Genomic DNA, 1,153,433 nt, shown 5'->3' on the forward strand with positions numbered 1-1,153,433 from the left:
AGTAACTAATTCCTCTGTAGTAGCATGTCTATAAATGTACATGCTGCAAATTGAATATATGGTTAAATGTGATTTTCAGGGCCAAAAGCAATAAATCTGTCATAACACTTCTTTTTGAGACTCATGATGCCACACTGATGAATGTGTGATAAACAAGACTTGGAAGTATAAAACCATATTGGGTTTCTGTGGGCAGTTATATACGTTGAACATAAGGTAGCTTTGAGCTGTACTCCAAGTAGAAAGGCAGGCACCTTATTTGCTCTGAGAGCTCTACACAAATGTAGAGCTGCTTCTTCATGTTCATTACTTTCTTGATCTTCTTTCATTTGGGGGAGTTACTGAATGCTTTGGTTTTTAGCTCTGGCAAGAAAAGCAACAATGCCTGAGATGGTGACTGCCCCATCATTTTGAGCCCCTTAATACTGACTAGCAGAGCACCCTACCAGCACACAGTCAACATGTAGCATGAACAAGATATTAACCTATGTTATTTTAAACCACTGAGATTTGAGAATTATTGGATTCTGTATCACACCTAGCCTCTTCTAAACTGATGGTTTTATCATTAACATGAGAGTGAATAGATAAACAAGTAGATAAAAAGCAAAAAAAAAAAAAAAAAAAAAAAAAAAAGAAAACAAGTAAACAGTAGCCTCCAACAGTGGTTCTCATACCTGAATGTGCGTCAAAATCACCTGGAGGGTTGGTCAAAACATAGCTTGCTGGCTTTTACTCCCAGAATTTCTGATTCAGCAGGTTCGGGGTGATGCCCAAGAATTTGCATTTCTAACACACTTCCAGGCAATGTTACTGCTGGTGAGATGGAAACCACACTTTGAAGATCATTGGTCTAAAATACCTTTCAAAAGAATATTAATGATAGTAAGAATGTGTATATTTTATCATGCAAAAAAACCAAAAACCACAATGATTCAAGTAGGCTGTTTCTCTGGTACCATTGATGATATAATTTAATGGAATTAGTCAATTTCATTAAATTGTCAATTAGTCAATTGACTAAATTCATTAAATTATATCATTGATGGTACCAGAGAACCAGCCTACTTGAATAATTCAGTTTCCCCTCTCCCCTACAACTCTCTCATCCCCAACTTCAGGCCAAACTTGTGGAGGGGAAGCTAGGGTAGGAGTATGTCATCTCCCCATCAGCAACCTGCTTTCTTTGCCAGCTTCTCACAAGTTTGACAGGGTGGAAGTGGAATGCTTCTTCTTGTGACTGCTGGAGTGTCAAAGGGCCCTTCTCATTTGCTAATGACTGTTATGTAAGTATTTGCATATCTGTGTTGACAAGCTTCCTGAGCAAGATGGTTATTTATAAAGAATTATGTTTTGAGTGTTGGTGGAAGGCCCCTCAGTGGTGATTATTGATGGGGAATTTAATTCTAAGCCATATAGCTGGCATTTGTGGCCCCTTGCAGGACTCAGGGCACCGTCAGGACCAATTCGCTGCTCTTCATTTATGCTTCTTTTTGTGCCACTCTGTATCTGGCCCCACTACACCTGCAGGAACAGTTTTCACAGGCTCTGTGTTTTCTCATATGATACCAGGTTATTTATTTTCTTTGATGCTTTCTTAGGTTCCAAGTGAAGATATGATCCTTATCTTCCCATTAAGTAACAGTAGTACTTACATTTTGGAAAGAATCTTACAAAATAATTTTGGAAAATGTAGCAATTTTGTCCTTATGAGGGTGTGGCTCCTGGGAGCCAGTCCATAGAGCTTCAAGCCTTCTGAAATATTCAGAAAAGAACGGTACACTAACTGCCAAGTTTAAATTTAGCAAACGTTCAATGGACATCTATCAGCATAGAGGTTCATCACTCTGGCCTGGGACAGTGAGGGTTCGAGGATAAAAAAGTAACGCTCAATACAAAACTTCTATGCCCGCAAGATGTTCTTCCTGGTCCTGTCCCCTTCTCTCAATGTATTTCTTTTGACTTTTCTCAAGGTCCCTTCTTTTGTGTCTGCCGTGTATTGAGAGTCACTTGGCAGGAACCAGACATACTTTGAACATGGCCCTGGATAATTTGATAATTCTATTTTGAATGGGCTGATTTTCTCCAGGGTGATTCCTATCATATTTTGTAAACTCCCAGTAAAAGAACGGATCTTAGTACTTCACACTATGATGTTACATAATTGTTCATTGCATAGTAAATATGGTATTTTTAATCAGTGAGAAAAAATTATTTCATAGCTGGTCCTGAGATGATTAATTAACACTTTGAAGAAAAAATATATACTGAGCTAACATTTATTGAGTGTTTACTAGGCTTGTGTTAAACCCAATACTTTCAATATCTCATTTATGTCTCACAGTAATCTGAAGAGGCGAGTCATATAATCATCTCCACTTTGCAGATGAGAAATCCAAGATTTGTAGAGGCTAAGAACATCATCAGATTCCTGAGTTCTGTCTGACTGCTGATCCAGAGTTCTTAACTAGGTGGTTATCAACCCAAATGAATTCTGGATACATTTTTAGGCATCAGCAAATGAAACACTAATAAACAGATGCATTTATGTGAATGTGATTAAAGTACTTAGATACACATAAAAATAAATCAAATTGATGCATAAGAATTAAATATTAACAAAAATGAAAATACCCCCGTATTTCTTTTTTGGGCTAAATCCAATTCCTTCTGAATACCGATTGAAAAACAAACAAACAAACAAAAACTACACAAATATACACACACAAAATAACTTAGCAGCTTTGTTGTGAGTATCTGTGGGGCTTACGAAAACCTCAACATGGAGTCTCTGAAATAGTGCTTAGGGCAGTGAAGTAAGGAATCTCCCTGTGATGGCTTGGAGAACCAATAGAGTCAGAAGACTATTTTTGACGTGGAAAAATAAAATATTGTAATAATATATGAGAAGCAAGCCAAAGTCAGTATGTAAGCAATTATAAAACTTCTATAAACTTTTTGTATATTTTATATACTATATATCCGAGTCTTGAAAGTATTTACTAGCTGTTTTTTTGTTTTGTTTTTTTTTCCTGGACTATTGTGATTATAAAATTTTTTTTATATTACCCTATTTTTTACACATGTTCTACATTTCATTAATAATAATCTCATGATAAGGGAGAAAAGTACTTCTAAAAAAATTTCTACTATATTTGCTCCCCAATATCTTACTTAACTGTTTCTGAGGGATCTTGAAAGTTAATGTGGATGAGACTGGTAATTATGGCGCACTGTAGGAGAAAAAATATGAGAAATATGGGCCATCCACTGCTTACTTGCTATGCCACTGTTTTTCCAACACCAGATCTCTGAGTGTCCTATAGGTCAGTCAAATTCTGGCACTAACTACCTGGAGTTAGTGCAGACCATACCATACAGGTTAAAGGTTTAGTTCCACAGGACTGCCCCCACTTCAGATGCCAGATTTAAGTAGGGAACTCAGGCAGCCCACACTTCTGTCTGACTTGGCTTCAAATTTTGGAGTTTCCACACCTCTATTCAGGTTCAGTAATTCACTAGAACCATTCATATAACTCAGGAAAGCACTATGCTTATGCTTATATTTTTATTATCAAGGATACAATGCAGGGAAAGCCAGATGAAAGAGGTGCATAGGTCAAGGTATTGGGGAAAGAGGGTTGGCACACAGAGCTTCCATGCCCTCTCTGGGTGCAGCACCCTTTCAACTTGCTGGTAAGTTGATGTGTTCCCCAACTGGGAAGCTTCTCAAATCTTATTCAAGAGTATTGTTGAGCAACAATAACCATTGTTTATTGGTGATTAACGCCAACTTCCAGACTTTCTCCCCACCTCAGAGATCAACAGGGGAGTGGGGCTGCAAGTGGTGTTATTTTCTGGCAACTAGCCTCTATTCTGAAGCAGTCTAGGGGCCTTGCCAAGAGTTGCCTCATTCACATAACAAAATCACCCAGAAAAATCCAAACTTTTCTGAAGTTCTGTGCTAGAAATCAAGGCAAAGACCAAATATATAGTTCATTTTTTTTTATTATACCACATCCACAGTTAAAATCTGTTCAGTATTTGGTGAAAGATAAATTTCCAGTCATTTCTAGAGAGAAAACAAGAAAGATTTTAGTAAGTGAAAAAAGGAATTTCAAAACATTTTCTGTTACTTGGAAGTCAATCAATAAAATGTATTTCAATCTCAAATGTAAACATTTGTAAAGCTGTCCTTCCTGAATGCTAATCTACCAGTCAATCACCATGAAATGTTCAGCACAGCAAGCACAATTTGTCATGGATACCATGGAAAATCATTTTTCTCTTATTAAGACATGTACCATTTCACCAACCAACAGTTGCTAGATCATTATGGGTTACTACAATCATTGAATTCCCTCTTTTTTGTCTCTGTGAACCAAAAATGTCCAGTGAAACAGTCTGGTCCTCACTGTGGCCGGGAGTTTCTACAATAATTTCTGTGTCTTCGTCATTTTGGCCTGTCTTCGCCTAGAAAAACTCTTTAAACTCATTCAATGAGTTGATGCTTAAATACTTAGATATTGTTTGCATAATTATAAGAGGGAGTAGTTGAGTAGTTGAAATGCTGCCATCACTGGCTGTGTTAGTCTAGTACACTCTAAGATTTTATATAATATTTTTGGGATCACAACCTAATTGTGATCAACATGGATATGGGCATGTGGGTATATACATTTTTGGAGTTCCCTATAGGTTTGCAGAACTATATAAAATTGTGGGGAGTTACTTGCCATATATTTTAGAAGGCAATTTTTAGGGACATTTTACTATGCAACAAGCTTTATGCATAAAGCTCTTCAATGCTTTACAGTTTAGGTGGAGAACCAAGACTTACAAAGAAATAATGCTAAATAATAATATAGAATCAATAAAAATGTAAGACAATAATAAAAGATATTGATGAGTTGGTATCTGATTAACTTCCAAATCAAAACAAATAAATCACAGCAGTTTGGAAGAAAATTACATTCAGTGTGACTCTGTTTTCATACCCAGAATCTCAATTTAAATAAAGGAACAGAAAAGACTATTGCTGATTTGTGATTCAATCTAAAAAGTTGTGGGAGAAGTCATGTCCCTAGGAAATGTTTCCAGATTTGTAATATCCAAATGTATCTGTCTCATCACCACCACCACAATTTCTTGCAAAAGATATTTACAAACCATTCATAATTCTAGCTTCAAAGGGTAACTATTTGATACTAAATTAAAGCCAATTTCAGCATTTGCCATGTAAAACTCAGAGCATTATATTTCATTATTTGCTTTTTGACACCTTGAAGAAATCAAATTAATATTTGGGTTGATGTTTCAAAATTTTTGATGTATTTTTACTGTTCTCTGTTAAAACAAAAAAGATGGAAATTTAAGCATTATAAAAGCCTGACAATATATTTTCACAAAGAAAATACACTTGAAAAGGAAAATTACTTTATCCACACAGTAGCTAGACAACATTTTCCATATTTCTACACAGAGTAGGATAAAACTACATTTAGCCAGCAAGAGCTGGATCCTTGGGGATCCAACAGCACTAATTGTAAAGAAGTAATGATTTCAGATAGCTAGTTCATTAGCATACATGCAGGCAATTTACCTTGCTCTTTGAAATAAGAAATAGGACCTTGAGAACAGACATATACAAATTAAAGACATACTCCAGACAAAGTAATTTATCTTACTTTTGATGATACATTATTAAACGACTTCTGTGATTGCTCTGGGGATAATTTCTAGTGCTAAGCAAGGGTACCTCTGTCCTGCCCTTTTTGATATACTCATTTTAAGAAGATAGATTCCAAAAGACTAAGATAGTCTTTGAAAAGGTAACATTGAAAATAGAGAAATACGACAAAGGGCTTGAAAAGAACCGGGCAATAAAATTCTGAAAAATAAACGTGACTGTGGGATGAGTAAGAACAATCAAGAGATTTTGAGGGTAGAAAATTAAAAAAAGAATTGTTGTAAAAAAAAAAAAAAAAAGAGTGATTAAAAATACCATATCAGTGGATGTTGCAAAAGATTTTCTGCTTGACCACACTTTAGTTAGGCTCTAAACTTTATCCTAGGCCCATATGTATACTTCCTTGTAAAATGCAGTATTAGCAAGGAACCCTGCTAAGTCAGTTTAGCAAGAACCTCCTATTCTCAATATCTGATCCCCCAGTATCTGAGATAGCTGATCAGGTTTCTCATCCTCCACCGTCCCCCAGGTGTTGTCTAATCACCCTGGCCTGTCTTCAACAAGAATCTTGGTAGGTTGGTTTAGCCAGAATCTCCTTTACCTCTGATGTTTCCTCTTGGTAATTTTCCATCCACTGGCCCCAGACCTGCTGTTTGGCTACAAATTTCCACTTGCTTATGCTACACTCAGAGTTCAACCCAATCTGTTTCCCCCACTGCAAAATCCCATTGCCTTGGTCCCTATGCCTATCTTGATGGTCATGAATAAAAGTCCTCTTTGTTATGCTTACTTGAATAATTTTTTCACTATGCAAATATGTAAGATGTTTCTCACTGGATATTAAAGTAACTGCTTAATGACATTTCAAGGTCATAGAGACATCCTTGTATTTACTTCATAAATTAATTGGTTTGGGTGGATATTTTGGTATTGGTATTAGTCATAGTAAGCTATGCTTTGTAGCAGTAACAAAATCCCTGAAATCTGTTTTTGCACAATATTCTAATTTCCAGGATTGTTGAATGTATTTAGGTGACTCTATCTGGAACCTTTTATTTAATAATAACTCAGGGAGCCAGGGTCTTTTCACCAGCTACGTGGACAAGAAAAAAAGAGAATGGAGAATTCCCACCTACCTATTCTTAACTGCCACAGGCTACAAATAACAAATCACTTCCACTGATTTTTATACTCCCCAGAACCCAATCACGTGGCTCAAATCTAACCATCAGGGATACTGAGAATGGTAGTTTTCCTGTGTTATACAGGGAAAGAAAATGATCTGGTGAAGGCATGGCATAGTTTCTACCACTTACTCTCGGGCACATATGAACAGTAAAATGAATTATCAAAGGCTTTTAAAATATCTGTATTTGAAAAGGAAAACTATGTCATCCAAGCAGCAGCTAGTCAACACTTTCCAAATTTCTATATAGAGAATAAGATTAAGTTGTGTGTGTGTGTGTGTGTGTGTGTGTATTTTTATAAATTTAGTTGATAAAGCTTTACAAATTTGTAAAAGAAGGCTTCCATGGGCCATGCATATGTTCATTCATTTGTTCTACTTATTAGGAGAAAGAAGACCTCAATTATAAATTGTGACATGTGAGAATAAAGGGGGAAGCAGATGAAAATCATTCTTCTGGAAGGAGAAAAATATTGATTGTGTAATAGACCATTAAAAAATGGCCATTATGAAGTGTTCTTGGCATAGACTTGATATTAAATATTTGTCAGATAATTGTTGGGCCCAAAGAGGGGACCAGAATTCTTAGAACCTGCAAGCAATGTTTATTCTGTGTGGGTATTTTTGTTTGTTTTTTGGTTTGGATGCTGAGTTTAATGATGCCTCATATGCACCAAGAGGATATAAAAAGGTTTCTTATTAACATGAAGAATCTTTCTGTGGAGAATAGGGCAGGCTCCCAAGCTGGTCTAAAAATGGTCTTGAGAGAGCGAGGAAAAAGGCCTGGGATTTATGGTGGGGCTGGAGTGTAGGTTCCTATGTACAGCCTGAGGCTTGCATGGTTTGAACTTCCCATTGACACCAAAAAAGAGAGCACTTAGGCTTTCCTATCAACTTACCCAGACATTGGGCAGAAGGGGAGTGGCGAGGAGTGCAGCATGAAAGATGTCAGATGCCAGACATCAAAATGGAGTCAGAGTTTATGACAGTTTTTCTCGATCTGATCCAGTTTGTTTCAGTCTCATTATGTAAACAACACAGTTAATCCTATTTTTCAAAGAAAGTTATGTGTGAATGGGGGGATTGTGAATATTAATAAGAAATTGGACAATTTAACTTTCAAGATCTAAGAAGATTCTTTACACAAGCTTTGAGATTTGTTACACACATAGATATTTAATATCAAAAAAGTAAAAATCATGCACTACTCAAATCATCATTCTCTTACTGTCAGGCAAAGTCCTTGACCATCCTTGGTGTAAGAAATCTCCATGGAGTAAAAGTTGGAATATATGCTGAAGTTAAAAAACTAAAAAATGCTATTCAAAAATGGTATCCTCACAGTAATTTTATTTATTTTTATTTTTATTTTTATTTATTTATTTTTTGAGACCGAGTTTTGCTCTGTTGCCCAGGCTGGAGTGCAGTAGCACGATCTGGACTCACTGCAACCTCTGCCTTCTGGGTTCAAGCAATTCTCCTGCCTCAACCTCCCAAGTAGCTGGGATTACAAGCATGCACCACTATGCCCAGCTAATTTGTGTATTTTTAGCAGACACGGGGTTTCACCATGTTGGCTGGAACTTCTGACCTCAAGTGATCCACCCACTTTGGCCTTCCAAAGTGTTGGGGTTACAGGCCTGAGCCACTGCCTCCGGCCCTGACAGTAATTTTAAACATGAAAATCATAACATGGAATTTTTTTATTCATTTCTTTTTTTTTTCTTTTTTTTGAGACAGAGTTTTGCTCTTGTTGCCCAGGCTGGAGTGTAATGATGTGATCTCGGCTCACTGCAACCTACACTTCCTGTGTTCACGCGATTCTCCTGCCTCAACCTCCAGAGTAGCTGAGATTACAGGCATGCGCCACTACACCCAGGTAATTTTGTATTTTTAGTAGGGATGGGGTTTCACCATGTTGATCAGGCTGGTCTTGAACTCCTGAACTCCCGACCTCAGGTGATCCACCTGCCTCGGCCTCCCAAAGTGCTGAGATTATAGGCATGAGCCACTGTGCCCAGCCTCATTTTCTATTTAAAAAATTGCATTATAAGAACACAATATGAGGCTATAAGTAGACGCTCTTAGATTTCTAAGTGCACAATACAGTATTGTTATATATAGGCACAATATAGCACACTTTTAAAAATTATTCATCTTGCATAGGTGAAATTTTATAACTGCTGATTAACAATTCTCCACTCTCCCTTCCCTCAGCCGCTGGAAACCACAATTTTATTCTTCTTATTGGACACCTAATGTATGTCAGGCTCCAGAGTCTTGGCAAGTTGGAAAGCTCTTAAGTAGTTGATAGGCAATTTAAAACAAGAACAGCGTAACCTCTCCAGTCATTCAATGTTTAATTTAGGGACTGGAAAATTTGAGAAATAATATGTATTTCATTTTACCTCTCCTGTCTGCCATACCTGCATAACAAATTAGAAATTGGCAGACAATTGATAAGGAGAAAATGAACTCCAGGATGTGCTTTTCATCTCAAGTACTAAAAGTCATCACAGTTTGGGGCTCAGGGGATATGTGTTATCTCCCACAGAATGGAAAAAACGTTCAGATTCATAAGCTCTTATAGTTGCAATGAATCAGCTAGGCACAGTGGTATGCACCTGTAATCCCAGCTACTGGGGAGGCTGAGGCAGGAAGATCGATTGAGCTCAGGAGTTCAAGGCTGTAGTAGCTATAGTCAGGCCTGCAATATCACTTTACTCCAACCTGGGCCACATAGTGAGACTCCATCTCAGAAAAGGAAAAAAAGAAAAAGGAATCAAAGTGTCATTTCATTCAAATTCTAACTAACGCAAAACACTTTGTACACTATCCCTGCAGTTGGTCATCAGATATCCAACATTAATATTTCCAGTAACAAGTTTTCACTACTTGCAAGCATTTTGTTACTTGTCAAAGTAGAAAAATTTTCTCTTTCCTTAGCTTCAATGGAATCTATCATTCTTATTATGAAGCTATTTCTCTGGATATCTTTCTGATTCTTCTTTGATGGTACTGTAAACCCAGAAAATTAGAAACAGGTCTCACTTAATTTAGAAAGTTTATTTTGCCAAGGTTAACACAGCCTCAGAAAGTACTGGTGACATGTGCCCAAGATGTTCGGGGCACAGCTTGGTTTTATACATTTTAGAGAGACATGAGACATTAATCAATATATGTAACAAGTACATTGGTTCTTTCCAGAAAGGCGGGGACAACTTAAAGCAGGGAGGGAGCTTCCAGGTCATAGGTAGGTAAGAGACAAATGGTTGCATTCTTTTGAGATTCTTTTGATATTCTGAATCAGAATATGCATCTATCTCAGTGAGCAGAAGGATGGCTTTGAATAGAATAGAAGGCAGGTTTGCTCCGAGCAGTTTCCAGCTTGAATTTTCCTTTTAGTTTAGCGATTCTGAGGGCCCAAGATATTTTCCTTTCACAGTACTTTTACAGTTATCGAAGGTTATGATATGGTCCTCCTTCCCTTCTTAATCTACACATCCTCCATAATTCATTTCTTTGATTCTTAGGATTCAGCTTCAAATTCTAACATGCACAGAACCATCATTTTTTTTTTATGAGTTTCAGATCTACATATCTCCCTGGCCACTGAATGGTACCATTTGAAAGTTTTTAAGCCTTTAAAACTCAATATTTCAAAAAAGGCATTTGTTGTGTTATACCACATACAAGGTTGTCCTGTCTGTAGCTGCTTTCTCAGAGAATAATATCAACAGGTCAAGGCAGATATATGGGCGCTTTCCTTAGTAACTCCTGCCCATTTTCTCAATCATTGCCTGCTTCCAACAGCCAAGACCTACCATTTCTACTTTATAAATAACTCTCACATGAGGTGTTAAGAAGCCATAGTGTATAGGTGCTAAGAGTTCTTATCTCTTGAGGAGACTTCCTGGCTTTGAATCATGGTTCTATCACTTACTACCTTAACCTCTCCTTGGCTGCAACCTCATTGTAAAATGGGGCCCATGAAACATACTTAATTTAAAATGGTTTTTGTGGGTTATTAAAATCAAATTCTTGGAACAGTGCATGGTAGATGATAAGCACTTTATGAATCTTAATTATCCTTTTAATTTTGTTCTTCTGTCAATTCCCATTGGAATTTTTCTAGATAATATCTTCATCCTTTCTCAAGTGCTATCTTACAATAACTTCTCTAAAAGTTACTGGTATTCAAAGTTCTGGTCTGGCTCCTTCCATCCAGTCCTCATACAAAAGTCAAAATAGGTTTATGGAATCAGTAAGAACCACTATGACCCCGCCCCAACCCCCCGTGGTTGCTAGTAGTATAAATTCTAGACTCCTAAAGTTCAAGTCCAACCTCCTTAATATAGTTGCCCCTGTGTTGTATTATCTAACCTCTAATTACCTTTTCCACTTCATTTTGGACCACCTCTTCCCTTTCTTACTGTATTCCAGTTCTTAGAATCATTCATGTTCTTTCTTATCTCTGGGTTGACTATTGCCCTTCCTGGAATACTCTTTCTACCATATCAACCCTTCATGCAGTACTTCCACTCTTTCCAGTTATGCTACTCTAGTATGTTTCAATTTTACCCAGCTCTTCCTTATTGTAGCATCTTTGGCATGCAGTATAATTGATAATTTTTTAGTCTGTAAAATATCCCAGGAGATACTGTAATCTCTAATAGGACAAAGTTGAGTGGCTGGTACATGGTAATGCTTAGTAAACACTAGCTTAATGAATGAATACATTTTAACTAAAAGCTGCCAGCCAATTTTTTTTTGCATTTGGAAAAGGGAAAAAGCATACTCTCACTATCTATGTTTTAGTCACCTCAGTCTTTGAAGACAGAAATGTTTTGCCCTAACTGAATCTTTTATTTTGTCTAAAATTTTCCAGTTTATCCACCAATTCTGTTATGACTTCCAACATCTTAATATCCTACTACTCAACAAACTCGGTAAATTTCACAGCTAGCAAACACTGTGTCCCAATCTTAGTCAAACCATGATAAAATACTGAGCATTCTGATCCTCTGTTTATATAGGAATTGGTGTTCTATGCCTTATTTACATAACATACTCTGGTCACAAGCTCTGAACGCTTCCAGAAACTTGCATTGGTAAATGTTAGAACTTTACACGGACACTAAAAGTTCCCATTTATCTTTCTTAGGTGACCCTTCATCAGATACACAACGTGTTCCTAAATGTATTTTGGGGAAAACTAACTCTGCAGGTTCCCAATAGCATTCATTTAAATGAAGAATATTCCACAATCCAATAAAATTGGGAAATGCTGAATTAAAATAGCGTCTTTACTACAGAAATTCACAAAGCTTTCAATATATTAATGAGTACTGAGAATATCTGAGCTGGTGGATAAAATGTGAAGCTTTCGCCTTAGCTTGACTTGACCTTAGATCCCTTTTTGTGCAAAGTACATTTTGGGACTAGTGCAAAACCAGCTTGGGAAATGCTTTTTCTAAGCAATAGATCTACTTGAAAACATTGAAATTTTTTATGAAATTTAGTTAATTAAAATATTCTATGACCTTAGTAGGAAATATTTTAATACTCAATGTGTCTAAAACAGAAAAGCAAACCATATAGTCTTTCCTTATAAACACATTTGGAGTTCAGACCTACTCATAATTCCAGCTAATCTTTCCTTCAAGCATTCATTTGCTAGAATAACTTGGCTATTTTTATTATGTACTTTTTCTTCTTAAAATCAGTTGGCTCACTCTCATAGATGTGTTGCAGCTGTTTGTTTGTGTGTGTGTTTATGCATTCCTGCCTGCTATAGACAGAATTGTCTCCCTAAAATTCATGTGTTAAAGATCCTCACTTCCAGAGTGACTGTATTTGGATATAGGGTCTAGAAGGGGGCAATCGCAGTTAAATGAAGTCATAAGAGTGAAGAATTGATTTGATGGGATTAATTTCCTTGTAAGTGGAGATATCAAAGGGCTTGCGCTCTCTCTCTACCTTGTAAGGACACAGAGAAAGGGGAGCTGTCTGCAAACAAGGAAGAAGAGGCCCTTTCAGATACATGAAGCCTCCTGGGAGCTTGATCTTGAACTTTACAGCCTCCAAACTGTAAAGAAAATATATTTCTAAATATATTTCTATTGTTTAAGATTATGGCATTTTGTTATGAAAGTCAGAGTAGACTGATATAACTACCTAATTAATCCTGACATCAGTTATCCTCAGTTGTACTTCCTCCATTAACTAAAATCAAGTGAATATCCCCCAAAAGAGTTATATCCAAACTCAAGAATTTGGATGTTTTGATTCCAGAGATTTGTTGTTACATAGTTCTTCCATTATTTTCAGTAGAATAGCTTTCTTAACTAGTAGAAAATCTGAGCTCATGTCTGACCTCATTTTTATTCTTATATCATTTTGAAAAGGAAACAATAATGAGTACAGTAAGTCTAAAATTTATTCTAACACCATAATCAATTTCCTGGCTTCTATAAGGAAATAACTTTGATAGGATGAGCCAAGGTTTGTGTTGGTCTTTCTTTGTTCCCTTCCAGCAAGCATTACTATCACCTGTCTGAGGGGCACCTCTGGCCCAGAAAACAGATGAATGATTGACATCACCCAAGCCCAGTGACTTACCAGGAACTTGTTAACTCAGATAATAAAGGCTCTCCACATTTTCATGCACTTTTTGGTGATTTATTTTGATTTTAAAATGCCTTACACTTTAGAAACAATGAGTCTAATCCCCAATGGAATAGGAATGTTGTCTATGGAGAGATCTACTTCTCATTCATGATATCAAATTTTCATCATTTTAATTATTCATTTTCATTTAATCCAGGTGTATTTGACGTTGCTTTATTGTTAGAGAGATTAAAATATATTGTCTTTGATTTTAAAAAATCCACATGCATCTCAGAAATAGGTGTACACTGTGTCATTTGTAAGTGTAGAAATAGTTATCTGCAAAGGTACATGCTTTTCTTGATGGTCAAAGAAAGAACATTCCTTAAATTAACATTTCCCAAATGAGTTCTATAGAAAATTAGTTCTGCAGGATTTTTTTTAGATATGAAATTAAGGAAGGATATTGTAGTTTAATATGTTTAGAAAACTCCAGGTTAAACAAAGTTAAATGGGTTTCTTGACTGCAGTATGTCTGATATTGTTTAAATGTTAAATTGCCTTGTGAGTTTCCAAAGGGAGCATATCATATGCAATATTTTCTGAATTTAATTTGATCATATAAACCTCTTTTGTTGTTGTTACTGCTAATGATTATTTTTCGCTTCTTTGCTTTCACAGAGAGCATCGTCTGTTAGTGTCACACAGCATATTTTAGAAAATGCTCTCTATGTAAAGATACGAGCCTTTCATATTGCATGAACTTATAAAACTACTACTTGTTTTAAATTCTTATTTTAAAGATTAATATTAAATTCTAAGTAAATATTAAATGCAAATTTTGAGTCTTCATACAGAATCATCAACCTAAAGAGATATAAGTATCTACACTCTACGGCAGTGGTTCTTAAAATGTAGTCCACACACAGCAGCCTCAGCATCACCTGGGGACTTAGAAAGATACTCTCAGACCCCATATCAGACCTGGATCAGACATGCTGGGGTTAGGCCGGCCAATCTGTGAGTGGATGTACAATAAGATGTGAAGTTAAACCGCAGTTACACCTAAACGTATACCAATCAGTCCTCTGTTCTAAGCTATTTCTTTATTGCATTTTGCAATAAGTAAAGCAAACTCAGCGTTACAAAGAATATTTATGAAAAAAGTTAATCAGAATGTTTGGAGAGTTGATTGTTCCAATCTGTATTCTGTCACATTCACAATTGCTTTTAGGCATGGTTTTAATGCCCTTGCTCTATAAATACTCCACGAGACTCCTCAACTTTGAAATTACAACCTGCATAGCCTTCAGAAGTTCAATAAACATTACAGTGTAAAATCAAATTACTAATTAGGATAGTCTTGAAATAAAGCATAACTTTCTTTGAGAGGGCTCTTTAACATTTCGACATAAAAAAATAAGTACAATCAACATAATTCCTGACTTCTAGAAGAAAGTGAAAAAATCTATACATTACCTAGGGTCACAATTCACAATTACACTCTTCCATGTTAAGGAAGAAGGACTCTGGGGCAATCAGTTTGCATAGCAAAGCATGATAATTAACAAAAAAAGGGATGAAAGTGCCCTCCATAGACAAGTTTGTTCCCTATCATTTTTAGGCCCAGAAGATAATTTATCCTGAGTGTTGACTAACAGAAGCCTTTCATCCTCCTTTGTTACACCAGGGTCGCAGCATAAAAATAATTGACTTTTGGGCTTAAGTGATGAATAATCCTATTTTCTTCTTAACCCCTTTGTTGAAATATCACTATATACATGTATTTGTATATATAATAAATATATATACTATTTATTTGTGTATGTGTATGTGTATATAAATATATACACGCATATTTATATACACACATACTGTTTTATCTGAAAACTTGCTTGACCCTTCATATAGTATAAAGCCTGAATTTTTCAACTGCGGACTTTTCCAAGCCTACTGAAGTAAATTTGGTTTGAGTTTTTGTTTGTTTGTTTGTTTTAATCATAGATTTCTGGAGCTCAGTGTAAACTGTTCTGGCATACATAAATTACATTTTAAATAAGTTCTTTGAAAGTTTTCATATAAATAGGACACAACATTTTTATACTATCTGTTTTGCTAGTAGTTCACTTATTTCATATTAACCTTGACGCAACTGTTGGCCAAATATGGCAGTTTTAAATAACATGAAGAGTCTTATGTATTTATGACTTTTTTGATTATAAGAAACAGAATTAAAACTAGAGCTGACATCAGCCAAATTTGATTGAGATTTTTCATGTGTGACCTCTCATAAATCAATTCTGGAAGGGGTGGTGTGGTGGATATGGTATATGGGAGGACATTGGATAGATAGAGATGAGAAGGATTAAGAGAATCCTTGTAGTTCAGAAAGACCCCCACCAAAAAATCCTTGTAATTTGGGAAGACATATTCCAAATGAATTGAACAGTTTCTGAAAACAAAATCACAGTGCCAAAGAATTATCTTGAATTTTTAAACTTACAGTAAATTGATTCTACTTAAATGGTTAAGAAAACACATGTAGCCAGGTGCGGTGACTCAAGCCTGTAATCTCAGCACTTTGGGAGGCCGAGGCAGGCGGATCACAAGGTCAGCAGATCGAGACCATCCTGGCTAACACGGTGAAACCCCGTCTCTACTAAAAATACAAAAAATTAGCTGGGCATGGTGGCGGGCGCCTGTAGTCCCGGCTACTCGGGAGGCTGAGGCAGGAGAATGGCGTGAACCCAGGGAGGTGGAGCTTGCAATGAGCCGAGATTGCGCCACTGCACTCCAGCCTGGGCAACAGAGCGAGACTCCATCTCAAAAAAAAAAAAAAAGAAAACACATGTAACCCAGAATATAAATTAAGAGGAAAGATAACAGAATTCAACAGCAATAGCCCTGTGTTCCAACATGAAAAAAACTTCCCTCAATTGAATTTTCTTTTAATGTGACATACTATTTGAATCATTTGGGATAGAATTTAACTTCAAGCCTTGTTTAAAGTGGTAGTAAAACAGAACTTCTTTGAGGGAGAAGAAACAAAACATGTTCAGTTAGTTTGCTGTGATGTGATGGTATTTACAAGGCTCTTTTGTTATTAGTTCAGCAGAATTTGGAATTAAATGGATGGCAGCTATTAACTTGGTTCTGGAACACTCAGCAGGGCCACTATAAGTGAGCATGCCTTAAAATATGAAACTTGTCCAAATAAAGGGTGACATCAATTTTGTAGTATAATTTAGTTTTAAAAATAAAACTAGGAAAATTACACCAGTGGACACATCAGGAGAATGTCCACTGTTAGAGAATTGCTAAGATGTAGCATTACAACACAAAAGAAGTTGAGAGAAAATGTCTCAACTGATGTGCACGCTGTGATCTCCTTTGTTAAAAAAAAAAATGGGTGATGCTATCCATCTTCCTAGTTAGTAACCAATTTCCACACAGTTCTTTCACTTCTATAAGGTCTGACAACCTCTAACCCTTCCATGGATACTTACTTTTTCTCATATTGTTATAGAATTTTATTAGAGTAAGGTCACATAGCTCTGAAAATAATTGTGAAATGTTTTGGGGCATGTATTAGTCCATTCTCATGCTGCTAATAAAGGCATACCCAAGACTGTGTAATTTATAAAGAAAAGAATTTTAATTGACTCACAGTTCAGCATGGCTGGGGAGGCCTCAGGAAACTTGCAATCATGGCAGAAAGGGAAGCAAACACGGCCTTCTTCACATGGCTGGAGCAAAAGTATGAGAACCGAGCTAAGGGGGAAGCCCCTTATAAAACCATCAGACCTTGTGAGAACTTACTATCACCAGAACAGCACAGGGGTAACCACCCCCATGATTCAGTTACCTCCCACTGGGTCCCTCCCACAACATGTGGGGATTATGGGAACTACAACTAAAGATTAGATTTGGGTGAGGACACAGACAAACCATATCAGGCATAAACCACATCTCATATTCCTTTTCTACACTTCACAGGGCCTTCATATCTGACCATGGAACACACAGAAAACACTTGATAGATACCAACTGATTCTTATTGAAGTACCCTGATATAGACTAGAAGCATTCCACAATATACAGATAAAGCACTCAGCATTAGGTGGGCTGTGGTATACCAACCACAAAATAATATATTTATTTTTCAATATTTTTTCTTTTATTGATAAAAACTACACAAAAGCTAATTGATAATTAATTTAAAAAGCAATGTTACACATTATCTTGTTTCTAGAAATTTGTCAGCTTGGCAGTTTCATTCACTGAGCCCATGGTCAGGTCTCTCTTATAGACTTAGTCCACATGAGAATGATTATGCTGGTCTTCTCATTCGGAGATCTTCATGGCTCTCTCAGACATCCTACACAGTGAGGGCTGCCAATGGGACAAAACAAAATTCCTTCTATCATGTACCATATATGGCATTTGTCATGAAGGGTCATTCACCCGGACTTACTGGGTTTTCCAGTAGTTTTGTCAAACTTTGTGGTCAACTTTCTCTGTGGTCCATGGTAAAGCACATTTTCTTTTGGTACAACATAAGCTTTAATGCTCATGTTTTGTATTAGAAACTTGACCAGGAAAGAAAAAAATTAAAATAAGAACAAACAACATTTTTAAAGAAAAAATAAATGAAAGCAATTTAAATAAAATCTGTGAGAGTTACACACACCTAAAGAGGAAAACTGTTGTTTCCGTAGCTTCCCACCCACCCCTGTTTATTTGCTCCCCTGTGGTTCTCCAGCCCAGGAACCATGCAGTGTAGAAAAATCAAATATACAAACAAACCTATATGTAGCTAGGGTGAAATCTATTTTTATAAGAACTTGACACTCTTACTATTTACATCCGGGAGTATTTTTGTTTGTTTGTTTTACGTTTTAAAGCAAAGAAAGTTCTGCAGTCCTCCCGGTAATGCTGCAGGTGCATTCGCTGCCCTCTTCAAGCAGTTTTTTTTTTTTTTCTTTCTCTTTTCTCTATGCCATAAATGTTTTAACAGGAACGATGAGCTTGCTCGATTGCGCGATTGTGGACACCCATTCTCCTTTAAGATGAAGGCCCTCCCTCCCCCCATGGAGCTCCCCAGTGAGGAGTTGGCTTCAGCGTTAGTTTGCAATTCTCTCAAGGTAGATGGCCGGTGCTGCCGACCTGGCGATGGTGGCGATGAAACTGTGGTCTCGCCCCAGCTCCAGGCCGGGGCTTTCGTCCTGCTCTGGAGACACTGTCTCGTAGCCCTTGGTGACATGGAGTGGCTGGTGGGCCTGGCAGTACCCGATCACAGGCTGGTCATAGCTGTAATATGGCAAGGGCTTCATGTGGTGTGGCATCTGGATATGAGAAATAGAAAGATTGGTTGATTATAAAATTGCTTTGGAAAGATAGGACAGCACTCATCAGATTGTGTTTTTGTTCTCTTTCATGCTGTTTCAAGTCATCAACTACAAATTCAACTACAAATAAACATTAACAAAATCATGATTACTATTTAACTCAATATTGTTTTGTCAGCATATTATGTGTATAGACTTTGTACATAAAACAGTATCTTTCAACTTTTTATTGCTCTAGCTAGCTAGCTAGCTAGCCATTGCAATAACAGAAAGTTAGAAACAACCTAAATGCCCAAGGAATTTTAAAATTGATTATGTAGATCCTACATTTGAATGTAGATCTTAACAATATAGGGGAGGATCTATCTGTTGTAATATGGCAAGATATGGTACTAAGTAGAAAAGGTGCAAAAGAATGTATGGTATGATCTGTTTTGTGTAAATAAATATATTTACACTTTTATTTATATATAAACATATGTAACTTTTTATTTGATATCTATACACAATTGAAATCTTTACTATCATCATGTGTAACTTTTATTTAGTTTTAAAAAATAATCACAATTTCCCATAGATTAATTATAACACTCTATCACATATCAATACTGGACCAAAGAACTCTGGAATCATGGGAGAAGGCACATCTTTATGTTCATAATATGTAATGTTATTATTAGTTTTCAAGGTAACAAGCCAAATATGTGTCTTATGTTAGCATAATAGACCTGAATAGGTCTGCAGAAATTCATTTAATATAAAAAGCAGAAAATATCAGTTATAATAATTTTGAATTTTCGTGGAGCTTTTAATTAAGCCATACATTTCTGATAAAGATAAATATATTCCAAATTTAGAAAAAAGCAAATGATACTTGCTTACTTGTTGTTCTCATGCTAGAATATTTCTCATACTTGTGAGTTACAATTTGACACTCTTGATGAACAATCTGCAGATGAGAAAAGTGCAAAGGCTCCATTGCCCTGTAAGGTTAGACGTTGTGGCAGGTTTTAAACTATTGACTCTCAGCTCTAAGTTCCCTTCTGTGGTTGCTTTTAGGATGCTGAGGTTTGGACTTTGCAAACCACATATCTGTTTTATTTGTGGCTTCCTGTTAGGCTTTGCCAGTGGAGGGAGATGGCAAGACTTGGCAGGGAGAGGGAATTGCTCCCATTGTTGGTGTCCTGTTTTGTTTCTTCCTGCTCCAGGAATTTATCCTAATGGCACGTCTTCATTCTGGCTATATCAATTTATTCCCATAGCAGCAGGTGCTGCCTCTTTGTAGTATTTCCAACATTTGCGGTATATCCAACATTTGATCTCATCAAGCCCTCCTCAGAGACACCAGCGCTAGCACCAGAGAGATTTGAGGTTCATCACCACAAAGCTTCTCCTCCAAGCTTTTAAACCTTAATGATCTTCCTTTCATTCCCTCAGCCCTGTAAGTGGTAAGGGTGGTAGCTACTTCCTAACATTGCTGTTACTGTGATAAAACGGCAATATCTTAGCCTTTGCATAAACTTGGTTAATAACTCTATATCCAGTTAGCATTCTTTCTAAAATTTCTTTCTTGAAATAACTGATATTTTGTCAGTCTCCCAACTGGACTGTGTTTGAATCCTTCTGTATCTAAAAGTGCAGAAATTAAGTTGTTTTGATTTTATAATTTACTAGAGTTAACTACCAGAGGTCTTATGGCTCCCTATACTGCAGGTAGTTAACCAGTCTTAAATATAATTCAGCAAACTTATTTTTAGAAATCATTCGTCTGTTTACTATTCAGGTTCCTCAAATGCTCTTAAAACTAGCTCTAGTATTTTCTTGCTGGTATTTTTATTAACGTGATTAATACAACAGATTTGACAGAAATTCACTCTATTTGTATGAGAATTATATTTTTAACACCTCTCTGCTTATTAAGGGGAAAGTCACCTCCTCACAGTTTTTAAGACTTAGATTAAAGCAATGTTTTCTATGGGCGAATGCAACTCATTAGTAGGTTACGAAATCAATTTTGTGAATCCAAATAAGCATTTAAAAAATTAAATTAGCTAGAATAGAAAGTATCAGAGTATAGAGTAAGGATAAGTTGTTCATAAGAGTTTTGTTTTAAATTTATGTATGTGCATATCAATGTGTGTACTGGGTCATATTTTGAATTTTGAAAATTGGGAATCATGGTAAAACATGTTTTTGAAAAAATACTTGATCAAAGCACATATTCAGATTACAGTTATTTTACAGTGACTGGCAATAGCCTAGATAAATTCCCATTCTGTTTTTACTATTCACTTCTATTAACTTGTATAGTTCACTGTTTTTCACAATGAGTTGGAAGATTAAATCAATATGTAATGCTTTGTTTCTGATTTGTTGTTGTTTTACTTCTAAAGGAAGGTAAAAACTATTTTCAGGAAGTCTTTTATGAAATAGTAACGAGTATTTCTCATCAAACAAGTTATTGATAAAATCTTGAATAGCCATTCTATTCTGTAAAAAGGAGAATTGCAAAAAATACATACTAGGTCAGAGTTGTGATTGATAAAGTGATGTTTTAAAAATTGGACCTTAATTTCTGTGCTGACAGAGCTAGGAACAGACTGTAAAGTGACATGGCCGAATTACTAGATACTAAATACAAGTTACCTCTAATCTACCTCACCCCAAATCTATTGTTTTGTTTTGTTTTTATTATTTCTTATTCAATGAGACCTCTTTCAGTCAGTACAGATTCAGACGTAAAATGTTTGCCAGCGGGATCTATTTTAGGAAACCTCACAGGATTTTTTTCAGGGTGTCAAATTCCTGGAGATATGTGTGATTGGTGTCATGGGTCACTTAAACTCCAAGAAAGCATTGAAATGTAGGAAGACACTTTGTGCTGACATTTCAGCAGGGAGAATGTTTTGAAAAGGGACTTCCTAAGAGTAATACAGCCCGTTAGTAGTCTCTTGTTAACTGGTGAAGTAACATAACTTGAAAATCACATAAGAATTCAGCAAATTATTTCCAAATGGAAACAATATTCACTGATTATAGAATATTTATTCTACACTTTGACTTAAATAAACGACTAATTTTCTACAAATTAGCCAAATTACTAAAAGACATCAACATGAACATTAAACATGGATTGTAGTTTTGTTCACCGTCTTGTGGCACTGTCAATGGTCTTCACAAAGAAGAGATACTTGAATTCACAAACATGTATAGAACAGTGAATGTGAGATGAAATCAGGGCCTCAGGGATCTTTTTGCACAACCAGATGAATCTACAGATGAAAATAAGTAGATCATAAGTGAACATTGTTGAATTTGCAATGTTTACTTAAAGCCTTTTAATTTAAACTATAGTGGGAGAGAACAATTTCATAACTAAGAAATCATGGTATTTGTCTTCAAATTGAGTTGACTCAAAAGTCAAGGGACCTGCATTAACTGCAAAGCTTTAGGTTTACATATTACACCATTTCTGAAGTGAGAAAATTCGTTTTGCTATTACAATTGTAGTTTATTTTTTTATAGCACTAAAAAAAGGGCTCATTTCATTTTCTCTATTGTAATTGAGACAGGCTTAAAACCTCTTGGAGAGTAAAAACCATTGTAAAGTTCCCTCCTGCACAGCAGACCAATAGCAAGAATTCAAAAGCCAAGTGCATTGGCAAGCTTTGAAAGAGTATCTAAAATGTTTGCTCTTTTACTCTTCAAGTCTATTCTATAGGGCACTATGTATCAACTGAATTCGTGGTTTCTGAGGAGCTTAGAGGCTGAGGTCTTGTACTTTACGGTAATATTGTACAGTACATTAACCACCTGGGTCCCTGTGTGTGTCATTGTTTCCTTTCCAGTAGTCAAAACAAAGTATTCTTAAGTTTTGCTTAATTCAGATTTGGTATTTTTGTAAATGGGTTCTCAGAGCCTCTCCAAATGGTTCTGTGTTCCATCAGCTCTCTGATGAGCTCCACTCTATAGCACAGCAGAACAACACTATTTAAAGATGTCCTCGTTAGCACACTTGACTGCTCATTGACTGCATTGGAAGCTGCACTTTATTTACAGATAATGGATGTGGAGCATAGAATTTAAAAATCACATAGAGAAATATATTCTACTATTCTGAAATTCTGCTGTTTGCTACTCTGAATTATATGAGCACTTTAACATAAATCACATTAAATTTTTCTTTCATTCGGGGATAGTTTAAATTTGAAGTAGGTTGTGAAAGGGAGGAACCATTATGACTAATTATAAGTCACTTTAATCCTCTTGAGTTTCAAGTAACTCCTCTCAAAATAGGGATAATAATGACAACTCATCGACCTCTATAAATTTCAGAAGACGCTGAAAGTATTCCCTGATACTGAACAAAGAAGGAATACACTGAAGGGACATAGTCACACTCTGGTTTTACTCAACACTGACAGTGTCTTTCTTGAAAGGTGACATGTCTTTTGTCTGACAGTTTCCATTTAGAGAGATGCTAGCACATGATGGCTCATAGACTGGCTCATTAACAAGCCCTTCAGTCCTATTTTCTGTGCTAAGAAGCTAAGAAACTTTTGTGTATGTTCTGGTTTTCTAAAAACATCATTTATTGTTCAGCTAGAGTATTTTTTTCTTCAAATACAATGAAGAAAGTTAAAAGTGACACTTTTTTTTTCAATTATAGGGGTTCATAGTGTTAGTGATTCAAAAAGAGAAGTTAGGGAGAGAGCATATTTTTCAATGTTGGGAGGAAGGGTAATTATAGAGGATTATGTGGAGTTTCACAATCTGAAAATTGATTCAGATCCCATAATTCTACATCTATCATAATTATATTTAAAGTGAGAAATGAACGTGTCTGTATAGTAAATGTGAGAGCAATGTGAAATGGACTCTTGATATATATGATCGTGAAAGGCTTTTGAAGTTCGGTTTTGTTATGAGCATGAAATTCCAATATTGTGACCCTCTTTTCTCAAAGGTATTAGCATTAGTTGTAAGTCGTTTAAGAGTCGGATCATTTTAAAATTACCATGGACTATCATTAGTCTTATTTATTAACTTTTCATGAACATTGTTCACATTTCAGCATGAGTTCTTTCAACTAAAGTCATAAAAAGTTGATTTTCAATTTTCTAAATGACATTTCGTCTCTAATTTTCAGAATTAAAGGATAGTGTCTAACTACTCAGGGCATTTAAAAAGTACCACTATATAAATCCAGATGAAGAATTCAATGCAGTTGAATTGCTTAATGAAGATAGACACTTCACTTATTGAAAGTAAAATTAATTTTAAAATGAATGTCCATAGCTAAATGAATATACAACTTAGCCGTTATTCTACTGGCTATATTAGTATGTGACAAGAATGGACAAGGAATAAGTACGTGTAAACAAGTTTGGGTACTGGTTTTTTTTCAAGAACTTTTATTAAACTGATAGAACCTCAACTCATTTAACTTAAACAAAAGAGGAATTTCATTGGCTCATAGAATACAGGAAAGGATATAATGGCTAAACTAAAGGATGAGCAAAGATAGCACTGAGTATTAGGAACAACTGAACCTAGGAACACAATGTCATCAGGGTCCTGTCAGGGTCCTGTCAATCAAATGTGCCTGATAGTTTCAGCATGTTATCTTCATATCCTGGCTGCTGAATGGCTTCCTGCACCTGACAGACATGTAAGTGTGAAAGCTCCCAAGTTTTATGTATTCCAGTCATGGTAGATTACATTATGGCTACAGTTATTTCTACCACCCCTCACCAATAGGTGAGGTGTCTACTTTCCTTTGCCTAGAATACAGGCTGGCCTTGTAACTTCTCTTGACCACTATAACACAGTGACAGTGACACTATATGAGTTCCAGGAGCCTAACCTATCTAGCCATTACCCTGTGAACACGCTTGGATTATTTTGCCAGAGGATGGAGGCTGTGTGGAATGACTGGCATCTTAGACCAGCCAGTCCCCGCAGCACTCACGGGAGCTCATCAAGCACAAGTGCACAACAGCAAAGTCTGCAAAAGACCCTAGATATGCAGAATTGCTCAGCTAAGCCTAGCTCATATTGCCAACCTCCACAGACTCAAATATATGTTTTCTGTTGTAAGCCAATCAGTTTTGGTGTGATTTGTTATACAGTAAAATCAATAGAGCAGCTTCCATTACCAAAAGGGACTATATTATGTGGTCCCTGGTACCACGTTCATAAATATATATGAAAAGATCTTGATTATTTTATCTTAGTAGTCTACCCCTGAGCCATTTTACTATACTTACAATGTTCAATATTTATATAGATAAAGTTTAATCAACTTCTCAGTTCTGGTCATGGGGAGGAAGTTTTGCAAAGATAAGACAGCTCCCAGACAACTAAAAATTGATTATTCTGATGACTAGATAACTTATTTTACAACACTATTTTGAGAAAGTACCTTAAGCTCAAAAGTTAACTGTTCTGTATTAAGATGGAAATTTGAGTCCTGATCTGTGATTACTAACTCCAATTTCCCATTCCAATTAGTTTTGTAAAATGAAGTGCTTTTAGTTTTTTCGTGTTTCTTTTTTCATCACCAGTCCAAAACTCTTAGAAACTTCTGCAAGACAAAGAGGACAATATACTAACAAAAAATGTTCTAGCATATCGTTCGATGCAGCTATAGAAAAAACTGGAGAAAAATTATTTGCAAAACTATGAATCTCTCACTAGCATGGTGTATCCACGGCTGGTAAAGAAGGAGAAAAATGCAGAGTTTTGAGCAGTTCCCTGAACCTGTGTAAAATGAGAGAGAGCACTGGAGTTACAGGAAGAAAAGGAGCCTCAGCCTTACTCACAGGGTTCACGTTACAGAATACTAAGGAAAGCAAGGGCATATCTGAACCCGGAAACTCACATTCTATTTGTAAACTAAAATTAAACTAAGCCCTCCAAACTGACTGAACAGACCCTCTTTTGGCCCAGGGGACATAGAAAAAAACTGAGTTCCTGGCCATGGCAAAACAGGAGGTCAGACATGCCTCATTATACCCACTCCCTGGGGAAGTTTAAACACAATTGACCAACATTAATGTTGAAAAAGCTATCATAAGACTGAAAGAACAGATGCTTTGTGGCAATAAGATACCAAATTATAGGGAAGACCTAAGGGCATGCCAGGCAAGGATTAAGTCATGCACCCTTACAGATCATTTTGACCCAGTATGCTGTGGTTTGCTCTCACAGCCTGACTCTGGCACAGTATCACATGATAAATTGGTAGACTTCTTTATCTTAATTTAAACACTCCTTTTTATGAACTTCAAGTTGTTAGACATAGCTTTGTTCCTTTAATCAATTGCAAATTAGAGAATCTCTGAACCCACTTAGGACCTGTAAGCCCTGGCGTCCGTATATTCTGCCTTTTTGGGCCAAACCAATGAATGACCTCCATGTATTGATTCATGAGTTTGCCTGTAACCTTTCCTTCCTTAAATTGTATAAAACAGAGTTACATTCTGACTGCCTAGCGACCACTTACTCAAGGCTTCTTGGGTTTATCTTTTCTCCAGGCTGTGCTCTCTCATATTGAATTAGAATAAACCTCTTTGAACAATTTAAAAGAGTTCGATTTGCTCTATCATCATATTTAAAGAAGGTAATTCTTCAAGTGACTTCCTAAAACAAAATCTCTCTCCCTACTGTTTTATTTCTTGTTGTTCATCTACCTTCACCAGTAGCAGTTTTTTCTTTCATTAATCAAACCAAACCTCTCTTTGAATAGAGGCCCATGCAATCTCTGAGCTCCTAATATTTGATATACACAAAAACCTCCCTCCCTAAAGAGAAGCTATAATAGAAAAAAATCTCCAGAAATAAGAAAAATTCAAGAATTCGAAAGAAGATGAGGAAGGCAAGATTTACTAAAAATGAATGAAAATAGAAACAATTTAAAATGTATTCTCATTGAACTCCCTTATCTAAAACATTGCTCAGATACTTAGTATCTAGTCACATATTTGTTGAATGAAAGAACAATAATCATACCCTTTATTTTGTTTTGAAGATGGAATAAATAATAAATCTAAAAAATAATCTAATTTATGGAATAATTCATTAAATTTATTAACATTTATTTTAGAAAAAAAGGAAAACAAGAAGACAATGGTGCAAATTGATGCCTCATTTCCGTTTCTTTTCTTATGGGCTAAAATGTGTATAGTAGATTGAGCATGTAAAATGTACGACACTCAACACACTAGATGTTGTCTTTTTACACTGATTGGACTATTGGGACAATTTTAAACTTTCATTTTGACAAAAATTTCTCTATAGCATTTGTTTGTCTTGTCCTGTTGTTATTTAGAGGTGGGAACATGTACTATTTGTGTACTCAACAGTTATCCAAATTTTAAGTCAGTCAGGGGATAAGAGAACAAAACATCCATTTCCATCTTTATTGCTGTCCTACCAGGATTTGTTGTCTGTGAGGTGCCCAGAGAGTTGATTAAGTTAATGAATGAGGTACAAGCCATCTTTGAAGTTAGCTTTGACTCCATTAACTGGGAAGCTTATTACATTAGCAGCACTCGCAGCATTCAGTGAGGTTTTAGGCTAATGAGCTGGATTAATTAGCTGGTATTAATTTCTAAAGGCTTTCCTTCTGTAGCTCCGGCCCCTAAATTAGAACGAGTAAAGTCTCCCCAATAGTGCATTGTAAGCAAACAACCTATTTAAGTGAATCTACATAAATTTCCCTCCAAAGTACTTACTACAAAATAGAGATGATAGAATTTCCAATCACATAACTTTCTCCTTTGTGAAAAAAATAATTGTAGAAGTTTTAATAATATACAGAAGACAAGTTTCTCCTAAAACGGAAAACAGTGATTATTACTTGGGCCCAAGTTCCCTCCAGGAAAATTAAACCCATACAAAAGTAAACAAACAGAAACAAATCCTATCAGTGTATACAACAGGATCAATTTAAGATATGTTTGTTTTAATCCCTTCTCAGCAATTTGAAAATGGAAATGAAAGCAGGAATGCCAGTACTAAGAAGGTGTAATCGGCATTACAGAGTTTCCCATCCAAGTTCATTTGCAGTTTCTCCAAATATTTAGAATAGCCTATTTCAGTTTCCATATGAATTTGTGTAGTCTTCAATTTGGATCTATATTAAACCGTTTCTAGTGCCCTTAACTTGTTTTACGTAAGAACATGCATCTTGCCTGAGCAGAATGCAACTGATTTGCTTGCCTTTTGCAGATTTTGAACATATATTCACTTCATGACCCTCCCAATGCCTCCAATCTGACAGTGCAGTGGGCATTCAGTAAAACCCAAGAAATTAGTTAACAAATGTAAAAGTGAAATGAAATTCACATGTAAGGGAGGTGATTGAATTTCTTTCTATCATGTACCTGTGTAAAGCAGAATTGCATATCCCATGGTAAAAGTTTAGAACCTACAGACTGACACAGAAGTAATAAAACTGCAGAGGACGTACACATGCTTGATACAGTGAAATGATTACCGTGAGTCTAATAGATTACAAATATAACTTCTTGGAAGACTGGCTGGTCCTCATGAAAAGAGGCATTGAGATGTATTTTTAATTATAAAAGGGGGAGAAGCCCATTTAGAAAATGCAATTAAAATTTTTATTCTGATTGAATATATTTTGGAACAACATGGCAGAATGATTCACAAATAATACTGGTCTCATATTTTGAATAAAATGTGTAAAGGTCTAGGTTAATACCTGGATCCCTGCCATAGAGTGTATACTATTAAGGAGTAATTATATGAAAGTGAATTTGCCATAATAGCTCATTTATTTATGTGTTCATTTCATTATTCACATGGTAAATATTTATCACAGAAGTTGGCAAACTTTTTTTATAAAGGGTCAATAGTAAACATTTTAGACATGTGACCTATACAGTCTCTATCATAACTACTGCAGTCTGTAACAAGCACTCAAGTCTGCCTTTATCGTGAGAGAATAGGCTTGGACAAAACATAAATGAATGAACATGACTGTTTCCATAAAACTTTACAAACACTGACTTGGGATTTCATTTAATGTTCATGTGTTAAAAAATATTGATTTTCATTTGATTTTTTTGTTTCTAACCATTAAAAAATCTAAAATCATTTAGGTTGTGGGCCAATTTTCTGAGAGTTAGGCCTTGTGCTAGGAGCTGGGTATATAAAGAAGAATAAAGTAAGGGTGCTGTACTCAAGGAGTTTATTAAGAACTGACGGAATGAGACAAACCTAATTCCACTTCCCTGTGGTTTAGACTGCATAATACAAACCAGTAAAGCCGAGGTAGAAAAGCACTCCCAGCTGGCAGGCACTGCAGATTTCACTGTGAAGATCCAGGTCTTCTCTAGAATAAAGCTCTCAGTGCATCCCAGACAATGAGCTGGACTCACATAACCTTGGTACTTGGAAGTCAGACTTGAACCTTCAGGTGGGAGTGCTGAAGTCACTATTCAGGTCATTTAGATCAAACATGATCTGGCAGGATAAAAGCCCACTGACCTTTTAGAGACGATCTTACAGGGACACTCTTAAGCCAGCAGACCTGCCCCTGGGTGTATGATGGTTTATAACTCAAGGCCTGGGAGAACTTTGGTGATTTTGTAAAAGGGGTCAGGTTCACAAGTTATCTAATCATAAACAATGTTTTTTTTCCCACCTATTGTGTGTGTGTGTGTGTGTGTGTGTAGAAGTTAAAAATAAGACTTTTATTTCTCAATTTCACCAAGCCTTTTCCTCCTGTACTTGGACTTTTGTATTCACTATTCTCTTTGCCTGGGATCTCCTTCTTCCCCACCTCAACCCGATTTTTCTGCAATGGGCTTGAGTTTCAGCGTAAATGTCATGCTTCTAGAGGGGCCTTCTCTAACCACCTGTTTAAAATGTCACCCCACCCTGATTCACATATGTAAACCATTTCCTTTTTCAATTCCTTGTTTATTTTCTTCATAGCATTTTTTAAAAATGTTAAATATTCTTAATGATGCTCATGTTTCTCCTTTGCTAATAGTTTACCCCAAAGTAAGCTTCACGATGTCAGAAAACTTTTATGACAAGTTTGCTGCTGTGTGTAGAATGCTTCAATAAATATGTGCTATAAGAATGTATGAATTTGAGAGATATTTATTAGAGAATTGAGTTGTATTTGGAAGAAGTTTGCCTCTAAAGCTGTGAGCGTCTCCCTTTCCTTTTCCTTTCTGTACTATCTCCCACCCATTCTTACTTTCAAATTAAAACAGGAGATCTAGAATCACAGGCCACCATTTTCAGTCTACAAATATTTGCATGCCTGGCATTGTGATGAAAGCTAAAGATATTAGAATGACTAAAGCTGGCCATAACCTTAAGGAACCTGTAGTCTAATATGGAATACAAATGTAAGCAGATTTTTGTAATGAAATTTCACTTGTGGTGAAATGCCATATTGGAGATGTGTGAAAAGTGGCAAGGAAGGGTAGAAGAGGGAGGGAGATGACTTATCAGGTGGTTTCTGAGCCAAAGAATGGGTGCTTATGAAGTCAGCAAGAGATAGACTGCTGATATGTGTAGCTTCCATATACAGACAGCATGTCTGCTATTGCTACCCTGGTAGCTGGCCACATATGTACGATAAACAGCCTGCTACCCAGGTTGTACATATCAAAAAGCTACTCATTGTCAAATCTCGGTGTATCCAACTCACCCACAACTTGCCCTTGTATAGAATGGAACACCCTTGATCACTTTAGCCATTATCCTCACCTCCCAGCCCAACACTGACTTAGCATTTTGCAAAAAAATCATCTTTACCTTCTTATGAGCAGTGAAAACTAACCATAGGCCTGGGATGTGTAAGGACAGGTCATGAATTTGGCTGCTTTCTCAGCTGCTGCTGAAAAACAAAACAACCCCTGCCACCCCTGATTCAGAAGCCAAGAGGAGCCATTTGAGATTTCTTCAGCCATGCAAAGTGCCTTTAGAGCAGTGTTTCTCAGTCCTGGCTGCAACTTTGATAAATCTGCAGTGATTTTAAAAATACTTATGTCTGGTCCCTATCCCAGATCAATTAAATCAAAATTTCTAGGGTATGGCCCAGGCCACACTATGTTTAGAAAGCATCCCTGGTGATTCAAATGTGCAACCTAGGTTGACAACACCGCTTAATGTTAAATTTAGGTTGCTTTTGCCTAAAGATGTAGGCCCAGCAGGGAGTACACAGTATGATTTAACTAATTCCCTATGCCTGCCTGGAGATTGCTTGACTCAAAACAAAGCAGGCTGCTTCCCAATCAAAACCACCAAATGCGGTGTATACCTGTGTTTTTTGAGCCTCCAACTAAACTTTCTTTTTTCTTAAGTTCATTACCACTAATTATTCTGTATCACCAATTTGAGCCTCTTCATTTGGCCTTATTTATATCCTTGTTGGTGATTAAACTGCCATCCTCTTAGTTACCATCAATTTGGTTATGTATAAATTCTATTCTTTTGTCTAAAGTTAGGTGTAATTCAGTTGGGTAAGTTTAACAGCCATCATTATACACATGTTTTCTAAATAGCTACTTGTAGGTGAATTTACCTTGCATTGATGGCGAAGTGCCCATAAATGTTCAGCCAGCTGGAGAACTCCTTTGGCTAAACACTTTCACAATCTATTTCTTTTCTTTTTTTAAGTAATTTAATTTACTGAGATGGTAGTAATAGCCCATTCCACTTTGCACTATAGGGAAGAAAGGATATTTTTATCTACTTAAAAGCTAATAAGGACTCTCACTGTTGAAAAATATTCAAACCTCCCAATTATTTCCATCAAGCGATAAATTTAAAGGAAAAGGAAAAGAATTAAAACCCCAAAGTGTTAGCAAATAAGCAATAATGACAAGGAGAAACTTAGGGGAGGATCATTAAATTTATCTCTGCTTTAAAGCAACCTGATGCTCAAATATTAATATGTAGGGGGACTGCAAAAGGATGTCCTCTGACACTGGAAATAATAAGCATTGCCACATAATTCATGAAATTCACCATTTGTGTCAGTAAATCATAGGAGGAGATGATCTGTATGTGTGAGACTACAGAGAATAGCTTGCAAAAGCTGTTCTCAAATTGTCCACTCACTCACCCCCAGCTACATCCGCTACCCATGCCAAAGATCACAGGGCTTATTTACTTGGCTCTAACTGTTACACCATGCTCTGGCATGTACCCTCATGGTCACATGCTTGCACTTCCTCATCGCTACAGAGCATTACCTTTACAGACTACCTCCATTAGCTCGTATTTCAGAATGAAGCTAAATTGAATATCCAGATTGTTTGACATACTCCAGGGGAGTTAGATAAATTCACCACGCTGTACTTCGTTATTTTTCCTGGCCATCACCCAGAATATAAGCTCTTCTGGGCATCTAGACCTCCACACCATTTCTATAATATTATTTTTGTTTTTCTCTGCCCTAATCTTTTTCTGCTTTTCGTATCAAAAATTCTACCCTCACCTCTCAAACTCTGATTTCATTACTAACTACCCTTCACCCCAAACTACTTCAATGAATGTGTGTAGCTTTCTCTGCTGTGTATTATGATTTAATTTTATGTGGCTTCTATATGGAAACTCAAAGTGCCATTTGTAAGGACAGCAGATAATTTGTATTTATTGTTCTGAAAACATGAACAGGTCCATGATTATTTTAACTCATCATGCAGCAAAACTCATTGATTTAGACTAATTAAGTAGGCCAGGTGTGGTGGCTCATGCCTGAAGTGCTAGCACTTTGGGAGGCCCAGGTGGGAGGATTGTTTGAGGCCAGGAATTTGAGACCAGCCTGGGTAACATGGTGGGAACATGGCTCTACACACCACGGTATAACTCTTTAATGAAAGCCATAAATTACATAGCATTTTAAAAAATAGAGTTTATGTTATGTGAAACAGGAAGTTTGTGTTTAAATAACATAACATCAACAAGCTACTAGTGTCTTTTCACTTCTGTTCCCTTGATGGGTAGAGTTTATGTAATATGACTGATGAAAAAGAGAGAACTCACTCATTGTGCAAGTAGAGTCTCAGAAGATTGAGGAGAAGAAAACAAATGATAGAATGGCATTCTCTTCCTGTCTATCGCCTAGGATTGAGGAGGTAGGAAGTGATGAAAAGGTTTACAAAAGATTTTGTGACACACTGAACATAAAAGGTGGCATATATTTCCTAGGGAGTTTATTCTTCCCTATTCGGGGAAAAAACACAGTGCTCTCATACTCTTTGTCTAGCTAGTGGCATTAACACTCTTTGCACTGTGGACTGAATACTTGTGTTTCTCCAAAATTTGTTTTTTAGAGCCTTCATCTCAAATGTGGTTGTATTTGGCAATGGGGCCTCTAAGGAAGTAATTAAAGTTAAATGAGGTCACAAGGTGGGTTCCTGATCTGCTAGAATTAGTGTCTTTATGAAAAGAAATAACAGCTCTCTCTCTGTACTTGCACAAAAACAGTCATGTGAGCACACAGTCTGTGGCCACCCACAACCTAAGAGAAGAGTCCTCAGAGTGAAACCTACCTTAATAGCACCTTAATCTTGGACTTCCAGCTTCCAGAACTGTAAGAAGCAAATGTATGCTGTTTAAGCCAGCTCGCCTATGCAGACGAGTTAGGACGATCCAAACATATGAACAGAGATTTGGTACTGTGGAGTGGAGTGCTGCTCCAAGAAATAGCTAAAAATGTAGGCATGGTTTTGGATCTGGGTCATGGGTAGAGGCCAGAAGAGTTTAAAGGTACATGCTAGAAAAATACTAGGTTGTCATGAAGAGTTTGTTGGTAGAAATATGGAAGAAGTTAAAGTTAATTCTGGTGAGGAATCACAAATAAAGAAGAGGGTTAGAGGGTATTCTGCACACTGTAGCATGTTTAGAAACACCCCTTGCCTCTACCCACTAGATGTATATTCTTTTTAGAGAATATATAAACAATCATAAACAGAATGTTGGTAGAGGTATGGATGATAAAGGTCATTCTGGTCAGGTCTCAGATGGAAGTTAGGAACAGATGATTGGTCACTGGAGTCTTTGTAAAAAGAACTCACCTGAATGTGTTGCAGTGTTTAGAGGAAGAAAAAATTGTTACTAATGATACTGGATATTTAGCTAAGGAGATTTCTAAGCAAAATATTGCAAGTGAATCCTGGATTCTCCTGACTGCCTATAGTAAAACAATGAGATACAAGAGATGAATTGAAGAAGAAATTTTTTATTTTTATTTTTTTTTATTTATTTTTTTTTGAGACGGAGTCTTGCTCTGTCCCCCAGGGTGAAGTGCAGTGGCGCGATCTCGGCTCACTGCAAGCTCCGCCTCCCGGGTTCAAGCCATTCTCCTGCCTCAGCCTCCCGAGTAGCTGGGACTACAGGCGCCCGCCAACACGCCCGGCTAATTTTTTGTATTTTTAGTAGAGACAGGGTTTCACCGTGTTAGCCTGGATGGTCTCGATCTCCTGACCTCGTGATCCACCCGCCTCAGCCTCCCAAAGTGCTGGGATTACAGGCTTGAGCCACCGCGCCCAGCCAGAAGAAATTATTAATCAGAAAGAAACCAGAACTTAAAGATTTGGAGAATTCTCAGCCCATGCATATTGAAAAAAAAAAAATGAGAAAGCATGTTCTAAAGAGAACAATAAGGCTGTGACTGGACCATTACTTGATAAAGTGATTATAGAATTATATAAACTGAGGTTGGGCACGGTGGCTCACGCCTGTAATCCCAGTACTTTGGGAGGCTGAGGCGGGCAGAGCACGTGGTCAGGAGATCGAGACCATCCTGGCTTACACGGTGAAACCTCGTCTCTACCAAAAATGCAAAAAATTAGCTGGGCATGGTGGCGGGCGCCTATGGTCCCAGCTACTCCAGAGGCTGAGGCAGGAGAATGGCATGAACCCGGGAGGCAGAGCTTGCAGTGAGTCGAGATAGAACTACTACACTCCAGCCTGGGCGACAGAGCTAGACTCAGTCTCAAAACAAAAAAACAAACAAACAAACAATTATATAAACTGAAACACTGCCAGTTTGAACTAAGGGATACAGAGAAAGTGGGAAAGAATGAAGAAAGACTGCTGAACTTCTGGGATCCCACCAGGCGAGGACTATAGAGCTATCCAGCTGCCAATGTAAGTTTTCCTTCTAGAGAAGGGAAGAAAAAGGAAGGATGACCCAAAGGCTCTTCAGAGATCATCTGGGCTGCCCCTCCCACCATAGGGCCAGGGGAAAAGGCTGATTCCTCCTTGGTTTCAACAAGCCAGGCTGTTTCAGCCTGGGGGGCAGGACCCCAGCCTGGAAAATTGTGGAAGTGGAGCTGCTGCCTAAAGTCATGGATGTGGAGTCACTACCCAAGTTGGTCCAGAAAATGGACCACCACCCATGTAGGCCTGGAGAGTCGGGAATTGAGCCAAAAAAGATTATTTTTGAGCCTTAATATCTAAAGGAGTTTGCCTTGTAGTGGAATTTTTTGGGACCCATCACAACTTCCTTTCTTTCATTTCTCTCTTTTAGAATAGATCGTCTATTCTATGCATGTCACAGCATGATACTTTGGAAGCACATAATTTGTCTAGTTTCTCAGTTCACAGCTAGAGAGAAATTTTGCCTCAGGATGAACTATATACTTCCATTCTCACCTATATCTGATTTAAGTGATATTATTTGAGAGTTAAGAGTTTATACAGGAAAAAGTTAAGGAGTTGGGAGATGCTTGGATGAAATAAATTTGTTTTGCATGCAAACAGAACATAAAGTTTTGGGGAAGAGGAGCAGAATATTATGTGTCCTAACCCTCAGTATGGCTATATTTGGAGATAGGGCCTCTAAGGTAGTAACTAAGGCTAAATGAGGTCATAAAGTTGGAAAACTGATCCAATAGAATGAGTGCCCTTAAGAAGATGAAATGCTAGAGAGTTCTTTTTCTCCCTTTTTCTCTTTCCCCATGTGTACAAAGGAGAGGTCATGTGAGCACACTTGAGATCACTACTGTCTACTAGCCAAAAGAAGGGGCCTCAGAATGAAGCCTTGGTTGCTATCACCTTAAGCTTGGACTTCTGGCCTCCAGGACTGTGAAATAAGCCTCTGTTGTTTAAGCCAACCCATCTGTGGTATTTCATTCTGAGAGCCCGAGCCTGCTAACATAGGCACTGTCACCATAGCCTGGTAAGGCTTTGTATGAAGAAACGTGGATGATGTCACAATGATGGAGGGAATGTAGCTGCAGCTGATGAAGCATTTTGTGAGAAAGTATTGTTAGTTCTTCTGCAGGTGTCCAAAAACATTTCTTGAAAGAGAGATAAGTCAAATTCTGCAATTTAATAATTGAGTGGTGGCTTTGGTGGCACTTACCTAATTTGTAGATTCTGGACTGAGAAGAAGACTGCAAGGATCATTATATTGGCTGCCTCCAGATACTGTGATCTTTCTCCAGAGAAAGTACCTCTGAATTTAGGGAAAAGCCTACAGGAGCATGATCATTTATCCTTTCTTGAACATCTTCCTTCTTTCTCCATTACATAGTACAGATCTTTATAGCATTTAAATGAGGCTGGAACTGGGAGGGGGTTATACATGTGGGGAATTGTTCCTTTCTTGTGCCTTACATTTAACATCCAATTGAAATGCAAGCTGGAGACATTTATATATATTTAGGCTCGATTTCTCATGGCATCCAACTGGGGACCATGGCATTAATACATTTTCCTAAGATCTTCTAAGGTGCAGTTCTCCTTGTCTTTCTATGTTATCCCAAAGGACCATGACTACTGAAATGGAGTCCAGGCAACTCTAAATTAATCCATGTCTTTGGATTGCATATTGGCTAACCTCCTTTGGCCCCTTCAGTTCTTTAACCGCCCTTCTCTGCCCTGCATTGTGCCCAAGGAGGCTTGTTCTATGACTAGATTCCTTCATCAAGTTCCCTTGCTGTCTGACTGATTCATTTCTGTAAGTAAGAGGCACCCAGTGCCAATAGGAGAGATAGTATTTATTTCTTGCTAATCATTTCTGCCTTGCTACAGTTCTGAAGTAACTAGTTTCTGCTACAGCAGTAGTTGTCAACCTGTGGCAGTTTTCCTCCTAGGGAGCTTTTAGCAGTGTCTGGAGACATTTTTGGTTGTGGAGATTGAGGTCTACTGGCATCTAGTGGGTAGAAGCAAGGGGCGTTTCTAAACATGGTATAATGTGCGGAATACCCTGTATCCCCAAGGAAAAAAGAACTATCTGATCTAAAATGTCAGAAGTGCAGCTGCTGAGAAACCCTAGGCTATAAATATAGTTCTTGTTAGATGAGCCCTGTAGACAAGCCCTCCTTCACAGCTACAGCTCCTACCTAGATCTGATAACCCTGCATCTTCACTTTATCTCTTCACGCCAAGTGGAGTGGTTAAGAGATTCCTGTTGTTTCTGTTCGAATTGTTCACCACCCTTTGCAGATCCTCCCCTTAACACTGCTCCTATTTCTACAAAATTCCCTCTATTAAATTCCCTTTTTATTCAAACTTTTGAGTGTTCAGTATTTCTTTCTGGGATTCTGACTGACATATAGTTTAGGTGCACATGCAGCAATTTATGTGGACGTTTAACATCATCTTAATTTGTGTATTACATTAGAGGTGGAATGACAAACTTCTTTCATCTGTACTAATTGCTAACATTTTTTGAGTGATGTCTCTGTGCCACTAATCTTTATGAGTGCTTTGTGTGAACTGAAAACTCATTTAGTGTTCACAGCAATGCTATAATTTGGGTGGTAATATGATTCCCATTTAAAAAATGGTAAAATTGAGGCACAGGTGTGAAATGACTTGCCCAAGATCACATACTGAAAGTGGTTCTTAAGACTTGTGCTCAACTACTATCTCATGTAGATACTCTGCCTTTAGAAATAAACCACTCTATAATATCTAAAGCTACAGTTGGCTCTAATTTATCATCCAAGTATGCATCACGAACAGATTTTCAGGGTGGCATTCAAGGCAAGTTTTGATGGCAATCCATGCTCCCACTCTGCATAGCATTTCATTTTCTCTTTCTTTTACTTCTTTTCCTTAACTTCTTTCCTCCTGTCCTGCTTCCCTTTTTCTCTTCCTTTGTTCTTCTTTTATTTTTACATGCCCCTTCACATCTACTCTTGCCTATTTTTGCAAAATGTAGGTTTGTCTCTGGCACCTAAATGTTAAAATGGACTGAGTTCCATCTTTTGAGTCAGAATGACACGCAAACCATCATCAGCAGAAAGAATCTATAAAATATTAATTAAGCCTATTCTTGGGATTTAAAGAAATGTTAGGCATAAAATCATTTAAACATTAATTTTCTAAGTGCCAGTCTCTTGAAATGACAATATCAGCCACTTTCGTAAGAAATTTGTGACATAATTGATTGATTCTTAAAGACTAAGGAAACAGAAAAAGCAGGTTTTAATTTATGTGCATATTATATAGAGATAGAATCTTTTTAAAAAGACAAAGTGATATAATTTATGTAAGGCCTTTGGTTTGAAAATATAAAATGTTGCTATTTGAAAGTAATAGCTTCTTTTGTCTAAGAAATTATGACAATAGAGGAAAAGTATATTGGTTTCTTTACATGCAACAATTCTAAGAATGGTAACTTCTTCTACCTATTTTTCACAACAAATACAACACTTAATATCGAAAGCTTAGTCCGGTCAACACTATGATAAATTGATGCATTGGTGGATGACTGAAATTAGATTTTTTCCTTAGAATAAATATTGGCTTTTCATTAGGTCAATTCAGAGTTTAAAGCATGCAAAAGAACTACCTAGGAAGTGATGGTTTCTTCAAAGAGGTTTAAATACTCTTTCTAGAGATATACAAATTATCCATGCTTGGGGAAAACAATTTTTTCCCCAATTTCTATGGCTAATTGAGAGAAAGCACAACATAAATGTCCTAAATTTATATATGGAAAGAGTTAGGACTGGAAGTTTATGATTGTAAAATCAAAGAGCTCTTCTATTTTTCCCTCTTATAGGTACAAATATATCCTCAAAAATTAGGAAAATAAAAAATCCCTTATTATTTATGGCAACTTTCTCCAAATATCTTTCATGCAGTGCGAGAACAAGGATATTCTCACTAGGCATTGCAGAGACTTCACTGAAATTAGGATCTGATTCCTCCTGCATGAAACCCATAAAGATTTCTGAAGGATTCGGAGAGATTAATTGCCTTTTTCATTATTTGTAGGGTATAGAATGTGCTGGGGACATGCTATATTGAAATTCACATAAAACTGACACAAAGAAATGTCTTATCTTGATGTACACATCACTCTAGTTAGTGTTATGAAGAGGTTTGAACAAAGATATCAAATGAAACATCTTGCGGCACAGTTTAAGAAATGACTCATCTTTCTTTCAGGGCTTCCTCATAATCACTAAATAGTTTTAGGAACAGTGGGGCTATAAAGAATGTATTTCATTTCATGACCATAAAAAGAGGCAGGTGAAGATCATTAACATCTTCATAGGACTAGACGGAATGTTCTGCTCCCTTGGTTTCATAAACTGCCACCACTATTTAAGGAACTCCTATTTACTTAGACCAAGTCTACCCTGAAAAACACATAGAAAAGTGATCTCTAGTGATTTCACTATGTTCTTATTCCCAATCGCATGTAGGACTAGAAAAATGTCCTGATAAAGTGAAGAAATTAATTTGGAAGATATTTAAGGCCTGCTTTTGCCTTAGTCTGTGTTTTCTGTGAACACTAACTTCTCTATTGGGAGTAGTTGACAATGATAATATAAGCTAAGCTGTGAAAATAATTAGATGATTTCGGATTTGAGACGTCTCTAAATAAAAGCTCATTTGCGACTGAAAAAAACAAAAATAATAACAAAAACAATAATATGGTTGCTAAAATCCTATGCTCAGTGTGTCCAATGTTGTTTATCACATTGGTCCACCTACTGTAATTCACCTGACCTAGGATTTTATTAGAAATGCAAACTCATGTCTGACCCCAACATACTGAATTCGTATAGTCATTTTAACAGGACCCCCCAGATGACTTGTATTTATATTAAAGTTTGTGAAGCACTGCTTTACAGATCAGTTGTTTCACAGTAATTATCTACCAGAATGGAAATTGTATTTTTCATAGGAAAAATAGAAGCCCTATGTTTCTGCCATGCCTAGATAAAAAGGTGCATTAGAACAAAAAATAATACCTTTTTTTCAGAATGCTGAGAAGTGGTTCTTCCACATCAGCAGCAATAGCATCGACTATAAACTTCTTAGAAATATAAATCATTTATCCCCATTCCAGACCTACTCGATCAAACCTCTGGGCTTGGGCCCAGGAATCTGTTTGAGCAGGCCTGACATTATTCTAATGCATACTGTTGCTTTTAGAGTGGGAGATGAAGACTCACCAGTTACAGTCAATCACTCTGAAAGTCAATTGACTAGTTACCAAATAAAAGGGAAATGTAAGTTTCAAAAAGGGGCTTAGATGGAAAATGGACTTTTTTCATGAACAGTGATAAGTTTTAAAGGATTAATAATATAATACATGTGAAATAGACTATGGTTGCTATATTTTCTCCAATGTCATAAATCCTTGTCTTTCAAAACTCATACAAAATATTAGCTCCTTCAGTAAACTCATTTCTTAATAACAGTAACTTTTTGCTGTTCTGAACTCCCATCTCCATCATCCGTATTGACCATGTGGTGATTTTTACTTTCCAATAATTGTTACCAGGGACCACAGAGGAACTGCTTTCTGGAGTAGTGTAATGTTCTGGAGGGTAAGGTTTGCGTCCTGTACTTATGTAACCCCCAGCCACCTATATCTGCAACACAGTTGATATCAAATGTGTGTTCTCTATTTAAATGTTTGTTAATGTTTTAATTTCGGGATGAAAAGGCCAGTATTTTTGCTTGTTTCTTTCTGGTTTGGAGGTCATTTTAATTCTTTTTAAAATATGAGTAACTACCTGTAAAATATATTGAGATCTCTTGATTAAAAGTAAAAGCTACGTAAAATACATCTCCTTTTACATATTCAGCATTTTTTAAAAACCACCAACAAAGTCACAGAAGGTCTTTTACCCCCCAGTAGTACAATTGAAACATCTGACATAACATAAAATATGTCTCCATTTTCATGCATTTAAATTTCTAATTGTTTCTCGATCCCTTGGAGAGCTTTTCTAGGTCAACTAAGTACTCACACTGTGCTACATGTTCCAAGAGTTCAAGTTAGCCTTTTCTCTGTAATCCTCAAAAAAACAGAATGCTAGCACATGCTCCTCATTTATACAATCGTTAGAAAAGATCCTAAGAATAATTTGATTATTTGACTGTCAAATGCAGGCCCTTACAGCTGTAGATGTCTGTTTAATGATGTTATTCCTAGCTCCTTAACATTTAATATTCGCCTCTTCTTGTACTTTAGTTTCTAATCCAGATTTAATCCTGAAAAAAAACTTTTTAAAAGGTAACAAATTGTTGAAAATACAGTGACACTATCACTGATTCCTCACTTTCAATTCAAAGAAATGATTAAAGGAAGAAAAAGATGAGGGGAGAGCCACAGGAGTTGGAATCGCTGTATCAGCTCTTCGGAAACAGTATCAAGTTCCATTCATGTCCCATGACCTTAGAGGATTTCGGTGTGATTTAATGCAGTAGGAACGAGAGAGAAGAAAGAAAACAATGGCTGACTCAGAATTACTCAGTCCGATTTAGATAAGATTGAAGCAAAATCCAATGAAAATGACCTTGTTTGTAAGAATGAGGAATGGAGGTGAGGTGGGACAGTAGCAATGGCTCCAGGAGGAATCCCTTTAACCACTGAGCTCCCATAGCTTTTTTAAGTAGCTGCCTGGAGGAGCTGAGGCTCAGCACTGCCTTTGCTTTGGACAGCTTTGGCTAGAACACTTGCCTGAAGCAGCAAGAAGGCTGCATGCTGTACCTCAAATTCTTGCCAGGTGAACAGAAAAAAAAAAAAAAAAAAAAAGAAGAAGAAGAAGAAGAAGAACATCAGTTTAAGTCTGGCCTGGAAGGCACATCAAAGGCAGAGGTGAACCTAAACTGCAGGCAGAAGATCTTTCTCCTCACATACCCAAGGGACTGGTCCCTTCTTTGCCTCTGATGCTGTAGAATTCTTGATTCAACAGCCTCTTCAACAACCTGACATCCTGGAGGACTCTATGTGACCATGAGGAGTTTGAGGGACAGGGACACCTACCCAGGTGATTTTTGAGGAAAGTTGCAGTCCAGCCTTTCTTTTATCAAAAAGAGAGGGATAATAAACCAAAATAAACATCAAAGCATAGGGAGTAGGTATGACACAAATGCCAAGATTTAAGGGAATTATGTAAGAATGGTGTTATGGACCAAATGTTGTATCCCCCCAAATTTCTATGTTGAGATCATAACACCCAATTCCATGGTATTAAGAAGTAAGACCTTTGGGAGGTAATTAGGTCATAAGGGTGGAGCTCTCATTATGGGACCAGTGCCCTTCTCAAAGAAACCCAGAGAGCTCTCTCACTCTACTCTTTCCCACCAAGTGCAGACACATTGAGAAGACAGCCATTTATGAACCAAGAGGAGGACATCAGATCAGCCACCATTTCGATCTTGAACTTCCCAGTCTCCAGAAAAGTGAGAAATATTTTTTTTTTTATTAAAGCCACCCAGTCTAGGGTATTTTTTGTTATAGCAGACTGAACTGACTAAGAAAAATTAAATGGGAAAGAAGTAGTGATAGGCAAAGAGAATAGGAAACTGAGCAATGTCTAAATAAAAGTTGGTAGTCTAGTACTAAAATAATAGAAAATAAATGTTGAAAGAGATGAGTATGTTTTAAAAATCATAACCTAGTTATAAAACTGAACATGACAGTCTCAATTTGACCAACCTTTGGACAGATATTTTTTTCGGCCTATAAGCCCGTGACTTCATTTAAAGGGGCATTAACTTAGAAAACTTACAATTTGAATTTCTTTCTCCACTCCTTTGAGATACAAGAGTGCCCACTTATTCACATTTTTGCTTTCTAGGGATTCAGTTACTCTCAGTAGAGTACAATAAGACATTTTGAGAAAGAGACTGCAGTTGTATAACTTTTATTACGGTCTGTTGTTATAGTTGCTTTATTTTATTAGTAATTGTTGTTAATCTCTTACTGTGACTAATTTATAAATTAAACTTTATCATAGGTATGAAATATATAGGAAAAACATACTGTATATAGTTTGGGTCTACGACCATATCACCCTGTATGCACCTGATCTCATCTGATCTCAAAAGCTAAGCAGGGTAGGGCCTGTTTAGTACTTGGATGGGAGTCTGATACTATCTATCCATGGTTTCAGTCACCCATTGAAGGTCTTGGAATGTATCCCCCAAGGATAAGGAGGACTACTGTGTGCCTTTTCCCTAACTCTTGCCAATTTTACAAACCAGGAATATCTTTCTCAAGGACCTGGGAGACATCTCTTTGAAATGTAATCATCAGGAATAATAGTGCCTCTATCTTCCAGTCTCTGGGGAATGATAGGAGCCTAATTTCCATAAGCCCCAAGTGGCAAACCCAGATGGCCTAATCACATTTATCATTCTCCACCATAATGGCCTCCAGTAGTTTTTCACTAGCTCAGTCCAGGGCTTACACACTTTTCTGCCTTTGCTTCCAGCAAAGTTCTATTTAATTTTTCTCTCTTATTGCAGTAGTCTTAAATAAACTCTTTCTTGCCATTTAACTTTATTCAGTGCAATTCTTCTTTGACAAAACTCATAACATTTCAGTGAAAGCTAGTATATTATGCAGTATATATGTGAAAAAGTAAAATCACACATTTTTCATTATGATTTCATACAGTACAGTGATATCATTTATCATTCTAGAAGTTGAATTTAAAGAAAAATGTTAATTTTAGATAAAGTGATTCAAAGCAAAGGAACAACTAAAAATAAAAAATAATAAATTATTAAAATTCCCCTTAAATTAATTTAAAAATAAATTTAAAATTTCCTAAGATGTAATCTTTACACAGAAAAACACATTAATAAAATATATAAAACCAAAAAGATTTTAGGAAGAAGTAAACAAATAGAAATCTAAAGAGAAATTGAACAATTCCTCAATTATTGGCATTTTTTTTTGACCATGTGGACAAAATTATGAATAATGGTAGCAGAGGTTTGATCCTGGAATCGATAAATTTTATTTACCTGGTATAACATATTTCCAGAATTCTTAAATTCCATTAATGATAAATACATCTTCAATTTGAGATAATTATAGTTGTTTGAGAAAAAATATATAGCCGATCTTTGAACAATGGGGGATGAAAGACACCACAGTCAAAATCCATATATATCTTTTGACTACCCGAAAACTTAGCTACTAATAGCATACTTTTGACTGGAGGTTTTACCAAGAACATAGTCAATATATATTTTGTATATTATATGCTGTATTCTTACAATTAAGTAAGCTAAAGAAAAGAGAACTTTTTTTTTTAGTTTTAGTTTTTAGACGGAGTCTTGCTCTGTGGCCAGGCTGGAGTGCAGTGTTGCAATCTTGGCTCACTGCAACTTCTGACTCCCTGGTTCAAGCGATTCTCCTGCCTCAGCCTCCCTAGTAGCTGGGATTACAGGCACGTGTCACCACACCCAGATAATTTCTGTATTTTTAGTAGCGAAGGGGTTGCACTATGTTGGCCAGTGTGGTCTCGATCTCCTGACCTGGTGATCCGCCTGCCTTCGCCTCCCAAAGTGCTGGAATTACAGGCGTGAGCCACCATGCCCAGCCAATAAAAGAGAACATTATTAAGAAAATTTAAAAAAGACAAAATATATTTAGTATTCATTAAGTGAAAATGGATTATGATAAAGGGCTTCATCCTTATTATCTTCACATTGAGTAGGCTGAGGAGGAGGAACATGAGGAAGGGTTGGTCTTGCTGTCTTGGGTGGCAGAGGCAGAAAAGGTAGAGGAGGTGGAAGGAGAGGCAGGAGAGTCAGGCATATTCCATGTAACTTTATGGAAACACATCATAATTTCTATCTGACATTTTTGCTTTCTAATTTCTCTAAAAACATTTCTATGGAGTACTAATATTTTTGCCACTGTTTGCATAAGTTTCAGTACTTGTATCATAGGAGTGTTCATGTAGTAAACAAAGTCAAAGTTAGTCTTAAATAATTGAAATCCTTTTGCCACATTGTCTAATGTAAATTTGTTTTCTGGCATTGCTTCTTCTATGTCTTCTTCCGTAGCAGGTACTAGTTCAAAAGCACTCATCTCCATAAAGTTGTCTTCTTTTAATTCCTCTAGTGTGGTGTCTATTAGCTCTCGAATTTCTCCAAGATCCATATCTTGAAACCCTCCCCTGACTTTCTGCATATCCACAATCTCTTCATGATTTCTTTGATTGGCTCTATCATAAATCTTATGAATTCATTCACAACATTTAGACATTGTTTCTTCCAGCAGGTATTTATTGTTTTGGGCTTGATGGCTTTTGCAGATTTCTCTGTAAGTAGCATGACATTTTCAATGGTGTAATCCTTCCAGACTTTCATAATGTTCTATCATGGTTATCTTCCACAACATTGGCAATCCTTTCTATATAGTACCATGTGTAATGAGTCTGAAAGGTCCTTAAGATCCCCTGATCTAGAGATAGAATCAGAAACGCATTTGAGGGCAAGTAGACCATGTAGAGGCCTTTGGTGCTGAACTCATGAGGTTCTGGGCAGCCAGGGGCATTGTTCAATATCAAAAGAACTCTAAAGGGCAATTCTTTACTGGCAAGGTATTTTTTGACAATAGGGACAAATCACCAATAGAATCAATTTAGAAAAAAGAGTTCTTGTTTGTTGTAAAACAGACCTTCCTGTTTTACAAACCAAAGACTGGCAGCTGGTGTTTATCTTTTACCTTCAAGGCTCAGGAGTTAGCAGCTTTATAGATAAGTGCAGTCCTGGTCATAAATCTGACTACATTTGCATGAAACAGTAGAGTTAGCCTATCCCTTCCTATGTTAAATCTTGGTGCTCATTTCTCTTCCTTATTGATAAATTTCCTTTGTGACATTTCTATTTTTTTCCTGAAGAGGGAACTTTTTTATCTGCATTAAAAATCTATTCAGGTAAATATTTTTTCTCCTCAATGGTTTTCAGAAATTGTATCTGAAAACTCATCTGCTGCCTCTTGATCATCAGAAGCTGCTTCTGCTGTTAGAATATCTTGACATTTTTTTAAAGCCAAACCTCTTACTAAAATTATCAAACCATCCTTTGCTGACATTAAATACTCAAGCTTTAGATCTTTCACCTTCCTTTTGCTTTAAGTTGTCATAGAATGACTTCATTTTGTCCTCAAATTATATTAGAGTCCATATGTATGCCTTTCTTATAGTAATCTTGTACCCGCATAAAAGCTCCACTTTAAATAAAAGATAAAATGGTATTTTGCAACACGTGTAAGATTTATGGGCCTGCTGATGTTGCTGCAGTGATGGCTTCACAAATTTCCTTTCCTTTTTTTTACAGTGGTCCTTACACTGGATTCATTTATCTTGAAATGTCAGGCAACTACAGCTACAGATCTAAATCTACAGCACATATCAAGCAATTCAGCTTTTTCCTGTAATTTTATGACTTTTCTTTATTTGGGAGAAGTTCCAGTATTAATAGTGGTGCTTTCTTTGGGTCCCATGATGTTATTTAAGGTTTACGATATTGCACTAAACATGCTTTAAGCAAATATTCACAACACTTGAGCTCACTGCAATAGCAACAGGAGGTGACTATGAAATTATTACAGCAGTACAGTAATAAATTACTATTGGTAATTTTATGCAGTTATGATTTAATACTGCATCTTTACATTTGTTTACATTTTTTAAACTGCAAATGATGCCCTGCACAGTCTGTGCTTTTTTGCTTACATTTTGATACCTTTTAACTTTTTCTGATATTTCTATATTTTACAGTTTGCATTTTCAAATCGTCACAAATCTCCAATTTTTCAACATATTTATTGAAGAAATCCACATATAAGTGGATCCACACAGTTAAACCTGTGGTGTTTAAGGGTCAACTGTTTAACACATACAAGTACATTACATTGATTTTAAATTAGTTACTTATTTCAGAAAATTTAAATCGCTGTTGGGGAAGTAATTTAAATTATAGTGTTTCTTAGAATTAATCAAAGACCATATAGCAAATTGTTGAAGCTTTTTTATTCAAAGATTGTAGATTTCTTAAAAATTCCTTTTAATCTTTATACTTGTTCAGCCACATATATATATATATATATATAAAGCTGAACACACACACCTTAGAGATATACATGCTTAGGTGCAGAAAGTGTTACAGTACAAGAATATTCAGACAAGCATTAGTTACAAAATGATCAGAGTTAATTAATATTGGGAAGAATTCATATTCCACCAACATTGAATGAATAAATATATCACATTATTTTCCTCACTACCATGACTTCTATCCCATAGTAAGCAGTAAGCTAAATGTTGCATTTTCATCAGGTTATGTTGGTGATATCTGGGAATCCACCTTTCTATACATGAAAACAATGCCAATTTTAAACATAATTAAATTAAGCGCAAATAATGGTTGGAAAAGTCATTTGTGTTTTATTTAGTATATTTTTAAAAACTTTTTTTAATGGTAAAATATACATAACATAAAATGTACCATTTTAATCGTGTTTAAGTGTACAGTTTTGTGGCATGAAATATATTTACATTGTTGTGCCACATCATGACCATCTACCTCCACAACTCTTCATCTCAAACTGAAACTCTGTACCTATTAAGGCATAACTCCCCATATTCTCCCTCCCTGGCCCATGGCAAACGCCTATTTAGTGTAAATTTTGAATTAACATGCTAATGTGAAAAGTTTCTCTAAACTAAACAAGGAAATTAATTGATTTAATCCTGAACTAAAACTAATTCAGGGTAAAACTCAGGTTACCGAATTTACGAATTTCACAATACCATTTGGCAACCCTATTTCCTGTACAAACCTTTTGCTCCACTTGGATATTTCTTGCAAGTACTTTGCTTATCTGAGATCAGACAAGTAGAAAAGAAATTCAACAGTGCTGTATATTTTAATTGCAATGTTTAATTCTGCACATTTCAGAATAAGATGGGAGAAGAATGTGTATGACTTGACAGTATAAAATACTCATAATAAAACTGCTTGGTAATATCCAGATTATTCATTAGTAAAAATGTAGAATTGGAGGGTTAAGAAAATGTTTGAATGTTAAACAGAGTTGCTACTTGAATTTTCTATGTTTTATTATGAAAGTGAGAAAACATAAATAATTATTTTGGAAAATTATTTTTTAAAAAAATGTTGTATTTTGAGCTAAAACAATCCCAAAATTCATGATATATTAATATTTATCTGTTTTAACATTCAGTCATGGCTGTAATTGTATTACACACACAAAAAGGAAGCATAGGTACCACTAGATTAATGTTTTTGAGAAATAATCCAATTTCTTTATTATTAAATACATTATTCAGATAAATAAATTATAGTACATTAATCGATGCTTTATAATCCTATGCATACTTTGAAAATTATTATGGAAAAGCATACTTAATGTCATGAGAAAATGTTCATATATATAGTCAAATGGGTGCAAGATTGCTATAAGAAAGGCATACATATGGACTCTAATTACTATGCTACCATTAAAATAATTCAAACACACACAAGTACCTGTCTGCATATACATAGATATATGAATGCTGTGTTTTTCTCACTGGGTGATAAGATTAAGCTGATATTTAGATTTCTCTTTCGTTACCACATAAAGTAAATAAATGCAATATTTTCAAACTAAAGTATCCTATGTAATTTCACTTATTTAAGTTGTATTTACTATGGGCACCACTGATTTTGAAATGATCAATGTAATGTTCTCTTTATTTCATGCATGAATAGCTTCCTAAGATTTTATTAATATCATTTTTACACATCTGAACACCTTTATAAAATACCGTAACTATGCTGGCCAGTAATGTTGTCAAGATTGAATTCTTTTTGATGGTTTTTTATTTATTTGTTTTCACAAAAATGAAATACTAAGTTAAGTAAATATGCCTTAATGGAAACTAACTGTTCAGCCCAGCATGTAGTGAATGCTTTGATCGTAGAATCAATTATTTTACACAAAATTAATTCAGTTCGAATAGAGATTCACAATAAACTGAGTGGCAGATTGCACTTTAGAATGTATCATACCAATTTAGGACCTTCATTTTATTCTATTTTATCCAAATTTCATATGGACAACTTTCTGTTGTTGTCACTCTTATAATATGACTGTAGGAACATTCAATCTAGTCTGCAGTAGAAATAAACTATTTAGATGTCAGTCCTCCAAAGATATCTTGCTACACTGATCTTGAAGAAGGAAGTACAATTAATTTAAAATGCTGCTACTGTGTTTATATTGGCATTTGCAATTGAATAGTCTGCATAAAATTTAGGAATGAAGACTTTAATAATTGATTTGCAGTATTTGTATTGAGAAAGTAATTTTCTCAAACGTGGGACTACAATTCTGCTCCTCAAGTAAAAGCCCACGAAACAAGTTCTGATAAAATTAATAATAAGAAGGATTAAGCAAAATAGAGCATCAACTTATAATATTGTACTTTATAATCTTATACGTGTATTTATTAAACTCGCTCAGGAGCACTTCCAGTAAAGGCACATTTAATGAGAGTGAATTTTAGTTGAGATAGAAAAGCAGATCATATGTTAGATCATTTGCGTACGTCAGTCTCTAATCAACATTTTAGTGGTAATCCAGGAAGGATCTTAAATTTAACTTAGAAGGTGTTTCTACTGTTTAGATTTTCTCCCAGTAATTTAACCTGAACATACGTTTGTAATACCTTTCTTCATAAAAGGCCATAAGTAGGGTAAGTAGCTAGATAGTATATGTTAAGATATTAAAATAATACTTTTTTCACCCTTCTCATATTTGTATAATTAATATGTTGTCAATATTTAGTGGAAAATAAAATTGATTTTGATGTATGAGAAGCTTAACAACCCATATTTAAACTGATAGCATGGCTTTAAGCCATCATGTTCTTGGCTTTATTTATAAAGATGGGTGTTTTAAAAGACAAAGATCAGCCAGACCTGCAGAGTTGCCCAAGGAAGAAAATGCCTTGCCTGTAGTCTGACCACAAACAAAATGAGCCATGAGTAGAAACATCTGCAGCAAAAGGTAATCAATTGCACTTGACTGACTTCTGAACAATATGCAATTTAACTCAATGATACCTAGCTGCTCCTATCTTTTTAATAGCTTGTGAATTCAGAAGACATAAGTTACATGAGTATCTTGGCAAACTACATTTTCAACCCTCACCTCAAATTCAGCATCATCTGGGAACATTGCCATAATTGATAGGAAAAGAAGTACAAATTCTTTTCTATTCACAGAGCAATTTATAAAGAAAGTCTCTAGCCTATCTTCCCAAATGAACCATGAACCATTAAAAATAAGTCACACTTACAGCAATATTTTCCAAGTGATCAATTTTCTTTAAATTATACGTATGAAAATGGCAGAGATTGTATTGCTTAAGAATATTTATAACAGATAGAACAAAGAAAAAAAAAACCCACAAATGATGAATAGGTAAATTGGTCCACCAAGACTCTTAACCTTTGTTTAACAGTATTTGTATCTTTTCAATTCTTCCATTGTCACAGAACTCTAAAAAAACAGTAGTTATAATTGAATTAATAAGAATTATGAATATAATATATGCCATGAAGCTCTTTGTATCCTTGAAGGAGTTGTCTGATTCAATTTTCTGCTACCTTTTACCTACATTAACGAACAGAGGAAGAAAACAAAAACAAAGCTAAGTGCAGAGAGGTAATTTGGTTTTAAATATATCTGTGGGAGGTACAGATGCATTCAGACAACTTCCTCCATTTCTTTGATTCCTGCTTTCTAAGTGGTTCCCTTTCAATTTCTTTATATTGTGTCAACAAGTTATAAGATTGCAGCAAAAAAAAAATGCATCATTTTCTTGGTTGACAAACCAAAAATAGTTCATTTAAAGAATACAGAAGGAACTGGAATTTCATATTGCTTTCCTTGCTGTGTCTTTTCTTCGTGCTAATAGCATCAAAAATAAAGCCCCCCTAGTCAGCAAGTTTTTGACACTCATTGTGGCTGAACACAATGAAAAGCTGTTAGGCACAAAATTTACCTACTTTTTTTTTTTTTTCAATTTCCAGCAATGGTCAGGTGACTTGTGAAACATGAGGGATATCTAAGGGAAGTACATAAGGATGCCCTAAGGAAAATTCCCACTTTGTTATTAATATCTGGAGAAAGACAATACATGTGGCAAGGGAAATGAAAGGACTGTGTTCATGTCATAAAGGAAAGAGTAATCTGTTTGTTAGACAGAAAATACATCTCTAATGGAAAAAAGAGAAAGGACGTGGAAAATAAAAATGATCTGGGAAACATGTTGATTGTGTGGGAAAAGATTACTCCAGAAATAATTTAGAATGCACAATTGGCATAAGGAGATTGGGATTTGCATTATAAATATATACCCTGCTATTACTGGCAACTTCCTGCTCATAATTATTTTCATCTCTTTTCTTTTTATTGATATATAGAGCCTGCTCTGCATAATCTCATACATTGTGTTATAATACTTTATACATTTCCAGATGTCAACATTATCAGATGGCCAGCCCATTGTCTACTAAGGTCAATACAAAATATTTAATAACTGGGTGTTCAGCTCAAAATGGAGAGTGGAGGTTAAAAACAGGCAAAGGAAAAAAGAAAGGAAGTTTGTATAAAGTTAGGAAAATTTAGTGTTTTGGTTAAATTGAAAAAGTATTTTCTATTTTGTGAGGATTATAGGGAAAACTTTGTGGTTCAGTGGAGAGTTTTGCATTGACTACAGCACACTTATTCGGGTTATTTGATTCTTATCCCATGGGACTTATTTTGCAACTATGAAAAGAAATTCTTACCTAAAAACAATATAGATATTCTGACAGATAGAGGTTCAGTTGATTTTCTTTTCTGTCCAAGGAAAAAGCCAGTTTCTGTCAGTTCATCTCACCAGTCCTTTAGAGAAATTTGCGCTTCTTTGACTTCTCTGAGCCAATTAGAATATCTGCCTGGCACCCTCATTATGAATTAAGTAAAATCTTTAACATGAATTGCTTTATGTCTGTATGATATTAATGATTTTTTACTTTGAAATATTTTATTTAACAAAGTTAATATATGTAAAAACAATTAGAACCTTCTCTGGTAGGAAAAGATGAATGAATGTTACTGTTGTTAGGAGACAGTATTCTTGATTCTTAGTGCTCTGATACAATCATGATTAAACTGAAGAAGGTCAGTCTGTAGTAGGAGAATCAAGTAAATAAATAATTCCAGCAGAATGTGTTAACATATGTAATTGAGGTAAGTACAAGGTCTAATAGAAACATAAATAGAACAGCAATTGACTATGCCTTAGCGTCAAGAGAAAAACGGTTGAGAGGGGACAACATCTGAGAGTTAGACAAGAAAAGGAGTCACACAGTCACATTGTTTGCCTTAGATATCCGTCTTGAATAACTATTATCAGAAACTGTAATATTATGAGCAGAATCAAGACAAAGGCAGTGAGTGAATAAGCTTTCTTTTACTCAATCAGAACAAAATAAGCTTGAACACAAGGTCACATTTACTCGTACTAGGAAGTCAGCAAAGATACAGAGTGTAATACTCTCTATTTAACCTGTGTAGACTTAGCAGAGGCTGAGATTAATGATAGCCAAGGAAAAATAAGAGAGATAATTTCAAAATAAGTGCAAGGAAGTTTATAATGCAAGGTTAAGCTTAGATCAAAATTTAATGGTGACTTTTTAAAGATAATCTTAAGAGAAAAGTAATAGCACAATCTTGTAGCACTGTGTGTCTTTGTTCAGTGTCCTTTTATATCTATTCTATCAATCAATGTAATTTCAGAAAGAAGACCCTGTGAATTTTTAGGGGGGAGAAAGCAGTAACACTATTTTATAGTTAAGGACTCAAACATAGAGAAGTTTTTATATTAAAATCTGTGATAATAATGATAAATGTTTTTGTGTCTATGGGGTTTATAGTTTCCAAAATGATTTCTGGATACAGTGTTTCCTTTAATTCCCTAACCACTGGTGGAAAAAGGTTTTATTTTCCACATTGTACAGATGACAAAGCTGAGTCTTAGAGACATAAAGCTTCTTACACTGAGTTAAACAGCTAATTCTTGGCACCCTGCTTCTTTGGTTGTGCATGCTGTGCTTTTTCTATTACAAAATGATTCTTAGTAAAAAAAAAAAAAAAGGAACCTTATACTTTAGAGACGCTAGGTTCCAGCCCACGCTGCACTCACACTCCCTACCTCAAAGGGAGCACTCTTGAGTGGAGTTGCCACCACCTGGAAAGGATGCTCGCTTTGTTTTCTTCACACCAAGGCACTGTATGTGCTAGCAGTGGCAGTGATGAAAGGGAATACGAACAGCAGGGAGAACACAGGAAAAAATGGCCAAGTAGGTGATATTTACCTTCAGAATTCTCCACTTCCATGTTTCAGACCACTGCTGTCACTCACACCCTCTTGACCTCACCACCCACCTCTGCTCTAGTGACCTCTCTCTTTTCCCAAAACAATCAATTTCAAAGAGTAACTCAAACACCACGAGTTGTATGACAGGACTTCTTTGGAGGGCTTCTAGCTTGATAAATACATGAATTAAGAGGAAAATTCAAAAACATAATGAGGGTTTGTTTCTAAGGTCCTGTGACACCAGCCACATACCTTTTTATAATAGGTTGTATTTGTTTGTTTGTTTACTTAGTGTGAACATATTTCTTCAGGTCAAACCTACTCCATGGTTCCCGCTCCCCATTTATTCTTGAGTCTGATTCACAATCATGGAAAGACTATCATGAGGGAGGAGTATTAATCTGGAATAATCAAATTCTAGGTTTTCAAGCTTCTAGATAAAGGTTTCAAAGAGATGGAAGTCACGGAGAACAAAGGCATGGTGTCTTCTCATTTTATTCTTTTTTCCATGTTTCCTGGTTGGGAGATAACTGAGTCTTTTTTACTTTAGGGAAATTATCAGCACTCTTCTTTTTTATCTCTAGCTCTTCTTCTATTTCACTTTTAGATGGGTTGGTCCTGTCTTGCAGTCCCCAGGACCAAGAGCTGCTTGTTTGGAAGAGTTGCCTGAGGTGTGTGTCCTTACAGGACAGTTCTACTGTGGGAATTAGATAAATGTTCCCTCTTGTTCATTCCTTCTCTTAGATTCCCTTCATCTTTTCACCATTGTCTGAGATCTTTGCTAGCATCAGAGATTTTGGTTTACTTTTAGAAGTACCAAAGCAGTTTTTCCCAGACTTAATGAAGAGGATACCACAAGATTAAGCCTAGTCCACTACACTTCTGTTCTAGGACTATGAGTTAAAGTTCAAACTAATAATAAGAGTCATTGGATCTGCTTTGTCAGTACGGTGGTATGGGGATATGGTGCAGGATCATCATGGATTGCCTCCATTTCTGAGGGATGTGTTTTTGGCTCTGAATAAAGAAAGAAACATATTAGGAGTTCTAAATTTTCAATTGGAAAGATCTTGATTAGGAACTAATTCTCTCTGGACTCCTACTGCCTAGGTTGGAATCTCAGCTTCTTACCTTTCTAGCAGCATGATCTTGGGCCAGCCTCAGTTTCTTCCTCTTTAAAAAGAGGAAAATGGAAACTATTTCAGAAAGTACTTTGGGGTTTAAATAAGAAAAACATGTAAAATCCTAATAGTGTTGGACACATAGTAGCACTCAATAAGCATTAGCTATTAATAAAATAATTCCCATTGCTATTTCTCATGGATAGCATTAGAGCATCTGAATTTGGGGAACAGAATCTTGTAGTGTTACTTAATTGGATAGACCCCCCCCCACCTCAGTGAAATTTAACAGGCAAAGTGTCAATATCTTCCAGTTGATATAAATCTACTCTTTGATCAAATTTGATATAATTTGACTGTTTCTGCCATAGAAACAGTCTAATATCAGACTTGGCATGTTTCTCTACTAGAAAACATGATGTAGGCAATGATGCTGTCTGACTGGATCCCACAGCAGGTTGTATTCGTCACTGAATACTAAGCTGTTATAGTGGAAGAATGTGTTTCCATATTTCACTTTAAGCATGGAAAACGTGGTCCACAGAAGGTATGTTTCCAGTTACATGATAAGCTAGGATGATGTTTACAATGATAAAGAGATAATTTACTGGGGATATAACACTGGCTGTTACTTTGATGACTTCACAGGATCCAGAATGGACACTCTCTTGAATCTTGCTGTGACATAAGCCTTCTTCTTCTTAAGTGAAAACTAAAAACAGAAAATGATAGAACCGCAGGCTATTAGAGTTGGAAGTGATCTGGGGATGTGGCTTGCCAAAACCCTAACAAACATGACTCAGAGACAGGTGGAAAGGGCTTCACAGAGCACCTTACCATCCTCTACTGAGATTATATCAATAATACTGGGAAGCATCATTTATCTGAAGACACTTGCTCAAACATTCCCATATAGATTTGTAGATTTGAAACTCAGTGAAAGGCATTTTGACTATAAAATTAGAATGTAAGTTTCACACATAATTATCAGATGATTTATCAGAGAATTTAGAGGAAAAAATCCAAGAACATCACTTGGATACTGAGAAACAACAAGGAAGACAAGGGACTCAAGTATTTGGGAAAGAAATGGCACACCTCTACTTTAGCATAAATATTCGGAGAGCAATAAATCTCATCCTACTCCATATATAGGACAAGGGAAAACACAGTAAATGCTTCAGAATTATACACAAAACTTTCTTAAGCTGTGAGAACCAGTTAAAGACAATTTCAGTACTTATTATAACCTCATATGGAGAAATGCCATAGTGCAAACTGGTGACAGAATCAGACATGTAGAACTACATTCTACAGATACACAGCAGACAGGCTGCAGGTTTCAGAGGTATACTTACTTATTTTGCCAACAGTATTTGTCACAGGAAATCAAGTCAAAACATTGTAATAAGCTAGTTTCTAATATGAAATAGACTTTCAAACCCCAGAGAATTTTTGAGGAAAAGCAAAATGAAAAACCACACAAAAAATTCTTAACTAGCTTAGCCTATCATCCACTCATGTTTTTGTATCAGATCTGGGTCATAAATTTCATTACTTTCCAGTTTTCTCCATTATATTGTTCCATTTCAGAAAGAAAGTCAGCTCTTATTTATCTAAGCATACAAACCTGGAGGCAGGCAGAATACTTAAAATATAAATGCCCATAGTTAGAGAAATAGAGTTTTTCTAGTCCTAAAAAAGAGAGCTTGCAGAGTAAGAAAAGGTGATCATATACATGGATTTTGGCACAATACTTTACTTGTAGTATCATTATGTTTCAGAATTTTAAAAATGTTAATTAAGTTGGCTTAAAAACAACAAAATAACCATAAAAAAATCCTTCACTGTTTAAGATGAAAGTCATAGGCTGCCACTTTACACATTAAGTTAAATACCAACCCCCAGAGACCAGGAATATAATAAAATGGAGTAAAGTGGTTATAGAAAGCTAATGTTCCACTCTAGGAATCATTTACCTGACACATCTTTCATGCAAAACCCTCTGCTGGGAACTATGGTGATCCAAAGATAGAAGGACATACATCAATCCCTCAAGAGTTTGTAGTATATTAGGAAAGGCGTGTGTGTGTATGTGTGTGTATCACATTCAATCATATACCGATGGCACAAGGTAAGGTATATTAATTCTTCTAGTAACAATCAGAGAATAAAGTGTGTGATGCAAGAGAAGCTGCTTTATGGGTAGTAATGTTGCTCCTGCTAATGGTCAATTCTCTGTTGATTACTAGATGAAGACCCTCTGGTAGACTTCTAGAATTCTTCGTTCCACTCTCCCTCCTTTAGTACATTTTTCCTGTAAATGCCAGGCGCTAAGGACTTTCAACTCCTTCTCTCCTCAACTTAGAGAATTAGCTTGTATCTGGTTACTTCCTGCACTGTGGCTTGGAAGCACATTCAAAGCAGTAAACTGGAGCAAGATCACTCTTGCATTGCTTAATGTCCACTGTCCTGAAAACCATCGTTTCATATATTTTGCCTGGGTTTTTGGTTGTTATGGGTGGAGGGTGAATCCTGTCTCTGTTACTTTGTCTTGATGGAAAGTGGAAGTCTTCACTGATTCTTTTCTACTACTACTCTGAAAATATTACTCATTTGCCAGTGAGAAAATCAAGGCTTTAGCAATATTAAATAACTTCCTGAAAGTCACACAGAACTTGGAATTATGGGTTAATATTTTCACTCAAGTCTTTAGGCAAGTACACCCATGGGTACCTTGAATGAGGTGAATCGTGTAACCTATTTATACTCTAGGTTTTAGAGAAAACACTCACCTCTTGGTGTTGTCAATATTGTTCATTGTTCCTTGACGTTTCCCAGTATCAGAGTATTTAGATACCAAGGGTGTGGGTCATGGGTTAGCAAACAAATGCCTCTGGCTATTCAATGACAGAGTTGAGTAGATGGGACATAGATTTTCTTGGCCACAAATCCTAAAATATTCACTCTTTGGCCAATTACTGAAATAGTTTATCAACCTCCAAACCAAAAGAATCAAGTATTTTTTTTCAGACTGCCTTTGTTCTATCTACTTTAAGATAAGTTGGATTTTGATGAATTATTTGTGGACAATATCTAGGCATCAAAGAGCTACATTGTATTTTTATATGAGAAGCCCCCTAGTAATAATGTAGAACTTTCTCCTCTTCACTGTGCTCTCAGTAAGTTTTGAGGGCTACCAGGGTAAAGCGCAAAAGAGGGAACACAGGATATGGTAGTGATTCACAGGTTGCCAGCCTTTGGAAAGTGTCTTCCATTTCATCATAATTGGGCACATTTTGCTCACCAGTATGAACTTATAAACAGTGAATTGAGATCCAGGAGGCAAAGTGCTGATTTCAGATAAAACTCAGACCTCTGAGAAAGACCTGTGTTGCTGTAAGCCTGTAAGAAGGTCACAATACAATTCGTATGATCTAGGGAATACAGTATTAGTGGGATAGTAATTGCTTCTATGGGACACAGAAAAGATTTCTAAGACTTCAAAATACAAGTGCAACAATGTCCCACTTACATTTTGGAGAATATTTTTCTGTATGTCTCTAATAGTAATCTGCATAAGCCAAAACTGGTCTAGGGAAGTCCAACCAGGAACTAAGAGTGGTAAAATCTGTTGTCAGTCTCCTGAGCCACATCCCACATGGAGTGAAGATTTGATTTTATGGAATGATTGATGAGCAGTTCATATGTAGGCCAGAGGTGAGTTTACTTCAGAGTAACCAGAAATTACTACGTAAGCTTATAGCTTATTGAATCAGACCTTGTTAGATTACTTGATTGTTTCTTATACTCGGAAGAGAGAAGGAGCTGTATCCTTAGATCAGAGATAACAAATACCTACATTAGTATGAAAGAAAGTTATGTGTCAGAGACGAAAGAAAGTGAACCTTAGGAAAAACAAAGGATTGGGTATACCACTACAATCACTAAATACTGCCATATGACTAATCGGTTTTACCAGATATTCCAGCTATTTTGTTATAGTTGTGAACAATAGTTTTTTCTTTCTTTCAAAATTTCAGTTATTACTGGTATAGGCAAACATTTGCACCTCCTCTATATTCTATGTAGACTTAATTGAATTGCTTTATGAATTCTATATGATTTTTATTGATTTTACTAACCAGGCACCTATACCATTTTCAAAAAGCAGTAATTTTATCTGTTTTCCTAATATTTACATTTTTTTGTTTGTTTATTTTCTTCTTATTCCAGAGCAGGGTTTTTCAAACTTGACATTAGTGACATTTTTGACTGGCTAATTCTTTGCTATGGTGTGCTGTCTTATACCTTTGTGGGATGTGTAGCAGCTTCACAAACTGTACCCACCAGAGCCAGTAGCATCAATCCCCCAAGTCAGACAACGAAACTGACACTAGATATTGCCAAAGTTCTCTCTAGAGGGCCAAAATTTTTCTGATTAAGAACCACAGTTTTAGAAAAATTAAGATTTAAATGCTAAATTTAAACAGTAGTGTGTAGACACTGATTGATAGAAGAATATCTTAATCTAAGGGTGGGTGTGACTTCACTAAAAGCTATAAAGAAAAATATTACCAGATTTTATGCAAATAAAGATACTTCTATATGGCAGATAGTAAGCTAAAGAAGTAAAAATAGCTTTAACACATACGGCAATATAGTGATGACATGCTCAATACCCAGAGATTTACTAACAATAATACTAAAGTGGACAAAATATATGAATAGGCAATGATCAGCAAACATAGAAAAAGCTGCCCAAATCCACAAATAATCAAAGAAATTAAATTAATGAAAAGTGTGTTTTGTACTTTAAAAATCATTTTTAATTGCCAAATACAAATTTCATATATTTATTGTGTACAATGTCTTGTTTTGAAATATATATGCAGTTCATCTTTCATGTCTGTGAGTTCTATATCCATGAATTTATATCCATGAATTTAACCAACTGTATATATGAAAATTAACAAGTCCATACTGAACATGTACAGATTTTTTACTGTCATTATTTCCTAAGTAAAACATTGTAATGACTATATACACAGAATTTACATTGCGTAAGTGTTAAGAATAATCTGGTGTTTGAGAGGACCACATATATACCATATGCATATACGTGTATATGCATATACACATATACATATATATGCATATATATACACACATATACATATATGTATATATGCATACACACACACTACATTTTCTGTATCCATCCATTGATGGACACAGGTTGACTCCACCTCTCGGCTATTATGAATAACGTTTCAATGAACATGATGGGAATGTAAACATATCTTCTACATACTGATGTCATTTTCTTTGGATACCCATTTTATGAGGCCAACATTACCCTGACACCAAAGCCAGATCAGGGCACTATAAGAAAAGTACAGGTTAACATCCCTGGTGAACACGTATGAAAAATCCTCAGCAAAATATCAGCAAACTAAATTCAATAGTACATTAAAAGAATCATTCACCACGATCAAGTGAGATTTATGCCTGGGAAGCAATGATGTGTCAACATAGCAAAATCTATAAATGTGATACGCCACATTAACACAATGAAGGACAAACACCATAAGATCATCTCAATAGATGCAGAAATGCATTGGACAAAATTCAACATCTTTTCATTATAAAGACTCAAGAAATTAGATATAGAAGGAATGTAACTAAACAGAATAAAGGTGGTATATGGCAACCCCATCGCTAACATCATATTCAAGGGTGAAAAGCTGAAAGCTTTTACTCTAAAACCAGGAACAAGACAAGGATGCCCACTATTGCCACTTTTATTCAATATAGTATTGGAAGTCCTAGCCAGAGCAATTAGGCAAGGGAAAAGAATAAAAGGCATCTAGACTGGAGAGGAATAAATTAAACTGTCCCTATTGTCAGATGCCATGATCTTATATATAAAAAATCCTAAAGACTCCACCAAAAAACAGTTAGAATAAATAAAGTTGTAGGATATAAAAGCAACATACACAAATCTCTAGTATTTATATATACTAACAAACAACAAACTATACAATTAAAATATTCTTAGGAATAAATTTAACCAATGAGGTAAAAGATCTATATACTGAAAACAAAAAAATTGATAAATGGAAAGGGGCACAGATTAATGGAAACATATCCTGTGTTCATGGATTGGAAGAATTGAAACTGGGAAAATGTCTATACTACTAAAAATAATTCAATGTAATCCCTATCAAAATTCCAATGTCATTTTTCACATAATAGGAAACAGAATTATACAATTTATATGGAACCCTAAAAGATCCCAAAGAGCCAAAAAATCTTGATCCAAAAGAACAAAGCTGGAGGTATACTACTTGACTTCCTTCAAAGTATACTACAAAACTACACTAATCAAAACAGCACAATACTGGTATTAAAAACAGACACATAGGCAAGCGGAACAGAACAGAGAACCCGGAAATACATCCACACATTTACAGTCAATTGGTTTTTGACAAAGATGCCAAGAATTCATGATGGAGAAAGGACACCCTCATCAATAAATGGTATTGGGACTACTGGATATTCATTTGCAGAAAAATGAAATTAGATTCTTATCTTATACCATACCCAAAAATGAACTCAAAATTGATTGAAAACTTAACTTAAATGTAGGACCTGATACTATAAAACTACTAGTAGAAAACAGGGGATAAGCTCCATGAGATTGGTCTGGGCAAAGATTTATTTTTATTTTTTGCACATGAACCAAAAAGTATGGGTAACTAAAGCAGAAATAGACAGACAAATGGTATTATATCAATCTAAAAAACTTCTGCATAGCCAGGGACAGAGTGAAGGGACAATCTCCAGGATAAAAGAAAGTATTTGCAAACTATATCATCAAGGGTTAATATCCAAAATATATAAGGAACTCAAACCACTCAATAGCAAAAAACAAATGACCTGATTTTAAAAATGGGCAAAGAATCTGAATAGACATTTCTCAAAATAAGACAAACAAATAGCCAATTAATATATGCAAAAATGCTCAACATTACTGATCATCAGGGAAATGCAAATTTAAACCAAAATGAGATACTACTTTACACCTGTTCAAATGGCTATCATAAGACAGACAAAAAAGTACATGTTGGCGAGGTTGTGGAAAAAAACGAACCCTTGTACACTGTTGATGGGAATGTAAATCAGTATAGCCAATGTGTAAAAGGATATAGAGGTTTCTCAAAAAATTAAATATAAAACTAACAGATGATTCAGCAGTATCACTCCTGGGTACATATCCAAAGGAAATAAAATCAGTGAAAAGCTTTCTAAAGAGTAATTTTTTAAAGAGTATTTGAAGAAAAGAGTTAACGTGGCAGGTCTAAAGATGCTATCCTCATAAGATCCTGCTTACAAATTATAAGGGTTAACACTTGGCTGGCATCTGGGAACTTGGATATTGTGACGGTTTCCTTCATCATAACTAATAACAGTGCTTCACAGTCCCTGAAATATCTGTACAAACAGTATGTTTTATGCTATGCCAAAAACCTGATTTTCCTCTGGAAGTCTGAAATTTGAGTATGTGCTGGATAGAGGGTACCTACATGACTAGCCCGCAACAAAAACTTGAAGACTGAGTCTCTAGTGAGCTTTTCTTGTAGACATTTCCCATGTGTTGTCACAACTCATTGCTTGAGGAATTAAGTGCTTTCTGTGTTACTCTGGGAGAGGGCTCTTGATAGTTTGCACCTGGTTTCCTACAATGTTACTCCAAGTGCTGTTTTTCTTTGCTTTGTGCCATTTTGCTGCAATAAATTGGACCTGTGAGTGTGACTACATGCTGAGTCCTCCAAGTCTTCCTACTAAACCCTGGAGATGATCTTGGGCACCCCTGACACAGAGTGATAATACCTTTGTTGATGATGTTATGTAGAAACAGGCATTCTATTGTATTTTGAGATTTTTTAATTTGTTATTTCTTGAGAATCCTTTGGGACTATGTATCAAAACTTGTTATATGTCTACCTTTTGATTTGAAAATTGCGTTGCTTGAAATTCTATTTGAAAAATACACACACAGCTTCTCAATGTTATTCATAAATACAAAACACTGGAGATTATTCACCAAAGAGGACTGGATAAATAAGTTATGACACATCTAAGTATCAGCCATATTCTGTGCTAATTTGTGGTGTGTATATTTTAACTGGCCGATGCTCTTTTCCATGCCCTGTTAAAATATTTGATCATTTCCACTGGGTACATCTGTACAAGAGACTATGCATACTATATATAATATGCATCATCTGTACAAGATACTATGCATACTATATATATATACTATATATGCATACTATATATAATATTCATAGTATCTTGTACATATATATACTATATATATAGTGTATATATTTATATATCTACTATATATACACTATATATATACTATATATACACTATATATATACTATATACACTATATGGTATATATACTATATATATACTGTATATAGTATATATATAGTACATATATACCATATAGTGTATATAGTATATATATAGTACATATATACTATATAGTGTATATAGTATATATAGTATATATACTATATATATTATAGTATATACTATATATATTATTAATATATAGTATATATAGTAAATAGTATAAAATATATAGTATAGTATATATATACTATATATACTATATATAGTATATATAGTAAATAGTATATATTATATATTCTAGTTATATGTACTATATACACACTATATATAGTATATATAGTGTATATATAGTACATATAAATATATATACTATATATTAATATAAATATATAGTATATATACTATATTAATATTTATTAATATTTATATAAATATATATTAAAATATATTAGTATGTATATAAATATAAATATATAAGTTTAATATATATTAAAAATATTAATATTTATATAAATATAAAATATAAATATTAATAGATACTATATATACTATATATTTATATATAAATATATAGTATGTATAAATATACTATATATATAAATATATATATATATAAATATATAGTATATATATACTATATACTATATAATAATTATATATAGTATAGTATATATACTATATATAGTATATATACTATACTATATATAATTATATTATAATATATATAGTATATATTATAGTATATATACTATATAATATAGTATATATAGTATATATTATATATAATATATAGTTATATGTACTATATATACTATATATAGTATATATAGTATATAGTGTATATATAGTATATAGTGTATATATAGTATATATATAAATATATATACTATATATAGTATATATATGTACAAGATACTGTGAATACTATATATAGTATGCATATATATAGTATGCATATATATAGTATGCATATATAGTGTATATATATATATATATATATAGTATGCATAGTATCTTGTACAGATGTACCCAGTGGAAATGATCAAATATTTTAACAGGGCATGGAAAAGGGCATTGGCCAGTTAAAATATACACACCACAAATTAACACAGAATATGGCTGATACTTAGATGTATGATAACTTATTTATCCAGTCCTCTTTGGTGAATAATCTCCACTGTTTTGTATTTATGAATAACATTGAGAAGCTGTGTTTGTATGTGTGTTCTCATGTTTTCAAATAAAATTTCAAGCAACACAATTATCAAAAGGTAAACATATATATACTATATATATAGTATATATAACTATACACTATATATAGTTACGTATACTATATACATAGTGTATAGTTATATATACTATATATACTATATATATACTTATTTATACTATATATAGTATATATACTATATATACTATATATACTATATATAGTATATATAGTATATATACTATAAATATATATACTATATAGTATATATAGTATATATACTATATATAGTATATATGTATATATAGTAAATATACTATATATACTATATTTATAGTATATTATACTATATATACATATATACTATATATAGTATACTATATATTATATAGTATACTATATATATACTATATATAGTATATTATACTATATACATATATATGCATATATAGTATATATGTATATATAGTATATATATGTATATATATACTATATGTATATATAGTATAATATACTATAAATATTATATCACATTAATATAACAATGATATATATAGTATACATGTATATATACATATATACATAGTATATATGTATATATACATATATACATAGTATACATGTATATATACATATATACATAGTATATACTATATATCATTGTTATATTAATGTGATATAATATATATATATCATTGTTTTATAAAAAATTAGACAAGCACTTCTCAAACTGCTCAAAGTTTGATTTGTCAATAGTTTTTGTTAAAGCCTGCCACAAGATAATTTAGGTGAATGTAGAAAATCGTATCACTAAATAGCAGAAGTTTGACCATTTTCTAAATATTTGAGTTGCCTGTCAGTCATTTATGATAAAAATGAATAGGCACCCATTGTAATAAAGCGGGAGATTGACTATGACCTGTGTTTTATTTTTTATTTTATTTTTTGGCCTGACAAAGCCTGTTCTTCTCAAAACCTCTTGAAAAGCTACTTAAACTTTTAATGAAGATTGAAGCCTCATGGAGACAGGAATCAAGGTCCTTAACCTCTTTGTTTAGAGGTTGGATATTCTATAATTTTAGTGAGTGGAGAATATCCTAATGAAATTCCACTTGTGGGAAAAAGCCCTAAAAAATGTGTACAAACATCCATATGGAGATGGACAGGGGAAAGTTACATTTACTTATGATGGAACCAAAATTGTGTTGGCATCAATTTGTCTGCCACAGCCAGTGAAAAGCAAGGGATGATGGGATAAATCATTGACTTCTGAAAGAAAAAACTACTTAAATAAACTGTTGTTTTATATGAAGGTGACAAAAGAGGTTCTAAAATATTCAGGGGCTCAAGTAACATATATTTAAACATATTGAAGATTTGCTCCAAGTGACAGAAAGAGTTAGTAAAATCAGAAATTTAGGACATAAATCATGCAGATCAAACTTACTGAAAATATATTAAGTTCTCCTTCTACCAGTGAGAACAAGGAAGCATATACTTAATTGGGTGTTCATTTAAATTAATGCTTTTAGGGCAATTCATAGTGATCTTTTCTTTAGTTTATACTAAACCAGAGTTGAGATTTAAGATGCTAATGACACATACCATGTATGAAGCAGTATGTTAAACCATCACGCATCCGCCAGAAAAAAAAAAAAAAAAAAACCCACTTCTAAGTGCCTTGAAGGTACTTCCCCTTACTGCAGACCTCCATAAAAAAAAAAAAAAAAAAAAAAAACACCTCACACCCTGACTTTGGGGAGTAGCCTTCGACTTTCCCTTAGAGGTGCTGTTTTCCCTTAGGCACAAGTTTTAATAAATCTTTTTCTATCTCTGTTATTGTGGTCTCACCTGATTTCTATCTCGAAGGACCACAAGAACCCTAGGCTTACAGCTCCAGGGGTTGGGACCTGATATTGTTGGGGGCCAGTATTCAGCCTATTACAGCTACAATCAACGAAACTAAGATGCACGTACAGAAGAAGGCAAAATATTGAAAGCAAAATACAAAACTTAGAAACATATTTAAGCACAATAAAAATTCAGTTTTCAATGAGGTTGATATTTCAAATGAGTGGGAAAGGGCTTTATTGAACAAATAACTAGGCACTCGGAAAAAGGAAAAGTAGAACCTACCTTAAACTGTAAAATTAGAAGAACTCATTTTGAACATCTTAAACCAGATGCATGTATGAAAATTAAAACCAGCCTGTGCCGTGGCTCACACCTGTAATCTCCGCACTTTGGGAGGCCGAGGAGGGTGGATCACTTAAGGTCAGGAGTTTGAGACCAGCCTAACCAATGTGGTGAAACCCTGTCTCTACTAAAAATACAAAATTAGCAGGGCGTGGTAGCATACGCCCGTAATCCCAGCTACTTGGAAGGCTGATGAAGGAGAATTTCTTGAACCCAGGAGGCGGAGGTTGCAATGAGCCGAGATCACGTCATTGCACTCCAGCCTGGACAACAAGAGGAAAACTCCGTCTCAAAACATTTTTTTAAAAAGAAAAGAAAATAAACATATTTATAAATGAATAACATAGTTGAACATTTTTATAAACTTGAAATAAATACATTACAAAGTAATACTAAAAAGAGAAGTTAAAAAATGTGTGTAAAATTTAAAATCTACATTTTAGAATGGTGATAAGATATTGTAAAAATTCAAAAGAAAATGACAATTTATCAATCTACCAGCATATATATATTATAATGACATATAGCAGATTAGGATTTTTAATATATATTGGTACTTAGAAAAGATAAACATCTTCATAGAAAAATGCACAAGGAACCTGAAAATGAATTTCATAAATAAAAAAAACCAATGACTTATAAACTTATGGCCATACAAAAATTCACTGGCAAACAGATAAATATCCATTAAAAATTAATGAGACATCAACAAATTATCAGTGAAGAAAATTTAAAAACATTTTTATAAAATGCACCGTAGGTGAAGTGTGATCAAATAAAATAGGCTGCTTCTACATTCACGGGTGTGTGTTAACTGCTACGAACCTACCTCAATATGGAGCTAAATACCCTACTTAGTCATTTAACAAATCCAATTCACGGAATTGATTCAAAGAAAATAATGAACACTGTTTGACTATGGGAATGGTCACTGAAATAAAGTACGACAAATTTTCAACTGCAAGGACAAGTTAAATGAATTGTGGTATGCCCTCATTGTTTAACATGGCGCAAATATTGAATATTTTAAAGTGAAGAAACAGACAGTTATAAGTAAATATGTTCCCAGAATATGTATTATAAACATATATATATGCAAAGTTATACAATTAAATCAACTTTGGGGATTTCTGTTTGCCATAATCATGATTTTCTATTTTTATTTTCATTATTTCTTTATTTTATTATTATTTTTTGAGGCTAAGTCTCACTCTGTTGCCCAGGCTGGAGTGCAATGGCGTGATCTCGGCTCACCGCCACCTCCGCCTCCCAGGTTCAAGAGATTCTTCTGCCTCAGCCTCCCAAGTAGTTGGGATTACAGGCATGTGCCACCATACCTGACTAACTTTTATATTTTTAGTAGAGGCAGGATTTCACCATGTTGGTCTCGAACTCCTGACCTCGTGATCTGCCTGCTTCAGCCTCCCAAAGTGCTGGGATTACAGGTATGAGGCCTCAGCCTCCCAAAGTGCTGGGATTACAGGTGTAAGCCACCACATCCGGCCTATTTTCTTTTCTTCTTTACTTTTCTTTCTTTTCTTTTCTTTCCTCTTTCTTTCTCTTTCTTTCTTCTTTCTTTCTTTCTTTTCTTTCCTTCTTTCTTTCTCTCTTTTCTCTCTCCTTCCTTCCTTTTTCTTTTCTCTCTTCTCTCTTCTCTTCTCTTCTTTCACTCTTGTTGCCCAGGCTGGAGTGCAAGTGGCACGATCTCGACTCACTGCAACCTCCACCTCCTGGGTTCAAGCGATTCTCCTGCCTCAGCCTTACTGAGTAGCAGGGATTACAGGCACCCACCACGACACCAGGCTAATTTTGTATTTTTAGAAGAGACAGGATTTCATCATGTTGGTCAGGCTGGTTTCGAACTCCTGACTTCATGATCTGCCTGCCTTGACCTCCCAAAGTGCTGGAGTGAGCCACCGCAACTAGCCTATTTTCATTGTTTCTTACTTATTCATGTATTTTCTTTTACCTTCATTTAAAAGTTACCTGTAATGTTCATTCATTGCTTTTTCACAATAAAAATGTTTTCCTACTACATTGAAAATATATATACATTGATTTTGGGGAAAAAAAAAGCATACACTTATAAAGGAGAGACAGGAACTACCTGAAATCCAATCATGCTGAAAGAAACACAATCACAATTTTGGGGGTTGCGTTTTATTTACTGATGCAAATATATAATTTATCCTATTTTCAAATATGCAAAACTACTGTTAACATTTTTTATCTTTTAGCACACTTTTATTTTCTTAAAGGTAAAAACCAGTATTCCGAAGTCCGCTTCCAAATTCCTAGAACTGGTGTAGGATGATTCTGGAATATGCCATTACTTGCCCAAGTAAGGTGGAATGTTGTCTGGCCAGGCCACTTTCCTGCAACACATTCCATCAGGAAACTCAGAAACAATAGGAATTGCTGAGCATTTTCTGCTGAACTTTTTTTTTCAGTTCAACTCAGAAAACAGATGGCAATCTTCCCATTTTAAAAAGATGTTTTCCTCCATTTCTTTTCCATTTTAGCAGACAGTAAAGAATTCAAATTATATAATATCTCTGTCCTCCACACCAGCTGTGTTTTGTGTTTGTCAGATGCTTAGAGTGATTTTCAAAACAGCTGGGTTTTCTCAACCATATTTTACCCCAATTATCTTTCTCCATGATCTTCAAAGCTATTTCAAATGATTTTTCCCCTGATTCAATACACATGTTTATAGTATAAAAAAAATTTAGAAAATAGAGAAGAAAATGATGAAGAAAATCAGAGTCAGCTATAATGACACCAACCAGTGATAAATAACATTAGCATCCTTTTATCAGTGGTCAGTCTCCTATACATACACATACATGCGATCCTATTGTACATTTTGTTTTGTAAGCTTTACACCTTATAAAATAGCTTTAATGGTTTCCATTTTTATTCAGTATTTTTCTAAGTGTGGACTTTGATGTTTGCAGTCCCTCACTCCCACTCGCCCCCTCCCCAGTGTTCCCTTATCAGTTATGTCAGCTCCTTCTTTTAAGTGCTCAGGACTAAAACCATGGACTCTTCCATGACTCTTAATTTTCACAAACTACATCCAATTCTCAGAAAATCCTAGTAACTTTACCAGGGGGAGAAAATTGTAACCTACATACTTCCTACCCTTCCCCTGCTAATCCCTCAGCCAGGCAATCACTAATTCTTGTCTTGTCTATGAGAGCAATTTCTCTTCTTCCATTCTTGCCTCCCCTACCTTTGGTTAAATGTAAGTCAGACCACGCACTCCTCTGCTTAGTGTCTGCCATGCCATACTATCACCCTGAAAATAAAAACCAAATACAAGCCTTGGCCTACAAGAACCTGGACGAGTGGCCTTTGCTGCCTTCCTGATGTATTTTTCTTCTCTGCTTTCTCATGTGGATCCAGCCACAGTTACTTGCTTAATAATCCTTGGACATGCTGAGCTTGCTTCTGAGTGTCTTTGGACTTTCTGTTTTTTCTGGATGTTAGACCTTTCCCAAGATAGCTTCATGGTACCTTTTCGCACTTTATACAGTTCCTATTCAAACCTCATAGACTCCTGCCCTGACCAACCTATAAAAAATTCATCAGCTGTGACTTGTTCTCCATTCTGCTTTACATTTCTTCATAGCTTGTATCACCAGCTGATATTATGTTCCATATTGATTTACTCATTTTATTTTCTACATCCCCTACTAGAATGTAAATGAAATGAAGACAGAGATATTGTCAGTTTTTGTTAACTATATTCCCAATATCTTGAAAATGAGTGGCATACTACACTCACTCACTAACTGATGAACAATTCTCCTTTAATTGAACAGTTTTTGTTTTTTCTTGTAAGTGACAATTCCAATTCTTGATTACGTCTTAAGGGCAAATTCTAAAAAGCAAATTATTTTTAAAATTTGAACATTTTGTAAGATTATCCTCAATAACAGATTTTTCTAATTTATGCTTCCACCAAAAGAATATAACCTAATTTCACCAAAAGGATATAAAATAGAATAACTGTTTTCTTATAATCTTATCACACTGAGTTTTATTATTTTTGCTCTTATATTTTTGATTTGCTTGTAAGAATAGGTGCTTGTTTTAGCATATTAGCTATTATTGATAAAATAGTTTTGAGATCATTTTTGTAAACAGCCTGCTACATAGTGAGGTATTAATACAGGTTAATGAATAAACAAAAAATGTCTAAATATGTTTCTTTTGCCAAGAAGTCTTAAAATCTGTAGAAATTATATTCCAAATATAAAAGTCTATGGTTTTTAACCTGCTTTAACTTAACTTCCTTACTTAGTTTCTATTTGTTTTACTAAAATATTAAAGTTCCTGCTTCAGTAGGATTATTGGCCTCTTAATGTAAAAGGTGCTTTGAAATCATTGGCTAAACAATAAAAGCATGGAGATTACCTTTGAATGTGCTTTCTCAAGGAATGAAAATTTAAGAGGTTTAGTTCTAGTTATTACACAACATTACACACTCTCTCTTACCATTGACACATACTGTGGGTTATTCTGAGAAATACCATACTGTTCAATAGCACACCTGGTAATATTGTAACCACTGGTTAAAAAAAAAGTTAATAACTAGATTCACTGAAAACAAATCAGATGTTTGGATGTGACTAATTGAAATACAGAAAGGAAAATGAAAAGTCCTTATTCTAACCAAGCACCCCCACCCCACCCTGTCCAGCACTGCACTTTAGTCTCCTCCTTACCTTTTACCAGCCATGAACCCTGGAATTTCCATAGTTAACTTCTTTCTGTTAAGGCTTTGCTGCAAAAGGTTATTACTAACATGCTTAAATATAGAGTTCCTGACATAGGCACCCAATGAATATATTTTCAAGAGTGCATGAATTAATTAATCTTGGCAGAGAAAAAATAAACATTAGCACCCTGTAGTTCTTTCGTCTTTGTGTTTTATCCAATTTTGTAGTTGCTACAAAGCAGCTTGAAGGCCCAAGATGGATGAATAGGCATTTTGAAGAGGAAAACGTGAGCAAGGACAAAACAACACTGGCTGGGGACTCTTGGGAGGAAAGCAAGCTGTCTGAGAATTCAGAGGTGGCAGCCAGACCATCGCCTCTACTCTACATTGCAAGCTTAGCTAAGGCCATTCATCTGATGGAAAAACCTATTCCCTTTGGCTCTCATTTCAGTCAGGAGGTCTACCTTGTTTCTGCCATGTACGTGTCTAGCAGGTGAGTGTGTTCATGTAAAATGCAAGGGTTAGCATAAGAGAGTTGTAAACACCAAAAGGACTGACTTCATGTATGTATGACCTGTGCACCCATCTTTAGAAGGGTCCCATGTTTGCTCTATGAAATAATTTTTGAACAAAGTCATCTCATTTTTATTTTACCTGTCTTGAACAACAGGAGGCAGCCAATTAGAATCCAAATTCTCAAGAGCTGAAAGCAAGCCTTCATTTGAGTAGGAAGATTAGAAATTTGCAGGGATGAAGGATAGGAAAACATGTAAAACTGAATTTCTTTCCTAGGTCTTACTCATTGCTTTTGTTATATAATAGCTTTACTCCTTTACTTTTCTTATATTAAGCCCCTTTTCCATACTCCCATTATACTAAATATGTTTCCTAAGAATTGTATTTCAAACACTGAGTTTTTTTCCTGGAGCAATAAAACATTAAAATAACTTATACTCCTTTTGATAGATAGTTATTTGAACGTCATAAAGCACTAAGAAAAATTTATAGGGTAACTGAATAATAAACACAGCTAGTGGAAGCCTTTGAGATCTGGAAGGAGGAGTGAAACAATGTATGCTTCCTCCTACCCCATATATCTAATCCAATTTTCAGATCTAGGATCCATTCTAGTCTCTTAAACACCACATAAACTTCTTTGACATTTAATTATATTATGTATATGCCTGGTACTATAGAAGAACTGACAGAATGAAAACTTCATTGAGTGTTTTCCTGGCTGCTAACCAATGAAATGCTCTCTGAGAAGGAATAGTGGTTAACAAATGCTGGTAGGTGTAATGGCCCTGGCAGTAAATTCTCCATTCTTAAGAGACTGTTGGGAAGGCCTGAGAGTGGCAGCTTGCTAAACTGTGGTTTAAATTGACTGGGAATACTTGCTAAGATTGAAATGAGATTTAATAGGCTCAGCATGGGTTTGATAAGAGCCTGTATTACCAAGAGACACTTAATTCAGTATAATTATTGGCTTTAGGTTATAGACGGGTTGCTTCCAGCCCCAACACTTTCCTATGAAGGAGACTGTTACAAATAAGCTCGCTCTTTCTTTCTTTCTTTCTTTTCTTTCTTTCTCTTTCTTTCTTCCTTCCTTTCTTTTCTTTCTTTTCTTTCTCTTTATTTTTCTCCTCCTCCTCCTCTCCCTCCTCCTCCTCTCCCTCCTCCTCCTCCTCCTCCTCCCCCTCCTCCTCCCACTCCTCCTCCCCTTCCTCCTCCCCCTCCTCCTCCCCCTCCTCCTCCTCTCCTTCCTCCTCCTCCTCTCCTTCCTCCTCCTCCTCTCCTTCCTCCTCCTCCTCCTTCTTCTCCTGCTTGCATTAAGGCAGCTTTTATGTGCCTTAGTAAAGATGATATTAATATTTAATTATCATTAGTGGCCACACTGAATTTATACATTGAAATAGGATTTTTCCAAGTCAAGTCAGATTGTGAGAAAGTTTGCCCATTTTCTCTAAAAAAAATTCCTCAACCAACATGGTGAAACCCTGTCTCTACTAAAAATACAAACAATTAGCTGGCATGGTGGTGGGCACCTGTAATCCCAGCTACTTGGGAGACTGAGGCAGGAGAATCGCTTGAACCCGGGAGGTGGAGGTTCCAGTGAGCCAAGATCACCCCATTGCACTCTACCCTAGGCAAAAAGAGCGAAACTCTGTCTCAAAAAAATAAAAATTCCTCAGCTCCACTAAAGGAGGAATACGTGTATATGTGTATATATTTCATTTGGAAAGGTATACCCAGGAAATCACCCCACTGGGGAATTGTTTATAGGAATGATTTTTCTTCACGTAAATCATCAGGAGTGGTTTAATCTTCTTTCTGTCAGACAAGGATAATCTTTCATCAAATGTCTCATGTCTTTTATCAGCCCTGCACTTGCTTGACTTTGTCTAATGTCAGAGAAATACAAAAGCCCAAGTCTGAAGACAATTTCATGACAAGAGATCCCAAGACACAGAATACAAAAATATTTATTGCTACTTCTTATGTCATATTCTTTCTGTTTCTATTTCATTTTTTAAAAATATATAATTTATGTATTTTAGGTGCAAACTAAATTTATGTGAACAGTAAAAAAAATAATCTCAGACAGTACAAAATGATGAAGTAGGCCAAGTTAACTTTTGGCACATTTTTTTTCTTTTGAGTTTTGTGTTAGGACTGATTTATAGGCTTTAGGTTTTATTATCTCTACAGAGGTAGGATGAGGGAGAGTCAAAGGATGTTATTGTTTCAATAAACCTTTTTAAGAATAGTTTCAGATTCACACAAAGATTGTGAAGATAGCACATAGAGTTCCCATATTACACACCCAACTTCAAGTATTCTTACCATCTTACATTACTAATGCACTGGTACTACGTTGCCACAACTATGAACCAAATTGGCAATTATTATTAAGTAAAGTTTTTTTATATTTTCTTAGTCTTTATCTAATATTATTTCCTGTTCCTGGATCCCACATTACGTTTAGTCTTTTATATCTCCTTATCCCCCTCTGGGCTCCGTGTCTCAGACTTTCCTTAATTTTGATGACTTTGAGCATTTTGAGGAGTACTGGTCAAGTATTTTGCAGCATGCCCTCAATTGGGATTTTTCTGATCTTTTTCTCATGACTATACTGAGGTTTCAGTTTTTGGTAAAATACCATTTTCATCCAATCTATTTACTATTTCCATTTTTTTATTTTAAATTTTAAAAATAGAAAAAAGCTTACAGAATAAGATATAAAGAAAGAATAACTTTTTACAGCTGTGAAATGTGTTTGTGTTTTAAGCCAAGTGTTACAACAAGAGTTAAAACACTTAAAGAAGTTTATAAATTAAAAGAATTGTAATAAGCTAAGGTTAATTTATTATTGAAGAAAAAACATCCTGGCTGTTTGTATTCTTTAACATGAGTATCTATTTTGTAATAATGTACACTTGACTCTCCTTATCCATGGTTCTGCATCTGCTGATTCAAACAACCATGGATCAAAAATATTTTAAAAAATAAATTAATGAAAAAAACAAGACAAGAATAAAAAATATCAAGAGCAAAAAATACAATATGACAAATATTTACATAGAATTCACGTTGTATTAGGTATTTATTATAGTAATTGGAGATTATTTGATGTTTATGAGAGGACGGGTGTAGGTTATATGTAAATACTACCCCATTTTATACAAGGGACTTGAGTATCCCTGAATTTTGGTATCCTCAGGGGTCTTGGAGCCAATCCCCCACAGATACAAAGCGATGACTGTAATAACAATAGCAATACTAAAAAGGCTTCAAGATACACACACACACACACACAAAAGCATACCCCATAAATATGTAAAGTTATTAACTGTAATAATTATTAACTGCAATAAACTGAACTAAAAATAAAATAAATAAAAAATATATGCATTTACATTTGTATGTAGTTGGAAGGACACATAAGAAACTAGTAACAAAGGTCCCTGCTGGTGGGGAAGTGTAGTGTACAGATGAGGGGAAGAGGAGGCATGTGTGAGAGAGCTTTACTGTGCTTGTTCTAAAAATGTTCTGCCTTTCAAAACACAGGACAATTTTATCTATTAAAAATAAGAAAAGAAATAAAATTTGTGAAAAATATTATTTGAATGAGTCAGTGACTCTTCACACAAATATTATAGCTGATGTGCCCACTGAAACTTAAACTCAGACTAAATCCGTGAATTAGGTAGATGTTTCTTGCTTGCCAGTGTCAGAAAACTAACTCAAAGAAAGAGTTTAGTTTGGTTAACGGTGACTGTGTTGCTCATGTGATAGGGAGCGGCCTGGCTCCAAGCCTGCCAGAAGCGAGATATTCAAGTTTAATGAGAATGTCCTGCATTTGTCTCTCCACTGTGCTGCTCTATGAAAGTCTGCCCGGCTGGAAGTATGGCTGATAACAGCTGAAAGAGATGATGAAATTAATTAATATCTATCAATTTGAATGATTGAGTACCTGGAATGGCTTAAGGCAGGATCTGACAAATAGTACTATGCAAAGTTAGCAATCAATCAAAGGCAAAGTCATAGTTGTAGTAATAATAATACAAACTTTTATTATTAGCTGATTTGTGTGATTGGATTGTTTTGAAGACTGCAAAAAGTTTGAATCCCACAAAAAGATTGAGATTGGGCAGTATCAGACTGCTTTCTGAAGGCAAGCATTAAACGTAGCAGAAAAAAACTGATTTTGCAGGTAACATAAAGTAAATATGTATCAGAGATGAATCGAATAACATGGAATAATGTAAAATGAAACATAAAGGAATACAAATATAGAGAAATGAATTTGTATATTTTGAATATGTTAGCTTCCACCAATAACTGGGGGGTGGGCTCTTCTAAAACTTTCTGAAATTGATTTTATTATCTTCCCCTTTTTTTCTAAAAAAATACACTTTTAAATTTTATTTTGTTTCTCAGTTATTACTATTATTAATTTTGAGATGGGGAGGTATTGGAATTCCTTAGACTCATGTCTCTATTTAATCCTTGCAGATTAGCAGATACAACCTGGGGGAGATCAAATTCACAAGTCTGTACTGTATCCTCCCTGCTTTCCTGTGTTTACCTGGAGAAGGTGACCTTGCTGGTATCAGAAAGAATCTGATACAGAAAGATTGTTTGTATGCAAAGGGGTTAAAGGACTTAGAGACAAGAAGTGTTTTAGCATAGACCATTAGAAGACCCTGTCTCACAGGGTGCAGGAAACTTTCAGAACTAGGGTCCCCTAGTGCCCACTGGCTGCTTTGACTATGCATCTCACCAACATCTGAAGTGTAATTATTGACCCCTGTCCTAACACAATGATCTTGAGCTGGCTGCTCATCACAAGTATCCAAATATCTACTCAATAGAACTGAAAGTAGAAAAAAATAATAGTCATGAAAGCTATGCTTTACATGCAGTCCAGTAAAGCAGATATTCGCACCAATCATTTATGATGGAATCATAATCTATAGAAGTGGAACATGGAATCTGTATTTTTAAAAAAGACTCCATTGTAACTCTAATAATCAGCCACTATTAATTACATGTTTTCTTAATAATTAGTTTCCAGATGTTTCATAAGCTGGATCAACGTTATTGAATCTTATAAATTTCAGCTGATGACACCGATCAGAAAGCTCCTCAAGCCCACCTTGTTTCCTCTTCCTTCTCCTTTCTCATGACGTGCAAGTGGATTACCTGAACACTGCTTTTACTTAGAGGTAAAGAGTTTTTATTGCTGCTTAAGAACATGCTTTCTCACATAAAAGCCAAATAAGAAAAATAAATGGCTTTTCATGTTTGGGGGAAGTGTACATGCAGAGGATTGCCGTCTATAGAGTCAAAGATACAGTCCTGTCATTGTGGCCTGTGTGTTCAGGTTAAGCCAAATTGTTCTATTGAATCTTAAAATTTTGATATTAACAACAGATGCATTTGCAAGGTCAAAAGAAATCTAAAGAATGAAGTTGTCCTTACTCTCTGAAGAATGCATGGATTCAATCTGAGAGGAGGGAGAAAGAAAGATAATTCCACATGGAGAGAACAGCCTGAAAACCATGAGGAGTGCCAGGAGTGCATGCAATTGTTTCTAGTATCAATGAATCAAGAAATTGCATGCTTGATAATTACTTTTAGTATATGGCAGGAAGTGATATGTCATGGTTAATATGAAAGATTATAAATTTGATTTAGGTTGTTGCTAAGTTGGAGGTTTCACTGGTATATTCAAGTTGGTATGATTATTAAGGAAGTAAAAGACAAAACAATGAAACCTGTGCGAAGTGAAGTTGGGGTGAGCATGTAGGAGATACAGCAATTAACATTTTTGAGTTATGAGGCTGGAAAATGAATGAGTAGTACCTCACTTAGTCCTCACAAAAATACTAGTTATTTTTAAATGAAATAATGGCTTCAGAAAAGTTAGGAAACTTATTCAAGGTCACACAGCTAGTAAATTGGTGAGATTGCATTCTGTAATTCCATTTGGCAGCCAGAGAATGAGGCTATGCCCATATATCACTACTAAGGTTCCCTGAAACTGCCTTGGAAAACTTCCTTTAGTATCATTTTAAAATGAAAAGTGCTTTAAAATATGCTTAAATGGTCTTCGAACAAGAGGTATTTTTAACGATCCTATCAAATTTGCGTTAATGAATCTGGGCTGCAGAGTAACGTCTTCTTGCTTAAGATATGCCATGTTAGTACCTTTCGTGTGAAAAGATTGGTTTTCTTCTCCAGGGAAGAGGAATTGTGTTATTTAGCATAAAGCATATCATAATTCATATAACATAATCATGTTGGACATAACACTAAGGGCTTTCGTGCTCTCTTAAACTCTGAATGAATAAAAATCCAGTTCAAGTTCTTTTTTTTGAGACAGAGTCTCGCTGTCGCCAGGCTGGAGTGCAGTGGCACGATCTCGGCTCACTGCAGGCTCTGCCCCCCGGGGTTCACGCCATTCTCCTGCCTCAGCCTCCCGAGTAGCTGGCACTACAGGCGCCCGCCACCTCACCCGGCTAATTTTTTGTATTTTTAGTAGAGACGGGGTTTCACTGTGTTAGCCAGGATGGTCTCCGTCTCCTGACCTCGTGATCCGCCCCCCTCGGCCTCCCAAAGTGCTGGGATTACAGGCGTGAGCCACCGCGCCCGGCCCAGTTCAAGTTCTTTAAAAAGCTAATGAGGATACAGATGGCAGTAGAAGCATGGCAGTTGTAGTTTGTAGCTTTTAGTAAAGAAAAAGAAAAACAAAAGCTACAGTGAATTAGTCATTGTAATATACATTTAAGCTGGTGACATATTTGTTCTCCCTTAAAGATAATTATTATCTAAAAAATAATAAGACAGAGTAAATTGACTATTGTTTAACTTAAATGTTTTCTTTATACTTATTCTGAAAACATGGTGTTTTATCGATTTGCTGTGTTCCCTTAGTGGATGAATAATATGGTGGAATTTACCTAATAGGACATAATCTCTCATAATAACAAATTTCTATTCAATAGAGCTGCAAGCAGAAAAAAAAAATAAAATGCATGAAAGCTATGCTCTTCCCACAACCAGGGCTGAACACGTTACTAAACTCAATGTCTCAACTAAAATGGTCTCTCAGACTCCTAAGATCCCTCCTGGAGTGAGCAAATGCTTGTATAAAAAGTATTACACATTGAAAGAACTGTGGTTACCAGCCTTCTCTTTTTCAATTCCTCACAAATAGAGTACTGATGCTTTGCAAATTCTCACTCTATGTCTAATTAATATTTAAGGTCAATATTAATTGACCAATTGTTTATCCAATCCAATTAATATTTAAGGTCATGTCTTGATCATGACATGATCAAGCTCACTCATATATCACCCCACCCACACATGCAGATACATACACACAAACATAAAAGCAGCAATACATGTTTCCTGCTAACATTATTCAAAAAAACCGGTTAATCTTAAAAATAAAATTATTAAAGTCATAAACTGAAATAATCACATAAACTACCTAAACTTTAAAGGTTAAAAGTTGAGGTATATTAAATACTAGTAAAACCAGTTTGATTAGTTTTACTAGTAAAGTCAGTTTTATTAGTTTTACTAGTAAAGTTATACTAGTTTTACTAGTTTATATGTTATCCTAAATAATTGTCGACATGGTATGGAACAAAGAAAAGAGCAGAACAATTATTGAAATAAGAATATTGCAGCAAGTAATATTCTGTGTCTAAAACGCCATATTATTTTCCCAACAAATGAGGTTTGATTAAAATAAAATAACTAAAATAAAGCTAAATCTATCCTTCTATAATTAGGAATAAGGTAAAGGTAAACAATCATAATAGTAGCCAGTATTTATTGCCATGTTGTTATGTGCCTTATATATATCATAGAATCATTTTAAAAATATATGAGGCAGATGTTTGTTAATATTTTTCTCATTATACAGATGAGGAAACTGAATCATGGAGAAGTGACATTATTTATTTGTCTACAGTAATAAAAATAGTACGCATACTTCCCAAATCAGAAGACATAAGTAGGAAGTAAAATGTGGTCAAAATAGCAAAACATAGTAAAAGAAACCAAGAAACTAAGAAAGAGCAAGGGAACAGTCTATAATTAAAGACTGATCACTTGGGTCTGGAATATAGACTAACAAACCATATCTTAACATGCTGTTGATAGGTGAAGTACTTAATATATTGACAGATTTCTCACTTCATAATATTTTTGAAAATATCTATTTCAAGAAAATTTTGCATAAAATTGGAAATCAAAGACTTTGCCACACACAACAGTAATACTTGCTTACTTTCTCCACTCTTCTTAAAACTATGATTCATCTTCTAGATTGTTACTCTCAGCCTACCAGTGCAATTAGATCTTTCAGTGAGAAAATAGATAATGCCACAGGGGATTTGCTCACATTTCAGCAGTAGATCGAAAATTCTATTTTCATGTACACTCATCCTTCCTTTCTCAAGTTTTAATAGCCCTATTGTGAAAGGTGAAACCACCTACTTTTTGCTTTTTCAGGAATCCCAGCCCATCTGTACAGCCACTGTGTGATCTGAGTCTTCAGCCACTGTACCTCCTTGGCATGCTGCCATGTTCTAATAATGCCCGTCATAGCAACAATGGCAGCTACAAGAAACCTTGCTGGATCCCACATGTTCTTACAGATATCCACCCCCAGTTCTCTTTTCCTTTAATAAAATTTCTTAAATAAAATTTAAAAAGGAAACTACATGTAGTCTAATTCTTCAACTCCCATTCTGTTTAATCCAAGCTTTTGGTCATGCAACTATGATGAAATTGTTATCATTAAATGCAGTTGGTATTTTCTAAGTTCTCATGTTGCATGGCCACTCTCTCAATCTTTGTTGGATAATCTACTTTGTCCATTTGGCTGCTTTATAGTGCCATTCCTCAGGTCTCCACCTTGGGACTTACTTTCTTCTCATTTTACATTCTGTTCCTAGGCTTTCTAACTTTCACTACATCATCAAATTAGAAGAATAAGACTCAAGGCTGGATTAGGTCCTGGACTAAAGCAATGTTAGTAGGATTAGAGAAGAATGGAGTGTTTAAAAATTGTTCCAGGACACTATGGAAGTAGGAATGAAGGCAAAACAAGCATCTAGGATAAATCACTGTTTTCCTTTTGGTCATAATTTCCGAGAGGCTGTATCACTAGAAGAAATTTGTGATAAAAAAGCAATGGATTCAGTTTTAGATATGTTGTTAATCTTAAAGGAATTAGACAGATAGCACTAACCAACTACGTATAATTGTTTTAGTGGGTTTTGCCTATAGAGAATTACTTACAACACATCATCAATCATCATAAAAATTAATTAAGAGGCCGAAACTCTCTTCCCATTAAAAATAATAGAAAAGTATGCTTAAGCATCAAGCTGGTAATACTGATAATATGCATTTATATTTTCATAGTATATAAAACTGTGAATGGTGTTATTGCACTAATAAAATCCAAAATCATTGAGGCACAAAAGTAGCTAGAAGCAGTTACAGCATCTGAATTCTCCATTATTTCATTTCACCAGTTCTCTGGAGGCTGTGAAAATTAGGGCAAACTGGTAGGACATCACCTAATGTATCTGAAATTCTTTTTTTGCATTGAAATTAAACTGATTGATTATATGTTTTGATGTAAAATTATGGAGTTATTTCAGCATGCTGTGCAAGGGTCTATATTCCACTGACCCTATAAGTACAAAACATAAATAGGAGATACTAATGAACACAACACAATAAGGGGGAGAGCGCTTTTGAGCAGTCTGTGACTAGGTTAAGAAAAAGAGAGTTACTCCTGCAGCAAAATGTGGCATATAATGTGTGATATAGCAAAACAAAGCCAAAACTTTTATGGATGTACATACCTAAGAAGAGATGATAATGCTTTATTTAAATGTATCCCAAAACCTAGCTTCAACAACTTGAGAAAAAAATCATAAAAAGTGATTTAAAAATGCCTATGTCTGGCTCCCTCCACTCCAGTTGGAATTAAATTAAAATAGAAGAAAGACTGAGTGCATCCCTGGGTATTATGTACACTTGAGGATAGATGGCTAGTTTATTTTCCTCCTGAGTTCTAATATAATTACTATATTTTTAAAAGAGAAAAGCCATCATTTCTAAAACATCACAAGAAATTTAAAGGCACACTCCTAGGTGTAAAATGTACAGAACCAGCTTGAATGAAGACCCCAGAGACCAAATTCATTTCAAGGAAAATCAGGAAACAGGATAAAATAAAAATAACCAATATCAACACTGCTGGCAATGCCTGGCATGGAGCATTTCCTTTGACTTCTCTGGCTTCTTGTTATTAAATGCTTTGGTATTAACTGTACAGTAGAAAATAATGCATTAATACACTCAGCAAATGCTTATCCCAGCAGGGGGAATGAAAAAATTGTGTTTTTTTCCCAAAATGTCAACATTCACACCTTATTAAGGTGAGCCATAAGGAAAATACAACAGTCTTGCCAAACTGGAAGGCAAAGAGAAACTCACCAGTGAGACACCTCTCTCTCCCTGTTCCTCTTGGGGCATCCTCATTGCATCATATAGTACCTGACATATGTTGGAACAGAGTCCAATGACTTCTTTAGGGGGATACCAAGAAAGTTAATCTATGTTCGTTTTGGAAAATAGTAGAACTGAATAAATGTTTATTGAATCAATAAAAATAAAACAAACCAAACTGGGCCCATGAAAATATTTAGTAAAATTTTATAGAAAAAATATGATATTCCAGAGTCGAACAGAGATCATATCTCTGGAAAAAATTTACTCAAGAAAATCCATTTCTTTTTTAAACAGCATATGCCTTGTGCTCTCAAAATCAGTCACATAAATTATGAACTTAATAAAATTAGAGCTAAAAACAAGAGATACTAAGGCCTGAAATGATGGGGAAAGTGTGTTGACTAAGAAAAAAGCAGAAATGCAAAGACAGCTAGATATTATAATAAAGGAAGACAAGTAAATGAAAATATTCTAGTGAAAATAGAAATAAACATAACAGAAAATCCAACTAAGAATTTATTAGCCGTCAAAAAGAGGACAAGAGAGTAAAAAGAGAAAAATTGTGTTTCCTAAAGAAAAAACTAGTAATGTTAATGAATCACAATAAAAGAAATAATAGAAAACAAACAAGATGAACTTTATTTAGATGAAGAAAACCCTGAACTTTCAGAGGCAAAAAGCTCATTATATTCCAAGTGAGCTAAACCAACATATAAAAAAACACTGCCACTCTGAGGAACAAAAAATAAAATACGCTAACCAGAACTGGCTTAGCAAATGTAGAAATCAAGGATAAAGGAGAAATTAGTTAATACTTTGCAGAAAATATAAATAAGATCAAGCCACTCAGAAGTGAGAGACAAACTATGTGGTGAAAGGAGGTTGTACCTCTAAGTCTGACTAACTTCAGAGGTTGAGTTTATTTATTTATTATTACATACCTGCCCATTGGCCTAAGGGGATTTGAAAAAAGATGGTCAATATTGTTGAACTGTTTCTCCAGTCAAGACTTTATCCATATAAAAATAATAAAATTATTTCAGTTATTTATGAAGCAATAAAAAACAATGTGCACAAAACCTTTCTAAAATGTTGAAAAAATAATATACTTTAAGGTAGTATTTAAAAATAATGCATTATGTCAAAAATCACTACAGGTAAAACTAATAACACAGAAAGTGAGAGAAGCAGATATTAGACAAAATAAAAAGGGTTAATTTCATCATTTTACATTGAACAGAATGAAAAGATCACATATTAATCTTGATGCCATGATTACATATAGAAATATGTTGACATCAACTGAGTATCCTGTCAAATTCAACTAATATTTTGAATAAAAATAGGTTACTTTCTATTACAAAGAATAAAATTAGCAATAAAGATTACCTTATATCCCATCTACTTTCAATAATTAGTAAAAATGAATTTGCATAAAAAGCAATCAGCCATGAATACATAATCATGTAGAAATCATGAAACATACAATGAGACAAACCTTTGTTTCTCATTATTTATACCTAACACACACACACAAACACATTAAAACAGTGAGTTATTCCTCTGAGTATATAAGCAAAATTACATTTTTATTAGTGCAGTAAGGATGAGATAAGTCATTTGTTGGAGAGCATTTAGTTAATTATCAAGAAAATATGCAGTTCAATTCTGATAATTTCTTTATCAAAATAATTTCCATGTGAATCACAGCATTATATGTAATAGAATAAAAAATTTAACAAATCACAATAAATATTTGTAAGTGTTCTTCCGTTCATTGAGAACGAGAGTCAAGTTCTTCAACAACAATAAGCAAAATAAAAGCATAAGAAAGGGGATTTACTGATTGTTTTAATGATATACACATTAAGTCTTCTAAATATCAAAAAATAAAAGTCAAAGAGCAGAGAAAATGTTGGAGAATGTTTGCCATGTATATGTTACAAATATTGTTAAATTTATATAAAATAGCACTTAAAAAGAAAACGTTCACGCCATTCTCCTGCCGGAGCTTGCAGTGAGCCGAGATCGCGCCACTGCACTCCAGCCTGGGCGGCAGAGCGAGACTCCGCCTCAAAAAAAAAAAAAAAAAAAAAAAAAAAAAAAAAGAAAACGTAAGAACATGCATGTTTTACTTCCTATAATACACGATACATGTCTTACTGTTTTAATAAATACATTATAAAGCATCCAACTTCATTTAACCTATACAGAAAGGCTGACTTCAATGACAGAGAGAAATTTGTGCTCAAATGTGTACTGTCCACAGGACATCCACCTGGGTTATCTGATTCTTATCTTTCATTGTCTGTGAGATATTTTAAAACTGCTTGAGTTATAGTTATCTCAGAGTAACACAAAAATAATTCCTATCTATAAACATGCAAATCGTGTCTTGTCTGGTAGAGGTTCAATAGACTTTTTTTCAACGATCTATTCATATCTCCAATGGAAAGCGTGTTTGCCTCCGTTTGTATAATCTTTCGATATTCCTGATCTATAAATGTGTGTGTGTTTTGCATTCTCTTTCTACTGGTTGTATAATTTGCTTGGTTCACTCATAAATGCATGAATGGAATACAATTTTTAACTTGTGTTTATATCTGCATAATTGTCACAGAATGCATATAAATATGTTCTCCTTCAGGTGTTTTCATGTTCAACCAATGAATTATAGCCATTTAATAAATTCTTATTTTGAGTAGCACATACACACTCAATTTATTAAATGAATTAGCAGGCTACTTTATTTTGAATATTGCTTGTGTGTATAACACTAAAGAAAGAGTAGACAGACAAGAGCAAGGCATGCTATCTGTCCTAGAGGAAGAGAGAATCTCAATAGGGCCTTAACTATATGTTTTGTATGTATTATTTGTACATATTTGGCAGTTTGTGGATATTTGCATAATAAGCAACCAGTTAAGGCTGCCTGAAAACACCGCAAAGGAGTGTTAGCACTCTTTCATAGGATTTTAGAGGCAGATAAAGATGATTGGTCATAGGAAATATCTAATGGTAGGACTGTAATTGGGAGTGAATTTGACAGTCCATCAAGAATGAATAGAGTTTGAGTGAAAGCACAGGATGGAGTGCTTTTCAATTAGGGAAGCAATGGAAACAAAAGTAATCAGGACAGATTTCACAGCATACATCTAGTGACCATCAAATGACACTTCAAATGTACCAAATTCTTCCAATTGGGGTACTGCTTATTTATTATTTATTTACTTTATTTTTAAATTTTACTAAGCATTTATAATGTTCTGGGCAACTTTTTCAGGTGCTGGGATATGGCGACAGAACGTAAAGAGCTAGAGCTCAGCTCTCATAGTTCATGCTCTAGTAAGATAGATAAGGGGTAAAATATTTGCATTTAATGCTAAATGTGATTAAAGTTAGAATGGAAGGAAATAAAGAGGATTAAAAAGGAAAGAAAAATAATCTGCTTTACATTTCTAAAATAGTCTTCTATATGCTGGGTGGAGAATTGGGCTGCCAAGGGTACAAGTTAAAGCAGAGAGGACAGTTAAGAGGCTATTCCAATAGCCTAAGCTAGAGATAGTGGCTGGTTGAAATATTCTGACAGTAGTCAGAGTGCAGGGAAGTGGTGTGATTCAGGATATATTCTGAATAGACAGGGAATTGATATACTGATGACTTGGATGTAATGGAGAAAGAAAAGTATTACAAATGACTTCTAACCACTTGACTCAAGCAATTGTGGGGATGGAGTTGCCATTTACTGAAATGGAAATGATTAAGCAGATGCGGAAGTGAGGATATCTGGGGGTGATAGCTATGGAAGCAAGTAAAAAAGTCCATTTTGTATCCATTAAGGGTAAGATGATGGATAGAAAACTAAATAGAGATGTCAAGTAGACTACTGAATATACTAGAGTGCTGAGAAAAAGGCAGAGCTAAAAATGTAAATGGGGACATATACATTGTGTTTAAATTCATGAGACCGAATGAGGTCACTTAGGGAGAGAGTGCAAAGGTCGAGCTGCAGAAGGTCTGGAACTGAGCCTGGAGCACTAAATCACTAAGAGGTTAGTCAAAGGGAAAGTGCTGGAAAAGAAAAATGAGAAGGAACAAGCATTAAGACAGGAGGAAAACCAAGAGATTATGGAGTTGCAGTCTCTAAGAGCAGAAATTATTTTACAAAAGACGTATTTAATTTTTCTGAATATGTTTTTACAAACCACAAAAGCCTGAACATTGGGTTTGCTAACACGAAGTAACTGATGACCTTGATAAAAGTTTCTTGGAATTGAATGAATAGAATTACACATAGAATAATACTTCAGGAGACAATGAAAAATAAGGAAGGCGAGATTGCATATGAGCAAGTATTTTCCGTAAGATTTGCTACAAAAAGTACCACAGAAATGTCACGGTAACTGTGCAGAAACATTTTTTCTTAATAATGAATATATCAGAACATTATCAAATACAATTGTTAATGAGACAAAGAATTTAACAAAGCTAAAGGTAAGGATTACAGGAAAGCCAAGAAGTAGCTTAATACGGTAGGAAAGAATTTAGGGCTAGGAATGAGAAACAGCTGGTTTTGAAGCTAGGCATCATGGCATACCAGTTGTGTAATCTTAAATAAGTTATGTAAACTCTTATATATGATCTAGTTTTGCATAAAAGGAAAAAAATAATAAAGCTTGACACTATTAAGGGCAACACTCAGGTACTCCCTAAGGATTTAAGGATTTGGAAAGTAGGAGAATCAATTGTCTTTGAAATATAAATTGCTACATAGAAAAAATACATATACATGCAAAGAGTAGATTTTGAAATTTATCTGTAAGTGACAGGATAGCTAAAAAGCCAGAAGGATTTAGGAGTACTTTAAATGAACGACATTAAACTACTTAAGAAAAAAATAATAAAAAACACTTTGTGCCATTCAGAAGAAAGGTTTCGTCAGCCATAAAAGCAAAAATAAAAGGAAAGTCACCAGGGAATATAGGCATCACACTGATTCAAGTACTATACAGCAGAGTGTACATTAACCATCCTCTCAAAATATCTCCATCTCCTAAGGAAAGCCCATCTCTGGAATAAAAATAACTGTAAAGTTCTGTAGCCAAAGGGATGGAGATTTCCATTCGTGGAGGGAAACTCATCACAATCATGAGAGTGGCTTCCAGCCATCTCAGACAGGCACATTAAGCTTTGATTCAGACAGTTCTCTTGTTTCGTTTCCAAGCTCACCAAGCCACCCTTGTGCACGTCCTTCTCATGAAGAGAATGTGCTGATGTAATGGACTTTTGAGTATTTCTCTCTCCTGAGACCATTAGTTCTCATGGTAAATCAATAAAGTGGTTTCTGATTTTGACTTGGCTTCTTCTCACAGTGTGAGACTGCAGAGGAGATAATGTGCTGGCCACACTGAAGTTAAGTATTTCCAGTCTCTATGACATTATTTGCCATTGTAAAATAATGAACAGAAAGTTGGTGTATGGTACAGCTCTGTGGACATTTTAGATAGCAAGGTTAGTCTCTCAGGACCTAAGTATTTCTGAGCACATAAAGAGAAAGATTTGGGGTCTTTAAAGAGAAGGGTCAAATGCCAGGGGCCTTTGCTGACAAATTTCCTAATAGTTGTTTAATATGTTATTCAGTAGATATGCATTGATGGTTATGAAGCGTGAGTCCCCATTAAAACCAAAGCACAACATGCTACACTGTTTCCTAGGAATGCAGCTCAGATTTAATCTAAGGACCATATTGATGCTGGAAACTACACATCATGATGACTCTATCTTAATGAATTCACATGTATTTCATAGCATTGAGACATTTCTTATTTGATTCGGAGAATGTGCAATTTAAATTGACCAAACTCCAGGTTCATGTAGTAAAGATGTACATGAGGATAATAAAAACAGTCAACTTATTTTATTTCTTAAATTGTGTTTAAGGTCAATATATTGAGTACTGATAAGATTACAAATACATTGCTTTAGTTTGAGGCAATGCCAGTACCTATCAAGATACTACATGCTTATGGTTGTTTTCCTCTTTCCCATCATGTCTGACTTTAAAGCTGTTTCTTCTAGGAACTAGATGGTTATAATAATATTATTGCTAGGAATCAGAATTTTAATTTTCCACAGTTATTGTTTCTAAAAATAATTGTCTGGTTTGGGAAGACAATAGGAGAAATGCAATAATAATTTTCAAAGTACACAAGAAAAGTCATTTGCTTTTACTCTTGGGAAGTAGTGATGGAATAAAAGATGTATTGCCTATGTTGAAAAAGTCTTGCTTAGCTTAAGTGTTTACACACTGATTATGCATTTAATGAAAGAAAGAATCATTTATTTGGTCACTTCTTTATTACTATCAATTTTTGAAATAGAATTATCTCCTGTGAATTTCACTTTAACATTGAATGATGTGAGGGTAAGTGATTGCCTGATTGCCTGAGCATGCCATTTAGGGCACTACTGAGTTCTCTAAAGAGTTCCTGCTTCCTCCAAAATTGCAGTAAAGTAGGAAAGCTCTTAAAACTTCAAGAGGAAAAGGCTTCCTCCATAATTGCATCTTATTTGGGCCGGAATCCTATATGTGTAGTGTCTAAAAATGAAGCAATAATATGAAGTGGAAGCAATATCATTGTAATGCACATTTCAAAGAGACTCTGTGCTAATTCTCTTGACTTCATGTGCTTTGAAGCGTTCAGAGAATGAAATGATGACACTTGTAAAGAAAGCAAAAAATCCCTTTTCAAGTGTTAGTGTAATGCTGCCCTTTGAGAAAGGATAAGAGAAATGTGTATAGGTCCATTAGAAAGTTAACAATTTCTTACCACAGCTATTAAGTTGTGGGTGACATGAATGCTAGGTACAACTAAATTTTTCTTTGTGTTTTTAGAAACAGACCTTTGTTTCTTTACTTGAAAAGGCACTTTAATTAATGTGAGCTCATATGAGCACAGTGTGCCTCCTCACAGTAGCTAAAAACAGATTCATCTTCTGTCTCCCAGCTTATTTTCACTCAGTGGCTGTGGAAAAGTGGAACACATGCTTAGCGCCAAACTCATTAATTACCCCAATCCGCCTTTACAGTCTTCCTTAGCCATTCCCATCTTTAATCCTGGCTGTAAATTTTTCTTTAATCTCTAATCCCTAATAACTAATCAGAAATTAGCCTTGACATCCTTCTGTAATTTCATACCATGAAATATCTTATATTCTTCCCTAAATCGTCTGCTTTGAGTAGCCTAGCTCTGCATTATTCTAGCTGTGACCCATCCCATGTGACCAGGGGTATGGAACCAAGGGAATGTCCCTACTCAAAACCTGTGGTGTCCTTCAAGTCCACAGTCTTAGACATCAGGATTTGCATTTTCTGCTCAAATGATCCCAAAGTCTGCTTCCACTGGAGGCTGGCCACGCTGGAGGTTGGCCACACAGACTTAAGACATAACCCAAGAGCAACTATTGGCTAGGTAATGAAAGAAAGATTTGGGGTCTTTAAAGAGAAGGGTCAAATGCCAGGGGCCTTTGCTGACAAATTTCCCAATAGTTGTTTAATATGTTATTCAGTAAATATGAATTCATGGTTATGAAGCGTGAGTCCCCATTTAAACCAAAGCACAACATGCTACACTGTTTCTTGTGAATGCAGCTCAGATTTAATCTAAGGACCATATTATAGGCAGAATTTAATCTTAGTTGAGGGTGTCCATACACATGTGTATAAGGCTCGTTGAGTGCAGGAAGAACTAGAAGTAGGAAAAAAAGGGGAGGAGATGCAAGGTAAGTGTATCAATTTGTACTCTTGTTCTAACCCACAAATACAAAGGGCTCCCTTGCCTAAGGATTCAGTTTAATCCTACTGTTAGCTATCTTTATTGATCATTTTATTTCATAGAGAACCTGCTCACTTACGACCCCAGAGCTCTTATAGTCTGCACCACATCTAATCTCTAATTATATACGTCATGTAATTGCTCTTGGATTGGTTAGGGCTTCCTCTCACCCTCTGTAATAACATGTAAAATGGATTTATTTTTACTGCTTAATACATTGCTGTGCATAAATTACTCAGTGCATTTTTGTTAAATAAATGTATGTGGAGGACAAGGCTTATATTTAAATTAATATGCTTCCCTCTTCAAATTTCTTTGGGTTATTGATATTATTTATGTGCCTTCAGAATGTACAAGCAATGTATTCTGGTGTTTTAGCAGCTTCTTGCTCTTCTCTCCCCTAAAGTATGAGACCTCTGCCTTGCATTTTAATTCATCAGGGTTGTGGAATTCATAACTGTCACTTAGACCTTTTGACGAAATTTATTCTCAAAATAATAGAATTATGGAGAGTGAAGAAACATGCATGGACATTTAGTTTAATCCACCTTTTTCTTTGGCAGGATTCCACCACATCTTTGACACATGATCAAAGACTAATTGTCCATCCAATTAACCTTAGACTACCAACAGAGTGTATTACAGAACTCTGAGCATCTTTAACATGACTGATTTATAATACGAACCTTCCCCGACAGAAAAAAAAACAACTCATCATTTTAGGTGTCAGAAGTAACAGTAATCTGATTACCAGGGCTACTATTTTTTCACAGGAGAATCTTAGCAACTCCAGATTCTTCCATATCTATAGTGTAAGATGTCACATTTTCCTTACCATCATCAAAGTATTCACAGTTCTATAAAACTATAAAATCTTATCTTTAAGCCAGCTATTTGTACCCTACTTTTATCCTTAATAGCTATATACCTTTTCTTTAAATATCTACACTTTTTTATTCTGGTTATTAGCACCAATGAAACACTTTTAAACCTTTTTTACCTTCTGATATTTTATTTTTTAATCCCTGTAAAGTAGTAGAAGAATGAAACTAGAAAGACATTTTATCCTTGCCTACATTTTTGCTGTGTAAAATAAGGTGTCTACGTGTGGCAGTGTGTGCTTGTGTGTGTGTGGGTGTGTGTGTGTGTGTTTCTGTACTAGTGACCCAGGGAGCATAACAATGGAATGGAAGTAGAATATTTGCATCTTTTAGATTCTGAAATTTTGTTTTAGGATTTTATGTTTATATTAAAATTAAAATCTTTGTCTCAAAATTTTAAATTATCATTAATTATCATCAAAATGTCTTTAAAACAATAATTATAAATTAACATTGGAAAAACAAGAAATGGGGAGATTGTGCTTATTTCAAAAAGGTAAAAATTTCTATATTAAACAATTTATATTTAAAGTAGGGCAGGTGAGACATTGGTAAAATGCCCACAATGTTAATTCCAGCTTGTCTTTCAGATCCAAAAATAGCTGTTATTATTCATCTCTGACATGATAAAGAAAATATGAAAATATACACAATGCCATACTTCAAATTATGGTCATCTTTCAAAATTATAAAGGTTTTCTGTGGTTACAACTTAGCATAATTGGATTTGAATTACTAATCAATTACTTACTGTTAAGAATATTTGTATTTGCTCTTACAAAGTTAATGATGATTTACCTCCTGTCTTGTTTTAAGGTGATGCTGCTAGTAGAGATTGCCTTTTTTAAATTTTATTTGTAATTTTGAAATACTAAGTCATGGCTAACAATATAATGAATTCTGTGTGTATCTGTATATGTGAATGTATGTGTGCATGTGTGTGTATGAAATGAACAAAGACACAAACATGTATAGTGAATATAATAAATACATATAGACTTTGCAAGTACAGGATACTATTTGTAAATTTGATATTTCTGCCTCTGTAGCTTCACTGGTGTGTGTGCGTGTGCACATGCTCCCATTTATTTTTTGAAAATAACCTGTCTCAATGGACATCATATTGTTGACTCTCTGTTCTACACCACCTGGTATTGCTTTGGTTCTTTATCTAATTTTGATACTCACTTAAATCGTTTCTCCCTAATGTTTCCTGATTACTCTAGCTTTGGGTTGATTCTCCGTTTAATTCTATAGTGCATATAATTCCAAACACCCAACCATCAGCCTATAAAAAGACGTATCCCTAGATATATGATTATTCAATTCAATATTTCAACATTTGCTGTAATGACTTGAAATGGTTTACTCCAAATCCATAAACTAAATTGAAACCATGGTGTAATGAATATGTTCACACACCAATGAAAATGTTGGTATCAGGGAGAAAGAATATTAGAATGCTAATATCTCAGATCAACCCCTCTTATGGGATACCACTGTTGTGACTAACCTCTTTCCCAACCTTAATGAGAATTTAGCTTTTTTTTAAAAAAAAATTATATGTTAGTTTATATTTTTTGTGCAGAAAGGAAATATAATCTATATTTGACACAATGTAGTATTTTTGTGTTCTGCATTCCCACATACCCTTTTGGAGTTACTAAATGTTAAATAATGTGATAATTGGAGTCCTAAAAGCAATATCTTCTCCAGAAATCATCAATACATTGTTATAGTGATTGTTAAAAATATTTTACCAATTTGTATGAAGATGCTGGATACACTGGAAACCCATGAGTTTTTTCCATGTAAAATAATTTAATGTAGGCTCCTACTTTCTGAACATTCACTCTATAATACACTGGCAGGGACAAATTAGTTTTGATACTTAGAGATGTCTGTATTTTATTTTATCTTATTTGCCTTGTTTAGCATGTCTGAGTTTCCTATCATCAATTTGATTCTAAGCAATTTGGAAGTTTGTCATAGACTTCTTTGTATCCTTAGTGAGCCTAGAATATGATGAATATAAAGCAGGTGCCTTTCACATGTATTCAGATTGATTAAAAGATCACATATGGCCGGGCGCGGTGGCTCAAGCCTGTAATCCCAGCACTTTGGGAGGCCGAGGCGGGAGGATCACGAGGTCAGGAGATCGAGACCACGGTGAAACCCCGTCTCTACTAAAAATACAAAAAAATTAGCCGGGCGCAGTGGCGGGCGCCTGTAGTCCCAGCTACTCAGGAGGCTGAGGCAGGAGAATGGCGTGAACCTGGGAGGCGGAGCTTGCAGTGAGCCGAGATCGCGCCACTGCACTCCAGCCTGGGCGACAGAGCGAGACTCTGTCTCAAAAACAAAAACAAAAAAAAAAGATCACATACACACAGACACATAAACATAATTACTTCTCTGACCACCAAGTGGATTGCACATGCTGTGATTTCCTGAAGTCTATTTTCTAACACACAGTTTCAGTGCATCCTCAAAGGGCTTTTTTTTTTTTTTTTTTGTCTACACTGCTTAATAGGATAGAGATGACTAATATTCTTTAGGTCCTGGGTAAATATTTATTGAGGATGAATGGGTATTTTTATCTTTCCTATTAGAGTTTGCATTTTCTCAACACATATCCAATTTATTAAAGCAAAGATTGTTAAAATGAGCTTATCTCCATACCTAGAGATTGAATCTAAATAACATTCTAATTTCCATATCTTGTCATGTTAACTATGGCTTGTGGGTCAAGGCAGTAACACTAATTAAAAGCCAGCGATGACATTTCTAATGTACCTAAAAACTTCTAAAACAAAGACAACTACAAGTTTATAGATATGAATGATGACAACTAGATTAGGGTGCAAGATTTGCAGAGGAAAGCTTCGGGGGACTAGGAAAAGAGTCAATGAATGGAACATGCTGACTCACGTAACCCAGGAACTACAGGACCCAGAGGAATTATGCTACCAAATTGTCCATGTTGAGAAGGAGAGTATGGCACACTAGACACACTTTTGCACTATTAGCAAAGTTGGAAAGTTAGAAAGTAGAACATGCTACTTTGGCGGGAAAAGTGATGGTGAGTTGTTTAAAGCTTGCAGTGACTATCAGCTATTTACATGGAACTGTGTGTGAAATACAAATCTGGAACTTGGGTGAGCGATTATGGTTGGAAATACAGATTTGGGAGTTGTTTGACATAAAATAATGGTTGAAACCATGAAAGTAAATGAACTCTGCAAGGGAGTGATCATAAAGGGTGAAGAGTTTTATTTTAAAGCTCCTATTTTCCTTTAAAAGAATCCTCCGTGACTTATCCATCCATATCCATGCTGTGAACTCTGTGATTGTAAATATGCCGTTTGTCCTCCAACTTTGTATGGATGTTCTGAGAGGGTCAGAGTAGCTGAATCCATAAATTTATCTACACTAAACATATTTTATCTCAGCTCTAGAGAAACTAGATATAAAGAAATTAAAAATACATAAGCCGTCCTGACATACAACAGTTTTCAAATGCATAATGGCTGGGTTTTAAAAACCAGTAGAAAATTGATGGTTCATTTTCCCGGTTTAACTATGTATCGGAATATCCACTTATAAATTTATATTCATAATACGATATATTACCAGTAAATAATTTAATAAATATTGTAAGATATGACATTAATAAATACATATTTGTAAAATTCTAAATTGTTATTCTTTGAAGTTATTTTACTTCATTATGACTTCCTAAAGAAATCTCATAATTGTAAAATATTTTACATGCTCAATGTAAAACGTGAAAATAGAGAAAATTTTAAATTAATAAAACTTAAAATATTTTTTCTTAGAGAAAACAGCAAAATAATATTTTAATATGCATGTACCTTATATACTGTGCTATTTAATTACAAATAATGAAGACAATTTATGTATTTTCTATCTTCTCCCTTTTCCCCAATGCCATTAAATATCCTTCGTATAAGCAATTTTTTAAAAGGATGCATATTGTCCTATTGAATAGATAACCAGGACTTAGTGGGGCAAGCCCTTATTTTTCACTTATTTATTTATTTATTTTGAGATAGAATCTTGCACTGTGGCCTTGGCTGGAGTGCAGTGGCGCCATCTTGGCTCACTGCAACCTCTCCCTCTCGGGTTCAAGTAATTCTCCTGCCTCAGTCTCCCTAGTAGCTGGGATTACGGGTGCCCACCACCACGCCAAGCTAATTTTTTTTTTTTTTTTTTGTATTTTTAGTAGAGACAGGGTTTCACTATATTGGCCAGGCTGGTCTGGAACTCCTGACCTTAGGTGATCTGCCTTCCTCGTCCTCCCAAAGTACTGGGATTATAGGTGTGAGCCACTGCGCCCGGCCAGAGCAAGCCCTTATTTTTGTACTTAGAGGAGATTTCAAAATATCTGTTACTCTAAAGAGGAGATTTAATTATCTGTTACTCTAAATATCTGTTACTCTAAATTATTCTTCAATGAGAACAGCTCCTTTATATTTGTAATTAAGTATGTTTAAGATCTAAGTACAACTAAAAGTGTCTCCATCCCATTTCTGCTTGCTTCGTTTGACAACGTATTTATATTTTCTAATTATAATCGTGTTTTCAATGTCATTTGGATAATATGCCATTTGGGATACAAATGCTTTCTCAGATCCTTGGCTCAAACTCTTATTTGAAGATGATTACTCTTTATCTCTGAACTAAGATTTGTAAGAATATAAAAGTATCTAATTTGTTAGCTTATACTTTTTTTTTTGAAGAAATGATACATATACAAAATGTATAGATCTCTTTGGAAAGATTATTCCTACATAAAATTCACTCGAAGAAAATAGAAGAAATACCAGTGCATATTATGTTATGCAACAGTACTTGAATAAATGCAAAGTGAAATTTTGTAGACCATGACCAAGAAGAGTTTTTCAGAAGACCAGAAAAGTCTGATCTTCCCTTTAGCTCTACAAAAGTTAATAATAAGAAGACGTATCAAAATCCTTGCAGCCTGACTCTTGTTTCCAAGATATGTTCCATCAAGACAGATCATCCCCATGGTAATATCATAAGGAAGATATAAAACCAATAGCATCCGAACATTTGAAAGAATCATTCTTTTGTTTCTAATTTATCCTTTGTGCATGATAATACATCCTCAAATTCAGAACTTGATGTGTATTGGGCAAGTCACCTAAATTCCTTAAAGTATAATGAATAAACCTTATTAAATTGTACAGGTTAAGTATGTATCCCTTAATTATACCCAATAAAGTTGAAAAAATATATAGCCCTGAGAGAAAAAAAAAACGCTAAACGAAAACTAATGTGTCTGTCTCCTAACATATGCATAGATTTATAAGTGAGAAACATCATGTTTCTGTTTAAAAAAGAAAAACAAATGCAACTTTATCTTAAATTCTAAAATCAGTGGTAAATAGTAAGAGTAATACGTGTGACTTATTTGTGAAGATTTCTAATTTATTCTTGCATATAGAGAAAGGAAGATAACTTTCTGACAAAGAAATGTCATTTATGTTATTTTTGAGTTGTAATAATATATTCAGCTTTGATCATTTGAAGCAAAATAAATGCTCCGATCATAAGTAAAACCTCTGTCAGAATTGGTCGCAAATTATGGGAGTGTTTTCTCGAAAGAGAGCTCAATGAGAAAAGCAATAGCAAATGTGTCCGGTAACTTGACAATTTGCACATTTATTTAGGTATATATTTCTTTATACATCCACTTGTCGCAGTAAGGTCACTTGAGGAAGGTTACCTCAGTGGACCAGCATCCTATTTAAAACTATGTATAACCTTACATACAAGAAAAATAAGTTTCACTAAGACCTATCAGAAAATAGATTATGAATATGAGTGAGAAAATTGTTCAAAATATTTTGGAGTGAATAATCATGTGAAATCCACAGGACTATTTTGATTTAATATTGTAGTTTAGCAATGTTCTTGAATTTCTAAATGATAGTAGAACCTCTGAAATCCCAGGGGATATTTCTTTTTTCCCTTGGTACTAAGTAGGAGACTATATGTCACAATGTTGGGAAGAAGTTGAGAGAAGTCAAAATAATCAGAATACCAATGACTCTCTCCCTTGCCCACGTTTTCTAAGGTGTATTTGAAGATAATTTTCCAGTCTCGAGATATTATAGTATGTGGTAAAAAACAATTAAGTGAAGGAAAATACCTGAATATTAATTCCTTGTTGTCAGTAGAATATTTTTTTCTGAGCCTCGATTTCATCATAAACAGAAAGGCAAGACCTAATCAAGTTTTTTAAGCTTGAGACAAGTTATTTATTGTCATATTGTATTTGCTGAATACATATTATCTTCCTTCTTTCTTGTTTTATTTTGATCGTGGCTATGCCAACATTTGCAAATTCCCACCCCGGTCATTTTTTCACACTTTCCTGTGTTATTTCTCACCTTCGTTTTCTTTCATATATCTCTCTTCTCTTGTCCTTCCCCACCCCGCCCCCTCCATTTTTAGTTGTAAAGGCAATAATAATAATAATACTGATGATAATTAACAGTGAATGAACAGTTATACAACAAAGACTGTGCTACATGCTTTATGTAAACATCACTTAATTCTAATAACATTTTCCAATAATAAGATCTATGAGGGAATAAAGGTTCAGAGGTGTTAATTAGTTTTTCCAAATGCACACAGCTAGTAAGTAGCACAGCTGGGATTTCTGTTCACATTTTCAGAACCGAAAATATAGCCAATACAGAACAGAATATATTTCTTAAAGCCTAAAAAGGCAAAGAGAAGAATGTAACTTGGGGCTAGGGCATATGTTTGGCTGTGAGTTTTTTAGGCTGGTCTAAGAGAAATTGGTTTGTCTTTTCCCTTATGTTACAAGAATATTTTCACAAAAATTTAGTTACTACAGTTAATCAAAATAATTTATGATATCCTGAAATCCTCATGTTGTAAGTTACTCAAATATTAAGTTGGAATCATTCTGTTACCTTTGGATTCTTCAGAAGTTAGGTAATTATAAGAATGGAAGAAGAAGAAAAAATTGGGGTATGTTCAAGCTATTAGTACTATTTATATAAACAGGTCTCAAAAGTCTCATTAAAGTCAAGAAATTAAAAGAGGTGGCTAATCACATTTATCATTCAATTTACATCACCATAAGAAATAATTTTGGCTGACTTATACTGAAGCACGTTTTCAACTAATTTACTCTGTGAAATATTTTTGATAGTTTTTTTCCTACTTTTAAAACTATAATTAGTTAATATAAGAAGGCTTCTTGCAAGAAGTTTAATGTGTAGCCCTAAATCAAGAACTAGAAATTGTTGAGTAGGGATAAATAATGTAAATAATGCAGGCTCTAGCATACTATTGTTAATGATAGTGTAAAAGAATTTCAACTTGCGGAAACATATTCTGATTTTGTTATCTCAAATGTCTTTGTAATTTACATTTGGAATTTATTTTCTATTCCCCCATCCCACCTCTATTTAATACCTAAAGAAGCCAAAATGCCATTCTCTACTTGAAGTTGCTATTAACACTTACTGTGTTCTGAAATGGTACAGCCAGTTTCTTTTCTGAATCTCTCCTGGAGTAACATCCAGAAACATGTAAAAATGCATTTTTAAGAAATTGGTGTTATTTGGATGAAATGATGCTCTTGATTTTGACAATGAACATGGGACATGTTGATAACAGCTCATGGATGGACTCAAAGAGCTAGATAAAATTCTGAATTTGATCTTGGAAAATTTCAGACATTTATTATACATTACATAATTCGCTATTTAAGGACACTGTTTTTATTCACAAAATAAACCTATCCTTCCAATTTGTTTCAGTTTACATAATAATTTTGTATTTACTAACAATACTGGCAATGAAATACATGTGTTTATTTCTCAATGAAAAGAAAGGGAATGTGGGTACCATTATAGGAGCCAGATTACCTCAAGACCTCTGTAATGTAACTATTCTGCACTGAAATATTTTCGTAGCATTTCTCCCAAGGATATTTACCACAATGTAGTGTTAATTATGAAACTGTTAAAAAGAGACAAAGAAATTAAGGGACAACGTGAGAAAAATAAGAAGTGCTCTCCAGTGATTGTTGACAACAGATGGGGAGTCAATGAGGTAGAGAGATACAGGCATTTTATCCTCAAATGACAATTTCTGAAAGGGAAGCTCTGAAAGCACCAACACAAGATTGCATTCACAATTCTACTCAGGTGTCAGAGGGGCAAGACTCACAGTAGAAAGGAGAAAATGATCAATTGTTTTATAACTGAAAACATTTTACTGCCCTTAAGTTCTCTAATGGTGATCTTAAAGTAACAAGAAATCAATGCATTACTTTTGCTATGTAGTAATTTGAAAATTTACAAGCAATATATTTTCTTTATAGTTAAATATTTAATAATATTTTCAAATCTATTAAGCCTCAGTTGCATATCAAGCCAACCTGCTAGCTCATTTTGATCCTGTCATTTCTAATCTATCATTCTTGTATGCTGGAGATGGTTATTCAGAAAAAGTGTCATGAAAATATAATTATTCAAATATAACTTTTCCCACATAGTGAAATAAATCATCTTATTTGAAAGCATGTAGTTTTATATATCATAATAAATAGATTTCCTTATCAAATAATAGTTTGTTTATGATTATATTTTTAAAGAATTTAGGTAACATCTAAATACAATTTTATTTTTTTAATGGTAAATCTTGTAAAAATGCATAAAAAGAAAGTATTTGTTCCTTGGGTGTGAGGAAGAATATAAAAGCCAGTGTCTTATTGGGAAATTCTTGTTATATCAAATGATTCTGGAATTCTTCTTTTGTTCACTTAGTGAGAATTATTGGGTGTCTTCTACGTGTCACACACTCAATCTGGCCCTGAGGACACAATGATTAATAAGGCAGACCCACCTGCTGCCTAAATACTGTTCTACTCCAAGAAAAGCCTCCTTTAGCTTCGTTTTGTGGACCCCAATCACAGCATGCTTTTGAATATCATTGTTTTCCCTTTGAAAAATGAATTTTCTTGTGAAGAAGCATAATGTGGAGACAGGGGGAGGGGCTTAATTTTAAATTCATTTTAGTGAAATGCATAATGATCAACTTGGATTTATTTATTTATTTATTTTTGCAAAACTATAGTTTAAATAAAATACAATGAAAATGCAAACAGGTTCTGAAGGAAGTTTCAAATATATCTCCACAATTGTTTGGGTAAAAGCATCCTCCCATGAGCTGTCTTCTACTAACCCAGCCTTTCAAGTGCAATAACAGAGCTGTTCTTTCCCTTCTCCTATATTTCTGAGAACATGCTCCTTGGCACCCAACAGGTGTTTAAGTATCCTTGATGGAAAGTCAGCAATCATCTGACAATGTCATGGAGCAAAATGCCAGTAAATAGAAAAGGTTAATCTTTACGTGCAGTAAATGTAAAAGTTTAATCTTCACATGCAAAAGATGGAATCATTAAAGGAACAAACAAAGTCAAAATGACTTAAAAAAAAAAAAAAGGAAAAACCAACTGCTTGAGTTTCACAGCTGCCCCGACTACATATGCAATCATTTCTCCACTTTGTATGAACATAGGTAAGAAAACAAAAGAGAGAGAGAGAGAGAGAGAATAGAATTAGCATTAATATCTGAATTCTTGTTTATAAATTTACAGGAAACAACAGGTGCTGGAGAGGATGTGGAGAAATAGGAACACTTTTACACTGTTGGTGGGACTCTAAACTAGTTCAACCATTGTGGAAGTCAGTGTGGCGATTCCTCAGGGATCTAGAACTAGAAATACCATTTGACCCAGCAATCTCATTACTGGGTATATACCCAAAGGATTACAAATCATGCTGCTATAAAGACACATGCACACGTATGTTTATTGCGGCACTATTCACAACAGCAAAGACTTGGAACCAACCCAAATGTCCAACAATGATAGACTGGATTAAGAAAATGTGGCACATATACACCATGGAATACTACGCAGCCATAAAAAATGATGAGTTCATGTCCTTTGTAGGGACGTGGATGAAGCTGGAAACCATCATTCTCAGCAAACAATCGCAAGGACAAAAAGCCAAACACCGCATGTTCTCACTCATAGGTGGGAATTGAACGATGAGAACACATGGACACAGGAAGGGGAACATCACACTCTGGGTCCTGTTGTGGGGTGGGGGGAGGGGGAGGGATAGCATTAGGAGATATACGTAATGTTAAATGATGAGTTAATGGGTGCAGCACACCAACATGGCACATGTAAACATATGTAACAAGCCTGCAGGTTGTGCACATGTACACTAAAACTTAACGTATAATAATAATAAAATTAAAAAAGAGTATCATTTCTCTGACCATACATCCAGGAAAATGTCACTTTCAATTTACTGTCTTTAAAAGTCCTTTGTTAAACTGGGATGGGAAGGAAATTGATTACTATAAAATACTTCTAAATCCTTAAATTTAAATGCAATATAATTTCACTGGTTATTAGTATTCAAGACCCACAATTCCAGTTAAAGATATAGGAGGTTCAGAATCAATTTGGTAACCTGGAGGAAAAAAAAAAGAAGCTTTACCGTGTATATATATAAAAGAATTCAAGATAAAATAGACAAAAACTCCATTAGAAAAATGTAAAAAAGTATATAAAATGAAAGAAGGCAAAATAAATAACCAATAAATGATCAAATATTCAACTGTACTAGAAACTGAAGAACTAAAGACTTTTTAAAAGGAGGTATTACTTTCACATATCAAATCTGAAAAAATTAAAGAGGAAGATGTTAGTGAGGCTATGGGACAATGGGCTCACACATGCGCTGCTCATAGAAGGCAAAATTTGGACATTTCTTGTGATGATTGATTTCATGTATCACTAGACTGGGCTACTGGATGTCCAGAGAGCTGGTTAAACATGATTTCTGGGTGTGTCTATGTGGGTGTTTCCAGGAGTGACTGACATTTGAATATGGTGAACTGAGTGAAGCAGATGGCCCTTCCCATTATGGGTGGGCAACATCCAGTCAGCTGAGGGCCTGAAGAGAACAAAAGGTTGAATTAACTCTGCCCGATTGCTTGGGCTGGTGGTTTATCAATCTTCTCCAGGCCTCGATGCTTCTGGTTCTCTGCTTTTCAGACTTGGATTAGAATCCACTGGCTCTCTGGCTCTCAGGCCTTCATACTACACCGCTGGCTTTCCTGACTTCAGCTGGCAGATGACAGATGGTGGAAATTAGCCTCTATAATCATGTAAGTCAATAGCTTATAATACATTTTTTAATATATATGTATGTCACACACACATATATAAACATACATATGATGCTCTTTGATTTCCATTGTATATTGAAAATACCATAAGTCGAAAATGCATTTAGCACACCTAACCTATGGAGCAGCATAGCTTGGGCTAGCCTACTTTAAACATACTCAGAACATTAGCCTACTGTTAGGCAGAGTCATCTAATAGAAAGCCTATATATTAAGATAAAGTGTTGACTCACTCACATAATTTGTTGAATACTGCACTCAAAGTGAAAAACAGAATTGTTGCATGGGTATGTAGAGGAGAGAATTAACCTCCAATTTTGTTAACTTTATAAAAGGTTTTTTTTTGTTTGTCTGTTTTTAACTTTAAGTTCTGGGATACGTGCGCAGAATGTGCAGGTTTGTTACATGTGCCATAGTGGTTTGCTGCACCTGTCAAACCATTGTCTATAACCTCCAATTTTCTTATGAGTGGCAAGTTACTAGGTTATATATTTCTGAGATCCACCTATATTAGGAGAGAATATCTACTTTTTGTAAATATATAGTTGGAGTCAACTGTCCCTTCTATGGGTTCAGAGGCAAAGAAAAATTTATGTTTCTTGAAAGAAATGGTCAAAGTGATGCTTTGAAATAAATGGTAAGGTTTACACATTTCGGCTCTTTTTGTAAATCAATACCTTCAACATTAGAATGTAGTTTTGCTTGCTTACATTTCCAAGTGACAAACAGTTGATAGCCATCCTCTTTTGTGCATGGTTAGGTAAATTTGAGTGAGGAGAAGTAGAGAAACAATCTACGCAGGCCAGAGAAGAGAGATGAAACAAGGGAGGAATCGGAAGATGGTCAGAGTATGGTTTAAAGTTTGTCCAGGGTCTATTCTTTTGTACTTAAGCCTAAAAACTTTGAAGGCTTATATTAAATGTATATCCCAAAAATATTTAAAATTGACTTCTAAAGATATCCTTTTTTAAAAAAAAAACTTCAATTATAATCCTAGACTCTCTGTTAGATGATATATATCTAATTTAATTCTCACAAGTATTTCAGGTGGCTTTTCAAGCTCATTTAACAGAGGAGCAAAAGGTCAGTTGCTTCCATGGAAAAGTAGGGCCTAAATCCCAGTTCTCATTCATGAACAATTGGACATTTCAATGCTGAGTATTTCATAATAACAATAAATTATTTTTGTACATCTGGTAATAGTGTGACCATGTTAATAAAATTAATTCCCATTTTTAGAATTACATGATGGACAATAAACAGACAAAATAATACTATTTCTGGGATATGTTCAAAATAATTTGGAGGAAGGGAGTTGGGGAAGGTTGAGGATGGGCCAGGTCTGGCCAGGGTTGATGGTAGCTGAGTCCAGGCAATAAGGAAGTTTATTCTACAATACTACTTATACGTATCTTCAAAATTTCTCATTATGAAAAGTTAAAACAACATCAATACTAGGCCTTTTTGTCTCCAAAGCCCATGCTTTAAAACATTAATGATTAATGATAATTTCTTTCTTTTTTCTTTTTCTTTTTTTTTTTTTTTTTGAGATGGAGTCTCGCTCTGTCGCCCAGACTGGAGTGCAGTGGCGTGATCTCGGCTTACTGCAAGCTCTGTCTCCCAGGTTCACACCATTCTCCTGCCTCAGCCTCCCGAGCAGCTGGGACTACAGGCGCCCGCCAGCAAGCCCGGCTAATTTTTTGTATTGTTAATAGAAATGGGGTTTCACCATGTTAGCCAGGATGGTCTCGATCTCCTGACCTTGTGATCCACCCGCCTCGAGACAGACTCTCACTCTGTTGTCCAGGCTGGAGTGCCGTGGCATGATCTCAGCTCACTGCAGCCTCCACCTCTTGGGTTCAAGCTATTCTCCTGCCTCAGCCTCCTGAGTAGCTGGGACTACAGACACATGCCACCACGCCCGGCTAATTTTTTTGTATTTTTGGTAGAGATGAGGTTTCACCATGTTGGCCAGGATGGTCTCAATCTCCTGACCTTGTGAACCACCCACCTCAGCCTCCTAAAGTGCTGGGATTACAGGTGTGAGCCACCGTGCCCGGCCCCAATAATTGCTTTATTAATATACTTGGAAAAGAGCCACCATTTCTGTTCTTAAGAGACTGAGTCATCTTTTCTGTTTTTCAATTTCCCTATCTGTATCAGCAAAAGTTAAATGAAACTATTATTTTTACTACTCTATAATGTAGTTTTTTACTGAAGTTTATCAAACAAGCCAAGAAGCAAATAATGTACCATTTCCAATAATGTAATTTAAAATTACTGAGTCTCATTCTAAAAGCATGTGACCATACTTTCTATTGACAATTATGTCTGTTAATCCCCTCTTCTGAAATCATTAAACATCTTACTTAATGATGGATGGATGTTGCTTAGAGGTTTTTAATGAGGAGTGTTGGTATAATATTACCAAACTCATACATATTGTGTAGCTGGATTTCAGCTTAGAGATTGATTAGTCTTTTTTAAAAACAATATATTCTCTTCATTTTGCGAAATGAAAAAAGGATTATTTACCAATCAAAAGGCGGTAACGCGACAGTCTGAAAAGCATACTCATAGGGCCTGTACAAGCATGGCAGGATTGCAAATATGAATTCATTTTAGTGATGAAAGCAAATCCCTGCCACAAAAACCTAAAGCTTCCTTTATCTTATTTCAGTTTACTTTAATGCTGGAGAATGGGCGTTTTGTGATTTAAAAAAAGTCTAAAGGTAGAACCTGACTGTAAACAAACTGAAAGACAATCAGAATAATAATACCAATGCATATGACACAACTGCAAAATGTAACAATAAATAAGAAAGTAAAAATGTGGCCGGGTGCGGTGGCTCACATCTGTCTGTAATTCCAACACTTTGGGAGGCTAAGGGAGGAGGATCACTTGAGCCCAGGAGTTGGAGACCAGCCTGGCCAACATGGTGAAACCCTGTCTCTACTAAAAAATACAAAAATTAGCCAGGCATGGTGGGGCTCACCTGTAGTCCCAGCTACTTGGGAGGCTGAGGCACAAGAATCAGTTGAATCTAGGAGGCCGAGGTTGAAGTGAGAGGAGAGCTCATTATTGGCTGGAAACAAGGTGCAGTAACGTGAGTGGTGGCTCTGTGGGCAGAATTCCCCAGGGAGAGAGGCAGGCCTGACCTGGAGGCTGGAGAGGGATGGGACCTGGTCCTGTGAGCTCCCAGGTAGAGGGGAGCACGGAGAACACTAAAAATATATTCTTCTGTAGTAAGGCATTTTTCTATTAAATGCAAGTGCCACCAGGGGAGCTAACATGAAATATTTTTTAGTCTTTTTTAACTCAAAAATAAAATGGCTATTTATAAACGTGTCTCCAGTGTGACAGTGTTCTTCATATGAATGCTGCAGAAATGAGTAGGGCTTTGATAAGGAATAGGGAGAGGGTGGCTCCTAAACACAACTCTAGTTCAGCGCCCTAAGGAGAGGGGAAGTTTCAGAAGCTAGGGGTGGTGGGAAAGCTCTGAAAATCTGGAACAAAGCTGATAAAACAGGGAATACGATGGATCTTTGAACAAAACAGATTTGAACTGCATAGGTCTACTTATACACGGATTTTTTTTCAACCCAATGCAGATGGAAAATACAGTATTTGCAGGATATAAAACCCATGTAATTGGAGGGCCTGCTTTTCATATATGCGCATTCAGTTGGGCCAAGTGCGGGACTTAAGTATGTGCAGATTGGAGTGTTATGTGGGGGATACTGGAACTAATGGCTTACAATTCCTATGGGATCCCTAATACCAAGGGATGACTGTAATTCCAAAACGGGGAGTTGCAGAGACCAGAGTGATGTAAGTGAGACACCTACGGTGCAACATTTAAGGCTGGACTCACTCCCAAGGGCTGCCCTGCACTTGCACCTGAGAATAACCTCCTTAGAAGGTGCCCCAGGTGTCCTCACTTTCTTCAAGTTGCCCTGGTCCAGGTGCCATAAAGAAACTTCACTTAGGATAATTTGCTCAGAACTAATGCTAGTATTCTGAATAATCACAAACATATTATTAAAATAGATCAAAATTCAGATTTTATTCCATTGATATCATTTAACATGTATGTGTACATTCTAACAACTGTTAGAATCTTTCAATATCTACCTAAGTATCATCTGTCATCTAGCCATCTATCTTTTTTCTACCAGAAATGCTATCTAATAATGTTATCAGTTCATCACAGAAATAAAGAGAAACACTCATTTAATCAAAAATATATATGGATAGTTAGAATATCTGGTTGGTTTGCCTGTTTTACTCATTTAATTAAAAACATATCTGAATAGTTAGAACATCTGGTTGGTTTGCCTGCTTTACATACAAATGTTAATAAACTCACATTTCTTTTCCCAGCTACATACTAAGAACATCTTTGTATTTAGGAATGGCAAGTGTGGGTTTCCTAGAAATTTTCATGGATATAGCCCATTATCTGGTAAGAGAAAGATCAAGTGTGCATAATTAATTATAAATGATGTTAGAAAGTAAAAAGGTCATATGATAAATACAGATGAATAGTTTGTAATAGAGCTGAGAGTAACTAAAAACAAATTCTTCCAGCTGAGAGGTTCAGAGAAGATCTTATGAGGAGAATAATATTTGAGATAGATTTTGGAAGACAACAGGTATGTATTTATTAGACCAGTGCTCTCCAGATAGATTAGATATCAAGAACCAACAAGAGCAGTCTATTTTAAGTGGAGTCCTTCAAAAAATACAGAAAAGTAATTATTTTTACAACTGTTTCAGGGAAAGCTCGTAAGTTTTGTGAAATTATATCTTTTGGTCATTCATCACTCTTTTGTTCCCACTCTCAACATATTTGCAACCCACTCCTAACACACACAGGTTAGCCTGAAAATTCTGCTAGACTTAATGTTGTATTTGTAACATAATTTCCGATAGAAAAGATGGTTTCTGTAACAATAATTATGATTATAGTATTTAAAAGATTTTGAATAGAATTTTGAAAATTCCAAAATAATTCTCTTTTCAGTTTACAATTTTTTGCATGAGCCAATGACTTTCCTATTTGTCATCATCTCTTCTTCCTCCAACCCCTTTTCTATATAGGTTTTCTCCTATTAGTTTACGAAAATTAATTTCGGTCTCAATCAAAGACATATGGCCAGCAGGACGGTCTAGGTTTCTTTAAACACTTAGTTTGGTTTTTCTTATCTTTTGAATTATTTTTATAATTAAAAGAAGTTCTATTTGTACATGAAGAAAGGAAATGTCATTTGTTTGATTTTGAGTGAACATTTTCATTTTTAATGATACTCCATTACTTATTTGTAAACATTCCACAGATGCTCATTTTATTTACCTTTATTAACTACTTTATAAGAAATTTTTGATTATGTGTATTAACCATTTGTAAAGTTTCAAATTAGATCACATTTGAATGTTTAATAAAATTTTATAAACATTTAAATTAATTTACATAAGAAAGTGACATGCTAAATCTTCTTCCTTGCATATACAAGTGAGATTTGCCTATCATTCAATAAACATTTTTGAATGTTCCCTATGGGGCACTCTAGTAAGAAATGGAAGATCTATTAGCCAATAATAAAGAGGTAGCAAGAATCAATGCAGGGTGGAATCTTAATGGAGTTTAGAAGAAATTCCATGTTGGCATTTTTCCATCCAGAGAGCTCATTCTTTGTTCTTTCCTTTTTTCTCAAAGTTTTTTTTCCCTTAGATTCTTTGTGTGTGTTAGCGTTGCGGAGTGAGGGGGTAGAAAACAACTTCTTTCCCCAATGTATTTGCCTCCTTATTACTGTGTATTGATGTTATATGTGAGCAATAGTTATTCATGCATTTAATCTTGGAATTTGCCAACATACTAAACACTGTAATTCATTCTAATAATTTTCCCAATTGATTCCTTTGAGTTATAAAGATAAGCATAATATTTGAAAACAATAGCTTTATCTACCATCTGCAAATAGTTCAACTTTCGCCTCTTATTTTTTTGCATTAATTAAAGACTCCAAAATTATATACTTCCCTCAAATTTTAAGTCATTCATCCACAAAACTTTCTAAAGCAACTGCCTTTTGGGGGATATTTTGACATTTTTCAAATTCATACTTGGTTCATTTTCTGTTCAGGTTTTTAATTTTATTTTGAATCAATTCAAAAATTAATTAAAAAAATGCAAACATTTGTTATAATTTTTAAGCAAAATCTCCAGTTCATTATTATTTTAGAATTTATTGCTATTATCATTTTATTCTACTTGAAACAAATGGATATTATCTGTATATAATTTATAACAAGGATTTCTAAACTGTTGTAATGTGTGAATGTTAAGAAGTTACAGAAAAAGAAAAAACGTTTCTCTGATTAACAAATATTTGGGAAACCTGTGCTTAATCCAAGTATAAAATTTATTTTCTGAAGAATATTTGGAACAAGAATTTACATGTTAATAGATGCTTTTTATTATTTTGGGTTTATGGAAGATTCTGGAAACTTATTTCATGAAAGAACTCTCATTGATGGGCATACACTACACCAAACACTTTGAGGAATCCTGATTACCAAATATCCACTGGTGACAGGTCACACAGGCCATCTCTATATTCTCTATTATACCAGATTTCTCTCTCCTCTCTCGTTTTCTTTCTCTCCCCCTATCCTTCCTTCAGGTACTCTTCTTATATTAAGTGTCCCCTGAAGTATCATGGAAATAAGATTTTTTTTTCTGGGTTAAATGAGAGCACACAGTATTAATAATAGCTGATAGTTGCTGTGCTTTGAGAGTAATGTGGGGGGTGATAGTGCAGAGAAGAGAAAAGAAAAGTAGGTTGAGCCAAGGAAAGGCAATCATCTAGAGGGTAATTTCTCTTCTCTAAGGCTTTCTGTTTTGGTGCTCAAGAAATTCAGCATTGTCAGTGTGATCCTCCTCCACCTTTTCTTGGGACAGCATAATCTCACTTCTTGAAAAATGAAATTTATCTGCTGCCATGTAACATCTTTGTGCAAATGAAGGAAGGCTGAAAATACAGAGCTGGAATATTTCCCAGATGTATTGTGGGGGGGGAAATTATATAAAATATACTCGCACAGAACAAATTGTCAAAAATAAATTTTAGATATTAAATAACTATAAGAAGAATGATGGGAAAAAGACTTCATCAAATAAATGTACTGCTAATTGTACTTCTGTAAAAGGCGACTTAAAACAATCTAGTTTGCTTAATAAAAAAAACTCTGCTTATCAACCATCTCTGTCAAATTCTTCCTAACAAATAAATTCCAAAATTCATAATTTTCATACCAAGTCAAAATTCCTTTAAAAAAAATGCTTGCAAAAAGTTTATAGTTTTTTTTGTATTTGAATCTGTATTTTATAATTAAAGGTTTCTCATAGTATTTAATATAATAGTAAGCAATCTCTTAGAAGTTGAAGACAATTTTTTTTAAAAAAGTAAGTGCTAATGATACATTCCTTTCATACAATGAACTGATGTATAATTCTATTACTCCTTGTTTTCCACATGAAAAGGAAGGTGATTGGTAGTTGATTGGTGGAGTGAAGTGAAAGGAGTTAATTTCTAGGGCATAGGTACTGATGGTGAAGAGAAATATGTCCTCATGTATATAAGGGGCTCATCATTTGGTACTGATAGATAATTATTTGTCTTTGAATTTTGAACCCTCTACCATTTTAGACCTTTCTCAAATGAACTTCAGTTTTTCCATTTTGTGTCTCAGAATTCTTCAAGTTAAACCCACTAGTTTCTCCAAACTAGATTTTTGGTTTGTTTTTTCTGCCGTCCATACGCTTTCTGCCCATCTGCACTTTCATGCTATGTCTTTTTCCCCTTCTCAATTATTAACATTTTTTTGGTCTTTCGAGACCTACCTGAAGTTCAATATTCTCCATAAAGAGATGATATTCTGGAAGCCCAGTAAAAAGGGAAGCAATTGTGTGGAAGACATATCAGAACCTGGCAGCGTGGGAACACTGCATTAGAACTGTAAAAATTGGATTCAAATCTTGGTTCCGTCAACAATTCAGTGATGTTGAACAAAGAAATGATTAGTTCTGATCCTCAATTTTGCCAGTTGATAATTGGGGATGCAAATAACTAGTACATTATCCCCTGTTACTGCAGAGATTAAATGATATGTTTAAGCAAGGGATGTAAGAGCGATTGAGAAATGGAAGTTATTATGCATATGTCTCCACAATCTGTTAGGTACTTTGCACACAGTAGGAACTTAGAAAGTGTCACTGTCCTTTCCCCACCTCTGTTCATCTGAAGGGACCATGTCACCATGCCATCTGATATGTATGTGTGTGTTCACACATGTGCTTCCTAGCACCTGATCCAATATAATATACAGAATTTTCTCTATAAATATCCTGCTAATGTTTGACTGATTCTCAAAATAAGATTTGTTAATTTTTAAAAATAAGAAGGAAAACAGAAAAACTAGAGAAAGTTAGAAATGGATCAAATATCCTATGATTTGTGGCATATTCATGTGTTTCTCCACATGTCTTATTGTAGACTCCTTTAGAACATCTAAAAGATTGACACTAAGTCTACATATATTTAATCCCCAAAGCTCCGATTGATTTTGGCTAAGTAGGAGCAGCCAGTTTGGGTAAGTCTGAAGCCCCACTTGGGCTAAGGGCCCAGTTTTGCTAACAGTGCACATTCAGGGAACACTGTGAGCGATTCTATTTATCTAAGAGTTCAGCCTCGTGCTTGGGCTTGCAGGTGCAGCTGTAAATTTCAGGTGATTTACAGAGTGGGAGCTCAAGGCTCACAGCATCTTTTGTTAGATGCTCTGGTTTTATGATTTTGGGTGGGTGCCACCACATTTTTCTTCCAAGTGCAATAAAAAAAGATGCCATTCAAGCTGAAAAGCTTAACAACCACTTTACCTTTATTGAATCTGTAGCTAATGTACTGAAATAGCAGGGGTTTTGCTGCAAATGTAATTTTGGGTTTTTGTCTGGGCATCTCTTCATTCCTTAAAATTGGGTTTGTATTGAGCACAAGTGAGTTACCTAAAAGATCTAAAGATAAAGACCCTGGCTTGACCTTACCGTTGCTGACAGATGCCCACCTAGACCCAATGAGAAGGAAGCACAGGCTTAGAAATCATGGAGACTGTTCCTCTAGAAGCCATCTGCTAGACTAACTGTTGCTTTAGATAATTGCTTGATCTCCCCAGGGCTCAATTTTCTTATCAATAATTTGACAGAGTGGGAGTAGATGATCTTCATATTTCTTAAAGACCAGAAATTTTTTCTTCTAAGGAAACTTGCATGCTTAGATTTTTAACTTATATTTGGTTTGTTTAACATTCTGTTTATGCACCTCTAAGAATCTGTTGCCAAAGTGGCACTCTCTTCCAGAGATGAGGTAAACTAAACACAGGTTTTTGATCCTGAATTATGCTAAAATTTTGACCCTATTTGCTAATCACGTAGGAAACAATTATGAGCAAATGGGAAGAAGGAAAAGCACTACTTTTATGATTCTTGAGTTTTAATATAGCTCACTTTTACATGACGTTGAATCACATTGCATGTGCATTAAAGACTCGAGGAAGCCTCACTTTTTTTCTAATCCTATTCAGATATAGCTAATGATTTTTGAGCTCTTACTATTGCTACTCAATGTGCTGGGGAATTTCACCTGCATTATTGAATGTGATTATCACAACAACCATATTGAAAATTGCACAATAAGAAAGCAGGAGTGGGATTCCAACTCCAAACTTCTAACTTTGACCTAGCAGTCTTCCACAACTTCTATTCTATGGAATCATGCCTCTCATTACCAGCAAGCATAAACTGAAGGTGTCATTCAGCTTACACTCCCACCAAAATCACAGCTTCGTACCATCCTTGAAGCCATCTCTGCTTCTTGATATTGTCTTACTTTCCTCCTAGACATTCTGTAATTCTTTTCTGACTATGCAAAATGTAGGCTTATGTGAAAATCCAAATAAAGTCCCAATCCCCATCAGTAACTGTGAGTAAAAATTATAACAGATTTCATCTACTTACTTTTCTGAATAGTTTGGTGAATTTTGTCTGTATCACCCTTGGATGCATTTTGCTATTATCTTATGTTATTATTTATTAAATTAGCCTTTGCCTATACATTCCTTTTTATAAAAAGATTTTTCTGGCTATGTAATACATTCATAATAATTATTTATTAATCTGTTCATACAAAAAGAATTTCAACTTTCCTGGTCCTGAAATATGCAAATATGATAAGGCATTCTTAACTCTTTCAGAACTCAAAGTGTGAAGTGAGATATATAAACACCCAAAACAAATACACTTAAATATTACAAAGTCTAATTCAGGACTAAACTTGAATTAAATATTATTATAAGAACAGGTGTGGAAAAGAGCTTGTGATTAGGATGGTAGGTTTAGAGGACACATCAATGCAGAGGCTAGAAATTAATTGAAAAGTGACCTTTCTTTCAGACAGGGAAGATTTGTTATATTAGAAAAAAACAGTATATTCAAACAGGCACAAGTATGGGTTATTCTGGGAAAAGGGCGTGATTCTGTGTACTAGAGCAGGTAGAATATAGAGAGATGAGACTGACTTTATAACTTGGTACCTGTCAAAAGTTTTATGCTATGCTGAAAAGTTTGGACTTGATATTGGGAGACATGATTTTTCAGTTTTGTTTTTTGGTTACCAGAGGTTTGATGCAATCTCATTTGGTGTTAGATAGATAACGCGGGGTACAGTGTGGAGAATAAATTGGGGAGGGGCTATTGTCGCTATCATAGCTGTGGTGAAGAAAGTGAGGTAAAAATTGATTCAAGAGATGTTCAAGAAATATAATCAACAGAACTGAATTGAACTGAAATGGGCTCTTGGTCCCTCTAGATTGTTTTTCCTTTTTCTTTTTAAATACAAGTCTGCCCTTATTTCAAGATCTAAATCGTTGAGAGCACCTGCCACCATCTAAATAGAAGTCAATTGCTTTCTTGCTGACTTCTTTTTTAAGAACAAATCAAACTCTTGTCCTTGCCCTTTAGATATTAGAGTTATCTTTGGATGAGAACACTGCTTAGTTGTGGAAGATTTGTCAAGAAAATGATGCCCATATATGTATTTAAAAGTTACCTCCCTATGGTACTACTTAAAATAGGCTAAATGGCAAATCTGTGGATAGAAAAAAAATGTACCAATCTCAAAGAAGAAAGATCTTGAAAGTTGTATTTGAAACTCTCTTTCACAGTGTATATTAGCATACAATATATCACAAAAGGTGTTAAGGTAAATTCCAGATTGTCATTTTCCAGAGGGCAAAGAAACAACACATATAGAATTGTATTTTTCTGTAAGAACAAATGCATTTCCCGTACTACAGTAGATCCTACATCCTAATCTACCGTATGTGACGTCTAAGGAAATTTGTTCTCTCAATGCCAAAATGTTTGTCGCCCTTTCCTCCCAGTTGTGGATATTGTTTAAAATTCATATGCCTCTGCCTCGTCTCAAAATTTCAGATGCTCATTTTTCTGTTCTTTAAAAGGTTTTTAATACTTAAGAAATCATTTATCATGGTCTCTTCCTTCAGTAGCAGTCACTCTGAATTGGCAATCTTACAGACTTTATACTCCCCTTCTTTCCTGGCAACTAATTCTTGATTTTTGTTCAGAAATGCAATTACGTTACCAGAAGATGAACTATGATTACTGTAATGCAGTAGTGGTAGAACATCATCCACTGTTAGAAATTTATTTTTGTAGTCTTCTGTGCAAATAACATATAGTCATATGATAAGTATGGGCAAATGAGAGGTTAGTATTATTATTTTAAAAGACTTCTGGAAAGATTTTGACTGTCTGATAACACAGATAGTATGCTGAGAATCTGCTTTTACTTTCCCCTCAATAAACGTATAAAACATTAAATAGAGTCATGATACCCACTGAGGTGGTAGTCATCTTTCAATCAGAAGTAACATGCACAATGACCAAAATACAAAACTATGAGGATAGCGGAACAAATGGAATTAAAAAAACCTGAGTTCTGAGGTGTGAACATAAATTACTCTCTGAGGGCAAAAAACAAACAAATAAACAAAAATCCTGATTTGTAGCATTTTCCAATTTTAATGTGTAAATAATCTAACTATAGTTGAATTTACCAATCACAGAACATCCAGCACACCACTGCTTGGGTCTCTCATGACATAAATGAGCTACAGGGCTTGCTCTAGACTATCTAACTTAGATGTCGCTATTTACTTATTTTTAAAAATAGTTACTAAACATCTACTATATGTCAGGAGCTCTCCAAGGCATTTGGGATACATCACTGAATGAAGTATAAAAAAGAAAATCCTTTTTTTTTTTTTTTTTCACAGAGCTAAAATTCTATAAGGGCGAGAAAGTCCATCAACAATCAACATAACACATAAGTACATTATGTAATATTTTAGAAGTTGATAGTGTCGTTAAACAAAGAAAGAAACGGTAGAGCAGAGTAAGGAAGAGAATAAGAATCTAGTGGCCAGAAGAGGCAAATTGTAGTAATAAATAAGAAGGTCCAGATAGGACGCATTGAGTCAGTGACATTTGACCAAAATTTTGAAAGAGAAGAAATGTTTCAATAATTGGATATCTGGGAGTGGAGCATTCCAGGCAGAGGGGACTGCAAGAGCAAAAGCTGTTGCTCAGGAGCCTGCTTGCAGAGCCATCAGGAGCAACGTTAGCAAGAAAAATGAGGAAAGGTAACTGGCACAAGATCATGGGGCCCGTGTAAGCCATCAGTTGTTAAAGCAGTGAATATTATTGCTGAAATAACTGAAGAAAAGTTACTGATTCCTATCTAGGACAAAGATGGATAATTATGAATGCCCTGCCTTACTGATAATCCTTCAACATGAAATCCAGAACCTGAGTTATTAAAAATTTTATAAATTTTCACTTTGTTATAAAAGAAAGCATACAGTCTACATTTTGCCTTATTTGATAAATAATAGATTCATCTCAAACACTTCATAAAATGTCTATTAAAAACAAAATACAAAACATTCTGGGAATAGATTAGTGCTGAACAAAATAGACTTCACTTATCCCAATCTCTTTCTTTGTCTTCCTCATTCTATTTAATGAAACTACCAAAAGGATGTACAAAGACTGATGATTTTTAATAAAAATTAATTAATTCAAGATGGATTAAAGACTTACATGTTAGACCTAAAACCATAAAAACCCTAGAAGAAAACCTAGGCAAAACCATTCAGGACATAGGCATGGGCAAGGACTTCATGTCTAAAACACCAAAAACAATGGCAACAAAAGCCAAAATTGACAAATGGGATCTAATTAAACTAAAAAGTTTCTGCACAGCAAAAGAAACTACCATCAGAGTGAACAGGCAACCTACAGAATGGGAGGAAATTTTTGCAACCTACTCATCTGACAAAAGGCTAATATCCAGAATCTACAATGAACTCAAACAAATTTACAAGAAAAAAACAAACAACCCCATCAAAAAGTGGGCAAAGGACATGAACAGACACTTCTCAAAAGAAGACATTTATGCAGCCAAAAAACACATGAAGAAATGCTCATCATCACTGGCCATCAGAGAAATGAAAATCAAAACCACAATGAGATACCATCTCACACCAGTTAGAATGGCAATCATTAAAAAGTCAGGAAATAACAGGTGCTGGAGAGGATGTGGAGAAATAGGAACACTTTTACACTGTTGGTGGGACTGTAAACTAGTTCAACCATTGTGGAAGTCGGTGTGGCGATTCCTCAGGGATCTAGAACTAGAAATACCATTTGACCCAGCCATCCCATTACTGGGTATATACCCAAAGGACTATAAATCATGCTGCTATAAAGACACATGCACACGTATGTTTATTGCGGCACTATTCACAATAGCAAAATCTTGGAACCAACCCAAATGTCCAACAACCTGCACATTGTAACAAACCTGCACATTGTGCACATGTACCCTAAAACTTAAAGTATAATAATAATAATAATAATAAAAGACAAAGATGCTAAAAAAAATAAATAAATCGACATTTTACTATGGAAACTGCTCTGTAATTGCAAACTGGTATTCTCTGGCAATTCTGAATTATAGGAAGATTGTACTAGCCAGAGAATATGGATCTCTATCACCTTAATATTTTATTGTTGCAATTTCATAAATATTTCTTGTATTATTTTGATCTGAGTTTCTTTCTAATTTAACTTAGATCTGAGTCAACATTCACAAATCCCTATGGCACACTGAATAGTTCAGAACTTTGGAACTTCAAGACTCTGGTACATTCATCAAGAAAATATCTCCATCCAGGTGTCTGGATGGGCAGTTTGCAGCTCTTCTGCAGTGGGCCATTTGCAGCTTTTCTCAGGGGAAAGACTACACTGTGGGGCTTCTTCAAACCCAACACGCAGAAGAGTAACTGATATTGAATTCACATTTAAAACATAGCTATATTTTCCAAATCAGTTTTCCATATTATCATTTTATTTGCACTTCATAAAAATACCATAAAGCAGAAAGGACTGAAAACTATTATATTTAACTTAGGAGGGGGTGAAGGATACTGGTTTGAGTGCAAGGGTGTTGGAGTAGGAAAGACTGAGTGTGAATCCCAGCTTTGTCATTTACTGTTTCTTTCTGTAAGTTATATATGTTTTTTTCCTCAGTTCTCCATTTATAAAATAGAAAAAATGGTACCACCTACTCCTAAGTTTGTTTTGAGAAATACAGTATATTATACCTGTTAAACACATTGGATAATTCCCAGATGTATTATATATTCAATAAATGAAAATTGTTATTTATATTAATAGTATTGCTTTTGAATGGAAAAATGATACACAGAGAAGTTAAAATGATGTGAAAAAAGCCAAGAGCTGGTTAATGGCATAGTTGAATTTAGAAGTCACTTTGTTTTAATTCCTGTATCCCTAACCTACAATATTTCCCTAACCTATGACAGTATGTGATTAAGTGCAAAATATATAGATAATAAAAAGTTACATAAAAGTTTGCATGATATGGACAATCGTATACTCCATGTATTCTACCTTGGAAAACCAATGATAATTCTAAATTTTAATTGAAGTTTCCTAGCTCCATAAGCTGTTTACTAGATAGAAATCTTTTGTTATGTATTTGAAAAATCAGATAATCTAAAATGTATCCTCTGGTTTTGACCTGAACTTCTTCGGTCTCAGTGGACATAAATATTCCAATCTTGTGTACAGTTTACCTTTGAATATAAATAAATATATGGTTTCTCATCTGTAAATTTACCAGATGAAGTTGTTTAGTTTTAACTAACTCTGTAACAGAATTATAGCCCCTAGAATGCATAATATGTTGCATCAAAAGTACCATTTCTTTTCATTATGGGATATCACTTCCCATCCATGGGGGTCTTTCCCACCCAATACAGAAAGGCCTGGGAATTAATTTTGACAAAACATCTTAAGAAAGCACACACAGAAAATAGCAGTATGTACAAGAGTTGAATAGTATATGCCAAACATACAATATATTCTAATGATATCACAACAATATACTGTTCTCAGTCTTCAAATAGCCTAAACTATTACATTACTATGGATCTCATGATTTGGAGAAGATTGCAAAGATATGTTACTTTGGCTAGCTCTTGGAAGATATTTAGAGTTTAGTTGGGCAACAAAAAGCAGTCAGAACAGTCCATGTTATTAATCTGATATTTGATGATGTCTGAGAGTCAAAAATGATGACAAATTAGTGTGTTTACATGTGGAGCAGATCCACATAGTTGGATACAAAAACCAGATATTACTATGAAACTGTGTGCAGATTATCTTAGAAAATATCCTTCTTGGCTAGCTGTGCACACTATGATATTCCACCCCTTGTGCCATAGGTTAGATGAAGGTTTGTCCTTCACTTAAAGAATTCTGGTGTGTGTGTGCATGTGTGTGTGCGTGTGTGTGTATTGCTATAGGCTCACTTAGGAAACCCCTATAAGAATGGAACTTAACTATAGTTTTTGGATTTTAAGACTGTTCTGTTTGCACTTCTTAATTCTGTAAAAGAGAAACCAGACTGTAAATTGATAAAAGGGAGATTTAAATAGTGACTTCAATACAACATCTCTTTCTACAAACTCCGGAAACATAAATACACTTCCCCAGATTTAGAATATTGTGATTAAAGAGAACTAGAGAACAGAAGGAAAGAGATATTGAGCTGGTAATGAATCCACATCAAGTAAAAGATTTGTAAAAATATATTGTAAAATTAAAAAAAAGAAAGCATAGTATCAGAGGAAAGGCCTGGTGTTAATAACTCATAGTATTGAAATACTAATAATATATAAAAGAAAAACAAATCAAGGCAGTTGACTAAGACAGTGGTTAATCCAGTTTTTCTAGAGGTGACAGTTTTTCTGTTTTATTTTTTCCCTTTTTAGAATCAAAATAGGAAGATCTTACTTATTATTTACTGGTAAGTGTTTTTTGATAAAACATTTTGCCTCTTTAGGTTTTGATTTAGTTATGTTTAAATTCAGATGAGTTGTATTACTTAGAGAGTGAAGTTATTTCAACCCTACCAATCTTAATAATTCAATGTTTTGATCTAATTTATATTCCTTATATTCATTCTTGTACCCTAAAATTCCAGGAATGCAGAAGACTATAAAACACATGAAATATCAGGCTAAAAGACTGCATTATTTTTAGTTTTTTAAAATTGAGTCACTAAGAATCTTTCTGCACATCACCAATTGATTTGATTTTTCTTCCCATATCTAACCACATGTCACTTAACCTCCAAGAGGAATCGAATTGTTCCACTTCTCCATCAAAGTCATCCGGTTAATTCACAGTTTAAATTTCTTGCAGAGGTCTATTGTGGGCAGTACTTTGCTTTCTGAGCTCAAGTATAAATGCAGTCTTTTCAACAGCCATAATCTCTGTCCTTTCCTGAAAATTTTGCCTTGGTCTTTGCTGCCCTTAATCTTGACATAGGCATTGAAATATGCCAAGCTGATAGAATACTCACTTGCTGATTTGATAAAAGTATGGTCTCACCTTTTTCTTTTTAGGAATCTTAATATAATGCAATAATCCAGACTCATCACTAAGAAGAAAGCCTTTTAGTGGTTATAACTCCAAACTGGAGCATGGCATGAGTATTTGAGTAAAGAAGCATTGAATTTCCCATGACATAAAGGAATGTCTGCTTTACTCTTAAACATAGAATGACACTTATCTGAAGTAACACAGGCATATATGGAAACAGGAAATACATCAATACACCCTGCGGTTTTGTGGTCTTGGTAGGGCCCAAAGCAGTTAAATCAATGTTGTACCAAATAAGGCATTCATTGCCTGGACTATTCTTTGCGGAGATTTTCAGGTTGTTGGGCCTTGCTAATTTAGGCTTTTTTTTTTTTTTAAATAAAGCAAGTGTTTTATTTTCACATTGCAATAACTAATGACACTTGTTCCATTATTTCAACTACATTTAAATTCAGGAGAACAGAACTATCATCTCTAATTTCCACAGTGTTTGATATCATTTGATTTCTGTGCTTTCATGGCCTGCTGGTAGTGGTTGTTGGTACTCTTGGTGCATAGTTCCTCTCAGGTGAGAGCCTGTTCTAGGGTGAGGAAGGCTTGAATTAAATGGCAATTCACAGCATCACTCGGAAAATGCTATCTTCAAGACCTAGCAATCACTTTTTATTTGCTAATTTTACCTACGATTGCTGTGAACTTTGTTCTTTACTCAGAGAAGGTGCATGGAAAGAGTGTTAAAGCCAGCTGTCACTTCTGAGGTGAGAATCAAATGCTGAGAAACAGTATTGTCTTGAAAAGATCACCCTGAAGGTCATTGCTCTGGACTAGATACAATAACAATAGATAGTAGCAGCAAGACCTTCCTGACCGAAAGAAAAGGAAGGTTGCGCTTTGAGGAGAGGGAGGGAAAATATCTCACACACACACACAGTGATATGCATAAAATAAGGCATTGATAAGAGCAGAGGATGCTCTGTAAATGCAATTTCTCTGTTAAACTGAATTTTGTTGAATCACATTTGAACAATCTAAGAGCTGAAAATGAGTATCTTATTCACATATATTTGTTGACTTTGAAGAATTGGAGCTAAAAGAGAGAAATGTAACTTTAATAAATGAAGATACCTCAGTGACGATGTATTCTTATTTTTGCAGAAAATCTCTTTGTTAAGGGTAGCATCATACGTATATTGTCTTGTAACCCAAAGCAGATCTTATTTCCAGATTATGTTTCTACCCTCCAATTATCTACTTTTGCCAGGATGGAATTTAAAAGCATATGTCACCACACCAGAATTCAAAATTGGAAGCATTTAGCTGGCAACTTAAACACATCTGACATTGAAGACATTTTCCTCCCACCTACCCACAGATTTCATTCAAACTCTTCTATTATTTGTGGACTTGTCCATTTCCCCCAGGCTATTGTAAAATTTTACGAAGAGAAAAAAATCTAGCTACCAAGAGCCAGGTACGTGCATACAACAATTCAGTCCTCATGAGGATGTCCTAATAAGTAAGGTACTTATAACTGTTTTGAAATTCGACAGGCTGAAAGAATACTCACTTGCTTATTTGAGAAAAGTATCTCCTCACTTTTTTAATTTTTTGGATTCTTAATATAATGTAATGACCCAGACACATCAATAGTAATACAGCCTTTTAGTGTTTATAATTCCAAACTAGAGCATGGGATGAGTATTTCAGTAAAGAAGCTTAGGCTGGTGTATATGTGTGTTTCCACATCAGAAAATCTAAATTCAGAGGTTAGTAATGTCCTCAATGTCACACAGCTAGTGCAGTAGGTATAAGATACAAATCCTGAACTCTCTGACATTAAATGTGACATGATTTTCACTATAATTTGCAAGTAGAAGAGTTTCATATTTATTTATCTTCTATTCTCCCCTTTCCTTGTCTAAAGCTAAGTGTGGAGTTTTTCAAATAATAATATTCAATAGATGCTACTTATACACAAAAAACACACACCTCCATATTAATAGAAAATGGAGAGGAAGAGAAAGTAATTGTTTTTTACATGTTTATTACCAGTTTGATTTTTAACAATTCTTCTCATGATATAGAGGGCAAAGTAATTATATTATCTCATATCATTAACACTCATGGACCTGAAATACAGTGGTGGCTGCATGAGATTCAAAAAGCTTTCATCTCATTTAATAAGAATAAATGTTAATCTTACACACACTGGTTTAAAAAGATCTATGAGACCTAAAAAGATTCAGACTATAAATAGTTCACCACATTTTAACAGAGGAAAATCAAACAAAATACATCCCACTTGGAGGACAATGATCAGTGTTACTAAATAAATTGGGAATATTCCATCAAAGAAACTAGAGATATTTGCTAAGAGAAGAAAAGTCTTGGGGAAAATATGAAAGCCTTTCTCCAGTATTTTAATGTGACCATATGGAACAAGAATTAAACTAACTCTGTTTGTTTTTAAAGTGGTGGGATTCAGATCAAAAGGCAGAACATGGAAAAGAGCACTTTCCTCCCAATATGAAACCAAGCTATCCAAAGATGGAATGAAATACCCAGGAGGTAGAAATTTCCACACCTCTGAGATTGGTTATGAAAACATTTAAAAACCATTTGTTGGGAATTTTAAAGAAGTGAAGTGGGCTGGGCGTGGTGGCTCATGCCTGTAATCCCAGCAACTTGAGAGGCCGAGGTGGGTGGATCACCTGAGGTCAGGAGTTCGAGAGAAGCCTGACTAATGGAGAAACCCCATCTCTACTAAAAATACAAAATTAGCTGGGCATGGTGGCACATGCCTGTAATCCCAGCTACTCGGGAGGCTGAGGCAGAAGAATTGCTTGAACCCAGGAGGTGGCAGAGGTTGCAGTGAGCCGAGATTGTGCCATTGCACTCCAGCCTGGGCAACAAGAGTGAAACTCCATCTCAAAAAAAAAAAAAAAAAATAAGTGAAGTGATTTTAGCATCAGATGGTTCTTAGAATCCCATTCAATTTTTTTTCTTTCTTTTTTGAGACAAGGTCTCTCTCTGTTTTTCTGTTGCCCAGGCTGGAGTGCAGTGGGGCAATCAAGGCTCACTGCAGCTTCAACCTCCTGGGCTCAAGTGATTCTCCCATCTCAGCCTCTCGAGTAGCTGGGACTACAGGTGAATGCCACCACTTCAGCTTTTTTTTTTTTTTTTTTTAATTTTTTTATAGAGACAGGGTACCACTATGTTGCCCAGGCTGGTCTCAAACTTCTGACTCAAGCGATTCTTCTGCCTCAGCCTCCCAAATCTTGATTCTTACTTAACTATATTCTTTCCATTATTGAAGGAGAAAACCATTACTGTGGTCCTGAAAACATTCCCCACCCTCATTTCTGTCTGGGTTGATTGTCTGATAGCACAATAAACACTTATGTAGCACTTCGCATACACCTTGTTTTAAGAAGTAATTTATCATTGTGTGTTTGCCTTTCTTTCTGTTTGCTCCCTGTGGGCTCCACAGGCAGAGATCATGTCCCTCCTGATACTCACTTCACATATAATATGATTTATTTAGTCAAAAAATATTTATTCGTGACTAATGACATACTAGGATTCCCTTTTCAGAAGTCATGTTTGGATGCTCTCGGGTAGTGAAAAAGAGTCAACATGGAATTGATACCAATGACACCATTGGATTTACATGGCCCACCTAGCTCAATGGCTATTTTGAATAGGTTTATAAAATTAGAGAAAGTCCTATCCAAAGAAACAATTTACATTCCTTATCTAGGTTTTGTCTAGCCTCATCATTTTATCAGAAAAATTATTAGACTTTCATCAAATGCTGATCCCTAATTTGGAGACATTTGTTTTTCTAGATTTTCACATAAGTTCTCAATGAACATATGAACTCACATAATTTGAGCTCCTTCCTATAATTCCTAAGATATAATGATATTTTAGAATCAAAGGAATCTCTAAGATTCTTGCCTACTTCAAAGGAATAAATCAGAGAGAAGTATACTTACTTATAATATAGATATTGACTAAATAAAAGGTGATGACTACACATTTAAATAAGAGAGGATTGTTATCATCTGATGGCCCTATTTAATATAGAAATGAAAGATGTATTATGACTGCCACTTTGCATGTTTCAAGTGAGAAACTAAAGCACACTTATCTCTAGACCTCTGAAGATCACTTTATGAAAAATGTTTTGACTATCAAAATTATTTTGTTGAAATAATCTAAATTATTTTTAAGAAAACACATGTTACATTAGGGTGATTAGTCAAAACCCCACATAAGATTTACTTAGTAGCCAGCATGAAAGGAGCTGGTGGGGATGGGTCTATGTACTATTCCTTTCCCCATCTCTGAATGTAAACAAAACAGAGTAACTTGCTACTATTCCTTCCAGGTTAGGATGATTCTCTTCCCACAGAAAAACACCAATTACCTACCTCCCTGCCAGATCCATCCTAAGTTAAATAACTGAATCCCTTTGAGAGTCACGAAACATTTCAGAAGTAAATTTAAACCTATCTATATGCACTTTCACTGGGGAACGATCTCAGTTTCCACCATCCTTCTCTTTGAAGCCTTGAAGAGCTCGCCTACATGAAACAATTATGATGCAGTGATCTCATCTTGAAAATTTTCCTCAGGGTTTTCATCAGCTCTGCTGGTTACCTTTCTTAGAGCAATTTCAATTTCCTTATGACTCAGCAAGGAGCATTTGGATCAATACTGTATTTTTTTCTTCTTTCAGTTTTGGATTGGCTCTTCATTTTTTTTTCCTAAGACTGATTTAAAATCTTTTCCTTACAAAAGGTAAAACTTTTAAAACTCTGAACTGTATCCTTTTTCAAACAATCTTTGATTGATGTGTGATGTTGTGTCACATCACTTTAGGTAACTCCGTCTCCTTGCATTATACAAATCAGCAAACAAGTGAGAATGATGGACTGAACTGAAAAAGAAGCATTAGGATTCCATGATGTATATGTGTCACATTTTCTTTACCCAGTCTATCATTCATGGGCATTTGGGTTGGTTCCAAGTCTTTGCTATTGTAAATAATGCTGCAATAAACAAACAAGTGCATGTGTCTTTATAGTAAAATGATTTATAATCCTTTGGGTATATACCCAGTAATGGGATTGCTGGGTCAAGCAGCCATAAAAAAGAATGAGGTCACGTCCATTGCAGGGACGTGGATGAAGCTGGAAACCATCATCCTCAGCAGAGTAACACAGGAACAGAACACCAAACACTGCGTGTTCTCACTCGTAAATGAGAGTTGAACAATGAGAACACACGGATACAGGGAGGGGAACATCACACAACGCCTGTTGAGGGGTGGTGGGGCAAGGGGAGGGAGAGCATTAGGACAAATACCTAATGCATGTGGGGGTTAAAACCTAGATGACGGGTTGATAGGTGCAGCAAACCACCATGGCACATATATACTTACATAACAAAGCTGCACGTTCAGCACATATATCTCAGAACTTAAAGTAAAATAAAACAAAATAATAAAATAAATTAAATTAAATTTTAAAAGAAGCATTAGGATGTGCTGTGGTGCTAGTTAGACAGGTTTCTTTGAGGCTTTACAACAAACTCTGCTACAAATACAAATATAAAGGTTCTAGATCATGTTTGTAAATGAAATTGGACACAAATGAGTTCAGGTATAAAAGATTTAAAGATAAGATACCATGATTGTATATCTAGAAATCCCCATCATCTCAGCCCAAAATCTCCTTAAGCTGATAAGCAACTTCAACAAAGTCTCAGGATACAAAATCAATGTGCAAAAATCACAAGCATTCTTATACACCAATAACAGACAGAGAGCCAAATCATGAGTGAAATCCCATTCACAATTGCTTCAAAGAGAATAAAATACCTAGGAATCCAACTTAAAGGGATGTGAAGGACCTCTTCAAGGAGAACTACAAACCACTGCTCAAGGAAATAAAAGAGGACACAAACAAATGGAAAAACATTCCATGCTCATGGATAGGAAAAACCAATATTGTGAAAATGGCCATACTGCCCAAGGTAATTTACAGATTCAATGCCATTCCCATCAAGCTACCAATGACTTTCTTCACAGAATTGGAAAAAACTACTTTAAAGTTCATATGGAACCAAAAAAGAGCTTGCATTGCCAAGTCAATCGTAAGCCAAAAGAACAAAGCTGGAGGCATCACGCTACCTGACTTCAAACTATACTACAAGGCTACAGTAACCAAAACAGCATGGTAGTGGTACCAAAACAGAGATATAGACCAATGGAACAGAACAGAGCCCTCAGAAATAATGCCGCATATCTACAACTATCTGATCTTTGACAAACCTGACAAAAACAAGCAATGGGGAAAGGATTCCCTATTTAATAAATGGTGCTTGGAAAACTGGCTAGCCATATGTAGAAAGCTGAAACTGGATCCCTTCCTTACACCTTATACAAAAATTAATTCAAGATGGATAAAAGACTTACATGTTAGACCTAAAACCATAAAAACCCTAGAAGAAAACCTAGGCAATACCATTCAGGACATAGGCATAGGCAAGGACTTCATGTCTAAAACACCAAAAGTAGTGGCAACAAAAGCCAAAATTGACAAATGGGATCTAATCAAACTAAAGAGCTTCTGCACAGCAAAAGAAACTACCATCAGAGTGAACAGGCAACCTACAGAATGGGAGAAAATTTTTGCAACCTCCTCACCTGACAAAGGGCTAATATCTAGAATCTACAATGAACTCAAACAAATTTACAAGAAAAAAACAAACAATCCCATCAAAAAGTGGGCGAAGGATATGAACAGACACTTCTCAAAAGAAGACATTTATGCAGCCAAAAAACACATGAAAAAATGCTCATCATCACTGGCCATCAGAGAAATGAAAATCAAAACCACAATGAGATACCATCTCACACCAGTTAGAATGGTGATCATTAAAAAGTCAGGAAACAACAGGTGCTGGAGAGGATGTGGAGAAATAGGAACACTTTTACACCGTTGGTGGGACTGTAAACTAGTTCAACCATTGTGGAAGTCAGTTTGGCGATTCCTCCGGGATCTAGAACTAGAAATACCATTTGACCCAGCAATCTCATTACTGGGTATATACCCAAAGGATTATAAATCATGCTGCTATAAAGACACATGCACACGTATGTTTATTGCGGCACTATTCACAATAACAAAGACTTGGAACCAAACCAAATGTCCAACAACGATAGACTGGATTAAGAAAATGTGGCACATTTACACCATGGAATACTATGCAGCCATAAAAAATGATGAGTTCATGTCCTTTGTAGGGACATGGATGAAGCTGAAAACCATCATTCTCAGCAAACTATCGCAAGGACAAAAAACCAAACACCGCATGTGTTCACTCATAGGTGGGAATTGAACAATGAGAACACATGGACACAGGAAGGGGAACATCACACACCAGGGACTGTTGTGGGGTGGGGGGAGGGGGGAGGGATAGCATTAGGAGGTATACCTAATGCTAAATGACGAGTTAATGGGTGCAGCAAAACAACATGGCACATGGATACATATGTAACAAACCTGCACATTGTGCACATGTACCCTAAAACTTAAAGTATATATAAAAAAAAAAAGATAAAATACCTCGGTTGTGGCAGGAAATGTCTCTACAGCTGAATTGATTCAATAGGGCTTTCTTGGTTAACTTGGCAGTAAGAATCAATAAGAAGTTCTCACAGAGTTGATCTCTCTAGAACATTCCAAAGGCTACTTAAACCAGCAAAACCTCAGTACTACGCTTCCTGGGACTTAGGTAGACTTTCTTTTCCTAACTAAAATGAGAAGGAAATATAAATATACGTGTAGGCATGGGTGTATTAAAGGGAAAGGGTGTATCTGATAGAAAATATATTCTATCAGAATATATTTTTCCTATTTTGTTCACACTAAAAAAAATTTTGTTGAAAACCCACCGTAACATATGTCTAAAGAGAGATGTTATTAAAATTTTAATAAATGTGATTCAGACCTCATATTCTATCAAAATATATCCTACACAGGATATTAGGATCCTGGCTAATGTGAGTGTCATAAACTGAATCAGGAATGTAAAGTCATCTGATGGTATTAAGAAAATGTTCTTTCAAAACCATGGAAATATCTTTGCTGTTTATTTCTTCTGGACATATTTAGTGTGGATGCTAAGTATGTGTGTTTTAATTTTTTGTTAGTTTCTTTTTATGAATGTTAGAAGTTAGCTGCTATAATAAATCTTTCAGGGGCTTTTCAGTTGAAGAGATACTTGCCATTAGCTTAATGTGGAACTGATGCTACAGTGATCCTAAATCCAATAGCAATATACTCCATCACTGTGAATACATTTCCCTTATTTGATGATGCCATCTTAATATAGAATCAGTAACTTAACCTGGTAAAATAGGGTTTTTTATTGTTTATTGATGGTGTTTAGCACACTGAGTTATAAGTTGTCTGGAATAGAATATATTTTCTATCAGATACACCCTTTCCCTTTAATACACCCATGCCTACACGTATATTTATATTTCCTTCTCATTTTAGTTAGGAAAAGAAAGTCTACCTAAGTCCCAGGAAGCGTAGTACTGAGGTTTTGCTGGTTTAAGTAGCCTTTGGAATGTTCTAGAGAGATCAACTTTGTGAGAACTTCTTATTGATTCTTACTGCCAAGTTAACCAAGAAAGCCCTATTGAATCAAGTCAGCTGTAGAGACATTTCCTGTTGACTCAGATGTTCCATCCTACACAGGATATTAGGATCCTGGCTAATGTGAGTGTCATAAACTGAATCAGGAATGTAAAGTCATCTGATGGTATTAAGAAAATGTTCTTTCAACTGAACTTTGCCAGACCATAGTAAGATTTTAGAATATGATTTCCATCCAAAAATCTCAAAACAAAGATAGAATTTTTAATATTAATTTTTCTTGTTTGGTAAAATTAATAGTTTATGAAAGTATCAGACACAGGACCCAGTCTCTATCCTATGAGGTCTGAATCACATTTATTAAAATTTTAATAACATCTCTCTTTAGACATATGTTACGGTGGGTTTTCAACAAAATTTTTTTTAGTGTGAACAAAATAGGAAAAAATATCTCTCATTTATTTAGCAGCTTTCAATCAGAATGTTCCCTGTACACTGTTCATGGTTAATTTTTCCCTTGAATACACATATTAAACTCCCACGGATCTATCAGCAATTTAACAGAGCTATTTTAGGATTATATTAGAGACAGGATTTAGCAGAATAAAAAAGGCTTGTGTAGCTTTCCCTCAACTTAAGGAAGTTCAAGCTATTTTTATAGTGTCTAGTTCTATGTGAAAATATCGCTAAGAATATAATAAAAAATATTCAGTGGATTTGCAATAGGTGACATGCAGGAGGAAGCCTGGTCATTTAAATAAAGAGAAGCATAAAAACACTTAAACTGAGTCAGACCCAGATGAAAGAGCATGAAGTAGATCTGTGATCATTCTGAGAACTTTTCTGAGCAGTCTTTTTTTTACCACAATAAAATCACCCTTTGTCTCTTCCTCTTTTCAAGTATCTGTATTATTATACCTTTCCTGGCCACCCTATTAAAATTGCTTTCAGGAAAGATAGGGAATTTACTTAACACGATAGCATGTCCAATTGTTAACAGCTTTATTTTACTTATCTGGGGTTTTGTGTTTTAAAAGCTAGTAAGAATGTAAGGTGGCCAGGCACGGTGGCTCACGCCTGTAATCCCAGCACTTTGGGAGGCTGAGGCGGGCAGATCACGACGTCAGGAGATCGAGACCATCCTGGCCAAAATGGTGAAACCCCGTCTCTACTAAAAATACAAAAATTAGCTGGACATGGTGGCACGCGCCTTTAGTCCCAGCTACTTGGGAGGCTGAGACAGGAGAGTCGCTTGAACCCAGGAGGCGGAGGTTGCAGTGAACCGAGATCACGCCACTGCACTCCAGCCTGGCGACAGAGCAAGACTTCATCTCAAAGAAAAAAAAAAATGTAAGATAAGGCAGACAATTTCCAGTGACAGGTTGAAGAGACTGAGCCTTTTCTTTGTCTTTCAGATTGTACAACAGGAATAGTCACCAGTTTTGTATATTTCTTCCATTAGGCTTGTCTTAAACTTATAAATTCAGACTGGCAAAGCTAAGAAATCTTATGGGACATTTTTTGGCTTATTTTGAGGCTGATTTGAAAAATGAATGGGAGGTGGGAAAGGGTAGATGATTGATTTTTTTAAAAAGGTCAAACCTTTAGGGGGAACTTTAAAAAATGTCTGCCAACTCCAGATATATACTTAAAAACATGGCTGTTATTATGTGTGATGTACGTTAACTTATGCTATTAAAATAAAAATACAATATAACTGGAGGCAAAATACATTTACTTCACCTCGAAAATAGGATTCAGAGTTTGTATTATAAGATTTTAAGGGAACTTTAAAGAAAGGCACAGAAGAAAATAATACCCAATGACAAGAAAATATTGTAGGAGATAACAACATATAAATTTAAAATAATAGTGACAATAATAGTGTTACGAACTTGAATATTATCTTAATTTTTAACAATAAAATTACATTTGCTTTCTTGAAATATGCCCTTCTATGTGAATGATAGTGTAAGTCATTTAGGACAGTAAGTGAGACACTACAACATAAATATAAAGGAAAGAGAGATTTAGGGAGGCACAAAATAATTACCCAAATTGGAATATTGCCAAAATATATAGATTAACAGTCTTGTCCTTTGAGGAGTATCCTGAGATCTTTAATGCTTACCAATAGCCAGGATTCTTCTTTTATTTCTCACCAGAAAGACAGATGATCTTTTATCCTACTAAAGCCCTCCACTGTTTCCTGCTTGCTCAGCATTTTTGCATACCAGTGCCTTTTACTGCCTTCTCCTGGAAGAATAAATAGTTTGCATTTGGATCTGTGAAGTTGCTGAGTAGTCTGACACGGTCTTTTTGTAAAGGGTTGTGTGCTGTATATAATAAACACTACAACCCTCCCTGGCATCTCTCACCAATTCTTGTACAGTTGAGTAACAATTATGTGGGCATAGTCGTAACACCCCAAATGCCAATTCCACCTTGAAAGTTTCCCAAAAGAATGAGCTGAAATATTTGGGGAAAAAAAGACAAAAAAAACATTTTTTCAAAGGAAATTTTTGGGAAATGAAGCAATATGGCAAGCTTAGGTATATGGCAGGCCAAGGAACTTTTTTTCCAGCCACCTCTGTGTAGTGTCTTGATTCTATTGCTACACAGAGCATCAGGCCTATACCTTTCCTAATCTCTCTACAGCTTTCATTTTTCTCTTCTCCTGCACATGTCAAGTTCATGAAAAGTTAAACATTTCTCCTTCCCAAGTGATTTTCTTCAGTAGAAAAAGTCACAAAAATTCACAGGAGGAAGGGTGAGTCAGTATTATTTGTAATGCCATAGAAAGTGCATACTTGTGGTACAACCCTACGTTTATCATATAAATGCAATCACTATACACAAGGCTCACATGAATGGGAACAGTTAAATGGTGAGATATTAGAAAAACACACATAGAAATTCTTCAACTCAGCCAATCCCCAATAATCCACACTTTAATCACCCTATCTTTGTACTAAGCTTTGCTCTCTGAATGAATTCAGAATAAGTCCACTACTCCTGACTATGCTTACAGAGCTACATCTTACAGACAATACAATTAGGTTGCAAAGCGGTATCATGCCTGCTATAAAATCTTTGGGAAAAAATCAATATCAATACAGCATCAGTATGGTCACTCATATTTTAAAATGGCATATTCTTTACCGTGGAGAACAAACATTGTCCAAATTTCCATACATATAGAGATGCTAAAATAGAAAAGAAATGAACTTCTATTTAAAAGAAATATAAAAGCCTTTTACCAAACTTAAAGCTTCAAACTACTGTGTCTGATGTATATTAATAAAATATTAGTATTAGAAGATTTCTAGCTCAATCTTCTGATCTTACAGATAATGGAAATGAGCATAAATGGGGTTGAAGATTTGACCATCATTGCCTAGTAGTTAGCAGGGAATCTAAAGTATAGACCACAGCCTGCATTCAACTAGTAACTAGTATAGCAATCTAAATAGCCTTACCACATTTTCTAGTCAAGACCATCACTGGGAATGGCCTGTATGAATTGAAAATCTTGTTTTTCTGCCATAACCTATGCATCCCAAGCATATAAAACCTGTAAATTTGTATGGTAGACAGGCTCTGAAATGATCTCCTATGATATCTTCCTTTTGGCATTCAGACTTCTGGGTAACCCTCTCCCCATGAATAGGCAGGAACTGTCACTTTCTTCTAACTAATAGAATACAGAATGATGGGATGTCCCTTTCCCTTCTGTGTTGCTGTATTACATACAATTGTGTATTCCATACTATTGTGACTTTTGTTTTTTCTGATAGACTATCTCCTTTACTGGCTTTTGTGAAGCCAACTGCCCTATGGAAGAGCCCACATGGCAAGGAACTGAAGACTACCTCTGACAGCCAGCAAAAAATTTAGCCCCCAAGTCACATGGCCTGCAAGGAAGTGAATCCTTTCAACAACTTAAGTGAGCTTGAAATAGGATTCTTTCACAGCCAGATCTTCAGATAACATATTAGCACAAGTCAGCAACTGGATTGAAGCCTTGTGGGGAAGCTGAGGCAGAAGACCTAGCTAAGCCATGTCTGGTCTTCTAACCCACAGCAACGGTGGGGTAATGAGTATGTGCTATTTTAAGCTGCTAAATTTGTGATAATTTGTTATGCACCGATAGATAACAAATACAATATGCTTCTGATTAAAACAGCAGTGCATAATGTTTAAAAGACATAAATCAAGCAAATATAATTTCCATATAGGAACATTAAAATTTTTCACATCTTAAGGATACATTAAAATCAGAATCATGAAATCCATATTAGGATTACAATAAAACAATATTGCAACATTGAACCAGTAAGAACAATAATCAAATGGAGTGAATAAGAAAAGAAAATTACAATTGCATTGCAAAATATCTTTGCACACAACGTAATGGTTCTTTGAGTGCTACTCCCTACTTGCCTATATTGCTCTCTTTTTGAAGTGCTTAGATAATACCTCCAGGAAGCCATCTCTGACCTCCAGAACCCATGTATGGCTTTGTCCTCATCACAAAACCATACGTGGGTTCTGCAGGTTAGATAGAGATGGCTTGCTGTTTTTGTCACTTACATAGCATTTAATATACCTTATTAATACTGCTGGTGAGGTCACAGACATATCTTGTTTCCTAAGTATGGTTGCTAACTTCCTGAGAGCATGTACAATACCCTTTATCTCTCTCTATGCTATAGTTTGGATATTTGACCCTCCAAACCTCATATTTAAATTTGGTTCCTAATGTTGGAGGTGAGACCGAACAGGAGGTGTTTGGGTCATGGTGCCAGAACCCTCCCGAATAGCTTGGTGCTGTCCTGGCAGTAATAATGAGTTCTTGCTCTCCTAGCTCCTGAGAGAGTTCCTCTGAGAACTGGTTATTAAAAGCAGTCTGGAACCTTCCCACTCGCCCTTGCTCCCTCTCTTGCCAAATGATCTGCATTCACTGGCTCCTCCTCACCTTCCACTGTGATTGGAAACTTTTGAGGCCCCCAGCAGAAGCAGATATTGATGCCATGCTTCTTGTACAGCCTGTAGAATGATGAGCCAGATAAACCTCTTACCTTTATAAATTACTCAGTCTAAGGCATTTCTTTATAACAACACAAATGAACTAAGACACTCTACTGCCAGCATACTATACAGTAATTTATGACATAAATGGTATACAAAAATCTGTCTTTGTAGACAGTGCTGATGTTGACAGTAGAAATAACGTGTGTCCCTTCTATTTAAGAAGGAAATTGAATTATCAAAAATTTTAAAGACAAGAGGAAACCCATTTGCAATATAGTGGCAGAAAATTAAGTAGTGTGGCTAGCATTTTCATGCCCAGAGCCCTCCTTGGTACAACTTCATTTCCAACCACATAGTCAGTCATCTGTATATACACACATTATATAAATATATAGTCTGTATATGTATATAATGTGTGTATATGTATACATATACACATTATATATAGTCTGTGTGTGTATATATATATAAGTGTGTGTGTGTGTATATGTGTGTGTGTATATATATGTGTGTGTGTGTATATATATATATATATATACATACACACATATACAGCCTAGTTGTAAAATCAACTTTGGAAAAAGATATGCTAGATCCTCTGAGCAATTATTGATTTTTTTTGCCATTTATGCAGGTAATCAGATTAATACTTTGCCCCATCTTTAAATTCTATAATAGCCTTGTAACCCTGACATGTGTGAGATGTGCTTCTGGGTAACATTTTCCCAATATGACCTTATTGTTAAGCATCAACTTCTACTGCTTGAAGTCAGAAATTTTAATAGGTTAAGCACGTGAAACAGGTTGATAGATTGACATCCCAATCCTGATGCTAATGTACTTAAACACAGGAAAACTATGAATGATATAGGAAATACATTTAACTATTGATTATTTCTTTTGAAGGTCAGTCTCCTCTGATTATTTGAATCTCTTGAAATTTTATAAAGTTAATTTTTCCTACCTTAATATCAAATCATATTTATTATAAACCAGATTTAATAAAATTTTTAGAGTCCAAAAAAAGTTCTTGATAGCAATCAAACATTTACCTCCCCCAGAGCTTCATTCTTAGTATGCTGGTATACTTTACAGAAAATTCAGATCATACGGTAAAGGCAATGTCTGCTTTTTTTTTTTTTTTTTCCTCAGAACATTTGCGTTAAATTTTTCTTCTGGCTGGAGCATTCCTCCAGTCACTCTGTGTCTGCCTAAATCCTGTTCATTCTTCATGTCTCATCTCAGAAAACAGTCAAGGAAGTCTGACTTTGACTCTACAAGCATAGTCTTGTGAAACTTTATATTTGTTCTCCCAGCACCTTGCTTTCACTAGACACACTCAACACATTTAATTTGTCTGAATCTTTTCTTTGTTTACTTCTATGGCTATACTGTAATCACCTTGAGGGCAAGGCAAATGTCTTACCACTGTATTCCTACAACAGACACAGAGCTAGCCATGTAATAAAACAGAAATAAATATTCAGTAATTAAATAACGGGTGAATGAGTGGTCTGATTTTATATGCTTTAATGAAATTATGAGTATATTTTATGCTGATTAAATATTGAAAATATAATTTTGAATAGCTGTGTCAAGTCCTATCACATGAAGGGACCATTGTTTATTTCGAAAGTTTTTTTTTAGGCATTGATCATTGATGTTATTTCTAATGTTTTGCTATTTTAGATAGTGATTCAGTAGTCAACTTGCAACACAGTCCTAATCACTGTTTTTGATGACTTCTTCAGAATAAATTCCTAGAAATAGAATAGCTTTCAGGCTCTTGATACTAGAACCTGGCTAGTTTTTTGGAGAGATTAGTGATCTATGTTGTTAACAGTGGGAGTTGTTTATTTCTTAAACTTTGCTTATTTGAAGTTGATGAGTAGCCTCAGCTCTCATGTTACAGTTATAAAATTTGAATATTCTGTTCATGTATTCATCAGATATTTACTATAGTAATTTAAATTTCTTCATTTGTTATAAGTATTTGCATTTCTTGCCTCCAGCTTATATGCCTGCTAATATCTCTCATCTGTTTTACTATGGGAGTGGCATTTAGTTTTTGAAGTCATTTTAATGTCTATAGATTCTACTTCACAATGACAGAAAATGAAAGCTTCTGTATGAGGCCAAGCAGCACATAGATCAAATAGCCACAGGTTCACTAAAGAACAAATATTTTATCTTACTTTTTAATAATGCACATAGGAAGAGTCTGTATTTGCCTTAGATAAGGTAAATAATCATTTCTGTGGTAAGATTTAACAGACAGTAAAAGATGTGTCTGTTGTACTTACCAGCTAATTTCTACCACATCCTGATTTCCCTCTTTAAACTTCTCCATAATTTCTCCTTCCTTAATACTTCTATATGGTTTACATAAACTCTGTATGCGACTCATCATATTGCTTTTATACTATAGACTGATTTTTTAGCCCTCTACATTCCCAGGAGGTCACCTTTACAGTTTTATATATAGCTCATATGTGACATAAAGTTGTTGGAAAAATGAATGAATTGAGTGAATGAGTGAATGAACTACATCAGTTAAGCAATTAAGATGCATGTCTATCCATTTTGCCATTGCAGGGAGTGGGGATATAAGGGAATAGCAAGTTGCATTTTGATGACTGGCAAACATTAGCAAAAAAAAAAAAAAAAAAAAAAAAAAAAAGTCTCTGGCCTTTGCCTGTTTCTATATATTTTCTAGAACTATCTTAATACCTAATTACCCACTGCCATTGAGGAGTCATTCTTAATATAGAAAAGCTTGAGGTGTGTATCTATGTTGAGATTGGTTTCCACCCATGGTTTGCCAGATCTTGCTAGTCAGTTCATATCCTCAATGAAAACTATTCTTGCAAAGGCATCAATGTGGGGACTGGGAGCAACTGCCACAGGCAGACTCAACTTCAGCTGAGTTTTCCTATAAAAATGTGTCTTTCATAGAGAAGCACCAATATGGGAACACCTACTGAGCCAGAGCATTTACTGACTTGGAATACCAGTTATGGGAGAAACCATCTTTTAACTTGTTGCCATCTTTATAATCATTGAATTTAATGAGGGTTTCTCTAATTGTCTCCAAGGAATCCACTCTCTAATCAAGTCTAATTGGTGTTTTCCCTTGAGGTAAGAATTACATACACACAGTAAAGAACATAGTATGCCTAACGATTTTAGGGAAAAAGAGAAGTTTTTTTAGAGCAACGAATAAGATTTGGATTAATTTCTATTAAATACTGATCTATCTATAATTTACTTTAAATAATGTTCTTTTACAATATCTCAATTTAAAAGACACTCATAATAGGATAAAAAAGTATGACGCATAATGCTGAATTTCAGAAGCATAAAATTGCCTACAACCTTGCATTATTGCATGAAGATTAGAAAATTGTTATATAATTTTTGCTAGTTTTAAAACCTGGCAAATGTGTTGGAATGAATGTTGTTTTTACTGAAGTATCTCTATTAAGGCATGACACTATAAAACAAATTTAATTTTCTTTCTCCTTGGATAAAAACATAAAAAAAGGATAGCATAATGAATAGCTTTGTATTTGATACACAAAGTTAGCATATGATGTCTATGAGTTTTCATGTATGCCTTGGGTCTTTTTTGTTAACAGATGTTTATAGAAAGTTGAGCATAATTCTTTATGCTCTACTGCTTTCTTGCTTCTTCCCATCCTACTTTCTTTGTAAATTACAGACACTATTATCATGACTTTTAGATATATCTGGTCCATTTTTTTAATATATCAACAGCTTATATGTACCACTAACAACAGTATATAATACTCGTATTATATATTTGTACTTTATCTCTGGCAATTTTTTATTTTGCTTAGAAAAAGAGAAATCACTCCGCAACTTGGTAAACATTAATAACTTGATAAGCCATGCAATCAAAAGGAGATGATGATGAAGTGAGAGTCACACTGTTAAATTGGTTAAAATAAAGGTTTCAAATCTCTGGTTTTCCAAATATTAAAATATTAGCGTCTCACAGTTTGCACACTAGAGAGTATACTTCGAGCTTAGATGATTTTATGAATGTGGGCATCTTTTCTCATCTAGAATTTATTAGGGTTTTTGACAAATATAGATGGGTCCTATAAATGCTAGCTCTTAAAACTTTTTGTAACAGCGAAAAGTAGATTTCATCTTATTTTGAGCAGTCTCTGCTGTTTCTTCAGCAAGTTCTTTCAATTGTTTCATTCATTTTCTTCAGTTTGAAGTGAATAGTCCAATGAAAAGTTGGTTGAAAATGTTACTTTATTAGTTAACATTTCCATAATTTTTGTGCAACTTCTTGGGAATTTAAAAACAAAAGTATATACATTTTAAAAACAGTTAGTCCACTTTCTTTCTGAGATATTTTTCTTTTCAGGCATTAATGACTATTTTGCTTTTATGAACAATGGTTAATCAGCTAATGGATCAGCACTTCACAACTGCATGGTATTTAGTGTACTTAGGGTGAAGTATAAAATAATGCCTATGATTATTGGAATTTTAAATCAAGGTACGATGGTTAAAAATAAAAATGTCTTACCTCAATGTTTTACATTCTAACATTAAACTAGAATTTAATTATTTCGGTTTATTTCAGGAATATATAACCAGAAAATTGACTATTCATTTATTAATTCTAGAAATTCTATTTTCTTATGATAAAAACTTTATCAGTGACACCTAGATATAAATTCAATATGAAGTCTAAGTAATAAAAAGGAAACAACTGAGGCTCGAGCATTGAAGTAGCTTAACTTTCCAGAATATGGAGTAAAAAGCTACAGGGATGGAAAAGTCAGAGGAAAAACATTTAAAAGACATAGTGTATCAGTGAAGCAAACCCCTAATCTGTATAACAGGTATTCCAGAAACAGAGAATGAAAAAATAAGAAAGAAGAAGGAAAAAAGGTCACAGATGCATACCTCATCTTATTGTGCTTCACTTTATTGTGGTTCCCAGATATTTTGTTTTTAATAAATTGAAGATCGGTGGTAACCCTGCATTGAGCAACCCATTTTTCCAACAGCGTGTGTTCACCTCCTGTCTCTGTGTCACATTTTGGTGATTCTTGCAATATTTCAATTTTTCATTGTTATTATATCTGTTACAGTGATCTGTGATCAGTGACCTTAGATGTTACTGTTGTAATTGTTTTGGGCACTGCAAACAGCACCCATATAAAACATGGCAAACTTAATTGATAAATGTTATATATATATATATGTTCTGACTGTTCCACTGACCAGCCACTCCTCTATTTCTCTCCCTCGCCTTGGGTCTCTCTATTCCCTGAGAGGCAACCATATTGAAATTAGACAGATTAATAACCCTATAATGTCCTCTAAGTTTGCAAGTGAAAGGAAGAGTTCAATATGTCTAACTTTAAAACAAAATGATTAAGGTTGGTGAGAAAGGCATATTAAAAGCCAGGACAGGCCAAAAGGTAGGCCTCTTGTGCCACATATCCAAGTTGCAAATGGAAAAAAAAAAAAAAAAAGTTCTTAAAGAAAGTTAGATGTCTAGTCCAGTGAAGACATGAATGATACGAAAGTGAAACTTGCCAGGCGCAGTGGCTCATGCCTGCAATCCCAGCCCAGCACTTTGGTAGTCCCAGGCATGTGGATCACCTGAGGTCAGGTGTTCAAGATCAGCCAGATCAACATGGTGAAACCCCCCCCCACCCCGTCTCTACTAAAAATACAAGAATTAACCAGGCATGGTGGTGGGTGCTTGGAATTCCAGCTACTTGGGAAGCTGAGGCAGGAGAATCTCTTGAACCAAGGAGGCAGAACTTGTGGTGAGCCAAGATGGCACCACTGCACTCCAGCCTGGATGAAAGAGCAAGACTCAATCTAAAAAAAAAAAAAAAAAAGTGAAACAGCCTTACTGCTGATATGAAGAAATTTTAGTGGTCTGGATAGAACACCAAACCAGTCAGAACAGTCCCAGCAAGTCCCTAAATCTCTTCAATTCTTTCAAGGTTTCAGGGAGGTAAGGAAGCTGCAGAAATAAAGTTTGAAGCTAGCAGAGGCTGGTTCAAAAGGCTAAAGGGAAAGCCATTTCCATAAAAGTGCAAGGTGAACCAACAAGCGCCGTTGTGTAACTCTGCAGAAAGTTACACATAAGATCTAGCTAAGATCATTAGTGAAACTGGCTAACATTAAACAATAGGTTTTCAGTGTAGACGACACAGTCTTCTATTGGAAAAAGATGCCATCTAGGACTTTCATAGCTAGAGAGGAGAAGTCAATGCCTGGCTTCAAAGCTTCACCGGACAAGATGACTCTCTTGTTAGGGGCTGATGCAGCTGATGACTTTAAGTTGGAGCCAATGCTCATTTACCATTCCTAAAATTTTAGGGCCATTAAGAATTATACTAAAACTACTCTGCCTATTCTCTGTAAATTGAACAACACAGCCTAGAAGACAGAACATCTGTTTCCAACATGGTTTCCTGAATATTTTAAGGCCACTGATGAGACTTACTGCTTGGTAATAAAGCATTGCTTTCAAAATATTACTGCTCATTGGCCATGAACTAGTCACCCATGAGCTCTGATGGAGATATGCAAGAAAATTAACATTGTTTTCATGCCTGTTAACTCAGTATCCTTTCTTCAGCCCATGGATCAAAGTAATTTTGATTTGAGATCATACTGCTTAAGAAATATATTTTGTAAGACTATAGCTGCCATAGTAATTTCTCTAATAGATCTGGGCAAAGTAAATTGAAAACCTTCTGGGAAGGAATCATCATTCTAAATGCTGTTAAGAACATTCTTGATTTATGAAAGGCAGTCAAAATATCAACATTAATAGGAGTCTGGAAGAAGTTGATTTCAATCCTAATGGGTGACTTTGAGGGGTTCATCATTTCAGTGGAGGAAGTAACTGCAAATGTGGTGGAAACAGCATAAGAACTAGAGTTAAAAGTGGAATCTGAAAATGTGAATGCATTACTGCAATCTCATAATAAAATTTCAATGAATGAGGAGTTGCTCCTAATGGAGCTAAGAAAGTAGAATCTTGAGATGGAAACTACTCTTGGTGAAGATGCTTTTATAATTATTGAAATGACACAAAGGACATGGAATATCACATGAATTTTGTTGATAAAGTAGGGATAGGGTTTGAGATGGTTGACCCCAGTTTTGAAAGAAATTCTACTGTGGGTAAAATGTGGGTACAGCATCACATGCCACAGAAAGATCTTTGGTGAAAGGAAGAATCAAACACCAGGGGAAACTTTATTGTCTATTTTTAAAAGTTGCCAGCCACCTCCAACTTCAGCAACCACCACTCTAATTAGTCAGCAGCCATGGACATTGAGTCAAGACCCTTCACCAGCTAAAAGATTATGAATCACTGAAGGCTCAGATTATCCTTAGAAATTTTTAGCCGTAAAATATTTTTATTTAACATATTTTCACCTTTTTAGACATACTACTATTATATACTTGGTACACTAGAGTTTAACATAACCTTTACATAAACTAGGAAACAAACAAAAAAAATCATGTGACTTGCTTTATTATGTTATTAACTTTATTGAGATGATTTGGAACCCAACCCACAGTACTCCAAGGTATGCAAAACAGTATCGGAAGAAAAAAAAACAAAACACAAAAAACCTCTGTGGGGCCAGAGGAAGTCAGGTGTTTCAAATTGATTCTATCCCTAGGCCCTGGAGTCTGGTACACAAAAACAAGCTTATGACTAGAGAGGTAATTAAACGAACTTTTCAGAGTGGGCAAACACAGTTACAACTACAACTATATCAGCAATGGCTTATTAATAAGCAAACAAGAATCCAATTGGTATTTGATTTTTCATTAGTGACCATGAAGACATGGAGAACATCTTTACAATCCTTAAAATACTCAGCTTTAAAAGTAGAGTCGAAGATACAAGAGTCTGGGATAGGGAGAGTTTGTTAGAAGGTAATCAAATTACAGTTAGATAGGAGGATTAAATTCTAGTGTTCTATAGTACTGTAGGATGGCTATAGTTGACAGTGGTTTATCATACAATTTCAAACAGCAAGAAAGAACGTTCCCAACACAAAGAAATAATAAATGTTTGAGATTATGGATATGCTAATTTATCTGATCAGATCACTATAAATTGTGTATATGGAAACATCACTTCATAAATATGTATAGTTATCATGTGTCAAATTTTTAAAAGTATCAGCTCAAATACAGAATTCTGTACAGCCTAACGAGCAATCAAGTTTGAGGGCAAAATGAAATGATTTTAGACATTCAACAATTCACAGAATTTACTATTCATACATGGCCTATCAAGGTTTTCTTTTATCTTTTCTTTTTAAAGCGGTATTTTTTTCATTTACATTCATAATGATAATATATGTGTGAAATTTCTGCTATTATCTAAGAATAAGACTTTTTTGAGGTGAGAGGCTTGCTAAAGACTTTTTTTTTGCTTTTAAATGTGTTTTTGCAATCTCTTGTGCTTTATGTTTCCAGTTTTTCCTCACAGATACTGAATTTATGTTAATGTGATTGTTTTGGTAATCTTAACAGTCTGCTTTAAATTCTCCTTGTGATACTTTTTAGGAAAAAAACTAAACTACTTCTTTTTTTCTAATAACCACCATGAAAAGTAAAATAGAGCTTCTTTAGTTTCTGTTAGCTAAGATGAAAAAAAGTACCAAACTCTTCCTGTTATATAACAGTTTTTTCCCCATTTTCTCTCTCATTTTTGTTCCAGCATACATTGTTAAACTTTTTTCCTATTCCTCTTTAAAGTATTATAATATTTGATTTATATACTCTATCCTATTCTAACACTGAACTTTTTATGGAATTCTAATTGTAAATGGTTGCAAGTTTTACCAACTGTATTTTTGTGTCAGAAATGTGCTGTGAATCTCCTTACTAGCCTCCTGATTGGTGAAAGTGGTCTTTCATTAAATCCATATATATCCATTGCATATCTTTTGATAAATGGCTTGGAAGAATAAATCTGACACAAATAGCATACCTCCAGAAAAACTAGACATAGAATGGTACACTATAACAAATATAACTCATTTCTAAAATTTAAAAAATTGTTCAACATTTTATCACAGCAAGTGTTAAGCTGAAAGGTATTTGCGAAAATCATCATCCTGAATAGAAAATCAAAGCAAGGTAAAGAAAAGCAAAAATTGACAAAATTGAGGGGCTAAAAGCATTACAAAATTTAAAAGGTGTGTAACATTTTTCTCTTCATATAATAAAGGGTACCTATCTCAAATAAATGCAGTGTTTTATTTAACAATGAGCAATAGTCATTGATCATTTGGGTCTAAAACATTTTTGAGAATTTCTCATTAATCATAATTAGACAACCTTAAACTTGCACATACATGCAACATGTCTATGTGATATCTGATGGTGCATAAATTTCCTTAAACACTCATCAATCTTTAGTTAAGTTTCTCTGCTTTAGGATGTTCCCTTGAGAGTCAAGAATAAGTGAACATTTCTGTGATTAGGACCTTTATAAAACTGTTCTATCCAATGTAATACAACCAATAAATAAGATAATATGAGTTAATATGGAAGAAAAAAGAGATATATATTTACTTAAAGATGACATATTTTATTACCTGGAAAATCCAAGGGAAGAAATTGAGAAATCAGTAGACTTAATAAGAACATTTGTTAAAATGGCTGGTTACAAAAATGCAAATAGTAACTCTCCTACATATTTTTAAGAATAACCACTTAGAAAGTGAAGTGGCTGAAAAAAATTAACGAAGAAAAATATTAAATGCTTCATAAAATTTTTAACAATTTATGTGTAGGACCTTTACAATGCAACCAAGACTTATTCCTGATAGATTTAAAAGAATGAAATAAATGAAAATCTCATATTTTATTTTGAGAGAGTATGTCTCTAAATGAAATATGGAGCACAAGAAGACTATTGATTCAACCAAAACTAATCCATAGTTTAATGAACGTTTTTGAACATAATACATTGATTTTCATATTTGTCTATGAGTTTAAATGTGTAGCCCACAATATTTTGGAGAATGAAAATTTAAAAATGTGCATTGCTATTATTATTGCTTCATAATCATTACTTTTTAAAACTGTGAGGCTAATACGAGAATGCACAGAAAGATCTACAAAATAAAGTGTAAATGAAAAAAACACAGATATAGGTGAGCAAATACCTTACCATAGAGAAGTACAAATTATTCAAAAATATTTTGAATGAACTGTTTAACTCATTAAACAGCAAAAAATTATGTAGTATCGTATGTCAAAGTAGATTCAAGAGGGTATAGCATTATCATGAGAAAGTTAACCTATAAAGTATTCAAAATTTGTAAAGCAACCTTTAATTTTATTTGACTTTCCTAAGTGTGTATAATTTTTTTCTAAACCCTGCACCAAAGCCAATACCAAAACTAAACCACGATAGATGTAAATATATGACAAACAGCACCACCAATCAATATCAGCAATAGATTGACAAAACTTGTAACATTTAATACCTTTATTTTATATTTATATATACACATATATATCATATATGTGAATTTTTATCTCCCATTGAATCCCATTTTGACATATGTGCACATATGTATATATGCAAACAGATATAATATATACACACATATATGATATATGATACACATATATGATATATACAGTGTGTATATATTATATGTTTGTATATATATACATATATGTGCACATATGTCAAAATGGGATTCAATGGGAGATAAAAATTTTTAAATGAGTATATATTAAAAGTTTAAAAATCCAAATTGCTGAGAAAAACTTAAGAAAATAAAATCCTTTAATTTTCTACTAGCCAATGGAATTTGACCTAAAATAATAATTTACTACTTACTGGATGTCAAATTGTCAAGACCAATAAAGATAAAAGAGAATGCCTAAATTATCAAGTGAAAGTCCTACTATTTTTGTGAATGGTAAAAGTATATGCACTTTGAACTGAATATTTTATATGTTTCTCTCTGTATATATTTATATATCCTCTTAGTTTCTGTAAATGATGTGTCCATCTCTGTATGCACACACTGTGTGTGTATATATATACATATATGTGTGTTTGTATATACATACATATATATACATATATGTGTGTTTGTATATACATATACATATATATACATATATGTGTGTTTGTATATATATACATATGTGTGTGTGTATGTATTACATATACATATTTGTGGGTAGATATGATTTTAAAGAAGAAACACTTTAGCTGTGAATGTATTCTTGGAATAACAGTGAAATGTAGAAAATAGCCCTGAAGTTCAATAACAGGGACTAGATAATGATAATTTCTATAACGGTATACTAATATGTTATTAAGATTTAGTTGTAGAAGTATATTTATATTTTAATGACATGGAATAATTGTACGTATATAGAGAATACATATTGTATTCTTTCTCGAACACATACATAGACATCTGAAAAGTCATATTCAAAAGCTTAACAGTTATTCTCTATTGATGGTAACTTATTTTTTATATGTACTCATAAGTTTTCCTTTTTAAAATACAATATGTATACACATCTCTCAGTATTAATAAAAATACACTTAAAGCTAAAAAGTAGCTAAACTTACTTCAAGTAAAAAAATTAATAGATAAAGATACTTTGCAAATAACCTTATCAATGAGAATTACCCAGTTTCAAATTATATTCAAAATTTAATTATTCATTAGTTTTTTTTCTAGGTTTTAGTTTGGACCCCTGCATTCCTTGCCTTTTTTGTTTTTCTTTTAGTAATATGTATTTTGTTCTGCACTTTTGCTCCTATGTAGACATAATGCTCAATTTTTTGCATCTAGCACCTGGTTGCCCTGTCCAGAAGAACAATTTTTTTTGAACTGTTAATTAAGCCAAGTTAGTAGTTATAAAATATTTGGTGCCTAGCTTTTGCCTTTTTAAGAGAAAGCTGTGAGACTAAATTATTCAATTAAGACATGTTATGAATCTAAAGTTTCTATATAAAACAGACATATTTCAACAAATAACTTTTAGCTTAAGGTAGCCTATGTACTTAAACATCTCATGGCAATATTTTCATTTAAACACTGAATTAGAATGACAACATCACAAAGACTAAAAATCTTATCAAAATTGAGTTTGAAATATACTACTTCATTTCATTTATTTTTGTATTTTTTCATGGAGGAAACATAAAAAGATTTGATTTTGCACTTGATTAGATTAACTGTAATTAATATAAGATTAATGGTGTTATCTTAATCGCCATTTTACTCATCTGATACACTAAGGTTTTTATTTTAGTTTTGAAAATGCTTTACTGCAAACCTCTAAACTAGAGGCAGCTTAGATTGAGAAGCCAGATATTGATTGTGAGTTACACATATTTTTATATAGACTTCAAAATATTCCTTTTTGTCCATATAGTCTTAAAGAAAACAAATGAGAAGAGTTCTTTCTTGAAATATGTCTTTCATTTTCAATGGGATTAAAGTGAAAAATAAAGTATCACTTCCTTCAATATTTTCACAACTCTTCAAGACTACTACTGTTCAGTATTTGATTTATATGAGTTTGAAAAATGAAGATGATGATGATAGAGTGGAAACCTGGCAACAGATACATAAAAATAATTTGGCTTTAAAGATCCAAGGATACTGATTAAAGCAAAGGGAAGATCAAGTTAACTGATGATCCAATTAGCAAGAAGTAGGAGGACAAAATGACTGTACTTTAACCTGAGCAGTGGCCCTGCCAATTTTTTAGTAGATGCTTAAATAATATAGCAGTAAAATTTTACTTGCTTTTCTCTTCTTTTGTAGTTTTCTCATATAGGAGAGGAAAAGAGGCAAATAACAGAGTAGAGAGAAATAAGAAAGAGAGAAAGAGAGAGAGAGAGAGAGAGAGGCGAGATTGAGGTAGAATGATTGCAAAAGCAAGCAATCAAGAACTGCAAGCTACGGCCACAGGTATTGAAACACTGTTCACTCAGGACTTTCTGTTCTGTGACCTACTTGTAGATGTATGAGTGCAGTGCAGGGATATACATAGAGTTCTGTCATTCTATAACTAGAAAAAAAGATTTGAGATCATTTGCAGATGAATGTCCCATCCAAGATCAATGAAAAGAAATAACTGTAGCACACACACTATCAAAAGCAAGATGGAATCTGAGATTTTTGGAGTTGGATTTCATCACCCCTGCATAGCAACACAATAATTTTATGCTGAGAATGCAAAGATTAATGATCATGAAATGCCACACAGCTAGTGGTCTAGCACTGAGTGTAAATTAGAATCCAGGTCTCGTGATTCCAGATTCAAGAATATTTTTAGTCCATAGGCTATTACTCCTACAAATAAAAAATGCAAAGAGGGATGTGCCAAAGCTGAGAACAAATGACATTATGTCCTTACCATCTTAATAATCTACTCTACAAGTTCTATAAGCATGGGTAAGAATGATTTATGTAATTATCACAAGTTGCTTCAAAGGCCAAAAGAGGATGTAGGATCTTGCCAATGTTGATTACATTTCCTAAGACTGTTTAATGTTCATATCGTCTTAGACTCAGTTAACATTTTAATATGTTTGTGCACATTGAAATTTATACCTTAACAAAATAAACATCTAATAAGAAAAAGATAGCAAGTGGCTTTTATATATGTCAACTGTATTACAGTAAACTGCATAAACAGTAAATACTCATGTTTTTCTAAAATAATAGCAGCCAACTAAACTTTCCAAAAAGTATACATATCAACAGAAAATAACGAACATAACTGACAACATCTACACCCAAAACATAATTGGTGGAAAGAGAATGCTACCAAAGTTTAATTCATATAGAACTAGGAGAATATAACTTCAAACCAGCAGAGCCAATGGTGACTTGTATGCCAGAATAGAGGGTTAGACAGAGATGGTTTAGGAATAAAACAAGGGTACAGAGGCCTAGCAGTTGCAGAAATTGGGGGAAAATCACACCCAGAAAGAGAGAAGCACAGTCTAATGGGGGAAATTAGAGAAGATCTGAGATTGGTGGGTCAGAGGAATGATTACATGGCAACAGAAGGTCTTCACATTTCGCTGGAATGAAAATAGCCAGTTTAAGGTCCCACTTCAGAAAAAGAGGAAGAACGAAGTGAAGGGAGGAGAAAAGAAGAAAATTGAAGAATCTACACAAACTAAAGAGAAACACAAAGTAAAAAGACATATCAAACTCTTCCCAACATTCTTCCTCCCAAGATGTTTGCCCAACAAAAAACAAAACAAAAAAATCTTTAGTTAAATATAATAAGAGGAGAGGTTCTCAAGGAAATGTAGCTGACCAACTCAATCACCCGCTCCTCCTAAAAAGAATTACCTGTTGTTATTGCTGGTCTGAAATAATATAGGGAATTGCAAAGCAAATAAAGGACTAGGCAACATCCTTAAAAGCATATTGGAAGGAAAAAATTAAGTATTTTAGCAATTGGATGTTGGAATTGAGAAAATTGTCACAGAACTACCCCTGGATAAGATCCAGTTAGAATATTGGAAAAGTAAGCCAAATGTGTAATAACATAGAAAAAGGAAAAATACTTGATAAAATAGTTTAAAATTTATACAAAAAAAAATCCAAATAGTAATGAAAATTTAGCATGATAAAAGTAACATTTCAAATCACTGGGGAAAATACAGACTTTTTACCTAAAAGGTGTTAGACGATCAGACATTCATGTGGAAAAACATGAAATTGGATTCATAGCTCACATTAGAATAAACTCTAAATGAAAAAGATATCTAAACATAACAAACAAATCCATATAAGTACTAGAAGAAAACATAGATGAATTGATTTATAAATGATAATAGATGAAGCCTTTCTAATTACAACTCAAGTCAGATGCAAAAAAGATAAGATTCATTAATTTGACAAAACATTTCAACCACAAAAAATGGATAAGGTCAAAATACAATCGAGAAGAAAAAATTGCTGTATATGTCACAGGTGAAAAAATAATTTATCTAATACATAACAAGCTAAAATATGAGATTAGCAAATTAAAAATAAAGAAATTACAGAAGAGCCTGTATCTGGTATACTGTGTAGAAAATGAGTAATTTTAATATTGTTGTTATATTACTAAAACTGAATTTAAAATACAAAAAATAAAATAAATTTTAGTCCAGTCTTAGTTATTTTATGAAGAATTAGATGAAGAATTCATATACTTATTATATGAAGAATTCATTCATCTCTCAAAATAGAAATGGTTTAAAACTTTCCTAGGACAGTTAAATTACAACTCACATGTCTCGTTGGTCAATTTCCAATAGTAAGAAGCTGCATCTATTAGAAAATATTTTACAAGATATTTGGCTATTTGGTTATTTGAAAGAGAACTTATATATGTTTAAACTCTCATAATACTGGTAATAATATGAACAACATAAATAATTACTATTATTTTAGAAATATGTACCCTGCACCGTTTTATATGCTTTCCATGTATTTATTGCTTCTGGAACAGATTTTGGGAAGAACTAATAGGCCCATAAGGCATAGTTTCTCCTAATTTATGCTTTCTGAAAACTTATTTAAGTGTAAATTGCAATTTTTTTTTTTTGGCAAACCCAAAGACAGTAATATGTATCAGGAATTCCCAAAACATGATCCAAGGAGCCATAGAATGAATGTTAATAGGTTTAATTTTCAGGAAAATAATAATCAGTGGGGGAAAGAGAGATTCAAAATAAAATGCACTTAGGAAAATTTGGGTGATTAATGTGTATTTTAAATTCAGAAAGTCACTGCAATTTTAATATTCATCATGACACTCCAAAAGGGAAATGAAGTATGTATCATTTCCCAAACACATTTATTCCCTGAGCCACTTTTCAAGGACTAGTGCTCCTCAAAAATTTATTTGGGAAATATTGACTTAGATGAAAATGTGGTAGGAAACATTGAAACAGCACTCCATCTAATGTTTTGGGGATTTTTAAGTCTTTCCTACTAATGGAGTCAAAATCCCAAAGTGTGAAAAGATGGAAATCACAATTTGAGGAGTATTACTTAATTTGAACCTTACAGAAACAAGCATAATCATTGTCAGCAGAAAACAAGCAAAAAAAAAAAAAATCAATATACAAAAGTTAAAGGAAAGCTGACTATGTAATTTGAATTCATAAATCAACCATCAAATGATATTAAAGAAGTAAAATTATTCTCTTATTTCATCACAAAACATCCATTAGTTACATTTTGTATTAAAGGAAAAAGATGCTCACACTTGATCTTTAAAAGAAATTTAGTATGTGTTGCTCACAAGACATACAAGGAATTATAATTTTCAAAAGTTATATCCAAATAAAAATGGTAACTTTCCAAGAAAGAGGTGTTTTGTAAAAAGCCATTATTAATTTTAGTAGAAGTGGGCACATTTCTAATCACCTAATAATCTCTGATAACTTCTGATAACATTGATTTTAAAAGTTAAAAATAACTAAATAAATAATAAATAATAAATAACAACCAAATGGCTCTAAATAGAGATTATTTCTGGTACAGATAATTCTAGCTAAAATACAGATAGTTCTAGCTAAAAGGTTTTTTCTACTTGTGGTTTCTAAATAATTGTGTAAGTCTAAATTGAATCCTCTCCTACAGTTAAGACATGCGTCCTCCAAGAATCTAATGAAAACACTTGGGAACTTCCTTCAAGAGAACTCATCCTAAGAAGATGAGAATATTGCCTGGCAAGCTTGACCCAATAATAAAATCTCAAGGTCAGAGGTAGAACAGATTTCAGCTTTCTCATTGCATCCTGCCCTTCTTACTATTTTACAAAAATCAGAGACTCATCTATGTGTCCCAAGGATAAAAAAAAGCTCTAAATCAGATCTGAAAAACAAAAAAATTCTATACATTTTTGGATGCATTTTATTTGTAACATGTCTCATATGTTTAACATTAGGAGAAAGTCACTTTTCATAGCATACAAGTTCTTCCTCACAAATATAAACAGATATATCACATGAGGATAAGTCTGACAGAGTTAAGGCAACAGTCGATAACATTCCCAATTAAAGTCAAATGTGCATATTAGTACTGAAAAATATCAGTTAATTAATTGTATGTAGTCATGATGTTTACCACTATACGATGTTAAAAATATACAGAGTACCATTGGAAGGAATTCACAGAAAGAAATACTTTGGTATTCAAAATTTTTATTCTCTAAAATTAAATCTCTTTTAAAATGAAGTAGGTTCCCTCAGAAAGCAGTTGACAGTCCATTACTTAAGGCAGTCATGCACATGCTAGAAAACCTTATGATACTTATGCGCTCATGAGAATTCAAGAGCTAACACATAATTTGACAGCATAGCATAGTAGGTCCCCTTGGACCAGAGATGCCAGCATGCTGTTTGCAAAAATACTGACTCATATAATCCACTATATCTAGCTAAAAAGTATTTTCTACTTATGGCTTCTAAATTGACCAGGTTTGAGGATATGTCTAAACTATTTCATAAATTTATTTGTAATCACTTGAAACTTTCACACTGTTAGGTTGCTACAATAGCCAAAAACAACAGGTCAGCTGATTATCCATATGATTCTTTTAATCACATGGCAATACTCTGAAAAGTCATGTTAATGTTTCTATTTTTAGGATGGGCAAAGGCTCTGAATTATATCTGATGATGGTATTATAAATAAAGCCACTATTAGAAATCTTTTGAGAGTAACTGAAGTGACTCTTTCTTTTGTGACCTGGCTATTCAACCCCGGAAAACTGACTTGATTGTAAATTTGCTCACCAAATATCTGTATTTGTATATTTATCACATATAATTTGTATATAAATATACAGTTTCAATAATTACAGTATATATATATAAAATTCATCTGTTGCAATACATATATACACATGCACACATTGTTATTTACAATGTACAGTCACATACCTGCGCATAGCTATACTAGATACAACTCATTAATAATTTATGCATTATATTATATCTTAACAATAAAGTATAATATAGCAGCTTTCACTTTCTTAGAAAATTTATTTACTAAATATTAGAAATTATATTGTATTTTAAAATGAAACAAAGGAAAATACTTCAGCAAACATTTCAATGGTTTAAAATTTAAAAGACAATCTTGATAGAATAATCCCAAGTAGGTATTCTTCTTAAAGAATTTTGACACTTCATTTGCATTTCTATTTGTAACTTATCTAGTATTTATAGCATCCTGTGTTAATTTCTAATTCTATTTATACAAAACTTCTGGAAGACGATTTACCATGAATAAAAGTGCTTCATATTCAAATAAGCTTCATAAATAGATTACCTCTAAGTTCTTTACTAGTGAGTGTACTCTCCAGTTGCTGTACCCTTTATCCATGAGAACGAAAATGTAGTAATAATAAAAATGATGCCTCATCCGTATCTGTGTAGCCTGTAAAATTTGTAAATCAAGCTCACAAATGTTGTCAGAACAAAGGTAGGCTTATGTGATACATCAAGCTAAAATCACTCATCCTCTACGCCAATAGGCATAGAACTGCAAATACAGCCTCAGAATTGCTCATCTCTCCCAGTTGTGGCTTCTCGCAAAAGGAAATAGCCAGACTGCCAGAGATTTAAATATTACTCTACTTTTACCTTGAACTCTAGATCTGTCCATTTTCTACCCATAAATCCAGCAAACTCTTCAGGTTGCGCAACTAAGACAACAATCTGTGCCTTCATCATGCCACCAGAATGGAATGTGATGAGCCACAGTGATAAACATACTGTGAAAAATACATTGGTGATGATGATCCCAATTCTGTTTTTTTACAAAAAATTAAGAAAATGGCTAACTTCCATGCAGTCTGTGGAGGGTGGTAACACAACCCCGATTACTTGACAACTGAATTAATCTTCTTTTCTTTTTCTATTTTCAATAACATATGGGCTTCCACTCAGCTGTGGAAGATGGTGGAACCTCACTGGGATCACATCTGTCAGGTTTATATGGTGAATAAAAGCACTCAGCAGGTTTGTGTGCTACTGTGTGTATGAACACAGGGCAAATTTGTGCCAAGTAAAGTCTATGTCCTTGGAAAAACACTTTGGTTTTATACCATAAATATTAAAGATCATTATTTATTACATAGATGAACCCTACAAAATATTCCTTATGGGAAAATTTCATAAAATTAACGAAAGTATTTAAAGTGTCTTACACTGGTTAGAGTTTTTCTCCATCTCCTGTGCACACACACACACACACAGAGACTCACAATTTAGTCTCTTGGTTATGTTTCCCACATATTGTCCAAATGATCACTTCAAAAATAATTTAGATAATAAACACTCAAACTGTGCAATCAGGGCCAAAAAGTAAAATAAGGTGAAAAAGTGCTTCAGCTTGAGTACAAAAATGACAGTTTTCATCAGATATAGACATATTTTAATTTCTACTTGACCTTGATGTAGAGTACTGCAAATTTTGTTCTATTCTATGAAAAAAAATCATCAAGCTTAAACAATACATGTGGCTTATGTCAGAAGCAACTTTTCATGATATTGCAAAGATTCCAAAAATTAAATATGCTAGAATTGACAAAAGTTTATACGGTTCAAAGTTACAGGCTACTTGTCAATTGTTTAGAGAGTTTTTTCAGAAGAAATTACTTTATTTAAAATTGTGGTCTTTTTACATTTTCACTTAGTTAATGAAAGTGTTATCTAATTAAATATTTAAGAGTCAGTCTTATTTTTAAATCTTTTTGTTTCAAATAAGAAAGAGTTTATTGGACACATTCTGATTGCACAGTCTTAAGGGCAGTGAGGTCTTCATGAGATGTATATGATGTTTCCTTGTACCAGGAACACATTGTTTAGCAATACTAGATACATCTAAAAGATAGAGTTAAATAATCATGTAACACAGCTTCTATCAAACTAATCAAAATTATGCAAGAAATGTGAGTTATGAATGTTTGAAACAGGGAAATTAGAAGAAATCTGGAATCTCTACCTTGAATTGTTCTAAATTTGGGAATGAGAATATTCCGATGAGGAAGCCCAACATACTTTGTAAGATGGACACTCATAGCTTATTTAAATTTCAGAAAGGAGATGATTGTTTAGACAATTCTGCTGTCACTGCTCCAATGAGTTTGAAAGCAGTACACGTTCTCTGAGAACTTGTGATGACAAGGCAAGTTTTCCGCTGAATTTTGCTTGTTTACCCCGTGCAGAGTAGGCAGTGTCAATAACTCAGTCACCTTCCATGCTGCATGTAGAGAAAACTTAGCTCTCTGGAAATTAAACTCTTGAGTGGATAGAGGAAAAAAATACGGTCATATACACCTGTGACATCTCAAATTTTGTCTTCATGTCTAAAATAAAAGTAAGAGCTTGTGTGTAAGGGATAGTTATTTTTATTACCAACTCTATTTGGCATAAATAAAACAAAAATGAATCAACTTCAATTTTCTAATTTTCTCATGCATAGTTTAAGTATGGTATGCGCTATAAAGTGTATAATGTTATGACAAATGTGCCTATTATTAATCTCTGGTAAACAGGCGTAATATTAGATGTCATGAATGAAAAGAGAAAAGGAGTAAGAAGGAGTCTCAAATCCTTAGGTCTTTGTTAAAGGTAGCCATTATAGCTGTTGTCATACCTATATCAATTTGCAATTCCAATTAATACAACTGAAAGGTAATACACTTAAGCAAATACTATTTTTTAATCACTGGCTGGGCTATGACGTTCCAAATGCAATTTCCTTCAGCGACCAGAACTTGGAGGCAGGTTAATTCCCATTCCACAGAGTTAGGATTGTTACTGGCTCTGTAGTCTCCTTTCCTTGATCCCCATCTCCATTCCTGCCTGGCCAATTAATAACAGCAGTACCACTCATTCCATAGGGGGCAGAAGCATAAGACATTTTCCATACTGGTAGAATTAAGCTATCAAAGGGAAGACAATCTAAATAGGAAAGGCTTTACATGAAAAATAATTTAATCTTTTTATTTTTCCAAATGTAAACTGCAGTCCCTAACAGAATGGCCCAGATTTGCTCCTTTGTTCAGTTTCCTATTAGAGTTTCTCTTTAGAATTGAAGAGGCTGAGAGCATAAGTGAATGGTAAACCATCTACCGAGTTATACATATCTTGTTATATCCTTGTTTTTTTCTGCTTTTAAACTCTGTATAAAAATAAAATACATGTTCATTGTCTAGAGACTGTATTTACTTTTAAATTCATGAGAATGCTTTGACAAATTACTTCTTTTCTCTTAATATCTTAACAGCAAATTTAAATGGCATTTTGCTATCCAATTTATCTTATCAAATTCTTGGAAATCAGCAGATTACATAGCTTATTTGAAAGGTAAAAAACAGCCATTGAAATAATTTCTTTTGCATGCTTCAATAAAAATTTCACACCTGGAGAAAAGAGTAATCTCAAAACATTCATAAAAATTAGTATAGTCGGAAGGCTGAGGCAGGAGAATCGCTTGAACCCAGGAGGTGCAGGATGTAGTGAGCAGAGATTGCACCATTGCACTCCAGCCAGGGCAACAAGAGCAAAACTCCATCTCAAAAAAAAAAAAAAAAAAAAAAAAAAGAAAAAAAAAGAGTTAGTACAGTAAAGGGTGGTAATACAAAATAATTAATGTCCTCTATTCAAATATGCAGTAATGTTTTTATTTTTCACAGCTACATAGAGTTTCCTGAGCATCTGGACATATTAAATTTTATGGAAAATATTTACTATATCTAAAAAGCTCTAGGATGTGTTAGAAAAAGTATAGAAGATATATAAAATATAGTCACTATATATTATATATAATATGTATTTTGTATTTTATATATACTGACTGTATAAAATATAAAACTATATATATAGTTGTACTCTTAATTTTTACATACATTGCAGACCATTTGTTAATTTCTGCTTTTTTATTTAGCAGTTCACGTATTTTGAAAGGTTAATTTTCCCAGAAACAGAACCTAGTTTATACAAGAATGTTCTCTTTGATTAATTTGCATTCACAAATCAGTAGGGACAGGAAGGTTTATGAGCAAAGCGTGTTGTAAAATTGGTAAACTACACAGTTGAAGAAATATGAGACTCTGATGTAACTCCTTACATCAAAATGAATAATTGATTAAAAGATCAAACTAAAAATTGAGATGAAATATATATGAGTATGTATATACCTCAAGATAAGAAAAAACTTTAACAATTTATTCAACAAATATATAGAGAGAGAGATGCTGGGACACAGAAGTGAACAAAACTGCACAAACACCAGCCCTCATGAAGCTTAAATTCTATTGGAGAGAGATAAAGACTAATAAACCACATATTATATATATATATATATATATATAAAATACATATACTATATTTTATATATAGTATATATATTATACGTATACTATATTTTATATATAGTATATATAATACGTGTACTATATTTTATATATAGTATATAATACGTGTACTATATTTTATATATAGTATATAATACGTGTACTATATTTTATATATAGTATATAATACGTATACTATATTTTATATATAGTATATTATACGTATACTATATTTTATATATAGTATATTATACGTATACTATATTTTATATATAGTATATTATACGTATACTATATTTTATATATAGTATATATTATACGTATACTATATTTTATATATAGTATATATTATACGTATACTATATTTTATATATAGTATATATTATACGTATACTATATTTTATATATAGTATATTTATTATACGTATACTATATTTCATATATAGTATATATATTTTATATTTAGTATATATATATATATACACTATATTTTATAATAGTACATAAATACTATTGAGAGGTAGGGCAAAAATTGTAGGAGGTGAATGATTTTAGGGCTGACTACCCATGTTAAGCTTTATGGAGAAGGTGATATTTGAACAAGGAATAGAAAGAGATGACAAATAAAACCTGTGGATGCCTGGGAGAAGACATTCTACATGAAGGCAATAGCTAATGCGAAGGACCTAACGTGAATTCATGTCTGACACGTGGAAGGAGTAAGGGAGTTAGTGTAGCTGAAAGGGAGGAAAGGAAGGGAAAAGTAATAGAAAAATTATTGAAACTATGGATGGAATTACTAGGAATATTGATAGATTTTGTTACATATGCATTTACAACTTCTGAACATTAAATACAAAGGTAAATTAAAAGGCAAAAACAGGTGAAATATTGGTAACAATTATAACAAAAAGTAATTCACTAGATAGTTAGATCCATGAGAGCTAGAACAAGTTCTTTGTTCATTATGGAATCCCCAAAGCATACAACATTGCCTTTTGCATGACATCAATACTTATATCAATCTTGAATATTGTTTAATAACTTAATATATGCTAGTAGACACCAGGTGTGGTAGCTCACACCTGTAATCTCAGCACTTTGGGAGGCCAAAGCGGGTGGATCACTTGAGGATAGGAGTTTGAGACCAGCCTGACCAATATGGTGAAACCCAGTCTCTACTAAAAATACAAAAATTAGTCAGGCATGATGGATGGCTCATGCCTCTAGTCCCAGCTGCTTGAGAGGCTGAGGTGGGAGGTTGGCTTGAATCTGGGAAGCACAGATTGCAGTGAGCCAAGATCACACCACTGCACTCCAGCCTAGGTGACAGAGCAAGACTCTGTCTCAAAAAATAATCGAAAAACAAAAAAACATGGTGTATATGTGCCACATTTTCTTAATCCAGTCTATCGTTGTTGGACATTTGGGTTGGTTCCAAGTCTTTGCTATTGTGAATAGTGCCGCAATAAACATACGTGTGCATGCCTTTATAGCAGCATGATTTATAGTCCTTTGGGTATACACCCAGTAATGGGATGGCTGGGTCCAATATGTGGCACATATACACCATGGAATACTATGCAGCTATAAAAAATGATGAGTTCATGTCCTTTGTAGGGACATGGATGAAGCTGGAAACCATCATTCTCAGCAAACTATCACAAGGACAAAAAACCAAACACTGCATGTTCTCACTCATAGGTGGGAATTGAACAATGAGAACACATGGACACAGGAAGGGGAACATCACACTCTGGGGACTGTTGTGGGGTGGGGGGAGGGGGGAGGGACAGCATTAGGAGATATACCTAATGCTAAATAATGAGTTAATGGGTGCAGCACACCAACATGGCACATGGATACATATGTAACAAACCTGCACATTGTGCACATGTACCCTAATACTTAAAGTATAATAATAAGAAAAAAAAAGAAAAACAAAAAAACAAAAACAAACAAACAAAAATATGCTAGTAGAAGTATAGAGTGTGGGATATATACTCTATATATACTCTATGATATATATAGTTTTTTGTAGATAAAAAATGAATTTCTTTAAATAGTTTGCAATATGTATCAAAGGTTTCAAAACTTCCTGTTATTTCATTCTTATCTCTATTACTTTATCTTGTTTATTTTCAAAGCAATAGTCATTGCTCACATTAACTTATATATTTATTTTCTTAGAATATATCTAATAGGGCAATGGGTTTGTTTTAGTCTTTCTTGTGTGCCAAAGCATAAAATAGTTCCTGGTATATTACGGCTTTCTATAAAGATTTCTTAATTAAATAAATGAATAATTGCCCTCTACCAAATAATTCAATTGAAATATGAAATGCAGTTAAAGATTTATGTAAAAGTATGCCCATTTAAACATCATTTAAAGTAACTGAAAAAAATGGGACACTTTACTTTCATAAAACTCGAGATAATAGTTAAAAAAGGTGGTGTATCTATTTAATGGAATATCACTGGAATTAATCTTCGCAAAGAACATTTAATATTATGGGAAAATGTTCACAGTATGCTAAGTAAAAACAGTGCAATTCTGAGTCCTCTGACATTTAATTAACACTCGTTGAATCGAATAATGTTGATTAGAAGTACCAAAATTTAGAATTTTGAAAGACCTAAAAATACATCACTGCATGCATTTTCTAACATTTCTTTCTCTTTTTTTTGAGTAAGTAAATTCTCCTATTCAAGGACATTTTAAGCAGAAGCCCAGTGAGAAAAATCGTTTTTCTAATTTTTATTTTTATTTAAAGTTCCAGAGTAACGCGTGCAGGATGCACGGGTTTGTTACATTGGTAAACATATGCCATAGTGGTTTGCTGCGCCTATCAACCCATCACCTAGGTACTAAGCCCGGCATGCATTAGGTATGTTTGCTAATGCTCTCCCTCCCCCATCCCAAACCCCTACAGGCCCCAGTGTGTGTTGTTCCCCTTCCTGTGTCCATGTGATCTCATTGTTCAGCTCCAACTTACAAGTGAGAACATGCAGTGCTTGGTTTTCTGTTCCTGCGTTAGTTTGCTTAGGATGACGGCTTCCAGTTCCATCCATGTCCCTGCAAAGGACATTATCTCATTTCTTACTATGTCTGCATAGTATTTCAAGGCCTATATGTACCACATTTTCTTTATCTAGTCTATCATTTAAAATGGAGCCATTGTGACTTAGACAGAAAAAAGGGAGAGCAGTGTTAAGTCCAGTTTCTTCATTCCTGCCCATTTTGCTGATCATGGAAGGCTCAGAGAAAACCTCTTAATACTTTTAAGGTATCTCTAAGCACTGTAAAAAAATTTTTTAAAGACTTTTCTGTTTAGTTGAGATCTAGAAAAAGATATCAAAGCCCAGAATGACAGGTCACTGTCTGTAGATATGTGTCTGAGACCAGAAAACAACTCCTTTGATCCTGTTTGAGTACTCTTTTACTATCTCTTCTCCTTGTTGAGTGGGTGTTCCAAGGTCACCAAAATTCACTCATTGTTACATGCACACTGGATCTGGCAGTAACTTAGCTGATAGAAATGGGCACCATTTACATAGAATAAGTAGGTATGCCGTGTGCATTTGAAGAGTATCGTTTTAACTTCTGATGATTAGCAACCTAAATTCCATATATAATGTTAATTCCTTTGCTCTGTGGCCTAAGTGTTCACGGGTTCCAGAAATTAACATATGTGCCTCTTTAGGGTATCATTACCCTTCCTATGAAAAAGAACAAGAAAGTTTTCTCAGAATGCAAGAGATGTTTAGATTTCTAACTTCCTCTGGCTAAGGAATAGAGAAAAGCTGAACAGGTCAGAAGTCATTTGTGTTCTTCCCTTTTTTATCAATCTTTTTTTAAAAGTAAATAACTATGATTTAAAAAAAATAATTAGCCAGCCCCTATCCAATTATACTTGAAACATTATAACATACTTTCAGCAATTACCTTCATTTATACTTTAGCAAAATTTTGTGTGTCAGGCCACCTTACAATGACCAGAGATTCCTGAAGAAAAGAACGTGAGTCATGTGGATTTTGATGACCTTAATGATGGATCTGAATCTGGAAAGATAGAAATTTAGGGTAGAACTAGAAGATGGTAGCCAGAAATGGGAGCCTTATAAGACCAGAGGCTGTAATGGGGGGGACCCTAAAGACAACATAAAGAGACTGTTCCTGGATGAGGCACTGTGTCCATTGGTAAATTTTGCCTATTTTAAATTTTACCTGGACTTGCTCTCTAAGTTCTGCGATGCATCACCATTTTATTTTTCACTGAGCACTTGTCTAGAATCAAACTGCCCTAGTTTTAAAATATTCTATTGAGTTGTACATTAGATAGCCCCAAATTGATAGATTTCCCCGGTGCATTTGACTGAAGTTTTTGAAAATGTTATCATGTTCATTTGAGTTCTTACCATTTCTTGCTGTGTCTTAATTAGTTCTATTTCCAGGCACTCTGAGTATCTTTTTATATAATAAACTAATAAATTGGGTGGGTCAAGGTTAATGTAATTTTAAACTGTCAATCAAATTCCACAATTTCTCAATTCATTAATATATGTTGAACTGTTCACTTATCTTTGAACCAGATTTCATTAAAACTACAAAAACCGGCTGGGCGCGGTGGCTTGTGCCTGTAATCCCAGCACTTTGGGAGGTCAAGGTGGGTGGATCAAGAGGTCAGGAGATCGAGATCATCCTGGCTAACATGGTGAAACCCCGTCTCTACTGAAAAAAAAAAAAAATACAAAACATTAGCCTGGTGTGGTGGCAGACGCCTGTAATCCCAGCACTTTGGGAGGCTGAGGCGGGTGGATCACGAGGTCAGGAGATCAAGACCAGCCTGGCCAATATGGTGAAACCCCATCTCTACTAAAAATACAAAAATTTAGCTGGGTGTGGTGGCGGGCACCTGTAGTCCCAGTTACTCGGGAGGCTGAGGCAGGAGACAGGTGTGAACTTGGGAGGCTGAGTGTGCAGTGATCCAAGATCATACTACTGCACTCCAGCCTGGGCCACAGAGCAAGACTCTGTCTCAAAACAAAACAACAACAACAACAAAAACAAAAAAAAAAACCTACAAAAGCATATTTTATCTAAGCTTGATAGTGTTTGTTGGTGACATTATTATCTAGAGAAATTAGGACTTTGAGCAGTAGTCAATGAGATGATATTCTTGTAACTGGGATAAATCAAAAGGAGAAACATCTATAAAGCACTTTTATTACAAATAAATCATGGAAATGGCACCTTTTTCTGGATTACAAATAATATTGATAGATCCAGTTGCTAATAAGCTGATCATAGAAAGGTTGCATCCAGAAAAGGTGGTATGCTTCTTTTCTCAATTATGTATATTTTTTACTATGATGGAAACCCTTGATGGATAGATTATTCACTAACAACTTTAGTGTTTTAGAAATTAAAGAAAACACTTCAAATGAATAAGCATCAAGATAGTGACTATTCTTCAACTATAGGAATCCAATTTAGTGAAAATGTTGAAAGCCCAGTGCTTTACATTCAAAGTCATTTAATATTTGCAGCAACACTGCTGATAGCTCTGATTCCCACCTACTTAGAACAACTGAAATGGAGGAGAGAAGTTACTTCTCAAGGTTCATGAAGCATAGTATAATTGAGACTCAGACACAACTCTTTAAATTCAGTGCTTGTTCTGCTCTATTACAATTGTCCTGGAACAAAGTAGCATGTGACAACCTCATAGGATGTCTCTTGTATGAGAAGAATAACAGTTGATTCTTTGAGTAACCACGTTTTTTAAAGAGTATAAAAAGAACAACCTTTACTGACCACACCAGATTTGATTCAGAGATTGTTATTTGAGGAAGAAACAATCACAGATAGAGTGGACAGGAAATCCTTCCGACTTGCTGGGGCTTACGCATGTCCTATATACTGACTTTATGCTTTACAATTCCATGTATTATTATAGGAATATCTTTGTAATGAAAACATTTTGTTCCCCTTCTTAGAGAGCTTGAGAAATGTGACTGACTGAAACATTTTATATCTCTGTCAGTGTTAATCTAAATCTTAGTGGGAGTATAGAAGATCTTTAGAACTCTAAAAGAAGCCATTTTTATATAACTGAGCAGTGAGGAATCTGCATCAATGTTTTAGAAGGGTGTTGGCACATTGGAAAGAACATTGGCTTTGAAGTCAGCAAACTCACACTCAAACTCCATACACCACTGTCAAGTTTTGTATGCCAGGGAAACATCAAACGTAACATATGTAAAAAATGAAAGGGGAGGTATAATATATAAGAATACCTACTACCATGAGGTATTATGGTGAAAATAACATGAGCTATTCACTTGTCAAAAGTGCTTTAAAAAGGCATCATTCTTATAGCACCATTATTATGAACAAATATTTGTTTCTCATTATGTCAGGGATTGATGGAATCTTTCCCATAAAGAATGTATGTATCCAAAAATAGAGCTAGTATTAAATTTATTTACCACTATAAATAATAACTTTGTGACTTTGAAGAGTTATTGCAATAAAATAGTCACAAAGATGCTAGATGGTCACTCATTCAGAAACACTCTGTCATGTAAAAACAACCATGGTGTGAAATGTTCATTGATCTCATATCACTTTCTCTTCCAGTTTATCTTATTTTTCTTTCAACATAGGAATATATCTTGATTATGTCATTAGAGCCTATCTGTCTTTTCTGACCATTCTTGTGCATTCTGAGTCTGTACTAAATAGCAGTAGAAAAGATGCTGATGTGCTTAATGGTACTGAGAAATACATTCATTTACATAAAATGTCTTTACTGAGAAGATGTGGATTGCTGAACACTAATGCAGTGAAACCATCTAAAGTGGCCAACTTTGCTGAATACAAGGAATTCCATTTTGATTCATAATATTTACACATTTTACTTAGGTAATAATATGAACCAGAAATATCTTTAAAACATGTTTTTTGGTTTAACAATTAATCATTTGGAAATAACTGCTTTTCTTGAAAGCATGGAATAAGGGTCAGGCAGGTAGTGAGTTTGAAAAGGAAACCTTTGATAAGAATTATTACAGATAGATGTGCTGTGAAGCCAGTAGAGTAAAAAGATGCTAACCTCATCACATCATTTGTTAACGCAATCATTGTTATTAGGACTTTCACAATTATTTGTTTAAGTTCACTAAAGATTTCTTAAAAATAAAAGTGAAAATGTTTCCTGGACAGCCAAGAACAGTTACTGTGACAGAACCTAATGCTTCCCCAAAATAATTACATCAATCTGGTATAAATCTCTTTGTTTTTGTATTCTTATCAAGAATTTCATAAATTTTAAATCCAGTATACCAGAATTACAGCTTTTTCTGTAAGGGTCAAGATAATGGCAGTGGGATGTGAATTGCTGTGTCCTTGAATGGATCATTGTGGGACTCTGATATGTTCATTCTAAGAGGAGAAATCAAATATGGCAGAGAGAGAGAAAAGAAAGAGCCAAAGAGAGAAGAGGTCATGAGACAGAAAGAAAGAGAGGGAAGGATGGAGAGGAAGAGAAAGGGAGAGATAGGTAGAAATGTCAGTAGAAATGGAATAGGCCAATCACTTTTTTCTGATGACATGTAATATACACACTCAAGGAAGAGCAGAAAGAACAATGAAAACATAGTGATTTGTGTGTGTGCCTGTGTGTGTGTATATTTGTGTGTGTGTGTGTGTGTGTATGTGTGTAGCTTGAAATTCTCCACAACCCTGCTAACATGAACTAGAAAGAGTGAGTTGTGGTATGTGCCTTTTTTTGGGGGGACAGAGTCTTGCCCTGTCTCCCAGGTGGGAGTGCAGTGGCCGATTTCAGCTTACTGCAAGCTCAGCCTTCTGGGTTCACACCATTCTCCTGCCTCAGCCTCCCCGAGTAGCTGGAACTACAGTTGCCCGCCACCAGGCCGGCTAATTTTTGTATTTGTAGTAGAGACAAGGTTTCACCATGTTAGCCAGGATGGTCTGGATCTCCTGACCTTGTGATCCTCCCACCTTGGCCTCCCAAAGTGCTAGGATTACAGGCATGAGCCACCGCACCCGGCCAGTATGTGCTTTTTAAATTAGATGTATGAATATAATAAAATAACATATTATATACAAATTTTATAACCTGTTTTCTTTACCAAGACTCATTTCATGTTAATAAATGTACTCCTGTAAAAATGATATAATATTCCATTTTAGGGTATGTCTCACTTCAGTACTATTTTCAGCTAGATTTCTTACAAATATTTAGCTGTTAGAAATAGTGCTTGGATAAGTCTCGTCATAAAATTTGATCCACTTTAATTACTTTCTTAGAATAAATTCTTAGAAGCAAAGTCACAAGCAATTGGTAATGTCGAATTCCAAGATTATGAAAACAATTAGAGACAATGTCATTTACAAAGCTCATGTTAATTTATATGCAACCAAAAAAATTGATATCGTAGGGCCTGATATGGTTTGGATCTGTGTCCTCACCCAAATGTCATGAAGAATTGTAATCCCCATTGTTGGAGGTGGGGACTGGTGGGAGGTTATTGGATCATGAGGGTGGTTTCCTATGGTTTAACACCATCTCCCCTTAGTGCTGTCCTCAGGATAGTGAGTTATTGTGAGATCTGGTGATTTAAAAGTGTGTGGCACCTCCCCCACTCTCATCCTCCTGCCCTGGCCATGTGAGGTGCCTAGCTCACTCTTTGCCTTCCACCGTGTTTGGAAGCTTCCTGAGGTCTCTTTAGAAGCAGAAGCCACTATTCTTCCTGTACAGCCTGCAGAACTATGAGCCAATTAACCGCTTTCATTCATAAATTACCCAGTCCCAAGGATTTCTTTATAGCAGAGTGAGAATGGACTGATATAGGGGCCCATTTTCCTACCTTAGACAACACTAGTTATCATTGTATGATTTAATCTTTGCAAATTAAAAATCTTATAATTCACTTTGTTAACATTATTGCTATTCATATTGAATATATCTTTACATGTATGTCTTTCCTGCTTTGCTTGTCCATAATCTTGACCCATTTGTTTGAAATATTGTTATATTTATTGATTTGTAAGAGATATAGATATTACATGTTAGAAACATGAAAATTTAGCAATATATTTTTCCTATGTCTTGTATGTTTCATGTTAAGCTTATTACTGGGTATTTTTTTTCTAAAGTGAGTGATATATTTTTCTTACGATTGTGTTTCTCTGATTATTGCTGATATAGGATGATTGATATCTGTTCATCCATTTAATTAAATATATGACTGAGTCTTCTTGTTCATTGGAAATCTTTACATTGAAAATGTTTTTCTTCACGTGGATATTTTTAACATCCGCAAATAGGGATACACTTTGTCACCTGCTTCCAAATATTTAGAGATTCTATTTCAATTTTTTTTTTTTTTTTTGAGACAGAGTCTTGCTCCATTGCCCAAGCTGCAGTGCAATTGCACGATCTTGGCTCACTGCAACCTCTGCCTGCAGGGATAAAGTGATTCTTGTACCTCAGTCCCCCGAGTAGCTGGGACTACGGCGCGCACCACCACACCAGCTAATTTTTGTATTTTCATTAGTGATAGGGTTTCGCCATGTTGGTCTGGCTGGTCTCAAATTCCTGGCCTCAAGTGATCCATCCATCTTGGCCTCCCAAAGTGCTGGGATTACCAGCGTGAACCACCATGCCCAGCTGCTATTTCAATTATTCTTTATATTTATTAGAAGTATTAGAAAATGTATAAAATAATCATAGTGATAGGAAACTTCCCTTTTTTAGAGCATATGCTAGACTTTTGCACTAAGTTTGAATATTGTTTAGAAACACATATCTCTTTAATATTTAAAAAGTATAATGTACGATTAAAAGTATAAAATTTAAAAGTATAATGATATAAAATAATATTTTACACAGCAAAGTTTGAAAGTATTATTTATATAACTATCTTTTACTGGGATTAGTCTTAGAGAACTTTAAACTTTTAAATTGATTTTTGTAGTCTATTCATGTTTTCCGGCTTTTTGTTGTTCTTGTTAAATTTAATTGATATTCCCCTAAAGCTCCATCCATCATATCAATAACTTTATATTATTAATGAAGAACCATACATGAATAGTTAATTACTTTAATATATTTTATAACTATGGCTATGTCATTTTTAAATTTACTTCATTTGCAAGAGGCTTGACTTATTTCTGTTTCTTTAAAATTCTACTTTTTTTCTGATTTGCATTGTCAATAAATTATATAAACTGCATTCCCTCCACTCTTTCTTTATATTTGGGGTTCATTTTCACTTCCTGATCTGGATTATATTTTTTGTAAAGTGTCAAAGATGATTTGAATGAATGCATATTTTGTTTATGTAATAAAATAAAATTATGTTTATTAAATCAGGATTATAAATATATTATTAAAGATATTGTCATATTGTGTCAACTTAAAAAGCTGAGCAGTGTGTTAGTAAAAGGTAGAGAATTGCACGTGTAAATGCATTTTTCCTCTTATCTGACTCAAAAAACTTCTATTTGTTTTTAAAATGATCTTAAATTGAATATTTAAATTGGTGTTTCCTTTTGTATAATTCTATTTCTCAAATTTATTTGACCTAAACTTTTGTTTGATCACAAGTCTTAGATTAATTTTCAGGTTTACCTAACTTTGTTTCTAACCATCATATTTACTTCTCTATTATGGTCTGGCTACAGTTAAATTATTAATAAAGAGCAAAGGCTATAGATCACAGAATAACTTGAGTTTACTAAGAGCAGAAAGAAAATGTCAGTTATCTTATGCATTTGAAATTAAAATTAAATGGTACTCTTTTTCTTTGTTGTTGAAATCCACTGAGGTACACAGAAAGCAATATGAACTGATGCCGGATCAGGAAGAATTTTCTGATGCCATTCAAACATCAGAAAATTTTAGAAATCTTTGAAAACATTTAAAATAAGACAAAAAGGAAGAAACAATCAATAGGTTACTTGCTATATGCAAGAAAATATTTGCTTTGGGAATAAGAGTGAACCCTGGGAGCAAGCTGGATAAAATCCTCTTGATTGGAGTGAGAGTAGTGAGAAGGATGAACAGGTGGGCTAACGGGTTGGAGTCTGTGGGAGAGTATGTATCACAAAAATCATTCTGGAAAGTTCATCAGGTAAGTGAAAATAATATCAAAACGGGATTGAGTCCTACCAATCTCAACAGATGCATGCCTTGAGGGTCATTCTGGGTAAAGTTGTGGCAGTGTGGTGACACTGCCTCTGTCACATATGCAAGATTTACTTTTAGTTAATAGGCAAAGATTGTTTTCTTCATCCATCTCAGGTTACAGTGACCTCGTTTGCCACCAAAGCTAAGGTTTCTGACATATTACTAGAATTAATGGTTAAATTGAATGTTCTTGGTTCTACCCGATGTTTTTGGTTCTACCTTTGTCACTTAAGTAAATCTGAATGTTTTATTTTTTTATTATTCTTTTACCAAGACACAAAAGAGTCACCCAGTTACCTCATGTCATAGCTGATGGAAACTATCTTCACCATCTCAACTTTTCTAGGACATACTAGATAAGGAAGGTATTCTCTTTGAGAAAATAAGTAAAAAAATTAAAATATGAAAGAAATTTCAAATAAAGAAACATTTTGAGAATTTATGCTTAAATAATTATAAGAAAGCGAAGAAAATTATAAAATACCTTTTTAATATCCTTATCAAGATTCCATAGCATTCTACTTCTATAAAAGTAGAACAATTATTAAATAATGAGTAATAAACTTTGTGAGGAAATATTTATTGGTGAACAAAAAGGTAATCTTTGCCTTTTAAAAGGCAATTTGTTAGTGAGCCATAGATTAGTTACTGGAAAAGCTCTATCAGCACATTTGAAGATAAACAGAGAAATTTTCTCAATAATCAGAGATTAAGAACAAAAATAGAAATGATGAGACGGAAGAACAAAAAATGACACATAGAACAGATGCAGGAGATAAAATATACATAGATTATAAATTCCAGAGGAAAGAAAAAAATTAAGAGAGAGATTATAATACTTTAACCAAAGTAGTGGTAGAATAACATGAACACAAGTTTAAAAAATATGTATGGTCCAAAAGATTAGCCGGGCATGGTGGCAGTCGCCTGTAATCCCAGCTACTCAGGAGGCTAATGCAGAATGGCATGAACCCGGGAGGTGGAGCTTGCAGTGAGTCGAGATTGCGCCACTGCACTCCAGCCTGGGCCACAGAGCGAGACTTCGTCTCAAAAAAAAAAAAAAAAAAAAAAAAAGTATGGTCAGGAGAAATTGTAAAACTACCAGCATCTGATCATGTCCATGCTTTTTAAGTTATATAATTTTTTAAAGTTGGAATCCCCAAAATATTTGAAAGTCACTGGTGTCAAGGGAAAATAAATCAAATAAGCAATTTGCAATTAAAAATATTCATTATTTCCTTTTTTTTTTTTTTTTTGTGACCCAAGTTAGAAAAGAAGAATGGAGGGAAAAAAATCACAAATTCAAGCCTCAAACAAACAAATGGAAGTTAGAAGTGACTGTGTCCTTACTAATTTCAAAGCCATGGTGTTTTGAGGTAAAAATATTGTGACCTAAAATTTTAGAGCCACAAAACTCAGATGTGCAAAAATATAATTATATTTTTAGAACTATCTTTAATATCTCACTTGGAACCCCAGCTTGCTTCTTAGCAGGCAAATTCATCTAGTTATTTCCAGCTAATTTAAGTCCAGCTAATTCCAGCTAAGATATTTATAAAACCATCACATTGCAAATAACAGCTTCATATTTGAGTTCTTTTTCTCTCTTCCTTAAGTTTAACTCTACAGTAAGAAATTTATAGCATCCGAGGATTTGTGTCCATATTATTTTCGGGGAGGATGTGCCATTTTGTAGGCGCTCTTTGTTAACATATCCTTTTTGGTGGTGACCAGGGGTTGGCTACCTTTTCCTGCAAAGGGCCAGGAAGTGTTTTAGACATTGTGAACTGTATAGTCTTTGTTGCAACAACCCAACTCTACCATTCTAGCACGAAAGTGGTCATAAATGATATGCAAATGAATAAACATGGCTACGTTGTTTTAAACCTTGGTTTACAAAACCAGGAGGCAGATTTGACTGGGCTTGTGGGCTGTAGTTTCATGATCTCTGATAGAGAAAGTTCACAGAACTCTCTCTAAAATCCTTTAATACTTTTTTAAATACTGGGTTTCTAGCACGGTCATTCTCAAAAACAGTCCCATGTGCTCACAAACAAAAGTACATGTATTGTGCATCTCCACTGGAGCAGTTAACTCCCTCTATTAAAATCTATGTTTCGCTCAGACTCACACCAAACTGTTGAAACTTCTTCCAGGCCATTTACCTATATAGAAAACTCAGGGAGGCGTTTGGGGTTTCTTATTGTGTGTATATCAACATTTTCTCATCCCTGCAAGGTCACCGAGTACTATAAATCAAGATGATAAAATTAAGCTCCAAATTCACTCTTCCCATACTACTGCACACATGAAGGAGCTAGGAAGCCCTAATTAAGATAACGGAAGTACAGTAAAAAGTAGAGGAAAAAGAAGAAATGAGAAGCAATATGTCCCACAAAGGACAGTCTTGCCCCTAACTCTTCTCCCCGCTCTTTTGTCCCTGATACAAGTAGGAAACTCGTGTCCCTTGTGGGACAGGGTAGAAGTTATACCTCACTTCTAATTTCTTGGTTTTCCTCTATTTTTTACTCTGTCTTCATTATGTTAACTAGTGTTTCCCATCCCTCTCCTTTTTATAGTGGTATGGGTATGCTAGGAAGAGAAACATGCTTCCAAATGTCTTCTCTCTGGAACTTTTCCTGCAATCTTGACTATAACAGGCAAAAATATGTCACCCTTCCCCTATTGGGGCAGGGAAAAGGGCTGAAGACACCATTTGATATTTCAAGGTAGTAGTTGCTTTTCCAGTATTAATAATTCACATATTATCTTTTCATAAAACAATGACAATTATATTAACAAAATAAAATACCAAAAACTGTAATAATACACCAATACATGAGAAATATACTTTCATGAAAAATGTCTGCTTTCTTAATCCATTTATGAAAATTCTTTAGTTGCTAAAAAAGGATTAAAATCACAGAATAGCAACAAACTTGTAGCAAATAAATATCAAGTTTAGGAATTTTATTTAATGTTTAAGTTTTTACTTGAGGTGTAATCAAACAATAATATTAATTTACTTTCTGTCAACTCAGGTTTAGATCAAATCTCATATGTACAGCTGTGTATCCACTTGGATTAAATTCTTTGATAAAATGCAGAATTTCACCATTGAGATACATTTGTCCAATAGTTTTAACTTTTGTCTAGGAATATATCTGGCTCATCACATAGGCCATATTAATGAGGAACATGAGACTTGTCCCCATGCAAAAATGTTTTAAAAAAGCAGCATTTCACATAAATGAGAGGGGGAAAATTTAAAAATACAGAGGAACCCGGATGCATCTGTGTCATCACTCTTGGTGGCCTAGTTAACAGCCATTTTCTTTCCCTTTTTTTCTTAATAACAGCCTACCTCACATGATAGAAGCTAAAACTGCCACATTCTCAATTTAGCCTCAGTTGCAGCTAAGCGTGGCCCAGGGTCTGGTCAATGGAACTTAAGAAGTCTTCAGAAGAAATCCTGAGAAAGATTTCCCTCTGTGAAGAGCATGAATAAGAATGTCATCCACGATGTATTCCACATTTCACACTAACTTCGCTCAAGACGACCCTTTGGCTCAACCATTTACTAGAAAAACTCACAGGAGTCAGAAAAACTGATATGCTCCTGGTTACGGTTTATTACAGCAAAAGGATATAGATTAAAATCAGCAGAGAAAGGGTGCAAAGGACAAAACTCAGGAGAAACTGGGTGCCAGATTCTAGGTAATCTTTCCTAGGAGAGTCACACAGACATACTTAATTCTTCCAGAGAATATGTATGGCATACAAGCAAAGTGTTGCCAACCAGGGAAATTCACCAGGGCCTTAATGTGCAAGGACATTTTTGGTGGGGGGAGGTTGGCAGTGGGAGTTCAATCATGTATGCACCTAACACCTTTGTGAGTAAACTCAGCTCTTAAGACTTCAATTCCCCATAGCAAAAACAGATATTTGTTTTTAGTATAAACTAAGTGATCAAACTGGTACCTCATGGCCCAAGGCCTCAGAAATGTGAAACAAAACAACAAAATTAAAAGAAAAATGAGGCAGAATATTCCAAGGGCTCAGAGTTCATCTTCCAGGAGGTAGCCAAGGACCAGTACTGAAGACAAAACTTTCTTGAGAATGTATGAGGTTTGAGCAATCCAGCCCTTCTGGTTAAACCTTTCCTGCAAACTTTGAACGTGACTATGTGAGGATATGATGTTTGAAGCTGCAGCCCTCATCCTGTGACTATCAGGAAAGTTGGGAAAATTGTGAAAGCTGATACAAGCCCTGACATTTTTGAATTTATAATTACCACTTCTGAACCAACTTTCCATGAATGCCTTTATGTGAAATATATTAATAAATTCTATTTTTACAGCCATTTTACTTGGCTATCCTTTTATTCAGTTAAAGAAATCTTGGCCAGGCACGGTGGCTCACGCTTGTAATCCCAGCACTTTGGGAGGCCGAGGCGGGCGGATCACGAAGTCAGGAGATCGAGACCATGGAGAAACCCCGTCTCTACTAAAAATACAAAAAAAAAAAAAAAAAATTAGCAGGGCATGGTGGCGGGCGCCTGTAGTCCCAGCTACTTGGAGAGGCTGAGGCAGGAGAATGGTGTGAACCCGGGAGGCAGAGCTTGCAGTGAGCCGAGATTGCACCACCGCACTCCAGCCTGGGCGACAGAGCAAGACTCCGTCTCAAAAAAAAAAAAAAAAAGAAAGAAATCTTAACTGACACAGCATCCAATGCATATCATGGCATATAAATAAACATTGAAGGTTAAAAATTATATATTCTGACAGAATTAAGTCTTACATGTGACAGGTCTGTCTTCTTCTTGTGTCATTTTCTGGTCCTTTCTCCAACTTTAAACAGATGCAACAGGTGCAATATTCCTGTTGCTACTTTTAACAATTCAAAGACATTCTCATAATCTTTTACTCATTTTTTTTTTAAATGTTATTTACTTCCATTAAGCTAGCCCAGTGTTTTACATAATAAACTTTCAATAAATGTATTGAATGTTCTATCTGAATTTCAGATATTTTCCAATGAGATTTTGCCATATAATTCTTTCAAAACATAATATGAGATCCTTGTTTGGCATCTACAGGTGATAAAAATCACTTTGAAGAAGGTATTTATGACATTGTAATCTTAATGGAAATAGTTAATCTGTAGCCTTTCCATATTTTTCTATTTTGCTTTTCTTTTTCTATAGAAATAAAAATATTTTCACCAAAAAGTATAAACATTGATGTAAACCTCGGTTAGCCTCAGATAAGCTACTTTAAATCCTAGCTTTCCAGTAGTTCCTTCCATAATACCTTGAATCCTTCAGCACAGTTTTAGATTATTAGATAACTTTTATAATCTCCAGGCTTGAATGTTTGGTTTTGAAAGAAAGGTGTAATTTCCTATAGAATTCTGAAGGATTTTCACTTTTGTGAAAGACTGACATTGAGGTCTTAGTGATTTATTTTGGAACCTGGAGAAGACTTCATTTTCATACCTGTCACACTAGGTGATATGTAGGGCTTAATGACATTCAAAGGTTGTCAACTTGATTTATTTGTAATTTGGGAGACTCGTCTAATAGATATGTGGAGCTGGTTTGTTGGTTTAGAGGTGTTTTCCTGTGTGTCTAAATATAGAATAATGCTACAGCAATAAATAAAATGTAGTGTATAAAACAAAGCACCCAGAACAACTTGTAGCGCATGGTAGATTATCAACAAATGTTCTTTGCCTTCCACTTCATTCGCTAAAGCACCATTATTATAGGTCCTATCTCTACTGTATTTTAATTAAATAATTTACTGAAACTATTTTTCCTAGCATCTCTCTGTCTCTGTTTTCTTCAATTTAAATACACTTAAAAAATTTAGAACAGTCTTAGATTAACAGAAATTTGCAAAGATTATACCGAGTTTCCATGTACCCCTCACCCTGTTTCTCCCATTTTTATTATCATTCATTGGAATGGTTCACTTGTCAAAACTAAAAAGCCAGCCTTGGTACATTATTATGAACTTAACTTCACACTTTATTCATTTCACTAGTTTTCACCTAATGTCCTGCTTCTTTTTGCGGATTCTATCCAGGATACAATCATACATTTAGTTATCCAGCATTCTTAGGTGCTTCTTGGCTATGACAGTTTCTCAGACTTTGCTTGTTTTTGATGACTCAACAATTTTAAGGAGCACTGGTCAAGTATTTCATAGACTGTTGCTTATTTTGGATTTTTCTAATGTTTTTCTGATGATTAGGCTGGGGTTGTGTTTTTAGTAGGAAGACCAGAAGTTCCCTTCTCAGCTATCATATGAAATGTACATGCTATTAAGATGACTAATTGCCAATGGTGTTAATAGTTTGATCACCTGGTAGAGGTAATGTTTGACAGATTTCTCTACTGTGAACTTACCTTTCCCCCTTTTTTCATGCTCTATTCTTTGAAAGCAAATAATTAAGCACAGTCCACACTCAAGATTTGAGGAACTAAGCCTAACCTAATATAGCAGGTAGTACCTATATAAATTATTTAAAATTCTTCTGTATGGAATATTTGTTTCTATCTCTCATTTATTTATCCAATGTTTTTATATCATTGAGGACATTATACCATAGGCATCATTTTTTATTTTGCTGCTCAAATTGTTTCAGTTTGGCAGTTAGGTATCTTTTATTTTGGCTCCTATATCCCTTTCATATATACCCATTGTTTTGATTTTTGTGGATGTTCTTACTTTCTGGAACTATAAGATGTTCTAGGGTCATTTTGTGTATTCCCTGAACAAGCATTAGAATCAGCCATTTTTTATGGAGCCCTGAGTCCTTTTATTTAGAATGGCCTAAGAAACTAAGATCTGGGGTTCTGTGTGTATATCCAAGGAAATAAAATCACTATCTGAAGAGATATTTGCATTTTCATGTTCATTGCAGCATTATTCACAATAAACAAGTTGTGGAAATAATCTTGCTATCTGTTGACAGATGAATTAAAAAAGAAATATGACATACACATAAATGCAATATCATTCAGCCTTAAAAAAGAAATCTTGCTATCTGCAACAATGTAGGTGAACCTAGAAGATATTTTTCTATGTGAAATAAGCTAGATGCAAAAAGTCAAATAATGTATGATCTCACCTATACATGTATATTAGTCTGTTTTCACACTGTTATAAAGAACTACCTGAGACTGGGTTATTTATGAAGAAAATAGGTATAACTGACTCACAGTTCTTCAGGCTTAACAGGAAGCATTACTGAGAGTCCTCAGGAAACTTACAATCATGGCAGAAGCAGAAAGGGAAGCAAGCACATCTTACCCTGGCAGAGCAGGAGAGAGAGAGCGTGCACAAAGTGGGAAGTGCCACACACTTTCAAACAACCAGATCTTATGAGAACTCACTTACTGTCAGAATAGCAAGCCTCCATGATTCAATCATCCCCCCCACCAGGCTCTTCCCCTGACACATGGAAATTATAATTCAAGATGAGATTTGGGTGGGGGCACAGAGCCAAACCATATCATTGTGGACCCTAAAAATTTGAATTCATAGAAGCAGAGAGTAGATTGGTAGGTGCCAAGAGCTGGGAGGTAAAGCAAGTAAAGAGATGTTGGTCAAAGTGTAAACTTTTAGTTATAAGATAAATAAGTTCTGGAGGCCTAATGTACAGCATTGGTGCTACAACTAATAATAAGGTATACTTAAAGTTTGCTCAAGAAAGTGAACCTTAAGTAGTCTCACCACACATGCAAATGGTAACCAACATATACTGCAGCCATGACGTAACTATACAGGAAGCCAGCAGGAAAAAAAAGCAGAGACAAGGCTAGATTGATCTTCATCTCCTAGACGGAGAAAATTGCTAAACAAAATGGAAGTATCATGGAAACTAAAATGATAAATCTTGGAAAATGTTAATATAAAAATTACTTGATACTACTAATTTACTATAAATTAGCTTATTTGGGGGCAAACACAATAGAGTTATGTATTAAGCATTATGTCTTATTGGGAAGAATCACAAAAGTACTAAGTATGATCTGATATATTCAGAAAAATGTACATATTGACTTTTAATGAACTAAACTGTCAATGTCTTTGTATGTCTTTGTATACTTTATTATTAATGAAATTAAAAAGAGATAGGTTCTAACTATATTTCCATTTCTAAGTCTTTAGTTTTGATTGTTTTATCTTTTATGTTAAACATTTGTCTCAAGTTCATGAAACCTCTTGCAACCAGTAGTATGCTGGAGCTGGTTTCTATCAGCTTGGATGATCCAGTTGTTAAATTTGTAGAAAGTTGGTGAGCTGGTTGTTAAACAGAGCCATTATTAAAAATAAAATTACATAAATTAACAAATAAGTTATATTAATAAATGAAGGTAATAAATACTCAAAACTGAGCAAAAAAAAAGAAAGGGTGTTAAATATGCTCATTACTACTGGGTCCTTTTTCGTTTTTGTCACAGAAAATTTCAAATGTATAAAAAAAGAATAATTATTGAATCATCCAAAATGATTCACTCAATTTTAACAATTATCAACACAAGAAAATCTTGTTTCATCTACTCCTCTACCCTTGTCTTCCACAGGCCCCCCTTGTGCCAGTTTCACTGTATCTACAGGCTCCAAAAATATATTTATTTTTACATAACTATGATGCCACTATCAAACTTGAAAAAATTAATTCTGTAAAAGCGTCCAAACACCAGTGGGCTTCAAAATAATTTTGATTGTCTCATATTTTTAGAGTTGTTTTTTTCCCTTCCTGTGATGGTTAATACCGTCAACTTAATTGGATTGAAGGATACAAAGTATTGATCCTGGGTTTGTCTGTGGGTGTTGCCAAAGGAGATTAACATTTGAGTCAGTGGGTTGGGGAAGGCAGATGCGCCCTTGATCATTCTGGGTAGACACAATCTAATCAGCTGCCAGTACAGCTAGAAGATTAGTAGGCAGAAAAATGTGAAAAGAGAGACTGGCCTAGCCTCCCAGCCTACATCTTTCTCCTGTCCTGGGTGTTTCCTGCCTTTGAATATCAGACTCCAAGTTCTTCAGTTTTGGAACTTGGACTGGCTCTCCTTGCTCTTCAGCCTATAGATGGCCTATTGTGGGACCCTGTGATCATGTGAGTTGATACTTAATAAACTCCCTTTTGTATATACATCTATTCCATTGGTTCTGTCCCTCTAGAGAACCCTAATATACTTCCTAAGTGTCTTTTAAAAATCCAGGTTTTTCACAGCAGCCTTAGGTATGAGTCGATAGAGTATTATACTGCCAGTCAGTTGCTTAAGCTCTATAGCCATGAGTTCACTTCCCTAGCGATGGTCAAAAAAAAAAAATAATAATAACTTGTAATTTTTAGATCCACATATTACATGTCTCCATAATTATGGTCACTTCTTCTAGAGAGCTTGTGGTATAACTTCGTGGCTAATATGGCAGAAATATACCTAGAATTTTTTAAGAAAATACAGAAATGATAAACTTCAACTAACAAAACCCTAGGTAAGACCTGGCTGAAGGACTGGTAAAACCAGAAAGTATTTTGTCTGCACCTGGTAGATTAGACACTTAACACTGTTCCAGTAGACATTATATATTTGTTGAATAAATCATAAATATTTTTATCAGAATTGTGCTTTTCCTAAACTATTTATTATTCTCACTGGCATTATTTTTTTCTGATTATATTTGCTGATGGCAACTTTATCCATTTCTTTGTTATCTTTTAATGGTATTTGCTCTTAGATATATTTTTTGCAAACAACATTTCATTTTTATTTCTTTTTCAACCAGTTTGGAATTTACTGACTTCCACTGTGATATTTTTTTAAAAATTTACCTTTATTATAATAACTGTTAATCAAGATCTTATTTTCATGTTTACTATTATATTCCTTTGCCATGGAGTTTATTTTCTTTTTCTACATTATTTTTCCATTTATCACGAAGTTTTGTTTCTTACCTCCACACATATCCCATATATTCTAGGAAAGCTCTCCCTGTGCATTTTCTAAAATTATATTTTGTTTGCCACTTCCTTTAGTCAAATCCCACTATACTAGTATTTTGCAAAAAAATCTCAGATTTTGTTTTCTTTGATGCTATTTCCTTACTGTGTTTCACAAAGGCAAATAGGAATATTTGTATTTTACATTTCTTTAGCTATTTTAGTGGTAATTTGGGTGGTAAAACTTGAATTAAGTATAGGGTCACAAATCATTATCTTCAAAGAGAATATCTTATTGTCTTTTTTTACATTCCTGAAATAGTAGCTCAAATGGCTCTGTATATGAAGCATTCTCAATATTACTGTGGCATAGGTGTGGAGTGTTTCTTATAGGGCTTTTTTCAACGGTGTTTTCATTTAGATTTCTTTCTTGAGGAAGCTCTATTGGGAATATGTGCTGACATTTCTTAAATATACTGGCTCCTTAATTACCTGGCCAGCATTTCACAACTAGTTAAGGTGTGAAATGAAGACAAACTTATTTATGTCTTTCTGAAAAGTTATATTATAAAAACTCATCTCCTTTCAGAAATTCACTTATCCTAAACACATATTTTAAAACTAAAGCAAAAAATATATATAATAGATCTCATAATCATAATCTTTAAACTGGAACTAAGGTACTGAAATTGCACCAACCTGCCTTTATAAACTATTTTCCTCAACTCTTCTCTTTTTCTTCTTTATGAGTTCTATGTGATTATGTAGATAAACCATATATTCATCCCATTTCTCTTTTTCTTTGGCTCATTAGAGCCAGGAGTACAATTTAGGAAGAACTTGATAGATGTAGCTAAAGCCCCATCCATGTTTTTAATCTCAATTCCACAGTCTGATTCAATTCTATTTTATTTAAAAGATATTACTAAACTTCCACGTATGGCAACATTCAAAATACTGAAAGTAGTAGAAGAATAAATGCATATAGTTCACTCTGGTATAATGCTTCTTTTAAAAATGCACATTAGTCTCAACACTACTGATATATTATGAAACAATTTGAGCATAATACAAATTTTGCATTAGCTTATGCATGATTTCATCTGTGAGAAACACTAGCTGAATGCAGAAAATTGCACCCAGCTGAACTGAGCCACCACGTATGAATAATAAGACACACACACACACACCCCTCAAATATCTACACTTGCCTTAGTTCACCACATGTGTTATAAACCCCATGGATTCATACATTGTGTTAAAACTTTCAATCCAATTTCATATTGAATTCCTTCTACCTCTTCATAGTAACTTTAAAGTTGGAACTCTTCTGACTTAAGCACTGTTCCAGGATGACCTCTATTGACACATGCCTTTGTCTTATCCCCTGTTCTTGGGTGAGAGAGACTTGTAACTTACATCTAAACATAAAACGTGGAGAGGCGATGGGCTGTCTCTCCCATGATTATAATACATTGTATGTCAAATGTAAGAAAAAATGGAAAGATGTAATTGAGTTCCTTTACCAGCTGGCTTTATGTTAATAGGTAGATTATTCTGAGTGGGCTTTACCCAACCAGGTGAACCCTTTAAAAGAGGGTAGAAAAAATGGAAGAATAAGTTAGAAATGCTTTCCTACTCTTAATGAAGAAGCAAGTGCTGTATTGTGAACTGCCCAGGCAGCGGGTTGGCTTCCAGCAGATGACAGTCTCAATCCTTCAACCTTCAAAGTCTGTTCTGCCAACAACCTGCATGAGCCTGAAAGAGGTCCAAGGCTTTCACAAAAATCACAGCCTCAGCTGTCCCCTTGATTTCAGCCTCTGAGGCTCTTAGCAGAGGATCCATTTGAAACTCCGTCTGGCTTTCTGACCTATAGAACTTCAAGATGAAAAATTAGTGTTGATTTAGCCCATTAAGCTTGTGGTTGTTTGTTAAGCAGGAACAGAAAACTAATAGATCTTCTGATGCCCATATCCACAAACAAGCTTCAGGCCATTTTCAAGATAAATTTCCATTTTTGTCATATTCATGCATTTCTTAACCATTCACTCTGTGTAAAAGTGTGCTACCCATTTTATTAGGTTCCTATCTTTTCTTAAATGTCTCACTAACACAATTTTTTAGTGTTATGACCCAATCTCAATTACTCCATAAGCCTTGTGGTTTTTACTGGGCAATTTTGCACAGCAAAGTGGTTTTTTAGGAATACCTATGTCATAATATGTTAGAACTAGCTGTACTCCCAATATTTGGGGAGAAAGCCTCACACAGTATTTATAATGCAAGCATCCTAAAAAGAGTAAAACATTTTAAAAATGGTATTCAATATAGTTGTTAAAGTTGCTCTCCCTTTCCTCTTTTAAAAGTAATATTCAGCATATAAGTTCTTTAAGGATAAAACCAGGTTGTTACAAGACTTTTCTTTCCAACCACTATGCTTATAAATGACACATGGTCAGCTTGACAATTCATTTAGGAGTTTGTTACTCTAAGTGAATTTGTTCAAAATTCTACTTTTCATAAACTGATAAATAAAATTGTTTCCTTCTTTTGGGTTGTAATGTTTTTCATTCAATATTTAAAGGGATTGATGAAATGTGGAATGTGTCAAGGAGTACTTTTATAAATGATTAACAAAGAACTTTAAAACATTTACTTTTTAAATATAGAGAAAATAAGACTACAACAAATTGTCTTACAAAGAAAAACAGTTTCAACAAGAATACACCACTGCCAAACAATGATGGTACCAAATCACTCTATATTAGATCCAGTAAATTTTATTCCATAATAGATGGATTCTCTAGGTCTCATCCTCTAATGAAAGTCTATCATTGTCTATTTTGTATATGACAAGGAGATACATTTTGGGCCTGAGGTCAAATGCTGTGGTTTGAATGTGTCTACCGAAAAGCACATACTGGAAACTTAATTCCTAATTCAACAGTGTTTGGAGCTGGGGGCTTTATAAGTGGTGATTAGGCCAGGAGGGCTCTGTCCTCATAAATTAAAGCTGATACTGCAGGAATGGTTTGTTATGGTGTTAGTGGTTTCCTTATCAAAGTATGAGTTTGACCCCTTCTTGCTCTCTCTTGCCCTCTGTCCTTCTGCCATGAGATGACACTACCGGACGCCAGCCACTCTTTCTTGGACTTTCCAGCCTCCAGAACTGTAAGCAAGTAAAATTTTATTCATTATAAATTACCCAGTCTGTGGTATTCTGTTATAGAGCACAAAACGAACTAAGACTGTCTGCATGTACGTACTATACCTTACCCTAAAGTTCTCTAAAACCTGTCAGAAAAGGTCATGAAAACACGAAACATCCTCCTGGTTTCACTAGGACCAAAGCAAAGATGTGTGAAAATGTGTCAAGATGGTGAATGAGGACATAATATTTTACATCTGCTTAATTTATTTTTGCATACAAATTGCAAATAGGCAATTATTTATTGTGATTTTGCTTATGACATTTGGATTTTTGGTTATTAGCCATTTGCAATACTTATGTTCATGCGTTTGGTGTGGATCTCTATAGAGATCTTTATAAGTGATTATCTAACATATTCCCTGGGAACCCTCCCTTTGCTAGACCTACATAGTAACATCTTAGGAGTTACCATATTTTTACATGACCACCCTAGGAATTACCATATGTATGCACATTGTTGATTTGGATTGAGATGAAAACTTTTCCCAAAATGATCCAATTTAGTTCCTTCCTTATGAGTTTTAGACCTTGAGGGAATTAAGAAGTCTGTAAAGGCCTTGCTGTATAACAGTTCTAGATGTAAACTTTTGTTCTTCCTGATAACCATGATTCTTACAGGTCAAGTGTGAGAGATAATAAAGCAGATGCCGAGGGGTGGAGCCAAGAAGGCTGAATAGGAACAGCTCCGGTCTACAGCTCCCAGCCTGAGCCACACAGAAGACGGGTGATTTCTGCATCTCCGTTTAAGGTACCGGGTTCATCTCACTAGGAGTGCCAAACAGTGGGTGCAGGACAGCCAGTGCAGCACACTGTGTGGGAGCCAAAGCAGGGCGAGGCATTTCCTCACTCGTGAAGTGCAAAGTGTCAGGGAGTTCCCTTTCCTAGTCAAAGAAAGGGGTAACAGACAGCACCTGGAAAATCGGGTCAGTCCCACCCTAATACTGCGCTTTTCCAATGGGCCTGGAAAACGGCACACCAGGAGATTGTGTCCCGCACCTGGCTGGGAGGGTCCTATGCCCACGGAGTCTCGCTGATTGCTAGCACAGCAGTCTGAGATCAAACTGCAAGGCGGCAGCGAGGCTGGGGGAGGGGCGCCCACCATTGCCCAGGTTTGCTTAGGTAAACAAAGCAGCCAGGAAGCTCGAACTGGGTGGAGCCAACCACAGCTCAAGGAGGCCTGCCTGCCTCTGTAGGCTCCACCTCTGGGGGCAGGGCACAGACAAACAAAAATTCAGCAGGAACCTCTGCAGACTTAAATGTCCCTGTCTGACTGACAGCTTTGAAGAGAGTAGTGGTTCTCCCAGCACACAGCTGGAGATCTGAGAACAGAGTGCCTCCTAAAGTGGGTCCCTGACCCGCGAGCAGCCTAACTGGGAGGCACCCCCTAGTAGGGACAGACTGACACCTCACTCGGCCGGGTACTCCTCTGAGACAAAACTTCCAGAGGAACTATCAGACAGCTGAATTTGTGGTCTCATGAAAATCCACTGTTCTGCAGCCACCGCTGCTGACACCCAGCCAAACAGCATCTGGAGTGGACCTCTAGCAAACTCCAACAGACCTGCAGCTGAGGGTCCTGTCTGGTAGAAGGAAAACTAACAAACAGAAAGGACACCCACACCAAAAACCCATCTGTACATCACCATCATCAAAGACGAAAAGTAGATAAAACCACAAAGATGGGGAAAAAACAGAGCAGAAAAACTGGAAACTCTAAAAAGCAGAGCACCTCTCCTCCTCCAAAGGAACGCAGTTCCTCACCAGCAACAGAACAAAGCTGGATGGAGAATGACTTTGACGAGTTGAGAGAAGAAGGCTTCAGACGATCAAACTACTCCAAGCTACGGGAGGAAATTCAAAACAACAGCAAAGAAGTTAAAAACTTTGAAAAAAAATTAGACGAATGGATAACTAGAATAACCAATGGAGAGAAGGGCTTAAAGGAGCTGATGGAGCTGAAAGCCAAGTATCAAGAACTACGCGAAGATTGCAGAAGCCTCGGTAGCTGATGCGATCAACTGGAAGCAAGGGTATCAGCGATGGAAGATGAAATGAATGAAATGAAGCGAGAAGGGAAGTTTAGAGAAAAAAGAATAAAAAGAAACGAACAAAGCCTCCAAGAAATTTGGGACTACGTGAAAAGACCAAACCTATGTCTGATCGGTGTACCTGAAAATGATGGGGAGAATGGAACCAAGTTGGAAAACACTCTGCAAGATATTATCCAGGAGAACTTCCCCAATCTAGCAAGGCAGGTCAACATTCAGATTCAGGGAATACAGAGAACGCCATAAAGATACTCCTCGAGAAGAGCAACTCCAAGACACATAATTGTCAGATTCGCCAAAGTTGAAATAAAGGAAAAAATGTTAAGGGCAGCCAGAGAGAAAGGTCGGGTTACCCACAAAGGGAAGCCCATCAGACTAACAGCTGATCTCTCGGCAGAAACTCTACAAGCCAGAAGAGAGCGGGGGCTGATATTCAACATTCTTAAAGAAAAGAATTTTCAACCCAGAATTTCATATCCAGCCAAACTAAGCTTCATAAGTGAAGGAGAAATAAAATACTTTACAGACAAGCAAATGCTGAGTGATTTTGTCACCACCAGGCCTGCCCTAAAAGAGCTCTTGAAGGAAGCACTAAACATGGAAAGGAAATACTGGTACCAGCCCCTGCAAAAACATGCCAAATTGTAAAGACCATGGAGGCTAGGAAGAAACTGCATCAACTAACGAGCAAAAGAACCAGCTAAAATCATAATGACAGGATCAAATTCACACATAACAATATTAACTTTAAATGTAAATGGGCTAACTGCTCCAATTAAAAGACACAGACTGGCAAACTGGATAAGGAGTCAAGACCCATCTGTCTGCTGTATTCAGGAAGCCCATCTCACATGCAGAGACACACATAGACTCAAAATAAAGGGATGGAGGAAGATCTATCAAGCAAATGGAAAACAAAAAAAGGCAGGGGTTGCAATCCTAGTCTCTGATAAAATGGACTTTAAAACAACAAAGATCAAAAGAGACAAAGAAGGCCATTACATAATGCTAAAGGGATCAATTCAACAAGAAGAGCTAACTATCCTAAATATATATGCACCCAACACAGGAGCACCCAGATTCATAAAGCAAGTCCTGGGTGACCTACAAAGGGACTTAAACTCCCACACAATAATAATGGGAGATTTTAACACCCCACTGTCAACATTAGATAGATCAACAAGACAGAAAGTTAACAAGGATATCCAGGAGTTGAACTCAGCTCTGCACAAAGTGGACCTAATAGACACTACAGAACTCTCCACCCCAAATCAACAGAATATGCATTTTTTTCAGCACCACACCACACCTATTCCAAAATTGACCACATAGTTGGAAGTAAAGCACTCCTCAGCAAATGTAAAAGAACAGAAATTATAACAAACTGTCTCTCAGACCACAATGCAATCCAACTAGAACTCAGGATTAAGAAACTCACTCAAAACCGCTCAACTACATGGAAACTGAACAACCTGCTCCTGAATGACTATTGGGTACATAACGAAATGAAGGCAGAAATAAAGATGTTCTTTGAAACCAACGAGAACAAAGACACAACATACCAGAATCTCTGGGACACATTCAAAGCAGTGTGTAGAGGGAAATTTATAGCACTAAATGCCCACAAGAGAAAGCAGGAAAGATCCAAAATTGACACCCTAACATCACAATTAAAAGAACTAGAAAAGCAAGAGCAAACACATTCAAAAGCTAGCAGGCTAGAAATAACTAAAATCAGAGCAGAACTGAAGCAAATAGAGACACAAAAAGCCCTTCAAAAATTAATGAATCCAGGAGCTGGTTTTTTGAAAAGATCAACAAAACTGATAGACTGCTAGCAAGAATAATAAAGAGGAAAAGAGAGAAGAATCAAATAGATGCAATAAAAAATGAAAAAGGGGATATCACCACTGATCCCACAGAAATACAATCTACCATCAGAGAATACTACAAACACCTCTATGCAAATAAACTAGAAAATCTAGAAGAAATGGACAAATTCCTCGACAAATACACCCTCCCAAGACTAAACCAGGAAGAAGTTGAATCTCTGAATAGACCAATAACAGGCTCTGAAATTGTGGCAATAATCAATAGCTTACCAACCAAAAAGAGTCCAGGACCTGATGGATTCACAGCCTAATTCTACCAGAGGTACAAGGAGGAACTGGTACCATTCCTTCTGAAACTATTCCAATCAATAGAAAAAGAGGGAATCCTCCCTAATTCATTCTATGAGGCCAGCATTCGTCCTGATACCAAAGCCTGGCAGAGACATAACCAAAAAAGAGAATTTCAGACCAATATCCTTGATGAACATTGATGCAAAAATCCTCAATAAAATACTGGCAAACCGAATCTGGCAGCACATCAAAAAGCTTATACACCATGATCAAGTGGGCTTCATCCCTGGGATGCAAGGCTGGTTCAACATACGCAAATCAATAAATGTAATCCAGCATATAAAGAGAAACAAAGACAAAAACCACATGATTATCTCAATAGATGCAGAAAAGGCCTTTGACAAAATTCAACAACCCTTCATGCTAAAAACTCTCAATAAATTAGGGTATTCAATTAGGAAAAGAGGAAGTCAAATTGTCCCTGTTTGCAGATGACATGATTGTATATCTAGAAAACCCCATTGTCTCAGCCCAAAATATCCTCAAGCTGATAAGCAACTTCAGCAAAGTCTCAGGATACAAAATCAATGTACAAAAATCACAAGCATTCTTGTACACCAATCACAGACAAACAGAGAGCCAAATCATGAGTGAACTCCCATTCACAATTGCTTCAAAGAGAATAAAATACCTAGGAATCCAACTTACAAGGGATGTGAAGGACCTCTTCAAGGAGAACTACAAACCACTGCTCAATGAAATAAAAGAGGATACAAACAAATGGAAGAACATTCCATGGCTCATGGGTTGGCCATACTGCCCAAGGTAATTTATAGATTCAATGCCATCCCCATCAAGCTACCACTGACTTTCTTCACAGAATTGGAAAAAACTACTTTAAAGTTCATATGGAACCAAAAAAGAGCCCACATTGACAAGTCAATCCTAAGCCAAAAGAACAAAGCTGGAGGCATCACGCTACCTGACTTCAAACTATACTACAAGGCTACAGTAACTAAAACAGCATGGTACTGGTACCACAACAGAGACATAGATCAATGGAACAGAACAGAGCCCTCAGAAATAATGCCGTATATCTACAACTATCTGATCTTTGACAAACCTGACAAAAACAAGCAATGGGGAAAGGATTCCCTATTTAATAAATGGTGCTGGGAAAACTGGCTAGCCATATGTAGAAAGCTGAAACTGGATCCCTTCCTTACACCTTATACAAAAATTAATTCAAGATGGATTAAAGACTTAAATGTTAGACCTAAAACCATTAAAATCCTACAAGAAAACCTAGGCGATACCATTCAGGATATAGGCGTGGGCAAGGACTTCATGTCTAAAACACCAAAGCAATGGCAACAAAAGCCAAAATTGACAAATGGGATCTAATTAAACTAAAGAGCTTCTGCACAGCAAAAGAAACTACCATCAGAGTGAACAGACAACCTTCAGAATGGGAGAAAATTTTCACAACCTACTCATCTGACAAAGGGCTAATATCCAGGATCTACAATGAACTCAAATAAATTTACAAGATAAAAACAAACAACCCCATCAAAAAGTGGGCAAAGGACATGAACAGACACTTCTCAAAAGAAGACATTTATGCAGCCAAAAAACATATGAAAAAATGCTTATCATCACTGGCCATCAGAGAAATGCAAATCAAAACCACAATGAGATACCATCTCACACCAGTTAGAATGGAGATCATTAAAAAGTCAGGAAACAACAGGTGCTGGAGAGGATGTGGAGAAATAGGAACACTTTTACACTCTTGGTGGGACTGTAAACTAGTTCAACCATTGTGGAAGTCAGTGTGGCGATTCCTCAGGGATCTAGAACTAGAAATACCATTTGACCCAGCCATCCCATTACTGGGTATATACCCAAAGGACTATAAATCATGCTGCTATAAAGACACATGCACACGTATGTTTATTGCGGCACTATTCACAATAGCAAAGAGTTGGAACCAACCCAAATGTCCAACAACGATAGACTGGATTAAGAAAATGTGGCACATATACACCATGGAATACTATGCAGCCATAAAAAATGATGAGTTCATGTCCTTTGTAGGGGCATGGATGAAACTGGAAAACATCATTCTCAGTAAACTATCACAAGGACAAAAAACCAAACACCGCATGTTCTCACTCATAGGTGGGAACTGAACAATGAGAACTCATGGACACAGGAAGGGGAACATCACACTCCGGGCAGTGTTGTGGGGTGGGGGTAGTGGGGAGGGACAGCATTAGGAGATATACCTAATGCTAAATGACGAGTTAATGGGTGCAGCAAAACAACATGGCACATGGATACATATGTAACAAACCTGCACATTGTGCACATGTACCCTAAAACCTAAAGTATAATAATAATTAAAAATAAATAAATAAATAAAGCAGATGCCATACATAAACAGAGACAAAAGACGGAATTGGAAAGGCTCGGAGCTACTGCCTTTCCTATTGTTTGGTTTTCCAAAGGTCATGTATTTAAAAAGCCACTACTTTACTTGGGTTTCTGTCTCTTGCAGCCAATGGAATCCTAATTAACAAACTAAGAGGTAGCAAATAAATGAATATATATCATTTAGTATCCTTGATTGTGTATTATGTCCTCAGTTTAAAAATTCAATCTGAGGTTTGATATTCTTCTTAAGAAACTTTCCATTTAAAAGTACTGTTATCTCTGTGTAGGTCTCTGTGTAAGGCTCTCAACATTGAGACAACAGACAATGAGGTTAAGCAGGTAAAAAGAGGTAAAAATGATGTCAAGTCAAGGGTTAAATCAAGCCCTTTTCTGACTAGGATGCAATACGATTTATTTTTTCATGTAACTTATTACTTCAGAAGCCTTGTTCTTAAAGCGCAATTACACTGAAATGATTCAAATAAGCTGAATAATTTTGTAAAATACATGTCCCAATTGCCTTTCTAAATTTCATGCTCCTGTAAGGCAGAGAATGTGCCCTTCTAATTTTTATATGGCTTTACATGAGACATATAATAGTCGCATAATAAATGTTTGTTGAATTTAACAGAAGGACAGGAGCCATGTGGATGTGGAAATTTAGGTTTGCAACAAAAGTCACACTTTAGAATCACATCTCATATCTGATGTTTAAAATCCTTTAAAATATTGATAAAATAAAAATTCAGTGTTAATTGGAGTTCTCTATTTTGACTGTCAGTTCTCTCATTTAAAACATTAAAAGTGGTATCATGTATAATTTACTGAATAACAGCGAAAGCCATTCCAAAGTGTTATGAATATGTTTAAACAAGTGCAGGACTAGAGGCTGAGATGTAAAGACTTTCAATTTTGTGGTTGCAAGATCAAATTCTGCAGTGTGCCTATGGGCCTGACCGCTATCCACGGAGGAGCTTTGAGGATTTTTGATGGTATAGAACAATCAGTGGAGAAAGATCAAAGGCTTGAACATTGAGGGCAAATATGGGTTCATGCATTTTAAAGGCGGTCGTGCCTTAAATAATTTCAGGACATAGAATAAAGTTGCTGGTGCTGGTGAGATGGGCATTCAGGGAAACCAACTCACCTTCTCTTTACATGAATAGGAAAATAAAACTGTAGCCCAGAATACTGAGTTCTCAATGTTTTCAAGCTGACAGAATGACTTTTAATCAGTTCGTGATATTAAAAAATGCTTGTCAAGTTTGCTACATAATTTGTGAGAATTTCCTTTATTGATTTGCACTGTGAAAAAAAATTAAGCAAAGAATACAAAAAGAATGTGATGTAGTCAACTTTAATATAAAATCATATTAAATATATTTCCTGTGATTGCTTCTATGTTACTCTATTTGATTTTAATGAACATTAAAAAGTTCTATGTAATATAGTATGTTCTGACTTTCAGAGTGACTTAAATAGGATTTTGTGAGCATTCCTGTTACAAAGGTGAGCAGATGACTAAAACATAAGTTTAACTTACTACTACTGTAGTTATCTTACTACAGCATTACTATGATAATGTTGACTACATATTTTAACCTCAAGCTCAAGCACGCAAGCTCAGCCTCTTAGGAGGAGCTCTGGAGTGCTTCAAGGAAATAAAATTAAATAAGGTCACAGAGTTTAGGGCCAGAGATACCACTGGAAGGAAAGAAGAGGTTTTGTTTGCTTTGTTTCGTTTCTTTTTGGGGTGACATTAAACACCTAGGTGTTTCACAAACTAACGCCCATGAGCCACATCCAGCCTACTGTACAACAAATACATTTGTGCCCATTTACCTCCCCAGTGTCCATGGCTGCTTTCATGCTACGATGGCAAAATTGAGAAGTTTCAACAGAGGTCTTATGGCCGACAATTCTATCTGGATATTTGAAGAGAATATTTGTTCACCCATCAGAGTTGGGTTCAAGAAGGAGTGTGAACTGATAATTTTAGACCTGCTCTGCTGTTGCTGTTAGCTTTTTTTAACTTCGGTTTCCCTCTGAAACTTCCTTTGCACTTACGGTGAGAAAGTCTAAATATCCTACCACAGACTTTAGAAAAAGTGAGAGAGTAGATATGTTTCTTTAAGTTAAAGAAGCGAAGTCCAGCATAATTCCCCAGGGCTGCAGACTTTACAGAATTATGACAAAGCCCTTCCTGTATAATAAAGTGAGCATTTACCTGGCATTGCCTCCACCAAACCACATATCCTAGCATCAGTGATCTGATTAACAAATACTGTTTCAAAGAGAAAAATCAAAGTGACCTCATCTATCCTATCTTTGTAGCATGTTTTTAGAATATAAATATTTTAAAAAGTAGGTGAATATGTTTTGTACTAAAATTCTCAAAATGTGATAACTGCAATTAGAGTTTGTGTGTGTGTGTGGGTTTTAAATTTAATTTATAGAATACTTTCTTAGAATGAAATCCAGTTTGAGTTGAAAAACTATCTCTGGTGGTTATTTTTATTTTTTATATTTCTCTGCAGAAAGATTGGAGATCAGTACTGTATCCATTTCAGGCTCTGTGTACTAATGGTGTAATTTCCAACAGCCAATCCACAACAAAGCCATAAAACTTGTCTTAATGGGATTTTGCCTTGAGCACCATCTGTAATTAGGTAGGGGGTTTCCACTGCAACTCTATTACTGTGATTTCTAGGTAAGTCTCTTGGGGGCCCTTTGGCCTCTGGGCCTCCAAGCTTTACAGCATTCACTGAGCATTAGCTAAGTCTCATGATGCTTAGGTGCGTGTGCACGCATGCGTGCACACACACACGCGATACGGTTAATATCCATCAGCAGTTCTGTATTTAGTAAACGTGTCTGTGCTGTGGGTTTTGTTCTTATTTTATTATTTTCTTCCTTTTTGCACATATTGGCTCTTTTGATGTAAGTATAATCCAACCTAGAGGCACAGAAGTAACCGCAGATGCCACAGCAGAAGTGTGCTGATGGCACCATCTGCTTTCTGCAATTCTCTCTTGGTCATTGATTTCTCTGGGAGATTTTCTTCAAAATAGTTGGACAGTCTTACAGCATGTTGTGTGACATATGGAGTGCTTTTTCACTATTGACTTCAGCATGCTGTAGTGGAAGGAGCAATGGATGTGGAATCAGAGGGCCAGAGTTAGAAGCCTGGATTAGTTTCCTCACTAGATAGTCATTTGTCCTTCCTGACGTTAACCTCCTAATCTGTAAAATAACGATAAATGATTATTAAAATTGCCTAGGAGGTACAATGATGAATAAATGAGAAAACATTAGAAATGCTCAAAAAATTATGAAGCACTGTTTACAAATAAATTATAATGATTTACATTTTTTATAATTTTCTAGATGGTAGCCAAATCATTTTCTATCATCCAAAAAGAATATTTCACTCCAATCCTAGTGATGTTTATAAAACTGCATCAGCATTGCTTGTGGCTCATAGACCTTGTACAATTTTTGAGGTATTTTACATTTGTTTGAAATTTGTTTTATAGCAGTTATCTTACCTATGCAAGCAAAAGGCTATGGGATTATGGAACAAAAGCAATGAGAAAGAAAGATAGAAAAAAATAATTGAAAGAGAATAGAAAACATATTTACTTTTTTATCAAGTCAAAATTGATGCTAATATGTTGATATATCCGATTTCCATCAAATAAACAAGAAAGTTATTAAACAGAAGTGGTTATTTATATTCTGGACAGTTTTTAGGAGAAATGTGAGCATATATTAATGCATATTAGCAAAAGTACTCATGGCTATCAACATTATGTGAAAATCACCTTCTATAATAAGATAAAGTAAAATAGGGAAGGAGAAGCCATTTCCTTATTCTTTTCTCATTCCTGCTTTGGCCTTTGGTTGTACTGTCTTCCTTGACCTTTCTCACAATGCCTTCCTTTAATCCTGAGTGTGGGACAAGGTTTCCCTGCTGTGTCCATAATGTGCCTGGATACACTCTCTTTCTCTCCACCACTTTCATCACTCAATGTCTCCTAGTTGTCCTCCTACTGATAAGGACAATTCTTCCTTGCCCTCAAAGTTGGAGGGATGAAATCCAATTGGCTGGCTGGGTACACGTGTTCTCTACGGATCTAACTGCCTTTATAGATGGATTACAAGGTCTTGATTTAAAGAAGAAAAGTATAAAAATCCATTTGGCCCACAGTTCCAACGCACTTTTTACTGTGCAGGTTTACCAGCATAAAGCTGATATTTTGCTACCAACCATACCCTAGTTTTACCTTTCAAGTGATCCAAAACCATTCAAGAAGGGAGTTGTGATTAATTAGAACCCTAAAAATTCCTGCTAATAATTTCAATATTATGATAGAGTGCATTAAGTCGAGGGAAAGGAGGATGGGCAGAACAGGGAGGTTACTAAGTAAAAAGAGTGTTTTAAGACTAAATAAAAAATGTATTTCCACAAGATATTTGGCTCCAGTTACTTTATCCGGAGAATTGATGACTTCAATCAGTAACTACTGTGTTTCTCCCATGTTCTTCCTTTTCAATGTGAATTTTATTGTGTTCATCCTGTTCCTTCTTTGTACTGTTTATTGGATGAGGCAGGAAAAAGTATCTTGAGCCATGGAGCATCATATCCAGATGTGATCACCTCCCTAGTAGCTAGACTTTAAGCTGAAAACCTGAAATGACTGAACCCTGAGTTTAGTTACTAGGGAGGGGTAAAATTTGCTTATGTGTACCAAAAAAAGGTTCTACCATTATTTGAGTGATCAAAGCACCAAGTATGGAGAGATAGATATTGTCTTCCACCAATAACTCCTTGTCTCCTTCTTTCCCCTAGTAGCATAATCTCCGACATGTATACAGTATGATATGTACACAGGTAGCTATAATAAAGGCATTCCCCTATCTTCATCATAGGAGTGTTTAGCCAGTGGAGTAAAGTGAATGTTAGGAGTGTGAGTGCAAAAAAATATCATTACGGGAAGAAGACGGCACACCCTTAGTCTGTATCCAGTTTGGAATTTGGTCTCTTCCGTACTCTGAACCTATGTTTTATTCTTGTAAATAGAAAAATATTTTCTATGTATTTTCTAAATATTTCTAGATATTTCTAAAATATTTTCTAAGTATTTTCTATATATTTGTATATATAAATGTTATATACATGAATGTGTTATATATTCATAGACACATGTGTTCTCTCTATATATACATATATACACGTGTGTATACATACAAAAGAGAGGAAATTACTTACTCTAAAGAAATTAATTTGAAGTGATAAATGTTCTTTTTTTGATATTTAACTTTTTAAATTTTATTATACTTTAAGTTCTGGGGTAATATGCAGAACATGCAGGTTTGTTACATAGGTATACACATGCCATGGTGGTTTGCTGCACCCATCAACCCGTCATCTACATTAGGTATGAAATGATAAACTTTCACACAGTTGGTTGAAGTTCACATAGAAAAATCATTTGAGAAATCTTAATATTCATTTCCTCACATCCTATTTTTTATGCATAAGCATTCACCATTAAGATGGATAATATTGAACACAACAGTAAGTCAAGTTAGGATAACAATAAATATATCTAAATAGTACATTTTTAAAAATATGTGAAATGCCGTCAATTGCCTTCATCTGAATTTCATATCATAAAATAAATGAGTAATCAATGAAAATTGTTTCTAAACAATCAATAAAATTGTTTCTATTTCTAAAACAATAAAGTTATATGCTACTCCTTTCTACTATGGTATAACTTGCCAATCACTACATCTTCAAACTGTGTTTCTATGTGCAAAAATAGGCATGTTTTTATTCTCACACTGTCATACAAATACCTGCTTGCCTGCAGAGGTACATTTTTTTTAGCATTGCTGTACGGATTAAATTTATATAGTTATCTTCCAAGAGTAATTTTAAAAAGGTAAACAGAATTGGGGTATGTAAAAAGAGAGAAGTACTTATTAATTTTTTAGAATTGTTTACTAAAGTTATCCTCAGGTATTAAAAATTGCATTTTATAATTAATTATTGCATTTAGAATATCATGTTTTGAAAAAATAACATAACAGGTTTTGATCCACTGGTATACTAGCAATTTCCATTATATTGACTGAAAGCTGCCAGATAACGCTATTCTCAGTTACAAGGTGTTGACTGGATCAGAGACTGATGATTTAAATAAACAAAAAGGGAGAAACTTCTGAGCACAGAATTAGTATCAGAATCAATTAATTATCCTTGCTGGGTATTATTCATTAGCCCTGGAAACACCAGCTTTAGAGTCAGCCATGACATTTCTGGAAAAGTTGATAATTTAACCCTTTACCCCAAATTTACATGCTTTCCTTCCCCATTTTACTTCAATATTAAAAGTAGAGATTTAAAATATTTTGGTAATAGTCTGTCCTATTCAGATACACCCATGCTGAGAAATAACATCTTCAAGTCAGTGGCTAAGATGTCGATAACATTCACATTGATTTATCAGTGTTCACTTTGCATCAGTACTCCAGCTCTCAAAGCAGGACTCTGTATTAAATGGAAATAAAGAACCTTACTCTGCAGAAAAATCTCATGAGAATTTAAATAAATGGGTCTCTCTGTCACTCACAAAATTTCTTCAGGAATATCACTATAATGTAATTATGTTGAATATGATAATTAATAGAGCATTATATAAATACCCACTTACACACATATGTATAACTTTATCAGATAGTTAAACTATATTGAAAGGCAATTGTTTAGTGACATGGAGTAACTGTGTTAAAGGATGTTAAAAATGATTAAGGTAGTCTGAATACCAGCATTTAGATCCGGTCGTATATATGACAGTAATGTGACTAGGCACATAACAACTAAAATTTTGCCATTTAGATTTCTCCATTGTAAGATTCAGGTCACTGTGCCCTTCTCACACAGTTGTTGCAAGATTTCAATTTAATGGTGTGCTAGTAAATGTGTAACAACCATTTCTCCAAGCAAAAAATTAAAAAAGCCCTATCTATAGCAGTTGTCAGTATGCAGTGAGTAAATATTCCCACTGTGGCCAATTTCAAGGTATCAATACGATGTCCCTGAACATGGTGTTGGGAAGATATGTGCAGAATCAGGTTTCATAAACTGGCATGAGCTGGATACAGCTCACCACTACTCCCATTGGAAAACATAGATGACAATACCCTGTAGTATGTCTCACAAAAAGCAGATGCTCACTAAATCTTTGCTGAATGAATGTGTGTATGAAGAAATCCTGTGGACATTTACTCAGAAAGGAAAAACAGAAGGTATTCAGCAGTGTAGCAGCTTAATCTAACAATTCTGTAAATCTAGTTTATGATTAAAGTAAAACTTTGGAAAGTACTCAGAGGATTTTCTTTCCCAATTCCATATTCTTTGGAGAAAAAAAAAGATGACTTAAATAGGAATTTTAATTAAATATGCTGATTATCAAACTTTCTGAGTTCAATATCAATTCACCAAAAAGAGAAAAGAATAGTAATAACACAATCAATGCAATGGTCTCAGTACATGCCTATTAGATTCAAGAGCAAGACAGACAAAATATTTAAAATGACATTGCGTAGCCTAAGCAATGGGACACAGTATCCCAAACCTAAGTAATGGGACACATATTCTTTCAGGCCAAATTGTATATTACATATGAAAAAGTTTTGCTACTCTAGCCTTGTAGTATAGTGTGAAGTCAGGTAGCATGATGTGTCCAGCTTTGTTATTTTTGCTTAGGATTGACTTGGTGATGCGGGCTCTTTTTTGGTTCCATATGAAATTTAAAGTAGTTTTTTCCAATTCTGTGAAGAAAGTCAATGGTAGTTTGATGGGAATGGCATTGAATCTATAAATTACCTTGGGCAGTATGGCCATTTTCACAATATTGAGTCTTCCTATCCATGAGCATGGAAAATTTTTCCATTTGTTTGTGTCCTCTCTTATTTCCTTGAGCTGTGGTTTGTAGTTCTCCTTGAAAAGGTCCTTCACATCCCTTGTAAGTTGTATTCCTATGTATTTTATTCTCTTAGTAGCAGTTGTCAATGAGAGTTCACTCATGATTTGGCTCTCTGTCTGTTATTGGTGTATAGGAATGTTTGTGATTTTTGCACATGGATTTTGTATCCTGAGACTTTGCTGAAGTTGCTTATCAGCTTAAGGAGATTTTGGGCTGAGACGATGGGGTTTTCTAAATATACAATCTTGTCTTCTACAAACAGAGATAATTTGACTTCCTCTTTCCCTCATCGAATACCCTTTATTTCTTTCTCTTGCCTGATTGTGCTGGCTAGAAATTCCAATATTATGTTGAATAGGAGTGGGGAGAGAGGGCATTCTTTTCTTGTGCCAGTTTTCAAAGGAATGCTTCCAGTTTTTGCTGATACAGTGTGATATTGGCTATGAGTTTACACTGTTGGTGGAAGTGTAAATTAGTTCAACCATTATGGAAGACAATGTGGTGATTCCTCAAGGATCTAGAACTAGAAATACCATTTGACCCAGCAATCCCATTACTGGGTATATACCCAAAGGATTATAAATCATTCTTCTATAAGGAAACATGCACATGTATGTTTATTGTGGCACTGTTCACAATAGCAAAGACGTGAAACCAACCCAAATGCCCATCAATGATAGACTGGATAAAGAAAATGTGGTGCATATACACCATGGACTACTATGCAGCCATAAAAAAGGACAAGTTCATGGCCTTTTCAGGGACATGGATGAAGCTGGAAACCATCATTCTCAGCAAACTATCACAAAACAGAAAACCAAACAACACATGTTCTCACTCATAAGTGAGAGTTGAACAACGAGAACACATGCACAGAGGGAGGGGAACATCACACACTGGGGCCTGGGTGGGGGGCTAGGGGAGGGATAGCATTAGGAGAAATATCTAATGTAGATGACGGGTTGATGGTTGCAGCAAACCACCATGGCACGTGTATGCCTATGTAACAAACCTGCATGTTCTGCACATGTATCCCAGAACTTAAAGTATAATTAAAAAAAAAAAAGAAAGAAAAAGAAAAAGCTTTGCAGTGATACTCACTCTTTACTAGCAAACTCATTGAAAGATCCACCTGGCCAGGCACGGTGACTCACGCCTCTAATCCCAGCACTTTGAGAGGCCAAGGCAGGTGGATCACCTGAGGTCAGGAGTTGGAGACCAGTCTGACCAAATGGTGAATCCCCGTTTCTACTAAAAATACAAAAATTAGCTGGGCGTGGTGGCGGGCAACTGTAATCCCAGCTACTCAGGAGGCTGAGGCAGGGAGAATTGCTTGAACCCAGGAGGCGGAGGTTGCAGCGAGCCGAGATGGCATCATTGCATCCAGCCTGGGCGACAGAGCAAGACTCCATCTCAAAAAAAAAAAGAGCACATAAGTATATGTGAAAACATATCATCTTATCAGTAGATTCATGGTGACAATAACAACGGGAAGCCACAGAAGGCCTTTAATAAGCATCGTCTGAGGGTGAAAGTTATACAGAGATAGAAAAAACTACAGTCTTGGTGATGGTAATTTTATTACCCAACTCTAAAGAGAAAAAGTTACACAGCATATAATGAGAATGGTACTCCTTGCTTATGGACCGAAATTTAACCCCAAAAGCTTTAGCCATAAGTAGGAGGCATATGGCAAAAATATTCATGAAGTTTATTAACTGATGCAAACCAAAATCTCAATGTTTAGCCATAATCAGATATAGAGGAAAAATGGGGGTTTCTAGGAAGTTCTACTGGAAGGCAGCACTTTGACAACCCTTTTCCTGACAGTGATGTGATGGGAAATTGGCACCAGAATCAGTCTGGTCATCCTTCACTTCTAATCTTTGAGTAGAACGTGCCCATCTTTTTAAAACTTGATTGAGCTAATGCATCAAATTATTTTGCTATTTTAATGTAGGCATTAGGCAAGTTGACAGGTAGATTTTAATTATCTTCACAAAATGTTTCTTTTGTGTGTGTGTGTGTGTGTGTGTGTGTGTGTGTGTGTGTGTGTGTGTGAAATGAGTCTTGCTCTGTCACCCAGGCTGGAGTGCAGTGGTGCGATCCCGGCTCCCTGCAACCTCCGCCTCCCATGTTCAAGCGATTCCCCTGCCTCAGTCTCCTGAGTAGCTGGGATTACAGGTGTGCCACCACACCGGACCAATTTTTTTGTATTTTAGTAGAGACAGGGTTTCACCATGTTGGCCAGGATGGTCTCAATCTCGTGATCTCGTGACCCACCCACCTCGGCCTCCCAAAGTGCTGGGATTACAGGAATGAGCCACTGTGCCCGGCCATCTTTATATATATATATATATTTAAAAACGTAACCTTAATAACAATTGCATAGCATCCTTAGATCAAAGTATAACTTATGAGAAATGGAGGACCTAAGGGGAATATAATTTTGTTTAAAGTTTTGGGAGTTTTCATTTACTGATTTTCCTTTTAAATATCCTGCTTTTTTCCTTCCCCAGTATTTTAAGAATTATCAAATAATTTGCTTTTCCTCTCTTCTGATATTATTTTATAAAATAATTTCTGATGAAAAAAATTCTACTGATTGGTAGTTGCACATTATCAGTTTATTTTAAAAGCTTTTATTTTTCTCTTTACATTTATCTGTTCTCAATCCATCTACTGGCAAGTACAGAGAGACTCCAGAGATTAGTCTCGATATTTTGAGTTAATCAAAAATGCATCATTTGGTCCTAACTGTCTGGCAACTGAAGCATCTGGCTAATAGTATCATTCTGCTGGTATTTTAGATACTAGTGATAAAAATATTATGATGTATTTTCATTTTGAATACAAAAGAATATAAATTGTTAAAATTTTAAATCAAATTGTAATGATTCTTTTAGAGTGATTTTACTGATGATGAATTGCATAATTTCATTAGAAAGGACTTCTTCATAATTGCTTTTTATTGTTTGCAGTTATGTTTTGGGAAATGTGATTTGACTCCTGTTATGTTTGCATATATGAATTAATGAGCTGAATTATAATAAGCTTCATGAACAAAATGAGATACTACATTTCAAGTAATTTTCTTTTCCTCATTTTTAGCAAATCGCTTGAAAAAGTTTAGATATAAAACTAACCAACTGTTTTTCTCAGGAGGAGGTCTTAGAATACACTTCTGTAATTGTTCGATCAAGCAAAAACACTATTATGGAAGCTTATTGTAAAAATTATCTTTTATATCACTGAAAAAGTATATTTAATAGGAAAAGCAAATAGCAAAATATCTCAAATTATTCATGTCTTATGTAAAAGTTTTTATTTCTAGCAGGTGTTTCTTTTACATTTAAGTTCTGTATATATAGTGGTAAACTAGTCTTATAACATGAGATTTCAAAGATTATAGGTTTGTGACATTCTCTGATAATTTTTTTCATCATAATTCTATGAAGAATTATTTCTGAGGTTTGTGAGTAGCAGATTGTGCATAAATTAGGGGAATCTAGAAAACTCCCCACATATTCCACTTTCCAGAAAAATATTCAGACTCCAACAACTTTCTTATTTACTAGAGGTGGGAATAATACTTTTTAGGAATTTTCTTTTACTGGTAACCTGTTACTGAAAAAAAAAATGGTGATTGTATTTTTAGGTTGATGTTTGTAGCTATAACAAATAAACCTTAGATTTTAAGTGGCTTAACACAATAGAATTTGTTTCTTGCTCAGATAACGTTTCAGTGCAAATTTTCTGGGAGTCTTTGCTTTGCATGAAGTGTCATAAGCCACCTTTCTTTCACTTTGTTACTCCACTACTCCTGAAGGCCTTGGAATCCACCAAACTCAACAGTAAATGGGCAAAAAAGTAGTAAAAGCATGTCTCCTCTTTAGCCGGGCGCGGTGGCTCACGCTTGTAATCCCAGCACTTTGGGAAGCCGAGGCGGGCGGATCACGAGGTCAGGAGATCGAGACCACGGTGAAACCCCGTCTCTACTAAAAAATACAAAATATTAGCCGGGCGCGGTGGTGGGCGCCTGTAGTCCCAGCTACTCAGAGGCTGAGGCAGGAGAATGGCGTGAACCCGGGAGGCGGAGCTTGCAGTGAGCCGAGATTGCGCCACTGCACTCCAGCCCGGGCGACAGAGCGAGACTCTGTCTCAAAAAAAAAAAAAAAAAAAAAGCATGTCTCCTCTTTAAGAATTGAAAAATTACACAAATTTTTTTGTCCACATTCCATTGGTGAAAAATCGTCTGGCCAGAATTAAAGGGAAGACTGAGAATGCAATTCTTGGTTGGAAAGCTCCCGCGCAGTGATACATTTATATTATGGAAGATAAAACAGATTTTTAGTTGCTGTCTAGTGGCCCATGTTAGTACTGAAGGAATAGAACCAATATTTTACTTGCTATGAAAAATGCCCATGCTTCTCTAATGACTATGCTAAATAAATAATTTTCATCTGACCCCAAATTAGCAGAACAAATATTTTCCAAAATTATTACAGGTATTTATGTTAGTCCTACATGCTCTAATTTTTAACTGATATCCTTTTGGCAATATTAACATTTATGGGCATCTAATTGGCCATACATAGATCATTCATAAATCTTTTCATTTCTCAGTAATTTTGAAAAATGAAAATCTCGGAGAATTTTCTCAGATTATTCTTGCTTGATACCACTTAGTCCTGTGATCAAATGAATACAGTACTGACAATTATTGATTATTTCAATCCAAGGGGTTGGTTCAAATATTCTTTCCTTTTATTCAAAAAATAACAGATGCCGAAGTTTGTAGAGAAAAAGAAATGCTTATACGCTCTTGGTGGGGGTGTAAATCAGTCCAACCTTTGTGGAAAACAGTGTGTCTACTCCTCAAAGAGCTGAAAACAGAACTAATGTTCAACCCAGCAACCCCACTACTGGGTATATACCTAAAGCTATATAAGTAATTCTATCAAAAAACACACACATATGTATGTTCACAGCAGCACTAATTGCAATAGCAAAGATATGGAATCAACCTAGAGGTCCATCAGTGGTAGGCGGGATGAAGAAAATGTGGTACATGTACACCAAGGAACATGCAGCCATAAAAAAGAATGAGATCATGTCATTTGCGGGAACATGGATGGAGCTAGAGGCCATTATACTTAGCAAACTGACGCAGGAACAGAAAACCAGATACCACATATTCTCACTTATAAGTGGGTGCTAAATGATAAGAACACATGGACACATAGAGGGGAACAATAGAACTCGGGTCTACCCGGGGATGTAGGGTGAGAAGAGGGAGGGGATCAGGAAAAATAACGAATGGGTACTAGGCTTAATACATGGGTGACAAAATAATCTGTACAACAAACCCCCATGACACGAGTTTACCTATAGAACAAACCTGCAAATGTACCCCTGAACTTAAAACTTAAAAACAAATATTTGCTGTTGTTGTTCTGTTTCTTGGATGTAACAATTCTAGACTGTATGTGCTATGTATCTCAGAAAGAGGTTCTGAAAGTGTGTGGATGAGGTCTCCACTTCCCCTCACTACACTGTGCTCACCTAAACTCCCTTCTTTTTTTAAATTTTATTATTATTATTATACTTTAAGTTTGAGGGTACATGTGCACAATGTGCAGGTTTGTTACATATGTATACATGTGCCATAAGCCCAGAATTTAAACCTGATACCCTAGTCCTTGCAAAAAAATCACTCTCTCAGGATTCTTTTTCTTCTCTCTCTTTTCTTTCTTTTGTTGACTACAAGGCTAGTAAGTCAACATTTGCTGACAATTTCAGCACCTATTGACTTCTTACCACTTTTGTTATCTTCAGAATTTAGATTAATTTTCACAGTAAAAGCAGCTCAAGTGTTTGGTGATTATTGTTGTTTTTAAATTTGTGGCTTGAACTTGATTTGTCTTTCAATGGAATATGAGAAGGCAATGAAAATGAAGGTGAGACACAATAAAGAAGAAGGTAAAGTAAAATACATTTAAAATATTATTTCAGAAGTAAGATCAAACAAAAATCAAAAACAAAAAGGAAAGGAGATAAAGCCATATCATCAGCAGTCTTCACTGGCAGGATGCACACATTATATTTTATATATTGAGTCATATTTGATTAATTCCCAGGCAAAAAGTTGCTGTTTGTGTAAAACACATTTTATTTTATATATTTTTAAATTATACTTTAAGTTCTGGGATACACGTGCAGAACATGCAGGCTTGTCCCCAGTATGTTATGTTCCCCTCCCTGTGCTCATATGTTCTCACTGTTCAACTCCCACTTATGAGTGAGAACATGCGATTTTTGGTTTTCTGTTCCTGTTTTAGTTTGTTAAAAATAATGGTTTCCAGCTTCATACGTCTCTGCAAAAGACATGAACTCATCCTTTTTATGGCTGCATAGTATTCCATGGTGTATATGTGCCACATTTTCTTTATCCAGTCTAACATTGATGGACATTTGGGTTGGTTCCAAGTCTTTGCTATTGTGAATAATGCTGCAATAAACACACGTGTGCATGTGTCTTTAGAGTAGAACGATTTATAATCCTTTGGGTATATACCCAGTAATGGGATTGCTGGGTCAAATGGTATTTCTAGTTCTAGATCCTTGAGGAATCATCACACTGTCTTCCATAATGGTTGAACTAATTTATACTCCCACCAACAGTGTAAAATCATTACTATTTTTCCACATCCTCTCCAGCATCTGTTGTTTCCTGACTTTTTAATGATCACCATTCTAACTGGCGAGAGATGATAACACATTGTGGTTTTGATTTGCATTTCTCTAACGACCAGTGATGATGAGCTTTGTTTCATCTGTTTGTTGGCCACATAAATATCTTCTTTTGAGAAGTGTCTGTTCATATCCTTTGCCCACTTTTTGATGGGGTTGTTTTTTTCTTGTAAATTTGTTTAAGTTCCTTGTAGATTCTGGATATTAGCCCCTTGTCACATGGATAGATGGCAAAAAATTTCTCCCATTCTGTAGGTTGTCTATTTACTTTGATGATAGTTTCTTTTGCTGTGCAGAAGCTCTTTAGTTTAATTAGATCCCATTTGTCAATTTTGGCTTTTGTTGCAATTGATTTTGGTTAAACACATTTTAAAAGCATAGTATGTGTCAACTGACGGGGTATTAAGATTTAAAGATCATTGGTGCTTTGCCCCTTGAAGGGAACAGCTAACAGAATAGGTATTTCTGATGCTTAAACTTCTGTGCTAACTTTTTTTTTGCGATAAAAAAAATTCTCAGAGTTTCAGCCAGATAAAATAGAAAATGTATAAATTTTTATTACAAAAATGATCTGTCAAAAAGCTTCAACCCCAACATTTATGAATACTGGGTCTATCTTTTACTATATTTACAATGGAACCTTGGTCAACTAACCAACCTCTAGGATTCAGTGTGTGTGTGTGTGTGTGTGTCTGTGTTTAAATCTGTACAAAGTAGATATATATTTTTAAGTTTTTAGTGTATGATATAATTTACATAACATTCTTAATAAGAGTGTGGGGAATACTAGGTATTAAATATGTATTAATTTCTATCTTATGGCTTCTAATTCCAAAATGAATGTATCCGTAAAATGATATGATCTTTTGTAAAGGTAGGTAATTGATACTGCCAATAATTAAGGCTGGCATGTTGTGATAAGTAATTCTAGATTATTTATCATTTAGTCTCAAACTACATTTCCTAGTCCTTTTCCCTTTCTATACAAAAGAACAAGAGCAACATGATTTTGAGAATCATAAATAAATCACGGACATTATGAAATACCATAAAATAGTCATCTGTACATCAACTCTACATCATAGTTTTTAGCCTTCACACTAGAATTCCAGAAAAGCTGTTAGAAAATACCAATCCCTGGAGCCTGAAATCTCCAAATCCTCAAATTCCGATTTACTCTTTCTGTGATGGGTTCAGAACACCAATATTTTTAAAAGCTGCCTGGATGACTGGCTAACCCGGTGAAACCTCGTCTCTACTAAAAACACAAAAAATTAGCCGGGCTTGGTGGCGGGCGCCTGTAGTCCCAGCTACTCGTGAGGCTGAGGCAGGAGAATGGCGTCAACCCGGGAGGCGGAGCTTGCAGTGGGCAGAGATCGCGCCACTGCACCCCCGCCTGGCGACAAAGCAAGACTCCGTCTCAAAACAAAAAAATAAATTAATTAATTAAATTAAATTAAACTGCCTGCATGATTAATATGCAGACATGTTTGAGCATCACTTAAAAGACTCACTGAAAACAGTTGTTGTGCCGTGAAGAGTTGTCTACATTTATGCTGTATACGGTCTCATTACAATTTTTTCCTCTCTCCATGACAATTTGACCTTACCCTACCACATTTGTGAGCTTCAGACTCCTATAGCCTATTGCCTTTTGAATGACATCAGTTATATACCCTGTAGGAATCTAAACCTCAAAACAACACACACTGAATTTAGTACCTTTGTCTCAAATCTACTACTCCTCTATTATGCATTTGAATTATTAGCATGTAATCCACTCATGTGTTTGAGCCATAAATATAAGCATCAGCCTTAATGTCGTGCTTATCTTCTTTGTTTGCACCCAATTCCACACCAAATGTTCCACATATTCTCTTACTCATCTTGTGTGTCTGGCCGTATCTTTTCACACTTGGGGCCATTATCCTAGTGCCATTATCCTCTTGTTTGGACTATTTTTAAAGTTTTTTCATTGGTCTCCTAGATTTCAGTCTTGCCCACCATCAATCCAATTTCTATATTGAGCCATCCAAAAACATATGATCGCCCTACTCTCTGACCTAACATATTAATATGACCTGTGATGTCCTTCATAATTGCCCCTTGCTTGCCTCTCACATCTCTTCTTGCTCTACTCTGGATATTCGAGTCACACTAACTTTCATTCTGTTTTCTGCATGTTCTTTCTTCTTTGAGCATGCTGTCCCTACTCCTGGAATCATACTTTCCTAATTCCTCTCTTGTATGCTCCTGACTCATCTTCTTATGTCATCTCCTTCAGTCAGCCTTCTCTGATACTCAAATCTGTATAAATTTTTTTCTTAGGGGCTCTCATGGTACTGTACTTCCCTTATCACAGCACCAAAAAACACACTGAATTCTCCATCTACTTACTTATTTACTCAAAAATATTGAAAGCTTTCCAGTAAAACATGTTGATCTTGTTCTCAGCTGTGCTTCCAGTGATTTCTCTAGTACCTGATAAGTATTAGTTACCCAACAAATTTTTGGTGAATGAATGAGTAGAACTGAATGTATTGTTTCTGAACATGAAAGGAGATGACACCTTATCGTGAAGGAGGTATAAGGAGGTTCATCCACAGAGAGAAATTACTGGGGAGGGGCAGAAGGCAAAAGAAAAATTTAAAACTCAAGTCTACTGTCTTCAATTTTTTCCCTAAAAGTATGGTCATATTTATCTACTGAAAATTAGGGTTGTAGGGAAATTCAGTTGGGAAATTGAGAAGTGTCCTTCTCAAGTTCCCAAAGTTCATTTTAGATTAATGGGAAGGAAATTTACAAATGGCAAGTAAAAAGAGTCTCAGAGTGATTTAGAAAACAATCAGAATAATCTATTTGCAAAGGTTAAATCTATATTACTCAGGAATATTTACCAGTGTTCTACACCACAGGTAGGAGAAGGAAGATGACAGAGCTTCCTTGGGAAGTTTTTAGGAGTCCAGGGCTGCTTTAAGAAACTACACAGTTTGAAGAATGTGGAAATCATCCCGTGGATTTGGGACCTGAATCTGAGGATTCAAAAACTTTAATTCAGCTTTAGGACAGGTGCGTGTTTTTTGGCCAAGGTCACAGATAAAGTAAAAATCAGCATATTACACACAAAATATAAGTATGTAAAGGGAATCTTACCAAGTGTAATTATTTAATAGTTTTCCTTTTATCTCTGTAAAAATAAGACAGAATAAACAAGTAACCTCAACTCTATAGAAATTGTTCACAAAATAAAGCAACTAGTATGCCTAAATGATACTCTTCGTATTTTCCTAAGGAGCATAGGATTTGCTTCAGTGTATATTTATTGGTCTCAGAGTAACAACTTTTACATTGTTGTGAAAATGCCACCACCATAAAATGTATCATGCTTTATTTTGGCAGATTGAAAATGGCCCTATAAGGCATGGGGCAATATTGGTGAAAATGAAGAGTGAACTATCATGGCAAATGTGCAGTGGAGTTGTTGGCAGAAAGAGGATTTATGATGCAATGCAGAATATTAAATAGCTTTCCACAGAAAAAGCAGCAGCATTTGATTACAGTCTTTTTAACCTAAATACATATTAGAGACTGAAAAAGTCCTGCATATATATACTGTAACCCCTTTTCAAAGTTTTGCAATAAAATTCAAGAACAAAGAGAAAAAAATAAAACAGTGAAACATTAGTCTAAGACAAAAACAATTTGGAGTAAAAATATGAAATATGTCAAGCAATCAGATTTTGAGTGTGTAGAATGTGTGTGTGTGTGTATGTGTATGTATTTATTTCAAAACATCATTACAGAAAAGTAGACTTTTGTAATCGTAACAACAAAACTGGTTTATGACTTAAAAGTCACTCAAGTATGCAAAAATAATTTTGTCCACAATTGAGAAATTGTAGAAAGAAATCTAATCTGTATATCCCTTCTCATTCTTGTTCTTCACTGAATTCTCTTTAAACAATAAGAGTTTCTCTTAAAATAATCATGATATTTTCACCTTTCAAGCTTCTTGAAATCTCAATGCAATATCATTAAAGTATAGCATTTTGCCAAGTTTCATACACATAGGCACATTATATCTTGTCTCTATGGATAATAATGCCTTAAAAGTCAATATTCTCCCTAGACTTAAATGTTTTCCTGAAAGAAGGTAGAAATCCTTCTGCAGAGTAAGTATTTCAAGGAAATCACAGTCCTAATCATTCTAAATGGACATAATATAAATATGCATTTATGACTCAACATATTTTTATAAAATTTTGCATGATCTCTAGAGGGAATTGAGGCATTGTCAGTGTTAGTTCAGTGTGTACATGTGCAGAGGAAAAGTCAGGAGCCTCGTATTCTGCCATTTTGCTGACATCCCCATTTGCACAATTTTTATAACTATAGTGGCACATTCAAACAAGAACTAATATATAATAAATATAAACATTTTTCTTGCTTTCTTAGAAAGATGTCCAGTACTCCAGCTTGTGCTTGGAAATGATGCTATAGACTAGATATAATATCAAAGGTCAGGCTTTTGGTGTTTAAAGACAATTTAGAGTGAAGTGGCAAATATAGACTTAAAGGTCATGCACAATAGGCAACTCAATTTTGTCATGGTTAAAATCGGGATAATAATTTCTGCATTGCCAGCTTCAATTGAAGGAATAAGTAAAACTGAAAACATAAAGCCTAGCCACTTTCCACAACATTGTAGACATGTAACAGATGTTACATACCATCATAACTCATACTTAGAGTAAGAATTTGGTCTGTAATCTTCTAAATTATACAACATAAAAAGTGGAAGTTTTTATTCCTGTACAATTTTATTGAATTATTAACATATCATTTGAAGCATCATTCAATATAGAAGAAATTATTTATGCACCATTATTTGAAATATATCTCGTCTACCAAATGAGGTACAATTGTCATACACAGCTGGACAGAAGGAAGAAAGGCCAAGTTCCTTTCTTTGAAAACGTTCCATGTAACCAGGAAGGCCTGAGTGAAGAGAACAATTATAGAACCAATAAATAAAGATGTAGAGGGAAGGATTTTAAACTCTCAGTTCCTGTTCTTGAAATTTCAAGGAAGTATTTAGATTTGAATGGGAAAAAAATGGAGCTCTTAAAATGTTAAGTACCCTTGTCAACTGAACATCAACAGAAGGAATAACGGAGTAATAAGCTGATAATAATAAGTAGTAGTAGAAGTAGAACTAATGTTTACTTAAATGCACTTGATGCTGAGACTACACTGAGATGTCCTGTGCCTTCTCTCATTTAAGTCTCATTGTAGCCCTGTTATTAACACTCTCTTCGTTTTAAGATGAGATAGTTAAAAGCTAGATTTGATAGGCTGCATAATTTCTCTAGAAAAACAAAGACAGTAAAGTGGACATGAAAGAATTTGAAGCCAGGTTCTTATGAGGAGTAGTCATTATACACTAAATACAATAATGTGGGAATAATGAATTGTTCTGTGAAGCTCTGTTTTATTAACATCATATAAAATATTTGTGTTACTTAGTGTTCACTCATAATGTATGTTAAACTCCATCTTATCTAACCCTTTTTTGTAGGAATCAACGTATAGACTAAAATAAAAAAAAACTTGTTAACATACATACAAATGGATAGACATTTGTATACACCCATGCATAGAAGTATGATCACACATATCCACACATATGAACAGCATTCTACTTTTCATAACCTACTTTAGATGGCAGCTGTTCATTAGAAAGGAATAGCAGTATGGTTAATACAATACACCCACTAACCATAAAATCATTTATACTTGACGTTGAAAATGTGTGTTTTATTTTTTGGTTTGAGGGAATAGGCACATTTACAGCAGATTCTTATCAGAGACCAAGCAAAAGAAAGAAATTGCAAGGTGACTACCCAAATCAAAAAGAAATTAGAAGCTGCCCAAATATCCTGATTTTCTTCCCTTCTACTCTGGACTGAAGCATCTTTCTTAATTGCATGCTCTGAGCTGAGCTTTTACATTTTTCTCTTTTTGCAGATCCTCAAACTATTTTTTTCGTAACAGGATGGAGAAGAAAGAAGCTTTGAGTCGAGAGAGATTCCCAAATAGTATCATATCTACAAGTTTCACGACAACAGCAAGTAATTCACATCACAAAGTGGAAAGTCTATTCAATGACAAAAAAAGTAGGACTGTCTTTTGTTTCTTTCTCCCACATTACTTGTTATTGTGAGCAGAAAACTTTGTAGATAGAAGTGATGACAAATTTACCTTGATGCCACAATCTTGTCCCCATAAATCCTCTTCAATGTTTAATTAGAATGGAGAGGTGTGTAACCAACATGACAGAACTCATGTGGGTTTTGTCAGGTGAAGACAAATGTCTTGCCTTTTAGCGTTTTTTTTTTTTTTTTTTCATTGAAATGTGTTGGGCCTATTTGCAAAGAAAATGTAATAGTCTTACACTATTTAGAAACAGTTTATTTTAGGATGTCTCATCTCTTTTCATTTTTTTTTTGATATCCATTTCCAGTAGAATTGGTAAGAGTAATTTCATTTGGAATCAATTCCTTGGGCTGATTATGATTCTGCAGGTGTTATATGGTAACTTACTAATAGCTCTTATACATCTAAACCACCAGAGATAATTTCGAGTAGAAATGCATATGGAATAATATATTGCTGCTCCACTGAATTTCAAAAGAATTCATTATGATTAATAATATTACAATAGCAATTGGAGGAAGTAATAATGATTTGCCACAAGTTATAAGGACTCATTGAATAGTTTTAATCTTACTACATTTAAACATTGAACTGCAAGTAAATTCAGCAATACTCAATAATGAGATTTGGAACTCATAATAATGCTATTAATCATAACTAGATTCTGTACATTTTATGAGAAGGAATACATATTTGGTGGATTTCATTTAAATATTTTACTGATTTTGATAAAGCTATATGTGTGAGATTTGGATCCTATAGTGAGTATGTCTTTACAAAAGCCATATTTGTTTTAAATGACTGATAGATGTAATTCCCTAGTGAATATTCCATATTTTCACCAAAATCCAATCTCTTCTTACAATTAAGAGAAATAGAGTGCTTTAGGGAAAATAAAGAGTGCTTTAGCTAATAAAAATACAGAAACATCCAATCCTCTCTTGCTTACATTACAGAATCTCGGTTTCAGAATTAGCTTACATCTATTTCTCTTCAGTTATTGGAGAAATCCTCGACACTGAACCTGGGTACAATCAGAAAATGAGTTCGAATAAATGAATAGTTATAAAGTTTCTGGCTCTTTCACATTGGGTATGTGAGGATGAAGTATATGAAGAAGTATGAAGAAGTCAGGCTGCTTTGTTGGGAATCCACTCTCATGGAATTCCCAATAAGGAGATGCAGAGCAATACAGAGCTCAATATAATGCAAGGTAAAACCTGTTCGACTAGGGAATGGAATAAAGTACCCCAAGGAGAGAACAATTTATTCTGCTTGAATAGTTCACAGAACACTTCATAGAAGAGATAACATTTTCAGCCAGACTTGATAGATGAGAGAAATTTCAGCTGTTGAAGGTGGCATGAAAAACGTGCCAAAAATACTAGCAGAGAAATGGTGATGCTCAGGGCCCACAGGATACAGTGGGAAGATCTCAGATTCTTCTGTGGTATCCAGTTCCTCTGTGTTTCAATTAATGTATCTGTAAAATGTGTTACTTCTCTGTAATTATAATTTACTCCCACCTAACAGATTTTGCATCACCAAACACATCAAGATAGTTTAAATCACCTTATTACTGATTTTGGTGTAAAAATATTTTGATGATGACATTAAGAAAACACAGAAAATGCAATGATTATTTCAACACAGAAGAGGTAAGCAGCATTATAACTGACTGGTCAAGGTCATAGGCTAAGTCCCATTATAGCCAAAATTAAGAGCCATGAGAAAAGCAAAATGTAGGAAAAGTAAAAGATAAGATAGAAGACAAAATATATAAAACTGGTGAAAAGTAATAAGACAACAGTAAGATGCATAAGCTTGTACATGAATGAGTGAGAGTAGAGGCCATGATTCAAACAAAGGGAAATGAATTCACAAATTATGAAAACAGTAGTGGTAATGGTGATACATAGGAAAAATAGTTAAGCAAGCCCTCCCAAACACTTCAGAGCATTTCACTGGGAACCCAGTAATCCTTAAATAGCTCTGCCAGAAAAGAAGAGCAACCACTAGTCCTGAAAAGTAGTCTAAATACATATAGTAAAAGTCACCTGAAAGGTCTCTATGGTAATGTTGCATTTTAGCTCACATATCCTGGAAGGTGTATTTACTAGGGCACTTCAGGTATTGGGATGGAGTCAGCCACAAATACACTATAACCTCCCTCACACTTATGCCTCTCAACTTAACAAAGCATATGTCAGAAAATCATCCCTGCCGGTACTTTCCAAACTTTGTCTAATGCAAAGTAAAGGGAGTTATTTAACAAAATGTTATTAACCTTCAAAACAGGAAACATGAATATTGTATCTGAATTGAAAAGGTTAGGAAAAAATGTGTCCTCTGATGAATCAAAATGAATACTCACTCATCTGCTTAATATGGATTTTTTTTACTATAAGAATTTGCTGCTCCAAACTTCAGATAATAGATTTTACGAACAGTTGTAAACAAACACTACATTCTGCATTTGGCTAAATTAGGGCCCTATGAAAGTATTTTTAATGTTAAAAAGAGGAAATAATAAAATCCGATCTAATACTTACAAAAATAAAACGGATACTCAAGAGCAGTTGTAGGTACTTTTTAGAAAGGGCTTAGCCATATTAAGACTAGATTCTAAATCATATACAATCAGGAAATTTATTTTGTTCATTTGCTCATTGCTAATAAATATGTTTGCTCAATTAGTAGAAGTATAGACAACATTTTATGATAATGATCAGGCATCTTAAATTAAGCTTCAGAAAAAGTATGCAACTATTTCACATAAATTTCTAATAATTACTCTTCCTTTTAAAAATACTGATAAAACTTTTTATTATATTCCTAAATTTGACCACAACTGGGGCCTGAGAGTCAGTTGTCTTTATACTGAGACAAATATTTTAAGTGTCCAGATGCTGTGGTCTCTCATAAAGTAGACCTTTGGTGGTAAAATAATAACAGTTCCACACCATTGGAAACTGTAATATGTTCATTTATTACTTCCAGAGTTTTATGTTTATATTTAAAAGGAAAATGAGAAATATTTCCTAACTGATTGAGACATACATTTACATATTTGCTGGTATACTCAGGATACAGGTTAGCTCTTTTATTTCTGGACAATTATATAAAGTTTACCATAAGGACAAGCAATAAATGTGTCCTCAAAGTATAAGATTTGGATTATCTAATAACAATGTCCTCTGCGTTGTTAATGGCTTCTTGATGAGGAATTAATGAGATGCTATCTGGGAGTACATTCGTGTATTTGAATGGAAACTGTTCAAACTCAGGCTATTACTAAGGTAATAGTGACATATTCTCTTGCCTTCCTGGAAAGAACTTTGTTATCACCATTTATACATAGTGTAATTGAGTTATTCAGGAGCTGGTTTGCCCAATATCTAACTGTACATCATTAATGAAGCTAAAATGAACTAGAGTTTCCGAGATGTCAGAAAAACCTCACTGTTTTCCTGACAATGTGTCTTCAAATAAACCAGACAGATGCATTCACGTGCTTTCAACGCTTTGGAGGAGGAATACGTCAATGCGATTTAAGAATAGAGCTGCGTATTAATATTTTCTATCATAAGGAGGAAATAAATACAATAAGTGTAGCACATGTAATTCAATGATGATGTTATTCACAGAAGGTTTATACAAAAGTCAAATGATAGATTGGCTGCTCTGAATAATAGTTGGAAAAAATTATAAGTGAAAATGCATATAATAAAATAATTTCTGCTTGTTCTAAATTTTAAAAGTAAACTTAGAAGCATCAAGTAACAATAAAGCTGAAGTGATTAGCAGCATAAAAATATCTGTCCTGTGATTTAACTGTCAACATGTATGAAATTTAATGGTAAATATGAAAGAAGCATAATGATTAGGAGAGCATGAACTGCTATTCTTAAGGATGGCTTCTCTTTCAGTCACTTTTTTCTAGGTATCGGAGTCTATAAAAAAAACAATTTATTTCTTTTAAAAGGTAAGTACTGTTAACCTAGAGTTTCAACTTTACTCTTCATAATGACAAAATGTCTTTCTCAATTAAAGAAAAACAGGTGACTGGACCACATCTTTTTTTTGTTTGTTTGTTCCAAATAATATTTACCTAGCCTTTATTATCACAGTAAGAGAGGTGAACCTTAAAAATTTCAAGGTTTGTTTGACTATAAGAAATTGCTGCTCAAACCTTCAGATAATAATTTTTTTCTTTAACTTCTGGGATACATGTGCAGAACATGCAGGTTTGTTACATAGGTATACATGCGCCATGGTGGTTTGCTGCACCTATCAGCCCATCACCTAGTTTTAAGCCCCGCATGCATTAGGTATTTGTCCTAATGCTCTCCTTCCCCTTGCTCCCCTCCCCCCGACAGGCCCCAGTGTGTGATGTTCCCCTCCCTGTGTCCATGTGTTGTCATTGTTCAACTCCCATTTATGAGTGAGAACATGCAGTGTTTAGTTTTCTTTTCCTGTGTTAGTTTGCTGATAATGATATCTTCCAGCTTCATCCATGTCTTTACAAAGGACATGAGATCATTTTTTATGGCTTCATAGTATTCCGTGGTGTATATGTGCCACATTTTCTTTATCCAGTCTATCACTGATGGGCATTTGGGTTGGTTCCAAGTCTTTGCTATTGTCAATAGTGCAGCAATAAACATAGGTGTGCATGTGTCTTTGTAGTAGATATTAGCTATAGTAGGCTTTTGGCAAAGTCTTAGGGTTTTCTAGGTATAGGATCATATTGACAGGGAAGTGAGATAGTTTGACTTATTTTCCTGTTTGAATGACATGTATTTCTTTCTCTTGTAGAATAATCAGATGGCCTACAGATTTGGAGAAAATATTTGCAAACTATTCCTCCAACAAAGCTATAATATCCAGAACCCATGAGGAACTTAAACAAATCAACAAGAAAACAACAAATAACTTCATTTAAAAATGGGCATGAACAGACATTTCTCAAAAGAAGGCATACGAGTAGCCAACAAATATGAAAAAATGCTCACTATCTCTAATCATCAGAGAAAGGCAAGTCATAACCACAATAAGATACCATCTCACATCAGTCAGAATGGCTATTAATAAAAAGTCAAAAAAGCAGAAATACTGGCAAATTTGCACAAAAAGGGGAACACTTATAGACTGTTTGTGGAAATGTAAATTAGTTCAGCACTGTGGAAAACAATTTGGAGATTTCTCAAAGAACTTAGAAAACAGAGCTACCATTTGACCCAACAATCCCATTACCGAATATATATCCAAAGGAAAATAGATCATTCAACAAAAAAGACACATGCACTTGTACGTTCATCACTGTATTATTCACAATAGCAAAAACATGGTACCAATCTCGACGTCCATCAGTGGGGGACTGGGTATGGTACACATATACTATGGAATACTACACAGTCATAAAAAGAATGATATCATGTACTTTGCAGCAACATAAATGGAGCTGGAGACCATAATCCTGAATATATTAATGCAGGAAAAGAAAACTACTGCCTGTTCTCCCTTATAAGTGGGAGCTGAACATTTAGCATCCAAGGACATAAATATGGGAGCAATAGACATTAGAGACTACTAGACAAGAAAGAAAAGAATGGGCGAATGGTTCAAGAAACTACTTATTGGCTACTATGCTCACTACCTGGATACAGTATACTAGTGTAACAAACCTTCATATGTACCCATTGTATCTAAAATCAAATTTAAAAAATAAAGTAAAAAAACATATACCAGGAAAAACAGAAAAATTTCAAATAAGAAGAGTTTATGGATGCCACCATGATAACACAATAGAATATTCCAGACCTTTTCCCCCATAGGAACACTGATCTAACAACAATATATGGACCAAAAAGCCTCTATGAGAACTTCAGAAATCAGTCAGGAAGTGGCAGTACTCCATGCAAGCTCAAAGCCAAGAATAGCTGCTTTGAAACAGGCAAAAATGCTATTTTATTTCAAACAGGAGAGCACCTTTCCTAACGCAGCATTGCTCACAATTGATAGGAAAAAAAACACACGCACATTATGTTCTCTTGTGAAAGAGAAGAGTAGAACATACATCATACATTTCGGCATTTTTGGAAAGCTGCCCAAGGGACTGACTAGGAGCACTGAGAGTTAACTGGTATAACCTTGAATGTCTGGGGTCCACAGAGATCAAAAGAGAGTTCAGCAGCTTATTGAAGCCCTGGACTACACATCATACCACACAAAAACCAGCACAATTCACCACAATTGGGATTAAGTGCCCGGTTTGTGGCTTCTCTCTTGGCAGGGAAAAAGGAGAGTAGAATGTGCATCTGATATTCAGCTTTTCTGGGACTGTTTGAGGTACTGATTACTGTCTTATCTGACTCAGAGTCCTGATGGGGAGCTGGCATAATTTGTATGCTTGGAGGTTACAGAGCGCAAGAGAGGTCAGTAGCTTACGACAGTACCGGAGAACCTGCAATACCACACACAGACACCAGAGAGAGCAAGAGACTACAAGCTCCTGAGAAAGAAACTGACAAGCCTCTGCAATAGAGAAACTACGTGCACAAGCCTAGAGAAAAGACCATATATATATATATAAAAGATTTGAGAAGCCCTCAGAGTCTCTAGCCAGGCAGATTGGGGGTGGTCTTTCTCTGAATGAAGCCAGTCCATAAAGACTCAGAGGGGTAGCTTTTTTCAAAGTGTATGGATCCCCACGGAATGTTACACGGCATACAAAGAAATGGAAATAAGGCCTAACCAAAGAAACAAAATAAATTTTTAGAAACAAACTCTAGGGAAATAGATGTATATAAATTACATAACAAATAATTCAAAATAACCGTCAAAAAGATGACCAATAAGCTCAGAAAACAATGCATGAACAAAACGAGAATATCAGCAAGATAGAAATTAATAACAAAGCAACCAACAACAACAAAAAAATTTTGGATATGAAGAACACAATGACCGAATTGAAAAATTCACTACAGTTTCTAGATCAATCCAAAGAAAAAAAATCAACAAACTTGAAGGTAGGTCATTTGAAATTATCCAGCCTGAGAAATAAAAAGAAAAAAAAGAATGGAAAAGAGTGATGAAAGCCAAAGGATCTAAAGTACATCATCAAATGAACAAATATGGGAGTTCCAGACGAAGAAGAAGAGAGAAAGGGCCAGAAAGCTTACTTGGACAAATATTGGCTAACATGGTCCGAAATCTGGGGAAAGAAATGGACGTCCAGATTTGAAAAACCCAGTGAATTAGAACTGAAATAAACATAAAGAAGCCCACGCTGATATACACAATAATAAAATTATCAAAATTAAATAACGAAAAGAATTTCTAAGCAATATGAGAAAGGCAACTCATCACATACAACTCACCACATCACATACACATTCATAAGACTATCAGTGATTTATCAGCAGAAACCTTGTGGGCCAGAAAGACTTGGTATGATATAGTAAAAGTGCTGGGGACAAAACAAAAACAAAAACAAAAAGCCGCCAGCCATAACATAAATACCATAACCAACAACAATATCCTTCAGAAACGAAGGAGAAACAAAGACTTTTCCAGGAAAACAGAAGCTGCAGGAGTACATCACCACTAGACCTGCCTTCCAGGAAATACTAAAGGGAACTCTTCATGTTAAAATAAAAGGACAAGATAGCAACATGAAAGCATATAAAAGTACGAAGCTCACTGATAGGGGTAAATTTATAGATAAATAAAAATATGGTAATTCTGTAATGGTGATATGTAAATAACTTTTAATTCTGAAATAGGAATTAACAAAAAAGTATAAAAATAACTACAACTATTAAAATAGGTTAATTGACACACAATATAAAAAGATGTGACTTGTGACATTAGTGTAAAAAAGTCAGTTGGGAGAAAAAAGATGTAGTGTTTTTGTATGTGATTCAAGTTAAGTTGTTACCTACTTAAAACAGATTGTTACCATGATAAGGTGTTTTATGTAATCCCCATGGTAACCATAAGAAAATATAGATGTGATATGAAAAATAAAATGAGAAAGGAATCAAAGTATGTCACTACTAAGAATTCAATAAAACAGAAAAGAAAGAAGCAAGAGGAGAGGGTAAAAAAGCTACAAGACAGCGGTATGAACTGTTTATGTTCTTCTTAAATTCATATGTTGAGGTCTAAATTCCCAATACGATGCTATATAGAGGAGGGGCCCTTGGAGGGTAATTAGGTCATGAGGGTGGAGCTCTCTTGAATGGAATTAATGACCACCTAAAAACAGAAGAAGATGCAGGATCTCACTTTCCACTCTCCACTTGGGAAGGGTACAAGGAGTGGATGGCCCTCTGCAACCAAGAGTGGGCCCTCACCAGACACTAAATTTACCAGTACCTTGATTTTAGACATCCCAGCCTCCTAACTATGAAAAATAAATATTTGTTAGTTAAGTCTCCCACTCTATGGTAAATTATGATAGCAGCCCAAACTGACAAAGATGGACAGCAAGAAAACATTGAATAAAATGGCAAAAGTAAATCATTACTATCAGTAATTACTCTAAATGTAAATGGATTAAACTCCCACTTTAAAAAAAAAAAAAGCCTAGACAGGTTGAATGGATTCAAAGAATAATATTCAACTGTAGGCTGTCTAGAAGAGACTCATTTTAGATTTAACAACACACATTGGCCAAAAGTGAAAGAATGAAAAAAGATATCCCATACAAATGATAACCAAAGAAGAACAGAGGTGCCTCCAGGACAGATACTTGTTAGGTCATAAAGCAAGGTTTAACAAATTTAAGAAGATTAGAATAATGTCAAGTGTCTTCTCTGACCACAGTGGAAAGAAACTAGAAATCAATAGCAGAATAAAAACTGAAAAAATAAAAAATAAAAGAAAAACACATTCGGACAACTAATATGTAAAGAAGGGAAAGGTAAGGGGAACAATTTGTCAAAAGGGAAATTAGAAAATATCCTAACAGAAACAAAAATAAAGCACCACAGACTGAAACCTATGGGATGCAGCAAAGACAGTAGTAAAAAGGAAGTTTATAGCAGCATATGCCTACATTATAAAAGAAGAAAAATCTCAAATAAACTATCTAACTTTATACCTCAAAGAACTAGAAAAATAAGAATAATCTAAACCTAAAGTTAGCAGAAAATGGAAATAATAAATACTTGGTAAGAAAAAATACAGAATAGAAAAAGTAAAATATTAACAAAATTAAGGAGATTTTTTGAAAAATCAATCAGTTGACAAACCTTTAGGAAACTAAGAAAAAAAGAGAAGATTCAAAATAAATAAAATCAGAATGAAAACAGGAGACATTACAAATAATGCCACAAAATAGAAAGGATGTCAAGAGATTACGATGAAAAATTTTGTTAAAAATTTGAATAACCTAAAAGAAATGGATAAATTTCTAGAAACCTACAAACTATCAAGACTGAATTATAAAGAAAATTCTTAACAGGTTTATAACTGGTAACAAAGTTGAATAAGTGATCAAAAACTTTCCAAAAAAGAAAAGTTCATGTTCATCACAGCATTACTAACAGCAAACAAGAGTTAGAAACAAATTGTGTCCATCAATGGATAAATGGATTAAAAAATGTGATATATACATATAATGAAATATTATTTGGCTCGAAAAGAGAAAATATTGTTATATGCTACAATATGGATACACTTTAAAGACATTCTGTTAAGCAAAATATACCAGTCATAGAAGGACAAAAAATGCATGATTTTCCTTATGGGAGGTATTAAAGTAGGCAAACTCTTAGAACCAGAAAGTAGAATGCTGGTTACCAGGGTCTGAAAGAGGGGAAAATGGAAAGTCATTGTTCAATGGGTAGAGTTTCACTTATGCAAAATGAAAAGCTTCTAAAGATGTGCTCTACAACAAAGTGCATATAGTTAACAATATTTTACTGTACACTTATGTTGAAAAGGTGACTGTCATATTATATGGTTTTGCCACAGTGATAAAAAGTTAGATATCTCACAAATAATTTCAAGGTAAAAGAACCCTGCTTTACTTGATTTTAAAATCTTTCTAAAGTAACAGGAAAAAATATTTTAGATTTACTGGAGATTCTATTTAAATTTTAAATCCAACTTTAACAATTTCAAGAAGAATCCCTGTTTTCTATTCCAGAATTATTTTTCAATCTTCATCAAACTTGGATTATCATATTTGACTATCCTTTTATGATAGTGTTAAATGGATTTAATAGTACCTCAGGAACCATTATTAGAAAGTGATCTAATAAATTGCTATAAATTTGATGCACTATTAACAGGGTGTAAAACCTTGAATATAAGAAGAATAATCGAAGTTTCTCATAATGGCACACACTCATATGGTTTTGACATGCTCACTTCTCAAAACATATATGCTTATGATATGATTTTAATAATTCTGCCAGATAGCCTAGCTTTCCCTCAAGATTATATATATACATATATATGTGTGTGTGTATATATATATGTGTGTGTATATATACTTATATATAATTTTAATCAACATCAAGTCTTTTATTGTTATTTGTTCCAATTTTAGTTATTATCAGCTGTAGGCCTTAAGTATCTTTGAGGCAATAAGATAAGCTTTAACACTTGACATGAATCACAAGGTGGGAAAAAGGAGGTTTCATTTACTACAAAATTCCATGGAGTACAACATTTCTTCCTGGCTTTCCCTTAGTTTGACATCAAATATTTATAGAATAGCTAACCACCTGCACACAGTGGATGGGCAGAGGGCCATGTCATCATCATAATGCCAAATTTACTGTCATAATCTGTTCCCAGGAATCCAGAATACGAACAATAAAAAACTATGACAGAAACTCTTGATTGCTGAAAGTTTTGAGTTTGACTCTATGGTTTTCTGGCATTGTGTGCTGATGGATTTTCCAACTCAAAGATAGATAACTGAGCTCCACAGTCACCTGAAAGAGCTGCCCTTGTTATTCACCCGCCCCTATGCAGAGGAGAAACACCTACACTGAGACTGCTGAATGTTCCAGATAGAACTCTTTTAAATTGGTGGTACAGCTGGTTTCATAGTTGTTAAAATACACTTTAACAAGTAAACAACATCCATTTCCATACAAGATCCTCTAGGTTCACAGTGAGGCCCTGAAGCCTCACACTATCTCTCATGGGCAGATTCGAGAGTCTTCATAACTCTTGAATTTCACTCATGTTCTTTGTTTCATTTGAATCAAGAAAATAGCTCTTGGGTAACTTTCATGTTTCACTGATTATAAGATCAAGGTGTCCCACTAAACTGATACATAGAGTATGTATCTTGATACATGGAGTACCATTTTAGTGGCATTAGAATTACCGTAAACTGTGTAGAACAAAATTACTGTAATATCTGCAGTATTTTTCCGATTTTTAATTTTGAAATATACCCCCTTGCCATTCACCTCCTCACAACCTCAAACACCACCACCCAAGTATCTTCCTGGACTAGTTTTCCAGGCTTGTTACTTGGAAAACGCTTGTTTAAAGCCCAAAAGGGACTGTCCTTGGTGCTGAAAAGGGAAGCAGCCACATGGTCATTGTTTTTCGGAAAAGGGCCTCCTACCTAGAAAGCTGAACTGCTTTTTTGGCCACTTTCTGCATCATGAGCATAATCAGGCCTCTAAGCCTGGGGCATCCCTTTGGCTAGTTATGATTTCTGTTACTTAGTGCTGAAATTTTAAATTTCAAATTTTTTCGTAATCTTCACTTTCAATATTAAAATATTCTTTAAGATAGTCTTGGTAAGATGTCAAATTTTAAAACTATATTATGTTTTAGTCATGATATCAATTTTAAAGCAAATGTCATCGTGGAGAGGACAGCATTTTGAATAGACGGACCTAGCATGCCCTTCCTAGAAAATGACTGAAATGAAGAAAGTCACATAAATATAGAAAAATACCACATCAGTATTAGAGGTGGGTGATAAGGCTGCTATCTAATAACTAAAATCAGAAACATCAAAACATTTCTGGGAAAAAAAATAAGACAGAAATAAAACAAAGGGGAAATTACTCATCTTTAAAAATGGGGTTTATTCCATTAGAAGTTCCTGTAAGAAAGCTAGGATAAACAGGCATATACTCCTTAATTTCAAAAGTAAAGGTATAAAGAAGAAGGCAGTATCTAAAACAGATAAGACTTACTGCTATTGGAAAATGTTCATGAAATATGTGCAAACAACATGCAAAACAAGCTAACTTAAGCATGTGGTATTGGCTACGGAATTTAAAGAAGTGTGTGATGCAGCTCTTCCTCTAACTTGATAGGCTGTGGGGTGTGATTACAACAGTGAGTTGCAAAGAGTGGGTGTGAGTGGTCCACATCTCAGCAGAGAAGAGTATTATGTCATTGACATTAAATTCTAGTGAACGGTGATTTAAAAACTCCAACCCTTATTTGGTTTTATTATTATTTTAAAATCTCTACAAGTATGCTGGTCATGATTAGTGATATTACTACCAATACCATTGCCTTCATAGCCACTGCTTTATTCTGTATTAAAAATGGAAACTTGGCCAAACAAAAAAAAACTACCTGTTTAAAAGGGCCTAAGGGCAAAATGACTTCACCAAACTGAAGGAAGAATGGACACCAAACTCAAGGTCTCCCAGTAGGACTGCCTACACCACATCTTTCTCTCCATCATCCTAATTACCAAACAGTACAGAACTGATCGCATTCTACCATATTCGAAAAAAAATATTATTCCACATTATAATTTTATAGAACAGCCATCTTGTGGAAAAAATGTTTCAAGTATATCAGTTAGTTATAAAAATGCTACGAGAGAGATAACAGTATACATATTTGCACAGAAAACATAAAACATGAACAGTGGAATTACATGCATTTTTAAATTTTTTATGTTATGATTTTCTATTTTTTAACTTTATAAAAATAAGCATTATAATTATTACTAAAAAGACACAAACATCAAAATCTTTAAAGTTTTTCTATATAAAGGAACATTATAGCAATGTGGACTTGTACCATCTCTTTATTATTTCTCTTCTCAGTAATTATTTGAAAAAACAGAAACTGTGAGACCTTATTATCCAGCGTATGTGGTATTTTCAACTCCAATACTCATTTTAGCAAACACATGCATGTGCATGCACACACACATATTATTTTCAATATCACAGTTATTCAACAATAATTTCCCGAAGATTAAGATGGTATAAAAGTTAAAGGGACTCTAGTATCATGATGTTAAGTTTTGAACCTGATTGTCATTTGTTATGTAACACTATATATTTTGTTTTCCCTAAATAAAAACTGTAAGCCTTTTTATATAGTTGCTTAAATATCTGGACTTAAATCATACCATTCTTATAAAATTTAAAATGAGAAATATATTTAAAGAGCTTTGTGGAATTTTTGGCACATTTTAAACAATAAATGCTCACTATTTTTGTTAAATAACGACTATGTATAATACATTGTGCTACCAATGTGTGGATCTTAAAGTAATACTACAAAATAATTTATTTTTCAATATAATTTTTGTAATTAATACTTGTGAAAGATTAGAGAATGTGAAGTTTTATTTTTAATTTTTCTATCTGCACTTATAGTGTAAATATATTAACTCATTATCTACTTTCATTTTTATTTATTACAACAGTTTAAATCATTTCCCCTTATTGGATGGTATAATATACAGGCTTTCCTAATTAACACTGTAAAAAGTGCTGTTTATCAGGTGTCATATGTAAATAAATATCTAATATAAATGGAAATCTTGGGCACTGAGAGGAGATGCTGTCAAAACATGAATGATTTGTCCATATCATCATTTTCTGAGTCTTATAATTCTCAACTGTTATAATAAGGCTTAGCGAAATATTAGAGATGGAATATCACAGATCTGTTAGCTTGCCAACATTTTTATACATCAAAGAAAAAAAAACCTATCATCATTCCTGACTTTTGTTTCTGCTAACGTGAGGAATGGCTACCTTAAACAACCTTTCAGAATCTCGTTATATATTTTCTACATTGAACCATGAGCCTTCAATGGTGAGAAAAGAAGCATCCTGGGCAACCTAAGCACTTAAACAGAGAGACCTATATAAAGTGGAATGGATGTTGAACCAAGAGTAAGAAAGGCGTTAGATTCCCAGGGCTACTATTATTGAATACTTTTACATTAGGGAGTCACTTCAGATTCCTGAGCCTCAGCTTTTGAATTTCTTTTTTTTTTTTTTTTTTTTTTCCGAGACAGAGTCTCGCTCTGTTGCCCAGGCTGGAGTGCAGTGGCGCCATCTCAGCTCACTGCAAGCTCCACCTCCCGGGTTCACACCATTCTCCTGCCTCAGCCTCCCGAGTGGAATTTCTAAAATGAAGGGTTATAACCAAATTAGGACAAAAATGTATTCTATTTCCCAGGCTCTAGGTGATAAATACTATACATATGAATCTTATTTTCAACAAATTTTAATTCAATAATGTACTATAAAATTTTGCTTTGTCAATCTTTAAAGCATTCATTAAACCTTAAAGTTGAGAAATAAGACATTGATAGCTCTCACTTGAACTTGGGTGATCTTTGCAATTATGAATTTATTCAATATAGCCCCTTTAATTTATGAATATAGTATTTCTGGTTTTCTGAGGGTTTCTTCCTCAATGTAGGTCATATACATTGGAGATAACCAGAGCATGCTTCATGCATGTATACATGTTGAATCTAAGCCCTTATGGAGTCTCTACTGTAACTGTTTAAAGATGATAGAACTAAGGCTTGGAGTGGTAAACTATACATTTAAGAAATGACATAATTTAAATGGTAGGTCAAATATGATTTAAACATCACTACAAATAACTACTTAGTAATTTGAAAGATAATCAAATAAAAATTTCTGAGAAGACAGTTTTGTACAAAACAGCATGTACGAGATTAGACACATACAAAAATTTCAATACAAAGTAATACATATTGGTGGATAAATGTGTAGCAGTGGTTACAAATGTGGTAAACTCACAATCTTATGTAATTATATTACCTTCCACCTCCCCTTTCTCATGCCTTAATTTTTGTTGTTTGCATAACAATATACTGTCTAGATAAATGAACCAGAGATGGAGAAGAGAGAGAGGTATATGATTATTTACTATTATGCTAATAAATAATGAAAGTGTATTTTTTTTGTCTAGGGAGAGAAACAATATAAACAGCTGAATTTTGTGAAGTGACTTTTACTATTTCACCATTTTAAACCCACATATGTATTTATTTTTAAAACAAAAATAAATGAAATAAATTTATAAACAAACTCAGTAATATAATTGCAAGTTTTGGTGAAATAAATTTTAATATTAAATAAAATACTGTTTCAAAAATAGACAGAATATCTTAGGAATTAAAACAACTATTACGAAAGAAATTTCAAAGGGTATTACAGGTTACCTCATTCAACTCATTAAGACACAGATAATTGTAATGCTATTTGCACATTTCCAGAGCATTAAAAAGATGCTAAACTTTAAATTTTTAAATGCCACCATGACTCAGAAGCCAAAAGTTGATTTAGAAAATTTAAAAATAGCATACTTATACCCACAAACGTGCACCGTCAGATCAATCACAATAAATCTCAATCATGGTTATCAATGAACAAGAGGTAGAACTCTGACAATATTAAACTTGTATATTAAGATAAATTATGCATAATAAATTTAGCTTTCATCTAAGAATTCAAAAATAATTCAATGTAAATATTATTTAATTGATCAATAAATGAAAATTTTCAACTTAATGACCTTACTCAATGTAAAAAATGTATTGTAAAAATTTAATTCTTATTCTTATTTATATCTTTCACTATTATAAACAATATGTCAAGGGACCAATATTCATGAGAATGTCCCTGTAATATGTCTGAAATATGGAAAAGCAATGATTACTAAAAAAGTAAAAGTAAAATTAATATAACAATTTTATATACTACAAACCAAGGGTCAACATTAAATTGTGATAAAATCCTAAATACTGTATTCTTAAGTAAATGGTGATTTTACTTAAGAAGTGATTACTATTAGTTATCATTGCTCTGGAACTATCTCCCTAGAAAAAAGTAAAGGAAAAACTGAAAAAATGTAATGATCGAGTGATTAATTAAAACAGATTTCTCATCAGAAAATGGGCAAACCACATAATCAGGCAATATGTAATATAAACACATATGGCCAAGAAACCTTTGAAAAAAATTTGATTCAGAAATAATTTAAGAAATTCAAATTAATAAACAATGAAATTTATTTCTTCCTAGAGAATGAAAACACATTTAAAGATTCTTATAAGTATCATCTAAGCTATAAAATAAAAACTCTTGTATTTCTAGTAAAAGTATCTTTTTTTTAATTGGGGATGGGGGAAATTTAGCTTTATGTTTTCAAAGCCATAGGATTTTCATACTGTTTCATACTGCTTTTCCATATTTCAGATATATTACAGGGACATTCTCATGAATATTGGTCCCTTGACATATTGTTTATAATAGTGAAAGATATAAACGATGTAAATATCTAATAATAGTAAGAAGTTTGTAACATAGGTTAATGGCAGATAAACATTTAAGGAAGTATTTTTAGTAAGAGAATATTACCGTAATTATATAACTTTAAAAATCTCATTTTTATATTAATATTTAAATTTCTGAAAGTATATTATACAAAACATGTCATTAATATTTTAATAATGAATATCTTTATTGCCTACTGTATTACAAATTATGATTTTCAGTAAATGTATATACAATCAGAAATATATTATCAAATTTTAATAAGATAAATAACTTTCAGTGATAGACATCAAATAAATCTTCATAGAAGTAGTCAGAATTCATTTGGAATTTTAAAATAAAAATGACCCTAAACCCCTATGAGCCAAACAAAATGAATGTTTGTAGCTGTGACCCTAATAGCAATTCACTTTAGTTGGAGGTAGACAGGGGATAATGTTATGTGTTGTTTGGAGAATATTGTTAACATTTTAAGCAATAAAAAAATCAACTCTTCAGATATTCAAGACTTTATTAGTTGTCTATAGTGTCTGTTTCGTTGAGTGTAACTAGTGTCTGTTTCATTGAATGTAACATGGAATATGTAAAGGAAATAATTTTACAGATAAATTCAGGTCTACCATACAGAGTATTCGTATACTATCAAAAGTCAGAGCAGCTGAAATGTCCTCTGATTCTTCTGCATCATCCTCCAACAAAAGGGTTGAAATTTACCAATTGTTTTTTTCCTGTTCCTAAGTAAAGCTCGATAATTCTACAGGGGTCTGTACTCCCTGTCATATATTCAAATTGTTTGACATATTGAAAACTGAAATAAAATTATGCTTTTAGAATTGAGTAATGCACATATTATAAAACATGAAAGATCTAAAATTAATAACCTAAGCTTCCTTACTTTAGGAAATTAAAAAAATAAGAGCAATTTAAGCTTAAATCAAGCAGAAGAACAGAAATAATTAAAACTGGAACAGCAATCAATAAATTTGAAAATGGGAAAATAGAGAAAATCAATGAAATAAAAAACAATTTATAATAATAGAGAGAGAAGACAAAATTATCAATACCAGATATAAAAAATAGGCCCTTTTTATTTTTCCCATGGACATTAAAATAATAAAAAAAGAGTACAACAAACAACTCTATACCCACAAATTTAATAATTTAGGTAAAATTAATACAATTCCTTGAAAGATATAGATGCCCAAAATTCAAACAAAGAAAAATAGATAATCTGATTAAGCCCATATCTATTAATGAAATTGAATAAATGAAGCATCAGGTCCAGATACTTTCATTGGTGAATTCTACCAAACATTTAAGTATGAAATGATACCAATTTTCCAGGATCTGTTTCAGAAAATAGACACAGAGGACAAACTTCCTAGCACATTCTATGAGGTCAGCATTACCCTACCAGCAAAAACAAATTAAGATATTATAGAAGAGTGAATGTAAACTACAGACCAATATCTCTCATGAACATAGATGCAAACAATCCTCAACAAAAGATTAGCAAATTGAGTTCAACAGTGTGTAGAAAGAATTGTACACCATCATCAAGTAGGATTTATTTCAGCTAGGCAAAGTTGATTCAAAATATGAAAATCAATTTATGTTATACGCCATATCAACAGGGTAAAAAAGAATCATATGATTATATTAGTTGATATATTTGATGAGCAGAAACATCTCTAATTTCTAAACGTTTAACTTGGGGTGATATAACAGAAACTATTTTATTGTTTTGGGACCTGAAGTAAATACACACTTGCATATTTAACTCTTACAATTATTATTGTTTACAGGTTTAAAAAAACAGTATTCAAAACTGACTTAGCTTGATTTTAGCTGAATTCACATTGAGTAATTCTTGGTTCTACTACTTACACTTTTCACTAGGCATTTCAAATAAACACTGTAACATGTTCTAACTGTAAAATACACAGTACTTGAAAACAAATTTATGTAAATGAAACCATTTCATAAAATGTCACAATTACATAAGTTATTTGTGGTCATTTAGGACAATTAAAAACTATGCAAATGAAAGTACTAATTATCATCCCTATAGGTATATCAATAAAGTGAAAACTGAGTATCTAAATTTGCCTTTGTACACCCTCATAATAACTGTAGGGGTTGATTGGAGCCAGGTACTCCCTGTCCAGCTTCAAAAACAAATTGCAAAGAGATTTCCCAACATCTACTCCCATGGCAAGAGTTGGCTACAAATTGTTCCTATCATATGACAACAATTTTAGGAAAGATGAAATCTATACTAGGATAGACAAAGGATTTTAAAGCATAGGCTATAATTCCCAAACTAACTTCCCTAACAGGTTTTATAGTAAATGGCAATAAATACTTTGAACACTGGAATATAACATTGAATTGCAAACAAAAAGAAAAGTGAAAGAGGAAGAAAAGAAGTGGAGGGGAGGAGAAAGGAAGAATTCTAGTATCAGGTGAAATAGGAGAAGGAGGAGAGGAGAAGAATGGGGAAAAGGAGGAGCAGGGAGCAAAGGAGGAAGTGGGAGAGAAAGAAAAAAGAGACAGCAAGAAGGGGGTTAGGAGTAATTACATGTATTTTTTTGTCTGTTGTATGTTTTTGCTCTAGACTCTGACCTCATATTTACAGTTTACTTAGTAATGAAAGAAAAAAATATTGAATCCTTTTCAGAAAATTTCAAACATGCATAAGGCTCTTTCACTTCTAAAAAATAACCAAGCAAGCAAACAAACACAAGCAACAAGAAAATCCCTCAATTCTCCATTTCCCATTGTGACTTAATTCTCTCCATCCTTTGTAAGTAATTTCTTGAAAAAATTATCATCTTCTTGTCTTCTGTTCCCTTCTTCATCTTATTAGAATCTTGTTTAATCAAATTTGCTCTCCCAAAAATACTAGTGTCATGCTTTTAATGACAATCTAATTATCAATTCCAACATGATTTTTTGCAATTCTTATACAACATTGTACAGTGGTTGACACTGCCAATTAATCCTCTTTGGGGATTCTTAATAACATTCTCTGTGGATTTTGCTTCTACCTCTCTGACGACTTTTCAGATTGCTTGTATTGCCTTCATTGTTCATCTGGATCCTTAAATATTTTCTTAAGGTACCCACTGAGCACTCTCAATTTTTATTCTCATATATTCTCTTGTATAATAATAGTATTACTATATTTTTAGCTTTTAAAACTGCCAAATCACCTATCAAATAAATAAATTTGTACTTAATCAACTGGCTCCTAAGTCACTATTTCCATCACATAACATCACATGTTTACTGTCTTGTAGCTGTTTCTACCTGTTATGCCTTACTGTGTTTCTCCTTTCAGAATGAGTGCATTCCCTTGCTTTTTTTTTTTTTTTTATTCTTAGGAGAGGCACTACCATTTACCTATTCAACTAAATGAGTAACTGTGGATTTATTCCAGACACCTCCCTGAGTTTTGTGCTCAAATTCAATCAGTCAGAAAGTGCTCGAAATTGTATCAAAATAGTTCTCTGATCTAATCTTCTCTAGCTGCACAGTCATTACCAGTTGAGATACTAATAACACTATATACAGTTCCACTCACCAATCTATCCTGCATAACATTGGAGTAGATTTTTCTATATTGCAATTTTGATCATGTCACTTTTAACATAAGGTCACTCAGTGATCTTCCTCCCAGGGCCTACAGAGCAAGTTTAATCTCCTTAGTATTGTTGAAATGTGGGCTTGGGGCTTTTTTGACCTGCTGCATACCTCCCTGTTTTAAGTCTTCTAAAATAAACTTCCCATCAATTATTCTATTTGCCATCACATAAAATAAATTTGTAATTCATCAGCCTTGCCATATATATAAAAACGTGTGCTCTCACGCATGAGGATTCCTCTTCTTGAAATGCCCTTTTTCTTCAGCTATGTATATAGTTTTGTCAAATTCTTACACTTTCTTTGCAGCTCAGATTTCATTTATTTTTCTTTGAGAAGCAGTTATTCCCATTAGGTATTTAATTATTGTTTTGCTTTGCTTCTTTTTTTTAATCACAACTTGTAAATACTCATGCTATAATACTCATTCCATTCTCCCTCTGGCTAATGGGCTTGAAGTGAACAGACACTATGTCTTACTTGTGCCTCTGTTTCCAGCTGCTAGCTCAGTTTCCAATGCATTACAGTTGGTTGACAAATATAAAGACAAATGAACATTATTGTTCATCTCCTCATTTGATTAAAAAGGCAAAAATGGATGATAAAAAGATTAAAGGTATAAGTAAGCAAAATGAAATAACTCATTATTCAATTATATCACACAGATCTATCTGTGATTAACATTTTGGTGCATATGCAAGCATTCACTTATGCAAAGTCTACCCAGGAAAAACAAAGTAGCTTACAAGACATTCATAAAATCTGTTTAATTCAGTAATGATAATCAAATTAGTGTAAATTAAAACAACATTGGAAATTCTTTTAAAAAAACAAATCTGGCAATGAGTCTAAAAATCTCACAATATATAGGGTTGGTAAAATGTAAATACAAAAGCGTATATATATATATATATATATATATATATACATATACACACACACACATACATACATAAATATATGTAGTAAAATCCCATTTTCTTTTTTTTGCATTCCCTTTTCTCTCTCTGCTGCCTCTATATCTATGTATCTATCCATCTAACTATTTGTATTCTCACACTGTATGTATACTGAAAAAAATATCTCTTCAACAGCTAGGCTAGTTGTTCTCAATAGCTTTTCTTTAATCCACTGCTCATTTTGCTTTTTAGCTAACTATTCTGTTTGGGATTAGGCAGAAGAGAAGAGGGAAATGTATGGTGGAAGGAAGAGAGGACAGGTGAAGAAAAGATAATTGATGAGCACATGATGTCTAGTAAATCCACACTCTCTGGTAAGGATCCTCACTCTCCGAAACTACCCTTCTCTTAGTCCGGGCTCTTGTCCAGTCTTTCAGAGTTCAAAGACTTCTCCTGTTCAGCAAAGCATTTAAAGTGGATTCGCCTTTCTCATTGATTTGTGGCTTCCTTTTAAAGATTTCACAATCCCAGAGCTTTGTTGTCAATGTATTAAATAAAACCTAGCTCCTCCATCAGTGCCTAGGGATTTGTCAATTACCTTGCAGTCATTTAGCCTTTGCTAATTGCAAAATAAAGAGACCGCTGCCCTTATTGGCCTCCCAAAAGGCTTTCCTCTCCTCTACATACTACATTCAAGGTTGTATTACTGTCTATTTCACTTTTTAAAGTTGAAGAAATGCAATTTTTTAGAACTCAGAAACATGTTTAAAGCTTTTTGTCCTCCTTAAAGACACCCTTGTCGTTAGCAATCTCTACCACACAGCTAATTAGTCTCTTGGGCAGATTGGTCAGGTTGCCCAAGGAGTAATAGCACAGACCTTGCTTCTGTCCTAGTCATTCTGGAAATTAAACTTTATTCTATGTTGTATAAGTTCTAGTAACTTTTTTATCTATCTCATTTTTTATTTTCTGTTCTTTCTGTTACTAGCTGGTGACGGACATGGAGATGGAAAAATGCAGGAAGTATGAACAGTGCTAGTAATTCCCTCCAGAGGCAAATATTTAAAAATTCCTCCAAGAAACACAACTCTGGAAAAGTTGTAAGAGCAGATCTAACTTTAGAGAAATTTTAGGCCATTCAGGTGGACATCCAGATGGCTAAAAATCTATTACTGGAATCTATTACTTTCAAATGGCAAAACTGCAGTAACTGTTGCATCAATCTAATGCATGCTGAGCCAAGCTTTGCATTTTCCATAATGATTTTCTAGCAACAAAAAAATGCCATAACAACAAAATAATACATTTACCAGTAATAACAACGATGGTGATGATGATGACGATGATTAAGATATTGGTAATAATATTTGAGTGCTTGCTTAATTCTCAAAATATATCACGTACTATTTGCCTCTTATTTTACCAATGTTATCTTCATTAAACCTCACAACCAACACAAGAGTTGGCAATGCTATCTCCATTTTCTTAGGGAGAAAATAAATATATAAGAAATGGCGGATTAGAGACAATTAGTAATTGACACAAAGTCTCAAATCTATCCCTCCTGGTCTATGTCTTCTTCAGAATATATCTGTTCTGCTGGGACTTCTGACAACTTTCATGTAACTTCAAATCAGAAACAATTTTTGAGATCACACGGCCCCACTCACTTATTTTAGGAAGATGAAATTGAAACCCACAGAGTTAAGTAACTTGTTCATCGTCACTCAACAGGTGAGTCTCAAAGCAGACCTAAAAATTTAATCCCCAGACACACAGTACAATTTTCCTTCCATGATATGTAAAATGGTTCCAAAAATGGGATTCATAATTTGATAATTTTGCATGAGTGTACAGGGTAAAAGGGATAGAATATTTAAAATCTCTAAGAGTCCAATATATACATATAACAAAGTACATCATGCTGCCTATTTTGTTCATAGACAAAAGTGATGTATTTCATATTGATCAATTTTGAAACAGTCTTTTCTTCCCCTGGCATCCATGACAACTAATAGTACTGTGAATAGTGAAAAAATCATTCTCAGGATACCTCCTTTTGGTTTCTTTCCTATTAAAGTGATAAGCATATTGATTTGTGTCCTTACTCTGTAAGCATGCTATTGAATAAGTTATATAAATAAAAAGTTTTATAAATTCAGCAACATTTGTGGCATATCATATGACTATTAAAAATATTATAGAATAACTATTGCTTTTACCATAATAACCCCTGAGAAATAATTGGCTTGCATTATGAGACTTGTGATTTCTCACAAAAGGAAAATATCCTGAAGCAATTTCACACCATCTTCACATATGTTCTGCCAAAAGTTATAAAAAGCTGAACCTCACAGCCTAGAGCTGTAGCAATGTAATTAGATTTCTTTTCTACAAATAAAAATGCTGATTGGATTGGAAGGTGTTTAGTGACCAGTATGTTTTGCTTAGCATGCCAAACTGTGATGGTTCCAGGCTGGAGAAGTTGAATTATAATTAATTGCAGTTTCAGGGAATGACTGAGACAAGAGCAGTGTGGAGTTACAATTGAAATGTAAATGAGGCCTACTTGAGTCATGGGATCATAGTATTATTTGCTGTTTAGAATGTACCCCTCTACTCAAAGCATCTCCAGAACCTATAGGACAGAAAATAACATTCAAAGCAGCATGTGAGGTGTGTAGGTAATGTGATGGTCCAAACATGCCAAGAGTCCTGAGACAGAGACTTGGGCAATACTGACTGTGCTGGGGCTGATGCTAGTGGAAGGGACAGTTGCCATAAGCAGAGTCTTCCCAAACAGATAAAACAGACTCTTAATAGGAGATGTTTTTAAAGTCTGTTCTGAGGATCATCTGTATCTGCATCGGCTCATCTGCAGTTTGTTAAAAATGTGCTTTCCTTAGCCCCATCTACCTAAATCAGAGTGTGTTGGATCCCTAGAATGCATACCTCTGACAAGCTCCCCAGGCAATTCTGATGTACACTGAAGTTTGACAACCACTGATTTCTAGAGTTTGGTGACAGGCAATTGGTGAGAGGCAAGTAGATGATTAACAGGGGCTAAATCCCATAAGGAATATCTGTTGAGTTTCACTGGGAAGGCCAACCACTGCATCAGGGAACCTGGGAGAGATCCAGACAGGTAACTGGCATCAGGGGTGTCTGTCTCACAGGATAATGGCAGGGCTCCAGACTCAAGTTTGGGTAGAGCTCCAATCCCAAGGAAGAAATATATATCTGCGTGGTGTCTTGTTGGAGCAATATTGGAGCAAGCATGGGTGGTAAAAAGAGAATAAGAAGTAAGCTTGGAATTGAGAACTTAAGAGTCAGCATTTACCTGTATTAATCGTATTTAAAAGTATTTACAAATATTTGCAAAAATTCAGTGATAATTTTTTTCAAAGTTCCACCAATGCATGATATGAGAAAATAACAGAAAACATCCTCCCACCCTACATCAGGCCCACAAAATATACGGACAAAACATAGAACAACAGCATCTATAAGATTTAAATTGTAATGAAAACTTTTTAATGGTTATTTACTTCTCTATAAAATGAGGACTGTTGATCATGGTGATAGTGCTATATTTCATTGCACAGATCATGCTATTTCATTTACTTACAGGGGAGCAGAAGCCTTTGTTGTGGGGCTACATCATTCTTTTATGGCTTCCATTTAAAATGTAGTACTAGAACCTGGTTGTTTTAGCGTTTTTCTAGAAGTCAGTCAGTTCTATACTAACTCAGTCATTCTTAACCGACATCTCCACATAATAGTTTGTCTTAGCGAAAAGGAGAAACCCAATAGTACTTCTCTGAGAAACTCTAGTCAAATCTATGCATCCAATTAAGTGAGAGAGGACTGAGGAGGATCAGATGAGAGGAAGTAGCTGGGCATGTCAATATAGCCATCATTCTTGTGAACCCCTCAGCAGAGAACAAAATCTCTTCATATATGCAAGCTCCTTAATAAAAGTACTTGGAAGTCATCTGTCACTCTCTGCCTTGTGTATATCATGGGTAGTCCATTCATTTATTCATTGAACACCTTTTTTTGTTTTTTTTTTGTTTTTTTTGAGATGGAGTTTCCCTCTATTGCCCAGGATGGAGTGCAGTGGTGCAATTTCAGCTCACTGCAAACTCTGCCTCCTGGGTTCAAGCGATTCTTCTGCCTAAGCCTCCTGAGTAGCTGGGACTACAGTTGCGCGCCACCACACCTGGCTAGTTTTCTTGTATTTTTAGTAGAGATGGTTTTCACCATATTGATCAGACTGGTCTCGAACTCCTGACCTCGTGATGTGCCCACCTCGGCCTCCCAAAGTGCTGAGATTACAGGTATGATCCACCACGCCCAGACTGAACACCTTTTATACCCTCTTTCTGTGTGCAGCGTGGTAGTGTAAGCACATCCATAAATAAAACTGTTGTCCCTAAACTCATGGCATTTGAAATCCTGGATGGCATGTTTTGTGTCTGATTTATTATGTCACCTTTCACTAAGAATTTCACCAAATAATATAATTGAATAAGCATAATACAAAAGGGGTTGTTAAGTCATAATTCTGTGTTTCCTTTTCCTGCATTTCCTTTAAAAAGCAGTCTATAGTATTGTTATCAATATTTAAAAAGACTTTACCATTTAACCAAATAAATATGGGAATGCTTTCCATGGCACTAAAACAATGAAATCAGGTTTTGACTTTTTGAGGAAAATGAGAAATATCATCAGGTAAGATATAAATTAATTTTTTTCATAATAAGTGGTATACTTAATGGTAGTTGCAAGGAGACTCTGACAAAGAGATGGAAGATCAGTGACACTGAATTACAATGATTAGAATATGACTTCTGTGATCTCTAAATGTCTTGAAAGCAGTAATTACACAGAATTCCAGGTCTTGCTACAGGCAATTTTCTATTTTATTATATTTATAAAGTAGGAGAGTACTAGTTGTCCCAGTTTCCAATTAGATTGAATAGCTTTTTGCCTATTTTTAAAAAATATTCTTAAATGGGGGAAATATTTTCTCAGAAATGTCAGCTATCCATTGCATAATTTAGAAAATATGTGTTATATTCAACATGTACACTTTCCTGAATGTAGACATGCTATTAACTTTTCCCATTGTCTAAAGTTTTCAGATGAAAAGAACTCTTCTTCAGTATTTGGAACACTCTGCCCAAGAAAATACTGATTTTCCTGGGAGACAAGAGGTATTGCAAACCATATTACTTCTGATGAGCTCTAATATATACTTTTGACGGTATGCTCATTTTTATTCTATCAGTGCTAATACAGGTGAATAACCCATTTATGTAATTTTCCATCTTTCTACAAGATGGATGAGTAAGTCTAATGTATAAAGGATGACAAAATGAAATCTAGAAGTCTGGATACAATAGAATAACCAAAGTAGCACACACAATTACTAGCATCTGTCAATCTTGCTCTATCATTTGTCATTTATTCTGTTACTAATTCTCACAGTTGAAATTATGGGTCATGGGATAAATGTAATGGAAAGTTACTGTCCAGCTTTTCTTAAATAAAGGATCTATGAAACATACATTCAGAAAAAAATGCCTGTCATTTTCACATTTTCAAGATGGAGCCTAATGTACTCTCCAGTGCTTTTTGTCCCACTAGGAACATGGCACTTAAGAGGGTAATTTCCAGTTGCTTAGAGAAAGGTTTTACTATCCGTTTAAAAAAATGCAGTTTCTAAAGCTGAATTATATAATTATTAACACATTTGCATATATATATATGTGGATTATTTTGACATACCAGAGTATTACCAGTGGTTTAACAGAATTTAAGTGTATTTTGGGTTTATCACTCCTGCAATTAAAAAATAAATGGTTTTTGAGCTAGTAATGTTTAACTTGAGAACACTAGAAGGTTTGAAACTATGCACTGATTGTATTATTATTATTATTACAACATAGGGAACATTTTATAATATTAGCCAAACTCCTACTATCTATACAAACTTGTAATAAAACAGTACCATTGTGATACACACATACGTATAGTGTATATGTGTCACATACACATTTATAATGGAAATCAAGCAAAAGCCAAATAACTATCCAAGTATATATCCACTTTCATTTCTAATAAAAGTGGAATTTCATATCACTACAAAGGATATATTTTTCAGTAAGTTGTGCTAGAACTTGGGAGAAAAATTGTGAAATTTGAGAGAATTAATTCAAATAAATATTCTGACATACTGCTATTATAAATTTAATTTTCCAAGAATATTTCTGGAGTATAGTCAATAATGTACTACAAAAGTTGTTAATTTTGCACACTTTTTGTCTTTTCAAACCATTTTGCTCTTTTTTTTAATTTGAGGAAATCACATGGAGAAATAATTATGCACAACAATAATCATCTTGGCATGTATTTTAATAATAATATTATTTTTTTCTCTTTTTTATATCTATGTTCTATTTCTTGGTACTAAAAACTCATCAATTAAGTGGCACTTTGGAGAGTGATTAGCTATTTATAAATATCCTATGAGCTATGTACAGTGATATGCTGGTCAGTGGTTAACAGAAACAAACAAACCAACAAAAAGCCCTAATTGCTTACACTGGTTCATTACCACTGGGTCTATTTATGAGTAAAGAGCATATCACAGGCTAGGAAAACTCATAATTTGTTTTTGCTGACTGAGTTTCTTTTTTTCTCAGAGTGGTTTACTAGATAGTGCCCTGTTTTTGCCATGCATGTGATGAGAAACAGGGCATCTTACTTCCTAATAGCTATCATAGCTAGTTTAGGCAAGAAGGATTCAGCTTCACTTGCTGACTATGGATTTGAAAACAAAATCTTACAGGAATAAATGAAATTCATCCTTCTGACCTAATCATAAGGGACTTTTTATTTATTTATTTATGTCTTTATTATTTTAAGGAAAATCTGAGAATTGAGAAAATCTGTTTACAGAAAAGATAAACAACTGTATAGATAATACCATGTTCTGGCAAAATATTATCACCTCTAATATTCCTTATGATTTGGGGTATTTTATCTAACATTACTGTGGCTCTGTATGTTCAAAATAAAAGAAAATCATCAAACCTCCAACAGCCAAAAGATGGTCATGAAGCCAAGGTTAGAATTTAACTGTGGAACTACTCTACTAGGTAGAAAACATTGAGGAGACATAAAGAATATTTACTATTGGACCATTTTGGCAGAGTACCTTATAACATTCCTTGAAGCAGCCTTCTGATGACACCACAACTGGCCACATTTACAGGAAACAAGTCAAATCAGTGTCTTATACTCTCTTATTTATTTATTTTGTAACTAATCAAATAATTAAGTAATTTAGAAACAAGCAAATAAGTCATAACAACATTTGAGAAGAGGTACTTCCTGTTTCTGTGTTTTCCTAATGAAATAAATAGATTGCATTCTTTCTTGGCCAATCACACTCTGGACTTAGATTTTCTTCATTTCTTGCTTCTAATTCTTCGGGGAAATGATGTTTCCTTCTATTGAATTATAACCTTCCTTACGATGAATATGGTCCTATTGAAAACTGGTTTGTGTGCATTTTATGGGTTTTAAACCTTTACACAAATTTTAATCTATTTTTAGACATGCTCTGTAATCCTTTCCTTTAAATGTATAAGCAATGTTGTTACCAAACTTTTCCCTTTGCTTGCTTATCGTGTCATTAACCATTCAAAGAGCCTTCAATAATAACACAATATATTTGTATAAAAGTGCATCTAAAATAATAATATCAAGAGGGCAAATAAAATCAAAATATATTCTATTTAGAGCCAGCATCTGTGGAAAGCAAAACATATTGGGCTTTGAATGAAGAAACTCATATATAATTAAATGATGAAAGCTTTATTTAATGAAAACATTTCACTAAACAACCAAAACCACATGAATAATAATATTAGCCAATATTAATTATGAGACAAAATGTTACCTTTTTATCAGTAGCCATTTAGTCTCTTGGTTCCTATATACCTCATTAGTCTCTCTGTTTAGATCTCCTTACAATGTTTTGCTTCTCTACTAATCCTCTAACTATTGGTGTGGACTAGGCTCAGCCTAATTCATTTCTCTACTCACCCACACCATTTATCTGATTTCATCCATTTCTATGGCATTCAAAGTAGAATTGTGGGTATTAGGGGCTGGGATATCCATGGAAAAAGGTTGGTTAACAGATGCAAAGTGACAGCTGGATGGGAGGATTAATTTCTAGTGTTCTGTAGCACTGTAGGGTAAATATGATTAACAGTAATTTGGCGTATATTTTCAAAAATCCAGGAGAGAGGATCTTGAATGCTCATAACACAAAGAAACAATAAATGTTTTATGTGATAGCTATGCTAATGACCCTAATTTGATCATTACACATTGCATACATGTGTCGAAGTATCACTCTACATCCCATAGATATGTACATTATGTGTCAACTAAAATTAAACAGAAAAAAAGCATTAATAGGCTAATTGTGTGTGTTTGTGTGTGTTTACATGTGTCAGTGTATGTGTATGTGTACATAGATTTTTCGCACTTTCAGAGAAACTCTTTCCTTTGAGCTAGCAACTTGGTCTCTTCCCTTGGGTTTTTCTTACTCCTACTTGAATATTAATAAACCCTAAATAAAACTCTAGATTCTACATCCCTTGCCAATCTTAATGACATCAGCAACTATCCTTTTTTAACAAAACACCTGGATATTATACTGATTTTCTGTACACTTCCCCCTAATTTTTTTTTCATATTTGAAATATTTTGCTAAGGTCTTCTTTTGGGAATAATATGTGATCCTTAGTTTTTGATCAATATAAATACAAACACCCAAAAACTTACCAACCTGTTGGAAATCACATTTCTTTCATAGAGTATACACAGCATGAAAACATTTTATCGTAAGCTAACTCTGAAAAATTGCAAATGTTGATTTGTTCTCAATATGAAACTAAAATTTCTGAAGGCAAGTAAGCATTAACTCACTGCAGTCATTCACACATGAACCAGAAGCCTGTTGATTTCCAAGATATCTAAAGCTACCTCTCAATGCCCAAGGCATAAATGCAATAACCATCACTAACTGTTATTGGATTCCTAGGTCCACACAGTCATAACTCACTGTAAAGTTTTAGTTCTTTTAAAATATTGATGACGTTTATACGAGGAAAATGTGACATTTCATTCTCTTTGTTATAATGGTTGTCAATAGATGATTATTATATTTCAGTCATAAAGGAAAAATCTAAAGCATAGGGAATGTAGATTTTTCATTGTTGTTGTTGTTCAAAAAGCTATTAGAAGAAAACAAATACGGATTAGGGCATAAACTTTTTTTTACTTCCAAATGTAGTCAAAACAGTGGGATGTCCTTTTATGCTAAATATGTCTAAGAAAGAATTGAAAGGCTTGCTGAGCCAGAACCATAAATGGCTTTGATAGCACTGGAGTTGAAATCCTTTATTTACATTCACTCAGTGTGAATGTGAGCTTCCATATGGTCAAACCCATGGCTAAGGAGTCTATGGGGAAGGTTAATATGTTATCTGGCTCTGCTCACACAAATTATATTCTGATGGAAAACATTAGCCCTCTCATAGTTTTCTTTCTTTTATGAGCCTTCCCAAACTATTCTCCGCCTCCGCCTACAAACAGATTGCCTCCTCCACCAGGACAGTTCAGCATTATTGACTTAGAGGGCAAGTTTCTTTCCTTGTACTACTGAAAAGTAATACCTTACTAAGGCATTTCCCCCAGATTCCATTAGCTGTTTGAAATTTAGATACAGATAAACAGAATCAAAGCACATGCTTGGCTTAAGTTGACGGATTTTATTGCTTAGTTATGTTAGTGATGATGAATGGTAATGGCTGTAGTCATTTTTTCTTATATAACATGAAAATATATTTTTTACAATGTTCTCCTTGCACATTTATTTTCTGCAATTCAAATGCTCACTATATAACCTCTAGCTTAAGGCTACTGCATTTTAAGAAATGGATGAGATAGAGAGACATGAAATAAAAATGAAACTGCTGAGATACCACAGTGCACTTAATCATTCCTTTGTTCATTCTGTCATTTATTCAATCAACACTTATTTACAGAGGTTCTACCTACAAGATGTAGCACTTTCAACAGTACTACATTAAGATTCAGACGTGCCTGAGTATGCATAGTGAGCTGCTGAACATATTCTCAAGGAGATGGCTTGCAAGAAAACTTGTTTTAGCAAAAGGTTAAATGGGAAATCTGGGGATGCTGCCACCTACAGATTGAGACTAGGATAGGGGTGATGCAGAACAATGCAGTGTCTTACCTTTCCCTGAAGCATGAATTGGGTCTGAGGTCTGAGGTTACAGAAATGAAGGGAAAGTGCAGAAGCTGTTTTCATGTAGCGTAATATATGACACCAGGACACAACCTTAAAGTCCCTGAAATTCTCGCATCTCCAGAGAATAAAACATGATACAGAGTGGAGGAAAAGGACTTTGCTATTTTCCACCATCAGAAAAGTACCAGAGAAACCAGGATGCTAAGTGGTCAATGAGGATACCTTGCCTACATTTAGTGCTGAGCAGTTGCTTAACTGAGTAATATAAAGATTCTAGCATCATCAGACATGCATAGGATCACATATCAGGCATTTCTTGGGGACTCCCAGAAGTGCTTCGAGGGTAATTTCAGGTCACTGGAATTCTGCATCAGTAAGTGCACACAAAGAACAAGTAGGGTGTTTATTACTACTGATAATTTCACCTCACTTCTGCCTGCAGATTGTTGAAGCCTAGGAAAAGCAGATCTCACTTTCAAGGGGTAATTTAGGTTTTACATAGTAAACAGAGAAAAAAGTACCTTCATTACATGAGACCAAGGTGCTCATATGCTAGACAAATAGAAAAGTGAGTACAATGTACTTTGAGATGTGTTGTGATATGTCAGAGAGCAGAGATACGTGACAGCACAGACAATGCATATCTAATTCAGACTGGAAAACTGAGTTTCGAAAGAGCATATATATATATGCTCTTCCTCTCTCTATATATAGAGAGAGGAAGCATTAAAAAGGCACTACAACAAGGGAAATAGCAGGACATTTTATGGTATATTCATGAATTTGCAAGAGCTTAGTTGTGTTTGAATCATAGGTTTCAATTATAGCATAAGCCATAGATAGATAGATAGATAGATAGATAGATAGATAGATAGATAGACAGACAGATAGATGGATGCATACATACATACATACATACATACATTTGAAATACTTAAAGATGTGAATATTTGAAGATATTTCAGCTCACACCAACATGGCTATATATTAAAATAGTGGAGTAATGAAGCTGTCTAGATTCCTATCTGGTTTCCTGCCCATTATTCCACTTATTATAATAACTTTTTTTCTGCTCACCCCTTCTGCTGGAAATAAACTCTCTGATTCAAATTACCCCACACTGCATCCAAATGGTTAACTTCAGAGCCCCTAGCCACAGATGATTTGTTGCTGGCAGGGCTGAAGGGGTAGCTCTAGACCCAAGTTCAGCCAATCCTACCCTTCTTTGGATTTTATATAATGAATAGTGAGATCAGACTATCTCTACATAACTAAAATTATAATACATAAACTAAAATATTACAAGTATCCATGTTCTTCTGCGCAGATGGAGGATTATATAAAGCCAGTATTCGGCAAGACAGAAAAATGTAATAGAGGCCCAGAGAAAAGCAACAATGAGAAATGGAGAAAGTAGTCTGATGACAGTTGAGTCCCTGGGGGAAGCTTCTGCTGAGTTCCAGATACCACTGTCTCTAGTTTCTATGAACATCCCTGTAGCATTGTAACAAGTTATACTTTTGTTCAAGCTAGTAAAAGTGTAGTGTCTTATATGTATAAAAGAAAAACAATGCTCCTGAGCAATGTATCTGTTTTAAAATTTTCAAATATATTAATTTTTAAAAGAAAATTAAAGGTGGCAGAGAAAACAGATGGAATAGTCCTACTACCTTATGTGTCACTTGCAGAAAAATTCAGGAAAAGAGAAGACAGATCGCTATGGAAAGAAGCCACTCTCACAGAAGACAAGTTCTTGGCATCAGCATGATTAAGACAGATACACTCTAGCCTGGTATGTTGGCAAGCAAGTGAAAAGCAGGAGGAACTTTTTAAGTCAGCAGTGGGGTGGGGTGGGGTGGAATTTTAAATTTGAGAGTAATGCCTCCTGAAGTGAGCCCAGCCAGCATTTGATAACCACGAGAAAAGATTTCTAGTGTTTGAAACTTAGATGTCAAGAAATGCCGGATGTACTGATTGGATAGAAAGTATAATTAAGGGATTAGGAGGAGTGAAGGTGCTTTTGATTTACATTTCTGTGTTACATTATATTTTAGATAGATCTTTAAAAAGTTAATGAAAATTGGAGGATTACATCTCCTATGATTACCTACTGATATTTAAGTGATCTTATCTACCTGGTTAACACAATGTCTTATTCCTTAACACTGGCCTTTAATTTCCTTGGGGCAAAGTTTTAATGACCTGATTAATGTAGTTATCAGATGCTGCTTAACTCAGTTACAAGTGCTTGCCATCACAGTACATGCTACAAAAATACTTACATTTAATGAAGAATATAATCATTTACCTTGTTGTTACACTAAAAAGTGATAGTGTTCATTCATTCACTATTCAATATTCATTGACTTTGTTTTAGCCAACACTGGTTATATGTGGGAAATACGGACATGTGACTATAAAATTCAGAGTCTCTGCTCTAAAATAGATATTCAGAAGATAATAAAACATAGAAAGGAAATTATTTCTTAACTATCTCTCACTCAGAAATTCACAGTTGGGAACAGCAACTGGGTACATCAGACATCTCCATTTACCTCAAGGCATCTATTCCAACTGCATACATCTGCCATGGCAGAGACAGCTGGGCTTTGCAAATCAAAATCTATTTCAGTTATAGAAATTTAACATCAACCCAACTCTATTTGGAAATATAATCTAAGCTTTCTTTTTTTTTTTTTTTTTTTTTGGATAGGATCTTGCTCTGTCGCCTAGACTGAAGTGCAGTGGTGGCATCATAGTTCACTACAGCCTCAAACTCCTGGGCTCAAGGCATCCTCCTGCCTCAATCTCCTGAAGCCTGTAACTACAGGGGCATGCCATCATGCCTGGCTAGTTTCTAAATTTTTTGCAGAGAAGGAGTCTCGTTATTTTGCCAGGGCTCTTCTCAGACTCCTGGACCCAAGTGATCTTCCCGCCTCAGCCTCCCAAAATGCTTGAGTTACAGGTGGGAGCCACAGCACCAGGCCAGCATTTTTTTTAACCTATTAAAAAATAGTCGGCCGGGCACGGTGGCTCACGCTTGTAATCCCAGCACTTTGAGAGGCCGAGGCGGGCGGATCACGAGGTCAGGAGATCGAGCCCACGGTGAAACCCCGTCTCTACTAAAAATACAAAAAATTAGCCGGGCGTGGTGGCGGGCGCCTGTAGTCCCAGCTCCTCGGAGAGGCCGAGGCAGGAGAATGGTGTGAACCCGGGAGGCGGAGCTTGCAGTGAGCCGAGATCGCGCCACTGCACTCCAGCCTGGGCGACAGAGCAAGACTCTGTCTCAAAAAAAAAAAAAAAAAAAAAAAAAAGTCTAGGCTTCTATATAGAGCAATGGAACATACAATATGAGTTTTGTTTTAAACATTAGATAAAGAGTATATATAAATATTGTGTGGTTTGAGAAGTCTCATTTTCTGGAATTGATCAATTTAGGACACTGAAAATTAAACTGCCTTGGAGAAGGTTTACTTGCCCTTTGATGCAAGGGGGCTTATAACAACTTAAAAGCATATTTGCTAACAAAAGTATTGTGCTCAGTGAATTTCTATTTTCTTATATTAAGTTCTTAACCCTAGGCCGTACTCTACTATGCGTCCATGGATATTGTTATGATCTACCATTTGCCCTATTTCCTCTACTTCTGTAGTCATTTCACTTGAAGAGAAAATCAGCTTCAACTTCTATTTACTCACTCAGAGTCTTCTTGTATTTGAATACAGAAAAAGAAACCCTCAGTAGAAAAATCACCAAACTAACATAAATTTCTAGAAAGTCTCTACGTCATATCAAAACAACTACATATTTCACGATGACAATCCCAGTGATGCAAAAGGGACAAAAAAAATGTGACCACGTAAAAATTTTACTTTTGGGCAATCAGGCTCTTTCTTTGCTCATAAAGTAAATGGAAAGGAAAAAAGTATTTGAAGTGTATTGCCTCATTTTAATAATGATAAGAAAAATAAATTCTCATAATTCTTTGCAATTTTTTTAAGCATCATGCCTCCCTATCAGTGAGACAGGGTGGACACTGCGTGAAGGAGCTTGTGTCTAGAAGAGTTACCGTACTGGGTGGTAGAATATGACGTAGTCATGCTGCTGCAGTGTGTGAGGAACCAAGAGTAAATTCAGAGAAATGGAGAGACAGGTATCCATGCCAGAGCTGTACAAGGGAAGTCTGAAAGTCTAAGAGATAAAAGAGGCAGGTATAAACCAAATACCACGATAATTAATAAAAGATAATGTTTAAATAGATTTGCAAAAAATAGAACACACTTGCCAATTAAGTTTAAATAGACTTGCAAAAAACAGGACACACTTGTAAAATACAGGAAACACTTGCAAATAAGTGAAGTGAGGGGCAGAAAGTTACAACTTTTATTAAAAAAAAATTCTTACAGACATTGCTCTTTTGCAATAGCATAAAAGCATTTTTTAAACTTCTTTTTTGTTTTACTTTAAGTTGCAGGTAAGTAAATTGAAGATCTGATAGTTATGTGATTAACTCAAGGTCATATATCAAATTAAATAAAGACACTTATTAAATACTCTCACTATAAATATTGTGTTCTTTACATTCAAACAGATTTTAAATAATAGTTCACTTAATCCCAGCATAATGGTAAAATGGTAAAGACCACTCATTTTTGCCAGTGTAGAGAAAGTTACTGCATAATTCAGTAATGTTATAATAAACCTAAATATTCAAGGTAATGGTATGGTTAGAATGAGGCAGAAAGGTCAATTGGCCTTAAATTTCTAATCCATTTTATAGACCCTAAGTCACACATTACTAAACAGTAGTGATACAGTTCGGCAGTGTCCCCACCCAAATCTCTCCTTGAATTGTAATAATTTCCATGTATCAAGGGTGGGGCCAGCCACAGCTAATTGAATCATCTGGGCGGTTTCCCCTATACTGTTCTCATGGTAGTGAATAAGTCTCAGGAGATTTGATGGTTTTATAAATGGGAGTTCCCTGCACGAGCTCTCTTGCCTGTCACCATGTAAGACATGCCTTTGCTGCCCCTTCACTTTCCATCATGATTGTGAGGCCTCCCCAGCCATGTGGAACTGTGAGTCCATTAAACCTCTTCCCTGTTTAAATTACAGAGTCTCAGGTATGTCTTTATTAGTAGCATGAGAATAGACTAATACAGTAATTACAGTATTTTTTAATTTGACTCCTGTTTTCAAAATCATACATGAGATAGAGCAATCATACGCAGAAGGAAATGATGTAGATCGTTTCCAATCATCTTCACGTAATTCAACTTTGTAAATCTTTTCAGTAAGATTAAAAAATAAGGCCATCAAATATTTTAAAATTCATTTGTCTTCACAATGACAAAGTTTAGAGACAAACAGCTAATAAAATCGGCGATATTGGGCCACAAGAAAGTTGTGTTTCTAGATGACATGCACCTATTTTTCACATACTTTTTTAAAACTGGATTATCAAAAATTTAACAAACATTCATTACAAACAGGCAGAACAATTTCCAGTGTGACTACCTGAGTACTTTCTGTTTGTAATCATCATCTGAATGAAGATTCACCACATGGTTACCTAAACAATTATGAATTATTTATACCTTTAATGAAACTTGTATGTTAAAATGTTAGTAATTGCATTTAAAAAAATAGACACACAAAACAGAAGAAAATCATCTGACTGAGAATTAAGATACTGTGATACACATAAGACAGCTTTTCACAGCTTTATGATGTACTGTTGATTTAATAGCAATTGCTTTTTTATATAAAATATATTTTATATTAGTACACATTAATTGAAATTTGTCCTCAAATTTAGAAATATTTCAATATTTTTTAAATGTGAATTTTTTTTGTAGAATTGTAGCATCTGATCATTATCACATATTTATGTAAAAGAGAATGAACAACAAAAACAGCAGATACTGTTGCATATTTTAGTTGTTCTACATCCAAAATTCCCTGTTTCTGAGCTTACCGATATGTATGTGTGGCCATGTAACATTTGGCCTATGGGACTTAAGGAAAAGCCTGTTGGATGACACACACTCAGCTAGCAGGCTCTCCGCAGCATCCTGTTCCTCCTACTCTAAACTGTGATACGGTGCTGGAGGTGGAGAAGGCTTCTGGCAACTTGAGGTCAAGGACTGACACATTAAGACTGGAAGATCAGAAAAACAGCAGAAGCCTGAAACACTGGAGATATGATGGAGTCACTGAATTACCACTAAACCGCTATTTTCAAGATTCTTTATCTGGGAGAACAAACTCCTACTTGTTTTTTTTTTTCTGTTTTCTTTTTTTTTTTTTTTTTTTTTGAGATGGAGTCTCGCTCTGTCGCCCAGGCTGGAGTGCAGTGGCGCTATCTCTGCTCACTGCAAGCTCCGCCTCCTGGGTTCACGCCATTCTCCTGCCTCAGCCTCCTGTGTAGCTGGGACTACAGGTGCCCGCCACCATGCCCAGCTAATTTTTTGTATTTTTTATAGAGACAGGGTTTCACCATGTTAGCCAGGATGGTCTCGATCTCCTGACCTCGTGATCCACCCACCTCGGCCTCCCAAAGTGCTGGGATTAGAGGCGTGAGCCACCGCGCCAGGCCTAAACTCCTACTTGTTTAAGGTCATGTTAAGTGTATTTACTGCAGCGCAAAGCATTCCTAACTATACTGCTGCTCACACTCAAGTTAACATGATTAAAAAATTGATGTAGACATAATGTACTTACATTTGCACAAGTAGATAATAAAGGGGAATTTGAAAAAGAAAGCATTATTAATTCATTTCAAAGCAAAATAATTATTTTTTTCTGAAATTTGGGGAAAATCAGAGGATAGAAGTTTCACTACGACAGCATTCTAGACATTCAAAATGAAGTTTTTCTAAAGTATTAATTTTCTTTGTATGACTGGGTCTTTCAAAATCCCGTAAATTCAAGTAGTTTCTCTTATACAATTCCCCCAAAAGGAATTCTTTATCTTCTATCAACATTTTGGCACACTTTAGAAGAGCTTTTAAAATTTTATTTGAGATTATTTTGTAAAAAAGATGCATTCCTAATTTAGAAAATTTGGTGAAAGAGTTTGTATTGGAAATATGTAAAAGTTGTTTATATTTAAACAGTTCCCCACCTGTGAATTAAATGGTGGGGGATAATGTTTCCTTAAAAGTAAATTGAGAGATTGCTGCTTCTGTAAAAAGAACGATTCACAGAGTTTGCTTTCAGCTTAGAGCCCCAGTGGGATAGCATTTCTTTCCTTTCTTCTGCTAACACCACAGAAAAGGAACAGAGGAATAAGAAGGGATAGGATGTCCTTTCTGAAGAACTTGAGTGACAGTATGGCAAACAAGGGTCATCACTTTAATTAGCTTTAATAACCCAGAACAGGGTGAAGGATCTCCTCCTGAGACTAAAGTTGCTAGCTGCTGAAAGGATGTTAGTGAAAAATCTGTTATGTCAAATGACTTGCCGCATGATTTGAAGTTTTTATTAAAGAATCTAGGAAGTTAGAGGCTTCTGACTAATGTGAGAGGCAATCAAAAAGGAGATAAAATCTAATGCTTTAAAAAAAATTTTTTTTTAAGCAAAACACTGGCTTTTTGAATGGCATTGTGTTTGCATATTATAGTGGCTCTGTTAATGTACTACACACACATCATTTTTAATCATAAAAGAGAATATTGAAAGACAATATGAGTCATTAATGACTGAGCAGGAAGAATGAATTTGCCCCACTCCACTCCACTAACATTCTTACTCAGAGATTTCAAAGACCTGAAAACAAATAATTCACCCTCTGAACCACTGAGATCGCAATTCACAATCTTTCACTTGGCTGCTTCTAGTAAAAGGTAGAGTTCTTGACCTTCCATTTGCATTGTAACTTTTAATTTCATCATCTGCTTTGCAATCTAGAGATATGAGTGATTAATCTAGTTAGATTTTAAATAATGTTAACTCTAGATTTTCATTGGACTTTTGCATTTTAGCAGTGATACTTTTTTTTTTTTTTTTTTTTGAGACGGAGTCTCGCTCTGTCACCCAGGCTGGAGTGCAGTGGCGCAATCTCAGCTCACTGCAAGCTCCGCCTCCCGGGTTCACGCCATTCTCCTGCCTCAGCCTCTCCGAGTAGCTGGGACTACAGGTGCCCGCCACCACGCCCGGCTAATTTTTTGTAATTTTTTTTTTTAGTAGAGATGGGGTTTCACTGTGGTCTCGATCTCCTGACCTCGTGATCCGCCCGCCTCGGCCTCCCAAAGTGCTGGGATTACAAGCGTGAGCCACCGCGCCCGGCCTAGCAGTGCTACTTTTTTTTGAGATATTCCTTCTGAATATCTACTTGAATTTTCATTGTTTGACTTGAACTTCTGAAGAGCGTGCATTTAAAATTCTGTTCTTTTAGTTGTAAAGGAAAGCATTATTATCCTTTCTTCTGCTATTGATTACTAAAAACGATTTGGCTGCAGGAGATTTAGCACTGTAGGAGATTTTATTTCATAGTCTTTAACCAAAAATATACTAGAGAGATTTCTTTTCAAGATATGATGTCTGCAAGAGCTAAATCAGAAGCCCTCCCTGCATAGGTCAGATTTTTCCATTTCTAAGTTACTTAGGTCTTTTCCTTTTTGGAGGTCTTCTCTTCTGCAAAGAAACCAATAGTTGTTCGTGCTTTTACATTACAGAAGACATGTAACTAATGTGGCTAATCTGAACATTTTGGGGGCATAGTAATTACAAAGATTTATCTTGCTACTGAAATCTCAGAAGTTGAACATAATGAAAGCCCAGAACTAACTGGCACAGCTATCCTGGCACATAGAATAAGTTTGTTTGAAAATAAAATCAACAGGGAGAAAACCTGAGCAGAGAGAGAGAAAATGAGATAGATCTCTAATGATATTGTTTGTACTCTTGGATTCAGCCATGCCTAAAGCAAGTTTACTCCTTGGACTTTGCAGCTATATAGGCCAATACATTTCTTCTTTTGCTTTAGCTAATTTGATTTTACTTTCTATTGCACGCAACTAAAATAAACATGGCAAATACATTACCTCATCTTTAATTTGCATGGTAACTGATAGAAAACATTTCAAATAACTAGGTAGCATAAACTATTATGACACCATATTTATCTGACAGTCGGTAGCCAATAGTGGGAAGATACTGGCTTCAATAAAGTATTCTTTTATTTATTTTTTAGAAAGCAATGAAAAAATAAAATCTGGAGTATTTTGGAAGAATGATATGGGTTAGGAATAACAATTCTTATTTATTTAATCCTCACATTTTTTTGTAAATTCTATATAAGAATTGTCTTTTACAGTATTCATTATTAATTTTTATATTTTCTTGTTAAGAAGTGTTTCTTTTTATAACCAAAGGTTGTCTAACATCTGATCGTAGCCAGAATGCCAGCACTTATAACATGCAAGGAAAGTACCCAAACTTCACCTGGTGACAAAGTGCACACTTTTCAGGATTAAATAATTTATTCTTTTAAAAATAAAACTCTAAAGAAGTATCACAATTGACCTTATATGTCTGTATATACTCTTGGTAATATTAGGTGATATCTAGAGCAGTGATTTCCAAATGGGAGCAAAAGGATCCAAGGGAATGCTCAGAAATACGCAGTAGGGTACAGAAAGAAGATATGTAAGTTTCTATATATATTTTTGTATTAGTAATTTTAAGTTTCACCTGTGTGTGTATGTTGTTTACAATAATCTAAGTAATGATGTGGTAACAATTTCAAAATTTCAATGGCTTAATATTGTAAAATATATTCATCTCTCATGGTAAAAAAAAATGAGAGATAAATGCATTTTAGAGTTTTTAAGCCACAGTAGGTTGCCTGGGGCTTTGCTCCACACAGTTTCTCAAACAAACAGTACGACAGAGTCTCCATTATCCTGTAGATGCACTAACATGAGCACATGGTGTCCTCCAATTTGGAGGCCTGAAAAAGAAACACTGTGAAAATTCTGCAGGACATTTCACTACTCCACTGACCAAAAGGACCAGGAAATACAGTCGCCCATAGGCCCAAAAAAGAAAGAAGAGCTGAATATTGGTGAGTACTAATAATGATTGCTATGGAGTATATTTATTATATGAATAAATTTCAAATGCTAAATATGCAGGGTAAATGCTTTAAAAACCTTACTAGTATTATGTGTGATAAAAGAATATTTAGAGACTACGAAGTCACTCTTACTTTCTCGATACTCTAGCTCTGGGTTCTTTTTTCTTCTGTCAACTTTCATTTGCCTCTATAATTAGTTCTAATCATTACTATGGGTTTTCTTGTGTTTTCCAGTCTGCAGCCAACCTAATTTCTCCAAATGCTTCCTCTTCCCATTTTTTTTGTCATTGATATTGATAACTTTAACAGGTAAAAGTTCAACTCGATAATTTCATAGCAAGTCTCCTTAAGCACAAGGCGAAAAAAGAGTAGAATGAACCCTTTACATGTCCATGGTAGGCCAGCAATCTACCAAAACATGGTATGTGTTCCACTAAAATCTAAATCAGGGGCATTGAGGTGGTCGATGATGATAATATCCTTGACCCAGCTGCTAATTCAGATAAATTTGTTCTCCATAAAGTTGCCGTGGTGATGGAATGTTCCAATCTACACAAGAGTTTTCTTTTTTCCCTTATGCTATGGACATCAACTTATACTATGCTGCAATTACTGAAATCGTGTATTTCAAAAGTCACCCCTTCGAATTCCTTAAAAAGAAACAATAAAACCTTTTAAAAGCCTCAAATTTTCTACTAAATATTTGGTAGAGGATATAAATTTAGCCATTACATTGCACATATTATAGTGAAACACCTAAAAAATTCTTATTAAATATTTCTGTTCTCCAAGCGCTCTTGTCATTTCCATAGCAGGTGGTCCCCCCCACCACCACCACCCCATTCTTTCTTCCCCACACATTACCTGGACTTGACATCTCCTATCACCTTTTTACTAGAATTGCCACCAGAAAACTATTAATTCTTTTCTGGGAGGCAGTGGTATGAGGGAACTGAAGCTACAGAACTCAGATTGGTAAAATATATCTTACTGTAGTGTTTAGAAAAACCACCTCTGAGAAATAATCAATTAAAAATACAATTTCTACATATTATTACATGTATTGTTCAGTTTTCATTTTGATTTATCCATTATTTCCCAATCGTTTTTGCAATTGATAAGTCTTGATCATAGATACCCCTGTCCCTGAAGAAAGTGACTGAGTAGCCGGTAGACTGAAAATTTAACAATCTATTTAATACGGTATCTACAATGGTCTGTTCAGCTTTCATACTTCCCAAATTACTACTAGTTTTCCACAAAAACATGCATTAGTGGTCTGTAAGGGAACCCACAACAAAGATTTTCTTATTCATGATCTAAGGGTTTGAAGCAAATTACTTCATTTGTGTTTCAATATAGAAAAATTAATAAAAATTTTGAATCTGCAACTGTATAAAATAGCATAAACAAAGATTGCATATGTTGAGTATAGTACGAAAAAGGATACTTTTGTTAGTATGAAATCATAATTACTTGTTGAGAGAGAATACAGCAAATTAGTTGAAAATGCACATTCTGGAGCAATCTTTCCCTGTCTTTGCAGTGAATAGTTAGCCTGTCCAAGGTTGCTTAATCTCCCTATTCTGAGTATCCTGCGCTAGAAATGGCAATAATGGATCTCAGTGTGTTATTGTGAGGGTTAGATTTAAAAAATCTATACTAGTCATATTAAAGCTTATTATTACTATTATTCTGATTGTAGTGGTCATTATCATTATTTTATAAAAAGTATTTCTATAATGTTTCTAAACTTCTTTTTTTCTGTCTTAAAGTATTTGAGATTTGGTTTACTTATCTCAAAAAGAAGTGACTAAAAGTTCAAGGGAAGAAATGATAGAAGCTAATTGTGATAAAACAGATAAAGTACATAGCACAATGGTGAGTAACTGTTGGCTATTTACTTATATTGTTAATCATATTATGTTTAAATATCTAGCAGTTTTCATAAAATTATGCTTCATTATTTGGTTTAGGGAGAGGTAATACCCCATAAAGTTTGAGCATCCATAAAAGTTCTTTCTGGGTAAATCTAGAAGGCAATGCCTTAATCACTCTTTACCAGGAAAATTTCTCAGGGTTGTTCTTGCAGGGCAATTGTGAAAGAATAAGTAACACCTCTAATCCAATCTTAATTTCATTTCCACCTATGAAAAAGTAGACTTCCTTTGCTTTCTAAAAATATGGTGAGAAACCACACAATAAAAACTACAAAATGACCAGCTAACAACTTCATGATTAGGTCCAAACCTAATACATCAATATTAACTTTGAATGTAAATAGTCTACACACCTCACTTAAAAGGTACAGAGTCCTCTTTCCCATCTTGCAAGATGGCGGGTGAAAAAGTTGAGAAGCCAGATACTAAAGAGAAGAAACCCGAAGCCAAGAAGGCTGATGCTGGTGGCAAGGTGAAAAAGGGTAACCTCAAGGCTAAAAAGCCCAAGAAGGGGAAGCCCCATTGCAGCCGCAACCCTGTCCTTGTCAGAGGAATTGGCAGGCATTCCCGATCTGCCATGAATTCCAGAAAGGCCATGCACAAGAGGAAGTACTCAGCTGCTAAATCCAAGGTTGAAAAGAAAAAGAAGGAGAAGGTTCTTGCAACTGTTACAAAACCATTTGGTGGTGACAAGAACGGTGGTACCCGGGTGGTTAAACTTCGCAAAATGCCTAGATATTATCCTACTGAAGATGTGCCTGGAAAGCTGTTGAGCCACGGCAAAAAACCCTTCAGTCAGCACGTGAGAAAACTGCGAGCCAGCATTACGCCTGGGACCATTCTGATCATCCTCACTGGACGCCACAGGGGCAAGAGGGTGGTTTTCCTGAAGCAGCTGGCTAGTGGCTTGTTACTTGTAACTGGACCTCTGGTCCTCAATCGAGTTCCTCTACGAAGAACACACCAGAAATTTGTCATTGCCACCTCAACCAAAATCGATATCAGCAATGTAAAAATCCCAAAACATCTTACTGATGCTTACTCCAAGAAGAAGAAGCTGCGGAAGCCCAGACACCAGGAAGGTGAGATCTTCGACACAGAAAAAGAGAAATACGAGATTACAGAGCAGCGCAAGATTGATCAGAAAGCTGTGGACTCACAAATTTTACCAAAAATCAAAGCTATTCCTCAGCTCCAGGGCTACCTGTGATCTGTGTTTGCCCTGACAAACGGAATTTATCCTCACAAATTGGTGTTCTAAATATCTTAAGAACCTAATTAAATAGCTGACTACAAAAAAAAAAAAAGGTACAGAGTAAGCTGAATAAAATAGCAAGACCCATCTGTCTGCTGTCTTTAAGAGACTCATCTCCTATGTAGTAACACACCTAGGCTGAAAGAGTTGGAAAAAGATGTGTCAGGCAAATGGAAGAAAGAGCAGGGGTCACTACCTTCTATCAGATAAAACAGACTTTAAACCAACAATAGTAAAAAAGGAAAAGAATGGGCATTAGATAATGACAAAGGGTTCAATTTAACAAGAAGACTTAACCATCCTTAGTACATATGCACTGAACATTGGAGCACACAGATTCATAAAACAAATAGATCTAGACCTACAAAAAGACTTAGACAACCACACAATAATAGTGAGGGACATCAACAACCACTGATAGTGTGTTAGACAGATCATTGAGGCAGAAAACTAACAAAGAAATTCTGGATTTAAATTTGATACTTGACCAATTGGACCTAATAGACACTTACAGACTATTCCACCCATCAATCGCAGAATATACATTATTCTCTTCTGCACCTGAAGCATACTATAAGATTGACCACATGTTTGGCTATAAAGCATGTCTCAATAAATTTAAAAAAATCAAAATCATACCAACCACACTCTTGAACCAATGTGAAACAAAACAGAAATCAATAACAAGAAGATCTCTGAAAACCACACAGTTACATGAAATTAAACAACTTGATCATGAATGACTTTTGGGTAAAAAAGAAAATTAAAGCAGAAATAAAACATTTTTTGAAATAAATGAAAACAGAGACAAACATACCAAAATCTCTGGGATGCAGCATAGGCAGTGTTAAGAGCAAAATTTTTAGTCACAGATGCCTACATCAAGAAGTTAAAAAGATCTCAAATTAATGATCTAACATTACACCTAGAGGAACTAGAAAAGCAAGAATAAATTAACCCCAAAGCTAACAGAAGAAAAGAAATAACTACAATGAGAGTGTAACCGAATGAAATTGAGACTCAAAAATTCATATGAAAGATCACAAAACCAAAATTTATTGTTTTAAAGGATAAACAAGATCAATAGACCACTAGCTAGACTAACAAAGGAAAAAAGAGAGAAGATTCAAGTATGCCCAAGTAGAAACAACAAAGGTGACATTACAACTTATGTGACAGAAATACAAAAGATTCTCCAACACTGTTATGAACATACCGATGCACACAAAGTACAAAATCTAGCAGAAATTTATAATAAATTCCTTGAAATGCACCACTTCCAAAGATTGATATGGGAAGAAATTAAGCCCTTAGCTGACTAATATTAAGTTCTGAAATTGCATCAATCATAAGAAATCTACCAACAAAAAAGAGAGCTTGACCAGATGGGCTCAGAGCCAAATTCGACCAGATGTACAGAGAAGAGCTGGCACCAATTCTACTGAAACTATTCCAAAAATACCAAAGAGGAGGGCTCCTCCCTAAATCATTCTATGAATCCAGCATTACCTTGATAATAAAACCAGGCACAAACACAACAAAAAAAGAAAACTCAAAGCCAATATCCCTGATGATCATAGATGCAAAAATCATCAACAAAATATTAGCAACTGGAATCCAACAGAACATCAAAAAGTTAATTCACCACAATAAACTAGGCTTTATTCTTGGGATTTAAGATTGATTAAACATATACAAGTCATTAAATGTGGTTCGCCACATAAACAAAATCAAATTTAAAAACCATATGCTCATCTCAATAGACATGGAAAACCCCTTTAATACAATTTAACATCCGTGCATGATAAAAATTCTCAGCACACTAGGCAGTGAAGAAACATGACTCAAAATAATAAGAGCTATCTATGAAAAACCAACAGCCAACATCATAATGGGTGGGCAAATGCTGGAAGCATTATCCTTAAGAATTGAAACAAGACAAGGATGCCCACTTTCACCACTCCTATTCAATATAGTACTGGAAGTGCTAGCCAAAGCAACCAGGCAAGAGAAAGAAATGAAAGGCATCCAAATAGAAAAAGCAATCAAATTATCTGTTTTGCTGATGATACGATTCTATACCTAGAAAACCCTAAAGACTTTGCCTAAAGCCACTAAAATTGATAAACAATTTTATTAAAGTTTGAGGATACAAAATTAATGTAAAAAATCAGTGTTGTAGCTAAACCCAAATAATGTTCGGACTGAAATTAAAATCAAGAACGTTTTTCAATAGCCACAAAGAAAATGAAATATCTAGGAATATGGCTAGCCAAGCAGCTAAAAGATCTGCACAACGAGAACTGCAAAACACTGCTGAAAGAAATCAAAGACAACACAAACAAATGGAAAAACAATCCATGTTCATGGATTGGAAGAACCAATATCATTAAAATGGCTATACTGCCCCAAACAATCTGTAGATTCAATGCTATTCTTATCAAAATATCAGTGTCATTTTTTACAGAATTAGAAAAAAGTATTCTAAAATTCATATGGAATAAAAATGAGCCAAGATAGCCAAAGAAATCCTGAGGAAAAAAAAAGAAAAGCTGGGGGTATCACATTACTTGACTTCAAACTATACTATAAGGCTTAAGTAACCAAAACAGCATGGTACTGGTACAATAAGAGACACTTAAACCAATGGAGCACATTAGAAAACCCAGAAATAAAACCCACACCTACAACCATCTGATCTTTGATGAATTCAACAGAAATAAGCAATGGGGAAAGGACTTCCTCATCAATAACTGGTGCTTGGATACCTGGCTAATCTATCTGAAAGAATAAAACTGGACCCTTACCTTTCCCTGTATATAAAAAATAATTCAAGATGGTCTAAAGATTTAAAGGTAAGACCTCAAACTGTAAAAATCCTAGAAGAAAACCTAGGAAATACCATTCAAGACATCAGCTTTTGCAAATAATTTGTTACTAAGTCCTCAAAAACAATTGCAACAAAAACAAAAATTGAGAAGTAGGAACAAATTAAAGGAGCTTTTGCACAGGATGAAGAAAGCTATCAGTAAACAATCGACAGAATGGAAGAAAATACTTGCAAACTATGTATCCGACAAAGATCTAACATCTAGAATCTATAAGAAACTTAAATATCTCATCAAGCAAAAACCAACCCCATTAAAAAACTGGCAATGAAAATGAACAGATACTTCTCAAAAGAAAACATACATTTGGCTTACAAACATATGAATAAATTCCAACATTACTAATAATCAGAGAAATGTGAATCAAAACCACAGTGACATATTATCTCACATAAGCAGAATGGCTGTTATTAAAAATAGAAAAGCAACAAATGTTGATGCGTCTACAGAGAAAAAGGAATGTTTATACGCTCTTCATGGAATGTAAATTTGTTTAGCCACTGTGGAAAGCAGTTTGGAGATTTCTCAAAGAAGTAAAAATAGAATTACTATTCCACCCAGCAATCCCAACAATGGGTATGCATCTAAAGGAAAATAAATTGTTCTACCAAAAAGACACATGCCCTTGTAAGTTTATTGAAGCACCATTCACAATAGCAAAGATATGAAATCAACCTAGGTGTCCACCATTCGTGGATTTGATAAAGAAAAATATGGTACATATACACCATGGCATACTATGCAGACATAACATAAAATGAAAACATATTTTTTCTTCCGCAACATAGATGCAGCTAGAGGCCACTATCCTAAGCAAATTAATGCAGGAACAGGAAACCAAACACCACATGTTATCACTTATAAGTGGCAGCTAAACATTGGGTACTCGTGGACATAAAGATGGCAACAATAGACACTGCAGACAATTAGAGGTGGAATGAAGCAGTGGGAAATAACTGAAAAACTACCTATTGAGTACTATGTTCACTGCTTGAGTGACGGGATTAGTTGTATCCCAAACTTCAGTATCATACAATACACACATGTAATAAACCTGCACATGTATCCCCTTGAATCTAAAATAGAAGTTGAAATTATTTTAAAAATTACAAAAATAAACAATTGAGAAGAAAATAAAATAAAATAATAAATACAATGATGGTGAATCCCCCAAGCTGTGTTTCTATCCTGCAACATACAACCAATTTCATGTGCAAGCATCCAAGATGGGCCCTTTGCATTTCCTTAGCAGGACTGGAGAGCATAGAGAACTGATGTAAATCAGTGTGAAGCTTTGGCTACTGTTGATGCCATGAGCAATAAAATCCCATGTCTCTGATCCAGGAGTCTCATGACTTCTGCTACCATTATTGAGATTGTGGCAGGCTAACCTATTTGCTTGTAAGTAGGATAAAATTTCAAATCCTGCATCATTCTTGACATAGTATAACTATAAGAAATATTATGAAATATTAGCTTTTCAAGAAATATCAAAATTAACAGAATAAGATGAGTAATTTGTGATTGATACACTGAAGATTTATCTCATGATTTTATGAACATGGTATTTATAGTAAACGTAATCCAGCAAATAATTACATAAAAGTGTATTATCTGCTGTTTTGATGAATGTGTGAAATTGATTCACCCTACTATCAACAATAATGCACACAAAGTTTTATTTAAAAAAAAAAAAGCTAGGGAACTCTATTTTATGGCATTCTATCTAAGCTAAATTATTATCTGACCTAACTAGGAAAATGAAATCTTTGCTCAAACCCCTTCCTGACGTTTTTATCTAAATCAAGAGGAAAGTTCCAAGGGTAGACCTCAGAGTTGAATCTGATAACTGACAAGTCTGTCTTATTATAAGACTTGAGATTGGTAGGAGAAATTTGACCCGAGAAACTGAACTTTTAAATTTTGAAGTGTGCTCTGTAGAACTACAGAGTTTAGAAAATGCATATAAGAGACAGAAAGAAAGGTAAGGAATAATTATGAATGGAAAGAGCTACCTAGATAATTCCTTATTTTCATATTTCCTATGAATTAAGTTTACACATATTTTAAAAGTAGCATAGTCAAGAGCAATTATTGAACTACTTTTCTGCCTTTGAATTCATGTTCAAGAGAAATATGGATGCACAATGTTTATGCTTGTGAATTCTGGTCAAGATATTGCTGTAACTATATATGGAATTCCTCTCCACCTTGGTTCTAAATGCTTAGCATGATACTTGAAGTACTTTTACACCACATAGCTATCTCAATAAACAAATGTTGAACTGAAACCCACAGCAATAAATGAAGCCTGAATGATAATTCTATGAAGTTTCTAGATCAAATTCTGGGGGAGGCAAATGGGGAATTGGCTCTATCAAAGTAAAAATTAATAAATTCCCCTGCTAGTCACAGCTGAAACACCCACAAAAGTAGATATAAAAAAGTCACAGTCATTGCCTAGTGTTGCTACCTAGGAAAGCTGGAGGGAATAGAGATGTCCACACAACTGGGACCAAGGTAAGCCATATAGATTCAGGAACTATAACTCTGGCATCTCTACAAGATGAGAACTCTTCAACTCCAATATAAATATAAGATCCCAATTTGCAGATTGGAAACAACTAGACACAGATGGGTGCACATGGGAAATACAAAGTAAATATGTGCCCATGGATACACAAACACCTATTCAAGACGAATTGGCATATCAAGGTTTAAAGCACAAAGAAAAAAACTAGTAACTTAAGAATAGTATTTAAAAAACTCAGGGAGAAATAATTAACTTATGAAGGTATGCAGATAATGTAGTATATTTTTTTAAATGATTATAAAATGAATCTACCTAAAATATTCAGAGAGATAAAATAAGAAGTAAGATCGTAAATCACCAACAGGAAACTACGGAACAAAACATAGGCATATATAAATCAGGAATGAGTTGACATGCAAAAGTACCAATTAGGGCCGGGCGCGGTGGCTCACGCCTGTAATCCCAGCACTTTGGGAGGCCGAGGCGGGCGGATCTCGAGGTCAGGAGATTGAGACCATCCTGGCCAACATGGTGAAACCCCGTCTCTACTAAAAATAGAAAAAATTAGCCAGGCGTGGTGGCGGGTGCCTGTAGTCCCAGCTACTTGGAGAGGCTGAGGCAGGAGAATGGCGTGAACCCGGGAGGCAGAGCTTGCAGTGAGCTGAGATCGCGCCACTGCACTCCAGCCTGGGAGACAGAGCGAGACTCCGTCTCAAAAAAAAAAAAAAAAAAAAAAAAAAAAAAAAAAAAAAAGTACCAATTAGAAATTCTAAAAATTAAACATGTTATCATAAACAAGCAATAGACGTAATATATTTTAGAGGGGCCATAGAACACAGAAAATTATTGAACTGTTAGATAATGTAACTTAGATCAATTTTGTTGATTTAGAGAAATATGATATCAAAAGCTCATGAATTTAAACAAAACCTCTGTTGGGAAATTATTAAATAAATAACATTAATCATGAGAGATTCTGTGTCCTACTAATGAAAATTGTGTCCATCTGCATAATTTTGCTTAGAGTCCTATAAAGTGTTCTTTTCAGTTTACCTGAACAAAGACTTATTTCAGAGGTAAAATAAAATTAAGCGAGGTTACTTCTTTGAAAATTATGAAGAAAAGACAACTCTTAATAATTGTATAAGATCAAGTAAAATTTTGCTTAATAGCATATAATAGTAAAAACTCACAGGAAAAATCAAAAAATGACTATAAAGCTGCACTAATTCTTAAGTGCAAACTTAATACAAATATTCTCTTGCCTGGAAATATGAAAAATGTCATAAGCGTTTATGACCACAGTAGGATGTTGGGAGGAAAATACCTCTGGTAGTAATCTTTGGGAGCAAATGTGCACTGTTAGTAATGATTGATGAAAAGTTTCCTCACAATCTGCTGAGAAAAAAATGTTAAAATGAAATTAAGTATAGTTATAAAAAACAAAATTATATAATTGACATAACTGAGTTATTGGCCCGAGAGTCATACCTATTGCAATCTATTTCTTAGAGGCTCACTCCTGCAGATGTTGGGCTGGAACTTGTCAATGTTTCTATACGTACAGGAAATGATAAACAGCGCATATCAAGCCTGGCAAATACCTATACTGAGAAAGAAATTCTGGTCCTCATCAAGGGAGAAGGAGCCAGAGCTAAAGGACAGGGTGTTGTCAAGTGATTTTGAGTATTTATGCAGAGCTAGATTTTTTTAGATAGCTTTCTCAGAATGTCTTATTTCAAAGTCAGTAAAATTTTAATTAACCTAATTTCCCCTGTTCTGATTTCATGTTCCCCAAGCAACTATCAATTTATGAAGCTCAATCAAATGGGCTTCAAATATTTATATCTCTTTGACACTGATTTCTGGAAGTGAATTTTTACTTTCAGTCCTGATTTTTTTTCCTGATTCCCATGCAGTTCAAATACGGCAGTAGAGCTTATTGATTGTAAATATGTTGGTGTACCTACCAGTATAAATGCTTTATTTCTCACTGGAAGTTTGATGATTTAAATATCTCTTATTTGCCTTAGTTTGTTGAGATGTTTTATTTAGCATGATTCGGTCCTCCAGCTCAGGCCTCATCACGCATAAACACTGATGAAATATGAATCTGAAACCCTAAAATGATGTGAAAACTTGAGTTACTGTCTCATGAGATCCACCAAAGCTCAAACCAGTTTTCCTTGATACCATACTGCTCCCACTTGCTGATTCAGTCTACTAATTTATACCATCACTGTTTACAAAGAAGAACCCATGAAGTCACATTTAAGAATATGTGGTTGGTGACAGAGCTAGAGAAAATTGAACTAACATTCTATGGCAGGGGTCCCCAACTCCCAGGTCACAGAGCGGTACCAGTCCATGGCCTGTTAGGAATTGGGCCGCACAGCAGCAGGTGAGCACCGGCCAGCAAGTGAAGCTTCATCTGTATCTACAGCTGCTCCCCATAGTTTGCATCACTGCCTGAGTTCCACCTCAAATCAGATCAGTGGCATCATCAGATTCTCACAGAAGCGTGAACCCTATTGTGAACTGCGCATGTGAGGGATCTAGGTTGCACCCTCCTTATAAGAATCTAATACCTGATGATCTGTTGCTGTCACCCATTACCCCAAGATGGGATTGTCTAGTTACAGAAAAACAAGTTCAGGGCTTCCACTGATTATACATTATGGTAAGTTGTATAATTATTTCATTATATATTACAATATAATAATAATAGAAATAAATTGCACAATACATGTAATATGCTCGAATCATCATAAAACCATCCCACCCCGCTCCCCATGTCTGTGGATAAATGTCGTCCATGAAACCAGTCCCTGGTGCCAGAAATGGTTGGGGACTGCTGATCTATGGAGTATCTGTTACATACAATACACTGCCTGCTACCCCATTGAGCTTATTCTGTTTAATCCTTCCTATTTCCTACATAGGTTTAGAGGGTTACATCACCAGTCTAACTAGAGAGCTGAGGGATTTGGATCATACTCACAGCTGCCCTACAGTATCTTCCCAGGGCACCCACAGCTGGGGTTAATGTTAATGTGTGGCCCTTCTACTATCTACATTATAATCAATTTGTGTGCTGCTTAAACAAACAGATCCATGAGGCACACACACTACCCCTCCCCAACACACACAGAACAACAGTAACAACAATAATATCAACAACCAACTATGAAGTCAAAAACTTCAGGATGAGACCCAGGAATCTGCACGTTTAACAAGAAAACCCAGGCGATTTTTGTACACATTGAAGTCTGACATCCACTGCTATAAAATTTATGTGTATCTCGCTGGAGAGAAAAAAAAAAAACAAAAAAAAACCAAAAACACAATTGACAAAAACAGTCATTGTCACAATCCCTAGTTACCCTTCCCTCAGTTTTTCCTCTATATTTTTTTGTTTCGTTTTGTTTTTGTTTTCGTTTTTGTTTTTGTTTTTTTCTCAACATCAGGTGTACATTGAGGTTTCTTTTAGTCAGTCCTGACTTATAGTCCCTTTGTGGTTATGACTCATCCCAAACACTTTCAAACTGAACTGCAGCAAAATCAATAAATCAACATAATTAAACCACTATCATAAAGAATATTACTCAACAGTGTAAGAACTGTAACTACTTGCCCTAACATGTGTTTGTTTCTATTTCCTATCCCGGGAATAGATACAATTCTCAAGTGAACAGTTTCAGAAAATATCTTGATAGAATCTCAAGATGTACTTGAGCAACTGGTACACAGTAATGGTGGCTGTGACTTAAGACTCTCTAGGGGCCAATCATAGAGCTGCAAAAACAGCTTAAATCCAGGAAGGAAAACACAAAAGGAAACAAAAAAAAAGGGTTGGTGAGGAGTTTGCAAATGATCATGTGAGGTACATAAACAGTTTCTCTCAATTTTTAAAAATCAACATATATTGAGCCTAGGTGGGCCAAAACAGAGATAATCCATTTTGAATTATGACAGGAATAGAAGGGCATGTGAAATTTCTCCAGCTTTTCTACCTTTCAGATTTTAAAAGTTGAATCACTTAAGCTGTTAATACAGTAGAAACAATCTGCATATATCTGGCATACTGAATTTTCTTCACCCAGATAATACTTAATTCAATTTTGTCTTTCACAGCACACAGTTTAGAATTTCCCTGTCTGTACCTATTTTCCATTTGTCTCGGGATCTCAACTAAAAAATCATTTTGGACAATTATATAATGTAGATTCCAAACTTTTACAAAACTGCTTCAAGATGCCATTTTTAAGTGGTTTTTATTCTACCTTAAAACTAAGTTGCTACAGTTTAAAAGTGCACAAGGGCAGAGTGACAGCCCTATATACTATGGAAAGAATGAAATAGACAATGATAATAGCTTCTTTCAGCTAGAAAGCTGTACAATCGACTGCTCTTCTTTAGACATTACTGAAGGTAGACTGAAAAATATCACCTACGTGATTTTTTTGGTTTCTTAGCTTCACTGGACTTGATGAATTGACAAAAGCCCCAGACAATGGCTGATGTGGAGAAAGACTGGGAAAGTGTGTCCATAGATGGAAAAGCATGACCCTGAATCAAAACTGTGAATGAGCCTGTGGGGGCAGCTGAGCACAGGAGAATCTTTTGCCCTCATTAGTGAGCAATTTCTTCTTTTGGACTGAACATACAGTCTATCTCCTTCTCAGCCTTAAGGGATTTCTAGAAAAAATAAAGGGTTAGTAATTGTGTGGTCTTCTCCATTACAAAGATGCTGATATTTCAAATTCAAAGGGTTACAATAAATGAGAGCTTGGGAGAGTGTATGCAAACCTGTTAGTAGAAAGGTAGAGCATTGCTTATGCCCTTGGTCTTGTCAGTTGTATCTACAACATGTAAGTAGTAAAGGGGTTGCTAAGCAACTTCTAACTTTTAACATGAAGTGTGCTCAGGGACTGCATACTGCAAAGGCACAGTATTGCCCATTGGTAGAAGAGGATGCCCTAAGTAAGATGAAGTAGAAGGTATCTCTTTATTGTCCTTTCAGTTTGTTCTTTGTGGAACAGGAAGCAAAAGGGAGATTCATGTTTTGGTTTGTTCTGGAAACTTACAGAACTCAAGAGTAGTAGAATGACTAAAATTATTTTGGTCATTCCTACATCTTGTTTTTTCTTCATAACTATTATTTAGATTCTGCTCTCTGATCAGGAGGATTCCTTTTTTTTTTCTTCTTTTCCTGAAATCAATCCATTGGCCTCCATGGTGGCTGTGGAGGGACTTTTCACATAGCACCACCTTGATTCTTGTACACTGGGAATCTCCTTGCCCTTGGAAAGGCACTGTGCCTCCTTAGTATTTTATGTCAAAAGAAGCTACCTTATAATACCTCAGGGGAGAACGATTTGAGACATTGAAATAACAGCAACAACAGAACTTAAGACACACGAATAAAATATTCTTCCTAAGCCCAAAGGATACAAAAATGTGTTCAGTATATTTAAACTAACTAACTAAAGTTATCCTGCCTTGTTTTCTGAAGCTTTAGGCTCAACCCATTGAAGTGCTGACTTTTAGGGCTGTAGTAGCCGTCATCTCAGCAGCTGCTGCAGAGAAACCTATACCAGCCCTCCTTAAAATCTACACTCAAAAAAGTAAGGCCCAAAGAGAGAAGACACTTACTCTCCAGTGTGTCCTAGGCTTACCTTGTGAATTCTGATTATTGTTTTAGGATTACACTTTTTTCTTGAATAATTGACAGGGGATCTGAAATGATGAATATATTTCATGGAGAGCCTGGGTCCCAATTCCCAGGAAGGTGATCTACCTGCTACCTCAACAAGCCAACCATATCAGAATGCAATACAACATTCCTAAGGCAAGTATGTGCATGTGATAGGAGTTTAGTGGAACAAACATTGCCTTTCTCTGCATGAGAATTTCTCATTAATACTTCTTTACGGATAGGAGGCAAGAGTAGAATCAATAAACAGCCCAAAATCAAGGCACCACCCTAGAGTTCTGTCTTTCCTTTATCCTTATAGCCACTTTTCTGTATCTACATTCACTACAAAATCAGCCCTTCAATATCCAATAGAGGCCATGTAAGGTATTCCAAAAATTAAAACCCAATTGCGAGAGACACTGAAGGACAAAGAATTTTCCACAGTGCTTCCTGCACCTTTCTCCCATGCCCTTGTACATAATCTCAACTCCTAACTGCTTTAGTCCAACACTGTTGACAAAAGTCATATTGCCTAAACAATAACGGATCTGCACAAACAATCCCTTTCTTTTCGAGAAATATCTGACAAACATGAACTTCAGCTCACCCCTCCTGTTAAACCTCCTTAAAACACTCTGCCCTCCTGCTCCAAGTATGAATGTTCATTTGGAGCCTTCTCATGCCTGGCATTTTCAATAAAAGCTTATGTTAATAGGGCTTGATTGATTTTCTTCCACACAATTTATAAAATACATGCATAACATTTTACTCTCTTAGAATCAACATCATGATGACTTTGCAAATCTTCAATGTGACACTCTGTATTATTCTCAAGTAATATTGTGAGTCTCCTGTTTTCAAATGTATACTTGGCCTCTTTTCAAACATACATGTTAGCTTCCTTTTAAAAAAGCCTTTTAGAGTTCATTTGCTGGCCAGTACCAGACGCTCTAAAATTGGGGACTGCAAAGTAATTTCAGAAGGAGTGAAATTTGGTGTCCTAACCAGATTTCTAAAAGAGTAGCTGGAAAAATCATGTGTTAATGAGAGTCGTGCAGTAGATGCCCAATTCTTGGCTAGAGGAAGTCATTTTTCCTGTATGCAGATCCTCAGCAAATACTACAATACATTTTCAAATAAATAGTATATGGGTCTTTTTCCCCATAACCACCATTGCTGACTACCTAATCTGACACCATTGCTAACTGGAAATACAACTATTTCCTTCTAAGTGCTATCCCTATGTCCATACTAGCCCCAAACAATCTATTCTGTTCATAGAAGCCAGAGCATTCTTTTAAAAACATAAGCAGAATGTGTCACTCTTCTGCTTAAACTCCCAAGACTTCACAGTGCCCTTTTTGATTTCTGAAAACACCTTGTTCTCTCCTTGCCCTTGTTGCTTTCTTGGTGTCCTTGTTCTCACCTCCTCCCAAGATTGTCTTTTTCTCATCATTTAGGTCTCTGCTTAAAAAGTCTCTTTTTAAGAGATGCTTCTTAGAACACAGAATCTAAGCTCTACCTCTTCCATTAATACTCTTCATCACATTATCTTGTTCTATTTATTGAGCTTATGTTTTGGAGTACTTAATAATATTTTAATTTATTCTATTCATTTTTACTTGTTTGTTAGTTTTCTGGACCACACCAATAATTTATGCTACACAGAGCAAGGAACTTATTTGTCTTGTCAACAGTGGTAACTTCAATATGAAAAATAGACTTGACATATAGCCATATAGTGGGTACTGAGTATAACTTCTGTTTATTTTTAACATTTTTATGTGTAGTTTTTACTTTGCAGTAAGAATATATGGAATTTCTCTTCTCTGAAACTCCCTTATCCTGTAACTTCAGCTTTTTATGTTCTTATTTATGTTATTTTCTTCCTGTTGATAGAATTTTGTCCATGTTTGTGTTTCTTATAAAATAATTTAAGCTTTTTTTATAATTATAGATTCTATTTTACTTTTATTTGCTTATTTTCATTATTATTATAATAAATATTAACTACTTATGTAGAGCTTATAATATACTAGGAAGTTGATATGTATTGGCTCTGTGCCCCCACCGAAATCTCACCTTGAATTGTAATAATCCCCACTTGTTGTACGAGGGACCTGGTGGGAGGTAACTGAATCATGCAGATGGGTTTTTTCTCATGCTTTTCTTGTGATAGTGAATAAGTCTCAAGAGATCTGATGGTTTTGTAAAGGGAAGTTTCCCTGTATATCACCTTTGCCTGCCGCCATGTAAGATGTGACTTTGGTCCTCATTTGCCTTCTACCATGATTGTGAGGCCTTTCTTGCCATGTAGAATTATGAGTTAATTAAATCTCTTTCCTTTATAAATTACCCAGTCTCAGGTATGTCTTTATTAGTAGTGTGAGAACAGACTAATACAGTAAATTGGTACTGGGTAGTGGGGCGCTGCTGTAAAGACACCTGAAAATGTAGAAGCAACTTTGGAACTGGGCAACAGGCAGAGGTTGGAACAGATTGAAAGGCTCAGAAGACAGAAACGTGGAAAAGTTTGGAACTTCTTGGAGACTTGTTGAATGGTTTTGACCAAAAAGCTAATAGTGTTATGAACAATAAAATCCAGGCTGAGATGGTCTTATAGGGACATGAAGAACTTGTTGGGAGCTGGAGCAAAGATCACTCTTCCTATGCAAAGAAACTGGCAGCATTTTGCCACTGTCCTAAAGATCTGTGGAACTTTGAACTTGAGAGAAATAACTTAGGGTATCCATTGGAAGAAATTTCTAAGCAGCAAAGTGTTCAAGAGGAAGTAGAGCATAAAAGTTTGAAAAATTTGCAGCCTGAAATGCAGTAAAAAAGAAAACTCCATTTTCTGGGGAGAAATTCAAGCCTTCAGCAGACATTTGCATAAGAAACCAGGAGCCAAATGTTAATTGCCAAGATGACAGCCCCCAACCCCCATTATAAGCCCAGAGGCCTAGGAGGGAAAAATGGTTTCCTGGGCTGGGTCCAGGGACCCCTGCTGTGTGCAGCCTACGCACTTGGTGCCCTACATCCCAACTGCTCTAGTCATGGCTAAAAGAGACCAAAGTATATCTTGGGACATGGCTTGAGAGGGTGCAAGCTCCAAGCCTCAGCAGCTTCCACATGGTGTTGAGCTTGTGGGTACACAGAAGTCAAGAACTGAGGTTTGTGAACCTTTGCCTAGATTTCAGAGGATGTATGAAAACACCTGGATGCTCAGGCAGAAGTGTGCTGCAGTGGTGGTGCCCTCATGGAGAACCTCTGCTAGAGCAGTGCAGGGGAGAAATGTAGGGTCAGAGTCCCCACACAGAGTCCCCACTGGGGCACTGTCTATTGGAGCTGCGAGAAGAGGACCACCATCCTCCAGACCCTAGAATGGTAGATCCACTGACAACTTTTGCCATGCACCTGGAAAAGCCACAGACACTCACTGCCAGCACATGAAAGCAGCCAGGAGGGTGGCTGAATCCTGCAACTGCACAGGAGCGAAGCTGCCCAAGGTCGTGAAAATCCACATCTTGCATCAGCATGACCTAGATGTGAAACATGGAGTTAAAGATTATTTCAAAGTTTTAAGATTTGACTGCTCCGCTGGATTTCTGACTTGCATCAGGCCTGTAACCCTTTGTTTTGGTCAACTTATCTGATTTGGAATGGGTAAATTTTCCCAATGCCTGTACCCCAGTTGTATCTAAAAAGTAATTAACTTGCATTTGATTTTACAGACTCCTAGATGGAAGGGACTTGCCTTGTCTCCAATGATATTTTGGACTTGGACTTTTGAGTTAATGCTGGAGTTAGTTAAAACTTTGGGGGACTGTTGGAAGGCATGATCGTTTTTGTTTTGTTTTGTTTCTTTGAGACAGAGTCTCACTCTGTCACCTAGGCTGGAGTGCAGTGGCATGATCTCAGCTCACTGCAACCTCTGCTGCCCGGGTTAAAGGGATTCGCCTGCCTCAGCCTCCCAAGTAGCTGGGATTATACGTGCCTGCCACCACGCCCAGCTAATTTTTGTAATTTTAGTAGAAACAGGGTTTCACCATCTTGGTGGGGCTGGTCTTGAACTCTTGACCTTGTAATCCACCTGCCTTGGCCTCCCAAAGTGCTGGGATTACAGGCGTGAGACACCGTGCCTGGCTGATTGTGTTTTAATATGTAAGGACATGAAATTTAGGAGGGGCCAGGGGTGCAATGATACGGTTTGGCTGCATTTCCCCACTCAAATTTCACCTTGAATTGTAATAATCCCCACATGTCATGGAAGGGACCTGGTGGGAGGTAATTGAATCATGGGAGCAGATTTTTCTTGTGCTTTTCTCATGATAATGAATTTGTCTCATAAGATCTGATGGTTTTATAAAGGGAGTTCCCCTGCACATGCCCTCTTGCCTGGTACCATGTAAGACATGACTTTGCTGCTCATTCACCTTCCGCAGTGATTGTGAGGCCTCTCCAGCCATGTGGAACTGTGAGTCAATTAAACCTCTTTCCTTTATAAATTACTCACTCTCAGGTATGTGTTTATTAGCAGTGTGAGAACAGACTAATACAGAAGTATTCTAAACACTTCACAAATATTAGCTTATTTATTAACATCCTCTTGTGTTAGTGCATAGATACTATTATTGTCCTTATTTTACATACAGAGAAACTGAGGCACAAGGAGGATAGTTAAGGTTCATAATCACAGAGCAAATAGAAGAGTCAGGATTTAAACTCAAATCTGGGTAATCTGGAATCCAGAATACAAACTCTTAAATGAATACATAAATCAAAACCCCAAAATGATATATATTTAAAATATTTTCTCACATATGATTCAATATTTTCCTTTTCGACCATGCTCTTCTGAGAATTTTTATCTTTTGACCAAAGGACATTCGTTTCTTAAGGGGTAAAAATATGGCTTAGAATAAAATGGACCTTAGAATGGGCTAGGGTCCATTCTTTAATCTGGACCCTAACACTTTGGGAATCTAAGGAATTACAATAATTTCAAACCTAAGCCTTTAAGAAATAAGATTTTTTTCTAAATTCTCAAGCTCATTTTTTACTAAATCACATACCAAAGAGATGTTCCCTGTGCTATGGTGGAAATTGGTTGAGAAATATGACCTAGGAATATTATCCTTCCAAAAGTAAAGCTTCCAGAAAATTTTATTTTGGTAGATGAGGATTAGAGGAACGAGAAGGAAGTCATAACATTAGGGCCAATGCCAACTGCAAAGTCCTGTATTCAATGCAGCATTCTGAGGTATAGGGAGGTAAGAGCTAAGGAAGATGTATAAGTTGCTGAGCTGGAGAGTAGCCCCCAGAACCTGCAGACATCACCATGATGCACAAAAATAAGCGGAGAGATTCTAGACTTCTGGGGATCATGGAAAATTTGAAGACAACCGGGAGACTAGAAAGGTCTGGAATCACAATAGAGGGATTGCAAAATTGGACCTTTTGATGCTTGTCTATGGCAGGTGGGAACAAGCCGCTCACAAGAAACAGGCAAGACCAGCTAAGCTTCAGCGGAAACCAAAGTTGAACACCAAGAGAGGAGGTCAGAGCAGACCTTAATCCTGTGGAGACCCATAAAGTCCAGAGGACAGCAGTTGTACCAAATGTGTCTCTAGCCAACCACATTGACACAGACATCCTTTGGCATCCAGATTCAAGGAGGACAAAAGACGAACTTTATAGGAAGAGGAATACCTAATATGATGGGAATGTTGGTTTTGTTTTTTGTTTTTGTTCTTTACAGTATGAAGAGTTTGAGTTAAAAAAAGATTAAATTTTAACTTGGGCAAGCTGACAATAATGGAAACTCAAGAGAATTCTAGATTGTCCTGTAATAAATAAAGAGGAATATATATACACACACACACACACACACACATATATATATGCACACACAAGATGAAGTGTGGGCACATTTGCAATTCTGTTATCTAAGAGAAGTAAGACTAAGAAGCACAGAGGATTGTGAGTAAAAAGAGGAAGCAATCATCAAGGCTTCCTTTTATATTATATTAAAGGAAACGCTGAGTAACTTTAGACACAGTGCAAAATATTATAGCAATTTATTAATTTTTTTTTTTTTGAGACGAAGTCTCGCTCTGTCGCCCAGGCTGGAGTGCAGTGACGCAATCTCGGCTCACTGCAAGCTCCACCTCCCGGGTTCACGCCATTCTCCTGCCTCAGCCTCTCCGAGTAGCTGGGACTACAGGTGCCCGCCACCACGCCCGGCTAATTTTTTTTATTTTTTATTTTTTTAGTAGAGACGGGGTTTCACCGTGGTCTTGATCTCCTGACCTCGTGATCCGCCCGCCTCGGCCTCCCAAATATTATAGCAATTTAAAAAGATCAATATGAAGAGAGTCACGCATATAAAATTTGCTGAGATATATTGGCTATATGACCAAATTTCATTCCCATGTGAAAGAATATATTTAGAAAGCAATGAAACTCTATACACAGAAATAACCATTTCCATTCATTGGAGGACCAAGGAAAAATTAATTACAAGGTCTGAGAAAGTGTTAATCTGCCATAGTCCTTTCACTGTCTATAAACATGGCAACATAGGTTTGTTACTAACTTGTACAGTTGGCTGACATATTATTGAATAATTTTGCAAGTAAATCTCACCATTGAAGTCTCTGTAAAGGGACAGAATAAAGGAAGGTATTTATAGTCTTCTTGCAATGGGTCGGTGGAAAAGAAAAGGCTACATGTCTTCCATTCGGCTTTAGAGAGAGAGTTCCGTGAATAGAAAATTGGCTCTTTTCCTAATTACTCTCCTGGAATCAGCTGCTGAGTACAACTCCATAACCTACACCATCCAACAAAAGACATGGCAAAGGTTAAGTGATTTTGTCCTATATCCAAGATAGCTTTCATAGAGCTTCATTGTTCCTTCAATGAATTGAGTCATTCACTGAAAATGCACACTTTTACTGTATCCCAGATTTATTATCTAAGGTATTAATCTCCACTGCACCAAACTGAAATACAGAAGGAAAATGTAAACCACACCAAAGTGAACAATTGTAGCATCCTGTTGTTTAACCAATCGCTTATCATGTTTGGCCAGAGGCATCAATGAAAGAGACAATGATAAAAGAGAGTAAGTAAAAACCTCAAATGTTGTGTGGTATTAGCGTACATTAATCTCATCCCAAATGGCAATCTTTACCTTTAAGTCCCAATAACTAAAGGAAAATTACTTGAACTGGTGGTATACACATTTAGGTTTACATCTTAAGTGAAAGCTGATATGTAAAACCTCTAACCTTTGTTTCTCTGATAATTGTAATCTGTATTATAATTTTTTTTATAAATTCAAGCCAAATTCCTAAAAGCAGAATCATGGAGATAATCACAGAATATATGGTTCAGATTCTTCAACATGTTTAAAATAATTTAGTTTCATTCAAAAGCTAGCATAACTGTGGACAGTCTGATTTCACCACTGATATGATATTGATCAAGTTTTTTGAATAAGGTTACTTGTATTGTCACCACAGAAGAAATAATGTAGGGCCCGACAGGATTAAATTCACTAAATGTTGTCAATGCAATTCCTGACAGCTGTATAACTGAGTAACATCTGGAAAGCAGACTATACTCTTGTCTTTCTTGTTGAGGTGTGTTTGCCATATAGCTCATCCTTTTATCAGTAGTCAAATCATGTACATCAACTCAGTGAATTTGTAGCTTCTGCCTGGGACACAGTGATTTCCAAATGTACCATTTTTATAATTGTTTTCTAGGCCTGAAGGCATGACGAGGCGTCGGCAATGCCTTTCTAGTAGCTTATTACTTTTTCCTTGTAGGATTCACTGTTTCTGACTGGGTTAGCACTTTCTGTCTAACACTTTACTGTATCATACAGTATGCTAGGTCTCAAGCCACATTGAAGCCAACAAGAAAAAAAAAAAAGAAAAAAAAAGATGAAATGCAGCTAAACAGTTTTACTGACTGACATCTTCTTGTCTCTTTTCATTCACAGAGTGTGAACCCCTGGAGTTTTACAATCATTTGAAATTCAAAGGCAAATGCTGAGAGCACACCATCATGAGAATTGGCACCAATGAAAAAGTTTGTCAAAATCACTCTGGCACTAAACCACTGAATGTTTTCAACATAAATGGAAAGCTGACATCATTCATAGACAACTCATGGACCAACACAAAGGAAAAAATGTCAGATCCAGTGAATTTCTTTTCTTGCAATTACTGTATGATTTCAACATTGGCGTCTATAAGAAATACTATTTTCCTCTGAAGTTTTTTCTGTAGCATTATTTTGTTTACCATGGGAGGTTTGTCTTCTCCCATTTTCCTTAGAAGTTGAACACACATTTTCAAAGCCTGCTAGTGATTTTGAATTTCAAAAGCAATTACAAGCCTGATTCATGCAATACGACTCATCCCTCTCAAATGTTCTAATTGTATAAACTATATCCTTCAAAGCGTCTTACGGACACATTAAATATTAGTAAACACATTTTAAAGTGCCAGAAAGTATGGTTCCTTCACACTTGCTAATAAGACTGTAATTGATCCTCTAATTTCTGTGTATGATTCAAAATAAAGCTAAGACTGTGGTAAGCCTCGCATTTTTAGCATTAAACTTGAACACACCAGTTCTGCCACTGCAGTAGCCACATCTTGATTCTTAACAGCAGTCACCTTCGCCTCCATAATTTCCCCTTTGTTGCTTCAAATTATTTGTTGTGCTAAGTACACTTTTTCTACCAATAAATTCATGCCTCTTATTACAATGTAAGTTTCCATCTCTTAGTAATTTGAAGAATAAATGGTCATTTTCCAAACCATCTAAAGAAGACCTCTTTAAGTCACTATCATATTACTCACTTTTATTTTGCTCAAGACAGTCTACCGACTGTCTTCCATCATTAAACTTAAAATTTCATCAGGGCAGGACCCTTTAAAAAAATAGTTGATTTAACTTTATTTTTAAGTTCATAAGAAATAATTGAATATATTTATAGTATACAGCGTGATATTTTGATATATGTATACGTTTTGGAATTGTTAATTCAAGCTATTTAACACGTGCATTATCTCATAGAAGTATCTACTTTTGTGGTGAGAACACTTAAAATTTACTCTCTAAGCAATTCTCAAATATACAATATATTGTCATTAACTGTAGTCAGCAAGATGTGCAATCGTTTTTTGGAATGTATTTATTGTGTGTAACTGAATATTTGTGTTGTTTGATTAATATCCTCCCATTCCTTCCATCCCCTAGCCTTTAATGACTACTATTTTACTTTTTGTTTCTATGAGTTTGATTTTTTTACATTCCACGTGTAAATGAGATTATGCAATATTTGTTTTTCTGTGCCTGGCTTCTTTCACTTAGCATAATGTCCTCCTGGTTGATCCATTTGATCCATGTTTTTTCATATGACAGAATTTCCTTCTTTTTTAAGGCAGAATAGAATTGTATTGTTTACACACACACACACACACACACTCTCTTTATCCATTCATCTGTTGATAGACAGTTGATTCCATTCCCTTGCTATTGTGAACAATGCTGCAACGAACATGGGAATGAAGATATCTCTTTGACATTCTGATTTCACATAAAACAGAACTCTTTTGTATCATGTTCAAAACTGTATCTGCCTTCTTTTCTCTGCCCAGGATGTAAAAAGAGTGGCTGATACTTAGATGATACTTGGAGAATATTTTTTTTTTTTTTTTTTTTTTTTGAGACGGAGTCCTGCTCTGTCGCCCAGGCTGGAGTGCAGTGGCGTGATCTCGGCTCACTACAAGCTCCGCCTCCCGGGTTCACGCCATTCTCCAGCCTCAGCCTCCCGAGTAGCTGGGACTACAGGCGCCTGCCATCACGCCCGGCTAAATTTTTTGTATTTTTTGGTAGAGACGGGGTTTCACCGTGGTCTCGATCTCCTGACCTCGTGATCCGCCCGCCTCGGCCTCCCAAAGTGCTGGGATTACGAGCGTGAGCCACCGCACCTGGCCTGGAGAATATTTGTTAAATGAATAAATAAATAATGAATCCACTGTTGAGAATGAGATTAGTCAACTAAAGTCTTATCCACAGACAATGTTCTGAGTTGAGACTGATTGTGGTTAGGGGCCATGGAAGGTGATTTTACTTCACCATTCTTACAGCATAGCCATATGAAAGGCAACATTCAAATAAACTGGACATCAGTATGATTTTGGGGACTTTCTCTAACATTATTCATCCATACAGGGGACAGGAGATATTAAAGGTAATGATCAATTTTTGATCAGACAGTCAGAAGTACTATGAGTAGCTCACAAGAGCCATATCTAGAAAGAATATAACGCGAGTCCCAAATATGAGGCACATGTATAATTTAAATTTTTCAGTAATCATGTCTTAGTAAAAAAAAGATGAAAATAATTTTAATACAGTTTAGCCCAATATTTTCAAAAATGTAATTTCAACATGTAATCACATACAATATTATCAATGAGATCATTTACATTCTTGTTTTCACACTAAATTTCTAAAAATTAGAGTGTATTTGTACTCACAGCATATCTTAATTCAGACTAGTTACATTTAAGTACTCAATAGCTACACGCACGAGTGGCTATCACATTGGATAGAATACAGCTGGGATAGGGACTTATTATTGGGATTAGATTTTACACCATTATTGGAACTGGTGGAGAAAACTATGCAAGATTTTAACTGCATGCTTATTGTTGAGCTTGATGTCTCTGAAGGTCAGCCACCAGACTGGCAACTGGGAAGAAGCATGTGTGTGTGTGTGTGTTTGTGTGTGTGTGTGTGTGTGTATGTATGTGTGTAGAATGAAGAAAATGTGAAATACATGAGAACAACTGAAACATACATGTGATTTCTAGCATAGCCAGCCTAGAAGCCATAACTTGCAGGAGAGGTCAGTACCCTTCGCCATGGACCTAACCATTCATGTGGTTGAGACCTCAGAGCTGCCAAAGGAAGAGAACTGGTGTAAGGTAAGGAAGATACCACCCCACATTTACAAGGTAAGTTAACAGATCAGTGACAGCATGTGCCAGATGCCAGCGTTTGAAGCCTGCGTCAAACTTTAGAGCATAAAAATATGGCATATTCGTTTACTTCTACCTTTCAAATCTCATGCAAAATGTTGTCTGTGGCCAATGCAAACCTGAAACCATACAGGGAATGAATTCGGAAAAATGTAGTTTAATTTTAATTAAATTGAGAGAATATAAATGCACCATAGGCAAGCAGGGAAGCTTACTCAAGTATTTCCAAGTCCTGTCAAAACTGGAATAATTCTTTAGAAATAATTATTATTTTCAAATAACATTATTATTTCCAAGAATAATCATTTTTTTTTGGAAATCAGTGTTATAACACAGAGGTTTGAAATGGATTTTCTTGTAAAACCTCTTGTAGTGCATAACCAGCTTTGACAATGAGAAATTAATGCCTAACAAGCGTGTATTTGTATACTCCTCCCTTCCTCTTTTCATTTTCTCCTGTTTCTTTAACTCAAAACTAAAGACACAAACATAAAGTCATTTAACTGCAGAATACTGAAGATTACAGAGAATCACCTGCAGAGCCTGGGCAGGATTGATGAGTGCTGATCTCATTGCAAGTTAAAGTTCTAATGTTACTTGTTAAAGTAAAAGTATCACAGGCTTTTAGAACTAGAAATCCCTTTTCGAATTATCAGGTTGAACCTCTAGATATGGAACTGGGACCCAGAAGCATGAATTGAGTGACCCCCAAACTCTGTGATTATGCAGCAATTCAGCAAAACTAGGCCTCTGGTGTTCAATTAACACACAATATAACTGAAATAAGGTAAGAAAAGCAGACAAGATTACCAACGCAAACAAGGATTGCTTTGCTGGTTAAGCCTAAGCCACCATGGATATATAATACCAATTTGTAATTACTGCCTAAAATACTATTAATAACATACCTGTAAAATGGACAAATGACATATTAAGTGACTGTAAGCTTATGGCACATTCTACCAAGGAAAATACAGATGTTCAAGAGGTATACTTTTATTTGTGACACAATTATATATAACATAGCATGAACAACAGGATGAGTGCATGCATAATAGCATGAATGAATGGATAACCTTCTCTCCATTTTCCTTTATTCTCATTTTTCTTTTTTTCCTTCAGCTTTCCCATTGAGATACATCATTACACAAAGATCTTCACTCACCCAGCTTTGGGCTGAATCAAGGGGAAAAGGTAGAACCATTGAAGCACTTAAGGCAGAAGCAGAGAGCAGGAGAAGGTGTGTGCCTTGATGCCAGTTGGTTTTTCTGCTGCTGTGGGTTGGCTGCATAGAGCAGATGTGGTGCTGTGATATGTTTTGGCAAAGGCAGGGACGGAGAAAGTGACTGCCATTCTCCCTCAGCTCGCAGGCAATACAGAATGGATATTCCTGTGGAGCAACTTTACCCCTGAGATTACCACTGTGGGGGAAAATCGCCTGGTAATGAGCATTGGAGGGAAAACTGGAAGTCAAATGGAAGTTGCAACCAGGTCTGAGAGAGTCTGAAACACTGTTAAAAAAAGTGAAGCGAGTAGTGCTATCTGTATCAATGGGGAGATAGCCTAGATCTTCCAAAACAACTGACTTGACAGCCTAGGCTGAGAGAACAGGACAGGAGTTACAATAGTCTTTGGCTTGTCTTCAGTGGGGACAACAAGGGCAGAAATCAATGCCCGCTCCTAAAGAAAACAATGATAACAATCTCCCCAGTAAATTTACACAATCTCTTGGACAGAAGAACTGGAAGCAAAATCCTGTGTAAAGGGAGAAACAACTCAGATCAAAAATCAAAATTTTTAAGAGTTATATATTTACCCCAATAAAATAATGTTAACTATAAAGAGGCTGTTTTAAACCGGGAGGCTCTGGTCTTTCAACTGGACAGGTTACCTAATTTCTCAGTGCTTCAGTTTCCTGTAGGTAAAATTAAGATCATTGTATCCATATTTAAGGGAGTTTGACAATAAGATTAGGTGGGTTCCTTATGGAAAATAAAGTTCCTTTTATTCTTTCACCATATGGGAACTAAAGTGAATAAATTCTCCACTGTGTGTTTTGAGTATGATGAGAGAGTATGATTAATATGATCAAATTTGCATGACGAGTATGAACGTGCACAGTTTTTTTGTTTGATCCTCTTGTAGGCTGTGGATTAGCAGGGCTGAGTAGAGAGGGTGGATCAAGAGGAGTATACAAAGGCAAACAAGGCTGAGAAGGCCAAATTCAAAAGAAGTAATGGGAAGTAGGCAAAGGCAGATGGCGAAAGGAATAGGACAGTTGTGAGCACATACATATTAGAATATAGCACTGAGTGCATATTCTATTCACATTGTAAATTAAATATTAATTTATTATAAAAAGAATAGCTACTCACTGAAATATTTCAAATGTACAGAACACAAATAAGGCAAACTCATCCTACAATATAAATCACCTCTTGTCCCTCTTGTCCCATGGTTTATATGATTGACTATTCTCATAAAAAGCATTGCAGAAGAAGTATTTGTGCCCTTTCATACATATATATTAAAAAAAAGGTTTTATAGGCCAAGTGCAGTGGCTCATGCCTGTAATCCCAGCACTTTGGGAGGCTGAGGCAGGTGGATCGCCTGAGGTCAGGAGTTTGAGACAAGCCTGGCCAACATGGTGAAACCCCGTCTTTACTAAAAATACAAAAATTAGCCGGATGTGGTGGTGGGTGCCTGTAATCCCAGCTAAATGGGAGGCTGAAGCAGGAGAATCGTTTGAACCTGGGAGGTGGAGGTTGCAGTGAGCGGAGATTGAGCCACTGTACTGCAGCGTGGGGGACAGAGTGAGATTCTGTCTCAAAGAAAAAAAATTATAACTATTACTTTTAGTGACAAAACATAAGGATTACACAATATCTCATAAGGCAGTTTTACCGTAATTGACTTTTCATTTTTTTCAAAGAGATTTTTTATTTGAAGAGTGATGATTTTTTGATGTGTCAACTTGGCTAGCCTACTGTCTTTAGTAATTGGATAAACACTACTTTTAATGTTTTTATGAAGGTATCTTGTTGATGTGATTAAACTCCATAGTCAGTTGATGGGGAGAGTAGCCTGGATAATCAGGATGAGTCTGATTAGATCAGTTTAAAGGCCTCAAAACAGGGATGAGGATTGCCTGATGAAAAGATTTTCTCCCTGTGCATAGCAGCTTTGCTCATATCCACAGTTCCAGTCAACCCTTCTGGATGGCCTACCCTAGAGATTTCAGACTTGCCTGGCTTGTCCCTAAATCGCATAAGCCAACTCCTTGCATTAAATCCCTTGGTATATATTTCCCATTGGTTCTGCTTCCCTGATACATGGAGGAAGTTGTACTTTATTTATTTATTTATTTATTTATTTGTTTACTTTTTTGAGACAGAGTCTTGCTCTGTCACTCAGGCTAGAGTGCAGTGGTGCGATCTCAGCTCACTGCAACCTCCGCCTCCGGGATCAAGCAATTCTCCTGCCTCAGCCTCCTGAGTACCTGGGATCACAGGCATGCACCACCATGCCCAGCTAATTTTTGTATTTTCAGTAGATACAGGATTTCATCATGTTGGTCAGGCTGGTCTCGAACTCTTGACTTCGTGATCCACCCACCTCGGCCTCCCAAAGTGCTGGGATTACAGGTGTGAGCCACCACGCCCGGCAGAAGTTTTACTTTATAGAAACAACATTGCCACTGGATGTATTTTGAAGTAGGAAATAAATGACCAAGAGACACTCATCGGCCTTGCGAATGCATGAAGTGGATAGAAAAAAGGGGGACCAAAACCTGGAAATGTCAGAGAAACAGAAATACTGAGGACTTGCCACCATGCTTACCAAGGAGGATAAGAGAACATTTCTGGAGGATAAGAGAACAGCCAGGTGCGGTGGCTCACACCTATAATCCCAGCACTTGAGAGGCTGAGACGAGTGGATTACTTGAGGTCAGGAGCTCAACACCAGCCTGGCCAACAGAGTGAAACCCTGTTTCTACTAAATAATCTGTAATCTACTCAGGAGGCTGAGGCAGGAGAATCGCTTGAACTGAGAAGCAGAGGTTGCAGTGAGCCGAGATCGCGCCACTGCACTCCAGCCTGGGTGACAGAATGAGATTCTGTCTCAAAAACAAAAAACAAACAAAAAGCTGGGCGCAGTGGCTCACGCCTATAATCCCAGCACTTTGGGAGGCCAAGGAGGGCGGATCAACAGGCCAAGAGTTCAAGACCATCCTGGCCAACATCGTGACATCCTGACTCTACTAAAAATGCAAAAATTATCTGGGTGTGGTGGCAGGCGCCTGTAGTCCCAGCTACTTGGGAGACTGAGGCAGAAGAATTGCTTGAACCTGGGAGGCAGAGGTTGCAGTGAGCCCAGATCGTGCCACTGCCCTCCAGCCTGGTGACAGAGGGAGAACTCCACACACACACACACACAAAAAAAAAGAGTGAGGAAGATGGGGAAAAGAAACAAGTTCTGATTGCTGAATAGAAATGAATATTTCAGATTTAACGGGCCAGGGTAACTAAGAGCTGAGATTTTCCATATGGTCTGTAAGCCTATAATGTATTACAATCATGATGCCTTATATCAGCTCAAAAGCTTTCCACATCCATTTGCAGGTGCACCACTTGAATTGCCTCTCTCTTCTCACGCTAGGTACCTATTTCTGAAACAAGGCAGAACATTTTGCCCCTGAAAATGCAAATAAACTTCCGCCGGTAGAGGCCCCCACTCAGAAATGATAAATGGAGGCCTTGAAGTGTTTCCTCTAGTGAATTACATATTAGAATTACACTTTCTATTTCTGGGAACTTTGCATTCTCACCTATTGCCTTGTTCAACATTTGCCGCCTCTGGCTGCAGAAACTGATTAGGAAGCAAGGCCAATTGGATATTTGAAATGATACTTTATTGACTTTATTTTTAAATAAGGGAGATAGCCAGCAGAGAAATGTGTAGCAGCACTCTATTTGCCTGTAGTTAGGGTCATATCTTGTTTTCTTTATTTCATAGTAGCAAGCTGTGAATACTCCGTGCTTCCCTTTCAATTATACTCAGCTAAAATTTATTGGGTGTTATTCATTTTAAAGGATTGAGGGAAAAAAAAGCAACACCTGGTTGCAGGCACTTTGCTCATTGATAACCCTTAAGTGTCATCAGAAAGAATTCTCCAGGATAAACATCAACATAGATGAGGACATCAAGGCCACAGAGATAAAGTGTCATATCCAAGGTGGCAATGACATTTTAACTAAGGCCTGACCTCCTTTTGTTCTACCATCTTATCACTTTAAGTAATGCATATATTCTCTAAGAGTCACATTTAAACTAAAGCCCATTTTACTAAATAAGCTTGTAAATAATCTGTAAAATAATTATATCCTGAAAACTCCTTTTATAGAACAAATGCCATCCTTATCAGCCTTATACATCTCCTTTTCCATTTATCTTTACTTTTTAATTTTAAGGAAAATATAAAAGAATCTTTCCTGCCTCAGATATCCCCTCCATTAGCTGCACCTCCTAAGGTCTGGTAAATATAAGTAAAAGGCACATTTGCTGGAGCTAAATGAAAGTAGTGGCCACATCTCTCACGTGTTTGTGTACCATCTACAGCGAAGTTTCCTAGTAGTAAGGACAGTTTGATCACTCCTAGACATGGAGTACTTAAACCAAATACACTTTCTATATACATAACTCCTCTCCTCCTATACTCACAACCTGGGGTAGTCATTACAACATCTAAAAGAAAAACAAATAGGAGAGGGGAATAAAAACAATTTTAGGAACGACTATGTGAATTGTCTCCTAACTTTATTTGATTAATTTAGCTTTTTTATAAATTTCTAGACAATGAGAACCCAATCTACGTATATTTAGCAAGTTTGCATAATCACCCAAAAATTATATATTAGTCTTTCTTTAAAACAGGAAGTGTTAGCTCAAATGAGATAAGATGTGAACAAATAATCATAATGACATAATACTTAAATATACTTTATATATAAATAAGGTAAATTTAAATTTCTGGTCCATCTATGTGCATGTTTAGATCAATATATACTTGACTTCTTTTTAGAGATATGGTATACAAATTGTTTAATGTAAGAAAGAATTGAAAGTACTATTTTTCCTTTTGATGTTTTTGAAATCTAGTTTCAATTTCAAATATTTAATTTCTGTTGTGTGATGAAAAATAGGTCCCCCAAAGAAAAATGTTTTTTTGTTTTTTTGTTTTTTTTCAAAATTACATTTCACTTAACCATGTAGTTCTGAGCTCTTGATCGCTTTTTTTTTGTTTTTTGTTTTTTGGTTTTTTTTTGTCTTTGTTCTTTATCTGACTGTGAGCTGGTGAAAAGAGAACAGTCAGGGAATAAAGACCTCTTTGATACCAGAAGGACTCCTAAGGGTTCTTTTGTTTGCTAATGGCTGGGATTTTCTCATTTACATCCTTACAGGGAAGAAACCACATAGCTGCCATATCACATCTGTGTCTGGATAACCTTTTGCACTAGACTGCTGTGTATGGATGGATTAACGCATGATGGCTATTGACTCAGACTTCTACAGCATTCCTCTGAGCAGAAGGCAGAAACCAACCTTTTGCATTTCTGGTGATAACAACAGCAACCAGGCCAATTTTGAGAATCATTAGATTATCATTATGATAAGAAATATAAACATCATACTTTCCTGAAGTTAAATTTTGAATTACTAATAGTTCAGAAGTACAGCTGAAGGTTTACCACAACTCAGAAAACTTTCTAACTAAAGAGGAAAATATAATTGTTAAAGTTTAAAGCCCTTTAAAAAGTTTAAGTCCTTTGATGAAGTTCAAAAAGTATAACTTGCACATAAACAATTGGTATGTCACATTATTATTTTTCTTTCATGAAAGCAAGTTCTAACGGACTTTAAGGTACAGGAATATTTTAGTCTAATTTTACAATGGATTTGTGTTTGAATGTGGTAATGCATAATTTCACTAAATAATTTAAATTCTGATTATTTTCATTTAGCCCACTACCTCAGTTTCTAAAGAAAAAAAATGAAATATCTTGTAACAGAAATGTAGTGAAATTGAATCTCTAGTCTCAAATCTCACACATTGGAAGGCCCCAATCTGCTGTACATTTCACAGTGCTATGTGAAAAACTTCTTGAATGAAATATGGAAACTCAATTTTTAGACTTGTTATAGAGAGTCAGAATATAGCTACAATAACAAACGGATAGTACTAAGTTTTACAAAATGGGATTTATTCAGGAACATACTATTGGATACTAAGCTTGTCACTGCTCTACAAAAAAAAAAAAAAAAAAAAATAGAAGAAGAAGACAGAGTATATTGACCCTGCTTACTGATATCCTTTGCCATTGTTAAGCCCTGGAAGGCCTTAATGCCAGGTATGCAACATTGTGTAGTATCTAAGAGTCCTATCCCTTCAGTCAGAATCATGAGGTATTAATCACAAATTTCTAACTTTCTATGTGACCTCAGGAAGGTTATAAACCTTTTCTAAGCCTCAGTGACTACACCAGTGAAATAATACTATAAATCTCATTGAAGGAGCTGTTGTGAAGATACAATGAGGAGATAAATTGAAATCCTTAGCACAATACCTGGCACATAGTAATTGCTTAAAATGGTTAGCTTATATTATTAACACTGCTAACCAAGTGATAAAAATTAAATCAGTTGCAGATAAAGCCAATTTCTTGTTTCAGATACATCCAAATCCATTTTAAGAGAGACTAAACTTGGTTATAATAACATATTATTACATTAATGATACTTATTATGTAGCAATAGATAACTGAACCAGAAAATTTTTTATCAAAAGTGAGGCTCCAATATAATAAAAACTTTAAAACATGTAGCACCGGCTTTAGTACTGGGTAGTGGGAAAAGGTTAGAAAAATGGCAAAGAGGCTGTGGGTGAAGGTTGAAAGAATGTCAAACAAAATGTTAGTGGAGGCTCAAAAGGAAGCAAATAAATTATTATTGGAGGCTGAAAAAAATGGTGACCTGTGTTTTTTGACAGCAAAATAGTTGGAAAATTTATCTCCTAGGTTACTTGGAAAGCACAAAATATACTTAATGATCTTATGAATCTAAGGACATGTCTAGGATAGATATGATAAATGTACTTCTTTTTGCTGTATGTAATAAGGTACGGGAAGAGAAAGATGAAGAAAGGTAGAAATTTTCAGCATATAAGTAGTATTAATAAAAAAATATAGAAGGCACAGAACTCTTTTGGTTTGGAAAAAAAATAAAACCTTAATATTCTCTAGTGTCTCCAGCTAGCAAAAGATTCTCAAAGCAAGAAATGGCCTCACAATAAGAATTAAATCTAGTGTAGTTGTATGATCCTCTGTTAATATTAGGTTGGTGCAAAAGTAATTGTGGTTTTTGACATTAAAAGTATTTTCAAAAACCACAGTAACTTTTGCACCAACCTAATACTTTAGAAAGATTTATAGAGGTACCTAGCAGATCCCATCAGCTACACAAAAAGGTTTCTAAGAATCGTAAATGTGTTGTTCCTCTAACCCTCTACCAAAATTCAACAGAATAATCTATTTTTAAAAAATCATAGATCTGACATTTGGGGCATGATATAAACACAAATTACCCACTCTCAATGTTTTTAAGGGAGTAGTAACATATCGAACAAAAAGCCAGAGGTAGTTCAAAATGAAAAAATATCTCTATGCATGCAATTTTCTATGACAGTGAGGCAGCCTGAGAAGGTCAAGTAGATAAACTCTGCTCAAACACTGGTCATTTCTTATAGAAAAGAAATGGTATCTCTCAGCGTAGAGCCATGAGTGAAGTCAACAACAACAAAGATCCTGAGAATTGCATGTCCAAGGAACAGAAACAGACTCTAACCAAGGATCATTTTCTGTCCATGGACTGGGGAGTACTGAGAAAATATACCAAACTATTTTCAGAATTGTTATGGACTGGTGATTGACTTCCAAGTTTTGAATTTTTGAATGGGAGCTTCTATTACAGTTATCCTGTATGTGTCTCACCATTATATGCTTGGAGCATGAAGGCATATAACTCAGTTTTTCAGTTTGTGGGTCCCTGGAACAATAAGAAGCCACTAAAGGAACTGCAGGCAAGAAACCTTATCTATATCTATCATCTGTCTATCTATCTATCTATCATCTATCTATCTATCTATCTATCTATCCATCCTTATCTATCTATCGCCTTATCTATATATATAGCCATATATATAGCCATATATGTATATATCACTGATATATACATCACTGATATATACATCACTGATATATATATCACTGATATATACATCACTGATACGTACATACATCACTGATATATACATCATCACTGATATATATCTCACTGATATATACATATCAGTGAGAACTGATACAGATAACAAGACCATGAACTTCAAGACGAATGCTAGGAACTTGTAAGATGTTGGGGGTGCAGAGAGAGCATGACCATATTTTACAGACAGAGGAGGGACATGCATCATTGGAGTCAGAGAACACACCAGGATTAAGTGTTACATTAATGGGCTGCAATGACTCACTTCTGTCATCTACACATTAAGACATCAAGATAATGCCTTTTCAAATTGACTCTGGACTTGCCCATGTGACATATTTTGGTCAAAGGGACACCAATACACATGATGCAAGCAAAAATGTGATAAGTGATTATACGTCTAGGCTTGTCAGTTGGCATTTTGTGAAGAAAAGTTCACACTATTTGTACTATATGTGGAAGATCACATAGAGAAAGATCTCCAGTTATCCCAACCAGGTCCCATCTTTAACCAGACTGCCAGCTGAATGCAACTGCATGAGTATACCTTGGTGAGGTTAGCAAAAGAAAGTTTCAATCCATAACATCAAGAAAAACATATGCTTTTGGAGCCTCTAAATTTTGAAAGTGGTTATTTAGCAATAGATAATGCAATTACTAATGCCATAAATTTTTAATATGTATTCAAGGTGTACAACATGATGATTTCATATACACATACATTGTTTAATGATTGCCACACCCAAATTAATTATGGTATCTATCACCACTCATGCTGTATCTTAGATCCCTAGAATTTGTTCATCTTATAACTGAAAGTTTGCGCCCTTTGATCAACATATCCCCTTTTCCTCCACCTCCAAGACCACCTGTATTAGTCCATTTCATGCTGCTGATAAAGACATACCCGAGACTGGGAAGAAAAAGAGGTTTAATTGGACTTAAAGTTCCACATGGCTGGGGAGGCCTCAGAATCATGGCCAGAGGTGAAAGTACTTCTTACATGGTGGCAGCAAGAGGAAATGAGGAAGATGTAAAAGCGAAAACCCCTGATAAAACCATCAGATCTCTTGAGTCTTATTCACTACCATGGGAACAGTATGAGGAAAATCTCCTCCATGATTCAAATTATCTCCCACCAGGTCCCTCCTACAACATGTGGGAATTATGTGAGTATAAATCAAAATGAGATTTGGGTGGGGACACAGAGCCAAACCATATCATTCTTCCCCCTGCCCCTCCAAATCCCATGTCCTCGCATTTCCAAACCAATAATGCCTTCCCATCAGTCCCCCAAAGTCTTAACTCATTTCAGCATTAACCCAAAAGTCCACAGTTGTAAGTTTCATCTGAGACAAGGCAAGTCCCTTCCACCTATGAGCCTGTAAAATCGAAAGGAAGCTAATTACTTCCTAGATACAATGGAGGTACAGGTATTAGGTAAATACAGCCATTCCAAATGGTAGAAATTGTCCAAAACAAAGGGGCTACAGGCACCATGCAAGTTTGAAATCCAGCAGGGCAATCAAATATTAAAGCTCCAAAATGATCTCCTTTGCAGGTTTCACATCCAGGTCATGCTGATGTAAGACATGGGTTCCCATGGTCTTGGGCAGCTGTGCCCCTGTGGCTTTGCAGGGTACAGTCTCCCTCCTGGCTGCTTTTACAGGCTGGCATTGAGTGTCTGTGGCTTTTCAAGGCTCACGTTGTAAGCTGTAGTTGGATCTACCATTCTGGGGTCTGGAGGTTGGTGGCTCTCTTCTCACAGCTCCACTAGGCAGTGCCCCAGTAGGGACTCTGTGTGAGGGCTGCAACCCTGCATTTCCCTTCTGCACTGCCCTAGCAAAAGTTCTGCATGAGAGCCCCGCTCCTGCAGCAAACTTCTGCCTGGGCCTCCAGGCATTTCCATACAACTTCTGAAATCTAGGTGGAGGTTCCCAAACCCCAATTCTTGACTTCTGTGTACCTGCAGGCTCAACACCATGTGGGAGCTGCCAGGGCTTGGGGTTTACACCCTTTGAAGCCACAGCCCAAGCTCTATGTTGGCCCCTTTCAGCCAATGCTGGAGTGGCTGAGATGCAGAGCACCATGTCCCTAGACTGCACACAGCATAGGGACCCTGGCCCCTGCCCATGAAACCAGTTTTTCCTTCTAGACCTCTCTGCCTATGATGGGAGAGGCTGCCACAAAGGTATCTTGATGCCCTGGAGACATTTTTCCCATTGCCTTGGGGATTAACATTCAGCACTGTGTCACTTATGTAAATACCTGCAGCCGGCTTGAATTTTTCCTCAGAAAATGGAATTTTCTTTTCTACCACATTGTCAGGCTGCAAATTTTCTCAATCTTTATGCTCTGCTTCCCTTTTAATACCGAATGTTTTTAACAGCACCCAAGTAACCTCTCGAATGCTTTGCTGCTTAGAAATTTCTTCTGCCAGTTACCTGAATCATCTGTCTCAAATTCAAAGTTCCACGAATCTCTAGTCAGGGGCACAACGCTGCCAGCTTCTTTGGTAAAACATAACAAGAATCACCTTTGCTTCATGTCCCAACAAGTTTCTCATCTCCTTTTGAGGCCACCTCAACCAGCATTTTGGTCAAAGCCACTCAACAAGTCTCTAGGGAGTTCCAAACTTTCCCACATCGTCCTGTCTTCTTTTGGGCCCTCCAAACTTTTCCAACCTCTGCCTGTTATCCAGTTCCAAACTCACTTCCACATTTTCAGGTATCTTTTCAGCAATGCCCCACTCTACTGGTGCCAATTTACTATATTAGTCTGTTTTCATGCTGCTGATAAAGACGTACCCAAGACTGGGAAGGAAAAAAAAAGGTTAATTGGACTTACAGTTCCACATGGCAGGGGGGGCCTCAGAATCATGATGAGAGGCAAAAGTGCTTTTTACATGGCAGTGGCAAGAGAAAATGAGGGAAAAGCAAAAGGGGAAACCCCTGATGAAACCATCAGATCTCATGAGACTTATTCACTACCACGAGAACAGTATTGGGGAAACCACCCCTGTGATTCAAATTATTCCACTGGTCCCTCCCACAACACATGGTAATTATGGGAATACAATTCCAAATGAGATTTGGGTGGGGACACAGAGCCAAACCATATCACCATGGTAACCACTGTTCTACTCTCTGTTTCTATAAGTTTGACTTTTTAGATTCCACATGTAAGTGAGATTATACAATATTTGTCCTTCTGTGTCTGGCTTATTTCCCTTAGCATGATATCCTCCAAATTCATCAATGTTGTCACAAACGGCAGAATTTCATTCTGTATTATGGCTGAATAATATTCCAGCATCCTACCTCACACACGCATGTCATTGGTTGCAAAGGGTCTAGAATTAAAAAAAAAAAAATAGGAAAATGCAAGTTCTAAAGAAAAAGAAAAAGAAAACAGAGAGGAAAAGGGAAAAATCACATTTTTTTTGTTACTAATGAATTGGAAAACCACAAGTAAGCCTTATATCTCTTCTCTTTTTGTTTTTATAGTATTTTTTCCTTAGGGATAATAAAACTTATTTTACTCACTTCACACTTTTCCAGCTTCAGAATGGAATGAAATTACATGTATGAACCACTCTGAAAATATAAAACACTTCCAACTTTAATAAGCTTGTAAAAGTATATAGTAGAAATTATATTTTTGGAAACACACTTTAAACACTGAATCTAGTACACTGTAAGGATGTCTGGAAAACCAATAAGGATTATATCTTGTTAAAAATGTAGTACACTTCTTGATAATGTAGGTGGATAATATTTTCAAAATATTTCCAATAGTCAACAATTTGAGAAATTATTATTTTGTTTCAAATACAGTGAAAAAGATTCTTGATCTATTTTTTTTAATTTTAAAACTTTCAACAAGTCAAAGCATTTATATTTTCATACTTTGAATTGTGATAAAAATCAGTACCTTCATAACTAGTGGGAATTTATATCACTCATTCTAAAAGTTAAGAATCATAACATAATAGGATCCATAATGATTTAGTTTCCAGGTAAAATCCATGACATGTCAAGAGATCACAAATATTAGCTGGAAAAATATGGTGAGCTCTTTCAAATACAGGCTGTTGATAATCCTTTCAAATAATCTCTTTGAAAAAGGTTGATTTACGACTCCAAAATCTAGATACCCTCTTTTGCTGTTTATCACAATATCTGATCTTTCCTACTTGAATAGCACTAGGTCCTTCTACTCCTAATGAGCACAAGAAAACTCTTGGAGTAGGTCTTGTGTATGCTGAGATGGAAGAGAATTCTTGTCCCCGCTCCCTGGCAGGTGGGCATTAACCTCTTCTGGTTTCGTGCAACACAGTTCTAAGAAACGGCCAAGATTCTTATTCCTCTTCAGTCTTCTTTCTCTTATTAATAGTCTTGACCTGTGTTCCTTTCCTTTCAATAATCATAATATGAATAAATAACGTCAATATTCTGTTCTCTCCTCTCAGTTGTACAATAGCTTAGTAAGTCACTAAAGAAAAAGGACCAGGCTGGTAGAAGCAGTGACGACAAAAAAAAAAAAAAAATGTAGAATATCTCTGGAGCCTCAAGAAGACGGTTGGCTTAAAGAGAAGCACTGTTACGAGTCTTTAGCCACCTCCACTCCAGCCTACTGACTACAGAAGTTGTATGATTTTTTTTTTATCCTTTTATTCCTCATTTTAAATGCCATTTTATCAACAGTTATTTCCACATATACTCAGCAGGAGATCCTAGTTAAGTCAGTATTTCAAAGAGATTGAAGTCAATGACCACTCCTCAAAAATATTGATAAATTATTTTGCTAAACAGGTCATGGGGCATGATTGCACGTTTCCTACTTGAATCAAAATAAAGCATGTGCAATGGGGGAAGAACGAATTCATAGCTCTAAAATAAAGCCACGCATTATAAACATTGACTAAAACAAAATGTTATTCTCTTTGCCTTGGGTAAGTAATTTTACTAGGGACTAAATGACACCAGAGCACATTCTTTGGAATGCTTTGTAGTAATTAGCATTACAAGAAAAAAATTTTTGATTTATTACAGTGAGGAAAATAATAGCTAGCATTTATGTTTCAGGGGCCATTTGAAACACTTTACATGCATCATCTCAATCAATCCTCACGAAAACCCCAGAAGGTAGATATTTTATTTTCCTAACTCAACAGATAAAAGAAATGAGGCTCAGAAAATTTAAAATCCTTGTGCAACTTGGAAGGTAGAGCTCAGAATCAAATACATGCTGCCAGATCCTAAATGCTTGGTTTTTAACCCATGCAATGATCATGGGAGTGGTTGTCTAACATATGCACTAACAAAAAAATCTAAATTATCACAATAAGTGAGTTTTATTAACATTTTAAATTGTATTGCATATTTACAACAAAAGTAATAGTAAGTGAATAGCCGATTTCTAAAATTGTGGTATCAGACTCCATTTTAATTTAATACCATATTTAATTATTATATATGTAAATCCTTCTATAAAACCTAAAAAGCAGTTTATTGTCATAGAAAAAGTAAAATTCTGAATGAGTATTATTTGCACTTCTGTTTGCCTATTATACACATATACAAACATATATTCACATAAAATTTGTTTTAAAAATTGTCTAAAATAAAACTGCATATTTGGGGAACCCACAATGTTAGACTGTAGGAATATGCATGTATTCAAAAGAAGACTGCAATATTGATAAACATAATGCAAACAAGTATTAAATGTGTCTATGAATATTTAGTAAGATGTTCCAGGATATGTTATTTTGAAGGAAAATACACGGTACAACTTAAAGCCAAGCAAAGAAAATCACCCTTTCTCATTAGAAATCTGGAGTAGAATTTGAGTTCCTGCTTCCACTACATTGGCCTTTTGACATCTGCTATATTAAAAGAACCCACTGAGATTACAATAATCCCTATAGTGCCCACAACCCACACCTCCCCAGTGCCCCTCTTTCCTTGCCTTCTCTTTTACACGATTTATGGACTATTTCCACCATTAGATGTAACTCTCCTTTTCTGACACAATATTAGATTACTACTTTTTATTCACATGCCTCTTCATACCAGAGGAAGGGCTATGTAAGAGCAAGATTCAATTTTTAATGGGGAAATAGATGCTTTAATCTGAGGATTATTTTTTAAAGGTTATAAAGGTAGAGGAGATGAATTAAATAAAAAAAGATGTCATAAATGCTTTTTAGAATAGCCTATGTAGTAGAGTGAATAGTCACAGCATGCCAAAATTAATTTTCAGTATGTGCATGCTTCAGTGATTAAAAGGTTTTAGAAGCATTAAAATTCTCCTAATCTCAATAGCCAGGTGGCTGCAAGAGAATGAGTGAGTAGACACTCATGGGTCTTATGGTGGAAACTATTTACCAATCAGTATAGAAGCATTTTAATATCTTAACAAATGGCATGACTATACCAATCCTATCAGTGTACTATCAGCTCTAAATGCATAATGTGCCTTCTGAATCACTAAGAGCCTTCTAAACAACTGTAGTTAGTAGTGAATTGCTGAAAGGATCATTTCATCTAGTTAATCTTTTATTGACTGTTTGGTTTTAAATAACATGCAAGGGAAATATTAAACCACATGATTATCTCAGTAGATGCAGAAAAGGCCTTTGACAAAATTCAACAACCCTTCATGCTAAAAACTCTCAATAAATTAGGTATTGATGGGACGTATCTCAAAATAATAAAAGCTATCTATGACAAACCCACAGCCAATATCATACTGAATGCACAAAAAGTGGAAGCATTCCCTTCGAAAACTGGCACAAGAAAGGGATGCCCTCTCTCACCACTCCTATTCAACATAGTGTTGGAAGTTCTGGCCAGGGCAATTAGGCAAGAGAAGGAAATAAAGGGTATTCCATTAGGAAAAGAGGAAGTCAAATTGTCCCTGTTTGCAGATGACATGATTGTATATCTAGAAAACCCCATTGTCTCAGCCCAAAATCTCCTTAAGCTGATAAACAACTTCAGCAAAGTCTCAGGATACAAAATCAATGTACAAAAATCACAAGCACTCTTATACACCAATAACAGACAAACAGAGAGCCAAATCATGAGTGAACTCCCATTCACAACTGATTCAAAGAGAATAAAATACCTAGGAATTCAACTTACAAGGGATGTGAAGGACCTCTTCAAGGAGAACTACAAACCACTGCTCAATGAAATAAAAGAGGACACAAACAAATGGAAGAACATTCCATGCTCATGGGTTAGAAGAATCAATATCGTGAAAATGGCCAGACTGCCCAAGGTAATTCATAGATTCAATGCCATCCCCATCAAGCTACCAATGACTTTCTTCACAGAATTGGAAAAAACTACATTAAAGTTCATACAGAACCAAAAAAGAGCCCACATCACCAGTCAATCCTAAGCCAAAAGAACAAAGCTGGAGGCACCAAGCTACCTGACTTCAAACTATCCTACAAGACTACAGTAACCAAAACAGCATGGTACTGGTACCAAAACAGAGATATAGATCAATGGAACAGATCAGAGCCCTCAGAAATAACACTGCATATCTACAACTATCTGATCTTTGACAAACCTAGCAAAAAAAAGCAATGGGGAAAGGATTCCCTATTTAATAAATAGTGCTGGGGAAACTGGCTAGCCATATGTAGAAAGCTGAAACTGGATCCCTTCCTTACACCTTATACAAAAATTAATTCAAGATGGATTAAAGACTTACATGTTAGACCTAAAACCATAAAAACCTTAGAAGAAAACCTAGGCAATACCATTCAGGACATAGGCATGGGCAAGGACTTCATGTCTAAAACACCAAAAGCAATGGCAACAAAAGCCAAAATTGACAAACGGGATACAATTAAACTAAAGAGCTTCTGCACAGCAAAAGAAACCACCAACAGAGTGAACAGGCAACCTACAAAATGGGAGAAAATTTTCACAACCTACTCATCTGACAAAGGGCTAATATCCAGAATCTACAATGAACTCAAACACATTTACAAGAAAAAAACAAACAACCCCATCAAAAAGTGGGCGAAGGACATGAACAGACACTTCTCATAAGAAGACATTTATGCAGCCAAAAAACACATGAGAAAATGCTCATCATCACTGGCCATCAGAGAAATGAAAATCAAAACCACAATGAGATACCATCTCACTCCAGTTAGAATGGCGATCATTAAAAAGTTAGGATACAACAGGTGCTGAAGAGGATGTGGAGAAATAGGAACACTTTTACACTGTTGGTGGGACTGTAAACTAGTTCAACCATTGTGGAAGTCAGTGTGGCGATTCCTCAGGGATCTAGAACTAGAAATACCATTTGACCCAGCCATCCCATTACTGGGTATATACCCAAAGGACTATAAATCATGCTGCTATAAAGACACATGCACACATATGTTTATTGCGGCACTATTCACAATAGCAAAGATTTGGAACCAACCCAAATGTCCAACAACGATAGACTGGATTAAGAAAATGTGGCACATATACACCATGGAATACTATGCAGCCATAAAAAATGATGAGTTCATGTCCTTTGTAGGGACATGGATGAAACTGCAAATCATCATTCTCAGTAAACTATGGCAAGGACAAAAAACCAAACACCGCATGTTCTCACTCATAGGTGGGAATTGAACAATGAGAACACATGGACACAGGAAGGGGAACATCACACACTGGGGACTGTTGTGGGGTGGGGGGAGGGGGGAGGGACAGCATTAGGAGATATACCTAATGCTAAATGACAAGTTAATGGGTGCAGCACACCAACATGGCACATGTATACATATGTAACAAACCTGCACATTGTGCACATGTACCCTAAAACTTAATGTATAATAATAAAATAATTACTCAAATTAAATTCGAAAAAAAAGAAAATATCAAGACATTTGAATTACTATGAGCATTACATTAATTGTAGCATGTTTGTACAGTTTATAGCAGGTTGATTTTAACATATTATATATTCAATATCCAAAAGAATATGTTCACTACAGTCCCATTTGAGAAACAGCAATACTGCTGAAAACCAGAATGAAAATTATCATCAGAATTAATGGTGAAACTTCTAACTTTCTCTCTTATCTAGTATTTGTTTACAAATTAAAAAAATACCTACAAGCTTGCAATAATTTAAAAATATGAAAAACTAACTCATGATTTTTCACTCTACAGACATGTCAGCTTTGATGAGGCTTTGCTCAACTTAAAAATATATAAGTAATTATTTATTGCACTATCTCTGTTAGGCTCTATATGGACAAAAATTCAGTTGGAAAAAGTAAATGCAAACACTCAAATCTAAAGTCCAAAGCAAGTTCTGAAGTAGGAAGATGTAGCAGAACGTAGCGTATGACTCATTGAGTAATGAAAGGTATATAGATTAGGAAAGTTGGCTAGTGTTCAACGATACAGAAATAGAACATCAGAAGCCAAAAGCCTGAATGGAAATCAAGTGTCAGAAACCACTTAAAAACATTAATCAGAGGATTTCCAGGAAAAATGTTGAGTTGAGATCAACTTTCTAACCTTCCTCACTTCATTAACACACTTCAGGAAAATCCCAAGAGAGTATAAAGATATAAAAAGGGACTATTCATGACTAAACTTCAAAAATTTCGCTTGAAAACTGGATTATGTGGGATGAGTTTGGAAGAGTATAGAAGCAACTATACTGTCAATAATTATATCTGTAATTTCAACAAGAATAAGGTAAATATCGATTCTGAAAAGAAGGAAAAATATCAAAGATGGAACAAAAATGATTCTGATGTTGACTAAAAGAAGGCAGACAGAAATAAACACAAAATAGGATGATGATATAGGAAAAGTTTAAAATGCAGGACGAAAACCATAGAATTAAAATATTCATTAGCAGGCCGGGCGTGGTGACTCACGCCTGTAATCCCAGCGCTTCGGGAGGCCTAGGCGGGTAGATCATGAGGTCAGGAGATCGAGACCATCCTGGCTAACACGGTGAAACCACGTCTCTACTAAAAATACAAAAAAATTAGCCCAGCGTGGTGGTGGGCGCCTGTAGTCCCAGCTACTTGGGAGGCTGAGGCAGGATAATGGTGTGAACCTGAGAGGCGGAGCTTGCAGTGAGCCGAGATTGCACCACTGCACCCTAGCCTGGGTGACAAAGCGAGAGTCCAACTCAAAAAAAAAAAATATATATATATATATATATACATATACTCATTAGCAATAAAATGAGTCACCTTTGCAGACAGTAGAATCTATGCGTTAGTAGACAAGTTTGATAACGCCAGTATTTAGAGGTTGTATTAGTCAAGGTTGTCTAAAGGGACAGAAATAATAGGATGGATGTATACATGAATGGGAGTTTATTAGGAGTATTGACTCACACGATCACAAGGTGAAGCCCCACAACAGGCTGTCTGCAAGCTGTGGAGCAAGGGAGCCAGTCCGAGTCCCAAAACCTCAAAAATAGGGATGCAGACAGTGCAGCCTTCAGTCTGTGGCTGAAGGCCCAAGAGCCCCTGGCAAACCACTGGTTTAAGTCCAAGAGTCCAAAGGCTGAAGAACTTGGAGTCTGATGTTGGAGAGCAGGAAGCATCCAGCATGGGAGAAAGACGAAGGCCAGAAAATTCAGTTAAGTCTCCACATTCCACTTTCTTCTGCCTGCTTTATTCTAGCCACACTGGCAACACCCTCAGAGACACACTCAGGAACAATACTTGGTTGACACTCAAATATTAGCCATCACAGAGGTGAATGTCAGAAATGAATACTCTAAAAGAGATGATTTGATAACATAGAAAACAGAAATCTAATATATGGTGATTCGAATTTCTGAAGAGAGGGAATAAATGCTAAGCAATAAACAAAGATGTAGTAACAAGGAACATTCTTGAGCAGAACAAAGATTTGTTTTGTAAAAAAGGAATCATCATGTACCTTGACACTTCAGAAAAGGACATCAATGACAATGAAGCAGAGTCCTTACAGTCTGACAGGTTTCAGTGGTGACCAAAATCCTAGGGACTCAGGGCGAAATTAAAACACATTAAATAAAATAAGAGTATTAAAACTAATAATTGAAGAGCTATAGTGTTATAGTGTAAAAGGTCTAGTAGTCAGCCCATAGAATGTGCAAAACACAATTATGATTTAAACTTCTTTTAAAAATTTTGTCTCATTAAAACATTTAATGTGAAACAATAAAAGCTTTTACACAAGGTCCAATTATCACGGATTTAACAACAAAAATGAAGTGATAAAAATGTAAATAGGCCGGGCATGGTGGCTCACACCTGTAATCCCAGCACTTTGGGAGTCTGAGGCAGGCAGATCACCAGGTCAGGAGATCGAGACCAACCTGGCTAACACAGTGAAACCCTGTCTCTACTAAAACTGCAAAAAAATTAGCTGCGCGTGGTGGTATGTGACTGTAGTCCCACCTACTCGGGAGGCTGAGGCAGGATAATCTCTTGAACGGTGAGGTGGAGGTTGCAATGAGCTGAGATCATGCCACTGCACTCCAGCCTAGGTGACAGAGTGAGGCTCCATCTCAAAAACTAAGCAAGTAAATATTTATTGACAGTAAGGAGGTGTGTTTTCTATTACAATGTTTAGAATTTAAATCTAAGTTTGTAAAACCTTAAAGATAGTGAATATAAATACTTCCAACAGAATTTATACTTCCAGAATTTATAGAGGATGAAAAAGGAAAATAATCTGAATCTACCCTTTAAAACAATTTTTCACAAGGATAACAACCAAAAAAAGACTCTTAAGAACAATTTAATTCTTTATGAAAATGAACTTAGATGAGTCAAATACCACCATAAAAAAAAGACGCATTATTTCCTTCCAGTAACGTCCCAAAAGATGATTGCTTGCTAAAGACTATTGGCAATCTTTGAAGTTTTAATAAGTAATGCCAAATAATCTGTCACAAAATTTGTATCAACATGTATTTCTTTTGGCAATATTTTGAAGTAACTGTTCTTTCTACCCCATCAAAGCTCAAACACTATTCAGGTTCTAATATTGTTACTTGCGAGTGTCTCTCTTAATTTGCAACGTGTTAATAGGTATTGACGTAAATATTTTAAGAGATTCACTGGACAGTGGGATTTATTTTTTTCTTTGTGAATAAACTGTAAATATTATTTTCCTATACTTTAAATGGAGAATTTACTCAGGTTTGTAAGTACAATTTTAATATCCTATGTAGAACATACATTTACAGATATTATTTTTCTGTTATTTATATAGCAAAATATATATTTCTACATTTGCCATTTAACTATTATATTGTTTGTTTACATGCCAAATATTTGTGTTTTTAAAATAATTTTGTGTAGCTACGTGTACTATGCATTAATTTATCGTTTCTTTTTTCATTAAGAATGGACTTCCAAATGCTTTCACAAATTTTAGATCAAATAAATATTTTCCCTTAGCTGTCCTGTGGCTTTATGTCTTTATTTCATTATTTAATCTACACAAGGTTTATTTTACTATAACATCTGAGGTGGAATTTAACTTTCTTTTCTAAGTAGATCATGATTATCCTAGGGCTGTTTATTAGTTATTCCCTAATTTTTCCACATGGCTAAAAATACACATTGTTCTAGTGAAATCACTGGAACAATTATGAAAGATTGTAGATGATGGGTTACTCGGGGAGTGGGATATATTAGAGAGTCCCAAGGTTTATTTAGTCCTAGGATCGCTTTTCAGGGCTTCTCTGTGTCAGTGATCACATGCAATCACATGGTTTTAAATGTCGCCTATGTCTGATGACACCCAAATGAATGTCTCCAGTCAATAATGAACACCATGTGATCTCTAACTCTGTCTTTGTGTGTCTGTGTGTGTGTGAGAGAGAGAGAGAGAGTGCACTATGTGCATGTAAATTAATATAGTGAATTATACTTACAAAAAGTAAATTTAGAGATATGCTTATCTGCCTACTTGACATATCTTCCTGAATATCTATCTTCTCTCCCTTCTTGTCCATGGAAGTTCAGCATCTCAAATCTTTCAGGCCCCTAACCCTAACATGATTGTCAACTCCTCTTTCTTCTATGCCTCGCATCTCATTTCTTAGCAAATCAAAACACTTTTTAAAGATATTAAGAATCTGATCTCTGTTCACCTCCTCTATAGCAACTGTCCTGGTGCAAACCACCATTAACTTGGGCCTAGAATTTTGTACTCTGCTTCTAATCAGCCTCTCTACTTCTATCCTTGTGCTTTCCAGCCGGCTCTGAAGTAACTTTCTCGTACAGGAAGCACAGTGAAACTTTAAAAACTGCAGGGCCTTCATACTTACCATTCCCTTCTTCTGAAGCAATTCCCTCAAGTTGTTAGGTAGGTAACTCTTTTACTTCAAATCTTTGCTCAATTTTCATTGTATCAGAGAGGTTAATCTAATCATCTCAAATAAAATAACAACTCCAAGCCTATTCTATTTCCCTGTTAATTTTTTGTTTTCTTCACAGCATTTGCCACTGGACTATTACATATCTATTTTATTACCTATTATCTTTCTCCTTCCACTAGATTATGAGGTTCATGACAACACCAAGTTAGTTTTGTTCACATTGCCATCTGTTAGAGCAGAAATTGGCACAAAGCAGAAGTTCAATATATTTTTTGAATAAATAAATAATTGAATAAATAAATAATTGAATAGATGAAAAAAATCTGATTAAGATCTGTTTTATTCAAATTTAATCCAGTTTTTCCTAAAAGGTGTTCAGTTTTTGCAAAGAAGGATCACTAATGTATGTTTTATAGTCATAGACCCCAGTGTTATTGCTCAATATGTGCTAAAAGACTGCATTAGGATCTTCTTTAAGACTTACGTGTTTAATTCTTTTAAACTTTTTCTGATTTATGAACAGCATTTATAGTAATTATGTTTCAATAATGATATGTTTGGAAATGCTGATTCGTTTTACCATCAGTTGTGCCATGATTTCATGGGAGTTTGTGATATGCGAGCTTTCTTTCTTGCTGGATTCTAATTGCCTATTACACCATACAACATGGTTCTACTAATTGTACTAAGTAAGAGTGATCTGTCCATGACACATTTTATATTTTATAACTGTGTCTTAACTCCCAATAGAACAACACACAGGTAATAAGAAAGAAATATCTTTTCGGACAATCACAATCAATGGTAATCAGCGATGTTTTAAAGTTGAAAAATAGCTGAAAAACTGCAGCAGAAATAATGTCTCTTGGGAGGAATGGCTTCAAACTTCAGCTACAAAGAGAGAACAGTAATTCCAAGGAGCCAATATAGATTGTAATCTATTCAGTATTTAAAACTCATATTTTCTAAACAAGATCATGGTCACATGCATTTATTATTTTGAATGGGCTCTCTCAACAAAGCATTGAATTTGTATTTATGAAGACATTTATAGCACACTAAATGCCAAGTAAAGATTATTAAAAAAATCTTTATCGAAGTCTAACAGCAATGAAAGACATTTTCCATTAGTAGTATAATTAGCTCATAATTACGTAAGCAATAAATGCAAAATTAGTTCTTTTTACTCTTAATATGTTAATATTGTATGATATTGGCCATGGAGCTGTAAATAATATTGACAAATTAAATCACCATTCCCTGTGTACTGAATATCAATTTTATTGAAGGAGGAGATATTTCTAAAACAATATTTTAAAAATTCTTCCACCACAAATCTTCAAACGTCTCTCCTTGGGGCTCTTAGTTTAGATTATAATTCTCCATATTTGTAGTGAAGGGTGATAATAATCTATGCTATGCAAAAGTCAACACAGAGCTAAGATTTGTAATTTTCATTTATACTTCAGTTAATTTCTAATACCAATAGGGCTGTTTTGTTTTATACTATATATCTGGCTTCTTGTTTGTCTCTTAAAATAAAATAATGTCTTATTAAATGTACTAATAAAAATAATTAACTTATAAAGGAAGAGATGGATTACTTAAATGTTAAATAAAGACTTAACACTGTAGATGTTCAGATCATAATAGTTTTATATTTTCCTTACTTTGGGAGCTGTAAGCAAAGGACCAGAATATCTGAGGCTGAAACTGTAATACAATCAAGATTTCAAGATTTTTTAATATAAATGTATGCTTACTATATCCTTATTATTGATAATTAAATACTGGAAAAAACCACAAAGGTTCTGTTAGGGCAAATAATTATATTAATATTTTTATCTTAAAATAGCATATAATAAGATTTTTAAAGATTTCAAAGCATTTTCAAAATTTGGAAAATTTTCATTATGGAATCCATTTTAAATTGTTTAATTTTAATAAACTACAGAAAAGATATGCAGAACTTAGTGAAACATTATAAGGTAAACATCCTTGTCACCACAACCCAAGCTGTGAAACAGAATTTTGCCAGCTTTCTAGAAGTCTTGCCCAAGTGTCTCAATATAATCACAACTTCTTCCTTCTCTGCAAGATTAAATTGCTCTTTTGACATTTATTGCAATCCTTTTCTTCTATGTTTTTCTAGTTTTAATATCAATATGTACATTCCTAGGCATAGTTTAATCTTGCTCAATTTTTAAAAACACTATGCCTTTTAAGTTTCTGTTCAATCTGCAGATTTTCTCTCCGTCTTCTATTTTCTTACTATTTACGGGTGGAAGCTGGGGGAAATCTGGATTTCTCACAGTCTGGAGTTTATTGATTTCATAATCATGGTGCAGTGTTACATATTCCTTTGTCTCCTGTATTTCCTGAAAATAGGTATCTAAATCCAGAGGCTTGTTTAGATTGAGGTCTGATCACTTTGGTCGGGCTGTAGATGTTTTCTTTCTGCAGGAAGTGTATCACGTTTGCCTGTTTATCTTTTGGTGATTTTTGCAATCACTGAAATTTAGTGCCTGTATTCAGTAATCTTTTGAGGGTTGCAAAATTATGACATTCTAATTCTAATATTCTTTTCACTTATTCTTAGAAATTATTCTATAAAGAGAAGCTTTCATTTATCTACTATTAGTTTACCCAGTGTTACAGTTAATATATAAAACCCAGGATAAAGGCAAGATATTTTCACATTATTTACTAGTTCTCAAGAAAATGAATTGGTTTCCTCTCATTCTCCATATGTGATTACCTAGGCTTTTAAAAAATAATCTTTTATTTTTATTATTTTTTCTTTTTTTAATTATTGTTTATTATTACACTTTAAGTTCTAGGGTACATGTGCACAATGTGCAGGTTTATTACATATGTATACGTGTGCCATGTTGGTGTGCTGCACCCATTAACTTGTCATTTACTTTAGATATATCTCCTAATGCTATCCCTCCCCCCACCCCCCACCCTGGTGTGTGATGTCCAGATTCACACATAGTTCTAAGAAAAACAAAAAACAAACAAACAAAAAAAAACAGAAAAATCCCGTATATATTTACTCAAGTTCCCCCAATGATAATATCTTGCAAAACTACAGATAACATTATAACCTGGCTATTGACATTGGTATAGTCAAGAAACAGCATGTCCATCACTACGAAGGTCCGTCCTCCCTTTTACAGCCACAGTTACTTTTCTCACATTCCCCACACATTCATAACCTCAGGCAACACTAACAGTTTATCATTTCTATAATTTTGTTATTTCATTTTTTAAATTAAATAGAATTTTGCTTTTCTTTTAACATAAACCCAAGAAATAAAAATGATGTAAGCTGTTATAATTTTGTTATTTCAATAATTTTATAAATATCAAATTATACAATCAGTAACTTTTTAGAATTGACTTTTTTCATTCAGCATAATTCTCTAGACATCTAGGCTGTTGCATGCATCAGTAGTCCCTTTTATTTCTAAGTACACTTTAGGTTATGAATGTACCACAATTTGTTTAGTAATTTACCTGTTGGAGAGCATGTGAGTTGATTTTTATTTTTTAAAATGTTCCCTAGCTACTAAATACGTACTACAATGGCATCTAACAACCATCAGGGGCTTTTTGAAACTTTGTCCCCTTAGAATTCGATTTTATTAAGCTCTGAGGAGCAGCCTAATGGTTTTGATTCCAGACTTCAACCATACCTCTCTAGAGTGTTACAGTGTCTTACTCTCCAAGAATTTGTTTGGATCTTTAATTAATTGAGATGTATTATTCCCATAGTGATGTGGATGTTACCACATAAAAGCTAAAGAATACAAATTGATAACTTATTCATTGCAGGAGTAGCAATGGTTTACCTGCTTACAGACATAATGTAGACCACAAAACAGAAACACCAGAGGAAAGCATTATGTTGGAATGAGGGACAAAAGTGAGAAAAAATATTGAAGATAATATTGTCATGATGGGAGAAGATAAATAAAATAATTGCAAAATAAATTTTATTTAATTGGATATAGCATTTCCAGCTTTATCTACATTTCTACATAGATATTTTACAATTTCATAGACTAGAGTATTATAATTATAATAAAATATAATTTTATTAAATATAATTTATATTATAAATTATATTTAAATATATTTATTTAAAATATATTTAAATAAAATATAATTTATTAAAATATAATTATAATAAAATATCCTAGTTTAGGGTATTTCTTCCCCCTCAGGCTTGTCTTCAAACCCTAGAACATTATTAATTTTTCTGGCAAACAAGGTTCTCTTAGAAATTCTACTTTAAGGATCTTGCTCAGATATCTCATCCTTTACAGAACTATTGTTGACCAGCCCAGTAAAAGAGGATTTCTATCAACCCATAGGCTTCCTACAATCCTTAATCATTTACTTCTTGACATTCTCTAAATGTTCCAGTTTTTCTTTTTGCGTGAACATGTCAAATCTCTTAAAATATTATGTATTCTGTGGAATACTGATGCTATTTCTTTGTAGTCTCCTAAGCACTCAATATAGAGACTTTCAAAGAGTAGCTATTTTGGCCTTAGTTAGCTTGGCTCTTGGCTAGTAAGCTGGATATTGCTGAATATCTGAGAGAAAGAAGAGTCTTTTCCAGTTTACTCAATAGCAGTAACTGAAGCAAAAATGTGGTGAGACATTTTTCATACATAAGCCTCCCAACCCAACTTAGGGATTTCTTAAATCAATCTGCTGATCAAGCAAGACATAAAGATTATTTATTAACCTAAGGTTGTGAGGGAATTCTCTGAAAGGAAGTGAATGACCCCTACTTAATTCCATAGAAATTGGAGATGACTCAGATGCCTAGCATTCTAGGGATTCGTCTACCAACAGTTTAGCAATTCGCTAGCTGTTCCCTCAAAGGGATGGAACTGTGGAATCAATTCTTTGATTTCCCTCTCGCCCAAATTATGCCATGCAGGCAACTGGACGGGGTTCCACTGCTAAACTATAATCATTTAGTTCACCAGAAGTATAAATGCACTCATATTTTATCCATTATATATGTCTATGTATATAGAGAGAATAGGGGCTTCACAGATCCTGGTTTTCCAACAAAGACCATCATCCAATTAAAAGGGAGTTAAAATAACTTTTACAAACCATGTTAAATGCAAAGTTCACACTTGTGATCAAACAGTATGGCCTCCTATTATCTTTTGGTGAGTCTTAAATTTATAAGGCACTCAGTCACCACAATCTCTGTGGGTCATTATATTTCTCTCTATAACCATTGCTTAATCCTGCCATGCACATAATTGCAAGCATTATACAGCTCTTACATGTTTTGTCTCTAAATTCTTGAAATATTACTTGCAAACATAAAAAAATGCATATGTCCAGGTACTTCCTTTGTTGCTGTTTTATTACTAAAGAAAAGCCTCACATTTCATTTAACACATTGTGTCTCATGCAAATAGGCTGCACAAATATCCATTAAAAATGTAGACTTAATATAAGAAGAAATATTTAAAATGTGTCTTAAAGAGGGAATTTGGATAGCTCTACATACTCCCCATTAGACACATTTTATTTGTTTGGTTGGTTGTTTGTTTTCAGCTTGGAACATCTATCACTAGAGTTTATCTTTGCATGCAAATGATTATAGATTGCAAGTGCTCTCTGTGTTAATTTCACAATTTAAATTGGTTTTATATTAATGCACTTGGTAGGAAGTACACATTTATCTCTGGTTTTCTCGCTTGAGGATTCTAGGAGTGAAGTGTTTCTGGAGGAGTCCAGTGACCAGTAAAACTCTTAGGGAGCACAAGCTCACATTCTTTGCTGAAGTTACACAGAGCCTTGTGTTCCTTGAATAACCTATATAATTATAGTAAGCAGACTTTCTCCCCAATGATGTGCCCATCTGTTTCTTTTGTAGACCACTTTTCTTCCTAAATATTTATTGAAGAATATCTACTATATTTCCAAGGAAAATCTTTACAGGCTTTTGAGTAGAAAAATTGTAAGGACTAATTCAATATCCTTACTATGGTTTTCAATTATTCTTCACAAATCCTTTAAAAAGAGTCAAGGCCATGGTTTAATCACCATATTGCATTAAAAATTCAGCATTTGAGATTTGCCTAATAGATTATTATTTGCCGTGCACAGTCAGGCACAGCTTTGCTATTAGAATTCACTTGACCTTAGGCATGTTAAGCTAACTGCAGTCCTAAAATAGAATCTGCTTTGTTTCGATTTGTTTTGTTTTTCATAAGTTAGCATTACCTTTTAATGACTAAATTTATTTTAGAAAAATTATAAAGTACTGTTCAGAGTCTATAAAGTAATATTTTAGCATTGTTTATGTCACATGACCAATACTGACTAGATACAAAATCCTGCATCCCCTTCAGGTGAATTTATTCTATTAGTCTCCCTAGCACCTGTATGACATTATAAGATTTAAACTATATATGGATAGAACTAAACAGCTAGCGTAACAACTTCTTGTCCCCTAGTTTTAGTCTCCTTCTGCCATTTTGCAAAGCCAGATTTCAAGAAATTATCCTAGAAGTTCAATTAAGAGGTTTTGTGCTTACTCAAGTTATCCTGCAATACAATATTGATAGGGGAATCAGTTGGAGAGTTTCTTCTTTCTTACACTACTGCTCATAGATCTAACCATCTAAAGTTGCATTTTATTTCTTTGCACACTTGACTCTCAGACAAAAAATGTATGAGTTTAGAGACCAAATTACACTTGTGGCATTGCTCTTATTATATAGTGGGTTTTTAAAAATATATAAAATAAGCCAGACAGAAATTGCAATATTAAAGGTCCAGTAAAAGTCAACAGACCTCTAAAACCCCCTTCAGTTCATAAGAAAATGGAACAAGGCTAACCATATTTACAATATAAAAGAGTGGAATTAATTTAAAAAATAAATTGATCAAGGGAAGTAATTAATTTATAAAATGATAAGAAGAAATAAGATATTACATACCTACGTTTTAACAGATCTGTCATCTTATAAAAAGGGGATCACAGAATAGCTTCTAAGGATAAAAAAGTAGGGGCAGCTCAATTTTCTCTTAGATACAAGCTGTAAGTCTGAGTCGGGGACATATGGTGAAATGAGTCCAAAACGTCTTTCAAATGTTTTTAAAATTGTAAGTCTTTTTTTTTTCAATGAAGGCAAATCAGATGATAATATGAACAGAGATACAGGTATATTTGTTTTAATCAAGCTCTGTTTAAAAAAGTTAGTGTCAGTTCCCTCAGAGTCAATGATATAGGTATCTCTTACTAATCTGTCATCATGAATATTTTGTTCAATTTTAGAGGACACATTTAGGACTAGCAGTAAGAAGCAATTTTAAAGTTAAATGATGTTTGGATTTATGTAAAGCAAACACCTCCCCAATCTATCTTCCATTTGTTAGGAAATTATCTTATTTTACAATGATGAAAAAAGTATAATTTTTATACCATATCAAATATTAATAGCGTAATACCATCTTGTGTTTATTTGTATACACAGATTAGATCCTTACATTATAATGTTAGGATTCTAATGTAACATTTTTTCATGTTAGTCATTTTCAAGAAATATTATTTGATTCTTTAAATTTTTGTCTTTGTCTTTATATAAAACCAAAAATGATTAACAAAATAATTAGGACAACATTGCACTCACAATGGAGATTATCTTTAAACTATTTTAACAGAATAATATTGCAAAAGGAACAAAGCTCAACTTAGTAATTTTCTCATTAGTTAATATTAATAAAATATTTTTAAAATAATTATTTTCTTAGCTGTTAATTATTTAAAATTACAATAAACTGTCTTTATAATCAAAAGTATGAGGATGTATTTGTTACATATTGGCTAAATCAAATTATCCTGATGTATGTTGTAGCATTATAAGACAGGTGGGTAGGCAGCAAAGTATAATAAAAACTGTCATCTGATTAATGCTACCATGGATTTCATTGTAGTCCAAATCCATGAATCCATATAAAACTATAGAGATTTTCCATGTTTTTTCATTTAAATACTAATTAAAATATAATTGTTCTTCCCTTAACAAGACACATATATTGAACCTCCTTATGTTCTATAACATATATATATATAAAATCATGATGTATGCAAATTACAGCTCATCATTTGCTAAATGCTTGCAGAGATTTTGACAAATGGTGCACATGTAATAACTAAAATTAAACAGCTCTTGTTTAGTCTACTGAAACAAAATGAAGCTTGAATAAGGTCATATCACATGAAGCTGAAAGAGATTGTCAAATTGATAAATTTCAACGAAGTCTCAGTAAATTTAGTAAAGAGAGAGAGAGAAACGAGATCATCAAGCTTGTGTTTTGATAGCCCTACTGAGAAGTGCTAGCGAACAGTAGGCTTCTCAGTAGAGCAAAATACTGTGGAGCCTTTGCATATGGCAGTTGCAAAGGCTTATTTACTCAAACACAGAGCCATATACATTTTCCAATATACAAGGCAGAAAAAGTGGCATATATATTGGGCTGATAATGGGTTTAGGGGAGCAAATGAAAAGAGATTTGGAAACTAACCAGTCCACTAATGTTTATAGCTCTGGAGGAGATAAACTGTTAGTCCATTTTTTTCCATTTTATTTTATTTTATTTTATTTTTCATTGATACACATTACACATATTGATGGGGTAAAGTGTATTGTTTTAATGTATGTATACATTGTGTAATTATCAAATTAGGATAAATAGTATATAACCTCAAACATTTGTCATTTCTTCATGAGGACATTTAAAATTCTCTATTGCAGCTATTTTGAAATATACATTATTATGATTATAGTCATCCTATGGTGCAGAGAACACCAGAACTTCTTTCTCCTATCTAACTGTATCTTTGTACTCATCAACCAACCCCTCCCCACACCCTTCCTCCTTATACTTTCCAGCTTCTAGTAACCAATCTCCTACTTTCTACTTCTGTTAGATCAACTTTAGATTCCACCTATGAGTGAGATCAAGCACTATTTGTCATTCTGTGCTTGCCTTGCTTCATTAATATAATATTCTTTGGATTCATCCATGTTGTTGTAAATGACAGGATTTCATTCTTTCTTATGGCCAAATAGTATTTTATTGTATATATATACCACACTTGTAAAATCCATTCATTCGTTGATTGATAGACACTTAGGTTGATTTCATAAGTGAATAGTGTTGCAATAGACATGGGAGTACAGGTATCTCTTCAACATCTTGATTTCCTTTCCTTTGGACATATACCTACTAGTGAGACTGCCAGATCATAGGGTAGCTTTGAAATTTTAAGGAACCTCTATATTGTTTTCCATAGTGGCTGTACTAATTTGCATTCCCACCAACAATGTATAAGAATTTGCCCTTCTCCACATCCTCATGAACATTTGTTATTTTTTTTTATTTTTTTAGCCATTCTAGCTAGAGTGAGATGCTATCTCATTTGATTTACATTTCTCTGATGATTAGTGATGTTGATCACTTTTTCATACACCTGTTGGCCATTTCTATGTCTTTTTTTGAGAAGTATCTATTTACATCTTTTATCCATTTTTAAATCAGTTTTCTTTTTGCTAGTGAATTGTTTGAGTTTTTAATATTAGGTAGGTGCACAAATCATTGCGGTTTTTGCTTTTGAAAGTAATGGCAAAACCCCAATGACTTTTGCACTGATCTAATATATTCTGGATATTGAAACAATTCTATAATTTGTATGGAAACACAAAAGACACTGAATGGAGTAACGAGACAATCATCTGAATCCACCTTCTTTATACTCATATTGAGACTAAGGAGATGTTCCAAATTTAAAAAACAAGAAGGAACAAATAAACATAACAACCAAATGCAATGTGTAATTCAATATTTTTAACATTTTTTAATATGTGAGGAAGAGTATTACTTGAATGACTGACAAATTCTGAATAAGGCCTATAGTTTTAGATAATAGTATTATATCACTCTTAATTTCTCAATTTTTGAGAATTACACTATGAATATATATAAGAATGTCCTTGTTTTTTAAGAAATATATACTGACATATTTAGGGGTAAGTGGACATTATTTTTACAAGCTACTCTCAAATAGTTAAGAAAAAATAGAAAGAAATCAACACAGCAGTATGATAAAATATTAACACTGGAAAACTACAGTGAAGGATTTATGGAAGTTCTGTGTTCAATGTTACACTTTTCTGTACATCTGTACAAATAATGTAAATAAAGTTATTTTTTAAAAAGTTATTAATGAGATTATCTCTATTATAAAATTTACTTTGATGTATGAAACATAGTATCTACTTAGTATTGAATATTATAGGTACTCAACCAAACTGGAATTATAACAAGATTGTAATTTGTGTATAACACAGTCTAAAATAAAATATGGGGTCTATTTTTGTACAGGTATAAAATATAAGTTCGTTTTTACTGTAAAGAAAATCTTTATATAAAGTAAAATTAATTTCATGCCATTCTTATGATGATAAGTAAATTATTTATGTGAACATTGTATAATTTAACGTTACTAATGAAGTGTTTCTAAACCTATATTCATCAAGAGCATTTCCAATGCTAGAACTGTGATGGTGTAATAAAAGCACTTGTAACTACAAGGACCTAAGGCTCCTTTTAACCTCCCCAACCAACTTTCTGACCTCTCCCACTCTTCTTCGACAAAATCTCTGGAATGGGCCATAGTGGTCAAGGATAAGGCTTTTTCTGTGCCACGCAAAAGGATTAAAGCTAAGTCTAGAGTTATCAGGGTGAAGAGATGGGGGTGGGCAGATGGTGGGGGTTTCTTAGGCTCTGTCTCTGTTTCTCAATATACGCTGGGACTCGTGAGATTTACTCAGGCCTAGGAAACCTTCTCCATGGTTTCGTTAGGCCTACCCAGCCCTTGGACTTAGGAAGTAAGCCTTAATCTACTGATTTTCTCATTCTTTCCTGTTTTGTCTTTTGTACGTATCTTTCATTGTTACTGATGTATAAGTGGATGTGGTTCTGTGGGGAAAACAGGCTACTTTATCTATTTTGATTGCAGGTCAGAAGTTGCCTCTAGTCCATCCATTCAAGTTTGGAGTTAATGTTCCAACTAACAACTGACTTTCTTCAGCGTGCTTAAATTTTCTCCACTACAGTTCAGAAGTGTTGTCCATAGGAGAATAGAAAAAGAGGATTTGGGCACTGTCTTTGCAACAGTATTGTTCTCCAACTATAACACAACATAAAATATCGCAACAAAGAGCACTTCTGAGAAATTTCTGGTTCCCTGAAGGGACTTCCTGTAATGCTTGCACAAACATGCCTAAACATGCCTAAACGAATGTCATTGTGTTCAATTTATGTAGTCTAATGAAATTGAATTTAAGTTATAATTAACAATGACATTGCAAGAGAGAGGAGAGAGAAAGAGTTAAGCAAGTGCTGTCTTATTCGAAAGGTATAATATCGAACATTAAATCATACTAGAAAATTATCACATAAATGTGCAGATTATAGCCAAACTTTATGAAGGATGATGAATCAGGACTAGTCTAATGATCCTATAATCTGGCAGAATTCCTCTTGCAAATATCCTTCATCTTAAAGCAATGAAGGATTTCTACTGGAATAATAACTAATGAATATAAAGCTTTATATGTCAGGTAAAAAAAATCAATTATAATGTCTTACAATTAAAATAGCAAAATGGTCATTTTTGCAGCCCACAAACAGGTAAAAACATTTTTTTTTGACCCACATACTAGAATAGCATACATCCCAAGTAATGAAATGCTGGTTTACTTATTCCAGGGTGTGCAATGCTGCCATAGGGAGGATTTCCTCATTTCCTCCTTCATTTCTGTTTGTTTTCTTCCTCATTTTCTCCCAAATAAAAATAAATAAAGATAAAAGTTATAATGCCTTAGATATTCTGAGGAAGGACCTGGAATTATTTAAATGACTGCTCTCGGTATTAGAATATGTTACATAGTCCTCCCAATACAAGAATACATTGCAGAGGACATACTGTCCTTCATACCTGAGTATGCTGAACACTTTAGAATATAAAGTATATACAATTTTAAAGGTAATATTATTTTAATAAAATTAAACATACACTACTTAAAATAGGTCAACTAAAGATTATCTGTAAAATATGGTGCTTGGAATATTTCTTCAACACTCTGCCAATTACATCAAACAGTCCAAACGTTACCTTCTACGGAAGCTCAAAAATGCTAACTTCTATCCTATTCTCTCTGAAAAGAGAGATATACTAAAAGAGGAAATCCATATAGCTCTGAAAGTTGACATTCAAAATGTTTCTTATAATAATGTATTTTTCTAAACATGCAGATATTAGTCAAGGGTGTGTGTGTCTGTGTGTGTGTGTGTGTGTGTGTGTGCACAAAAGGGAGGATTTAGTGGGAGTGAAAACTAGTTTATTTGATTTTTTTGGCTATATATATATATACACACACATATATGCTGATATATATACACACAAACATATACAAACACACATACACATATACATACATATTAAAATATATATATAAAATGCATTTATTTATATGTCTCATTTGTGCCACCTACATATAGACAGACATATATAATTATCTACATATACATATGTATAGATACAGGTGTATAAATATATGTGAATGTGTGTGTGAATATATATGTATGTAAGTGGCACAAATGAGACCTATATAAACATACACAGACAAATGTATACATATACATACATATGTGTATGTAGATAAGTGTGTGTGTGTGTATATGTGTGTGTGTATGTGGCACAAATGAGACATATATCTGGGTAGTGAGAATACTGTAGTTATGATAATGATTGGTTACCAATTACTTACTCTGTGAAGTACCTGCCTTTTAAATATGTGAAAATAAATTTTCTTTACATAAAGAGGTAATATGGTATTCTTAACAGAATATACAAATGAAGTGAGAAATGTTTACCCAGCACAAATCTAGTAACTCTACGTGGAGAGGTAGGGATTGAACACAGAAATGTGTGAATCTAAAGTCAGCATTCTTACTTTTTAAACGTTTGTTACAAAACTTTTCAAATCTCACAAAAAAAGTAGAGAAAAATCTCACAACAAATTCCCATGTGCCTATCACTCAGTTTCAACAGTTGTCAAGACTTTTCCTCATTCCTTTTATCTATTATTTATTTTTATTCTATTTATCAGCTGAAGTATTATGAAACTGATTCCAGGTATCATGTCATTTGCCCTACAAATTCCATCATTATTCACCTTTTAAAACAAATCTGGAGATATTTTATGCCTAAAATAAAATTGGCTTTAATTCGTTTTGGCTGTGTCCCCACCCAAATCTCATCTTGAATTCTCATGTGTTGTGGGAGGGACCCAGTGGGAGGTAATTGAATCGTGAGGGCAGGTGTTACCTGTGCTGTTCTCGTAATAGTGAGTAAGTCTCACAAGATCTGATGGTTATTATAAGGAGGAGTTTTCCTGCACAAGCTCTCTCTTTGTTTGCTGCCATCCATGTAAGATGTGCCTTGCTCCTCCTTGCCTTCCATCATGATTGTGAGGCTCCTCCAGCCACATGGAACTGTAAGTCCAACTAAATTTCTTTCTTTTGTAAATTGCCCAATCTTGGGTAAGTGTTTATCAGCAGCGTGAAAATGGGCAAACACGGCATTTTTTTGTTGCTATCATCTGATACCCAGCCCATAATCAATTTTTTCTGATAGTTTCCTGAGAGAAATAGTTTTTTACACTTGGTTTGAACAAAGATCCAATCCATACATTACATTTGATTGTTATATCTCTTAAGAAGTACATTTAATATAGAACAATTTCCTTCCTTTTTCTTTTAATTATATTAACTTGCTAGATAAACCAAATTCATTGTCTTAAAGAACATTCCACATTCTGGATTTGTACGTTTGATTCTTTTTAGTATCATTTAAGTGGTTCTTCTCTTGTATTACCTGTACTGGGAGCTAAAACTCACATCTTGTTTCGATTGCAGTTCAACTATTTATGCAAAAACACTTCATAGGTGATCCTATGTGTTTTACGCTGCAATAGAGCCAGCTCTAGATGCCTAAAAGAATGGGTACTTAATTTTAAAGTGCAGGCTGTTTCCTTCCAGGCAGATTTCACTCATTCACACTAGTCTGTGAACTCCATCTCTGGGGACAATTTTTAACACACAGCCAACCAAAGTGCAAAATGTGCAATAGGCAGACTTTTTTTCTAGAAAAATAGTTACACATCTTTGGGAACTGGAAGTTTAGTGTCAGCCACTATGCTCTATCACTCCACTGAATTGTACATTTGAAAATAACCTGATAGCCAATTGCTACAGAATCTTGGCAGACAGTCTCAATGATGATGTCCCTGGAGGAGCCTTTGGCAGAATGACTAGAGTATATACCATTCAGCAAGGAAACATTTATGTGTCTGACACATGCACCCTCAATGTTGCAGTGCAGAAATTCATTTTACTCAGAGGAAGCAATTGCCTCATTCACCCTATGAGAAATAGTAGAAAAATAAAATTCAAAATTTTAAAAAGCATAGAGAAAAAGGCAGAAGGAGGTCTGTCCCATAGTATAGTCACACATGCATATATATCTATGCCCATCTCTAACACTTACACACACAGACATACATACACACACACACACAATTTTTGTCATCCAGAAAAAGAATGACTTTGAAGAGTTTGAAGTATTCACAATGCATTTATCGTCAAAGCAAATGAAGTGACTTTGGCTGGATAAGAGAAAGGGAAGCAGAAGCCTGATACTTAGAAATGCAACTATTTTGATTGCTAACCTGTTCTGCATGAGGATATCCTGCTTCTCTCTGGGAGCAAATGTCCAAGAATAAAGATACATTCTGCTATAATTTGGTAGTTATAATGCATTTACTGGTTCAGAAACATGTTACATTTCAGTTTGGGAGAAATCTTTACCAGAAATTATTGTTCTGGGCACCCCTACTACATCCTGAGACATCTTTAGCAAAGCGTTTGTTTTTGCTTTGGTTTCAAACATAACATTGATTTAAATTAGGTGATTGCATTACTAAATGAACTGAGCCTTACTCAGTCATTTCAGGCACAGCTTATTGTTGTGGATATTGTTATTATTTCTCTTTTTTTCATAGCTGTTCCTCAGCAGAATCCTTAAGGAAGGTAAGTGCTGGCAGAGGAGTTAAAAGTGCAATATATTAGTTTGCCAGGGCTGCGGGCTGAGTGGCTTAAATAACAGATATTTATTGTTCTAGACTTGTGAAGGCTAAAACTCCAAGATCTAGGTTTCTGGAGTGTTGTTTCCTTCTGAGAGCTGTGAGGAAGAAGCTGTTCTATGCCTCTCCCTGCACTTCCGGTGGTTTGCTAGCTAGCAATCTTTGGCATTCATCGGGTTATAGAAACATCACCCCAATCTTTGCCTTCATCTTCACATGATGTTCTCCCTATGTGTGTGTTTCTGTTCCTAATCTTCCCATTTTATAAAGACACCAGTCATATTGGATTAATGGTCTACCCAGTCCAGTGTCACTTCACTTTATCTTAACATATTACATCGGCAATGACTCTATTTCCAAATCAATTCACATTCTGAGGGACTGGGGATTAGGATTTTATCATCTGAATTTTAGAGGGACAAATTTCAACTCATAACACAAAGTAAACCAATCGTACTTGGAAAATAAACTATTAGGGTTTATGAACTTCAGCATTATTGACATTTTGGGCATACTTATTCTTTGTCATGTTTGGGGTTGAGGTCCAGGCTGTCTTGTGCATTGTAGGATGTTTAGCAGCATCCCTTTCCTCTGCCTACAAGATGCCAGCAGCACTCCCACCCCCAGTCATGACAGTTCAAAAATGGCTCCAGACTTTGCCAAATGTTCCCTGGAAGGCAAGCTATCACTAATTGAGAAACAAAGAATGATTAGATAGCTTTCAAGTTATTTCTATATAGCCACAGAAACAAACAAACAAAAATACAAGCTAATTCTTATTTCCAGAGCAATAGCAGTGAAGAGTTAACTTTTTCAAATAATGCTCATTTGTGTTTTTGTTAAATAAGGTGATTATTTTTATATCCAGATGCAAAGACATTTTGATACAAAACATATCTCTCGATTTTCTCATCTTATATTTCTCTGCATTTTTATTTTGCTATGTCATGAAAATAAAGTCAAATGCAGACAATGGAAGATATTATGTTTGGGAAAAAATGAAGCAGCATGTGCTTCTGCTTATACACAAAATAATCATGATTTTATAATAACATATATATGTATGTATGAATGTGTGTGCATGTGTGTGTAATGGTACATTCAGAATGGTCAGCTGAAGTATTGGCGTGAAAAATTGTTTTTATGCTAAATGAGTCAAGGGAAGTGGATCCATACATGCATTTAGGTGTTATAATGAAGTTTTAGCATGAATTATTTGGCATTAAAAAGTACACGAACTGCCATCATAGATCAAAGTCAATTTATGTTACAGCTTCTTAATATAACTTTCTTAATCTTGAAAATTCAACTGGAGAATTTCCGTATGCATATGATTAAAACCATGCTGGAAAAGAGTTCTAAATAAAAATTCTATTGACTTGAATTTTTAAAAATCCCTATTTTGTATACATTTACTTTTGAAACCTTTATTCTCCAGCTTGAGTTTTTCTTCTTATTATTTTTAATACATACATGATAATTATATGTTTTTTATGGGCATAGTGTGATATTTTGATACATGCATACCATATGTAATTATCAATTCAGGGTAATAGCATATCTATCATCTCAAACATTTATGTTTTCTTTGTGTTGAGAATATTCAAAGTCTATTCTTCTAGCTATTTGAAAATGTACAATAAACTGTTTATCCTAAACATCCTATAGTGCTATGGAACACTAGAACTTGTCCTTCCAATACAGCTGTAATTTAGTATCCTTTAACCAACCTCTGGCTATCCCCATCTCCCCACTCTCCTATCCACCCTTTAATAACCAGCACTCTACTCTCTATTACTAGAAAAACAGCTTTTTAGTTTCCACGTACTAGTGAGAAAATACAATATTCATCTTTCTGTGCCTGGCTTATTTCATTTAATATATCTGAGCTCATCCGTGTTGCTGTGAATGACAGTTTTTTTTTTTTGACTAAATGATATGTCATTCCATATGTATATATACACATATATGTATATATACCACATTTTCTTTATCCATTCACCTATTGATAGGCAACTTAGGTTCATTCCTTATCTCTGCTATTGTGAATAATGCTACAATAAACATGGGAATGCATATATCTATTTGACATATTGATTTCTTTTGCTTTTTCTTTACTTTTTGATATATATCCAGTGGTGAGATTGTTGGATCATTTGTAATTGTTTGAGGAACCTCCATACTCTTTCTATAATGGCTGTGCCAATTTACATTCCCACCAACAGTGTGTAAGTGTTCTTCTGAGCCTTGCTAGCATTTGTTATTTTTTGTCTTTTTAATAGTAGCCATTCTAGCTAGAGTGAGATGGTATCTCATTCTGATTTTGATTGGTATTCTCTGATGATTATTGATATTGAGTGTTTTTGAGATACCTGTTGGCCGTTTGTATGTCTTCTATTAGGAAATGTCCTCTCATCTTATTTGCCCATTTTAAATTAAATTATTTAATTTTTTTGTTGTTGAGTTGCTTGAGTTTCTTACTTATTATTAATGTTCACCCCTTGTAGGATGAATAGTACGCAAACACTTTCTCTCATTCTGCAAGTTGTCACTTTACTCTGTTTATTGTTTTCTTTGCTGTGCAGAAGCTGTTCAGTTTGATATAATCCCACTTGTCTATTTTTGTTTTTGTTGCCTGTGCTTTTTGATATCTTGTTCATGAAATCTTTGCCCAGACCAATGTTCTTTAGTGTTTCCTCTCTCTGTATATATTTTGCTTGGTAAAATTCTGCTTCTTTTAGAGATGATTTAAAAAGCAGTGAAATGACCAAAGTTGAGAAATTCAATAGCTAGAAAGGCAATATTCCTTTTTCTGCAATAAAGAATGATCTCCATAATATATTCTAACTTATGAACACTTATCCTTTGGAGCAGAGGTCAAAAAGAGTACCCAATAGGCTTCTAGTCTGTAGATATGTTTTGTTAGAACCAACTCTTTTTTTTTTTTTTTTTTGCTTTGATTTTAATTCATTCTAAGCAATACAATAAGGAATTTTATGTAAAAATCTGGGATTCTGGCATTTCTTGTGAAATCAGCAGATCTGGGATCCTTAACCTCATATTCCTGCACGGCAACCATGAGCTGGAGGTAATAGGCTGCTACCACTTTTGGATGGGCCACTGGCCCCAACATTGCCAATTCTCTACTTAAGGCCTAATGCCAGATGCTGTTTATAATTGTATGGGGTCTTGTTTGTTTTAATTTTGCCCAATCCCCTCAACTGTATTACCCTATAAATAGCATATCAGTTTACCATCTGGACTTGAAGCTTGCGTCTATGGAATCTAACTTTAAAGATCCAGGTGTCAGAATACTTCTATAAGGAATGAGGACAATAAAGATAGGATAGCGTTATGAAGACCAAGAATCTGAACCTGCAACGGTCTGTGCATTCAAGCATTTTACAGAAGTTATTGCCAGTAACTGCTTGGAACTCTTAGAAACAAACTAGGTTTCTGATCTAAACATGTATCTTGAATATTGCAAAATACATATTTTACCTGCTTCTTTTTGCTAGCTGTGTGATCTTGGCATTACTTAACCTCTCCAAACCACTCTTTCTACTTCTGTAAAATGGAAAAGTAATTTTATTTATTTCATAGGATTGAGTATTATATAAGTAAATACACTTTAACTTCTTGCAATTATCAGCCAGAGTGAGAACTTCTCAAATATTATTCATCAGTACTCTTATTACAAATATTTTGATAATTCAGTCACATACTCTCTAAGTAATCATGACAATGTCTTATATTCTCAGATGATTTAAAAAAAGGGTAATTAACTTTTGTGTATCTAGGTAAACCAGATACTTAAAACGTTTAAAAAAAATAGATAACACTAAGCCTTAGAGCAATGATTCTTCATTCTGGGCAGTTTTGCTCTCCATGGGATATTTGGTAATGTCTGCAGACATTTTTGATAGTTAGGATATGGAGGGGCTGCTATCGTCATCTAGTGGGCAAAGATCAGGGGTGCTGCTAAACATCCTATGGTGCACAGAAAACAGCCTCACACAACAAAGAATTATCTAGTTCAAAATGTTGGTAGTGCAAGTTTCAGAAACCCTGCACTAGAGATATTTACCATGAGAAACTAAAGAATTACTGTTAGGAGAGTGGGATAAAAGATCATCATAAAAGCAGGATCTGTTTAGGGAGATGCCAAGTAAGAGTGAAAGAATTGTTACCATTTGCACTATGCACTTCCTAAAGAAGTTCTCAGTGTCAAATGAATTAAGTGTTCTTCTCTGGTCCACAGAAGTTTGACCTTCAAAAGAAAGCTTTTAGAATCAAGAAAAAATCCATCATCTTAATGCCTAAGACTGAGTGACTGAAGACAAAATAAATGAATTCCACAAGTGAATCACTAGCCATGTGTGTGAGTGTGCTCCTAAAATTAATACATGTAATGTCATGGTCTGAAATTATTTTCTGTTCTTTTTCTCTGGGATAGATAGTACAGCAAACTTTTAAAAGTCCCTAGACATCTGTAAAACCAGGTTTTGTGTAGGGCTGTCATCTGTTAGCATTAACTACTTACATAAAGACAAAATTAATGATCAAATTTGCAATTTGAGCACCTGAATAAAGACTTTTTTTCATTCTATTTCACCTTGTCAAATAGGAAACTGAAAACAGTGGATGATTTTCATGGTAGTGGAAGCATCTATGTAAATCAACCATCCATTTCATTCTACTATGCTACTATCTTTAGACATGTAATTGTTTCTTGGGTCTTAAATGCTTTCATTTCCATTTTATCCTTGAGATCCAGCAGTAATTTATATTATACGTACCTTTAAAATTTTATTTTATTTATAAATGAGACGTAGATTGTGTCTGAAGACATTTTGACCTTTGACCACGAAAAGGATCAGTGAAGGAAAAAACAAAGGAACACAAAAGGATTCCTGGGAAAAGGAATGCAAAAATAAATACAGTTACATTTCCTTTTTTTTTTTTTTTTTTTTTTTTTGAGACAGAGTTTTGCTCTTTGCTCTTGTTGTTCAGGCTGGAGTACAGTGCAGTGGCATGATCTCAGCTCACTGCAACCTCCGGCTCCCAGATTCAAGCAATTCTCCTGCCTTAACCTCCCGGGTAGCTGGGATTACAGGCATCTGCCACCACGCCTGGCTAGCTTTTTGTATTTTTAGTAGAGATGGGTTTCTCATTTTGACCAGGCTGGTCTCGATCTCCTGACTTCAGGCGATCCACCCGCCTTGGCCTCCCAAAGTGCTGGGATTACAGGTGTGAGCCACCATGCCCAGCCTACATCTCCCTTTTCATAAAAGAGATAATCAAATATGTAAAAGTGACCATTAAGGGCCATGTTAGTCATCTAATAAGTTAAAGTCTCCTCCCATCTTTCACCTGGTATTTTTTTACTGATCTGAAGGAAGAAGTCATACCATACCATATTTTATACTAATAGGTTAGAATCTATATATGACAGGTTTTATGATAACATTTTATAAGCATTGCTTTTCTTCTCTATTACAAGAACGTGTGTGTGTGTGTGTGTGACTGTGTGTGTGTAGGGGTGTGTGTGTGTGTGCAAGTATCCTCGTGAAAGTTTCTATTAATTTTCATTTTAATTATTTTCTTACAATACAAAAGACGCTGACACAGAATTTAAAAAAAAAAAAGTGAAAAATGTGTTTGATGTAAAACTCAGCCTCACTGATTTTCTTCAGGGCATATACAATGGAATAGCTTTCCATTTGAATTCACGAATATAATAAGGTGTTAGGCCCATTCAATAATTCTTGAAAAGGAGCTAGGAATCCTAGGAAAAAGGTTAAAAAAAAAAACACTATCAAATGAAAAGAAAGGGATATTTTACTAACATAGTTTAGGTAAAATGGAAAGCAGCTGTGTGAAATTTGAGAGCGATAAAGAAGTGAGTCCTTGGTGATAACTACAACCTCACTGGTTTAAAGAAACCATAACTAATAGACAAAATGCAAATGTATCACTAAGGCAGAATTCAGATACAGGAGAAATGCTGTTACAGGAAATTTTACTTTCATTTGTAGATATGACAACTTTCTCTTACATCTCCATGACTGATCACTGCAAATACTTAAATCCAAGTAAGATATTCATACTTTTAAATACTAAGTAAACAAAATTTAATAGTTTAATAAGACAACAACGCAGGGATGGTGGATAGGAAAAAAAGTGGAGGAATTAAGGTTCAATATGAAGCATAGTAGAACAAAGTATTTAAAAATCAATATATATTATCAGGAACTAATAATAACAGATCTGTGGAAATGGATAATAGAAAGACAATTGTAGGCCTAGGACTCTCAATTTTAAAAGACTACATAAAAGTTTGCTTTGTGTTTTCTGAAGATTTATTCCAGGCCTAAAATGATTGCTTACAGCTGACAGCTTGCTAGTCTCCTAGTGATTTCAATAATTATCTCTATTGAGTTAGGGTATTGATCTGTAGTTGCTAGCCATTTCAAAAGTCCCCTTTTATCTGCTAGAGGTAATAGAATTAATGAGTCTCTTTGCCAAACATAAAAGGAACATTGGGTACACAATTAGGTCACAATATGAAACTGAAAAAAAAGTAAGGGAAAATTAAATTGAAATTTTGAGCTAAAAGAGATTTATATAAAATATCTTCCCATTTAATGTGTTTGTGAAATACAGGTATCTTACTAAGACAATGGCTAAAGGAAATCAAATGAACTGCCTAGAGAATCTTCAAAGAACCTGTGTTGATGTGAGTGGTAGATAATTCAAACCTATGTGATTTTGAGTTAGAAATGTACTTAGTGACCTAAAAAAAAAAACTTTCAGTGAAAAGTATTGTATGATAAGTTTTAGAGTCCTGACTCAAGTCAGCATGCCTAAAATGAAATCTGGCTTTGAATAGTCTCTAGTTCTGAGACATTCTTTCAGATTTTTCGTCTGAGACATGGGGAAACCATAGCAGCAATCTCAAGGAGCTGTTCCGAGGAGTCAATAACGGGGCAAGCCAGAGAGATGGTGCCTTGGGAGAGGATGCCTGTAGAGACTGTGCAAGCTTCTAGCCAAATATGCAAATGTTTAGGAGCCACAAGTAATGGTTTCCAGCAAACTCTTCAAAAACAAATTGGTTGAAAATTACATTGTACATTGTTCAAAACTACAAATGAATAAAATGTAAATATGTCCAATTGCTAACTTTAAAACTTTTTTCCAGCAGCAGCCACTCTTGTTTCCAAATAACAAGAGGGAAGATGCTAGACAAATTCTTCTCCACAATAAAAAAGTATGCACTTATTTGCTTCACTTGGCATTTTGTGAGAGACTTTATCAAAGCTATTTAATTAAATAAGTAACGGAAATACTGTGCAGGGTAAATGGAGTAAACACAGCTAAATAGCTAGGATAGGTACAAGCCAGAGAAAAATTCCCAAACTAGATTATTTCTCATTAATTTGACACTCCCAATAAGTACAGACATTATTATGGCCTTTGGCTTAATGACTCCCATTTACAATTAGTAAGAGCTACCTGCTTAGTTTCAAGAATCATGGTTTATAAAAGTAGGAATGGTACCACAGGCTGACCTCTGTTTTTAAAAGTAGAAACAATCAGGCTGCTATTTCTTTAGTTTGAGTAATTGCTGTTTTTAAAAGTAAAGCAGGCATCAGTGACCGGAAAAATTGCAAAATCAGTGGCTGGAAATATTCATTTTTGACCAATTTATCATTTCAACAAATTTGTTTTTGACTTACGCATTTGCAACCTTTTCCCCAAACAACTTATTAGCAACCAGATCACTTGCTTCTCTCAGGGCAGAGATTCAGCAGCTGCATTTATTCCTGCTCCAACGGCAAGGCTGAGCCAAGAGCAGGGGGACCCGTGTGATAGCTGGTAAGGCTGAGCCAAGAGCAGGGGAACCCTGTGATAGCTGGCTCCCAAGGAGGTAACAGTGCCAGCAGAGGAGGATACTGACTCAGCTACTTAAGAGTTACCACAACCCACACAGAAAAGGAGCTGTCCAGCACAGCAGTGCTTCCCTCTGCCATGACAGCCTGCTGTGCGGCTTTCTCCATCCACCTCCTTGGGCTGCTGGATACCTGACAAAGCAAAATAAAAAGACACCACAGAAACATCCTCTTCTCTGTGACTGGGTCTTTGATTCTCACAAAAGAACGTGCCCAACCTCTAGCAGAAATCAGCCTTGCTCTTTCTGGGCACACATCCATCTCTTCTTATTTAAAAAGCTAACATGAGAATAATTATGTGATATATGAAAAAATAAGGCAGTTTAGAGAGAAGACAACCAATAAATGCATTGGAGAAGATGCCCTTCTATGAAATAAACTTGCTTCAAGAATAAGATTTTATTAAAAATTAAATTTGTATTTTCCACTAGACTCAAAAGTATAGCACCTCTATACATCAAGAACTTGTACAAATGAAATAATCATAATGTGAGATCAAGGGCAACTACAAGACTAAGATCAACATATATCTAAAATACAAAGTAGGCAACTAGGAGCAGATTGGCCATAACAGAAAACAGAATAAATGATTTAAATCAAGGCTTAAAATAAATAAAAAAGGATAAAGAAATGAAAGTGATTGAAAAAAGTATTAAAATATATGAAAAGACTGTCATAAAAACACACATAAAGTAATAGTACAGTAAAAGATGTAAAACTCATTCCCTGAATAAATATTGAAGGTTTCAGATTATTGTGTATCAGAAAGAAATTATATGTACCTGGGTATATTCTTGGCTAAGTTATTGAATCTTAATGATGTGGAGAAAAAAGAAATTCAAAGCATCTTTTTTCCGTCCTCAAAAAATGGTTTCCAGTTTGGTGGGAAAATTCTGCTTGTTATCTAATTTCCCTTCACACCCTAAATATCTAAAGGCAAGGTAAAACTTCTGCAAAATTTTGAAAGATAATGATTATAGCCCAAGATTTTTTCATACAGACAAACTATAGTTCATATAATAAAGGATTTGGCAAACTCAACCTGTGTGCAAAATCAGGCCTACCACTTGTGGTAAATAAAGTTTTATTGTAACATAGCCATAACCATTCTTTTGCATGTTGTTATTGCTGCTTTCACACTACAATGACAGAGTACTGTATGGTCTACAAAGCCTTAAATATTTGGCATCTGGCTTTTAACAGAAAATCTCTACTGACCTGTGATACAAAATTTGCTGATCCCTGATTCAAAAGATATACCATGGTTCAGAAAGATTACCAGACATTTATGCTTTCAATAAAGATATAATGTAAATTAAATTTGAGGGAGAATCCCATAAAATATGGGATAAAGTTCAGATAATTGTGATAAGTTACCATAAAACATACGCATATGTTAAAAAAAACTGGAAAAGAGTAGGCTAACAGTATAATAGGTACTTATCATTGAAAGCAATTGTGATATGCATGTGAAAATGCTTTGAAACCTGGAACAAGCTAAACTATTTAATTGGATTATCATTAGCCACAAGAAGATCATTAATTAGAGGAATAACTAGTTCACAAATAGTAACATGCAATTTAGTTGCTAAATCATAGTGCAGCAGTGGTTAATTTTACTTTTCCTTACTATTAATAACATGAATTTTAGTATGGCTCTTTTGATTTCAAGAAATTAAGAACCAACTCATCTAGTCCAGTGATTTAAAATCCCAGCTGCACATTAGAACCACCTCAGGTGGTTTCAAGCAAAATATGAGTGCCCTTCCCCTAATACATTAAATCAGGACCTCTTAGTACTTTTTTAAAAGCTTTCATATGCTTCAGATATGCACCTAGAGTCAAGAAGAACTGAGTTATTAAAATACATATATATGTACCAACATAAATGACACCTCTATTAAGGATAGCTATAAAGTGTGGAGGTAACTTTCATGAAGAATAAGATTCATCATGGCCAGAGAGTCATGAAACTTAGAGGTGAGAAAAGTTATCCTAAGAGTTTGTATGCACGTAAATGTATTTCATTTCCATTTTCTGTATCAGCTTTTCCATTTGTTACTACCACCCGGATTCTGCAGATTTCTGTTCCTCCATGAATTTTTGTCAATATTTTGTCAATATTCTGGATTTTTCATGGGCCTCTGCTGTCAATCCCACCTTATGGGAACATTTCATGGCAATGTCTATTTTTTCTAGCCCTAGTTCCTTCAGTTTTCTAATTCAAACAAACCAACAAAAAGTTTCAAGGAAAGTCAGTCTGTTTGAGGTTGTTCATATTTGATGTCATTTCGTAGGTCACAAATCAGAGGTCCTTAGTTAGTGGGCATTTTTTTAAGTTGCTTTTGGTCATGCAAAAAGTGCTTCTGTTTGAATGGACGAACTAAAAAGAGCCAGAACCAGCCTGAGATCAGTGTGTATCAGCTGGAGCTACTGACCGTGAAAGCCAAGTCTACTGGCGAATTGGCGAGTACTTAGGCAAAGGTGAGGAAAGGGCAGCTGTTACACAGTCAATATAAAATAAATCCTAGGAATCCAACTGTAGCCTAATGTCCTTCTAGCCTCTTTTTCTTTCTTTCATCTCTTTCCTTCTTTCTTTCTTCCGCACTCAGTATTTTCTTTTTCCTATTTTCATCTCTTCATCTATTTATTCCTTTGTCCCCTTAATACCAATCTCATAATCATCATTGTATTCCCAATATATTTCAAGGGTAATTAGAATATTCATTTGCTTGATTAAAACCAGAACATATATTACAATAAATTTTAAATAGTTAAAACACACTACAAAGAGAAATAGTATAAGATGTCAAACAAAGCTAGAATTATGTTTTCTTGTTTTCTATATTTGGCATATGATTCAAACAATCTTATTTATTTAGATGATTATTTTAAATACACTGCTTATATCCATCTTATATAGGTAATATTGAATACTTAGTTCCTTTTAATCTTAAGACAGTAAGTCTTGGTTTTAATTGCTTGATTTTTAAATTGAGTTTCTATAAATATACTTAGAAATTAAAGATTTTTATTGAGTGAGTATTGAAATAACCAATTTCTAAGTGACTTTTACAAATTTGTTCATTACTTGGGCCAGTCAAAAAGTTTGTCATTTTGAAAACAAAGTCTTCTTCCTTCACTAAACTTTGTCAGTCTCCTTTGTTATCCTGCTAAACTTGGCAATGGTTTTCAAGATCTGTAGCTAAATTTATTCTTTTATACATGGTTATTTAGCATACTTGAATCAAAGGAACTATACTATCAACCTGAAATAATACACTTCAAAATAAACATAATGTGTTTGTCTCAAGTTTTTTTTTATTTCCTGACAAATATATTGAGTTTGGAAGGTCATTTGCCTTTCAGTAACAAACCGTTACCTTGTCACAGTGGATAATTCTTTCAGTAGAGTTGTCTTAATATTCCAAAGTCACTTTTTCTTTCTTTCTTTTATTTCCTTTTTCACTTGGGTAGCTTCAGCACTTGGATATTAGAACAAACTAACAAGAAACTAAATGTAATGGCCTATATTTGGCCTAGAATCAACACAAGCTCTGTGAGTGAGGTGCCAGATCCTCCTCAATCATCATTTGGAACACATTCCATGTGCCTGACCAGCATAATTTGTTTAAAATCAAGTCACTGGCAAGAGACTCAATAATTTTGTTTTCTTTTCAAATGAGTTACATGGGATTCCTTAAACCTGAACAACACTATTCTGTTATGGGCATGTTCTGTACCAAGTAATTAACTGACATACAATGACAGTACAATAGGAAAGCTGAAAGGGCAATAAATGTTTGCCCAATGATCATTACTTGACCACTTCTGGGAGGAGTGAAAAGTAAAGCAAAATGCATTTTACCCACATCTTAAAGTCGCTTTTTATATTAAATATATTTTTCTTGGCCTTGTGAAGTCTATTATATCTGAAATAATATTTCCAACTTCTCTCAAGAGCAGCAGGCTTATTTATCCCTAATTGCTTGTCAAATCAGGAATCTTAAGAAATAGGAATCAAAACAATGTTCTTTGTATTTTGTATCTGTTTTGTTTTTGGAGGCAGGATAGAGTAGCAGTTAAGAGCAGGAGTTAGCAAACTTTGTCTTGCAGGCCAGTCTGGCCACCTGTCTAGTTGTGTGTCACCCATGAACTAAGAGTGTTTTTCATAAACATTTGCAAACTATTTCATGGTAGAGAACAACTGGGGTCAGTTTGTCTGGATTCTACCTTTGTTTGACTGTTGGATGTTGGATTAATTTTGTGATCTCCCTATGCCTTAATTTATAACATATATACTTAGAAAAAAGCCTGTAAATATATGCCTAAACCTTAATAATAGATAGTTACTGATGAAAAATTTACTGGTGATTTTTTTGGGGGTGTGGCATTTTCAAGTTTTTGTGCTAAACATGCAATTATTTTGGAATATAAAGATGCTATTGGCTTTATTGTATAGTAAATTAAGAGAGTTCAGATTAAATGTCCTCAGAAAAAAATAGATTAGCACTTTTTAGTATCTTTGTAAAAAGAGATTTAGGTAAATATGTTTTGGAATTTAAAAAATATTAATCTAAGAAAATATAGCTGTATATTTTCTTATTTGTATTAAAATGACTCAAATATTTTGAGAAAATCCAGCATAAAAACACAGGATAATAGATAATTTAACAATTATTTTTAATTCATGATAAAATATGGAGCGTCCAATATTAAGGGAATATCTATATATGGTATACACAGTATTGTGTAATGCTGAATAGCTCTAGATATGGAGTTTATGATTAAAATATGGCTTCTGCCATTAACAGTTCTTACCTTGGGTAAATGTAATTTATCTTAAATTAATATACACCGTGGAATACTATGCAGCCATAAAAAATGATGAGTTCATGTCCTTTGTAGGGACATGGATGAAACTGGAAACCATCATTCTCAGTAAACTATCGCAAGGACAGAAAACCAAACACCGCATGTTCTCACTCATAGGTGGGAATTGAACAATGAGAACACATGGACACAGGAAGGGGAACATCACACTCCGGGGACTGTTGTGGGGTAGGGGGAGGGGGGAGGGACAGCACTGGGAGATATACCTAATGCTGAATGACAAGTTAATGGGTGCAGCGCGCCAACATGGCACATGGATACATATGTCACAAACCTGCACATTGTGCACATGTACCCTAAAACTTAAAGTATAATAATAATAATAATAAAAAGATGCATCCTATGTCTATTTTTTTTCAAAATGAGGAAAATATGGTATTTTCTTAATAGGAGTGTTTTGAGGGCAAGATAGAAAAATTCATAGAAACATTTGAGCACAATTCCTGTCACATAAATGTTTATGACTTAACCACAATTTATATAAATTTATTCTATGCATCTGACTTTATTTTCCAATTTAAGCACAGAATAAAAACAATAGCAAATTATAAAGTTATATCAGTAAAAAACACAACAGTTTACTAGAATACCATGGAAAGCATATCATTTGGAGTAAAAAATATCAATTCCAGTCCTAGTTTTTCCACTTCCTTGACTTATTTATAATTCTGGACAAGCCATTAGATTTTTTTTTAAGCCCAGTTTCTTTAAATCTATAAAATGAGTTGATTTTAGTAGTCCTTCTTATATCACAACGTAATGTGAGAAGCAAATTAGATAACTGAATATCCTATAGAGTAAATAGTAGCACCAATTTTAATTATTGTGTTTATACTTGGCCAATCTTGAAAATAAGTTTATATTGCTAATGTCAGTATTTCAAATTGTAAGTCTAGGGTTTTAAGGCTGCTCTCAACAGTTCCTTAATTTATTCTATCTAGTCCACCAAAATCTGAAAAAAAAAGTGACCTTCAAAATAGAAATAATAAACCTGCTGAGATGCTGAGAGTCAACACATTATTTCTCCATTCAATGTGATACAGAAGCTTTCAAAGTGAGATCAGCGCTGCTTTAGCCTGTTCTATGGCATCAATCTTAGGGATCATGACAAACATTCAACTCTCTCCAGAAAGAGCGTTCAGTGTGGGGGCCAGATTAGCATGATTAAACAGTGCTTTTTGTTTGCAGCATTGCTAATTTTCATATTAGTAGAAAACATCATGTTCATATATACATATATATGTATCAAACCAACTCTCAAATACAGTTTTCCATTATCCTCCATATTGAAAGACCTACCACACAATGCCCATCCATTAAATTCTATGAAACTATGATTCATTAATGTGAACAATCATGAGTTAATTGAACAAACTTTTCTGCACTTTTTATACATATACAAACCAATCACTCTGGATTATCATCACTGCCTGATGAATAAATTGAACCCAAGTTGACTTTCAAAGTCATCTACATAGTATCTAATAGTTGATAGCTGTTAATGAGCCAATTAAACACAATATTTAATGTAGGCTTCTTGAGAATGTATAAACCACAAGTGACCTTATGAAGTATAGTACAATGAAAATAGCTAATGTTCCAGAATATGCTTGTGACAAATGTGTCAGGGGCATAGAGAGGTGAGAGGAGTGACTGAAATATGTTCGTCACTGGTCAGTGATGGATTGAATTAACCCTTGCGAAAGATCCACTTTTTCTTTTTTGGGGGGGTGGCAGGCATAACTTTCTGCATATTTACATTATTGGACACTCCTCCAAACTGACAATATCCACTTATATTATTACACAATAACTCTAAAATCTATCAGAATAGAAACACCATTATTTGCAGTTTATTTTAGCTTCTAAACTAAATTAATCAAAAAGCATATGTCAGGGAGAAAAGCAGTTAAGAATGTTATCCTTTAAAAATGTTAGTGTCCTACATAACAGAATTTGAGTCCCTGCAGGAAAATGATAAAACTCGAGAGTTGGGGAGAGTAACTAACACTTGCAATTTAAGGCAATCAATTTAAAGTTAATAATAATTTTAATCAGTGTTTAAACTGATGAGTAATCTGATCTGGTAATTATTGCAGATTTTCCAACTCCACAAACCCTTATCTGGAAAATGACCTCGTACTTCTGCCTACTTTCAATATGCATAGTGATTATGCTGATACTTTAAAACCCAAGAATAGAGGAGGAGAGGCAGGACTTAGATGGTAACTCAGGTTCCTTTTTTTTCTCTGTCTCTATCTCTATCTCTTCCCAACAGAACATATTCTTTAATTTTCAATGTATCTTATTGTTGCCTCCAGGAATAAGCAGGTGGCTTATGTATCTCCAAAGTTTAATCACTTTTAAGTGTTCTGTGATGTTGGCACAAGATACAATATTCTGCAATACAGATGGAGGATAGTAGAAGTAGGCCTTCATTGTTGTCAGTGCTAATTGTAGGATTCAAACAATATTCTAAGATTTTTCTTCTGTGTTCAATTCCTCTTGTTCTTTTTTAAAATTATTATTATTATCATTTTTTTTTGAGACAGAGTCCTGCTCTATTGCCCAGGCTGGAGTGCAGTGGCACAATCTCTGCTCACTGCAACCTCCGCCTCCTGGGTTCAAGTGATGCTTCTGTCTCAGCCTCCTGAGTAGCTGGGACTACAGGCACATGCCACCATGCCCAGCTAATTTTTGTATTTTTTTTTAGTAGAGACAGGGTTTCACCATATTGGCCAGGCTGGTCTCGAACTCCTGACCTCGTGATCCGCCCACCTCGGCCTCCCAAAGTGCTGGGATTATAGGCGTCAGCCACTGCGCCCGGCCTCCCCTTATTCTTTTTCTGGTAGCTTAACCTAATTGTCATCATTGTGTCCAGGTTTTATATCATAGTAAGATCTCCAAAGACTTGTTTTATATCGCTTGGGTTAATTCTATTTTGAATAGTGTAACACTGCCTTCTTAGCCTGTGTATTTGCTAAACATGCGGCCATTATTTCATAGGCCTCTGTTTCTACCAAATTACCTGTACAGTTAAAGTTTTGGGAAGAAAATACATGAAGTAGAAAAACAGAGCTTTTTTAAATGATATCAATTGTTCTACCAACAGAAGATACATGTGTAGTCTCTTCCAAATTAGCATTTTTATCCAGAAGTCTTTAAAATATGTTATTGCACATAAGAGGAAAATGTTTTTCAAGTTAAAAACCAGATCAACTCTTTATAACTCCCAAAATTCAATAACATTAAAAATTGGCCATTATTTTTGGTCAAAATTAAATTGAGCAGAGGTTGGAAACATTCAGTTTCAAACATTACCCACCCTGCCAAATGTTTATTATAATAAACTAAAATTTTTGAATGTATAATAAAAATGTTTAATTGCTTCTCTTTGTGTTCTTCCTCCATCCCATTAATTCAGCAGGCTACTGTTCTTGGACATTGAGAATATTTCACTAAAATAAAAATTACTAATGGCCTAGATTTTTTTTTGGAAGGAGACTAAGGCTATTTGGAAAAATAGATTCAAAAGGAAAAGTGGGAAAAGATATTAAGTTTACTGTTAGTGTGTGCACGTTAGTGTGAGCCTGACCATTCCCATACAACTAGTCCTTAGATATCATAGGACTCTGATAAGACTTTTTAATTAATGTTGATTATAGCACCTATTGAACTCGACTGTGGTTCATTTAACATATCGATTCAACACCTGGAATAATGATACTTACAGTTTGACTCTTAAGGAGCAAGAAATTCTTATAAGTTGTTCCTTATTTTTTTAATAAAATGTACCTATGCAATGTGTAAACATAATTTAAAAGAAATTTATTGGGGGTAAAAGTTAACATTTTCATCTCAAAACTGATTCAGCTTTGGTTTAACAAAAAGGATTGGGGAATTCTAATTTTATCCAATAAGTACTTCCACCCTAGATAATATTGCATAAGCTTAAAGAAGTGATAACTGTAAAATGATGTGTTGCAACAGTATGATTATATATCATTTAAAATAGGCCTTCAGTGGGTAACCTGATAATTACCTCATTTACTGTGGTATATATATAGTAGAGATAAAATAAAGCATGGAAAGCTACAGAGGAAGCTAAGAAATGGTATCTTAATAACTTAATTTAAAAGTAGATTTCAAAGTTGGCATTTTCTTCCTCTTTGAGAGTTTCAGGGAAATTGTGACAGATGACACATGTACAAATGCTTTTGAAAGTCACCTGCCAAAAATAATTTCACATCACAGTTATCAGCTATCTTCTTCAGGCTAGAGAAGTATGTGCATATCTCAGAAGGGCCCAGTTTATCATCAGGCAAGTTTCCACTCCAGCATTAAGTTCGGGAGTGTATCATCAATCATCACCTTTGACCCACAAGATGAATGGTATCTTAGATTTGCTTGATGCCTTTACTTCATATTATATAAGAAATTTATTTCCATAAAATTATCCACCTCCTTGGGGGAAAATATTTGTCACAGATTGGGGGGACTTTTGAATATGCTATCTGGGCTGTGCTTTTTTGATACCCTGCTTTCTCTGCCTTTTCTGATTTACAGACTTAACCTACCCTTGACTTAACCTACCCTTAGCAACCTACAGAAGACATCCCCTACATTCTGGAGCCTGCCCATTCCCATACAACTAGCCCTTAGATATTATATGACTCTGATAAGACTTTTTAATTAATGTTGATTATAGCACCTATTGAACTCGACTGTGGTTCATTTAGCATATCGATTCAACACCTGGAATAATAATTAATAATAATAATGTTTTATTGAAAAACAAGCATGTGTCAAGTATTATGATGGGCAATTCAGAAGCATTATTTCATTTAATGCTCATCAAAATCCTTTCAAGTATCACTATTCCCATTCAACAGGAAACTTAACTAATTCGCCTGCTGCTAATTAGGAGGCAAAACTCCTTTTCCACCCAGATTTGCTGGACTCTTGAGCCATGCACTTTTCTCATCTCTATATTAATTCCCATTGATAAGCTCAGAAGTTATAAAGATAAAAATACAGTTGTTGCCCTCAGAGAACTCACATTATAATAATGGCAATTAATTATGCAAATTACATTTAAAGTGCAATGCAAAATTAATGCATGTCCTGCTCTTTATTGACCTTTTTTATTAGGTCTTATTATCCACAGCATCTCAACATTCCTGTAGAGGATGCTAAATACATGTTTGTTCAGTGAGTAAATAAATACCACTATTACTACTATATGCTACTAAATTACATTTTGTAACAACATAGTCTAACAGAATAACACGCTGGATTATATGAAATGAAATTTCATGTAATACTGAGAAATGCCTGGGGCTGTGATTCAGGAGAAATATACCCCAGTATCGGGAAACAGAGTGTTAACACAGGAACAAGACATTTTGCTAAAGCTCCGTGAGTTCCTGGTCCAAGCCAGGAGCCTTTGTTAATCTTATTTGAGTCTCCCCCCATTAGTTAACAGTATGGAGTTAATTTCCAATTCACCTGCCTATCATTTGCCTGGTTAACTTAAACTCTGAGACTCCATTTTTATATTGGTAAAAAGGAGAATGATGCTAGCCTTATGTATCTCACATGAAATGAGATCGTACATGTGGAATACTTGCTACAGCCCCAAGCACACAGATAATGCTTAACAAATGCTTGTTTAATGTAAAATGAGATCTAATAGATCTATACAGTATGGAATCTCTATAGAGCAAATCCAGGATGGTGCAATAGAAGCTACAGCTTCTCAGAGAAGAATAAAAATGGTGTACTATAACTTTTTCTTTGGATTTTACAATGCAAATACTAAGAACTCACTCTAGTATGAAGCAGAACAGCATACTGTTGAGGAGCTCAGATACCGGGCTAGATTGCTTTTTATAAATTCCTGGTTCTATTTTTATTTTTGTGACCTTCAATACAGTACATAGGCTTTTATGTGTCTCAGTTCCTCATCTATAAAACTGGGCTAATCATAGAACTAGAACTACTGAGTCTGTTGTATTAAGTGGATAAAACAAAAAAAAGGGACTTAGGACAACACTGCCATGTAGTAAACATTGTAAAAACAAAAAGACAAATAGCATCATCTTTGCAGGTACAGCTACCTGTGGTCATTGATTCATGCTGTGAAGTTCAAGTTATCTAAGTTAATTTATTTTTAAAGTTCAAGCTTTGGCAAAGAGCCACTAAGACACACAAAAACCCACGTATTAATGAATGAGATTTGAGAAGCTTAATGTGAAAGTTCAACAGTTTCCTTTTATTGGAGAGCATCTACTATAATAAAATACCAACAAGAAGAAAAAAGATCAAAGGCCCTCATTGTCACAGAGGAGCTTACTACGTAGAGAGGTATACAAATTGTATAGAGATATGTAGGCATGTACATGCATATGTATATGTATAAGGCCAGCCACGAGAGCATAGGTCCTTCTAAAGTCTTTCTTGAGCACTTTCACAACTCTGTATATGTGGGTGGCTTTCTAGATTCTCTGGAATACATAGTAGTTTTACAAAGATCTTATGGACATCACATTCTTTAGCTTTATCATTTTAGCATTTTAGTTATTCTTTGTCCAACTTTTGGCTTGTCTTTTCTATCTGTTGCCTCAGGCAGCTGCAAAGTTGAAAACACTTGCCTGTAAAATGTATTTCAGAAATACCCTCTAAGAGAAAGCTCTTAGGCCTGGTGAGCTCCAGTTGGGTCAAATGAAAACAAGCCGTTTGAATTAAAACTTACAGGCAACTACCACACAGATCAGATACGTATCTGTATATTTTTACATAGGAAAGGTATGTGTGAAGTATTAAAATAATAGGAGCTACTAAAGATTGACATTTTATAAAACAGAAATGAAAGAAGATGTGTCATTTGGTTGAATTCGGAAGAATGACTAATTTACTCAAACCGTATGGCTGGTAATGTTGTGCATGTATGTCCAGTACCCATGCATGGCTGGCAGAGAGAGCGGGGCTGAATCCCTGGCCGTGAAGTGATCACAAACTTATGATCTTTGCTTGGATTCTCCATGGGGGAAGCGCCAAACTCCAAATTTACTTCATGACAAGGTATTGGCCAAAGAGGAAGGGATTCTGACACTCCATTGGAATTAAAGTATAGCACATTCCCAGTTAATAGAACTGGAGATAAGTCTACTTCTGGTTGCTTTACACTGCCTGTTGCAGCATGATGTTGGAAAATAAGCAAAGTGAGTATCTGGCAGGAGACAATCCGAACTTAACATCACTTTTTTTTCTAATTTTTATTAAAATGACTGAAGAAAGAAAAGAATGGACAACATGTAAAGCACTTTTAAAACTTCAGGGAAAATCCTGAAAACTAAAGGAATTTCTAAAAGATAAATTACAGGTGAGATAAAAATGGTGGAGGGCCTCATTGTGTATTGCAAATTAGAGAAAAGTACCCCTAGATAATAAGACCTGGCACTAAGCTGGTCAGCAACAACTTCTAATTAGGATCATTGGGCACCTACAAAAAAAGGAGAGCCTCCACTCAGGCAGTGTGGGTGTGGGGCTGGGTATGAGATAATGAGTTCAAATGTAGATACAACTAACAAATTTTAAAGAATCTTTTTAAGTATCAGATGGAATACTGTAGAAAACAGATCAATGATTTAGAAAGTAAGAACAAGAATCTTTCCAGAACTCAGGAAAAAAAAAATGAGAAGATACATATTATGAAAAACATAAAAGAAGGATTACGGTGATTGGTTTTCAAAGATACGTACACACACACACACACACACACACACACACGTATTTCAGGAAAAATGAAGAAAACGGAAATCATAGGAGCAACAACAATCCAATGTATACTAATCTCTGAGCCCAAAGGTAGCCTCACATCAGAAAGTCTCTTAGTGGATGTAGTCAAAATTAATGAAAAAAATATATAATACAAACAATTGTAAATATAAAACTAATCTTGATGAGCATCAAAAAAAGGGAAAGTGATATATTTTCATGACATTTCTTAAAGTATCATAAAATAAATTGAAAGTAAAATGAGCTATTGCCATGCATACTATCAATCTATATGGAGGATAAAGGAATATATTAAAAGTCATAAATTAATACATTTTTACCAATAAAATGATATAAATACTAGAGGTGATATATGGACAAGAGATATAGACACTTTCATTTTTCACAAATATAGAGACTGGTTTATTTGTGTATAATCTATTATGGAAATAAGACCATAAATTTCAAATTGTTTAAAATACTACTTTCTGCTTCCTAAAAAAAATCTGCCTATTGAAAAGGGAGAACATCTGCCAGCTAGAAACTTGTAAGTTGTTTCACTTGGTTCTTAATGCTTCCTGTTTATTTTTTTTTTAAATAGAGATACACATCATATACCATAAAAGTCACCTTTGTAAAGCATAAAACTAAGTGGTTTTCAGTCTATTCACAGAGTTGTACTATCACCACTGTCTAATTTTGGACCATTTCCTACACTCTAAAATGAAACCCAGAAACTGCTAGCATTAATTTCTCATGCTCCCTCAATGGGAACCCCTGACAACCATGAATCTCCTTTCTATCTTCCTAGATTTGCCTATTCTGAACATTTCATGTAACTGAATTTATACAATACATGACATTTTCTGTCTGGCTTCCTTTAATTGTATATGTTTTCAAGGTTCTTCTATGTTATAGCACATACCAGTACTTCATTTTCTGATATGGTTAGATAATATTCCAATGTGTGGATACACTACATTTTGAAAGCTGTTATTCAGTTGATTGACATTTGAGGTGTGTTGGGAACAGGCCCCCCAAAATCTGGCCATAAACTGGCCCCAAAACTGGCCATAAACAAAATCCCTGCAGCACTGTAACATGTTCATGATGGCCATAATGCCCACGCTGGAAGGTTGTGGGTTTACTGGAATGAGGGCAAAGAACACCTGGCCCTCCCAGGGCTGAAAACCGCTTAAAGGCATTCTTAAACCACAAACAATAGTATGAGCGATCTGTGCCTTAAGCGCATGATCCTGCTGCAGAGATCTAGCCAGACCCAGCCCTTTATTTCCGTCCATCCCTTCCTTTCCCATAAGGGATACTTTTAGTTAATCTAATATTTATAGAAACAATGCTAATGACTGGCTTGCTGTTAATAAATACATGGGTAAATCTCTGTTCGGGGCTCTCAGCTCTGAAGGCTGTGAGACTCTGGATTTCCCATTTTACACCTCTATATTTCTGTGTGTGTGTGTTTTTAATTCCTCTAGCGCCGCTGGGTTAGGGTCTCCCTGACTGAGCTGGTCTTGGCAGAGGTGTTTCTAATTTTGGCTGTTATGAATAAGATCTATATTATGAATATAATAATGCTATTAACATACACGGACAGGCTTTCATGTGGGTATGTTTTTTAGATTTTCCTGGATATATACCTAGAAGTACTGGGTCATATAGAACTCTGTGTTTCACTGTGTGTGTGTGTGCGTGTGTGTGTGTGTGTGTGTGTGTTGGAAGAGTTCAAGAAGGATTTGTGGCAATTCTGTTTTTAAACATTTGGTAGAATTCCCCAGTGAAGCCATCTGGTTCTGGACTTTTAATTTTGTAGAACTAATTCAATCGTTTTACTTGTTATAGGTATATTCTGGTGTCCTATTACTTCATGGGGGTAATGTTGGTAGCTTGTGTGTTTCAAGAGATTTGTCTATTTTCAACTTTGCCTTAGCCTTTCCTTCCTAGTTATGTAGAGCTTCACAGTCAGCCAGCCATGAGAGCATAGGGCCTTCTAACGTCTTTCCTGAGCACGTTCACAACTCTGTATATGTGGATGGCTTTCTAGATTCTCTGGAATATATAGTAGTTTTACAAAGATCTTACAGATATCACATTCTTTAGCCTTATCATTTTAGCATTTTAGTTATTCTTTGCCCAACTTTTGGCTTGTCTTTTCTTTCTGTTGCCTCAGGCAGCTGCAAAGTTGAAAACACTTGCCTGTAAAACATATTTCAGAAATGCCCTCTAAGAGAAAGCTCTTAGGCCTGGCAAACTCCAGTTGGGTCAAATGAAAACAAGTCTTTTGAATTAAAACTTACAGGCAACTACCGCACAGATCAGATCATATATTTGGAAATGAGGCTATGAATGAGCTATCGCGTGCTTCTGCTTTTTCCAGAATGCAGCCTATTTTATTTTTGGCAAAAATAAATCTGAGTTTGAAATCAGGGAATGGGACTATGAGAAGATAAAAATGCCACCAAATTCATGCTTCTTACAGAGGCTCAGTCATTTTTTTAAAAAATAAAACAAAATAAATGCTCCACAGGTTGCTGCATGACTTTGGTTAGTTTCAACAGTGATGAAAATGTTACTTCTGACAAACTTTTGCCAGTTTTTGAGTTGACTTTATTGAGAGACAAATTTTCAGAAGTCCTTTCTCTGCCATTTTCATAGATGTCACTCTCTCTATATATATTTTAAAGATAAAATATAAATGACCAAACAACATCCTAAAAATATTCAATCTTTCTATCATGCAGAAAAGCAGGGCCGGGCGCGGTGGCTCACGCCTGTAATCCCAGCACTTTGGGAGGCTGAGGCGGGCGGATCACGAGGTCAGGAGATCAAGACCATCCTGGCTAAGGGTGAAACCCCGTCTCTACTAAAAATACAAAAAATTAGCCTGGCGTGGTGGCGGGTGCCTGTAGTCCCAGCCACTCAGGAGGCTGAGGCAAGAGAATGGCATGAACCCGGGAGGCGGAGCTTGCAGTGAGCCGAGATCGTGCCATTGCACTGCAGCCTGGGCAACTGAGCGGGACTCTGTCTCAAAAAAAAAGAAAAGCAAACCAAAATATTACTGTTTAATTTATCACTAAAAATTAGGCAAATGGTTTTTACTCATTTTTCTATTTTCCCTTCAAAAATTTCTACTAAAAATATTGTATCTTTTTTTATAACATTAGGTTATAAAGTTGATTTTTTGTTTGTTTGTTTCTTTGTTGTTTTGAGACCAAGTTTTGCTCTTGTTGCCCAGGCCAGAGGGCAATGGTGTGCTCTCCGCTCACTGCTTCTTCCTTCTCCCAGGTTCAAGCGATTCTCCTGCCTCAGCCTCCTGAGTAACTGGGACTACAGGCACGCACCACCGCGCCCAGCCAATTTTTGTATTATTAGTAGAGACAGGGTTTCACCATGTTGGCCAGGCTGGTCTCGAACTCCTGACCTCAGTTGATCCTCCCAAAATGCTGGGATTACAGGTGTGAGCCGCCATGCCTGGCCAAAAGTATTTTTTTGAAATAACAATTTTAAAATTAAATGGCTGTTTCTTTCAGTATATTGACATTTGAATCCCAAGTTACCCTTGGGATTACTACCTGTGCATGTCCAATATTTTTTTTTTTTTTTTTTTTTTTTTTTTGAGACGGAGTCTCACTCTGTCGCCCAGGCTGGAGTGCAGTGGCGCAATCTCGGCTCACTGCAAGCTCCGCCTCCCAGGTTCACGCCATTCTCCTGCCTCAGCCTCCCAAGTAGCTGGGACTAATATTTTATTCTCCTTTTTGTTTTTTACCTCAGAGATCACACATCGTTTGGGATTAGTACACGTAGGTAAACACAAGAGGATAAAGAGTATTTCACAGAAAACTTTGAAATACACACCTTCAATGCCAAAAACAAACCATCAAAATCTTCACAAAGGATGTAAAAATGATACATAGAATCTCACTGTCCACTTTAGATACTATACAATTACATAACTTGAACTTTGATTTGTTTGTGCTTCAGAATGCTCCAACAACAAAAATTTTCCAAACCTATACACTTTTTGATATATGCATATTTTGTTATGGTAATCCAGAGACCTACACATGCTTATCAAATTTCAAATATGCATTATTATAACAAATACAATGAAAATTGAAAATTTATTAGTGATATAAAGATACATCTCTGGTATTTCAAATATTCATTAAAATATGCCCAAACTCTCAATATTTTAAGTGTATTGAAGTTTACTAAACTAGAATCTTGCTCCTGAATTCTTCTAAAGGAAGACTAACAATAGCAATACATTATAATTATGCCTATAATAGAAAGAAAAGAGAAACGGAGATTTATTCCTGTAACATTATCTAAGTCTGAATAGGACTGTTAAAAACCTGAAGTTCTAATCACATAAAAATTATGACTATGTAAAAACAAATCTAAATTGTTTTCTTGTTTAATAACAACCAACTAAAGAATTTGTTCCCATTCATGAGGATGTATGCTGTAGAGTTTTACAAGTAGCAAAATTCAAGAATATACGGTATCTGTTGTTGATAAAGAAAAATCTTCAAACAGGATCGAAAACCCAGCATTTGTGAAGGAAAGTTGAGGACACTAGTGTCCAGGCTTCATCCACGTACCACGTCCACTACAGCTCAGGCCACATCACGCTAGTGGGTGGTACAAAGTATGAGAACTAATAATATTTTTTGACTTGGTAAGAGTCTCTTATTTTAGTTTGGATCATTGAATTATGCAACTGTTTTACTACATCTTCTGTCCCTCAAAAATTCTGACTTGTTTTTGACTAATTTGAAAATATACCTTATTAATACATATTTATATACATTAAAATAAAATTTATCTGCAAAACTCAGAGTCATAAGAATGTTATTGCCTCCCTCCTTTCCTCTCCCTCTCCTCTCCTGCTATAGAGGGCTCCGACAGCAGTTCCCAGCCAGCGTGTTCAGCCTGCCTGCCTGCCTGCCTGCCTCTGTGTGTGTGTGTGAGCGTGTGTGCGTGCGTCTACTTTGTACTGGGAAGAACACAGCCCATGTGCTCTGCATGGACGTTACTGATACTCTGTTTAGCTTGATTTTCGAAAAGCAGGCAAGATGTCCAGCACACCACATGACCCCTTCTATTCTTCTCCTTTCGGCCCATTTTATAGGAGGCATACACCATACATGGTACAGCCAGAGTACCGAATCTATGAGATGAACAAGAGACTGCAGTCTTGCACAGAGCTAACAAGATGTGACCTGCTTTCTGATTGGCTAACTGCTGGACAAGGACTTATATGTATTTTAAAAGCTGGGTTGTCTTTAACGACTGCTATTTTCTTTATATGTTAATACACCATAGATGCTAAATATGACTGCTGGTACTCATGCTCTTTCTAAAGGGCCAGTAGCTTCTATAGAAGTGCAAACTATGTTTTGCTTAGGATGGTGAACTGTTGGCAGTGACTGATATTTGTGCTTGCTGTTTTGTGTATGTTGCTTTGTGTGTGTTACAGTTTGTATATTTCCTTCAGATCTTTGCAACTGCGTGTTGGAATCTTAAATCTCTGCATAAACTATTGGATGACATAGGCTGCTTTCAGAATTAGGAGGATAGAAAATGTCTTATAGTTTGGGCACACATTAATTGCAATACAAATTTGGAAAAAATAGTCCTTTAAAAGTATGATTAGTTATAAAAAAGAGGCCAGGGACCATTATGGCTCAATTCTTGAACAGCAACAATATTTAAAAATGACCTGTCCACCTTACATTTTAGAAAGTTTTTGAGGAATTGCAGAGATTCTTCTCCATCCTCCTGCAGTTAGGAACACAGGCAGCTTTCTCTGATATCTGCCTACCCTCCTGCCCATTACTGAGCACTTGGCCAGGTCTGAGCTAGGAGACTTATCTGCAAGATTTCCCTACTCTTGCCCTCATAAAAAAAAAACTGCAGGATTCAGAGCAGGTTTTTTTTCCCATTTGAGACAAGACATTTGAAAAGACCTCCTTTCACAGTATGCTTTGCAAAGATGGCACATTATTTTTTGTGAGAGCTAAACTCAGGAATTCCTAACTTTTGGATTATGGGGTATTACTTTTAAAGATTTAGCTCTGAGTAGAAAAAGACTACTTCATAGCTCAAGAACCAAGAGAAGAAAGCTTGCCATGATAAATCTTAAAGATTTTTTGAAACCTCCCTGCCTCTAACAGTAAAGTGCTATGAACTATTTTCTGGTGTGTCCTAGAGCTAACCGTTTACATTTTTCCCTCCTTAATTAGATAATTTTTCAAATAATTATTCAAATAATTGCCTCAATACTTTTTTTCTTTGCTAAGCAGTAAATACTGTCATGAACACAATGCCATACATTTGTTTTTATTTCATATGAAAAGGGGAGAGAATCAAATAATTGCTCCTAAGATATTTAAATATTTACATTAAATATTAAATTTTGATCATGATGTATGTACTTCGAAAAAAATAGCTTTCATGTAAAGTTACACTATACCTTTGCCAATAATTGTTATTTATGATAAAGCTACTCTGAGTTCTGGAGAGGCATTGGTTGGAGTAAAATACAATGATACTCAGCAAAAAAAAAAAAAAAAGAATGTTACTACATTTTCAAATGTTGAAGTCTATGGTGTTAATTTAAGAACACCAGATTTAGAATAATGACTCCAGTTGGCACCATAAAAATGGGGAAAAATTAAATCAACTAATTACAGTTCTGACTCTATTTAAAAAGTATAGGTTAATCTCTTTTAAATGAGTGGGCTTTAGCTGAATATCTGGCTGACTCATGTCAGCATAGTTATAAACTTATACATTTAACATGTTTTCATTGCAATTGAAACATTATTTCTGTGAAAAAAACTGATGGTCTAAACACATAAATATATTTTCTCTCAAAATAGGTGAATCCAAAGATTTAGAACATATAATTAATTGAGATTCCAACATACAATCCTGGGTCACCCAAGACTGCCTTACAGGCCAGACATGGTGGCTCATGCCTGTAATCCCAGCACTTAGGGAGACTGAGGTGGGCAGATCACCTGAAGTCAGAAGTTCAAGACCAGCCTGGCCAACATGGCGAAGTCCCGTCTGTACTAAAAATACAGAAAATCCACCTTTATTTTATGTCTAGAACTTAAGAATTATCAGCCTTACAGTCTCCAAGGTTTATGTGATTTTCTCAGTTATTCAGCCTCTTGTGTCTGTCAGATTACCGTAGAAGACTTTGGAAGATGATGGTTTGTTAAGACAGAAGAAGCACATAAATATTATTCTTAAGCACACTATATAGCTCGTTGCTTCCTAAAATGTGATGTTAATATCAGTAGCCTCATTGACATCATTTGGGAGACCTTTCAGCATGCAGAATATCAATCTGTATCCCAGACCAGTGGGATCAAAATCTGCATTTGAACAAGATCTCCAGGTGATTCATACACCTGCTATGTTTCTGATACTGAGGTAAACACTATTAAATGTTGGTTGGTACTTCAGTGTTTTTTTCCCCAGTATGTTATAGTTTATACATTCATAGAACTTGACAATACTATAAGTATTTTCTTATGTCATTAACATTTTAAAATATTACTTTATAATTCTATTGTCACAGATACTTATTGGAAAAAATTAGTAAAATAGGCCAGAAATTGAATACTATCCAATTCTTCTTAGTGTAAAATTTTGGTCTATATTATTTCAATCAGATAAATACATTAATTAAATATTATTATCTATTATACGTAGGATGAGGAATTATACAGTATTCCCAGTATAGACATTTTCCTTTCCATTATATATTTTTTCTATGTTATAATTCCTCCTATGAACATGTTTTCAATGTGACCCACACAAATCATTAGCATTTTTTATTATGAACCTAAGGGTGAATCTTAGAGAATGTGTAACAGTCTTTCTACACCAAAAAATATTATTGATTTCTGAATTTTCATTTTTTCCATAATCTTCAAATACATTGAAAAATATGGGTATAATGAGTGAATGTGAATATAAGATGGATTCAAGTTTCATGTTGCAGAGAACTCTGATTTCCCTTCCTTTATAAATTTTTTCTGTCTCTCTCTATAGATACAAATATATATTTCACTTTACAATAGTTTTAAAAATTCACTATGGCTAAATATGTGACCTTCAGCAAAGTACTTTTTTTCTGGGAATCTGGTGAAGCTTCTTGATTTTTACGCTAGTCATTCTGTTTTTCAGCTGAGGGCATTTTATTTAATAAATATAATTTTACCATTTATCTTTATGAGAAATGCACTCTTCATTAGTTCTACACAGTTCTTCTTATAAATAACATATCATTGTGCACATTTATATTTTTCTTCTACATTCTTTAAAAGTTCACTCTTCATATAAGTTTTCAATATCGCAGTGATACTTTATGTTTTGTTTTCTTGAATGCAATTTTAAATGTCTTAATGGATATTTTAACTGGCTCCAAGTTCATCTGCATCTATTTCTCATTTAATTTTATAATTTTGTTTTATCATATCTGCATTTATACTTGTTATAACATAAACGATCTAACCTAACCAGCCTTTGCTAACAGTGTGAGTGTGAGGTTGCATTTGTACATCCTGTCTTCTTGGGCCTGGCTGATCATCTTGAAATTTGCAGCTTGGAAGTGAATTATTGTCCACAATCCCTTGAACACTTTTTTCTGTTGACATTGACTTTATCATTTGGGAATTAGTAGTAGTAGGATCATATCGTTTGTGTCCCCTACTGCTTGGAATTATAAAAAACTGAAGGCTGAATATTCAACACCCCCGTTATTAAGCGTATGGTACTCTGTTTCTGGTGACGGAATTTCCAAGTTTTCACAGCCCTGAATTTGCCTTACCCATTTTTACATATGTGTATATACCTGGCTGGATATATTTTTTGTCACTGTGAATTATAGTCTACTACAAGGAGAAAAAGAAGTACTGATTTTGGATAGAGAGAAGGAGAACTATTTAGAAATTAGTCGCAAAACATTAGCATGAAAAAAGGTCAATTGTTGCAAATCCGGACTTTCTAAATCAAGAAGTGGACAAAGATAAGAATAGATTTTCTTCTAATTGTTGGTTGGCACTGCAAAGTTGTGCCAGAATTTGAATTAATCAAATAAAATTCTCTTAAATTATGTTTTAAAGGAAAACCAGTTACATTGGCAGAGGTTTGACTTAAGTTTCACTTTTTTTCAAGATAATATTTTTTCTATGTTTTTGTTAGCATTTCCATGGAAACGTATTTACCACCATATCCAGACTCCTAACTTGTTGCTAATTTAAAACCAAACTGTCTCTGAGACACAGAAACCAGATCAATATTCTTGCTTCAAAATTTAAGATTTATTTTATTTTATTGTCATCAATAATGCTTTCCTACATAGTAGATAATATGTGAGCTGTTTCTGCTAATACCTGGTAACTTTGAAGTTGAAACAGATCAATGTCAAGTATAGACGTTACACCCTTTCAAAACTTATACAGAAATTGATTTTGGAAGGAATGGTTTTGTTTTTAATAAGCACTAATTATTTGACTATTATTTCTACAACTTGTAAATGTTAGGCTTAACCACAAATTAATTCGGAGTCTGTGTCAGTCTATTTGTCTCGATAAGAAAATCAGAGGTTAATTTTTAAAAAATTTCTTCAGACTAAATAAAACCTTGGCTTTACATGTAGGCTTACATTTCACAGAAGTTTGTGTCTTGTGTCACAGTAACTAAGAGGATATAGCCGAGGTGGCAGCAATACTAATACTACTACTACTTAGGATCCCTTTTGTAAACTTGGCATAAAAATAAGGTCTACATTTTTCTCTCATACACTCAAATCGTATGCAAATATGATGATAAAAATCAAAATTTAAAACTAATTTTCAATTTTGTTTTAAAAGTGGGATGAAGAATTAAGCTGGTTTCTGATAAGGTCATTCATTCTGAAGTCTGATGCAGAATCCTTTCCAAAAACTATTTCCATTTATTTCAATACTTTCTCCTAACACTATGTTGATCAGTGAGACTTTTGACATTTACATAAATCAAAAAGGCATTTTCATTCTCTTGGAGCCATTCTTTGAAGAGAAAGATGCTGCAGCTAGGGAAAACATTAATTAAAAGCACATCTAACATAAATGGCTTGTCACCAAGTTACCATACTTAGCGGAACTTACACTGTCCTTGGAAGATAGAAAAATTCCTTCAGTGCTTGGTTTAACTTGAGAAGTTAACTACTCTAATTTGTAGCAATACATATTTTTCACAGGCTGCAATGTATTTGCATATTTTAAATACTTTAAGGAATATATCATCAAATGAATCCCTAATGGAATGTAATTTAGTTCACAAGTTAAAAAATAGGATAACAGTTTCAGCCCCTGTTACTCCCCTAATGCTTGAAATATAGTCGGAGAATGAAACAAGCAGTGCATAAAAAACAGATATTACAGTAACAACTGTCATGATAATGAGGATACACTGTACTGTTTTTGCTTAGTTATAACAAATGAGCATGAATATCTTGTTATGCTTCTTTGGGGAATAGTATTAATTATTTTTGCTACATTGAAATGAAGCATGGTTAATGTCACTAAATGTATGACTAAATGACTCTAAAATGTTGCATTAATAGAAATGATAGAATAAAAGTCATGCAAATGAGTAGAATGTTTATGTACTCCACATTCTTTAGTTTTTAAGTTGTGTGATTTTGAGATAACATTTCATTGTCCAAATTATCAATGAATGTCATTTGATTTAAAAAGCAGCCTTTGAGAAAACAGAAACTGTGAGTGCTACTTTATTACTAGGGCTATGCCAGATTACAAGTACTAAAATTTACATCAGTTATCCCTTTGTTAAGAAGCATCCTTTTCTCTCCCTTGTATTTCCCCTAGCAGTGAGGTAAACAATAACATCAACAACAACAAAAATGCATTTCAACTATTGTAATCCATTCCCTTCCCCAACAGCTTATTTGTTGATTAGTACCTAGATGGTGTCTGACAAGCAAAATTTATTTTCCTGCGTATTAGAATGTACGTAGGGTATCACACCATATGAAAAATTCTATAGAGGTAGAATAAGGGATAACTATATTGATTAATGAGTTTGATATTAACACTTCTTTTCATGTAGCAAATCATTTTATCACTGATAACAGAAGTATCAGTAAATTGTGCCATAGATATCACTGAGTGACTTATCCATACATTTCCTAAATAACTATAATCAATCTGAAGATGTGAGAAGGGGGCAACTTGGTCCTATAGTAAGGCTAGCTTATTCCCAGTCTAGGAACATGGTAAGTTTTATTATGTCCTAATAGATAGCACAAGTCAGACATATTAGAGATATTTTCAAGTTCTTCCAGGAAACATTTGGAATTAAGTCAGAAATGTTGGGAAATTTTAGTATGAACGTATCTCCTTTAGACATTTAAAAGTCATTAGAACTGCCTGTAGAGCATAGTGGAAAACCCAGTACGTTGGAGCTGTAGAAGATTTTTCTTACTCATATTCTCCAAGTATAGCTCAGTGATCTGGGAACCTAGATAATTCCAGTGCCCAAGATCCACAAAGACATCTAGCATTGTCAATATGGCTCCTGGGAAATTATGGAGAATGGAAATAACTAGCTCTAAAATATAGAGTTTGTTTTTGGGAAATAAATCCCCCAAAATGCTTCTCAGTCTGTCTTTATATGTGTAGAATGTATCCAACAACTTCTAAAAACAGTAAGTTGACACATATTGAAGGAGTTTGCATTTTGATTAATAAGCTATATAGAACACATTCATGGTACTTAGCATGTGTCAAATAATTAATCTTCATAGCCTCATTAACAAAGGGAGCATTGCATTTTTAAGTGAAGAAAGAGAGACACAAAGAAGTAATTTGTGTTCCCTTCTGTTTTCATCAGGTGTTCTAATCCCAGTTTTTCACAACTTACAGGCAGTGAACTCCAGACTTCACTTCCTTTCTGACACAGTTGATCTACTCTTTCTAGTGTCTACAAGCAAGAATTTCTTTGTGTTTTGCATTTTTACCTTTTGCTTTAAAGCAATAAGCAGCATTGTCATTAACTTAAATAAAAATACCTCCATAAGCCATCTGACATTTCATTGAAAATTCTGTCATTTATATCTGCCATAACCTAATTTTAATAATAACTGGCATCTTGAATTTGTTCTAAGTGTTAGTTTCTCTTGTTGCTATTTTCTTCTCATACCTAATTTCTTCTAAACCAACAACAAATCTAGGAAAGAGAATTTTATTGAAAAAAATGTTTGTCTATTACACACCCCGCCCCCCCCACACACACACACCTTCTGGTGCACTGCTCTGTGATCCCGAAAATAACAGAGGAATTAGCAACAAATTGACAAAACGTAACCAAGTTGCCTGAGCTGAACTTGTTCTTCATTACAAACTATATATATTTTTATAATCAATATTTTAGTAACTTAGCAAGTCAGAAAGCCTTTTGTATGGATAAGCTGTCATGATTTATGGTAGAACAATTGCCATTATGTTGGGGAGATGCCACCTTTTGATTCATTGACAAAAATCTGTCATCATCTGATACACATATAGTATAGTACAGTGACAAACCTTGTCCAACAAGCAAAAGGCTATAGAAAATATGTACAAACTTCTGATAAAATTGCCTTTTCATTAGGGAGATACATTGAAATACCATCTTACTTCATTCCAGATGCTGTAACAAAATACTATAGACTGAGTAGCTGATTAACAATATAAATGTATTTCACACAGTTCTGGTAGCTGGGAAGTCCAAGATCCAGACACTGGCAGATTCTGTTTCTGGTGAAGACTGTCTCCCTGGCTCATGGGTGGCTGTCCCTCGGAAGAAGGGGCTCCCTTGAGCCTATTTTATAAGAGTATCAAATGCATTCATATAAGGACTCAGGCCTCATGATCTAATACTTCCCCCAAAGCTCTACTTTTTAATACCATCACATTGAGGGTCAGGATTTTAACATATGAATTTTGGGGGATACAAATACTGAGACCATAGCAAAGACACTACAAGTAAAAAGAAACACATTGACATAAGGGAAACTGTTTTCTGCCAGTAATAGATTTGGACTTTATGACTATTTAACATTTCAACTTTTTTTATGGAGTTAAAGCTAAGGGCTAGAATTTTAAATGCAATGTAGTCCTGCGTGGGAATTGGCAAACCATGGTTTGCAAGCCAAATATGAACCACTGACTATTTTTGTAAATACAATTTTATTGAAACACATCTGTGCCTATTGATTTACATATTGTCTGTGGATGCTTGCATCATACAATTGCAGAGTTGAGTAGTTAGGACAGAAACCTTATATAGGCTTGTGGCCAAGGACACTTTGAATGCAGCACAACACAAATGTATAAACTTTCTTAAAACATGAGATTTTTTGCAATTTTTTTAAAGCTCATCAGCTATTGCTAGTGTTAGTGTATTTTATGTGTGGCCCAAGACCATTCTTCTTCTTCCATTTGGCCCAATGAAACCAAAAGATTGGATACTCCTGTTGAATGACCTGCACGTCTCAAATATTTACTGTGTGCTCCTTTATTGAAAAGGTATTCTCAGCACCACTTATTAAATAGGGAATCCTTTCCCCATTTCTTGTTTTTGTCAGGTTTGTCAAAGATCAGATAGTTGTAGATATGCGGCATTATTTCTGATGGTGCTGGGAAAACTGGCTAGCCATATGTAGAAAGCTGAAACTGGATCCCTTCCTTACACCTTATACAAAAATTAATTCAAGATGGATTAAAGACTTACATGTTAGACCTAAAACCATTAAAATCCTACAAGAAAACCTAGGCAATACCATTCAGGACATAGGCATGGGCAAGGACTTCATGTCTAAAACACCAAAAGCAATGGCAACAAAAGCCAAAATTGACAAATGGAATCTAATTAAACTAAAGAGCTTCTGCACAGCAAAAGAAACTACCATCAGAGTGAACAGGCAACCTACAGAATGGGAGAAAACTTTTGCAACCTACTCATCTGACAAAGGGCTAATATCCAGAATCTACAATGAACTCAAACAAATTTACAAGAAAAAAACAAACAACCCCATCAAAAAGTGGGCAAAGGACATGAACAGATACTTCTCAAAAGAAGACATTTATGCAGCCAAAAAACACATGAAAAAAATGCTCATCATCACTGGCCATCAGAGAAATGCAAATCAAAACCACAATGAGATACCATCTCACACCAGTTAGAATGGCCATCATTTAAAAAGTCAGGAAACAACAGGTGCTGGAGAGGATGTGGAGAAATAGGAACACTTTTACACTGTTGGTGGGACTGTAAACTAGTTCAACCATTGTGGAAGTCAGCATGGGATTCCTCAGGGATCTAGAACTAGAATACCATTTGACCCAGCCATCCCATTACTGGGTATATACCCAAAGGACTATAAATCATGCTGCTATAAAGACACATGCACACGTGTGTTTATTGCGGCACTATTCACAATAGCAAAGACTTGGAACCAACCCAAATGTCCAACAACGATAGACTGGATTAAGAAAATGTGGCACATATACACCATGGAATACTATGCAGCCATAAAAAATGATGAGTTCATGTCCTTTGTAGGGACATGGATGAAACTGGAAACCGTCATTAGGAGCAAACTATCACAAGGACAAAAAAACCAAACACTGCATGTTCTCACTCATAGGTGGGAATTGAACAATGAGAACTCATGGACACAGGAAGGGGAACATCACACTCCGGGGACTGTTGTGGGGTAGGGGGAGGGGGGAGGGACAGCATTAGGAGATATACCTAATGCTAAATGACGAGTTAATGGGTGCAGCCAACCAACACGGCACATGGATACATATGTAACAAACCTGCACATTGTGCACATGTACCCTAAAACCTAAAGTATAATAATAAAAATAAATAAATAAATAAATAAATAAAATTAAAAAAAAAGTATTTTTGTCACAAAAAAAAAAAAAAGGTATTCTGATTCCTGATCTTCCTGTTTCTATGAAGCTTGATAATTATTAGTTAAAAGTTAGGTAAGTGCTACTTATTAAATATGTAAGTGCTATTTATTAAATAATAGAATGATGGTGATTTTTATTTCTAATTTCTATTCTTTTACTTTTTTTAGTTTTCTGTATATTCCAGTTTCTAAATGATTTCTACAATTAAAACATTTTAATTTTATGTATACATTTTATGATAGAAATATATTTTTAAATGTACCTTTTCAGATTAAACTGTTTTGTTCTTTTCCAACAAAACTCTCCAGAGTTATTTATATTCACTGTCTGCAATTCTTTTGTTCTCATTCTCTCTAAATTTATTCTCATTTGGATTTTATCTCAACAGCACTTTAATCCCATTAAACCCTTCAATGATCATACACTGCTAAATTCAATGTTTGTTTCTTGCTTCTTTTCTTGACCTATTAGCAGCATTTGAAAAACTTAATAACTCCCTTGAAATTCTTTATGTACCTGGCTTCTAGAATTCTATGTACATCTGGTTTCCCCCTTACATAACTGGTTGGTTGTTTTCAATCTCCTTTTTTTGACCTTTATTCTTCTCCTCAGCCTCGTGTTAATTGTCAGTTTCCTTTGAGCACTGTCCTTGATCACCTTTCTCAGTCTATACACTCTCACTGTACACATCCCATATCCGACTTAAGTCTCTTTTATAAGTTCACAACTCTGAAATGCATATCCTTACGTTATTCTGGAATGCAGAAATATACTTACTACCTTCTTGACATCTACCCTTGATAATCTAACAGGTGTATCAAATTTGACCTGTCTACAATTGAACTCTTCACCACAATTCTACCCCAAATTGACCTTTCTAGAATTCACTTTATCTAAATTAATGGAAATTCTTTCTCCAGTGGTTCAAGCTAAACACTTTAAAGTCATTCTTGACCTCTTTCTCATTTTAACAAATTATTTAACACTTTAAAAATTATGATAGCTCCACCTTTATTTTATGTCTAGAACTTAAGACTCACAGCTTTTATTAGGAATGCAGTTAATACCCTAGTCTGAGCCATCATCATCTCTTGCCCTCAAGATACTTACAATGCCTATAAAGCCTTCTGTGCTTAGCGCCCAGTTATTTCTCCTTTACTATTACTTTGCTCCTGTTTCACCACCTCTGCAAAGCCCTACCATGACAGGAAATACTCTCCAGCTTCAGGGCTTTTGTGCTTGCTCTTTCCTCTGTCCACATCCCCACTTTCCAATCAATTCCCACAACCCAGCTATGCACTTGGTAACTCCCTCAATTATTTTCTTGCTTTAATTGAAACTTCTCAATGCCTCCCATGCTGCTTATATAATTGATCACCTTTCTCTAGTCTTTCCAGTTCTCATTGCCTTTTGTTTTCTGTGATAGCCTATAATTTGCTTTTTGATCATGTATACTTTTTACCTGTCCCTCTGATAGAAGCTAAGCCCCAAGAAGACAGTAATTGTTTTTGTTCCCTAAAGTATTCCCAGCACCGAAAAATACCTGACAGCAACACACACACACACACACACACACAAATTTGTTGGATAAGAGCAAAATGTTTAACCTTTAAAAGTGCATTTTAAAATATAGTTCTATTAGAAAATGTACATTTAAAAGTAAATTGAATGTAAAAGGTGTTCACATTATACAAATCATTTAAAAATTGGAACATAGAGAAGAAAGTTAATGAATAGAAAATAGAAATAAAAATCACTGATATATATATATATTTAAATAAATGTGTGAGAAATTAATACATATATATGTGCACATAGAGGTAAACATATCTATCTGCCACTCACTCCAGAAGAAGTCAGGCTTTTATCACTTTCACAAATTTTATTGTACATAGGTGACTTTCTTCCCAACAAATGGCAAGTATATTGTCAAGTTTGGGGTTCTATATATTTTTCTCAAATCTTATTTCATTAGCAGTTTATCAGTTAGGAAACGTATTCTGGATAGGCTTTTAAAAAATTGTTCTAGACCTAATTTTCTGATAATGCTGCACACTGAAAAACTGTTTAACTTTCTTGCCATGGGGTATTGCTGAGTCAATTAAATATCCTTTTAGACCAATCAGATCATTCCTGGAAGCAATACTCCAGTAGTGACAGTCACAAAATCTATTAGAGAATCTACCAAGACACATTTCATCAGCTTTTTGGGTTTTATTTTTAAACAGTCAAATAAATGAAAACTTCTATCTAAATTTTATCACAAAGAGATTACTGCCTTACAATCCATCCATATTATTTGACAGATTTAGCATTACCTAGTTTAGTAGCTATATGTTATACCTTTGTTTTGTATTAGTTGCTTATTTAACTTTTTCTATCTTTCAAGAAAACAAGTAGATCCAAGAAGAATACTTCATCTCTTGAAGAACTTTTCTGAACTACTTTTCTGTCCTAATTTCTTAATATCTTTATTCTTCATGTAAAATTCCAGGAATATTGATGTGCCCTTTTGGATTTTGATTCTGAGGCACAGCTTATTTTTGCTTTTCCCAGTTGCTTGTATTAATTCACAAACAATTTTTTTACTCTTATTGTATTTCTTGAACACTTATGATGTGTCTCATATTGAACTCTATGCAAGAGGGACCCAAAATTCAAATACCTTACTATTATGCTGCATTTTGTTCTTCTCATAAGTTGTGTCATAGAAACAAATATTAATTTTAAATAAATTTAAAAACAACCTTTATGGTAAAATTGTACAGCTTCTGCTGTTGAATTTTCAACAAATTTAAATTTTCAACAAATTCAAATTTTCAACATCATTTAAAGCCTTTACCTATAGAATTTATTTTAAAAGGTACCATTCTTATATAGTATATAGGTCAATGCAGAAAATTGCTGTTAGCTTAATAAACTGAAAAACAGTAAAGATAAGCCAGTGCGTCAACACATATACATGAACATATTTGAATTTCTCTCGCTAGTTAAAAAATATTAACATAAAGTAGATAAATAGAAATATACTCCTATCTATTTGTTCTGAAATTAATGTCAGAGAAAAAAAGTCTTTCTATTTTGAACATGTTTGTTCTTCTCTTACAAGTATTTCTATGATATGTAATGCATTTGCTCTTTTAAAAAAAGACACATCTGCCTTGTTTTAAATATTATATACGTAATAAAAGTAATATTTTATTATTTAATCATTTTTATAACACATTACTTTAGGAGAACAACTTGTTGTGCATCTTATATTTAAAATAATTTCATGTCCTTAGATACCTCCCAAAAAGAAAAATAACTAAATAATTTGTTATTTTCAGTTTTGTTTTATCAATTTATAACTTTTAAATATATCAGTATACACTTCTGATCTATATTGAAAACTGTATTCTTATGTTTGTGTTTTTAGTAAATATATTCAGATTCATTCATTATTATTTTTATGAGCAAATCTGGAAAATTTCAATCCCTTTAATTTTCCATAAAACAATTTCAGCATGGTAGAATTCCACAAAGGACAAAGGCTACAAAATGCAGTAGAGATATTGCTAATGTCTTCAGTTTTCTGATCAGCTATTCTATGGGGCAAAGGATCTCATTAAGTAAAAGCTTTGGGTTGAGCTCCATAGTAGGGGTCCTGAGGAGTGCTGATGATTCTTTAATATTCCAAATTCTCAGGGATTCTTAAAGGTTTGCCAACATAGGCACCAAAACAACATAAGATGTGCCATAGACTGAAGTCAAAACTTGCAGTCAATAAAAAATCTACCACATATTTCACCAACCATTGATTTTAACAGTGGAAACCAGTAAGCTGACCAAAAACATGACCAAATTAGCTACACAGCAGGGAAAGCTAGTCCTGAAAATATTAGATAGTCAAATACTGTATCTAAATATTAGATAGTCAAATACTGTAGCTAGTCCTGGAAATACTAGATATTCACATACTGTAGTTTTCTACTTCATGATGAACAGTTAGTAAACATCAATTATTCTAATGCTCCTTTCACTCAATCTGGTAAAGAGTGTTCATTATTCTTCAGTAATGATTCCTTTCTTTCATAGTAATAAAACTCAATTTTTAACTGGACACTTTTTTTTTTTTTTTTTTTCAGACAGTCTCGCTCTGTCGCCCAGGCTGGAGTGCTGTGGTGAGATCTCGGCTCATTGCAAGCTCTGCCTCCCAGGTTCACGCCATTCTCCTGCCTCAGCCTCCCGAGTAGCTGGGACTACAGGCGCCCGCCACTACGCATGGCTAATTTTTCTGTGTTTTTAGTAGAGACGGGGTTTCACCGTGTTCGCAAGGTTGATCCCCATCTCCTGACCTTGTGATCCACCCGCCTCTGCCTCCCAAAGTGCTGGGATCACAGGTGTGAGCCACCACGTGCGGCCCTGGACACATCATTTTTTTAAAAAATAATAATACATGAACAGAAAGAAAACTTGGGGAAACTTTCAATGAACATTAATTCAAAGAAAATTGACCTTGTCCTTCGCTCATCTTCAAGTAGTCTTAGATTCTGACACTTGTAATATGGGATGTGATGGCTAGGCTAGTTGCAACCATCTTGAGCCCTGAAGATGAAGACCATAGCTGGCACTGAAGGGTAATGAGATGCAATCAGCCTACGTCCTGAGGACTTTGTGAACAGAGATTTTATAGGAGCCTTCAGAATTTTATTTGAGAAACAAGTCCCCCTCTTGTTTAGCTATGTTTACCATGTTGTGTTCTTTCTCACAGCCAGACATAACTATGTATCGTACTTAATATTTCCATATTTACCCTTACATTATTTATGGTAAGTTGCCTAGTTTATACGTGTTTTAACAATTGTCTACATCCCCTGTTGTATATCTACATGTAATGGTTAAGAGTATAGCTCTGTAGCTTGACTGATTTTGGTCTGCCATTGACTAGATGTGTTATATTTTCAAGTTATTTAACCTCTCTAAGCATCAGCTGATGTCATCATGAGACAGTTATAATAATGGTACCTACTATTTGATAATATCATAAGAAACCATTTACAGACTGTACACAGGGCTCTGCAAAGTTGAAGATATACATGAGGTACTAACATTTATAAGTGGTAACAATTATAAGTGTAGGACAAGTACTAGACAATGAATGTAGGCCAGAGTTTAATATTTAATAATGGTAGTGATAATTTTATGCATATGTATGTATATATAAGAAATGTTAAATTTCAAAAATCTATTGTAAATTCAAAGCTGTTACTTTTCTTATGTGAAAAAGTTTGCAATGCTTATAGTGCAATGATGGATGTCCACATTTCAACTAAAGCTATTTTGATTTTAGTAGGATAATTTTAAAAGAAATCCTTTCTATTGCTGGAAAAGAAATATTTTTATGTGTTAAATGGGCTAGTTTTAGAATTTTAGATACAACTAAACTTATGAAGACATATTTTAGGCTACTACTGGTCTTTAATACATTTTATTTTACTTTATATATATGATAAATTATATAAACTTTTTGAGTGATACATTAAAGTAATTTCATAGTCAGCCTTTTATTTTTGGACATTTCTTACCTACAAGTGTGATCCACTAACAATAACTTAAGAATAATTGTTTGAAGAGTTGAAAGAAAATACATTCAACTGGCAATCCCCCACTTTTTTTTTTTTTGCCTGTTTTAAGGATGTTATTTGTATACTTTTGAATCTGATGCTATCTCTTTCTAAATAAAAGACATAACTTATACTAAAATTATTTAAATTATTGAAGATTTATATATTATATAATTTCCTATTCTCTTTGAAACACAAAATCATGTATTAAGAAGAGCAGTGTGGCTTTGTATTCTAGGGAAAAATATTGCCAATATGCCATTTGTTCATTTTCAGAAAATATATATGAAATACCATTTTCCGCTTGACACAATTCCTTTAATTTTTAGCAAGAAAAATGTGTCTGACTAAACAGATCAAATCATTGTCTCTTTCAAAAGTGGTATCATATTCTATGTCTCTTTTCAGTATTGTGGACATCATCTAATGATTTTCTGTTGGCTTTATATGGCTTTTTAGCCAATGTAAAATATATAGAGCTAAAATGATTTCTAAGTATTCTCAGTTCCTAAATCTTTTAAAGATTTCCTGTTGGCATGACTATTTCTAGCCTCACAAAACTTATGTGGGTAATGAGGAGCCAAAAGGAATAAATTTCTTTATGCTATTGTCACTCCACAATGGACTGAAATGCAGTATCAGTCCACTTTTTGAGAAAGGGAGAAAGTACGTGAGTTAAATTCAATTTAAAAAATATCCTATGAAAGACTGCCTTGATTATATTTGTTAAGTAATTCAGAATTTCACTTAAGCTGGACTGTAAAAAACATTAATAATAATTGAAAATAATCATAGAACATTTTAATGTGCCAACCACTGTTCTACACACTTGTACTAATTCACTTAATCATGACAGCCATCCAAGGAGGTAGAAACTGTTATGTTTATTTTGTAAATAAGAGAAGTGAGTCAAGGAGGAACACAACTGATTCAGGTCTAACATCACTGACATAATGAAGCCAGAGGCAAGTTTAGTTTGTCTGCCGCCAAAGTTTATGCTCTTCACCAACATAATTTGTTGTCTCATAAATTTTGCTTATTTTTTACTTTTTAAACATTTTTAACGTGTGTGTGTGTGTGTTTTTCTTTTAGGAACTCATGATTGCAGGCTACATATAGTAATTTTTTTTTTGAAACGTGGTTTCACTCTTTTTGCCCAGGCTGGAGCGCAATGGCATGATCTTGGCTCACCGCAACCTCTGCCTTCTGGACTCAAGCGATTCTGCCGCCTAGCCTACCGAGTAGCTAGTATTATAGGCGGCCCAGCACCACGCCTGACTTTTGTTTGTTTGTTTGTTATTTTTAGTAGAGATGGGGTTTCACCACACTGGCCAGGCTGGTCGTGAATTCCTGACTTCAGGTAATCCGGCTGCCTCAGCCTCCCAAAGTGCGGAGATTACAGGTGTGAGCCACTAAGCCCAGCCTATATGTAATAATTTTAAAACCTGCTTGGTAAAAGCCTGTTAAGCCCAAACACGGTAAATTAACACCACAGTTCAATGTCAGAAAACAGACTCCTGTTTCTGGCAGTAATGTTATCTAAATAACCTGAAAAAACAACTGACAAAGCACACCAAGGCATTCTGGATTTAATATAAAACTACAACCTTTTAAACCTTGTAGCTGAGCTCCCAGCATAGTATTGCAATTATCAGAAACACAAAAGAAGATAGAATTGAAAATCAGAATGTTAAGTTCATACCAAAACTAAAGCAACCAGTGTATAGTTGCTGATCTTACGAAGCAAGAGGCTTGTTTGTTATGCATCTTGAGTTTTAATAATGGCTCTGTAGACAGGAAACAAGCTCACAGCATCAAGAGAGTGGGCATACATACACAAATACACACGATCAAGCTGAATTCTGAAAGGCCTATTTCCTAAGTGAATTGATGAACTAGAAACATTTTTCCTGTTGACAAATACAAAACTACGAGAGATTTTACCTATCTTGTCCTAGAATCTGGTAGAAACAAAAAAATCTCACCCATAACAATCTACAATCACAGGCTGCTCTCAGCAGTTAAGAATTTGATTTTATGATTTTTGTGTGGATCAGGAATAAACGCCAGTTAATAAATTCACTTTAAAATTTCCCAGGTTGGTAGTAACCCAGAACACCTGGCTGAAAGCCCAAATGTACTTGAGGTACAGACATTCAACCAATGTTTACAGAAATTTTGCAAATTACATCTTGAGAAACTTGAGCTCACCACTTAAAGTTATCAAATACATGAATACAAACCACCATCAGTGAGAATTATCAGGAACAATAAGAAACATAACTGAAGCCCAATAGCATAGGATAAAAATAATCAAATTTATTGGATGCATATAAAATTAGTGTGTTTACAGATATAATTGAAAATGATACAAAGGTACATAGCATTATCAAAACAGAATGAGAATATATGTAAAATAAGCAAATAAAATATGTACTAAAGAAAAATATAATTATTTACTTAAGAAAAGCTCTTAAAAATGTGCTAAATAACTAAAAAGAGATAATTAATAAACTGATAGACGTGTAGAAAATAAAGCAGTAAAAATATGTAAATATGAAAATATATGTCTTTGCCAAGTTTCCCTTTTTCCAGAGGCAAAAGATCATATGCTAACACTTTATTGGTGAGTGCAACCCCAGAGATGCATAAGTGAATGAAAAGAGAAATAAAGCAGGGAAGCAGGGACAAAAAATACAAGTAAGTGTGCTGAATGTGTCACTGAGATAGCTACAGCTTCATGTCGAGTTAAATGATTGGTCTTGCCTGAACAAATAGGAGAAAAGAGAAGATAATTTATCTTGATTACTAAATTTCTTCTGCTATTTGTCAAAGTTTACTGCCAAAGTGGTTAACCCCATATACTTTCAGGTGGCACATAAATGGATATCACATAGATCAGCCTGGTTTTGAGTCTTTAGACCACTCTAACCACCATCACTATAGGCTGTGGAGTCTGCTGAGGCTACTGCTTTTAGGCCCTATTGCCGCTAAGTGATTCATCCTACAGTACTAACTTACTAACTTCATGCCTGCAACATATGCTTCTTCCCTTTTCTCCAGGACTTCTGGTTGCCTCTGAGGTATCAGACACTGTGGGGTCAATGTAGTATGCATACAGGAAAGGAAGGCTAAATTGTTTGTTTGCTGATGACAAAATCTTACAGGTAGAAAACCTTAACGACTTCACAGAAAACTATGAGAACTAATAATTTTGGTAAAGATACAGAAATCAGTAGGATTTTATACACCACCAACAAAAAAAGCAATTTTAAAAGATTCCGTGTATAATAGCAACACAAAATATAAAATACATAGGAGTAAATTTAAGCAAGGAGCTGAAAGAGCTGTACAATCAGAACTATAAAACACTGACAGAGTAAATTAAAGAAGACATAAATAAATGGAAAGCTATCTCACATTTTTGGATTTTAAAAGTTTATATTGTTAAAATGTCTATAATTTCAGAAGAGATCTACAGATTCAATGCAATTTCTATCAAAATACTAGTATTTTTTTAGAGAAATAGAAAAAAAATCCTGAAATTTGTATGGAACCAGAAAAGACCCCACGTAGCCAAAGCAATATTGAGCAAAAATAACAAAGCAGAGAGTATAACACTCCCTGATTTTAAAATATATTATAATGCTATTGTAATCAAAACAGTATGATACAGGCATAAATATAGACACATCTACCAGTGGAACAGGACAGAAAGCCCAGAAATAAACAAACCCAAGTATTTGTGGTCAATTGATTTTTAACAGTGTTCTCCCAAACACACACTGGATCAAGGTTAGTCTCTTTAATAAATGGTATTAGAAAAACTGGATATCCATAAACAGAAGAATGAAATTGGATACTTCGGTCGCATCATATACAAAAATCAACTCAACATGGGATAAAAGACTTACATATAAGACCCCCAAATTGCAAAGCCGCTAGAAGAAAAGAGGGGAAAAGCTCCATGACATTGGTCTGGACAACAATTATTTAAATACGACCCCAAAAGCACCAACAACAAAAGCAAAAATAGACAAACTAGATTGTATCAACCTAAAAGCTTCTGTAAAGCAAAGAAAACAACAGAGTGAAGAGACAACCATGGATTGGAAAAAATATTTGCAAATCATAAAACTAATAAGAGGCTAATATTCAAAATATGTAAGGAACTCAAACAATTAAATAAAATAACCTAATTTAAAAGTGAGCAAATGATCTGAACAGACATTTCTCAAAAGAAGAGATACAAATATCCAACAGATACATGAAAAGTAATGATCAGGAAATTAAAACCACAGTGACATATCACCTCATTAGTGATAAAGTTAGAATGTCTATTATCAAAAAGACAAATGATAGCAAGTTTTGGCATGGATGTGGAGGAACCTTTGTATCTTCTCGTTGAGAATGTAAATTAGTACAGCCATTGTGGAATATGGTATGGAGGCTTCTCAAAACACTAAAAATCAAATTACCATATGATTCAGCAATCCCACTTTTAGTATATATCCAAAGGAAGTGAAATTAATATGTCAAAGAGATGTCTGCACTCCCATGTTCATGGTAACGTTATTCATAATAACCAAAATATGAAATACCATAGACAAATTTTTTTTTTTTTTTTTTTTTTTTTTTTTGGACAGTCTCGCTCTGTCTCCCAGGCTGGAGGGCAGTGGCACGATCTTGGCTCACTGCAACCTCCCCCTCCCAGGTTCAAACGATTCTCGTGCCTCAGCCTCCGGAGTAACTGAGACTACAGGCTCAGTTAGCCACCATGCCTGGCTAATCTTTGTATTTTTTAGTAGAGAGAGGGTTTTTCCATTTTGGCCAGGCTGGTCTCGAACTCCTGACCTCCAGGTTATCCACCCGCCTTGGCCTACCAAAGTGCTGGGATTATAGGTGTAAGCCACTGTGTCTGGCCTCTATACAGCCTTAAAAAGAGATTCCTTCATTTGTGACAAAATGAATGCAACTGGCTGTGAGAAAGGGAGTGATGGAGAAAGAGATGTTTATCAGATGGTACAAAGTCTTGGACTATAGGAATAAGTTTTATTAATCTATTTGACTGCATGGTGACCAGACTTAATAATAATGTATTCTATACTTCAAAATTGCTTAAAAAAAAAGAGGTTTTAATGTTCTCATGACAAAAATGAAATAAGTGGCAGAGGAGATGGATATGTTAATTGGCTTAACTGAATCTTTTTATAATGTATGCATATATCCAATCATATTATACCCCATAAATATAATCATTGTTTTTCAATTAAAAATTAATTAATTTTTAAAGACAGTGACTAAAAATCAAGAACTGCAAAATTGAAAATCAGATTTCTCAAAGCAATAATAGAATAAAAGCAATGGCAATAAAAGCCAAACTTGACAAATGGGATCTAATTAAACTAAAGAACTTCTGTACAGCAAAAGAAACTACCATCAGAGTGAACAGGCAACCTACAGAATGGGAGAAAATTTTCGCAACCTACTCATCTCACAAAGGGCTAATATCCAGAATCTACAATGAACTCAAACAAATTTACAAGAAAAAAAAAACAACCTCATCAAAAAGTGGGCGAAGGACATGAACAGACACTTCTCAAAAGAAGACATTTATGCAGCAAAAAAACACATGAAAAAATGCTCATCATCACTGGCCATCAGAGCAAATCAAAACCACAATGAGATACCATCTCACACCAGTTAGAATGGCCATCATTAAAAAGTCAGGATACAACAGGTGCTGGAGAGGATGTGGAGAAATACGAACACTTTTACACTGTTGGTGGGACTGTAAACTAGTTCAACCATTGTGGAAGTCAGTGTGGGGATTCCTCAGGGATCTAGAACTAGAAATACCATTTGACCCAGCCATCCCATTACTGGGTATATACCCAAAGGACTATAAATCATGCTGCTATAAAGACACATGCACACGTATGTTTATTGCGGCACTATTCACAATAGCAAAGACTTGGAACCAACCCAAATGTCCAACAACGATAGACTGGATTAAGAAAATGTGGCACATATACACCATGGAATACTATGCAGCCATAAAAAATGATGAGTTCGTGTCCTTTGTAGGGACATGGATGAAACTGGAAAACATCATTCTCAGTAAACTATTGCAAGGACAAAAAACCAAACAGCGCATGTTCTCACTCATAGGTGGGAATTGAACAATGAGAACACATGGACACAGGAAGGGGAACATCACACTCCGGGGACTGCTGTGGGGTAGGGGGAGGGGGGAGGGACAGCATTAGGAGATATACCTAATGCTAAATGACAAGTTAATGGGTTCAGCACACCAACATGGCACATGTATACATATGTAACAAACCTGCACATTGTGCACATGTACCCTAAAACTTAAAGTATGATGATAATAATTAAAAAAAAAAAAAGAATTCATTTTGATTTTGCAGACCCACTTCAGGGCAAGAACTTTTTGGAGACTCTTCCTTAAAATAGTTTGGCGCTACTTCTACTGCTGCAATGATTAACAGTTTGTGGATTAACAGTTTGTGTCAATAAATTTCAACATACTGAAAAAAAAATTGTGGAATAATGCCTTCAAAATTTTGGAAAAGCTCTCAACCAATAATTTAAATATGTTCATGTATCATTCAGTTATGAGGGTAAAATAAGGATATATTCAAACAAAAGGAGCTTACTACTAATAAATTTTCAGTAAAGGATCTCTAAAAGGTGGCTTTTCAGGAGTAAAGAAAAATCTTAGAAGTTTGAAATGTAAGAAAAGAATAGTGAGTAAACAAATTAATTAAAACATCAATAAATATAAACAAATGTCAAAAGTACAAAACAATAAAATGTCTATATTAAAAGTCGAGAATAAAAGACAAAATGACAGTTAAATAATGTCTGATTACATGATATAAAAGTAAAAAGTGATAAAATCTAGAATACTGTACATTTTCTGAATTGATTTGAGAGTAAAGTATAGAGAATAGATAAAGGTATTGTGAAATCAGTATGAATATTAGCATGTTAATAGTAACTAAAAATACTATACATGGACAACATAGCTTTTATTACTGGGAAAAATGAATAAATTTGTAATCAATTCAAAATGAAGAATAATTATAAAATACAAAAATAAAGCTTAAAAAATCAGGAGAAATAGAATGTCCATATTAAATGGAAGAAATACTTTCAAATATATCAGCTATCAACTTAAGGTAATTGGATGAAACTCTTCAGTTAAAGAATTGTGATTTTTCAAGCTTCATTCAAAATGAAAAAAATCCGTATGCCAACATATATACATATTCTTTTATTTATAATGAGCACCACAAAAGTGTAAGGTTATAGAACATTTGAAAGCAGAGGAAAAATACATGCCAATTTAGTACTAATCAATGACAAGCTGGTAGGACAATAGTAATATCAGATTAAAATTTACCCCAGGGTTAATAATATAATAGATATGAAGAGAATTTTTATATAATGATAAAAATGACACCTGGAAGATATTGTAATTCTTATGTTTCATGTGCTTAGTTATGATACTGGCATAATACTCAAATTATTAATAATTATAATTCAGATAAAAGCTACTGACCCATCCCCCATTATTTTGGAATTTCAATACAGATCTTTAATGTTAATGAAATAATTGTGAGATTGATAACATTTTGAATATGTCACTATCACAACTTACTTGGTGATATTTACAAAACTTTGCATTTAGTTGTTTGAAAATACACATTCTTCTTCTACTCCAATGAAATTAAGCTTGTGCCAATCCATAAAATCATGTTTAACAAATTTCAAGATTTCATGTTTTACAGATCACAGTCACTGAACAAGATATAATAAATAGAAACAAATAAAAATGACTAAAATATTATGACAGTTAAAAATATGTTTCTAAATTACTCATGAATTAAAAGAGAAGTCATATTGGAAATTAGAAAATAAAACTCAAATAATAATAAATGTAACATACAAATTCATGATTTAAGTTAATTGGTACTAAAACTAAATTGTTAAAATCTGATGTTCATTGTTGTGGGGAAAAACAAGTGTGAAAACCAATTATCCAAGCATTTGAGTTAAGGAATTAAAAGGAACAATGTGACACAAAAATGTAAAATAAAATAAAGATAGGAGTGGTAATTAATGACATAGAAAACAAGGCACAATAGGGAGGATCATTAAAGACAACGGTTATTGTTTAAATAGATTATTAAAATCTACAAGCTGTGGAGAGAGTATTTATGATTATATGAGAAGAAAAAAATAAAAATGATAAGGAGGCCAGGCGCGGTGGCTCACTCTTGTAATCCCAGCACTTTGGGAGGCCGAGGCAGGCGGATCACGAGGTCAGGAGATCGAGACCACGGTGAAACCCCGTCTCTACTAAAAAATACAAAAAATTAGCCGGGCGTGGTGGCGGGCGCCTGTAGTACCAGCTACTCGGAGAGGCTGAGGCAGGAGAATGGCGTGAACCCGGGAGGCGGAGCTTGCAGTGAGCCTAGATTGCGCCACCACACTCCAGCCTGGGCGACAGAGCGAGACTCCGTCTCAAAAAAAAAAAAAAAAAAAAAAAAAAAGATAAGGAAAATAAGGTGATAAAATTATAGACCCAATAAAGATTTAAAACTTAATTGGGAAATATGATCAACATTGTGACTATAAATTTGAAGACTCAGAAAGATACATTTTTACATAAAAATAACACTTATTATTCACACTTGCAAATAAATAGAAATCCCTAAAAGATAGAAAACTTCATTCTAAACCTAGAACTTGATGCCATTTTTTTTTTAATTTTGTGGAAGAAGGGGGCCACAATTAGTCAAGTTAACTTTAAAAATAAACTTGGGAGAGCTTATCCTGTCTCATCATTACACCAGTGTGGTAATCATACATGTGGTATTGACATAAATATGGACAAATAGTCCAAGGCAAGGTAATTGGGAGTCTATAAAAATAGATAAACCGGTATGAGGCCTTAATATGTATCACAGAAGACACTGGAGTCTTTGGGACAAGATGGGCTCTTCAAGGATGATTCCTGGGAAAAGGCAATTGTCCTAAGAAAAAATAAATTAGATATCTGCCTCCTATGAGAGATAAAAATTTATAGTTGTAGTTTAAAGACCTAAATATAAAAATTCAACTTTAAAATTGGTAGGAATAAATATTAGAGCTTATTCACAGGGCCTCTTGCTAAGGAAATATTGCTTCTATAAGACATAAAGAATCCAAACCACTAATTTAAAAGACTGATAAAATTGATCATATTTAAAGACTTCTGTGACTCAAATAATTCTACAACAAAATGACTATACAAATCCCTGACTAAGAGATATAATCTATGTAACACATATTACTCACAAAAGATTAGTTTCCAGAATATGTCAAGACTACAAATCAATAAAAGACAAATCGATGAGAAATTATCAAAAGATATGAAAAGACAATTCATAAAGGGGAAATTATAAAAGTCAATAAAGAAGAAAAAATATTTAAGTCCACTAATAGAGAAATTAACATTAAAACCATGATGAGACTCCATTTCACATCTATTAAGTTGGCAATAATATAAAAGTCTGAAAGTGTCAAATGATGGCGAGTAGGCGGAACCAAGGAAAATTATACATTTTGATGGTAATTTAAATTCATTAAAAACACTTTAGGGAATAATTTAGCATTATCTAGTATATCCTAGCTATAGACACTATCCTTTTACCTCTAGAAATTTTGCTCAAGGAGATTGATACAAGAATGTTCACAACGGTATTAATTCTCATACATATTACATCTAAAATAGTATTATCATATATAAAATACTATTTCTCTATAGAATAATGAAAAAATTAACTGTACTATGTTTTCATGATTGTCTATTTTATAGCATTGAAAATGAATGAATTAGACCTATGAATGTCAAAATAAATACATCTCACAAAAACGTGATTAGACCCAAAAGTTGCAATACAATGCATATATTCTGATTTTATCTTTGTGTATATTAAAATTTGCATATCAATACTATACATGGTTTAAAGAGACTATATATATTTGGGTGTGTGTGTGTTTATATTAACATATATAAGATATGTTAATAATCTTAGGCAAATTCCAGAAAATACTTACACTCAGAAAAAAGAGAATGGGATGCAGTTGGCAGTGGTATCTAGGACACTTCAGTAGAGCTTACAATGCTTTATTTTATTAGGTGTATATTTGGTACATGAATGTTGTTATTTATCATTTTTGTGGATGAGAAACAATTTATACTGAATGTTAAGTAATAGGGAGAACAATCAGATCAACACGTGTGAATGTTTATGTGGAGAACCTGAAGAAACAATTGTTTGGGTTGATAATGATTACTAACTGGAAGCTATGGAAATTGCATATTAATCTTCAAAGTATTTGAATATAATAAGAATTACCTAAACATTCTTGAACATAATTTTTAAAATAAAATAAAATAATAATATATTATTCACTGTCACGTATTTTTTGTGAATGTGGAGTGTGAAAGTGCAGGTGTATAACTTTCTGGAGTCGAAAACAAACTATTAATAACAATTTTTTTAATAGCAGAATTATCCTTTTCTACAAATTGTTCTTTCCTTTCTGTAAGCTACTGATTGATTTTTCTCATCTTTTGGTGTCCTCTTGATCCTTTGAGTAACATGAAATGAATTTTCTGTCATTTCTGCATCATTTACACATTAACCTCTGTGTCAGCCTCATTCCACTGTTTTGTCACATTTGCATTAATAATGTTGACTGTGATAGAAGAGAGAGTATCCATCATTTTTTCAGGAATTTAAGCCAACTTGGGTTGAGAAATTTATTTTACGTCATTAAGCACTTCATCAGATAACACTCATAATACCTTGACATACTTCTCCAGAAACTAGACTTCATGCTATTTTTCTAGCCTCAGCAACTAATAATGTAAAAGTTTCATACAACATAAAAGGAAATAGCATCACTGATGAAGTGTTCTTACTTCAACGATGGAGTGCATTGCCTCCGAGCTGAATCATACCTTTAGCTCTAATACTAGCTTACAGGAAACACCAAGGATAGAAGGTTGGGTTAAACTTCACCACAAGGAAGCAATTAGCCAAATCGACAATGTGGCACATTCTACAGGACACATAACCTGGATTCTTTAAAAAATAAAAGGTGGGGTTTCTTAAAAGCCTCTTCACAAGTAGAACAATGAAAGCAATGGGCAGCCATATTTAAATTGGTTTAAAATAAACTAAATATTGGGAAAAATCATTGAGGCAATCAGGAAAAAAGAGAATATGGACTGGGTATTAGGTGATATTAAAATATTTTTGTTTTACTTTGTTAAATATAATAATGGTATGGTAGTCATCAAAAGCCTTTTTAATCACTAAGAGATCAGATAGAAGTATGTTCAATGTAAGCGTCTATTAAAGTAGCTCTGATACTTTTTTTTGTTTTTGGTTTTTTGAGACAGAGTCTCGCTCTGTTGCCCAGGCTGGAGTGCAGTGGTGCGATCTTGGCTCACTGCAACCTCCGCTTCCTGAGTTCAAGCAATTCTCCTGTCTCAGCCTCCCAAGTAGCTGGGATTACAGGCACCCACCATCATGCCCAGCTAATTTTTGTATTTTTTAGTAGAGACGCAGTTTCACCATGTTGGCCAGGATGGGCTTGATCTCCTGACCTCGTGATCCGCCCACCTTGGCCTCCCAAAGTGCTGGGATGTAGTTCTAACTTTTTTAGTTAATCTTATCATCTATAGACTATATATAAAAATATTTTAGATCCTCTTAGGATCTTGCACAATGTCATATTCATAGAAGACACTGGAAATATTACATGAATAAATGGGAAAAATAATTTGGAGGGTTGGTAAATAAAGCATTTGTTTTAAAACAAAACACATGCATATATATCTCCTTAAAATCTGAGGAATAATTATATTCTCTATACCAGAAGTCCTTCTTATATGAAAGTTGGGTTTATCAAAAATAGAGTAGATACATACAAAATGAGAGGGATGAAGATTAAGCAACTACCACCAAAACTGAATAATGCTGTTAGCTTAGGAGTAAAGTTTTTAGATTTCTGTATATATTATGCCAAGCAATATATCCAAATATGGCATTTCCTGCACCTCCACCTGACACCTGAACATCATAGTTAGCCTAATAAAATTTTAAGGAAACATTTCTAAATCTAGTTATGCTTTTTATTTACCTATTGCCTTGCAGTCCAAAGCCCATCTTCATTTATGTATTTTTTAACTTTCACATAGGAATTCTGATTTACTCAAAAGAAAATTTCCACATATGGATTCAGATAATGTTATCAGCCAGTCATCTAGACTAATTTGGAAACTGAGTGTGCTAACTATAAAGATCCAAGGTGAAATAAAATCAATTTCATCACCATTGTTTTTAATAATCTTGTTTGTACATTAATATTTTCAATTTGTTTAATCACGTTGCTGCTAAGATTTTGCCGTTCTATTCCCAGTTTTTCATAAGCCTGTCTTTACGTTAGAACATCCTTGTTACATGAGTCTTCAAAAAAACGTTTCCCACATTTGCTTAGTCCATTGGCATTCTGTTCCATTAAGATAATTGCAGGAACTAAGTGGATATTGCAGGACAAACAAAGGGACTTTCTTCCTGTTTCCCAGTTACTATCTATGTGTGCTGTTTCAGCAACATTGGGCAACTGACTCCAGCCTGCAGCTTCTTTCTATACTAAAATCCCAGGTTTCTTATATCTTTCTGAGAATTAGAATACTAACCAGACTGCAGACTCCCACCCACTGAGATGTTTCTCCACCACAACCCTGCACCCTCATGTGGTTCTAGGTACCATTCAGGCCTTGCTCTTTCCACAGAAGTCTAAGCACCTCTTACTTGTTGCTTCCCCATTCCTCTGCTTCCACATCCAAGCACTGTACTAGTGGATTCCCACCTTACTGCTCTTAGGTTTGTTAATTCCGCCTATTCTCATTTCTGCTGCTTCCTGCTGTGATGAATGTCTAGGTTACTTCAGAGTTCTTTTTCTGCTCTTTCAAACTTCCACCATTAAGGAAAACAGATTCCTTTGTTGAAAATATTTAGCCCTGTATCCACGTGTTCTCATTGTTCAATTCCCATCTATGAGTGAGAACATGCAGTGTTTGGTTTTTAGTCCTTGCGACACTTTACTGAGAATGATGGTTTCCAGTTTCATCCATGTCCCTACAAAGGACATGAACTCACCATTTTTTATGGCTGCATAGTATTCCTTGGTGTATATGTGCCACATTTTCTTAATCCAGTCACATGGACACAGGAAGGGGAACATCACACTCCGGGGACTGTTGTGGGGCAGGGGAAGTGGGGAGGGACAGCATTAGGATATATACCTAATGCTAAATGACGAGTTAATGGGTGCAGCACACCAACATGGCACATGGATACATATGTAACAAACCTGCACATTGTGCACATGTACCCTAAAACTTAAAGTATAATAATAATAATAATAATAAAGATACATATACTCAACAACAACAACAACAAAAAAAAAGATTTAGTTTGGTCATTGACATTCATTGATACAGAATGACCTTCATGACCTGTCTCTCCATATACATACAAAGACTGTGTGTAAGTTTATACACCAACTATAGTTATCTCTGCTCTAGAAATTAAAAGTGTTTCTTCACTGTTTTTTTTTAAAAGAAAAGAAAATATTTAGCCCATCTACCTGACTAGAACTGAGTCAAATATGTTTCAAATGGGGGAATATTCACACGTATTTAAATCTCCTGTTTTATAAAACTTTTTCAATTGATCAAAGATATATAATACCATCATAGGGTAGGTGACAATTACAGTTAGCTTCAAGCCAAGAAATTCTTCTGTAAGATTTTAAGTGCAGGAAAAAGACTGAAGAAAGGGCTATCAACAATAAGAAACTCTGGAGTTATTGGGCTGACTCATGAAATTCTCAATGCAAAGAAAATGCTTTCTCGTGAACCTCCATATTATCACATAATAGGGGTCAACAAGCTGACTGGTGAGACAAACCAGTCTGGTGTCTGCTTTTGCTAATAAAGTCTTATTTAAATATAGTCACACTCATTCATCTATATATTGTTTATGGCTGCTTTTGTACTATTAATATAAAGATTGAGGTGAGTCTCTGTGTCAGAGACCATGTGACATGGAAAGCCTACCATAAATATACTCTTTGGGACTTTAATAGCTGAAGTTTGCCAAAATGGTAGACACTAGATTGAAGGGCAAATATGACCCCATTTATATTGAACAAAGTTGGGCCCCAATATTGATTTCACATATTACCTCAGGTGCAAGAATTCTTACAGATAAGGCATTGTATCATAGCATTCATTCCAGGTTTCATTTGGGGGCAGAGGCAGCAGCAGACCATGGTTCAGAGGTAGAAGGCACTGCCATAAAAAGCTGCTAACAAGGGAGGCTATAACATTTGGAGACGGAAAATACCAATAAAAATATGTTTACTGCAGAAAACAGAAGAAACATTTTGGCCTCAAGAGATACAACAGATATGAGAGAGATTACACAGACAACTGAAGATTTAAACTGCCAAACAAATCCAAATTTTTCTATCTCTTTTGTCATAAAAGATCAAAACAACTCAATGCAATCTCCAAAAGAATTCCCCATAGTGTGAAAAATAGCCAGCCATCTGTAAGAATAAGAAAGCACTTGTTCACTGAGCATGTTAGTAGATTTGGCAGATGAAAAAAGGGGATCAAGTTTTGAACTCTATACCAATATCCTCTTAGAAATAAATTTGCAATGTGAAAAGCTAAAATTACATATTGTTTTTAGTTGGCATTTTCAATGTAATTCAGGAGAGTATTATATACATGAGTGTATATATATATATATCACATATATGTATATATACATAGGCATACATAAAATAAAAGATTAGGTAGTTAAGTAAAGCAATATTTGAAGACAGGAAAAATTGATTCAAAGGGAAAGGTTGCCCTGTTTATAAATACAGTGGAGCCAGTACAGTAAATGGCAGATCACAAACTGCAGGAAACTCAATTAATCCCAGGCATTCTCACCAAGAAGAAAGGCTATTCTCCTAGAATTTAAATAAAAACAATCCAATGAAGACAAAGAGAAATAATAAATCAGTTGGATCTCAGTTCTGATCTGTCCCTAAATTTCAAACTCAATCATTCAACTGACTATTTGGTCATTTTACTTGAATATCTAATAGACATTACTAACAAGATCAAAGCAAAATTCTTTATTTCTATTTTTCAAACCTTCTCCTCCTATAGACTTTCTCATCTTAGTTCACACCACCTTCCTTCAGTTGCTCAAGGCCAAAATCTACAAGTCATTTATCTTGTCTCTTCAATCCTATCAATAATTCATCACCCCACCCTGCCTACCTTTATCTTTGAGTCTGTGTCATCTTCAGTCTCTTCCTCCACCTCTGCTTCAATAGCCCAGTCATTTTCTCTCACATGAACTGATGTGAACACTTCCTTGCAGGCCTTCCTGCTTCTGTTTCTGTCCCTCGTCAATTCACTCTCCACGTGGTGGTCAGAGTGACCTTTTTAAGTTAGCTCATGCCACTTTCCCACCAGAATCCCAAAATGGCTTCCCTTTGTAAGAATACAAGGCAGAAATTTGAAGGCAGTGGTGATACAGATTTTAATTTTTGTAGGCATTCCTTTAGGACAACTAGGAGAGAAAAACCTCAAACCCTCATACAAAATAGCTACAATAAAACTCGCCACAAACCTCAAAATATGATCAGATGGTGAAAAAATACTAAGTGCTAAAGACCCAGATAGATAAGCATTTGTGCAGAAGGAAGCACAAGATCTGACAGACCTGAATAGAGAAACCTCCTCAAACAGTTAAGACGTCCCCACTGGAACACTTGGTGGGGCCAATTTGAGGACACCCGCTGAAATCGAGCAGGGTTTATTTAGTGCAGTCCAATTCAGAGGTGAGTGCCAGGGTACCAAAGTGAAAGTTTCAACCACTCATTGTTCACTTCAGGGCAAGGCCCCATACCGAGCAGAAACTGCAGGATACAGAATCCAGACATGTATAGAAGAAACCCAGGAGGAAAATCAGATAAGATGGGGAGGGAGCCAGACTGTCTGAAACTACAAGATTGCTAAACATTTCAAAAAATGGCAAGAGAGTTCAAGAAAAGCCACTCTGACCTACCCTACCCCAGTAACGTTTGAGAATTTTTCAATGAGCTAACTAATAAAGTGAAAATAAAAGAAAAAATATGGTGAGGAGAAAAGCAAAGGGGAGACCATTTAGATTGAGAACATTTGGAAATATGCCAATAAGTCACAATATGTGAATATTATTTGGATGCTGACTATAACAACAAAAGAAATCCACCAACAACTTAAAAAGTTATGACGCAATAGAAAACAGCAACATCTGGAGATCTGTGGATTTTAAAAAAATGTATTTTGTGTATATAATACCGTTATTTTGGTTATTTAAAAAAGAGTCTATACTATATAAGAAAACATACTAAAATATTTACAGAAATAATGACAAAATATCTGTGATTTCCTACAAAATAAAAAGAGGGATTGAATGGGAGCATAGATGAAATAAGTTTGCCTATGTTTTGAAAATTCTTGAAAATAATGATACACGAGGTTTCATTGTACTATCCTGTCTTTGAATATGCTTGAAATCTTAGAAGATAAATTATTTTTTAAATATAACAAACTGAAAATTAATCTTCTATTTATAATTTCTTACTAAATTAGTTCCTGTCATACTTTAAAACAACTTTCTCCGTGAAATTCCCCATCTCCAACTACACTCACCTTATTCCTATTCCTCATCTCGATTCTATCCTGGGGCCTTTGCACTAGCTTTCTATTTTTCTCAGAGTGATTTTCTCCCACTCTCAGCAGGCTACCTTCTTTTGATGATTAATATCTCAGATTAAATATCACTTTTTAAAGAGGCCCTCCCTGACCTCTTAATTTAAACTAATTTTGCAAGTTTTCTCATCATGACACTCTAAATGATTTTCATGACAACTTCACTATGATATAAAACAATCTCTTTAAAATGTAGGTATTAGTTCCTTGTCTTTTTCGTGATAGTAACATATAACCTCCTGGAGAGCAGAGATTAGTGTGTCCTGTTTATGTTGTATCTGCAGAATTTAGATTAGCATTTCACACATAGTCCTTGTGGCACTTATTTAATTAAATCAAAACCATATTTTCATTTGTATCACATGTTGTCATGAATTTTACCTTCTCTGCTGTAAGCATTACCTCTGCACTTATTTTTTCTCCTGTGGGCATTTGGCTGATATATCTTTGAGGGATAGAAATACTGGGATTACGTAACACATATTAAAAAAAAAAACTTAATGAAGAGAAAAAATATTTATAAGGCTAAAAAAAGATATAAACACTTGTAGTGAGATAGAAACCCAAATGACAGGTAAAATCATTGATATGTTAGAATTACAAGGATAGAAAAATTCTAGCTTAAAATGTTTTCTTATTTAGCAAAACACAAACAAAATATATAACAAAATACATATCTATAAAGAAGGGAATTCCAAGAGGCTGTCATTAAGCTTCTAAGTTGCCAATAATAATGACAATAATAATAACAGAGGATCAGTGGACAGACAATAGGTAAAGAATTATAAGGAAATGAATTTTTTCTCTAGAATTCTAAATCCAGTGATGTTAGTCAAGGAAAGAAACAGATTCTTAGACATGCAGAGATTCAGAAATAGAAACCTGCATATACATCTATCTGATAAAAAAACGAAACTGTATGTAAGAAAATTAATATTTTTGAGAAATATAAGCCACATAATGTATATTTTTCTCAGCAATTTTTGAAATATATTCATGAAGTACTGCATCACATCTTGAGAGATAAGTAAAACATTTTAAAACATGTTAATCTAGATATACGTGTCTGTAATATTTCATCAACAACTGGAAGTTAAAAAAGATAACAGAAAAGTCTTTGGATGCTGAATTTCTAACTTTTAAGGACTATTAATGTGGATATTAACATATAACATAGAAACATTTAAAAGAAACCACATTTAATAACTCTTAGCTTTGGCACAATAAACAATGAACTATATTACTTTTATATATTACAAAAATATGCTTGATTAAATCATGTACAGGTGTTAAAAATAAATATTTAGGGAGAATGTCAGAGAATCTTTTATATGGTAACAAAAGATTATCTTTTTGAAATATATACACACATATACTTTTTTCTTTCTTGGAAAAATGAAACCACAATAGGTTTTAAAATATAGGAGAGAAATAGCCTATTCTGTGACCATATTGGACATAAATAGCAAGTGATTAAAAATAACTAGGCCTGCCATGTTGGCTCACACCTGTAATCTCAGCACTTTGGGAGGCCGAGGTGGGCGGATCACTTGAGGTTGGGAGTTCGAGACCAGCCTAACCAACATGGAGAAATCCCATCTCTACTAAAAATACAAAATTAGCCGGGCGTGTTGGTGCATGCCTGTAATCCTAGCTACTTGGGAGGCTGAGGCAAGAGAATTGCTTGAACCAGGGAGGCAGAGGTTTCAGTGAGCCAAAATCGTGCCGTTGCACTCCAGCCTGGGCAACAAGAGTGAAAATCCATCTCAAAATAAATAAATAAATAAAAATAAATAACAAGATTTAAAGGTATTCTGTACAGCTCTTGGTTTAGAATCAAAATAACTTGCAATTATAAATTGTTTAGAAAATAACAAGGTAACACTACGTACTAAATATTAGATATGATGAAGTTTTGCTCAGAACAATGTTCATGGCTGTGGAAGTATTTACATTTCAAAATTAATAAATAAAACTGAATTTATTGCATATTAAACTCTGTGAAAAGACAACCTGTAAGTGAACCCAGAGAAATCAAGTGGAAGAAAGACTTGGAAAAATATTTAAATTAGGGAGAAAAAGAAAATGAATAGGAATTACTAAACGCAAGAGCTCAGACATTGCAAAGGCCACAAAATATACCATCATTGGCAAACTAAAAAAGCAAATGATAATTCACTGTATGCAGAAGTAGTACCTAAAAAGAAAAAGAGAAGGCAATGGGGGAGGAAGAAAAGGAGAAGGAGAAGAAGTAGAAGGAGAATGAGAACAAGAAGAAGTCATTATATTATCAGTCTTATAAAGAACATTGTATAAGAAAGTTCTTACAATTTTATGATAATGCAAAAATGTCAGTAATATGGACAGTGTTTTATAATAATTTAAATTTTCAAATTTAAAAATAAACTGCAAAAACTATAGAATATATATATTTTAATCTCTTAAATAACTTAAGTTGTATTATTGTGGTCTATTTTAAGAAATAATTATTTAATTTTTTAAAGAACACAAACATTCTTTATCCGTAAACCAAAAACATTAAAGAATAAAAACTTCTCCACTAATTTTAATAATTCTAGAAAAGACCTAAAGTAAAATTCTTTAAAACTTTAATTTCTGTTAACATAGCAGACCAGATAAAGTAAAATGATTTCTCCAAAACATGTACATTAAAATAAATAAAACAGATATTCTATTAAGTCTAGTGCTGAAGTGTACAATAAAGGAAATGAATTCCTCAAGGTAACAGAAAGTGAAACTATACTTTAAATACACATTGACACTTTATTGGCCATGTTGGTTTTTTCGTTTGTTTTGTTTTGCTGTAGCCATCATGATAGCCAAAGGACTTCAAAGTTGTTTGGATTTTAATGACTACCAAATTCAGGAATAATGTCTTGGAACTACCAGGTTAAGGAATAAGATTTTGAGTTACATGAGCTTGAACACTGTAAAACTTGTAAATAGTTGGAATGTGAAAAAATGAAGTTTCAATTAGAAAATTGGAAGGCTAAAAGATAATTTAAGTAGAAAGAGTTATTTGCCTTCTTCTAGATTCTGGGTAGAAATAAAAAGTTTCTCTGAAGAGCTAACAATCTTAGATCTGTTGGCATATTGATTTGGAGATTGAATTTATGCAACCCACATGGTCTTAGTATCCCCATCCCTACAAAGAACAAAGCAGTTCCAGGTTAAAATATCCCAGTATATTTAACTTTTTTCTTTTGTGGGAGACCATTCTAACAAATAATTGGGCCAAGCATCAACTTAAAATAAAAAATATCAAAGCACATGAGAAAAATGATCATTGTAAATACAAGACAGTAGGACCAAAAACAGTAACATAGAATTAAAAAAAAATTAGATAAACAGATTAAAATACAATCTAAACATGCATAAAATTTTTAAGATAGGAAGAAGGCTCAAAACATAAGAGCACAAAAAAGTCCGGCACAATTGGAAAAATAAAATAAGAGAACGTTTAGAACTGAAAAATATAATAACTAAAATTATAGACAAATGTCTTAAAGAACAGATGACAAATTAATAAATTGAAAGACAGATGTGAATAAATTGCCCACAGTGCAGCACAAGCAGCTGAAGAGATTAAAAAAATATAAAAGACAGAGAAAGAACATACAAATCTTATTATAATTCAAGAAAAAAAGAGAATACAAGGAAGAGAAAAATGCAAAAAGATATAGCTTCACGTTTCTCAAAATTGTTGAAAGGCATGAATCCTTAGACACAGACATCACAGGAAGACGTAAGCAGGATAAAAGAGTGAAATCTAAACCTAACACATTGGAGTGAACCTTCAGAACATCAAAATAATGAGTGATATTAATAGGTGGAAACAAATCACTTATCTGAAAACAGACAACTGGACTATTTAAAATACTGGCTGAAACTAGTTGGCAACCTAGAATTATAATTCAGCAAAACTACTGTATATAAACCATTACAGAACCAAATAAAATAAAATAACATCTTCAGCCAGGTAAAAATCAAAACCCACTAACAGAACCTTGCTAAAGTATCTCCTGCAAGATATTATTTAGGGAGAATAAAATTGAATCCATTAGTAAGGACTGTTAATGGGATTTGAAATTTATGCAAACAAAATTTGGGTATTACACATTAACACTTTAAAAATGTATTTTTACTTTGTCTTTTGCATCAAGAATTTCTTATGTATATATAATTTTGTTGAAGTTACGTGCAAATGTTTTTTGACAAAAAAATTTTATTTGTTCATATTGAAATCAGAAATATGTCTGACCCTCAACAAGAATGTACTTGTGAAATATACCATGAAATATTGAAGTAGTATGCAATTATTAATAATCTTACTATAAAAATACATCTGTATAAAAGCATAGATAGGTGCCTAAGGTACATTGATGTTTCAAAAACAGCCCACACTGTTATATACAGTTTGAATATAATTTTGTTGAAATATTAGTAAAAACATAGCCTTAAGATTGTTATCTCTGGCAGTGATTTGTGAATACTTTTAATTTGCCTTCTGTACTTGGCAATATTTTAAAATTGTTTCTATACTAAGCTTTTGCTTTTCTACTTAGAATAAAATTATTAAAAATAAAGACTGTCTTTTGATATAAACATGGTCTCAGTGTTTAAGTTAGAAGATACAAAATTTAAACAAACAATTGAGAAGCAAGAAGTGGCTACGCGGATTAGCTCATGAGTGAAAGGAAGTACAGTAATTCCCTGTCTTTTGTTTTGTTTTGAGACAGAGTCTTGCTCTGTCGACCAGGCTAGAGAGCAGTGGCACGGTCTCGGCTCAGTGCCACCTCTGTCTCCCGGGTTCAAGGGTTCAAGTGATTTCCCTGCCTCAGCCTGCCGAGTAGCTGGGACTACAGGCACGTGCCACCGTGTCCAGCATTTTTTTTTTTTTTTTGTATTTTATTAGAAACAGGGTTTCAATTGTTGGCCAGGATGGTCTCCATTTCCTGACCTCGTGATCCGCCCGCCTTGGCCTCCCAAAGCGCTGGTATTACAAGTGTGAGCCACCGCACCTGGCCAGTAATTCCCTCTTATCACAGGTTCACTTTCCAAGGTTTCAGTTACCCAGGTCAAAGTCCGAAAATATTAAATAAAAAATTCCAGAAATAAACAATTCATTAGTTTTAAATTGCACACTGTTGTGAGTAGGGTGACAAAATCTCTCTCACTCCTGTGCTGTGCTACCCCATCCTACTTGGTCCTTAAGATTTCCTGTGTCCAGGGTCTCCATGGTGTCTATGCTACCTGCCCTTAGTTGCTTAGTAGCTGTCTCATTGCAGTGCTTGTGGTCAAGTAACCCTTATTTTAAATTACTAATGGCACTAGAGTGTAAGAGTAGTGATGCTGGCAATTTGACATGCTGAAGTAAAGCTGGAAATTACTTTCTTTACATAAAAAGTGAACGTTTTTGACTGCAGAAGAAAAAAAAAATTGTATGCTGAAGTTGCTAAAATCTATGGTAAGAACAAACTTTCTATCTGTGAAATAATGAAGAAAGAAAAAGAAATGTGTGCATAGTATACATAGAATTTAGTAATGCCTCATAGTTTCAGGCATCGACTGGGGTTGTGAAAAGCAGCCTGCATGTGTAAGGAGGGACTACTGCACTGAGAGATTTTCTACATTGAACCTCTAATCTTACATGTGAAATTTAGAAAATGTGTGAGGCAAGAGGATGGATAATAGAGCAGGTGAAAAGTACCCTGGGAAATCTGGGGCTATTTCTAAGGCAACTGGGAGCCTTCTGACTAACCTCAAGATGTGATTAGATATCCAGAGGTCTGCAATGTAATCATATGAAAACTGACTTTCAGTGAATGTTAACTTTAGTGATTACCACTGTTTACCTCTATTTGTTTATGTTTTTCTTTCAAGTGGAATTTAAACTGGTTCTTTATTTTCTTGAATGACCAAGAAAGAATTTAAGCCACCAGTTTCTACTGAGACTATAAGTGGAGTCTAAGGTGACAAAATATGTAGTCTCTTATTACCCTATTTCTTTAAAATGACCATTTTAATACATCTCTAGGCATGGGCATTATACTGAAAATTCTTGAAAGTAACAGTATTTTTATCTTTTATATTGTTTCTGCAATTAATAAATCTGTAATAGGTTTTCAATATTATCCCAAACATTTTATTGATTTTTCAGGTGAGAATCACTTATGAAAGGTTTAAACAAGCAGGGATATTTTTTACAGAAATGGAGTATAAGAAGCTTTTTTTTTGAGGTAATTTCTACTAGATAGAGATAAATCATACATGAATCAGAGAACTCAGACGACCACAATCATCCTACCAAAGTACCTTGAAAGAAAGGATCAGTGGAGCCAGTTCGATTGCTGTCCTTCATGGCCTGTGCCCACAAAATGGCTTTGTGGGTCTCTGATTCAATGTCTTCACAAGCTTTAATATATGCATGCAACACCTCTTGATCAGGTAAATTTTGTCGTTGGATGGAACGCATGGCCATTTACACTCATGGTTCGCATTCTCAAAAGCTAACATACGAAGGAGGATACCTTCAGCGCGCTCATCCAAGATAGATTTTTCAACAGCATCTTGTAATTTAGCTAAAAAATCAGGGTATAATTCATTGTGACCTTGTTTAACAGTAGTAAAAGAAACAGGAGCTTGGCCTGGGGTGCGTAATTTATCCCAAGCTCTCATACACACCTTTGTTACTTGTTCCATGGTAAGAGCATCAAAGTCTAATTGGGCATAAGTATCAGAGAAATTATCGGAGTCTGTGAGCTGAGCCTGAGTAATTAGAATGCCATCAGCCCGATTTAGCTGAGCCTGCAGACGGGCCTCCTCTGACCACCAGGTACGGAATTGTAAATGCTGAGATGGGGTTAGAACAGCTTTTGCCAAAAGGTCCCAGTCTAAAGGAAGCAAAATGACCTCAGTACAAAAAGTCTGTAATACCATTTTAACATGAGAAGTAGGACCATACTGAGTACAAGCATCCTTGAATTCTTTAAAAAGGTAAGATTGAGCAGCGCATAGCGACACATTTGTACGCCTTGAGCATTAAGAGGTTCTAGCGTGACTGGATAAGCCCACACCTCTAATCCACTTGTCTCGTTGTTTTGGCATAATGAGCGTTGCATTGAAGTTTCAAGAGTAGGCACCTGAGATAGAGTCGGCATAGAAGTGACAGGAAAAGCATGTGTAAATAAGGGAAACTGAGGTTGAGGAGGTCGGACCAGTATGAGAGTGTGAGAAAGGGGCATTGGGGGAGCAGAAGAGCCAGAAGTACACTGGTGATTACTGGTATCCATCTGTGAAGAAGGGTACAGACAAGCATGCTGAGTGAATGGCAAAGTGACCAGTTGAGGAACTGAAACGACAGGAGGGCGAGGGGCTGCAGTGGATGGGGGAGGGCCTGCAGAATTATAGGTAAATTGTAGTTTGGTCCGGGAGCCATTAGCTGACTCTGGAGGCAAATGCTGCAAAGGTTTGAAGAGAGAAGAATTAGCATATATATGGTCCAGGGCTGTCTGAGTCGGGGCCGCGGAAGCTGCAAGTACCAGCTCTTCGTGAAAATAAATAAGATCACCAGGGGGTGATGTTAAGCCAAAGTCACCAGAATTAGATATTGAATTCTCAACATCATCAGGTGGGGGAGGAGTAGGCGAAGGGAGAGGCTGATCAGATAACGAAGGCCGCGTGGGAGACGAAAGCTGAGGAAGTGGTAGAGGGTCTCCAGATTCAGAAAATTGTAGTAACTGCAGGGGGTCATGGGATTGGTATGTCATTAGGATGGCACGTACCAAGGCCCAATCACCCCACACAGTGACGGGAACATAATTCTCTGTCGGGACCAGTTCTGGGAATGTTGCACCAACACTATCCCATAGTTCTACACCTAAGGTTCCTTTTTCAGGAAACCAAGGACAGTGTTCTTCCACTGCCCTGAATAAGGTAACCAGATTTTCCGTCGGCACCGAACACTTCCTTGTTTTAACAGGAGTTTAATATAGCAGAGATAAGCATGATGTTTAGACTCCGTGTGACCCGTAGTTAACCTGGACAGTACACAGACTACTCACCAGTTGTCAGGGAGTCAAACAAGCATTTCTGTGGACTGAACAGATGAACGTTTCTCTGCACCTACCAAAGGGAATCGGGTTCCCACATGCACTTAGGAAAAAGAAAAACCATGTTGGCGCGCCAGATACCGGGGGAACCAGCCCCAATATTTCAACGTAGGTTCTTTCTATTTTCCCTAAGTGTTGGCCGGTCTGAGAAATAAAGAGTACAAATAGAGAAATTTTACAGCTGGGCCTCCGGGGGTGTCCTCACATATTGGTAGGACCGTGATGGTGACCCCGAGCTGCAAAACCAGCAAGTTTTTGTTAGGAATTTTAAAAGGGGAGGGAGTGTACAAACAGCGAGTAAGTCACAAAGATCACATGCTCCAAACGGCAATAAAGATCACAAGGCAAGGCAAAATTAGAATTACTGATGAGGGTCTATGTCCCGCTGTGCACACATTGTCTTGCTAAACATCTTAACAGGAAACAGGGTTCAAGAGCAGGCAACCAGTGTGACTAGAATTTACCAGGCTGGAATTTCCCAATCCTAGTAAGCCTGAGGGTACTGCAGGAGACCAGGGCGTATTTCAGTACTTATCTCAACTGCATAAGACAGACACTCCCAGAGCAGCCGTCTATAGACCTAACCCCAGGAATGCATTCCTTCTGCAGGGTCTCAATTATTAATACTCCTTGCTGGGAAAAGAATTCAGTGATATTTCTCATACTTGCATATCCATTTATAGGCTCCCTGCAAGAAGAAAAATACGGCTCTATTCTGCTCGACCCCGCAGGCAGTCAGACCTTATGGTTATCTTCCCTTGTTCCCTGAAAATCGCTGTTATTCTGTTCTTTTTCAGGGTGCACTGATTTCATATTGTTCAAACACACATGTTCTACAATCAATTTGTGCAATAGTGGTCCTGAGGTGACCTACATTCTCAGCTTACGAAGATAACAGGATTAAGAGACTAAAGTAAAGACAGGCATAAGAAATCATAAGAGTATTGACTGGAGAAGTGATAAATGTACATGAAATCTTCACAATTTATGTTCAGAGATTGCAGTAAAGGCAGGCCTAAGAAATTATAAAAGTATTAATTTGGGGAACTGATAAACGTTCATGAAATCTTCACAATTTATGTTCGTCTGCCTCGCCTCCAGCTGGTCCCTCCATTCAGGGTCCCTGACTTCCCTCAACAGAAAGCAAAACACAAGTCCTAAGTATAACAAAGTGGAACTTAGTAGCAAGATGATTTTTTAGACTGATTGGAAAATTTCACCTGTTGAATCATGTAGGACAAAGTATATAGATTGATAATTATGTGAGAAATTCTTCAACATAAAATATTATAGCTTACCTCAAATTTTTGATATCTACAGACTCCCTTAACACTTTACAAATGAAGGACAGATGGATTTTGCTTTCCACCTAGACCTAAATTCAACATTTGTGCTTTCCATACTAGAGATCTCTATGTAACAATCATCTGTTTTTCCTATTCTCCCAGTTTATCTGCTTCAGTCTAGCTTTCCATCCAGATCTTCTTCAGTGTTGTACTTCCTGAACCTTGTCTGCTTGGGGAGTGTTCTTTTAGACTAGGTCTGTCCTCCCCGAAAACCAGTGCTCCCTTGACTGAAAGCAGAGATACACAGGACTCGAGCAAAATGGGTTTAGGCACTTGCATTTGGATAACTCAATTTAAGAGTCTTGCCTTGGTTGATTTGTAGTGTCAATGTTTAGGAGCCTTATACCTTTCACTTAAGTAGGGATTATTTCTCTTTGTTTGGAATTTAATATACTGAATTCTGAATGAACAGCCAAAGGTGGTGTAATTAAATGCAATAAATCATGGTATTTGAGTTTGAAAAAAAAAAATTCAAAAAGAACTTACATAACATAGTCAACCTGTAACACTAAATTTATCCTCTACTATGTTTAACAGAAATATAAGAACTCACTCAAATTGAACATTTAAACACTGTATGTAGAGAAACATATAAGAATTAAAAACTCAATGATTTATTGAATATATAATTACTGCAGTAATAAAATCATTGCAGTTTAAGAAGGGTTAGTCATAAACGCTTACTGGTTATTTTTAGCAAACTAATATTTTAGATTTCTCATTTTCTAACCACAAGGAACATAATCAACTATGCTTCATATCATTTTGCTTGTGTGTAGCCCGACAAGCTAGCATTTGTTCACATTATAGGGAGAAATCCAGTGACTAAAAACAGTCATCATGAGCCTGACAAGATTCAGCACTCTTTATTTTTCCATATTGTAAGAACTCTTTTATCTTTTTTCCATTTCATCCCAAATAGTTTCTTTCTGCTCCCCCATAGACTCAAACAATCTTCCTTTCTGTTTTCAAAAGCAATCAATATTTTTACATACATAATTTGTCCATTTCAAGTAAGAAGTGTACAACTCAATGATGTTGTAGTAAATTTACCAAGTTGTGCAACAATCACTATAAATCACTTTAAGCATATTCTTGACATGCATATAAACTGTTAATACATACACACACACACGCGCGCGCGCACATCCCTGCCCCAGGCCAACTGCTTCCTGTCTTCGTAGATTTGCCTTTTCTGGACATGTCATATAAATGGTATCAATAATATATGATTCGTATTTTGAGTAACTTTCACTGAGCATGACGGTTATGAAGTTTATCCATTTTACAGCATGTTTTCATAAGTTTGTTCCTTTTAATTGCTGAAGTATTCTTTTATATAGTTTATCAATCATTCACTAGTTGATGGACATTAGATTTATTTTTGGCTATTTTGACATATGTTTTCAAATATCTATAATTTTAATCAACAAAAAGGAAAATAGAAAATAGTTTTTGAAATGTAAAATTTTAGAATAAATAGATAGCAAAAAGTCCAATGATTTTTGCTGTAAAAGTTAGAACAGGTATTTAAATATTATCTCTTACATGTTTTATGAATATATGGCATATACCTCCATTTTTACTTAAGAAAATTGAAGAAATCCATTATTTATTATATCTAATATCCAGTGATTATTTTCCCACCGGGTTAACCTTTACTCAAGTGCCATCCTTGTTTCTTACTTTTTTTTTTTCCCCCCAAAAACTATCTGCTCCATATGGGCATGGCAAGTATCTAAAAACTTTTTGTTCCTCTGTGTTAGCAATGACCAATAAATAAATAAGATTGTCAAATAAACATTTATTTATGCACTGAAATTCGTGCAAAAAATAAAATCAGCTGATTTAATTTTTTAAGGTTTAATTGTATAAGAAATTCACAAATTGTATACACACAAATAAATACAAACAGCTTTTTTATGGGTTATTTTTAATCTCATAAGAGGCTTCATTTACTCAGACATCCTAAAAACATTTATGGGCCCTGGACCTACTCTAGGTGCTGGAGCTTATTTCTGCTTTAAGATTTCAATAGTTCATTGGCTTTATTTGTCCTCCTGCTGTTTGAGGAGATGGAATTCCTGTATTATAGAATAACTTGGTCTCCATCTGCAAAATTCAAGCATCACAGTGAATGTGCACAGCAAATTACTATCAAAATATATAGCTTATTTCACAAGTAAATAACTATTTCCCAAGTACACTAAATTTAGAAATTTATGCTATAACAAGAAGTAAATTTGTTGTCTTCAGGAAATCTGCCTCTTCATCACACTGACCTCATTTATTTCTATAAGGCCAGAGCTTTTGTCAAATGCTTTCACTACTAGAAATTGGTAGATTTTTTTTGTAGAGACATCACCACTGAGAGTAAGGCTCATTTCATGCCATGTTGGTTGGGAAAAAAAGCCAAACTTCCAAACCTTAATACATTTTACTTTGGGCTTAGAAACATTGAGTGCTAATACTGACATAATATCAAGAAAAAAAAAGACAACGCCAAAACTCAAAAGTATCTACTTTTTTCACAAAGGAAAATGATATACTCATTATTAGCATCAGTGCAGCTGATATGCCACTAATCCATTTTTTATTATTTGCTGAGATTTAAGGGTTGACAGGGACACATAGTTTCGCCCAAGATCTTCCAATGATGGATGGAGCATGCAACAGTGCTGAGGTATCATTACACAAAGTTATTTCTGAGATTATTTTGCTAAAGCATAATTGCCGAATCTACTAAAATTGAGTCTATCAAGGTGAATGAATGTTCATCCCTGAATGCAATAGACATGTTTCTGGGAAGAGGAAAGCAGAAAGGCTTAGAGATTAAGAACAAGCATTATGGAGACATGCTACTTGATTTGTTATTCATTAATCATCTGAGAGGCTGAGACAAGTTTTTCAAATTTTTAGGCATCCATTTTTAACCTTTCAAAAAATAGGAATAATAATGGTATGGAGATTATTTAAAGATCAAGTGAAAAAATCTTATACAGCTGAGTAGACGATATATGGCTGAGTAGACCTTATACGGCTGAGTAGACCATGTATATGGTCTAATCAGGATACTTTGTGAAAGGGAACAATTAATAATTATGCTGGGATAACATATGTAAACCAAGATGTCCAAAGCTAGCCAGGCATGGGATTACTCTATGCAAAACATGCCTGGCATAGTACTCATAACCTAGAGAGTGTTAATGTAAGAAAAGATTAGCATTATTTTCATTTGTATTTGAAGGTTCATCACTTTAAAAAAATATTATGAAGAATCCACAATTTCAACGAATCCAACTCATCCAGTTATCTACACAATGTATGCTCTCTTTGTTAATGGTATGCCTACCACCCCCATCACTACTGTAACTTCCATCCTCTCTTTTCTTGAATTTCTTGAGTCTACTTTCTTCCTTTTCCTTTTGCTTCTAAATTTGTCATCCACAGACACTGCTTCATTGACGTTGATTTATTAGTTTAAAAAGAGTGTTGATCTTTCTCTAAGAATTTGTTAAGGTGCAATTTTTTCCCAGTTGAGTACGTTTCCTCACATTGCAGTTTGGGAGCAAAAATTTCTTCCTTGGGTGTTAAGAATCTTCACTGAAGGTATCTAAGAGCAATTAAGATCAAAATTCAACCCAACCACTGTCCCGGGAACTTTTCTCTTAGGCACAGCTATCAAATAGCCTAAGAGAAAAGTCATGTTTGTTGTGCCTACTGTACTACAAACACTAAGGCAGATACTGAAGATAGAGCAATGAAGAGAGATTTCTGCCCCTTGGAGCTTACTTCCTAAAAACAAACTCAAATAATAACAAAATCATTTAGAGAACCTTAAAAAAGAGCTAGCCAATGATATAAGTCTGCTTCTGTGCAGAATTTTCAAATGAAATGTGGCTTACATACATAGAATTTTAAATATCACTATTCTGGGTAACTTACTTCTCTCTTCCATGCTTCGTTTCTACTCTTTAGATCTGACTGGAACTGAAATGTGAAGATATTCTGGGTTAATTGGTCTAGGATGTATTGTATCTGAAGAGTGTATATTAATAAGGATAACCTACATGTATGCTGAGGTAACACATAATCCTCTGAGTCTCAATGCCCTAGCACATAAATACCTATGTTTTGCTCATAGGATAGCTTTCATGTAGTGACTCAGTGATCCAGGATATTTCTGTCTTGTGAAAATACCATCACTATTCTGGCCTTCACAATCATCATTCAAAAGGAAGGTAGGAGCTATAAGATTGGAAAATGGGTTTTTTTTGGAAGCTTCAGTCCAGACTGATTTCACATCTCTTGTGCTTAGAACTCATCAGTAGTTTCTAGAGGGCAGGAATACATGGGGAACCACCTAGATACTCAACCAACAGAAAGTCTACCATCCACATGATTCTTCAAGTTTCTCAAATGACTTTGTAAATGATTTAGAAAATTATCACATAGATTGCTAATGGGAGACATACTACAGTTAAATTCAGTCTGGAACTTGGGCAAAAATTGAGATGAAGGGTGATGGTGAGAATTTCAAAAGATTTGCTTTATTCAAGATTGAGGAAATCAATTTGAAAAAATAAGTTATTGAAGCCATTTAAGTCAGAGCTCATCCCAATGATTAGCTCAATAATATAAAGGGAAGTATTATAATAGTCATTTTAAAGAATTCAGAAATAAGCTACATAAGGTTTTCAAATACTTTACTAATTTCCTAGGTCGCTAAAGTAATTTCGTGCTTCTGATGCATGCTTCTTAATCAGACTGAAGGATCTTTCTTTTGTAAACTCACTTTCTCAGACTCAAGTCCACTGAGAAATATCTTGACAGTGCTGAAAATACATATATTTTTATAAAGGACAATATTTTTCTCGGTAGAAAAACAAAATCTGCACATCGAAAGAATATCTTTGACATCTCTGATAGAGCCAAATATTGCATTCACTTCACTGATGCATGGTATTTGTGTCAGTGGAGGAGAGCCTTTTTCTACCAACATTTCTTGTTCTCTGACAATCTGAGAACATATAATTTAATTTGGCTTTTTACAGCAGTCTACAGTCATTCAGTGCAGAACCTCGAGTGTTTGGAATGATTTTAAAGCAAATCTTGAAAAAAGAAACACAGTAGATCTATGTATCTGTGTACGGGTTATGTGTGTGCAGAGGTACTGTTTGAAAGATAATGACGAGAGAGATGAATAAGACAAGAAATGGAGTTTTAACAACAAACTCTCATGTCTAGATAAAAGAATTAGTTTTTGGGGGAATAGGGGAAAAAACAAATGTGAAAGGCAAATTAGGAATGCAACATTTCATTTAATGCTTCCAGCGACTCTATTACCCTAAATTTTGTTTTACATGAGAGTAAATATCTGGATTTTAAAGACAAAACTACACTTAATGATTTTTATCATCAGCTTTTCATTGTTATAAAAATGACATCAGTACGAATATCTTTTCAATGAATCTGAACTGCACTTAGACAAGAACATAGCACAGTAAATTACCTCTTCTCAAACAAAGGATAAATAGTGTTGCACTTCTCATTTTAAGGCAATAACAAAGTATTAAGATAAGACATATTAATTGTTATGCTTCACATTTAAAAACATGTATCTAAAATTTGACTGCTCTGGAATACCACAAAGTTTGAATTTATAATGTAGATAGGAATTATTTACACACATAGATGATTTTTATGCCATGAAATATATAAAACTGAAATAGTTCAGAAAATAAGAAATGGCTTTGGTGCAAATAAATTATCACAAATAAAGCAGCATAAATGTTATTGTACAACCAGGGATTCAGAATGGCTAACTGTACTTTCTTAATTTGAAGTTTGATTGTAGTCCTATTTCCCTAGGCAGATGACATTAGCCAATTGCTTTTCTACCATCTGGTAAAAACAAAGGAGTGAGATGATATTTAAGGTTACTGTCTTTTTGAGAAAGATAAGCAACGATTTAGACCACTGTGTGGTGACCTCTCATTGCAATGTGGGATCTTCAAGTGTAATAACTTATCATAAATCTGATTTAAATTAATGTGTGGAAATTATTCTGAATATTATTTTGTAATTTTGCAGAAATTTGTAATATCATTATTAGCAATTACTTTATAGGTTGCCACTGCTATTGTTGTTTTAGAAGATATAGACATGAACAATGTTTATGTGTTTATGTATAAATATTATTCTACCCAGTATGTATTACTTTATGAATGATTAAATATTAGAAAACTTGTTTTAACAACATTTATACTAACAGCTAGATATATTAAACAATCAAGTTTCATAAATGGCAACCATGCAAACATTTCCTGAGTAAAATTATTAAATTGAGTTCAATGTGTACTGTTTAAATCTAATACTATATGTAAGTCAGATTATGACCTCAGTGCAACATCAAGTACATTAAAAATATTTGTATAGCATAAAATTAAATATAATTAGTTCTAATGTTACATGATGCTACATTTTTGTCTTTTGTTATTTTTAATTATCTTACTTCAAGAAAACCTTCATGTTGCAGAATTCAACAGATGTAAACATATATGTGTGTGTGTATATATATACATATTATATATGTACGTGTATATATACACACACATGTATGTGTATATATAATATATACATATTATGTATATATAATATATACATATTATACATATATAATATATACATATTATACATATATAATATATACATATTATACATATACAATATATACATATTATACATATACAATATATACATATTATACATGTACAATATATACATATTATACATATACAATATATATATATTATACATATACAATATATACATATTATACATATATAATATATACATATTATACATAATATATACATATTATACATACATAATATGTATATATATACACAAACATACATATAATATGTATATCTATACACACATAATCATATATATACACACATATATACAATATATATGCAATATATATACACACGCATATATATGTATACACTATATACACACATACACAGATACATATAATCTTTGAAATGATATATTTTGGGCATGCACACCATTTCTGCAATCTGCATATGTGTGGCTCAGAAAGTCTGATATTAGGTAATTGGATGTTAATATTCTAAAGCTCTGCTACTCACCATAAATGTGTTTTCCTCATGGGACTGCCTGCTCACCAAGTTAAAAAATAAATTACAGAACATCATGCAAATAAAAAGCTTCTCCCAAAAAATATGGGACAATTAACTCAAGGAGAGGCAAAACTAAGAAATTCCATAATCTATAATGAGTGAGAAATAATGAAGCTTGAAAATATTGTATGTGTTATTTTATCTCTGCAAGTGATTCAGCAGGCTCTGATTTCCTCAAGGCTTTTATTTATTTAGGACATGTCAAGTTTTACACATATCTCCTCCAAGAGTCAGAAAATAATGATGAGATTCTATAATAAAAATTACTAGTATAGCTCAATGTGTTAAGAACAAAGAAAAATGATTAGGATCAATTCAAATATGCAAAAAAAGTTTTATTTTTTTTCTAACACTGAATGCCTAAATTAATTTCCATAGTGGGAAGCAATCATGAAAGGAAATAGATCAGTTGAGGCAAGAAAATTACATAAGCAAATGAACAAGCCAAAAAAAAAGTTCCTTTGTGTTCAACTTCAGTCTCACAGAGAGAGAGAGAGAGAAATTTAATTCATAATTCAGTCTTTTAACTTGAGTTTGGCATGCTTTTTATATCTTTACACTAAAGTATATTAACTTTCCTATTGAACTCCATTTAATTAAATAATATTTCTTCCTCTTTTCTGGATTACAGCCCTAATTACATATAAACAGAAGAAACCCCAACTGAACTACGTAAAAACTAAATGACAATGTTGCTATATTTCCCCCATATTTATGTATTCAACTGTATTTTTGTGGGACTATGCCTTTGCAAATAACAGTGATATTAAGAACCTAAAATAGCATAGATTCGTAAAACCAATGTATAATCTTGGCCTTAACTATCATTTTTAACACAGAGAGAAAGAAGGAAAAAAATCGCTTTTTTGAGTGACATTTTAATAAAAAGGAAGTTGTTTCTCTTTTAAAAATTCTTAATTTATATCATTTTATTTCTTTGCTTTCTAAAGGTATGATTTTGGAAATCATTTTCTGCTTAACACAAACTACAGTTTTTAAATTTTGTTTTCACATCAGAAGTTAATATTTGTTATACTAATGCATATTGGATGGCACTACAAATGATTTCCATGACATATACACTAGTATTCCATTTAAACTCAAAAGGCATAACTACACAAACATAAGGCTTCTCCCATTATCCTCGGCCTTGACAGTAAGTGACAGAACTCCTAGCTCATCTTCCTGGGATGTTGGGAGGATATAAGAAAATATCACACTTTACATGCCATTGCAAGGATGGTAAGACAGTGGAAATAAGGAAAATGCAGAAGTTGGTGAGCCAAGGAAATGTTTCCACTATTGGCTAATGCAGACAGTGTAAGAAGCTAAGGATCAGTAATGTGTATTTGTGAGTGAAGTAGTGAGCTACTCATTTTTCTAGTCATAGCCTTGGGGATGTCTAACGTCAAGGAAAATAAAGCCATAGAAATTAGAAAAGGAAAAAAATTTAATCATAGGAGGAATAGGCAAGCTCAAAGTCCTATATCTGGAGCAACTGGGGCAAAAAACAAAGAGATCCAAAAACACTAGGACAAAGATGAAGAAAGGAGCAAAGAGACTGATAGAATGTGGAAGTGGCCTGGGGCTTATACAGAGCAACAAGAACAGGAACCAAGTTAAATACACTCAGGACAATGTCAACACAGAATCACATTGACATGACTTTCTCTAGGCTGTGACATTGAAGACACAGACAAAGCAGTGTTTTAGCCCCCCTCCCACCAACTTCGAGACAAAATTGGTTGTAAATTTTGGCACAGAGCAGCAAGAGTACAGAAGTTTTAGAGAAAACTTATTGTCAGTGAGCCAATTTTTGTGCTAAATGAAAGTTTTCAACAAGGTAAGGTGGATGTCTCTTGGTATCAAAGTCACATAATCTCACCAGATGATTCATGCTACTTCTGTAACATCTTATCAACCTTTGATTAAATTGGCAATATTGGAGTCATTCTCAATATTTCCACTCCTTGAAGGGAATGATAATATTTTTGATTCAGTTTTGTATTCCTCTAGCCATCAGCACAGATGTGCTTCACATGTTTTCCAGACAATGGAGCACGGCAGCAAGATATTCTGTAGAATATGGTGTTTGGGGCTGTGATGTAGTCCATGATATCCATTTTCTTCTGGTCAATACTTAACATTGTGCTGACTTTTCAAAACCATGTCTGTGGTCGCACGTGCACTGCAGGTATGTCTTCGGGAAACAGGAATAAGCACACAGAGACGTGTAGCTTTCATAGCATTCTGAGCCTAGTTAAGCAGGACATGTTTTGAAAAAGCATCAAGTGTGTCAGTTGCTTCTTTCTCTATTTTTGAATCATAGTTCCATAAAAGTCATAAAAATAAATTACTATTTTTAATTGAGATGGAAAACTGATTGAAAAAGATCCAAAATGATTTCCAGTGCCAACATGGATAGACTGTAGTAAAATGTTCTTCTAAAATTTTTGGCCACACACATCTGCCGGAGTTCTAGCTGTCTTAGTGGATCACAAGCTTCTGTCTTCACAAAAGAAATCCATATTTAGGATGTCATCTGTGAAATAGTTGTCCTTGGTTCTTAGATGATGTTTAAAGATTTTGTAAACACTCTTTCTATAATTGTATATGACATCTGATGAAAAAGATATTCTAGAAAGGTTTCCATCACAGATAGAGGTGCACATGAGTACAGTCCTAACGAGCGCCAACTTTCTGACTTTTGTCATTGGAGCCTGTGAAGACCGGCATGCATTTGATAGACCACGCTTTGTTGTTAGTCTCCTACCTTTCTCCATCCTAAATGCTCAAGTCAAACCTCCTTTATCATTAGGATAATTACACTAAGGCAATAAAAGTAAACCAGGACCATCTTGTTCTGTGCTAATAAGTTTACCATTTTTAAGATGCTTCCCAGCATGGTCTTTGTTATCTAATTGTGCTTTTTGTCTCCACAATTAAAACCAAAGTGCATGCATTCTCTTATGTCCTTAGTGTGTGCATGGGATTTGAGAAAGATATCAAAATATAAACAAATTTAACCTCACCACTAGAAAATTTAGATATCATTCCTAATTTATTGAATTTGAAAAATTGTTGTGCATAATAAAAATTTCATTTGAAGTTAGTAACAGAGCCCTAATTTAGTAATAAGTAAGGGATTGCATATTACACACACACATAAATGTGGGTGCATATATGTGTAAATATATATGCATTGAATATTTATATATATACTATTTGTGTATATATATGCATGTATGTGTGTATATACAGACATATACCAGATTGATCATACATATACATATAAGTTCTGGGTCATGTACATATGTGCATTTTATATATATAGGGTAGAAGTGAAATAAATGCATTTTCTGCAATAAGATATTAAAATAACTAAGATATAGTCTCAAGCAAATTAATTTTTGAAATTGTTATTTGTTTGCCCCCACTCAATTATTTTTTTTCAAAGCACTCTGCACCTCTATGTTGTAAAACTAACTTGCCTTGATTATTGTTTATTTAAAACTTGATGACATAGTCTAATAAAGGAATATATTATAAATAATATTCTAAGAGACCAAACGTTGGAGAAAGTTATACATTTATATTTAAGCATCACTAAATATGACAAATTAATAAAGAAATATATACAGGAATTTCATGTTGAGGTTATGGGGTATAAAACAAGGAGAAGTAGAGAAAAGCTTTGGAAGGTGTTCTAGGTTTCTGTATTATTTATTGTATCTTCTCTTTGCCTCTAGTGTGATATATTTCACCCTGTGCAATGAGAGGAAAAAAGTTCTGCATCCAGCATCCCAAAGCTACGTATAATGGTGATTCCATTACAACAGAGACTATTTAAGTAAGAAAGATAGGTTCCCTTCACAGCAAATCAATTCTTTAAACTCACTTTATATGGATTTCTCTCATCCTACAAGTGAAATATGCGTTGTAAAGAGAAATGGGAAATGACATAGGGGTCTTGTCAGGTCATTCCTGGAAAGGTTTGATGGTATTAATGGAGTCCTAGGGGGTTGATTTAGAAAAACCTGGAAGTGGAGGAGCAAAGTATATGAAAGTTTTCAGGAAGATCAAAGGAAAATCAAGCATTTAATCCCTGCAAGATGTGCACATCACTGGCTTTTTTTCAGGAGAGGGTTGTATTCCTTTGGGTTCAAAGATATTTACCCACCATTATTTTTTTTTACTTTTCAGAGAGCAGCTGAGAATTATATTATGCAAAGCCAAGGATTTGTGAAAGGTCCTGGAATTTATTTTTAATTCTTTTTCTGGCTTTTTCTTCATGCACAAATACTTCTCCCTCCCATTCGCATGCTTAATATTTTTTTATCTTCTAAATATACTGAAAACACTTATGTCATATGTCATAGTTTCTTGTTTTTATTTCTAAAATTTTTATTTTATTTATTCTTCCTCAGTTTAGATGTCACTTACTCAAATGTTTGTTTTTCTCAGATGTTTGTCTTTTCTGGTCCCCCAAGCATTAGTGCTTTCATAGGATTTTGAGCCCAAACCAGCTGTAGCTTTTCTCACATACTTTTAAATACTTTGTTACATGGCTGTCTTGTAATTTTCATATGGCTCCTGGTATGCACTTAACAGACATTCAGTGAAAAAGTTAATTAAAAATACTCATTTAGATTTAATTGCATAAATCACATGAATCAATAAACTAGTAAATGATCTGATAGCTAATTTCCAAGATAGCTCTCAATGATCCTTGGCTTTTGATATTCACACTGTCTGTAGGTTCCTTCCACACTGTACCAAAATCAGTCTACATGACCAATAGAATATTATAAAAATGGTGATATGTCACATTTGAGATTAGAAATGACTGCAGCTTCCATCTTGGTAATCTTCTCTCTCTCTCTCCCTCTGTCCCTCTCACCACACTCTGTCATCACTTACTGTTTTGAAAGTAATATTATAAGCAATCTTATCAATGGCTTGGGGTGTGACAAGAACAAGTCTCCTGAAAAAAACACATGCATGGTCTTGGAGTCAATTCTGCAACCCCAGTTAAGTGCTCAAAGACAGCAGTATCCCTGAGGGAGAGTTAGACAGCTCCAATCACATAGCTAAATAGCCCTTAGATTCTTAAGCCTCAGAAACAAATGTTTTTTAAGCCGGCCAGGTGCGGTGGCTCACGCCTGTAATCCCAGCACTTTGGGAGGCCAAGGCGGGTGGATCATGAGGTCAGGAGTTCGAGACCTGCCTGAGCAACATGGCGAAACCCTGTCTCTACTAAAAATACAAAAATTAGCCAGGTGTAGTGGCACGCACCTGTAATCCCAGCTGCTCAGGAGACTGAGGCAGGAGAATTACTTTAACCCGGGAGGTGCACGTTGCAGTGAGCCAATATCGCGCCACTGCACTCCAGCCTGGGTGACAGAGCGAGACTCTGTCTTAAAAAAATAAAATAAAATAAAACAAAACAAATGTTTTTAAGCCTCAGGAACAAATAAAATAAGTGTTGTTTCAAGCTCTAAATTTTGGGATAATACAGATGATGTAAGGGAAAAATGGAAATTAAAAAGTTCATGACATAAAATGTCATGTCATAAATGTCATTTTAGAGCAGTTGATATGATTTGGCTGTTTTCTTTATGTGGACTTTGATAACTGGATTTAGAAGCATAAGATAACAATGATAGGGCCAAAATTTTGAAATTCTGTAAAAGATAGATAGATAGATAGATAGATAGATAGATAGATAGATAGATAATGTCCCATCAAATTTAAAACTAAAACTTTTTCCATTGATGTACCTGGGCCTATATATTTGTGACAGTCAGACTCTGACACAATAAGCAATGCTACCTCAGTATACCCAACAGTCAGTCCCATCTAGTAAAACTATAAAAAATCTTTCCAACCCTATTTTTCCTCTTATCATCAAAAGAAAGTTTTCATTGTGCATTATAATAAGAAAGAAGAATTGTGCTGACTTTTTTTTTTTTTTTTTTGAGATGAAGTCTCACTCTTGTCCCCCAGGCTGGAGACTGGAGTGCAATGGTGTGATCTCAGCTTGCTGCTACCTCTGCCTCCCAGGTTCAAGTGATTCTCCTGCCTCAGCCTCCCAAGTAGCTGGGATTACAGGCGCCCGCCACCATGCCCAGCTAATTTTTGTATTTTTAGCAGAGACGGAGTTTCACCATGTTGCTCAGGCTGGTCTCAAACTCCTGACCTCAGGTGATCTGCCTGCCTTGGCCTCCCAAAATGCTGGAATTACAGGCATGAGCTACCATGCCCCATCTATGCTGATATTTTTATATTTGAAAATTGTACTTAAATTTATGTTTCTCATATTTTTATTCATGTCATGTTTTATTTTCCACCACGTCCTTGCAAACAGGTATTTCCAATCAAAGAACACATATTTTTCTCTTTGAATCTCCTTTGTTTTTTGGAGTCTCTTACACAAATCTTCCAGGCAAATCTTTATATGAACATGGTAGCACCATGAACTCATGTATATGTCAAGTAAGTGACTGACTACATCAGTATTGTTACTGTCTGCTATGAAGTGAGACCCGTTAGTTTTTTTCTTTGGTGTAAGGCATTGCCTAATGAAAGTGACTATTAGCAACCCAGAGTGGTAAAATCAATGATTTCAAACTTTTTGAAATGTTAAATATTAGAATTCAAACTGCCACAGCCTAAGCAGTTACAGTTATGGTATCATCTGTCATAGAGTCTTCCTCCAAAAAGTTCTAATATTGCACTTTGCAGGTTCATATTCATTAGAGTATGTCTTGCTGTATGATCTTTACACAAATTATTTGAATCTACTAATCATTTTGTCTTCAGAAAAGGGAGCTATCAGAAACTCTAAAAATATGCTTCATTTCATCCTCATCAGTGGCTTTAAGCATCACATATTGTTTATATCAGTAAATGCATCCCATTTTCTAGTTTCATTAAGATACTTGCCTCTACTTTACAAATGAGAATGATGTAAATGAGAAACAGGTCTCAGATGCTTTATCTATAAGTCTTCAATCATGAGTGTTCTAGAACAAACATTCAGAAGCCTTTTCATTCATCCTGTTTCAGACCCAGATGGTGTGTTCACTATTAAATTCTCCTTAAGACAATCTGTTTCCCCAAATTTGTCTACCTCATTATTACTTAATCTGACTCTCTATCATATAAGGTATAACTTTGGGAGTATAGCACATAACTGTAATGTTAGGAAAAACATAATAGAGGGCTCACTAGTTCTTCATATTCAGGAGTGTGTGTGAGAGAGTGACGTGCCTAAAAATACGAATAAAAACAAGCATTTTTTTTTTTCTTGAGTAACTGTTAATCTGTTTCTGAAAATAATTATTAATACAGCTTTTAGTCTTGTGACATACTAGGCTTAATCTATGTTTACTATCCAAAGACTAAGGAAAAGCACAAAGATGTTTGAAGTGTGGCTCAGGGCAAAGAATATGAGTTATTTGTCATAACATTTTTAATGCATCCCAGTGTTTTGTAATAAATTTATTACTAGGGAAGTTAGAGAAAAAACATTGAACTTCACATAAAAAGTATAAGTATAATTGAATGTATTATTCACTCCACAAAAACGCAACTTTATTAACAAGTAGGCATTATTCAATTGTTCTGGATTGGAATGGTGGAACATTATTAGTTTTCCATGTCATTATTTGGATTGTTTAAGAGTGTGGCAGACAGCTTTATTTTCTTTACTTATTATTTGTACAATATGGAATATTTTTGAAGAAATTTCCATAGTAAAACTAATGTTATTATTTTTGTTTGTCAGACATATACTATAATATATAATTATTATTATTATTATTTTTTTTTTTTGAGATGGATTCTCACTGTCACTCAGGCTGGAGTGCAGTGGCACAATCTCGGCTCACTGCAAGTTCCACCTCCCGGGTTCACACCATTCTCCTGCCTCAGCCTCCAGAGTAGCTGGGACTATAGCAGCCTGCCACCACGCCCGGCTAATTTTTTTGTGTTTTTAGTAGAGACGGGGTTTCACCGTGTTAGCCAGGATGGTCTCAATCTCCTGACCTCATGATCCGCCCGCCTCGGCCTCCCAAAGTGCTGGGATTACAGGTGTGAGCCACCGCGCCCGGCCAATTATTGGTTTTATTTTTATTATTATTTTGTTTTCATATGTATAACACAATAGGGGAAGCCTGATATCTGAATGTGTGCTAAACAAAGCCGCAAGTAAATGATTTATAGGCATTTAATCATAACAGAAACTTATGGGGTAGGTATTAGTGTTATTCCCATTTGAGACGAGAGACTAAACAAACAAAGTCCCTTCCCTTCTAAATGTGAAAGCTAGAAAGAAATATCAGCTCTCCTGAAATTCCAACTCTTTTAAGCACGAGTGTTTCCATCACTGACTAAGTGGCTCTGATAATCTGTTGTGTTAAATTCATAAAACAGAATTGATGGAGTTAGCCTGTCTTTTGCTGTGTAATATAAACACATGTGTTTGGGATCTTACCTGAACCAAAACTGTGGTTCTAATGTTCGTATGGTGTGTGTTATTAGAACACAATTACAAGAGTAATATATTGCATAGGAAGGTGGGAAAAAGCCACACCCAAATTTCTCTATTATTTCATTTTGTCAAAGATAAGGCTACTCTGGGGCTTTACACTATGGGGGAAATTATGGCTCAGGACAATGGGGAAGAATTTAGAATGCTGTCTGTAAAGGTAAGATCTAAAGCCTCCCCTTTTCAATAAACTTCATGTGAATATACCTGACTAGTAAATACTTAGGAGGAAGCATTCCTGAAGGACTGTGTCTTATTCTGTTTGAGCTGCTGTAACAAAATATCACAGTTTGGGAATTTTTAAAATTTATTTTTAACGACACATAATACTTGTACATATTTATAGGGTACATGTGGTATTTTGTTACGTGATTAGAATGTATAATGATGAAGTCAGAGTATTTAGGGTATCCATAACCTCAAGTATTTATCATTTCTCTGTGTTGGGAATATTTAGTCTTCCAGCTATTTTGAAATATGTGTTACATTATTGTTAATTATACTCATCTTGCTCTGTTATCAAAAATTAGAACTTATTCTATCTAACTGTACATTTGTACCCATGAACTCTTTATTCATTCCTCAACCCATACAGTCTTTTTAGCCTCTGGTAACTATCATTCTACTCTCTACCTTCATAAAATCAACTTTTTTAACTGCCACTTATGAGTTAGAACATGTGATATCTGTCTTTCTGTGCCTGGCTTATTTCACTTAGCATACTGAGTTTCATTTCCATTCATGTTGCTGCAAATGACTTAATTTTATTCTTTTTTATGATTAAATAGTACTTCACTGTGTGTATATATACCACATATTTTTATCCATTCATCTATTGATGGACACTTAGGTTGGTTCCATATTTTTGCCATTGTGTCAAGTGCTGTAGTTAGCACGGTAGTGCAGGTATCAAAATTTGTAATTTATAGAGAATAAAATTTTATTTCTCAGAGATCTGGAGGCTGGGAAAGCCAAGACCAAAAAGCTAGCAGGTTCAGTGTTTGGCGAGGACCCAGTCTCTGCTCCTGGAATGGCACCTTGAATGTTGCATCCTCCAGAGGGGACACATGCTGTGTCCTCACATGGTGAAAGAGCAGAAGAGCAAAAAGGGCAGAATGCTATGTGAAGTGTGTTTTACAAAGAGCTTAAAACCCATTCACGAGGGCAAAGCCTTCATCAATGAATTAGCTCCTAAAGGCTCCTCCTCTTAGTAATTTGGCTCTTAACTTTTAACACATGAATTATGGGGGACATTCAGACCAACACAGACTCAGAAGCATAATTTTAAGGAAAATAAGAGACAGAAAGGAAAAGGGAAGAAGGAGTAGGTGTAGAACATTGGGAGGGAAGTGGAGGAGGAAGAAGATAGATAAAATGCAGGTTGGTATAGACATTACACTACTACTACCTGACATTTCTATTATAGATATTAATATCTGCCCAGGTAAATCTATTTCCCAGTAAATATCTATCAGAACTGAACCAGTCCTGGAGTGAATGTGGCAGCTGCCCAGAAAATTCACTTCAAGTTTTTGAACATAGCCAATGGTCATAAGAAGCATTTTGAGTTTAAATTATGCCTTTGTTGAGTTTTATTTGTTTAGAAATGGAGCTATGCTAGTGTTGTCAACTTTTCAATTATCTAAGACAGAGACATGCTAGCTCAGCAGTAACTGAGGTAAATATTGAGAACACGTAGTCTGACATGACACAACTGATGCACCTCTTCATTATTTTTCTCAATTTACTATATTTTTATTCACTCTTTTTTTTTCCTGGAAAATTATTTAAGTTTTGCTGTCTGTGCCTAAATCTGCTAGTCATATCTGCAGATAATGGATTACACTTGCCAAAGAAATATATGACAAAAATTTGTCCAATTAACTTTTTTAAAAAATAAGAATGAGTTACTTCAAGGGTCAGTTTCATGTTAAGGTGGATTGATTTTTAATAAGTGATAATTGAATAAGATACCATTTGGGCTTCATCCACTACTAGGTTAATGATAGAAGGTGTTTTTGTTTTCAATATCACAGGCTTAAAAAATCAGCTGTGTAGTTGTGGCATACTAAATTATATTTAGATGTTGGATGAAATAAATAACTTATCTGCATGGATGTACATATAACCTGGTTCTGAGAGTTTCATGAAAAAAGTAGCACAAAAATAGCTGCCTCCTCACTGTATGTGTTGCTATGACGCCATTGAATGTCACCTTGACTCTTCAGGCATGAGTTTCCACAGTCAGTTGGAATAAATGTATGTAACTAAACAAAATTTGTGATTGAACAAAAGTTTGTTCTATTTTGTTTTCCATATGCATACTGGAGAAATTATAAACCATTCATTGTTTGAAAAAATAAGAAATTTTAAAAGTTAGTTCTGTCAAATCCAAAAATTAATGTAGGTACACTCTTCCTTGGTAACTAACACTGAAAATTAGCAAGGATTAAAAAGCACTTGAAAAGATTCTATTACATATAAATAACACAAAACATATCCATATCTATTTATCTGTATTTTATCAATACATATATGATATATATGTATACATTTCTTAATGCAAATCCAAAAATTTCTATAATCAAGAGCTGACTTTAATAAAGATGGAAACTAACACATTTTTGTTCTAAAGAAAGGTGCTAGGTCTTTGAAATTGGCCAGATTAAATTTGCATAAAACTTAGGTCTTCTAGTGTCGTGACTTGTTAATAACAAGGATATCCTAAAAGTAGCCTAGAAGGTTGCTTTTAGACTAAGACACATTGCCTAGCCTGGGGTGATTGTTTTGAGGTTGATGACTCTGTCCAACATTTTTATACATTTTTTTCCATTATGAAAACTGTTTTATTAACTTTATATTAGCTACAAGAAGTTCAGGATTCTAGAGATAATTATTTTAAAAATATGTTAAATGCATTTTCTCTATTTATGGATTTAGTTTTTCTATTAAGAAACACTGAAGAACTGGACTTAATGCTTCAGTTTTCACATGACTATATTAATTTCTTATAACGAAAAAATACAGTGAGCTTTCATTTTATTTTCAAACTTTAATATTTTTTACTATTTTAGTTCTTACTTTCCTGTCTATTGTTTCTGTAGACTTGAAAATATCATGACTAAAAACACCATATCCTGAAATCTTACTGGAACAGAACCTGGATAATATTCCAAATGCTATAGGTCTTTCATGTGCAAAAAAAGGGGGGATATCTTTTTTCATCATTTAAGTAGCCAATCACAAAGTAAATTAAAAAGACATAAATAAATCTTTTATTTGTCACATTTATGCTCAGCTTCCAATGAAAAGATGGAATGTGCTCATTTGCAGACAAAATCAGCTAATAGTAAATGGTAATTTTAGTTATTTAGAAAGAGGATAAAATCCTAAAGAACACCCAATACCTTCTGAGGCATCAGTAAAATTTGTCAGAAGGGAACTACAAATAGAAATCATGAATTGACTCTGAATAAAATTACAGGTAAAACAACAACAGCAGCAACTACATATGGACGGATGAAAACATTCAGTCCAAAATTCTGAAAACCTAGGATCAGATCAGCATCCTTCCAACTCCACAGAATCAGTTCCTTCACAGGAACTGGCCAAGATGTGAGGCTTATATCACTACTCATAGGTTGAATAGTGTTAAATGACTCCAGAGGGTTCTCTGCATGAGGCAGACTCACATGTTCCTTCTCAGAGAGCTGAGGAACTCCTCCACTGAGGGACATTCATTATGTTAAATGGCATATCGGCACATGCCCATGCCCCCTTCTGTTTTCATTATAACCAGGGTACTGGTACAGAGTTATCAGTGAGGAGTTCTCTACCCTAATGAGAACAAACTCTTTACAGAATTACTTAGGGTCATCTTGGATCCTAAACTTCCCAGCAATGTTTGGGTTAAATATCAATGTTATCAGTGACAGTGCTATGTATACAATAAAATATAGGAGGATTTGATCTAGAAAGTAAATGCAATATTTACTTATTACAACGACTCATTCTAATTTCTTTACTTCATTTCATTTTACAAACTTCTCATGAATGTGCCAGGAACCAGAAAGCTATGGAGAACTTCTGAAAGTTCTCAAAGAAAAATTGAGTATAAGGAAGTCTACTGTTGTGAATGTTCTTGAATTTATTTTGAAACATTGACTTTGAAGGCTTAAAAAATAATTTGAAAGCTAGACCCCTGAAACTAACTACTACAAATGTGAAAACCACAAGGAAATATATAGCAATTCAATGCAAGATGAATGTAATAAGCAAAATGAATAAATAAATTTTTACTTTCCTTTTTACAGTCTCAAATATAATTAACAGCATTCAAAACATTACTTTATAAATTGTTTTCATATTACTATCAAACATTAGTACCTAAATACCCAATTTAGGAAAAACAAAGTGTATTAAAAGGTTTAACACGGTGGCAGTTCCAAGATGGCCGAATAGGAACAGCGCCAGTCTACAGCTCCCAGCCTGAGCGATGCAGAAGATGGGGTGATTTCTGCATTTCCAACTGAGCTTTGAAGAGAGTAGTGGTTCTCCCAGCACAGAGTTTGAGATCTAAGGACGGACAGACTGCCTCCTCAAGTGGGTCCCTGACCCCCAAGTAGCCTAACTGGGAGGCACCCTCCAGTAGGGGCAGATTGACACCTTACAGAGCTGGGTACCCCTCTGAGACAAAGCTTCCAGAAGAATGATCAGGCAGCAACATTTGCTGTTCAACAATATTTGCTGTTCTGCAGCCTCTGCTGCTGATACCCAGGCAAACAGGGTCTGGAGTGGACCTCCAGCAAACTCCAACAGACCTGCAGCTGAGGGTCATGACTGTTAGAAGGAAAACTAAGAAACAGAAAGGACATCCACACCAAAACTCCATTGGTATGTCACCATCATCAAAGACCAAAGGCAGTAAAACCAAATAGATGGGGAAAAAACAGATCAGAAAAGCTGAAAATTCTAAAAATCAGAGCACCTCTCCCCCTCCAAAGGAATGCAGCTCCTTGCCAGCAACGGAACAAAGCTGGATGGAGAATGACTTTGATGTGTTGAGAGAAGAAGTCTTCAGAGGATCAAATTTTTCTGAGCTAAAAAAGGAAGTTCGAAACCATGGCAAAGAAGCTAAAAATCTTGAAAAAAGATTAGAAGAACGGCTAACTAGAATAACCAGTGTAGAGAAGTCCTTAAATGACCTGATGGAGCTGAAAACAATGGCACGAGAACTACGTGATGAATGCACAAGCTTCAGTAGCCGATTTGATCAACTGGAAGAAAGGGTATCAGTGATTGAAGATCAAATGAATGAAATGAAGTGAGAAGTTTAGAGAAAAAAGAGTAAAAAGAAACGAACAAAGCCTCCAAGAAATATGGGACTATGTGAAAAGACCAAATCTACATCTGATTGGTGTGCCTGAAAGTGACAGAGAGAATGGGACCAAGGTGGAAAACACTCTGCAGGATATTATACAGGAGAAATTCCCCAACCTTCCAAGGCAGGTCAACATTCAAATTTAGGAAATACACAGAGCACCACAAAGATACTCCTCGAGAAGAGCAACTCCAAGACACATAATTGTCGATTCACCAAAGCTGAAATGAAGGAAAAAATGTTAAGGGCAGCCAGAGAGAAAGGTCGGGTTACCCACAAAGGGAAGCCCATCAGACTAAGAGCAGATCTCTTGGCAGAAACACTACAAGCCAGAACCCAGAATTTCATATCCAGCCAAACTAAGCTTCATAAGTGAAGGAGAAATAAAATACTTTACAGACAAGCAAATGCTGAGAGATTTTGTCACCACCAGGCCTGCCCTACAGGAGCACCTGAAGGAAGCGCTAAACATGGAAAGAAACAACCGGTACCAGCCCCTGCAAAAACATGCCAAATTGTAAAGACCGTCGATGCTAGGAAGAAACTAATGAGCAAAATACCCAGCTAACATCATAATGACAGGATCAAATTCACACATAACAATATTAACCTTAAATGTAAATGGGCTAAATGCTCCAATCAAAAGACACACACTGGCAAATTGGAAAAAGAGTCAAGACCCATCAGTGTGCTGTATTCAGGAGACCCATGTCACATGCAGGGACACACATAGGCTAAAAATAAACGGATGGAGGAAGATCTACCAAGCAAATGGAAAACAAAAGCAGGGTTTGCAATCCTAGTCTCTGATAAAACAGAATTTAAACCAACAAAGATCAAAAGAGACAAAGAAGGCCGTTACATAATGGTAAGCGGATCAATTCAACAAGAAGAGCTAACTATCCTAAATATATATGCACCCAATACAGGAGCACCCAGATTCATAAAGCAAGTCCTTAGAGACCTACAAAGAGACTTAGACTCCCACACAATAATAATGAGAGGCTTTAACACCCCACTGTCAACATTAGACAGATCAACAAGACAGAAAGTTAACAAGGATATCCAGGAATTGAATTCAGCTCTGCATCAAGGGGACCTAATAGACATCTACAGAACTCTCTACCCCAAATCAACAGAATATACATTCTCCTCAACACCACATCGCACTTATTCCAAAATTGACCACATAGTCGGAAGCACTCCTCAGCAAATGTAAAAGAACAGAAATTATAACAAACTCTCTCAGACCACAGTGCAATCAAACTAGAACTCAGGATTAAGAAACCCACTCAAAACTGCTCACTACACGGAAACTGAACAACCTGCTCCTGAATGACTACTGAGTACATAGTAAAACGAAGGCAGAAATAAAGATGTTCTTTTAAACCAATGAGAACAAAGACAAAACATACCAGAATCTCTGGGACACATTTAAAGCAGTGTATAGAGGGAAATTTATAGCACCAAATGCCCACAAGAGAAAGCAGGAAAGATCTAAAATTGACACCCTAACATCACAATTAACAGAACTAGAGAAGCAAGAGCAAGCACATTCAAAAGCTAGCAGAAGGCAAGAAATAACTAAGATCAGAGCAGAACTGAAGGAGATAGAGATACAAAAAACCCTTCAAAAAAATCAATGAGTCGAGGAGCTCATTTTTTGAAAAGATCAACAAAATTGATAGACCGCTAGCAAGACTAATAAAGAAAAGAGAAAAGAATAGATGCAATAAAAAATGATAAAGGGGATATCACCACCGAGCCCACAGAAATATAAACTACCATTACAGAATACTATATACAGCTCTATGCAAATAAACTAGAAAATCTAGAAGAAATGGATAAATTCCTGGACACATATACACTCCCAAGACTAAACCAGGAAGAAGTTGAATCCCTGAATAGACCAGTAACAGGCTCTGAAATTGAGGCAATAATTAATAGTCTACCAACCAAAAAAAGTCCAGGACCAGAAGGATTCACAGCCGAATTCTAAAAGAGGGACAAGGAGGAGCTGGTACCATTTCTTCTGAAATTATTCCAATCAATAGAAAAAGAAGGAATCCTCCCTAACACAATTTATGAGGCCAGCATCATCCTGATACCAAAGCCTGAAAGAGACACAACAAAAAAAGAGAATTTTAGACCAATACCCCTGATGAACATTGATGCAAAAATCCTCAATAAAATACTGGCAAACTGAATCCAGCAGCACATCAAAAAGCTTATCCACCATGATCAAGTGGGCTTCATCCCTGGGATGCAAGGCTGGTTCAACATACGCAAATCAATAAATGTAATCCAGCATATAAACAGAACCAAAGACAAAAACCACATGATTATCTCAATAGATGCAGAAAAGGACTTTGAAAAAATTCAACAGCCTTCATGCTAAAAACTTTCAACAAATTAGGTATTGATGGGATGTATCTCAAAATAATAAGAGCTACTTATGACAAACCCACAGCCAATATCATACTGAATGGGCAAAAACTGGAAGCATTTCCATTGAAAACTGGCACAAGATATGGATGACCTCTCTCACTACTCGTATTCAACATAGTGTTGGAAGTCTTGGCCAGGGCAATCAAGCAGGAGAAATAAATAAAGGGTATTCAGTTAGGAAAAGAGGAAATCAAATTGTCCCTGTTTATAGATGACATGATTATATATTTAGAAAACCCCATCATCTCAGCCCCAAATCTCCTTAAGCTGATAAGCAACATCAGCAAAGTCTCAGGATAAAAAATCAATGTGCAAAAATCACAAGCATTCCTATACACCAATAACAGACAAACAGAGAGCTAAATCATGAGTGAACTCTCATTCACAATTGCTTGAAAGAGAATAAAATACCTAGGAATCCAACTTACAAGGGATGTGTAAGACCTCTTCAAGGAGAACTACAAACCACTTCTCAATGAAATAAAAGAGGACACAAATGGAAGAACATTCCATGCTTATGGATAGGAAGAATCAGTATCGTGAAACTGGCCATACTGCCCAAGGTAATTTATAGATTCCATGCCATCCCCATCAAGCTACCAATTACTTTCTTCACAGAATCGGAAAAAAGTACTTTAAGGTTCATATGGAACCAAAAAAGACAATCCTAAGCCATAAGAACAAACCTGGAGGCATCATGCTACCTGACTTCAAACTATGCTAAAAGGCTATAGTAAGCAAAACAGCATGGTACTGGTACCAAAACAGAGATATAGACCAATGGAACAGAACAGAGCCTTCAGAAATAATATCACACATCTACAACCACCTGATCTTTGACAAACCTGACAAAAACAAGGAATGGGGAAAGGATTCCCTATTTAATAAATGGTGCTGGGAAAACTGGCTAGCCATATGTAGAAAGCTGAAACTGGATCCCTTCCTTACACCTTATACAAAAATTAATTCAAGAGGGATTAAAGACTTACATGTTAGACCTAAAACCATAAAATCCCTAGAAGAAAACCTAGGCAATACCATTCAGGACATAGGCATGGGCAAGGGCTTCATTACTAAAACACCAAAGCAATGGCAGCAAAAGCCAAAATTGACAAATGGGATCTAATTAAACTAAAGAGCTTCTGCACAGCAAAAGAAACCACCATCAGAGTGAACAGGCAACCTACATAATGGGAGAAAATTTTTGCAATCTATTCATCTGACAAAGGGCTAATATCCAGAATCTCCAAAGAACTCAAACAAATTTACAAGAAAAAAACAAACAAACCTATCAAAAAGTGGGTGAAGGATATGAACAGACCCTTCTCAAAAGAAGACATTTATGCAGCCAACAGACACGTGAAAAAATGCTCATCATCACTGGCCATCAGAGAAATGCAAATCAAAACCACAATGAGATACCATCTCACACCAGTTAGAATGGTGATCATTAAAAAGTCAGGAAACAACAGGGGCTGGAGAGGATGTGGAGAAATAGAAACACTTTTACACTGTTGGTGGGACTGTAAACTAGTTCAACCATTGTGGAAGTCAGTGTGGCGATTCCTCAAGGATCTAGAACTAGAAATACCATTTGACCCGCCATCCCATTACTGGGTATATACTGAAAGGATTATAAATTATGCTGCTATAAAGACACATGAACACGTATGTTTATTGCGGCACTATTCACAATAACAAATACTTGGAACCAACCCAAATGTCCATCAGTGATAGGCTGGATTAAGAATATGTGGCATATATACACCATGGAACACTATGCAGCCATAAAAAAGGATGAGCTCATGTCCTTTGTAGGGACATGGATGAAGCTGGAAACCATCATTCTCAGCAAACTATCACAAGGACAAAAAACCAAACACTGCGTGTTCTCACTCATAGGTGGGAATTGAACAATGAGAACACCTGGACACAGGAAGGTGAACATCACACACCAGGGCCTGTCATGGGGTGGGGGGAGGGTGGAGGGATAGCATTAGGAGATATACCTAATGTAAATGACGACTTAATGGGTGCAGCACACCAACACGGCGCATGTATACATATGTAACAAACCTGCACGTTGTGCAGATGTACCCTAGAAATTAAAGTATTAAAAAGAAATGGTTTAACTCTATCATTCCAAACTATGAGCTAGACATTCAATGTAGGTAGAGGAATCCTAAGTGTTTGTTTTCTGAAATGAGTTGCTAAACCACAACATTTGTTACTGGCTCCCAATTTTGGTATTGTCATTATAAACTTTTATTTTTTGACCACTATATATATCGCCCAATGGTTTATATTATGGCATGACAGCTGTAAGGATGTAAGTATCACCAACCAACAGTTAAGAAAGCAGACACTCACAGAAATTACATCACAAGCAGATAATAGAGAGACAATATGAGCCAAGGACTTCAACACCCAAGTCTTCATCTTGATTCTGTTCTTTCTGGCCTGTTGCATTCATGACTAGAATTCACATTTATGAGCAGTGCTAGACTCAGTGCTGAAATAGACTGAAAAATCTTTAGTTACCAACAGATTGCTCGTCAGTATGGACAGAGCACAAGTAATAAGTGTCCTCCTCACTAAAGGCCGTAGGTTTTATAGTTTAGCCACAAGCTTGACATTCTGGAAAATGGTTTCTAAAAGTCTTCCTTGGTGATCAGAAGAACAAGGTGCAATTAACTCCCTTGAATGTATTAGAACATTTACAACATCAAATTGGTTTTCACCTTGTTCACCACAAATATTTCAGAAGATTTTTTAGAAGGCTGAAAATCCTCTGTGTTGTTGAAGCATGTGACTGAATTCTTGTTCTTGTTTCCATGGTTTCCTGGGATGTTTAGTGCAAGGACTAGACTAGATCGAAAACCTAATGAGCCATTCACCTTTTCGTTGCCGCTTGTTACCACACACACACACACACGCACACACACACACTTATCTCAAAGGTTCACTAAAGAAAAACTTGATAGTTCTATTGATTGGAGGTATATGATTTTTAAATGTAACATCCCAAATATATTAATAATTATTGAATTCAAATATTAGTAACTATCACATTCTATATGCTTATCCCCCATAAAAATGCAAGACAAATCAGTATTAATATAATAACAAGACCATGATTGACCTCAGAATCATATGATGAGAACTTTTACAAAAATCAGGAAAACACATTAGAATGCTGAAGATGATACTCTATATGTTTACAATACTAACATGTTTTCAAGACAGTGTCAAATATATTCTCCAATCTGATTCTCATAACACAAAATCTCTAAAGATTGTAATGCAAGGGTTTGCTTTTTTGTAATTTGCACTTATAGATAAGAAACCTGAGTAACAGTGACGTAAAAAAAATTTATCAAGGTTACTCCTCTTGTGAAAAAGCCATGTATGAATCCAAGTTTTTAGTTCAGGGAGTTGTGCTTCGTCAAAGGATTGCATTCTTCCTGTATTTGAATTCTCTGTCCTCCCATTTAAACAAAATGAAACACAAAGATGAACACCCCCAATAATCACAAAATGGCAACACAAGCCATTTATCAAATGCTTATCTGTATTATGGACTGGATTACAAGTCTTATATACATTATTTCTCATAATTATTACCATTATCCTATGAGGCTATTCTTATCTCCATTTTACAGTTGGACGTCTTGAAGTTAGTATGCAAAAGATGCAGAATTCAAATCCAGATTGGATAACTTTTAAATCTAAGCTCTTAATTTTGATTGTAATTATTTTGAGTAAAGCAAACACAATTAGAAAATTTTGGGCAGTTATTCTTTATTTGAAGTAGTAGATCTTTATAATCAAGGTGACTTTAAGATAATTTTATCTTAATTTGACATTCAAATATCATTAGTGCATACAGAAAAAGTACTGCAAGAGTTGATCATTTTTGTTTTAATAAATTTCAGTGCTCCATTTTATTTTCTTTCTTGGTAGTGGTAAAAGATGATATCAAGAATATATTAGGGAATCTGCTTCAATACTGTGATCTGTGCTTATGCTAATAAATTACTTTGTCTCTCCAAAATTTCAGTGAAAATAATGGTAAACAAAAATAGAGAAACAAACAATAAAAGTGTGAAAAACTAGAAAAACTGTATCATCTGCAAGCCAAAAGCATTTCAGAATTTCTGCAACATATGCATATGAAGAGCCTAGATTGAGAGAAACACCAATCAACTCATTATTCATAATATGCAAAGTAAGAGCCCAGTAGTAAAATAAATGGGCAAAATCACTAGAGGATTTTTATTGCCAACTGTAAGATTATGTCTAGCAGTTGCAGGTAGACTTTGGACAATCATTTGGGGCCAAGTCCTGATACTGCCTGTGTCTTCTGTAATTCACAAAGTTAATGAGTTTACACACAGACAAAAATACACTGTAGTCATCACATATAACTTATTTTTGGGGGACAGGTTTTCCCTGGAAGCAGATTGAGAGACAGAGATTAATATTTAGAATATTTATTAGGAAATGTCTCTTGAGGACATTATCCGTGGAGGCGATGAGAAGGAAAGCAAATTATGCAGGAGAAGTTGAGCTGTGATGAAGGCCCAATTATAACTTTAGCCAACCCAATGGGAAGCTCTGGAGCTAGAATGCTATTTCTGAGTTGTCCTAAAGGGAGCCAAGATGGCCAGGCCTTTATGATCTTACACCAGTCAGTCACTGAATATGGATCTTCTTGGGAAGTGCTGTGGCCTTGAGAACAGCCACTCTGTGTAATTAAGGCAATTTCTGGAGGAACTAATACCTGAAAACTGCTTGCTAACCACACTCTTCATGACCAAGGCCACAGACCTTTTCTTGAATGGAAACCTGGGAAGCACATCACAGTGCTTAACACACTGACTCAGGGCATAACAAGGCTGCTGTATGGGGTCAAAAAAAAAAAAAAGTGGGGTCAAAAATAAAAACATTTTCTGCTGAGAATACACATTCATGAGAGAAGGAAACAGAACCAGCTATGAATTACATGGAAGAAAAACACACTGGCCCACAGACAAAGCTATCTGCCACAGCTGCCTCAATTTGTAGCTCAACTCTACTCTGGAAACGGAGGCTATAGGACTTCTGCACTAGAAAAATAAAACCTCAGAAGGTCTAACCTTTTCTCTTCCCTATTTATGCCAATATAAAATATTAGAAAAGAGAGTCATAAATGTGATAGAATTCCACCTAGCTCCTGAGCTGTATGATAGCCTATAGACTATCATATGTAAGGTTGATCAAAGAGAAAAAAAGCGCTAGCCAAATAAAGAGATTCAGCAATTTTTTAAAACAAGACATCTCTGAACAACAAGAGCAAATATATTGCAATGCAACAGAACTGTTGTAAGGACCACTAGAAAATTATTACTCTCAAGAATTGAGGGGACACTGGATTTATGAACTGGGGAAAGGGGGTAATTAGAAATGTATGCTTGGATAAAAACACAGTTGGAGAAATTTTAAAAAATGAAATAATGCAAGTCATGGACAGCACATTAAACATAAGAAACCAATTTACGGAATTGAAAGGCAAGTTCAAATGTATTAAATTCAGTATGAAAGAATGACAACATGAATAGGAAGATACATAGATAAAAGACATAGAGTAGCAAGCTAAAATAGATACCACATTTATACAAGGAAAAACTCCAAAAGTAAAGGGTAGAGCATTTGACAGATATGTATGTGTGTGTGTGTATGTGTATATATATCTCATAGATATATATATCTGTATGTGTATATATATATAATAGATATATATATCTATATGTGTATAGATATACATACACACATATAGATAGATGAAATAGTAAAAGTATATAAAATATATAAAATAGAAAAATTGAAAAAATTAAACACAAGAAAGCCCTTTTATTTTTTCATCATATATATTTTATAACTTTGATTATATATATGATTATAACAAAAGCAGTGAATGAAATACAGAAACAATATTTGAACGAATTAAAATCTTTTAGTCATTGTAGTTTTTCTCTTAAAAGTTGTATGTGGCCGGGCACGGTGGCTCGTGCCTGTAATCCCAGCACTTTGGGAGGCCAAGGCGGGCGGATCATGAGGTCAGAAGATTGAGACCATCCTGGCTAACATGGTGAAACCCCGTCTCTACTAAAAATACAAAAAAAAAAAAAAATTAGCCAGGCATGGTGGCGGGCGCCTGTAGTCCCAGCTACTCGGGAAGCTGAGGCAAGAGAATGGCGTGAACACGGGAGGCAGAGCTTGCAGTGAGCCGAGATAGCGCCACTGCACTCCAGCCTGGGTGACAAAAGGAGACTCCGTCTCAAAAAAAAAAAAAAAAAAAAGTTGTATGGATGCTTAAGTGACAGAAGGCAATAATAGCTTGAGAGCTTTTTTAAAAATACATTCTGAGCATGTTTCAAAGATTATCATTCTTTCGAAAAAATTTAAGATCAAAATTTTTCAAATTCCATCACTGTAACAGCTCATTCAGTATGCCACCTTTCATCCATAGACCTCCATCTGCTTCAGATTGAGTAAACAATGTTAAAAATTTGGCCTCTTAAAATCCATATTCAGACCCTCTTTGTTGATGATCTATATTTTACCTCTTCTTTCAGTGTGTATTTATTCTTTTGTTTCTCTTAAACCCAACTTTTAGAATTAATGTTTAAGCACTGTAACATTGAACAGTTTTGTTCCTAGGGATATAAGGTCCTTTTCTCCATATTATTCTGTAACAATTGAGAATGTAAAGACAGGGAACAGAATTATAGTCATGACAGGTTTTATGTCTCATTTTAACAAGGCTATTTACAAAAATTCTTTTCTAACGCTGTATTTCCAACAATCTTAATTTCAACTCCTGCTCTCAAATTTTTTCAAGATTCATTACTTTGCTTATCTTTAGTTCTGTGGAGAACAGAGACACTAGAAATATGATACTAGGTTCATTCTGTTTTAACTTTTACAGCTAAAAAGTTAAACCAAGCTGAAACATTGCACTACAAAGAAATCTATGAAACTAAAGGTCTTGTTTCAACTGAGTCTTTGAAAATTATCAAACAATAAAAAGCTCTGAAATTTTAAGCCAGGAATAACTAGAATTAAAATTTTCTTTTTTCATTGTTGCCAAATTCTCTTTTATTTCCATTAAAAGTCATAGATTTATATGAGGTGAAATGCAGATATTCCAGAAAATTAAACATATGTTTCATTAACATTTTGCTATTTCACTTTAATGGACACATTCTATTTTAGAGTGATGGTAAAAAATTCAAATCTACAAGCAGTTAAATTAATCTTAAATAATTTCATTTACACAGTGAAACAACTTATGCAGACAGTGGGAAGAATTAAGGATCTCTTCTCTTTCCCTCATTCTTCTTTCTTATCAAAAATTACTTGAGTTATGCCTTATTTGAAACAGAAAAAGAATTTAGAGGGAGCTAGTTTATCTGACAAAGCAATTCAAATTAATTTAATAATGAATGTACTCATAATTAACTGGCAAATCTGATTTTATAAAAATCATAAAATTTTTCATTTTAAAATATACATCTTTCCCAGAGACAATTAGGAATGCTGCATAAAAATCAGGGTAGGTAGACTTAAGTTAATTTTTTTCTACTTGTATATTTCTTTTCCACTGAATCTCTAAGCATACCAAGCTTAAAAGAATGGTTTTAATGTTGTTAGTTCTTATATTTAGACCTGCAGTTCATTGCTAACACAGTACAACACTCAAGTGCTCTTTGCTTAAGGAAGACATTGATGCAGATATAAACCTCCAAGAGGGATTTCTCATCCCTAGGTGACAGGACTCATGAGTGTATCAAATGTAATGACTCAGCTCAGATAATAAAACATATGTTCCAGGAGCACATTTAATTAGGACAGTAACTGTTAGTGTGCAACAGAGCAGAGCAGAATTAATGGCACAGTGTTTCTCTGTGGACTCCAAGGGGTTGATTTTCAAGTGATTAGAAAAGTTCTGTCATGTACATTATGCCATCACGTTTCTGTCCTATTACCAAGACACCCTTAACTTGGGTTTGCATTTTCATCCACACAAGTTTTTCTCTTCTATACTTCCCCAAACACCAGTGAAGCTCTTTGTTATTTTTTTCCAAATTCTGTCCAGTGACTCTGTCATACTGCTGCAAACATTATTAAAAGAAAAGTCATTTGCAAGCATTAATGGCTTCATTTAAAACTCCCTCTTGGATTGAGAACATTCAAAAATGTAAACTGAGAAATTCAAAAATATAAATAAAAAGATCATTGATATGAATTGGACTAATTGTTAAGGAGGCATTTACTAGAGATTATGACAAATATGTAAATAACATGAAAAAGACTAATCTACATTATGGATACAATATGTTTTTGACCTTTTTGTGTCTTATTTTTTAAGCATTGAGGGTTTATGGATGTTTAGTCAAATGAAGCTTATTTCATGCAGCAATTGGAGATGTAAAAATTATTCAATTTACTATTCATAATGGAAAACATTTGCAAATCTTACTACTATGGAATATTTTCCCCTAATTTACATAATCAAAGCACTCAATAACAGTGATGTTCTTTGGGCATTTTTACTACATGCTAACATGCTTTGGCTCCTCTCTTGGCCTGCAGCCACTTACTTTATAGTGTCTACCTTCCTTTCTAACTTTTACTTCATGAACATAGGTAATTAGCTTTTCCTTGGATTGCTGTTGATTTCAGCTTGGCAAATGCACTCTGAGAATGCCTTGGGTGTCTTGCAAAAGGGGAATGATTTGGCATATCTTAAAATGCTTAAGGGAAATGAATAGAGAGCTAAAATGGGAACTGGTATGAGAACTCAACTGAGTTGGGGACTTTCATTTAACTGCTATACTAAGAATGCGAGAAATTTAACCTCTCCAAATTTCATCATTTTTTTCCCCAATAACTAGATATACAACTAGTTGGCATTGCCCCAAACACAAACCCTACATTAGCCAATTTACTTTTATATATGGTACTTTGTTGCATTTGAACATTATAAATGAAGCTAAACCTTAACGTGTTGCATCTTCTGTAACATAGGAGTTAGGCAAACAAAGAATGAAAAAGTATGCCAGAGAACAGGAGGGAAAGGTAAATTTGAAAATGGAAATAATTTTTAAAAAGGGAATAGAAAGCCCTTACAATTGATTGTAGAAAGCAGTTTTCAGTGCTCAGGAAGCAGTTTTATTTGAGTAGTTACAGCAGTTCAAAAGCTGTTGGTGAACTCCTATCAAGGATTGTCTACATTTATAATTCAATGAGGCAACAAAAGTTAGGAAGTAAAGAATAAGAGCCTCACAGCAGAAATCCTTAAAACTCTCTGCCTTTAATTCTCATATGGCTGCCTAAATGTGGCAAGATTTTTACTCTATGCCCCTTTAAAGATACTTCGTTTCCTCACATAAAATCCTCCTAAAAATAACCCTTAATTATGTAAATAGAAAATCTTAATCTGGGGTCCAAAAACTCCCTAGAATTTTACGTGAAACTATCTTTGTCTATATTCACACCATGATTTTCTATGCCAAGAATCAAGACCTGTATTAGTAAGTACTGTGACCACTAGACGCACATGGCTATTGAGCATTTGATCTGTAGCTGAATTGAGATGTCCTACAAGTTAAAAAACAAAACAAAACAAAACAACACCACTGGATTTTAAAAATGTAATATAAAAAATAAAATATCTCAATGACCTTTTTTACTGATTGCATACTAAAATACAATATTTTAGATATATTGAGCTAAATAAAATATTAAATTTTATTTTATCAGTTTTTTTTTTTTAATTTGTGTGTTGTTGCTACTGAAAACCTAAAATTCCACATGTGGCTCATATTTATGTCTCCCTCCCATTATACTTCTATTGGACAGCATTCATCTAAAGCTTCATTAATTTCACAGATTCCTTGGTCTATTACAGAAGAAGAAGCAAAGGCTCCTGAGGTTCTCTTTATGTTAAGAACTTATTTATTCAAGAAGCGTGTCCTATTGTGGATGCTAAAACAATACTTGCTAATGTATCTGATCTGTGAAAAATGTGGAAAACACTTTGTCAAGCATAAAAAAGCTGATTGAGTTTTTATTAAGGAGATTGGTTTCTGACATATCAGGCTTTTCTGAGACTGAGGGAAAATTGTTGGTATGAAGGAAGATGCATGTGAGAAGTTCTGAATGTGCCTTGGCAGAGACACACATTCATTAGGGGCTGCGTGCCTCACTGGTGAACACTGAGTGTCTACCTGTCAGCATCTCACACCTCACTGAACTCAGACTCCCTGGTGGCCACTCCAATCATTCTCTGCCTCACTCTCTCTCCTGCTCTGATAGAGCTCTCTCCTTGGTTTTGCCCAGGAGCCCACGTAGCTCACTTACATACATTACTGACTTAATAAAGACCATCAGTGCGGTCCTCTTGGGATGTTTGTTTCTCTAGGCAAGGCTGAAAATGTATATTTATTCCTCATTAATTTGTACATGACTACTGTTTCTAGCTGCCTCTTGGAAGTTATCTATTTAGTAAAGAATAGAAGAGCAAATACTTTGATACAGAATTTGAACCTTAAATAAAGAAGCAGAGGTCGGTTGTTAGGTTAGGCTGTGCAAAACTGAAAAAAAAAATCAGATAGGAGTTTATTAGGCTAAAAATAGGATACTAAGATTATAATTAAAGGACTATTAAATAAATAGAATTTGCTTTTCACTTTGCATTTTTCTGTTCTTAAAATAGAATACAAAAATGCCAGGCTACAATGTCACCAAGCAAACTCTATACTGTTTTATCCTTTCTCTCTTTTCTCTCTTTTTTCTTTTTAACAAGGAGAATTATTTGCAAAGAAAATGAAGATTCCATAATCCTTTGAATGAAATACTGTATCTGCTATACTGTTAGCCTATTTCAGAATGGGAGTTCAACTAAGAAGAGAGACATCGATTGACTGACTACATTTATGAGAATGGTCCAGAAGCCCTCATTCATTTCAAGATCTCATTTTTAGTGAACTATGCCTATTATCAAAGGTACTACATTTTGCATTTACAAAACCAATATATAAGACAGATATGATATATATTCACACATATATAATATTCTCCATAAATAATTGAGGAAGAATATGCAAAAAACTAAGCACAATTGTTGTCTGTTAAAAGAACAGCCTGGGTGGCTCAGGAGCAGAGGTGGTTGGATATTATTTTCCTTTGCACATTATGTACCATTGTTTATATTATTACAAATAAAATAATATTTTTAATGCCCAATTACTGTCATACTATCCCTACAATTATCAATTCTCAACTGCTCTGTTTTCTTCCCTTGCCATAGTCTTTATTTGTTGGCGTATTTCTCCATCATTAATTTAAAATTAGTTTTCTTCTCACCTTCCATTTATTCAACAGGTTGAACACATTCATGCAGTTTTTTAAGTTTTACTGAGATATAATTGGTATACAAAAAACTGTTAGCATATTTACCGTGTATGATTTGATAAGTTTGGACATGTGCAAATACCTGTGAAATCATCACCACAATCAAGGTAATAGACTAGACTACGTGCGTGTGCGTGTGTGTGTGTGTGTGTGTGTATGTGTATATGTATATGTGTGTATGTGTAGTAAGAATACTTAACATGAGATCTACCCTATTAAATTCTGGAGTACACAATACCATATTGTTAATGACAAGTACTATGTTGTACAGTAGAGTCCTCGAATTTATTCATCTAGCATTGTTGAAACTTTATACTCCTTGAACAATAGCTCCCCATTCCCCCTCAATCTCAATCCCCTGGCAACCCCTATTGTATTCACTAATTCTATAAGTTTGGCCATGATAGATGCCTCATATAATTGGAATAACGCAATATTATCTAACAAATCCACTTTTGGTTATATTTCGAAAAATACTGGAATCAGGTTCTCAAAGAGGTTCACTGTAGCATTATTCAGAATAGCCAAGATGTGGAACCACCCAAGTGTTCATGAACAGTTGAATGGATAAAGAAAACGTGGTATAAACATACAGTGGAATATTATTCAGCCTTAAAGAGGAAAATCCTGCTGTTTGCGACAGCATGGATGAACACAGAGAACATTAAACTAAATCAAGTAAGTCAGTCACAGAAAAACAAAGATTGCATTTCCTGTACTTTTTAAAACATTCTTTAGGGAATAGGAGATTGGAATAGACCTAGGCATTGTGTGTAAGTTTAGGGAACAGAAAGATCTTGTTTTTTGTTGTTGTTGTTGTTGACTATATTGCAGATCAAACTTTTTTGAAAAAAAATTTTTCTCACTTACTACTTTCTTATTTTCATGTCCATTAGTACATATCTATCTTAATGTTTCTAAACATGAAGAAATTTACAGCATAATTTCCTTGCTTTTAAAGGAATTTTACCAAATTGAGTATCTCAAGGAAATACACATGTAGGCAAGAAGGATGAAAAATTTAACCAACACAAAAAAAATGCAAAGAAGAATATTAAAAGTTAGATGTAGCTCAGGTTTCTCTGATTAATTTTTTAAATTGATGACTGGCTTTATGCCATCTTCACCACCTAACGCTTCCTGGTAATTATAAAAGGAATTCACAAAAGTTGTGTGATTAAGGCCTACAAAGGATGTGAACCACTGTTTCATGGACATTGTGTGGGGCCTGCCATTTGACCCCAAGAGAGGGCAGAGAGAATGGCATTAAGAGCACTTGTGTTGGAGTTACATTTTCAAGGTGCACTACCCACTTGATGTGGGAGTTTGAACACATATCTTCACTTTTTTGTATCTTTTTTTTTTTTTAGATGGAGTCTTGCTCTGTCACCCAGGCTGGAGTCTCGCTCTGTCACCCAGGCTGAAGTGTCATGGTGCAATCTCGGCTCACTGCAACCTCTGCCTCCTGAGTTCAAGCGATTCTGCTGCCTCAGCCTCCCAAGTAGCTGGGACTATAGGCGCGTGCCACCACGCCGGGCTAATTTTTTGTGTTTTTAGTAGAGACAGGGTTTCACCGTGTTAGCCACGATGGTCTCTATCTCCTGACCTCGTGATCCGCCCGCCTTGGCCTCCCAAAGTGCTGGGATTACAGGTGTCAGCCACTGTGCTCGGCCACTTTTTTGTATCTTATTCATTCACTAAATAGAGATAATAATTATACTTCAAGGGTTTTCTATGTGAACTAAATAAGCGAATACCTGAGAAGCATGTATAATAATAATTGAGTAACAACACAATAGGTGCTAACTATTCATCATTTTTCTTCTATTTAACCCCCACCCTTTTTATTGTAAATTGACAATTTACAGTTATATAAATGTGTGAGGTACAGAGATGTTATAATTTTAAGTACAATGTGGAATATTTAAATCAAGCTAGTTAACATATCCATCACTTCAAATTCTTAAGATTTTTTGCAGTGAGAACATTTGAAATTAACTCTCTTACTAATTTTGAAATGTAATATTCTATAATTAACTATATTCACCATGCTGTGCAATAGAACTCTAAAAAGAAAAAGAAAGCATATTCCTTCTGAGATATTATATCCTTCATCTCCACCTTACTTACAGATACTTATCGTAAGATTTCCTCTGCTTTCCAGTCTGCACCACGGTGACTATTTAGCACCTTTAATGCTCACATAGGACCTCTTCCCTATTAAAACCAATACTGAGCCTCCTAAAGAGGTACTGAGGTGTGTCAGATTAGTGCTATGTACTTAACAGTCATCTGTGTGCTGCAACTATGTTGTATGTAGATGTGAGGAGAATGCTTTCCTGCCCACGTTTTCTGTAATACTTTGTCACATACTCAAAGGCAAAGCTGCCTTTCTTCCTAGATACACAATCTTCAGTGAAGTTAGCTCTCTGAGTATTTTGCAAAGCTCCCAAGTTTAAAAATCTAAGAAATACTAACACATGTAAATTTAATGCAAAAAATAAAGTGAGTCATTTTTCTCCCTCTTTAAAAACCAAGATAAATACAGTTATTACCATGAAAAGAAATGCAGAATTGCTTTCTTTTATTATGCCTCAACTTAAAGGGCCACATGCCTTATTTGAAAAGCTGAGATTTTATTTCATGATGAGATATGTTTTTGTATCACTTTTCAGGTAAAATATTCCTTAGAGCAAAAAGGGCATTTTTAGGGCTAATAGGTTCTGCTCTCATTAACACTAAAAGTTATGAATGCTTTTAGATTTTTACCTAAGGGAAAACATAGCAAATGCAAACTGTCAACTCATATATATACATCTGAAAATCTCAATCAAGTACTGTGAAGCCTTGTCAGGAAAAATAATTATCCTCTCGATTTAAAGAGTGTAATTTTTGTCCCTAGTGACAAAAGAAGCTTTTAATTATTAAAAGCTTATACTGGTCCACAGTTGACATCTAATTTATTTTATCACATCAAATATGTTGTAAGATATTATATATAAGACATATTTTAGAATTTTCAGAATTATTTCACAGGTGTTTAGGATAACTGAGTACTGCTCTTAGTATTTTTCAATTACACACATTTCAATTTCTAAAAGTCTGATCAACGTCCATCAATACCAAAAGAAGAGAAGTTGTGGGACAGTGCAAAGTGTTCTTAATTGGCTTTGTGGATGACTGAATTTCTTTCCTGGTACTCCAATGGAAGTTGTGACATTGGTGAATCCATTTAGCTCCTTCTCTTTCTAGTTTCCATGTCTAACAATTATAGACTTCAGCTAAATATGCTCTGTAGTCCATCTTAGAGGCAAACTGTTCAGAGTTTTTTCTCTCCCTGCCAACTTTCTGTGCATTTGATTCCTCAATAAAGTGAAGAGTTTTATAAAATGCAGCTGAATAATAGAAGACATGGTCCACCTCACCAGGAATCAAATAATGCAAATCACTATGTGTTTAATGATTTATAGATTTTAGCATTTCCACTGACAATTGGCAAAGAAGAAAAAGGCTCATTATAACTAGTATTGGCATAGACATATGAAAATGGGCACTTTCTAAAACTGCTGAAGCACGTATATATATTAGTAAAGTATTTATGGATAGTAATTTTCCAAAATGAATAAAAAGCAATAAAAAATCATTTAATCTAATAATCTAACTTCTCAGAATTTACACTGAGATGGTAGGTACATTGACAAAGGTAATTTACATTTATACTTAAGAATATTTAGCATAAAGTTCTTTATTATAGCAAAAAGAAAATACAAAATATGAAAACATAAATAAAGAATAGGAGATTAGTTACGTGAATGTTGATGGGTCTCTGTACAGTTAGGGCATGCATGGGCTTTATGAGTCAAAGAGCCTGATTCATTTCATGACTCTGAAACTTTCTAGTATTATTTTCTTGTATAAATTGCTTAAGCACTCAGACTCTGTTTCTGACCCTTTAAAGTGGAATTAACAACAGTCTCTTTATCAGAAGGTTTTCATTAGAATTAAAGAAGATATGATTTGTACTGGCCCTTGCACTATTAACTGTCAATTTTAGTATAAATCCACATAATAGGCACTCCTAGGAATCTATTAATAGTGATCATGCAAAGCTATGTCAATTCACATCAGAGGTAATTCTTAACTACCTGCTAAGTTTAAAAAAATAAACAGTTGCATGGCAGCAATGTAATACACAAAGTACATGTTGATTTTAAATATAGTGAAAGAGAATAAAAAGCCTGCATATAAATTATTTAATTTTTATTTTCTAGCTTTTATATGATATTCACAGATAATTGTTAATTTTTTATAAAAATGAAGGATTTTTTTCTTTACTAAATTATATATAAGCCAAAGGTAAAGTAAAATACTGATAGTCATTGGATTATAAAGAAAAAATAGAATTTTTAATTATACCTAATGACACTGAAATGACTGAAATATAAAGCATATATTTCCTAATCCAGTCTGCATTTATATCATATGAGACATCGCCAGGGATAGAATCAAACAAATGATAAAATACTTTAAACATTTTCAGAAAATACAAAGGTTGAGATAAATCAAGATTGCAAATTCTGTTATAAACACATAGAAACTTTGAATAATATTATATATATCTATCTTTTAATACATAACTCATAATACATAACTAATCAGGAGCAGGGTGTAGGGGAGAAAGACCTTCCTAGTTGACAGGAATGAAGAAAGATATCAAAGAGAGCACCAAAGTGGGACCTGAAACCAAGCAGAGAATGCGGGTTACCAGTGACTCTGGAAGGTTACAGGAGGGGGAGGATGGGAAGAGTTTGGTTAAATGGTCCAAAGTTACAGTTTAATAACAGAAATACATTTAGTTGTTCTATTGTATTGCAGAGTAGAGTGACTGTGGTTAACAGTAAAAAATATCTATCACATAACAGCTAACAGGGAGCCTTTTAAGTTTCTCACCACAGGTAAATGATAAATGCCTGAGGTAATAGATATATTAACTAACCTGACTGAATCAATTTTCAACATAGATATGTGCTGAAACATCAGATTGTACCCCATAAATACGTACAATTTAAATGCGTCAATTTAATTTATTTAAAAAAATTAAAAGAGAAAGAGAACCCCAGACTCCCTCGTTAGTACATACAGTACTCTGAAAGGTGCATTTATGTAAAAACAGGGAAGGCTGCATTAAACAGGAGCATTTAGTTAAAAAGAATTATAATTTATAAATATCATGAAAACTCTAAGAGAGAGTATATTTACTATTTAGCAAATAGAAGCACAACTATGAAATAACAGAATAAAAGCTATAAGAATTTAAAATTAAAGAAATATATGTAAAAACAACAAACATAAGTAAAAGGCAATACAAAAAAGAGAAAATAGTCACATTTGAAAAAGAGAATTTCTAGAAATAAAATGAAATATGAAGTATTTGAAATTAAGATTCATCCACAGGAAAATGATCCAATAAATTATAGTATATTCAAGCACGGGAATTTGGATGAAAATGAAAAATGAATCAATCAGAGCTTTATGTAGTAAAAGGGACATTAAGTTTTAAAAAAAAGAATAATAAAGAATGATATATTCAGAATGATGCCAATAACATAAGATTAAAAACATCCAAAACAACACCATATATAATTTAGAAATACATGGACAATATCAGTGCCAACAAATGCATTTGAACATGAAATTCAGGGTGAGGTAGAAAAATGGGATTTAAAGAAAGATACGATGAGCCTTCAACTTTTTTTTTTTTTTTTTTGAGACAAGGTCTTACCCTGTCACCCAGGCTAGAGTGCAGTGGCATAATGATGACTCATTGCAAGCTGGCCTCCCTAGCCCAAGCAATTCTGCCACCTCCGCCTCCCAAAGTGACGGCACTATAGATGTGAGCTATAGTGCCTGGCTCAACTTCTTACTAAAGCTTTTTTTTTTTTTCTCAAGGTGTTTAGTGGGCCTTTTGCTTTTTAACATTTTTTACTTTTGAAATATTTCATAATAACCTTTGTTATGAAACTAACATTTAATATTTGTTATTAAACAGTAATAACAATTGTTATTAAATATACAAGTTATTAAACAAACCCTTAACATTTTAATTTAGTTTAATTCATAAACTGAAAGATATATCCAAGGAGGCATCATTTAACATTAGAAATTCTAGTAACACAGAGTCATCATATTAGTGCATTAAAAGAGAAATGATCAGATGTTGGCTAAAAGCAAAGGTTTTTGCCTTGTTCACTGCTGCATAACAAGATGTAAACTGTAGTACAGTTTTTATAAATGGGGAAGGAAGAAAGTGAAGAACGAAGGTAATTATGAGGAGGGGAATCATCGTATCAGTAAGATGTCAAAAACGGGGCAAAGAATTGTACTAGTTAGAATGAACTCAGTAGAATATGGACATTAAAGGCCAAGAAGATAACATTTTAAAAGTAAAAATATAAATACACATAAATTCGATGTTGTATAGAAATCTTGATTACAGACTTGTTTTTCTTGTTTCTGACTTTAGTATTTCTGTTTCTTTATTGCTTATGATATTTGATACTTTTATAAAAGATAACCTTTTCCTAAATGTATGAGTATAGTTATTTTTTATACTGATATTTAATTTGATATACTTGTGGTCAGAGAAAGGAGTAATATTCTGCATTTGACTAGAAATAAACCTCTAATGTAAAATTCCTATCTTCCTATGGAATTTTTATCTACATCTTCTTTTCATTATTAGATATTTATGTTTGTGATCTTTATGGAAGAAAACCCCCACCACTCGAGGTCTTGCTGAAAGGATTGAACCTGAGTGTGATCAGGACTCTAGATGCAATGGGCTATTTGGGACAGAGGAACATGAGCTCTCCTATGAGCATGCCATCAGCAGACTCCAGACTGCGAAACTACAGGTCAAACAGCTCGAGTGAGTTCTTCAATAGAGAAATTAACAACAAAAAGAAAGGGATGGGTGGGAGACAACTTCTGAATTAAAAAATATTCAAAAGGCGTCAAGTTAACAAAAATGGGTCTGACTAAATGATTGTGTCTAGGAATGTGTTCTTGGTGAAAAAACAATAAAGAAACACAGGGGAAGTATTGTTGTAAATGTCAGAATAGTGGTTACTTATGGAGAGGGAGGGAGGAGGTATGGAGAGAGGCTTCTGGCAAACTTCCCTCTCGAACTGTGTGGTGGCTGCAAGGGTGTTTGCTTTATAATAATTCACTAAGTTGTATGTTTGTTCTGTGTGCTTTCCTTTTGTCTTATTTTACAATAAAAATGTCAAAACATATAGAGATTTAATTTTATATTTCCGACTAGGAGTGTGGATTTCTCAATTTCTCATCACAGAGGTATCAAATTTTATGTATGTGGTTAAAAACTATGTTGTTGGATGCATATTTGTTTGAAATTATTTTATCTTTTTGGTGAAATAAACACTTCATCAATATATTTGGAATGTTGCCAGTTACATTTCAAATCCTGTTTTGTATCAAACAGTGACAGCACTTGTGTTTTGTTATGTATTTCATGGGCATTGCTTACTTTTTTGCCTTTTTTTTGGCAATATTCTGTTTTCTTATGTTTTACATTTATCTTACAAATCAAATGTAGCTGGACTTTATTTTTCATATAGTTTGATAAATTTTGCTATTAAGACAAGCAGTTTGTCTATTTATATTTTGTTGTTTTACATATATTTGGATTTTTTTCTATCTTATTTTGTACTAGAAAATGCAAAAGTAGAAACTTGTCGTAAATTTTTCTCCCTGCTTCTCTTTTAGTTATCTAAGTTCTTTTTTCATATTTTTTTCTATTAAGTGCAGAATTATACATTATATTTCTATTTTATAATAGGTATAATAATAAAAATTAACATAGATATTTAACTTTATAATTAATTACATATGATATAATAATCACCTGTCTTCTGCAAAATATAGGTATCTCAGAACGCTTTCACTCCGTGAATGTTCTTGATTCATATGCTTGTTATATTTCCCCATAATATAGCTTTATATTTTAACCACTAAAACAGACTTTATATCACTGTTTTGATTTAAACAGCTGCTAAATTTTATGACATTTTATTATTTTTCTACATGAACAGTTCATCTTTGCAGATATTTTCTTGTGGAATAAACTATCTTATTTGGAAGAACAGTTGACACTTCACCAACAGGTGATTTAGCAGTGCTAACTCCAATGTAGTCAAAAATCCATGAATAAATTTTGACTTCCAAAAAACATAACCACTAATAGCCACCTGTTGACCAGAAATCTTACTGAGATAAACAGTCAATTGATGATCATTTTGTGTATGTATTACATACTGCATTTTTACAACACAGTAAGCTATAAAAAAGAAAGTGTTATTAAGAAAATCGTTGGTTGGGGGGAGGGAGGAGGGATAGCATTAGGAGATATACCTAATGTAAATGATGAGTTAATGGGTGCAGCACACCAACATGGCACACGTATACATATGTAACAAACCTGCACATTGTGCACATGTACCCTAGAACTTAAAGTATAATAAAAAAAGGAAATCATAAGGAAGAGCATATATATTTACTGTTCATTAAATGAAAGGGGATCATCACAAAGGTCTTCATTCTTGTCATTTTTACATTGAGTAGGCTGAGGAGGAGGAGAAATAGGAGGGGTTGGTCTTGCAGTCTCATGGTGGGCAGAGGGGGAAGAGGTAGAAAAGGTGGAAGAGGAGGCAAGAGAAGCAGGCACACTTAGCGTAACTCTATGGAAATACGTCATGATTTCTGTATGACGTTTTGCTTTTTAAAATTTCTCTAAAAATGTTTCTGTATGGTAACAATCCTTCTTCCACCATTTGCTTTAGTTTTAGTGCCCATATCATGCAAGACAGAATCAATCTGCCTGGTTGTGACAGAATCAATCTAACACAATTCAGATTGTGTAATGTCAATTGTTTTCTGGCACTGCTTCTATGTCTTCTTCCCCTATCTTACACTGGTTGGAAGCACTTATCTTCATCAAGTCATCTTCCATTAATCACTCTGGTATGGTATCTATTCACTCTTGAATTTCTCCAAGATGCATATCTCCAAACGTTTCAGCCCTCACCTTTTTTTGCCATGTCCACAATCTCTTCAATGAATTCCTTGATTGGCTGTGTTGAAAATCCTGTGAAGTTCTGCACAACATCTGGACACAGTTTTCTCCAACAGAAAGTTTTCATTTCTGGCTTGATGGCTTTCATAGACTTTTATATAACAATCATGGCATTTTCAATGTTGTAATCATTCCAGACTTTCATGATGTTCTCTCTGCTGGGGCTCTCTTCCAGAGCATTGACAACCCTTTCCATGCAATTTTGTGAGTAGTGAGCTGTAAAGGTCCTTATGATCTTCTGATCTAGAGGCTAAATTAGAGATGCTGTGTTTGGGGGTGTGTAAATCACTTCAATATTTTAGTGTTGAACTTATAGATTCCAAATAGCCAAAGAGCACTGTTTAATATTAAAAAAAAAAACTTTAAAAGGCAGTCCTTTATTGACAAGAGATTTCCTGACTTCAGGGACAAAGCATGGATGGAAGCAATCCAGATAAAAGGGTCTCATTGTCCAAGCCTTTTTGTTGTAATGAAGACTGGCAGCTTGTCCTTTATTTATTCCCTTTAAGGCTTAAAAATGAGAGCAGTCTTGATCATAGACCGGTCTACACTTGCAAAAAACAGTGGAGTTGGCCTACTCTTCCCTGCCTTAAATCTTGGTGCTTGCTTTGAAACTGCCTTCATAAAATTAAAAGAGGCCACAAAGATTACAATTATGGTAGAGGCCTGAATTTTGATAAGATATTTTCCTTTCTCTCTTTTTTCCTTATCCATGCATGATTGCTTGCACGTAGTCATTATATGATATGTGACAAATGATAGTCACTAATAATTGATTATCTTCCTGTCCCAGTTCCTTGGCAGGCTGCATGAAAGATTAAGGAATTTTTTTTACTTTTAAAGAACAATGATCCTTAGATCATGCAGACCCCCTTGATGGCTTCCTGAAGTTGGATGGCCAACAGGGCGCCAGGCAGCTATGACAACGAGGGACCTCACCTTCCACAAACTTTTCTGCTAAGCTATAGGCATAGTTAAACGATAACCCAGGATTGTTTCCCTTCTTGCTTGCCATAGTAACCAGCAGTCACAAATGCTATTGTGAAATCTAAGACTGGTCTTTGAGATAGTTTTCTGCCTTTGTCTGCAAGTGGACTGATGCCAACCCAACCAGTGATCCAACGGAACTGACTTGACTGGTATTGTGACTCACCTCCTTCCTCAGGAACTGATTCAGCCCTAACACAGCATCCATTCCCTATGCCCCTGCCAGTCAAATCATTCTTTTAAAACCCAGCTTCTGGTGCCTCAGCAAGGTGGCTTTGAGCAGTATCTCCCATCCTCCTGGCTCAGTTGCCCTGTGATAATTAAACTCTTCTTTATAGTGATACCTGTTGTCTCAGTGTTCGGCTCTATCTTGGCAGCAGACAAAAACCTGGTCAGGTGGTAACAGCTTTTCTTCCTTAATAATACATGTTCTAGGCATTTTGTCTGTGAGGTTTTTCAAATTGTTGCCAATCTCCAAAAAAAAATTTCCAATATATTGAAAAAACATCCACATATAAGTGGATACCCGCAGTTCAAACCCATGTTGTTCAGTGGTCAACTGTGAAATTTTTTGCAGTATTTTAGAGAGGGTCTGTAGGTAAACTCTTATTTTTTTTTTCTATGAAAATGCCTTATTTATTTTCTTCTTTGGTAAAATATTATTTCACTGAGTTCCAATGCAAATGATTAATACTCTCAGTATTTTGAGGTCAATTAATTGTCTAGTGCAATTTGTTGACCAATTAAGAGTTCTTTGTGGAGGCTCCAAGATGGCCGAATAGGAATAGCTCCAGTCTACAGCTCCCAGCCTGAGCAACACAGAAGACAAATGATTTCTGCATTTGCAATTGAGGTACCAGGTTCATCTCACTGAGGCTTGTCAGACAGTGGGTGTAGCCCACAGATCGAGAGCTGAAGCAGGGCGGGGCACTGCCTCACCCGGGAAGTGCAAGGGGTCGGGGAATTCCCTCTCCTAGACAAGGGAAGCCGTGACAGATGGTACCTGGAAAATCCGGACACTACCACCCTAATACTGTGCTTTTCTAACGGTCTTAGCAAATGGCACCCCAAGAGATTATATCCCATGCCTGGCTCAGAGGGTCCCACACCCACAGAGCCTTGCTCACTGCTAGAACAGCAGTCTGAGATCAAACTGCAAGGTGGCAGCGAGGCTGGGGGAGGGGCGTCCGCCATTGCTGAGGCTTGAGTAGGTACAAAGCAGCCAGGAAACTCGAATTGGGTGGAGCCCAACGCAGCTCAAGGAGGGCTGCCTACCTCTGTAGACTCCACCTCTGGGGGCAGGGCATAGCTGAACAAAGGGCAGCAGAACTTCTGCAGACTTAAATGTCCCTGTCTGACAGCTTTGAAGAGAGTAATGGTTCTCCCAGCATGGAGTGTGAGATCTGAAAACGTACAGACTGCGTCAAGTGGGTCCTCAAGTGGGTCCCTGACTCCCGAGTAGCCCAACTAGGAGGCACCTCCCAGTAGGGACCGACTGACACCTCATATGGCCTGGTGCCCCTCCAGGATGAAGCTTCCAGATGAAGGATCAGGCAGCAACATTTGCCGTTCTGCAATATTTGCTGTTCTGCAGCCTCCACTGGTGATACCCAGGCAAACAGGGTCTGGAGTGCACTTCCAGGAAACTCCAACAGACCTGCAGCTGAGGATCATGACTGTTAGAAGTAAAACTAACAAACAGAAAGGACATCCACACCAAAATCCTATCTGTACGTTACCATCATGAAAGACCAAAGGTAGATTAAACCACAAAGATGGGAGAAACCAGAGCAGAAAACCTGAAAATTCTAAAAATCAGAGCGCCTCTTCTCCTCCAAAGGAATGCAGCTCCTTACCAGCAATGGAACAAAGCTAGAAAGAGAGTGACTTTGATGAGTTGAGAGAAGAAGGCTTCAGATGATAGGTAATAACAAACTTCTCCGAGCTAAAGGAGGATGTTGGAACCCATCACAAAGAAGCTAAAACCCTTGAAAAAAGATTAGACTAATGGCTAACTAGAATAAACAGCATAGAGAAGACCTTAAATAACCTGACAGAGCTGAAAACCATGGCACGAGAACTATGTGACGCATGCACAAGCTTTGGTAGCTGATTCGATCAAGTGGAAGAAAGGGAATCAGTGATTAAAGATTGAAGGAATAAAATGAAGTGAGAGGAGAAGTTTAGAGAAAAAAGAGTAAAAAGAAATGAACAAAGCCTCCAAGAAATATGGGACTATGTGAAAAGAACAAATCTACATTTGATTGGTGTACCTGAAAGTGACATGGATAATGGAACCAACTTGGAAAACACTCTGCAGGATATTATCCAGGAAAACTTCCCAACCTAGCAAGGCAGGCCAAAATTCAAATTCAGGAAATATACAGTACTCCACAAAGACACTCCTGGAGAAGAGCAACTCCAAGACACATAATTGTCAGATTCACCAAAGTTGAAATGAAGGAAAAAATGTTAAGGGCAGCCAGAGAAAAATGTTAGGGTACTCACAAAAGGAAGCTCATCAGACTAACAGCAGATCTGTTACAGAAGAGAGTAGGGGCCAATATTCAACATTCTTAAAAAAAGGAATTTTCAACCCAGAATTTCATATCAAGCCAAACTAAGCTTCATAAGTGAAGGAGAAATAAAATACTTTACAGACAACCAAATGCTGAGAGATTTTGTCACCACCAGGCCTGCCTTACAAGAGCTCCTGAAGAAAGCACTAAACATGGAAAGGAACAATCGGTACCAGCCACTGCAAAAACATGCCAAATTGTAAAGAACATCAAGGCTAGGAAGAAACTGCATCAACTAACGAGCAAAATAATCAGTTAACATCATAATGATAGGATCAAATTCACACATAACAATATTAACCTTAAATGTAAATGGGCTAAATGCTCCAATCAAAAGGCACAGACTGGCAAATTGGATAAGCAGTCAAGACCCATCAGTGTGCTGTATTCAGGAGACCCATCTCACGTGCAGATACACACACAGGCTAAAAATAAAGGGATGGAGGAAGATCTACTAAGCAAATGGAAAATAAAAAAAAAGCAGAGGTTGCAGTCTTAGTCTCTGATAAAACAGACTTTAAACCAACAAAGATCAAAAGAGACAAAGAAGGCCATTACAGAATGGTAAAGGGATCAATTCAACAAGAAGAGCTAACTATCCTAAACAAATATGCACCCAATACAGGAGCACCCAGATTCATAAAGCAAATCCTTAGAGACTTACAAAGGACATAGACTCCCACACAATAATAATGGGAGACTTTAACACCCCACTGTCAACATTAGCCAGATCAACAAGACAGAAAGTTAACAAGCATACCCAGGAATTGAATTCAGCTCTGTACCAAGCAGACCTAATAGACATCTACAAAACTCTCCACCCCAAATCAACAGAATATACATTATTCTCAGCACCACACCACACTTATTCCAAAACTGACCACATAGTTGGAAGTAAAGAAAGCACTCCTCAGCAAATGAAAAAGAATAGAAATTATAACAAACTGTCTCTCAGACCACAGTGCAATCAAACTAGAACTCAGGATTAAGAAACCCGCTCAAAACTGCTCAACTACATGGAAACTGAACAACCTGCTCCTGAATGACTACTGGTTAAATAACGAAATGCAGGCAGAAATAAAGATGTTCTTTGAAACCAGTGAGAACAAAAACACAACATGCCAGAATCTCTGGGACACATTTAAAGCAGTGTGTAGAAGGAAATTTATAGCACCAAATGCCCACAAGAAAAAGCAGGAAATATCTAAAATTGACACCCTAACATCACAATTAAAAGAACTAGAGAAGCAAGAGCAAACACATTCAAAAGCTAGCAGAAGGCAAGAAATAACTAAGATTAGAGCAGAACTGAAGGAGACAGAGACACAAAAAACCCTTCAAAAAATCAATGAATCCAGGAGCTGGTTTTTTGAAAAGATCAACAAAATTGATAGACCATTAGCAAGACAAATAAAGAAGAAAAGAGAGAAGAATCAAATGGATGCAATAAAAAATGATAAAGGGGATACCACCACCGAGCCTACAGAAATACAAACTACCATCGGAGAATACTATAAACACCTCTGTGCAAATAAACCAGAAAATCTAGAAGAAATGGATAAATTCCTCGACAAACACACCCTCCCAAGACTAAACCAGGAAGAAGTTGAATCCCTGAATAGACCAATAACAGGCTCTGAAATTGAGACAATAATTAATAGCCTACCAACTAAAAAAAATCCAGGACCAGACAGATTCACAGCAAAATTCTACCAGAGGTACAAAGAGGAGCTGGTACCATTCATTCTGAAACTATTCCAATCAGTGGAAAAAGAGGGAATCCTTCCTAACTCATTTTCTGAGGCAGATTCATCCTGATACCAAAGCCTGGCACAGACACACCAAAAAAAAAATAGAATTTTAGACCAATATCCCTAATGAACATTCATGCAAAAATCCTCAGTAAAATACAGGCAAACTGAATCCAGCAGCACATCAAAAAGCTTATCCACCATGATCAAGTGGGCTTCATCCCTGGGATGCAAGGCTGGTTCAACATATGCAAATCAATAAATGTAATCCAGCATATAAACAGAACCAAAGACAAAAACCACCTGATTATCTCAATAGATGCAGAAAAGGCCTTCCACAAAATTCAACAGCCCTTCGTGCTAAAACCTCTCAACGAACTAGGTATTGATGGGACGTTATCTCAAAATAATAAGAGTTATTTATGACAAACCCACAGCCAATATCATACTGAATGGACAAAAACTAGAAGCATTCCCTTTGAAAACTGGCACAAGACAGGGATGCCCTCTCTCACCACTCCTATTCAACATAGTGTTGGAAGTTCTGGACAAGGCAATCAGGCAGGAGAAAGAAATAAAGGGTATTCAATTAGGAAAACAGGAAGCCAAATTGTCCATGTTTGCAGATGACATGATTGTATATTTAGAAAACTCCATCATCTCAGCCCAAAATCTTAAGCTGATAAGCAACTTCCGCAAAGTCTCAGGATACAAAATCAATGTGCAAAAATCGCAAGCATTCCTATACACCAATAACAGACAAACAGAGAGCCAAATCATGAATGAACTCCAATTCTCAATTGCTTCAAAGAGAATAAAATACCTAGGAATTCAACTTACAAGGGATGTGAAGGACCTCTTCAAGGAGAACTACAAACCACTGCTCAATGAAATAAAAGAGGACACAAACAAATGGAAGAACATTCCATGTTCATGGATAGGAAGAATCAATATTGTGCAAATGTCCATAATGTCCAAGGTAATTTATAGATTCAATGTCATCCCCATCAAGCTACCAATGACTTTCTTCACAGAGTTGGAAAAAACTATTTAAAGTTCATATGGAACCAAAAAAGAGCCCGCATTGCCAAGACAATACTAAGCCAAAAGAACAAAGCTGGAGGCATTATGCTACCTGACTTCAAACTATAATACAAGGCTACAGTAACCAAAACAGCATGGTACTGGTACCAAAACAGAGATATAGACCAATGGAACAGAATAGAGCCCTCAGAAATAATATCACACATCTACAACCATCTGATCTTTGACAAACCTGACAAAAACAAGAAATGGGGAAAGGATTCCCTATTTAATAAATGGTGCTGGGAAAACTGGCTAGCCATATGTAGAAAGCTGAAACTGGATCCCTTCCTTACACCTTATACAAAGATTAATTCAAGATGGACTAAAGCCTTACATGTTAGTCCTAAAACCATAAAAACCCTAGAAGAAAACCTAGGCAATACCATTCAGGACATAGGCATGGTCAAGGACTTCGTGACTAAAACACCAAAAGCAATGGCAACAAAAGCCAAAATTGACAAATGGGATCCAATTAAACTAAAGAGCTTCTGCAGAGCAAAAGAAACTACCATCAGAGTGAACAGGCAACCTACAGAATGAGAGAAAATTTTTACAATCTACCCATCTGACGAAGGGCTAATATCAAGAACCTACAAAAAACTTAAACAAATTTACAAGAAAAAATCAAACAACCCCATCAACAAGTGGGCAAAGGATATGAACAGACCCTTCTCAAAAGAAGACATTTATGCTGCAGCCAATAGACACATGAAAAAATGCTCATCATCACTGGCCATCAGAGAAACGCAAATCAAAACCACAATGAGATACCATCTCACATCAGTTAGAATGGTGATCATTAAAAAGTCAGGAAACAACAGGTGCTGGATGATATGGAGAAATGGGAACAATTTTACACCGTTGGTGGGACTTTAAACTAGTTCAACCATTGTGGAAGACAGTGTGACGATTCTTCAAGGATCTAGAACTAGAAATGCCACTTTACCCAGCCATCCCATTACTGGGTATATACCCAAAGGATTATAAATCATGCTGCTATAAAGACACATGCGCACATATATTTATTGCGGCACTATTCACAATAGCAAAGGCTTGGAACCAACCCAAATATCCATCAATGATAGATTGGATTAAGAAAATGTGATACATATACACCATGGAATATTATGCAGCCATAAAAAAATGATGACTTCATGTCATTTGTAGGGACATGGATGAAGCTGGAAACTGTCATTTTCAGCAAACTATTGCAAGGACAAAAAACCAAACACCACATGTTCTCACTCATAGGTGAGAGTTAAACAATGAGAACATTTGGACACAGCATGGGTAACATCACACACCAGGGCCTGTCATGGGGTGGGGGAAGGTGGGAGGGATAGCATTAGGAGATATACCTAATGGAAATGACAAGTTAATGGGTGCAGCACACCAACATGGCACATGTATACATATGTAACATACACGCATGTTGTGCACATGTATCCTAGAACTTAAAGTATAATAATAAAAAAGAGTTCTTCTACCAGTAAAATTATTGTTTTATTATAGGGAATCTGTTTTTTCCTCTTTGGCTGAATTTAAGATAAATTTATATTTATTAGTTTTTGCAACACCCTTACTTTGGTTGTTCGTGTGCATGTGTGTATATATGTGTGTATGTGCTTTACTTCTAATTGGAATCCAGTGATCTCTCTCAACTTGAGCATTCATATGTTCTGTAATTTATAAAAAGATTTCGTGTATTATTCCTTCTCTTTTTTTCTAGAACTCAAAGTATACAAATGTCATATTTTTCCTTCCATTCTCTATGTATCTTTATTTTTCTAACATACTTTAGAAAATATTTTTACCTATATATAGGGTAATTTTTTAGCTATATTTTCCGGTGTGCCATGTCTCTCCTTTTCTATGAATCCTCTGCTACTTATTATCTCTTTTACATTTCTAGTTTTTTGTTAGCTATTTTCTTTCTTATTTATACATAATAATTGTACATATTTATGGGGTGTAGGTGATATTTGATACATATGTACAACGTGTAATGATTGAATCAGGATCTTTAGGATGTCCATCACCTCAAAAATGTTTTCCTTTCTTTGTGTTAGGAAACATATTTCAAATCTTTTAGATATTTTGAAATATATGAGAAATGATTGTTAATTATAGTCATTCTACTTTTCTATCAAATTTAAGAACTTATTACTTCTAACTGTATGTTTGTACTCATTAACCAACCTCTCTTCACTCTCATTCATCCTTCTCACCTTTTGATAAGCATCATTCTACTCTCTAACTCCATGTGGTAAACTTTTCAGTCCCCACTTATGAGAGAGAACACATGATATTTGTCATTCTGTTCTTGGCTTATTTCACTTAACATAATGAACTTCACTTCTATCCATGTTTCTGCAAAAGATAATACGCCATCATAATCAAGTGAAATTTATCCCAGGGATATAAGGATGGTTTAACATATGCAAGTTAATATATATGATACATCCTATCAACATAATGAAGGACAAAAACCGTATAATCATTTTAACATATCCAGAAAAGCATTTGATAAAATTCAATAACCTTTTATGATAAAAACTCTGAAAAAATTAGGCATAGAAGAAATATACTTCAGCATAATCAAGGTCATGTATGACAAACCCGCAGCTAAAACATTAAATGGGGAAAAGCTGAAAGCCTTTCCTATAAGAACTGGGAAAAGACAAGGATGCCTACTTTCACCATTCTTATTTAATATAGTACTGGCAGTCCTAGCCAGAGCAATCAGGCAAGGGAAATAAATGAAAGGCATCCAAATTAGAAAAGAGGAAGTCAAATTGTCAGTTTTTGCGAACATAATTATATATATAGAAAATCTTAATGACTGAACATTTCTATTTTTGATTTTTTTTTAGAAATTCAATTTTGTTCATTTAAAATTTTTGGTGGATTATTTTCACAGTCTTTTTCTCCTTAGACATACTTCCTGCTATGGTTTGAATGTCCCCTCCAAAATTTATGTTGAAATTTAATTGACATTGTGATGGTATGAAGAGGTGGGGCTGTTAAGAAGTGATTAGGCCATGAGGACTGCTTTCACGAATGGGTTAATGCTCCTCTCCTGAGACTGGGTTAATTATTGTAGAAGTGGGTTCTTGAGAAAACAATGAAATTTGACCCCCGTTCTCTTTCTCTCTTGCATACTTGCTTGCCCTTTTTCCTTATGCTATAAAATAATACATCAGCATGTAAACCCTTGCCAGGTGCCAGTGCCATGTCCCTGGACGTCCATCCTCCAAAACTGTAAGCCACGTAAGTTTCTGTTCATTAAAAATTACCCAGTCTGTAGTAATCTGTTATAGTAACACAAAATAGACTAAGACATTTCCCATACTTTTTATGTTTCTTTCAGCATTTTAATCCTTTTCTTCAATTTGTGTAAAGTTTTTTTAGGTCTAAGTTTGCTGTGTGTTGTTGCTGCTGTCACTCATGGTTACATATTTGTTACGTCTGTTTGCAACTTTGAACTTCTAGAAAATTATCCGTGTGAATTCATTGAGTTTTATATGGCAATGGGGCATGTGTTCAACCAAATAATAGTCCTCTAAGATGTTGGGGTCCTAATCTTTGGAACCTGCGAATATGCTACCCTCTGTGATAAAAGGGACTTCACAGTTGTGATTAGGGTTAGGGTGTTAGAGATGAGATATGATCCTATATTATATAGGTGGGTCCAGTCTAATCATGTGAATCCTTAAGAGCGGAAGAGGAGGCCGGGCGTGGTGGCTCACGCTTGTAATCCCAGCACTTTGGGAGGCCGAGGCAGGCGGATCATGAGGTCAGGAGATCGAGACCACGGTGAAACCCCGTCTCTACTAAAAATACAAAAAAATTAGCCAGGCGTGGTGGCGGGCGCCTGTAGTCCCAGCTACTCAGAGAGGCTGAGGCAGGAGAACGGCGTGAACCCGGGAGGCGGAGCTTGCAGTGAGCCGAGATCGTGCCACTGCACTCCAGCCTGGGCGACAGAGCGAGACTCCGTCTCAAAAAAAAAAAAAAAAAAAAGAGTGGAAGAGGAAGGCAGAAGAGTAGATTAAAGAGATGTATATGAGAAAAACTCAACCTAACCTTTCTAGCTTTGAAGATGGAAGAAAGGGGATATGACCTGAAGAATGCAGCAACATCTAGAAGCTGGAAATAAACTTTATGTAAAAGTCAGCAAGAAAATGCAGATCAAAATCCTACAACCATAAGGAACTAGATTCTGCCAGTAACATCAATGATCACAAAATAGATTTTCCCATAGAGTCCCCAGAAAGTAACACAACGCTGGTGACACCTTGATTGTAGTCTAGAGAAACCTGGGTCAGACTTCTCACCAACGGAGATCTTAGATAATAAATATGTGTTGTATTGTTTTAAGAAGGTATGTTTGTAGTAACTTGTTTTTGTAGTCACAGAAAACTAATACATGGTCATTTTTCCAAAGAGAGTTTAAAGTTATTTCTGGCAGATATTTGGCAGAAAAGCATCTTTAAACTTCTGTCTTTGCACATGGTTTTGGACCCAAGCAGGTAATGTGAATCAGTTCCTAAACCAAATGTTTTATCACTATATTTATAAATGATCATAGGAATTTGTTTCTTTGTTTTTTCTATGTCATTCAAAGCTGGAAAAAAAGGGTATGTGTGTACGTTTGTATAAAACTTTATATATATATACTTTAAGTGTATAAAACTTCATATACCCATATATTATATATGTAGGTATGTTATGTACATACATATATAAAGCTATATTTATGTATTATATGTATTATATGTGTGTATACTAAAGTACACATATATATTAGCTTTATATATGTATATATATTATACACATAGCTAATATATACATATATGTGTATACTTTAGTATACCTACACATACATATAATATATATGTAAACCTTACTCACTAATGTTGCTATCTTTTGACAGTACCAGCTTAATGAGGAATTAAGTTTGGGAGATAATTTTTGTGCAAATCAATGCTTGGTTTCCCTTGGAAAGCAACTAGATTTAGCATGCTAGTTTACTTCTCTAGAATCATGACAATCTGACAATTTGCTTTATGTTTTCTTTTTCTGTTGTTGTTTGTTTGCTTGTTTGTTTTTGAGATGGAGTCTACCTCTGATGCCTAGGCAGGAGTGAAGTGGTGCAATCTCAGCTCACTGCAACCTCCACCTCCTGGGATCAAGCAATTCTCCTGCCTCAGCCTCCCAAGTAGCTGGGATTACAGGGGCCCGCCACCACACCAGGCTTATCTTTGTATTTTTAGGAGAGACGGGGTTTCGCCATGTTGGCCTGGCTGGTCTTGAACTCCTGACCTCAAGTGATCCACCCACCTCAGCCTCCCAAAGAGCTGGGATTACAGGTGTGAGTCATTGCGCCCGGCCTGGTTTATGTTTTTAAGAGCTTAACTATGCATATAAATATATGATATAGATCATATATTTATATGATCAGAAATATTTTTATTTATATTTTAAATTAAAATATATACAAACTAAAAAATGTTCATATTTATTACCTTTAAATGAAGAGAATTGTCTAAGTTAGTATTTCAAGGCAACTGTAATTTTTAAATGGTTTATAAATTTTTTTATAAAAGAAAAGAAAAAGTCATGAAAGGCATTGATCTTCATATAATTAAGATTATGTCAGCAAAACAAAGGCCACTCTAGATATTCCAAAGGGGAAGATTTTCATACAGCAAATCACAGGTTTGCACAAACTTCGTAAGGGCTGTACAATTCAGAGGAGTCACAGTTATACATGAATGAATCATATGTACTCACATAGTAGCCAAATGAAATTTGAAATCTCACATAGTGCCACTGCGATCAACTTCAGCTATCAATTTTCAAAATTTGATGTTATCCTAGATATCTGCCTGTAACTTACTTACAATTTCCTTCTCTTTTTTTTAAATTTTATTGTTATTATACTTTAAGTTTTAGGGTACATGTGCACAACGTGCAGGTTTGTTATGTATGTATACATGTGCCATGTTGGTGTGCTGCACCCATTAACTCATCGTTTAGCATTAGGTATATCTCCTAATGCTATCCCTCCCCCCTCCCCCCACCCCACAACAGTCCCCGGGGTGTGATGTTCGCCTTCCTGTGTCCATGTGTTCTCATTGTTCAATTCCCACCTATGAGTGAGAACATGCGGTGTTTGGTTTTTTGTCCTTGCAATAGTTTGCTGAGAATGATGGTTTCCAGTTTCATCCATGTCCCTACAAAGGACGTGAACTCATCATTTTTTATGGCAAAACACCAAAATCAATGGCAACAAAAGCCAAAATTGACAAACGGGATCTAATTAAACTAAAGAGCTTCTACACAGCAAAAGAAACTACCATCAGAGTGAACAGGTAATCTACAGAATGAGAAAAAATTTTTGCAATCTACCCATCTGACAAAGGGCTAATATCCAGAATCTACAATAACTCAAAGAAATTTACAAGAAAAAAAAACAACGCCATCAAAAAGTGGGCAAAGGATATGAACAGACACTTCTCAAAAGAAGACATTTATGCAGCCAACAGACACGTGAAAAAATGCTCATCATCACTGGCCATCAGAGAAATGCAAATCAAAACCACAATGAGACACTGTCTCACACCAGTTAGAATGGCGATCATTAAAAAGTCAGGAAACAACAGGTGCTGGAGAGGATGTAGAGAGATAGGAACACTTTTACACTGTTGGTGGGACTGTAAACTAGTTCAACCATTGTGGAAGTCAGTGTGGCAATTCCTCAGGGATCTAGAACTAGAAATACCATTTGACCCAGCCGTCTCATTACTGGGTATATACCCAAAGGATTATAAATCATGCTGCTATAAAGACACACGCACACGTATGTTTATAGTGGCACTATTCGCAATTTCCTTCTCTTATACTTTTAAATTTTAAGAAATATTCTTCACTTATAAAAATCTAAAATAAGCCATAAATATAAGAGATTCTGAAAAATGTAGTTTGAGAATTCCAGAAGAGGTTGCAGAATAGAGTACTACTGATGAAATGTTGGGAATATGTAATTCACCACAATGTACCCCTTTGTTTACTCAGAATCCATATATATGCTACTACCTTCATTTAGAGAGCTAACCTGGCCAGGTGTGGTGGCTCAGGCCTGTAATCGCAGCACTTTGGGAGGCTGAGGCGGGTGGATCATGAGATCAGGAGTTCGAGACTAGCCTTGACAATATGGTGAAGCCCCGTCTCTACTAAAAATACAAAATTAGCCAGATGTGGTGGCTCATGCCTGTAATCACAGCTACTCCAGAGGCTGAGGCAGGAAAATTGCTTGAATCCCGGAGGCGGAGGTTGCAGTGAGCCAAGTCATGCCACTGCACTCCAGCCAGGGCGACAGAGCGAGTCTCCGTCTCAAAAAATAAATAAATAAATAAATAAATAAATAAATAAAGGACTAAACTACAACATAGAAACAATAGCATTCTTTTACCTAATTATCATCACACAATGAAAATATGCTTACTCTCTCCCAAAAAAATGGATAGACGGAAATTCTCAGAAATGATCTCTGCGTGACAAATATCTGTGTGATATTATTTCTATTCTACCTTAGTCATAATCCCCCTGTGATGTATCACTGAGGATAAGTAGGGTTACAGCTTAGTAAAAACCCCCAAATATCGTGGCATAACATAAAAAAGGTTTATTTCCATGTCATGCAACATTTTTATGCTTCTGAACAGAAATAAAGGCTGAGAAGATAAAATTAAAAGATAAGTATGTTCAGATTAAAAGGACAACAAACATGGGATTCCCTTGTAGATATTCTCAATGTCTCTGTAAAGCAAGGGATGCAATGATCAGCTGCCAATGATGGGCATGATGGACAAGTTGTTTAATAAAGGATGATACAGCAAAAGGAAGATACAATCTTGATTAATATGAGTGAAAAGTTTATCATAAAAACAAATGTAAATAAACCCAGGGATCAGTAGGCAGAATCCTAATTGACCTTACAGAATCTGAAATTGAATTCGGCCATGATTTCATTTTCTTTGGTCAGATCATAACGATTACAAATTAATATTGTTGAGTGAATAAAAAATCAGTAAAATACCATCTCGAGAGTTCAGTCAGTTTAAACTTGGAGAAAGAAGGCTTCCATTTACTCTTTTATTTTTGATCTCCTCATAGAATTATAGAATGTCTGTTTAGAAGGGATCATAGAATCTGACTCTCATTTCTAACATCTTCTGTAATTTTCCTGACATATATTTAGTCTCTGCTTAGGGATCTCACTTTAAAAACGGAAGTTACCTACCTGAGACCTGAAGATTGGGAGTCATGGGTGGTTGACAGGGTGATTTGAATGGTCTTTATTAAATTAAACCAAAAATCTATGCCACTCTCCTTCCACTGTATACTGTCCTGTAGTGACATATTGCCACCTTCTTCTGTGATATAAAACTTTCTCAGATGTTTAAAGTCAGCAATAATAGCTCACTGCAGCCTCAAACTCCTGGGCTCCAACAATCCTCCTGCCTCAGCCTCCTGAGTAAGTGGGACTACAGGCACCTTCTCACAGCCTCCACGCCCCACACATTCCCCCGCTCCATCAGCCCCTTACCCCAAGATCCTCAGCATCTTCATATATCAGTTGTTTCCTATCCTAGAAAACCAGTGTTTGGAGCAATAAGATTATTATCTTTGCTTGAACCTTTTTCTAAAAGAAGTAAAAGAGCTGGCATTGACAGAATCTTCTTTCTTTTTAAGCTGTTGGCTGTTTACCTACTTTTAAGCTGTTGGCTATTTACCTACTTAGAAGACATATCTTAATAGGATGGATGTCTGGGTTTTACCCTTGGAGTATCTTTTGGAAGCTTAAAAAAGCAGGAGTTGCGCTGCCATCCCCTAAGGAGGGACCCTAACTCTGCCCTTGCCTGGCTCCATATCACCTCATCCAGCCCTGCCCACCAAATGCACCTCCCGCTATCAACCCTGCCCGTGCACCCCTCCTTCTCCCACATCTAGGACACTGGTGGTTCTTATTCTAGGTAAGGCTCAGATTATCCCTCCCCTTGATTTGTTTCCCTCCTAGGCCTGTGTGGTAGCCCCCAAATAGACATAGACGCTGAGCATCTTCTCAGGGCTGGCAACGTTAAAAGAGCCACACGGACATTATTCAGCTTTTCAGGCCACTGGGTTTTGGAGGCAGAAGTACAGAGATGTTGGCTCTGCCATTCTGTCATACTAGGCTGTAGCATAGGCTTTGAGACAGCACAGGTGTATCTCTGCTCCTGTTCTACCAAGGCTTTGAGTGTAGCGGGGGTCTCTGTGTGGAGAAATGCCCTCAAAGGGTAACCGGTAGTTGTTACATAGAATGCCAATGTTAGCATATGCAGTCATCACCAAGAAATTTTTCTCCTACCATTGCCTGCTGGAGGGCCCTTTAAGATTGCAGAGGGAATAAGGAGAGAGGCTGCCTGTTTTTTTTTTATACTTTAAGTTTTAGGGTACATGTGTACAACGTGCAGGTTTGTTCCATATATATACATGTGCCATGTTGGTGTGCTGCACCCATTAACTTGTCATTTAACATTAGGTATACCTCCTAATGCTATCCCTCCCCCCTCCCCCCACCCCACAACATGCCCTGGTGTGTGATGTTCCCCTTCCTTGTCCATGTGTTCTCATTGTTCAATTCCTACCTTTTAGGAGAGGCCATAGGAGGCATTTAAAGAAATCTTTTGTGCCCAGGGCTTCTTCTCATTAGAGCAGGGAAGTACATTTCAATAACTACTTAAACATTTATGTGGAACAGACGTGAATGTGAGGGCAGTTTTAAGCGAAGCACAAAGTTAGTTTCAAATACTAGCTAAGAAATCTATTTTTCTTTATTTCTTTTTTCTTTTTCTTTTCTTTCTTTCTTTCTTTTTTTTTTTTTTTTTTTTTTTTTTTGACACAGTCACACTCCCTCACACAGGCTGGAGTACAGTGACCCTATCTCTACTCACTGCAACCTCCACCTCCCGGGTTCAAGCGATTCTCATGCCTCAGCCTCCAGAATAGCTAGGATTACAGGTGTGTACCACCACTGTTGGGAAAAGCTGAGTCTTGGGAGAAGCTGAGGCAGGGCTTGCATGTCTGACACAATGTAAAAGAGTCTTGGAACATTTCCAGGGTCCAAGGTCTAAAACTCCTCGTGGCCTTTGGAACTCCAAGCTCTGTGCTAAAGGGTGGAAGGCTACCCTGACACACCATAATCTAAGCCCAGGGCATAAAATCCCTCCTGGCTTGGATAGAATCCAGGGCTCGTGGCTCTGGAATGTGTCTAGACTTGCTGGCTCCTTGCTCTACTAGGATCGATTGTATCTTGAGTTAAAAGAACCTGCTCTCCATTATCTCAAGTAGCAGAGCAAATGCTAAACCATCACAGCTGTAAATCATGTGCTTGATGCAACGCGACCTTTTGACCTCCACATTCTCACCACCTGTTTCTTTGTTGGATTACCAATAAATACCGTGGGCTCCCAGAGTTCGGGGCCTTCGCAGCCTGCACAATCATGATGGCCCCTTGGTCCTACTTTACTTCTTAAACTGTCTTTTTCTCAATCCTTTGACTCCGCCAGACTTTGTCACCCCCACACCTGATGTTGGATCTGATCACCTCAACAACCACACCTGGCTAATTTTGTATATTTAGTAGAGATAGGTTTTACCATGTTGGCCAGGCTGGTCTCGAACTCCTAACCTCAAGTGATCTGCCTGCCTCAGTCTCTCAAAGTGCTGGGATTACAGCCATGAGCCACTACACCCACCACTCCCGTCTTTCTTTTTTTTTTTTTTAATTTTGCACAGAAGCTGGTAATGTAGGGCCTACATGTGAACAAGTTTCTATTTGGTTACTTGGGTTGATATAATTCATTATATTTAAGTTCTTTCGAACACCAGAGATCCCCTTAATGTGTACGAATGTTTGAGACTTTGTAAATTAGAGATGTTTCTGTGAATAAAGTTATTTGATGAGATCAAAGCAGCCTTATGTGATTTGATATAAATAAATATAAAGTCAGCAATCAGGTTAATGTTTCCAGAAATGTGAGACTACTGTTCGGTTTATCAATGCCTCTTCACACTGGTCACCCATCACTTTGGATGCAATTTCTGACCTCCGTTAAGGATTTATACAGATTGTCAAATTAGGATGACCAATGATTTCAGTTTGCTTGAGACTTAGAAGGCTCCCATTGTATATGACTTACAGTCTAAAACTAAGCCAGTCCTGTGCAAACCGGGACAAGCTCATCACCTTATAATGTAGGCATTGCTCTAGTGGTTCTCAACCATCACAAGGAAACAAAATCTTCTAGATGCAGTTTCAATCTCTTTCTTTTTTTTCCTGACAATTCCTCTGGAAATGATGCTAATGATCAAATCAATAATCAGGCAGTAGGAGGGTGATGGCGTGAGGAACAAACGATTTACATCATTTAGGTCGTTTTGCAGTTGGATTGTCAGGATCAAGATGATAAAAAATAGTAAACTCTTTTATCTACTATGTGACAAATTTAGGAATTTAGGAAACTGATTTTACATGTTGGTTTTATATTTTAGGCATTCTGTTGCTCCTGAGATAGGAATTTGGCAGGACTTGTTTTACCAGAAACCAATCGCAAAGACCCCACTGGTGAAACAGGATGAGGTGAAGAAGCCAGTCAAAACATTCTAAAACAAAGATGGCCATAAAAGTGACATCTGCCTGTGCTCACTGGTCGTTATATGCTAATTATAACACATTAAAATAATAAAGAAACTCCCACCAGTCCCATGGCAGCTTCCAGAAATTACCATATATGGTCTGAAAAAGGGAACAACTCTCAATTCCAGGAATTCCTCACCCCTTTCCTAGGAAACTCATACATATTAATAATTCACCATTTAGCATATGATCAAGAAATAACCACAAAAATAGCCAACCAGCAGCCCTAGGGGCTGCTCTACCTATGGAGTAGCCACATTTTTATTCTTTTACTTTCTTAATAAACTTGTTTTCACTTAACTGTTCACTGCTCTTGAATTCCTTCCTATGCAAAGCCAAGAACCCACACGGTCTCCTGGGCTGAACCCCAGTTTTGGGGTTCACCCTGTGACACTTCCAAGCCACAGTTATCTGCACTAGATTCATGATGAACAAATAGACAGTAGCAAATTATTTTTCATGTCTCTTAGAATGTGTCTTAGGACCATGTTTAGAAAAATCATTCTCTGTATCCAAAATGTGAGGAGGGAATCCATGGATATGTTTCACAAACTGCCGCAGCTTCCCACCATGCTCCATCCCGAGGTGTCTTCCATATTCAGAAAGCTTCAAAGTTTTCTCCAGTCTCTTAAAAATTATCAAGGTACAGAAACCTATGTCTTCTACAAAAGCATTTTCATTCTTCAGTCTACTCATACTCATGAAGCGGTGGTTCTCTAAGAGAAAACTGCCAAGTCAGAATGCTTTCTTATGATCTCCACTGACTAAATAATTTTCATGATTGGAATCTACACTTTCAAATAAGCACCACAGGCTCCAGGTGACATCATGACTGGGTGATTTCTTAAGGACTTGATTCTTTTCAGCTAAATTAGCTGCAACACTTGTGAGTACATCCCCTTTTCATACTGGAAGGCAGTTGACTCAGCTGATGCTACCAGGCCTTTCCCCAGACCTTCTTTATGGTTCCCTTCCGGTCAGATGTCTCCAAAACTCATGAGAAGATCTGCTGTCAGTTTTAAGCAACACAATTCCTTTTGGGGAACTTTTATTACAGTGAGAGATCCAAAGGAGAGATATTCTTTATATGCTTATTTGTGCTTGTATTATTACTATGTCAACAATGACCTCCTTCATACTCTTCTTCAATGCTTAGAAGAGTGCCTGACATATAGCAAGTGCTCAAAAGATGTCAGCTATTATTAACTGCTGTATCTTCAGACTATATTGTAATGAATAAATATTTTCTTATTTGTTAATCTGAATATAAAATGTAGAAATTGCATGTAGGAAAATACAAAAATTACCTGGAATTATTCTGCTCAGAGATAACTATTTTCAATATTTTGGTGAACAATATGTATAAATTTGAAATTATTCTGGGTATACATTTAAAACTTTATTTCTGCTGGGTGCAGTGGCTCATGCCTGTAATCCCAGCACTTTAGGAAGCCAAGGTGGGCAGATCACGAGGTCAGGAGTTCGAGACCAGCCTGGCCAACATGGTGAAACCCCGTCTCTACTAAAAATACAAAAATTAGCCAGGCGTGGTGATGCGTGCCTGTATTCCTAGCTACTTGGGAGGCTGAGGCAGGATAATCGCTTGAACACAGGAGGTGGAGGTTGCAGTGAGTCAAGATCACACCACTGCACTCCAGCCTGGGCAACAGAGTGAGACTCTGTCTCAAAAACAAACAAACAACAACAACAACAAATAATACTTTTTTTTACTGTTTCTCTATTTCATATATTCTTTTAATGTGTGTAAAAACTTTTCTTATGTAGCTATAAAATGGTATTATCAATCAATTGTTCCTAATGTTTTATTATTGCAAACACATTTTGGCATTGACTTTTTTTTACCTAAACTTTACAGCAAAGTCTTAGTAATTTCCCTAATATCAAATGCTAGAGAAAAATCTTTGCACCAAAAGGAATAATTTTAAAATGTGATTCATATTGTCAAATTGCTCTCAAAAAAGGTGTGGCCAATTTACATTCAAACCAGTAGTGTGAACATTTTTATAGCCTCTCAAATATTAATAAATGAATGTAGATATCAATATACATACACATATGTAGATAATATCTATTGATTCAATATTAGTCAAATCATTGTATTTTAGCTTCTATAATCTGTATTTTAAAAAACCTTTCTAAGAGCATTTTTGCATAATTCAAAATGTTTTTAAAACTCAGTTATGGAGGTAGGACATGCATCACTAAGGCACAAAAGTGCTACAGGAAATCCATGGATGTCCCAGTCAATAAGTGGTAAACAAGCAAAACTTAGATCTTTGAATGCCGAGCCTAAAACTCTTACTATTTTATAAGCAGAATTAACATGTCAGCAAGCAAATTCCCTGAAATATGATGGTAGCAGCTAGGATCACTCCATTTTCAGAAATCTAATTTGGCATTGTACCTAACAGTAAGTAAAAAGGGTCAATGAACAAAGTCAGAATAAATGTACTTACAGATGTCCTGAGTCAGAGGTTCTTGAAATATTTAACTTTTTCCCTTGTGTGTTGCTTGGGCTTTTGCTGAATGATATTATGTGAGGTTTAGTAATTGTTTGTTCAGTTGATTGACAAGCATTACATTGAGTAAGTAATTACTTGTCGTTCATCAGTATTTCAAGAAGACTGTGTGGTTAAGTTGAGAGTAAGTCACTTAAGGTTTAGGGGTTTAATGTTCGATTTTCCATTGATTTATGTCAGGTTTTACTCTATTAAAAAAATTAGACCATAAAACTGTCCTAATAAGGATGATTCGGGCTTCAGCTGGAGGAAAAAAAATGAGAATAAGAGCCAACTTGTTTTATTACTAAGACAAGACTGATTTCTTATCAGCATAATCACCTTACATCCAGGATGCAGGTCTTAATATAGTCAAAATTGAAAAGCATCGTGACCATAGACTAGAAAATGAATTCTTTAAATCACAAATTTCTCTGACTTTTAGAAAAACAAAAGTAAAAATTCACCAAGAAACAACATTGTTAATCAGAAATACATAAGTATATTGTATAAAGTTCAAATAGAATTCAACGTTTTTCTTTTAAAGAACTCAAGGTGGCTTAATTCCAGAGCTGAATAAAAATTATTAGAAAGTGGAGGGCAAAACAAAAAGCCAGTTTATTAGAACTGCTTATAAGATTTGATCTTGTGTTGGATAGCAATGTATAAGAAGTTAGAATCAGAAAACTGGTCACAGGCAATGTAAATATTTTGCTGTAATGTAAAAAGAGTTTTCTGGGAATCCTGATGGACTACTATAGTCTCTTTCAAACAACAGCAATTACAACTTTGACAGCAACAGAGATATTCTGAGTCCCTGAGTCCCAGTACAGTTTTCTTGCAAGACAGCCTATCTTTCAAAAACAGGGAATACTAGTACATAGCAAACTAACCCTTATGACATCCCTGCTGGTCTGTCTAATATTTCTCTCTCCCCAGCCTCTCTCTCCTATCTATATTTTGTATACTTTAAAGAGTACAGTTATACAACTGTGCACTCTAATGACCTGTGTTTAAATCCCGGCTCTGCCACTAATTATTTTTGTGACCTGTATAAGTCCTTCTCTTTGCCTTAATTACTGCAATAATAAAATAGAGATTTGGTTCTTCCTATATCATAGACCTGTTGAGAAATTCATGTAAAACATTCACACCAATAAAATATAACTTTCATTATCATTTCCTTTCCTTAGAGAGTTTGTGTAAAATCATGAAAATTACTTTTTAATATCATCATGTTGATTATATGCCAATTTCATTTCCATTTGTATTTGAAAAGAAATTCTAATTGTCTCATCTATGCCACTATACTGTGAATTGATGATAACTACTTGTCATAAGAGCTATGTGAAACAGATACCACAAAAACATTTGAAAGAAGAAATCGTGAATCTAGAAAGTTACAGAACATGTGTACCAATCTCTTCAGACATTGTATGCATACTCTCAGGATAAGGCATGAATAATAAACATTGAATTATACAATCTTTCAGTATATTTACATATATTATATAAATTCTACCCTTAGAAGTATATTTCACTCTAATAAAGCTTTCTAATCTTTTTTCTTTAAAAGACTTAGAAACATAAATACACATTATAAATGGAAACTATGGTTTGAGTCCATAATTACAAATGACTTTACCAAAGAAATATAATAATAAGTAGAAATTGATTCTAGCAAAGGATGACATAAACTAGACAAATGTTTTGAGAAGTATCTGTAAACAATACTACAGTTAAGACTGGGGTGAGGTCAGGGTCTATGACTTGCTGCTTGAAGGAAAATACCACACGGATATAACAAAAATGGTGTCCAAAAGACCCATGGACAATTCTATTTTGGAATACCAGTTTCATGTCTGAGGGTGAAGTACATGAGGGAAAGGAGAATGAAGGAGAGTTGAGCAAATCTCAGTATCACTAAAGACTTAGAGAAGTGGTCCAGGTACCAGAAGCTACACAGAGCATTCCCATCCCAGGTCTAAGGATTTGCATTTGACTGAATGGTTGGTGGAGCAAAAAGCAACAAATGTCTTAGAACTGATTCAAAGGAAGGACACTGGTATCCTTAGGAAATAAGTGCCATCCTGCCAATTCAACAAAAAAGGAATACGAGATTTTAGGTATAAAAGTAAAATTATAAAAATAAACAACAACAAAAAGATAAAGTTACCCAACCATACAGTTTTCAAAAATGAAGTAGTAATTTAAACACAAGCAAATAAAATTGAATAAGAACAGATTGATAACTTGTTAGTATTATTAAGTAGGAAGCTGTTAATTCTCCCTATCTTAACTAATAAATTTATGATGCAATAAAAAGCAGTAGATGTTTAGGAGGGGAGGAAAGACAATTTAACAAAATTATTTCAAAGTACACATAGAATGAAAAAAAGCTCAACCTCACTGATCACTAGAGAAAGGCAAATCAAAACCACAATGAGATACCATCTCATGCCAGTAGAAATGGTGATTATTAAAAAGTCAAGAAACAATAGATGCTGGTGAGGCTGTGGAGAAATACGAATGCTTTTACACTGTTGGTGGCAATGTAAATTAGTTCAACAGTTGTGGACGACAGTGTGGCAATTCCTCAAGGAACTAGAACCAGAAATGCCATTTGACCCAGCAATCCCATTACTGGGTATATACCCAAAGGAATATAAACCATTCTACAATAAAGATACATGCACACATATATTTATTGCAGCACTGTTCACAAAAGCAAAGACATGGAATCAACCTAAATGCCCATCAACAATAAACTGGATAAAGAAAACGTGGTATATATACACCATGGAATACTATGCAGCCATAAAAAGGAATGAGATTGTGTCCTTTACAGGGACATGGATAAAGCTGGAAGCCATCATCCTCAGCAAACTAAGACAGGAACAGAAAACCAAACACCACGTGTTTTCAACACTCATAAGTGGGAGTTGAAAAATGAGAACACATGGACACGGGAAGGGGAACAACACACACCGGGGCCTGTTGGAAGCTGGGGGCGAGAGGAGAGAATCTAGATGATGGATTGATAGGTGCAGCAAACCACCATGGCACACATATACCTCTGTAACAAACCTGCACATTCTGCACATGTATCCTGGAACTTAAAGTAAAATTTAAAAAAAGATAATAGCTTAAGGAGATTTTGGGCTGAGACGATGGGGTTTTCTAGATATACAATCATGTCATCTGCAAACAGGGAGAATTTGACTTCCTCTTTTTCTAATTGAATTCTCCTGTCTGACTGCCCTGGCCAGAACTTCCAACACTATGTTGAATAGGAGTGGTAAGAGAGGGCATCCCTGTCTTGTGCCAGTTTTCAAAGGGAATGCTTCCAGTTTTTGCCCATTCAGTATGATATTGGCTGTGACAAACCCGACAAAAACAAGCAATGGGGAAAGGATTCCCTATTTAATAAATGGTGGTGGGAAAACTGGCTAGCCTTATGTAGAAAGCTGAAACTGGATCCCTTCCTTACACCTTATACAAAAATTAATTCAAGATGGATTAAAGACTTACATGTTAGACTTAAAACCATAAAAACCCCTAGAAGAAAAGCTAGGCAATACCATTCAGGACATAGGCATGGGCAAGGACTTCATGACTAAAACACCAAAAGCAATGGCAATAAAAGCCAAAATTGACAAATGGGATCTAATTAAACTAAAGAGCTTCTGTGCAGCAAAAGAAACTACCATCAGAGTGAACAGGCAACCTACAGAATGGGAGAAAATTTTGCAATCTACTCATCTGACAAAGGGCTAATATCCAGAATCTACAATGAACTCAAACAAATTTACAAGAAAAAAACAACCCCATCAAAAAGTGGGTGAAGGATATGAACAGACACTTCTCAAAAGAAGACATTTATGCAGCCAAAAGACACATGAAAAAATGCTCATCATCACTGGCCATCAGAGAAATGCAAATCAAAACCACAATGAGATACCATCTCACACCAGTTAGAAAGGCAATCATTAAAAAGTCAGGAAACAACAGGTGCTGGAGAGGACGTGGAGAAATAGGAACACTTTTACACTGTTGGTGGGACCGTAAATTAGTTCAACCATGTGGAAGTCAGTGTGGCAATTCCTCAGGGATCTAGAACTAGAATCACCATTTGACCCAGCCATCCCATTACTGGGTATATACCCAAAGGACTATAAATTATGCTGCTATAAAGACACATGCACACGTATGTTTATTGCAGCACTATTCACAATAGAAAAGACTTGGAACCAAACCAAATGTCCAACAATGATAGATTGGATTAAGAAAATGTGGCACATATACACCATGGAATACTATGCAGCCATAAAAAATGATGAGTTCATGTCCTTTGTAGGGACATGGATGAAGCTGGAAACCATCATTCTCAGCAAACTATCACAAGGACAAAAAACCAAACACCATATGTTCTCACTCATAGGTGGGAATTGAACAATGAGAACACATGGACACAGGAAGGGGAACATCACACACTGGGGACTGTCGTGGGGTGGGGAGAGGGGGGAACGACAGCATTAGGAGATATACCTAATGCTAAATGATGACTTAATGGGTGCAGCACACCAACATGGCACATGTATACATATATAACAAACCTGCACATTGTGCACATGTACCCTAAAACTTAAAGTATAATAAAGATAATAATAAAAGTCCATATAGAAAAAATAGAATCTATCTAGTAAATTTCAGAAAAAGTATAACTAAAGTATAAAATATTTCAACAATATTTTTAATGAAATATATGAAAACATATTAAAAGGAGTTCTATACCAAAATAAGGTAAAATCACTTCTACAACTACAGTCTAATGAAATACTAAAATTATATTAAATATTAATGCCCAAAGGTTTCAATATTTTTCTTGGATATTTATAAGTCTCACAGGGAAGGAAGTGGCAGCAACTAGGCTCATGCCCATTCCTTACCTCCCACAAAATACCCACAGAAACAGCTAATTGAAAACTGAGTACTGATCCTCTATAAAAAATGGTATTGAAATGAGAATATCATTGAGTACTTGATTTTAAAATATTCAAAAGAAGTGGAATTATTGTTCCTGCCCTGCTCTGCAAATGTCACTGGCAATGCCAACAATAATGTTCAAATAATAAGGATTCTACATAAAGCCTTTCCCAAAGGAGTTCCACTTAAAAGTTTGTCCTTAGATTGGTTCTGGGTCATCTTGCCATATCACTCTATTCGCCTCTGATCCCTCCCAGCCATAAATAAAACAAGCACAATTCAGAAAAACTGATTTCTACATAAATGTTAAATTTATAGCTCTTTATATAAAAGTGGAAAGTTATTTTAATCAGAAAGAATGTTCAAATATTTGCTCCTATGCTATTAAAACTGTATTTTTACTTCTTACAATATATTTTGAAAATAAGATAGTGTTGATTTGGAGAAACGTTTATTCCCCATGTTCTTTATTTTCATGAGGAAGAATTGCTAGTGCCTGAGCCACAGACCAAAGTAATTAAAGAAACTCTTTGCTGAGGTCTCTACATATTGTATAATATCATATCGACATGTTGTACAGCCAGGAATGAAAATCATGGACCAAAATTAATACTTCTGGCCTTTACCCATCACCATCACTCACCCTGCCATTCACTCATTTTCTACAGTGGGAAGAGATATGTATTATCTATTTAGTAATCTTTGGAGAAGAAACTAAGCATGTTCAGCTCAGCTGCAGCAAGCTTAGAAGATACCCTGTACTCAATTCCACATGTTCTGGTCTGCTGTCTATCTTGTGATAAGGGTGCTGCTCCTGGTAGAGAAAATCTACAGCTGTCCAGTGTTGTTCTTGGGATGAAATGTTAGCAATCCCACTTGGCCATAGATCAAAGGTGATTTTCAAAACAGCTCTATCAGTGATAAAGGTCATATTTTGGTCTCCATCCACCAGATGCATGCATTTATCACTCTATTGGATCTAGAAGTAAATGGCTACAAAGGCATTTACTTATATATCACTCCCTTCTCACACAACTGCAAGAGTATAATTTATATTTTACTTTACCTATATAGCAGAAAACTAAGGAAGTTAAGTGACCAAGGTCACACAGCAAGCAAGGGCTGTGTGCATATTTGGAATAATTATGAGGGTCAGGGTTCATGGTTAAGATGGATATGTCAAACTAAAGTATAAACAAGAATCAAACTTTAAATTACAAGAAAGATTGTTGCTTATTCAAGAGTAGTTAGTTGCCCATAAGCCACATGCATCTTTTAAACCTACCCTATCCCGTGAGAATTAGTCAGGACAAATGGTTTGTAGTGTCATGCCATATTTAAATTCACGAAAACTAAGGTCAAACAGGCCTAGTTTGAATTACTGTTCAGTCATTTGGCAAAGGTGTGACTTTAGGAAAGTTACTAAAACTCTTTAATTTCAGTGGGCTCGTCAGTAAAATGATAACTCGCAGGATTTGATGACAATACCACTCTATGTATTTCAGGTATGAAGCATTTAATATGGGAATTATGAACATTTCGACATGTGAAAGAACGGAGATCCAGAAAGCCACCACTGAACATCTCAACTTGTAAAGCTGAAGTGGGAGTTTCCTGGGATTCACATGGAAGATGCTACAATTCTCAAAAATCTCTAGAAGTTTCCATCAAGTACTCAAACATCAGCAGAAAATCATGATGTTCTTAAGAGCTTGCTGGTAAGTCACTGTGAATCTCCTGTCTCATCTGGCTACAACTGCCTCCAGAGGAAAAAAAAAAAGATGTCTTTCTCTTAAGCCTTATAAATCTTGCAAAACGCCTTTTATTAGCAGACTCTGACCCTTAACCTACGGGTAACAGGACCTGGGTAACATGAACAGGATCCTGCTCTTCTGTATCTACAGAAAAGAGGGAAGATGGGGGCTGTGATAACACCAAGTCAACCACAGACAATAACCCAATATCATATTTGGGTTTTCTTTCACTTACAGCTAAAGGTACTCACATCACAGCACTAGATGCATTTACATTAAAGAAAAAAACAAGGAAATTTATTTTGTAAGAATGTCAATTATAGTTATAAGATAAAAATATTGAAATATTCATGGTGTTTTCTTTAAGATGCTGAAGTTATTAAAATGTTTGATAGTCTCTGATGCAAAAGATTCCTTGACATATCATTAATTTTAAAACAGAGGATTTAGAACACTGAATTCAATAATATCCCTTTGGTTTCATGTATTTACTATATAAGAATCCATTTTTTTGAATTATTTAAAATAAACATATCTATATAATTTAAGAGGTTTATTGGTGAGGAGAATTACCACTGCACTCCAGCCTTGGTGACACAGCAAGACTCCGTCTCAAAAAAAAAAAAAATTTTCTCCCATTGTGTTTGTTATAATGACATGCCACTAAAATATATTTAGATTGACTCATAATTTAAAAATCTTAATAAATTATTAACATTATAAATACTTATAGATTTTTCTTTGACACTGTTTCATAGAAATATGCAACAAGTTATTTCTGGAGGGATGATTTATAGAGAATTTTAAAAGCTAAGCATTTATAGCTTGAATAAACAAGACCATTACACACATATTTAATAAACTTTCACAAGTAAGAAAACTTATCAACTACTACAAATAACTATCTCTGAAACTAAAGTCACTAGTTTATTCAAAATTTATCAAATACCTTTACTGCACTGTATCTGTATGCAAGTAAAGTTGTAAATATATATAATGGTAAATATTGTCTTTAAGCTAACATGATAAAGACTTATTATGAAGATATATAAAATAATGAAACCATGGCAGTCAAATTGCAAACTAAACAAATTCTAAAATATAAGCATTAATAATGTAGAGTGGTAATACAAAAAATAAGATTATCTGTGATTCTAATTTTCTAATTTCTAGGGTAGGAGTATGACCACAAAATTAGTCATTCAAATAGAATGTGAAATTCTGTTTTGAGAGGATAGGGGGTGCTATTAATTATGATGAGTCCCAAGGTTCAAACAAGGGTGTGTGGTCACTGTACAGAAGGAAAAGGCTTCATAGAAGAGGTAGTATTTAAAATGGATCTTGAAGATTGAATCTATACAGAGAAAGGTCCGTATGTGTAAGTAAGCCATTAATCTTTCACGACAAGAAGAAACTAATTCTTCTCATTATTGCCCTCCAATGATCCAATTAAAACCCAAATATATTACCTTGGAAGATGAAGATGTTTAACATTTATTAGTACATTAGAAATAATGGTGTATTTGTTTGGCTATTGTCATTTAATAAGATGGTGGAAGTGAAGAGAAATTTGTTTTTTCCTTTTTGAGTTTACTTTCTTAATTTGGCACAATAATTGCACAAATTCATGGAATGCAGAGTGATGCTGCAAGATATAGTTTAGTGATAAGATCAGGGTAATAGGCATATCTATCTATTCTTAAACATTTATCATTTATTCATGTTAAGTGCATTCAGTATCCTCCTAGTTATTTGAAATGACTCAGAAATTAAAGGGCACTATGAGAACATTGAGCATCATAGGACATCAAAATAGGACCTAGAAGTAAACAAAAGAAAAAACTACTATTTAATAACTTTAGGCGGGTCACCATGGCTCATGCCTGTAATCCCATGTAATCCCAGCACTGTGGGAGGTGGAGGGCAGCAGATCACTTAAGGTCAGGAGTTCAAGACCCTCCTGGCCAATATGGCAAAACCTCACCTTTACTAAAAATACAAAAATTAGCCGGGTATGGTAGCAGGCACCTGTAGTCCCAGCTACTTAGTAGGCTGAGGCAGGAGAATCCTTTGAACCCAGGAGGTGGAGGTTAAAGTGAGCTGAGAACGTGCCACTGCAATCCAGTTTGGATGACACAGTGAGATCCTTTCTCAAATAATAAATTAAATAAAATAAACTTTAAGTTGAATCTAAGATCTATTAAATTTAAAAGGAAATAATTGTGTTTAGTACCAAGAACAATATAAGTAGGGGGAATACACCATTTTAAAAATAATTTGTTGAAATGTCAGGATGGCCTAAGAAATAGCTCTAGCACCACGTTATTTTTTTTTTTTTTTTTTTTTTTTTTTTTTTTTTTTTTGAGACAGAGTCTAGCTCTGTCACCCAGACTGGAGTGCAGTGGCGTAATCTCGGCTCACTGCAAGCTCCGCCTCCCGGGTTCATGCCATTCTCCTGCCTCAGCCTCTCCGAGTAGCTGGGACTACAGGCGCCTACCACCACGCCCGGCTAATTTTTTGTAGTTTTAGTAAAGACGGGGTTTCACCGTGGTCTCGATCTCCTGACCTCGTGATCTGCCCGCCTCGGCCTCCCAAAGTGCTGGGATTACAAGCGTGAGCCACCGTGCCCGGCCACCATGTTATTTTTTTTTAATTTTATTCCAGTCTTAAATGCTTACCAATTTCTTTTTCTAATCCTATAACTTTCTTGGTCTTCTTCTGTTGGCTCTGTGAGTTTCATGACTAAATCTGTTAGGAAAGTAGATGTTTTTTTCTCCATTGATTTCAATAGACTCGTCTATTTTAAATTACATCTTAAATTTATAGATTCGTACATTGTTGAGTAGTCATACAAATAGTAGGCATTCTTGCCTCTTTCCTAATCTTAATCTTTATATTGGGGATAGATTAAGTAATAAATCATCAACTAATTAATTAAATGTACTATGAATAAATTAAGGCATCCCAAAATAAGTGTGCTCTTGGGAAATTATTTTTGTGAATATTGAGGACATGCAGGAAATATGAAGGTTAACATAGTAAGATATATTAGTGAACTTACTTTATTAGAAAATTAGCCTTATAATCTACACATAAAAAAAGTAAAATATGATAGTAAAATTGCCATTATTTTCCCGTATATCTGTATTATTTGAAATGAGGAGCAGCATCTCTTACTATTATTTCAGATTGCTGATTTTAGAGATTATTAGACAAAGAAAAAATACATTTCACAACTTTCTATTCTAAAAAGTTAATATAACTAACATAATAAGTTATTGTTTGAAAGAATTGAGGTCAATTTATTATACACCTAAAATACTATTCTGTAAAGTTTTGTATTATAATTCACATATTGAAAGTGTAAATGAGTTGGGAGGCATATTTTATGATTTTGCAACCTTGAGAAATTAAGCCCTTTTAGCTGACCTTTGGTCATTCTATCTATATAGTGAGGATATCTTATGCCATACCCTACTCTCCTCACTCATTTGCCTAATTTATCATTATGATAAAGAGTGACAGACTGACCTAAGATTAATATATTTTCTTTGACTTATTGAAAACTTGATTCCTTGCAAAGGCATAGAGAAGGTTCCATTTTTGTCTCTTTGCATGTATTATATCAACCAGGGGAAAAACTGTTTTGAATTATATTTTCATTTTAGTTTTCTTTTTCCTGCTTAAGAGACAAAGAAATAAACACACGCACATACACACACACATGCACGATTTTATGTTGCTAAATATGAATATCAGTTAGGCTAGACTAGGTCATGTTGCAGTATAGTAAAACTCTCAAAACCTCAGTAGTTTAAACAACAAACTTGTATTCTTCTTCATGCAACTTCTGCACTGAGGGCTGCTTTGATCACTGCATGTTTTACAAGACCTTGGGCAACTGAGTCTTCATCTTTATAGCCTCCTATTCACTGCCTCAGTGGGAAGGGGCCTCTGAAGAATCCTGCAAATGATCCAGTGCTCTGACCTGGCCGTGACACATGTCATACCTTCCACCACTTACTGGCCAGAACAGAGCCCCAGATCATCACAGTAGGGCTAGGAGTTCTGTCCTTTCTCATTGTGTCAAAGGGAGAAGATCTAGACATTGGGAAGCATTCTAAGATTTCACATTAGACAATGTTATTGGCTCAGAAATCATAAATATGTTAGCCTCTAATCATTTTAAGTACAATGTAGTCAAGCTGTTTGATTCTAACCCTTCTCTTATCACCAGAAAGACTGTTAAAATTAGGATTAATTGTGATTCAATCAATTTAAGTTGAACATTTTCTATTTGGAGATAAAGGAATGAAAGTTTAGAGAGCATGAAAAACCTAGATATATTTGGTACAGAATTTATAAACCAGACTTGCTTTTAAGAATAATATAGCTATAAAAATCAGTGAACTTAACTACTTGCTTTCAATCACTGACATTTTCCAAGCTGCTAGCTGGCCTTCACTCTTCACCTCCAGGACAAATTTACCTCCTCTACAGAGCCTTCTGCTAATGTAGTCCTCCTTGCCTACTTAGGCAAACAGAGCCAGAGCAATCTCTCACTAGCCATCCTAACTACTACATTCTTAGTGCTCATCATGTTTCCTGCATATATTATTTTCTTATTACTTGTGACCACCTCCTTCCGCAGACTGTAAATGCTGCAGGATCAAGGACTCCAGTGGCCCTGTTACCCCTTGAGTCTTTGGATCCTACCACAGAGTGACATTTCCAACTTCTGAATTCCTCTGTGTCCTTGGTGTCTGTAGCTCTGTTTTGGCACTTTGGAGCCTTGATCACAAACTTTCCGGTGTTTTTCTGATAATACTTATTGAATGCTAATTCATTAAATACAAGTAATCTCTATAGGGACATTAAATAAATTGTTCTCTGAACACATTTAGCTAAAACACAGACTTCAATCTTAATAACAGTATTAAAAAAAGAAAAAGGAACCAACTCTTAGTATGCACCATGTAATCAAGTTTTGCATAATTTAACTTACTTGGCCCAAACCACCCTAAACTCATTTACACATGAGGGAATTAAAACTACAAAGGGTCAAGAATTTGCCCCAAATCAAATGGCTCATAACTAGTAAAATCAGGAATTGATCTTAGATATATTGGCTCCAGAGTCTGTGAACTTAACCATTTTGCTATAATGCCCTCTTATTGGTAGATTCTATATTCCCTTAAAGGTTCTAATTTTGGATTTGTCATTTTTCTCTGTTTTATTTTGTTTTGTTTCCTTTATATACAAGAGGAAAAAAACGTATTTAGACCAAATGATCTCCAGATCTCACTTTCCATTCCGGTAGTCTATAAGTCATATTAGGAAAACTGTTTTAAATTGCCAACATTTGGATACAAGAATCTTCATAGTGTCTGTTCAGATACAGCTAACTGAAGTGACAAAAATTTTATCATTAACATTCTATGCTGTCATGTTAGTACACTTCAAAGACAAGGAACAATTATAGCATGCTGTTTAAAAAGAAGGCTTATTTGTTATAATTAATTACTAGTAAACATAAATCTGTTTCAAGAATGCCATGCCCAAGATAAATGGAAGTGTCACATGCCATAACCAAGAGAAAGTTAGAAATCAAAGGCATTTGAAGCAACCAAATATAAATACATAATACATTTCCATAAAAAGTTCAAAACTTTTGCTAACTTTTGTTTTAACAAAAGTTGCTAAGAATTACCTAGACACAGAATCTTAAATTTTGTAAATCAAACGTGTGGGGAATACTAGATTAAACAAAGTTAAACATGTGTTTTAGAACCTTTACTATAAAAATAGAACCATACATTTCTTTTAGAAGGAATAACAGCGTTTCTCAACATACTTGGCCATGGAACCCCTATTTCTTTTATTAAGCATCTCTTGTGATTAATGGTCCCTGAAATATTCTTTAGCAAATAACAAATGCTGATTTGAGATCTAAGGAAACATGAAATTTAAAAGTAGTGAGTTTAGCGTGAATGTCCCAGAAACTTGAAAGAAACATAATAAAATGTTAGCTCTCTTACTAATGTAACTTTCAAATCAAAAGTTTAATTTTTCTGTAGCCTGATATAGACATCAGTTGACAAAAACATTTAAATACATTTATATATGTGTGCATATATATGGAGATGCATAATTGTTATGCATATATATGCATACATATGTCAAATATAAACTCTTCCTCAATTCAGTTCTGAACAAAGCAATTAACATTCTAAAATGTCTATGAAAAATAAGAATGTCTATATTGGGAAGCTCTTTTTAATGGACAATATGCATGTTCTCAGAGAAATATTTTATAGGGGTGAGTGTTGGTAAGAATCACTTTGGCTAGGGTAAAAATGTTCAGTAAAATATAATATTCACTCATTATTTTTTTCGCAAGCTACAGCTCACTGCTACAAAGGTCAGCAGTTATGGTCCTCAGTGGATTCTTAGAATGTAGAATGAGGGAGTTTGAAATGATTTTTTCTGTCACCTGTTCCCAGAAAAACTGACATAATTGAATATGATGACTGTTCTCCTTTACCTCATTAAACCAGTAAAGGAGAGCTGGATAGAATCCTAAGTTATTTATGACTTACCACTTGCAAAATATGAGTTTGGGATTTTGAACTCCACTTGCCACAACTGCCTACTCATGCCCACCCACTAGCCAAAATCATCTGTGTGCCTAGAATAGAAAACCTGCAGCAAAGTCCCTTCTAAATCGGACAAGGCGAGTGTACGTAAGCCAGTTATGGTGTAAATATACAACACCTTTGCCTTTCATCAAAACAATGATTTCAGGAGGATTCTCCTTTACACTTTCATGACTTAGAATCAATGAGTTAAAAAACAGGAAATATTCAAAGTATGAACAATAATATAGTAAATGAAAAGAAAGAAATTAAAAACCTTTAAATGGAAGTCTTATCTGGTGGTTGATAATCTGGATTCTTAGAGGTTAGCCACACAGTAAGAGGAGTCTGCAAAGTATATTTTATAACTGCAGAAACAAAAATGGGAGTAATGTACTATAGGAGTACCCAAGAGAAGCAAACTGTTATATCTCCTTGCTTTTGCCTAGAATTAGTTAAATCCCATATGCTAACTTTGGTTATATGATGTTAATCTCTGGAAATTCAGCTCTATTTCTGTTTCATATATAACTAATTCATTGAATTTTTGGAAAAGGAAATAATTATTACTTAAAAACAATAGTTTGGTTGATAAAACATTTTCAGAAGCTGTGACAGAGAGGTGTCTATATAAGAGAGCATAATCCAACTTCAGAAACAGAATGCAGAGAAAGAAGAGATAGCTTGTCAAGTAGAAAAGACTATACTCAAAAGAAAAGGTTAGTGTTCTTTCAATATACCTAGGGAAATAAATTTTAAAAAGTCATAAGAGCAAAAAATCAATATGTGCCAAGGAGTAACATTCCATAGCATTTCTGACATCCTTATAATATTTAAAAATCACAGCTTGCTAGGATTTTTCTTAATGACAAACGAAATAGATTATAAATAGCCATGAACCTAACCTCCTTCAATTTGTAGAGTGCTTATCAAATTTCTAAATATGATTTTTCATAATGCTTCTTTTCACAGACACTACGGGGAAGGATGTCATCGATGCTATTTCAGATCTGTCATATATAATCTTCTAATCTGCCAACTTTTGCAACTAAAAGATGAGATCATGTACAAGCTGACAAGAGGTGGTAATGAGTCTAGGCTTTCTTGAAGGTTGTTAAAAGTTTAAGTCCCCAGCATTATGCAGGTGCTCTCTGAATTGGCTCGGCAATGTTTATAATGACAGCTGCTGTCAGGTGAGAGGATACCAGGAATGTTATCAGTAACAGTAAAAGAGCATTAGAAATAAAAGTGGCCCCAGATATTGGCAAAAGTGATTTGTGTAAACTTATCAAATCTCTTTGGGAGTTCTGGATGTTTCATTTTTCCCTAGGTATGCTTTAAAATCACCATTTCTGCTGATGATTATACTATCTTTATATGGAACTTAATCAGATTAGCTGAAATAGGAAAAAGCCCAGACACATCAATCCAGAGTTCATGGCCCTGACATTTCTAAGTCTGAAAAAACTTCTAATATATAATATTACTACCAATTATTATTAGAAGTAGCAGCACCATCAATGCTCCTATAAGTAATACTACATACTTTAATGTATATGTCTATAAATGTCCACAGCTTTCAGTTACCTCTTTGGAAGTGATCAACCAAACTAGATTGCCATTTTACATTAGAATTTGGATAAATTTTTTTCCAGAAAGTCGAGCCTAAGAAGGCTGAGGCCTAACTTGAGATCCACATACCAGGGTGCTGTTAACACAAGAAGTTATCCAAGCTTTGTAACTCACTGTGCTATACTAGATGAATATTACTGGAGTTATGTCAGCTTTTTGTACAAGCTAAAGGTCTTAGGCCAGTTCCAGGAAGCTGTTATAGTTATCATTTTTATTTGTTTGTTTCATTTTATATTTTATCTTCTCAGTATTGGTTTTTATTATTTCTGGGTTAGTTACCAGTTCTTCAAAATTGGAGACTTTGCCTAAAAAGCAAATTTTCATCTTCTAAGGAAAAGTAGAATGTATGGGAACAGGAGGATCACGTTCAAACACAGCCAGAGTGAAACCTAAAGGAGTAGCTTTGAGTGCTTTGGAAGGCCCTCAGGTGACTGTATTCCCCACCTGGCTGGTTTCACACGTTTAGACTACCTACTGGTCTTGATAATTATGTGAATTTGATAATTTTGCAAAAGATCTTCAAGTAGCAACAGGTTCTTACAGATGAGTAAAAATATATATATATATATTTATATATACATACACACACATACACACACACACATATACATATGTATATGTATATATATGCAGTCCCTAACTGAGTTCCTTAGGAGTGAGAACTTTGAACATTTACTTTTTTACCCAATTTCCTATGAGGTCCCCAGAGAGAGGCAGACAAGACAAAAACAGGTCTCCATTATCAGAAAAGGAATGGACAGGTCCCTAAACAGCAAAAACAAGCGTCCAAACAAACCCTAAGTTATACAACCTTGACTCCTGGAGATGGACAGGGGATGGTAATTAATGAAAGAAAAGGATTTCAGGAACTGGGTCACATGATCACTTTTGGAAGAGCAGCACATACAACTTGAAACTGAATCCCAGTAGTCACTGGGCTTGTTTACTACTGACTGCCTTAGGTCAAGATTGGTGTTGGAATTTGGCAGTAGGGCCCATCTTAAAGATAAGGATCCAGGAACCCACTGCTACTGTGAAGGTAAAAACTCAAGACTGAGCCAAGCCAGACAGACAGCCACAAGTGTGTGTTTCTGATCATCAGAATGTGGGTTTAGCAAATACAACTATTAGTTTACCTTAATGACAAAGCCTGTAAGCTCTGGAGAGTGTATAGAAAAGAGTCAACTGCGGAAGTTTTGTTCAGAGGCAATGGATATTCTTCAGAGGAGATGAATACTTTAGGTACAGCCAGTGCATGTTAACACCGCTGTGTCAAGAAACTTTTTGTTCAAAATGTTCTATTGCAAGGTTAAGTTAAAGAAACATACTCTTCCACGAGATATCCATAGAAGAATTAAAACTCAAGGCAGTGTTGTGGATTTCAGTCTAGCAGTCTGAGGTAAAGTTCATTTTCCTTCTTTTAGGTCACAGAGTAAGTCGCTATAGCAACCCTAGACCTGAACTGATGCTGCATTGTTTAGTGTCTTTTGCCGTTATCTGAAATGATCTAGGATCCACAATGTCAGTGTCAGGCCAGGAGACCTGGGCATTAAACCATGCAGCATAGGTCACCCTTTGTCTACATTGACATGTTACCCATGTTATGAACCAAAGATTGCATCTCCCAAGCAAACTGAGTCTACTGCAAACATCACAGGGAGCAGCAGAGAACAGAAGCACATAGTACTGAGTAGCTGGGTGAGCCAGGGTGAAATACTGTGAGCTTCACTTCCTTATGTGTAAAGAAAATATAAGCTTAGTGCTTACTGCTAAGGTTGTTATGAAAATTTCTTGACTAAATCATGTAACATTTTTAGAGGTAACTCTTCACTGAATAAATACTGATGATGATAACAATGATGATGATGGTTATAACGATGATGATGGCAGCAACTAGATGGACTACATTTGGAAGCAAACCAACTTTTTAACACTGCATCAAATAGAATGAAGCATTTTAAAGGCTGGGTTCCAGAAACTATTCTAGTTGGGGAATTAGGCCAGGTGGATACTTAACTTCTCCTGACTAATGCCTATGTACCCTTCCAGTCTCAGGTTTGATGCTGCTTCTTCAGGAAGTCTTCCCTATCATGCTATCTTGAGTCAAGCATTCCAGCTTTGTATGCCATGACATTCTGCCATTCCCAAATCATAACACTTTCTGTGATTCACTGTTAAAAAGTTTGATTGTGTGGTCCGTATATATTAAACTGCAAACTCCATGAAGGTTGCAGCCACTTCAACTTATGTCCTACACCAAGCATAGCACTAAGCAGATAGGAAGGGCTCGATAAATACCTGCTGGATAAATTAATCTATCAATTGACATAGTATACCAACCCACCCACTCTCAACTCACGTAAGAATGTAGTAAGTAAACCCATCAGATATAAAATCAGCATCATCCAGAAAAAGGGTGATAATTTTTCCACTATGATCTAATGTGGAAGTATTACTAAGTGAAAGTATAAGGCTGTTGGTATTATAGAGTTACAGAATTAATTTGAAAGATTTATAACTCCTTATTTTTGGAAATCATAAGGGTGATTACTTATCCGTTGGAAGGGTATGAACATTTTCCAGCCCTGGAAGAAGGCAACATACACATGTAGTGCAACACTCAATGATGTATTTATATGAAGATATTTGAGTACCACTTATCTTAGATTTGGGGGATGCCCCAGTGAACATGATACATACAGTTTTGTTTTTAGTTTTGTTTTGTTTTCATGGAGATTATAGTCAAGGGAGAAAGAAAGAAAACAAATCAGAAACCAAGAAAATAGGATGATATCAGATATTGGAATGTACCATGGAAGAAAATAATGTTGGGTAATGGAATGCAGAGGACTGGGAGGTAATGATTGGGGTTTTCTTCAATTAGATTTCATAGATGGCCTGAGGACATGGTGTCTTTCAGATAGGAACAATGAGAGGAGCTGGCACTGCTAAGATCTGAGAGGATGTCATTCCAGGAAAAAGTAATGACACACAACACATAAAGACTCTCTGAAGCAGATGTATGTGGCCTGTGCAAGGGTCCAGGAGAGGTACAGAGGCCAGAGCACAAAGAGGAAGAGGGAAAGTGGAGTGAAGAGAGGTCAGAGAGGAAGGACAATCCAGGGCCTTTAGACTTACAGCACATTCACGATCTGGATGTTATTCTGATTCTAATGGAAATCCACGAAGTTTTTGAGCAGGTTTAGGTTATTTGAAAAATCATGACTATCATGAGGAGAATGTACCCATTATATTATGATTGCTGAATGAGCACATTATATATCAACTTCAGACATCATAAATAATCATTTGCTAAAGATTGTGCCTCTTTTTCTTTTTGAGACAAGGTCTCACTCTTTCACCCAGGCTGGAGTGCAGTGGCAGGAACTCGGCCCACTGCAGCCTCTACCTCCAAAGCTCAAGTGATCCTCCCACCTCAGCCTCCCCAATACATGGGACTACAGGCAGGCACCACCACCCCTGGCAAATTTATTTGACTTTACTTTTGTAGAGGCAGGCTATCACTATGTTGCCCAGGCTGTTCTTGAGCTACCTTGGCCTTCTAAAGTGCTGAGGTGACAGGCATGAGCCACCATGCTTAGCTGTCTTCTTTGCCAATATTCCATAATTTCAAAAATCTTTTTTTTTTTTTTTTTTTTTTGAAACAGGGTCTCACTCTGTCGCCCAGGCTGGAGTGAGGTGGTGCAATCTTTGCTCCCTGTAACCTCTGCCTACTAGGTTCAAGCGATTCTTGTGCCTCAGCCTCCTGAATACCTGGGACCACAAGCACACACCACCAAGCCCAGCTAATTTTTGTATTTTTAGTGGTGACATGGTTTCACCATGTTGGCCAGGCTGGTCTTGAACTCCTGACTTGATCCACCCACCTCAGCCTCCTAAAGTGCTGGGATTACAGATGTAAGCCACCATGCTTTGCCTCAAAAAAAATTTTTTTTGAGACAGAGTCTCACACAGTCACCCAGGCTAGAGTGCAGTGGCCCAATCTCTGCTCACTATAACCTCCGCCTCCCGGGTTCAAGAGATTCTCATGCTTCAGCCTCCCGAGTAGCTGGGACTGCAGAGCACACTACCATGCCCAGCTAATTTTTGCATTTTTAGTAGAGATGGGGTTTCAACATGTTGGCCAGGCTGGTCTCGAAATTCTGGCCTCAAGTAATCCATCTACTTTGGCCTCTCAAAGTGCTGAGACTACAGGTGTGAGCCACTGTGCCCAGCCCAAAACTCATAAATTTTAATTTAATTGTTCTGTATTCTCCAAAATCCTCTAAATGATTTTGTTGACACAGCAATAAAAACAACCTTAATTAAGGCAGTGTGGGTCACATTTCACATCAAAAACAGCTAATATAAACTAGAACCCAAAATTACCAAATTTCAGAAAAATCTCCTACAATAACTCCATCTTATGTAGCACCAACATTCAAATCATCTCACAAAGGTGGCAAAGTTATTCATGGATAATTTCATACAATGTCTCTTCAGAGCCTGAAACATTCCCTCCAATATGTGACTTATTCTTCTTTCTTTTGTTTGTAGCCAATTGAAATTTAAAGAAACTCATATATATATATATATAAAATTTCAGTTGGTAATAAACAAAAAACAAAATGGAATCAGGAAAAATATATACACATGTGTATATATATATTTATACACATGTGTGTATATATACATATTTATACACATACATGAAGTACACATATATGTATGTGTGTGTATATATACGTATATATACACATGTATGTGTCTATGTTTTTCCTAATTTCATATATGTATATATACACATATTTATATACACATATGTATTTCTCCTGATTTCATTTTGTTTTCTTACCAGAAAACTCTGGGACATACTTAGACGTTATCTTCTGTTCTCCTTGTAGCATGTCATCAGAGTGAGCTTATAATTGATGCTGACTCTCAACCTGGCTGTGACTTATTGTTCATTGCAGAGTTGAGCTCACAGCATTTGGCCATTTGTTATAAATTCATACAAAGCTTTGCAAGTAGGTCTCCTTGATGTCTCATTATGCTATCACCTTTAAATGCCTATAACAATCACTGACAATTCTGGATGATACGGAGATTTTAGCTGGTCTCTAGGTTCTCCTTAATATTTTCAACTCATAAATAAACTATGTACGATATGTTCCATCACTTATTTCAAAATAAATTATATTCTGTTTTTTCCATTAGGATGGAAGAGTTTTTCTATACTCTGTTCCATACCAGATACTGGTAAATGAAAGTTGAATAAGGGAAGGTGGCTTTGTTTTTTTTTTGTTTTTTTTTATTGTGAGATGTAGTCTCACTTTTGTCACCCAGGCTGGAGTGCAATGCTGTGATCTTGGTTCCCTGCAACCTCTGCCTCCTGGGTTCAAGTGATTCTCCTGCCTCAGCCTCCCGAGTAGCTGGGATTACAGGCACCTGCCACCATGCTGAGCTAATTTTTGTATTTTTAGTAGAGACAGGGTTTCACCATGTTTGCCAGGCTGCTCTTGAACTCTTGACCTCAGGTGATCCTCCCACCTTGGCATCCCAAAGTGCTGGGATTACAGGCATGAGCCACCACGCATGCCCCAAGGTGGCTTCTTTGAAGGGGTATAGAATATAGTGGGGAAGACAAACAATTGAATCAACAATCACATGTTAGACATAGGAACTAGATGCTATAAGGGACTTTAGCCCCCTCCTCCTCCCTTTCTCCCACACAGAAAGAGAAGAATGTAAGTCATAGGAAGCATCCTTTATAAAATGAAGTTTCAACAAGGCTTTGAAAGGTAAACATAATTATTTGAAGAAGGAATTTCTTCTATATACAAGAAGGCAGACAGGAGTGCAGATCCAGAGCAAATGTGAAGATGGTAGGAGGAATGATACTTGTACTCACTGAGTGAGAAAAGGGAAGAAGGGAAGCCTGTGGGTGGAGGCTGGTCAACTGTTGGAGAAGGAGTTGGGGTGTCACATATATATGAAGTCACACATATATATGAAGGTATGAGGTGAGGTTTTCTGAGGATTGAGAGACAGTTGAGTCAGGGGACTTGGGGAAGATGACTGCTTGAGATTGCCAGTGTGAGAAGTGTGAGACCAGAGGTTTAGACTAGAAAATAAAGCCATAAGCAAGTTGATAGTTCATTACAAAATGCTGAGCTCAAGGACCTGCAAGTGTTTATAGGAGCTGGAACAGTACTTATATTTGCATAATATACTAAAATAATTATATCTTGATGTGAATTAACCCAGTTGGCTATTTGTACCACACATGTAAATAAAATAGAATTGTGAAAGATACCAGCATGTTTTAGACATATAAGTAATTCTGTGATTCAGTACTCACTTACAATTAATTTTACCAGGTGAAATTTTGAGAGGTGACAGCATGCTGGCAGTCCTCACAGACCTCGCTCGCCCTCGGCACCTCCTCTGCCTGGGCTCCCACTTTGGCGGCACTTGAGGAGCCCTTCAGCCCACCGCTGCACTGTGGGAGCCCCTTTCTGGGCTGGCCAAGGTGGGAGCCGGCTCCCTCGGCTTGCGGGGAGGTGTGGAGGGAGAGGCGCCAGTGGGAACCAGGGCTGCGCCTGGCACTTGCAGGCCAGCTGGAGTTCTGGGTGGGCGTGGGCTTGGCGGGCCCCGCACTCGGAGCAGCCGGCCGGCCCTGCCGGCCCGGGCAATGAGGGGCTTGGCACCCGGGCCAGCGGCTGCGGAGGGTGTACTGTGTCCCCCAGCAGTGCCAGCCCACCGGCGCTGCACTCGATTTCTCACCGGGCCTTAGCTGCCTTCCCACAGGGCAGGGCTTGGGACCTGCAGCCCACCATACCTGAGCCTCCCACCCCCTCCATGGGCTCCTGTGTGGCCGGAGCCTCCCCGACGAGCGCCACCCCTTGCTCCACGGCGCCCAGTCCCATCGACCACCCAAGGGCTGAGGAGTGTGAGCGCACGGCGCAGGACTGGCAGGCAGCTCCACCTGCAGCCCCAGTGTGGGATCCACTGGGTGAAGCCAGCTGGGCGCCTGAGTCTGGTGGAGATGTGGAGAACATTTATGTCTAGCTCAGGGATTGTAAATACACCAATCAGCACCCTCTATCTAGCTAAGGGTCTGTGAATGCACCAATTGACACTCTGCATCTAGCTACTCTGGTGGGGCCTTGGAGAACCTTTATGTCTAGCTCTGGGATTGTAAATACACCAATTGGCACTCTGTATCTAGCTCGGGGTTTGTAAACACATCAGTCAGCACCCTGTGTCTAGCTCGAGGTTTGTGAATGCACCAATTGACACTCTGCATCTAGCTACTCTGGTGGGGCCTTGGAGAACCTTTATGTCTAGCTCAAGGATTGTAAATGCACCAATCAGCACCCTGTCAAAACAGACCACTCGGCTCTACCAATCAGCAGGATGTGAGTGGGGCCAGATAATAGAATAAAGCAGGCTGCCCGAGCCAGCAGTGGCAACCCGGTCGGGTCCCCTTCCACACTGTGGAAGGTTTGTTCTTTCGCTCTTTGCAATAAATCTTGCTACTGCTCACTCTTTGGGTCCACACTGCTTTTATGAGCTGTAACACTCACCGCAAAGGTCTGCAGCTTCACTCCTCAAGCCAGCGAGACCACGAGCCCACCGGGAGGAACGAACAACTCCAGACGTGCCGCCTTAAGAGCTGTAACACTCACTGCAAAGGTCTGCAGCTTCACTCCTGAGCCAGCGAGACCACGAACCCACCAGAAGGAAGAAACTCCGAACACATCCGAACATCAGAAGGAACAAACTCCGGACACGCCGCCTTTAAAACTGTAACACTCACCGCAAGGGTCCGCAGCTTCATTCTTGAAGTCAGTGAGACCAAGAACCCACTAATTCCGGACACAATTTCACCCCTTATCTAACCCTCCACTCAGCCTTCCCCTCCCTTTCTATTGTCTAAACTACCCAAGCTGTCCTATCACCAGCGCTCTCTCCTCACGTGTCTCCCTCCATTCCAATTTCCAAGAGGACTTAACCATTCAAAGTCTTAAGTACTTACCAAGATTACAAACTCGTCCTAGGAGAGAAATTATACCTTACTTTTCATTTTGTTTTGTTCTTTCTACAACAAAAATTCACAAGCAAGCTGTACATGAAAACATACTAATGCTAGGGCTCCATGCCTAAGTACTGAATCATAATTACCAGCAGCTGAGGACTGGGCAGCAGAATTTGGGGAAAGTTACAAAGGTGATTTTAATGTGAAGTCATATGGACCACAGTGTTAGTTCCTAATTGGCATTCAGAGAAAAGTGATGTGTTTGAGTGGCGTTTGTAAGAAAACAAAAAACAAGAAACTAACCAATTGATACCAGTCACACTGCAAAAACACAAAAATTGCAATTCTTGGTTGCAATAGTAGGGTCAATGTCCTTCAAATCGCAAATAATGTTTTAGAGGTAGGTATTATCAACAATGTTACAATCCAAATAAAAATTCATTTGTTGGAACACTCACACATGTTGTCAACCTGCCCACATACCTGCATATGATTTATTTAGCCAAAAAATAAAATGCAACGTTTCTAGTGAACTATATAATTTTCTTATGCCATTTTCTAAAAGGCATAAAAGGCAACAAAACAATTGCATTGAAACAATGCTCTGACCTGAATAATCACACATAGAAAATAGTTTTATCTGGCAAAAGCCATTAGGAGAAACTCTGAACAAAGTGAAAACAGCTTTTGTGTATTTTGGATAATAGTAACTCAGCAGCACTAAAAAAGTAAAGCCCTATTAAATCTACTTCATGTTCTACAACTCTTGCTTCTTCAAAGAGTAACTCTTTGACTCCTGGGTTCAAATATTTCTGTTTCCAGCACAGAATACAATTATAAAGCTCTCTGCCTAGATTTACTGAGCATTACACTTTTCACTAGGCTGTCAGACACTCCATCAATGCATTACAATTATACCAAGATCTATTTTATTTACAGAAATAATTAATAATGTTGCTGCTGTTGATTTCTGACACACCAAGGAATTGACTAGGCATTTGAAGGAGAAACCAAGAGCAAAATAGCTTTAGCTTGTACCTCATCATGTCTGGGCCTCATGATGCCTCTTTATCATCCCATTGGAAATAACAATTCGGCTTCTTATCTCACAACACAAAATCCTTCCTGCCTTTTCTAGAAACTTACAGTTCTAGAAGTTCTCCTTTTCCATTTCCTGTTCCCCACCCCATAAAGCTTTCCTTTAGCTAGCTACACCTGAAAAGAATAAAATCCTTTAAAATAAATTAAAATTCCTAAGACAAGTCACATGGCAACATTAAAAATAGTTTAGGAAGTAAAAAGAAAAATTTTGTATACATTCGTCTTTCTAATAATGCACACAACATTTTGTTTTCCTTTTCTGTCTCTGCGTCATATTCATGAATAATCTTTATATCCATTTTATATCCATTTAATTCCCCACAAGCTTTACCTGTCTCTGTTGCCATTACCGTGGGCCAAACAGCTGATTCGTGGTGGAAATAAAGCTCCAATCAAATTCAGTTTGACTCCTAATTTTGTGTGCCATTTTTCCCACTGCGTTTTCAGGGTCTGGTGATGTGTTTGAAGTTAGCAAAGAAATTGAGAGCCTGTTTGAAGTTCCACCTGAGGCCATTCAGCTAATAATTTTCCAAAATAATTTTAAAAATCTTCTTCTATCAGGCAAGTTCACCAAATCTGTAGCTGCAAGAGAGACACATATGGAGCATGAACAGAGGCAGAGTGTACTGTCTGTAGTGTCAGATGAGTACAGGAAGCTCTGCTGAGCAATGAGAGATGAATGTGGTAGCCCGCCCATTACCTGGAATGTGTAATGGATGTGAAAATGTAGTCCCCCTACGCTAATGACTCCATCAGAAAAAAGCTCCCCTGTACCCCTGTGGTGTTCAAGGCCCATCCAGGAAAACAGAACCCAGGTAATTACATAAAATAATTCAATATGGGGAAATAGATAGAGAAGTGTGGAAAAAGCTAAACACTGGGAAAGAGGAGGAGGGCAATGAAAGTATAAGCAACTATAGAAATTGTCCTAAACTCTACAGTTGTGAGGACAAAGAGAGACTATTCCTACCAGAAACTAGTGCTGAGGCCATCCTGGAGGAGCTGGAAGGACAGATAAGGGGACACTCAGCAAGTGCTGAAATGACGAAAGAGAAGCAGACACTGCTTAAAGCAGAGAGAGAGAATTAGAAATGCTTTGGCTTCTCCTAGCGTCCTAATCACGGCCTCCTGCTGGTGCTTATATTAGAGAAAACTAATAGGAAGCAGCTGGGTGAGAGAACAGAGAAAGGGAAACAAATCTGAGAGCAAATGGGCAAGTGATTGGCCCAACTTCCAATCCACCCATAAATTTATTTTGCAAACAAAGTATTTTAAGGAAAATCAAGTACTTAGGATCCTTATAAATAATATATAAAGGGTATATATTTCTTGCTAGTTTCAGTTATTATTATGACAATGGTTGTTGTAACCCTATATCACTACCCGTTTCAGGAAAATACGGCTAGGTAAATTCATTCATTTTTACTACCCATCATCAATTTAATGCCAGTGAAGCCATCAGAAAGACTCACTTACCATAGCCATGTCTCTTGATACTTTAGAATTTGCTGAAGATTTTAAGTGAAATATCAGATAATTCAAATATTTCACCAATTTTTACCTTATGCTGAATGTAATATAAATAAAATTTAATTATTAAATTATTATATATAGCTATATTTCTTAATTTTCCCATGCAATTAAAATTTTACTGTGTACTCTATTCTTTATTAATTTTTCATGAATGTTTTTCCCACTTGATAATAAGCTCTTTGTGGATAAAAACAATGAGTAATATGTGTGTTAGTCCCAATGCCACCTGAGCGTGTTATGCATACTGTGATGGGTTTCAGGGTTAATATACCTCGTCTTTCCTCATCACAATGTACATTAAAATGTGCACAGGATGTGGGAGGTTACTTAAATGCAAGGAAAAAGATACTACTGAGCATTACTGAAATGACAAAATGACATATCTAGGTTTCGAATATTTAGAAAAAAACATTACTTAAAGTTGATTAGTTAACAAAATACTATGTTATTAATGAAATAACATATTTTGATAGTAGAGTTTCTGAGAAATGTATAAGCACTACAGAATTTTGGAACTATTACTAAATCAATACTAAGTGGTTTATAATTTGTGTAGTTCTCAAGATTAACTCATGATGTATATATATATATATATATATAGTTTCATATATATATGAATTTTGTTTTAAGGTCACCAATCAATCTTCTATTCAAAGTTAATTGTTCTGAATTAGTGGAATAGTTTTACACATATATATATATATAGACAGAGAGAGAGTTAATCTCGAGTATATATATATATATATATATATCATGAGTTAGTCTTGAGAATATATATATATATTCTCAATATATATGTATATATATACATATATAGAGTCCTCATTTAGAGATAAACAAATGGTGGTATAGAAATTTAGATGAATTGTCTTACACCAAATAACTGACAAATTATTGCACTAGTTTGAGAACTTTAATCTGTTACTTTATTTGAAATTATTTGCTCCTCACTCTATACCAAGCTGTGTCTGACGCAAAACCTCTGAGGCAGTTAATGTATGCATTACATTAGGTAAATTTACCTCTAATACAATTGTTTATACAATCATTTTCTTAGTTAAATAAAAGATATCATATTTATTTTGTGCACTTAGTTCTTGAAACTAAGGAGAAATGAAACATTTTAGGAATGAGATGTAATTTATGCACATAAAGTCTTATTTCTTTGTACCCACTGATCACGTAATGAACTTCACTGTACTTCATTAAAAATACAGACTATATACTCTTTGAATATTTTTATCTGTCAAAATTTTGTTTCAAGGTCACCAATCAATCTTCTATTCAAAGTTAAGTTAATTGTTCTGAATTAGTGGAATAGTAATTTTCCTAGACAGCAGTTAACAACTGCAAATGTTACCAGGAAACAAAAGAGACTGGTAGGTCATTCTGTCAAGAATGATGTTCTTACATATAATTTTCATTTTCTTTTAAATACCATCAGCATGTCAGCTGTAAAGTAGGGAAGTGTGGTCTTGTGAGGCTGCTGGGGAACACTGCCAAATTGACAGCAAATTTCAAGGCAATGCAGACTCCAGAACCCTGGAGTTAGATAAATTGGGTCTTAATCCCAACCAGCTCCTCTACTACTTGTTGTGTCATGTGGTCATGTCACTTAACCCCCATGGGCCTTAGCTTCCTCATCTTATAAAACGGGCATGGTAATAATAACCCCTTATAGAAATGTCATTAAGTATACATAAATATGTATATGTATACATACACACATATATTACATAGTGAAGTACCTGGTACACAGTACACTTTCAATAATGTTAGCTACCATCATTATACTGCACAAGGATTTGAAAAACAAGCCCTACATTATTTTCCAACAACAAATGACAAGAAATACTTCTCTACTTCTCCATGAGCTATTCTTGCACAGTGGGTGCCTGAGGTCTGTAACATCCAACTTTAGGAATGTCAGAAGTCCATGTGGAGCTAATGGGATAGGTCACACTAATCTCTTTTCTAATATGCCAGGTCCCTTCCTTTCAGAGATGCTAGAGAAACTTGGTGGGCCTTGGGAAGGTGTAATTGATCCTCCAGCAGGAAGAGTGCTTCACTTTATCTCTGTAGTAGAGCAGATAAGGAAGAGATATGGAATAAATGTGGAACCAAAATGTCAATTAAGCACTCAGCTCCTGCATAAAAATAATCAAAACAAACAAAAGAAAAAAAAAAAACACTGTATCCTGAGCCCTAGAGGAAACTGAAATATAGGGACTCACAATTCTCCTGTGGAATGATCAAGGTCTCCTATTGAGCTTAAACATTGAGTCTAAATGAAAACCTGATTTTGTTCTAGCAATAAAGAATTCATTCAGTTTTGCCTTTACTTGAGAGTTCATGATCTTATGTGGAAGCAATATCACAATATAATTCTAACATGCAAATGAAGTCTTGGAAACAAAGACCAATAAAATGAATGCATGGGACAAAGTTGTCACTTGGGAACAAGAGAGACCTGTGTTCTTATCCCAGCTCTGCATATTACTTATTAATTGCTTGGGGTTAAGTCATTTGGATTTTCTATTTTTACAATAGGGATGATAACATTTCTTTGTAGAATTGCTAGTTTTATTAGATAATATACTGTTGCCCAGCTTCGTCCCAGATGCACAGAAGGTTCACAATAAATGAGGTTATTGTTACTTTATTAGTTCGTCTTCAGTGCAGTGACAATTATTCTGTACAATGGCAGAACATAACTGAGGCCTCCTTAAATAGGCTCTGACATGCTAACTTATTTTGATATTATCAATATAAAAAAAGAGCTAAGAAAAGATTTAATTTATTGAGTTCATAGTTTTTCATGTTACATATTAATGCTTGTATTATTAAACCTTTCCTTAAGTACAATAGGAAGAAGAGAGAAGTGGCAAAAATGCTATTTTTTATATAAATCTTTTTTTTACCATTGCTAACTTGTTAGTATAGACAATCATTTCCAGCCATCTGTTAACTCTTCTCTCTGAAAAAATATTTATTAGGCCGGGCGCAGTGGCTCACGCTTGTAATCCCAGCACTTTGGGAGGCCGAGGCGGGCGGATCACGAGGTCAGGAGATCGAGACCACGGTGAAACCCCGTCTCTACTAAAAATACAAAAAAATTAGCCGGGCGTGGTGGCGGGCACCTGTAGTCCCAGCTACTCAGAGAGGCTGAGGCAGGAGAATGGCGTGAACCCGGGAGGCGGAGCTTGCAGTGAGCCGAGATTGCGCCACTGCACTCCAGCCTGGGCCACAGAGCGAGACTCTGTCTCAAAAAAAAAAAAAAAAAAAAAAACAGAAAAAATATTTATTTATAATTCTAATGGAATATAGTTTTTCCTTGAATTAAACAGATGCTGTGGTGTTTGGCATCCTGAAAAGGCAGTCCTCTTATATTTATTCCAGAGTGACATGGTCTTCTGTGGGGTATCATAATAAACTTTTTCTTAATAATTTAGAGTCTGCTTTCTTTAGCTTAAATAAAATCAAAGTTCCAACGTAAGTCAAATGGTTTACGCTATACCTGGTAACATTCCAAGTGTCTCTTTTTAGTAAGAAGATAAGGACTAGCCATATATTCCCAGATGTGGCTTACTGTAGTCAATTTTTGATGGCTGTTACTTTGATGATCAATTAACTGAAGTACAATTTATATTTTAACAATAATCTTTCTTCATTTAACAATATGAGAGCCTTTACATTTTAACTATAATTAATTATGTAATGATCAAAAGATACATTTTAAGAGAGACAAAAATCCTAGAAAAGAGGAAAGAAAGACAAAATGATTATGGAAGAAGTTTTTGAAGGGAATGAGGTCAGGGTAAAAGCAAGTCCCACTTAAAACCTGTGGCCTTTACCTAGTAAAAAGGTGTTTTAGATGCTTTGTTAATGAGAAGAGTAGCTTGTCCCAAAATACACTTCAAAGTCATGTGGTACAATTGGACACTTGTATGCCTAGATTCATCACTTGCCTTTAAGAAAATGTCATGGGCTAATTAGGAGCTATTCTAACACTGTATCTTTAACAGGGTAGAATTATGACCTATTTTTTTTTCTTTAACTATTCTTGGTATCCCCTCATCAAATACAAATTGGCTTATTCTATCACACTTAGGGCAAAAATATATTGAAGACTTACTTTTGGGGTGAAACTTTAACGCTTAGTTCTTATCAATTTTATTTGAAGTGACTATGAGGCACTATTTTATTCATCATAGTAGAGAACCGCGTCAGAACTAGCTAAACACCCAGAGTTTCCTTTCTTTAAAGTTTAATTGAACTTCGGTCAGTCTAGTTTCTTTGGAATGGCTGATTTTAATTGCCACTGCTGAACCATGTCAATTAGAGTAAAACCTCAGAGATTTTAACTTCTCAGTCTTAATTAGTGAAGTCTGCAATAATGAGTATATGTTTATAAGTATTATTTCTTTTTGGAATCATTATTGCTGATGGCAACATTGAAAAATTCTGGGTCAATAAGAGCTGCCTCCTCCACATCATTTGATACCTGTTCCTATTCTTTGCTGTGCTACCTGCAGAATGTTGGAGCTGGTCTAAGAAGAAAGAAGGATGCCTTCTATTTTTTGTAGAAAAGCTGAGGACTATGATATATTAAACCCCACCCCCCAGCAATACAGCTAATACTTGAATATACTAGAAAATATTTGTAAAGCATCACTAGGATGTCAAAAGGGTAGTAAAAGTCTTCTGGACAGTCAGGTGAAATATACTTGACACCACTGCCAGAATACAAAATGGAAAACTAGGGTGAACTTGGTTGCAAAGGCATCCCAAATATCTTAAAATAAATAAGTGTTCATAATTTTTGTGCATATAGTGATTTGAAGGCAAGTCTAATAAAGTATTTTAGAAGGAATTATAATGTGCTTGCTTTAAGAAATACAGTATTTGGGCCGGGCGTGGTAGCTTGCGCCTGTAATCCCAGCACTTTGGGAGGCTGAGGTGGGCGGATCACGAGGTCAAGAGATCAAGACCATCCTGGCCAGTATGGTGAAACACCAATCTCAGCTCACCGTACTCTAGCCTGCTGCAGAGCGAGAATCCATCTCAAAATAAATAAATAAATAAATAAATAAATAAATAAATAAAGTATATGATATATTTACAAGTAGCAATATTTACTTAAAATTTCTCCCCTGAAGATAGCTTGTTCACCTAAGCAGTTAGAACTGAGTCACCTAAATTTGTGTTTTTCAATAGAAAGGGTAACATGTGACATTAACATAGAATAAACCTTGCTAGGGAGAGCATATTGCGGAGGCTTTCAGACTTAGGTGTGCATCTGTATCACTTAGAGAGGCTTTTGAAAAGGCCGGGTGTGGTGGCTCACGCCTGTAATCCCAGCAGTTTGGGAGGCCGAGGCAGGCGGATCACGAGGTCAGGAGATCGAGACCATCCTGGCTAACATGGTGAAACCCCATCTCTTACTAAAAATACAAAAAATTAGCCGGGCGTGGTGGAGGGCACCCGTAGTCCCAGCTACTCGGGAGGCTGAGGCAGGAGAATGGCGTGAACCTGGGAGGCAGAGGTTGTAGTGAGCCGAGATCGTGCCGCTGCACTCCAGCCTGGGCGACAGAGTGAGACTCCATCAAAAAAAATTAAAAAAAAGGGAGGGCACATCCTAGGCCAATGATTTAGAATTTCAGAAATCTTTAGGACTGGTACCCAGGCACTTATTTCTTTCTCTTCTTAAAAATTCTTCAGGTAACTTTGATGTGCAACTATTGTTGACAACCATTTTATCCTTTTGTAGAGAGTCCTGTTTACCTAATCTGCTTACTCTAGGCAGCAGAATTTTGAAGTTAACCTACAAGAGATATTAACATTTAATAATACCTGCTTGGCTTGTGTCTGGTTATTAATTTAATTATATTAATTGAGAATGATTTGGGCTATATCTCCAAATGAAATATATATATATACTAAGCCTTTAATTTAAAAAGATAATATACCAATAACATAAATTGCGTTTGTAGAATTGGGTTCAGATTACTCCTCACTTAAGCTATAGCTAGAAGTGTCAATACAAACATGGCTGTTTGTTTGGGGGTCATGTTGGTTCTGCTCCATTTGCTGTGTTGCTGAAATGTTCCATGTCTCATCACTTCGGTTTTGAGATAGTTTCTTTATTTTCTAAGTTCTCGCATACCAATTACAGATAAGTCATAAGTCTTTCTATCTGCAGTACCTAAAAATTAATTCTTTTAGCATAGTTTTTGCCAATCTCATTTTGATGTAGCAATCTGCTTTACTCTTGATTGTACTGAGAGCATGGAACATTCATATCTTATATACCTTGATTCCAAAATAAACACAATGTATATGTTATTATATTAAAAGACTATGTCTTCTTTGTTGGCTACTATACTCATTGTGCAGTACCTAGCACAGAAAAAGTTCCAATAAATATTCATTAAACAAGACTGAGCTTTTGTTTTTGTTTTGTTTTCAGACAGAGTTTCACTCTTATTGCCCAGGCTGGAGTGCAGTGGCATGGTCTCAGCTCACTGCAACCTCCCCCTCTCAGGTTCAAGCAATTCTACTGCCTCAGCCTCCCCAGTAGCTGGGATTACAGGCATGTGCCGCCATGCCTAATTTTGTATTTTTAGTAGAGATGGGGTTTCTCTATGTTGTTCAGGCTGGTCTCGAACTCCCCACCTCAGGTGATCTGCCCACCTCTGCCTCCCAACATGCTGGGACTGTAGGTGTGAGCCACTGCACCCAGCTGAACTCTCTTTTTTTCTACAAAAAAACTTAATTGTTCAAAGTTGAGTTATTTTGGTGATGTTATGATAGCTTATTTCAATTTTTTTTTGTCTTTGATGCAAGTTTTCTGCAAGGAAGAAACAGCAAGAGTGGAGGAAAAAAAAGTTGGCTATTTCTTACCCCATAAATCTCCTCTCTCTTAATGCCATATACCTCCACTCCATGTTCTGCTTTTTTTTATTTATTTATTGTTCCTGGGATATTGGAAATGGTTGTAATGTCTCACCAATATTTAATGAAAGCCAAATAGTTTCCAAGCTGAGAAAGAGTTGGAGAATTTCCCTCAAACATTTGAAAACACAAGACTATGATCCTTCCTTGGTGGCATTATTGAAGATTTCTCCTAACATAGTCTTGAGGTATCTAATGCTGCATATCCAGCTTCACCTGAGCAACAATATAGTAAGCTTTAATAAGGTGAATTTTGCAGCTCCATTTGTGCAAACTTTGTGATGCCTTCATTGAATAAATAAGTGCCAGACCCAGACTGAGCATTGTTGATGCTGAGGTTACAAAAAAAAAAAAATTAAAACAAAAAAGATTGGGTCTCAGCCCTCAAGGGGCTCAAAGTAAAATGAGGTAGATGAAAATGTAAACAAATGAAACAAAATATGTCATGATACATGCTGGGCATTGCCAGAGTACACTGGAATGAAAGAGTATTGAAATTCCTGTGAGAAATATTAAAATCAGACTTTTACTACAAAATTCATTCTTGATAAATAAATAGGGTTAAAATTGATTTTTCCCTACTGAAATGTCATAAAAGAGGCAAGAACAATCCTGCAATGTTTAGCCTGACACCTACTTGAAATATTTGAGTGGGGGCAGAGCTTCAACTATAAATTCTTCCATGAATATGGATATGGGAGACCTAATCCTGTGAGAAAAGCAATTGGAGAAACATAGAGAAACAAATTTTGCACCATCTGGTTATGTTTGCATCTACTTTCTCTATATAAGGGGTTTGTACTGATCATCATCTGAATTATTGACCAAAGAGTACAGCCTGTTGAGTCACTGAAACAAAAAACGCCAGAAGGCCTCAAATCCCTTCCCCTAGAAGTCTGAATGTCTAGAGCACTCCTTCATATCAGGAAAGATACAGGAAAAAAAAATAGAAACATGATTTAACAGGTGGGCATATGGTAAACAAATATTGGTACCCTTGTTTACAGTACTGATAACTTCTAAGAGGAGGCTGATATTTCTCATCTCTACAATCAGACTAATAAAAGTTTTGGGAAGACCTTTACCACAGTATAAAGACTTCCCTGACGTTTTTGCATCTTGGAATCAGGGCATGATGGAAAGAGATGTTTGGCAGAAAAGGACCTGAGGATTCCCGCCATTCTTTTACCCAGCAGCTGTGCAACTTCAGGGAGGTCACTTCAGTGGCAATAACAGCTAATGTTGACCTCTGGGGGCAGGGCATAGACAAACAAAACACAACAATAACCTCTGCAGATTTAAATGTCCCTGTCTGACAGCTTTGAAGAGAGTAGTGGTTCTCCCAGCACGCAGCTTGAGATCTGAGAACAGGCAGACTGCCTCCTCAAGTGGGTCCCTGACCCACGAGTAGCCTAGCTGGGAGGCACCCCCCAGTAGGGGTGGAATGACACCTCACACAGCCGGGTACTCCTCTGAGACAAAACTTCCAGAGGAATGATCAGGCAGCAGCATTTGTGGTTCACCAATATCCGCTGTTCTGCAGCCACCACCACTGATACCCAGGCAAACAGGGTTTGGAGTGGACCTCCAGCAAACTCCAACCGACCTGCAGCTGAGGGTCCTGACTGTTAGAAGGAAAATTAACAAACAGAAAGGACATCCACACCAAAAACCCATCTGTATGTCACCATCATCAAAGACCAAAGGTAGATAAAACCACAAAGATGGGGAAAAAACAGAGCAGAAAAACCAGAAACTCTAAAAATCAGAGTGTCTCTCCTCCTCCAAAGGAACGCAGCTCCTCACCAGCAACAGAACAAAGCTGGATGGAGAATGACTTTGACGAGTTGAGAGAAGAAGGCTTCAGAAGATCAAACTACTCCGAGCTAAAGGAGGAAGTTCGAACCAATGGCAAAGAAGTTAAAAACCTTGAAAAAAATAAGACAAATGGATAACTAGAATAACCAATGCAGAGAAGTCCTTAAAGGACCTGATGGAGCTGAAAACCACAGCACGAGAACTATGTGATGAATGCAGAAGCCTCAGTAGCTGATGTGATCAACTGGAAGAAAGTGTATCAGTGATGGAAGATGAAATGAATGAAATGAAGCGAGAAGAGAAGTTTAGAGAAAAAAGAATAAAAAGAAACGAACAAAGCCTCCAAGAAATACTGGACTATGTGAAAAGACCAAATCTACGCCTGATTGGTGTACCTGAAACTGACGGGGAGAATGGAACCAAGTTGGAAAACAATCTGCAGGATATATCCAAGAGAACTTCCCCAATCTAGCAAGGCAGGCCAACATTCAAATTCAGGAAATACAGAGAACGCCACAAAGATACTCCTCGAGAAGAGCAGCTCCAAGACACATAATTGTCAGATTCACCAAAGTTGAAATGAAGGAAAAAATGAAAAGGGCAGTCAGAGAGAAAGGTTAGGTTATCCACAAAGGGAAGCCCATCAGACTAACAGCAGATCTCTCAGCAGAAACTCTACAAGCCAGAAGAGAGTGGGGACCAATATTCAACATTCTTAAAGAAAAGAATTTTCAACCCAGAATTTCATATCCAGCCAAACTAAGCTCCATAAGTGAAGGAGAAATAAAATACTTTACAGAGAAGCAAATGCTGAGAGATTTTGTCACCACCAGGCCTGCCCTAAAAGAGCTCCTGAAGGAAGCACTAAACATGGAAAGGAACAACCGGTACCAGTCACAGCAAAAACATGCAAAATTGTAAAGAACATCAAGGCTAGGAAGAAACTGCATCAACTAACGAGCAAAATAACCAGTTAACATCATAATGACAGGATCAAATTCACACATAACAATACAAACCTTAAATGTAAATGGGGTAAATGCTCCAATTAAAAGACACAGACTGGCAAATTGGATAAAGAGTCAAGACCCATCAGTGTGCTGTATTCAGGAAACACATCTCACATGCAGAGACACACATAGGCTCAAAATAAAGGGATGGAGAAAGATCTACCAAGGAAATGGAAAGCAAAAAAAGGCGGGGGTTGCAATCCTAGTCTCTGATAAAACAGAATTTAAACCAACAAAGATCAAAAGAGACAAAGAAGGCCACCACATAATGGTAAAGGGATCAATTCAACAAGAAGAACTAACTATCCTAAATATATATACACCCAATACAGGAGCACCCAGATTCATAAAGCAAGCCCTTAGAGACCTACAAAGAGACTTAGACTCCCACACAATAATAATGGAAGACTTTAACACCCCACTGTCAACATTAGACAGATCTATGAGACAGAAAGTTAACAAGGATATCCAGGAATTGAACTCAGCTCTGCACCAAGCAGACCTAATAGATATCTACAGAACTCTCTACCCCAAATCAACAGAATATACATTCTTTTCAGCACCACACCACACCTATTCCAAAATTGACCACATAGTTGGAAGTAAAGCACTCCTCAGCAAATGTAAAAGAACAGAAATTATAACAAACTGTCTCTCAGTCCAGAGTGCAATCAAACTAGAACTCAGGATTAAGAAACTCACTCAAAACCACTCAACTACATGGAAACTGAACAACCTGCTCCTGAATGACTACTGGGTAGATAAGGAAATGAAGCCAGAAATAAAATTGTTCTTTGAAACCAACAAGAACAAAGACATGACATACCAGAATCTCTGGGACACATTCAAAGCAGTGTGTGGAGGGAAATTTGCAGCACTAAATGCCCTCAAGAGAAAGCAGGAAAGATCTAAAATTGACACCCTAACATCACAATTAAAAGAACTAGACAAGCAAGAGCAAACACATTCAAAAGCTAGCAGAAGACAAGAAATAACTAAGATCAGAGCAGAAATGAAGGAGATAGAGACAGAAAAAACCCTTCAAAAAATCAACGAATCCAGGAGCTGGTTTTTTGAAAAGAGCAACAAAATTGATAGACCCCCTAGCAAGATTAATAAAGAAGAAAAGAGAGAAGAATCAATTAGATGCAATAAAAAATGACAAAGGGATATCAACACCGATCCCACAGAAAGACAAACTACCACCAGAGAATACTATAAACACCTCTACGCAAATAAACTAGAAAATCTAGAAGAAATGGATAAATTCCTCGCCACATACACCCTCCCAAGACTAAACCAGGAAGAAGTTGAATCTCTGAATAGACCAATAACAGGCTCTGAAATTGAGGCAATAATTAATAGCTTACCAACCAAAAAAAGTCCAGGACCAGATGGATTCACAGCCGAATTCTACCAGAGGTACAAGGAGGAGCTGGTACCATTCCTTCTGAAACTATTCCAATCAACAGAAAAAGAGGGGATCCTCCCTAACTCATTTTATGAGGCCAGCATCATCCTCATACCAAAGCCTGGCAGAGACACAACAAAAAAAGAGAATTTTAGACCAATATCCTTGATGAACATTGATGCAAAAATCCTCAATAAAATACTTGCTAACTGAATCCAGCAACACATCAAAAAGCTTATCCACCATGATCAAGTGGGCTTCATCCCTGGGATGCAAGGCTAGTTCGACATACGAAAATCAATAAACGTAATCCAGCATATAAACAGAGCCAAAGACAAAAACCACATGATTATCTCAAAAAATGCAGAAAAGGCCTTTGACAAAATTCAACAACCCTTCACGCTAAAAAACTTTCAGTATATTAGGTATTGATGGGATGTATCTCAAAAAAATAAGAACGATCTATGACAAACCCAAAGGAAATATCATACTGAATGCAAACAAAATGGAAGCATTCCCTTTGAAAACTGGCACAAGACAGGGATGCCTTCTCTCACCTCTCCTATTCAACATAGTGTTGGATGTTCTGGCCAGGGCAATCAGGCAGGAGAAGGAAATAAAGGTCATTCAATTAGGAAACGAGGAAGTCAAATTGTCCCTGTTTGCAGATGACATGATTGTATATCTAGAAAACCCCATCATCTCAGCCCAAAATCTCCTTAAGCTGATAAGCAACTTCAGCAAAGTCTCAGGATACAAAATCAATATGCAAAAATCACAAGCATTCCTATACATCAATAACAGACAGAGAGCCAAATCGTGAGTGAACTCCCATTCACAATTGCTTCAAAGAGAATAAAATACCTAGGAATCCAACTTACAAGGGATGTGAAGGACCTCTTCAAGGAGAACTACAAACCACTACTCAATGAAATAAAAGAGGATACAAAAAATGTAAGAACATTCCATGCTCATGGGTAGGAAGAATCAATATCGTGAAAATGGCCATACTGCTCAAGGTAATTTATAGATTCCATGCCATCCCCATCAAGCTACAAATGACTTTCTTCACAGAATTAGAAAAAACTACTATAAAGTTCATATGGAACCAAAAAAGAGCCCACATTGCAAGACAATCCTAAACAAAAAGAACAAAGCAGGAGGCATCACGTGACCGGACTTCAAACTATACTATAAGGCTACAGTAACCAAAACAGCATGGTACTGGTACCAAAGCAGAGATATAGACCAATGGAACAGAACAGAGCTCTCAGAAATAATGCCACATATCTACAACTATCTGATCTTTGACAAACCTGACAAAAACAAGCAATGAGGAAAGGATTCCCTATTTAATAAATGGTGGTGGGAAAACTGGCTAGCCATATGTAGAAAGCTGAAACTGGATCCCTTCCTTACACCTTACACAAAAATTAATCCAAGATGGATTAAAGACTTCCATGTTAGACCTAAAACCATTAAAATTCTACAAGAAAACCTAGGCAATACCATTCAGGACATAGGCATGGGCAAGGACTTCATGTCTAAAACACCAAAAGCAATGGCAACAAAAGCCAAAATTGACAAATGGGATCTCATTAAACTAAAGAGCTTCTGCACAGCAAAAGATACTACCATCAGAGTGAACAGGCAATCTACAGAATGGGAGAAAATTTTTGCAACCTACTCATCTGACAAAGGGCTAATATCCAGAATCTACAATGAACTCAAACAAATTTACAAGAAAAAAACAAACAACTCCATCAAAAAGTGGGTGAAGGATATGAACAGACACTTCTCAAAAGAAGACATTTATGCAGCCAAAAAACACATGAAGAAATGCTCATCATCACTGGCCATCAGAGAAATGCAAATCAAACCACAATGAGATACCATCTCATACCCGTTAGAATGGCCATCATTAAAAAGTCAGGAAACAACAGGTGCTGGAGAGGATGTGGAGAAACAGGAACACTTTTACACTGTTGGTGGGAGTGTAAACTAGTTTGACCATTGTGGAAGTCAGTGTGGCGATTCCTCAGGGATCTAGAACTAGAAATACCATTTGACCCAGCCATCCCATTACTGGGTATATACCCAAAGGATTGTAAATCATGCTGCTATAAAGACACATGCACACGTATGTTTATTGCGGCACTATTCACAATAGCAAATACTTGGAACCAACCCAAATGTCCAACAATGATACACTGGATTAAGAAAATGTGGCACATATACACCATGGAATACTATGCAGCCATAAAAAATGATGAGTTCATGTCCTTTGTAGGGACATGGATGAAATTGGAAACCAATATTCTCAGCAAACTATTCCAAGGACAAAAAACCAAACACCACATGTTCTCACTCGTTGGTGGGAATTAAACAATGAGAACACATGGACACAGGAAGGGGAACATCACACACCAGGGACTGTTGTAGGGTGGGGGGAGCGGGGAGGGATAGCATTAGGAGATATACCTAATGCTAAATGATGAGTTAATGGGTGCAGCACACCAACATGGCACATGTATACGTATGTAACAAACTTGCACATTGTGCACATGTACCCTAAAACTTAAAGTATAATAATGATAAAATAAAAAAAAGACCCATAACTAGTGTATGTGGATGAACACAAAATTGTGAGAAAAAAAAAATAACAGCTGATGTCGCTAAAGTGCTTGTGGTGTGCCCGCCACTCAAAATGTGCACATATATTAACTCATTTTCCATCTTTCTGTGCCTCCATAGATATTAAATTGAGTACTTGTTAGGTAAATAGTGGGAACCGTACATGGAATAGTGTTACTCTCACAATTCTCGACTAATGTTAATTGAGTTAATTAATTAGTAATGCATATACACATTTTAATTTTACACTGTATGTAAATGAGTAATTATTATTTGCCTAGACCTATATATGCTGTGGTGAATGTTGATGAAATACACAATATAGCTAGGCCCTTAAATAGCTTAAATTTACCTAGAGAAGAAAACTAAAATACACATGAAAATTGATTTGAGTGGCGTTGCCATTTTGTCTTTTACATAAAGTAGCACCTTCAAATGTATTATTTTAAAGGGAAAACAAAAATATATATTCTTATTTTTCTAAAAAGATGACATCAACTGTTGTTTGAAAATAAATAGTTAAGCAGCTATTATATTTGATTAGTAATTTATTCTTACTGCATGGTAGTAAAAATAAAGGATATAAAAATGTGTACATGTTTTATTTAATATTAAAAATACTGTCTAAAATGTATAAAGTTATATATTGTATAATTATTATTGTTTTAAAGTATTTTGTTTATTTTCTAATGGATAATATTTTTATGTATTCTGTATAATTTAGAAAACCCTAAAAATCATAAAAAGAAAATTTAAAAAACAATTACAATTCCTCTATCCAATATTTCAGTTAAAATGTTTCGAACAAAGCAGCCTATAACCTATATCTGCCAGAGAATTCTTTCCTTCTACTCCTCTCCTGCTCTGGGTAAGATGAGCACAGGTACGGTCAGAGATCACAAAGCAAACGTAAAAATTAGGAATGGTCAGAAACAGCTTCTATTCTTTTTTACGTATAAGAATTGGTCTATGTTTTTGTCATGAGAGCATAGAAATATATAAAGGTCCTTTTATGTTCCATATTCCCATTTAAAAAGCATAAACATGTAATCCTGCCATTGTTGGTGTTTGTTTTCTGTCTCTCATTATTTTCTACTGATGTGCTTATTACAGAGCACTAGTGTCTAAAACAATTATTGCACTTAATCATTTTTGAAGTTCACTAAATTATATAATGTCTCAAAAATTAAATAAGTCAAATGTATTTGTAGAGCTTAATAAGTGAAACATTTGTTTTCAGGTGCAGGTTTTTGTTCTTGAGGCCAACAGACATTCTATAAACCTCTTTTTGATACACATTGAATCCCTAAATAGGAATATAGTTGGGTAGCCTATTCTGAAAATAGATGTTTTGCACAGGCATAGGGGAAAATGTACTGATAGTTGAGTGACTTGAGGAAGAGGATGGGTTTTAGACAGCGTGCATACACTGTACCTCTAAGATCTGAACTGAGTCCCCCCGTTCAACATCCAATACCTCTCTCTCTGTGCTCCAGGTTATATTTTCAATATGTAGACTTCTACTCTACTAGATGGAGAGTTAATTAAATATGTTCTCCACTGACTGTTATTCCCAGCCATATCTAGGGACAAGCTAAGATTCGGTTAATAGCACTGCCACCTGGTTTTCTAGTTCGCAATGGTAGTTGTTGCTCCATTACTATGGAGCAATATCTCCATTACTTTTGCAGCTCCAACCTCAGTTTTATAAGTGTTAGCAGCAATCTCCCTTAAGAATTTAACATACAGCCTCCAAGAAACAAAAGGAAAGAAAATTACACTTTTATGAATTTCCAAATTGCCATAGCTCACACTCAATGTTTATTTTATTTTAATATTACTGCCAATGGGTTTTGCTGAGTGAAATAAATTTAGCACTAATGAGCATATTTTGAAAGTTTAAAAACACAGTTTAATAAATGATTCAATGTAATCTCTACAAAAATGACTCTAAGAGGCTGAAGAGTCTTAGAGCACGAGAGAAACCATGAGGAAACAAAAGAGCAAGAAAACAAATAGGTGAAGCAATTATGATTTTTAAATTGGCAATTAATCAAGGAGTTTGGTTCTATTTTTTTTTTTCAAAATCACAAAGACAAAGATGCCCAATGACAAAAGTAGATCAATTTAATTATAGCTGGATCCCAGACTTGTTACTTGATTAAATTAATCTACTAGGGCCTGGCACATAGTAGGGGTTACACTTGTTAGTTTCTTTCCTGTATCTGCTTCCTTCTTGTTTCACAATATTTTAAATACAGATTATATAGTGTGGTCTAGCTAATTTTCAGTTAGATTTATCAGTTATGTTGTGCAATAACTGTTATCTTTTTAAAATAATTATTATTCTACAACCAGGATTGTTTTAATAAATATAGTTTCTAGTCATTAAAATATGGTTATACTTTCCAGTCTTTTTCTTATGCATATGCCTACGTTATTATTTTTTCTTACAAAATGAGATATCATAAGATTAGTTTGTTCCCTCTTACCATTATTATTTAAAAAGTTATTGATTTGTAACAAATATATCATCTAGGAGTTATCAGGAAAAATAAAATATAAAGGGTATGAGATATTATTAAAGCTAATGTTAAAGCTAATATTAACTTGGTTTTGAAACAGCACACAATTATAAATTCTTATAGCACAATGCAAATCTGGGCAAGGAAAATCTGAGAAAAATGGAATCAAATGTATTAAACTTTTTCTCATGTTCTAGAACAGAATTAAGATATTAATTATTTGAGTGCTGTCCAAATCCATGATATTTCTAACAAACTTAATTTTTTCCACATAATAAATTTATATTTACATTGGTAAATGTGATCTATTCTCTTTAATTCTACGCCCAGCTCATCCCTTCTCTCTTGAATCCAATCTAATCTGGTTTTGTCCCACCTTGAGTTAACCTGACCCTGATTGATCTCCTGTAGACTGGTCACTCAGCAAAGGAATGGGTTTGGCAAAGTTCCATGAAAACCACATAAGCTCCAGTGAATGAGGCATTTAATCTTAAGCCTCTCCAAAGCTGAGATTCAGCCTTCTTGATCATGCCAGTGGAGAGTCTGAAGCTTTTCCAACCATGTCTCCTCATGTCTGTGGGAAATCTTGCTGCCAGTTTTCTACATTACACAGTTATAAGCCCAAGGCTTGGATTCCAGCCCACTGATCACTCCAGGGAAAAAGCTGGTGCTACTTCCAACCATTAAAGCTGAGTTAGCAAGATTGGCTTTCAGCCAAAGTTCTGTCAAAACATATTCTTATTGTGTCCTGTCCTTGTTCATATCAGGAGAAGAGCTAGTGCTTTCTTAAAGCAACATAAAATTTCAAAGCCAAGAATCAGACCGCTTCACATGGTATATAATATTCACCCCTACTAGACGTCTGGGAATTACCTTAGAATAAGTGTGCATAAGGGATCCACACATCTGTTACCTCTCCTGTCTCCCAGTAAACCAGGAGAATTAGTAGATGTACTCTTTGACAATATGACCCCTTCTCTTTTTTAATGAAAATCACCAACTGTCCAGAAAAATTGCTGGACCACCTCCATGTTCACAAATCACGCGATTGCTCCTCTCTCTTTATATCACTCATCCTAGCGGCAGCATTTGGCAGCATTCATCATGCCCCCTCCCTCCTTTAAGGCCCCTTCTTAATTAATTTCCAGAATATCACATTCTTGTTTATTTTCCTACCTACTTATTCTTTTTTGCTTAATGGTGCTTGCATTCATAAATTGTAAAATTAGAATGTCCTAGTGTTTGGTCCTTCTTTATACTTCTCTATATTCATTCCCCAGATCCCTGTTTTATGACTTCAGGTATCACCTGTAATCACTGAGTAACAACTTAGTATTTCCAGGCCCAAACTCTTCTCTAAATCATATATTCCTTTATCCAAACAAGTTCTCAACTTCCTACGAGAGTCTTAAGCAAATGATTTCTAACCTTCTTTGATATATGAGAAAATCAGATCACTAAATTATTACTTCAACTTTAATAAATCCAAATTTGACTACCAGTAACCTTGCGTCTCAAGTCTTTCCAATATCACTAAATGGCAACCACATTGTCCTGCATAATCAGAATTACCTGGCATCCTTATTGACCTCTTTCTTTCTCTAACACCCCACATTTAAGCCATCAGAAAAGTATGTTGACAACTCTTCTGAAATAGATTCACAATCCCACCGCTGCTCTCCAGCTCCACTGCTATCTCTGCAGCCTGTGGCATCATCATCTCCTCCCAGACTTAGCAATAGTAATGTCTCTTCCTGGAATATCTCAAGTATACATGCTGCTCAGGTTTTGTACTAGAAGTTTCTTCTGCCTGAAATATTTTTTAAATACCTGAATATCATGCTTTCTTATTTTCTTCATATATCTGTTCACATATCACTTTATTAGGATTGTCATTAAATTTTTTCTATATAAAATATATCCCCCACATAAAATTTTTACCCACTATCTTGCTTTAAATTTCTTCATCGCATTTACCACCACTGGAAATGTTATACTATGGTTGTGTGTCATCTGTCTTTCTCTGAAAAACAAATAATACAGGAGAGCAAGTCTGTGTTATTCTTGTAATTCTTCTAATTTTTCAGAGCTTAGACACCTGTTTATTGACACATAAAAGGTACTCCCTTTGGAGTTTTCGGTATCTTGCTGTTAATTTTAGTTTCAAAATAGAAGATATTAATATGAACAAGTCATATCCTTTGCATTATTTCAACACATATACTACACAACCACATCATTAATTATTAACCTACATTATTAATTATTCAATGCTAATAAATTATTCACCAAGTATACTTTTAATCCATATAGGTATGAGACTGAGCTAAGTACTGTTGGGCATACACCATACACATAGTAAGACACAATTGTTCTCCTTAAAAATACTATGTAAACTAGTAACATCATCAGAGAGAAAAAGATATAGAGATAATGATCTAGTAATGTTCCAAAGGCATAAATAATTTCTAGATGACAATGAGTAGTGATATAAAACTCTGTTGCATAACCAATTAAATGGGTTCTTGATATAATTTGAATATAAAATAAGATTGTGAAGAAATAGCAATCCCATCACTTTCTAATTATATTCTTTTTGACATTCTCTCCTAAAACTTTTGTTGATGTTTTATTTTTAACTCTTTGATTCTTAGTTTCTTCATCTATGTAATTGGGAGTTTTATCCATAATAAATAAGGAAAAATTGAATAAAGCACATAACTCACTTCCTAGAACAGAGTAAGTCCTCAGTTATTGTTGTAATAATAATGTCAACATAGATTAAATGAACAGCATGACTGATGTAGCCAAAGAGACAGAACTTATCTTTAATATACATTTTTAAAAAGAAATAGTTATCGCTTTAAGGATAAGAAAAAAATAACACAAACTATCATTTAAAAATAGACAAATTAATTTCTATTTTGAAAGGGTAATTTTGTCATTGTTCTTCAAAAGATTTCTAAATAAATACAAGTAGATTTGCCAAATTTAGAAAATGCTCGGTTAAGCTTCCATTTCAGATAAATAATAAATAATTTCCAGATATGTATTTTCCAAATATTGAATGGGACATGCTTATAATTTTAAAATATTTGTTTATTTTTACCTAAACTTCGAATTTAACGTGGATGTCTAAATTTTATCTGGCAAGTTTAAATATAGTCTCTGTTTTATTTTTTTAATTGAAGCCAAACCCATGGCGTGAGGATAAACAGGCTCATGAAATACACATGCATACACACACACAGATGCACAGACCACAAAGACCAGATATGCAATGTTTGGCAATATGATCCATTGAGTTCATAAAAGTCAGCTATAATGTATCACTGAAAAGGAACTCAGAAAATTATAACGGAATCTTATAAATCACATTAAGATCTGTTTAATATATACAGCAGAGATTAGCAAACTATATCTGGCTAAATCTAGTCCATGGCCTGTTTTTACAGATCTTGGGCTAAAAATAGTTTTTACATTTTATATATTTTATACTTTAGCTTAATTTATATTTTATATTTTAATTTATAAATGGACATATATAGAGATCTTATTTAGCCCATAAAGCTTAACAGTTATTATCTGGTAATTTATAGAGAAAAATATGTTAATCTATATAGAGGAGAAATACATTCTTTTATTCATTTAGTGAATAATTATTGAGAACCCACTGTGTTGCAGGAATCCTCTCAGGTGCTGATACGGAGCTCACAGTGTAGTGTGTAAACAGAGACGACATTAAATAGCAACAAAACAAACCCAAGAACACTCAAATAAATCATATATGAAAGTGTTCGGTATTATGTAAATGCATGACTCTAACGTTAGGTATTCTGACTTATTTATACTGCAAGCTACTAATTTAGATCCACCCAGGATGAAAAACTACTTTCTGATTTATTCTTTTGTATTTTCTAAGTGGTCATTTTAAATACTTAATTCAAATTTACTTTTTATTTACCTTTTGCTTTTCTTCAAATTATTCCTTTGTTCAGATACATTTTCAAATAAATTCTAGTCAAGCAAAGTTGTTACATGTGTACTAACCATAGCATTATTCTCTTTGTTTTCCAGGTCAACATCTTGTATCAAAAAAGTAGGTTCCAGGAGGGCACATATTGAGTGGTAAGACATAAATGGAAAAAACACTGAAACCCAGACCTGTCAAATCTACTCTGCCTGTGAGTGTGTTGGTAGATATCATTCTCTGATAGATTTCTGATCGGACCTTCCTCTTCACATATTTTCCCAAGTCGTCAACATCTTTATTCCTTTATTATTTAACTTTAAAGAACAGAGATTCATTATTTATACAACGTTAGTATTTCTTTCTAGGAACAGAGTTTGAGTCCTTAAATTCTACTTAACATGTATCTTTCCATGTTATTCTTGAAAAGTGTGACCTCCACAGGGCAACTCCAGGCAAGCGCTAAAGAGCATGATATGAAATATTGCCCTGTTTTGCTAGACTGGGCTTCTTATGAGCCTCACAATTTTCTCTTGTGCCTTCAGAATAAAGTCCATGTCCTTCTTCCACAGGCACCTAAGTCTGCATGTTTAGACACACAGGTTTTCTTTAATCTGAACTTCTTTGCTCTGGTTATGAAACAAAGATAAGAGAGGATATCTCTGAAATTTCCCTATTATTTTGCCAATAGAATAAATGTGACATAATCTTAAAGTTTTATAAAGAGCACTATGAATGTATTGTCACAAACAGTCAATACTTATGGGTAAGAGTATTTTTCTATTACTAAATTAGAACTTTAGGAGAAAAAAATTAAAATGTCCTTGATATAAATGGTTCTACATGGAATTAACTTGCATTTTAAGATCATATCATTTCTCATTAATGTTTGCAGTTTGAATCAAAATGTGTCTTTTAGTTCTGAGAGGAATTATCAGATGAATTTGTTAAACGTAATTACTTGACTTTAGAAAATGTGGTAAAACGATAACAAAAAAATCTTTAAAAGAAAATTACGTTTGTGCAACATAAATTAGTGGATGATAGGTCGTTAGATAAAGAAATTGCATTGCTTGACATTTTTGAGTTCCATGAAGTCAGAGTTTTCTAGGGTGAATCACACGTAAGAAATCTACCTTTTTAGGGTCACAAATCATATGACAAATTAGTATTTTCAACTAAATCCTTTTGTAGGAAAACCACAGAGTTTATGAAATATTTGGAGGATTGGGCCTTGCTACAAGTGTTTTAGAAAGTTAAAATCTACCACATTTCTCTCCTTTTTGCTCATTCTTTAATCCTCTTTAGCACAGTCCCAGCTGGGAGACTGGTTTTACAGCTGCTTCTTGAAACTGTGCAGAACTGGGCCTCAGGAGCCTCTTTACTACCAACTGGGTTATAACAGAAAAGTTGAAATATTAAAGTTACCTCCATAATATTGAGATATAACATTTCTCAGTTAATTTTTTAATAGTGTAAATTCTGGGGTATCTTGGAATTATACTTTTATGTATGTATATTTATTATTTTGATGTTTTTATTTCCAAATATTACTATATTTTGTTTATTTAATTTTCTACATATAAGGTTTATATTTCAAGTTTTCTATATCTCAATTTATTTACAGTTTGACTACAACATTTCAGTGTTTTTCTCACTAATAAGTTCCTATATAGTTCAATTGCTTAACAATGGAAAACATTCTATTTAAAGTGTATTTTTGTAAATCAAAACCTCAGAGGATAGTTCCTATTCATGAAACATTGCTGGAAACTATTTGACTTTTTTCTGTTTTTGTTGTTGTTGTTGTTGTTTGTTTGTTTTTGAGATGGAGTCTCGCTGTCACCCAGGCTGGAGTGCAACAGCGCGATCGTGGCTCACTGCAACCTCCGCCTCCGCCTCTGCCTCCACGTTCAAGCGAGTCTCCCGCCTCAGCCTCCCGAGTAGCTGGGATTACAGACACCCACCATCATGTCCCGCAAATTTTTGCATTTTTGTAGAGATGGGATTTCACCATGTTGGCCAGGCTGACCTCAGGTGATCCACCTGCCTCGGCCTCCCAAAATACTGGGATTATAGGCGTGAGCCACCACTCAGACTGACTTATTTCTTTAAGACCATTTTTAGAGTAGCACGTATGTGCCAGATACACAGTACTAGATGTATCTGACAATGTGTTGGTAACATCTATTGAATTGGGTTATGAAAACCCAAATCATATAAAGGAGATATATGTCCATAATATTTTAACCATCCTCATTATTTTTAATATTTTGTGCAGACCATTCAAATGGATCTCAGTTGATAGCCTACCCAACCATAAAAATAGAAGAGAACAAAGGGGTTGATTTAACTCCTTGGAAAAGACACTTCTCTACTTAGCTCACAAAACGGAATCACTGTAATGATTTCGAATAATCTGTGACTACAGTTTAGACGTGGCCTATGGTAGAATATATGTCTACAAATTTAAAAAATGTAGCTTTGCCTAGTTTCACTGTAAAAGGTAGGATTAACAAATATATTTAAAAATTGATTATATTTACAAATATTGTAATTATATGCTAAAATTTGTTATTTTATATACTTGCTCAGATTTATAGGATCATTTGGAATTATTAGAGCAATGACTGATTTAATCTTGTCTGCACATTGAAACCACCTGGGTAGATTTTTTAAAATTGCCCATGACTGGGGCTCTGCTCAGATCAGGTAATTAAGAATCTCTGGGGCCGGGCGCGGTGGCTCACGCTTGTAATCCCAGCACTTTGGGAGGCCGAGGCAGGCAGATCACGAGGTCAGGAGATAGAGACCACGGTGAAACCTCGTCTCTACTAAAAATACAAAAACTTAGCCGAGCGTGGTGGCGGGCGCCTGTAGTCCCAGCTACTCGGAGAGGCTGAGGCAGGAGAATGGCGTGAACCCGGGAGGTGGAGCTTGCAGTGAGCTGAGATTGCGCCACTGTACTCCAGCCTGGGCGACAGAGCGAAACTCCCTCTCACTCTGCACTATTCACAATAGCAAAGACTTGGAACCAACCCAAATGTCCAACAACAATAGACTGGATTAAGAAAATGTGGCACATATACACCATGGAATACTATGCAGCCATAAAAAATGATGAATTCATGTCCTTTGTAGGGACATGGATGAAACTGGAAAACATCATTCTCAGTAAACTATCTCAAGGACAAAAAACCAAACACCGCATGTTCTCACTCATAGGTGGGAATTGAACAATGAGAACTCATGGACACAGGAAGGGGAACATCACACTCCGGGGACTGTTGTGGGGTGGGGGAAGGGGGGAGGGACAGCATTAGGAGATACACCTAATGCTAAATGACGAGTTAATGGGTGCAGCAAACCAACATGGCACATGGATACATATGTAACAAACCTGCACATTGTGCACATGTACCCTAAAACCTAAAGTATAATAATAATAATAAAAAAAAAGAATCTCTGGTGGATGGGACTTGGACATCAATATTTTATTAGTTTTCTAACTTTTAAAAAAATTTAGTTTTGAGGGTATAAGTGTGGGTTTGTTACCTAGGTATATTGTGTGATGCTGAGGTTTGGGGTATGAATTATCTCATCACTCAGATAATGAACCTAGTTTATCAACCCTTACCTCTTAACCTCCCTCCCCTATATGGTACTCCCCAGTGTCTATTGTTGCCATCTTTACATCTGCTTATATCCAGTGTTTTGCTACCACTTATAAGTGATAACAGGCAGTATTTAGCTTTCCATTACTGCAGTAATTTGCTTAAAATAATGGCCTTCAGCTGCATCCATATTGCTGCAAAGAATATTATTTTGTTCTTTTATATGGCTGCATAGTATTCCATGGTGCATATGTACCACATTTTCTGTATCCAATCCACCACTGATGGGCACATAGGTTGACTCCATGTCTTTGTTATTGTGCATAGTGCCACAACGAACATGTGAGGCCAGCATCTGTTGTTTTTTTACTATACTAATACCCATTCTGACTGGTTTGGGATTGTATCTCATTGTGGTTTTAATTTACATTTCTCTGATGATTAGTTATGCTGAGCATTTTTTCATGTTTGTTGGCTGCTCATATATCTTCTTCTGAGAAGTGTGTGTTCATTTCTCGTGCCCATTTTTAATGGGGTTATTTGGATTTTGCTTGTTAATTTGTTTCAGTGCCTTGCAGATTCTGAATAGTAGAACTTTTTGGATGCATATTTTTGAATCTGTTCCTGTTGGGGGTACTCGGTTGATAGTTTCTTTTGCTGTACGAAACCTCTTTAGTTTAATTAGATACCACTGTCAATTTTTGTGTTGTTGCAATTATGTTTGAGGACATAGTCATAACTGATTTTCCAAGGCTGGTGTTCAGAATAATGTTTCTTGGGTTTTGTTCTAGGATTCTCATAGATGGAGTTCTCACATTTAAATTTTTAATCCATCGTGAGTTAATTACTGTATATGGTGAAAAGTAAGGGTCCAGTTTCATTCTTCTGCATATGGCTAGCCAGCTATCCCAGCATTATTTATTGACTAGGGAGTCCTTTCCTCATTGGTTATTTTTGACTACTTTTTTGAAGATGAGATGGCTGTAGGCATGCAGCTTTATTTCTGGGTTCTTCATTCATTTGATTGGTCTATGTGTCTGCTTTTAGTATCAGTTCTACACTGTTTTTGCTACTGTATCCCTGCCCTATAGTACAGTTTGAAGTCAGGTAATGTGATGCCTCTACTTTTGTTTTTAACTAGGATTGCTTTGGCTATTTGAATTCCTTTTTCATTCCATATAAATTTTAGAATCTTTTTTTTTCTAATTTTGTGAAAAATGACGTTGGTAATTTGATAAGAATAGTGTTGAATCTGTAGATTGCTTTGGGCAGTATGGTCATTGTAATGACATTGATTCTTCTAATCCATGAACATGGAATGCTTTTTCATTTGTTTGTGTCATCTATAATTCCTTTTAACAGTGTTTTGTTTTTCCCCTTTTAGAGATCTTCGATCTCCTTAATTAGATGTCTTCCCATTTTACTTTTGTGTGCTATTGTAAATGTAATTGCATTCTTGATTTGGCTCTCAGCTTGAATGTTATTAGTGTATGGGAATGCCACTGATTTTTGTACATTGATTGTGTATTCTGACACTTTTGTGAAGTTGTTATATTAGTTCTAAGAGCATTTTGGTGGAATCTTTAGGGTTTTCTAGGTACAGAATCATATTTTTTGCCAAGAGAGATAGCCTCACTTCATTTTTTTTCCATTTGGATGCCTTTTATTTTTTTCACTTGGCTGACTGATCTGACTACCACTTCCAGTACGATGTTGAATGGGAATGATGAGAATGAGCATCCTTTTCTCGTATCAGTTCTCAAGGGGAATGCTTCCATGTTTTGATCATTCAGTGTGATATTAGCTGTGGGTTTGTCATAGATGGTTCTTATTATTTTGAGGTATGTTCCTTCAGTGTCTAGTTGTTGAGTGTTTTTATCATGAAGTGATACTGGATTTTATTGAAAGCTTTTTCTGCATCTATTGACATGATCATATGGTTTTTGTTTTAATTCTGTTTATGTGGTGAATCACATTTATTGACTTGCATATGTCAAAGAAACCTTGCATCGCATGTACTAAGTCTACTTGATCATGGTGAATTAGCTTTTTCATACGCTGCTGAATTTGGATTGCCATCCATATTTTGTTGAGGATTTTTGTGTTTTTGTTTATCAGGGGTATTGGCCTGTGGTTTTGTTTTTTGTATCTTTGACAAGTTTTGGTAGCAAGGTGATGCTGGCTTCATGGAATAAGTTAGGGAGGAGTCCCTCCTCCTCCTCCTTGATTATTTTTTCTTTTGAATAGTTACAGTAGAATTGGTATCAGTTCTTCTTTGCATAACTGGTAGAATTTGGCTGTTAATTCATCTTGTTTGGGGATTTTTTTTTTGGTTGCTAGGTTTCTTCATTACTGCTTCAATTTTATAACTTGATATTAGTCTGTTCGGGGTTTTGATTTCTTCCAGATTCACTCTTGGGAGATTGTGTCTTTGTGTCTTTCCAGGATTTTACTCATTTTCTTTAGATTTTCTACTTTGTATACAAGGAACTGTTGATAATAGTTTCTGTGGATCTTTTGTATTTTTGTGGGATTGGTTTTAATGTCACATTGGTCATTTCTGATTGTGCTTATTTTGATCTTCTCTCTTTTTTACTTTTGAAGTATATCTAACAGTCTATCAATCTTATTTACAGAACCATGTACAGAACCAACTTTCAGCTTTGTTGATTCTTTGTATGGAAGTTTGGGTGTCAATTTCATTGAGTTCTGATTTGATTTTAGTTATTTGATTTAGTTATTTATTTCCTTCTGCTAGCTTTGGGGGTGTTTACATCCACATATAGGTTCATCTCCATGATCCTCCGCCAAGTTTATTAATAAGATTCAGAATCATATACGGCCTGGAGAAAGCCTCATTTGGTGGAATAAATCTGGAGAAAAGACTGCCATTATGGCAGGAAATACACAGAGCTCTAACTAGATAGTTCTTTACTATGCAAAAGATGCAGGCTGCCTAGGAAAACATAGCAAACGCTGTTGCCTCAGGGCACAGGTAAAGACTTTCTGTGACTTAAGGAAGAGCAAAATAAAATAACAACCCTACCACTGGCCATGGGGCTGGTTCTGGGTCCAGGTTCTTTATATACATACTCAAACATACACACAGGTTGATAATAAACTGGTTGCTATGGGTATGGGGTGGGGAGGAAATGAAGAGATGTAGGTCAAAAGACACAAAATAGCAGATATGTAGAATGAACAAGTCTAAACATCTAATAAACATGATAAACATAGTTAATAAAATGGCATTATATTAGTTTTTTAAATAAAAATTAGTTGATTTTAGCTGTTCTTATCACAAAAAAGCTATCATATGAGATGCTAGATATGTTAATCTGCTTTAGTATAACAATTATTTTACCATCTATATGTATCCTATAATATCATGTTGTGAGCCTCTAATATACAAATAAATGTATTAAAAAATAAGTACAAAATTTTAAAACGGAACTATATCAATATCATCAGCAGTGCCTTAACTTTGGAGAACAGGACACTTTCCCTTAAAAGAACACCAAAAAATCAAAACAGAGTTTGTCTGCCACAGAGAGGGGACACCTCAAAGAAACATACCACCTCAAAGATATAGGCATACAGTGCCTTCCTAATATTCAAATGAGGATTAGAAAAACAGAGAACTACCCATGTTGCCCTGCCCTCTTTCCTCATACCATGCTAGCAAGCACAAAGTAACAAGCAAGAATAGCCTGCTACTGGGAGTGGGTAAACAGCATGCAGAGAGATACATGTAGAATAAATATAAAAATTAAAACAATACTAGACACATTATATTCAAACTCCTTAAAACCAAAGCTAAAGAGTCAACTTTATAGATAGCCATCTAAAAAAAAACACATATACAGACAGAAGAGCAATGTAAGAATTAGAGGAACCTTCTCATAAAAGAACTATGCAAACCAGAAAACAAAAAAATGGCATTATTAAAGTATTGAAAGAAACCAAAATGTCAAAGCAGAGGACTATATTCAGAAAAAAAAATCTTTAAATGAAAATAAATATTTTGGGGACACACTAATGCTAAGAATAATTTATTATCAGCACTTACATCTGCACTGTACAAAATGCTAAAGGACATTCTTAAGGTACCCCATAAGTATATAAACCTATAATGTACCCACAATTTTTTTAAATAAAAAATTTTAAAAATACTGTAATATCAAAGAGAAATCTGAACTAAAGAAAGAGATTTAGAAATGGTCAAAATAGAAATAATTGAGCAAATATTTTCATTCTTATTTGTAATCACTCTAAATGTAATTGAATATTCAAATAAAAATATTAGCAAGATATGGTAGGTTTATTGTGTGTTGTATTATATGATAATAGTGCAAAAGAAGAGAAAAAAGTAAATATACTAGTGTGCATACTGCATGAAGCTTAATATTATTTGCATATAGACTGTGATAATGAGGTATAAATAAGAAGCAAATATTGTAGTCAAAATGAAATAATAGAAATATACTTCATCATTCTGAAAGCATGTAGTTAGAAAGAAAAATTATATTAACAGTAGGAACAAATAGAAAGCTACTAGCAAGCTCTAGATTTTAAATCCATCATATAAATAGTACTAAATGTAAATGTTCTAAATACTGCAATTAAGAAAGAGATTGTCAGATTGGATATAAAACAAGCCCCAACTATATGCTGTCCACAGAAAGTTGTTTTAAATATAAAGTTATAGATAGGTTCAAAGCAAAAAATAAGAAAAGTATTCCTCACAAGTATTCTTCTGAAAGAAAACTTGAGTAGCTATACTAATACTATAGGAATATCATTAGGGATAATGAAGTTATGAAGTTAATTGCATAATGATGAAGAGATCAATCCATCAAGGAGATATAATAACCTTATTGTTGCAACTAATAGTAGTGCTTTGAATTTATAGAGGAAAATTGATAGAATTGAAAGCAGAAAAAAGAATCCACAAATTTGGTTGAGATCTTCAGTACTTCTATCTAGTAATTGATAGAATAAGAAAATAGAAAATCAGTATAATTATGGAAGCCCTTAAGAACATTATTTGTTATTCACCTTTTTAAGTCATTACATTAATTATTCTAATTGATGTTTACAGAACAATCTACTGAGTATCAGAATAAACAGTTTTTTCAAGTGCAAGCACATGTAACATCTATCAAGATGGACCATATTCTGGGTCATAAAATAAACTTTAAAATATTTACAATAATTGAAATAACAAAAAGTGTGTCTCTGACCAAAATGAAATTAAATTACTAGTCAATAACCAAATACTATCTATAAAATTTCCATATATTTAGAAATGAAAAAATACTCCTAAATAACTAGCGCATCATAGAAAATGACACAAGGGAAATTAGAAAATATTTGTAATTGAATAAATAGGTAAACATAATATATCAAAATTAGTGGATGCAATCAATGTGGTAGAATAAAGAAGAAAAACCATATGACCATCTCAACAAATGCAGAATATGCCTTTGCCAAGTTAAACATCGATTCATTACAGAATAAATGGATTTTAAATATTTGCCGAAGAACTCTTTAATTCCTTAGCAAGCTAGAAATGAAAGAAAAGGTTTTTATCTTCAAAAAGTGTTTCTTGCCATAGAGCTATACTAACATACATAAGAGTGAAAGGCCTCTTTTCTAAGATAAAAATGTCAACTCTACGTTCTTTTCTCAGTCTTATTTGATATCATACTTGAAGTTCTTTCCAGCATAATAAGACAAGAAAAAGAAATACATAAAGAAGAAATACAGTGGTATTTATTTGAAGACAACATAATTGTCTATGTTAAAAATCCCTAAGAATCTAAAAAATGCTACCGCCACTAATATGTGAGTTTAGCAATGTTGCCAGTTAAAAGGTCAATGTATCAAATTTTATTGCATTTTTACATACTAGCAATGAAAAATTTGAAATTTATAATAAAATGATACCATTTAACATAGCAATACAACTGAAATGCCATTAATTATTAAGGTAACAAAATATGTACAAAATCTTTATGCTGAATAATAAAAAACAATAATGAAAAGTTTGTAGAATACCTAATTTCATTAAGATATGGATCATGCTTATAGACAGAAAGACTAAATATTGTTAAAATGCTGATTTTCCCCCAAATTGACCTACAGAATGCATACATTTTTAACCAAATTGTATTAGAATTTTTAAAAATAAAATTGAGAAGATGATTCTAAATTTGTTTTAAAAAGAAGGAACTAGAAAAGACAACACAATTTTGAAAAATCAAAGAACAAAGTTGGAGGACTCAGGCGACCTGATTTTCTGATTTCAAGACTTTCAATAAAGCTAGAGTAAACAAAAGCATGGAATTGGAAATACACACACACACACCCACACACGGGTCTAGAAACAAACCTAAACATAAATGGTTGATTGGTTTGACGATGGCACAAAGGTATTTGAATGGAAAGAGAATAGACTTTTTGAGAAAATGAGCTGGAAATTTAGATATCCGTGTGCAAAATATCTCAATGCATACCTTTCACTGTATGTAAACATTTAGTTCAAAATGAGTCAATAATAAGCATAACTGACTATCATAATGAGGGGGTAAAAAATGCAATATGATTTCTTTTGATGGAAGCTTCATAAAGATAAACAAATTGAAAGGATTCACAGCAAAACAGTCCATATTTAGTAAAATGCAATAAACACATAACCAGCAAAATAAAATAACCTATTGAATAGAGATTAGGTATGGAATAAGCTCTGGAAAAAAACCTTTTATCTTTGAATATGCATAATTACAAGACACAGATAAGGGGATTAGCAAATATATAAATAGTCGCTAATATATTCACTTTATTGAGATACATACATATCCAAACCAATGTCATAAATCTTTTCTCCTATATTTGCTTCTAAGACTTGTATAGTTTTAGCACTTATGTTTAGATCTTTGGTCCATTTTGAATTTGATTTTGTATATTGTCTTAGGTCCAATATAGTTTCCTCAACACAATTGGTTGAAAAGACCATTCTTTCCCCATTGAATGATCTTGATCCCCTTGTTGAAAATCAATTGACCATATGTGAAAGGGCTTATTTCTGGGTTTTCTATTCTCTTCTGTCAGTCCATACATCTGTCTTTATGCCATTATCACACTGTTTTGATTGCTATAATAGCTTTATAACAAGTTTGAAAATCTGGAAATATGAGACCTCAGCATTGTTCTTCTTTTTAAAGATTATTTGGTTATTTGGGGTTGCTTCAGATTCCATATAAATTTTATGATGAATCTTTCTATTTCTGTAAAACAAAATCATTGGAATTTGGATAAGAATTGCATTGCATATGTAGATTGTTTTGGTTAATATTGACATCTTAACAATATTGAGTGGGAATAAATTTCTGCCTATGACACCAAAAGCACAGGTAATAAAAACAAAAATAAGTAAATTGAATTACATAAAAATTAAAAACTTCTGTGCATCAAGGGACACAATCAACAGAGTGAAAACGCAACCAACCAAATGGGAGGACACGTTCGCAAATCATATATCCGATAAGACATTTATATCTAAAATAAATTTTAAAAACTCCTACAACTCAACCACAAAAAATCTTATTTTCAAAATGGACAAATAACTTGAACAGACATTTCTCTAAAATACACACAAATGAACAACAAGTACATGAAAAGATGCTCAACATCACTAATCTTTAGGGAAATATAAATCAAAACCACAATGAGACACCATCTCAGCCCATTATGATGGATACTATCAAAAAACCAAACCAAAACAAAATAAAACCAAAGAAAAGAAAAGCAAAAAACTAAAACCAAACAAAAAATATAAAATAACTAATTTTAATGAGGATGTGTGGAGACTTTAGAACCCTTTTGCTCTATTGGTAGACCCAAATAATGAAACTGCTATGAAAACAAAATGGCAATTCCTCAAAAATTTGAAAGTAGAATTACCCTATAATTCAAGAATTCCACTTCTAGTTATATACCTACAAGTAACTGTTAGAGTGGTCTTGAAAAAGTATTTATACACCCATGTTCATAGCAACATTATTCAGAATAGCCAAAAGGTGGAAACAACCCAAGCGTCTATTAATAGATGAATGGATAAACAAAATGCGGTGTATGCAGGTAGTGAAATAACATTCAATATTAAAAAAATTGTAACACATGCTACAACATGGATTAACCTTGAGGAAATTATGGTAAGTGAAATAAGCCAGTCATAAAAAAGATAAATACGGCAAGGCGCGGTGGCTCACGCCTGTAATCCCGGCACTTTGGGAGGCCGAGGCGGGTGGATCACCTGAGGTCAGGAGTTCAAGAACAGCCTCAACATGGAGAAACCCCATCTCTACTAAAAATACAAAATTAGCTGGGTGTGGTGGTGCATGCCTGTAATCCCAGCTACTCAGGAGGCTGAGGCAGGAGAATTGCTTGAACCTGGGAGGCAGAGGTTGCAGTGAGCCGAGATCGTGCCATTGCACTCCAGCCTGGGCAACAAGAGCGAAACTCCGTCTCAAAAGAAAAAAAAAAAGATAAATACTATCTGATTCGACTTATACAAAGTAATTAGAGTAGTTAAATTTATAGAGATAGAAAGTAGAATGGTGGTTTCCGGCATCTGGGGGAAAGGGAGAATGAGGGTTGATTAATGGGTATAGAGTTTTAGTTTTGCAAGTTGAAAAGAGTTCTAGAGATAGTTGGTAGAGATGGTTGCACAACAATGTGAATGTACTTAACACTACTGAACTATACACCTAGACATGGTTAAACTGTCAATTTTCTTATGCGTATTTTTCCAAATTAAAATTTTATTTTTAAAAAGGGATAATTGATATATATCCCTTGAAATAAAGTGTTCATATTAATTTTCAGTTTTATTTAATGTTATTCTAATGTTATTATCATTAACAGGCATTTATACCTAGATTAAAACATAATTTTGCACCACAAGAATGGGAAAAAAATGTTTGAGGAGATTGGTAGATACCTGAAAATAGAGATTATGGAAGGCAGCTTCAGAAATAGCCCCCAAGTATGCCCTCCACCCCCTCCTGATACTTACATCCTTATGTCATCACCTCCCCCATGAGTGTAGGCTAGACCTAGAGGTTCATAATAAATAAAATGTGGCAAAAGTTATGGAAAATCATTTTTAAGATTAGGCTAAAAAACTGAATTTCCTCTTGTTCTCATTCTATTTTGCTTCTCACTTTCTCAGTCTGATGAAACAACCTGCAATGTTTTTAATTACCCTATGAAGAAGCCCACAGGCAGAGAACTAACGGAAACCAAGAATTAAGGGTCTCAGCCCAAATTTCATGAGAAAACAAATCCTGGCAACATCCATGTAAGTAACCTTGAAAGCAGATCCTTTCCTGGTAGAGCCTTGATACGATGCCCTAGTCAACACCTTGATTAAAGTCTTATGAGAGATTTTGAGACCCAGAGGACCCAGTCAAGACAAGCCCACATTCCTGAGCCACCTAAAGTATAGGATTATGGTTTTATAAACCACTAATTTCTGGATTGTTTTGTTGTACCAAAATAGAAAACTAATATATGACAAATGCTACTGAGAGAGACAAAAAGAGAAGTGCTTACAGATTATGAGAAAGTTCTAAGAAGGCAATAATCTACAAGGGCAAGGAAACAGATAGAAATGATACTTTAAATGTACAACTCAGTGTGTTCTTGAAGTTAGAAGTTATTGATGTTCATGGCCAGGCCGGGTGCCCCATGCCTTTAATCCTAGCACTTTGGGAAGCTGATGTGGGAGGATTGCTTGAGTACAGGAAGTTGAGACTATCCTGGGCAAAATAGTGAAACCTCATCTCTACAAAAAAACAAAACAAAAATGAGACAGGAGGGTCACTAGATCCCAGGAGTTCAAGGGTGCAGTAAGCAGTGATAACATCATGGCACTCCCACTTGGGTTACAGAGCAAGACACTGCCTCAAAAAATAAAAAAAGAAGAAGAAGAAGAAGAGAAAGTTTATTGATGTTCAGAACTTTTTGAAGAAACAGCTAGGATTCATTTTAAACACTTTTTTTTTGTGATAACTTCTAGTGTCAACATGAAGCAACTTGCATTTTTTCTTTCTCAGAGCAAACTAGCTCTCAATCTAGCTTATGAAAATGGAGATTATTTTTAACATCTACATGTAGCATGTGTGTTTAGGTTTTTGAAGCTGCAGAATAGGAAAGAATGAAAAGGATTGAAACAGCTTTCTCAGTCACTTGTAGAGATATAATTTTAGATGGTTATTCTCACTCCAGTTTCAGAGTGAACACTGGGGTTGTGAAGCAACATTTGTACTGCATGAATCTTACAGGAGAAAATAGAGATTTTGCCAATTGCCAAGAATCTGCATTAGTCAATCACATAACATGATTAGCCAATTCCATCCATCTTAAATGCCACTAAATACTCTGTAAATCTTAGCTGAGTTACTTATCTTCTCTGGGTTTTTCTGGTCCCGGTTTGACTAGCCAACTTTACTGATGAGTAAGCAAAGCTTCCTTTACTTTGAAATGTGTGTGATTCTAGATATAAACATTTGCAAGTCACAAAACAATTTATTTCACTAGGTTCAGTGGCTGATCAACAGTTTGTTTTCTACAATTTAATTGCTTAGCATTTAGGAGAGAGCGCCATCTGAATGTGCTTTCTAATCTCTGCTTCCCCATAAATTGGGAATTAGACAAAGTACTTCACTAGCTTCACAGCGTGATCAGCATGATGAAATTACTCAGAAGGCATGGGTCCAATTCTGGTGACATTTCGCCAATATATAAACACTACAAAGGTAAATAATTGGATCAGTGTATAAATGAACAGTATTGTGCATCTGTGCTGTTCAAAATTGGCACATGTGAATATTAACATTTAAATTAAAATCAAATTAAATTAAATATTTAATTTCTCAGTCACATGAAACGTAATTTAAATGCTCAATAGCCACATGGGTTTAGAGGCTACCAAATTGGACTGCACAGATATAGAACATTTTCATCATTGCAGACAATTCTATTCTAGAAAACTTCTTTAGACATTATCCTCTGATTTTCCCACCTTGAAAATCAAGTTGAAATTCCCTGCCTACCTCACAATATAGGTGTAATGATCAAATGTCATAATCAATGTATATGTGGATATATGGATGTGTGTACATATGTATAGTTATGATAATAATATGCCTATATATGTATATATGCCTATATACATATACATATAGACACGCCTATATACTTGTATACATATATGCATATATAGACATATTATTATCATTATTTTTCCATTGTTTTATCTTTTTTATCAAGCAAAATATAAAACTTCTGGATGAATATATAGTACTGTTCCCAGAGGCAAATATGCCAGCATATATAAATGTGTTTGCAAAAATATTTAATATTTACACCCATAAATTACTATTTTTAATATTTTCAAAATCACATTTTCACCTCTATGATCCATGCAATTTTTACTTCATTTTCTAAACAAGGATGAGGTCTGTTTGTTATTAATTATATTGAATGAGGTCACATAACATTTTGTTTAACAGAAGTGCAGAAGTGTGTTATAGGTTGTTTTAGTACTATAGTAAACACTTGCCAATACACCAGTTATTTTAATAAGATATGAATGATTTAATAAGATATGAATAACTACACAAGGAAAGCAAAATATAACTTCACAAGGAGTGAGGAATATGCAACGTACAGAATTGAGTACCTGCAGTTTTTATTGACTTAAAACTTGGTATAGGTGAATTGAAGGATCACAAAACCACACTACCATATAACTTATTGAAACATTTTCTCTTTTTTTGTTATATACATAAAAAACTGTCTCTCTATTTTCTAGTTTCTAGCAATGTTGTCTCTTAGACAGGTGCTTTAGAAATAATAGGCCTATTTGTTTTTTATACCTTGCAGTCAGAACAGAACTACTTTGCTGAATTCATTGCCGTTTTGAAGATACCTTACCTGAAAGTTATGAACTACCCAATAACTTTAAATTGACTCTTATTTTTCATAACTTAATTGCTCACCACAGCTGCCTGTGCTCATTACTCTGCCAACATCTGTGATTGCTAAGAGGTTGGAGAGAAAATTTTGAGCAACAGAAAAATGTCATATTGTTCTTCCAATAATATATGCCTAGGAAATACTAAAGAAAAACTATTAGGCCTATATCTATAATAAAAAGAGTTTCACATAAAAATAGAGATGAATTAGTATATTGCAATTGCACTTTTATGTTTAGTTCTTCATGTAAATGCAATTGATGATTTTAAAATTATGGCATTTATATTAATGATGTTTAATAATATGGTGTATGATATTAATAATATTAATATATTATTGGTACATCATTTTAAGACTTTATATTACTTAGAGAATGTTTTCTTTTGTAAGCTGGTTATACTAGTACACCAGAATAATGATTATTAGACATTCAGATATAAGCTGTAAAAGTTACTGCAACATTTTCATGTATTATGTTGTCTAAATATGTATATATTAATTTATATACACATAAACTGATTTCAACTGTTCTTATGAATATGTAAATGTATATATATGCATTCATGTTTATAATAATATATGAATACAAAATAATTGTGTATTTTATGTGAGTATATATGTGTTTGTATATGTTTTTAACATGTGTGTATGTATATTCAATTGCAAATTAAAATACGAACACAAAATCGGTATATTTTGAAACAATAAAATAGATATAAATCTAACAAAACATGTACAAGACATGAAGAAAACTGCAAATTCTGATTAATAAAATCAAACGAACTAAATAAATGCAGAGATATTCCATGTTTATGGATAGAAAGGCTTGATATTGTCAAGATGTCAGTTCTTCCCAAATGATATATAAATTCAATGTAATGCCAATCAAAATCCCAGAAGCTTATTTTGTAGATATAAACAAACTAACTCTAAAGTTTATATAGACAGATAAAAGACCCTGAATAGCCAACACAATATTGAAGGAGAAGAACAAATTTGGAGTTCTGACACTATCTCATTTCAAAACTTACCATAGAGTTATACCAATCGTGACAGTATGGTACTGGCAAAATAATAGATAAATAGACCAATGAAACAGAACAGAAAACCCTGAAATAGACACACATAAATATAGTCAACTGATCTTTGACAAAGAAACAAAGACAATATGATGGAGAAGAACAATCTTTCCAACAAATGATATCAGAACAACAGGACACCCACATACAAGATAATGAATCTAAACAGAGACCTTATACTCTTTACAAAAATTTATTCAAAATGGATCACAAACCCAAATATAAAAGAAAATATAAAACTCTTAGGAAATTAACATAGAAGAATATTTAGATGAACTAGGGTTGGTGATAACTTTTTAGGTACAACACCACAAGCATGATCCATGATAGAATTGATAAACTGAAATTGATTAAAATTAAAAATTTGGGGGCCGGGTGCAGTGGCTGATGCCTGTAATCCCAGCACTTTGGGAGGCCGAGGCATGTGGATCACCTGAGGTCAGTAGTTTGAGACCAGCCTGGCCAACATGGTGAAACCCCATCTCTACTAAAAATACAAAAATTAGCTGGGCTTGGTGGCGAGTGCCTGTAATCCCAGCTACTCAGGAGGCTAAGGCAGGAGAATTGCTTGAACCTGGGAGGCAGAGGTTGCAGTGAGCCGAGACTGCGCCATTACACTCCAGCCTGGGTGACAATAGCAAAACTCCATCTCAAAAAAATAAAATAAATAAAATAAAATAAATTTTTTGGTCTACCAAAGACACTGCCAAGAGTATAAAATGAGAAGCCACAAACCGTAGGAAAATATTTGCAAAAGACATATCTGACAATGCATTGTTATTAAAAATATTTAAAAAAACTCTTAGACATCAACAATAAAATACAGAACATAGAGATGGCAAAAAATCATATAAACAGATATTCCATATTCCATATTATATGTCATAAGAAAATGCAAATTAAAACAACAATAAGATACCACCACCTATCTATTACAATGGCCAAAATCCAGAACGCTGATAATACCAAATGCTGTCAGGAATGTGGTGGAATAGTAACTGTAACTCTTAATTGTTGCTGGTGGGACTGAAAAATGGTACAGCTACTTTGGAGGACAGTTTAACTGTTTCTTACAAAACTAACATACTTTTACCATATGACCTAGCTAGCAGTCATGCTCTTTTGTATTTATCCAAGAGTGTAAAACTTACATCCACATAAAAATTTGCACAAAAATGTTTCTAGAAGGTTTATTCATAATTGCCAAAACTTGAAAGCAACTAAGATACCTGCCAGTAGTTGAATGGACAAATAAACTATGGTCTATCTATATAATGGTATATAATTCAGTGCTGAAAAGAAGTGAGCTATCAAATCATCAAAAGACATGAAGGAAACTTAAATGTAAATTATTACATGAAAGAAACCATTCTGAAAGGCTACATACTATATGATTCTAACTGCAAGATGTTTCAGAAAAAGCAAGACTATGGAGACAGTGAAAAAAAAATCATAATTGCCAGAAGTTAGAAGGGAGGGAGGTATACCACGGCAGGGCACAGAGGATTTGTAGGGCAGTGAAACTATCACATGTCATAATAAGTTTGCTAAAATTTATAGAATGGCACCAAGAGTGAACCCTAATGTAAATTATGAACTTTGAGTGATAATGATTTTCAATATACATTTATCCGTTGTAACAAATGTACTACTTAGGTAGAGGATGTTGAAAAAAGGGGAAAATATGCATAGATGGAGTAGAGGGATATATGGGAAATCTCTGTACCTTCTGTCCAATTTTACAGTGAATCTAAAACTTCTCTAAAGGTAAAGTTATTAAAATAAATAAAACACTACTGAAATGTTACATATACACTATGTAAATATATTCATATACTAATTTATATGTACATAAACTGGTCTTCTTAAGTGGTTTCATAAATATATTTAAATGTACGTATATGCATTAATTGGTAAAGTAAAATATGAACACAAATTGTACAGAAAAATATAAAAGCTTTTCAGAAAGGTAAAGGCTTAAGCACATGGGTTTGATTTCTCTTTCTCTCCAGTATTCCCACTGAAATGATCAAAGGCATACATTGTGTGCAGCAGGAAAATGTCCGCAGATTGTCCTTGTATACTTACCTCTTCTTCCTATTTGCAGAAAGTAGCGGCCGGGCGTGATGGCTCACGCCTGTAATCCCAGCACTTTGGGAGGCCGAGGCGGGCAGATCACCTGAGGTGGGGAGTTTGAGATGAGCCTGACCAACATGGAGAAACCCCATCTCTACTAAAAATACAAAATCAGCTGGGCATGGTGGTGCATGCCTGTAATCCCAGTTACTCGGGAGGCTGAGGCAGGAGAATCACTTGAACCTGGGAGGCGGAGGTTGCAGTGAGCCGAGATAGCACCATTGCACTCCAGCCTGGGCAACATGACCAAAACTCTGTCTTAAAGAAAAAAAAAAAAACAAACACATATATATATATATATATATATATATATATATATATATATATAAGCTTTGGGGTTTTTAGCCACAAATTTTGACTTACCATAAAAAAGCTAAATGCACTTGTCTTTTGTAGATTTTTAAGCTCAGCAGAGAGGATTGCTAGGAGTTCCAGGGAAATGGGGGAAGAAAGAGAACAAGAAGTCACTTCGTGGGAATGGAATTGAGGTGAAACGGAAGCTAAGTAATAAGTGTACTTGAATTCACCCCAGGGAGAATATAGGACCTCAGAAGTCATAATATACAACGTGAGTCTAAAGCTAGCTATGTGTCATGTCCCTGCTCTGTGAACTTCACCTGTGTTTATTCATTTAATCTCCACAAAAATCTTTTGATATCAAGTATTAGAATTTAAATTTTACAAATGAAGAAATCTGAGATGAAGAGAGGTTATATAATAGCCAAGGCCATGGAACTAACAGTAGAGACTATATTTGAGTCAGAACTACTTAGCGCCACTGCCCTTGCACTCACCCACTATACTCTGTGACTGCTAATGGCTGTATGGGGTTCTGGGCTTCACCTACATAGTATTTTGTTGGCAAATTCTTCACTGTCATGTCACTAAATAAAACCCCAGGAATTTGTCTTCCTGAGATTGATGATATTTGGGTGGGTGTTGGTGATCACAGGTTGAGAATTCCCAAGATTGGATTTTCCATAAGCCTACTACAATGGGAGCTCAGAAGCATGAATATGTTAATTTAAAAAGATTGAAAATAAAATATTCCCTAAGACTTGCAGACAGATAATTGTATGCAAGAAACTTTGAGGACTTTAGATAAAGATATCATTGGTTCTGATGAAAAGTCAACAAATCCATCATTCACCAAATTCAAGACAATAGTTGGCATCAGAAATGTGTGAAGCAGATTGCAATGGGTCTTGCTTTAGAATATCTAAGACCTGAGATAGGGAAGTTGCTGGAGCATGCAAGGGGTGTAAATCTTGATCCAACTATAGCCTTGGGGAAGGTCATCAGATACCTTAGATGACACAGTATAGGGATCCTGCATTGGCATATATTGTACCCTACATACACTTGGGGCAGCCAGATTTGCTAGGCAAAGAGGTTTGGTTTTTGGTTTGTCTTTTTTCTAACAAACAAGGTCAACTTAACCTCTGCAGGAACAGGAGCAATGCCCTAACCAACTTAGTGGCACAACCAAAATGGAGACAGAAGACCCATGCCATACTTGCTGCTATGACTCTATGTCACCACCCTCCTAAGTCTTCTTAGATTTTAGGGCCTCTGAATCAGAAAAGAAAATTAAAGTGAATTTAAACTTTTTTGTTTCCTTCCTCATTTCATTTTAACAAATTCAAACCAAAACGAGCCCAATCTTCAAGGTGATCCTTCCAAAATTTCAACAAAGTACAAGCACACTGGAAAGGCAAGGAGAAAAGCATCACTGTCTCTAAAAGAAGACAGGCAACTATGGGGAGGGAAAAGAGTTGTGACTAAGAAAAACGTTGCCTGCATCTGAGATGGGGACATCCCTGGATTTGGGGGAGGAAATGACATGGAGCTTAAACAAGAGAAATTTATTCTCTTAAAGTTCTGGATGTTAGAAGTCTAAGATCAAGGTCTTGGAAGGATTGTTTCTTCTCATGCCTCTCACCTAGACTGGTAGATGGCTGCCTTCTTCCTATGCCTTCACGTGGTCTTTGTGTTGTTCCATCCCTGGCTTTTAAATCTATGTAAAATTGCCTTAAATTTCTCCTGTGCCCAATAATTCTCTCCCTGCCTCCCAAATCTCATAGTTCTGGAAGAACAATGGTTTCCCAAGCGTCCACGCTAATACCAGAGTGGTTACATTCTCCTCACCTTCTCTGTCTCTTGCATTATTTACTGGTCCTAGTACATTGGCCTTAATATATAGCCATTAGTCCTACCATTTTCAAATGTAAGAAAAAAATAAAAATGAATAAAATGATTAATCAAACACCCATACATTGAAAATGTGAGGATCCCATACTTTTATTCATACTTTAGGGTTATAAGGTACTCTTCCCTACTTTTAGCTGGGGTAGACCTAGCAGAGAGTCAGGAATTTACCACGATCCAGTAGTAAAGAGGGTTCTCTCTTCTACTCCAGCTGTCAACAGAGGCCAACTAGGGAATCTGGGCTTCAACCTAGCAGTAATGAGAAGAACTGTCCTATCCTCTGTTGAAGCTGTTTCAGAGAGGCCAACCTGAACAATATTTAAATGATATCTAGAGTCTCATACCCAGTCCTGCAGTTATTCATAATTTAATTTTTTAAAAATACCTTGACATATTGAGAACCAGAAAAATCTCAACTTGAAAAGGAAATGACAACTAACAGATGCCAACAATGAGAAGATGTGAATGTGAGAAGTATCTGAGAAGCATTTTAAATTGTTCAACATAAATTTGCCTCTATGAGCAATTATGATGTGATATAATTATAAAATAGAAAGATTTGTGAAGAAATAGAATATATAAAAAAGAATATGAAGACAGTATAATCAAAAGTATGTAATCTTCATTTTTTAAAAAAATTTATGCAATCTGAACAACAGAAAAAAATAGCCTGCAGGGAGAAAGCAAAGCCTCAGGAATCTGTGGGACGATTACAAAAGATCTAACATTCATGTTCATAGTCCTGGGAGGAGAAACTAGAGAAGAGTTGAAAAGATAGTTAAAGAAACAGTCTGAAAACTTTCCAAAATTGACAAGATATAAACTTACAAATTCAAGAAGAGCAAATCTCAATCAGGACAATATATGTATGTTTATATACACACACACGCACATCATACATACATATACACACCCCTATATAGGTGTACACACATACGTATGTCTTTCTCAGCAGCATGAAAACAGACTAATACAATCTGAGAACATTTTATGTAGCTGATATTATTCTGTTACCAAAACCAGTTGATTAAATCCATAGGGAAGGAAGGAAGAAAGGGAGTAAGGGAGGGAGGGAGGGAACCAAACAGTGTTCCTCGGGAAAAACAGACACAAAAACCCTTAACAAGCAATATATAAAAAGATGTATAGAACATGACAAACTTGGGTTTATTCCAGCAATGCAATGCTGGATCAGTATTTTAAAATCAAGAAATGTAACCCACCCTATTAATAGGCTAAAGAAGAAAAATTGCATGGTAACATCACTTGATACAGAAAACAGCTCTGTCAAATTTCAGCACTCATTCATGATAAGAACTCAGAAAACTAGTACCAGAGGGGAACTTCTTCAACTTGATAATACTTTTTCTAAAGGCTACAAAAATCCTACCACTAACATCATAGTTAATGGTGAAAGGCTGAATGCTTTTTCCCCGAGTCTGGGAATAAGGCAAGGCTGACCATTCTCACCACTGCTATTCTAAAGAGAATTGGAAGTATTCACCAAATAAAATAACCTACAAAAAAGCCCTCTGGAATAAATACATAATTTCAAAAAGTTCACAGAGTGCAAAATGAACTTTATAAAAATTGCATTTTAATATGCTATCAATAAATATGTGAAAACCAAAATTAAAAGTACACTGCCAGTTAAAACCACTCATAAAAGGGGAAATACTTAGTTGTAAATTTAATAAAGCAGGCAGAGCACTTTTTTGCTGGAAAGTCCAACTGCTGATGAAATAAAATATCTTTATAAATGGAAAGTCATGATATTCACAGATTAGAAGACTTTTTATATATTTTTCATTTGCTTTATGAAAACCCTGACAAGAGAAGGAAAAGATAAGTTATAGACTGAGAGAAAATATTTGCAAAGCTGATAAATAACTTAGATCAAAAATTTATAACAAACTTAAAAATACAACAAATACACAAAAATCCAATTAGAAAATGGAGAAAAACATGAAGTGACATTTTACTGAAGAGAATACATTAATGGCAAATGACCATGTGGAAAGATATTCAATAGCAATACCCATAAGGGAAATGTAAATTAAGACAATGAAGCAGTCGGGAGTTTGAGACCAGCCTGACCAACATGGAGAAACCCCGTCTCTACTAAAAATGCAAAAAATTAGCTGGCCGTGGTGGTGCATGCCTGTAATCTTAGCTACTGTGGAGGCTGAGGCAGGAGAATTGCTTGAACCTTGGAGGCAGAAGCTGTGGTGAGCTGAGTTCGTGCCATTGCACTCTAGCCTGAGCAACAAGACCAAAACTCTGTCTCAAAAATAAAAAGAAAAGAAAAAAAGAAAAAAAAAGACTATGAAGAAACATCACTACACATCTAGTAAAATAACTAAAGGTAAAAATAGTGACACCACCAAATGCTGGTGAGGATGTGAAGAAAATGTCCCTTTTACTGCCAATGAAAATGTAATATGGCAAAGTCACTACAGAAAATAGATTGACAGTTTTCCAAAAAGCTAAGTACACGTTACCATACCCCAGATCATTGCACAATGGAGATATTTATGGTGATGCAATAGCTCTGTATCTTGATTATGATTTGTAGTGGTGGTTTCATGAATGTACTCATGCAATAAAATGACATAGAACTATAATCACATTTTATAATACCATCACTTTACTGGATTTGCTGTTGCATTTACAGTTATATAATGTATAATCCATGAGGGACCCTGAATATGTAATACCTGAGAACTCTCTGTACTATCTTTACAACTTCCTGTGAATCTGTAATTATTTCAAAATTAAAAATTAGGAAAAAAATCAAAATAATTCAATAAAACAAACATGGCACTGAGAGAGTAAACTCGTAAACCCTTTTTGTTACGGTTAAATTATTGGTTATATTCAGGAAAATTATTAAAAATTTGGAAATAGGGCAAATGAATAGCTGCATATTCTCACCATTCTTATTTAAAAAAAAAAAATACAAGTTCCACAACTCAAATAGAAATCTCAGTGAGACTTTTGCCGAAACAACTAAATCCTGATAAAGTTCACCTATTAATTAGAATAATATAAGAATGATATTTTTAAAAACATACCAGGCAAAAATCAAAACAAAACAAAAACAAAAATAAGATAATTGCAAAGATGTATAATATCTTAATATTTAGAGAAGGAGGCCTGAAGGAGCAGGGAATATGGATTTTTACTAGAAAACATCAAAACACATTTAAAAATTACTGTAATTAAATATGTACATTATTGACCAGAAATTAGTATGGAGATATTTGACACTAATCAGAATACTCAAACACAAATGTAAAAAATTTAAAAAAATTGTGTTTTTTAAAGTACTAGTATTAGTAACAGAATATGCTGAGTCAATAATATGGGCTTAAGAATTCAGTAAACTTAGATGTGAATTCTGGCTCTTCCAGTAACTGGCTATATGACATTGAGCAAAGTTTTTAATCTCTCAAAAACATCTTTTAAACACTTCTAAAGTGGAAACAATAATACTGTCCTTAAAAAGCATTATGAGTGTCAATTGAGACAATGCACACAATATGCTGAGTGCTTGACAAATGGCAATTTCTCAATATATATTAGCTGTCATAATCATCATTATTTATAATTTTAATTCATTCGACAGCATTTTTTGAGAGCTATCTATGTTTCAAGGACTATGTCTCACCACACTGGTGAGGCATTAATTAAATCAATTTTGTGGAATATCTAAAAAGGATACAGATGAACAGACATAAATAGTTATGGTAAAACAAAAGAAGTTTGGGAAGTGTGGTGTTCAGTAGGTAGGAAACCAGATCCAAGGTTAAAATGTAGGCACATCCTTTCCAAAGTGAGTATTCCCTAAGGTTATATATGAAGGATGAGTGAGTGGTCTAGGTGAATATCCAGGAATGGAGAAAAATGAGCTAAGATAGTGAGCATGATTCAATACAGAGAATATATAATATGCAAGGCCAAGAGGAAATAATTTTTACAGTGTTGATATAATCAGCTTAGTTTTCATTCCTTCCATATATAACACCTACTCTTTTGATGAACAAAGAGGTTCAATAGATCAGTCCATGTCAAGAGCCTTGTAGGTCAAAATAAAGTCATGTCTCTTCAATTGATTGTTGTGAATGGTAAGAGAAACACAGAAAGGAAAGGAGAGGGCATTCTATGTGCAGAGTTGTGAAGCAAAAAGAAAATTACTGTCAGGAGGTTTAAGATGTAAATTAAAAGAAGCAGTCTAATAGATGAGAGGGTTTCTTCTGCAATTAGCAAGATGTAATTCTGTATTAGATGATTATAGAAGGTCTTTACTAGATTTTTAAGGGGGGTTATATTTCTCAAATTTACAGAATACTCAGGTTTACAAATATGTGGGCAAGGCACAGCTTATATAGGTAAAGAATAAACTCATCCAAAATTTCATAGAAGAGGTTGAAGAGATAGAAAATATGAACAGAGCAAAAGCACATAGGGCAGTCTCCAGGCACTTCCTGCATTAGATTTTCTCTAATACTTCACCTATTATTTTTTTTTTATTATTATACTTTAGGGTTTTAGGGTACATGTGCACAATGTGCAGGTTTGTTACATATGTATCCATGTGCCATGTTGATTTCCTGCACCCATTAACTCGTCATTTAGCATTAGGTGTATCTCCTAATGCTGTCCCTCCCTCCTCCCCCCACCCCACAACAGTCCCCGGAGCGTGATGTTCCCCTTCCTGTGTCCATGAGTTCTCATTGTTCAATTCCCACCTATGAGTGAGAACATGCGGTGTTTGGTTTTTTGTCCTTGCGATAGTTTACTGAGAATGATGTCTACACAATGGGAGAAAATTTTTGCAACCTACTCATCTGACAAAGGGCTAATATCCAGAATCTACAATGAACTCAAACAAATTTACAAGAAAAAAACAAACAACCCCATCAAAAAGTGGGCAGAGGACATGAACAGACACTTCTCAAAAGAAGACATTTATGCAGCCAAAAAACACATGAAGAAATGCTCCTCATTACTGGCCATCAGAGAAATGCAAATCAAAACCACAGTGAGATACCATCTCACACCAGTTAGAATGGCCATCATTAAAAAATCAGGAAACAACAGGTGCTGGAGAGGATGTGGAGAAATAGGAACACTTTTACACTGTTGGTGGGACTGTAAACTAGTTCAACCATTGTGGAAGTCAGTGTGGCAATTCCTCAGGGATCTAGAACTAGAAATACTTCACCTATTATTAAAGAAATTGGAAGTACTACCAGGAAATCGTGTGTGTGTGTGTGTGTGTGTGTGTGCATGTATGTGTGTAGATAGTTGATTGGCTGCTATCACTGAACAGTTGTGATTTATAATACAGTACTATACAAGTGGATAACAATATTTAGCTACCAAACCACTCCTTACCACAAGTTAACGATATGTTTTTCTAATAGCTATTAACTACCACAACATTGTGAAAGAGATTCTAATTTGTCATCATTTAGTTCTTGATGCAATTAAGAAAAGTAAGTGTAGACTGAGTTTGCACCAGGATGCAACAGCTAATTCAACTAAATTCAAAGGCACACATGCAATAAATGCTGTCAAAACATAGCATTTTCATAGGTGATTGGGCATTTACATTTGGAGTGGGTTGTTAAAATTGTAATTATCCAATTTAGAAGGCAAGAGAACAATCTCCTTATGAAAATAAAGCCTCGCCAAGCCTAATCAAAATGCAGTTGGGAACCTTATGTGAATGTATGACGCTAGAATTGGCGACAATTTTAGAGTAATGATTTCAGGAGATAAACCATAGGATAACTTCTACTAACGCAGTAACTTCAAAATAATAGTCTCCTATATTCACACATATTATACTTCTTCCATATTTCCTATTTTTTCATTGATAAGTCTTAGGCAGACACAAACTGGAGGAAGCATGAGTATTGTGTTTAGCCTATAGGTGAAAAATTGAGATCTATAGTCGTGTTCATAGTTCCTCTAGAGAAAGGATTGAGCATATTGGGAGCACAGAATATAAAGCAGAGCTCATAAAAACAGTTCTCAAATAGCTTGGAAGTAGTAATAAAAAAAGAAATTGGATAAAAGTAAGCCAAAGGGTAGTGCAGAAAGAGAAAATAAGAATGTGTGGTAAATTTACCACTCACCAAATATTCTATTATTTTCCCTACATTTCCCAGTCCTCTTACAGCTAGACATGGTCATATATGCTCTAGTCAATGGGCTGTGAAGAGAAGTGACATTAGACATTTCTGGACAAGGGCAGTGAAAAGCCTTTTTGTAACCATCCAGGATATCTTTTCTCATCCTGGTGAAACTAGAACATTGTTTGAGATGGTGGTGTCATGTGAAGCTTTTGTCAGCCTCGGTCCCTGAATAAGAAGATTCCCCTAGTATCTCAAACTGGAAATGAAACATGAGAAATAAATAAAGCTGGATTGCACCAAGTCTTTATTATTTTTTTAATTGCTAAACCTGGCCTTTCCTGACTAATACACCTGGGGTCCCAGAAAAGGGATCTAACAGGATGCCTAACAGCATTAGGATAACTGATCATGGTGGAGAGAAAGGGTTCTCCCTCCTGGTCTATGGATCCTATTGATATTTGTGTAAAAATCAAATAAACAACAACAATAAAATACAATTCCCTGTATACACATTTTTAACTTAAATTTTTTTAGTACTTTCTGATTTACTTAACATCTCATCACAGTAGAGGTCCTATACAACAGGGGTTCCCAACCCAGCCTGGACTACGGACTGGTACATGGCCTGTAAGGAACCAGGCCTCACAGCAGGAGGTGAGCAGCAGGTGATTTGAAGCTTCCTCTGTATTTGTAGCCTTTCCCCAGCATTGCCACCTGAGCTCTGCCTCCTGTCAAATCAGCGGTGGCATTAGATTCTCACAGGAGCATGAACGCTATTGTGAACTGAGCATGTGAAAGATCTAGGTTGAAAACCTAATGCCTCATAATCTGTCAGTGTCTCCCATCACCCACAGATGGGACCATCTAGTTGCAGAAAGACAAGTTCAGGGCTCCTACTCATTCTACATTATTGGGAGTTGTATAATTATTTCATTACATCTTACAATGTAATAATAATAGAAATAAAGAGCACCATAAATGTAATGCACTTGAAGCATCCCAAAACCATTCCCCCACCCCAGTCCATAGAAAAATTGTCTTCCACAAAACCAGTCCTTGCTGCCAGAAAGGTTGGGGATCGCTGCTAGACACCCCTTCCCATTTCCCCTATTATTAACATGTCACATTAGTATGATACATTTGTTATAACTGGTGATCATGGATACATGATGTTTAATTAAAATCTGTACTTTATTTACATTTGTTTAGTTTTTACCTAATGTCTTTTTTTTCTGTTCTAGGATCCCATCTAGAATAACATTTTTTTTCAAGTTTTCTTACACTTTGTTCGACTGTCTCTCAGATTTTACTTGCCTTTGATGACCTTTACAATTTTGAGGGGTACTGGTTGGGCATTTTGTAAAATGTCTTTCAATTTTGGTTTTTCTAATATTTGTCTCATGGTTAAACTGTGATTATGGGTTTTGGGCAGGGATATCACATCGTACCAAGAGTACTGCAATATTGTGACTTATAATAATGTATTTGTTCCTAATCCTGGCACAGATCTCCTAGAGCTCTGAAAATTTCCTAAGTGATGAGAGTGATAAACGTAAAAGAAGAGTTTTTGTTATTCAGAATAAACACCTTTCAACCACACTAGAGTTTATATCAATGAGGTAGCTTTTGAAAAACCCTTGTGATGGGAAGTTGGTTGCCAAGGGAACGAATCTTAGGATTACAAGTGATTAGAAGGTTAAAATTTTCAGCTCCATCCCCAGACCTCAAGGGAGGAGACAGGGGCTGAAGGTTGAGTTAATCACTTCAGGCCAATGATTTAATCAATCATGCCTAAGTAATAAAGCCTCCATAAAATCCTAAAAGGATGGGGTTTGGAGAGCTTCTGGGTTGGTGACCACATAGAGGTTCCTTGAGAGTGGTGCACCTGGAGAGGGCAGGGAACTCCACTCCCCTTTCTTCATACCTTGTCCCCTGCATCTCTCCCATCTGGCTGTTCCCTATTTATATCCTTTGCGATAAACCAGCAATCTAACAGGTAAATTGTGGTTTTGCGTTCTGCGAGCCACTCTAGCAAGTGATTGAACCTGAGAAGCAGGGAATAGGGACCTCTGATTGGTAGCCAAGTTGGACAGATGTTGTGGGGAATCTGGAGACCTACTACTTTGATTCACATCTGCAGTGGGGGTATCTTGTGAATATGAGTCTCTAAACTGTGGGATCTGACACTATCTCCAGATGGATAGTTTCAAAATTGAATTGAATGGTAGGACACCCAGCCGGTGTCAGAAAATTGGTTGAAGTGGGGAAAACACTCATACATCTGGTATCAGAAGTAAAATGTTAAGTGAGTGTTAAGAGTATTATGGAAGAAAACAGTGTTTTTCCTGCTATATAGATACATACCATTAAAATAATGTCACTGATGATGTTCTTCTTAATCCCCTGACTAATGTAGTGTAAATTAAGCTTCTTTTACCGTAAAGTTATGCTTTTTCTCTCTTTCCCTACTATATCCTGTAGAAGGACGTTACTTGCTTATACGTTTTTATACCTAGATTTCACATGGTCCAACAATTCAAACTGAAGTCTCATTTTCCTCTTGAGGAAGGTTCTAATGTTTAATGATACCTTTTCCTGATGGTGTCTATACAAAGGAAGACCTTCAGGTATTAAAGGATCTAACTTGTTAGAGAAAGATATGTTAAACTGAAACTTCTTTGTTTTTTTTTAATAGAATTTTATCCAATACTTGTGTACCTCTCACAGCAACTCAGAATATTGCTATTTCAGAATTGCATATGGGAAAGTGTATTACTGAGTTCACGCATCCATAAAAAATACCAGAGAATGGGTGGCCTCAACAACAGAAAGGTAATTTCTCTCAGTTATGGAGGCTGGAAATCTAAGGGCAGAGTCAGTTTCTGGTGAGAGCTTTCCTCCTGGCTTGTAGGTGGTCATTTTTACCCTTTGTTCTCACGTAGCCTTTCCTCAGTCCTTATGCACTAAGAAAGCGAGAGAGAGAAACAGAGAGAGAGAGAAAGCACAACCACGCATGCAAGTGAGCGCTCTGGTTTCTTTTTGTGTAAAGATAATTATCCTATCAGATCCACACACCACCCTTATAACCTCATTTAACCTCAGTGACTTCTTTAGAGATCCTATCTCTGACTACAGCCATACTGGGGGTTAGGGCTTCAACTTACACATTTTGGAGTACACAAACTTCAGTCTATAATAGAAAGTAAAGAAATCTAAGACAACTTAAAGAATTAAGGCAATATGTGAAATATCTCATTCAGTAGAAATAAAAGAACAGCAAATCACTGGGAAAAGTGTTTTATTTTTATTGAGATTATTTATCTTTGGAAAAGCAATAATATTTACCTTTCGAATGTATTAGATGTCATGACATGATTAGATATAAATCTATTCAAACCAACCCTAAAATGAGGCCCCTTATATAAACACACAACACAATTAGAATGAAACGGTCATCTTGATACTGCTCTACTAATGAGAATTGCCTCTATGAAATGACTATATTCATTTAATTAAAAAGCCCATTATGGATCTCATTCAAAATGCTGTTCACTGAACTCTTCAGAATAAATCTAGTTTGTTTTAGTGGAGTGTTTAGCAGTGTCATTTTTATTTGTTTTCAAAGATGGTAAAACAACAGGATCTTGGAAATTATAATGAGCCACTCACCAAGAAAAGTCACAGTGAATGGCTTTTATAAGTTGAGAAAGCCTTAAACCAAAAAGGCGATCATGTCACTATAATATGCTAAGAAACAGACAAAAAAGAGGCTTCACATACAATAGAGGAAAAATGCAACAAGGTTATAAAAGGTGATTTTATCTATTTCCTACTTGTTCACCATATTTTCAGTTGTATTTTCACTACTTTATGTATCATATTTGAGAAGGAATCAGTACACTAATATGTTAGCTATGGTTTGAATGTGTCCCCCAAGTTCATATGTTGTAAGCTATCCCCAATACAACAGTGTTGATAGGTGGAAACTTTAAGAGATAATTCAGTCATGAGGTCTCTGCCCTCATAAACAAATTAATGCTAGTATTCTGGGTGTTAGAGTCTTATAAAAGAAAGAGTGTGGCATTTTCTTTCACTCTCTTTCTCTCTACCTTCACGCTGCCCCTGTGCTGCCATCTTCCACGTTATGGTGCAGCAAAAAGGCCTTCACTGGATGTCATGGATCTTGAACTTCCCAGCCTCCAGAACCATGAGCCAAATAAATTTCTGTTTATTATAAATTATCCATCTGTGGCATTCTGTTATAACAGCACAAAACAGACTAAGACAGGACTAATACAGACACTGTTGCATTAGTAATATGTACAAAGAAGTGTACTATGAGATTTTACATATAATTTCAAAAGATTTAATCAATATAAAATCTTGAGAAAAGACTTTTCAAATTGGAGGAAGTATATAAAAGTTTTAGTATATTAAAAAGTAGGAATTACAAATGTGTAAGACATAATGAATAATAAAATATATTAGAATACCTGATTATTTTAGAAAAAAATGCAGTCAGATTCTGACCTAATTTTACATTACAAAATAAATTTCAGATGACATAAGATTTAAATGTAAAAAGGTAAGCATAACATTACTTGTTGAAAACATAAGTTAGTATTACTGTACTCTAGAGCAGAGGTTGGTAAATTGTGGCACACAGGCCAAATTTGGTCTGCCACCTGATTTTGTAAATGAAGATTTATTGGAACACAGTCATGCCTACTCATTTACACATTGTCGACGGCTACTTTTGTACTGTAATAGCAGAGTTTCGTAGTTATGACAGAGATCATATGGCCCACAAAGCCTTAAAGAATTACTATATTGGTCTGAATAGAAAAAGATTGCTTATCTCTGATCTAGATGTAAAGGGAGACCCTTTAAAACATGACAGTAGAGAGACACCATAAAGGAGTATTACTCAGACGTCTTGGCTGATGAAGTAGGTAAAATTTCTGCATGTAAAACTCAACCACTTATGCAAATTCAAAAGGCAAAGATAAAATGAGATAATAACTTGGTGGAAAAAATGCATGAGATCATATCCTCTCATTTCCCAAATACCAAAAGTGAAAGTAAGAGAATAAAAAATATTGTCACAATGATTAGAAAATAAAGAAGAAGAAAAAAGAGCAGATATCAGAAGCAAAATATTTTAACGGATTTTTTGGGGAAGAAAGAAGATAAAGAAGTGTTAAATGATTTAGTATTGTGGAGGAAATTGCATTCCAAAGGTCTACAGAGGGGATTCTGATGAGAAAAGTGCCTATTAGTCCCACCAATCACCTAAGACAGTGCAGTAGAAGTAATAGTGAATAGTGGGTGCTAAAAATATGTCTGAAAGGCCCAGTGTTTCTGACTGCAGAAAGCAGGGGGACAATTCTGCACATCAACAGAACTGTTGGGGCTCCAGACTGCAGGACTTCAGGCACAAGAGAGTGCAGGATGAGGCTTAAGGCTGGAACAGGGAGTAAATGTAAGTCAACATGCTAAAGACAGAGACCTTTCCCTCTTCTCACAACCTGCTCCTGAAAGCGAGTTGGAGAACAAAAGGTTGTTAAATAAATTGTACAATTCTGAGGAAACAAAGAAATAAGCAAAAATATGGACATACTGACATTTGATCAAAGGGGTCCTTCCCCATCAAACAAACAGAAACAAAAAACAAAAATACCCTTCTTTCTTCCTGCTCTCTGTACATTGAAGCCACAAGGAAAAAACAATGTCCCCATACAAATTTTCCAATAAGCTTTTCAGTGCCTCATTTATTATCTGAAGAAATCCCCCAGAAAGCAGAAAATAAAGCAATGGAAATCAAGAGAATAGAATCTAATATTTAAAGGATTAATCCAGAAGGTCCAAAATATTACTAATCTAGAGACGCCACTTGCCTTAGTCCAACTTTGTACTGCTATAGATGACCACAGACTGGGTAATTTGTAAATAACAGAGCTTTCTTTCTCATGGTTCTGGAGGCCCTCAAGTACAAGACCAAGGCACCTGCAGGTTTGCTGTCTGGTTAGGTTTTGGTCTTTGCTTCTAAAATGCCACCTTGAATAACTGCAATCTCTGGAGGAGGGAAACACCATTCCCCACATGGCGGAAGAAGAGAAGAGAGTGTGAACTCACTCCTGAAAGTTCTTTTTATAGTAGCATTAATACATTTATGAGGGCACAGCCCTCATGACTTGAATACCTCCCATTAGGCCTCACTCCCTCAAAACCACTGTATTGGGGATTAAGTTTTAACATGAGTTTGGAGAGGAAAAAAACACTCACTTCATAACACCATTAGAGCCCACTTTACCTACCTGGTTGGTCCTATTTCAAACCGTTTTTCCAGAATATTTTTTTTGATAATGCCCCTTCCAAGTTCAAAAATATCCTAGTTGGGCCTATAAATTATATGATCACACTGTCAGACAATTAGAATTTCAAACAAAAGAGAATAGAAAAATTTTAAACGAGAAAAGGTCTTAGTATGTGCTGGTGAAATGTCAGAACGCTGAGGCTAAATTGAAGTCCTAAACATGTTCAGAAGGGAAAAACAACACTAAAAATGTCCTTATGAAAATGATTAGGCATTATAACATTTTTTTTCCTTTTTACATCTCTGGCTATTGACTGTCAGCTTCCTTTAACAGCTCACTTTCTTCACTGTCTAGTTCTTCTTTCGTAAATTTATACTTATGCTCTTTCAGCTTCCCACTCTATACTTTACCCTTAGATAATTTGATCTATAACCATGACTTCAAATTCCATCAATAAGTCAGTGACTTTCTAATTTCTATGTTTGGCATATATTCTCCAACTGAGCTCGAGGTCCAAATATATCCAAATGCCCACTAGACATGTGCACTAAAAAAATACCGAAATATCTTCAATACCCATCATATTCCCCTCCTTCTTTCATTCCCTTCATCTCCAACTTGGCCCTTTTCCAGGAATCTTCTTCACTGAATAGCAACACTAAGTTGCAGAAGGCAGTATTCTTAGTCATTTTGTGGCCCTTCCCTCTTCATTACCTTTATATTTAATTCACCACCAAGTCCTATTGATTTATTCCTTCTGAATATCCCCTATGTCTCTCTAAGTCTTTGTATCATCACTCTCACTATCCTGCCTTGGTCTCAGCTGAACTCCTGGAAGTCTCCTAACTGCTTTTCCACCATGCATTCTTGCTTCCCCTCCAATCCATTCTGCACACTGTATATCAAGTGATCTTTTTAAATTACAGATGTGATCACATCAATTCCTCACTTAAAGTCCACTGCTATCCCAGTTGTTCTTTTTAAAAAGCTGATATACAATAGCGTACTCAATTTATTTTAACTGTATGAAAACAAAACAAAAAAAATCTTATAAGGGCTTAAGTAATCTGTCTTCTCCCTACCTTTCTGTATTCTGAATCACTCATATCCATAGTTACACTAAACTAGCCATAATGACTTTTCTTCAATTTCTCTCATCTAGTGGTTTTCAAAGTGTGGTTTCTGGACCAGAAACAACAGCATAACCCTGGCATTTGTTTGAAATGCCTCTCTGGGAATACTTGTACCCTGCCCCAGTGTGCTAAATCATAAGCTCCACGGCAGGGCCCAGAAATACCGTTTTTGCACAGGCCTTCCAGATGATTCTGATGCACAGTATAGCTTGAGAACCACTGAACCTTTGCACACACTAATTTATTCCCTTACAATTGTCTTCTTTCTCCCTTTTTCTTACCTTCTAAAAATTTTCTAGATCTCAGCTGAAATTTTATTTTTTCTGTGACATTTTCTTTGACCTTCCATCTTTTCTATGTTTAGTTTAGAATTTCTTTTAATAAACTGGTATTTATTTGTGCATTTTCTTTCAAAACAGCTATTACAATATATGATTATATATTTATATATTTATGTGATTATTTGATTAAATATCTATTTCCCTACCTGGATATTACACAATAGGAGGGCCTGGAGCTGGTTAGATTGACTCATAAATGTTTAAGAATGGTGGCACATAAAAAATGTTGAATAAATATCATTAAATTACTGTGAATAAGTTAAACATAGAAATAAAATAATTACAAAAGTACATGATAAAAAGAAGACAATTAACACATTGTATTGTTAATGACAAGTATTCACTGATTTAAGACAATAGATTATCTGTCATTATATAAAACTTACTGAATTAAAGTGTCTGCTAAACATTCTAAGCAAGTGCCATTTAACAAATACAAATTAAATTCAAATACACCAATTGCTGATAATCACTAATAATTTAATGAAAGAAAAAAAGGCTTTAGTTATACAGAGCATGATTATACAGGGATCATTTATAAACAAGGATCTTTGTTAAATTATTTTTCTTAAGTTCTTTTTCTTTCAGTGCACAAGGGCCTTTGTTCAACTATGTTTATTTTGCATATGTTTTATATAAGAATATTATAATGTTCAACAAAAAGCAAATAATAAAAGAGACTAAATAATCCAATGTTTTATCCTTGGTAACAGTGATTTATTGTAAAGAGCACGAACTAAACTCCAGGATCCCTGGTTCCTCACATTCTGAATTATGTTGCCTGGTAACTAAGTAACATAGGCACTTTCATGGAGGACCATGCTTCCAACATTGATTTAGCTGTGTGTTTTTTGATTGCTGAAAGACACAGAAGCTGAGTTCCTCTAGCCATAGGCATGCACTAAAGTAGAAAGATGATGATTTAAGATCTGAACTGTGGCAAGATGTCTGGATTTATTGATAAGGCAGCACTTATACATCTGCATCCCTCTATGGGGGCTTGGGCCAAAGTAAAAACCTCTATCTTAGTAAGTTATGTATTTGGGTCACTGGTTTTAAGAAAGAAAGAGACAGCTTAGAAAAGTGACCTAGAAAATTGAAAAGTTAGGACTTAATTGGAAGAAAAAAATGAAAAGGTAATAGGTCTTGCTCTCGGTTTGCCAAAGAAGGTTGTGAAATTGTATCCTCTTGCCCTTTCTTTACACTCGCTAAAAGGAGATTATTTATATTGGGATCTCTCTATGATGGCTGGTGTGAAAATAAGGTTATCCTTGCTTGGTTCTCCTCCAAATGCTCTTTTCTGTGGAAAATATAATTCTAATTTGGTATCACAATAAATGTGTAGTAAAAGGCCTTATGGAATTAACATCTACTAGGGTAATTTCTAGAAGAAAATGTCTGCTCCTTTTTGTAAGCCTGAAACTCAAAGGTCTTCTTTCATAATCTCTGTTACTATTCTACTTCCTCATTCTTATTTGACCATTAACATTTCTGATACTATCCCCACCCTCTCTTCCTTATGATAGTGGCAAGGCAGCCAAATGCCTAGGCAGATAGGAGCATGTCACTGGTAAATCCCCATCTCCAAGCCAAAGACAGTTTAAAGCCTGAAAGCCAAGCTACAAGTCAAATCCTTGGACCAGATTGAGAATGTGTCTTCCTGTTTGGTGCACTTTCCTCTGGTGGGTCCCCACCCTTCATCTATTTTATGTATAACTACCTTTTTCTAATTGGTTTTCTACACTGATGTGCCCACCTTAGAGTTGTGCCTTTGCTTTAACCTTTTTTGCATACTCAAAAACCAATCAGCATGCAATCCCCATTCTGAGTCCTATGAAGACCCCAGGCTCAGTCGGTAGAGGGAGAGACAGCCTGATTTCAGGGAAGAGAAAGCCTGACTTCGGTGAAGAGACAACCTGACTTCAGAGAAGACAATCTGCCCTTGTCATACCCTCTCCAGCTCCCCTCTCCACCGACAGCCATTTTCGTCAGTCAATAAAATTCTTCGCCTTCACAACCCTTCAACTGTCCATGTGACCTCATTCTTCTTGGATGCCGGACAAGAGCTCAGGACCCACTGAATATGGGCACAGAGAAAAGGCTGTCATATCGACCCTTGCCCTCACTGGCAGAGGGCAGCCAACCCATGAGATGAGCCAAGGGGCCAACTAAGCTGCTAATACACCACCATCTATCGGACTGCGGACAGTGGAACTGAAGGAGCACTGCAACACCCCATCTGGGGCTTCCAGGTCCCACACTTGCTCGCTTGCGCCTGGTCTGGCTGTGGGTCCTGCATGGAGCTTATTCCTGTGCCAGCACCCGGAGCAGCCAGCCAGATCCTGCACTCGCTCACTCACGTGCTCCCTCCCAAAAGAGGTTGAGTGCGGGGGGCCCAGTAGAGGGGGCACCCCTGCCGTGAGTCTAGCAGAGGGGCCAAGAAAAATCCTGTATCATTAGTTCATACCTCTTTAGCCATATCACAGCTTCCTAAAGGGTCTTTCTGACTTCTGCTGTTCCCCCTCTAATTAACTTTCCAGGCTGCTACTCAGATTAAAGTTTCTATAATATTGCTCTGATTATGCCCATCCTTCCTGTTTTAGTTACCACTTACTTTCAGCTAATGGCCAAATTCCTTATCAGAAGATGAAATTTTTTCTCTGATCCAATAGCAGATTTCTTGTTCATTCTTATTTCCTACGAAAATATGCCTCCACCCACCATGTGTCATGCGTACTCATTCCACAGGCACAGGTAGTTCAAACATAAGACTTTACTTAAGTGTCTTTGACTATATCGTGTTGTTTAACACTTTCAAGCCATTATACTTGCTGTGTTCATTTGCCCAAAATGTCCTATCCCTTTCCTATGGTTTTTTCTTGGTTAATTCTTAGTCCTCCTTCAACATGTCTCATATTCCAACTCCTTTTTGAAACCTAACCCATCCATCTTTTTCTTCTCAGTGAGCATTATAATCATTCCCTCTGTAACACTCTTAATTTCTCCATGCATCTATCAACATGTAATATATTATATAGATTTTGGTAATAATTTTGGGGTTTTATTGATAAACTTTGCCGTTTGTGACTTTTATTGAGCCATTTGTTAGTGGATGGCTCAGGCAAATTGGCACTTTAATAAGGATGTCTTGAAAAATAGAAAGATGTTATGGTTCAAAGAATGAATCACTAAAAATTAATTTCAAGCAATATAATGAACATAATAATAGCCATTTTTGAAGGTGTGGGATGTTGGGAAAGGAAGAAGGGAGAGGGGAAAGCAGCATCAATTCATCATGCCTGAGAAGACACAGAGATCTCACATAAAATGAGGTCATTAAACAAGTGTATCGATCATCATTTCTAATTCCTTGACGATCAAAACAAAGTGAGCCTTGTAAATATTAACTTTTATTTTCAAGATAGAGATTGCTATAGTTTGGATGTTTGTCCCCTCTAAACCTCATGATGAAATTTAGTCCTTGAGCTTGGAGATGGGGTCCAGTGGGATTTGTTTTCGTCATTGGGGCAGGTCCTTCATGAATAATTTTTACACTTGGGAGTAAGTGAATTCTCACTCTATTTGATCCCATGAGAGCTGGTTATTAAAAAGAGACTGGCACCAGCGTCCTTTTTTTTCTTCCTCTCTTACCATGTGATCTCTTGCACATACTGGAGAATATGAGCCAGTTTAACCTTTTTTCTTGTAAAGTGCCCAGCCTCACATAATTCCTTTATAGCAATACAATGGATCAAGATAGATTTATTCAGAATTGTGGAGAGCCATATTTTTACATATGTTCTATAATTTGACAGTTTTTAAAGTCATGTATTTTAGAGTACAAAGAAATTTTGATGGCAGTACTTTTTTAGTGAATTCCATCTTAATATTTTCATTCTGTGTGGCATAACAAATTATAATGGGACCACTTTAATCAACTTCTTTTTTCATCCTGTTAATTTCCAAGTCTATTTGGGACATCCATTAAAGTCAATATCCTTAATTTAATGGAAGATTTCCTTCCGAAGTTGCTACATTTTTTTTCTGTCTAAATTAACACTGAAGATATGTAATGGATGTGTTAAATAGATAATGCTATTAATGGGAAAAATGCATAAATTACATAGAAGACCAATAATTTTCAGAGCACCTGTTTCACTTTCAACAGTTTAGATTCTTTTATTGAGTGAACAAGCACTCTGAAGAAAACAAACCTTTATCCTGTATTCTCTATTACCTAAATTTTTTAATCACTATGGCAAAATTTTTAATTAATGTAATTCTGTTTTTATTTTAGTATGAATTTAGCACAAGGAAGAGTATAAGCTAATAGTCAAACCCGTTTAAACCACACTTTCAAAAAATAACCCATGGATTTGGGTAGAATATAAGTGGGGGTTATTATTTAGGAAACCTATAATAAGACAAACAGGAATTTCAGAAGTTTCTGAGAATCAGATTTCAGGTGTTTCGAATGTTTAAAGGGGATGAATGTACAAGACTGTCTTCAGATTTGATGCTTCCCCTTTGCAAACAAAATTACATGACTAATGTATAAAATCAGCAGTAGAAATTTTAAATGTGTTGTAGTTTTCTGTTTTGCATTTGATTTTTGAAGCCATTTAGAAACAGACACAACTAGTAAGATTCATAAACTGTTAATCATATATTTATCATGTATTGATTGACTTTACAAAATATGTGGATGTTTAGATATTATAATATTCCTTAACCAGCATTTTTTTCTTACTAGTAAATGCAGCACACATATTTCTTACTTATTTCAGTAGTTAGAAAATTCTTAGGAAATGACCTTCATGAAATCCTTTTTTTAAGTGGCTCCTAAAAATAGAGAGTAACAATGCTTGAGATTCATTAGTTTGATTACCCTGGAATCCTTTATGTTCACTCTGTGGAAATAATTCCACATTTTATATTTCCAAAGCCCTCACACTCTGTTATGTATTGCTTTCTCTGTCTCTCATATATGAATACATTCACACACACACACACACACACACACACACAATTAAGACATTTGGCAACCAGGCAAGATATTTGTTTCATTTACCATTCTATATATTAAGATACCCAATAATTTATCACAAAAAGTTTAATGAGCATCTAGATCAGATGAAACCCAAGGGTTTTAAATGTTCTTTCAATGATTTTAAATGTACCCTTGGCTTCCTGCTATATCTGTATCTCCAATTGCAGAGAAACGTGGTGAAACCACAGACGCAATAAAGTTCATGGTGTTTGGATGATAAATTTGCGCACCTAACTATCCATATCTCTTATGGGGAGATTTTTTTTTGTTTAAAGAACTAACAGACATGCTTCCAATGTCATATCAGAAAATATTTAATAATCCTGTGGCTTTTTTCTAGTGTATTTAAAGACTACAATTTAGGTACTCGATCAGTAATTTCAAAGTGACATTAACAAAACCAAACGAGAATGTGTCAAAAGGTTTTGACTAAAAAAATCCCAACAACTATTATCATGATTGCGTTAAAATATTGGTCTCAGAGATTTTTTGGCTCTACAGTACAATTGCTTTTGTGTTTTTAATAGCATAGCTCATTCCAGCATCGACTAAAACCTTCATATGGGATTATTAAAATAGAGATAAAAGGAACCACAGAAGAGTTAACAAATAATAACAGTCATTAGGTTCTCCCTTCCTTCCAAAAATTTCAAAACCCAGATATCTTGACAGAATGTGTAGCCCGAAGAAGAAATAGAACAAGGATTTGGTAGCCCTCATTGTGAATGGGTTCCATCACATAAACCATGGGCATCACTGCATGTGTCGGCTCTATGTGGGCCACTAAGGACACACAGTCATTAGTGTGCAAAACACTAGAATCCTGATGGTAATAGAAATTACACGCTGTCCAAATGTAAAGTTTAACTCTTAAAAAAAAGAGAGAAAGAGACATAAGAGAAAAAATGGTAAGTGGTTGCCATGGGCCATTTAAACTCATCCTGACATGTGTAAAGTACTACTGACTATAAATAATCTCTTTCCTTAAAACTTCCATAGCGTTTCTCTGTCCCACACATTTAGTACCCACCTTCACTGATCTGCATTGTTATTTATTCCTGCAAAGATTACTTTATAAGTTTTTAAGCTAGAGTATAAAATCCTATAAGACAAGGTTGGTGGTTTATAAGGTTTTGATTTCTCCCTACCTCCAAAGTATTTATTAATGTCTTGTATAATTAGTGCTACATAAATGCTTACTGAATTATTTTTATAGATCCAAATATAGCCTTATGCAATCAATAGAAGCTCAGTAAATGTTCTTGAATAAAAGTTTAAAACATAATTGATAATCAGGCAAAATTATTCTGTAGGCAATGTTATTGTAAAAAGGTCCCCAAAATAAAATTAGGAGCATACAAATCAATTCAAGAAGCATAATTATATAAATAGACCTAAGGCTTTTTAAAACTACTGTACATCTTGTTTGGCTTGCCTCAGGTCTATGGAAGGATTTAGGCTTCTATGGACCTGCGATGTGTTCCTCTTCTGCTTGACCTCACCTGGGCTGGCCTTTACTCAATCTATGTAGCTGTACTAGCCAAGCTTGAACATTGCTTTTAAAGGCAGGTATTAGAAACCTCCTGGACCCTCAAGATTAATGTGAAGCCAAATCAAAGAGATAAATAATATAGATAAAGAAATAGAGATGAATAAGATAATAAAAGCTTTTCTTAGTGGTTTTCTCTGGGGAAAAATGTTAATGTATTCCATTTTTATGATGAGCTTTCATTTGAGTCCCCACAATTAAGATGAAAATCCCTTTCCTGTTTAGGCTTCAGGAAATAACTAATTTTCAAAAAATGGGAGTTTTGGAACTATGGAAAACACATAGTCATTGAGTAGGAAAAGGGTGACTGAAATGTAAGGGGTAGAATCCCAAAACTAACAAAAAAAGAAAAAATGATATTCAATCTATCTTCAACTTTTGCTTACAGGGTTAAGTTATTAAGTTAAAGAGCTCCATATTCTCCTATACTTTTATCAATAAATTATAATTCTAACCATTAAAAATAAGTTACTGATTTTGGATTGGCCCAAAAGCCCCAAAATTGCCTGAAATAAGAGCCTCAAGGAAACATTGCAATATAAAAACATACGGTATTTTTAAAGCAAGTGAGAATGAAAGGAAGGGAAGGAAGGAAGGAACAAGGAAGGAAGGAAGGAAAAAAAGGAAGGAAGGAAGGAGAGAAGGAAGGAAGGAAGGAAGGAAGGAAGGAAGGAAGGAAGGAAGGAAGGAAGGAAGGAGAGAAGGAAGGAAGGGAGGGAGGGATGAGAAAAGAAGGAAGGAGAAAAAGAGAGAAAGGAAGAAAAAAGAAAGGAAGGAATCTTGTCGTAGGAAATATATATAGGCATACAACTATAGTGTGATATATATAATATATATATGTGTATATAGATATAGGTTCTGATTTCCTCCAACTCCAATGCATTTATTAACGTCTTGCATAATTAGTGCTAAATAAATATTTGTTGGATTATTTTTATAGAACCAAATACAGCCTGATGCAATCAATAGAAGATCAGTAAATGTTCTTGTATATAAATTTGTGTATGCATATATATATGTTTTCTTTTTCTGGAGACATGTTTCTTTCTAACCCTAGCTGCTGAAGTGATTTCTAAAGGGAAAAAGCTTAGAAGGAAGAACAGAGAAACTGAAACTTTTGTCTTCTAGTGTTCAGAAGACAGGAGAGCTTCATCTGATAAATGTTAAGGGGGGAAATAATCAGGAAAAGAGGGCAAAATTCGAGGCCAGGAAAAGAGGGCAAGGTGTGGGTAAGTGTATTAGCTGCCTTATTTCACACTGTCCTTGAGATAATGGCTGTATATTCCCTATCAGTATTCTGTGCTCTCCTATGTTCACTCTTTAAAAAACGCTAGGTAAGGTCAGTGACTTACAACTACACAGTATATGTCAGGGCAGAGAGAACAACCCATTGTGTGCATTTTGAAATGATTTTCTATAATGTGCCACAAAGCTCGTTGTTCTATACTTTTCACTCTTTGGAAACAGTTACATGCAAAACCAATTACAGATCATTATCAACAATCCCACAGAGGACATAATTTCTGAGAAAATAAATTTTACTATTTTTAGTGTAGCTTTGTATAGCAATGAAAAATACTTTGTTTTAGTTCAGTATAAGTTTTAACTATTCTCTTACATCAAATAGAAAATAATCATTTGCTAATTGCATATCATTTCACAGAAAATTTGAACTTGTGTATTATAAAAATTTATACTATAGAGTTATAAAATAATAAAGAGATTAAACAGCAAAGATATCCATCTGTCTTTTATTCAAAAATCTTTTCAAATACTCAAAAAATTAAGGTTACATATGTATTCTTCAGATTTTCCATTTCTTTTCTCTACCAGCTTTCATCAAGAGAAAGTGAATGGGGATATCCTCACAATTTGATTATTTCAACCTAAGCCACTGGAGAATGGTAATTTGGATAATTTCTGGCTTTGATAGAGCTTAGTGCACTCTTAAATTTCTCCGTTCATATGTAAAAGCAGATGATCTCATTTTCTTAAATGACAAATGAATTCTGTGAGTATAGCTCATTCGTAGTGAACTTTACAAATGACTCACACCATACATGACTTGTGTAATTACATTTACATTTGCTTGTCATATTTACTCTAAAATGTCACTGAGTACTTTTTAAAGTAGCTCTGTATAGCACACAAAAGATTAGAAAACTGCAGCTATTCATTTCATATTGATTCTAGCCCTTATTAGGCCCATAAGAAAAATGAATTAAATTCATTTGCTAGGGTTGACTAGAGTATTTCACTTGAGTTTCTCTCTGTCTCTCTCTCTCTCCCTTTCCCCCAGAAGAACTGCTGCTGCAAAGTCACACTGAAGGCTAATTACCATGTTGGAGAGATGTGGCATTTTACTTGGAAAGGTCACATGGCATAGTGAAAAGAGCACTAAACTTATAATTAGAAGTCCAAGGTTCAAAGCTGGGTTCTCCTCCTGTCTAGCACTTCTTCAGTCCTGCTCACCTTTAATCAGCAATGTCACCACAGGCAAAGCCAGTGTGTTTTCATTTCCTCAGGAGCCCTTTCTATTTTTAACAGTTCTTATAATCACCAGAAAAAAATTCTAAATGTGAAACATTTCAAAAATATTAACTTTATCCATAAATGAGACTAAAAACCAATTGTTAAGTTAAAAACATTTCCTTTGCATGTAACACTGTGCTATAACAGCTAGAAGGAGCTTAAAAATTCACCATACTTATGTCTGTGCATGTTGATCAGTACTTTTAAATATGCTTTTCATTCTTCAAGCATTTCATAGAAATGAATAAGAGATTAAGTTTGCCTGGAAATAATGGTGGTCTTCACATCAATTGAAAAAAAAAAATTCCCAAAACTGATGTTCCCCAAAAGGTATATAGGAAGAATTGGCAAGAAAAATTAAAAGTAAAAAATGTGACTTTCAAGGCATGGTTAAGGCGGAACAAAGGGGCCATTTATCCCGATATAGCTGAAGAGGAAGGACCCAGATATGTGTGAGAGACAAAGCTACCTCACTCACAACATCTTACTTTACCAATTTGTACACTTCATGTTAGAAAGTGTGTATACCATGTGGACTCTACCACTTTCTGACTTGTTATCCTTTGGCAAGTATTAGATTTTCCTCCCATGACCACTGTCATAGGCTTCACCGTTCATTACCTACCACTGTCCTTGTTCGACTAGCCTGCATAGTGTGCCCTTTGTACTTTGGCTCAAAACAATGAGACTTTACACGTCTAAACAATTAAGTGTGATTATAGTAGGCAATGATGACTCTGTAAATTGGGAAACAAAGTGGAGCATGATGCATGGCTTTGGAGATTGTTGCTAGCTACAAGGGCCAAAGTTTCATCCATTACCAAATTCTAAGATGCCCTGGTGAGAAGAAACTATAAACATTGGAGGTCCAACAAACAAACTTGCTTTCATCTTACTCATGGGATCAACTGACTCACTGCATTTCAAAACAGTTCCTTTTATCTTTGGACAACTCCAATCATTATAGACTCCAAAAGCTCTTTCCATGGACCTACTAAATACATATTAAGTCTTATCAGGGGACAGAAAAATAAATCTACTTCTTTTTTATCGTGATGATTCTTTAAATATTTGGTAATATTATCCTAGCTTTTGCTGTTTTTTGTTTTGTTTTTGGTGAAGCTAAATATTATTTATTCAACCAAATTTATGTATATTCATATTCATACATCATTTTAGCTGCTCTCCTATGAATATGTTCCAATTGTCTACATTTCTTTCCATTATGGTATTCAAAAGAGTGTATCATAATTCATTTGTTGATTAGCCATTATAAAACTATGGGATAACATGCTTTCTTATTCTAGGTATTATAATTCTATTAATTTAACACATATTGCATTAGCTTTTATTATTCTAATAATATAGCTAGCTATTATAGGGTCTAATGAAACACTTCAGTCTATTTTAAAATTGCTATTATGAAAAATTTTAAATGTATAAAAATTAGACTAATATAATAAAACCCCCATATGTCTGTCACTCAACTTCAACAATTTTGACTTAAAGAGTATTATAATAAGACATGAAGTTGGTTGAATATTATCTATAAGGAAATGAAGAGAGAGGCAGGACATATTTAACTAGGATTTGAACTATTGAGCTTGTGCAAGTGGTTATGAGAGGAAAAAAACAATATATGTCTTAGAATTTCACTCTTGCTATAACATAGAAAATGAATTATAAGGAATGTGGTAGATAGAATAATATAATACTCCCCACTCAAAGATGTCCATACATAATCTCCAGAAATCTATGACCATGCTAGTCTGCATGGCAAAGGAGAATTAAGTTTGCAGATGAAAATAATCAGCTGCCATTAAGTATGCAGATTATCCTGAATTATTTGGGTGAGCCCAATATGATAATCACATATGGGAACAGAAGTCAGGGGAAAATGTAAATATGGAAGAAAAGCAGAGAGAAATACACCATGGCTGGCTTTGGAGGTAAAATGGGGCCATGACCCAAGGAATGTGGGCAGCCTCTAGAAGCTGGAAAAGGAAATAAATCAGATTGTCCCCTAGAGCCTCCCGAAGAAATGTGGACTTATTCACACCTTGATTTTAGCCTAGTGGGAGCTGAGTTTGACTTCAAAACTACAGAAATGTAAGAGAATAAATTTGTGCTGTTTTAAGCCATTGAGTTTGTGAGACTTTGTTACAATAGTTATAGAAAACAAACGCAAAGGAGCTAACTTTAATGTTAATTGCATTGCTCAGACTATCTTCTATTACTTCAGATACAGCTTATGCCACAATTTTCCTTGTTATAATTAATTGAAATGCCTAAAGGTGCAGAACAAGGGAAGTGATATATCACATAGCGGTTAAGGGTGTAATTTTGAAATTAAACTTACTGGGTTTGCAGTGTGACTTTGCCCGTTACTATTCACATGACCTTGTATAAAGTATTTAACCTCATTTTGCCTCAGTTTTCTAATATAAAGGATGTGTATAAGATTTCATAGACTATGAGAATTAAGAATGTTGGAGCATACATGTAAAGCATATGGCAGTGGCTTGTATATGAATAATTCTAAATAAATAGTTATAATTATTTGATTTTTCAAATTATTTACACATTGTCATCAACTTTTCCTCAAGCAGAAATTGCTTGAAATCCAGCTTATGTTAATTGTCTTGTCAACAAGAAAAATATCAGAAGACTTGTCAAATGCCTAGCTTAAATCCAGCCCCTGTCTGTAGTGTCTCTAATATCCCCTGATCTATTAAGCTACTAACCCTATTAAAAGAATAATTTAGATTAGTCTAACATGACTCAGTCTTTGTGAACCCATACTGAAGCAAAGTTGTATCTGTTTTTTCTTTCAGGTACTGACTCATAAGTTCATTCATAATTGGTTCAAGAGTTTCATCTGAAATCAATGTCAATCTTATTTGGCTAAGATTTCCCAGTGCCCCTCTATCCTCTATGCTGCTTAATTCCAGAAACCATGTTTAGTGCTTCTTGTGATAACAGGTCTTGCAAATGCCTACAAGAAGCTCATGGTCTATCAAAGGTCATTCTTAGGATTGAAGAATCTCAAATTATTCATGATTTCTGTAGATGGTTATGATCTACAGTGCCTAGAATATAACAGTGTTTCCAGACTTTATAATTTCAGGATTTGTTTCTTAATTCGGGCTTCTATCTATTACTATCAACAACATTGTCCTCTCTTGCTTGCTATCTCCAAACTTCTGAAGAACAATGAGCTACTGTGTCTTAAATAGTGATTTATTTTTTTAGACAAATGATAAAGGTAAATTTAAAAATTAGTAGGAGTGAAGTACAAAATTTCCTACATGACTTGGCTTTTATGGTAAAAGAAAGAACCAATCACATTTGTGCTTTGGTAATAAGGCAATTTGCAGCTGTTCTCAACTGCTAAATTCTCAGTATTAAAAAAAAATGGGCATGGCAGAATGATAGGTGTTACATCCAAATACCTTCAGCCTTTCAAGAATGGGGAGGTACATGAAAATGCATGAGACAGAAGCCCAGATGTAGGTAAATATATTAAGGAAAACATGCAAATAAAGTCACAAAAATAGTAAAGAAGAGAAAGTACACAAAAATAAAAGTTTGACCATGTAGACTATGTTAGTTTTCTGGCTTTTGGCATGCTACATAAAAAAATTAAAATAAGATGCAGGTGACAAATGTAAAAAAAATCATTCACATTGTAGACTTTTTAAATAGAGCACTTTGCTAGTTCTGTGAACAAATTATGTTGGTAGTTTGATAGGAACAGCACTGAAACTGTAGATTGCTTTGAACAGTATGGCCACTTTAACAATACTGATTCTTCCAATCCATGAGCATGTAATGCTTTTCAAATTGTTTATGTGTCATATGTTATTTCTTTTAAGAGTGCCTTATAGTTGTCCTTGTAGAGATCTTTCACCTCCTTGGTTAGATGTATTCCTGGATACTTCGTTTTTTGGTGGCTATTGTAAATGGAATTGCATACTTGATGCAGCTCTCAGGTTCAATCTTATTGGTGTATAAAAATGCTACTTATTTGTGTATATGCATTTTGTATCCTGAAACTTTACTGAAGTTGTTTATCATTTATAGGAACCTTTTGGCAGAGTCTTTAGGGTTTTCTGGGCATAGAATCATATTATCTATAAAGAGAGATAGTTTGAGTTATTCTTTTCCCATTTGGATGCCTTTTATTTATTTTTTTCTTTTCCCTGATTGCTCTGGCTAGGACTTCCAGGATTATGTTACATAGAAGTGGTAAAACTGGGCATTCATATGAAACAGAAAAAGAGCCAAATCAATCCTAAGCAAAAAGAACAAAGCCAGAGGCATTATATAACCTAATTTTAAGCTATACTATAAGGCTACAGTAACCACAACAGCATGATACTGGTACATAAACAGGCACATAGACCAATGGAACAGAATAGAAAACCCAGAAAACAAGTTGAACACCTACAACCATCTAATTTTTTACAAAGTCAACAAAAATAAGCAATGGGGAAAGGACTCTCTAGTCAATAAATGGTGCTGAGATAGCTGGCTATCCATATATAGAAGAATGAAACTGGACTTCTATCTTTCACCATATGCAAACATTAACTCACGATGGATTAAAGATTTAAATGTAAGACCTCAAAATATAAGAATCCTAGAAGTAAACTTAAGTAACACCATTCTGGGCATCGGCTTTGAGAAAGGATTTATGACTAGGTCTTCAGCAGCAATTGCAACAAAAACAAAAATTGACAAAAGGGAGCTTCTACACAGCCAAAGAAACTCTCAACAGAGTAAACAGACAATCTACAGAATGGTAGAAAATATTCACAAACTATCCATCCAACAAAAGACTAATACCCAGCTTCTATAAGGAACTTACACAAATTAACAAGCAAAACTCAAATAACCCCATTAAAAATGGACAAAATACATGAAGAGATACTTCTCCAAAGAAGACATCCAAGTCACCAACAAACAAGAAAAAATGCTCATCATCACTAATCATCAGAGAAATGCAAACCAACACCACAATGACATACCGTCTCATACCAGTCAGAATGGCTATTATAAAAAGTCAAAAAACAAGAGATTCTGGTGGGGCTGCAGAGAAAAGAAAACACTTATATACTGTTGGTGGGAATGTTAATTAGTTCACTCATTGTGGAAAGAAGATTGATTTCTCAAAGAACTTAAGACTACCATTCAATTTAGCAATCCCATTACTGTGTATATATCCAAAAGAAAATAAATGTTCCTACCAAAAAAATTACCTGCATTCAGATGTTCATTGCAGCAGTATTCACAATAGCAAAGTCATGGAATCAACCTAGGTGACACGCAATGGTGGACTGGATTAAGAAAATATGGTTCATATACACCATGGAATACTATGCAGCCATAAAAAATAATGAAATAATATCTTTTGCAACAACATGGATGCAGCTGGAGGCCATTATCCTAAGCAAATTAATGAAAGAGCAAAAAACCAAAATACCACATGTTCTCAATTATAAGTGGGAACCTAAACATTAGATACTCATGGACATAACTTGGCAACAATAAAAACTGGGGGTTACTAGAAGGGGAGGGAAGGTAAGTGGCAAGGGTTGAAAAACTACCTATTGGTCACTATGCTTAGTACCTGAGTGATGGGGTTATTTGTGCCCCAAACCTCAGCATTACTCAATATGTTCATTCAACAAACCTGCACATGAAGCCCCTGAATATAAAATAAAAGTTGAAAAAAAGTTTGAAGGCACAAATAAGTAAATAAATAAGAAACAAATAGAGCATCTCATTCCTGTGTTGTCTCCTGTATATCTAAAAATAACACTTTTAGATCCCTTAGATGTATTTTGAAATTGTGTTGTGTTCCTTTCTTTGTCCAACAAGTGAAACTCACTCTGATTTGAGAGTTAATAGATAATAATTACATATATCCCAAATATTTCCTTGGGATGTGTTTCTCATGGGAAGGATGTACACCTATGGTCATGGGTATACACAATGGTCTGTTAGTGATAATCCTCATAGTATACTTACATATTGTCCTATAAAATAATGTTCTGTTAATATAGATTGTTGTTAGATAATAACACATTCTATTAATAGAAGCCCAAATTTAAACTGACTGGTAATTACATTTTATTTCACAAGTAAAATGTTTTGCTTTTTGACATTTTGTTTTTTCATTAAATATAGAAAGTAGTAAAAAATTACAACTAGATTTAAAATTCCATTGGACAGGTGACACATATACACTTATTTAATATCTATGAATCACTAAAAAGATGATTAAATATATAGTCAGCATTAAATACATTCTTGACAATTTCTAGTATTTCTCAGTCAGATGGTATCAGATGCTTTTCCTCTATTCTGCAGGTAATTAAGTAATTTTTCTTAAGATCAACTAGAAGTTAATGATGGAGTTAAAAACGTAATTTATTTCTTCAAAGTCCTTCTGTGCTCCTTTCACCTCAACATGGTGCTTGCTTGCATGATTTTACTGTAGTGAGGAAGAGGTGAATTATAAAGAAATTAGAAAATGAAGAAATCAAAGGAAACAGTCTGTTGATAATCTCAACAGTCCTTGAAGTCTGCTTATCTACCGCTAAACAAGCAATTCACTCAGAAGTTGAAAAAAACTTAATATACTCATCAAAGCCCTCTTTACAATTATACAGGTATTAAAGAAAGTGTCCAACAGTGAGAGGTGAATCTTAAGTAGTTTAAGGATTGCATTTAGATGATGAAGATAAGACCAATAATACTTAATGCTACTATAGAGCCTTTATTCCTAGAGGTTCAGGACATTTAACTAAAGGCCAAATGATATAAACCTCTGATATCTGTAAAACTGAGCTGGAAAACTTTATTCTAATAACATTTTTGTGGGTTGTTTTCCTGCTCTTTCATTTTCTTGCAATAGAAAGCAACCCTATACCTATTTGAGAGCATTTTGGCACAAATTCTCTTTAAAAAGTAATGGGGATATTTTCAACCCTCAGTAAAAAGAAATGTCCTAGTACTAAGTTTAAATAATTGTTGAGTATAATTAAATCTATGTAAATTAATTCTACTCAGCATAAAATAAATAAATATATATATATATATGGCCAATAGAAATACTAAAAATTATAGTCACATGAGGTATTGCAAGCAAATATTAGAGAAATCCCATAACAAAGAGAAATATTAAAAATAGATCCTGGCCAGGTGCAGTGGCTCACACCTGTAATCCCAGCACTTTGGGAGACTGAGGCAGGCAGATCGCCTGAGGTCAGGAGTTCAAGACTAGTTTGGCCAATATGGTGAAACCCCTTCTTTACTAAAAATACAAAAATTAGCTGGGCGTGTTGGCGTGTGCCTGTAATCGCAGTTACTCGGGAGGCTGAGGCAGGAGAATTGCTTGAACTCGGGAGGCAGAGGCTGCAGTGAGCCAAGATCGTACCATTACACTCCAGCCTGGGTGACAAAGGAAGACTCCTTCTCAAAAAAACAACAAAAAAAAATCCTGATAGTCTAAAATAAAAGAAAATAAGCAACATATATTTTTAGGTATTCTATACCTTCCAAATTTTACCATTATGACATATCTCTATCTTCACAATGTTGCATAGGACAAGTCAGATTGGTTAGTAACACTAATAAAATGATATAAATCTAACCTTAAGGAAGTAATTATAAAAAGTCTATGCTACCAAAGTAATAAAACATTTTCCTTAAACACAATAACTTTTTCTTATACATAATTATAGACATCAACCGTATATTTCAAGGTTTGCTAAAATGCACTGAATGTGGCCACTGAAATTATTAGAATCTAATAAACTTTGGATAGATTAATCTTCCACATGGCAAAATTGGATGTTTCTTGTTATTTTCAGAGTTGAAAAAATTATGTGGACCAGTCAAGTTGCCTCAATCTTGCTTCCATCATGAGAATTCTGCTGGTGTATGTAGGTTAAAATCCAGATTTTTGAATTGGTTAAGAGTTTGTTCTTCATACTTATCTCAGTCAATAATTAAATAAAATGAAAATATGCTTTTAAACACATAAAATACAACGTGGTCAAAGCTTACATTAATAAACTATACCAAATCATTTTATGATATTAATTTTTTTGTTACTTAAAAATTGATAATTATTATCATACTCTTTAATTAAAAATAGTTAAAATCTTTAAAAAATCATAAAACTAGCCTAGCTGATTAAAATATACTAAATGTTAACTAACATTTTGGCCTTTAAGCATCTACTATTTTAGCATTATAAAATGCAAATGATTTTTTCTCAATTGGTAGTTTTTTCTTCACTAAATTACCACCAACAAAATATATATAAGAAAAAAAAGCTCTAGCAAAGAAGAAAGTCATACTGTAGAAACTACAAGGGGTACACACTAAACAGAAGGCTTCTATTTCAAATTAGTATCTTGATATGAGACTCCAGTTTAGTCCAAACTTCATAAAAGTAGTCATTAACAATACAAAATATTACAATAAAAAATCTAGCTATTGTTATGTTTTTAATGAATAAAATAACTCTAATTGAGGATTATGGGCTACCTGAAGGAAAACCTACTGAAAATTAATTTTATTGACTGTCTTAGATTTGGTTTATATAAAGATAAGAAAATACTTCACTCACTCCATAGTGTCTGTTCTCAAAATCACATAATAAATTATGCTTCTCTTTCCTTCTTCTAGTCTGGGAGAGTACAATTGCTTTTTTCTTGCTCAATCCTAACTTAGCCTCTCTGTGTTTGCACAAATGGGGAGAGTAGATAGGAAAAATATAAAATGATGATATGTTCGAGGCCACAGTGCCAAAAGCAGGACCTCTGTATCATTCACTGGGTGTGGAAATGTGGGTTACACAATGCAGCATCTCTACATAGGTAAGCCCGTGTAGGTTACTGAGGAGACAAGCAGAACAGGAGGGGTATAATGGAAATTCAGAGAGAGAACTAGCGCTTGTGTTTGGCTTGTTCACTTCACCTTGTGTTGTTTGAGAACTTAGAGAATGGAGCAAGGCATGGGGAAAAATGACACTGTCCTAGAACACCAGGAATTATAGTAAAAATCTATTATAAAGGCGGAGCTCCTCTTACCTATTCATGCTTTACCTTAAAATTTAAAATATATATTATATATCTATCATATGTATATATTAGATATATAGAATCTTATTTAAACACAAGTACAGTAGTCCCCTTTTACCCATTTTTTTTTTTCCCCAAGGTTTGAGTTACTTCAGGTGAACCCCAGTCTGAAAATAACAAATAGAAAATTCCAGAAATAAAGAATTCATGAGTATTAAATGACATGCCACTCTGAGTAGTGTGGTGAAATCTTGTGCCATTTCCCTCTATCCAGTCCACTACAGAGTGGATATTACCCACCTGTTAGTAATTTAGTAGTTGAGAGAGAGAAACCACATTTACATAACTCTTATTACAGTATATTGTTATAATTGTCCTATCTTACAATTAGTTTCTATGGCTAATCTCTTCCTATGCCTGATTTATAAATTAAACTTTATCATAGATATGTATGTATAGGAAAAACAACATAGTATACATAAGGTTTGGTACTATCTGTGCCTTGTGCACCCACTGGGGGTTTTAGGAGCTATCCTCCATGGATAAAGGGGCACTACTGTACACAATAAAGGGTAATGTATTCACATCATTCAACAAATCTGTTGTCTCAACATTCTTCAAGGAAAAACAAACAAAAGGCAGCCAGCCATAACAACATTGGTCTATGGTTAGAAAGAAAGGAACAACAAAAGCAGTACGAACTAATATAAAAGCAATTATGACCCAAGAGAAATTCTCGAAGGAAAACACAGAAAACTGACTTACCAAATAGATTACAATAGAGCATGGCTACTATTAATCAGAAGCAGAGTGTCAAGTAGAAAAAATAATCTATAAATTAGATAAAATAATAAATTTATAAGATAAACACAGAAGAGATAGGAAAGAAAGTTAAAAACAAAACAATGGAATTGCAATACACTTTGAAGACAATAAATAATGAAATATTCCTGAAAAATTACATGAAAAACTTGTTTGAAAAACAGTAAAAAATTAGATTAATGTAATGGAGTGTGAGAAGATATTGCAGAAAGAACAATATCTGAAAAGCTGATCTTTCTGAAAGAAAGATAAATATAAAAGGAACAAAACTGAAAAGTCAGTATCATCTTAGAAGATAATATTCATAAACTATTAAAAAGACTATATGTATTGGTTTTAAGAACTCATCATTTTCCAAGGTAATGTGTCCAACATATAAACATACCATTGCATTTTATCTATAAAGATATAATTCATAAGCACGCAGCCAGGCAAAAAATACACACAAAGACATAAACATTTGTCTGTCTTCAAATTTTTACAGGCAGAATCTGATCTTTAGAAGAAACTTGAATAATACCTATGTAATTCTTAGGAAATAAATACTATGATATGTTCAAACTCATCCCGTGTATCCTGTTTCCCAGTTTCCCAGACTTTCTTGCAATTAGAGATAACTTCTGCCATGTTTCTCCACAGCAGTATCTCAGCAGAAGCCAACTGGGATGGAGCCACAGAAATAAAGTTACAAGGCTATTACCACATTACTTGCTATCTTGAAAAACTGGAGAAAAAAAATTCATCAGTTAATGCACCTGTCACCTACATAACGAAAAACAGTTTGCCATTTGCAATATTTTGAAAATGAATAGCTATTTGCTGATACATAAATACATTTATAATATAGAGTTTATGTTTTTTAAAGCAGGTTAAATGTCTTTATGTATAGCTGTATCCTTTTATTAAAAAGACACTATATTCATGAACTGGACCTTGACCAATATCATCAATATGTGAAAGGAGTTTATACAGTGTTAGTATTATGCATATTTTTATAGTTCCTTTCTTAATTCAGCCCTTTATCTTTTTTTTCTTACAACAACAATATGTCCTAATTTAGGTACTAATATAGAACAGAGGTTTTTATTTTTAAAAGGAAAATTTGAAAGGTAATGGATTTATCTATCCCCAACATTTCTAAATCTGAGAGTTCAAAAACAGTTTTCTAAGTGATTGTACCCTGCATTAACTACATGTTTATACTTGAATTGAAACATCCATGCATGCCTTATATGGTGTACAATTACCAGAATCCCTGAGCTACTCTCATAACCCTGATTAACATTTATATTAACCGTGGGCTTCAGAATGCACAGTTAACAAAGAAATTTGTTATTTTATCTCATGCCAATAATAACACAGGCAGGATCAAGAAAATATGTTAGTGAGTTTTTTTTAGAAATGGTTATTTGGAGTGCAAGTTAGGTTACTACTGACAATTTGGACTCCAGGCTTCTGCTCAAACAGGTCTATTTCTGGCTACAACGTAGGCAGATTGATTGAATTTTGCATTCGAGATTATATGATAAGATTTTTGCCGATTTAATTATGTTTGAAATTAAAAATATCTCAATGTTTAAAACCTCTGAGGTGAAATATTTGTTTAATATGAAGAATCACACAATATTTAATCTATTTTACCATCCATGTTTCTCAAAATAGTGTCCCTTTAGCCTTCCTCTTGGCCCCTTCTCCCAGTTAATTTATCTCTTAATTCCTCAGGGAAAAATCAGGAAAAACAAAAACATCCAAGAGGAATTATTGTCTGATTGTAGTAGTAGGAAGGATATTACTTCTTCTTTAAAAGTTTGTTTGCTTTTTTTTTTTTTTAGTTTTTAATACTTTATAAGCAACCAAATATTTTATACAGGATAAAAATCAATAAAACATATAAAATTGAAGGAGAATTTTAAACTGTGTGACTCATGAAACAAACTAGATGAAATAAAAAGCCCAGTCCACACTAATGTAAACCCTACTATTAGGTGAAACTTTCCCAGTCACTATATGATATTAATTCAAGAGAGATTAAATATGAAGCTAATAGTTTTGTTTGGGTGCTTGAATTCAGTGCTGTCTCATTGCCTTCAAAGTGGAAGTTCTATTTGACATATGTCTCATGTTCTCACTAATATGTGGGAGGTAAAAATAAATAAATAAACTCATGGAGAGTGAGAGTAGAATGATGGTTACCAGAGGCTGGGAAGGGTATATGGAGGGAAACATAAAGAGGAGATAGTTAATGGATACGAAAATATAGTTAGACAAAAGGAATAAGACCTAATGTTTGGTAGCATAATAGGCCAACTACAGTTAACATGAAATTTATTGTATATATCAAAATAACTAAAAGAAAAAATGAAATGTTTTGAACACTAAGAAATGATATATGCTTGAGATGATGGATATCCCAATTACCTTAATTTGAGGTATTCTGTGCTTGTATCAAAATATCACATGTACCCCATAAATATATACTATTACTCAGTATCTGTGATAATGAAAATTTTAAAAAGTTAAGTCCAACCTCTAGGATTAGCCTCTAAATTCCTTCACAACAGAGCCGTACCCATAATTCTAGCTTCCTTTTCCTCTTGTGTTTCCTAGTTTCATGATTTTTAAAAAATTTTCCAGCCATACATGATTATTTTAGAGTTCTTAGAATTTGTGCTTTTCCGAGTTGCATCAGCTCCCTGATATGTTGTTCATGCCTCCTTAGTGCCCTGTGATCTTCCAGTTCAAGCATCTTCCAATCTCAATATACACAAGCGTCCCAGAGGAGGACATTACTGCTGGGCTTTCCTGCTCTCACGCCTACAGATAACCTCCATATTCTGTCCTATTGAATAAGGTAAGAGTGAGGCTTTATTCAATATTATGTTCTCAGTGCATATATTTAGTAGCTGCCATAGATTTTCTTAATACTAGAAAAACTGTTTGAGATTTTATTATACAGATGAGAGATGGAAATAAACTATAGCTGTGTTAATGAAAATAAAGATTTATTATGCCTGTCTGGTATGCATCTTGGGGGTTAATAAAAATTGTAATAGAATTGAAACTAATTTCTTATAAAAAGCGAAGTTTTGTAAGAAGAAAATGGAAGAAAGTTTTGTCAAATAAAGTATTAAAACTATTGAAAAGTGAGAAATCAACAAAGATCTTAGTATTAATTTAAACTACTTATTTCTCAAATTCTGCCATGTGTATTTTTACAAATTTTTAATTCAAAAGCACATTTCAAAACTTAAGAAGCCATGAAATTATAATTTCGTTTGCATGTACATAGGTCTATCTTATTTAAGTTGATATCACTAGAAATAAAAATTGCCAGTAAAGTTCAAAAGCTTGAAAGTAATATAACAGCATTCACATACAAATATTTAGCAGAGTTTCTTCAAGTAAGAGAAAACTGAAAATCTTAATGAGATAAAATTGTTTGAGAAAAGAAAAATTTTTTAAAAGCTTTGTATTAATGACCATTATATTTTAGCACCATGGTCTGTATTTTTCTATTTTGATAGATCTTAGATAAACCTGTTGTTATCTTTTTATTTTGAATGACAAAATAAAAATTATATTCCATTCGATTACTTCTCTAAAACACATCACTTGTTAATAGCAGAATTAGAAACCTAATTCAGATCGCATGACTTTAAGTTTACATTGCTTTAAAAATATACCATATTGTGTCAAGAGGAAATTTTTCATTTTGACATAAAATCAGTACATTGAGCTTGTATACTTGATAGCTTCCCTTGTCAAATTCTCTTGGAAATGTACAGAAAACATTTGACATATTTGGAAAGTAGAATGAAAATGTATAATCAGGAAGAAAACAAGTGTCATTAAATAAGAAACTGAGGACTTTTCACAAGGTACAGTGCAAATAAAACCCAAATGAAGAAAGTTCTGACTATAACCAAAAGTATTAAGAACATTTGTTGAGAACTTAGTTTATGCCAATAAAAACATACATAAGACAGAAAGAAGAACTTAAACTCTGTGATTCATTAGACACAGTGTGTTTCAAGCAGTTACCAAGACAGGGCTCAACCCATTAAGAGAAACCCAGGGAAGGTGGTACATGAACAAAGTGGACAGTTTTTCCAGAAATCCCTATAATGGAAAATCAGGGAACCACTAAAATAATACAGATATCTACTTTTTAAGACAAAAATATCCAGTATTATTATTGACATTCTCTTGATCAGCACACAAATAAGCTAAAGTCTAAGCTCATATGCATTTTTGACAGACAGACAAGAAGAAAGAATATAAGGAGAAAAAAGAACATAAATATTTTTGTGAAAGAACATTGTGATTGTCCTTTTGGTGCTGATTCACAGCCACTTATTCTCTTTTCAGGCTCATGAGAGGAATATAATTTTCAATCTCTTGCAATTAGACAAGGTCATGTGACTAAATTAAGTATGTCCAAAGAATATAATTGCTGGTGTGGGACACTAATTCTCCCTTCCCTGCCATGGTAAGCCCTGGACCCTCATAATGAGACCATGATGTCGTAGACGTAAAATTTTATCAGCCTATGGTCCCTGAATGACAAAAGGGAGCAAACACTTCTATTAAACAGTGTTGAATGTATACATGAATAACAAATAAACTTGTTGTTTTAAGTCATTGAAATAAGGTTTCCTTACTGCACCGTGGTCTAGACCAGCCATGTAATGTGTGTGTGCCAAAAACATATATGTATACCACACAGATGCATGTGTATGCATATATGCATGTGTGTACATCAAAAACATGTTTTCCTTATCTCTGGATTGTAGACCCTTACGTATTATTTTATCATTATTCTCTGTTTTTGTTTTTCGGATTTTTATTAAAGTATATTTTCTACTTCAGATGGCACGCAGTATATTTGGAATAATATATTCAACTATTTGATCAGTAGTGACTTTTTTTGGAAAATCAGGAGGAAAATGACTCTGTAACATTGATTTTTCAGTTATGTGAAGAGCCATAATTAATATCAGTTATCAAATATAGATATCTTTATTTCCCTGCTAAACAAAAATTAGAATTTACCTAATATTTAGATATAATAAGAATGCATGCATTTGGCAGAATATATTCATATAGGTTAAATATTTTGAGTTAGTATTTAGAAAGGTCAATAAATTGCAACCGTTTTGTGTTTGACCAGATCTTGGAGTAACAAAAGCAGATATATAGTTTAAAGACAGTCTTACATACGTCTTCAGAAGCTAACTACATGGAATTTATCTTTTGAGTGGGCAGGAGAATGCACATTAATGGATACCAGTGAGAGACTTTTCTTGCTCTACTTGTAATAAGACTCAAGTGTGACTTGAATGGCTCCCTGCTGCTTAGATTTATGTTCTTCTCAGAGGTATTGGATATTGTATTTCACTACAAAGAGCTAAAAACATTGCAATCATTATTTATAAATCTTTTAGAAAAATGTATCTTCTTTGCAGCAACTATGGCAACAGGGAACTCGAAATGACAGTGGAAAAGAATTGAGCTCAGTTGCAATGGGTAATGTACATAGGATTTATATTTTATTACCATCTATATTCTAGAACTGAAAAAATCTAAACAGTATATATGGTTTTTTGTATTTAACTCATGTGTTACATTAAAGCAACATTTAAATATAATGCAAATTACATTTATGTAACTATCATGAAAAATTTATAAAAATGACTCCAGGTGAATCAAAATAATCTCATTTCAAGGGTACTGCCAACTTTACATATTAGCAATAATACTAGCATTTCTAGCCGTGGTGCTTATATTACTGCACTTGTTATAAATTTAATGAGCTTTCTGGAAATGCAGATATGGTCAATCTTTTTAAGTATTTAATTTAAAGCAAACATAATTTCTTTTATTTTACATATTACTTTAAGAACACACCTACAGTACCCTCTTATATTATATTGAATATAGTAGGTTTTTGTCTTAGTAATTGTTTTACCCTATTTTTAAGATTCCTTTTTTGATCAGGAAACTTTCTGCTATTTATAATAATTTCTTACAAAGATATATTTTCCCCTTAAATTAAAAGCATACATTACTTAAAGATGTAGATAGTTTTAGGAGCTCTTACGTTTGTCACCACGTTTATGCCCACATTAGCAAGTCCAGGCAGATTCCTCTCCCAAGGAAGATATTGGAAAATTGCTATATTTGATTGTATGACATGACCATCATTGCATTAGTTTGCTAGGGCTGCCACAAGAAGTACTGCAGATTCAGTGGCTTAAACAACAGAAATGTGTTTTCTCATAGTTCTGGAGGTTTAGCAGTCCAAAATGAAGGGGTCAGCAGGGTTGGTACTTTCTGAAGACTGAGAAAAGGATCTAATGCAGGCCTCTCCCAGGCTTCTAGGTGGCCATCTCTTCCCTTTCACATTGACTTTCACATTGTCTTTCTTCTCTATTTGTTGTGCTTAAATTTCCTCCTAAAAGGACACCAATCATATGAGATGAGGGCCCATTCTAATTGTCATTTTAATTTAATTGCTTCTTTAAAGACTTAATCTCCAAATACTGAGATATTTGAACATTCTGAGGTGCAAGGAATTAGTAATTGAACACATGAATCTTGAGGGGGCACAATTCAGGCCATGACAATCATTTGATTTGATAATATAACCTGTTGAATATATTTGTTTCCAATGCTCTTATTGTTTTACAAATTCTACAGCAAATATCTGGGTAGTTAATTCTTCGTATAAATTCTTAATTATTTTGTATACTATTGTGCTCTGACAGATATATTAGATTAAATAATGCAAATATTTCTTAAGCTGTTAAACTTTTTGAAAAATTTCAACCTGAAAATACATGACAACTTGTAGATACAGTAGAAATATTTGAGAAATTATTCCCCAATATTTTCCCCAATACTAAATATATTTTAACAAGTTAATATTTCCTCTCTTATAAGAAAACAAAATAGTATATCATTATTTCAATTTGCATTTCTAAAGTACCAATGGCATTAAATGGTTTTTATGTAAGTAATTTGTATTTCTTTTTTGAAGGTGGGAGATAGCACGTTTAATTTTTTTGGCCTATTTATTCAGCAACAGTATCATTACTTTCTTTGTAATAAGATATATTACAGCATTTTTCTTGGGTTTTTAGTATGCCTTTTAATTTTATCTATGGTATGTTGTTCCTGAAGACAATTTTTTAAATTTATGAACTAAACTCAGAAAACAACATTCTTTTTCCTTATAACACTTACTCCATTTGGTGGCATGGTTAATTTATATAAAATGCATATATTTATTTGGGACAAGTAAACAAAGTATAATTGGATTTTGTCTCTTGTCAAAATAACAGCATCATCATTTTTAAATTAGGAATTTTGCCTGCTGTAAGTAAGCGCTTTGCCTCAGGAATTGCACTCCCCAGAGTGAGCTGGACCACCACCAGCCACACCTCCTTCTTACCTGTGTCCTAGATATTGCTTTTCTCACATGAATGTAGAACGATGCCCAAGGTGAGAATAAGCATTACTTTGGTAAAGGAATTCTTGTCCGCTTTTCTCGTTCTGAGTTAAGATGCATAGTGACAAAGGCTAAGATTCTGTGCCCCTCATTTTGTTTCTGTTTCAGAAAGCGAGATCTAGGCTCAGCACAGGAGAGCGGATTCCCTAAAGCTTGACTCTCATCATGGCTCCCTGGGGTAATGAATGGAGATTCCTCCAGTATGATGGCATTAGTAAATCTTCTTACTGTTTTCTTGTCTGTTTCTTTTTGTTTTTGTTGTTATTGGTTTTTTGTTGTTGTTGATGTTGTGGTGGTGATGGCTGTTTTTGTTTTCGTTTTGCCTTTTGCATCTATATGGAAGTTTCTTCCAGCATTTTAGAAGCCACAAGGGGTCTGTAGGAGGCCCTTCTCATATTTTACTATTTAAAAGAATTGTCCTCCTTTATGAATTTTATATCATAGTAAAAATAATTGCCTATTTTATTTATTTAGGTCTATAAAAAGTTAACTAAAATTTAATGAGACTGATTATTGTTTTGATTTACAGAAACCATCCTAATTATTTTATAGTCACTACCCTCTATTGTGCCTCTAATGAGGCTACTTGTTCCAATTTAGAGGCATTATCTATAAAGAGAGAGTTAGAGAAAAGACAGAAGTACATGCAGACTTTAGAAAGTTGATCTTTAGGCATCTTCCTCATGCCTGAGCTAGCCAATGTTTTCTTCTTTATTTCTATGCCTTTGGACCCAGGGATTAATTAAGTCTGGGTTGGTCTTTGGTCTATTTTATACCATGGGGTTCTTCTCCTACCAAGCCTGAATACAGTCTTCCCAGGAGGCTCTCTATGCTGTCCCTATGGCAGTAATATCAGGGATTCTCAGATTTTCACTCTTTTATTAAGAGCCAAGAGAGTAGAGCTTTAAAATCAATTAATAATGATGTAATGAGAGAAGTTTTCCACATTATGGGTCTTCATGCTCTTAATTCATCAATTTGAGGTTCTCCAAAAGATCCACCTTTGTTACAATGCTGCTTTAGGACTGACACAAGATCACATGGTCAAAGACTTATTCACCTACAAAGATAATTTTTGTTTTGTTTTTAAATCTTGCATTGTTTCCAAAGAAAATTTATATGGTGTAAATTTCAAATCATAAACAGCACCCTTTCGAAGTAAGCATGATGGATGAGCATGTGATGTGTAAGAAACTAAAAGAGAGAGAGAAGAGAGAGAGAGAGTAAAGAGAGAGTAAATTCTGCCTCTCACTTATCCAAGATTAAGAGACGAATGGATTAATCAGTCAGTAGGAATAGTATCCCCAAATCTTATGTCTCAATCTATTATCAAACAAATACATTCTAATAAAGGCAGACAAGTAGTTCTAAAAATTACTTCACTTGACAACCACTAAAGGGACTTTTTTGGTTTTGTTTTTTTTTTTTTTGGCTTTTTTTGAGATGAAGTCTCGCTCTGTCGCCCAGGCTGGAGTGCAGTGGCGCGATCTCGGCTCACTGCAAGCTCCGCCTCCCGGGTTCACGCCATTCTCGTGCCTCAGCCTCCCAAGTAGCTGGCACTACAGGTACCCGCCACCACACCCGGCTAATTTTTTATATTTTTAGTAGAGATGGGGTTTTCACCATGTTAGCCAGGATGGTCTCGATCTCCTGACCTCATGATCTGCCCACCTCGGCCTCCCAAAGTGCTGGGATTACAGGTGTTAAAGGAACTTTTAAAATCAATTTCTGAGTCTCACATCAGACTTACTAAATCACTCTCTCTTTTAAATGGTGGAACCCATGAACAGATGTCTAAAATTCTAGAGACAATTTTTATGCCCTGCCAGAGATGAAAACCATTGTGATAGATGATAAACCAAAATCATGAACTAGCAATGCAGTTTGCCAATATTGTCCCTAATTTAACCTCATGACATTTGCAATTAACTAATCTTGCATTCTTCAGAAAATATCCTGCTGCTATCATTATAGAGGAAAAATAACTTGAATAAAAGCAATGCTATTTTCTGCATTTATTCTCCAATACAAAATTGAATTTTGCTGATAGCTTAAATTATTTTTTCTTACTACTAATTGTAATTCTAACCTCCTAGTGACAAATATTTACTATTGATCAAGCTCTACGAGAAACACTTAAGATAATTTTTAAGATATATAGAAGATGATGTATAAAATTGTTTATATAAAACACAATACAAAACAATATACAAGAAGGTTTACATAATGTATAAAAATGTTCTATATTTAATGAGACACAGGGAGGTTCCTTTCTGACCGAAGTATAAACTACGAGCACAAATATAGGAATAGCAATTACATTTTAATATGACACTCTACATGGTCCCTTGCAACAATAAAGACCAGCTTTAGTAAGAAGGAAGAGAAATACTAGGTAGTTCTTCCTACAGTCTCTCTCTCTCTATATATATATACACACACACACACACACACACATATATGCATATATACACATATATATGCATATATGTGTGTATATATACATACACGTATATATACAAACACACAGATATCACAATCAGTCTTATTTACGTTTTCATTATTTCCATATTGTAAGTGGTAAAGGATAATTAATTCAACTTTAAAATAATTCCCGGAAGATTTCTGAACTAAATAATAGACTCTTCAAAACTCATCATCAATTCTAAGAACTGGGAAATTGTTTTGCTTTTGTATGGTAGCAGAACGCTTGTTTATTTTAGTCATCTAGGTCCAAAATAGAATGAAGGAAAAATGAAAGCCTAAGTAAAACTGTTGCATTCTCTATTGTAAGACACACTGAGAATCTAAGAAGAGGGCAAGAAATCTCAAGGAGTTTATCCATCATAAGTTATTGAAAAGAAACACTTTCAGCCTTTCAAGAAAACATGTTGACAGATATATGGAAATCTAACAACACGTTGTCACTGAGTGTGAGGACTTGATGTAAGGTAATGATCTTTTTTTTTTTTTCTTTTTGAGAAGAGGTCTCATTCTTTGCCAGGCTGGAGTGCAGTGGCACAATCTCGGCTCACCACAACCTCCGCCTCACAGGTTTAAACGATTCTCCTGCCTCAGCCTCCCGAGTAACTGGGACTACAGGCACACGCCACCACACCCAGCTATTTTTTGTATTTTTAGTAGATACAAGTTTTCACCATGTTGGCCAGGATAGTCTCGATCTCTTCACCTCGTGATCTACCTGCCTCGGCCTCCCAAAGTGCTGAAATTACAGGCATGAGCCACTGCACCTGGCCAGTGATGATTTTTAAAAGTTTATTTGAAGCCAACGGTTCAAGAGGGTACCTAAAAGCAATGACTTCTAGGAAACATAGGTTATTTTATATCTAATTTGCAGAAGTGATAACTCACCATTTTCTTTCATTAGAACTGTCATCATAGCTATAAGATTTGTACTAATCTTTAATGCTACTATCTAGATGGAAAATTAGAAATATTTTAAACTTTGGTCAGAGTCCTCAAAGAAGAGGACAAAATAACTAAGAGTTAAGAGACTTTAGCATTAGAATCTAGGATTGAGACTGAGTTCTACCAAAGACTAGATGGGTAATTTAGAGCTAATTGCTTTATATGTGGCTCAATTCTTTATTTGTAATATAGAGTTTATAATAAATAGCATATGTAGTGAAGAAAAACTTATAACAAGTATACATTACATTTAATGCACCCAGCACATAGGACACCCTCAAAAAATAGCTACAGCTGCTATAAATCATGTGTATATAATATAACATGCAAGCATATCTTCATGTATTGATTAATTACTACTTCTTGGAAAAGGATCTGAGGCATATATTTAATATATTTAATATGCCTGCTCATATGTTCATTTAGTGCTTATCAATTATATTTAGTGCTTATCTATTAGCTTCATCCATTTGATTAAGATAGCAACTTGTATTGTTTAATATATGTTACTCTGTGCTTTCTGTTTCTTCATAGTTAAAAATTGCAATACATCCTAAGTAAAAGGAAGATGTAAGTCATTAAGGTGTTTTTCCATTTATCAGTTGTGGTAAATGGAATATTTTTTTACAGTTGTGGTAAATGGAAAAGCACTTTAAATGACTCTAGATAGATGCACTTTTTTTCTTTTCCTTTTTTTTTAGATTAACGGGATATGAATCCATGCTATATCTCTTTTAAAGTTGCTGGGACTTTCTAGTTTATCTAGAGTTAATAGCACCCATATAAACCTATCATAGAAAAATACATTTTACACATATTCAATGTACTTCAAAATTAGATGCTTTATGGAATTTTTCAGGTTGCTTTTCTGTTAAACCTTAAATACTTAAACAGTTTTATAAAAAATAGATAATTTGATGCTTCAAAATATCATAACTGTGTCAGGAATTTGTAATTTTGAGTTTATAAAATGACATAATTGAATTTGAAAGATATAACAACACCATAGTTGATAAAACAAATTATTGCTAAAAACAATTTAAGCAGGCACTACCAACATAAAATATTATAAGATATTTAATAAATAAGAATGGCTTTTCATGAGGTTTTCCATTTGGATGGTGCATGTCCTGGGAAGAATTTCTTTATGTCATTATGTCACAGAGACTATATTAAGTAGTAATTACTACTAACAAAAAGTAATACTGCACAAATTACCAGAGCCATCCTTTTTATTAACACAACTTGATAAAAAATAAGAAAGCTATTGCTAAAACTATCACATTAATATTCCTCTGAGAGTTGAACTATAATTGCAGTCGCTTTTATTCTGTCCCATGAGACACCAGAGCAATGCTGGAGGCAGCTGGCAATCTACTCATGTAATTATATTTCTCTCTCTGTTTGAATTATTAGGCAGAATTTTGCTAATAGAGCTGCAAATGAATAGTATCCTATTCTCTTTATATTAAATTTAGTTATTAGTGGGCTGTAGAGAGATTTCCAACACAGCACAGATATCACATATTGTATGTCTCTGACCTCCACTCATAACTTACCAGTAACAGAGAAGTTAAGAAATTGCAAGAAGTAAAGAAAATTTAAGATATTGCCTAGCAACACTCGAAAATATTAAAGTCATAGAAGACTCACCAGGAATGAGAAAAGGTGAAATCATTTAAAAACTATTTTAGACATAGTTTCTTAGTTTCTATGTCATCTAGGTAGAAAAAGAGAGATAAGCAGAAATTGGCTCATTTTCCATGCATCAGAAAAGCAATAGAGGAATAGATAGAAATAAAGACATACTCTTCTAGTCATCACTGCAAACTCACATCAGGGCAGTAAAATTTCCATCAAAAATATTTCTAACTGAGTTTAAATTTAAAGTGATAAAATATGCATCTTATACAGAAATAATTGAGTCACAACACCATGCAGTCTTGCTTCAGTGTGGCATCCATGACATCATTTCTAGGCCTTTTTATTCATTTCAAGAAATAGTAAATAGATCTACTTTTATTTTAAAAATTAAACAGCTTTGTTCTTTCAAATATACACTTATTTTTAATCACTGAACATGACAATTTAGATGCTGTTTTCCTTGCAAATGGCTCTCCAAAGCATTAATACTGGGATTCAAGAGTTCCTCAAAGGCATGGACTATAATGAAAAACATCACAAGATTGCAAGTAAAAATATGCTTAGCGGTGTTGTTCTGAGAATTAAATAAAAAAGTAAACCACACAGCCTCTTTGTGTATGAGGAGGTAATTTCAATAAATACTTGGTCAATCTTACTGATTTATAATATCCCATGGGAATTATTTCAACAGCAGAGGTATTTGTGCTGGTTATAGTAGAAGAAGCTACTTGATGTATCAAACTACCTTTATGTGTCTTCTACAGTGCTTTTGAGTGAAACATCCACACATGCACATGCCCCTTCCTGAGACTGTGGACTGAGGTTGCGGGAACTTCTATCAGTGAGATATTAGGGAAGCGAGGAGACAGGGCTACTTTGTGTGAAGACAATGTCAGGATAAAGCAGTCTGTCTTAATATAGCCTAGTCTATATTAATATAGCCTAATATAGAAAGCCGTTTTGCATGGCATGGGTGGGAGAGTGAAAGAGGAATACGACTTAGCAAAGTAGGTGGAGGCTGCTAGAAACAGGAATGACTAAACTGTTTAATGTTAAAATAAAAAGATTTATCTACTAACATATATATTAGACCCCACCGTTGCTCAGGCCCTGACAATTTTTTGCTTTTCCTGGATGAGCACAATGCCATGTGCTCACCCCTTCTATAATGTTCCCAGAAAAATCTTCCTCAAATATAAAACTGAAATTTTTAGTCATCTGCTTAAAACCCGGTGTCTCGGAGGCAGAGGTTGCAGTGAGCCGAGATCGCACCATTGCACTCCAGCCTGGGCAACAAGAGCAAAACTCCATCTCAAAGCAAACAAACAAACAAAGGTGTCCTTTCTTGTTTTCCAGAATAAAATTGATTGTCACAGGTTAATCAATATGTACTTAAAAGTAGACTTGACCAAAGCCAGCGGATTTTAGCAGAGAAGACATTTATAATTTATATATCCAACAAAATAAAGGCTTCCATACACTTCTTTTGATAGGGAAGAGGAAAAGTAGTAAATTAGAACAAGCGTGATTACTTTAAGTGGTGAATCTCTAACAGGGTTTGATTGCTGGCTCAGACTTTATCAAACACAGTTAATGTCCCAAAGGGCACACTACTCTGTCCTCAACACTTTCTAACTCTGATCACATGGTATACATTCAATAAAAAATTGTTGAATGAGTAACCACCATTCAATTCCCTACTTCTATGAGATCAACTTTTTTGGATTTCACATATAAGTGAGGTCTTCAGGTATTTATCTTTCTATGCCTTGTTTAGTTCATGTAATATAATGTTCTCCAGATTCATTCATGTTGTCACAAACGATATGATTTCCTTCTTTTTATGGCTGAATAGTATCCCATTGTTTATATATATCACGTAATCTTTACTCATTTATCTGTCGACAGACGCTTAGATTGATTTCATATCTTGGCTATTGTGACTAGTGCTTCAGTGAACACGGGAGTGCAGGAATCTCATCGATATACCGACTTCATTTCCTTTGGATGTAAACCCAGTAGTGGGATTGCTGGATTATATGATCATTTTATTTTTAACTTTATGAGAAACCTCCATACTGTTTTTCATAATGGCTGTATTAATTTACATTCCCACCAAGAGTGTGCAAGGGTTCCTTTTTCTCTACCAATACAAGTTACTTTTTGTCTTTTGGATAATGGCCATTCTAACAGAAATGAAGTGATATCTTATTGGGATTTTGTTCTGCATTTCCCTAATTATTACTGATGTTGAGCACTTTTTCATATACAGGTTGGCCATTTGTATGTCTTTTGAAAAATATCTGTTTAGGTCTTTTGCCCATTTTTAAAATCAGGTTATTTGACTTCTTGCTATTGAATTGTTTGAATTCCTGATTTTGTTTGGATATTAAGCCTTTATCACATGTATAGTTTGCAAATATCTTATCTTATAAAGAGAAGTGAATGCCAAGTTCCTGAATCCAGAAAGAAGAGGTATTGGGTTTAGTGGCAAGTGGTCCTCCATCTAGACCACTTCAATGAAACTTCTTTTATCCATGAAACAACTGAGAATAAATGGAAAAAAATAGTCAGCTGGCAAACCTGAAAAAAATACTTGAGACATAGGATGAATAGAAGTCAAACAGAAAGCAAGAGGGGAATTGCTCTTGTCTCTGATTTATGACAATGGCTATCAGCTATGTGTACTAATGCCCCAATAGCTAATAATTGAGTTAATATAATAACTAGCATGTACTAAGCTATTAGTATGTGATCAGTCATTATGCTCAGTGTTTTCCCTACATTATCTCATTTACTCTTAAACCATGTGAAATTGGTATTATTATGTCCATTTTACATATAAGTAAATTTAAGCTTCGAGTAATTGATTATCTTTTTCAGGATCACACAGTTAGTCCAAGGTTGAAGTGAATGCCTTTCTGACTCCAAAACTTCTTAAAACATTATGGTATATTTAATGTTGTTAAAACAGGATCATTTAAGTTCCCTTTATAATATAACAAGAATTATGCAGAGTCTAAATTAGCCAATCTTTCCATTCATTCATTGTAGATTAATTCATCATAGAAGATCATGTCATGTGTATGTATGAGAAAAAGAAACATTTTAATGCACATTAATCTCTGAGAATGTTGGACTATATAAGCTGAGGTTGAAAAACTACACATAAATCTTAATTATTCAAGATTACGGTTTAATTATTTTTTTCTAAGCCCAAAACTAGTTAATTCAACACCAAAACATCAATTATCTAGTTTTCTTTGTTGATATACAGAAATCAATTTTTCAAATTTCTTATATATTTATGTTATAAACACAAATCCTATATGCTGTAATTTTTAATTTATAAAAATTAAATTGCAAACTGTTTTGAGACTCTTAGGAACATGTTAAGAGGTGTGCTTGAATTTAATTTAAATTCTCAAAATGTTAAAATACTAATCTCAGTTTTGATACAGGTAGTAGATAAAAAGTTGATTATACAAAAACAATTTTGTGATTAACTTTCTTCTCAACCTTGCCCTTCATTTATTAAGACTTGTGCCTTTAAAATCGTTCCAAAGTTTACATACATTTTGCTGAATGAAGTGCTTTGAGCACTAGCAATTTCAGGTGTTTAACATTCAACAGGCATAGTCCTAAAAGTCAACGCATGTTTTAAAATTTTCATTGCATATCCATGTGTTACTGCAGAGCTCTTAAAATCATTGCTTTGTTATGTTATTAAAAGTTGGCAAGATGACTTTTTGATATGATACCTTAAATTTAAAGTAAAATGGTGGATTTTATAGTTTCTGAGAAATGTGCAAAGTATTATGTTTAAATAATACAATCAGAATTATCTGTTTTATATTTTAATATAAAATAATAATCCTGGAACATCCTAAACTTTTAAAAATATATTAATGAAATTATTATCACTGATTCAGCATAGAATATTTTGAAGGCATACATAAGCCAGAATAATAGTATGTACATCTATTTTTATGTATACATTGGATTATATCATTTTGCAAGCCACATTTCACTTAAATTTAACCATGAATTATTACCATATGTCCATGTTAACATCTTCTTAATGTCTACATGTTATTCATTGTATGAATGTGCCATAATTTGTGAATCCAATCCAAGATGTTTGGGTATATATAATTAGGTTCAATTTTTTAATATTGTCTTCCATTCCTTAATTTTCTAATTATATGCAGAAGATAAACTATCTTAAGTAGAATTACCAAATCAAAGGACTATTTCTAAAGGAATTTTAATATGTGTTGCCTTTGTGATATACAAGAAACCAAAATAAAATTTTGTGTTCTTTTGCATACTTTGGCATCTAAAATGTCATTGAACAACACGACCTCACAAGTTGCAGGAACAATGGCTTATATCAGGTTGGTATGTAACCTCCTTGCAATAGCTCTACTGCAACTTAGCATGGCTTTTGGATATTGCTGATTGGCCCTCTATTGCAAAACCCTAAACTTAATAGTTTCTATTAAGTCACACCTGAGACTTTGGGAGCAGACATATCCGAAAATATTTTGCAAATGTGATGCCTCTAGCATTCAAATGATTATCTAGCTTTTGCTGCTTATAAATCCTTAATATCTCTCTTCTCTTCTTCCTAAAGCAGTTAACCTGAGACCAATTAATGATAAAGTCATTGCAATTTTCTGTGATGCTGATACCTTTCCAAGTTGAGATGTGAAAAACAATTATATTTGAGGATGGGTTCAATACATTGACCCTGACTTTCAAATATGCTATTTTTCCTCCTTTCAATCAGTTTATAAAGTAATGAAATAGAGAGAAAAAGTTAAATACCAGTAAATTATAATTAATGAGGTGAAATGTTTGCAATCATTTAAAAGTAAAATTAAATACCATTCATTATTTCATATACTTTTCTAAAATAGCTATATACTGCTTTTCTATATTTTTGTAGTCTACTTTGAGCTCTAAAATTTGATAGAGTAAAATGTAAATAAACTAGAGGCCAGTCTGAAATTTTCTCTGAAATGTGACTTACTAGTCACATTTTTGCCTCTCACCTGTGCTTTTCTCATTATATTTATCCATCCAATATTTCATATTTCAGGAAATCACATATTCATTAAAAAAATCAAATAGATTTTTCCTGTATATGATATGTAATGTTTAGGATTTGTGTTTGTTTCTAAAATTTAATAATGCAATGTTTATATATATACATAATATATGTCACTTCTATTACACACACACCATATATATATAATATATAGATATATAATATATAACATATGTTACATAGATATATAATGTATAACAATGTTATATGATATATAGATATATAATATATAACATGTTATACAGATATATAGATATATAATATATAACATATGTGTTATATAGATATATAATATATAACATATATGTTATATAGATATATAATATATAACATATGTGTTATATAGATATATAATATATAACATATGTGTTATATAGATATATAATATATAACATATGTGTTATATAGATATATAATATATAACATATATGTTATATAGATATATAATATATAACATGTTATATAGATATATAGATATATAATATATAACATGTTATATAGATATATAGATATATAATATATAACATATGTTATATAGATATAGAGATATATAATGTATAACATATATGTTATATAGATATAGAGATAGATAATGTATAACATATATGTTATATAGATATAGAGATATAGCTATAGATATATATTATATATATAATATATATCTATAGCTATATCTCTATATCTATATAACATACACATACATATCTATATATCTATATAGATAAAATTATGTATAGATAGATTTTATATATATTTATATTAAAATTTATATATATATTTATATTTTATATATATTTATATATAAATTTTATACATATTTATAGATATATATTTATAAAATTATATATAGATAGATTTCATGTATTTATATATAAATATAACATATACATATATATCTATATATCTATATATAATTTTATCTACATATAGTTTTACCATTTTATTTGCTTCTGCATAGGTAAAGGATTGAAAAGAATGAACAATAATAATAAATATTTGATATGATAAATGGATTTATCATTAATAAAATGAAATTCAAATTCATGTTAAAATACTCAAATGGTAAACACTAACACAACACAAAAATTGAAAGATACTAATACCTTTGTTTTACAATTTAAGTTTCAATACTCAGCACCATTCCATCTTGTCTTGATTATTACATTAATTACTGCTGTAATTATAAATGATCAACTAACACCTCAACTTTTTAAATTTTAGCTCGAATATTATCAACTGACTAGCCCCTTTTAATTTGAGGAATTTAGATCATATTTTCTTTCCTCATGTGAGTTTTGTAGATAGGCATTTCTTTTTTATCTTTATCATTTTAAATAACATATATAAGCCTGTGTGTATTCTTCTGTTATCTTGAGATAATGTCTCTTAATCCACACCATGTAAGTGAAGAAATAAATACCATTTTATCTCCCCGTTTTTCCTCCATCATTCCCACTTCCTGACATCTATCACCACAGCAATCCATGTACATTGACAAAGTTTGCTAAAAGACCTGCTCTCTCTTAGGCTAGATTGTTTAGTTTTCTTTTTCATTCTTTTGTTTTGTTTTATTTTGGTTTGTTTTTGTTTTTGTTTTTGGTAGCAGCCTCTATCCAATTATGCTTTATTGGGGCATGGGGGTGGGGGTTGGGGTCCGTTAAGCAAACTCTGCATCTCTGTAGAATACACAAACCATGACTCAAGAAACAACAAAAAAAAAACACTAACCATAAACTCAATATCACAAAAGACTCTCATTTTCAAACCCAGAATTTCCTGGCATAGATAATACAAATTGCAAAACAAACAGAAATGTAAATAAAAGGAAGGCTGTCTGGGCCCAAACAATCCTATTAACCTATTCAACAAAAAGAATAATATGAGTTAGAAACAAAAAAGCAGAAATAGAGCCACTTTATGATAATCTTTTCCTATCATTTTCAACTCAGAAATGCAGACCCTGAAGCACAGTTCGAATAATGCGCTCTTATATAACATTAGCGTAGAAACATGGACTGAAAAACCAAATGGACAGGTCTTTCAGGAAGAGTAGAGTGACAAATGTTTGACTCTCCCTCCTGTATTTAAGATTCAGGAAATGTGAAAATATGAGAAATAAACTTCGTTGACCTTCTAAGCTATGTAAAACACATTCAAATGCTGAAAAATTTGCAGAATATCTGCAAAATTGGTGCAAATATGGCCACAATAAAATAGCACACCAATTAAAGAATGTCTTGTAATCAATCTCTCTCATAAAGTGGTATACATTTGAGACAATTAATGGAGGTAATCCAAAGCTCACCAAGGCCCTTTTGCTGAGAAGGGAAAGGCCTGTAAGTCCAATCAGGTTGGAAGAGTTCTTAATGGGCAGGAAAGGTAGCCTCCTGGGATACTAGCCACTGCACTGAGCAACATGACTGCAGTAGAATCCTTATCAGGCCAGAAGTTTAGATAGATAGATAGATGATTGATAGATGATAGATAGATGATAGATAGATAGATAGATAGATAGATAGATAGACAGATAGATAGGTAGATATAACAAAAGACTAAAAGCACAAGAAATATCTCACCACAGCAAAAAGCTAAAATAAACCATACCATCTCCATAGTATGGAAGATTATGCAGCCATTAAAATAACAATATAGACCAACTTGGGTAATCATGACACACAGGCCAATTCTGGCACATTTTCTGTTTGTGTCAATAAAGTTTTGTTGGAATGCAGCCACACCATTTTTTTAACTATTGTCTGTGGCTGCTTTTCCCATACAATGGCCAACTTGAGCAGTTGTGACAGAGACTATCTAGGCAACAAATCCTAAAATATTTGCTATCTTGCTCTTTACAAAAAAAAACTTTTTTCGGCTCTGGGTAAGAAATGTATACTTGACACTAAGATATTTTCATGAGTTAGTACTAAGTGAAAAATGAAGTTATAAAATTATATATACTAAGCTCATATGTTTGTAACTAAAAGGGCATTTTTGTGTGTGTGTACAGGGAAGGACGAACACCATAATGTTAACAGTGGCTATCTCTACTAGGATTATTAATGACTCCTTTTCGTCATAATTATCTGTTTTTAAAACTTATGCATAACAACATACACACATACACACACACACACACACACACACACATATATTTGAAAATAACACATAACCAAAATCTTTGAGGCAGTTTTTATCATTAGTTGTCAATCATTGGTTGTAACAGCTGAATTTTCAGAAAAGGAAAATGGACTCCTCTGTGTTTCTGTAGACTAGAGCTCGCCAGCCTCACAGACTATGTGGGCCTCATTTTAGTGCAGAGCAGGCTGCAAATTATTTCAAGGTTCTGTGGGTTTGATAGCAGTTGTCTGGAAGGGGGACAACTGCTCATTTTCAACTGTGGTCTCACAAGCATGGAGAGACTGTTATTTTCATCTGTGCTCCTTCGATCAAACATGAAATATCTGTCACAAAACTATTGTCTGATGTGGCAGCAAAGGCTTCTCTCCATCTAAAAGCCCAGCAGCTGCTGCGGGAAAGATCAGACAACTACAAACAATATGTCAATTGTCAATGTACAATTTGTCAACCTGTACAGACCACCATGATTGTTTAAATAATACTGAGCATTGCAGCACTAGTAATAATAATCATGGCAATATTCTGTGACATCATATATACATACACACACACACACACACACATATAGAGAGAGAGAGAATATTGTATGTGTGGTGTGTGTGTGTGAGATATATTTACACACATACACATATATAGAGAGAGAATATTATATGTGCGTGTGGTGTGTGTGTGAGATATATTTACACACATACATATATATAGAATATTATGTGTGTGTGGTATGTGTGTGTGAGAGAGATATTTATATACACACATGCATACATATATATGTGTGTATATATATACACATATATATCATTTGACCTAAAATAGACTTTTAAAGTAGGAATGTGATAATGTATTTGAAAGATTTAAATCTCACATAATTCATGTGTTTTTAATTTCTTCATGAACTTAGGTCTTGAAGTGCAAAGTTTGCTTTCACTGGTAAGCAGAGGTTTGCAAATGTTGCTACAGAAAATCTACATTATTTGAAGGTACTGAGTTTTCTTGGAAAAAATAAAAGAACCACTTGGACCAGTTGAATTTGAATGCATTTTTAAAACATTTTTCTTCTGGGGCTCAGGAGGAATTATTTAATTTAAGGCATCTAAGGGATGAATGTTGATGTGGGAGAAAACAGAGTATCTGGGTGAAGAGCATAGTCTCAGGAGTGGGAACACAACATTGAATCATGTTTACCAGCCATGGGAAATTAGGCAAGCTTCAAGTCCTTGCTTTGCACATCATTAAAGTGTGGGTGATTGATGACACCACTGCCTGTCTCCCTCATAAAGTTACTTTGACAGTCAAATGGGTTAAAATTTGTAAAGTGTTTAGCATAGTAGGTGGCATATATGAAAGGCTGTATGAATTGGTTAAATAAATGGCAGCAGGTGTGATGCTGATCTGAAAGCCCGTAGTGAGCCACTGCAGTAAAGCCACTAGAAGTGAGCAATAATGATGGGCAGACAAATTTGGCTGCAAACCCAAGACACAGGTCAGACAGAAGTTTAAGAAAGAGAAAAAAAAAGCCCACAAAGGCACAAAACCATTGAGAATTCTGGCTTTGTTAAAAAATAAAATTAGAGTGGTCAGGAGACTTAGGAGTAAATTTGGTTTTACTTTTACCTTGGCCTTTCTAAATGGATATGAGGCAAAGCACGTGGGGCTCAGTGGACTCTGGTTTTGTTTCCTCCTTACTATCCCACAAATAAGTAGCAGACAGTATATTTTCCCTTTTGTCATCCCTCAATATTGGAGTGTTGATGAGTTCCCATAGCCTCCACCCACTCTCCACACCCCCACCTTGGACACATAAACTGTTGAAACATGTGGTGTTTCTTTTATAAGTCATTTGACTTCAATCCTTTTCACTGCCCACAGATCCCTGTCATTAATATCAATTTTTTCTCATCTATTTCTCAAAATATATTCTGTTCTACAAAAGTGTGTAATTCCACAGTATTAATTGGGTGTCGCTTAAATCTTTCTAATGATAGAAAACTGACTCTTTTATTCATGTTGTCTTTCAACCTCTTTTGGACTGTGATTGTTTCAATTACTGAAAAATGCTGCTATTGAATCCTATTTAGTTATATCAACGAGGTATCACCCATAATTATGTAAATATAATTTTATTTTGCTGACATGACCAGATAATTTTAGATCAGTAGGCTTGGCTTCAATGATTTACTTTGAACTTCAACTTAAAAATCTAAAATTTAAAGACAAATACATTTCTTAATGGATTTTTGTTAATTAATACATGAATATTCATTGTATTTATTTCTCTTTGGTTTGTAAAACCTATACTTCAATTAGTTCAACTCTGCATAATTATGTATTTGGTTCTTAAAGCACACCACACACGTGCACGCATGCACACACACACACACACTCTTCCATTTTCAAATCATGGCTTAAATGTTGTCTTTCCTAAAATCTTTTCTAACTAAATGGAAACTAGTCATTCAATAAGCCTGACCTACACTGAATAAAAGAAAAAAAAAAGCAAATACCCACTGAAATAAGTCTAATTATGATAGAGATTTGATATAACCATTCTAGAATATGTTAAGGGAGAATTTTGAGATATTGAAGTCACACAAATGAGGTCAAGTGAGTGGTTAGCACAGACGCCCCTTATTTGATCTGAGTTCTGGGAACAGAGGGAAAACACTTGAGAAAGATAAGGGTGCATGCCAAGAGTTAGAGTATATAAAGTTATATAAAAATTGAGTACCATCTCTTTAGGTTATTTTATTTCCTTCCATCACTAGAAAACGTTAACCCATAGACACAGATTTTGAGAAAGTTAAAATCAAAACTTTAAATGCAAAAACAGCCTGCTGGGACCTCGTGCTGGGATATGCCTCCCTATGTTTTCCTGGGACCTGTTGCTGTGACGTGCCTCCCTATTTTTTCCTGGGACCTGTTGCGGTGATGTGCCTCCCTATTTTTTCCTGGGACCTGTTGCGGTGATGTGCCTCCCTATTTTTTCCTGGGACCTGTTGCGGTGATGTGCCTCCCTATTTTTTCCTGGGACCTGTTGCGGTGATGTGCCTCCCGATGTTTTCCTGGGACCTGGTGCTGTGATGTGCCCCCCTACCTTTTCCTGGGACCTGGTGCTGGGATGTGCCCCCCTACCCTTCCCTGGGACCTGGTGCTGGGATGTGCCCCCCTACCTTTTCCTGGGACCTGGTGCTGGGATGTGCCCCCCTACCCTTCCCTGGGACCTGGTGCTGGGATGTGCCTCCCTACATTTCCCTGGGACCTGCTGCTGTGATGTACCTTCCTTCGTTTTCCTGGAATTCTGTTGCTGTTGAGAGGTGACAGCGTGCTGGCAGTCCTCACAGCCCTCGCTTGCTCTCGGCACCTCCTCTGCCTGGGCTCCCACTTTGGCGGCACTTGAGGAGCCCTTCAGCCCACAGCTGCACTGTGGGAGCCCCTTTCTGGGCTGGCCAAGGCCGGAGCCCTTTCCCTCAGGGAGGTGTGGAGGGAAAGGCGGGAGAGGGAACCAGGGCTGCGCGCGGCACTTCCGGGCCAGCTGGAGTTCCGGGTGGGTGTGGGCTTGGCTGGCCCTGCACTCAGAGCAGCCGGCTGGCCCTGCTGGCCCTGGGCAATGAGGGGCTTAGCACCCGGGCCAGCAGCTGCAGAGGGTGTACTAGGTCCCCCAGCAGTGCCAGCCCACCCGCACTGCGCTCGATTTCTCACCAGGCCTTACCTGCCTTCCCGTGGGGCAGGGCTCGCTGGGGACCTAAAGCCCGCCATGCCTGAGCCTCCCACCCCCTCCATGGGCTCCTGTGCTGCCTGAGCCTCCCCGACGAGCACCACCCCCTGCTCCACGGCGCCCAGTCCCATCGACCACCCAAGGGCTGAGGAGTGCGAGCACACGGCACGGGACTGGCAGGCAGCTCCACCTGCAGCCCCGGTGCAGGATCCACTGGGTGAAGCCAGCTGGGCTCCTGAGTCTGGTGGGGACTTGGAGAACCTTTATGTCTAGCTCAGGGATTGTAAATACACCAATCGGCACTCTGTATCTAGCTCAAGGTTTCTAAACACACCAATCAGCACCCTGTGTCTAGCTCAGGGTTTGTGGATGCACCAATCGACACCCTGTATCTAGCTACTCTGGTGGGGCCTTGGAGAATCTTTGTGTTGACAATCTGTATCTAGCTAATCTAGTGGGGACGTGGAGAACCTTTGTGTCTAGCTAAGGGATTGTAAACGCACCAATCAGTGCCCTGTCAAAACAGACCACTCGGCTCTACCAATCAGCAGGATGTGGGTAGGGCCGGATAAGAGAATAAAAGCAGGCTGCCCGAGCCAGCAGTAGCAACCCGCTCGGGTCACCTTTCACACTGTGGAAGCTTTGTTCTTTCACTCTTTGCAATAAATCTTGCTACTGCTCACTCTTTGGGTCCACTCTACTTTTATGAGCTGTAACAATCACCACGAAGGTCTGCAGCTTCACTCCTGAAGCCAGCGAGACCACGAGCCCAACGGGAGGAACGAACAACTCCAGACGCACCGCCTTGAGAGCTGTAACACTCACTGCGAAGGTCTGCAGCTTCACTCCTGAGCCAGCGAGACCACGAACCCACCAGAAAGAAGAAACTCCAAACACATCCGGACATCAGAAGGAACGAACTCCCGACACGCCGCCTTTAAGAACTGTAACACTTACCGCGAGGTTCCGTGGCTTCATTCTTGAAGTCAGTGAGACCAAGAACCCACCAATTCCGGACACATTGTGATGTATCTCCCTACGTTTTCCTGGGACCTGGTGCTGTGATGTACCTCCCTACGTTTTCCTGGGACCTGCTGCTATGATGTGCCTCCCTACTTTTCCCTTCATCCCAGCACCCCTGAGCATCCTTCCTAGTTTTCTTCTGCCCTATATTTGTTTTCATCTGCTTTGAAGTCATAGCACAGATTATCCTTCTTGTTAATCAATTGTTATCATGATCATCTGTGTGGTATTCCTGTCCCCAATTTCTCCTCCTACATACAATTGATAGAGTGATCTTCCTGAAGCCTAACTCTGAAAATACCAACTCTCTTCTCCCTGAAGATGAAAGTATTCCTAAACATCAATGATTCTTCAAAGACTACCCAGTGTCATTCAAATTCCTTAGGAAACCACACCCCACTCAAAATCAAATATTTTAATGAATTATTACGTTTTCCTTGAACAAAAATTTGTTTTTGTTTTTTTTATTGCAAAGGTCTGTGATAAAATGAAGACAGGTTGCAATGGGAATCATTATGCCCAGTTTTGAACCAAAGATCCCTTGCTATCACCAAATAGTTTGTAATGCAACTCAAAATATCCTCTTTAGCTAAAGAGGCAATTTTTAGAGGATGTCTAGATTTCAGCTCATTGTAGGCAGCAAACTCACGCATATTTTAGATCAAGCTTGTTTATCATATTCAAAGCTTCTAAGAGCTTATTTGTTTTTCTAAATGTTCAAATACTGAAAAAGTTGCAGTAGATGGTGTCCATAATTATATAACTCTTCATATTGTAGGTACATTTTTCTTGGTTTATTTTATATAATTTTGCTGTGTTTTAGTATTCAGTGAATGAAGATTCATCAATCATCTATTTTCAAAAATAAATATATTATAAGTGCATTCCATGCTTAAATAATAATTAATAAAAATAAGAAAACAAAATGCATATCAACAGAGAGAAGCACTGTTCAGATCTTGATTTATAGCCTTTTATATATTTTATAGATATATCTAAACTAGTTTTCTAAGAATAGGATCTTATATTTATCGCTTTTCAATCAACTATTTTCATTTAATGTATGACCTATGTTTGGCAGGATTACTAATTAAAAGTTATTCTGCAGGATTGTTTCACTAGCTGTGTGACTCTAGGGGAATAACAATATCTCTGTGATTAAATTTTCCTATCTGAAAGATAGAGATGAAAATAGTACCTTACCCTTATGGCTCTTTAGAGGATTACATGCAAATTACCCAGGATATATAGAGGATCCCCAGCTAAACAATGGTTTGATTTTTCTACTTTATGATAGTGTGAAAGTGATACACATTTAGTAGAAACCTTACTTAGAATTTTAATTTCGGTCTTTTTCTGGACTAGCAATATGCTCTACAATCCTCTCTAGTGATGCTGGACCATAGCAATGAGCCAAAGCTTCCAGCTAGCCAGGCAATCACGAGGGTAAACACTCGATCTCTGCAGTGTACTATGCTGTCAAATGATTTTGCCCAGCTGTAGGCTGATGGAATTGTTCTGAGCATGTTTAAGGTAGGCTAGGCTAAGCTATGAGGCTCAGTAGGTTAGGTGTACTAAATGCATTCTTGACATTATATTTTCAACTTACAACAGGTTTATTAGGAAGTAACCCCATCGTAAGGAGAGAAGCATCCGTTTGTACAGTGTTGCATGTATTAAAGAATAATAATAATATGTTATTAGGCAAAGTTAAAGTTTTTTTTCTGGAATAGTGTGTGACATCTACATATTTATGACTAGGTTGACACCAATCTATGTGAACCAGTAAAGTTTGCTTAAAAATCATAAAATACTGTTAAAGTGTCAAAATGAAATTTAGGATGATGTTGTAGAAGTGTTTGTTCACAAGGAATAATATTTAAAAGGTATTGCTCATTCATATAGTACTCACATTTATACATAACTCATATAACATACATAACTAGTATAGATTTTGTCACTGAAGGTTTTATCACTTTTCTATAACAAATATAGATTGCTAGTGCTGTAAAATTTACTAAATTGTAAAGTAAAATACAGCTTTTAAAAATTATTTGTAATAATTATGACTAGTTATGAGCATTAATTTATTTGAATATCAAAATTTATTATGAGTGCTTGACTAAACTTTACTCAGGTTTCTTCCTGACTCTAGACCCTAACCTTCCTTTCCTTTAAGCAATTTTTTTTGGTTGGGGGTGGTAAGAGCAATATAATTGTACATTCTCTCTCTGCCCTTTTGAGAAGTAAATATTTTTAAAGCCTCTTGCCAGTTTTACAACCCAGGGCTGTCTGTCTTTCTCAAGGATCTGGGAACCAACTCTTCGAAATGTAATCATCACAGAAGATACTGCCCTTTCTCCTACTTTCTATGAGAGGGTAGAAGCCAACTTTGGCTGGAGCCTTGCTCCAAGTTGTCAAACTACCTCCTGCCATGAAGATGTAAGAGCACTTACTTTTCCTTTGGGCAAAGTAATTAGCAAACATAGGTAACCTGTCAGCCCCCTACTCTAGTTCTTAAAAACGCTCCAGACTTTTTTCTCACTGGAACAGGGAATCTAAACTTGGTGGTCTCTCTTCTATTGTTGGCAATAAAATCAACTTCTGTCTGTCCATCTTGTCCAGTGTGATTGTTCTCTTTAACAGAGGCATAATGGTTCTAGATTCATGATGCTTGCTCTATAATTTGGGGCCAGTTACATGGTAAACTTTAATTTCCAATTTGTAAATGGGAACTTTCAACACCTCCCAAGTACAGTAGTCATCCAGATGAAAGGAGATAATATATGTAAAGCACTTTATAGAATGATGCATAAGTTCTCAACAAGCCTGAGAATTAAAAAGATAATCTAAGAGATTAAATAGGCAATTATGAAAAGACTTTGCCAATAAACACATTAAAAGTGTTCTATGTCAACTGTAAAGATTTTTAAGTAAATTGAAACAACAGTACAATATTAGTTTTAAACAATCAATGTGACATATATTTTTTAAAATGTCTCTACAGAGCTGGCCAGTGTTTGGCAAAACATATACTCCTATATACCAGGGCTGAAAATATAATGGAAATATAAATTGCTATCTTTTTTTTTTTTGAGACATAAGTTTCACTCTGTCACCCAGGCTGGAGTGCAGTGCATAACCCCAGCTCATTGCAACCCCTGCCTCCTAGATTCAAGTGGTCCTCCTGCCTCAGTCTCCTGGGTAGCTGTGATCACAAGCACATGCCACCACACCTACATCTTTTGGATATTTTGTAGAGATGGGGTTTTGTCATGTTGCCCAGGCTAGTCTCAAACTCCTGACCTCAAACGATCCACCTGCCTCGGCCTCTCGAAATGATGGGATTATACGTGTGAGCCACCGCACCTGACCTATTCTCTTTCTGAAAGGCAATTTTCCAATTAAGTATCAGAAATCTTTAAATTGTGCCTGCCTTGCAATTCTACTTTTAGATAAGAAATAGTTGAACATCAGTGAATTTTAATAAACATGTAAGTTTTTCCTAGCTATATTTCTAATAATGAAATTTGGAACTGACCTAAGAAATCAAGTCAGAAAATAAATAAATCATTGTACGATTATACAAGGGAGTATACTATATAAACATTTAGAATCACATTTAAGAGGCTTTTACAGTTGAGACAATCTTCATGATAAAATGTAAAGTGAAAAAAAGTTAAATAGCTTATATATCGCCATCCAAATATTCTATATCAAAGAAGTTAGGGTTCTAAAATAACATATGACAAATATTAAGTGTAATCATCATATTTGCAGTTTTTTGCAATTTTATAAATAATAGACAAATAATGTGAATATAATCAAAGTAATCAGTTTTGGTATTCATTCTCCAGTTAAAAAGCAAGGTTTTCTTTTAGGCCATTTTATCTCTATCGGGAATTAAAATAAATATTTCTGTGTTGTTTTCTGTCTTCTCTTTAGGCTCTTCTTGCTTTCTTTTAGCTTTTCTGACTTTATTCCTATGAACTTTCATTAACTTTTCTATGTTTGTCATAAATTGTGTTATCTCTGAATAAATATAATATTTTTCCCTGTTTTTTATTTGAAAGATTATCGAAAACACTAAATAGACATTTTTCCCCCATGTGCCTTTTCTTCATGAAGATGTCAGTGTTATTCCTAAAATTAGATGACAGTATTTGATGTTGTTCACACGGAACAGGCAGACTACAGTCAATATGTCCAGTGCACTGTGGTGGGGTGAGGGGAATGGTAAGGGGCTGGAAGTCAGTCTGCTTGAATCTTGTAATAAATACATTTGGCTTATTGGCTTATTTCTGTTCCCTATGTAGATAAAACCTACCACTGACTGAATATTGCCTATTAATTACCAAAAGAAAAAGCACTTCACATCTAAGAACTATCAAAAAACATGGATTTACTATAGGTTAGTGAGAATGTTAATTAACAAAGGCTCACATGGAGGATTTTATTTTCTCAAAAGATATAAAACTAATGTATTATTGTTTTTCTCTCTAAACCAACATTTTCCTTTAAATTCCTAACACTTTTTTTTTTTTTTAGACGGAGTCTCTGTCACCCAGGCTGGAGTGCAGTGGCGTGATCTCGGCTCACTGCAAGCTCCGCCTCCTGGGTTCACGCCATTCTCCTGCCTCAGCCTCCCGAGTAGCTGGGGACTACGGGCGCCCGCCACCACGCCCGGCTAATTTTTTGTATTTTTAGTAGAGATGGGGTTTCACCGTTTAAGCAAGGATGGTCTTGATCTCCTGACCTCCTGATCCACCAGCCTTGGCCTCCCAAAGTGCTGGGATTACAGGCGTGAGCCACCGCGCCCAGCCCCTAACACTCTTATTTTTATTTAAAACACATTTGCATGGTAAATCAGTTGGCATAAATTACATATTTTTTAAATTGTTAGATCTGACTCATGTTGAAACACACAGGAAGCTCAAAGTAAACATTTATGGACTTCCCAACACCTTGAAAAAGCAAACTCAGACCCAAAACTTTCATAGAACTGCTGCAGGTCACGTTATCTTCTGGCTGAAAATTAAAATGACACCTGGAAAATATAACTACTCTTTTCGAGGGACAAAGCCCAAATCAAATAACCTCCTTACTTAATACCATTGTGGCTTGAAATAGGATAGTTTATCTAATTTGGGTAAAGGAAGAGGCAGTATCAATTCATTTATGTGGCATGAATACTGTTTTATTTGCATACAAAAGGGATCATTATAATTTTAGAATGGGTAGTTTCTTAAAGGAGAATAACACTCATCTTTCCATCAACAGACTCTCATTTGAAGCTAAACCAATATAAACATTTGTAAGAATTAACACTAGAAAACTAAGGTAAATCTGATTGACTTCTGTAAAATTCTGAGTGTTCTAGATTTTTTAAATACCTACTTGCTCTTTTTTTTATCTTGAAACAATGTAAGATTAAAGAAAATTTACAAAAATAGTACTGTTCCTTATACTCTCACCCAGCTTCCCCTAATGTTAACAGTTTACGAAACTATAGAAAAATGATAGAAACTAGACAAATACATTGCTACAACATTTTAAACTTGTTTATAGATATTATTTCAATTTTTCCAGTTTTGCCTTTAATATACCTTTTAGGCCCAGGATCTAATCCAGAATCCTATATTGCATGGAGTTGTTGTATCTCCTTAGGGTCTACCAATCTGTGACAATTCCTCAGACTTTCTTTTTCTGCCACGACTAAGATACTCTTAATGAATATTGGTCAGTTATTTTGTACAATATCCCTCAATTTGTGTTTATCTGATATTTTCACATTACTAGATTATGGTTAAGGATTCTTGGTAAGAGCACACGGAAGTGATGTTGAGCCATCCTCAGTACATCCCATTATGGGACTACATAATGTGAACCATCCAACTTATTGTATCCTTGCTTTTTGGAGTAGGTTATTTTCATGGGACTGTCATAGAGGTGAATGTTGGCAAATGACTATCCCAAAATATTCAGAGAGAATAATTCATATGAAACCTGGTCAGGGATTACTATTAAGAAAAACAAACTGAGATGTTTTTGGTTCACTCCTCATATTTAAAATGTCAAGTCATAAGTATCAATGTTTTTCTATTAAGCTGAAGGTGAGGCTATTATGTAGATAAACAAAAGCAAACAGAATGGTGCATCTTCAGAAGAGAAATTTCTATATTATATTTGGGACTTTGGGAGAGGGGAGAGGGGAAAAAGCTACATATATCTGTATAAGCTACATATATATACACATATATACATAAGTATACACATATATGTATGTGTATGTGTGTGTGTATATACACACACACACATACACATATATGTATGTGTATGTGTGTGTGTATATACACACACACACACACAGAGCTTAGTTTATCAGGAACCATGTGAATTTTAAGCTGTGAGGAAACTAGTGTGACTTGGTATTTTGATATTAGTATATGACAACTCCAATAACTAATTCATAATTACATATATTAAAGATGGAGATGTAATACTCATTGGAAGAGATGTCTGATATGGTTAACTGGGCAGGAAATAAAAGAATCTATTTTCAAACACATTTCTCCACACCTTAAATGAAATGTAAGTAATAGGCATTAGGGTAAACTAAAATGTTGTTAATATTTTAGATTTTACAATCACTCTCACTATCGGAAGTCTCTCCTCTCCAACTTAAGAAGCTGGATTCCCTCTGTATACTTAGGGTGCAATTTATTTTTTTCAACTGCGATAGTCAAGGATAACTGGACACAGCTATTTTCTCCATTTATAGATAGAGAAAATATTTTTAACAGGATTACTCAGGGGCTACAGTTCATTGTCATGGGTATAGTTTGGTACACAACTATATTGATAGCCAGCCCTGGGATGGGCGTGGTGGCTCACGCCTGTAATCCTGGCACTTTGGGAGGCCGAGTCCGGCGGATCACCTGAGGTTGGGAGTTCCAAGACCAGCCTGGCCAAACTAGTGAAACCTTGTCTCTACTAAAAATACAAAAAATTAGCTGGGTGTGGTGGCGGGCTCCTGTAATCCCAGCTACTAGGGAGGTTGAGACAGGAGAATGTCTTGAACCCTGGAGGCGGAGGTGGCGGTGAGCCGAGATCGCACCACTGCATTCCAGCCTAAGAAACAAGAGCGAAACTCCATCTCAAAGAAAAAAAAAGCCAGCCTCAAGTTTCAGTAAAAATTAAGTAATTTAGCTAAAACCTACCTGCTACTTGATTTCACTCAACCATCTCTTGCTCCACCCCTTCAAGCTGATTTGGTTCTCACTGCGGAGCCTAGGGAGTGAGTGGTTCAGGAACCAGGAAGTTTTTGAATGCCTTCAACTTATCCTTATGTCCCCTTCTCCTACATCTTGTAAAATAAGGCAATATGGGATTTTAGGGGAGTAAACATCTCAGATTTTCTGGCGTACAGGCTTACACAATTTCTCAAATAGGAGTGTATGTCATACAAATGCAGCACTTTCTGCACAATTAACAATTGGCTTTAAAACTAAGGACACCTACATTTTGAAATAACCATACTACATGGATTTGACATCCACTGAAATCAAGATTTGTTGTCTATTTAAGATATGTTATTTTTCCCCAAAGGTGAAGATTCATATATGCTTTACATCTTGGATTCAAAATCTAGGCTTGTATATTTGGATAATTTTTCTGAGAACCATCATAGAACATCCCTTCTAGCATTGTTCACTTAGAAGTTAAACTACTTTTTTATTAACTTTCAATAAACAGTGAAAAAGAAAATGTAATATGATCCTCTAACTGCTGTTTTTTTAGGGGAAACCGGCCTATTAATTTCAGGCTTCCCGAGTTACTCTCCATTTTCCCTACTTTGGTATTTGTTGAGCCTTCGTAGATACTATGTACTCTGAGGCCTCTGCCCTCCCTTTTCCTTACTAATGTCAGATCTGCTAAATCCATTCATACTCAAGTCCAAAATGAAAGATAAAATGACTACCACACACAGGCATGAGGGTACTTTAACAAGAGACCAGAGACTGAAAGGAAAAAGAAACAATAATAAAATAGTCTCATATTACAACTGGTACATATGAGTTATGAGTTGTCAGATAATCTCACCCACACCCTTAATTTCCCACAAGGGAGGTCCCACCTAATAGACAATGGTAATGGAAGGAGAATGAAACTCTTCATGGATATTATAATATGGCTTTTTCTTCTCTGTTGTGCTCACATGACATATTTGAAATTACAATTATTACTAAAATACTGCCTAGCGTTATTTGCCTACTTATTTTAAATTAAGAAAATCTGTCTCAAAAGGACTCAAGGTGGCTGACCAGAAGAAGAACGTAAGGCAATTAAGCGGATATAAGAGAAATGCAGGCCAGAACCAAAGAAAGAGACCAAATAAAATATGGTAAGAACAAATGTTAATAAAGTTATTGTTATGAAAGATCAGAAATCTTATATTCATGGTTATTATACCTATATGAGTTATTTAAAATTTTTAATATTTATTATTTAAAAATATTAAGTACACAGAGAAAAAAATGTATTACCAAACTGGCATGAATTAAAACAATAGATGTGAATCTATATGTAATGGGAGTTATACTACTCCAACTATATAAACATAGAACATTTAAATAAATTATTAAGCTTTAATATTTATATTAACTTCAGCTTTTTTGATATTTCATCTCTGTCATTATTTGACATACCTGATAGGGATATTGAAAAAATTGTACTGAGCTTTGCAAGTACACATGTTAATAAGAATAAAAAATACAGACTTTGCATTATGTCATGGCAAAATACTATCTTCATTTCTGGTTAGTTTTTTTTTTAAAAAAAGGACAAAAAGAATATTCAAGTAAACTCATAACTTTATTACTAAAAGCACCATCTGGTGGTTACTAGAAATGGATGCATTTCAATCTTTCTGTCTTTAGATCTTTGGATAAAACAATAGAAAAATGTTTCTCTCTTGCACGCTGACAGAGATTCCCCTCTGCATATTGAAATTATAAGCCTAGAGAAACAGAAGGTGGATTTTATTGGTAGAATGCTTTAGTCTATGTGTGTGTGCATGCAATAAAATCAATTTTTCAGCTTCCCTTTTATTAGAAACCTTAGGTATATAAATAAGAGTATTTTCTGATCTAAATCAGTTTTACATAACCAGAAGGCAATTGTGAGTTTAGGAATTAGAAAGGTCTCCCATAGAGGGGACATTAGAAAATCCAAATTGAAGTGTTTTAACTTGCCCAGGTTGTTACCTGATTCTAGCATGCAGTAGGTTCTAAATAATTGTTGGCTAAATTGGGGGGGGGGAGGTGAGGAAGAAAAGAAAAAAGAAAAAAACAAATGAATTGCCATGACTTAATGTGAGATAAGACAAAACCAGGGGGAAATATCCTCATATTTTATATTCATTAGATAGATATTTTTAACCATGCCAAATTTGATGTGTGAATTTAACATTAGCAGGAAAGAAGTGATGATTTTTATTTTTAAGGAAAGATCATCATGCAATGAATAAATTTAGAATTTTTTTGAGATTTCAAAAATATGGCAAGGTATTAATTCTGGGAGCTTTAAAAGACTGTTAGTATGAGCATTTGACCTAATGAATTATAAACACAGAACAAAGAAATCCTCTGTTGCTACATAGCTTTGTTGTGAATTCAATAGAACTCATTTTCTACATTCTCTTGAGAGGATTGAAGAAGATTATTTCAAATTGAAATTTAAGATATGAAATTCTGAGCTGTAGGAGGGTAAAAGGTTTTTACTTTTTTCTTCTTTGAAAATTAATTTTCCCCATTACAAATGGAGAAATTGAGTTTCAAGGGTAATCTTGTAAAATCAAGTCACACAGGTAGAAACAGTGGAGTTGACATTTGAGTTCAGGTTTTTTGTTTCCAAAGCACTGTTTCTCAGCATTGTGAAGAAGGTTTGCAATTATATGAACAGATTTTTCTGATGGTTTGGGAGATGGGTAGATGAGGAAGAATATGACTTTCTTTATATATGGGTAACTTCCTGTAAATATCACTGTGTTATTTCACCACTCCTTCTATGTGATCCAAATATATCTCTTTAAGTAACATAGTTGACGTGAAGACTGTTTACTCTGCATCTGACTCCTCTAACCACTTTGAAGATAAACTCTTAGTATTTCAAGATGTGATCTCATATCACAGTTAAACTAAAAATTATTCTGCTTTCACTACATGATAGAGAAAGTTAACAATTCATTCAACAGATACTTTCCTAAGTGTTAGAACATTTCTGCATCCAATAAGGAGAAAAATGCATTCATACAAATTTTGTAGTCAATGATAGAAACAAGAGTTTGGAATGGCTTCGGGGAAAAACTGCTTCTGCCAGGAACACTTACTTAGTTCTAGGGTAAAAATAAGCTTCACAGATCCAATATCAGTAAGCGATCTTCATCAAACAGATGCCAAAGTTTGTTTTAAAAAGTGATATATCTACAGTTCACACACAATTTTAAAAATCTATTTGATTTTGTTATGCGTATAACAGAGAAAGTCCAACATTGAGGGTTGGGATGTTGGAACTACATAAACTCTCTCTGTCTCTCTCTTTCTTCCACCCCAGCTTAGTGTACATAACCAGTTTTTCTGTCTCTCTCTTTCTTCCACCCTGGCTTATTGTATGTAACCAGTTTTTCAGAATAGAAATGTCAGCATCTGATATCTGTTACATGGATATTTATATTAGTAATAAAAAACACTACAATAGTAATAATTTTTGGTCAAATTGATCTGTTATCCATCCAACATTTATTGTCTCTCAATAGTATCTAGATGTTTCATGGAGGCGTCACTTTTTCTTCACAAATCATAGACAAAAGATGTTGGCTCCTGGGGGGAACCCTGATTATGATACACGAGGCTCTGTGCTTCTATTCCTCTTGCTCCAATGGGCAGTCACCCAGACCTTTCTAATTGTCATATGACAATCTCCTGTCCACTGTGATTGCTTTCTGATTAAAGTTATTCCAAACAGATTAAATGCCAGAAATTTTTCCCCAGAAGTTTTTGGTGGTCAGGGGAGGAACAGTCTCTGAACTGGAAAGAGGCCAGCATTTTATTGTTTGCTGCCATCTTGAGAACATAATGGGATCTAGCCTTTGCATCAAGCTGTCACTGTCAAAGTTTAGAGTTGGAAAACACTTGAATGCTGAGAAATACTGTTGAGGCTCTAACATTTGTTTGGAGCCCACCCTACATTTGAACTTTTCTGTTGGGTAAGCCAAACGTTTCTCTTTGTTTCTTATGACAGTTTCATGTAGCTTTTCTGCTGTTTGAAAATGAATACCTAATCACAATGGCATCAATAGCAGTTATTATTTAAGTAATTTCTGGTCAAAAGGCATTGTGCTAAATGGTTCATTGGGAGGCAGATACTTTGATTACCTCCATTTCATAGCTAAGGAGACAGATTTGGAGAGGTTAAATGGCTTACTTAAGATCACACATTTAAAAGACATCAGAGTTGCAATTTGAACTGCATCTTTCTAATGATAAATTTCATACATTTGAACCTTCCACCATGGATGAGACAATGGGCTTAAACTTTGATGTCACAGTATCTAGCTGTGTGGTCTTGGGTGAGTTACTTAACTTCAGTGGTTCTTAATTTACTTAATCATAAATTGGGGAAAATAATAGTCCCTAGCTTATATAAGAATTAAAGGAACTAACATGTATAAAAATTACCTATATAATAGAAAATTACCTATATAATAATTATTAGACAATAAATATTAGATCATCATAATTACTAGGCTTGCATTTATTCATTTTTAGATTAGGTTTTCTAACCAACACAATACAGATGCTTCAGGCACATCACCACTACCTCCAAACAGACCTAAATAAACATAGTAACATGGGGTTTTCATTTTCATAGAGCTCAGGCTCAAATGGTTGCAATATTTCTGGTGTTCTCTCCCTATCCCACATGTATTTGACTTTATTGATATTTATTCTCGACAAATATTTATTAAGAGCTTAGCTTGTGTTAAGGTGTATTGGAGATGTGAAACAGAGTAGCAAACATAAAGCAGATAAGGTTTTTACCTTCTTGGGACTTAACAGTCCTGTGGGCTGGAGGAAGAGACAGATTATTAAATAGGTAAGCTCATATGCACACAAATATATTTCTGACAGAAGTGCTACCAAAGTAAGGAATAGTGTGAGAGCATATAAATGGAGGCTCAAATCTAGTCCAGGAAATAAGGATCCCCTGAAGAAGTGATTTTTATCTTTCCCCTAAACCATTTTCTAGATTTTTTTTAATCTAGAAAAGGGTTTAGGAGAAGGACAACAGCATTCACATCAGCCCTGAGACAGGAAACAACTTTGTGCTCTTAGGAAACTCTTAACATCTTCTTGTAGTTATAACAGAGTGAGGTATGGAATTTATATGGTTAGTGAAGTGGCTGGAGAGGTTGACAAAAACAAGATTATACTGCATTTTGTTGGCCATCTTATAGATTTTGGGATACATCCCAAGATTCTTAAGTAAGGCCATGGTATGGTTTCATTTTGTTTAATAAGTCACTGACTATTTTGTGAAGAATTGATTGGACAGGCATACAGGCAGATTTGCAAAGAACTATTGGGAGAAGAGTTTATTTGTCTTGAAGAGTAAAAATACCTGTAAGTGATTTGAACTAAGGTCATGGTAGCCTGATAAAGGAAGGTAGCTTAATCAATAATTATTTAAGAATTTGAATTAATGAAACTTGGTAATGAACTAAATATAGTTAGTTGATGGAATAGATGTTATGGTATTCCATGCACATCCCTTCTACTGAAGCAGCTACTATTTAGTTGTTTGCTTGGCTCACAATTTCTTTTTTCTGCAGAGAAATACAAGAAATTTCTTAGAAGTGATATACCACTCTACATTCTTCATACCTATACTCCCAGACAATAATGAAATCGCCAAAGGACTGCCCCACTTCAAAGAGAATATCTTCTATATCCAAATCCCTATATCAGCCTCTGGTTCTAGGGAACCAAAAAAAAAAAAAAAAAAAAAAAAAAGATAGTTGAGCACTTGGCAAAGGACAAAAAGACTTCCAGGATGACTCTCAATCTTTTTATCAAAGCAACTTTTACTCGCACTGTGGGTGGAACTGGCCAAGACGTGAGTTCAGTTTGGGACTCATTGGGTTTGAGACCTATAAGAACAAACTAAGTAGAGATGTCAAGTTGTCACTTAGCTATATAGGGCTCTGGATTTCAGAAAGGACTGGAAATAAAATTAGAGTGTATTGATATCACAAAAAGTAAAGGCAGCGTGGGAATGGGAGAGAGAGTAGTGTGGGAGAAGGGTCAAGACTCCTCTTGAAGATATGTAATTGGCAGTGAGCCATTTGCTAACACAATTCTCTCTACTTCCTCTCTAAGGGCCCTTTTATGTTGAGTGTGGGAACTTTACCCTTTTGGTTTGTTTGGGTGTGGAGACTATTTCTGAAATAATATCAAGTACTTTCACAGCTTTCAGTTCTTTGTACTATGTATCGGAAAAAAGATGTGTGAAAGCTTTTTTCCCCACCTCTGCAGCCCATCAGCTTTATCTGTGGTTGACTCCAAAGGCAAAACCATTATGGATCATTTTTAAACCATTAATAGTTTGCTTCTGAAGAGGTTCAGGACACATTATCCCAAATATGGCACCTTGGCATTTGAGAAAACAGTAGAAGCAAGAAGGCTACTGTCAGCTTTGTTGTGCTTTTTTCCTGTGAGGCAGGTTACAAAACCTAGGAAGGTAATTTTCTGATCTTTCCTCACTCTGCTCCCCCAGAGCAGGTCACAGGATCCTCATTTGAGAAATGCGCTCCCTTTATCTGGAGGAAAGGAGCCAAAGACACAGAGATGCCGTGAGAAATTCCAACAAACAGATCTTACTAAGTTGTCCCCAGTTTATTATCATTAGATCATACCATTTTGTTCCATGACTGTTCACTCTTAATCAAATTTAAGCATAAAAACATACAAGTTTACCTATTTCTTTGGTGTTTCTTTCCTTACGAAGTCTCTCACGTCATGTAAAACTTGTGTTAAATAAATGTATCTACTTTTCTCTTGCTAATCTGTCTTCCGTTATAGGAGCCTCAGGCACAAACCTAGAAATTGCAAGGAAAATAAATCTTTCTTCCCTTATTCCTCTTCTTAATTTTACTTTTATTTTAGTTTTAGAGTTGGGATCTTGCTCTGTCTCCTAGGCTGGACAGCAGTAGTATGATCATAGCTCACTGCAGCCTCGAACTTCTGGGTTGAAGCTTTCTTCCCACCTCAGCCTCCTGAGTAGCTAGGACTACAGGTATGAGCCACCATTCCTGGCTATTGGTTTTTTAACTTTTGTAGAGACAGGGTCTCACTATTTTGCCCAGGCTGGCCTTGAACTCCTGGCCTCAAGCAATTGTTCCACCTTGGCCTCCCAAAGTGCTAGGATTACAGGTATGAAGGACTGTACTCTGCCTCACCTATAACTCTTTATAGTCAAAACAGATTACTCCTCTCATCATCTCTAAATTGAATAGGATCTATAGAATCTAACCTTATTTACAGCCAATGAATGGAAAGACAATGTGTTACATCCTACCGGCCTACTTTCCCTTTCTCTGTTGCCATCTTGTCACAAAAACGTCTTCACATGTGTTTGAGACCATCACTTGACAAAATTTTTTCTTTGATGCTGTTTATGTGCTTCCATTTTCCTCTCATGCAATTTTAATTTCAGAATTCAAAGTTTCCTAAACCTGCGCCTCGGCTGTTTCTGCTGCAGGAAAGGTTGTGGGCAAAAGGATGTTTGTTTTGTTCTTTAATCTGGAGTTTTCTCTTCTATGATGGATACAGTAAAGGAGCAGGGAAAAAGATTTTCCTCCTGAAAGAAAGGAGTAGGATAGCTCTTCACTTGGGCAAAAGGATAGCGGTCAAGCTAATTATTTATATTAAGCTACTTATACCTATTGTGGTACTAAAGGATAACTTTGTATGAATTCCAATAACTTGTAAGCCTAATTATACTGTATAAAATATAAAAATGCTATGATAGATTTTAAAAAGAAAATGGAGTAACCCAAGAATGTGATGCAAATTATGTTTATATATAATTTCAAGACTCTCGGCTCCTACAGCTTTGCAATATTACATACCACTTACGTGGGCGTAGAGTTCAGTTTTTACTGGGTGATTAGTAACCTATCCATAACAATGAGAAGCTATTTGGCCATGTATAATAAAGATTGTTATGCAAAACTGTTCCTTTGGCATGGTACTTTTTTTATTTAAAGAAACAATTCAAATTCCCTACAGGTAAGGAAACAAAAGAACAAAAGGTTATATGTCGTACAGGTAGGAATGAAAAGGAGAAAAATTGAGGGATTTCTTATTCTTTTATGTAATTACAGGATTTGAGACTGATGTTATTTGTTGCCTTCTGTTTTCCTCCGTTTAATTATAGAAAGTCCACCTTCTCTAGGCAGTACATTTCCTGGGGAGAAGGCGACACAGTGATATTCACAGGGTTATCCCCCTTGAAACCGATACAACAACTGGTGTATAGAAAGAAAAATGTAAGGAGGAATGCAAGTATGACTTAGAAAAAAAGGAAGAAAAACAGAATGAAAGAAAATAAGAAGCCAAGAAAAGAGGAAAAGAGTAAAGAGAGGAACTGAGAAAGAGGGAAAAGCAGAGGAAATTTTTGAAAGGGAGTGTGGGGGCAATCATAGAAAGAGGGATAGAAGAGAACAACGGACAAGAAACTGAAAACATAGGGTAAGAAAGGGTCCTTGGTGGATTTGTCATTTCACAGATTTACAACTAGAATCTATCTTTTATCAAAATACGTGTGTTGAGAGACATGGCGTTGCATTTCTTATTACGTACTGTGCTAAACCCTAGGTGACCTCTTATTTTTGGTAATAAAAGTTATAATTTCAGCAAATAGGTTTTATCCATTAACTCCATAGCCTCCTTGATATAACCTGAGATTAAGTTAAATTTAAAGTCCAAGTGAGCTCAAAGGTGTAGGTGAAGGTTGTTGCTATTAGGTCTAACTGAATAATAGCTCTCTGCAAAATCCCAGCCACATAAAAGCCCTGCTCTGGCAGTCATAGCAACCTTGCCAGCTTTGAATGTGATTGCTGACAGAGTTCACTGATTTTTCCATGGAGAATCCTGAAGCTTGCTGTTTGGGTTGACATTTTTACAACTATGTAGTTGAAAAGAGATTTGCAGTCATGCCCCCTCCCTTCCTTCTTTCTTTTCTTCCTTTCACTCATTGTCTCATCCTCATCCTGTTTCTTTCTTTCATTGATTACAACCATTTCATAGAAAATGTTCAGGCCACAGTTTGAGGATATAAGGATTAGAGCTTTGCCATGACAGTTTCTAAAACTATAAGTTCTCAGATATATTAAACATTCATGTGCAAAATGTGAAGCCCTGGGGGAGAATGCAGTGAGCTACGATCTATGGTTTACAAGTGCTGTCGTTGGGAGAAGTTACACAGGACTCTTCACATAACTTGGCAGGTGATTTATTCCTATTTAGGGATTTCGGGCTGCACTAGAGGCACATAAATTGAAACAAGCTGACAAATGGCTTCTATGCTTCAGCGCTGATATCTCGAAAGGCATTGCACATGCTCCAGGTATAGAAACCTTTGGAGCAGGGATCTCTGAGAGCTATGTGAGGCAGTAATAGGCTGAATGGTCTGACAGCTACCTGGTAACCTTGGCCTGGTACCTGGGGTATTTCTGAACTGAGTTTTCTCGTCTGTAAAATATAAGGATTTCATGCGTCTTGTCTGAGATGGCTGCTGAACATTAATATCAACAGAGTGTCTCCTGAGCTTACAGTACTTAAGATAGTTTGTCCCAAGCTAAGACTAACCATAGGTCAGCAAACTGCTCATCACAGAGGAGTCTGTGGTGTTTCAGTTACTAGTTATAATAGACTCAGCCAAGAATGACTTTTCAGAATTCAGCTCAAATTACCAAAAAAAATTGTTTACATAAAATTGTACCTTTACCTTCTGTGCCCTCTGAATTTCTAACCAAACAGGTTTTCATTCAGTGGATATTTAGTGAATGCCTAATGTGTGCTGGGCTAGGAATCCTTCTAGGAATTTCCTTACATCATTAAAATTCTTTGCAAATATGGTTTTGGATGGCAATTTATCCATGAAGAATACTACCATGAACATGTTGGAAACAAAATCTTATCCTCAAGGAGTTTACATCCTAGAAGGGATGACTGTCAATTTTAAGCTATAAAAAATGATGAGTTCATGTCCTTTCTAGAGACATGGATGCAACTGGAAATCATCATTCTCAGTAAACTATCACAAGGACAAAAAACCAAACACTGCATGTTCTCACTCATAGGTGGGAATTGAACAATGAGAACACATGGACACAGGAAGGGGAACATCACACTCCGGGACTGTTGTGGGGTCGGGGGAGGGGGGAGGGACAGCATTAGGAGATACACCTAATGCTAAATGACGAGTTGATGAGTGCAGCACACCAACATGGCACGTGTATACACATGTAACAAACCTGCACATTGTGCATATGTACCCTAAAACTTAAAGTATAATAATAATAAAATAAAATAAAATGAAATAAAATAAAATAAAAAAAGAAAGAAAGAAAAGCCAGCTTGGTAAATCTAGAGTATGATGAACAGTGCTAAATACTAAGAAAAAAATAAATCTGGGGAAGGCTCCCTGCACTCCCTTTGCACAGAGACTTTAGGGAAGTATACAGCATGGCCCCTGGACTGAAGGTGCTCAGGTTAGTAAGGGAGTGTCATGCAGGTCAACACATGTGGCACATGGACCATAAATGCCTGCCACCAGCAGGATGCACGGGGACTTCTGGGAGGGGAGTGGACAGGATACTTATCTGTGACTGGAATGTAGGTGAGAGGTGGAGAAGAGAATGAAGGATAACTTACAGAGGGGGCAGCATTTGTTTTGGGTCTTGAGAGAGGTAGAAAATTCTTCCAGATGGCCAAATTGACAAGGGTGAAGGTGTTACAGGGGTAGACAAGAGTCCCATCAATATAATCATAAGCTGAATTCAGCCAGAAGTTGTGAATTTATTTAGGCAAGGATAAGCCAGGAAACTGAAGAAAGGAGCTGACCTGGGTTTGACTGGCATATGAGCGAGGAGGCAAAGGACCATGGAAGGCAGGCTCAGATCACGCCTGCTCCTCTTCTCTGTGAAATAGCACACTTGATTTCGCTGGAATCTTGGGTGATACAGTAACTGGCTCAGATTCGTATTTTTGAAATGTCACTTGATAAATAAATGTCACTTGGAGAGGAGTAATCGGGGGGGACAGGACTGTAGGTGGGGAGACCATTTGCTCAGTGCAGAATAGGCATTCAGCAAAAGTTTGAGAGTTGTTTTGTTACTCTTAATTGTTGGCTTCCCTAATCTTCATTACTTACAGTGTGCTCACATGGTTCAAATAACTTGTTAACTACTCACAGAAGGAGCTGACATCTATCCAATTAATAATGCTTTATTCAATAGTGCTGATTGCAATCAAAAGAGTGACATTTAAAATATTACTAATTGTTTGTATTTTGTTGAGTGGGGAGAGAAGAGATCCTTCAATGAGTTTCATCCTACACTAAATAAAAAAATAATAAGCTGATAAGCTGCCATCCAAAACTATACTTACAAAGAATTTTAATGATGTAAAAAAAATTCCTACAGCATTGGAAACAAAATGAAAAAAATTACATGTATAATGTGAGTTCTATTTTATATGCATATACATGTGTATATATGTTTATTTTATACATATTAATAAAATATGACAAATTTAATCATTGCTATCTTCAGCTATTTGGATGAATGGGTTGTTTTTGCTTTTATACTCATCTTTTTTGTTGACAAAAATATGTTCTAAACATTCTATCGGTAAAACCATTAATTTGAAAAAATAAAATATAGGAAGTTTCATGTATTTAATTCTCCTTAATCGTGAAATTGTTTTCATACCCCAGCATTTCATAACGCTTCTTAAGTTATGGATATAGAAAATGATTAACTTGTCAAAATATCAAAAGGGCACTTTTATCCATTATAAAATAAAGCAGGATGACTCAAATTAAGATTTATATGTATATATACTGTTATTCATTAAGAATGTTTGTGTGAAAGTGACAGCAATCCATTTCCAAAAAATAGTTTATGTAATTTGAAAGACAAAATGTGCAACTGGTGGGTGGATCTAGAGATGCAAAGAAAACACAACTTTTGGAATCTAACTCAGGAGACAATATTCTTATCTTGTTTCTTCTTATTCTATTTTTCTATTTCTCTTTCCAATTTATATTTTTCTTCATGTTAGCATTATTCTTTCTTATGACAGATGTATATTCTTTCCATAATATAGGTTTAGCAATCCCAGTAGGCAAACCGAAAGAAAACCAGACAAAGTAACATAAAATCTCCCAGGATTATATATCAATCCAAGGGATGCCCTTGTTTGGGTTATATATCCTTCATTGTGCCAAGCAGTGTTGCTGGGGTAATGGGATGGAGGGCAGCGATTGTCCAGGCCTACTGTAAGAATTGGACAGGGATAGACACTGTAATTGAAAACTATGTACTTAATGATTAAATAGTAGTCCTGCCATCCATTCTCTTCTTTTATTGTGGGCTGCCCTTGGAAGAGATAGGGCATATAGCTTATGAATATATTGAAATGAAAATAGTGAAGTTCCATGAACAAATCAACTACTCTTCTGTATGTTATTCGAATTCACACCATGTTTCAAAACCTCCTATGTTAATCTGGGCCTGGAGTAAATCCTGATGTGGTAAGAACAGATTTGAAGAATGGTGTTAGAGGTTCTAGATTTTTCCATCGACACCTTAATAGCAGTTGATACTGAGTAAAATCTCCATTTTTTTCTAATGTTATATGACAATCCAGACCTTTGTGTTAAGCCCTGCCAGAAACATGTGCAATGGTGGTTGGATAGTTCCCTAAAGAAACAAGTGGATATACACAGTTTAATTATTTTTGTAAAAATTTTCTGAATACCAGTCATATACTGAAGAACTTACAGAAGTATAATTTAATTAATTGAGATCAATTTTTTATCAAGGCAAAGTGACAGATATTATCATAAATAATAGAGATGCAAATATGTTTCTTAGGAAGAACTTTCATCCCCAGTTTTCTAGAAAAATCCTTTTCATATTTTAAACTGTCCAAATTTCTGGATTGGATTTCTTTGAAATGCAAGGTAAACTTCAAAATTCAATCTAGTAAAAGACAAAACATTTTTTTTTAGGTTTACTTGCACTCTTTCCTCCAATAGGACTTGGACCATGGGAATTTTTACATAAATAAACCAAACAATAAATATGTATTTCACAAAAGGCAATTGGTTGGGTATTTTAGAACTTCTGATGAGAGTCAATAGAAGACAGAAATCAGGAGTTACATAATTAGTACATTATAGTCTCAATTATTCATACACATTTTAGAATAACCTTCTTCTATAATTATAAACTTGATTTATCCTGCTTGAAAAAGTAGTGCTCTAGAAACTGGTGTATGTATGCATAGGATAATATGAGAATTGGTCATGAGGATTTCTTCCCTTAGCCACATCAGATACCCAATTCCATCTGGCTTCCGTCTTTAGATTGACTTCAAGGAAACCTTGCTAATCATATTTATTTTTAGAGATCAATCAGAGAATAATCAGATTATAGTCCCAAATATACCATCTTCTTCAGTAATAATATTAAAAGTCTGCTTCATTCCTAAATCTGTTACATATTTTTAACACTTAATTGGGTTTATACTCACATGAATAATGTAATAGTCACTAATCGTTTTACTGCATGTTGTCCTACACCTACACTATAGAATTCTATAGTTTCCACTTGTCACAATTGTAGGTATTCACATTTTAATTTTTGGAAGCTCTCACCTTTGATTTAGTACAGTCCTGATATGAATTGACTGTGTCTCCACTCAAACCTCATCTTGAACTGTAACTCCACAATTCCCACGTGTCATGGGAGGAACTAGGTGGGAGGTGATTGAATTACGGGGGTGGGTCCTTCCTGGGCTGTTCTTGTATTAGTGAATGAGTCTCATGATAACTGATGGTTTTAAAAATGGCAGTTTTTCTGCACAAGCTCTCTGTTCATCTGCTGTCATTTACATAAGATGTGACTTGCTCTTCTTTGCCTTTCACCTTCTGCCATTATTGTGAGGCCTTCCCAGCCAGGTGGAACTGTAAGTCCAATAAACCTCTTCTTTTGTAAATTGCCCAGTCTTGGGTATGTCTTAACAGCAGAGTGAAAGGAAACTAATACAGTAAATTGATACCAGGAGTGGGGTTCTTCTGTAGATACCCAAAAATTTGGAAACAACTTTGGAACTGGGTAACAGGCAGAGGTTGGAACAGTTTTGAAGGCTCAGAAGAAGTTAGTAAAATGTGTGAAAGTTTGGAATTCCCTAGAGCTTGTTGAATGGCTTTGACCAAAATGCTGATAATGATATGGACAATGAAATCCAGGCTGATGTGGTCTCATTGGGAGATAGGGAACTTGGGAACTGGAACAAAAGTGACTTTTGTTATGTTTTAGCAAAGATACTGGTGGCATTTTGACCCTGTCCTAGGATGCAAGCCCGAAGCCTTGGCAGCTTCCATGTAGTTTGACACTGTGGGTGCAGAGAAGTCAAGAATTGAGGTTTGAGAATCTCAGCCTAGATTTCAGAGGATGTATGGAAATGCCTGGATGTCTAGGCAGAAGTTTGAAGCAGGGACAGAGCCCTGAAGGAGAACCTCTGCTAGGGCAGTTCAAAAGGGAAATGTGGGATTGGAGCCCCCACACAGAGTTCCTACTAAGGCACCACCTAGTAAAGCTGTGAGAAGCAGACCACCATCCTCCAGAACCCAGAATGGTAGATCCACTGACAACTTGCACCATGCACCTGGAAAAGCGGTAGAAACTCAGTGCCAGCCCATGAAAGCAGCTGGGATGGTGGTTGTACCCACAAAGCCATGGGGGCAGAGCTGCCCAAGACCATGGGAATCCGCCTCTTGCATCAACATGACCTGAATGCGAGACATGAAGTCAAAGGAGATCATTTTGGAGCTTTAATATTTAACTGCCCCGCTGGATTTTGGACTTGAATGGCACTTGTAGTCTCTTTGTTTTGGCCAAATTCTCCCATTTGGAATGGTTATATTTACCCAATGCCTGTACCCCCATTGTATCTGGGAAGTAACTCACTTGCTTTTGATATTACAGACTCATAGGCAGAAGGGACTTGCCTTGTCTCAGATGAGATGTTGGAATGTGGACTTTTGAGTTAATGCTGAAATGAGTTAAGACTTTGGAGGACTATTGGGAAGGCATGATTGCTTTTGAAATATGAGGAAATGAGATTTGGGAGGGTCCAGGGGAGGAATGATATGGTTCAGCTGTGTCCCCACCCAAATCTCATCTTGAATTGTAATTCTCACAATTCCCACATTTCATGGGAGGAACTAGGCCAGAAGTGATTGAATTATGGGGGCGGGGTCTTTCCCAGGCTGTTCTTATATTAGTGAATGAGTCTCACGATATCCGATTGTTTTAAAAACAGTAGTTTTCTGCACAAGCTCTCTCTTTGCCTGCTGCCATTCACATAAGATGTGACTTACTCCTCTTTGCCTTTCACCTTCCACCATTATTGTGAGGCATCCCCAGCCATGTGGAACTGCAAGTCCAATAAACCTCTGTTTTTTTGTAAATTGCCCAGTCTTAGGCATGTCTTTGTCAGCAGCATGAAAATGGACTAATACAAATACAGTTAGATTTCTTCTTGGTATGTTTATCTTCATTCTCTACAATTTCTATCCATCCTTCTTGTAGCATGGTACTCTAGAGATGAACTATGTTTTAGTCAAAGATAGGATACTAGTCTTTCACTTTCTTTTAGTTTTCTAACCCCCACTGGGCAGTTGCCCTCATTTTCAAAATAGAAATAACTCTCTTGCACGTGTATTTTGGCCAACAATATATCTAAAATGCTTGTATGCCTAGCATATGATAGACATTTAGTAAATGTTAGTTTCTATTTGAATACTCTCACTCCCCCTCTCTACATTCTCATAGTTCCTTCTTTAGCTATTTCCTTTTACTTTCTCATTTTAATGCCTCTAAGTTCTTATAGATACTAGTAATATGTTACCTTTTGCAACTAGCTTATATTAATTTGGATATTATATAATATTTTATTTTGTTATAGAGTCTACCAATTGATACAGCATGGAATTAGAACTTCTGGTGCATTTATCCAGGTTCGATCTGTCTATTTTATGAAAACCTCCAAATCACTTCCCGCTTAAGCATAAAAATTATTAGCTTGAAATGGCTATAAGATGCTGAACAATCTGGTTCCTGTAATGATTTTATGACCTCTATTTCACCTACCCTTCCTCTTGTTCAGTCACCTTCATTCAGGCTGGGTTCTTCCTCGTTGATCCTCCAACAAACAAGCATGCTCCTGACTCAGGACTTTTGCACTTGTTTCCCCACTGCCTGAAATGCTAACACTTTGGATTTCCCCATAGCCAATGCTCATCTTCTTTAAGTACGTTCTCAAGTTGCACCTACTCAGAAAGGCCCATGTATATCTTACTATTTAAGCTGAACCTTGCCCCAGCCTATCCACTTACTCTTATCTTTTGGAATTTGTTCTTGTATGCAGCATAAATAATTTGCTTATTTTATTTGTTACTTCTAAATAATATTCATTTATCATAATTATTGTTCTTGGAGCTTAAACCACATGGGGGCAGGGTGTTATATCTATTTTGAACATTGATGAATCTCTGCTATTTGACTTATAGCAGGCACTCAACAATAATATTTTGAATGCATGAATAAATTTTCCCAAATTAGGCTCATTCTTATAATTGTCATAACAGTTTTGTAGGAATCAGCAAACTATTTCTCAGAAGAGGTAGATAGCAAATATTGTAGGCTTCATGGACCATACAGCCTCTGGCCCAAGTCCTCAACTCTGCTGTTGTAGCACAATAGCAACTGTACACAATACAAAAATGAATGGGAGTAACTGGGTTCACTTACAGAAATAGGCAGTGGGCTGGATTTCATCTGCAGGTCAGAGTAGTTGCAAACTACTGATCCAGTAGTTTTACTTATTCTTGCATGAAATTATTTTGGAAGGAAGGAAGGAAGGAAAGAAGGAAAGAAGGGAGAAAAGAAGGGAGAAAAGAAGGACAGAAACAAAGAAGGAAGGAATGAAGGAAGGAAGGAAGGAAGAAAAGAAGGACAGAAACAAAGAAGGAAGGAAGGGAGAAAGAAAGGAAGGAAGGAAGAAAGGAAAGAAGGAAGGAAAGAAGGAAGGAAGGGAGAAAGGAAAGAAGGAAAGAAGGAAGGAAGGAAGGAAGGAAGGAAGGAAGGAAGGAAAGAAGGAAGGAAGAGGCACATTTTTACCACGTCCTATGAGAGGCTTGCACTTTTACCAGTTAGCTCATAAATAATTTTTTACCAAAATTATAGTTTTAAAGGAAACTACATGACAACACCCCAGATGAACATAGATGCAGGAATCCTCAACAGAATACTAGCCAACTGAATCTAACAGCACACCAAAAAGATAATTCACTACAATTAAGGGGGCTTTATTCCTGAAATGCAAGGATGGTTCAACATATGCAAATCAAAAAATGTGAGTCACCGTATAGAATTAAAAGCAAAAAGCTATATGCTTATCTCAGTAGATGGAGAAAAAGCATTTGATAAAATCTAATATTACTTAATGATAAAAACCCTCAACAAACCTGGCTTTGAAGGAATACACCTCAAAATAATAAGAGCCATCTATGACAAACCCACAGCCAAGATCATATACTGAATAGGCAAAAGTTGGAAGCACTCCCCTAATGAGTGGAACGAGAGAAGGTTGTTCATTCTCTTCACTCCTATTCAGCATAGTACTGGAAGTCCTCACCAGAGAAATCAGACAGGACAATGAACCAAAAGACATCCAAATAGGAAAAGAAGAAGTCAAATTACATGTCTCTTTTCAGATGGTATGATTCTATACATAGAGCACTCAAGATTCTGACAAAATGCTTTTAGACCTGAGGATAAATGACTTCAGCAAAGTTTAAGGATACAAAATCAATGCACAAAAATTAGTAGCATTTCCATACACCAATAATGTTCAAGCTGAGAACCAATTTAAGACTGCAATTACATTTACAACAGACACAAAAAGAATAAAATACCTAGAAGTACATCTAACCAAGGAGGTGAAAGTTATCTTCGAAGACAATTAGAAAACACTTCTGAAGGAAATCATACATGACACAAGTAAACAGAAAATCATTTCATGCTCATTGTTTGGAAGAATCAAGGTCATTAAAATGTCCATACTGTCCAAAGGAATCTCCAAATTTAACGCTATTCCTTTCAAATTATCAATGTCATTCTTTCACAGAATTAGAATAAAAAATTTATTCTACAATTCATATGGATCCAAGAAAGAGCCTGATAAGGTTTGACTGTGTCTCCACTAAAATCTCATCTAGAATTGTAATCCCAGTCGTCTCCACGTGTTGAGGAAGGGACCTGGTAGGAGGTGACTGGATCGTGCAGTGTTTTATCCCGTGCTGTTCTCATGATAGTGAGCAAGTTTTCGTGAGATCTGGTGGTTTTATAAGGGGCTCTTCCCCCTTAGCTCCCACTCTCTTTCCTGCCACCTTGTGAAGAAGGTACTTGCTTCTCCTTTGCCTTCCACCATGATTGTTAAGTTTCCTGAGGCTTCCCCAGCCATGCAGGACTGTGAGTCAATTAAACCTCTTGCCTTTATACATTACCCAGTCTCTGGTATTTCTTTATAGCAGTGTGAGAATGAACTAACACAGCCTGAATAGCCAAAGCAGTCCTAAGCAAAAAGAACAAAGTCGGAGGCATCACTTTACCTGACTTCAAACTATACTACAAGGCAAAATATAGTACTGGTACAAAAATAGACACATAGACCAATGGAACAAAATAGAGAACCCAGAAATAAAGCTGCACACATACAGCCATCTGATCTTCAACAAAGTTGACAAAACTAAGCAATGTAAAAGGAATCCCCATGGAATAAATGGTGCTGGAATAACTGCTAGCCATATTCAGAAGATTGAAAGTGAAACCTTTCCTTATACCATATGCAAAAATCAAATCAAGATAGATAAAATACTTGAATATAAACCCCAAACTATACAATCCCTGGAAGACAACCTATGCAACACCATTCTGGCCATTGACCTTGAGAAATAATATATGACTAATCCTCAGAAGCAATTGCAACAGAAGCCAAAATGGACAAATGGGAACGTATTCAACTAAACAGCTCCTGCACAGCAAACAAAACTATCAACAGAGTAAACAGACAACCTACAGAAAGGGAGAAAATACATAAAGTATGCATCCAATGAAGGACTAATGCTCAGAATCTATAAGAAACTTAGACAAATCCACAAGAAAAATCAAATAACCACATTAAAAAAATGGGCAAAGAAGATAAACAGACACTTGTCAAAAAAAGACATAGAAGTGGCTAACAAACATATGAAAAAAATTCTCATCATCACTAAAAATGAGAAAAATGCAAATCGAAACCACAACGAGATATCATCTCATACCAGTCAGAATGGCTATTACTAAAAAGAAAACAAAAAAACAAAAAACAGATGTTGATGAGGTTGTAGAGAAAAGGAAACACTCGTACACTGTTGATGGGAATGTAAATTAATTTAGCCCTAATAGAAAGCAGTTTGGTGATTTCTCAAATACCTAAAAATGGAATTACCATTCGACTCAGCAATCCCATTGCTAAGTATATACCCAAATGAAAATAAATCGTCGTACCACAAAGACACCTGCACTCATATGTTTATTGCAGCACTATTCACAATAACAAAACCATGGAATCAACCCAGGTGTCTATCAATGGTGGATTGAATGAAGAAAATGTGCTACATATTAAACCATGGAATGTCATGCAGCCATAAAAAGAACAAAATTATGTCCTTTGCAGCAACATAGATACAGCTGGAGACCATAATCTTAAGTTAAATCTTAAGTTAATTAATGAAGTAAGAGAAAACCGAATATCGCATGTTCCCATTTATGAGTGGAAGGAAAACTGTGGGTACAAAAACATAAAGATGAGAACAATAGATACAGAAACCCCAAAAAGAGGGAATGAAGGGGAACAAGGGTTAAAAAAAATCTACCTTTTGAGTACTCTTTTCACTTTTGGATGATGGGATCAACAGAAGCCCAAATCTCAGCATCATGCAATATACTCAAGTAACAAACCTGCTCAAGTACTTCCTGAATCTAAAAATTTTAAAAAACTGTAATTTTTTAACTGCAATTTACTTAAGGTATATTTAAATTTTCTAAAGAATTTTTTCAAATGACTTTCTAAAAATATTTTAAATATAATTGATATGCAATTATGTTTCCTAAATTTGTTTAATTTTAGGATGCCTTTTTTTCTTTTCTCCCCTTTAATTCTATAAAGCCACCATAGTGAAAACGAAGATTTTTCTAGCATTTAAATTAGTATTGGCATGTAGCAGGTGTTCAATAAATACTTGTTAAAAAACTAAATACTTTGTCGATTGATAATGCATATATCAGTGCCTTCAATTAGAGATGAAGAAATGAGACACTTGAAGTAAAAATGAAGTGGTGAAGACCATACAGCTAATTACTATCATTTCCAGAGTCTTAGTCCTTAAATCTCCCCACTGTATTACACTGATTCCCTCTCTTGAATGTAATATGCATCAAAGGCAGATATATAAAGAAAAGGTGGAAGGTAAGAGGAAGACAGAGGTACATCTCCTTTTTTATAAGCCAGGCATAATGTGAGGAGTGAAGGGGAAAAAGGGGCTCACTCTCCTGAGCAGAGTAAAGGTTGTATCAGGGGAAGCTTGTGTACTTTTATCTCTCACACCTAATTTTATCCTCTGCAATGCATGTTGCTTCATATCCTAAATAGAATGATGCACGTTGACAACTGAGACCAAGAAAGAGGACAAAACTTAAAGGCCATAAATCTATATTTTGAATATAAAAGAGTCTACATGAAACCGAAGGAATGCTGGGATAAAACAGATGCCATGAGAAACTTGATGTACATTATACTGGTAGATTTTTAAAAAATGATAACATATTTTTAATGCAGTTTTCAAAAGGAAAGATTGCATGGAGTAAATTTTCTTTTTACTAGGTAATTAGATATGCATCTGTTTGGTATCACTAAAATATATATTTTAAATATAAAGTCTCCACTATGCATTGCTGGAGGTGGCAACATAGAGTGGTGGTTGAGAAACTGGCTCAAGAGTCAGAAGTGCATAGGTCCACAATTTATGAGTTCACAGATCTTGGGGGTAAAAAAACAAAAACAAAAAAACACTCTAAGTTGGTATTTTCCATCATAAAATTGGCATAATAATAGAATCTGTTCTATAGGACTGCTGTAAAGATTACATGACTTAATACATTTAATGAGTTTAATACACTATGTGGTACAGTGTAAGTTCTTACTAAAGATTAGATATCCACATTTGGAACATCAAATATAAACTTAAATGCTGAAATAGCAAATTAACCACAATAAAACTCATGCATGGATTGTTGACCTTTAAAACACTTTTATTGTCACATGCAGAGAGCAAGGAGTAAAGAAGAATTGGTAGGGATGGAATTATTAGGCAGGAATTCAAGTTAGTGTAGAAATAAAATAATTTATAGTGCCACTGTGTTTGTATTCTCTTGATTTATCATTTATGGAGCATCAGAAATGATGTCATTTTGGCCTCCATAACTCATGATTTCAATATTCTTTTCAGGCATTTGACACTACAAGTTGTTTAACAGAATAAAAATATAGACCTTGCTCAGGGAACATGATCTAAATTTCAAAGTAAAGAAGATGTTTTGAAAAGTTAGTTGGTGAGAGTATAGAGAGAAAATCTAACAGTGCATGTCACACAATCTCATAAAATATCTCTGAGTCAGAGAAAATTCAAGCAGGTGTGAAACCCTGATATAAGGCATTTGCAATTCCAATTTTTAGATGTTCTACCAGAGAAATGAAATCCTCCATGGACACAGTGGCTATAGTGGATGTCTCTTATTATTCCCTGGAATATTTAGAACAGAAGAGTCCATTTACTCAAACTCCTTTATTAATACTTAACATGAGTCACTCACTCTGCTACCCAGAGAGGGCCATAAAGACTAGGACAGACCCCTCAATGTCTCGCTGAACACACCCAGAGAGGAAAAATATATCCTCATCCTTCCGAGATTTCTCTTCTCATGTTCAAAATCTATGATGAAATTTTCCTAGGCTTTTTGTTGTTGCTCAGTACCCATGAATGAATCATGTTCTCTCTTGCCTTTGAGTCTTGTTTATGTTTTTGCTTTGCCCGGTATATTCCCCCCTCCATCATCACTGTTCTCATTTTCCTGGTGAACTCTGCTTAGCTTTGACTCTGCTTAAACATTATTCCTTCATGTAAGCCTTTCCTTACCATATCCTACATTATTTCAGCTGCAATTGAAGAGTCCATATTTCCTCTAAAACAATGCTTATCACATTTCTGTGGATAATCCTACCTAAACTTTTCCCTCGCTACTAGCTATTACGCCCTACGAGACAAGAACCACGCATGCTGCGGTTTAGCGTAAGAGAATGGATTCGGTAACTATCTGTTGAATGAATGAAAAAATTAATGCCCTTACAATTTAGGTTAAATGCTGAGAGACTTCTATGGTAAAATAATTTCTTTTTGGGGAAAACGAGGAAGTTTATATTGAGTAGTGACCTTTTAATATGAGTGTTTTAGGAATGGATGGGAGTTTCTCGATTTGGATAAAGGAGAAGGGCATTTATGGGAAGAAAGAAAGCATTTGTAAAAACAAAACTGTGTGACCAATTTCACTTGAAAAAGGTCCCTGTAAGAATAAAAGTCTGTGAAAGACATTGTAAGGGGCTTAATAGAATATACAAAGGCATTGGGATCAAGATGGATGAAGTAACACAGTATCACAGAATTTCAATGTCAGTTAGTGGGTGTATCGGAGACTTAAAAACTTTTAAGTTAAATAAATTTGAGTAGGGATTTATTACTGCACAATTTCTCAGAGCCTTTTGCTGTACCAATGTGCTATACCAATATACTATACCAATGCACTTTACTATGAAGTTATAGTATGTAGAAAGTATTTTAAATATGTTTGCTTATAGAGCACTCTTTCCTGGAGCATCATGAATGATTGATGTACATAGAACAAATGTTAAAAGTCAATAGTATACGTCAGTGGTTTTAAACCAGGGTGGTTTTACCCTGAGAGGATATTTAGCAGCAATGGCTGGAGATATTTTGGGTTATTACAACTGTGCAGGTCAGGAATTTTTACTCATTACTAGTGAGTAGAGGCCAGGAATGCAATTAACATCCTCCAGTACATAAGAGACAGCTTCTACAACAAATAATTATCTGCCCCAAAATATCAATAATGGCAAACCTGAGAAGCCCTACTGCAGTGTAAAGAGCAACATCTGTGGATACGGATGGGACTTAAAGTCTCCAGTTTGCCAGTTCATAACTGTTAGATCTTAAATTATTTAATACCTAGAATGCAGATTCTTCATGGGAAAATAGAAATAAAATTACTTAATTTGGAGAATAAAGTTATTTTTTAAAAGATAATATATATACAATTATATAATAAAATATCTTCCAGAGAACAGTCATTTAATAAATTAAAACTGTCAAAGCTAGATGGTGTAGGTTGTTTTGTTTATTTGATTTTCCTCCATACCCAGGAAATGTATTGTTTCTGCTTCTGATATAAAAGCAGAGTTGTCTACTGCAAAAGCGGCTACTCTGTAAGTACACCAGTGGTATGTTCCCTAGGCAGGTTCAAACTGAGGACTGTATGCCATGAACCACAGTTAGAATCCTGAGACTAAGTAGATTATCCAAACTGGGCCATAAGCACCTCTCTCAAGGATTCCAAACTTGACATAATGATACTCTTTGTATTTTGTCAAAAGACTGTGATAAAGTGGTTCTAGTTATGACTAAAGCTCTTTTGCAGTAAGACAGTTTGAAGCTGGCATTAAGAGGAAAGCAAATTAATTCACTATATCCAGTCATCATTGAAGCCAGTTCCCCCAGGTCGTTTGAGGTAAGTAAAGACATTTCAACCCCTATTTTACTTTAGCTAGCTCATTGAGTTTCTGTCACTTGCAACCAAAAGAGCTCTAACAGACACAGGTAAAGATATTTTTTTTCTGTAGAAAATGGAAAGCTCTCATACTTTTTAACACATGCTACAAAACCGTTCTCCTAGGTAACTTGCTTGGTCTTGTCATAAAATAGATTTTTCTATGGAAAACATATTTTAATGTTTCACAGAAAACAGAACAAATTTTATTATTGAATTAAAACATTAGGATTTCTCAAACCCCAAATTAATTTTTGGATTTTATTTTATGTATATTAACTCTTGAAGACTAGTTGCTCTGAACTAGTAGTAATCAATATCTTTTATTCTGTATTCTACTTTTAAAATTTGATTTTTAATTTTAGTCATATCTGGCTATTTGTACTTGGGTAACCTCTACTGAATTTTCCAAAATATTTTTAAAAGGCAAAAGAAATCAATTATTACAGTTATTATTTAATCTAAAATCACTAAAGAATCTCCAGCTGCATTTAGCAGTTTTATTCATTCATTAAGTACTTGTTTATGAAGCACCTACTATGTGTCATTTACTATTGTGAAAAGCTGATATGTTTATATTAACAGTGGAGATACATAATAATCAAGACAAAATCTTTGTAGTTTGTGCTATAAGGTAAATAGATAAGAGATTGTGAAATAAATGTAAGTATGCAGGTGGTCAGGGATGGCTTCTCTGAAGAAAAATTAAGCTGCTATCTAAAAGTAAAGAAAAAACTACACAAATAAGATCGCTGGAAGAGCATTCCAGGAAATTGGAATACTTAGTATTAATGTCCTCAGGGAATTAGATTATTGCAGTGCAGAAATAGAAGGAAGGATATGATGGCTTTAAAGAGAATAAAAGATCTGGAAAAAAATTAATAGATCAATATTAATATCTGTGCCTTTCTGGCCTCTGATTTGTGCCTATACAAGCATGTAAAACAAAGAAAAAAGGAACCAGCAGATATATGAGGTAAACAGGGCCTAGAATTCCATAACATAATATTAAAATATTCAAGAAACAAGTCAAAAGAACATGAAAAATAAAAATGAAAATCTTATTTCATAATAAAACACATAATTAGCATATACCAATTAATTCTGAGATGGTACAGGTGTTGAAATTATCTGACAAAGACTATAAACAGCCATTACAATCATGCTTTAGGAAGAAGGGTAAACACTCTTGAAATAACGACACAGCAAGTTTAAGCAGAAAATATAAAGAATAGCTAAATGGAAATTTTAGGACTAAAAACAGTAGCGTGAACTTCATAGAACAATAGAATTTATGCAGGAAAAAAGTCAATGAAACTGAAGGTATATAATAAAATTACTCAATCAGAACAACAACAACAAAAAAAATCAGGGAAAAATGAACATATCAAGCCTTACGAACCTTTAGGTCAATACTAAAAGTTTAATATTTGTGTTATTGTAGTTCCAGAAGAAAGATTATGATACAAGAAAAAAAAGCTAAACAAATAATGACTGAAAACTTCCAAAATTTGGTGAAAGTGATAAACTTACAAATTTGAGAAGCTCAGTGAATCAAAAATAGGATGAAAGCAAATAAGTCTATGCTGAGTTATATCCCAATCAAACTGCTGAAAACTAAAGAGAGTAAATTCTAGAGTAACCGGAGTTACTAACATGAGTCAGTCTCTCTGCTACCCACAGATCCAGACATGAAGACTAGGATACAATCCTTAATGTCTCGATGAACATACCTAGGGGTAAATTATGTCCCTATCCTTACTAGATTTCTTTTCTCATGCCCCCAATCTGTGATCAATTCTTTCTAGACTTGAATAATTTCATAAATAGGGAAACAATTATATAAATAGTTATTGATAATACAATAATCAATAACTAAAATAATACTGTAATTAATTATACAAATACCTAAAATAATTATATAAATAGTAAAACAGTAAAAATTCAGTAAAATTATAAAAATATACAAATAGTTTAAAAGAATAAAAGAGCAAGGAATGAACAGAAAAAAATAAAGATAAAACAATAAAATGGCAGAACTAACAAACATATCAATAATCATATTAAATATAAATGGTGTAATCACAATAATTAAAAAGAAAAAGGAACGTCAAACTCTATTTTTCAAATTGGTAAACTGGATTTTATCAAAGCTCAAAATTTGTGCTCTGAGAAATGCAGGAGTAGGGGAAGGAAAAGGCAAGCCAAAGTGTGGTAAAAATATTTTCAAATCGCACACCTTAAAAAGAACTTTTGTGAAGAATACGTAAATAATTCTAAATATTCAACAGTAAAAAACAAACAGTCCAACAGGAAAAAATAGACAAAATATTTGCAAAGACAACTCATCGAAGGAGATATAGAGATGGCTAATAGGCATATTTAAAGATGTCTAATCTTCTTTGTCATTAGGGTAATGCAAAGTAAAACTATAATGACATACTACTGTTATACATGTAGTAGGATGAAACAACAATCACCTCCTGACTTGCTGGTAAGAATGTCCAGCAATTGGAACCCTCATACACTGCAGGTGGGAATGCAAAATGGTAAGAGTTACTCTGAAAACCATTTGGCAGTTTCTTTTAAAGTTAAATATACATTCACCATATGAATTTGCGATCTCACTGTCAGATATTTACCCCTGAGGAAAAATATACACACATATATATATTTTTTCAAGAAAAATATATATTATATATTCAAAGAAAACTTGTACATGATGTTTATAGCAGTTATATTTAAAATCATAAACATTGAAAACAATCCAAATACCCTTTCTGACTGAATGGATGAAACAAACTAGTATTTTTTACAATAGAATACTACTTATCAAAAAAAGAATAAATAAACTATAGGTACTTGTGCCACCCTTATGAATAAAAGGAGTTACTATGGTTAGTAAAATAAGCCATTCTCAAAAGTTTGCATAATGTATGATTCCGTTATATGGCATTCTGGGAATGGTAAAATATAGGAACAAAGAACAGATTAGTACTTTGCCTAATCTAGGGACAAGTTGATACAATAATAGGCATGGGGCAGAGTTTGACTTCAAAAAGTGGTACTTGGTGAGGTGATGGAACTGCTGTATCTCCCAGTTATACCCAAATAAAAAACAGGAAAATTCACATTAAGATAATTCATAGAAAACTAAATTAGAAATGGCTGATATATGATTAATGTTTCATCTCACTATCAATTAAATATAAATTTAAAAGGTATATTTGCCAAAACAATGACAGATAGAAATGTATATGTGCAAGTACTTGTGTACACATGTGTGTGCTGGGGGGTCTATGTACTTACATGGGGACATGGACACCAGAATGTGGAAAAAGATATATTCATATATTCATATAACTGTCAGCAGGAATTTTACACTGGTACAATATTCCTTAAAGTTTTTCAAAAATTTGTAGAACTCTGCCTCTAGAAATAAAATAAGAAAATAATCATGGATATAGACAAAAATGTAGCGATGAGGTTTTTAATTGCAAAATTAATTTTAACATTGTTTAATTCCATGAAATATAACTAAGCATAGGGGTTTCATTAAGTAATAATAATATAAGAAGCCCTTGAAATAATGCCAAAAATCGTTACTTAAGTGAAAATAATCACAATAAATTGATTTAAAAAAATAGTTACAGAATAAAAGGATGGCTTGAAAATTTGGGGAATTAATATTTATATTTATTTAATATGCACTACTCAAAACATGAAAAAGTATGTGTGTGATGCGATATATTCGCCATTCTCTCACATAGATGCACTGTACACTCCCTCTTCCCTGCCCTGGGACAGCATTGATCAACTACCTGGCACTCCAGCTCTCAACTGGTTTGGCCAATATAGGGTGGCAGAACTGAAGCAAAGAAGGAATTAAAATGTTTATTCCTCAATTCTCTCTCTAGTGTCTCTGATTTGATAACGCTTACATGCCTTGACAAAAGACCACAACTCCTATCAAGTGGCTAAACCTTAAAGCGATAGTTTTGACAGACTTCCTGTCACTATGGCCTCCTGTTCAGACCCAGGAGCTGTGATAGCTTCACATTGGTTCAATCCTAGGGGTTTTCAATATCCCTTGTCATTGTGTCTCTCTGCCTTTGTAAGTAGCACCTTTGTAGTCCTTTGTAGGGACATGGATGAAACTGGAAAACATCATTCTCAGTAAACTATCGCAAGGACTAAAAACCAAACACCGCATGTTCTCACTCATAGGTGGGAATTGAACAATGAGAACTCATGGACACAGGAAGGGGAACATCACGCTCTGGGGACTGTTGTGGGGTGGGGGGAGGGGGGAGGGACAGCATTAGGAGATACACCTAATGCTAAATGACGAGTTAATGGGTGCAAGAAATCAACATGGCACATGGATACATATGTAACAAACCTGCACATTGTGCACATGTACCCTAAAACCCTAAAGTATAATAAAAAAAAAAAAAAAGTAAAAAAAAAAAAAAAAAAAAAAAAACTTTCTTTAATCACTTCATTTTAATTAACAGTTATTTCCAGCCAGGATCCTGAAAAATACTTACAGAAATGTATTAGCAGAATATTTGGAGTACTATTGGACTACTATTTATTTATATCATACTCTTATTTGGAACATTATATATAATATTATTAATAAATTGTAGAACACTATATTACACTATTAAGTGGACTCATCACAAAATAAAAAATACATAATTTACCAAAATAGTATTTCTCAAATTATCTGTAGTGACAGATTAGTTGTGTTTTTTAAATAAATCATGGATATATAGTTTTGTAAAATATAATAAAAATGAATTGCAAAAAATAAAGTTTTAAAAATATATGTCTTCATTTTTCAGATTCAAATTCCACAGACATAAAATTACTCTGTTAAATTGCTGTAAAAGTTTCTAAACTTGATTTTTATTGTGTTCATGAACCTGGATCACTTTGCAGCCCATATTCTTGGTAGCTCTGGTCTAAAATATGAACACATAAATCATCAAATAATATGGCACGTATATATCTGTATCTACATCATCTATTTCTTTATATATCTGCTTATATCTATCTAAGCATGTACATAATTAATGATGCTTAAACCATGTCATGTTACATATTGGGTGCTTGATAAATATTTGTTGAACATAAAAATGCTCAAACTTGAAAAAAGCAAACAATTAACCAAACACAAGTATACACACACACACACACATATATATATATATTTACTTATATATGTTTTTTTATTTCTAAAGTTTCATAGGTAGGGCTCTTTCATATACTTCTGCAGGGCTGGAAAATAGTCAAAATAGTCAAAACCACCTATCTAAGTGGTTAAGTGAGCATACTTTTTGACCTGTATGCTCATTTAACCATTTAGATAAGTTAAATATACTGTTAAACTTAACAGTATTATTCACTAGACTAGACAAAAATGGAAGAAATTATAAAAGGATTCAAAGCAGAGTTTGAAAGATTTTCACAATACAATACAACAAAATTAAAAAGAAATTTTAAAAAAGGAAATTTTCTTTTTAATTTTATTTTATAGTCTGTATTGTGCTCCATTATTTCTTGAAAATGAAATATAGTATTTTCAAGAAAAAGGGAAAATTATATATACACACATTTAATATTATAAAATATAATTTTATGTTTATATACTTTTATATATGCACACATACAATGTTATGAAAAGATACAAAATAATTGTCAAGTGAAATATACCTTACAAATATACAAAGTTAAATATAATATCTTAAACAATATATCTGTAAGAATATGAAGAACATTTATTTCTGTTATTGGAATTATGATTTTTTTAAAAAATAGTATTTTGCTTATATATAATCGTTAAATTTCTTCAATGAACCTATATTTTAAAGGAACACAAATAAATAAATTGTAACCACATCTTATGTACATGTTTATAAAAATTACAAAAATAACAACAAATAGAAAACATTAATACAAATATATATATATATATATATTCAAGCAGAACTCATTACACGAGTGCAAAAGTGGGTAGATATAAAAAAACTATAAACATAATCTTACATCAACAAATTAATGAGAAAATTAAATGAAAAGGCATTTGATAAAGTATAGCAGCCACTTATAATAAAAACTCTAAAGAAAACCAAAATAGAAGACCATTAAAACTGACAGCAAATATGATTATAAATGTCAAACCACTAAAAGCATTTCCAGTAATATCAGGAGGTGGGCAGAGATGCTGGATAGCTCCATTTTTTTTAATCAACAGTGTTTTGGAGGACATAGTGAATGCAATAAGAAAATAAAATAACATCAGAGAAGTAGAGATAATACCTATTTTGGTGATGAAATTAGAGATTAGTGAAAAGCCATTAAAATTAATTATTGACTTTTGTACCTTGGCTGCATATAAAGTAAATACATTAAAAAATAAAACTCTAGCTCATCTCTATTCTGGCAGTAGTTACTTAGAAAAACAGATGGGAATAAAACATCTCCTATTCACAACTGCAACAACGATAACAAAAAATAACCTAGAAATTGCTTATGAATGAATTTTATAGGAAAAGTCTAGAAGAAATGGTAACAGAAACACTCTAACATCTTTTTGTAAAACATAAATGAGACTTAAACAAATGGGAAGTGATACTATACTACTGACTGGAACTTATTTCCGCAAAATGTACTAAAAATGTCATATAACTATGAAGGTAACTGTTAGAGTTTTGTTGTCGTTTGTTTTTTCATTGGGAAGGGAGAGATAAGAGAATCTTAAAGTTTATAATAAAGAATAAATATGTAAAATAATATTTTTGCTATAGAACAAAGGAAAATGAGTACATATGTTTTATCAGACATTAGAAAACACATAAATTTACTGTAGTCAAATCCATATAGAAGTTGTAAAAAATAATGACACATTAATGGATTAGAATAAGAATACATACGAATAAATTTCCAGTGTATATGAAAATATGTTATGAAAGTGTTATTCCAATTTAGTACATAAATAACAGATTATAAATTACTTAACTAGTGCTGTTTTTAAAGCTAGCTAGCTAGCTAGCTAGGAGAATATAATATTATACCCCTATCTTATACCATATACAATAATAAATTCCAGTTAGTTCCCTGGAACTAGGTTCAGAATCTTTATAAATGGGAAATTTAACTTCAGGAACTTCAACTTTTTCACTCATAAATTTTTATCATGAAGAAATTGGAAATGTTGAGGTGTTACAATATGAATTTAGAAAAAAAATTGAGAAAAATTAATACATTTGAAATAAATATTTAAATGGCTTTCTAAATTTTCTTCTAGAATTTTTCTAAAATAATATGTTAGTCCAGTGTTAAGGTATAACTTTGTAATCAAGACTTGAAATCCAAAAATCTATGAAAGGAAATGAATATAAAACTAATTAAAAACCATTTATTGAAGTGCAATAGAAAAGTCAAAAGGACAATTGACTTGGAAAACTTATTTTTACCAGCAAGCATTTCTTTATAATATCTACAAAATAGAAGAACTCTTATAAACAGACTAAAACAGGACAAACAATCTAAAGGAAAAATAATAAAGGATATGAATTGGCAATTACTGAAGAAAACAATCTAAAATATTCAGAAACCATATGAAATATTGCTCTGACTCGCCAGTACTCAGAAGTATGCCATGTATAAAAGGCTTCACTGTACTGAAATACCACTATAAGCATATGACTGAAAAACATTAAAAGATTAAACAAATGAAACTTTTTTTACTTGCATTTTAAGTTTAGGGGTACACGTTAAGGTTTGTTATATAGGTAAATGCATGTCACTGGGGTTTCTTTAAATATTATTTTGTCACCCAGGTATTCAGATTAGTACCCATTAGTTACTTTCCCTGATCCTCTCCTTTCTCCCACCCCGTACACTCATGTAGGCTCCAGTACCTGTTGTTCCTCTCTATGTGCTCATGTGTTATCATCATCTAGCTCCCACTTACAAGTGAAAGCATACAGTATTTGGTTTTCCGTTCCTGCATTTGATTTTGCTAAGAATAATGGCCGCCAACTCCTTTTACTGGAGGAAACACACATAGATATAGCTCACTGTGAAATAAAGTAGGAAAAAAACCCCATAAAATTCAGAAAGACATGCCTAGTTTGACAAGGTATTCCCAATTTAAGTGTTGTATTTCATAGCAATAACAGCAGCTATATTTGAAGATGTAAGTGTAATGATGTTAATTGCAGTATTTATTAAAATAGAATGGTGAAAGACTTGAAACAAATTGAATTCCCATCAGCAGTAGGATAGTTGAAAACCTTATGATACATCTGATCCATGGAATATTAAAGACTATGCAGAAATAAACCAAATGATTTGGAAGCATTTCCATGAGATATGTTTAAACAATTTTAAAAAGCAAAAATTAACATGCTTTTGTGAAACAATGACAAATTTATATATATATATATATATATATATATATATATATATAGTTAATGTGAATGAGTGTGTTACACATGTATACTCGAACATAATTATATGAGCATAGAGAAAGATACAGAGTGATTTATATTAAGTCATGAATTCCGACTACTTGGTAGTTAATTTGTGTAAAGAGGAGGAAGGGGCCAAGTAAAATGAGGAACAAAAAGATCACACTATATATCACAAACATTTTTTTTCCTGTGTGTGCATGTAATTGTGTTTGGAACAATATTTTTAAACCCAAATAACAATTACTGTGAAATGTATTTAGAAATGGTTGATAATCCTCTGGTTTTCAATTCTCTGAGTATACTCTTTTCTTCATTTTGTACAACTTTATTAATGAAGTCACCTTCATCACATGTTTGAAATATGTGACAGTGTAAATTAAAGTGAGAAATTAAAGGTCAAGTTGCATAAAGATGTCATAATCCCTAGTCAATCATGAGCATCAATTGGCAATGAGGGAAGATTCTATTATTATAGGACAACTTTTCTTTTCTTCTGCTTAGCATTCATAAGAAGCTGTTCTCGCCTTTTGATGCTGAGCCTAACCTTCCACTTTATTGAATAAGAGTTTAAAGCTATTTGTTTAGTTATACTTATCTATGTTTGAATAATAATTAGATTTTAGGAGTGAAGTCATTTTACTGATTTGATGTACAACCCACCAGACAGCCAGAGGAAAATTTGTTAGTTTCCTACATTTGACTGCAATGAAGAGTAAATTCAAGCTCTCTCTCAGTTACCTAATACACCGAAGACAGATTACTCTGGCCATTATTAAGTGATCCTCATTACTCTTGGATCATTTTGTCAACTCCAGGAATTGCAATTAATTTTATACATGGCCCACCTTATTTAAAGTACTCACTATCCCAGGAAATTGCTTGGACATAGTTGTAATCAGAAGTTCTCATTGCTCCAGGTGTCTTCGTTTGAGGAGAGACCAAGTTTGTCCCTGCTTGATAGAGCTATATTTTAATGTGAGTTATTGGCCTAAATATGACAATACAGAAATCCCTTAAGCCACACAACAATTTCATTTTCCAAACCAAGATAAAATTTTTTTGCAACCTGGCTTGCAAATTCCAGACAAAGAGAATGAGGAAGAACAATTTTTTTTTTTTGTTTTTCCTTAGTACAAGCTATTATAAATGCCTTTTCAGTGAAAGTAGACTAATAGAGAAACAAAAAATAACATAAAAACTAAAAGCCTATTGCAAGATTTTTAGCAAGAAGCCTAATTGGTAATATTAAACAAATCAAAACAAGTAGATAGAATTAATTTACATATTTGTCCTTATGAATATTTTTAAAGATTAAAATTTATGGCTAATTTTATTCTACAAATATGAATTGCACATTTAAATTAAGCATTATAAAATGCTAATGTCTTTATTTTTAAGTACCAAAAGTTTAACACATGTGAAAAAATGAAATTCAAACTATTATTTAAAATGCTTTTACTTACATCATGAAATAAAGGTAAGATGTAGTAATATTAGAAAATGCAGAACTCAACAGAATTTACAAATAAAAGTATAATCAAGATAATTTTATTTTTTCAGTTAATAGGTGTTTTATTTTTTCAGTTAATATACATCTGATGTATAGTTCTCAAGGCTTTCTTTCCCTTTTGATTTGCACAAAAAAAATAAAATTAAAAAGTGGGTATAAATATGACTACAGAACTGCCTTTGAGTTGCTACTCTCAGCACACTGCCTGTGGGGTAGCCCTGCTACAAAGATATACCTTTGTTGTGCATTGTATATCTCTTCTTTGTAAATTCTTCAATACCATGCTTGAAGATGAAATATTTTTCTATTGCATGGCTAACTCATAATACAAAAATCTATTACCGATTATTAGGCTTTCAGATGCTTTCCACTTTTTCTGTATTTCACATAAAACTGTAATGAACATCCTTGCACATATATCTTTTCTGAACTTTATGTAGGGGGATAATGACACCATTGGTGAAGTTACATAAACATCTATATTTTCATCTACTTATTTTATAATTCTTTTTTACCTTTTGAAGCTTTTTCCTGTATAAGAATACTGCTTAATTTTTTAAACCAAATTATTATCCAAGTCCTAATATAACTTATTGAATAATGTACCCCCAACTGATATGAAATGCAGCTGATACAAGGCAGGTGAGCCCTAAAGCTGGGGCTTAGCCCAGGAAGGTTCTTGGCTTCACAGGAAAGGATTCAAGAGCAAGCCAGTGGTGGAAGATGGAAGAAAACAGCTTTATCAAGGCAGCAGTGTTACAGTTCCATGACTGCATCTGTAGAGCAGGGCTATTCCACAGGCAGTGTGCTGAGAGTAACAACTCAGAGGCAGTTCTGTAGTCATATTTATACCCACTTTTAATTACATGCAAATTAAGGGGTGCATTATTCTACAATTTCTGGAAAAAGGAGTGTTAGCTTCTGGGTCACTGCTATGGAAAGGGGCAGTAACTTCCAGGTGTTGCCATGGCAATGGTAAACTGATATGGCACCGGTGGTCATGTCTTAGGGAGAGGTGCTTTTGCCTCTTTCCTGTTTCAGCTAGTCTTTAATCTGGTCCAAAGTTCCACCTCCTACTTCAGTAGAGAAGCCATGAGTAGAGGAGAGAAAGAGTTAAGGGATGCAGGCTAAGAGTTAAGGGATGCATATCCAGATAAGTGGTTCTTAAATGTTAGCATGTATAAAAATCACCCGAAGATCTTCTTAAAATGTAGATATCTTGGACATACTTCCTAGAAATTGTATTTATTGGGTGGGGGGTGGGTAATGCTGCTGCGGTTAGTTTGAGTAGCATATTTCAAACTTGGCTATCACTAACCAACTATGTGACTCGGTAAGTTCCCCAGAAGCAAACCTTGAAACCAGTCATCATAGGCAAGTATTTTATTAGGGTACTCCCAGGGGACTGGTAAGGAAGTCACAGAGGCAGGACCAGGAAAGTAAAAAAAAAACACAGCACTCATGATTTCAGGCAATCTCAGCTTTACGCAGATATGATGGGGGTCTCTAGGACATTAATTATGCCTCAGAGGTACTTTCAGCTCTAGACAAGGAAGCTGGCCTTTCATACTTCCACACTCGTCAGCCATTGGCTAAGGGCAGGGCAGAATATGTATACTCCCAGCTCTTCTACCTCTCAATCTACAGGCAAATGGCAGTGCTCAGAACAGAGTTACAGATCCACAGCACCCTGGGTGGTACACAAAGCCCGCTTTTCTCTGTCCCTCATTGGTTAAGGGCCCCTGTTTCCTCAATTGGCTTACACTGGTTTTACATATACATAGAGATAAAAATAGAAGGGAATGAAAACAACTTATACAACTGCACAATCACTCATCACTCTGTAAAATCCTCTATTTTACCGAAATGTACTATTGAATATGAGAAAGAACATGATCCTCTCATGCATGGATTCGCTATTACAAACACTCCAATTTCTAATAACTTGCCACTGATGTTTACCATGTCATGGTCTAATGAATAAAATGAAAGTGTTATTTATTATACCATATGTAGATGTAGGCAAGTAATGTAGGATAGCATCTTTTGGATGTCACCCCTCATAATTCCAGTTCATATCAAAATAACAATTGACACTGTGTTTTTGAAATTAAGTACAAATAATATAACATCAAATACTCCCTCCTTAATAACTTATATTGGACAATAGAGAGTAAATTTCCAGTAGTTTTCTTTCTGTATCCAGAAGCCCTCATAGGGTTGCTTTGAGGACTTCTTACCGCTCAGAGTAAAGTATCCATATTGAAAAAGTTGTTTCCTATGCCAAAATGATTCATTCTTACTAATCACCAGTTGTTCTGATTACTTATAGGGCAACAAATTGCTACAATAATGCTATCACTGGAGAACAATACAACACTCAGGAAAAGGACAATGAAAACATGGATTCCATTTGTTTTCCTCGGTATTAAAATGTTCAACCAAGGAGAATAAACCTAAAAAGAGAAAAATCACACCCTTGTGATTGGGAAAGATACTTTGAAGGAGCAAAGATAAAGATAAATAGTCCATCAAGTGACACCTGCTGAGAGAATCCAATTTGTCTAATTGGCTCTGGTGCAGTGCAATGGAACATGTGTCAACTCTCTTTGGAGTTTATATTGGAAATAAATTATAGGTGAGGACAGGCACAGTGGCTCATTCCTGTAATCCCAGCACTTTGGGAGGCCAAGGTGGACAGAATGCTTGAACCCAGGAGTTTGAGACCAGCCTGAGCAACATGACAAAAGCCCAATTTTACAAAATACAAAAAAAATTAGCTGGGCATTATGGCATGTGCCTGTAGTCCCAGCTACTTGGGAGACTGAGACAGGAGCATCACTTGAGCCCGGGAAGGTAGAGGCTGCAGTGAGCCATTAATGTGCCACTACACTCCTGCCTAGGCAACAAAGCAAGACCCTGTCTCAAAACAATGACAAAAAATTATAAGTGGGCCTCAAATGCCAGGATAAAGTGTTTTTTTTAAATGAGATAATAGATTAATTGAAACATTAAAGATCTTATTCAGAAGAGTAACATGATCATAATAATATTTTAGGAATACTTATTAGATACTATCCTTTATGATAACCTGAAGAACATTTCAAAGAAAATTAGACCATTTGGAGATTCCAGAAGTATCCCAGGCTTGAGGTTGTAAGTCTCTACTAGTGTGATGGTGAGATTTCAATGAAAGGCATAAATAACTCAATGAGAAATAATAACTGAAAATACATAAATATGGAAGAAACTAAGAGAAGTGAGCTTCAAAACTCACTCTGAAATTGACCTCAGAGTTAGAAAAAATGCAGAAGTATCAAACGGAACAGAAGTATCAAAAATCACATAAAAGGAAGAAGGTATCTTCAATTTAGTTGGTTAAAATCAAGTACAGGGTTCAATTTGTTTAGAGAAATGCTGTTAAAATGAATCATTAAGACAATTTGTCCATGTGTCTGTAGCGCCTGTGCTATCATTTCAGCATAAATATTCACATAAATGTGTATAATGACTACATCTCTGTTTATTAAGATTTTATAGTGAGCATTGATTACTTAAAACATTGTGTGTGCATATATGTGTATGTGCACACTAATGCTACAGTCATTAAAAAGTACAAGATTTTTCTTAAAAAATATATAAAGTCATTTAATAAAGTAAGTCATACATCATTTTAATCTTAAATTTATAAAAATTTTAGTTAAGTTTCCAAGTTTGCTGTGATGACACCATGTCTTTTAAATGCCTTTGTCTTAACACCTAATACAGCTCCCGGAATAGAGTGAACAATCAAATTTGGTTTGGCAAATGAAGAAGTTCATATTTATATGCATTTTTTAAATTTTAAAAAAATTTAAATTGACTTCATTTTTATTTAGATAATGGAAGTGAAGGATAATTTCAAAAGTCTTTGAAGAAGAAAAACAAACAAAATGAAACCTAAAATAAGAATAAAGTCTTACAAAAAGATGTCATTATACTGCTGCAAAATGAGTTACGATGATCCTGAACTTTTTCTATTTCCCACAATACATTATAAATTAGCACAGCTGGAACATTCTATAGAAAATACAAGATCATGGCCACATATTCAATTTTAATTTGGTATTTTAATCATTGCTTAGAAAAATCCTTCCCCAATATTCCTGGTCCTCCTGAATACTAATTAAATGAAAAGCATCTAGTTAGGCTAAATGTCTGCTTCAAATCTTCCCGTGGCTTATGCATATAAATATGAACTTCTTCATTTGCCAAGCCAAATTTGATTGTTCACTCTATTCCGGGAGCTGTATTAGGTGTTAAGACAAAGGCATTTAAAAGACATGGTGTCATCACAGCAAACTTGGAAACTTAACTAAAATTTTTATAAATTTAAGATTAAAATGGTGTATGACTTACTTTATTAAATGACTTTATATATTTTTTAAGAAAAATCTTGTACTTTTTAATGACTGTAGCATTAGTGTGCACATACACATATATGCACACACAATGTTTTAAGTAATCAATGCTCACTATAAAATCTTAATAAACAGAGATGGGTAAAAAATAATAGAAAAAATAACTTTCCACTCAGAGGGATTCTTATTATTTCCTCCCTGAACTTTTCTATGTTCATGAATAATGTGTTTAAATATATATACTTTGAACAAAATTAGAATATAAACCATATATACTGGTTTAGAATCAGGGTTTCCCTCATTTCATATATACTTAAATCATTTCTTTAACCTTTCTCCTAAAGCATGATGATTTCATATTAAGAAAAACATTGTAGTCTTTTGTTTATATTTTTAATAGTATAAATTTCTGTCTTAATTTTGTGTTGATGTAAAAGAACATCTGAGCCTGGGTAATTTACAAAGAAAAGAAGTTTACTTGGCTCATGGTTCTGCAGACGGTATGAGAAGCATGGTGCCAGCATCCGCCTGGCTTCTTTGCTGAGTAAAAACATGGTGGAGAAGATGAAAGGTGAAATGTGCCTAGGAGAGCAAAGCCGGGAGGCATCCTGGCTTTATAACAATCCACTCTTGCGGGAACTAATCCATTCTCTTCCTTCCTTCCTGCCATCCACAACCAACCAAGTCTCTTAAGAGGGAGAACTCAGCACGAAGAGCATGGCACCAAGCCACTCATAAGGAATCCAGCCCAAACACCTCTCATTAGGCCCCACCTCCAACACTGGGAATCAAGTTTCAACATGAGATTTGGAGGGGACAAATATTTGAACCATAGCCACTTCAATGCATAATTTTCCCACATATTTGAATATTTTTAATAAGATAATTATTAGATGTTGAAGTACTATGTCAAAAAATATGAATTCTGAATGTACAGTAACAAATTTCATTCATGAGAGATATTTCTGGTATATCATCCCAACAACAGTGAATGAAATTTCCCATTACCTTATGGCTTCGGTAACAGATATTTTAAAACTTTGAAATTGTTGCCAATTTAATTAAAAATGCATTTCCTTACTAGTGATGTACAAATAGTTAGTATATACCTTATATTAGGGCTTAGGGCAATTGTGTATGGTGGCAGATCCAAGACTTGGCCAACACATAATCTTTTATTTAAATTATCTCTCTTGAAACTTGGTTTATTTCCCCTATTAGGTAATTCAACTAATACAACTTTTTCTTATTGAATGATGAAAGAATTTTACATTTTAATTATATTAATCCTTTATTTTTCATCTAATTACAATATTTTCCTAGTTTACTATCTTTATTTTTGATGCTTTTAATCACCACGTTTTTTAAGTCTTACACAATAAATGTATGAAAGTTTCATCATTTTCTGTTTGGACTTGGTCATAGACTTTTCACACCTAAAGTCAGATAACTATCCACCTTTGTTTCTAATTATTTTATGTTCTTGTTTTATGACTTTATAACCTTTTAGTCTAAGTAAGAGAAATTCATTTTGTTGCGTGTTTTAAAGCAAGGGTCTTCTAGATGTCCCCCCAACCCAAACTAATTATTCAAATGAGATTTTTATATAATCAATCATTTTCTCTCTCAGGTAAAAAGGCATATATAAAATTCTTAGACATTTTCAGTCCCTCTATGAGTTTGTCATTCTATTTTTCATCAATACTACATTATATTAACTACTGTAGTTAAAAAGAAATTATGTTGCCCTGACAATTTCCCTTCTCCATCTCCTGATCACTCTAAGCCCTTTTCTAATTAGTAAAAAATGTGATGCTCTTTACTACATAGTATGCTTAGGTTTTATGAAATATAGTGTTGTAAATTACATGATCATTAAGGTTTTTCAGTCCTTCTGCAAACTAAAAGCAATGTTACACAGTAGGAAAAGCTGAGATTTTGAGTCACACATTTTTCATTGGCCAAGGATTGAATCTTGGATCTGCCACTATATACAATTGCCCTAAGCCTAATTTTTTCTTTTCAACTAATAGATGTGGACAGTCATACTTCTCTGGAATAATGTTTTTGTGAATTAAGGGAGACGCAGACAAGATACACAAAGTGCCTGGTACACAGTATTTGCTTTACACGTTCCTTTGCACTTCTATTCAACAGGATAAATTAACTTGAGATACATTATGACAAATTTAAGACAGTTAAAGGAGACATTAATGATACCAAAATTTTTAGAAGTGCTAACCTAGTTATTATTATAGAACATGAAGTCTTCTCTGAATCCATTTTTTTAAAGTATATTTGTTAATATATTTGAGCAAGAGAAATCTTATATTTTTTAGATAAGTATATGATAACTCATATCAATTTTATCTTAAACTGTAATGATTGTATACATTCATTCATTCAGCTGATATGAGTTGAATGCCACCCAATAATAAATAGTGCTTGTAGGCCAGGAACGGTGGCTCACGCCTGTAATCCCAGCACTATGGGAGGCTGAGGTGGGCGGATCACGAGGTCAGGAGATAGAAACTATCCTGGCTAACACGGTGAAGCCCCGCATCTACTAAAAATACAAAAAATTAGCCGTGCATGGTGGCAGGTGCCTGTAGTCTCAGCTACTCGGGAGGCTGAGGCAGGAGAATGGCGTGAACCCAGAAGGCGGAGCTTGCAGAAAGCCAAGATCATGGCCACTGCACTCCAGCCTGGGTGACAGAGCGAGACTCCATCTCAAAAAATATACAATACAGTACAGTACAGTACAATACATACATAAATAGTGCTTGTAATTTGTGGATAATGAACTAGCACACAAAAGTAATTTGACTTCCCTAAACGTCTCCTTAGTAGAGAGTAGCAGAGCAGAAGTGAGATCTTGAGATTAAGACTCTTTCCGATATTTCAAGGCATTACGATGTAACTAAATGGAATTGAATGAAATTCAACAAATAAATCAGGAAGGTTAATTTTTAATAGTCACTATTGATCTCTCCAGGAGACTCTTATTCTATTACCTGTTTTTACTTTGTAATTTTCTCTCCAATCCATTAATTATTTTCCCTCAATATTTAACTCAGAAACTATCACATAGGCTGCCATTGTTATCATTATTATTGGGCTTAACTTTCTTATTTACATACCCACCATTTGTCCCAGACTAGGATGTATCAAACCACTGTGCCTGTCTGTTTCTGGTCTTGGACGGCTGACTGAATACATAAGAAAAATCTCACCATCTTATTACAGCCTCATAAAATAACCAATTTCATCTGGATTCTAAGCTATGCCATATCCTCCTCAATATGTCCCTGGTTGGTTCTTTATCAGCTCCTTCAGTAACCCTTCTAAATATTGATTTCTTTTCTCAAATCTCCTGTGTTTCACCCACTCACTTCTCTTAGCACATGATCTTTCCTTCTTCATTAAAAAAGAAAAAGTCAATTGAGTAATAACTTTTTAAAATTTCCTCCTTTTGCCACTGGTAAAAGAAATCAAACTCTGTGTATTCTTCCATTTTTCCTTCTCATTTAGGTTAAAGAAACTTCCTCCCCAAGCTAAACTCTATCCCTTTTTTAAACTTTTCTTTCCTGTTGCTTTCTAAGACATTGTGCTATTTTAATTGTCTTCATTCTCTTCATCCTTTTGCCTGTCTTTTTTGGCTTAATCTCTTAGACAAATTATAATGCTCAAACCTCATCCTTAAAAAAACTGTTCCCTCACATCTACGTTCTCTGCTAACTGTGGTCTCACATATCCTCTTCACAGCTTAGCTAATTGAAAGAATTGTCTAAAAAAAATGCCCTTTATCTCCCCTATGAAATAACTATGCCTGGTATAAACTAGCTATAAAAATAAACACAAATAGACAAAAATGGCAAAATATAGGATTGGTGACATAGGTTGAAGTCTGGGTGCCCCCTTAGGATCATTCCACTTTAACATCAAATATTTTCCCTCTTTAATACTTCTTAACTCTATCTTTCTTTCTCCGTTTCTATCACTACAACCATTGACATTTTACAGGTGACAAATCTGAGATTCAGAAATAATTCTTTCACTAGAAGCCAGGAGTTCAAGACCAAGCCTAGCCAACATGGTGAAACCCCATATCTACTAAAAATACAAAAATTGGCTGGGCATGGTGGCACATGGCTGTAGTCCCAACTATTCACTCAGGAGGCTGAGGCAGGAGAATCACTTGGGTCCTCTTTCTTTCTTCTTTCTTTCTTTCTTTCTTTCTTTCTTTCTTTCTTTCTTTCTTGGAAGTTGCAGTGAACCAAGATCGCACCACTGCACTCCAGCCTTGTGACAGAGCTAGACTCAGTCTCAAAAAAGGAAAAGAAAGAAAGAAAGAAAGAAAGAGAGAAAGAAAGAGAAAGAAAGAAAGAAGAAAGAAAGAAAGAGAAAGAAAGAAAGAAGAAAGAAAGAGAAAGAAAGAAAGAAAGAAAGAAAGAAAGAAAGAAAGAAAGAAAGAAAGAAAGAAAGAGAGAAAGAGAGAGAAAGAGTTCTTAATGTCCTGAAAGAGGTGAAAGAGGCTTACCCCAGATTTAATTCCGAGGCAGACTGGCTCCGGAGTCCATAGTCTTAACAAACACATTTCGCCTCTCACTTACGTTCGCTATTTCTTGGACAGAAGAAGTTCTAGTGTATGAGACTGGCGTGTCTAAGTAAGATAAAGTACATAGTTCTAAGTACATAGAATGAGATATATTTCATTCTGTCTGAGAGAAAATAAACCAGTCAGAAATCAATCCAACACCTTTGAGGGAGAAACTAGTTGGTTTGAAAGACAAAAACTAAAAACAGAATATTAGAAAGGTTAAACTATGATCACAAGCTGGTGCTGTGGTCCATGTTACCCCAATCTGTTCAGATATCATCCTAAAAGTGATCCTATTCCTCCTTTTGCCCCATGAACAGTAATCTGGGGACTGGTCCGATTCGACTTTTGTCCCAGAGAAGCCCATCTAATGGGAAGTAAAATCTGACCAGTGATGAGGATAGTCTAACTGGCTCTGTCCTTCCATCAGGGCCATAAGACTGTCGCTACTCCTTCCTTTCTTTTACTTTTCGTTCGTAACAATCAAATAAGTGAGTCCTTTTTTAAGTGTCTGATTTACGGATTTCTTAGGCAAGACAAAACATGCCTGCAGGATTAAGAGTACTGAAACAGTCATCTGTAAAGAACTCAAGCTGACCCAGAGTCAATATTAGCCCATTTCTTAATTTGAAAAGAAAACATAAATTTAATTTTTAATGTTTGATTTTATGTATTTAATCATGACTCTTTATAAACATCCACATGGGTAGTATTACTGTCCAGCATTTTTCTGATGAGAACATTGAGGCACAAAGAAAAAGGTTAAATAACTTGTCTAAAAGGTGAGGATTGGAAGCCAGGAAGTTTACCTTGTGAATCCATATTCTTAACTACAGTGTTATTTGTCCCTTTAGAATTTATACTATCTCCATAATTAAAATTCACAGTAAATTTTACCGTGGCTTACCATTTAAAAATTACACAATGGCTCCATGTTTTAAAATATGTAGGTGTCATTGGCTATATAAATATTTTCAGTCCTTGGAATTGAATATTAAAAAGAAAAAAAGGAGTAGGAGGTAAGGAAAAAAAATAATAACACTGTAGTCAAGAAAGCAGAAGGAAAAGAAAAATATACTCCCAAGAATATAGCATCTCACCTTGAACTGACAGACTCCAGCGTTGTCCCTAATGACACCAATGAGATGGAAACTAACAAAGCCAAGTATTATTCCTGTCATCTCACTGAACAGGGGCAGTGGTGGTAATTTCCCTTATGTCCTTTAAGGAATCAGGGCCATGCATAATTGCATGTATTCTGTGTCCTATCATCCTGATATGGTTTACTGAGCTTTGCATCCAATCCGAAATTCTATTCTGATTCAGAATTGTGAAATAAATAGTAAATGACTAATGAATGTGCTCTTCAAAATGCTTTCTCATTAGCATGAAGTCCTTGATAAAAAGGGGAAAATTTACCTTAAATAATTGATTCCCTATGTGAAGACCACGGCTCTAACTAAACACAGATTATGTATATAATATTTATCTCCTCCTTTTCAAGTAGGTATTAGGAGGAGTGCTTTGGAATTTTAACAAAACATATTATATAACTCTGAATTCAAAAATGAAAAGAAAAATCTTTAAAATAATTGAACTGAAGTACTTTTTGGCATAATGGAAAGCTTCAATTACAAGTGATGTATAATTCCCCATATGATTGACACATTTACCACAGTTAAGAAATTGCTGAAGATAAATGAGCTGCATGTGTTCCCTCTCAACACACCTAAATTTGAATCCCAAAAGGGAAATTTTCATTGAAAAAGGCTCTCTTCTCAACCATATATTTAGAAGCAGAGAATGCCATGGATGACTAGCAAAACAAAAATAATAATAAAAATAAAATTAAAAAGTTCTTGTTTATCCCCCTGTGTTTGTATGAATATTTGCATTCAACATCAGCGCACCTGCCACATCATAGCAGGACAAGTGGCTTCTGAGCACATGAATGTTTACCTTCTGCTCCTCTGTACACATTTGTTTAAAATTTCTCTAAAAATTGAGTCTTCAAAATAAATGCTATATATAAGGGCTGTATTTGGAGAAAGCTACAATGTTGATTCAATTTTAAAGGACTTAGAGAACTATAGGAAATTGTGGATTCAAGTCAAACAAGAAAGGATGTGTTACCAGCAGAGGACTAAATGCTCACTTACAGGCAAAACCTCTTTCTGGACATATTTTAAAGGGACAACTCTCTAACAGCCTAGCAGCCATAATGAAAACTGGATACACCTCTCCCTGAATTTATGATGTTGGCTGAATTCCTATTGCCTCTGTAATTCCCATTGTGCCCTTTCACTCCCTCCTTCTGCTGCATCCTCCATCTTCTGGCAGTTTGCCTCACCCTCTGCGAGTCAATAGTCTTTAATGCAGCTTCTACCCCCAGAAGGAAGACAGCAGTCTAACGAAATCCATTCCGATAAATACTATCTTAATAGTAAGGGGGCATATAAAATGAGTCTAGAGATCATAAAATCACAATCATAAGCCTAACCCTCTCTATTATTTTTGTTATTATCATTGTTACAGTAATTTTTGTGTGGGAAAAACAGTTTTTAGATTCACCAAAGTAGAACAAATCCCCAATAATCACATAATCCTACCTCTTATCAGATAAACAACATTTATTTAAATAAAACTCTCAAAACAAACATTGATCCTATCAGTGAGAAGGATTCCACTTTTGTAGATTCCATCAATTCTTTCAGTGCCCAAACCTCTACGTACTAAATTTTCTATCTTCAGGGTAGAAGTTGAACACTAATGAGATATAAGAACTAATAATCTTTAAAGGAAAAAATAATAAAAGAGTAACATCTTCTCTTTTCACAGGTAAAATCAAGATCTATATTTTGAGTCTTACACATAAAAATAGCCTTAAGTGGAATAAAATTTACCCAGAACATGTTTACTGAATACTAATGTTCTCAGAGAAATGCTGCAGTCAATGAACAAAGTTTCATCACCTAGTTCTGTTCCATATATCACAAAGTTTAGCTCTATTTCCAGAATATAATGCTTAACTACATCCTTCTAAGCCTGTGTTCCAGCTCTGTGAAACACTTACATTTTTAATTACATAAAATAACTATGAATAAACTAAAGAGTCATTCAGTAATCAAGCAACGTGGAAAGCTCTTACGGTTTTCTTTTGGCATAGATTTTTTAAATAAAGGTAAATAACTTAAGCTTGGACATCTCTCTAAAATAATTTGTAAGAACTCCACATATGTAGGAGAGAAGAGAATCAAGAAGAATTTACTAAAGTTACTTTATCAATATATAAATACAGATATTACCTGTTAATATATGCAAATAAAATATATTTTATACATGCAGTTAATGGTTATGCATCTTTTATAACATTTTGGTTTAATAAACTTGATGGAATACTATGATGCCATTAAATATATATCAGAAAATTTTATTACAGTAAGGTAAACATTGGGTATGTTAGTGAGAAAAGCTTAAACTAGAATTATATCTTTAAAGTAGCGTAACCCTATTTGATGGAAACGTATATACTTAAGACTGGGAGAAGCCAAAATACAAGCAATGTTTTAGAGTGTTGGGATTGTGAAATTTTTAATATTTATTTTTCCTACATTATATATATATTATATATATATATATAATCTAAATAATTAATTTTTACTTCTTGGTAGAACAGTAATTACAGACCCTTGATAGATATAAGGGAAATAAAATATGCCAGATTGATGTATTTCTTTGAAAGTTAAGTCTAGCATATAAACATCAATGAATATAATGAATCTCCTAGTCATAGACAACTTTACTAGAAGAATCATTAATAATTTCTACCTCTATTGCTCTACCTACCCCTCAAACATTCACCCAATCCAATCTGGCCTCTTTTGCTGTCCTCCCTGACAACAGTATTAACCAGATCTAATGGTCATTTTACAATACTCAATTTAATTTCCCAGTTGAACTCAACCCAATTGACCATTCTTTTTACTTTGGCTTCCAAGACATGTTTTTGTCCCTATTTTTCTCTAGTTATTCCTTCTGTCTTTGCAGTCATAGTACTTTTTACCTAATCACTCACTATTCAAGGCTTATTCCTAAGTGGACTCCGTTCCTTACTTCGTATTATTTCCCTGGGTATTCTTGTTTCTTCCCCAAGCTTTGCTTGTCTCTGTAAGCAAATGACTCACAGATTTATGTCTCCAGCCCAGACTACTCCTAAAAGCTTTAAGCAATTATATTAACTTTCTTATATCTCACTTGGATGTCTCAAAGGCCACACTCATCAAAAATGAATCCATAATCCCTCTTACTGCCCCTAAAACCTGATCACTTCCAGTGACCCTTATCTGAGTAAAAAATACCACCATCCATGCAGTTAGACACAGAAAAATGATCATTTGTTTACCTCACACATTTACAATATTCAATAGACTCTCTAGTCTCAAGAACTATATTTATTAAACATCATTCATATGCATCAATTAATCTCTATCTACACAACATCCTGGGTCAAGTTATCACCATCTCTGTCTCAGATACTGTGTTAGTCATTTAGCGCCCCCATCTGTCTGTCCAAACTCCAAAGTCACTTTTTAAAAATCACAAATCCGTCTTTCTACTCTCCTTCATTAATGAACTCCTTCTGAAGATAAACTCATTAATTTGGGATTACCTTTCCATTCTCTTCTTTCTCCATCCCTGCCACATAATTCCCTTTCCATTTAATGCATACTGGCTATTTGTCAATCTCTCATATTCTCTATGTCCTCCATCACCATTAGAGCCTGAATGTATTGATTTCTCCGCTTGGAATGACCTTCCTTGTCTTTCTCACCTAATTATCTTGTACTCCTTTTGCAGTTATTAGCTAAGAAGTTTTCCTATCCTCCTAACCTCTGTGAATGCCCTTCCTGCCCCCAAATAGGTTTCCATGGCACTCACACATATTGGTGTCATTATTTGATTTTTTTAAATGTCACTTACTAGATAATAAGCTACATGAAAGCAGGAGGCTGTCAATTTTTGTTCATGATTACAACACCAGCTATTGTCATGAGAACATGTACCTGATAAAATGATTAATTATAAATATCTAATTTTCTACTTGAATTATTAACAATTTGTTTAGAATTTAAGTCCTAGACCAAAGGACTTGTGTACAAAGCATATCTCAGGTGAAACTATGGAATAGGTAATTACTATTAATCCATCTGCTGTTTTCACCCTTTTTTGCTCCAACTTCTGAACTTCTGACAATTCCCTTTTCTCTTGGAAACTGTGTTTCAGTCAGCCTTCATCTAGCTCTACTCTTTCTGAGCATTCCAAGGATATTTCTGTTTGCAGGTATCTAAAGAACAGAGGAAATTACAGAAAAAGTAAAAATAACAGAATTGATTGTTTCCATTTCTGAATGATGCGAGACGGTAGGTCAATTTGCTTTGTGGCCTTCAAGGTCTGGATTGAGAGAGGCTCATCCATTCAGTCAATCATTTATAGACTCATTAAACAATTACAGATTACCTCATATTAACAAATTCCATTTGTTGACTACAAGATTCTGTGGCTGCACTATTCAACACAGTAGTTACTAGTCACATATGGCTACTTAAATGTAAATTAATTAAAATCAAATACTTTTTCTTTGTTTGCATTAGCTACATTTTAGGTGCCTTTTTTCATCGTTATAAAGCTCCATTGGACATTGTTGTTCTATAATCTGTGTTTTAATACATAAACTCTGCAGTGGAAAAAATATTGCTTTCTTCTGCCTTAAACCTAGATTTGCCTTCTAATCTATATGCTCTTGGTGGTGGATTAGGAAAACCAGCTTTATGTTGTGTTCCTGCAGGATTATTTTCCTCTCTCATCCAGGAACAGGTGTGGGCAGGTGCCTTAGCTAGAAGAACCCGTCTTTTATCAAGAATTTGGAAAAGAAAAATCATTTGCTGTATAGGTGACTCAACTATGATTTCTACATTGTGGTTTGGAGAGGCAGAGGAACTGGATTCAAGGCATAAAGAAGAAAACATATGTGACATAGCCGATTATTAGAGGGGCATCCAGTTTGGTTTTAGTTCTTTCTTTTCCCTTGTCTTTGAGGTACTATGAGGTACTCCTGAATCCTCAAACATAAGCTGCCTTTTTAGAAAACAAAAGTTAGCTTGATTAGCCTTCATTTAATCCTCATAATAAATCATGAGGTATAGTTCAATATTCCTATTTACAGATAAGGAATCTTTGGATTCAGTGAGATTAAGATTAGTAGTAGAGCATGGATTCAAATCTATATGGCTTATATAAATTGAAAACATTATATTTGCATTATGCTATAATATTTGTAAGGTATAAGTTTATGCTGTAATCTGAAAATAAAGAAATTAATAAGGAATGGCTCTTGGTTAGTTATAGTCTTACTCCATTGTGGTCCAAAGGAAAGGAAAGGAATAGAGATTAGGAAGATATCCACGTATCGGCTACTGTGAATAATGCTGAAGTGAACATAGGAGTACAGCTATCTTTATAAGGTGGTGATTTTATTTCCTTTGGCGATATATGCAGAGGAAGAATTGCTAGATCGCATGGTATTTCTAATTTTAATTTCTTTAGGAACCTCCATACTATTTTTGATAATGGCTTCACCAATCTACATTCCCACTAACAGTGAACAAACATTCTCTTTTCTCCACACCCTCATCAACACATTATCTCTTATCTTTTTGATAATGGCAATTCAAACAGGTATGAGATAATATATCCTAGTGGTTTTGATTTGCATTACCCTGAAAGTTAGTGATGTTGACCACCTTTTTATGTACCTGTTGGCCATTTTTATGTTATCTTTGGAAAAATGCATATCCAAATTCTTACTTCATTCTTTTAATATGGTTTTATGTTTTCTCACTATTTCCAATTATATATTTTCCCAATCTGTAGGTTGCTTTTTCATTTTGTTAATTGTTTTTTGCTGTACAGAAAATTGTTAGTTTGATGTAGTCCCATTTATTTATTTTTGCTTTTGTAGCCCGTGGGATCTTAAAAAAACAACAAACCGTCAAATAAGAATAAAACAGTTGTTACCAGTGTCTGGGTGGAGTGGAGAAAATGGGGAGATGTAGGTCAAAGAATACAAAGTAGCAAATACGTAGGATAAATAAGGCAAAAAATATAATCTACAACATGAAGACGAAAGTTGACAATAGTTTATTGCATTCAGGATTTTTGCTAAGTAAGTAGATGATAGCTGCTGGGGTGGTGGGTAGGTAACTATGTGAGACAATAAATACGTTAGTTTGTTCCACTATAGAAGCCATTTTACTATACAGTTATGGGTGCTTAACTACAGATATATGTTCTCAAAAATGCATCGTTAGGCAATTTCATCTTTCTGTAAATATCATAGATTGTATTTACACAAACCTAAATGGTATAGCCTACTACACACCTAGGCTATATGGTATACCATTTCTCCTAGGCTAGAAATCTTTACAGCATCTTACTATACTGAATACTGTAGGCAATAGTGACAAATACTGTAGGCAATTGTAACACAATGGACAGTATTTGTGTATCTTTTTTTTTTTTTTTTTGAGACGGAGTCTTGCTGTGTCACCCAGGCTGGAGTGCAGTGGCACAATCTCGGCTCACTGCAAACTCCGCCTCCCGGGTTCATGCCATTCTCCTGCCTCAGCCTCTCCGAGTAGCTGGGACTACAGGCGCCCGCCACCACGCCCGGCTAATTTTTTTATTTTTAGTAGAGACGGGGTTTCACCGTGGTCTCGATCTCCTGACCTCGTGATCCGCCCGCCTCGGCCTCCCAAAGTGCTGGGATTACAAGCGTGAGCCACCGCGCCCGGCCAGTATTTGTGTATCTAACATAGAAAATGTACAGTGAAAATACAGTATTATAATCTTATGGTACCACCATTGTATATGCAGTTCATCATTTACTGAAAAGTTGTTACGATGCATGACTCCCTCTAAATATCTTAATCTTCATGTTGTATACCTTAAACATACACAGTATGATTTATTTTATTTAAAAATTGATATTAATGTAGGCCAGTGTGCATAATGCAGGGGATTCCTGGAAAAGTCTGACTGGGGGAAAACCCAAACTTTTCTAACCAACACAACAAGGTTGTTGCTTGTGTTGAAGTTTAGAAGACTGGAGTTGAGAAACTCACAGAAGACAATGGGTCAGATATTAGGCCCAGTTACTTACAACCTGGCATTTCGGACTCCCCTAAGGCTAATTCAAACTCACACCTGGAAAGAATCAAGAAAAGAAGTTAATCTTGGCTTGATGAAGTCATGAAAGGAGTAGAAAATTGAGATAAATCCTGAACTGTAGATAGAGAGCCCACTAACTTACCAAGTTTCAGCATAATAACTACTGCCCCCTAGCAATGCTTTCTAAAACATAAACCTTTGCAGAAAGTTGATTTGATAGTAATCTCAATGCTTCTAATTTGAAGAAAATAGAGCATTGTTTCATTTCTCAGTGGCTTCATTCATTTTTAAACTGTAAATGAGAGAATATTTATATGGCTGCTGAGCAAAAATGAAAAAAAATGAGGTTTGATTTGTTTTTGAAGTTTAGAAATATGTCTATGGATGACTAGCCAAAGATGGCAGAATTTAGATATGATGAGATGGATTGATGTAGCTATCTGCCAAACAGCATGATTAAAACCATTCAGACCCTGAAAATGGAGCAGAGAACATTGGTTTTATTTCTGTAAACTAAACTGTCGCCATCAAACTTAAGTGCTCTTGTCTTGTCAGAGGATTTATTATTATTAAGAATTCCTGTGACATGCATTTGCCAAATGCCTCTTTGAAGTTTCCATCAGTCACAGCTCTTTGGTGACATGGTCTGGCTAGTTTTCAATGATAAAAGGAACTGAGGCATCCATGCAAATTAACACTAGTTTCATGCCATAGGCCCCTCATTAATATATGATTTCAAATGAAGGTGGATTTAATCTGTAATACAATTAGTTGGTTGGGGAGGACCATGCCAAGTAGTAGAAAAATGTCAGAAAATGTATGTCGATCTCAACTCTTGCAAATCAAAGGTGAGTCGCTCTATAAGGGAACGTTATTCATCCATTATTTCAATGGTCAACTTACATATGTGAATGTACCATTAGTTAAGATGTGAGACAGACAGGTGACTTTCAGGTTTATCTCAAGATACTCAATAACGAATATTATTCTTAATACTTATCAGGAAAGTAAAATTTTAAAATTAACCTTCTGTCTTATTTCAGAGCAACTTTATTCTGCCAAAGACCATCACAGAACCATTTGTATTAAAAACTCTACAGACTGATATTCTCTGAATTCAGCTAGGCCTTCAGCACCATCTGCCAATTCTGTTATCTGTCTTTTGTCAGCTACTTTTACCATTCTCTTCCTCAAAATTTCAGAACTGTCCCCTTTCCTCAAATTTTCTCTGTATCGAATTTCTACCCCACTTCCTTTAAGCAGATAGCATGACAACCTAGACACTTGTGGCTATCAGGCTTGATTTACCTCAATATTCCACCTCTTTATTACACTTTTACTGCCACAACCATCCTTTCTCTCTTTTCACCAATGACATAGAATGAAGTGACCTTCTTCTTGTTCTAAGCCATGCTTTACTCCGGTTTTTGGGGGGTCCTCCTTTCTGCTCTAAGTCCTGACTACACTAATTAACCTTATTTCCTTTACAAATCTTCAACTTCTTTTTTCTATTGGTTCCTCCCTCTTAACTTCATCTCCTTAATCCTAATGACCTTCTTTGGCCCCACGTTCTCCCCAGCTACTCACACAGTCAAAATGTGCTCCACACTAAATGGTCATGTCAAGAACCTTTGAAGGGAAGGAGATTTCACTCTACTTGAAGGCCAACAAGCTAGTCTGCTAGAGTTTCATACTTACTGGCAGAAGACACAAAATTTGTGGGTAAGAAACAAAGGACTTTATTCCCATGAAACAAGACACATGAAGTTTATGTTTGCATTGGTTCTCCATGCCCCTCAAGTCCCACAGCAGTGATGCAAATGGTGCATGTGGTACCGTGCACACAGTAGATTTGTGTTACAGCTAAGGAGACACTAAAGCTTTAAAAAAAATATGACAATAGGCTGCTGGCAAACTTGTCTGACTTTGCGCAGGAGGAAGACATTAGTTTTGTTATTCTGGTTAGGAACAAATCTGCCAACTGTCTTAGAAAGAGAATTAATCTCTACCTTCCAAGGCATTTTGTTATATAAACATCCTTGAAAAGATAACGTAGGACAAAACTGCCCAGAGACATACACATGTGCCATAGAAAATTGCTCATCCATAGGTTGCCTTTCATTTATTTATATTCTTAACAATGTTTTGGTAAGTGGACTGAATGTTCTCTATCTGTTATACATTTTGCTAGGTGGGAAGCACACTACCAACTTTAAGAATCCCATTTAATTTTTAATGGACACAATGAAACTCATAGCACATTTCAAGAATAATGCTGATTTTGGAATGCCCTTAATAATAAATCATAAATCACCTGTAGTCATTTCATTACAAACTGCTGAAAGGGTACTAGGCATTGTGGTCTGGTAAAAAATTTTCCACTTACATTACAATTGATCCAATAAAGAATAAATTGCAAATAATACTTCAGCATTAATGGTGTTTTCTTCACTCTATAAGACATACAAATGGACCTTCATGGAAAATATACTGTTGTAGTTGCTATAAGCCTCTATTTCATTTTAAGCCAAGACTCAAAATCACATTATATTAAATAACTGTGTGTGTTTGGTCTTTTGGCGTAGGGATGAGAAAACACGTTTTGCCAAGTTTAGCATTGTGAGTTCAGAGTTCAGAAGCAAATTCAATTCTTTCTGGAAATGAGTATAATAGAACAGCTGGTCAAACACAATTTACTTGCTCACAGCAACAAACTTAATGATTTCTGAATAAAAAAAGGTTTACTAAAAAGGGTCATAAGGAATATCACCAGATTTAGGATACTTTGGGCTTAAAATGCCATCTGCTTATAAACTCTGATGCAACACTTCCCACTCCTCAAAAGCAAAACAACAATTTAAAATATATAGATATATACATATATATACACATATATATACACACACACATATATATATATATACACATATGTATAGACATATAAACTAAAAACAAAAACTAGGAAGATTTTTTTTAAAGATGAAGAGTCACTTGAAATATCTAGAATTTCAATTGATAGGCAACTTGTAATAGGGATTTTTGAAGACTTTTTATAAACTAAATGAGTAATAAACAGATTGTGAAAGAAGTAAACAAATAATATATTTAGTTGTTACATTATAGAAAACTCAAATTTGTTTTCTGAAATAAAGCTCACTTGCAAAAAAAAATACTGAAAAAAATCATTTGTCTTAAATTGCTGTTTGCCTCCAGACTCAGAAATCCAAAGCAAGTACAAAACATAGAATGGGGCAGCTGTCCCTCTGTAAAACTGGTGCTATATTTTAAGGTCTTCTCTACCTTCATTTTTTTAACTTTTTATTTTGAAAAACAATCAGACTTATAAGAAATTGTAAAGTTAGCATAGAAAGTTTTTTGGAACCGTACACCCGGCATCCCCTAATGAAAACATCTTATACAAACATGGGATATCAAAAATAGGAGTTTGACAAAGGCACCATACACTATTAACAAAATCACAGATCTTATTTGGATTCCATCACTTTTCTGACCCTCCTTTGTTTTTAAAGCTATACTTAGACATAAAACTCAGAAAATAGCCAGGAAGTAAGGTGAGAATGTGACAGTAGAAATCAGGCGGTTTCTTGCAGAGGTACATTCCTATTAACACAGAGCTAGAAAAGTCTGGGCAAGAGTGGAAACAGGTCAGGTTAATGCCTAATGGAAAGCCTATATTTTTTTCTTATGCACTTCAGTTGACAGTGCCAGAAAATCATATAGTGGAAAATGAAGATGAGCTTGCTAAGTTAACAGAGTCAAACAAGACAAAACCTCGCTGGAAATGAGAAACTGGACAGGGAGATTTTGACCTTCGATTTTCCACTGGCTAAGATCTGAAGCTAGAGGGCAAGCTTATATCCGCACAACCCGCCTGTCTACCATTTCTACTGCTGCATAAAAATAAAAAATTTCAGGAAGCTTGGCACAGTCAAGAGTATAGGAAGATGGGAAGATGTGATATGGGAGGAAATAGCTGTAGAGAATAAAAGACTGAAATTAAAAGTGAACAAGCATGGGATGTAATTTGAGACTGAGGAACTAAGAAAGAATATAAGAGTAAATGGAAATAAATACATTGAAAGCAGAAAAGTAAACTGACGTGCAGAGAATACAATAAAATTAGGCAGTGGACTTCTCTCCATATTTTACAAAGATGTTAAAAAATGATATCCCAGGTTCTAACACACAGTGCCCATTTCCCTATGGTTTTCACTTTAGACAGATATGGTTTTTGCAGACAAATAAATAAACACTTTCTCTTCTCAAAAGTATTTGTTAACATGTGAGTGACATCAATATATTTGCATAGATTTCATCATCTCTTCTAATATGGAACTAGATGGTAATTCTAGACTTTACAGTGAGACTTTATTTTTGTATGAGTCAACCCACTCCTCAACCCAGAATGGCTCCAGCAGAGCGATTGCTTTCAACAGCTGTATAAATTTATTGGTAAAAGTTTAATGCCAGCCTTAATTGCCTTCAAAATTCTTGACTAGAGACCATCTGGTCTCAAAGATTTATCTATACCTACTTTACAAATGCAGTATCAAATATTCTGTGGTTGTACCACTACTTGATCTCGTTGCCATAAATTTTAAGTTCCAAAAGTCATCTTAAAATGAAAAACTCTCTCATCTCTTTTTGTGAAATGGGAAAAAGTTAGTAATTTTTTTCTACTGTGAATTTCAGTTTCTAGAAGAACTTCCTCCAGAAATTATTGAACAATCCTACTAGTCTGTCAGTTTTTTAAATTTCTTCTAATCTTCTAAGTGTTCTACCTTTCATATTTCCTATTTTTTTCTGAATCTTAGTCCAAAATTTTTGTAATACATTTTAAAAGTCATACATTCACTCTTTTCTTCCTTCTTGCCTTTTTTTCTCTCTGCATGCTTCACCCATCAGTGAGAGTTTAAGTAGTACAAATTTCAGATTTCCGTATTTTCGAATTCAGGAGGAATGTTTTAACTTAATTTTTAAAATGTGCTTTGTAAATTCTACTAGGAACAGTTAATATGATATCCTCCCTCTTTTTCTATTATCAGGTTTTTAAAAGTATTTTTGATATACAAAAGAACGTACATGTTTAATTAATATAATTTTGTGATTTTGGACATATGCATATACCCATGTAACTATTACCACAATGAAGATAATAAACGTATCCATCACCTCCAAAAGTTTCCTTGCACACCTTCTTGTTTGTTTGTTCTGTTTTGTAATAAGAAGCCTTAACATGAGATTTACTCTCTTGACAAATTTAAGGGAACAAACAGTACTGTTAACTATAGGCACAATACCGTATAGCAGGTCTCTAGAACTTAATCATCTTGTATAACTGAAAATATACACCTGAATAACAACTTTTCATTTCCTTTCTTCCCTAGCCCCTTGCAACCACCATTCTGTTCTCTGCTTCCATGAGTTTAACTATTATAGAAAACTCATATAAGTGGAATCATGCAGTATTTCTCCTTCTCTGGCCTATACCACCCAGCATAATGTCTTCCAGTTTCATCACTGTTGTTGCATATGGCAGGATTTCTTTCTTTTCCAATTTTGAATAGTATTCATTGCATGTATGTACCACATTTCCTTTATCTACTTAACCATCTACTGACATTTAAGCTGTTTCTGCATCTTGGCTATAGAAATCATCTTGCATAACTGTAACTTCATACCCATTGAATAACAATTCCCCATTTCCCCTTTCCCTAAATCCCTGGCAACCACCATTCTCTCTGCTTCTATTTTAAATCGTTCATACAAATAGAATCATGCAGTACTTGTTCCTGTTGCAACTGGCTATATCTGTTCCTAGAAAATAGAAATTGTTAATATCTTGCTACAGTTGTCTTTAGCTTTCTCTGAAAGAAAGGACAAAACTAAATTATTTTTGTATAATAGCTCTACCTATTGTGTTAGATTTAGTCTTATGTATAAAGATTTTCTGGTTATGAGAAATTTTTCCATTTAACAATATATCTAACTAAATGTTTTATATTAGAATATTTTGGATTTACAAAAAAAAAATGTTGAAAACGTCGTACCAAGAGTTTCAGTATAACTCTTATCTAATTTCCCTTTTTGATATCTTTTCACAAAACTATACTACATTTGTCACAAGTGAGAAACCAGTATTGCTATGCTACTATTAACTAAACTCCACAGTTTGTGCTGATTTAACAAGATTTTTTTTGCTAATGTCCTTTTTCAGTCCCCATCCCCAACACCATCCTAGATACCACATTACATATCCTCATATCTGCTTAACATCCTGTAATCTGTGACAGTTCCTCAGACTTTGTTTTGATGACAGTTTTGAGAAAAAAATGGTCAGTTATATTTTAGAATGTCCCTCAGTTGATCTCAATCTTATGCCAATTGATCTCTCTCTTACACTTTTCTCATGATTACACTGAGCTTATGGGTTTTGTAAGAGAAGGCTGCAGAGGTAAAGTGCTATTCTCATAATTTATCAACTAACATGATTTATCATGCTATCAACAATATTTATCACTAGTGATGTTAGTCTTAATCGCCTTTCTGAGGTAATATATGTGAAGTCTCTCCACCGTAAACCTATTTTTCACCACTTTCAATACTCTACTCTTTGGAAACCAATCACTAAGCACATCCCATACTCAAGGAATGGGAAATTAAGCTTCTATTCTTGAAGTGGAGAGAATAACTACAAGAAATATTTGTAATTCTTCTTTATGGGAGATTTGTCTCTTTCTTCATATGTTTATATTTATTTATTCAATCAATTATTTATATCACTAAGGGCATGTTTATTTTATATTACGAGTGATGATATAATATCATGTTATTTAGTTAGTTGCTGAAATTGTTGCAGCTTTGGCTGGTGAAAGTCAATTTACGTTGCTCCTGTATCCCACTGAGATGCCTCCATGGTTTTGTGTTTTAAACACTTTTATTTTCTGGCATTAAAGGTTGTTCCAGGCTAATCCTGTTCATTTTTCCAAGAATCTCTCATTCCTTTTCTTGAAGAATGGTATTAGAAATCAAGATCTGGGCACTGAAAAGCCATTATTTTAAAATTAAATTTTCGATGTATTTATACGACATTAGATAACTATTGATGTGTGTATATTGATCTTAAAATGCCAATATTAGTTCTAAAATTGTATGTGTAATATTATTCTGCAGATAATAGTTGGATATACTATAGGAATACTTACACTATTCTTGACAACTTTATTTCTTCTTTCTAATTCTTACATCTCTTACCTTATTTTTAGTCTTATTGTTTTGGATAGGATCTCTAGGTCAATGTCAGCTGTGGCATCTTTTCTGTGTATCTGACTTTTAATGAATGTTCTAATGCCTCCTGTTAAGTGAGACATTTTCTGCAACTGTTTGATAATACTAATCGGGTTAAATAAGTAATCTATCTACAAACAGCTAAAAAGTAAATCTTATAGAGGTACTGAATATTATAAAATCCTTTTCTGAATCTCTGAAGATCACTTTTATTTACTCTCTTTAATCAGTTTATGTGATAAATTATATGAATAGATTTTGTAATACTAAGACATCCCTCCATGTTTCGGATAATAGCTATTTGGTCTGAAGGTATTTATTTCTTCACTCCTCTATCAAAAATGCAAACACATTATTTTGTTTTTTCACACTGAATTTCTTTAAAAAATCAGCCTATTAATCTTTTAAAAACCAATTTAATTTCTTTAATGTCTGTATTCCTATCAAAATTGTACATCTTTTAAAAATACTTTGGTAATTTAGGTTCTCTAGAAAAAGTTCATTTTGCACAGGTTTTCAGAACTCTTTAATCATAATTATTCACAATACTATTTTATAATTTTTAAAACTGTATCTGTAATTACAAATTACAATATCTACTCTCACTCAATATTATTTTGTTGAAATTTCAATCGTTTTTTTCTCTTTGCATCTTGCCATATATTTATCTGTTGTATTTTCCTTTTTAAATTACAAATTCTGGGGTATGAATTAGTCTCTATATTTCAATTCATTCTCCATTTTATTAACCTGCTTTTATCAATTTGTTACTAGTTTGGGGAGTATATCCCCTTGTCATCTTGTGATAAAAAATTTATTTGATTTTCTATTTTTTTCTATTATATCTAAGGTTATAATTTTATTTTGAAAGCTACTTTAAATTTATTCTAGATATGTGCATCTTTTCAAAATTTATTTCTAAGATTTTGGGATCTATCATCTTTCAAAAGAGAATTCACTGAGAGCACTGAGAACACGTTATATGTATTTTCAGCAATTGGGTAATTTTTGAGACTTTATTTGTATCCTGGGACCTAATTTAGGCATTAAGAGTTCAACTTGTGCTTGGATACAATCTGTATTCTTTCAGATGTGAGGTAAAAGTCTCCTGCTGTGATTAAGGTAGCTTCACCTTATTTCCTCCACCAGCCCAAGCTTTGAAGCCAGGCTTACTGGGTACACATGGTGCTGTGCCCATGGCTAGATATGTAAGAACAGGAAGGGCATTTAAAGTTTCACCTGCCTCAGTGTTCTCATGTGCACAATGGACCCTCCTGTCAGGTTATGGTAAATATTGAGTAAATGAGGCCACCAGAGGTTTACCTGGAACATGTTGAGGTGACAGTGTTCACCTTTACACACAAGTGCTCAGAAATATTAAATCTTCCTGGTTAACTCTTCCTTTTGTCATTATGCATAAATGATGTTCATTATCCCTGAAAATGTTTTTTGTTCATTTTGTCTAATATTGTTGTCATTTGTCCATAATTGCTTAGTATATTTTTCATTATTTTGCTTTTAATCTTTATATATTTCAGAAGTGTTCTGTTTCAATGATTGTACTTATATAGTGATATGTATAATACATTCATCTAATATGTATTTCTTTCAAGAGTAGATTTTATTTTACCTATTTTAGTTACTATTTGGGGGATTTATTTTTGCTCTATATTGAACTTTTATTGGCAGTGGTTATTCCCACCCTCTCCTGTTTTGGCGATCTAGTTTTTCAGGGAATTTTCTTTATTAACGATTTTTCCCCCTCTATCTTTTCACTGGTTTGAAAATAGTACATTACATTTATGTGATATTAATGTTTAGGTGCATTTTACGATAAATATTTGGCACGGCAATATACAAAGAAAATATACAACTACACTCCCTCCTCCAATTATATCTGACATTCAGATTAGTTTAACTCCAGTGGCTCTTCTCACACACGGCATGTTGTCGCTGTGCTTTATTTTACCTCCACCTTGGATTCAATCTCCCTCACTAGTTTCTGCTATTAATGTTTATGTTTACAGTTAATTATTTATAAATTTCACTACATGAAATTTGTTAATTTTTATTTAAATATATTCTCTATTGGGTTATTTTTCTTCTTACTTTTTAATTACACCTTTGTGATAATTCTTTAGATAAAGGCTATGAATAAATTCTGTTTTGTTTTGTTTTTTATTTTGCCATCTTTCTTCAATGGTAGTTCATTTAGATATTAAACAGAAGGCTGGCAATTATTTTTCTCAACAAGTTAAAAATATAATTTCAGTATTTTCTGACCTTTCTTTTGAATTTCAGAAATCTGCTCTCAGTCTCATTGCTGCTAACTTGTAGTTGGTCTATCTTTATCTCAGGTTGTTTTTAAAAGTTTTATTTAGTGTTTCATAATTTACAGTATCATAACAACGTATTTATTGCACATAGCAAGCAATAAGAAGGCATATGTAGCTTACATTTCATTAGGGAATACTTTTTAAGCCAGAAGGCTATGAAGGTATAATTCTTAGAAATAAAAGCAAATAGTATATAGATTTTCTTATGACTGATTATCTTATGACTGATTATGACTTACAGATTATCTTGTGACTAACTTTACAACAAGGGCAGCTATGGCATGGGAATCTATAATTAGACTTAAAATGCTATTTGCATATTAAATTTTCAAAGATTTTTGTTGTTACATATTTAACTTTAAAAACACTATTAAGTGTTGGCAAGGTTTTAGTTAAATGGAAAGCCTCATGCACAGTTCATGAGCTAACAGTCAGTAAAACATCTTTTGAGGACAATTTGGCAACATATGGAAAAAGCTAGAAATATATTAACAAAATTTGACCCAGGAATTCAGCTTCCAAAAATTTTTCATAATGATTATTTCATTGAGTAGTCCATGTAAAATGATATGAAACGCAATTTTAGTAAAATGGCAGAAATTTAAACTTGAAGTAGTATGTTTAAAACTTATGGTAGGCCAGGTGTGGTGGCTCATGCCTGTAATTCCAGCACTTTGGGAGGCCAAGGTGGGCGGATCACTTGAGGTCAGGAGTTCGAGACCATCTGGCCAACATGGTGAAACACCGTCTGTACTGAAAATATAAAAATTAGCTGGGCCTGGAGGTGCATGCCTGTAATCTCAGCTACTAGGGAGGCTAAGACAGGAGAATCGCTTGAACCCGGGAGGCAGAAGATGTAGTAAGCCAAGATCGCACCACTGCACTCCAGCCTGGGCGACAGAGTGAGAAAAAAAAAAAAAGGAAGAAGACTTATGGTATACTATATAATTGAGTTCTTATGTATTTTCTAAAGTAATGTTTCTAAGGAACAGGTGAAATGAGATATATCATATTTTTAAAAATTATTTAGAAAACGATATTTTAAATGAGACCATCAATAGATAAAAGATAAACGAATAAATGAAGTGAATAATATACAACTAGTGGCAGTTTAGTATCTGGTTGTTACTATTATGAGTAATTCTAATTTTTCTTTTTTGAATTTTCTAATCTTTTTATGTGAATTATCCATATGATAGCGTAAAGCAGTTATTTTGATTAAGAGAAATAGAATAAACATATTCTTTTCTGTAAAGTCTGGCTTTTTGGAACTGAAGCACAATAAACATATTAAGAGTAGATACAAACTACATCTTTGTAATATATAGGATAAATTATTCATAATATATTGAAAGCATCAAAAATACATTTATAAGAGATTACAGAAGTCAATAGGCTTTCTACAAACGTTACATATACCAAAAGCAGAAAATAAAATATTAGTGAATTTGATTACACAAAAGTTTAAATCTCTTGTATAGATAATATCATTAACCAAACCAAATGACAAATGACAAACAAGAAAGACGAGCAGCCGTATAACAGGAAGGGAGCAAATGGTTTTAACACTAAAAGATTTTACAAATCAGTAAGAGTCATACAGACTAGTAGCAGAATTAGTCAATAACTATACAAATAGTGAATAGGCATACAAAATCTGTAATCTCAGCCATAAATAAATAAAATTATAATAAACACATAACATTTATCTTCATATGATGCAGGTTTTGAAAAGTATTAATGCCTACTATGGATAATGAGAATTTGGAAAAATAATTGATTATCTTAATGTTTTGATGAAAGTTCAAGTTGTCATAAGCTTTCTAGTAGATGATGTAGTGACATTTTGAAAAATAATATCCATTAAACCCACTTCTAGATATTTATTCTACAGCTATACATACACATTTTATGTAGATAAAAAGTATATGACACTAATCTTATATTCTTCTGACAGGATAATGTATTTTTATTGTTGTCTCTCTTCTTTTGGAAAGGAAGGAACTTATTTATATGCCATTTATAATAAGGTATATATAATAAATAACAAACATGAGACATTTTAGTTTTTCAATTGGGATATTAATAAGCTATATGATGCATTTCCATCTACATTGTTTTCATGTGATATGGATATCTATTTAGATATTTTCCAGATGAGAATGTTTGCATGAGGAGAACATTCTCCTAAAATTTTGTTCTTGTCTTCTAAACTATGGTCAAGGCTCAAGTATCCAGGCTTATTATATACTCTGAATATTTTTCTATACTGAAGCTATGGCATACATAAAAATATGGCAGATCTGCTAAATATAAAGTAAAGCATGGTTTACCATGTGCTTTGTTCTCTCAGCAAATATATTATCACTGATGGTGTGTTTAATTTATTTGTACACTTTAACCTAAAGAAAGAAAATGTAATTTGCTTTTAACCATATAATTTCTCCCAGAAATCCTGCACTTGTCAACATCAGATAGCTACAGGCTCTGGATAAAGGGAATTATCTGTGGAACTCTAAAGCAACTAATTGATGAGTCTACACCGAAGAAATTGTAAGTCAGTGGGCCTTAGAGATGTCCCCCAATATTTTTCACAAACATCTTATGTCATTCTGGGGTAGACGCCCAGAGACTACATTCTGAGGAAAACTGGTAGAAGTGTTAGTTCTTTCCATAAGTCTCGGCAAAGTTACTCTACTTTTATTTCCCTATTGTCTGCTTCATGAAGTATGCAAAAACAATTAGAAACTTATTCTCACAATAAAGTGACCATAAAATGACCTTTTACCTAAAACTGTTCAGTGGGAAATCATGCCCCTGCTGCATTTTCTGCTCAGATCATTTTAGATTAGAATTAATTGATCTTGTTAAAAACTGAAGGAAATATTTTTCACCTTTTTAAATTTTTTAATTAAATTGAAATCTAAGAGTACATGAGATCTAACCTGAAAATGGGCCAGTTGGTGAAAGACTAGCCATACGAAAATCCACATCCTTCATCTCTTAAGCATTTGCTATTTAAAAAACTGACTTGAGTGGAGCCCTGATATAATCTATTCTGTTGCTAAGAAAATATGCAGATTCAGAGCTGCTGGCATTTTCCATTTGGAGTGGTAAATTGCAAAAATTCCCCCAGTCTCTCATGTTATTGCTAACATATACAGAGGATAGGGAGAATATTTGGTATACTTTGGTACCTCAAATTAAGTACAGAAATTACACCAATGTCATGTTTCATGTTTCATACTCCAAAGAAAAATGATTGAGTAAACTAATTTCATGTTACTATTTGTAAAGTACTAATAATTTTATGCTTAGAATAATTCATCTTGAATTGTGTACCTTTCAGATTGGGCACCATGTTAACTAAAATTTCCTCGACCTCTGTTCTGTTTCAGTTTAAATCATTCTGTTTTCTGCTTCTTCTTACAGACACTGTTTTCCTGTGGGGTTTTCTGTGTTCTTTGTACAATTGTTTTGGATCTAAATATCTGGATGATCTTTCTTCTACTAAGGCCTTTCTCATACCTTTCTTATACGTGATCCTTTTCTTCTCCTCTATTCTGAAAATCACACCTCAGCATCTATTTCTCAAAGCTTTGATTTTTCCACTACGACACAAAAGGCAGTCTAATAAGGATTTGGTAATATGTTTGCAATTAATAATCATAGTTAATACAAAGTAAATATAGTTAATAATTATTAAGTGCTTATGTATGTTCCAGGTCCTGCTTAAAGACATTTGCATATGTTGTGTCATCTGATACACACAAAAATTATAATATACCCTTCATAGAGATGAAAAAAACTGAGACCAAGAGATAATTCATCACTTGCTCAGGTTCACACAGCTTATAAATGATACAGCTAGGATTCTAGCTCAAACTTTCTGATTCTGGAAGCACTGACCAGAGTTTTTAAAGACCTCAAATCTATTGAATGAGACCTCAAAGACCTCAAATCTACTTTAGTGGTGGGGCCCAGTAATCTGATTCGTTAAGACCTGAAGAGAATTCTAATGGGAGCTCAGGCAAGAGAACCACTACACTAGGCTGTACTCTTTCAGAGCTTAATTTAATACAGAGCTGGATATAAATGCATGACAGATACGTTTGAATAAGTAAGGCTAACAGAATATTTTATTATCACTCTTAATATTTGCCTTTTGTTAAAAATGAGTTTTATAACTAACTATATCAGTTGTTCAATTAACGACTTCATATTCCTTATAGATTTTTAGTATACAAGAAATTAAGCTCTGTGATAGAGCCAGAAATACATCAGACATTGTGATTTCCCTCAAAAAACTTGTATTATATTAGGTAGATAAAGTTGTTTTTTTTTTTTTTTTTTACAAATTCACTAAATACAACATATAGTTTGATAGTTTAGAATGTGAAGTCTTGAAATAAAAAAATAAAGTTTCAATTTGAATTTCAGTATTGATAATCTGTGTGATGTTATCCAAGTTATTTGACTATTCAAAAACTCAATATCTCAATATTTCTTAAAGAACTCAGTGTATTAGGATATTATAAGAAATAAGAAAATGTGTGTTTTGTACAATGTCTAACATACATTAAGCTCTTAATAATTACTTATCACTACTTTGCTTACTAATGTTACTGTTACCATTAGTAATAGCATTACTAATACCAGTAGACAGGTTTATACTAAGATCCTCATGACCAAAATAAAAGGAAAAAAATGACATTTAGAAGTTGAAACTGAAAGATCATTGAAAACTTGGATGTTCAAGGAAAAGATTAAAGAAAAGATAGACCCCAAATTGGCTTTTATCTCTTTTTATCTCTCTCTGGCAAAAGGAAAAGGAATTGGTAAAAAGATAAATCTGAAATAATATTTCTGGGAAAGTAAATAAACCATTGTTGATGGAACAACAAATCTGTAAAGGAAAGTAAGTGAAAATGGATCAAGCTCAGATTTAAAGTTAGTATATGTGAACTTTATCTTGCTATAAGCTAAAATCCACCTCTACCAAAGACAAATTTCATGTTATACAAATACGCTATAGCAAACCCACAAATATTATAATATTCAAGCAGTAGGTATTTACAGAGAACCAATTCTTTACCAGTTATAACCGGAATTATTTTGATTCTCTAAATGCCATGCCAGCTAAAAATGTGCAAAAAGAAAACATAAAGGGAAGAATGAAAACACTGTTAGAAAGATAAATAATAACCTTGTTATTGTAATATATTTTACAAAGTAATGATCACCAATCACAGTGAATATCTGTAGGCTAAAACTTGCCCCTGAGAAACAGATCACAAACTAATGGAAAATAAAATTTTTCAAAAGGGATCTGCAGTAGATTGCACTCTAATGAACCATTTGATTTTATAAATTCCATTAATAATTTTAACTGTACATTTCTCAACCTTTTGTCCTTAGGGCTCAGCCAACATTAAGTCAGCTAACAACTACATTAACAATAGGCAAGAGAAAAGAATAGTGTTTACTGTGGTTCCAAAGAGATTTTCCAAGCAGATTCACTGGTAAGGAAAAATCCTCTTAGCCATTGTTGGCTTTGAAAATGTTTGTGTAGTGTGATTCTTTGCTTCTTAATTAACCCAGTCACTGACTACTTAGGCAGTGTGCTATGGCACTGATGAGGTTTAAAATAGTAGTTTTCTAACAAAAAACTTCAGACTGAAGAAATATAATTTCTGATATCCTTAAAATGATCAAAACATCACTTTAAAGCATCCTCTGGAATTGTATTAATCTCAAATTTTCACACCTGTTGTAATAAGTAGACTGTATTCTGTTTTCTTTTTCTAAAAAATAAAAATATATAATGTATTTATTCAGTACATGGTACTTTTTTTTTTTTTTTTTTGAGATGGAGTCTCACTCTGTCACCCAGGCTGGAGTGCAGTGGCACGATCTCAGCTCAGTGTAACCTCCACATCCTGGTTTCAAGTGATTCTTCTGGCCCAGCCTCCCGACTAGCTGGGAATACAGGTGCCTGCCACCACTCCTGGCTATTTTTTTTTTTTTTTTTTGTATTTTTAGTAGAGATGGGGTTTCACCATGTTTGCCAGGGTGATCTCAAACTCCTGACCTCAGGTGATCCAACCGCCTCGGCCTCCCAAAATGCTGGGATTACAGGCATGAGCCACCATGCCCAGCCACATGGTACAATATTAGAAGTTCTGAAATAAACCAATTATTTTGTTAAAAAATATTATATGTTATTAAGCATGACTTCTCATAAAACTATCCGCAAAATAATCGCATTTGAAGACTAAAATACCAAAAAGAGAGAACAAATAGTGTTGAAGTTAGATGCATAAGCTTTCTACACAAATAAGAGTGGCTGATTTTATAATTTATAAATCCAGTTTGATCTTATGCTAGTACATTTACATAAGGAACAATATTACCTCAAGTTAATTACATAAGTCAAGTATATCTAATAAGTGAATAAAACAAAGAGAAATGCTGTGATCATAAGTTGGTTATTTTGCTGAGAATCATGGCTTCCAGCTTCATCCATGTCCCTGCGAAGGACATAAACTCATTATTTTTTATGGCTGCATAGTATTCCATGGTGTGTATGTGCCACATTTTCTTTATCCAGAAAATAGGCATTTGGGTTGGTTTCAAGTCATTGCTATCGTGAACAGTGCTGCAATAAACATACATGTGCATATGTCTTTATAGTAGAATGATTTGGGTATATACCCAGTAATGGGATTGCTGGGTCAAATGGTATTTCTGGTTCTAGATCCTTGAGGAATCACCATGCTGTCTTCCACAGAAAACCAAACACTGCATATTCCCACTCATAAGTGGGAGTTGAACAGTGAGAACACATGGACACAGGGAGCGGAACATCACACACTGGGGCCTGTCAGGGAGTGGGGGGCAAGGGGAGGGAGACCATTAGGACAAATACCTACATCATGTGGAGCTTAAAACCTAGCTGTTGGGTTGATAGTGCAGCAAACCACCATGGCACATGTATACCTATGTAACAAAACTACATGTTCTGCAGATGTATCCCAGAACTTAAAAAAAAAAAAAAGTTGGTTATTACATTCACTCAATTTTAAGGTCTCATGCCAATTACCTCTCAATTTACTGTACTGGATTTGAAGCCCAGTGCCACTATGGAAAGGTTTCATGACTGAGAGGCAAGCAATATTCCTTGCATGAAGTGTACTTTCCCTACCTGTGCAATTGAGAACAGTATAATATTCCTTATGGAGGCGCTTTAAGAATTAGAATGCAAGTATATATGAAAATGCTTGAAATATCATAGGCATTTATAGATGTTAGATATGATAATATTTGGTTGATTATAGCATTTCTGTGCTTTTTGCTCAGGAAAGGGGACATACTGATATATATGAGCTTGCTGATTTGTAAACCAAGGGAAATTTTCTAAGTTTTTGTTTGCTTGTTTTTTGCGGACTGTGGGAGGCAATCCACCATGGATTTCTCATGTTCCTGTATGTCTTCTGAGCAAAGGGCAGGTTGTTTGCTAACCAGTATGTCTCCCTCTGGGGCAAAGGTTTGGCAGGTTTGCTAGCAGCCCTCTTTACAAGTCCGGGGTTTCTTACACTCAAGGTCTCTCAGTTGTCACGCAAATCCAGTACATGCACACCATTAAGTTGGCCTACTTTGCATTACTTTTGGGAATCAGGGGTGGGCAAGGGGAGCCCACGTGAACACACAATTCACGCTGCCTGCTTTGCCTGGACTCTTCATGTGTCTTCTGCCAGCTTCTATGAAAGTTGAGAAGGCTAACTTGTCAGCTTGCATGCAGGCTGACATCTCAGGCCCTTCACAGTTCTTGATAAGGACTAGCTTCCCTAAAGGCAATTCATTCTACCTGATGAGGAAAATTACTTAAAAAGCAGGAAAACGGTAATGGGTTGGAAAGCATACAGCTAATAGTTAATGAGGTTACTTTACCATATTATGTTTTTTGAATAAAGATCATACTATTAAAATGCCCTCAAATTTTTATTACATTCCACTTCATTGATAGTAAAAAAAAAAATTGATCAGGATATTTAAATATTCTCCACTTCATATTTTCACATGACGGGATAACATCAGGTTCTTGTTCTTTTTCTGCTCAAATCACTCCTTTGATGCAGCCTTCATGGTATGGACTAGAGGAAAGTCTTTATTGTCATAGCGTGGTAAATTGATTTGCCTGAGAGTGTGATGGAGGACGGAGGAACATGACCATCTTCAGAGAAGGAAATGTCAGATTCGTTACTTTAATCTTAAAAAAAAAAAAGTCAGGGTTCCTGAAAGCGAACAGTTATTTAGGTTCTACGTGTGGAGAAGTGAACAAAATGAATCGTCACAGAAAGGATTAGATTAGATATAAATATCATCTAGTCCAAATCCCTTTAAGGTCACACCGGGCAGTTGGTGGAAAAGATCTTATAACTATAAGGCCAGCATATTATTCCTCTACAGCAGACATTCAGAACTGTGACAGCAATACAGAAGGAGTCTGGACTCACAGTTACATTGACTTGGAGGAAATAAATCTGAGAGAGCTTCTCACTTTCATTCATTATCTCTTTTCTTCACTTTAGTGTGGCCACTAAATTATTTTTTTCCATGCAATTGTGTTGCAGTTAAATGTGTTTTTGAAATTTATAATTTTTTTTCCTTTAGGGTAGTTTACAAAGTATTTATTTCGATTACCATTATTTATATGTATCAAATCATTCATAGTCCTATTAATTAAATAGTACTGATTCAGTTTGATGTAAATCATATTTGACATTTTGATCTTAGCTGGATGTTTTCTACAGGTCTTGTCAATCTTTTCCAAGACAGCCATGCTGGTGAATCTGTTTTATGCCATTAATTGTCATTCACTGAAATATATATATATATATATATATATATATATATACACACATAAAATATCTGTATGTGTTTATACATGCTATTTTGCATAAATATATATATTCTTGCATATATATTTTTACTTTAAAGCTTCATATATAATACAAGTATTCTGTAAATAGTAATGTGTTCGTCCAAATATCTGTTAATATAACTATTTCACTAAAGTTATGACTTATTGAGAAGTTCTAAGGATAGTTTGGATTCAGAAAGAGTTAGATTCTAAACAATGGAGGATTTTCCATAATGTCTAACGAAATATTAGCGTACTCACAGGTATTTTAAGTTTTATGAAAATCGTGTTATTAAGCATTAAAAAATGCTGAGAGAAAAGTTTACAATCTTACTTTGAAGTGTATCACTGTTTTAATAGCTGCCAAACATATTGCCAATCCAACTGTAATTAACTATATTTTTATTAGACCTATATTTTAATATAACTACAGAAAAACAGGATAGATAATTAAAAGGGCTGAAAACTGCTTGATTTTGTTTCAAAAAGAAATTTGTAAAGTCTGAGGAACTTAATTAGATGTTAAATTCTACCTGCCAAAAAAGGCATTGAAGTCTTTCTCAGAGCCAACACCAAAGATAAAGCTAAATAAGTTTTGTGATAAGGTAGAACCATTAAACTGTGTTAAAAAGACAAAAGTAATTAGTAGGTAGTAGGTGAGTAATTTCAAAGAGTTGATTATCAGTTGATTATTTACTAATAAGCTCTTTGTTTAGATAGAAAACAAAAAGACCATAAAGTCCTTGTTATTTGTGAATTGTTAAATGTTATTCATTTAGCAGAGTGGATTGATAATTCAGATATATTTCCTGACTGATTATCTCAAAGACACTGCTAGTTCCCTATATTAAAAATTATCTACTATCAAGAAGAGCTTAAAATGTCTATTTCAAGAAAGCACCGCCAAATGAGCTAAGAGACACCTCCCACCCCATCACCCCACAAGCAGGAAAAGTTAATATAAGAGCCAACCTCCCTTTCTCCTTTCATCCTCTTTTTTCCTCCTTCCTTCCCTTCCTTTCTTCTTTCCATTTCTTGAGCACCTAATATGTGCCAGACACTGCTAAGAATCTAATGGAGAGCATTTATGGAAATTGTACCTAGGAAAAAGAGACAATCTGATGATCACATCAGTGCTACCCTTAAACCTGGGCAGGAAATGTCCCTGTCCTGGGTCCATGACCTTAAAGGAATACTTGACCTTTCACAAACAACACATTCAGGACATGTACTAAAGAACACACGGCCACCTTGTCACTCAGAATCTTACATTCAAATTCAGCATAAGATAATGCTTAATCATAAACATCTACTTTCATATTAACACTGCTCAGATCCCAGGAAACACTTTTCAATATTTGTCCTATTCATTTTAAAACAAAGTTAAGTGTAACTGAGTGCTGAAAAAATGTGTGTGCTGTACTGCACTGGAAGATAAACAACATTTAAACACTACGGAGAGAGCAGAGCAGTGGATGGGCTTAGGTAGGAACAAAGGCACACGTATTTACTAGTAAAATTACCACGAAGGCAATAGATTCTAGCATAACAAAATATCATTTCTCAAAATTGGGGAACATCTGTTTTATCTTATTTGATTTTGTTTCTAAAAGTACTGAAACACTCATACAACTTTCATACAAATTGCACATCGCAGTCAAGAAACATCTTGAATTATAAAATAATTGATATCCACTGGTAAATATGTATTAGACATAACATATGTGAAGCATCATTTCTGTTCTTAACAATAACAACCAAAATGTTCTTTATATTCTAGAAAGGAAAAATTATAAATAGCTTTATTATTATAAAATATGTTATAAATCTAATTTATCTTTAAAATGTTAAATAATATTATATATGATGATGATGATTTTCAAAATTAAAATTAAGAGGCCAAAACAAATTGTAAAATATAATATTAAATATTTTACAAGAAAAATAACTTATTTTCATTAGTTAATACTTTTATTTTCACTAACATTTTTGATGAAAATATATTTCATATACTTTGTAAACAACTATACTTTAATTTTTAATCTTTTTGAGTGTTGAAAATGAATGCAAAGACTGTTGGAGAAATAAAAAGTTCAAAAATGCAACACAGAGAAGAAATAACTGAAAAAAGAAAATACATAATTTTTAGAGAGGCTGTCTGCTTAAATTTTTAAGAACTTTAGATGATGAAAAGGAGCTTATTTTTTGGGAGCATGACCCACTTAAAATTTGCAATCAGGACATTACAAATTCTTTATTAATGAATATTTAATTACTTAATTACTGATTGAAACAGTGAAACCGAGTAAAAAATAATTATTCTTATGAAATCTACTGCTTGAATAGGTCAGATGAAAGCTTTATAATTTATATTCTTTATTGGTTGAAGATTTAATTGCCCTTAGAAACAATGGAAATGTGTATGTGCTTCTATTTGCATATATTTGCTTACATTTGCATAAATGGTCTCTGGAAGGGCACTTGGGGAACTCTGCAGATGGTTATCTCTGGGACAGGCAGTAAATGGCTGGGTGAGCAGGACAAGCTGCTTTCTGTACTTTTTAAGCACTGTGTATATGTTATTCATTAAAAATGCACTGTTTTATGTCAAATTTTAAAATATCCTGGTTAGAAATTAAGGAATTCTTTCTCTGTTCATGTTATTCAGTCCACATTTGTCTTCACTGCTTATAAAAATGAGATATTGCTACTTATAAATCTTTTCAGTATTTAAACAAATAACTGGAAGTTATTAACCTCGTATGCCAAGAAGTGTACCACCTGTACATCCATGTTCATGGAAAGAAACATCATTCACTATAGCCAAGACATGGAATCAATCCAAATGTCCATTGCAAATTTATAATTCCTTTCACGGACCGAATGGACCACTCCTCTCAGCCAAGGGGACCCAACCAAACCTGAAAAACTAGTTCAGGCCATGATTATTACTGGAATGGGGAGGTCAAACATGCCTCATTATACTCTTCTCCTTTTGGAGTTCAGGCACAATTAACTAACATTTTCATTAAAACAGAGATTCTAAGACTGACAGAATAGACTGTAGCAATAGGATGCCAACTCCAGCCTGACTCTGGTACAGCATCGTATAACAGATAACAGACCCTAAAAAGAGATCAAAGTATTTTACCCCATAACATATTTCTTGACATATTTTGAAATGACACTGCAAAGCTATCTCTTGGGGGAAATTGCATTCTTTAGAGAATCTCCTTCCCTTACTAGGTCCCTCCAAAGAGTCTGACATCTTTGATAAAAGACATTTACATCTATTCTCTCTGAAGCTTGTTACCTGGAGGCTTCACCTACATGACAAGAACCTCGGCTTCCACAATCTCCATCCCCATATCTTAACTCAAGCTGTTTTCAACTCTTCAGGCGGAGCTTATTCCTTTCAACCAATTGCCAATAAGAAAATCTTTAAATACACCTATGACCTGGAAGCCCTGCCCCCCACCCATCTGACTTTGAGATTTCCCACTAAAATGTACAAAACTAGACTGTAGCCCAACCACCTTGGGCACATGTTCTCAGGATCTCTTAAAGCCTTGTCATGAGCTATGACCCTTAACCTTGGCAAAATAAATTCTAAATTCACTGAGACCTGTCTCAGATACTTTTTGGTTTACACTATCAACGGATGAATAGATAAAGACAATGCAGTATATATACACAATGGAATATAATTTAGTCTTACAAAAGAAGCCAGACAGAAGTAAATCCTGTCATCTCTACAACAGAGATGCACCTGAATGACATTATGGTAAGGGAAATAAGCCAGGCTCAGAAAAACAAACACCACATGATCTGACTTACAAGTGGAATGTAAAAAGTTTGAGCTCATAGAAACGGAGAGTAAAATATTGGTTACCAGAGGCTGTGGGCTGTAGACATTGAGAAGATACTCCTCAAAGGACACAAAATTTCAGTTACACAGGAGGAATATGTTCAAGAGAACTACTGTATATCACAGTGACTAATAGCATAGCTAATAACAGTACAGTGTATTGAAAACTGCTAAGATAGTAGATTTTAAGTGTTCTCATCACACACAAAAATTATAAGTAGGGATTATCATATGTTAAATAGCTTGATTTAGCCATTAGACAGCATATACATATATTGAAACATCATGTATGCCATAAATATATATAGTTTTTACTTTTCGGTTAAAAAAGAACTATGCCACCAATAAATAATCAAAGGTAGACAAAACGTAAGAGCACACTAAAAGTTTTACTTTATTTTTGCTATTACAGCTTTTCATAATTCTCTTTTTTCATCTTACCTTGCTATCCTAATATATTATTTAACTGGAAATCTCCTTCTTCATTCAACACACTTAAAAGAACTGCCAAATAGTGTGTATTAAAGGTTAGAAAAATAAATTAGAAAAACAAAAACACATGGTTATATTTAGCCATGTGTCCTATATTTAACCCTCCCATGGCAGAGTCTACCAGGGACACTAGAGAGTGGAAAAGACAATTGCAGTCCTATTCGACAATTGTTATAAAGTGCTAAAACTGGAACACTATGGGAAAACATAAGAGAAAAGGTACATAATTCAGATTGGCAAGTAAGAGTCTTGCCAGGGGGAAAAGTGGGGTTGAGAAGATCCTTCCAGGCAAAAGGATGAAGTTCATTGTAGGAGTTTAATTTTCACCAAACTGGGCCGGGCGCGGTGGCTCACGCTTGTAATCCCAGCACTTTGGGCGGCCGAGGCGGGCGGATCACGAGGTCAGGAAATCGAGACCACGGTGAAACCCCGTCTCTATTACAAATACAAAAAAATTAGCCGGGCGTGGTGGCGGGCGCCTGTAGTCCCAGCTACTCGGGAGAGGCTGAGGCAGGAGAATGGCGTGAACCCGGGAGGCGGAGCTTGCAGTGAGCCGAGACTGCGCCACTGCACTTCAGCCTGGGCGATAGAGCGAGACTCCGTCTCAAAAAAAAAAAAAAAAAAGAAATTTTCACCAAACTGGAGAAGAAGGCTGACATAAATAGACCACCTAAGACTTTACCTTATTTACTAAAGAGCTTATGTTTTATCCTGAAGGCTCTGGGGAAATATTGGCAAGATTTTAGCAGACAAGTCACTGTGAACAGGTTTGTTTTTTGGAACAATCACTTTACACAGTGTGGAGAATAGATTGGAAGAGGGAGCATGTAAAAGCAGAGGTAGTTAGGAGGCTACTGAAATTATCAGGGAGAGTGATTATAGTCTAAATAAAGGAGGTAGAGGCAGGGACTAAGACAAAGGGACAGCGCTACTTGTTAATTGATTTGTTTTTGTTTTAGTACATTGGAGATTAGTGTATTTTCCTAGAGTCCAGGGTTGCCAGATTTACAAATAAAAATATAGGATGTACTCATTAATTTGAATTTTAAAGACAAACAGAAAATAATTTGTTAGTATTAACATTTATTTGAAAAAAAGTTTTTCTCATTTATCAGAAATTGTTATTTAACCATGTGTCCTATATTTAACCTGGCAATCATACTGCAATGAAGTATTGGATGTAATACCTTCATTTTTGCAACATTCAGGAATCCCTCTATATTGTAATGTAGCTGTATGTTTATTTATGCAACTCAAAATTTTACATCAAGAATCACAGAATAAGCAAATTAAGGACTATAAACAACTGGGGAAAAAAAGTGAAAAATATGTAAAAAGATAATAAATTTAAATTAAAAATTTAATGTACTTATTCTGTTGTAATGCCTCTGGCTTCCACTCAGGTTTTAATGCAGGAAAAGAAATAATCATTATAGCATTAGTGACAATCAATTTTCCCATGTCAGTGTTTTCTGCTTCCTTCCCTTGCTGTCAAGATTGTATTTTCACTTTTGGAAAAGATAGTTACCGAGAGTTAATTTCTGAGATGATGCTATTCTTAAACTTCTGTCAAGTAAAAAATCATGAGAGCTATAAATTTGGAAAGGAGATTTTATTTCTCATAAAGGATAACAGCCTGCAAGATGGCCATTCTGACAGGCTGGGAAAAGAAACCTCCAGCAGAGCCCAGAAGCAGGCACTTCAAGCAATGTGAGGGTGAAACAGGGATTTATACCGAACAGGTTGGCCAAGTACACATATACAACAAGTTACAGGAGGAGCCATGAATATTCATGAAGGGCGTCCTAACACATGCATACTGAATGAACATGCAGTTTTATGTACAACTCATATTCACTTTGGGGTAGAGACTTAATATTTAAATATATTACAGTTAGGCCCCCTATGTCAAAAGGTGAAGCAGGAACATGAAAGCATTCAAGAGCATAGCCTTCGTAAACCAGCCAGAACCAGGCCAGGGTTGGTGGTCTCTTATCAGAAGAAAGTGAGTGAAATCTGTCTTTTGTCCCATCAAAGCTGTAGTTATGGCTTGTGGAACAGGGGGTGGAGGGTCAGATTCTGGCATTGAGCTCAAGTTGTCTTAATTTGCTTATCTTGAGGCCAGTGCTTATTTAGCTGCTAGATAGAAAAAACCTTATGGCAGTTAGAACTTATCCTTTAAGTGTAAGGGTGTGTGAATTAACCCTTGCCTGCCATGGCCTTTGGTCTTGTTTATAATTTGGCATCTTATTGGGCCACAAAGAGTCTGTTCTATCAGTCTTATGATCTCTAATTTAACATTATTGCTAGTCAGTTTTGTCTAAACCACAAAGGAAGCCAATATAAGAGACGTATCTGACCTCTCATCCTGTCGTGGCCAGGAACTTCTGTTGATAAGGGTTTTCTGTGGTCTGCTTAGCCAAAAGGGAGTCTGTTCAGTCAGTTGTAAGGCTTAGGATTTTAATTTTAGTCTTACTTCATGTGTATGAACTCATTTAATTTTAAAAACAATTAATGAGGTAGATATTAATGTAGCCTGAGATTAAGATATCTACTTTCTGAAGGTGGTTCGGGAAGATTACAGAATTTTCTTGAAAACACAGAGCTAGACCCCAAAGTAGCCAGTGCTTGAATTTAGCTAGTTTTGGTTGTGCCATCATAAATTCCCTTGAGGAGACCACCTAATCTATAACATATCTCAAGCCTCTTTAGCCAATTTATAGAATTTTATAAGTTGACAGTTCTTAATAAGTTGTTCTGGTGCTTTCTTCATATTTAGGTTGTTTTAAGAAAATTTATAACAGCTAACTTGAGGTCCTCTTACTAGACCTAAATTGATTTTGCAATCTATACACTGAGACAAATGAGACTAGCTGGCCAGAGTCATTTTTGAAATATCTATGCTTTAAGTCCATTGGACCAAGGCCTTGTTTCAAATTATTTAAAACACTCAGAGAATATTTTGATGCTTTCACATTCACTAATATTCATTTCAGTATTATATCAGCTATTCTTTGATTTTCATTCTTAAGTGGTCCAGTTTTCTTCATAATTTTAGCCAGGTTTTAAATAATTACATGAAAATGAATGTGATTCTATGACATTTGCCAGGGAGTTAATTTTGCTCATTATTATATTTTATATTTTTCAGGCTTGTAATTAATATTTGCACAGAAACATTTCTTTGAACATTTAAAGCAGGATCTTGCTCTGAATCATTTAGGTGCTATCATTAGGATATGTTTAATTTTGTTGTTTTTTTAATTAAAACCACCAAAAAGATTTGTTCATTTTACAAGCTGATTAACATTTTAAAGACTGATTAGCATATAACAACCCCCTTAATCATGTATGTGTGTGTTTACACATATGTATTCTATATTTGCATACATATTCTATATTTACCTTCAGCAAGAAAGTAATCTCCACCACTGCTGAACTCAACAGACATTGTTTATGCTCCCCTTAAGGCATTCATCATTTCCAGCTTGTATTCTAGCAATTTATGCATATTTTTTATCTCTGCTAAGGTTTTTACAGGTAGGAAGTGTGTTTAATTCATCTTTATATCTCCCACAGTGCCTACAGACAGCTTTGCATACTGTGAGAACTTGTTAAATGTTGTTAAATGAATGACAGAAGAAAGTAAATTTGGCTTATTTGACTCCTGAGTCTACAAATTTTTTAAATCCAAGTGCAGTAAATTTAGTCTTCATAAAACCTTTCCCTCATTATATCTTTCACTGATACAAATGTATATTTGATTATGAGAATTTAATAAAAAGCAGTGTCAGAGGTATATTTCAATCATGTAGTAGACAGCAAAGAGGCTATTTATTGGTGGAACTAGGCAATATATTGGTGAAACCATGCAATATGCACAATAGTTTTTTTCTGAACAACACAGAGAGCAGTAAAGTGATTAAACAGCATTATTGCTGATAGTGTTGAGCAGCAAGGTCAATTGAGATCAATGTTTGAATATATGTTTCTTAAAAGAATCTATATTTCAAGAGTGGACATTGCTACCATCTTCTCTTACTGTGATTCTTTATTTTACCCATGGGTAAATCACATGTAATAGCAACTCCTGACCTGTGGCTTCAAATGCAGCAAGACATGATTAACAGATGGCTCGACTCATTGATTTACTTTTTCATTCAACAGATGTTTACTAAGTGTAAAGAGGATGCATTGCATGTTGGAAACTAATAATAATATATGCAATTTAAACAGAATTTTGTGTTTCTCACATTTCTTTTTACATGCATTGCCTAGTTGATTATCAAAACAAGTATGTGATACCAGGATCAAAATATTTCTATTTGCATAATAGAAATTTGCAGTAATGACTCCCATGTTAGAATAACTTATAAAATCGAGACTGGAACTCAGGTTTTCTGATTACATGTTTCATAGCCATTATATTTTCAGGCATTTCAGTCCTTTCTAGGAAAAGGGAGTATCTTGAAAGTATCATAAAAAGGGGAGGAGGAGGGACATTCTCTAAGACTAATTACTGCTAATTAAACGTAGCTATCAGCAGACAGTGAATCAGTGAAGAGACATTTTAAAGAGATTTGATCTCCCACAGGACAGCGGGAGGTGATTATGACCTGATCAAATTGTTTATAATCTCTAAAAAGTAATTCATCAATCTAATAGTAGTTTACAGGGCATAGACTACAAAAGAGGCACACACAAAAGAATGTGCTCATTACAGAGTTGTGCAGAGCTGTGAGGTGCCCTGGCCCAAGAATGTGATTGGCCTCCTCTGTCTCTAGTATGATTACTCATAGCTATTATCTCCATTATTTTGTCCTGATTCTATGCTAAATAAATAGAGTTATGCCTATGGTTTTCTTCCCACGTGCTGGACTGAATGTGCCGTCCTCTTATCAGTAAATTTAAAAAGTGATACCTTGAGTATAATTTGGTTTTCCACACCCCTTGACAATAGGGAGACTCTGCACCAAGTGTATACAATTCCATTGGTAGTGATGGTTCCCATTAAAAATTACCAGGCTGGCATTACAGTTTACCCTTCATTAGGTGAGTCAAACTCCAGATGACTCATCCATTCTAGAAGAGGTGCTGGCAGATTTCAAAGGTTGCAAAGCTTAAGGCTAGACTCTGGAATGATAAATTCCTATATGTCATGTACCCGTTAGGCTTTAAGAAACCCAGCTGACTAGCCTGACCCAAAAGAACCTTCCATTTCATTGTGCCCTACTTTGAACTCCTAATTCTTCTCTCTCTGTATAATTATTCCAGTGCAAATAATTCTGTCAAATGCAAATCATGTTCTTCTAATTGTATTATGACTTAAAAAAATAGTTTTCTTGAAAGGAAACTGGGTCATTTCACAGAATCGCATCAATTTACAACATGTCTTCATAACGGATAATAAATAATAATGCTAAAACAGGTCTAGAACATCTTCCCTGAAACCTGTGGGACCAGATACGCTTAGGATTTCAGAATATTTTGAATTTTAGAGAAGCAATTAAGCACATATTATGCATATTGTATATTACATCTTAGAGGAGTCTGAGCTGCATCTTGCAATCAAACGCATACATTTTTTTCAGATAAATATATGAATATCTACAATATAGGAGACACATGAAAGTGAAAAAGAGTCATATGTAGGTTTAGGTTGAGTTTTGATGATGAATTACAGAACAACTTCCAGTTTTCAGAATGGTCATATATCAGAATTGGGAATAATGGATTGTGTGTGAACTTATTATTTTAGAACAGTTTTTGTTATTTATTAATTTATTCATTTTTAATTGAAGTATGCTGGGTATATGGCAGGTCCACCTTACAGCAGTAACTTACATTAAGCATACCCTGAGAATGACCCTGTATGGCAGATGACCTGACAGCAATAATGTAAACATACCCTGAGAATGACCTTATGGTCTAAAAACCATATGTGCGTTTGCAGTTCTGAGCTAAAAAAAAAAATGTGTGTTTGCAGTTCTGAGCTAAGGAATCCAGAAGTGGCCAACCCAGAGATTCATTCCTTATCTATGAGGAGCATTTGATTCATGGCCCATCCCATGGAATGATATACAGGGGAAGAGGTGCTTTGTTTTGGGTTGAATGACGGTTGACAGGTGGAGGTTGCTAGGGGGAAGGCAGATAGTAATTGAAAATGCTATATAAACTGCATGTATTTTACAAATGGTAGCAGTTCTCCTGTCCATCCTGCCACGACTAGACTGCCCTTTATGTAAATCCCCTCAATAAACTCTATGTCTTGTTCTCTGGCTCTGTGTCTCCCTCTGCCTCTCAAACGTGATGCCATTCCTATTGAAGTCAGTAGGGCTCCAGAACAACACCAGGGCTTTTTTTTTAATTTTAAAAAATATTTTTAAATTAATTACTTTTAATTGACAAAGGTTATATGTATATTTATTATGCTCATATTGTTTTGAAATATGTATACACTTTAGAATGGCTAAATTGAGCTAATTCACATATGCATTACCTCACACACACATCATTTTTTGTAGTGAGAACACTTAAAACCTACTCTCCAAAATTTTCAAAAATTGGCACAAATACTACATGATCTCACTTGTACGTGAAATCTAAAAACATTTAACTCATAAAAATAGAGAGTAGAATGTTGGTTACTAGGAGCTGGTTGAGGTGTTGCGGAGTTGTCAGAGGTTACACAATTCCAGTTACACAGGAGGAATAAGTTCAAGAGATCTATTGTACAATATGGTGATGGTGACTACAGTTAATAACAATGTGGATCTTTAGTAACCACCAAAGACCATTTAGTGAGTGCTCATTATATTTTCACAGTAATCGTATGAATTAGGTTCTTTTGCTATCTTCATACAAATCAGGAGGAATCAAACACCTAAAACATTTTGGCAACCTGACCAGTCACACAGCAAGTTGCCGAGAATAAGGACAAAATCATTGTCCTTTCCCTTAAACATAACACACACTAACTTTGAAAGGGAAATTGGAAAAGATGTGCACTGAAATTGGAAAATCTTTTTGCTCCCTCCTCACTTCGTCCACTTAGAAGCGGTTAAAAGGACAGACCATGAAGTCAGACATCTGGGCTTGAAAGCTATCTCAGAACATTTGTGTAAGGCACTTTAAATTCGCTAATGGCTAATTTATGAAATGGCCGGCTGGCGGTCCCTATATATTATAGTGTTAAAATGACTAAATGAGATAATGTCATCTGATGCGTCCCTCCACCTCACCACCCTATTCTCTGGAAACCACTATTCTACTCACTGCTTCTATGAGATCAACTTTTTTAGATTTCACATATTTATAATATGGTATATGTCTTTCTGTGCCCAGCTTATTTTCTTCTTGAAATGCTTTCTTGACTTGGTAACATGATACCGTATTCTTTTTTTTTTCTCCATTCTAAATAACTATTCCTCTTTTTCACGATTTTTGATTTTTGCTCTATTGCCTACAGCTGAGTAATTGGCGCTACAATTTGCTCTAATGACTACAGCTGAGTAATTGGCCCTACAATTCACTCAGGTTCCAACACTCAGAACTGTCATTGATTTCTTTATTTCTCTTTCATCTCACAGCTCATATATCAGCTTGTGTAAGTGGTTTATAGCTCAAAAAACCTTCTACCACCTCTATAACACAGTCTGAGTTCAAGCCCAAAGTATTTACCTGGATAACCAAGGGAGGATGCTGACAAATCTCCTTGCTTCTTCTCTTGTTCTATTTCTCCACAGATCAGTCTCATGATGATATAGAGCAGCCAGAGAGGGACTTCAAAAATGTAACAGTTCATGCCATTTCTCTGCCAGAAATTCAGTGAATTATATACTCATCCGGGCTTATATGATCTAGCCCTGAATAGGTGCTCCAGTTCGGCAGCCTCTTCAATCTCTTTGCTCTCTCCTCTTAACACACCTTCTTCCTGATCCTAGAACACAGCAAATAAAATCCTGCCTCTGGGACTTTTTATCTTCCTGTTTCTTTCCTGAATACCCAACCCCTATCTGTTGTTGTAGAGCCCATGAAATAAAAATGATATTAACATTTTTTAACGATTGGAGAAAATCAAAAGAATAGTATTTCCTGACTCGTGAAAATTATACAAAATTCAAACTTCAGCGTCTATAAGTAAAATTTTGTTTGCTCATTTGTTTACATATTTTCCGTGCTACTTTTGCACTTCAGCAGTAGAGATGAGTAATTGCAACAGCGACTATATGGTTCACAAAGTCTAAATATTTACAATCTGGATATTTATAGAAAAAGGTTGCTGGTTGCATGGTCTAGAAGAGTTCTCAAAGTGTGGTTGCTGCCATCAGCATCACCTGGAAGCTTGTTAAAGATGCTAATTCTTGGGTCCCTCTGAATACCTGCTAAATCAGAAGTGCTGGGGTAAGGCCCAGCAATCGCACCTTGTTAAAACCTCCAAGGGATTCTTAAGCAGAATAACATTTGAGAAGCAATATTTTAGAATACTTAAATGGTTAATCTCTTACCATGCAGGTAATCCAAGTCCTTGGTGAACTATTCTTGACTGTGCTATTTAAAATTGCATCCCCGTTTTCTTTTTTCTCTGCTCTTCATTTTCCTTCATATCATAAATCACTATGTAACATTACAGTAAATATAATTTTCCTTATTTTATTTTCTTCTTCTCCTCTCTAGAATATAAGCCATAGACTTTATCTTGTTCAGTATTGAATTCCTAGCACATAGAACAGTTCCTGACAGATAAGAGGCCCTAAATTTTGTTAACAAATAAGTGGATGAATAAATATTTAAATATTATATTTTTTAAATTAATGTTACTTCAAATAGCTACATCCAGCCCTAAGTGTCATAATTTGCCTTCTTCTATTTTGCCATAGGAGTAAAAGGAAAATCATCTTTCTAGTTTCTGACTTTGTAAATAAATTATTTATTTTTGTATTCAGAAGCAGCCCAGGTCTATCTTTAAAGACTTATAAAAGTCTGTAACTTGTATCTTCTATGATTAGACCTAGAATTCAAGAATTTGAGGTGTAATGCTAGAATATAACCAAAATGCTCACAGGCTGAGAATCTCTGGTGGTTTCCATTATTTTGTTAAGTGTTTGAAATAATGATTATTTTAGAATGCTTAGGCAATGCTTTAGGATTGCTTATAAAGAGATAAACATTTGCTTTGTACGTATAAATATATTGTACATAGATGTGCATAAAATGAGATAATTTTAATCTCATGATAATTCTAAATAAAAATATTATGCATTTCACCAAAATCATCTGTTGATCAGGGATTGACTCTAAATTCTTTAATTTTTATTCTAAAAATGTATGAGACAGGGTCTCACTGTGTCACCCAGGCTGGAGTGCAGTGGTGTGATCATAGGTCCCTGCAGCTTCAAACTCCTGGGCTCAAAAGATCCTTCCACATCAGCCTCCTAAGGGGTTAGTAATACAGGTGTGTGCCACCATACCTGGTTGGTTTTTGAAAATTTTTTGTAGAGATGGGGGTCTCATTATGTTGCCCAGGTTGGTCTCAAACTGCTGGGCTTAAGCAATTTTCTTACCTCAGCCTCCCAAAGTGCTGGGATTACAGTCATTAGCCACTGCTCCTGGATGACTCAAAATTCTTATCTTCCTAAACCAGCTTTCCAATCAAGCATTACTGCTTTCAGCTGTCATGCACACTGGCCTTGAACATCAGGTTCTAGTAATGTTGACTTGTACATAGTTATTTCTGTCCTCAGTGTTATCTGAATGCTTTCTTTCATCCATTCTGGATCATAATCTAGTCTTTGTTATCTTGGCTATCAAAGTTGTTCCTTACCTTTTTTTGTTTTTCACTTCTTCCTCTGTTTTCACATATATTCACAGCTGGGCAATGACTTTATCTCACTTTAAATGACCCTGCTTGATTTGGATCCCCCATCCTCAACCCCTCAATTACTATGTGATCTTGGTCACCCTTGGTTAACATTTCATTTTCAATCTACATCCCGAAACTAGAATTTTCTAAAATTCTTGCTTTACTCCATTCATGGATATCTACACTTGAAAACCTGCCACTGTATGGCTCTGCATTATGGTGGTAGATAAGAAAAACTCAGACCTTTCTCTCATAAAGATGTGTACATTTCTATTTCCCTCTATCTTTATTGTGATTAACATCATTTTTTAAGATTCTTGTATTTTCATGTTTTATCTCTGTTAAGCTATTCTCAACACTGAACCATAAAAATTCTTCTGAAATACAAACCTAATTATGCCATTTTTGTGCTGAAAACCTCCTAAAAAATGTCTCCCAGTTAACATCAGGTAAAGTGTAAAGTACCTAATCTGATTGGGAAAAAAACTCTTAATAATCAATTTGCCTTCCTATATTAACTTTTTAATACCTATTTTTTCCCACTGCCATCACCCCCACCCCCAGAAAAATCCAAAATATTTCAATGCCATTTGGTTTCAGGGCTCCAATCCTACTGAACAAATTTTATGTCATGTCTTTGTCATATAATGGAAACTTCTTTGAGGCCAGGAGTTATTCATTATTTCAGTTGTATTTCCAGGACTTAGTACAGTACTTGAAGTGAAGTAGGTGCTTAATAGTTGAATAAAGAGGGAATGAATGAAAGATATATGAGAAGTAATGGAAATTGAGAACATTAAATATATATAATATGTATATAAACATGTTTAAAAATAAGTTCACCATCAAATATATTGATTTTTTATTTCTTTATCTCCTGTTCTACTGAATAAATATTTAATGAATGTTTTCTAACTTCTCGGCATTGGGGCTGTGAAGTGGCAGGTCTTAGCTAATTGGGGTGGGTCTTAGAAAACTCCTCCTTTGAAACCTTGCTCTATATCCACTCTTGGATTTGTGTCACATTTTGATACCATTGTCTTAGAATTTAATCTGACCCTAGCCCTGACTCTACCCTGTAATGGCCAATACTAAATATGACTAATTGTTGGTTTGGGTTTTCTTAATAGGCCATTATGTCTTTATTCCCCCACTTAAATGAGAAATATATATATATATATATTTTAGGAAAGGCAATTTCATTGAGAGACTTTTCTTTTTTATGCACTAAATGGAAGAAAAATATATATGACCATTTAAAGAATCATTTAAAAATTTTAAATGTCTTATAAATACAATAAAATGTACTTTATTTTTATAGTTTTAAATAATCCATCTTGACATTTAACACAACTCCTTTGGAATCATAACTTGTCTTGCCTGGATAAATATGACAATATCATTTCTATTGTAGTTCATTGTTTCATATGCAAGAGTAATCCTTAGATTAGTTCTTATTACAGGAATACCACAGACTATATTCCAGTTTCTAATTTAGCGAGTCATTCCAGTTTATAATATAGTCACATAACTAATTTATAGAATAAAAAGAAAATTTGAAATTATTGTAATTGTATCCTAGGAGAAAAGCACATTCTTCAGTTGTCACTATCTCTAATTTTCCCGTCATTTTTTTTTTCAGCTGGCTACTACAAAATATGGTACAGACAGAGTTTCATTCAATTTGATGTCTCAGCATTTTACTATAGTAATTTTGTGATCTTTAATTTTTTTAGTATTAAATCTTTCTCTGTTGGGCACTACATTTCAGTAAATGACATACTTAAATCTTTTAAGAACAAGAAAAAACATTTGCCTTTATGCAAACTTAAAGTGGCAAAAGAGGCCCATAGAAAGACAGGAAAATGCTGGGATAATTTTGTGGCTAGATATACTGGATATATAGTGGCTTAACATATACATCATAATTACAGTTTGACCTCTCGCTACCTCAGCTTACTGAAGTAACAAGTGGAATCAAGATATTTGAAGTTTCTTTCAAAATCATCATAACCCTTGAATTTCTATGAAAAAAAGTGTTAAGCCATAGCCAGATTCAGTTAACTCAACACATTATTCCATCTGCCTATATCACAGGAGTGGTGGGAAAGCTAATTAAAAATGGCCACAGGGAACTTCTAAATACAGTAGGTAGCTGCATGGAGTAAAAGTTTTTTTAAAAAATAGCATTTAGTTAAGCAACAGGAATTATTGGGCATCTGTCATTTAATGTTTCTAATGTTTTTCATGAACTCCCCCTTTCCTTCTTTTTAGATCATTGAACTTTTACATTATAGGTAAATGTGATAATGTCACTTTTTAAGATAAATTTATAAACTTATTAAACAATCTGCAATCAGTTTTACTAAATAGCAGGTGTAAGCCATGATTTAAATTACTTTTATAATGTAATTTTAAAAGTCTAATATAAAAAGAAGTCAGCTTCCACAGATGTTTGAGTTGAAAGCTTCCACTTATCAGTCTCACTCTAATTGCAACCAAATTAATACTATTCATTTTGATTTATGGGCAAAATGCTAATTTTGACTTGGCTGCCCTTCTGGGAATTACACAAAGCCCAGCAGTAGTGTTACTTTTTCACCCACCAAAACTGAAGTAGGGGTGGAGGTCACCCCAGAACATGGTAGAGGCAAGACATATCCAGGAACTAGCCCACTGCTTACCATCCTAACCCTTTAAAACCTGGTTTCTGTTTTATGGAACAACATGCACTTTCTTGAATGTGATATACCTCTCAGACTTTGAATGTTAGCATAAAACAAGGAGAAGCTTCTTTCTTTTTCTAAGCTGTTCCTCTTCCCCAATGTCACTTCCTGCATTTTTTTGCCTCTCACACTTTACCTAGCTAACATCTATTTGTGTTTGATATTTGGTTCAAAGATCACTTTCCAGTTATCCTCTTCTAATCATCTGCAATGAATTTAGTAAAAAAACTACTCCTGAAACAAAAAAAAGTGTTGACAGCTGTAATTGATAAGTGATCTTAAAGGGAAACTTGAGAGTCGAGAATCAGGTCTCAAGTCCAGCCATCGCATGTCTGTTTTTTGTGTTAAATACTTTGGATTATCTCTGATTCTCTGTACTGAGAAAGGCGGCTGTGTCCTTACACTCTTCTCAGTCAAGTAAGGTGTTTCTCTATTGGTTTTCAAAATTTCTATTTCTCTTTGCCATGTTTGTGTGTTCACATGTCTGACTCTCACACTAAACAATGAGCTTCTTAGGAACAGAACTATGTCTTGTTTATCTTTGTCCTGTAATGAAGCTTAACACTTGGTCCATTTCTAGGAGACATTAGATAAAGAAGTGAAAGAGTAAATTAATGAACAAAATCCCCATGTCAAATCAATATCCTCAGTCATGTTTTCATAGACTGATATTTTCTATAGTGTCCTGTCTTCTTTCAGTGGTGGTAGTGGGCTGGCAGGGGAGGGTGGCAGATGACAAAACAGGAAAATGAGAAAAAAAGATACATCTGAAAACTGTTGACTAGAGTCTGGACAAATAATCAAATTGACACAATTTATTAATCAACTATGAAGGTAACCAACCAATTAACATGTAATAGACTCTGTAACAGAGACTTTTACATGCATTATCTATTATTATTAATCATTATTATTAGAGACAGGGTCTCATTCTGTTGCCTAGGCTGGAATGCAGTGATGTGATCGTGGCTTACTGCAGCCTCTAACTCCTGGGCTCCAGTGATCCTCCTACCTCAGCCTCCTGAGTAGGTGACCCCACTAATTTTTTGTTTTCCCTTTTTAGAGACAAGGTCTCACTGTGTTGCTCAGGCCGGTCTTGAACTCCTGGGTTCAAGTGATCCTCCAACTTCAGCTTCCCAAAGTGCACGATTATGGGTGTGAGCCAGCGCACCCAGTCTGACATGATCTCTTTTGATAATATTAAAGTTAGTGGAATGAAAATCATTTTATATTATAACAGTAATATAGGTGTTACTATTATCATTGATAGTCACACACAGCTTCGCACAGTGCATAGATTGAGCTTCAATATGTTCCTTTAGTGTGATGAGAGATTATTTTCATTTAATATAAAGAGCTGAAGTAAAAACATTTCTTTTCCTGCTCTAAATTTTCAAATAACAAGAAAATACTGGAATGCAGTAATCTTGTATCTTAAACAAATATGACCACAAAAAAATAGGTCTTTCCATTCTAGTGGGAAATAACTGGGGAAATATACTGCCCAGTGCCCAGGGAGAATTTAATTATCTTTCGGGAGGCTGCTGAGGCATATGCTACAAAGTTAACTACTGTAAAGTTGGTCAATAAAGCCAATGATTTAAATAGATAATTTCTAATTGTAAAGGAAGAATTTATTCCTTAGGACGAGATTATCGAACTCACTTATAATTAAAAGTAAATCCTACCAAAGAAACCTTACAAAGAATTGGTATCTGCCCATTTGCTTTCTGGTATCCATCAGGTCAGATGAATTTACACATATATGCTGATCTTCCATGTGCTCATTTGAAAACAATTTGAAAAAGGGACAAGTGAAATAATATTTGATTAGAAGAAAACAAAACTTATATAAACCAAGTAAATTTACCTTTATTTATTTTCAGAATGTGCTCTGAAACATTTTTATATGTATGAGATGTAATATTACTGCATTAAAATTTTGAGAGCTGCTGATTCCAGATTGACAAATACTCCAGGGAGTAAAGCTTTACTTTTGAAAAAAAGAACATCTAGTTTTGAGCACAGGTTTTGTTATGTTTAATTTGGGGCTTATTGTTAGTTTATATTTTTGTGAAATTTTTTGTTTGTTTTGGCAGTTGAAGGTCAATGGTAAATCTTGACAGAAAAAGCTATGGTAAATAGTATACATACATAATATAATATATTTTTATATACAATATAATATATAATATAATACATTATATATAATATAATATAATACATTATATATAATATATTATAATACATTATATATAATATATTATAATACATTATATATAATATATTATAATACATTATATATAATATATTATATATAATATGATATATTATATGTAATATAACACATTATATAATATAATACATTATATATAATTATATATAATAATATATATTATATATTCTATTCTATTGTATTATGATATTATATATATGCATTTGAAAGACTTCAAGGAGCTCCACCTACCAGTCTCAGGGCTATGTCAATGTCTCCAACTGTCTGCTAACAGTCTTGCTAAGGTCATGTTTGAACTTTTTCTCTTTGATCTGAGTGTAGCTTTTGAAGAAATAGTGATTATCAAATAACCTAGCAACAGAGGAAACGAATCACGAATGCCTAATCATTTGTTTCTTTGATTCAAAGTAATAACCTGTCTTCTTAACCTTGATATTTTTTAGAAGGAAATTTGCAAATCAAAGTCTATAGTCACACACGTACAGGAATCTCTATCTCCACATTCAGAAAATATAACCAGTCTTATAAGAAAATATTTTCTCTTCAATATTTTCCATTTTAAAAATCAGTTTTTGGCACAGATACTTTCCATTCCTATCCTTTAAACCTGCCCCCCAGGGGGAGTGATTTTTCCTGTTTACATTTGTTTTTTAAGTGTGTGGCCTCTGCCATATTTGTGACATCCTGCCATGGTGCTCCCAACTCCATGGTTTTGTAATCTTTGCTTTCCTATCTGCTAATTTAGTAATTCTTTCTTAATAGCTCAATATTTATCATGGTTTAAGATATTTATCTAGACATAATTTTTAGAGACAAAAGTGAATTTTGAATCAGGTCATAAATCCCAATTTAAAATAAGTCATTAAAAGACACTGCTTCTAATTAGGACTTTCACCTATCTGTTAAGTGTAGAATTTAACTCCTTAAGAAATATAAAATCAATTCTTAACTTGTGGAAATTCTGTTCACAAATAATTTTCATTTTGTGTTGTCTCATAAACATTAGTAATTACAGCAACTGGACCACTGACTGCTATGTTCATCCACATTACCAGTTAGCTCTGCATGCCTCTGAACCCCCGAGGAAGGATAGGTGCTTCTTTTCTGTCAAGCTCTGATTCCCCATTGTGGCCCTTGTGCTCTGTATAATAATTGTCTGTTTACTTCTCTGTATCCCCTAATTTAGTCTAATGACTAAATTTTATCAAAAGAAGAAATTATGCCTGTATTCAATCCCCTGGTGTCTAATACAGGTATTATAATATCTGTTTCATAAATGCGTTTCAAATTATAAATGAATATCAATTAAACAGTCAAAAGAATCTGTCATAAATCACATATACATGTTCTACTATCTGCTAAGACTGATACTTTGCACTTAGTGAGACTGTATCATAATTCAGCCAACTACTGTAGGGAAAAATATTGCTGTTTTCATCCCATTATGCAAGTAACATTCTTCCACTGAAAGTGTGTGTGTGTCTTTTAATGAATCCTGCTAAATGCGATTTTCATCACGATAGTTAATGAGAGAAAGAAAATCTAGATAATAATAGTTTTTCTCCACAGGATTAATATTAGAACTAAATATAATAATATGTGTAAGAGTGTCTGATATATAGCATGGTTTATTCAATTGGAAGTCGTTTTGGTTGTCTTTGTCTTAATCCATCTGTGTGCTGCTCTAACAGAATACCTGAGTTTGGGTAATGTGTACAGAACAGAAATCTATTTTCTTATGGTTCTAGAGGGTGGAAATTCCAACACCAAGTCAGCAGAATCTTGTGAGGGCCTTCTTTATGTGTCCTCACATGGCAGAAGTCAGAAGGACAAGCTAGGTGAACCCTTCATTAAGCCTCTTTACTATAGCCTTCATCCCATTCACAAGGGAAGAGCCTTCCTGGCCTAGTCACCTCTTAATGTCCCCATCTTTTAATACTGAATTTTGATGGGGATGTATTCAAACCATAGCAGCCTTTTAGTAGGTTCAATAATTTTTGTTCTTGTTTCTCTGTGTGTGTTAGTTTCACTTTAAGACTTGTTTTTTCTTTTGAAGTACAAGGAACTGGCTAAGTTTCTTTAATAAGAAATATCATTTCTTCAACCTTTACTCTTCTAGAAAATATACCATGACATTCACTTACCAAGGTGTTTTTTAAGTAAGAGAGTTTATTTTTAGTTTTACTGGCCTTAAGTTGAAACTGGGGTTGACTGAAGAAGTTTAAGGAGCAATGCTAATCAACCCAGAATAGAAAATAAGAAGTATTTGCAACCTTCTGGTGCAGCTCTTCTCCTGTGGTGGCAATTCTGCGCCCTTCTTGCCCCACTTAGCATCATGATGGGGAAAGTAGAAAATATCTCCCAACAAGTAAACCTTGACCTAATTCCTAAGTAGAGACAGCCCAGATTAATAAACCTGTCATCACCAAACCTTTATAGAAGTCATGATTTCACTGAGATTCTGGAAGGATGACTTTTCTTTACATATATATAATGATGTCAATATCATCTATATCTATATTCACATCTATATCCATATCTACATCTATATTTATCTGTATATTTGAGAAGAAAAAATAAACAAGTCTTAGAGGTTTTTAAATAAAATATAAAGAAGAGAAATCTACAGATAAATATTTTCTAACATCAGGGCTTTATAATTCAGTAGAAAGAGAACCACCAGAAACTTTTTCATGTCAGGTGTAACTAGAGTCTGATATTTGGGAAAATGGGACCAACCACATAAGTAGGGAGCCAGTTCTGTTGTGATTTTTAAGGTCTATTTTAAAGAACTCCGTGCCCTGAAATAGCTCCCACACTGGTACTTGAAACCCCTATTAGATATCTTAAGCCCTAAAGACTTTGGTCCTCACATTTCCCTATTAAATTAAAATTGCTTTACAGGATGTAACACCATAGGAAGCACAAGTTAACACCTGATCAGGGATTACTTTCCAATCTGGCAGACAGCTAATTAAATGAGATAGACCCTATGGGAAAGTGCATTGAGGATGGGGTGCTTATAAAGGGGAGAGGCATACTGATTGAGAAGGCAGGATGCTAAAGAAAATGTGGTCTAATTGAAATTTATCCTAGGGATACATGTATTGGAAATCAACACTATTTTCTTTTCTACTCATTCCAGCGTGATTGTAACCAGTGATGTATATTAAAATCATCTGGTGAAGGGAGGGTTATTAAAATCACATCCTAAGCTCTAAAACTGACTGAGCACATCAGTCTCAGGTGGATAGACTGGGTCTGCATATTTCTTTAAACCTCTCAAGGTGATTCTGTTATATACACAATTGCCATAAAAACCAAGCAAGTTAACCATCTTGGGCTCAATTCCGTTTGCCGAACATCCGTTGGAAACTGTCTACATAGAAGGCACAATGTTCAGGCAATGTGAACGCAACAGATGGACCCAACAAGAATCTTGTTTTCAAGATTATAATCTACCCGGAACAATAAATCCTGAGCATTAGAAACACAGGCATAATCTGTTAGCATTATACAATGCTACAAATAAAATGTAGAGGGGTAGAGTACCTTTGAAGAGAACATTCAGGAAAGGCTTCCTGGAGCACAGATTCAGGCCCCTTCTTCATTTTCCCTACCTTCCCCTGGTCCCTCACACAAGAATCCACTGGCAGTCTACCTTATAGCCCTAATCTTCTTTGTGTCCCTAAGCTCTGCTAAACTTTACAACAATAAATAGTCTCAGCAAAACATGATTCAAGTCACTCTTTCTTACATCTTGCCCCAGGATAGGGATAGGTTAACCAAGTATTGGATGCCGGGGTCTTGGATTTCTTTCTTTCTTTTTTTTCTTTTTTTTTTTTTTTTTAGACGGAGTCTCGCTCTGTCACCCAGGCTGGGGTGCAGTGGCGCGATCTGGGCTCACTGCAAGCTCCGCCTCCGGGGTTCACACCATTCTCCTGCCTCAGCCTCCCGAGTAGCTGGGACCACAGGCCCCCGCCCCCATGCCCGGCTTTTTTTTTTTTTTTTTTCGTCATTTTAGTAGAGACGGGTTTTCACTGTATTAGCCAGGATGGTCTCGATCTCCTGACCTCGTGATCCGCCCACCTCGGCCTCCCAAAATGCTGGGATTACAGAAGTAAGCCACCGCGCCCGGCCCCCAGGGTCTTGGATTTCTAACCTGGCTCTCATCTGATCAACACAGCAATGTATTCATTTAGACAATTTAAAAAAGCAGTTTGCTTGCTCTGAAAGACAAGAATACATAAAATCTCATCTTTATCTTTGAAGAGCACATGAACTACTGTCAGTGAGACCTTGGTTTTAGGTTCTGAAGTCATACTTTCCTCTTGCTTCTCTCACTTGATTTTAGGAATGAACTGCTGTGGCATCAGCCCTGCCTCAACCCCAGTCCCCCATAAGTACAACTATGGTCTTTGCATGAGTTCTTTAAGAATGGACCACTTGTCCCTGAATTCCACAGGCTGAGTTCTACCTTTGTTTTGCATTATTCATAAGGGCCTCCAAGACCCATCAACATGAATATCTCCTCAGTGCCAGGAATGAAAGTAGGTAAGTGGATTGAACAAGGACACTAGACACAGGTAAAAAATTTAGGGGCAGCATTTTAGTTCGCAGTACAATCAAGATTCTAGAAGGATGTCATTTGAAATAAATAAACTTATCTCTGAGCAAAGACTAGCAGACGGTGGAAAAAAGTATCCTCTCTTAATATGTTCCATTCCTAAGAGTTCCCTTAATCTCTAGCATACCACAATTGCATCTGTTCAGCCATCTAGCAAATATCCTGTATTTGCGAGCATTTTGCAAGCAGCTACCAGTGTTTAATCTTGGGATAATGCCTTCTTGATGTGCTAACCCCAAGAGTAATTCAAACAGCCTAAATGTGAATTATTCCTTGTAAAAAGGAAATGTGGCTGCTTGGAAACATGTCTGTCTGTAACTGAAGATATGACAACATTGAAACACACAGCCGTGTCTGTGCAATCACAATCTGTAAGTGTAACCCTGGCCACAGGAGTATTAAGAGGGAAAGTGTGTACAAAACTAATCAGAAATTACTGTCACTAATAAAACACAATTTTCAATATTATTCCACACTTTACCAGAGAGTGAGAACTATTCTGTTGACATATGTAAAAATTAAAATAAAATAAGCAGCATGGGATGGCTGACATATTGGATAGTAAATTTAAATATCTTAATTTAACTTTCTACTATCTAATTTTTGTGCCTCAGTTTTTTTAGTAGTAAGAGGGAAAAAATGATGCTCATTCTGCTCTACATCCCTGAGGTTTCAATAATACTCTCTTATAATTGTTTAGCAATTTACTACTTAAAAAGCGTTTTTGTGTACATCTTCTCTACTGAGGCTCTGAATACATTTTTGAAGTAGGAAGGAAAGACTTCTCCTTTTTTGGAGACAGCTTCCTCGACTATAGATGTGATTTGCTGCCACATGCAGTTGGTTAATGGCAAGACCATTGACTCAACTATTGGTGTTATTATTCCCAGGTCAGTACTTGCATCATTAAGGGTCCTTTTGCTTGTAATTGGCAGAAATCCTAATTCAAACTGGCTTGAACTAAAAGGAAATTTGTTGCTTGATAGACCTAAAAAGAACATGAGTAGGTCTGTCTTTAGTTGCTGTGAAGGCTCAAACCAGGTCACTGAGATCCATGTCTCAGGGCCCTTTCCTCTGGGTGTCGGTTCCATCATCAAGCTGCCTCTCTTCATGTAACCAATTAGCTGTAGCAGTCCCAACCTCCTAAACTCATCCTATGCATTCCAAACAGTGAAAAGTTTTCTTTTTCAGAAGCTGCAGGAGATCTTTCTTTTGATCTTCTTGTTCTGAATGTAGAATTTTCCCTATCCTGGACCGACCATGGTTACTTGTGGAACGGACAGTCCATCTGGCTTAAGTCAACACAGTAAATGATGGAGAAAATTTTACCTAAATGTAACAATTAGAAGGTTGATTTCTCACAGCAAATATGGGAAGCTGTTGCCAGAAGGAGGGAGAATTGATGTTGAGAAGCAAAACACAAATAACCACAAAAGAGCTCCTCTTCTCTCCTCTCCTCTCTCCCCCAACCAGAAAAAAATGCATACTATCACCTAATGGAATGAAATTATGCATGTACATATGGACATAAGTTTCATAAGTAGAAAGCAACAGGCAAACATTGATAATATTTCTGTCTGGTTTCATACACACACACACACACACACACACACACCCATGTATCCATATTTTAAGGTTGTGTTAATTCCTTCAGAGAGCTTCTGGATTGTGTGGATAGCTGTGGTCCTTCAAACTTCGATGAGACTTTCCTGTAAGCAGAGTTCACTACAAATCCGATTCGTTACACTGGAAAAGTGAGATATTTGCAATACTCCTAACTGACAAGGCACTTGAGGTTATACTGTTACTTCAAATTAAAATGCAATCCTACATTATTATGTCAGGTTTCCTTTCATCCTTTTATTTCCTTTCTTCCTTTATCTCTCTCTTTTTACTTATTTTCTTCCTGTATCTCTCTCTCTTTTCACTTTTTTTTTAACCTTCCTTTCATTCAACAAACAGTAATTGAAGGCTTCCTAAGTGGTAGGCTCTATATTAAGAGCTGAGAAAACAAAGATGAGTAAGCCAAATCTTTGGCTTCAAGGCAAGACAAACAAGTACACAGAGAGTTATAATTTAGTCTGGTACATACTACAAAAAAAAGAGCGAAATACTTAGTACTATGTGAACAGTTTATTTACTCGTGTCAACCATCCTTCCCCTGCCCTCTCCCCAAACCTTGTCTTCATAATGGTAGTGATCTTCTTCTGTGTTCCCAATGAGCCCTGTTCATGCTTCTGTTTATCTCAGAGTATTTTGTCTCTTTAATTATGCCAACCACAGACACTACCAGCAACAGAAGCAATTAGATAGAATTTTAAGTATAATTTGCCATCAGTAAGGGATGTGCTTTTTCCTACAGTTTCTCATAGTGATGGGGGATTGTTCTCACCCAACCACACTTTCTTTGGAAACGATGCCTAATGGGGAGCACAAAAAGTGAAGGCAGTAGTGTACTGCTTATGGAAGGAATGTATGCTTTAGTTTATGTGATCAATGAGCAAATATTCCTGTGCCTCCTGCCCCGCTCTATACCATCTTCCTTCACACACAGTAGCACCAACAATCCACTTTCAGTGTCTGAGTTGCCTGACTGGAAAATCAGGCATCAAAACTAAAATTGAAAATAGACTTTGACACTTTCCAATGCCTTTTTTTTTTCATTGCTTTTGGATTTCCACACATAATACAAAGAAGGGAGAGAAGATAGCCTCTAATGTCCTATTGAAATCTAATCATTCCAAAATTGCCTTTTGAAAGATTAGATGGTAGTGATTTAGGAAGGAGTAAATATTGATTATAATTCTAAGTTGTACTGCTATGTTTGCACTCCAGTGCACTACAGATCGTATTCACTGAAAAATTACTTAAGAAGACATAAGTTTGCTCACTTTATCCAAATATTTTGTACACATTTTTTTCTGAAGGAATATTTTTAGGAAAATAATACTTCTGCATACAATTTTGACAATGGAAGATGATTATGTCTTAATTAAATGTAACAGACTTCTCTTAGAGAAATGCATTTCTTCATGCTAATAATTATTCATTTTTACTGTATTACAGGCTGTACCCTATAATATATCGGCCAGTTGAAAGTTGCTTTCTACTCTTCAAGGTGCAAGGACATATTAATTCCTCAATTTTATTCTTTGTCAGTTTTGTAACTATCAAGATTTCTTACTGAACTCTAAACTTATTCATATAGCCTTCTTAAATTCCATGGATCAATTAAATTATTTAAAAGTATATTTAGTTCTTCTAAAACATCATGTTCTCTGGACTCTCTATGGAAATTTTTGCACATACTATTCATTTTGCCTGGAACATTCTATTGCTCCCATCTATTTGCCTGTTTAATTTCCTTTCAACATGTAGCTTCCTTAGAAGTACTATTTTTTTCCAGGAGTCCCCTCTTGAATTCCTTTTACAGGTTACCTCCTAAAAATGTTTCCTTGCACCTTTCTCTTGTCTCTATATTTTGTACTATGGCTGCCTATTTATTTGTCTGTACTTGACTGGGCTTAATTCCTTGAGAGCAGAGGTAGGTTTTGTATCACAGACCTTAGCACAGTGTTGGTATATAATAGGTATTCCCTAGATATTTGTCACATGCATAAATAAATAAAACACAAATGAATGTCATTGATTACATGCTAGCTAACTTACCAAGTCCAAACACGATGGATTTATTTTTGGTTGCTAGATGGTGACCAAAATCCTATGTAGTAAGTCTATATAATTGGCTAATATTTCCCTTAATTTATAGTATAGAATCAAGATGTAGTGTGAGGATATACAATTATTTTCTTTTCATAGTTCATGTCACATCTCTTTTTCTTTAAAATAAAATGTGTTCTGCACTTTCCTTTTGTTTGGTGACTCCATTTATTCAACCTGCTTTACTATGGGATAGAATAATATTTCCTTAATTTTGTCCTTTAAGTCTTGTGGACTTTCAAAGAATGACTGCAAAATTAATGACAGTAACTAATAAACATTTACCTCCACGAGGTGATTTTGTAGGCTCATAAGGAGCGTACAAATGAACAAGCCTGATGTTATTGCACTTTGGGACATTTTGCAACAAATATTATTCTGTGGCTACTTGTAGATTGTTCAGTCCATCAATAAAATTTTTTCTGAAATAAATATATAACTCAAGGTAAGTACTAAAACATTTACTTTTAAGAGGTTTTATTTCATGCTTTGAGTTTGTTGATGAACATATGCTACTATTAGAAAGATTGATAATCTCCCAACATTAAAATGGCTACAAATTCATTCTCAATTTAAAAAATCAGATATTTCTGGCCCTCCATAAAAATAAACGCAGGAAATTACTATTGTCAAAAGGTATCTCTAAGGTGTTCATTAATGTAATGTTAGCAAAATCACACCACTTCAGATGAAACCACCAGAAATAGGCATCCCATGTTTAATAAAAAGGGCTTCTTTCTTACAGAAATACTGAAGATACTGTGTCAAATCAAAAATGACATATAAAGAAGTTAATAAGGTAACTGCATAAATGGGTCCTTAAAGAGGCCCAGTAAAATACTGTAATATTTTATTTTTCTTTAGGTCTATTTATAAAACAACAAAAGCCAAAATTGACAAATGGGATCTAATTAAACTAAAGAGCTTCTGCAAAGCAAAAGAAACCACCATCAGAGTGAACAGGCAACCTACAGAATGGGAGAATATTTTTGCAACCTACTCATCTGACAAAGGGCTAATATCCAGAATCTACAATGAACTCAAACAAATTTACAAGAAAAGAACAAACAACCCCATCAAAAAGTGGGCGAAGGATACGAACAGACACTTCTCAAAAGAAGACATTTATGCAGCCAAAAAACACATGAAAAAATGCTCATCATCACTGGCCATCAGAGAAATGCAAATCAAAACCACAATGAGATACCATCTCACACCAGTTAGAATGGCCATCATTAAAAAGTCAGGAAACAACAGGTGCTGGAGAGGATGTGGAGAAATAGGAACACTTTTACAGTGTTGGTGGGACTGTAAACTAGTTCAACCATTGTGGAAGTCAGTGTGGCGATTCCTCAGGGATCTAGAACTAGAAATACCATTTGACCCAGCCATCCCATTACTGGGTATATACCCAAAGGACTATAAATCATGCTGCTATAAAGACACATGCACACGTATGTTTATTGTGGCACTATTCACAATGGCAAAGACTTGGAACCAACCCAAATGTCCAACAACGATAGACTGGATTAAGAAAATATGGCACATATACACCATGGAATACTATGCAGCCATAAAAAATGATGAGTTCATGTCCTTTGTAGGGACATGGATGAAGCTGGAAACCATCATTCTCAGCAAACTATTGCAAGGACAAAAATACAAACACGGCATGTTCTCACTCATAGGTGGGAATTGAACAATGAGAACACATGGACACAGGAAGGGGAACATCACACTCCGGGGACTGTTGTGGGGTGGGGGAGGGGAGAGGGACAGCATTAGGAGATATACCTAATGCTAAATGACGAGTTAATGGGTGCAGCACACCAACATGGCACATGTATACATATGTAACAAACCTGTGCGTTGTGCACATGTACCCTAAAACTTAAAGTATAATAATAATAAAATTTAAAAAAATAAATGCCACTAGATGTTTTCTTTGAAAACAAAAAAAAACATATTTCAGAAGCCTTCTAAAATATGACTTCATTAGCTATCATATCTCCTTCCCTAATAATTAAATAACAAATGCACATGCTTATGGCAGCTATTCATTCAATCATTCATTCGTTTGACAAATATCTTTTGAGTGCCTCCCCTGTGTCGAACATGGCTGTGTGTGCTAGAGGTAGACCAGTGAACAAAATGACAAAACCAGAAACTGCCACATCTACTTCTTCCCTGAAGGACGAATTCATCAGTCAAAGACCACTCTGTGTCTATGAATTTTTTAAATAATTTATATATTAAAATAGCTTTTTAAAAGCGAGAAGTATTGAATATTTATTTAGAGAACACCTGGTACAATATAAACGCAATGAAAGTGGATTCTTGCTTATTAAATGCTATGATAATATTTTGTAAAGTCAACTGGTACAATACACACTAAATTATTATATTTCTATTATTTTCATCACAGGACACAGAACTTTGAAGGAAGCAGGGGCAGTAACTAATATCAAATATATTTTCTCATGCTGTAATAAATTATAGTAAATGTATAAAATAAAATTTTCCCTTTAAACAACCTAAATAGTTTTGCATTACTTAAAAGACAGATTCAAAAATATTTTCTACAATCAATACATAATATATTTTTAAATTCAATATTTGAAAAAAATTTTAAATTTTGCTTTTACTTAGAAAAGTATTTGTATCAAATTTCATTGATATGTAGCCTGCTATTATGCTTTAATTCACTAAAGAGTCTCTAAGAAAAAATGTTTCTAAAGTGGTAAGCATAGAATTTGAAAAACATGATAAAAAGTCATCCATTAAAAAAATCATACAGCAGTACCTTGATCTTCTAAGAAATATTTTAATATTTTTTTACTTTAGACATATGAGTACATGAACAATTACACTGTTGTTTGTTTACATGTAAAATAATTTACAAATAATGTAAGTGTACATTACATACATTTGTATGTACATACATAATGTAAATTGTACATTACATGTACAATAATTACAAAATAATTTATTAAATTGTCATTTGGGGGTGAAACTCAAATAATCCGACTTTTGAAATCATGTGATTGAAAGAACGTATATTCTTATTTAAAGTCCCTTTATAAGTCATTTCACATGTGTGATATGCAGCCCACATCTTTTGAAAGTGGTTTGAAAAATAAGCAATCAAACTTACAAATTCCAATAGGTCATTTACTGTGAAGAAGATGAAACAGGAGAGAATTTTAGGATCAAAGAAAAACAAATCTAAAATTTAAATTCTTAAGAGAAATAAAGAAGCTATTAAAAAGAAATGATCTGGGAAGTATATATGTATGTATATGTGTATAGATATATATTTGTCTATATTGTACATACATATATAGCATGCATATATATGCATATTATGTATGTATATACACGAATATGGAACAAGTATATCTATATAGATGCATGTATATGCATATATACTACATATACACATGTATATACATTGTAAAGCTAGGTGAGATTATCAAATGAATAGTTCATATTCCAAAGGGAACCACCTTGAGAACCTGTTTTGGAAATTTCATTTCTATAGTTTACCTATTTTAATATGACTTTCTTATTTTATTGGGACTACAAATGCTAAGAACACAAAAGAGTTTCTAAGTCAGTAGCAAAAAGGATCACGAGAAAGCAATCATTCTTTTCTATTGTTTTTTCTTTTTCTCCTAGCCATGGTTTACTGGAGGAAGTCATCAGCAGTGTGTGTGTGTGTGTGTGTGTGTGTGTGTGTGTCTACATATACATGACAAAACTAGTTTCTGTCAGACATCCACTGAAGCTCTTAGCTGATACTCTATGTCCTTTGCATCACTTCTGTGTTTCAGAATATTTCCTACACAAATTTGATATTACATTGCTAGGGAAATCCTTCTTTTTCAAGATTCATTCCAATCTGAGGCTGGATCAAAGGAAAGGGTGTGGATTTATTTGGAATCTTTGGCCATTTCAATGCTGACAACTGATGAAATCAGAGAATAATGCTCTTTGACACACTTACTTTCTTATGACACAACTAATCACATTGTAGAAATCTAATAATTATTATTGATACTAGATTGTTTAGCACTTATGAAATAATCTTGAGTTGTATTTTGTCAAGTGCAAATTGTTTACTAAATGGAAAAAAGCATGTATATATGCTAAAGCCAATCTACTATATTTTTAAAGCCAACAACTAAGCTATCTCTGAACTTTGCTTATTTGAGAATCCTCTAATTATTATTGCAACTTCATTTATTCTCGTATTTGCTTATTTTTGGCATAGGCCAGGTAAAATTTCCACCCACTCACACCCATGATTTTCTTTAAAACAGTTTCAAGACATTTCCAATATATATCTTAGTGAACCCTGAATTCATTCTGAGTTCCATTATTTTGTATTTCCATAGGAATTTATATCAGAGTCGGCAAAGAGGTTATCCCAGGCTTACTATAATTATATCTGTTTAATTAATCATGCCTGAACTTATTTTTTTTATGATACTTTAAGTTCTGGGATACATGTGCAGAATGTGCAGGTTTGTTACATAGGTATACACGTGCCATGGTGGTTTGCTGCACCCATCAACCCGTCATCTACATTAGGTATTTGTGAAATTCTAACTACATAGTAAACTCACGAAGGTCAAGAATTCTCTTTCAATCCATTATTTATTCAATTATGCCTAATACAAAATTGCATAAACACCAAGATGGAAAATTTTGCTAAGTGAACATTTATTACCTTGTTAAAATTTCTTAAGAGAATATAGCAGTAACACAAGATGTACGAAACAAAGTTTTAAAAACTGAGATGTAACCTGATTCCCGTAACAGAAAAGACAAAGTCAAAGGGTGTTGGAGTCCTGGGTCTTACATGGTTCAACAGGCATAGGAGGACTTTATCTTTACTCTGCTATATTCTATTGAAATGACTCAACTAATATAAATAGCAAACACTGATAGAAATGATGGGGGAGGAGAAAAAGAGGGAAATTTTTTCCAAAGGGGTGCCACACACGTCAATTTTTGGTTCCCAAGCATCCTTGCATATATGAACCAGGTAAATGTACCTGTTGGGTCTAGTATGTTTCTCCAACATTAGGGGATGAACTGCTTCTACTCACATCTTAAACTCATATCCGGAAAAATATTGCTGATCTTTCTGCCCTGGCTGCCCTCTTGGGGCTCTACTCAAAAAGTGAAATCATTTCTCTATTATGCAACCGAGAAAGACCGACTTCTATTTCTCTTGTCAAAGACAGAACTAGGAGCTTTCCTGCACGTTTCAGGAAGGGACTCTCCTCTGAAACCCATTTACTTTCAGCTCACAGGGAAAGGAAAACATCTTCCTACTGCCTGTTAAGTAGTAACTTCCTAGTCCCTGCACTCAATCTGAAGGTAAACATTCATTCAAGGTGCAGGTTTGTCTAGTATGAGTGGGACAGTATCAGTAGACAAAGATAATTTACTATTTGTTTAAGGAACCCAGTGATTTGAAAAATAAGTGATCAAACTGACAAATTCCAATAGGTGATTTACTATGAATTACAATAGGTGATTACTACACTCCTGCCTAAATATTTGATGTAGCAGGAGACAATTTTAGAATCAAAGAAAAACAAATTTAAATTTTAAGTTCTTAAGAGAACTAAAAAAGCCATTAATAAGAAATGATCTGGGAAGTATATATGTATGTATATGTGAATAGATATATATTTGTCTATATTGTAATGCACACATAGTATGCATACTTATGTATGCACATACTATGTATGCATATGTATGAATATGGTACAAGTATATCTGTATATATGCATATATATTACACACACATATGTATACATTTAAATATGTATATTTTGGAAAAAGTAATATGAAATTAACAGAATAGACAAATGTTGAAATAAAATTAATAATCCTCAATACCAATGGATATAATTATTTAACAATATTGCTATGGACTGAATTGTGTCTTCACAACATTCACATGAATTTGAATTTGGGAGTTGAAGCTCTAACTCCCAATGTGACTGTGTTTAGAGATATGGTTTTTAGGAGGTAATTAAGGTTAAATGAGCTCATATGAGTGGGATCTTACTTTGATGGCTGTCAGCAGGTGAAACAGAGAGCCTTCATCAGAAACTGAACCCTGCTGGAAACTGACCATGCTGGCACCCTTATCTTGAACTTCCAGCCTCTAGAACTGTGCAAAAATTAATTTTTGTTATTTAAGCCACCCAGTCTATGATATTTTGTTAAGCAAGCCTAAACAAAGATGAACACAGAACAATTTTTTAAAATAATGGAAAGTAATAATAAATGAAAGGTTAAGAAACAAGAAAAATATAGCACTGTATCTACTGTTTGAATAATAATAGTTCCCAAAAGAGAGATAGGACTAAAGAGTGAACAAAATCATATTAATTAGATGACTAGTCTTTGAAAATTAGTTTAATGGCATAGGATGATTTTTGAAGGAAACAAATGGAACTTTCATTAGGGAAGCCCTTGTGCATTTAGAAGATGTAAAGAGCACACAAGTGTGCTATTTCTGTGTCAGGGGTTCTTAGCGTAGACCCTAACTAAATTTTTGATATTTTTTTGAGCACAGATAATGAGGACTTGTGGAGTTCTCCAAAGTGATTCTGTGAGGTAGGAACAATAGCAGTGTTACACATAGTATTCCTGATGACTTCTAAAAATGCTGTGTGACATGATCTGATTAGTTGGTAGACTTTTGTCCATTTCAATGTTTGAAGAGTTTATACAGACATTAAACTGAAAAAAATAATATGTTTGTATATCAAAGATACCTACAAATTTGGGGTCAGGTTAGAAAACTATTACATGGTGCTCCATCCCTGAGCATATGCCCTTGACTTATTTTGAATCACAGAGACTGAAGTAAGGCTTTGGTTGTCCTAATTTACTGATAATTCTGTGCTCAAAAATTTCCAGTGATTCTCCACTGTTTGCAGAGAAAAAGACAAAATCCTCTTATGCTTATTTGGCCCTTCAAAAGCCAGTGCCCCCTCAATATCTTTTTCACTTTCTACTTTTCTTCATTCTATCCCAGCAACACGACTCCCTTGCTGTTACTAGACCATAGCAGGTGCACTCCTGCCTAAATATTTGAACTTGCTGTTCTTCCAGCCTGAGTTGTTTTTCTCCTGAGTCATACACATCACTTTGCACAAAGTCACTTTGTTAAAAACATCTTCACGATCTATCTTGTTTCAATTTAAACCAAGCCACATCTATGTACTCCTTATCCTCTGACCAACTTAATTTATCTCCATAGCATTTACCAGCTTCCACTATACAATGGCATTTACTTACTGTGGCCAACAGACTTTCAAGGTGGTCCTAGGATCCTTGCCTCCTGATGTTCACTTATTCATCATGTTTATGGCTTATATGTTTCTGCTAGATTATAAGTTTCACACAGGCATTTTTAAGTCTTCTTTATTTACTCATATATATTGGGTACTTAGAATAGTACCCAATATATAGTAGACACAATAAATATTTGTTGCATGAGTGAACACATAAATACATTATTTTTGTCTGCCCTGTCAGTGGATTTATCTATTTATTTTCTTTGGCTTACTGCCTATGCTGTGATTACAAATACTTGAGGCCAAAGTTAATTCCAAGACTCATGTGCTTGGTTAAGGAAATTAATGGCTAAGAAACATTAATGCTGTGTCAATAGAATGTTCCACATTTTGGCATGTGTTATACAGTTGTCCCTCGGTATCAATGGGGGATTGTTTCCAGAACTTCTCACAGATACTAAAATCCATGGACGTTCAAGTCCCTTATACAAAACCGCATAGTATTTGCATATAGCCCACACAAATATTCCTAAATACTTTTAATCATCTCTGGATTACTTATACTACTTAATGCAGTGTAAGTGCTACGTAAATAGTTGTTAGTTGTTATACTGCATTGCTCAGGAAACAACGACAAGAAAAAAGTCTGTACATGTTTACTAGAGATGCAATTTATTTTTGAATATTTTGATCCACAGTTAGCTGAATCCATGGATGTAAAAAATCATAGATACATACAGAGGGCTGACTGTATTTTGCTTGGGGTTATTACTAATTTATGAATTTCCACTTTGCACAGTACCTGGTATGGACATTTCATAATAAAGTTGGGTGGGGTTTCAAATAAAAGCATATAAGATTTTATAAGGGAGCTTCAAGAAAAAAAAAAAAGGATTAATCACACTTGCCCAGATGCCTTCCAGAAATACAAAGGAAAGGAACGATTAAGTAACCATAGAAGAAATATGATCGGTAAACATAGAAAGCTGCAGCTTGTACTGTAGCCCCATTCCCCACCTGGGGACAGTTTCTGAAGGTGGGAATCTGGGTGCAGCTTAACTGAGTGTCTGCACTTGAGGTTTCTCAAGAGGCTGGGATGAAGGTGTTGGCTGGTGTTTCTTTCATTAGAATCAACCTAAGGGTGAGCTGTGAAAGGATCTGCTTCCTAGATCACTCATGTCATTGTTGGCAGGATTCAATTCTTTGTGGGCTGTTCATCTGAGGACCTCAGGTCCTCTCCAGCTGTTGCTGGGAGATCTCCCTCAGTTTCTTGCCATGTGGACCTCACCATAGGGCAGTTTATAACAGAACACATGGATTACCTCAAAGCAAACCAGCAAAGAACTACATAAAGCCAGCAAGACAGAAGTCATGCTCTTTTGGTAATGTAACCTAGGAAGTGACATTCTGTCACTTTTGTGAAATTATATTCATTGGAATTGAGTCAACGTGTCCAGCCCACACTCAAAAGTATAGGATTACACTAGGGTTTAATTAGCAGGAGGTGAGAAATTTAAAGACAGCTTTATTGTCTGCCCACCACAAGTGTAAAGCAAATGACTGACTATGTTAGTATCATTGGGTATTAATATTTGCAGCACTGGAGAAAGGAGATACGGGTATAAGGTTAAAGAATAAGGAAAAAGCTATTCATGCTGAAATGGAAATGGAAATATGACTCTGTGGTGTGTGTGTGTGTGTGTGTGTGATATATATATGTATATATATGTGTATATATATGTGTATATATATGTATATATGTGTATATATGTGTATATATATGTATATATATGTATATATATGTGTGTGTGTATATATATATATATATATTCCCATTTTGTCCACTGAAAAGGCCTTAAGACTAATGAGCACCTCAAACATCCAGATTATATTCTCTAAATTATATTTCCTAGTAAAAAAAAGACAAGGCTCCTTGGAGAAATAGTGGGCCACAGGCCTGTGCAGAAAGTATACAAAATTAGCTTGAAAGAACTTGGTATAGCAGGAAACAAGGCCACTAGATGTATCAAAGACATTTAGAAACCAACTAGAAAAGGCTTTCACGGTTCAAAAATAAGAAAATATGAGCATAAATAGAACTAGTAGCTACAGTGAATACAAAGACATAAATTCCATTTAAAACTATGAGTTATTATGTCTCCTCTAAGGAAAGCTTGAGAACTAACCAGTCATTTGGAAAACTGATAAAGAAAGGAAAAGAGTCAAACATATATCCTGCTTTTCATATACAAATCTTAAAATAACCCAGTGTTTCTCAACTGCGTTTTTTTAATCTTTGCCCCCAGGGTCATTGGCAATGTCTTAGAGACGTTTTTAGTTGTCACATCTAGGGAAATGCGTTACTGCCATCTAGAAGGAAGAGTCCAGGCCGGGCGTGGTGGCTCACGCCTGTAATCCCAGCACTTTGGCAGGCCGAGGCGGGCGGATCACCAGGTCAGGAGATCGAGACCATCCTGGCTAACACAGTGAAACCCCGTCTCTACTAAAAATACAAAAAATTAGCCGGGCGTGTTGGTGGGCACCTGTAGTCCCGGCTACTCGGGAGGCTGAGGCAGGAGAATGGCGTGAACCTGGGAGGCGGAGCTTGCAGTGAGCCGGGATTGCGCCACTGCACTCCAGCCAGGGTGACAGAGTGAGACTCCGTCTCAAAAGACAAAAAAAAATAAGAGTCCACACACATGACTGAATATCCTACAATGCACAGAACAACTTCTCATAACAAAGAACTATCTAGTCCAAAATCGTCAATAGCACCTGGGTTGAGAAATCATGAGATAATCAAATACAATCATGCAATGAATAATGATATTTTGGTCAACAATGGACCACATAAACAACGGTGGTCTTATAAACCTATAATACTGTTTTTACTGTAACTATTCTATGTTTAGGTATGTTTTGATACACAAATATTTACCATTGTGTTATAATTGTCTAGTTCAGTTCAGTAACACGCTGGGCAAATTTGTAACCTATATCGTATAGCCTATTATACTGTATAGCTTACGTGTGTGGTAGGCTGTGCCATCTAGGTTTACATAAGCATATACTTTATGATGTTCAAACAATGACAAAATCATCTACTGATCCATTTCTCAGAATGGATCCTCATTGTTATGCAATGCGTGACTGTAGTTGAAGAGATAAAGTTTTTCTTTGTGCAAGTATTCTGGTTAATAAAAGTAGAAATATTTAAAGTAAAATACCACCTTTTGTAATCTCTAATAAAAGGTGGATTTTGGTATTGATTATTATGGCTGTTAATACTACATAAACATGAAAGAGCAAAACACCATATACATCATATTCTTGTCAATAAACTGCATCCATGTCTGATGGAGAAATGTAATAAATGGTACCAGAAAGTTGCAATTTGTTAAATCCATACTTTAAGATACTCTACTGGAAAGATGTCACAGTTTTTTCAAGAAGTAAATTGCAAAGAAGTAATACGAGGCAATGTGACACATCAACTATTTGCAAGAGATGGAATGCATTTGCTTTCTTATTGATATAATAAGCAGAAAACAATTTATGAAACCATCATAGAAATTCGAAAAAATAGAATATTTGACTATGATATTAAGAAACTATTTAGAATATTCTAGGCCTGATGATGATATAGAGTTTATTTAGTGTTTATTTTTTTTTATTTTTTATTTTTTGAGACGGAGTCTCTCTCTGTCGCCCAGGCTGGAGTGCAGTGGCGCAATCTCGGCTCACTGCAAGCTCCGCCTCCCGGGTTCACGCCATTCTCCTGCCTCAGCCTCTCCGAGTAGCTGGGACTACAGGCGCCCGCCACCACGCCCGGCTAATTTTTTGTATTTTTAGTAGAGACGGGGTTTCACCGTGGTCTCGATCTCCTGACCTCGTGATCCGCCCGCCTCGGCCTCCCAAAGTGCTGGGATTACAAGCGTGAGCCACCGCGCCCGGCTAGTGTTTATTTTTTTAAAAGCATTCTCCTGTTTCTAAGATACAGACTAAAATTGTTACAGGAATATGGTATGATATTGGTAGCTGGTTCAAAATAATCTAGAGTGAAAAAAGAAGAAAGTATAGGAATATATGTGAAACAATTTGAATGCATCATACATCATTCTCTTTATTGTATGTTTTCAAAATTTGGCATAATAGAAGTTTTTAAAGTTTACAGGTTTCTATTTAATCCCTACTGTAGTCCTATTAAGGGAAAAAACATATAATGAAATAGCAACAAAATATTCCATAACATATATCAACTTGACACAAACCTTAGGATTACTTGCTTTAATGTGGAATTTTAATCATATTGTATTTAATTTTAAATATTAATTTTTAACGTTCTGTTTGGATTGAAATATTTTTTAGCATTACTCATTTTAAGAGTCATTTTATTGCTAGATAATGGCCCATAAAATAAGCATAACTTGTTTTACTTTTCATCACCTACTTACCACTTAAGTTTTTTCTACTTTTCAGTGTTATAAATAATACTGAAATAAATACTTTTTGCATGTAATTTTTTTTAACCAAACTCATTTATTTTAGGGCACATGGGTCTTTTATAAATCCATCTCTTTGGAATAATTCCCAGAATTTAAATAACTGAATATAAGGTCTCATCATTCTAAATATTATTGACACATGAAGACAAATCACTCTCTGTAGATACGAAAAATGCATTTGGTAACAAAAAATTGAACTTTCTGTAACAATTACCTAAACAGGGAGTGTTTTGTTTATCTTACATAATGAAAAGGTCAGGGCTAGTAGCATGGCACCATGGTGTCATCAGTAACAAGTCCCTTCTATCCTTTCTGCCATCTTTAATGCTACCGATGGTCATGATTGGTTGCTGAAGCACCATACCTAAGGACCAGACTGGAATAGGATGGAAGGGGCAAAACTTTCTTTCAAAGCATTATCCTTCTACGCAGATAGGCGGCTAATTCCTAAAAGACTTCCAACTTCTCAACAGTCAGAATTGCGTTGCAAAGTCATGCCTGACTAGAAGGTATGTAGGAAAATATGAGTTTCATTTTCGAATCTGCATAAAAAAGATAAGGTAGATGAAAATGGATCCTGAGCGAGCCGATTCATAGTATATGAGCCTGGGTTCAGGAATCCCAAAGTGAAAATGACAACCAGTCTTTAGTACAATCATTCACATTCCACTTAATAATTACATGTAAAATGCCATATTGTTTTTCAGCTGTATTCATTAAGCTGTCAATTAGAATAAATTGTTTTATCTTTATTAATTTTATTATTTATTTTCTAAATTACCTATACATGTGTTTTGTCATTACCTAAGTAGGTAATTTTTAAAACATTTATATCAACAACTTTATGGGTGGCAGATGTTACTGTACTTAAGAGGACTGAGAGGTCAGAATCTGAAATTAAGTTATCTGGTTTTTTGTTAATGCTCAAGCTCTTATCATGCAAACTTAGCACACTCCTGGGCACATAGCAAGTGTTCTGTACATTTTAGTTTATTGTTATTTTCATTGTTTTTGAAATAAGAAGCAATCACTAGAAAACTGAATTTTTAGAAAAAAAAAAGTCTTCGAAATAATGTTTTCTACTCATCCTCTATGGAAAGAGCTTTAGCTCTGGATATATTTTCCTACTTGTTGGCATTGGCAAGTTTTTCATAATATACTCCATTATACAGTGAACTGATGAGCTCAGAAAATACCAGGTAAACTCTTCAGTTTTAAAGTGTTAATAATAGACACGAAGTATCATCATTCTGCTATAGAACAGTTTGATTTTTAACTGAAATCACTTCCTTATTCCAATGGAATGCATATTTTGCAATTTCATGTCTTTGTTAGCAACTTTCTGATGGGGGAACTACTTTAGCAAAGGACAATTTCCAGAAACCATCAAGTAACACTTTAGTGATGATTGTACAATTTGCCATCACATTTCATATAAACTTCTTGAGGTTATTTAACTAAAAGTGAATCAGAACAAACAAGTATTTTGAAGATTTGCTTCAAACTTGAGGAAATTCCAGCCTTAATCACATATACACTCCTGGTGGAAGTTATACTATATTTGACTACAGACACAGGGATGCATATAGATGACAAAGGCAAGTGTCAATGAGTCCATTATTAGTGTTGGTTGTTTTTATTAAAACTTCTCAAAGCTCCAGGAGGTGAATTAGTATATTCTTTTTATTTTAGATGCTTGATGTTTTAAGTGGAATATGAAACATCTTTGAATCACAGTGGCAGATTCTTGAGGATGATTAAACATGGTGTCTATTAAAAAACTATTCCAATTACAAAAAGACCTGTGCTAAATAAAACTACACTCACAGAGTGAGGAATCTGGTATTTAACAATCTTTAAAGATTTTCATTTATATTCCTTAAGTTTTTCTTCTATATTTTATTCGTTCAAAGTAAACCTAATATATGAAAATTAAGGACCGAGTTAGAGACCTTCCAGTTTCAAAGACAAGTTTCTTGTAAGAGCTCTCTGTATTCATTCTCTCCATTTTCTGACTTTTTATACATTTCTCAACCTAGTCATTAATTTAATCTGTGATTCTACTTCCAAATGTCTCATGATTATCACCAAACACATTTTTCTAAATCCACTGGATATTCTCCAACCATCATATTACTTGGCCCCTAAGTAGCATTTACTTTTGTTAGCCTGCATCTATATTTACCTTGGCTTCCTGGTCATTTATCTTTTACGTTTCTTCTCTTACGTTAGGCAATCCATTTTCCGCCTCGTTTGGAATCTTATCTTCTCTACTGATTGGAATTCCTCAAGACTCCCTCTAAAGATTGTTTTCTTTTCATTCTATAATATTTCCTTAGATAATCATATATGTACCAACTGACACCTATAAGTGGATAAACAAGAAATTTATAACTTAAGGCCAGATCTTACTTTTAGCCCAAGTTATGTACATCCGCTGCCTCCTTGACAAAGTCTCTTGGATATCTCAAATTTCTGCATGGTCTATATCCAGATCTCCTTTTAAGCCTCGGCTCCTCATGTAATAGAACCTGTATGAATCTAGCTTCTAAGTCAGTGAGTAAAAGTCAATCCTGGCCAGGCGTGGGAGCTCACACCTGTATCCTAGCACTTTAGAGAGGCCAAGGCAGGTGGATCACTTGAGACCAGGAATTTGAGACCAGCCTGGTCAACGTGGTGAAACCCTGTCTCTACTAAAAAAAAAAAAAAAAAAAAAATTAGCTGGGCATGGTGGTGCACGCCTGCAGTCCCAGCTACTCAGGAGACTGAGGCAGGAGAATCACTTGAACCTGGGAGGCCAAGTTGCAGTGAGCCGAGATCACGTCACTGCACCACTCCAGCCTGGGCAACAGAGTGAGACTCTGTCAAAAAAAAAAAAAAAAAAAGTCATCCCTGATATCCATCTCCCTATTTCCCCTGTCCAATTAATCAAAAATTCTCTTGAATCTACTTGTTAAATGCTATTCAAGCTCATTTACTTCTTAGTATCTTTCACTAACACCAATTTTCTTAGTTCAGCTGCGATTTAACCTTTTCCCTTAATATATCTACAACAGGAACCTAAATCATCTACATACATGCACCCTCCAGCTTCCCTGCAGTCCATTCTCTGCATTCAGCCAGAGCTATGATTCCATCACATTGATCAGATATTGATATTCCCTGAGCAAAACACTTACAGGCTTTCCTTTCCTTTTAGAAACATTGAATCACCCCTGCTTACCTTTCATTTCTGCCTTCAATTGGCCCCTCGTGCTTACCTGTTTCCCTGTAGCCTCAGGGCCTTCTTTTCCTCCCCTGCTTTGAATTCCCCTTTTGTTAACTTTTACTCATTCCTCAGATTTCTGCATGTTCTCTGTCTCTCTCTTTTTCTCTCTCTCCATGTCTATGTAAGTACATAATATGTACACACACAGAGAAGGTGTATGCACACACATACACACACACACACTCACACACACAGAGAGAGAGAGAGAGAGAGAGAAATCTCTCCACAGTGACAAATGCATATTTTCTTGTAAGGCTATGGATGGCTACCTGTATTCCCCTTTATTCTTTAAGCTAGGTCTGTGACTATGTCTGGCTTTCTTTTTTTTTTTTTTTTTCTGACTGAGACTTGCTCTTTTGCCAGACTAGAGCACAGCGGTGTGATCTCCGCTCACTGCGATCTCCACCTCCTGGGTTCAAGTGATTCTCCTGCCCCAGCCTCTGGAGTAGCTGGGACTACAGGCACGCACCACCACACCCAGCTAATTTTTGTATTTTTGGTGGAGATGGGGTTTCATCATGTTGGTCAGGATGGTCTTGATCTCTTGACCTCATGATCTGCCTGCCTCAGCCTCCCAAAGTGCTGGGATTACAGGCGTGAGCCACCGCACCCGGCCCAGCTTTATTCTTCTCTAGAATTTAGCAACGTGCTTGGGACCTAGTTAATATATTAGAAAAATTTGTTGAAAAAATAACAAATAAGGACTCTCTCAGCCCACAGTAGAGTTATGTGTCACTACATGAATTCTACTTTCATGTATATATTTATCCTTTACCAAGTTAAAGTATTTTTCCCTATAAGGACCTGTTTGGTAAGTGGAAAGAAGTGATTTGAATGTACACAAACGCACGTAACAATGATTTATCAGCACAGAGAAAACTCTCATTTATTGATCGTTTGAAGCCAAGTGTTAGAGCAATATGAGTTTTGCAGATTAATCTTCCTTGTGAAGCAGTTATATAGTTGAGTTGTTGATTTAACATATATTTTCACCTTAAAGTATATGATTTGGCCATCAGCTGGCCATAGGGAAAGAATATGGGAGAACATTGTGGGATTTGGGGACATACAATCTTTACTTAGATCTTATAACCAAGGCTCCACTGAAGAGTTAAAATTCTTTGCTTATTGATATATAAATCAATGTTACTAATATTTAGAATCCCACATACCATATAACATTTAAAGAAGTGAGGAAGAGTAGCATAAATTTGCCAACCTTCCCATTTACCAACTGATATGGTTTGGCTGTGTCCCCACCCAAATCTCATCTTGAATTGTCGTTCCCATAATTTTCACATGCCCTGGGAGGGACCCAGTGGGGAGTAATTGAATCATGGGGCAGTTACCCCCATGCTACTGTTCTTGTGAGAGTGAGTGAGTTCTCACAAGGTCTGATAGTTTCATAAGGGGTTTTCCCCACTCTTGCTTGACACTTCTCCTTCCTGCCACCACGTGAAGAAGGATGTGTTTCCTTCCCTTTCTGTCATGATTGTAAGTTTCCTGAGGCCTCTTCAGCCATGGGGAACTGTGAGTCAATTAAACCTCTTTCCTTTATAAATTACCTAGTCTTGGGCAGTTGTTTGTAGAAACACGAGAATGGACTGATACACCAACTACAGACATTAAAAATGCCCACATTCCTTGTCCAATAACCACATCATCAGTAGAGACAGGATATATTAACACACACAAAAATCAGAAGGACATTAGGATAGACATGGCAATTACATAAATGTAACTTTTTGTTAAACTGTGGTTAATGTTCTTATTTTTATTATTTCACTTTGGCCTGGCAAAACTTTCATCAGGAGACTAGCCCTGTTCCATAATTTTATATTTGAGAATCACTGATTTAATGTGAGAAAGACTCTTAGCCCACAGTAGAACACCGCCTTTTCCCATTCTCAGTAATATTTTTAAAAGGTTCATATTTTTTAGATATAGGCTCTAAATAATTTTAGTATCAATTGGATAACTGTTTAAAACTTAGAAGAAAAGTTGAAGTTTGCCTGTGTATTGCCAATAGAAAACACAGATAAGGCCATTCATTAATGGAAGAATCAGAAGAGTAAATGGTGAATGTAACTATTGCATGTTCTTAAGTAAAGTTTCATTATTGAGACTGTTAAAAAAGCAAATAAAGTTTAATTGCCTTGTGATTAAGTAGAATCCTTTTAATGTCTTTGAATTCATCGATATGTCCCAAGACTCTGGTGTACTTTTAAGCACATAGTGTGCTGCTTAACAAATACCTATTGATCACTGTCAATAAGGAGTAGACACAATTAGAAGAAAAAGAACAGAGCTAAATTAATCCTTTACTGGGTGGGAAAGTTTAACAATGTCATCCCTGGGTTTGACAGTAATTTTATTTAAAGATTTTTATAAATAACCTAAAAGTGGGAGTACACAGTAAATTATCCAAGCTATTCTAAGCAAAGGAATGCTGAATCAGTGGGAGTAAAGTGCAGGAAGAACTCATGGAGCTGTGTAGGGTAAGATGAATGGCAATTGAGCTCCAGTGTGGGCAAGTGTGAAATAAAGCATTTAAAGAACAACTCCAGATACAGAATAATAGATTATAAGATATAATGATCTTATAAGAATAAGATCATTTATGACCCAGGAAAATTATCTAAGAATTACAATATGCCCTTTCATTCAAAAAGCAATCTCACTACTTAATATACATCCAAAGAAAAAGAAAATTGGTATGTTTAAAAGACTCCTGCACTCCCATGATTTTGCAGTATTATTCACAACACCCAAGACACAGAATCAACCTAAGTGTCCATCAACAGATGAGTGGATAAAGAAAATGTGGTACTATACACAGTGGAATACTACTCAGCCTTAAAAAAAGAAAAAAAATTCCTATCATTTACAACAACAGAGATAAACCCGGAGAACATAACTTTAAGTGAAATAAGCCAGGCACAGAAAGACGAATACCACATGGTTTCACTTTATGTGTATGTGGAATCAGAAAAAGTTGAACTCATGGAAGTAGAGAGTGGAATGGCGGTTATCGGGAGCTCGGACAGAAAGAAGGGGTGGGGGAGATATTGATCAAAGGATATAAAATTTCTATTGAGATAGGAGGAGTCAATTCAGGAAATCTGCCAGGTGGGGTGTCTCATGCTTCTAATCACAGCACTTTGTGAGGCCGAGGCAGGTGGATTGCTTTAAATCAGGAGTTCGAGACTAGCCTGACCAACATGGTGAAGCCCTGTCTCTACTAAAAATACAAAAATTAGCCAGGCATGGTGGCACATGCCTGTAATTCCAGATACTCGAGAGGCTGAGGCAGGGGAATCGCTTGGACCCAGGAGGCGAAGGTTGCAGTGAGCTGCGATTCTGCCACTGCACTCCAGCAGCCTGGGCAGCAGAGTAACGCTGTGTCTCGAAAAAAAAAAAAAAAAAAAAAAAAAAAAAAAAAAAAAAAAAAAAAAAAAACCAGAAATCTGTTTTAAAACATGATGACTAGAGTTAATAATAATACATTGTATTCTTGAAACATGCAACAATGGATCTTGTTTTCTCCACAAAAATAATAACAATGTGAGGTGATGCATATGTTAATTAGGTGATGCATACGTTAATTAGCTAGCTTTAGTTATTCCACAATGTATACGCACTTTAAAACATCATGTTGTACACAATAAATATATATATTTTTATCTGTCAATTAAAAAATGGTCTTATATCCCATATAATCATTTAAAAACTAGGTAATCTCTTAACCTTTTAAAATTAGCATCTTTCTTATTCAATTCTGGCTGTTATAATAAAAATTTTAGGTGGCATGTGATGATTAATTTTAGAATTATCTTGACTGGATTGGGCCAGGTGCAGCGGCTCATGCCTGTAATCCTAGCATTTTGGAAGGCTGAGGCTGGAGGATCACCTGACATCGAGAGTTCCAGACCAGCCTGACCAACACGGAGAAACCCTGTCTCTACTAAAAATACAAAATTAGACAGGCGTGGTGGCACATGCCTGTAATCCCAGCTACTGGGGAGGCTGAGGCAGGAGAATCACTTGAACCCAGGAGGCGGAGGTTGTGGTGAGCTGAGACCGCGCCATTGCACTCCAGCTTGGGCAACAAGAGTGAAACTCCCTCTCAAAAAAAAAAAAAAGGAACTGGATTAAGAGATACCTAGATAGCTGGTAAAGCATTGTTTTGAGGTGTATCTGTGAAGGTGTTTCCAGAGGATATTGTCATGTAAGTTGGGGGACTGAGTGGGGGAAGATCTGCTCTCAGTGGGGGCAGGCACCATCCAATCAGATGAGGGCCCAGATAAAACAAAAAGTCAGAGGAAAGGCCAATTTACTCTATTTTCTGGATCCAGGACACCTTTTCTTTCTCCAGCCACTGGACATCCAAACTCTAGGTTTTCTGGCCTTTGGACTCCGGAACTTGCAGGAGCAGCCCTCCAGCATCTCAGGTCTTCTGCCTAGGACTGAGAGTTGCAACATGGGTTTCCCTGGTTCTTCAGCTCAAAGACAGCCGTAGTGGGACTTCTCAGCCTCCACAACTGCATGAGCCAATTCCCCTAATAAATCTTCTCGTCTGTCTCTATCTATGCATGCTTTTGATTTTGTCTTTCTATAGAACCCTGACTAATATAGAAATAAATTTCTATAAATAATAGAAATATTTTTTGGTCACAGTTCTGGAAGCTGGAAAGCACAAAATCAAGAAAGGGTGAATAAGCTCCCCAAAGCCTCTGTTATAAGGGCACTAATCCCATTTTATGAGGGCTCCATGCTCATAACCTAATCACATCCCACAAAACTCAACTTCTTAATACTATCACATTCAGGATGAGGTTTCAAAATAAAATTTTGGGAGAATACAAACATTCAGACCATAGAATTCTGCCCATGGCTCCCCAAAATTCTCACAATGCAAAATGCATCCACTCCACCCCAATAGCTCCAAATGTTATAACTCACTCCAGCATCAACTCAAAAGTCTAAAGTCCAGAGTCTCATCTAAATATCTAAATCAGATATGGATGACACTCAGGGTGTGATTTATTCTGAGGCCAGCTGCTTTCTAGCTGGGAATCTGTGAAATCAAATAACTTATGTGCTTCCAAAATATGATGGTGGGGAAGGCAGAGGGTAGATATTTCTCAATTCTAAAATGCAGAAATCAGAACTAAGAAATTGGTAATTGGGGCCAAGCATGGTAGCTCATGCCTATAATCCCAGCACTTTGGGAGGCTGAGGAGGGCAGATCATGAGGTCAGGAGATTGAGACCATCCTGGCCAACATGGGGAAACCCTGTCTCTACTAAAAATACAAAAATTAGCTGGGTGTGGTGGCATGTGCCTGTAGTCCCAGCTACTTGGGAGGCTGAGGCAGAAGAATCGCTTGAACCTGGGAGGCAGAGGTTGCAGTGAGCCGAGATAGTGCCACTGCACTCCAGCCAGGCAACAGAGTGAGACTCCGTCTCAAAAATAAATAAATAAATAAATAAATAAATAAATAAATAAATAAGAAATGGGTAATTGGTATCAAGTAAGTTCAAAACCCAAACCAAATAGGGCAGACAACATTATATCCTAAAGCCTGAGAATAATCTTTGACCCAACTCCTTGCTTTCAGGATACACTGGGTTGGGTTCCCAAAGCTCCACATAGGCCTGCCCCTGTGACTTTCCTGGGTGCAACCCACGCAGCAGCTCTCATGGTTAAGGATTCATTCCTGTGTCTCCCTCAGGATCCCTCACCTCTTGACACTGTTACATCGTCGATTTGCTTTCAACATATTAATTTAGGCAACACAAACATTCAGACCAAAGCAGTAGCTATGATTATGTCACATAATTGTGGAAGATGCATTTTTTGGCAAATTTTGTAAGGTATATCCTTTAAATATATATTGCTTATTAAACTTTAGAAAAACAGGTTTATCTCATTCATTCAATTTAGAGAAAATGTCTGCATTGGTAAAAACCAGTCATCTATAGTGGGATACAACATTCTCACTACTGAATTCTAATTACACAGACAAAGAGATAGAAAGGCTAAGAGATAAGTATACTTTTAAGTATACATACATGTATACATATTTAGAGAGCTAGAGATAGGTAAGGAGATTACAGACACATATGCATGTATATGTTATATGTGTGTATATAGATATAGGCATACACAAACACCCAAACACATGTATACCCCAAGAAAGCTTTGGTAAGAAGAGTCAGAGTCCTGTTTCAGTCTAGCTGAAACAGATGTGTAAACAAGAGATATGTAAACAGGATAAAGTAAGACTGCTCCTTTCAATACTTCTTACTAAGATTTTCTTTGCTTTGCTCTTTGGAGTATACTTTACAAAGCATTCTCCAAATTGTCTCTTTGTTTGATTCCCTGGAGATCTTTACATCTTCTGCCAGTGAAAAGATGATAGCTGAGTGAGCATTGTGTCTTTCCTGTCTGAAATGGGAGAAGGGCAATTGTGAAAGACAAGGCAGAAAAAGACAATCTACAGCTTTTAGACAGTTTTCAGGTAGGTTAGTTTTAAGAAATAGTACATGTGGATCTGGAAATTAAATTTCTTAAAACTATACATGTCTTTGTAACCCCAAGCCTTCTTACTGTACCAACACATAAAAAATGTTCAGTTGTTTGAAAGCTGCTGCCCTGAAGAAGAACTCGAGCAGAACTGCCCATTTATCTCCTTAAAAATGAAAATAGGAGAGAATAGATGAACAGAAAGTTATCAGGGCAGTATGAGGAAGATACGATGTGCAGGGAGGCTATAATATTATATTTTGAGAAAAAAAGAAGTGGGAAAGATCAAACAGAATTAACCATAACACTTTAAAATCAAAACGGATTGCCAAATTCAGAGAAAGCTTATCTTCCATCTCAACCTTGAACCAAAATTGACAAATCTAAAAATGACTAGATCTTTAAAAGTCAAACACTATGCCTATAAAGTTTGCTTATTACGAAGTAGAGTGTGTAGGAAAGCAAGATGATATACTTATCAGGTAATATTCTGATATGTTTACCTATACATTTTCCAGTCTTCATTGCCATAAGACCTTAGGCTATTTTACCACCAATTAAGGGAAGCCATAGTAGACATTGAAAAACAAAAAAGAAGGATTTCTTGGCTTTTGAGTTTTCAAATGTTGAAGTCCTAACACAAACAACAGGAGTGGAAGGAAAACTCACAAGCCACTGGGATGCTGCAGAATGAGTAGATAAGCCTCTCTCCACCAATCTTTGAGCTGGGGCATGAGAAGAATCAGAGAGAAGAGCAGAAGAATTAATTCGCTTTAGGAATAGATCTCTGATGGCTTTCTGTCTTGCATTTTAACCTATCTGAGCTTCATGCAAAGAGGAACAACAGAATCTCTAGACAAGTTTTGGGATTTAAGAGCAGAGGATATCTGAGCCACAAGAACCATGCGGTTCTAGACTTCCCAGCATGTAAGTTGCTATAGCAATAAAGTAGACATAATTGTCCACTGGGTCTAGATGTGAGATTGCCCTACTAAGTTTCCCACAGTGACAAAATTAAGATAATATCCAAAAGATCCCTATGGAGATCTTAGAGCTGTAGAGAGTGACATCCGGGTTAGGATGTAGAACAGACAGAATCATGTGTGTAGACTTTTTTTTATCAGATCCCAGATTGGAAAAAAAAAAAAATGTTTTCCACATGTCAGAGCAGAATGGCTCTTACTGAATAGGAACCAGGAAAATAAAAATGCTGCAAAAGATACCAAAACAGGCCAATAGTGACCAAGAACCCAGCCACCTTTCATAGGCCGTGATGTGAGTCAGAAACTTACATGCAACTTTTAAAACAAAGGGAGAAAATAATAACACTTGATCTGTTAAAAAAAAAAACTAATGGATTGAGTTTATTAGCAAATGGCTAATTTTCTTTTAAAAAGTCTTAAAAGAGCTAGTGGCAGAAATTAATTAGAGTTATGCAAAAAAGTTACATATTTTACACACCACAATTGATACATCTTAATAACCATTGCTACATAAAATTAACATAATAGCTGTAATTTATGGAGAACTTACTCTCCAGGTTTGGTGTTCAGTACTTTGCATGCATTATTTTATCTTCTAAACAACCCCATAATTTAGAAATTGTTTTACAGCACTCCCATTTTAATAGTCAGTAAAGCATAGTGATTTGCCCAAGGTTACCAAGCCAATAGGTGGTAAAATCAGGAATAAAATTCAAATATATTCACACCAATTATCCTACCCTTAGTAATTACACCAAATAATTATGAGCATAAAGATGAATAGTAATGTTGGTGAGTGAATATGTAAACTGTAGCTATATTGAAGGTTGTGTTTCCACCTCCTACTTTAGAGGACCTAGTCATTCAGTTTTAAGGATTCTCAGTGGTCACTATTGCTATCTTGGGTCAAACAATTTTTTGTTCTCAATTGTTTGTCCTATGCATTGTAGGATGTTTAGCAACATGCCTAGCCTCCCTCTGCCCACTAGATGCCAGTAGAACTCCCACCCCAACTTGTGATGATGACAAAAATTTCTATTCATTGGAAAATTTTCCCTGGGGGGCAAAAGAGCCCCTGGTTGAGAAGCACTAGGTTACATTTAGAGTGACTGAGTGGCCACGCAAAGGACCTTTTTCTTTACCCACTGTCCTGATTCCAGTTTTGAGATTTGTTGTGATCTCATAACTGATGTTGAAGACTTGAATCCAACTAATTAAAAGAATTGAAGCTATGTCTACAATTCATGAAAAGAAATTACATCATGAGACGTATTTTAAAGTTTTATTACTCAGCTATTCCTTAAAGAAATTGTTGTATTGCTCAGCTAAACATTCTTAGGTTAATTATCCTATCTGTGCATATTCTTTCATTTCTTACATGAAGATCCAATATCCAATTTATATAAAATGATTACAATGATAAAATTAAACAGTAAACCTAACATTTGTTTAAAGGTCATGCAAAGTCATACTGAATAGGCCAGTGGTGACCAAGAACACAGCCACCTTTCATTGGCTTTGATGTGAGTAAGAAAGACACATGAAAGTTTGGAAATAAAGAGTGAATATAATACTTCTTAATCTGTTAAGAAACTACAACACACAGGACAGCCCAAAACGTTCCTCAATTCACGATGTTAATAGTGGCAAGGCTGAGAATCTCTAAAGCTGGACAACTAGGTCCTCTCAGGTAGGAGGTGGACACAAAACCTTCATATAGCTTCAGTTATATATTCATTCATCAATATCTTTATCCCTCCTTACATTCATGAAGTACTCCTGCAAATTCAGGACACTAAAACTTTTACCTAGACCATACTGCAAGGGAAGAAAATATCAAGGATTAATGGTATAATTAGAGAATTATTGATTCATTTCTTCACTCAGTTTTAATTCACTTATATCATTCACATGAGCATCCATTCTTAGATAATTTTGACTCTCCATTTATGTAGAAATACATATGAATAGGAGAGACATTGATCAGTTCAAACAAAGTAGAGTGTTCTAAGAAAACATATGAAAAGCGGTACCAAAATTATTGAATCATCTATTGATAAAACATGCTGCATATTCCTATGGGACTGTGAGAAAAAAATGCCCAAATCAATAACTAAATCATTAATAGACTATACACATTTGAATAAAGTCTAGTAAGTTACGAAGTGGTGAGGTTACAATACTAAACATGACATATACCTTGAACTTCTAGCAATACTAAACTAATGATGGCTAGAATCCTAAATACAGAAAATCATCTGTCTAATAGCAATGCTAAGGTTGTTTGATAATAATACCAGTTTAATTAAATCAATTATATATGATATTTTTATAGTCATATACAATTGCTATAATTTATTTTATATAATTTATATAATACCATAAGATTAAATACAAATTAGAAGCCAGAGCCTGATGTTAGGAGAAAGTAAGTTTTGGACCAATAGAAAAGGGATTAATTTATTATAGAATCCATTACCATCAGAAATAACATGCATTTAAACAAACAAATAGATTCTAGAAAACTTTGGATGATTTAAATGGGTGACAACTCACAATGCATAATCTTTTGATAATGAAATATACTAAAATAAAGAAAAAAGAAGTAAAGACATAACCAATACATTAATTTCTGCCATTAGTTCTATAATGATAAGTAATGATCACATATTTTCTGCGTGTAGCATACAAAACTAAAAGGCAATGTTTTATTGGTATAGACAAATCTTTCTGTTACTCTTTCTCTAAACAACTAAAATACAAAGTATAAGGAGATAGATTTAATATAACCCACAGTCCATTCTGAGTACATCTATAATAAGGAATATTTTTATCACTCAAATATCCACATAACATATATGTAAACAAAAATATTAATATAAATAACTGATCTATAAGAACTCTTATGTGTCTGGTTTGTAGGATGAGAAAGAAAAGTATGCTTATCTGTTTTGACAGTGATCTGATTAAAAAGAATCCACGGTATAGTGAATTTGCTAAGAGTAGCCCTTTTAATTAAGATGACCTTTCAATATTGGCCTGCTACATTTCTAGTTAGCTAAATATGATGATTTTTATGAATTTTTGATTAAGCAAGATGTTTAGTATAAAGGAATCAGAAATATCATTGATATTTTTAAACTTGAAATTTTGAGCTTATTAAATATACCACTCTGAGCAGTCAAGCATGAGAAATTTTAAATATGCTTTGCATTTCACAATAGCTTCCTATTATACAGAGATTCAACCCTCTAATGAACTCTATTTGTTGACTCATGCAAGAAAACAAGGTAATTGCATTATCTCAACCCCACTGACTTTTTAAGCCATGGTGTTAGAACTATCACACCCTATATTTGAAATGAAATATATTAATAATAACCAAGTTACTTTGAGGAAATTGGGCATAACCTTTTCATATAAAAGAATGAAATCTCATTGAATTGGAATAGAAGTATACTTCTAGTAAGAACATTTAACTCACTAGATAAATGTAAAACAGTAGCATCACTCTGCAAAAGTTATAAAGTGATTAAAAATAACATAAAAAGTACATTCCAAAAATTAATTGAATCATGTCTGATAGAAAATGTAAGGCCAGAATATTTAATGACTATCTAGTTTACAGTTTTTGTGTTTCTATGGGCTATTTAAGATTGCCTTAGTTCCTTTTTGAAGGTTTTTCTCTCCTGAATGACGAAAATAAATAAAGACCTATTTGCTGAGTGTTTATAACATACAATTTTTCTCTTAGTTTTGTCCATGTGGGAGGTGAGGAGGAATGAGTAGGGATGATTATCAACATTCAGCAGTATACTTTGTAAGTACAGCCTTTCTATACATATCTATCACAAGATTATTATCAAGCTATTACGGAGATTTAAACTTGTAATGGGTATCACAATTATTCTATAAATGGCATCTTGTACTAAATTTCTTTAGATTAAGGATGCTATATTACAGAATTGTAGTGAATATATTCTTATTTCAGAGCCTATAAAATGTTATTTACAAAGTATATCAAAAATATTTACAAACCACATTGCCAAACTATGACATAAATAAAAGTTATGTTTTTCAGTAAAGCAGTAAATCAGGTTATACTTCTGAATTAAAATGTCAAAAATAATCTTGATATTGATTATATAACACAGAAATTAATAGAGTAGTAACATGGATTTAAAACTGTTTTTATATATATTTTGAAATAGTATTTTGTGAAGAGGGTGGAAATAATAGTGTGTCTCAAATAGGTTGGAATCTAAAAGCTACATTTTCGCTCTTGATAATGATAATTTTTTTTTTTTGAAACGGAGTCTCCCTCTGTCGCCCAGGCTGGAGTGCAGTGGCGCGATCTCGGCTCACTGCAAGCTCCGTCTCACGGGTTCACGCCATTCTCCCGCCTCAGCCTCCTGAGTAGCTGGGACTACAGGCACCCGCCACCATGCCAGGCTAATTTTTTGTATTTTTAGTAGAGATGGGGTTTCACCGTGTTAGCCAGGATGGTCTCAATCTCTTGACCTCGTGATCTGCACGCCTTGGCCTCCCAAAGGGCTGGGATTGCAGGCGTGAGCCAACGCGCCCGGCAGATAATGATAATTTTAAAAATGTAAATTTAAAAATTCTTCTCAGAAAATAAGCTAGTTATCGGCATAGGTATATGCAAATACATATCCAATTGTGAACCCATTACATAAAAAACACTGCTTCATTTTAGGAAGCATGGAACATTTTGCCAAATTATACCCACTTCTAGTGTTGATACAATCCCAAAACTTTCTGTAAAGCATCATATATGTAGACCTTGTTATGGGAGCATACTGCAATTGAGCTATACTTAACAACAAAGGTAAAGCAAGCTATCCTGCCAATTAGAAAGTTAAGGAATATTCCCACAAGTTATTCAAGTCAAAGAGTAACTCAAAACGTCTCTTATAGGCTCTTTAGAAAGTAAGGAACTAGGACAGAGCAGTGTAAAGCTCAGAACCATCAGACTCAGTCTGAAGTGAGATGAAGCTGAAGACCTTACCCTTTCAAGCCTAAGATTCTGCACCTAGAAAAGAAGACTAAAACCAGAAGCAAATAAATTAAATCAAATGAAATAATTTCCCACGTACAGCTCTTAGAAGTCCTATTTCAAATGATTTATAATGCTAAATTTTCGTATTTTTCTTCTTCCTCCCTTTCTCTTTTCTTTCCTTAACTTTCTCTTCCTTCTCCTATCCTATTTTCATCTTACAAAATAAAGCAAAATATGGGCAAAAAAGTCAGATAGGTACATATCCATAGCTTTATAAAAAAGTCAAATAGGTACATATTTATGCTTTATTGATTTTTTTCTAACAAGAAAAGCTGAAACTATTAACTCAGTTCAGAAATTTAGAAAAAAAAAACATCTCTGAGAAAGAAATCAGTACAAAAAAAATCTATTGTGTGAGAAAATATTATTGCAAGGATTCCTATTTTCCCAATTTTATTTTCTATTTTCCATATTTTATTAATCTCTAAATTTAATGTGATAAGAATTAGAGTCCAAATAGGGTTATATCTGAAGGTTAACAGTGTTACTATGTTAGGAAACATATGAACTTTTTTGAAACAGCAAAATAATAATAATTATTATTATAGGTGACGCTACTATACTGTGCCTATCTGGAAGCCAGTATTGTGCCATTTTTCATAAATTATCTCATTTAATCCTCAGAACAAAACTATGTAAAAGGCAATATCATACTGTCATTTTACAGATGAAGTAATTGAGACAGAGAAAATTGAAGCATTGTTTTAAATGTCACAGCTAGTACAAAAAGAACCAAGCAACAAGGCCCCAGAGATCGTGCCCTTAAAGATTATATTATACATCTAAATTTGCAAAGTGATATCTGTCCTATCAAATAATACATGTTATTCTGCAGGACAGTAATTACAGTCACGTAGCACTGGCAAAGAAAAGATGGGTGAAATTGAGTAACCTACGAGTAGGCCAAAGAATGTATTAAAAACCGTGTGTGAGGCCAGATGTGGTGGCTCACACCTGTAATCCCAGCACTTTGGGAGGCCGAAGCGGGCAGATCACGAGGTCAGGAGATCGAGAACATCCTGGCTAACACGGTGAGACCCCGTCTCTACTAAAAATACAAAAAAATTAGCCGGGCGTGGTGGCAGGCACCTGTAGTCCCAGCTACTCGGGAGGCTGAGGCAGGAGAACGGCGTGAACCCAGGAGGCAGAGCTTGCAGTGAGCCGAGATCGTGCCACTGCACTCCAGCTGGGGCGACAGAGGGAGACTCCATCTCAAAAAAAAAAAACAAAAACAAACTGTGTGTGAGAAATAACACCACATAGGAGCACAATTGACAGGGAACAAAAACCAGAAATACATTTATTTTCTACTGTTTATAAAAATCAAATGTTTGCAGTGAAAATAATTTTGTTTTGAACATAGATCTTTTAGAATGTTAACATCAAATAAATGAAAACTCAGTAGCTTCTGACTTGAAGTTTGTAAATCAGCACCGATTCTGTAGCAATGAATTAACGGATACTGAAATGATTCTTACAAAGGCAGTACAAATACAATTTAGGCTTGATACTAATGGTGTTTTGTATTACATATTATTTTCAAAACATCAAACTGTGCCTATAAAGACATTTCCTGTACATAACTGTGCCCTAAAAAATTTCAGATGCCTTAGGAAAATTTAGATATATTTACTTCTCCAGCCACATAAATTTGATTTTGCAGGAATGAGTGTAATTTTTAATAGAACAGTCTTTATTTGTCATTTCACCTATAAATTAAGAAGTACTCTCCAAAATCCAATGATGAAATCTTTTCACTGTGCAATTGTACATGTTGTAGCTATTTACATTATTTAGTCTTACAAAAATCATTCTCACAATGAACTAAATCTGCTGAAACAGTCTGCCAAAAGAGTTTGATTTTGTTAATAAATACGCATACTTTAATAAATTGGTAGAAAGTCTGTTTAGTGCCTAAACATTCCTATCACACCTTGAATTGAAGATGATCTGGTATAATTTCTTCAGACTAAATTCTTAGAATTAAAAAAAGATACATCATTATTAACAATCCACTAGAATGAATGCTCAGTAGAGCAAAGACTGCTTTTTTAAAAATTTAAATGTTTTTAATTATGTATACCCAGTGCCTAGAACAGTAACTCATCTTTGAAGATGCTCAAAAAAATACTTGTTGAACAAATATATTTAACAATGTTAAAAGGCTAATATTTATCAGATGCTTACTATTTTCCAGGTATTGTGCCAAGCACTTTAAGTATATTTCCTTATTTAATGCTTACAATCACCTAATAAGTTTATACTTTTGCTGTTCGATATTTACAGAAGTGGACTTAAATGTCAACTCTTTGACTAAATACTTCATTTTGGGAAAGTTGATGAATCTCTTCCTCCCTGTTCTCACCTGTAAGATGGAGATAATAAGCTTATCTGGCCTGAGTTGTGAGAAATAATGACTAAGGAAATAAACATTGCAAAGATGTATCATAGTTCTAGACACACAGTTGATATATAGAATCACAAAATATATTATTTCAATGGACCATAAAGCATGTTTTTTTCTATCTTATAGTTGTAGTCAACCCAAAGAGATGTAAGACATAGTTTTCCTTGCTTAAATACATGTAAACTTGTTTATTTCTGCTGCCTTAGCTTCACAATGTGACTTCACACTTAGTCAATAAACTGTTTAAGGACATTTAAGGTAGGTGTATGAGTCCTAGATAGGGTCAAAAGTCTTCTTTTGAATTTTCTGCTAAATATAAATCAACATCTGCAAGAAAACTTGCAGAGTAGATGTCATCAGCTTGGAAAAACAAAACAAGGCAATACAAGCAATGAAGCAAACAGAGCAGAGACAGAAATGGAGTATTCTCTTCAGAAATTCTTTAGTACCAATGCTTTTGTTGTCCCTGAGAACAGTAGAATGTGGACAGACATGGTCACAGAGGACTCTGGGTTGAAACCTAGCACAGAAGAACAGGATGCTAAACACAAAGGGGTTTTAAAGATAGCTTAACTGATTTATTTCACCTGTGTTTTTCTTTCGTCAATGTGCATATCATTATATAAATGAATGTAAAAATATTATGCTATTGGTGAAATCTACAACATTCAAACTGACAAGAAAGCAACATGTATTTTCATTGGCAGTCTTTTTCTCTCTAAGGAGTATATAAAAGAGTAGTGAGTCTTAAAATTGATGGCATTTCAGATTTCCTAAAATGTAGTAGTTCATGTATTTAGAGAAAGAAGAATACATTTTATATAGTGCAATTCAAAACTTATCTTCCTTCCTAAAACAAGAATTTATGATTTATATCACCCACCAATTGGTGTGGTGATTACATTATCACATTCTACATGAATTCCCTCAAGAGCATGTGTAGCAAGCTCTTCTAGCAATGTTGGCTGAAGACATAAACAAGTCTTAGTATGTGTTAACCTTTTTTAAGCCCCATATATCTGACATACGTTTTTGGTAAAGCAACCATTTATTGGTACTGTCTATGTTTCAGGTCCTATGAGAAACCGAAAATTCAGTGGTGAGCAACGAAAGCTATTTTTCTTGCTGATAGCACTTGGTGTTCAAGGCTATGTAGGGAAGACCGACACTGCATTTTGAGATTATATTAGCTGAAAGATATTCTTGAAGAAATGACACTTGGAAGGAGGTCTGATTGAGCCAAAGATTTTAACTCCAACGGAGAAGATATGGAAGATTATTCTAAGCATTCATGGGTCTCTTTAATGGCCATTGTGAGGATTAAATGATATAATCCATGTACATCATTTTGTAGGTGCCTGAAACATAATGAGGCTCACTTGGCACATGTTATCTATTTGTATTACTAATAATATTATTACAGTTAGCAAAATAGCAACATGCCCAAGATCCCTGTGTCATGACAGATTGTGGCTGATAAAAGGGTCTCAAAGAAAGGCAGTGGCTCAAGCGGAAAGAGAAATGGAAAATTGTGTAAGATGGGTTGCAAATGTAGGTAGGAACCATTCCAGTCAACGTTTGCAGCTGTGCTGTTTTTCTTTTATTCTAAGAAAGGTTTCAAAAGGAGAGAGTGAAAATGAACTGATCAAATTTAAGCTTATAAATGATGACTTGCAGCAATGAGTCACAGGGATTGGAAGGATGTCAGACCGGATGCATATTCATTACTTAGATGTCTTGGTAGTAGTTTTTCCACCAAAAAGCAGTGGCACAAGGGAAAATATAATACCTGTATGGTAGCCAATAAATATTTCATTTTTAGTATACTTTGAAAATACACATAGATAGGTTGTACACATTTTTAGTAAAATGGATGTTATAAATAAAATGCTAGTCCAAGAAACAACATATACTTGAGCTTTAGTGAGTTTTATTTCTTTTATCAATGCCTGACACTCAATAAATTCTAACTGTTACTATTATAATTACTAGTATCACCTGCTAAATGAGATAAATGAGATACTGGGATGACAAAGCATAGTATATGAAGCATTTTTAATTCCATGTTTCAAGAAAAACATGGAAGAAAAACATGTAATACAATATAAACATTGTTCAGAACCACAGCTGGGTCTTGTAATACTTTATATAAAAATATGACAGCATCCCTAACATTGACAGTTGATATGAAATTATTGATTGATTAGTTTCTAAGTTAAATGTTTTCACCAAACTGATTTATATCTATGCCAGTATCAGGCAGCCACACATCAACAACAATAAGACTCTGAAGAAGATTGTTTGATATCTAGTAGGTCTCAGTTTTCATCATTTTCCCTGCCTCTGGGAAAATATTTTCCCTTTCAATCCTTGAAGCTGGAATAAGTCTCTTCTACCACTTGTACACCAAATGCCCAGCATATTTTGTTATTTCTCTTTTGCCCCCCAATCTTTCCTTATGATTTCTTCCTCCTTTTTCCCAAGCTTTCTGCTTAAACATCAAATGATTTCTGAGTCTCTCTGTAACATGGGGGTGAAAGTGTAGCATAGCAGAGTTTTCTCCTTTACTAAGCATCAACGAAGCACGTTTGGAAATAAGCTTAACATGCTCAGGATATCAACGTACATTTCCACATCTCCAAACAAAATACCATTTGTCACAGTTACATTTGGGGTCCTTTAATTTCAAGATTTATACAAATGTTTTCACAAATAAATAGTGTCCATTTTCCATTTCCTAGTTCTAAGACTGCAAGCTGTGTGGCTTGGGTATTTAACTTCCCAATTTTCTCACCTATGAACAAGTGATAAAAATACCACCTATCTGATGGGCTTTTGTGAGAAGTAAATGAAGTGAAACCTGCAAAACTAGTCAAAACAGTGTCTGGCACATAGTAAGTAGTCAGTGAAGGATAGTTATTGATATTATTGTATCATAACTTTATTTTCCTAAGTGAGATGTAATCATAATGCAAAAAACATGGAGCATGTTCTGAGTTCCTTTGGGACAGGGTTGGGGACTGATAGGTTATATAATGTAAGCACTTTCAAAATAACATTATCATCATATAATCTGTATAGGTAGCACAGAACGATGCTTCACTAAATATTTGACTCAACATGTAATAGGCAATCTGTTTATTTTAGTAAATAAAATGCTATGGGTTTTTTTCTGTATCACGTTTCTCAACCTTGGTACTACTGATATTTTGGTTCGTATCATTGTTTGTAGAGAGTTTTTCTGTGTACTGTAGGATGTACAGCAGCATCTCTAATCTCTTCCCACTAGAAGTGTTGCACATTCTTCCTGCTGAGCTGTAACAATGTTTCCATAAATTGTCCATTATCCTCTGGAGGTTGCCAGGCAAAATTACCCTAGGTTGAGAACAACTGATTTACACTGATCTTCAAAGATATAGTATTGGGTCATAACAACAACAAGATATAGCTTATATTGAATATTAAGAGAATAAAAAATGGATTATTCTTACAACTAACTTAGTACCATCAGCAATTTGCAATAATTAGCCCTTTGTGGGGCCTAATTTGACCTAGTTCCAACATAAACTCATAACTTTTCTGCTTCTTTAAGATCGAACATCAGCCACACTGTCTTCCCCTCATTTTATTGATGTAAACAAGAGTCAGAGCTTGGACTTTAGCCATAACAAGACAGCACTTTAAATATGGATACTGTAAAATCATGATGCACTTCCCAAGATATGCCATTTTTCTCCTGTAAGACTACTCTGGCCGTCTCTAAACCCAGATTTGGTGAAGTCTGCCATTACCCTCTACTAGTATAAGAAAGTAATGTAAATAATAACTCAGGCTTTGAGGACTCACAAAGGTATCCAAAATTATGGAAACATGTTTAAGAATACATTTGAAACTTCCTTGACAAACCAAATAGGTGTTTGTCATTTTACAGTTTATAAGATATGAATCCAAAACTCGTACAAAATAAAGGTGGAGACAATACAAAATGTAGTGATGCAAAACAATTTTTTAAACATATTACCAGAGGCAGAAATCATAAGGAATGGGGTCATTATTGCATATACAATGTGAATGAACACATGTACTTATATGTGAATATTTATAGGAGAAGCTTCACATCTTCCACCAGATTCTCCAATACTTTAAAAACTTCAAGTATAGTCGGTTCTGCTATAACACTTGTTTTGAAAATGCAAAATTTTCCAAGGCAATTTATGTGTGTATGTGTGTCTGTGTGTCTATGTGTGTTTGTGTGTGTGTATTTTAAGCAAGTATATCTGTAAAGACATAGGTATATTTATATGTGTACAGATATAAATATATTTGCTCATGTGCAATTCTGCCCACAAGAACACTAGGCACATGCAGAAAACTGTATCCGGCTCCAGCTGAATAGAGTTTGGTAGGAAACACTCATACCTGACACATCACTCAGGTATCTCAATTCACCATGTGTTACTAGTCACACCCATCCACATTCTACGTCCAATTTCAATAACCCTCCTTCTGTCACTTTATAATAATTCACAAGCTTCAGCCATTCTAACATCTGCATCCACAAGATAGTTTATGTGCCATAATTCGTACAGTATTTCTATATTTTTAACCATTCAACACATATACAACTGTTAGACTTTTTTGTTTGATGTTTGTTTGTCTTTTAATACATCATTGACAAAGTTTTTGAGTGTCAGACCCCTAAGTCTGTTTCTCCCAAGGCCTGTGAATTGTATTGCACAATTATGCAGAGCGCAGTGGTTTTTCAGAGCGCATATGGCATGTTATAGCAGACCCCGACTGTAGTTTAATGATGTTGGCAAACATTCCTCGTGTTGTTGGATTTAGCTCACTGTTTCCACACAAAGGTGTTAGTAATGAATGTTGAATGTGGGGATTTTAGCATTTTATTAGTACAGATAATTTCTTCAATATTTCCCTTTTTATATAAAAAGCAGAGAAGGTATTGTTTATTGAAAGAATGGATTAGATGAGTGAACCATGGAGACAAAAAAGTGAAAGGTGCAAAAGACAGAAAATAAATTATGAAAATGTTCCTTCTCCTTAATAATTCTCTAATTAATTTCTTATCCACTCTCAAGGGGCTAGAAAGTAGGACGTGTACCATATTACACAGAAGGTGGCATTAGCTCCTTTTTCACTGTTGGTGAGATTTTGCATATGAATCAGCTGTTGTGATGTGGATAGCTCAGTAGGTTCTGACCTCCTGTTCAGCACTGTGGTTCAACTGCAGACACCATGAGATGATTGGCAAGGCCAGTGCATACCTGGCTTCTGGTAGAGATCAGCCTTTTACATAAGAGACGAAATTATCACTCATAATATACATAGTACCTTCCTGAGTCTCATCTTAAATTATTCTTTTGCATACAATAACTAAAACACTAGAGGGATACAGTTTGCAGTTTTGTATCTGTATTATTCTAATTGTATTATCAAAAAAATCTTTTTTCAAGTATCTTCATTCATCTCTGCAGCCTGAATTTCAAATTGCCATCATCTGATGTGTTATAATGGGAGAAGAACTGGGAAGTTCATTTACATAATTCTTATTCTTACTGCCTTCCTTCTTTAGGTCCATTTTCCCTATCAAAAAAAGATGAAGTAAAATATTGGTGTGGGCATGACAGAGAGTCTCTTGCAGGTATAATTCTAAGAGTAGAAATACAAGGTTGTACAGTGATCCCTGCTGTAACATTTTACTTTTATAAATGGATGCTCTTTGACAAGAATCAGAACAGTATATTATTTCTGAGTGTACCTAACAAAGTTAAGAATGCATTTTTTTATGTTTAGTAGATTTGTTTTCAAATCTGACCATGTCAATTGGCAATCATTCACATGATATTTGTGGAAAGTGGCCAGTTTAAACCATTTTACTATATTTGCAACTGATACTGACATATTTGAAATTTGATGATCTTGAACATAGATAAATCAGAAGTATTTTTATAATTCCTTTTGTGTCTAAGTGACATGCATCATGATTCCTTATATAAGGAATAGCTAAAAACATCAATTAATCTTTAAGTTTATATATCCATTCCCTGTCATTGGATATACATTTTAGGCTGACAAAGGACCTAAAATCTTAAGGAATCTGATTAGTTTAACCAACATGAATATGTGTTTAAGATAATTTTAAACTTTTATTTTACATTAAGAAATCCAAAAAATATATAAATCTAGAAAAGTTTTATAGCATAGGCTCATTGGCATAAGCTTTAGGATGAGAGGATTTTTTCAAAGTTTGGCTGTTCCTCTTATTAATTAGAGTCTTTGCATGCCATTTATCTCATGTTTTAAATAATAAAATGATACGAGAATTGTGAAATGTCTAAAAGTAGATAAGGTACAGAGTGGATATATGTCATTTTTGTTTCTTATTTATTTGCCTTTTCAGAATTTTGACTGGCTTCCTCTATTTTAAGGAATCTCCCATCTCATGAGATAAAGCATTCCTAAAGTTATAGAAACTAAAAGTACCAGGCTTATTTCCTAGTCTCCCTTATTACTAGGGTTCAATCATGTGACCTACACTCTGCCAGTTTAAAGCACCCTCCACTAGCCTTAAATCAGAAGCTGGTGATAGCCGGGACTATGCAGAATCCATTGCTGAAAAAGGTAGCCACTCGCAGCAACTATATCTTGTCCAGTGTGCTGTGTTGGTGAGGTTAGCACTGCCGAAAACAGCTCCTGGTGCCCAGTGTGACCACAGTGTTGCTTCAATGGATCAATTTATGCCAAAAGGCATAATTTTGGATGCTGCTACTGGCAATGTCACCTCAATTCCTGTCTCTCCAGCACTGCTGTTAATGAATTCCACTCCTACCTAAACCAGCCAGAGTCAGTTTCTCTTGCTTTTGGCAATAAACCTTGACTGATACAGTATACTAAATACTTAAGCAGGACCGAGTCTATAGTAATAATGCATGTAACTCCAACAAGTCAGAAACACTTGGCTTATTTAGTGTTGTATTCCCAGCACCTAGTTCAGGTAACATATAGCAGACATGAAACAACTATATATCAAATAAACCTTTAGTTGTGAAAATGTTTACTCATTGAAGCATTATTTAAAACACTTTTAATATGATATTTATATGACATCTGATACTACCTGGTGGCTTCATATTTGCTTTAGAGGGATGTTATTCAACAGTTTAGGAGTTATATAATATTAAAACTCTCCTCTTTCTCTCTCTGTCTCTGTCTCACACGCACACACACAGACACACACACACACACACACACACATATCTCATCAGGTACAAAGTTACAGGGTACATAATAAAAATTATCACATGCTATTAACATTAGCCAAGATATATACTTGAAATCCATTAGTCTCCAACTTAAACCTAAATTTCAATCTTTAGCCAATAACACAGGAAGAAAACAGCTTTATATAGTCTTTGATTCTGTTTTTAACTAAATACTTTTTGTTTATAAAGCTGAATAAAGTGTATGTATTCTACACCTAAGTGCTTATAATCAGCACTGTCATTGGGCTGAACTTTTACAAAATGAAAAACAAATGAAACATATCAATGTAAGCAAATAAACAAGTTTTAATAGGAGTCTTCAAATACTATTGTTGCCTCTCTTTGTCTCTGGATTTCAGAGTTGAAACAATACCCAAGAATTTGATTCCCGATCTTCCAAAAAAAACTGTATCTGGTTATATACTAATGGCTTGCTGTTTACATCTCTGCAGTTAAATTTTTACCATAAACATTCCAGCTGAAGCACTTATCACCTTATAGCTAGCCAATTATAATATTCTAACTTTTATTTTCAGTTCCAAGTTTTTGACAGCCCCGTCTATTATAAAAAATATATATATGTAGATTAAATTCCAACATTACATTCTGCAATATTATTTCCCTACTGAAAAGGCTTTATGCATCTTCACTGTCTATGTTTTAATTTTTAAATGTATTTAGCATTCAAAGAGTTCAACGATCTAACTAAATATAACTTTCCAACTTACTTTCCAAAAATTCTATATGTAAACTTTTGCAATAACCAAAACAGTTCATATACTTTCCCATAAAATTCCCTTGGAGAGTATCACATCCACATTTTAAATCTTATTATTCAATTCCACTCAGGCCTAATTCATCATGTAAAGTCTTATCTGAAGACTAGTTTTTTTCTGAAGTCACATTTGATCACCCCCATCCCAATCTCGCTAATAAATTGATTGAGCTTTTTGAATGTATTCTATGCAATTCATTGTTAGATAGCATCCACTTTCCTCTAACAGGGGGTATAAAAATTGCATGTTATATATTTTTTAATCTCCCACGTCACCTAATCCTGCTCAATGCCTATAAAAGGCAATAAATAAGTATCTGTTGATTGATTTTTAGATGCAACCTGAGCATCAGTGCTGTTCTTTCTGATGAGCTGGAAAATGGAACATGGAGGTTCACTGGACTTGATTAGAGGTGAGACTTAGAATACTAAATTAGATGTGGTACACTTCTGTCTCATTTTGGATGTGTGGAAAACACTTCTGTGTGCTTTCTCATTCTTTTGTTATTAATTCTAAATTTTCTTGCAGGAGTTAGAGAATGATGTCTGCACTATACTTGTAATTCTCTTAAATTCTAGGTACTATTCCAAGCATTGATAATATGTCAATGAACAAGATACTCTTCTCCTAGATCTTGCTTTGCAGTAGGTGAAAACAACTAACTTACTAATCAAATAAACAAATAAGGTGTTTTCAGAGGGTGACAATTACTTTAAATAGAATGCATGGTGTAGTGGAACAAAAGGTGAGAAGGAGGAGGCCATTTCAGGTTAAAAAAATCTGTTGAAGTTATAGCTGAGACACAAATAGTGAGAAGGAGTTATTCACGGGCTGGGCAGAGCCTTCGAGACAAAGGGATTTGTAAAAGTTCAGAGGCTGAGTCACCAATGAGTTTGAGGTGTTTAAAGGTAAAATTACTAATGCTTCTGGTAACTATTTACAGGCTACGGGAAGAATAGTAATGAGGGGAGTTGGAGAACTAGATGTACGTTGGGGTTGGAGGAGGAGGGAACATGTAGCTTCTCCTTATAGACCACTGAGAGGAGTTCAGATTTCACATTAAATGCAATGGAAAGCCATCAAAGGTTTTAGTTAGAGGAGTCTCATGATCAGGTTTATGGTTTTAAAAGTGACTTTTACAATTATGTGGAGACCAGCTTACTAAAGATGAAAACAGATAAAGGGAAACAGTTTGTTAAGTTATTGCGGTGGACTATGCAGCATGGAATAGGGTGACAACCAGATAGGTTTGAAGAAGTTGACAAACTCAGCATATATTCAGGTGGTGGAACCAACAGGACTTGCTGATGGATTGGATGTGGGGAGTAAAGGAAAAGAGAGATAAGAAAATGTTGAGGGTTTTAAGAATGAGTGTGTCATGAGCTCGCTTTAATAACCCAACAAATGAAGAGTTTTGTCTATGTAACAGGAAGCGCAGGACAGAATGAGCTAAATTACAGCAATAAAATAGAGCAAAATTATTTTAATGGATGACGTTAGGAGGCAGAGGAATGAGCTATCAAGGGAGACCAGATGTGCAACCTGCATGTGACACAGGATCCTGACTGCAGAAGGATCCCGCACTTGGTTTATTGCTCTGCCATCACCGTCTTAAAATTCTTAATACTTTTTTTTAACAAGAGGCCCTGCATTTTCATTTTGCACGGGGCCCTGCAAATTATGTAGTTAATCCTGCTAGAGAGTCATACTCAAGAATAGAAAGAGAATTTTGAGGATGGGTTAACAATAACTAAAATGATAGCTTTTTTAGTCAAGCTTTTACAACTCAGATTCAGTATACCACAGGTCACTGGAAAAGCTGAAACTTACATTTTCACTTTCTAAAGTGTTTATTCAGTGCTCTCTACCATAAGACTGACTGCTTCTTATTGCCTCAACCAAATTTGTTGATAATTTCTGTGACTTTATATATAAACTTATATAAAAATATTCCATGCATACTTGAAATTAATTTTTTGATAAAGGGTAGAAAGTTTAACATATAAATACTAAAGTTATTACTGATATTATTTAAATTCTAATATCCATATTTTTGTGATTTTTGATATGACAAAAACAGATAGGTATATTAATATATTCCACTGTAATTTTGATTTTATCTGTTTCTTCTCATTTTTTTTTTTTTTGAGATGGAGTCTCGCTCTGTTGCCCAGGCTGGAGTGTAGTGGAGCGATCTCGGCTCACTGCAAGCTCCACCTCCTGGGCTCATGCCATTCTCCTGCCTCAGCCTCTCAAGCAGCTGGGACCACAGGTGCCCGCCACCACGCCTGGCTAATTTTTTGTATTTTTAGTAGAGACGGGGTTTCACTGTGTTAGCAAGGATGGTCTCGATCTCCTGACCTCCTCGTGATCCTCCCGCCTCGGCCTCCCAAAGTGCTGGGATTACAGTTGTGAGCCACCGTGCCCAGACTCTTCTTGAATTTTTATTTTATTTGCAATGTTGATTCCAAGTCATTGGATAGAAAAATTCATTTGTGGTATGTCTTAAGTAAAGATTACACAGTTGATCCTTATAACATAATAATCAATGCTATTTGACAAATTTTATAATATTTCTATCTAAAGTAATGTTTTAGATATAATAAGAGAATTTTCTCTTACGCTTTTCTTGATATAATATTTCTATCTAAAGTAATGTTATATTTTCCATTTTTTAGCTAGTCAATATTTCTTTATTGTTTTGCTTATGATATTTCTGTGGTGTTTCTTTTGGGTATATCTTTCATAAAAAGCACATTGTTAAATTATCTTGCTATAAATTGTTTAATCCATTCACATTTATTTTGATAGCCTTTAATTTATACTTTTATAATAGTATTTAATTTTTTGTTTTTCTTTGTTTTGTTTTCTTACCTCCATTTTCTGTTATACTGGCCAAATTTTTGTATATTTCTATTTTCTAGAGCAATTTCTTTTCTGATTCACCTAGTTAGCATCTGCTTACCTCTCAGATGTCAATTCGAAGTTTCTTGGAATACCCTACACAACGGATTCCACCTCTCACCTTACTATCTCCTCTCATAGCACCAGACACTTTATTTTAAAGCCCCTATTATAGTTGAGAATTATATATTTGTTTGATTATAATAGGAGACTGGAACTTGTAATTGGTCAATTATTCTATAATGTCTATTAAAGCAGAAATTCATAAAGTAATGTAAATAATATTATTTGAAAAAATTTAACATAAAACCTGTAAATGTAGTTTCACTTATTCTTTAATGAACACCCATATTTTAATTCCTAAAAGAGGAACAAGAACTTCTGCACCCTATCCAGGGAATCTGAGACAGGAATCTGCTTTTTTAGTACTTTTACCCAATCATTTAAAGTTGTGACAGCCACACTTAATTCTACACAGCAATGGTTGTTAGTGACTTCTCTTTACCGCATTTCTTATAGCATTCGAGTTAGTTTTCATAGAATAAACACCTCTCAAAGTTTATTTCATATTTAATTGAATTGCACTAACACAAAACAACCATAACAGAAACAGATTTACAAATGCACTCAACAGACTCAGGTTTAGCGTAAATCCCCACTGGCTGCCGTATATATTCTTGGTGGATACTGACAAGCAATGACCGCTACTGTTCAGAGTACTATGGACATAATCCAGTAAATGTCACAGAAGGAAAAGGTTTTTTTAAATTTGTTTTTTGGTTTTATATTTGCTAGTCATTTAACTTGAAAAAGATAGAGGAGCTAGTTCATTTATTAACTGTACTCAATAATGTATCATCAGCATGTAGGTAAATATTCTGCACATAAATGATGCCCAATCAATATGTGTTGATGAATATGAGTTTTCTTCTTTCTTTTTAATCTAAAAGCCACTGTCCCCTCCCTTTTTTTTTTTTTTTTTTTTTTGGCCAGGCGCAGTGTCTCTCGCCTGTAATCTCAGCACTTTGGGAGGCTGAGGCAGGCAGATCACTGAATGTCAGGCGTTTGAGACCAGCCTGGCCAACATGGTGAAACCCAATCTCTACTAAAAATACAAAAATTGGCCGGGTGTAGTAGCACACACCTGTAAGCTCAGCTACTCAGGAGGCTGAGACAGGAGAATATCTTGACCCTGGGAGGCAGAGGTTTCAGTGAGCTGAGATAGCACCACTGCACTCCAGCCTGGATGACAGAGTGAGACTCTGTCTCTAAATACATAAATGCCCCATTTTTAAATGAATGTCTTGAAATTTCACGCAAGCCTGAACATAGAGACCATAGAGACTATTGTATTATTTTCAAAATATTTTTCAAATATTGGTTTTTATACTAATTTGTGAAAGTATCTCAATATCTATTTCAAAATCAAAATATGAGAGAACAGTACTCAAGATCAGTTATCAGTAATTTTTTCCAATATTTGACCCCTTTTTGCCAAGATAAACTAGTTGATCCACCTGAAATCCAAGTGGCTCCAAATGACACGGTTTTCCTTACAGTCTTCTTTAAAATAGGCTTGCCTCCAACATACCACACACTTCCAGCCTAAAGAGGGGTACATATACCTCTCACTCTCCATTTTATTTTCATACCCTTTTTTCCCATTCTCAAACCTCTTCTTTTGTCTCCCTCCTCCTGCGCCTCTGTCACCATTACCTCTATGCTACTGGTCACTCTCTCTCATTTATTTACTACTTGGCTGTGCATTCTGTCCTCATCCTTCATCTGTCCAACACCCTGCCTCTTAGTTTCCAGAACCCCTACACCCCAAATTCCTTTTTTATCACTTCACATTAGCCTTCATGCACAGCTGTATCCTATTTTTATTGGAAGTTTTATCCTATTTTTATTGGAAGTTGCTCTTCCAATAAAATCTTCATTTGGAACAGCCCACTCTCCCGATATCACTCTCCACCATTCCAGAATACTTACTTTTATGGCTTCTCTCCAAAACCCCTTTGCCAGTAATCCACTGGTTTTTATCCATTTTTCCTTATTCATTTCCTGTTTCATGACCCCACTTCTTTTCTAGATTGATGTAGACTCTCTGTAATTAGTGTGCACGCCTTGTAAACCTGCGTAAATCCCTCCATGTCCCCTTCCTTGAGCTCTTTCATCAAAATTCCAAAACTAACTTTACCCAGTCAGTGAGACATTGCTACAGTGAGACATTGCTACAGTGAGACATTGCTACAGAAAATCACAAATCCCTACTGACTAAATTCAATTTATGCTTGTGATCATAAATTTCAAATGAACACTCATTTAATCCATAAATTCCTGATGCAGTCTGTTTACTATTTACTATGCTACCCTAAAAATTCTCTGAAAGTTTTACTATTTTCCCCCAAGTCGTATATTCAGCTAGTGATCTTTTCTAATAATTCAAAGAAAAATGATTAAAATAAGAATCAGTTTTATTTTCCTTTTATCAAATATTCCTACTGACTTCTTTCCACAAATAATTTGCATTCTCAAACTAAAGTAGGCTAACTGTCCATGCTTATAACTAAAGCCTGCCTGTCCATTTGAAATACAGTTTCTATTCCTTTTGACTCATTCACTGACTTCACTCTTGAGTTTATCCTCATTCTCTCCAACATCCTCATTCTCTCTCCATTGTATTACTCCCATCTACCAATGTTTTAATGTAGATTATCTCACATTAAAATCTCTCTTGACCTTGTGCCTTACATCTTCAATAGCCTGCTTTTCAGCTGTCTTTCAGAACATCTTTCACCTCTCTACTCTTGAAAGCGTTCTTAAGAGGTCACTAATGACCTCTTCTTGCCATATCCATGGTGTATAGCCTGATCTTATCTTATTCTGTCATTCTTAACATTTATCAGTTATTTACAGCTGTCTACTGAAATACTTTCTTCTCTGATTTTCTGTAACACCATCCTTCATTTTCCCTCATCTTCCAACTCTACATTTCTTTGATTACATTCTGTTTATATATTATATATAAATATATAATAAACATAAATATATAAAAAATTCAAATTATATTATATTATAAATTTATATATATTAGTGTATATATATTAGTATATATATATTAGTGTGTGTGTATATATATATATATATATATATATATAACCTGGAACTCTTTGACAAGCCTTTGCTTCACTTCTCTTGGTGATTTTTTTTCTCAGTGATTTTTGAAAATACTATTTATAGGCTAATTAATTTTATAATCATATCCCCAATCCTAATCGTTTCCCAGAGTTTTAATGGCATCTTAAACTTAACAAAGCGATGTCAGTACACTTTATTTCCCCCTCTCACCACAAAATCTGTTTCTCTCTCAGATTTTTATCTCTCAGTAAATAAGAGTTGGATAGGCTTAAAGTCATTCTTGATTGCTTTCTTTCCCTCATTGCCTCCATCTCCAAATGGGTGTATCTAAATACTCTTCAAGACCTGGTATATATCTGTACATAATTCAACTATCTATCTACAACTCTAACCCCATTACTTTCACTTCTCAGCTGGGCTACAACAGAACTTCCACACCAACATTCCTGCCTTCATTTATTTTCCATACAGCAGTCAGAATAATATTTTCATGTACAAATTACATCATATATCTATCCTACTTGAAAACATTCCAATAGTTATCCACTGCCATTTACAAAAAAAAAAAAATCTAATGCTGTATCTGGTACTATAAAACATAATGTAATCTTCCTACTGTTCACTTTATAATTCCCTGATTTCCTTTTATACCTTTCTCCTCTTCTGTCTTGCCTCTGTACTGAAACTATACAATTTGGTTCTGTCCCTCCATCATGCCTACCTCAATCCTAAATTAATGCCTTGACCTTTGTGGTTCCTCTCTTTAGAACAGCCTTCCAAATATCATCACCTGGCACCTTCTTATCATCATGCCTCAGCTCAAAGGTCACTTTGTAAGAGATGCCTTCCTGGATCACCCTGCACTGCTGCCACAGTTTTATTTTAGAGAGTTCACTCTGGCTTCAGTGCAGACAATGTATTTAGAGAAAGGAAGTCAGGCTAGAAGCAGGGACCCCAAATTGGATGGCAGTTAAAATTATCCAGGTGAGAGAAATGCCAAATCGCTCATAGGGAGCATTGGTTTGAATCCGTAGACTGACTCTCTTTTTCAAAAACTTAGTTCTTGCATATGTCCAATATTTTTTTACCCCTCAGAGTACAGACAGTCAATAATTATTTTTCAGGCTTGGGATTTGAGGTGGGATCTATCAGATTAGATGTTAATCTCTGTTCAAATATTTCAGGATCAGACAAAAGAATAAAGAACAAATTTTAGAGTTCCTCTATTCTCACTTGCCAGCACGGAGTAACAAGGGAGCTATAGCCAGAAAGGGCAGAGACATAGGGTTTCACCTTTCTGCCAAGTCGCTTCTTTTTGTGTTTCTCAGAGCAGCAGGCATTAGCTGGGTCAGTGGCACTCTTTAGAGCTGGCACCACTCTCTTCATTTGGAGCCAGTTGTAGCAACTGCCTTGTTTTATTTAAAAAGCCATACTTGCCAATGGAACCTGGGAAGCAGCACTGTGGCAGGGTTGTCCCATGGAATTGACTCCAGTGTTTGGTATAAATCTGGGGAAATAGTGAAATCCATTTGCACTTTCCATCAACTGCCCTTGGCTCTGGCTTCTACTGGTGCAAAATAAAGTATGCTAGCGAGATTTTATAGCACAGTTGCCACACCTTGTATCTAGGCAGGTTTTTCCTTCCTTGCAGAGGTTCAGTGGATGGCTGGCTGTCATTTCATCATGTCCATTGCTACGGTTTATTCTGTAGAAATTTGTCAATATTTTCCAAATTTGAGTGGCATCCTAGATTTTAATATTGTTAGGGTTTGTCGTTGTATTATTTCTGTCATTTCAGTGGAAATTCAAAAATGAGGCAGAAAGTTTAAATATATGAGCTCTGATTGCCATATTACATACACATGCAACTGATGGGTAAAAATTGCAGTACCATACCCATAGGTTTGTGAAATCATGCCCTTTGTTTCTTTCTCTGCTTCTGATACCATATTGCCTTCTCTGTGGATTTTTAAAATGTTTATAATACTGTATGGAAAGTCTTACTTTAAAAAACCTGAAATATATCACAATCTGTTATGTATATTTATTCAAAAAGTTCAGACATTCATTTTTGTCCAAAATAATGCTAATAAAACAATAAAATTAAAAGCTCCACTCTATAAAATGCCTGAAGGAACTATTATTTATCTCCTCAAAAATTTGACTTTATCTTCACGTCATTCCTGGAAGAAGTGTGCCAGGTTTTTACTTAATGTTTGCTATTTTGCTATTAAGCTATGGATCACTTCAGGGATAGTAAAATTGCAGCATAGTTTTAGTTTTTTTGGTTGTCAAATAAGGTGATTATTTCAGGTGTACCCAACACTCAATACATTAAAATTAGAATTATTTTCTGTGTTTAAATAAATAGATATACATAGACATATACAGCAATTAAGGGTGTAGATCCTCTCATGAACCTTATTGTAAAAGTCCTTAATAAAATACAAAGTTAGTTTTTTAAAAAAATTAGGAGTTGACTTTTGATTATATCTCTGCACAGATCCCACTGTAGAGTAAGTACTATAAAATATTGGTCCCTTACAATACATCATATCATGAATTTCATGACACTTATATAAACAGTTTATGTTAAACATATTTAATGTCAAGCCCAGGTGAAAACCCTGTGAAATAAATTTCAGTAAAACAGGAGACAAAAAAGTGAGTTATTTTTTCATGATTCACATTATAAGCTTCATACTTTTAGCGTATAAACTGGTTTTAGCAAAAAAAAAAAAAAAAAAAATCTCCTCAACAAAGCAAATGTACAGACAAACAAACAAACACCTTACCATCAAACTGGGGCTTTTGAATAATCATTTATGCTGATGAAATTTTGAATGCTCATGAGCTAATCATGCCTTTTAGCAATGAGCTTCTGCCTCTTACTATGTTTAGACACATACTTCTTATTACAATGCCATTTTATCAAGTCCCAATCTATTCTAAGATCATGATAAAAATGATAATCTTCAAATTACTAACTTTCTCTTCCCACTTGAGTGAACTAATTGAAAGAATTCCATGTCTGCATTCACCACGGATACCCAGAAGAATACAAGAAAACGCATGTGAAACTGAAACAATGCCTAAATATCTGGATAGTTGCTGATCAACACACATTTTGTATGTGTTTAATATGCTTAATGTACTGACTCCCTGAATATCCCCCATGTGTTCAAGTAACCTAGGATGTTTCTCATGCCAGAGACAAATTTAATTTCTTTTTTATTTTTAAACATATTAACTACATTTTATTATGTGTAGTGGAAGGAGTATGACTGCCAGACTAAGACAAGGCTGAATTTGCACCCTTCTTGGCTAAATAACTTTGGTTAAGCTACTTCACTACTATGAGCTTTCTGTTATCAGTAAGAGAGAAGTCATTGTAGCTACTGGTTTAAAGAGGATGATAATAAATATCTTTTGCACGTTCATTTGGCCCAGGCAAGAAAACAGAAGTTTCCCCAGGTGGTTTATTTTCTGAGGTCATTTTAGTAAGTCCTGACAACCATAAAAAATAAACTTAAAATGATTATCTATATGGTTCATTGACCAAAATAATTATACACACGTAATAAGTTAATTGATTATGAAGTAATTTTTTTTGAAATGATGCATTCTCTTAGATATATGCTGCTTGGAAAATGATAATATTTTAAGTATTTGATTTGATAGTCAGATAATGCATTTTGCATGTCTTAGAGCTACTGGTTCTCCGTTACTAAGTTTTAAAACAAAAGGTAAGGACAGGTAGAAAAGCCCCATAAAAAATTTGCATTGCTCTCACCCCAGCTGAGCAGTAACTTTGAATAACGGAGATGCATGTTAGTCATCTGGTGTGACACTGGGAATTGCAACCCATGTCCCTTGCCCCAAGCCTGACATTTTTTAAACGAATATTTGCCCCCATTAGAAATAAAATAGAGACTACATTTTAAAGATCTTGAAAATTATAAAGTAATTAACAGAAATTTTTAACCTAGAGGCAATCATTTTTTTTTTTTTTTTTTTTTTTTTTGAGACAGAGTCTCGCTCTGTCGCCCGGGCTGGAGTGCAGTGGCGCAATCTCCGCTCACTGCAAGCTCCGCCTCCCGGGTTCACGCCATTCTCCTGCCTCAGCCTCCGAGTAGCTGGGACTACAGGCGCCCACCACCGCGCCCGGCTAATTTTTTGTATTTTTTTAGTAGAGACGGGGTTTCACCGTGGTCTCGATCTCCTGACCTCGTGATCTGCCCGCCTCGGCCTCCCAAAGTGCTGGGATTACAAGCGTGAGCCACCGCGCCCGGCCGAGGCAATCATTTTTAATTAACTTTTTGATGTACTTAAATTTTCTTTAAATTCTTTAAAACGTCAGTAAATGTCAGTGTATTTTTATATACATACATTTACATATACAGTGAGAGAGAGAGAGAAAGAGGAAGTTCTATCTGCTGACCTTGAAGTCTTTTCCTCTGACTCAGATATCCAGTTATTTTATAAACCATGAAAATATATGGGAACAGAATAATCTCCTGCAGATAGCCACTGCTACTATGGATTTTAATTTCTGGTTATTGTACATACACTCAAATGCAGAGAAACTTATTCAAACTCAGTACTTGCCAGCAGCCCCAATATTTGAATTTCCTTGGCTTTGCTCATTTGAGTGCTGGTTAAATATCTTGGATTTCTCACTGGATACACACATCTTCCTGCCATGGAAGAGATTAAAAACTTCCAATACCATATGGACTGAAATGTTAAAATACCCATTCCCTATCTCTAATTACCTCTATGCAATAAAACAGAAATATAGCACAAAACTGTAGAGTAATCATAGGAACATCATATTTTCAATGACTATTTTTGAGATTTTCAAAATAACAAATATCGAGCTTTTTTTTTCAGAAAGAAGAAATTACACGCATGCTCCTCGTTTGCTGTGGACTTAAGCAACTTCTTCACAGTTAATTGAATTCATTCTGAGGATTTGGGAACATTATAGACTTTTCCTGAGCATGCCCTGCTCTGGCTGATTTTGTTCTCTTGCTCTGGGAATACTGAATTACACTGAGCAACCAACAAAAAGAATTTTCAATCAATTGTCTCAAAAGGCTGACTGAACTGCTATTTCTTTCTCCTGTTTTTGGCTTTGTCCGCTTTCTCTTAGCAAAAATTGCTTGTTTTGCTCTTTCTGTATGTATTAATTAACATTAGTCAGTCCATAACACTTGAGCATTTAAATAAAATGGTATCTGGAATTCACTCCTCTATGAATGCAAACTGAGAACAACTGAAGTGTCTTTTTTATCCTAGCTATCTACTCATTTAACCTAGCAGTAGAACTGACACTTTCTTCAGAACGTCTGACTTAATTGCCCCATATACTTTGTTCCCACAATATTCCATACAAAACTCTTACTATGCCCCATTGTAACGGTCAGTTTGCTTGTTGTCTTTTTCACAGTATTGAGAAAGCCATGATGTGAGCTCTGAAGTATTCACGATTTCATTTCCAGTATATTGTGAAATATCTGACATAAAGAATAAGCCATTATCAAAATAAAACCAAATCTTTCAAGGGAATTATTATTGTTGCTAACGAAAGGCAATTAGTCCAGATATCTGGATAGTCTTCTATCACATAGGAATTACTGTGGCTTAGCATTTCTCTCTGATAGGAATTTGAACAAACTCAGTAAAAAATAACAACAAAGATTACTTGGAGACCAGCATTCTCTTCACACTTCCTGACCCAGCCCCTAATCTCACTCCTGGCTATCACCAATCAGTTAATAAACCTCCTGCTATGAAATAAGGAAACTTTAAAAGGAAATGTCCTAGCATATGGAAATTCACCACTGGCTCACCAGGAAAAAATCAATAAAAAATAAAAACAGGTGGCAGGAAGATCTACCAACAGCTCTCCTTTTGATATTCATGATGTTGCTGGATTCACAGATGATGAAATACTCCCAAGCAAAGGCTTTTAAACGGAAACAAAGTAGGTCTTGCATCTGCCCTAATTAGCAATCAGCATAAGGAAAAATAAAATCACAAATTGCCTACCTGTGCAGAAATCAATGCACATATGGCTTTTAAGATTTCTAGACCAGGGCAACCCTCCTTGTTTTAAGGAAGCATTCTAGAACGGTGTGCATGTGTGTGTCTGTGTGTGAAGGAGGGGTGGGGGGCAAATATTATGAAAGTTACACAGAAGAAATGAGTACAGAGCCAGGGAGAATTATTAATGCCAGATTAATTATTTGATTATATCAATTTAGTAAATATAGTATGCCTTGATTATCAGTGGAAATACATTCTGAGAAATATATTGTTAGGTGATTTTCGTCATTGTGTGAACATCATAGAGTGACTTACAAAAACCTAGATAATCACTATTTACAATAGCAAAGACTTGGAACCAACCCAAATGTCCAACGATAGACTGGATTAAGAAAATGTGGCACATATACACCATGGAATACTATGCAGCCATAAAAAATGATGAGTTCATGTCATTGTAGGGACATGGATGAAACTGGAAAACATCATTCTCAGTAAACCATCGCAAGGACAAAAAACCAAACACCACATGTTTTCACTCATAGGTGGGAATTGAACAATGAGAACTCATGGACACAGGAAGGGGAACATCACACTCTGGGGACTGTTGTGGGGTGGGGGGAGGGGGGAGGGACAGCATTAGGAGATATACCTAATGCTAAATGACGAGTTAATGGGTGCAGCAAACCAACACAGCACATGGATACATATGTAACAAACCTGCACATTGTGCACATATACCCTAAAACCTAAAGTATAAAAAAAAAAAAAAAAAAAAAAAAACTGGATAATATAACCTACTACACACCTAGGCTGTATGGTATAGCCTATTGCTTCAAGGCTACAAACCTGTACAGTATGTTACTATACTAAACACTATAGGCAATTTTAACATAATGGTAAGCATTTGTGTAACTAAAATTACAATATTATAATCTTATGGGACCGCAGTTGTATATGTGGCCCATCATTGAGGAAAGCATTGTTATGTGTCACATGATTGTATATAACAAAACCCTTTCTTTTAATGTCAAGGTATTTTCATGTATATGCTGTACATTGCAAATCTCAAATATTATACATTAACATATTCTTTTTCATCAATAAATCAAAATTTCCCACATGTTCATAATTACTAAATTCAAAATAGCTTGCAGATACTCACACTGCAACACAAGTCTATGGAACATATTTATAGTTTCTAAGTGCATTTTTACAATGGTAATTATCCTCCAAAAAAACCCACTAGAGAATAGCAACCGTATTTTCTATAAATAATAGGCCATTATATATTTTACACTTCTAAAAGTGGTGCTGAGATTGTGTTTTTCTCATTCACAGACCTTGTTACATTCCTCCTAGTTCAACCCCCTTTTTACAAGTAGAATATGAGTAATGGAAGTGATGTACATATTTTATCATAGTTGCACTGCAACAGCAGCTGTAGTGATACATTGAATAGTGTTATCATAGCAGGGAATTGTATACTTCTTCTGTACACCACATGGCGGGTGGCAGTGTACATGTACAATGTTAAGAAATATTACCAGCGCACCATTATACAACAGCTCTTTCCACAGTTACTAATAAATAGTAGATAGTTAACAATTTTTTGAGTAAATTGATGAATTGATGAATACGAAGTTATACAATAAATACTACAAGTACATGGTGAATGATTCTTAGATAAGATGAAAATGGAACTGGGCTTGATGGACTAGTAGGACCATCAGGTAATTGAGATAAATTCTAATTTGCAAGGACAGACAAGGAAAATGACCTGGATGCAGGCTGATGCAGAACCTAGGAAGGGAGGAGAGCACATGCCAGTTATAGTTATCACATGAGGTAAGAGCAGTGAAGAATCAGCAAGACCATCTGTGCCACAGTATCATGGCCCTGGAATGCAAGTTTAGGTTAACAATGAAATCACTTTCTATAGATTTGTAAATAAATAAATAAGGATGCACATTTGGTTTAAGACAGTACTGTCTAATAGAAAGATAATGCGAATCACATATATAATTTTACATTGTTTAATAGTCACATTAAAAATGTAAAAAAGTAAAAGAAATTTATATATATAATTTAATCTAATATCTCTAACATGTTTTTTCAGCATGTAATTGATATAAAATTATTCATGAGCTATTTCTTTTTTTTTCAAACTAAGTCTTCAAAATCCAGTGCATTTTTCACATGTTCAGCCCATCTTAATTTGGGCTGTGCACGTTTCAAGGGCTACAGATTCACTTGGATGGAACAAGCAGCTCCATCCAAGTTCATAACTCTCGTGGTGAGGTCTGATATCATGTTGGATAACTAATATTAACTATCCATTCCTTGATAGGATTGCCTCTCAAAATGTAGCCAATGAATCCTCTGCATCAGAATCATATGAGACACTTAATAAAACAATCCTCTACAAAGGATGACAAAACCAGAACCTTCGGGTTGGGCGATAAAAATCAGCATTGTTTAACAAGCTAACCAGGTGTGTGTTATGTAAACTAATGATTGAAAACACAGCTCTTTTAAAATATTCTGTTCCGATAAACAAATAACATAAAGACATATAATACATAAAATCATTAATATTTTAGGGTCAAATTGAATCTGATTATTCTTTACCTATAGATAAAGCATGTTGGAGAACAAAAATTATGGAATACATCATTTTCATAGTCTCAGAGACTCAAATCCTTATTTTTTCATTGAAGTCCCACACTGTAATATAGTTTTTTAAATGGTCTTTCTGCCTCTGGTAACATACAATCTTCACGAGCTTTAGGATTGATGTCTGGTATTAATATAGTATATAGTATCTATCTATTAAAATAGTGACTGAAAAAATAGTAAGTGTTCAGCAAATACATGACTTATGAATGAATGAAATATTTCCTTTAGCTCATTAGTTAACCATGTGAACTGAAATTTCATTCGTTCACAAAATGAACATAATATGTATCTGAGAAGATCGTGTGAAATGAAAGTTGATTATATGTATGGAGTTTTAATTTGACACATTTCCCCACTGTTGTTCATTTTTCCTATAGGGAGAAAAGTGAATTTGTAACATCACAGCTGTTAATAACGTGTTCTAGTCCCTCTCCCAAGGACATTTGTATGTAAAAGCAAACATCAGAAGAGATCTTCTTTAACCCATAAGGGGTTGCTCTACGGTTGTTATTCTCCCTTGTAAAAATGGTGCGGGGAGGGGTGGGGGTCAAGGAAAATTTCCAGCAATTTTATAATACAGAGAGGAATCTAAGATTCTCCTACCCACTTAAACTTGATTCAAACAAATAATTATATAAGTAAGAAAAACGTATGTTTCTGCCAAAGGTTTTACCTATCAGTGGTCCCAGAAAGCATTTTCTTTCAGAATACAATGCTTGCAAAGTTACGGTTTCTGTTTGGATTTATTTATTGGTTTGAGCAACATTTCTTTGGTTTTCATGGATATTGTGTTCCTGGCCTCTTCACTGATTAGATTCCTATTACAGAAAAACACATACAGGGAGCTGGCACCTAGGTAATGATAAAAGCAGCAGGCTTCTCAAATGCAATATGGACTGTTTTTCCTTTGCACTTCTGTTTTGCTTAGCGATTATAATCCATTCATAGAGCATAATATTTGTCTAACTCTGGCCCTAAGCAGCCATGACTCCTTTTATGTAAGGAGAAAATCTTTGTTTTAGAGAGAAACAACAAGTCTTTAACTATGGGATACATTTCTTAGAAACAATAGAATTAAATTCAGATCGGTTCTCGGCAGAGTTTCAATTCTGAACAAAGCTTATCAGAAAGGGGCATATGGGGACAGTAAAGGCTTGTGAATTTAATTGAATGGAGGTGAAAAGAACTCTGTTTCTGCAGAATTCTGATTTCTAAAAGACCCCAGATTAATTACTTCAGGGGAGTCCGAATTGAATCGATCTTGGTTACTTACCACTAAGCAAGAAAAATAAAATAATGAGAATATCTGGCAGCTGAGTGAAAGTTTTTCAAGTTTTACAGGCTCAAATGTGAGGTTGATGTTCTGAGAGAGATGCCTTAATTCAAGGAAGTGAAGGTAGCTGATGCAGTTCACTAGAGTCACTTAATAAACAATTTCATCCATCTACTAGTTCATTTTTGAGACATCTCTTTATTTTATATTATTAACATTTAAATGATATTTCTTATACACTGTTTTTCCTTGTTAAAAATTGACAAGTTCAGGTATGTAAGATGCCAACCCAATAAAATTCCAATTCTTTGTTTCTGAAAGAATCTGTCTCCAATAAAATATTTGGTGCTATGATAAAAAATTTCAAGCTATGGCAACTTTTTTTTTTTTTTTTGACACAGAGTGAGACTGTTGCCAAGGCTGAAATGCAGTGGCATGAACTCAGCTTACTGCAACCTCCACCTCCTGGGTTAAATTGATTGTCCTGCCTCAGCGTCCCAAGTAGCTGGGACTACAGGTGCCCGCCAACACACCCAGCTAGTTTTTGTATTTTAAGTAGAGACGGGGTTTCACCATGTTGGCCAGGCTGGTCTCGAACTCCTGACCTCAAGTGATCCGCCTGCCTTAGCCTCCCAATTGCTGGGATTGCAAACATGAGCCACCGCACCTGGCCCCAAACTATGGCAACTTTGTTTTCTGTTTGATAAACTCAGTATTGTTACTGAAATCAAATAACTGAATTTCACATGCTAACTTTTTGTTTAATAAAACAGGCTGTTTTGTTGTTGTTGTTGTAATCATTTTGATTATTTTGGTTAGGGAGAAGGAGTTGAATACGTGTGGTTAAAAGATGTGTCTCATCCACAGCTCTGACTCTTTGTTTTCCCCCCTCCCACTTGGGCCTGGTGATCAGCACAGTGTTCCTTTATTCACTCATGGATTATCAGTTTGGAATGACCACCCTGATGAGTGACAGCAAGACTCAGCCCCATCCATGGACAGTTCTACACATGACATCTCTGTCATGTAGGACTCAGAAAGGACAAAAGCCATGCAGTTGCTCCTCTGGATTCTTATTCACCAGTGACTATCAGGGATGACTAAAGCCATCTAGTCACTTTTTTAATAGTCTGGATGCTTGGATGAAATTCCACTTCAGATGGCCCAATAGTACACATATTCACTTACACATTTATGAGTGCACATGTGTATATGCACTTGAGCACTTGCATTATTAACCATCAAGATAGTGGGGGTAATCATTTAAGCATATGCTAAGAATAATACATGTTAACATAAAAATAGGCCCAAGCACAGCAGTTTATTAGTTAGAGTGGGATTGAGTTCACGCGTAATGTAACAGTGACTTTGGACACAATTTAAAATTACATTTTGTTTTAAAAATCATACATTTTTAAGAAAAATATGTGAAATATGTGACAGAGTGATCTTAAGTTTGGATGGTAGGGAAAATGACAAGACCTTTAGAGAAGAAACACATTTTTGTGTGCTAAAAAAAACAATGAGTATCAACAAGGAAAAAAATATTTTTTAAAAAAATATCAAAGGTTATTTATTGATTTGTCTTTTTTCCCCCAGTACTATTTACTTTTGAGTTACAAAAAGAGATACTTATATAGTTCTCTATGTCAGCTAAGGGGTAAAAAAGTCATGCCACATGGATTTCTGTTTATTTATTTTTATATTTTTTATTTCATTAGATTTTTTTCTCCAAAGTTTCCATAGTGTTACAAATATCCATCATGGAATATCCTGCCAGTGATGATGATGTGGTATTTGTTTTATAGCCTCCCATTACTTTTTCTTAAAAGAATAGAAACTAAAGGCTAGGAAAATAGCGGAGAATGACATCTTCGTCAAAACCACATCAATTATTTATATGTTTAGGTATCACTGATAATTTTTTTTCATTCTTCCATTTGTGTTCTCATGTGACAAGTATTTAATTTTCAATATAAGCACAGCACTATGTTATGTCTGGGGAAGCATATGAACTAAGAACCATTATTTATTGAGAATTTTATAGAACATCATGCACATTTCTTGTCTACAAGAAGACAAGAATGGGCAAAATGATCATTGTGTTATAGCATGCTGTAAATTCAAGGTATGCTTCAAGTGTTTTTGAAGTATTCTCCTATTTATTCTTCAAGTACTGGAAATCTTCAAATATTGAAGTACCTGGGCATCAAGTCCCCATTGTGCTTTGAAGCTAATGGAGCAGACAGACATGTCGAGGGGCAGTCCCCATGCAGCACGGTGAATGCCAGCACAGGCCTTGGTGCAGAGTGCTCTGGGGCCATGCCAGTGCTCTTACTCCAGCTTTGGGGACAAACATTCTGATTGGAGGAGTCTAGAGGGCATCACATCCTACCCTGGCTCTCTCCCTGCTCTCCTCCTGGTGCCAGTGTCCCGGCCAAACTCTCATGATGTGAAGTCTACCCCTACACAGGCCATATCCCTAAGTTCCAAATGGATCCTTTTCCCTTTCTCATATCTGAGCAGCAGAAGAGCTCAACCCTCAGTCACTGTGGACATGACAGAAAACATCTGCTAAATGGCCCCATTCTGAGACCGTAACGTCTCAGAATAACCTAATATGATGTCCATTTTTGCTACATCTGTACTGAAATTGAAAACGAATCCAGCTCTTCCCTTAGGTGTGGCTGAACGATGCCCCATTGGTGCAGACGGAGCCTCAGTCAAGGAGCACGGAAACTGTCCTGTAATATCCAACTTCAGCTAGTTTCTTTAAAGGAAGGATAGAAGACATTGAGGAAATGAATGCAAGAGGGAAAGAGGTTAGCTTACTTCTGCCTAAGCATTTACATTTGGGGAAAGTAGTCAGACTGCAGTGGTGATCTCTAATAACTGCAGAGTATGCCTGGTCAAAGGACGCAGCAAGGGTTTGCCTCTGAAAGCAGGGGCAGTGGGCAACCGCAGCCCACACAGAAGCGTCTTTATTTCACAGAAGGCCACTAATAAACTACTAAAACAGAAGCCCATTTGATGGAGAAAGAGAGAATGTGTCAGGGGGCAGGAAAAAAATCCTACAAAGAATTCAAACTGAAATTTAGTAATAGAGAGCTAATGTACTGAAAAAATAAGCTTGCTGCTAACAGTGAAGACACTGCCAAGAAATAGATGGGAATTAGTGCCAGGTTAACACATAAATCAAAATTTTGCAATTATGCAAATGAGAAAGCCAAAGACGTTATTTCATTTCCATCTGATTCCAGAATAAAGGCCCTAATTTTGATGAATACATAAAAAGATTTTAAGAAAGCGAGATGATGAATTGCGGCAAACTAAAGATATCAATCTCACTCTGGAAAGGAAGATGATTGAATTTTTTTATATCTGTATAGCATATATATTTAAAACATATATATGAATACATATATTGCTATAATTATGCTTGGTATTATAATTTATACATATTCAAGGGAAACCTTCTTTTTCTATAGTACTTTATGCTCTTGATGACATTTTTACACAAATCTTAAGGGCAGATAAGGCAGATATAATTGTCTCCATTTTTAAGTGATGATTAGTTTAATATGGTAGGTAATTTAAACAAAGACTTTTTATTTATAAAAGTGCAGTTAATCACCGTGAATTTATATTTCTGGAAAGGTAATATTATAAACTACTTTGAAAGGCATGGTTGGGTCAGAGAGGATAAGAAGTGAAAGTCACTCAGGATTTGTATTAGCTCTATAAGCCATAGTTTCTTAGGACTGATACCGAAAAGCAGGGGCATATATTTGGGCTGTAGGGAAAACCACTTCACAAATGCATAATACTAGGCAAATAAGCTTTGCCTATCATTCAGGATTACATATCATATGACAAGGTAGAATATTTCATTCCAAATAGTCCAGCTTTTCCCTTAAGAGCTAAGGATTAAGAGCCATATATCCTAGTTGTTGGCATATGGACAGGCAGATGGATGGACGTAAGAATTTTGGAAGGCACACCAAGTTGATGCCAAATATGTTGAAAATTACATAAAACAGAGACCAAATAACACAAAGCAAGTGTTTGAAAGCATGAAATCCTTTTGAAAAGGAAGACATAAGAGTGTATTTTTAGAACAACTAAAATACTAAACTACAAGAAGGCATTCATTTGCTACAATGAAGAAACACTGAGCAGAAAGGTGAATGAGTTGAGTAAGCGTTAGGTCCAAGGGATGTTACATCAGGTGCTATGAGAAGGTTTAGGTACAATCACAACCTTTGATTGTTGAGACAGCCCATAAAAATGCACCCTGGTACCACAGGGTGAATTCCAATCAGAATTAACACTTCATCTGAGTTTTTCATTATAATGTTTGTCTTTAGATTTTGCTTTTGTAGTGAGAGAATGCAAAACTACTCTCTGCAGTTTCTAAAACAGAACCCAACATTTTTTAAATGGACAACTTTGCGTTTCCATTTAGATTATATGGATTAGGATACAGCAGAAGCATGCCAGTTTTTTCAAAAACCACAGGAAATTTTGTGGGACTCAATTAGTACCAATAAAGTAAGTATAAAGACTTAAGACCACAAGTCATCTAGTAATTTAATTTGCAGGACTCACTATTAGGACCTCTTCTCTCTCAGTGTTTCTTGCTTGGTGATTCTCTCTAGTGTCTTGGTTTTAAACATCCTCCATATGTTGCTGACTTCTGATGTCTATATATCTATATCTAGTTCAGGCCTTTTCCCTGAACTCCAAATGCAATGACTTCTACAGCCTTGACATTTCCACTTGCATTTCAAGTGTGCATCTAAAAACTTGACATACACAAAACCAGATTCTTGATTGTTCTTTCCCCTTTAGTTACTCTGTATACAGCCCCTCTTCATTGAAAGCGATTCTATTCTTCTTGCTGCTCAGTCATCATACAGTTACTGTAGACTCATTTATTCCTATACCTTATACATCATCAGCAAATCCTATTAACTCTATTTTCCAAATAAACTCCAAGATTGACTACTAACCATCCTGGCTCAAAATATCATCTCTCAGCCAAACTATTATAATAAACTCTGGAATCACAATAGCCTCCTAAATGTACACCTTAATCCTTAGCACCCTTCCATCTATTCTTCACAAAGCCCAGATGACTTATTGATTATGTCACTCATCTTCTCACACCCTTCCCCTCTTGACTGGTTGGCCATTACCTTCTTAATGCCTCACATGGTCTGCCCTCTTGCAACATCTGTGACCCCATCTCTTCCACTTTAGCCACGTGGTCTCCTTGCGGATCCTCAAACAAACCCATTATGATATTGTCTCAGATCATTTGCCCTTGATGTTCTTTGCCTGGAAATTCATTTGATACCTTCTCTAACTTTTTGGAGTTCTTTGTTTAAATGCCAGTTTATTACAGTGATCTGTGCTGACTACTTTAGATATATAACACACATTCACCATCATCAGCAGCAGAATTCTCTAGCTCCTTTATCCTGATTTATTTTTCTCAATGATGCTTTTTGCCACCAGGTATGTTTTACAGATGTACACACGTATACAGTTTATCTAATTATGTGTAAATTCTATATTTACAACTTTGCCTACTCACTGAAGTGCACTTGTAACCCCAGATCTAATCCTTGTGGTGCTTTTATGGTCATTCATAAGCCTGCACAGAGCTGTGAAAAATTTGCATCACCTTCGGGGCACCAGCTGAGAGTCTAGGAAGGCAACTCTCTGTCTTCTTATTTCAGCTCTCATATTTACACAAGTGTCCTCTTCGCAGTCTATTGTATACCATCTTTTTACATTTTTGTGCTTTTTGTTGATGATTTTGTTATTTGAAATGGCCCGTAAGTGTAGTGCTGAAGTGGGGTCTAGTGTTGCTCAGTGAGAGAAGACGGCAATGTACCTGACAGAGAAAATATGTGTGTTAGATGATCTTCCTTCAGAAATAAGTTATAGCGCCAACAGGCTGTAAGTTCAAAGTTAATGAATCAACAACATATAATAAAGAAAATGTCTTTAAACAGAAACACATGCAAAGAAATTATATACTGATTGATAGACAAAAATGTTGTTACCAGAGGCTCACAGGAACGTACCCTGTATTTACACTGGGACCATTGGGATAGGATGTGCTAATTCAGTGTTCATGGACACTTATAGAACATAACTACCATGAATCAGATTCAACTGTGTGTGTTCTTTTTTTTTTCATCATTATAGTCCTCCCTAAAATGAAGGGGATTCTATAAGAGCAGGGCTTTGTCTATACCAAGAATGTAGCAGGTGCCCAGTAGTAATCCTATATTATTATATCAATTGACCTTCTCAAAAATTCAATGTTGTAGGGGCTACTGCATGCATTCTACATTAAAGAAGCATATATCTAGCAGGTCAACACCTGCTCAAGATCAAACAATGGTAATTGTCAGTGCTAAAGTGTGAAACCAGGTACAGGTTTCATTTCCTAACCATTCCAGTACTGTTCAAGGTAAAGTTGGTGGGTAAGCTATATGGCTGATGAATGAAATAAAGGAAGGAATAAATGAATGAATTAAACAAGTCAATATCAGGTATATATAATTCTAAGCTGAATTAATCATCTTTTGCTCACAGCAATCTGATATCACTTGTTATTAAACCAATTGTGATATAAGGATCTATTATTATTTCTAAATTAAAATGCTAAATAAATACATACAAAAATTAAACCTGGAAGCCACCTAGAGTAGACTGAAGATCAAGGAACTAGAGTCAGAAAATATAAAATTTATTCCTATCTCAGGCTACTTTTTTCTGCACTTTAGGGGACATTATTATACATATAAACATTATCTTCCCTGCCCATCTTCCTGGGTTGTCCAAGTAATCAAGGAGGATACTGAATATAAAAGCAATTTGTAAATGGCTAAATGTTACAATATAGTGTTGAAATGATGAATAATCATTATGCATTCTTAACTATTTTTCTAATATTTAAAACAAATGTTTATCAAGAAAATCATAAGGAGGCAGTTATAGGATAAATAAGCTCATTTTTATAATAAGAAACCATGTGAAATCAAAGACATACACACAAATTAACATCCCTCAGGCACAAGAGTTTTGCTTTTCCTTCAGGCTAATGGGATTGATTTTATGCACAGTGCTCACCTGATAGCTCTATTAGCCTTTTTTTTCCCCGTTTCTAGAAATGAGTGGGGCTGGTGCACAAGTAAAGTCAAATAAAGAAAGGACCATTGACCCAGTTGCAGCTTGACAACTGTGACACAGAACACCTTCCACTCACAGACCTTGAGCTTTAGTTTTTGCCTCATGAGGCCTTCTGAGCTGTCACATTGACTTAATTGTTTCTTTGGGGAGTAAGAAGTGATAGTTGACCATGATTTGTGTTGATTTTCAATAAAGTTACTGCCAGGGGTATTTAAGCCAAAACATCTGCCTGACAGCTTCATTGGCACCAGTGTATGTAACACTAATAAAGAAATGAAAAATCCTTCTATTGTGCATTTTCTCCATTTTCTTTGACAGGTGGAATTCTAAGCTCTGCAACAGTCAAGCCAAGCCCGCTTGTACATCATTCTTACGAATAACCATTTGCTCAATTAATCCTGGCAATTTAGCAAGTGTTCTTTGTCACTTTACTTACTTAGAATGTGAGCCAGGTGGATGTGAGCTCTGTTCTTGTTTTAATATAGTCCCATATTGGTTATTACACTAAAATAGAAATATGAGTTTTTGTTATTTCTGGGTCAGAGGTAAAGAAAAATTCAATCATGAGATTAAAAAAATTTATGTGCTTTTCTCTATTTTCAGAAAAAAGAAATCAAAAGAAAATTACTTTAAAAGTTAACATGTGTGGAGGGATAGTCCCACACAAAGAAAAGAAATGAGGACGGGCAGATGAGAGAGAGAAAGCGCAAAAGAGGAGGATAATGGCTGATAGAGAAAAACAAAAGACATTCAGTAGATTTTGAGGTATCTGTCTGGGGCTGTCACTATTTATATAGGTGGTTTTTTTAGTAGTCCAATTTTTTTTCCTTTGTTGACTTAGACATTTATACGGCTTTCTGACTAAGCCCAACTGCCAATTCTCAGATTACTTATTGTATACAAAATAGCCACAGAAACCTATTTCAGTGGAAACTTCTATAGAGGTGGTTACAGGAATGTCAAGAGTAAGGTTGGAATAGAATCAATATAATAGATTAAAGGCCAAAACTTGTATAAATTAAATCAAGAAAATAGATTGGTCAAAATTCAAATAAGTGTTATAGGAACTCTGGTACCAAATTGTTAAAAGAAAATTATAAATCTTTCATTGATTTTTAGATTTCTTCTTTGTACTTTATGATCAACCTATATTTGAATGCTTTAAATCCAATATGTTTTGATTGAGGATAAAAATTGGTTGTTTGCAGCAGATGCAGCAGTGATTACCTTTGATTCAATTATGTTGGGTGTGGGATCAGTGATTCTTTCATATTGTGCTCATTACAAATAATAAAGGGTAAATATGATGAAATGTTCAAATGACCCATGCCTTCGTAATATGAATATATTTAATATTTTCACAACTTTGACTGCCAGGCAGCATCACAGCATGATAATATAAAATGTTGCTCATCTAGAAGATATCCACATATCCAAACTCCACTTTGTGAAGCAAGTTTAAAGTGGGAGAAAGAGGGAAGTGAGTATATTGTAGACAACTGACTTTTTGAAAATCAGACAAAGATATCAAGAAAAACTTGTGACCAGGATAGAAAATGTATGTTGAGGGGAAATGTTTTTCTCCAAAACATGTTAAAGATGAGAAAATTGTTTTTTGACTAATATATCAAGTGTGTTTTGCAGCTGTAGCAACTCCAATTCACACCTATAAAAAAGCACAGGTGGTACTGTTTTTGCAGCTCATTTCATTCAAATGCAACCAATTTATTGCTCATGATAAACTTAAATTTTAAGTTTAGGGGCATATTTTTCCTTTTGGGAAAAACACTTCAAACTTTCAACCTTGTACAGATAGATAGCCTGCATGATTTTTATAACTCATTTTATATTGCTAGATATCACGTTACTATCATAACAAACCATGGCTAAAATACTTTTTACAAATTTGTCATCTATTTTAAATAAGCACATAGTATTTTATTTAAGTAATATATAGTGATCTCAAATAAAATTTGTTTCCTCTATAGAATTTCTTCCACAGATAAGGCACATGTAAAGGTCTATTATTGCTTTCAGTGAATTACTCAGATACACTTTTTAGATTAAATAATATGCATATTTTAAAGTGTTTTATATTTCTATATTGTCTTCTACAAAGATTGACATGTTCCCTCACTAATACATAAAAATTCCCATTGTCCTATTTCCTTACCAATACTAGACTTACAAATAGTTAGTAATCTGGCAAAACAAAGAAGGTAATTAGTTTTTGGTGTAATTAGTACATACTCCACATGCTTTTCATTTATGTGTGAATTTAGGCACTTCTTTATATATTGCCAATTTATATTTCTTTTTTCCCTCAGATTGCCTGTTTACATCCTATGCCTATTTTTATTTAAGATATATGACATTTTATCACTGATTAATTTGTCTGTAGGTCTACTTTTTCTATTTAATAAAATAATTATATTATTTCATTCTATACCTTATCTCTTTTCTCATAATTTTGTTTAAGGTTTCATTACACAAATAAAAAATTAATTATTCTATTTCCCTAGTGATTAATACTGACGTTTCTGATGCAGAAAAATTGGAAAATTTAATGAAAGCAATAGAGTCTTTTCTCAGGGAGAAAATGTGCTCAGGAAATTGTGCTTACAGATGTGAAAGATTCATAAACCGTGTGAGTTCATTAACGGAGTCAATGCCAAAGCGTGTATTCTTAGTTGTCTTATAAGTGCTGTGCCTCTAATACTCTTCTTCCAATCACGCTTGTGTAAACATCTACCTTAATACTTTCTTATAAGTGCTGTGCCTCTAATACTCTTCTTCCAATCACGCTTGTGTAAACATCTACCTTAATACTTTCTTATAAGTGCTGTGCCTCTAATAAATACTCTTCTTCCAATCACGCTTGTGTAAACATCTACCTTAATACTTTCTTATAAGTGCTGTGCCTCTAATACTCTTCTTCCAATCACGCTTGTGTAAACATCTACCTTAATACTTTCTTATAAGTGCTGTGCCTCTAATAAATACTCTTCTTCCAATCACGCTTGTGTAAACATCTACCTTAATACTTTCTTATAAGTGCTGTGCCTCTAATACTCTTCTTCCAATCACGCTTGTGTAAACATCTACCTTAATACTTTCTTATAAGTGCTGTGCCTCTAATACTCTTCTTCCAATCACGCTTGTGTAAACACCTACCTTAATACTTTCTTATAAGTGCTGTGCCTCTAATACTCTTCTTCCAATCACGCTTGTGTAAACATCTACCTTAATACTTTCTTATAAGTGCTGTGCCTCTAATACTCTTCTTCCAATCACGCTTGTGTAAACATCTACCTTAATACTTTCTTATAAGTGCTGTGCCTCTAATACTCTTCTTCCAATCACGCTTGTGTAAACATCTACCTTAATACTTTCTTATAAGTGCTGTGCCTCTAATACTCTTCTTCCAATCACGCTTGTGTAAACATCTACCTTAATACTTTCTAGTTGTTTAAGGATACTACTTATTTTCACATGCTCATTTATTCAGAAAATTATTATTATTGCTATATAATGACGTGAATAAGAAATTCAAATTGGTAAATATACAGGTCAAATCATCTGACTGCAATGCAACAAAAGCCATAAATTGATTTTTTGTGAAATATTAGAAATATAAAAAGAAGTAATCTCTTTAATAACTCATATCTCAAAAAGGAAGTCCAAAACCACCATTTAGAAAATTCGTAGAATATAATGAAAAGAATAGAAACTACGAATTGTAGTTAAAGCTAAACTCAAAGCCAAATTTGTTTTGGAAAATCTTTACTGTGGTAGATAATGCAATCTCCAAAAAATGTTCTAATGACATATTTCATGACGTAGAACAATTGTTATGCTAAAGCGAGGTACAAATATTATTTATAGTAATGGACCGAATTTTACAATTTAATAGTCTAAATGAACAATTTACTACAGTATATTTGGTGCAAAAGTAGTATTAGACCAGAAAAAAAATAAGTAAATGGTGGTATTTTCTAAGGAGTGAAGTTAAAATTAATTCTCTTTATTTTTCCTCAAGTACATTATTAATTTCTCTTTGAAAAATGCTACTTTGAATAATAGCAAAAGTAAATGCAGAATTATGTATAATAATAAATTTGTAAGAGATGTGTGTGTGTGTGTGTGTGTATGTGTGTACTTTTTATGCCATAAATGTGAAAAGAATTGTTTACTGGGCTTTCCAATGCACTTCTCCTGAAATTGAAAAATAAAAGGAGGAATGTCCTGAGAACAAGAGGACAAGAAAGAGATAGGAAGATAGAGTGTAGACCATAAAATGCATTCATTAGCATCATGAAGATAGAGTGCACACGATCATGATGAAATCATTAGCATCATGTACAGCTGGATCAAGAGCCATCATAAAAAGTAAAAGCACATACTGAGTGAGGTATATCTGAAAAATTCTGAGTGATATCATGGATGGAGAGTTCCATGGCAAAACCAATAAATTTCTTGATCAGAAATACTCTCATGAAGGCTAAAGGAAATTCTGAGATGAAATTCATCAAGGTAAAGAGCTCATTCTTCAGATTTGAAGCTTTATTTTAAACTCTGCCATAAACACAAATAGATAAATTACGTTCCATTTATCTCCCTTTTAAAAGGAATTTTACTGTGAGATGCATATCTGTCATTGCTATATACTATTTGAAAGTATATGGAATGTTTTGTGCCCTTCAAAGCCACATGAGGCCAGCCATGGTGGCTCACGCCTCATCCCTGCACTTTGGGAGGCCGAGGTGGGCGGATGACCTGAGGTTGGGAGTTTGAGACCAACCTGACTAAATGGAGAAACCCCGTCTCCACTAAAATAATAATAATAATAATAAAATACAAAATTAGCTGTGTGTGGTGGCTACTCGGGAGGCTATGGCAGGAGAATTCCTTGAACCTGGGAGGTGGAGGTTGCGGGGGGCCGAGACGGCGCCATTGTGCTCCAGCCTGGTCAACAAGGCTGGAGCAAAACTCCATCAAAAAAAAAACAACAGAAAGAAAGAAAGAGAGAAAGAGAAAGAAAAAGGAAGGAAGGAAGGAAGGAAGGAAGGAAGGAAGGAAGGAAGGAAGGAAGGAAGGAAAGAAAGAAAGAAAGAAAGAAAGAAAGAAAGAAAGAAAGAAAGGAAGAAAGAAAGAAAGAAAAAAAAGAAAGCAAGCAAGCAAAGGAAAAAAAGCCACATGAGGCAATTATTGCTAATTTCATCTTATGAATGAAGGAGTCAGGCTCATAGGTTTCCAGTATCCTCTTCACGGCTACATATATTCTAAATTGCTAAATTTAAATTAAGATTTTATAGAATCAAAAGCTGTCCCTATTATTACTTGCTGCCTTTTTAGTATTTTTCTTTCCCTCTATTTTCTATTAAATCCCACAGATTAAGTTGATCAGAACTTGTTTGGAGACAATGGGGACACACCATTTCAAACTTTATTTATGAAAATCATATTTTGTTGTTACTACAAAACATGATTTAAGATAAAAATGTTATTTTAAAATTGGTAATTTATCCCTACACCTATGCAAATATTAGGACATAGCTCGGGTTTCACAATCTTCAAAATTGAGTGCCATAATTGGTATCAACTTCTTACTCCTCAGTCTCTTCTTTTTACAATCCTCATAGATTACCTAGAAAACTTTTTATATGTAAACATATTATGACCTAGATCAGCAGTTAGCATTTTAAAAATTTCATTCTTTTTTCTGGGTTCCTTAAGGAAAAAAATACTTACAAACATTTAATTTAGTGCTGAGCAAATTTTACACTTTCCACAAGCTCCTGTTGGTTGAGAGATATTCTTTTGTACACATGCACTGGTATACACACACTGACACCTTTCCTTGAAAACAATCTGGGTTTTCAAGCGATTCAATTAGATAAAATGAAGTTCTACTTGTTCAAGTCATTTCAGAGGCATTTACTTCTCTAGGCCTGTAAGTGGTCTTTGATGTGAAGATAGTGTCTGCTATAATTGCCACAGATGTGTTCAGAGTTTTTGTCCTTTTAAAAAAGAAAAAAAAAACAAAGTGCTCATCTTGATTCACCTCCTACAGTGAAAGATCTTTCTGTAATTCAGTTTTTTTCTTTTTCTTTCTTTCTTTTTTTTGAGACAAAATCTAACTCTGTTACCCAGGTTGGAGTGCAATGGTGTGATCTAGGCTCACTGCAACCTCCGCCTCCCAGGTTCAAGCCATTCTCCTGCCTCAGCCTCCTGAGTAGCTGGGATTACAGGCACGCACCACGATGCCTGGCTAATTTTTTGTATTTTTAGTAGAGATGGGGTTTCACCATCTTGGTCAGGCTGGTCTCGAACTCCCGACCTCAGCTGATCCACCTGTCTCGGCCCCCCAAAGTGCTGGGATTACAGGTATGAGCCACTGCACCTGGCTGTAATTCAGTATTTTTATATAAGGACATATCTGTTTCCTAAGCAATTTAGTTTATTTCTTGGCCTTTTCATTAGTGCTAAGGTCTGATTTTTTTTTTATATGAAAGTAAATGTGAAAGTCTCTGAATGGGCTCCGTAACAGCCATTATAAAACTGTATAGGAAGTCCGATACTCCAGAAATGAATATTTTTCTGTTAACAAAGTACATCTGACAAAAAAAGATCAAATAGTCAGTCCACTTTGTAAAAACTCTGGAGGTTTCAAAAAGCAAGTCGTCAGGGTTTACTGGACAGTGTGCACCTTAGCAGGATGCTAATCTCTCCAGACCCCTAAACAAAGATAACTAACAGACAAGTGTCTTTGATTGAGAAAGCAATGTGACTCGCAGGAGGTACACAGTTTGTTACTGCCCTGTAAGTCATCCAGAGCCACAGTCAGTCTCGAGGTTAGGGAAGGAATCCTGCCAATTCTTTGTGGCATTTCCTTCTCTCTCTCTCTCTCTCTCATCTCAATCTCTCTCTCTCTTCTCTCGATCTCTCTCTTTCTCTTCTCTCGATCTCTCTTTCTCTTTCTCTTTCTCTCTTTCTTATCTAGGGCTCATCAGACTTCTTCAGAATGATTGCATGCTTTATCTTCTCACGAAAGCTATAAACCAGCTGATACTTGAATAATAAAGAAATAGGAAAAGGTTAAATATCTAGGTAAAAATATATTTCAAATAATACTTTACATATGACACGACATTTTCCTATCTGGGATCTTATTTTACCATTGCTCTCAACTTAATTTGGCATGTGGTGGTGATATCACCACCATCTAGAGGAGGAAGGTGAACTTCACAGAGCCAGAGCTCTTGGCCAGCCCAGCAGCATTGAAATTTGATGTCAGAGAGAGATGGGGTCTGACTCAGCCCATTCTCCTACCATTACACGACATTTCCTCTCATTATCAACCTCAGCAAATCCTGACTAATCGGTGAAGTTGACATTTGTTAATTTCTACCTTGAAAAAAAAAAGATGATCAAGTAAAAGGAACTATAGAGAAGAAGACTGGCAGAGCCCTTGCAAAAGATCTCCAACATGATTGCAGGGGAGCAGATTATTTTCAGCGGATTCAATAGGCATTCACTCTTCATTACAAATGCTTTGTGCTAATTTTTATTCTATTTTTCCAAAAGAATAGTTTATTTATCCGATTTTAATGTGTTAGCAATGCAAAGAGAAGAGAGCACAGTCCATGGAAAGTCGTCAACTGCATCAGCCGGGGTTAATGTTGAGTGCACACTGAACACTTGTTCAACTCGGCATTGTGAAGGCAAGCAAGCTCAAGAAAATCAATTAATGTATCATTTCAATTCCTAGATAGATTTCTTTCTGCTTACTCCACACTGCCACTATTAATAAAGCAGGCATATTAAGCACTACCAGCAGCAGGAGGTAAAAAAGAAAGTACAGGCATAAAATCTCACAATTTACAAAAAGAATAACCCTTATGAGTCATTCGGCATCACTCTCCAACATTCTGACATTCAAAACAAACTTGCTATGTGTGGCTGTTTTTGGAGTGTGTGTGTTTGTGTGTGTGTGTGTGTGTGTGTGGAGAGAGAGAGAGAGAGAGAGAGAAAGGGAGAGAGAAATAGCTCTCATGCAGGATTTTCTCTTTTTTCAAGTTGGACCCTACATCCAAATGATGCAACGGAGAGTCACTGAAGTACCCAACACATCCCAAACTTCCCCATGTAACAAAGCCTTCAATTGATATAAGATGTTTCAGATATGATCTATATAGAAATACAGCACTTGCCATTCCTTTGCCTATTTCCTAACTAGATGTTCCTAACTCTTCTACTAGAAGTATTCACCCAGTCCCTACCTGGTGGCACCTATCAGAAAACACAACATGAATATTAGCTAACCTTATAGAATACCTTTTCTGTACCAAGATTTTTCTAACATAAACCGTTATGTGTGTTAGCTCATGGAATTCTTGTCATAACCCTGTGAAGCAGAGCCTATTATTATCTCCATTTTAGAGAGGAGGAAACTGAGGCTCAGTCAGTATCCTGCCTAGGATCATAGATCTAGAACATGGTAGAGCTGAGATTTAAATGCAGCCATCTAGTTCGAGAACCTGCCTTCTTAACAATGAATAACACCTGGCTTTAGCAAGGCAATACATTAGTCTCCCCTCCTTATCCCACACTGCAGAATGAACAGATTAGGGTAAATGGATTCTACCTTTGACAAGGGACTCAAATATAGAGGCTTAATAAAATTAAATCAGTCCAAAAATAGTGGTTCTCTAACTTTTGGAGCCTGATCATTCTTTACTAAAGCCAGAGGAAAACAAAATGTCAAGGGCAGAGATTCCACTTCCCTAAGTCTTCTTATGCACCAGAAGCTACTCTTGGTTTCTCCTTCTATGTTCTTTGCTTCTTAATTTGAAACTGTGAGATTCTTTCTGGATGTGTATACTATTTGTCTCAGATATTCCTTGTCAGTTTCTATCTATGGATACATAAAATAGAAAGTCCTTTTTCCAAAAATGTGTGACTATCCAAAGGATGAAGGCAACAGCTTTAGGTTAACTTATTTCACATTACTACAGACTAACATAAAAAGAGAGTGAAGGGTTTTTTTTTTCTTTTCTTTTCTTTTTTTTAAACTTCTAGTTATTTTAGGACCTGACACCAAGCATGAAATACACCACTTCTCCCAGCAGGCATGGATTGCTTTAAAGTTCTGTTGCAATTTTTACAACCTAAAATTAGTGTACAACTCTGATTCCTAACCAGCTAGAAGAAGACAATAAGAAATGTTCTAAAATTTCAAATCAAATGTTATATATTCAGGTCAATGGATGGCTATGCTTGTCCTGAGCTTGAATTAGTGATTTTTTTAAAAAAGAAGATAATAGATGAAGGAAGCATGTTATGAATGACCATAGATGATTCTCACTAATTTGAAGTTGCTGGTGCTTTTTTCCAATATGATTTTGCCGATCTGTATTCCAACTGTGAGAGAACAAGAGGAACCTTTATTTCTCATTTGATTTCCTGCAAGGCATTGGATTGTAAATTGAATACCCTACATGAGATTTTTGAGACTTCATGAAATAAATGAAAAGGCAGAGAAATGAAAAAAGAAATATAAATTACCATAAAATAATGCATTTTGAACACAAAAACATCCATAGAAATATTTTTTAAACATACACACACAAACACACACACACACACACACACACACACACACACACACAAACACACACGGACCTGTGATTAATTTCTATGCTATTTGAATGCATTAGGAAATAAAACTTGATTTAATTTTAGAGAAGCCTTGATACAGAAAGGAAGAGAACTGTCATATAAGAAATTTATTAAAGGTTTAAAATCATTACATAATATAAAGACTGGTGCATTTTTAGATATTATTTGACATGAAAAAATATTTTCTTTATCTGTAATTTTAATACAAATAACTGTGGTAATTATCATCAAAAGCAAGTTTTTAAATGTCCTTAACTCCTTTATTTATAATGTATTTCATTTGTTAGGCAAGCTAACTAGTATTAACTGAAAAACAGTAAAACTTGTTTGTTTTACTTTAAAGCAAGATATTCTACGAATATCTTTTAAAATCTTATCTATTATTCCAACTTATTGGCCAGGCGTGTGTAACCCCAGCACTTTGGGAGGCTGAGGCAGGCAGATCACAAGGTCAGAAGTTTAAGACCAGCCTGGCCAACATGGTGAAACCCTGTCTCTACTAAAAATACAAAAATTAGCCGGGTGTGGTGGTGGGCACCTGTAGTCCCAGCTACTCAGGAGGCTGAGGCAGGAGAATCGCTTGAACCTGGGAGGCGGAGGTTGCAGTGAGCCGAGATTGTGCCACTGAACTCCAGCCTAGGAGACAGAGCAAGACTCTGTCTCAAAAAAAAAAAAAAATTCCACCGCATTGTGTTAAACGCCATTAGGTTCTAATTTACAATGCATATACACCATCTAACAATTTATGTAAGATAAGTAAGTTTTTCACTATAGATGAATGTTTAAAAGACTTCACAAGAATTATTTTTATTATGCGGAAGATAATCAAGTTTAGAACACAAGGTGACAAAGTCCTGAGAAGAGGACTTTTTTGTGGGGGAGGAGGATGGAGTCTCTCTCTGTCGCCCTTGCTGGAGTGCAATGGCATGATCTCTGCTCACTGCAACCTCTGCCTCCTGGGTTCAAGCGATTCTCCTGCCTCAGCCTCCCAAGTAGTTGGGATTACAGATGTGCATCACCATGCTCAGCTCATTTTTGTATTTTTAGTAGAGACGGAGTTTCACCATGTTGGCCAAGCTGCTCTCGAACCACGGACCTCAGGTGATCCACCCGCCTCGGCCTCCCAAAGTGCTGAGATTACAGGCGTGAGCCACCACACCCAGCAGGGAAGAGGACTTTGAGTGGAGTTTCGTCTTTGAGGTGGAAGCTCTAGGTAGCTGAAAAACAAAAATGCTTCCAGCATGAATTGAAATCTGAATGAATGTGGATCAAGAAAATATTGGGGGATTGGTATTAAAAAACCAGCTTCATCTACCTATTAGATTTTACTAACAGCAATTTTGGTTAGTATAGCAAGCTTATCATCTAAGTAATAGCTTGAATGGTAATTAACTTAAATAATAATAGCTTGAATTTATTGACTATTTTGTATCAGAGAGTCTATCTATCAATCTTGTATAGAAACTTCATCTCAGCATCTCAAGGTAATGTTTTATTTTGTTTTCACATCACCAGTAACTCAGTCTTACAAAGTTTGTCTAAGATCCCAAAGCATATATGTTGTTTTGTTACCATTAGATCAAGGCATAGTGAAGTGCAATTTAGCTGCATTTATTTTAGTGGTTTGAGCCTAACTGAAGGGTGTCTAGACACACACAATACTGGTCAATAAACAAATGCTGGCATTCATAGGCAGGCAGTTTGTATGTTTGAGACAGCAAGTCAGAGTTTGTGGCCACTGGGTAACTAAGCACTTGAGCTAGCAACAAGGGATTTCTTACGTAGGTAACTTGAGTGGTTTTTATAACCCAATGCTAATGTATCTGATATATTCAATATGTTCTCCTTTTTTTTCTCTCTCTCTCTCTCTCTCTAACAGCCTTTCTCTGCCCTATCATGCTGGATTATACTGTATTGGATCATGGAATTACTCACATATTTTTGCAAGACTAGTGGTCTGTATTTAAAGGAATAATTATACCTTTGAGCAAGACTTGAGATTGCAAAGAGGTGTCCACAGATTTGAGATTTGTCTGTGGTATGGGGACTTTCTGTTTTTTCTTTTTCTAGTTTTATAGTTTATCTTTTAATGACCTTATCAAGGTCAAGGCATTGCCCAGAGCCAGAACATTAGTAATTAGGATAAAATTTGTTTAAATGAATAATTATGGTTATATCAAGTAAAAACACATTTTTCAGACATCCACACAACTGATTTTGTGCTAGCAATGTAAATTTAATTTAAAATTATTTTTATTTGATTAAATAAAAATGCTTAAAAGTTTTAAGTTTTCAGGCTTTTTTCTTTTGTAATGATAAATTCACATTTCGTTTATTGTTTTTAACAGTTAATAAAGAACAATGTTGCAATCACTGAATTTAATTACTGGAACCTAAGTTTACCCAAGCACAAAGAGAAGTTAATAGCATGTTTAAGCGTGTTTATCAATAAATAGCACCAAGGAATATCTAGGTGTTGAAACTTTGCAGAAAGACTGGGAAAACTCAAGTTTTACAAATGCTTAATGAATTAGATATTTAGTATAATTATTTCAAGTTCCACAACTGGTTTCTCTTCAATGAGTTATTTAGAACATTTAGCATGTTCTATAAACTATGATTACATTTAAAATTTATTTTGACAATCTTCCATGTGTCTGATAATTTACTAGACTCCTAGATATAAAATATATATATATAACATAGATATTTACTCCATGGAGCCCAAATTCAAATGTGGAGAATAGTATATAAATACAGAATGTTTTAAAAGTAGGTCATATAATCTGAGAAGAGAGACAAAGAGAGCAAGTAAACCTTGGGAAAACATGAGAAGGCATCACAAAGTCACAGGGAAAACTGAAGATAAAATTTGAACTGGATCTTTAATCTTGGTGATTTTCCAGGTAGATAAAATAGGACACAAAATAATCTACATGTAAAGAAAACAATGAACAAAGACCCAGAGGTTGAAGAAGAACATATTTTCACATAGTTGTGGACCAATGGTCATGGTGCAAAGGAATGTATAATAGGGTTACCAGGATTTGAATCCAGAGAAAAGGCTTTAGATAAGATTGTAAAGATTAAAAAGAGGTTAGAAATTTGGATGTTGCCAGGAAAATAAAAGGAACCAATGAGGTTTTCAAATAAGGGTTGTGATATGGATTTGTTCTAGAACAAGACAGCCTGGAAGCACTAAACAAAAGTGAAGATTGGCAGCTTCTCTCATACACTTCTTCAAAGGAGGGGATGACACTATTATTATTATTTTTTAAACAGGGTCTCACTCCCATTACTCAGGCTGGAGTGCAGTGGCATGATCACAACTCACTGTAACCTAGACTTCTTGGGCTCAGCTGATCCTCCCATCTCAGTGTCCCAAGTAGCTGGGACTACAGGCATGCACCACCACACTCGGCTAATTTTTTTTTTTTTGTATTTTTAGGGGAGATGTGGTTTCACCATGCTTGCCCAGGCTGGTCTCCAACTCCTGTGCTCAAGCTATCCATCTGCCTCAGCCTCTCAGAGTGCTGGGATTACAGGTGTGTCTCACCATGCCCAGGCTAAAAAAATAAAATTTAGAACCTCTAGCATGCCTTCCAGGGACACACTTAATAAATATTCAGTGATTATTCCATATCCATGCTTCTTCTACAATTAAGACATAAAGACTATTTTAATTAGTTATTGCTTCATATTGATTGGAATATCCATTTCTTTCCAACTCAATAAAGCATTGTCATCAGAAATAAATAGGGGTGGCAGTTGTTCTAATGGAAGCTAACAATATATTAACTAATGGGTTTAGAAAATAAATTTTAAAAATTGCATATGTTATCCTTTCCTTACTCCAAAACAGGGCAGAGCGGTTGGTAAATTGCCTTCCGTTCTTGTATATTTGTCTGTTTTAGAAAAATAAAATAAAATATCTTTCTTATTCTTTCAACTGGAAAGTAATGTAATATAAGAAACTATAATGTACTCATTTTGCACACGTTAAGAAAAGACACAGCATAATTATGGATTATGGATTACAAGACTAGATCCAGTATAATGGCATATTTCTCATGAAAAAAATAACAATTATAATATTAACCAAATTTACAAAATTAATTTAAAAAATTTAAACACAGGACATACCAGTTATATTTAGCATATAATGAATGTACAGATGTAAAATGTAACAAATATTTGAGAGAATATAAGGAAAATCACTCTAAGCAACTCTATCTTACACAGAGGGTGTGATTAATCACTGGCCTATGTATACTTTTAAGTAAGTGCATTGTAAGGAAGTAATGAGTTCATACACAAAGAGATATGCCATTTTTTGTACGTAAGGATGATATTCCCATTTCCAACTCTTCTGATAAAGATCTAAAAATGACAGATCCGTACTAGAAATGTTTTCTTCTCGTTTTAATGAAAGATGACCATCAGAGATGATATTACATGTAGAAAAAACACAAAATTTAATAGCTAAACATTTCTACTTGTACACATAATTCAAATCATATCGAAAGATTGTGTTTCACTTCCTCTAATATATCAGTACCTAGCAAAAATTGAAAAATTAAATAGAAATAATGGCAGCAGCAGCCCATCTGGAGCAGCTGCTGCAAAGACACCGGCTGCAGTGAGAGAGGCGCAGCCGGGGCTGCAGGATCTACAGAGCCAGTGGGAGCCAGGAACAGGAAGGAGCCCCGCCCCCTTCTGAGTTGGTGGGGCAGAAGCCCTGCACTTCTGGGTGCACCTGCAGCCACCCAGCCCTGGCCATGGACCTGTGCATTCCTGTGCTCTTGGGGACCCAGGAAGCTCCTTGCCTCTGCAGGCTTGAAAGTGCCTGCTCCCACTGCCTGGTTTCTCCCAACTCCCAGTACCCACTCCGATTTCAGAGTAAAGTTGTGGACACCTGGGCACTGTCATGATCTGGCTGGGTATGTGTATGCTTGGTGTGGTGCTGACACACCAGCCCCCTCCCACCTCAGCCCCCTCTGGGCTTTGGATTCCCACTAGCACAGGAGAGAAGCTAAGAGGAAGGGCTGAGGCCAGCTCGGTGTGGGCCTGCAGGTGCCCCTCAGCATGAAGAGCCTGGGTGCCATGGATGGTAGGTTGATGGCAGCAGGAGGCAGACAGGCTCCTGGGAAGAAAGGAGCAGTTCCCAGTGAAGCCCCACCTTCAGGCCACCAAAGGCCTGAAGTCTGGGGACCAGGCTGTCAGTTCCCCAGAATGGAGTAAGAACTCATGGTGCTTTTTCCAGGCCCACCTATGGTCACCCATGGACCAATCAGCATGCACTTCCTACCCTTTGAAGCCCATAAAAACCCCAGGACTCAGCCAGGTTCCCGCTTTCCTGACAACCTGCCTGCAAAGAGGACCTACCCACTTCGGGTCTCCTGAGACCTGTGCTGGTGCTCAATAAAGCACCTCTTCACCTCACTCACTCTCCAGTTGTCGGCATACCTCATTCTTCCTGGACTTGCCACAAGAACTTGGGACCTGATGAATGGTGGGTCTGAAATAAGTGTAACAAAAACGGGGCTGAAACACACCCCTGGCTTGCCATGTTGCAGGCAATGAGAAGGAGGGAAGAGAGAAGGAGAGAGGAGCTGCAGCTCTTTGGGGATCCCAGACCTAGGAGCTCCCCAAGCTAGGGCTATGACACCTTCTTTGGGGCTCTTCAGTACCTGGCCTCTCCAAGCTTCCAGGCACCACCACATTCCCTGGTGCCAGCATTGGAAGCCACTTGTGGTACGTCTGGTCCAACAACAGCCTCCCAGGTACCCGGCGCCCATGCCAGCACCTGGAGCTGTCTGCGCTGTCGCAGCTGGCAAGCCTGGTTGTGTGCAGCAGCTGGACACCATGCTCGCTCACTCATACACCCTTCGCTATTCCACACCTGACTCACTCTTGGCAGGCGTGAGATCAGTGCCAGTAGCCTGAGCAGACCATGGCATGCCAGGCCGAATGGGTGGAATGAAGCCAGTGGGCCCCAGCAAAGCTTAGGCAAAGGCACCACTGATCACAAAGTTTTTCAGCTGGTAAGGTGACACCCAAGGATCCCATGACAGAAAGAGCAACATGTTGAGACTTTACTGAAATTTTAAAGTGACATATTTGCAGGTTTATCAAGGAATATAACAAGCTCTTCTTTTGTACAAAGTAAAACCAGTTTGAATTAAGTTTCTAATTCTATGACCTAGTCAGTTGCAGAATTTAATAAAACTGATTTAAGTCCCCTTTTCTTATCCACTCACTTCATGTCTTGACCATATTTGAATCTGGTACTACAAAGAGTCTCGCATGAAGCACTGAACTATTTGGTATAGAGTAAGTCACCTTAATAATCCACTAACAACTTGTGACCCTATAAAATGTCATAAACCATTACCAAAAACCTACTATTTTATCTAACAGGTATATGTGTTGGTAATATATACAATGATGGCCAAATGGTCTCTCTACATATCTTGATTTTTCAGTACTACTCTATGACGTTTACGTCTGATATCTTCAAATTGCCTCTTGTCCAGAAGACTATAATCTGTCTGAACCTGTGAAAATATTACCCTTTGGGAGAAGATAGCACATAAGTTATGTCCACAGGTAGTCCTTCAAGTTTTCATTTACACAGAAGTGCAATTTACCAACCATTTATTGGTCTTCCTTAGCAGTCTGCTTTTACTGTGATTTGTAGAACTGTCTACTGATATTCAAAATATTTAAACAACAATTTCTAATATAGACTCTAAATTATGGTTGCAAAAATCAACAGGAGAAATAACCAAAAATAGTTTGTTCACAAAAATAAACTACTTTCCTTTTTTGATAATTATGTTTCCTTTAGGAAACATATCAACATTTAAAACAACATGCACATTTAAGAGTTTTCTTTATTTCAAAAATGTGGACCACAGTGCTTAAGAATAATTATTTTAGTCAGCCTTGGAACATGCTTAAATAATTTAGTATTTTAAAGAAATTAGTAATGTTCTCTTACAACATGCAAGAATTGTAGCTGGACAGACCAATGTGACAAAACCTGTTATTACAAAACCTAATATTAGAGAACCATGCCACAAAGAAAACTGGGCAGCAAGCTCTTCCATTTATGATTCTCAAACATTTTCCATATTTGCAACACAAAATATCAGACGTAGAGAAGTATGTGTCTAAAAGTAACTTTGGGTTCAGTCTTGCTAACTTATGAGTGTGAACAGTGAAACATATGTATATGTAGAAAGATCCAGAAGTCATATCTTTTATGCCTGTTTTGTTCTTTTAAAAATTACTTGGCCAGGCGTGGTGGCTAACACCTGTAATCCCAGCACTTTGGGATGCCGAAGTGGGCAGATCACTTGAGGTAAGAAGTTCGAGACCAGCCTGGCCAACATGGTGAAACCCCATCTCTACTAAAAATACAAACATTAGCCAGGCGTGGTGGCAGGTGCCTATAATCCCAGCTACTCAGGAGGCTGAGGCACAAGAATTGCTTGAATTCAGGAGGCGGAGGTTGCAGTGAGCCGAGATCGCGTCACTGCACTCCAGCCTGGGTGACAGAGTGTGACTCTGTCTCAAAAAAAAAAAAAAAATTGAAGACTGAGTCTATCTGACAAGACTTGAAGAAAAATAAAGAGATAAAAATGAAAAAAAAAGTGTTATAAAAGAAAGGTAACGCTGATGATACACTAGGTATTTGAGAAAACTATTTATAAATTTGAAATAAAACTAAAGCTAAAAGTAAAAAAAAATCATAAGGAAGAAAAGAAACACAATATCTCTACGGAGACTAAACTTCCTCCTATAGTGAGAAGAATAGCAGTACTTTCTGGGAGGTGCAATCCACAAAAGAAAAATCCTTAGCAGACGGTGACATTTTTTGTTATGACATACAAATTGTTATTTTCCCATGCTAGCTTACCATAAAGTATCAAAAATTAAAAAAAAAAAAAACAGGCAGTCTAGGTAGGGGAAGATGATAAATCATTAGAGAAGGGCCACCTGCTAAAACCTTGAACTGAGTCTGAAAGCATCTCAGATCAACTTCTTGAGTTGCTGCTGATGTAAGAAGTAATTCTACAAGCTCAATGCTGGACGCAATAGTCCTCCTGTTCCCTGTGCTTTTGCAAACACTGTATTGAAACCAATTTTTCTTTGTTTTAGGAAGAACAAAATGTGAGTCCAATAAGAAGTATTATAGTAAAACAAAGAAAAGGAAAAAAAAGCAAACTGAAAAATGTTGAAAAGGATCAGTGCAACAATTCACAAAATGATTCATTTTTTTCATATAATAAGGTAAAACTAATCTGGATATGTACCAAAGAGGACAGAATATCCAAATGAGAATGTAAGTTGCCATAATAAATGCAAAAGGATGACAAAATAGAAGAGAAGATCAGAGAGAGAGAGAGACAGAGACAGAGAGAGAGAGAGAAGACATACAAGGGATTTGACAAACAATTTTTAAGAGAACAAATCGAAGAGAAAAACTTTACATTAAATAATCTGTTGAAAAGTAAAGTGACACAGAAGAAAAGTTTTTAAATGATAGCCTGAATGAGGAAGAATCAGTAAACAAAGGTAGCAAATATTGAACAACTGGAAGATAGATAAAGAGGAAGGTATATGAAAGCCAAATATGGAAAAAGATGGTAGTGAAAAAGTGATAAAGGAGGTAAAACAAACAAAAAAAATCAGATGGAAATTAGAAATGTCCCTGAGATGGAAAAATTCAATATATAGATTAAAATGGCTCATCACATTCCAAACAATATCAATCCAGCAGTTTGACTCATCTTGACTAAATACAAGAATACTATAAAGTAAGATTCCACACCATCCAGCAAATAAATTAAGTCCTATCACGTAGTAATACAATGGGGCAACATTGAGAGAAGTCTAAATGAAAAAATTCTTCATCAATCCACAAAATACTAAAGAAAAATATAATAATAAGAAACAGTATTAAAAAGAATATTAAAAATTATATGATAATATATTAACAACATTATACCTATAAATAACCAGAATATATTTTTGAAGAAGAGGGAAAGAGTAAAGGAATAAGAGTCCTTTTCTCAGGCAGTTGGAATGAAATTATTTATCTTTCTTCATTTTTCACTCTTTTAAATGTGGGAGACATCAGAAATTTTATTTAAAAACCTTTAAAAATTATAAAGGCACATTTTTGAAGAACATAAAGCAAGACATATACTTTCTGAAATGGTAATAAAGATGAGGCAAGGCTATACAGGTGATACGCAAAAACGTAGAACAAAGGAAACAAAAGCAATGTCTAAAAATAGAAAATATAAAATCATATTATAAAACATAATATATCACTGAATTAGAAGAATGATTTCAAGTGGTTCTTAGGATAAAATTTAATGGAATTATATGTAAATATATTTTATGAGCTATCCCTTAAATCAAAAGAAAGTGAACCACATTTTTTAAAATATGCATATTTAAAAGTATGCAAAGAATATTAGAAAATTTTTTAAGTCAAGTTTACAAAATTAAAATGTTATAGAATTTATCCAGAAAGCATTTTATGTACAAAATATATCAATATATGTTTTGTTTTGTTCCTCTTTTAGAGATAGAGTCTTGCTCGTCACCCGGGCTGGAGTGCAGTGGCATGATCATAGCTGACTGTAACCTCGAACTCCTGAGCTCAAGGAATCCTTTTGCTTTAGCCTCTAGAGTAGCTAGACTACAAGCACATGCCATCACGCCTGGCTAATTTTTTAATTTTGTGTAGAGATGGGGTCCTGCTATGTTGCTGAGGCTGGACTTGAACTCCCAGCCTCAAGAGAAGCTCCTGTCTTAGCCTCTCAAAGTTCTGGAGTTACAAGTGTGAGCCACTGCACCTGGCTTCAATATACATTCTAATTGGTGCTATTTCCAATAGACATACAAATTCCTGCAACTTTATATATGAAATAATATGGAGTAACGATACATATATAAAAGCCTATTCATACTAAAAAAGAAAGGGATCAAGATGTAAGGATCCATTATGAAATTAAGAATCAAGGTATAAGGATACTTTATGAAATCAATGCACAGCTCTGTTTTGAGAGATCAATAAGCAAAAGGCAGGACAAACATTATACAATGTGAATATTATCATTAGGATAGTTAATGTATTGAAAATTGTCCCCTTAGATATAAATAATACATTTTAATGCCCAAATCTCATGTTACTAAAGCTTTATCCACTGATCAACCTAGAAAAATCTCAATTTGTCTCACAAGGTAAAAATGAATTAATGTAATAAAATTAGAAATTAATTAGAATTTTTTTTAAAGTCTTATAAATCAATACATACAGACAAAAAAAAAACCTCATAGCAATAAATAAATCTAAGGCCAAAATAGAAAACAAAGGCACAAATAAAATCTATGTAGAAATTATCAGTGATCAGAAACATACTCGCCAAAATTCATGGCATGTACTTAACACTGTACTCTGAAATAAAGTCATGGTGTTAAATACGCTCATTATGCAACAAGAAAGGAAATTTTAAAAACTAAAAGTTATACTTAGTAATATAAATGGCATAAGAATATATATTTAGGGAAGGATACAAATTAATAAATGTCAAACAGGGAAAATGAATCGTAATAAAAAATCAGTAGACAAAGCATTATATTCAATAATGATTTCTCATAGCCATTTTTAAAACAATGATACCTATATTCAAACTTCTGGAAAGTAAAACCCAGAAAGCAGACTAGACATCAGTGTTTAAGAAAGGCATTAAGTCCATAGAAAAAGAAGTGGTTTATAAAACTGTAAATAGAAAGACTGTCTTGGCGATGCGGGCTCTTTTTTGGTTCCATATGAACTTTAAAGTAGTTTTTTCCAATTCTGTGAAGAAAGTCATTGGTAGCTTAATGGGGATGGCATTGAATCTATAAATTACCTTGGGCAGTATGGCCATTTTCACGATATTGATTCTTCCAACCCATGAGCATGGAGTGTTCTTCCATTTGTTTGTATCCTCTTTTATTTCATTGAGCAGCGGTTTGTAGTTCTCCTTGAAGAGGTCCTTCACGTCCCTTGTAAGTTGGATTCCTAGGTATTTTATTCTCTTTGAAGCAATTGTGAATGGGAGTTCACTCATGATTTGGCTCTCTGTTTGTCTGTGATTGGTGTACAAGAATGCTTGTGATTTTTGTACATTGATTTTGTATCCTGAGACTTTGCTGAAGTTGCTAATCAGCTTAAGGAGATTTTGGGCTGAGACAATGGGGTTTTCTAGATATACAGTCATGTCATCTGCAAACAGGGACAATTTGACTTCCTCTTTTCCTAATTGAATACCCTTTATTTCCTTCTCCTGCCTGATTGCCCTGGCCAGAACTTCCAGCACTATGTTGAATAGGAGTGGTGAGAGAGGGCATCCCTGTCTTGTGCCAGTTTTCAAAGGGAATGCTTCCAGTTTTTGCCCATTCAGTATGATATTGGCTGTGGGTTTGTCATAGATAGCTCTTATTATTTTGAGATACGTCCCATCAATACCTAATTTATTGAGAGTTTTTAGAGGAAGGATTGTTGAATTTTGTCAAAGGCCTTTTCTGCATCTCTTGAGATAATCAGGTGGTTTTTGTCTTTGGTTCTGTTTATATGCTGGATTACATTTACTGATTTGCGTATGTTGAACCAGCCTTGCATCTCAGGGATGAAGCCCACTTGATCATGGTGTATAAGCTTATTGATGTGCTGCTGCATTCGGTTTGCCAGTATTTTACTGAGGATTTTTGCATCAATGTTCATCAAGGAGAGCCCGCATCGCCAAGTCAATCCTAAGCCAAAAGAACAAAGCTGGAGGCATCACGCTACCTGACTTCAAACTATACTACAAGTCTACAGTAACCAAAACAGCATGGTACTGGTACCACAACAGAGACATAGATCAATGGAACAGAACAGAGCCCTCAGAAATAATGCCGCATATCTGCAACTATCTGATCTTTGACAAACCTGACAAAAACAAGCAATGGGGAAAGGATTCCCTATTTAATAAATGGTGCTGGGAAAACTGGCTAGCCATATGTAGAAAGCTGAAACTGGATCCCTTCCTTACACCTTATACAAAAATTAATTCAAGATGGATTAAAGACTTACATGTTAGACCTAAAACCATAAAAACCCTAGAAGAAAACCTAGGCAATACCATTCAGGACATAGGCGTGGGCAAGGACTTCATGTCTAAAACACCAAAAGCAATGGCAACAAAAGCCAAAATTGACAAATGGGATCTAATTAAACTAAAGAGCTTCTGCACAGCAAAAGAAACTACCATCAGAGTGAACAGGCAACCTACAGAATGGGAGAAAATTTTTGCAACCTACTCATCTGGCAAAGGGCTAATATCCAGAATCTACAATGAACTCAAACAAATTTACAAGAAGAAAACAAACAACCCCTTCAAAAAGTGGGTGAAGGACATGAACAGACACTTCTCAAAAGAAGACATTTATGCAGCAAAAAAACACATGAAAAAATGCTCATCATCACTGGCCATCAGAGAAATGAAAATCAAAACCACAATGAGATACCATCTCACACCAGTTAGAATGGCTATCATTAAAAAGTCAGGAAACAACAGGGGCTGGAGAGGATGTGGAGAAATAGGAACACTTTTACACTGTTGGTGGGACTGTAAACTAGTTCAACCATTGTGGAAGTCAGTGTGGTGATTCCTCAGGGATCTAGAACTAGAAATACCATTTGACCCAGCCATCCCATTACTGGGTATATACCCAAAGGACTATAAATCATGCTGCTATAAAGACACATGCACACGTATGTTTATTGAGGCACTATTCACAATAGTAAAGACTTGGAACCAACCAAAATGTCCAACAATGATAGACTGGATTAAGAAAATGTGGCACATATACACCATGGAATACTATGCAGCCATAAAAAATGATGAGTTCATGTCCTTTGTAGGGACATCGATGAAACTGGAAAACATCATTCTCAGTAAAGTATCGCAAGGACAAAAAACCAATCCCCGCATGTTCTCACTCATAGGTGGGAATTGAACAATGAGAACTCATGGACACAGGAAGAGGAACATCACACTCCAGGGACTGTTGTGGGGTGGAGGGAGGGGGGAGGGACAGCATTAGGAGATATACCTAATGCTAAATGACGAGTTAATGGGTGCAGCAAACCAACACGGCACATGGATACGTATGTAGCAAACCTGCACATTGTGCACATGTACCCTAAAACCTAAAGTATAATAACAAAATAAAATAAAATAAAATAAAATAAAGACTGTCATTTTATTTTACTTTGAAATTCAAAATTTATTTATATTACTCTGCAAATATAGTTGAGAATCTCTTAAAAGTTGATCAATTTCTTTAAACAATAGGTATTTCAATACAGCTACATGGAAAGAAGATATAATATTTTGACTCATGTCTGTAGAAGTTATATAGAAATGAGTTTAGAAATATATCTTTCCCCCAAAAGTTGCAGGACCCAAAGAATTGTAAGGATGACATCAATGAAATGCCATTTTTATAAGGATGACATCAATGAAATAAGTATCCATTTGTATATACTTTATAGCTGGCCACAGAAATTATGAAAAGTTTTACAATTCATATGAAAAGCTTGTGTAATTCTGATAATAAAAAATGGCAAAGCAAAAAATATTGGCTTTCTTTACAGATATTGACACAAAATACTTAATATTTAATAGGCAATTTACTGCAGCCATATCTTACCACGTTATACCATGAAATTGAAATAGAATTTCTAGTAGCAAAGCAAGGATAGTTAAAATTAGGAAAACTTATAAACTGACATTTTGAATTAGTTAATAGAAATGTCCATTGATATTGCATAGTTATGTGATAAACTTTAATATGTATTTATTATAAACATCACAAACTGGGAGAAATAGAGTATTTTCTTAATATGCTAAAGGATTTACAGCGAAAATCAATTGTTGTTCTTGTATATAATAATGAACCGCAGAAGATATGCCAAGTTTTTACTTATGAGGCTAGAAATGTAAAAGAGCAAAAAGAAACTAAATTTAAAAATGAAAAGACAGTGCTATTAACGACTTCATCTGTTTCCTTTTGGTTTTGACCTTCAGGCAATCCACTCCCTAGTTCTCTGTTACCAACTCATTGTGATGTTGCTCCTTGCTGTCGGTGGTTCTTCTCCACAATGGTGGATAATGGGTAATGAGTTGTGCTAGTGGTCCCTCAATCCAGTTCCCCAACATTTAGATACTTCTCCTAGGCATTCCAGAGGCTGAGACCTATAGATCAGCAGTGGATTAAGAGAGTCTGCCTCTTCCATTCTTGCTTCTACCACTCTGAAAAATCCCCAGATCTATGTACTGCTTTTCCCATTTTTTTTTATTCTTCATGGTTTAGAGTTTCTCATTCAAGACTCAGGTTGCATTTTAATAGATTTATGGAATTATAATTGATGTAGAATATACTACACATCTTTTTTTTTTTTTTTTTTTTTTTTTGAGACGGAGTCTCGCTCTGTCGCCCAGGCTGGAGTGCAGTGGCGCAATCTCGGCTCACTGCAAGCTCCGTCTCCCGGGTTCACGCCATTCTCCTGCCTCAGCCTCTCCGAGTAGCTGGGACTACAGGCGCCCGCCACCACGCCCGGCTAATTTTCTGTATTTTTAGTAGAGACAGGGTTTCACCGTGGTCTCAATCTCCTGACCTCGTGATCCACCCGCCTCGGCCTCCCAGAGTGCTGGGATTACAAGTGTGAGCCACCGCGCCCGGCCGATATACTACACATCTTAAACAATATATAATTTAATAGTTCTTGAGATGTGCATGTACAGATAAAGCCATTAACACAGTCGAAATTGAGAATGTTTTCACCACTCACAAGTTTCGTTGTTCCCCTCTTCAGTCCTCCTGCACCAATCTCCTTCATCTCCAGGAAACAACTAAACTTCTATCACAATAAATGACTTCGCAATCCCTACAATTTTATTTAAAAATGTCTATGGAATCATACAGAAAATACTCTGTTTTGATATGGCTTCTTTCCCTCAACATAAATACTTTGAGATTCATCTATGTTGTAATATCAACAATGTGTTTCTTTTTATTGCTGAATAGTATCCCATTATATGGATACTCTACAATTTGTTTATCCCTTAGTCTGCTGATGGAGATTTGGATTGTTTCCAGTAGTTGGATATTGCAAATAATGTCACTATGTTCTTTCATGAGCAAGTCTTTGTATGGGCATATGCTTTTATGTCCCTTGGTTACCTAAAAATCAAATGGCTAAGTACATGGTTAGGTTCATGTTTAACTTTAATCAACTGCCAAATGGCTTTCCAAAATGATTTTTACAATTTTACATCCTTACTAGCAATCTATGAAAGTCCTAGTTATTCTGCATCTTTGCCAATACTTGATCTGTCATTGTTATTTTAGCTATTTCTCTCAGTCCGTGGCTTATATTTTTATTTCCTTCACAGTGCCTTTCAAAGACCAGAAGTTTTAACTTTAAGTCCAGTTTATCGCTTTGTTGTTTTATGCAGCAAACTTATGTTGTCATATATAAAAAATATTTGCCTAACATAAGGTCGCCATTAATTTTTCCTATGTTTTATTCTAGAATTTTTATGGTTTCACATTCGCATTTAGGTCTGTGATCCATGAAATCAAATTGGTATGAGGCATGAGGTGGAGTGATTTTGGCTTGATTTTGGCATATGGATGGCAAACATCATTTGTTGAAAAGACTAAGCTTTCTCCCCTGAACTACCTTTGCATTTTTGTCAAAGATCAGTTGTCCATATATGTGTGGGTTATTTTTGGATTCTCTGTTTCATTGATCTGCTTGTCTATCTTAATGTCAATTCCACATTGTTTTACATACCAATGTTTTGTAAGTCTTGAAATAAGATGGTGCTGACATTCCAACTTTGTTCTTCCTTTACACATTTGTTTTGGTTATTCTAGGTCTTTTGCATTTCTGTATGAATTTTAATATTTGAAAATGTGTCAATTTCTACTAAAAAAGAGGCTGCTTAGACTTTGGTTAAGGTCATGTTGAATCTATAAATCAATCTGGAGATAAGTGACATCTCAAGAATACTGCTTCCAACCCACCTCACCCATTACTTACATCTTCCTTATATCAGCAATATTTGTGGTTTTCGGAGTACAGGTTTTGGCTATTTCTGTCAGATTTATCCCAAAGTACTTCATATTTTTATATTATGAATGTAATGTTTTTATATATTTTTGATTCCTATTAATATAGATATGTAGTTGATTTTTGTGTAATATTCTTGTACTCTATAAACTTGCCAAACTCACATATTTTAGTAGCTTTCTTAATAGATTGTTACATTTTCCACAGATGCCTTTACCACAGATTGTTTTACATTTTTCTCTAATCTCTATGTCTTTTATTTCTTTTTCTTGAATTATTGCACTTGCTAGAACTATTGTGTAATGTCAAATAGAGTGGTGAGAACAGATACTTTTGTCTTATTCCTGATCTTAGGGTGAAAACATTCTTTTGTCCTCATTCTGTATGATGTTAGTAATCACCTTTTCACAGAAGGTTTTTTTAGAGGTTGACGAAGTTCCCTGCTATCCCTATTTTGCTGAATTATTATTAGAATTATATGTTAAATTTTCTCAAACGCTTCGTCTGCATGTACTGAGATGATTTTATGTTAATTATATAATGAATTACATTGACTACTATTTGGATGCTATACTGACCTTGCATTCCTGGTATGCAGTTGATGTGGTAATGATTTTGGGGTATGACTGATAAAATGTGTATAGAATTGTACACAAACGTTTACAAAGTGTACTTGCCTGTAGTTTTGTTTCTTGTATTTTGTCTGCTTTTGCATCATTATAATGATGTAGTGATGGCCTTCTTGAATGAGTTGGAACGTGTTTCCTCCTCTTCAATTTTTTTTCAAGTGTCTTCCACTTATATGGAATTTGCATTATTTCTTTATTCAGTGTTTGGTAGAATTAACTAGTGTTGCCACCTACACCTAGATTTTTATGTGCGGGTAAGTTTGTAAGTACACACTTAATTTTTAAAATAGACATAGGGACCTTCAGGTTATGTATTTCTTTTTGAGTAAATTTTGATAGCTTACATATTTTTAAAATGTGTAAATTACACCTAAGTTATCAAAGTAATCTGCAAAAAGATGTTTATTATATTCTCTTACTATGCTTTTAATATATTTAGGATTTGTGGTGATCTTACCTCTCTTATTTCTGATATTGGTAATTTGTATGTTTGCTCATTTTTTTGCCAATCAATCTAACTAGAATGTTATCAATTGTATTGCTTTTCTTAAAGAATCAACTTTTGGTTTCATTAATTTTCTTTATTGTTTTTCTGCTTTTTATTTGTTGATTTCAACTGTGAATTTTATTAATTATTTTTCTGCTTAGTTTGTGTTTGATTTGCTCTTTTTTTTTTTAGTTTATCAAGATAGAAGCTAAGGTCGTGGATTGGAGATGCTTTTTCTTTCTAATATAGGAATATACTGATACAAATTTCCTTTAAGTTGTGGTTGTGGTTTTGCTATTGTTTTATGGGACTCTACAATAAGAATCTTCCTCCACATCTCCCTTATGCCATACTTTTCTAGTTTCAAGAATTAAAGAACACAAATATTAAGTCCACGTCTACATCTATATTCACACACACACCCACTATACTATATACATATATGTATGCATGGATACATACATACATGCATACACACATATATCTGTGTATATATGGATTTGTATATAATTATACATGTATGTAATTACAATATATAATCTTACTTATCCTATATAATAGTATATCCAAAAATCATACCACACATTCTATTCTAGGCTCAAGTTGCTGGTACCAGTAATAGTCATCACCAAAAATTAGTGATATCTGAGTTAGGACATTACAAGCAGAATAACAATATTACAATAATAGCTGCCATGTGTTAAGAGCACCCACTATGTGTCAGACTATGTAATGTCCTATACTATGTGATGTTGTGATGTCTTCATATCATCTTATAAAGTAATAAGAGAATCATTATCTTATAGATAGAAATACAGATTGGCATAGCTACATAGTCTGCCTGTGATCCAAGAACTAAACATGGCAGGGCTAGTGTTTAAGCCCAGGTCTTTCCGACTTCAAAATGTTTCTGAAGACAGAAGAAAAAAATATTATTTTCTTTTTAATTTCAGCCTCTCCGTGTCAGTCTATGGCATTTGTTCAGATTTGTTCAGATTTCTTCAGATTTCATTACCTGTGAGCCTTAAACTCAATTGGAAGAAATCTTTCATCAAGAGTTTAACCATATCTCTCCCATATAATAGAGGAAAATTCTACCATCCGTGAAAATTGCTTCCTCTAGTAGAGCATGTCATCTAAAAAACTGTCTTTTTAGCGATTGTAGAAAATTACAGAAGTGCCTCTGCCAGACTCCAAATTTTTTCCCTGAGGCTAGTTTCCTCCTGCACATTTTCATTTGGTGTGTTCAAAATCATTTATTTGCTTTTCAGTTTCTCCCTTGAATCTTTCTTTGCAGGGCTCCCATTGTTAAACTGAGTTCAGACACTCTCTTATTATGATCTCTTCCCTTCCCATACATATAATAGGCAAACAAGCAAAGTAATAGTCCTAAATTCACTGATGCCTAACTAAACGTTAAATATTCTTGGGCCTGGTGGGTGCTGTATGTGTTTCCCAAACCCAATTACTCAGAGACCCTGCGGGATAGTGTATTTTCTCTACCATGTACTTACTTACTCCTAACATTGCCTCACCATATCCAAAATTCTTTAAGCCTATAGTACTACTATTGTGGCAACGAACTATTTTTCCCATCCTGTAACAGGACTATTATTGTTTTGTCTGCTAACCTGTCAGTGCTTCAAGCTCAACATGGGAAGCATATCATCCATGTCATCAACAAAATCCTAATGCCACTTTGTTAAATGCCTGCACACAGAAATTCTCGCAATTTAGAAGTTTGTGTGTTTACTTTAGAGATACCTACAAATCTCTACATAGATTGCTCCTTCCTCTCTACATACGACATCCAACTCCTGAAGTTTCAGGATTGCAAGTGAACCTTCCTTGGCTGTAGAAATGTATTTTTAGCCTCTCCAAGACCAGGTTTTATGCACTACATTAATAATCCTCAACCACGGGTGATTTTGCTTTTGCTTCCCCAGAGGGTTAATTGGCAATGTCTGGAGACACCGGTGGTTGTCACGATTGGCATGTGGACACTGATATTGGTATCTATGAATAGAGGCCAGGCATGTTTACCACAATGCTCAGGACATACCTCAGCCGCCACCAATTACCTGGTCCGAAATGTCAATAGTGTAGAACTTGAGAAACCCTTTAATAGATGCTTTCCTACTTCAGGAGATTTGTTTATTTGTTTGTTTGGTTTTGTCCAGAAATGTGTCAATGGGAGGAAGAACTGCCTTAGCATTATAAGTCCATGAGGTCACATTTTCCTGGTCCGGGTTCTCTACGCACTTACCTGACCCTGCCCAGCTACACCAGGTGTTAATCTTGTCTCTGAGATGCAAAGATATTAAGGTATGATAGGAATAAAGAATTCAAAATAAGCTTCATTAGCTGCCTAGTTCTGCAATAATTTTAGTTCTTCACTCTATCTTTGCTAAACTGAAATGAACAACATGTGAATCATAAAGATTGCTGTCAATTATTTAAAGCCCAGAGTCAGTCACTCTAACTAGATGAACCACAAAAAAGCTGACGATTAAGCCTATTTTATTTGTCCAGCATAGTGTTAAAATTTTGAATGCTTTCATAGACATTATGCAAGCTGTAAGTTTCCATAGTCCCTGCAAGTTAATAATCTTTATTTATATATGCTGCTTTGTGTACCATCTATGTTACTTACCTCTCCTTCCCTGGAAGGCATATGAGTTTGCCTAGGCTTGATTAAATGCAACCCATGGTCACATTTAAACAGAACACTTTCCTTAAAATTTGCCCTTAAAGCATGCGTTTACTTTGACTTTCTTGTTCTTGTCATTCCAGAAATTATAAGATCTAGTGGAGCCCAATAGGAGATACCAAAGAAAAAAAGTGATATTTCTTTTTATAGCTTAGAGCAGCACGTCTATGTCTACTTCCTCAGGATAAAGACACTCTTAATTGAGTATAGCTGCCAGGCCACTTTACTGCAGTCTCTTCCTGCAGAAGAGTCTTGTTATCAGTTGTAAACACTCTTCCATCACTTTGAATGCTCCATGTTCTTGGACCAAATCACTCACAGTAATGCTTTTCCTCCTCAGAATTATTGTGGAGGTAAGAGAGGAGAAAGTTGTTGAGCATTCTCACAGCTTCCTAATTAACCAACATCATTTCAGAATTTTGATTAAAAAAATAATGTGAATTTGAACAATGGATGGTGTTCAGGGAATAATGGAAAACAAATAAAAATGTATTATTTATTAAGCTAAAAAATAGCACAATTGGAATTAATATTTGGCATATTGTTTCTGGTTGTAATAAGTGCATTAAACATACAACCATACAAACAAAAAAACTGTATTACAGAAGATCAAAAATCAGAAAATATTTAAAAACAAAACATATTCATGTTAGAAACAAAAATCATAAAATAATCTGTAATATATTTAAAAATAAATTTTCTCCTGTTTGCATAACATTGTAGTATTCCCCTGCACATTTGACTTATAAATAAAAATCAACGTAAGTAGAGCCTTATCATATCTCAAAACGAAAGATTTAGAATTTAAAAGATAATCATTCACTCCAGATTGTTTTAAAAAAATAACGCAATTCCAATTAAATGTATCAAAGACACTTTATTAGGGTACTGACATAATAATTCTAAAGTTCATCTCAATATCCTAAACATCTCACTTGTCTACCACTAGAGAATCATTTTAATAAATTAAAAACAAAGAGGTAGATTTTTATTTACTGTAATGAGAAAATGTCCAAGATATATTGAGTGAAACAAATAATTCCAGAAGCATACAAACAGAATTTAGATCAGTATAGCTAGTATATTTTTTGAGAAGAAAATATTCATTCATATAAGTACAGAAAATACCCAGAAGAAAACAGAACAGAGAGTTAACAATGATTTATTTCTAGAATATGGTTCTGGAGAGGATAAAAGGCAATAGAAAACAAGATAGTGGGAAAGAACCACTCTTACCAATATAATTGTATATAATTTTATATATGTATATATATCATTTTATAACTAAATATAGAAACTGGATGAAAATAATACCCCAAATATATTTTTAAACAAGAATAATTAAACATAATTTAATCTTTTAGATTAACTAAGCAGTATGCCAAAAGCACCAGCAAAATAAAAATTTTAATAGAAGCACAGGTGTTTTCATATATATTTGCGTATATGAAAACATATATATGAATACATAGTCCATACGCATAACATATAAATATAATGCATAAAATGTTAATGTATGTATCCATAAGTAACTACTTAATGATTTACAATCTAAATATAAAATTTTGAGGTTGTAATTAAATGACATGAAATTGGGGAACTAGGTAAAATGTTTGACAATAAAAAGTTAGTTGAATTAATTCAAATAAAAAGCATGAGAATATTAGAAGAAAATAAAGTGAATAGTTATTTACTATTTTCTTGACAGAATCTTTGTACCATACAATAAAGGCAGAAACAATAAAATAAAATATAGAATAATTTATATATAAATGAAATTAATTTTCTAATCATACAATCAAATCCTACCTAAAATAATTAAAAGCTGAATGGCAAACTCTGAACAATTTGCAATGTTTATAGAAGCTAAAGGATTAATAAACTACTTAAAACCTATTATAAGTTAATAAAATTATGAACAGGCAAAGAAAATGAACATAAAATACAGAAATTAAAATATACAAATGTCAAACATAAGAAATTGCATGTGTCACTAGTAGTCACAGTGGTGGTAAATATTAATAGAACAATAAAATCTCATTTGATCTCAATTAGGACAAATCATTGCAAAAAAATTTAAATGTTGAGGTAAGAAAATAAATTGAAATATCACTATAAATTATTAATCATTAAGTATATCGGAAACGACATAAGTGCAAACATTATTGTCCTAAATTTGCTTATCCTGAAAATGTCGAAAACACTACCAAAACAGAATTGGAACTCATGTAAAATAAATTGATATTATTCACTAACTAAAAATATGTGTAGATGAATGCTTACTGATATATAAACATGTTTACAAGACAGTAAGCAAAAATGGCAGATTATAAGCAATTTGCTTACATTATTATTTTTGTGCAATAAAAATGCATACACAATTGTTTTAGAAAAAAGATCATAAAAGTTATATAAATTTTTTAAATTTTTTCTCTTATGTATTTTGTCATTTTGAACATAAACATGTAATAAAATGGCATATTAATGAACAAAAGTATGAGAGAAAAAATTTATATTAAAAAACTGGGCCACATAAAACTGTATACCGTAAAGTTAATCTATAGCTTTGAACTTTAGTGATATACATTTTCCAATATTGTGAAATAAAAATTTATAAAGAAGCTTTTCAAAGAAGATATCTAATTATCTTTAAAACACAGAACATTTTTTAAAAAGTAAAATTTGGGAATGTATTTATTCTTTCAGTAAGTATTTATTAAGCTTTTATTGTATACAAGACATGGAGTGAGGCACTGGAATTACAAAGTCCAACAAAAAAGGTCATATGTTACCTTCTGCTGGGTAAATTAGATCAAGTGGATTGGCAGACATTAATCAAATCATTATGAAAAAGAAGGGATAATCTCAACTTGGGTACATCTCATGTAGAGTATTAGATGGGTGAGCAAGAGTAAAACAAGGTGGTTTGACTATACAAGGATTTCTGCAATGGCTTCCTGAGGAGCTGGTGAATGGGAATTCATTATATGGAGGTGAATAGTAATCTAGGGCCAGACTTACATCAACACATTGTCAAAGGAGAAAGAATGCAAATAAGAGGAAAACAAAATAAAGCCAGTGCCAAGAGTACAGTCATCCATGAATGGAGATTGTAGAGCAAAGAGAGTGTAAAATGAAAATCTGTGAAGGCAGGGCCGGGTCATTCAGGTTTTTTTTTTACCTTATATTTTGGTTCTCATTCTATCAACAATAGGACTCCACTAAATTGCTTTAAATAAATAATGGAGGATGTAACGTGATCCACTTTTGTTTTGGAAGCTGCACCTTGCCTATAGTAGAGAAAGAAATTCAATGGAACAAGAGTTGAATTAAGGAGACTAAATAGGACAAAAATTGTCACTAGTAAAGATGGAGAGACATGAATGAATTTGAGATTCATTTAGGAGGTAAAATCAGTAAGACTCCAAGATAGATTGCTTATGGAGTATGAGGGTGAGGATGGGTTTAAAGAGAATTCTTGAGATTGTGACTTGCCAAGAGGGATAGCTTCATTCACAAAACAAGAAATACCAGGAAGAAAAACATGTGGAGAAGAGATCTTGGCTTACTTTTGGAAATGAGTTTAAGATGTCTCAGATATCTGAATTCAGGTGTCAAATAAGAAGCTGGCATATATTTATACATGAGGGGAACTCAGAGAAGAGGTCAAGCAACAGAGAAATATCATGTTTATTTTTAGTGAATAAATGGTAGTGTATTCTGTGTGTGTAAATGAGATCAGAAAGAGAGGGTGAGAGAGACAGAGAGAGAGAATATGATGGAATAAGAGAAGACCACAAGGATGTAGCCATAAGAAAAACATAAAACTCAGGTAGAGGAATTTGAACTTACAAAGATATGGAAAAGGTGCATGATTCAATGAAAAATGAATGAACCCATGTATAGAAGAAAACGGAGGAAAACATTTAAAGAAAGAAAAAAGGCCAACTGTTAAGTATTATCGAGATATCAAAGTAAAGCAAAGAATTTTTTTTAAATTATAAAATTTGGTGATAATGAAGTCAGTGGCAAGCTTAGCAAGAGCTGTTTGAATGGCATAGTGGGCTCTAATGACACATGATAGTAGGTTGACGAACTTAACGATTGACGGAGAAAAGTAGACTGGAGTAGAATCTTTTGTAAAGATTTTCTATGAAAGGGAAGTATAATATAGAGCAGTAATAGAGGAGAATTTAAAGTTATAAGAAAATTCTCTCTCTCTGTCTCTCTTCTTTTCTTGAGTGGTAATACTCAAGGATGTTTAAAAGCCTATAAAAATGATATAGATTCAGGTCAGCAAACTAACACATGAGCTAAATCCAGCCTGCCACCATTTTTTGTAAATAGGTTTTACTGGGACACAGATGTACTCATCCTTTACATATTTTCTATAGCTTTTTGTACTATAGTGACAAAGTAGTTGTCACATCGACCATATGGCCCATAAAGTCTAAAATATTGACTGTCTTATTATTTGCAGAAATAGTTTGCTGCCCTCCGATCCAGATAAAAGAAATAATTTGACTACATAAAAAAAGTGAAAGGTAACTGATAAGGTAAAATTACTTAATGTCAGAGAGTATTGGTGGAGGAATCATTCAGACATTGGCAGTATTATACCCTGGGAAGTAGAACATTGATGTAATTTCCTTTAATTTGAAGGTAATTCTCCACTAGTTCTTTGAAAAAAATCAATAAATCTGTAGATCTTTAGCCATTATAAACAAGAATCAATTAACAAAACAGAACTTTGAGGCATTTACAATCTTAAGGAAAAATTACATCTAATGATCTAACAATTTTATTCTGTTTATAAGAATACAGACTCAAGGAGCTGACATCCCTTATTTATAGTTTGTAGTGCAGTGGTCTATAATAATTGAATGAACAAATATATGACTAGAAAAGATGTTTAAGGATAATTATTACATAAACAATTTGTTATACATGCTAAATTTTCAAAGAAATGTGGATTTTGTAGGAAACTATAGTTTAACATTCTGCTTCAGACATAAAAGAAAAATCTGAATAAAATTTATAATTTTTTCACAGCATTACATCCAAAAGGGGTTCTACAAAGGTAAATTTTCATGAATATTTTATACATTTCCAGGGAAAATAATTTTTATATTATTTTAGTGATTTTAGAGCTAGAAAAATTATTAACTATAACTCAACTAATAAAGAACATAATATTGAGATCTCTTTTTATTTAAGAGATAATTATAAATTACAAATCAAAGTAAGCTCAATATGAGCTGATCTGGAAAACAATATAATGAAAGAACAACCATAATTTATTCCAGAAATACAAATGACATTTAATATTATGAAACAATATATATAAAATTCATAAAATCAAAAACCAAAGTATAGGAAAAAAGATATTCCTCACCAAAAAAAAAAAAAAAGCTAAAAATTCGTTTGGTAAATTTAGTGTCTGTCCTAATAATTGTTAATTTTTATAAAGGAGACTATATGATAATTGTGATAAATAAGATTTTGCTAAAAAAACAGTGTTTTCCCAGTTTAAAAATAGCACTGAGTCCAGTGTTATCACATGCTAGTATAGGTACACAACATATTTTTGTTGATTAAATCAATGAAGTGGACCAAAATACAGTAGTCAAATTAAAGTTAGAAACAAAAAAAGTTGCTGCAAATCACCATAGTCATTTAATGGTATTCTAGAAGATTTCCTCTTAATATGTAGAAGTATAATAAATGAGAAATGTAACTATTAAAAAAGAGAAGATAAACATTGTGTTTTACAAAATTATTTTTGAACTAAAAATTTTTAAAAATTATTCTACTAAAATGGATATAATCAAAATATTGATGCCTATAAATATGGACACACATATACATGCATTATCGTATCTGTATTCGAATTTTAAAATGAATCAAATGAACACATCTTTAAAGGGGACATAGAAAGGAATGATATAAATCGAGCTCTATGACAATATTTTTTATAATATTTCCTTTTGAAAAATGTAGAGATTTCAATTATTTCCAAATTGATTCATAGATTCACATAATTCTAGCCAAAGTACCAAATACGTGTGTTCAGGGAAGAGAGAGCGATGCAAAAATCTCATTTCAAATAGAAATAGCAAAGAAAAACCATGACAATTCTTTTTTAGTAGACGTGGAATTTAGTGGTTGGAGCAAGAATACTTATTTATAAAACTTAAAATATATTGTAAACTGTAATAGTGTTTGAAAATATGGTTCTTACATTGTAATAAAGACTGAATCCTTGAGTGGAATATAGAAAGCACAAAAATGACCTGGATATATTAGAATTTTACATTAGTATTAAGTAAAATATCCAGAGAGAATTATAATATTTTAGCGGGAAAAAAACGAGTTAGTTCTCTATTTTACATGGATATGCTAAAGTATGTTTTAGATAGATTAAGAATTAAATGTAAAAATAAACCTATAGAGGAAATTATTAAGACATAGTAAATATTTAGTATACACAGGATGAGAAAGGCATTTTTAAGTAAAAGCAATGTAAGAAAACATAATGAATAATGTTATTATTGTTGACTTCAAAGACTGTTTATATTCCACATTTCAAAATAAGAAATCCAGTAACACAAAATGCGAAAAAATGGTTCTACTACACTAACGTCAAACATGTAAATATTAAATGCTAAAAAATAACCTGTCAAATTGCTAAAAAAGAGATAATAAATAATGTTAGGGGTATACGTGGAAAAACGGGAACTCTTACACAACGCATGTGGTAAGATAAAAAACATAAAAAGTTATATGTTTTTGAGAGAGCAATTTTGGCAATGTGTTAAGTAGATTACAATTTTTATTCTTTCTGGCCACTTATTTTCTTTTGTAGGTATCTATCAACATGATGAGGTAATTTAAGACATTTTTGTGACGGTGAAATGAACCATCGCAAATGTCCAACAGAAAAGGGAGGCATAAGTAAAAGATGACACATCTTAGGAATATACTTTCAAAAATTATGTTTTCAAAAGCATCCCTATTCATAATAAAATGTGAACTTCAAAGTAATACTATGCAATCATATGCATAGTTTCTAATATGAAATTAATTTTCTCTAATAGCCACAGTCACATACCTGTGCATATGATAGAATTTATGTGCCAGAATTTTTAAAGTATTGCCTCTGCATAGTGGGGCTTGTCGATAATTATTTTGATTATTTTTATACATAACTTTATGTTTTCAATATTTTCTAAAAAAGCATTCATTTACTTTATAACTAGAAAATAATGGAAATTAAAATGTATCATGTTAATCTACAAAATTATACTTGTTCATATCTCAGAATAACCTGTATCTTTCTAATTGTTTAGTATAAGTAGAGTAATCAAACATTGTAGGATAAAATCATATATTTGCTTATATAATTAATTATGAAATTTGTTTCAATAAATTTTTAGTAAAAAACTCAGTGAGAAAGAGAATGAATGCTATCTTCTTTCTAGCCCAAGGATCCCTTGTCAATCTTCGTGTTTTGTTGGAGAATCATACAGACATTCCAAAGGAAGATGTTATACCAAAGGTGAAGGGGCAACACATTGGAATGCTGATTTTAAATCATCTCTTATTCTCCAGTCATTTCGGAAAAGCCACACTGTGAGTTGTCAGATAACCAAAGAGATTATGATTCGTAAAAGTTAAAAATTTATATTTAAATTTTAAATTCCCTTACCTCTCAAGTTTCAAGATTGACATCTAAGTAACATTTCTTTTTTTTTTTTTGAGACGGAGTCTAGCTCTGTCGCCCAGACTGGAGTGCAGTGGCGCAATCTCGGCTCACTGCAAGCTCCGCCTCCCGGATTCACGCCATTCTCCTGCCTCAGCCTCTCCGAGTAGCTGGGACTACAGGCGCCCGCCACCACGCCCGGCTAATTTTTTTGTATTTTTAGTAGAGACGGGGTTTCACCGTGGTCTCGATCTCCTGACCTCGTGATCCGCCCGCCTCGGCCTCCCAAAGTGCTGGGATTACAAGCGTGAGCCACCACGCCCGGCCTAAGATTGACATCTAAGTAACATTTCTCAGAAATTAAAAAAAGGAAAAAAGAAAAGAAATTCTAATTAGAATACCACACGCCACGTCCCAAAGGTGAGAGGAAAAAGTGGTTGAGAATATTTGTTCTCTGTGGTTCAGAAGTTACAGAGCAAACAGCTACTATCAAATTGGAATCCCTAAGAGCAATGAACAAAATGGAATTCCAGAGTGACATAGACCTGGTGTCAGAACTTAATCACCGAAGACAACGTGAGCATGGTTACCATGATGACAGCAAAGTAAAAACAGTGATCAGAATACCCTGACTCAAAAAAGATCTATGATGCTGACTAGTGGATCATGGTGTCCCTAGAAGAGAAGTACGTAGAAATCCATTAAATTCATACTTGATCTGCACAAGTGGAAGAGTTCTAGCTCAAGTGAACAGAAGTCTAATTTGAATCACCAAAATAGTCATGATCCCATAATCAATTCCCAGACTTGAGCCAGTTTACAGACCCAGAATCCACTGACTGAAAAGGCAGACAGGTCCCCTTGAGGAAGGACCCTGCTATACTATGAAAAAATGTATACTGTTAAACGTTCCCTCAACCTTCTCCAGCGAGATCTATAACTATTTTCTAAGGTGACTGTGTATTGCGGAATGTGAAGTAATCAGACTTTTGGGGATTACTCAACACAAACTCTGAAGTGACACGAATTCTTGGAGATCCAAAACATCCCTGTGATCCTCCAGTCAGACAAAGGGCTCGTGGAGGACAAGTGATTAATGGAATTTTAGCTCAGATCCATCTCACAGTGAGAACCCAAGCCGTGTTATTTCCCTAGTTCCATAGTACATAATCAGAATAGATATAGTCAACCACTGGCAGAATCCCCTCATTGGAATAATTATGCTTTACCAATCACAAAGAAAATCATTTGTTTTCTCAAGCAAATGTAACATTATTATTTTGTCCTATTTGTCTTTATGGGGTTTGTTTTTTGTCAGTGGTGCCCTCTCTTATTTCATAGCACACAATCATATCATGAGAAATAGTCCATTGAAAAACTTAGAAAGAAATGTGTTTCAGTTTAAAATATATTACACTATGGGGACAATAATAAGAATGATGCAATACATATTTCTACAAATATAAGAGCTTATACTTAACCAATATAAATACCTATACACAAATTATTAAATCATATATAACACACATATATATGTACTAGAGCAATATCAATTCTTCTTTAAATCACTTACTAATAACTTCTGAATTCAAAAGAAATATTTAATGTATTGTTGAAAACTCCCACTTGTGATGTGTGATGCATAAACACCTGGGGAATGAAAAAAACTGTTTCTAAGGCTGGGCCACAGCGGCTCATGCCTGTAATCCCAGCACTTTGGGAGGCCAGGGCGGGCAGATCGCCTGAGGTCAGGAGTTCAAGACCAGCCTGGCCAACATGGTGAAATCCTGTCTCTACTATAAATACAAAAATTAGCCAGGCATGGTAGCACATGCCTCTAATCCCAGCTACTCCGGAAGCTGAGGCAGGAGAATCGCTTGAACCTGGGAGGTGGAGGTTGCAGTGAGCTGAGATGGCACAATTGCACTCCAGCCTGGGCAACAGAGTGAGACTCTGTATCAAAAAAAAAAAAAAAAAAGCCAAAAACAAACGGTTTCTGCTTATTAAAATGAACTGAAGTATGATATCTGATAAGATTGGGAATTTGTAAGTTGTTTCTCTAACTCCTTTCTTCTTTAGACATAGTAACAACAAAATAATTATAAATGCTGCTTTCTTTGCAAGGTGAATAAAATGTTCGGTCAAGGGAGTATTTTACAAATCCTGGGGTATTATTAAATATTGCCAGCTCTGGTACCCAAACTAAATTACAGCTCAGACAAGGGACAGAAAGGTCATGTTTATTATTCACTTTAGTAAAAATGTAACCACAACACTTGTTTCTACATCAGGGAGTATTATAACCATCATTATAACTAATAATAACAATGAAAATAATACAGCTACATCGTATTTTGCATTTTTCAGTAAACAGTAGGGCTTATGGTTAAAAATCATTCATATTTACACTGAAGCTTTTTATGGAGGAGTTCAGAGTGGTTTTTGAATAGTACCTCATTAATCATTTCAACAAGTTACTTCGAAAGTTATTATCCTAGTTCAATAGATGAAAAAATTATATCACAGAAAGGTCAGATATATATTTACTTGTCCAATATTAGAGAAGTAAAGTGAGTCCACTTTAAATCTAAGACCTCTTTTTCATCCCTTGATCTAACCACTGGACCAAGGCAATATTTGTCCATGTTGTGGTTTGACCATCAACCTAAAGTACTTCAAGGCTGACCTCTCTGCTATTACTTTTACAGGTCTATAAACAGAGAAGAAAATATCATTTTTTCATCTATGGTGACCACACTAAAAAAGACTCAAATCTAATTAATATGTATTTCCATTGTTTCTTTAAGTCTTATTAGAAACAATTGACAAGAGTGGTATCAATTTATAACTATAAATATCAAAGCACTTAATAGTGAAATGAATGCATCATGATGAAATTTATGATGAAACAAACAAACAAACAATATTTTTAAGGTGTCATTTGAAAATAAATTGATTTAATATGAGTCAGTTAAAGGAAACAAGAAACCAACTTTTAATAATTTAACACCTCAAATATTTAGATCTTTAAGAGCAAGTAAAAGAACTTATGTTGCAGTTAATATGGCTTGAGGAAGGAGGGAAGAATTGAAATGCAAATATAGAGTTTATACCCAAAGACTGTTTCTGTTTGTCTCAATAAAATCATCACAATTTCAAGGCTTTGACTAATGACATTTTATGTTAAGAGAAGGCAACTAAACACTAATTGTTATACTTTAAAAGTGAAAATATACAGTGAATACTAATTAAGCAGCATTGCCCTTTCAAAATAAAAGAACATTTGCAGGCATTTTTTTCTATATTATTTGCTACTCCAAAATTAGTGTCTATGTAATTTTGCTTTAAGTTAAAAAATTTAGCCCAAATAGAATCAAATCATAACTCTATATATTCCTATTTTGAAGTGTATATTGCTTATTTAGATCTTAAAAATATAGTGAATACTCTTAAACAACTCATCCATGTTTATCTTAGTTTGTCTGCTTTGTTAAAAATTTATTCACTTTTTAGTTTTTAAATCAATGATATTTGAAGATCTGAACCATTAAAATGTAGGTAAAAGTAAAAATTATAAGTGTCATAAGTTTTGACGTTATAGTTACTCTATGTCTGACCATTTTATTTTAAAACCTGCAGTCAAAATGTTTACTATACCTTATTTACTTCGTTAGATGAATTTGTGTTTAAAAAAAATTAAATGGAAAAAATGATTCTTCTTGCTAGATTTAATGATTATATTTTTCCACTTTTCTCTGAGGTCTGAATTCAGTAAACGAAGAGATGAAAAACTAGGTAAAGAAGACAACGTACCTTACAAGTTATGGTGTATGGACATCCCAAAATTTGGAAAACAATCATACCGAATTGAGGCAATGAGAGAGGAAATAAAAAAATTACTTTTCTGTCATTAAATTCTTTTTTATGTATCTTCCACAAATATTTACTTTTGAGACAATTCATATAAACTGGATAAGTTAGTACAGAACTGTGTTGATTAAAAAGCAATTATCCATCTGTATTCAAAAGCAATACCGTCTGTATTCAATATACATGTTAGTGTTTTAGAAATATTTATAGAAGATACATGAGTGTTTAATTGTATATAGCTGTTTAAATGAAATATTTCAGTTACTTTGATATTTGTATTTCATATCATTTATATAACATTAAAATATTAGTATATTTTATTTCCATGTACAAACAATAATGCTAAATGCCATAACCTTATTGAGTTATATATTTGCTTAAGCAAATTTGCTTATTTATTTTAAGCACATTTGCCAACTTATTTTAAGCAAGTTTGCTAACTTATTTTAAGCAAACTTGCTTATTTATTTTAAGCAAATACGTAATAAGGTTATGGTATTTATGATTATTGTTTGTACATGGAAAGAAAATATACTAATATGTTAATGTTTGTGTTCAGGGTTTTCCTTTTAATTATGCTTCTTCATATTTCTTTCTGAATTTCTTACATTTTCGCCATTCTTAAATATTTTATTAATATGTATCAGCTTTGCTGTCATTTCATTCCCCAAACTTATGTTTACAATATTATAACGTATAGATTTGACTTAAGGTCAAACTTTATGACCTTAAATCAAATGACTTTGCTGTCATTTCATTCCTCAAACCTATGTTTACAAATCTTATGTAAGTAAACTTAAGGTCTTAGCTTTCATATATTTTTATTTGAATGTTTAAGAGACAGCGTCTCAGTTTTGCCCAGGTTGGAGCACAGGTTATTCATGGGCTCAAACATAGCTCAGGACAACCTCGAACTTTCGGCCTTCAGCGATCTTCCTACATTAGCCTCACAAGTAGCTGGGACTACAGGTGTACCATATTACCTGGCCTCCCTTGTAAAGGACTAATTTTCCGTGGTTATGTTTGTTTAGATTTTAATTTCTCTTGGCAGTGAAAGCATTATTTTTAAACTGTTTAGCAGGAGTTTAAATACATAGTCCTTGCACATATCTAACAGCTTCTAGCAGATGTTTATTTAAAAAGCCAATTGTTTTGATACCTTAGGAAATACTGTGCTTTTTTTCTCAACCTTTCCTACCTTACAGTTACAATTTTAATGGCTTATGGAGTGCATGAGAAAAATAGCCCTGTAATTTCTTTTTCCTTTCATGAATATTGAGATTTTATTAAACTGACTCAATGAATAATGGTTCTTCTGGTACTATAAAAAGCAATTTTTAATTTTTAAAACATATTCAACATCACTTCATGGTTTTCACTGATCAAAAGACATACTGGTTTTTCAAAACTCTCAGTGTCTAGTGATATACAGGTTGCTTCTGCTTCACTTTGATTTAGGGAATCATGAAACTCTAGAGACATGAAAATTCAGATGAGTCACCAAGTCTCCAGTGAAAATATTACTGAGTGACTCCTAAAGCATAAAACAAATCTCTAAATGCAGTTCCTGAGAAGAACTAGGGATGATTACATTTTATAAACACAGAAAAGTCTCAAGAAGGAAATTCTGGTATCCTGTGGATATTATTGGGGTGTGTCAAAAGCTACACAATCCTAAGACCATAGACTTCTCAGCTGGGAGTCTTCGAGAGCAATCATTTATGAAAACCTTGTCCGTGAGATGCTAATACCAGCTAATTCTAGAAAAAAAAATGGGTCATTTAATGTCAGTTTAAAATCTTTCCTAAATTAGCTATGTCGGTCTTTTTCTGGCAGCTGTCACTCTTCACCACTACCATTTGTGAATTCTAATGAAAACTCTATTCACAAATAGATTTTAATTGGACCTAATTCAGACAATCGATTTTTTAAAAAGCAGACATAGTTTTAAGTGCTTTCAAAATATCTAGTTACTTAGCAGAATTTCAAAGACATATATGTGTGTGGGAGTGTGCACTCATGTGCTCACACGTTTGTATGTGTGGGTTACATATTTTCCCCTCAAGCATAAAGAAATTGTATGGCTGCTCACCAGGGCACCCCAGTTTTTAGTAATTGAAGCTCTTTCTTTTCTCATTGACGAATGTAAGTAGCTCAGTCTTTTTCTCCGTAGCTCATCCTGCTTTTTTAGTTCTGAGAATGACCATAGAGATTTTACAAACTTTATGCTAATCTGAGAATCGCTTTGTGTTGGGAAACACTGTGCTAGCTGAGTCACTCATTTGAGTGATGCATCACAGAGAAAAGAAGTGACAATTCTAAAGCAACACAAAAAATGGCAATATGTAGTATAAGTACGGACTTGACTGTTAAATTTTGTTTTTTAAGAAAGAATTTTAGACTACATAGATGTAAGATACTTTTAATTTATATTTTGTTTATTTATTTGTTTATTTTGAGATGGAGTCCTGTTCTGTTGCTCAAGCAGGACTGCAGTAGTGCGATCTTGCACTGCAACCTCTGCCTTCCAGGTTCAAGCGATTCTCTTGCCTCAACCTCCCTAGTAACTGAGATTATAGCCTTGCGCCACCATGACCTGCTAATTTTTGTATTTTCAGTAGAGACAGGTTTTCACCATGTTGGCCAGATTGGTCTCAAACTCTTGACCTCAAGTAATCCGCCCACCTTGGCCTCCCAAATTACTGGGATTACAGGCATGAGCCACCACACCTGACAATACTTATAATTTTTCAGATATGATAATACATTTACCTAAAGGACCATATTCCTAACTAAAAAATCTCGGTGATTTTAACCCAAATATTTGTTACTAATAATTTAAATTGTCATAAAAAAATTTAATTAATTTTGATGGACATTAATTCTGATGGACATTAATTCTGATGGAAATGTCTATATTTTGTCTTTATATACACACACACACAAACACATACATATATATACAGACATACATACATGGATAAACTCACATACAAACACACACACATCCTATTTAAATATACAAATACAGTTTCAGTCATAACATTGTACCATGACACAGATGTAGTCAGCCACCTAAATAAAGTTTGTTTTCTATAGCTTTATGTTGATAAACTGTTAATTAAACTCAAGGTAACTGGGTCTGCTTTCCTTAGAATCCTCTTTATATACACATTACGCTTAGTAGTCCTTGGAAATTCACTTAGCACATTGAAGAATATCAATATCTAAAGTGTGAAAAGAAGTTAGTGGTCGGTTTTATACTAATTGTTTGAACCTGACCTAACATAGTCCATAAATAAAAGTTGTTAGAAATGGTTTATACCACCCACTGCATAACAGTGAAAGAAATTCTATAACCTGAACTGAAAACCAGTATATTTTTAAAATTTTGCTCAATTTTGAAGAAAGTAATGAAAATATTAAATATTTGGAAAATATACACCTATATTGTCACCTTTACTGCCATTTTCCTAATAGCAGCACTGTTAGCACTATGGGATCATTAAACTTTATATTTCCATTACTTAACTATTGAAACACTTTGGCTGGAGAGTCTCTTTAGAGACTACATTCATTCATTTTAAATTTTCACCAATTTAATTTTTTTAAATGTACGAACCAAACTACAAATGTTCTTTCTTGCCCTGTGTTCACATTGGCTAATATATAAAGGCCGTTGCCACTTTCAGTTGATAAAACAAATCCTAGAAGAACTAGATATTCAAAACTTTGTTCTTTACAATTTCAAAGGAAAAATTTGATATACAGGATGAAGCAACTTTATATCCCTGGTCATATTTTTTAATGAGATAACATTATGCCAAGCTTCACAAGCTATGTTTGAAAGTAAATATTTGCATTTTCTCTATATATAGTAACACCTTACTTTTTTAGGAAAAGCTGTATCCTTTTGGTTTTAGATTCTCTTTTCTGAGTGCATACTGAGGACAAAGTGAATGATTCAGTTCAACCAAGCACATTGATCCACTCGAAGTATGATGATTGAGATGTATGTATCCCTTATACTTGTGCTATAATTCATATTAATTACTCATAACTATCTATTTCTCTTTTATAGATATGAACAATTTTTACTGCCCAAATTACTAAAATATTATCCCTCATTTTATCAGTATGGTATGTGCACACGGACTTTTCAGAATTAAAACTTGCAAAACAGAGAAAATTATTTAATTTGAAAATTGCATGCCATATTTGTATGGAGGCTCACAAACACCAATCTAATAATCTCAATTAAAAAAATCCTTTTAAAAGAAACAAGCAAAATCGATATTGTAACCATATTTAGGTCATGGTAACTGAAAGTTAGGTGGAAACTAGAATTTTTAATTTAATGCAATTTTTATTTCTTCAAGGCACTATCTTAGAAAATTAGCATTTGCTGCTAAGTTTTCCATTTAAATATTTATGGCTTTATTGGGTAGAGTTTGGTGTTTTTAATTTTTTTTAAAAAAACCTACCTCACAAAAATGTCTTATAAATATATTAATGGTTCTCTGCTAAACTAATGATATATGAGACTTATGAAAACAATGCCAGGCTAAAATTCAGCATATTTCTACTATTCCAAAAACATTGTAAACTTGGGCAAATCACTGCCCTCTCTTGGCTCTATTTTGTAGAGAAATTTTGTTCAAAGGAATATTTCTCAACAAGAGAAATTTTACTCCTAGTGACAAAGAAGTAAGAAGTAATTAGGGTTTTCCCTGTAACAATTTCTAAGAGTTTGCTTTTCCTCACTGTTTATATCTACCTATAACTGTAATACAGCAAACATTCTGTCAAAAAATGGGGTGACCCCTGCAACGTTTGTTTTTGTATGCTTTTGTTTTAAAACAAGTTGAAATTCATTTAAATATAGTTTTATATCACCCCCCTCCTCATCCTAAATGGACATATGATCTTAAATGTATAGCCTACTAATGTCCATGTTTTAGGGCACAGAAAGTTTGAGCTACATTAGTAAGGATTTCATTTTGACTCAACAGAATTATTACAATATTTAATTACATTCTTCATTATTTAATGCTTTAACAACACATTCATTTCCAACAATACTAGTGCAATTTCATGTCATTAAATGTCAATCTGTATAACACATACAATGTCAAAATGTGTTTTTAAACACACGTTTTAATTAAATGAACCATCTTTTAAACTTGTTTCTATCATGGTAATGCCTAGGGTTTTTGATGGAATAATCTGTGAAATTTAAGATCTCTGGAAAAGTTTTAGAACCCCAGTTCTCAATTCCTGGTTCTTTAAGAATGTTTCTTTCTTCATGGTGATTCTTAAAAATAAAAGTCAGCATTCTACTCCAAAAGTCAAGAGAAAATGAAGTAATGCATCTAGATTTTTCTTTTCTTTTTATGTTACCAGCCTTTAAGAGGATCACAAAATATAAGGAGAACCCAGAATAAAATAGGATGAACTTGTGTTACTAATATTCAAGTATATTGTATAATTGTAGGCCTGCAATAAAAACATCAAGCCTTGTTAGACTTTTATAGAAAATCTTTTATTCTCTTTAATTTTTAAGGGCAATTGCTTATACAGTTTCCTTTTAGGAATTTATTATCTGGGATTACTTCTCTTATTTTCAATGATACACAAAAAAGGAGAAAATGAACTCTTTGAAGAACAGTTCAATAGTCCAAATCGTACTGAGTTAGAGATTATTTCAAATTCAGTGCTTTGCCTGAAAACATTTTCATTAGCATTTGTAGTTAGGACTATGGGAAAATTGGAGTATATACTATCAAAGAGCAAATTGTATTTTCCAACTGTTAACTAGCATTAGAAAGGGCAACATCTTTAAATACTCATTAAAACTGTCTTTTGAAAGAGTAATCATCTAAAATCAGATACTAAAACATTATATTGGCAGAATTTAACCTTTCTTCACTAGTTTCTTCCAGCAACAAGGCCTGGGTAGTCAGTCTTTGCACATAATGATAAACTTTACCAAGAAAAGAACAATTTACATCCAGTATTACTTACTGACAAGTTTGAAATTTGTAACTATTTGTCTGCTCACTAACATGATCCTGTAAGTGATCTTTAAAATTAAATAATCAGAAACCGGGTCCAAATTTATTCTTATAAAAACAAAAATAATATAACATGGAAGGTACACCTTTATTTGAGGCTGTTACAGAAAGGGAGGATACCCAGAACTCAAACCTCTCTCCTTTTATTTATAAATATTTGTATCACTTACTTTTGAATAAGTTTAACAAGAATACATATCATTTCTTTTGGGGATGACAGCAATACTGACAAACAGTCCCTGTTATGACTGCCATCTTGTTATTGCTAAATCATCCACAAAATTGTGACCTGATTTTAGTTACCAGGGACAAAGCCAAAGCATGGAATTGAAGTTTCATTCTGATTAAACACAAATAGCCAGTGCATAAAAACCTTTGAAATTGGATCTATATCCCAGTAATTATAAAACAACAAAAACAAGAAAAAAAAAAGGAAGGAAAGGAAGGAGTGAAAGAAAGTAGGGAAGAAGGAAAAAAAAGAAAGAAAGAAGCCTGAGGAGCCTGATACAATTACACAGTAGACCTCTGACATTCTCTGTGCTGGTATAACAACTAAATGGCAAGTAACACGGGCATGAGATCCCTGTTGCATGCTTTCATTAAAACTAAAACTTTACAACAAAATCAACCCTTGGGAAAATTGCTCTTTGGTTTAAATCTTCATTACCTTCTGAATTTTGGTAAACTCACTTTATTTTTAAATTAAGCTGGCCCCTCTTCTTTACTCCATTACAAAAGTCAAACACCAAGAACCAGACAGAAATTTCAGAATGAAAAGAGTTTTGTTTGTATGTGTGTTTTTAAGTCCAGCCCCTGTATACAAATTGTTAAAAAGCAGATGTTTTAACATAGTGCTTTATTCCAACTTATCCTTGAATGAACTTCCTTCAAGTTTCAACCATTTAAAAAAAAAAAAAAAAAAGCAGTCAATTTCCTGGTGGTTGTAATTTAATTAAGTAACCTTTCACACTGAGCAAAACCCAAAAGCAAAAGGGTCATTAATCTTTCTAGTGATTAGAGACACCTCTAGGGCTTCAAACATTTACCTCTCCTTCCCCGCAGTAGAAATGCTTTTAGGAGGATCATGGTTCATACCTCACATTCCCTGGAGCCAGAGATGGTATATGTGCAGGGCCCAGATCCATTAACCGATATATCCATGGTCTCAGAGTTTGTAGGCTTGTAGTCCACATAATACTCCTGTAAAGGGGAATTCATTTGTCTTTCAGACTCTCTGGCCTTTTTCCGCCGCCTCTTCATAAGAGAGTGTTGCTGGAGTTGTTTCATGCTGGCTGGGTAGCGTTTCCAAGACACATAAATCACCAAGAGGATCATGGCCACTGAGAGAAAGAGAGCCACACTCCCGGCAATAATCTTGTGAAATGAAACATGCTCATACTCTTGCTCTGTGCCAGGAATCTGAAACCCTGGGGAAGGGCTTGGTGTTTCAAAGGTGGATTGGGTGACGTCAGGTTTGAAGATGGTAGGTCTAAGGATAATCAGAGGTTTCTGGGGAGTTTGGGGCACCAGGTGTGATCTTTCTGTGTTGACCACCTGGACTTCAGAACAGATATTATATGTTTCCACTGCGTCACTAACCTTTTCACCCTGGATGTGCTTAGGTCCCGCACATATCATGGTGCTTTCCTTATTTCCTTTGAAATTCTTAAGCCAAAAAAATAAAGGACAAATGCTCCGACTGCATTCCCACATATTTCCAGACAAGGTGATGGATATTAATGATATCCACGCATTGACAGTTTCCTGTGAGATGTTGGTGAGCTTGTTGGAATCCAAATTCAATTTTTGTAAATTGGGGAGGCATTTAAATGTGCCCGGCTCAATTCCTTGGATGTCATTCCCTGATAAATCCAAGTTGTGTAAGGAACTCCAAGTCCATGTCAAGCCTTGGCTAATGGAGCGAATCCTGTTCCATTGTAAGTAAATTGAGCGGAGGTTGAAGAGACGTGGAAAATGAGCAAAGTTGATCTTGGAAAACTGGTTGTGCTCCAGGTGGAGCTCCTTTAACTTCAAGAGGCCAGCAAATGCATTTCGGGACAAGCTTCGAAGACGATTGTAGCCCAAATCCAAAAAATCAAGATTCCGACAGTCTTGAAAAACTCTTATGGGCACAGTCTTTAGTGAGTTAGATCTCAAGTGCAAGATGATGAGTTTCCGAAGGCCTTTAAATTGTTCAGATTGCAATGTCTGAAGCTTATTGTAGGAGAGGTCCAGATTACGGAGATTGGGAACTGGGTGAAATGTTTTATTGTGCAGATAAGTAATTTTGTTGGAGCTTAGAATTAATTCTTTCAGTCTACGGATCCCTTGAAATGCATCTTCATCCACTGAGCTAATGTAATTATGGTCAAGATAAAGCCATATAAGCTGGTTAAGGCCGGCAAACTGATTGGATTTGAGCTTCTGAATGCTGTTGAACCTTAATGATAAGCCTTGTGACCCTCCAGAAATGTTCTCAGGGATATCTGCGAAAGCATGAGACTCACAGTACACAATTTTGCCATCACATCTGCAGTTCTTTGGGCAAGCTCTCTGAGCCCCCGTGAGCATAACAAGCAGCAGTGTAGGAAGTAGCACCAGCACCACACTCATGCCTTTCAGCTGCGTAATTAAATGGAAACCTACGATATTAAAAAAAAGACAGATGCACATTGTGAAGCTATTAAAATAAATCACCGTCGGTTTACCAATAACAAGGGCATTTCCTCTAGTGTAGGAATGGGTCGGTTGATTTAAGGAAAATGCATTAACATTTCGAGCATTATTTTCTTCAGTGTTGCATGTTTGCTGCTTAGGTTTCACTTTTTCTTCCTTGATCTTCAAATCACCACAGTCCCATAGAACTAAGAAAAGCCTTTTTGAGTTTCAGGAGTTCCTACTTATTTCAACATTGAAAAGCACAGAGCCTTTCTCACCACTGAATGCTGACATTTTAGTAACAATAATATTTGACTAACCACTGTATTGAACAACAGTACCAAAAGGAATACGTGTACTATGTGCTCTGGTAAGGGCAAAAATGTGACTTAGTAAACCTGGTACCTGTACGTCTTTCCCAGTTGAACAAACAGGCTGTGATTTGGCAAAAGAGCTTCAGTAAGCTGTCAAGGTAACCCAAGTTTGCCCTGCCTGAAATTGTGTACTTATTGCATAATAGGATCGCAATATGTGAGACGTGAAAAAACAGCATTGAGACTAGTATAGGCAGCCAATAAAGCATTGGATGAAGACTAATAACGGTATGAGGTGCTCTCAAGTTGTTAATAAGCATAGATTATTACATACTGTGGCTCCCTGCCCAACGATACAGGAGCTAAGACATCTAACTACTCATAACAGAGAACACTCCAAAGTTAAGACTATCAAAATTATTATTATTTGCCTAAAAAGCAAAATAATATTGTGTAGTATTACTTTGTCATTATTTTAAATAGCGTTGCTTTTGCAAATTCGAAGGATAAACAAGGAAAGAAGCAGCCAACTACTATTTTTCTCTACATCACCCTGATCTCTTCACATTTCTCACTGACTTTTTTCCTCCCCTACCTCCATTAACTTCAGAAAGCCTGCAAAGTTACAATCTATTGGCACTTACACTGCATTTCCAAGTCATCGCATGTTAAGGGACTTCTTTCCTCTGTCAACAGTAGATTTATTATTTCTTAATGGAGAGAAAAAAAAGAAACAACTACCATGTGTTGCAGTTTCTTTTTTTTTTCCTTAAATTTTTGAATTTTTAGTCCAAGAGGCAATCAACCAAATCCCTAATCTAAAACCCATCCTTCTTCTCAGTTTTTCTTTTTTTTTCTTTTTTTTTAATTTAAAACTCGGTCTTGCTCTCTGTCCTCTTGCCAGCTACAGACTCATTGAAATACATTCCAGCTCTCCCAGACAGGAGAAAGAGGGGGAAAAAAGCCAGTCACACTTGAAAAAATAAGACTGGCAAATGACTGCTAGAAATTTGGAAGCTGTGCTCAGGATCTAGCTTCAGAGATAAAACAAGCCCTTGTGCAACCTCTGATAAAGTAAGAACCCCACCCCTACATACACGCAGCGAAGTGTTAATAGTCATCCTGACAGCTACCAGAAACACAAGCCTCGTTAATATCATCAAGAAATAGAAGCAAACACAGTATTTATCTCATTCTCAATTCCCAAGCTGTGGATACGCAGACAGTAGAAACAGTCTTAAAGATATTTCTCTGGAGTCTAAGTTCGTGTTGTGCAATTATAGATTAAAAAAAACACTGCAAAAAGGAAAATGATCTAAAAATATAATAGCAACTGTAGTGAATCAACTGGCAAACTCAAAGGCTGCTGCTCTTTGCCTGTTTCCCCGTCTTTTATCTGCTAATGCCACGACTGAGGATAGGAAGCCAAGAGGATCAGCTTTGCTCAGAAGGAAACAACAAAAGTTCACTTACCCATCCTTTGTCATCCAAAAACGTTTCCCCCCTCTCTCAGCTTTCTTCTTATTTGGTCTCTTGTGCGGAAACCACCACCACCTTCATGACACAGTGCGGCTGTCATTCACACCATTCTGATCCCGCATGTGAGCTAGTAGCCCCATACAAACTTCCCCGAGAGGACAGGCAAAAAAAAAATACATATATATATATATATATACACACATATATATATAAAAAAATCAGCACAGGGTGGGATGGTTGGGGGGAGCAGGGAAAAGGAAGCCGTTGGGGGGATACGGAGGGGGGAGGGCCTCTAGGCTCTGAGGACCATTGTGTAATTCACCAGAGACCCATCAGCAGTAATTGGCAATCTGTGCAAAAGAGCTACAGCCCATCTCGGAGGTAACCAACTTCTCTGTAAAAAGAGAGGAAAAAAAGAAAATCTTCAGAATACCTGGCATTCCTTATTGTGCTGGCTTTTGCCATTCCCAGATAAAGCAATTCATCCTCTGGATTTTCAGTTCTTGAAGCAAGTAGGCCTCCTGTGCTGTATGAGACCCCAGTTTAAAAGCTATGCAGGCTAGGTTTATCCATTTAGCTGGTCAGGTTTAAAGTGTTTTGTAGCTGTGCTGAGAGGCAGCCCTTGTCTAATTCAGAAGGCTTTCCAGAGACTGATGATGCTCAGAGCTTGTTGGTGCTAATGCTTGAGTTTGTGATACACTGAGTGCCCTCCGCTGGAGAAAACAGATTGCACATTAAAGACGGGAACAAGTGAGCCTGTCAGTGGTGTGCAGCCTTTCCTTGCTCAGAAAGGGAAATTAAAGGCACAGAATCACTATTTTTTTCTCTCCAATAATTTAAAAGGTTTATGCCAAGGAGTTCCTTTTAGTTACAGCAAACATTAAGTAAAATAATGCTTCTCTAAATGTTATGCAATTAATAGTTTTTCAAAGTTGCCATGACCTGAAATTTGTTTTTTCTGCACGTCACTGGAGATTTATCATCTTTTGCAAATGACAGAAATCATTGAAATTTAAGTTTTATTCACTGTTGCTGTTGGTTTATTTATTTACATTGTTTTAAACTAACCACTTATGGAAGCAATCTTACTCAAGGGAAAAATGCAATTTTAATCAGTTTTAAACAGGTTACATTTAAAATGTTTAAGTCTGATTTTAAAATTCTCAACCTTTGACAATAAAATGCATTTTACAATTTTGTGCATTTTATTGAACAGTGTAGAACACTACTTTCTAAAAGTTTATATTTTTAGTCTTAAAGCAGTTATAATCTATAGTATATTACCAAATGTGAAGGTAACAAGAGATAAGAGTAGAATTCTAGCTTGACATTCTTAGTGCAGCCACTATCCTTAAATCATCTACATTTAGAATGCAAATCATTTCTTATGCAAATCACTTATTGTAATGTGCAATTCCAGAAAAACAAAAGCACTTGAGTTCTGCATTATCATGGTGTTACTCTAAAATGTGCAGAATATCCTCAGAATTAGAAGGGATGACATGATAAAACACCTGATATATGTAATTTAAAAGGACCTACACACTTACTTTAAGCTTGGACAGACGTTGAAAAACATACATATAGTGCATCACCTCCATTTTTTCCTCATTTTTACTAGTTTATTCCATAATCCTCTGGCAGATAACAATTTTTAGAATAATCCAGGAGAATGAATCAATGTAATGCAGGGAGAGACTGCTAGGTAAGATTGCTAACCTAATTTAGCAGATGTGAGAAATTTAAGTGAATTTTACATAAGCATTTAGAATTGCCGTGGATCATTGCAAATAGATATTTTTAGAAAGAGCCTTGGTTTTAGATTGTTTGCCAAAATATTAATAATTAAGGGGGCTTATCATATAAATAACACATATAATTTGACTCAGATTTATAAGTAGGCAGTTGCAGGCAATTGTCTCATTACTAAGATTTCTTGAGGAACGGAAAGGAATAATATGTCCCCCAAATATATTCCTTTTCCACTAACTGATACTTGAATTTCTATTTTAGAAATGTGTGCCTTTGGCTTAAGGCTTAATACCTATTAAAATGCAAATGCACGCCAAAAGAGGCAGGATTATTGTGGTTGCTGAAAATAAATATATCAATATAAATGTACACATATGATTTGCTCATAGTGATGTAGTTTAATATAGAAACACAAAACCCACCCAAATATCAATGGTAGAGGATGAGTGAAGGGAAAATTAATATATTAATAAAATAGAACACATGCTGCCATTAAAATTAAAATAAAGGGTGATATTTGCTGATAGGAAATTAGACCACAATGTATAAAGTATGGAAGGTGGGGCAGAGAACTCAGATAGTTAAGGGCAGTGAAAGGGAGTCTATTACTGTAAATAGAGCAAAATAAAATATTCAGAGCAGATTTTCCTGGAAGATGGATTATAGAAGTATTTGATTTCATCTTTTATTATAAAATTGTCTGTTTTCTAATTTTAAATATAATGAATATGTCGTGTGATATCTTTCTATCAATATATGTGTGGGTGTGTGTGTGTGTGTGTGTGTGTGTATAAATTTTTCTTTGTTTGAATTCAGGATATGAAAACAGCTTTGAGAGTATGTTGGGAAAACCCCAGGATATCTCTCCATCTATAGTGTAATAACTGGCACATCTATAGTGTAATAACTGGCTAAAATGCAAATTTTGTTCAAAGTACCAGGATCTAACAGGTGCTACCTTCCAAAGTATGTGCTAGATTGTATGCAGAATTTACAAAGAAAGTGGCCGAAAATCTCTTGAACACATTGTAATGATATAAAGGGTAAAGAAAGTTGAAAAAAGTAGAGGATGTTGTGTGGAAGATTTGCTTGGAAGAAGCTGTTTTGGTATCATCTTTACACACACACATACACACACACCCTTCACCCAAGAAAAAGTGGTGGGTTTGCTGGCTCCTCAGCTTAACTGTAGTGATAGGGACTTCCACAGGCACCTTGAAGAGCTTCTTATGTATTGCCAACAGTGAGCCTAGAAGAATGGGAGGGTATCTGATTTCTGTTGGTATATCCAGAGGATAAACAATGGGCTTTCCAGAGCAAAGGAAAATCAGTGTTGTGTTGAAATTGAATTTTGTTTTCAAAGTTTGTCTGGATAAAAATAGGTACATGTGTTTTCCATGGAAGAGAGGGCTATGTGGGAGAGACAGTCAGTTTGGAGCTGTTTTAAATCCTGATGAGACCCCCCCTTCCCACAACAGAGTCTGTGTGATTGCATTGCCAAATCAGGCAAATAAACAGAAAACAAACAGAAACCAATCACGTGTGGACAGGCACCACATAAATCCAGATACAAAGTATATTCTTTGTCTATTGTCGCTAATAGGACTACTGAGGATCTATCAATGCATTCACACAAAAAAATATGTTTCAACATCTCTTAGGCTCAGAGATAACAAATGCTTTTTACAGTAATACCAGTCAACCAAGATGTTTCCTGGGCAGTTCGAAACAGCAGTCAGGAAGTGTGGGAGGGGGTCAGCAAGAATGAGAAGTTGACTATACTTTCTCTTTTTTCCTAGGTAGCAGATAGCCCATTTGCACCTGGTCTTACTGGGGGAATAGGAGAAAATGCTTCCAATTTATATAAAGTATTGATCAACATGATGGACTTAATATTTTGATTTACCAACTTGAGACTTCACGTACTAAGAAGATAATAGGATTTCTTTGTTACCCCAAAGAGCATTTAGAGACCACACCTTGGGTAACTTGAAATTGACAATGTTGAAAGTATTTACAACATAGAAATGGTTTACCATTACCAGCGGTGAATCTGTATCCAAATGGGTCTGCAGCAACCTCAATTCTTGCCTTCTCAAAAGAAAGAATTTGACCTAGGAGGCTGAAGGGAGAAGTAGAGACCCAGGCAAGTCTTAGAGCAGGAATCAAAGTTTATTAAAAAGCTTTAGAGCAGGAACAAAAGAAAGTATACTTGGAAGACGGCCAAGTTGGCAACTTCAAAGACAAGTGCCGATTTGACGTTTTGACTTGAGATTTTTACATTGCACACTTCTGGGGTCTTGTGTTACTTCTCTCCTGATTCTTCCCATGAAGTGGTCTGTCCACATGTGCAGTGGCCTGCTAGAACTTGGGAGGGGAACATGTGCAGTGTGTTTACTGGAGTTCTACGCATGGTCCCTTTTGGCTTTCTTCCCTTACTAGTACAATGTTCCTAGAGGAACGTCATACACCAGTTAAACTCTGTCATTTTGTCTCTTAATGTGCATGCTTGAACCAACTCACCCAACTTCCTGAGATCTTATCAGGAAGCTGCTGATCACCAGTTTCATGTGTTTTCCATCTACTGGGAGACAGCCCTTCCCTGGCGCTGGCTGTGACCAATTATTCAATTATTTTAGAGAGACAATTAGCAACTGCTTGACCATCACCTGATGGTCATCTGATATTCCTGGGTTGGGGAGGGGGGCCCTCTCCTGCCCTGTGCATGTCTGACTAGCTACCTACTGTAACAAAATCAGCAAAGGTTAAAAATTAAGTGTGATTGCCAGGCACGGTGGCTCACACCTGTAATCTCAGCACTTTGGAAGGCTGAGGAGGGTGGATCACCTGAGGTAAGGAGTTTGAGACCAGCCTGGCCAACATGGTGAAACTCCGTCTCTACTAAAATACAAAAATTAGCCAGGCATGGTGGTGGGTGCCTGTAATCCCAGCTACTCAGGAGGCTGAGGCAGGACAATCACTTGGGCCTGGGAGGTGGAGGTTGGAGTGAGCCAACATCGCGCCATTGCATCCAGCCTGGGCAACAAGAGTGAAACTCTGTCTCAAAAAAGAAAAAAAAGTGTGATTTATTGTTTTGTTGTGTATCTAGACTTAAGAAAGTGATAGAGAAAATATTAATGATATAGATTAAATTTTAAAATGTACTGTGCCTGAAGCTATTTATTAGGTTGGTGCAAAAGTAATGACATTTTTAAAAACCTCAATTACTTTTGCACCAAACTAATAATTGTGAATAGCGTAAAAATGAGAAAAATTCTTCCAGTTTTTGGAAACTATCTTCTGATTGAACAAAAAAGTTAACTCATGTCATTGATAAACAAGTGAAATTTCAATATACGTCTGTCTTGTTTCACATTTGTCTTACTCATTAATTTAAAAAAAATCAGACAATACTCGTTGGAATTACAGTTGGAAAGCCAGTTGTTAAACATTTTTATCAGCACACCACTACCTAGAGTTAATATATTTATTGCTCCAAAGGTGAACTTGTCTTAACAAATAAATGCTAGTGATGGACTGGATTTGAAGAATTCTTCTCTTTCTTAGCCCAGACACAATTAAATGTTAAGAGAAAAAAAGACAACTAAATAAAACACTGCATGTGAGTAACATGAGGCTCCTTTCCAATTTTAACACTTCCTTGTTTACAATTTTTTGCTTATAAAACAATCCTACAATATCCAGACCATGGGAACACTGGAAATAAGAACATATCTGCATTTCTTATTGAAAGTTACAATAACATTTTGATAGCACCATATGTGATTTTTCTGTTTTGTACTACAACAGTTTGCACCTAGCACCATAGTGACAAATTGTAGATGCTCAACAAAATATTTTAAAATGGGTGAATGCATTAGTCAATTAATTACTCAACTAATCTTGCAACCACCAATGATTCAATAAATCAAGTAGTCAATTGCTATTATCACAAGTAATGTTGCCTTCAGTACGTTCAATACTTTATTTTATTTCTAGAATATTATTTCCCCAATTAAAAGATTAAAAGGCTATGTCTGTTAAGAAATTTAAAGTTTCAAGTAACAGAAATCTTAATTCAAACTGAATGAAAATAAAATGAAAAAAAAATTTTAGCTCATGTAAATTAAAATTACATAGTCAGATACAGCTTGATCCAGTAATTCAACGTATCACTGATATCCACTTTCCTCTGATCCATTTCTCAGACCTAATGCCCAATGTGTTATTTCCATTCTGATTCTGGGTTTAAGATAGCTCCAGTCCTATGTATATTAATATTCAAGAAACAATAAATGTCTCATTGGCTCTAGTGGTACCTTTTGTTCACATCTGAGTAACATTCGATGTCTAGAGAAATGGAACTCCCTGGGTGTTTTACTTACAGTTCATGGATTCTACCCTTGGGGTAGTTGTGGGAAACAGCTTCTAAAAAGACATGTGGATTGAAAATGGGAGGAATATATATGTGCACAGCCCTCTCAGGGTCGTCATTACAAAGCAGCTGCCCTGGTGCCTGCCAGAACACATCATTCATCTAGGTGGGGACCAATGGACTATGGGCAGAATTGATATGTATCACTTCTAGGGCAAGGTGGTTAGGAAAGTGGACCTATCTCCCCCTCCTTTGGCTAGAACCCAGGACTCTAAAGGCCTGTTAAACTAATAAACTTCAAGGAATCATTTATATTAGCAGTATAAATGAGATGACAGGTAAGGGTGGATGTTGGGAGCAAAAAAATATATATACACCATGCAAATAAAGCACAAACCAACCCAACACACAAATAAAAGTAACAAGTAAAACCAAAGAAAACAATATAACAAAACACAGCAATTTCTCAATACCTTTCATTTGCTCTTGCTGTACCCTGCCATCAAGTCCGTGTGGTACCTATGTTTTCTTTATTCTCAATATTTAAACATCTCCCTACTCTTATTTACCAAATATTCCTAAACCTCTTAACTTGACTCTTTAACTGGTAAAAGAACATAGTTAACAGATCGTGTCTGCCCACACACACACACACACACAAACACACAAACACACAATACCACCCAACAGGTTCTCCTCCTTCCAGCTGCCTAGACAGAGTCATTTTATCAAAACAGGGAAATTGTGATAGAGAAAGAGTAATTCACGCAGAGCCGGATGTACAGGAGACTGGAGTTTTATTGTTATTCAAATCAGTCTCCAAGAAAACTGGAGAATCAGGGTTTTTAAGGATAATTTGGTGGGTAAGTGGTTGGAAAGTGGGGAGTGCTGATGGGTCAGGCCGGAGATGAAATCATAGGGAGTCAAGTCAAAGCTGTCCTCTTGCACTAAGTTCCTGGGTGGGGGCCACAAAACCAGATGAGCCAGTTTATCCATCTGGGTGGTGCCCGCTGATCCATTGAGTGCAGGGTCTGCAAAATATCTCAAACACTGATCTTAGGTTTTAAAAATACAACAGTTATGTTATCTCTAGGAGCAATTCGGAACATTTAGAATCTTGCAGCCTCCAGCTGCATGACTTCTACACAATAATGTCTAATCTTACAGCTAATTTGTTAGTCCTACAAAGACATTCTAGTACCCAGGCAGGAAAAGGATTTGTTTTGGAAAAGGGTTGTTACTGTCTTTGTTTCAAAACTAAACTATAAACTAAATTCCTCCCAAAGTTAGTTTGGCCTATGCCCAGGAATGAACAAGCACAGCTTGGAGTTTAGAAGCAAGTTGGAGTCAGTTAGTTCAGATCTCTTTCACTGTAATAAGTGTCTCAGTTATTTTTGCAAAGGCGATTGCACACACACACCCATGCACGTTGAAACCCACACTGTACAAGCACATGCTTAAAAATAATTTACTCCTCAAGACACATTTCAATTATGTACATAATTCAATTTTAACATGAAGCACCTGAAATCATCTTTTTCAAAATGAACTTCCATTTTTTCCTCTTCAATTTATCATAATTTAAAAGTACCTCATTTCTGACAGTAGTGATAATTGGTTGCTTAACTTGTTAAAAATTTAAAGAAAAATAAAATTTTATTATATGTGCTCAGCTGCATTTAGGAATCTTCATGCCCATACTCCTAACCTTTAATCCCAATATGTACGTTAATAAAGATACTGATTATATTATTATGTAGTCACAGAAAATATTCTCTCTCATTTTCCTAACCAATGAACTAACTTATCATGTAAGAAAAATAAATTGATCATCTATGCTATTAATGAGAAGATAATGATAATGTAAAACATATGATAAATAGTCCACAAATTTCAACTGGTGTTATGGTAGATGGAAATTTGGAAATTAAACCAATAACAACAAAAAATAAATAGAATATTGGGAAAAGGGTCTGAAAATATTTTAATGGCCATTTATGTAAACTGATCTCATACATCCATAGAATGAATAAATTACCAAACTTCGTGGAACCTACAGTTTGAATAGCAATGAACTAGGAAAAAATGAAGGAGGAAAATAAATAAATATAGCAGAGAAAACAACAAGAAAATAATCTTGAGAGAGGTGGCTGCTTGGTTTAGTGGAAGTACTGCAAGAGGAAAAAAAACAGATAATAGAAACAGACTCACAGATGATTCAATATTGGAGTTTTTAGACAAAGATTTTAAAATAACTGTTATTATGCTAAAACTAATAGATCTCAAGATGGGGGATTTCCATACGGAAGTAGAATCTGTATACAAGTATCAAATCAAAATTCCAAACCTATGAACATAATAATTGTAATCGATAACTTCACAAATAGATTGAAATGGAAACTGAGCAAAGCTGACAGAATATTATTTAGTGAACTAGATAAAATAATAGAAAGTGACTTTTAGTTTAGTGGTTTTCATGTATAAGTATAAATAAATATAAATAAATATATATATATATTTAACATCATCCACAGAAAGGAATACATTTTACCAAACTAATAGTACTTCTCATGAAACAATACTTACTCTGATTATATTTCATTTAACTTTATTCAATAATATACTAATAGTATATTTAACTTCTCAGTGTATGTAGTATAAACATCACCTGTATAAACACACAGCCAAACAAACTATAGTTAAGCTTAACAGCCTTTTCAATATCTCACAAATAAAGCTATAAGTAGAATTCAATGTGCAGTAACATCATGTTTTTTACATACCATGAGTTTTTTTATATTACAGCCAATACTGTCAATACCTGTTAGAAATTCCATTACCAAGTAGTAACTCTTGGTTCAAGCATTTATAATTATTGTTTGTCTTCAATGTTATCAATGTTTGTCTTCGATATTTATCAATCAATACAATATTTGCACCTGCCTAAAATATGAAAATAGTTTTTATGATAAATGCAAAAATTGGAAAGCAAAATTGTACTAAATCAGTACAACCACATAACAAAATTATACTCATACAAAGGAGTAAAAGAAACATGGAAAAAAATTGTTGACTTGATGAATTGATAAGTTTTCTGATCATTTCTCTATAGCTATATTTTTCTTTCTGCAACACAGAGGAATAAGAAGGATGGAAGATGATACCCAGAAGAATGTTGCTTCATTTTAAATTATGATAAATTAATTTCAGATATCATTATAAATCCAAGTTTCTGACTTCATTATAGAAAGGTCTGGAATATTTTGTAAATGATTTTAAACTAAGTGTCTTTTATGATTACATATACACATTCAATTAGCAGTCCATTAGATGGGGTCGATTGGTTAGAGTAAGTATTTTACATTCTAAGCTTATTTTTATATCTGAACCATGCTGGCATACATCATTACACTTTACATCTCATGTTTATCTTCTATAAGAAAGAAGATTGTAATACAAATTTATATAGTAAAGTTATTTTGAGAGTTGATTAAATAATGGTTGAAAGACCTATAAAATGATTAGTGCTGCAACATTGCCAATAAGAGTTATGTTTATGCAACTGATAAAAATACATTTAATAAGCTAGTCATATTATTCATTATTTTCTGAATATCATCCTGACATATCCAGAAATTATATTTTGGTAAGTGTCATCATATTGCCATTGTTGTTTAATTTTGGTCTTCTACAAGGTGTAGCTTATAATATCTTTCACAAAAAACATTTTATAATTACTCACTAGATAACTATATTCATTATCATCATATGATAGTGCCTATTTGGGCATGGTCCTCTGTGAAGTACCATACAGAAAAATTTCACTGAAATAGCCCAATCAGGTATTTTTCATCTGCTAACCCACGAAGCCTTAAATGACATTATTGATCAATAATTTTTCTCTTTCTGCTCCACTGGTACATTTTTTTTCAAAGGAAAGCAAAATAGTGTATTAGAAAAAATGAATATTGAAGTAAAAAGGAAATAGGTTTGCCTTCTAGTGCATGATGAGTAGCTATTTCTCCCTCTGAAAAATATTTATTGGGCATGGACTGTCATCAGTGATCAAAACAAAGACCCCTGTCTCTATGTTGCTTGATATAAAAAATGAAGTTAACCATTCCTCACTCAATTTCCTTATTTGTAAATGGGAGATAATAGGATTATAGTATATTATTCCCAAGGTTGTTTTGACTATTAAATGTATGTATCTTCATATCAATATTTGTATTGACAGATATACCAATATTTTTGCATTTATTTAACACATCTTCAGTTTTTTCCTAATAGAGTCAGTAATATTTATCTAAGCCAGTTTGTAGATATTTTGTGTTTTTTGCTACCAACTTTTTACTCAAAGGAGAAAACAGGCTTTCAATTTATTTAATGACTCTCATTGCTGGTGTGTTAGCAGGCCTGCTCAGGTCTTTTCATCATTTGTGTCCTATCACATTGGCACTATTACCCTTTGCAATGTGTTATGATCCAGGCTTAACTGCCAGTAAAATGATATTAAGGACATCATAGATTCAATCATTTTTTTCTTCATCTCCAAACAAGGGCATCAATTACTTTAGATGCTGACAGTCTGATTAATTGCATACTCACTGAATTAGAGCAATAAATAGTCCATTATAAACATGTATAGACTTAAATATAAAACCCAAAACTATAAAAACCCTGGAGGATAACCTAGGGAATACAATTCTGGACATGGAACGGGCAAAGATTTCATGAATAAAATGCCAGAAGCAATTGCGACAAAAGCAAAAATTGACAAATGGGATCTAATTAACATACAGAGCTTCTTCACAGCAAAAGAAACTGTCAAGAGTAAAGAGACCACCTTCAGGATGAGAGAAAAATTTCAAAAACTATTCATCTGACAAATGTCTAATATCCAGCATCTATAAGAAACTTAAATTAATGAGAAAAAAAAACATTAAAAAATGGGCAAAGGAGATGAATAGACACTTTTCAAAAGCAGACATACATGCAGCTACAATCATATGAAAACAAGCTCAACATCACTGATTATTAGAGAAATGCCAACAAAACCACAGTAAGATACCATCTCACATCAGTAAAAATGGCTATTATTCAAAAGTCAAAAAATAACAGATGCTGGCGAGGTTGTGGAGAAAAGGGAATGCTTATACACTGTTAGTGGGAGTGTAAATTGTTCAATCATTATGCAAAGCAGTGTGTTGGTTCCTCAAAGAGCTAAAAATAGAACTTCCTTTTGACCCAGCAATCCCATTACTGGTCATATACCCAAAGGAATATAAATCATTCTGTCATAAAGACACATGTACACATATGTTCATTGCAGCACTATTCACAACAGCAAAGACATGGAATCAACCTAAATATCCATTAATGGCAGACTGGATAAAGAAAATTTGGCACATATAGACCATAGAATACTATGCAGCCATAAAAAAGCATGAGATTAGGTCCTTTGCAGGAACATTGATGGAGCTGGAGGCCATTATCCTTAGCAAACTAACTTAGGAATGGAAAACCAAATATTTATGTCCTTACTTAAAGGTGGGAGCTAAATGATGAGAACACATGGGCATATAGTGGAGAACAGACACTGGGGCCTACCTGAGGGTGTAGGTTGGCAGGGGGTGGAGGATTAGGAAGAATACCAAATGGGTACTAGGCTTAATGCCTGGGTGACAAAATAATCTGTACAACAAACCCCCATGTCACAGATTTATCTGTAGAACAAATACGCCCATTTACCCCTAAACTTAAAAATAAAAGTTTAAAAAAAGAAATAAGAAAAAAATACTGATTTCTCATATACATGTGTACACATGCACACACACAGTCACATACACATACACATTTATTTGATTGTCTTGTGCAACTTTTTACTTGCCACAAGTTACTGCTTATGAAAATATAGTCGTTTTTAAAACACTTTTTCAATAAAAATGCTCACATCTAACTTTTCTATAATGGGCCATTACTGTAAACAAAAATCTCCAAAGAAATATTGATATTACTAGAAATTAAGACAGGAAATGGAAGTGGCCTGCCACAGTGTAGTGAAATTCTAGAGTTCTAGAACTGTCCAGATGCCAGCTATGAATATGACTTTGGCCTACTTATTACAAATTTAGGGCTTCAGTTTTCACATCTATGTACAGCTCAAGTTTATAAAATGTAATATATTTAATACAGGTAATGGTGAAATTGAAGTAGGTATTAGTAGGAGATTAAAACATTTAGACTTGGAAACTTCTATGGGGGAATTAAAACTTATTTCTAGGGATCATTACTTATACTTCAAATTTAGATCAGAGGCTTTATTTCAGGAGGTGATGTTGTCCAATTGGAGGGGAGGCAAAACAGACGGCCCACTCTGAGTAGGTAAGTACTTCACTTCTGCAACAGGAACACGAGAGCTTGTTTCAAAGGACAAGTGGACTGGGAGATATATGCTCTATACCTCAACACAGGAGCTAGAACCCCAAAGATGCCTTGCTGGATCTATTGAGATTACTACTGTAGGGCTCAGCTGATGTACAGCTGACAGAGAAAGAGCAACCTGTCATCTGCTTGTGACAGACTAGGTAATCAGAATTGATGGCAATCATCATAATACAAGCAACAGCTAAGATCTATTTAATCCTTACTCTATGACAGTCACTGCTCCAAAAATAGATTAGATGTTAGTCTATTTTTTCAAACATATGTGATACATACTATTACTATTTTCATTTTACAGATGAGGAAACTGACGCATGAACTTTTATATAAATGTTTGAAGCATATGCAGCTAATAGTTGGTGAAACCAGTGTTAGAACACAGGCAGCTAGACTTCAGAGCTCACACCCTTAGTCACTAGGATGGCCCATCGAAGGCTGGCCCAGATCAGTTGCTCCTGAGCATGTGGGGGAACACAAGCAGGAATATAAGGCCCCTTTAGTGCTGGAGGTAGATTCAGTCCTGCCCAGGTTGATTTTTATACTAAATTAAGTCATATGGACAATGACTAACCTGCAGAACTAAGTTAGGCAATGAACTCCCTCTGAATAAAGAAAAGTGTGGGAGCTGTAACTTCTGAGCATCCTCCCTCTGACACAGAGTTTGTGTGGGCTGAGACCAGACTGGTCTCCAGCAGGGGGACAATGGAGAATGCTGAGCTGTTTCCAAGAATAACTGTATCTCCATATAAAGGGAAGGATGGTATCATTCATATAAAAACTAAACCTAATGATAGAAGACAGATAGGTAGAAGGCTGCTGCGCTGAGGGTTACCAGACTTTTCACTATATATATATATAGATATATGTATATCTATCTATTATCTCTCTATCTATCTATCTATCTATCTATCTATCTATCTATCTACATGCACACACACACCTCTCTCTCTCTCTCTCTCTCTTTCTTTCTCTCTCTATATACATATATATATGTATAATGAACATATGTATTTTGGTGTGGGGGTGGGTGTGTATAGATTAGATATAATTTTTTAACCAAGCAATTGACCTAATCATTGATCATAAAATGGACTAGGAAGGGCGAGAATGTGTTTCTCCATGACAAGATGTTTACTGAGTGTCTACTATTGGATCAGAATGGTATTCGAAATGAAAAAACAAATAATTATGATATATATCTAATTTTCAAGGAGTTCTGTCTTTCTAAAGGGAATAATTTATATATTTTAAAATTTAGAGTAAGATCATACTAAAAATCTACATTCTATGACAAAGGAGTGTGATAGACTAAGGTTTGAAATAAGAATATGAATGTGGTGAATTATTCCTTTGGCTCTTGCAACTTTTGACAGAGAACAAATTTGTAAGGCTGGAAGCCATTTGTCTGTCAACAGAAATGTCAGCAAAATTCTCATAATGCAAGTCTTCTTAGGCTGCATAAGAATTCATTCCTTGTGTACACTCTTCTTTTAGGTCAAATTTTCATTAAGTTAATCATAATATAGATGATATGGCTGAGCTGTAATTTGTTAAATTTTTATTCAATATTAACTTTTCATTTGAGTCATGAGCAAGTCTTTGAGTTTGACTATTTTTTATATAAACACAGAACCATAATTTTACAACTACATACATCTCACATGATGCATACAGATGTATATTATATAATCCTACAAAAAGGAGGTATTATTTAAATAACCCAAATCATTCGTTGTTTCAGAAATCCATATTCATGAAACTATTGCTGAATTAAGCATTATTTCTTGACTTAATATTATAGCTGGTTTTTGTGAACATAAGCAATATATAAAACCCATGGGCTGGGCGCGGTGGCTCACGCCTGTAGTCCCAGCACTTTGGGAGGCCGAGGTGCGTGGATCATGAGGTCAGGAGATTGAAACTATCCTGGCTAACATGGTGAAACCCTGTCTCTACTAAAAATATAAAAAATTAGCTGGGCATGGTGGCACATACCTGTAATCCCAGCTACTTGGGAGGCTGAGGCAAGATAATCCCTTGAAACAGGGAGGCGGCAGTGAGCCGAGATCGCACCACTGCACTCCAGGCTGGACAACAGAGCAAGGCTTCATCTCAAAAACAACAACGGCAACAACAACAAAAAATCCCATGGATAAATTTCAGAGTAAAAGGGTGCTTGAGTAATAAGGAAACAATATGTTCAATATTTCCATCACATAACAAAATTGTGTATTATCAGTATTCTGTTTTTGCCTCAAAGACCTGCACAAATATGACATCATTTCTACTTGGTATGATTTAGGAAACTGTTCCTTGGAGCAAATGTTGGAACTAATGAAGCTTATTTTATTATTGATTTGAAACTTGTGGTTGATTGACTTGTTAACTTAATAAGTCACTTGACTAAATGCAACACTTAAATGAAACACTCTTTCTTGAAATAGCCTTCACCAATGATGTCAAAGCAGTTTGATTTGCTTTCAAAGGAAATTCTGGGTTCAGTGTTTAAAGTTACATTTTTCATGTGTAAACAGATATATTAGTGCAAGATTTTTAAATCTGGGAACTACTGGCATTTTAGACCAGGAAATTATTTTTGTGAGGGATGTTCTGTACATTATAGCATATTTAGCAGCATCCCTGGTCTCTATTCACTAGATACCAGTAACAACAACCCACTGAAGTTATGACATCCTAAAATGCCTACAAATATTACTTAATGTTCCCTGGAGTTAAAATATATCTCCCATCCTTTTTAAGTGGGACTATTACTTGAGGGCTAAGGGAATTCAGAGATCACAAATCAAGGGCAAGATCTAAGCACAAGAATTTTTCTAGAAAGGTCTTGAGTCATAGAAAGCACATTCAGTATGAACTAAATTGAAAATATGAATTCTGTGTTTTATTGTGTTAAAATTATTAAAAGACTTAATGATTAATAATGTATATATATTTTAAAGTGAATCAAGTTCAAGATGGAAATAATTTACTTAATGCAAATTAAGATGATCTAAGTTTCCAAATTAAGAAAATATAATGTTTGAAATCAGTACTGTTCTTGACAGTTTCTTTTGGTCCTAAAATATCTGTCCCTGAAAGTCTATCTTCTAAAATTTTCAGAATTGAAGACTAGTATAATTTTGTTTCTGAAAATGATCGACCTTTTCAGAATGAGTTATTTTATACATCATTTTACCAATAGTGGCATTCTCCAATTAACAAGCATTTTACACTGAAGGTTAATTGAGGAAAAATATATCTTAAATAAGGGAGACATTATCTGGACCTCTTTAAAAAAACATGTTTTAAAAACATGTACTTAAAAGATGGTGGCCACTAAATTAATTGTTAGACTTATCTAATTGCATGAAACTCAGAAAACACAGCATTATGACAAAGAAATTAGAAACATAGTTTTATTAGTTTTATTAATACAATTTCTAATTAAATATTATCTTTAAATAAACATGACATTAAGAATAGTTGCATTCACCAGAACTAGCTCCATTCTTTTCTTATACAGTAGAAATTATCATTTATATTAAAGATCACCCTAGAGTTAGTTAATTGTGTCTAGAGTGCAATAAAAATAATTCAAATGGGAATTCTTAATAAATCTAAACTCTATAATTTGCGTCAGCCTCAGAACAATTCAACAGTCTTAAAAGTCCCTGTCCTTATTTCTAATGTTATTAAGGAGGAAACATACGCAATATGCTATATCCAATTACTAAATTAATATGTGCTTATTTATGCTGTAGAGTTGAAGGTGAAACTTCTGGCATTTCTGGAAGCCAAGATATGTCAATGCTTAAATCAAGGCAAGATTTACTAAACATGTCTGTGGTGGACCACAGACCCTCTTACAAGCTTCACACTGTTCTTCCTCAGTGATGCCTTAGATTTCTATAAATAGAACTGATTTGAAAAGCAGTAGAATATTACAACCACATCAAGACACTCAAGGGGTTTCACAGACAAAATATTCACACAACGCCAGTGGGTATTCTCTGTGGGCGACACTGACAAATGACTTATCACACCATTCATTCACCACGAGAAGCTAAACCCTAAAGCTACCTATATAGATTTTCAAGTTGAGATTAATAGGTGGGAAAATAATAAATATATCATGTGGTCTCGATTACTGTATAAAAATGTTTTTTGCTGAAATGTTTTTATTCTCACTAGATTTTAAGTCCTTAAAAGGTTTGTTTTAGGCTTTTATCTAAAGCTAAAAGCCATTAACAACCAGTTGTCCCTTGAAAAATGAAAAACTCCCATTTACGTATAGCTGGTGCTCCTGTTGAGGCTGTATCGACTGATTGTAAAAGTTATGGCTCTTCATTGTAAAAGTTATGGCTACCATATTGGCTCTAATGTGTGCATATAATGTTTCTTTCAGCAATACTAGATTAGACTGCATTTCTCCTGAAAATTATTCTGTGTTTTAGGAAGATCTGTGGCCAGGTAGCTAATCACAGGGTATCTGATCCATAGCCCAGAGGAGAGGAAGAAGGACATTGGTAGAGTTTAGATGTGTGTCCTCGCCCAAATCCCATGTTAAACTGTAATCCCCAATGTTGGAGGAGGGACCTGGTGGGAGGTGATTGGATCATGGAGTGGATTTTCCCCTTGCTGTTCTCATGATAGTGAGTGAGTTCTCAAAAGATCTGGTTGGTTAAAAGTGTGTAGCACCTCCCACTTCTCTCTCTTCCTCCTGTTTCAGCCATGTAGGACATGCCTGTTTTCCTTTCACTTTCTGCCATGATTCTAAGTTTTCTGAGGCCTCCCGAGCCGTGCTTCCTGTACAGACTGTGGAACCATGAGCCAATTAAACCTATTTTCTTTATAAATTACCCAGTCTCAGGTAATTGCTTTATAGGAATGTAAGAATGAACTAATAAGAACATTGGCACCAGGAGTGGGGCATTGCTATACGAATACCTATAACTGTGGAAGCAACTTTGCAACTGGGTAACGGTAGAAGATTGGAACAGCTTGGAGGGCTCAAAAGAAGAAAAAAGATGACAGAAAGTTTGGAACTTCCTAGAGACTTGTTAAATTGTTGTGACCAAAATGCTGATTGTGACATGGGCAACAAAGTCCAGGCCAAGGTGGTCTCAGATGGAGATGAGAAACTTACTGGAACTGAAACAAAGGTTACTTTTGTTATGCGTTAGCAAAGAGGTTGTAGTCATTGTGCTGCTGCTCTAGAGATCTGTGGAACTTTGAACTTGAAAGTAATGATTTAGGGCATCTGGTGGAATACACTTCTAAGTAGAAAGACATTCAAGATGTGTCCTGGCTGCTTCTAGCAGCCTATACTTATAATCATGAAGAAAGAAAGAACCTGGAAGTGAAACTTATATTTAAAAGGGAAGTAGACTATAAATGTTTGAAAAATTTGCAGCCTAGCCATGTGGTAAAAAAGAAAAACCCATTTTCTTTTTTTTTTTTTTTTAATAGGTGGGAAAAAATTAGTAGGGATTGCTGTAATTTCCGGCAGATTGTCCTAAAGGCTGAGGTAGGCAAATGGCTTGAGCCCAGGAGTTCAAATCTGGTGAAAGCTCGTCTCTACAAAATATACAAAAAAAAATTTGCCAGACTTGATGGTATGTGTCTGTAGTCGCAGCCATTAGAGAGGCTGAGGTGGGAGGATGGCTTGAGCCCAGAAATTTCAGGCTGCAGTGAGCCATGATTGCACCACTGCACTCCAGCTTGGGTGACAGAGTAAAATCTTGTCTCAACAAAAAGAAAAAAAAATTAAGGATATTTTAAGACAACATGGTGAGAAAAGTTTATTCTCTTAAATTTTTATTTTTGACAAAATAAAAAAGCCTTCACTGCAAGACTTAGAGTATGAAAAACAACAATGAGAAATATAATGGTGAAGTCTCTAATAATGACTTATTAAACAAATAACAAATTATTTGTTTTTTAATAAATCTAAGCATGTTTTGGGCCAATAAAAATTTTGCTACACTTAATAAAATTATTACAAAATAACAGTATGAATTATAAAACTCTGATAAACAGAAATAAGCAGGACTGGTAGAAACAAGAATATTTATAAATATTTACATTATCAATAATTTTTGTAATGAAAAATATATTTAAATTCATCAAGAGTTTAGAAAATGGAATTTTTCTAAAACCCCTTAAAAGAATCAAGATGAACGCAGGTTAAAAATAAACTAACAAAGTGCAAAAAAAGAAATTACAGATAAAAAAATTCTTCAAAAATGCCCAAAATTAATTTCACAACAGCACAACATTTAACTTACAGCAGTGAAAATATAGTTCAATATTAGGTACCTATGAATATAATTTACCACATTAATAGTTCATGCAAGAAAAAGTCATTTGGCCATCCCTATTAAAGCAAAAGGTAATTTGAAAAATTCAATACCAATTCTTGGTCCTCTCTGAGGAGCTATAAATAGGATAATTTCTCTTTAAACATGATAAATAAAACCTATTTAAATGTGCTAGCCAACATCAGACGATGCAGAAGCATAATGCCATTTTTTAAATTTTACTTGTTTAACTATTTTTTGTAATTTCTGATTAATAAAATAAAAAAATCAGAGGAGTAGTTTATTGTAAAGCAGGATTTTTTCTTGAAAATTACTTAAAAACAAAATTATTTAAGTAGATTTTGGTATATTCTGTCAAAGAATCATGCATAAAAATATCTGTTGACATGAATATATGTATTTATTTTTAGTAAAAATATCATATTCAAAAATACATTTTAGCATTTTTGTAAATTATATAGGTAGGTGTATCTGTATATGTTTAATCATAAGATGTTTTTAGAATACTGCTGAAGACATTAATAGTGTTATCTCTAAAGGAGTGTACTATATAAAATATATATTTTTAACTTTCAAGTTGTACATGATAAGTGTGTATTACTTGAAATGAAAAGCTATATTCTACAAATGGTGCTGTGATAACTGGCTATCCATATGCAGAAGGAGGAAACTGGACCTCTACCTTTCACCATATATAAAGATTAACTCAAGATGGATTAAAGACTTAAATGTAAGACCTCGAAGTATGGGAATCCCAGAAAAAAGCCTAGAAATACCCTACACAATATTGACCTTGGCAAATAATTTATGACTAAGTCCCCAAAAGCATTTGCAACAAAAAAAAAAGTTGAAAAGTGGGACCTAATTAAACTAAAGAGCTTCTGCACAGCAAAAGAAACTGTCAAGAGTAAACAGACAACTTACAGGATTAGAGAACATATTTGCAGACTATGTATCCTAAAAAAAGTCATTAGACTTTGAATCCAGAACCTATAAGAAACTTAAACCACTCAACAAGCAAATACAAATTACCCGCATTAAAAAGTGGGCAAAGGACATGAACAGACACTTCTCAAAAGAAGACATACAAATACCAACAAACATATGAAAAAACACTCCACATCACTAATCATCAAAAGATGCAAATAAAAACCACAATGAAACATTATGTCACACCAGTCAGAATGGCTGTCATTAAAATATCAAGAAATAGCAGATGTTGGTGAGGCTGCAGAGAAAAAGGAACTCTTACACGCTGTTGGTGGGAATCTAAATTAGCTCAGCTACTGTGAAAAGTAGTTAAAAATTTAAGTTTAAAGTTTTAAACTGCAAATTAAAAATAACGAATAATGCATGTTATTTTAAAAATTGAAGATATTTACAAGTTTAATAGCTCATATTCAGTGATAATAAGCCTTTAAAAATAACTTTTTACAATTATTTGGAGGGTATCTGAAAAAAAAGGTAAAAGCATGCATTCTTTTTATCCAGTAATTTTATGTCTAGGTATTTATTCAAGAAACTGACCAAGTGCAACAAAGTTACATAGACTCTATGGCTCTTGAAATTAAATCTATAATTGTTGGGAAATTCTGTCATATAGAAATCATGCCATATAGACCAATGAAATAAAATAGGGATTCCAGAAATAAACTCTCACATTTACGTTTAAATGATTTTCCATAAGGGATGCCAAGACCATTCCATGGGAAAAGGACAGTCTTTTCAAAAAATGATGTTGTGAAACTGAATATCTGTATACAAAAGTATGGAGTTGGGCCCTTACCTTACACCATATACAAAAAATAATTCAAAATGAATCAAAGAACTAACGGTGAGATTGAAAACTATAAAAATCTTAGAAGAACACATAGGGCAAAAGCTTCATGATATTGGATTTGGCAAAGATTTATTGGATATGACATCAAAAGCACAGGCAACAAAAGTAAGTAAAAGTAAATACGTTTGATTATATACAAATTTAAAACTTTCATACATCGAAGTGCACAATCAACACGGTGGTAAGACAACCCATTTATTGGAAAAAATATTTAAAAATTATAAATTGGATAATAGGTTAACATTAAAATATATAAGAAATGCCTAAAATTTAATAACACCACGAACAATTAATTTAATGTTAAAAATGGGCATAGAATTTGAGTATAAATCTCTTCAAAGATGATATACAAATGGTCAACAAGCACATGAAAAGATGCTTAACATCATTAATCAAATATAAATATACAGAAATATAAATCAAAACTACAATGAGAGAAAACAACAAAGGACATCCAAATAGGAAGAGAGGAAATCAAACTATCACCTGTTTAGAGATGACATGGTTGTATATCTAGAAAACCCCATAGTTTAAGCTCCAAAACTCCTTAAACTGATAAACAACTTCAGCAAAATTGCAGGATAGAAAATCAATTTACAAAAGTCCCTAGCATTTCTATACACCAACAACAGCCAAACTGAGAGTCAAATCAGGAATGTAATCCCATTCACAATTGCCACAAAAAGAGTAAAATACCTAAGAATACAGCTAATCAGGAGGTGAAAGACCACTATGATGAGAATGACAAAACACTGCTCAAAAAAATTAGAGATAACACAAACAAATGGAAAAGCATTACATGCTCATGAATAGGTAGAACCAATATCGTCAAAATGGCCATACTGACCAAAGCAATTTACAGATTCATTGCTATTCCTATTAAACTAACAGTGTCATTCTTCACAGAACTAGACAAAACTATTTCAAAATTCATATGGAACCAAAAAAGAGTCTGAATAGCCAAGGCAATCATAAGCAAAAAGAACAAAGCAGGAGGCATCATGCCACCTGACCTCAAACTATGCTACAAAGCTACAGTAACCAAAACAACATGGTACTGGTACAAAAACAGACACATAGACCAATGGAATATTTCTGGAAAACCAAGAAATAAGGCTGTATACCTATGACCATCTGATCTTTAACAAACCTGACAAAAACACACAATGGGGAAAGAATTTCTATTCAATAAGTGCTGCTGGGATAACTGGCTAACCACATGCAGCAGATTTAAACTGAACCCCTTCCGTATACTTTATACAAAAATCAACTCAAATGGATAAGAAACTTAAATGTAAAACCCAAAACTATAAAAGCCCTGGAAGACTACCTAAGCAATACCATTCTGAACACAGTAACTGGCAAAGATTTTATGACAAAGATGCCAAAGGCAATTGCAATAAAGGCAAAAATTGACAAATGGGATCTAATGAAACAAAAGAGCTCCTGCAAACCCAAAGAAAGTAACAATAGAGTAAAGACTCAATCTACAGAATGAGAGGAAGTATTTGCAAATTCTGCATCTGACAAAGGTCTAATATACAGCATCTATAAGGAACTTAAGCAAATTTAGCAGAAAAAAAACAAACAACCCCATTAAAAAGTGGGCAAAGAACATGAACAGACATTTTTTCAAAAGAAGACATACATGTGGCCAACAAGCATATGAAAAAATTCTCAATATTATTGATCATTAGAAAAATGTCAATGAAAATCAAAATGAGATACCATCTGATACCGGTCAGAATGACTATTCTTAAAAAGCCAAAAAATAACAAATGCTGGCAAGGTTGCAGGGAAAAGGGAACATTTATCAGCTGCTTGTGGGAGTGTAAATTAGTTCAACCATTGTGGAAAGCAGTGTGGCGATTCCTCAAACAACTAAAAACAGAACTACCATTGGACCCAGCAATCACATTGCTGACTATATACCCAAAGGAATATACATTGCTCTATCATAGAGACATATGCACACATACGTTCACTATAGCACTATTCACAATAGCAAAGATATGAAATCAAACTAAATACGCACTGATGGTAGACTGGATAAAGAAAATGTGGTACATATACACCATGGAATACTATGCAGCCATAAGAAAGAATAAGGTCATGACCTTTGCAGGGACATGGATGAAACTGGAGGCCATTATTCTTAGCAAACTAATGCAGGAACAGAATCCCAGCACTCTCGGAGTCTGTGGCAGGCAGATCACCTGAGGTCTCGAGTTCGAGACCAGCCTGAGCAACATGGTGAAACACTGTCTCCACCAAAAAATACAAAAATTAGACGGGCATGGTGGCCAGCTACTCAGAAGGCTGAGGCAGGAGAATCGCTTGAACCTGGGAGATGGATGTTGCAATGAGCCGAGATCGTGCCATTGCACTCCAGCCTGAGTGATAAGAGCAAGACTCTGTCTCACAAAATAAAACATAAAAGTGGGGGCAAAATGATGAGAACATTTGGACACAGTGAGAAACAACACACACTGGGCCCTAGGGGAGGGTAGAGCATAGAAGGGAGAGGAGCAGAAAAAAATAACTATAGGATACTAGGCTTAGTACCAGGGTGATGGAAGAATCTGTACAACAAATACCCATGATAGGAGTTTACCTATGTAACAAACCTGCACTTGTACCTCTGAACCTAAAATACAAGGTTTTTATTTGAAAAAAATCCCTGAAATGTTACCTCATACCTATTAGAATACTACTTTCAAAAAAAAAGCAGAAAATAAGTGTTAGCAAGAAAGAATGTGGAAAAATTGGAGCATTTGTTCACTGTTAGTGGGAATGTAAAATGATACAGTCACTATGGAAAACGGCATGGCACGTCCCCAGAACATTAAATATAGAATTCCCATATGATCTAGCAATATCATTTTCTCGGTATGTATCCAAAAGAATTGAAATGGGAATCTCAAAAAGATATTTGTACACCTATGTGCATAACACCATTATTAGCAATAGTCAAAATATGGAAGCAACCCAAATATCCCTCAATGGATGAATGAATAAACAAAATTAAGACATACAATATAATATTATTCAGCATTAAAAAGAAATATGTTCCGACTCATGCCATGAAATTGATGAAACTTGAAGGTAATACACTAAGTGAAATAAGCCAGTCACCAAAAGACAAATACTGTATGATTTCACTTATATAAGATACCTAGAATAGTCAAATTTGTAGAAACAGAAAGCAAAATGGTAGCTTCCAGGGGCCGGGAGGAGTGGTTAAAAGATGGTTGTTTGAAGGGTATAGAGTTTCAATTTGCAAGATAAAAAAGTTCTGAAAATGGGTTGCACAGCAATTTAAATATACGTCACATCATTGAACAATAAACTAAAAAGTGGTTAAAATGGTAAATTCTGTTATGTGTATTTTGCCACAATTAAAAACTTAAAAATGGCAATGCTGTCATTCAATAGGAGATGGGCTAAATAATGATTCATATACAACAGGGCGCTACTTAGACTTTGCTATTAGTTGCATATTGGTAATTATTTGATATAGAGACATCCTTATAATATATTATCCTTGTATTATATATTGATATAGAGATATCCTTATATTTTAAATTTTAAAAGCAGATTATAAAGTGGAAATTTGTGTAGAATTGACCACAATTCTATAAATCTTTGCATGTGTCTAAAAGTAAAAATAAGTTTTAGAAATACACACTAAAATGTTTGTAGTGATCATGTTCCAGTGATGTATTTGGAAAGGATAAAATCAGTCAAAATGTTTTTCTATTTTTTTGCAATTCTCTCGTAATAATTAATAAAAAGAGGTTATCTTCAATTTCTGAGTATTGATTGGCCTCCTTTCACTAATTAAACATGCTTTTCCATGACGTTTCTTTTTTCTTTGAAAATTCAAGGTGTGATGTAGTGCCTCATGCCTATGATTCCAGCCAAGTCAGGAGGATCGTTTAAGCCCAGAGGTTTGAGACCAGCCAGGGAAAAAGGGATAATGTGTATTTACTAAATTAAAAATAAAAATATTAGCTGGGCAAAGGGGTGTGCACCTGTGGTCCCAGCTACTTTGAAGGCTGAGGTGGGAGGATCGATTGAGCCCAGGAAGTCGAGGCTGCAGTGAGCTGTGATTGCACCATTACACTCCAGCCTGGGAAACAGAGGGAGATTCTGTAGCCAAAAAAAGAAAAAGAAAAAAACATTTCTAAACTTTAAAGATTTTTAAAATTATTTATTTCAGTGTTTTATTTCTTCTTTCTTTTCTCCATGTGAAGTTTCTTCTGTGCATAAGTTGGCTATGCACATTCTTTCTTGCTAACACTTATTTTCTGCTTTTTTTTTGAAAGTAGTATTCTAATAGGTATGAGGTAACATTTCAGGGATTTTTTTCAAATAAAAACCTTGTATTTTAGGTTCAGAGGTACAAGTGCAGGTTTGTTACATAGTAAACTCCTATCATGGGTATTTGTCGTACAGATTATTCCATCACCCTGGTATTTAGATAGGTCCTTAATGCTTTTCTTGAATATTTTGATACGTTAATCCTTTATTCTTTTTTTGTGGAGAGGTTATCTTGAAATTTTCTGCTTATCTATCTTAGTTTACTGTACTATCATTGATATTTTGTGTTTTTTTGTTATTTTGTGTTTTAATTTGCTTTTGGGGGGTAAATCAAAAGGTTATACTACATTCTGTATAGTTTTGCACTTTACTAACTGTTGAAACTTACCAACTTGTCTCATCTTGTTATCCAAACTGGAATAATAAGAGTTCCAATGTTAAGTGACTATAAGAATTAAGTGAGATCAAAGCGAGCTTGGTTCAATAAAGAATTACTAATATCCATGATAGCAATAAGAATAGTATTTATTTTTATGAAGGAGACGGCATGCTTAATTTTTTTAACATTTCTTTAACACACACACATACACAAACACACAATATTTTGAACCCACAAACTAGGATCTGTTTCAATGTTGTAAGCTTTCACTGATGGGACTTACAGAGACGAAAGATCTAAAGATGAAGAAGAGAGGATATAAAACTATTGCACATGTATCTATGACATCTCAGAAATTGTGTCACTTACTTACTACGTATCATTCAAAATAGTTGAGAAAACTGAAGATAAGGTGATGCATTAAACAACGGGACCCAAATTTCAAAATTCATTTGTAAACCTCTTTAGTTCCAAAGACAATTTATCATAAAATTAGTATATATGATCAAACTGTTTCTTGCACAGTATTGGGTACATGATTTGAGTTTATTCTAGCACTTTTTAGAGGCTTACCTAAAACATTGACATTGGAAGGGCAAACTATACATTTTAAACTGTGCCCAATGATACCCTGGAAGATGGTAAAGAATATATAAAATTTTAATTGTTTTGGTTTTCCACAGCAATCATTTATCTTTCTCATAGATTATTAGTTAGAAAAGTGTTTATTTGAGAAACGATTGTATTATTTTGCAAAACTCATATGGATAATCATTATTTACCCCGATGTTCTTCAGTAAAGAACCCAAATAATAAACTATTCCCATAATTTTGCATTAAGTGAATGAGATTGAGATGGGGTGAAAATATGACTTGATCTTTTATTATATATCTACTATTATGTTGTACTTTATTATATATTACGCTATATTTTTATAAGGCAATTAGGACCTTGACAACTAGATCCAAGGGAGTCTAATATAAATACAGTGTGCAATTGCAGTAACCATAAAATTTCAGTTGTCATGTTCTCTTTCTATACAATTTTCTAACATTTATTTTTTAAATTTACATTTGAAATATACTTCAATGGTGCTTGTCTCTCTAAATAACTTTTGCAAAAATAATAATACCAACAATGATAAGTAACATTTTTACAATGTCTTTTCTGTGTGGGACCTACCTCCTTAATTAAGTTTACATATGTTATCTCATTTAACCCTCACAAAAACTTAGTAGGAAACTTAATAATATCTGCAGAAAACTGAGGCAAATGTAGGAACTAGCATAGAATTTTAAAAATATATACATATGCCCTCCCACACACACATTTTGATGATATTCTCAAAACTCTGATGAAATCTGAAGACCTTTCTCAAAAAGCCTCTGATCTAGGAAATCAGGAACTAAACTGCATATGCCATAGTTTCTTCTATTTACATAACAGTTTTTGAGCCTTTATGGATTTAAGCCACTATGTGCTAAAATTTAAAATACATAGAGATCTGTTTCATTTCTTTTTCTCCTTTCATATTTACAAACTCATGCATATACCTATTTTCAAACAAAATAATCCATTTTAACTGCGTTCTCTTTGGTTCTCCATAGTGTAAGTGCTCTCATATTAGAGAAGATACAATATCTTTTTTAATCTATAAATTGCAAAGATCTTACAGTTTTACCTTTATTTTTAAAAAGGACAATTATCAAAACCCAGAATCTTCATTAAGTTAAATATCTTCCAAAATACCATAGTTTTATAAAAGAATTTGACTTCCTTCAAAATTAATGTTCAGACTAGAAATTAATAGTAAAATATCTTTAAACATATAAAATATGAAAATGACAAAGGAAATGTTTACCTATTTGGTCAAATACAGGTCTTGCTTTGTATACCAGCCATTCTCAGGTTCGTAAACTTGAGTGTACATCAGAATCACCTGAAGAGCTTATTAAAACACAGATTCCTGAACTTCATTCCCAGAGTTTCTGATTCAGTAGGTATGGGTGGAGTCCAAGAATGTGCATTTCTGACAGCTCTCAGGTGATGCTACTGTTGTTAGTCCAGGATCCATACTTTGGGAATCACCAATGTATATTGATTTCACAATGCACACCCTTTCTATTTTTCCTTTCAGAATAAAAGGCTTAACTCCATTCAAACTCTGCTGCTGTCTGCTGATTCAAAGCCTCTGCGGCAGCCTTTTCAGTATCCTACACATAAAAGTCTGCTTTAGAGACAGCCATGAAATGTGACCACCTCTGTGATGAAATGGGTCAGCATAAATTGGTGCAAGTTATGTTTTAGAAAAAGGATTGCAGACTTTTCTTCTTAGCTATGCCAATTTTGTGGTTTGGGGTTATATACAAGTTTTTCACCAAAAAGATGAATTCCTAAAAATTTGTATATGTATATTTCATATCATAAACAACATTAAAGTCCAGATAGATATAAAAGGAAAAATAAACATTTAAAAGTATACAAAAGTTGGTTCAAAATACAAAAAAATATAGAAGTTACAGGCTTGGAGACACAAGGAAAAATATTATGACCAAATTGCATAAAATGCAACTAATTTCTTTATAACATAAATATAATTAAAAAGAAAAGCAGACCCAGAAAATATTTCAAGCAATTCTGAGAGCCCACTTATAAATACATTTTCTGGAAAAAAGCATGTAAATATTAATAAAATATATCAATATTCCAATAGGTATATTAGAAATGGGCATAAGAGGCAATTCTCAGGTGGGAAATACAATCAGAAGTTCTGAAAATGCGAAAACGTAATTTTTTGTAGTAAAACAAACACAAGTTAAAACAAAAAGGAAATAGTACTCCATTTAAGAAGTACTAAAAAAATCATGAATGCTAATATGTATGTGGAGAATATTTGTGGTGGGATATATTAATTAGTGTAACACTTGGTACATTGATATGATTTGGCTCTGTATCCCCACCCAAATCTCATCTCAAATTGTAATCCCCATGTATCCAGGGAGGGACTTTTAACCCCCACGTGTGGAGAGAGGGAAGTGATTGGATTGTGGGGGAGGTTTTCCCCATGCTGTTCTCATGATAGTAAATTCTCAAGAGATCTGATGGTTTTATAAATGGTAGCTTTTCCTGTGCGCTCACTCGCTCTCCTGCCACTTGTAAAGAAGCTGTCTGCTTCCCATTCTACCATGATTGTAAGTTTCCTGGGGCTTCCCTAGCCACGCAGAACCGTGAGTCAATTAAACCTCTTTTTTTTTATAAATTACCCAGCCTCTGGCAGTTCTTTACAGCAGTGTGAAAACAAACTAATACACACACCAATTACCAAAAAAGTATCAGTAACCATGTATATGCTTTCATCCTTTGACATATTAGTTTTTCTTGTGAAAAATAATCTTGAGCAGAAAAAAATTCTCTCCCAAATTGAAGATGTTCATTTTTAGCATTGTCTATTTAAAATTGGAACGAATCATCTAACTATTGCTGCATATGTGCTTAGACTAAGTAAATTCCTTCTATCAGTATAATAATATATTATATAACCTTTAATTAGCATTTAATGGCACTCTGTAACAATAAAAAAAAAATTTTAGGTTAAAAAAAGAAGCCATTTGTATATGTTTATCTATTATGTAGTAATAGCCATATAGACTTATATACACTACGGTAGATGGAAGAAAAGATAGTAGAGAGATAAGAATTAGAGATACCTTTATTTGGCTTATTTTATCATTGTCTAAATTGAATGTAAATATTTTGCTACTGCAAAAAAGACACATACCTCTGTCCAGTCTAGCAGAAGAATGATAGACCCTTGTTCTTTCCTTACCCAAAGGTGAGTTTTTAATGTACATCAGGGACAGGCTGCTTGTTTTCTGTATGGCCCGTAAGCTGAGAAAGGTTTTAAAAGTTGTGAATGACAATTTCTCTAACTCCTACTTTTGGTTAGAATAGGACAAACCAAAGTGCTTATCTCAGTTACTTTGAAGAAATAGATTAACTTTTATTATTTGTGAAGTAAAACAAGAAATGAAAGCTCAATGAAAGGATTAGCCAACATGGTATTTTTATTTACCTATTTCAGTGCATTTATACGATAAAGAGACACTTACGTGTCTTTTCACTGCTTGAAAATCCCAGTCTACTTTTATTTCTGTAATTTTGATGGCATAATCAAAATATGAAATACTGTTGCTTTCTCTTCTTACTACATTAATAAACTGTTGTATTGCAAAGACAATATCTCTTGCTTTTTAAACCAAGATTATTAGGATTATCTTGATTCTGCTACAGCTGCTCTGTGTGTGTAAGCAAATACTATGAGGGCTCCCCTGTCCAGGGAGACAAGCCTGGCTCTGTCATGGTTCATTGCTTTGAAACAAATCTGCCCACGCTCAGAACCACAACTAGCTGAAAGTCTGAGGAAAGAAACAGTGGAGTGAGGCCACTAAGATTTTAAGAGATGAGGTCATTGAATCAAGCAGGAATTTTTAAAGAAAAAAAAAAGTGATCCCTTTTAAACTACTTTATACAATGCTCCACTGAAAATGAACTTGCCACAAAAGTATTTGAGTACTGTCATTATTTCTCACACATGAACTCAAACAAATATGCAACTCATACATGCCATTTTTGTATTATCTTCCATTTCTTTTTTTAACAAAATAAGGCTGGGCGCGGTGGCTCCCACCTGTAATCCCAGCACTTTGGTAGACCGAGGTGGGTGAATCACAAGGTCAGGAGATTGAGACCATCCTGGTTAACACAGTGAAACCCCGTCTCTAATAAAAATACAAAAATTAGCCAGGCATGGTGGTGGACAGCTGTAGTCCCAGCTACTCGTGAGGCTGAAGCAGGACGATCACTTGAACCCGGGAGGCAGAAGTTACAGTGAGCTGAGATCGCACCATTGCACTCCAGCCTGGGCAACAGGGCAAAGCTCCGTGTCAAAAAAAAAAAAAAAAAAAAAAAAAAAAAAAAAAAAATAGTACACACAAAATAACAAATTTTTAAAGGGTACATAAATCACAATATTTAAAAAGTTCTCTTTTGTGTACTTTGATCCCTGTTTCCCTTTTCCAAAGAGTAAGCATTCTTTCTTTTATAATTTTTCCTTTTCTAAAAAAAGAAATATGTATGGATCGATATATATGATTATTAGCTTCAGATATAAAGACAAAGATGACTGTACTCTTTTTTTTTTATTTTTCAACTTTTATTTTAGTTGCAGGGGGTATATAGGCAGGCTTGTTATCTGGGTATATTGTGTGATGCTGAGGTTGGGGATACAAATGATCCCTTCACCCAGGAACTAAGCATGGTACCCAACAGCTAGTTTTACAACCCTTGCCCTATCTCTCCCTTTTCCATCAAGTAGTCTCCTGTTGCCATCTTTCAAATATGACTGTAATTTATTTAATTTCTTCCTCTTGCCCTTATGCCATGAGATAAATATCTGTGGTTCCTCTGATTTCTTAACCGATCACATGTTTTGAACAACCAAATGAAATTTACAAATAATTAGTGTAATTTTGTATAATCAAATATTTATAAAACTGTCATTTCAAAATGTGCCAGCACAAGATTCATTTATTCATTCAGGATATAAACATTGACAACGCCATGAGCCAGTCACTGAGTCAGAACTCACTCTAGGAAGGTAAAAATCACTCAAATACATGCAAATAAATGTGAGAAATTGTTTTGCTCCTCCATATGGATAGAAATCTCTTGTTTTAGGATTTATAATTAATAACAACTCTCCTGAAGACATGAGTTGTCTATTGTCCGTATCTTTTAAACGAAAATAAAATTAAAAAAGAATAATTGGATTTCTTCAATTTTCTGTCTTTATTTAGAGAAGCAGAGAATAAAATAATGGCAAAGGGAATCTGACACTGCTTATCAAGGTTAATCATAGAGGCTTGACATTCTGGGGAAAAAAGCATAATCAAATATATATGCAGCATAAGTTTCTGAGCAAATTGATCTCTTCGTAGTATAAGCATTTCTTGAGAAATCAGAAATCAAATTTGTTTTGAGTAAAGCCTATGATCTGAGTTAAAAATTATTCTCCAAAGATATAATTTTCTGTTTATTTGCTTTAAATGTCTTAAAATTTAGGGAGGAGAGAGGACATAATTTTTCAACAAGTCCACAATGGTGTTTGTTTCTCTAGCTTTATTTTATTTTACTTTATCGATTTATTTTTGAGACAGTCTGGTTCTGTCACTGAAGCTAGAGTGCAGTGGTGGGTCAAGGTTCACTGCATCCTTGACCTCCTGGGCTGAAGTGATCCTTCCACCTTAGCCTCTCAAGTAGTGGAGACTACAGGTATGTAACACCACACCTGCCTACTTTTTAATTTTCTTTTAGAGATGGAAGTCTTACTATGCTGCCCAGGCTGGTCTCAAATTCCTGGACTGATATGGTTTGCCTGTGTTCCCGCCAAAATCTCATCTTGAATTTTAATTCAAATTGTAATCCCCACATATTATGGGAGGGACCTTGTGGGAGGTGATTAGATCATTGGGGCAGTTCTCCCATGCTGTTCTCGTGATAGTGAGTGAGTTCTCATGAGATCTGATGGTTTTATAAGGGGCTTCCCCCCTTCACTCAGCACTCACTCTCCTGCCACCCTGTGAAGAGGTGCCTTCCGTCATGATTGTAAGTTTCCTGAGTCCGCCACAGCCATGCAGAACTATACATAAATTAAACCTCTTTTTTTAACATATAAATTACCCAGTCTTAGATATTTCTTCATAGAAGCTTTTTTTTTTTTTGCCTTTTTGTATGAATTTTTTTTATTGTATTTTAAGTTTTAGGGTACATGTGCACAATGTGCAGGTTTGTTACATACGTATCCATGTGCCATGTTGGTGTGCTGCACCCATTAACTTGTCATTTAGCATTAGGTATATCTCCTAATGCTATCCCTCCCCCCTCCCCCCTCCCCCCACCCCACAACAGTCCCCGGAGTGTCATGTTCCCCTTCCTGTGTCCATGTGTTCTCATTGTTCAATTCCCACCTGTGAGTGAGAACATGCGATGTTTGGTTACTGGAGAGGATGTGGAGAAATAGGAACACTTTTACACTGTTGGTGGGACTATAAACTTGTTCAACCATTGTGGAAGTCAGTGTGGCAATTCCTCAGAGATCTAGAACTAGAAATACCATTTGACCCAGCCATCCCATTACTGGGTATATACCCAAAGGACTATAAATCATGCTGCTATAAAGACACATGCACATGTATGTTTATTGCGGCACTATTCACAATAGCAAAGACTTGGAACCAACCCAAATGCCCATCAACGATAGATTGGATTAAGAAAATGTGGCACATATACACCATGGAATACTATGCAGCCATAAAAAATGATGAGTTCATGTCCTTTGTAGGGACATGGATGAAACTGGAAATCATCATTCATAGCAGCTTGAGAATGGACTAATACATAGGCTCAAGTGATTTTCCTGCCTTGGCCTCCCAAAGTGCTGGCATTACTGGCATGAGCTACAGCATCTGGCCTTAGCTTTAGATTAGAGACACAAATCATTTTTAGAGTAGTACATTTTGTTAAGCCAAATAATTGCAAATAAAAATGTTCAATTCTATAATGGCAATCTAGTCAAAGTATAAACAAAAGTAAAGGGAGAGTGACAAGATGGGAAAGTACTTTCAAGACATATTAAAGTGAAAGGGTTAATTTCCTTGAGATAATACAGAAGTAATTAAGTTAAAGGCATCATAAAGATGACTATTGGTGAGAAAAGTTTCTGAACATTTCTTAATAGTCAGAAAAGCAAAGTCACACAGAAACACACACACACACGCACACACATTCAAATACCAAATGCAAAACAAGTTCACCCTGATAAACAATAAAATAAATAGAAAATAATAAAAAATAACCTCCTACTACCTCCACCACAGGCCCAAATCATCAACAATTCTTGTAGTTTACTTTCAAGATAAATTGAGACTCTGTCTCCTGTGACCTCCTTCATCTGAGGCACTGTCATCACTCACCTAACTATTGAAAGAAATCCCTACAATCCCTCTCTTTCTCTTTGCCAATCTATTCTATACTGAACAGCCAAGATGATGTTTTAAAAATATCATGAACCATGTCATTGCTCTGCTTAATGCTTTTCTTGGGGCAGCTCCTTTTTGAGAGGGCAGCACAAGATATACTCTTGGCAGATGCGGGGTGGCACCTTAGCAATATGCTCATGTATTTCTACTTCTTAGATGTTTAGAAGTGTGTAGCAAGTTGGAACACTTGTCTCCTTTTCAAATGGACATATTACAGGCTTGCATAGGGATACAGTATGTTACTAAAGGTGCAGACCAACACAAAGAAAGTTGGAAATAGTATTTTCCTTTGTGACAACCCTAAATATACATTCAGGAATAGCTAGTAAGATTAAAATTTGCTCCTCTCAAACTCAGGAACAAGCATCCTAGGCCCACTGCCCTACAGCCCTCCTTCATTTACAACTTCTGTCTGCTACTTTAATGAAGTCAGGATCAAGATGGTTCGTTTTGAAGTTCCTTTCGTTTATTACAGAACAGATGTCAAGTGAAACCTTGGGTTAATTTCTCCTTCTCTCATCCAGCCGACAGTATATTTTAGAGAAATTTTTTAGAGTATTCTTCAGGCAGATGGCATTTTTAAAGGTACTATAGTCTTGAAACAAATTAATTAAAATTTAGCAGCTCAAAACACCTAATCTGTTGTGTACACTGATTCTGGGGGAAGGAATATGGAAGGAGTACAGTGGGAGTGGCTTAACTTTGTTTTACATTATGACCTTAACTGGGAGCCAAAGGATGAGAATGACTCTGAAAGCTTCTTCACTCCCATGACTGGCACCTGGGATTGGATGGCTTGACCACTATTGCTAGTGACTGGAGCTATGAAAGGCTTCTCCATGTGGCTTGGCTTCCTAACAACATGGCTGACTTATTTAATAGCTGATTGATATGGTTTGGCTGTGTCCCCACCCAAATCTTATCTTGAAATTCCACATGTTGTGGGAGAGACTCAGTGAAAAGTAATTGAAACATGGGGGCAGGTCTTTCCTGTGCTGTTCTTGTGATAGTGAGTGAGTCTCATGAGATCTGACGGCATTATAAGGGGGAGTTTCCCTGCAAAAGCCCTATTCTCTTGTCTGCCACCATGTGAGACATGTATTTCATCCTCCACCATGATTTTGAGGCATCCCCAGCCATGTGAAACTGTAAGTCCAATAAACCTCTTCCTTTGGTAAATTGCCCAGTCTCAGGTATGTCTTTATCAGCAGTGGAAAACAAACTCATACAGTAAATTGGTACGAGTAGAGTGGGGCACTGCTGAACAGATACCCTAAAATGTGGTAGTGACTTTGGAACTGGGTAACAGGCAGGATTTGGAACAGTTTGGAGGGCTCAGAAGAAGACAGGAAAATGTATGAATGTTTGGAACTTCCTAGAGACTTGTTGAATGGCTTTTCCCAAAATATTGATAGTGATATCAACAATAAGGTCCAGGCTGTGGTGGTCTCAGATGGAAATGAGGAACTTGTTGGGAACTGGAGCAAAGGTGACTCTTGTTATGTTTTAGCAAAGAGACTGGTGGCATTTTGCCCCTGCCCTAGAGATTTGTGGCACTTTGAACTTGAGAGAAGATGATTAGGGGTATCTGGTGGAAAAAAATTCTAAGCAGCAAAGCATTCAAGAGGTGACTTGAGTGCTATTAAAGGCATTCAGTTTTATAAGGAAAACACAGCATAAAAGTTCAGAAAATTTGCAGCCTGACAATGCAATAGAAAAGAAAATCCCATTTTCTGAGGAGAAATTCAAGCCCACTGCAGAAATTTGCGTAAGTAATGAGGACCTGAATGTTAATCCCCAAGACAATGGGGAGAATGTCGCCAGGGCATGTCAGAGGTCTTCATAGCAGCCCCTGCCATCACAGGCCTGGAAGCCTAGGAGGAAGATGTGGTTTCATGGGCCAAGCCCAAGTTCCCCATGCTGTGTGCAGCCTAGAGACTTGATGCCCTGCATCCCAGTAGCTCCAGCAGTGGCTGAAAGGGACCAAAATACAGCTTCAGAGGGTGCAAACCTCAAGCCTTGGTAGCTTCCATGTGGTGTTGAGCCTTCAAGTGCACAGAAGTCAAGAATTGAGGTTTGGGAACCTCTGCCTAGATTTCAGAGGATGTATGGAAACAGCTGGATGTCCAGGTGGAAGTTAGCTGCAGGGGCAGTACTCTCATAGAGAACCTCTGCTACGGCAATGCTGAAGGGAAATGTGGGGTAGGAGCCCCCACACAGAGTCCCTGCTGGGGCACCACCTAATGGAGCCGTGAGAAGAGGGCCAATGTCCTCCAGACCCCGAAATGGTAGATCCAATGCCAGCTTGCACCATGTTCCAGGAAAAGCCACAGACAGTCAATGCTAGTCCATGAAAGCAGCCAGGAGGGAGACTGTGACCTCAAAGCCACAGGGATGGAGCTATCCAAGACCATAGGAACCCACCTCTTGCATCAGCGTGACCTGGGTGTGAGACATGAAGTCAAAGGAGATCATTTTGGAGCTTAAAGATTTGACTGCCCCACTGGAGTTTCGCCTTGCTTGGGGCTTGTAGCCCCTTTGTTTTGGCCAACGTCTCCCATTTGGAACGGCTGTATTTACCCAATGCCTTGTATCTAGGAAGTAACTAACTTGCTTTTGATTTTACAGGCTCATAGGTGGAAGGGACTTGCCTTGTCTCAGGTGAGATATTGGACCTGTGGACTTTTGAGTTAATGCTGAAATGAGTTAAGACTTTGGGGGACTGTTGGGAAGGCATAATTTGTTTTGAAATGTGAGGACATGAGACTTGGGAGTGGCCAGAGCAGAATGATATGGTTTGGCTGTGCCCCACCCAAATCTCATCCCGAATTCCCATGTGTTTTGGGAGGGGCCTAGTGAAAGCTAATTGAATCATGATGGCAAGTCTTTCCTGTGCTGTTCTCTTCTGATAGTGAATCAGTCTCATGAGATCGGATGGTATTTTAATAGGGAGTTTCCCAGCACAAGTTCTGTTCTCTTTTCTGCCGCCATGTGAGAAATGCCTTTCACCTTCCACCATGATTGTGAGGCCTCCCCAGCCACTTGGAACTGTAAGTCCAATAAACCTCTTCCTCTTGTAATTTGCCCAGTCTCAGGTATGTATCAGCTGCATGAAAATGGACTAAAACATGAGTGTTACTTGGTAGTACACGGTTCTAATCTCAGATGTTAGAGCCTCAGCGTCAAACCATCATTTAGTGCATGACGAAGTAGTCACAAGACCAACCAGACCTCAAGGAGACTGCTAATGGAAGGCGGTGTGTCAAAATACCGGGGACACATGATTTAAAACCTCCTCAGAACTCTCCTTCACTTTTTTTCTACTAACATTGTTTTCCTCCTTCCACTTTATATTCTTTTGATCATTGTTGTGAAATGTGAGATTGGGGGTAGAGGTGGCTACCAAGTGAGCCCAGACAGTGGTGTTCATTTAGAAACTTCATTTGCTCAAATTCATTTGTTGAAAGAATTGGAAATTAATATGGGAAATTAATATGGATTTTGTAAATATCTGATCATCCTGTTGATTAGGGCTTTGTTAATGATGAAAGCGAAATTAATGTTTTACTTATTAAAGTCTGTGGAACATTTCTAACTCACTTGAAATTTTTAAGGTATTTAACATCATTATAAACTCAAGGATAACAGGTGTACCTTGAAGAGTTAGGATAAGGATTTATAAAAAATTTGAAAACAACTTAGAAGTTAAATTTTGGTATGTGTTTTATTTGATATTACATGAAGCAGTAAAAAATGAATACGTGGTAAATATGTGTGTGTGCTGGTGTGTGTAATTCTTACTTTGATGTCAAGCACTATTACTAAAAGTTACCCAGAGAAAGAAAGTCAGTAGAGAAGACACGAGGAGATAGAAGAGGCTTTTACAATGTAAGTAGAAGTGGCCTCCAGCAACTAATTTTTTTTTTTTTTTTTTTTTTTTTAGACAGAGTCTCGCTCTGTCACCCAGGTTGGAGTGCAGTGGCATGATATCTGTTCACTGCAAGCGCCGCCCCCCAGGTTTACGCCATTCTCCTGCCTCAGCCTCCCAAGTAGCTGGGACTATAGGTGCCCGCCACCACGCTCCACTAATTTTTTGTATATTTAGTAGAAACAGGGTTTCACTGTGTTAGCCAGGATGGTCTCAATCTCCTGACCTCGTGATCTACCTGCCTCGGCCTCCCAAAGTGTTGGGATTACAGGCGTGAGCCACAGTGTCCCGCCACAACTAATATTTTAAACATAAAACATGTGTGTGAGTAAGTGTCTTTAGTCGAGTACAGTTATAGCTCAAATATTAAATAAAAGTATGGATCTAGGTCTTCTCTTTGGTGAAATAGTTTTGATGTGTGTGGTATATAACCTAATTGCTATATTTTTGTTTGAATATTTATAACTCAATGTAGTTAGTAATCAAAATCATGCTAAAATGTTTTAATGTTTTTAGAATGCCTTAAAACTGTGCATTTCAGGATTATCATTTTAATCATGAAATTTTTATAAGGTAGGCTTTTTAGAAATATTAGTTCAGAGGGAATTCTGGGTAATAAATAAATATTAGGACTTTGCTATATATACCTTTCATAGAATTAAGATATTTTTATAGTAGAAATATTCTGCTGCTAACACACAAACATTCTTTAAAGACAGATGAAATTTTTATGCTCAAGTGTCCAATTAGTGTTTCTTAGTGAATTTTTATCCTAGTATCTGTTTGGGGATTGGAGAATATTAGCCCTTAAAGAAATATATTTGTAAAACATTAGTGATGCAAATGTATTTTAGCCTCAAGCAGATATGTGAAAAATCATCATGCAACTTTATTAAACATCATAACAGTGTCATATTTTTTTCTCTCAGAGGAGTTCTTTTAATTTTCAGTTATCTCTCAAGTCCATCTGTATTTAATAATTTGCTCCATTATTTCAGTCATAAGCCAAAATGTATATATTTGTGTGTATATATATATATATATATATATATATATATATATACATATAGTGCTCCTTGAAATGTTACATTAAGAAAAAAACCACAAGTAAATAAAATTCATTCTGTAAATTATCATACACTAACAGTATTGGGTGAAACACTAGGCTATGCCATAGATTCTACGCTTCTTTTTGTGATGAGGAAGGGGATGGAAATAGAGGGTAGAAACATACATTTTCTATGTAATGCTCCTAATAATTCTTCATCAAAAATTATTTGGCTATCATTAGCCATCTATTCTTCAGTAATTACTTTAAAATTATTTTAAATGACAGGAAAATAAATATATTTTTGTCAAAGTGATCTAAGGAAGAGAAAACTAAAATGTGTTTACATTTCCTGAAAATAGCATAGTGTAAATCCATGGTATGAAGACCCCAGTCTCCAAAATTTTCATAGAAATTAGCAAAGAAATTCAAGAATAAGAAAACAAGATTCAACATTGAAAAGCAAGTTAAAACATGCTTTTCACCCCACAAACTTCTAAAATTTTTTTTTTTAAAGGAACAAATTGATAGAATTCTGACCAAACTGTTTGACTGTATAAGAATGAGAATCTCATTCTTACTTCTGGTTATGAGGGACATGAAAATGAAACCTTTAACATTTGATAGAGTTAGTAGCATCAATTGGATCTAAACATATGTAACTTAACATTCAATGAAGGGCAGATATTGACATCTGGCAGTTGACTCTCCTTTGATGAATATTAATTGCAGCATGATTTTATATTCTTTAAAAATGATTAAGAAAAAATCAACAAATAAACAGCAAATGAAATGCAAATTGAACCAACAGTGCAAAAAACAATCTTGTAAACATTCTGGGTTAAAAAAATAAATATGATTAGAAAGTACTTTAAAATTTTTATCTTTAGCAATGTTTTAAAAGGTTATCAAAATAATGCAAATTTTAAAAACTTAAGTATATATACTTATTAAATGGTGAATATATTTAGAATGAATTTACTAATGAACATTACTAAAATTATCACCTGTAAAAATACTTTATATAAATATAGTCAAAAATGTCTTGCCATACCAACTCAAACAGAGAAAAAATGAAGGAAGATAAAATGTGAAAAGTTAAATGAACAAATTCTCTTATATTTCATGCAGAAAGATAAATATTGTTTTATTTTATGTTATATACATTTTAAAATGTATTCCATTTCATTTTAAAATTGATTTATGTTTAAAATTGATTTCTAAACAGGAGAGATATAAATAAATTTTTCAAAAATGTAAAGGTGGCTAACTGATAAAGTACCTTTTTTTTTCAAATTGGTCCTGAAATTTTGAAGAAAAGGAAAAAATAAACATATTTTAGTCATCATAGCTGAAGATAGAAAATATTTAAGGAACCATGAAAAGCAAGTAACAATCTCGAAAGACGATATAATTTATTATTTCATTTATACAGCATTCTAGAAAAGGCAAAACTGTAAAGATGGTTAACAAAGCAGTGGGTTTCTGGCTAGCCATATGCAGAATTGAAATTGGATCTCTTCCTTACGCCATATGCAAAAATTAAATTAAGATGGATTAAGGACTTAAATGTAAAACCTAAAACTATAAAAACCCTAGAAGACAATCTAGGAAATACCATTCAGGACATAGGCATGGGCAGATTCCATGACAAAGACACCAAAAACAATTGCAATAAAAGCAAAAATTGACAAAAGATGTCTAATCTAAAGAGCTTCTGCAGAGCAAACGAAACTATCAACAGGGTAAACAGACAACCTACAGAATGGGAAAAAAATTTCACAATCTATGCACCTGAAAAAGGTCTAATATCCATCATCTATCAGAACTTAAACATAATTACAAGAAAAAAAGAAACAGCCTGTTTAAAAAGTGAGCAAAGAACATGAACAGACACTTTTCTAATGAAGACATACATGCAGCCAACAATCATGTAAAAAAAAGTATCACTTATCATTAGAGAAATGCAAACAAAACCACAATCAAATATTATCTGTAACCAGTCAGAATAGCTATTCTTAAAAAGTCAAAAAATAACAGATGCTGGCAAGGTTGTGGAGAAAAAGGAACAGTTATACACTGTTGGTGGGAGTGTAAATTAGTTCAACCATTGTGGAAAGCAGTGTGGCAATTCCTCAAAGACCTAAAAAGAGAATGGCCATTGGACCCAGCAATCCCATTACTGGGTATATACCAAAGGAATATGAATTTTTCTATTATAAAGACTCATGCACATATATGTTTATTGCAGCACTACTCACAATAGCAAAGACATGGAATCAATCTAAGTGCCCAGTAATGATAAACTGGAAAAAAAAATGTGGTACAAATACACTGTGGAATACTATGCAGCCTTAAAAAAAACAAGATCATGTCCTTTGCAGGGACATGAATGGACCTGCAGGCCATTATCTTTAGCAAACTAATGTAGGAACAGAAAACCAAATACCGCATGTTCTCACTTATAAGTGGGAGCTGAATGATGAGAACACATGGACACACTGAGGGGAACAACATATACTGGTGCCTATTGGAGAGTGGAGAGTGGGAGGAGGGAGAGGATAAGGAAAAATAACTAATGGGTATTTGGCTTAATACATGGGGGATGAAAGAATCTGTACAATAAACCCCCATGACACAAGTTTACCTATGTAACAATCTGCATATGTACCCCTGAACTTACAATAATCGTTTAAAAAAGCAGTGGTTTTCAAGGATCTGGAAAAAGCAAAGGGTTAAAGGAGTTGATCGTGAGGTATTTTTAGGATTATAAAACTATTCTGTATAATATTGCAATGGTTACAGACATTATGCATTTGACAAAACACATAGAACTTTATGTCACAAAGAGTTCATCTTAAATGTATACAAGTTTTTAAAAATAATTTATGATACAGCACCCCCGATGGAATGTGGACTGTGTTAATAGAATCTCAGTCTATTACGAGTGTATGAAATAGCCTTACCGAAGGGGGAGAGGGAAAAGGTGCTGGCCTTAATTAATTTTGGAAATGAGAGGGAACTGTAAGACTAAAGGCAAAAGAAATTGTACAGGAACACTGTATTGTGACTAATAACGTTTTATAGATGGGAATATAGGTTAACAGATTTGAAACCACTATACAAGTATTCTAGAATTAAAAAACTAAATAAGTGGATGGAAGTCGGTGGGAACCAGATTTCTCATTGTTGGAGATTATACACAAGCAGAGAAGGTTAGAATAATACATGCAGTAATAGATTAGATTTGGAGACATCAGCATGAATTTGTATTTAGCTTAACATTGATAGAGATGGATAATTTATAGATACCTATATACAGTAAGTTCTCACTGAACATCACTAATAGTTCCTTGGAAATTCAACTTTAAGTGACGCCGCATAACACAACCAATTTTACAAAAGGGTCACTGATATAAACCAGATTTAAGTTCCTATGGCATATTTCTAATTACAAAAACATTGCCAAACTCCTAAATAAAGACCAAAACACTTCTAGTATTAAACATTAAAATAAATGAGAGCTGTATATACATTTGAGAAAGAGTGAAAAAAAAAAGTAAGATAATTATTTAATTTCAGAATCATGGGTGACCAGAGGCCATCAAGGCAGTTCAGGGTACCAGGCAGCAACAACCAGCCCTGGAAAGGACACCATCTCATCTCAGGGCACACTCACATACATCCACACTCACTCAGACTCGGACAATGTAGGCAAACCAATTTGCCTCATGTGCATTTCTTTGGCATGTGAGAAAAAACTGGAAAACCCAGAGAAAACACGCGCAGACATGGGGAGAACATGCAAACTCCACAAAGACAGTGGCAATATCTGGGAATCGATTTCTTTCTCATCAACCTTATAACAAAATGATGTTATTTGAAGATCAGCCGTATAGACACAGGTTAGTATACACACATATGTTTCTATGCTCTGAGTCAACACAGAATAGTGAAACCCTAAGAGTAATAAAAAACCTAACACCATATTTTGGTTTTTGATGCATTTTTCAGAAGAAAAAAAAGTAGAACCAGTACTCCTAGGAAACAATAGCTAATCCTAGGGCTGCAATAAGGAATATACAGGTGAATCTTGAGCATCTTATTATGCTGGAAATTTAGGAGGTACTCCAAATAAAAACAACAACACAATAACAATATTAAAATCACACTGATGGGGGTACTTGAAAGTAATATGGAAACCAATGAAAGAGTTCCTAATAGCCAAAGCTGGAACAATCTGAGCAACCAAATAAATAACATAACAGCAGGTTATAACCCAAAGTATAAGATAAATATCTATACATTCACATTAATATAAATAAGTAATTGAATACATAAATAAATGTAGCCTAAAACACAAATTTTTCATATAGTACACTTCCAAACAGTGTGGATGGCCCACTCTCAAAGTTGCAGGAGGGACAGTATAACTCTACTTTTAAAGCGTGGGCTGTACCTAGTGACTTTCTTTTGAAATCTAGAAATGGAGAAAAGATAAGAACTTTGCAGTGAAGGTGCAAGCATAGCTTGTTTTATTGTGCTTTGCTTTATTTCATTTGGCAGATATTGTGATTTTTACAACAGAAGGTTTTTAGTAACCCTGCATTGAGCAAGTCTGTTGGAGCTATTTTTCCAAGTGTGTGCTTACTTCATGTCTCTGTATTACATTTTTATAACTCTTGCAATATTTCAAACTTTTTCATTATCATTATATCCCTTATGGTTTGTGATCCATGTCTTTGATGTTATGATTCTAATTGTTTTGGGGTGTCACAAACAGTGCTCCTATAAGACAATGAACTGAATTGATAAATGTGTTCTAACTGTTCCACACACAGGCCATTCCCTCATCTCTCTCCTTCTCTTCAGGCTTCCCTATTCCTTGAGACACAATAGTATTAAAATTAGGCTAATTACCCTACAAAGACCTCCAAGTGTTCAAGTGAAAAGAAGAGTCATATGTGTCTCAGTTGAAATCAAGAGCTAAAATTGATTAAGCTTTGTGAGGGAGGCATGTCAAAAGTCTAGATAGGCCAAAATCTAGGCCTTTTGCACCCAACGGTTAGTCAGTTTGTCACTGCAAAGGAGAAGTTCTTGAAGGAAATTAAAACTGCTATTCCAGCCAACAAACAAATGATAAAAAAGTGAAACTACTGTTGCTGACATAGAGAAAGTTTTAGTGGTCTGAATTGAAGATTAAACTAACCACAGCATTCCTTATGCCAAAACCTAATCCAGGGCAAAACCTGTCTCTTCAGTTCTGCAGAGGCTGACAGAGGTGAGAAAGCAGCAGAAGAAAAGTTTGAAACTAGCAGAAGTTGGTTCATGAGGTTTAAGGAAAGAAGCCATCTCCATAACTTAAAAGGTGAAGCAGCAAGTGCTGATGAAGAAGCTACAACAAATTATCCGGATCTAGCTAAGAACATTGGTGAAGGTGGCTATACTAAACAACAGATTTTCAATGCAGACAAAATAGCATTCTATTGGAAGAAGATGCCATGTAGTATTTTCATAGCTAGAAAGGAAAAGTCTATTCCTGTCTTCAATGTATGCCTATACCTAACAAAAGCTACCTACAGCTGGATGATCAAGGTTACTGTTGACAGTGATTAGTCACACTGATACTATGTACCCTTGATATTATGTAATGAGAAAGGCACTTGACCTCTGTTGGCTCCTCCTAGAACAAATAATCCCAGTGTAATCATGAGAAAAGCATCAGAAAAATCTAAGACACATTCTGCAAAATATCTGGCCAGTACTTCTCAAAACTGTCAAGATCGTGAAAAGCAAGGAAAGTCTCAGGAACTCATAGCCAAAATGCTCTTAAGGAGACATGACTACTAGATGTAATGTGTCCTACTAGATGAGATCCAGGAACACAAAAAAGACATTAGGTAAAAACTAAGGAATCTGAATACTTCATGAGCTTCAGTTAATAATAATATAATGTTATTGGTTTATTAATTATAAAAATTTACAATTTAAAGTAAGGTACTAATACTAGGTATGGGTCTCTTTGTACTATCTTCACAACATTATTGTAAATCTAAAAGTTTTCTAAAATGGAAAGTTTATTAAACATCCTTTTAGTCACATGTAGTAATGCTACCTGAAATTGATCACCCTTCTTATAGAAGTAGTCTGACATTTCAAAAAAGAGAGCATGTAGCATAATCAGACAAAATATTTCTGACTATAAGTGTAAGTTCATTATCAAAATAAAAACAGAGTTTTTTTAGATTGGTCATCCAAAGATAAAAAGCAAGAACTCAGGGGTTAAAAAATGTCATATAAGAAAAAGAAACAGCAACTGTGTGTAAGCAAAAATATAGCCTGTGCCCAGTAGTGATATTTTAATAAGCAGAACTAAATAAATTGAGTGTTATCTTTATAATTGGTAAATAACATTTCCCGATAAGGTCACAAAGAGAGCACCTAAAATTCCACATGACTATCTTACCCAGAAGCTCAGAATATTTCCTAAACATTTCCCCAACTGATATTTCCATGAACCCTTAACTTACTTATGTACTATTAAATAATGAAGCTGGACATCTAAAATGATTTTTGAAGCTTGAAAATACCACTAGCATTTTTAAAGATGATTGCTATTGAATAAGCTACTCTATGTCTGTTACAACTGTCCAAGTCTGAATGCTGGGGATCCTAGCTTGAGCCTGATTAGTTCAAAGACAGTCTCTGCTCTGTACCACAGCTGACTCTGTGTGTTTTCTTTATTCACTGCACTCTTTCTCACCCTTGCCCTTGTCACATTCACTTTAAAGCCATTGACAATAAGGCTTATCAACATTCCATAAAAATGTCATAAAATACATGCAATAAAATACTGAGTGCAGTATATAAATGGTTAGTGTTTTTACAATGGCTAGAAATACCATGAAAATTGGAAGTAAAAAACAAAACAAAAGAAGTCTGGAGCATATATAAAAATATATATAAAGAGAGGCCGGGTGCTGTGGCTCACAACTGTAATCCCAGCATTTTGGGAGGCCGAGGAAAGCAGATCATTTGAGGCCAGGAGTTCGAGACCAGCCTGGCCAACATAGAGAAATTCCGTCGCTACTAAGATTACAAAAATTAGCTGAGTGTGAAGGCACAGGCCTGTAATGTAAGCCACTCAGGAGGCTGAGGCACAAGAATCACTTGAACCCAGGTGTGGAAGCTGCAGTGAACCGAGATTGCACCACTGCACTCCAGCCGGGGCAACAGAGTGAGATACTGTCTCAAACAAGACAAAACAAAACAAAACAAAACAAAAAACCACATTACATACATAATACACATTTCTATAGGAATTTCCACAATGTTCTTATTAATTGATAGATAAGATCTCTTTATATATGTAATACATATATCAATTAATAAGAACATTGTGGAAATTCCTATAGAACTGTGTATAAAAATAAGAATTTCCACAATTTTCTTAATTGATAATATCTCTTCATATATATAATATATAAAATATAACAATAACAAAATTGTGGAAATTCCTACAGAAATGTGCAAAATGTGAATATAATAAATAAATATAAATATTAATAAGCAAAGGAAAGTATTTTCAGTTTCACATTTAAAAAATTCACCCATGAATTTGTCAATCATTAGAAATAGCTAAATAGGCTGGCCACAGTGGCTCATGCCGGTAATCCCAGCACTTTGGAAGGCCGGGGTGGGACCGATCACTAGGTCAGGAGATTGAGACCATGTGGCCAACACGGTGAAACCCCGTTCTCTCCAAAAAAAAAAAAAAAAAGAAAGGAAAATAGCTACATAAGAGCAAAGTTTCTGTGAATTGAACACTGTCAAATAAAACTAAATGGACATACATTGTTTCAAACTTTCAAGATAATTTGTTCTGAGGAAGTAATCGTGAATAAGTGCAAAGACATTGGTATGAGATAATCTGCGTCGCTAGGGTGTTTATCATTAGGAAAATTCAGATTCCTATAAATTATAAAAAGTAGTTAAATGATTTATGAATTTATACAATAGAATACCCTATAATCATTTGATGAATTTCACAGATAATATGTAATGATATAGAAGGCTGTTGATAGTATTTATAAAAGTATTTATAACTGTTACAATTACTATATAGGTATGACATCTATGATAAAAATGAGTATAGACATACGAAATTACTAGAAGACTATCCAGCAAAAAAGATAAAATTTGTCTCTAAGTAGTGAAATACTGTGATTATTATTAACTTTATTTTGTGTGTAATGACTGCTTTTAGGAAATGAATAGTTATTAATTTGCAGTAAAAACTAATTTTTTTGTGAATTATGGTTTCTATGAAATAATTAATTTATTCAAATTTTGTCTTTAAAATATAATAGCTCAAAATCAAGTTACTTGTGTGAATAAATATTGTTTTTAATAATAGTTAATTATTTTCACACTGAGTATGACTTTGCATTTTTACTGATGCAAAGTAAAATAATTTACTTAATTATAAAATTTATCATTGCTAAAACAGACTAATATCAGACTTTCATATGGCCTTTCACAAAACATGGAACACAATGACTCAGTTTTATCATTTAAACTTATTGTGTGTTGACTAAATGTTAATGATATTCTGATGGATAGCATCCTATCAATTACCCTTGAAACTTCTATCATGATTTTTCCCAAAGCATTAGGTTACTAACTAGTTATCTTCCATGTATATTTATTTTATCATTGTAAAATCATATAAATAGCAAATGATTATCAACTTGTACTTTTCAGTCCATTTTCTCCCAATCATATATTATGTAGATATGAAGACCTGTCATTAATTTTGCACACACTTTTTATAGTTGTAGAATGAACGTGAGGCATAGTGATGAGTTATATACTAATACACACATACAGACATCCACGCACTAAAGCATTCTTAACACAGAATTATTTTTCAGGTCTTCTAACATTGTTCACAAACACCATCTACTTGTATTTTTGTTTTTGTGGTTTTGCACGAGCTTGCTCTAAACATAAAAAAAAATAGTATTTATCTATTGACCAAGATACACTTAAATTGGGTATTTAATAAAATGATTCTCAGTAATTCACTAACAGATTAATCATTTTACTGAAGTTGCTCACATATACTTTTCATCTTCTCCATCTTCAACATGTCAAAATAAACTAACCCTTTAAATTATTACGATTTGCCTCTCCTTAAGCAGTATCAATAATTAAAATAATAGTTAACATTTATTGAGTGCTTGCAATTCATCAGACATGGCTTTAGATGTTTTAAATAAATTAACTCAATGTTTATAATAACTCAAGAGGGTAGAGATAAGTTAGATTGAGTTTCCTAGAAGTAGAGCTTGAGAAGAAGGCTTATGAGGATGTGATTTATTGAAGCAGTACTCTTTGAGTAACAGTAAGACCATGAAAAAAAGCCAGATGGGAAAGAGAAAGGAGTTATGCTCATACAAGAATGTGGGTTCAAAGGTGGTCTAACTAAACCTTTTTCTAAAAAAAAAAAAACACACCTGGAAAATGGTAAATTTATCTAAACTCTACCCTGCTTCGGATAAAAGAAGCAGGGCTTTTGTTCCTGTCTAGCAATGGCTGTGGTCCCAAAGGATAGAGTTTTCAAGTGAAAAGAAGAGGAGAGGAGGCCAGGTAATGTCCATGCATCTCAGTGCTAGGCAGCCTCAATTTCCCAGGGACTCTCATTAAAATGCTCAGTGAGCTGTTAGAGAAAGTACTCAAGCACCACAGCCACTGGGGCACTATCAACACCCACAAAACTGATAATTGCGCTCTGGGAAACCTGGACGGGGCATCATCAATATCTAATATATTCCTTCATTTTGGAACTCAAGGGCACTGAGGTCCAGAAAACTCATGTGATTTACCCAAGGGCACACAGGTAGGAAAAGTAGAGTTAGGATGCAAGTCTTATCAGTTTGGCTATAGACCAAGAAGTCTTATCTCCACATATTAAAATGATACAGGTTTTCAAGTTAGCAACCTATTTGTAGAGGTCTTTTAAATCTACTCTGGCAATTACTTATGCATTCATATTGAAAACAAAAGTATCGCAGATGTCAGAAAACTCATCAAAAAAACTTTTCTTATAGGTAATTCAGGGCATTGTTGAAAAAATATCAACTTCTTTTTGAAACATGAATTTCTAGCATAATTGTTTGGCATTTCTTTTCATTCAGAACTTCTTTAAAAGTTTGATTTACTTTCTCATGATATGTTTTATTATTTGAATCATTTTTAGAGTGATCAAAATTAATCTATACAGATTTGATTTCCCATTCCAAAATGAAGAGTTTACGCAGCAAACTGGTTTAAGAAGGAATCCAACATAAATATGTAATTAAGGCACTCACAGACAAGATTTAAAAATTACCATGGTAGGAAATATGCAATGGGAAATAAGCACTTTAAATTAAGTGATATATGGTCCTGCCAACAGCAAATAAGAATTGACATCCTGCAGACCCAGATATTACACTGACTATAATAATAAATATTCATGAATATAGTGTAATGAGCATGAAATTATGAGTTTTAATAAGGATATGTTACAGCTGAAGTTGGAAATACTTTTTGGGGTAATGGCCCTACATAATTTAAAGATAGCGGTAAACCACAGGCAGTAAAATTCAATTACAGTGACTATAAGATGCATTCAAACATGCTCCTATGAAGCATACAATTTCCAGCATCATTTTGTCAATAATGCTTCCTGCAGTTATGGCTGGCCACACTTTTATTCTGATCATGTTATTTATGAACATAAGAGAAGAAGAGGAACTGAATGGTTAATGTGGAGATTTAAAAGATGTAATAGTTTATCATAATGATAAATTATATCTTCAGAAAACTTATACGGACTTTGCAAAAATAATCACATCATTTAAGAAAAGGAGACATAATGGAAGTTATTAATCAGGATCCAGAATCTAACAGGACATGAAAAGAACATATGTCAGTGGCAGAGGTAATGTTTAACGTAGGTAAGAACACAAAGATGGACAACGCTGGTTAGCATGTAATTCTGATTGGGACCATTCACCTTCAAAACTGTCAGACATATTCAGGAGGGAGAAAAAAATTTTATCTTACATTGTTTCTAAGGAATAGATAGCAACTTAGAGAAATTTTGATTTCATTACTTCAATAAGTGTCTCTATATTATGTTTCTTGGAGTCATTTCTCTCTATGTAGTGGATGTAAACTACATTACAAAATGCTAGTATAGCATATCTTTTACAAAGAGAGTAATTTCGCTTGAGTACTTCTTCAGCAAGGAAAATAAAATTGTCCACAATGTATGCAAATTGCATGGAAAGTGTTGATCTGAATGAAATGTTCACACCCTTAACTGACAGATTATTAGATACTAAGAAGAGAATATATGGTATTATATTTAACAAATTTACAGGCCATAAAAAGAAAGCACACATTAAGGCTCTGTTTAGATGATAACATAGCAGGCTATTGAAAAGTTACATAGTAAGTACTACTTTATTTTGTCAGCAAACACTATGCAAGTGAAAAATTGGTCATTACATAGAAAATGCAGCAAAATATTAATCTTACATTTTTCCTCATTACAACCTCCAACTCCATTCACTAAAATAATACAGTCATATAAATAATATCTCAGTTAGAATCATCATCATCTTAGTAGCTGTGACTTCTATCTTAGATAATGGCAAGAAAGCTGGAGATAAGGCTTTTATCGTTTTTGAAAATGTACTGAGCTATTATCATTATACATCATTATAATTAAATTTTTTACTAGTATTTCCTAGGTATCTTTAAGAAAAAAATGAAGTTAAAAATAAACAAAAGACGCAGGTTAAAAAAAAATTTGCCTATGGCATTAAGATTTGTTAGGAGTCCTGCTTCTTTACTTTCTCATCTCTTGAGTTTTTAAATATTTTTTCCCAAGGTTTAATAGAGTTTATTCTTTAGGGTAATTTTATATTTACAGAAAAAAATCATGCAGAAAATATCAAGAGTTTCCATATATCCTCTTGACCTCATATCCCAACACAGTTTCTTTTATTATTAACATAATGCCTTAGTGTGATAATGTACATTTTTTGCAATTGATGACCAATATTAATGCACTATTATCTGAAGTCTATAGTTCGCATTAGAGTTCACTCTTTATGTTGTACAGTTCTAAGGTTTTGACAAATGCATAATGCCATTGATTCACTATCCTAGTATAATAGAGTGATTTAACTAACCTAAAAATTCCCCTTGCTTCACATACTCATTCCTCTCTTCTTCTATCTCTTCAAACACCTGGCAACCACTGATATTTTAACTGTCTCTAGAGTTGTTTTTCTTTCTTTAGAATGTCATATAGTTGAAATTGTACAGTATGTAGCCATGGAAATAGACTTCATTAACTTAACAATTGCATTGTAGGTTCTTCCATGTCTTTCACTGACTCAATAGCTCATTTATATCTATCACTGCATAATATTCATTACTATATTGATGTACCACAGTTTTTTTTGTTATGCATTTACTTATAGAAGGACATATTGGTTGCTTTCAACTTTGGCAAATATAAAGCTGCTGTAAATATTTTTGTATAGGTTTTGTATGTAACTCATTGGGTAAATATCTAGGAACATGACTGCTAGATTGTATGGTGAATCTATCATTAGCCTTTTTTCCCACCCCGAGTCGGGGTTTCACTTTTATTGCAGAGGCTGGAGTGCAATGGCGCAATCTGGATTCACTGCAACCTTTGCCTCCAGGGTTCAAGCAATTCTCCTACCAAAGCCTCCCAAGTAGCTGAGATTACTGGCACCCGCCACCATGTCCAGATAATTTTTTGTATTTTTAGTAGAGATGGGGTTTCATCATGTTGGCCAGGCTTGTCTCGAACTCCTGACCTCAGGTGATCCACCCACCTCAGCCACCCAAAGCGCTGAGATTACAGGAGTGAGCCACTGTGCCCAGCTATGATCAGCTTTATAGGAAATTGCCAAACTGTCTTCCAAGTGAATATACCATTTTGCATTCCTATCAGCAATGAATGAGACTTCCTATCACTCCACATCCTTACCAGCATTTGGTTATTGTCAGTGTTTCAGACTTTAACATGTCTGATAGTTGTGTACTGGTATGCCATTGTTGTAGGAATGTGTAATTCCTTAATGATGCAAAATGTTGAACATTTTTTCACATGGTTATTTGCCATCTATGTATCTCCTCTGATGAGGTGTTTATGAGATCCTCTGCACATTTTTAATTTTTATTATTGTTTTATATTGAGTCCTCTGCATATTTTTGATAACGGTCTTTTATTAGATATCTTTTGCAAATATTTTCTACCAGTTTGCAGCTCGTCTTTTCATTCTCTTAAAAATTTTTTAGAGTACAAGTTTTTAATTTTGATAAAATCTGACTTTTAGTTTTTTTCTTTAACAGATCCTGCTTCTGGTGTGCTATCTAAAAACTCACTGCCAAAATTAGATCACCTAGATTTTCTGCTATTTCCTAGGATTTTTCTAGGTTTGTGTTTCACATTTAAATCTCATACAATCTAATTTTTGTGAAATGTGTAAGATTTGTTTCTAGATTCATTTTATTTTTGCATGTAGATGTCCAGTTTTCTCAGCATTATTTGTTAAAAAGGCTTTCCTTTCTCCATTGAATTGACTTTGTTTCTTTGTCAAAGATCAGTTGATATTAGTATAGGTCTAATGACAGACTCCTTATGCTGTTTCATTGAGCTATTTGTCTGTTCTTTTGCCACTACCATACTGTCCTTATCACTGTAGCCTTACAGTCAGTTTTGAAGTCTAGTTATATCAGTCATCCAACTCTGTTCTTCTTCAATATTGTACTGATTATTGTGGATTTTCTGCCTTTTTATGGAAACCTTAGAATCAGTTTGTCAATATCAACAAAATAATTTGCCATGATTTTAATTGCGATTCCCTTAATTCTATAGATTATGTTAGTAAGAACTGACATCTTAACAATATTGCCTACTTTTCTCTGAATTTTAAATATCTCTTCATTTATTAATAAAATCTTTTGTTTCTTTCATCAAAATTTCATGTTTTTTCTCACACAGGTCTTGTACATATTTAGACAGATTTATATCTAAGTATTTCATTTCTTGTGTGGCAATGTAACTAGTATGTGCTTATATTTTAAAATTCCAAATTGTTATTATATAAAAAAGCAATTGGTTTTTATATCTTACCTCGTATCATATAACCTTGCTATAATAAGTTATTACTTCTTGGTTTTTGTTTGTTCGTTTTGTCAATTCTTTGGGATTTTCTGCACTAACTTCAGGTCTTCAGGAGAAAGCTCTAGTTTCTCACCATTGAGATTTTAGATGCAGTTTTTATTAATTGTAGATTTTTAAAGTAAAGTTGAGGAATTTCACTGTATTTCTTGTTTGCTTAGAGCTTTCTTTTTAAATCATGAATGTGTGTTGGATTTTGTCAAATGCTTTTTTGACATCTGTTGATATTATATGATTTTCTTTTTTAGCGTGTTAATGTAAGGAATATTATTAATTGATTTTTAATTGTTGAATCAATCTTGGATATCTGGGGAAATCCCTACTGGGCAATGGTGTATAATTTTTCCATATATTATAGTTTAATTTGCTAAGCTTTTATTGAGAATTTTTGCATGTTTTCATGTCACATATTAACCTACAGTTTTACTTTCTTGTAACATCTTTGGTTTGGGCACTAGAATGTTTTCTGAAGGCAAATTACTTTTTTTTTATTAATTGGTAGAATTCACATGGTGCTTTCAGTTTTGAAAGTTTGTTAATCATTGATTCAATTTATTTAATTGACAAAGGTCAGTGTAGAACATCTATTTCTTTTTGTGCAAATTTCAATAGAACATGTCTTTAGAGAAATTGGCCCATTTCATCTAAGTTATAAAATTTTGGGCATAGAGTTGTTCATAATATTCCTATATTATCCTTCAAATGCTATGGAATCGGTAGTGATAGCCATGATTTCATATCTGGTATTAGTAAATTATGTCTTCTCTGTTTGTTCCTTGGTTAGCCTGGCTACAGAGAGTTATCATTTTAAAAAATCTTTTCAAAGAACTAGCTTTTGGTTTTCATTGGTTTTCTCTATGGATTTCAATTTCATTGATTTCTACTCTGAATTTTACTGTTTCTTTTCCTCCATTTACTTTGAATTTAACTTGTTTTTCTTCCTCTAGTTTTGTAACATGGAAGCTTATATTATTGATATTAGATTTTTCTTTTTTGTTATGTATTTATTCAATGCTATATTCCTTCTAAGCATGGCTTTATTTGAATCTCACACATTTTGGAGTTATTTATCATTTTTATTTTGCTATAGTTTTAAAATTTCTCTCTAGACTTCTTTCGTTCCTGCATTATTGAGAAGTGTACTGTTTAATCTTGAAATATTTTGAGATTTTCCACCTATCTCTCTATTATTGACTTTTAGTTTATTTCCACTGTGGCTTAAGAGCATACTTTGTATGAATTTTATCCTTTTAAATTTATTAAGTGTGTTTTATGGCCCAAACTATAGTCTAGTTTGGTGACCATTTGATTTGAGCTTTAGAAAAATGTATTCTACTGTTGTTATGGAACTATTCTATGCAGGCCAATTAAATCCAGTTGAATGATGGTGTCATTCAGTTCAACTATATCCTTACTGATTTTCTGCCTATTGTATCTGTCAATTACTGAGGGAGGTATATAGAAGTTTCCAGCTATAACAGTGGATTTGTCTTTTTCTCCTTGCAGCTGTTATCACTTATTGCCTCACATATTTTGGCATTCTGTTTTTAGGTGCGTAGACATTAGGAATTGTTTTTTCTTCTCAGAAAATAATGTCATACTTTATCACGAATAATTTTTTTCTGTTTTTGAGTTTACTTTGTCTGCAACTTTTTTTTTATTATTATACTTTATGTTTTAGGGTACATGTGCACAACGTGCAGGTTTGTTATATATGTATACATGTGCCATGTTGGTGTGCTGCCCCCATTAACTCGTCATTTAACATTAGGTATATCTCCTAATGCCATGGCTCCCCCCTCCCCTCACCCCACAATAGGCTCCAGTGTGTGATGTTCCCCTTCCCGTGTCCATGTGTTCTCATTGTTCAGTTCCCACCTATGAGTGAGAACATGTGGTGTTTGGTCTTTTGTCCTTGCGATAGTTTGCTGAGAATGATGGTTTCCAGTTTCATCCATGTCCCTACAAAGGGCATGAACTCATCATTTTTTATGGCTGCATAGTATTCCATGGTGTATATGTGCCACATTTTCTTAATCCAGTCTATCATTGTTGGACATTTGGCTTGGTTCCAAGTCTTTGCTATTGTGAATAGTGCTGCAATAAACATACATGTGCATGTGTCTTTAGAGCAGCATGATTTATAATCCTTTGGGTATATACCCAGTAATGGGATGGCTGGGTCAAATGGCATTTCTAGTCCTAGATCCCTGAGGAATCGCCATACTGACTTCCACAATGGTTGAACTAGTTTACAGTCCCACCAACAGTGTAAAAGTGTTCCTATTTCTCCACATCCTCTCCAGCACCTGTTGTTTCCTGACTTTTTAATGATCTCCATTCTAACTGGTGTGAGATGGTATCTCATTGTGGTTATGCAGCCAAAAGACACATGAAAAAATGTTCATCATTACTGGCCATCAGAGAAATGCAAATCAAAACCACAATGAGAGACATCTTTTCTTGACACATCTATTCAATATTGAACTGCAGGTTCAGTTCCAGCAGCGACAATTAGGCAAGAAAAGAAATAAAATGCATCCAGAGTGGAAAGGGTGAAGTATAACTATCTTCATTTTCAAATAACATGATCATGAACATTTTACAAACTCCAAAGGAACTCACTAAAAACAAACAAAACTTTAAAATAATAAAGGAATTCAGCAAGTTTGTCAGGTTCAAGATCGGTGATTTAATCTGTGGGGGCTACTATAACAAAATACCACAAACTGGGTGACTTAAAGAAATAAATTTATACTGTGAAGAAATAAATTTATTTCTTTAAGTCACCCAGTTTGTGGTATTTTGTAAAATTTTTCTTCCAAATTTTTGAATCTATATTCATAATATATAATGGAGTCTGAGAAGTCCAAAATCAAGGCACTGGCAGATTTGCCTCTTGGTGATGGCCCAGTTTTTGCTTAATAGATAGTGGCTGATTGCTGTGTCCTTACATGGTAGAAGGGAGTATGAGTATTTCTTGGGCCTCTTTTATAGGGGCACTGATCCAATTCATGAGGGCTCTGCCCCCATGACCAAATAACCTTCCAAAGGTTCCCATCTCCTAATACCATCACGCTGGGGATAGGTTTCAACATATTAATTTTTGAGGGACATAATCATTCAGACTATAGCAATTGGTGTATGAAAATCTAGTCTATTCTGTCTTGCAGTAATGTCCAAGCCAAAAAATGATATTAAGAAACCATTCCCATTTTAAAAAGCACCAAAAAAATCCTTTAAAGTAAATTTAACAAAAGAACTGCAAAACTAAATAAACAGTAAGAGATCCCATGTTGATGGACCAGAAGACTTAATATCATTAAGATGGCAATAACTCCAAATTGATTTACAGATCTGAAACAATCCTTATTAGAATCTCGGCTATCTTATATGTAGAAATTGAAATGCTGATTCTAATACTTATATGGAATTTCTACTGACCCAATATAGCTAAACAATCTTAGAAAAACAAAGTAGATGGGGTTATACTTCCAGGATTGAAAACTTATTATAAAGCAATATTAATCAAGACAATGTAGTACTAGCATAAACATACATTTAAACATCAATAGAATAAAATTAAGAATCCAGAAATATAATCATGTGTCTACAGTCAACTGACTTCCAACAAGGGTGCCAAGTCCTTCCATAGGAAAGACTTACGTTTAAATGGTGGTTCTGGTCAGATAGTCACATGAAAAAGACTAAAGTGTTAATTTTATATTACACCATATAGAAAAACTCACTCAAAGTGGATTAATGACATAAATATAAGAGTTAAATGATGAACCTATTAAAATATATAGGGAGAAACCTTCATGATGTTGGATTTGATAATAGATTCTTACTTATGAAATCAAAAGCATGGGAAACAAAAAAAAACAGTTATGTTGAACTTCATCAAAATTATCAAAATTCATGTTTCAAAGGACACTATAAAGAAAGTGAAAATAAAAGCACAGAATGGGAGAAAATATTTGCGGATCATATATCTGATAAGCTAGTCAGAAGACAGTCACAGAAAGCCACATATTACACAATTCCATTTATACAAAATGCCCAGAATAGGCATTTCTGGCCATAGAGACCACAAGAAGATTATGGTTTGCTTAGGGCTGGGGAGGAATTGGGAGCTAAAGGGGTAATAGATAATGGGTACAGAATTTACTTTTGAGGTTGATGAAAATGCTCTAAAATTGACCGTGTTGGAAGTTCTAGGCAGAGCAATCAGTCAAGAGAAAGGAATAAAAGGCATCCAAATATAAAAAGAAGTCAAACTATCTCTCTTTGCTGACAATATTATTCTGTATCTACAAAACCCTAAAGATTCCACTGAAAGGCTCTTGGAACTGACAAACAACCTCAGACTTCAGCAATGTTTCAGGATGCATAATCAATGTATAGAAGTCAGTAGCATTTCTATACGCTGATAATGTTCAACCTGACAGCCAAATCAAGAACACAATCCCATTTACAGTAGCCACACATACACAAAAGTACCTAGGAATACATCTAACCGAGGAAATAAAATATCTCTACAAGAACTACAAAACATTGCTGAAAGAAATCATGGATCATAAATAAATGGGAAAACATTCCATGCTTCTGAATTGGAAGGATCAATATTGTTAAAATGACTATATTGCCCAAAGCAATCTACAGAGTCAGTGCTACTCCTAGCAAAAATGTCATTTTTCACAGAAGTAATAAAATCTATTTTAAAATTCATATGAAACAAAAAACAAGCCCAAATAACCAAAGCAATCCTAAGAAAAAAAATAAAAAAAATAAAGCCTGATGCATCACATTACCCAACTTCAAACTATACTATAAGGCCATAGTGACCAAAACAGCATTCTACTGGTACAAAAACAGACACAAGACCAATGGAATGAAATAGCTCAGAAAAAAAAGCCACACACCTAGAGTTATCTGATCTTTGACAAAGCAGACAAGAAAATGCAATGGAAAAAGGACTTCCTATTGAATAAGTGGTGCTGGGACAACTGGCTAGCCATATGCAGAAGATTGAAACTGGATCCCCCTCCCTCTTACCACATACAAAAATCAACTCAAGATGGATTAAAGATTTAAATGTAAGACCACAAACTTTAAGAATCCCATAAAAAACCTTGGAAATATCATTCTGGACATTAGTCTTGGGAAATAATTTATGACTAAGTCTCCAAAAGCAATTGCAACAAAAACATAAATTGACAAGTGTGACCTGATTGAACTACGGAACTTCTTTACAGCAAAAGGTATCCTCAACAGTGTAAAAAGACAACCTACTGAATGGGATAAAATATTTTCAACCTATGCATCTGACAAAGATTTAATATCTACAATCTGTAAGGAACTTAAACAAATCAACCAGAAAAATGCAAAGAACCCAATTAAAAAGTGACCTGAACAGACATTTCTCAAAAGAAGACATACAAATGGCCAACAAATATGAGAAAAAAGTGCTCATGATCACTAATCATCAGAGAAATGCAAATCAAAACCATGAGATGCCATTTCACACCAGACAGAATGGCTATTATTAAAAAGCCAAAAACACAACAGATAATGGCAAGGATATGTTGGAAAGGATACTTACACACTGCCGGTGGGAACGTAATTTAGTTCAGTCACTGTGGAAAACAGTTTGGAGATTTCTCAAACACTGTGAGTTAAACTATTATTTGACCCAGCAATCCCATTACTGGGTATATATTCAAAAGAAAATACATTGTTCTACCAAAAAGACACATGCACTTGCATGTTTATCACAGCAGTATTCACAATAGGGAAGACATGGAATCAACTTATGTGTCCATCAGTAGTGGACTGGATAAAGAAAATGTGGCACATATATATACGCACCATGGAATATTGTGCGGCCATAAAAAAGAATAAAATCATATGCTTTCCAGCAACATGGATGCAGCTGGATGCCATTACTCTAAGCAAATTAATACAGGAAAAGAAAACCAAATACTGAATGTTCTTACTTATAAGTGGAAGCTAAACAATGGACATAAAGATGGCAATGATACAAACTGGAGACTATAAGCGGGGGAAAGTAGGGGTAGGCAAAAGTTGAAAAACTAACTTCTGGGTACTCTGCTCAGTATCTGGGTGATGGGATCAATTGTACCCCAAACTTCAGCATCACACAATATACTCTCATAAGAAACCTGCACATGTAACCCCTAAATCTAAGAGAAAAGTTTATTTATTTATAAAATAAAATTGATTGTTGTGATGAGGGTAAATATATGTGAATATATTAAAGTTCGTTATATACTTTAACGGGGTAAATTATTAATTCCATTGAATTGTGTAATTTAAATGGGCAAATTATATTGTTTTTAAGTTATATTTTGATAATGCTGTTTGAAAATAGTAGATAAAGAAAAAATAACATAGCACATTTTTACAGTTTGAAAATTTATACTTGTATCCAAATTTGGTAAGAGCACTAGAAAGAGACAAAATTAATTATAGTTGGTTTAGTAAATTACACCATTGCGTGAGGATTACCATTAACAATAATAAAAAGACAAAACTACTGAGAGACAACAAAATTCAAAACTAAATAATATCAGAGTTTATCACAAAAGAGTCATCAAAGGTTTTAAGCAGAATTACTGTGCAGAATTATACTGTTCATTCAAAAAGGATATTAGAGTCCGAAGAGTTTACGTTAGAAGCTTCCACTCTTAAAACCAGGGTGATATCATTCAAACTACTTTTCTGAGCCACAATACCTCTGCGGTAAAAGGCATCAGCAAATTTTAAACTATAAAACACTAGAAATGTGAAAGATGTATTAAACTTAAGGGATAGAGTTGAGTTCTAAGAAGTGCATATTTCATCAAGTATTTATCCTGGAAAATTACTAACTACATTGGAGTTTTCTAAATCTCACCACAGGATTGCTTCATCTTTAAAATGTTTGGCTAGCATGCCAATAAATGCCAGGCCAAATTTCACACAATCTTCTTTTATTTCTTTTCCTTCTGAGTGGGAGAGGCATGTTATTGTGCTGGTATTAACATTGACATGTGAATTTCAAATAGAATGTCTGTAAACTGAAACTTTACTATCATTTTTCTATTTATGCTGACTCTTCGTCACCTTTGTTTGACCTTTAACCCTGTTGACTTCCTGAGTAAGACACTTTTTATTGCATAGAATTAAATCTTCTTCCTGCTATTTTCAAACTTGTGAGAAGTTATTAAATGTGTAAAATAACCATCAAGGAAAAAATCATTAATAAGAAGAAAAACAGGTTGACCATTTATAGCATTTAGGACTCTATGTTAATTAACTAGGACCTGTGCATACTACAGTAGAATCCCTTAGTGATCCCATTGTGATAAAACAGCAACTGCAGAGCCAGGCTAACTCTAATGAAGCTGTATTTTATAATACTACAATTAGAATATTTGACAGAACATAATTATTTTTCTAATAATTTAATTTTTTCCTCCAGGATATGAGAGTAGTCCATAATATAACATAATTATTCTTATAATGTATGAAAAACTTGTTTTGTTTTCAAACTCCTGTCATACATTAAGATTTGAAAATATATTTTTGATGCCTTCTTAAAATTAAATCATAGTGAAATGGTTTTGCCCAACTTCTACAAATTTAGGAAATATTAACCAAAGGTTATGCATTCTTTGTAGTGCATGCGTTATGTTTGTGGAAGAAGGAGCTTGAATAGGCTTATTATTAACTGGCTTTTGAAGCCTTGTGACTGAGAGTCAGAAAACTGATTTAATGAGGCTACATAAATTACACAAGTAAAGTAATAAGAAGCTCTGTCTTTGCTGGGTGTGGTGGCATATGTCTGTAGTCCCAGCTACAGAAGGGCTGAGGCTGGAGGATCCCTTGAGTTCAGGAGTTCAAGGCTGCAGTGAGTTATGATTGAACTGCTGCACAAAACAACAGCAACAACCACCAAAAAAAAAAACAGAAACAAACAAACAAACAACAGGGTGGGTATGCTGGTTCATACCTGTAATCCCAGCACTTTGGGAGGCAGACACCAGAGGATCCCACCAGGCCAGAATTTTGAGACCGACCTGGGCAATACAGCAAGACCCCATCTTTAAAATTTTTTTTAATAGTTGTCGTGGTGATGTACATTTTAGTTCAAGCTATTTGGGAAGCTGAGGCAAGAGAATCTTGAGCTCAGGAATTCAAGGCTGCAGTCAGGTACAATTGTGCCACTCTACCCCATCCTGGATAACAGAACAAAATAGTGTCTCAAAAACAAAACAAAAAAAAACCCAACAAACAAAGAGACAAAAAAGAAAGTCTTTAACCTATATCTGAGATTATTTTTAAAAAGTTTAAACTCACTGAACACTTCAAGTTATTTCCTTTATACTTCTTTTGAGTGACATGTAGATTTCACTGTATTAATATTTATGTAAGTTGATATTAAATTATATTTAAATTTTCATATGTATATTAATGTAATGAGAAATACTCTAAATTATTACTTTAAAACTTCTCAAGGCCATCAAAGAAAGTGGATATTCAACTAATTCTATTCATTCTTCCTTCCCTGTAAAAAATACTTTTTTATAGGTTAGAAGAAAAATGTGTTTGAGCCCCAACTGCTCACAGTGTCTCCAGTATTGAAGTAGCAGCAAAATTTTAGAGAAAGAAAAAAAGTGCTATGGATAATCAGATGTTTCCTATTAGTGTTTTTTATGTGTTGAGGAATTTATTTAGCCAATATCATTAAAAAGTATATTGACAAAATCTTCCTCAATTGCTTCCCTTTTCATAAAATATTTATTAAGATTATCATTATTAATTATATTATTCCACGTTCTTGTTGGTTTTTCATTTATCATGTCACCTCTCAAATAATTCCATTAAGTGCACTTACACTAACACTTTGCCTTCAGCAGAAATCCAGAAGGAAGACACTTCCTTTATTTATGGATAAATAAAAAATTACATGAATACAGACCTTAAAAAATGTAAGAGCTTATCAATATTCACTAAATCAATTTATGCTTACAATAATTTATGGTATAGAATGACTGACAGGAGAAGAAATTCACATTAAATATGAACTTGTGTGCCATGACAAGGAGGGAGGATTTTAAAGGCGATGGGACTAAGCATCAGGTTTTTTTCCAGGTTTATTAAGGTATAATTGACAAATAAAAATTGTATATATGTTGAGCTATACAACATGATATTTGGATATATGTATACATTGTGAAATGATTACCACACACAAGCTAATTAACATTTCTGTCACCTCACACAGTTACGTTTGTTTATGTATTTATGTTGGTGAGGAAGATTTACTCTCTGAACCAATTTTAAGTATACAATACAGTATTGCTAACTGTAGACATTATGCTGCACATTGAATCTCCAGAACTCATTTTGATGCAGGGCAGGTGAGCCCCAAAATTGGGGCTTGGCCTGGGAGGGTTCATGGCTTTGCCTAGGAAAATATTCAAGGGTGAGCCAATGATGTTAAACAGCAACTTTTATTGAAGCAGTAGTGTACAGCAGTAGCAGAGGTACTGCTTCTTGCAGAGCAGGGCTACCCCGCAGGCAGTGTGCCCAGAGCAGCAGCTCAAGGGAAGTACGGCAGTCATATTTATATACACTTTTAATTACATGGAAATTAAGGCACAGTTTATTCAGAACTTTCTAGGCAAAGTTTGATATTTCCAGGTTGTTACCATGGAAAGGAGTGGTAACTTCTGGGTGTTGCCATGGCAATTGTAAACTGATATGGCACTGGTTGGCATGTCTTATGCAGAGGTGCTTTCACCTCTTTCAGCTAGTCTTCAATTTTGTCTGGAGTTTGAGCCCCAACTCCAGAGTCTAGTCCTGCCACCTACCTCAATTTATCTTGTATAACTAAAACTTCTCACCATTTGACCAATATTTTCCCATTAGCCCCAACCCCCAACTTCTGATAACCACTGTTCTACTCTATTCTATTACTTTTTTAGATTCCATATATAAGTGAGATCATGCAGTGTTTGTCTATCTGTCTTATTTCACTTAGCATAATGTCTTTCAAGTTCATTCATACTGTTGCAAATGGCAAGATTTCCTTCTCTTTTAGGGATGTATATTCCATTGTGTGTGTGTGTGTGTGTGTGTGTGTTTCTGTGTAATTTTCTTTATGCATTCTTCTGCAGGCAAACAGTAAGCTTGTTTCTGTATCTTGGCTATTGTGAATAATGCTGAAATAAACATGGTAGTGAAGATAATTCTTCAAGATATTGATTTCATTTTCTTTGGATATACACACAGAAGTGGGATTGCCAGATCATATGGTAGTTGTATTTTAAATTTGTTGAGGAAACTTCATGCTACTTTCCATGATGGCTGTACCAATTTACATTTTTATTGACAATATACAAGGGTTCCCATTTTTCTATATCATTGCCAACGTTTATCTTTGTCCTTTTGGTGATAGCCATTTTAACAGATACGAGGTGATACCTCATTGTAGTTTTGATTTGCATTTCCTTGATCATTTCCTTGATGATTACCGATGTGAGAACCTGTTTATGTACTTTCATGCCATTTGTAAATCTTCTTTTGAGAAATGTTCATTTAGGTTCTTTACACATTTTTAAACGAGATTTTTTTTTTTGCTATTGAGTCACATAAATCCCTTAAACATTTTTGTGTATTAACCCTTATATATGTTTTGCAAATATTTTCTCCCATTTTGTAGAATATCTTCTTACTCTGTGGAATTTTTCCTTCACTATGCAGAAGTGTTTTAATTTTATACAATTTTGGTTGTATATTTTTGCTTTTGTTTTCTGCACTTTTGGTGTCAGGGCCAAAAAACTAGCCAAGACCAATGTCAAGAAGGATTTACCCTACGTTTTCTTCTAGCAGTTTCATAGTTTTAGGTCTTATATTTACATTTTTAAGCCACTTTGAGTTAATTTTTATATATGGCATGATGTAAGGGTCCAATTTTATTTTCTTGCATGTGAATATCAAGTTTTCCTAATTCCTTATATTGAAGAGGCCATTCTTTTCCCACCCTGTGCTCAGGGCACATGAAGATCAGTTGAAGATAACTGTGTGGATTTATTTCTGGGCTCTGTATTCATTTGCATTAGTCTTATTCTTGTTCTTATGCCTATACCATATTGTTTTAATTACAACAGTTTTGTAAGATGATACTTTGAATTCAGAAAGTCTGAAGCCTCTATCTTTGTTCTTGCTCACAATTGCTTGGTATTTTAGGGTATTTATGGTGTGATACAAATTTTAAGATTGTATTTTTTTATTTCGGTAAAGCACACATCACTTCGGATAGTAAGAATATTTTACCAATATTAATTCTTCCAGCCCATTAACAAAGGATGGATTTCCATTTTCTGTGTCTTCTTTAATTTCCTTCATCAATGCTTTATAGTTTTAAGTGTACAAATCTTTCATTCCGTTCATTAAATTTATTCCAATGAATTTTATTACTTATGTTGCTAAACTTTGTAAATTCATTGTTTATTTAATTTACTTTTCATGTATTTCATTGTTAGTGTATAGAAATGCCACCAATTTTTGTATATTGATTTCACGTCCTGCAACTTTACTGCATTTGTTTATTTAAAAGACTAATCAAGGGACAATTATAAACAATTATATGACAACACATTGGAAACCTAGAAGAAAAGAATACATTTCTAGAATCATAAACCTACTAATACTGAATCAAAAAGAAGTAGAAAACCTGGTCAGACCAATAACAAATAAAGAGATTAAACAAGTAATCAAAACCTCCCCACAAAGCAATACCCAGGATCAGATGGCTTCACAAGTGAATTCGACTGAACATGCAAAAAATTAATACCAGTTCTTCTTAAACTTTTTAAATATATATATAAAAGGGAACACTTCCAAATTCATTTCTGGAGACCACCCTCACCCTGATATCAAAGCCAAATATAGACAATAAAAGAAGAGACAACTATAGGTCAGTATTCCTAATGAGCATAGTTGCAAAAATCTTTAATACTTTTAGCAAACACAATTATCATCACATTAAACTGATTATTCACCATGACCAACTGGGATTTATCCCTGAAATGAAATGATAATTCAATATATTCTAATCAATCAATGTTATGCACTACATTAACAAAATGAAAGATAAACACCACATAATCATCTCCAGAGATGCCCAAAAAAGCATTTGACAGCATTCCACACTCTTTCATGATAAAAAGTCTCAAAAAAATGGATACAGAAAGAAACTTAACACAATAAATGCCATATTTTAAAATCTCACAGCTAATATCCACAGCAATCAATGGTAAAAAAAAGTATTTTCTCTAAGATCCAGTACAAAGTAAGGATGTCCAGTCTTGCCACCCACTTCTATTCAACATAGAACTTCCATGAAAATCTGGTAGTCCTAGCCAGAGCAAGTAGACAAGAAAAATGAAAAGCAAAGAATCCAAATTAGAAAGAAAGAAGTACAATCATCTCTTTGACATGATCACATATGTAGAAAAGCTTAAATTATGAATCATCATGTTTCTGTAACATGATCAGGTATAAAGAAAAGCCTAAAGATTCAACAAAAAAATCTGAGAGCTACTTTCAAGTTTGAAGTGGTAGAGTGACCTAGTATGATGTAGATATAAGTAACAGAATGACAGTGGGAAAAATTAGAGAGAACAGATGTAGAAGTATGGCCATTGTAGTGGTCTAGATGAGTGCTGGCAGGATCTTGGAAGAGAGACTGGAGAAATGCAGTCAGGTAGGATGAGTCTAGCTTTCTATTTGGAGGCAGGATCAGTAGAACTTGATACTGGATTAATACGAAAGGTGAGATTAATAGTATACCTTCATGTTGCGGCTTAGGAAAGTGGAAGGATCATATTTTATTGAGTCAATGGAGATTATGCATCAATGGAGACTATAAGTCAAATATATGGAGAAAAATCAAGAGTTCCATTCTGAACACAGTTAAGTTTTAAATGATTAAACCTATGCTGTCCAATACAGTAGCCATTAACCACACGTAGCTATTGAGCACTCAAAATATGAATGACTAAAATTAAGATACTAGTAAGAGAAAAATACACACTGGGTTTTGAAAACAGTGTAGAAACAAAATAATGTAAAATATCTTAACTATCTCATTAATAATTTATATTGAATATAATTATATTGAATTTTATATTGAATTACAAGTCAACAGAACAATATTTTGGATATCAGATTAAGTAAAATTTTAAAATTAATCACTAGAAAATTTAAAATTACATCTGTGGTTCACCTTATAATTCTGTAGGACAGAAGTGGATTCAATCAGGAGTCAGAAAATTATAGCCTGCTCCTATATTCCATGTGAACCATTTTTAAAGGGTGGTAAATAATTGAAGAAGAACACTTGAAGAGGCTCAATATGACCCACGAAGCCTAAAATACTTACTATTTGTTCTTTTCAGAAAAAGTCTGTTAGTCCTTGAATTAGATATCCAAGTGAAGATATGAAATATCCGGTTACATACACGAGCTCAGAGTGAAAACAAACAAAAAAAGAAATCCCAGGTGAACATTTTAATACGGGAATTATGAGCATGTAGAACGTATTCTAAAAGTTTGGGCCGGGTGCGGTGGCTCACGCCTGTAATCCCAGCACCTTGGGAGGTGGAGGCGGGTGGATCACTTGAGTTCACAGGAATTTGAGACCAGCCTGGCTAACATGGCAAAACCCCGTCTCTACTAAAAATACAAAAATTAGCTGGGCGTGCAGGCGCTCGCCTGCAATCGCAGCTACCTGGGGGGCTAAGGCACGAGAATTGCTTGAACCTGGGAGGCAGAGGTTGCAGTGAGCTGAGATCATGCCACTACACTCCAGCCTGGGTGACAGAGCAAGGCTCTGGCAAACAAACAAACAAACAAACAAACAAAATGACATTAACCAAGTGTGTGGTGGCTCGTGCCTGTAATCCAGCACTTTGGGAGGCTGAGGCAGTGGAACCGCTTGAGGCCAGGAGTTTGAGACCACCCTGGCCAACATAGCAAGACCCATCTCTTAAAAAAAATGATTCTAAAATTAAAATTTGGCTTGGAAAAAATCATTTTAAGAGAGAGTTTAGATAAATATTTGGATATTAGCCTCCCCAATAATATTTACTGCCAAATTCAACAACATAAAATATTGGGCAATGTCACCTCTCTCCTCAAAATCTAGTGCGTAAGATTGTGTTTATGTCACATGACTGGATGCTTAAAATGTTAGTTGTATTAGTGTTTTTATTTTAAATAATTTTCTAACTGTTGTATTTTTCATGTGCTTATAGAATCATAGACTTAGTGATGATATCTACTCCTGCTAACATTATAACATTTATTTAGTTTAGAAAATGTTTTTTCACATTACAAATTGTATATTAGCATTAGAATAGATAACACTTTTCATGTGAAACTGAAAAACATGGTTATATTTTCCTATATAAAAATTTAAATTAAAAAAACCATTACTTTATTTTAAAAAATAATTATGTTGGCTGGGCGCAGTGGCTCACGCCTGTAATCCCAACACTTTGGGAGGCCGAGGTGGATTGATCACAGGAGGTCAGACGCTCGAGACCAGCCTGGCCAACATGGCAAAACACCGTCTCTACTAAAAATACAAAAATTAGCAGGGCATGGCAGCATGTGCCTGTAATCCCAGCTACTCGGAAGGCTGAGGCAGGAGAATCTCTTGAACCCGGGGAGGCAGAGGTTGCAGTGAGCTGAGATAGCGCCCTTGCACTCCAGCCTAGGCAAAAAAGCAAAATTCCATCTCAAAAAATAATAATAATAATTATTATTATAATGTTGCTAAACAGTATTTTGTTTTGTTATTTGAATTAAATATAAGGGTTTCTTCTAATTTTCTTTACTTTCACTAGGAAAAATGAGCCAAGGTTTTTTGTAATTACAGTCAAATGTGTAGAGCAAAATTGTTTATACTTATATAATCATACACTTAAAAGTGCTACTTGAAATATGGAAATATTGTGTGCATATGCATACACATGCTAGTGAGGCGCTCAAGAGAACACATCATCAGTATTGGAGAAGAAAATATTTGTGCGTTTTTCAAGGTAATATTTGTGCGTAGGGATTTTGTGCGTAGGGATTGTCGAAACTTGTATTCTGGTGTCATATTTAAACCTTAAAAAACATATCTGAATTTTCACAGGAAAGACATAAGGAATGCCATCCGGAATTAAAGGAAGACTACCTTGAGTAAAATCTGGAATGAGTTCAGTTGGGAGACCTTAGCTCTAGTCCTAGTTCAGTTATGTCAAGCTCAGGAGACATTGAGTAAATAAATTAACTTCTTTCATTTTTATTTTGCCTCTTATAAAACAAAATGTTGATATTAATAATTTTTCAGTGTCTTTCTCACTCCAATCCTATTTGGAAATTACACATTTTATTACCAAATAGTTCTGCAAGATAGCAAGCCACAAGTCCACAACTCTAGCTAACGTGGTAAGTATAACACTTCCATATTCAGCTATTATAAATCTGAAATATATCTTCTGATACTATATCAGTAAATGAAATATGTTTTGCACTTGGTATTTATATTTTCTAAAATATATTAAATTTAGTAGTTACATAGAAAACTAAAATATTGGCCTTTCTCTCGAAGTTCATATTTTTCCTATTTTATCTCATTGAGCAAAGATGTAGAAGAAAGAATTGATTGTTTCATAGGTACACTCTGAAATCAAATTTACTGCTGTTTTTGATTTGCAGTAGTTTTTAAACTTTCTGAATTTAAGAGAGATATATAATTCACAGCAAAGTACATACATGTAAGTCCTAAACAGAAAGCATTTCCTAATTATTTGAGCTTCATAAAATAATTTCAAAGGGGGACAGAATTTATTTGCATGTGCCTTGGTTATCAAAATATATGTCCATGCTCATAGGACTGGAAAATTCAAGGAGCTGTAAGCACACATGTGCAAATAGAATCCTGGGGAACAATTCTCAAGAAATAATCACTGTCTTGCAAATACAGAGCTGTAAGTCAAGACAAATGAACTTGAGGAAAATTCAGTAATTACTTGTAAATCAAAGCACTTTTTCCTTGTGCTTTGGGCTTAGGATATTCAATACATTTACTAAAATAGGAGAAAAGAAATTCCATCTTCCTGATTCCACTCGGTTATGTAGCACACTTACACATCACCCTGCCTCCTGAGTTCTGTTCTTTCAGCATTATCTTCCTTTAATCCCTCTTGTACACTTTTGTCAAATTAAGCTTCAAGAAATATCATTTTCAAATTTTTACTGCCTTAATTACAAAAGTTTTAATAGACTTCTTTGGTTATACATTTTGGCAATGAAGGTTTTCCACAATCTGACATCTACCTTCCTTTCTATGCCAATATAAACAGAAAGAAGCTGTTACCTTAAGTTTCATTTTATTTTCTTTAATTTTTTTTTCTTCATACCTCTTTCTTTTAAGGAATAGTCAAGAAGATAAGGGATAGGAACCAGAGAAAGACAGGCTGCAGATCATGGTGCCAAAATTAACCCAGGAAACAAAATCTAGGATGGAAAGGAAAACTAAATTTAGATGGAGTACATAACCAAGATATAAATATAAAGAAGGAAATCTCAAGTTTGAAAAGCAGTCCTGGCCGGGCGCGGTGGCTCACGCCTTTGGGAGGCCGAGGTGGGCGGATCACGAGGTTGGGAGATCGAGACCATCCTGGCTAACATGGTGAAACCCTGTCTCTACTAAAAAACACAACAAAAATTAGCCGGGCTTGGTGGCGGGCACCTGTAGTCCCAGCTACTGGGGAGGCTGAGGCAGGAGAATGGCGTGAACCCGGGAGGCGGAGCTTGTAGTGAGCCCAGATCGCATCACTGCACTCCAGCCTGGGCGACAGAGTGAGACTCCGTCTCAAAAAAGAAAAAAAAAAAAAAGAAAACCATTCCTAGTAATTGGGCCTAGGAGAGACAGGATGAAATGAGGAGTCCAGAGGGGGGCCCTTAGCCATCAGAACCAGCAGGTGCGTTTTACAATTTTTCCAGGTAGACTGTATATGTGGGCAAATTTTTTAAAGTGTGAAGGCAATTTAAGCCTTTAGTAGTAGGGCTAACTGAAAAAAGAAAGTCAAAGAGACAGACACACACACAAAGACAGAGAACGAGAGAAATAAGAGCAAAGACAGAGAAATTGAAAAAATAAAACAATCAAAAATAGAATATACATAGACTATAGGGATTTTGTGGCCCAGAGTATTCCTGAATTCAGAGGTGGCTGTGATGCTGACGCCAGGCTTAGGTATTTAAGCACACATTTGAAACGTTCGGTACTTCAGAATTGTAAGAACATTACATCTAGATGAAAGAAAATTTTTCATCATCTTCTTAGAGGTCAAATTCCTTTGAGCAATTTGCAACATTCAAAAAGTATATTGACAGATCAGCAAAAAGGAAAGGGCATTTTCATCACCCTGAGAAATGGCAATCAAAGAGAATGTGCCAACTAATTAAAGCATGATCAATGCCTCTATTTCCTTTCTTCTCTGTCATAAACTGTGGCTAAAAAAGAATTAAGTTATTATTTTTTTAAAGCCTGCCTCATGTTGATAATGTCACAGCAAGGTGCTCATATAAAAAGTGATTTGAATCACGAGAGTTTAAATATACTATGTGGTGAATTACATTGATAGTTTTATGAAGGCAGTATTAATCATGTTTAAAATACATGGAAGTCTGTCTAATAGTTTGGTTCAATGTAAAGTAAAAAAAAAACTGGCATTGGTCAGCTCAAAGTGCTTTATGGTTTTATGGAAATATATTTATATAAACAAAATTAGAATGAATTACTAGCTTAAGGAACTATGGTCTTTGTTTTCTTTGTTAAATCCAATTACAATAAAGCACATTTTCTTCCACAATATATCCATTTCCTTATCTTAGTAGAAGACCTATGTTTTTTAGTCAGCTTGGTGATTTGGATATGTAAAAAGAGGGAGCACATTTTCTCTATCTGCTACACAGCAAGTATTTAAGATTTTGATTTATGGATGATGGATAGCTAGGAAAGACAGATACAGGTTTGGCACATGCTCAAGTGTCAATATATTAGGAACCTGGACACATCTGGAATGTTTACAGTTCTAGAGTCATTGATTATAAACTGCCAAAACCTTACTGAGAAGACAAGAAGCCAAATGAGACTCTCAAGGGCGAGTATCTTAAAGTTGACAGTCTGTATGCACCTGATGTGTGCCAAAACCCCAGTAGATGATACCATGCTCTATTCAGAACTGAATCTCTGTATGACATAGGATCACCTAAAGAGTCTGTTCTGATACAGTAGTTAGGGTAGTTCCCTAACATACCAGTTGGCATACTTGGGAGAACAAGTTAGAGAAGCTTGCTCTTAGGAAGACCTTTACAGGAATTCATGAGAGAGATAACGGGGGCTGGGTCCAGGTGGTGGATGGGGGATGATACTGGGGGAGAAGTTTGATTGCTCTTCCCCTGTCTTCAGTTAAGTTTACAGTGAAGCAGAAAGCAAGGGCATCAAAGGAGAATGAAGATGGATAGAGGTATTAGGCTTAGATCACAGGGGAAAAAAACGGGTGAGAAATAGTGTGTGAGAGAAAAGAAAGAACGAAGTGTGAGTGATCAGCGACTCCTAGTGTGGTTGCCTGAAGGCATTAAGGATGAGCTAATGTCTCATGATCATAAACTGAAATTGGGTTTAATCATTCTATCTGTGAGTTTTCCCTAGTCATTTCAGGAGCAGAGGATGAAATTATTTATAATTAGAAAAACAGTGTTTGTGAGTTGGAATTTTTTTTATAAGGAGCAAGGTAGTTAAATGAAACAGACTTAATTTAAAATTATTTTCTACCTTTCCTTTTTGTCATATTGCCATAGTTCTCCTCTAGCGTTAATAATTTATTCCCTTTGCCAAATGCATACATTTTATAATATTTGTTTTGTAGTTAGCTAATGTATGTGCTTTTCAAATTAAATAGTAATTATATTAACGAGAGGTGACAGTGTGCTGGCAGCACTCACAGCCCTTGCTCGCTCTTGGAGCCTCCTCAGCCTCGGCACCCACTCTGGCCACGCTTGAGGAGGCCTTCAGCCTGCCGCTGCACTGTGGGAGCCCCTTCCTGGGATGGCCGAGGCCGGAGCCGGCTCCCTCAGCCTGCGGGGAGACGTGGAGGGAGAGGCAAGCACAGGAACCAGGGCTGCGCATGGCGCTTGCGGGCCAGCTAGAGTTCTGGGTGGGTGTGGGCTTGGCGGGCCCCACACTCAGAGCAGCCAGCTGGCCCTGCTGGCCTGGGCAGTGAGGGGCTTAGCACCCAAGCCAGCAGGTGTGGAGGGTGCGCCGGGTCCCTCAGCAGTGCCGGCCCACTGGCGCTGCACTCGATTTCTCGTCAGGCCTTAACTGCCTCCCTGCAGGGCAGGGCTCAGGACCTGCAGCCCGCCATGCCTGAGCACCCCTGCCATGTGCTCCTGCGCGGCCCTAGCCTCCCTGACAAATGCCGCCCCGTGCTCCACGGCGCCAGTCCCATGGACCGCCCAAGGGCTGAGGAGTGTGGGCGCAAGGCGCCAGACTGGCAGGCAGCTCCACCTGCGGCCTCCATGTGGGATCCACTGGGTGAAGCCAGCTGGGCTCCTGAGTCTAGTCGGGACTTGGAGAAACCATTATGTCTAGCTAAGGGATTGTAAATATACCAATCAGCACTCTGTATCTAGCTCAAGGTTTGTAAACACACCAATCAGCACCCTGTGTCTAGCTCAGGGTTTGTGGATGCACCAATCGGCACTCTGTATCCAGCTAATCTGGTGGGGACTTGGAGAACCTTTATGTCTAGCTAAGGGATTGTAAATACACCAATCAGCACTCTATGTCTAGCTCAAGGTTTGTGAATGCACCAATCAGCGCTCTGTGTCTAGCTAATCTAGTGGGGACTTGGATAACTTTTGTGTCTAGCTCAGGGATTGTAAATGCACCAATCAGCACCCTGTCAAAACGGACCAATCAGCTCTCTGTAAAACAGACCAATCAGCTCTCTGTAAAATGGACCAATCAGCAGGATGTGGGTGGGCCAGATAAGGGAATAAAAGCAGGCTGCCGGGCCAGCAGTGACAACCCACTCTGGTCCCCTTCCACGCAGTGGGTGCTTTATTCTTTTGCTCTTTGCAATAAATCTTGCTGTTGCTCACTGTTTGGGTCCGCACTGTCTTTACGAGCTGTAACACTAACCAGGAAAGTCTGCAGCTTCACTGCTGAGACAGCGAGAGCACAGACCCACCAGAAGGAAAAAACTCCCAACACATCCAAACATCAGAAGGAACAGACTCCGGACACACCGCCTTTAAGAACTGTAACACTCACCACAAGGGTCCACGGCTTCATTGTTGAAGTCAGTCAGTGAGACCAAGAACCCACCAATTCCGGACACATTATTTGGAAGGGATTTTCATTATAAAATTAGTATATTTTAAAATAAATTCAGAAATTTAGGAAGAATTTTATAAATAAAGCTATTTTACCAAAGCTACATAATTTCGCTTCTATTAGTGAGTTATTGGTACAAATTATTCATGAGCATACTTAAAGCAGATAATTGACTATAGCACTCTAAAGACAGAGGTGTGAGCTGGACGTGGTGGCTCACACCTGTAATCCTAGCATTTTGGGAGGCCGAAGCCAGCGGATCACGAGGTCAGATGGAGACCATCCTGGCTAACACAGTGAAACACTGTCTCTACAAAAAATACAAAAACTTAGCCAAGTGTGGTGGCAGGCGCCTGTGGTCCCAGCCACTCAGGAGAATGGCATGAACCCAGGAGGTGGAGCTTGCAGTGAGCCGAGATCACGCCACTGCACTCCAGCCTGGGAGACAGAGCGAGACTCCATCTCAAAAAAAAAAAAAAGAAAGAAAGAAAGAATTATCTATATACAGGAAATCTCTAGTAGTTACATTGTTGGAGTGATAATCACATTCGTGGATTGACTCCAAGTGTTTTGCCCTTTGATGCCCACAAGAATTTTCAGCTCCAGGGAAGAAAGAGGTTGCAGTTTCCTGGGTGCAAAGTTGCAGGATGGATAGGCAGCTGTAGATGCAGAGGTGTGTGTGTGTGTGTGTGTGACAATGAATGAAAGCCTCACAAAAGCAAAGCACATGCTTTCTCTAAAAATAGCATAACAAAGCCTTTAAATGTTGTAACTAATAATATTTCTGAAAGTAATAAGATGGAAGGTTAAGAATAATACAGTGCATGTGAATAAAGTTTAAACTAGAAAAAATATTTAAAATATTATCATTGCGGTTGCTCTTATTATTGTTAAGAAATCTGTAAACACAATTAATTACATCAACATGTAAAGAAACTAGAAAATGTATATAATCTTCTTAAAATGTGAAATAGATATTTGATACAATAAAAAATAGCTACTAGTATTTTTATGGAAAGTAACAGAGAAGCACTTATTTATAATAATGATATATACTTTTAAAATAGTTAAAATACCCTAAGGATAGAATACTATAAATTGTGCTTCTATGAAAAATAATACCTACATTACTCCTAATATTATTCCAGAATTAGTTCATGCAATAGGAGAAAATAATAGCACTGATATTTAAAAGGCTATATCAAAGAGCCTGCAAAGATATTCAGATAAAATATACATAAATACATATGTACACACAATAACATACATATATCTATCTATACATACATATATACATGTGTCAGAAAGCTATAACTACTTTAAAATTTTAGCAAATTTTTAGTAAAAAAAGTAAAATGCTGTTTATTTGTGTTTTTTTAGGGGAGTGGGCAACATTTCTAGTCTATAATAATCTAGACTAGAGTTTCTCATATGGTGACAACCTGTTACACTATGTATGATACTTTCATTACCATTTTATTGTACTTATCTTTTGTTATAAGCATAAATTAAGTTCAAAATACACATTAGGTTGTGCTATATCGTTCTTATTTTGTGTATTTTTAGAATAATCTGTTTTCTAAAAATTTACACGAAGTAAGTGAAACCATTAATTCTGGAGTCCCATTATTTTGTAATGTTTTCATAACTATTTTCAATACTTTTATTCTTATTTAAATTTTTCTTTGTATTTCATACCATTTTTAATTTTTTTTGTTTTATAAAGTTGTTGCACATGCACTACAGGGATTTTAGAAAATATATAAAAATAAAACTAAGCTTTAAAATTCACTGTAACTGCCGGGCGTGGTGGCTCACACTTGTAATCCCAGCACTTTGGGAGGCCGAGGCAGGCGGATCACGAGGTCAGGAGATCGAGACCATGGTGAAACCCCGTCTCTACTAAAAATACAAAAAAAATTAGCCGGGCGTGGTGGCGGGCGCCTGTAGTCCCAGCTACTCGGAGAGGCTGAGGCAGGAGAATGGCGTGAACCCGAGAGGCAGAGCTTGCAGTGAGCCGAGATCGAGCCACTGCACTCCAGCCTGGGTGACAGAGCGAGACTCCGTCTCAAAAAAAAAAAAAAAAATTCACTGTAACCGCACAAATTCTGTGAACATTTTAGTGTATAGAAAATTTTCCGTGTCCCATCATTCTCTATTTGCCCACTATTTTTTTGTCTTGGCAATTTATCTTTCTTCCTTTTCTTTTCACCCTTTTCCTCTGGTGACTTTCTTTTTTTTTTTTTTTTTTTTTTTTTTTTGAGACGGGAGTCTTGCTCTGTCGCCCAGGCTGGAGTGCAGTGGCGCAATCTCGGCTCACTGCAAGCTCCGCCTCCCGGGTTCACGCCATTCTCCTGCCTCAGCCTCTCCGAGTAGCTGGGACTACAGGCGCCCGCCACCACGCCCGGCTAATTTTTTTTTTGTATTTTTAGTAGAGACGGGGTTTCACCGTGGTCTCGATCTCCTGACCTCATGATCCGCCCGCCTCGGCCTCCCAAAGTGCTGGGATTACAAGCGTGAGCCACCGCGCCCGGCCTTCCTCTGGTGACTTTCTGAACCACTTTTATGGAGTTGGATCTCACGTCGCACCTAGAAAGCCTATCAATTACATCAAAGTTTTCCTCTGGAAACTGAAGTGGTTCATTTTTAACAATTTAAAGTCTTTTCGATACTAATCTTTTCCTTCCTCGTCTTTCTGATTTCTATGGTCCTTAATACACCACCTCCTAATTTCTGTATTTGAACAAGGTAAAATAAATCTGGACCAAGCACTGCCAAAACAGGTGTGTGACTTGAACATTGACTTGTCTCTGTTCATGTGAGTGACAGCAGTGTTTTTGTTTACATTGCATTTTTTATTAAAGACAACAAAATAATTTGTAAAACTAAGTTACCAGATTTGGCAGAATGACTAAAGGACTAAATCATTGCTTTGTTAACAACTTGCTTCTATTAACTGTTATGGAATTCATAAACTTTTGTACTTTGGAAAATGAAATGCGTTAAGTAGATTTCCTGCATGTTTCATCTAGATGATTACCTTTCTTACTTCTGCTAAGGAAAAGACTTGTTTTCTCAAGAGGTTGAGAAAGGCACTTTGGCAGAACACAAGGTATTATGGATGTGTTGGGGGAAGGGTTTTAATACCCTCCTCATAGCCATGCATGCACTCACAAACATGTCTTTTTATCACAGGCTACAAAGAGACAGGATTGCACCTGTCTCTCTACCCGTTAGGGAGGAACTGACTTGTTTTTATTCCTTTCTTTAGCATAAGCACACTATACTTACATATACTCAAGCCCTTCTCATTCCAGAACATCACTAGGATTAAAGTTCTAAATGCCTGGCTATATATTCCTTCAGGAACTACTGTCTCCTGCATGCATCTTAATTTCCTCAGGTAACTGCAGGAAAAAGGTAGCTGGATAAGAACTTTAGTGGCCTAATACCTTAGTCCAAGCTATACTATTATTTCTATGCAAAACCATCTTTTCACATGACTTCATTTCCAGTGATTTTGGTGTACCTTCGGGCAAATATGTGTGTTTGAAGATAATTATCAAGCATGGCTCATAACACAAAAATTGAGGAGTAACTTTCATTAAATAAACATTTTTTTCCAATTTATTTAATATCGCCAAGGAATTTTTTTATTGCTACTAGAACTTGACTTGTGTTTGACTCGTGTTTCAGGTATTATTAATTACCCAAAAGAATAAAGATAAGGAAAACTACTTTTCACACTTTTCCATAATACATGCACATGATGGATGAAATGAACATGTCGTTATTCCTAGGTTCAAAAGGTTTAGACCTGGTTGTTTCTGTTTTTGGGTTTTCATAGATATAGAAATAAATAACGCCACAAATTGTCCTAGTTTTCTCCATCTTCAAGAATATAAGATATTACCTTTACGTTGATTACATATTACGATATATAATTGTATATTATTAAATGTTTACTATGCATATTAAAACTACAGTATTGTGGATATATGGGTTGAATAAAAATTAAAATTAAAAAGTAATTTTACTTATTTCTCTTAATTTTTTAATGTGATCACTAGAAAATTTAAATTCATATTTCCTTGCATTTGTGACTCACATATTTCTACTAGACAACACTGTCTCACTGTCTTGGATACTGAGATGATAGAATATGTATACAATGTAGGGCACTACATATACACACACACACACACACACACAAATGGATGGCTGCAGTACGTGTGTATGTACATTTGCATGGAACACAAAAATCTGTAAAGACTTACCTCCCAATGACTTTCTCTGAGTGATGAAATGTTTTCATGATAGTCTTAAACAATAAGTTTTACAGAGATGTATGCAGATATCTACTTGGTTTGTTTTTTTTTTTTTTTCTTTGTCTTTCTTTTCCTTGACTTCCTCCTAGAAGGAAGACCCATGTTCATTGCTCCTTATAAAAATGTCATTTCCATTTTCCCAGGGTTTATTTAACATTGTGTGACTTGGAATTCAATGGAGTTAACTCCATTCTCCTGATTCTCAGCTTGCATTTGTTTGTGAAGCTTACTACCTTCATTAGATGCTCTGACTTCCATTCCAGGGCTTGGTGCACAAGAGATCATCACCTCTAATACAAGGTTTGGTGTTCTCTTTGACAGATTCCGTGTTTGTGAAGTAAGCCCTTCCTGAGTCTGCAAGAGACTCAGAGTTTTACCTTGTAGGCAAGAGTTAAATCTTAGAATGCAGAAAAATTTATTTTAAAAATGTATTTTAATAAAAGCATGTATCACTATTTTATGGGAAATATTTCTAGGTACCTAGTGGAAACATTTCCCTTCCAATAATTAAAATTATACAATAAATGTGAAATACTTTTTTTCATAATACCTGGGCTCCTCTTCATACAAATGCTTTGCTTATTATCTTTTTTTTTTTTTTTTTTTTTTTGGAGACAGAGTCTGGCTCTGTCACCCAGGCTGGAGTGCAGTGGCTCGATGTCTGCTCACTGCAAGCTCCGCCTCCCGGGTTCATGCCATTCTCCTGCCTCAGCCTCCCGAATAGCTGGGACTACAGGCGCCCGCCACCACACCCAGCTAATTTTTTTGTATTTTTAGTAGAGACGGGGTTTCACTGTGTTAGCCAGGATGGTCTCGATCTCCTGACCTCGTGATCCGCCCGCCTCGGCCTCCCAAAGTGCTGGGATTACAGGCATGAGCCACCGCGCCCGGCCTGCTTATTATCTTATAAATATTCTCTCTGTATCACAGAGGCCTCAGTTTAAGGAAGTCAACTTCTTTTAGCAATATTAAGATATTGACTCTGGAATCAGTCAGGGAATGAAAAATGAAGTAATGCAAATTTAATCTACTCAGCAAGGATTTGGGGCTGCCTCTGAGAATAACAGAGAAAATTAATAACTCCCCACCCTCCTTCACAAGGATATTTATGAGGACAAAATTATATCAAAACATATGGAGAAGCATTTAGAAATTGTAACAGGATATAAAATGTATGGCACTTTATGATTGATAATTATATTATTTAAACTTTAGAAGAAATACTCATTTGACTTTTGTGAGTTTAACATTTCCTTTCTGCCATCAGGGCCAATTCCTTTTTTTCTCTAAATAAAAAAATCTATTTCACATCAATAATAGAGTGTATATTTTCCGATTTTTTTTTAACCTTTCAAAAATTCTACTTTATCTTGAATAGTGTTTAGCCTTGACCACCTTTCCTTAACAGTCTGTGCCAAGGGGCCCCTTCTATGTCATCCCTCTCAGCAAAATAAATAATGTAAAGAATACAGCTTCTTTCAGAGGTATAGAAGAAAAGAACAAACTAGAGAGAAAAAAGATTTAAAAAATTTTTCCCAAAATGGCCAGTGTATATAGTCTTGTAAAATATACTCATTAGGTTATAGTATCCCTTCGTATGCATGGGGGATTTTTTCCAGGACCTCCTGAAGATGCCAAAATCTGCAGATGTTCAAGTCTGTCACTTAAAATAGCACAGTATTTGCATGTAACCTGTGCACATTCTCCTATATACTTTAAATAATCTCTAGTGAGTTACATCCTCACCTTTAAATCATTACTTATAATCATGTAGATTATTGCTTATAATACCTAATACAATGTAAATGCTATGTAAATAGTTGTATTGTTTAGGGAATAATGACAAGAAAAACATCTGTACATGTTCAAGGCAGACAAAATTATTTTTTCTACATATTTTTGATTCATGTTTATTAAATCTATGGATGCAGAAGCCATGGATATGGACAGTTGACTGTACTCATTTTATTTATACTCAAGTGCTTAAAGACAGTGGAGTTATTTTTAGACTAGGCAGTATCCAGAACATTTTAAGAAACAGAAAAGAGAGAGAAGGAAGCAGAGAGAGAGAGAAAAGAAGAAGAAGAGGAGGAGGAGGAGGAGGAGGAAGAGGAGGAGGAAGAACAAGAAGAAGAAAGGAAGGATAAATTAGGCCCTGAGTTGAAGTATTTAGTAAGGAATCAATTGAAACTTTAATTTCAGCTGAAAAATTGTCTACTGTATTGAAGGAGTCTCTAGTTTTTAATTTGAAGATTGGAATCATTCTGGAAAAACATTCCCACTTATTTCTGGGACAGACAACATCAGAGTGGACTTTTCAAGTCATAAAGATGGATGACAAGACCTACTCATAGTTGTTCCTTTTGCACCTGTGAATAGCAAAATAACTGAGACAGGTACTTCAGGCTGAAATGCGACCTTTATTTCTGATAAGAAAATAATGTGTGCTCCGTGAGAATACTTTTCCCCCTAAGGCTGCCAAGTGGGCAAAAATAATTGTTTATTTTGTGTTGTTGCACAATAATTGTGACATGAGTATGTAAAAGTAGCCAAGGAAGGGATCATGAACTCAAAGGGGCTGCCATCTCTTAGAAAATCCACTTTCAATAATTATACTCATCTAGCCAGTGTACTGAATTTTTCTTTTTTTTTTGAGACGGAGTCTTACTCTGTTGCCCAGGCTAGAGTCCAGTGATGTGATCTCAGCTCACTGCAACCTCCACCTCCCGGGTTCAAACAATTCTCCTACCTCAGCCTCCTGAGTATCTGGGACTATAGGCACCCGCCACAAAGCCTGGCTTATTTTTTTATTTATTTATTTTTTTTTTTTTGTATTTTTGGTAGAGGCAGGGTTTCACCATGTTGGCTAGGCTGGTCTCAAACTACTGACCTCAGGTGATCCTCCGACCTTGGCCCAAATGCTGGTTACAGGTGTGAGCCACTGCACCTGGCCTGAATTTCTTTTTATGCAATGAATTCACCAAGATCTTCAGATTTTAGTTGGATTATGGTCAGATATGAAGAGAATTCAACTTTTTCCCAGAGCAAAGGATGCATGTAATTATTTTCTGTTATTATTGTGCACCATCAGTGTCCAGTTGAGTGACAATATCACAAAAGTCCTCTGTAGCAGAAGGTTACAAAAAACAGGACCAAAAGAGAAGGGTCTAAGGATTTAGTCTGTGGCTACATAATATAATCATTAAGCTGCTGACACTACAATCAAATGTGCAAAAATGTGTAATGTTTTTGTCACTTCTTTATCATTTTTATGAGCTCCCACCCTTCTTGGGTGGCAGGTACATTTAGACTTGTCAATGAACAGTATCTCATTTATTTCTAGTTTGATCAGTTTTACTTCAGCTTAAATATTAATTTGATCCAAAGTTCTTCTCTTTAGGACTGGTTGAAATCCCATTTGATGAATTCTGTCTTGGAGCTCTTCAGGTTTGAGTTCTCTTTCCCAAGCTCTTCCATTTTCCAGCGTTCTCCTATTTATATGATGGCTGTGTGGATGAGGATCTTACTGTGTTTTAATTGTAATGGCGAAAAACAGTCCTGAGCTGGGACCGGAGTGATTCAAGCTTGTTTATTTGCTTTGGAATAATTGACTAGGTTATCTCATAAACTGATAGGGAATTAGGATAAATATTCCCAGTGCAAGGTACTATGTGTTTTGGTACTTATTTGTTTGCTAATTTGTTTAATTTCTGCCATTCTTCTCCTCCTGCCTTACTTCCTTCCCATTGCTTAAACACAAACACACCACACAAACACACACAAACACACACACACCGCTACCTTTATATGCCAGCTTATCTCTTCAAGGGGGAGGTCTAGACTAATCATTAAACTAGTGATTGTGAAACCACCTTTGCAAAATGATGACAATAAGATAAATCTGACATAGTTGACTCCATCTTGCTTCTGATCTCCAAGCTGTCCTTGGCCATTCTTGAGAGCAGGCCAAGGTAAGTTTAGGAGAAGTTCAGTTTATAGTTTAACTTTTAAACAAGAATGATATTTGTCCCTCTTTAAAACTGATCCCTTCCCTGTTTGGGGGCTGAAATCACCTTTGTAAGACTAATGAGTGGTCACAAGGTAAGTGTAGTTTCTATAATCCCTTACTGCTCAGGAGTCATGTGGCCAGAGTTCACAAATCTCATGTGGCCAGAGGTCACAAGATTTGTGACTTTCTCAATTGCATCCACAGATAACATCACTATTGTAGAACCTAAGATTTTTTTTTTTTTTTTTTTAGATATTTTTCAGACTGACCTCATCCAGACCCAAGATTCATGACTCAACTAGTCCTGTGACCCCACCCAGAAACAGACTTAGTGCCTGAGGACTGTTTTCCACACCCCTATGATTTCATTCCCAACAAATCAGCACCACCCATTCTCGAGTCCCCTGCTCATAAAATTGTCCATAAAAACCCTAGCCTCTGAGCCTTCAGGGTGACAGACTTGAGTGAGAAATCCAGTTTTCCTGAGTGGGCTGGCCTCATGTCAATTAAACGCCTTCTGTACTGCAATGCTGCAATCTCAGTGAAGTGATTTTGCCTGTGCAGTGAGCAGGACGAACCCATCAGGCAATTACAATTGTTTTAATTCAGCTGACTCATTTGGTCCATCAGGACAAAGTTATGGCACCTGATATTGGAATCGATGTTGTATGATTTATGTCAGGCAGGACAATCAGACCTAAGTGGACCAGAAAGATCTCAGGGGTGCCTAGTATTTTCTTTGCTCAATTCAGTGTGTTATATTTGCTAAAGAATAACTCAAGCTTGTTTATTTGAATAAATGGCTTAGTTAGCTTCTAAACTGATGATAGGAGTTGTGGTAAATAGTCCCATTGCAGGGCACCCTTTGTTTAGGTTCTTACTTATTTGCTAACTTGTTTAATTTCTACCATTCTACTCCTCTCCTGCCCTGCTTTCCTCCCACAGCTTAAACACACACACACACACACACACACACACACAAATATAAGATCTACAAAACCCATGAGAACAGGAACTTGACTTATTTATTCATGGCTGTATTTTTACACTTAGAAAATTGCCTGGTACACAGGAAAAGTCAATAAATATTTGTTGCATTCATGCAAGTATGAATCGTCATTTATACAAGCCAAAAAAAAAAACTTCTCCATGAGAAATGGTTTAATTGATTAGGAGACATTTATCACGTTCATACTCAAAGTGCAGCCTGTGAACTAGAAGCATCCACATCACTTGACAGGTAATTAAAAATACATAATCTTGGGTCCCACCCCAGAATTTAGGAAATATAATCTGCATTTCAACAAGTCCCCCAAGTGCTTTCTATTGCTTATGACAGTTTGAGATGTCCAGTCTTTTGTTAGGTAATCGTACATGTTTCCATACTCTCACCTTCACCATAATTACTCAAGGCAAACTTTTCCACTGAATCTCATTCAATCAAGACATGCATCAAGACACTCACCGACAAACTACACATAGCATTGCCCAAACAACTGGAATTGACATATAGAGGGTTATAGATTTGTAGGTGTTTATATAATAATATTAGTTTCTTCTTTCTTATTATTTATTTATTTATTTGAGATGGAGCCTTGCTCTGTTGCCAGGCTGGAGTGCAGTGGCACGATCTTGGCTCACTACAACCTCTGCTTCCTGGGTTCAAGCGATTATCCTGCCTCAGCCTCCCAAGTAGCTGGGACTACAGGTGCATACCACCACACTCAGCTAATTTTTGCATTTTTAGTAGAGAAAGGGTTTCACCATGTTGGCCAGGATGGTCTCGATCTCTTGACCTCATAATCTGGCCGCCTCAGCCTCCCAAAGTGCTGAGATTACAGGCATGAGCCACCGCACCAGGCCCTTTCTTATCTTTTAAATCTGAGAAATTTGTAAAACTGTGGCAGTTGAAAAACTTAGATACAACTATCAATTAATAGAGTACTTATAGAATGCTAAATAAGCGATTAGCTCTGAATTATGCAGTTTAGAAGATAACAATTTAGTTTAAAGAATAATCTCTTGAGTTCACAATTTTGTACATAAGCCAAAAGAAAAAAAAAAGAAACAGAAATGCAAGAAATTAGAAACCAAATAATTCTGTAATACTGATTACTAGGCAGGCATAGAAAATAGTATTTTTAAGTCTTATAACTGGTATCATAGTAATTATCTAAGGTAAATACACAAAGGGACATGGAATAAAATAATAGTTTAATCTTATATAAAACTCATGCTCAAGGAGAATAAAATACTTAGCTGAAAGGCTAAGGAAGAATATTATTGAACAATTTTTGTGTCATCTCTTCCTAAAAGTCAAAAACGTATTCAAATAAATAGGAAGGTAAGAGGAACTGGCACCATCCTAATAAGAGAGACAACATCTCAAGTGTCTGTTGGTCATTGTCCTTTTGATACTATGAGCCACTCAGTATACTTTCAGCAAAATCTTTTGTTTTTCTTCAGTTAACTAGATTTGGATTTTGTTACTTACAAATAAATGTCTTTGATTAAAAAGAAGTATGTAGGCAAAAGACTTTAAGTGTAGGATATAATTCATGATTATTAGAAAGAAATGGGACTATTCGAATAATACGAAATATAATGCTATCCCATAGTGAATATATATACAAATCTTGCTGCATTCAGACTGTTCGCTTGTATTCAGCAAGATCTGTATATATATATTCTCTATGGGATAGCATTATACAGAATGTATTGGGAAATTAGGTATTCAAATAATTACAATGATCACTGAGAATGAAGACTGTAATTAATGGATCAATATGGGGATAGATCAATTTAAAGATGAATAATGACAGTTGTGATTAAGGCTACTTTTTGTTCCCCTTTATCCATGTGATTCTATTCCTTTAGATAGAGAACCACAAGATTTTGGGGGGTACCTGTTCGCCAACCCAAGACTACCTATGCCTAATTACCTGTAGTTAGGTATGATCATGTACCTGAGGACCAGCCAATGGAATATAAATGAATGTATTTATGAAAGCTGAGTCACACCATTAATAAAAAGGGGCATGCTCTTTACTTTTTCTTCTAACTTTTCCCATGAGTAGAAAATAATCTTCTTGAAAGGTGCTGAAGCAAAAATTTTAGGCCACAATATGGAATCCAAGAGTTTAGGATGTCATATCCACACTGAGGAATGTTCATAGCAGCCCTAGGCTACTTATATTTGGACTGCAGTGTGAGCAAACATTAAAATTTTATCTTGCTCAACCATTGCTATTTTGGCCTTTGTTGGGAAACTTGATCATTATCTTTCCTATTACACCAAAGGAGAACACTGTTCATAGCAGCATTAAGAGTGAGAGAATGACAAGCACTAACTTAAATTCTTGCTTCAAGGAATAAAGGAAAATGCAAGGACTTTAAGCAGAAAAAATATCTTAGTGCATAATCCTGTAGAGAACTTTAAGCTCAACAAGTGATTTCACAAAATTGGGGATATTCAAAAAGAGTTGAATACATACTCTTGCAAGGCTTTTTTATTTTCCTTTTTTTTTTTTTTTTTTTTTTGCGAAACTTAGGTTATAAACAGAATGATCAGAATCTTAACAATAAGAATAGAATTTCTGAGTACTCAGAGATCCTGAACAATTTGACCTCCCAAAACTTAGGGAAAAAAGTGGAGATACAATATTATTTGCCTGAAATATTTGTTAATTAAAAAAGTAAAAAGTTAGAAAGTTAATATTTTCCTTCATTTACTCAATTTTTAAAAAATTTAAAAATGATGTGAAAGTTCGCTAACTAGAAGTAGCTGGTTTGTGCCACACTTCTGGAGAGAAGAAAGAGTTGCGAGTAAACACGAGCTCTTCAACTAGACCATGCAAGTGGACACATTGGGATTCACCAAGGAAGCAATACAACCTAGGAGAATGGAGAGGAGTGAGAACAGCTGCCCACCAGAGAGTGTCACGGAACCATGGGAGGACCCCCACTTTGGGGAAGCAGTAAGTGAGTGAGAGTCTCCGGGACCCCACCCTCAGTCCTTTGCAACCCTGGGCTCAAGAGATCCACCGTGACCTACCCTCAACCAGGGCCTCCAGACTAAACATAAAGAGCTATGTGGAGGCTGGGCAGAGCTGCCACTTAGGCACACACAGAGTTCTGGGAGCCCTGGGTTGCCAGTACCCTGGCACCAGGTTAGGCTCCCTGGTACACCCTTAACATAGTGGCTGAATCCATGAGGTTAATCAGAGGACAAACTGCAGGCCTCACCTCCACTGCATCTTGCGAGACAAGGCCCACTAGGCTGGGACCGTAGCACGGCCACCCCAATCCTGCCTGAGCTCTGGGGCCAGAAGCAGCTGTGCTCTTCTCTGGGATGAGTTCCCAGAGGGAGCAGACAGGATGCCATTTTTACTGTTCCACAGCCGTCACTCCGGTTGCCCACAGGCTCTGGAGGAGGCACCGTGATTAGGGACTAATGTGGACCCCTGGCACAGCACAGCTGGCTTATGAAAAAGGAGTCAGACTATTTTCCACATGGGTCCCTGACCTGCTACTACTCGCTGGGCAGGGCCTCCCCACCTAGGACCCCAGCCATCACTTGCCTGGACTCTCAGGCCAGTAGCATGCCTGCATTTCCCAGAGATGGAGCTCCCAGAAGGAGCAGGCAGGCTGCCATTTTTGTTGCTCCGCAGCCATTGCTCCTGTTGCCCTCAGGCTCTGGAGATAGCAGTGTAATTAGGGACTAGTGTGGGCCCCCAGCACAAAACAACTGTCTTAGGGAAAAGTAGCCAGACGGTTCTCCATGCAAGTCCCCATCCTTGCTTCTCCTCACTGGGCAGTGCCTCTCAAAATGGGCCCCCAGTACAAACACCTGCCCCACATGAACACCTCAGACTGGGGAAGAAACAAGGAACCTGAGTGCTTCACTCGTGCTTCCAGCATACCACAGTTACCATACAGAGAGGAGCCCAGTCTCTCCTTTCTGTGAGCCCCCGAATTCCCATTCTTCACTAAGTGGGGTCTGTATCAGCTTGTTCTCATGCTGCTAATAAAGACACACCCAAGGCTGAGTAATTTTTAAAGGAAAAGAGGTTTAATGGACTCACAGTTCCACATGGCTGGGGAGGCCTCACAATCATGGCAGAAGGTGAAAGGCACATCTTACATGGCAGCAGGCAAGAGAGAAATGAGAGCCAAGGGAAAGGGGAAACCCTTTATAAAACCATTAGATATCATGAGACTTATTCATTGCTATGAGAACAGTATGAGGGAAACTATCCCCATGATTAATATCTCCCACCTGTCCTTCCCACAATTATGGGAGCTACAATTCAAGATAAGATTTGGGTGGGGACACAGCCAAATCATATCAGGGTCCCCAGCTTGGCCAAGTAGCAAAGCCACCCACCTGGCTGGGCATTCCCTGTAGGAAAGACTCTGTGTTTCTCTGAGGTGGAGCTCCCGGAGGCAACTAAAAGCCCCTCTGCCACTGCCAATGCAGTGGTACCGTCCTTGCTGCACTCAGACTGGTGAAAGAGCAAAGATCCTGAGTGTTTTACCCACACTTCCAGCAAACCATAGCACCCTGAGGAGGAAAGGTCAGTTTGTCTCCACTATAAGCCCTTTGGTCCTGCTGCTCATCACCAGGCAGGGTCCTCAAGCTTGGGCCCACAATGCAGCCACCTCGCTCCTGAGCTAATTGCAGAGTGGTGGTGGCTCTGTATTTCTCTGTGGTGAAGCCACAAGAGACAAATGAAAGGCCCTCTGCCACAACCACTGTCAAGGTTCCTTCCCCTGCTCCTTCCAAGCTGGGAAGGGAACATAAAGCCTGAGCTCACCCCAGGGCCATGGTGTGCAGCCTGGGAGGGCCAAACCAAGATCTGTAGCTAGCACTCAAGTAGGAGAGGAACCCACAGTGTCAGAACACAGAGAAGGAGCACGCCTCCCATTGTGAGAAAATACAGAGAAGCCACATGGCTAAAGTGCCCACTTAGCCATTATGCTTAAATGCCATCTGCAGGATAACAGCCAAAACCTCAATACTGAAGGTATTTTGTTAACACACACCCCATGAAACCAAGGACAAAAATTCAGCTACAAATAAAGGCCTCACACAAAGCTGCAGCCCTTTGAAAACATCTAGAAAAAAAGTCAGCTAACTGTTCTCAAAACATAGCTAAAAGAACATCAGCCCATACAGATGAGAAAGAAATAGAACAAGAACTCTGATACCTTAAAAAAGATGGAGCATCCGAGATGGCCGAATGGAAACAGCTCCGGTCTGTGGCTCCCACGGAGAAGAACGAAAATGGTGAGTGAATTCTGCATCGTCAATTGAGGTACCCAGGTTCTCTCAATGAGACTGACTAGGCAATTGGCACAACCCACAGAGAGTGAGGAAAAGCAAACTGGAGCGAGGAAACACCTGGGAGTTTATGGAACAAAGGGAGCTCCCTCCCCCAGCCAAAGGGCCTGGGAGGGATTGTCCTATCCTGCCCTGGAAACCATGCTTTTCCCACAGATTTTTGCAACCTGTAGATCAGGAGCACACGGGCGCCACTTGAGCAGGCACTGAGACACAGGAGTCTTAGCATACTCTAGCTCTGGGAACTGTGGTGAGGTAGAAGATCCATCCACTCTCATAGAAAGGGGGCTGAAACCAGGGAGCCAAGAAGCCTCACTCAGTGGGCCCCTTTCCATGGAACCCCACAGGCTAAAACCCACTTGCTTGGAATCCCCACTGGCCAGCACAGCAGGCTGGAGACCACCTAAGAAGACAATGTTCCGGTGGGAGGTAGGGTGGCTGCCATCACTGCAGTTCCAGTCAGCTGTTTGCCCCTGCCACTGGTACCAGTAAGACTGAGTGGTTTGGGTCAGGAGCAATTCCCCACAGCGCAGCACAGTAGCTGTGACAGTTCGTGGCCAGACTGTTTCTTTAACCAGTTTCCCAACCCATTCCTCCTCACCAGGAAGAGCCTCCCTGTGGGATTTTCAGCATCCCCATCCAGAGATTTATGAACAGAACTTTGATATCCCTGGGATGAGCCCCAAGAAAAAGAGGCGGCTGTGGTATCTGGGGTCAGCAGTCTTTGTCTTTTCTGCCTGCCAGCTTGGGAGAGTCAGGGCAGCTCAGATGAGGGATATTCCTCCAGTAACGCACACCTGCTCCACCAAGGGGCAACCAGACTGCTTATTTAAGTGGGTTCCTGAACTCATTCCTCCTGACTGGGTGAGAACTCGCAATGTGGGTCTCCAGACACGTCATGCAGGAGTGTTCCAGCCGGCATCAGGTTCGTTTCCCTCTGGGACAGAGCTCCCAGAGGAAGAAGCAGGTTGCCATCTTGGCTATTCTGTAGCCTCCACTGGTGATACCTCCAGGTGCAGGGGGGACCCAGGCGATAGAATCTGGAGTGGTCCCTCAGCAAACCACAGCAGCCATACAGAACAGTGGCCTGACTGCTGAAAGAAAAACAAACAGAAAGCAACAACAACAACAACAATGAAAAATACCACACAAAAAACACAATCCAATGGTCAGCAGTCTCAAAGATCAAAGGTAAACCCATGAAGATGAGAAAGAATCAATGCAAAAAAGGTGAAAACTCAGAAAGCCAGAGTGTCACTTCTCCAAATGATTGCAACAAATCTCCAGTGAGTGCACGGAACTGGGTAAAGGCTGAGATGGATGAATTGACAGAAGCAAGCTTCAGAAACTGGGTTATAACAAACTTTGCTGAGCTGAAGGAGTATATTCTAACCCAATGCGAAGAAGCTAAGAACCATGATAAAACATTACAGGAATGGTTAACCAGAATAAGTAGTTTACAGAGGAACATAAATGACCTGATGGAGCTGAAAAACACACCATGAGAACTTCACAATGTAAACACAAATATCAATAGCTAAATAGACCAAGTGGAAGAAAGGACATCAGAGCTCGGAGACAATCTTGCTGAAATAAGGCAAGCAGACGAGATTAGAGAAACAAGAATGAAAAGGAATGAACAAAACCTCTGTGAACTATGGGATTATGTAAAAAAAAACAAACCTACAACTAACCAAGGTATCTTAACAAGATGGGGAGAATGGAACAAACTTGAAAAACTACTTTAGGATATCATCCAGAACTTCCCCAACCTAGCAAGACAGACCAACGTCCAAATTCAGGAAATCCAGAGAACCCCAGTGAGATACTCCACGAGAAGACCAACCCCAAAACACGTAATCATCAGATTCTGCATGTCGAAATGAAGGAAAAAGTTTTAAGGGCAGCCAGAAAGAAAGACCGAGGCACCTACAAAGGGAATCCCATCAGACTAACAGCAGACCTCTCAGCAGAAACCCTACAAGCCAGAAGAGATTAGGGACCAATATTTAACATTCTTAAAGAAAAGAATTTCTGACCCAAAATTTCATATCTGGCCAAACTAAGCTTTATAAGCAAAGATAAATAAAATCTTTTTCAGACAAGCAAATGCTGAGGGAATTCATCATCATCAGGCCTGCTTTGCAAGAGCTCCTGAAGGAAGCACTAAATGTGGAAAGGAAAAATAGTCCAGCCACTATAAAAACACATTGAAGTACACAAACCAGGGACAATATGAAGCAACTGCCTAAACCAGTCTGCAAAATAACCAGCTAGCATCTAGCATCATGATGACAGGATTAAATTCAAACATAATAATATTAACCTTAAACATAAATGGACTAAATGACCCAATTAAAAGGTACAGGATGGCAATCTGGATAAAGGGTCAAGAACCATCAGTGTGATGTATTCAAAAGACCCATCTCAAAAACAAAGACACACATAGACTCAAAATAAAGGAATGGAGGAAAATTTATCAAGTAAATGGAAAACAGAAAAAAAAAACAGGTGTTGCATCATTAGTTTCTGACAAAACAGACTTTAAACCAACAAAGATCACAAAAGACAAAGATGGGCTTTACATAATGGTAAAGCAGTCAATTCAACAGGAAGAGCTAACTATCATAAATATATATGCACCCAATACAGCAGCACCCAGATTTACAAAACAAGTTCTTAGAGACCTACAAAGAGACTTAGAATCCCACACAATAATAATGGGAGATTTTAACACCCCACTGTCAATATTAGAAAATTAACAAAGACATTCAAAACCTGAACTCGGCTCTGGGTCAAGTGGAGCTAATAGGTGTCTACAGGGCTCTCCATCCCAAAACAGCAGAATATACATTCTTCTTGTCACCACATGGAACTTACTCTAAAATTGATCACATAATTGGAAGTTAATCACTCCTCAGCAAATGAAAAGGAACTGAAATAATAATGAACAGTCTCTCATACCACAGTGCAATCAAATTAGAACTCAACATTAAGAAGTTCACTCGGCTACATGAAAATTGAACAACCTGCTGCTGAGTCACTCCTGGGTAAATAATGAAATTAAGGCAGAAATCAAGAAGTTATTTGAAACTAATGAGAACAGAGACAACACATCAGAATTTCTGGGACACAGATAAAGCATTGCTAACAGGAAAATTTATAGGACTAAATGCCCACATCAAAAAGCTAGAAAGATCTCAAATCAACATCTTAACATCACAACTAAAAGAACTCGAGAATCAAGAGCAAAGAAACCCTAAATCTAGCAAAAGGCAAGAAATAATCAAGATCAAAATAGAACTGAAGGAGATAAACACACACACACCCACAAAACAAAGCTTTAAAAGAGTCAGTGAAGGCCGGAACTGTTTTTGGAGACGATTAATAAAATCGATAGACTGCTAGCTATACTAACAAAGAAGAAAAGACAGAAGAATCAATAGATAAAGTAAAAAATAATAAAGCGGCTATCACGACTGATCCCACAGAAATGCAAACGCCTATCAGAGAATACTATAAGCACTCTATGCAAATAAACTAGAAAATCTAGAAGAAATGGATAAATTTCTGGAAACATACACCCTCCCAAGACTGAAGAAGTTGAATCCCTGAATAGACCAATATCAATTACTGAAATTGAGGGAGTAATAAATAGCTTACCAACCAAAAGAAGCCCAGGACCAAATGAATTTACAGCAAAATTCTACCAGAAATACAAAGAGGAGCCAATACCCTTTCTTCGTAAATGATTCCAAACAATTGAAAAGGAGGGACTCATCCCTAACTTATTTTATGAGGCCAGCATTATTCTGATACCCAGAGTGGACAGAGAAACAACAAAAAAAGGAAAACTTCAGGCCAATATCCCTGATGAATATTGATGCAAAAATTCTCAACAAAATACTGGTAAACTGAATCCAAAAGCACATCAAAAAGCTTATTTACCACAATCAAGTAGGCTGCATCCCCAGGATGCAAGGTTGTTTCAACATATACAAATCAATAAATGTAATTCTTCACATAAACAGAACTAAAGACAAAACCCACATGATTATCTCAATAGATGCAGAAAGGCCTTTGATAAAATTCAACATTCCTTCATGTTAAAAACTCTCAATAAACTAGGTATTGAAGGAACATACCTCAAAATAATAAGAGACATTTATGACAAACTCACAGTCAATATCATACTGAATGGGCAAAAGCTCAAAGCATTCCCTTTGAAAACCAGCACAAGACAAGGATGCCCTGTCTCACCCCTCCTATACAGCATAGTATTGGAAGTTCTGGCCAGGGCAACCAGGCAAGAGAAAGAAATAAAGTGTATTCAAATAGGAAGTGAGAAGTCAATTTGTCCTTGTTTGCAGATGACATAATCCTATATGTAGATAAGCCCGTCATCTCAGCCCAAAAGCTTCTTAAGCTGATAAGCAACTTCAGCAAAATCTCAGGATACAACATCAATTTGCAAAAGTCACAAGCATTCCTATACACCAACAACAGACAAGCGGAGAGCCAAATCATGAATGAACTCCCATTAACAATTGCTACAAAGAGAATATAATACCTAGGAATACAGCTAACAAGGGAAGTGAAGGACCTCTTTAAAGAGAACTACAAACTACTCCTCAAGGAAATCAGAGAGGACACAAAGAAATGAAAAAACTTTCTATGCTTATGGATAGGAAGAATCAATTTCATGAAAATGGCCATACTGCCCAAAGTAATTTATAGATTCAGTGCTACTTCCATTAAACTACCATTGACATACTTCACAGAATTAGCAGAAACTATTTTAAAATTCATATGGAACCACAAAAGAGCCCATATAGCCAAGACAATCCTAAGCAAAAAGAACAAAGCTAGAGGCACCACATTACCTGACTTCAAACTATAATATAAGGCTCCAGTAGCCAAAACAGCATGGTACTGGGACAAAAACAGACATCTAGGCCAATGGAACAGAATAGAAAACTCAGAAATAAGACTGCACATCTACAAGTATCTGATCTTTGACAAACCTGACAAAAACAAGCAATGGGGAAAGGATTTCCTATTTAATAAATGGTGCTGGTAGCACTGGCGAACTATATGCAAAAAAAATGAAACTGGACCCCTTCCTTACACCTTCTACAAAAATTAACCTAAGACAGAGAAAAGGCTTAAATGTAAAATCCAAAACTATAAAAACCCCAGAAGAAAATGTAGGCAATACCATTCAGGATATAGGCATGGGCAAAAATTTCATGACGAAATTGCCAGAAGCAATTTCAATGAAAGCAAAAACTGACAAATGAGGCCGAATTAAACTAAGGAGCTTCTGCACAGCAAAATAAACTATCAACAGAGTGAACAGGCAACCTACAGAGCAGGACAAATTTTTCCAATATATCCACCTGACAAAGATCTAATATCCAGAATCTACAAGGAACTTAAACAAATTTACAAGAAAAAAACAACTCCATTAAAAAGTAAGCAAAAGACATGAACAGATATTCTCAAAAGAAGTCATTCATGTGGCCAATAAACATGAAAAAAACCTCAACATCACTGATCATTAGAGCAATGCAAATTAAAACCACAATGAGATACCAACTCACATCTCACGCCATTCAGAATGGTGATTATTAAAAAGTTAAGAAACAATAGATGCTGGAGCGGTTCAGAGAAATAGGAATGCTTTTACACTGTTGGTAGGAATATAAATTAGTTCGACCACTGTGGAAAACAGTGTGGCTATTCCTCAAAGAATTAGAACCAGAAATACCATTTGACACAGCAATCCCATTACTGGGTATATACCCAAAGAAATATAAATAATTCTATTGTAAAGATACATGCACAGATATGTTCATTGTAGCACTATTCACAATATCAAATATATGAAATCAACTCAAATGCCTGTCAATAATAGACTTGATAAAGAAAAAGTAGTATATATTGTGAGGGGAAAATAAATCTTAGGACCCCAAAATCACCAAACTAAAGGAAAAAGTCATGCTGGGAACTGATTAGAGCAAACCTGCCTCCAGTTCTACTCAAAGTCACCCCTCTGCTCACTGAGATAAATGTATATCTGATTGCTTCCTTTGGAAAGGCTAATCTGAAATTCAAAAGAGTACAATCATTTGTCTCTTACCTACCTATGACCTGGAAGCCCCCTCCCAGCTTTGAATCATCCTGTCTTTTCTTCAAGTTGTCTCGCCTTTCCAGACTGAACCAATGTTCATCTGACGTATGTTAATTGATGTCCCATGTCTCCCTAAAATGTATAAAACCAAACTCTTCTCTGACCACCTTGAGCACATATCATCAGGACCTCCTGAGGCTGTGTCACAGGCGAATGTCCTCAACTTTGGCAAAATAAACTTTCTAAATTAAATGAGACCTCCCTCAGGTTTTGGGGGTTCACAGTATGCACCATGGAATGCTATGCAGCCATAAAAAAGAATGAGATCATGTCATTTACAGGAACTTAGATGAGGCTGAAAGACATTATCCTCAGCAAACTAACACAGGGACAGAAAACCAAACACCACATGTTCTCACTTATAAGTGGGAGCTGAATGATGAGAACACACGGGCACATGGAGGGAAACAACACACACTGGGGCCTGACATGGGGTGTGGGGGAGGGAGGGCATTAGGAAACATAGCTAATGCATGCTGGGCTTAAAACCAAGGTGATGGGTTGATAGGTTCAGCTAACCACCATGGCACACAATTACCTATGTAACTGCACGTCCTGCAAATGTACCCCAGAACTTAAAATAAATAATAATAATAATAATAAAAAAAATTCTGATAACTCAAAATACAGAGTGTCTTCTTTCTTCCAAATGACCACACTAGTTCACCAACAAGGGCTTTTAACCGGGCTGAAATGGCTGAAATTACAGAAATAGAATTCCGAATATGGATAGGAAACAAAGATAACCAAGATTCAGGAGAAAGTCAAAATCCAATCCAAGAAATCTAAGGATTGCAATAAAACAATACAAGAGCTGAAAGAAAAGACCCAATAGTATGTTGTCTTCAGGAGACCCATCTCATATGCAAGGACACCCATAGGCTCAGAGTAAAGAGATGGAGACAAATCTACCAAACAAATGGAAAATAGAAACAGGCTGGGATTGTTATTTTAATTTCAGACAAAACAGACCATAAACCAACAATGACCAAAAAAGACAAAGAAGGGCATTACATAATGGGAAAGAATTCAATTCAATAAGAGCTAACTATCCTAACCATATATGCACATATAACACAGAAACACCCAGATTTATAAAGAAAGTTCTTAGAGACCTATGAAGAGATGTAATAACCACACAATAATAGTGAGAGACTTCAACACCCTACTTACAATTAGGTCATCAAGGCAGAAAACAAAGATATTAAGGACCTGAACTCAACCCGTGACCAAATGAAACTAATTGGTCATCTATGGAACTCTCTACCTAAAAACAACAGAATATACACTCTTCTAATCTGCACAGGGCACGTGTAAAATTGATCACAAAATTGGCTATAAAACAATCCAAAGCAAATTCAAAAAACAACAAAACAAAAACAAAAAATTGTATTATCCACACTCTCAGGCCACAACACAATAAAAATAGAAATCAAAACTAAGAAAACTGCGGAAAACCATACGATTACATGGAAATTAAACAACATATTCTTGAATCACCTAGATAAATAATGAAATTATGGCAGAAATCAAGAAACTTTTTGAAAATAATGAGAACAAAAATACAACATAACAGAATCACTGGGACACAGCTAAAACAGTGGTAAGAGGGAAGTGTATAGTGCTAAACACCCAATTCTAAATGTTAGAAAGATCTAAAGGCCACAAATTAACATGACACCTGGAAGAACTAGAGAAAGAAGAGCAAACCAATCCCAGAGCTGGCAGAAGACAAGAAATAACCAATATCAAAGGTGAACAGAAAGTGATAGAGATGCAAAAAAAATTAGAAAACAAAGTCAGGAATTTAGTTTTTGAAGAATAAATAAGATAGATAGACTGCTAGCTAGACTAATAAAGATAAAAATAGAGAAGATCCAAATAAACGCAATGAGAAATTACAAAGGGGATGTTACCAGTGACCTCATAGAAACTACAAAGAAACTACATAGAAATTACAAAAGGGATGTTACCAGTGACCTCATAGAAAAGCCCTAAGAGACTACAGTGAACATTTCCATGCACACAAATTAGAAAACTTGGAAGAAATTGATACATTCCTGGAAACATAGAACCTCCCAAGACTGAAAAAGGAAGAAATTGAATCTCTGAACAGAACAATAATTGTTCCAAAGCTGAATCAGTAGGAAAAAGCCTACCAAGCAGAAAAACCCCAGGACTGGATGGATTCACAGCTGAATTCTACCAGATGTGTAAAAAAGAGCCAGTATCATCTCTACTAAAACAATTCCAAAAAATTGAACAGAAAGAACTCCCTAACTCATTCAATGATGTCAGCATCATCCTGATACCAAAATCTGGCAGAGATACAACAAAAAAGAAAATATCCTTGATGAACATAGATGCAAAAATCTTCAACAAAATACGAACAAACAGAATCCAGCAGCATATCAAAAAACAAATCCACCATAATTAAGTAGGCTTTATCCCTGGGATGCAAAGAGGGTTCAACATACACAAATCAACAAATGTAATTAATTACATCAACAGAACTGAAAACAAAAATCACATGATCATCTCAATAGATGACGAAAATACTTTCAATAAAATTCAACATCGCTTCTTGTTAAAAACCCTCAGCAACCTAGGCTTTGAAGAAACATACTTGAAAATAAAAAAGGCATTGAGGGAAAAACACAGCCAACAACCTACTAAATGAGCAAAAGCTGGAAGTATTCCCCTTGAAATCTGGAAAAACATAAAGATGCCCTCTCTCACCACTCCTGTTCAACATAGTACTGGAAGTCCTAGCCAGAGCAATTAGACAAGAGAAACATAAATGGCATCAAAATAGGAAGAGACGACGTCAAACTATCCCTTTTTGCAGAGGATATGATTCTCTACCCAGAAAACCCCATACTTTCTGCCCCAAAGCTCCTTGATCTGATAAGCAAGCTCAGCAAAGTTTCAAGATACAAAGTCAATGTACAAAAATTACTAGCATTCCTATACACCAACAGTATCTAAGCTGAGAGTCAACTCAAGAACCCAATCCCACTCACAGTAGTCACAAAAAGAATAAAATACTAGGAATACAGCTAAACAGGGAGGTGAAAGACCTCTACAATGAGAATTACAAAACACTGCTCAAAGAAATCAGAGATAAGCAAATTGAAAAATCATTCCATGCTAATGGATAGGAAGAATCAATACTATTAAGATGGCCATATTACCTAAAGAAATTTATAGATTCAATGCTATTCCTATCAAACGAATAATGCCATTCTTCACAGAACTAGAAAAAAAACTATTTAAAAATTTATATAAAACCAGAAAAGTACCTGAATCACCAAGGCAATCCTAAGCAAAAAAGAAACAAAAACAAAAAACAAAGCTTGAAGCATTACATTACCCAACTTCAAACTGTAATACAAAGCTATAGTAACCAAAGCACCACAATATCTGTATAAAAACAGACACATAGACCAGCACAACAGAACAGAAAACTCAGAAATAAAGAGACTTTCTTCGTTGTGAATATGAGCTCTGGGGCTACTGATTTTCCTAAGCACGGCTCTACCTGTAGCCAACACATTTTTACATATGATGGGTTTCAGTTTAAATTCAAATTAAAACGTTTTCAAATTTCACTCCATTTGCTATCTGAGTTATGGTAGTTAAAGATTATGTTGTTTTACTTCCAAATATCTGGGAATTCTCTTTTATTGATTTTTTGGTTTAATTCCCTTTCCCAGAGAACATGCTTTTATTATTTATTCTTTTAATTGTTTTAAGTTTGTCGGTAGTTTTTCTATGGTCCACAATATTTTCTATCTAGCTGAAGGTTCTGTGTACCTGAAGATAACAAGCAATCTATTTTGAATGGAAATGTTACTTAAATATAGGTAAGGTTATGTTAGTTGATAGTTCTATTCAGATAATTTAGACTCTTACTGATCTTATCTCTATTTGTCTTATTTAGTATTGAAAGAGGATTCATAAAGTCTCCAAAAATAATTCAAGAATTGGCTATTTCTATCAGTTTTTCCTTTGTGTATTTTGAAGCCCCCATAAATTGGCAATTTTGTGTATTTTTTTCATTTCCGATAAGATTAATTTTGCTGGGTTCTACTTTTTCTAATAATAGTATGTAATAGCATAAGTACTTTAGCTATCTTTTAACTAATTATAGCATGATACATATTTTTCCATTTACTTCCAATTTATCTATATTTTCTATTTAAAGTGGTTTTAAAGCATATCCTTAGACCTTGTTATTTTATATGATCTGCCAATCCCTGCACTTTATGTGGATTTTTAGACCATTTGCTTTAATGTAACAATTGATATTATTCGATTTAAATAAACTATAATCTTAGTTGTTTTCTACTGTTCTTTTTGTTCCTTTTTCCTGTTTGCTGTTTGTATTAGGGTTCTCTAGAGGGACAGAACTAATGAAATAGATAAATAGATAGACATATAAAGTGGGGTTTATCAGGTATTAACTCACATGATCACAAGATCCCACAAAAGGCCATTTACAGGCTGAGGAGCAAGGAGAGCTAGTCCAAGTTCCAAAACTGAAGAACTTGGAGTCTGATGTTCCAGGGCAGGAATCATCCAGCATGGGAGAAAGATGTAGGCTGGGAGGCTAGGCCAATCTCTCTTTTCACATTTTTCTGCCTGTTTTTCATTCTAGCTGTGCTGGCAGCTGATTAGATGGTGCTCACCCAGATTAAGGCTGGGTGTGCCTTTTCCAGCCCACTGACTCAAATGTTAATCTCCTTTGGCAACACCCTCACAGACACACCCAGGATCAATACTTTGTATCCTTCAATCCAATCAAGTTGACACTCAGTGTTAACTATCACAAGTCCACCTCTTGTCAACTTGAACATATACACATCTTCTGAGATCATGCATAATCTTGAAATAAAGACAACAATAAGGTCATAATTATGCCTAACATAATACAACTATCCTTCATACAATCAGAAACATACTAAATCCCCAACCCAAATACTATTACATAAAGTTAACAATACTTAAATGCTGATATGAAGTCAATAAATCTTAAGTCACATGATAAAGGAGAAAGGAAATAAAATGAGCATATTTTCTTAGTACAAGTCTATAGAGGCACAAACATGTTTTTAACAAAAGAAGGAGGAAATACTCATGACAATTACAATCCTTGTTCGCAGCCTAGTGGGAAAAACCAGGGAGGCAGGTAGTGCTCACATGAAAACAAAACAACAGCATCTTTTATAATTTGTTATTAGGTGCCATTGAAATACATGTCTTCTGATCTTCATTACAATTTTCATCAGGTATAAGTTAAAAGGTGTGGAGAATATAATTTATTGCTATAAAATAAGTAAAAAAGACAATAAAGTATTTAAACTGGAGAAATAAGAGTTGAAGACTAATTGAAACTGAAATGATAATTTTTATTGATAAAATATACAGTCATTTGAGAACGGGTGGCCGAATTAGGGAAGAAATACTTCTTAGAACTAACATAAAAACGAGTGGCCAAATCATATAATTTAATGTACTGGAATCATAGAAAAGCCCCACAAAAATTAAAAATCATACACACACATTCAGGAACAGGTTTAGACATTTAGGCAGATGTTGAAATCTTAAATGAACTAGTGGGAGAGAAAGAGCCATTGTTTAAAAGACAATGAACCAAAAAGAGTCAAAGGGATACTGACAGTGTGTGCACACGCACATGCACACACGCCTCTATATGCACATATATACCTATACTTGTATATATACACATACAGTATTTTACCAACACATATGTATATGTATTTACATATGTGTGAATATATCTCAATATATTAATTACATTAATACAAATATAATGTGTATATATACATTATATATAATGACAATACATTATATATAGGTATTTCTTTTTTTCAGGAGAAGTTGGAGTAGTTGTTTGAAAGGAGCAAGCAGAAATCACTACTTTCTCAGGATGTCATGGATATGAGGAAAACATATAAAAGGCACAATTTTATAATTTGTATTGTTTTCCTAAGGGAAACTTACCAAGATTTTGTTTTCTGTTATGTGTCTTCATTGTTTGAAGTAATACTAAAAAAAGTACATCAAAATATTTAAACTAAATCTACCCCCAAGGAAGAAAAGAAAATTTTCTCAAGTCAGAAAAAATCTGGAAACTTCTATTACAGAATGACGAGAAGTGACATTTTTATTGAATGTTTAATATGTTTGAGAAACTCTTCTAAGAACTTAATATATTAACTAATTTAATCTACACACAAAAACTTATAACTATGCTTATGCTATTTTCTGATTGTTTATATGAGACAACTGAGGCCATAGATTTAAAGCAAGTTTTCTAATGTTACTTCATTATTGGTAGATGCTAAATTCAAATGCAAACATAGTAGTTCTTAAGTTCTTTAACACTTTGTACAGTTGACTGTCAGTATCTGTGTGGTGTTGGTTCCAGGGCACCCTGTGGATATAACAATTCGTGGATGCTCAACTCCTTCATATAAAATGGTGTAGCATTTGCATATAACCTATGCACATTCTTGCATATATATTAAATCGTCTCTAGATTACTTATAGTACCTAATACTATGTACATGCTATATAAATAGTTGTTATGCCTCATTGTTTAGGAACAATAATAAAGAAAAAAGTCTGTACATATTCTGTGTAGATGCAGTCATCCTTTTTTCCCTCAAATATTTTCAATCCACACTTGGTTGAATCCATAGATGTAGGACTCACGTTTACAGAGGGCCGACTATATATACACTACTAGTCATATAGTTGTCACATGAATCTTCCTCATGGTAGTATTAGAATTTTAGATTATTTGTATCTGCATAGTTGGAATAGTGTATGTTTTAGTTAGCCTCCAGAGTAGCTGGGACCACAGGTACACACCACCACACCCAGCTAATTTTTGTATTTTTTGTCGAGAAGGGTTTTCGCCATGTTGTCTAGACTCAAACTCCTGGGCTCAAGAGATCCTCCCATGCCTCAGCCTCCCAAAGTGCTGAGATTACACGGGGGAGCCACAGTGCCCTGCTTCTAAAGTTAAATTTAAAATATTCCTATGCCTTAACTCTCAGTTGTGGAACTTTTAGGTATATATCTTTTATTAATCCCTGTTCAATATATTTTTTTCTTTTTTCACAACACAGGAAAGAAATGTGACTATGCTTTTTGGGAGGCTGTTAGCTTTTCTAACTGGGATTTTAAAAAATAAATTGAACAAATATGAAACAAGAGCCATAATAGAATGTAGGTATTGTCTAGTCCATAATTTCATTTGTTAGTGACAAAAATTAAGATCTCAACAGGTTAAATATTTACTTATAAGCATATAAGCTAATTAAATAAGAGTAGAATGTAATATTCTGTTGTCTACTTCAGTAATGAAGCTTTGTATTCCACAGATGTTTTGTTGTTCATGTTATTTTGTAGACATTATTTGTGTGATTCTGCAGGTGTTTTATTATTCATGAAAAATAATCATGCAATTTGTCCCACAGTTTTAGGAATCTTTAGTTCTTTTCAAATTCCAGCTCTTCAAAATATATACATGCCAAGTTAATCTATTGTAATGAACATGAAGAGATAAAGACTTTGCCTCAGGCAGCTAAACAGATTATATTTGAAATTATTATTTTAGAGTTATTTTTAGAAACATATGAAATAAACACTCTTCAAAACCCCTGCCAATGCATATTAAACCTCAAAATAAATTGTCATCATATAGCAATAGTACAATCCACAAAAGAAAAGCTGTTTCTTTGATATTTTAGAAAATTAATATTATAATTATTATTGTTAAAATATCCAAACAGTACTCATTTATGCATTCTATATTAAAATGTCTCCACGAAGTACCATGACACACCTCAGAAACTACCATCCTCACAGATATTTCTCTAAGTACCACATACTCATATTTTTATCCTGGATTTTGATTTTACATAAATTGAATTATATTTTGGAACTCTTCCACTGTATGAAAAATAGGTCTATCACTTTTTTAAGTACAGCAGAATATTCCTGAAAATTTTTCCTCATAATACATACTACTCTGTTCCAAACATTCTCTATGTTATAAAATGCTGCAATGGATGTTCTTGAACACATAACTTTATATTTTGGTGCCAGTATTTCTGATAAATAGAAAACATGTAATTGGTGGATAAAATGATATGCATTTTATATTTGGTAGCCAAGCCATCTGAAAGGGCTATTCCATGTAAACTTTCAGCAATTGTCTATGGAATGAGTGTTTTCTCATAACCTTGCCAATTATCAAGTATATTTTAATTGGTTTAATGGTATTTCACAGGTTTCTTAATTTGAATTTCAGAGATCATTTGAGATATTGAACACTTTTACTATGTTTGTTTAGTTTATGGGTCATTGTATTACTTCTTATATTAACTGACTCATGTCCATAGTTAATGACAGTTCATAACACTTGCCCCCATTTATTCTGTGGGACTGAGCCCTTATTGTTTTGAAATAAAAATTTATATAATTGTGTTCCAATTTATTATTTGTAATAAATATTGCAAATAAACTATTCCAGTCTTTTTTTTTTTTTCAGGATGTCTTGTTTTTCTAAATGCTTTTATTATCTTTGCCACCTAAATGTTGATTTAATTTATATAATTAAACCCATCAATCCTTTCTTTATAAATTCTGGATGGTTCATCTTCTTGTTTATCAAGGCCAAAAATATTGTTTAAATGTCTATATCTATACTATATATTAATATCTTTAATTGTATATATCTACAAACATAGACTACTATACATGTAAGTGCTGGTGTCTGTGTATGTGTGTATACTCTTGTGAGCTGTTTCATTCACCCGGAATTGATTTTTGTATATAAAAAGTATATGTAAAAACTTTATTTTTTTCACAAATTGTGAGTCATGGTTTTAATATAATTTAATATAGCCCATAATATTTACCTGTAATATATATAAATCCTAATATATATGTGAATTTTCTATCCAGTTTAGTTTTTGGCTAATTTTATTATACGAATTGAAAGCAGAATGCTGCAATAAAAGATTCCACCTAAAAAGCCTGCAGGGGATTTTTAGCCTACTTCCTGCCAGTTTAGGCTTTTGTGTTTAGAGTATAGGTTAAATTATCACAAGTATTTTTAGGCTAGGATTGCAGATTTCTTGGTAGTGAATTTTCTGTTAAAACTTTAAAAGAATCCAGTTGATTTGTTTCAGGGTAAGTTCTATAGTAAAATAAGCACAGCCAAAACGTCTGATCATAATTTTTAAACTTAAATATTCTTTTTTATTTAAAGGTGTCTTTTCTTGGCCTTTCAGTCTCTGTCTTCTTGAGTCTGAGAACATGGGCCTTGACAAGAAGATTTTAAAAAATCATGACAAAATTATAAGAAGGCAAATAAATAATAGGATCTTTGCCTCTTTGCTTGCATCTGTTATAGCCAAGAATATTTCTTTGGAGGTCCTCCCAGAAGGCTCTAAGATAAAATATTTTCCTTCCTATTTATTATTTTTTTTAATCAATTGCCTTTTCCAAGCCTTTGATGTACCAAATTAGTGGACTCCTAGTCAGTTTAGATAATAGCCCACATGCAGAGAGCTACCCTTCACAGAAGTGTATTCCTTTCCATTTTCTCTGCAATTGTCTAATTCTTCTCAGAGGTCCTCTCTGTTACCAAAAGCTGTAGATACAGCCACTATGTCCCAATATTCTGATGGTTAGATAACAAGATCCATTGCTCCAGAGTCATTTAGTCTGATTTCCAAATCATAACAGATGAGTGTTACATGTACCAAAAGTTTTGCCAAGGCATAACCAGAGCCATTACTTTTTAGCATGCAGTAACTTCTGTCACTGTTATGTTCAACTAAATTCTCATTGTTTTGTCAATGCTTTAAAAATTAGTAGCTTATAAAATAAATCTGTAAGAATATTCTATTGTCATTTCAATAGAACAGTAAGGCAAACAAATACATGTTATCCAATATTGCTATGTCCACAAGGAAATATATCATTTAGAAAGATAACACTGCACATCTATATTAGTTAAAAAAAAATCACAGTTTTAGACTACAAAGCCTTTTGAGATCATTTTCTCCTTATCTCTTATTTCAGATATGATCAATTTGAGACCTTGTGCTATTAACCAGAAACCTTAAATCATGTAGTGATTATGACACGATTGGCCTAAATTTAAGTCTTTGTATCCTTCGTTTGTATTTACATAAAATATTCAGCTTACCACTTTCAAATTAATTTCACATGGCCCAATAAATAGAGTTCAGAGAATTAATATTTTCTGTTCAGCCCAAAGACTGGAAGAAAACCTAAGAATGAACCCTGGATTAACAAATAATATGAAAAAATATGCAATGCTATTTATAATGAAACAAACTATTCCTATACCAAGAAGTCATGCTTTTGAAGAGGCTATGCTTCTTTCAGAATAAAAAATATTGACTCCAGCTGGGCACAGTGGCTCACATCTGTAATCCCAGTACTTTGGTAGGCCGAGGCAGGAGGATCACTTGAACCTGGGAGTTTGAGACTAGCTTGGGCAACATAGTGTGACCCTGTATCTATTTTAAAAAAAAGAAAAGAAAAGAAAATATTGATTGCTGGTTGGACTGTATTGTTCATCATCCTTGTCCGAATTCACTGCTGATGCCTAAGAACTATGTCATCTTTAATCAATTTATGAAAAGATTAAATATCACAAAAAAATAAAAATTACACTTCTGCAAAGGAAGTGAAAAAGTATATAAAGGTACAATTGCAGTTGAGACGTATTATGAAGTTGCTTATCAAAGGGAAGATTCACTGCAGAATGTTGCAATCTACAGTGTAAAATAAAGTCTAATGTATTCTTTCCCTTGGCAATTCATATTGGATTATAACCCTGTCACAATCTTTTTTAGAAAGATTTAATAAGCATTTATAACAGAGAAAAAAGATTTTAATTACTATCTCTCAGATGAGAGATATCTTCCATTTTAAGAGAGATAATTTTAGGATAAACTTTATAATATAGTGTATTTTAATTCCATTCCTATAAATAGTGTTATTTCAATATTTCACAGAACTATTCATGGGTAAAATTTCTTCCCCTTGTAAGTAGAGTGAGCTACCACAGAGGTATAGAATAAAAAGAGAGAGAGACAGTGACGAGAGAGAGAAGAGTACTTACATTATTGTCTGGGATGTTTTACTGATAAAGAACAGAAATACTGTACCTCCTCTCTGAAAAAAATCACAATTATAGTATTTCCTCAATATTAGTAGTAATTGGCTTGTTTATAGCTTTAGTAACTTATAATCAGTGAAGAAACAAACAAATTGCATTATGCCAATATTTTCTTAATATAAATAATTAAAATTAGAGGCCAAACCAAAATAGAAACTTTATTTTATATTCTTAACAAACAAAAATGTAAATGGGTAAATATTTAAAAGATTTGTTAGTAAATATTGCAATAAAAAACCTCCACCACAAAATTTGTACTCACTGAATGCATTTTCAGTATATGAAGGAATGAACTGAACACTAAAATATTTGACTGGTTTTTCAGCCCAGTGATTTTCGGACGTTAAAGAATTTCAGTTGAAATTGTAGTATTTAGATCTGGTTGTGTTTGGCTCAGAAAATATTCATAGCTTTATAGAAATCCAGTGCACTTCCTCAAACACCACCAGCTCATGGTTCACATGTCAATCAACTGGAGTCGGAGATAAAGAGGGAATTTGTAAAGGACCCATTGAATGCTGCTGGCAGCCGCAAACACATAACTAAAAAGAGTATTAGGAACCATTCTGTTTACAGCAATTAACTGGACCCAAAGCCCTGTCAGCAGTTCCAGTAGTGTGGTCCTTCTTTGTGTCTGTTCTTTAATATTCAAAACTTGTTCAAATAGTGTGAAAAATTGAGTACATCCCCCTGCTGCAACTGATACATACGATAAACTCAGAAGCTACAGATAGAATGATGCATATTAATGCATCCAGTAGCTATCAGCAAATGGAATGTGTGACAGAAAGCAGTGGCTTCGTGGAAATTTAGTGCTAGCAAATTTATTTATCTTCAGGTTGAAACATATAAATTTTAATAAAAATCCTCAAACCAGCAACTAACTGGCCATCCAGCTGATAGCATTTAACAGTGCTAAACTCGTTCTCTTAATAATACAGTGAACGTTGGCTCTCAGTTTTAACATTAAAAGCCATATGACTGAGCCCTATTTTGTACTTTTAAGACCAAGTGACCATGTAAGGGAGCAGGGAAGGTGTTAGCTATGTGTGCAAATATTTTTAATGTGCCCTTGAGAAGAATGTGTATTCTGCTATTGTGAATGTAATATTTTTTAGATGTCTGTTAAATGTACTAGGTTTATGATATTGATCAATGCTTCTATTTTCTTTTTTCATTTATTTATTTATTTATTTATTGAGATGGAATTTCGCTCTTGTCACCGAGGCTGGAGTGCAGTGGTGCAGTCTCGGCTCACTGCAACCTCTGCCTCCCAGGTTCAAGCAATTCTCCTGTCTCAGCCTCCCAAGTAGCTGGGATTACAGGCACCGCCACTACTCCTGGGTATTTTTTTGTTTTTGTATACTTTAATAGAGACAGGGTTTCACCATGTTGGCCAGGATGGTCCTGAACTCCTGACCTCAGGTAATTCACCTGTCTTGGCCTCCCAAAGTGCTGAGATTACAGGCGTGAGCCACCGCGCCAGGCCAAGGCTTCTATTTTCTAGCTGATCTTCTGAATAGTCATTCTATCAATTGTTGAAAGTAAGTGAAGTTTCTAACTACTATTATTGAATAATCTATTATGTCTTTCAATTCTCCCACTTTATGCTTTATTTATTTTTGAGCTCAGTGGAGAGATGCATTTTTTTATAACTGTTGATCTTCTTGATAGACTGACACTTCTATCACTGTAGAATGCCTTATCGTTAGTGTCAGTTTTCCATATTTGGAGTTCATTGAGCTTCTAAGATCTCATTATGTGAATGTTGGTAGACTTGATGTTATTTCACAGGCCTTTGAGAATTTTTTCATTTTTCTTTATTCTTTTCCCATCAGCTCCTTACAGCAGATAATGTCAATGGTTCCTTTTTCAAATTTGCTAATACGTTCTTCTACCAGATCAAATCTTCTGTTCAACCACTCTAGTGAATTCTTCATTTGAGTTATTCTAATTTTCAATTCTAGAGTGTATTATTTGTGTTGTATTTTATGTATATGTAATTTATTATGTTTACACATATACACATGTACATGCACACACATACACGCCCATTCTATTTTTTTTGTATTCTATTTGGTTAGACATTGTTCTCACACTATGCCTTAATTCCATAGACATGGCAATGGTTACTTTCAATTTTATGTCTATATCTCTAAAGATTCTCTAGAGAAACAGAACTAATAGCATATAAGGATATAAAAAGAAATGCACTGTAACTCTGGGGGCTGATGAGGTTGAAATTTACAGGACAAATTGGCAGGCTGGAAACTCAGGCAGGAGTTAATGTTGCAGTCTAGAGGTGCAACTTTGCTCTTAAGAATTTTCAACTGAATAGAAGAGTTTCACACACATTATTAAGGATAATCTCCTTTACGTAAAGTTAATTGATTGTCAATATTAGCTACATTTACAAAATAGCTTAAGATTAGTGTTGATCAAATAACTTATATTAAACCTAGCCAAATTGATACATGAACTAACCATCACAACGGTCATATTTATAATAGCTGATTTAAAGTGTTTGTCTAGCAATTATAATATCTCGGATTTTTTAGAAATAAATTCTACTCGTATACTTTCCTATACCTGTGCATATAATTTTTAATTAAAAAATTGAACTTTGAAAATAATATACAAAAAACTGTGGAAGTCATTTCACTTCATTCCCAGGCTTCTTTTTGTTATTGTTGTTGTTATTGTGACTGTTTGTTTAGTGTCTTTTCTAAACGAATTATTTAGAACACATATTTTTTGTCAGATGAGGCCACTAAAGTACATGCTTGGTTAGCTGCAGGTTTAAACAATTGCCGCTGATTATTTTTTATAAATGCCATAGGGAAAGGTTGTTCTCCATCAGTAAGTTCTGAGTCAGGCTAAATAAAGAAAAACCTAATAGATTTACCAGAGAACTGCCAAACAGGTCAAATACTTACAGTTCTTTAGGGATGGGGTTTATAGGTAGCTTCAAATCTGTTATGCTCTTTTAAGTAACTGCTAGCCCACAACCTTTCATAGTTACTTTAATTGTGAAACTGTTGGTTTTTAAAATTATCACAAAGCTGAGGAAAGAAGGATGGTAATAAGATTAAAACTTCACAAAGTTTTTTGTTCTTACCAAGATTCACCTTTTTTTTCTTCTCATGAAAGTAAGGAGATTTATTGCAAAGCAAAAAGTACACGCTCAAGAAAAGGGAGTGTAGACATACTCAAGAGAGAGTCGTGCTCGACTACATTTATTTTAAGTCCTCCTCAGATTTCCTAAGTCTTTGGTTAATTTTCTAAGCTCTGAAAAAGTTTGACAATTTTTGCCACTGTTTTTATGGCCTTGGTGGTGGGATGAATTTTCAGATTATTCCTTCACCATTCTGTAAGGGGCTACCATATATTTTGTGCTGGAATCTGGAAGTATGGTAGGTCTCACTGGGCTCTTCATAGGTTTGCCAGTGGTATTCTGCTGTTGTTTGTTACTTGAGATTTTTTAGCTTGGTTGGTGTCATGAGAGGTGTAAGGTTAGAGATAACCAGATCTATGCATGTTTGTGTCTTTTTACAATGTCAGACTTTTATTGATGTTAGTTTAATCACAAAAGCCACTAGCTACATATAGTTCCCAGGAGGAAATTTTTTTTAGTACTTTTTATTCACTTGGTAGTCAGAGCTGTGGGCACACAGGTCAAGCCACTCCACAAGTAAATCAATATTGTGAACCATACATAATACTACACTTAATCAATATACAAATGTTGTAGATTAAACATTCCACAACAAACAAAGTAACAGTTAACATCAAGAGTGAAAGAGATTGGAGAAAGGATTAACAAACTAGTCCATGGAAAGTGAAGACAAAAGGAGTCCTGGTCTGGGCCAGGCGGTCCTTAGGTCTTGCAAGGAAGATTCCAGAGTCTTTGATGTGGCAGAGCCTTTGGCAGCAGAAGCTGAAGAGTTCTTATCACAAGTGACTGTAAGATGGTGTCAGTTAAGATCGTCATTTTAGCTGTCGAAAGACTTGCTCTTTTATGGTTATGAAGTCTTCTGGTGAGAACTGATAGTTGAAGAGTGTACTTGTTTGTGACCTTATCTGGTTAGATGTAGTCTTTATTTATTCTATTTGTTTATTAAGCAAAATATCTTATCCTTGTTGGGAAAGTCCCCTATGAAATATAAAATGGGGTATTTCTCTAAGATGGAGTTAGTTATGTCAAGAATGCTTTATAAGGTGATGGAATGTATTTTGTAGCTGTTCTGATTAAGGATCAGCCTTAGGCAGGTACTTCTCTCTGGGTATCAGTGGATATTATTTTTATTTATTTTTGGATAATTATTTAATTACTTTTGATAATTACTTTTGAAAATAATGAAGAAAAACTACCTAAATCTTGGTTAACAAATGGACATCTAGATTCAAGAAACCAAATGGGCAAAAATCAGAATGAAGGCAAAGAAATACATAGAGAGATACATAATCAAGTGGCCAAAAGTCAAATTTTTTTTTTTTTTTGGAAGTAGCAAGAAGTGATTTTAATGCACAAGGAGACTCCCTAAGACTATTGTCAGATTTCTTAGCAGAAACTTTCCAGGCCAGCAAGGAGTGGAATGGTATTTTCAAAGTACTGAAAGGAAAAAACAAAAACAAAAACAAAATCTGTCAGCCAAAAATACTATATTCATCAAACTATCTCACAATTTAAAAAAAATACTTTCATAGATAAACAAAAGTGGATTCATCATGATTAGATCTGCCTTACACGAATACTAAATGGAGAATTTCAGGTTAAAGTGAAAAAAATGTTTGTAACTGACACAAACGCATATGACATATAAAGCTCACTGGTAAAGGTAAAGACATAAACAAATACAGATGTGATAATACTGCAATGGTGGTGCATAAGTCACTTTTAATATTGGTACAGAAGTAAAATACAGAAGTATAAAAAATAGCTATAACTATAAAAATGTGCTGTCGGAGAGAATATAAAGATATATAACTAATGATATCAATATTTTAAAGTATGAGTGGGGAGTAAAAAGTCGAGTTTTTGATTTATTTAAAATTAAATTATAAGCTAAAATATCATGTTATTAACTATAATATGTTTTAAGTAAGCCAGTTGGTAACCACAAAAAAAGGTATAAAAATTACGCAAAGAAAATGAGAAAGATATCATAGGATATCAGTAAAGATTACCAGTGAAGTACACAGGAGGACTGCAAAACAAGACAAGGGGAACTAAAATGTTTATAAAACAGGGCCTCATCTTGTTTTCCTGGCTGGAGTACAGTGGTGCAATCATAGCTCACTACAGCCTTAAATTTCTGGGCTCAAGCAATGCTGTCGCCTCAACTATCCTAGTAGCTAGGACTACAGGTACACATCACCACTTCAGCTAATGTCTTTCTTCCTTCCTTTCTTTCTTTCCCTTTCTTCTCTCGTTTTTCTTTTTTTTTTTTTTCCTTACAGATGAGGTCTCACTATACTGCATAGGCTGGTCTCAAAGTTTTGGCCAAGAGTTATCCTCCTGCCTTGGCCTAAGTGGACAGATTCAACTCTCCAATTAAAAAAATTATAGAATGGCTGACTGTATTTAAAAATATATGTAAAACAACATCCAACTATAAACTCTAAGTCTCTCTACAAGAGACTCACTTTATTTTTGTGTGTTCTTTTGTTTGTTTTTTGTTTTGATACAGGTCTCACTCTGTCATCCATGCTGGAGTGCAGTGATGCAACCATGGCTTATTGAAGCCTTGACCTCCAACCTCAAGTCATCCTCCTACTTCAGCATCCCGAGTAGCTGAGGTCACAGGTGTTCGTCACTATGCCTGGCTAATTTTCATATTTTTTTGTAGAAATGGGATTTTGTCACGTTGCCCAGGCTGGTCTCAAACCCCTGAGCTCAGAAGATCCACCTGCCTCAGCCACCCAAAGTATGGGATTACAGGCATGAATAATCACACCTGGCCTTGGCTCACTTTGTTTTTAAAAATCACATATGGCCTAACTATGAAAGAATGAAAAAATATATATTCAGTAAGCCAAAACAGCCAGAATGGCCATAATGATATCAGACAAAAAAGACTTTAAGCCAAAACATGTCACAAGAGACAAGAACATTATATAATGATAAATGGGTCAATTCACAAGAAAGATATAACTATTATAAATATACATGCATCCAACATCACAGCACACAAATATGTAAAGCAAACATTGATAAAACTAAAAGAAGAAATAGCAAGACAACAATAGTAGCATATTTCAATATCCTATTCTTAATAATGGATAAAATAACCAGACAGAAAAACAAAAAAGTAACATTTAACTTGAACAACACTCTAGATCAAATTAACCAAAGACACATATAGAGATCATGCCACCCAACAACAGCAGAACACACAATCTTTTCAACTGCACATAGAGCATTGTTTAGAATATACCATGTTTGGTAACAAAATATGTTTTAACACATTTAAGAAGGTAGTAATCATACCAAGTAAATTTTCTAATACATATGGAAAGAAACTAGAGATTGATAGCAGAAGAAAGACTGGAAGATTCACAAATACATTGCAATTGACAACACATTCTTGAACAACCAGAGTCAAAAAGAAATCCAATGGGAAATTAAAAAACATCTTGAGACAAACTAAAACTGAAACACAATTCACCAAAACTTACGAGATGCCGCAAAAGTAGTAGTAAGAGAAATGTTTATGGTAATAAATCTCTACATTAAAAAAGAAGAGAATTATCAAACCAGTAACCTAACTTTACACCTCAAGGAACTAGCAATCAAAATAAGTCCAAGACAGAAGAAGAAGGAAATATTAAAGATTAGTATAGCAATAAATAAAATAGACAAATAAAATTATTTAAAAAGCAATGAAAATTAGTTTTTTTTTAAAGACCAACAAAATTGACAAACCTTTGGCTAGACTAAAAAAAATAGATAAGACTCAAATGAATAAAAGCAGAGTTGAGAGAGAAGACATAATTGATGCCACAGAAATAAAAAATGACAGTAAGAGACTGCTATGAAAAATTATATGCCAACAAATTGAGTAACCGAAAAAGAAAATGGAATAAATTTCTGAAGCACAAAAGCTGTCATTTATAATAGCATTGAAACCTGAAATATATGAAACCAGATTTATCAAAATATGTGCAAGGTATGTACATTTAAAAACTACACAATATTGCTCATAGATATTAAAGAACACCCAAGTAAATAGAGACCATGCTCCTTGATTGAAACAGAATATTCTTAATATTCCGATTCTCCCCAAAATGATGTATAGAGCTAAGGCAATCCCAATCAAAATCTAAGCTGGCTTTAAAATAGAAACTGAAAAGCCATTAAAAAGTTATTGTGAGTGTGGCTGGTTGGTCTAGGGGTATGATTCTCACTTAGGGTGTGAGAGGTCCTGGGTTCAAATCCCAGAGGATCCCAACTGTTGGTTCAAAAGTTCTTGTGAAAACAAAAATAATCTAGGCAAAAATATTTTTGAAAGAGGAAGAAATTTGAAGATACACACAGTCTGCAGCCAGACACAAAAAATTACATACTGGATTTTTCATTTTTATGAAATGTCTGGAAAAGAAAAATATATAAAGAATACATAGGCCTGTGATTTCTTGGTCTGGGAGTAGAAAGGATACTGACTGTAAATAGGCATTAAGGTATTTGTTTAAAGTGAAGAAAGTACTCTAAAACTGGATTGTAGTTATCATTGTGTAACAAATATTTGTGAAAACAATTGAGCTGTTTGCTTAAAATTGGTGAATTTTGTAGTATTTACATTATACATTTATAAAACTGCTTTTAAAAGTATTTTTAGTAAAGCTGTGTCATTAAAAGGACCAATAATCTGCCATTCCTAACATGTTTAGTAAAAAAACATGAAACATGCAGCATAAGGATTTTAAAAAGATACTTATTTGTCAGGTTAATTATTTTATTTTAAAAGCAAAGACTATTTTTTTCAAATTAAGTTAGAGAATCACCAAACATTATAATTCTCTAGGAAAATGTGAAGTTGTGACTTAATAAGTAAAAAAACCTGAAGACGATAACTCCAGAAAAAGAAAATCTAATGCAAAGAAATTCTCCTTACTCCAAATTTTGAGTCCCACACATTTTAAAGATTTTTTTTCAAATCCTTTTATATTAACTAATTTATGATTCTTAATGGGTTCCAGATTATATAAAACTTCTTATTCTATTTGATTCCAAAATCTGATGGAGCACAGAAAACAACCACCAAAATATCAATGAGAAGAAAACACAGCAAGATGTTATTTAGGAATATTGGGGGAACCTTTATATGGAAGCTGGGAAATTGAATTCATTTTATATTAAGAATTTAACAAGCTCTTCTGAAGATGAATTTATTTCATGAACATTTCAGCTTATAAATATAAATACAATTATTCTGTGAATGGTATAGACTGAAAAATTTAATGGTTGTCTTGATAGTGATTTAAAAATTGTATAAAACGTATATAAACATCTATATAGATATATACGTATACCACACAAGCGTTGAGTTTATTTTACTGTGAGGCATCCACATTAACATTTAAAATTCAAAAAACAACTTTTTCAAGCATATAAATGGTTTAACATTTGTTTCTGGAAATTCTAACAACTGAAACTTGACAAGAAAACAAAAATAAGTATTGTGATTATTGAAAGAAAATCAACATATACTTCTATTTGTTGGTGATATGATTATTCTATTGAAGAGAACAATGTTCACATTTAAATGAATAGCATTAATGTGATACGCACAAAATAGTAAGCTTATGGCACAGAACTTTTTTGAGAGGCAAATATAGAAAACAAAATGTTATTACCCTGATGATATTTTTATAAGAGAAAACCCACTAATGTGTTGATTGAACAGAATTTCTATCAAAATCTCAATGTATATTTTGATTTAATAATTCAAAAAATGTTTACAAATACTCAATTAGAGGAGACAAAAATAGATTATTCACCGAATGAATGACTTTGACGCAAGTTTCTAATGATTCAGGGAAATTTAAAGTTAGATTCCTTCCCTGCATTTACTGAAAACTAAATTTATTTCATAGCAAGTATATATATATGTGATAAGATAATTATTACAAATAAAGAATATTATATGTAAATATGTATAAAAGTTTCACTGGAGAAGAACTGCCTAGTTGTGACACTAAAAGTGGAGACAATTTAGGAACCTATTTAAGTATGTAACAGTTAATATTAAAAAGCAAATAATTTTTTAAAAATTATAATAAATGCAAATAAAATGCATTACTATTTCATAAAGAGCTCTTACAAGTCAATAAAAATTTAACTGGTAGAAAACTGGAAAAAAGTTCACTGAAAGTAATCTGTAAAATAAATAATTTGAATAATTAATAAACATCTAAAGAAGTGTTGCACATCAACACATCGTCAAATTAATACATGTTTTAAAATGACAAGCTGTCACATTTTTCTGTTCAATAATCAAAACTAAAAATATGTTGCAATATCCAATAGTGACTACAATGAACAGATACAGGCACTATTCTATATATTTTAAAGAAATAAACCTGGCAAATTTTCTGGATGTCTACTTGGCAACTTTTGAAAACATTTAGGAAATGGAATGTACATTTGTTTTACTAAACTATTCCTTTCAATGAATTAATCCTAAATAAAGAATAAAAGTATGACACAGTTACAGGGATCTTTATAAGTTATGTTTATAGGAGCAAAAATTAGAACTATACAAGATGCTAACCCTCTATTAAAGAGTCACATTTCCTCCATACAATGGAGAACTGTGTGCCCATTAAAATGGGATAGAATATGTCATGATCTCTAATACATAGTCAAGTGTAAAAATAGGTAGCAAATCAAAATTATCTTCTCTCAATGTACGTGTGTGTAAGTCTGTATATGCTCACATGTGTGTGCATAAATCAGTATTTCATATTAATATAAAATATCTAGGTGAACCACATGTTGACCATGGCTTTGCATTGGGTTTATTTTTATTGTTGTGTGTGTTTTGTCACAATAGAATTTGTATAACAAGAAAGAAAGAAGTAAATATGTTAAAGTTAAATATCTACAAAGTACAAGAAATATGAATTAAGAAAAAGTACAGAAATGGAATCCTGAGTCTTATAAAGAATAAAAATAATAATATCTATTGTGCCCCAAACTTAAGAATTTCCCTCTTTTGACCAATTTCTCATCCTATGTGTTTTTAAAGTCTTCTTTTGATATCCACCTCTAATTTATGTTGATTAACTGAGGTAAAGACACAGACACATTTATCTGTGTCATTTGTATCCTGGCACCTCTCTCTATTTGGCTCAACATTAGACTGTCATTTTCATTTTCTCAGGTAATTAGTTATAACCATGTACCAAATATTAAATATATAATTCATGACAATTACAGAACAATTTTCTGGGGATACAAAATATCTAAAATATAATTTACCCTCTCTGAGGGTTGCCAGTTCAATAAAAGAGTTTAAAGTTATTATGTTGCCTTGGCTATGTCCTTATTTCTGTCTTGCAATGCAATTCACTTTTGGATTCTTGCCTGTATTCCTCCAACAGATCAAGCAACACCTAACTAATAGCTTGAGAATCTGGCCCTCTAATTCAATTCGTGTACATTTTCTGAAAATTAAACTTGAGAAATTGACTTTTATTGTAGACTTGATCTTAGATTACTGTCCATGATATCTGGAGTTTTTTACACTTGCCACTGGGATCCTAAATTTGTCCCCTTCCTAGTCTATCAGAAAAGTACACCCAGCACATTGGGGAATAATAACAATTAATTAAACACAGAGGATACAGCCTATTGAGACACAATACTTCCTCTCTATTAATGACTTGGGAAATGTATTTTTACGTAATCAACAGAAGCATTGAGTCTCTATTACCTAAATTATATTTATTTTATTAGAGACATTACTAAGAACCTTATGCTTTGTAATAATTGAACCCAATATTTTCAATATGTGAAAAGTGACCTTAGTCCTTGAATATTATTTATTTTTGTTATGGCTACACAAATGTATGCCAAAACTGTTTTCTAACAGATATTGTTGTAATTGTTTGATAACAATTACAAATTGAATGGTTTTCATTCAGGAATTTTAAAGCCAGATGAGAGTGAAAATGTCTCATCCTCTCTGGGACAGGTAAAGAAGTAACCAGTAAGTTTGAAAGATATTTGGAAAGTTACATTTAATTTTGTAATCAGTGTATTATTTCCTTTATGTTTAGCAAAATTTGTTGGTTCTTGTAATAAGTTTGGGATCTTCCCCCAACTGCATAAAGATACATCATAAATTGGGATTTTTGCAGACTCAAGAAACCTTAGCCAGATTTCGTTGATATTTCTTCACCATTCCTCAGTTAACAAAGTTTGAAAAAAGATAAGAAATATGAACTCAAAGTATACTTTTATGAATTACTGTTTTTTAAAATCACCTATTTTTATGATTTTGCTTTATTGAAATACTGAATCACTTCAGGTATCTGCCTAGTGACTCAAAAAGTGTTATTACAATTCGCTTTAAATGAAAGTGCCACTCACAATCTTGACAATTAATGCAGGTAACCGGCTGTGTGAGAAAGTTAACATCAGCCTTAACCTCATGCACTGAACTGTTTTTCACATGTCAGATAGGTATTTCATTTTGAGGAAAGCCATGTTTTTGTTCTTTTTGTGATTGGAATTTATAATTAATTATACAACATGGAGGTGCTGTATTTTAATTATAAAACATTTTAATGTGCTACACATGAGACCTAGGATACAGAATGTAGCAATCAAGTTATACAACAAATAATCAAACCTCTAATTATGAAAGCTACAGTGGTTCCTGAAATCTAAAAGCAAAAGTCACAGGATGGTTTATTTAACATTAGAATTTATTATATTTTATATCTTCTTCAAAACTTACTTTGTTTTTCTCGTATAGGAAATCTTTTTTCCCTACATAGAAAAGTTATGTTATTGGAATTTATGTCCCTTCTCTATAAGAAAAAAGACATTATCTTCTCTTCCAAATGTCCACCATGCTAATTTTATCTCTTTCTTATTATATTTAACTTTAAAAATCTTGATCATTATAATTGCTTTGGGTCGTATCTTCACTGTGAATATTCTGTGAGAGATGACAGTTTTATTCTTAATACCCTGTATATTAAGAATCGCCATGCCTTTTACATGGTTAGTGTTCAATCCACATGTTAAAAGAATGAAAGATGCATTACTGAATTATCTTATATTACCCTTTTTTGCAGAATCATTCTTCATAGTGTTGGTGAAACATGCCGAATATTAAAATAGGAACCAAACTTTTTATAAAATGCTGCCTCTGCTGTCTCACAGTCCCTAATGCTACCTCTAAATGATAGTTATTATTCTTTTCTGTCATATAAAGAAACATAGTCATGCCAATTGGTTTTTTGCCACTATATATCCAGTGGGAATCACACAGAGAATCAATTCATTACAATGACAAATTACACTATTAAATAGTATATTGTGCCAGAATAATCTGGAAGGCCAGGAAAGAAAGATTAAGAGATGACAAGAGAATATACAATGTGTAAGAAGTGCATGATACATGAAAAAATAGGTTTTGGTTTGATATCTACCAAATACGTTAAATGAATATATAACCCTGTAAAATTGAAAAATTACATACTTGTAAAATAAGAATAAATCTTGAGTTACTCATCTTTTGTATAACTTACATGAAATTGTACCAGTTGATGACTTTTTAAATACAGTTGTAGTTATTTCTTTTTTTTTTTTTTTTTTTTTTTGAGACGGAGTCTCGCTCTGTCGCCCAGGCTGGAGTGCAGTGGCGCAATCTCGGCTCACTGCAAGCTCTGCCTCCCGGGTTCACGCCATTCTCCTGCCTCAGCCTCTCCAAGTAGCTGGGACTACAGGCGCCCGCCACCACGCCCGGCTAATTTTTTTGTATTTTTAGTAAAGACGGGGTTATCACCGTGGTCTCGATCTCCTGACCTCGTGCTCTGCCCGCCTCGGCCTCCCAAAGTGCTGGGATTACAAGCAGTTGTAGTTATTTCTTATTTCTACTCAAGTAATGTGGTTTGCTCCATAGAAGTTACTTGAAAATAAACCTCTTTTCAAATGCTCGAATCTATCATTGTTCTGTCAGTTGTGCAACTCACAAATACTCTTTCCTATTCTCTTTAAAATACAGAAGTAACATTAAAATCAGTGGGAAATATTCTTAGACAAGTCGATATAAAATATTAAACATATATAAAAAGTAAACTTTAACATTTACCATGTATGTTATTTTTATTTTATATTCAATTTTATAATTTGTTAACACACAAAAGTATTATGTGTAGAACACAGCTCCTTTCATGAAAAATTTAACTCACGTTTCTGTAGTGTAATTACACATTTTATCTGGATTTATTGTTTAATTGTTTTTCTATTGTCAAACATGTCTAAGTAATTGATATTAGAACAGAGAAACTCCAACAGAGAAACGGAGCACAGCTACATTTTTTTCTTAAAGATTATATACCATTTTTTTACGTGGATGTCTTGACTGATTTAGTTTTGGATTCATATTAAAATGGAAGGCTGAATCAACTTATAGTGCTTTGAATTAATTGTATACCTTCTATTGATGAGTGAATAAATATCAGTTTTTTAACATTCACCACAAAACATATAAACATTAAAAATTTTGTGATATTTTACATAAAATCTGCAAGAAATTCTAAATTTGAAATTAGGATTTATTTTATAGAACATATGATCAAACACTTTTTAAATTAGTAATCATAAAAAAAGATGATTAAATAGTAAAAACGATCATTTGTATTTTTACCAGATATCATCACTTTTAAAAGTTTGGTTTATATTCTTCCAGATAGAACAATATACTAAAATAATATAAATAGGTTATTATGTCAACAAATATTTGTATATATTTTTACAGCTGGTTACCCCCAGGTAAAAATGTGCCATATTTAATTTTTCTATCTAATATATTTGAAAATGTATGTTATTTAAAATTTTTCCTACTGTAAACAGTGCTATAATGAACATTATTAAAGACAGTCTTAAGTTAGCAAAGACTGAAAGGACATGTTCTCTAGTTTAGAGTGTATGAAATTCAATCAAGACCTAGAAGACTTACGCCATCCCCCAAGAATGTACTAAAAATCATCTGAGATTATAGAAGGAATTCAGGGAACCCTATCTGCAAGATTATTTACATGCCAGATCCAGTCATTTATGATCTTCTTGGTGTCTGTAAAGTCATAAAAGTCACAGGATTACACTATAGTCATTTGCTTGAAATTGCATTCAGGATATCTGCATTCCATTCCTTAGATGCTTTCCAAAATAGTAAAATACCTGGCAAGATTCTGTGTGGAATCTCAAGCTTCCTATGTGGGATGATCACATGTAGCATCCTTAGTGCCAAACCTAATAAAACAAGCTTATTGTTTTTGTTTTTTGGTTTTTTTTTCTTTTTTTTGGAGCGTGGGTGAAAAAACATACAATACCAAGAACAGGTTTAATAAACTTTTCTAAACTGGATCTTGATTATCAAAGCCAAATATATGCCTCTAATAGGTTGATTTGGAGAATTTAGAAAAACAAATATTTCAAATATATCAGAAATCTACATACTAATAAATTTAAATGAACAAATTTCTATTATCTAACGTATGTCAGCAGCTTTTATGGACAAACTCATTTTATTTTTCCGAAGGTATACGAAGTAGTTTCTATAATAAACCAGGCAAAAATAGATATCTAGTTAGCATTAGCACAATAACACAAATAAAAAATCTTGAAAGAAATGGATCTTTTTACCATTCCAGGTAGTATAATAAATGTAATAGTATAATAAATTCACATAGCTCTGGAATACAGATTTGGCTAAATATGACTCTATAAAATGACATTTGAAACAGTAGTGTTGTATACAGCATATGCATGACATAGTTTCTTACAATTTTATAGTAGAATAATAATTACCTGAACAAGGTAACATCAATCACATTCATTTAAAATAGTTGATTTATAAACTAGCTTGATTTTAAAACAAAAAGAAACTATCTACTAAGGTGACAATGACTATTGATTAGAGTGTCGCTTCACGAACTTTAATGTTCATACATATGATGGCATCTTGTTAAAACAGAGGCTCTGTTTCAGCACTTCTGCACTGACCTGAGAAGCTATGCTTCTCACAAGCTTCAAGATGAGACTGATGTTGTTCTTCTATGAACTATACTTCGGGTAACAATAGATTATGAGATTATTAATAATTCAAAAAATAAGCTTATTTTTTAGGAAGAAGTATAAAAAATCTGGCACTCAAAATCCACAAAAATACTTTTTAAACCATATTACAAATAGAAGCTTTAAAATACATTTTTTTTCCCTGCATGGTTTATGAATCTTCATTTATAGGACTGGCTAACATTGATATAAAGTTCACAGTGAGTATTATATCCATATATCTACATAAGATGTTCAGCTTCTCTCATTCTCAGCAGGTATGGTCTCATTAACACCTGTGATTTTAAAAGCCTGAGTTTCTCCCAACAAGATGTAGTTTTATTAATATGTGTTATATTTATATATCTCTCATTTTGCTATGTTATTATGTGGAACCAAACCTATAGCTATTGCTCTATTATCTGTTTACTTCATAAATATTGACTGCTAGAGGTGTGAATCCTACTAGGGTCTTTTGCATAATTGTATGAGGGTAAGCAGTAAACAAAAATGACTGAAGAATAAATGAAAATAATAACTTAGCTTAAACGTAAAGTAAGATGACAAGAATACCGTGAAATAAGAGTCACAGAAAGAATATGTTCGCTAGCTGTTATTTAAATACAAATGTTATTATTTTTGAAGAAATAAATGTGTATACATCTATCTCTTTGAGAAGAATTGTGAATTGTTTACAAATATATTTTCTGAAATATCTTCTTTTTTCTTAGTGCTGAGGTGTGATGGTAAATGTTTAGTAAATAGCTTTGTATAATAAAAAGCCAGATTTATGGTATTTTCAGATTTTCATGGTGTAAAAATTCCCAATGGCCAATTTCAAGCTACTGACATGAGATCTCTGAACACAGCATTAGGAAAAGATGCAGAAATGGGCTTTCTTAGAAGCCGGTGCATAATACTTCCAACACAACAGTGACTTAGCAGACTAAGCATCACTTTGCTTTAATAATTAATCACAATAATTGTCAATTGACATTTTTTATTTAATGACTTATAACATGGTTCCAATTACAAAATGTGGAAAATTTAAGTAAAATAAAGACAAAATTAACAATAAATCTAACACTCCCAAAATGATTATTACACATATGTATATATCCTTTGAGAGTTTTATTAAAATATTTATACCCGTATTTGTTACAAAATTGAAAATGTGTTTTATTTCACTTTGGCATTCTACCCAAATTGACAATATACGATAATTTTCTACAATTATTAGTTATTCCTTTAAAAGTACATACAAAACTGAATGAAACTCTATGCTCTCAATACACTAAAATCAACTGATTTTATTCTCTATAGTTGGATCATTCTAAACATATTTAGAATGTTTTGAAAATTATTGGTCAATGAAAATTCTGATGCAGAAATCCTTGCAAGTATTACCTCTGCTTCTTTAGGGTAAATACCTAAAAGAGGAATTATTGAATCAAAAAGTGCAATTACTTTGAGGGTTTCTGATAAGTGTCCCTAAATTGCACTCAGGAAAATTTGTATAAGTTTAAACTCTTAAGTGGAGTGGCTGGAGACCCTCTTTCACCTGACTCATAAAACAATCTTAATTAGAAAGAAGGAACAATCCAAATATCTTTGAAGTTCAAGTACACCACATACTATCTCATTTAATTTTTATAGTCTTTAATTTTATTAGTTTAATTTTTCATTTTTGAATTGCCTGTTAGCATTATTTTTCTTTTAATTTGTGTATGACTATATATGTAATAATGCCATCAATCATTTTTATATGTGTGTCAAATTTATCTTTTATTGAATAATTTATCTTTATAATTTTGTTCAAAATATTTATTGAAATTAAAATGCATAAATATTAAACTTAAAATTATGCTATATAGTATAGCATGCATGATTATAAATATTATGTCAAATGTATAAAGTGGTTTTTGCTGTCAGTTTCTGATTTCTCCACCCTGATATAATTATTTTATATTACCTCCAATACAACAGATACAATTCTGGATAATTTGAGGAACAACATAAGAACAGCAGTAATCGGAGGGTGGAGCCAAGATGGCCGAATAGGAACAGCTCTGGTCTCCAGCTCCCAGCCCCAGCGACACAGAAGATGGGTGATTTCTGCATTTCTGCTTGAGGTACTGGTTTCATCTCACTAGGGAGTGCATAACAGTGGGTGCAGGACAGTCGGTGAAGCGCACTGTGTGCGAGCCGAAGCAGGGCAAGGCATTGCCTCACTCAGGAAGCCCAAGGGGTCAGGGAGTTCCCTTTCCTAGTCAAAGAAAGGGGAAACAGACGGCACCTGGAATATCGGGTCAGTCCCATCCTAATACTGCGCTTTTCCAACGGGCCTGGAAAACGGCACACCAGGAGATTGTGTCCCGCACCTGGCTCGGAGGGTCCTATGCCCACGGAGTCTCACTGATTGCTAGCACAGCAGTCTGAGATCAAGCTGCAAGGTGGCAGCGAGGCTGGGGGAGGGGCGCCCGCCATTGCCCAGGCTTGCTTAGGTAAACAAAGCAGCCAGGAAGCTCGAACTGGGTGGAGCCCACCACAGCTCAAGGAGGCCTGCCTGCCTCTGTAGGCTCCACCTCTGGGGGCAGGGCACAGACAAACAAAAACTCAGCAAGAACCTCCACAGACTTAAATGTCCCTGTCTGACTGACAGCTTTGAAGAGAGTAGTGGTTCTCCCAGCACAAAGCTGGAGATCTGAGAACGGACAGACTGCCTCCTAAAGTGGGTCCCTCACCCCTGAGCAGCCTAACTGGGAGGCACCCCCTCAGTAGGGACAGACTGACACCTCATTCAACCGGGTAGTCCTCTGAGACAAAACTTTCAGAGGAACTATCAGACAGCTGAATTTGTGGTCTCATGAAAATCCGCTGTTCTGCAGCCACCGCTGCTGACACCCAGCCAAACAGGGTCTGGAGTGGATCTCTAGTAAACTCCAACAGATCTGCAGCTGAGGGTCCTGTCTGGTAGAAGGAAAACTAACAAACAGAAAGGACATCCACACCAAAAACCCATCTGTACATCACCATCATCAAAGCCCAAAAGTAGATAAAACCACAAAGATGGGGAAAAAACAGAGCAAAAAACTGGAAACTCTAAAAAACAGAGCACCTCTCCTCCTCCAAAGGAACGCAGTTCCTCACCAGCAACAGAACAAAGCTGGATGGAGGATGACTTTGATGAGTTGAGAGAAGAAGGCTTCAGACGATCAAACTACTCTGAGCTACGGGAGGAAATTCAAAACAATAGCAAAGAAGTTAAAAACTTTGAAAAAAAATTAGAAGAATGGATAACTAGAATAACCAATGGAGAGAAGGGCTTAAAGGAGATGATGGAGCTGAAAGCCAAGTTTCGAGAACTACATGAAGATTGCAGAAGCCTCAGTAGCAGATGCGATCAACTGGAAGAAAGGGTATCGCTGATGGAAGATGAAATGAATGAAATGAAGCGAGAAGGGAAGTCTAGAGAAAAAAGAATAAAAAGAAATGAACAAAGCCTCCAAGAAATTTGGGACTATGTGAAAAGACCAAACCTACGTCTGATTGGTGTACCTGAAAATGATGGGGAGAATGGAACCAAGTTGGGAAACACTCTGCAAGATATTATCCAGGAGAACTTCCCCAATATAGCAAGGCAGGCCAGCATTCAGATTCAGGAAATACAGAGAATGCCACAAAGATACTCCTCGAGAGGGGCAACTCCAAGACACATAATTGTCAGATTCACCAAAGTTGAAATGAAGGAAAAAATGTTAAGGGCAGCCAGAGAGAAAGGTCGGGTTACCCACAAAGGGAAGCCCATCAGACTAACAGCTGATCTCTCGGCAGAAACTCTACAAGCCAGAAGAGAGTGGGGGCCGATATTCAACATTCTTAAAGAAAAGAATTTTCAACCCAGAATTTCCTATCCCGCCAAACTAAGCTTCATAAGTGAAGGTGAAATAAAATACTTCACAGACAAGCAAACGCTGAGTGATTTTGTCACCACCAGGCCTGCCCTAAAAGAGCTCCTGAAGGAAGCACTAAACATGGAAAGGAACAACCGGTACCAGCCACTGCAAAAACATGCCAAATTGTAAAGACCATCGAGGCTAGGAAGAAACTGCATCAACTAATGAGCAAAATAACCAACTAACATCATAATGACAGGATCAGATTCACACATAACAATATTAACGTTAAATGTAAATGGGCTAAATGCTCCAATCAAAAGACACAGACTGGCAAACTGGATAAGGAGTCAGGACCCATCAGTGTGCTGTATTCAGGAAACCCATCTCACGTGCAGAGACACACACAGACTCAAAATAAAGGGATGGAGGAAGATCTATCAAGCAACTGGAAAACAAAAAAAGGCAGGGGTTGCAATCCTAGTCTCTGATAAAATAGACTTTAAACCAACAAAGATCAAAAGAGACAAAGAAGGCCATTACATAATGGTAAAGGGATCAATTCAACAAGAAGAGCTAACTATCCTAAATATATATGCACCCAACACAGGAGCACCCAGATTCATAAAGCAAGTCCTCAGTGACCTACAAAGGGACTTAAACTCCCACACAATAATAATGGGAGATTTTAACACCCCACTGTCAGCATTAGACAGATCAACGAGACAGAAAGTTAACAAGGATATCCAGGAATTGAACTCAGCTCTACATAAAGTGGACCTAATAGACATCTACAGAACTCTCCACCGCAAGTCAACAGAATATACATTTTTTTCAGCACCACACCACACCTATTCCAAAATTGACCACATAGTTGGAAGTAAAGCTCTCCTCAGCAAATGTAAAAGAACAGAAATTATAACAAACTGTCTCTCAGACCACAGTGCAATCAAACTAGAACTCAGGATTAAGAAACTCACTCAAAACCGCTCCACTACATGGAAACTGAACAACCTGCTCCTGAATGACTATTGGGTACATAATGAAATGAAGGCAGAAATAAAGATGTTCTTTGAAACCAACGAGAACAAAGACACAACATACCAGAATCTCTGGGACACGTTCAAAGCGGTGTGTAGAGGGAAATTTATAGCACTAAATGCCCACAACAGAAAGCAAGAAAGATCCAAAATTGACACCCTAACATCACAATTAAAAGAACTAGAAAAGCAAGAGCAAACACATTCAAAAGCTAGCAGAAGGCTAGAAATAACTAAAATCAGAGAAGAACTGAAGGAAATAGAGACACAAAAAACCCTTCAAAAAATTAATGAATCCAGGAGCTGGTTTTTTGAAAAGATCAACAAAATTGATGGACCACTAGCAAGACTAATAAAGAAGAATAGAGAGAAGAATCAAATAGATGCAATAAAAAACGAAAAAGGGGATATCACCACCGATCCCACAGAAATACAATCTACCATCAGAGAATACTACAAACACCTCTATGCAAATAAACTAGAAAATCTAGAAGAAATGGATAAATTCCTCGACAAATACACCCTCCCAAGACTAAATCAGGAAGAAGTCGAATCTCTGAATAGACCAATAACAGGTTCTGAAATTGTGGCAATAATCAATAGCTTACCAACCAAAAAGAGTCCAGGACCTGATGGATTCACAGCTGAATTCTACCAGAAGTACAAGGAGGAACTGGTACCATTCCTTCTGAAACTATCCCAATTGATAGAAAAAGAGGGAATCCTCCCTAACACATTTTATGAAGCCAGCATCATCCTGATACCAAAACCTGGCAGAGACATAACCAAAAAAGAGAATTTCAGACCAATATCCTTGATGAACATTGATGCAAAAATCCTCAATAAAATACTGGCAAACTGAATCCAGTAGCACATCAAAAAGCTTATCCACCATGATCAAGTGGGCTTCATCCCTGGGATGCAAGGCTGGTTCAACATACGCAAGTCAATAAATGTAATCCAGCATATAAACAGAACCAAAGACAAAAACCACATGATTATCTCAATAGATGCAGAAAAGGCCTTTGACAAAATTCAACAACTCTTCATGCTAAAAACTCTCAATAAATTAGGTATTGATGGGACGTATCTCAAAATAATAAGAGCTATCTACGACAAACCCACAGCCAATATCGTACTGAATGGGCAAAAACTGGAAGCATTCCCTCTGAAAACTGGCATAAGACGGGGATGCCCTCTCTCACCGCTCCTATTCAACATAGTCCTGGAAGTTCTGGCCAGAGCAATCAGGCAGGAGAAGGAAATAAAGGGTATTCAATTAGGAAAAGAGGAAGTCAAACTGTCCCTGTTTGCAGATGACATGATTGTATATCTAGAAAATCCCATTGTCTCAGCCCAAAATCTCCTTAAGCTGATTAGCAACTTCAGCAAAGTGTCAGGATACAAAATTAATATACAAAAATCACAAGCATTCTTGTACACCAATAACAGACAAACAGACAGCCAAATCATGAGTGAACTCCCATTCACAATTGCTTCAAAGAGAATAAAATACCTAGGAATCCAACTTACAAGGGATGTGAAGGACCTCTTCAAGGAGAACTACAAACCACTGCTCAATGAAATAAAAGAGGATACAAACAAATGGAAGAACATTCCATGCTCATGGGTTGGAAGAATCAATATCGTGAAAATGGCCATACTGCCCAAGGTAATTTATAGATTCAATGCCATCCCCATCAAGCTACCAATGACTTTCTTCACAGAATTGGAAAAAACTACTTTAAAGTTCATATGGAACCAAAAAAGAGCCCGCATCGCCAAGTCAATCCTAAGCCAAAAGAACAAAGCTGGAGGCATCATGCTACCTGACTTCAAACTATACTACAAGGCTACAGTAACCAAAACAGCATGGTACTGGTACCACAACAGAGACATAGATCAATGGAACAGAACAGAGCCCTCAGAAATGATGCCGCATAGCTACAACTATCTGATCTTTGACAAACCTGACAAAAACAAGAAATGGGGAAAGGATTCCCTATTTAATAAATGGTGCTGGGAAAACTGGCTAGCCATATGTAGAAAGCTGAAACTGGATCCCTTCCTTACACCTTATACAAAAATTAATTCAAGATGGATTAAAGACTTATATGTTAGACCTAAAACCATTAAAATCCTACAAGAAAACCTAGGCAATACCATTCAGGACATAGGCGTGGGCAAGGACTTCATGTCTAAAACACCAAAAGCAATGGCAACAAAAGCCAAAATCGACAAATGGAATCTCATTAAACTAAAGAGCTTCTGCACAGCAAAAGAAACTATCATCAGAGTGAACAGGCAACCTACAGAATGGGAGAAAATTTTTGCAACCTACTCATCTGACAAAGGGCTAATATCCAGAATCTACAATGAACTCAAACAAATTTACAAGAAAAAAACAAACAACCCCATCAAAAAGTGGGCAGAGGACATGAACAGACACTTCTCAAAAGAAGACATTTATGCAGCCAAAAAACACATGAAGAAATGCTCATCATCACTGGCCATCAGAGAAATGCAAATCAAAACCACAGTGAGATACCATCTCACACCAGTTAGAATGGCCATCATTAAAAAATCAGGAAACAACAGGTGCTGGAGAGGATGTGGAGAAATAGGAACACTTTTACACTGTTGGTGGGACTGTAAACTAGTTCAACCATTGTGGAAGTCAGTGTGGCGATTCCTCAGGGATCTAGAACTAGAAATACCGTTTGACCCAGCCATCCCATTACTGGGTATATACCCAAAGGACTATAAATCATGCTGCTATAAAGACACATGCACACGTATGTTTATTGAGGCACTATTCACAATAGCAAAGAGTTGGAACCAACCCAAATGTCCAACAACGATAGACTGGATTAAGAAAATGTGGCACATATACACCATGGAATACTATGCAGCCATAAAAAATGATGAGTTCATGTCCTTTGTAGGGACATGGATGAAACTGGAAAACATCATTCTCAGTAAACTATCGCAAGGACAAAAAACCAAACACCGCATGTTCTCACTCATAGGTGGGAATTGAACAATGAGAACTCATGGACACAGGAAGGGGAACATCACACTCCGGGGACTGTTGTGGGGTGGGGGGAGGGGGGAGGGACAGCATTAGGAGATACACCTAATGCTAAATGACGAGTTAATGGGTGCAGGAAATCAACATGGCACATGGATACATATGTAACAAACCTGCACATTGTGCACATGTACCCTAAAACCCTGAAGTATAATAAAAAAAAAAAAAATTAGGAAAAGGCTTTATTGAAATCTGTTATGTCTAAAGTTGTGAAATAAACAGAACTATCTGATTTAAAAAAAAAAAAGAAAACGATGCTTCATAGAGTTGTAGTGAGGATCACAAAAAAAAAAAGAAAAAAAAAAAAGAACAGCAGTAATCAAAACTAAATAAAATAACTACATGCAGTTTACAAAAAAGTCCACATCCTATGAATATATTTAAATTATACTTCACTTAAATTTACCATTTCACTATGCATTTTCTATTGATTTCATAATCATATTCCTTTATTCCATTTTTTTCCTCTGCTGGCAGAAAGTTTCTATTTTCTGTTGGCATTTAGAGTATCCTAACATTTACAACATGCATTCATGATGTATTAAACTACAACATGAATTAGTATTTGCCTCAATTTAGAGCAAAATGAAGACCTTCTAAAACTGTAACTCCATTTATTTCTCCCTTCCAACTTCCATGCTATTTTTATAATATATTTTAGTATATGCTATGACTACCAAAAACATTGTTATTGCTATTATTATGCTACATTGTAAGTATTCATTTAAATTTACCCACTGGAATACAACTTTGTGTTTCTTATTACTTCTTGAATCTATAAACTACCACTTAATACCATTTTATTTTTGTTTCAAAGGTAACCATGAGTGTGGGTTCTGTCTTCGTGAATTATTTCAGTTTTCAGTGATCTAAAAAGGTTTTTGTATTATCTTCACTTGTGAAGTTCTAACTGTATATGGGATTGAAGATTAGAAATTATTTTCTTTTAGTGCATAAAAGTTATAATTCTATTGTCTTTTCACTTACATTGTTTCATTTAGCAAGTTAAGAGTCTAAAGGTGTTCTTTTAAAGGAAACATGTTTTTCCCCTGTCCATGATATTTTTCTCTTTTACTCTGTGTTTCTGCAATTCTTCTCTGTGTCATCAGGTTTTGAGTTGCTTTCTGTGTTTTTCTGCTTTGGATTCATTTTTCCTTTTCAATTAATAATTTAATTCATTTAGAAGCATATCTTCCTTGTTCTTGCTCTACTTTCTTGAGCCCGTAATTATATGTAAGACTTTTCATTAACCTTTGCACTCTACAATATTTTCTATCCTTTTCTTTACTATGTTTGAGTCTACATATTTTATTCTAACATACCTGCTGGATCATTAATTTCCTTATCAACCGTTCTCAAATCTATCTTTTGTGTTTTTTATATTGTTTCCTTGTCACATCTGAAATGCCAATTTCAAGCATTCCAATTATTTAATAAAATGTTTATATTTTGTTTTTTATCTTCAGAATAATTCTACTGCCTGGGATAATTCTACTAGTGATGCACAATGTTTGTTCCTTAGCTCAGCTAGTTCAGATTCTTGTCTCACAACCAGGAAGAATTAGACAAGTGGACATCAAAGAGTGAGTGGAGTAGAATTTATTAAGTGAAAGGAAAGCTCTCAGCAAAAAAGAGAGGATGTGGGGTTGGTTCTCCTACCCAAAGACAGGAAAGTTCCCCAGTATGGCTGAGCCCAGGGTTTTTTATGGGCTGAATAGGGAGTGTGTGCTGATCGGTTTGTGAGTATGCAAAAAAGGTTAAAGCAAAGACAACACTCAAAGGTGGGCATGACAGCATAGAAAACCAATTAGGCGGCTGGGTGCAGTGGCTCATGCCTGTAATCCCAGCATTTTGAGAGGCCGAGGATAGTGGATCACCTGAGGTCAGGTGTTCGAGGCCACCCTGGCAAACACGGTGAAGCCTCGTCTCTACTAAAAATACAAAAAATTAGCTAGGCATGTTGGCACGTGCCTGTAATCCCAGCTACTCGGGAGGCTGAGGCATGAGAATTGCTTGAACCCGGGAAGTGGAGGTTGCAGTGAGCCAAGGTCCCACCACCGCACTCCAACCTGGGCCACACAGCGAGTCTCTATCTGAAAAAAAAAAAAAAAAGGTAAAATAGGTGAAAAATGGGGATCAATCAGAGGATAGCATACCAAACAGGAAGGTGGGTCCTCAATCCAATCCAAAGATTTACCCAGCAGTTTCCAGCTGGAAGGTTAGATTTCATGGGGAACTCATGGGATTTGTGTGCCTCCTGTCTCTATCAATCACTAGCTGGTCTTTTCTGTTATTTTGCTCTTTTTCCTTGTTTTCATTCATTTTGTTTTGCCTCCTTCTGTGCTAAGTTATCTTTTATTTTATGCTGAATATTATATTTGAAAAAATTTATCCTGTTCACTGGCAATACTCATTACAGATACAAAGAATGGCATTGTTTTATATTTTTATAATTTATTTAATGCCTGACTTAATATAAGACATACTGATTTATTAGATCTACTTCTGCTTTCGGTATGTTGTGATATACATTATGTAGTCTCTGGAAAACTCTACTTACTTTACACATGAGAGAGAAAGAGAGAGAGAATGAAAAAATCAAATAAGATCTTAATATTGTTATATTATCTCAGGACCTCATCCCTTTCCCTCTTGAGAGTGGGATGTTTATGGCTTCACATTTCTCCTGATTCACTATTTTTTGTTTGTGCCATTAAGTTTGTCAAAACTATTGAAAATAGTAGAGACCTCACTTACAGAGCCATTGACACTTATTCCTCTTTTTGTAACATTATGAATGCTAATCTCAAAAGCACAAAGTTCAAAAAATCATTGCTTTTATCTTTAAATTACCTGGGTCTTCAATCTTCCATCCCTTTGAACAAGTGGAAAATTACATACTGGTTGTTTTTGCTGGTAAAGTATCTGAAACTACCCTGTGGTAGGCACCCTCTGAGATGACCCCTAATAATTCCCACCTCCTAGCAGTCACAGCCTTAGGTCATCCCATCTTTACCTTAAGTGTGATGTGGACTGGCTTCCAAATAATTCTGAGAAACTATTTCACTTTCAAAATTATAGGCTATGAAAAGACTGTGATTTACATCTTGGGTATTCTCTCTCAGATGGTCTCTTGAATGGCTCACTCTGCAGATAGCCAGCTTTCATGATGTGAGGCAGTCTCAGATGGTCTCTTGAATGGCTCACTCTGCAGATAGTCAGCTTTCATGATGTGAGGCAGAGTCTTGTGGAGTAATCCACAGCGTGGTGTTGTGGTCCACCAAAAAGCACAGGAGTGAGTTTAGAAGAAGGTCCCTCCACCACCTCCTTTGAAATCAATCTTCAGATAAGATCGCAACCCCAACTGGCAACTGCACGGCAAATTCAGGAGAGCCCTTGAGCCAAAGGTGCCCATAAGCCATGCCTAAATTCCTGATCCTCAGAAATTGAGATAATAAATGCTTGCTTCTTTAAGATACAAAGATTTGTGATAATAAGCTATGCCGTAGTAGATAGTTAACACAGTCTTCTCTTTCCTGGTTTACCACGTTTGTGCCGAATATTCTCTTTGCTCAAACTCAAGCCCCTACTTCTAAAAATACAAAACATTGCATCTCTTCACTGAATCTTTCTTGAGGCAGGTTCTTAAATTTCTATACCTCCTTATGCACACAAAACACCTATTCCTTCTGACATCTTTCTATCTTTCAGAACCGTTGCTGGTGAAAAGAGTGAAGATCCTCTGTGTACTTTTTTCCTGAATTCTCATGGACCTCTCTGCCTTTTCCAAATAAGGGCATTCTTCTTTCCTTGAGTCATTATTTTCCCACAAATCTTCTACCGACTGAAGTGTTCAGGGCACATAGGATGACTTCAATATGCCTGACTTTACAAAAGACTTTTACCTTGTTTTTTATTTTTGATTCTATTACAGTATCTGAGGAAAGGAGTCAGGAGCTTGCCTTTCTGTGTTATATGAGTTGAGAGAAAGTTCTGTTACACACACATAAATTAATAATTTAATTTTTCACCTCAAATCTTTTCTTAAAACCAACTGACTATAATTTTCTAATCACAGAACAACTTCTTACATCAGAAAATGGCTCTACATTTCTACTCAGAACTCTCTCAGTTTAGGACTAATCTTACTAACTCATTAAACGCTTACTAATTCATTATTAAAATGCTCTGGTTTTCCTTTTTATAAGTTGTTCATTACAGTCCATGTCCAAATGGAATGGACCTTTCTTTGTAATTCTTTACACACTGTCTTAGTCCAGTTGGGCTGCTATAACAAAAATGGCATATACTGGATGTTTATAAGCAACACATATTTATTTCTTACAGTTCTGGAGGCTGAGAAGTCAAAGATTGAGGCACTGGCAGATTCAGTATCTGGGAGCACCCATTTCTCATAGATGATATCTTCATACTGCACACTTACATGGTGAAAGGGTCTAGTTAATTCTCTGTGTTCTCTTTTACAGGGGCACTAATCACAGTCATGAGGACTTGACCCTTATGACCTAATATCCACCCAAAGTCTTCACCTCCTACTATCATCACACTGGGGGTTCAAATTTCAGAATATGAATTTGGTGGCGGGGGGCACAAATGTGTTATGGGGGACAGACCATAACACATATATCTGTATTCGTTTCATTTTTCAGAAAGTGATCGTATTATTTCTGTGACATGTTATGCCAGAAAATAATACTACCTTTAAACTTGAATCACAATGTAGCTATCAAATATACCTTTTCCTATAAAACTCCATTACATAGCATTTAATATTTAAAAGTGATATTTGAGGCAAATTATATTATTTTTATTAGTATCATTTGTAAGTAAGCTATCACCAAGGACTAATGGAAGAAACACACTTCAGTTTACTTCGTATTTTCAAAACTCCTTCACCAGGCATGGGATTGGCCTCACAGCTTAATCCTTTCATCCCACATTTGAAGCATTTCCCATGATTGTCCTCATATAACAACAATCTGTCTGTGCACAAGTGGATTAATTCTTATCTATTTTATATTTTAAACACTTACACTTCTAAGTGTTTTCTACATACTTCTAATTAAACTGCAATTACTCTGCACCAATCTAATACAAAATAACTTGTGTTTTTTTTTAATTTTGATCCCACAGGCCTTAATTTGTATCAACTGCTTTTAAGAAAAGTGAGGTTAAGTAATATTTTTTTGAGTCTCTACAATTTATTTAGTGGCACATACACTGCAGATTTCATTCCCTTATCTTTCACATTAGTGATGCAGTTATATATTAGAACAGGACCTTATTAAGATAATAATGAAGATATTTTTCACTGCTCCAGTGGTCACAATTGGATTTTCATCATTCAGATACCTAAGAACAGTGGTCCACAGCCTTTTCGGCACCAGGGACCAGTTTTGTGGAAGACAATTTTTCCACAGATGGGGCACGGAGTACAGTTTGGGGATGAAAGGAGCACCCAACCTAGATACCTCACATGCATGGTTCACAATAGGGTTTAGGCTTCTGTGAGAATCCGATACCACCACTGATCTAAGAGGAGACAGAGCTCAGGCAGTAATGCTTGCTCCCCACTGCTCACCTCCGGCTTTGCAGCCCCGTTCCTGACAGGCCATGGACTGGTACAGGTCCCCGGCCCAGGGGTTGGGGACTGCTGCCTAAGAATATAAATATGGAAATATTTTTGCTCAAATGCACCTAACCATTAGGTGGCTAAAAACCTTTTAGCACCCTGGGTGTAGGATTGAGAGTGGAGATTACTGGCTGAGAGAAACAGCAAAAAGCATTCCTCCCATTGAGATTAAATCACTCTACAATTGGGTTTAATTGCTGGACCTACCTGGTAACTAACAAAAATACTAAACGTTAATTGATTGCCTCATCATTTGAAAACAAGAGGTCACTGAATCAAATAAATGGTAGGTAAATTTAGAACCAATAAAACAAAACATTTTGGATAAAAGTTATTTCACTCTTAGACCTGTTGCCATGAAGTCCCATAAATGGACCAGATTTATAGTTAGCAGACTTTCTCAGTCAATTATAAATAATGACCACTGACACACAAAACGCATTCACAAGTAGATGCTTAGATTACCACAAAGGCCTTAAGAGCTAAAAGATAATAATGTAATGAGCTTTGTTTTTTGCTACAGACCAACAAAAAGTACACCCTGCAATTTTATAAAAAATTCAGGATTAAAGATTTATATACACTTATGACTCAAATGTAACCATTATTGTAAGAGTGCATGGTAAGCATGACATTGTTTCACTAGTCTTGCTGTAACTTAATATTAATTCGTTCATTCATCTGTCCATCCAGAAAGGATGTTACTATGATATACAGCTTCTAAATGGCCCCCAACCAATCCCCAAATCTTGTCATTGTGGAATCCCTTCCTCTTGAGCATGGACTAGACCACGTAACTCACTTCAAATGAATACAATATGAAAAAAGAGATGTTACTTTCAAGACTGATTATAAAGTGATTGTGACTTTTTCTCTACTAGGCCCTATTTTACTCTCTCTCTCTTTTTTTCTTTTTCTCTCCCTTTCTCTCTCTCTGTTCATCTGTCTCTCACTCTTTCTCTGTCAAAGCCCTGATTCTAAGGAAAACAGGAAAGTATGTTTTAGTGAATTCTCATAATTTTATTTTGGCCCAGCATCCATTCTGAATATAAATCTAACTTTCTCATACTAGAAGCAGGACTTAGTCACACCTGACACAGTTTCCAGTTCTTTAACCACATCCCCCCTCAGTTCCCAAATGTGATTAGTCCACATGTTTGCCTGATACAACTGCTTCCTGGTGACCACTTCTACTTCCCTATGGGACAGCTAGATATAGCCTACCTGACTGACCCCACTGACCCTCAGACCTCACAGGGACTGTACAGATATGTCACAGTGACTACCTCTCAGTCACAGCACTACGTTGGAACTCTAAAACTGATGTTTGCTTGCTTTAAACCCACCAGTTAGAACTCCCTGTGGGTAACCTATTTAGATAAGGTCCTGGATCCAATAAAGGCATTGGCTGATAGGGCTCTCTCTCTCTCTCTCTCTCTCTGTCTGCACACTTCCTGATCTCTTTGAGTGGCCTCCAGCATGCAGTATAAATCTCAAGACCTCTAAGTAATAAAATTTTTATTTTCATCTGTGTCTTGCCAATCGTTGAAAGAATACTCTCTATCTTAAGGATCCTAAATTAAAATACATGCTATAAACAGCCCTACAGAGAGGCACATGTGCCAAAAAGCTTATCTTTCTGGCTAACTGCCAGTAACAACCAGAGGGCAGCCAACAGCCAAACAAGTGACCTTATAAGAGAATTCTACCCCCAGTGGAGCCTTTAAATAATCACAACCCTGGCAAAGACCTTAATTGTAGCTTTATGAGAATTCTGAATCACAGGTGCGCAGCTAAATAGTGCCTGGATTCTTAATTCAGAGAAATTGTGATATAACAAATGCTTGTTGAATAAGTTCTTAAGTTTTGGGGTTATTTGTTATGAAACAATACATAAATAAAACAGTTAAGTATTAATACATAGACTCTATAATCAAATGACCTGTAATGAATTTCTGGCTCCATAATTCTTTGCTTCTTTTTCTTAGTCAATTTATAAATTTTCTATATATCAATTGTCCTTGTTTATAAAGCAGGTATAATAATAGTACCTCTCACATCAAGTTCTTTCAAGTTTAAAACCCAAATATACATACAAAGATCTTAGAGCAGTGCCTGATTCACAGTAGGCACTTAAATATTAGCTATTGAAGCTCATTTATTTGAACAATAATATTAAGAATATGAAAAGTTACTAATACACTTGCAAAATTGAGCAGGTGACATAATCACCTTGGGTCTCAGTATTCTTTCATTCATTCAGAAATATTTAATAAGCACCAATTCTGTGTCAACCTGCATATATATTTATAAGAGGGAGAGAAGGCAACAGGAATAATAGTGCTGCCATTAAGTGAAAGAGGAAGACTGTAGGAGAAACAGATTTGAGGGAGAATATAAGGGGCAGTCAAATACCAAGAGTGAAGTTGTATGAGCTGTCAATGCTTGTGCAGTTAATATGTTATCATTATCTAAGGAGCAGTCATTCTCAAACATTTATGAGCATCTGATATAGGGCCCAAGAAGTTGCATTTCAACAAAATGACAAATAATGCTACAGCTGCTGCTCCAGGAATCACACTAGAGCTCATTAATATGGAATATATTAAAACAATAATAAAAACGTGAGTTTCATTATTATTATCATTTATAATCATTGGGGAAAAAAATGCTTGTCCCCCTAAATGTAAAACCAGTTCTTGGTTTAATTGACAAACAATTGCTATGGTTACTGTGGAATTTAGTGAATTTTATAAGTATAAAATATAACCTTCCAATCAACACATTTTTCCTACATAAATTTAATAAACATTGTATTGCACATGGAAATTAGTAAGTGGAAATCTTAGTTACACTGTCAGTTCCAAAATAAACAGATTTAGCTGTAAATATTTGTTTCAGGTTTAAGTTACTAGTGACATAGAAGTTATCCGTATCTATTTAATGTTGTATAAAATTGTATTTTTAAAATTTTATTTTTCAAAGGTTTATTCCTACTATATATTGACTTTGTATTGGAGGCTGTATTACATTTCCATATTTGTTCCTAAGTTTTTAACATCTTTCTTAGGATTTTCTACATAAATAGTCATTTGTAAACAAATGCATTATACTCCTTTATTTCTGATCAGTATATTTTTAAATGTTTTTTTCTTGCTTAAATGTATTAGCTAGGGTCTCTAGTAGAATGTTAATTGGAAGTACTGAAGGCAAATATATTTTCTTTCTTCAAAAATTAGGAAGGAATAATCAATTTTCTACCATTATGTATGATCCTTACTGTAGAATTTTTATAGATAGCCTTTATACAGCTATTTATATTTTTCTGAAAATATTTATAATGAATAAATTTTTAATTTTGTCAAAAGATTTTTCTGCACTTCTTGAGATGACTATAGATATTTTAAATTATAGCAATGTGGAGAAAATACCTTAATTGATTTTGAATGCTAAACCAACATTTCATTCCTGGAATAAAATCTTTTTTATGTTGCTAGGTTTGATTGTTAAACTTCTGTAAAAAATTGTTGCATTATGTTTCAGGGGTACTCATCTGTATTTTTAAAGCTTTGACATAATTTGATCTATAATGATGAATTCCTAAAATGAGTTTTAGGTATTTTCCACTAATTTTTTGGAAAATTTTGTGTAAAAGTGTTATTTTTTCTTGAAATATTTTATAAAATTTACCAATGAAGGTAATTAGCCCAGGATTTTGCTTTATTGGAAGATTTTTATTTATTAATTTAATTTATTTAACAGTCATAGTGTTATTCTGGTTTTATGTTTCTTCAGTTATACTGTTAGTTTATATTATTTAAAGCCTTTGCACATTTCATCAAGAATGTCAAATTTGACTAAGACTTATTGATACTTTTTTCTTCTTATTGTTGTAATACTTGTAGTAGAGGCTAGCAAACTTTTCTTCTGTAAGAGGTCAGATTGGAAATATTTTAGGCTTCTCAGTTAGTGTGGTCTCTGACATAACTCTTCAAATCTGTTGTAATGTGAAAGTAGCCATAGAGAACACAAAAATAAATGGATGCGGCTATGTTCCAGTACAATTTTTTTTTTTCACAAAAGCAGGCTGCAGGCAATACTTGGTTTTGAGAACTTAGTATGCTGATTCCTAATTTAGAGATATCTGGATGTATAAATAGGATCAACTACAATGTGCCCCGTTGTATTACAGACATTGTCAATTTGTGTTTTTTCTTTCTTTTTTCCTCATCAGATTGTCTAGTGGCTTTTCCTTTTTGTCTTTCCAAAGAGCAAAATTTTGGTTTGATACATTTTCTCTATTTTTTTGGATATAACTTTCTTTTCTAAAATTTTGGGTGAATATTTAAGGTATGTGTTTTAAACCTTTCTTCTTTTCTAATACAAGCACTCAAGATTTATAGTTTTCTAAGCATATGGAAGGAATTTATACCCCACACATTTTAATAAGACATTTAAAAATCTTTTTCAGTTTGAAATATTTTCTAAATATCCTTCTGATTTCCTCTTTGATTAGTTAGTTATGTAAAAGTGTGTTTCTTATTTTTCAAATTGTTCTTGATTTTTCCAGATATGTTTTTGTTATTGGTTTCTATTTAAATCCCTGGTAATGAGAAACCAAACTCTGTATAATTTCAAATCTTTGATATTTCCTGAGACTTTTAAAAGAATCACTCAACATATGTTCCATCTCATTAAATGATCCATGTATGCTTGAAAAAAATGTTTATCTATTGCACCACCATAATTCAGCCTGGATGACAGAGCAAAATTCCACCTCAAAAAAAAAAAAAACCTTGATCTTATCCTTTTTGAGTATAGTTTTTATAAATATCTGTTAGGTTATGAAGTTGTTTAAATCAGTTATGTCTTTATTTTTGTCTATTATATCAATTACTGAGAAATAGATGTTAAGAATCTCTAAATATATTTGTGTTTCTGCATCACAGACTCTGAATATCTTTATTGGTTTTATCTTCATTGGCATTGTCATATCTTTTAAACAAATTTACTATTTTTAAATTATGAAGCACTACTTTAAGACAGTGAGTGGCAGCACTCACTGTCTTAATGCGTATTTTGTCGGATATTAATGTGGAGACATTCGCTTTCCATAAGCGGTGTTTGCATAGTGCATCCAAATTTTTAATTTTAACTATAAAGTGAATTTTTATGATCAGCATATAATTGTGTCTTGCTTTTTTAATACATCCTGGTAAGCTCTCATTTTAATTGGATTGTTTGGTACCTTTATATTTTGTGTGATTTGTTATATGATTTCTATTATACCTACCATATTGCTATTTGACTTTCACCGTTTTCTGGTTCATAACTTTTCTAAAAGGAAGTCAGTAATAATTCATAATGCTGTTTTCTTTATTCAATGTCATATTTTTCTAGCTGCTTGTAAGATTTTTTAAATGTACACTAATTGTTCAGTTATACTATATGTGCTTGGGGTTCTCTAAACTTATTATGTCTATCAATTAATATCTTTTAGCACATTTGGAAATTTTTGCCTTTTTAAGTCTTCCAAAAAAAAGTCATCAAATATGTTATTATTCCACAAATATCTTTTCTCTTTCTCTATGATATCAAGTACATTGCTCTTAAATTGATATGATAAACCTCTTAAATCCTTAAAATGATAAACCTCTTGATATAGTCCCACAGATCACAAAGATTTATCATTTTTCTCCCTAATGTTCCCTCTATGCTCTTTAAATCAGATATTTCTATTAATTTGTCTTTACATTTGCTGACTCTTTGTTCTATCATGTTTATCATGATGATCAGTTCATTCAGTATTTGTTTTTAATTTTAGAAATCTGATTTTTTAAATATAATTTGCTTTTGGCTTAAAAAAATCTTATTTTGGCTAAATTATATATTTTCATTTATTATGAACATGTTTTCATTTATGTCATTTATCATTACTATAGTGGCTGCTTTATAATATTTTCTGTTAAGCCAATATTTAGTTCATCTCAATGTATATCACAGTTGATTGCCCCTATTTTTTGGCAACGTAGGTCTGCTATGTTCTAGATATTTATGTTTCCCAAAACTCATATGTTGTAATTCTAACCCCAAGGTGATAGTATTAGGAAGTGGGACCTTGGCATGTGATTAGGTCATGAGGATGGAGCCTTAAAGAATAGAATTGCTCTCCTTATAAAGGAGACCTCAGAGAGATTTCTTGCTCCTTCACCCTGTGAAGTCACAGAAAAAAATTCTAGCTCTGAACCAGAAGGCAGGCCTTCACCAGATATTGATTCTGCTGGTATGATGACATTGGACTTCCTAGCCTTTAGATCTGTGAGAAAGATCTTATTTGTTTATAAGCTACCCAGTTGATGGTCTTTTGCTATAGCAACACAAATGGACTAAGATAGGGTCACATTTTTCCCTACATATCTAATAATTTTAGATTTTTCCTAGGCATTATAAATGATATATCGTAGAGACTGGATTCTGTTTTGCTCTTCTCAGGTGACCTGTTTCTACTTTTTTAATGTTGTTTGTTTTAATAGGAAGATAACTTGTCAGTACTTGAAATAAGATATCTGTCTCTCCTGTGTTGGAAAGCAGTAGAAATCTTTTCTGTTCTTTTAGCCTTAGCTGTGTTACTTGGAGTATTCTCTGGGAATTTGAATTTTGCAGACCTGACCAACATTTAGATCTAGTTTATAGGTAAGAAAGAAGTGGCCCTCTCTTGCTGTGTTTCTAAAGAAATTTTTCTCCTCCTTTTCCAGTTGTGGCAGTTATCTGGATTTACATACTCTGGTTATTCAAGTCAGTTGAAACAGTAGCTTTTCTACTGGAGTCTTAACTACCCTTTATAGCACTGGGTGAGGACTTTTCTTGAATAAAAATTCATAAAAATTGGAAAGGTATCCAATATATCTTCATTTGCCTGCTTTCTGTATTAGTTAATTATTTCTATAATAGCTGATTATGTTATCCATTTTATATCATTTATTACACTGGGTGGGAACTTTTCTCCAATAAAATTTATAAAAATGGGAAAGGTATCCAATGTTTCTTCATTTTCCTGCTTTTTCTATTATTTGATTATTTTTATAATAGCTGATTAGGTTATCCATTTTACATATTTATCTCTATTTTGGATTGCTGTAGGGATTGTATATGCATCTTTAACTTATTACTGTCTATAATTAAATAGTATCATATAATTCTATATATATGTGGAAAAGGCTTTATGAAAATACACTTTTTTAACTCCTTTTTTCTGTCTTGGGATATTATTTTTATAGATTTTATTTCTAAATGCATCTTATACCTCACAGTGTATCATTGTTATTATTTTTGGTTTGAAACATTCAATTATCTTTTAAATAAATTAGATATTTTTTAAAAAGTTTTTACCCACATATTTATCATTTCTACTGCTCATAATTCCTTTATGTGTATCTTAGTCTTCATCTAGTATTATTTTCCTTTTGTCTCATAAACTTTCTTTAATAGTTTGAATCACATGCAGTAAACTTCTATGCCAGAATAAATATATCTCCTAGATTTTCTTCCAGCCAAGTATCAACATATAAGCAAGATCTAGACGATATACAACTTGTGATTATGCCTTTGAATGGTCACTGCTTGACTTTCCTTTATGCTTAATGGTTGGAATGGTAGCAGACACTGCAACAGTCATCATGTATATGAAATGGAAGCCACAAATTGAGAATAGAAAAAAGCAACAAGCTACAGGGAGCCTAGGACCATGTCAAGTTTCAACATAAAAATTCAATCTACAAGCTTCAACTATATGTGACAATCATATAAATGAACATTTTTACATCATTGTTAATTTTGTGTTTCTTCTATATCAATTGAAATGCTGTCTTATCCTACACAGAATTTAATATCTAGAAGTGTGGTATGACCTAGCAAAATCTTAAATATTTAAATATGTGACATGGCTTAGCAGTGAAATACTGGACAGCAAGGACTAAATAACACAGTCTAGAATTCTGGTGGTTTCTGTAGAGCATACAATACCTTCTAAGGTAAACTATATACCAATAGAGCTTAAAATTCTAGAGGAAATAACTTTTTTAAATGAGAGTTTTAATGCATATGGCTACTATTATCTCTGTTTTTACAAAAGTAAATTAATAATTTTTAAATAAGAATTTAATGCATATGGCTACTATTTTCTCTGCTTTTATAAAAGTCTTATAAAACAGGATGAATTTAATTTAAATGTAGGCATTAGGTAAGTTTTTTCTGCAAACACCTCTGTTAGGGATGCTCTTTGGCTATAGGTTGAACTTCAAGATGACTGAACTCTATAAAAATGGGAAAAAACCTATCCCTAAAATAAAGCTGTTATAAGAGATGGCTCTCAAAAAATAAGATTGCACCCTTAAGCCTTTTTGAAACATCTCCCAGTAATTGTTTTCTACCAGATAATGACAGCCAGCCAAGCAGGGTAGATGAAAAGAATGTCTTTTTCTCTTCACTGAAACCTATTGTTTCAGATGGCCCCAAGTTATGTGTGATTAAGTTCAGAGAGACTCTGATGGACAGAGCACAAGACAAGTATATAACAGACTAGACATTTTAGGCTTAGAAACTATTTCTAAATGTCATTGCCCCAGAATTATTTGGAATCCAATAGACAGAAACGTACTAAAGTTTTGAAGAGATTACATTGCCCCAAATACTAGTTTGCTTGAGCAATCCTATGGTTGTTAGACCACTGAAATAACCTCAGAGAGATCCCCAAACTGACTAGTAGACTGCAAGTTGGGAAATCTGATTCCAAGAAGGTTATATTCTTTTAATGCCTCCTTCAGATGGGCCAGACAAGATAATGTAAAAGGAAAAACTTTGCACTAGGCTAAGGTTGACTACATAGCACTCAGAAAGCATAATCAATGGTATCAAGGTGGGCTCTCCAAGGAACTTAGAAAATATTCTACTTCTGGAGTAGGAGACTCTTAGCAATTTCTTCATTACAGGATTTGATCATTTTATTCAATGGTGACAATGACATGTTTCTCATTCTCCTTGATGGGAAATTGAATTGCAATTATTCTGCTACTACTCAACTACTCTATATTGAATATGTATTTAATTTATGAACATCCTCATCAAGAGGGAATTATATACAGACATACAAGGAACAGTATATAACTCAGAGATCCAAAACTTTAGATTGTAAGTAATTATCTTTTTGTACATTGGATGATATCTCTTAGGGTATGATTGAGTGTATTCTATGCATGGGAACAAATATATACACAAATGTTTGGCTGTTATGAAGTGGGGGTTCACATTTTGTATAAAAATATACATTTTGCTTGACGATACCCAACCAGAAAAACAAAACACATTTCCTAGTCTCTGTTTTATGAAAGTATTGCTATGTGACCAATTGCTTATTAGACTGACTATAAAATGGACCGCCAATATATGACAATAGAACCCTGAAGCACCAAATCTGCATTTGAGAAGCTGAACCACAAAATCTGGAGCAATTGTCTGAGAACTATCAGGACTGGGTCATCAATTGTTTGCTTGCATAATTTTGCCCCTGAATCCAACTCAGGGCCAATCAAAGAAAACCAAATATGGTTTTCAAATAAATCACATGAGACACTCAATTCTAGTTAGCCTGGCTCCAACCAAACAAATCACATAAGACACTCACTTCTAGTTAGCCTGGCTCCAACTTTCCTATAGCAAAAAATATACAAACAGATTATATCTGAATCCTCTCCAGTTTTTTTTTTTTACTATAAAGTTTTCTCCTCATCTACCTGCCTTTGGCTCTGTGTCAAATGCAGGCATCAGTGGCTGACACCCTTGCAAACTCTAAATATATAGCTTGTGTTTTGTTCTCCTTTGGGTTATCTTTGTTTATTTACACATCATGTCAATAGGAAATGTCAAATACAATTCTGATAGGTGCCTAAAATAAATGGGTATGGTTCCTAAAATAAATAGATTTAGTTTTTTTCCTCCTTTTTGCTACTCATTGAATTTGGGCATAAGCTAGAGTAGTCATATTCAACCCTCCGAGGTTGAGGGTAGCAGGTGTGACTGCCTTTGCTGCCTTTGTTAAAGAGAAACATTATACCAACTCAAACTTTACAGGAGACAAAATAAATATCTATTCAAGATATTTAAAATTTGGAGATATTTGTAATAATATCAAAACTGACAATAACAGAATTTTTTTAAAAAACAATTATTTGAAATTGAAATATTAATAACATAAAATAATTCATCCTTTTAAATGATATCACTCAATGAATATTGACATATGTGTACAGTTGTATAACCATAACCAAATTCAAAACATAAAACATCTCATCATCTCAAATATTTTCACTACGCCTCTTTACAGTTAATCACCTTCCATCTCCCAGACAGTATCAAATATCAATCTGTTCTCTGGCCTTTGTATAGTTTTGCCATTCTTTAAATGTCGTATAAATTAAATAATAAGGTATTTAGTCTTTTGTATCTGGGTTGATTCACTTAGCATGATGCTTTTGAGATTCATGTTATGTTATTACATGTAAAACGATGTGAAAATAAAGAGAAAGCCATGGATAATCAATAAACAGTGGCACTAATTCCAGAAAAAAGTGAATAGGAGTCCTGTAGCCACAGCTGTTCTACAGATCATAGAGTTCCCTGGAAGAGAGTCTGCAGGGCAAAAAAAGATAGCATTGGATAGAACAAATCATCAATATTAAATGAACAATCGATAATTAATGAAGATGAACATTAACAAATATTATAAATCATTATTTGGAGATACAGGTCTACTCACCGGTTTCAATAAAATTAAAAATACCTCTCAATGTTTGTGTGGAGAATGACTGAGGTGACCAAGCTGCGATCTTGGAACAACTTTTTTTTTTGTAATAATTTTTTGTTTATGGATTTTTATTCTAAAAAAGACTAATAATAATAATAATAACAAATAATTTGACAAAGAATTGTAGATATAATGAATAAGAAAAAGCTGAGAAAATGAACAAATAAAGACAAAAATAAGAGCTTAGAGAATTCTGGGAAAATGTGGAGTAGGATATATCAGGAATCCATCTCTCAACTCAGACAACAATTACACTGGCAGGATTGTCTGATGTGACTATTCTTGAACTTTGGAATCTATTGAAGACATTCAATGTCCAGAAGGAGGCTTGGACAGTAAATTGTGGCTAATTTTGGCCAATTTTAGTTTTAGCTTGGAAAATGCCACCCACCCTCCACCTCCTTCCCCTATGGTAGGCAACTATGTACATATTCCTTGAGCAGTATACATGCATCTGATAAGATCAAAGGTGAGTAATAAGGACACTGTTCTCCAAATGTCATCCGTCAGTGTTTTGATCACCGATTTCTGCTTCTAATCCTGGAGGGGCAGTGACAGAAGCAGTCAGTCATTGCTGTTGCACCTCTTCATATTGTTGCAAGCCACTCCCTCTGCAGCTGAAATAACTTCCAGGGTAGTGCCTTTTCACCTTCTTCATTTTTCTCTTTTTCCTCTTTTGGGAGGCAGGCATTAAAGAGTAGGACATAGAAAAGCAACCACATATATAGGGAAAATTAGGAAGTCACAGGGCAAAAGGCACAGGATCAGAAAATACTCGAAAAGATGTTAAGATTACATGTGAGCCCAGAGAGCTATCTTTAAAAAAGAAAAAAAAAGAGAGAGAGAGAGAATGAAAAGGAATTAATGCTCTGGAAATTGGAAAAGAGAACATGATGTTTTGTCAACTGAAATCAAGGCACAAGGGAGATCAATGGGTGAGATTCAAAGAAATTCTCAAATTTGAAGGAAAGTAAAGTAGACAAACCTGCACCTGTTGTCTGCTTATTTAGGCCACTAGTTAACAGGTCTTGAAAACACTTGCATCAAAAAGGGCAATATACTCAGCTGTTACCATTAGTAGATGCCCACTTTCACCAGCACTTCACTTGCTCATTCCTCTAATGGCATTCTTTCACCACGGCACATAATCATAGACAATGACTGAGGAGAGCATTTATTAATAGAAATTTAAGGGAATGGAAAAAGCATTTCTGCCATTAAGAAAATGAGCAGAACCTGGTACTTGGAGGAATGCAGCAAGGACAGTTCTATTCTAGGCCAAGCATTAAGAATCACAGAGAATGATTAGGCCTCATGGCTTTCAATGCAGAGGAGAGCTCTGAAAGTGGGTATTCTTTCAGCTCTAGTCTTGGAAAAATTTCGGTTGTAGAACAGAAAAAGTATCGATTGTAAGGACTCACACTAGAAATTGTAGAAAAGAAAATGTATCTTGGTGATCAGGTTCAGTTTGTTGATCTAGTTGAATGTGTTGATTTGTTAATCAAGTACTGATTCTTTTCTCACTGCTTGAAAAATTCTAGGCCAATAACTTCTTTCTGTGCTTTAGTTTTGTCTTAGGCTGCTTGGATAAAAATAAAGACAAGATTAGCAAAATTAACAACAATAATGATATATACAAATATATATCCATTTTATATATTCATTCATCATGTGTTAAGCACTGTTTATAACTTATTTATAAAATTAGGTAGTTTTAAGCCCTTGCAGCTCTTTAATACTGATTTTATGATGTAAAACTGAAGATCTGAAAAGTGGTAGCACGAAGAGGTGACTGAAGATTGAATAGTTTTGAGATAAGTATCCTAGCCCTAGCCTCGCCCTATCCTAGTTTTGAGATAATCATCATAGGCTGTTGCAATTAAGTTGCTCCAATACAACTATACTCTATTTGGCAGATTCAGATGCCTTCAGGATCCAAGGGGGCTAAGATAAAAATGTGTGGGGTAAATGAGTATAATACTAAAGGAATTTAGAAAGCAGTGCCTGGTCCCTGGAAAACGGCACACTAGGAGACTGTATCCCGCACCTGGCTCGGACGGTCCTATGCCCACGGAGTCTCGCTGATTGCTAGCACAGCAGTCTGAGATCAAGCTGCAAGGCGGCAGTGAGGCTGGGGGAGGGGCGCCCGCCATTGCCCAGGCTTGCTTAGGTAAACAAAGCAGCCAGGAAGCTCGAACTGGGTGGAGCCCACCACAGCTCAAGGAGGCCTGTCTGCCTCTGTAGGCTCCACCTCTGGGGGCAGGGCACAGACAAACAAAAAGTGAGCAGGAATCTCCAGAGACTTAAATGCCCCTGTCTGACTGACAGCTTTGAAGAGAGTAGTGGTTCTCCCAGCATGCAGCTGGAGATCTGAGAACGGACAGACTGCCTCCTAAAGTGGGTCCCTCACCCCTGAGCAGCCTAACTGGGAGGCACCCCCCCAGTAGGGAAAGACTGACACCTCACTGGGCCACGTAATCCTCTGAGACAAAACTTCCAGAGGAACTATCAGACAGCTGAATTTGTGGTCTCACGAAAATCCGCTGTTCTGCAGCCACCACTGCTGACACCCAGCCAAACAGGGTCTGGAGTGGACCTCTAGTAAACTCCAACAGACCTGCAGCTAAGGGTCCTGTCTGGTAGAAGGAAAACTAACAAACAGAAAGGACATCCACACCAAAAACCCATCTGTACATCACCATCATCAAAGCCCAAAAGTAGATAAAACCGCAAAGATGGGGAAAAAACAGAGGAGAAAAACTGGAAACTCTAAAAAGCAGAGCACCTCTCCTCCTCCAAAGGAACACAGTTCCTCACCAGCAACAGAACAAAGCTGGATGGAGGATGACTTTGACGAGTTGAGAGAAGAAGGCTTCAGATGATCAAACTACTCTGAGCTACGGGAGGAAATTCAAAACAATAGCAAGGAAGTTAAAAACTTTGAAAAAAAATTAGAAGAATGGATAACTAGAATAACCAATGGAGAGAAGGGCTTAAAGGAGATGATGGAGCCGAAAGCCAAGTTTCGAAGACTACGCGAAGATTGCAGAAGCCTCAGTAGCAGAGGCGATCAACTGGAAGAAAGGGTATCGCTGATGGAAGATGAAATGAATGAAATGAAGAGAGAAGGGAAGTCTAGAGAAAAAAGAATAAAAAGAAATGAACAAAGCCTCCAAGAAATTTGGGACTATGTGAAAAGACCAAACCTACATCTGATTGGTGTACCTGAAAATGATGGGGAGAATGGAACCAAGTTGGAAAACACTCTGCAAGATATTATCCAGGAGAACTTCCCCAATATAGCAAGGCAGGCCAGCATTCAGATTCAGGAAATACAGAGAACGCCACAAAGATACTCCTCGAGAGGGGCAACTCCAAGACACATAATTGTCAGATTTACCAAAGTTGAAATGAAGGAAAAAATGTTAAGGGCAGCCAGAGAGAAAGGTCGGGTTACCCACAAAGGGAAGCCCATCAGACTAACAGCTGATCTCTCGGCAGAAACTCTACAAGCCAGAAGAGAGTGGGGGCCGATATTCAACATTCTTAAAGAAAAGAATTTTCAACCCAGAATTTCCTATCCCGCCAAACTAAGCTTCATAAGTGAAGGAGAAATAAAATACTTTACAGACAAGCAAACGCTGAGTGATTTTGTCACCACCAGGCCTGCCCTAAAAGAGCTCCTGAAGGAAGCACTAAACATGGAAAGGAACAACCGGTACCAGCCACTGCAAAAACATGCCAAATTGTAAAGACCATCGAGGCTAGGAAGAAACTGCATCAACTAATGAGCAAAATAACCAACTAACATCATAATGACAGGATCAGATTCACACATAACAATATTAACGTTAAATGTAAATGGGCTAAATGCTCCAATTAAAAGACACAGACTGGCAAACTGGATAAGGAGTCAGGACCCATCAGTGTGCCGTATTCAGGAAACCCATCTCACGTGCAGAGACACACATAGACTCAAAATAAAGGGATGGAGGAAGATCTATCAAGCAAATGGAAAACAAAAAAAGGCAGGGGTTGCAATCCTAGTCCCTGATAAAATAGACTTTAAACCAACAAAGATCAAAAGAGACAAAGAAGGCCATTACATAATGGTAAAGGGATCAATTCAACAAGAAGAGCTAACTATCCTAAATATATATGCACCCAACACAGGAGCACCCAGATTCATAAAGCAAGTCCTCAGTGACCTACAAAGGGACTTAAACTCCCACACAATAATAATGGGAGATTTTAACACCCCACTGTCAGCATTAGACAGATCAACGAGACAGAAAGTTAACAAGGATATCCAGGAATTGAACTCAGCTCTACATAAAGTGGACCTAATAGACATCTACAGAACTCTCCACCCCAAGTCAACAGAATATACATGTTTTTCAGCACCACACCACACCTATTCCAAAATTGACCACATAGTTGGAAGTAAAGCTCTCCTCAGCAAATGTAAAAGAACGGAAATTATAACAAACTGTCTCTCAGACCACAGTGCAATCAAACTAGAACTCAGGATTAAGAAACTCACTCAAAACCACTCAACTACATGGAAACTGAACAACCTGCTCCTGAATGACTATTGGGTACCTAATGAAATGAAGGCAGAAATAAAGATGTTCTTTGAAACCAACGAGAACAAAGACACAACATACCAGAATCTCTTGGACACATTCAAAGCAGTGTGTAGAGGGAAATTTATAGCACTAAATGCCCACAAGAGAAAGCAGGAAAGATCCAAAATTGACACCCTAACATCACAATTAAAAGAACTAGAAAAGCAAGAGCAAACACATTCAAAAGCTAGCAGAAGGCTAGAAATAACTAAAATCAGAGAAGAACTGAAGGAAATAGAGACACAAAAAACCCTTCAAAAAATTAATGAATCCAGGAGCTGGTTTTTTGAAAAGATCAACAAAATTGATGGACCGCTAGCAAGACTAATAAAGAAGAAAAGAGAGAAGAATCAAATAGATGCAATAAAAAATGAAAAAGGGGATATCACCACCGATCCCACAGAAATACAATCTACCATCAGAGAATACTACAAACACCTCTATGCAAATAAACTAGAAAATCTAGAAGAAATGGATAAATTCCTCGACAAATACACCCTCCCAAGACTAAATCAGGAAGAAGTCGAATCTCTGAATAGATCAATAACAGGTTCTGAAATTGTGGCAATAATCAATAGCTTACCAACCAAAAAGAGTCCAGGACCTGATGGATTCACAGCTGAATTCTACCAGAGGTACAAGGAGGAACTGGTACCATTCCCTCTGAAACTATTCCAATCGATAGAAAAAGAGGGAATTCTCCCTAACACATTTTATGAAGCCAGCATCGTCCTGATACCAAAACCTGGAAGAGACATAACCAAAAAAGAGAATTTTAGACCAATATCCTTGATGAACATTGATGCAAAAATCCTCAATAAAATACTGGCAAACCGAATCCAGCAGCACATCAAAAAGCTTATCCACCATGATCAAGTGGGCTTCATCCCTGGGATGCAAGGCTGGTTCAACATACGCAAGTCAATAAATGTAATCCAGCATATAAACAGAACCAAAGACAAAAACCACATGATTATCTCAATAGATGCAGAAAAGGCCTTTGACAAAATTCAACAACTCTTCATGCTAAAAACTCTCAATAAATTAGGTATTGATGGGACGTATCTCAAAATAATAAAAGCTATATATGACAAACCCACAGCCAATATCATACTGAATGGGCAAAAACTGGAAGCATTCCCTCTGAAAACTGGCACAAGACAGGGATGCCCTCTCTCACCACTCCTATTCAACATAGTCCTGGAAGTTCTGGCCAGAGCAATCAGGCAGGAGAAGGAAATAAAGGGTATTCAATTAGGAAAAGAGGAAGTCAAATTGTCCCTGTTTGCAGGTGACATGATTGTATATCTAGAAAACCCCATTGTCTCAGCCCAAAATCTCCTTAAGCTGATTAGCAACTTCAGCAAAGTCTCAGGATACAAAATTAATGTACAAAAATCACAAGCATTCTTGTACACCAATCACAGACAAACAGAGAGCCAAATCATGAGTGAACTCCCATTCACAATTGCTTCAAAGAGAATAAAATACCTAGGAATCCAACTTACAAGGGATGTGAAGGACCTCTTCAAGGAGAACTACAAACCACTGCTCAATGAAATAAAAGAGGATACAAACAAATGGAAGAACATTCCATGCTCATGGGTTGGAAGAATCAATATCGTGAAAATGGCCATACTGCCCAAAGTAATTTATAGATTCAATGCCATCCCCATCAAGCTACCAATGACTTTCTTCACAGAATTGGAAAAAACTACTTTCAAGTTCATATGGAACCAAAAAAGAGCCCGCATCGCCAAGTCAATCCTAAGCCAAAAGAACAAAGCTGGAGGCATCACGCTACCTGACTTTAAACTATACTACAAGGCTACAGTAACCAAAACAGCATGGTACTGGTACCACAACAGAGACATAGATCAATGGAACAGAACAGAGCCCTCAGAAATGATGCTGCATATCTACAACTATCTGATCTTTGACAAACCTGACAAAAACCAGAAATGGGGAAAGGATTCCCTATTTAATAAATGGTGCTGGGAAAACTGGCTAGCCATATGTAGAAAGCTGAAACTGGATCCCTTCCTTACACCTTATACAAAAATTAATTCAAGATGGATTAAAGACTTATATGTTAGACCTAAAACCATTAAAATCCTACAAGAAAACCTAGGCAATACCATTCAGGACATAGGCGTGGGCAAGGACTTCATGTCTAAAACAGCAAAGGCAATGGCAACAAAAGCCAAAATCGACAAATGGGATCTCATTAAACTAAAGAGCTTCTGCACAGCAAAAGAAACTATCATCAGAGTGAATAGGCAACCTACACAATGGGAGAAAATTTTTGCAACCTACTCATCTGACAAAGGGCTAATATCCAGAATCTACAATGAACTCAAACAAATTTACAAGAAAAAAACAAACAACCCCATCAAAAAGTGGGCAGAGGACATGAACAGACACTTCTCAAAAGAAGACATTTATGCAGCCAAAAAACACATGAAGAAATGCTCCTCATCACTGGCCATCAGAGAAATGCAAATCAAAACCACAGTGAGATACCATCTCACACCAGTTAGAATGGCCATCATTAAAAAATCAGGAAACAACAGGTGCTGGAGAGGATGTGGAGAAATAGGAACACTTTTACACTGTTGGTGGGACTGTAAACTAGTTCAACCATTGTGGAAGTCAGTGTGGCGATTCCTCAGGGATCTAGAACTAGAAATACCATTTGACCCAGCCATCCCATTACTGGGTATATACCCAAAGGACTATAAATCATGCTGCTATAAAGACACATGCACACGTATGTTTATTGCGGCACTATTCACAATAGCAAAGAGTTGGAACCAACCCAAATGTCCAACAACGATAGACTAGATTAGGAAAATGTGGCACATATACACCATGGAATACTATGCAGCCATAAAAAATGATGAGTTCGTGTCCTTTGTAGGGACATGGATGAAACTGGAAAACATCATTCTCAGTAAACTATCGCAAGAACAAAAAACCAAACACCGCATGTTCTCACTCATAGGTGGGAATTGAACAATGAGAACTCATGGACACAGGAAGTGGAACATCACACGCCGGGGACTGTTGTGGCGTGGGGGGAGGGGGGAGGGACAGCATTAGGAGATACACCTAATGCTAAATGACGAGTTAATGGGTGCAGGAAATCAACATGGCACATGGATACATATGTAACAAACCTGCACATTGTGCACATGTACCCTAAAATCCTAAAGTATAATAAAAAAAAAAAAAAAAATTAGATCCGATTTGTACACCCATAAAAAAAAAAAAAAAGAAAGAAAAGAATACCAAAGTCTGGAGAACGTTACGTTAGTGAAGATTCTGATTCTTATAATTGACTTTTAATCCACCTGTAATTCTCTTTAGAGTGCTTCAAACTACATTGATTTTTACTAAACATAAATAACTAATTTACTGACAGTTCTCATTTCTGAGGCAAGTGCCAGAGTCCCTGCCACATTTTGAATAATGGTTTATTGCTAGAGAAAAGATTAGGTGGCAAATCGATTTCTCAGTGCACTTACTAAAATTTTAAATTCACTCATAGTGATATACCCCACAGTAGAATCTGCACAAACTAATTTGGCTTTTTTAGAAACAGAGTTTATAAAGCATTGCAAAATTCAAGAACCTATAGAATATACAATACCAATAGCGAAGACTAATGTAAAATATGGAATTTGGGTGATGACGTGTCAACTTAGACTCATTAGTTTCAAGAAATGTACCACTCTAGTGGAAGATATTGATAATGGATGAGGTTCTGCATTTGTGGAGAAAGAGTGTATATGGGAAATCTCTGTGCCTTCTGCTCAATACTGCTGTGAACCTAAAACTGTCTAAAAAATGTCTATTAAAAAAGCAATATCTTGATGGCATCTACAGGAAGAGAATAGACTATATGCTCCAATAGAAAAAGAAGTCCATCTACTAAAATACAGCATTTGAACAAGACAGATCTTCAAATGTCTTACACCTCAAGATAATATATTTTTCTAAAGAAATGATAACAGAATAAATTGTATTAAGAACTCTATCCACAGAGGACACAGCAGGCAGTTTGCCATAGGCTCTTACTTCCACAGATATACCATGATTTTCTTTCTTTTACCGTCTAGTCTGAAAAAAAAACCTTTAACTTTTCACTGTATCTTGGTAATATACATTTTTATATCCATCTTAGTAGACAGAAAACCTCTATATATGAACTCCCTCTTGATGCAGCAATAGAACTCTAGCTAGCATAAAGATTGATGTGTTCTGTACTCGGTTATGAAGCTGTCAGTAGAGTCCCCATTGTGGATTCATGGTTTTGATACTTTACTACACACTGGTCTTTTCATTGAATTTCAGCATTAGGACAAAGTTATTGTTTGTAGTGGAAGTTTGCCATGAAGAGTGGAGAAGTAAAAGAAAAGACATTGCTATAGATCAACAATGATCCAGTGGCAATCTAATGAAAATTTATTTTCCATTACATGTTTGGGTATTAAATTATACTTGTACAGAGCAAATGATTCAACTTGAAGAAAAAATCACATTGATAAAAGAAAAAAATGTTAATTATTTCAAAATAAATGCTTTATATTAATTGTTTCAAGAATTATTCACAATGTCTCAAGTTGTTCTTATCTAAAAAACATAGAGGTCAGGAGTGGTGGCTCACACCAGTAATCCCAGCACTTTGGGAGGCCAAGGAAGGTGGATCACGAGGTCAGGAGATGGAGACCATCCTGGCTAACATGGTGAAACCCCGTGTCTACTAAAAATACAAAAAATTAGCCGGGCGTGGTGGCGGGTGCCTGTAGTCCCAGCTACTTGGGAGGCTGAGGCAGGAGAATGGCATGAACCCGGGAGGCAGAGCTTGCAGTGAGCCGAGATGGAGCCACTGCACCCCAGCCTGGGGGACAGAGCGAGACTCTGCCTCAAAAAAAAAAAAAAAAAAAAAATTGGAACGGTTTCTTCAGTTATTCTCAGGCAGTGGAAAGGGCTAACTGCATATATTGTGGCTTTCAGCTGTCCCTAGAAAAAGAAGCTTCAGACCTTCCCTCTAAAAGGGCTGATGTCCCTTGTGGTGGAGCATAATAATGAAGTTAACATAGGTAAGAATTCGGTTTTTTGGGCCTCCTAGACAAATGTATGTCACCAATCCTTTTGAAATTTTTTGACACAATCCATGAGTGTAATGGCCATGTTTAACAACTGATGCTTCTAAAAACAACAACAACAAAGCCTTGATTTATAGTGCCTGCCAGTATCTGTGGTGTAAATATTTCCCACAATATCTATTTCAAGTCAATGGCATGATATCGATGAACATTGGGAAAATGATGTGCAGTATCACACTGTTGTATTTATAAATATACTGAATCAACAGAATAATAACCTCAAGAGTATAGTTAATAGTGAAATAGATTATGCTAATTAGAAAGTGATGAATTTGAGTATTTTAAGCATTTATCTCTTTAAAAGGATTTACGAAATGTACATTTATGCAATTTAACTTTTTAAACTGGCTGTGTTTAACAACCACTTTCAAAAACTTTTCTGAAAATTTAAAAATTGGCTCTCATGAGCCATTTGAAGCTGGATCCAAAATATCATTAAATATAACCACACCTTTGTGTGTGTGTGCGTGTGTGTGTGCATCTTAATTTAAGTTGTTCTATTATAATCAAAATGTAGTAGTCAGCCTTATATCTAAGGTCTGTAAATGTCAACTACTTTAGGGATAATCTGTTGGCTGAGATAAAGAAATGGACCATTACAAATAATATTTGCTTTGGGAGCCTTGCTTAAGAGTCTTGGGGACTTGTTCTTAAAACTCAGCACACTAAATTTCCACCTGAAACAAAATTTAGGATTCTCGAGTAGGCATGACATAGCTGTCATTAGTCAAAATAATGCTCTTAATTCTTAGATAGCCCTTCTGTCCCAAATTCCTAGCTGGCATTCTACCTTGGGGTCCTGTGGGAAAAGTCTTAGCAAGAATCCCATGTACCCCAATCAAATTTTGGCTGTAAAACAAGATCCTCCTTTCTTGATCCCTTTCCAATTCTTGAATTCCCTATTCTGGATTCAAATACCCATGGGAAGGAGAGGGTTTCCTAAGTAGATGGAATAGTCTTCTCCATAAAAGATAACACATACAGACAATAAACAAATGAAAAGAATTTCGACAGCGCCTTCCTTCTTTCCTTTCCTTCCTTCCTTCCTTCCCTCCCTCCCTCCTTTCTTTTCTTTTTTCTTTTTCTTTCTTCTCTCTTTCTTTCTTCTTTCTTTCTTTCTCTCTTCTTTCTTTCTTTTTCTTTCTTCCTTCTTTCTTCCTTCTTTCTTTCTTTCTTTCTTTCTTTCTTTCTTTCTTTCTTTCTTTCTTTCTTTCTTTCTTCTTTCTCCTCTCTCTCATTCTTTTCTCTTTTATAACTGAAGACTTCACTATAAAGTGCAATCATTCTAGTGTTCTCTGTAACCTGAATGTGTGCTATGAAGTTAGATTTAGGGGAGGAACATCGCATAAAAATCAAACTCTGAAAAACATAATCTTCATTTTATATATAGAAAGGTGGAGATCAGAAAAATGAAATAATTTGTCTTAGGTTAAACAAAATATAAGTGCCAATATTTGAATTCAGATATGCCCAGTTCTAAAACTAATTTTCCCACCAACTACCCTTAGCTTAGTTTAGAATTAAACCTCAATATTAAATGAGCACTGGACTCAGGAGTTTAACTATTCTTGTTTGCAATATCAGTCCCTAAACACTCCTTTGTTTCAAAGAGTCTTAATCTAATTTCAAAGAAAGAAATGGCAGTCATTTTCAAGGGTGAAACACTATGGAAGAAGACTACTAAAATGGAATTGTGGTAATTGTAAATAAAAGTAATTAAAATTAATTTATTGACAAAAATTAGGCAATTGGCCACTTATTTGCAATAATATTACTTTTATTCTCATTATCCAATGCAATCAAAATTAGGTAAAATATATACGGAGTCATGGTCTCAGACAGTGTTTTTAAAAAGTTTTAGAACATGGTTCACAGTGAAAAGCACACTTGATGTCATTACAGAGTACTTGCATGTGTGTGTGTGTGCATGTACATACACATAGAGATGTTCAAACAAAAGATTTGCAAAGCAATATTGATCCTTGCTGGATGAAATTTCATTTTTGCAATTTTACCTCTTTTACCTAATTTATTTGAAAATGCTCTTCTTAGCTGCTAAATTCGTTCCTTACCTATGAATAGGTTACAAACTATAGATTAAAAATCATGTAAAATGAAAACTTATATAAGGTACACAACACTCAATTGTTCTGGCAGCATTTTCCACCACATTTTAAAAATCAACCTTAAATAAATGAGGCCTGTAATTTTGAGTATATCATTTAGCCAAATAGCATAAAGAGGGATTAGAACATTCTAGAAGTTGCCTAGTGTTATTCTTTAGTTGTTGCTTCATTCTCTCCTTAAGGTCCAAACATAACATTGTGTGCTTATACCCTTACTATGGCATTCGCCGTAGGTGAATCTTGTTTTTGATAGCTTTTATTAGTATGCAGTTTTTCCTTTGATGAAATATTTTTCTCTGAAGCTTCCACTCTCTCATCCTTACTATGACTCTGGAGTCACACAGGACCCTTCTTTTCAAGCATTCGAGGAAATATTTCTTGTGCATTTTATGGATCTCTTCCAAAACATAAACACCCCAGTTAAATGATACCTTGCACATGTCATAGCTTTGGGTGTCTTCATTGTCTCCCAGCTCTCTATCTGGAATTCACTCTGATTTATTTATGTCCCGATTAAAGCACTTTGCAAAGAATGCAACACAATTCCTAGGAGTTGTTTCTCACTCACGCTAATTCTAACTCTCTTAAGAGCCAAAACATTTAATCATAGATTCTTCACATATCCTCTTTAGCCCCATTTTTACTTTTGACAAATTTATTATGGACCATAAAATTCAGGCTTCAACTATGAATTTAGAATTGTTTTTGTTTTTTTTTCTAATATTGCATATATAAAAGAATTCCTGGCTAGCCATGGTTGATAAATAGACCATGTTATCCAACATTCGTTCTTTCTCCAAAACACATGTCTCAACAGAAACTATTATAGGCCCACTTAAATTGTCTTTCGTAGTTTTTAAAGTTGAAACTAAAACTAGTAATGTAAAGCAGAATCTTCTACTGTTTATTGAATTTTTTTACTATAAGTGAAGATCCAGACTAATGACCTCCTATTCTCGCATCTTTACATATATTTTTTTTAAATGGCAGCAACTCTCATCCACTTAACAAGCCAAGTTTTGGATGGGAAAGCATTTGGAGAAAGTGGGCCCGTCAGGGCTAGATAGTGGGATAGTGTCTGTTTTCTTATCTATTAAATCAGAAAGAGGTCTATTAAAAGTTTGCTTTGAATGTATTAATTAAGAGGCATGTAGGCAATTTGAAAATTATAAATTGCTTTTAAAAGTTAAGACAGTGTGCAGCCATATGAAAGACAAAATCATGTCCTTTTCAGCAATGAGGAGGCAGCTAAAGACCATTATCCTAAGCAAATTAACACAGGAACAGAGAGTCAAATACCACATGTTCTCACTTATAAGTGGAAGCTAAACATCAGGTACTCATGGACATAAAAATGGCAACAGTAAACACTGAGGACTACTAGAAAGAGAAGGGAGAGCAGGAGGGGCCAAGGGTTGAGAAACGAACTATTGGGTATTATGTTTACTACCTGGCTGATGGAATCATTCGTACCTCAAACCTCAGCATCATGCAATATACTCATTTGACAAACTTGCACATGTACCTTAACCTAGAATAAAATTTGAAATTATTTAAAAAAAAATTAAGACAGTCATATAATTAAGTATTCAAAAGAGAAGAAATTCCTTGATCTGGACACCTATCCCTGTGCTGCTTAATCCTTCTGAAAGAAGTAAAATAAGCAATATTATACTCCATAAAGAAAATTTTTATGTGCTATTATTAAAAATATATCCTTGGTAATTCTTTAATTTTGTGATCTTTCTTGTCTGCATGATGATTCTTAACCTTCTTAACCTTTATATGTCTATATTGTTCAACACTACTTTTCAAGCTCCATCAAAATTCAAGACAATCATTTGATAAATGTTTTATAAAATGCATTTAATTTATACTGCTTTGACTCGGCACAGTGGCTCACACCTGTAATCCCAGCACTTTGGGAGGCCAAAGAGGGCAGATTACTTGAGCTCAGGAGTTTGATACCAACCTGGGCAACACGGTGAAACCCCGTCTCCACTAAAAATACGAAAATTAGCCAGGTGTGGTGGGGCATGTCTGTAGTCACAGCTCCGTGGGAAGCTGAGGTGAAGGATTTCTTGAGCCTGGGAAGCAGAGGTTGTAGCCACCACTACACTCCAGCCTTGGTGACAGAGTATGACCCTGTCTCAAAAAAAAAAAAAAAATTACACTGCTTTTTACACTAAATTCATGGACCCAATAAAGTTCATTCTTCTCTAAGAATAATTTCTTAACCAGGACAGAAAAAAGTCTCCACCGGAATTTAGGTATGTAAAATACATCCAGTGCATTATACCTTGTATGGCATTGGACACGTGGTGGATAACTCAACTAAATATTAGGATTACATACAGAAACATTTTACCCAAATTAATAATTTGGAAGATACATAAGTAAACTTCTCACACAATGTTCTATTAATAATTCTTATACCAGCCGACTGGACACATATTTTAAGATGTGACCCTTTGAATGTCTCCAGTGACATCAATTTCCAAAAAAGTATTTCTGAGTGTGTCCCAGTCACTTTAAGTTTATTGTAGTTAAATTCAACTGAAGTATCTCTGCTTCTGATCTGGGAAAGCCTTGATCATGTGCCATATCTCTAGACCAACAGTTGGAGTTTGGGTGCCCTTTTTTGGCCACCTCAGTGTGCTATATATTGGTAAACAAGAAAACAACAGTTTGGGTGGGGGATTACAATGTTTAATCTATGACACATGATTTTCGAGGCTTACAGGAAAAAAATATACATTTTATTTCTATTTTTGACTTTAATATCCCTGATTGCCAAATAGCTAAAGAAATGTATGTGGTTTCTGACACTTTCTAATACCCCATTTCTAGAATCTGTTCCCTTCAAGGGACCCTGTAATTGTGCATTTTGTTTTGCTATAACAGAATACCTGAGACTGGGTAGTTGATAAAGAGGTTTATTTTGGCTCACAGTTCTGCAAATTGTATAAAAAGCATGACCTCAGCATCTGCTTCTAGTCAGGGCCTCAGGAATCTTCTAATCATAGCAGAAGGCAAAGGGGGAGCTGGTGTGTCACATGGCAAGAAAGGGAGCAGGAGAGCAAAAGAGGCTGTCCCAGACTCTTTTTAACAACCAGATCTCATGCATACTCATTGCTGCGGGGAAGGCACCAAGCCATTCATGAAAGATCCATCTCCACGACCTAAACACCTCCCACCAGGCCCAACCTCCAGCATTGGGGATTACATTTCAACATGAGATTTGGAGGGGACAAATATCCAAACTATATTTGATCCTCTTTTTTGAACATCATATACCACTCTGTTCTGACCCTATGTACCACTACAAAATGCACCGCTACCAAACTCTGTCTTGTCAGTGAAGCCATCTTATCCAAAGCACTTTGGACTTGGAAGCTGAAATTTGCATGGTGATTTGTGAACTTTTCCATCTGTTGTCTAGTTTTGCTTTCATAAAGATAATATAAATTACAACTCAAAAATATTAAGCCTTTAAGTAAAATTTACAAAATTACATTATTATTAACAAAGAACAGATGAAATGCATAACCTAGCCATAACCAAGCTCTACAACTATGAGTCCTGCTTAGGAAAGAAATTCTTTCTTTAAAAAATGAATTGGCTACAGTTTCCAAGCAGCAGATGAGTAGGTTTGAATCTAATTTTCTGCTACTGCTGAGTTTAATCTCATGATATCTTAATTTACCTCTTCACTCTCTCCTTCCATTATGTCTTTCAGATTCACCATGACAACTGCTTTTCTATTCACTTCTTCTCTAGTTTCTTCTACCTCATAATTTGGAAACCTTTCTGCTTTGCCCAAAAATGTTCTCATCCTCCAGAGGAAAGGTTAGGTATTTAATCTTATGAATTCCTTCGATTCCTAGAAGTGCCATCAGGACTTTATTCACAGAAACAATTATTTTTTCAGAAGTTTCTTAATGTTAGAAACAAAAAGCTATTTATTTATCTAGGATGTCCTGGATAGGAGCTAGGCATAAAGGATCAAACACAGATGTGGCATATTAAACACAGCCTCAAATACACTGACAATCATCCTACTGAGAGGTGAGGTTTAATGCCCCTTTCCTTGATTTGGGCTGGCATTAGAGACATGCTTGACCAGTGTAATGTGGCAGTAATGTTACTTTGAGATTTCCAAGGTTGAGTCATATAAAGGTTTACAGCTCCTGGCTGAGTTTCTAGAAACACTTGCTCTTGGTTCCCTCAGCTACCATGTGAGAAGGACAGCAACCCTACTGTAGAGATCATGTCAGGGTTCCAGAGACTGGATGGAGAAAAAGAAGGGCCCAACTGAGCCCAGTCTTCCATCCGTCCCTACTAAACTGCCATACATATGAGTGAAGCTATCTTGGACCATCCAGACCATAAGCTAAACACCATTCAGTGACCCCTACCAATGCTGTGTTGGAACAAAAAGATTCCCCTGAGATCTATACCCTAATTCTTCACCACAAAATAATGAAATAAAATAATATGTTTGTTGGTTAAGACCACAAAGTTTTGGAGACACTTGTAAAGCCATAGCTAACTGGAACATAATTCAACATCTAATGCATTTACAAAGCTCATTGTTCAGATGGACAATGACAGTAGTAAGATTGCTATCACAGCACTTATTCCTATAATCATGATGCAGTTTATATTTTGCATTTAATGATACAAAATATTGTGGGGTTTGAAACAAATTATCTTGAAGTATCCAAATGACTACGATTTAAGTTAAAGACCATCTTATATGCATTCCATTCTATTTTATAATCACTGTGATTTTTTTAAACCTGTTTTAAAATCAATAAGAAGCTGATCTACTGTGGTAGATCAGGAATGAGGGAAAAGTATGTTTAGAATGAAAGTAACACTATTCAAAAACTTCCAAATCTCCTTAAGGAACAAATATGGTGTGTGTGCATTTGTTATATGTGTAATGAATACATTTATTTATTTGTTGACTTCGTGAGTTAATTTGAAGCCAAAACTCAATGTCAATCTCACTAATTCTTAGCTTCTCTAGACTTGCAAAAAAAATCACTTTCTTTACTTTTATGTTTTATTACTGTGTCTGCCGGTTAAACAGAATCTGCTGGCATATATTCTGAGTCTCTGACTGTTGGACTGTTAGGCAGCAGAAATGATGATGACAGAACAGCAGTCAGTGCCTAGGCAACCCTCTTTCAACCTGAGGACATCACTGATACTTCTTTTTGTTTTTCTTTTGTTTTGAATACACATACACCTACATAAATACTTGTCTGTCATTCTACTCTACTGTTAAAAATGCCTTAATTCAATCATCAGAACCTGTATGAAATCTGGCAAAAGAGAATAAAGGAAGAGTACTTGTGCTAAATGGGTTTGGTACAAATCAAAATTGAATTGTAAATGGGGATGACAGCATTGTAGCAAAGAAACGTAATGCCTTTTTATTCCACCATCTACAGCTTTACTCTCGCTTTCCACCATTTTTACCACTTGTGTACTTAGAAGTCCCACAAAACAAAACCAAACAAACCACGTTTTGCAGAACAGTGCAGCTCTAATTTTTATACTTACTTTTTACTCAATAAAATAAAAAAGTTCTAAATAAGTTAAATATAAAATATCATATTATTTTACCTTAAAAAATTTACCTTAAAATTTCTGACTATGATTCCTGTGGTGTTAGAAAACATCCCTGGCATGGATTTTCCACAAAAATGTATGCAGTCCTTTATATTAACTTTTCAAAAGTCGATTATTTGACTCCTAAATGTGAAAAATAAATGACCTTCTAAAACACAATGCATTTAAAAAATTCAAATATTATAATAATAGAAGACATAGTTATTAGATAGAAGTCTAAATAAAACCAGGTCTATGATTTCTAATCCCCTAATGAATCAGTTGGATTCTAAAGCAAAGATCAGGTACATCTGCACAAAAGAAATAAAATTATGACTTCTCTGCAAAGGAGATCTGAATAGTTGTCCCTAGTGTAGTTGATTTCATTTTCTAATGACAATATTTGTAAAGAGATTAGGAATATAAAATAATCTTTGCAACAACTCATCAAACCACCCCCAAATTATAATTTATTAGCAAGAGCTTGAAGAAACTCCATACTCAAAATATACCAATTAAGAAGAAGCTTTTCTGTAAACATCTTATAAAGCAGATCACTGGCAAAGGTGAGAAATACTTCTATCTCCGGCACTGCCTATATACACATTGAAGAATCCAGGAAACCTGGTACAGCACTACTAAGGAAACAGCTTCTGAGCCTCTTGAATGAGGAGCCAGAATTTGATAGCCTTCTGCCTGTACCACAACTAGCATATATGATCTCTTGCTTCAATCTCGAGATAGTGTCTCCTCAAACTCACAGATTTAAAGAACCCAAAGGTACTGTTTTGGAAACTCTGGGAGGAACAAGCATAGTAAAGTACATGGTTTTGATTACCACTTTTGAAACATTTGATTTATTCTGAGTATTAAAATAACAACAACAAAACAGGCAGCGGAAGTATAGAACTTTCCATTTCTGGAAAATAGAGGGTCACTAGGAGAAAATTATTCGAAAACTGAAAATGAACCTGAGGATTGCAATCATTAAGTTGCTGCTTTGCAAGGTAAGATCAAGATAACAGTAGAAGATTAAAGAATTAAAAGAACAACCATAACAAATTATATTTCAGGGTCATGGGAACAAACACTGCAGAATCAGAAAAAGAAACTCTTCTGGGAAGATACAGAAGAATATGTCTTGGAAAATAATCTTCTAAAAGATGACACAGAAATTTTACAGACAGCATTTGTTTATTGTGCGACAAAAGAATAGACGCAGTGAAAAATCTAAACAATGGCTCACGTGAGGGTATATGTTACAGCACAGGTAAAATATTTTTTAAAGGAATATTGATCTAGATGATATGAAAACACAAGTGAGCAACCACTGAAGAAAATAGAAAATAAGAAATTATATTTTTAAATTAGCAGTTATTGAAGGAAATGATTGGTTAGAGATGAAGAAATCATAAATAGAAGAAATGGATGAGAGAATAAAGTCCCCAGCATGACAAACTTAGATTTTCAGATTAAAAAGTTTGAGGGTCAGATATACTAACTTAAAAAAAATTCACTTGTATCTTGCTGGAATTTATGAATTCATATGATAAAGAAAAAATATACAAGATAGGAGAGTTTATAAAAAAGAGTTATGTATAAAAGAAAAAAATACCAACATAGGACTCAACTTTTCATCCAGAATACTAAAAGTTAGACATGAGTGGGATTTACAGACCTAAGAAAAATAGCAGACTATATATTCTGAAAATTTCTCCAGCTACAGAACACCTGAAAATGCTTGATAAAATATAACAGTCTCTCTCTTTTCACACAAACACACAAACTTAAGTCTTAAGAAAATCAGAGAAAATTAGTCAGTACAAACTTGGGATGAAACTAGAGCTGCCCAGAAGATATTTGCTGACAAAACTCCTTAGGCCAACAATAGCTAGGGAGATGAAAGTGACATTCCTAAGGACATTGCAATGCCTTCAGAACGCTACATTTAAAAAATGAGAGTAGAGGCAAAATGGTAGGCAATATGAAATAATGAAGAAATGAAAACAAATGTATAAACCCCATAGAATATAGAGAAGAGAGATAGCCGTGACACCGTGTGCATAATAGCTACCTGAGAAGAAGAGAACTATAAATTAAAATGGAGAATATCTGAAGATATAGTGACACTTTTTTCCGAATTAAAAACAGATGGAAAATTGCAGATTGAATGTGCTCATAGAATTACAAATAGGAGGGATAAGGCAAAATTCGACCTATATACATTGTATTATTGTAAAAGACTACAGCAGACAAATTTAATTCCAAGTTTAAAGAGACAATATACATCAACTACAGAAGAACAATATCCAGATTTACAAAAGAATTTTGAACACTATGCCAGGTATAAAAAATAATAAAATGATAGTTTTAAAGTATTCAAGAAATGCACATTATTCTGTAGTTCTGTATTTAGTCAAATCACCATTCAAATGTTATCATATACCCTAAATATGCACAAACATTCAAGCCCTCAGAGTCTTTACCACACAAAGACCCACATGAAAAAAATCGAGGATAAGATACTCAAAGATTAAAAGCATAAAATAATCCAGGATACAGTAAAAGTTTTAGGGGGGAATAAAGCTAAACTCTGGTAAGTTTATTTTTGTTAAAAAGAAAGAAGAGAAATGGAGCGGGGGTGGGAGCTAGTAAAAGGATATTAAGATAATGAGAGATTGGGGAGGGGCGTTAAAATATGCCCAATAATTTTAGTCCAACTAAGACATTGTACTACCTAAAAGCCTAGCGTTAGACTTCCCTTCAGTGTTGTCGTTAATTATCATTGAGTCATCCTCCTTAATTTCTCAAGATTTGTTTCTGGATCACTGTCTTTCTAATATGACTCCTACCTTTATTCTCAGTGGTTTTGATAATACGCATGGGCGATCCTCCCAACACTCTAGCCTCTCATTTCCTTCAACTCTCCTTAAATGGTGGTGTCCATCAACCACTTTCAACCATATGTTCTCAAGGTCATATCATAGAATTTTCATTCTCCAGTAACTATAATCCTTCCACAGATTTCATTTGGTGCATCTCACTCATGTCCACAAACCCATATATATTTTTCTCACACCTTCTACGGCCTTAACAAAATCCTTTTCCCACTAACACCATCAGTCTATTTATCTCACTACCTTTTCACCATCCTGATTCTTTTCTATGTACTGAACTTAACTTCCATGGTCCAGCACCATAATCACTTCCATGAAAACAGCCTCCACTTCACCACTCTCAGATTGGCTCACGCATCATCATGCTCACTTCCTAAAATCACAACTCTGATTAAATATAATTCAGCCTACTCCACACCCACACCCATGCAACTGAATGTGGCTATGGGAAAAAAAAAAAGTCATATTGACATTCCCAATTTAACTCATGACCACGATCATGAAGTGGTCTCTAAATGTACACCATACCATATTTTTCTAACCATATATTTTATCATTTCCCTAGATAATTATTTTACCTTTTCTATATCTTAAAATCCTATAATACATGTTCCCCATGCTTACTCTCAGCTGATGAACTTTTCTTACTTTACTGAAAAAAAATGAAATAATCAGAAGAAAACTTCCACAAACTCCCACAACTTCATTTACGAACCCTCCACCATCTGTACCCAAATTATCTACCTTCCCACCTGTTACTATAGTGAACCATCTGTGCTCTATATGAAGCCAATATCTCCACTTATATACTAGATCTCATCCCTTCTCAGTAACTTAAAGAAGTGGCTCCAAAGATTCTTTCTTCTCTCATACTTTGTTAGTTTTTCCTCTTTATTATATAATTTCCATCAAAATAGAACTATGCTATTTTTCCAATTTTATACAGTATCAATATGGCAATATTTTTCTACCTTTCTACCAGGTTATGTTCCACTTCTATGCTCCTGTCTGCAGGAAAACTTTTAAGGATAAATTTCTTTACTCATTGTTTCTAATACTTGTGTTCTAATTTTCTCCTAAACCCATTCAAATCAGGCTTTTCTTCCACCATTCCATTGTTCATACCCAGGTCATCAATAACCTTTCAATTACTACATCAAATGGCTAATTTTAAGTAGTCTTATTTGAACCATTGGTAAAATGTTATCATGCTTTCCTCATTTTTATATCTGATTTCTAATATGCCACACTCATGTGGTTGTGTTTCTACCTTACTTATTTTTTCTTCTTAAACAACTTTTCTTCTTTGTCAATGTTAAGGATTCTGTCTCAAGATTCACTCCCATGATTCAGTCCTTGATTCTCTTCTCTGATTTAACTACATTAACTCCTTCTGTGATCTCTAAAAACTACCTAAATTCTGGTCACTCCCTAATTTATACTGAAAGCTCATGTTTATTTTCTAACCCTAGATTCATACCCAGCTTTCTCCTCAACATCTCCAGTGGGAAACCAAACGAACATTGCCATTTCAAATCCAAGCTGAACTTTTTGTCCTTGCCTCTCAAATTTATTCCATACATGATCTTCTTATCTGAGCTTATGACAACACATATTCTAAGTGTCCTATCTTAATATCTGACCATTTTTCATCACATAACAAATCCACTTTTCCAGGAAATACTGGTTCATCTACCCTCACAATATAATCATATTATTTCTTAGACACTGAATTAACATCTTGGTACTTCCCACACATCATCATCTCTCAGGTAATGTTTATTTTTGCAATAAATTCTTAGTTGCTTATTTCTAACAATTTCCTCTTCAGTCCATACCTAAAAATAACAGAATGATCCTTTTAACATATAAGCCTGATTTTGCTTTTCCTTCATTTAAAATCATCTAATGGTTCTGCATCTTGCTCAAGTTAAAAGACAAAATACACACAGTAGCACACAAGGACTTGTGCAAGACTCCACCACCCTTATTTTCTTAGAGCTTACATTTTACTACTCCCCATTACATGCTCACTACTCACACACTTTGTCTCCGCTTCTTTTCAAACACACTATGCGCCATCTTGTTTATAGACCTGCATATTTCCCCAGTCTAGTAAAATTTTACTCCAGATATCATCATGGAAAATTTCCTAGCCTCCTTAAATCTTTGCTACAATGTTACCTCCTCAATGGGCTTATTCTGATCAACATACTTTACACGGCATTCTATGAGTTCTACATCCCTGTATTATTTTCCATAACTCTGATCATTCTAATATTTTATGATTCAGTTATTAATGATGATTATTGTTTGTGTCTGTTTTACGCATTGACATTTCTGAGTAAAATTATTGTGCCTGGAATTTGGTAGGCTTTCAAGTCATATTTATTAAATGAATGAATATAAGATTGAAAATAAAAAGATGGAAAACAATTATGCTAGCTGAAAAAGAACTGAAATTCAATCCAAGATGAACACACAGGAAAAAATATATATTATGATAAATTGTCAGGACAAAAAAATAGAAAAAGCTGTAGATCACACACACACAATGGAAACTAATTCTATTGATTGTTAATTTCAGCTGCAGATATTTTTATGATAGAAAATTATCATTCTGTTTCTACTTTACCAAGGTCCCTAATATTTGAGATAGATATCTCATCTTCCAGTCGTTTCAGTATTGTTTCTTAGATTTTATCTATCAATGTTCTTACCTTTATTCTTATCAAATTGAGCAATATGAATAATTTCAATCCCTCATTCTCTTCTATTTTTGAAAGCACTTTATCTCCTTCTAACCTACTAAACAAATTAAATATTGTGCTAAATATCATTTTCTCTCTCCTTTATCTAAAATGCAGGTTTCATGAGGGTAGGTAATTTTGTACCTATTGTATCCCATAGATCTTTTTTTTTTTTTTTTTTTTTTTTTTTTTTTTTTTGAGATGGAGTCTCACTCTGTTACCTAGGCTGGAGTGAAATGGCACAGTCTTGGCTCACTGCAACCTTCGGCTCCCAGGTTCAAGCAATTCTCCTGCCTCAGACTCCCGGGTAGCTGAGACTACAGGTGCATGCCACTACACCCAGCTAATTTTTGTATTTTCAGTAGAGACAGGGTTTCACTATGTTGGCCAGACTGGTCTTGTACTCCTGACCTCGTGATCCGCCCACCTCAGCCCCTATAGACATTTAATTGTGCTAGGCACATAGTAGGTGCTGAATAAAAATATGCTAAGTAAATTATGTATTATATTTTCAGTTATTGAACCTTGAATTTCTAGGATATTTCATTCTTTGAGGATGACAACTTATTTTGTTAATGTACTGTTTAATAACATTTACTCACATACATTGCTATTTAAAAATCAATATTCTTATAAATTATGGATCTGTTGCTTTCATTCACAGCACTGTCATTATTAGAATGTTGTATTATAACTATTAATAATACTGAAAGTTTTGAGAACTTCTTTCTATGCTCTGATTAATTTTAAGTTTAGGAACTTGTTTCTGTGCATGAAACTTTTAGTGGCTTAATAATTCAAACTTAGGATATCTCATCACAAACATTTTAGCGCTAATAAATTTGCTGACGGCCTCACAACATGAAACTTAAAAAACATAATTTTCACTTGTATAATAAGATCTAAACTTAATTATCAAATTGAATTCAGCTGATTATATGGAGTTAAACTATTGTATGTCAATAAGCATTATTTATTTTGATATGATTTAATAACAACAAAATGAATTAAGTATATAATACCAGCATAAACCAAAAATAAAATTCTAAGCTGCCCAGACATTGGAAAGGCCCTCTTTTCTCCTCAAAGGGCATTCCAAAGTTAACCTGAAAAACTAGTTCAGGACATAATGGCAAAGGGGAGCTGGACATGCCTTATTATATCCTCTCATTTAGAATTACTGACAGAAGAGTCTATTTTAAGTCTGATAAAAAAAAATATTTACAGTCTATTCTCTGAAGTCAGCTACCTGGATGCTTCATCTGCATGATAAAACCTTGGTCTCCACAACCCCTTTATCTTAACACAGACATTCCCTTCTGTTGAATCTAAGTCTTTAGGCAGTTATTGGACTCTTTCAACCAACTGCCAATGAGAAAATCTTTGAACCTACCTATGACCTGAAGTCTCCCCACTTCCAGTTGTCCTGCCTTTCCAGACCAAACCAAGGTACACCTTACATGTATTGATTGATGTCTTTTGTCTCCCTAAAATGTATAAAACTAGGCTGTACTTGCCCCAGTCACCTGGGGCACATGTTCTCAGGATCTCCTAAGGGTGTGTCATGGGTCGTGGGTCATTCATATTTGGCTCAGAATAAATATCTTCAACTATTTTACAGAGTATGACTCTTCTCATCAACACTCTTTTTCTATTTCTTGAATAGAAAAACATTTTTATGAAGAAGAAACTAGACACATAATTTACTTTTATTATAAAACACATGAACTTAGGAGTTATTAAATCTAAAGTATTTGTGTGTGTGTATGTGTGTAGGTATGACACATATATATGTATGTATGGGTGACTACATTTGTAGCCACATTTGAAAACAAAGAGGAAATATTCATAGTTTCTTTTATTCTAGCATTGAAACTAGATTAAGGTACAAAGTGTAAAGTCATCTGCTAAATCACATGTAATGGATTGGGGCCTGGTAAGAGGAATGACTGTGGCATGATGAAAGAGCATGAGGAAAGTCAGTGAGTCGAGGGCATAGTGAGATAATGTGAGCGTTGCGTAAGATTTTAAAGGTAAGTTGGGATCAGATTATACAGGGCCTTGGAGACCATGACAAACCCTTCTACTGTTCCTTCAAGTGTTATTTATCATTTCAATTACAAATTATTTTTTCATATAATTAACAAACAAAATAGGTGTACAGTAACACATATTTAAAATATATATTCACTGTTATTTTTACCTTGAGATTTCCTAGGTAAGTATAAACACTTATTAAAATTTTATAATATATTGACTTATAATATCACTCTTACATCAAAGCAAAATGAAATACTTTTCTACAACTTAGCTACATTCAAGTAGTAATAAACTTGCTACATATCAAAAGAGACAGTTCTCAAGAAAACAGATTGTTTTTACTAAAATATGGTTCAAATTCAAATTTTATTTTTATTCCAAAAATTCTATATATTTTATAATTTTGAATAAGTTTTAAGCAATTAAATACCAGGTGACGTAGTAAATGATATGCTATCCCTTGTTTCAATTGTGCTTATACTAAACCGTTAACATATAGAAGTAAAACTTTATAATGGTACATATTTTGTATTGCTTAGTCCCTTGTATGACTAAGGAAAATCTTTAGGAAAAGATGGAAGGTAGTGAATACAAAATAAATGTAGTGTCTATGATCCAGGAAGATGAATTAAATCTCAATTGTAAAATGCTCATTATTTACATGTCAAATAATTAGTTTCTCCAGAAAACTCTAATTAATTAAAACTTTATAATTTAAAGACAATCTATTGAACATATATTTGCCTTACATGTAAAAGCAAGGTGAAATATAAAATGTCGTAATCTTTTTATGTTTTTTAAGCATGCAGATAAGTAAATTTATATCTCACTTCTAATAACAGCAGAGATTTATATCAGGAAAGTGAGATCTAATTCAATTCCTTACCCAAAATATGTATAGATGAATCATGAGTCAAGACAATATGGAAAATGTACAAATAATATAATTTTTAAAGTTATATTTCAAAAATCTATAGACTAAAAATGCCAAATTATCTAAGAAATAAAAATAATTACAATTTTTATGTTTCCAAAATGAGCCATCTGTCCGGGTAGTTTTTTGGATTTAAAAGTATTCTTTTCTGCCCCAGTGAAATGTTGTGGCATTCCTTCTTTTAACATCAATAAAGAAAAATTTTAATAATGATATTAAAAGATTAAATTCTAATATGGATAAAGATTCTATTTGAGAACTAAGGTTTATTTCATTTTATGTATCTCACAACTTCCAATAAAAATACTGCTCTTGACTCTAGCAAGAGAAAAAAGCACAAAAAACTAAATTTTTTCTATAGTAAAACATATTGGAAGAAACTAGCAACAACTTATAGTATGTCTTAAGTTGCAAAGTTGAAGTGTATATGTGCTGTTTCTTCTTTAAAATTTTTTTAGCAAAGATTGTGATTATACAAACACATTTTATTAACAGTTCTTTACAATGAACAATGCTCAAGTGTCCTGAGCCAATGAATAGCTAATTTATTTTTAACAATAATCGGGAATTCTGAATTATTTCACACAGTTCAATTATGATATTATTGAATCAAACATCCATCATAGATTTAACTTTTAATCTAGTTCTATGGCCCTATTTTCAAATAAGACATCTCCACTTGGATACATCATTAAAATAATAAAACTTGGTGTGACAAAACACGAATATATTACCTCAATGTCCCCTTCCCCAAGCTTAAATCTTCTCACTATCATGGAAAATAAGACCATAGACTCAGAATTCAAAATATTTTATGGATAATTTTAATCTTTTTTTTTAAACTTGCATTGCAGAAAGGAAAAATACTTCTCACTAGTTGGGAGTTGGGAGTATCACACCCCTTACATAAAATTAAATGCTGCCTTTTGCCCAGAGCACCACTCAAGACAATTTTTGAGAGAGAGTTTGTGAGCATCATGGGAAGAAGGCTTCATGATAGCCAGGTTGGGTGGAGTTTAATGTGTGCGGGAGGTGAGAGGAGACTCCCTGGCATTCAGGCAGAGAGATGCATGTGATATCCTGGAGGGAAGATGTCTTTGCAATAGTAAGTTAAGGAACTTCTCAAAAGCTCTTTAAAAGACATACTGATAACAAACTTTAGGGAAAGGTTGCAGTTTTTCTACATAAAACCTTCAGAAAACATTTATTCCCATAAAAGGATTATTTCCTCAATACCACTTCCTGTCAATATAGCCATTACTAAGGCTGCCTGTATCTTTTTCTTTTTTACTTTTCATAACCAAACTTCTGCTTTTTCCTCAATAAAACCATATAGCACTGAGAATGTGTTAACTTTTTCCTTGTTTCTCTATCTTCAAGTCAACCAGGAATAAGCTTTTAATTGCACAGTTTTTTCCTGCTAAATCCCTTTAAATATACAGGATTTACATACCCATAGGTAGATAGATAGCCTTTAAAAATATGTGTACACCTGAATCTCTGAAATTATAAAATCCAAATTATATAGGCTTTTAAGTTTTGTATAAACAAAATTGCCAAATTCAAATTGAAGCGTGTATGATATTTAATGTGTAGTGTTTTCAACATGTTGTTAATATACATATTTTAATTATAAGAAGATAATTTCTTCTTGTCACTTGCTGAAAGCTTCAAATCTAAGTATAGTAATTACGTTTTATGTGTTGAGATCACAGACTTCTCATCAACCCCATTTAAACTGTAACCCCCATAGTCATCAATACACACCAAACAAAACAACTTCTTTGTTAAATATGTGTCTGATAATTTATTTTCTCAGTTTTTGGGAGTGAGTGAGAGAAGAAAAGGGAGGGAGAGGAAGGGAGAAAATGAAGGTAGGAAGAGGTAATATACGAATCTGCTTCCTTTGTCCCTCCATCCTAAGGTGGTAGCGACTCCTGCTCTTGTCAACCTTTTAATTTTAATTTTAATTAAACACAGTGGTGCAGCCTCCTGATGGCTGAGTAGGTTCCTAGGGCATCTGTCTTCCGGCTGGTTTAATAAAGACTTGGAAGGCAGGAAAAAGAGAGAGGGTATTCTTTATTTTTCTCTGCCTTCAGTGATACCTCTGGTATCAGCTTCATCTTCTCTGAGGCTCCAGCTCCCACTGAAAAACCTCATCACGGTTCTTGCTTTTACCAAATGATGTCAGTTTCTGGGTGCTGAGCCTTCTTCCTTTGTCCCTTCATCCTAGGGTAGCGGAGACTCCTGCTCTTGTCAACCTTATATTAACAATTCCCCAGCTGACATCTCAGCTCTTCCATTACTTGTGTAGCCAATTCTTTCTATTAAATCCGCTCTATTTTGCTTGTTGGAACTGATTGAGAAGTGAGCATATCCCTATGTCTAAATCTTGGCACACCCCTGCTATTATTTTTGTGTATAAACCCCGACGAGTTAATCGCTTCAAGGTCGTGCTTTGATATATATAACCAAACTATTATCCAGAAGTTTTGTATTCAATAATAGTTTTAAGAGCATGCTCTAAGAATTCCTACACGCTTTCACTGGTGAAAAAACTAGCATCAAAAAATGAATGAAACATTGTAATTCAATATCTCAAACATGGCATTTCCTTCTTAATTTGTATTTATTTGGTTACTGGGAAGCTTACAAGAAATACCTGATACACTTTTATTAGATAATTTAAGGTTTTCAATAAATCCTTACACATATACTAACTCTAAATTAAAGGGGGCAACATGTATCATAATTATATCACAGGTGCCTTCTCTCATATTTGAGGTTAATTATTATCTCCTCGGCCTGCCCTTATGATTTTAGTGTACTATTACTTAGTGGTAGCAAGGGGGCTTCAAACTTGTCATCAGCTCCACTTTAAAATTATAAATGGATGTTTGAAGACTAAAACATTTAATATATTTAATAAAGAGGAGAAAAATAAGTAATCTGATAGACTATTGTAATAGACTGAGGTGCATAACTGTTTAAAATTGTATCTTATTAAAAAAGTAACATGACTATTTTAGACTCCAGAAAACACAATTAAGGAAATAAATCAGCCAGTTCTAAGTAGAAGAAATGCATTGCTAACAATGTTGTTATTTGAGTTTTGTGGGGTCATTTTCACTCATTACATGAAGAAAAATTTTGAGAAAATTGTATGGGTGTGTACATCTACTTATATTAGAACATGCATATTACTTATGATATTTTACATGTATGTGTTATATGTATAATATATATGGCAGCTTCTTTGACCATCTAAATAATCCATTAGCTTATTTTTAATTATTCTAACATTTATTCCTGCCTTAGAACTGAGTAGGCTACTCATTAGAACATTATTTTACAAAATAAATAAATACATAAAGGAATTGTCCTTTGTTATGTGATATCATCAACTTATAATGTAATGCTCTAAAGTTTCTTCTTCTTGCTACTGCGTGAATGAGGTGGAGGGGGCTCTCAATCACTCAGTGTCCTCTTTATGAAACTTCCTAAGGAAATCCTTGCCTGGCTTTGTACTAATTAAGAACATTCACGCTTCTGGGCAATGGATCTATTTCAGCTTGTGAACAAGAAACTCTATGACTGTGGAAACTTCCCATTCTATGTTGCCTGGGTGAAATCTTAATCAACTTTATGGCCCATCTATAAGAATGTTGTAGACTCATGAATAAAGTATTGAACATCTTCCCTGGTTCAATCTGATGTATCCAACGTTATTAGTTTGATCTACCTTTGGTGTATTGCTGTGTGCCAGGTATCTGCATAATCCACTTGTTGAAAAAGAATGCATTTACATTGCTTAATCACATATATTGTAACTAGACAATCAAATTATATAGAAGCAAAACAATGGTTCAACAACTTTCATCATAAAGGGTTTGCATGCAAGACGTTAAATTTCTAGGTTATTTATTTAATTTTAAAATATCTATATAATTTTCTCTTTTTCTGCTTTTTTAAAAATAAGTGTAACTCAAATATTCATACAGTTTCTCTAGTTCTGGAATCCCATCTGTTTTTTATTCAGAAAAGGATTCAGAAGAAAGGCCAGAAAATGAAAGTATCATAACAGACAGACACAGAGCTTATTTAAGCTTGAATTGTAATAAAAATATTTTTAACTAAATAAAAATGACTGTTGAAATAGCTTACCAAAATGTAACAAGAATCAAAGTTTTGCATCTGTTGACATATTCTTCCACCTGTGAATTTAAACTGGCTGTGTAACAACTCAATCCTAGGAAATATCCTTTTTCTTTATAAAAGTAAGACTGTTTTTAAGAAATTGTTGGCCTATAAACTGTTCTCTGGACTATCCTACACAGGGTGAGTTGAAAAACAATTGTATAAAGTAGGGTTAAGCAAACTTTTTTCTGTAAGGGGCCAGATAATAAGTATTTGAAGATTTGCTGGCCATATGGTCTCTTTAACAACTACTCAAATTTGTTTTTATAGTATGAAAACACCCTTAGACAGTGGGTAAACAAATAGGCATACATGGGCTTACCTGTACTCGAATAAAGCTTTATTTACAAAACAAGCAGTGGTCTATATTTGGTTCTAGGTCCACAGTTTTCTGAGCATAAATAAATAAAAAGTCTCTCATAATTCATATTAAATCTTATTTTAAATTATTGGAAGATATGGGGAAATACAAAAAGCACAAACAATGAAAATGAAATAGATTATACCCCTAAGAAATAATTGATGTCAATGTCTTGGTATTTTTAGTTTATAGACTTTTAGTTTTTCTATCATGCAGAAATGTAATATTATAATAAGTATTTGTTCATATGCACATACTCAATCAGTTACCATTTTAAAAAAATATATATCATTATGTTTTGACTCAATAAAGAAAGAGAATCATATATGTGTTTTGAAAATGCCCGCCCAAGTTACCTTGGTAACTTCAAGCCCTTTTTTCCCAAGAGTTGAAATAGGTTCTTACAGGGTCTTATATTTCTACTTCATTTTAATCAACATCATCATAACCATGACGAAATTGCTTATCAAACAGTTTATGCCAAAACACATTCCACAGAGCAGTTTATGAGTATAGATTTTTAATATGGTAACAGATCAACTACCAAGCAAGAGATATTAGCTGGCCATTATAAACATAGCTATCCCTGTAATTCTCAATTCTCAGAGGTATGGGATGTGAAATTCATATGCTCAGCTATTTCAGAAAGGATAAATATAGTGTTCTCAAGGACATAGCTACCAGAAATATTTCAAATGCTTGTAATATTCCCTTTAATTCAGTACTCTTTACAGAAGTTATAAAATTGCTGTTTATTATTTATGAGGTTTCGATTTTATTTCTCATTCATCATTCTATCTAGATAGGAAAATACAGGGTGAAGAGTTGACATCTTTACTCCTCACCTGTGTGAACACAGCCTAATCCCCTGTTTCAAGGGGTCTGGAGAGCTGTCGATTACTGGGCCTTGACAATGGTCGTAGTCTGGAAGTCTGTTGTAAGTTCTATTTGCACGGGTTTTCATGGAAGTAGTATTCAAGATTTGATAATTTTTAAGATCCATAAACTAGTCAGCGTTTGGTCAACAATGGCAAAATTAAAAATCAAATGAAATAGTAAGCCTAAATCAGAGGGATATGTTTTGCCACCAAAAATAAAAAGGTTTGAAGTGGTTCTAAAAAATACTTTGGAACTTTTCATTAGAAGATATGGAAAATGTCTCTCACAACATCTACCCAAAGGAGCAGTTACGGTCCTTATCTGTGTTTTTCTTTAAAAAAAAAATTTTTTTTTTGAGATGGAGTCTCGCTCTGTCGCCCAGGCTGGAGTGCAGTGGCGCAATCTCGGCTCACTGCAAGCTCCGCCTCCCGGGTTCACGCCATTCTCCTGCCTCAGCCTCTCCGAGTAGCTGGGACTACAGGCGCCCGCCACCACGCCCGGCTAATTTTTTGTATTTTTAATAGAGACGGGGTTTCACCGTGGTCTCGATCTCCTGACCTCGTGATCCGCCCGCCTCGGCCTCCCAAAGTGCTGGGATTACAAGCGTGAGCCACCGCGCCCAGCCTATCTGTGTTTTTCTAACTGCTAAGAGAAAGTAAAAACATTCTGGAGGAAAAAAAACAAAAATCTTGAACGGATAGATTTAGAACTGGTTATATAGTGGATGTCCGGGAGGAACTGTAGTGAGCACATGGTCACATGCTGAGTAGAAGGAAAGAGCCTACAGCTAAATGCTTCTGCCACCTAAATCCCGGAGTAGCCATGGGTTAACAGCAAAGCTCCTGACTCTGATGGTATCTCCAGAACATGTAATATCTTTCTATTTTCGGTCATAATTTTGCTCTGGGTCTAACGCAATCAATCTCACCTTGATAATTTAGGTTTAAGAGTTTTCCTGGCTGAGTTATAAACTTTTTAATAGCCTTTCTAAAAGATGCAGTCTGGTATATTACTCTAAATCACTCCTTGATTTTATTCAGTTCAAAATGTTAATCGTTCCTGCTATGGGCACGGTTTGCTTTGTAGAGGATGTAGAAATTTTTAACTGTAGACCCTGCCCTCAGAGAACTTACAACAATGTGGGAAGAAGACAGATTCAACAACAATCCTAACATAAAGCAGAGTGTGGGCAGTGCCTTAATGAAAATTCAAAGACCTAGAGACCTGGGAAGAATGAGCTCACATTTGGCACAACAGATCAGGAAAGAACACGAGAATGGAGATGACAATGGAGACTGGAAAGATATTGACATGGTAAATATTGTGTTGAACAAATTTGCTGAGGCAGGGAAACCTATGCTATGTTCAAACCCTATAAGCAATTCAGTTTTCTGTGCAGAAGTTCTTTAGTTTAATTTGATCCCATTTGTCAATTTTTGCTTTTGTTGCAATTGCTTTTGGCATCTTTGTCATGAAATCTTTGCCCAAGCCTATATCTTGAATGGTATCTCCTAGGTTGTTTTCCAGGATTTTTATAGTTTTGGCTTTTACATTTCAGACTTTAATCCATCTTGAGTTAATTTTTTTATATGGTGTAAGGAAGGAGTCCAGTTTCAATTTTCTGCATATGGCTAGCCAGTTATCCCATGACCATTTACTGAAAAGGGAATCTTTTCCCCATTGCTTGTTTTTGTGGGTTTTTCAAAGGTCAAATGGTTGTAGGTGTGCAGTCTTAGTTCTGAGTTCTCTCTTCTGTTCCATTGGTCTATTTGTCTGTTATTGTATCAATATCATGCTGTTTTGGTTTCTGTAGCCCTGTAGTATAGTTCGAAGCCTGGTAGCATGATGCCTATAACATCATGTTCTTTTTGCTCAAAATTGCCTTGGCTGTTTGGTCTCTTTTTTGGTTTCATATGAATTTTAAAATAGTTTTTTTCTAGTTCTGTAAAGAATGTCAATTATAGTTTAATAGAAATAGCATTAAATCTATAAATTGCTTTGGGCAGTATGGCCATTTGAACGATATTAATTTTTCCTATCTGCGAGTGTGTGTGGCAATTCCTCAAAGACCTAAAGACAGAAATACCATTTGACACAGCAATCCCATTACTGGGTATATACACAAAAGAATATAAGTTGTTCTTTTATAAAGACACATGCACTCATATGTTCATTGAGCACTATTCACAATAACAAAGATATGAAATCAACCCAAATGCCCATCAATGATAGACGGGATAAAGAAAATGTGATACATATATACCATTAAATACTATGCTACCATAAAAAAATAACAAGATCTTGTCCTTTGCAGGAACATGGATGGAGCTAGAAGCCATTATACTTAGCAAACAGAAAACCAAATACTGCATGTTCTCACTTATAAGTGGGAGCTAAATGATAAGAAACATGGACACATAGAGAGGAACAACACACACTGGGGTCTATCAGAGGGTGAAGGGTTGGAGGAGGGACAAGATCACAAAAAATAACTAATGGGTACTAGGCTTCATACTTGGGTGATGAAATAATCTGTACAGAAAACCCCCGTGACACACGTTTACTTATATAACAGACCTGCACATGTATCCCTGAACTTAAAAATATTTAAAAAATCAGTTTGATGGGAGCCAGTACGATGTCATAAGAGCATAGTTTGGAATAAATGTGAGAATATAGTCCGATGAAAGTGATCAAGAACTGGGGAATAATTTGTCCCCCTAATTTTGAATCTGGGAGCCGTTTTCATACTAACTTTATCACTACTTTTAACCCAGGTCAGATTTTTTATTTTATTTTCTTGTGAAACAGAGATATAGAAAAGCTGTATCAAAGGCATTGTAGGGGACATGAATGAGATAATAAAGCAAAATTTAGAAAATATTTGTATAAAAATTACAATAATATAAAAATGGGAAGTATATTTGAAGATTAATATAAAAACTATTTCTATCTCTTTGTGATTTAAGGAATAGGAAGTACTTTCACAGACATTATTATATTCAGCCACCAACTATACTCTATGTAAAGAAGAAGACACACAATTATTCTATAATGAAGAAACAAAGCAGCATCAAATTATGGGGAGTGGGTTGGTGGGGTAGGAACGGATAGCACTATCCAAAAAGCCTAACTTTTCCCAAGCAGGATGACTAATAAAACAAGATTGCTTGGCACTAAGAAGTGGGTTGTGATTGTCCCAGGTTGGCGTGGTTAAAAGAAATTCTATTGAAACTTAGAGATAAAGAATCAAAGACAAGACTATTTACTCAAAGAAATAGGTCTTGTTTCAGTTTTGAATTAGGAAAAGTAGTTCAACTGAGGGACATCAGATAGAGTTAACCAGGGAGAGTTAATGTAAAGTTTATTCTGAATAGAAAGAGAAAATAGAAAGCAGTAAAAATCCAATTGATGCAAGCATTTGTAATGAAGGAAAAGCACACTGTGACCACTCTTAATTTCCCTTGTGTAGCTAGTGAGAGCTTGTCATGTAGGGTCATCCAAAGCATGTGACAAGTGCAAAGCAATTTAGCAGACTGACAGTGGTAGAAACCAACTAAAAGTTTAATAAAGGAATACATTTGTACTACCTGCCACTCAAATGTTAACTGTTTCAAAAGAATACTATTACAGTGGACCCTTGTCTAATTCTGCTTTGGCATGAGGACTGCACTGGTGGGACCAGAATGTTGTGCAGTTATTTAGAGAGGCTGCTGGGAACTAAACTATATATGGATCTTTTAGATAGTCCTTATGGGGCCCAAGGTTATAACTTTGCCTACATTCTTAATACCACCTGCATACTATTGGGGCTCAGGTCAAACATATCTTCAACTATTGTAATATTTTTCAATTTTAAAATAATAATTACCTACATAGACTACCTGTTTATTTCTATATTATATTAGCCATTGTTGAATATATCTACAGACAAAGCCATTCCAATGATAATTTTAGCTTAACTTTGCATCTTTCATTTAAATGCCACTCATTGTTATTTGTCTTTCTTGAATCTTCCTAAGTTTCCCGAAATCATGAAGCCTATTTTGATTGCCAATAACTGAGAATGGTCATTGAAATGCTTTGAAGAGGTCTGTAGCTCACTCTCACACTGTGTTTCTCAGGAAGTGCTGAAGATAGTATTTTCTGCATTTTTTGTCGTGATGCTGCAGGGTGATTGTAACATGACAAATTATTGACAGCATCCTGCTTACCAAAGTTTTGGCTTCTTTTCCTCTTAAATTATAACAGAATTACTGGTACTTTAAATTTCATTTTTTGAAAACAACTACTAACAACAGTCCATCAAATATATTGAATTGGGCTTTCATAGTTGTGTAAGTATTAACAAAATTATACCAGCCCAATATAGAGTTGTTGAATTTTTGTGCCCTTTGCTTCCATTGCAGTAGTTGGCTTGTATAGGCAAAAGCCTTGTCTTCCATTTGGACTTTGTGCCACATGGTGATCAAGTAATTGTCTTTCTTATGTGCAAACAACAAGATCCAGTTCAAATAAATTTAAGTGAAAAAAGAAAGAAGAAATAATGAAGTAAGAGAAGGCAGGGGAAGGGAAGGAAGGGAAGCGAAGGGAGGGGAGGGGAGGGAAGGGAAGGGAAGGGGGAAAGGAAGGGAAGAGGGAAAGGAAGGGAAGAGGGAAAGGAAGGGAAGAGGGAAAGGAAGGAAGGGAGGGAAGGGAAGGAAGGGAAGAGGGAATGAATGAAGGGAAGGGAAGGGAAGGGAGGGGAGGGGAGGGGAAGGGAAGGGAAGGGAAGGGAAGGGAAAGGAAGGGAGGGGAGGGGAGGGGAGGGGAAGGGAAGGGAAGGGAAGGGAAGGGAAGGGAAGGGAAGGGAAGGGAAGGGAAGGGAAGGGAAGGGAAGATGGAAGGGAAGGGAGAAGGGAAAGAAAGAAAGGAAGGGGAAAAGGGGAGAAAAGGGAAGGGAAAAAAGAAAAAAGGGATTTATAAATACATTAATTAGATCACATAATCATATTTCAAATCCAATGAATGTGGGCACCAAAAGAAACACAGCCAAGCTAAAATTCTATTACAAGAAATGCTGATAAGGTTTTGTGCATTGTTCAAGCTGCCACACCCATTTACTGCCATATCACTGGGCCCTTATTTCTGTCACATTTGCCACAAATGATCTTTGACCAGCATTCTCAGAAGGTAAGGAGATGTAAAATCTAATCTATAATGGCTTTTACGGAGAAAGTCCAGACTCTAACCGCCTGTTCCCTGCGTTTTTAGGTAATTTTTTATTCAATAAAAAGAGGTTAGAAAGCCAAAAAGGACAAATACATGTTTTTTGGCTTAAGATCTTTACTGGGATATTTAATAATTGGACTAAATTGGTCCCCTTTTACCAAACATCATTAAAATTTCCTCTTACCAGTAAGATATCTCCATGGCTAAGTGATGGGCCAGTGAACAGCTGATGATAGAATAAGGAAGCAATCTATGGTATATGAGCTCTATTTCAAAGCAATTAAGAACATATACCTTTGTGTCCATGAATTTTGGTTCAAATGCTGATTCTTCGACTTTCTGGCTCTGTGAGACTGAATAATAATTTAATTGTTCACACTTAGTCTTAGTTTTCTTTTTTTTATTATTATACTTTAATTTTAGGGTACACGTGCACAACGTGCAGGTTTGATACATAGGTATACATGTGCCATGTTGGTATGCTGCACCCATCAACTCATCATTTACATTAAGTATTTATCCTAATGCTATCCCTCCCCCAGCCCCCTACTCCCCAACAGTCCCTGGTGTGTGATGTTCCCCGCCCCGAGTCCAAGTATTCTCATTGTTCAATTCCCACCTATGAGTGAGAACATGCGGTGTTTGGTTTTCTGTCTTTGTGGTAGTTTGCTGAGAATGATGGTTTCCAGCTTCATCTATGTCCCTGAAAAGGACATGAACTCATCCTTTTTCATGGCTGCATAATATTACATGGTGTATATGTGCCACGTTTTCTTAGTCCAGTCTATCACTAATGGATATTTGGGTTGGTTCCAAGTTTTTGCTATTGTGAATAGTGCCACAGTAAACATACCTGTGCATGTGTCTTTATAGTAGCATGATTTATAATCTTTTGGGTATATACCCAGTAATGGGATAGCTGGGTCAAATGGTATTTCTAGTTCTAGATCCTTGAGGAATCGTCATGCTGTCTTCCACAATGGTTTCTTATCTGACTTGGCAAAGGTAGCATATCTGCCACAGTGGGTTTAATTGGGGTTACTTCTTGGTTGATTTTGTATTATTCCATTTTTTTTTTAGCATCCATACTGGTAAATTAAATGGATTTATAATGGAGATCATGACTTCTAATCCCTTGAGTCTTTAAAGATGTCCCTATTCTATGTCATTACCCTTATGTACTACTGATTCTGATCTACTACCATTGCTGGGAGCAGTGAGGGCATCATTATGTTAGAGGATTCTATTTGGCTTTTCTCACTATGGCAGCCCTTACAGGTTACAAAACCAATTTGATTATTAATTATTGATTCAACTGTGAAATATATCTGTTTCAAATATGCAATTCAAGACCAGGGAAATGACCCATGATGGGTCTGTGAACATAGTAAACCCAGTGAACCCAATGTTAACCACACCTTGGCCGGAACTCCATCTGTAACCTATCTCATATAATCCTGCTCTATCAAGGAACTATAATGATGTTTTCTTTCCTCCAATGTCCATGTCTATATGCACTCTGCATTTAACAGTTCTCAAAATATCTGACTATTCCCCTTTCCTTGTGTATGATTGGCTGAATAGGATTCTTTAAGGAAGAGCTTGGGGAATTATTACTAAATAATCATTTTATATTGTTGCAAGGGAACCCCACTTCATCTTCCCATGGGAATCTGCCCTCTCTTTCAGTCAATAGCTTTGGAATCTGAGATTTCACTCAAGACAGTGATTTTAATTTTTAATTGGCATGGCTGATAACCCTCAGCATTCTGATTATTCACCTTTATTTTAATTATATAGATTAAGGAATACTATTGTTAGTTACCAATTAAGGAAGCAGGATTGACCAGAGGAAAAAATTGTATTACAGAATTTTGATACAGTTCTAACACAGACCTCAGCAAATCCCAGTGGGAGTTTTGGGACTGAGATGGCCCTACTGAACTGTCCTAATATGGGGCAAGGGTCCATCCCTTCCTATCACCACAATGACAAGTTGATATACACAATATGCCTCAAAGGAAGAAAGAAAACTTTTGTGGAGATGGTTTTTGGTATGGTTTGTCTCTGTGTCCCCAACCAAATCATATCTCAAAGTGTAACCTTCATGTGTCAAGGAAAGTGATTTGATCATGGAGGCAGTTTCACCCATGCTGTTCTCACGATAGTGAGTTAGTTCCCAGATTTGATGGTTTTATAAGTGTTTTGAAGTTCCTCCTTCAATCTTCTCTTTCCTGTCAACCTGTCAAGAAGGTACCTGCTTCCCCTTCTGTCATGATTATAAGTTTCCTGAGGCCTCCCCAACCATGTGGAACTGTGAGTCAATTAAACCTCTTTGCTTTAAAAATTACTCAGTCTCAGGGAAGTTATTCATAGCACTTTGAGAAAGGACTAATACAGTTTTCTTCACCCAACAAAAAACTCCACGCAGTGTGGGTGGTGGAGGCCATGGGGGAGGGAAAAGTGGAGATTCAGCTGAGTGACCTGTCATCTGTCAAGATTTTTAGAAGCTGAAGGAAAAATGCTCTGGTCTTTCTTCCTGAAGGGAGAAAGGTCTAAATTATTCTAAATAAAACACAGTTAGTACAGACTATAAAGGAAATGATTGATCATTCAAACACCTTAAAATTAAGGTCTTAGATGTTAAAGAAAATAAATAAGGAATCCACAAACAGAGATAAGTTAGCAGCACATAAACATGACAAAGAATGTATTTCCTGAATATTTTTAAAGGCTTGAAAGGTAGGCAAAAAGCTTGACTGTGTGCTTTATAGAAAGATACATGAAGTGAAAGAAAATGCATTAAAAAATTAACCATTAGCATATAGAGAAATACAAATAAATAACATACTATTTATATTCACAAGATTGGGAAATATTAAAACATTTAACAATGAATGTCGAGTATTTGTACTTATGTCTACACTATGGCTGCTGAAATTGTAAATTGCTCCATTACAGTAATAATTTGCCATTATTTTACAAAACCAAATATATCCATATTCTATGACCCTCAGGAATGCTACTGTTATTAATATACTTCTGAATAATTTGGTATATATGTTCAAGGATATATAAAGTGTTCATAATAGAAAACTTTCACTATATATATGAATAAATATGTGAAAAAAATCAAAACTATGGAATTTTTATACAAATGGCCCTAAAAAGGAAGAAACACAAAATCATGCCTGAACTTCATTAATATGATTTTGAATAAATATAAACTTGCAGAATACATTTGGCATTATTTAATGTATATAAATTTTCAAAGCCTGCAGTAATAAATAATACATACACTAACAATATATACACATTCATTTGAACTTTAAAGGGAAAAAAAGGAGAGTGATAAGCAAATAATTTCAGGTAAGAGTATTGTTGGCTTGAATATGAGGTGAGCCCAGAAGAGATGGGGAAAGAGGACATGGAGGAGTCGATTTCTACAATTAGGCCCTTGATTTGTGATTAGTCTTATTTAATGTGAAATTCACGTGTGTTATAAATATCTTTTTTTCAGATTTGATTTTTGATAAAAGTATTTTTAAAGGAAGGTAAAGGGAGATCTATCCTTAAGTTAGCACTACATGTTTCTATAGCTAAATTTTATCAAACTTTTTAAAACCAGATAATTTGTATGGTATATAAGTTACTATCAAGTAGAGAGAGAGGAAATCGCTTTTTAAAGTTTCCCTTTTCCCTTAGTACAAGCTTTCCATATGTAGGTTGTAAAAGAAGACAGGACGCTTCTGATTCCCTAGATCATCCAGGGACTCAGATTTCTATGTTCCTTATTCTTCCATCTCCTAAGTTACTTTGCATACATGGTCAGTAATAAGGCACTACTACGACTATATCCAAATTCCAAAGTAGGAGAATTAGGAATAAAGTCAGGAAGAGTGAGCAGCTTCCTTCAAAGGCCATAATCTGTGTGCACATACCGCTTGTCATCTATCATTTGCTAAAACACAGTCACCTGACCAATATTAGTTATATAGAAGGGTGAGGGATGCAGTCTCCACGTATATGTCATCCTCAGCTAAAGTGTTAGGTTTTATTACTGAACTGATAGTGATAAAATAGATATTAGAGAAAAAATAGCACTCTCAGTCACCCTATAGATTGAAGCATCCAAAATAATACATTAGAATATTTACTCCAGGTGGGCAGAAGAACACATCACGACCAGAAGTTGAAGGGTGATTCAACATTAGAAAACCTATCAACTCAATTCATTATGTTAAACCATTAAAGGGAAAAAAGTAAACAACTGATGGTTAGATAGATAATAGAAGTTTGATAATAGTGATGCATATCCATGATAAAAACTTACCTAAAGTGAATAATAAGAATAAACTATCTTAAACTAATATAGGAAATTAGCTTATACACTAGATCACGTACTTATAGGGGAACAGAATCTTGAATGCATGATTTTTCTCCCAATTTTAGGGCTTTTGGATATGACTTACAGAATTGCTCATAATCAGCTTCTGCACATTATTTCTGACTATAATGAATGTCCAGCCACACTAACCTAATGTCCATTCTTTTAACTTACCAAACGACTTCTTAATTTGAGTCTTTGCAAATATTATTAACATTACTTGAGCTAAATCAGATACCTCATTAATGTGGTCAATATCTGTCTAGTGATCCAAACTAAATTTCTCTAAAAGCCTTTGGCTCAAGATAATACTTTTCTTGCAAGTACTCGATTACATTTTTTTACCATGTCCCTGTTCTCTGATAGATTATGCTCCTTTAGATCACCCATTGCAAATCCGCAGGACCTGACACACAGTATAAATGACAGCAAGAAATTTTCTGTTTCATATACAATGCCTGTTTTAAGATACCTAACATTTTCATTACTCAATATTAGAGAAAACTGTGATTTATATGCAGGAAAGCCAGGAAGGTTATTGGACTGCCTTTTCACCATCTATACCATCTCATTCTACCTTTAATATTTAAAAATAAGTGAAGTGGTGCTTTATTTTCATGTATTTCCAGAGCACTAGCTTGCTGCTGAACATGAGGTCATCATATAAAGCTCAAATTGATTTGACTATTAATTCTTAGAAATTTTATTGCTATAACATTTAGAAAGGCAAGACTTAAGGAGTCTTGCATTTCTATCATATATATGATATCATATATATGATAATGTATTGGCATGGTTCTTTGGTTGGGATTTTAAGTAGATATAAAGTTAGAAATAAACAGGATGAATTTTGATGTGTAGTTACCCATTGGTAATCAAGCACCATCATGTATCATAGGTTGATAAAAGTTTGGGTCTACATATTGTACAAAGTGTTTCGGATAAGGTTTTACATATTTTTGTTTACTTCGCCCCACCCCAATTCCACATCCTCACACTGTTCTTTTTACATCGTTGTACTTTTACTTCTTTTTTTATATTTCCACATTGTTTTTATACTTTTTGAATGAGGGCCTGTGGGTGGCTTGGCACCAAAAGACAACCTACAGAGCATGTTATATTAAAATTAAAGGCCCTTCTACGTACTTTGTGATTCATAGCTCTAATCATATTGTTGACATTTTTGGAAGTTAATCCACCACTAAAAGTGTGTGTTTATGCATGTGGGTGTATATATTTGTGAATTATGTACTTGTGTAATGAATCATGGGAGATATGGGAGAGTAATCTGTGATTATCATCTAAATTGGAAATGTGAAGAATTAGAAATAAAAGAACAGTGAGAATAGTGATATAAAATGTTAGCTGGGATGGAGGAACAATAAACAGCAAGACACAGCAAAGGAAGAGTCATGCTTTTTCACCTCACATTTATAATTATTCTATTATAAAGTCTATGATTAGATAAAATTATTGACTTTACATTATAAAAGGAAGAAGGCTCAACTCCTCTAAGTGCTTCATGTAAAAAAGAAATGGAGAACTTCATTTCCCAACCATAAAAAAAGAAAGGAAAAGAAAAGAATCTGAAACAACCTTGAATCCTTTTGCAAATTGATGAGGTCATGGAGGAGTTTTTGTAGGTCTTGCTTAAGAATAGTACCCGGAAATCGTGTGTAGTTACACAGCTAAAAAATGTAGAATTCATTTATTTTTCTCCTGACTTATGGGATATTTGCAGAATTCAAGGCTACATTCAAAATCAGTCAGCATTTACTTGAATATCTTTTCATGTGTTACCTGGGCCCTGGAGGTAGTTAATAATGAACTCTGGAATGTATGAGGTTTGTGAAAAGTGTTTATATATACATATATATGTGTGTATATTAATCACTGAGGCTGACATCATTACCCAGGAAGAGCTATTTTAAATCCATTCATTTATCATTTATTCTTTCTTTTTAAGGAAATGTAGATATTGGTGTGTGTGTGTGTGTGTGTGTGTGTGTGTTTATATATATATCTGAGATTATTTATCTCTCATATATATAATATGAGAGATATATAATTATATGTGTATATATAACATAATTATATATATCATATATATAATTTCACCTCACATTTATATCATATATAATTATATGATAATTTATTGTCTTGGTTCTTTGGTTGGGATTTTTAGTAGATATAAAGTTAGAAGTAAATAGGATGAATTTTGATGTGTAGTTTCCCATTGGTAATCAAGACAATAATCAAATGATCAATATGAACTATTCTATAAATGAGCTGCAGATTTTAATGATTTGTCTACTCTCTTGACAAGGCATTTCAGGGCACAATTGATTAAAATGTTGCATAATTTCATAGACGTCTGGTTTGCTCATAATTTTAGATTGCTCTACAACTCAAGAAACAAACTTTACTGTTGCAATTTGTGTGTTTTCCCCATTCACTGTACTTGATTAAGGTGCATGCTTCACTGATTGAACTGAATAAGTTTACAGAACAAAATGTTTACGGTTTTTATCAATGGGAAATGTCTTGCCATGTCTCAATTTTCCTAGTATAAGAGTCAAAGTATGCAAAAACACCTCTTTGGAATGCAACCTCTGTTATTAATATGATTACCATTTTTATTTGCTATTATTTTCGTTATGTTGTTTAAAGAGTTCCCCAGCTTCTAAACAGTCTCAGAATGTTAGTCCTTAAATGCAAAAGCAGGAACTGCATTCAGAACAACATTCTGCCCGTGTTAGAGCTCCCATTTAAGCTTCAGGTAGGAGTGAATATATGGGCGTTAAAGTGAAAATACTTGCCTTTTTTGACAGCGTCTTCTCCTCACTATACATGAAACAGGTTGTTTGGCATACATTTTCTTAATTGGAATAATGCTTTAAAAAGTTTTTTAAAGAAACAAAAAAAGTAAAATGGTAATCATTTTCTTTAAATAAACACCAGCATTCTTATGTTATACTCTTGTTTCTTTAAGATTTTTGGAACATCACAACAAAGTTTCAGATTGGTAGAAAGAAATCACAGACATACTTGGCAAGACTAATTTAAGTTCCTGATTTATACATTAAAGCATGTAGAAACTTAGCTGAAGCTCTTTGGCAAGATGGAGAAAGAAAAAGTACAAACTTGTCTTAGCCCAGATTTCTTAGGAACGAAAAAGCCACTTAACTGGCAAGTAGCTACTAGTGACATTAGCTGAACTATGTAACCTTCTGTCTAATCGAAAGAACCTAATTTCATGCTGTGAAGTGGCCCTTTTCATCACTGTTGGTGACATCATTATCCAAGAAAAGCTTTTTAAAATCTATTCGTTTATTCTTTCCTTTTGAGGAAATGTAGAGAGCAGAACTTCCCTGGTTCTCAGCCCAAGCTCAATATCACCTAAAAGCCTGTTTTCATCATGAAGACACATTGAGAAATGGTCAGGAGTCCCTGGTAATTCTATGTGGTTTTGCACGATCAACAACTCAGGGTACTTTCCTCAATTGTTGTTTTAAAAATGTAATGCATTTCTTTTCTCATTCTGATATTAGTCCACTTCTTCCAGGTTACTTGCTGGAGGTACTTCCATTTCCATATATGAGAAAAGAAAGTAAATGAAACTCTAGTAGTAAGTGAAGTTGTGAGACCTTGTAGTAGAGGACTCGGCACTAATTCTGAGCTAGACTCTTGCACTGAAATCCAGACTGCATCATTTATCATCTACAAAACAAGGATGAGATTTAAAATTTAGTGCCTCTATTTCCTTATCTATAAAATGGCATTAATTTATATTATAAATAGTATAAACTTCTTAGGGCTGATATTAACAATAAACGTATTAATATATGCAAAGTTTATATATTAGAGCAGTGCTTGTTACTATATGGTAAGTATTGTATAAGTACTGCTTATGATTATGATGATGGTGATGACAACATCATTTATTATTTAAAAACCAAATTAAAATTAAATCTTGGGAAAGCTATACATAATCCATGTACAATCATCCTTCTTTGTAAATGGAAAACTGATCTCAGAACATTTGCATATGCCAAAATTCATATATACTCAATGTCCGCAGGCCCCCTTAGAGAACCTGTATCTAAATGGTTGGTTCTCCATATAGGCAGGTTTTGCATCCCGCTAATACTGTATTTTCTATCAGTGTTTGGTGGCAGATGTGAAACCTATGGATACAGGGTGCATCAGTCTGTTTTCACACTGCTATAAAGAACTTCCCTGAGACTGGGTAATTTATAAACAAAGGAGGTTTAATTGACTCACAGTTCCCTGTTGCTGGCGAGGCCTCAGAAAACTTACAATTATGGAGGAAGCAGAAGCAGGCACCTTCCTCACCTTCTTCACAAGGTGGCAGGCAAGAGAGTGAGGAGGAGAAACTTCCACTTATAAAAACATGGGATATCATGAGAACTCAGTATCATAAGAACAGCCTGAGGGAACCACCCCAGTAATCCAATCACTGCCCTTCCTCAACATGTGGTAATTACAGGCCCCTCCCTTGACATGTAAGGATTACAATTCTAGATAAGATTTGGTTGGAGAAACAGAGCCAAAACATATCACAGGGCAAACACTTTATTTTTAAAAATCCACATATAAGTGGACCTCATAGTTCAAACCCATGTTGCCCAAGGGTCAACTGTATATATATAGATTAAATTCACACACACATACACACACACACACACACACACACACACATTCTCAGTGTGTGACTGAGAATATGACAGTTTTTATAAATGGTAAAGCATAAAACAAAATTCTATATTTATTTTAAAGCTCATGTAAACTAAAAATGCAAAACTGCATTTTTGATTCACATTCACACATACTTTATGTAAGGTATTGCCTCTTTGGAGAAAAGGAGAAAAAAGTATGAGGTGGAGTGGAAACTTAGCAATATTTTTTTTAACAGAAAAGTTTATCAGAAGTAAATTGTAGTATTTCTTTTATTCCAGTACTGGGTACTTAGATACAGGTTATAATTGCCTATTTTCTTCTGTATGTTCAAAGTAATAAATATAAATTAAAAAATAAATGAAGCATAAAATCCAAAGAAACAATACCACCTTTTGACCTTGCAGGACACCCCAGATATGTTCTAGCTCTTACTACCTTTGAATAGACAATGTTCTTACTCAAATGGAGAGTTTCCTCCTTTCTGTCTTTCGTCTTTCTCCACCAATCAATGTGCTCTTTAACTCAATGTGGTATGATTACTATTACAACATTACATAAAATGTCTTTGCAGGAAGTCACTAGTATGCTACCCACTGTTAAATTTAATGGACATAATTGGCCTCCTAACAGCATTTAATCGAAGTTAATACTTTTCTGACATTAAACTTTTGGCCACCCTTATCAGTGCCTACATGAAACTAAGTTAATATTTCACGGATTCTTAACCTGTGCTTTACTGTTCTGCACTCTCTCTGTACACACCAATCTCATTTAGTCTCAACTCTTTACAAAAATAACCAAATGCAGATATTTCTCAAATTTCCCATCAAGCCCAGACCTATCTTTTCAAGCGTCTATATTCAGATGCTTTACTTATATATTCCTATATGTGCTATACATTTTTCTCATACTTCGAAAGTCCAAAATTAATTTTTTTTTTCTCTCATCACAAACATTTCACTCCCTTGGTGTTCTCACAGGGTAAATTCTATTTGTTATACCTGATTAAAATGCTAGAAATCTTGACACATCATTTTCCTTCATCCTCCTACATGAAAATACACATCCAGGATATATTCTGCATTGAGCCATCTCTCCCCTCTTTTATTAACACCATCTACTGCACAGATGAGTACAGTCTTTCCTTTAAATTTTGAGCAGCCCACCAACTGGGCTTGTGTTTCCTGCATTGGGTCTCTCTGGATTCATTTGCTACATAGCAGCCAGGATGATCTTTCATGAAATGTAGCTGCTTATGTTATACAGCTTTAAACTCTGCAATCACACCTTGTTGCATTTGGTATCATAGCTAAATTCATGGTCCAAAAGATTTGCCTGGAGGAGATCCCTTCTTTCTCTTGTGAACGTTGTCAGAATCAAAGTAGAGTCACCACTTTTTAGAAAACCCTGACAAATGTTGCCAGGGAAGGCTGTGAAGAGAATGGTTTACATGCAGAAATGCCTGATAACAAGAATTATCAAAAAACATTATACAAAAACTAAAACCTTGTGCAAAGGCCATCTCAACCTGCACAGAAAGAAATACTTCAGCAAGAACATCTGCCCAACAACTACCTATCAAACCTTGAACTGGTGCCACCTACGCTCTTGATCCTTGAAGCCAAGAATAATTATCTCAAAAAACTTTATAATCCTCCTCATTTTTCCTTTAAAAACCTTCGTCTTTCTTTACCTTCCTGAATATGCACAAGGTTTACTGTGGCACATGTATTCCCATTGCAATGTCCATTCCTGAGTAAATATCATTTTATTTTAGGGAGTCTCTCTCAGTTTGTTGTTTAGGTAGACCCTCTTATTACTCATTTCAGACTAATTTTCCTTTTCCTCACTATGCTTTAGCTCCCGATCCTCATTCAAGTTCCTTCAATCCTGTCACAGAGCTTTGTTCTTTTGGTTCCTCTTGGTGGAATGCTTGCCCCCATCTCTGGACCCAGTTAAATCTTAATCACATATCAAATTGCAACTGTACTGTCATAGTCCATGGTTGGATTAGCTGACCCCTATTATAAACTGTCATAGCACCCTGTTCTTTCCTTTACAACACATATAACTGTTTATAACCATCTTTTACTTCCAGAATATTACAGCTTTTATTACTATTTTAGTGTCACAGGATGACACTGGTGTTATTAATGTTATAAAAACAGAACCATAAGCAGAATTTACAGTTCTTTCTGAATAAGACGGGGATACCATGAAACTCTGTTTTACCCTGTAGAGACCCTCTGGCTATGTTTTAGGTAAGAGCTGTCAAATATAAATTGTTTAAATACATTTTTATTTGTATGTTCAGATTGCTTAAATTCTTAAATATTGTTCATCTAATTATTTGTAGCATTTATTAATATTCAGACACATATTCTGGCCTCAAATATTGGTTCTGCCATTACCTGTCTCTGTGACCTTGTCCAAAAGTTATTTAACCTTTGAGATCTTTCCTTTACAGAGCATAAGAATAAAACATAGCTAACTAGGTTGAAAAATTAAGTAAGATTTTATATATATATATATATATATATACATATATATATATATGTAGTATGTAGCATGCCCATTGGTCCTTAGTAAGCATTTAATAACTGTGAGCAATCCATATCTTTTCCTACACAATATTTATAACTCTAAAGTGCATGGTTTGCATATCTTTTGTTCACTGTTTACCTCCAGGTGCTTACCAAAAAACTTGCCACATGATAAAACATTTTTAAAACATGAATAGATAAATGAAGATAAATGTGAATATTTGCTAATTTATTTTACACAAATAATTGCCAAGCCTGCAGTTAAATTTAGAGTAAAATTCTATATAAGATGGAGACATGTTAGAACTACCCAAGATCAATAGTTATAAGAGTAAGTATATTATATTACAAGAGTAAATATCTAGGGAGATTTCATTTTCTGATATTTAGAAATGATCCACAACACTTAAAGAGGAACAAAATGTTTTGAAATACGAGCTTTCAGAATTCTGTAAGTTTTGGATTTAAAGTTATATTCCTAAAATGTAAATAGGTATTACATGAAAAGTAAGTTCTGTAATAGAATCATTTTGGAGAATTCTATTTAAAGAAAATCGACATATATACATTCTAATTACAGTAGAATTTCTTATACTTTTAGCATTTTAGGCATATTTTCTCTAAATAACATTGAACATTTTATTATACATTATCTTGTGGAAAGTATGTTCTGAAGAACATTTATGAAGGAGCATTGATGAAAATGATATTTGAAGAGAAAGGAGAAGGAGACAGTGGTTTGACATAGAGATTCACTTGGTTATATTAACCTAGAAAAATAAATCTCCTTTACTTAATCTAATCTATAGATTAGAAGTAATAATCTCTTTTTATTAGGCGGCTATGAGAATCAAGTTGAATCATAATTACAGAAACACTTAGAAAATTAAGAGGACTACAAATATAGAAATTATAATAGTAATCCCATGTAAGATTGTAAGAGGCTTAAAGCCACATTAGTTGTTAATTAGATACAATTAATTTTAAACTACCTTTTTCTACTTATCATGTCCAATTTCAAAAACAAAAATGTGTGAAAGGTACTCAGGATGCCTGTAAATAATAATTATTTTCAATTTCAAGTTATTAAAATATCATAGCTGGCTGGGTGGGTGGCTCACGCCTTTAATCCCAGCACTTTGGGAGGCTGAGCGGGGCAGATCACTTGAAGCCAGGAGTTCAAGACCAGCTGGCCAAGATGATGAAACCCTGTCTCTACTAAAACTACAAAAATTAGCTGGGCATGGTGGTGCACGCCTGTAATCCCAGGTACTCAGATGACTGAAGCAGGAGAATTGCTTGAACTCAGGAGGCAGAGTCTTCAGTGACCCAAGACTGTGCCACTGCACTCCAGCCTGGGCAACAGAGTGAGGCTCTGTCTCTAAATAAATAAATAAATAAATAAATATTTTTAAAAAGTCATAACTACTCAATGTGTGCCAGAGATTACTTCTGTATATGATATTTCCCCAAATTGGTTAGAGGTTGGATTTCTAAAAGTATGCTCTCATGGATGTTTGCATATACGAATGCCTTGACAATGCCAGCTCGCATTGAGGGTTGGTGTAAACGATCATGCACAGACACTCTGAAGGGCACTTTTTCTTCTATAGCAAGAAAATCCATGGCCATGGAAGGTTAATATATTACTCTAAAGGTGGTTGTTCAAATGCTGAGTATTATATAAAAATTGGATTTTTGAATAGTTTTAGGAAATGTAGTCCAGGCATAGTGGCTCACGCCTGTAATCCCAGCACTTTGGGAGGCCGAGATGGGATAATCTCCTGGGGCCAGGAGTTCTAGACCAGCCTGGGCAACACAATGAGACCCTGTTTCTACAACTAATTTTAAAAATGTAGCCAGGTGTGGTGGTGCTTGCCCGTAGTCCCAGCTACCTGGGAGGCTTAGGTAGGAGGATTACTTGAGCCTGGGAAGTCAAGGCTGCAGTGAACCATTATGATGCCATTGCACTCCAGCCTGGGTGACAGAGTAAGGCCCTGTCTCAAAATATATATATATATATATATAATAAAATAATAAAAATATATATATTAGTATATATGGTACATAACATTTATTAATATAATTCCTTACCATACAAAATATCCTCATGCATTAATAAGAAAAAGATAATAAGCACCAGAAGAGAAAGAACTAATAAAGAACTAGTAAAGTTAAGGGGAGGAAAGACCAATCACAGAATATTATAATTCCAGGTAGGAATATTACATGCTACAACCATTCTTGAGAACAATTTACCATTGTACACTTTAAAAAATCACGTTTAATCCAGAAATCTCCCTTTTCATGTTTCTTAGTGGTTTAATTGGATTATTTTTGGCAAATTGAGAGCACACCTCTTCCGCTTCAGTGTTCTCGCATACTCTCCCATGGAAGATCTCAATTGGAGAGTCATTTGCCTATTTTGACATCACTATTTTACCTGCTGCTACATCTCACTAATTTCATATGAGTAATGTATTAGTTAAAATATATCTGTTATTGTAACACACAGGCCAAAAACTGTGTAATGGCTCAAATGAGATGGAAATTTATTTTTTGATCATACAGAGTAAAAATAAATGTCTCTGATTGATGTTTCTCAAAGCAATGGTGATATTTGTATCCAGGCTTCCTTCATTTGGAATTCTGCCATCTATCACAAAGGACTTCCAAGAGTTCAGTGATCATTAGTATCAAGCAAAAGAAATTAAAAAGAGTTTAGAGGAAACCATATGGAAGATTTTATGGACAGACTGGAAGTAAAGCACATACCTTCTGATCGCTTTTTGTTGTCTAAAGCTTCGTCATATAACCTCCTCCCCCATAACTCTGTGGTAGGCTGGTAAATGTTGTTTAGCTCCCTGTGAGAAAGAAGAAACGGTCTTGATGAATACCTTGCCTGTTTCAGCCAGAAGGTACAAGATAAATTATGCTTCCAGGACAATATTTTTAACAACATGTATTAGTGTTTTTATTTGACAGTTACAAATTTACGTTTTTGCTGTGTAGCACCCACTACAGATTATAATTTATTTGAAAACCTAAAAATTCAAAGTGTTCATGCCTTAAGGTTTCCGTTTCTTTGCTGTGCTTTATTCTGCTTCTGCTCTGTTACAGACATCCACTTCTTTAAAAGCAACTTTAGGCCAGGTGTAATGGGTCACACCTATAATCCCAACACTTTCAGGGACTGAGGGAGGAGGATCCCTGGAGACCAGGAGTTTGAGACCAGCCTAAGCAATATAACAAGACCCCATCTCTACCAAAACAAAAATGTTTAAAAATTAGCCAGGTTTAGTGGCCTGTCCCTGTAGTCCCAGCTACTTGGGAGGCTGAAGCTGGAGGATCACTTCAGCCCAGCAGTTTGGGGCTGCAGTAAGCTATGACTGTGCCACTGCAGTCTGGCCTGGGCAAGAGAGCAAGACCCTATCTTTAAAAAAGCAACTTTATTTTACCTGTTTCCTTTTAACTTCTTTCCCTTTCACCAAAAGTATTTTAACTTATTACTTTTTTATCTTTCAACTTTTTTCTATTGTCCAAAGTCCTGTTATGTAAATGGTATAAAAAAGGTTTCATATTTCTCCAATAATATGTCTTATTCAAATAATTAACTCAATCATATAGGTATTTAAATATGTATGATTTTATGAATGATCAACAAAGGCAAGTTATAAATGAAGCAAACAATTGAAGGGAACAATTGGTAAACTAATGGTTGTCTTATCTCTGAATTCCTAAATATTATTTTTAAAAGTACTTTGTTAAAGTAGCGTAAGCCCATAATTAAAAAAGATAAAATAAAGCCTAAAAATACTTACAGTGAAAAGCAACTTGCCAATGCCTCTATATCTACTTCAACCCCAGTTCTCAAAATTAACCCCTTTAAATTGTTTCTTCTTGCAGTTATTTCTTTTTATTTTTTCTAAATAAGGTTTCTACTTTTATTCCAAATGCTCTAATAGATCGGCCATATATGTGTCAAAAATGTTGCCAAAGGTACACTCACCAAACATATAGCTATTTAATGTTCTTCACACTTCTCCCGTTCATACATGGAGATCTTCTTACAGAACTCAATCCTCAAGGATCACAGTAAACTTGTTGGTGCCTTGAGCTGGTGACCTTTTGTGTACCTGGGAATTTATTTTGCCTCTCTCTTATTTATAGGGTATAAACCTACCCATTTGCTTTGCAAAAGCTGGACCCAGGAAGAGGTGAATGTGCCACAGTTGATGCGTAGGTTTTTAATCAATCCTTCAGTTTTCAACAGGTAACTTACTCCGGACTTCCGGAGTGGCCTGTGCTTCTGCATCTGAAGTATCTCACATTCAAATTACTCACAGACTATACCATGTTCTCTACCATGTAGAAAATGGGTCTTGCTGGATGGCTCCCAATGATAAATAGTATCTGGAGATTCTAACTGCACTGTACTCAGATTTTTGACAAGTCTTTCTTTCCAATCCCAGCCTTTTGCCGTACTCAGTTTCTTCCCATGAGACTATACAAGGCTCCGTGACACAATCGGCTTTTAGCTCATTGGCATTCCACACTGCAGTCACTCAGATAATAACTTTGCTTCCTAAATCAGTTTACCGCTCTTCTACTTCCCTTTTAGTCTTCAAATTTTGTTGAAATATCAGATCCACTGTGGCCTTTCCTCCAGTTCTCTTTGTCCTTGGGAATATAAACTCTTTTATTTTATTATTAAATTGAGAAGATGTAAATATATGAGGCCAACCTCCAATAATTAATTTAATTTCTAATTAAGTTTTTAGGGCGATAGCAGAGTATTATATATGCCTGAGCTGTTTATTTCCAGCCGTATTTATTCCTGAAATCTGTGTTTTAATGCTCTAGAGAGCTAAGCTAATCAGGCACAAATATAAAAGAAAATGATTTCTACTCTTAAGCCTAGACTGAAGCTAGACATGTGCAATAGTGCATGCTTTCTTCCCCTGGAAAACATGTTCTCTTTCACTTAGTCTTGTCATGCGAGGACAGTATTTCAATAAAGAAAGCAAATGCAGCTCATTTTTATCAGTTCAGACACCATAAAGATGGGGGGAGAAGGACTCTAAGGAGGAGGATGAAGAAAACAGGTGTTCAGAAAACAGGTTTCATACTTAGCTCAGCTTTAACCCTAAAATATGGCACTACACTTTCCCCAATATTTGGGGAATAATATCTTTATATTAAATGTATAATGTTAAACACCCTGTTTGTATATAGAATTGTAAATTTCACTTAAGCCTCATAGTATAAGGATATTTCTATTAAATCAAAAATAGCAATGAGATTATTTAGCTCTTATAATAAATTAATTACAAAAATGTATACTAACATCAAAAATGCTTAAGATTTTTTTATTGGTGACGGACAGTAAACTGCTAAATAATTATTAAAATATTTATATAAGTTAAAAGCTTCTGATAATTTGTTTCTTCTCTTCCATTGCCTCCTCTAAAGCAGAAGTTTGTAAACTATAGCTTGTAGGTAAAGTCTACCTCTCCACCTGTTTTTGTAAATTAAGCTCTATTAGAACATAGTTATATTCATCTGTTTACATATTGTCTAAAGCTACTTTTTTTGATATAACAGAAAACTTAACTAATTGCAACACAGCCTATATGCCCAATAAAACTAAACTGTTTAATACACAGAAAAATTTTTCCAACCTCTGATTTAGAGCAATGTTCTGTGTAACTTCCAGAATCTGATGCAAGAGCAGCTTCTTCATATTAAAAGATTTTTCACTCAGCTGATTTTCAAATTGATAGTAACAAACTGATTTTAAATGGAAACCAAACATGCTAATGTGTCTATGTGTATAGCACGTTTTCATGAAATCCTGAAAACTGTCAAAGTTGTGCATCTTACTTACAAATTTTAATGTCAATTTCTCTCATTTATTTGTGGCAGGGATATGTCAGTATACTCATATTTAGAATAAAAAGATGATGTTTAAGACTTAATCCATTAGTAAGCTGCAATTCATGTAATCTACATATAATTGACAGAGCCTGGCAATTTTTCTTTACAATTTTTAATAACCCTTCTATAATATAAATTGAAATTAATTTCAAAACAATAAAAAGGAAATTAAAAATATAAAAATAAAAATATTATCTCTAAAACACAAACAATGGGACTGAGACACATCTATTAACTGATGTGATAGCTGATATGATAAGTGTATGCTATATAAACTAAAGCACCACTAACATCAACCTTGCAATTGCAGTGATATATTTACAAATATCTAAAAAAAACGTGAAGTTCAATTTGAAATATGAGATCAAAATCAAGTCTGGAGACATGTTTTATTTGGTCCTGAAAAGTGCTCACATATTGCTATAATTAGTATGAAAATATCACTAGTAGTATAAGTGCCATAACTATGTTTTTAAAAAGCCCTGAAGTAAAAAGATGTAATGAGAGAAAAGATGGGAGAATAAAACAGGAGAAAATAATTCCCTATATATTCTCCAACATGAATATATCTTGTTACATATGGTAAGAGTCAAATTAAGGACTGGCCAGCTGGGCAGTTGCCCATGACACTTAAATATAAAATATAGAATTTTCAAAATGAAACAATTTGGAGACATATAAATCAGCCCTGCTTTCACTTAGAGAGTGATGTCTTTTTATTTTTCATTTTCCCAGCTCTATCAAGACACAACTGACAAACAAAAATGGTATATATTTAAGGCATACAATGTGATGTTTTATGTATACATTGTGAAATGATTACCATAATCAAACTAATTAACACATCTATCACCTCACATACCATTTTGGAGGATGGGAAAACACTTAAAATTGACTCTCATCAAAGTATACAATACAGTATGATTAAATAATATTTTTTAAAACAAAAATTATTTTATCTATATATATATCCATAGCAAAATGGTTACTGGCATCAAGCAAATAAACATATTTATCAGCTCACATAGTTAATGCATTTTATTTTTGTGGCAAGAGCATTTAAAATCTACTCTTTTGGCAAAATCATAAATATGTTTATTTAAAAAACAAAACAAACAAAAATTATTTAACATAAGATATTGTCCAGTACATTTCATTAAGCCATGTGTACATTCTGTTGCAAAGAATGGGTGAATTTGTCCAGGGTATTCCAGCTGGTGGTGATCTGACTTGGAACTGGAATCTGAAATTCTGTTTGTTTGTATAATGTATTCTACATTTGTCCTTCTGTATTTCTGTAGGCGTTACAAGGTATTTTTCTTTGTTTGTTTTGTTTTGTTTTGTTTTGTTTTGTTTTTTAATTTTTATTTTAAGCGCAGGGGTACATGTGGAGGTTTGTTACTTAGGTAAACTTGTGTCATGGGGGTGTGTTGTATGGATTATTTTATCACCCAGGTATTCGATCTAGTACCCATAGTTATTTTTCTTGAATCTCTCCCTCCTCCCACCCTCCATCATCCTATAGGCCCCAGGGTGTGTTCTTCCCCTCTATGTGTCCATGTGTTCATCATTTAGCTATTTTGCCGCCACTTATAAGGGAGAATATGTGGTATTTGGCTTTCTGTGCTTGTGTTAGTTTCCTAAGGATAATACCCTCCAGCTCTATCCATCTCCCTGTTAAATACACACACACAATCAATCAAATACAAAAATTACAAACACCAAACTTAATACAGAGTCAATGTCCCAGACATTGTGATAATGTCCCTTTATAAGACTACGTCTCATAATTAGGATAAAATCTCTGACTTCAAAAGCTTATATTTACTAAAGTTATGATAAACATATGCACATACATACATAAACACAAAGGCACACACACATCCTCTCACATATAGACACACATATGTAGACATACATACATACTAGAGGGAAGGAGGAAAGAGAGTGGAGGAAAAGAGAAAGCTGACCATGTGGAAATCCAAGAGAAGATTATGAGAAGTGATTTCAGGAAATATCAATGCCTTGAAGAGTTCCAACTGTAAATTCATTATTATACATGATTTCAAGCCTTTTACATATTTTAATTCTATATTTTTCTTGCTAAATCAATTTCTGGGTTCACTTACACATCTTGATTAGACTTTCTTCCTACAAGACAAAGAACATACCTAAATGACAAAATTATCTTTTGGTATTTAAAGTAAATGCATGGTTACGTTACAGTACTAACTTCCTGTGAAAATCAGCTTTGCATTAGTATATAATGATGTGCTCCCTAAAATACTTGGAAAAGCAATAAACATAAAATTAGTCATGTAAGTGGAAGACATACATTTTGAGAAATGTATTATTAGGCAATGTTGTTGTATTAGTATGTTTTCACGCTGCTGATAAAGACATAGCCAAGACTGGACAATTTACAAAAGAAAGAGGTTTGGTGGACTTACAGTCCCACATCCTGGGGAGGCCTCACAATCATGGTGGAAGGTGAAAGGCACATCTCAACATAGCGGCAGACAAGATAAGAGAGCTTGTGCAAGGAAACTCCCCTTTTTAAAACCATCAGAGCTCATGAGACTTATTTGCTGTCATGAGAACAGTATGGAAAAGACTTGCCCCCATGATTCAGTTACCTCCCACCAGGTTCCTCCAACAACATGTGGGAATTCAAGATGAGATTTGGGTGGGGACACAGCCAAACCATATCAGTTTTCACTGTGCAAATATCATAGAAGGTACTTACACAAACCTAGATAGTATAGGCTACTACACACCTAGGCTATATGGTATATCCTATTGCTCTTGTTAGTGGTGGAGAATCCAGACCAGTCTCCAGCAACCTCAATTCTTGCCTCCTCAGAAGAAAGAATTTGACTGAAGTGCATAAGACAGAAGAAGACACCGAGACAAGTTTTAAAGCAGGAGTGAAAGTTTATTAAAAAGCTTGAGAGCAGGAGTGAAAGGAAATACAGTACACTTGGAAGAAGGCCAAGTGGGCAACTTAAGAGATCAAGTGCATGGTTTGACCTTTTGACTTGGGGTTTTGTACGTTGGCATACTTCTGGGTTCTTGCATTACTTTTTCCCTGATTCTTCTCTATGGGTTGGCTGTCTCCATGATCAGTGGCCTGCTAGCACTTAGGAAGGAGCAGGCACAGTGTGTTTACTAGAGTTGTACTCATGCTCACTTGAGGCATTCTTCTCTTACCAGTGGGGCATTTCTAGAGAAAGTTCATATACCAGTTAAACTCTGCCGTTTCTTCCCTTTAATGTGCATGCTTGAGCTCAGTCACCCAACTCCTGAGATCTTATTGGGAAGTTGCTGATCACCAGACTCTTGTGTTTTCTATCTATCAGAAGATTGTCCTTCCCTGGCGCTGGTTGTGACAAATTATTATTTTAAAGAGACAGTTAACAACCATCTGACCATCACCTTATAGTTGCCTGACATTCTGGTGTGGGCTGTGGCAGTGGGTGGGGAGGCTCTGCTGCCCTGCTCATGCCTGACTAGCTACCTACCGTAACATTTCATCTCTGTCCTATGGGTTTCTTGTGCCTGCAGCCTTGGGCTGGCCTATATCTTTGTCTCTATGAATTTATAGTGACTCTTACTTAAAGCATTTTAGCAACAAAATGATTTTTTTCCTCATATTCCCATTTCCCATGTTCTTTAAGTAGATGAGAAGCCTGTTTTTCAGCTAACTGCCAGAAGGGGCTGGACTCCCTTCTCCACCCCTTCAAATACGACCTTGAAGGTTTTGATGCATGTTGAGAAGATGGAAGTAATTAGAGAAAGGGAGGCTACAGGAGAAAGTGAGAGGAATACTCATGAAAAGCCTTCATGTGCTCACGAAAACAGCAGCCCTTGCATTCTAGAAGGCAGTGTTTATTTAACCTCTTGATGTAATGTAGTAACTTCTGGAGGACTTGGGGCTCGGGGGAAAAACTCACAGGTGACGAAGGAAAAATTTTCCCTCCTCCCAAAGGGGTGCCAACTCAAAGAAAAGGAAGTAGGTGGGACCTTAAAGGGTCAAAGTGAGGCCCTATGCAAGCAGACAAACTGCTTTAAAGGCCACCAGAAACTTGGCCCTGGGGCATAACAGGAATGAAAACCATATGGTAAGTCATAAGGAGCTGGCAGAACCAAGGTTACAATTAGTGACTGGCCTGGCAATTCGCCAGCAGACAGGGAAAGGGTTGGAGATCATCTGAGCTGGTAGGATAAAAAAATATATAAATCTTAGGGATATCCACAAAGAGCCCATGTCTTTGCCGCCTGCAAGTGCAGTAAAAATCATAGGTGCACAAATAACAGAGTGTGTCTAAGTCATGTGTCATATGAAATGAAAGCAAAGGGGCAATTTGCCCATGAGGCAAATGGTCCAGCTGGTGTCCAAGGCCATTTCATCATATTGGTGCAAAAGTAACTGCAGTTTTTGCCCATTGGGCAAAAACTGCAGTTACTTTTGCACCCCAACTTAATAAAACAGACACAGAGAAGACAGGTAAATAAGCAGCGCAGTTTCTTGGGAAAGCCAATTTTAATTGAAAAAGCAGAGGAAACCCCAGACATAGCACAGTTTTAGGCTTTAGCTCTACCGTTCTCACAAGCCTTCTGTCCATCAGGGCCATTAGTGCCTCAGTTCTACTGGGAGTAGACCCCAAGCTCCTTCCCACCCCTACAAGCCACCCATCAGTGTGAGCTGAGAGATCAGCCAGGGGGTGTGGGGGCAAGCCTCTTGTTCCCAAGAGAAATTGTTCTAAATGTTGGTTAGTAAGCAGGAGAGTGAAAAGACAGAAGAAAACTGCATACAGGAGTTGAACATCTCCAGACAAAGGAGGTGAAGCGTAGAAGTATCTTACCACTGGGGAATGTACCTGAGCCATGTGGAAACTGGGTATGTTATTGGTGGTAGGTGCCCAAGTTACTGGCAGTGAATCCGTATGAGTCTGCAGCAACCTCAATTCTTGCTTCCCCAGAAGAAAGAATTCGACTGAGGGGCATAAAGCAGAAGACACCAAGGCAAGTTTTAGAGCAGAAGTGAAAGCTTATTAAAAAGCTTTAGAGCAGGAGTGAAAGGAAGTAAAGTACACTTGGAAGAGGGCTAAGTGGGCAACCTAAGAGATCAAATGCATGGTTTGACTTTTTGATGTGTATAGTTGACGTGTTTCTTGGATCTTGCATTCTTCCCGTGATTCTTCCCTTGGGGTGGGCTGTCTGCATGAGTAGTAGCCTGCGAGCACTTGAGAGGGGAGCATGTGCTGTGTTTACTGGAGTTGTACACAGGCTCACTTGGGACGTTTTTCCCTTCCCAGTGTGGCATTTCTAGAGGAAGGTCATATACCAGTTAAACTCCGCCATTTTGCCTCTTAATGCACATGCTTGAGCCCACTCACCCAACTCCTGAGATCTTATTGGAAAGCTGCTGATTATCAGTTTTAGGTGTTTTCTATAATATCTACTGGAAGACTGCCCTTCCCTGCTGCCAGCTGTGACCAATTTTTTTTTTTTTTTTTTTTTTTTTGAGACGGAGTCTAGCTCTGTCACCCAGGCTGGAGTAAGTGGCACCATCTTGGCTCACTGCAAGCTCCGCCTCCTGGATTCACACCATTCTCCTGCTTCAGCCTCCTGAGTAGCTGGGACTACAGGCGCCTGTCACCGCTCCTGGCTAACTTTTTGTATTTTTAGTAGAGACAAGGTTTCACCATGTTAGCCAGGATGGTCTCGATGGTCTTGATCTCCTGACCTCGTGATCTGCCCGCCTCGGCCTCCCAAAGTTCTGGGATTACAGGCGCGAGCCACCGCACCCAGCCGAGATCTGACAGTTTTATCAGAGGTTTCCACTTTTGCATCTTAATCATTTTCTCTTGCAGCTGCCATGTAAAAAGTACGTTTTGCCTCCCACCATGATTCTGAGGCCTCCCCAGCAATGTGGAACTGTAAGTCCAATTAAACCTTTTTTTTTTCCCCCAGTCTCAGATATGACTTTATCAGCAGCATGAAAACAGTCTAATACAGTAAATTGGTACCAGTAGAGTGGAGTGCTGCTGTAGATACCCGAAAATGTGGAAGCAACTTTGGAACTGGGTAACAGGTGGAGGTTGCAGCAGTTTGGAGAGCTCAGAAGAAGACAGGAAAGTGTGGGAAAGTTTGGAACTTCCTAGAGACTTGTTGAATGGCTTTGACTAAAATGCTGATATCGATGTGGACAATAACATCCAGGCTGAGGTGGTCTCAGATGGAAATGAGGAACTTTTTGGGAATTGGAGCAAAGGTGACTCTTGTTATGTTTTACCAAAGAGACTGGAGGCATTTTTCCCCAGAGATTTGTGGAACATTGAACTTGAGAGAGATGATTTAAGGTATCTGGCAGAAGAAATTTCTAAGCAGCAAAGCATTCAAGAAGTAACTTAGGTGCTGTTAAAGACATTCAGTTTCAAAAGAGAAACAGAGAATAAAAGCTTGGAAATTTTGCAGCCTGATAATGTGATAGAAAAGAAAATCTCATTTTCTGAGAAGTTTTTCAAGTCAGCTGTAGAAATTTGCATAACTAGCAGAATGTTAATCACCAAGACAATGTCTCAGGGGCATGGTCAGAGATCTTTGTGCCAGCACCTCCCGTCACAGGCATGGAGGTGTAGAAGGAAAATTTGGTTTCGTTGTCCAGGCACAGGGTCCCTGTGCTGTGTGCAGCCTAGGGACTTGGTGCCCTGCATCCCAGCAGCTTCAGCCATGGCTGAAAGGGGCCAACATAGAGCTCAGGTCATGGCTTCAGAGGGTGCAAGCCTCAAGCCTTGGCAGCTTCCATGTGGCGTTGAGCCTGCAAGTGCACAGAAGTTAAGAATTGAGGTTTGGGAGTCTCCAACTAGATTTCAGAAGATGTATGGAAATAGAAGTTTGCTTCAGGGGCAGGGCTTTCATGGAGAACCACTGCTAGGGCAGTGCAATAGGAAAATGTGGGGTTGGATCCCCCACACATTGTCTCTACTGGGGGAACACCTAGTGGAGCTATGAGAAGAGGGCCACCGTCCTCCAGACCCCAAAATGGTAGAAACACTGCCAGCTTGTACCTTGTGCCTGGAAAAGCTGCAGACACTCAACATCAGTCCATGAAAGCAGCCAGGAGGTAGGCTGTACCTTGAAAAGCAACATAGGCAGAGCTGCCTAAGACCATGGGAACCCACTTCTTGCATTAACATGACCTAGATGCAAAACCTGAAGTCAAAGGAGATCATTTTTGAGCTTTAAGATTTGACTGCCCCAGTGGATTTCAGACTTGCATGGGGCCTGTAGCCCCTTGGTTTTGGTCAATTTCTCCCGTTTGTAATGACTGTATTTACCCAATACCTGTACCCCCATTGTATCTAGGAAATAACTAGCTTGCTTTTGATTTTACAGGCTCAGGCAGAAGGGATTTGCCTTGTCTCAGATGAGACTTTGGACTATGGACTTTTGGACTTTTGGGACTGTTGGGAAGGCATAATTGATTTTGAAATGTGAAGACGTGATGCCAGGTGCAGAATGATACGGTTTGGCTCTGTGACCCTATTCAAATCTCATCTTGAATTGTACTCCCATAACTCCCAAGTTTTGTGTGAGGGACCTGGTGGGAGATAATTTGAATCAAGGGAGTGGTTTCTTCCATACTTTTCATAGTGAATAAGTCTACGAGATCTGATGGGTTTATCAGGAATTTCCACTTTTGCATATTCTTCTTTTTCTCTTGCCACCACCATGTAAGAAGTGCCTTTCACTGCCCCCATGATTCTGAGGCCTCCCCAGTCATGTGGAACTATAAGTCCAATTAAACCTCTTTTTCTTTCCAGTCTCAGGTATGTCTTTATTAGCAGCATGAAACGAACAAATACACTTGTGTAACCAAAACCCAAAGATTACCTTTCACCATCCTTTACAGTGAGTCACAATCTTCCCCATAGTGAAATCAATTTTGTTTTATAGTCCTATAAATATCAAGAAAGACATTAAATTACTAGGTCATATGGTAGCTCTATGATAAACTTACACTCAATTACCAATGAGTTTTGTCCTAGCAATGTTCTGGATGTTGTGTATCTTCCTCAACATTTGGTTTAGTTTTCATCATTCTACTAGGTTTCTAGTAATTTCTCACATTGACGTAGTTGCTATTCACTAATCAGTAGTGATATTGGGTATCTTTTCAAATCCTTGGTAACCATTCATATATCTTATTTTGTGGAAAGTCTCTTCAACATTATTTTTATACTTTGCCTATTAAAAAATTGGGTTTGGAGTTGTTATTTTGTTGTTGTAGTTTTTGTTTCTGAGACAGATTCTCATGCTGTCACTCAGGCTGAAGTGCAGTGGCATGATCACCACTCACTGTAGCTTCGACTTCCACTGGCTCAGGTGATCCTTCCACTTAAACCTCCTGAGTAGCTGGGACTACAGAACATTCCACCATGCCAGCCTAATTTTTGTATTGTTTGTAGAGATGGGGTTTTGATGTGTTTCCCAGGCTAGTCTCAAACTCCTGGGTTCAAGCAATACACCCATCTTGGCCTCCCAAAGTGCTAGGATTACAGTCGTGAGCCACCACACTCAGCCAGGAGTTATTTTATGTATTTTGTTTATGAAGATTTTTGTCAGATATATGTATTATTAATATTTTCTCTAAATCTGCAGCTGGCCTATTCTTCTGATAAAAAGGGGAATCAATTAGTTTATTTTACTTTATTTTCAGTGTTTGTGAGTTCTGTCTGAAAAAAAGTTTTTTTTTAATCATGGTAATTAGTGTATTCTGTGTTTCCTTTTTGAAGCTATACAGTTTTCACTGTAAAATTTAGATTTACAATCCTCCCTGTCACCTTTGTGTGGTATGAAATATAGCTCAGCATTGTTTATTTTTGTTCCTATAGGTTCAGTTTTTCTAGCAAAATGTATGAATATCTATTGCCTTTGCTTTTATTGGCACCTTTATAAATAATCATTTATTGTATATATGTATATTTAATTTTGCTCTCTGTTTCACTATTTGTCTAATCTTGCAGAAACTTCACACTATTTTAATTATCATAGGTTTATAGTAAAACTTAAAATATGATAGTATGGAGTCTTCCAAATTTATTCTTCTTTGTCAAGATAATTGTGATAAATCCATAGATTTTATATCAGTGTATAAGTTTTACTTCATTTTTATGAAATTCTACAAAAAAAATTTGGAATATTAATCAGAATTGCATTGATTCTATAGGTCACTTTGGCGGAAACAACATTTTTATGACATTACATCTAACAACTAGAAGCATTGTATATCTATTTATTTAGATTATAATAATTTTTTCTCACTAATGCTTTGTGTTTATCAGTAAGCATATTTTACACATCTTTTATTAAATCTATTTCTTGTGTTTTATGTTATTTTTCTGCTATTGCCACTGAAAGTTTTATTCAATTTCTAAGGTTTTTTTAAATATATGTATGTATAGAATTGCACTTGCTTTTTCATTTAAACTTTTTTCATGTACCTTTGTTGATTTCACTTCTTCGATTTAGTAGGCTTAGGGTAGATTCCTTTTTATTTTTATATAAACAATCCTGTTCAACTGATAAAATCAATTACACTTTTTTAATGCCATTTATACTATTTATTTATTTTTATTGCCTTATTGCACTGAAAAGACCACCAGTAAAAGCTAAATAGTAGTTATGACAGAAGATATGCTTGACATTTTTCTAACATTAGGGAGAAATCATATTGTTCCATTAAGTAGAAGATAATTGTTGATTTCTCTAGATGCTCTTTCTTCATATGAGAAAGTTCCCTTTTGTTGCTACTTTGCTGAGGGGTTTTTATCATGAATGGATACTAATTTTGTAAAATAATTTTTCTGCAGCTATTGAGATCATATAATTTCTATCAATCACATTCTGTGACTGTAAGGAAATACCTGGGTTGATTTTGAAATGTCAAATCAACTTTGCATTTCTGAGGTAATCACCTCTTGTTATAATGTGTTTTCCTTTCTACAATATTGCAGAAATCAATTTGATAATTTTCTTAAAAATTTTGACAACTATGTTTATATCAGTTAGTAAATTGTATTTTTATAATGTCCTCAGCAAGGTACAATATTAAGATTACAGTAGGTGATTAAACATGCTAGGACATTTTTCCATCTGCCAATTTTCTAAAATAGTTGTATACAATTTTTTTTCCTAAAATGTTTGATAATATTCACCATTTGAGGTTTCTTTTAAAATTTATTATTTCAATTTATTTAACAGATACAGGGCTTGTGAGGTTGTCTACCTCATCTTGTGTCAGTTTTGTAGATTGGTTGTTTTTCAAAACTGTGCCCCTTTCATCTGTGCTGTCGACTGTGTTGGCCTAAAGTTGTTCATATTATTCTCTTGGCGTCTTTTAAAGTCTGTAAATATATGATGACATTCTTCTATCAACACCAATGTTAATTTATTTGTTCTCTCTTTTTTTCTGGATAAGTCTTGTTAGAGATTTATCAATTTTGCCAATTATTTAGATAACAAACTTTTAACTTTTGATGGCTTTCTCAATTCTTCTTGTTAGGGCAAGAACAATGATCATATTGAGGAAATTACTGCTGCATTTTAAACTCTTTCAGACTCTTTTCATTTCTACTTGCCCTCCACTTTTGTTAATAGCTCAGCCAGCAGACTCTCTTCAACCTAATTTTCAACAAGCCATATTATCTGCTTACCTGAAATGAAACCATAGATTTGCTCCCAATAACTTATTGCCATTCTCCATTCCTCTACGAATGAACTGAAATTCAGCTATTCCGTGCTTCCTTGAAAACAATACTCCTTGATAGGACTATTTTATCCAGATATTTTATATTTTCATAGAAGGAAAGGTCTTCCAGTATTATAATCAGAAGTAATCCTCTATAGGTGATTTTTAACTTTTATAAACTATTTTCTTTTAGTTTTGAATTTTCTCTGATAGGTGATTTTTTTTTTTTTTTTTTTTTTTAATATCTATCTCTGATAATATTTTTTTTTTCTTTTTTTTTATTATACTTTAGGGTTTTAGGGTATATGTGATTTTTAATAAATCAACAATTAGAGACTTCTGAGAGATTCATTTAATATATTTGTCACTCTACTTTAGCTTAAAGAACATCAGGCTTATTTACTTCCTTCAAAAGCAGAGCAATAACTAAAGTTGCCTTTTTTTTGTTTGTTTTCTCCTTTGTGTCAGACACTGAGAAGTGAGGAAGTTGTAAAGCTTTTATCCTTCTTCATTTCTTCTTTTAAAATGTGTATCTTTTAATCTACAATAATTGTGAAGCTAAACTGAGGGAAATATAATTTTATTAGCCTCTCTAACATGACATATTGTAGAGTGATTATATTTCTGATAAATTGTTAACCAAATAGATAAGTCTAGTGAAGTAAAATCTAATTTTGTAATCCAGGCAAAATTCATAATCATCTCTGAAAATTTTCTTATATTCATATCCCTGGAGAATTGTGGCCTTACACAATATTCTGTAAGAGTCATGCATGTTTTTGTAAAAATAGATGTTGTAATGAAAAGAAAACAGACTGTATAAATCCAAGACTTGGGTTTGAAATCCATCTCTGAATTAAGTTAATCTCTTTTTTTTCTGTGTGAAAAATTATGCATATATTAATATCTATCTTCTATGATATAAGAAACAAAAGAGCTTATAAATGCAAAAGTGCTAAAATGCCTGGGAAACACAATATAATTGATTTTATTACTCAGTTGTTAGCTCATTGTACTGCTAGATTTGATGCAGTGGCTAAATAAAAATTTCAAAATCAAAACAAAACAAAACAGAAAACTTGCAATCTAAATGTCTGTCACCTGAAGGTGAACCATAAAAGATCTGAATGTTATTTGTCTAGGGCCAGCCGGTAGAAAGCCTATGTCGAGTTAGTATTTCAATTTCATTATGGGTATTTAAAGAACACACACATTCATACACACTCACTCACCTGGGCCCCATTTTGTAAATTCTATTATGCCAATTGCAGGCTTGGCACAATCACTAAGCAGAGCTGCCATCAAAAGGTCACTTTTACTCATTCCTTTAGAGCCATTAAAGAATAAGCATCAATTACATATTTTGCCTTGACTATTAGAAAGGTCAAAAGTTGTAAAAATGCATACCTTTAACTTAAACATGTGATTATGCTTCCTGAAAATTACAGCTCTTGCATTTATTTATAAAAGATAACAATATTTTCTCAAAAGGCAAGAACTGGCAAAAACCATGAAATTTGTTTTTATAGTTTCATGTTTTTTAGCTGATACACAAATTATCTGTGGTGTTGAGGGAATAATGTTAGGCAAAGAACAAAACAGTGATTTAATTTTTAAAAACGTGTCATTTTAATGATAAAAGTGATTTATGTTTAGTGTAAACAAGAAGAGGTCAATGTTCTAAAAGCAGACTGGAAAACAAACACACACACATACACACAAAAATAGCCCTCTACTTGGTATGCTAAATGAGATATAAGATTACTGCATTTGCAAAAATTGCTTTTGTCTATTTAAAACATATTATTTGCCAGCTACTTTAACTGGTCTCAAATAGTTTTGTCTTTGAAACTGTATAAAATTCTATGGGCTAGGGGACAGGGTGTTTCAAAGAAAGAGAAGAAAATAACTAAAAGTACCTGTTTTTTTTAAACCTGGAGAGCGTTAATTATCAGCCTAGCAATACCACAAACAACACAAAAGTTCCAAAAACACCCTATTCGATTTTAAAAGTTGATTTTGTTTTTCTTGAATTATTTTATTTAAGTGAGTCCAGTCTCAAAAATAATAAGATCAAACAGGAAATAAAATACAAGAAAATAGATAAACTAAGGGTCAATACCTAGAAAAATTACCTTAAACATTTTACATGTCACATTATAATTTTTAATAAAGTAAAATAAAACATGCCAAAAAATGGAATCATGTTACAAATACTGTTTTAAGAAGTGTTTTTAACATATTAAGAATTGTTTTCCATGTACCTATTTCTTTCTGTATGTCATTATTTTTAGTGGCTGCATTTTATTCTGTTAGACAGCTGTATTTATTCTTTATCAATGAAAAGTGTATTTCCAGGCTTTCATATTCAAAAGCATATTTTTCTTCATATATTTTTATGTTTTCCTGAGTATTTAGTAATAAATTACACATATTGGAATCCTTGGATCCAAAGATAAGGGAAAGTTTAAGGATTTGAAGCCACACTAACAATTTCCTTCATCTACTTGTACCAATTTATTTGTCCAAACACATTGTGGGAACTTTTAGTATCACATCATTTGTATCTCTTTATTTAATCAGTTTTTAATTCACAAAAATCAGGGAATTTAAAACTAATAATTATTATTTTTTTCCAAAATTAGGCTTTCTCAGATTTCTGTACAACATTACATAGAAAGACAATTAAAGAAAACACATAAAATGTTGAACCTAAACTCTATCAACTGTGAATTCTACATTCAGCAAAAGTACCTTTAATCTGTGAAGACTAAGTCATTCTCACATTTCTGGGAATTAAGGAAATCTAAAATTAATGTATCCATCATTCAATTCTATGAGGTAAGTACAGTATTACATTTTATAGACAAAACATAGTATCTTGTCCAAGAACTTCATTTCAGAAACAATACTGTTAATCGCTTCATTATTTTTATTTTTATATTTCGTCTTTTTAAATAATTTTTATTTTTTAACTTTTGCAGCGTATTGTAGATGTATATATTTATGTGGTACATTTTATAACTTTTAGTTTTCAGTGCACCCTCAACTATTATATTTTTGCCATATTGTTATCTGAAATACATAAGAGATGTAGGTAGGTTAAATCTGAAAGGGGAATCTCTGTCAGTGGAATGAATAAAAACACAGATCTCTGTCTCCCAAGCATGGTTAGAAATGGAAGAAGTAGAGAATATTTTCTTGCTCCCCACAATGATATATTAATTAGGCTTCTGCATTTTTTAAAATTTGGTTCTATATGCCTTTTAGTGAATGGAGACTCCAAATCTAAATTAAATTATTTGTTAGTCTTAGTTTTCATAGTCTCTTTTCATTTCCATAATTTTTGATTTTCTGTAGACATTTTAGTTTGCAATTGGGCAGATTGCATTAGCTAATAGCCAGTTGCTCTTTTTTGGCTGAAATTTACTCTGATGTTTTAAGAAACTTCTGTGTTCATTAACTAAAAAGTAAAGAAAGCCAAATATTATTTTTCCTTTATCTAACCTTAGATTAATTCATTCAAAGGGCAAGATATGCCAGAGTCATAAAACACTCCTAAGATTATATTGTTTTAATAACAGTAGTAGATTATTTCCCTTAATGGGTAATTATAGTTTGACTTTTACTTGTTCATCCCATAAATTCGTGAAAATCTGTGTTCCAACACAAGAAGCATACACTGAATCATTTTTAAGTTGACCAAGGGAAACTTCAACTACCTTTTAATTCCTACAATAACATATGGGAAACCTATTTTAATTTTTGTACTACAGAGGAGGGCTAACTTTTAAAAAGACATTTCTATTGTTATTCAGCTGGTTAATGACAGAAGTATATTTTGCATCCAGATCTGTATGACTAAGAAAATATTCTATTCTTACTAAAGCATATCACTGCCTCTCCTCACACTCCACCCCTGTGCCTGAACCCAGAAAATGAATATAACAGTAAGAAGAATGTGAATGAGGATTTTTACACTGAGACACATTATGAGCTTGTCAGTACATAGATTATAAATTTAATTATGTGAATAAACTCCTGTAAGGTATTAGAAAAATGGAAAACTAGTTTTCATTCAATCATGAGCCTTTTATATTCAATCACAGTTCCAATCACCACCTAAATACTAAAAACATGCATGAAAATTTTGCTGATTTTTACGACTTGAATAGAGAAATGTTTGGAAAGCTGCTAATCCTTGAGTTTTACTTATTGCCTCTACTTCTAGACATGGAAGTAGAACAGTAAGTGATGTTTGGGCTCATTACTCCACTTTCTGAGCCTGGATATCTTCATGAGTACAAGAGCCAATCTCGTAATATTAACTAGAAGCAACTAGAAGCTTCCCTAGAAGCAACTGGAAGATTTACATAATAGCTACAAAAATAGCATTTATTGTATGTTTGCTATATTCCAGGCATGGTTCTAAGAATATTATATGTATTCATTCATTTAATTTGCACATGGCCTTATGAGCTAGGTCATATTATCATTGACATTTTACAGGCAGAATAGAAACGCAGAATTAAGTGTTTACCAAATGCACCCCAAGCAATCCAGACTCCAAGATCTGTGCTATTAATCACTGTGTTCAGCTGCTTTTCATCAACCAAAGGATGGTTTGAAAGCACTTTGTAAACTGCTATTCAGTATGTAATTTTTACTAATTATTTCTAATATTGTGTTATTTCATTATATATATGCCTACAATATATATATGTATCTACTGAATATTATTTAATCAAAACTGTCATTTATGATATGTGTTAAATGCTCTTTTATTATAACTATTTAAATAGGCTCAGAGTTAGGCATTAAAATATGTTTTATGTATTTACATAGTTTAAATGAGCGATCTTGCTGGATAATAGTCCTTTAATTACTTATATGCGGCAGTAATCTCATTTTCAATGTGAAGACATCAACAGAAGATACAAAACTGAAATTGAGTGTCTTTAATCGTAAACTTTCTTGACTCGTTGAAGTAGCTTTCTTTCTTTCTTATGCAGGGTTGTTAACGAACGTTAAATTCACACAAAGTGCTTATGGCCGCTCCTCAGATAGTGCCTGCTTCCCTTCATTCCTCATATATACATGGCAGAGCCAATGAGCTGAGAACAGAGTGCCTTCTCCCAGACGAAAGTATACAGCAGTAGATATTAGTGCACCATTCTCTGTTTCTTCGCCCTCAGAGGCATGAGGTGGCCACTGTCAGCACGACAAAACTGCAGCAGCTCAGACCATTGAACAGATCCATGAAGGTCAGCTGCTTTCTACATCCGTAATACCTATAGACGATTTCATGTAAGCTAGAAATGAACTTGTTTCTGTGTGTATATGCTTGTGTGCGCATGTGTGTGTGTAATCCAAATGTGACATAAACCTATTTTATCCTGATTAAAGCAATATTTCACATAAACTCTGGACCTTTTCAATCATAAATAAATATCAGTTGTTACTGTATTTGGTTACTATTATATTTGCTAATGTTATTATCATTATCAAACCATGACATTCTGCAATCCCATTTATTTGTCCTTTTGTATGACTAGGGTTGTCTTGGAAAAAACTGGAAGTATTCATCATTGTCAAAACGTCTAAATTGGGGCTATACAGCATAGTTACTGATACTGAGAAGTTCACCAGAAACTTTAGCCATTGCATCATGACCAAGATTTTGAAAGCTTCCTGACCCAAAAGTAATTTTAAATGTTAATTGGACAAAATATATTGGTAAAATACAGAAATTAAAACAATTACTGAAAAATAGATGTGTGACATTTGAATCAGTAGGCCTTGCTAAGGGCTACCATTTTTAATTTTGGTATTTACTTATTAGTTAATATAAAATTTGCTTATTTGTATCCTGTGAAAGAATAATTAAAATAGTGACTGATCTTTCATAAATAACATCTTTCATAAGTTTGTGCTTATCACATTTCTGACAAGCACATTACTGTTATCATTGGCTTCTCATCCGAAACTGCTGATTAAGGGACATCCATTCCTCAATTGTGCCAATTGATTTTAATGATTATTCATATGAGATCACTGAGTGTGGGCACCTCTGCACTGAGGCACAAGTTGCATTGCCCCTGATTGTGTTCATTTACCTATCACTGGGATATATTTTCATGGTTATGGGAAGAGCAATTGTAAATGATATCGCCATGTGAAGAAAAACATAACCAAAAGAAAAAAGTTCACTTCTCTAACGGTGGCAGGAGTTTAGCTCAGTTTACCTGATCTTTGACTTTACTATGCTATTTCACTGATTTATTGAAGGTCATTACTACTCATGTTTGTCGGTCTGAAATTACAAAGTTTTAGAAATTTTATAATTTTCCCACATTCTCAGGGTATTCTAGCAAACTAAGCATGACTCTAAGGGGAACTTCACAGGACATAAAGGAAAAAATAATAACAAAAGCATAGTACATTAATGGAAGACTTAAATTGGATTCCCTAAGATCCATCACAGAATCTTTTTTTTTTCAGAACTCTTAACATATTTCAACAATAACTTATATTTTTCCATTGTAACTGTTTCAACATTTTTGACATTTTTATAAAGCTGCCTTTCCCTTAAGTATATATTATGTGCCTATTTTATTTTATTTTTTTTAGTCGTTGTTTTGTTTTGTTTTTGTTTTTTGAGACAGGGCCTTGCTCTGTCATCCAGGCTGGAGTGCAGGGGCATGATCATAGCTTAATGCAGTCTCAACTTCTCGGTTTAAATGATCCTCCTACTTTGGCCTCCTAATGTGCTGAGATTACAGACATGAGCCACTGTGCCCAGCCTATGTCTGTTTTATTAACAAATTCATGTCTGACCTCCAACAAAATGCCTCACGCTTACTAAATATTAAAATTTCTCACTACTGACAGTAAATGACATGAACTTTTTCAGTCTTTGTGAAGGTCAATTTTGCAAATTTAATTAAAATTCTAAAAATATTTTTATTTTCCCTAAATGATTTAATATTTAGAAACTTATCCAATTAAAATAACTTCCATGGATTCAAAAAGTATGTGCATAAAGACAGACTTCACAAAATGATTGTAAAAATCCTTTTTTTTTCCCCGGTAGCTGCTCGCTGTCCCGGTCTGCGCCAGCTCCCAGTGCGCCTCGTCGCCATGCCTCAGAAAATTGAGGAAATCCAGGGATCTAGAACTAGAAATACCATTTGACCCAGCCATTCCATTACTGGGTATATACCCAAAGGACTATAAATCATGCTGCTATAAAGACACATGCACATGTATGTTTATTGCGGCACTATTCACAATAGCAAAGAGTTGGAACCAACCCAAATGTCCAACAACGATAGACTGGATTAAGAAAATGTGGCACATATACACCATGGAATACTATGCAGCCATAAAAAATGATGAGTTCATGTCCTTTGTAGGGACATGGATGAAATTGGAAAACATCATTCTCAGTAAACTATTGCAAGGACAAAAAACCAAACACTGCATGTTCTCACTCACAGGTGGGAATTGAACAATGAGAACACATGGACACAGGAAGGGGAACATCACACTCCGGGGACTGTGGTGGGGTTGGGGGAGGGGGGAGGGAGAGCATTAGGAGATAAACCTAATGCTAAATGACGAGTTAATGGGTGCAGGAAACCAACATGGCACATGGATACATATGTAACAAACCTGCACATTGTGCACATGTACCCTAAAACCTAAAGCATAATAATAAAAATAAAAATCAAAATAAAAAAAGAAAATTGAGGAAATCAAGGACTTTCTGCTCACAACCCGACGAAAGGATGCCAAATCTGTCCAGATCAAGAAAAATAAGACAACGTGAAGTTTAAAGTTCGACGCAGCAGATACCTTTACACCCTGGTCATCACTGACAAAGAGAAGATAGATAAACTGAAGTAGTCCCTGCCCCCTAGGTTGGCAGTGAAAGAACTGAAATGAACCAGACACACTGATTGGAACTGTATTAAAATAATAAAAATCCTAAAAAAAAAAATCCATTTGGTTTTCCATATGTATGTGCATCTACTTATGTAATATGTTTATTTTACATATGCATACTATTTACATTTTAAAATTCTCAATGTATTTTAATCATGTATTGATTAAGTAACTACAATGTATCTATAGTTCTAATACTTTACAATCATTTGAAACAGTGTGGTAAATCCTTATGTACTAACATGGAGAGATGCATGATGCATAGTTAAGAAAAAAATGAAAATGTAAAATAAAAAGGCTTATAATAATGTGTATGCATTCACATATGAATATTCTTTCAATTCTCAAAAATATATTTAGTAGACATTGCCACTTGGAATAGTATAAAAAGGGACTCTACTTTTTCAGTTTATAATTGAGCACAAATAATTAAAAAGAAGCTACTATATTAACATTATTTCCTAATCATGTATTTAACTGAGATAGAAAGGAGAAAAATATGACAACATAAAGGGGAAAAGTAAAATCACTACCTACAGTAGAAAATAATAATTATTTTTAAACTGTGTATTAACCATGCCAGGTAATCTCAGTATTCAGCTTTTTATTGGGAAAAAAATTCAGTTTTTAAAACCTCTTTGCTTTGCATGTAATTCATGAGTCAGTGTGGAGTGGTCATACACAAAGCTTCCATTTGCTTACTGTACTTTATTAAAAGTTTTGAAGCTGACAAAACTTTTCCAAAAAAAAAAAAAAGAAAAGGATTTTGGAAATCTGTTTAGAAACAATTCTGATTAATTCAGTGTCTACTTTTTAAATGTCTCTTTTTACCAAGCAGTTTTGCATGATAATAGTGTATTTATTTCTTAACATTTCAAATTCTCTATCTAGCTTTTGTATCCTTTTTACACCAAAAGTCATCATTATTTCCATAGCAACTATATTCATTGTCAAAGATAGAAATTTTTGACTTCTGTTGGGTATTTTTTAAGGAGCAAAGGAACATTTAAGCAACAAAAAGTGGTATTTTACAAAAATTGGCAAGAATCGAGAGAGAAAAAAAGTACTGGGTGGTTCCTTTAATAACTTACACAGATAACTTATTAAAACTATAAGTTATTGCCAAAACTCAACATGATTTTTCTTTAGTAACCTCGTATTAAATAATATTTTTTTGCAGTCATAATTTCTTCTTGTACTAAGTAACAACCATAAAATGAAGAATAAATATTTACATATTTAGTTAGGGAATTTGATATAAATATCTAATTTTCTGACCTTTCATTTTTTATTTAAAAAAATGAGTCAAAAACTAAATTAAGTCAAAAATTCCATCTAAAAAGTAAAGAATTCTTTTTCTCTCAACCCTCTCCAAATTTCTATCAACATGTTACTTAGTGTAGTATTGTATATTGTAATTTAGAAAATAAACACTTTATTTACTTATGCTCTTTTATGAGCAATAGGTAATAAGTATTTGCTGTAACACATTCATGAATACAAGAATGATGAACTTTGAAGCCAAACTTGTTTTTCTTGCAGCTTTTATTGCTTGAAGTTACTGTTTGGCACCACCGGATGGAGATACAGAGTTGGTAAAGTAGAGGGGAATAGTTTTTATTTTATCATACCTATAGATTTGTTTACAGATGGCAGGTTATTTTAGCTGGATCTTCCTGGCAGTTATTACTACTACCAGCAACAAAACATGCTTTATAAGTAGAGAAATTAGATACAGAATATTAGACTTGCTGTGCCGCATGCCACGTGGTGAGTTGATTGAGGATCCCAAGCTACTGGTTTCACTTCTAATTCATTGTTTAGTAAATCAGCAAGTACAATAAAAGAACAAAAAGATTAAGCTAGTAAACATTTTAAATAGAGGTGCTTTATGTGTGCCATCATATCAGTTTATTGATGAAATTTTAACTTGAAGAAAAAGGAAATTTCTTTATATAGTTTATTTATATATTAAATTTAAAATGTACCAAACAACTCATATGTGAAAAATATGTGTTGTAGCCTTTTCTGTAATAAATGTACACATCCTTTTGTCTCTACTAATAAGCATAATTTAGTGAAAGTGACAAAAAAGCAATGAATTATACAAAAGTTAGAGGAAGTACTACAACTGGACAAACTCTGGAACTAACACTCTCAAGTTTCAAAGTTGAAATATGAGGAATAAGTTGTACTTCGTTATAATGTCCCTTTCAGGGACTTAGCCGGGCACGGTGGTGGGCGCCTGTAGACCCAGCTACTCGGAAGGCTGAGGCAGGAGAATGGTGAGAACCCGGGAGGCAGAGCTTGCAGGCCATTGCACTCCAGCCTGGACGACAGAGCAAGACTCCGTCTCAAAAAAAAAAAAAAAAAAAAAGACACATACACACAAAAATATTCAATGCAGGAAGGATATCCTTTTTCACAAATCATTCTGGAGTATTTGGATGTCCATAGGCCAAAAGAATGAATGTAGACTTAAACGTCATACTTTACACCAAAACTAACTCATAATTCATCATGGACTTGCAAGTAAAATATTAAGCTATAAAACTTTTAGAAAAAAAAGAGTAGCATAATATTGTAGTATGGGATTGATAATGTGCACAGATGTAATACATATGACAACAGTAGCAAATATCCCTGTAAGAAAGTAATCTATTTAAAATCCACAGATGTTTTTTGTAGATTCCATATGTGAGATTACACAGTAATTGCCTTTTTGTGTCTGGTTTATTCAATTTAGCATAACATCCTCCAGATTTATGCTTGTTGTTGCAAGTGACAAGCTTTCCTTCTTTTTATGGATAAATAATATTTTATTTTGTTCTATTCCAATAATATTCCACATTTTCTTCATTCATCTATAGACGGCCACTTCATTTCTTCCCATATCCTTGGCTATTATAAATAATTCTGCAACGAACAGAACATAAAGCTGTAGATACCTCATATATATATATATATATGTGTGTGTGTGTGTGTATATATATATATATAATGGACTTCATAGAAGTAGAAATAGAATAGTTGTTTCCAGGGGCTGTAGGGTAGAGAAAATGGGAGATGTTGGTCAATGGGTAAAAAGTTTCAGTTATAAGATGAATATATTTCCAGAACGTACAGTACTGTGATTATAGTTAATATTATTGCATTGTTGACTTGCAAAGAGAATAAATTTTAAATATACTCACATACATGCACACACACAAAAATTGTAACTAATTGTGATAGATATGTTAATTTGATTGTGACAATCATTTCAAAATATAGATATATATCATATCATCACATTATGTCTTGAACATATTCCATTTTTATTTGTCAATTATAGCTCATTAAAGCTGAGAAAAAAATCTACATAATATGCTATCTTCTTCATAAAGCTCTTTCGTAGTCTAAATTTGATATTTTATATCTACTAGCACTATGTATTTGCTTTATGTTACTTTTCAAATATTACCTTATTGTACTGATAATTGTTCATATTTTAGATCTTCTAATAAATTTTAATCTTCTTGATAACAAGGCCTGCACATTTTCACTCTAAAATAACTCTTTATATGTAGTGAATATCTAGTATTTGTTCCAAAAAATATTTTTTAAAAATTTAAGTAGGTTAATAAAAGGTCATTTGAAATTGCTGCACTTGTCATAAACATTAGTTCTACCAATGATATCTGGAAAAAATTACCATTATTTCTACATTATTACATCTATATTCTCTTTCATAATTTTAATCTACATCCTTAAAGTAGTACTTGTTCAAAGAATAGTGAATACTGTAATAAAATGTTTCAGTAACTAAATATTATAGGCAAAGAAACTGTTCAGGAATCTTCCCTGGGCAATGAGAAGAATTTTTCCAGTATGGAATGTGTCCTGGTTGAAGTTGAGTGAGGTTATAGCTAGAAAGTTAAGAAAGATTCTTCAGAAAAAATTTCCCATTGGGGCATTTATTGTGAAAGAGTAGTTACTGAAAAATCCCCAAATATGAAAGAGTCTGTGTGTGCATGTGTGTGTATGTGTGTGTTTATAGGTGTATATATATATAAAATATATGTGTGTGTCTATATTTAATATTTAATATATTTAATATTATTTGGAATAGATTATTTCAATCTCAATATAAGCTTATTTTAAATGATATTATAGATGAAAGCTATGAATATGAACCATTCTACATATATAAAATAGTTACTGTATATATATTACTGTATATGTATATCATAGTTACTATACATATATATTATAGTTACTGAATAACTTGGAGGGAATATTAATAAATTTCCTTGAAGTGTCCAATTCCTTTTCTACTGTGGTTTTTAGAGTTTTAAAGGCTTTTTAAAAAGTTTTGTGGCAGTTGTGTAGATATGTATTGAACTATTGTTTTTTACCACAAGGAGAGCAGTTAAGTACTGTTTCTACTTCTTTTATATAGAATATGAAAGTGACTGTTAAAATAATGGCTTATATTAGTGAGCTTTATGGATCAGATATATTCTCTCTTTCTATACTTTCATATATGTTCTTAATTATTTGAATGGTTCATATTATTACATAGCTTTCCTCTATAATATCATTTAAAATAAGCTTATATTAATTAGATTGAAATAATCTATTACAAATAATATTAAAGCATGCATTTTATTGAGAGGCAGAAACTCCTATCCACGCTGGTGGAAACGCACAGCACTCCTGGATAACAATTTGACAGTAAATAGTAAAATCTTATCATGTGCTCAGCATTGAACTGAGGAATTCTTCTATGTGGGATGAATTCAAAATGCACAATTGTAATTGTTCTCAATTTTAGCCTCAAGAACATTTATTGCCCAGTTATATATTATGTTGTAATATTTATAGTGATGTAAATAATCGAAAACATGTGCTTGAATATGGTACCTCTTTATAATGGAGTGTTGTGGAATAATTACAAGTAACATCACAGAAAAATCTTAAATTACAAGAATATACCCAATATGCCATGTAAATGCAAAAGCAAATTTAATGTACCTGATGTATATATAGAGATAAAGTGGTAAATACTAAAAGCATATTTCCCAAACACTGGTAGTAGATGTGTCTAAGGTGGTTGTTGAGTTTGCTTTTTTAGTTTTCCAAATTATCCCAGAGGATATACATGATTTTTATTACGAAAATAGCAGTAGTTTTTGAAAAGAATAGATTTAAGAAGTAGGAACTGTATTGTGAAATATCCGAAAAGACTAATATACTATTTTTATGTATTGCTTTTTTTTTTTTTTTTTTTTTTTGAGACTCTCTCATTCTGTCACCCAGGCTGGAGTGCAGTGGCGTAATCTCAGCTCGCTGCAAGCTCCGCCTCCCAGGTTCACGCCATTCTCCTGCCTCAGCCTCCCGAGTAGCTGGGACTACAGGCGCCTACCACTATGCCTGGCTAATTTTTTGTATTTTTAGTAGAGACGGGGTTTCACTGTGTTAGCCAGGATGGTCTTGATCTCCTGACCTCGTGATCTGCCTGCCTCGGCCTCCCAAAGTGCTGGGATTACAGACGTGAGCCACCGCACCAGGCCTATTTATTGCTTTAAGTATACATAGAGTGTCTGCTTTGTGCTGGGCATCATGCTAAGTTAACAACCGATAATGCTAAGATAGAACTAAGTTCAGAAAGAGAATAAGCACAGCAATAACAGTACAATTAAGTTAGTGTTATCAAATACGTTTGAATAGAATTCAAATAAAATGTAGAAAAACTTTGACTAATTTGAATGTTTCTTTTTATTACACCAATTAGTCTTGGATTTCATGATTTTATTGTTCGTACATGACAAATTTTTATAAGAATTTGTCACCCAGTGTCTTTGAATGATTTAGTATTTCCTAAATTAACCCTAAACGTTTATAATGCATTTCTTCACGCACAGTTGTAAAAGTGATTTACATTTCATAACTTTTCTTTTCATCTACCTCCTGGTAATATTCAGGCATTGTTTTTAGTTCTCCTTTCTGGAGGATTAATTTAAACAAATTTTGGCAATAAGTTGGTATTTTTTAATACAGTTTTTACCTACTTATAGGGACACATGACTTTCAGAAACTCCTAGGTTAAGTAAGTACACTTGTACTTCTACAGTGCAGGGATGGTTTTAATATATTTATTTAAAATGTCCAACCTTGTTGTTATCCATCCTGGTTGTGCCATTTACCAAAATTCAAAAAAGAAAAAAATCACAGAGAATATTTATGTTAACCCGTAAGAACCTAGAATAACACAATAAAGAGAAATAGTTTCAGAAATTTTTAATTAAAGAGCTATTGAAACCACATTCTTAAATTATTTATTTTCTACACATGACTAAAATTTCAGTAGAGCAAAAATTTTTAAAAGGAAAAAAGAAAAGCTTTTGAGAGAGGCATAACTATTGGGCATAGCTAGACAAGGGTGGAGAACTAACTATTTTTGTCTTTTTTCCTGTATTTTTTCCATGGTAGGGTATGCTTTTGGCCTGTGTATTTTCCACCTCCAGATAATACTGCATTTCAGAGCTTCATCCAAACAAGAGTAATACAGTGTAGCAGTAAGTCATCTATTTTCTGTCTGTTAGAGTAAGACTACCTTCTATTTTGATGTTTTTAAGCCTTTTGTGGGAGGGTTCTAATTTTAGACTTACAGAAAATTGCAGAAATAGTAAAGAGAGTTTCCATATATCTCTTGCATATTTTCACCAAATGTTAACATCTTGTATAACCATTGTGCAATGATCAAGACCAGAATATTAAAACCAGTATAATAGTATTAACTAAACTAAATAACTAATTCAAATTTCATCTGTTTTTTTTTAACTATGATTATTTAATTTCTGTTCCAGAATACCACTTAGGATCCCACTTTGCATACACTTTTTTATTTTCTTCAGTCTCCTACAGTCTATAACACTTTCCCCTTTTATTCTTTGTTTTTTACGATCTTGACATTTTTGAAGAGCATTGGTCAGTTGCGTTTTTCAATTGTTTCTTAGTTTGAGTTTGCTGTTTCCTCGTGAATGGACTGAATTGTGTTTTCTTGGCAGGAGTACCATAGAAATGGCAGTGTTTCCTCAGTGCATTTGCATTCCAGAGATCATGATATTGATATATCTTATTACTGGTGATGTTGTCTTGGATCACTTATGCAAGGTAGTTTCTCCAGGTTTCACCACTCTAAAATTAGTATCATTCCCTTTGCAATTAATGAATATATTGGGTACATACTTTGAGAGCTTGCAATTCGATTTCTCCTTAAAATTTTACTCACTAATTTTAATGTTGGCCAGTGAATGCTGTCTTCATTACTTATTAAAGTGGTACTTTCCAAATGGTGATTTTCCTATTTCCCTCTTGCATTTTACATTTAAAAAGAAGACAGAATCCTTCTCTGTTTATTTGTATTGTATATGTTCATAAATGTTCATTTTATTTGATGCTTATAATCTTGAAGAAAAGAGTCAAACTCTGTAAAATATTTGAAGAGATGTTATCTGAGCCAAATATGAGTGACCATGGCCTGTGACACAGCCCTCAGGAGTTCCTGAGAGAATGTGCCCAAAGTGGTCGGGGTACAGCTGGGTTTCATACATTTTAGGATTGCATGAGACATTAATCAGATACATTTAAGAAACACATTAGTTTGGTGTAGAAAGGCAGGACAATTTGAAGCTGGCGGGGGACAGTGAGGGAGAAAGTGAGGAGGGAGGTTCCAGACTACAGGTAAATTTAAATATTTTCTGGTTGACAATTGGTTGAGTTTGTCTAAAAACCTGGGATCAATAGAAGGGAATGTCTGGGTTGCCATAATAGGTTGTGAAGACCAAAGTTTTACTACGCAGGTGAAGCTTTTTGCTGGCAGGCTTCAGGGAGAATAGGTTGTAAAATGATTCCTATCAGACAAAGTCTGTGTTGTTAATGCCAAGCGGTATAATGAGACATATCTGATCCTGTCTTCCCTTTAGGGCTTGAACTATTCTTTCAGGTTAAATTTTAAAGAGCCCCGGCAGAAAAGGAAGTCCATTCAGATGGTTGGGGGCCTTAGAATTTTTGGTCTACAGTCCAATATGAAAAATATTTTATTGCTCAACTTGTGCCAGCTTTAGCCATTTGGGAATCCTTTAGCCTACTTTGGGTTTTAGGTAAGATTTCATCTCTATCTATTTATTAAAAATAATAAGTTTATAGTGGTATGTTGGCTTTCAATTCAATACTATTTGGCTAATTTTAGCCAATCCTTTTTCTTTTTTGTAGCTTCTTTCTTCAACAGTTATTAGGATCTTAAGCTGAACTTAACTGTTCCATTGAAACCTGCCCAATAGTTCCATAGGTAGTTTTTTTGGATAAACATAAAAATTGACCTTTCTGGTCTTAGTGCTGGAAATCTACATTTGTTTTATCTGAGTGCCTTCCTCAGGAAAGGACCCCAAGGTCTCTCAAAAAGTATCAAAGAACTGAAACTCACCAGATCTTTGCATTCAGACAATGAGATTTCAGGCCTCTCATTCATGATGATTGTTTCTGATGGGAGAGGTGTTAGAGCCCTGGCACCAGGAAGTGGTCCACTCACAGGTTGGTAAAAGGAATGTTCTGACAACAGTATAGGTTTGAAATAGGAGAGTTTATTGGAAAGGAACAATGCTGCAAAAGGGTGCAGTGGGGCACCTCAGCAAGAGGACTGAGCGCACCTTGGTGGATTTTCCTTAGGAGCATTTACAGACCTTATGATGGGAGCTTAGGATTGTAAAATTAGTTTCAGCATGGCATTTCAGAGATGTAAGGCCTGAAATCAGATGTCAGCTTTAGATGCTAGGGAAGTCTGATTACCTCTAAATTCCCCAGATAAGGAGTTTGGCCTCCAGATGGCTTTTTTTTTTTTTTTTTTTTTTTTTTTGAGACTGAGTCTTGATGTTGTTGGGACCTCCTGGCTGGAGTGCAATGGCGTGACCTCGACTCACTGCAACCTCTGCTTCCCAAGTTCCAGCAATTCTCCTGCCTCAGCCTCTCGAGTAGATGAGATTACAGGCACCTGCCACCACGCCTGGCTAGTTTTTGTATTTTTAGTAAAGATGGGGTTCACCATGTTGGCCAGGCTGGTCTCAAACTCCTGACCTCAGGTGATCCACCCTCCTTGGCCTCCCAAAGTGTTGAGATTACAGGCATGAGCTACGACACCCAGCCCGGATGGCCTTTTTGATGGTCACCTGGTGGTCTTTGCTCCCTTTCAAATTGCTCAGATGAGAAGTTTTTGTCTTTGGGTCCATTTTAATCACCAGGTGGTTTTGCTCTCCTCAGGTTCCTTACCCCTCTAGTTTCTGTTTTCTCACACATAGTTACATTTCTTCCCTGCTATACGAACTCTTAATTTTATTTGGTCAGGGAGAGGGGTTTGAGACTGAGCTCTTATGTCCTCAGCTGCAGCACCAGATTAAAGCCTTCTTCGTTTTTGGCGATACTCATCATCACAGTCATTGGCTTTCTGTTCTGCAAGCAGCAGGACCTGGACCGAACATCTGGTGTTTCAGTAACACTATTATACTGTCTGTCTATTCCATGAACATGCTGTTTTAATTACAGAGGTTTTATAGTGTGTTTTAATGGCCGTTAGGGCTTAGTTATTCTCTGTAGTTTATCTCTTTCAGTAATATTTTGGCAATACTTGCATGTTTTTCCCCTTCATATAAAATTCTGTGTCAACTTAGTTCTAACAATATAAAATAGTTTGTTTTAATTGAAATTTCATAGAATGTATAAATTAACTTGAAACTGAAATCTTCATGATATGTCACTTTACATATGAACCTACCTAAGATCTTTTGATTTCTTCAAATATATTTTTATGTCTTCAGGATCTGGAATATTTTTAAATTTCTCAAAGAGAGGTTTGACACATTTTCTTGTTAACTTTATTGCTATGTATTTAGTGTTCTTTGTTGCTATAGATAGGATTTTATGTATCACTATGTTCTGAGGACTAAGGTCTGATTTTTTATCTTGCCCAAATTTCTATCTAAGGGGTCTAGAGAGTTGTGCCCTACTTTCTCATCAGATGGGTTTTATTTAACCCTGTATATTGTGACTTACTTTCCAATCTGTCTCTGGCATAACAAGGAAGAAAATCGAAATGTTTTACTCCAAAATATATTTCCTTGACATACCTTGAAATTACCCTGCAAAGTCTCCTGTGACAAAAATGCGCATTCTGTAGAGAATCCTCATTCCCCTTTGTTTTCCTTCCTTTCTTTCCAGATCCAAGAGATAATCAACTAAAAGCCAGGCACCCTTTTTAGTCTGATATAAAACATTTTACAACCTGCTCTCTCTGAAGTCCGCGGAGAGCTTCCTCGGCACAATAAAACTTGGTCTCCACAATCCTTTATCTTAACCTGAACATTTCCTTTCTATTGATCCCAGGTCTTCAGTTAAACTCAACCAATTGTCAACCAGAAAATGTTTAAATTTACCTATAGCCTGGAAGACCTGGCTTTGAGTTGTCCCACCTTTCTGAACCAGACCAATGTATTTCTTAAATGTATTTGCTTGATGACTTGTGGAAAGAGAGTTTCTGGGGTGCCAGATGAGTTGGTCTCCCCTGTGTGAGACATCCATGGGGGGCCATGGGCGGCCTCTGAGGAGAAAAGTCTCCTTATTTCCTTCATGTCTTTATGCCCAGAGAGCATAACTGCTCAGCGGCATTCCACAGGTTGCTCAGGGAGATAACACTCCCTTGAAGCAGTGGAGTATAATCAAATATCTTGGCTCCTCCTGAAACCCACTCCCATCTGTTTCAGTCCCAATAAGTTAAAGATCTTAAGTAATTTAGACACATGCCTTTGCTCAAGGAAATTCACAGAAACCGCCACTGCTATTCATCTTATTGAACGACTCACGACTTCTCCTTCAATGATTAATCCTTTTCCTCATCCCTTCCTACCCCTCCTATCTGTCCCTGAGAACAAAGAGCTTGTAAACCAATAAATTGGGCGGAGCCCGAGAGCTCTGGGCTGTGAGCAAGCTTCCGACGCTCCAGTCCCCTGGACCCGCCTTTCAAACACTTATTCTGTCTCTAACTCCTTTGTCTCTGTCCGACTTGGGGTACCCAAAGGGTGGTGTAGGGCAGGTTTCCCCAACAATGACTCATGCCTTCCTAAAATATATAAAACCAGGCTGTACCCCGACCACCTTGAGCACATGTCCTCAGGACCTCCTGAGGGCTGCGTCACAGGCCGTCACGGGCCATGGTCACTCATATTTGGCTCAGAATAAATCTCTTCACACTTCAGAGTTTGACTCTTTTCGTCGACAGTTCTCTGTTTTTTTATTTGTTATGTATGAAGGCTGTTAATTTTTGTATGCTAATTTCATATCCTGCTTCACTGAATACTTTCATTGTTTCAGTTAGTTATATTATTGGTTTTCTAGGGTTTCCCAGGGGTACTAATAATGCAGCCTCATTGTCTGGGGTGACACCTGAGGTTCGTCTCACAGCCATGGAGATCAAGAACACAGACACACAGTGAGGTTAAGAGCAGAAATTTAATAGGCAAAAGAAAGAGAATAGCTCTTTGCTACAGAGACGGGTCCTGGAAAAATGGGTTGCCAATCTGCAGCAAAATGCAGGGAGTTTTACAGATGAGCTGATGGCGAGGTTGTGTCTGATCTACATAGGGCATGAAAAACTGCATAGGACTAGGTGTGACATTTGCATAGGGCGTGAATCTCTGGCAGCCCCCACCCCAGTCTTTTATTATGCAGGCGGGATTTCAGCCTGAGCTGCTCCCTGTTGCCTGTTTCTTTCTTACTGTACGCATGCGAACAAAAAGGGAAGATGGGTTCAGACACAGTGGCTCACACCTGTAATCCCAGCACTCTGGGGGGCCAAGGCGGTCGGGTCACTTGAGGTCAAGAGTTCGAGACCAGCCTGGTCAACATGATGAAACCCTGTCTCTACTAAAAATACAAAACTTTGCTGGGCATGGTGTGACACACGACTGTAATCCCAGCTACTCGGGAGCCTGAGGCAGGTGATTCACTTGAATCTGGGAGGTGCAGGTTGCAATGAGCCAAGATTGCACCACCACACCTCAGCCTGAGCACAGAATGAGACTCCATCTCAAAAAAAAAAAAAAAAAAAAGGAAGATGAAGTTTCCATGATGGACATGATGCTGGGCCCTCAAGTAGTCTTTTTCTATTGGCGCAGCTGCCAGCATTTGCCCGTGCAAGCTTGCAGCTTCCTTATTTATGTTTGCAGCTTGATTTTTCAGGCTGCTCTTTGTTAGAAAAAAAATAATAATTTCGTGGGCTGCTTTTTGTTAGGAGGGAAGTTCTTCTGAGGACTCTTTTGCCCTCACTACCTGCCTAAATAATTTCTTTCTACCTCCTTTGTCACTATCATATCTTCTGCAATTAGAAATAAGTTTGTTTCCCCTTCACCCATTCTTATGCATCTATTTGATTTCTGTTTTTGAATTGCACTGGCAAATACTTTTAGCACAATATTGCATAGTGGCAGAAATAGTGGACATTCTGGCTGTATTCCTAATTTTATCAAAAATGCCTCTAGTGTTTCCTCATAAAATAAGACAATGGCTTTAGGACAAAGGTAAATGTATTTTTACCATGTTAAGAATGTAACTTTCAATTCCTGTTTAATGAATGTTTTTTATTAAGAATGGGTGTTGAATTTTGTTATAGGCTTTTTCAGCATGTAGAAAAATAATCATATTTTCCCTTAGTTATATTCATATTGTGTGTGTTGTTATTGGATTTTCTAAAACCAAAGTAACATTTCATTCCTGATACAAATCTCACTTGGTTGTCATTTCTTAACGTGGTGTCAGATTCTGTTCCTAATATTTTCCTTTGAATTTCTCTGTCAGTATTTATTAGTGAAATTGGTCTGAAGTTTTCTTCTTTGAATTTATTTATCCTTGCATCGCAAGAATGATTAGAAAGAATTCATTCCATTTCAATAGTCTGCAATGAACAATAAAGCATTAGGACTATCTGGTCTTTGAAGAATTGATAGAATTACACTCTAAAATATCTGGACCTAGTTCATTTTGGGGGAAGGGTAGTTCTTAGTATCTTTACATATTCTATGAGAATTTGTATGTTTAAGCTTTTTAACTCCAATAGGGTCAATTTTGGTAACCTGAATTTCCCACAGAAATTATCAATTTTATTTAGGTTATCAAATATACTTGCATGAAAAGTCTACAAATTAATCTCTTTATGGTTTCTTCTTTTTAATTATTATTTCCTCTTGTTATTTTTTTACTGTGTATATTTTTGTTTCTGCTTTGTCTTCTTGATAAAGTTAGCTATTGGCTTATAGAGTACATTTGCTTAACTGATTTATAATAATTTTCTTAACTAAACAAGGGATTGAATTTATTAGATCTTTTACTTTAAATTCTCTGCTGGAAAACATTCCCTTTGAAAACCGGCAGAAGACTAGGATGCCCTCTCTCACCACTCCTATTCAACATAGTATTGGAAATTCTGGCCCAGGCAATCAGGCAAGAGAAAGAAATAAAGGGTATTCAAAAGAGAAGAGAGGAAGTCAAATTGTCTCTGTTTGCAGATGACATGATTGTATATTTAGAAAACCCCATCGTCTCAGCCCCAAAACTCCTTAAGCTGATAAGCAACTTCAGCAAAGTCTCAGGATACAAAATCAATGTGTGAGGGATGTGAAGGACCTCTTCAAGGGGAACCACAAATCACTACTTAGGGAAATAAGAGAGGACACAAACAAATGGAAAAACATCCCATGCTCATGGATAGGAAAAATCAATATGAAAATGGCCATACTGCCCAAAGTAATTTATAGATTCAGTGCTACTTCTATTAAACTACCATTGACTTTCTTCACAGAAATAGAAAAAACTACTTTAAATTTCATGTGGAACCAAAAAAGAGCCTGTAGAGCCAAGACAGTCCTAAACAAAAAGAACAAAGCTGGAACCATCATGCTGCCTGACTTCAAACTATATTACAAGGCTACAGTAACCAAGACAGCATGGTACTGGTATCAAAACAGATATATAGACCAATGGAACAGAACAGAGGCCTCATAAATAATGCCATACATCCACAACCATCTAATCTTTGATGAACCTGACAAAAACAAGCAATGGGGAAAGGATTCCCTATTTTATAAATGGTGTTGGGAAAACTGGTTAGCCATAAGCAGAAAAGTGAAACTGGACCCCTTTCCTTACATCTTATACAAAAAACTGATACTGGACCCCTTCCTTACACCTTATACAAACATTAACTCAAGATGGATTAAAGGCTTAAATGTAAGACCTAATACCAAAAAAGCCCTAGAAGAAAACCTAGGCAATACCATTCAGGACACAGGCATAGGCAAAGACTTCATGACTAAAACATCAAAAGCAATGCCAACAAAAGCCAAAATTGACGAATGGGATCTAATTAAACTAAAGAGCTTCTGCACAGCAAAAGAAACTATCATCAGAGTGAACAGGCAACCTACAGAATGGGGGAAGATTTTTGCTATCTATCCATCTGACGAAGGGCTAATATCCAGAATCTACAAGGAACTTACGCAAATTTACAAGAAAAAAACAACCTCATCAAAAAGTAGGCAAAGGATATGAACAGCACTGCTTAAAAGAAGACATTTATGCAGCCAACAAACATAGGAAAACAAGCTCATCATCACTGGTCATTACAGAAATGCATATCAAAACCACAATGAGATAACATCTCACTCCAGTTGGAATAGTGATCATTAAAAAGGCAGGAAACAACAGATGCTGGAGAGGATGTGGAGAAATCAGAATGCTTTTACACTGTTGGTCGGAGTGGAAATTAGTTCAACCATTGTGGAAGACAGTGAGGTGATTCTTCAAGGATCCAGAACCAGAAATACCATTTGACCCAGCAATCCCATTACGGGGTACACACCCAAAGGATTATAAATCATCGTACTATAAAGACGCATGAATACATATGTTTACTGCAGCACTATTCACAATAGCAAAGACTTGGAACCAACTCAAATGCCCATCAATGATAGACTGGATAAACAAAATGTGGCACATATACAATATGGAATACTATGTAGCCATAAAAAAGGATGAGCCCATGTCCTTTGCAGGGACATGGATGAAGCTGGAAACCATCATTATCAGCAAACTAACAGAGGAACAGAAAACCAAACACTGCATATTCTCACTCATAAGTGGAAGTTGAATAATGAGAACACATGGATACAGGGAGAGGAACATCAAACACCAGGGCCTATCAGGGGATGGGGAGCTAGGAAGAAATACCAAATGTAGATGATGAATTGATGGGTGCAGCAAACCACCATGGCATGTGTATACCTATGTAACAAACCTGTACGTTTTGTACATGTATCCCAGAACTTAAAGTATAATAAAAAAATTAAATAAATAAAATTACCTGCCTTTTTAATATCTGCTTCTTTAGTATTTCTTTTTTGTGCTCTCTTTGACTTAATTTGTTGTTATATTCTGATGTTCAGAACTGAGGATATAATTATAATTTTATTCTTTTTAATAAATAAATGTTTAGTTCAATAAATTTTATTATCATGAATGTGGTGTCAGTTTCTGTTCCTAATATTTTCCTTTGAATTTCTCTGTCAGGATTTATTAGTGACCATGGTCCGCGATGGCCCGTGACACAGCCCTCAGGAGGTCCTGAGGACATGTGCTCAAGGTGGTCGGGGTGCAGCTTGTAAAATGCATTTTATAGATTCAGTTATGTAATATTTTTCTTTTCTTATTTTTATGTGTATAATTTCAGTTTGTATTCCCTTTTTCAAGTAGAAGTTGATCTAAGTAAGTTTGGAATTTATTTTCTTATTTCAAAATGAATAGACCTTTTTGTTTTATTGTTGTTGCCATTATTATTTAATTCTAGTTTTTGCATTGTTACCAGAAATTGTTGTTTTAAATACTTATTTTTACCTTATGAAACATTTTTCTTGTAATCTAGTATACGAACAATAACAAATTTTTGACCACACACTGGGACTCATGCCTGTAATCTCAGCACTTTGGGAAGCTGAAGCAGGAGTATCACTTGAGGCCAGAAGTTCCAGAGCAGCCTGGGCAACACAGCAAGACCCCGTCTCTATAAAATATGTTTCACAAAATAGGCAGGCATGGTAGTGCACACATGTAGTCCCAGCTACTTGGGATCCTGAAGAGGGAGGATAGCTTAAGAACAGGAATTCACAGCTAGTGAGCTACGATTGTGCCAATGCACTCCAGCCTGGATGACAGAGTGACACTCTGTCTCTAAGAAAATTAAAAAAATAAAAAATTGGTTGACATTCTTTTCAGTGACTTAAAAAAAAAATGCTACCTTGCTTGGGTGTTTTGAAAAGCATGCTAGTGTAAATTTTTTTGCCATTGTTAGTTATTTGATCTTCTTGCCTCAAGTTCTTAGGATCTTATTCTCATCTTTGAAATCTAATAGTTTTACTATGATATTTTTTGGAGTTTATCACTCTTGGTGTCAACATAAAATAATGAAAAGAGAATCTAATTTCTAAAGTTTATTCATGTGCAAATTGCAAAGATGGACTACCCAGAAACATAAGATTTAAAGGAATGGAGTCAGAGTTCCAGTTAAGATTTCATTTACATAGGCAGAGATAAGGAATTTTTCTCAGGATTACAGTATTATTCATACAAGGTTAACACAAGTTATAGCAACTTGATTGGTTACAGGCAGTATTTCTTTCTGAAAGGGTACATTTAACAATTTTTCTTAGTCACAGGTTTTCTGTCATCTGATCTAAGCAAAGCAGGACAACAAAGTGGAATTAACATACATAAAAAGGGCCATTAATTAAAAAGGCAAGTTGTTGTCCCTGGTCATTTGCTTCTCTCTAGTCATTGCCCAGAACAAGAAAAATGAGAAAGTTAGTTAATCTAAAATCTGAGAACAGAAGTTGTAACCAAATATGACTGAGATTACGGTTACTACTCTCTCAAGGCTTAAAGTCTTTTAGGGGCCTACAACAGCTTTTAAATTGTATTTATTCTCACACTAGTAATTTTTCCAAATATCCATTGAGCCATTTCAATTTGTATATATTAACATTTTTCCATTTCTGGTATATATTCTTAGGATATAGTTTTAAATATTAGCTCTGTTCCATTGTTCTCTTTTTCTTTGTCAAAAATTCCCGTAAGACAGATATTATCTCTTCTTTGACTTTTCACTCTTTTCTGTGCTGATCCTGTTTTCTTCTTTCTTTGTGTCATCTTTTATTCTAGGTTTGCTTAATTGTGTTCTATGCCCATTATTAAGTTTTAATTTAGTTAGATTCTCCCCTGGGAAGCTTGTAAGTTATTCTTTCAATTCTGAGATTATTTTATCTTTCTTCATTGATTTTATTCCTGAGTTCAGCTCTTTTATATTTTTCCTGGGGTGTGTGTGTGTGTGTGTGTGTGCGCATGTTGGAATTTCTGTTTGAAAGTCATTTTCCATATTCTAATACATTTTTGAGTATATTTGTTTAAAATATAGATTACAGTTTTCTTCTGTTTTGTGATTATTTTTACTTATTTTAACTTATTTTTCCTGCTTTTCTGCAATAGTTCTCTGCAGGACTTGACTTTGGTTTTGTTAATTTTTAATATAATGAAGTGTTTTAAATAATTGCTGACACTCTTCTATCAGTCTAGCAAAGTCCATGTATTTTAGTAGGGTTTATTTGCTTTTTTTGTATAGTAAGGAGGAAGCTGTGGATCCTCTAACTGTGGTCTTGTCTTCCAGTGGCCTAAATCTCCCTATTCTTTTCTTCATCATGCACTGCCCAATGACACTTCTTCCTTCCTCTTGGTTTTTGATCACCTCCAGACTATACGGATTGAGTCTGTCCTCCTAAATTGTGCTTGTCCTTTTAAATCAGCTTTATTGTGATTAAATCTAATACACTTGGTTACTGTTTTAGGATTTTCTTATTTAGGGTGTAGGTAATCTATCTTTCTGGTGGGTGCTGCACCTCACACTCAGGCCTCTTCCCTAATGCTCCAATTTTCTGTCCTGTTTTTCTTGTTCTGAGACTAAGCTTTTTGATTGGTAAGAGCAGTTGAAAGCACCTGAGAATTTGGCACTTGTATTTATTGTTTCTTTTTTCTTTTTCTTCATGATTTTTGTTTGTTTTAGTTTTGACATGCTTTGTTTTCAGATCACATGAAATTTTGCCATGTTTTTATCTCATATTGTGTCCAGAATTGGTTCCTTCCAGTGGGTTCTTGGTCTCACTGACTTCAAGAATGAAGCCGCGGACCCTTGCGGTGTGTGTTACAGCTCTTAAAGATGGTGTGTCCGGAGCTTGTTCCTTCAGATATTCAGGTGTGTCCAGAGTTTCTTCCTTCCGGTGGGTTCATGGTCTTGGTGACTTCAGGAGTGAAGCCGCGGACCTTCGCAGTGAGTGTTTACAGCTCTTAAAGGTGGTGCATCCGGAATGGTTTGTTCCTCCCGATGGGTTAGTGGTCTCACTGACTTCAAGAATGAAGCTGCAGACCCTGGCGGTGAGTGTTACAGCTCATAAAGGTAGTGCGGACCCAAAGAGTGAGCAGCAGCAAGATTTATTATGAAGAGCGAAAGAACAAAGCTTCCACAGCGCAGAAGGGGACCCCAGCGAGTTGCCGCTGCTGGCTTTGGTGGCCAGCTTTTATTCCCTTATTTGGCCCCACCCAGGTCCTGCTGATTGGTCCACCTTACAGAGTGCTGACTGGTGTGTTTACAATCCTTTAGCTAGACAGAAAAGTTCTCCAAGTCCTCACCTGACCCAGAAGCCCAGCTGGCTTCACCTCTCAATATTAGGGAGGGGTTTTTTTTTTTTTCTGCCTTATATTCCCCTAAAATCACTCAAACAATTAAATGCTTAATTGTTCTTCACTCAACAACTTTACTAGAAGATCAGAGTTTAAATAATAATAGAGAATTAAAATATTTGGCTAAGCATGGTGGCTCATGCTTGTAATCCCAGCATTTTGAGAGGCCAAGGCAGGTGGATCACAAGATCAAGAGTTCAAGACCAGCCTGTTCAAGATGGTGAAACCCCATCTCTACTAAAAATACAAAAGTTAGCTGGGCGTGGTGGCAGGCACCTGTAATCCCAGCTACTTGGGAGACTGAGGCAGAGAATTGCTTGAACCCAGGAGGTGGAGGTTGCAGTGAGCTGAGATCGTGCCATTGCACTCCAGCCTGGGTGACAGAGCGAGACTATGTCTCAAAAAAAAAAAAAAAAAAAAGAAAAGTTTCTCTGAAATTTCAATACTGGGCAGTACATACAAAGCTATTTCTCTGCATATAAAAGCAAACCATCTCAAAATGCTGTTTACTTATATATTCAAGTCAAGATAGAATGAAATTCTTTAGAAAGTGTCTCACTCACAGGCTGACACGCTCTTCCTTTTTTTAATCCCTCAAAGGTGATATAAACAAAGGTGCCAAAATTATTTTAAAGATTGTAATTTAGTGCTATGAAATAATAAAGAATTTTATAGACACTTTGCACTTCTTGTCAAGAAGATATTTAAGGGCAAATAATAGATTGTGCAGTTTTTCTTTAAAGCGTTTCCCAGGAAACAAATCATAAGGTAAATTTCCAAACTAACACTTTATTAGAAGGTACAATCCTGGGTAGACAAACTGAGGGAAAAACAAAAGTAGTGGAAGCTTGGGGAAAGTGAAGAAGGAAAACACACAGGAGAGGCATTACAGATGCATCTTCTTTTTCAGATGAATGACATGGTCTGCTCTCTAGTAACACACTCATTTTCACGCTGAGTCACATCAGCAAAGGCCATTATGACCTCAGGAACGACCTCTAACCCAGAACCAAAGCAAGTAGCATAGACCAGAGGTCACGTAAGGCTAAGTTCATCTGGGGTAATGTAAAATGGAGATCTGTTTATAGAGCCAAATGAAAGACCTATATATGCCAATATTTATATGTTAACCTGTAATTTAATAAAAGATGCAATATGTAGAAGTGGCTCTTTTAACACTCTGTTGCTTTGGACTTTGTTATGTGTAATTGATTTTGTTTTTCAGTTACGTGTATAATGCAACTCTTCCTTAATCAGGCATAAGAAAATGCAATGAAACAATAATTGCATGTCTTTCCCAGTAATATTCTAGTTAGAAAACATAGACAATAAAATATTGCTATTTTGTTTTTATATACCAAGGTTTTTTAAAAAAAATATTTTATTACAATTTAACATATATGTTAATTATTTTATTTCAAGGCATATGAAACTAATAACCTCATTTTTGCTTTAATGATAATTTTCTTTTGAAAGACTGAACAAGATGCTAAGCAGATTATTATTTTCTGTTGAGGAGATACTGAGCAATTTTACTTAGCATCTTCTTCAATAGGAAACATATTAACTTGATGCGCACAATAATTTTGGAGCTGTTTTATTCTCTCTTATATTTTTATATTCATTTATAGACTTCGTATAGACTGACCTTTTCCCCTACATAACACAGAGTGTTATCAAGTTAAAACTGAGCACTAGTGTAATAAAATGAATTCTAATACCATACTTTATTATCTGTATAATTCCATTCACATGGTACTCCAGATGTAGTGGAAACTGAAAGTATTCTTTTCCACAAGCCCTCAATATTATGACTGAAAAATATTTTAGTCTTAAGTGGCACTGATTAGTGAAGAAATCAAGATGGTATTATTATTTATTCAGAAGGTGAAGTAGAGCCAAACTCCTTGTAAATAGGTTTATACTAAAAATTAGAGCAAAACATTTAAAGTGAATATGCCTCAACTGAAGTAATCACAGTATAATTCTCAGTACCATAGAAACCAATAAACTTAGAAGAAAATGAAGTTCAGGAGACTTCTAAAAAATAGAAATAGGAAAGAAAGTCTAAGACTAAGTAGTCTAAGAAATCTGAATGGAATATATAGTAATAGTGGTCATGAGAATAATTATTAGAACTAACTTTATGTTTATTTTTTCCGACATGAGCATATACTTTGCAAAATAAAGAGCAAAGTAAGTACTCATAGTCTGTATGAGTTTTCACAAATAAATAAGTAAAAAAATTAGGTTACCTATCCAAGTTCCCTCAATTTCCTCCTCTCTCTTTCAGTAGAAGTGGCAAAAGAAATATAAAAGTGGTTACAATCTGCATCTGTACTTCAAAGATACAGCCAGCTTCTTCCTTCCTTCCTTCTTTCTTTCCTCCCTCCCTCCCTTCTTTCTTTTTCTTTCTTTTTCCTTCTTTTCTTTCTTTTCTTTCCTCCCTCCCTTCTTTCCTTCCTTCCTTCCTCCCCCCCTTTTCTTTTCTTTCCTTTTCTTTTGTTTTCTTTCCTTTTCTTTTGTTTTCTTTTCTCTTTCTTTCTTTCTTCCTTTCTTTCTCTTTCTTTCTTCCTTTTTTTCTTCCTTTCCTTCTTTCTGTCTTTTCTTTCCTCCCTCCCCCCCTTCTTTCCTTCCTTCCTTCCCTCCCTCCCTCCTTTTCTTTTCTTTCCTTTTCTTCTTTCTTTCTTTTTTCCTTCCTTCCTTCCTTCCTTCCTTCCTTCCTTCCTTCCTTCCTTCCCTCCTTCCTTCCTTCCCTCCTTCCTTCCTTCCTTCCTTCCCTCCTTCCCTCTTCTCTCCTCTTTCTTTCTTTTTTCTTTTCTTTCTTTCTTTCTTTCTTTCTTTCCTTCCATGCCTGCCTGCCTTCTTTTCTTTTCTTTTCTTTTTTCTTTTCTCTTTTCTTTTCTTTTCTTTTCTTTTCTTTTCTTGCCTTTCCTTTCCTTTCCTTTCCTTTTCCTTTCTTTTCTTTTTTTCTTTTTGAAACAGGGTCCATTCTGTTGCCTAGGTGTAGTGCAGTGGCACAATAATAGCTCACTGCATCTTTGAACTCCTTGCCTCAAGTGATACTCCTGCTTCAGCCTCCCAAGTAGCTGGGACAACAGACATGTTCCACAATGTCCAGGTAATTTTTTTGTTTTTTAGTAGAGGCTGGGCCTCACTCTGTTGTGCAGACTTGTCTGAAACCCCCGGGCTCAGTGATCCTCCCATCTCAGCCTCCCAAAGTGCTGGAATTACAGGTGTGAGCCACTGCTGCCAGCCAGCCAAGCTTCTTTATGGTAATGTCCTACCATTTTCAGATTTCTTTCATGTCATCTGTAACAGCTAAAATTCTAAGAGATTGCTAACTTTGCTGCTAAATTTAGTTTGTATGCCTCTTGTCAACAAAGTAAATGCATAGTGTGCTCACACAAATTTACTCCAGAAAAATTAGTCTTATATGGCCTGGACAAAAATTCTTTAACTGTGTTCTGCAAGGTTGTTCTCATTAGCTTAATGTCTTGTGTTAGAATAAAATTTTACTACCCAATGTAGGCATTGTAGAATTTTCAGCAGAAATACCTGTTTTGAGTGCCCTCTCTTTTTTTAATCTTCTAGTTCCCAGGATTGGTGTTATGAATTTAAGATCTGAAGGCTACACTTTACATTTAAATCTCTGAACTATGTAAGTAAAATATTCTCTAATGACAACTTATGAAGAATGAGTCTTAGTAACATCTTTTCTGCCTATTTATGCCTTCAACAGTGTGATGGTTAATATTGAGTGTCAACTTGATTGGATTGAAGGATGCAAAGTTTCGTTCCTGGGTGTGTCTGTGAGGGTGTTGCCAAAGAAGACTAACTTTGAATCAGTGGACTGGGAGAGGCAGACCCACCTTCACTCTGGGTGGGCACCATCTAACCAGGTGCCAGTGCTGCTAGGAGAAAGCAGGAGGAAGAACATGAAAGGACTAGACTTGCTGAGTCTTCCAGCCTTCATCTTTCTCCCATGCTGGATGCTTCCTGCCCTCAAATATCAGACTTCAAATTCTTCAGCTTTGGGACTCTTGGACTTACATCACTCGTTTGCCAGGGGCTCTCAGGCCTTTGGCCATAAACTAAAGGCTGCACTGTTGGCTTCCCCACTTTTGAGGTTTTGGGACTCAGACGGATCCACCACTGGTTTCCTTGCTCCTCAACTTGCAGACGGCCTATCGTGGGATTTTACCTTATAACTGTGTGAGTCAATTCTCCTTAATAAACTCCCTTTCACGTATACACATATCCTACTAGCTCTGTACCTCTAGAGAACCCTGACTAATACAAACAGGAACCCTTATAAGTACTATTCTTACCTCCTCTTAGACATGGAAGCATTTTTTTTCTCCTGTATCACAATAAGTATTTTTTTTTAAGCCCTCAAATGACACTTTGAGTCCCTCTACTCCTGATCTTCCATTCATTTTCTTTCCCAAAATTTTGGCTCTGGTTTCAAAAGCATTGTTAATATTAATAGAAAAAAAAATAGTGGCCTAATGACTGAACCGTTTAATCATGATTGCTTTCCTCTTCCATTTGAAATACTGCTACCTTTGAAACATCTCCACATTGTTCTCCAAGTACCATTCAAAAGCCTCTTCTCTTGTTTGTGCATATACTGCTAAGCACATCTCCCTTAACCCCCCTCAAGATTCTCATTGAAAATAGCACAGAATATACAAATCGTAGAAAAGAAACAATCAAACGAACAAATCACTGTAGGAGCAATTGAAAAGTGAACTCTCATCATAAGAAATAATAATTTTACTGAAAATCTTATTTAAGAAAACTCACAAAACTACATCATAAAATTATTTCTATTTTCAGATGCCTTTGCTCTGCCTCTAGAAAACAGTTTCCTGGGTGGAGATGAAAAGAGGGGGCATTGGGAAATGAAAGAAAACATAAACCTCCTTACTTTTCCTGAGATAAAACTTGCTCTGCCTAACTAATCCAGCCTTAGAAATAATTCCTGACATTCAGGTTTTATTTTCAAATTCTGTCTTAATACAAATGCCAGTTTGTTTGTTTTTTATAATCTATAGACTTTACCTACAGAATTGTAGTTGTAACTAAAATTAGTCTTTAACTTAGTGGATCCGATATGATTTGCCTCTCAGATCCCTTGTCTCATTGCATGTACTTATGCCAACCTGCTGAAGGCAATAATGAATCTAAGACATACAGAGAGAGAGGCAGAGATAAGAAGGGAAAGAGAAGTCTGTTCTGAAGGCCCAAAGCAGAGCTGATCTAAATTGCCAATCTATGGAAATTTTCAATTGAGAACTTCAGCCAAACCATTGCCACACACCAGGAAACTGGGAGGAAACATTTTATTGGAGAGTTAACTTGATGATAAAAAACGCAAGCACACAAGGCTAGCACAGTTTGGAATCCAGCTTTTGACTCACAAAATCACTTTCTTAGACTTGACTTAAATTTAGTGCTTTCTTGAAGCTAGAATGAGTTGGAAACAGCCTTCTTTTTCTCTAATACTAAATGTTATCAACATTAGAAAGCAGGACAAAAATACACTAGATAATGTGATCAGGATTGAATTACTAAGTTTTCTAAGTGATATAGTTCTGATATCTGCATTTTCTCTATAGAAGCCTTTCATAGTTTTTTTATTTATTACCCCCAAGTTACAAATAAGTTCATTGCAACTTGAGGCCCTCCCCAATTTGACCTCAAACAAACTTATTTTACTGGTTCAGTATTTTATATTGCTTTAAAATTATTGTACAAGGTAAAACTTCCTAAAATTTAGTTTAGCGTCTTTTTATTTGTTTAACTTTTCCAGACTGAAAATATACTTTTTTCACCATTTCCTCATACATGTCTTTGCCTCTCTTCAAGGTTTAAATGATACTGGTTTCCTGAAGCCAACACAATTTTTCTTCCTGTCTTTGCTCTGCATATTGGTTACTTACAACATTTTGCCTTGTCTTGGTGGTAATCATTTTTATGCTATATCTCTCATTGTATATTTAAAGTGGGAAGACTCAGGTACTGCTCCAATTACCTGCTCAGTTAGAATTGGTGCAGGAATTGGAATAGTTCCTAAAACTGTGAGGCATATGTTTATTTACTCAACTGAATAGAACTAGAGAAAGCAAAGCTGGAGCTGACCGTCCCATCATGCTGACTATCAGAGTGCCTGGTGCATAAGGGGCCTGGTATAAACATTTATTCAATACATATTAAACACTCTTCATTTAAAAAATACAAGCTATTAGAAAAAGAAAAGAAATTGTTTAAATTTTGAACTCAACAGGCCCAGTTCACTATCTCTTTACACCGTCATTAAAGAGATTTATAAAACTGCAAATCCTTTCCCCTACAGGAAATTGCAGCCACTAAGACTATTTTACTTTATATTTTATTATAAAAGACAATTAGGTTTTCTAAGAGAGATCAATTTCAAAATTCCTCTTTAAAAACTTTTTGATATGTTATTAGTAAATCCGCCCCCCATCCCCAAAAATATTTACGTATTTTTCCTGTGCTTCTATCTTTTTTATCTCCTCCCAAAGACCAACCTCCTGTACTTGGATATTAATGCCAAGTCATGTAGTGGAATAAACAGGCCATTAGCATTAAAAAACACACACCTCTTTTTTATTGAAAAATCCTTTTTATGACAGAAAGAACCTAAAATTTGCATTTAAATGGAGACTATTCAAGTAATATACTGCACGAGATTACTAGATTTTTAAATATGTGATTTTTATAAGGTTGATAAATACTGCCACTGTCATAGAATTTTTTGGAAAGATTTCAAGAAGTAAAAGACTATTTCCAAAGCTAGAAAACTTAAACATTTATAATCTCTACATTCAGGAATTTTGATCTGCATTAAGTTCTCCATAAAAAAAGAGTCATTTTTCAATATTTAAATTATTCAAAAGTTTAAAATGAAACATTAGATGGCATGCTTAGATTCTTCTTTCTGCAAAATCAGTTAAATCCTCGACGTGACTATCCCATTTTAAAATCATTTACTGTCAGTCACCTCCTCGGGTATACAATATCACAAATTTCTCTCTTAGTGAATCCTGTTACTCTACAGTATCTGGCATATAAAGTTTCTGGTACAAACTAAATTTTGAATGAAACCATTAGAAACCAACTGAAGTAGGTTTAAAAATGCAGCCCATGATAGCAGTTATAAAACTTTATGGAGCTTATTAATTGCTTGAGATCTTGCAAAAATTTTTTTGAAATCTAGGAACTCTGATTTTGATTTGGGTGGGACATTGAAAGAGTATTTCAACTGCGATGCATGTCCATATGAATATGCATGGTGAATATTAATCAATGATGCTAAAGTAACAAATATGTTGTAACCCTCTGTGTTAACACAAAGGGTTAAATTGTTAAAGCGGACTCATAGGAATGATAATCCTTATCTGATACCACACTTGATTAATAATTCACACATTCACACAAAAACCAAGCAAAATATATGCTCTGGAGGAGCAGGCAATTATTAACCACAGTTCCCAATAAATTTTTTTTCTTTTTTTTTGAGACAGAGTCTCGCTCTGTCACCCAGGCTGGAGTGCAGTGGGGCAATCTCGGCTCACTGCAACCTCCGCCTCCCGGGTTCACACCATTCTCCTGCCTCAGCCTCTCCGAGTAGCTGGGACTACAGGCACCCGCCACCACGCCCGGCTAATTTTTTGTATTTTTAGTAGAGACGGGGTTTCACCGTGGTCTCGATCTCCTGACCTCGTGATCCGCCCGTCTCGGCCTCACAAAGTTCTGGGATTACAAGCATGAGCCACCGCGCCCGGCAATTTTTTTTCTTACATTAGGACACTGCTTGTTATTGGATTAACAGATTAAGTTTCCGAATGATGTATTCACAAAAACATAGTTCACAAAAGAAGCTGTTTCAATTTCGGGACTTATCAGTTTTACACTCTGTTAGTTGTATAACTGTAAAGTACATACTGGATAACTTCCCATTCTCCAGACAGCTATGTTCTATACATCTATAAATCCAGGATCGTTTATAATAAGTAATCTACAGAGGCAAAGTATGTCCTTCTCAAATATTTACTTTGTAAAAATAGAAACTCTGTTTCTTATCATGAGCAAGTTGATGCAGGACATAAGTCTATTGGAAATCCATCACTTTGATCTTCTCAAGGAAGATTCTCATTATCAAGAAGAAAATAGCAACATTGCTATTAAATTATTTCTTCCCACTTCTACTCCTAAACTGTTCATAAGAAAAATCTTTACTTTAGACAAAACATTGTCTTTCTGATATTCTCTCTTTGCAAACATTCATACTATAACCAAGTCTTATTTCCTAAATAAATTCTTTGTCTTTTGATCAATGGATTATTCCCTAATTAAGGGAGATATTTCACTTTCTCTTTGAGCATGACTACCTGTTCTCTGTAGGAGTCCTGATTTTTTTAATTTTAATTTTTAATTTTTGTGAGTACATACTAGTTGTGTATATTTATGGGTAACATGAGATATTTTGATACAGTTGGGCTGCATAATAATCATGTCAGTGTAAATGGGGTATCCCACACCTCAAGCATTTATCCTTTTTGTTACAGACAATCTAATTATATTTTCTATTTATTTTTAAATTTATAATTAAATTATTTTTGAGTGCAGTCACCCTGTTGTGCTAGAAAATACTAGGTCTTTATTCTTTCTAGTTATTTAAATAAAGTCTTAAAAGAATAATTATCATTGCATATCTTAGACATTATATATATATCATTTTATATATATACACACACACACACACACACAATTGTTTTGCTTAAAGTAAATACTGTTACTAGCTAGTAGAAACTTTCATGAATATAGATTTGTACCTCTTTTATTGTACTTAAATACTGCTGTGGTTTGAATGTGTCCCCAATCCTCTTAATCCCCAATGCAACAGTGTTAAGAGGTGGGAACTTTAAAGAGGTGATTAAGTCATAAGGGTTCTGCCCTTATGAATGGAATAATGCCCTTATTACAGGACAGAAGTGTATTAGTTATGGCAGAGCGTATTCCTGATAAAAGGACGAATTTGGCCGCCTTCTCTTCTTCCTTTTGTTTCCTCTTGCCCTTTGGATTTCTACCATGGAAAGACAAAGCAAGTTGGCCCTTACAAGATGCCACCACATTGATATTGGACTTCCCAGCCTCTAGAACTGTAAGAAATATACTTTTTAATTGTTTGTTTGTTTTATTTTTTCTAAAGTTTGACTTTTAATCTTTGTGGGTATGTATATTTATGAGGCACAGGAGATATTTTGATATAAGCATACAATTTTGATACAAGCATAATAACTACATTTGGGAAATGGTGTATCCTTCTCTCAAACATTTATTATCTGTGTTAAAAACAAGCTAATTATACTCTGTTAGTTATTTTAGAATGTACAATTAAGTTACTATTGACTATAGTAAACATGTGCTATCAAATACTAAGTTTTATTCATTCTTTCTAAACATTTTTATGGACCGATTAACCATTCTCACCTCCCCCTCACTGCCCCTGACTGCCCTTCCCAGCCTCTGATAACCATCCTTTTACTATATCTTAAGGAATTCAATTGTTTTGAGTTTCAGATTGCACAAATAAGTGAGTACATGCAATGTTTGTCTTTCTGTGCCCGGCTTATTTCACCTAACACAATGACCTCCACTTCCTTCCATGTTTTTGTAAATGATAGGATCTCATTCTTTTTTGTGGCTGAATACTACTCCATTGTATATATGTACCACATTTTCTTTATTCATTCATCTGTTCACAGACACTTAGGTTCTTCCACATCTTTGCTATTGTGAACAGTGCTGCAACAAATATGAGTGTGCAGATGTATCTTTGATTGTCTGATTTTCTTTCTTTTTGGTATGTACTCAGCAGTAGGATTGCTGGATCATATAGTAGCTATATTTTTAGTGTTTTGAAGAACCTCCAAACTGTTCTCCATGGTGGTTGTACTAATTTACATTCCCACCAATAGTGTATGAGGGTTCCCTTTCTTCACATCCTTTCCAGCATTTGCTATTGTCTGTCTTTTCGATAAAAGCCATTTTAACTGAAGTGAGACAATATCTCATTGTAGTTTAGTTTGCACTTCTCTGATAATCAATGATTATAACTGTTTTCCATTTGCATGTCTTCTTTTGAGAAATGTCTATTCAGATCTTTCGCCCATTTTAAATCAGATTATTAAATGTTTTGGTTATTAATGTCTTGTCAAATGGTTAGTTTGGAAACATTTTCTCTCATTATGCGGATTGTCTCTTCACTTTCTTGATTGTTTACTTTGTTGTGCAGAAGGTTTTTTAACTTAGTGTGATCCCATTTGTCCATTTTTACTTTGGTTGCTTATGCTTTTGGGTTATTACTCAAGAAAGCTATGCCCAGCCAAATGTCCTGGAGAGTTTCTCCATTGTTTTTCTTTAATAGTTTTATAGGTTGAGGTCTTAGATTTAAGTCTTCAATCTAGTTTTATTTGATTTTTACATATGACAAGAGATAAGGGGCTAGTTTCATTCTTCTGCATATGGATATACAGTTTTCTCAGTGTCATTTATTGAACAGACTGTCTTTACCCCAGTATATCTTCTTGACACTCTCTTTAAACATGAGATCACTGTAGATGTGTGGATTTGTTTCTGGGTTTTCTATTCTCTTCCACTGGTCCAAGTCTGCTTTTATGCCAGTATCATGCTGTTTTGGTTACTATAGCACTGTAGTAATTTGAAGTCAGGTAATGTGATTCCCCCAAATTTGTTCTTTTTGCTCAGGTTCTTTTGTTTATTCTGAGTCTTTTATGGTTTCATATAAATTTTAGGGTTGTTTTTCTATTTATGTGAAAAATATAATTGGTGTTTTGATAGGGATTGCATTGAATCTGTAAATTGTTTTGGGTAGTATGGACATTTTAACAATATTAATTCTTCCAATCCGTGAACATGGATTTTTTTTTTCATTTTTTAGTGTGTTTTCTTAAAATGTTTTAAATCAGTAGTTGATTGAGTAGGATTGCTGTTAGTTCCTCTTTAAATGTTTGGTAAAATTCAGCAGTGAAGTTCTTGGGTCCCAGGATCTCTTCCTGTTCGATTCAGTAGGTTGTATGTGTCTAGGAGTTTGTCCATTTCTTCTAGATATTCCAATTTATTGGCATATAGTTCCTCATAGTAGCCACTAATGATTCTTAAATTTCTGTAGTATCAGTTGTAGTTGTAATGTGTCCTTTTTCGTCTCTGATTTTATTTAGTTTGATCTTCTCTATTTTTTTCTTCATTAGTCTGGCTAAGGGTTTGTCAATTTTATTTAACTTCAAAAGACCAACGTGTTGTTTCATTAATCTTGTGTATTTTCATTTCAATCTCATGCATTATTACTCTAATCTTTATTATTTCTTTTTTCCTACTAATTTTGGATTTCATATGCTCTTGCTCTTCTAGTTCTTTAAGATGCATCATTAGATTAAGTTTTTCCCTTTCTTGATGGAGGCACTTATAGCTATAAAATTCCTTCTTACTACTGCTTTTGCTGTATCCCATAAGTTTTTTTGTCATGTTTCCATTATCATTTATTTTGAGAAAATTTTCAGGTTCCTTCTTAATTTCTTCATTGACTCACTGGTCATTCAGGAGCATGTTATTTAATTTCCATGTATTTGTATAGTTTCCAAAATTCCTCTTGTTTTGGGTTTCTAATTACACTGCATTGTGGCCAGAGAAGATGCTTGCTATTATTTCAGTATTTTTTATTTTTTATTTTATTTGTTTATTTTTTTGAGACAGAGTCTTGCTCTGTCACCCAGGCTGGAGTGCAGTAGCATGATCTCGGCTCACTGCAAGCTCTGCCTCCTGGGTTCACACCATTCTCCTGCCTCAGCCTCCCGAGTAGCTGAGACTACAGGTGCCCTCCACCACGCCCAGCTAATTTTTTTGTATTTTTAGTACAGGCGGGGTTTCACCGTGTTAGCCAGGATGATCTTGATCTCCTGACCTTGTGATCTGCCCACCTCGGCCTCCCAAAGTGCTGGGATTACAGGCATGAGCCACCACGCCTAGACTATTTCAGTATTTTTTGATGTTTTAAGATTTGCTTTTGACCTACCATATGGTCTGCCTTTGAGAATGATTTATGTGTTGAGGAGCATGTATATTCCGCAGTCATAGGAAGTAATGTTCTGTAAATATCTATTAGATCAATTTATTCTATAGTGCAGATGAAATCCAATTGTTCTTTCTTGATTTTCTGTCTGAAAGATCTGTCCAATGCTGAGAGTGGGGTGTTGAAGTCTCCAGCTGTTATTTTGTTAAAGTCTCTTTAGCTATAATAATATTTGCTGTATATTCTGGGTGCTTCAGTGCTGGATGCATTTATATTTACAATCATTTTATCTTCTTGCTGAATTGACCTTTTTATTATTATATAGTGATTTTCTTTGTTTCTCTCTTGCAATTTTTGTCTTGAAATCTATGTTGCCTGCTATAAGAATAGCTACTCCTGCTTTTTGTTTGTTCGTTTGTTTGTTTCCATTGACATGGAATATCTTTTCTCTTTATTTTCAGTCCATGTACACCATTATAGGTGAAGTGTGTTTCTTGTAGGCAACAGAGCATTGGGTCGTGTGTGTGTGTGTGTGTGTGTGTGTGTGTGTGTGTGTGTGTGTGTGTGTGTGTTTTCCATTCATCCACTCTATGTCTTTTGATTGGAGAGTTTAATTCCTTTACATTTGATGTTATTATTAAGTAAGGACTTTTTTCTGCCACTTTGTTATTTGTTTTCTAGTTGTTTTGTGGTCTTCTCTTCCTTCTTTCCTTCCTGTCTTCCTTTTAGTTAAGGTGATTTTCTCTGGTGATATGATTTAGTTTCTGGCTTTTAATTTTTTGTATGTACATTGTATGTTTACCGTGAGGCTACCATGAGGCTTTAAAATACTATCTAATAACCTATTATATTAAAATGATGACAAATTAATACTGATTACATAAAAAACTAGTACAAATTTGTTCCCCCACTTTTTAACTTTTTGTTGTTTCTCTTTATGTCTTATTGTACTATGTCTTGAAAAGTTATCATAGTTATTATTTTTTATTAAATCACCATTTAGTCTTTCTGCTTAAGTAGTTGACACACAACAATTACAGTGTTATAATATTTTGTGCATTCTCATGTGCTTACAATTACGAGTGAGTTTTTTTTTTAACCATCAAATGATTTCTTCTAGCTCATTAACATTCTTTTCTTTCAGACTAAAAAACTCCCATCAGCATTGCTTGTAGGACAGCTTTTTTTTGTCTAAAAAGGTCTTTACTAATCCTTCATGATCAAAGCATATTTTTGGAAGATATATTATTCTAGGCTAAAAGGATTTTTCCTTCAGCACTTTAAATATGTCTTGCCACTCTCTCCTGGCCTGTAACATTTCCACTTAAAAGTCTACTGCCAAATGTATTGGAGCTCCATTGTATGTTATTTGTCTCTTTCCTTTTGTGGCTTTTAGGATCCTTCCTTTTCCTTGACCTTCAGGAGGTTGATTATCAAATTATTTGAAGGAGACTTCTTTGTGTTAAATGTGCTTTGTGTGGAAATTAGACTGACACCTATGACCATCTAATCTTCAACAAAACTAACAAAAGCAAGCAATGGGGAAAAGATTCCCTATGCAATAAATCCTATTGGGATAACTGGCTAGACATGTGTGGAAGATTTAAAATGGACCCCTTCCTTACACTATAAACAAAAATCAACTCAAGATGGATTAAAGACTTAAATATTAAAATCAAAACTATAAAAACACTGGAAGACAACCTAGGTGATAACATCCTGGACACAGGAGCAGGCAAAGATATCCTGACAAAGATATCAAAAGCAATTGCAACAAAAGCAAAAATTGACAAGTGGAATCTAATTAAATTTAAGAGCTTCTGCACAGCAAATAAACTAACAACAGAGCACATAGACAACCTACAGAATGGAAGAAAATATTTGCAAACTATGCATCTGATGAAGGTCTAATATTCAGCATCTATAAGGAACTAAAACAAATTTACAAGAGAAAAACAAACAACCCCATTAAAAAGTGAGCAAAGAACATGAACAGCCTGGAAGCTCCGGGCTGCAGTGAGCTATAGAATGCCACTGCGTTTCAGCCTGGGAGATAGAGTAAAACTCTGTCTCACATGCACAGAAGACATCTCTCTCTCTCTCTCTCTGCATAACGGAGAAGACATTGGCTTTAAGCTTACATAGCTAGCCTCACCTTTAAGATGTTTTTCTTGGCAATCTTGTTTTGTCTAAGCCTTTACCTAAGCCCTATTTTGTCTCAGCAAATAATGGTGTTCGGACCTAAATTCTGTTCTTTTGGGATGTAAATATCATCTGAGTCATGTATTTGAAAGTGCAAATTTAAGAGTTGACTAGCTAACAATTATTTAGGACTTGATAGTGTGAAGGGAAAAGAAGCTATTTGAAATCTGGCAGAGGAAGGATTTATGAAGCTATAAAATTTGCTTCTATCTGAGTGTCTCTGTCTACATGTTTATATATGTCATGTGTATGTGATATTTCACTATCAAAATATATGAAAGACTTCTAATTAATTGTCTTAAAGAAAAAGTAAGCACTTAAGTATTTTATCAAAAAAATAGAAACTAGCTCAAATGTCTTTTAGTTCATATGACTTGGCTACATCTTTCACAAATAATTCTAGTTGAATATTGTTGGTTTAATAAAAACAACTATGTCTTCTAAGTTATAAAAGAAAAAACCACATGTATTTAACTTTATGGATTGTGCTTTTATGATATTTGCTTAACACACAGTCATATAAAAATTATGAAGAGAAAAATTAACGAGATGATGGCTAGCTTTGTTTAATGAACTATTCAAGCATAATTGTTAAGAATAAATTAAATGAATATAAATGTGATAGAAGGTCATAAGTGAACTTTTCATAGTTTCAAAATTCTTTTCAGTAATTTAAAATCTTAAAGTCATGTTATGGTAAATTAACTAATATGTAGTCATAAAATTTATGAGTCATTTCTAAGTAAGTTAAAATACTGAAACAGTATTAAATAAAAATTTAAGTTTATATATTTTGGCATCTTACATGTATATGGTACAGGAAAGCTAAACATATTTAGATCTGTTAATAAACAAAAAAAAAATCGAGAACGCATCTCTAAAAATCATGAAATGGTTTTTATCTACACTGGTATAAAATAGTTCAAAATTATTCACTTCCTAAGGTTTTCACTGAAAATTAGGATTACTAAGAATTAATATTAAAATTAATATATGTAATTGAGATTATAAATATAAGAAAAACAATTCTATATATTAATTGTATGAGAAAAGTGGGATTGTTAGAGTAGGTAGTCAGGCAGACATGTGCAAGGCAGGAGAGGGCCTCCCTCATCACCCACAGGAATGTCAGGTGACCATCATGTGATGGTCAGTTGGTTGATAAATTGTCTCGAAAAGAATACTTGCTTGCAGCCAGTGCCAGGAAAAAGCAGTCTCACAATAGATGGAAAATACCTGAGGTTGGTGATCAGCAGCTTCCTGAGAAGATCTCAGGAGTTGGGCGAGTAGTCTTAAGCGTGCACTCTAAGAGGCAAAATTGTGGTGTTTAACTGGTATATGACCTTCCTCTAGGAACACTTGACTGGTAAGGGAAAAATGCCTCAAATGAGCATGCATACAACTTCAGTAAACACACTGTGTATGTGGTCCCTCCCAAGCGCTGGCAGGCCACTGTGCATGGCCCACCCCTAAGGAAACATCAAAGGAGGAGAAACACAAACTTTGGAACCATGCCAATATATAAAAACCTCAAGTCAGGGGTCAGAAAGGGCACTTGGATTTCTCAAGTTGCCTGGTTGGCCTTCTTCCAGGTATACTTTATTTTCTTCCATTCCTGCACTAAAACTTTTTAATAAACTTTCACTCCTGCTCTAAAACTTCCCTTGGTTTCTCACCCTGCCTTATGTAACTCAGATGACTTCTTTTCTCTGAGGAGGCAAGAATCAAGTTTGCTGCAGACTCATTGGACTTAGTGCTGCTAAAATACTTTGATGCTGTGACATAGATACATTCCCTAGTGGCAAGAAAATTCTATGTCTTGCCTTCTTCAGCTAGAAGCGTTCAACCCCTGTAACATGTTTTTTTTCTCTCTTGTTGCTCTCCTGCTTACTGACCAGCTCCCAGAATGATTCATCTCTGCCACAGTGGCTCTTCTCTGGCCAGCTGATCTCCGCTCACCATGATGGGTGTCTTGTGGGAATGGGAAGTATCTTGGAGTCTACACTGAGGAGACCTGAGATGTTAATGGCTCTCTTGGATGGCAGGCTCACAAGTGTTATAGGGCTAAAGCCTAAGACCATGAGCCTAAGACCATGAAATGTCTGGGGTTTCCTCTGCTTTTTCAACTAAAATCAGCTCTTTCCCAAAACCCACACCACCTATTCTCTTGTTTTCTTTATCTGTATTCTAAAATGGACTCACATACCCATCAGATCGTCCACCTTTGGGGCAAGTCTGCCTTTCCTCTGCTTTTACTTTGTGTGCTATGTGACTTCCTTCTCTGCCTTAAACACACACTCCTTGTTTGTTATTTGTGTTCCCATTGCTCTTGCTGTTTGCCTGGCTGCCAAGAGACAAGCTCTCTTGCTGATGTCCCCTGAGATTTATACTTGCTTTTACCTTATTAGCTCAGATGACCTCCAACCCTTCCCCTGTCTGTTGGCTCACTGCTAGGACAGACACTACTTGGAATCCTGGCTTTTCCAGTTTCTTATGACTTATCACATGCTTTTTGTTCATTATGTTCCAGGACCAAGGTTTTTGATGGCTTTTGAAGCAGTTTGTCTACCTGCATAGGGCCTCACTCTGTGGATCTTTAAGGAGTGCACCTACTTGCTTTTCTTGATCCAGTACCCTCCTTGAAGGAGAGAAAATTCTTCATTTGCCATTTGCAAACCTTTATTCCAAGCCCAAGTCCTCCAGAGGTCCTCATTTATGTCAAGAGAGCAAATAAATGTTACCCTATGGAATCCAAGGGCTGCTGTGTTTGTGAGCATATGAAAGCTTTCTATGAGTATCTCTCTCACTTCCTCCCACTATCTCCTGTAGCAAAGTGATTGTCCTGTCCATTTAAACATTTGTTCTGCATGTTACCCCAGGAGGACAAGGAACCCCAAATACAAATTTTCCTCCATTCCTCTAATCACTTTCATGCTTTTCTCAATACACTTCTAGACCATCAAGGTCATATTCAAAAGGAGGAAGGTCCTGCTCATTTGTGGCACCTAGCTGAAAAACAGGTTTCTCATCTACTTAAATAAAATGGGTTATGGGAATCTGAGAAAAAGAGATAATCATTTTGTTGCTAGGATGCTCTGAACAAGAGTCACTTTAACGTCATGGAGACAAGGATATAGGCTGGCTCAAGACCACAGGCAGAAGAAACAAAAGTACCCATAGGACAGAGATGAAGGCTGATCCCAGACTGTAGACACAGAACAGATTACCATTAGAGCAGAGATGAAGGCAAGGTTAGGGGTATTGGGTAAGACAAGTTCATTCTGGAACACCAAGGGTGAATAGGGGGTCCCCTGTTCATTCTGGTATTTCCTCTATTCTCAAATGGACAATTGTGATGAAATGTGACCTTTAAGCATATCTAGTGAGACCAGTTCATTCTGGAAACCTAAGGATGAATGAGGGATGCTCTGTTCAAGAAAGAATAAGAGGGAATATCTCTTTTTTTCTCCTCTGCTTTCTCTTTGCAGATGGGTAATAGCATCTCCATATCACAGGACATGCCCCTCAAATATAGCCTTAAAAACTGGGAAAAGTTTGATTCCCCCAAACCTTGAAATGAACAATTAGGTTTCCTTTGTAATATTGTGTGGCCTAAATACAAACTGGGAGAAAATTACAAGAGTCAGCCTTAGAACCCAGTCAGTGCCCTTATACAGAAAATCCTCAAATTAACTTCCTCAGTGTTTTATAAGACAGCAGAATAAAGAATAAATAAAGGCTAAGAAGAAGAAGAAACATGGACAAGAGGCAGGCTCAACTATTGACTGGTTTACTAGCCCTGAAGCCCACTTCAAGTTGTCCTCAGAATACCCTCCAGGGTAACTGTCATCATCAGTGTGAGAAGCCAGGCTATTGGAAGGCAAACTTCCCCAGTGGGATAAATGGAAAAAAGCCCTGCGTGACTTGGCCCCTCTGCCACAAGCTTGGCCACTGGAAACAGGATGGCCCTGAGGTCCAAAGGGCCCTGGGACAGAATTCCAACCCCTGATGGCCTTGAGCTGAAGGGGCTCTCTCCTCCAGCTGGCTTCCAAATCAGACATCGTTATCAACAGAACAGAGCCAAGGAAAACCCTACAGCCCTACAGGTAGTAACATTATAAGTTTCTCTTTGGGGTTCAAGAGCTGCCTACTCTGTGCTAATCTCTGAGCCACTGTCCTCCAAATCCTGTTGGGTAATGAGAGCAAATGGCACCCTGTACCTCCAAAATAAAAGAATCATACTCCTTTGAGGCAAAAACATACTTTCCAAAATGGGTGCCTGCTTAATATCTCCCCAACCTCTAAATTCATCTTTTATTTATACCTAAATCTTTAACCAATAACCACAACCTGGAAAGTCCAATCTCAGGGTTTAGAAACAGCCCACACTTATCTTAACAAGTCCTAGCCAAAATTTACCTGAGCAATCTTTTGATTGGGTATAACTTCTACAGGAGGTACATAACCTTGTCTGCTCCCCTCTTTACTGGACTCACAAAACAACATGCAGTAAAATTATAACTTCATGACATAAAAAAAGACTTTTATCTAATTAAAAGTTTATAAAAGTAAATAAGTATTTTGGTAAGGAAAGTAATAAAGAAAAGAGATTTTGTATAAAAGGAGATCTCATATGGTAAGTTCTTGTCCTAAATTAAAATGAATAGTTGTTTAAAAAGAGGAATGTTTAGGAAAAGTCAAAAAGTTCAAACATGTCATAAATGGTCTGTGTAAGTCATAAGAAGATACATAAAATGGAATTTATGAAAGTAATGTAGTACAATTTTAAAGAGTCTTATGAGTACTGAATGCTTTAAGGTCATAAACCAATACTATAACTTTTAATAACTGTACAACTTGCCTGCTTTAAAGTCATTAAATTTTAGGCAAAGACTGGGGACATAAGGAGTCAGCCATGTCCTCTAGCTATCCTGGAAAAAGTCAGGCTTTTGTTTTGACATCTTCACCTGTCTTAAAATGCAAGGAACCTTCCATGTTTGTGGCCAGTTAGCTTGCCAATGCCTCCCTACTAACTGTATTGGAACTTATACCATAGGCTATGTATTCCTGCATATCTTCACAGTCCTTGGCAATCTCTCTCTTTCAGTACCAATCTATAGGCATTCCATTTTGCCCATAGTAAGGAGGGCTACCCAGTTAATTCCCCTTCTCATGGGACTTGGCATTATAGCTGGTACAGGACCTGGAATTGCAGGAGTTACAAAAGCCTTCTTGACCTATAGCCAACTCTCAAATAAAGTAGCCAACAACATTGACAACATGGCTAAAACTTTAGTAACTGTTCAAGAACAGATTGGCTCTTTAGCAACCATGGCCTTCCAAAATTGTTGAGGACTAGATATGTTAATGGCAGCACATGAAGGAATTTGTTTAGCCTTAGATGAAGAATGTTGCTTTTAGGTAAATCAATCAGCAGATGTACACGACAACATCAAACAACTCCTAAATGAAGTCTCTTTATGGGGACAAGCCTCTTAGTGTTGGTCAAATTGAGAAAGAACCTGGAAATGGTTCTCCCAGTTTCTTCTCTTTTTAGGCCTACTTGTCACTCTCTTATTCTTGCTCCTTTTTGGTCCATGTCTTCTAAATCTAATAATGTGATTTGTCTCTTCTCATCTTTAGGCCACCAAGCTCCAGATAATCCTCAGTGAGGGATACTGGCCTCTCAATATTTAAGAGCCACCCTTCTATAGAGGACCCCTAGAATACCCAGTAGTGGGACACAACAGAGGCGAAATTCTGCCCCTGTCTCCCTTGAACTTGGCTGAATACTGCTTTCACCAACGCACAGAGCCACACTGCCCTGACAGCTAGCAAGAGGTCAAGACCCATGGAAAAACCACCACTGCCCCTTTGTCAGCAGGAAACAGTTAGAGAAGACTGACCTCTGTCTATTTTCCCAAAGAATTGGGTCACAGACTCTTGAGGGGGGAAATGTTAGGTAGCTAGGCAGGCATGACTTGGGCAGGAGAGTGCCCCCATACTCAGGAATGTCAGGTGCCCATCAGGTGATTGTTAAAGTCGCTCTTTAAAATAATAATTGGTTGCAGCCCACACCGGGGAAAGGCAGTCCCCGGATAGATAGAAAACATCTGAACCTGGTGGTCAGCAGATTTCTGATAAGATTTCAGGAATTAGGCAAGTAGGCTCAACCATGGATACTAAGAGAAAAATTGGTGGAATTTAACTGATATATGAACTTCCTCTAAAAACACTCAACTGGTAAGGGAAAAACGCCTCAAATGAGCACACACACAACTTCAGTAAACACAGTGCATGTGGCCCTTCCCAAGAGCTGGCAGATTACTGTGCTTGCAGACAGCCTGCCTCAAGGAAACATAAAGGGAGGAGAAATGCAAACCTCCCAAGCATGCCAATGTGTAAAGTACCCCAAGTCAAAGTGTAGATGAGGCATTTGGAGCTCTCAAGTTGCCTGCTTTTCCCTCCTCCTCCAAGTGTACTTTACTTCCTTTCACTCCTGCTCTAAAACTTGCCTTGATCTCTCCCTCTGCCTTATGCCCCTCAGCCAAATTCTTTCCTTCGAGGAGGCAAGTACCAAGTTTGCTGCAAACCTGTTGGATTTGCCGCAGCTAACAGAATTTTTTTTTCAAGTTTATAAAAAAGAGATTAAAATATATTTTTATTAGAGACAATATAAATTTATCTACTTTAAAGGTTAAGGTTTGTTTCAAAATGAAGGAAAAATTATATATATGTTATGTATAACTAAATGAATTTAGGCTCAGCATGGTGACACACACCAGTAATCTCAGCACTTTGGGAGGTGGAGGCAGGTGGATCACTGGAGCCCAGGAGTTTGATGCCAGCCTGGACAACACAGTGAGATGAAAGAGAAAAAGAAAGAAAGAAAGAGAGAAAGAGGGAGAAAGAAGGAAGGAAGGAAGGAAAGAAGGAAGGGAGGGAGGGAGGGAGGGAAGGAAGGAAGGAAGGAAGGAAGGAAGGAAGGAAGGAAGGAATGAGAGGGAGGGAGGGAAGGAAGGAAGAAGAGAGGGAGGGAGGAAGAAAGAAGAGAGAGTAGGAAGGAAGGAAGGCAGGGAGGGAAGGGAGGGAGGGAGGGAGGGAAGGAAGGAAGAAGAGAGGGAGGGAGGGAGGAAGGAAGGAGAGAGAGAAGGAAGAAAGGAAGGAAAGAAGGAAGGAAGGAAGGAAGGGTAGGAGGGGAGGGAAGGAAGGAAGAAGAGAGGAGGGAGGGAAGGAACGAAAGAAAGAAGGAAGAGAGGGAGGGCATAAATTGATCTGATATGTTGGAGGGAGAAAAAAATACAAAAGTTTTGTAAGAGGTTATAAAAGGTTTGTGGAAATCTTATGTGGTCAAAGCTCATTGAGATTAGATGCATTTGTTTATAAGATTTTATTAAAATTAGCCTTAATACTGATAACACACTAATATAAAATGAAATTCAGCTTTCTCCTTTGAACAAGAATTTTATGTACTATTAATAAGTGATAGTAAAAGATTTGCGGGTTTTTGTCAGTAAACTGACAAAAATAATGGAGGGAGAGATAGATTCTGTTGGGCTCATACTATTTCATTGGATCTTTTGATTTTAGGGGAACAGTCTCCTCTCTAAAAGAGTACAGGAGTTTTCTTTTTAAAATATTTGAAATATCACTTTGGCTAAATGAATTGACCTGTGGTTCTATTTTGATATTAAACATTTTAAATTTTTGATATTTCACATACTTCCCCAAATCAAATTTCAAATTCTAAAGTTAAGTTCATATTTAAATGTGACATTAATATGTGCTCCAAAATTGTATGATATTCCTAAATTCTCATATGTTTTGATATATGTTATCAGTCATAATTATGATTGTTATGTTAAATTGTTGTATGCCACATAAATAACCAAATTTTCTTGTCAATTGTATTTTTAGCCATGGTTATCTTAAGTCCTTTGTCATCCCCAGACAAACATTGATTTACTCTGATTTTTCTCAAAAAGTGGTTTGCAATTGGCTACAGTCCAAATTTTGCCTTTTTAAGATAGAAATTTATTTTAAAAAGACATTGACAAATACTCTTAAATACAGAAGATCAAACAATTGAACTGTTTAAAAAGTTTCATGATTGAATTAAATAGCTGATGCATTCATAGGAATTGGTAACCCAACATCAAACAGAACAATAATTAATTACATGTAATTGAACTAATAGTGGACTAAAATAATGTTTATGACTTTTTTTTTTTTAAAGAGTGGTGATTCTTTTTATATTATGTTTTCCAGAGTCAAGAAAACCTTTCTTCTTTTGATCTATAGCTCATAGAAATTGGGTAAAGCACACATTTGTGAGGAAAATTAAAACGTTTGATTTTCTCTTCAACTGACTTCTCCAGAATTTTGGGACTGTTTGTGAGTATTCTTGATTTATGGAAATATAGTCATTTGTATAAATTCAATAAGAACATGTTTTCTTTTGCAATAGCACGCACTTGAAGACACTGTTTTTTGTTTGTTTGTTTGTTTGTTTTATTTACCAAGGCTTTGACTGGAATGGTGTATTTTAAGATCTGACTACACTGCTTTGAGGAATTACAGTTGACCTTACCGAGCTGATAAAAAAAGCCCTTCGGAAAGACTGGCCTGTTACCTTGTCTACATAGTTCTCTTAAAGTTTCCTGACCTTGCGGTAAGTAAAGAATGTCACTTTCTGACAGGCCCAGGAACCTCAAGATATTTTGGGATAGCAAAATAAGATCATTCACCCAATTTGTATAGGCACAGTCTCATTGTGAATCATTGTCTTTGCTTCTTGAGCTAGAAAGGCTTTTAAAAGTCTAATAAGTGATACCTTATTAAAAATTTTCCATCAAAGCCAATTTTAAAATTCTTATATGGCCATTCACTATTTCTGTTGCACTTTATGCAAATAATCATGCCAAGTATAACACCAAAACTTGCTTTGCAAATAAATTGGTCTTACTAAGATTTATATTTGGTAAAAATTGGGGACTAAAGAGGGAAATATTTTGCTTCAGAGGAAAACTATAAGATATCTGTTATTAGATTCCAGCCCTAACCATTGTTTTTGAGTTTTTATTGGTTTCCTAGTTAGAATCTGAACTCTGGATTGTAGAATCTGAACGCTGGAGTGATGTGAGATTTTGCCCTAAATACGTGATTCTTTTGCAATGCTTTCTATGAAAAATTTTAAGAAAAGGAGAAAATGTAAAAGAAAAGAAAATTGTAGGATTCTTTAAATTTATTATAACAAAGGAGAAGTTAAGCCCTGGAGACTGAGTCACATAGCATGTTTGCAATTGTGCTTCTTAGATTATAGGTTAACTCTCTTCCTCAGTTCTTATTCTGTAAATGACTAGGACAGACCAAAGACCAGACCGCCCCTTCTTTTTAATCACTGATCTTTGTTACAGATTAACTGCCTCCTTCATTGTCCTCTACATAACTCAGACCAAATGGCATCTAAGACCCTGTGAAAGTTGTATCTTCATTGTGGAATGTTAAATATACCCTTCCCTTCCAAAAGAAAAAAAAGCATCTTGACTGGGTGGAGGGCTGACACCTGTAATCTCAGTATTTTGGGAGGCTGAGGCAGGAAGATTGCTTGAGGACCGGAGTTTGAGACCAGCCTGGGTAGCATAGGGACATGCTGTTTCTACAAAATATTATTATTATTATTATTTTTAGTAGAGACAGGGTTTCACCGTATTAGCCAGGATGGTCTCGATCTTCTGGCCTCAAGATCCGCCCATCTCAGCCTCCCAAAGTGCTGGGATTATAGGCATGAGCCACCGTGCCTGACTTGTTTCTACAATTTTTTTTAAAAAAAAGTTTGCCAGGCTTGGTGGCACATACCTGTAGTCCCAGCTACTCTGGAAGCTGAGGTGAGAGAATCACTTTAGTCTGGGAACTCAAGGCTGCCGTGAGCCAGGATCACACCACTACACTCCAGCCTGGGTGACAGAGCAAGAAACTGTCTGAAAAAAAAAAATAAATTAGAAATTAAATTTTGAAAAGACCAACTAAATTAATCAAATTATTGTAACTAGGCATTAAGCATTAAATAGAGAGATATTGAACATCTTTTAAACTTCCCTAAACTTCATCTATATAATTGAATCCAATCTTCTACAGTTCAGAACACTGACTTCCATTCTTTGGAATCTTAGCTTCCCGGGCAGCCAGCCCTTACATTTTGTGCTTGAATAAACTCTCTTTAAACTAGATACTGACTTTTTAGATTATTTTTGGTTGACAAGACAAAGAAATTAAAATGAACTTTTCAATTGCACTTTAAAGTTTATCAAGATTCTAAGCCTATGTATTTATTTAATCCTCACAACAAGTCTGTAAGTGTAGTTACCAACCTTATTTTAGAGATGAGAAACTGAATCTTCAAGAATTTAATTAATTTTTCTAAGCTAATACAGTTAGCAAATAATGAAAGCAGGATTGATTTGGGGTCTTTTAATGCCTAAACCAGCACTCTTTTCATTACAATGGCATTTTCCAATGTGTGTTCTCTGGAACTGTATTATGAGCAGAGTGAAAAAGAGACCCTGTGCTAAATTAAGTTCTACAAATGTTGAAATAAATAAAATTTTCTATATTTTCTAAACACATGACTCCTCATAATTTGTAATATGCTATCAAATAATTTCAATCAATTTTATTTTTTATTTTCCTTAATTTTTATTATTTTATTTTATTATGATTTTATTATTATTATTGTTATTTTGAGGTGGAGTTTCGCTCTTGTTGCCCAGGCTGGAGTGCAATGGCATGATCTCAGCTGACCTCAACCTGCAATTCCCGGGTACAAGCAATTCTTCTGCCTCAGCCTCCCGAGTAGCTGGGATTATAGGCGCCCGCCACCACACCTGGCTAATTTTGTATTTTTAGTAGAGACAAGGTTTCTCCATGTTGGTCAGGCTGATCTTGAACTCCAGACCTCAGGTGATTCACCCGCTTCAGCCTCCCAAAGTGCTGGGATTACAGGCGTGAGCCACCATGCCCGGCAAATCAATTTTATAGTTTGGGTTTGTTTTATGGCAAGGTGAACGCTGAAACTAAAATTCCTTAGAAATTTCTCTGGGAAATGCTGGACTTTGTGATTCTACACTCCAGAGTTCAGATTCTAACTATCAGTGAAAGAATATCACTGAGTCTGCTTGGAATATGGACTAAGAAAAATACCCCTACTTGGGAGAGTCATTGAGAGCCTATGGTCGATAAATAAAAAAGATGTTTTAATTAATATCAACTGTTAGAGAAAACTGGCAATCAACAGGTTAAAGATCTATCTGCCCCTTTGTCTTGTGTAGATGCAAATGAAATACACAAAATATTTTCTAAAATAGTATGTGATACTAAAATAGCCCAAACTTCAGATGCCATCTTGAGAGCCCAAAATGCTGCGGTGATTTGGGGTAAGCATAGACAGATTTTCAACATTGAACATTTAAAGGAATTTCTTCTCCAAGTTAGTTTTATTATACCTGATATAAGATTTTTAAAAAAGGAATTGCTCTCTTATTTCAGACTATACTCATATTCTTGAGCTTCCAAAAGTTCTCTTTTTTATTTAAAATGAAAACAATTACTGCAGTGTATTATGCTGAATTACATCTAAAAATCCAAACCATTTCTGCAGCAAATTCTATTTAACTGTTCTAATATCTTCTTTTAATATGGGTTTCACTAGAGAGATAAAAAATTAAATGTTTGCCAGAGTGATGCATTAATAACTCAAAACCCTTAATTATAGCAGTGCCCAATTTAATTAAACCCTACTTACAAACTGTCAGCCTTCATATCATGGACCCCAAGTTGAATGGTTTATTGCTGAGCTATTAAAAAAAGTTATTTCATATTTCAGAATATGATACAAGTTCTTCACTTATGAGAGAATAATCTTTGTTTTCAACTGGAAAAAAATACTCTATACAAACCCAACATTGACAATGTAGGCATAGCTTTTATTTCATTAAAAATACTCCTGCACATGTCTTTGATAATTTCTGCTACCCTAAATTAGTAACTGTTTTAAAAATGAAACAAAAGAAACCAGAAAGGCAGATGAATAAGGTGTCTCATGTAAATTTTCTTGACATAAATATAAAGAACTTAATTTAAATTTTAAGAACTAAATGAATAGCAATCTGTGTATTCAAATACTACTTATTTTTAAAGTGATATTGCTTCTCTGAAAAAGCTCTTAAACTCTACTCTTTTTTCTCCCCTATCACATGATTATTATGGGTCTCAGGATTAGAATAATGGATTACAAACTTGAGCATGAATGAGAATCACCTGCAGGGCTTGTTAAAAACAGATTTCTGGGCCTCTTTCACGTAGTTTCTGATGCAGTAGACTGGGAAAGGCTCGGGAATTTTATTTCCTACAAGTTTCAAGGTAATACTGATTCTCCTGGTCCTTTTTTGTTCCTGGTGGGCTCATCTGACAACTGATAGTTTATGCTAAGGAGAAGACTCAGAGTTTGCACAGCCACACATGATAGTCAGTGTGGGGGCTGATTATTACAGAAAGTCAACCATGGATTTAGGGTGGGGATTTGAGTCAGAAGGTTTTAGCTGTACAGAGACTGCATTTAGCCATGTGGGCAATAAATCAATTGTGTCTACATAATGAAGTCTCCATAAGACTGGACCCTAAAACTCAAGTGAACTTCTGGGTTGGTAATATCCCAGGCATATTTTCACACATGAATATCAGGAGGTAATAGTCTCTGATAAAACAGACTTTAAACCAACAAAGATCAAAAGAGACAAAGAAGGCCATTATATAATGGTGAAGGGATCAATTCCACAAGAAGAGCTAATTATCCTAAATATATATGCACCCAATACAGGAGCACCCAGATTCATAAAGCAAGTCCTTAGAGACCCACAAAGAGACTTAGATTCCCACACAATAATAATGGGAGACTTTAACACCCCACTGTCAACATTAGACAGATCAACAAGACAGAAAGTTTAAAAGGATATCCAGGAATTGAACTCAGCTCTGCACCAAGCAGACCTAATAGACATCTACAGAACTCTCCACCCCATATCAACAGAATATACATCCCTCTCAGCACCACATCGCACTTATTCCAAAATTGACCGCATAGTTGGAAGTAAAGCACTCCTCAGCAAATGTAAAAGAACAGAAATTATAACAAACTGTCTCTCAGACCACAGTGCAATCAAACTAGAACTCAGGATTAAGAAACTCACTCAAAACGGCTCAACTACATGGAAACAGAACAACCTGCTCCTGAATGACTACTGGGTACATAACCAAACGAAGGCAGAAATGAAGATGTTCTTTGAAACCAACGAGGACAAAGACACAACATACCAGAATCTCTGGGACACATTTAAAGCAGTGTGTAGAGGGAAATTTATAGCACTAAAGGCCCACAAGAGAAAGCAGGAAAGATCTGAAATGGACACCCTAACATCACAATTAAAAGAACTAGAGAAGCAAGAGCAAACACATTCAAAAGCTAGCAGAAGGCAAGAAATAACTCAGATCAGAGCAGAACTCAAGGAAATAGAGACACAAAAATCCCTTCAAAAAATCAATGAATCCAGGAGTTGATTTTTTGAAAGGATCAACAAAATTGATAGACCTCTAGCAAGACTAATAAAGAAGAAAAGAGAGAAGAATCAAATAGACGCAATAAAAAATGATAAACGGGATATCACCACCGATCCCACAGAAATACAAACTACCATCAGAGAGTACTGTGAACACCTCTCTGCAAATAAACTAGAAAATCTAGAAGAAATGGATAAATTCCTGGACAAATACACCCTCCCAAGACTAAACCAGGAAGACGTTGAATCCCTGAATAGACCAGTAACAGGCTCTGAAATTGAGGCAATAATTAATAGCTTACCAACCAAAAAAAGTCCAGGACCAGATGGATTCACAGCCGAATTCTACCAGAGGTACAAGGAGAAGCTGGTACCATTCCTTCTGAAACTATTCCAATCAATAGAAAAGAGGGAATCCTCCCTAACTCATTTTATGAGGCCAGCATCATCCTGATACCAAAGCCTAGCAGAGACACAACAAAAAAAGAGAATTTCAGACCAATATCCCTGATGAACATCGATGCAAAAATCTTCAGTAAAATACTGGCAAACTGAATCCAGCAGCACATAAAAAAGCTTATCCACCATGATCAAGTGGGCTTCATCTCTGGGATGCAAGGCTGGTTCAACATACGAAAATCAATGAACGTAATCCAGCATATAAACAGAACCAAAGACAAAAACCACATGATTATCTCAATAGATGCAGAAAAGGCCTTTGACAAAATTCAACAGTTCTTCATGCTAAAAACTCTCAATAAATTAGGTATTGATGGGATGTATCTCAAAATAATAAGAGCTATTTATGACAAACCCACAGCCAATGTCATACTGAATGGGCAAAAACTAGAAGCATTCCCTTTGAAAACTGGCACAAGACAGGGATGACCTCTCTCACCACTCCTATTCAACATAGTGTTGGAACTTCTGGCCAAGGCAATCAGGCAGGAGAAGGAAATCAAAGGTATTCAATTAGGAAAAGAGGAAGTCAAATTGTCCCTGTTTGCAGATGACATGATTGTATATTTAGAAAACCCCAGCATCTCAGCCCAAAATCTCCTTAAGCTGATAAGCAAATTCAGCAAAGTCTCAGGATACAAAATCAATATGCAAAAATCACAAGCGTTCTTATACACCAGTAACAGACAAACAGAGAGCCAAATCATGAGTGAACTCCCACTCACAATTGCTTCAAGGAGAATAAAATACCTAGGAATCCAACTTACAAGGGATGTGAAGGACCTCTTCAAAGAGAACTACAAACCACTGCTCAATGAAATAAAAAAGGATACAAACAAATGGAAGAACATTCCATGCTCATGGATAGGAAGAATCAATATCGTGAAAATGGCCATACTGCCCAAGGTAATTTATAGATTCAATGCCATCCCCATCAAGCTACCAATGACTTTCTGCACAAAATTGGAAAAAATTACTTTAAATTTCATATGGAACCAAAAAAGAGCCCACATTGCCAAGTCAATCCTAAGCCAAAAGAACAAAGCTGGAGGCATCAAGCTACCTGACTTCAAACTATACTGCAAGGCTACAGTAACCAAAACAGCATGGTACTGGTACCAAAACAGAGATATAGACCAATGGAACAGAACAGAGCCCTCAGAAATAATACCACACATCTACAACCATCTGATCTTTGACAAAACTGACAAAAACAAGAAATAGGGAAAGGATTCCCTATTTAATAAATGGTGTTGGGAAAACTGGCTAGCCATACATAGAAAGCTGAAACTGTATCCCTTCCTTATACCTTATACAAAAATTAATTCAAGATGGATTACATACTTAAATGTTAGACCTAAAACCATAAAAACCCTAGAAGAAAACCTTAGCAATACCATTCAGGACATAGGCATGGGCAAGGACTTCATGTTTAAAACACCAAAAGCAATGGCAACAAAAGCCAAAGTTGACAAATGGGATCTAATTAAACTAAAGAGCTTCTGCACAGCAAAAGAAACTACCATCAGAGTGAACAGGCAACCTACAGAATGGGAGAACATTTTTTGCAATCTACTCATCTGACAAAGAGCTAATATCCAGAATCTACAAAGAACTCAAACAAATTTACAACAAAAAAAAAACCCATCAGAAAGTGAGTGAAGGAGATGAACAGACACTTCTCAAAAGAAGACATTTATGCAGCCAAAAGACATATGAAAAAATGCTCATTATCACTGGCCATCAGAGAATTGCAAATCAAAACCACAATGAGATACCATCTCATACCAGTTAGAATGGTGATCATTTAAAAGTCAGGAAACAACAGGTGCTGGAGAGGATGTGGAGAAATAGGAACACTTTTACACTGTTGGTGGGACTGTAAACTAGTTCAACCATCGTGGAAGGCAGTGTGGCAATTCCTCAAGGATCTAGAACTAGAAATACCATTTGACCCAGCCATCCCATTACTGGGTATATACCCAAAGGATTATAAATCATGCTGCTATAAAGACACATGCACACGTATGTTTACTGTGGCACTATTCAAAATAGCAAAGTCTTGGAACCAACCCAAATGTCCATAAATGATAGACTGGATTAAGAAAATGTTGCACATATACACCATGGAATACTATGCAGCCATAAAAAACGATGAGTTCATGTCCTTTGTAGGGACATGGATGAAGCTGGAAACCATCATTCTCAGCAAACTATCGCAAGGATGAAAAACCAACCACCACATGTTCTCACTCATAGCTGGTAACTGAACAAAGAACACTTGGACACAGGAAGGGGAACATCACACATCGGGGCCTGTTGTGGGTTGGGTGGAGGGGGAAGGGATAGCACTAGGAGATATACCTCAACATGGCACATGTATACATATGTAACAAACTTGCATGTTGTGCACATGTACCCTAGAACTTAAAGTATAATAAAAAAAAAAAGAAAAAAAAAGAAAATGTGGCACATATACACCATAGAATACTATGCAACCAGAAAAAAGGATGAGTTCATGTCCTTTGGAGGGACATAGATGAAGCTGGAAACCATCCTTCTCAGCAAACTATCACAAGGACAAAAAACCAAACATCACATGTTCTCACTCATAGGTGGGAATTGAACAATGAGAACACATGGACACAGGAAGGGGAACACTGACACTTTCTCTTCCTGTGTGGAACCTGGGATTCAAACTTCAAGGCAGGAGCACTCTAACAGGGACTCTGGCCTTGCAGAGAGACCGTGTTTCCCCCTTCCTTCATTTTTATTCAATAAAACCCTGTCTTACTCACCATTTAAATTGTCTATAACCCTGAATTTTCATGGCCATGGAACAAAAAACCCATATTTAGCTGAACTAAGAAAGAGCCCTGGAACAATTGTATTTTAAAATGTGAGAAGGAAATGAGATTTGGAAGGGGCCAGGTGCAGAATGATATGGTTTGAATCTGTGTCCCCACCCTAATCTCATGTTGAAATGTAATCCCCAATGTTAGGAGGTGGGGTCTGGTGAGAAGGGAGGTGATTGAATTGTGAGAGCAGTTTCTCATGGTTTAACACCATTCCCATGGCAATGCTGTCATAGGGATCATGAGTTCTCACGGGACCTAGTTGTTTAAAAGTGTGTGCACTTTCCCCCTCTCTTCCTTTTGCTCTTGCCATGTAAGACCTGCCTGCTTCTCCTCCACCTTCTTCCATGATCATAAGTTTTCTGAGGCCTCCTCAGAAACAGATGCTGCCATGCTTCCCGTACAGCCTGAAGAACCATGAGCCAATTAAACTTCTTTGCTTTATAAATTACCCGGTCAGTCACAGGTATTTCTTTACAGCAGTATGAGGAGGAATACAACAAGTAAAGCTAAAGAAAATAACTTAAATCAATCTGAAGTAAACAACCACAAATATTTATATATGCATACATATATTTTTTCAAAAACAAATAAATTATAATTAGAGTTCAGCTATGGCACTTGTTAGAAGACTCTGCAAAGCACAAATTCCAATTATTTGAAAGAAATCTTTAGTCCTAAAATATTATGTGATAACATAATTGTTACCATTGCTTTTTGAAGAATAATTTTGTGTGTGTGTGTGTGTGTGTGTAGAATTATTGAAGAGCTAGTGAGGTAACAGGGAGTTTCCATTTTGAAAAGTTTATAGAATTTTGTCTTCCTAAACTTTAATTAAATTCTTATTAAATAAATTAGGAAAATAATGTAGTTTAAAAATACATTTTTTTTTTCACTTGTTGACCTAAGAGAAAAAGGCTGAAGCACAAAATATAATTTTAAGAGTTCCAGCACTTTGGGAGGCCGAGGTGGGCGGATCACGAAGTCAGGAGATCGAGACCATCCTGGCTAACACAGTGAAACCCCGTCTCTACTAAAAATACAAAAAATTAGCCGGGCGAGGTGGCGGGCGCCTGTAGTCCCAGCTACTCAGGAGGCTGAGGCAGGAGAATGGCGTGAACCCCAGGGGGCGGAGCCTGCAGTGAGCCGAGATCGCGCCACTGCGTTCCAGCCTGGGCGACAGCGAGACTCCATCTCAAAAAAAAAAAAAAAAAAAAATTTACATGAACCAAAGTGAGGTCAGCTGCATGGGGGACACTTCCAAGTAGTTTCTGGGGAGTGCTCCACCAACCCTTGTTACAAACTGGTTTTTAAAGGCAAAGAAAACAAGGAGTGGGCTGATACAAGGTTATCTAATAGGAATTCTCATTGACTACAGAGGTATCATTGATTAGTGATTGGCTATACATTATTGAACTAATGGTTTGAGTTATGGTGTCCATCATATGGTATTTAAAGGCTTCTTGGCATCAGTTAATCTACAGCCCACATAGCAAGTGCCTTTAAGAGATAATTGTTTTGCTCTAATGAGAGAGATGTGACTGCTATTTTATTCAAATGCCTCTCTGGCCTGATAAATTTACAGGAGCTCACATTCCTCAGATAAAAATTTGCTTTTTTTCTTCACCGATTAAACTGCCATTTATTTTAAATGATAGTATCAAAAGGATTGCATGTTACAGTTAAAAATAATACAAGTTCAAAGTAGTCACAAGGCTGTGTTATCTGTGAATATGTCAGAGCCATTCGAACCAGAGTGATCCATTCTGAAGAGGGACTGGCTGGGTAAAATGAGACTGACCTGCTGGGCTGCATTCCCAGGAGCTTAGGCATTCATAATCACAAGATGTTAATGGTCAAGGGAACAGATTAATAATGTTTACTAAACAGACCCAGGACTTAACAGACCCAGAAAGTGTCCTGTTGTCCCCATATCTTAAAGACAAAAGCATTCTTAGTTTAAGAATATTTTGCTTTAAGATAGTTACAGAGATTTTTGCAAAATCAGTAGAATTACACAAAGATTAACAATCCTTTGCTATGAGCCCTAGAGGTATAGCATATCTCCTCTCTCTCGCTCTCTCTCTCTCTATATATATTTACACACACATATATGTGTATACATATATACACACACATATATGTTTGTGTCTGTGTGTGTATATATGTGTGCGTATATATATAATTTATATATATTTTAAAATAATATATATAAATAATAATATAATATTTATTTTATAATATAATAATATATAAAAATAATAATATAATATTTATTTTAATATAAAATAATATATATATAAAAATAAATTAATCTCCCACAATTCCCACATGTCATGAGAGGGACCCAGTGAGAGGTAATTGAATCATGGGGGTGGGCCTTTCTCATGCTGTTCTCATGATAGTGAATAAGTCTCACAAGGTCTGATGGCTGCATAAAGAGGAGTTTCCCTGTACAAGCTTTCTCTCTTTGCCTGCCATCATCCATGTAAGGTGTGACATGCTCCTCCTTGCCTTCTGCCGTGATTGTGAGGCCTACTCAGCCACGTGGAACTGTAAGTCCATTAAAACTCTTTTTCTTTCCAATCTCAGGTATGTCTTTACCAGCAGCATGAAAACAGACTAATACAATATATATATTTTTTTGTATTAGTCTTTTAAAAAAGACTAATTTTCTTTTTTAACTTCTATATAAACAAGCATTCTGCCTAAGCTGGGCATGTTTCTCCTCTTGCTTTCAGGAATGCCCTCCTCTATGGAATAGCTATTGTTTTTGTTTCTTTATTTCTCTAATAAACTTGCTTTCACTTAACTTTGCAGCCTAGTCCCAAATTCTTTCTTGTGTGAGATCCAAGAATCCTCTCTTGGGACCCCTTTCCAGTGGCAGTTATGGTAAATACTTAGCATGATAGTTGTGCCAGGGGACCAAAAAACTTTTGCTATGGCACTTGTTGGAAAGTTATGAAACGCACAAACTCCAATTATTTGGAAAAAACCCATCTAATCTTATAATATTATGTGATAACATAATTGCTACAATTGCTTTTCAAAGAATGATTGTGTGTGTGTGTGTGTGTGTGTGTGTAGAATTATTGAAGAGTTAGTGAGGTAACAGGGTATTTCCATTTAAGAAAGTTTATAGAATTTTGTTTTCCTAGAGGAATGAAAATTTGTCCAGTAGAAAATGGCCTTGCGCAGGACAGTACAGGAATGATGACTGGAACTGACTTAGAGGCTCTAATAGTAAGCTTGTATGCCATCTATGCAACTCCTAGCAAGCACATAATTTTTCGTTGTTTATTGTCTTAGAATCAGTTAATTGTGTTAGATTTTTAAAAATATAATTTCTTCTTTTATACTTCTGTAATTTGATTCTATCTTCTAGTTCCATAAAATGAACAGTTTACTCAGTTCATTTTTTTCATATATATGTGTTATTACAGCTTATTAGAAATTTGTAGAAAATGTGCTGCATGATCTAAATTTTTGAATAGTAAATGAGATGTGTGTGTGTGTGTGTGTGTGTGTGTGTGTATATATATATACATAAAACTATTAACAATGACTTTCTGATGGTATGGTTATTAATAATTTTTTCTTTTAATTTATTTTTTAAGAATTTAAAATTATTCTGTACTGCTTTCTTGATAAGAAAATACATATTTACATGGCAAACCTATATATTGAATACTTAAGTAAAATACTAAATAAATAACATCAGTTCACAATAAAATGTTAATAAAATTTGAAAAGAAATTGTATTAGGCCGTTTTCACACTGCTATGAAGAACTACCTGAGACTGGGTAGTTTACAGAAAGAGGTTTAATTGACTCACAGTTCATATGGCTGGGGAAGCCTCAGGAAACTTACAGTCATGGCAGAAGGCAAAGGAGAAACAATGCATGTCTTACATGACAGAAGAAGAGAGAGGGCGAAGGGGGAAGTGCCAGTTTAATGCCATCAGATCTCTGAGAACTCACTCACTATCCTGAGAAAAGCATGAGGAAAATTACCCCCATTATCCAATCACCTCCCACCTGGTCCCTTCCTCAACACACATGGGGATTACAATTCATGATGAGATTTGGGTAGAGACACAGAGCCAAATCTTATCAGGAACCCATTATATTCACACTATATGCTGCATTCACTCAGCACGTTAAAAAATACAAGTTAGTACCCTTCACATTTTACTCTTTTGCATTAAAAAGATTATATATGTATGTTTATCTGCAATTTTAAAGAATATAGATTAGACACTTTTACTCTTTTGTAACTGTTTTGGGTCTAAGGAAGTTTTTTTTTTTTTTAGTAAAAAGGTCATCGTTGCCAGTAGAGAAATAATTAGATTGCAATGCATTATCTGAAATGCTTTTTGCTTTATAAAACATTTTCCAGCAAAGTTTCTATAAAAAATCGAATTTCTCCCCCTTAGGTTATATTTCACAAGGATTATGAGTATTAGGTGTCTTTCTTTTGATACCTGCCATCAAAGCTCTGCCTGAATAAAAGCAGTCAAACTGGCTCATCTCCTACAGCTATTTGTGATAGTCACTATGCATGAGAATGATAAGTGAGAGATGCAACTCAAGTGTTCCCACTGGGAAGAAAGTCTATCATCATCTGTCTAACATTGCTATGGCTCCTTAAATGAAGGATTCAATACCTGGGATCATTTTGAAAATATGCCAAAGCCATCTTTGCTCATTAATCCCTCTGACAGTTGAAATGCTATAATGAAAATATTACAAAAGTGGGTCTTCCAAGAGACATTCATATGTTTTCCCTAAAGTTTAGGGGACTGTTTTCAACACCTTTCTCTCAATTAGTATTTCTTCTTAGAAGACTAATGCTTGGTTTGCACATGTATATTTTTAATAATTATATTTATTGAATAATTAGTGACCAACTATTAGTTATCCTTTATTAAGTTATGAAATGATATTAAGAATTAAAAGATGAATAACAATCAGATGTAGCAATATAGCACATCAAAATCTGAGTATGATAAACAATCTATCAGGTAATTACTCCCCAAATCCAAGTAAAAATATAATCAGTGGGAGTAAATACAGAAGCATCTAAATTAATATCAACTTCACTGAGAGCTATTTGACAACATGTATTGAGGGCTGAAATCAATGTGATTCCCTGTCCTTATATTGAACAATATTGGACAATTTCTGTGTCTTTATCATAAAATGCTAGGGACAATCAAATATTTGCTTCTGGAAGATATGACAGTGAGCCAACTAAAATTGCCTTTTTTTTTTTTCGAAACGGAGTCTCGCTCTGTCGCCCAGGCTGGAGTGCGGTGGCGTGATCTCGACTCACTTTAAGCTCCGCCTCCTGGGTTCACGCCATTCTCCTGCCTCAGCCTCCACAGTAGTTGGGACAACAGATGCCTGCCACCACGCCCAGCTAATTTTTTGTATTTTTTTTAGTAGAGACGAGGTTTCACCATGTTAGCCAGAATGGTCTCGATCCCAAAGTGCTGGGATTACAGGCGTGAGCCACTGTGCCCAGCCTAAAATAGCTTTCTTATCAAGACTAACAGATTGCTCAAGATTTACTTCAAGACCCTTAATTCACACTGCCAATCAATTCGAAGCCACTTTATCATAAATTGTTCCTACTCTTAGGCGTTTACACAGATTACAAGTCCTACCTTAATATTACACAAATCAGGTCATCAAACTCTGTAACTCGCCTCCAATTTTTTCATACTGAGACACTACTAATACTATTTCAAGTTGATATTCCCTCCTTATTGCAGTAAGTCTAATCAACTTAAATTTGCTTAATCAACAGCTTTTTCAGGTGGTCTTTGTGGAGGGCAACTGTCAATAGTTTCAAAGCACTTGAAGAAACAAATATTCAATAATAGAGAGATAATCATTTGAATTAGCATACGATCATAAGGTAGAATGCCATAACATAATGAAAAATCAAGGATTAAAAAAAATAGATGGACATCTTGTATTATATTCAAAAGGAGTGAAAACAAATGATAATCAGAATGATTTTTGTCTTCTACTCCACCCAAATCTGTTACTTCTCGATTTTATTCACTTCAGTAAAGGACTTTAACACCTATCTTGTTGCTCCAGCCAAAAATCATAAGGATTATTTTGGTTACACTTTTTGTCCCTATCCAGATAAATTGTATTGACCTTTACATTTTGCTTTAATTACAAAGTATATACGTCCCCTTTTATTATTTACATTTCCTAATATTGAAGTTGTTGGGACTCAGGACACACTACCCCAAAATGGGACTATAGGAGACTAAAATACGCTATCACAAAATATACTTCTTGGCATATTTTGAGATAGCTATTCAGAGAAGCTGCAGACACAGGAATAGATCTGAAAAGCTGTCCTTTTGTAAAAGAAATTTACATCTATCTACATTAGTAAACAGCAAATGCAAGAATAGGCTTTCCCTGAGCCTCCTCATCTGCCTAAAACAGATCTAGAAAAGATCATATCAATGCTTAGCCCAGAAAGAATTTTGCATAGCCCATCACCTATTCTTCTGAAGGCTGCCTGAGAAACTTGATCTGTATAGTAAAACAACCTTTGTTCATCATGGATGTCCTCCCCTCACCCTCCATGGCTTGTGTTGCCACCTCTCTGCAAGAAGCCCCTATTTCTTTCTCTAGCTCAAAATGCTATTTAAGCTTCAACCATCTGGCCACTCTTTGAGTCTTGTATTTTGTGGGATTCCTGTGCATATGCACATAATAAATGTGTATGCCTTTTCTCTCTCTGTCTTTCTTTTTTTTAAGAGATAGAGTCTTGCTCTTTTTTTATTTTTTAAGAGATAGAGTCTTGCCACGCTGGAATGCAGTGGCCTGGGATGGATCATAGCTCACTGTAGCCACACACTCCTGGGCTCAAGGGATCATCCTGCCTCAGCCTCCTGAATAGCTGGACTACAGGCATGAGCCAGAGCATCCAGATTTGTCTTACTAATCTGTCTACTGTCAAGATTATTACAGAGCTCAAACCTTCAGAGGGTGGAAGGAAAGTTTTCTTCACCTTTAGAAAGTCATTATTATGTCTTTCCAGGGATACCATAATACCAGCTGCCCTTCTTCAATTCTTAGCCTTTAAACTAATTCTCAACATAGCAGCCGATTGGGTCATTTATGAATGCAAATTAGATACAGTGTAAATCACTATAACATCTATTTATTGCAATTAGAATAAAATGGTAACTCTTATTATGGCATATCCTTAATAATATAGGTAAATATATATTCTAACCTCTCCAACTTCATCTCTTATTATTCTCTTTCTAGCTCACAAAGGTCAGCTTCACTGACTTTCTGTGTTATTTTTCAACTAAGTCAAACTCTCACCATTTCGGGCCTCTACTGCTGTTAATTTCATTGGAATTTGCTTCTCTAGCATTTCCTTATTTTTTGAATATTATTGGGAAATATAATTTTAAGATAATCTCCCTTAACCCAAAAATGTTCTTCAGAAAGCTGATAAGAGAAAGAAAACACATGTTGGTTTGCGTATTTTTGCAACATTATCATGTTACAACTTTATTTTAGAAAAATGGTCTCACATACACACACACACACACACACACACACACACACACACACACACACATAATTTCTAAAAAATTTCACAGAGGAACCCTCCACAGATTGTTCAGGCCAAAAAAGAGGAGACAATGTTTCTTCCCATTCTCTGAACATGACTGATGCTGGGCAGCTATTCAGGAGATAAATGGTCTCTTTAGATAAAGAGTCATATGAATTTGATATTTTTCTTTTCAAGTTCTTGAAAGTATTAGTATTTTTTCTCAAAAAGATAGGCCAATCATTTGTGAGGAATTTAAAAGGAAGAGAGTATTTAAAATAATAACCATACAATACCAAAAACAAACAAACAAACAAAAACTCTATTCACATCACAATTAGGTTTTCGGCCATGTCTTCTAACACCGTGAATCCAAAGTAATAATAAATCTGGTTAGATCAGGGATCAAGGTGGGACATACTTTGAAAGCTGACATGTTTTGTGTATGATCTCTTAAGTTGTACTCCTCTAGGAAAACTTCCCTCCTGCCTTCTCCACTGCATCTTTCCTAAATTCTGATCTCTTTTCTGAATGATATGACATTTATTCTTTTTTTATAATTTTTAAATGTATTTAAATTATTTTTTCATAGAGACAGGATCTACCTATGTCACCCAGACTGGTCTTGAACTCCTGGACTCAAGTGATCTTCCCACCTCAGCCTCCCAAAGTGCTGGGATTACAGATGTGAGCTACCATGTCCAGACTACATAATATAACATTTATTATGCAGCCACTTTAAAAAAAATTTCATAGATGATTTACTGCATGCATGTTTGAAAGGTTTATTCACATTGTCAACAAAGGCCATGAGATCTGTGGAGAAAAAATGGAAAGCTTATATTCTATTATAAAATAATCCGTAGATTGAGGAGGTATAACATTCAATACAAATAAAAGTATGCTCTCCACAGAACAAAGGGAGGGACTGGCTTAAATAGGGAAAGTTCTCAACTAGGTTATCAACCAGGTCCACTTATGCAAATGAAAGTTTCAAGCTTGTTCTTTTCTGATTGGTCAAAACAGTTGAGCCCTGATGAGGTGGTCTGTAGACCCCAAATCAGCCAAGTCTCTGTCAGAGACTGTTTCTTTCAAACAGCCAGTGAATGGCAGAGGGAGTTTCTGGTCACAGTTAATCTTGGCACTGACAACGGGAACTTCTTTGGCTTAGTTGTAAAACGGGAGGTTCTGTGACACTTAGATCTTTCTAAGCATGCAGAGTACGTGATTGTTCCCTCTCTTAACTATGATGGCCTGGTTCTGTTTTAACTTTGAGAAGCTCAGTTAGCCAAGGAGAGTCCACTTTGTCTATTAGTGGGAGCAAATTTCAACAACACATAGATAATAATGTCTTAAATTCTTAAAGAGCTAATTTCTCATTATTCTGTATATCTCGCCACACATATCTACTAGTTGAGAACATCTGAAATACTAAGTTGATGTTTTTTACATGGAAACTCTACAAACTTATATTTTTGCCATGACATTATTTTTCCTGTGTCCCAGATGTTCTATGCCATGATGGTTTATTGAACATTTAAAGGCCATATATTGTATAAAATGTTAGTATTTAGAAGACTCTCAAGAAGTTTCACATCTCTGTGTATCTAAGGACATTTCATTAAGCCTAAAGATGGTTCTCTAAAAGTTTGGCAGTGTGGAACTTCTCTCAGAATATTTCATCATGGGGATTTCCTGGGATTGGCTTTACTCACGTATCATTTAGCAGTTAGCAATTCACTTACTTATTTTGTGCTTCTCCTTGGCCATTCTTTGCCAGAACAATTAGATTCCACAGCAGGAAATAAATTTGGTCCTAAACATTTTTTAATTATTTCCTTTACTCTTGGATATGGGCTTAAAATTTATTCTAAATATGTCAAATATAAAATAAAATTAGCTCTTACTGTTGGAAAACAATAATTTTTATATTGAAATTACTTTTTAGCCACTTTATATTTCAAGGGAAAACATATTTCTACTTGCAATACTTAGATGAGTGATTTGGAATGCGCCACTGAGGATCAGAGAACTTGCCTTCAAGTTTTCATGACACCACTTGTGAACAGAGTTCTGGGCAATCTATTTTTTTTTTTTTTTTCACATTGGAGTTTCGTATAGCAGGTAGGCTGGAGCACTGGTCTCCCATCAATCAGACATTCATAACATAAGTTTACATATGTGTTTGTTGAAACTGAGAAGATAGATTTTTGGTTAATAAAGAAAAATGTGTTATTTATTTTCAAAAAGAAGCTTTTTTATATATGTTAAAGATAGTAAGTCTTTACCTTTGTGAAAAAGTATTTTTGATATTATTCCGTTGATCAAACTTAGACACCATTGATCTTTCGCATTCTTTAATGAGTTAAGTTAAAGAAACAAAGTAAATTCAGGGTCATGGTTAAAACAAATTTGATAAGTGCTATATTTTTAAAATTTCTATTAAAGCATATTATATTTTTTCTCTTCTCTAGTTTTCTATAATGTTTAATTCTCCATTTCTTTTTTTTCTGATTTTTCCAATGTAGAAAAAAATGTAGTCAATAGAGTAAGTTCCAAATTCCAAGTTAATATGCCTTTAGCATGTATTGTCTAGGCTTAAAATTGTAGTTTTACTCTCCTATTTAACTTGAGATAAGTGAACTGACTATTCTCATCTCTGGTGGTATTTACTATAGTTGCACTACTTTTGCACTTTGCAAAAGTACTCAAAAAAGATATATTTTTGCCCCAAGAAGTGTTTCTCTTTAATTTCTAATAGACAGAACTTTTCCCCACTTAGGCACTTAGGTGGAACAGGACTCACGAGATGTCACCAGTAAGCTGTGACACTGTTGTGGCACTTAGTGGAGATCTATTCAGAATGTCAATATAATCATCATTTGAATGCAAACATCATCAGCTTCTCTTCGATGACTTCTTCATTCTATTTATTTTGTACACATATAACAAATTTCTGCCAAACTACAATTTCCAGACATTGGAAACTAGCAACTATAAAAATTAGAACAATATACACATATTGTCAATGACATTCGGAAAATAAAACAATGCTATTTAGTTTGCTAGACACAAGAAATTCAATAATTTCAGAATAAAGGACTGTTCTCCAAACTTAATCAATCTAACTTTATAAACAGTTGATTATGTTGCTCTTATTTATCAGATTTCACTATTTACGATTATGAATTCTGTCACAGACAGCATCTAGACTGAAAACAGCCCTCTATGGATTGTTGATTTAGGGTCATGGTCTCTGAAGTCACATGTAAGTCAATCAAATGGTATGTAAGAGAATACCTCAGTGCGTCAGAAAAAAATATTAGAATTGAATTTATAATTAGTTTTAAAATCTCACCCTTTAAAAATGTGAATGCTTTGATTCAAACATTGTATATTGTGTATGATATAAAATACATTAGTACGGTAGTGTGTAACTATAACTTATAAACACATAAACAGAAATGTATTAGGTATGAAGACTTCAGCTTTTTAACTGATAGAATATAGAATCACATATTTGGGGTCCATTAATTTAGTGAATTAGTTTTTATAATATCTGTGTTTTAGTCCAGTGATTTTATACTATTCTGATATTAAATTCAAGAACATTAAATAATTCATTGAAAGGAGACATACAGGGAAGAAGGAAGAAGCCTTTCAAGGTTCTCTTTACCTCTATTTAGTTTCATACCAGGACATCTCTAGTTTTGTCTGTTTTACATAATGTGCTTTAATATTATAATTTATCTGTCAGAAACATAATTTCCACCAATAATTTTATTTTATTTATTTATTTAGGGACAGAGACTCGCTCTGTCACCCAGGCTGGGGTGCAATGGCCCAATCTCGGCTCACTGAAACCTCCACCTCCCAGGTTCAAGATATTCTCATGCCCCAGCCTCCCAAGTAGCTGGGATTGCAGGCGTGGGTCACCAAGCTCAGCTAATTTTTGTATTTTTAGTAGAGACGGGGTTTCACCATGTTGGCCAGGCTGATATTGAACTCCTGGCCTCAAGTAATCTGCCCATCTCAGCCTCCCAAAGTGCTAGGATTACAGGTGTGAGCCACCATGCCCAGCCTTTATTTATTTTTTTAATTGACACATTATAATTGTACATATTTATGGTGTACAATTTAATGTTTTAATATGTATATATGCTGTTTATCAAATCAGGGGTATTTTAACATATCTATCATCTCATGCATTTATCATTTCTTTGTATTGAAAACACTCAAAAGCCTCTCTTCTAGCTATTTTGTAATATACAATATTTTACTGGCACTAATGATTTTTAAATATTCACTGAAAACCACTATTAAGGGGTAGGATGGCATTGTCATTTTGAGCCTGTAGAAACCATGTTAGTTACATATGTATATATCTCTGAATACAACTGCAATTATTGTTTTATTTTTTTCCTCCCTAAAGCCTCCTTTAGTTTTTCTCATTGTTTTCAAAGGCTGCATGATAGTCTATTAAGTGGTTTCATAGTAAATCATTTTGAACAATTTCAACTGGCAAAATATTCTCTTCTTCCAATTTTCAACATTTATTTATATTCCTTAACAGTATTTTTAGAGAAATCTGAAGAAATGCATGCTGATTTTAGAGTTGAAAAAAATAAGAAAATTTTAAGGAAGAGACACTTGAGCAGAGAGCTGAGTAACCATCGGTAATGAAATAAGCAAAGACGGGGGAAGACAACGCAAAGCTAAGTATATGTTCTAAGAGTTATAATATGTCAGAGGCCTGTAAACTGTTACCCCAGGTGCTGGGTTTTACGTCATACAGCTCAATTATTGAAATTGATTTCTAACAATCTATTTTTGGGACAATGTTAGATTAACAGAATTATTACAAAGATAACCCAGATATTCCTATATGACCCACATTCGGTTTTCTCTGTTATTAAAACTGTATCAATTTCCTATTCTTACTCTAACAAACGTCAACATACTTAGAGGCTTGCAACAACACAAACGTCTTGTCTTAAAGCAGGTTAGAAGCAGTAAAATCAATTTGTCTGCTGGGTTGTGTTTCTTCTGGAGGCTCTGGGGCAGCAGTCCCCAGCATTTTCAGCACCAGGGATGGGTTTTGTGGAAGACAATCTTTCCACAGATGGATGGGGCTGGAGTTGTAGGGGGATGTTTTGGGGATGAAACTTTTTCCACTTCAGACCAGCAGGCATTAGTGAGGTTCTTTATTTTTATTTATTTACTTTTTATTATACTTTAAGTTCTAGGGTACATGTGCACAACGTGCAGGTTACACATGTATACATGCGCCATGTGGGTATGCTGCACCCATTAACTTGTCATTTACATTAGGTATATTTCCTAATGCTGTCCCTCCTCCCTCCCCCCACCTCACAACAGGCCCCAGAGTGTGATGCTCCCCTTTCTGTGTCCAAGTGTTCTCATTGTTCAATTCCCACCTATGAGTGAGAACAGGCAGTGTTTGTTTTTTTGTCCTTGCTATAGTTTGCTGAGAATGATGGTTTCCAGCTTCATCCACGTCCCTACAAAAGGACATGAACTCATCCTTTTTTACGGCTGCATAGTATTCCATGGTGTATTTGTGCCACATTTTCTTAATCCAGTCTATCGTTGATGGACATTTGGGTTGGTTTCAAGTCTTTGCTATTGTAAATAGTGCCGCAATAAGCATATGTGTGCATGTGTCTTTCTAGCAGCATGATTTATAATCCTTTGGGTATATACCCAGTAATGGGATGGCTGGCTCAAATGGTATTTCTAGTTCTAGATCCTTGAGGAATCGCCACACTGTCTTCCACAATAGTTGAACTAGTTTACAGTCCCACCAACTGTGTAAAAGTGTTCCTATTTCTCCACATCCTCTCCAGCACCTTTTGTTTCCTGACTTTTTAATGATCGCCATTCTAACTGGTATGAGATAGTGAGGTTCTTATAAGGAGCACTTAACCTGGATTCCTCGCATGTTCAATTCGCAGTAGGGTTCGGGCTCCTATGAGAATCTAATGTTGCCGCTGATCTGACAGGAACCGGAGCTCAGGCAGTAATGCTGGGTCGCTGCCACTCACCTCCTGCTGTGCAGCCAGGTTCCTAACAGGCCACGGACTGTTAGGTCTGCCACCCAGGGACTGGGGACTCTTGCTGTAGGAGATAATCCACTTCCTTGCCTTTTTCAGCTTCTAGAGGCCATCTCTATTTCTTAGCTTATAGCTCCCTTCTTCCACCTCCAAGGCCAACAGAGTAGCACTTTCCAATCTCTCTTACACACACTCACACACATCTCAATTTCATCATCACATCGATAACTCTGAGCATCCTGCCTCTCTTACAATGACTCTTGTGATTAGGCACATCTGGGTAATCCAGAATAATCTCTCCATCTCAAGACCCTAATTTATATCTGTAGGTTTCCTGTTTTCATGTAGGGTAACAGTTTCACAGATTTAGGGGATTAGGAGGTAGACATTTTTGGGGGATGGAAGGACGTTATATCTTACACTGATAAGGTATATTTGTCACAAATATATTGATATACTATTGATATACTATATTGATATACTATTATTTTTTACATAGATATTCATGCTTTCCTTTTCATTCTCTTCCACTCTGGACCTCCTAACTCTAAGTTGCCTGTCCCTCATCCTAATTTAATTTCCTTACTATTACCATCAGCCTGACATTTTACGTAATGTACCATTATGAGCATTTAAGTTACTACAAATCCCTCCTTTTTAATTCATTTTCAGTCATCTTCCAAGGTATCACACAATTCTTTTCTCCTCCTACTTTACCAGTCTCTCCTTTTTAGGGCTATTTGCTGAATTCTTTTTCTGTTTCCAACATCTTAGTGTTGTAGATACTAGAGATCAGTCTTTGGCCTTCTTCTCTTTTCTGCCCACATTCACTGAATCGTCATTTTATTCAGTTAGATGGCTTTATAATCAAATGTGTGCCTAGAATTTCAAAGCTTTATCTTCAGGCTGGTCACTCTCCTTAAGTCCAGATGCATATATTCAACTTGCTACATTTCCGTTAAGATACCTAACGTATCCCAAATATGCACAGATACACCCCCACACATACTCACACACAAAAAGCATAATCTTCTCTACTTCAGCAGATGACAACTTCTTTCGTTTAATGCTCAGACTAAAGCTTTCAGTCATTGTTGACTCTTTTTCTATCATATTAAATCTAATCTGTCAAGAATTTCTCTTGGCTTTACTAAAAAAATACATTATAATTCAACTGTTATCTACACACTACAATTCTGATCCAAGCCATCTTTGTTTCTGCTACTGATTGATCCAATAGCCTCTAGGTTCATCTCCTTGCCCCTACCAGTCTATTATCAAAACAGAAGTCAGTTATCCATTATGACATAGAGGTCAGACCATGCTACTTTCTTGTTCAAGTCATTCAATGCTCTCTCTTTTTATTTATTCAGAATTAAATGGAAAGTCCTTAAAATAGCCTATAATGGTCAAAATTGTTCGACTCCTATTAGCTCTGTGGCCTCATTTCCTTCTATGTTGCTTATATAGCTCCTATCATAATGACCTCTCTGTTTTTCCTCAAACACACAAGTCCCACCCCATTTCAAGCATTTTGCACTGGGGTGTTCCCTCTCTCTGTATTGCTTTCCCAATATTTGCATGTATATCACCTGATTAGTAAGACCTGAGCCCACAGCCTTATGTAAAATTGCAACCCACTTATCACTCTCATACTCTTGATTCCCTTCAACCAACTCTATTTTTTCCATAACACGTATCATATTCTAATCATTATATTTAGTTGTCTTACATTCATATTGTTTAATTTATATTATTCCCTCATCTCAGTCATTTTAATATAAACTAGACATTAGCAAGCATTATGGTTTGTTTTATTTACCATTCTTGCCAGACACTGTAAACTCTGCCTGGCACATAGTAGAAACTCAATATGTAATTTGTGAATCAATGAATAAGTCATTCCATTTAAGAAAAAATATAATGTCTGGCATAAAACAAAGCACAATTTTTCTATATTTGTTCAAGTAATAAAAAGTGGTTGCCAACTGGATGATTCCTAATTTGGCATTCCAGAAGCAAGAATGAAGTCCGTAAAAAAAATCCTACCTCCAAAAAAAAAGAAAAATCCCTGATACATTTTTGTTTTTTAAAAATAAACATTACCAGTGAAGGATTTGTGATCATATCCAAATATTTCATAAGACCACACAAGAAATTAATAGCCCAGTGATGCCTAAGCCAAAATTTAACCTTCATACACATAAAAAATTCACGAAGACATGCAAGCATTAGATTCAGTGACATCAACAGAGGGCAAAAACACAAGATGGCAAATTCTTCTCCTTAAGAACTGAATACACAAAAGTATTTCAATAGAAACCAATCTCATAAAGGCAGGATTTCAAGTAAGTGTAAAAAAGTTAATGATTCTTTTGAGATTTTAATTCCAGACATTCATGAGTTATATGTCCTCTAGACTCTACAGCTTTAGCAATTGCGATCAAATTCTTTATATGGTTAGGCAACATTTTTTTAAAGGGCATATGGAAGAAAAGACAGAAAATAATATTTCAGAGATTTCTGAGGCAAAAAAATAGACTTTTAATGCATCACTTCTATCTAGCAAAACCAGATAGAAAGAGAAAGTACGTGTCTGTAGACATTTTCGCATACGCACAAATGTACATACACCCACAGTCATAACTTTCTGATGATAATAAAAGTGTTCTTGTGATTGGTGTCACACACACCTTCTACAGAATTCTGCAAGCTATCAAGATAGTGTACGTATCTGGAATAATATCTCTTCTCCCTAAACAGGAAGTCAGAGTGAACCGACACCCTGGGTGTAAGACCATTACTTGCTCACTATCTACCCAAGTATTATAGTAAAGAGATATCTATTCCTTTCTTTCACCCTGACCCAAACACTGCCTTAAACTTACCAGAATTAATCTCTCTATATATCTATATCTATATATCTATACATATCTATTTTACCTATATATATATGTATATTTATCTATCTAGATAGATATATAGGTAGATATATTTATCTCATTAATTTAGTCCCAAGAAGATGCTCATATTCCTAGTAACATCTTGTATCCTTTACATGAATGATCATATATCTTTATAGATCTACCATTCTGTCTCCTTTTTACTGCTTCCTCAAATTCTAAAATAGTTTCTGGATGCCATTTGAAATTTATGCTCCATTAACAGTTAAATATCTCATACTTGTGTTCAAAATATTTCTTTCATCTTTATGTTTGAATGTAAGTCTGAACCTTTTCTAAGGACCCTAGTTAACACTGCTTACCATAGATTTCATTCCACGGGACCTGGAGCTGGTGTCAGTGTCATTCTTACTCCTCGTTAACATTTTCAAACCATTCTCCTTTCCTACATTAAAAAAAAAGAGAGAAGAATCAGAATTATATCTAATTTAATGATTATATCACACTGTATTCTTTATTTTGATGCTATGTAGTGTCCTCAAATTAAAATTTGACTTAATGTGATTGCATCTTTTTTTTATCCTTTGGGGAATTATAAAAAAACAAGATATATTGTTTGTGAACATTATTTGTATATTCTATTAACCTGCTTTTCTCACTAAATAATATAACTTGGTAATGTTCTCATATGCCATAAATTCTAACAGTCGCATATTATGCTACCATATGGAATTACATTGATCTATTTAACAATTTCCAGGTAATTTTTATTTCATTTTTCTTGGTAAAATAATCCTATACTTTTTAAAAATTAAACATATTATAAATTATATTTTTCATTTCAAAGGACTTGATAAATATTTATGAAATTCCATTCTACAACTTGCCCTTTTAATTTCCACAGCCTATTTCTAAAAAAAAAAGTAAAATTGAACTTTAGATTATAAATAAAATCTCAGTGAATTTTTAAAAGAAGATATTTCAGAGGCTACATTTTATGATCATCATGCATTCAATGTAAAATATGGTTTACAAAGGTATAAAGGAAAAAAATAGCCACATGAAAAATATATTCCATTAAATAATTTTGGGGTCTAGATGTTAATAAAAAACCACAATTACATAAGCTTTAGAAAACAATGAAAATGAGAACATTGTATATGACCACCTATAATACTGATCTTTTGATCAAGTCAAGTAAGAAAGAACATTATAAATGAGCCATTCTGCTCAAAAAGTTAAAAAGAAAGCATAAAACAAACATGGAAAGCAGGAATGTCCCAGGGGCAGAAAGATTCAGGCTTCAGATCTGCCTGAGTCCTGCCCTTCATAATTTATAATTAAAACAAAGTAAAAAAAATTGGATTATTACACTGAAAATCATTTGGCCTATTTCAGAGGCTTTCATAAATATTATGCTTTTTATCACTTCTGCCAAATGGCCCATAAGATGCTGACTTCTATAGAACATGACAGTCCTAAACTGTAAAACATTAAATGTTACAGAAAACATGCTGTGGAAGTCCACTTTGTCAAAATATCCTAGTTCTATATAGCAAGGCTTTGGAATAACTTGTAAATGAATAAACAAGCATCATAGGCAAGCCAAATTGAACATTCAAGGAAACATTTTGAGCACCTTGTAAACTATAATCATCCAATCCCTCTTGGACTCTTGCCTCCGTTTTGGCAATTTGGAAGCAAGATGAAAGTAGATACAGTGTTTACTACAAGAGAGGGTGCTTCTGCAATATACAAAGGGAATTGTAAACTTAGCCCTGTGATCCTGCCATTAGTCTTTTTAATGATTCTGAGCCACAATCTCCCTGAGATAACATCTTTTTCTCTCTATGCTTGAGCTTTGAGAAGCCTAGAGGAATCTTGATTTTTTTTTAGCCTTTTATTAAACTTAAGCCTAGAAATAAGGGAAAGCTAAAGGAAAAGGATTAGAGAGGTTTATTCAGCACTGTCAGAGAAAGAAAATCCCTGCCTTACTGACAGATACATTAAACTCCTGATCTTGCAATTGCATAAAATTATCACTGGCATTATATCTATGTCAATTAAATCTGGTGCTGCAGAAAATGATTTAGCCAATTCTCTCTTTCAATGTCATTCAAGAACTCTAATTAGTGTGAGAGGTGTGTTTCTCTTTTAAGTAGTGCTGTAGTCATCTAGGTATTATTCAAAGGCACCATTAAAACTCATTAATATGAGAGTATCTCAGAGGGTTTATGGGCTTTCGAGAGAGTACTGTTCAGACAAGTTTGTCCATAAAAAGTATTTTGCATTAAAAATGTTAGAGTATAGTGTTTTCTATCATGAGAAAATATTTCTTTCAGTGTTATAAGCAGATTGATAATGTTTCTGCTTATTTTTCAAAGATCCTCCATTTTTATAAGACCTAGATGTTTGTTCCTTATTTTATTCATAACCTTCACAAATAGATATGATTTTACTCAATATCCAATTTTTGTAAGAAAAGAGAAAAGCAGTACATGAAAGTTTAACTTTTCTAAGTTTACATAGTAAAACTTTTACTCTCTGGCTACCTTCCTCTCTTTTATTGTTGATCTTAAATACAAATAAACTGGTTTGGCAGTAATAAAAGATTTGAATATCCATGAACAATTGAAAATTATAGCTTGGAAAGTATTGCTTTCAGACTCACACTTTTTCCTATCTTTCCTTCCCGATTAGTGCAAAAGCTCACTGACCCACCATTCCATTGAATCCCAATTAGTTTTTGGATAGTTTGCACTATTTTATGGTGGAAGCATGCCTGACTAAACAGATTACTATAACCTGAGAGTAGATTGCTCTTCTTATGTATTTCAAACCCTACCCAATGCAGTACTGAACACATAGTTAGAAATTCTTTAGTGTTTGTTAATTAACACTTTATTTTCTAAGTAAAGAAGTTCAAAATTAATAATAAAATATCTTTATTGACATATTTTCACTAAAATAAATTATATGCGAAGTAAAATACTTTTTTTACTTTAAAAATACTTAAAAAAATTTTTAACATTGTTATATAACCAGAATTTAACAAGTGAATTCTATATGTCAGATATAGGGCTAAGAAACAGGAATATAGAGAGGAGTATAATGTAAACCCAGATCTCAAAAGGTTCAGAATCTGGTATGGGGGACAAATAAGTAAACCAATAATTACAGAATACAACAATGGGTTTCATAATTGAGAAATACATGAGATAAAAGATTTAGGTAAGTGATTCTTAGTTAAGAAAAAGCAAGGTTTGGGGCAAAGTTTCAAGGTTGGGGAAAATTAGGCAGAGCCTGTTTTCTATAATAGAAAGTACAATGCTAAATCTTGAAGAGTAAGTACAATGTGGCCAAAATGAAAATGTTGGGAAGGATATTTTTAGTAAAGACAAGATCTGCTAAATTAGATGAGGGTATGGGACACAAAGAAGCTTATGGTAATTTTGTATTATCAACAGAATATATGAAATAAAATAGAGAAATGAGACTAAAAACAGAGTAAGCAAATGATTAATAACTAAGAGAATATTAAAGAATGCTATGATTTGAATGTGTTCCCTTAAGTTTGTATGTTGGGAATCTAATCCTCAGGGTAATAGTATTTAAAGGTGGGACTTTATCAGGTGGTTAGATCATGAGAGCTCTGCCCTCATGAATGGACTAATGCTGTTATCATAGAAGAGATTTAGTTATTGCAGATGTGTATTCCTGATAAAAAGGATAAGTTTGGCCCCTTCCTCTCTCTCACACTCTCTTGCTCTGCCACCTTCATCAAGGGATGATGCATTTGGTGCCATGGATGATGGCACCAAACACTGGTGCCACTTTCTTGAACTTCCTAGCCTCCGGAACTGCAAGCCAAGTAAACTTCTATTGTTCATAAATTACCCACTCTGTGATCTTCCATTACAGCAACAAAATTAAGACAAAGAGTTAATACTTCATTTTAATGGTAATAAAAGAGATACAGAGGAATAACACACAGTGAAAATAAATTAAAAGCACAAAATAGCAGTTTTAAGTTATAACATCATAGTATTAAGTGTAAGCATTCAGTTATAACAACATAGCATTATCCTTAAATGAAAATAGTATAGAAATACCAATTAAACTCAGACATTGGTGGAGTGGAGGGAAAAATCACAAACCAACTCTATGATGTCTTACAAATAATTGATTTCAAATTTTACAGCATAGGTAATTTAAAGTAAAAGTGTTACAGGAAAGGGGTCCTGATCTGGACCCCAAAAGTGGGTTCTTGGAATTCACACAAGAAAGAATTCAGTGCAAAGTAAAAGCAAGTTTATTGAGAAAGTACAGTGGTGAAAGGACTCCATAGACGGAGTCGGACGTTCCTGAAAGGAAGAGAAGGAACGCATCCACCCTATGTACAATGTTTTTAAAAAATGATACACTGGATTTAGTGGGATTTATTACAAGTTTGCAAAACTGGTTCTATATTAAAAAAAATCAATGTAATCCAACATATCAGCAGGCTAAGAAGGCAAATCACATGATTGTATCAATTGATGCAGAAAAATCATTTGAGAAAAGCTAGCATCCATTTATAGTAATAATAATAACTTAGTAAGTTTTCAGTAGAAAAAAATCTCAACTTGATAAAGATATATAAAAAAACCTAGAGGTAATATACTTAATGTTGAAATATTTAGTGTTTCCACTTTAAGTGAAGAACATGGCAAAAAAAAAGGCAATTCTCGTCACTCTCATTCAACGTAAAACTCCAGTGAATCAATTAAAAAAGAAATAAAAGGCAAAAATTGGAAAGGAAGGAAAAAGTCACCAATTGGAAAGGAAGGAAAAACTGTCTCTATTTGTTGATGATACAATTATCTATGTAGAAAATTTCAAGTAATTTGCAAAGTAGAAACGTTTTGTAGAACTAATATGAGAGTTAAGCAAGATTGTAGCGTATGAAAGTAGCACATGCATAGACACACACAGACAAACGAATCACATTTCTAAATAGTAACAGTGAACATATCAAAACCAAAATTAAAATCACAATACCATTTATAATTTTTCCAAGAAATAGGAAAAGCCATAGGAAGAGCCAACATAGGAAGAGCCAACATAATAACGCTGTAATTTCTCTTCAAATTTCTTGTAATTTCTCTTCAAATTGATTCACAGTTTCAGTGATATTCCTATGAAAATCCCAACAAATTTTGTTGTTGTTGTTGTTTTGTTTCGTATTTTTACACTTTGACAAGCTCATTCTAAAATATTTATGGAAAGCCACAGGCCCTAGAATAGCTGAAACAATTTTGAAAAAGAATAATATTGTCTTATCATATAGCTATATAATCATGAGTGTAGTATTGGTGGAAGAATAGGTCATAAATCAATAGAACAGACTAGAGAACCTAACATTAGACTCCCTCAAAGGCACAAAAGCTATCCAATGCAGAAAGCATCACTTTCTGTTTGTTTGTTTGTTTGTTTTTGAAGATAGGATCTTACTCTCTCATTCAGGCTGGAGTACAGTGGCACAATCATGGCTCACTGCAGCCTTAAACTCCTGGGCTAAGAGATCCTCTCACTGCAGTCCCTAAATAGCTGGGACTATAGGTTCATGCCACCACACTTGATTAATTTATTTTTTTAAAAAACTATTGTAGAAATGGGGTCTCACTATGTTGGCAAGGTTGGTCTTGAAATCTTGGCTTCAAGCAATCCTTCCACCTTGGCTTCCAAAAGTTTTGGGATTACAGGCATAAACCACCACATCCATCCAGCATAGCTTTTCAAACAAATGGTATTACTGCGATAAGATATCCATAGGCAAAAAAAAAAAAAAAAGTCTTGACCTTAACGTAATGCCTTATGCAAAAGTTAATATAAATAAATGTATCTTGCAAAATATAAGACGATCTTTTTGTGAAAAGTAGGAAAAAATCTTTGTAACCACAGTTAGGCAAAGACTTCTTAGGCTTGACACCAAAAGCACAAAGCATAAAAAGAAAAAACAGTGATAAATTGGACTTTATCAAAATTAAAAACCCTTGCTCCATGAAAGGCCGTGTTAAGAGAAGTGAAGAGATAAGCTACAGTCTGGGAAAGAAATAAATGCAAACCTCTTATTCAACAAAAGATTTTTATCTAAAATATATAAAGAACTCAAAAACCTCACCAGATAAAAATGAACAATCCAATCAGAAAATGGGAAAAAACGAATTGAACATAGTAACCAAACAGGATATCCAGATGGCAAATAAGCAAGAAAGATGTTGAACTTCATTAATCACTAGAAAATAGCAGGTTAAAATCTCAATGAGCTATTCTAGCACACCTGTCAGAATGGCTAATATTTAAAAATAAACCATGATAATATCAAATGCTGACAGGAATGTGGAGAAATTGAATCATTCATACATTGCTGGTGAGAACATAAAATGATATAGTCATTCTGAAAATTATTTGGCAATTACTTATAAAACCAAAATGCTCTTCCCATATGACCCAGCAATTGCACTTTCAGGCCTTTGTCTTAGAGAAATGACAACCTAACCTAACACCAAAACCTAAATAAATGTTCATAGCAGTTGTATTAATATTCATAGTATCCAAAATCTAGCAACAATCCTGTCCTTAAATGGCCAATGGCTGAATAAACCGTGATTCATGTGTACCATGGAACACTACTCAGGGATCAAGAAAACAAACTAGTAACATGTGAAAAAAAAAGCCGATCTCAAGGGGTCATATACTGCATGATTCCATTTATATAACAGTTTCTAAATGAAAAAACTTTGTTATAGCCCCAAATTAGAAGTAATTTGATGTCCTTCAACATGTGTATAGTAAACCAAGCTATGATACATTCATACTATAGAATACTGCTAAGGAATGAAATGAAAGAAAATATTAATATATGTGAAGCTGAGATGAATTATCATTAAATCATGCTGAATGAAAGAAGCCAATCCCAAAAGTTTACCTATTGCATAGTCTATATTTTGTATATATATGTATATGTGTATATATATATATATATATATATTATTATTTTTTTTTTTTTGAGACGAAGTTTCACCCTGTGGCCCAGGCTGGAATGCAGTGGCTTGATCTCGGCTCACGGCAACCTCTGCCTCCTAGGTTCAAGCTATTCTCATGCCTCAGCCTCTCAAGTAACTGGGATGACAGGCGCCCACCACCAGGCCTAGCTAATTTTGTGCTTTTAGTAGAAACAAGGTTTCACCATGTTGGTCAGGCTGGTTTTGATCTCCCAACTTCAAGTGATCCACCCTCCTCAGCCTTCCAAAGTGCTGGGATTACAGGTGTTAGCCACCATGCCCAGCCCTGCATAGTCTGTTTTTATAACATTTTTGAAATGGCAAATTTATAGAAACTGATAACAGATTAGTGGCTGCCAAGGGATAGGGACAGGCCAAGGGTTAGGGACAGATCAAGGGAGAGATACGGGCATGCTTATAAAAGCTCAATAGAAAAGATCCTCCGAAGAATGGAAATATCTCATATCTCGACTGTACCCATGTCAAAATCCTGGTTGTGATATTGTATTACAGTTTTGCAAGATGTTACTATCAGGAAAAAAATGGGTAAAGCATTCCTAGGATCTCTCTGATATTTTATTACAACAGACTATGAATCTATAATTAACTCAGTATAAACATATTAATTTAAAAATACAACAGAGAGCTAAACAATATATTTGTACAAATCACTCTCTTTTGCAAACTTTTAAAAGAAATAAAAGCAATAAAAAAATCAATTTTATAAAAATCAAAATCAACCATGCCTAAATTGTAGAGAATACACTTAAAAATATGAAAAATAATTTCATTTAAACTAGACAGAACAGATATACCTTAATAAATGTATTCAAACTTACAGCAATTTTAAAGTTGATATGTTTCTTATATTAATAGAATAAAAGTGGCATAGTGTTATATATTAAATTGAAATAGAAAAGGTTGAATTAGCAGACATTTATTACATTTTAAAATAGTCTTAGCTTCAAATAAACCTGACTCTGACAAAAATATGTTTCTATTTACAGGCAAAACACGAAGTCTGTATACATAATTTTTCAACTCAATTCATTTTTAGTGTATTTTTACATCAGTAAGTGTATTTACATTTTAATTGTTTTTATGATAGTCATCTATACATTTTAAAATCATTTCATTAAACATTTATATATGTTTTTACCTCATCAAAGCAAACTTGTTTTGTTGAAGGACTTGAAATTTTAAGAGGTTTTTAGATATTTCCCCTATGTGAAGATTGCTGCTTTCCACATTTTTGAGATGCTGGAGGTCTTTTTTTCCCTTCTTCCTTCTTTCCTGACCATCCCTCTATTCCTTCTCTTGCCCTTCCTTTCTTTCTTCTTTGTCAATGTTATTGAAACATGACTTACATTTTAAAATGCCATTTTCTTGATTGCTTTTCAGAATGAATGTATCTCCATAAGACATTGGCTCATTAACATTTTCTTTTATTTTCGCTTAATAACCATACCTCTCCTTTTTTAATGCTTACACATAACACGTGGGTATGTTAATATTATAAGATACACTAACATATGTTAGTGTATATGGGTATGTTAATATTATAACCAGGCCATTTCTTTAAACAATTTTCAAATATATATACATTTGAAGTTTTATTTGGAGATTTTTTTAAAGAAGAGGCATGATTATAATATTAACACTTTGTGGATATAGAGCAAATGTCCCGAGAGAAATTTCTAGGTGGACTCCACAGGGTCTTTTATGATCTAAGCTACCATTGCCACTTGTGTTGCCAATCTAATATCAATGTGATTGTTGTCATTGTTGTCTTGGAAACACCTCTAAAAGATAACTCCTTTCATGTTTCCTTGAATACATAATCAGTTTACCTTTGAACAAATACACCTTGCCATCTTCTCAGATCATCTCATCCAGAAACCTATTTTTTATGATTTTATAGTATTGCATTTATGTTATGACATTCATTCCTTATCATAGAAATTAAGAATGTAAGCTGTATTTAATTCCAAATTTGGCAAACTATTATGTTTTTGACAAGAGAAACTTAGTCCTTTCTGTCTCAGTTTGCTTATATATAATAGTAAAGTCTACCTCATAATGCATTTGGGGGATTAAAAGTGTTAAAATATGGAGAACTTTCATAATAGGGTTGGAACATAGTGAGAGAAAACTAGAGTAACCTTATTTAAGTAAATTCGCTTATATTAGACCTGTGTGTAAATGCCAGGTCTCTGCTACTATATTTCAAGCTCCTGGACAGAAGAGACGCTGTTGCAATTTTATAACTCCAGAGTGACTAATATGTACTTTATGCTCCACAGACACTCACTTTTTATGCAGAAAATATGATTCTTTTCTTAGCATAGTATCTGATAAGCAGACTACAGATCAACTGTCGCTTCTTCAGAAAGTTCAGAAAGTTCTTCTCTAAAGTAAGCCAAACACTATTATTTTAATCTATGTTTTAATCATACATAACACAATTTTATTTTTTTCTTTATGTATTTATTAGCCTTACACACTCTCTGAGATCTTGGATTTGATGTGTACCTAGCACCTGAAGAATATCTTACACATAGTAGATAATTACTTATTGAATAAATGAATATGATATTAGTTAACTTTATCTTTGTTGTTTTAGAGGCATGTATTTTTCAAGATTTACTGTCATTGCTACTAGTCTTTTAAAAAGTCACTTATCTATCCTAATAAATCTGTTTGGATATGCTTAATGTGGATTTTTAATCCTTCTATTTATTTTCTAAATGGTATGCATATAATTTATTACATTCTATGTTGTAAGGACTATTTTAAATTGATTTCTTCTATCCATTGGTATTTAATAGAGAAGATGATAATAGCCAAAAAGTTAACCATATCTTTTGGCCATAAATTTCTTAATTCATTTATGACAAAGTTTATTAAGGCAGTATTCCAAAACCTTTTACTGAAATACACTGAAATTAAAGATGAATGCTACAATAATGTTATCTTTCAAAACTTCTTAGAATTATTCTGGGGAAAACTCCTTCACATTTATACAGACTTTTAACAGTTCATTTTAACAGTTCATTTCCACAAATCTCATAGGTACTATTTTACTTTCATGGTATGCTTATTTTGATCAAAGGTAGTCCTGTATCCTACAAAACAAAGACATGACTGAAGGAAAAAAGGGACTTTTTCTCTGTAAAAAGGGATCAATTATTCTCACTAGAAAGCCATTCTATTTCTAGCAAGCGAGCTCCAGGAGAAACTTCCTCTTGCTATTACTCATATAAAGAGAAAAAAGCAACATAGAATTTTTGAAAAATTACTAGAAATTCACAGATCATCTTTATTGTGTCTGTGAAGTATGCTAGTTATTAAGATGAGGCAGCACAACTGCTTACCAAGGTCCTGAACGATATGCTTACCAACCCAGAATAGGAATGGGGCCAAGCTTGGTGAGTTTCTGGCATAAAGAACTGCGGATGAAATCCCAGGCCTTTTTTTTTAAACTGACACTCAAAATAGTACTTGAAATAATTTAATTTATTTTTCCCAGCTTTATTGAATTAGAGTCTACCAACAAAAATGTATATATTTAAGATGTGAAACATGATGTTTTGACATATGTATATATTGTGACATGATTAAATTCACACTGAAAGGAAATTGTGGACTGGCCTCTATATTAAGGTGGTAGGCATAGATAATACACGGAATTGAATCTGGCAAAATAGAACTGAAAGAGCTTCGAGAGGAAACAAAAAAAATCCAGTGTAGAGTTCCATGAGATCTCTGAGGGGAATCTTTTAAATTCTATTCTGAGTCTCGGTGCAATTTTTGCAAGGAGAGCTTCTGGATAACTAGGCCTCACGGTGGAAACATAAATAATCACAAAATACGAATGTATTAATTTGGTGTGAGGCAAATATAGTTTGGATACTTTTAGCTTCTCTATTTTGTTTGCATATTTAGCCTCATGTACTTCACTTGCCAGAAATGACTAGAAGAACAGTATTTGGTCACCGGATTGTTGTCAGTAAATGTATGACTTCTGATTAGCACCATACTAGGCATTGATTAATAATGTCAGGATCCAAACATAGAAGAAACTATAAAAAGGGATTCGCCTTTTAAAATCATGCAGCCAATTGAATAAAATTACCCAGGTTATTGATAATTGTAACAGACATTTGCCCACTTTTTCTTTAAATTATTCGAAAGTAACAAGTTGAGCCTACTCTGCGTGAGGCACTGTGCTAAGCACCAGAAACAGAGCCGTTAACATGAAGATTCTTGCTCTCAATCAGCTTAAGGTATAACTATAATGAACTTTTTAAAATAAGAATATTAACAGCAATACATTAATACATTCATTATTTGCTCACGTAGTATAATCTTAGTATATCTATGACATAGTCTGCTTTGAGTGTTAACTACAGAATTAATAATAAATTAGAAAAACCTTAATACCCCTGCTGTTTTTTTAGAAAATTATGTCTAAAAATAAAAGAATAATAATGATTAACCTAGTTTAAGAAATGAATAACCACATTTAAAAATAGGAAATGATTTTTTCTTATCTTCCAACAATGAAGGGTGACTTAAAATAACTGAGGTGAATTCAAGCACTAAGAAATGAAAAACAAAACAGAAAGGGAAGAATGAGCCCTAGTAGCCTTAATAGAGGAAGAAACAAGATGTCAGGCCCCAAGTACTGAAATCAGAGTAAGAGCTTCTCATTCAACCTAGCACCTAGTCTAATTTTTAAAATAAAAACAAATACAAAAAAGAAAAAAATAATGTAAAAGAAAAGAACAAACGTGAAAATGATCTAAATTTATGATGCCAAGTAGGAAGTTAAGCCCTGGAGATTGAGTCATATGGAATGTGTGCAACTTCTGCTTGTTAGATTATAAATTAACTCTCTTCCTCATTATTCTTCTTCTGTAAGAGACTAGGAGAGATCAGAGACAAGACCCCCTCCCCCTATTCCCATTTATAATCACTGATCTTTGTTGCAGATTGCCTCTATACCTAACTCAGACCAGATGTCACAAAAGACACAATGACTGCGACATCTTCAGTGTGTCATGTTAACTCTACCTCTCCGGAAAAAAAAACAAAAAAAAAAACAAAAAAAACTCACCTAATCAGATTTTTTAAAACTATGCATTAAGCTTTACATAGAACAATGGTGAAATTCTGTCAAGCTTCTTGAAACTTTGTTTATATAAGTGATCCCAAACTTCTATACTTTCTATACTTCAAAACATTCATTTCCATTCTTTAAAATCTGTAGTTTCCAGGCAGCCATCCTCAAGTTTGGCACTTGAACAAATATTCTTTCTACCGGAATCTGATCCTTTTGATTAATTTAGGTTGATACCACAAAGTATTAATTCCAATTTTAATTGAGGAAAATTTCCTGCTAACTGTGAAGCATTTATAAGTTAATTTGAACATATTACCTACCTGCATATTGGTATTTTTGAGCCTTAATTTAAACACCATCAAATGTTTAACATTAAGATGTATCTCTCCTACTCAGTTGTCTATGTCTGAACTCAGAATCATGAGGTTCTGCCCCATAAAACTATTTGTTTCTGTTCCAGTAATCAGACTACTGAAGCACTTGGCCCACCTTTCTATAATCACTGGAAGTCAGCAATTTACAGGAATGATAACAGCTCAATTCATGAGAAGCCAATGCTATATGTCAAAGGTTATATGGAAGCAGCATTGCATAGTGTTTATTTGCTTTTAAAAGCAAACCTTTGGAGAACAAATGTTAAAATCTTAATTTTGCATGTGAGGTTTAAAGGGGTTAGGTGGATGGTGAGGTATCTTCTGAAGGTTACATGGTTAGGAAGTGATAAAGCCTAGCCACTGTGTCACAGAACACAAGAAATCATTTTTTGACATGAAGTAAAATTTACGTATTAACATCGTGAAACCACTTTTGCAAAAATTATAACAGTGACAGAAATCTGACATAGGTGACTCCATCTTAGGTCTTCTAACTTCACAAGCTAACTGCCGTTGTTACATTTAAAACAAAGGTGGTAACATGTTCTTCCCAAAACTAGCCTATTCCTTGGTCTGGGACCGAGATTACCTTTGTAAGACTAATGAAACCCCACAAGGTTAGGATTATGGGAGCGGCCTGAATTCTGCTAAATTTTTACATAGTTAAACAATAACCAGCCACTGTTCCCTATTGCTTTTCTGTAATCCTCTACTGCTCGTGTGTCATGAAGCCAGAGGCCTTTAGATTTATAACTTCTCCAATTGCTCTTATAACTATTGTCAAAAGCTAAGACTGCTCTTTGAGACATTTTTCAGACTTCTGCATTTGGGCAGATGAGCTGATGCCACCTAGACCCATGACTTATACCAGAAAACTGGCTCAACTAGTCCTCTGACTCCCACCCAGAAACTGACTGACCCAGTGCACAAAGACAGTTTGGACTTTGTTATAATTTCATCCCCAACCAACCAGCACTACCCATTCCCTGCCCCCTCCCCTCCAAATTAAAAACCCTACCCTCTTAGCTCTAGAGGAGGCAGGTTTGAGAAGCGAGTCTCGTCCTACCCCTTGGCTTGGCCTCTGATCATTAAACTCTTTCTTTGCTGAAATATCTGCTGTTCTCAGTGCATTGACTTTTCTGGACATTGGGCAAGATAAACCCACCAGGCTGTTATAAACGCAAGTATTAATGATATTTCAGACAAATGGCTTAAAGTAGGTTCTAACCAAGAAAGATGGTTTGGTTTGGTTTTGTTGTTGTTTTCGTTACTGTTAGCGCTGGAAGAACAAATTATAGTCCTAAGTATACTGAGACAGTTGAAAATGAAGGTTAAGGCCGGGCGTAGTGGCTCACTCTTGTAATCCCAGCACTTTGGGAGGCCGAGGTGGGCGGATCACGAGGTCAGGAGATCGAGACCACGGTGAAACCCCGTCTCTACTAAAAATACAAAAAATTAGCAGGGCTTGGTGGCGGGCGCCTGTAGTCCCAGCTACTCGGAGAGGCTGCGGCAGGAGAATGGCGTGAACCTGGGAGGCAGAGCTTGCAGTGAGCCGAGATTGCGCCACTGCACTCCAGCCTGGGTGACAGAGCGAGACTCCGCCTCAAAAAAAAAAAAAAACAAAAAAGAAAATGAAGGTTAAATTTCACACATAAATCGGATTAGATTAAGTTTTTTTTTTTTTTTTTTTTTTTTGCAACAGTACAAGCCAAGAGACAATGAATAAATGAACACATTTAGGGAAGATGTATGTTTGAAGAATCTTACACCAAACCAAATTAAATTGTTGTCCATATGGATGGCAACCAGGAAATATTCTCAAATAATGACTCATAAATAGCACTCATAGAACTTATGGAAAGGAATCTCTGGAAGATAAATAAGAAAAAGCCAAAGGATAAGTCAATCTTATTTGTTCACATTGGCAAGGCCATACTATAAGCAAATGTAGCAATGATTTCTGGAAGTAGAATTAATTAAAATAGCAATAAGCCTAAATTTATGTAACATACTGTAAAACTGATTGTAAATATTGTTATAGACTAAATGTTTTTGTCTCTCCCAAATATAAATATTGAAGTCCTAGCCCCCAGTGTAATGGTATTTGGAAATGACACCTTTGGAAATTAGGTTTAGATGAGATCATGAGGGTGGGACTACCATGACAAAATTAGTGCCCTTATAACAAGAGACACCAGAGAGATCACCCTCTTTCTCAAGAAGACTCAGCAAGGCAGCCATTTACAAACCAGGAAGAGGGCCCTCACTATAAACCAAACTTGCAGCCTAATTTTGGACTGCTAGCCGCTAAAACTGTGAAAAACTACATGTCTATTGTTTAGTCCACCCAGTCTATGGTATTTTGCTATGACAGCTAAAGCTAAGACAAATATCGATATCATTATCCATAAAAAATTAACCTATACAGCATTTGAACAACAGTAATCTGAAAATAAAAGAACTATAGATTTTTTTGACATGTTGATGGGGCATGGAAGACAGAATTAAATTCATGATAATGAAGGAGTGAAGGGGGTTAGAAAGTCTTAATAGATAGCATTAATATATATATATGTGTGTGTATATATATATGTGTGTGTGTGTGTGTGTGTGTGTGTGTTTGTGTATATGTCATTGGCAATGGACTTGGATAGCCAAACCGTTCTTTATTTTTTTTTTTATTTTTTTTTTTTTTTTGAGACGGAGTCTCGCTCTGTCACCCAGGCTGGAGTGCAGTGGCACAATCTCGGCTCACTGCAAGCTCCGCCTCCTGGGTTCACGCCATTCTCCTGCCTCAGCCTCTCCGAGTAGCTGGGACTACAGGCGCCCGCCACCACGCCCGGCTAATTTTTTTTTGTATTTTTAGTAGAGACGGGGTTTCACCGTGGTCTCGATCTCCTGACCTTGTGATCCGCCCACCTCGGCCTCCCAAAGTGCTGGGATTACAAGCGTGAGCCACCGCGCCCGGCCCCGTTCTTTATTTTTAAATGGAACTGATAAATGTTGATAAATACATATATAGTCAATTTATGAAGCAATATGGAAAGCATCCAAATATTAACTCTTCATACTTAAATACTTGTATAGATTTGTAGATAAACATAATTGATTAAAAAACCTGATAAACTAAACTAAGCTAACAAATCAAAGTTACTTCACTAGTGCAAAGGAATTATGGGTGAAAATGAGACCCATAGAAAACATGATATAAATGGACTCTTTGTCTTCCTATGTTTGGCTTATTTCAATTAGTAAAATGTTTTCTAATTCCATCCATGTTTTTGCAAAGGACAGAATTTTCTTTTTTTTAAGGCATAATGGTATTCCACTGTGTATATGTATCACATTTTACCCATTCATCCATCGATAGACATTTTGGTTGATTCCGTATCTTGGCTATTGTGAATAGTGCTGCCGTGAAAATGGAAGTGCCCATACCTCTCTGACATGCTGATTATAAATCTATTGGGTATATACTCAGAAGTGGAGTTTCTGAATCATACAGTAATTCTATTTTTAGTTTTCTGAGGCACCTTCATACTGTCTTTCATGATGGTTTTACTGATTTACATTTCTACCATCAGTGTGCATGGATTTGTTATAGAACTTTACTCAGGTCCACTACCTGGTGCACTGAGACCAGATATCCACACCGAGGTTTCTGGAGGAAGAAAGGAAAGCATTTATTTGCAGGGCACCAAGTAAGGACGATCAGGCAGCTCACACTTAAGTCTCAATCTTTCCAATGGGCTAACAGGTAAGGGTTTTTAAAGGCTGGTGTAAATTTCAGGAAAGCAGAGTTGCAGGAAAAATTATAAATCAATACATACAGGCTATTGTTTTTGTCCTGAAAGACTGGGATGTCTTGAAGCAGGAGCTTACAGACCATAGGTAGATTCAAAGATTTCCTCATTGGCAATTGGTTAAGGAAGATAAGCTTTGTTTGAAAATTTAAGGTCAGCAGACATGTTTTGGCTCATGGCCATGACTTTCTCCAGGCCCTGGAGGAGGAAATTTAGAACAGTGGTGATCAGAGTTTGGTCTTCAGTTACCTCTTACCTGAGGTCTACATGCTGGTGGACTGCTTGGTGGGGGTCCAGGTTTATGAAAAACAACTCAGAGAGGAATGGTAAAATGTTATCTTTAGTTTCTATGGGGAGCCAAACATCTCACAATTCTAGCTTCCTTCACTATTGTTTTAGGCTACTATTACATTCTTGTTTATCAAGTTGCTTATTTACTTTTCAGGGATAGCTAGTTGACAGCAATTTCCCTTGAAAGAACTCAAAATTTTCCTTCACTTTCAAGTTTGGTGGAAGCCCACAGGCCCCGAAGACAAGGTCCCTGCTCCATCTCAGGCTCCCTTTACTCTACACCCTTACCAATGTTTATCTTTTGCCTTTTACAGTCACTCTGAGAGAAGTGAGCTGATATCACATTGCAGTTTTAATGCACATCACATCTTCCTAATGGTTAGTGATTTTGAGAATTTCTTCATGTATCTGTTATCCATCCATATGTGTTCTTTTGAGAAATGTTTATTCAAGTTGTTTTCCCATTTCTTAACTGGATTTTTTTTTTTTTACTCTCTATGAAGTTATTTGAGATTTTTATATATTTTTGTTATTAAATTCCTTATCAGATATATGCATTGCAATATTTTACTCAATCTAAGATTGTCTGTTCACTCTTAATTATTTCTTTTGTTGTTAATTATTTCCTTTGTTGTATGTATGAAATCTAAAACAATTAAACTCATAGAAGCAGAGAGTAGATTGGTGGTTGCCAAAGGCTAAGGAGTGAGGGTAATGGTGAGATGATAGTCAAAGAGTACAGGGCTTAGGTTAGACAGGAGAAATAAATTTAAATTTTTTTGGATATCTATTATACATCATGATAACTATAGCTAATAATTGATTTCTATACATTTCAAAATCACTAACAGAGTACGTCTGAAATACTCCTATTACAAAAAATGTTAAATACTTGTGATGAATATTTGAATGTTTGATTTATTTCACATTATATTTAAAAAGCATAACATCTCTGTGTAACCTATAAATATATACAACTGTAATTTGTCAATGTACAATTAAAAAATAAAATATGGAAATGGAAACCTATTTTTCTGATAGTGATTTCATGACTTGTATGCTGAGATCAGGTGTGCCAATATCAGTTATTTTATTACGTAAAAAATGGCTTTGAAAAAGTGCTCAGAGTCTCTGAGCAAAGGGTATAACACATGAATATGTGTCTACCTACCTGCTCGTGACTCTACCCGTCCTAGAGCTGGACATTTGCTATGAGGGCTGTAAAAATTTGCATTTTCCATATTTGTTTTATTGTTCGTTGTATCTCAAAAGACTGGTTATCTATCTTTGGGGTTCCCTCTCCTTTTCATATTTTTAGGATTTATAAGAACATCTCCTGTGACATCAGGAATCTAGACTCAAAATATGAAAATTGATGTGACTAAAGATACAGCATTTATATCTTGCAATATGACAACAATTAACAGATTGTTTGCCAACTGTGTGTTATTGGGTGTTAAGAACTATAGTAGATATCAAGTAGGATGGATGAACATTAACCCAGATGGTTATTGTCTCAAAGGAACTCCCAAATATGGAGAGTGCTGCAATAGCAGCATGTGCCTAGTGTTGTAGCACATGGGAGAGAGTGATGGCTAAGTGTACATGTGTACTTACAATGGTAGAGGAAGGGTGATGCTGTGGAAAGTGTTGGGCTTAATGACATAGCCTTACACTTGATGCAAGGGAGAAAGGAAGAGCAGAACTGGTAGAGAGAGTAGTAACAAGCAAGGGTATAACAAAATACGTTCTCTTACCCAAACACAATGTCCTTTTGAACTAAACCAGAATGACTACATTGAACTCCAAGAGAAACCAAGTAAATGATCAATGGTCCATGGCTAAATCCAAGCTAAGGGGATATTGTCTAAGTGAACAGTAGTGGCCTGAAAAGATTATGAAATTAAGCAGGATCTAAATCAATGTTTACAAGTCAAAAGACATGCCCTGTTTAGAAGCACAGACAACTGGGGAATTGAGGGGAAGGGGACTGGGGAAGTGGAAAATGAGCAAGAAGCTGGATACAGTTAATTTCTCAGAGAAGCAAATAGTTGAAATGTCATTCTGAAAGCTAGCGGCATTTTCACCTTTTACACATCTCTATGAGATGACATGACATACACCTAGGAGATTTCTCTTTTGCCATTTACTTTTCTATTCTGAAACTACGAGAGAGCCAAAGCAAAGGGACTGTTGTCTGGAGAGTTAACCTTTTAAGTTTTCTGTACAAACTACTTTCATTCCCCATCAGTTCTGTGTTGGGCTTTAATTTCACCCTGAGTTACTAATGGTGAGCTTCTATCTTTTGCTTCTCAGATAACGGTAACCGTATAATCAGCTTTTAAAAAAAACTCTGGCCCCCAAAATACAATAAATGACAAATAGTTTTGCTGCTTTCTTTTCCTCATTTCTGGTAGATTTAGTCTTGAGGGAAAACACTTCTTTTAAAGTGAAAAAAAATGATTTTCCACCTTATAATGTAGGAAGAAAAACACTGATATTGATCATGACTCATATTAATCATGAGAATTTAAATCCTCCAACAAATTTAAACTGATTTCCTAAGAGTGTTTATTTATACGCCTTCAACAATAAAAAAGACCTCTTCTTTCTGATCCATGATTTCTTCCTGGTGGATTGCGAATATTCCTACAGCTTCTACTAATGTCTAAATGGTGATGATTCTATAACTTTTCTCCCTGTCATTTATTTGCAGAATTATAGTTGTCTACAGGATATTTCCACTTATATGTCTCATAAGTATTTCAAACATTAAAAAATACTCAAAAGGTATGCATTTTAGGTCTTGTAAAATCCTCAGCCCCAGCCTCCTATTTATACTACCTGTCAATACCATGTTTTGAATTATGCTATTCAGCTATAATACTGAGACCAAGCTATAAACACGAAAATATATTTCACTTTTTTTCTCTGGCTTTCTCCACTCATCACATCAATCTATCTCTTCACAAGACTACATGAATTGTATTAAAAAAATCTGTAAAATTTTGCCTCTCCTCTTTAGGCCCTGCTTCTGACAATGTATGAAGTCTTCGTCAGTTTTGACTTCCTGAAGTAGCCTCCACTGCACTATGCCATTCTTTATCAACTTCTGAAAAACAGTCAACTATTTCACTTTTCTGCTTAACATGCACAGTCTTTAATTGTCATGGAATAAATCCAAATTTTGTAGAGTTATCCTCTATGGACTTGCCCAAGATGTTCACAATATTAACTGTTTAAGAATAAGGGTGGAAAGAGTCACCATATTAGACTGTTTTCATGCTACTAATAAAGACATACCTGAGACTGGATAATTTATAAAGAAAAGAGGTTTAATTGACTCACAGTTCCACGTGGCTGGGGAAGTCATAGGAAACTTACAATCATGGCAAAAAGGGAAGTAAATATGTCCTTCTTCACATGATAGCAGGAATTGGAAGTGCTGAGAAAAGGGGGAAAGCCCCTTATAAAACCATCGGATCTTATGAGAACTCATTTACTATCACAAGAACAGCATGACAGTAACCATCTCCATGATTCAGTTACCTCCACCGGGTCCCTCCCATGACACGTGAGGGTTATGACAATTCAAGATGAGATTTGGGCGGGGACACAGCCAAACCATGTCAGTCACTCATTCATACCTCTGTGACTTTCACACTGCTCCATAACTCTCCTACACCCAGCTCTCTATCTCTTTTCCTGTCACCCCTCATAATCTCATATGTGAATATCTTTATATATTAACATCTTAAAATGTCACGTTTTATTTAAAATAATTTGTTTCTCTGGCTTTCATGAAGTGTATGTACCTCAAAACAATTTATAATACTTCCTTTTCTCCTGCAGGGTCTCTGAAATATTTGTAGACTTGAACTCAACTGAATACAATTCACAAAATTCCATGCTTTTTTGCAATCCAGAAAATTACTTGTAAAGGACCTAAGGTTTCCTCAAGCATAGGTTAGGATCTCTAGATTTTGTGCTTAAATATAATTTTGTTCATATGTCTATATATAATTTGAGCTTTGTATTGTAATTTATACATTTACATATTTACTTTTAGTGAACAAAGAGAGGTATTTGTATATATGGACTTGTTAAATAACATTTCTTTCAATAAACATCACTTGCTAGGCATTAAATAATTATTTTTTATCACTGAAATTATACCCTGAAGTCTGTTAATGAAGAGGGCTGGCTGTAAGTTAAGCTTGAACATTTAAAATATTAGAATTTATCTCTAAACTCTTTATGCTGATACTGCTATCTTGACTTTTTTTCTCCATTACTTCATGGATGATGTTCCCTAATCTACTCATCTTGCAAACTGCAGGTGTTGATGAAGCATATCCATTTTAATTGAACTGTTAAACCATGGGAGAATTTCACTTTTTTTCTTTTAATGGCATTTATGTTTTTAGCTTATTTAGTGCCTTTGATTATTTAGGAGAACCCCTTATGATTTATCAAGTAAAATGACATGACAAATGTTGTACATTATCCTTTCTTTAATATGATTTTACAAGTGGAAAAAAGCACCTGGATTTAATAGCAACATTACATTGAGCATCAGTGGTGCATGCAAAGCAGCTCAGACTAGTGCTAGGTATACAATTTCTCCTGTGAATACAGAAATCTACTGACTATTCAAGTTTTATGAAGACTGTCACCTTCTTAGTCAGTGTGAAGAAATTAACAAAGGTAGTAATAAGCACTGTTAAACATGGATCAAGAGATCAAGGAATCCTTGTGTCTGTGATTTTATTGTATTTTACTGTAATTATTTTTTACATGTAGTCTTCAATTTTACTAATAGAGAACTTTTCTATAATTGTCTTAGGAAAGAGAAATCCATGGTGTTCTTCTTAACTCACCATAATGCTGGTTGCCCTTCCACTCCCTAACTCACCTAGCCTATTCAGATTCTCCATCTTCAGTCATTTCATTTTTCCTTTTTTATATGTTGCCTGCTTTTGTATTTGAAAACATATATTATTATTGCTAGAAACACTCTAAAAGAAATTTCTAAATGCTAGGTTAAAAATCCCCAGATAAGAAATTTGTTGCACAGGTAAGAAAACAGTCTTTAGAGTCAGACTAAGCTTAGCTCATTTACTATATTTATCAACTGTGAGATGGTAAGTAAACTTCCTTAGTTCTTCTTTCAAAAAATTAGCAGAATTATTCACAACCCACATGATTGTTGTGGTGACTAATTAAGATATTCATAAGGTGTATTAACCAACACATCTGGCAAATATTAAGTGCTTAAAACTATTGGTTATATTTACAATTATTGGGGCTAAGTTACTTTGTTTACATTCTAGCACTCTTTCTATTGAAGAAATATTCATTTAAATAAATATTTAAATTAAAAAACAATGTTTTAACTTAAAAAATACAACTGTTCTGATTAAAAATGAAAACCAAGATATATATATTCATATTCCTCTCACTTTCAAGTGTATTGCACTTTGAATAAATTCCATATGGTAGAATAAACTAATAATAACAAAAAAACCTTGAAAACTAGAGTTTCAGGCCTCTGAGGCCAAGCTAAGCCATCATATCCCCTGTGACCTGCAGGAATACATCCAGATGGCCTGAAGCAAGTGAAGAATCACAAAAGAAGTGAAAATGGCTGGTTCGTGTCTTAACTTACAACATTACCTTGTGAAATTCCTTCTCCTGGCTCAGAAGCTCCCCGACTGAGCACCTTGTGACCCTCACCCCTGCCCACCAGAAAATAACCCCCTTTAACTGTAATTTTCTACTACCTACTTAAATCCTATAAAACTGCCCCACCCCTAACTCCCTTTGCTGACTGTCTTTTCGGACTCAGCCCGCCTGCAACCAGGTGACTAAAAAGCTTTATTGCTCACACAAAGCCTGTTTGGTGGTCTCTTCACATGGACACGCGTGACATAGAGTTGAAGATTTCAACAGCCCAAAGATTTAGATTTATTTCTGAACTGAAAATGTGAGTTATCATTTTAATGGATAAAGTCAATTAGAGGTAACAAAAAGGCAGCCTTGTATATGACAACTGCAGAGAGCAGAAATCTTAAGTGGGGCAAAGATTGAAGAGATGAGTTAAGAATTGTTTGTGGAAGGAACACTCCCCACATACAATCCTGCTTGCACAGCATTTGCTTTGGCCTATAGGTTAGGGCACATAATAAACCCTTTAAAGAAGTGGAGTGGTATGTTTGGGAAGGACATAGAATCTCAGAACGCAAGTTACCATGCCAAATGATTTTGGTTTACTTTGCATTGGAGCAAATGCCATTACTACCTCTCCCCTTTTATGCAAATAAAGTTAAGCCTGCCTGTCTATACTCTTCTAATTCTTAGAGAGAGATTAAAGATAAAAAAATCTTAGAGAGTGATAGAAGATAATAAATTTTTTTTTTAAATCCCCTTTCAGGATCCCCAAAATAAAGACAAAATTTTGAAATATTCCAAACAAATATTAATCCTTTTCCATTCATATTGCTAGTATACACCATTTTCATAACTATAATTTGTTTTTCTACAGTTCTTATTATAGCTTTTGATAAACAACACTTTATATTATTTTTATTAAGTTTTTCAAACTCTTCTTTTACATGTTGCTCAGTCTTGTTTTATTTAAAGACTTTTTCTTTACCAAAAACATGTTACATAATCTCCTACATTTTTTTCCTATAATTGTTTAATGTTTATTTTTTCTCAGACTATTTATAGAATGTAGATTGGTAATTTTCTCCTCTCATATGACTAACATGTATAACAGGTACTGGTAATTATTCTCTCTTAGATGAAATAAAAGTCTCATGCTCTATAAACATTGGTGAAATTTTGAAATTCTTTGGGAATTACATTGAATTTATAAATATGCTTTTGGATGTTTGTATCTTTCCATTCATAAACTTCAAATATCTTTCACTGTAGGACATTTCAAATAGATTTTTCAAAAATATTATAATTTTGTCCATGAAGGTCTTATGCATATTTAGTTCAATTTATTTCTATGTACATCATACTTTTATCTTTATGAATGGGACCTTGAAAAGAGATACACTGCATATTTACTGTTTATAACTAGTATATAAAATATAACTGATTTCTCAAAGTTGATGTTACATCCAAAAGCTTGCTAAGTTATTTAATGAAATCTTATATTTTATAGCTTCCTACAGGATTTTATTTGTTTATAGTTACATCATCTGTGAAAGAGATTGCTTTCTTCTTAATTTATATATGTTCTTCTTCCTCCACTAGTTGTTATTCCCAGTACCAGAAAATTCTTTATTGTTTTCTTGAATTTAAATGGTCTTTCTAATATTTGCCAATGATAAATGTATTTATGACATATTTGTGTACTCTCTCTAAATAAGGATGTTCTTTGCTATACCAAAATTGCTAAAAATGTTTTAAAATTTCTCACATACTTAATATCTGCTAATAGGAAATCTAATGGATTTGCTTTTTGCATCTCTTGATATGTTTTTCTCCTTTAGTGCTTTAATGTAGTACATTGCATCAATTGATATTCTAATTTACAAGTAATTCTTAGTGTGCTGAGAAAACTCATCTTTCTCATGAATTTCAATTTTGCATGTACACGATTTTGTCTAACTTTATTTATGATTTGTGCCTCTCCATCCATAACTGAGTTTGCACTAAGTTATTTCTGTTGCATGTGTCCTCTTCTGCTTGGGTTTCTCAAGAATTCTCTAGCCCAGCGACAGAATTAGACATATTGCCTCGTGACCTAATCTATTAATATGTAACATGTACATGTATGGAATATAGGTGCATTTTCATTCTTTGATGTTTGTAAAATTTCCTTCTGAGTTGTTTGGCAGGGATGATTTTTGGCATGTAGCTTTTCAGAACCGATTCAAATTTTGTAATGGTTATTTTTTCACACTTTCTTTTCACAATATTTTAATTTATATTTGCAAAGAATTAAGTATTTCAAAAAATTTTTATACGTAGGGCATATTTTTAAAAGTGTTTTACTTATGTATTGTTAAATCTACTTGTAGTTGCCTCTTTTATTCCCACATATTATCTATTTAATCATCGTATTTGTCAGACATTTGGCTATTTTACTTGTTTCTTCAAATTAAACATTATTTTTAAAATTCATTAATTTCTGCTCTTTTTAAATTATTTATATTTTTATGTTTAGTTTGAAATAATTATAATTTAGTGTAATTTACAAAAATAGTCCTGAGAATTATACATCCTTACTAAACTTCCCCCAGTGGTAACGGTTTATATAACTGTAATGTATACGAAAACTAGGAAACTGACACCGGTATATACTGTGAACTAGACTTCAGACTGTTTTCACAAGTTTTTATGTGTATGTGTGTGTGTTTGTGTGTGTGTGTGTGTGTGTGTGCAGAGATGTATGTAATGACCACCACAATCAAGACAGAACTGTTTCCTCACTACAAAGAAATTTCCTTTTGATTTTATAGTTCTTTTCACTCATGTCCATGTGAAGAGACCACCAAACAGGCTTTGTGTGAGCAACAAGGCTGTTTATTTCACCTGGGTGCAGGCCGGCTGAGTCCGAAAAGAGAGTCAGTGAAGGGAGAGAGGAGTGGGGCCATTTTATAGGATTTGGGTAGGTAGTGGGAAATTACAGTCAAAGGGGGTTGTTCTCTGGCGGGAAGGGGCAGGGGTCACAAGGTGCTCAGCAGGGGAGCTTTTGAGCCAGGATGAGCCAGGAGAAGGAATATCACAACGTAATGTCGTCAGTTAAGGCAGAGACTGGCCATTTTCACTTCTTTTGTGGTGGAATGTCATCAGTTAAGGCAGGAACTGGCTATCTGGATGTGTATGTGCAGGTCACAGGGGATATGATGGCTTAGCTTGGGCTCAGAGGCCTGACAGTTCTACCTTGCCTCCCCACTTTATCCTTTAGGAATCACTAATGTGTTCTTATTCTCCACAGCACTGCCATTTTAAAAATGTTATGTAAAGTGAATCATACAGTGTATAACCTTTTGAGATTGGGATTTTTTATTAAAGACAGTGCCTCTGAGATGGACTCAAGTTGTTACATGTATAAATACTTCGTTTCTTTTTGTTGCTGACTAATATTCCATGGAATGTGCATATCACAGTTTATTTAGCCATTCATCTATTGAAGGACAGAGTTGTGTCCAGTTTTTGGCTACTATATATAAAGCTTCTATGAACATTTGTTTATAAATTTTGGTGTTAATATAGGTTGTTATTTCTCTGAGATAAATATCCAAGACTGCAATTTCTGGAATATATGGTAACAATATGTTTGGTTTTAAGATAATTACCCAATAATTTGTTAATGCTTCTGCCATTTTACATTCTTACTTGCAACGTATGAGAGATCCAGTTTCTCTGCATTCTTGCTAGCATTTGGTATTATTATTTATTTGTTTATGCTTACATTTTAACCATTCTGATAAGTGTGTCATAATATCTCATTTTGATTTAATTTGCATTGCTCTACTAGCTAGTGTGTTCAATATATTTTTTGTATGCTTATTTGTTACACATATTGCATGTTTAGTGGAAAGTCTATTCATGTCTTTTGCCCATTTTTGATTTTTCTGTTGTACTACTGCAGAGTTTTCAGAGTTCTGAGTTATATTCTAGATGTAAATTATTTGTCAGATATGTGGCTTGCAAATATTTTCACCCAATCTTCAGCCTTTCCATTATTTACATATTAACTTTTTTTTTTGGCAAAGTTCAATTTATCTACTTTTTTTCTTTTATAGATTAGGAAAAGTCTTCATCTTGCTCTAGGTCCCAAGTCCCAAGCCCCAAGCATTTTCTCTTCTAATTTTTTTCTAAAAGTTTTTATAGTTTTACATTTAAATCTATAATCCACTTGAGTTAGTTTTTTATAAATTGTGAGTTTTAAGTTAAGTTGAGGGTTTCGCATTGGCCTCGGCTCCGGGCCCGCTGCCGGCGTGCGGGCGAGGCTCAGGGCGCGAGGACCGAGCTGGACGGCGGGTTCGCGAGCCGGGTGGAGGGGCTGGGGCGGTGGCGGCGGCGGGGGCCGGTCCTGGACCCGGCAGGATGTGCGAGGTGGAGGCGGCAGCGGTGGCTACAGCGGTCCCCGCGGCGACGGCGACGGCGGCAGGAGTGGTAGAGGTGGCGGTACCGGTGCCCGCAGGGGAGCCGCAGAAAGCAGGCGGCGCGGCGGGCGGCGGGGGCGGAGCCGCCTCGGGCCCCGCTGCTGGGACCCCCTCAGCGCCCGGCCCCCGCACCCCTGGCAACCCGGCGACCGCAGCCTCGGGAACCCCCGCCCCCCCCGCCCGGAGTCAGGCGGACAAGCCGGTGCTGGCAATCCAAGTCCTGGGCACTGTCAAATGGTTCAGCGTCCGGAATGGTTACGGATTCATCAACAGGAATGAGACCAAGGAAGATGTCTTTGTTCAACAGACAGCTATTAAAAGAAACAACCCCAGGAAGTTTCTGCGCAGCGTTGGAGATGGGGAGACTGTGGAATTTGATGTCGTAGAAGGAGAGAAGGGCGCAGAAGCCGCTAATGTAACTGGGCCCCGGGGGGTGCCTGTGAAGGGCAGCCGTTATGCCCCCAACCGACTTAGGTTCCGCCGATTCATCCCCCGGCCTCCCTCAGTTGCCCCACCACCCATGGTGGCAGAGATCCCCTCGCGGGGGACAGGACCTGGCAGTGAAGGGGAGCGGGCTGAAGACTCTGGGCAGCGGCCCAGACGACGGCGCCCCCCACCCTTCTACCGACGGCGGTTTGTGCGAGGCCCCAGGCCTCCCAACCAGCAGCAGCCTATAGAGGGCACTGACCCGGTAGAACCCAAAGAGCCCCATTGGAGGGGCACCAACAGCAGAGAGATGAGCGGGTCCCCCCGCCCAGATTCCAGCCCAGGTACCGAAGGCCTTTCCGCCCCAGGCCACCCCAGCAGCCTACCACAGAAGTTGGGGACTGTGAGACCAAGCCCAGCCAAGGTCCCGCTGATGGTTCCCGGCCTGAGCCCCAGCGCCCACGAAACCGCCCCTACTTCCAGCAGAGACGGCAGCAGGCCCCTGGCCCCCGGCAGCCCGCAGCCCCTGAGGCCTCAGCCCCTGTCAACAGTGGGGACCCCACCACCACCATCCTGGAGTGATTCCAACTCAAAGGACACCCAGAGCTGCCATCTGGTATCTGCCAGTTTTTCCAACTGACCTGTACCCTACCCAGTACCTTGCTCTCCCTTTCCCATAATTCATGGCATCAAAACACCAGCTTTTCACCTTGAGACTCAGGTGGGCCAAAGCAACAGCCTTTTGCCTTGAGACTCAGGAGGGCCAAAGCAACAGGCTTTTGCTTTTTCTTTTTTCTTCCCTCCCCTTATCAAGGGTTGAAGGAAGGGAGCTTACTGTTCAGACAGCAACTCCCTCCTGTAACTCAGGCTGAGAAGGAACCAGCCAGCTCTTACCTCCTCCTGGTTGTTTTTCTTCCCCCGACCCCAAGTTTATTTTTGTTTTCCCCCAGCCCCCTACCTCTGAAGCCACTTTATGATCTGTCATGTGCCACCTGAGCCTCCATTAAAAACAAAAACAGGTAAAAAAAAAAAAAAAAAAAAAGTTGAGGGTTTCATTTGTTTTGTTTGTTTTTTGCTTATGGATGTCCAGTTACACCACCACTATTCATGGAAAATATTACCCTTCCTTTAATAAATGGCTTTGCAATAATTAGGAAGCTTTTGCTATCAAATGTAAATATAGACATTTACACTTTGTGTTATGGAAATCAGGCTATGTTTGATTTGTATGCTTTTTTTTTTTTCAAATCTTTACCATTCTGGAATTACTTTTTTAATGGAAAAAATTTTTAAAGTATCTCAAAAATAAAGACAGAATTTAGGAGATACTGTAAAGATACTGTTCATTAACTAAATTCTGACCCTTTAGATATGCTTCAATCAGTGACTGTTATAATTTAAATCTAAAATTTAGATGAACAAAAATACTTTGCTATTCAAGCTGATTTGATCCAAAAGCTTTGAGACAGAACCTTTGTAAAATATTAATATGGTTAAAGTAACACAATTCCACTCACTCAGATTTAATATTTTTTTTTTTTTTTTTTTTTTTGAGATGGAGTGCAGTGGCGCGATCTCGGCTGACTGCAAGCTCCGCCTCCTGGGTTCACGCCATTCTCCTCCCTCAGCCTCCCGAGTAGCTGGGACCACAGGCGCCCGCCACCTCGCCCAGCTAATTTTTTGTATTTTTTTTTTAGTAGAGACAGGGTTTCACTGTGTTAGCCAGGATGGTCTCGATCTCCTGACCTCGTGATCCACCCGCCTCGGCCTCCCAAAGTGAAATTTAATATTTTAACTCAGGCATTGCTTTACTGTTTTTTAAAAAATTCTTAAATAAACATGCATATCCCCAAAATATTTCATTGATAAAAAGAAAGCAACTTGTGAAGCTTTGAGATTAGTGCCTGAAGCCTAAACAGCCACCATTAAATTAGACAAAAGGCATATAAAGATTAAGAATTGAATGTATCATTAGGATGCTGGTAGCAATGAGGAAGTAAAATATTACGTGAAGCTACATATTCTATGCTTCTTTCTTTTTAATGAAATATACTTACATTTCCATTACCCTCTTAGACTCCAATTAATCCAACACAAATCCTCTCCAAAAATACCTATGTGAATTTTTCTTAGATGTTTAGTTTACTCCCACAATAACATCTAATTATATGAAACTTCAAATGAATAAGGGGAGGCTATTATCTAACAAATACCTTAAAGGAGGAAACTGCTTTTCAAATTAGTTTTGAAACACTGCCGGCATTTTTTTCTATTACCCCTAAATGAAACTGCTAACCTTAAGAGTATTTATGGGACCAGATTTTTAATTATATTTGCAAGCTAGAGGGGTCTGGCAATACAGTCATTTAAAGGAATTAATGTTTATTCGTGTTTACTACATTTTAGCTACCAAAAGCAATAAAATATTTTTTTAAATTCCACTTAATTTTTGCACATTTAATAACTAAAATGGTAACATCTGCTCATCTTCTGAACTAGTAAGGTTTGAAGGTTTTCATATGCATATCTAATATTCAGTAAAGTGTGAATTACTACAATTTTTCAAGAATTCTACAATTTAACATTATATGAATAAGAAACTGAGGCAAAGAATATTTGTGGATTGTCCAATGTAAAACAACTTGTATCTATAACAAACAATGTGGAAATGGAAGGCTAACTGAATATAGCCCCACAAATGAGGCAGCCCCTGGGTCTATTTTTTTCAAAATGTTTGATAATTCTCCCTCCATTTGAAGGCCAATGAAGTTGTTTAAAATGGTAATGTTCTAGAAAAGACTATTTCTGACATTTTCAACACTACATCAAACTCAGAATGCCTAAAATCGTCCCAAGCACTTCTTCTTCCTCCACTATTCCTCTTTTCCAACTTGATAGACACCTCACACTTCCTGACATTTCCAGTTTTTTCCTATCTATTATGAGATAGGAAAATACATAGGTTAGTCCTCCCCACCGAACAACATTTCAGTGCTGTTCTATCATGTTTTGTAACCTCTTTTCAAAAAATATTCTGTCTTCAATCTCCACACCTGAACACCTCTCCTTAGACCTTCAACAGAGTACAACTCTCTTTTGAGATGAGAGAAGGTCATTAAATGTAAACCTCTTCAAATCTCACTCCCTACTGCATCCTTCTACCTCATTTAAGTTCAAGCCCTAACCCTGGAAAAGAGGGCTCGATCTGGTGCACATGCCGGTAATACCAAAATCTGCTAATGAATCTTGTTCAACAACTCTTTTTTAAAAAATTCTTCAATACTACAACATCTTTCTTACTAATTAACCTTTCTCCCTCATTTTTTTTTTAAAGGAGAATAAAATTCAGTCTGGTATTTTTATTTATTTATTTATTTATTTATTTATTTATTTATTTATTTAAGATGGAGTCTGGCTCTGTTGCCCAGGCTGGAGTGCAATGGCACGATCTTGGCTCACTGCAATATCTGCCTCCAGGGTTCAAGCTATTCTCCCACCTTAGCCTTCTGAATAGCTGGGATTACAGGTGCCTGCCATCATGCCCGGCTAATTTTTGTATTTTAGTAGAGATGGGCTTTCACCACGTTGGCCAGGCTGGTCTTGAACTCTGACCTCAGGTGATCCACCCACCTCAGCCTCCTAAAGGGTTGAGATTACAGGCATGAGCCACCATTCCTGGCCTCAATCTGTTATTTTAGATGTGACCTTAGGAGTAATTTCCCTTATATGTAGCCAAATTTCTCAAAAAAGTGGCAGACTATTCTGTATTTTTTTTTAATTTTTACTTTTTAATCATTTTGCCTATGCATTCATTGAGCACTTGTCTGTTCTGACTTCCCTTCTCTGAGGCATAGGATGATACTAATGAATATATCTATTTTGAAATTATGCCTTTTCTTGGCCTCCAAAGCAAACTTTTAATAATGGAGTCTATTTTGTCTTCCACCAATACCCAGCCACCTCTATTCTTTTTCTCATAAAGTTTCTGCTTCCCTTTATTCACCATTTAAAAATTCAATTGTTTTTAGGTTTGTCCCCTTGTCTCTCTTCAGTTTTAATACTGAGCATTGGCTCAGAATTATCTCCTACCTTTATTCAACAGTCTTTCATGAACCTTACAAACCACATGGTTCCCCCCCATGAACCTCTATTATAGTATTTGATATCCTTTATTGAAATGATTTGCTTTTTTGTCTATTATTCTATTATTCCCCTATTTGTCTATACATTTTTTGTCTATTATTATTCCCATAAAACCGTGGAGTGTTTAGATACAGGGACGATGTCCTCTTCATCTTTGAGCACCTCATGTGCAGCATAGAGTCTCAATCTACTGTATCTATTGTATGATTGAGTAAATACAGATCTACTCAATCTATTGTATGCACTGAAGTATTCATTGATTGAATAAATGAGTAAACATACCTTTAGACCTAAAGTAGATTACTCTTTTCTTGTGACAGAAATTCTCATGTTTATCAGACAACGAAGTACGAGCAAGATCAGTTGCTGATGTTAGCCTTCTCTTTTCAAGATTCCGAACAACTTATCTTCTTTCTGACACATTAATTATTTGCATATATTTATAATGTTGCTTGACTCTCTTTTATATTTATGTTTACTTTTCTCCAATTTTGCCTTAAATTTATTGAGTTCCAGAAAATCCCTCTGTTTCTTATTTTAAAACTGATGGGTATTTGTGAATTTTGATCAGTGTGGCTCTCAGCAGATGAGCTTATTTTTAAATCCCTGGTGGCCCTTATGCGTTAAAATAGCAAGTAAATGAAAAAAAGGCAGAGTTTTAAATGAGCTTTCTGAATTCAAGTCGATTCACTTGCACGTTTGGAATCGTATAGCTAATTCATTCACTCAAGCTACTCATGCTACTCAAAATCTAACATCCTTATATCCCATAAGTGAATAATCACTTTCACTGTCCTCTACTTGCTGGAGAGATGGGAAGAGTAACTTACTAATTAATGACCTCATAATATCCTCCAGTTTGAATGGTCTCTTAAATTTGCAGTGAATTCAGATTCATAGTCTTCTGAGCTAGTTTAGTCTCCTTTTGATGATTCAGTTTCTTCCAGGTGATTGCTCAGGTTTCCTATACTGCCTGTTCATCTTCTGGATGGCTTACTGAGTGGTTAGGATAGGGGAGAAGGCACCACAATTCTGGCTGAAGAGTAATTCCTGTAGTCTGTGATGTCCTTTGCTGCTCTGGTCCCTGGATTTATGGCCACTAATTTGCAACCTGTTCAATCTAGTCCTTTGGGCATTGAATAGTACCCATTGCCATAGTCTGATCAGAAATTTGCACCAGTATCAAAGAATCCACTCTCCCTATCTCTTTGTTCCATACCAGGCCACTGCTTGTGGTCCTGCCTTCTCTGCCCTTCCATAATCCCTCATTGTGACTTATTGGAATTTTTGGAATGCATGCATGCCCTCTGTGGAACTTGCTGAGCCAGGAGTGTTCTGTAAGGCTGTTAATTAGGACACATTTCCTAGCAAATTGTGTACTCTCTCTCCAAGGACATATTGGGTATGGCTTAAAGGCTTGGAGTCTTTCCAAGCTATTCTTCCCAATCTAAGCATGCCTTTACTCATCACTGGCCAATTTATTGGAATTTTTAAATATTTTCTCTCTCCTTGAGGTTCCATGGCAAGAGAGAGAAACAGAGAAAGAAACACAAAGATGGGTATGTCTGTCTCTTGCCTTTACTGTAGTCCCCTGCCCTAGAAATCTTCTGCTTTATTCACTTCCTCCTTCTCCTGGAGAAGACTTCTGTTCCATAAAACATCAAGGTAAAACCCTGCAGTTCTGGCCCCTAGTATGTCTGTGGCATGCCAAAGAATTTAGAAACACCTCTTTCATCTTAATGATTCTCTTAAAACACTATCATTGCTATGTTCATACAAGAAGTGTTTGTGACATATATGTGAATAATTGCATTTTAGTTCTAGCTGGTATCAAATACCTGTTGATAGGTCAGTATGGAGACATAAGGCAAAAAGACATAGAAGATCCTGAAATAAATGAATAAACATTTGCAAATACATTTAACCTCTACACACATTTTAATAGTTTTTATATCCTTGTCATGGACATCATAGTACCCTCAAGACAAATGTACTCATTCTAACTAGGTGCTGGAAATATTGCCTCTTAATGGCGCTGCATCCCTCTCCATTGACTGACCTTGGCAAAGAGGAGCTGTCTCATCTGAAGTTGTGTCCCTTCTTTGAGGCAGGCCTATTTTCAATAACTGGTTGATGAAGGGTACAAAGGCTAAATCTTTTGACTTCAGAACAACTCTGAATCTCAGCAGCAGCTGCCATACAATCTGCTGAAGCTTTGGAGGCAAATATATCTCAGTTCAACCTCTCCCCCTGTGAAAGTCAACTCCTTCTATTTCCTTACAAGTGTTGTCCTGAGAGCTCTCCTCAATCAATCTTCTGCAAGTAAATCTCTCTTTAAGACTCTTTTTTAGAAAATCTGACCTCTGATAATTGAATGGAGATTTTGGAGCCAGATGCCCTACTCTGTGAAAACTGCATTATAGTACAAGATTCCCCTCTAAGCAATTGTATTTTCCTCACTCACTCACATACATTTTTCTCCACAGCTCTCCTCAGCAATCACCTCATGCATACAAATCTTCATCAGAGTCCGCTTCTTATGGAAACTCATCTATGATAATCCATCACTATTTTAGGAATAGTAAAGGGAACAAAATATTGTGCAGGTAAAAAACTAAGATAGCAATCCCTTAAATTTTCACAGTAATTTTATATTTTGCCAAGCAAAGTGATATTATAATCTTTGATTTGATCTACTTGAGTAAACTAGTAGGAAAGGGATAACATTGAAAGAAACCAAGTAGCAGTATTTACTGAAGATTAACCTTTAAACCTATAATGTTGACTTGAATTTCTGTATATTAACCTATACTTCTGATACTGACAGAAGGCAGCCAAATGGCTAGGCAAATAAAGATGGGTCCCTGGTGAAACCTCACCTTAAAGACAAAAAACAGTCCGAAGGCTGAAAGACCTAACTGCTAATCCTGCATGAAACCCACAACCCAGAGTGAGAACTTCTGTTACTGTTTGCCCACCCTTTCCTGATTTATTCTTTCTAAATAATGCCTTTTAACCAAACGAATGTTGCCTTTTCCAATGCTGTTATACTACAGCTTGCTCCTTCCCTATTCTGAGCCCATAAAAGCCCTAGACTCAGCCACATTGAGAGGACTTTTTCTGCCTTCTGGTAGGGGGACCAACCCTGCATCCCCTTTCTGTGGAAAGCTGTTTCATCATTCAATAAAACTCCCCAACTTGCTCACTCTTTGATTGTCAGCATATCCTCATTCTTCTTGGATGCTGGACAAGAACTTGGGACCCACCAAGAGCAGATATCCAGAAAGTCTGCCTTGTAGGCCTTCTGCCCTCATTGGCAGAGGGCAGCCACCACTCACAAAAGGGCCAGGGGCCGACTGAATGGCCAACCAGATCCTGCACTCACTTGCTCACATGCTCCTTCCTGCAAGGGGTTGAGTGTAGCAGGCCAAGTAGACATGGCAACCCTGCTGTAAGTCCAGCAAAGGGACCAAGAGAAAATTCCTGTCACTTTCTCTAGTGGTCTAAGAAAGGTTTTGATCTTACTACCACGGAAATAAATAGTAAACAGGCCCAATGAGAATTCAATCTTCCTATATCTTGCAAATAATTTATATGACCACATTAAACACATTGAAAATCACAAAGAAAGAGAAGTACATCTTTGAAAGTATGTGAAACAAGATTCAGAAGAAAACATTTCATATTCTCTAGCACAGGGGTCCCAACCCCTGGTCTACAGACCAGTACCAGTCTGTGTCTTGTTAGGAACCAGATCGCACAGCAGGGGATGAATGGTGGGTGAGTGAGTGAAGCTTCAACTGTATTTACAGCCTCCCCTCATTGCTCAATTACCACCTGAGCTCTGCCTCCTGTCAGACCAGTGGCAGCATTAGATTCTCATAGGAGAATGAACCCTATTTTGAACTGCACATGTGAGGGATCTAGGTTGTGTGCTCCTTATGATAATCTAACTAATGCCTGTTGATCTGAGGTGGAACAGTTTCATCCTGAAACCATCCCAAACCCACCATCTGTGGAAAAACTGTCTTCTATGAAACCAGTCCCTGGTGCCAAAAAAGGCTGGGGACCACTTCTCTAGAATATAAGAATATCTAGCTTCTGTAAATTAGTAGCAAAAAGTCATGAGGAGATAAAGCCTGAGAAACAAACAGGCATCGGGGAGCAATGAAATAAGTATGCATGAAGTAAAATGTGTAAAGAAATTAAAGCAAATTTACAGCATCCACACTGGCAGCAGTAAAAGGCTGATATAATAAAGCAAAAAATAAAAGTTGCACATGGGAGACGAACTCAGGAGCTTTTCCTGTATTAAAATGGAAAAATAAGTGAAAATAACTAATATGAAGGGAAAACTAAAGAATCAAGTGAAAGATCATTTGCAATGCTGTATGTAGAAAAACGGTAAAAAATATAACGAGTGATAGAACAAATAATCCTTTTTAGTACTAAAGAAAGTCTTTATATGAAGTACTTATGGGACAACAAAATCAATTTTAAAAAACACATAAGGATTTATCATTGCAATTTTTGATAATTATAAGGAGTGGGGGAACAATCAGATTAGAGTTCTTGATGAAACACTCTTTTTTAAAAGTGACCTTTAAAACATTAAACAATCTATGTTGGCTAATATTTGCAAAGATATTCCTGTCTATGTTGGTTTTGGAAAACAAATGAGCACACAACTCCTTATTTCAAAAGTTTTATTTCAATGTGCTTCACTATTCGCAAATATGAAACTTAACTATAGAAGAAAGACATAGAAGGCAATAATATATAATATCACTTAAAACACACTGGGGTTATAGTTAAATAATTCCTTTAAATCAGGTTATAAAAACAAAACTGAAGGCTTAAATATACTTTATGTAAAAGGATATATATTAAATAATTATGCAATAATAACCCACAACAATTCTTTACTGAATTACTATACCATCCAAGCATAATTGATATGCATCTTATATAACTTTCATCATGATATTACCATGTATATATTTATATTTGATAGGTGAGTAAATAAAACAGTTTTTTCTTCTTTTTTCCTAATGATCACAAAGTAAATAAATAAGGAAAGGTTTTAAATCATCGGTCGCCTGACAATAAATTTGACAACTAATTTATTAATCTGCTCCATGGAACATATACTAATATCTATATACGTTGTTTTCTTTTTTAAAAAAAGAATGATCTTCAGATATGAGGAATTAAAAAACATAATTCCCCTCCCCACACTTACTGGAGGGGTTTTTAAATTAGTTATTGTTAATATTCCCACTGCTTCTAATTCTCCTAATGACACAATCTTACATAATTTTAAATTTGCCATCTTTTCTTTTTTTTTTTGAGATGGAGTCTTTGAGTCTTTCTCTGTCCCCCAGGCTGGAGTGCAGTGGCACGATCTCGGCTCACTGCAAGCTCCGCCTCCCGGGTTCACGCCATTCTCCTGCCTCAGCCTCCCAAGTAGCTGGGACTACAGGTGCCCGCCAACACGCCCAGCTAATTTTTTGTATTTTTAGTAGAGACGGGGTTTCACCGTGTTAGCCAGGATGGTCTCGATCTCCTGACCTTGTGATCCGTCCGCCTTGGCCTCCCAAAGTGCTGGGATTACAGGCTTGAGCCACCGCGCCCGGCCTAAATTTGCCATCTTTTCATTCTCCTATATAATTTGTCTTAATTTCTTTCTGTTTAGAGCTTTTTATTCTCTCCCTTTTTGACTTTTTTCAATAATGGACAATACCATTATTTTTCCAAGGACTATTGGCTTATTCTTTGTTTTTTGTTTTTAAATTTTTTCTATTTAATAGAGATGAGGTCTTACTATGTTGCTCACATTGGTCTTGAACTTCTGGACTCATGCAATCTGATCTCCCACTTCTGCCTCCTAAAGTGCTGGGATTATAGGTGTGAGTCACTGTCTGTGGCCTCACTGGCTTATTCTTAACTAATTAGAATAGAGCCATAGATGCGTATATCTCCTTGGTTATTTTGTCTCCACATGCTTCTATATATTCCATGTATCCCATAAATAGATGATGAGAACATCTTTTCCAGCACAATATCTACCCGACATGCTGTTTTATATTTTAGAATCTCCCTTAGTTGGCCTTCAAGGCTGTGATCCATTGGTCTCCTAACCCAATTTAACATCATACTCCTTGCTAGATCTAAGACTGAAAGTAGTGACATACAAGGTAAAATGCATGCACATTGAAAGTAGATAGACTAGAGTTAGAATTCAGGATTCACCATTTACCAGCTGTGAGACATTGAGGTCATTTGAATATTTTCCTCTTTAAGTAATCATATGTTTAATAATAAAAGTAGAATCCACATTGCAAATTTTTTTGTGATGACTACATTTCATACCTTTTTGAAATCAGTTATCCTGTTGTGAGGGCTCAAAAAATGCTAATCAATGTCCAAATTGAATGCATAGTTCAGTTGTGAAAGGTTTGTTCTTAAAATAATATATTCTCTCTTTCTCTCTCTCTCTTTTTTCTGTGTGTGTGTCTGTGTCAGAGGTGGGGTGGGATGAGGTGTGTGTGTGAGATTCCCAACTCAGAAGGTGGGGGCTTAAATTTCAAAAATTGTAGGCTGTGTATTAAAATATTTATGAGGATTGTTAAATTACTACTTTTATGATAATAGTTGTGTTAATTTTATAATGGTATTCAACATATAATGTATGATTTTTGTTGTATTTCTTGTTTTTTTAATCTCACATGTTTAGATGCTACTAAATAAATAAATAAATGTTCAAAACTTAAATTTTAAAAGAAAATATTTGTTGGTACTTTTGTTGTTACTATTGCCTTGGCTTTTGACATTAAGTTACTGTTGGGAAAGAAAGAACGTTTACACTACCCTTGATGTAACACATTTATAAGAAAGTAACAGTTAAATCTATAAAACTTATTTAAAAGCTATTGGTCAGAGCACAGTTTCATTTTAAAGTTGTCATTTAAAAATACTCAAATGCACATAATAAAAGTTGACATTTCATAGTATTATCTACTATTCAAAAAGAATTCTTATTATTTTTCACTATTGATGTCATGTTGAAAGATAATAAGATTTTAAAATTCTGAACTTTACATGAAAATAGGAACATTTCCTATTGTGTATTAAATGTTAAGCAGTAGTCTTCTTTAAGAGAACGAGGGGAATTGGAACACATTTTCAATAGACCTCTACCCTCTGCATCACAAAATATAGAAATAGTGTAAAATTTGTATTGTGTTAACTAAGTAATGCATGAAGAGAAATTCAGTATGAATAAATAAATCTGTAAGAGAAAATCCTGGAGTGTGCACTTCTTTGCAGAGGTCCTTATGGTATATAGATAGGTAGGTAGCTAGACAAACCAGTGGAAAGATAGAGACTATTACTAGCAACACTGCTAATTTCCCTATTGTTTGCCATCAGGATCTTTGGTATTCAGTGAGTAGAATTTTTAATCTTTACTTTGGGAAGAAAAAACAGGAGGCAGGCTTCTCTAAATTAACAGAGTACTATGACAAGATCTTATTTTAAAAAGTCTCATGTATTTAACACTATTTAAATACTACTTTGTGTTTTAATTACTTACTTTGTGTTTTAAACAATTTTTTCTGTTATTTAGATGAGATTTAGAAATGTCAAAAATCAAGAAAATAGGAAAGAGAAAATTATTCATAACATCAACATCAAAACCATTTTAAAAGAATGTGTCTAATTTTCTTTTTGATACATGGTGATTAAGAAGTTTTAAAAAATGATAAAAATGTTGCCTCTCCCGAAGGAAAAGATGGATACTTTGGGGATATTAAATTTGTCCCAATGCAAAGCTTTATTGCCTCTAAAAGAGCCATTTATCTAATAAATCAGGAACAGTATTTTAATTATGTATGGCATTCATTTCAGCATTCCAATCAGTGCAATTCATTGGGCCACTTTCTTTTGTCAGGCGTAACACACAGACAGATGTAAATTTATCCTGTAAACTCAAAAATCTCACAATTTTTAAGAGAGATATAGAAATATATCAAAATAATATTTCAGATATTATTGGAATTTTTGACAGTCATCATGTATGAAACCACAAAAAAGCCTTAATAAATTTATAAAAATATAAACTCATTCTCTTATGGAAATTCAATAAAATTATAAATGAATAATAAAATGTCAGGCAATAGACCTTGTACTTGGAAAATTGTAAACTCCCTTCAAACAATTATGGGTTAAATTAAAATTTCAGAATCTAGAAAATAAACTACATATCAGAACCTATCATATATAACTATCAAAGAGCTCTGAGGTAAAGTCATTATATCAAACTTTCATAGTACTTGATGAAAAAGAAATAAAACTAAATGAAACACTTCTATAACTAGCTATCATGGCTCCACTTGTATTACACAAACTCTTTTCTTGAGAACAACTATAAAACTAGATAACATACCAGGAAAATAAAAATCCCAACTGTTTGAAGGCATGAGAAAGTGAGCAATAAATTCAGGACTTGAAGGGGCTAGAAGAAATATTCTTTCCCTGAATCTTTTCTCCTCTGAGGTCATTTCTTGATTCCTGATGCAAAAATTTGCAGCCCGGTCAAATGCAACAACCTAGAGGTTTTGCAAAAGTATCAAAGGTCTGGGAAGATGAAAATTTGGAATCCAGATCAACTAAAGTAGCAAAGTCTTGAAACCAAGATTAGGGAACCAGATATTAGAAGCCAAGAAAAGGAAACTGGATATGAGCGTGACCTTCTATGTGAATTTAGACCACAATTTACTGCCAAATTCGAAATGGGTAAGAGACAGCAACCAGCTATAAAGCTGGCTCACAGAGCTGAGGAAAAAATATATATATAATGCACAAGCTTAACAAGAAACTGTGTACTTGGTCAGCATGCTAGTATTTCTATTGAGATCCCTGATAAGATATAACCTAGGAGTAGGGCAAACTAGAATTAGACGTGACTTCTTCCCTTTTAACAGCCACTCCAGGTCCAAAGGACTTCAAACAAGTGCAATTGCTAATGGGGTCAGTTGCTTATTCACCCTACTCGCACTACAGTCCATCCAAGAACTATCTTCTATTAGGAGACATGTGGTATCATCCAGAGGCTCTGTGATTTAATATATACAGCATCTAAAATTAAATATAAAATGTGGTAGCTACATGGTGTGATAGAAGGTAGTGACCAAATGCTAAGATAAAAGGTCAACATAAAGACACCTGAAATAGTTCAGATTTGGGAGTTATCAGGCACAGACCTTCAGTTTGCTGCGCTTAATATGGTTAAGAAATAGATGACAAGATGGAGCATCCCACAACTGAACCTAATCTTAAAAATATATAATTATATAGAAATTCTATAATAAAATATAATAATCAAAATTAAAAACTCAGTAGATGGGTATGATAGTAGAACAGATGTAACATCCCCATTGAAATGGTACTAAGCATTTGGAAACTAATCAGGTTAAGAAAAGATCATGAGAGTTGGGTCATCATGATAGGGTTAGTGTCTTTATAAGAAGATACCAGAGAGCTGAATGGCTGGCTGTCTGCCGTGCGGGGACACAGGAAGAAAAGAGTTGTCTGCAAGCCACAGCGGAGACTATTCCCAGTAATTAAATAGGTAGCACTCATAGACTCTAGGGCTTCCCAGTCTTCAGAACTGTGAGAAATAAACTTTTATTGTTTAAGCTACCCAGTTTATATTACTAAATTATAGGAGCCCAACAGGAAGAAGACACCAGAATATTTTCTAGATCAGTAGAAAACATTGAGTGAAACAGGAAAGTAGAAAAAGTTAAAAAATACAGATAATAGTATAAAATGATTATGGAAAAACATACAGTTCTAATATACAGGTGATTAAAATACTAAATTTAGATTTAGAATAGTTTCACAAGCAATACTAGATTTAGAATAGTTTTACAAGCAATACTAGATTTAGAATACTAATACTAGATTTAGAATAGTTTCACAAGCAATATTTGAATAGATAGCAGAAGAGAGTTTATCAAATTAATACAAATCCTATGCACGAAAATTCAAGGAGCCATGCAAACCCCAAGCGGGATAACCTCCCTGCCCCACAACGCATAGCCCATAGGGTACATTAAATAAAAGTATTAAAAACTAAAGTCAAGGACAAACGTTTTAAAACAGCTAAAAGAAAAAAAAAATTCATTTCCTTTAAAAATGAAGCTTTAGGAATGACAGTTATTTTTATCAGAAATTCTATAAATTAGAAGATGATAAAACAGTGATGAAAACACTATCAACCCAGAATTTAATATCTAATGAAAATATCCCTCCATGTAAAACACTGAATCTAAAATGTCTATTTAATGGGCCCACATCACTAAATCTAAACCGATCTCATTTTTTACTCCTTCCTGCTAAATTCCACATCCTTAATATGCATTTCCAAACATATTTTGCTAATTATGTTGACATAAATTTGAGAATTCATGCAATTCTTTTGGTGTTTACCTCACCTTCTTTTGTAATGTACTCTTTGGCTCCATTGGGACATGAGTCTAGTTATAGGTCTATCAGCAAAAAGAGGTGGATAATATGATTGAACATGTAAATAATATATAGGATTTCTTATATGGGTTTTCCTATCACATGAAAGATGCATACCCATGAACATATTTGCATTTCTAAAACTGTGTTTTATAATAATTATGATTATCTCTCTAGGTTAGATTTTTGATAAATTTGCTTTTAAAAATTCTTACTTTATTTCATTTTCCTAAATGAGCATTTATTAGTGGCATAAAAATCCCAAAAATTAAAGATCATATATGTGAATTATTTATGCAATAAAATAATTTTTAATAAATACTACAAACCTAAACATTTGACACAGATTTATGACTTTCACAACCTCAACACTTAGAGTTAGATCTAGGGCTAAAGAGTATGTTTTCAGAGATGCAGGAACTGAATTATTAGGAATATTAATTACAATTTCAGTGTCTCAGAATAGAAGGCTCAGCTTAGGAAAAAATTGGTTTAACACTAAGAATATTAAAGTAAAGCCCAACATGCTTTTTAAAAATGAATGTCGGCCGGGCGCGGTGGCTCACGCTTGTAATCCCAGCACTTTGGGAGGCCGAGGCGGGCGGATCACGAGGTCAAGAGATCGATACCACGGTGAAACCCCGTCTCTACTAAAAAAAATACAAAAAATTAGCCGGGCATGGTGGCGGGTGCCTGTAGTCCCAGCTACTCGGAGAGGCTGAGGCAGGAGAATGGCGTGAACACGGGAGGCGGAGCTTGCAGTGAGCCGAGATCGCGCCACTGCACTCCAGCCTGGGCGACAGAGCGAGACTCCGTCTCCAAAAAAAAAAAAAAAAAAAAAAAGGAATGTCACAGGATGGATCACAGATCCATATGAATCTGAAAGAATTTGAAGGCCACAGAAAATACAGGACCTATGTGGAAAGCATAGCAAACATTTATGTGCAAAAAGTAAACATCAGATGTGGGATGGAAAAGTGAATTTAATCTTGGCAAAAGAGGCAAAATAATATAAACATTTGGAAATATTTAGGACAGGACAAGTTAGGCTGGATCATAATAGGTGAAAATGTCTGGAGAACAATACCACTAGATGTAATATTTCTTTACTATGTTGTCACACATGGGATCATAAAATGTACATACCAACACAGTCTAGTTAAATAGCATTTTATTAGTGTTTTTTTTTTTTTTGTAAAATTATGACTGGAGGTCATGGCAGTGAGATTATCATATGCCTTTCATAACAGGTCACATAATACCTTTTATGTACATTAAATTTCAGGAAATGTTTTATCTCTGCAAACAAATTTGTAAATTTTCTACAGTCATAAAAACACAAAAAAGCAAAAAACAAAACAATCATTCTTGTTATGGAAAGAAGAGGACATATAAAATATATACTATAAAAAACTTAATGGGTAGATTTCATCTTTCCTTTGATCAATATTGAAAAGAATGTATGTCAGACTAATTCTCATCTTTTAACAATCCCAATAATGGACACAACTAACCATATTTCCACCTACTAAAATATTTTCTTGTGTTCAATCGAAATGCTTTTTCTTTGTTTTTTTTTGCAGTGAAGTTAGGTGTGAAGTTGGCTGACTATAGGCAACAAGGCCATTTCTTATAGGGAATGTTGGTTCTGTTCAATAATATATGTTCAAAAAGCTCCTTTTCATGATGAAAACACCTGGGATAATATGGCTTTTGAATATTTTCTGATATTGCAAATAAATAAAACTTGAAGCCTTTGCCTGACGAAAAAAGAGCAGACCTCAGGAAATGAGTTAGATGTGTTGGTGTCTTTGCACTTTACTATTGCTGTGCATCACATTTATGAAGACATAATAAATAGTCATAATAGAAAAAGGGTAGTTAGAATAAAATAAAGTGGCCCATCAAGTATTCAGCCCAAGTTTATTACCACAATGGACTCGGGTTATAATTACCAACAGAGGAGAGAATAACTGTAAGTTATTTTGATGTAAAAAGCATATTATACTAAGCCAACATAATAACACGGTTTTTATGAAGCACAATATTTACACTGAAGACTTACAGAAGTGCATTTTTCTAAAAGAAGAAGGTAGGTGTTGATAAGCTTCTACTGAATTTTACAGTTGCAATGAACAAAAATAATTGTCATGGCAAAATAATAAAAGTGTGTTGATTTTTGTTGCAATGCTTGAGAGAGATTAAATTATAAAATTAAAAAATACTTATTAAATAGTATGAAATGTCTTATGTTTAATGTATTTATTTTGAAATGACTTTTTTTATAGAATTTTTCTGTATATTAAATGTTGTTCGTTATCCTTCACTAGTAGTATGGAGATTGTTCCTGTTGCTAAGAATGCTTTTCTGTAATACTTTAGTGAATTAATATAGGAGAAAATGCCTTTAAAGTATTTATTTAAATATCTACTTTATAAAACTCTCATTAAGATTTGATCTCAAGCTACTATGATTTTATCACTATATCTGATTTTACATTTGGAAGATTAGAGAAAAATCAAATGTTATCACCAGTTACTTAATGTCTGGTAAGTAATTAAGGCTTATTAATATACATTTGAAAGCAAATGACAAGCTGTTAAAAAGAAAAAAAAAAACAGGGTCAGGAATAAGTCATGGTAGGACTAAGCTGTTATACTGGGACAACATGGAAAGAGGTATGAGTTTGTACAAAGACTATTTATACAAACCTGACTATAGGCTATATGTTGATGGACCAGATTGATCATGAGGAAAACACCTGATATAAAACAGTTGAATATCTTAAGTCTGGTGATACGCGAGTAGTTTTAGAAATGTAAGCAGAAATAAAAAATATGGTTGGGCACACTGGCCCACACATGTAATCCCAGCACTTTGGGAGGCTGAGGCGAGTGGATTGCTTGAGTTCGTGAGTTTGAGACCAGTCTGGAAACATGGGAAACCCCATTCTTCCAATAAAAATAAAAATAAATTAGCTGGGTGCGGTGGGGCATGTCTATAGTCCCAGCTATTGGGGAGGCTGAGGTGACAGGATGGCTTGAGCCTGGGAAGCAGAGGTTGCAGTGAGCGGAGATTGTACCACTATCGCACCACAGTGGAGGCATCCAGTTCAGAGCTGAAAAATACCTTGAAATATTAATTTCCCATTTTTTCTGAGATACCTTGTATATTTAAAATATAATAAACATGAGAAAATATGTCACATTATACTTTTACTGATTTAACTATTTTCAGATTCTCATACAGAAACAGATGAACAGAAACAGAAACAGCAACACTAGAGAACAGCAAAATAGTAACATTTCAAGAAAATAGATACACCTTCACAGTATGTGATGGTATCCACTTACTATCTACTGCCTCCATAACTCCTAAAGTCTTCTAAAGGTGAGTGCGCAACAAAAATGGTTAAAATAAAATGGTTAAGGGGGTAAAACATTTTTGAACCATGTCTGTACCACAACAAAACACCTGATGGTTTAGTGAGAGCACAAAGGAAATAGCTCTGTGCTTTCAATTCCGGGTAGTATACTAAAAATAATAATCTTATTGCTTTCCACATTTAACAAATAGAAGTTAACTAATTGTCAGTAGGTAGTCCATTTACAGTCTCATTTATTATTATTTTTATTCTGATTATATGTTTATTATTTCTCATTTTATCTATGTCCTCATTTCAGATTCATTAATGTTTTGAATATATGAGCCAACATTTCCTTTCACAGCCTTTTCACAACTGGGAATTCTTTAGAGAAATGCAATCTTACTTCATTTACTTACTTCATCAGTAATGCCATGACTATGCCTACCTAAGAAGAAAATATATCATGTGCCAGAGGACTAGAAAGAAAAAGCAACAACAACAAAAGGCTGTGAAGATTTGATCATATGCCTATGTGTGTGGTGAATACAATATTTCTTTAATCGCAATCAGGAATATAAATCTTATTTTGATGCTATGACATAATAAAGTGCATTATGTTCCTGAAATTTTCCTCTTATCACTGTTTTATATTTGCATAAATAATCCATTTAAATACCTGATTCTGAGATAACATTTGCTATAAATGGTTTTAATTTTATCAGGAGAAATATATTCAAAGGTGTTGTGAACTTACTTTATTTTCATCTATCAATTTATAATTTCTACACAACAAGGAATAAAAACAGATTTGCATCTCATGTCAGTATAGACAATAATTGTCTCTTCATTAATTTTACATTTGTCTATACACCTAAAAAGAAACCAAGGGGTTCTTAGTGGGAAAAAAATACTTCTTGACATATTTTAGTCATTATTTCTGCAAATGTTTCTTGAGAATCTACCTTTTGCCAGGCACTTTGTGAAGCTATGGAAATAGCAATGATAAAAAAGGGGCACAGGGGTGTGGGGATCCCTGCTTCTAGTGAGTGAAACATGTAGAAGAATGATAAACAGAATATTCTAGTTATTGACATGGTTTGGGTATTTGTCCCCTTTAAATCTCATGTTGAAATGTGATTCCCGATGTTGGGGATGGGGCCTGGTAGGAGGTACTTGGGTCATGGGGCCGGGTCCCTTATGAATGGCTCTCTGTGCTTTCCATGGTGGCAAGTGAGTTCTGGCTCCGTTAGTGCACCTGAGAGCTGGTTGTTTAATGGAGTCTCACATCTCCCTCTGGATAGGCATCCAGGCAAAAGAAACAGTAGGTGTAAAAATAGAAAGAAGATTAGCATGCCTGGAGAGGAGAATAAGAAAAACCAAGGTTGATGGACCACCTAAATTCTTGAACAAAATTTATTTAATGGAAAATTCTATGTTAAATCTTCAGGCAGTGTAAAGACGACGAGATTGAAATAAAACATGCATACTTCAGACTTTGAAAAAATAATTAGCTTCAGCTTTCTCACAGTGGGACCTATTCTAGAGAGGGTTACAGAAATCTCTATTTTTTTTTTTTTTTTTTGAGACAGAGTCTCGCTCTGGCACCAGCCTGGTTCAAGTGATTCTCCTGCCTCAGCCTCCCGAGTAGCTGGGATTACAGGCACGCGCCACCACGCCCAGCTAATTTTTGTATTTTTAGTAGAGATGGAGTTTTACCACGTTGGCCAGGATGGTCTGAAACTCCTGACCTCGTGATCTGCCCTCCTTGGCCTCTCAAAGTGTTGGGATTACAGGCGTGAGCCATTGCACCTGACCAGAAATCTCTAGTCTAACATCATACCCATCTCACAATCAAATACAACACTGGCTTATGATGACACATACACTGGCACTGATCTGGGGATTATTCCAACAATTACAGTCCTCTATTTTCCTACATTTTATTTTACTTAAACTGTTTTAAGCACAGCATACATAAAAACATTAAACAGATATACATTTACAGTTTTAAAAAGTTTTACAAAGTAAAAACATATACAACCGCCACTCAGACCAAAAAACAGAAATTGACAGTACCAAAGAAGCCTCTTCTGCCCTCTTCCAGGAATTTTCATCTCCAAATTAACTTTTTTTTTTTAATTAGAGCAGACAAATTCTGCCTTTGCACATTACACACATGCTTGCACGCAATATATACTCTTTTATGTCTGTTGTTTTTGCTCAATATTACATCTGTGAGATTTATACTCTCTGTGAGGTCTAAGGTGACACACATATTTTAATTAGTGAATAATCTCTATTGTATGAATACACCACAATTCATTTATTCCCCTACTGTTGATGTTTAGGCTATGTGGAATATAGTGTGAAAACAATGATGCATTCATAAATGTTCATCAGCATTTACTCCAGATTTTAAATATCTTGCACACTGGAGTACATAAAAAATACATCAATGGATATGAAGTAATGAAAATACTGGGCAAAATGTTTGAGGCATAATCAGAGGCCAGGATGCTAATGTTAATAGTTCATTGCATTGTGTCCAATGGAATATGCAAACATTCTAGATTGTGACCAAAAATAGAGGAGCTCTGCTAAGCATCATTAAAGAAAAGCAATTCAACCAAAAGATCAGGGTAAGACCAGCATGAAGTTAATTCCTACTGCTTCCGTTGATAAGACCAGAAAGCAAAAGAAGCATTTTTTTTTCTTTTTTAAAAGAATTGTATGTAGGTTTACTAACATCTTCAATTACTGGAGGTTAGTACTAGCAATGATTAAATTATTCTCAAACTGTCAATGTGATTGGGGATCATTTGAGATTCAGGAGACCAGATAGTCAAATATAAGGTAAAACCAGTGGTAAAAAGCTTCACTTTCTTCTAGATGCTTATTAGAAGATGCTGTGACAACTGGCTTTATGATACCAGAGCAGAAAGAAAAAAAAATAGTATTTAAAGAACTTAGTATTGATCTACTCAGTATATACCTGGGCCCAATTCACAAATCACATACTCACCTAGCATTATTATCTGCTACAGAAAAATCTTGAAATGCATTAAAAATTTACCAAATTAAAACAGAAGAATAATCCTGATTATCAATAGTGAGTGGCCTCTTGGGAAAGAGAGCAGAGAAAGCAGTCTCTCCACCTCTCTAAGTAAGTACCTTGGTGTTATATCCCATGTTTTGCCCTGAAACAAAAGATACAAAGCTATCTGAATTCTATCCTCACTGACTTCATCAGATGAAGAATTTTATTAGGCAGTGGAAGAATATGACTGAAATGAAATTTTCTTTTGCAATTGAAGAGAAATGGGGGTTTTAAACAATGCTATGTAATGCCTTTTAAGACATTTCTGACTAGCATTTCCTTAAAATGCCACAGAAAGCAATTCTGTAGGGTCAAGAGCAATAATTATGTATTCAATGAGGTGCTTCTACTAATAAATCCTTAAATTTCCTTGAGGGACAACATCATGAAATCCCACATCTTTGCATTAAGGTATAGAGTATGTTGTTTAATAAACAATTACCTAGCAATAATGTCGAGTGCACGCACACAACACACACATACACACAAATATAATACATACCCATATGAAGGGAAAAGTAAATAATATATTACTCCTGGGCTAATAACTTATTGACTGCTCAGACAAAGGGACAGGTTGATGTAAGAAGCAGAGGGGAATTTCTTTGGTTCTTTTCACAAATAAATCATGGTATGATAAAAGATACCCTGTAGAAAACATAATATGAAAAAAATCATTTACCAGACAACTTGACCATAAATCTACTTGTGATTTGATTGGAACGGTATAGCCTACTGACCTAACTCAAAGAAGGTGAGGAAAGGGAAAAATATTTCTCTTTGGGATTAAAACTACATAATATATTTTTATTATCTAGAATGATGGTGTATATGAAGGATAGCTGGATATCAAAACTATGCCTTCTAAATGTTTGTAACACAGGCAGGAATAATGCATAATTCTTTCTCCAACATCGTATCTAGCATGCTTTATTTTCCTGGCTTTCTCTTTGCTTACATTGATTATTTTATCTACACAGTACTACCCTCAAAGATTGCAGCACAGAATCTAGACTTGTGTTTGAATAAACATAGCAAAATGTAACAATGACACTAATAAATGCACCTGTACTTCAATGCTACATTTTAAAGTAGTTCAAATCTTGCTCCTTGGTTTCGTTTGGCTATCACACTTTCTTTGACTTTCATTGCTTTCGTCTATATCCATAGTGATTCACAGATAGCTTATTTTATACCATCACATTTTGCATGACAACCTGGTATCTCCTGATATTCTAAATGTTTTTTAAAAATTTTGCATGTGTTAATGTTCACTTTTTGTATGGTAAATTTCTATGAACTTTGTAAAATAAAATATTTAATACTTTATTATTTTGTTGCTCAAATTTTTCTATCTTTGGCAATTGGCAGCTCTTTCTGTGGGCTTCTGTGTCACTTTATATAACCTCATCATTTTGTGTGCATGTGTTTACACTAAAAGATGCACTAGGCTTATTTTGTCTATATTCTGATCTTAAACTCAGTCATTTACTTTTCTTTTTTTTTCTTTCTTTTTTTTTTGAGACGGAGTTTCACTCTTGTTGCCCAGGCTGGAGTGTAATGGTGCGATCTCTGCTCACTGCAACCTCCACCTCGAGAGTTCAAGCGATTCTCCTGCCTCAGCCTCCCAAATAGCTGCGATTACAGACATGCACCACAATGCCTGGCTAATTTTCTATTTTTAGTAGAGACAGGGTTTCTCCATGTTGGTCAGGCTGGTCTCGAACTCCCGACCTCAGGTGATCAGTCCCCCTTGGCCTCCCAAAGTGCTGGGATTACAGATGTGAGCCACTGTGCCCAGCCAAACTCAGCCATTTTCTTATAAGTCTGGTTCTTTTTGTTGGAGGATGGTATTAGAAACCGAGATGTTAGTGCTAGGTGTACACTCATTGCTCTGGGTATCATTTCTTCTAGGCCCACTCAGCTGACAAAGAAGGAAATATATGTGTGTTTACCAATCCATATATATACATATAAATATTTCTATATGTCATAAACAACATCTATAGTAGTATAAAAGTGAGTTCATATTGATATCTCCAGTTCTAGTCTATTACCACATGGACTTTTCTAGCAACTTCTCTTTGCTCATCTGTAACTTTCCACTGCAACAGTGAGAAATCAGGCTCCTGCCATCTGTCATCCATTTACTCAATTTTTTAGTTCCAGAATATGCATATAATTGAATCAGAATTTTTAAACCCTATCCTCATAGCCAATATTTCATCAGTAGGAACACAGTACTTACACAGTTTCTTTGACTTTAGTCTTAGGGAATCCACTTGTTTCCAAAACTACTTAGGTCAGCATTCTTTACACCCACCCCATTCAATGAGGTTTCATGCATTTATAATATCGTTTTGTCACATTCTGCATTACCTTCTGGGATCTCTTGCTATGCTAAATGCTTTTTAAAATTTTTATAGGCATTAATGTTCACTCTTTGTGCTGTAAATTTCTATGCGCTTTATAAATGCATATTGCCATGTAGTCTTCATTACTTCAACAAATAGAATAGTTTCACTGCATTAAAAATTATCTACTGGGCTTTACTTAAAACGTTTCTCCTCTTTTACATTTTCCAGAATGTCATATAACTGGAATCATATAGAATGTAGTCTTTTCAGATTGGCTTTTACACTTAGTAGTATGCATTTACATATAATTATGTTTTTTGTGGCTTGATAGTGCATATCTTTTTATTAATGAATATTATTTTGTTTTATTGATATACCACAGTTGATCCAATCATCCATTACAGAACGTCTTGGTTGTTTCCATTTTGGAAAATTATAAATAAAGCTACTATAAACATTTGCAGGATACTTTTTGTGTGTGTGGTGTGTGAACATAAGTTTTGAAATTAGTCAGTGGATATCTAGAAACAGGATTGCTGGATTGTATGCTATATTTATGTTTAGCTTTGTAAGAAACTGCCAAACTGTCTTCCAAAGTAGCTGCACCATTTTGTAGCTGTACAGTTTGCATTCCCACCATCAAAGAATGAGAATTCCTGTTGTCTCTCATCCTCATCAGCAAGTGGAATAGCTGTTCTTTATTGGGCTTTGGTTTTATTTTGCTTTATTTTTGGATTTTAGTCATTCTAATTAGTTGCAATGCGTTTTGTTGTTTTAATGTACAATTCCCTAATGATAAATGATGTTGAATATCTTTTTCTATGCTTATTGGCCATCTGAATATCTTGTTTGCTGAGGCATCTGTTCATATCATTTGACAATTTAGGGGTTGTTTTCTTATTTTTAAGCATAAAAGCTGTTTTATATTTTGGACATAAGTTCCTTATGAGATATGCTTTTTTGCAAATGTTTTCTTCTAGTCTATGGCTTCTCTTTTTATTCTCTTAACTGTCTTTCACTGAGTAGAAGTTTTTAATTCCAGCAAAGCCCAATTTATCAATTTTTAAATTTCTTATGTCATGCTTTTGATGCTGTATCTAGAAACTCATTACCAAGCCCAATGTCACATGGAGTTTTATCCTATGTTTTCCTCTAAACATTTTTAAATTTTTAAACATTTTATATTTAGGTCTACAATGCATTTCAATTTTTGTAAAATTGTAAAGTCCGTCTACATTCTTTTTTTGTACATGAACTTAATTTTTCTAGTAACATTTGTTGAAAAGCCTATTCTTTCTTTACTGAATGCCTTTGTTATTTTGTCAAAAATTGTAGAGAATAGATACTATGATCTATTCCTATTCAGAATGATTCTAAGGCCATTTCCCCCACACCAACCTATTCTCCAACTTTTCAGGCAGCAACTGGGTGTCCTACAATTCAGTTCAATTCTGACACTAACTACCTGGACTTACATCAGACCCCACAGGTTAAGGGCTCAGTCCCACAAGAGTGCCCTCATTTCAGATACCAATAGAAAGTCTAAGCCACTCATATTTTTGACTAACCAGCTATAAATTGGATTTCCACAATCCTCTCTCGAGGTCTGATGATTTGCTAGAACAACTCCCAGAATCCAAATAAGCACTTAAGTTACATTTATTAGTTCACTATAAAGGATACAAATAGACAGTCAGAAGAAGGGTACATAAGCAAGACACAGAGGGTTCTGAGCACAGGAGTTTCTGCCCCACTGAGTTAGGGTGGGCTACTCTCTAGGCACATGAATATCTTCATCATTTTGGTGAACCTGGGGTTTTCTGAACTCCATCATTTAGAGTTTTTAAGGAAGCTTCATTATGTAAGCATTATTGGCTAAACCAGTAGCCACTGGAGATTGAGCTCAATATCTACCCTTTTTTTCCTCCCCAGAGGTAGACAAGGTGAAGCTGAAAGTCTCAATTCTTTTATCGCTGATTGGTTTCTCTCGCAACCAGCTTTCAGAATATGGTTTATCTTGGTGGAAGTTCTATAAGAGGTAAAGAAGAATGTATCTTCACTGTCATTGAAAGGATTATTCTATAAATTGAATTCACTAATTAGAGCAATAGTGCTGTTTAGATAATCTAGATCTTTACTAATTTCCTACCAACTTGAACTATTAATTACTGACAAAAGGGTATTGAAGTCAGCAACTATGATACAGAATTTCTCTCCTCCCAGGCTTATCATTTTATCTCATTGGTTGTGACTCTCTGTTGTTAGATGCATACACTTTCAAGATTAATGTATCTTCTTAAAAAATTAATCTCTTTATAATTACAGTAATGCCACAGGTATATTGTAGGTTTGGTTCTAAACTATTGCAAAAAATAAACAACACATTTTTTTCATTTCTCAGACATATAAACGTTGTATTTACAATATACTGTAGTTTATTAATTGTGCAATAGCACTGTTTCTAAGAAACAATGTATATATCTTAATTTTAAAATACTTTATTGCTAAAATAATGCTAATGATCTACTAAGCCTTTGGCGAGTCATAATCTTTTTGCTGGTGGAGGTTCTTGCTTCAATGTTGATGGCTGTTGATTGACCAGGGTGGTGGTTGCTGAAGGTTGGGGAAGCTGTGCCAATTTCTTAAATAAAACAACAGTGAAGTTTGCATCATTGATTGACTCTTTCTTTCATGAAAGACATCCCTGTAGCATGTGATGCTACTTGACAGCATTTTATCCACAGTAGAACTTTTCTCAAAATTAAGAGTCAATCTTTTTAAAGTCTACTGCTGCTTTATCAACTTTATGTACTAATCTGTGTTGTCATTTAAACAATTTGTACAGCTTCTTTACCAGGATTAGATTTCATCTCAAAAATCATTTTCTTTGCTCATCCATTAGAAACAACTCCTCATTTTTGAAAGTTTTATTATGTGATTGCAGCAATTCAGTCACATCTCCAGGCTCCACTTTTAATTCTTGTTCTTTTACTATTTCTGCCACAACTTTAGTTACTTCCTCCCCTGAAGTCTTGAATTCCTCAAAGTCCTTCATGAGAAGCAACTTCTTTGAAATCCCTGTTAATGTTGATATTTTGACCTCCTCCCATGAAACACAAATGTTCTTAATGTCATATAGTATGGTGAAATGTTTCCAGAAGGTTTTCATTTTACTTTGCCCAGATCGTCGGAGGAATAAAATATATTTCTTAACTAACAAGACTTGAAAGGCAAAATTACTTCTTGATCCACGGGCCACCAAGTTGATGTTATATTAGAAGACATGAAAACAAATTAATCTTCTTGTAAACCTATGTCAGAGGTCTTGGGTGACCAAGAGCATTGTCAATTCGCAGAAATATTTTGAAAGGAATTTTTTTTTATTTTGAGCAGTGGATCTTAACAGTGGGCCTGAAATATTCAGTGAACCATGTTGTAAACAGATGTGCTGTCATTAAGGAAACATTGTTGAATTTATTGAAAAATTGAATTCATTGTCATTCATTGAAACATTGTTGTTTTATTGATAAAGCATAGACAGAGGGAATTTAGACTAATTATTAAGGGCCCTAACATTTTCGAAATAGTAAATGAACAATTGCTTCAACTAAAAGTCACCAGCTGCATTAGTCCCTAACTAGAGTCAGCTTGTCATTTGAAGCTTTGAAGCCAAACATTGACATTTTCTCTAAAGCTTTGAAAGTCTTAGATGGCATCTTCTTCCAGCATAAGGCCATTTCATCGACATTGAAAATTTGTTGTTTAGTATAGCCATCTTCATCAATTATTTTGGCTAGATCTTCTGGATAACTTGCTACTGCTTCTACATCAGCACTTGTTGCTTCACCTTGCACTTTTATATTATGGAGACAGCTTCTTTTCTTAAACCTCATGAACCAACCTCTTCTGGCTTCAATCATTTCTTCTATAGCTTCTTTACCTCTCTCAGCCTTTATAAAGTTGAAGAGAGTTAGGGGCTTGCTCTGGATTAGGCTTTGGCTTGAGGGACTGTTGGGGCTCTATACAGCCCCACTAAAACTTGCTCCAAATCAGCAGTAAGTTTGTTTGACTTTCTTATCATTCATTTGTTCTCTGAAGTAGCTGTTTTGAATTCCTTTAAGACTCTTACTGTGCATTTACAAGCTGGGTAACTGGTGCAAGAGGCTTCCCTTGAAGCCTATCTCAACTATAGCCATGCCTTCCTCACTAAGCTTAATTATTTCTAGCTTTAGGTTTAAAGTCAGATAAATGAGATTCTTTCTTCCATTTGAACACTTAGAGGTCACTGTAGGGTTATTAATTGCCATAATTTCAATATTCTTGTGTCTTAGGGAATATGGAATTCTGAGGAGAGAGATGAGGATGGATGATATGGCTAAGTTTTGTGTCCCCACCCAAATCTCATCTTGAATTACAATCCCTATAATCCCCATAATCTCCACATGTCAAGAGACAGACCAGCCGGAGGTAATTGAATAGCAGGGACGTTTCGTCCATGCTGTTTTCATGATAGTGAGTGAGTTCTCATAAAATCTGATGGTTTTATATGGGGCTCTTCCCCTCTTTGCTCAGCATTTCTCCTTTCTGCTGCCTTGTGAAGAACGTGTCTTGCTTCCCCTTTGCTTTCTGCCATGATTAAGTTTCCTGAGGTGTGTCCCCAAACATTCTGGAATGAGAGTCAATTAAACCTCTTCCCTTATAAATTACCCAGTCTCAGGCAGTTCCTTATAGCAGTATGAAAATGGACTAACACAATGGGAATAGGGCTGTTCCATGGAGCAGTCAGAACACAAACATTTATCAATCCAGTTTATTGTTTTATATAGTCACTGTTCATGGCAACACAAAACAATTACAATAATGGCCTCCAGCTCCCTACAGGTTTTTCCGAAGGACGTAATTTTATTCTTTTTTATGGCTATGTAGTGTCCCATAGTATATATGTACCACATTATCTTTATCCAGTCCGCCATTTATGGGCACCTTGTTGATTCCATATCTTCTCTATTGTGAATAGTGCTGCAATCAACATATGTGTGCATGTCTTTTGGTAAAATGATTTATTTTCTTTTGGCTATATACCTAGTAATGGAATTGCTGGGTCAAATGGTAGTTCTAATTTTTTTTTTTTTTTGAGACAGGTTCTCTCTCTGTCATCCAGGCTGCAGTGCGGTGGAGTGATCATGGCTCACTGCAGCCTCGGCCTCCCAGGCTCAATCAATCCTCCCATCTCAGGCTCTGAGTAACTAGGGATATAGGTGCATGCCACCATGTCTGGTTAATTTTCGTATTTCTTGTAGAGATGAGGTTTCGCCATGTTGCCCAGGCTGGTCTCGAACTCCTTTGGCTCGAGATCCACCCACCTCAGCCTCCCAAAGTGCTGGGATTACAGGCATGAGCCACTGTGTCCAATCTGTGTTAAGTTCTTTTAGAAATCTCCAAACTGCCTTCCACAGTAGCCAAACTAGTTTACTTTCCAGCAACAGCGGATAAATATTTCTCTACAGCCTTGCCAACATCTGTTGTTTTTTGACTTTTTAATAATAACCATTCTGACTGGTATGAGATGCTAACTCATTATTCTTTTGATTTGCATTTCTCTGATTAGTGATATTGAGCATTTTTCATATTTTTGGCTGCTTGTATGTGTTATATTAAGAAGTGTCTGTTCATGTCTTTTGATAATTTTTTAATGTGACTATTTGTTTATTGCTTGTTCAATTGTTAAAGTTCCTTATAGATTCTGGATATTAGACTTTGCCAGATGCATAGTTTGTAAATATTTTCTTTCATTCTATAGGTTGTCTGTTCACTCTTTTGATAGTTTCTTTTGCTGTGCAGAAGTTAAGCTAATTTGTGTATACAGTTTTAGATAAGGGTCCAACTTTATTCCTTTGCATGTAAGTATTTGATTTTTATTTCAGTATTGATTTAAAAGACTGATCTTTCCCCATCGAGTGGTTTTGGCATCCTTGTTGAAAATAATTTGACCACCTAGGCAAGAGTCTATTTCTGGGATCTCTTTTCTATTTCATGGTCTATATGTCTGTTTTTATATAAGTATCACACTGTTTTGATAACTGTAGCTTTGCGGTACATATTGAAATTAGGAAATGTGAAAACGCTGACTTTGTTATTATTTGTCTAAATTGTTTTGGTTATTTGAAACCCCTTGAGATCCTATATTAATTTTAGGATGGGCTTCTCTATTTCTGCAAAAACTTCATTGGCTTTTGATAGTGCTTGCACTGAATCTATAGATTACTCTGGGCAGTATTGACATCTAAACAATATTGTTTTTCTACCATGAACACAGAATGCCTTTGTATTTATTAATGTCTTTAATTTTTTCAGCAATGTTTTGTCATTTTCAGTGTATAAATCTTTTATATCTCTTGTTAACATAATCTCTATTTCATTTATTTTGATGCAATTATAAATTGAACTATTTTCTTAAGTTCTTTTTCGAATTGTTAATTGTTAGTGAATAGAAACACAATGAATTTTTGTGTGTTGATTTTGTACCCTGAAATTTTATGAATCAACTTATTAGTTCCAGTTTTTTTGTATATGGGATCTTTAGCATTTTCTGCATACAAGAATATATTATCTGTGAATAGTGATAGTTTCGTTGTTTATTTCTTTTTCTTGCTTATTGCTGTGACTAAAACTTCCAATATTATGTCAAAAAGAAGTGGCAAAAGCAGGCATCCTTCGCTTGTTCCTGATCATAAGAGGAAAAGCTTTCAGTCTTTAGCCATTTAGTTTGATGCTAGCTGTGTTTTTTTCTTTTATGGTCTTATTGTGTTTAGGTAGTTTCATTCAAGTCCCAGTTTGCTGAGTGCTTTTAATCATGAAGGGTTTTTAATTTTGACATATGTTTTTTCTGCATCTATTGAGATGATCCTGATTATCTAGACCTAACTAGATGACCAACTAGATCTAACACACACATACAGAATATTCAAGTCAAAGACAGAATAATACATATTATTCTCAAACGCTTGTAGAAAATTCTCAGGCACCAGTTTCATGGAAGACAATTTTTCCAGACTTGGCGAGTGAGGAGGTTTTGGGATGAAAGTGTTCAGCCTCAGATCATCAGGCATTAGCTAGAGTCTCATAAGGAATGCACAACCTAGATCCCTCATCTGCGCTCTTTACAATCGGTGCCACACTCCTATAAGAATCTAATGCTGCTGCTGATCTGACAGGAGGTAGAGTGGAGGCAGTAATGCTCTCTTGTTTACTGCTCACCTCCTGCTGTGCGGCCCAGTTTCTAACAGGCCATGGACCCATACCTGTCTACAGAGTGGGGGCTGGGGACCACTGTATTACACAACAAAACAACTCTAAATACATTCCTTACTTAAAAATAATGAAAGTATACAAACTATTTTCTCTGATCAGAATGAAATGAAGCTAGAAATAAGTAACACAAGGTAAGATAGAAAATACACAGATTTATGAAAATTAAACAGTACATCTTTAAACAATCAACAAACCAAAGAATCACAGGAAAACTAGAAATTATTCTGAGACAAATGAAAACAAAAACACCTCACACAAAAACTTCTAGAATTTAGCAAAAGCAATGTTCAGAGAAAAAAATTACAGTTATAATTATCTCTATTTAAATCAAAAAACCTCAAATTAATAACATACTTAACACATCAAGGAACTTGAGAAAGAAAAGCAAATTAAATTCAAATATAAAAGAAGGAAGGAAAAAGGGAAAAAAGAAGATTAAAGTGGAGATAAATGAAATAAAAAATAGAAAAACAATAGAAAGAATCAACGAAACAAAAGCTGTTTACTTAAAAGATCAATAATACAAAACTTTAGTCTGACAAAGAAACAAAGAGAGAAATGCAAATAACTGAAGTCAGAGAAGTAACTAGGATATTACTACTGACTTAACAAAAATTTGAAAAAAGACTATAAGAGGACACTATGAACAATTGTATACCAGTAAGTTAGATAACATCAGTGATATAGCAACTCCCTAGAAATCCCCCAAATAAGAAAACTGAGCCAATGAATAACAGGAAATCTAACCAGTTATATAAGAAATTATATATTAATTAAATATTTGTGAAATAATGTATAAATAACTTGTGAATATAAATTAATAATATTAGTAATTGTTAAGTAATATTTACAAACCTCCCAGTAAAGGAAAGCCCAGGGCCACATGGTTTCACTGGTAAATTCCACCAAACATTTAAAAATTCAGCTGGGCATGGTGGCAGGTGGCTGTAGTTCCAGCTACTCGGGAGGCTGAAGCAGAAGAATGGTGTGAACCCCGGGGGTGGAGCTTGCAGTGAGCCGAGATCGCACCACTGCACTCCAGCCTAGGTGACAGAGCGAGACTCTGTCTCAAAATAAATAAATAAATAAATAAATAAATAAATAAAAAAAAATAAAAAATAAAAATTAATTAACACCATTCCTCCTCAAACTCTTCCAAAAAGGAAGAGGGACCATTTTTTTTTAAATCTTATTCTATGAGGCCAAAATAACCCTTATACTAACCATATAAAAACATCACAAGAAAAGAAACTATATACCACTATTTCTTATGCATCTAGATTAGACAATCCTTAACAAAATACTAGTAAACTAAACCCAATATTATATGGAAAGGATTCTACACCAGGAGCATTTATTCTAAGAACACAATATGAGAAAATCAGTGTATCCAATGCACCACATTAACAGAACAAAATTAAACAAAAACAAAAACAAAAAACCATGATCACCCAACCGACACAGTAAAAGCATTTGGTAAAAATCCAATATCCTTTCATGATAAAAAAAAAAATTCACAAAAAAATATATAATAGAAAAGAGCTTTTTCAGCATGATGAAAGGCATTGGTTAAAAAAGTCACAGCTAATAATAAACTCAATGGTGAAAAACAAAAAAGAAAATTCCCCTTTAGATAAAAAAGGAGGCCTGAATTCACCACTGACATTTACATTGTACCTGACATTTTAGCCAGAACAATTAGGCAAGAAAAATAAATAGAACACATCAAAAATGAAAAGGAAGAACTAAAACTATATATATCCACAGATGACATCTTATATACAAATATTCCAAAAGAATTCACACATATACACATACAAACTATTATAGTTAAAGATCAAATTCAGCAAAGTTTTAGGACATAAGATTAACACATTAAAATTACTTGTGTTTCTATACAAAATTGCACGATGCAAAAAAATAATGATATTGATTCTTCCTATTCAAGAGGATGGAATGTTTTTCCATTTGTTCATGTCCTCTCTTATTTCCTTGAGCAGTCGTTTGTCTTGGAAGAGGTCCTTCATACCCCTTGTTAGCTGTATTCTTAGGTATTTTATTCTGTTTGTAGCAATTGTGAATGGGAGTTCCTTTATGATTTGGCTTTCTGCTTGTCTATTGTTGGTATATAGGAATGATTGTGATTTTCACACATTGATTTTGTATCCTGAGACTTTGCTCAAGTTGCTTAGCAGTGTAAGGAGTTTTTGGGCTAAGACAATGGGGTTTTCTAAATATAGGATTATGTAATCTGCAAACAGAGACAATTTGCCTTCCTCTCTTGCTATTTGAATACACTTTTTTCTTTCTGTTGCCTGACTGACCTGGCCAGAACTTCCAATACTATGGCCATACTGCCCAAAGTAATTTATAGATTCAATGCTATTCCCATCAAACTACCATTGACATTCTTCACAAAACTAGAAAAAATTACTTTAAAATTCATATGGAACCAAAAAAGAGCCTGTATAACTAAGACAATCCAAAGCAAAATGAACAAAGCTGGAGGCTTCATGCTATCCAATTTCAAACTATACTACATGGCTATAGTAACCAAAGCAGCATGGTGCTGGTACCAAAAAAGACACATAGACCAATGGAACCCAATAGATATCTCAGAAATAAGACTACACATCTACAACCATATAATCTTCAACAAACCTGACAAGCAGTGAGGAAAGAATTCCTTATTTAATAAATGGTGTTGGGAAAACTGGCTAGCGATATGCAGAAAACTGAAACTGGACCCCTTCCTTACCTGTTATATAAAAATTAACCCAAAATCATGAAAATCCTAGAAGAAAACCTAGGCAATACCATTTCTGAAATAGTCACGGGCAAAGATTTTATGACAAAATCACCAAAAGCAATTGCAATGAAAGCAAAAATTGACAAATAGGATCTAATTAAACTAAAGAGCTTCTGCACAGCAAAGAAACTATCATCAGAGCAAACAGGCAACCTACAGAATGGGAGAAAATTTTTCCAGTCTACCCATCTGACAAAGGTCTAAGGAACTTAAAAAAATTTACAAGAAAAAACAAACAAACTCATCAAAAAGTGAGCAAAGGATATGAACAGATGCTTCTCAATAGAAGACATTTATGCAGCCAACAAACTTACGAAAAAAACTCATCGTCACTGATCATTAGAGAAATGGAAATCAAAACCACAAGAACCTCATGCCAGTCAGAATGGTGATTATTAAAAAGTCAAGAAACAACAGATGCTGGTGAGGCTGTGGAGACTAGGAATGCTTTTACATAGTTGGTGGGAATGTAAATTAGTTCAAGCATTGTGGAAGACAGTGTTGTGATTCCTCAGGGATCCAGAACCAAAAATACCACTAGACTTAGCAATCCCATTACTGAGTATATACCCAAAGGAATATACCTCATTCTATTATAAAGATACATACACTTGTATGTTTATTGCAGCACTATACACAATAGCAAAGACATGGAACCAACCCAAATGTCCATCAATGATAGACCAGATAAAGCAAATGTGGTATATATACACCATGGAATACTATGCAGCCACAAAAGGGATGAGATCATGTCCTTTGCAGGGACATGGATGAAGCTGGAAGCCATCATAATCAGCAAAATAACACAGGAACAGAAAACCAAACACTCCATGTTTTCATTCATAAGTGGGAGTTGAACAATGAGAACACATAGAGAGGAACAACACGCTCCAGGGCCTGTTAATGAGGGAGAGTAGTGAGGGGAGGGGGAGCATCAGGACAAATAGCTAATGCATGTGGGGCTAAAACCTAGGTGATAGGTTGATATTTGCAGCAAATCACCATGGCACACGTATACCTATGTAAAAAACCTGCACATTCTGCACATGTATCCTGTAACTTAAAGTTAAACAAAACAAGAAAAGAAAAGAATTCCATTTTAAAAGAACATTCAAAAGAATAAAATAGCTAGGTGTAAATTTAACAAACGATGTGCAAAACTTGTACACTAAAAATTATAAAACATTGCTAAAGGAAATTAAGGAAGGACTAAAGAATGGGAAAGACACCCTGTGTTCATGGATTACATGACCTACAATTCAGATTGCAGTATTATTCAAAGCTGTCTATAGTTTCAATGCAATCCCTGTCAAAATGAATGGCCTTTTTTTTTTTCACAGAATGGAAAAAACAATTATTAAATTTATACAGATTTGTAAGTTTCCCCAAATCACCAAGTCAATCTTGAAAAAGAACATTGTTGAATGACACACTTCTTGATTTCAAATTTTACTACAAATGTACAGTAATCAAAACAGTGTGGTACTAGCATTATGATAAACCAATAGAATAGACTTGAGAGTCCAGAAATAAAACCTCACATCTAGATGGTCAGTTGATTTTTGACAGAGATGCCAAGGTTATCAATAAAAAAATAAAATCTCTCCAATTATTGCTGGGACACACTGATATTTACATGTAAAGAAATGAAATTGAATCCCCACCCGCACCATTTTAAAAAGTTAACTCAAAATGGATCAATGACTTAAATGTAAGAGCTAAAACCATGTAAGTCTTAGAAGAAGAGATAGGTGTAAATCTTCATGGATTTGGACTGGGAAGTTAATTCTTAGATATAAAAACAAAAATACAGGCAGTGATACAACAAAAATAAGTTACATTTCATCAAAATGAAAAACCTTTGGGCATCTAAAAATATTATCAAGAAAATGAAAGCCTACAGAATGAAAGAAAATACTTGTAAATTACAGATCTCACAAGGAACTAATATGCAGAATGTTTAAAGAACTCATATTGCAACTACAAACTACTAATTAAAAAATAGGCAAACGACTTGATTAGACATTTCTCCAAAGATAAACAGAGTCTAACAAGCACATGGAAATACGCTCAACGTTAGTAACTAGGACTAGGGAGATAAAAATCAAATACAAATAATATCACTTCAAACCTCCTAGGATGGCTATAATAATACTTTAAAAAGCAAAACAGAAAGTAACAAATGTTGATAAGGGCGTAGGGAAATTGGAACCCTCTTATTTTGCTTGTGGGAATGTAAAACAGTGCAGCTACCGTGGAACACACTTGGACAATTCCTCAAAACCTTAAACAGTATTATCGTATTAACCAGAAATTACATATATATATAAAATTAATTGAAACAGGTACTCAAATAAATGCTTACACTTGGATGCTCACAGAATATTCACAGCAGCTAAAAGATAGAAACAATGCAAATGTTCATCAACAGATAAATAAACAAAAAATGGTAGGTATAGGAGACCATATTCATCCATAAAAAGAAATGAAGTACTTACACATGGTACAATGCAGCTGAGCCTCAAAAATATTACACTAAATGAGAGAAGCCAGATATGAAAGGTCACATATTGTATGACTTCATTTATATAAAATGTCCAGATTAGATAGATTAATAAAGACAGCCTATTGGTGTTTGCTAGTGGTTCAGAAGAGGGAGGATGGGGAGTAACTGCTTAATGAGTATCGGGGCTCTTTTCAGGGCGATAAAAATATTTGAGAACTAGATAGTGGTGGTGGTTGTGTAACACTATCGTGCTAAATGACACTGCATTTTTCACTTTAAAATGGCAATTTTTTTATGTTATGTAAATTTTATCTAAATAAAAACCTTATTAAAAATAATGTTGAATTATTAATCCTATTTTATCTTTCAATTTTTTTATTTTTACACAATTAAATATGCCTATATCTTATGGTATCATTATTAATAAGATGATATTACTTAACAGTATAATAGAATAAGAAGATTAAGGTTTACAGAAACACATGGATTAATATCTCAGACCATTCTTACTTTATAAATAAAAATTTATCAGCTGGATTTTTATTTTTCCTTTAGTGTCACTTTAGGGGTGTAGGGATTTTTTCTCACTTACAGAGTTCATAGAATCTAATTAATATATTTCCTAACATAACTGTAGCTTAGATGTTCATAATATCTACTTAGAAATTTTACATATTTTGATGTCTATAACAAGCCAATAAAAAAATCATATAATTGTAATACTGAGTGGGAAAATAAACTTCTAATAATTTGTCCAAGCTATGCTTTTTGCATATTAAAAACTATAAATATTAATATAAATTAGAGAAACTAGATAACAGCTAAGTATTTGTTTTATTATTATATATAACTTTATGATGGAATGGGAAAAGCAATATGGGCAATAATCATTCTAGAATACAGTGATCAGGGAGACATCTTAAACAGGATAGTTCCGATTTTAAGCTTTTTTAAATCCCAGGATGAAAATTCATTTTACTGATAACACCAGAGCTAGACTTGTAATATGGAAGAAGTAAAAAATTCATGGGAAAATTTCTTCATTCCTGAAGAATTGGTAGTTTAGACATAGACTCAAATTAGGAAAATATGAGAATTGCAAAAATCCAAATCATTGTTTTATTTCATTTGGAAATTTAATACAGCAGGCTTTTTCTTTTACTGTGTATTCAGAAATCATATCATAGTATCGATATTTTGCAAGACATAAAATTATATCATAAATTTATAGTGTCAATTGTCCTTTTTGACAATTAAAAGATGCAGTATATTACACATTTTAAAATAATTTTATGAGTTTTTGAAGATATTATTGAGAAAACAAAACAATTTTGAGATACAATAATTCTTTCTAATGAATTCTGGTGCAGAGGAAATATTTTCTCAATTTTGAAACAGTAAAATTACATATTTGTGAGGGTGTGTGAGTGTTTTTCTTTACATAGAGTGGGGAGGGAGAGAGGGAAAGAGCAGGGAGAGAGACAGACTTCATATATGCATTACATATTTTCATATTATAGATAATTGTAACTGTGGTTGCCATTTGAAGGTACCATAGTAAATCCAGAGACAGAAACTTTTTTCAGTTTGTGCCATAGAAACCATTGAAGCATAAAATGTGAAAGTATCATTGCTATTCCTGCTCTGGCTTGAAGACTTCTATTATTATTTATTATTACTATTATTTCAAGAAAACATTAACTGGTTTACTGGTTTCCTGTGAGAAACAACTGAAATCCACAGAAGCTAATTCCTTTAAAATACTGCCACCTTTGTCAGTTACCCTAGGCTCTAGATATCAAACCTAGCTTTAGAGAATGAAGCTCCTGTCAGTCTTCACTATTAGATACAGCAGAGTTTTTCCATCATTTTATTCAATCATGTCTTTTTTTTTTTTTGACAGGGTCTCTCGCTTTGTCACCCAGGCTGGAGTGCGGTGGTGTGATTAAGCTAACAGCACCCTGTGTCTCCTAGGCTCAAGTGATCCTCCCACCTCAACCTCTACGAAGTAGCTGGGACTACAGTCTCCTGCCATCATGCTTGGCTAATATTTTTTTATTTTTAGTAGAGAGGAGGTCTCACTATGTTGCCCAGGCTGGTCTCGAACTCCTGAGATTAAAGTGATCCTCTCACTTAGGCCTCTCAAAATGATGGGATTACAGGTGAGATCTACAACCCCTGGCCTCAATCACATCTTTTAAAATTCTCTTTACCTTTCAACCTATAGGTGGAAACTACCGCACTGGTCATTAAAATTAGTCATTTTATTCTGGAATGCAGTTACCAGAAAAATTTTAAAATTACCAAGTGGCAAAGACAATGACTATCCCCAATAGTAACCGTGAGTATTAATTATTAGACAGCCTCAAATGTTCAGAACTAGCATAGTTTCCTTTTCTTTCTTTGTTTTAGCTCTAATCATCTTAAGAATTGCACCAAAGATATTTTAGGTTGTGATGCAGTAAAATTACCAAAAGGTCAGAGGCTTAAAAAAGAAAGGCTTACTTATTGCTTGTTCTGCATGTCCATCGAGGGTTGCTTGGATTGTTCTCTGTGTTGTCCTCTCTCTGGGACATGGAATAGCTACTACACATAACATTCCTTGCCGTTAGCACAGAGGCAAAGACAATGTTTGCTGATCTGGTTACAGCAATTAAATTCCCCTGCCCAAAGAAACAGCTCTTGGCTCACAACTTATTGGCTGGCACGAGTCACCTGGCTCCACCCAACCCTAGAAGTGAAAAAGTGCAATAATACCATGTGCTCAAAAAAGGAAAGATCAGATACATTTGGTCACCAGCATTAATGATTACAGTGACATTCCATTCCAACAGGTTAACCATTTTATTACCTATTTTTGCATATGCGAAAATGAATGTTCAGAAATGTTTTGCTAAAGATCACTTATATAAAAAATGCCAGAAACTAAAAAGAAACTCAGATATTTCTCGGTCTGAATTAGGTTTCTTCACAGTAAACCATGTTACATCACACAGTTCTGGTCAAACAGGCAGTTGTGCATAGAATCTAATTCAAATATATTTAGCAAATAAAACAACCTCCTCAACAATCAACATTCTAAACCTAATACCTGGATACTTAATTCTTCAAAACTACTGGTGTTCACTTTATTCTGAGTCTGTAATGGTTTATAAATAAGCACAAATATTTAATGGCTATGAGCTACCCACTTAAGATTAATGAACTGAAAATCCTTAATTTAATCAGCCCATTTAACATTTCCAAAGGGAAAAGAAAATATTAGTAGAATTTTTGACTCAGACATATGTGTTGCTTCCTTGGTTCTCAGAGTCACTCTTTTTACAAATATAATGAAATATTCTGCAACTATAATATTAATTTATATTAGAAGAGAATAGAATTGTAATAGAGATAGATGAGATTCCTATAGAATAACTTTCTGCTTTTTAAAAATAGATTGTGGTGGCTATTTTCAGAATTCTGGCTGAGATTGTAACCTCAGATTCTGCATTTAGAACATACTAAGATTCTACAGAACAAAATCTCTGAAGATAAATGAGCCAGAAATATCACTTCTAACTAATACTACTATCATATCGCTTGGGACTGAAACACAGTATATACTTAGAGCAAGTTATTTAGGTAGACAAATGGATGATACAGGTAGGAGAGTGGACTGCCTTCCCGGACTACTTATAGGTGTCATTATTTTGGTGGCTCTTCATAAAGCATATTTGAGATTCTGATGTGTCAATACTAAGTATGTATATTTCTCATGAGTAACAAATCAGCGATATTTGGGGCAACAAGTTATAGAATCTTACTCTCAGTGTCATAATAAAATCAGGTTTGTTTTTTCTCACATGATGAGATGTCTAGAAAACAGCTGTCGCTGAATTTGACAAACTTGCTCTATGATGTCAGAGCTGTCATTGCTTTTCTCTAGTATCTATAACATGGCTGCTGTGCCTCTGCTCATCCACCATTAAAATCAAAGAACAGGAGGGAAGGACATCACTCATTTATTATGATTATGATTATGATTATTTTATATATTTAGGAAAGTAAAGCCTTCTCATACCCACCCTAAACGTCCCTTAGCACATATACCTGTGGCAGAAGAGGGTTACATAAGCCATTCAAATGAAGCTGATAAAATGAGCAAAGAATGCTAAAGATTACCTTAGAACTGCCACAACTCTTTAACTGATTCTGGACACAAATATCATTTTGTTAGTCTGTAAAAAGGAGATGGAGATGTGATAAAAAACTGCCACATACAAGTTGAGTGGCATTGTCATGTCACAGATTTACCCAGTGAAGATTAATATATTTATTTCAAAGCAAAACAAAACTTCAAGTGAAAGTGACATGCCATCATTTCTGTCATATTCTATTTGATAGAAGAAAGTCATCAAATCCAGCCCATCTGCAAGGGGAAGAAATTAGACAACAGCATGAATACCCGGAGGCAGGGATTATCTGGGGCCATTTCAAGGTTGCCTATCACACTGGAAAAAGAGAGAAAACATTTTGTTTGAAAAATAACATCTTGAAAAATGGCATATAGCTGAATCTAAGCAATATGCCGAAATTTGCCACCTTTTAACAGGGCATTTAGCCCTCTTCACAACTGTAGTGATCCCTTGTTCTTATTCTAGGCAATAATCTTATCATTCTATTTATTGAGTTTTCTTCTGTTTTTGCTGGGTTTATTAAATTTTCATTCTTGCATTGAAAAAATATTCTGTGTCCTATTTGTAGACACATTGTACTAATAATTGTTTAAAAATTTTACCAAACAGATTTTAATTTATATTATAATGATTAGGAATGGGTCAGGTGTGGTGGCTCATGCCTATAATCCCATCTTTGAGAGGTCAAGGAAAGGGAATCCCTGGAGCCTAAGAGTTTGAGACCAGCCTGGGCAACACAGTGAGACCCCATCTCTAAAAAAATTAAGAAAAATTTAGCCTGGCATGGTGTTGCACAATTGTAGTCCAAGCTAATCAGAGGCTGAGTGAGAGGATTGAGCCCAGAAGGTCGAGATTACAGCAAGCTGTGATCATTCCACTATACTCCAAACTGACGAACAGAGCAAGACCCAGTCTCTAAATAAATAAATAGGAATGAACAATTTATATTACAACCCCAAACAAAATATACCATTTTTTTCTCCGTCATTTCATCCCATTCCACAGCTCCATTGCCAAATCAGAATTTAATTTGAATTATTTAATACTTTTGTTATTCATTATTATTTTATTATTGAGCTTTGGCTATTGTTTCCTTCTACTTTAAAAACCCTTTCCTTACAAGTATATCAAACTTCACAGCCACCTTTTCAACAAGTATTATTCAATTAAGATAAAGCTAACACTCATATAGATTTTACCAAATTAACTTCTACTCATCCACAAAATCTCACATATAAACACATATAATCTCCTCAGTGGCCAGTGGCTCATGCCTGTAGTCCCAGCACTTTGGGAGGCCAAGGCGGGCGGATCACCTGAGGTCAGAAGTTGCAGACCAACCTCACCAACATGGTGAAAACGCAGCTCTACTAAAAATACAAAAAGTTGGCCAGGCGCCTGTAATCTCAGCTACTCGGGAGGCTGAGGCAGGAGAATCACTTGAACCTGGGAGACAGAGGTTGTAGTGAGCCGAGATCGCACCATTGCACTCAAGCCTGGGCAACAAGAGCAAAACTCCATCCCAAAACAAACAAACAAACAAAAAAACACAAACGAACAAAAAAACTTCTCAGATAGAAATTTCCTTCCCATTAAGTAAAATTAGTTTTGTCTATTACAAGATTTTATGGAACTATGTCCTTTCCTTTCATAGAACTTATGCCCATTATATTTATGGGTACATTTTATAATTGTTTAATTAATTTTTGTTCTTCTCACTGGACTGTAGGCCTGAACTGTGCCTGTTTTTGTTCACAATAATATCTGCAGTATCTATTACAGTGTTTGGAAATGTGAAGATGCTCAAAAACATTCTGAATAAATAAGTACATGAATTTTGATTATCAAAAAAACTAAAACTAAGCCACTTTACAGTTACATGTGGGAAAAGATTTATTTCAAGGAATTGGATAAATTTCACAAATAGATGCTTGAAAAGCACATCGATTCTTCAAAACACAACAGAGTTCATTTTTTTTTAGAATAGAAATGGAACTCAAAATGTAGGCAGGGAATTACTATCACTATCCTGTTTTCTACAAAAAAAGAGCAGGTATATAGATTACTTAGACCATTTGAATTACTGTAGAAGTACATGTTTTTCTTCGTTCTGTTTTAAGTCTAACTTAAAATTATTCTTATGACATTTTAGTTTATTTTCTTTTATTCTCCTTTTTCAGTGGAGAACAATGACACGTTATTACAAATCCTGCATATGTACATTATTACTGTCATTTTACAGATTATCTAATCATAATACATGGGAAATTGTTATCTTTCTTCTTTAAAGACCTATTTTATATGCCCTCGAGCAGTTATTTTCATTTTATCTTTCATGCATATCACATTCATCAAATATGTGCCCTGAAGCAAGATCAATTCAAATATTTAAATATTATTTTATACCCTTTGCATATTTGTTGCTATTTCATTTAGCTGCAATGTTATTCCAATACTGCATATAAGCTTTATTATTCCTTCTCTCATTCATGCACTTACCTATTCATTTTTTTCATACATTTGTAAATTCGTAGATCCAGCTAATAATATACATTGAATCCTTTTTCCTACCACTTTGTATCAGACACGTTGCTAATAATAACAGATGGAGAAATGATTAGGGCACAGACCTCCTTATGAAGAATTTCTCAATCTTGTAGGAGAGCCAGATGTGTAAATTCTGATGCAAATGACAGAAAACAATTTGTATGGTTCAAGTATGGCCATTATAGTGCTTACATGAGAGAGGCAGGTCATCCCTCTTTTAGAGTTAAAGGAGAGTACAGAGGGTAAGTGAAATTCAAGCTATAATTAGAGAAAAGGACTATTTAGCAAGTGATAAAGTTCACAGAAAGCACTTAAGAAATAGAAAAATATTCATGATATATTTATCTAACATTGACAGGTCATGTTAGAAAACCAATGGAAATTAAAGTGTAGTTCATGAGTGCATTTAATTATAAGCATGATTTGTGAGATATTTTTGGACTAGGGTATAAATATCTTAGAGTCATGATACATTTGGACTTTGTCCTTAAGGGGTGTAAAGTTACCAATTTGCTTTCTGGTAATTAAGGTAATTTTATGAGTTTCCCGGGCTGTTGAAACAAATTGCCACAAACTTAGTAGCTTAAAACAACATGAATTTGTCTTACATTTCTGGAGGTCAGAGGTCTAAAATCATGATGTTTGCAGGATTTCATTCTTTTTGGACATTTTAAGGGAGAATCCCTGACTTCGTTTTTTCCAGTGTCTAGAGCCCATCTACATTCCATTATTCATGATCTTTTCTCCATCTTCAAAGTGCATTGCTCCAATCTCTGGTTCCCTCAACACATCATCTTCTGTGGTTAAATCTCCCTTTATCTTTCTATTGTAAGGATACTTGTCATTGTATTAGATGCATCAGTTCTATCTGGTAGAATCTCCCCATCTCAAGATATTTAATCACGTCTGTAAAGTTCCTATTGCTACTTAAAGTAACATATTGATAGATTATGAGGATTAGTTCATGGATATGTTGGGGGTCACTAATTAGCCTAATAGAGTCTGTCCACTGGTCCAACAAAATTCAGATCCATTCCTAATGCAAAATACATTCACTCCATCCCAACATCCCTGAAGAGTTCAACCAATTATAACATCAACTCAAGGTTCAAAACTTTACCTACATCATTTCAAGAGTCCCACATCTCATTATCCATCTTTTCTAAATCAGGTATGGGTGAGAATCTGGGTATGAACAAATGTCTAGCAAAATTCATCACAATTTCTGGACCTGTGAAGCTGTAAAACAGGTTATCTGCTCCCAAAATACAATAACGGGACAGTAATAATATAAGAGTTATAGACATCCCCATTCAAAAAGGAGAAAATGGAAGAAAGGAGTCACCAGTCCCAAACAAATGTAAAATCTAACCAGATAAACTCTATTAGGTTTTAAGGCCTAGAAATAATCTGTAGCTCTCATTTTCATCCCGTGTGACCAAGTTTCACCCACCAAGATTCACTGCTGTGGCCTTCAGCTTAATCCTCTGTGCCCAAGGCTCTGACCTCTGAGTCATTCTTTTTTTTTTTTTCATAAAGGGTAGCATCTGTTTGAAGCTGAGTAGTTTTATCAGCCTGTTTCCTGACTGCAGAATTTTGGCAATCTGATGACCTCCATTCATTTTGCCCCCGTCTGTTTCTTTCGATTGATGCTGACAATATTTCTGCTGCTATCCTCAAGAACATTGTAAAGTCCCCATGTATGTCCTAGGGATTCCTGCCATTAGACAAGAAGCTTCTCCACAGGTTTTTCCTAGATTATATCATTTCTACTTTTGGCTTCTGCTGAGCTGGCTGAGGGGACCAATGTGTTATATGATCCCTTCAAAGAGTCTTCTGTGTGACTGAATATTGTGACCTTTCGTCCTTCTCAGGCATTAAAAACGTTGTCAATCACCCTCTTGGCTTTCTTTCCTGAAGGTACTTTTCTGACAGTACATTTCCCAATTTTATTGTCTTTTGCAATTTAAATCACCTGAGTACTTCCCAAATAATCAAGTCCTGATTCCCCTTTACATAGCATGTTTTCCTCAATTTATCTTTCCTCTCCCATTTTACCATAAGCATCAGGAAGAAACTAGGGCACATCTTTAATGTTTTCCTAGGAAATCTCAGCTTACAAATTCTGCTTTCCTTGTAACTAGGAAGCAATTCAGCTAAGATTCTGACACTTTTCCCACCGTGTTTTTGAAAATTCTTCTAGACTCTACCCATTGCCCAATCTCAAAGCCACTTCTACATTTTTGGGTATTTATTACAGCAACATTCCACTTCCAGGTACTAAAATCTGTACTAGGTTCCTGTTGCCACCGTAACAAAATACCCCAAACTTACTAGCTTACTCCAAACAACATAAATTTATTCTCTTTCATTTCCGGGGTTTGTAAGTAAAAAATTATGACATTGGTAGGTTTGCATTCCTTCTGGAGAGTTCAGGGAAGAATCTATTTCCTTGTCTTTCCAGCCTCAAAAGACCACCTGCATTTCTTGGCCCAGGTGTTCTTCCACTACCTTCAAAGTGTGTCACATCAACCTTTGGTTCCAGCATCACATCTTATTTATTATTTATTTATTTATTTATGGTAGTGAAGTCTTCCTCTGATTCTTTCTCATAATGACACCTGTGAATACATTGAGGCCACTGAATAATTTAGAATGATCTCCCCACCTCAAGATCCTTAACATAATCTGAAAAGTTCATTTTGTCATGTAAAATAAGGTATCCACAAATTCTAAAGATGAGGGCATGGGTATTGGGGGGTTGGTGAAGAATTGTATTCAGCCTAACATAGTAAGGTATGAGCAATTTCAATATTGAGAATGACAACTTTGGTTACAAAGCAGAGAGTAGATTGGAATTTCAAGAATGTGGCAGGGAAATATATTAGGGTGCTGTTTGTATACCTCAGAAAGAGAGATTATCTATTATTCAACAAATATGTGCCTTAGTGGAACCCTATTTAGGATAAAAATTGTCTCTTTTAGGAACTTCTTTTCTGTTAACGTTCACAAAATGTGGTGAAGTAATGAATGCATGAGTAATAAAGGGAGAATAAAATATGACACTAGAATTTTTAGCTTTAGATATTAAGTAAATAGTTATCATTTACTAGCAACTAGATTTTTGGTGTACTATGCCATATTACTTAAAAAAACATTAAAATGAACTTGTTAATGTGATTAAAATAGGTTATTCAAATAGAACAGGAAGTACGTTAATTTTACTAGACAGTAAAATACTGAGGTTGGCACAAAAGACTCTGCCCATCAGCTTGCAGTTCCCTCTAGATTTTTTTTTTTCATTTATGTTGCTGAGGTATTCTAATATTCTAGTTACTGAAGCATTGTTTAACCACTATGCATATCCGTACTATTCTCATGTACACATGTATATGTGTGTCTGTGCATATTATTGAACAAAGTTAGATTTTCAATACCTTTCCCAAAATTGTCAGGCAGGTTATATTTAATATTCTGTTTGCTTAATTTTGATGTATTATTGATGCTGGATATACAGTAGTATCCTGGCTCCAGGGTCCAGGATTGCTCACATATAATGAAGGACTTGTGAATGCTAATTGCACATTGCTATATTTCATAAATTCTGGGGGTTGGCAAGGAGAGGGTTATTGCATTTTATCTGTCAGAGGTGATTAAGATGACTGAATTCCACTTGAGGTTCCTGAAGCATGAGCTTCTTTAGTTACTTATGGCAAACAACCCTACGGCCAGATATGGGTAATGCCATATCTGTGAAGATACTATTACTTTACTCTCAGCAGTGTAACTGCTCACCTTAATGTGAAAGGTGGGTTGTTATGGTGATAATAATTGGCTGAACTGGGAGACAATTGTGGGAGATCTTTCATTCTTGAAGCGGGAGTGACTTCATTCTTTTTGCATAAATGTACTCGTATTTTTTAGCTTGCAGTATCCCTTGTGGTATCTATTTCTAAAGTTTTTCTCTGCAACACATAGTCTAAAAACTCTTAAAATTATGCATATAAAACTAGTATCTGATTCAGTAGTTCTGAACTTTCTAGACTGTAATCACAGATTTTTCAAAGATAAGAGGAGAACATTGGTCTGAAGCATATATGAAATATGTTTCCACATTAGGTTCTTACTATTGTTGAAATTTAAAGATCACAACATTTGATAAAACTCCCTATTTTCCTCCATTTTTGGAAAAGTACTATTAAATAAAGTATTTTTCAATTCAGACCCATAAAGCACAGTCTCATTTATTTGGGTGTTGCAGTAAAAATATAGGTAGTTTGGAGTAGGCTTCTTTTTTTCTCTATTTCTTATTAATTGTAGAGTGGAGTAAATACAATATGAACCCCACAAGGACCAATTACCATAGGACCTCATGTTCATTAGACCCCATTATTTCGGGAGCAATACAAAAGGGTGCTATTCGATCTCACTGCGTGCTTTAGAATGATCAAAAGTTCACACAGCAAGTATCTAGTGTGACACCTTAAAGGGATTAGTTTAACACCTTTTGCTATTGGAGTTGGAGTGAGAGTTCACAACTACTCAGTTCCTTGTACAGACTGCACTGATATGGCCACATTTAGCTATGTGGAGCTTTTCTATCACTTTTGTTTAGAATCCCTTTTATTTTTACCTATGGGAATTGTTTGTTCCTTGTGATATTTATATATATTATGTGTTCTTTGTGAAATCCTTAGGTGGCCAACCACGAGACCATGGCTGCTCCTATGTTCCTCATTTCTTCATATTAAGCTTACAGGGGACCCCTGAATTCCCATTGCATTGTCATCACAGGGTTTTGAAGCAACTTATACTTCTTTCATCATATTTATATAACATAAATATCCATTTTTGGTCCACATTTTAAGATTAAAAAATCTATTATAATTCCAATGAGCAGTACACACAAACACAGGACATTCAGAGTGCAAGCAGTTAAGGCATATGTGGAAAACAAATATGGCAGTTAGCACAAAGTTATTTGAAAGCTAGATGAACATCAATATTGGTAATACTCCACTATTCAATTGTCCATTTGTTTACGCAATAAATAGTTATTGGGTCATTACAATAAAAGGGAAGCATTTTCTCCTTAGGTAGCAGATGAGTTCTTATATCTGTATTTTTTAAAGAAACATTGTAATTCTTACAAAAACTGCTATTTTAATGAACTATGTGAATCTAGCTTCCAAAAATGCAAGAGAAAGGCGGACTAAAGCCAAGACCTATAATTAACTGCATGCTTATTTGCTAAAATAAATGTGCAATTCTCACTTCTTTCTCTGAATGGAGTTACTGGGACTACTATCATTAAACTGCCATTTCAGTTCTATCATTATAGAAATAATAAGAAACAAGTTCTGGAATCTGCTTTTCTCTTCACTTTAGGGTAATTTATTGGTGGAAGCAGAAGTTATTTTTAGATGCACTAAATTCTTACATAGTGATACCTACATATATTTTTAAGTACACATAATATGTGGTCATTTCAAATAATAGCTTAGGTAAAAATAATAATTTACACATGATTAACATGCTTTATCAGACAACATAATCAATTTTTATTCTAAGTTCAGTAATAATGCAGTAAAAATTGATTTAATATTTCTGTTTATATAATTTACTCATTTTCCCATAATGGTGAACATTGAATATTTTTGAGCATTTCTTACAGCTTAATACTGTTTTCTAACCAGTGCACGCCTCTTGCAGGCTACTGGTTCCTAGGCCTCTCTTCTTTGTCTTTGTTGTTTCTTGTTCTACATAATTTCTCTTCCATTCTTATGGAACTGCCACCTAAGAGTTGTGCAATGCCCAATGGTATTATCAACCAAGCCTTCTCTGCTATCCAGTTATTCTTGGGTAATCCAGAGTCACATCAAAATGTACAAACGTTTATCATATGCTATCCATTTAGCTGGGATCTCTAATGGAACAAGGGATATACCTTAATAAATATGCAAAATAAGCTCCAAGACACAGCTTATCCTACAGAGATAAAGATTTACACACATATATTTTAAACTAAACTCAAAATACTCTAAAATAAACTTACTATTATTCTGGCTTACTTGCTATTCTTTTATTCTTAATTGTTTCACATGTTTCAAACAAACAAACAAAAAAAGGAAATGACTACCTTTTTCAGGTGTTGCTCAAAGGAACTTAGATGAGAACTAAAGATTGGATTTGGCAATTGGGAATCTCATTGGTGATCTTTGAACACAGAATAAAAAATACACTGTGGAGACAAAAGTTTGACTGATACGACTATTAAACAGAGTGGGAAATAAGATAGTAGAGACAGCAAAACACTAAGTATTTAAGTTGTTTCGCCATAGAAGACAGCATAAAAGTAAGAAACCAACTGGTAAAGAATCTAGGTTCAAAAGACTGGTTTTTCTTCTTTAAGACCATAAGTATTACAGTTATTATTATACTGATTTTAAAAAGTAGAAAGAAAAATATAGGTTATACTGTAAAGTGAGCTATTATTACAGAGGAAATGTAATTTAGTGAATATATGAGAATTATATTCTCACATATAGGAAGGGGTAGAAAGATGCTATGTGGAACAAGGACAACAACTGCCACGCTTCTAGACATGGTTGTGTAGAGAGTGTATATAAAATAGTATTTCTTGGGAGAGTCATTAAAAACAGTATAGTGAGGGGAAAACAAACTTTCACAGATGGGATGGGACTAAAGATGTTACAGGACCGTTTGATCATGAATTACAAATTGGAGTATTTGGGGGTTCATAAGAAGTTAGTGATTGAGTCACATGATCCGCTGTAAAGAGCCAGAGATAAACAGTCTGAAAGATAAAATAGAAGGGAGGAGGATTCTTCCTGGGAAGATTGGAGTGATCAGAAATATTTGTAATGGCATTCATTAGACCAGAATGCTTCCTTGGGGGAGTAAATAATTAATGGTAAATGTAGCTTACTTTAGGGACACATCTCTTTGTCAGTTTATAGAAATGGTGCTAACAATGTTGGGGATAGGAGTTGTATTTGCTTTTTCTACATTTTTGCTCACCTTCTTTCCAAATGGCAAGAGGCTATCTGACCCCATCTTTGGCTGAAATGGGGAAGGAGGAGAGTTAAAAATAGTACACAAAATGAAAAGCAAGAAATTAAAACATATCACTGGAGAAAATAACCTTCATTAAAAGGAAGACAGGAAGAAAGAAAAGAAAAAAGAAAAGAACACAAAAAGACCAGAAAAAAATAATAAAATGGCAGGAATAAGTTCTTACTTATCAATAATAACATTGAATGTAAATGGACTAAACTTTAATAAAAAGAAATAGAATGGCTTAGTGGATTTTAAAAAATGAGACCCAATGATCCATTGGCTACAGAAAACATGATTCACCTATAAAGGCACACATAGACTGGAAGAAAAGGAATGAAAAGAGATATTCCATGCCAATGGAAGTTTAAAAAAGAGCGGGAGTAGCTATACTTATATCAGACAAGATAGACTTCAAGACAAAAACTGTAATAAGAGACAAAGAAGATCATTATATAATAATAAAGAGGTCAATTCAGCAAGAGGATATAATGATTGTAAATACACATTCACCTAACAATGGAACACTCAGATATATAAATTAAATATTATTATGGCTAAATAGGGAGATAGACCTCAATACTATAATAGCTGGATACTTCAACAACTCATTTCAGCACTGAAAACCTCATTCAAACAACAACAACAAAAAATTGGACTTAATATGCACTATAGGCCAGTAGGACATAATAGATATTTACAAAACATCTCATCCAGTGACGGCAGAATACACATTCTTCTCCTCAGCACGTGAATCATTCTCAATTGTAGACCACACATTAGGCAACAATGCAAGTCTTAAAGCATAAAAACATTGAAATATTATCAAGTATCTTCTCTAGCCACAATGGAATAACACTAAAAATCAATAACAAGTAGAATTTTGGAAACTATACAAATAAATGAAAAATAAACAATATGCTCCTGAATGACAAGTGGGTCACTGAAGAGAATAAGAAGAAAATTTAAAAATGTATTGAAGCAAACAATAATGGAAACGCAGCATACAAAAACCTTTGGGACATAGGGAAAGCAATACTAAGAAGGAAGCTTATAGGTATAAATGCCTACATAAAAAATGAAAAAAAAAAAACCTTCAATTAAGCAACGTAATAATGCATCATAATGAACTAGAAAAGCAAGAGCAAATCAAACCCAAAGTTGATAGAGGAAAAGACATAATAAAGATCAGAGTAGAAATAAATGAAATTGAAGTGAAGTGAAGAAAATAGAATATTACAACAAAAAGATACAGAAGATTAACGGGAAAAATATCAATTTTAGAAAAACTAAACAAAATTGACAAACCTTTAGCCACACTAATAATAAAAGAAAAGATCCAAATAAATAAAATCAGAGATGAAAAAGGAGAAATTACAACAGGTAACTGCAGAAATTCAAAGAATCATTAGTAGCTATTATGCACAAATATATGCAAATAAACTGGAGAATTTAGAAGAAATAGATAAATTTCCAGACACTTGCAACCTACCAAAATTGAACGATGAAGAAATCTAAAACCTAAACAAATCAATAACAAGTAATAAGATTGAGGCTGAAATAAAATGTCTCCCAGGAAAAAAAGGAATCCAATGCCTTCATTGCTGAATTTTCTGAAGCATTTAAAAAAAACTAATACTAATCCTACACAAACTAGTCCAAAAAATAGGGGAGGAAGGAATACTTCCAAATTCATTCTATGAGGCCAGTAATACTACCCTGATACTAAAACCGGATAGAGACACATTCAAAATGAAAAACTACAGGCCAATATACCTAATGAATATTGACACAAAAATTCTCAACAATATACCAGCAATCCAAATTCACCAATACATTAAAAAAGATCATCATGATGAAGTGGGATGTATCCCAGGGATGCAAGAGTGGTTCAACATATGCAAATCAATCAATGTGATACATCATATAAACAGAATGAAGGACAAGAACCTTAGGGTCATTTCAATTGATGCTAAAAAGCATTTGAGAAAATTGAATATCCTTTCATGATCAAAACAATAAAAACCTAAAAAAACTGGGTGTATTAGTCAGGGGTCTCCACAGAGACAGAACTAATAGGATAGATGTATATATAAATTGAAGTTTTAAGGAGTATTGACTCACACTATCACAAGATGAAGCCCCGCACTAGGCTGTCTGCCAGCTGAGGAGAAAGGAAGCTAGTTTGAGTCCCAAAACCTCAAAAATAGGGAAACTGAAAGTGCAGTCTTCAGTCTGTGACTGAAGGCCCGCAAGCCCTTGGCAAACCACTGGTGTAATTCCAAGAGTGCAAAAGCTGAACAACTTGGAGTCCAATGTCAGAGGGCAGAAAGCGTCCAGTACAGGAGAAAGGTGAAGACTGGGAGACTCAGCAAGTCTGCTGTTCCATCATCTCCTGCCTGCTTTATTCTAGTTGTGCTGGCAGCTGATTAGATGGTGCCCACCCAGACTGAGGGTCGGCCTCTCCCAGTTCACTGACTCAAATGTTAATCTCCTTTGGCAACACCCTCACAGACACACCCAGGAACAATAATTTGCATCCTTCAATACAATCAACTTGACACTCAATATTAACCATCACACTGGGCATGGAAGGAGTATATCTCAATATAAAAAAAGCCATATACTAGAGACTGACAGTATCATACTGTATGGTGAAAAATAAAAAGCCTTTTCTCTAAGACCTGGAACATGACAAAGATGCCGACTTTCACCACTGTTATTTTACATGATACCGGAAGTCCTGGGTAAAGCAATGAGGCAAGAAAAAGAAAGAAAAGGCATCCAAACTGGAAAAGAAGATATCAAATTATCCTTGTTTTCAGATGATATAATCTTACATTTGGAAAAACCTAAAGACTCTACCAAAAACCTATTAGAAAAGAGAAACAAATTCAATAAAGTTGCAAGATACAAAATCCA

At 35.1% G+C, this 1,153,433-nt stretch overlaps 3 protein-coding genes, 3 long non-coding RNA genes and 1 pseudogene across 9 annotated transcripts; 5 read left to right on the forward strand and 2 right to left on the reverse strand.

Annotated features, from left to right (window-relative positions):
- Positions 1-17,600: 17,600 nt before the first annotated feature.
- On the reverse strand, positions 17,601-789,110 carry LRRTM4 (leucine rich repeat transmembrane neuronal 4). Of its 4 annotated transcripts, XM_055241365.2 has the most exons (4): positions 788,827-788,873; positions 788,388-788,538; positions 785,038-786,584; positions 17,601-18,829 (listed from the first exon to the last, which is right to left on the reverse strand). In XM_055241365.2, exons 2-4 carry the CDS (start codon positions 788,389-788,391, stop codon positions 18,608-18,610), a joined length of 1,773 nt encoding a protein of 590 aa, XP_055097340.1. In that variant the 5' UTR covers positions 788,392-788,538; positions 788,827-788,873; the 3' UTR covers positions 17,601-18,607. The 4 variants fall into 4 exon arrangements, with proteins under 4 accessions (XP_055097340.1, XP_055097338.1, XP_055097339.1 ...); XM_055241363.2 differs by lacking the exon at positions 788,388-788,538 and having other exon boundaries at positions 788,827-789,110; XM_055241364.1 differs by having other exon boundaries at positions 788,388-788,916.
- Positions 71,202-80,977, forward strand: LOC129461897 (uncharacterized). The gene is made up of 3 exons (XR_008650717.2): positions 71,202-71,681; positions 76,813-76,917; positions 80,222-80,977. It is a non-coding gene; the product is annotated as an uncharacterized lncRNA (long non-coding RNA).
- On the forward strand, positions 251,326-252,245 carry LOC129461896 (large ribosomal subunit protein eL6-like). Its single transcript, XM_055241366.2, has one exon. It carries the CDS (start codon positions 251,350-251,352, stop codon positions 252,163-252,165), a length of 816 nt encoding a protein of 271 aa, XP_055097341.1. The 5' UTR covers positions 251,326-251,349; the 3' UTR covers positions 252,166-252,245.
- Positions 789,111-984,679: 195,569 nt separating the features above from the next.
- On the reverse strand, positions 984,680-1,082,074 carry LOC129462342 (uncharacterized). Its single transcript, XR_010115397.1, has 3 exons — positions 1,081,597-1,082,074; positions 1,073,754-1,073,836; positions 984,680-984,924 (listed from the first exon to the last, which is right to left on the reverse strand). It is a non-coding gene; the product is annotated as an uncharacterized lncRNA (long non-coding RNA).
- On the forward strand, positions 1,002,891-1,006,755 carry LOC129462930 (large ribosomal subunit protein eL38-like; annotated as a pseudogene).
- Positions 1,082,075-1,100,104: 18,030 nt separating the features above from the next.
- LOC129462340 (Y-box-binding protein 2-like) lies at positions 1,100,105-1,101,613 on the forward strand. Its single transcript, XM_063616507.1, is given in 2 exon segments — positions 1,100,105-1,100,867; positions 1,100,870-1,101,613. Coding segments are annotated over 2 exon segments (1,065 nt in total). The 3' UTR covers positions 1,101,172-1,101,613.
- Positions 1,101,614-1,106,082: 4,469 nt separating this feature from the next.
- LOC129462341 (uncharacterized) lies at positions 1,106,083-1,119,165 on the forward strand. The gene is made up of 3 exons (XR_008650827.2): positions 1,106,083-1,106,291; positions 1,118,500-1,118,652; positions 1,118,946-1,119,165. It is a non-coding gene; the product is annotated as an uncharacterized lncRNA (long non-coding RNA).
- The last annotated feature ends 34,268 nt before the right edge of the window (positions 1,119,166-1,153,433 follow it).

This window comes from Symphalangus syndactylus, chromosome 14, assembly GCF_028878055.3.
Source record: "Symphalangus syndactylus isolate Jambi chromosome 14, NHGRI_mSymSyn1-v2.1_pri, whole genome shotgun sequence".
NCBI lineage: Eukaryota > Metazoa > Chordata > Mammalia > Primates > Hylobatidae > Symphalangus > Symphalangus syndactylus.

What these genes read in the sequence shown, in the direction of transcription:
- LRRTM4 (XM_055241363.2), bottom strand. An exon ending in CTGGCTCCAGGGAATGTGAG is followed by an intron (nt 18,830 to 785,037) that starts GTATGAACCATG and finishes TCTCATATCCAG; the next exon opens with ATGCCACACCACATGAAGCC.
- LOC129461896 (XM_055241366.2), top strand. Translation starts at nt 251,350, where the DNA reads ATGGCGGGTGAAAAAGTTGAGAAGCCAGATACTAAAGAGAAGAAACCC.